A 1,153,433-nucleotide genomic window follows, 5' to 3' on the forward strand; every position below is an offset into this window, starting at 1 on the left:
GGGCACCCTCAGAAAATCTAGCTTTCTATGCTTACCTCTCTTAGAAGCTCAGAGGGGCCACACCTGATGAGGCAGAGGTAGCTGGATTAGTGATCTGTAGCCAGGTGAAGTGCCCTCCACTGCTGGAGTCAGCATGCAGGCATCCAGACAAGAGCCTAATAGCACATAGAGGGGTTGATTTACTAAAGGAAAACATACTGTGCACTGCAAGTGCTCTTGCTCCAGAGCCTAATAAATGAGGTAACGTTTCACTTTAAAAAGAATACTTAATCACATGCAAAAAAATAAAAAACAGCATTTTTGTTTGTACATGATTGGATGATAGAAACCAGCAGAGCTTCCCATCATTTCAGAGCTTCACCTCAGATCTAGAGCAAATGCACTTAATGTGCACAGTACATTTGCCTTTAGTAAATCAACCTCCCAGTCTCTAGAAGACCCAGCTACTGTGGGGAACTCCTCTCCAATTGCTACCAGACTACTATTATTCTGACTTCGATTGTTGTGAAGTGACTATCCCTTGTGAGACCTCTATGCCTGGCCTGTATAAGATATAATCACTGAGGACAATCCTCATCAGATAGTCAGATCCACAAGATGCTTTTATTCTGAACATCAGGTTACAGCAGATGACAGGATACAAACAGATGAATAGGTTGTAGTATTTATGCGGTCAAAAGATGATATTGTCTGTAGCTTACAAAGCAGAGTACATGTGCCCTGCTACATGTGGCTTGTTGCTGCATCCATGACACAAGAAGTACAAACTCAGGAAGAAGGGTGGAGCATTACATACAAAGGAAGTGTGTCATAACATAGAAAAAAGAAAGGGAAAAAGAACATAAGAAACAAGTGCATTACCACAAAAGGTCACTAGATGGCAGCATGTGAATTAAATAAAAAACGTCCATAGAAAATGGTTAAGAAAACAATCTATATCAATTCTATGACCCGTTGGGGCAGCACACTCCCTGTCTGGCATGGTAAATGTTACTATATACATCAGAACGGTAGTTATGCAACTGCAAATAACAAACAGTGTAATTTGCTAGATGTTTTTAAGACCTGAAAGACATAAAAAGAACATACCGTATTTATCGGCGTATAACACGCACTTTTTTCCCCTTAAAATCAGGGGAAAATCGTAGGTGCATGTTATATGCCGATCCCCCGCCAATTTTGTTTGATCGGAGCGATAGCGGCAATCGGAGCAATCGAGGCATAAAATATGGCGCCGAGACTGCAGGGACTCGGCGGAGCCGAGATGCACATAGCCGAGTTTTCTCGGCTCTTCTTGGCGCCGCTCACAGTCACGCCCAGTCCTGCCCTATGATGGACATAACACAGGTCCAATGGTGGGACTGGGCGTGACTGTGAGCGGCGCCGAGAAGAGCCGAGAACACTCGTCTATGTGTATCTCGGCTCCGCCGAGTCCCTGCAGTCTCGGCGCCATATTTTAATCTACACACGGCTGTGTATGTCGGCGGCGATCGCGGCGAGTACACAAAGCTGCACTGACAAGGCTGCACTGGGGCAAAGCTGTACTGACAAGGCTGCACTGGGGCAAAGCTGCACTGACAAGGCTGCACTGGGGCAAAGCTGCACTGGGGCAAAGCTGCACTGACAAGGCTGCAATGGACACTGGGGCAAGCTGCACTGACACTGAAAAGGCTGCAGATGGACACTGATAACGCTGCATTGATGGGCATTTTAATGTAAGTTTTTTTTCCTTAAACTTTACTCCTAAAAGTTTTTTTCCTTAAAATTCCCTCCTAAACTTGGGGTGCGTGTTATACGCCAGCGCGTGTTATACGCCGATAAATACTGTACATATAATGCAATAACAATAACTCTTAATTCAAGGCTTCAAGTTATGTCAACTAAAGTTCAAGACACTTGCTTCTTGAAGTCACAAGTAGGATCCAGCAGCGTAGGCAAACAAGTTCATTCTCCAAAGAGTAAGAGCAGAATAAGTTCCGTGATAGGTCTGATGAAAGTCTTTTCAGTCTCTTGTCTTGAAACCTTCACCTCCACCTTACGTACCTTACCGTCATCACTAGGAACGCTCTTTTACAATAAGTCCAATGGGGCATTCGATTCTTTCAGCTTGCTGGTCCTTAAGCAGGACAAGATCTCCAACTTGTATGTTAGGGTTCAGCCGTTGCCATTTCCTGTGTCCTTGTAGAGTAGAAAGATACTCCATCTTCCAACGATTCCAGAAGCAGTTGGCAAGGTGTTGTACTCATTTCCACTGGTCATAGCACAGATTTCCTGTTTTAAAGTTTCCAGGTAGAACAGGAACAGACCCAAGCTTCTGAGATGAGTAGCTGGGGTAAGGATAGTTGGGGTCTCTGGATCTTTGTCAGGTTCTAGAAGACTGAAGACATCAGCTTTGGTTTCTTCTGGATGATCCAGCAGGAATTCAGGACCTGTTAACTAAGAAGAATTTGCAAAGGCACTTGCAGACACTGGCCTGGTGGCATGATCTGCAGGGTTAATTTCAGATGGAACATAATGCCATTTTTCAGGTTTAGATGATTTCCTGATTCTCTCTATATGGTTGCTGACATAGACATAGAAACGTTTAGTCTGGTTGTATATGTAGCCCAGAACAACCTTGCTGTCTGTGTAGAATCTGACGTCATCTATCTGAATGTCTAGCTCACACAGTATGAAATCTGCTATTTCTACAGCTAGCACAGTCCCACAAAGTTCAAGCCTGGGAATCGTGTGTTCAGACTTAGGTGCTAACTTAGCTTTCCCAAACAGAAACCCTATGTGGGCTTGATTAGAAGAATCTCTTACCTTGAGGTAAGCGACAGCTACTATGGCCTCAGTAGATGCATCTGAGACGATGTGAAGCTCTTTCCTCTGACTTGTGGCAAGGGAGGCAGAAGTGTAGCAGCGTGGTATACGGATTCCATCTAAGGCATGAAGAGATTGTTTCCAGGACTCCTACTTTGAAAGCTGGTCTATCGGTAGTGGAGCATCCCAATCTTTAATAGTCTCTGAGAACTGTCTAAGTAAGGATTTACCTTGTATGGTGATGGGAGCTACGAATCCCAATGGATCGTATAGGCTGTTCACCACTGACAGAACACCACGTTTGGTAAATGGCTTGTCTGCAGAGCTGACTTGAAAACCGAAGGTGTCTTTTAATAAGTCCCACCGTAGGCCCAGACTTCTCTGTACAGGTGGTATGTCCATTACCAGATTCAAGTCTTTAAACCCTGTGGCATGATCGCCAGGTTGAAAGGCTTCCATAACAGCAACACTATTTGAAGCAATCTTCTGTAGTCTGAGGTTAGCCTCAGAAAGCATACCTTGTGTCCTTTGGAGCAGGTCTATGGCTTTTTCATCTGAAGGTAAAGATTTAAATCCATCGTCCACATAGAAGTCTCTCTCAACGAAGTGTCGAGCATCCATGCCATACTCCTTTTCCCCATCAAGGGCAGTCCTTCGTAAACCGTATGTTGCAACAGCGGGTGAGGGACTATTTCCAAAAACATGTACCTTCATGCGGTATTCAATCATCTCATTGTCCATGTTGTTGTCACGGTGCCACAGAAACCTTAGGAGGTTCCTATGGTCTTCACGCACAATGAAGCAATGAAACATTTGTTCAGTGTCAGCATTTATGGCAACTGGCTCTCTTCTAAACGTCATAAGTACACCTATAAGGTTGTTGGTTAGGTTCGGACCAGTGAGAAGAACATCGTTCAGGGATGAGCCTTGATGCTTGGCACTGGAGTCAAATGCTACCTTGATTTGCTTTGGCTTACGTGGATGATATACTGTACTCAGAAGAAAGGCAGGTACCAGCACTCATCGTGTCTTTGAAGTGGTGGAGCTGGTTCGGCGTGATCATTGTCAAAGACCTTTTCATAAAAGCGTTTTTTTTTTTTCAAAAAATAGTCCTTCATTTCAGGCTTGTTCTTTAGTGTTCGTTGAAGTTAGTTGAATCTGGATACGGCATGTTCACGATTCGTTAGGAGTTTAACCCTTGCAGCACGAAGAGGTAATGGTGCAACCCAGCTGTTAGACTCATCCTGGAAAAATTCTTTCTCCATTATTTTGATGAACTCTGTCTTCGACTGACAGGGGTATTTTGTTGTCATCGCTTGTAGTACAAAACACTGTGGTACCTAGGTTGTCATCACAAAGGTAAGGAGTGACATCAGGTACTTGGATGATGTCAAGAGGCTTCTCTTTTACTTCACAATTGCAAGGGCACTGTTTAAAGTGGGATGCATGTCCATTTCCTAACATGTAAGTTTTGAAGAAGTGGATCTCGGATGACGTACGCATTCTATTCAAGCATACATCGCCCATGATTACCCAGCCTAGATCGAGTTTTTGTGCGTAAGAGGCATCATGAGGTCCATTGCACTGCTTGCGTACTTTGTGTACTCTGAGAATGTCTCTTCCTGGCAAGATCAAGATTTCAGCATTCATGTTCATTGCAGGAATTTCATTAACAAGGTGCCTCAAGTAAGGATGGTGATATGCAGCCTCTGGAGTAGGAATTTCTTCCCTTTTGTCTGGTATCTGGTCACACTCAACTAATGTTTGTAGGGGTATGCCCTCTCCCTAATTGATATGAGAGACCATTAACCCATCGGCCCTTCTACCGAAGGTCTCTTCACGACCAGAGCAGGTTCTGAGATTATATGGTGATGCGTGTCCCTCTATCCCAAAGGTCTCAAAGAATTTAAGCTTAACTAGGGATCTGTTGCTCTGTTCATCTATTATGGCATACATCCTAATAGCTTCCTTGGGTTGACCCTTTGGGTATATCTTGACTACCCATATCTTAGCACAGCATTTGTGATCTAAGCCTTCTCCACAGACTTCTGTGCATGAAGAAGAAACGTTAGCTGTGGCTGGAGCATGACCTTGTTGCTCCCCACCATGACTTGAGACAGGGCTGGCGGTAGGAGGTTGCTGTGAATTGTCTAAGGGTGGGCCCGGATGCATAGCTGTAACATGTCTATCGCTACTGCATTCTGTGTACTTTATGACAACTTTACAGTCTTTAGCAAAATGTCCATAACAAGCCCAGCACCTGTAGCATATTCAAGTTTCTGAAGAATCTCCCTGCGCTCTTGTAACATCTTTGTCCTAAGCCCACAACATTTCTTTAAGGGGTGAGGCTTCTTGTGAATAGGGCACTGACGATTAGGGTCTTTATCTCTGTCACCTGAATCGCTCTGGTGAGCGGAAAAGGATACGGGTGGTGAGATGTCTGTCCTTTTAACAGATGTTGCTCTATTAAAGTCTATTAAAGTCTCTACATTTAGCTGCTATGTTATCATACCTTGATGAAGATGATGATGATGAAGCAGGCAAGTTGGGTTCACTGAAGCTGAATCTGGGATTGTTTCTCGTCCAGGCTTGAACACTGATGAACCTGCAAAAATATGGGATTGGAAGAAAAGATACGTTATAGTCTCTTTTGTACCTTGAGCCCTGTTGTGCCCATTTCTCTTGACACTGAAAAAGATTCTTATTCTTTAGCATTTGCTGTCTACATCATTCATTGGATTATTGCCTTTAGTTTTTGCTCCAAATACTTGTTTGACCATTTCTCTTGCAGGCCGTATAGGAAGTTTAGACACCAGTGGATTGACACCATGAGCAGTTTCCAGGAAGCTCAGCCCAGGTAGATGTGGGTCTGTCTTTGCCAACTCCATCTCCATGAGAAAATCACTCAGATCTTGGAGCTTGCGATAGTCTTTGTTACATATTTTGGGAAGTTTTGCAGTCTCTTGAATAGAGCCCTAGCCACTTTATGAGCAAATCGAGTTCCTCCTTGGTAGTAAGTTTGAGATTAGCAATGGCAGCTTTGAAGGTTGATCTCCAGGCCCTGTAGCTCTCTGGACAGTCGTCAAACCTTGAGAGGGTAGTGTTAATGAGCTCACGGTGTACCATATATCTGGCAAAGTCATTGAAGTCTGGTCTTTCACTCTTCGGTGCCAAAGTAACTTGTGGAACCCCTCGGGTGAGAAAGTTCTCTGGTGAAGTAGGGTGAGGTTTACCAGGATGAAATGATGTTGCAGGAGCGTTTAACTGTGGTGTAGTCCCTAAGGCTTGTGATGGCTGTGGCTTGAGCTGCGGCTTGTCACTAGAAGTCACTTTGCTGTCAGCAAGAGGTGATGCGGTTTGCTGCATAGATGCACTTGTGTTGTAGACTTGAAGAGGCTCAGGCATTTGGAGCTGAGAGGTCCCTGTGTTGAGAGTCAGAACAGTGTTGTTAGTAGGGATGAGCCGAACATCCCCCGGTTCGGTTCGCACCAGAACCTGCGAACAGACCGAAAATTTGCACGAATGTTAGAACCCCATTGACGTCTATGGGACTCTAACGTTCTAAATCAAAAGTGCTCATTTTAAAGGCTAATTTTCATGGTATTGTCCTAAAAAGGGTTTGGGGACCCGGGTCCTGCCCCAGGGGACATGTATCAATGCAAAAAAAAGTTGTAAAAACGGCCGTTTTTTCGGGAGCAGTGATTTTAATGATGCTTAAAGTAAAAAAAAAAAAAGTGAAATATTCCTTTAAATATTGTACCTGGGGGGTGTCTATAGTATGCCTGTAAAGTGGCGCGTGTTTCCCGTGCTTAGAACAGTCCCTGCACAAAATGTCTTTTTTAAAGGAAAAAAAGTCATTTAAAACTGCTTGCGGCTTTAATGTAATGTCGGGTCCTGGCAATATGGATGAAAATCAGTGAGACAAATGGCATGGGTACCCCCAGTCCATTACCAGGCCCTTTGGGTCTTGTATGGATATTAAGGGGAACACCGCACCCAAATTAAAAATAGGAAAGGTGTGGGGCCACCAGGCCCTATATACTCTGAACAGCAGTATACAGGCGGTGCAAACAAGACAGGGACTGTAGGTTTGTTGTTAAGTAGAATCTGTTTGTAATTTTGAACAGGTACATTTTTACGTGTTTAGCTCCAGCCAAAAAATCTTTTTTAAGCTTTTTGGAAAACATAGGGAAATTTGTTTTGCTGTCTGTGCTCCTCTTCAGAAGATTTCACCTCACTTTTTGTCCCAATGACAAATGTTTTTTTGAAAATTTGGGTTTTTTTGTGAAACAAGGATTAGTGATAAAGCATCAGTGGAAAGGAGAAATGTTTTTTCCATATTAACTCTTACAGGAGAGAATTTCTCTTCCTATGGGTAGATTTCATCTCACTTCCTGTTGTCTCCTTCCGTTTGCAAGTAGGAGTCGTTTGTAAGTTGGATGTTTGAAAGTAGGGGCCTGCCCTATATACTCAGCAGAAATTTGGGCCTTAGGTGTTGTTGTGGCCACAACACTGTAAGCCCTCACAGGGCCCTCCTGTGAAATATTAGATCAAGAATTGTAATTACATGCCCCTGTTGAACAGGGGCAGAAAAATTGGGCCTTTGGTGGTGGTGGGGGTGCTGGTGCCACAACACTGTAAGTCCTCACTGGCTCTTGGTGGGCGCAGAAACGGGCCCTGCTGTGAAATATTAGATCAAGAATTGTAATTACATGCCCCTGTTGAACAGGGGCTGAAAAATTGGGCCGTAGGCACCGATGCTGGTGCCACAACACTGCAACCCCTCACAGATACTCTAGTTGGAAGGCAGGAACGAGCCCTGCTGCAAAGTATTGCATCAAAAATTGTAATTACACGCCCCTGTTAAACGGGCTGAAAAATTAGGCCTTAGGCACTGGTGCTGGTGCCACAACACTGCAACCCCTCACAGATACTCTTGTTGAAACGCAGGAACGAGCCCTGCTGCAATCCTCCTGGAGCATGTACCCAACACTGTGGTCAAACAGTTCGAGGGACTCCTCAGGAGGACATGGTGGGGCTAGGGAAAGAGTCACTGATGACATTGAGCCGAGGGAAGAGGCCGCTGCTTTGCCAGACAAAGTACCCTGAGCATGGGTGAGAGAAGATGAGGACGGCTTGGTCATCCACTCGACCAAGTCTTCCGCATGTTGCGGCTCAACACGGCCAGCTGCCAAAAAAAAGGCCAAGCGTGTCCCAGGGCCACGTGCTGATGAGGATGCACCGTCTCCACGACCAGAACTGTTGCCTCTAGACACAGAGCCTGCTTGCCCTCTTTTATTGGCTTGTGACTGTCTGCCTCTCCTTGTTGGCCTTCCAGACATACTAATGGCCTGTAGCTGCACTAAGCTGGGATATATATATATATATATATATATATATATATATATATATATATATATATATATATATGTACTGGTACTGCAGCTAGCAAAATCAACTGCCTGCCTGTAGTATGAGAACACCACCAACCTTCTACAGGTAGCTTTAGCTGAACACTGTGCAGAGCTCGCAAAAAATAACTTGTAGCTTATTTAGCTGCCTGCGGTAGTGATAGGATCAGGAAAACACCACCAACCTTCTACAGGTAGCTTTAGCTGAACACTGCGCAGAGCTCACACTACACTAACTTGTAGCTTATTTAGCTGCCTGCGGTAGTAATAGGATCAGGAAAACACCACCAACCTTCTACAGGTAGCTTTAGGTGAACACTGTGCAGAGCTCGCTCTACAGTAACTTGTAGCTTATTTAGCTGCCTGCGGTAGTAATAGGATCAGGAAAACACCACCAGCCTTCTACAGGTAACTTTAGGTGAACACTGTGCAGAGCTCGCACTACACTAACTTGTAGCTTATTTAGCTGCCTGCGGTAGTGATAGGATCAGGAAAACACCACCAACCTTCTACAGGTAGCTTTAGGTGAACACTGTGCAGAGCTCGCACTACACTAACTTGTAGCTTATTTAGCTGCCTGCGGTAGTGATAGGATCAGGAAAACACCACCAACCTTCTACAGGTAGCTTTAGCTGAACACTGTGCAGAGCTCACAAAAAAATAACTTGTAGGTTTAGCTGAACACTGTGAGGAAAAACAAGAAAAATAGCCCTGGGACTTTAGATGAGGTGAGAGAGGTTTAGCCAATGTCCACAGCGAACACTGAGACAAAATCAATTTATTCATTTCAAAATTTTATGTAACGGAGCGGTAACAACAATGATTGTGAGTTACCAGGCATAATAGCCAATGTACACAACACAGATGAACGTAAATATACAAAGATTTATTACAAATGTTATACATCAATGAGCAACAATAAAACTTGAAAGTTGCTGGGTCAGTAAATACACATACAAAATAAGATGATAAAATGTACATACATGTGGACAGGGAAGTATGTGAACATAATGCAGACATCAATAATACCCAGCATGTACCGGCATAAAACAAGCATCAATAAAGCCTTATGCATTTCGCGAGACCCTGCTCGCTTCTTCAGGGGTGAATGCATGAATGTTGTATCTGCAATTTAAGTAATAAGATCAATAAATGTATGTGGTTGGTAAATGGGGGCAGATGGAATGATTGGCAAGAGAGGCCTGATGCAGAGACCTCATACTTACCGAAGTCTAAGATAAATCGCCAAACGCTGGATATCAAGATGGCAGCAGTGTGATGCATCCAGCTCGAGAGCTGAGGAGGCGAAACAAAACAAAGGCCACAATAGGGGAACATCCGGAGGATCAGCACGGTCTGGATAGGGGTATTTCTCACTGCGGTCTCCACTTAGCCCCTTAAAATTGTGTCTGGAAAATGTCTGCAAGGATGCATATATATCAGAGGGCATCATAAATGCAACATTAGCTTATTGTATAGGGTTCTAAGCTTTAATTTATATATACATAAAGATGTAAGTAAGTGAATTAAGCTTATAAGAGTATCTTGGTATGAACAAACTAACTGAGATATGAAATATAGTAAATGCATGAATGCATGGTTATAAAACTGGTATGGGCAGAGAGACTACAGGGCAATGTAGAATGATATAGTATTACATGTGTAAAAAAACAATGTAACAGACCCAATAGATGTCAGGAAAGTAAAAAAGTTGTACCTCAATGGAGTGAAAAACATCCAATGGTTGTCAGTTTGTTCTTAGAGATGTGACCGCTCTATCCAATCGCCAAGTAGTGAATCAGAATCCCAGCCGTGCTGAACATCCAGATATACCCACAAGACCCCGAAGGCTACGCCCCCAGCGTCATGTACAGGCGGTGACGCATAGGCGTCCAAAAGACATCCACCATCAAAGGGGGTGCACAGACGCAACAACCACCCAACCGTCCGGGATGACCCACACAGCCCACACCTGAGTTACCTCAGGGAGACGTCAGTGTATGGGCGTGGAAAACATGGCGCCGATGTGCAGGTGGCCACCCCCGTCAACAGACAGGAGAGGACAGCAAGAGATCAGGAACAGAGCTCCCCTATGCACATCGCAGCCCCCGAGCTGGATGGAAACCACTGCCACAAAAGACAAACAGCGAAAGGGGAACAGCTCAGCCCAGCAAGGCCCCCTGGGAGCAGTATGCAAATATAACTAGCTAAAGGGTGATAATACACTAGATGTAATATGGACAAAGGCTAATGGTAACAACAGACCAGTGTGTGGGCTGAATGGGTGTCTTCCACCCGGGTTCAATCAAAAAAAGGAAGATTAAGGTCTGGTGTGGCCCCTCTGACACCTCCATCCCTAATAGTGCACAAAAAAACAAGAAAAATAGCCCTGGGACTTTAGATGAGGTGAGAGAGGTTTAGCCAATGTCCACAGCGAACACTGAGACAAAATCAATTTATTCATTTCAAAATGTTATGTAACGGAGTGGTAACAACAATGATTGTGAGTTACCAGGCATAATAGCCAATGTACACAACACAGATGAACGTAAATATACAAAGATTTATTACAAATGTTATACATCAATGAGCAACAATAAAACTTGAAAGTTGCTGGGTCAGTAAATACACATACAAAATAAGATGATAAAATGTACATACATGTGGACAGGGAAGTATGTGAACATAATGCAGACATCAATAATACCCAGCATGTACCGGCATAAAACAAGCATCAATAAAGCCCTATGCATTTCGTGAGACCCTGCTCGCTTCTTCAGGGGCGGATGCATGAATGTTGTATCTGCAATGTAAGTAATAAGATCAAGATCTTACGTTGTACGTTTGGGTCTTACACTCTGTTCGGCAATATCTGCAGAATCTGCTCCCTGTATATCTGCTCAGAGTCTTCTCTAGACATTTTTCACGTTTTTGCAAGAAATGGTACTGTCTTTTTAAGAAGATGAACAGCAGCTTAGACAGGTGGGGTAACGCAGTTCAATGTAGAGAAACAGTTTTTAACATTCACATGAGGTGCAGTAAACTCGTGCGACCATGTGCTTCACAAGTTGGCGGATGGCACTGAGTTTAATTGCAGATCAGGTGCACACATATACACAGCAGGCTGTGGGAATTCTATACATCTTTTGACTATTCTGACTCCGATTGTTGTGAAGTGACTATCCCTTGTGAGACCTCTATGCCTGGCCTGAATAAGATATAATCACTGAGGACAATCCTCATCAGATAGTTTGAACTCACCAAATACCGATTCCATCCACAACATGCTTTTATTCTGAACATCAGGTTACAGCAGATGACAGAATACAAACAAATGAATAGGTTGTAGTATTTATGCAGTCAAAAGATGATATTGTCTGTAGCTTACAAAGCAGAGTACATGTGCCCTGCTACATGTGGCTTGTTGCTGCATTCATGACACAAGACGTACAAACTCAGGAAGAAGGGTGGAGCATTACATACAAAGGAAGTGTGTCATAACATTTTATTTTCTTATTCTGTATGTGTATTCACTGACCCAGCAACTTTCAAGTTTTTTGATGTATACATTGATGTATAACATTTGTAATACATCTTTGTATATTTACTTTCATCTGTGTTGTGTACATTGGCTATTATGCCGGGTAACTCACAATCATTGTTGTTGCCGCTCCATTACATAACATTTTGAAACAAATAAATTAATTTTGTCTCAGTGTTCGTTGTGGACATTGGCTAAACCTCTCTCACCTCATCTAAAGTCCCAGGGCTATTTTTCTTTTTTTTTTTGTGCACTATTAGGGATGGAGGTGTCAGAGGGGTCACACCAGACCTTAATCTCCTTTCTCATCAGATAGTTTGAACTCACCAAATTCCATCCCCAAATGCCTTTATTCTGAACATCAGGTTACATCACATGACAGGATACAAACAGATGGATAGGTTGTAGTATGTATGCGGTCAAAAGATGATATTGTCTGTAGCTTACAATGCAGAGTACATGTGTCCTGCTACATGTGGCTTGTTGCTGCATCCATGACACAGGAAGTACAAACTCAGGAAGAAGGGTGGAGCATTACATACAAAGGAAATGTGTCATAACATAAGGGAAAAAGAACATAAGAAACAAGTGCATTACCACAAAAGGTCACTAGATGGCAGCATGTGAACTAAATATAAAATGTCCATAGAAAATGGTTAAGAAAACAATCTATATCAATTCTATACCCGTTGGGGCAGCACAACTATAGTTCCAGTTGGGTGCCCCATGTGTCCTTGGATTCCTACAGTTGTTTGCCTGTGTTACCAGAGCTACCCTGGACTTCACTGACAAGTATGCTGTTTATGAAAGATAATTGCAAGTAGCTATGTGTGTTCTGAATTTTGTTTTTTACTAAAATAGTGGTTCTCAGCTTGACTCTATTGTTACAGAATCTTAAAGAGACTTTACTATGCAGCCACATGCTACCCTGCTTGAGTCACAAAGATATTGCTGTTTTGCATTATTTCTTCTAATTTTGTTTAAGAGACTGCAAGTAAAGTTACTCCCTGTATATCATTCGGCTGATTGCCTATCCTATTATCCTAGTTACTGCTAATTCTAGGTTAGAGTCTTCTTCTTATTAACTTGGATGTGTTTTAATTGCTTGGAATTTATAAATAAAAAAGAAGAGGGACACACAGTAAGTGCCCTGAATTTTGTTTTCTCAGATTGTTGTATTGAAATGCTTACCTATTGGAAGCACCAAGACCCACTGTTGTAATTTTGAAGAAGTCAGATGTGTGGCATCTCTAAGAGAAATCTCTTTAATATGCACTAGTCTGAACTCCCTCCAGAGTTGCTAACAGTGAGTGCCACACATCTATCTCACTTGGAATGGAGGGTCCAATACACCCAGAGCACCCATCTTTGGCTAAGGTGAACAGGAGCTTCTTACATCACTTGCAGTCCACGCTGGTTCTCTCCCCTTCCACTGACATCAGTTCTGGGTCCTGCGTTCCACGCTGATCTCGGCAGCGCGGCTGATCCTCTGGTGTATCCTTCCACTGCGGCTTCCCTCTGCTGGTTGGCTAGAATCTCTGCTGCACACCGGACCTCCTCCAGGACTACCCTATAAGGACCACCCTGATGTTGGTTGCTGGACCACCATCCTACACATTCACTATGATGAGCCCTTTTGAACCTCGTGTCCAGTAAGTGTTTTTAACCTCTTTGGGCTAATAAAGTCTTTACTGCTGCACTTAGAGGAGCCTTTTTTCTGTTTTGTTTGTCTTCAATAGAGATTGCTTTCCTCATAAAGTGCTTCCCAAGTGTTCAAAGACATCACCTTGCCTGAACTGTATTCATTTGACATTGTGGACTATACCTCTGGCCTGTCCTTTTTTTTGAGAGCACCCTACATCCTTGTTCCTTGATTTATTGTTTAGCATTTGGAAAGACATATTAGCATGTGAGGAGCTTCAGGTGGCAACTGTTCACTGTTCAAAGGCTCTCAGGCCTTACATTTATTAAGATAAATGCCTCATCAAGCTGCTTCCTTGCTCTAGCCAAGAATGACAACTGCTGGAGCTGTGGGAAGCACCAAAGCACCAAATTAACCTTGAAATAGACATCCAAATTATTAAAAAAAATCCCCAAAAAGTCCCTTGTTGTAAATCCATCATCAATCACAATGCCCGCTGCCTAGGGAAAACAAACAAAAATAAAAACAACTCTGCGCACATAACTATTTACAATACTCTACATGGTGGGATAGTGGTGACATCATTGCCCAGATATGAACATAGCCATATCTGGGCAATGTTAGTGCCCAAATATAGGTAAGAAGCCATATTAAGGCAATGATGTAACCCCGCTAATCTCCACCCATTTGCTAACAATCTTGGGGATTTCTGACCATGCAAGTGAATGGGCCGCGTGACATCAGTGGCTGTTAAGGACATGGGGGGTGCAAGCACCCATTGACAGGCTAACAAATGTCACGTTCATCAACACCAAATGGGCTCATACCTACTAATGACATCTATTCTCTCCATGACCAAAAAGTAGATTTTCTTGTGTTAGTGTTTTCCCAAAACTCTGCATCATTAAAGTGAGTTTAACCTAACAGAAAAGAAATGCTGACAGGAAGGATTTTTATGACAGTCATAAACCTTTCTACCTGCCTGTCAGCAGGGCAGTGCTGCTCTGTGTCATCATGATGACAGGACTCTATGTGTATATATGTGGAGTGACGTCATTGAGGCCCGGCCAACCAAGCTACTGAAGAATCAGAACCAGGAAGAACAGGAGAAGATGGCAGCACCTGTGATTTAGCACATTATAGCTAAAAGCTCCAGGGGCCCAACTGAGAGAAACATTTAGTGGAGGTTTAATTCCGCTTTAAGTACAACAATGACTCTGTAAAGGCAAATTATGTTAGATCCTTCAATTTTGCACAAGCCTGTATGTATTTTCGTTTTCAATCTCTTTTATTGAATAAACAACGAATGGTTTACAGAAAATATAACAGTATACACACTTCTATTGTGATGCATGAATAACAATCAAGCCTTATACATTGTGATTATCCATGTAACCAAATGTTTCAAGATATTATTGAAGTTTGTGTATGCTTTAAAGGAATTGTTTAGTTCCATAATAGTTTTATTAATAACTTTTGTGTAGTAACATATTAAGAAAGTAAGAAAAAGATAAAATAAAAGTGAGGTGAAGAGGAGAAGAAAAGAAAAGGAAAGTAAAGTAAAGTACTGAGTCAGTTCATATAGTGATACCTCATATTAATGCATCATTATCATTTTGTTATTCCACTGTTCTCTTTGCATACCATTTGTGCCATGGAGCCCACAGTTTAGAAACTGTGTAGAATTTCCCTCTAGCGGAGTAGTATAACGTCTCATAGGTGCCGTGTGTGTGGACACATGTTATTACTTCTGCTATTGTTGGCAGTTCTGTATCTTTCCATTGTCTGAGAATGATAAGTCTGGTAGCTAGAATAATGTGGGATACTATCATTCTGTATTGAGGTGGTATGGATTCTAGTTCTAGTGAAAGCCTGGTGAAAGCGAAAAGCTTGTTTGAATAATATTTCTTATGATGTTTTCTGTTTGAGTCCATATTATTGTGAGTTTTGGACAACTCCATAACATATGTATCAGTGTACCAGATTCCCCACATAACCTCCAGCATGTTGGTGATGTATTCTTGAGGAATTTGGAAATGCGATTTGGGGTTAAGTACCATCTAAGGAGAATTTTTTGTTGCATTTCCAGCAAAATAGTTAGTGGATGAGTAGATTAGTTTAAGTGATTTCCTCCATTGGTCTAAATGGATATTCCACTCCTATATCTCTTTCCCATGCTGTCATAGAGTCTGTCTTTACACATGTGTTCTTCTCTTGAAGCCCTGAGTAAAGGATTGATATTCCTTTGTGTATTATCAGGGTATGTGAGTAGTAGTTAGTTATTTGTTTGGGTAAAATTGTAAGTATTTGATTTTTTTTTTTTAAGAGTTGCGATATTTGTGTGTGTTTAAATTGTTCTGTATTTGAGAGATGGAATTCAGATTGTAGTGCGTGAAATGATTTAATGGAGGTAGTATCTAATATATCTTCCAGACAGTAAATTCCTTTATTTTGCCATGATGTTAAGTTAATGTCTGGAATTAGTTGATTGAGAGCAGAAATGGGAAGTTTCAAGGGTATCGTCGTGCCAGACCAGTGTTGGTGTTTTTGAAGATAAGCCCAGGCTCGTATGGATGCTAGAATCGTGGGAGCTAGTTTACTATTTAGAGATGTGTTAGAGTAGGCTGTCATTAGAAAATATCTTAAAGAGCCTTTTGGTATTTGTGTTTGTTCTATTTCTGTCCATAGTGTCTTAGAACCTGGGATTAGCCATTGTTGGAGTTGAGCCAGTACAGTCGCAAAGTAATAGTCTTGCAGGTGCACGTGGCCCATCCCTACTGCTTTTCTATGTTTTATTAGTTTGCTGAATGTACACCTAGCTTTTTTCCCTTGCCATAGGTACCTGTTCAGTATAGGTTGTAGGGTATTAAAATATGAATTTGGTAGTGGTATTGGGAGGGTTCTAAAAAGGTATAATAATTGTGGCAGTATTTGCATTTTGAAAGCTGCTAGTAGCTTTTAGTTTATTTTCTAGAGATTTCAAGAAGGGAGTGTAGTTAGCAGCTAGAAGGTCTTCTGTTTTAGGGGTTAACGTGATACCTAAGTATTTGATCCCATCTGACTTCCAAATGTAAGGGAATTGTTGTACTAATTTTTGTTTAGTTTTTTTCTGGGATTCCTAAGTTAAGTATATAGGATTTGGACTCATTTACTTTGTAATATGATACGCTGTTGAAGGTTTTTAGCACCTTGTGAACCTCTTCCAATGAGGTGTCTGCTTCCGTAAGCATCAGTATTATGTCGTCTGCAAACAGACGATATGATACTGATGATATGATATGATGATATGTTTGTCTTGATCCTATGTGAATGCCTGTGATAAGTTGGTTTGAGTGTAGATGTGAGGCTAGTGGTTCCATTAAAAGGTTGAATATCAAAGGGGATAAGGGACACCCCTGCCTAGTCCCGTTACTTATTGTGAATGGGGTAGAGAGTGCACCTGAGATGAACACCTGAGCTGAAGGTTGGGAGTAGAGGGCCATTATAGCTAGGTATATGGGGCCCTCGAATCTGAATTTTTGGAGGACCTGTGGCAGAAATTGCCAATGTATTCTGTCAAACGCCTTCTCTGCGTCCAGCGCTAGGAGCGTTTTTTGTTTATTAGCTATGTGTATCACATTCACCAGGCGTCGGGTAGCATCCGACGTCTGTCTCCCCTTGATGAAACCTGATTGGTCCACATCTATTAATGTCGATCAATCTGTTAGCAAGTAGTTTTGCATACATCTTTACATCGTTATTCAATAAAGAGATAGGTCTAAAATTTTGTGGAGATATTGGAGCTTTACCTGGTTTGGGCAAAGCAATAATAGTTGCTTTTAGCATCTCTTGGGGAAAGGAAGAAGAGACAGCAGCAGCACCAAACATACTCACCAAGTACGGGGATAGAATTTCACTAAAGGTTTTATAATATTCTCCAGTAAAGCCGTCAGGTCCTGGAGATTTATTGGGTGGCATGGAGTTTATTATTTGTCTTACTTCTGGTTCAGTAATTGGTGAATTTAGTGAGAAGAGTTGGTCTTTTGTCAGTTTTGGAAGATTAACTGTCTTTAGAAAAGATTCTATAACATCAGGTAATGGTTGGGAAATTGTGGAGTCATCCCTAAGATTATAAAAGTGAACTGTAGTAATGGCTAAAAGCGTCTGCTATTTCTTGAGGGTGTTGATGTTTTGTTTGTGTCTTAGGATAAATTATATGTTGAATGTGGGTTTTGTATCTGTATCCTCGCAGTTGCTGGGCTAGTAATTTACCTGCTCTATTACCACATGTGTAGTATGACAGTTTTAGTTTCCTGGATGCTTTTTCAAAGTGCTCCAGTAGTAGTCTAAGTTCTGTTTGTAATTGGGTGATTTGGTCAGTTAGTGTATTAGAAGTGCAAGTCATGTTTTGTTTCTCTAATAACTCAATTTGGTTAATAATTTTCACGGAGTGCTGCTGTCTCATTCTTTTAACCCTTGTCCCCTGTTGTATTAAAATACCTCTGGCAAAAGCCTTGTGAGCATTCCATAAGGAGAATGGTTTTGAGACCGAGGACTAATTGATTTTGAAAAATTCTTTGAGCTGCCGTTCAATATATGACCTGGTCGGAACCATGTTGGATGAAACGAGAATTAGCTCTCCACACATAAGTATTTTTATGATTGGATAACCCCTCAAGTACCAACTCCACTGGGGCATGATCCGACCATGCAATACCATGAATTTTGGCAGATTTACATTTGAACAACAGTTGCTTATCTACCAAAAAGAGATCTATCCTGTTATAGGTTTTGTGACAGTGAGAAAAAAAAGAGTAGTCTCTCTCATTCGCATTTAAGCACCTCCAAGCGTCAAAAAGTTCATACTTCCGAATTAAAGGTAGTAAGGATGGTGGAGGTCTTTTAGGTTTTGCTGTAGAGTCACAAGATGTATCAGGGGTAAGGTTAAAGTCACCACACAGTAGCAATGAGCCTTTTTGGATGATGCGGATCTTCTTCATTAATTTATGGAAAAATTTGGATTGCCTGACATTGGGTGTGTATAGGTTAACTATTGTAAACGTGTTGTCGTTGATGTCACACACCAAAATGATGAAGCGTCCTTGAGGATCAATGACGCTTTTGTGTAGCTGAAAGGCCACCATGTCCCTGATAGCTATCATCACTCCTCTTGACTTTGTTTCCGCATTTGCGTAATAGGCAAACGGGAATTTTGGGTGTGAACATTTTGGTGGTGCTGTGGATTGAAAATGTGTCTCTTGAGTACATAGGAAATTGCAATTCCTCTGTAATGCCTCCCTCTACAGAGACCTGCGCTTGGCTGGGTGATTAAGTTCCTTAGAGTTAATGGTTAAAAGTTTCATCGCCATATGTTAAGGTGAGAAATAACAGATGGAGTCGTGTGCAGTTAAAGACACTTACATTGGATAAGGTTGTTGCACGTAGATCATGTGAGGATGAATCCTCCAGAGATTGCAGAAGTACTAGTATTGGAGCAAGCCAGGTGTTTGTACTGACTGAAAAAACAACAGAAAAAAAATTGTGCACAAACATAAAGTCAACAAAACTGTGGCTAATCGCCAATTAACATGAAATGAGAGTAAGTGTGACTGGTAGTCACTCATGTTGTAACACGGGGATAGGAAGTCTTTAGACTTTTATGGACCGGACGTTGTTTACACACCCACCGTAGGGTCAGTTATGCGATCGGGCGTTTTTACAATCGACAGTGCGCCATTCCGACTCAGGTCTTGCGAAGGGATTCCCCTGGTGAGGGTGTGCTTGAGGTTCTGGGATTATCCCCCAGGTGCTTAGCAGTGCCATACCTTTTGCAACTGAGTCAATCACGTATTCTTTGTCCTCCCTTGTAACGATCAATTTAGTTGGGAACCTCCATTTATACCCAAGCTTATTGTTCCTGAGGGTTTTTGTTATGGTATTTAAATTTCTGTGTTTCTGCAAGGTGTACTGGGATAAATCAGCGTAAAATTGGAGATTAGCATAGGATACGGGGATCTGTTCCTTTTGCCTTGCTGCAGACATGAGTCTTTCTTTTGTATGGAAGAAATTAAGTCTCAGGATGACATCACGGGGCACATTATCTGATAGAAAGGAAGGTTTTGGTAGCCTGTGAATCCTGTCCACTGTAAAATCCAGTACTGACAGATCAGGAAGTATTTCAGAGAGGAGCTGGGACACATAGTCCCTCAGATCATGTTGCTTGACAGACTCAGGGATCCCCCTTATCTTCACGTTATTCCTCCTTGATCTGTCCTCTATGTCCGCCATTTTGGCTTTTAAACTTTCTATGTCATCCTCTCTATCATCATTGGCATCGACCAAATCATTGATTGTAGTGGCAAACTCCGCCATTTTTTGTTCCACATGAGTCACCTTGTCTGATACCGATCGTATTTCAGTGCTAAACTTGTGCATACATGAAAACATGTCAGCATGGAGTGAGCCCCTTAATGACACTAGTATCTCCTTTAGCATTGTATCTAAAACCGGCTGGCCATTTGTGGGGAAAGCGTCTATGGAATCAGGCAGTTCCCTAGTATCATCCCCTGAATCTGTAGAGTAGCTCACCTCATGATTAGCATACGCTGCATCCGCCTTGAATCTCATCTTTTTAGGGCTTCCTGAGGATGGTGTAGATGGAGGAGATTGTGGTCCCTTAGGTGGGCTGCCTCTTTTTTGTGTTCTGTCCTGTTGTAATTTGCTAGTCTGGGCTGCAGCTGCTGGCGTGGATGAAGAGCCGGCGCCGTTTTTCCGGGGCTCGAGGGGATAGAACTCCGTCAGGCGCTTAGGCCTGTTGTTGTCCTTCTTTCTCCGCGGCATTTCTGATTTCAACTCCCCAGATGTTCAGGAGCTGGATCGCCTTGTTTGGAGTAGGTTAGATGGCCCTGGTGGGTTGACATCCGCCGTTGTGTTCCTGCTGGTACCGGAGCTCCGCTATTACACGTCCATCTTGGTCTCCGGCTAGCTCCGCCCCCTGCTTGTATGTATTTTAACTATAAAATCTTTTCTGTACAATTCCTCTTAGGAAGTGTGTATCCATGGTTTATTACAGTATGGTCCCATATCTGTTCTGAAAGAGGATAGATTCAGTTTGAAGGAGGATACATTTTACCCTTTTAAATATTCTATTTTCTATATTAATTCTATAATATCCCATACATCTGGGATAAGGAGGGGAGAGGGGGCAGCACTATCAATCAACTGACCATCCTCCATTTCTAGATCCTGTTTCATAGAAGCTGTAGTATGGATGCTAGGAATATGTAAGGGTAGGCGGCTGACACTACCTCTATGAGAATTGTAGTAAATGGAGTTAAAGGTGCCTGTGTCTGCATCTGGTCATGGTGAGTAAATGGGCACTAGTTTGTATCTTTGGGCGATTTGCAGATCAAAGCAGTACTATACACTGTAGAAGGCTTTTTTTTTTAGTAGGTGCCCCAGTCTCGGCTGTAAAATAAACAGATGGACTCTGGCAATGGCATCATGTCTTGCATCATGTCTTACATCATGGGAACCACTGGATCGGACCCCTGTCTCTTTTTATAAAGCACAAGATTAGTGGGTCAGACCCAAAAAAGCCTGCCAAGAAGACCAGAGAAGCAAGTTAACTCTAGCCCTCCCAGCTGGGGCAGCATTAAACTCAACTTACAAATGAAACAGTTGGGTGGAAAGGATGGTCATAGTCAGGCTTTCTTGATGAAAACCTATGATCGCCCCTTATTTCTAATAACCCCCACTGCATCGGAAGATTGTGGGGGTGGGGGGCATGGAAGGAGGAGGATTTGCACTAACAGAAGTGGTATTAGCACAAGGAATACATTCTATGTTATTTCCCTTGTGCTTATTATTTTTTTTTTTTTTTTAGGCAGACACCTATTTTTTAAAATTGGAGCTAAAACTGCAGTTATACTGGGCTCTAGGATATAAATGCCTGTTCTAGTTTGCTAGAAAATGTACAGTGCCTTGCAAAAGTATTCACCCCCCTTGGCTTTTTACCTATTTTGTTAAATTACAGGCTTTAGTTCAATGTTTTTTTTTAATCTGAATTATATGTGATGGATCAGAACACATAAGTCTAAGCTGGTGAAGTAAAATTAGAAAAATATATACATAAAACTATTTTTCAGAAATACAAAACTGATAATTGGCATGTGCGTATGTATTCACCCCCTTTGTTATGGAGCCCATAAAAAGCTCTTGTGCAACCAATTACCTTCAGAAGTCACATAATCAGTAAAATGATGTCCCCCTGTGTGCAATCCAAGTCTCACATGATCTGTTATTACATATACACACCTTTTTGAAAGGCCCCAAAGGCTGCAACACCTAAGCAAGAGGCACCAGTAACCAAACACTGCCATGAAGACCAAGGAACTCTCAATAAGTAAGGGACAATGTTGTTGAGAAGTACAAGTCAGGGTTAGGTTATAAAAAAATATCCAAATCTTTGATGATCCCTAGGAGCACCATCAAATCTATCATAACCAAATGGAAAGAATATGGCACAACAGCAAACCTGCCAAGAGATGGCCGCACACCAAAACTCATGGACCGGGCAAGGAGGGCATTAATCAGAAAGGCAGCAAAGAGACCTAAGGTGACCCTGGAGGGGTCTGGAGTATCTGTACATAGGACGACAATAAGCCATTCTCTGCCTAGAGTTGGGCTTTATGGCAGAGTGGCCAGAAGAAAGCCATTACTTTCAGCAAAAAACAAAATGGCATGTTTTGAGTTTGCGAAAAGGCATGTGGGAGACTCCCAAAATGTATGGAGAAAGGTGCTCTGGTCTGATGAGACTAAAATTTAACTTTTTGGCCATCAAAGAAAACGCTATGTCTGGCGCAAACCCAACACATCACATCACCCAAAGAACACCATCCCCATGGTGGTGGCAGCATCATGCTGTGGGGATGTTTTTCAGCAGTCGGTACTGGGAAACTGGTCAGACTAGAGGTAAGGATGGATGTGCTAAATACAGGGATATTCTTGAGCAAAACCTGTACCACTCTGTGTGTGATTTGGGGCTAGGACAGAGGTTCAGCTTCCAGCAGGACAATGACCTCAAACACACTGCTAAAGCAACACTTGAGTGGTTTAAGGGGAAACATGTAAATGTAATGGAATGGCCTAGTCAAAGCCCAGACCTCAATCCAATAGAAAATCAGTGGTCAAACTTAAAGATTGCTGTTCACAAGCGCAAACCATCCAACTTGAAGGAGCCGGAGCAGTTTTGCAAGGAGGAATGGGCAAAAATCCCAGTGGTAAGATGTGGCAAGCTCATAGAGACTTATCCAAAGTGACTTGGAGCTGTGATAGCCGCAAAAGTTGGCTCTTCAAAGTATTGACTTTAGGAGGTGAATAGTTATGCACATTGACTTTTTCTGTTATTTTGTCCTATTTGGCTTCACAATAAATAAAAAAAAACACCTTCAAAGTTGTGGGCATGTTCTGTAAATTAAATGATGCAAATCCTCAAACAATTCTTGTTAATTCCAGGTTGTGACATTCCAGGTTGCAACAAAACATGAAAAATGCCAAGGGAGGGGGGGGTGAATACTTTTGCAAGGCACTGTAAGTCCACATCTGTGAGAATCAGATTTAAATGCATGTTCAAAAAGGTGGAGAAGCCAGGGGTCGTTGAGTCTGGGGGCTCATTTTGGGTTAGAAAATGTTTAATCTATAGGTATCTGAAGGTTTCAGTGGTTGGAGAATTATGTGTTTAACAAAGTGTGGGAAAGGGTGTGATTGGCGTGGATGTGTAAAAGTGGTAAGCGTGTATCAGCCGTGCGTTTGACCAAGCAGAGAAGGAGGTCAGGCAGGGCCAGGCTGGGTAAAAGGAGGGATTCCAGAGGAAAGAGAGGAGGGGGTTATGTTGAGATTGGAGGCCAAAGTGCATTTTAAGTCTATCCCAGATGGATAGGCTATGTTTAGTTATAGGATTGGTTAGCCAGTTCTTCTCAACATGTTTAAAAATACAAGGAATAGTGACGCATACTGTAATATATGAAATGTAGCTTAAGTCCATACAAGAGTCCTTTGAGCTGTATAGCTCTGTGTGAGATAACAGTCTGTATATCCAGGGCAGCTTTGCAGGGGGAGTTGAAGCACACTCCAAAACATGTGGAAAGAAAACAGGAAATAGGCACCGCTTAAGTAAGACTGTATTTGTTTAATAAACAAAGTGTATTAAAAACTCACATTGAAGTATCTTTACAAAGGCACAGTAGAGTCCAGTGAAATCATCCAATCTCCGTCTCGGCTGTCAGTGATGGTCTCGTCCTGTTGAGCTGTGTGAGGCCGGCGTCCTGTCCACCAGGGATCTTTCAGCTCTCAGGCGGGATCCAAAACGAAGTCTGGAATGCAGCTAGCAGGTCTCTGGAGAGGGCAGCGGGATGATGTCATGGACTTGATGCGATGCGTTTCAGAGCATGCGCACTGGGAAGATGGTTACAATGCACTCCTTTGTCAAGCTTTGGAGCAGTATAAAAAGGGGATGAGGGATGTCTGTATAATTGAATAAGACTGGTAAATAGACATACAAATGTCAACACATCAATAACTACACAATGACAAACACCAGTAAGGTATACAGGTGCAAAGCCAATAAACACACGCTCCACTTTAAATGGATTCCATAAAAATCCCAAAATAGGTGGTACACAGCAATAAAAATATATAAACCTTGCTCCAAAAATTAGTGTAAATGTGTAAATAAGAGCTGCTAACCCCCAAACTAGATAAGAATTCTAGTGCAAATGAAAAATATATGTGATGGGTGGCGCCAGGTCTATGTTGACAGTTGGCTATATTGCATATGATAAGTTATACTCAAACAAAATTATTGAATATACATCAGTGTGCCATTCAGAAATACTCAATATATATATAAAAGACTGAATACAAAAAGTGCATATTACAAAAGGGATAACAACCATGCAGTCCCTGCATGTATTGAAAAATAATGTCCTTGTGAAAAAATTAATATAGAAATCCCAATGGAAAAATTTTAAAAAAGTCCACGTGCAATTGAAAAATAATATACAAATCAATATATGTGAATCTTCCGCCGTTGCAAAATATAATATACACATCAATATATGTGAATCTTCCGCTGTGTGGATGAGCAACCTTCACGAGCTGTGTTATACACCCAAAGTGCTCTGTAAGTGGATGTCCGCTACCAGAAGATGTTGACCTTTTTAATTGAAAAGAGGTCAAATAAAGCCTTTAGCAAGAGATGGCTTGCTGCCATGTGGGTAACCTTGTCCTCTCCCCAGTAGAATGCCAGGAAATATGTAGAAGGATACAAGAAGGGCTAAAATAGTGTAATCCCATTTATTGATAAAACAAAGGTTGGTGAAGGTTGTTCATCCACACAGCGGAAGATTCACATATATTAATGTGTATATTATATTTTGCAACAGCGGAAGATTCACATATATTGATTTGTATATTATTTTTCAATTGCACGTGGACTTTTTTTTTCATTTTTCCATTGGGATTTCTATATTAATTTTTTCACAAGGACATTATTTTTCAATACATGCAGGGACTGCATGGTTGTTATCCCTTTGTAATATGCACTTTTTGTATTCAGTCTTTTATATATATATATAAATATAATATAATAAAATAATATATATAATATATATATTATTTCTGTATGGCACACCGATGTGTATTGAATAATTTTGTTTGGGTACACAGCAATATCCAAGAGGATGACACACCCACACTGTGTTTAGCAGCTTCAATATATTATAGTCATAATTGTATGACAGTCTACAAAGATCAGAACAAAAGCACAGGGAAATACATGAAGAAATCAAAAAAAGGCAGGCACAAACGCATCCACAAATAGACTGAGAAAAGGCCAAATATATCTCAACTCTTGCAAAGAAGATCATAGTATATTCAGCAACCACAAGGGGTCAGCAACGTGTCTTTTATTTATTTTATTTATTTATTTCAGGTACTTATATAGCGCTGTCAATTTACGCAGCACTTTACATATACATTGTACATTCACATCAGTCCCTACCCTCAAGGAGCTTACAATCTAAGGTCCCTAACACACATTCATACATACTAGGGACAATTTAGACAGGATCCAATTAACCTACCAGCATGTCTTTGGAGTGTGGGAGGAAACCGGAGTACCCGGAGGAAACCCACGCAGGCACAGGGAGAACATGCAAACTCCAGGCAGGTAGTATCATGGTTGGGATTCAAACCAGCGACCCTTCTTACTGCTAGGCAAAAGTGCTATCCACTACACCACTGTGCAGCCTATACATCCAAGAGACCATGAAGCATGAAAAAGATTCCCTTGGGATTCCTAAAACAGGAACCAGAATCCAGAGTATAAAGGAGACAGAAGAGCGCCTTTAAGTGTATTATTTATTTAGAACATGAGACAATCAGCCAAATGAACACTCATAGAGATATATTATAAAAGGCTCCTCTGTGGGTGAAGGTCAGATGGAAGGGGTCCTCAGCACCTCCGATGTGAGATGGCAGGAGAATATAAAGTAGAAGGAACTATGACTGGGTTGCTGTCCTTCAGCTGCCAACAGACAATAGGCATCACATGGAGTCAGGGCCATCTTTAATATTGATTGGATCCTGGGCAAACATTTTCTTGGGCTCCCCCCCTCCATGCAATTTCCTTCTCCACCTGCCTGCAAACCATGGACTGGGGTGGTGAGAGAACCCATCAATAGACAGACAACTCCTAGGGATCTTAGAACTCCTGGGATCAGTGGCAGTGCTGGGGGGGGGGGGGGGGGGGAGGTGTGATCAATGGCAATGCTGATTTTTTTTTTTTTTACTGACTACCAATATAAAAAGAGTAGTTTCAACACTGGCCACCAATGTAATATGGGTTTACACTGACAACTAATGTAATAGAAGCATTCACAGTAACCACCAATGTAAGGAGGGAGACCTTCACACTGGCCACTAGTGTGAATAAAGGGATTGTACACCAAGCCCCAATGTAATAAGAAGATTCACAATGACCACCAATGTAATAGGAGCATTAACAGTAACCACCAATGTAAGGAGGGATTTACACTGACCACTAATGTAAGAAGGACCTTCACACTGGCCACTAGTGTGAATGAAAGGATTCTACACCAAGCCCCAATGTAATGAGGAGATTTATACTGACCACCAATGTAACTTAGACATTTAGCCTGTGTTCACATTTGTGTGCGTTGGGAACGTATGCAAAAATCACTTTCCTGACACCACAGAAACGTGCTGCCCTTTAGCAGATACACAGCAGTGCCATTAATTGTTAATGACATCCTCACACATCTGCTGACATGTGCTGTGCAACCGTATGATTTTGAAAAAGCGCTAGGGACTTTCTTCCGCATTTCTAGCACATAGAGCAGCCCCTTGAAATAATTAGGCTGTCCTACAGGCAACCTACATCTTTATCCACCCTGTCAGTACACCTTTGCATCCCAAACCCTGCTAACCTCTACACCCCAAACCACCCCCATCCTCTCCACTCCAACCCTCCTCCCCTTTAACTCTACCTGCCTCCTCTGGTCGTCTTTGCACCCACCTTCCTTGCCTTTATTTATCCCCTCCTTGCTCACCTGTACACCCAAACTGTAATTCCTTCTTTGCCTACCTCTGCACACCCCACACTTCCCTTCCCCCACCAATTTGCTTACCTCTGCAGAACAGGCCGATGTTTGGCTGAATGACCACAGTTGCAGGCAACTTTCAAGCATGACCCTTTTTCTCCCCAGTGGGCAGCATTCAGTATGGGTGATGGTAGATATGATCTCAGGAGGGCATGATATACATATAAATGCCACCTCTATTTACATATGAATGCCGCTGGGCTGCGGCTATTTACATATAAATGTCACCGCTATTTACAGATTATTGCCGGTTATTTACACGTAAACACAGGGTCTGTAGGTCAGTCATCTGTACACAACAATAGGGCAGAGCTGGGCAGCATTATTAGCAGCACTTCACACTGAGATATCGGGACACACCACGGAACTAAAACTTCAAGGGACAAGGGAATTTAAACCAGGATAGTTGGCAAGTATGAGATAGCTACTTTGGGCCCCATAACAATGACAGGGCCCAGGGCAGCTGCCACTTTTTCCCTGCCGTAAAGATGGCTCTGCATGGAGTTCCAGCTCACCTTGGGAATAGTATTGTGTAGCACCTGTCCACTGCCAACATCAGCATCATCACATCCTAGGGGATGCACATACCCTTATACTGTATATGCTCCAGTCTGGCACGTCCCACCATGTCCACCACAGTTGGCGGATGACATCACAGGACAGGATCTTGAACTGTTCATGTGCCAGAATGGGACCAAGGCTCTCCCCTGACGGCCAACAAACAGTGAGAGAAGCCACCCAGGGGTTCCCAGTGGCTAGAGATCCACAACCCCAGGTCCACCAGCATCAACCAGGACAGCTAACTGTCCATTACCCCAAAATCACCATAATAATACTCCAAATGATATCATAGATGTCAACACATAGCTACAGTGGGGACGGAAAGTATTCAGACCTCCTTAAATGTTTCACTCTTTGTTATATTGCAGCTATTTGCTAAAATCATTTAAGTTCATTTTTTCCTCATTAATGCACACACAGCACCCCATATTGACAGAAAAACACAGAATTGTTGACATTTTGCAGATTTATTAAAAAAGAAAAACTGAAATATCACATGGTCCTAAGTATTCAGACCCTTTGCTGTGACACTCATATATTTAACTCAGGTGCTGTACATTTCTTCTGATCATCCTTGAGCTGGTTCTACACCTTCATTTGAGTCCAGCTGTGTTTGATTATACTGATTGGACTTGATTAGGAAAGCCACACACCTGTCTATATAAGACCTTACAGCTCACAGTGCATATCAGAGCAAATGAGAATCATGAGGTCAAATGAACTGCCTGAAGAGCTCAGAGACAGAATTGTGGCAAGGCACAGATCTGGCCAAGATTACAAAAAAAATTCTGCTGCACTTAAGGTTCCTAAGCGCACAGTGGCCTCCCTAATACTTAAATGGAAGACGTTTGGGATGACTAGAACCCTTCCTAGAGCTGGCCATCCGGCCAAACTGAGCTATCGGGGGAGAAGAGCCTTGGTGAGAGAGGTAAAGAAGAAGCCAAAGATCACTGTGGCTGAGCTCCAGAGATGCAGTTGGGAGATGGGAGAAAGTTGTAGAAAGTCAACCATCACTGTAGCCCTCCACCAGTCGGCGCTTTATGGCAGAGTGGCCTGACAGAAGCCTCTCCTCAGTGCAAGACACATGAAAGCCCGCATGGATTTTGCTAAAAAACACCTGAAGGACTCCAAGATGGTGAGAAATAAGATTCTTTGGTCTGTTGAGACCAAGATAGAACTTTTTGGCCTTAATTCTAAGTGGTATGTGTGGAGAAAACCTGGCGCTGCTCATCACCTGTCCAATACAGTCCCAACAGTGAAGCATGGTGGTGGCAGCATCATGCTGTGGGGGTGTTTTTCAGCTGCAGGGATAGGACGACTGGTTACAATCGAGGGAAAGATGAATGCGGCCAAGTACAGGTATATCCTGGACGAAAACCTTCTCCAGAGTGCTCAGGACCTCAGACTGGGCCGAAGGTATACCTTTCAACAAGACCCTAAGCACACAGCTAAAATAACGAAGGAGAGGCTTCACAACAACTCCGTGACTGTTCTTGAATGGCCCAGCCAGAGTCCTCACTTAAACCCAATTGAGCATCTCTGGCGAGACCTAAAAATGGCTGTCCACCAACGTTTACCATCTAAGCTGACAGAACAGGAGAGGATCTGCAAGGAGGAATGGCAGAGGATCCCCAAATCCAGGTGTGAAAAACTTGTTCCATCTTTCCCAAAAAGACTCATGGCTGTATTAGATCAAAAGGGTGCTTCTACTAAATACTGAGCAAAGGGTCTGAATATTTAGGACCATGTGATATTTCAGTTTTTCTTTTTTTTAAAAACTGCAAAAATGTCAACAATTCTGTGCTTTTCTGTCAATATGTGTGTACATTAATGAGGAAAAAAAAAAGAACTTAAGTGATTTTAGCAAATGGCTGCAATATAACAAAGAGTGAAAAATTTAAGGGGGTCTGAATACTTTCCGTCCCCACTGTATGTAAAAGGTTACAAACAAGGATTGGCAAAGAAAAATAATTAAAAAAATACTTACACAAGAAAGATTTTTAGAACCTCAAAATCAGTACTGCTGACCAGAAGAGCTCATCAATTGAAAACATATATACAAGGTGCAGGGGGGGAGGAATGGTGGGGGGGAGAAGAGGGAAAGGATGAGTTAAAATATACCCAATAGTCCAATGCCTGGACTATATCTAGGTGTGTGTATGGATTAGGGATGAGCTTCGAGTCGAACTCATGTTCAACTCGAACATTGGCTGTTCGCCGAACAGCGAACAATTTGGGGTGTTCGCGGCAAATTCGAATGCTGCGGAACACCCTTTAAAAGTCTATGGGAGAAATCAAAAGTGCTAATTTTTAAGGCTTATAAGCCAGTTATTGTCATAAAAAGTGTTTGGGGACCCGGGTCCTGCCCCAGGGGACATGTATCAATGCAAAAAAAGTTTTAAAAATGGCCGTTTTTTCAGGAGCAGTGATTTTAATAATGCTTAAAGTCAAACAATAAAAGTGTAATATCCCTTTAAATTTCATAGCTGGGGGGTGTCTATAGTATGCCTGTAAAGGGGCGCATGTTTCCCATGTTTAGAACAGTCTGACAGCAAAATGACATTTCGAAGGAAAAAACCCATTTAAAACTACTCGCGGCTATTGCATTGCCGACAATACACATGGAAGTTCATTGATAAAAACGGCATGGAAATTCCCCACAGGGGAACCCCAAACCAAAATTAAAAAAAAAAAAATGATGTGGGAGTCCCCCTAAATTCCATACCAGGCCCTTCAGGTCTGGTATGGATATTAAGGGGAACCCCGGCCAAAATTTAAAAAAAAAATGACGTGGGGTTCCCCCTAAATTCCATACCAGACCCTTTAGGTCTGGTATGGATTTTAAGGGAAACCCCGCACCAAAAAAAAAAAAAAAACGGCGTGGGGTCCCCCCAAAAATCCATACCAGACCCTTATCCGAGCACGCAACCTGGACTCCCACGTCATTTTTTTTTTTTTAATTTTGGTTCGGGGTTCCCCTGTGGGGAATTCCCATGCCGTTTTTATCAATGAACTTCTATGTGTATTGTCGGCAATGCAATAGCCGCAAGTAGTTTTAAATGGGTTTTTTCCTTCGAAATGTCATTTTGCTGTCAGACTGTTCTAAACACGGGAAACATGCGCCCCTTTACAGGCATACTATAGACACCCCCCAGCTACGAAATTTAAAGGGATATTACACTTTTATTGTTTGACTTTAAGCATTATTAAAATCACTGCTCCTGAAAAAACGGCCACTTTTAAAACTTTTTTTTGCATTGATCCATGTCCCCTGGGGCAGGACCCAGGTCCCCAAACACTTTTTATGACAATAACTTGCATATAAGCCTTTAAAATTAGCACTTTTAAATATTCATGTTCGTGTCCCATAGACTTTAACGGTGTTCGCGTGTTTGAATGAACTTTTTTCCTGTTCGCATGTTCTGGTGCAAACCGAACAGGGGGGTATTCGGCTCATCCCTAGTATGGATATGCTTAATACACATGTTAATGGGGCGAAGAAAGCTTTCTCAGTGAAAACTCAAAGGAAAGGCTTAAATGTATTCATCTTGTATGTAGGAGTGCAATTGGTCTATAGGAGGCACATAATGTAGGGTCTTTGAGTGCTTTATTAAACAGGACGACATGAGCATGATACGCATGATACATATAGGCCCACAAGGCTCTATCAGTTAAACATTGGGAGTATAGTGAGGCCAAAATAGGTGCTAAAAGGTCGCAATGGGTCCTATAAAGTTCAATGGGAAGGCCATCTGGGCCCAGGGTTTCCCAGTAGGGAAGAACCCAATTGCCATAAAGACCTCATTCAGGGTGATTGGCCTTACCAGGGCCTCTCATTCTATGTCTGGTAGCCAGCCAATTACCCGAGGGTCCAGCCAGGCAGCCAAGTCCTGAATCTGGAAATCTGAGGACAGCTTGGAGGTGTATAAGGAGCTATACAATTGGTGGAAGGTGTCTAAAATTCCAGGTAAGGAGAAGACAGAATCACCCAAGGGTATCTTGATTTCAGGTATCAGGGTAATTGGCTGGTCATGTTGGGCTAACATTACCAGGAGACGCCCGTTACGGTCCCTTGCTCAAAAAACCTATGCTTAATATTATTATTATATAAATCTAATCTGGTGACCTCAGTTAAATGAAGGTGAAGCTCATGTTTTGTGGCATGAAGTAGGTCAAAATTGGTCTCAGAAGGGTCAGCAGCATAAGTCTCAGTATGAGCTTTCACCACATCTTGGAGAACACTGGTAGTGTCTGTTTGAGCCTTACGTTAGCAGCATTAAAAGGAGATATATTGTCCCCAGGTAACTTCTGGAGAGGAAGACCCCACATTATTTTCCCAGCATTCTATAAGGAGTGGGGAATGGTATCGGCAAAACCTGGGTGAGAAACCCAGTGAGGCCCCAAGTGCCAAAGAACAGCATTATGGTAGTAGGGAGAATGGATGGTAAGGGCTAGAGGGCAATGGTCCAATAACCCACTGGGTAAGCTGCATCTATGACATCCTACAGCATGGTGAAGCTTGCAAAGGCAGGTCAATTCAAGAAGATTTTGTATGAGGTGGAAAAACAAGAATAGTGCCTCACTGTAGGATGTTTCCACCCTCATACCTCCGTCACTCCTGTCATCTGGGCCCTGGCAACCAGATCTGTGAGGAGTGTTTTGTAGGAATAGGTCTATCAAGGTCACGGGCTAAAATGGCATTAAAATCTCCCATAAATAGTAATTTGGCAGGGTAATACGGGGCAATCCTCTCCAGAATATTGTTTAACAAAACCGTAGAAAAGGGGAGAGGAATATGCACAGCAGCAATAATGCAACATTGGCCCCACAATGTGAACACCACTACCACATATTTGCTGATCAGTACAGACGCCCCCTAGCAAAAGTGGAGTAATGCATGGAAGGTCTTTTGAATCCATGTTTTTTTTTTAGAGCAAGACGTTTGCTGCGCATGAAGTGCGTTTCCTGTAAAAGTACCATATGTGTTGAATGAGATTGAACCACTTCCCCCCTCCCGGAAAGATTTACCCCGTTCCTGACCAAGCCCTTTTTTGTGATACAGCACCGATTTAACTGATAATTGCACGTTCGTTGCAACGTTGTACCCTAACAAAATTGACATCCTTGTTTTCCCACAAATAGAGCTTTCTTTTGGTGGTATTTGATCACCTCTGCGGGTTTCATTTTTTGCGCTATAAAAAAAAAATAAGAGCGAACATTTTGAAAAAAATGCAATATTTTTTACTTTTTGCTATAATAAATACCCCCCAAAAAATATTTAAAAAAAACTTCTTCCTCAGTTTAGGCCAATTCGTATTCTTCTACATATTTTTGGTAAAAACATTGTAATAAGCGTATATTGATTGGTTTGCGCAAAAGTTATCGCATTTACAAAATAGGGGATAGATTTATGGCATTTTTATAATGATTTTTTTTTATTAGTAATGGCGGCGATCTGTGATTTTTATCATGACTGCTACATTGCAGCAAACAGATCGGACACTTTTGACACTGTTTTGAGACCATTGTCATTTATAAAGCGATCAGTGCTATAAAAATGCACTGATTACTGTGTAAATGTCACTGGCAGGGAAGGGGTTAAACACTAGGGGGCGATCAAGGGGTTAAGTGTGTTCCCTGGGTGTATTCTAACTGTAGGGGGGATGGGCTCACTAGAACATGACAGAGATCACTGCTCACGATCACTGGTAGCAGTAGATCTCTATCATGTTGCTAGGCAGAACAGTAAAATGCCTTTCTTACATAGGCATCTCCCCATTCTGCCTCTCCATGTCACGATCGCAGGCCACCGGTGGACATAGAGTCTGCAGGAGCCGCAGGCATGCTCCCATGGCACGCGCCACCAGCGTGCACGCGCCCGCTAGCCGCCGATGATGCAGCGACGTATAGGTACGTGATTTTCGCACCTGTATATCGGCTTGAGCCGGTCGGCAAGTGGTTAAGATAACAAAAAAGCACTGCTCTTTTAAATTTAGGAATAAGTCCACGAACATTCCATGACAGGATGGTGAATGTGCTGTCATCATGCATATCCATCGTGCACGTGAGACGCTATAAGTGTATGGAGGGGACCATAGAGCACCTCAAGAGCAGCAAAAACCCAAGGAGCCAGAACCAAATAACAGTAAAAACAAACATAAAAACCCAACAAAAACAGTAAACATAACCCCAATGGGCACCGAAGGGCCTACCCTGCCCTTGCCTGACACCATCCTTATGGAACTTTAGGGCCTATACCCAAAAAACAGTGAATAGTACTAGGCAATAGTGAAATACTATGTCCAGGTAACTTGAGAGAAATCTTCAGGTATGTACAAACATTTGAAAAAAATGAGAACCTGGAGGAGGGCAGAGTGCTAGCAGGAAGGGCAGAATCATCCTCCTGGCACTTAGGACAAAAAACAGCGGTCTGAGAAAAAGCTGAGTAAAAGTGGTAGCAGTAAACATAGCGTAGTCTGTGGAAGTGACACTGAAGCTTCTATAGTAGGGAAAACTGCCAGGAGGGCTGGTAACAGGAGGGGGAGGGGGCCCTAAACTAAATGCAGGAACAGGTTTAACAAAAGGGGTAAAACAACATGCAGGACTCCTCTACCCCACTCTGGATGCACTAAAACAAAAGAGTTCAGTATTTAGCTAGCATCTTGGATACAGGAATAAGGGCGCCGGTACCAGCAAGAAACAATGGGGACCTCAACGGGTGTCCAGCCATGTGGAAACAGCTTTAGGGGTATCAAAAAGCGGGCTTGCTCCCCATAAATAATTCTGAGCTTGCTGGGATAGAGAATGAGAGATACTTTTTTCCCCAAAGCCTTTTGCACATGTCTGTAAATAACATGCGCTGCTGTTGAACCTCCAAACATGAGCCAAACAAGAGCCCCAACCCCCCCCCCCGTTCGTTTTGCACCAGAACCTGCGAACAGGCAAAAAATTTGTGCGAACATGTGAACACCACTGAAATGTCTATGGGACACTAATGTGAAAAATCAAAAGTGCTAATTTAAAGGCTTATATGCATGTTATTGCAATATACAGTGGGGACGGAAAGTATTCAGACCCCCTTAAATTTTTCACTCTTGTTATATTGCAGCCATTGGCTAAAATCATTTAAGTTCATTTTTTTTCCTCATTAATGTACACGCAGCACCCCATATTGACAGAAAAACACAGAATTGTTGACATTTTTGCAGATTTATTAAAAAAGAAAAACTGAAATATCACATGGTCCTAAGTATTCAGACCCTTTGCTCAGTATTTAGTAGAAGCACCCCTTTGATCTAATACAGCCATGAGTCTTTTTGGGAAAGATAGAACAAGTTTTTCACACCTGGATTTGGGGATCCTCTGCTATTCCTCCTTGCAGATCCTCTCCAGTTCTTTCAGGTTGGATGTAAACGTTGGTGGACAGCCATTTTTAGGTCTCTCCAGAGATGCTCAATTGGGTTTAAGTCAGGACTCTGGCTGGGCCATTCAAGAACAGTCACGGAGTTGTTGTGAAGCCACTCCTTCGGTATTTTAGCTGTGTGCTTAGGGTCATTGTCTTGTTTAAAGGTAAACCTTCGGCCCAGTCCCCACTGTACATAAAGTCAAAAATAACACATAAATAAAAATAATTGAAAAAAACGGCATGGGTTCCCCCCAGTCCATTACCAGGCCCTTTGGGTCTGATATGAATATTCAGGGGAACCCCAAACCAAAATAAAAAAAAAATTTAAAAAAATATTGCGCAAATGTTTATCAAACCAATATATTCACAAAAAATACACTAAAACCATTATTAGCACATAAAAACAAAGCTAATTTTACAAAATTCATGCTAAATCCCTACTAAATATAAAAGCTTAACCTGTATGGAGTTAATAAATAACAAAAAAATGTACATTTTTACATTGTGCCTTTTTGCAAAATGCTGAAAATTGAATGTACGCAAAAATGTAAATATCCAAATTTCTCAAAAAATCGGAAGGTTTTCATTTTTCCCTTACAGCTTTAAGAATTTAAATGTTTATCATACCTATATATTCGCAAAAAATACACTAAAATCATTAGCAGATAAAAACACAGCTAATTTGACAAAATTCCTTCTAAATATAAAAGCCAACCTATTGAGTTAATAAATAACAAACATTTGTAAATTTTAAATTGTACCTTTTTGAGAAATAGTGAAAATCGGAGGTACGCAAAAGTTTTAGAAAATCTAGAGATTTTCCTTTTTCACTTATAGCTTTCAGAATTTGTAAAAGATCCACCAAACCATACATTTTCTGAAAGCACATGGCCAGTAGAATAAAACAAGCTGCTGCTGATTTTTAAGGCAAATGTTTATCAAAACAATATTTTCGCTAAAAATACACTAAAATCATTAATAGTGCACATAAACACAACATAACCTACAAAATTCCTGCTAAATTGCTACTAAAGCATCATTCACATGTGGCATACTAAAGTGTATGCCCATGGAGGGCCATGTTTACCCGCACATGAATGCACAACTGTTCCATGAATCCACGTAAAGGCAGTCCCATTTATGTCAATTGGGATGCAATGGCTGCACAGACAATCTGACATCCGTGTGGGCGTGGGTACATGACCCCGAACGCAGATAATGTGAGCTCAGGGACTTGCATGCGGACCTACATGGATGTAAAATTGGGAGCAATGGCTCTGTTTGTGCTGTTGCTGCATCCCAAATGACATCAATGGGACTGCCTGCACAGAGATGCACGGAACACCTGTGTGTTCCCGTAAAGGTACACTGTGTATGCCCTGTGTGAACAAGGCCTTAGGCTGAGGTGCCCAAACATCCGTTCTGCGGACAGTCCCTGGACTGAGGACACTGTCCCCGGACTGAGGACGCTGTCCCTGGAGCCAGTCTGTCCCCAGTTTTGTCCTCGGATTGCAGGGGCCCCTGCTAGGTGCAGGGCCAATCCTGGGTGGGTGCTGAGGCAGAGGGGGTGCCGAAGCCAGTGGCATACCAACGGCGGCGGTCCCCCCCCGAGTGCCACACACTGTTGGGTGTCAGTCCGGGGTCGCCTGCTATGGCAGCTTTAATTTGATTTGCCGGGAGCACAAAGTCCCACCTTCTGGTTTGGCTGCTTTGATAGACAGCACACTTGTCTAATGCCAGGACCTGTGCTGTCTATCATAGTTAGGAGCTGATCTAGAAGGCGGTACTTTGTGTGACAGTGGGCACCATGCGATTCAAATTAAAGCTATCACAGCAGGCGATGCTGACCTGTGTAATGACCTGGCCAGCTCTCCTCTTCCTCTCCTCCCTCTGATTCCCTGCACAGGTGAGGCAGCATAGATAGGCACTGGTGAGGTTGCATTGATGGGCACTGGTGAGGCTGTATTGCTGGGCACTGGTCACGCTGCATAGATGGGCACTGGTCATGCTGCATAGATGGGCACTGGTGAGGGTGCATTGATGGGCACTGGTGAGGGTGCATTGATGGGCACTGGTGAGGCTGCATTGCTGGGCACTGGTGAGGCTGCATTGCTGGGCACTGGTCAGTCTGCATAGATGGGCACTGGTGAGGCTGCATTGATGGGCCCTGGTGAGGCTGCATTGATGGGAACTGGTGAGGCTGTATTGATGGGAACTGGTGAGGCTGCATTGAAGGGCACAGCTTAGCCCTGCATTCTTTATGTAGCGCACTCCTAAGTCCTGTATTCTTTATGTAATGCACTCCTGAACTCTGTAAGTAGCGCACTTCTAAACTCTGCACTCGTCATATCTCAAAAAATTCTAAGTATCTTTTTTTATCTCATGGACGAAATGTGAGTAATAACATATATATTATACAATCATTCCATAAACACATACCAAATACACTGCATATATAATTTGAGGAAAATATGCTTATAAAGAACCTTACCATTTGCCAATAAAAAAAAAAAAAAAAAAAAGGATGGGGATCCCATTCCCCATCCATCTAGCAGATCAGATTGGATGGTATCCAATGAAACTGGACAGGCGGTCCGTTTCCATCCGACCGCCCATAGAGAATAGCAAGCTGTGTCCGTGTCCGCTCTGCATCAGCAGAGTGGATGCAGATCTGTCATCCGCCTGCTCAGGGGGGATCAGCAGACCTATCCCCGCTGAGCAGGCAAATCTGCTTGACAGAGTCCGCTCCATGTGAAAGGGGTCTTTCCAGGAGCAGCCGGTCCATTAGGGGCTTCTGGGGCTCCGCCCCCCTGCAGGGTGCCGGACAAATACGTTTGCATGAGTTTTTTTTTTTGAGCCACATGATTAAAGCCTGAGGCTCTAATTGGCTTGAAAGGTTGGGCTCGGGGCACAGAGCATTGCATCCCAAACCCACCCACTTGTGACAATAGCAAATGAATAGTCGTTATTGTCCTCCTGGCCAATCAGGATGAGTGGGGTTGGCCAGGAGGAGAAGCTGAGGAGGCCATGGAGGGGTGTCACCGTGGAGGGGTGAGTGCGGGCGGACGTGGGGAGTCTTACTAGGATTGTGTTTTTTATTTTATTTTTATTTACTTTTTACATTTTTATATTTCTTTTACAGGTTTTTTTTTTACTTTTATTATTATTATTATTTTTTTTGGGGGGGGGGTCTTTGGTGATATGTCAGAGGTCTATATTTTCTATTATTTTTTACATTTTTTTTATATTTATTGCAATTCTTTTTTTTTTTTTTTTTATCAGCCCATTGGGGGCTTTGGTGAGATATCAGGGGTTTAAACAGACCCCTGACATCTTCCCTTTGAGACAGAGAAAGGGACTGAGGACACAGGTTCAACAGTCTCTTTCCTGACAGACTCCATGGCAGCCTACGTATGGGATAATCCCGCCTCTCATACCTCATAGGACCCCACTCCCATAAATTTTCGCTTCTAGACAGAGACCGTGTTCCTTTTTTGTCCTCCTCCTAGGACCAAGGTGTATCTCTTACCTTATGAAGTCTTGTTGATCCAGTCCTGGTGGTTCGCACGTGTTTGATGATGGCGGTGTCTTATTGAAGTCCAGCTTCCCCAGCTATTAGCAGGGCGGACATACGGGGTTCATTCTGATGCCTGGAATAGCTGATTATACCGGCCATTGGCTGGGAAGCGGCAACTCGGCCAATCGTCCCAGCTATTAGCGGGAGGCCTCTTTTATTATTACCCCGGTCGTGCGGTGAGCGCTCCTCTTTGCTCCCATTTCCAGGATGGATCCCGTCAGGTGCCGTGGTAATGTATGCTCTCCTGTTTATGAATTTTTTTTGGCAGCCTGTTGTGTGTGTTGTTTCTGTCTAAAATGCTTTTTCCTAGTGGCCATGGCGGCTGGAACGCATCTGTGTTCCAGTCCGCCGCTTCCCCGCTCCGACTGCGCAGCTGCGAAGTCTCGATTGAGATAGAGGCTTGGTTCGCGCCTGCACAGTCCGCGTGTGATGACGGCGACTGCGCATGCGCACAAGCGCCGTGGAGCGGCGTCGGTCACAGCGTAGGGACGCTGTGGCCGCGATGACGTCATCACAGGCGGCAGATTCAAATAGCTGTCACATACAGCTATGGTTTGGGTTGCTCTTTCGCTCAGGCAGCGGCTTCCCTGTGTCCATCTTTCTGGCTTCTGAGGTAAGGAGCTTTGCTGTACCTTCCTGTGTCTAGGTCTCTTTCTCCAAATAGGGGAAAGAGAAAGTGAAAGTATACATAGTTAGTTATTGGTTTTTCTTATTGATTGTGTTTGCAGTCCTTTGTTTCTGTCGCCATGGATGTGTCACCGCCCCCTAGTGGCCAACCCTTACACCGCAGGTAGGATGAAGTATTTTTATTTTCATTCTGCCTGTATTGTTTGGGGTATTATTTAGAAACAAAGTATTCTTTTCTCCCCCTTCAGCCCTTCTAGGTCTGAACCACAGCTATCGGCACATAAAGAAAAAGACCAGTCTAGGTCTCATCATCACCAGTCTACGTCGGGTTCTAGACGTACTAGGTCATCTTCCAGACACCGCAAAGAGGGGTCAAGGTCTAAGGTCTCTCTGTGAGGAAAGCTTGCTGGGGATGTAAAACTCAGGTCCCAGAGGGTAAATCTCTCTGTGAGTTGTGCTATTCGAGAGCCACGAAGGAAAGAGGAGCTGAGGACCAGCAAGTGGAGGCTCTGGTCAGGAAAGTGGTCCAGGAATCTCTTAACAAAGCAGATTTTGACCGGGCAGTAATTCCTCCTCCTGTTATAGCTCCAGTTGCTGAAGAAACTGAGCCTGAATTTCCGGGCCCATCTCATCATAGTCTCTCTTTTAGTGGTTCCTCGGACAGCGAAGCAGAGATAATTGAACCTGGTGCAGGTTTTGTCTTCTCCCTGGTTCCCCAGTTGGTCAGAGCGGTTAAAGACGCATTGAGATGGGAGGAACCAGTAGAAGCACCCTCTAAACAGAGGAAATACTTTAAACACCTTAAGAAGGATCGCCCGAACTTCCCCTTCCTGGGTGAACTGGGTGAAATTATCTCGGATGAATGGGGTAAAGTTGATAGGAAAAACTCTTTAATTTCCAAGATTGCAAAGATGTATCCTTTCAAGAATGATGAAGTAAAACATCTTGAATCAGCCCCCCTTGTCGATGCAGCTCTCATGAGGCTGGTGAGACATGTTACGCTCCCTCTAGAGGATACCGTCTCTTTCAAGGATGGTCTGGAGAGGAAGATTGATACAGACTTAAAACGTATCTATATCACGGCGGGGATGGCTTGTAAACCGGCTTTGGCCCTCGCAGCTTTGTCGAAAGCTATGGAGTCTTGGACGGATGATGTGGGTGCAGCTTTAGGAAGTGTGTCTGAGGACTTATTCAAGAGCTCTCCAGTACATGAGCTGAAGCTGACTTCGGTCTTCCTGGGAGAAGCATCCATCGACATTATTCGTCTTGTGGCACGTGTCATGCTTTCGTCAGTTACAGCAAAACGTGCCCTCTGGGTACGCCCATGGGTTGCAGACCCTGCCTCTAATCAGGCCTGGTGCAGGATTCCTTTCGAAGGCTCCTCACTCTTTGGAAATAAACTGGATTCTGCTATCTCCCGTGCTACTGGGGGCAAGTCAGGCTTCTTACCCCAGGACCGTCGTATCCTTAACCAAAGAAGGACTCAACCCAGACAAGAGCCAGAACGCGCGTCGCTACAGACCTGGTCGGGAGTTTAGGAAAAACTGGAGGAGAGGCCAGCCTTCAGGCCAAAAATCCTCAAAGGCAGCCCCGTCAAGTGGTCAGGAGACTTCCAAGTCCTTTTGATACGACGCCTGTCCAGGTAGTGCAAGTAGGGGCTCGTTTACTCCGGTATCAGCACGTCTGGGCAGCCTCGATTCAAGATTACTGGACCGTCAAAACGGTCTCCTCGGGTCACATTTGGGCTTTCATCAATCCACCCATTCCCCGGTTTGTGCCTACGGTCCTTCCGCACTCAGGAGAAAAAAGACAAATTCTTCTATCTTATACAGATTCGCTGATTGCCCAGGGGGCCGCCATTCAAGTTCCATCAGAAGAAAGATTTCTTGGGATTTATTCCCCCCTTTTTATGGTCCTCAAAAAGAATGGCTCTTGGAGACCAGTAATCGACCTGACACATCTAAACTCCTTCATCAAGAAGGAAAAATTCAAGATGGAAACCCTGCTGACAAACAGTCAAACAGTACAACCAAGAGATTGGCTGGTCTCCATAGACCTGAAAGATGCCTACTTTCATGTGCCGATCGCAAAAGATTTCCAGAGGTATCTCCGATTTGCAGTAGGCCAGAGGCATCTCCAATTCACTTGTCTCCCATTCGGGCTCACAACATCGCCTCGAGTGTTTTCGAAGCTCTTATTGGCTGTGGTAGCTCTAATCCGGGTCAAAGGCATTCGGTTACACCATTATTTAGACAACCTACTCCTACTGTCTCAGGACAGGGAACAGATATTGTCTCATCGGGATCAAGTTATATCTACTCTGACAGAGTTCGGTTGGCTATTGAACAGAGAGAAAAGTCACCTAGTTCCGACACAAGCTCTAGTATTCCTCGGAGCCCTATTCAACACAGTGGAGAGCACCATCTCTCTGCCTTTGGAGAAAATTCCGGTAATTCGAGAGAGAATTCGCCTAGCATTGTCAGCAACTCTCCTCAGAGCCTCTCAGTGTCTCAAAATAATCGGCACTATGGTAGCCACAGCCCCCATGGTGAGGTGGGCGCAATGGAAAATGCGGCCCTTTCAGAAGGGGTTTCTCCAGCAATGGGATCCAGGGTCTCGAGACCATCTGGTGCGGGTAACCACCTCCATGCGGGAGGGCCTCCCCTGGTGGCTGCTACGGAAAAACCTCCTCAATTGTCATTCCATAGCTCCTGTCTCCTGGATTACAGTGACAACGGATGCGAGCAACAGAGGTTGGGGCGCTCTCTGTCTGACGGAGATAGCCCAAGGCAGGTGGGACTTCCCATCCCAAGGGATAGTCTCAAATGTCCTGGAGCTCCGAGCTGCCTTCCGTGCCCTTCAAGCTTTCCTCCATCTGATATCAGGAGCCTCAGTCCTCCTGAGACTGGACAACACGACCGCAGTGTCATACATCAAGAGACAGGGGGCACCCGCAGTCTCTCCTTACTGAGGGAAGTAAGCCCGATCATGTCCTGGGCCCAGAAGAACTTAACAAATCTATCCGCTGTTTATCTCCCAGGAATTCAAAATGTCCAAGCGGACTTCCTTTCAAGAGTCACCCTGGACAACAACGAGTGGTCCCTCCACACCGAAGTTTTCAATTGGCTCCTGTCTCTAGGGATGATGCCAGAAGTAGATCTGTTTGCATCCCCATGCAATTTCAAGCTGGGGAAATATTACACGAGGTGTCGTTGTCCCCAAGCCTTCGGAGTGGATGCCCTGACGGACCAGTGGAAATTCCACAGGGCTTATGCCCTTCCCCCAGTTCCAGTCATTCTTCGTTTCCTTTCGAGGCTCAGGTGGGAGGATGTCGAGGTGCTGGCAGTTGTTCCGTTCTGGCCCAACAGGCCATGGTTTCCTCTCCTGATGCAACTCAGTTACCGAGAACCGGTCCCTCTCCCGTCCAGACCAGATCTCTTGCTGCAGGGAGCATCTCTTCACCCTTGCCCATCCCAGCTCCATCTGATGGCCTGGTGGTTGAGAGGAGAAGGTTGGAAGCACTAGGTTGCCCAAGTACGGCTATTGCTACATTGTTGAATGCCAGAAGAGCGGGCACCAACAGAGTTTGTCAGAGGATTTGGGCGAAGTTTGTGGACTATGTGATTTCTTCCAATGGTTCCTGTAGTAATCCAAGGATTCAGGACATTCTTGGGTTTCTACAATCTGGCCTGGATCTGTCCCTATCGGTGAGTTCCTTGCGGGTCCAGGTATCGGCAATCTCAGCCTTCACAGGCGTATCATGGGCCAGACACCCCCTTACTAGGCAGTTCTTCAAGGGAGCAATAAGGCTTAGGCCTCAGAAAAGACCAAGATTCTCTAAATGGGATCTTCCTCTAGTCTTGAATTTCTTCTCAGAAAAGGAGATACGGCATATGGATCAATCATCAATTAGGGAGCATTCTCTCAAAGTGGTCTTTCCAGTGGCCATAACATCGGCCAAGAGGGTTTCCGAGATTGGTTCTCTAGGATGCAAAGAACCTTTTCTTACCTTCTTCCCAGATCGAGTTGTCTTGATCCCCATGTTAGGATCGAATCCAAAAGTAACAACCATCTTCCATGAAAATCAGGAGATTGTCCTCCCTACTTTCAGATCTACTGAGAACTCTAATGTTCACCCTCTAGATGTTGGGCAGATTCTAAAGCAATACCTAGAAGCCACAGCTTCTTTTCGCCAGTCTGATCATCTGTTTGTTCTTTTTCAAGGCAAGAACAAGGGTTCACGGGCTTCCTCTAGAACCATCGCAGCATGGATCGTTCAAGCTATTCAATGGGCTTACAGGTCTAAGGGTTTGGCTCCTCCGGGGGCGGTAACCGCTCATTCTACCAGGAGCGTTTCTACATCGTGGGCAGCATCCCGACATGTGTCTCCAGATGTAATCTGTAAAGCAGCCTCATGGTCATCAATTAACACTTTTATGACACACTATTGTGTAGAACCGGCTTCTTTGTCTACGGTTAACTTTGGTTTGCACATATTATCTGTTGATGGTGCCAATTAAACCTTTTTTTCTTTATCCAGCAATTACCCACCCGGGTGTGTATGGCTAGTTATTTCCCATACGTAGGCTGCCATGGAGTCTGTCAGGAAAACGGAAAATTTATATCAAATACTTACCGTAATTTTCCTTTCCTGATGGACTCCATGGCAGCAGGAGTTCCCTCCCATTTGCTGGAGTAGGCCAAGTTACGGAACACGGTCTCTGTCTAGAAGCGAAAATTTATGGGAGTGGGGTCCTATGAGGTATGAGAGGCGGGATTAACCCATACGTAGGCTGCCATGGAGTCCATCAGGAAAGGAAAATTACGGTAAGTATTTGATATAAATTTTCCATTTTATCTGCAGCCTCAGCTGCACTGAAGATGAATGAACAGATACAGAGGCTCCTGTTCATTCATAAACTGAAAGTAAACACAGTTTAGGCTGCTGCAGTTATGAATCGATAGAGTCGGTGACATATATATATATATATATATATATATATATATATATATATATATATATATATATATATACAATGGGGACGGGAAGTATTCAGACCCCCTTACATTTTTCACTCTTTGTTATATTGCAGCCATTTGCTAAAATCATTTAAGTTAATTTTTTTCCTCATTAATGTACACACACCACCCCATATTGACAGAAAAACACAGAATTTTTGACACTTTTGCAGATTTATTAAAAAAGAAAAACTGAAATATCACATGGTCCTAAGTATTCAGACCCTTTGCTCAGTATTTAGTAGAAGCACCCTTTTGATCTAATATAGCCATGAGTCTTTTTGGGAAAGATGCAACAAGTTTTTCACACCTGGATTTGGGGATCCTCTGCCATTCCTCCTTGCAGATCCTCTCCAGTTCTGTCAGGTTGGATGGTAAACGTTGGTGGACGGACATTTTTAGGTCTCTCCAGAGATGCTCAATTGGGCCATTCAAGAACAGTCACGGAGTTGTTGTGAAGCCACCCCTTCGTTATTTTAGCTGTGTGCTTAGGATCATTGTCTTGTTGGAAGGTAAACCTTCGGCCCAGTCTGAGGTCATGAGCACTCTGGAGAAGGTTTCTGTCCAGGATATCCTGTACTTGGCCGCATTCATCTTTCCCTCAATTGCAATCAGTCGTCCTGTCCCTGCAGCTGAAAAACACCCCCACAGCATGATGCTGCCACCACCATGCTTCACTTTTGGGACAGTATTGGACAAGTGATGAGCAGTGCCTGGATTTCTCCACACATACCGCTTAGAATTAAGGCCAAAAAGTTCTATCTTGGTCTCATCAGACCAGAGAATCTTATTTCTCACCATCTTGGAGTCCTTCAGGTGTTTTTTAGCAAACTCTATGCGGGCTTTCATGTGTCTTGCACTGAGGAGAGGCTTCCGTCGGGCCACTCTGCCATAAAGCCCCGACTGGTGGAGGGCTGCAGTGATGGTTGACTTTCTACAACTTTCTCCCATCTCCCGACTGCATCTCTGGAGCTCTGCCACAGTGATCTTTGGCTTCTTCTTTACCTCTCTCACCAAGGCTCTTCTCCCCCTAGCTCAGTTTGGCCGGACAGCCAGCTCTAGGAAGGGTTCTGGTCGTCCCAAACGTCTTCCATTTAAGGATTATGGAGGCCACTGTGCTCTTAGGAACCTTAGGTGCAGCAGAAATTTTTTTTGTAACCTTGGCCAGATCTGTGCCTTGCCACAATTCTGTCTATGAGCTCTTCAGGCAGTTCCTTTGACCTCATGATTCTCATTTGCTCTGACATGCACTGTGACCTGTAAGGTCTTATATGGACAGGTGTGTGGCTTTCCTAATCAAGTCCAATAAGTATAATCAAACACAGCTGGACTCAAATGAAGGTGTAGAACCATCTCAAGGATGATCAGAAGAAATGGACAGCACCTGAGGTAAATATATGAGTGTCACAGCAAAGGGTCTGAATACTTAGGACCATGTGATATTTCAGTTTTTCTTTTTTAATAAATCTGCAAAAATGTCAACAATTCTGTGTTTTTCTGTCAATATGGGGTGCTGTGTGTACATTAATGAGGAAAAAAATGAACTTAAATGATTTTAGCAAATGGCTGCGATATAACAAAGAGTGAAAAATTTAAGGGGGTCTGAATACTTTCCGTCCCCACTGTATATATATATATATATATATATATATATATATATATATATATATATATATATATATATATATACACATACACACACACAGTCAGTCTAATATATATACAGTATATATACAACTCTGTGACTGTTCTTGAATGGCCCAGCCAGAGCCCTGACTTAAACCCAAATGAGCATCTCTGCAGAGACCTAAAAATGGCTGTCCACCAACATTTACCATCTAACCTGACAGAACTGGATAGGATCTGCAAGGAGGAATGGCAGAGGATCCCCAAATCCAGGTGTGAAAAACTTGCTGCATCTTTCCCAAAAAGACTCATGGTTGTATTAGATCAAAAGGGTGCTTCTACTAAATATTGAGCAAAGGGTCTGAATACTTAGGACCATGTCATATTTCAGTTTTTCTTTTTTAATAAATCTGCAAAAATGTCAACAATTCTGTGCTTTTCTGTTAATATGGGGTGCTGTGTGTACATTAATGAGGGAAAAAAATGAACTTAAATGATTTTAGACTATATATTCAGTGTATACTCTATATTCAGTCAGTGCAGGCAGTGTATAATATATATATATATATATATATATATACATACAGTCTAGTATATACAGTATCTCTTTATTTTTTTATACTAGTAATGGAGGTGATCAGCGATTGCAGGACTGCAAAATTGCGGCAGACAGATCAGACACCTAATTGACATTTTTTACACTTTTGGGAACCAGTGATATTAATAAAGTGATCAGCACTAAAAAATTGACTGACATTGTACTAATGACACTGGCAGGGAAGGGGTTAAAATCAGGGGCCATTAAGGGGTTAAATGTGTTCCCTGTTCGTGATTACTAACTGTATGGGGGACTGTATGACTGGGGAAACACACAGGTCCGTCTTCCTGCTTAGCAGGAAGTCAAGTCTTTTGGAGTCAAGCAGGTCCATTGTGATATATCAGGAATACAAACAAAGGTTTGTTTTCCATGAAGGAATGGTGTACAGTTCACACGAATATCTGGTTGTGCAAAGGTTTGTGTTTTCAGGGTCACAAATGTCATTTCTTCCTTTGATAAAATCGTATGAAAAAATTATGTATATTGTTATTGTTAACGAACGATCATTTTAGATCATGTCGCTATTGTGTGAAGAATGTTTGTTCATACTAAAATCAGCTGAAAATCTATATGTGTATGGCCAGCATAACTTCTCAGACCTGTTCCTTCTTATCCAGCAGCCCATTGCCATGGCTTCTCTCTCCCATAGCAAGTTCATCTTTCATTTCAGCTTGCAGTTTGCTCTCCCCTCCTCCCTCCACCCTCACTAAACCAGCTTTCCATACAGCCTCTCTACCTTGACCCTTTAATCTTCACAGTCACCGGTCCTCACTCTTCTGCATTACAATCAACTCATCTGTGCCTCAACTCTCATTTATAGCTGTCACATTCTTAATCATATCTCATCTCCTTCGCCAGTTTCCCAGATACACTCCTCTCATTACCACCTGTTGTCTTGGACTGCCCATCCTATTCTCTTTTTTGCCATATTCCATTTCCAGTAATACATTTTGCTACTTCCTCTAAGGTCACATGCTGCTCTTTCAGTGTTCCATATCTCTTATCATCACCGGCTTTTTTCATTATTATTATTATAATACAGGTTTTATATAGCGCCAACAGTTTGCGCAGTACTTAACAAAATAAAGGCAGACATTACAGTTACATTACAGTTTGGTACAAGAGGAATCAGGGCCCTGCTCATTAGAGCTTATGATCTAAAAAGGAAGGGTCAATTAATACAAAAGGTAATAGCTGTGGGGGATGAGCTGATGAAGGAAGTAAAACAATGTTAGTTAGAAGCAGGATAGGCTTCTTTAAAAAGAAGGGTTTTCATGGATCGTCTAAAGATGGATAGATTAGGGGACAGTCAGACAGATTGGGGTAGGGAGTTCCAAAGGATGGGAGAAGCTCTGGAGAAATCCTGGAGGCGAGCATTGGAGGAGGTGACAAGGGAGCTAGAGAGCAGGAGGTCTTGGGAGGACCGAAGAGAGGGGCTTGGTTGGTATTTTGGGACTAGGTTAGTGATGTAGCTGGGGGCAGAGTTATGTATGGCTTTGTAAATTATTGTTAGTACTTTGATTTTCATTCGTTGGGTGAGTGGAAGCCAGTGGAGGGATTGGCAGAGGGGGGTGGGGCACACTGAATGGCTGGTAAGGTTGATGAGTCTTGCAGCGGCATTCATTATGGACTGAAGGGGGGATAGTCTATGTAAAGGTAATCCAATGAGGAGGGAGTTGCAGTAGTCGAGGCGAGAGATAACCAGGGAGTGAATTAGAAGCTTGGTGGTGTCATTAGTTAAAAAGGGGAGTATTCCGGAAATGTCGCAGAGGCTAAGGCGGCATTATTTGGACAGGGATTGTATGTGGGCCTGAAAGGACACTTCAGAGTCTAAGGTTACCCCTAGCACCCTGGCATGTGGGGACGGACTGATAGATGTGCCATTGATCTTGACAGAGAAGTCAGGGGAAGGGGCACGTGGGGGGGAGGAAATATTAAGAGCTCAGTATTAGATGAATTCAGTTTGAGGAAGTGGTTTGACATCCAGGCTGATATGTCTGTTAGTAAATCAGTGATGCGTGAGGAGATTGATGGGGTGAGCTGAGGGGCAGAGAGAGAGATTTGGGTGTCATAAGCATATAAATGGTAGTGGAAGCCATGGGAGGCTATCAGCTGACCCAGGGAGGACGTGTAGATTGAGAATAGTAGAAGTCCAAGGACAGAACCTTGAGGGACCCCAATGGTAAGAGGAGTTGGAGAGGAGGAAGTGGAGTTGTAAGTGACACTGAAGGTGCGATGAGATAGGTAAGATTTGAACCAATGGAGAGTGCAGCCATGGAGACCAAGCAAATTGAGATTTTTGAGGAGGAGGGGGTGGTCAACTGTATCAAAGGCAGCGGAAAGGTCCAAGAGTAAGTGTATGGAATACTGACCGTTGGTTTTAGCTGTTGGTAAGTCGTTTGTGAGTTTTAAGAGGGCAGTTTCTGTGGAGTGCTTTGGGCGAAATCCAGAAGGGGATCAAGAAGGTTATTCTCAATGAGGTGGTCACTCAGTCGGTTGTAAACTAAACATTCAAGGAGTTTGGAAGCAAAAGGGAGTAAAGAGATGGGTCTTAGGTTGTTAAGATTGGTAGGGTCTAGTGATGCCTTTTTTGGTATGGGAGTGACTAGCGCATGTTTTAGAGTGTTGGGGAAGATGCCAGTAGAGAGTGAGAGGTTGAAGATATGAGTTAGAGTGTAGGATAGAGTCAGATGGTGACCATAGTATTTGAGAAGGAACAGGGTCCAGGGGGCAGGTGGTTAGGTGGGCGTTAGAGAAAAGTTTATTGACTTTCTCTATAGTAGCTGGGTTAAAAGAGGGAAGTATTGATTGTGCAGGAGGACAAGGAGTGTAAAGTGAGGGAGATATCTCGAGCGGAGATCTCGAGACAAATTTGCTCAATCTTATTTTTGAAGTGATTAGCAATCTCCTGGGCAGTGAGTAAGTTAGTGGGTGGAGGTAATGGAGGAAGAAGTAGAGTGGTAAAGGTAGAAAAGAGTTGACAGGGACTGCGTGAGAGGGTGTTAATGAGAGTGATAAAGTAGGTCTGTTTGGCAGTGTGGAGGCAGGAATGGTATTTTTGGATGGCAGATTTATATTGGCTGAAATCTTGCTGTGACTTAGTCTTACGCCACAGACACTCAAGAGCGCAGCTACGTTTTTTAAGGCTTCTGGTATTGTCTGTCTGCCAGGGAAGATGCCAGTGTTCCATATCTCTTATCATCACCAGCTTTTTTCATATTCATTTCAGGTACTTTGTCCCATTACTGTCAGGATACCCCCATCCCAAAACAGTAGTTCATTCTAACATACAATAATATGTTGAAATTCCTATATAAGCTGTAACCTCTACCTTAGGTATTTAGGTGCTAGAGTAGTGTTTTTGTATGTACTGCCAATGTAGGTAAATTTAGGCAGGCCTAGCTGTGAGCTAGGCCTGTTTGTTTTTGATCTGGGACTGGGGAGTGGTTTAGTGTAGCAGTAGGTGACTGACATGTGCTTCAGCTCTCTGGCACCTCCTCTGTTTCCAGTGAGAAGGTTCTGGAAAAGAGGTAGGGCAGAGAGTGAGAGTGACATGGAGTATATCTGGGAGCCCTGACCAATCCCCAACTAAGATTGTCAGGGGGCAAGCCTCCTATATATACTCATGGTCAGCCTTCTGGGGAAGGAGTTGTCAGCTGGAAGAACTGAATGATGGGGTGTTAGGCTGTGGTGGCCCTTGAGGGACCCCATTTTTGGGGGTAACCTTGGGCCTGGAGCTCGGGAACTGGGAGGGAGCCTCTTTTTAGACAGTCATTGAGAGGTGTCCTGGAACAGGATGAAGACAGCGGGGAGCACTACCAGGAAAGTCATTCAGGAGGGATCCATGCTGGGGTCGGTGAGTGAGAAGCATAGTGAGAAGCTCTGGGAGAGACTTGCCAGGATTGGATGTGAAGCCAGAGGGAGATACTGGGGTGTTGTTGAAGTCAAGTTGCTGCAGCCAGGAGGGCTGGCAGGATTCGCACAGGACTTTCTGGGATAAGTAGTCCACCAAGTTTCAGTTAGCACAAATGTCCTTTTTCATCGTTATTGGTTGCTACACCAAAGGGGACTGCAGACCCCTGCCAGCGAATGGCTATTATTCAACTGTTGTGTGTTCCTCTAAATTAACTGAGCATACAAAAAAGGGAGGGAAACCAAGAGGATTACCAAAGCAATTCTTCAAAAGGGAACCAGCAAATTTGTTAAAAAATATATAACGTATTTATTATAAAAATTCACTTAACACTAATCAAAAATAGAAAATACCTCCACCAAGTTCACTAAAATTAGACAAAGTTGCCTACCAACTCAGATGGCCACCACACTCAGACATACACCCCTCATTAGTATCATTATGCACTTACTGAATCACTGATAGTTACTGTGTAGGCATAGATAATAATGTTATCAAGGCAATTTGCTTATATTAGATAAATACCAAACACAGAGTAGAGATCCCATCCATGAGTCTATTGAGCCCAAACAGTATGCAATGATGGGAGCAGTTGGCTCCAGTAACGTTGAATAAGATCATAGACAGTGCATGGATTAATGACAAGACGAAAGAGAAAGTCACTGGAGATGCAGCTTGGAAAATAGACAGGAGATGGTTATTTAGAATTCCTTCAGGCAACCTTGTCTAATTTTAGTGAACTTGGTAGAGGTATTTTCTATTTTTGATTAGTGTTAAGCGAATTTTTGTTTTAAATACTTTATATATTTTTTGACACATTTGTTGGTTTCTTTTTGAAAAATTGCTTTGGGAATCTTCTTGGTTTCCCTCCCTTTTTGCATGTGCTAATGGTGACCGGAATCTAGGATTGTGTAGTAGAGAAAGCAAGTGATCTCAAGTAGTGTGCTGGAGGAGTGTGGAGCTTTAGAGACTGCCAATATAGATTCAAACAATTGTTCAATTCATCAAGATTCATTATCTGGGCATCCCAAGACCCTTTTTCCCCATCCAAGTTTAATCACCTAATAAAAACAATAAAAACAAGCAAGAGACTGTTCATTGAGTGGAGAATGTGTGCCTAAAATGGATGTCTGACCAAGCAGGGTGATATGTGGATGCTGAAACATGCAGCGACCCCACGGGGGCACTGCTACAATTATATCTATACAACGCTTCATATTTATTCAGGCTCTTTACGGAGACACAAACACCATCATGGAGCCCACCTATCTCCACTGATACATACCAATAGGTGAGTCAGTTTGGGTCAACATTTTCTCTAGACCTAACATATGGGATCCACACAATACACAAGTTCTGTAAAGGGGTATTCTACATCAGTCTCCTATGTAGAGCTGAAACAACTAATCAACATAATTGATTATAATCGTTTATGAAAATAGTTGTCAACTATTTTCATAATGATTAGTTGGTCAGCCGATTAGTTGGCCTGCATACAGAATGCATTATTTGTTTATATGTCAGTATACACAGTGCAGCAAAAATACAGCTCAGTACACCAGCTATACATGTCAGAACTTGTGACTGTAAATGTGAGGAGCAGTGCCTTGTGGGACATGTAGTCCTGGACAGGAGAAGGACTAAAGGCAGAAGGTTTTTTTTTACCTTGTTATAGGGGCACTTTATATTATACTTTGTGGCCTGCTATAGGAGCACTTAAAGGCAGGAGGAACCAGAAGTGCCAGTGGGGGACCCCAGAACAGGAGGAGGATCAGGGCTGCTCTGTTTAAAACCATTGCACAGAGCAGGTAAGTATGGCAAGTTTGTTGTTTAAAATAAAAGTGTACAATCGCTTTAAGGGCTCTGTGCTCTTTAGTACTGCAGTCAATCCCTAACTTTTAATATAAAAGATTTATATCCCCCCTACACCCCTCATATAGCTTCATGTCTGACTCCCAGTTAAAACAACCTTTATATTTTACTTATGGGTATATTTGTTGTTTATATCTTACTGCTTCACAGTATATATTAACTACCGTATTTATCGGCGTATAACACGCACTTTTTTCCCCTTAAAATCAGGGGAAAATCGCGGGTGCGTGTTATACGCCGATCCCCTGCGATCCTGACCTGTCAGAACTAAAAAATTGCTGACCGCGATTTGAAAATGGCGCCGCCGGCGCCGAAATACACAGTTCCGGTCCTCGGCTCTTCTCGGCGGCTTTCGGTTTCACTCGAGCGCCGCCCGAACCTAGCCGAGTATACTCGGCTAGTTTCGGATAGCTCCGCTCACCGTCCGAGTGGAACCGAAAGTAAACGAGAGCCGCCGAGAAGAGCCGAGGACCGGCTCTGTGTATTTCGGCGCCGGCGGCGCCATTTTCAAATCGCGGTCGGCGATTTTGAAGCTCACAGGCTTCAGCAAGGCTGGACTGGGGCAAGGCTGGACTGGACACTGGGGAAGGCTGCACTGACATGGCTGCACTGACATGGCTGCACTGACATGGCTGCACTGACATGGCTGCACTGACATGGCTGCACTAGCAAGGCTGCACTGACATGGCTGCACTGACATGGCTGCACTGACATGGCTGCACTAGCAAGGCTGCACTGACATGGCTGCACTGGCAAGGCTGCACTGACATGGCTGCACTGGCAAGGCTGCACTGACATGGCTGCACTGACAAGGCTGCACTGGGCAAGGCTGGACTGGGGCAAGGCTGCACTGAGAAGGCTGCAATGATGGGCATTTAAATGTAAGTTTTTTTCCCTTCAACTTCCCTCCTAAAAGTTTTTTTTCCTTAAAATTCCCTCCTAAATTGAGGTGCGTGTTATACGCCGGTGCGTGTTATACGCCGATAAACACGGTACTTATAGTAGGTATTATCTGCTGTTTCTGTACTATAAATGGATAATTTAATTTTTTTAACCATCATGACCAACAGTCCCAATTTTCCCAGGACATTCGTGGTATTCAGACCCATGTCCTAGTCTTACCGTGTCCTGGCAAAAATCAAGGGAAATTGGCTTTGTCCCGATGTATCACCAGAGCCGCCTCTAGAGGTCCGGGGTTGGCACTGGTAATTTGGTCTCCGCCGCCATTTTTGCAAAGACCAGCTCTAGTGGGGGCCGAGGGGAAGAAACAAAAGGCGGAGCCCAGGTGGCAATGAAAGCGGCTTCCAACAGAGATGGAGCTGCCGCCAACCTCCCACCTTGCGGCCTGCTGCTGGTCAGTGACCTGTTGTGGGCCAGGCCACGGGGCGGGGGTTTGCGACAGCTCTCATGGCCACCTGGGCTGTGCCTCTTGTTTCTTCCACGAGAGCTGGTCTTCTGTAAAATGGCGGCAGAGACCAAATCACCAGTGCCGACCTCTAGCAGCGACTCTGGTGATATAGCAGCATGGAGGTCTCATAATGCATCTGGTGGCAAGCTGCATCTGGTGGCAAGTGACGCTCTGCATCTGGTGGCAAGTGACAAGCTGCATCTGGTGGCAAGCTGCATCTGGTGACAAGTGACCAGCTGCATCTGGTGACTCGCTGCATCTGATGAAAAGCTGCATCTGGTGGCAGGCTGCATCTGGTAGCAAGTGACTCCCTGCATCTGGTGACGCACTGCATCTGGTGGCAATTGACGCGTTGCATCTGGTGAGGCGCTGCATCTGGTGGCAAGTGGCGTGGCAGGGGGGGACACTGCATGTGGTGTCATGCGACTGTGGCAAGTGACACACTCAGGGCTCCCACTGATTCTGCATTATGGTGAGTTGAACTATTTCATTATATATTTTATATATATTATATTATTATATTATTATTTAATAATAGAAATAATGTGCTTCAATCATCCTGACACCATATCAACCATGGTGTCGTGATGATTCAAGTGCTAACACCAGCCATTGGTCCAGCAAATCGGCCCCAGGGATTTACCTGCCGACCCCCTGCCGGTCCTTTCTTTCATGAAACCAGTCCCCAGTGCCAAAAAGGTTGGGAACCACTGCTGTAGGTGACCCATCAGATCACAGGACGGCCGCAGCTTCCACCTGTGAAAACAAGGCCGCGGGCCATGTGGAACTGCACATGGGCCATTCAGGCTCGAGTAAGCTCGGCCTAACTCTGTCTCAGGTGGACACATACAAATGACATCATGATGCTACCCTGAATGCAATGGGTGCGCCTCCCAAAAACAGGTGAATAGAGGAGTGCAGGGACCGACAGGGATGGGACACATGACAGGACTGGTGATTATCACCCCATCTTCTCTGTACACCTCCTCATCTCTCTGTGCTGTCAGCTGTGTCCTTAATCTCTGACCATCTCTATCATGTCCACAATCTCTGACCCCCTCCCTGATCGTCTATTGTATCACGTCCACACCTTCTCTAACCATCTTCTGTACCATGTCCACGCACTCTCTGACCATCTCTTTGATAGGATCTGCCTAGGGGGTGGTGTTTGGAGTATCTTTATCTGCTGATTGTTAAACTTTCTGGAATATACATATTGCTATTTTGGTGTAGGATCTGGGCCTGTGGTCCCTCCATCCCTCTTTCCTTCTTCCTTTCCTTCCTTCTTTCTCCTTCCCTCCCTATCTGTTGCTCTTTCTTTCTGTCTTCTTCCCTCCCTATCTCTTCCTTTCTTTCTCTCTCCTTCTCTTTCGCCCTTTCTTTATCCCTCTATCCCTCTCTACCTTCTCCCTCCCTCTTTCATCTCAGATTCTAACCACACAGCATTTAAGCCACGCCCAATATTTAAATATAAGTGGGTGGTGCTGCGCTAATCCTAAATAAAGACTAAAAACCTAAAGTATATGAGTAAATAGATTGTGATCAAACTTTACATCACAAGAATAAAATCAATATAGGTGGTAGATGGCAATGGCCAGAAAATCACATGCTTTATCTGCACTTCACTAAGAAGTTTTTATTCCACTTATTATTAGTGAATTAAGTGTTATGGTGATATATTATATATTTATGGTGGTTATGTACACGTTTTCACATTTATGATACATTTCAATTATTATTTCATTTTTTTTTTCTGGCCATTGCCATCTACCACCTATATTGATTTTATTCTTGTGATGTAAAGTTTGATCACAATCTATTTACTCATATACTTTAGGTTTTTAGTCTTTATTTAGGATTAGCGCAGTACCACCCACTTATGTTTAATTACTTCTGGTCTGGTGTGTACCTGATTCGGTGCAAGCAGCTTTTCCGATTCTAGATATTTTTCATACCTGATAGCGCGGGAATAACTTCACTAATATCTCATCACGCCCAATATGTATTTTAAACCACACCCATTTTGTGACGTTGCGCGCCACATTTTGACATCCCCACTACACCACGCCTACAAATGAATACTCTGCCCCTAATTATAATAAGACTCCGCCTACAGACAAAAAAGTGTCCCTATTCATTTTTTGATAATGTTGGCAACTATGCATGACAAGTGCTGAAAAAAGTATGCTGCTGATACTAAATGTCTTATGCTGGCCATACACGTATTGATTTTCAGAGGAGATTGAAAAATTCTTTGTACATTCGATGAATGAATGAAAGTTGTTTGAAAATAAAATGCCACTTCCTTTTAACATTCAATTTTAAAATGAATGTAATTTCTGAATGAAAACCATATACACTGTCCACAAATTTTTACAATCGAGAAAAGTTCTCTATTCTGCTCCTTCAAATTTTCCCATAACTGTGGTTGAAAAGGAATGTTGATTTGACCCCACTAATGATTAGGAAATCAAACAAACTTTCTTAAAATGAAAATATTTGAAAGAAAAATGTGTGTGTATGGTCAGCATATGTGACAGCATGCGCAGGTAGCTTTTATCAAGCTACCTGCCTATGACAAGGGAGTCTGTCATGCACAATATTATATTACAGTCCTGTCTGACAATCTGCAAAACAGATTTTGAACTCTGAGTCTGATGATATGTAACAGATTCAACCCTATCTGTTATGCCCTGTACACATGACCGGGTTTGCCTTCGGAATAAACTGTAAAGGTTTTTCCGATGGAATTCTGCTCAAGCTGTCTTGCATACACACGGTCACACCAAATTCTGACCGTCAAAAAAGCAGTGACGTACAACACGTACGACGGGACAACACGTACAACGTCTCATACTTGCTTCAGAGCATGCGTCATTTTTGATACGTCGGAACAGCATACAGACAAGCAGTTTTCCCTATAGGAATTTGTTACGTCGGAAAAATATAGAACATGTTCTCTATCTAAGTCAGTCTGAATTTTCGACGTAAAAAGTCCGATGGGGCATATACACGGTCGGAATATACGATGAAAAGCTCCCATCTGACTTTTTCTGTCGGAAATTCCGCTCGAGTGTACGCAGCATTATTCTCAGAGTGGTTTCGATATCTTGTTCCCTAATCATATATCTGGCTATTTATATTTACCACTGCATTCAAGAATAAATTGTCTTTTTTTAAACATCACCTATTAACTAAATTTTACACCACATTTTTTTGAGGTTTTTATCTGAATAATGGATTGACTGAAACAATAGTTAGGCAGCTAATCAATTATGAAAATGATCGTTAGTTGCAGGCCTACTCCTATGCAGCCTATATTTCCTATATTCCTATATAAATATCCTATTTTCCTTGGAACTTTTGCTGTGCATTAATATAATCGATTGATCATTCTTTTACTTTTTTTTTACCTTTTATACAAAGCTGTTTGAGTTTTAAATAATTGATCATGCTTATTATTTTCAAGTATGGATAAGTCCACATTAGATATATACATGCACTTATTCTTCATTTTTCCATTAGCATCACCATTGCCATATTTGCTCTTATGCTGTGTACACACGATCGGAAATTCCGCCAGCAAAAGTCTGATGTGAGCTTTTGGTCTAAAATTCCGACCATATGTATGCTCCATCGGACTTTTGCTGGCGGAATTTCTGCCAGCAAAAGATTGAGAGCAGGTTCTCTATTTTTCTGTCAGAAAAAGTTCCTATCGGAAATTCCTTTCGTCTGTATGCAATTCTGACGCGCAAAAAAACACGCATGCTCGGAAACAATCTGACGCATGCTCGGAAGCATTGAACTTCATTTTCTCGGCTCGTCGTAGTGTTGTACGTCACCGCGTTCTTGACGGTCGAAAGTTCAGAGAACTTTTGTGTGACCGTGTGTATGCAAGCCAAGCTTGAGCGGAATTCTGTCGGAAAAACCATCCAAGTAGTGAGTGTACTGCGTGTATAACAGTGTAAATTTGCTGTCCCCTCAAAATAACTCAACACACAGCTATTAATGTCTAAACCACTGGTAACAAAAGTGAGTACACTCCTAAATGAAAATGTCCAACTTGGGCCCAATTAGCGATTTTCCCTGCCCGGTGTCATGTAACTTGTAAGTATTATAAAGTCTCAGGTGTGAATGGGGAACAGGTGTGTTAACAGCTTGCCGACCAGCTGCCGCAGTTGTACATCGGCAACATGGCTCGGCTGCGCGAATCGCCGTTATCTTACGTCGCTTCCTTATTTGGCCACTAGAGGCGCGCACTCCCTGCTCGTCCACGGAGCCAATGCGAGTGCCCGGCGTTCGCGATCATCGCCAGGCTCCTGCGTTTGCCCGGGGCACACGGAAAACCGGGATCTGTGTGTGTAAACACACAGTTTCAGGTTCTCTGAGGGGAGAACAGACTGATTGTCTGTTCATACAGAGTTAGGACAGCGATCTGTCATCTCCCCTACACAGTCCCCTCCCCCCTTCAGTTAGAACACATACTAGGGAACACAGTTAACCCCTTGATCGCCCCCTAGTGTTAACCCCTTCCCTGCCAGTGACATTTTTACAGTAATCAATGCATTTTTATAGCACTGATCACTGTATTAATGCTAATGGTCCCAAAAATGTGCCAAAATTGTCCGACATGTCCGCCATAATGTCGCAATCCTGATGAAAATTGCAGATCGCCGCCATTACTAGTAAAAAAAAATTTATAATAAAAATGCCATAAATCTATCCCCTATTTTGTAGACGCTATAACTTTTGCGCAAACCAATCAATATACGCTTATTGTGATTTTTTTTTTACCAAAAATATGTAGAAGAATACATATCGGCCTAAACTGAGAGAGAAATAGTTTTTTATATATTTTTGGGGGATATTTATTATAGCAAAAGTAAAAAATATTTTGTTTTTTCAAAATGTTCGCTCTTTTTTTTGTTTTATAGCGCAAAAAATAAAAACCACAGAGGTGATCAAATACCACCAAAAGAAAGCACTATTTGTGGGAAAAAAAGGACGTCAATTTTGTTTGGGTGCAACGTCGCACGACTGCACAATTGTCAGTAAAATGCGACGCAGTGCCGAATCGCAAAAAGTGCTCTGGTCAGGAAAGGGGTAAAATCTTCCAGGCCTGAAGCAGTTAAATTTGGTTTTATCACTCTCACCCTCTCATACTGGTCACTGGAAATTCAACATGGCACCGATTAGAGCCGCTGATGGTTCGTGGGAAGAGGAGCTCAGCTCTCACTCTGCCATCTCCGTTCCCGGCCGGCCAAGCCCCTCCACACTTTTGATTTTTCATGTTAGTGTCCCATAAATTTTAACGGTGTTCCAGTGGTGTTTGGTGTTATCGCTCTCACTCTGTTTAATACTAGTCAATGGAATTGCAACATGGCACCTCATGGCAAATAACTCTCTGAGGATCTGAAAAAAAGGATTGTTGCTCTACATAAAGATGGCCTAGGCTATAAGAAGATTACCAAGATCCTGAAACTGAGCTTCAGCATGGTGGCCAAGACCATACAATGGTTTAACAGGACAGGTTCCACTCAGAACAGGCCTCGCCATGGTCGACCAAAGAAGTTGAGTGCACATGCTCAGTGTCATATACAGAGGTTGTCTTTGTGAAACAGATGTATGAGTGCTGTCAGCATTGCTGCAGAGGTTTAAGGGGTGGGGGGGTCAACCTGTTAGTGCTCAGACCATACGCCACATACTGCATCAAATTGGTCTGCATGGGTGTTGTCACAGAAGGAAGCCTCTTCTAAAGATGATGCACAAAAAAGCCCTCAAACAGTTTGCTGAAGACAAGCAGACTTGGATTACTGGAACCATGTCCTGTGGTCTGATGAGACCAAGATAAACTTATTTGGTTCAGATGGTGTCAAGCGCGTGTGTTGGCAACCAGGTGAGGTGTACTAAGACAAGTGTGTCTTGCCTACAGTCAAGCATGGTGGTGGGAGTGTCATGGTCTGGGGCTGCATGAGTAGCTATAGTTCATTGACAGAACCATGAATGCTAACATGTACTGTGACAAATTGAAGCAGAGCATGATCCCCCTCCCTTCAGAGATTGGGCCACAAAGCAGTATTCCAACATGATAACGACCCAAAACACACCTCCAAGATGACCACTGCCTTTGCTAAAGAAGCTGACGGTAAAGGTAAAGGATTGGCCAAACATGTCTCCAGACCTAAACCCTATTGAGTATCTGTTTGGCATCCTCAAACAGAAGGTGAAGGACTCAAGGTCTCTAACATCCACCAGCCCCGTGATGTCATCATGGAGGAGTGGAAGAGGACCCCAGTGGCAACCTGGGAAGCTCTGGTGAACTCCATGCCCAAGAGGGTTAGGAAACTAATGGTGGGCACACAAAATATAGATACTTTGGGCCCAATTTGGACATTTTCACTTAGGGGTGTACTCACTTTTGTTGCCAGCGGTTTAGACCTTAATAGCTGTGTATTGAGTTATTTTGAGGGGACAGCAAATTTACACTGTTATACAAGTTGTACACTGACTACTTTACATTGTAGCAAAGTGTAATTTCTTCAGTGTTGTCACATGAAAAGATATAATTAAATATTTACAAAAATGTAAGGGGTGTACTCACTTTTGTGAGATACTGTATATGGTTGTGCATGGGGAATATATCTGTATGTGTATACATATGTGTATATGTGTATTCTTATATCCACATTTGTAGTCAGAGTCTTCAAGTGGGAAATGCGATACTCTTAAGAACCAAGTCGTGAAGTGTGCCATGGCCTAGCTGGTCAGTATGCCTGAAAAGAGGGCATACACTGAATGTAAGAATAAGAAAAAGTACTGTGAGTATGTATGAAGGCTGGGGGAAACGGGTGGGTGGGAACCCAGAAACGCAGACAACACCAGCCCTGACAGAGGAGGAGGATTAAATAGTCCTCTCAGACTCCTCCCACAAATACAGGATAGCCTCCGGCCAGCCTTACACTTGTAGTCAGAGTCTTCAAGTGGGAAATGCGATACTCCTAAGAACCAAGGCCTGAGGTGTGTCATGGCCTAGCTGGTCAGTATGCCTGAAAAGAGGGCAAAGAGACACAAATTTAGGTGAAGAAGGGAAGGTAACAATCCATCAAGTGGAGTAGCGTGCGCCCGGATGGCAACAGTATGTATCCGGTAAGTATCCGCTGTGACAGGAGAAACCCACCGACTCCTGACTTGGTGATGAGAAGGGACCCCCTATAGAACCTGCAAAGCTACCCAGAACCCAACTGAACATCCCGTGAAAGATTGGATTGTGCCTGATGCATGAGACAACCCAGACATGAGAATAAACTGCTTGTGAATGAGAGAATATGTGGGGGAAAGGGAGCAAGGGCTGGCCCAAGGAGCCCATGCAAAATTATGGCCGAGAAGATTGAAATACTTCAGACACCAGTGAAGTAGCTCAGTGAAAAGTCCCCAACCCCTGGCCTACCCATACTGGGTATGGAGAAGTGAGAGGTTGAGTGCAAAAGAACAACTGGCAGGAGTGCAAAATGCTGGATACCTGAAGGGTGTGATGGAGTAGGAGGATAAGGCCCATGCGCTATGGCAATAAGCAAAACATGGAGAAACCATGCCAGACACAGAACACTGGTCCCACCTGATTCGATCAGGTCGTGCTCCAGCCTGTGACCTAACAACCGAGTCTGAATCCTGGACCGAGGAAAGAGGACCAGACTTCATCCCGGGGGAGTAAGACCCATGGCGTGATACAGTCATACCCAAAGTGACTGAAGCCCCCCTACCTGGAACAGGCTGGGGATCGGAAAAGATGACTGGACTGACGTCCCTGAGCAGTTCTCCAGGCAACATCCTAGACAAGAGATCAGAGCTGAGAGTGGAATCCAGAATCATGACGACGTTTGCCCAAACCTACCACTTAAGAACCGTCAAGGGGACGTGGCTCAGCACACACCCTGAGAGATTCTATAAATCCCTGAGTGGTAACCAGGGCCTCTATGCAACAGGGCGTCAACTGAAAGAAAATTGACGACTGTTTCTGACCCAAGGGTGAGCCCAGTGGCGAAACAACATCTGCACCAATCAATTAGCCCTAACAACGGGCAGGACTGATGGACGTGAGTTCAAGCATGGTTGATATCGGTATGGATACCAATACAGCCCAACCTGAGAACACAAACTAGAGAAATGACAGACAACCAGACATAAGAACAACAACGCCCCTCTGTGCCTACCTAAGTATGAGAACATGAGCAGAAATGTCAAGACCACTGCGCATGAATGAACCTGATGACCGACCCCCCCCACCCTCGTGTAAGTGGTAAGTGAGCCCGAGTAACCTGCAAAGCAGACAGGTAATTAAACTGAAAACTCAGAGCTAGTGTACCCACAGACCGTGGTGGGTGATCGTACAGGTGTGGTGAATGAACATGCATCATAAGATGTATAGCATACGGGTGGGGAGATTGTGGTCAACAATCATTATCAAACGAAACCTTAGCCCGTATGGATCTGTAGACGTGACAGATCCTGACATGTGAGCCCTAGCTAACTGACCCAGGTACAAACATGAACAAAGATACGATGAGACATGACAACCAACGAAGATGAAAATAGCTACTGGAGTATATGCCGTGACTGAACAACAACTCCCCTCTGAGAAACGCTGAGGCTGAAACACCGAGGCTGAAACGCTATGACAGAAATGCAGAGACTGAACTCTGAGGCAGAACACTATGACAGAAATCCTGAGGCAGAAACGCAAGGACAGCAACGCTATGACAGAAATGCTGAAACTGAACTCTGGCAGAAACGTGATGACAGAAATCCTGGGGCAGAAACGCTATGACAGAAATGCTGAGACTTGAACGCTGAAGCAGAAATGCAATGACAGAAATCCTGGGGCAGAAACACTATGGCAGAAATGCCATGACAGAAATCCTGGGGCAGAAACGCTACGACAGAACGCTGAGACTGAAACGCTGAGGCAGAAATGCAATGACAGAAACCCTGGGGCAGAATCGCTATGACAGAAACGCTGAGACTGAACGCCGAGACAGAAATGCTGGGGCAGAACACTATGACAGAAAAACGCCATGACAGAAAAACGCCTTGACAGAAATCCTGAGGCAGAGATGCCATGACAGAAATCCTGGGGCAGAGATGCCATGACAGAAATCCTGGGGCAGAAACACTATGACAGAAATCCTGGGGCAGAAAAGCTGAGTTAGACTTACCGGTAACTCCTTTTCTGAGAGTCTTCCAGGACAGCCCATGAGACCTTGGGCTCCTCCTATCAGAACAGGAAACACGTCACCCCCACCAGATAAAAGGGCGGTCCTCCAGGCCCATGTCAGTGTCACGGAACGTCCCACACTCCGCTTGAGTGCTTCCGTCATATACCACTTCCTCCAGTCTGTATACAGATAACAGATATTCCAAGCTCTCTGAGCATCAAGACAAGGCGACACTTGCTTCACTGCTACCATGAACTCACTTTATTCAGAACCAGAATACAGTCTTATATACACAGGCGAAGATTACTCTAACAATACAAACGTAACCTAATTAACATGAGCTAATTATCTCATCCTTTATACAGCCTAGGTGGCTGAGACATGACCTTTTGCCCAGACTTGTGGTCACCGAGCTTCACACAGGAATATAAACACAATAGCTGGAGCTAATTACAATTAACAATACAAACATAACCTAATTAACCTAATTAACATGAGCTCCAATAGGAGTCGTCCCGTCTCCTACATTGTATAGAGGACAATGTGATCAGCTCATTCAATTAACACACATTACCATAAACATCAACACAGGGTTAATTAGAACAAACAACAATGAGTTGAATACCTTTAGAACCTAGACTAAACTTATTTACAGTAAACCCATTATAGCTGACATCAGACAGGTGAGTGGAGATGATGACATTAGCATCTCCTCACAGGATGTGTCCCAACAGTATAATTCAGTCTTATCATTCTAATATGGCATATAACGGGTTCCAGAGTCTGTGTGTTTTGGGGGGACATGGAGCTGAATCCAAAGTAACACCAACCCCAGGGTCCCCAGGCATACAGCTCACAGAGAGCACCATTCCCCCAAATGCTAGGGCCCATAATCGGTGGGCAACAGGCTTGCATACAGTCCTCTCCAACAGCCTCTGTTCTGGCTACGTCTGTGACATTTCTCCCCTTTCGGCAGGAGACTAACACAGGAGGAGACCCCAGATGGGTTGACTCCGAAGTTAGTCCATAGTTTCAGTCCTCTAATGCCGGTACCCACACAGTACCCCAAACAAATTGTTCCAAACAGAGTATTACTCACCCAGCCAACCTCTGCCTCTCTCAGAGAACATATCTGCCGCTGGGGAGAGGCCTGGACTGGCCTTTCTCCCTGGAATCCTTTCTGCCGCTGGAGAGAGGACAGGGTGTCTGGGCTCACTCTGTCATGCTGTTGGGGATCTGGGCCCACTGCCCAGCATCCCTGGAGTATACAGGTGGAGACTGAAGTCCCATCCACCTTCACAGGAAATCCATCCTCTGTTAGTTGAGGGCAGAGTCCAGCAGTCCTTGGCCCTGTTGCCAGCCCTTCTGCTGGAAACCCCACACCATATTCTCAAGAACCGTAGGACCCTGCAAAACATATGCATAATACACATAACTTCAGACAATACCGGGTGGGAATCCGGCTGTCCTGGAAGACTCTCAGAAAAGGAGTTACCGGTAAGTCTAACTCAGCTTTTCTCCAAGCGTCTTCCAGGACAGCCCATGAGACGATGAGCCAGAACTTACCAGTCTAGGGAGGGACAACTGCCTGAAGGACCTTACGACCAAACGCCTGCTCCTGAGCTGATAGGAGATCCAGGCGATAATGTTTAATGAAGGTCGAGTAACTGGACCAAGTGGCAGCCCTGCAAATTTGTTCCGGTGAGGCACCAGCCCTCTCAGCCCAAGACGTAGACAAGGCTCTAGTTGAGTGCGCAGTAACAAAAGGTGTAGGGACCTCCCTAATTTTGTAAGCTTCCAAGATGGCTTGCTTTATCCATCTAGCCAATGTGGCTTTAGATGCACTATTCCCCTTGTGAACTCCAGAAAAGAGGACAAACAAGGCATCAGTTTTCCTAAAGGTCTTTGTGACCTCAAGATAGACCAAGAGAATCCTTCTTACATCTAGAAAACTAAATTTTCTTTCTAAGTCGCCCTGTGGCGAACTACAAAAGGTTGGCAATACAATGTTTTGAGATCGGTGGAATGTACTTGCCACCTTGGGCAAAAAACCTGGATCAGTTCGTAACACAACTCGATCCTCAAAAATCATGAGGAAGGGCTCCCTAACTGATAGGGCCTGCAACTCACTTACCCTACGAGCTGAGGTAACAGCTATAAGGAACACAGTTTTTAATGTAAGTAATTTAACTGACATACTTTCCAGAGGTTCAAAAGGAAATTCTACCAGAGTTTGAAGTACTAGGGACAGATCCCACGTTGGACAACTTCTCACTACTACTGGTCTGGCCCTAGAGATAGATTTGAAAAATCTGGCTATAGTGGGATTTTCCAGGAGAGAAAACTGGAGGAACACACTAATAGCTGCCGCCTGTACCTTTAGGGTACTAACAGAAAGACCTTTGTCGACACCCTCTTGGAAAAATTCCAAAATAGACGGAATATCATGAGTTAATCTATCATTTTCAGATAACCATGAGTTAAACCTTTTCCAAACTTTGGAATATATGGCTCTAGTAACTGGCTTCCTGCAATTAACTAGAGTCCTGACTACTTTGTCAGAGAACCCTTGGGCGCTCAGTATCTTTTCTTCAGATACCAGGCCGTCAAGTTTAAGGAAACCACCTGAGGGTGTGATACTGGACCCTGCAATAATAGGTCTTCCCTTTTCGGAAGACTCCATGGAGGCTCTGAAACCAGAGACTGTAGCAGGAAAAACCATGGCCTCTTGGGCCAAAACGGGGCAATTAGAATCAGATCTGTCTCTTCCAGCCGAAACTTCCGGAGGACTTCTGGAATCAGCCTGATTGGCGGAAAGGCATAACATAGGCCTGGAGGCCACGGGTTCGCCAGAGCATCGATCCCCAAGGCTTGGTCTGCCGGGTTCATGGAAAAGAATATCTCCGTCTTGCGGTTGTTTCGGTTTGCGAACAAATCCGCTACTGGATAACCCCATCTCTTGGTGAGGTCTGCAAAGACTTCGGGATGAAGGGACCAGTTGTCTCGGTCTATCCTGTGACGGCTGAGATAATCTGCCAGGCAATTGTTTTTCCCCTTCAGGTGTACAGCAGAAATGGAGGCTAGATTCCCCTCTGCCCATGAAAGGATCTCCTGGGCAATGGACTGAAGCCTCCGGCTTCTCGTGCCTCCCTGCTTGTTGATATACGCGACTGTCGCTATATTGTCTGACAGGATTTGGAGGTTGTGACCCCTGATCTCCATCTGAAAAGACTGGAGGGCTCTCTGGACTGCAAGCAGCTCTCTTTGATTGGATGAGGCCCTTGCCTCCTCTGGGGACCACTCTCCTTGTGCTACTGCATTGCTGAGGTGGGCCCCCCATCCCCAGGAACTCGCATCCGTGGTAATCCTTCGGGAAATGGGAAAGGACCATGGGAGACCTCCTGCTAGGTGCTGACCAGCTCTCCACCACCACAGGCTTCTTTTTATCCTGTCGGGAAGCCAGATCCTTGACTCCAGGGACCTTACGTCCCCGTCCCAGTTTCTTAAAAGAAACCTTTGTAACGGACGCTGACGGAGTCTCGCCCATGGTACTGCGGGAAAACATGAGGTCATAAGACCCACTGCCCTCGACACCTGTCTCAGAGAGACCGACTGGTTGGTCTGCAATGTAGACATAGTCTGGAACACTTTGGTAATCTTCTCCTGAGGAAGAAAAACTTTTTGGTTCACGGAGCAAAAATCGTAACCCAGATAAGTTACTTTCTGGGCCGGAATCAAGGACGATTTTTCTTTGTTTATTAGCCAGCCTAGGGACTGTAAGAAGTCCTGTACAGCCTGGAGATCTTCCAACAGCCTTTGGTATGATTTTGCCACTATCAGGAGGTCGTCTAAGTAAGGGATAACCGTTATTGCCTTTAATCTTAGAGGAGCCAGCACTTCCCCCAACACCTTCGTAAAGATGCGTGGGGCTGAGGAAAGGCCGAAGGGGAGGGCCTGAAATTGAAAATGTCGGGTCCCCATACCCGTCTTCACTGCCAATCTCAAAAACTTTTGGAAGGCTGGATGGATAGGGATGTGAAGATAAGCATCCCTTAAGTCCAACGTGGCCATAAAGCAGTTTGGGTATAGTAGGTTTTTGATTGTAAAAACCGTCTCCATACGGAAATGCTTGTATCTGATGGACTTGTTTAAGGTCCAGAGATTCAGGATAAGTCGAAACTTTCCTGCTGACTTTCTGACCACAAATACATGGGTATAGAATCCCTTGCCCCGCTCCGATCGAGGAACAGGAATCAGGACTTTTTGATCTAATAAGTCTCCGATCTGGAGACCCAGAGCCCTTGCTTTCTCCCGATCTTGTGGAGGAAATGTGACCAACAAACGTTCTGGTGGTTGGTGAACAAACTCCAGCCTGTACCCGTTGGTCACTAGGTCCAGGACGAAGGGGCTCAGAGTGACTGCTGCCCACTGTGGGATGAAGGCCCTCAATCTCCCTCCCACCGGGGAACACAAGTCACTGCAGCTTGGCGGGCTGTTAAGGAGGGTTAAATAGCACTCCCCCTTTGCCTCTGCCTTTGTGCCCAGTCCAATGCTTTTTCGGCCTGCTGTCCTTTTCTCTAGGACTCTGTTGCCTGTTTTGGCCACGAAAAAATTTTCTGGCTGTCTGAACTCTCTTTTTCTCTGGAAACGCCTTTTTCTTATCAGCCGTGCGTTCCAGTGCCTCCTGTAGACCTGGGCCAAATAAATGATCGCCAGTTAAAGGAAAGCCACAAAGGCGCAACTTGGAGGCCGAGTCCCCTGACCAGGTCTTAAGCCAAAGGCTTCTCCGGGCCGAGTTCACTAGAGCCGAAGTCCTGGCTGACATTCTTACCGACTCAGCGGAAGAATCTGCCAAAAAACCCATTGCCTGAAATAGGAGAGGAAAAGACTTTAAAATTTGCTCTCTGGAGGTACCTGCTGACAGATGTGACTGAATCTGAGTCAACCAAACCTCCAGATTTCTGGCCACACAAGTGGAAGCCAAAGCTGGTTTCAGGTTTCCAACTGCTGAGTCCCAGGCTCTGTGGGGAAGGATATCCCCCCTCTTGTCCATCGGATCCTTAAGCGTACCCATATCATCAAACGCCAGGTCCGAGTTTTTTGAAACCTTTGAAAGAGGTGCGTCTAACTTGGGATTCTTATTCCATGGCTGCGCAGTGTCCTCATCAAAAGGAAACCTCCTTTTTAGGTTACTGGAGAAGAATGGTTTTCTCTCAGGATTATCCCATTCCAGTTTAATAGTATCAACCAAAGAACTATGAACTGGAAACACTCTTGGTTTTCTCTTATGTAATCCTTTATACATAAGATCATGTTTGGATAACTGAACCTCTTCCTCTTTTAATTCAAGGGTAGTATAGATAGCCTTTAATAAGTCATCTACATCCTCCACAGATAACTTAAATCTTGAGCCTCGAGTGGATTCTCTATCTCTGGGCTCTGTATCTGACCCTGATTCTTCCAGAGAAGAACGGGTAGATCTGACCTCAGCCTCAGAGTCTTCACTCTCTGCCTGCTGCGGAGTGCTTACTGACGCCTTCAGTGAAGACGGACTCTCTGCTGGAGTCTGGAGCTTGTCAATAAGCGTTCTAAAGGAACTGAAGGTGGACGCAAGCTCATCCCTAACAGAAGTAAGCATCTTCTGGCAAGAGGCAACCGGGTCATCCTTTACTAGGCCTTCTACTTAGGTGCGACAAACTGCTTTGCTCCATGAGGAGCTCAATTTGTTTGCGCAAACCGCACATTTCCTTTTAAGTGGCTGCGCTTGGGCCTTGTCCTGAGTCTTGGTCTGCAAGACAAAATAAATGCCCCACAATGTAATTAAAGCCACACAATCACTCCGTAACACCACGTGCAGGAGGGAGGAAATGTGTCCCCTTACACCCACTACTACAGAGGGGGGAGGGGAGGGAACACTCACAGGGATAGTAAGGTGGTGACAGAACACCCCAGGCTTACCTGTGAGGTGCTGGTGTTGGGAACTGCATCTGCTGCCTGTGCAGGTACTGCAGGAGGATCCATTCTGCCCCTCTTGGTCATCCACAGCCTGGCTGCTTAACACCAAGAAACACCAGCAGCCAGCGTTCTCTGTTCGCGCCGTTTATGAAGCCTGGAACCTCGTCTCCGGTGCCCGATGATGATGTCATATGCCCCGGAAGTAACCCTCTCCAGGCACTTCCTGTGGGCCAGCTTGGAGCGCAATAGCTCCGCCCCCTCGAACGCTGCGGCTTCCTCCATTCCTTGCTCAGATCAGCCAGGCTGTCGGCAGGGAAGGACAACCGAAGCTCAGCTGAGCTAGAGTGCAATGCACTGCGCTAGGGGCACGACCTCACACCGGTCCTGGCCCTCTCCAGGCACTGAGGACAGAGAACAGCAACACAGCCAACCTCCCCAGCGGTGTGCTGCTTCTGGCAGAGGAAGAGGTAAGTGATATGCCCCAGAAAAAGGCAATACAAAACCCCTGCTTATAAGGCCTATGGGAGCAGGTTCCATGAACATGTTACCCCCCGTCCGGAGGAAACACAAATAACTGACATGGGCCTGGAGGACCGCCCTTTTATCTGGTGGGGGTGACGTGTTTCCTGTCCTGGTAGGAGGAGCCCAAGGTCTCATGGGCTGTCCTGGAAGACGCTTGGAGAAAACGCTATGACAGAAACCCTGGGGCAGAAACGCTATGACAGAAATGCTGGGGCAGAAACGCTATGACAGAAAAGCCGAGACTGTACGCCAAGACAGAAATGCTGGGGTAGAACGCTGTGACAGAAATGCTTGGGCAGAACGCTGTGACAGAAATGCTGGGGCAGAACGCTGTGACAGAAATGCTGGGGCAGAACGCTGTGACAGAAATGCTGGGGCAGAACGCTGTGACAGAAATGCTGGGGCAGAACGCTGTGACAGAAATGCTGGGGCAGAACGCTGTGACAGAAATACTGGGGCAGAACGCTGTGACAGAAATGCTGGGGCAGAACGCTGTGACAAAAATGCTGGGGCAGAATGCTATGACAAAAATGCTGGGGCAGAACACTATGACAGAAATGCTGGGGTAGCACGCTGTGACAGAAATGCTGGGGCAGAACGCTATGACAGAAATGCTGGGGCCGAACGCTACGACAGAAATGCAGGGGACGACCGCTATGACAGAAATGCTGGGGCAGAACGCTAGGACAGAAATGCTGGGGCAGAAACGCTATGACAGAAATCCTGGGGCAGAAAATGCTAATGACAGGAACCCTGGGGCAGAAACGCAATGACAGAACTGGGGCAGAAACGCAATGACAGAAATCTTGGGGCAGAAAATACTATGACAGAAACCCTGAGGCAGAAATGCTGGGGCAGAACGCTAAGACAGAAATGCTGGGGCATAAACGCTATGACACAAACCCTGGGACACAAACGCTATGACACAAACCCTGGGGGGTTATGACAGAAATGCTGGGGTAGAACGCTATAACAAAAATGCTGAGGCAGAATGCTGTGACTGGAAAGCTGGGGCAGAATGCTATGACAGAAATTCTGGGGCAGAAACGCTGACAGAAATGTCGAGACTGAACGCCGAGACAGAAATGCCGGGCAGAACGCTATGACAGAAATGCCGGGGCAGAACGCTATGACAGAAATGCCGGGGAAGAACGCTATGACAGAAATGCTGGGGCAGAATGTTATGACAGAAAAGCTGGGGCAGAACGCTATGACAGAAATGCTGAGGCAGAACGTTATCACAGAAATGCTGGGGCAGAACGCTATGACAGAAAATGCTATGACGGAAATGCTATGACAGAACTCCTGGGGCAGAAACGCTATGATAGAAACACTGACCAAAGAAAACAAAATGACAAAGTAAAAGCAGCAATGTATGTGGTTAGAATATACAGTATTTTGTTGTGCTAAGGGATGACAGCTGTACATTGGGGTGAGCAGTAGCTATAAAATGACAGCTTGTATATTGGAGCAAATGGAGCATCAGTATAACAATTATATATGAAATAAAATAAAATACAATCAGATGATAAAAAAGTACAATCAGATGATAAAGAAGTCAGTCAGATAAAAATGAAGGAATAGCGGTGGGTTGTTGAACAGTAGTCCAAGCTTGAATTTAGAGATAAAATGAATAAGGTCCCTGGTGGGGATATAAGGGGTGGGGGAGGGGGGAGAATAAAGGGGGGGGGGGAGGGGAGGAACAGAAGTCTGGGTCTATAGCCTCAGGGGAAGAGATACTGACACAACGCAGGGGGCAGCATGCTTGAAAGCAGAAATCACCTTTGGAGAGAGATAAAAAGAAAAAAAGCAGCGCCGACCTAAGTGTTGTATTAAAATATACACATTTTATTTAAAATGGAAATGCACTCACTCAGAGTATGACAGATACAGGCCTGTATCTGTCATACTCTGAGTGCATTTCCATTTTAAATAAAATGTGTATATTTTAATACTGCACTTAGGTCGGCACTGCTTTTTTTCTTTTTATCTAATATATGTGGTTAACATCCTCCCTGTCTTGCCAGCCTCCCAGGTATGCCAAGCCCTGCTGACAATGAATGTGACCTTATGTGCTTGAGAATGACATGCGACTAAAACCACAACAATACTCCAGCATGGTACATCTCCTACTGCAAGCCTCGTCAGACCCGTCACCTCCCGTCTGGCCATTGCCATGACTGCTGTGTGTAAGTCTGATGTCCTCTGTGACTGTGCTGCAGCGATGCCAACAGTGGGGAGAGAGGAGCAGGTGGGTGGGTGGCTGCCCATCCCCCCGTGTGAGCACCGGGAGAACGGGCGGGTGGCCCCCTCCTGGAGCCAGATGTGTATGAGGAGAGGAGCAGGTGGGCAGGCGGCCAGCCGATCACCCTCCCCAGCGTGAACACCTGGAGAAGCGGGCGGACGGGCGGGCGGCCCCCATATGGAGCAAGATGTGCATGGGGAGAGAGGAGCTGGCGGCGAGTGGCCAATCACCCCCCTCGGCGGGGCACCAGGCGGCGGCTCCCTCGTGGTGCTGGATGTGCATGGGGAAAAAAGTCGGCGGGCGGGCGGCCGATCACCCCCCCGCCATGAACACTGAGAGAAGCGGGCGGGCAGCCCCCTCTTAAGCCAGATCTGTCCAGGGAGAAAGGAGCTGGTGGGCGGACGATAGCCCCCCCTCGGCGTAATCACCAGGAGAAGCGGGTGGCCCCCTCGTGATGTGGGATGTACCCAGGGGTAACATAGTAACAAGGTGGGTGGGCAGGCGGTTCTCCCCAGTGGAGCCCGGTGTGAGCACCGAGAGAGGCACCGCCACCATATTTGTAGCCGACCGTAGCTCAGCACGGACCTGGAAGTGACGTGTGTCGGCCCCACCCCCTTCTAAACCCAGAAACGCCGACAACACCGACCCTGAAAGAGGAGGAGGATTAAATAGTCCTCTCGGACTCCTCCCACAAATACAGGCTAGCCTCCAGCCAGCCTTACACTTAATTGACATTAGTTATTTATGATTATTCCACAGAGGACCCTTAAGGTCATCTCCCCCTATAGATATTCGATCCATTATGAGTTCTTCTGGGGGGGGTACACGTATACATAAGTCCCATCTTGCTAATAAGTACAAACCATCTGCCTAAATGTGTCATCTGTTTTCTTGTTATCAGGTTTTTTAGTCATTATACTTTTATTACTCTTTGTAACAATCATAGTTATTGTAATAATCATCAGTATTATCCATTTTTACAACCATGTTATTATACTGTGCTTTTTATACATTCATCCTTTCTTTATTGCCTGTTGTTATTTAATTTTTCAATGTTTCCTTGGTACTGCTGATCCTTGTAGCCCTCCGATCAGCACCATTATCCACAGGCTATTTATTGGCAAGTATGTCATTTACCACTTTAGGCCTGTAGAAGGAGCCGAATGCTCCGTGCGCGTAGCCTTGCCTTTCCTCCAATTGTCAGCAATCTCCTGTCTCTGCCGGTGACGTCACAGCCGCGAGACGATCCACGCAGCCAGAGTGTGCCTCAAGAGCAGTGGGATATCATCAAGTACACCAATGAAATACACCATGACTGCCACCTGGATTACAGCCCGGCGATCCCTTTGCAGATGAGCCCATATTTATCTTTTATTCTGTATGTGTTCTTAATCCTGCCTATGCATTAAATCTTTGGGATACTGCACTTTGTTGGCGCGTCCTTCTCTCGCTCTTGCTTTCTTTGATTTACACAGAGCCGTCACAACTTTGAGGACAGCAGCCGCAGTTGATGCTTTATCCACCCATCCATACACCATGTATCACAGCACAGTGATCCTTAAGGACTGCCTCCTGTATCATACCATTGTGTCTTTTAAAGAGACATTTGTTTTTAAAGTTGGCTGGACAGGGGGCGTGGCTATGCACAGCATGCAGTAGGATGTGCCTGAGCTATCTCCGCTGTGAATCCTGCCTAATCCTGCTCTAAGCACTGCCATCCTTCACTGCACCAGTCCAGAATTGCCTGTACTCGATACAGCGGTGGATTTGCAACACCCGGCTGGGTATATTTCAAAGCTGCCATGTCCAGGAGAGGAACAGGAGCCAAATCCCTGCCTGACACTCCCGGCCATGATGGCGGCCTTCTACCCCGATCGGCAAAGGAGGCAGCATAATGGCTGTTCGGTAAGAACTTAGCCTTAAAAGACCTGTCACCCTCTCAGCAGCTGGACTCTGGGGATGAACATAGTGAACTGGAGATGGGATCAATGGATGGCGTCCCCAGGCTCTTGGATGAAAACCGGGCCTCATTGCAAGTGAGTAACAGGCCGCAGGCCTCCAAAATGGCGGCAGCGTCTCCACAGAGTGAAGCTGACCCAGAGCCTACATTAAGAGACATTTTCACTGCTGTGACTACATGTAATGCATCTATTGCTGATCTGAGAGGGGAGGTAAAGGAAATGAAAGTAGAGATATCCCTGGTCAGGCATGACATGCAGAAATTGAGGGAGCGTACATCTGCCATGGAGGGCCGCATTGGCACATTAGAGGATGAATGGCAACCCCTGCAAAGAGATGTTGGTCATATACAATCCGTGGCTAGTGCTAATGCGGCCCGCTTAGAGGACATAGAGAACCGTTTACGCAGAAATAACATTTGCGCGGTAGGCATCCCAGAGAGAGCAGAGGGCAAAAACACAATGGCTTTTATTGAAGCATGGCTAACAGACACCTTCGGCCGTGATGCTTTTTCGCCTATGTTTGCTGTGGAGAGGGCGCACAGGGTCCCTGCAAGACCCCCACCACAGGGTTCCCCACCTAGACACTTTTTGTTCCGTCTCCTGAACTACAAAGACAGGGATGCCATCCTGAATAAGGCCAAGGCTGCTGGCACACTCAAAGTTGATAATCCAAAAGTCTCCCCATTCCCTGACTTCTCTACAGAAGTCCAAAGGCAAAGATCTAAGTTCATGGATATTAAAAGGAGGCTGCGTGACCTTAATGTTCAATACTTTATGCTCTATCCTGCAAAGTTAAAGGTCATCGCCAAAGGCAACTCACACCTTTTTGATAACCCCGAGGCTGCAATGCATTGGCTCGACAGAGAGGAGAGGCAGCTCGCGCAACAACTGCCATAACAACATTGGGACATATAGAGATGACTACATCCACTTCAAAGGTGCTTTTGACAGTCAGACATTCAGCGGGGACAGCTCATGCAGTTTGATATTCATGTGCCGCACAGAGTCTTATTGATTTGTTATTTCTGAGCTCTAAGTTTGCTGGCATGCACAGTCAATTAGCCTCACAGCTGTTATTGAGCCCCCACAGGATGGTCCTGCGAGGACAGGTCCACCTATCGGTTTGGGGGTGTTTTTTTGTTACCTTCTGGGCCCTGTTGGCCACAGAATATGATGACTTATCCCTTATGAATATGCACTTCTCTCTCTCCTTCCCCTTGTCATTTATTTTTCTACAGGAAATGCATCTGAGAAATAAGACATTACTGCCCATTCTCCAATCGTCCACTGGGTGGAGCAAGAACACTGTCCTTTCCTGGTTGGTAATGTGGTTGACTCAGGCTCATTTTACATGTACATTTATCTCAGGCTCGCACTACTATCAGTGGTGTGTGTGTGTTATTTAGATGGGAAGGGATCCCTTGGTCCTTTTCTCTCCCATTGGTATATGCACATCTATCTATTTGTTGCACCCAATGGCTGATGTACCTAATAAGGGTATATTACTTTTGTCATGGAATGTCAGGGGCCTGGGGGGATAAGGTCAAGAGAAATGCAATATTTAAATATTTTGGTAGACTGCAGCCCCAGATAATCTGTCTCCAGGAAACGCACTTGCAACCTAACTCTGTCCAACTGCTGCACTCCCACAAATATCGTACACAATTTCATTCCATACATTCCTCCTATATGAGAAGAGTTAGTATATTGATATCAGCTAATATTTCCTTTGAGTGAATTCAACAGCGGGTTGACAGAGAGGGCAAATATGTTTTTTTGCTATGCAAGCTCAATGGGCTCTTGTGTATTATTGCTGCAATGTATATTCCCCCGCCATTTTCGGCAGCTCCTCTTAGAGGTTTAGCACAATTTATGGCTTTGTTCCCGGATGTCCCAGTATTAGCACTGGGTGACTTTAATAATACCCTGGATTCACGTTTAGACAGAATGCCTTTGGCACCCAGACCGGTAAGACCAACAGCGGGAAAGACGGCTTTTGCCTCTTTGCTCTCTGAGATGGGACTCCATGATGTGTGGTGTGAGAGGCATGCTGATGATAGATGTTATTCGTGTCATTCTGCCACACATGATGGACTTTCTCTTATCGATTTAGGGCTGGGGAATGAGGCACTGATGCAGTGAGTGAGGGACTCGGCATATGAGCCGTCTCTTATCTGATCACTCTCCATTCTGGGTACGGCTGGATGCTATGGCTGTGTCGGGCCGCCCATTGTGGAAAGGGAATCCCTTATTGCTGACCCTGTTCCCATCTCCCAATGGGGTCACAGGTGCATTGAGGGACTTCCTGCAATTCAACAGGGGTTCTGCTAGTGCAGCTGTGATATGGGACTCGCTTACGGCTTTTTTGAGGGGCTGCCTTATTAAAGAAATCACAGGTATCAAAAACCATTCCAGGGAATGGGAGGATAGAGTACGAGATGAAATGAGGACTAGAGAACAGGCATTAGTTGCAGACCCATCCCAATCTAATCATGAATCTTGGAATGAGGCACAATCTCTGTATAACTCTATTCTGTTGTCCGCAGCGGAGAAGAGAAGATACTTTCTCCAGCAGGGCTACTTTGAGGAAGGGGAAAATACTAGCCATCTTCTGGCCTTTGTAGCAAGGGAGCAGCGGGATTCTAGTAATATCTTAGCTATACGGACAGAGACAGGGGAGATGCATACTCTCAATTCTGAAATCTTAAATGATTTCCATCAGTTCTATAATGATCTATACACTTCCAAAACTAGCTATGACCCATCAGACTTGGCTCTGTTCTTACAATCTTGCCCCTTTCCCCAGCTTTCTGAGGCTGATAGAGACATGCTAAATTCTCCAATTACTTTAACAGAACTGACGGAGGCCTTGGACGAGGCTCCGCATCACAAATCTCCTGGCTCGGACGGCCTACCGGCGGAGGTGTACTCCCGTTATGGTGAGGTCCTTCTGCCGACCCTTTTGCGGGCCTTGTCTGAGGCAGTTGAGACAGGCTGCCTACTTGACAGCATGCAGGAGGCGATCATTGTAGTTCTTCCCAAGCCAGGCGAAGATAAGCTTAATCCGGACCCTTATCGCCCAATTTCTTTACTGAATGCGGACGTTAAGCTTCTGGCCCAAGTTTTGGCCACAAGACTCTACTAGGCAAGTTGATCCATTGCGACCAGTCTGGTTTTATACCTACTCATTCCACGGCTGATAATATTCGGCGTCTGTATATGAACCTGCAGGTGCTGGTGGATAATCCGGGGGGGGGCATCCTGTCACTGGACGCCGCAAAGGCTTTTGACAGTGTGGAGTGGCCATACCTCCTGGAGATATTGGCGAGATTCAGGTTGGGAGGTCACTTTATTGCATGGGTGAAAGTACTGTATTCTAGTCCCAGAGCTAGACTCTGTATCAACAATAATCTGTCATCCCCATTTGAATTGCACAGAGGCACTCGGCAGGGGTGCCCATTGTCCACATTGCTGTTCACTCTGGTGGTAGAATCTCTGGCCATCTTGATACGCACTGCACCAGATGTGGTTGGGTTTTGCAGAGGTCACCTGGAGGAAAAAATTTCTTTACAGTGGGGCAAAAAAGTATTTAGTCAGCCACCAATTGTGCAAGTTCTCCTACTTAAAAAGATGAGAGAGGCCTGTAATTGTCATCATAGGTATACCTCAACTATGAGAGACAAAATGTGGAAACAAATCCAGACAATCACATGGTCTGATTTTTGAAAGAATTTATTTGCAAATTATGGTGGAAAATAAGTATTTGGTCATTATCAAAAGTTCACCTCAATACTTTGTTATATATCCTTTGTTGACAATGACAGAGGTCAAATGTTTTCTGGGCCAACATACCAGCAACACACTGTTGCTGGTATGTTGGCCCATTCTTCCATGCAGATCCCCTCTAGAGCAGTGATGTTTTAGGTCTGTTGCTGGGCAACACAAACTTTCAACTCCCTCCAAAGGTTTTCTATGGAGTTGAGATCTGGAGACTGGCTAGGCCACTCCAGGACCTTGAAATGCTTCTTACAAAGCTACTACTTCGTTGCCCGGGCAGTGTGTTTGGGATCATTGTCATGCTGAAAGACCGAGCCACGTTTCATCTTCAATGCTCTTGCTTATGGGAGGAGGTTTGCACTCAAAATCTCAGGATACATGGCCACATTCATTCTTTCATGTGCACGGATCAGTCGTCCTGTTCCCTTTGCAAAGAATCAGCCCCAAAGCATGATGTTGCACCCCCATGCTTCACAGTAGGTATGGTGTTCTTTGGTTGCAACTCAACATTCTTTCTCCTCCAAACACGATGAGTTGTTTCTACCAAACAGTTCTACTTTGGTTTCATTTGACCATATGACATTCTCCCAATCCTCTTCTGGATCATCCAAATGCTCTTTAGCAAACCTCAGACGGGCCCGGACATGTACTGGCTTAAGCAGGGGGACACGTCTGGCACTGCAGGATCTGAGTCCCTGGCGGCATAGTGTGTTACTGATGGTAGCCTTTGTTACGTTGGTCCCAGCTCTCTGCAGGTCATTCATTAGGTCCCCCCGTGTGGTTCTTGGATTTTTGCTCACCGTTCTTGTGATCATTTTGACCCACGGGATGAGATCTTGCGTGGAGCCCCAGATCGAGGGAGATTATCAGTGGTCTTGTATGTCTTCCATTTTCTAATTATTGTTCCCACAGTTGATTTCTTCACACCAAGCTGCTTGCCTATTGCAGATTCAGTCTTCCCAGCCTGGTGCAGATCTACAATTTTGTTTCTGGTGTCCTTCGACAGCTCTTTGGTCTTCACCATAGTGAAATTTGGAGTGTGACTGTTTGAGGTTGTGGACAGGTGTCTTTTATACTGATAACAAGTTCAAACAGGTGCCATTAATACAGGTAATGAGTGGAGGACAGAGGAGCCTCTTAAAGAAGAAGATACAGGTCTGTGAGAGCCAGAAATCTTGCTTATTTGTAGGTGACCAAATACTTATTTTCCACCATAATTTGCAAATAAATTCTTTCAAAAATCAGACAATGTGATTGTCTGGATTTGTTTCTACATTTTGTCTTTCATAGTTGAGGTATACCTATGATGATAATTACAGGCCTCTCTCATCTTTTTAAGTGGGAGAACTTGCACAATTGGTGGCTGACTAAATACTTTTTTGCCCCACTGTATATGCGGATGACGCACTCACCTATTTGGGTGACTCCGTTGCCTCTCTGCGTGCAGTGATGGGGATCATAACAGACTTCGGGGGCTTCTCTGGCTTCACCATAAATTGGTCTAAATCAACCTTAATTCCCATTGACCCACTGACGGAGCTTCTGCCGGCGGGAACAAATCAGATTGCCATAGTAACTAGCTTTATATACCTGGGAGTGGTGGTGTCCCCAGATCCGGCCAAATACCTTTGGCTGACCTGGGTCCACTATTGGATAGGCAGAATGTTAAATGTTCCAGTTGGTGTAAACTTCCCCTGTTGGTGGTGGGACGAGTGAATTTATTAAAAATGGTATGGGCTCCGCAGCTTTTATACATTTTTCATAATTCACCTATGTGGATTTCGAACAAATAGTTTAAAAGAATTGATTTACTGATGAGAGATTTAATATGGAAGAAGAAGGTAGCCAGGATTAGCTTAACCACTTTACAGTATGGGAAGGTCAGGGGGGGACTGGCAGTACCCCACCCTAAAAGTATTTTCTGGATTCACAGCTTCAGCAGCTGGCAGGGTGGGGATGGGAAGCGGGTGAAGACCCGGTGATTGATATGGTGACTGTGTCTGACCCTTTACTGAAGGCAGCCTCCCATATGGAGATGGACCTGCCAAACATCCCGTATTCTGCCCCTACTGGTTTTCTCCTGAGGAAGGTGTGGAGGGAGTTTCAGAAGGCCTTGAAGATAAGGGGCCCATTGCCCTTTACCCCTGTGTGGAATAACCCTAAATATTCAGAGCTTCATGATTTGCATTGGTTTACCCCTTGGAAGGAAAAGGGGATCTGGTTCTTTCCACAGCTATATGAAGGGGAGGTGTTAAAAACATATGAAAAATTATGTCAGAAATACCAGTTAGCCTCCAGGGGCTTTTATCAATATCTTCAACTCCGGCATGCCCTGCGGGCACAGCAACAGACCTGCTCCCTGACGGTATCATCATCGCCATTGTTGATGGAAGTCCTCTGGGCGGATGCCCAGAAAGGACTAATATCCAAGATCTATGCGGAATTATTGTCCTCGGTCCAAGACCATGCCTCCTTCAGAAGTCAAAGTAAGTGGGTGGAAGATATAGGGGATATAGATGGAGACCAATGGGACATGGCTCTAGAATCTATTCCTTAGGTATCTGTTTCAGCATCCCATAAACTGTCCCAACTATTTATCCTGCATAGAGCCTATAGAACGCCAGTGCAATTACATAGCTGGGGAATAAGGGATTCCCCCTTATGCCCAAAGTGCAATGTACACCAGGGGGACTTTATACATCTACTCTGGAGATGCCCGAAGCTCCACTGGTATTGGGTGGAGGTGTCCCAGTGCATTGCTAGATTAGCTCAGACACCTGTTCCATTGGACCCCCTGGTGTACTTGCTAGGGGCCATTGATGTCGAAATGTATCCGAAAGGAATGTACTACATGATTACTAGGCTGATGTATTTAGCCAGAGAACTTATTGCACGATACTGTATGGCATCTGCGGTCCCCACAGGGAAACAATGGACCAGTTATGTTAACTCCTTACTTCTTAGAGAACGCCTGGCATATAGCCGCAGGAAGGCAGAGGGTAAATTTAACCTTATCTGGCAACTGTGGCTTGAGGATCCTAGCCTTGCACCACCACAGCTGGTAATGGACAGACTTTTTATGTAGAGATCTACTGTTGATGTTGGGGGGAGAGGGGGGAGAGAGGGATGGGAATCACAGGTTCGATTATGTTTACATTTATGCACTAGACCCAGGAGGATCTGCTGGTTGAAGAAGTGACTAATTCTGATATGTTATAATGGGTCATAAGTGCTGGTTAGTGTTTGGGGTTAGGGGGGGTACAGAAATCTTATATATGCATTGTATCCTGTTACTGCTCAAATAATATGGACTCCTGATATGATATGGTCTATGCCTGTAATGTTCAATTTCATCTACTGATATGATTGTATGTACCATATGAGCAATGAATAAATAAACAAGTTTTGATTAATAAAAAGTTGTCTGGACTGTATCTGAATACAATTTCAATGCGTCAGTTCTTTTCTCCTTAAACTTTTTGTGCTGGCCTGGGGAGAACGCTGGAGACTGCTGGGGGTAGTGGCAGGGGGGGAGGAGATTATGGTTTACTTATTTATTGGCAAGGGAAGGGACACTACAGCTAGCCCTGCAAGTTGGATCAGCCATCAAAGGATTGCAGACTAAAAAGTGGGACTGTCCTGGCAGATCCAGGACAGTTGGCAAGTATGGACATTGTAAGAAGGTTTTTATTATTGATGTATAGGAACCTTTTACTGAAGGGTTGTTAGAGACTTTTCTTTGGGAGCTGCAAGGTTACTGTCACTATAGGGACAAAACTAAAATAAAACTACTCTGTAATGCAAAATGGTATCTAATTGACCTTTCAATGGTCTTTTTGTTAAAACACTTTTGTATTGCAGATCCCTACCTGCTACAAACATTCAACAATTTGCATTCCTCTTGCCAGCTTGTATGCCTCTGGATGTATAACAGGTAGAACCAGAGTGTGCAGTAGGGGAGTCAGTATTTTACACACCAGAAGTGTAGGGTTACCGCAGCTGTTGAGAATTAGCAAGCAGGCAGGGTTTTAACAACTGGTCCATCGGAATAGTTTTAGAGGGTCTATTCATTCAAAAATATTCTTAACTGGGTAGATGCAATCTGGAGTCTGTGGACACTTTACCATGAAGCTTTTTATACTATATTTTTTTAATTGTAAAAATGTAGAGGAAAAATAGAAATGTGATTACCAAATTCTTATTCAGATATAATCACATAAGACATAATTTACAAATGTGTAAGTGTATATGTTTATTTATCGCACATTTGGTTCACCAGTACGGCGGTTTGTAAAAACAGCTTGCCATATGCAATAGTTCTCTGATTTACTGCCATTGAGCTATGAAGAGGACTTTGAGAATGACTTTTCAGGTGCAATTCTCAGGACACAAGTACCAGTCAGCTTCCAGCTTTTTTTTTGTCAAAGCATAATTGCTTAGACAAAGCTTAAAGCATTTGTTACCTCAAAAAAAAAATAATAATATAAAAAAAAAGATCCTGTTCCTTTAAAGCATGAACAGTACAGTGCTGTGTCACTTGGCACCTTTTATCACCTGAAATATCTGGCTGATCCTGCCTGGTTCTGCCCTCCCACCTGTAAACTGACCACGGTTTATCATGGCTGCTGAGTCCTGACACCATGGTCAGTTTACATGCCTCCATTATCCGCAGCTTTGCTCTGTCCTCCTCTCTTCCTCCCCCCTTTTGCTTGTCAGCTCATACCAGTGTCTGCCCCTCCCCCACTGCTGAAAAAACTGTAATTTTCAGGCAATTCCGTGCCTTCCAGAATGCTGTGTGACCCACTGTATGTGCTTTATTTTAAAAATTACTTTCTATACTATATTTCAGAGCGCTGCTCGGCGCTCACATGACTGGCCGCCTCTCTCCTCCTCTCCTCCTCCCAACTGATGTCAGTAGCAGCCCCACCTGCTGTAGCTGTCAGATTGAGAGAGGAGAGAGGTGGCCGGTCACGTAAGCACCAAGTGGCGCTAGGAAATGAGGTAAAGAAAGGCATTTTTTTAATAGGGCATTGAACCTTAGGGCACACAGCATTATGGAAGACAGGGGATTGCCTGAAAATCACTGTGGGGTTACAATCACTTTTAGTTAGAAGCTGTCATGCATAGTTGCACCAGATTTTTCACTCTCCAGGTTTAGTAAATCAAACCCATGGTGTCATAATTTAGCCTGCAGTTTTCCTGCCTCCTTGCTGCAGTGGTTCTTCTAGACCAGTGGTTCTCAACCCCTGTCCTCAGGACCCACTAACAGGCCAGGTTTGCAAGATAAATGAAATACATCACAGGTGATATCATTTGCTGCTCAGTGATTGCAGTATTCTAGTCTGCATCTCCCCAAGGTAATTCTTAAAATCTGGCCTGCTAGTGGGTCCTGAGGACAGGAGTTGAGAACCACTGTTCTAGACCTACGATTCCATTCACATGTGTTGTTTGGCTTCTGTGCTTACCTATGGGGATTGCCTGCTATTCTGTGGGTTCATATTTCCTTTCTCTTCGATCACTTCCTGGCCCACCTTCCAATTAGCTTCACTATATAAGATATGCTCAGTGCAGCCTGTGTTACCTGAGAAACTTCTTAATTATCTGAGCTTCTGTTTGCTTACTATTATATGTATTCAGTGTCTAACTTCCCTTGTACTGACCCCAACTTCGTCTGCCATTTGTACGTGCCTACCAGCCACCCTGACCTTGTATTGTTTGCTGGATTTCTTTCTGTCTCCTGCCATCTGTACTCTGCACATGTGGTCTGTAAATCTTCAGGTGGGCACACCTGGGGGCTGTGACATGGTTTCAACTTGCTGCAAGTCCATCTAGACCATCAGGGGCCCTAGTAAAGAAGCAGGCTGGGGCATAGCCTCAGCGCCCCGAGGAATCCCGTATTGGCAATCTACAAGGGCTCACTATCACTGAAACCTGACATAAAGTATAGCTCCCAACTGTCCCTGATTTTGAGGGACTGTCCCTGATTTGGAATATTGCCCCTCCCTTTTTCCTCCTCATTTGTCTCTCATTTATTATTCTAATCTATATAGTTGTATATAAAATGCACGACTTATCTATCAAAAATTGTTTCCCAGTGCTAAACATTTCATCCAATTTCTGAATTGCTGCGTTTGTAAATTCCAAAAGCCAATATAAAGGAATAGTAGACATAAAAAAGCACTTGTGGGTTTAACCAATCATTTTATTTCTACAACTTTCCTTTAGGGGGGGGTGCGGCATGGGGTGTGTCCTATGTTTACATACTTTTCCTAATAGGTGTCCCTGATTCCCATCTCAGAAAATTGGGAGGTATGCATAAAGCTCTAATGCCGCATACACACGATCGAAATTTCCGGCAGGAAATGTTCGATGTGAGCTTGTTGTCGGAAAGTCCGACCGTGTGTATGCTCCATCGAACATTGGCTGTCGGCATTTCCGCACACAAATGTTTGAGAGCAGGTTCTCAAATTTTCCAACAACAAAGGAAAGTCCGATCATGTGTACGCAAGTCCAACGCACAAAAGTCTACGCATGCTCAGAATCAAGTACGAGATGGAAGCCCTCGGTCTTGTAAAACTAGCGTTTGTAATGGAGATAGCACATTCATCACACAGCAAATTTTTAAATCTTTCAATGCAGCACATTCTCTTCTTCTTTATAATGCTAGAATAATGAAGTTGCTTTGCTGCTGATATTCACACAGAGTTCTGACAAACTGATTTTTTAGTATTTCTCATGATTTCATGAATAATCTTTGTTTTTGTAGGTTATTTTTATCAAGATCTTTATTTTGTATTGTGATCTTCTTTTTAAAAAAAAAAAATTCTCCAGATCTCTAGAATATTTTTTTTATTTCTAGTGATCTCCATAATATTTTTTTCTTGTTTTGTGTGTCACATTACCACAACACCATTTTTATTTTGTATTTTTTTTACCTCAAATAGATTGGTTGGTGTTGGAGTCCCTTGTTAATTTGACATTGTATTTTTGAAATGTACCTGCCTATTTACAAATAAACTGTCCTTTTTGAAGTAAAACACATATGCAAGTATTTGTCCAAACAAAAATTTAAAATTTATTAGGGGTCCTAACAAAATAAAGAGGAAGGTAAAGCTGGAGAAACAGTTGGAGTTGGTAAAGTCTTTGTACCCCAGGGCAGACATCAATTATTTGACGGGCCAAATTGGTAACCTGAGGCGTCCATTTAATAGGGAGCACAACACAGTCCAGGACTCCAAGAGATCGGGAGCAGCAGCAGATGACATATATGTCCCCAGGTTGTGGTCTTACAACAGCCTGCATCTTTTGCCAGACCACACCATACCCAGGCCATCACTCTCAACACTTCCTTCCACGCTTCCTTCCAGGCTGTTGTCGTGGGTTGGGTGGCTGTGTTGTTGAAGGTGTTGTTGGAGGTGGTGAAGGAGTAATATGGTCCAACTCACACGGGTGGGTTTTAGTTGTGAGTTGGCCTCTCATCCCCTTGTTTAGGGCCTGAAGTATTATCTCCTCACAGATGAAACATTGGCCCGCATCCATTTGTTCCAGTTTACTGGCTGTCAGACAGCCATACGACTCGGGGCCACCAGGGGTTGTTGTGAGGACCGCAGTAGCCTGCCGAATCAAAACAGTCGCTAACTCCTCTGGGCTCTTTGCCTTCCTGGTCCTTTTTGTTAGAAGGCGGAGGGGAGGAACCTGGGATTCGGTCAGGCTGCTGGGCACGGCCACCTCCTGGCTGCCACTTTCCACGGCCACCTCCCGGCTGCCACTTTCCACAGCCACCTCCCGGCTGCCACTTTCCACGGCCACCTCCCGGCTGCCACTTTCCACAGCCACCTCCCGGCTGCCACTTTCCATGGCCACCTCCTGGCTGCCACTTTCCACGGCCTCCTCCTAGCTGAGACTTTCCTGTGTATGAAAATGGGACATAATTTTAGTTTTTTGGTCATCAATCACACACAATTTTGAGCTCACGACTGTTGCAAATTGAATGTTATCAAATAGAAAAGACTATCATTATGACCCCAGCATTTTTCATTCTTGTCCCAATCATTTTTGGCTACTATTGTCTATTGATATGTAAACCACTTTGTTAAATCAGAAATTAGTGATCAATAATAACATCTAGTTAACATCATTCGATTTTTGACAAGAAATATGTTGAACAACCTGGCTCAAGCTGGGCTCCTCCACATCTTCTTCCTGGGTGCAAGGCCCAGGTTGGACTTCTGAAGCCTCATCTGATGTGGAAGGAAGTGTGGAAGGAAGTGTAGATAGTGATGGCCTGAGTTCACTCTGGTCTGACAAAAAACACAGTCTGTCATAATACCACAGCCTGGGGGCATAAATGTCACCTGCTGCTGCTCCTGATCTCATGGAATCCTGGACCTTTTTGTGCTCCCTATTATAAGTGCTCCTCAGGCCACCAGTTTTGGCCTTCAAATATTTTCTCCAGTGCTGCCTTCCTCTTTAGCTTGTTGGAGTATTCTCGGTGTTTGACTTGCCATAGACATGGCAGCTCCCTGTACATGTCTATGAAGTTTGGCAGGAAGTCTGGGTCAGTAAAGGTATCCATTTTCTCTGCAAGACACAACACAAGACAAACCCTAATGTCAGGCTAAACTCTCCTAATCTTGTCCCAATATAGGCCTCAATCTCTAAAGCAGTATAGGCCACTAGGGATGGGCCAAACGGACCCTTGTTCAATTCGCACCCGAACTTTCGAATACTGTGAAAGTTCGGACCTGAATAACGAACCCCATTAAAGTCAATGGGACCCGAACATCAAAAATCCAAAGTGCCCATTTTGAAGGCTTATATGCAAGTAATTTGGCATACAATGATTATAGGGGTTTGGGTCCTGCCCTAGGGGACATGTATCAATAAAAAAAAGTTTGTGAAAAACATCATTTTTAACCACTTGCCGACCGTCTCACACAGATATACTGCGGCAGAATGGCACAGGCAGGCAAAGTCACGTATGGGCACGTGAGTTGCCTCCCGCGGGGGGCACATCGCACCCCCCCCGGTGCCCGAGGCGGTCGGTTTCATTCCAGGAGCGATCAGTGCTGAGGGGGAGGCCACTGATTCATGGCCACCCCCTCCCGATCGCTCCCGGCGAATTAGAATCTTCCTCTGCTGCTGTAATGTAAACAACGGCAGAGGAAGTGATGTAATCTCTCCTCGTGACGGTCTTTTTGTTCCGGCGCCGAGGAGAGAAGACATCAAGTAAGTTTGCACCAACACTACGCGTACACTTATCACCCCCGATATCCCCCCTGCACCCTCTGTCACAGTGACACCAATAGCAGTTTGTTTGTTTTTTTACTGATTATTGCATTGGTGTGATTTGTGACTGTTATAAGTGGTAGGGCAATTAGTGGTAGGCCCCTTTACGCCTAGGGTACCCCCCTAACCCCCCTAATAAAGGTTTAACCCCTTGATCACCCCCTCGTCGCCAGTGTCACTAAGCAATCGTTTTTCTGATCGCTGGATTAGTGTCACAGGTGATGCTAGTTAGGCAGGTAAGTATTTAGGTTCGCCGTCAGCGTTTTATAGCGTCAGAGACCCCCATATACTACCTAATAAAAGGTTTTAATCCCCTGATTGCCCCCTAGTTAACCCTTTCACCAGTGATCACCATATAACTGTTATGCGTGACGCTGGTTAGTTAGTTTGTTTTTTATAGTGTCAGGCCACCCATCGTTTATTACCTAATAAAGGTTTAACCCCCTGATCACCCAGCGGGTGATATAAGTTAGGTTTTAGGGTCAGATAGGGTCTGTGTCACCCCAGGCAGTGTCAGGTTAGTGCCAGTACCGCTAACACCCACGCACGCAGCATACACCTCCCTTAGTGGTATAGTATCTGAACAGATCAATATCTGTTGATACTAGAGTCCCCAGCAGTTTAGGGTTCCCAAAAATTCAGTGTTAGCGGGATCAGCCCAGATACCTGCTAGCACCTGTGTTTTGCCCATACGCCCGGCCCAGCACAGCCCAGCCCACCCAAGTGAAGTATTGATCGATCACTGTCACTTACAAAACACTAAACACACATAACTGCAGCATTCGCAGAGTCAGGCCTGAGCTTTGTGATCGCTAGCAGTTTTTTTGGTAGCGTTTTGATACAGTCGCTAACAGTCAGGAGCTTTTTTACCTGTGAGTCTCACTACTGTACCACTAAATTTAAAGCCCAAAATGGCAAATCGAAGGTACAGTAGTGAAGAGGCCTACACGTTTCTGAGCATGACAGATAGTGAAGAGGAAGTCACTCATCTGTCAGATTCAGGCTCAAAATACGATCCTGTAGACGACAGCGGCTCCATGACAGATAGCTCAGACTACGGAGTTGTGGTCCCTGCCAAGGTCAGGTGTACCAGACCCCGATCTTCTTCTGCTGTTGTTGAGATGCAAGAACCACAGGTCCCTCGTATGGAGCAGAACAGTACTAGCGCCGCTATTTCTTCTGGTGAACTGGCAAGCACCAGTGGCCTAGTACACCCTGGTCGTAGTCAAACCAGCACTGCAGTATGACAAGGTGACGTGGCAAGTCCCATAAGTGCAGTTCAAGCTGGTGAGGTGGCAAGCACAAGTAGTGTCCCGCTGCCACCAAGAAGAAGGCAAACACAGGCCCGTCGTGCCCATAGTGCCCTTCGTGCTGCACTCGCCAATCCTAATTGGGAACCCACCACTTCTGCAGCAACCATACTTCCCCTATTCACTGGCCAACCCAGCATTTAGGTGGAAACAGTTGATTTCACGTCACTTGATTTTTTTTTTTGCTGTTTTTCACCGAAGATCTATAGATCTATTGTGGACCAAAGCAATTTGTACGCTGGTCAACACATCGCCACTATTCCCCAGTCCTCCCTTGCCAGAGATTGGAGACCAATTAGAGTTTCCAAATTTAAACTCTTTCTGGGCCTATTCCTCAACATTGGCATAACTAAAAAGAGTGAGTTGCGGTCATATTGGTCCACTGACCCAATTCACCATTCTACTCTGCCTCCATGACCAGGGCACGATACGAGCAGATCTTGCGGTTCATGCATTTCAACAACAATGAACTCTGTCGTCCTCGTGGAGACCATGGAGACGATCGGCTCTACAAAATTCGGCCCCTCGTAAACCACTACAACCAACGTTTTGCAGACTTGTTTACTCCCCATCAAGTTGTCTGAGTTGATGAGTTCCTGATTAAGTTTTCTGGCCGCTTGTCATTCAAACAGTACCTTCCCAGCAAGCGTACCAGATACGGGGTCAAGATGTATAAACTCTGTGACAGGGCCACAGGCCATACATGTAGTTTTATGGATTACGAGGGCAAAGATAGTCACGTCGAGCCGACAAACTGCCCTGACTACATAGGAAGCACTGGCAAGATTGTGTGGGACTTGGTGTCACCCTTATTCAGAAAGGGGTACCACTTGTACGTGGACAATTATTACACAAGCGTGCCACTTTTTAGTCACTTGTTTGATCATCAGATTGGAGCATGTGGCACCGTGCAAACTAATTGCCGGGGCTTTCCCCAGCGGCTTGTAGATTCCCGTCTTAGGCTGGGGGAGAGAGCCTGCTTGAACTTGCTCGCTATGAAGTGGAGGGATAATAAGAATGTTTTCATTCTTACCTTCCTTCATGCAGACACAACGGTCCAAATTACTACAGCGACTGGTATTGTGGAGAAACCCCTCTGTGTCCACGAATATAACCAAAATATGGGAGGGGTGGACCTCCACGGCCAGTTGTTGGCGCCGTACCTAGTTGTCCGTATGGCCAGACGCTGGTACAAGAAAGTGTCTGTTTATTTATTTCAATTGGCTTTGCTGAACGCTCATGTGCTATACAGAGCTTCAGGACGGACTGGATCCTTCCTTAAATTCCAGAAAGAGATCGTCAGAGCCCTTCTGTTTCCAGACGGTGCTCCTCCTCACCTCCCCCAACCAAATGCAGTAAGCCGGCTGCATGAGAGGCATTTTCCTTACGTCCTCCTGAGTACCCCTACCCAACGAACCCCCCAAAGAAGATGTTGTGTCTGCAGCAAGCACGGATATAGACGTGACACCCACTATTATTGTCCCTCCTGTCCTGACAATCCTGGTCTTTGCATTGGTGAATGTTTTGAATGCTACCGTACACCAGTTGAGTATTAGCGTAGGGTACAGCATTGCACAGACTAGGCACACTTTCACAGGGTCTCCCAAAATGCCATCGCATTTTGAGAGACCTGAACCTGGAACCGGTTACAGTTACAAAAGTTACAGTTACAAAAAAAAGTGTAAAAAAAAAAACAAAAAAGGAAAAAAACAAAAACAAAAAAATATACAATAAAAAAAACAAAAATAGTTGTCGTTTTATTGTTCTCTCTCTCTCTATTCTCTCTCTATTGTTCTGCTTTTTTTTACTGTATTCTATTCTGCATTGTTTTATTGTTATTATGTTTCATCATGTTTGCTTTTCAGGTATGCAATTTTTTTATACTTTACTGTTTACTGTGTTTTATTGTTAACCATTTTTTTGTTTTAAGGTACGCTGCGGATTTATTTATCTTGACAGCAACAGCGTTTGGTCCCACGATATATAAAGCCGTGACTCCAGCGCTGTCGGAGGTGATTTCACCACCACAGTTACATACTTCAGCATATATGCCGAAGCATGGGGGCAGCAGGGGCAGAGTTTTTGCGGGTGGATGCCCCCATGCTTCGGCATATATATTTTAGGCACAGGTTGAGTTAAAAAATGTTTTATTCTTTACTATTTTTTTTTTATTTGCTTTGCAGGTCTTATGCCCTGTACACACGATCGGACATTGATTGGACATTCCGACAACAAAATCCATGGATTTTTTCAGATGGATGTTGGCTCAAACTTGTCTTGCATACACACGGTCACACAAAGTTGTTGGAAAATCCGATCGTTCTGAACACGGTGACGTAAAACACGTACAACGGGACTATAAACGGGGCAGTAGCCAATAGCTTTCGTCTCTTAATTTATTCTGAGCATGCGTGGCACTTTGTGCGTCGGATTTGTGTACACACGATCGGAATTTCCGACAACGGATTTTCGTTGTCGGGAAATTTTATAGCCTGCTCTCAAACTTTGTGTGTCGGAAATTCCGATGGAAAATGTGTGATGGAGCCCACACATGGTGGGAATTTCCGACAACAAGGTCCTATCACACATTTTACATCGGAAAATCCAATCGTGCGTACAGGGCATTACTGTTATACTGTAATGTTTCTTTGTTTTATTGTTAACCATCATTTGCTTAGCAGGTACGCCATTCAGTTGCAGCGCGGATTTATTTATCTTGACAGCAACAGCGTTTGCTCCCATGATACATAAAGCCATGACTCCAGTGCTGTAGGAGGTGATTTCACCACCACAGTTAAAAAAAAGAGCATATATGCCGAAGCATGGGGGCAGCAGGGGCGGAGGAGCGATTTGCTCCTAACTTTTGGGGCGGATGCCCCCATTCTTCGGCATATATAAATGGTGCATGTATGCCCATCATTAGAAGTGGGTGGATGAAGGGAGGTAATCTAATGGTGGGCATACCCATCGATCAATCTCTTTTTTTAGTTCAGCCCACAGGCTGCATGAAAAAAAAGATTATAATATATGCCCAACAAGGACCAGCAACGTACTGGTATGTTGCTGGACTTTGAGTGGTTATACCAGAATGATGCCTGCAGGTTTAGGTATCATCTTGGTATCATTCTTTTCAGCCAGCGGTCGGCTTTCATGTAAAAGCAATCTTAGCTGCTAATTAGCCACTAGACGGCTTTTACAAGCAGTGGGATGGTATGACGCCCCCTCCCACTGTCTTCCATGTTTTTCCCTGGCTTTGCATTCTGCATTCTCTGCATTCTCTGGTTTTTCTCCCAACAGGGAACCTGAGAATGCAGCTGGTGATTCGGCCAGCTGACCATAGAGCTAATCAGAGACCAGAATGGCTCCAATCATCTCTATGGCCTAAGAAACCGGAAGCTACAAGCATTTCATGACTTAGATTTTGCCGGATGTAAACAGTGCCATTGGGAAATTGGGAAAGCATTTTATCACACCAATCTTGTTGTGGTCAGATGCTTTGAGGGCAGAGGAGAGATCTAGGATCTAATTGACCCCATTTTTTTCAAAAAAGAGTACCTGTCACTACCTATTGCTATCATAGGGGATATTTACATTCCCTGACATAACAATAAAAATGATAAAAAAAATGAAAGGAACAGTTTAAAAGTAAGATAAAAAGCAAAAAAAAAATAATAAAGAGAGAAAAAAAAAAAAGCACCCCCTGCCCCCCCCTGCTCTCCCGCAAAGGCGAATGCAAGCGTCGGTCTGGCGTCAAATGTCAGATCTAGGTCAGATCAAGGGCAGTAATTTTAGCAGTAGACCTCCTTTGTAAATCTAAAGTGGTAACCTGTATAGGCTTTTAAAAAATGTATGTAGTTTCTCGCCACTGCACGTTTGTGCGCAATTTTCAAGCATGTCGTGATTGGTATCCATATACTGGGCCTAAGATCATCTTTTTTATTTAATAAAACATTTGGGCAATATAGTGTGTTTTAGTGCATTCAAATTTAAAAAAGTGTGTTTTTTCCCCAAAAAATGCATTTGAAAAATCGCTGCGCAAATACTGTGTGAAAAAAACGCCCACCATTTTAATCTGTAGGGCCTTTGCTTTAAAAAAATATATAATGTTTGGGGGTTCAAAACCCCCCTAAATGATCCCATTTTGGAAAGTAGACACCCCAATCTTGGCATTTTATGGCCTTTGAAACTGTGATAGGTAGTGAGGAGTGAAATCAAAAATTTACGTCCTGAAGGCGGTGATTGGTTTTTGGGGCTCCGTACGCAGCTAGGCTCCCAAAAAGTCCCACACATGTGGTATCCCCATACTCAGGAGAAGCAGCAGAATGTATTTTGGGGTATAATTCCACATATGCCCATGGCATGTTTGAGCAATATATAATTTAGTGACATTTTTGAGCAAAAAAAAAAAAAGTTTGTAATTTTCCCGCAAATTGTGGCAAAATATAAAATATTCCACGGACTCAACATGCCTCTCAGCAAATAGCTTGGGGTGTCTACTTTCCAAAATGGGGTCATTTGGGGGGGTTTTGTGCCATCTTGGCATTTTATGGCCTTCAAACCTGTGATAGGTAGTGAGGAGTGAAATCAAAAATTTACACCCTTAGAAATCCTGAAGACGGTGCTTGGTTTTCGGGGGCCCCGTACACGGCTAAGCTCCCAAAAAGTCCCACACATGTGGTATCCCCGTACTCCGGAGAATCAGCAGAATGTATTTTGGGGTGCAATTCCACATATGCCCATGGCCTGTGTGAGCAATATATCATTTAGTGACAACTTTATACAAAAAAAAAAAGTTTGTCATTTTCCCACAACTTGTGGCAAAATATAAAATATTCCATGGACTCAACATGCCTCTCAGCAAATAGCTTGGGGTGTGTACTTTCCAAAATTGGCTTATTTTTTGGAGGGTTGTGCCATCTTAGCATTTTATGGCCTTCAAAACTGTGATAGGTAGTGAGGAGTGAAATCAAAAATTTACGCCCTTAGAAATCCTGAAGGCAGTGCTTGGTTTTCGGGCCCCGTACACGGCTAGGCTCCCAAAAAGTCCCACACATGTGATATCCCGGTACTCAGGAGAAGCAGCAGAATGTATTTTGGGGTGTAATTCCACATATGTGCATGGCATGTTTGAGCAATATATCATTTAGTGATAACTTTGTGCAAAAATAAAAAAATTAAATAAATAAAAAGTTTGTTATTTTCCCGCAACTTGTGGCAAAATATAAAATATTCCATGGACTCAACATGCCTCTCAGCAAATAGCTTGGGGTGTGTACTTTCCAAAATGGGGTCATTTGTGGGGGGTTGTGCCATCTTAGCATTTTATGGCCTTCAAAACTGTGATAGGTAGTGAGGAGTGAAATCAAAAATTTACGCCCTTAGAAATCCTGAAAGCGGTGCTTGGTTTTCGGGGCCCCGTACGTGGCTAGGCTCCCAAAAAGTCCCACACATGTGGTATCCCGGTACTCAGGAGAAGCAGCAGAATGTATTTTGGGATGTAATTCCACATATGTCCATGGCAGGTTTGAGCAATATATCATTTAGTGACAACTTTGTACAAAAAAAAAGTTTGTAATTTTCCCGCAACTTGTGGCAAGATATAAAATATTCCATGGACTCAACATGCCTCTCAGAAAATAGCTTGGGGTGTCTACTTTCCAAAATGGAGTCATTTGGGGGGTTTTGTGCCATCTTGGCATTTTATGGCCTTCAAAACTGTGATAGGTAGTGAGGAGTGAAATCAAAAATTTACGCCCTTAGAAATCCTGAAGGCGGTACTTGGATTTCGGGGGCCCTGTACGCGGCTAGGCTCCCAAAAAGCCCCACACATGTGGTATCCCCGTACTCAGGAGAAGCAGCAAAATGTATTTTGGGGTGCAACTCCACATATAACCATGTCATGTGTGAGCAATATATCATTTAGTGACAACTACTTTTTTTTTGTCATTATTCAATCACTTGGGACAAAAAGATTAAATATTCAGCAATTTCCTTGGGGTGTTTACTTTCCAAAATGGGGTCATTGGGGGGGGGGGGTGTACTGCCCTGCCATTTAAGCACCTCAAGAAATGAGATGGCAGTCATAAACTAAAAGCTGTGTAAATTCCAGAAAATGTACCCTAGTTTGTAGACGCTATAACTTTTGCGCAAACCAATAAATATACGCTTATTGACATTTTTTTTACCAAAGACATGCGGCTGAATACATTTTGGCCTAAATGTATGACTAAAATTGAGTTTATTGGATTTTTTTATAACAAAAAGTAGAAAATATAATTTTTTTCAAAATTTTCTTTTCCATTTATAGCGCAAAAAATAAAAAACGCAGAGGTTATCAAATACTATCAAAAGAAAGCTCTATTTGTGGGGAAAAAAAGGATGCAAATTTCGTTTGGGTACAGCATTGCATGACTGCGCAATTAGCAGTTAAGGCGACACAGTGCCAAATTGTAAAAAGTGCTCTGGTCAGGAAGGGGGTAAAACCTTCCGGGGCTGAAGTGGTTAAATGTGCAGTAATTTTTTTATTTTTTAAAGTGAAAGCATAAAAATGAAAAATTCCTTCCAATATAGTGCCTGGGGGGTCCCCTTAGTCTACCTGTATTGTGGCAGATCTGTACCATGTCTAGAATCTGCTGCAGCAGTAATTGCATTTATAAAGCTAAAAAATGAAATTTTCCCTGCGAGCTGCCTTTATTGTGCTCAGCAACAGCTGGGGAGCCACTGTGTATGATGAGGCCACAATGTAGTGCACTGGGAACAAGATTAGAGATTGTTTGGATACATTCTGGTTTCACTTTGACTTGGATAAAAGTAACGAGTGCGTAAAAATTGGTCTTTGGGTGTCGGTGGCGCCTTCCCACCATAACCCTAGGTACTCTTGATGAAAGCAAGAATTGACCTTGCTGTAAAAAAATTGCAATGATATGCACCTGTCAAACAGGTGCTGAAAAATTTGTCTTTGGGTGTCGGTGATGCCTTCCCACCATAACCCTATAGAGGTACTCTTGATGAAAGCAAGAATTGGCCTTGCTGTAAAAAATTGCAATGATATGCACCTGTCAAACAGGTGCTGAAAAATTGGTATTTGGGTGTTAATTGTGCCCATGAAACCTACACCAACAGCGTTCTTCCAGATGAAATGATTGAACACCCTCAAAGCTAGGCAGCCTCAAAGTCCTGCAGAGATTCCACATCCCAAAAAGACTTAATCAGTGAAATCGGCATCAGGGGCTTCATAGCTGGTAATCCAAGACTGATTAATTTTTATAAAAGTGAAACGGTCCACGCATTCTATGATCAGTAACGAAACCTCCTGCAGCACTGAATGCCCGTTCTGAAAGCACGCAGGATGCAGGGCAGCCCAACAACTCAATAGCATACTGAGCAAGTTCTGGCCAGTGGTCTATTCTCATGACCCAGTAAGTCAGTGGATCGTCAGCTGGAAAGCTCTCCATCTCTGTTTTTAGCCCCCAGTAGGGATGAGGTTCGTGTTCGAGTCAAACCCATGTTCAACTCGAACATCGTGTGTTCGACCGTTTGCCGAATTACAAACGATATGGGCCGTTTGCGCCAAATTCGAGTGGCGCGTCACAGCCCATAATTCACTGCGGCATCGCAGTGCATTGCTGGCTGATGATTGCCCAAGCATGCACTATGACCCGCATGCTTGGCCAATCACAGCGCTGTCTGTACAGAGAGCTGTAATTGGCCAAAAGCAGGGTGGCTTTGGCCAATTATGGCTCAGGGGGTTTAGTACACGCCCCACACTATATAAGGCCGCCTGCACGGCGGCCCTGTGTAGTGTGTTCCGGCATTGAGAGAGAGATAGATAGACAGAGAGACAGTGTCATTTGATTTAAGTTAGATAGAGTAGGCAGGTGAGTCAGTTAGCTGCACTTATAGTGTATTGTGTATATATATATACATCCTAGGTGTTGTGTATATATGTATATATATATATATATATATATATATATATACTGTATTCAGTTTAGCTAGATCCGTTCCTGTTATTATCTTCCTACTACTGACAGGCAGGCAGGCGTTTTTTCAGTATTTACAGCTACCTAAAGAAAATTGCTGGTGTTCTTCTGATCCTATTAGTCCTATTAGCTACAGTTTTTACAGTTAGTGTAGTGCATCCTCTGCACAGTGTGCACCTAAAGCTACCTGAAGAAAATTTGTGATGTTCTTCTGATCCTATTAGTACAGTACCGCAGGCAGCTGCAGTATTTACAAGTTAGTGTAGTGCGTCCTCTGCACAGTGTGCACCTAAAGCTACCAGAAGAAAATTAGTGGTGTTCTTCTGATCCTATTAGTACAGTACCGCAGGCAGCTGTAGTATTTGCAAGTTAGTGTAGTGCGTCCTCTGCACAGTGTGCACCTAAAGCTACCAGAAGAAAATTAGTGGTGTTCTTCTGATCCTATTAGTACAGTACCGCAGGCAGCTGCAGTATTTACAAGTTAGTGTAGTGTGTCCTCTGCACAGTGTGCACCTAAAGCTACCTGAAGAAAATTAGTGGTGTTCTTCTGATCCTATTAGTACAGTACCGCAGGCAGCTGTAGTATTTGCAAGTTAGTGTAGTGCGTCCTCTGCACAGTGTGCACCTAAAGCTACCAGAAGAAAATTAGTGGTGTTCTTCTGATCCTATTAGTACAGTACCACAGGCAGCTGCAGTATTTACAAGTTAGTGTAGTGCGTCCTCTGCACAGTGTGCACCTAAAGCTACCTGAAGAAAATTAGTGGTGTTCTTCTGATCCTATTAGTACACTACTGCAGGCAGCTGCAGTATTTAGAAGTTGGTGTAGTGCGTCCTCTGCACAGTGTGCACCTTAAGCTACCTGAAGAAAATTAGTGGTGTTCTTCTGATCCTATTAGTACAGTACCGCAGGCAGCTGCAGTATTTACAAGTTAGGGTAGTGCGTCCTCTGCACAGTGTGCACCTAAAGCTACCTGAAGAAAATTAGTGGTGTTCTTCTGATCCTATTAGTACAGTACCACAGGCAGCTGCAGTATTTACAAGTTAGTGTAGTGCGTCCTCTGCACAGTGTGCACCTAAATCTACCTGAAGAAAATTAGTGGTGTTCTTCTGATCCTATTAGTACAGTACCGCAGGCAGCTGTAGTATTTACAAGTTAGTGTACTGTGTCCTCTGCACAGTGTGCACCTAAAGCTACCTGAAGAAAGTTAGTGGTGTTCTTCTGATCCTTTTAGTACAGTACCACAGGCAGCTGCAGTATTTACAAGTTAGTGTAGTGCGTCCTCTGCACAGTGTGCACCTAAAGAAAATTAGTGGTGTTCTTCTGAGCCTATTAGTACACTACCGCAGGCAGCTGCAGTATTTACAAGTTAGTGTAGTGCGTCCTCTGCACAGTGTGCACCTAAAGCTACCTGAAGAAAATTAGTGGTGTTCTTCTGATCCTATTAGTACAGTACCGCAGGCAGCTGCAGTATTTACAATTAGTGTAGTGCGTCCTCTGCACTGTGTGCACCTAAAGCTACCTGAAGAAAATTACTGGTGTTCTTCTGATCCTATTAGTACAGTACCGCAGGCAGCTGTAGTATTTACAAGTTAGTGTAGTGCCTCCTCTGCACAGTGTGCACCTAAAGCTACCTGAAGAAAATTAGTGGTGTTCTTCTCATCCTATTAGTACAGTACCGCAGGCAGCTGCAGTATTTACAAGTTAGTGTAGTGCGTCCTCTGCACAGTGTGCACCTAAAGCTACCTGAAGAAAATTAGTGGTGTTCTTCTAATCCTATTAGTACAGTACCGCAGGCAGCTGCAGTATTTACAAGTTAGTGTAGTGCGTCCTCTGCACAGTGTGCACCTAAAGCTACCTGAAGAAAATTAGTGGTGTTTTTCTGAACCTATTAGTACAGTACCGCAGGTAGCTGCAGTATTTAAAAGTTAGTGTAGTGCGTCCTCTGCACAGTGTGCACCTACAGCTACCTAAAGAAAATTAGTGGTGTTCTTCTGATCCTATTAGTACACTACCGCAGGCAGCTGCAGTATTTACAAGTTAGTGTAGTGCGTCCTCTGCACAGTGTGCACCTAAAGCTACCTGAAGACAATTGCTGGTGTTCTCATACTAATAATACTACAGGCAGGCAGTTGATTCTGATAGCTGCAGTATCAGTATATATCTACATCCCAGCTTTGTGCAGCTACATCTCATTGCAGGCCATTAGTATGTCTGGAAGGCCAACAAGGAAAGACAGACAGTCACAAGCCAATAAAAGAGGGCAAGCAGGCTCTGTGTCTAGAGGCAACAGTGCTGGTCGTGGAGATGGTGCATCCTCATCAGCACGTGGCCGTGGGACATGCTTGTCCTTTTTTTTCGGCAGCTGGCCATGTTGAGCCGCAACATGCGGAAGACTTGGTAGAGTGGATGACCAAGCCGTCCTCATCCTCCTCATCCTCTCTCACCCAGGCTCAGGGTACTTTGTCTGGCAAAGCAGCTGCCAACACGGCCTCTTCCCTCGGCTCAATGGCATCAGTCACGCCTTCCCTAGCCCCACCATGTGCTCCTGAGGAGTCCCCCGAACTGTTTGACCACAGTGTTGGGTACATGCTCCAGGAGGATGCCCAGCGTTTTGAAGGCTCCGATGATGGTACCCAGCTAGAGGAAGGCAGTAACGTGAGCCCAGAGAGAGGGGGTTCCCAAGAAGGACAGCAATCTGGCAGTCATGTTCCCCCAGCTGCAGCATACTGCCAGCTTTGCTCCAAGGATGATGAGGTCACTGACTCCACGTGGGTGCCTGATAGGAGAGAGGAGGAGGAGGCACATCACCAATGAGGCAGGATGCCCTCCAGGGGCCAGCTTAAGGGCAGCACACCGACTGCATCACACCGCACAGCTCCGCATGTGCAGGGCGCTGCTGTCTCTGTGCTTTATTCCAAAAGTTCTTTGATGTGGGCCTTTTTTGAGTGCATCAGATCCCACCGCTGCTATTTGCAACATATGTCTCAAGTGTATCTCGCGTGGCCAAAACATCTCCCGCTTGGGCACCACATGCTTGACCAGACATATGTTGACCTGCCATGCAGTTCATTGGCAAGCGTTCCTAAAAGACCCACACTAAAGAACAAAGAGGACCTCTCCTTGCTCCTCATCAGCTGGGATCTCCAACCCCACTATACCTTCAGTCCTCTCTGAGACCTGCACTGAGAGGAATGAAGGTGTAGAATTAGGTGTGTCACAGCCAAGTACTTGTGGGCAATCTATATCGGTACACCGACGTCAGATTGTACCAGGCAAATTTCCCTGCCCCAGCTGTTGCACCGCCGAAAGAAGTTCGCTCCCAGCCATCCACATGCCCAGTGGTTGAATGCTAGCTTGGCTAAATTGCTAGCACTTCAACTGCTGCCTTTTCAGTTGGTAGACTCTGCCCCCTTCCGTGAGTTTGTGGAATGTGCGGTTCCTCAGTGACAGGTTCCCAAACGCCACTTTTTCTCATGGAAGGCGATTCCAGCTCTCTACCAGCATGTGGAAGGCAATGTCTTGGCCTCGCTGGACAGGGCGGTCAGCGGTAAGGTGCATATTACCACTGACTCATGGTCCAGCAGGCATGGACAAAGACATTACCTATCTTTCACTGTGCACTGGGTGACTCTTCTGGCAGCTGGGAAGGATGCAGGACAGGGTGCAGTAGTGTTGGAGGTTGTTCCGCCACCACGCCTCCAAAATACTACTAGTGGTGATTCTGCCACACCTCTCTCCTCCACCCCCTCCTCTTCTTCTTTCTCTATGGCCTCTTCCTGTGCTGATTTGTCTTCGGAACTATCGGTGCTCCGTAGGCGTTCAAGGGACTACGCAAGCACGCAGGCCAAAAGATGCCATGCGGTGCTTGAGCTGGTGTGCTTGGGGGACAGGAGACACACTGGGGAAGAGATTCTGTCAGCTCTGCAGGGGCAGGTTCAGAGGTGGTTGACGCCACGCCAGCTTAAGGCATTTATGGTGGTTTGCGACAATGGCAAGAGATATGTAATTATTCCCGCGCTATCAAGTGTATAACAAACTGGACTAATGGGAAAAGCTGCCTGCAACGAATCCACAAATCAAACCCTGTGGATCAATATTAGTATAAATAAGTGGTGCTGCGCTAATCCTGAGTAAATTAACTAAAATTGGTTTATATAAGTGTGACATGCATTAAAGTGTGCATCAGGGAGTGTAAATTACACTTTGGGGGTTAATGACATCAGCCGTGTAGGACTACACACTCATACGGCAACAAATCTAAATAGTGAAAAAGTAATCATCTGTGGTGACAACAATAGATAAAATATATCTCACCATATACATAGAAATAAATAACGATAATGTGAAAGTGTCAATTATTAATAAAGTGCATATTGCAATACAAGGTGAATCATAATGTGTGACAGACATGCAACACATAAAGTGACAATGTGCAGCAGTGCAGCTACATTTTCAGCGGTAAAATGTCCAAAAAATACAAGGTGCTTCAACATAAAATCCTTCTTATATAATGTGACAGCAATGTCCTGACATGCATCAGTTGCATGCAAAAATTCAAGGTGCTTCAACATACAATCCTTCTTTTATAATGTGACAGCAACGTCCTGACATGCATCAGTTGCAGTGTAGTGCTCAAAATAAATCACATAGTGCACATCTTCGTGTTTAGACACACAGGTGGGTAGTGGCCCCTTACCTTAGGGTAATAGGGCAAACGCATATAACCAAAAACTTTAGGGGTATCCTCCTACAGATGCAAGCGCTAGCTTCACGGTCCTAGTCCCAGGGGATGATTCCCTCAGATGTTTAGGGGGGACTGTAGAAAATGACAAAAACAGGGAGGATCCCAATAGTGTAATAACGTTTAAACAACAGCTTTTATTAAGTGAAATAAAGGGTACTCACATAAACAACAATAAAAGATTGCCTATGTCCAACGAGCGGCGAGCTCGTATACCTCTAACAGCATGTAAAGCCTGTCCCGTCCCTACGCGTGACGTCACACCACACGTGACTTCATCAGGGATCAGGAATGGCAGCAACCTCCTCTCCGCCCTCTGACAGGGACAACTGACCCATGTGCCCTGTTTGGCTCATGTCCTTAACTTGGTGGTGCAGTGGTTCTTGGGCAGGTACCCGGGCATACAGGATGTCCTGAGGCAGGCCAGGAAAGTCTGTGTGCATTTCCGCAGGTCATATAATGCCAGTGCTCGGCTGGCTGACTTCCAAAAGGAATTTAACCTGCCCAAGAACCGCCTAATCTGTGACATGCCCACCAGGTGGAACTCAACGTTGGCCATGCTGCAGCGGCTGCACACGCAGCAGAGGGCCATCAATGAGTACCTGTGTGACTATGGCACCAGGACAGGGTCAGGGGAGCTTGTTTTTTTTCCCCACACCAGTGGGCCATGATCAGGGATGCATGCACTGTCCTGTCACCATTTGAGGAGGCCACGAGGATGGTGAGCAGTGACAGTGCATGCATCAGTGACACTGTCCCCCTTGTCCACCTGTTGGAGCCCACGCTGCGTGGAATAGTGGACAGGGCACTTGAGGCAGAACAGAGGCAGGAAGAGGAGGACTTCCTTAGCTCTCAAGCCCCCTTTTATCCAGACAGTGTTCCTGCTTGCCCGCCGATCTCAAAGGAAGAGGAGGAGGAGGAGGAGGAATGTGTCAGCATGGAGGTGGATCCTGGCACTCAGCTTCAGCAGCAGTCTTTAAGGGATCATTTACAGTCCCAAGAAACCCATGGACTTGTACGTGGCTGGGAGGAGGTGGCTGCAGATCATGTCGTTTTTAGTGACCCAGAGGACTCTGGACCGGATGCCTCAGCAAATCTACGCTGCATGGCCTCCCTGGTCCTGCAAAGGATCCTCATATTCGTGGTATCAAGGACAGGGATCAATACTGGCTGGTAACCCTCTTTGATCTACGTTACAAGGGTAATAAAAATGAATCAGTCTGGGATCACCACCAGCTACCAAGCACCTGATGCTGATGTAACCGAATAATTTCTTTTGAAATGTCAGATCCCTTCAAGACTGCCTATGCTAATGCTGAGTGACTATCCTGTTATGCTGAGTGACTATCCTCTTCCTCCTCAATGATCATGCTGATAGCTTGTAAGAATATTTTTGGTTCTGGGCGCTGCAACCAGTGGCTAAGGCCCAACTTTTCAGCCCCTGTTTAACAGGGGCGTGTAATTACAATTTTTGATGCAATACTTTGCAGCAGGGCTCGTTCCTGCGCTCCAACTAGAGTATCTGTGAGGGGTTGCAGGGTTGTGGCACCAGCACCAGTGCCTAAGGCCCAATTTTTCAGCCCCTGTTTAACAGGGGCGTGCAATTACAATTTTTGATGCAATACTTTGCAGCAGGGCTTGTTCCTGCGCTCCAACTAGAGTATCTGTGAGGGGTTGCAGTGTTGTGGCACCAGCACCAGTGCCTAAGGCCCAATTTTTCAGCCCCTGTTTAACAGGGGCGTGTAATTACAATTTTTGATGCAATACTTTGCAGCAGGGCTCATTCCTGCACTCCAACTAGAGTATCTGTGAGGAGTTGCAGTGCTGTGGCACCATCACCAGTGCCTAAGGCCCAATTTTTCAGCCCCTGTTTACCAGGGGCGTGTAATTATGATTTTTGATGCAATATTTTGCAGCAGGGTTCATTCCTGCACTCCAACTAGAGTATCTGTGAGGGGTTGCAGTGTTGTGGCACCAGTGCCTAAGGCCCAATTTTTCTGCCCCTGTTCAACAGGGACATGTAATTACAATTCTTGATCTAATATTTCACAGCAGGGCCCGTTTCTACGCCCACCAAGAGTAACTGTGAGGACTTATAGTGTTGTGGCACCAGCACCAGCACCACCAAAGGCTCAATTTTTCTGCCCCTATTCAACAGGTACATGTAATTACAATTCTTGATCTCATATTTCACAGCAGGGCCCGTTCCAGCTCCCACCAAGAGTAACTGTGAGGACTTACAGTGTTGTGGCAACACCACCACCACCAAAGGCCCAATTTTTCTGCCCCTGTTCAACAGGTGCATGTAATTACAATTTTTGATCTAATATTTCACAGCAGGGCCCGTTTCTGCGCCCACCAAGAGTAACTGTGAAGACTTACAGTGTTGTGGCACCAGCACCACCACCTCCAAAGGCCCAATTTTTCTGACCCTGTTCAACAGGGGCATGTAATTACAATTCTTGATCTAATATTTCACAGCAGAGCCCGTTCCTGCACCCACCAAGATTAACTGTGAGGGCTTACAGTATTGTGGCAGCACCAACACCTAAGGCCGCAATTTCTGCAGAGTATATAGGGCAGGCCCTTACTTTCAAACATCCAGCTTACAAATGACTCCTACTTGCTAATGGAAGGAGACAACAGGAAGTGAGATGAAATCTACCCCTAGGAAGGGAAATTCTCTCCTGTAAGAGTTAATATGGGAAAAAGTGTCTCCTCTCCACTGATGCTTTATCACCAATCCTTGTTTCACTAAAAACCCAAAATTATCAAAAAATATTTGTCATTGGGACAGAAAGTGAGGTGAAATCTTTTGAAGAGGTGCACAGACAGCAAAACAAATGTCACAGGGGTGATAACCCTTCCCTATGTTTTCCAAAAAGCTTAAAAATAGATTTTTTGGCTGGAGCTACACTTTAAAAATGTACCAGTTCAAAATTACAAACAGATTCTACTTAACAACAAACCTACAGTCCCTGTCTTGTTTGCACTGCCTGTATACTGCTGTTCAGAGTATATAGGGCCTGGGGGCCCCACGTCTTTCCTTTTTTTAATTTCGGTGCGGGGTTCCCCTTAATATCCATGCAAGAACCAAAGGGCCTGGTAATGGACTGGGGGGGTGGTACCCATGCCGATTGTCTCACTGATTTTCATCCATATTGCCGGGACCAGACATTACATTAAAGCCGCAAGCAGTTTTAAATGACTTTTATTCCTGTAAAAATGTCATTTTGTGCAGGGACTGTACTAAGCACGGGAAATACCCACCACTTTACAGGCATACTATAGACACCCCCCAGGTACGATATTTTTATATTTTTACTTTAAGCATCATTAAAATCGCTGCTCCCAAAAAAACGGCCGTTTTTAAAACTTTTTTTGCATTGATACATGTCCCCTGGGACCGGACCTGGGTCCCCAAACCCTTTTTAGGACAATACCATGCAAATTAGCCTTTAAATTTAGCACTTTTGATTTCGAACGTTCGAGTCCCATAAACTTCAATGGGGTTCTAAAGTTCACGCAAATTTTCGGTCTGTTCGCAGGTTCTGGTGCGAACCGAACCAGGGGTGTTCGGCTCATCCCTAGCCCTGAGGTAATCATCCACCATGTGATGCAGATGCTGCCAATGGGATAAGAAAGCTGACAGCCCTGGGTGGCGAGGACTAAAAAAATTCCGAAATGCCTCACTTAGGCGGACGCCTTCTCCAATGCTCCTCTCTTGACCAGCAGAATCCTGAAAACAATGTTTTCCACCACACTGTAACCTACTGGAGTCAGGAAAAATGTTCAATAAAATCCTCTTTAACGTGTCCTCAAGAGATTTTATCTTCTGCACTCTCTGTGGGGACGGAATGAGTTCTGAGTGGGAATGGGCGAACGGTTTGGCCTGAGCATAAGTTCGGGCCGAACTTTGGTTATTCGGGTGTTCTGCAGAACAATATGCGGTGTCCGGGGCAAATTCGAAAGCCGCCAGAACACCGTTAAAGTTTATGGAACATTAACATGAAAAATCAAAAGTGTTCATTTTAAAGGCTTATGTGCAAGTTATTGTCATAAAAAGTGTTTGGGGACCTGGGTCAATGCAAAATAAAGTTTTAAAAACGTCCGTTTTTTCGGGAGCAGTGATTTTAATAATGCTTAAAGTGAAACAATAAAAGTGAAATATTCCTTTAAATTTCGTACCTGGGGAGTGTCTATATTATGCCTGTAAAGTGGCACATTTTTCCCTGTTTAGAACAGTTGCACAAAATGACATTTCTAAAGGAAAAAAAGTCATTTAAAACAACTCGTGGCTATAATGAATTGTCGGTCCCAGCAATACAGATGAAAGTCATTGAAAAAAACGGAATGGGATTCCCCCAGTCCATTACCAGGCCCTTTGGGTCTGGTATGAATATTAAGGGGAACCCCAAACCAAAATTTTAAAAAAATGGCTTGTGGGTCCCCCCAAATTCCATACCAGCCCCCTCAGGTCTGGTATGGATTTTAAGGGGAACCCTGCGCCAAAATAAAAAATGGTGTGGGGATCCCCCCAAAAATCCATACCAGACCCTTATCTGAGCACGCAACCTGGCAGGCCGCAGGAAAAAAGGGGGGGGCGAGAGAGCGCCCCCCCTCCTGAACTATACCAGGCCACATGCTTTAACATGGGGAGGGTGCTTTTGGGTAGCCCTCCAAAGCACCTTGTCCCCATGTTGATGGGGACAAGGGCCTCATCCCCACAACCCTTGCCCGTTGGTTGTGGGGGTCTGCGGGCGGGGGGCTTATCGGAATCTGGAAGCCCCCTTTAACAAGGGGACCCCTAGATCCCGGCCTCCCCCCTGTGTGAAATGGTAATGGGGTACAAATGTACCCTTACCATTTCACAAAAAAAGTGTCAAAATGGTACAAACAAGACACAACTTGGGACAAGTCCTTTATTAAAAAATAAAAATGTTCCACAAAGTCCATTCATCTTCTTCTCTCGCTCCGCCGATGGAACAAAAAAAAAACCCTGCACGCCGCCACCAATCCGCCTCCATAAGAGGCTCCCACCATAATGACCGTCCTCTCAGGTGACAGTTCTTTTATAACCGAGGGCGGGGCCACACAGTGACATACCTGGGTTACCCCACCCCCCTCTGATGCACAGGGACTTCCCCATGGCTTTCCGGGGGCATCAGAGGGGCCGAGGCCACCCGGTTATGTAAATGGGTAACGCCGCCCCCTCTGACACCACGGAAAAGCCATTGGGAAGTCCCCGTGCGTCAGAGAGGGGCGGGGTCACCTGGGTACGTCACTGTGTGGCCCCGCCCTCAGCTATAAAAGAAATGTCACCTGAGAGGACAGTCATTATGGCAGGAGCCTCCCATGGAGGCGGATCGGTGGTGGCGTGCAGGGTTTTTTTTTCTGTCAGCGGAGTGAGGGAAGAAGAGGTATGAACTTCGTGGGACATTTTTATTTTTTTATCTTTTAATAAAGGACTTGTCCCAAGTTGTGTCTTGTTGTTTGTACCATTTTGACACTTTTTTGTGAAATGGTAGGGGTACATACCCCGTTACCATTTTACACAGGAGGGGAGGCCGGGATCTGGGGGTCCCCTTGTTAAAGGGGGCTTCCAGATTCCGATAAGACCCCCCCGCCCACAGACCCCCACAACCACCGGGCAAGGGTTATGGGGATGAGGCCCTTGTCCCCATCAAAATGGGGACAAGGTGCTTTGGGGGGCTACCCCAAAGCACCCTCCCCATGTTGAGGGCATGTGGCCTGGTACGGTTCAGGGGGGGTGCTCTCTTGTCCCCCCTCTTCTCCTGCGGCCTGCCAGGTTGCGTGCTCGGATAAGGGTCATGCTATTTTTATTATTTTGGCGTGGGGTTCCCCTTAAAATCTATACCAGACCTGAAGGGTCTGATATGGATTTTGAGGGGGACCCCCACGCCATTTTTTTTAAATTTTGGCACGGGTTTCCCCTTAATATCCATACCAGACCTGAAGGGCCAGTAATGGAATTTGGGGGGACCCCCACGCCATTTTTTTAAAAAAATTTTGGTTCGGGGTTCCCCTTAATATTCATACCAGACCCAAAGGGCCTGGTAATGGACTGGGGGAAACCAATGCCGTTTTTATCAATGACTTTTATCTGTATTGCTGGGACCGACAATTTATTATGGCTGCGAGTAGTTTTAAATGACTTTTTTTCCTTTAAAAAAGTCATTTTGTGTAGGGACTGTTCTAAACACGGGAAAAATGTGCCACTTTACAGGCATACTATAGACGCCCCCCAGGTACGAAATTTAAAGGAATATTTTACTTTTATTGTTTCACTTTAAGCATTATTAAAATCACTGCTCCCGAAAAACGGCTGTTTTTAAAACTTTTTTTTGCATTGATACATGTCCCCTGGGGCAGGACCCGGGCCCCCAAACACTTTTTATGACAATAACTTGCATATAAGCCTTTAAAATGAGCACTTTTGATTATTCATGTTCGTGTCCCATAGACTTTAATGGTGTTCGTGTGTTCTGCCAAATTTTTTGCCTGTTTGGTATGTTCTGGTGTGAACCGAACCGATGGGTGTTTGGCCCATCCCTAGTTCTGAGACCTTTCCCTTATAACGGTGGTTAAGGAGGGTTGCCAACCAGTAATCATCCTTCTCCTTGCCACGTATTCTTGGGTCCTTTCGCAGGCTTTGAAGCATGAGGTTGCCCATGTGCCCCAAATTTGCAGAGGCTTGAAAAACAGACTCCTTGGGGTCACTCAGGATGACAGCATCTGGAACTTCCTCCTCCCAGCCACGTACTACTCCCAAGTGTCCGGGGGTTGGAAAGGCATTGCTTACAGATTGATGCATGTCTTCCTCTTCTTCAAAGCCTATGAAAGTGCCAGAATCCGCCTCCTCATTCTCCTCCCCTCTCTCGTCCTGTGTGTTCCGTGACATAGGAATGATGGTGTCTGGATAAAGTGGGCCTTGAGAGGAAAGGAAGTCCTCCTCTTCCTCCTGCTGCTCTGCCTCCAGTGCCCTGTCTATAATGCCACGCAGAGTCTGCTCCAGCAGAAAAACAAGAGGGATTGTGTCACTGATGCATGCACTGTCACTGCTCACCATCCTTGTGGCCTCTTCAAATGGTGACAATACAGTGCATGCATCCTTATTGATCAGCCATTGGCGTGTCGTCATGCCGTACTGGCACAGGTACTCGTTGACGGCCCTCTGCTGCATGTATAGCCGCTGCAGCATTCTCAAAGTTGAGTTTCACCTGGTGGGCATGTCACAAATCAGGCAGTTTATGGGCAGGTGGAATTCCAGCTGAATTTCAGCCAACTGAGCACTGGCTGTGTATGACCACCTGAAATGGCTACAGACTCTTCTAGCCTGCTTCAGTACATCTTGCAACCCTGGGTACATACTTAGGAAACACTGCACCACCAAATTGAGGACATGTGCCAGGCATGGCACGTGTCAACTTTCCCTGTCTAAAGGCGGACAGGAGGTTTGAGCCATTATCGGACGCAACCATTCCTGGCTCCAGCTGGTGTGGTGTGAAACCACCTCTGGGCCTGTCCCTGCAGAGCTGCAAGAATTTCTGCTCCGGTGTGGTTCCTGTCCCCTAAACACACCAGCTGAAGCACTGCATTGCACCTTTTAGCCTGACTCTGGGAATAGCTCTTTGAACGCTTAGGGTGTACCTGATGTTCAGGACAATTCTGCAGAGGGGGGCATGGAGGTGGTGGAGGAGAAGGAGGAGGAGGAGGTGGTATAGCTCACAGGTCTGGCATCATCACCACCAGCTGTATGCAGACGTGGGGGCACAACAAGCTGCAGCACCAAGCCCTGTCCTACATCCTTTCGTGTTGCAAGTGCCATTACCCAGTGTGCTGTGAATTAAATATATCGCCCCTGCTCATGCTTGCTGGACCACATATCAGCAGTAAGGTGGATTTTACGGCTGACTGCCTTGCTCAGCGATACCAGAACATTCCCTTCTACGTAATGGTAGAGAGATGGAACGGCCTTACATGAAAAGTAGTAGTGACTGGGAACCTGCCATTGTGGTACAGCACATTGTGCAAATTCAAAGAAGGGGGCAGAATCAACCAGGCTGAAAGGCAGAAGTTGGAGAGCCAACAGCTTCAACAAACTTGCATTCAGATGCTGGGCATGTGGGTGGCAGGGACTGTATTTTTTTTTCCGCTGCAGCAGATGGGGTAGAGAAATTTGCTGGCTACAGTCTACAGCTGGTGGTGGGCTGCTGGTAGATGTGCTGCTAGGACCTGGGACACCCTGTGCTATACCATCATTCCTGTCAGTGGAGACTAATGAAAGGTAATGACTCGGTATCGCAGGGGCAGACTGAAGTGGGTAAGGAGGAGGAGGCGGGATAGATATGTGTCCCTTTTGTGTGGCTTTTAGGTGCTCTTGCCAGTGGGCTAAGTAGTTGGACATTAAATGCCTTCTTAGGCATGTGGTACCCAAATGGTTGGTGTTTTTGTCACGTTTGATGTGCCTGAGAAACAGTTTGCAGATAGCAGCAGTGCAATCTGCTGCAGATGTGCTGGAAAAAGGCCCAGACAGCTGAGCTTTGGGGAGTGGGCTGGGAGATAACAGCTGCAGAATGTGATGGAATAGGGTGGCTGCTCTCTACTCTTTCTTGATGTCAGCCTCCTTGGGGTTGTGCCGCCTCACCTTCAGTTTCCTCCTCTGCTCTGACACCCAAGTCACATCAGTGACCTCATTATCATCATCATCATCTCCATCTCCTTCATCTTCATAATTACCACTGGAGACAATTTGGCAATACCTGCGGCTTGGGGAACATGAATGCCAATTCATCTACCAGTGTTCCTCCCTCTCTCTAGGCTCATGTTCCTGTCATCCTCAACCTTAGAACCAACATCTGAATCAAGTAATGGCTGGGCATCATCAAGGAGCAAGTGGCTGACGCTGTGGTCAAATAACTCAGCTGACTCCTTAATGGCTGATGTTGGGGCTATGGTGAGAATAGATATGGACAAGGAGGCAGGTTTATCCACTCTGGCAACTGCAGGGGACTGTACACTTGTCTCTACTTGCGTGACAGAGGATGAGGAGGATGAGGAAGGTTTAGTAAGCCAGTCCACCACCTCCTCTGCATGCTGTGGCTGGATAGCATGGGCAAACTCACTAAACAGAGGAAATGATGCCCTGCCTGAGGACTGACCACCTCGTCCACCTTTGCCTGTGGACACATTTGTTGCTGGCCCCCTTACAGTGCCTTTCCTTGTTGTCCTCCCAGACATTACTGGAGGGAGGGGGCAGTGCTTATAAGAAAATGTAAAGAAGAAGTTGAAATCTGTACATGATGCACTTTAATCAAAGTAAAGAGGTGTTTGGTGCACTTTAATTTGAGTACTCACACTACACAGACACACTCTGCAAATACACTATAATATACTACAATATAATGCGCCAAGCGTACAGTGACACACAGGACTATATGGCGTTAAACTGGCAGTAACGCACACAGAACTATATGGTGTTAAACTGGCAGTAACGCATGTAAAACTATATGGCATTAAACTGGCAGTAACGCACACAGAAGTAAATGGCGTTAAACTGGCAGTAACGCACGCAAAACTATATGGCGTTAAACTGGCAGTAATGCATACAGAACTATATGGTGTTAAACTGGCAGTAACACATGCAAAACTATATGGCGTTAAACTGGCAGTAACGCACACAGAAGTAAATGGCGTTAAACTGGCAGTAACGCACGCAAAACTATATGGCATTAAACTGGCAGCATCGCACAGAAAAATATATGGTGTTAAACTGGCAGTAACGTACACAGAAGTAAATGGCGTTAAACTGGCAGTAACACACACAGAACTATATGGTGTTATCCACCAGAACCGTTGACTTCCGCTTCCGGGGGGCGGATCAAGCATGGAGGAGTGAGACATCTGAGCAGTGGACGGGCTCACACAGTGCTCCAGCATAGCGGCAGACCGTAGAGATTTTGGAGGGCGGGAAGAAACAGGCAGCTCATGCCGGGATGTGGGCGGAAGATAGGAGCATCGTGTATCCCTACCCATTCATACGCAACCCGATATCGGGTAAGAAGCGACACTGGTAGGAGTGAAAGCGCCAGAGTGGAGGACAGTGCTGATACCATCCCAGTGCCACAGACTATCCGAACACACACAGTACAGCCGGAACAGACTTGGCACATCACGGAAGTACTTACACAGACAGCTATGAGTACATTGGAGAATCGAGCGGATAAGTAATATCTGTCACACTGCCCTCTACGCCTCAAAGGATGTACTCTGCAAACCCACAGGTATGTCGCACAGTTGTGTTAGGAGCAGATGTGAGGGAAATGGAGTGAGAGCAGGGTCTTAGACAACTGATCCAGGCTCTACCAACAAAAGAGGACATTCAGGCATTGTTGGGCAATCTGTTGGGACCTCTGAAAGAAGAGATAGGAGAGGTATACTCAAAGATAGAAGTGATAAATTGTAAATTGCATAGCTGCGAGATATCACAAGAAAAGACAGATGCATGGTTAAATGACCTAGAGAAAAAGTGTAAGACACAACATCAGAGGCTGGTCTTTCTACAATTACAATTTGAAGAAACTGAGAACAGGAGTAGAAGGAACAATTTAAGAATAAAAGGGATACCAGAAAATGTGGCTGTGACAGAGCTAAGGCAAACAGTAATGGACATTTTTATAAATTACTGGATAATCCCCCGGAGACTGAGCTTGATCATGTTCACAGGATACCCACATACCGCAACCCAGCGCAGAGAAATCCCAGAGATGTCCTTTGTCGGGTGCATTTTTATAAAATAAAGGAAGAGATAATGAGAGCAACATGGTGTAAGAACACAGTAGAAATTGATAAATAAGAAGTACAAGTGTTCTCAGACTTATGCAGGCAGACAAAAGAGAGGCGATGGATGCTAAAACCGCTGCTGGATCATTTGAGATCTAGAGAGGCGACATATAGATGGGGTCACCCAATATCCCTGATAATTAAAAAAGGAGAGCACACTTTTAACCTAAATATTCCAGAACAATTACCAGAATTATTTCAGTTTTTGGGGTCGGAAGCTTTTGAGATGCCCAACTGGATAGACTCATCTTTAGCAGGGGAAAAAGGAATTTTTGAAAAAAGAGATCAGCAGAAGAAGGACGCATCCTAGATGAAACATACCATTGAATTGAGAGTCCTGGCAAACAACTGGATTGAACCCCTTGAGCAGATGAAGATGGTTCCCTTTTTTTTTTCTTTGACTTGCAATTTAAGACACTAAAAATTAGATTTATTTTTTTCTTTGCACCAAGTGGTTTAATGAGTTAAGTTGTGGAGTGGGGGGAGTGATTGTACACAAAAACACTATTCACAAAGTTTAGAAGGGAATGAATTATAGGTGTGAAGGGTAAGAAAATAAACAAAAAAACCAAATACTTAAACAGGGTACATTCCAATCTGTACTGCGATGCAGCGCCTAAATACACTACATAACAATACATCGCCAAGCATACCAATAAATTACATTCATCCTGCAGTATGATGCCTAATGTGTTGTGCAGAGTAATAATACCCCGAAACATCACATCATGCATGACGCCGCATTACCCTGAAAGCATTATTTCTAAAACATGTCACAAAAAGTCAGGTCATACAGTCTAATAACATTCAAATGGGCAACGGGTGTGTTTGGGGGGGGTGGAGAAGGTGGGGTAGGGGGGAGAAAAGAGTTCACAGGCCCGAAGCTTTATTGTAACTGCCAAAGGATACACGGGGGAGAGGGGGGGGTGGGGAAATCTTCATACCTCCTCTTCCTCCTTGAAGTCCATCAAGTGATAGTCTCTGAGCAGACTGTGAACCAGTCTGCGACAGTCCTCGATGGACATCCTCTCCCGCTGGTGGATGAGGCGCTTTCTGGCGCACCACAAAGCGTCCTTAAAGCAACACAGCACCCGCCAGGCACCGTCAATGTCCTCCTGTGAATGAGTTCCACAGAAGAGTCCGTTCAACACACCAAAGTGTGTAATAGCAGTCTGTGGCACAAAGTCTTTAAGTTCAGGTTCCAAGGCCCTCAACAGGTCCTGTGCAAAGGGGCACTCCCAGAAAACAGGCAGAGCAGTTTCCTCCTGGATGATGCAAAAGGGACAGTGACTGTATCTGCACAGGTTTCTGGCATGCATGAATGTCCTGAGTGGCAACCCCCCTTGGATAGCCATCCATGCCAGATCTTTGTGCCTGTTGGTGAGTCTCTTTGAAGAAACATTCCTCCAGACCACTTTACAAGTGGCTGAAGGGAGGCCTGGAACAATCTCAACAATGTCCGATGCTCTAATCAACTTGTGGATAGTTTTTGGCTTCTACAAGTCGGGCTTCACTCCATGTAGCCCCAGCTCCTTAATAAACTTGAAGGTGTCCAAATAGTACCAAGGGGTGTCCCAGTTGTAGGAGATGGAGCTGTCCCATTTGTCTCATCCAAGGGTCCTCCAAAGAGGCAGGAGGAAAAAACGGGACATGGAGTTACCACCAGAGTCCACAGTTCTGTCCACCAATGTCCTGCGGATGCAGTTACAAGCAAAGCACACCCTCAGTAGGGTAGCGATGTCAGGCACTCCCTTACCGCCCTTGAGGGGTTCCTTGAACATAACCGCCTGCTTCACTCTGTCCATTTTGGAGCTCCAGATGAAGTGAAACACCGCCCTGGTGATGGCCTTACAGGTGTTAACCTGGGGGGGCCAGGCCTGGGCGAGGTACTGCAACACAGGGAGGATCTCGCTGCGGAGTACCAGTGTTTTGCCTTCGATGGTGAGTTCTCTGAGGCTCCAAAGTCCAAACTTCTGTCGCATCTTTGACAGTCTTTCCTCCCAGGACTTCAGGGCTGCGCCCTCAGCTCCAAACCAGACCCCAACAATTTTGATGAAGTCCGTCTTGATGCTGAAAGGAATGGGTGCAGAAGAAGGCAGGAACCACTTTCCGAAGAGCTTGACTTCTGACTTCCCGCAGTTGACCTTTGCCCCTGAAGCTTGGCCGAAGTCCTCACAGGTCTGGGCAAGTGTGTCGATGGAGCGCCGATCAGCACAGAACACCGTCATGTCATCCATGTAGAGTGAGCACTTGACCTCCCGTCTGTCCGGTCCTGGTGCGGTGATCCCTCTGATCTCTGGGTTCCATCTGATGCTTCGGGCGAAGAGCTCTATACAACAAACAAAAAGCAGAGGTGAGAGAGGGCAGCCTTGTCTGACCCCAGACAAAATTGGAAAGGGGTCAGTTTTCCAGCCATTTACCAGCACCAAACTAGAAATGTCAGTGTACATTACATTCACATACGAACAAAACATTTCCCCAAGACCAAACCTGCGCAGAGCTCTGCACATAAACTCGTGGGAGACACGGTCAAAGGCCTTCTCCTGGTCAAGACTGACCAGGGCCGTGTGCACACGGCGGCCATGAATGTACTGGACCGTGTCCCGGACAAGCGCAAGGCTGTCCGCAATCCTGCGACCAGGAATGCCGCAAGTTTGATCCGGGTGGATGCTCTGTCCAATGACAGACTTCAGCCTGTTGGCCAGGACCTAGGTGAGGATTTTGCAGTCCACATTCAGAAGAGAGATCGGACGCCAATTTTTAAGATCCGATCTCTCCCCCTTCCGCTTATACAAAATCGTGATCATCCCCTCCCTCAGTGACGGAGGCATTTTGCCCTCCACCACCATCTCCTCGTACAGCTCGAGCAGGTCCGGGCCCACGAGATCCCACAGTGCTACATAGAGCTCAACTGGGAGACCATCGCAGCCCGGGGTCCTGCCTCGCCTAAAGGATTTAGCGGCAGAGTGCAGCTCCTCCAACACCAAGGGGGCATTGACGGTTGATGAACCTGCAGGATCAATATGGTTAGAGATACCTGACAGGAACCTGTCGGCCGCCTGTGTGTCCGTTTCTTTCGGGGAGTAGAGGTTGGTGTAGTAGTCGCTGACCACTTGCATCACCGCCTTCTTCCCCTTCTGAAGTGTTCCGGTCTCGTTACGCAGCTTTGACAAGGGTGTGTGTCCTGAGTGAAGTTTCCTGAAAAAGAAAGAATTACACTTCTCACCTTTCTCAAGATTCTCCACCTTGGCACGGAAGACAATGTGCCTGGATTCTTCCTCAAAGTGTCCGTTCAGGCTCTTCTTGGTGTCCTCCAGGTCCTGCCTAACGTCCCAGCCACAGTGCTGAAGGTCCTGCAGGGACTGCAACTGATGCTGCAGTCTCCTGAGTTCCCTCCTCCTGGCACACACACGCTGGCGTCCCCTTGCCTGAAAGAAGCTACGCAGCTTAACCTTCACAAACTCCCACCAATCACTTACCCTTCCGAAGAATCTCTTTTCCTCCGTCCAGGTGGCATAGGTCTCCCGGAGTTCACACATCAATTCCTCGTTTTCCAGCAGGGTGCTATTCAGCTTCCAGGAACCCAGTCCGCGGGCAAAGCCCTCACCCAAGTCACCCCGAAAGTGAATAGCCCTGTGGTCAGAGGAAAAGCAGGGGACCATGGAGAACTCACGATGCTTGACTGTCCTTGAAGTGAGCACGAAGTCAATCCTGGAACGCACAGATCCATCGGGTCGGCACCACGAATAGTTCACAGTCCCTTTCCCTATGGATCCCACGGCGTCCTGCAGGGAGGCCTCTGAGATCATCTCCTTGAGCAGCCTAGAAGTAGCATCAAGTTTTGCATATATGCTGGAGCTGCGCCCATCCTCCTCGATCGGACAGTTAAAATCACCGCCGATCACTACTGTTCTGGTGGTGACGAGTTGGGTCCGCAGGGTCTGGAAAAGTTCCAGTCGCGCATTCTTGTCGGGGGGGCGTACACGTTGATGAGCCTAACTGGCTCTTCCACCCACGAGCCGTCTATGACCAAAAGACGGCCACAGACTAGCTCATGGATAGAGTCAACCGTGAAGCGCCCACCCCTGACCAGAATGGCTACTCCTGCAGACTTGCAATCGCCACCCCCAGACCAGTAGGAGGGACCAAGGGTCCACTGGGAGGACAGATGAGTGTACCTCCTCAAGGGAGGAAGGGCACACTCCTGAAGCATGTAGACATCACTCTGCTGACTTGAAAGAAAGGTCAGGACCGCTTGCCTTCTAGATGTATCCTTGATACTCCTCACATTAATGGAAAAGATTGAGATCTCAGCCATAATGAATAAGGGTATGAGGGTCTAGTTAACAAGGGTCCGAACTTACCTCCCCGGAGGGGGGGTGGCTCTTCCGTTGCGTCTTCTGCCTGTCCTGTGTTCTGGGCCAGGCCCAGCTCCTCAAGGACAGACTCCATCATCTGCTGGCTGATGTGGACATTGGGGGGGAGGTCATGCTCTGGGTCGACCACGATCTCCTCCTCCTCTCCTGCAGACTCTAGGTCCTCCACTACTTGCTCTGGTCCATCGCTGTCACGTTGGACCCCGTTGGCCCGTTTGGTGGAGGTGGCAGGTTCCTCAGCTGTTGGGCTCTCTGGCTTCCATTACCGGCTACCTTTTGGGCCACTGGTGGGTTGGAGGGAGGTGGGAGGGTGGGGAAGTCCTACAGGGAGGACAGGTTCGGGGGGGAGGGGGGGTTCCTCCGGCACAGAGTGGGTGGGTGGGGGTGTGCTGGAGGCAGGGGGTGGGGCAGGGGCACAAGGTGGGGCGGGGGCGGGAGTGGACTTACCTGTGGCCTTTCGAGGTTCCTTTGGTTTCTTTGTTTTTTCTGGCAGCTTCCTCCCGGATGGCTTACCCTGGCTCACGGCTCCAGCGTAGGTCCGGGTCCTCTGGGGGCAGTGTCTGAAGACATGCTCTGCCAATCCGCAAAGGTTGCAGGCTTTGGACCTCAGACAGTCCTTGGTCTCGTGGCCTGTAACCCTACAGAACCTACAAGCAAGCTCTGTACAATCCTTACCTATGTGTCCCGGCTGCCCACACTTGTTACAGTTGTAGGGTATGCCGGGGTAGAAAAGGATTCCTGCGGATGATCCCAGGGAGTAGAAAGGCTGCAGGTGCTGGATGTCCCCCGAAGGGTCTTTCCTCAGTTTGCAGAGCACTTACCTATCCAGAAGATTTGGATCGGGTCCTTCACCATGGTGCAGAACCTCTGGAGGTAGGTGGCTATGTCCTTTCCACTGGTATGGGGGTTCCTCATGGCCACTGTCACCTGCTTTTCGTCCCGTGTTATGGGGCAGTTCGCAGTGAACTTCCGGAAAGGGGATTCAGGGCCACTGGTCTTCACCATCTCCCAGTATCTTCTGCAGAGCTGAAATGACACAAAAGTTATAAAGAATATACCTCTTGTGAAGGCCTGCACAGAAAGTGTCTCCACTTTGCTGAACCCCTGTTCCAGAATCATCTTCTTTCTGAAGATCTCCGGGGTCATGTCAGGGACTCTTCCGTCCACCTCCTTCAGCTGCAGCACGACCGTCTGCTTCATCCAAGGCTCCAATGCTGGGAGCCCGTCTGCAGGCTGGTCTGGCTTGGCTGTTCCTGGTCGGCTGGTGCCGGCCGGGGTAGAGGCAGGGGTTGAGGCAGTGGCATTCCCGGGCTCGGAGGAAGTGGCTGGAACGGGGTTTTTCTTCTCCTTGCTGGTCTTCTTGACGCTCTTCCCCATTGTCAAGGAATTGGATGTCGCTTCAGGTGTTCTTAGGCGGCTTCCTTCTGGTTCCTTGACGTCTTCGCTCTTTTCGTAGCCTTTACAAAGGCTCTAGCATCTATTCCCGGAGGTAGTAATGCGGATTGGGGGAGGAGGGAAGACCGCAATCTCATTCCCTGTGGGGGCTAAGTCTCTAAACCAATAGCAGCAAGTAGGTGAAGCTGAATTTAATCAACGATCCTACCAGGCCGAGCAGAGGGTACCCCACAAGGACCAATTGGCTTGGATAGATGCAAGTGGTTCTCAACGTCCTAGCTGTGAAGCAGAGACACCCCTAAGGGCTAAAGTCAATACTACACTTGATCTTAGCCAAAAGGCCGATCTTCATAGACCTTGCTGTTCTTCAGTGTGTTTGTTCTAAGTTTGTTTGTTTGACCAGCCGACCGTTTTGAAGCCATGGTGCGTGGACGTACCTGTTCTCGAGTTCGTGCTGCGTGGGGACTTGGTGTTGGGGTTAATACTTTGACCCGAGTCCAGTCCATGAACAGGTCGAGGAGAAGTTCATGGACGAAGAATTGGTTGCGCCAGCGTGACCTGCACATGCCTTTGCTCCGTGAGCTCCGTGAGAATAATCCTGAGGATTTCAGGAATTATCTCCGGATGACGGACCCCGTTTTTGAGCGCCTGCTGGCTATGCTGATCCCCTATATCAGCAGGCAGGATACCTGCATGAAGCAAGCCATCAGTGCGGAGCAGAGGCTAGTTGCCACTTTACGTTACTTGGCAACTGGGAGAAGTCTTCAGGACTTGAAGTTCTCGACAGGCATCTCCCCCCAGGCTCTGGGGATCATAATCCCAGAGACTTGTTCTGCCATCATTCAGGTCCTGCAGAAGGACTATATGAAGGTAAGTTTTATCCTTTAACATTGCATGATATGTATTAAATGTTTGCTAATGTATAGTCTAAATGTCCTCCTTACCTAATTACCATGCTTGGAATATGCTGTGAATGTCCCCTTTATCTTCATGCATGCCTGTTTTTGGACATTAATCATTTATTGCCCTACATGCATATTTACATTCAATAACCTCCCCACCATGCAATCCTGGGTCCATTTATATCTCTAGCCTATAGTCCCTTGAACAATGTATATTGTCAGCTCCATTGTACTGTTTGACCCTCCCCCACCCCCTCAAATGTTTGAAAATGTCAGTTGTGTTTTTGACCCGAATTAGAACCCCTCCCCCACCTCTCAAATGTTGTAAACTGTCAGGTGTGTTTCTTAACCTAATTAGAACCCCTCCCCCGCCCCTCAAAGGTTGGAAACTGTCAGGTGTGTTTCTTAACCTAATTAGAACCCCTCCCCCACCCCTCAAATGTTGGTAACTGTCAGGTGTGTTTCTTAACCTAATTAGAACCCCTCCCCTCAAATGTTGGAAACTGTCAGGTGTGTTTCTTAACCTAATTAGAACCCCTCCCCCACCCCTCAAATGTTGGTAACTGTCAGGTGTGTTTCTTAACCTAATTAGAACCCCTCCCCCACCCCTCAAATGTTGAAAACTGTCAGGTGTGTTTCTTAACCTAATTAGAACCCCTCCCCCACCCCTCAAATGTTGGAAACTGTTAGGTGTGTTTCTTAACCTAATTAGAACCCCTCCCCCACCCCTCAAATGTTGGTAACTGTCAGGTGTGTTTCTTAACCTAATTAGAACCCCTCCCCTCAAATGTTGGAAACTGTCAGGTGTGTTTCTTAACCTAATTAGAACCCCTCCCCCACCCCTCAAATGTTGGTAACTGTCAGGTGTGTTTCTTAACCTAATTAGAACCCCTCCCCCACCCCTCAAATGTTGAAAACTGTCAGTTGTGTTTCTTAACCTAATTAGAACCCCTCCCCTCAAATGTTGGAAACTGTCAGTTGTGTTTCTTAACCTAATTAGAACCCCCCCCACCCCTCAAATGTTGGTAACTGTCAGGTGTGTTTCTTAACCTAATTAGAACCCCTCCCCCACCACTTTTTACTTGGCGACTGGGAGAAGTCTTCAGGACTTGAAGTTCTCGACAGGCATCTCCCCCCCAGGCTCTGGGGATCATAATCCCAGAGACTTGTTCTGCCATCATTCAGGTCCTGCAGAAGGACAATATGAAGGTAAGTTTTATCCTTTAACATTACATGATATGTATTAAATGTTTGCTAATGTATTGTCTAAATGTCCTCCTTACCTAATTACCATGCTTGGAATATGCTGTGAATGTCCCTTTTATCTTCATGCATGCCTGTTTATGGACATTAATCATTTATTGCCCTACATGCATATTTACATTCAATAACCTCCCCACCATGCAATCCTGGGTCCATTTATATCTCTACCCTATAGTCCCTTGAACAATGTATATTGTCAGCTCCATTGTACTGTTTGACCCTCCCCCACCCCCTCAAATGTTTGAAAATGTCAGTTGTGTTTTTCACCCGAATTAGAACCCCTCCCCCACCCCTCAAATGTTGTAAACTGTCAGGTGTGTTTCTTAACCTAATTAGAACCCCTCCCCCATCCCTCAAAGGTTGGAAACTGTCAGGTGTGTTTCTTAACTTAATTAGAACCCCTCCCCCACCCCCTCAAATATTTGAAAATGTCAGTTGTGTTTTTGACCCGAATTAGAACCCCTCCCCCACCCCTCAAATGTTGTAAACTGCCAGGTGTGTTTCTTAACCTAATTAGAACCCCTCCCCCACCCCTCAAATGTTGGAAACTGTCAGGTGTGTTTCTTAACCTAATTAGAACCCCTCCCCCACCCCTCAAATGTTGGAAACTGTCAGGTGTGTTTCTTAAACTAATTAGAACCCCTCCCCCACCCCTCAAATGTTGGTAACTGTCAGGTGTGTTTCTTAACCTAATTAGAACCCCTCCCCCACCCCTCTAATGTTGGTAACTGTCAGGTGTGTTTCTTAACCTAATTAGAACCCCTCCCCCACCCCTCAAATGTTGGAAACTGTCAGGTGTGTTTCTTAACCTAATTAGAACCCCTCCCCCACCCCTCAAATGTTGGAAACTGTCAGGTGTTTTTCTTAACCTAATTAGAACCCCTCCCCCCACATTAAAAATTATCAATGGGCCATCAGAGGGGGTGATTAATCTTATAAGTGGGCCTTATGTTTTTTCTAATTTAAATAACAAACACACATATTAATAATGTTTGACTACTGTTGTTCACTAATGTTTTTGTGGAATATGATATCCAAGTTATGTTTTAAATTCCTTATATTATTATTATTATTTTTTCACTCCACAGTTTCCTTCCAGTACACAGGAATGGCAGACTGTGGCCTCCCAGTTCGCTGACCATTGGGACTTTCCCAACTGTGTCGGGGCGATTGACGGGAAGCATGTCCGCATTGTGCCACCACCGCATTCGGGGTCTTATTTCTATAACTACAAGGAGTTCCATAGTGTAGTTTTGATGGCGGTGGTCTCGGCACATCTGGACTTTCTGATGTGGGGAAGAACGGCCGGATGTCTGACGGAGGAGTGTTTGCACAGACTGAGCTGTGCCAGCGTCTCCAGACTGGTGGCCTGGGATTGCCACCTGATGACCAGAATGTGGATGGACTCCCCTCAGTTTTTATCGCTGATGAAGCGTTTGCTCTCGGTGAGCACTTGATGAGGCCGTTCCCCCAAAGAACACTCACCCCTGAGAGGAGGGTATTTAATTACCGGCTGGCCAGAGCAAGAAGAGTTGTGGAGAATGCCTTTGAGATTCTGGCCAGCCGGTTCCATTTGTTCCTTTCAGCCATAAATCTGGCGGACTATAAAATTAATCACGTCATACTTGCTTGCTGCATACTGCATTACTTTTTATGTAGACATTCTGCTACATATCTAACCTCTGTTGGGCCTGAGGCCGGACTTGTACAAGATCCAACACTGACAGGCCTGGAAATTGGCCGTATTGGCTTGGCCCCCCGAACCGCATGTCAAGTGCGTGAGCGATATGTGAATTATTTTAATGGTCGGGGGGCCATTGCTATTCAAGCAGAGCTTTAATTTTACAAAATAATAAAAAAAAATTTTTGGAAAAAATATCTTATTTTTCTTCTTGTTTGCATTTAGTTTGGTCTGTCTCCTAGTGCACTTGTAGTAGTGGCAAGTGCATTTACCTTTAGTTAATAAGGCCCTTTGTCACTGTAACCACACAAGAATTTGCTAAACATATTATTGAGAAATAATCAGCCACACACATTGTAGTAGTAAAAACATTTTACTGTGTGCACATTGAAAGGTGCATTTTTTGAAACATTTTTTTTTTTTTTGAATTTTTTTTTTTTTTCCAAAAAAATTTTATTCTTTATAAAACGTTATTAAAGGCATATTTAAACAAAAATACACCTTGTTTAAAATCTTAAAATTCACAACAGTGTTTTGAAAAACATACCAAAAAATCAAAGAACTTACAAAGTTCAACATTTTAAGAACGGTGCTGGTGATGTCACCCTTGTAAATCGATAATTTTTAAGATGCTCAAAATTGAGCATTACAAAAGGGTCAAGTCAACATGTGCTATCTCCCATCATGGGTGAGCAATGTACGTGTTTTGTGTGTGCAATCCCTTTGTTCCTCTCACCACTAAATCATTTTGAGGATGAAGGGGTTGCAAACACAAAACAAGTACATTGATATCCCATGATGGAAGATAGCACATGATGACACACCCTGTGCATCATAAAAATTTCTTTGTATTGAAAAAACTTGAAACAAAAATTTCAAGAAGAAATAAACTTCACGGCAGGAGGCGGAGCCTAGCGGAGCAGACATGCATTGTTAGAGCTCCACACCGCTGAGGAGAGAAGAGAAGGACAAAGCGGAGCCTGCAGGCTCAAAAGGTATCCATTTGAACCTTTTTGCCCCAGGGAACAAACTGTGAAAGTTTGGGCAGGAAATATGGTACTGGGAGGAAACCGTGGCAAAAATAAAAATCACCTCACAAAGAGCTCACAGGCACTCACTGCAGCTGAAGCAGCTCCAGTCACCTCACAAGATACAGCATCAGGGCGCTCTCACAGACAGAAAATGTCACAGCAAGACTCTCCATTTGAGTCAGATACAGAACAAATCCTCTCACAAACTTCTCCACAAGCCTCCTCAGTATCCCCAGTAATATTATTACAATTTGAAAAGATGCTTCATAAGGCTTTAAAACAAACCTCAGACCAAATAACAAAAAGCCTAACCAAAGAAATAAGAGAGCTGGGAAACCGCACCGCAGCCTTACAAATAAAAATGGATGAAATTGAAATTACAACCCAAGAAAATATAACAGAATTAGAACAATTAAAAGAAGAGAATTTAATACTTCAAACTAAGCTCGAAGATTACGAAAATAGAGCCAGACGTTCAAACTTACGCATAAGGGGAATACCTGAAACTGTGACAGACCTGCAATCTACTATTACTGCTCTATTACAAGAACTAAAGCCAGATATCCCTATTGAACGTTTAGAACTGGACAGAGTACACAGAGCCCTCACAGCCAAAAAGAAAGATGGACCCCCACGTGATATAATCACAAAATTTCATTATTACAGAACGAAAGAACAAATACTATTTTCAAGGACACAATTATCAAATTTTTGCTGACCTATCCCAACTTACTATTACGAAAAGACGATCCATGAAACCCCAACTAATGGAACTGTAACGCCACAACATTATGTATCAATGGGGCTTCCCCTTTTCAGTCAGATTTAACTACCAAGGTGTAATTTACAGAAGCAGATCAGCAGATGAACTACAACAAACCCTTTTAAAATTAAATCTGACAGAACCCACAAGCAGCAACTCTCCCACACGCAGAAGAATGGCATCATCTTCACCTTCAGGCAGCACCCAGAAAATTTCAGAACAAAATGGGAATCATCATTCTCACAAAAGAGGCCGTTATGCCACATCATCCATGGACCAAGAAGATTCAATGGACTGACATCCTAATTCCTGATATCTCTTCATTTATTATACTAAGAGATGGTTCTCTATAAAAAAACACATTTTTAACTGAATGTAACTGCATTCTGATAGTCACACACTGTGTGGGATCATGTTACATTCCAGTTATATTTCTTATTACTTCTGATTCATATAGCCATAGAATATATAAGTGAAATAAGGAAATTCTTGTTCAGTTATATATTATCAGGTAATAACAATAGATTTATTACTTTTTAGGACAAATATGTTCAATAATCCAGAAGTAATGGAAGCTTTTTCTTTCTTTTCTTAAAACAAATATATTATTACCTAACTAGTTCCTAGAATTATGTTTTTGTTTATTCTAATCTGAAGCAATACAACCTCAATTTTATGAGTTAACATATCTAAACAGTTACGTATGAATAAAATATGTAATTGTTTACTCTAAAAGGGTTAAAATCCCAAAATAATTCAAACTATCTTCATCAATACCAAAGTTATTAACAGTACTTTTATAACTGAATTATTTAGCCTAGGGCAAGACTAACCATATACAACCACCCTGGAAAAAATAATTTCAACAAAAACTATATTCTGCACTCCAATTAATGAAACATAATTTTGATGTCTTTTGACATAGCACTTCTCTCCTGTAAGCGGAAGATCCGTGTACCCCCATTAGCCCTCCTCATTCTCCCAACCATATTATGTGGGAGTGTGACGAAGGCACTTATTCCCCTGAGAGAGATATTTATTCTCTTTCACGGGTAAATTGTGATTACTTGCAAAAAATAATTTATACAATGTATCATCTAATCTCATATGTTTTTTGTTTACTCTTTACTCCAGAATTCACTGGTTTCTTTTCTATCTATTCATCTCTTCAGTCCACACAGGTTGATCTGCGCAGTCAGCTCTGCATAACAAAAAGTAAGTCAAAACTATTTGATCTATTGCCATGGCACCACTGAATATACTTTCCCTGAATGTTCAGGGAATAAATGTCCCTCAAAAAAGGACCAAAGCCTTCCGTACTTTCCATAACAAGAAGGCTCACATAGTATGCCTCCAAGAAACACACTTCACCAAAGATTCTACTCCAAAATATATTTCTCCTTTTTATCAACAAATTTACACGGCTTCTGCCTGTACCAAGCAAAGGGGAACTCTAATTGCATTTCACCGATCCACACCATTCACCTTATCATCAGAAATTAAAGACCCAGAAGGTAGATACCTGATACTCATGGGTTATATAATGGATACAGCAATCACGGTGATTTCCTACTACGCTCCTAACAAACAACCTACACCATTCCTCTCACATATATTACAAGTGATTAATACACACAAAATAGGAACAGTGATAATGTGTGGGGATTCGAACCAGGTCCTCCTCCCATTTCTAGATAAATCACCTTTTACACCATCCAAAATAACCTCTAGATTACCTTTTTCTCAACTTCTTTCCAAATACAATCTGGTAGATTCATGGAGAGAAAGTAACCCAATGAAAAAGAAATTCACCTATGTCTCGCACCCTCATCAAACCTTCACCAGAATAGATCATATTTTTCTAACAATAGGAATGATACCAGAAATTATTGCATCAGATATAATTCCGATTCCGTGGTCTGACCATAATGCAGTATACACTACTATAGCCTCAGCCATACCAAAAGCGCATGACCCAACGTGGTACTTACCGGACATAATGCTCAAACACCCACTACATCAGATGGCCATTGAACAAGCTTTAAAGGAATACATATCAATTAATAATACAACAGACATCTCCCCAATAACACTGTGGAAAGCTCATAAGCCTGTCTTGCGTGGTACAATACAAAGACAAATGGCACTATTTAAACGGGAACGCAAAAATCTAGCAAAAAAACTAGAACTCAATTTTAATGCAGCCTACATATCATTTCAAGATAATCCATCTCAGAGTACAAAATCTCATCTGGAAAAATCTAGATTGGAATACGATCTATTTCTCACTGAGTCAGTTGATAAATCCCTCAAACGCTCCAAACACAATTTCTACATGAATACAAACAAACCAGGTACATATTTGGCTCGGGCATTAAATTCAACTAACAAATCTTTCAAACCAATACGTTTGAAATTATCAAAAAATGTTTACACTTGTAATCCAGTTAAAATAGTCCATAAATTTCACTCACATCTCGCAACTTTATACAAGACAAACAATGAATTTAATCCTACAGAGGCTGAATCCTTCTTCTCAAAAATAACCTTACCTGAGTTATCTCAGAATCAAAAAAGCAGTTTGGATGAGCCTATAACTATAGATGAAGTTGCTAACGCCATAAAAGACCTAAAACTTAACAAAAGACCAGGCCCAGGCGGCTACGCGGCTTTATACTATAAAACATTCTCAGAAATACTCTCTCCCATTCTCACTGAAACTTTTAACAAACTTCTAGATGGACATTCTTTTCGGCAAGAAACACTAATGGCAATTGTTTGTATGATCCCAAAACCCCTTTCTGATGATACTTCCTGCGTTCATTATCGGCCTATCTCTCTGTTAAACCTCGATACTAAATTATTAGCAAAAATAATAGCAAAACGCCTCAATAGCATTATAGGAAAATTAATACATAGAGCTCAAGTAGGCTTCATGCCAAATAGACAAGCAGGCGATAATATACGCAGGGCAGTGTTATTGGCACATATTGCTAAAAAACGGAAAATCCCTTTATGTTTTCTATCTCTCGATATTAAGAGGGCATTTGACACAGTATCCTGGCAATATATGCAATATTCATTACAAAAATGGGGTTTTGGACCCCACTTTTTAACATGGATCAAAGCATTATATAATAAACCCAAAGCCTATATAAAATATGCTGGATACAAATCTCAAGCCTTTAATATCGAAAGAGGTACCCGACAGGGTTGCCCATTATCTCCCTTATTATTTGCCCTTATACTCGAACCCATGGCCCAATACATCAGAACAAACCAAACTATAACTGGCATTGAAGTAGGAGGTATTACACACAAATTATGTATATTTGCAGACGATATATTACTTTTTCTATCATCACCACAGGTCTCTGGTCCTAACTTAATACCAGCTCTTGATGGGTTTGCAGCCCTATCCGGCCTTATGATTAATCCTAAGAAATGCCTAGTGCTTAATATTTCACTCACAAACATGGAATTGATCCCGGATAGGGCTGCACTCCCATTCACATGGGCAGAAAAATCAATCCCATATCTTGGAATTCATTTAACAGCATCTCATTCTGACTTATTCTCAACCAATTATCCTCCTGTATTAAGACAGATCACAAATCTAATAAAACAATGGTCGCAACTTCCTTTATCCTGGATAGGGAAGATTAATGCAATCAAAATGACTATTCTACCCAAATTGCTTTATCTATTCAGAGTCCTCCCTATTCCAATTCCTTCCTATTTTTTGAGAATAGTACAAAAAAGAGCAACTTCGTTTATATGGGGCTCTTCTAAACCACGTATACCTATACACACACTACATCTTCCCAAAAATAAAGGAGGCCTGGGATACCCTAATTTTACTAACTACTACAGAGCAGCACATTTGGCCAGTCTGTCCAAATACCATGCAAAACAGGAAATCCCATTATGGGTATTTATAGAGGCTTCAGAAAATGACCCTCTATTAATATCAAATTTATTATGGCTTGATCCTAAAGACCGCTTTAAAATTCATAATCCCATAACTAAACACTTCTTATCTCTCTGGGATAAACTAAAAACCAAATATCAGTTACAATCTCCACACAATCCTCTCCTTTCTTTTATCAGAAATCCGGCCTTTTATCCGGCATGGATCTACCCAAATTCTTTTAAAGCTTGGACAACATCAGGCATTCAGACACTAAATGACTTCATAGCATCTAAATCATTCCTTTCATTCCCATCGCTCAGAGAAAAATATGATCTATCAAACTCTGAGATATTTAGATATCTCCAAATCAAAAATTTCTATACACCATTCCTAAAGGGGGATACACCACTATCCCAATTATCCATTTTTGAATCAATCTGCACAAAAGATCCATTTGCTAAAGGTACAATTTCATCACTTTATAATCAATTATATGGAGTAGCAAATCTTAATAGACCCTCTTACGTTCAGAGGTGGGAGGAGGACCTGGGACGAACTTTAGAAGACACGGACTGGTCTAACATATGGCTCACATCTAAGTCATCTTCACCCAACATCTTAGCACTGGAGACAAATTATAAAGTCCTAACTCGCTGGTACCTTGTACCCGCTAGAGTGGCAAAATATTCACCTAATACCTCAGCTCTTTGTTTTCAAGGATGCCCAGAAATAGGCACATATTTATACATATGGTGGACGTGCCCAGTAATCCAAACCTTCTGGAAGGAAGTCTTCGTGATTGCATCTAAAATATTTAAAAAAATAATACAACCAGATCCATATTTAACTTTACTTAATCTAAAACCGGAATGGTTAACACTCTCTCAATTCAAACTTATGATCCAACTAATAACGGCTGCAAAACAAACAGTGGCCAAGGCATGGAAATCTCCTACATTGGTACTAGCAGAAACAATTCACAGAATGAATAATACAATGTCCCATGCTAAGATGGTAGCCATCGATCAAAATCAAATTCCAAAATTTGAAAAACTTTGGCATCCTTGGATAAAACAACAGTTCCTGTCAAACTTCAATGACTCTGTCCTGTTGCCATGGTAACAGATTAAATGACTTACAGAGACACCCATTCTAAGGCTTCAAAGAGAACTAAAAAGAATAATAAACTGACAAGCGGGACAACCTTGTGGACCATACCTCTACCTTTCAACCCTTTTTCTTCTTTCTCTTTCCTTTTCTCCACCTTACGATTAAAGCTCCTTATCAGAATTTATTTGACCTATATACACTCTACTTGTAAACAATATGTATAGCAGGTATAAATCATTTAAATACCTACAAAAGTAACTAAGGAAATGATATATATCTTTAATTTAGGTTTACGTGAACCAATGTTTAATATTTGAAATTTCATGATATTTACCTATATAAACTGTAAAACAATGAGCTTACTTTATAGATCCTTGTAAACTTACTTTATGTATCTTTATAACATTGTATACTCAATAAACTTCTTTTGACAAGGAAATAAACTTCACAAGGAAATGAAGAACATGATTGATGTTTTTAGGCAAAACGTTATTATATTCTGCCCAAAACATCAATCATGTTCTTCATTTCCTGTTGCATGGAGTCCAGGCGAAGTTGCATGCTGTGAATTTGGTCACGCATTTTATCAATTTGGCCATTCCACAGCATTTCTGGCCAATCAGTCTTTGGGCACTGTCTGTGGTGAATGGCTCTGCCGCTTGGCCTTCCACAACCAGAAGCTCACCTAAAATGTGTGAAAAAAACAAGAGTTAAAAAATATGCACACCTAAATACATTACCTTACGCTGGGGTGTCAGTCACTCACTTGGTGGGGTTGAAAGGTCGCACACTTCCTCCACCTCTCCTTCCTCCAGCTCGTCGGGTGGGTGTGGTCTTGGGCTGGGGCTTGGGCTATCTTCAGCCTCAGGCTGGTGACTTGGGGGGGTCTTGGGATCCTTGGACTGTTGTCTGAGTCTTTTCCCCCCTATGATAATTCAACAAAAGGTATAGTTAAAACACAGTGATATTTTATATTTTTAAAAATAATCTGAAATGTTGGTTAGGAGTTATGGACAATTGCCTTTTTTTGTCCTCAAAAATTTAGAAGACAGGATGAACATTACCTATGAACAACAATTATAAACAATACACATTTTCATGCAAGTTTCACAGATGCAGACACCTCAATGATCTCCTGATCTCCTATATGTATTACCCCTCTAAAATTTCTTTATGGTCACATAGTACACTAGTGCTCGTGAGTCCAGATGTGGAAGCAGCTGCTGTGTCCTGTCCTTACATTACACTGAATCATTTTTGAAGAAGCATTATATTTTCCAACACATCTACACCACATCCACAAATTATTGGAATACGAAAAATTATCGAGACATAAATGTATATGTCCAACCCTGTACCATCGTATTTGGCGAAAAAAAAATTTTCTTTAGTATCATATGTCTTTTACAAAGAACGGTCTTTACGAACGATGCTATATAAACGAAAAAAATATGGATGAGCATGCAAGTTAAGTATCTCAATAGGAAAACACAACAAGAACTTACTTTTTTTTGAGCAGCTTCTTTATTCGCCAATATTGTTCTGGCTCCCGACTTTTGATGTCAGACCACCGCTTCCTCAATTGTTATTTAGACCGTTTTGTGCCAAATTTAGCCTCTAGAGCGGTTACAACTGAGGACATTACTTTGTCTTTCCGCATATTTGGGCGTGTGTACGGTCCTTTTTTGCCATCGTAGTCCTCCCTTCTCAGTATGGACACCATCTCCACAATCTCTTCAAAAGCCATGTTGGTGGCCTTATATCTCCTCCGGGATGTGGATGGTTGTGGCTCCGGGCTTTCCTCCGTGCTACTTCCACTGATTCTCTCCGCCATCTTTCTCTATCTACTCCCACTGCGCAACGAAGAGTGAAGGGGCGGGGACAAATCGTACTAAAGAACGTCAGGGGCGGGTGACGCAGGCGGAGCATGACACATGCGCAGTGTATATAAAGCTATTGGCCTACGTATATCCGTGCGGAAGTAGCGAGCGTCAGAAACTAAGGTAAGATTAAACGTGTGTGTGTGTATATGTGTCCCCTAGATTCTTCACAAAATAATCCTGGGAGTTCTGACTGACATTACAGTTTTGATCTTGTGTCTTGTCTTTCAACAACAATGAATCCCTTTAAAGAGGCAGATTTTTTATCGAGATTTATCGACTTATATCAGGAAAACAAAAACCTGTGGGAGGTCAAACACCCACTATATTTCAATCGAGCTGTAGGGAAGGCAACACTGGGAACTCTTTTAGAATTTGTGAAGACTCGAGTCCCCCAGGCAGACCTCAAGTTTGTGGACAAGAAAATTGGTATCTTGTGAAACATGTATAAGCGGGAACACAATAAAATCCAGGAGTCGCTCAGATCTGGAGCAGCAGCCGACCAAGTTTATGTGGTACTACCACAAAATGCAATTCCTGGATGACAGAAGCCAGGCAATCACTTTCGACCCTTCCCCCCACTCTTCCCTCCAGCCTTCCATCCACCTCCACCCCAGCTGAGGAGTCCCAGGAAGAACTGGGCCTTTTCATCCCTGATGAAGTGGATGCGCCCAGCTTCAGCCAGGTATCCTTTTTTGTGGAATTTGTGATTGTGTAAATGTTATTAATGATGTTAACGTGTCAAATTTGTAAGTGCTTCATAAAAAATGACTTCATAACAAATATTAATATGTAGACATATCACTAGACAGTAGTGGCCAAAAATATACTTCTGCATAGGTGTGCGCAGCCTCTTGCATTAGGGTGTGCACCCCAAAGCTCAAATACATATGCATGTGTATATGTACTGATGGTGTCAGTAGGGCACTGGACAGTGTAATTTTGTTTATTTTATTTTTAAAAGAATTTTCTTTTATAACATTTTTTGGGGGGATGAAATATCAGTGGTCTAAACAGGGGGGAATATGCACCACACAAGGTGATTAGGATGTGCCCAGGCACACCTGGCACGCCCTGTGTGCACGCCTATGTACTTCAGATATTGTTAATCAGCTGTAATAATAGTGGTGTCAAATAGATAGCCTTTACTATTTGTTGAGAATTATATTTGCAAGTCATGCGTAACCCAAAATTACAACTATGTCCCTTTTTTTGACACAGGATGACCTCAGCCAGGAGGAGGCCTTGACCAGTGGGAGAGAGGAGGAGGCCTTGCCCAGTGGGCGAGAGGAGGAGGCTGTGGCTGGGCCGAGTAGAAGCCGCACTGAGTGTCAGGTGCCTCCCCTCCGCATTCTCACCAAAAGGCCCAGGAGAATGACCCAAACTGAGGAGGAATCCATAGCCCTCATACGTGAAGCAAGCCAAATCCTGAGTACACCACCCAATGCAGAGGAGGCGTATGGGACATATATGGCCACCAGATTGCTGGAATTGGAAAAGGGGCAACGCCTCCTCTGTGAGGGTTTGATTTTTCAGGCCTATCAGAAGGGCTTGAGAGGGGAGCTTACTGCTACAACGTATCTGGCAGATGAAGCCACTCCTCCTCCTCCTCCTGCCCCAAGTACACCACCAGAGGCCCAGCCTCCGAGGAAGGCTGCAGAGAAGCGTGGAGGGAAGGCTGCAGAAAAGCGTGCAGGGAAGGCTGCACAAAAGTGATTGCCTGGTTTCTGTCTGGTCTGACTGTGCTCCCTGTGCTCCCTAGTCGCAAGATATCAATTTTCTTATCCTAAAACTTGATGTGTGTCCTGGGGGACGAAAGGCTTCACAGATTCTAAAAGTGTCTCTAGTGTTGCCTTTCTAATTTTTGGGGGGGCGTGGTCTGGAGCCGCATGGAATAAGACGTGCAGAGTGAGAGCTCCGCTCGAGCGATATCCTAGAACTTGATCCTGGGGGTTGTTTTTTCCCCGTCTAAAGCTGCACGAACACTATCAACTGCCTACCGGGCTTGGCAGCAACATGTCCCCACCGAAAAAAACGAGTGCCATCGCTAAACTCGGTAAATACCGTAATGAGGAGCGGGAACCTGGAGACGAAGATGGCACCACTCCGCACCAGGAAGAGGAGGAGCAGGCCTCTGGAGACACAGCTCGGGTACTCGAGGCCATCGCTATGTGCCAATCCACGCTCACCTCCAGGATCGAGGAGGTGAAGGTGGACATCTCCCTGATTAGGCAGGACATCCACAAGCTCCGGGAGCGTGTTTCTGAGACCGAGCGACGTGTTAGCCATGTGGAGGACGGCATCCACTCGCTCCAAGTCACCACAGAGCAGCTCCAATATCAACTCAATGCGGTTCTCTCCAAGCAGGATGACATGGAGAACTGCCTCCGCAGGTGTAACCTGCGCTTCGTGGGGCTCCCTGAAAGATCTGAGGGTGCAGACCCCTCAACATTCCTCAAGAACCTACTCATTAAAATGTTCGGCAGAGAGGCATTCTCCTCAACATTCGTGGTGGAGCGCGCTCACCGTCTATCAGCAAAACCTCCTCCTAATGGCGCCCCACCACGCACCTTCATTGCCAAACTCCTGAATTATAGGGACCGGGACACCATCCTCCGGCTCACTCGTGAGCACGGCAACATACCCCTTGGCAACATAACAGTGGCAGTCTATCCGGACTTCTCAGCCGAAGTGCAAAAGAAAAGAGCAAGATTCACCGAGGCTAAGCGACAGCTGCAGATTCAACACCTACCGTACGCGATGCTCTTCCCCGCCAGGCTTCGGGTGGTGAGTGACGGCAAAGCGCAATTTTTTGAAGACCCGCAAACCGTTATCTCCTGGCTGGAACGACGAGGAGCGGCTGACCCGACTGGCTCATAGATCCCCATCTACCACCCGCTGTCATCACACCCCGCGGGACGCTGAAGTGCCTTAGGGCACAACTCACCTATTCACCGTCATGCAACCGTGAGTTGAAAGTCTTTTGCTTACTCCGTCCCCTCCATGCCCCTCTTCCCTCTCACCCCCTCTGGATACATGTGCATGCTCCCACCCTTCCCCATCCTATGTAACATGCAGCAAACCCCCCGTTATTATGTTTTAACTGTGAGTCTCGAGCGGCTCACCTGCATGCTCACCCCCCTGAACTGGACATATACCTGCACAGTTGTGCGATTTCCAGCTTGTTCGCCCTGAGGACCCCATTGGTCACCCCAGGAATTTGGCATATATGCCACCCCTGAACACCAAGCACCCAAAGCCGTTTCCCTGGCCAGCCCCTGCCTCTACCACCGTAGATGGCAGGTGGGTGTTCATTCTGCCCCGCTGGTCCAGTGTGTTTGCAGAACGTTTATTTTTTGTGATTTTTTATAACTTTTCTTTTTTCATTTTTTACATTACCTTGACGTGCCTCATGGACTACCACATCTCTCCTTCTATTTTTTACAACATGTATTACAGTCTATGTATGTCTTTTTCTCCATGCAAAGGTTTTATTTATGTGCTGTTGTTTAATGTCATGAGTTGCTCCCTTGGGAACCGACTGCTTACCTTCATTTTCCATTTCACCCTATGGCCCCCCTTAAAATCGTAACCTGGAATGTCAGAGGGCTTGGTGACAAGGCCAAGCGGGTGGCAATCCTATCGCACCTAAAACACCACAAAGCAGATATTTCGATCCTCTTGGAAACCCATTTAGTGGGTCAGAAACAAATGTGCCTTAAAAAACCATGGGTGGGCTGGATGTATCAAGCCCCCTATACTTCTAATTCCCGAGGGGTAGCGATCCTCATAGCCAAGTCGACTCAATTCCAGCTTCACTCCCTGCAGTCGGATCCTCAGGGCCGCACACTATTTCTACATGCAACTGTACAAGGCATGGCGATACTTCTCCTAGCCTTCTACATACCCCCCCCCCCATTCCAATTTACTCTGTTGCAGCATGGGATAGCCTTCATGGCTCAACACCCTTCCGTGCCTGCCATATGGGCAGGAGACTTTAATATGGTTATAGATCCGAGCATGGATAGAATGCTGCACTTATCACTACGCCTCCCGGCGTTACCAGATTTGGGAGATTCCTTATGGAATTCTCCCTCACCGACACATGGCGGTATAAATACCCACTGACCTCACGCTATTCCTGCTTCACCCCCTCCCGCCTCACCCTGTCTCGCATTGACCTTATCCTCCTTACCCCCCCTCTCCTGCCACCTCTCCTAGACGTGGGTTTTGACACCAGGGTTCTCTCCGATCATTCTCCATATTGGATCACCCTACGATTCCCCTCCCCCCCATCAGAGCACATTTGGAGGCTTAACCTGTGCTGGCTATCCATATTACCTAACCTAGACATGATCCAATCTGAATGGGAGCATTTTTTCCGTACTAATGAGGGCTCCACTTCGGACGGGAATGTTTGGGGCACATTCAAATTACATGCTCGCATGATACTTTCTGTACACATCAACAGACACAAGGCCACCTCCAAAGCGCTGCTCCGCCAGGCAGAGGATCATCTCGATACACTCGAGCAAACTTTCCAGAGTGACCCAACAGCAGCTAACGCCACCCTCGTGCGCGCGCAATCCAGACTGACCGAACACTTACATTATGAGAAAGCCAAACAAGGCATCTTCTTCACTAAGCAACGTATCTTTGAACACGGTGAGAGAGCCTGCAAGCTCCTCGGATACATGGCACACCTAGAACATAAGCCCCCAGTGGTAGTCTCCCTCCAATCAGCCTCTGGAGCTAGTATCACGGACCCAGACTTGGTGGCTGACAAGTTCAGGGCCTTTTACTCTAACCTGTATTCCTCAAGAGCTAACTACTCCCAAGAGGAGTTATCGGCTTTCCTGCTGAACATTGATTTCCCCATGCTCACCCATCACAAATTGAACAATTAGATGCTCCTATTACTACCGACTGCATAACGGAGGCCCTCTCTCAACTCCCTGCGTCCAAGGCGCCCGGTTCCGACGGACTCCCCCTAGAATTCTACAACCAATTCGGAGAAATCCTAGTCCCTAAATTATGTAAACTGTACTCCCACATCTTTGACACTGGTATACTTCCAGCCTCTATGGGTGAGGCACTAATTGTTTTGATACCCAAGCCCGGTAAGGACCCCCACTTCCCCGAATCATATCGCCCAATCTCCCTTCTTCAGCTGGACGTCAAAATACTCACCAAAATTCTAGCCATACGCCTAAACAAAGTTATTCTAAATCTCATCCACCCTGACCAAACCGGGTTCATGCCTAATAAAAACACGGCCTTTAACCTCCGGAGACTCCACATGAATCTACAATCCCACCATGACAATGCAGGGTCCAGAGTAGTGGTTAGCCTTGATGCCGCTAAGGCATTTGACTCTGTGGAGTGGAGGTATTTATGGGAGTGCCTTCGCAAATTTGGGTTTGGGCCAAAATTTATTAAATGGCTTCAGCTTCTCTACCAAAGCCCCACTGCACGCATCCTTGTAAATGGTAGAACTTCCCCCTCCTTTCCGCTCTCCCGCGGCACGCGACAGGGCTGCCCCATCTCGCCACTACTATACGCTTTAGCTGTAGAACCTTTAGCTATAGCTCTTAGAAGCCACCCCACTATCAAGGGTCTCAGACGCGGACACATGACAGAGCTAATTAGCCTATACGCCGACGATATGCTCCTGTACCTAGCAGACGCTGGATCGTCCCTTCAGACAGCCTTACAGCTTATTACGGATTTCGGAGCATTCTCCGGCCTGCAAATTAACTGGGACAAATCCCAAATTCCCCCCTAGATTTTGCTGTCCCCACCTCTGATCAAGCCTCGCTCCCACTAGTCAGAACAGACAACTTTAAATACCTGGGTATCCAGATTTCTCGCTCCCTACAGGACTATATATATGCCCTTAACATTGAACCCCTATACTCAACTCTCAAAACTAAGACACAAACGTGGTCCCGCCTCCCATTGGGGGTTATGGGACGCATAAACCTAGTTAAGATGATCATACTCCCTAAACTACTCTACATCTTTTGGCAAGCCCCCCTTTATATCCCTCAGCGAATATTTAAATCCATGGAATCGATCCTAAATACCTTCATTTGGGGCTCCTCCCGACACAAGTTGCCGTGGAGGGTTCTCAAGTGCCCGGTCGACCTCGGTGGCGCAGCGGTACGAGATCTTTTCACATACTATGTAGCCTCCCAGCTCTCTCACTTCTTTCATATAAACCACGAAGATAAGGAGAGATACTCCACTCTAATCTGTTCCCAAATCCCTGGCCCATTATCCCATCCCTTTCAGACTCTGTTCTGTGGTTCCCGCGGTCTGCCCCGTACCATAGATAGGCACCACATGCTCTTCCACCACCGGAAAATATGGCAACAGGCTATGCGCCTCAGCAGGGCGCCTGACCCTCACTCACACACACCCCTATGGAATAATCCACAATTGCCAGAGTTGGCATCCATCCCTGACAATGCCCTTTGGATCGATAAGGGAATAATATATCTAACACAAGTAATAGCCAATGGCACGGTCAAACCCTTCCAAGCCCTGAAAGAGACCTTCGCCCTACCTAACCATATGTTTTTCAGATACCTACAGCTCCGCCACGCCCTTAACACCCAATTTAGGGAATCCATCCCAATCCTTGAAATTATGTTACTAGTGGACATAATCTCTGGGACAGACTCTAAAAAACTTATCTCACAGATATACAACTATCTCCTACTACCCACGGTACAAATCACAGCTTCTCTACTCAAAACCCAATGGGAGCCCGACCTGGGCACAATATCTGACGAGGACTGAGAGGAGGCACTTGTCACTTCCAGGACTGTATCTCCTAAACTGTCGGACTGCCTTACCCACCTTTATATTCTACATAGGTCATATCTTACACCCCACCGCATCTCCAAATACAACCCTGGACACAACCCTAACTGCCCCAGATGCAGACACCCTACTAGCTCCTTCTACCAACTGCTCTGGACTTGCCCCCCTATACGGGAATACTGGACCCAAGTGGTCCAATTCCTACATGATCGCATGGGCTCCCCTCTGACTGTATGCCCCAGACAGTGTATACTGGGACTCCTCTCATTGCCTTTCTAATTTTTGGTTAACCAAAATAAATGGATTTTTTTGTTACCTTACATTATTGACTATATGTGTTTAGATTCCAAAACGACATTTTGTTTGGGAGTAGGCAGGTACAGGTCAAAAAGACTATGGAGTTGATTTAATAAAAGCAAATAGACTGTGCACTTTGCAGAGTGCAGTTGCCCTCTGCAAGTGCAATTGCTCCAGAGCTTAGGAAATGAGGTAAGGCTTGACTTTGCAAAGAGTACCCAATCCTGTGCAAGGAAAATTCAAAAAACAGCATTTTTGCTTGCACATGATTGGATGATGGAAGTCAGCAGAGCTTCTGCTCATTTACTAAGCTCTGGAGCAACTGCTCTTGCAGAGGGCAACTGCACTTTGCAAAGTGCACAGTCTTTTTACCTTTAGTAAATCAACCCCTATGTGTGTTTTTGGCAAAAGGCTAAATCATTTCTAAAATCAAGTGCTAAATACTAGTGAAAAGTGCACTTTAGAAATTGCACAGCAAGTGCACTTGTTGGAAGTGCAGTCGCTGGAAATCTGAAGTGAAGAGCTGAAATGAGGGGAAGCTCTGCTGATTTTATCATACAATCATGTGCAAGAAAAAGGTTTTTTTTTTTTTGTGGTTCCTTGCATGTGCCCCTCGGATCCACAGCGAAGGCACTTCAAAATGCTCTTTCTTTCTGTGCAATTCCAAGTACAATTTGCACTTGTAGTGAAAAATGAATTTGCCTTTGGAAAATAAACCCCCCTATGTCTAATTAACAAGGGACACCAACCTCATTAAGGTTCATTAAAACAACACAAAATATTAAGGTTATTGTGGTAACTTGAAACTACAAAAAAAAATTTTTTTTTAAATGTTTGTATAATTTAGCACACATTGTAAAATAGATAGTGTGGAAATCAATCCAAAAAAAATATGAGTCCAAAATCTAATTTAATACTTTATTTATGGAGATCTGGATTTTTAAATATATCATATTAGTCATGGCATGAGGATAAATCATGAAAAAAGTAGTTTGTGAGAACTCTGTGTGAATATAAAGCAGAAAAACAACTTCATTCCTCTCGCATTATAAATAAAAAAAAAGCGCTGTATCACAGATCACAGAAGAGGAATCTGCTAGCTTCAATACGAAGGCTAGTTTTACCAGACCGAGCGCTTCCGTCTTGGAATTGCTTCAGAGCATGCGTCAGTTTGAGTTCGTCGGACTAGCACACAGACGACCGGTTTGTCCGCTAGAAAGAAGAGTCCGTCGGATAGATTTAAAACATGTTTCAAATCTAAGTCCGCCCAACTTTTGAGCAAACAAAGTCCGCTGGAGCCCACACACGATCGAATTGTCCGACGAAATCCAGTACGCTGGACCAAGTCTGACGTAAAGTCCGCTCGTGTGTACGCAGCATTAGGGACATCATTCTCCCAAGAACAGAAGAATAGGATTTTAGTATTTAATCAAAAGGCATCAGTAGCAAGCAGATATCAGGAGGGGGGATATAAAATCCTTACCAGATGGTATAGGACGCCAAATGTGCTACATCGGATTTACCCCCAGGTGTCAGAGGTATGTTGGAGATGTCATGAAGAAGAAGGGACAATTCTACATATCTTCTGGGAATGTATGAGAATAAGAGAGTTCTGGGAAATGGTTGCAGAAACTATTAAAACAATAACAGGATTCTCCTTGGGAAATAATCCGGCAACTTTTTTATTGCTAGATTTCCTGTTATCAGCGGAAACATTTAAAAACTTGCTGCTGAGACACCTTTTAACAGCAGCTAGGGCATGTATCCCTGCTCTGTGGAAAAAAGACAGCTCTCCAACTAGGACACAATGGTTGGCCAGAATTGCAGAAATACAACAAATAGGAAATCTTACTTTGACAATGAAAGATCAAGATGAGAAGTACCGGACAACATGGGCCCCATATTTGGACTATAGGGAGAGAATGGACTGAAGTGGGGAGAGATGGAGGGGAGGGGAGAGAGGGAGAGGTCGAGAGGAGTTCTTCTTTTTTTCTCTCTCTCTTTTTTTTTTTTATTACTCCGAGTTAGGGAGGGACAGACAGATCACAGACAGACAGATCGATAGGCAGGCAGATCGGTACACAGACAGACAGTTCGATAGGCAGGCAGATCGATAGGTACACAGACAGACAGATCGATAGACAGGCAGATAGGTACACAGACAGAGAGATCGATAGGCAGGCAGATCGGTACACAGACAGACAGATTGATAGGCAGGCAGATCTATAAGCAGACAGACAGAGCGATAGGTACACAGACAGACAGATCGATAGGCAGGCAGATAGGTACACAGACAGATCGATAAGCAGACAGATTGATAGGCAGGCAGATAGGTACACAGACAGATCGATAAGCAGACAGATCGATAGGCAGGCAGATAGGTACACAGACAGACAGACCGATAAGCAGACAGATCATAGGCAGGCAGATCGATAGGCAGCCAGACAGACAGACAGATCGATAGGTACACAGACAGACAGATCGATAGGTACACAGACAGACAGATCGATAGGCAGGCAGATAGGTACACAGACAGACAGATCGATAGGCAGGCAGATAGGTACACAGACAGACAGATCGATAGGCAGACAGATCGATAGGTACACAGACAGACAGACAGATCGATAGGTACACAGACAGACAGATCGATAGGCAGGCAGATCGATAGGTACACAGACAGACAGATCGATAGGCAGGCAGATAGGTACATAGATAGATAGATAGATAGATAGATAGATAGATAGATAGATAGATAGATAGATAGATAGATAGATAGATAGATAGATATTGAGAGCGAGAAGAGAGATAGAGACCTGGTGAAGGTGAGGATACTGTATACGATGGCTGTAGCAGGACACAATGCTGTGACCCCTCATGGTACACATATAAATGCTCCTGCAGATTGCTGGGTGAATGGAGGTTAAAAGAAGCAGGGCACCCCCTCCCCCTCCCTCCACCGTCCGATCACAGATCATCATCACAGGATGAGAACATTACAAGGTATTACAAGGAACATTGCAAGGTATGTGGAGGGACAGACACTGACAGTGTCAGATCACATTACCTTGATTCTTGCTTCATGGAGCCGACTTCCCACTGGCATAGAAACCGAAAGTAAAAGTGACACAGCTGCCCGGGTTAAAACACCGCTCAAGTCCTACGGCGGTGCTAATGGTCAGATAGGCAGACAGACAGAAGTCTGACCCAATGAGAGTGGAGAGGCGCTTAGCTTTGCGCCACAAAGTAACACAAAACCCGGCAAATGTAGTGTCTCGCCTGCAATCACGGGATTGCATTGGCATGACTCTTCCATAGTGCAATGTGGCCGGCGCCCGAGCACAGTGCATTTAACCACTTAAGGACCGGACCATTATGCTGCTTAAGGACCAGAGGACTTTTTCCAATTTGGCACTGTGTCGCTTTAACTGCTAATTGCGCGGTCATGCAATGCTGTACCCAAACAAAATTTGCGTCCTTTTCTTCCCACAAATAGAGCTTTCTTATGATGGTATTTGATCACCTCTGCCGTTTTTTATTTTTTGCGCTATAAACGGAAAAAGACCGAAAATTTTGAAAAAAAACTATATTTTCTACTGTTTGTTATAAAAAAATCCAATAAACTCAATTTTAGTCATACATTTAGGTCAAAATGTATTCGGCCACATGTCTTTGGTAAAAAAAATGTCAATAAGCGTATATTTATTGGTTTGCGCAAAAGTTATAGCGTCTACAAACTAGGGTACATTTTCTGGAATTTACACAGCTTTTAGTTTATGACTGCCTATGTCATTTCTTGAGGTGCTAAAATGGCAGGGCAGTACAAACCCCGCCCAAATGACCCCGTTTTGGAAAGTAGACACCCCAAGGAAATTGCTGAGAGGCATGTTGAACCCTTGGAATATTTATTTTTTTTGTCCCAAGTGATTGAATAATGACAAAAAAAAAATATTTACAAAAAGTTGTCACTAAATGATATATTGCTCACACAGGCCATGGGCATATGTGGAATTGCACCCCAAAATACATTTAGCTGCTTCTCTTGAGTACGGGGATACCACATGTGTGGGACTTTTTGGAAGCCTAGCCGCGTACGGGGCCCCGAAAACCAATCACCGTCTTCAGGATTTCTAAGGGCGTAAATTTTTTATTTCACTCCTCACTACCTATCACAGTTTTGAAGCCCATAAAATGCCCAGATGGCACAACCCCCCCCCCCCCAAATGACCCCATTTTGGAAAGTAGACACCCCAAGCTATTTGCTGAGAGGCATGTTGAGTCCATGGAATATTTTATATTTTGACACAAGTTGCGGGAAAGTGACAATTTTTTTTTTTTTTGCACAAAGTTGTCACTAAATGATATATTGCTCACACAGGCCATGGGCATATGTGGAATTGCACCCCAAAATACATTTAGCTGCTTCTCCTGAGTATGGGGATACCACATGTGTGGGACTTTTTGGGAGCCTAGCTGCGTACGGGGCCCCCGAAAACCAATCACCGCCTTCAGGATTTCTAAGGGTGTAAATTTTTGATTTCACTCTTCACTGCCTATCACAGTTTCGGAGGCCATGGAATGCCCAGGTGGCACAAACCCCCCCAAATGACCCCATTTTGGAAAGTAGACACCCCAAGCTATTTGCTGAGAGGCATGGTGAGTATTTTGCAGCTCTCATTTGTTTTTGAAAATGAAGAAAGACAAGAAAAAACATTTTTTTTTTCTTTTTTCAATTTTCAAAACTTTGTGACAAAAAGTGAGGTCTGCAAAATACTCACTATACCTCTCAGCAAATAGCTTGGGGTGTCTACTTTCCAAAATGGGGTCATTTGGGGGGGTTTTGTGCCACCTGGGCATTCCATGGCCTCCGAAACTGTGATAGGCAGTGAAGACTGAAATCAAAAATTTACGCCCTTAGAAAGCCTGAAGGCGGTGCTTGGTTTTCGGGGTCCCGTACGCGGCTAGGCTCCCAAAAAATCTCACACATGTGGTATCCCCGTACTCAGGAGAAGCAACAGAATGTATTTTGGGGTGTAATTTCACATATTCCCATGGCATGTTTGAGCAATATATCATTTAGTGACAACTTTGTGCAAAAAAAAAAAAATTGTCTCTTTCCCGCAACTTGTGCCACAATATAAAATATTCCATGGACTCGACATGACTCTCAGCAAATAGCTTGGAGTGTCTACTTTCCAAAATGGGGACATTTGGGGGGGGTTTGAACTGTCCTGGCATTTTATGCACAACATTTAGAAGCTTATGTCACACATCACCCACTCTTCTAACCACTTGAAGACAAAGCCCTTTCTGACACTTTTTGTTTACATGAAAAAATTATTTTTTTTTGCAAGAAAATTACTTTGAACCCCCAAACATTATATATTTTTTTAAAGCAAATGCCCTACAGATTAAAATGGTGGGTGTTTCATTTTTTTTTTTCACTCAGTATTTGCGCAGCGATTTTTCAAATGCATTTTTTGGGGAAAAAACACACTTTTTTAAAATTTTAATGCACTAAAACACACTATATTGCCCAAATGTTTGATGAAATAAAAAAGATGATCTTAGGCCGAGTACATGGATACAAAACATGACATGCTTTAAAATTGCGCACAAACGTGCAGTGGCGACAAACTAAATACATTTTTAAAAGCCTTTAAAAGCCTTTACAGGTTACCACTTTAGATTTACAGAGGAGGTCTACTGCTAAAATTGCTGCCCTCGATCTGACGTTCGCGGTGACACCTCACATGCATGGTGCAATTGCTGTTTACATTTGACTCCAGACCGACGCTTGCGTTCGCCTTTGCGCGAGAGCAGGGGGGGACAGGGGTGCTTTTTTTTTTTTTTTTCTTTATTATTTTTTCCTTTTTTATCTTATTTTTAAACTGTTCCTTTCATTTTTTTTTTTTTAATCATTTTTATTGTTATCTCAGGGAATGTAAATATCCCCTATGATAGCAATAGGTAGTAACAGGTACTCTTTTTTGAAAAAATTTGGGGTCTATTAGACCCTAGCTCTCTCCTCTGCCCTTAAAGCATCTGACCACACCAAGATCGGTGTGATAAAATGCTTTCCCAATTTCCCAATGGCGCTGTTTACATCCGGCGAAATCTAAGTCATGAAATGCTCGTAGCTTCTGGTTTCTTAGGCCATAGAGATGTTTGGAGCCACTCTGGTCTCTGATCAGCTCTATGGTCAGCTGGCTGAATCACCGGCTGCATTCTCAGGTTCCCTGTTGAGACAGGAGAGCCAGAGAAAAACACGGAAGACGGTGGGGGGGGGCATTCCCTCCCACTGCTTGTAAAAGCAGTCTAGAGGCTAATTAGCCGCTAGGATTGCTTTTACATGAAAGCCGACCGCTGGCTAAAAAGAATGATACCAAGATGATACCTAAACCTGCAGGCATCATTCTGGTATAACCACTCAAAGTCGTGAATGGTGTACCTGAAGACAAAAAAATGGTTAACAATAAAACACAGTAAACGGTAAAGTATAAAAAATTGCATACCTGAAAAGCAAACATGATAAAACATAATAACAATAAAACATTGCAGAATAGAATACAGTAAAAAAGAGCAGAACAATAGAGAGAGAATAGAGAGAGAGAGAATAAAACGACAACTATTTTTTTTTTATTTTATATATATTTATTTTATTTTTTTACACTTTTTTTTGTAACTAACTTTTATAACTGTAACCGGTTCCAGGTTCGGTTCTCTCAAAATGCGATGGCATCTTGGGAGACCCTGTGAAAGTGTGCCTAGTCTGTGCAATGCTGTACCCTATGCTAATACTCAACTAGTGAATGGTAGCGTTCAAAACATTCACCAATGCAAAGACCAGGATTGTCAGGACAGGAGGGACAATAATAGTGGGTGTCATGCCTATATCCGCGCTTGCTGCAGACATGACATCTTTTTTGGGGGGGGTTCGTTGGGTAGGGGTACTCGGGAGGACATAAAGAAAATGCCTCTCATGCAGCCGACTGCATTTGGTTGGGGATGTGAATGGGGAAAGTACGGGCGCTGCAGAAGTGGTGGGTTCCCAATTAGGATTGGCGAATGCAGCAGGAAGGGCACTATGGGCACGACGGGCCTGTGTTTGTCTTCTTCTTGGTGGCAGCGGGACACTACTTGTGCTTGCCACCTCACCAGCTTGAACTACACTTATGGGACTCGCCACGTCACCAAGTGTTACTGCAGTGCTGGTTTGACTACGACCGGGATGTACTAGGCCGCTGGTGCTTGCCAGTTCACCAAAACGCTACCAAAAAAACTGTTAGCGATCGCAGGGATCAGGCCTGACTCTGCGAACACTGCAGTTATGCGTTTAGTGTTTTGTAAGTGACAGTGATCGATCGATACTGCACTTGGGTGGGCTGGGCTGGGCCAGCGGTACTGACGCTAATCTGACGCTGCCTGGGGCGACGCATATCACCGCCGGGCGATCAGGGGGCTAAACCTTTATTCGGTAATAAACGACGGGTGCCCTGACACTATAAAAAATAAGCAAACTAACCAGCGTCACCCGTAACAGTTATACGGTGATCAGTGGTGAAAGGGTTAACTAGGGGGCAATCAAGGGGTTAAAACATTTATAAGATAGTATATGGGGGTCCCTGACGCTATAAAACGCTGACGGCGAACCTAAATATTTACGTCCCTAACTAGCGTCACCAGTGACACTAATACAGCGATCAGAAAAATGATCGCTTAGCGACACTGGCGACAGGGGGTGATCAAGGGGTTAAAACTTTATTGGGGGGGTTAGGGGGGTACCCTAGACCTACAGGGGGCTAACACTAACTGCCCTAACACAGTAACTGTCACAAACTGACACCATGCAGTAATCAGAGAAAAAAAAAACTGCTTGGTGTTAGTGTGACGGGGGGGGGGGGGTGATTAGGGGGTGATAGGGGGGGATCGGGGGGTATGTGTGCCTGGCATGTTCTACTGTGATGTGTGTGTGTTGTGCACTCACATTTCAGTCTTCTCTCCTCGGCGCCGGAACGGAAACTGCCGAGCCGAGGAGAGATGACATCACATCCTCTGCCTCTGTGTACTACACAGAGGCAGGGGAAGCATCTCATTGGCTGGGAGTGATCGCGAGGGGGGGCCACGATCGGATGGCCTCCCCCTCATCTCTGATCACTGCCAGACCAAAGGCGACCACCTCAGGCACCGGGGGGGTCCGATTGGACCCCCCGCCCGCGGGAAGGCAATCACGTACCATGTACGTGATTTTGCCTGCCCGTGCCATTCTGCTGACGTATATCAGCGTGAGGCGGTCGTCAAGTAGTTAAAGAACTTTTTTAATTTTTTTTTTTTTAAAGGGCCCTTTTTTTTTTCTCTTTAATTTTTTTTTTGTCATTAGCTTTGGGGGGGCGGCGCCCAGGCGCTCCCTATGGACGGGCCGCCACTGGGATTGACAGAGAGGAGTGGCAGACACAGAGCGATTGGTAAGGTGGATGAGTCTGGCAGCGGCATTCATGATAGATTGAATAGATGATAGACTATGTAGAGGCAAGCCAATGAGAAGGGAGTTGCAGTAGTCGAGGCGAGAGATGACAAGCGAGTGAATTAAGAGCTTTGTTGTGTCATTGGTTAGAAAGGGGGAATATTTTGGAGATGTTGCGGCAGGATTTGGACAGTGATTGGATGTGGTGCTTTAAGGAGAGTTCAGAGTCTAGGACTACACCTGGAACCTTGGCATGTGGGGATTGGCTTATAGTTGTGCCATCGATTTTGACAGAGAGATCAGGGGAAGGGGCATATGGGGGAGGAAAAATTATAAGTTCGGTTTTGGATAGATTGAGTTTGAGGAAGTGGTGTGACATCCAGACTGATATATCTGATAGTAAATTAGTGATACGTGAGGAGATAGAGGGAATGAGCTGAGGGGTAGAGAAATAGATTTGGGTGTCGTCAGCGTAGAGGTGGTATTGGAAGCCATGGGAGGCTATCAGTTGACCCAGGGAGGCGGTGTAGATTGAAAATAGGAGAGGTCCAAGAGCAGAACCCTGGGGGACCCCAACAGAGAAAGGAAGAGGAGAGGAGGAAGTATAGTTATAAGAAACGCTAAAGGTGTGGTTGGATAAGTAGGAAGAGAACCAGCGAAGTGTACAGTCACGGAGATCAAAGGTGTGTAGTTTTTTGAGGAGGAGGGGATGGTCAACCGTATCAAAGGCAGCAGAGGGGTCCAGGAGTAAGAGTACAGAATAGTGTCGATTGGTTTTGCCGCTAGTAGATCGTTTGTTAGTTTTAGAAGAGCAGTTTCTGTGGAGTGTTGAAGACGAAATCTAGAAGGGGATCAAGAAGGTTATTATCAGAGAGGTGGATGCTCAGTCCGTTGTAGACCAGACGTTCGAGGAGTTTGGATAAGAAGGGGAGCAAGGAGATGGGGCGTAGGTTGTTAAGATTGGATGGGTCCAGTGAGGGCTTTTTAAGTATGGGTCTGACAAGTGCATGTTTTAGAGAGTTGGGGAAGATGCCAGAAGAGAGGGAGATATTGAAGATGTGGGTTAGAGAGTGTAGCATAGGGCCAGAGGGTGAACGTAGCATTTGTGAGGGAACAGATTCCAGAGGGCAGGTGGTAAGGTGGACATTAGCAAGTAGTTTAGCAACTTAGTCTGTACTGGTGGGGTTGAAAGAGGGAAATAATGATTGTGCTTGTGGGCATGAAGTGTAAAGCGTGGAGGGTGTCGGAACAGTAGAGATCTCCGCGCGAATTGTATCAATCTTCTGTTTGAAGTGATTGGCGATCTCCTGGGTAGTGAGTGAGTTGGCGGGTGGAGGCGGTGAAGGACGAAGTAGAGAGTTGAAGGTGGAGAAGAGTTGACGGGGATGGCATGATAAGTTGCTAATGAGAGTGGTAAAATAGGTCTGCTTGGCAGAGAGGAGGCTGGAATTGTATTTTTGGAGGGCAGATGTCAGGAAAAGCCTTCTTGCAAGCATTGTAGCAATAGAAAGATTAAAAGGATGCCTGTGCACAGAAGCTCCATCCGCCTCACGCGCATGTGCAATAGCGCCAATAGGTTTGCGCGCGTGCCCCCTATGACAGCACTTGGTGCCAAAGATGTGCTATAAAAAGGGGACTGTTCCATTGCTGCCTTGCTGTCTGGTCTACAGCGTTCCTGAAGACCCCTGCCGCCTTGTTACCTGAGTTCTGTACCTTGAAACCTGTTACCTGTTTGGACTGTTCTTGACTACCCTGTTTGCTGCCTGCCCTGATCTCAGCTTTGGACTTTGACTACTCTTCTGGATTGCCCTTCTGTACCTGATCTGCCTGCCTGTGTCTTGACCCGGTCTGCCTGTACCCTGCTGTCTGCATCCTGCTGCTGGACTACAAGACACCTCCCTGCTGCCTGCATCCTGCTATCAGTCTACAAGACACCTCCCTGCTGTCTGCATCCTGCTACTGGACTACAAGACACCTCCCTGCTGCCTGCATCTTGCTGCCAGTCTACAAGTCTCCTCCCTGCTGTCTGCATCCAGCTGCTGAGTTACAGAGCACCCTCCTGCTGTCTGCATTCTGCTGCCAGACTACAGGACACCTCCCAGCTGACTACAGGACCCAGCCCTCTGCTCCAGCTTCCCAGTCAGGCACTTGTGCCCTTTTGTGCTCTCGAGCCCCTGTCATCACTACCAGGGGTTCCCGAGTCAGAGGTATACGAGAGGCCGTTCCCTGCATTCCGGGCTCTACCTACCAATTACGTGACAGCAGATTTATATTGGTTGAAATCTCTTTGAGACTTAGTCTTATGCCACAGGCACTCAAGAGCACGACTACATTTTTTCAGACTTCTAGTACCATCTGTTTGCCAAGGTTGAAGGGGTCTGGGCTTGATTCCGTGTCTAGTGAGGGGGACCAGTGAGTCCAGTGAGGCTAGAAGTGAAGCATTTTAGACAGAAGTGGCTAGGTTGGTGCAGGATAGGGGTGAGATTTTGTCATAGAGGTTGTCGATAGCAGAGTAGAGAAGAGAAGGGTTGAGATGACGTAGGTTTCTGCGGGTAACTTTAAGGTGGTTGGAGGGAGAGGAGGTGAAGGAAAGGGAGAGAGTGAAACTAATAAGGTGGTGATCAGAGAGAGGCAATGGATAGTTAGAGAGGTTGCATGGAGTGCAAAGGTGAGAGAAAACAAGGTCAAGGATATTGCCTTCTGAGTGAGTAGGAGCATGTATCCACTGCTTCAGGTCAAAGGAGGATGTTAGGCTGAGAAGTTTTGAAGTGGCAGGAGTGTTATTATTAATAGGGATGTTGACATCCCCAAGAATGATTGTGGGGATTTCAGAAGAAAGAAAGTAGGGCATCCAGGCAGAGAAGTCATCAAGAAAGTTTGATACTGGTCCAGGGGGCCTGTAGATCACAGCTATCCTTAGCGAAATTGGAGTGAAAAGACGAATACAGTGTGCTTCGAAAGAGGAGAGTGACAGAGATGGAGGTGGCTGAAGTACCTGAAAGGTGCTATGTGGGGCTAGAAGGATTCGGACACCTCCTCCCTTACGTCCACTGGATCTGGGAGAGTGAGTCCAGAGAAGACCACCATGGGATAGGGCAGCAGAAGAAGCGGTGTCAGATTCGTGGAGCCAGGTTTCAGTAATGGCGAGTAGGTTAAATGAGTAATGGGGAGTAGGTTAAAATTGTACCTTCGTTTGCATGTTCGGCTCTTACGCTACTCCGTCCTCTACTCACAGATCGTACGTATGACGCACGATGTGTAAACAGCTGCTGAGTGTCCTCTCCATACACTGAATCAAGTTTGCATTCCATTCTAGTTACAAACCCATCTAGACAACAATGTACTAAACTTATTTTAATACAAATAGGCATGAACAAATGTAGTTAACCTGCATCTGGCAAAAGAATTGTATTAGTGGGCGAACAATGTTTACTACAAACAATTACTGTGCCCATGAACCTCAATCTTGCCATTTTCAGCTTGGAACTCTGCCAAAACAGACAATTGTACGACACTTCCAAGCAATGTTCCATATTCCTATTTCTTGCCTCAAATATCTGTGCAAAGTATACCTTTTTTTTTATTCACATAGGGGAGAAAAGAATCGGGACATCTGAGGACACCACGAACCCCACTACTCATGAAGAAGGGGAAATCCCCACACATCATGAAGAAGATGTGGAGGGAGAGGTTCATGAAGTGGGTGAAATGGTGACCACAACAGGTCAGTGTCTGAGACCACAGCTTCAGGTAATAGATGTATGCCTGCATATTTACAATACATGGTGCGTTTTTTTTATTTTTAGGTGATGTGGATGTTGTGGAAGAAGGAACTCATTTCAACAGTGCAAGTGCACAGATCCTCATCGGTGAGATCATGGTGTGCAATCAGGATTTATAGATGGTCAAGCAAAACATCCATGATGTCCAAAAAAAAAAATGACCAACATCATTGATGTTTTAGGCGAATCTAAAAACAAACAAAAAATTGTAAAGTTGCTCGTTGTATTTTACTTTTTTTTTTAAATGTAAGTAATTTAAAAGCCAAATTTGAAGATGCACACAGTGGGGCTCATTTCCAAAACATTTGTGCCATGAGTTTTGGCATACGTCGATGCGCAAAGGACTTTTTCGTATTTATAAAACATTTGCGCCAGTAACACAGCGCAATTCCCCATTTACTATTCTCTTCCCGGTGCAGGAGGAGGAGGTGATCGGTGCACCACTATAGACAAGATGCACGGCATCTTTAACTTAAAATTTAAACAAGCTGGAAGTGCCAATATTATGGGGGTGATGTGGGGTGATGTGAGGAAGTATAATAATAACTGCCCAAGTAACAAATATGCCCAAAATAGAATGAGAAAGTAACTTTATCTGAACAAGCCTGCTACGCCGGCAAGTACATTTAGAACTGCGGGAGGTCAATTTATGCACTGCGCATGCTCAAACGGCATTTGGGCTTGTTCAAATGCTTTGGTTCACTGCGCCGGCAAAATCTTAGTAAATGTCAAGTAACGTAAATGCATTTGCATAGGTTGAACGGGCAAACCTCTAAACTTTTTTTTAACGCTGGTTCACTTCACGGATATAATGAAATGTCGGTCTGGCAATACACATAAAAGTTCATAAAAACAGCATTAAGAAAAAAAACAAAATCAAGAAAAAAAAATACCGTGGGGTTCCCCCGAAATTCCATACCAGGCCTTTCAGGTCTGGTATGGATATTAAGGGGATCCCCACACCAAAAATTTTTTTAAAAAGGCGTGGGGGTCCCCCTCAAAATCCATACTAGGCCCTTCAGGTCTGGTATGGATTTTAAGGGGAACCCCGTGCCATAATTTTAAAAAAAATGGCGTGGGGGTCCCCTAAAAATCTATATCAGACCCTTATCCGAGCACGAAACCTGGAAAGCCACAGGAAAAGAGGGGGGGCCACATGCCCTCAACATTTGGAGGGTGCTTTGGGGTCCCCCCCAAAGCACCTTGTCACCCTGTTGATGAGGACAAGGGCCTCATCCCCACAACCCTTTCCCGGTGGTTGTGGGGGTCTTTGGGCAGGGGGCTTATCGGAATCTGGAAGCCCCCTTTAACAAGGAGACTCCCAGATCCTGGCCCCCCCTGGCTGAAATGGTAAGGGGGTACAAAAGTACCCCTACCATTTCACAAAAAAGTGTCAAAAATGTTAAAAATGACAGGAGACCGTTTTTTGACAATTCCTTTATTTAAACCCTTCTTCTTTCCATTTTCTTTGGGTCTTCTTCCTTCTTCCTTTCTTCTCCCTTCGGTTTCTTCCTCCATCTTCTTCTTCCTCTGGTTCTTCCTCCGATCCTCTGCTTCTTGCTCCGGTGTTCTCGTCCGGCATCTTCCTCCACGGTGTCTTCTTCCCCGATTCGTTCTTGGGCCGCTCCGCATCCATGGGAGGCTCCCGCTGTGTGACGTTTCTCTTCTTCTGACACCTCTTAAATAATGGAGGGTGGGGCCACCAGGTGACCCCGCCCCCCTCTGACGCATGGGGACTTGAAGGGGACTTCCCTGTGGGTTTCCCCGTGATGTCAGAGAGGGCAGGGTCACCCGGTTACATAACGGGTGACCCTGACTCCTCTGATGTCACGGGGAAACCCATAGGGAAGTCCCCGTCAAGTCCCCGTGCGTCAGAGGTGGGCGGGGTCACCGGGTGGCCCCGCCCTCCTTTATATGAAAAGTGTCAGAAGAAGAGAAGCGTCACACAGTGGTAGCCTCCCATGGATGCGGAGCGGCCCAAGAACGAAGCGGGGAAGAAGATGCCGGACGGGAATACCAGAGCAAGAGGCAGAGGATCGGAGGAAGAAGATGTTAAAAAGGTCTCTTGTCATTTTTAGCATTTTTGACACTTTTTTTGTGAAATGGTAGGGGTATTTTTGCATTTTGTACCCCCTTACCATTTCACACAGGGGTGGGTTCAGGAGGGAGGGCCGCTCTCTCATCCCCCCCTTATTTCCTGGCCTGTCAGGTTGCGTGCTCGGATAAAGGTCTGGTATGGATTTTTGGCGGGACCCCCACGTCATTTTTTTTTTACATTTTGGCACGGGGTTCCCCTTAAAATCCATACCAGACCTGAAGGGCCTGGTAAGGATTTTGAGCGGGACCCCCACGCCATTTTTTTTTTATTATTTTGGCGTGGGGTTCCCCTTAATATCCATACCAAACCTGAAGGGCTTGGTATGGAATTTCACAGGAACCCCACGCATTTTTTTTCTTAATTTTGGTATTTTTCTTAATGCTGTTTTTATCAATTAACTTTTATGTGTATTGCCGGACCGACATTTCATGATAGCCGTGAGTAGTTTTAAATAACTTTTATTCCTTAAGGGCCAGTTCACACCATATGCAGTCCAGTGTGTTTTTTTCTGCATCAAAAACGCATGGAAAGTAAGTTATATGGTTTTCAATGGCATAGTTCACACCAGTGCTTGCAGTTCCAGTGCGTTTCCAGTTCCCGAAAAAAAGTAGAACATGCTGCATTTTTTATGCACTGGACTGTACTGGAACGCTGTAAAATGCATCATAAACACACTGGAATGCACCTAAATGCACCAAAAATGCACTGTAACACACTTTATTTAAGGTTAAGAAAAAAAGGGGGGGAGAAAGCACTGGGCTGCATCAAAAACGCACTGGAATGCATCAAAAACGTGCATGCAGAAAAGCACCTGGAATGCATCCGGACTGCGTTTCTATGGTGTGAACTGGCCCTTAGGGCCCTAAGGGCCAGTTCACACCATAGAAACGCAGTCCGGACGCGTTCCAGGTGCTTTTCTGCATGCGCATTTTTGATGCGTTCCAGAGCGTTTTTGGTGCGTTTTTGATGCAGTCCAGTGCTTTTTTCCCCCTCTTTTTTCTTAACCTTAAATAAGGACAAGTGTGTTGCAGTGCGTTTTTTGGTGCATGTAGGTGCGTTTTTGATGCATTTTGGTGCATTTTTGATGCAGTCCAGTGCTTTTCCCCCCTTTTTTTTCTTAACCTTAAATAAGGACAAGTGTGTTGCAGTGCGTTTTTGGTGCATTTAGGTGCGTTCCTGTGCATTCCAGTGCATTTTTGATGCGTTTTACAGCTTTCCAGTACAGTCCAGTGCAGAAAAAATGCAGCATATTCTACTATTTTTTTTCTGGAACTGGAACGCACTGGAACTGCAAGCACTGGTGTGAACTATGCCATTGAAAACCATATAACTGACTTTCCATGCATTTTTGATGCATAAAATATGCACTGGACTGCATTGGTGTGAACTGGCCCTTAAGCAATTTGGCATATTTAAAGGCATTTCTCCTTGTTTCGTTTTTGGGGTTGTCCAATTGGTGACATTGATATATGTCCCTTAGAGTGGGACCTGGGCCCCCATACCCATTTTAAGGCCAATAACTAGAAGATAAGCCAGCCAAGTGGGGACTAGTAAAATTACCAAGTCAGTTCCCTTATAGGGCGTACACACGGTCGGACTTGTTCGGACATTCCGACAACAAAATCCTAGGATTTTTTCCGACGGATGTTGGCTCAAACTTGTCTTGCATACACACGGTCACACAAAGTTGTAGGAAAATCCGATCGTTCTGAATGCGGTGATGTAAAACACGTACGTCGGGACTATAAACGGGGCAGTGGCCAATAGCTTTCATCTCTTTATTTATTCTGAGTAGGGATGAGCCGAACACCCCCCTGTTCGGTTCGCACCAGAACATACGAACAGGAAAAAAGTTCGTTCGAACATGCGAACACCATTAAAGTCTATGGGACACGAACATGAATAATCAAAAGTGCTAATTTTCAAGGCTTATATGCAAGTTATTGTCATAAAAAGTGTTTGGGGACCTGGGTCCTGCCCCAGGGGACATGGATCAATGCAAAAAAAAGTTTTAAAAACGGCCGTTTTTTCAGGAGCAGTGATTTTAATAATGCTTAAAGTCAAACAATAAAAGTGTAATATCCCTTTAAATTTCGTACCTGGGGGGTGTCTATAGTGTGCCTGTAAAGGGGCGCATGTTTCCTGTGTTTAGAACAGTCTGACAGCAAAATGACATTTTGAAGGAAAAAACTCATTTAAAACTACCCGCGGCTATTGCATTGCCGACAATACACATAGAAGTTCATTGATAAAAACGGCATGGGAATTCCCCAAAGGGGAACCCCGAACCAAAATTAAAAAAAAAAAATGACGTGGGGGTCCCCCTAAATTCCATACCAGGCCCTTCAGGTCTGGTATGGATATTAAGGGGAACCCCGAGCAAAATTAAAAAAAAAAAATGACGTGGGGTTCCCCCTAAATTCCATACCAGACCGTTCAGGTCTGGTATGGATTTTAAGGGGAACCCCGCGCCAAAAAAAAAAAAAAAAAAACGGCGTGGGGTCCCCCCAAAAATCCATACCAGACCCTTATCCGAGCACGCAACCTGGCAGGCCGCAGGAAAAGAGGGGGGGACAAGAGTGCGGCCCCCCCTCCCTCCTGAACCGTACCAGGCCACATGCCCTCAACATTGGGAGGGTGCTTTGGGGTAGCCCCCCAAAACACCTTGTCCCCATGTTGATGAGGACAAGGGCCTCATCCCCACAACCCTGGCCGGTGGTTGTGGGGGTCTGCGGGCGGGGGGCTTATCGGAATCTGGAAGCCCCCTTTAACAAGGTGACCCCCAGATCCCGGCCCCCCCCCTGTGTGAAATGGTAAGGGGGTACATAAGTACCCCTACCATTTCACGAAAAAAGTGTCAAAAATGTTAAAAATTACAAGAGACAGTTTTTGACAATTCCTTTATTTAAATGCTTCTTCTTTCTTCTATCTTCCTTCATCTTCTGGTTCTTCTGGCTCTTCTGGTTCTTCTGGTTCTTCCTCCGGCGTTCTCGTCCAGCATCTCCTCCGCGGCGTCTTCTGTCTTCTTCTCCTCGGGCCGCTCCGCACCCATGGCATGGGGGGGAGGCTCCCGCTCTTCTCTTCTTCTCTTCTTCTTTTCTTCTTTTCTTCTCTTCTTCTCTTCTTCTTCATTTTCTTCTCCGGGCCGCTCCGCAATCCATGCTGGCATGGAGGGAGGCTCCCGCTGTGTGAGGGCGCTCCTCGTCTGACAGTTCTTAAATAACGGGGGGGGCGGGGCCACCCGGTGACCCCGCCCCCCTCTGACGCACGGTGACTTGACGGGACTTCCCTGTGACGTCACGGGAAATGCCACAGGGAAGTCCCGTCAAGTCACCGTGCGTCAGAGGGGGGCGGGGTCACCGGGTGGCCCCGCCCCCCCGTTATTTAAGAACTGTCAGACGAGGAGCGCCGTCACACAGCGGGAGCCTCCCTCCATGCCAGCATGGATTGCGGAGCGGCCCGGAGAAGAAAATGAAGAAGAAGAGAAGAAGAGAAGAAAAGAAGAAAAGAAGAAAAGAAGAAGAGAAGAAGAGAAGAGCGGGAGCCTCCCCCCCATGCCATGGGTGCGGAGCGGCCCGAGGAGAAGAAGACAGAAGACGCCGCGGAGGAGATGCTGGACGAGAACGCCGGAGGAAGAACCAGAAGAACCAGAAGAGCCAGAAGAACCAGAAGATGAAGGAAGATAGAAGAAAGAAGAAGCATTTAAATAAAGGAATTGTCAAAAACTGTCTCTTGTCATTTTTAACATTTTTGACACTTTTTTCGTGAAATGGTAGGGGTACTTATGTACCCCCTTACCATTTCACACAGGGGGGGGGCCGGGATCTGGGGGTCACCTTGTTAAAGGGGGCTTCCAGATTCCGATAAGCCCCCCGCCCGCAGACCCCCACAACCACCGGCCAGGGTTGTGGGGATGAGGCCCTTGTCCTCATCAACATGGGGACAAGGTGTTTTGGGGGGCTACCCCAAAGCACCCTCCCAATGTTGAGGGCATGTGGCCTGGTACGGTTCAGGAGGGAGGGGGGGCCGCACTCTTGTCCCCCCCTCTTTTCCTGCGGCCTGCCAGGTTGCGTGCTCGGATAAGGGTCTGGTATGGATTTTTAGGGGGACCCCACGCCGTTTTTTTTTTTTTTTTGGCGCGGGGTTCCCCTTAAAATCCATACCAGACCTGAAGGGTCTGGTATGGAATTTAGGGGGAACCCCACGTCATTTTTTTTTTTAAATTTTGGTCGGGGTTCCCCTTAATATCCATACCAGACCTGAAGGGCCTGGTATGGAATTTAGGGGGACCCCCACGTCATTTTTTTTTTTTAATTTTGGTTCGGGGTTCCCCTTTGGGGAATTCCCATGCCGTTTTTATCAATGAACTTCTATGTGTATTGTCGGCAATGCAATAGCCGCGGGTAGTTTTAAATGAGTTTTTTCCTTCAAAATGTCATTTTGCTGTCAGACTGTTCTAAACACAGGAAACATGCGCCCCTTTACAGGCACACTATAGACACCCCCCAGGTACGAAATTTAAAGGGATATTACACTTTTATTGATTGACTTTAAGTATTATTAAAATCACTGCTTCTGAAAAAACGGCCGTTTTTAAAACTTTTTTTTGCATTGATCCATGTCCCCTGGGGCAGGACCCAGGTCCCCAAACACTTTTTATGACAATAACTTGCATATTAGCCTTTAAAATTAGCACTTTTGATTTCTCCCATAGACTTTTAAAGGGTGTTCCGCGGCATTCGAATTTGCCGCGAACACCCCAAATTGTTCGCTGTTCGGTGAACTTGCGAACAGCCAATGTTCGAGTCGAACATGAGTTCGACTCGAACTCGAAGCTCATCCCTAATTCTGAGCATGCGTGGCACTTTGTCCGTCGGATTGTGTACACACGATCGGAATTTCCGACAACGGATTTTGTTGTCGGAAAATTTTATCTCCTGCTCTCCAACTTTGTGTGTCAGAAAATCTGATGGAAAATGTCCAATGGAGCCCACACACGGTCGGAATTTCCGACAACACGCTCCGATCGGACATTTTCCATCGGAAAATCCGACCGTGTGTACGGGGCATTAGACTGCAATGGTATTTGTTGTATAAATTTTGCACATGTTAGGCTCTTTAGTTGCCCCCCTGGACTGGGGGGTGTTTTGTCTCATCTGTAATTTTGGTGCATGCTGGATGATGTGCTTAATTTTGGACAGGGGTGGCTTATTTTGTGCTAGCTGCATTTGGGTTGTTCTGGCCATGCTCAGGGACTTTGTTTTTTTCCTGTGCCTTTTGGTGTGTGAAATGCATTTGGGTTGGTCTGGGCATGCTCAGGGACTTAGATTTTTTTTGTTTTTTTGGTGCTTTTTGTGTGTGAACAGCACTTGGATGTTTCTGGGCATGCTCAGAGTGTGTTTTTTGGGTTAGAAATTTAAGGACATCCTAAACAGGTGTACCCACTTTGAAGTTCTCTCTATATTGGGTAAACTTGCATTTTGTGTGTTTCATGGACTGTGCATTTGTTTGCAATTGCCTCATTAGCACACAAACCTATGTTATATAAAGCTTGCAGCGAGCATTCTTTACTGTACCCTGAAAAGAGCCAAGATTGTGTGTGTGGGAGGGAAGCAGCAAGAGAGTACATTTGGGTGTCCTTATCGAGTTTCTAACACATGTTTTTTCTCTTTGTATTTTGTTTGTGTAGCGCTGGTGAATTTACAATCTACCGCAGATTAGGTAAATTTAGTAAATTGTGTGTTAGGAAGGTTAAAAGTTCGCCTCTGTTCCAGCTTGGCTGACATTGTGTGTACTTCCGTGCTGACCGGTGGGTGTCGCTGTTACCATTAGTCAGTGTTGGAAGGGCAACGTGTCAAAGTGTATAGATGCTCCTCTGTCTCGGAGACAAGCTCGGTGGAGGTGGTCCTCCGAGTTGCATTCTGGGAAGGGGGTATTTATGTAACAGACACCATGTTCTAAGGTCGTTTTGCAGCCACCTGCTGGCCCTCCTGGCCGACAGGTATGCGTTAAGGAGCTACCTCGTGGTCCTCCGATTGGGAGGCCCATGATGCTACGGCGCAGGGGTGGGTCCAGAGGCTTGTCTGGGGCCTACCACCGCGGTCCTGAGCTGTCGGTCCTGTGTGACGAAGCTGGACAGCCGAGGAAATCCCAGGGGAGGACCCGTCTTGGAGAGATCACGCAGCGTGCTGGTCTATAGAAGGGCCTGGTGACTCGGTTGTAGGACGTATCCAAAAGAAGTAATTATACAGCATAGTGTCGCCGGTTCGGCTTAAAGGTGCGGGTACTGTGACTGACTGTTCACTGCAGAAGATCTGATACATCCTGTGGCAGAGGATCGTGCAGATTTACCCCCCAAGTAAGTCTGTGGCAGAGACTTTAGATTCATGCTGGGTGCTGGCTGCTAGACCGGTGAAAGAGGCCTATCCAGACGAGCAAAGAGTGCATCCCATGAGGGGAACGTATTCCACATAATTATCTGAATTCTACCAGGACATTTGTCGCTAAGATCTTGTAAGAAGATATTTGAGTTTCTCCTGAAGGTTTCCTTTTCCGTCTCTTTCCTGCTACTTCCTAAAGTTTGACTGTTCAATAAAGCATTGAAAACGTACTTCAGTGTTGGTGCCTGTGTCGTCCAGTAGTAAACGCAACAGAACCCCTAGACCCAGTGCCGGTGAAACAGAGGGAAGCAAAGTGAAGGTAACAGACCCGCTTAAAGCGGGGGTCCACCTAAACCACCAAAAAAAAAAAATTAAAAACCAGCAGCTACAAATACTGCAGCTGCTGACTTTTAATAAATGGCCACTTACCTGTCCCAGGGTCCAGCGATGTCGGCAGGCGACACCGAGAACCCGCCACCCTAGGTGATGGAATCAGGAAGTGAAGCATTGCGGCTTCACTTCCCGGTTCCCTACTGCGCATGCGCGAGTTGCGCTGCGCATCGTAACTGGTCCCCGCTATCTCCTGGGAGCTGTGTGTTTCCCAGGAGACAGCGCGGAGGGACAGGAAGAGGCATAGACTCCCATGGGAGTCTATGCAGGAAGTGAGTGCAAATACCTGTCTTAGACAGGTATCTGCACCCCCCTCCCCCCTGAAAGGTGCCAAATGTGACACCGGAGGGGGGGAGGGTTCCGAAAAGCGGAAGTTCCATTTTTGTGTGGAACTCCGCTTTAAACCAGCAGCTCCACCGTGAGTTAGTGCTACATTTGTTATGTTGTTGCAACACAGATGTGTTTTTATGCAATTTATTTGTTACTTTGGTTTGTTGTATTTTTTTGGGTGGTGGTTATTTTACCATAAAATCTTTTTTATGTTGGCAATGTTTGTTGTTTTTACGTTGTTCACTTTGATTTTAACTGTCTGTGCTGCATTATTTTTAAAATTCTTTCTCAAGATGTTGTGCCTAATGTTGTTTTAATCCTTAATAGATGTCCATTTGTGGGTGCACTCCTGTTAATTTACAGTGCAAGAGGGTCAAACCTCAAACATATTCTGTTAGTGCCTCAAATGAACATACATGTGTGTATTTTGCTTTCCTTGTTTCTTTTCCAAGTCCTGTTGTTTTTTTTTTTTTTAACAATAAAATTGTTTCAAATTTTGGATGTTTTATGTGTGTTCTTTTCCTTGTCAAAAGAAGTTTATTGAGTATACAATGTTATAAAGATACATAAAGTAAGTTTACAAGGATCTATAAAGTAAGCTCATTGTTTTACAGTAGAGTTTATATAGGTAAATATCATGAAATTTCAAATATTCAACATTGGGTTCACGTAAACCTAAATTAAAGATATATATCATTTCCTTAGTTACTTTTGTAGGTATTTAAATGATTTATACCTACTATACATATTGTTTACAAGTAGAGTGTATATAGGTCAAATAAATTCTGATAATGAGCTTTAATCATAAGGTGGAGAAAAGGAAAGAGAAAGAAGAAAAAGGGTTGAAAGGTAGAGGTATGGTCCACAAGGTTGTCCCGCTCGTCAGTTTATTGTTCTTTTTAGTTCTCTTTGAAGCCTTAGAATGGGTGTCTCTGTAAGTCATTTAATCTGTTACCATGGCAACAGGACAGAGTCATTGAAGTTTGACAGGAACTGTTGTTTTATCCAAGGATGCCAAAGTTTTTCAAATTTTGGAATTTGATTTTGATCGATGGCTACCATCTTAGCATGGGACATTGTATTATTCATTCTGTGAATTGTTTCTGCTAGTACCAATGTAGGAGATTTCCATGCCTTGGCCACTGTTTGTTTTGCAGCCGTTATTAGTTGGATCATAAGTTTGAATTGAGAGAGTGTTAACCATTCCGGTTTTAGATTAAGTAAAGTTAAATATGGATCTGGTTGTATTATTTTTTTAAATATTTTAGATGCAATCACGAAGACTTCCTTCCAGAAGGTTTGGATTACTGGGCACGTCCACCATATGTGTAAATATGTGCCTATTTCTGGGCATCCTCGAAAACAAAGAGTTGAGGTATTAGGTGAATATTTTGCCACTCTAGCGGGTACAAGGTACCAGCGAGTTAGGACTTTATAATTTGTCTCCAGTGCTAAGATGTTGGGTGAAGATGACTTAGATGTGAGCCATATGTTAGACCAGTCCGTGTCTTCTAAAGTTCGTCCCAGGTCCTCCTCCCACCTCTGAACGTAAGAGGGTCTATTAAGATTTGCTACTCCATATAATTGATTATAAAGTGATGAAATTGTACCTTTAGCAAATGGATCTTTTGTACAGATTGATTCAAAAATGGATAATTGGGATAATGGTGTATACCCCTTTAGGAATGGTGTATAGAAATTTTTGATTTGGAGATATCTAAATATCTCAGAGTTTGGTAGATCATATTTTTCTCTAAGCGATGGGAATGAAAGGAATGATTTAGATGCTATGAAGTCATTTAGTGTCTGAATGCCTGATGTTGTCCAAGCTTTAAAAGAATTTGGGTAGATCCATGCCGGATAAAAGGCCGGATTTCTGATAAAAGAAAGGAGAGGATTGTGTGGAGATTGTAACTGATATTTGGTTTTTAGTTTATCCCAGAGAGATAAGAAGTGTTTAGTTATGGGATTATGAATTTTAAAGCGGTCTTTAGGATCAAGCCATAATAAATTTGATATTAATAGAGGGTCATTTTCTAAAGCCTCTATAAATACCCATAATGGGATTTCCTGTTTTGCATGGTATTTGGACAGACGGGCCAAATGTGCTGCTCTGTAGTAGTTAGTAAAATTAGGGTATCCCAGGCCTCCTTTATTTTTGGGAAGATGTAGTGTGTGTATAGGTATTCGTGGTTTAGAAGAGCCCCATATAAACGAAGTTGCTCTTTTTTGTACTATTCTCAAAAAATAGGAAGGAATTGGAATAGGGAGGACCCTGAATAGATAAAGCAATTTGGGTAGAATAGTCATTTTGATTGCATTAATCTTCCCTATCCAGGATAAAGGAAGTTGCGACCATTGTTTTATTAGATTTATGATCTGTCTTAATACAGGAGGATAATTGGTTGAGAATAAGTCAGAATGAGATGCTGTTAAATGAATTCCAAGATATGGGATTGATTTTTCTGCCCATGTGAATGGGAGGGCAGCCCTAGCCGGGATCAATTCCATGTTTGTGAGTGAAATATTAAGCACTAGGCATTTCTTAGGATTAATCATAAGGCCGGATAGGGCTGCAAATCCATCAAGAGCTGGTATTAAGTTAGGACCAGAGACCTGTGGTGATGATAGAAAAAGTAATATATCGTCTGCAAATATACATAATTTGTGTGTAATACCTCCTACTTCAATGCCAGTTATAGTTTGGTTTGTTCTGATGTATTGGGCCATGGGTTCGAGTATAAGGGCAAATAATAAGGGAGATAATGGGCAACCCTGTCGGGTACCTCTTTCGATATTAAAGGCTTCAGATTTGTATCCAGCATATTTTATATAGGCTTTGGGTTTATTATATAATGCTTTGATCCATGTTAAAAAGTGGGGTCCAAAACCCCATTTTTGTAATGAATATTGCATATATTGCCAGGATACTGTGTCAAATGCCCTCTTAATATCGAGAGATAGAAAACATAAAGGGATTTTCCGTTTTTTAGCAATATGTGCCAATAACACTGCCCTGCGTATATTATCGCCTGCCTGTCTATTTGGCATGAAGCCTACTTGATCTCTATGTATTAATTTTCCTATAATGCTATTGAGGCGTTTTGCTATTATTTTTGCTAATAATTTAATATCGAGGTTTAACAGAGAGATAGGCCGATAATTCACACAGGAAGTATCATCAGAAAGGGGTTTTGGGATCATACAAACAATTGCCATTAGTGTTTCTTGCCGAAAAGAATGTCCATCTAGAAGTTTGTTAAAAGTTTCAGTGAGAATGGGAGAGAGTATTTCTGAGAATGTTTTATAGTATAAAGCCGAGTAGCCATCTGGGCCTGGTCTTTTGTTAAGTTTTAGGTCTTTTATGGCGTTAGCAACTTCATCTATAGTTATAGGCTCATCCAAACTGCTTTTTTGATTCTGAGATAACTCAGGTAAGGTTATTTTTGAGAAGAAGGATTCAGCTTCTGTAGGATTAAATTAATTGTTTGTCTTGTATAAAGTTGCGAGATGTGAGTGAAATTTATGGACTATTTTAACTGGATTACAAGTGTAAACATTTTTTGATAATTTCAAACGTATTGGTTTGAAAGATTTGTTAGTTGAATTTAATGCCCGAGCCAAATATGTACCTGGTTTGTTTGTATTCATGTAGAAATTGTGTTTGGAGCGTTTGAGGGATTTATCAACTGACTCAGTGAGAAATAGATCGTATTCCAATCTAGATTTTTCCAGATGAGATTTTGTACTCTGAGATGGATTATCTTGAAATGATATGTAGGCTGCATTAAAATCGAGTTCTAGTTTTTTTGCTAGATTTTTGCGTTCCCGTTTAAATAGTGCCATTTGTCTTTGTATTGTACCACGCAAGACAGGCTTATGAGCTTCCCACAGTGTTATTGGGGAGATGTCTGTTGTATTATTAATTGATACGTATTCCTTTAAAGCTTGTTCAATGGCCATCTGATGTTGTGGGTGTTTGAGCATTATGTCCGGTAAGTACCACGTTGGGTCATGCGCTTTTGGTATGGCTGAGGCTATAGTAGTGTATACTGCATTATGGTCAGACCACGGAATCGGAATTATATCTGATGCAATAATTTCTGGTATCATTCCTATTGTTAGAAAAATATGATCTATTCTGGTGAAGGTTTGATGAGGGTGCGAGAAATAAGTGAATTTCTTTTTCATTGGGTTACTTTCTCTCCATGAATCTACCAGATTGTATTTGGAAAAAGTTGAGAAAAAGGTAATCTAGAGGTTATTTTGGATGGTGTAAAAGGTGATTTATCTAGAAATGGGAGGAGGACCTGGTTCGAATCCCCACACATTATCACTGTTCCTATTTTGTGTGTATTAATCACTTGTAATATATGTGAGAGGAATGGTGTAGGTTGTTTGTTAGGAGCGTAGTAGGAAATCACCGTGATTGCTGTATCCATTATATAACCCATGAGTATCAGGTATCTACCTTCTGGGTCTTTAATTTCTGATGATAAGGTGAATGGTGTGGATCGGTGAAATGCAATTAGAGTTCCCCTTTGCTTGGTACAGGCAGAAGCCGTGTAAATTTGTTGATAAAAAGGAGAAATATATTTTGGAGTAGAATCTTTGGTGAAGTGTGTTTCTTGGAGGCATACTATGTGAGCCTTCTTGTTATGGAAAGTACGGAAGGCTTTGGTCCTTTTTTGAGGGACATTTATTCCCTGAACATTCAGGGAAAGTATATTCAGTGGTGCCATGGCAATAGATCAAATAGTTTTGACTTACTTTTTGTTATGCAGAGCTGACTGCGCAGATCAACCTGTGTGGACTGAAGAGATGAATAGATAGAAAAGAAACCAGTGAATTCTGGAGTAAAGAGTAAACAAAAAACATATGAGATTAGATGATACATTGTATAAAAATTTTTTTGCAAGTAATCACAATTTACCCGTGAAAGAGAATAAATATCTCTCTCAGGGGAATAAGTGCCTTCGTCACACTCCCACATAATATGGTTGGGAGAATGAGGAGGGCTAATGGGGGTACACGGATCTTCCGCTTACAGGAGAGAAGTGCTATGTCAAAAGACATCAAAATTATGTTTCATTAATTGGAGTGCAGAATATAGTTTTTGTTGAAATTATTTATTCCAGGGTGGTTGTATATGGTTAGTCTTGCCCTAGGCTAAATAATTCAGTTAGAAAGGTACTGTTAATAACTTTGGTATTGATGAAGATAGTTTGAATTATTTTGGGATTTTAACCCTTTTAGAGTAAACAATTACATATTTTATTCATATGTAACTGTTTAGATATGTTAACTCATAAAATTGAGGTTGTATTGCTTCAGATTAGAATAAACAAAAACATAATTCTAGGAACTAGTTAGGTAATAATATATTTGTTTTAAGAAAAGAAAGAAAAAGCTTCCATTACTTCTGGATTATTGAACATATTTGTCCTAAAAAGTAATAAATCTATTGTTATTACCTGATAATATATAACTGAACAAGAATTTCCTTATTTCACTTATATATTCTAAGGCTATATGAATCAGAAGTAATAAGAAATATAACTGGAATGTAACATGATCCCACACAGTGTGTGACTATCAGAATGCAGTTACATTCAGTTATAAATATAGGTTTTTTATAGAGAACCATCTCTTAGTATAATAAATGAAGAGATATCAGGAATTAGGATGTCAGTCCATTGAATCTTCTTGGTCCATGGATGATGTGGCATAACGGCCTCTTTTGTGAGAATGATGATTCCCATTTTGTTCTGAAATTTTCTGGGTGCTGCCTGAAGGTGAAGATGACGCCATTCTTCTGCGTGTGGGAGTGTTGCTGCTTGTGGGTTCTGTCAGATTTAATTTTAAAAGGGTTTGTTGTAGTTCATCTGCTGATCTGCTTCTGTAAATTGTACCTTGGTAGTTAAATCTGACTGAAAAGGGGAAGCCCCATTGATACATAATGTTGTGGCGTTGCAGTTCCATTAGTTGGGGTTTCATGGATCGTCTTTTAGTAATAGTAAGTTGGGATAGGTCAGCAAAAATTTGATAATTGTGTCCTTGAAAATTAAGTTCCTTTTTTTCTCTTGCAGCAATTAGTATTTGTTCTTTCGTTCTGTAATAATGAAATTTTGTGATTATATCACGTGGGGGTCCATCTTTCTTTTTGGCTGTGAGGGCTCTGTGTACTCTGTCCAGTTCTAAACGTTCAATAGGGATATCTGGCTTTAGTTCTTGTAATAGAGCAGTAATAGTAGATTGCAGGTCTGTCACAGTTTCAGGTATTCCCCTTATGCGCAAGTTTGAACGTCTGGCTCTATTTTCGTAATCTTCGAGCTTAGTTTGAAGTATTAAATTCTCTTTTTTTAATTGTTCCAATTCTGTTATATTTTCTTGGGTTGTAATTTCAATTTCATCCATTTTTATTTCTAAGGCTGCGGTGCGGTTTCCCAGCTCTCTTATTTCTTTGGTTAGGCTTTTTGTTATTTGGTCTGAGGTTTGTTTTAAAGCCTTATGAAGCATCTTTTCAAATTGTAATAATATTACTGGGGATACTGAGGAGGCTTGTGGAGAAGTTTGTGAGAGGATTTGTTCTGTATCTGACTCAAATGGAGAGTCTTGCTGTGACATTTTCTGTCTGTGAGAGCGCCCTGATGCTGTATCTTGTGAGGTGACTGGAGCTGCTTCAGCTGCAGTGAGTGCCTGTGAGCTCTTTGTGAGGTGATTTTTATTTCTGCCACGGTTTCCTCCCAGTACCATATTTCCTGCCCAAACTTTCACAGTTTGTTCCCTGGGGCAAAAAGGTTCAAATGGATACCTTTTGAGCCTGCAGGCTCCGCTTTGTCCTTCTCTTCTCTCCTCAGCGGTGTGGAGCTCTAACAATGCATGTGTGCTCCGCTAGGCTCCGCCTCCTGCCCCCTATGTGTGTTCTTTTCATGCAACGGATTTCCCAGCTGCAGCTTAACTAGGCTGATTGGCAACAGGGTTGAGAAGCACTGATTTAGAGCACTGAACTAAAATCAATCTCAAGACAATCCTATTGTAATTGTGGACATTTGAGGGAAATCAAGAATTAATTATTAACCGGTTCCCGACCGGCGCACGCCGATGTACATCGGCAGAATGGCACGGCTGGGCAAATGGGCATGCCTGTACGTCCATTTGAATACCCCACCGTGCCATTGCGTGCGCGCCGGCCGGGATCTCCGTGAGTTGGGTCGCGGGTCCCGCAGACTCGATCACCGCGGGGCTACCCGCGATCGCCTCATGGAGAGGACGAACAGGGAGATGCTGATATAAACAGCATCTCCCCGTTCTGCCTAGGAGCTGTGATCAGAGTAATGACACTGCTAGCCCATCCCCCTACAGTTAGAAATCACTCCCCTAGGATACACTTAACCCCTCCCCGCCCCCTAGCGGTTAACCCCTTCACTGCCAGTGTCATTTACACAGTAATCAGTGCATTTTTAATCGCACTGATCGCTGTATAAATGACAATGGTCCCAAAAATGTGTCAAAAATGTCCACCATAACGTTGCAGTCAAAATAAAAATCGCTGATCGCCGCCATTACTAGTAAAAAAAAAATTATTAATAAAAATGCTATAAAACTATCCCCTATTTAGTAAACGCTATAACTTTTGCGCAAACCAATCAATAAACGCTTATTGCGATTTTTTTTTTACCAAAAATATGTAGAAGAATACGATCGGCCTAAACTGAGGAAAAAAAATGTTTTTTTATATATTTTTGGGGCATATTTATTATAGCAAAATGTAAAAAAGAATGCGTTTTTTTCAAAATTGTCGCTCTTATTTTGTTTATAGCGCAAAAAATAAAAATCGCAGAGGCGATCAAATACCACCAAAAGAAAGCTCTATTTGTGGGAAAAAAAGGATGTCAATTTTGTTTGGGAGCCACGTCGCACGACCGCGCAATTGTCAGTTAAAGCGACGCAGTGCCGAATCGCAAAAAACGCTCTGGTCAGGAAGGGGGTAAAATCTTCAAGGGCTGAAGCGGTTATAGGCCAACTTTTCTGCAATACAAGTGTAGTTGATAAAAATCGGAGGGGTAGTACTGGTGATTTTATCATCCAATCATGTAGAGGCAAAGATGCTGTTTTTTTTCTTTTCCTTGCATGTCCCCCTCAGATCTCCAGCTACTGCACTTCTAAGTGCACTTGTAGTGCAAAGTGGATTTACCTTTTAGTAAATAAACCCCAAGATACATAATAATTTGGGATGTACGTGGCAAAATGCTAGAGTGCAATTTCCCGAATGGGGAAACTATTTAGATTGACCTGTGTGTCCCCAAGGACATACATTGGTGGGGTTTTACCCTCACTTCCTGTTTGGCTATGTGACAGGAAGTAAATAATTTTGAATGAGAAATTGGCAAAATTTGGGAGTTGCCTTCACCCTATCAGGGGTTTAGACATCTGACAAAACTTCTAATCCCTCTGCAGTCTATCCCCGAAAATAAGAAAGGATTTTAATTAGTTTAACTTTGCAAAGACACATTCCTAAGTTCAATTGTGATGCATGTTAATGGCCCATGTAGACCTTTAATAGAAAGTCATCAGTTGCCTTTGACTCTAAACATTATTTCTGGCCAGTCCAAGAAATCTGCATCTGTTTTTCTATTAACCACTTGGTGTCTGTGCTATAGCCAAACGGCGGCCACAGCATGGACCTGAATTTCTGGGGGGCTTTCATAGGACGGGCTCTCTGTGTGCTCCCTGCAGGGTGAGCAGCGCGCACTGAGACTCGGGTGATCACAGATCGAAGTAAGGGCCGATCCCGACCCCTTACCACGCAATTAGCTGTCAGCCAATGACAGCTGATCACAAGATGTAAACTAAAGCTCGGTAATTGTTTATTTTTTCTCCTCACGCTGACAGCATGAGGATAAAAATAAAAGCTGATCACTGGCTTAGGTGCAAGGGATGTTGGTCCCGAAGAGGCAATTCTGCCTCACCTGTGCCGACCAGTACCACCTGCCAGTGCCACCTATCAATGCCCACCAGTGGTCCCAAGCAGTGCTGCTTATCAGTGTAACCAGTCAGTGCCACCTCATCACAGTACATTCATGAAAAAAATGTAATATCAAAATATCCAAAAATATACAAAATTATTTATAAAAATCTGTCTTTATTCTTTTTTTTTTGAACAAAAGAAAAAAAAACACAGAGGTGATCAAATACCACCAAAAGAATGCTCTATTTGTGGGAAAATTAAAAAAAAAAAAAAAAGTGGTTAATTTCCATGCAAAATATGGATAATAAAGATGTGTGCCCGCTGTATATACGGCATGTGCGCATGGGTGTAAGCAAGTTGCACGCATATGAACGGTACTCATTGTAAATCATGGGGTACAACTTTTGATGCAACTTTTCAGTCCCAAGTGGCCTTAGGCTCTCTTTGCACTACTGCAAGTTGTTGTGCGACTTGACACATGTCAAGTCGCAGGATAAGTCAAAACACATGTATTTCAATGTTCCCCTGTTCTAATTGGTGCAACTCCAAAAAAAGTTCTTGCACTACTTTGTTCTAACTTCAGTGCGACTTTTTCTCCGATGTTTTGAACTAGTCGCATGACTTTAATTAAGGCTCGGTTTCCACTATTGCAAGCCCAAAGTCACATGTTTTTTGCCGCGAGTTTCCCGCAACTTTTTGCCGAAACAATGCCTGTGTATTTTTGAGGTCTATGGACCTCAAGTCGCATCAAAGTGGGACCAAAGTAGTATAGAGACTACTTTGAAGTTGCTGTGACTTGAAGTCGCACACATATGAACGGTACTTATTGTAAATCATGGGGTAGAACTTGTGATGCAACTTTTCAGTCCCAAGTGGCATTAAAATACGCAATAGTGGAAAACAAGCCAAAAAGCACATTGTAAATCACGCAACTTTGGGGTTGAAATAGTGGAAACAGAGCATTAGGCTAAAGCGGTAATAGGAAGATGCACTGTAAGAATTACTTCTAATTGTAGAAAATTAAACAGACTCTTGCACTGAATCTAATTTATGGAAGATCTAACTGATTGCCCAGTGTATGGTGACCTTTAAAGATATGAAAACGTGAATTTCTGGTGTTTAAGCCTCATACACACGATAGGACTTTGTACAAACTTTCCCGTGGATTTTTGTACAAAGGGCGTTGGCCTTAGGGCTCCTCGCTCACACTGTGCAGGGATGGACCTGTCAGAGTGCCGCTCTCCTCTATGGGGGATCGGATGATGACGGACCATAGAGTCCGTCGTCACCTGATCCGATCCGCAGATGGATGGAAAAATAGTTTTTTCTACCGTTACACTTTTTCGGATTGGAGTGGATCGGATGTCAACGGATATGTCACCATTGACATCCGACCCTCCATCCGTGTGAAAGGGGCCTCAACATGGGGGATGTGTGCTTTGGGGAAGGAGGGCGCACTGCGGCACCCCCACCCCAAAGCACCTTGTCCCCATGTTGATGAGGACAAGGGCCTCTTCTCGACAACCCTGGCCTTTGGTTGTCGGGGTCTGCGGGCTGGGGGCTTATCAGAATCCGGGAGCCCCCTTTAATAAGGGGGCCCACAGATCCCGGCCCCCCACCCTATGTGAATGAGTATGGGGTACATGGTACCCCTACCCATTCACCTGGGGGGAAAAAAGTGTCAAGAAAAAAACACACTAGACAGGTTTTTAAAGTAATTTATTAGGCAGCTCCAGGGCTCTTCTACCGACTTTGGGGGTCTCTTTTCCGCGCTCTCCGGCCTCTTCTCCGCGCTCTCCGGATCTTCTCCCGGTCTCCGGTTCTTCTCTGCGCTCTCCGGCCTCTTCTCCCAGTGTCCGGTTCTTCTCGACGCTCTCCGGCCTCTTCTCCGGGTGTCCGGTTCTCCTCCTGCTCTCTGGCCTCTTCTCCAGGCCTCCGGTTCTTCTCCCACTCTCCGGTTCTTCTGCCGGGCTCCCCCAGGGCATGCTGGGACTGTGATGTCATAAGGGACGGGGTCACGCAGTGGCATCACACGGTGACCACGCCCCATGCCTATATAAGTAGGCGCACACCTTGCAGACAGCATTACAGCGAGAGAGAGCGTTGTGTCAACATCGGAAGAAGAGAAGAGGGAACAAGATGACGGAGAAGACCAGGCCACCGCTAGCAAAAGAGCTGGAAGAAGATAGCGGGGGAGTTTGGTAGAAGATACCGGAGAGCGGAAAAGAACCGGACAGCAACAGAAGAACCGGACAGCGGGAGAAGAGAACGGAGAAGACTAGGCCACCGCTAGCAAAAGAGCGGCAAAAGAGCAGAAGATAGCGGAGGAGCCTGGCAGAAGAATCAGAGAGCGGGAGAAGAACTGGAGGCCTGGAGAAGAGGCCGGAAAGCAGGAGAAGAACCGGACACCGGGAGAAGAGGCCGGAGAGTGTGGAGAGGAACCGGAGCCTGGGAGAAGATCCAGAGAGCACGGAGAAGAGGCCGGAGAGCACGGAAGAGACCCCCGAAGTCGGTAGAAGACCCGGAGCTGCCTAATAAATTACTTTAAAAACCTGTCTAGTGTGTTTTTTTCTTGACACTTTTTTCCCCCCGGTGAATGGGTAGGGGTACCGTGTACCCCTACTCATTCACATAGGGTGGGGGGCCGGAAACTGGGGGCCCCCTTATTAAGGGGGGCTCCCGGATTCTAATAAGCCCCCCGCCCGCAGACCCCGACAACCAACGGCCAGGGTTGTCGGGAAGATGCCCTTGTCCTCATCAACATGGGGACAAGGTGCTTTGGGGTGGGGGGGCCGCAGCGTGCCCCCCTTCCCCAAAGCACCCATCCCCCATGTTGAGGGCATGCGGCCTGGTACGGTTCAGGAGGGGGGGGCGCTCGTTCGTCCCCACCCCCTTTCCTGACCGGCCGGGCTGCGTGATCGGATAAGGGTCTGGTATGGATTTTGGGGGGTCCCCCATGCCGTTTTTTTCGACGTAGGGGTTCCCCTTAAAATCCATACCAGACCAAAGGGCCTGGTATAACCCTGGAGAGGGAACCCATGCCGGTTTTTCTCGCGCTGCTTTAATAGGAAGATGTGTTTTTCCTATTGCAGCGAGCGCGAGATGTACCACGCCGAGAACCAGCGCAATGGGATTGCGCTGGAAACATTCTCACGTGCAGGTACTGCTGTGCGTGCGCTGGTTCACACACTCAATTAAGGATTTATCCGGTGCACCAATTAAGGTATGAACCAGCGCAGCGCATTCATCTTAGTAAATGACCCCCAGTGTGTCAACATGTGCTATCTTCCATCATGGGATATCAATGTACGCGTTTTGTGGGTGCAACCCCTTCCTCGCAACTAAAGTAGCTGTGAGGAAGGGGTTGCACCCCCGAAGCACATCCATTGATTTCCCATGATGGGAGCTAGCACATGTTGATATTAGGCATGGGATCAGGAGGGAGATCCCAATTTTGACTACCAATTTGTGTGCATCTTCAAAATTTGGCTTTTACAGGGGTGACATCAACCCACCTGATGAAGGAAACATCAACACAGTTTTGACATACTAATGTCTCATATTGCCTTCACTTTATCAAAGTTGAACTTTGTAAGTTCCTGAGTTGTGTATGTTATGGTTTTAAACATGCCTGTTTAGCCAAAAAAAAAGGCTATATCTAATGTCAAACATAAATGTTACAAAACCAATGTTGGTATGTTAAAAAACCCTTTTATAACGCACATGTGAATGTGCTTTGAGTAAAATGTTTTATACTCAACAATGTGTGGCTTCTTCTTTCAATGCTTAATACCAGTTTTTGGAGTAAGTTGGTGTAGTTACAGTGGCAATGGATGTTATTTACTAAAGGCAAATCCACTTTGCACTACAAGTGCACTTTCAGTGCACTTTCAGTGCACTTGTAGTGCAAAGTAGATTTGCCTTTAGTAAATAACCCCCACAGTGCTCTGAAATTTGCCCCAATTAGGCCATTTTAGGGACTACAAGCAATTAATTCACGGAGTTGAAAAGGATGATTATTTTTATCATTAATGCATTACAGTGGAACCTCAGATTATGAGCATAATCCGTTCCTGGACTATGCTTGTAATCCAATGTACTCGCATATGAAAGCGAGTTTTCCCATTGAAGTCAATGGAAATGAAAATAATTTGTTCCGTATTGACTTCAATGAGATGCAATACCGCATGCGGCCAGAGGAGGGGGGGTGCCGGAGAGCCTCGGAAACGGCCAAAAAAGGCCCGAGGGACACTTCAGCGGACTTCGGCAAACCTCCGTTCACGAGCCTTTCCGAGGTTTGCCGAGGTCAGCCAAACTGTCCTCGGGCCTTTCCGTGCATTTCCGAACGACGCCGATCGGTGACTTTCGGCTCTGCTCAGCTCCAGCGCCCCCCACCTCAGGCCAAAAGCGGTACTGCACACCGCTTTTGGCCTGAATCCTGCTCGTTTTGCGAGACAACACTCGCAAACCGAGTTAGGTATTTTAGAAATACTGTGCTCGGTTTGTGAAAAGCTCATTAACCGCGTTACTCGCAAACCGATGTTCCACTGTACATACATTAACAACAAAAACAAGGTGTGTGTGTACCATACCCACAACATAATAGCTGAAGAAGAGATTGTCACCTCATGTATCAGATAAGTTACTTTTGCACTATTGAAGAAAATGGCCAAAAATAAAAGGCCATTGAAGAACCTAGGAGACAGATAAGAAACACAAGCAGTAAATCAAATGAAATATGAGTTCAGTTTCTAATTTTTTTTTTATTTTAAACATGTTTATAGATTCTCTGGCATATCAATGGCCCCCCTACCCGCAAAGTACTCTAGATACTTTTGGCAAGCTTTGCAGGCACTTTGGGGGGCAAGCCAGGACGGCCAGGTTCAAGAGCCGTCAGAGTTCTTTGATCCGGTAATAAGCCGGCCTCAGTCCCAACTGAGGCCACATAGTTTGATGCATTTTTTCACAAAAAGTTATGTAATATGCAGCATGCAAGAATGATGTGATTGACTTTATATTCCGCCATGTTAATAGCTGTGAGAAATAGGCAGAACTGGTTGGCCATTATTCCAAAGGCATTTTCCTCCACTCGTCTGGCTTTGGCCAGCCGGTAATTAAAAACCCTTTGGTCCGGGGTGAGGGTCCTCATCGGGAATGGCCGCAGAAGATGGTCCCCCAGCGCAAAAGCTTCATCCGCGATGAAGACGAACTGGAGTCCCGCCACATTAATTTCAGGAGGTGGCAACTTCAAGCTGCCATTCTGGAGCCGTCTGAAGAACTCCGTCTAGGAGATGACTCCACCATCCGACATCCGCCCATTTTTCCCCACGTTCACAAAAACACGTAAGTCGCCAACACCACCACCAACAACACAATACTGTTATACCTCTTACAATTGTAATAGCATGACCCCGAGTTGGGGGGTGGGACGATGAGGATGTGCTTCCCATCTATTGCCCTACTTCAGTTGGGGAAGTCCCACTGCTGGGCAAACTGGGAGGCCACAGTCTGCCATTCCTGTGGGTTTGAAGGAAACTGTGGAGTCAAACAAGAAAAAAAAATTGTACTTTTGCACATAAACATTGCAAGCCGATTAGACACAAACATTCTTGGCCAACATAAGTATAACATTTCTTGAAATGAGTATTTAAAGACAAAAGTATAAGGTCGACTTATCAGATTCCTTACCCCCTCTGATGGCCTATTGTAAAAATTTTAGGGGGGGGATGTTTTGGACAGGTAACCGTCTCCACTTTATTGAGAGCTGAATGCATAAATAATGTGTGTTACTTTGGCCAGCCCCTCCTTACTTACACTATTAGCAGCCCACTGGACAGGTAAGAAGTGTCATAATACAAAATTATGAATACACACTGTACAAATTGAAGCACATTTTTACATTCTGCAATTACCTATCAAGATAATAGGAGAACAAAACTTGAAACCGTTCCAATTTGAAAGTATTCAGGCAGGTCCTTGCACTACATGCTTTGGTGAATTCATCCATAAATCTGAACACAAAAGAGGTAGATATAGTGTGTATGGGTTTGGCAAGATTAGCAGATTAGCAGATTAGGCTGACTTAGCAGTTGGGGGGGAGGGAGGGTTCTAAATGAGTTTGAGCCCAAAAAAAAAGCCTCTTGCACAACAATAGACAAGGACAACAATAAAACATTTGGACACATTTTAGGGGTTGTTTAGGGTAAGCACTACAATGGAACTGACAAAATACATTGTTAAGTGACTAAGCTAGGTGTGTATGGGCCCAGGATAGCATGCAGTCTGGATGTCACACCACTTCCTCAAGCTCAATATATCCAAAACCGAACTTATCATTTTTCCTCCACCATATGCCCCTTTCCCTGATCTCTCTGTCAAAATCGATGGTACAACTATAGGTGTAGTCCTGGACTCTGAACTCTCCTTTAACCACTTCAATACCAGGCACTTAGACACCTTCCCGCCCAGGCCAATTTTCAGCTTTCAGCGCTGTCGCAATTTGAATGACAATTGCGCGGTCATCCATCACTGTACCCAAACAAATTTTTATCATTTTGTTCCCACAAATAGAGCTTTCTTTTGGTGGTATTTGATCATCTCTGCTGTTTTTATTTTTTGCGCAACAAATAAAAAAAGTTTTTATTTGTTTCTGTTAAAATTTTTTGTAAATAAGTACGTTTTCTCCTTCAATGATGGGCACTGATATGGCTGCACTGACGGGCACTGATACGGCGGCACTGATGGGCACCGATGAGGTGGCACCAATGAGGTGGCACTGATGAGGTGGCACTGACGGGCACGAATGATGGGCACTGATAGGCGGCACTGATGGGCACTGATAGGTGGCACTGATGGGCACTGAAAGGTGGCACTGGTATGCGGCACTGATGGGCACTCATAGGTGGCACCGACAGGCACTCATAGGCAGCACTGATGGGCACTCGTAGGCGGCACTGATGGGCACTCGTAGGTGGCATTGATTGGTACATATGGGTGGCACTGATGGGTACTTATGGGTGGCACTGATTTGTGGCACTGATGGGCACTGATAGGTGGGCACTGATGGGCACAGATGGGTACAGATGGGCACTGACAGGTGGCACAGATGTGCACTGACAGGTGGCACCGATGGGCAATGACAGGTGGTACTGATAAAACATTGGGGGCATTGCTGGGCAGATCTTGGACATAATGGTGCCAATCAGTGCCCATTTGTGGGCACTGATTGGCACAGATTGGGCACATTGGGCACATGTGGATGGCCATGGGGTACATACCTGGCCATCCACATAAACAATCAGCGCAGACCCCCCCTGCCACCGATCGGCGGCTCTCCTCTACTCGCGTCTGTCAGACGTGAGTGAGGAAGAGCCGATAACGGCTCTTCCCATTGACAGCGCGATCAGCCGTGATTGGACACGGCTGATCACGTGGTAAAGAGCCTCCGCCGGAGGCTCTTTACCAAGATCGGTGGAGCGGTGTGTCAGACTGACACACCGCTCCACCGATCGCCGCGATGTGCGCCCCCGGGGGCGCGCGGCGGCATGTTATCCTGCTGGACGTCATATGACGCCCAGTCAGGATAACAGAACCACTTCCCGGACGTCAATCCGCTATAGGGCGGGCGGGAAGTGGTTAACCACTTCCCTACCCACCCATAGTCATATGACGTCCCCAGATGGGATCTCCCATCCTGGGTGGACGTCATATGACGTCCTGGGATTCCCGGGCGTCTAGGGGGCGCGCGCGAGCCGCCGGGAGCACGCGCGCGCCCGCCGCGTTCCTCGGGACCCGGTGCGTGTGCCCGGCGGCCGCGATGTCCGCCGGGCACCCGCGATTGCCCGTTAACCGGGCCGGCATGTGGATCTGTGTGTGTAAACACACAGATCCACAGCCTGTCAGCTCTGAGGAGAGCGATCTGTGTTCCCAGAACGGAGGAACACTGATCGGTCTCCTCCCCTAGTGCGTCCCCTCCCCCTTCAGTTAGTAATCACTCCCTAGGAAACACATTAACCCCTCCCCGCCCCCTAGTGGTTAACCCCTTCACTGCCTGTCACATTTACACAGTAATCAATGCAATTTTATAGCATTGATCGCTGTATAAATGTGATTGGTCCCAAAAATGTGTCAAAAGTGTCCGATGTGTCCGCCATAATGTCGCAGTCACCAAAAAAAATCGCGATCGCCGCTAAAAAAATAAAAAAATTTTTTTTTTTTAAAAATGCCATAAATCTATCCCATATTTTGTAGACGCTATAACTTTTGCGCAAACCAATCAATATACGCTTATTTTTTTTTTTTAAACAAAAATATGTAGAAGAAAACGTATCTGCCAAAACTGAGAAAAAAATGTGTTTTTAAAAAAAAAAATTGGGATATTTATTATAGCAAAAAGTAAAAAATATTGTGTTTTTTTTCAAAATTGTCGCTCTTCTTTTGTTTATAGCGCAAAAAATAAAAACCGCAGAGGCGATCAAATACCACCAAAAAAAAGCTCTATTTGTGGTGAAAAAAGGACGTCAATTTTTTATGGGTACAACGTCGCACGACCGCGCAATTGACGTTTAAAGTGCGACAGCGCTGAAAACTAAAAATTGGCCTGGGAAGGAAGGGGGTGAAATTGCCCTGTATTGAACCGGTTAAGCACCATGTCCACTCACTGTCCAAATCCTGCCGCCTCAACCTCCGCAACATCTCTAAAATATGCCCCTTTCTAACCAATGACACAACAAAGCTCTTATTTCACTCGCTGGTCATCCCTCGCCTCGACTACTGCAACTCCCTTCTCATTGGCATAAGTCTACATAGTCTATCACCTCTTCAATCTATCATGAATGCTGCTGCCAGACGCATCCACCTTACAAATCGCTCGGCCAAATAATTACATTCAAAATACTAACAACTACGTACAAAGCCATCCACAATTTAGCCCCCAGCTACATCACTAGCCTAGTCTCTAAATACCAACCTACTTGTTCTCTTTGTTCCTCTCAAGACCTCCTGCTCTCTAGCTCCCTCATTACCTCCTCCCATGCTCGCCTCCAGGACTTTTCCAAAGCCTCTCCAATCCTACAGAATGCCCTACCCCCATCTGTCTGCTTATCTCCTACTCTATTAGCTTTTAGACGATCCCTGAAAACCCTTTGCTTCAGAGAAGCCTACCCTACCCACACCTAACAACTGTTTTTTTTTTCATTTTCTCCATCAGCTCACCCCCCCACAGTTATTCCCTTTTGTTTCCACTTGACCCTCCCTTCTAGATTGTAAGCTCTAACAAGCAGGGCCCTCTGATCCCTCCTGTATTGATTTGTATTGTAAGTGTACTGTCTGCCCTCATGTTGTAAAGTGCTGCACAAACTGTTGGCACTACATAAATCCTGTATAATAATAATAATAATGCTGGAGAGGTTAGTGAAGGCAAATATGCATGAAGGAAAAAAAGGAGCAATAAAATCTTCCAGCATGCATGAGGACAAAGAGGACATTCACAGCATATTACAATCATGGTAATTAAGGAATGATGAAATAAATACAATACATTAGCAAACATTAAATACATAGAATTTTATGTTAAAGGATAAAATTTACCTTAATATAGTCCTTCTGCAGGACCTGAATGATGGCAGAACAGGTCTCTGGAATAATGATTCCCAGAGCCTGGGGGGAGATTCCAGTCGTAAACTTGATATCCTGGAGACTTCTCCCGTTGCCAAGTACTGCTAGGTGGCGAGGAGCCTCTGCTCGGGAGTGATGGCTTGCCACATGCAGATGTCCTGCTTCGTAATATAAGGGGACAGCAAAGCCAACAGATGGTGAAAAACAGGGTCCGTCATCCGGAGATAATTTCTGAAATCATCAGGATTATTCTCCTGGATCTCCCGCAACAAAGGCGTGTGCGAGAATTGGTCACGCTGTAGCAACCAATTCTTCATCCATGAACTCCTCCTCGCCCTGTTCATGGACTGGACTTGGGTCAAAGCAAGAACTCCAACACCAAGCCCAAGCACAGCGCGAACTCTACGACGAGAACGTACCCGCAACATGGCTTGAAAACGGTTGGCTGGTCAGAACAAACTAACAGAAGGCACTGAAAATCAGAAAGAACCTGAGAAGAACGATCTGAAAATCAGAAACGAGTGGACAAGAACGCACGGAAAAATAGAAGCGAACTATTAAATAGTACGCACTGAAAGACAGTAATGAACTGACAACACGCACTGAAGAACAGATACGAACCCACAAGCACAAACTGACAAACAGAAACAAACTGAAAAGCACGAGGCTGAAAAGCACAAGGCTGAAAAGGCCGAATCGTCTCTCACCAAACTTCTACTAACACGAGATAAACACGAGATTAGCAGAAGGAGCCCAAACTTCCTTTTTATAGTCCCATCGTAGTCCAGTTGTACGTGTTGTACATCACCGCGTTCTTGATGTTTGGAATTTCTGACAACATTTGTGTGACCGGGTGTATGCAAGACAAGTTTGAGCCAACATCCTTTGGAAAAAATCCACGGTTTTGTTGTCGGAAAATTCGATCGTGTGTTCGGGGCATAAGACTAAAGAGTGCCGGCTTCCAGTTTTGGTAGGTATTCAAGGCTCTGCAGCATCTTGGTGATCCTATGGAGGACCATATGGGTCTGTGACACGTGATCCACTTTTTTCTAGTGAGTGCATTTTTATTGTAAATTGCTACACCTTTATGGAGGTGCCCTCTTGTGTTTGTGTTTTATATGTGCATTAGGATTAAGATATAATCTGAGAGGAGCTGCATCCACTTTACCTAGTGTTCCCTACCACTCTCCTGGCCCTCTTATGTGCCCTGTTTAATGACGTTTGGGTTCCAGTCAGCACAATAGCTTATTCTTTTTCTTAGGTAAGCAAGGCCTACCTGTATTTTCTGTGTCCAGGTGTACCTCTGCTGAAGGCTTTCTATATAGGAAGAGGCTTCTTGTAGAATTTTTTTTTTTACTATTTCAAGTTTCTACTTTCTGCCGCTACTGTTGAAAATGACAATAAAAGTAGACAAGGATATCCTAAACTAGTATACTTAACTTCAGATACATTCAGGTTGATCTGGATTTCAAATTGCAAAAATTATTACTGACACATAATCACACACATAGGTTGGACTTGATGGACTTGTGTCTTTTTTCAACCTCACCTACTATGTAACTATATGTAACTATGTATTTTCTGTTTGTATAATAACATTTCTATAAAAAGTCTTTATTTCATGTTTCATTAAGTGTATATCAGTGATACAAATGTCTTGTGCACAAAAGCTCAGTACTTTGGTGACTGACATTTGCATTCCTACAACTGACAGAAGAACAATTTACTTCACAGAAAAGGTACATTGCCTTAGGTCACTTTCAGAAAATAAATAATAAAAAACAAGTTCCACTACTATGGCCAACATGTTTTAGGCAACAATTAACAGATTCTTCTGTTAAGGTGCTATAACATCTTGGAATAAAAAATATAACACTAATGTTAGCCATCTATTTGTAATTTGATGTGTCCACTCTTCCCTGTATTAGTAGATCCAATCAAAAGAAGAACTTTTGAGGTCTAAACATAATGTGCTAAAAATATTTTTTTTTATTTTTTTTACTAATCTTCAGTTTCAACTAATTGTAACTAATTGTTTTGTGTTTTTTTTTTAACAATGCATCCATGCCTAGATAAAAATGTAGTTGCCCATCAACAGAATTCTATTTTTTCCATAGAGAGATTACTGATATGCATTGCTTGATGATCAGGTTACAGTATGTTCTCCTCCCATTGGGTGCATTCTGTGAAATATGCAGAGAAGAATTCTCTAACACTTCACTTCTCCAGGCTAAGCCTTATCAAATACTCAGTGTGTCAGCGCACAATTCACCTATCACTGGATTCTTTAGTGTAAGAGATCTACAACATTTTCAATCTATCAATGAAAATCTCCAAGAACTATGACAAGACACAAAGGGGAAGCCAAGGAGACCACTCCTCTATCTAACAAACCTCATGGAATTAATAGATTGTTTCGCCAACTGGTACCTTATGGATTCTGTAATGAAGCAAAGGAGCAGTTTGGTATGGCCATACCTGTGGTAAGACGTGACTTCAAATAATATATTATTATTGCTTGTGGTATTCAGATTTTCAAGGGTTCCATTTTTTGTAAGTATAATCATCAAAGCTGAACTCCAGGAATTATTGGTATAGCATATTTATATTGGTTTAGCTTGGCACAATGCAAGTATGCATTACTCATACCCGATGGTCCAATGGGGAAGCTGCAAATCATTGTACTAATCGCCACTACTACAATGATAGCTGCAATCTTTGGGGTCCTGCTCAGGTTCCATGCATGTTGAATTGTATTTAAAAATCAGAGAAACAGGAATTTAGGGGCAAATTTTATTGAAGTCTATATGAGGCAAATCATGTTAAATTCTGCCAATTTTTCGGGCGAGATTTACTACTATCAAAAAGGCATTAAAATCTGGGAACTGCCATGGGGGGGGGGGGGATGTACCAAGGAAAAAAAAATGTAATCCTTCCCCAAATTTTTGCCCACACACACACACACGCATGGACTAATGTAAATGCACTCATTGTGCCTGTCTACACAAAAACTTTGATTGCGATAACCATATTACATATTGTCATACACACTAGAGTGATAATAATTCTAGACCCATTTTTTTACACTTAACAATAAACTAATGACCTGTAGGGGCTTTTAAAGCATTGCCTATGGAAAATATAGGTAGTGAAGTTTGTCACTATTTCACGGGCACACAAAATTTAAGGCTTTACATGTTGGATATCTGTTTACTCAGCACAACCTAGCCTTTTATATTTTTACCAAAAAATTGGGTAATATATTGTGTTTATGTGTCCTTTAAGTCATTTTAGTGTATTCTTTACTAAAATTTTGTGTTTCATAAGCTATTGCACTAATATCACGTGACATAAACAATTGGAACATTTTATTCTCTAGTATGTGTGCTTTCAGAAAATATATAATGTTTGGTGTCTTATGTAATCTTAAGACCGAAAAACATGAGTGAAAATAATGCAAAAATGGCACTGGCAGATAAAGGGTTAAAAACATAGTCCACCTTTGAGAAAGTGTTTCAAGTTACACCTGTATTATAGGTGTGACATGAAACGTCTCCCTGAAATTTATTACAAATGTGTGTGGCTCTATCCATGGATCTGTGGACAGGAACTTGTAGATCTCAGCAAGGCATAGCTGCTGTGAGATCATTACCTTTGTAGTCCAGTGCTTGCTTCCTTCAGCCCCATGACTGAAGTTCATAACTCTACACAGACCTGGGGCTTGGGTAAGATATTACAGAAGTGGCTGCAATTAGACACGTGCAGTTCATTTCGTTCCGAATTTCCGAATTACAATAGTACTGAATTTAAACGAATCCAAAATAACGAAAAAAAATTTGGACGAAATTTGAATTTGAATCGTTTTTGAATCATTTCAAATACTTTTCTAATTTGAATCGTTTTCAACTTCGAATTAGAAAAGTTTTCAAATTTCCAAAGAGAATAAAATAGAATAGAAAATAAAGGAATAGAATAGAAAAAAATATAGACTAGAAAAGAATATGACAGAAAATAAAAGAACAGAATATAATAGAGTAAAACAGAACAAAATAAAATAGAAAATAAAAGAACAGAATTGACTAGAATATAATAGAAACAAATAGAATAGAATAACATATAAATAATATAACCATCTTCTGAAATTCGAATTTCAAATAGAATAAATTTGAATTCGAATACATAAGAAAATAATAGAAAAGAACAGAATAGAAGAAAAAAAGAACAGAATAAACTATAATAGAATAGAAAAGAATAGAATAAAAAAATAGAATAGAATAGAAAGAATATAACCAATTCACAAAATTCAATTATAGAATCAATTCAAATTTGAATAGAATAGAAAAGAATAGTTTAGAGTAGAGTAGAAAATAACAGAATAGTAAAGAAAAAAAGAATAGAATAGAATAGAAAGAATATAACCATCTTCCGAAATTCGAATTTTAAATAAAATAAATTTGAATTTGAATAGAAAATAATAGAATATAATAGAATAGAATAGAAAGGAATAGAATAGAAAATAAAATAATAGAATATAATAGAACAAATAACAAAGAGTATAATTAAAAAAAACAATAGAATAGATTAGAATAGAAAGAATATAACCATTTACCAAAATTCAAATAGAATCAATTTGAATAGAATAGAAAAGAATAGATTAGAATAGGAAGATGGTTATATTCATTCTATTCTGTTTTTTTTCTATACTATTGTGTTATTTTCTATTCTATTCTACTCTATTCTTTTCTAGTACAAACAGGGCCATGGATAAAACCATGGAAAAAAACAAGCTTAACTTACCACCAGCCCGCAGACAACCAAATAACCTGTCTAACAGTATGCGTTAAAAGCAGGGGTTTAGACTGCACACATTTGCAAATGCATGCTTAAGCCACAGAGCCTCGTCAAGGCACCCCGTTATCTGTGGTACCTAACAGTAACTTATGAGTATCCCCACAATGGAGGCACATGCATTCTGATGGATAGGTGAGAGCAGGTGGACTGAAGGGGAGCCACCCCTTCTTAAAGGTGCAGGAGCACACTGAACACCCAGCATGTAGCACAATTGCAGCAAAGATGTCAGTGCATTGCCTGACCAAAAAACACGACAGTGATACAAAAAGACGCCACTTGCTCACATCTATGGCTGGCAATAGAAGTAAGTAGTGGCTGGTGGTAAGTTAAGCTTGGTTTTTTCCATGGATTTATCCATGGCCCTGTTTGTACTCTTTGTTAGATGCGAGCAAGTGGCGTCTTTTTGTATCTCTATTCTTTTCTATTCTATTCAAATTCGAATTGATTCTATTTGAATTTTGGAAAATGGTTATATTATTTATATTCTATTCTATTGTTTTTTTTAATCCTATTATGTTCTATTCTATTCAAATTTCAGAAGATGGTTATAATCTTTCTATTTTATTCTATTTTCTTTTTTATTCTATTCTCACTCTATACCTCTTCCCTGGGCCAGTTGATAACCTCCCATGGCTTCCAATACCACCTCTATGCCGATGACACACAGATCTATCTCTCCACTCCTCAACTCACCCCCACTATCTCCTCACGGATCTCAAACTTGCTGAATGACATATCGGTATGGATGTCACACCACTTCCTCAAACTTAATCTTTCTAAAACTGAGCTTGTTATATTTCCTCCTTCACGGTCCCCCTCCTGTGACTTCACCATTAATATCAACAACACAACCATTGGTCCCTTCACACATGCCAGGGTCCTGGGTGTAATCCTTGACTCTGACCTCTCCTTCAGCCCCCATATCCAATCACTGGCTAAATCCTGCCGCCTTAACCTCCGCAACATCTCCAGAATTCGACCCTTCCTGACTAATGACACCACAAAGCAACTTATTAATTCCTTGATTATTTCCCACCTTGACTACTGCAACTCTCTCCTTAATGGCCTACCCTTAAGCAGGCTATCTCCCCTTCAGTCTATTATAAATGCTGCTGCTAGACTAATGCACCTCACTAATCGATCCATGACTGCTGCTCCTCTCTGCCAATCCCTTCACTGGCTTCCCCTACACCACCGTGTAAAATTCAAAATGCTAACCATAACATACAAGGCCATTCACAACATCGCCCCCATCTACATCACCAACCTCATCTGCAGATATCGCCCAAATCGCCCCCTCCGCTCCTCCCAAGACCTCCTGCTCTCTAGCTCCCTTGTCACCTCCTCCCATGCTCGCCTTCAGGACTTCTCCAGAGTCTCTCCCATCCTCTGGAATTCCCTGCCCCAGTATGTCCGATCAGCCCCTACCCTGTCCACCTTTAGGAGGTCCCTGAAAACTCATTTATTCAGGGAAGCCTATCCCACACTAACATAACTGTACCTGAGCCACCCCCATCAAATGATTCTTTGCAGCTATTACCTTTTGTACCACCACCACCTCCCTTTAGAATGTAAGCTCTACGAGCAGGGCCCTCCTGTACCTTTTGTATTGAACTGTACTGTAATTGTGTTGTCCCCCTTATACACTGTAAGGCACTGCGTAAACTGTTGGCGCTATATAAATCTCGAATAATAATAATAATTTTTTTGTATTCTATTTCATTCTATTATGTTCTTTTATTTTATATCCTATTTTGTTCTGTTTTACTATTATATTCTTTAATTTTCTGTTATATTCTTTTCTATGCTATTCTCTTTTTTCTATTCTATTCCTTTATTTTCTATTCTATTTTATTCTCTTTGGAAATTGGAAAACGATTTGACTTCAAAAACTATTTTCATATTCAAAAACCATTCAAATTCGAAAAAAAATTGAATTCGAAAACCATTCAAATTCGAAAAAATTTTGAATTTGAAAACTATTCGTATTTGAAATTGATTCGAAAACATTTCGAATTAATCCAAATTTTGATTCTAAAAATTTGAATAGATTTGAAATTGAATAAACTAAACTAAACTAATTCCGAAAACGAATTAAACGAATGAAATGAACTAAAAGAATTTATGTAAATAACAAAAACTAAACAAAACATTTTTTTTCGTTCTGCACATGTCTAGCTGCAATACTATCTGAGCACCACAAACCACAATTAATGAATGAATGAATGAATTCATGTTTTTTATTCAAAGCAAACTCACCCATCCATTTACAATATGTCTCCAGGCTTTATTTTACTGAGAAATCACTTTGAAAAACACCCCCACAGCAATACTGGTCGTGGCCATCTTGAGTAAGGGCAGATGATTCGTATAGCATTTACTTTCTGGAATCCATCTGCATTTATCTCAGGCAGGAGGGTCTGCTTAGCTGAGAAAGCCCCCCCCCCCATCTGGAAACCAAGAAGTAACTATAGAAATGTAAAAAAATAAAACAAGTAAGTATAATATAGCTTTCTATATACAGTATATGTTGATTAAGAGAGTGGAGTTCTGCTTTAACCCATTCATGGCTAAGCCTATTTTTGACATTTGGTGTTTACAAGTTAAAATCCATATTTTTTGCTAGAAAATTACTTAGAGCCCACAAACATTATATATATTTTTTTAGCAGAGAATCTAGAGAATAAATCGGCGATTGTTGCAATATTTTATGTCACACGGTATTTGTGCAGCGGTGTTTTAAATGCAACTTTTTGGGAAAAGGGACACTTTCATGAATTTAAAAAAAACAAACAGTAAAGTTAGCCCAATTTTTTTATATAATGTGAAAGATGATGTTACGCTGAGTAAATAGATACCAAACATGTCACGCTTTATAATTGCACGCACTTGGCGACAAACTATGGTACCTAGAAATCTTCATAGGGGACGCTTTACATTTTTTTTATGGTTACCAGGTTAGAGTTACAGAGGAGGTCTAGTGCTAGAGTTATTGCTCTCGCTCTGACATTTGCGGTGATACCTCACATGTGTGATTTGAACACCGTTTACATATGCGGGCGCGACTTGAGTATGCGTTTTCTTTGCTGCGCGATCTCGCGGTGACAGGGGTGCTTTAAAAAAAATTTCTTTCTTATTTATTTTATTTATTTTTATATTAATAAATTGTGTTTAAAAAAAAAAATTGATCACTTTTATTGCTTTCACAAGGAATTGTGACAGTAATAGGTGGTGACAGGTACTCTTTATGGAGGGATCGGGGGTCTAAAAGACCCCCGATCCCTCCTTTGCACTTCAAAGTATTCAGATCGCTGTTTTCGGCATTCTGAATACTGTATATTTTTTTAAGACCAGCGCCATTGGCAGCCGAGAAAACGGGAAGTGACGTCGCTTCTGTGTTTACAATTAGGAGATTGGAACAAAGCCATAGCCGCCGTAGGGGGCAGATTGTTGATCGGGCCTCCCGATGGAACGAGAGGCCCGGTAAGAGCGGCGGGAGGGGGGATGTCCCCTCCTGCTCCTCCTGTAGAACAGCTGAGCGGCTTTTAGCCACATCAGTTCGCATCAGTTGTTATCCCTGGAAAGCCAATCGCTGGCTCTAAAAAACAGTACCGGGATGATGCCTGCAGCTGCGGGCATCATCCCGGTATAACCCCCGAAAGCCGAGTACGCACATCTGCATACGCTTGGCGGGAAGGAATTAAATACCAAAACTACTTTACCTGTGTTTAATACATTTTCATCCTGTGCAACTCAACAGCTTATATTACCAGAAGAGGTCCCATACAACTTAAGGGTCCATGCACACTGGGCCTTTCCCTTTGGCAGTCCCCTTTGCAGAAAAAAAATGCTCTTATGGGAAACCAGTGGATTCCACAATAAGGTGCTCAGAACATATCATATGTTTCATATGCTAATCCACCCATCCATATATTATTTATCTAAGCATTTGACCTGGTACCCCATAAACACTTATACCACAAACTGAGGTCTGTTGGCGCTTATGATAGTGTATGTACCGGAATAGAAAACTGGTTACAGGGGCAGGTCTCTAGAGTGGTTATAAATAGTGGCATCTTCTAAATGATTTGGAGTTATAAGTGGGGTTCCCCAGGGCTCTGTCCTGATACCAATTCTGTTTATCGCCTGCTGCATCAGAAGCAAATGTTTGTTGGTTGCTTATTTAGTGTTTATATAATGCATATTCTCTGAATATGGCTGCGTTGGCGTCATAACGACGTGGCTTTATAGCGCATGGTGGCATCATGACGTCATCATGCACACCATGACGTTACGATGCATGCAACGTGATTATGTCACCACTTATGCACGAAACCAACACAGGCGGCTGTAACACTTATAAAATAATTAAGCCAATACAAAAAAGAAAAAAAGGAAAAAGACTCCATAAATCCAACCTCAAATTCCACATATAATAATTAAAAGAAAGAAAATATAATATATATTTTAATCTTTTATATTATATAGAATATATAATAGAAATAGAAAGAAAAGAAAAAAGGATCTAAGGAAAACTTCACTAGCAAAATAATACTAACATAATATTGTGTGAATTAAACCGAGCTGGCACACAGTAAAAGCACTGACTTGAATGAAAACATATATACAGTATAATCTGGCACACAGGAGGATTGTAAATTGGAACGATCAAAAACAGTCCCACCGTATAAACTGTTAACATAAGAAAGGCAAAAAGGACAGTCTGTCATTCAAACCTGGGGATTTGTTGCCCCCAGCCCCAACTCCAAAATCCACTTAGTCTCTTTTTGGAGTATAATTTGATCAAAATTACCTCCTCTTGCACTTGGTCTCACAACCTCAATTGAGCCAAAGGGGACTGGTTGGCCTTCCTGGAATGCAGAACTTGTAACACTAGTTTTCTCATGAATAAATATGTCTTTACCCACATCAAAAATGTTCCCTTTCATGTTTGGGAAGGAGGACATACCCTTGAAGAACTGAGGTTTGGGCTAGTGACAATGATATACTTGATATATTTATAACTTTCATGTCTTCCTGTCCTCCCAATTGTTGTTCACAACATATTGGTCCATGCCATATTTTTGGGGGAATGGAGTCATGCTCCCTGGATTTCAGGGGTAGATTGGTTTCTCCAAGGAGATTATTTGTTGTGGAACTACCCCTCCTGGTTTGTGGGGTACCACTGTCATAAATACCCCTTGGCGCACATTATGGGGATCTGAGCCACCTTGAACTCTTTCTCCTCCACCTTCTGCCCCTTCGTGGGCGCCTAGCCATTTTTTTAACATATTCCCCTCCACCCCCTTTATCTGATGTATACATTGATATACCTTCATCTAAAGTCAAATCCTTACATTTCTGTGCCTTAGAGTAACCACCCCTCCTTCCACCATGTCCACCACGTCTTGGAGGATAGGGGGGGGGGACAGAAGAGTGTCCGCTCTGTAACTCCAACTCAGACTGACTACTTTCTTCTTGTGTGGTATATCCAAATCTCATTTTCCTAGATGGTCTATTATTAAAAGTATTGTTCCATCAGTAAGCTCTGCCAGCCTCACAGGCATATCTATCCCTCTCCATTTTCAAATTTTACCTGTTACCTAATTAATTATTACATTTTTCCACCAATGCACATTTCCCCTTCTCTTTTTGAATGTAGGAGGTTTTTTGCCTTCATGCAGAGTTTTCAGAACCTTTGCTAGTTCCTTATTAATATTGGCTAATTGTTGTTCATAAAACGCAATCAACAAGACAATCATATTCCTGTTGTAAATTATCCTCCCACCTTTTTCACAAATCCATTGTAACCTCATGAATATGTGGGTAGATCTGTATCCATTGACACCTAGGATACACTTGTTCATCCAATTACTTTTTAAAGTACGCTATATTCCACCACGCTCTTGGACTGAGCAGAGAAAGCTGTGTTTTTGGTTTTCTCTGAATTCGGTAGTTCTGGATTGGAACCTACAATGGGGATGGAAAGTATTCAGATCCCCTTAAATTTTTCACTCTTTGTTATATTGCAGCTATTTGCTAAAATCATTTCATTTCAAGTTCATTTTTTCCTCATTAATGTACACACAGCACCCCATATTCACAGAAAAACACAGAATTTCAGTTTTTCTTTTTTAATAAATCTACAAAAATGTCAACAATTCTGTGTTTTTCTGTCAATATGGGGTGCTGTGTGTACATTAATGAGGAAAAAAAATGAACTTAAATGATTTTAGCAAATGGCTGCAATATAACAAAGAGTGAAAAATTTAAGGGGGTCCCCACTGTACAATCCTGTGTCCAGATTTTACCAGGTGTCTGCAGCCTGTCTGAGTACAGAGGTGTGTGCGGGGTCATTATATACAGGAGGTCTTTTTCCAGGAGCCACATTGGCTCCTATCAGGGTGTCAGGAGAACCCCTATCCAGAGGCAAGGACTGGGCCGTGCAGCAGGGCTCTGTGAATTAAAGGCTAAGAGAGCCAAGTGAACCAGTAAAGACAGTTTGACCAGTGGACAACACAGTTCGAGGGACTGTAAGAAGGGAGGGTAAGAATAGCAGCGGTACTGCCAACAAGCGAGCCAGGTGGCTTGGTATTTTTGTTTGACCGTTTATGTGAAAGAACCCCTGCATGGACAACTGATGTCAATGTGAACTTTCCATTTTATTTAATAAAAGCGGGCTGCTATGCCCTAAAATACAGTTTGATCTGGTGCAACTCATTAAAAAAGCACCTACCACATGAGTATAATCTTCCTAATACCACAATATATATATATATATATATATATATATATATATATTTTTTTTTTTTGTATATGCTGTATGTAATTATGTTTTTTTTTAAGCTGTATGTTCATAGGATTTTTAATAAACAAAAATTAACGGATTGAGATATTGTATAACTTGCTCAGCATGGCTGTCACATCTTTAGATACTGACTAAGGATGGGCTCAGGCGTGTTCGCAGCTCCACATGTCCGAGCCCGCCAGAATCTTACATTGCGCAGCTCTAATCACAGGCAGTGAGACATTTCCCGATCTGTGCAGCCACGGGTCGGGAAATGTTTCACTGCCTGTGATTAGCGCTGCGCAATGTAAGTTTCCTGGCGGGCTGGGGCATGTGGAGCTGCGAATACTCCTGAGCCCATCCCTAATTCTGACTTAGCACCTTTGGGACATTGAAAATTGAGAATTTTATCATATTTCTCTCTTCTTTACTTTTGGCTGAGACTTCTGACTGACCTTTAACAACTTACGAACAGGATTGCTTGAAGCCAGTGCTGGCTCACTCTTTCCTCTCCCTATGTTACAAATTATTACTTTATACAGACTGAAATTACTCACTCTTTCTTTTTTGAGAAAAAGGAAAAAGACCTACACTTATGTCTCCTGTCAAAAATCCTTATCTCTCAAATCTTCCATCAATAATAATTGAAGAGCATAGCAATTAGTGGTGAACTAGTTAGAGCAGAGAAACCTGCCTTTCAACTGGACATTACCTCACCTGGAGCTTTAAAGCCTGGAGCATAGTGACAAGTTCAACTTGGTAGCGGCGAACATCTTTCATAAAATATTACTTTTTTTGCTATCAGTAAAACAATAACATTTTATTTGCATGTCATTGATTCGAGCTCTAGCATCTTGGTTAGGAGAAGTCTAATTGGTGACAATAGGATTACTGACCATTCATTTCTCTATTTAGCCCACACAATGCGATTTTAGAGGAAAGGAGGAGAATAGCAGGTGTGTTATTGCTGCAGGTGGGGATGAGGCTGCAATGTGTTTCATCATTTTTTTTTAACACTTATTACCCTCTTCATGATCACTACTACAGCCAATTGAGTTTTTTTGCCAGAAAGAAAAGTTGGCAACAGTGCCTCAATGAATTTAGTTTATGTGTTAGAGGATGGGCTTGCAATTGTTGGCACTATTTAAATGATTTGTGCAAACCTAAACTTGACCAAGCTACACATAAAAGTTTTGCAGAAGTGTGGTGTTCATCATGTTCTGAGTTCACTGAAACTGGACATCCATGTCCAGGTTGCTCTAAACTTTCAGCTGCATTACAAGCAAAATAACCATTGAGGGTTCATTGCTTTGAGTCTTAATTAGCATCAATCCAGTCAAATAACTTTGAATTGCTAAGATTTGCTGTAACAGATGGTCACCAATTCTTGATGATTCTTCATAATTCTATCTAAGCCATGCAAAATCATGCGCTGTCCTGCAATGCAAAAAAAACAAAAAAAACACAACCCTTTCTCAGTCACCCATCATCGCCTTTAATTCATAAGCGGACCGCCATGCATCTAGCAATACGTGCATGTATGGTAACAAAGTACTATACATTTTGGTGCAATGCCTTTTTTTTAAAAGGGTCATGCATTTTTTTAGTGCATTTATTCACATATAGGGCAGTCTGTTAAAAACAATAGATTGCCCTAGGCGTGACACACAAAAACATGCAAAATCCCCATGCACTCTGTCGCACCTGCATAGGTGTAAATGGAGCCTAAGTGCCATAAACAGTCACAGTGCATTTGCTTACTAGTAAGTATATTCTGCAAGTTTTCATTAATTTTTCTTATGTCTTCTCAGTGACTGCTGATGGTGGCATACATTACATTTCTCATGAACAGGTTAGCAGATATTATGCAGAGCGAATTTTAGGGTCTATGCACATCCCACATGCAGGTTACAGTGACAAAAGTAATAATCTTGCAGTTTCGATTGATGGGGTTTTATTAAAAGAGCAGAAAGTAAATGTTCACCTAGTGTCAGGGCCTGGACTTGACCCTGGGACCTTTGCTGGCAATGTTGCTGCTTGCTGAGCCACCTGGAATGCTGGACAGTTTGCTGGACAATTCCTTGAATAATTCTCCCTAAATCTTGCTTGTCTTGAACATTTTTCTCCTCCCATGAACTTCCTGATTTAAGCCATGTCTCTGCACTTCCTGTTTGCCAGATTATTGTGCTTCCTCCAGCCAATATCTCGCTCTTGTCTCTCCTGCTGCCATCCGTATCTTCGCTATGGACCTTTGGCTTGTTTCTCAACCATGCTTCTGCTTAATCCCAACCTGAAACAATTCAATACTGATCTTTCGGCTCGTTTCCGGACTATGCTTCTGCTTGATTCCTACCTACTATATCTGCTACTGGACCCCGGGTTGCTCACCTCCTGGTGGGGTGATCCAGAGGACCGTGACCAGGTACTAACATGCAGCAAAACCCATCTTCACCATCAGGAGCTCTGGTGAATATTGGTTAGTACTTAGACCCCGCACCTCAGGTGAACCCATGTCATCAGCCAGAGTGACCTGCTTGTATACCTGTCCTGCTTGTCGGTGGGTGCTGCTCCCCTGCTATAGCTACTGGCCTCCGAGCCTGACCCCAGAATGTTACAGACTAATCTGGCCCAAAACATGGGGGTCATTGTAGCAGCTGCTGTGGTTCCTCTCAGGGTGAAAATCTTGGAGTTGCAGGGGTTTGGTGTTACCTACCATGAAAAGTTTTCTGAATTACAAATTAAAGTAAAAGGGCTACAAGAGGACATCCTGGATCTGCATAGACAATTGTGGGACTTGAGATACTGCTGCAGTAAATACTAATCCATGTATGCCCCTTCCATACAAGTTTATTGGAGACCGTTGCCATTACAGAGGTTTCCTTAATCAATGTCATCTATACCTTCAGATGCAAGCTGCTGCATTTACTTCTGACAGGAAAAAGGTGCTGTTTATTATCAACCTCTTGACAGAGGAAGACTTAGCATGGGCTTCTAATTATGTGGAGAAAGACAATATCATCCTGGATAATTTCAATTATTTTGTGGCTGCTATGAATCAAGTTTCCGATGATCCTAACCGCTGCGCTACTGCCGTGGCAAAGTTGCACATTTTATGGCAAGGTGAACCGCTCTGTTGCAGAGTACACAACTGAATTCCAACATTGGATTTCAGATACCAACTGGAATCCAGCAGCTCAAAAGAGTCAGTTCTGTCAATCTCTCTCCAAACAAGTAAAAGATGAGCTTCCCAGAGTAGAAAATCATGAAAATCTCAATGCTTTTATTAAATTATGTATTCAAATTGATCAGAGCCTCACTGAAAGGAGAATTGAAAGACTGGGAATTCTAGACATTAATGGTGGCATGCGGTTTTCTACTAGTCAGTTTACTCCAAATGGCCCGTACACATGTTCCAAAAATCAGACAAAAAATACCGCATTTGATGCGTTCTTACGATAATTGGATCGTTAGTACAGAGCTTTTGAGAGCCGGTCACGACAGTTCATCTGATATTATTCGATCGGACAAGCATGAAAATCTTCCTAGTACAATGCCAGATCATACAATTTTCATTTAGTCAGTACAGATGTTGTCCGAAAATACAATACAAATACACTACAAAACATTAGATCACTTCCGATTTTTTTTTTTTTTTTTTGTCGTATGAGGTTTTGTGACTTTAGTAACCTATTCAATTACTACTTGCGACTAGTAAGCGAAAAATGTCGGACTATCTGTCATCCGATTATATGGATCGTGTGTACAGGGCAAAAGGGTTTAAGAGCTCTTTCGGATTCTGACACTCCTAAACCTCTGCAGGTGGATACCGTTAAAAGATCTATTTCTATTCAGGAGAAAGAAATACAACATTCAGAGAATTTATGTCTTTATTGTGGAGAATCTGGACATTATTCAGTTAATTGTCCGAATAAATTTAAAAGACCAATTGTGGCAATTGATGTTACACTATCCAAACAAATAAACTAAATTTCTCAGTCTGTCTCTCCTTTGATTCAGGAAGCAAATAAAGTTCATTCTTTATTATCCCATTTTAAAAGCCCTATAAAGCTTATTGTTGAAAAATGTAAAATCCCTTGCTCTGCTATGCTGGACTCTGGGGCCCGGGGAAACTTTGTGGACAATAAATTCGCCAAAAATTTTAACATTTAAATAAGAAATAAACTTGCCCCTATTGATATGGAAACTGTGGATGGCTCACCTTTGTCTTCAGGACCTGTTACCCATGAGACCGTCCTGCTTGAACTCCTAATTGAGGCTGACCATCGAGAGACTATCAGCTTTCAGCTTTCACCCAAGTTCCCTATCATCTTGGGCATTCCTTGGTTCTCTATCCATAATCTCTCCATCAACTGGGAGACACGGTCTATAAATTTTACATCTGACCAAAGAACATTGCAAAGAATCCTATCAAATAATCCCTCTACCAACCCAGGATTCACAAGCAGTTATGATAACTATCCAGTCATACGACAAGCTGCCTCCACAATATCTTGCGTTCCAGGATGTTTGTGATAAAAAGAATGCAGATCAGCTGCCCCCTCATCACTCATATGATTGTCCCATTAAATTGCTTCCAGGGGCAGAAATACCCTTTGGCCACCTTTATTCTCTATCAGAATCTGAACTGAAGGTGCTCAGGAAGTGGCTTGATGAGAATTTAGAGAAGGGTTTTTATCAGACACTTAATCTCTCCTGCTGGGGCAGTGTTATTCTTTGTGGAGAAAAAAAAATTACATGAAGTATCCCCATACTCAGGAGAAGTAGCAGAATGCATTTTGGGGTGTAATTCCACACATAACCATGCCATGTTTGAACAATATGTCATTTAGTGACAACTTTGTGCAAAAAAAAAAAAAGTGTTTTCCCAAAACTTGTGACAAAATATAAAATATTCCATGGACTCAACATGCCTATCAGCAAATAGCTTGGGGTGTCTACTTTCCAAAAAGGGGTTTTGAACTGTCCTGGCCTTTTTTGCACAGCATTTAGAAGCTTATGTCACACATCACCCACTCTTCTAACCACTCGAAGATAAAGCCCTTTTTGACACTTGTTTTTTACATGAAATAATTTTTTTTTTTTGCAAGAAAAAAAAAAAAACACTCCTTTTTAATTTTAATGCACTAAAACACACTATATTGCCCAAATGTTTGATGAAATAAAAAAGATGATCTTGCCGAGTACATGGATACCAAACACGACATGCTTTAAAATTGCGCACAAACGTGCAGTGGCGACAAACTACATTCATTTTTAAAAGCCTTTACAGGTTACCACTTTAGATTTACAGAGGAGGTCCACTGCTAAAATTACTGCCCTCGATCTGACCTTCACATGCATGATGCAATTGCTGTTTACATATGACACCAGACCGACGCTTGCGCTCGCCTTTGCACGTGAGCACGGGGGGACGGGTGCTTTTTTTTTTTTTTTTATTATTTATTATGCTTTTATATTATGTTTTTAAAATTTTTATTGTTATCTCAGGGAATGTAAATATCCCCTATGATATGCTCCAATAGTGTAAAAACCTTGAGATTTATTAAATAATAAAAACAGTATCAAACTTACATTTAAGAATCAGAAAAAACACCTGTATGTCTGGTGCGCCGGCCGTCACACACTCAGACAAGCCCGTCCTTCTGGAATCACAAACAATGAGGGGGGGGGGGGGGTCCAGTCAATGTGGAACTTTAGGGGTTAATCCTCTTCACTGTGTAAAAAGTCTGTTTTATCCTGTATGCACATATGCTCCCCTTCTTGCATTGTCTATCCTGGGAAGGCCAGCTAACACACAGGCAGTAGCTTTGGTCCACAATAGATCTATAGAGATCTTCGGTGAACAACAGCGAAAAAAGTGACGTAAAATCAACTGTTTCCACCTGAATTTCGGGTTGGCCAGTGAATGGGGGAAGTATGGGTGCTGCAGAAGTAGTGGGTTCCCAATTAGGATTGGTGAATACAGCAGGAAAGGCACTATAGGCTCGACGGGCCTGTGTTTGTCTTCTTGGTGGCAGCGGGACACTACTCTTGCTTGCCACCTCGCCAGCTTGAACTGCACTTATGGGACTCACCACGTCACCAAGTGTTACTGCGGTGCTGGATGTACGACCAGGATGTACTAGGCCGCTGGTGCTTGCCAGTTCATCAGAAGGAATAGCAGCGCTAGTACTGGCTCTCTGCTACATACGAGCGACCTGCGGTTCTTGCACCTCAACGACAGCAGAAGAAGATCAGGGTCTGGTACACCCAGTAGTGTATTTAGGTTTTGTGCTGCCCTAGGCCTGACTAAACTTGTGCACCCCCTAATTTAAATATGACCACCCCTTCCTGTCAAGGCCACACCCCTTGCTGTTTAGGACCCGCCCTGAAGTTTTTGAGTGTGGACACTAGTTCTGAGGGCCTGGGGGGCAATGGATTCCCTTAATTTGCATATATTTCCTCTCACTTCCTGTTTGGCTATGGGGTAGGAAGTGAAGTAAAATCTCTGCAATGGGACAAGGATGGTAAAAAATAAACTTACAGGGGCTATAACCCTCCCTTATTCTATCCAAAATGAAAAGTAAAAAGTGTTGCCTATAGTTCTACTTTAAGCACAAATTTCTGATAATTTTATGGAGAGGACTAAGAAGATATAACCATGCCAATGGTGCAGCAGAAAACACAGCACAGTGAGGAAGGCTTGTGGTCCAGGATGATAGGACAGTCAAAATTAGAAGCGTCGCCCCCCCCCCCCCCCCCAGTTGCGGAATGCTGCCCACCCACATTCCGGAAGCAGCTAGACTAATTTGCCTCTCAGCCCAGTCCCCTCCATAAGACTGGCGCTACACTAATAGTGTAGCGCAAGCTGGCAGGGACTCTTTCCGTGCTGCCCCCCTGCAAAGTGCTGCCCTAGGCCTAGGCCTTGTTGGCTTAGGCCAGGATACAGTGTTGGGTACGCCTGACCTTGGCAGGGACCACAACTCCATCGTCAGAGCTATGTCAGGGTGCCGCTGCTGTCTACAGGTTCATATTCTGAGCCTGAATCTGACAGATGAGTGACTTCCTCTTCACTTTCTGTCATGCTCAGAAACGTGTAGGCCTCTTCACTACTGTACCTTCAATTTGACATTTTGGTCTCTAAATTTACTGGTACAGTAGTGAGACTCACAGGTAAAAAAGCTCCTGACTGTTAGCGACTGATTCAAACGCTACCAAAAAAACTGTTAGCGTTCGCAGGGATCAGGGTAAAATACGTGGGGTGCCCTGACGCTATAAAAAAAATCTAGCTAAACTGCGTCACCTGTGACACTTATACTGTGATCACAGGTGACAGGAGGTAATCAAGGGGTTAAACCTTTATTGGTGGGGTCCATAGACCTATCTGAGCTTAATACTAATTACCCTAACACTGATTAGTGTCACTAATGACACCAGTACAGCGATAAAAAAAAAATCTGAATGCTGTACTGGGTGACACAGTGACAGGTGGTGAAGGAGTTAACTGGGGGTGTGATCGAGGGGTGAATTGTGTGCCCTCATGCCCTGGTGTCAGTGTAGTGTTGTGCAACTCACTCTGTGATGTCTTCTCTCCTCTCGGTCTGGAACCAAAAGACCGACACGAGGAGAGATGACATCACTTCCCCTGTCAGTGTTTACACTTATACGACAGGGGAAGGATCTCATTCGCCAGGACCGATCACCAGGTCCAGGCCAGATTTCATTGGAACATGACGGCGATTCGCCTGCCTGTGCCATTCTGCCACAGTACAACTGCAGTGGATTTTGGGCAAGTGGTTAATGATGTTTTTTGAGATTTGCTGGACCAGTTTGTAATAGCATATTTGGATGATATTCCCAATTTTCTGATAATTTGGAGGAACACCGCAATCATGTCTGTACTGTCTTCGTGAGATTAAGGCAGAACCAACCTTACATCAAACAAGAGAAATGCGAGTTTGAACAAACTCAGACCAGTTCTTGGGATACATAATTTCTTCTGAAGGCATGAGCATGGATTCTAGTAAGATCAAAGCAGTTGTGGATTGGCCTGCCCCTAGGAATTTTAAGGAAATACAAAGATTTGTTGGATTTTCCAACGTTTACAGAAGATTTATAAGGAATTTCTCCAAGGTTATTGCTCCAATTACACAGCTGTCAAAGAAAGGGATGCCTTTTTGTGTTCACCTGAGGCACAGACTGCTTTTAGTAAACTAAAAACTGTCTTCACTTATGCACTAATACTGGTACACATAGATCCTGAATTACCTTTCATCGTAGAAGTTGATGCTTCAGATTCTGTTGTGGGAGCTATCCTTTCTCTGCGAATTGGAGAAAAAATGCAGCTTCATCCTTGTGCTTATTTCTCTCGACTAATGTCTTCAGCTGAGAAAAATTATGACACTGGTAAAGGAGCTGCTGGCAATTAAAAAAGCATTTTCTGAGTGAAAGCTTTAGCTGGAAGGGGCTAAGCACCCTGCAACCTTTCTCATGGATCATAAAAGTTTTGAATGTATTTGTTCTGCCAAAAGGTGTCATTTAGACAAGCATGTTGGACCTTATTCTTCTCCAGGTTCAGTTATGTTATTTCATACCACTCTCAAGGAATTGTAAGGCTGATGTCCTATCACGGTTGTTGTCTGAGCCTCTTCAGGACAGCAACTCTGAATGTACGATCCTGCCTCAAAAGAACTTTCTAGGGGCCATGAGTTCTAAAACATTTTTGAGTTTTCTCAAGTAGGGGTATGAGAATGACCCACTTCTTAATCATCCTCCTAAGGACATTAACCTTGAGTAACAAAATAACTTTTGTACTCAATCACATCACTTCTATGTACCTGAATCAGTTTTAGTAGAAGCCCTCAGGTTGGTTCACTACTCTAAACTTGCTGGTCATTTTAGGGTTTCTAAGACAGAAGAACTCACATCATGTTCCTTTTGGTGTCCTGGGTAAAAGATGTCAAGAGTTATGTGGCCTCGTGTCTGACCTGTGCTTGCAATAAGACATCCCAACCGTCTCCTCTGGGGTTACTCCAACCACTGCCTGTTCCATCAAGACCAAGGGGGTCAATTTCTATGGACTTTGTGGTCTATCTTCCCCTTTCAAAAGGGATGACCACCATCCTGTTAGTTGTTGGCCGTCTCACTAATATGGCTCATTTTACACCAGTTAAGGAGGTACCCTCTGCTGAACAAACTGCATAGGTAATGGTTTGAGAAGTTTTTAAACTACATGGAATTCCTGATAATGAGGTGTCTGACAGGAGTACAGTTTACCTCAAAAGTTTGGAGAGGTTTTTGCTCAGCTTTGGGTGTAACAATGAATCTGTCTTTGGCTTTTCATCCTCAGTCTAACTGTCAGACCGAGAGGACCAATCAAACTTTGGAGCAATACCTTCGATGTTTTATGAGTTATCTACAGGATGATTGGGTGGACCACCTTCCTATGGCAGAGTTTGCTTATAATAACTCTAAACATAGCTCCATTTCCCAAAGCCCCTTTCTCTTAAACACTGAGTATCATCCAGTTTTTATTCCTTATCTCCCTATCTCAACTAAAATTCTGGCTGCTACCAACAGATTAACTACATTACAGGAGATTCAGGAGAAATTGATTGATGCATTGAAGGAGGCTCAGAAATATTAAAAGAAGGCCGCTGACAGACATCATAGATCAATTCCTACCTTTCAAGTGGGTGACAAAGTTTGGCTATCTACCAAAAATGTGAAGGTTCATGTTACAACAAAATTCAATTTGCCCATGGGATTTTTAGGAGTGTTGCTGAGTAAAATAGTACATTGAACATATAAAAAAAAATACAAAATTTTATTTCAGTTTTCATAATAAACATACAATTCCATATAAGTTGTGTCATAATAAAACACAGTTTCACCAATGTACATTCAAAGTGTTAACGTAGTTAATAACGCATTATTCATTTGCAGTAGCTGTAAACTCTATGCATTTCACGGGACAATGCCCACTTCTTCAGGATACAACCACAGTTGGTTTAAGGATATGGAGCTATTAAAGGATGTCTTTCATGGCTCCATGATTTCAATACATTGTTTTTTTTTCTCACATTGAGCACATATATCCACACTTCCAGGCATGCTTTGTGGCATACAATCTCTGCTTTCTCTCTTTCCATCGCTGTTTTTCACCTATTTTTTATTGCCCATCCTATTCCTTTCTAGGGGTTCTGCACTGGGGGTCAGATCTCTATTCCCCACCTCCTGGTCACCTACTTACCCTCAGCTCCCGGGTTGAACCCCCACTGTGATGTTGTTTTCACAGCATTGAGATCCAGATGTCATCACTTTTGACCTCTACCAGGTGGTCTTGTTTTTTACGTCACTAACCTCCATGTGAGTATACCCTGTGTATAGTATTGGATTCCATCTACTGAAATTAAGGCACCTTTCAATAAAATTTCATTGTTTGTTTCCTTTATTTTTATAATGCCTCTATAAAATTCTTCTGTATATTGACATGGTCTTTTCACAGATGTACACATAAACCAACTGCGGCTGTCTCCTGATTAAGTGGGCGTTGTCCCGCGAAATGTATAGAGATTACAGATTCTGCAAATTAATAATGCGTTATTAACCACGTTGACACTTTGAATGTACATTCGTGAAACTGTGTTTTATTAGGACACAATTAATGTGGAATTGTATATGTTTTTTATGTAAACTGAAATAAAATGTTGTATTTTTTTATATATTTGATGTACTATTTTACTCGGCACCACTCCTAAAAGCCCCATGGGCAAATTGCATTTTGTTGTTCTGTAATATTGGGGACTGAGTGCTGCTCAGGCCTAAGCATGGGTGGCCCCTTGCTTTTTCTTCTACTGTATATTACATACACAAATATAGATAAACGCATACCATGGTACTTATCAACCCCTTTAAAATATAACTCATCATGCTGTGTGTGAGACACTGCTATATCATATACAATATAAACATAAAAAATATATCATCATATAACAATAAGGAAGAACACCTGAATCCCAACAGTACCAAAGTTCACTGTAAACATGTATAGGAATGAGCTTAAGCCAAAAAAAATGAGTGATACAGATATAAGACCCATCTCTTTTATGATGCATAATTTGCTTAAACATATACTGGCCTGCTCTCACTCCCAACTGAAACAATCCATGGACAGAACATCCTTCTATTGGTGAAACATAGAATTCTCCTTTAGCTCAGCAGTACAAATGTGGATGAAAATCTCTTCCTCCTGTATGGACAAACATTGGCTTAATACTGTGGCTTAGCAGTAGCACCCATATTAACAAGCATAGGCTTCTAGACTGCAGCCAGGCTCTACCTGTACATACAGGGTTGCAGGTCATCACAAACCACATACTGTAACATGCATGGATTTCAGTCCTAGACCTATTCTTCCTATCCTCCTGGTCACTTCACCTGTAAATCCTTCCTTATCCTTACCAGAATACTCCTTTTCCTCTTCCTCCTCCCTCCCCTCTTTTTTGTTCTGTGGCATAGGAAGAAGGAAGGTGTCTGAATAAAGCGGGCCTTGAGAGGAAAGGAAGTCCTCCTCTTGCTCCCGCTGCTCTTCCTCGAGTGCTTTGTCCATAATGCCACACAGAGTCTGCTCCAGCATGTACACAACAGGGATTGTGTCACTGATGCATGCATTGTCACGGCTCACCATCCTTGTGGCTTTCTCAAATTGTGACAGTACAGTGCATGTATCTTTTATCAGCAGACATTGGTGTGGGGAAAAAAAGCCAAGCCGCCCCGAGCCTGTCGTTGCGCCATACTCACACAAGTACTAGTTGACAGCCCTCCGCTGCATGTGCAGCCACTGTAGCATTGCCAAAGTCGAGATCCACCTAGTGGGCATGTCAGAAATCAGGTGGTTTATGGGCAGGTGGAATTCCCGCTGAATTTCAGCCAACCGAACACTGGCTGTGTATGACCGCCTAAAATGGTTACAGACTCTTCTGTCCTGCTTTAGCAGATCTTAAAACCCTGGGCACCTAGGGGAGGAGGAGGGGTGGAGCTGACATCTCTCTCACATCATCACCACTAGCTGCATGGAAACATGGCGGCATAACAAGCTGCAGCACTGAGCCCTGTCCTACATCCTTCCAAGTTGCAAGTACAGTTACCCAGTGTGCTGTGAACTAAATATATCGTCCCTGACCATGCTTGCTGGACCACGTGCCGCAGTAACGTGGACTTTGCGGCTGACTGCATTGCCCAACCATGCCACAACATTGTCTTCAACATGATGGTACAGAGCTGGAATGGCCTTACGTGCAAAGAAATAGCGACTGGGATCCTGCCATTGTGGTACAGCACATTCTGCAAAATCATGGAAGGGGGCAAAATCCACCAGATGGAAAGCCAGGAATTGTAAAGTCAGCAGCTTTGACAAGCTTGAATTTAGACGCTGGGCATGTGGGTGGCAGTGACTGTATTTTTTTTCCACTGTAGCAGATGAGGCAGAGAAATTTGCCTGCTATAGTCTACAGCTGGTGGTGTGCTACTGGCAGACATGCTGCAAGGACCTGTGACACCCTTCGCTATACCATAATCCATGTCATTGGAAGCTGCTGAGAGGTCATGAGGTATAGCGGGGGTAGACCAGAAAGGTGAGGAGTGAGGAGGAGCTCTTGCCAATGGACTGAGTGTTGGGAGGTTAAATGTCTTGTCAAGCATTCGGTGTATTTGCCATGCTTGATCTGCTTGAGGCAAAGTTTGCAAATTGCAACAGTGCAATCGGCTCCACATGTGCTTAAAAAGGCCCGGACAACTGAGTTGTGGGAAAACAGCTCCACAATCTGGTGGAATAGGGTGGCTGTTCTCTACTCTTCAATAATAGCTGCCTCATTGGAGTTGTGCCTCACCCTCAGTTTCCTCCTGTGCTCTATCCGGCACCCAGACCACGTCAATGAAGTGGTGAGAAAAAGTCCTGGATAGCCACACTCAAAACAATGTTCGCCTTTATTGAATGTAGATCAAGAAAAATACATGCCACAGCAGAAAAATGCAGGAAAGCTAACGCGTTTCACACTGTAGTCAGTGCTTAATCATAGCTATGATCCAGGACTTTTTCTCACCACTTCATTGTACTAGCATTGCCGACACCTGTCGCTTCCAGCGTGGAGGGGATGTTTGTTCCTGATTTGATCCTCCTAGAGCGGTGATATCTTTCTTTTCTTGCTACTTCTGGATTTTACCCAAACCACGTCAGTGACCTCATCATCATCATCATCATCATCATCATCCCCTCCATCCTCATCATCACTGGAGCCAACTTGGCAATTCACTGTGGCTGGGAGAACATAACTGCCAATTTGTTGTTTACAAGTGTTCTTCCCTTTTTGTAGGCTCATGTTCCTATCTTCTCAACCTCAGAACCAAGATCTGGATTAAGTAATGGCTGTTCATCATCAAGGAGCAAGTGTCTGATGCTGTGTTCAAATAACTTAGCTGACTCCTCCATGCCGGATGACGGGGCTATGGCAGGAGTAGCTGTGGACAAGGAGGCAGAATAAGCCACTCTGGCAGCCGCAGTGGACTGCACACTAGTCTCTGCTTGGGTGATGGAGGATGAGGAGAATGAGGATGGTTTAGTAAGCCCATCCACCACCTCCTCTGCATGCTGTGGCTGGATAGCAAGGGCAACATATCTAAACAGAGGAAATGATGCCCTGCCTGAGGACGGACCACATCCACCTTTGCCTGTGGACACAGACGCTGCTGGTCCTCTCACAGTGCCATAGGAACGTCTGCCTCTCCTTGCTGGCCTCCTAGACATAATGGTAGGGAGCTTATTAACAAAGTGTAACAAATATGGAGAAATGTGTACATTGATGCACTTTAATCAATGAAAAGTGGCGTTTGGTGCATTTTAACTTGAGTACTCACTACACAGACACACTCCACTGACACACTACAATATACTGCCGTAAAACTGCACCGACGCACTGCAATATACTGCTGTAAACATGCACTAATGCACTGAAATATACTGTGTTAAACGTGCACTAACACACTGAAATACTGTATACGGCAGTAAACATGCACTAACACACTGAAATATACTGCGTTAAACAGGCACCAATGCACTGAAATATACTGCGCTATACGTGCCCCAATACACTGAAACATACTGTATTAAACGCATAGTAACGCACTGCAATATACTGCCTTAAATGTGCACCAACGCACTCAAATATACTTCATTAAACGTGCATCAACGCATTGTGATATACTGCGGTAAAGGTGCAATAGCCCACTGAAATATACTACATAATAAAGTACAATATACTGTGGTAAACCTGCACCAATGCACTGCAGTATACTGCAGTAAACGTGCAATAACGCACTGAAATATATTGTGTTAAGCGTGCACTGACACAGTGCAATATACTGCGGTAGACTCCGCCAACACACTAAAATATATTGCGTTAGACATGCACCAACACACAGAAATATACTGCGGTAAACATGCACCAATGCACTGGATTATATTGCATCAAATATGCACTAACCCACTACAATATACTGCATTAAACATGCGCTGACACACTGCAATATACTGTGATAGACGTGCACTAATGCACTGCAATATACTGCAGTAAACGCGCCATAATGCACTGAAATATACTGTGTTAAACGTGCACTAATGCACTGCAATATACTGCGTTACACATGCTCCAAAGCACTGAAATTTACTGTGTTAAATGTGTAGTAACACACTGAAATATACTGCCGGAAACCTGCCAAGACACTCACAAAACTGAAACTAAAGTAAAAATGAATGTTCACACTACACTCACACTGCACTATCACTAGTTCACACTAAACTGACACTAAAGTAAAAATGAATGGTTGCACTACACTCACGTTACACTATCAATAGATTCACACTAAACTTATACTTTACACTCACAATAGAATCACAATAGCTCACTATAGCACACTAACTCACTAGTAGCACTGAACAGAGCCCTGTTCTATTGCTCATCACACCAATATCACACTGCAAATGGCTGCTATGGGAGGAATATTTCTATAGTGTGGAGTGGGACTAAGAGCAATGAGCCATGACTGCATAGAGTCATTATGACAGTGTCCAATCATGGCTCTGACAGTGCTATGTGCCCTGATTAGGCAAAGCCTTCATTGTTTCACCCAATCAGGGCTTCCAATGCACTGTGCGGCGGCGCAGTGCATTGTGGTCGTTCGGTGGGCCGAACAAATGGTCGTATGCCCTGGAAATTCAGACGTTCACTGAATAGACAGACAGGCCAATGTTCAGCCTGAACTCATGATCGAGCTGAACCCATTGTTCAACACTAACTCCAGCCTTATATAGGGTCACCCACATTAGACATTGCGCCAGTAGGAGGGAAAACCTCGACCTGTCTACATCACTCCCCCCTTAAAGTTGTCATGCATCGTGCCATGTCCAAGTGACCCATTGCTACCTGTTAAGCAAAAATAGTGCAAATATTTTGGTCACAAAACACAGTTGAACATGTTACATTGCACATTTCAACACAGAATAAATCATTGAGGAACAAGAAACCAGGTACATGATATTATCACAACCTTTGATCATTTCCATCTGCAAAAACACACAAAAGAGTACAAACGTATAACAATGGCGATAAGTACCATAGTCAAAGCATTACAAATAAACATAGAAGCGGGGATCCACCATTGTCGCCAGAGCTCCTGTAACAGGGTGTGGGTGTTGAACTGAGAAGTAGGGCATACAAGCACCACCCGGTCCTTAAAAATATGATGACCAATGTTCAACTCCTGGTAACACACTTTAAGCTTTTGGTAGGCAGGATTCACCTCTCTTATGTCCCAAAATAACATGGTGATGTGTAGAAAGCCCAAATGAACTTGTGATAAAGTTCAGACAACTCTTTAATTACAATGTCAAACATTTCCTCAGGTACGGGAATTCCACGCCGTACCCCATGCAGATATGAGTGACCAGGAATCTTTGGAGCCGGGCCATGTGGGTCAATTTAAGATTACCAGCTTCACTGGGTGGTAAGAAAGAACACAGCGCCTGCACTAGGGAAAGGGGAACTGGAGGACCATTGTCCATTCAGCAGATATATCATCTGGATATCTTGCAACTGGTGTCAAATGAACATAACCAGATGTCTTTGTAGTACATACAGAATGAGAACTGTGAGACCTCCCCAATGTACTGATCTCCGGATAGTCCTTGATCCGTACCACAGGTGATACACCTATAAACTCTGCAGCAGCAGCACCCAACACTCGGCTCACCTCTCCAGTGGCTACATGACTGGACTCCACTGGGTCCTAACCCTCCGAAAACACCTCCAGATACTGGTGACAGAAGTTCCTAAATCAGGGTTCTCTTAGGATTCTTTACAACAACATCTGCTATTTTTAATTAGCACGCAGGTGCATTGTGGCACTTGGCTTGAAGATATTTTTCCTTTCTTGTTCAATAATATCTCCTGAAGGGATCATATCCATATGTTTTGCATTCTGTTAGGTCACTTTACAGTAAAGCAAAGAAGCATACATCTCTGTAGTGTATTAATGTGCTTTACTAAATAATAGTGCCGTATAATACAATAATAATGCACATAAACTACTTACAACTGTAGGAAAACAATACAGTATATACAAAGTAATACAGATATACTCTACAGTCAAAACACATGCACACCCAACCTTAACTTCCTAGCAAATGAGCATGGAGAATGGTATGTACACAACCAGGATATAATAAAAAGTCACTACTTAGCTTGTTACTAGCTTTACAATCTCTGTAGGAAACCAAGGCTCCATGCTTATTTTTGCAGAATTGCAGAAATCAGGCTCTCTCTCTCATTGTGTAGCTTTAGTGTCATCCCCAGGAGAAGTTTCTTCTTTGGCCATCTTGTGGTTATGGAGCCCATCTTTCAGCTTATGCTGCTGGCCTTTTATTTGGAAAGTTTGGGCAGCCATTCCCACATAGCAAAATCCTTTTCTACATCTGTTTCTATGAGCAAAACACTTCCTGATTCAAACTCTAGATTACACTGTTACATACGTGTCATAGGTCAGATTTTGTCAAGAGGTCAAGCTATTGTTCATCCTTTCTTGACATAGCTTTGGTCTCAGTTTTTGATATTACCTCTTAAAAAAAAAATAGGTATTTATGTTAGGTTTCCGTAAGAACACAATTTAATGTAATGTAATTTACATCCAGGGCAGCCATCAGAAATGTTGGGGCCCCTTACACAGCTTTAGGCCTGTGCGCCCCCAGGCCTGACCACCAATATTCCCCAAGGCCCGCCCAATGGCTGTCCAACCAAATCCACCCAGTGGCCATCCCACCAGGTCCTTCAGTGCTCTCACTTTTTTTTAACACTGCAACTTAATGGATCCTCCATCTCATCTCCTCCTCCATCCCACATCCTCCTCCTCCTCCATCCCACATCCTCCTCCTCCTCCAGTCCAATCAGTCCAATCCACCGCACCGATCTTGGTAAAGAGCCTCCGGCGGAGGCTCTTTACCACGTGATCAACCGTGTCCAATCACGGCTGATCACGCTGTCAATAGGAAGAGCCGTTGATCGGCTCTTCCTCACTCGCGTCTGACAGACGCGAGTAGAGGAGAGCCGATCGACGGCTTTCCTGGCAGGGGGGGTCTGCGCTGATTGTTTATCAGCGCAGCCCCCCCCGCAGATCACCACACTGGACCACCAGGGATCGCCACTAGGACCACCAGGGAACGGGCAACATGTGGATGGCCAGGTATGTACCCCATGGCCATCCACATGTGCCCAGTGTGCCAAATCTGTGCCAATCAGTGCCCACAAATGGGCACTGATTGGCACCATTATGTTGCAGTGCCACCCATCAGTGTCCATTCATGCCACCTGTCAGTGCCCATCCATGCCCATCAGTGCCCATCTATCAGTGCCCATCCGTGCCCATCTGTGCCAACTATCAGTGCCACCCATAAGTAACCATCAATGCCACCTATGAGTGCCCATCAATGCCACCTATGAGTGCCCATCAGTGCCGCCTATAAGTGCCCATCTGTGCCACCTATGAGTGCCCATCAGTGCCGCATACCAGTGCCACCTATCAGTGCCCATCAGTGCCACCTATCAGTGCCCATCAGTGCCCATCATTAGTGCCCGTCAGTGCCACCTCATCAGTGCCACCTCATTGGTGCCACCTCATCGGTGCCCATCAGTGCCGCCGTATCAGTGCCCGTCAGTGCCCGTCAGTGCAGCCATATCAGTGCCCGTCATTGAAGAAGAAAACGTACCTATTTACAAAAAGTTTTAACAGAAACAAAGAAAAACTTGTTTTTTTTCAAAATTTTCTGTCTTTTTTTATTTGTTGCGCAAAAAATAAAAACCGCAGAGGTGATCAAATACCACCAAAAGAAAGCTCTATTTGTGGGAACAAAATGATAAAAAATTTGTTTGGGTACAGTGTAGCATGACCGCGCAATCGTCATTCAAATTGCGACAGCGCTGAAAGCTAAAAATTGGTCTGGGCGGGAAGGTGTCTAAGTGCCTGGTATTGAAGTGGTTAAAGAATTTCTTGCGATTTTTTTTGCTCTCCTCCGCTATGTGTCTTTCATGTTCTATCTTAGCCATCCTTATTGCACCCTTACATTTCTTGTTGCTTTCTTTATAAAGTCTGAATGCTGATGATGATCCCTCAACCTTGTATTTTTTGTAAAAACAAAAGGAGAGGAGCGCCTCTAAGTAAAAAGGTTTATTGCAGTTGACAAATTAAAAGTAGCCACTTAATATAGTGTTCTAGGTAGTGAAGGGACGAGATCCGGTTCCAAGGAATGCCCCTAATCCGTGCTGCAATCCGACGGAGAGCTGGGACGGAACACAGCCAGTCCTGCAGAGGAGCGGAGCAGCCAACCCGAGGAAGCGGCCTGTGACGTCAGTAGCTGGGAACAACACTGTTTTTATATGTAAGTGGCTACTTTTAATTTGTCAATTGCAATAAACCTTTTTAGAGGTGGTCCTCTCCTTTTGTTTTTCTTTGATGGATCTGAGCTGACTTCACTCCAGAGAAGAGCGGCCCTTTGTGAATAGCCTGATACTGTGCCCAACAAGAAAATTCCCTTATTCGGTGTCTTCCAACATATTGTTTACTTTTATGGACTTCCTTTGAACTACGGACTGTTCAGCATTTGATAATTTTACAATTAATATTATTTATGGAACACCTGGATTAATTCAGCATTATTATACTATATATATCTTTTTGATAAATTTATCGTATTTTGCTTCATTAGTTCTGAGCGTCAGTGTATATATATTTTTGTATTTTTTGAAGGCCTTCTCCTTTGCTTTTATATGCATTTTTACATTGGAGTTAAGCCATCCAGGACTCCTGAACACTGTGTCATGCTTGACCTCTGACCACTGAGTTATTTACTACTGACCACTGAACTCTGTGTCACTTACTACTGATCTCACTTACTACAGAGTTCAGGAGTCAGGAGTAAATGACGCAGAGTTCAGAGGTTAGTAGAGACACAGAGGTCAGTGGTAAGTACTGCAGCTCTGGGTCATCTCCTACTTATCCCTCTGGTTCATCTCCTCCTCGTTGTTGAACCTGTGGGGTACAGTGGGCCTCACCCCCTCTTGGGGCCTGTGTGCCCCTCACACAATGCACCCATGAAGTATACGCCACTGATTCCTGTACTATATTTGGGAGATTGAGGGTGCATTCACATTACATAGGTGTGAAGCACTACCCCAGCAAGGGCTGTTTTTTTCAGCAATTGTCTTTATCATTATCTTCCCTCTTTTTTTATTTGGGCTTGTTAATCTTTGTATAATTCTTATGTTTCAATCCTATTAGGTCCGTTACGGTCTTTTTGCACTAAAACCTAGACAATATGCTCTGATCATGTGATTGCGATGATCGCGGGACGTGGTGTCATTACGCCCATCATGTGATCCGCCGCATTAACGCGGTACGTCATTGCGTCTCAAACTGCGCATGCGCCAGCGTTCCTATATAATCCTGGATGGCGCATCTGCTCCATGCGGTTGCTTCCGGGATTGTGTTGTGAGACAAACGCCACCATCTTCTCATCAAGGTACAGTCCTCTTTGCATATCTACTACATCACCATCAATCTGCTCCTTTGTTTTTTCCTCTCTTTTATGAGAGGTAGCAAAAAGCTTTATATTTTTTGTTTATATGAGGGCACTGCCGGATGCATGTTACATGTTCTTGCTCTGGCCCTTCCTTTTGGAAAATATCAAGTATATATTTTTTCATTATATGCTCCATATGACTGTTCTCCTCAATAAGTGCAGCTATACATTAGTCTACACCCTCCTTTTTTGTTGAGAGGACCTACTTTACTTTTGGGGACCCTTGTGAATGATCTTTCATGTCTTGAGGATCTATTTTTCCACTTGGGTAATCAGCTTTCCCACCTGGATTATTTGTCTCCACACCTATTTGGTATCATCTTTTATCATCGAAGTTGAAATTTCATGAAACAACATTGGTATGTACATTTTTAGCCGTGATGTTTTCCATGCGCGACATTGTTTTGCCTTTTTCTCTCTGTAAGTCTAGATTTGATCCGTTTTTCTGTTTCAGAGCATTTCCAACCATTGTCTCCTTCATGCCCATGAAGAAGGGATTTACTTTGAACATCCCGAAACGTGTCGGGTTACAGGATAAATGCTGTGTTTTGCTCATATGCTACACATGAATATTGTATACTACTTTGTACATCACTGTCATGTTTGTTTACGACAAAGTTTTTATGTAATAAATCTTTCTACTTTTCTAAATATTTGTATATTTTTTTCAAAAAAAGTTTTCCCTTAAAGTCCCTTTTAGTTTCGGGGGATACTTACCTTTATATATACAGCAAGGGCTGCTGGTAACTGGCTCCTCTATTCCTGCACAGCCAGGCAACATGCATTTCCAACTTGCATCTAGACATACAAAATCAGCCCATGGGCTTGTTTTTGTTGTTTTATTGGGGAAAACAACTTGGATAGTGTATAGAGATTAGGGGATGTCCAACTTGACTTAAAGAATAACTGATGAAGACAACTTCTTTCCTATGTACAGAGAAAAGATCTGTACAGAGAAAAGATCTCTCCTTTCTAGAAACACCCAGTCTTTTGGATCAGTGGCAAAGTCCCTTGTGGACTAAAAGCTCTCAGGCCCTTAGAAAGTAGCACAAAATATTGGAAAGCCGCATGCAGGAGTATCTCCGCTGCTCTTGTAGAACTGCTCCCAGCTCCACCGCCCGCAGAAATTACCAGCCCTCCTCGCTGCTTGTCTACCAGCCCACCCAGCACCTATGAAGATCTCTCAGGACAAGCGATAAAGAGTTAACACGATGCTGTCCTTTAAAAGCTTGCTTGGCAGTCTCTCCCCTTGTGAATTCCTGGGGGTGCTGATGTACTCACTCTGTCCTCCTTGCTCCCGCTGTTCTAAGGCAAGAATCCTCTTCAAACCGTACTGCTAAATGGATCTTCCTAAGCCATCCCGAGCCCAACTCCATGGAGTCTATCTTGGTTTAGGAGATTGTGGAACCTTTGCATACGAGATCATGGTATATATGGCTGCTATGCAGCAAGGCATCTGATGGTCTCCTTGTGGGACCAGAGCAGCTGGTAAGGAGGAGCTCATTTATTCACTTGTGGTGATTCCTTTTGGGAGCACTCTTTCTTCAGTGGCGCATGTTATTATCATTTCTCCATGGCAAAGAAAGAGGCACTATTGAAGTATAGAAAATCTGAGCACATTTTTGCGCCTTATACATAGGAAGGCCAGTATGGTGGCCTGAAATTATGGGAGGAGCCCGGGAGGTATTTAAGCAGACCACCCACTCTGGCCTTTGTCAGTTCCAGTGCGTGGTACTACACGTCACTAGGCTGACTCTCCCAGCTCACTGCATGTTCATGAGTCTGTGTATGTGATCGCAAGTGAGTCGTGGCTTCTACGTTCCTGGTCTTTGTCGGTGGTTCCCGCTCACTGTTGCAGGTAGGATTTGAACCCTTTAGTTACACATGCAATCTTGCGATTTGTTATGCTTCCTATCCTGCATCCCTTTTGTTAAAAAAACTGCCGCCGAGTTGTTGTCGCTCATGTCCCGACATAATTTGGCACAGGCGTAGTACGTTCGTAGGTTCTTCTGCCTTGTTTCTCATCCCATCTGAAAATCATACGATTCATTGGTAGATCCAAGCCTCCAAGCTGCTGTCGGCCATTGTCTGATATCACTTGACATAGGCTTCACTGGTTGTAGGATTCACTGTCCATGGGGTTGCCATCTCATGCATTTGAAGATGAGCATATATTGCTTGTAAGGGTTCTGTGGCTGATTGGGGTGGTAATTAGACCCACCTGGTGCCTTGCCTGCACCGTGATTAGTCTGGGGGGTTGGTTGTGTTCGGTTTCAGAGCTAGGGGTGGCATACACTCTACAACCAATCTGCATCAGATCCATTTAATACTACTTACTACCGATTCGTATCGGATTTCATACATTTATAACCAATTCATATCGGAGTCATCTCTCTTTACAAACCGATTCGTAGCAGACATCATTTCATACGTTCAAACCATAGTCTATCATGTTCCCCATTCGTAAAACTGTTTTTACCTCATGTCGTAAGTTCCTTGCCTCATTCTCACTGCTTCGTAATAATTACACCATATCATTCACATGTATTGGTACTCATTCATTGGAATTTGTACCTCATTCGAGCCCAGTCGTGACTCGTGGCAGCCCTCTGCTCGGGACCATTCGTATCAACTGCCTAGGCGGCAAGAACATTATGAATACATGTAACTCACTCACACTACAAGCCACTTCTGAATCAAGTTGCATCAGCGGTGTATGTCCCAATTCTTTTGACCTATATACCACACCTCCTACGAAACCTCCTGCAAAAACTCACACCTACATCCGAGTCTAGTTGCATCATCGGCACAAATGATTTGGATCCTCGGCACTACAAACCCCACCGTTACTCACACCCCAGCCCGGTCCGAATCCAGTTGCTTTAACTGTACAAACACAGCAGCACAACGATTCGGATCCTCGGCTTTACGTTACTCTTATCAAGCATCAATATGCGTATCTCACTCCATCTATTTGTATGTGTTGTGGTTGGTCATTCCTACATACTCAAATTCAGCTTTTGTTTTAACCTTACTGATAAGGCTGCTTACTCGCAATCGTTGCAGACATCTCTGCAAGTGGCTCAAACTGGCCACTCTCTATCTTCCGTAGCAAATCGGCTCCTCACCTATTCTGTCGCTTCCCCCTTTAGGTCAGTAGAGTTCCAGTTGATCCATCCTGCACCAGGTTTGGACTGTAGCCCCTCAGGTAACAAAAACAAAAACTGTTCATTCACACACTGATGACAGGGCTCGCACCTTCACCAGGGGGCCAGCCATGCCCCAAACAGCTCTTTACAATCCCCCCCTTGTTAAAACAATTTCCTATGTCACCTTACTACAGGTTCCCAGTCGACCCTCAAATAGGACTTCACAAGCAAGGGCATCGAGTTAGGTGCATAGTACAAGGGATCTCACATCTACAGCCGATCAAAGTCTTGTCGCATCATCAGCACAATGATTCGGATCCTCGGCACTATAAACACCAGCAGCCTGATCTGTGTCTAGTCACATCATCGGCACTACAAACCCCCCCATCCACACCTCCTACAAACACCACACCTCCTACTAACACCACTGTTACTCTCACCAACAGCCCGATCCGAGTCTAGTTGCATCATTGGCGCAATGTTTCGAATCCACGGCACTACAAACCTCACCGTTACTCACACCTACAGCCGATCGTAGTCTTGTCGCATCATCGGTACAACGATTCGGATCCCCAGCACTACAAAACACAGACAGACCGATCTGAGTCGCATCATCGGCGCAACAATTTGGATCCTCGGCACTACAAACCCCACCGTTACTCACACCAACAGCCCGATCCGAGTCTAGTCGCATAATTAGCACTATGATTCGAATTCTCAGCGCTACAAACCTCACCATTACTCACGGGCAGCATTAAGCAGCTAAATACATCATGATTAGGCTGCATGTATGTCGGGTGGCTCGGGCTCTACCTATCCTCCCACCTGACTCCCTCCCTGGCCGCCTACCTCGTGCAGGAATGCACCTCAGGATTTCACAACGGCTCCATCATGATGCCCCACACGACCGCAAGAACCTACTCTCAACTGCAACTGACGAGTCAGCCATCGGCATCATGTTACAAACCAAACTGGACCGGGGGTACATGATCGCCCCTTTCCAAGTCACCTTTCACCGTCTGAAGAGTCAGCCCTATTGGACTTGCCGAGGGCATGTATTCTAATAAACTTAGTTAGTGTATGATTTGTCTGTGACTCATTTTTCTCACATCCCAAGTTTGAACTCCCTCAGGAGAATTTTCCCTTAAGCATTGATCAGTCGACCTAGCCATTCAAGCCATCATTGGTATAGGAGTAGACGCTTGGCAGTCCAAAGCGGACATCTCAGACGCTTTCAAATTATTGCCCATCGAGCCATCCCTCTAGCGATGGCATAGGGATCAAGTGGAAAGGCATACAGTTGTACTTATAGGTTTACATACCCTGTTAGAATTTATGATTTCTTGGCCATTTTTCATGGAATATGAATGATAACACAAACACTTTTCTTTCATTCATGGTTAGTGTTTGTCTGAATCCATTTATTATCAAGCAACTGTGTTTGCTCTTTTTATATCATAATGACAACAGAAACTATCCAAATGATCCTATCAAAAGTTTACATACCCCAGTTCTTAATACCATGTATTGCCCCCTTTAACATCAATGACAGCTTGAAGTCTTTTGTGGTATTTGTGGATGAGGCTCTTTATCTTCTCAGATGGTAAAGCTGCCCTTTCCTCTTGGCAAAAAGCCTCCAGTTCCTGTAAATTCTTGGGCTGTCTTGCATGAACGGCACGTTTGAGATCTCCCCAGAGTGGCTCAATGATATTGAGGTCAGGAGACTGAGATGGCCGCTTCAGAACCTTCACTTTATTATATAAATATATAATAAATAAATAATAGCTTGGGGTGTCTACTTTCCAAAATGGGGTCATTGGGGGGGGGTTTGTGCCACCTGGGCATTCCATGGCCTCTGAAACTGTGATAGGCAGTGAAGAGTGAAATCAAAAATTGACACCCTTAGAAAGCCTGAAGGCAGTGCTTGGTTTCAGGGTCCCGTATGGGGCTAGGCTCCCAAAAAGTCTCACACATGTGGTATCCCCATATTCAGGAGAAGCAACAGAATGTATTTTGGGGTGTAATTTCACATATTCCCATGGCATGTTTGAGCAATATATCATTTAGTGACAACTTTGTGCAAAAAAAAAAAATGTCTTTTTCCCGCAACTTGTGTCACAATATAAAATATTCCATGGACTCGACATGCCTCTCAGCAAATAGCTTGGGGTGTCTACTTTCCAAAATGGGGTCATTTGGGGTGTTTTTGAACTGTCCTGACATTTTATGCACAACATTTAGAAGCTTATGTCACGACAAAGCCCTTTCTGACACTTTTTGTTTACATGAAAACATTTTATTTTTTTGCAAGAAAATTACTTTGAACCCCCAAACATTATATATTTTTTTTAAAGCAAATGCCCTACAGATTAAAATGGTGGGTGTTTCATTTTTTTTCACACAGTATTTGCGCAGCGATTTTTCAAACACTTTTTTTGGGAAAAAACACACTTTTCTAAATTTTAATGCACTAAAACACACTATATTGCCCAAATGTTTGATGAAGTAAAAAGATGATCTTAGGCAGAGTACATGGATACCAAACACGACATGCTTTAAAATTGCGCACAAACGTGCAGTGGCGACAAACTAAATACATTTTTAAAAGCCTTTAAAAGCCTTTACAGGTTACCACTTTAGATTTACAGAGGAGGGCTACTGCTAAAATTACTGCCCTCGATCTGACCTAGATCTGACATTTGACGCCAGACCGACGCTTGCCTCACATGCATGGTGAAATTGCTGTTTACATTTGACGCCAGACCGACGCTTGCATTCACCTTTGCGCGAGAGCAGGGGGGGACAGGGGTGCTTTTTTTTTTTTTCTTTATTATTTTTTTGCTTTTTTATCTTATTTTTAAACTGTTCGTTTCATTTTTTTTTTTAAATCATTTTTATTGTTATCTCAGGGAATGTAAATATCCCCTATGATAGCAATAGGCAGTGACAGGTACTCTTTTTTGAAAAAATTGGGGTCTATTAGACCCTAGATCTCTCCTCTGCCATCAAAGCATCTGACCACACCAAGATCGGTGTGATAAAATGCTTTCCCAATTTCCCAATGGCACTGTTTACATCTGGCAAAATCTAAGTCATTAAATGCTTGTAGCTTCCGGTTTCTTAGGCCATAGAGATGTTTGGAGCAATTCTGGTCTCTGATCAGTTCTATGGTCAGCTGGCTGAATCACCGGCTGCATTCTCAGGTTCCTTGTTGGGACAAGAGACCCAGAAAAAAACATGGAAGATGGTGGGGGGGGGCATTCCCTCCCACTGCTTGTAAAAGCAGTCTAGAGGCTAATTAGCCGCTAGGATTGCTTTTACATGAAATCCGACCGCTGGCTGAAAAGAATGATACCAAGATGATACCTAAACCTGCAGGCATCATTCTGGTATAACCATTCAAAGTCCAGCAACACACCAGTACGTTGCTGGTCCTTGTTGGGCATATATTGTAAACTTTTTTTTCATGCATCGATCGGTGGGTATGCCCACCATTAGAATACCTCCCTTCATCCACCCACTTCTAATGATGGGCATACATGCACCGTTTATATATGCCGAAGCATGGGGGCATCCCCAAAAGGTAGGAGCAAATCGCTCCTCCGCCCCTGCTGCTCCCATGCTTTGGCATATATGCTCTTTTTTTTAACTGTGGTGGTGAAATCACCTCCTACAGCGCTGGAGTCATGGCTTTATGTATCGTGGGAGCAAACGCTGTTGCTGTCAAGATAAATAAATCCGCGCTGCAACTGAATGGCGTACCTGCTAAGCAAATGATGGTTAACAATAAAACAAAGTAACATTACAGTATAACAGTAAGACTTACCATACCTGCAAAGTAAATACAAAAAAAAATTGTAAAAAATAAAACATTTAACGCAACCTGTGCCTAAAATATATATATGCCGAAGCATGGGGGCATCCTCCCGCAAAAGGTAGGAGCAAATCGCTCCTCCGCCCCTGCTGCCCCCATGCTTCGGCATATATGCTGAAGTATGTAACTGTGGTGGTGAAATCACCTCCGATAGCGCTGGAGTCACGGCTTTATGTATCGGGGGAGCAAACGCTGTTGCTGTCAAGATAAATAAATCCGCTCTGCAGCTGAATGGCGTACCTGAAAACAAAAAGATGGTTAACAATAAAACACAGTAAACAGTAAAGTATAAAACATTGCATACCTATAAAAGCAAACATGATAAAACATAATAACAATAAAACATTGCAGAATAGAATACAGTAAAAAAGAGCAGAACAATAGAGAGAAAATAGAGAGAGAACAATAAAACGACAACTATTTTTTTTTTTTTTTTTATATATTTTTTTGTGTTTTTTTTTTTTTTTAAACTTTTTTTGTAACTAACTTTTGTAACTGTAACTGTTTCCATGTTCGGGTCTCAAAATGCGAAATGTGAAAGTGTGTCCTAGTCTGTGCAGTGCTGTACCCTACGCTAATACTCAACTAGTGTATGGTAGCGTTCAAAACATTCACCAATGCAAAGACCAGGATTGTCAGGACAGGAGGGACAATAATAGCGGGTGTCACGCCTATATCCACGCTTGCTGCAGACACAACATCTTTTTTGGGGGGCTCGTTGGGTAGGAGTACTCGGGAGGACATAAAGAAAAAGCCTCTCATGCAGCCAGCTTACTGCATTTGGTTGGGGAAGGTGAGGTGGAGCACTGTCTGGAAACACAAGGGCTCTGACGATCTCTTCCTGGAATTTAAGGAAGGATCCAGTCCGTCCTGAAGCTCTGTATAGCACATAAGCGTTCAACAAAGCCAATTGAAATAAATAAACAGACACTTTTTTGTACCAGCGTCTGGCCTTACGGGCAACTAGGTACGGCGCCAACAACTGGTCGTTGAGGTCCACTCCTCCCATATTTTGGTTATATTCGTGGACACAGAAGGGTTTCTCCACAACACCAGTCGTCGTAGTAATTTGGATTGTCGTGTCTGCATGAAGGGAGGTAAGAACGAAAACATTCTTATTATCCCTCCACTTCATAGCGAGCAAATTATTACACTGCAAGCAGGCTCTCTCCCCCAGCCTAAGACGGGAATCTACAAGCCACTGGGGAAAGCACCGGCGATTAGGTCGCACGGTGCCACATGCTCCAATCTGCTGATCAAACAAGTGACTAAAAAGTGGCACGCTCGTGTAATAATTGTCCACATACAAGTGGTACCCCTTTCCGAATAAGGGTGACACCAAGTCCCACACAATCTTGCCTATGTAGTCAGGGCAGTTTATCGGCTCTACGTGACTATCTTTTCCCTCGTAAACCATAAAACTACATGTATAGCCTGTGGCCCTGTCACAGAGCTTATACATCTTGACCCCGTAACTGGCACGCTAGCTGGGAAGGTACTGTTGGAATGACAAGCGGCCAGAAAACTTAATCAGGGACTCATCAACGCAGACAACTTGATGGGGAGTAAACAAGTCTGCAAAACAATGGTTGAAGTGGTTTACGAGGGGCTGAATTTTGTAGAGCTGATCGTATCCAGGGTCTCCACGAGGACGACAGAGTTCATTGTCATTGAAGTGCATGAACCGCAAGATCTGCTCGTATCGTGCCCTGGTCATGGAGGCAGAGAAAAAGGGCATATGGTGAATTGGGTCAGTGGACCAATATGACCGCAACTCACTCTTTTTAGTTATGCCCATGTTGAGGGAAAGGCCCAGAAAGAGCTTAAATTCAGGGACCGTAATTGGTCTCCAATCTCTGCCAAGGGAGGACTGGGGAATAGTAGGCGATGTGTTGACCAGCGTACAAATTGCTTTGGTCCACAATAGATCTATAGAGATCTTCAGTTAAAAACAGCGAATAAAAATCACGTGACGTAAAAATCAACTGTTTCCACCTGAATGCCGGGTTGGCCAGTGAATGGGGGGGAAGTACGGGTGCTGCAGAAGTGGTGGGTTCCCAATTAGGATTGGCGAATGCAGCAGGAAGGGCACTATGGGCCTGTGTTCGTCTTCTTGGTGGCAGCGGGACACTACTTGTGCTTGCCACCTCGCCAGCTTGAACTGCACTTATGGGACTCGCAACGTCATTTGATACTGCAGTGCTGGATGTACTACCAGGGTGTACTAGGCCACTGGTGCTTGCCAGTTCACCAGAAGGAATAGCGACGCTAGTACTGCTCTGCTCCATATGAGGGACCTGCGGTTCTTGCACATCAACGACAGAAGAAGTCCGGGGTCTGGTACGCCTGACCTCGGCAGGGACCACAACTCCGTCGCCAGAGCTATCTGTCATGGAGCCGCTGTTGTCTACAGGATCATATTCTGAGCCTGAATCTGACAGATGAGTGACTTCCTCTTCACTATTATTATTATACAGGATTTATATAGCGCCAACAGTTTACGCAGCGCTTTACAACATTAGGGCAGACAGTACAAGTACAATACAATTCAATACAGGAGGAATCAGAGGGCCCTGCTCGTTACAGCTTAAAATCTAGGAGGGAGGGTCAAGTTATACAAAAGGGTAATAGCTGGGGGGGATGAGCTAATGGAGAAAATAGTGCAGTTGTTAGGTGGAGGCAGGATAGGCTTCTCTGAAGAGGAAAGTTTTTAGGGATCGACTAAAAGTGGATAAATTTGGAGACAGTCTAACAGATTGGGGTAGGGAATTCCAGAGGATGGGTAAGGCTCGGGAGAAGTCCTGGAGGCGGATATGGGAGGAGGTGATGAGGGAGCTAGAGAGCAGGAGGTCTTGGGAGGAACGGAGAGGGCGATTAGGTTGGTATTTTGAGACTAGGCTAGTGATGTAGCTGGGGACAGAGTTGTGGATGGCTTTGTAACTTATTGTTAGTATTTTGAATTTAATTAGTTGGGCGAGTGGCAGCCAATGGAGAGATTGGCAGAGAGGGGTAGCAGACACTGAGCGGTTTGTAAGGTGGATGAGTCTGGCAGCAGCATTCATGATGGACTAAAGGGGGGATAATCTATTTAAAGGTAAGCCAATGAAGAGGGAGTTGCAGTAGTCAAGGCGAGAGATAACCAGGGAGTGAATCAGGAGCTTTGTGGTTTCATTGGTTAGAAAGGGATGTAGTTTAGAGATGTTGCGGAGGTTGAGGCGGCAATCTTTGGAAAGTGATTGGATGTGGGGCCGAAAGGAGAGTTCAGAATCCAGGATAACACCTAGTACCCTGACATGTGGGGACGGGTGGATGGTTGTGCCATTGCTCTTGACAGACAAGTCAGGGGAAGAGGCACGTGGGGGAGGAAATATTATAAGCTCGGTTTTGGACAAGTTGAGTTTGAGGAAGTGGTGTGACATCCATACAGATATGTCGGTTAGTAAGTTAGTGATGCGTGAGGAGCCTGATGGAGTGAGTTGAGGGGTGGAGAGATAGATTTGTGTGTCGTCAGCGTAGAAATTATATTGAAAGTCGTGAGAGACTATCAGCTGACCCAGGGAAGAGGTGTGGATTGAAAATAAAAGAGGTCCAAGAACAGAACCTTGGGGGACCCCGACAGAGAAGGGAAGAGGAGTGGAGGAAGTAGAATTGTAAGTGACACTGAAGGTGCGTTGGGATAGGTAGGATGAGAGCCACTGAAGAGCACAGTCACTGAGACTGAGGGAGTAAAGTTTTTTGAGGAGGAGGGGGTGATCAACCGTGTCAAAGGCAGCTGAAAGATCCAGAAGTAGTGTATCGCTGGTAGATTTTTAATCTACCGCTGATAGGTAAATCTAGTGGGTTACTTGTTAGGTGAAGTTAGATTTGCCTCTGTTCCAGCTTGGCTGAGTTGCGTGTAGTTCCACACTGTGCCGGTGGGTGTCATTGTCACCATGGGCTGGTGTTGGAAAGGCAACGTGTTGAAGTGTATGAGTGCTCCTCTGTTCCGGGGACAACTCAGTGGAGGTGGTCCTCCGAGTTGCATTCTGGGAGAGGGTATTTATGGGACAGATGCCACGTTTAGGGGTTCGTTTTCAGCCACCTGCTGGCCCTCCTGGCCGACAGGTATGCGTTAAGAGTACCACCTCGTGGTCCTCCGCTCCAGAGGCCCACGTCGCTGTGGCATGTGGGTGGGCCCATAAGCCTGTTTGGGGCCTACCACAGCAGCAGAGGAATGGTCCTGAGCTGTCTATCCTGAGTGAAGAAGCTGGACAACCGAGGAGATCCCAGGGGAGGACCTGTCATGGAAGGATCATGCAGAGTGCTGGTCTGGAGAGGGGCCTGGTGACTCAGTTGGAGGATGTATCCTGAAGTAATCTTACTGCATAGTACTGCCGGGTTGGCTTAAAGGTTCAAGTACTGTGTCTGACATTCATCGCAAACCAATACATCCTGTGGCAGAGGATCATACGGGTTTTATTCCAAACAAGTCTGTGGCAGAGATTTTTGTTCGTGCTGCGTACTGGCTGCTAGGTTAGTGAGAGAAACCTATCCAGGCGGGCAAAGATTGAATACCACATGGGGAGTGCATTCAATTACAAGTGTCAAATTCCAAAGAATGTTCTAAAGAATACTAAGGAAAGGTATTTGAGCTTCCCTGCAACTTTCCTTCTGCCTCTTTCCTGCTACTTCTTTTATTTGTTCATTAAAGCATTGGAAAATATATTCAAGTGTTTGGTGTCTACATTGTCCAGAAGGTAAACTCAACGGGACCTTAGACCCGGTGCCGGTGAAACAGAGGTATCGAGAGTGAAGGTAACAGCCCGCTTTAAACCAGCAGCTCCACCAAGAGTTAGTGCTACAGTAGGAGTACAGAATAGTATCCGTTGGTTTTTGCAGTTAGTAGGTCATTTGTGAGTTTTAAAAGAGCAGTTTCTGTGGAGTGTTGAGGGCGAAATCCAGATTGAAGGGGATCAAGAAGGTTGTTTTTAATGAGGTGGTCACTCAGTTGGTTGTAAACCAGGCGTTCAAAGAGTTTAGAGGAAAAGGGGAGCAAGGAGAGGGCGTAGGTTGTTAAGATTGGTAGGGTCCAAGGACGGCTTTTTAAGTATGGGGGTGACCAGTGCATGTTTTAGAGCATTGGGGAAGATGCCAGAGGTGAGGGAGAGATTAAAGATGTGGGTTAGAGAGTGTAGAATGGAGTCAGAGGGTGACTGTAGCATATGAGAGGGAATAGGGTGCAGGGGACAGGTGGTTAGGTGGGCGATAGAAAGGAGTTTAGCAACTTCGTCTGTAGTAGCAGATTTGAATAGGGGGAGTGTCAGTTGTACCTGTTGACATGGGGTCTTAGCTGGGGGAGATACCTGTAGAGTGGAGATTTCATCACGGATTGTATCAATCTTGTTTTTGAAGTGATTAGCGATCTCCTGGGCAGTGAGTGAGTCAGTGGGTGGAGGCGGTGGAAGACAAAGTAGAGAGTTGAAGGTAGAGAAGTGTTTACGGGGACTGGATGAGAAGATGTTAATAAGAGCTGTAAAATAGGTTTGCTTGGCAGTGTGGGGGAAAGAATAGTATTTTTGGAAGGCAGATTTGTATTGGTGGAAGTCTTTGAGAGACTTGTGCCACAGACACTCAAGAGCGTGACTACATTTTTGAGAATTTTAGTGTCATCTGTTTGCTAGGGTTGTAGGGGTCGAGGCCTAATTCTGCGTGTAGTGAGGGGAGCGAGCTTGTCCAGGGTGGAGGACAGGGATTTATTGTAGATTGGCGTGGGTTGGTTGGGGCAGGACAGGGGAGAGATTTTGTCATAGAGGTGGTCAGTAACAGAATAGAGAGGAGTTGAAGTTACGAAAATTTCTACGGGTGATGGTTGGCGATTGGAGGGAAAGGTGGCGGAAGACAGGGGGAGAGAGAAACTAATAAGGTGATGGTCGGAGAGAGGAAAAGGATTATTTGAGAAGTTGCATGGAGTGCATAGGTAGGAGAATACAAGGTCAAGGGTGTTGCCATCAGAGTGAGTAGAAGCCTGTACCCATTGCTTCAGGTCAAATGAAGAGGTTAGACTAAGAAGTTTAGAAGTAGCAGGAGTGTTTGTATAAGCAGGGATATTGAAATCACCAAGAAGGATTGTGGGAATTTCCGAAGAGAGAAAGTAGGGTAGCCAGGCAGAAAACTCATCAAAGAAAGTCGATAATGGTCCAGGGGGCCGGTAGATCACAGCACTTCTTAGGGAAGTAGGAGAGAATAGACGTATACAGTGGGCTTTGAATGATAAGAGGGAAAAAGAGGGAGGAGAGTGAATAACCTGGAAGGTGCTCTGGGGGGATAGGAGGAATCCCACTCCACCTCCTTTGCGTCCATTAGGCCTAGGGGAGTGAGTCCAGTGAAGGCCACCCTGGGATAGGGAAGCAGGAGAAGGGGTGTCATATTCGTGGAGCCAGGTTTCGGTGAGAGCAAGTAGATTAAAGGAATTAGTGACAAAGAGGTCATGAACAGCAGTGAGTTTGTTGCAGACAGAGCGGGCATTCCAGAGGGTGCAGGAGAGAGGGAGGCTGGCGTTGGGAAGAAGAGGAATGGAGACTAAATTGCGTAGATTGCGACTACTGCCAGAGGTTGTAGGGTGATGGTGATAGGTGTGTTGGGCACAGTTAAATAAGGGAGGCCCAGGGTTTGGGGAAAAATCTCCAGGGTTTAGGAGAAGCAGAAGAGTAAGGGAGGTAATATGACAATATGATTTGTATGAGGGGACATGCTTCAGTATCCTGGGGGGTTTATTAGCAAGTGGGCTTAGAGTTAGAAAGAGGTGATGGGAGAGGGGAGAAGTGAGAGTGATATGTACAGATTGTGGGGTGGAGCAGAGGGGTGAAGAAAAGACAGTTTGAGGAGAGAGGCTGCAATTGTGAAAAGGAGGAGAGGTAAAGAGTGCATGTTTCAGAGAGGAAGGTGAGATAATTTGGAATTGAGGTCATCTGTAGTCTGTTGTGGTTTGCTTTGTGCAAATCGCTGAAGTGCAAGAGCAGAAGTGCCACTTATTTAAAGAACCCCACTTCTTTGGAAGAACCTCCTGTATGTGCAGCCCCCTGTATGTGTTCCCCCATAAAGAAGGCCTTGTATTTATATTGGGTTGGGTGTGGATAGAATCTGGCAATTAATCAATTAGTAGGGGTATTAGGAACATAGCTAGCAAAGCAAAACTTTCATACCACAAACAAACTGCAAGGGGACTAAAAGGCCAAAATTGTAAAGATAAGGGAACCCATAATTTAGGTAAGACTTAATAGCTAAATAAACATTGAAATAATGTGAGCATGGCTACAGATGGAGTTGAAACAGTGGTGACAAACAGATTTACCAAATATGCATGTGAACAGTCAGTAAATATTCAGTTTCAGGTATATGGAGGTATAAATGCAGGTTTACCTGTGAAGAGAGAAGAAAATGTTCAGATGGATGGTGCAAGAGCAGAAGTGCCACTTATTTAAAGAACTCCACTTATTTGGAAGAACCCCCTGTATGTGCAGCCCCCTATCAGTCATGCTCAGAAACGTGTAGGCCTCTTCACGAGTGTACCTTCGATTCGCCATTTTGGGCCTAAATTTAGTGGTACACTAGTGAGACTCACAGGTAAAAAAGCTCCTGACTGTTAGCGACTGTATCAAAACGCTACCAAAAAAACTGTTATGCCCCGTACACACGGTCGGATTTTCCAACGGAAAATGTGTGATAGGACCTTGTTGTCGGAAATTCCGACCGTGTGTAGGCTCCATCACACATCTTCCATTGGATTTTCCGACACACAAAGTTTGAGAGCAGGATATAAAATTTTCCGACAACAAAATCCGTTGTCGGAAATTCTGATCGTGTGTACACAAATCCGACGGACAAAGTGCCACGCATGCTTAGAATAAATAAAGAGATGAAAGCTATTGGCCACTGCCCCGTTTATAGTCCCGACGTACGTGTTTTACGTCACCGCGTTTAGAACGATCGGATTTTCCGACAACTTTGTGTGACCGTGTGTATGCAAGACAAGTTTGAGCCAACATCCGTCGGAAAAAATCCTAGGATTTTGTTGTCGGAATGTCCGAACAAAGTCCGACCATGTGTACGGGGCATTAGCGATCGCAGGGATCAGGCCTGACTCTGCGAACGCTGCAGTTATGTGTGTTTAGTGTTTTGTAAGTGACAGTGAACGATCGATACTGCACTTGGGTGAGCTGGGCTGAGCAGGGCTGGGCCGAGGGGCAAAACGCAGGTGCTAGCAGGTATCTGGGCTGATCCCGCTAACACTGCGTTTTTGGGAACCCTAAACTGCTGGGGACGCTAGTATAGATCTGATAGGATCAGATATTGGTCCATTCAGATACTATACCACTAAGGTAGGTGTATGCTGCGTGCGTGGGTGTTAGCGGTACTGGCGCTAACCTGACGCTGCCTGGGGCGACACAGACCTTATCTGACCCTAAAACTTAACTTATATCGATCAGGGGGCTAAACCTTTATTAGGTAATAAATGGCGGGTGCCCTGAAACTATAAAAAACATACTAACTAACCAGCATCACCCGTAACAGTTATACAGTGATCACTGGTGAAAGGGTTAACTAGGGGGCAATCAGGGGGTTAAAACCTTTATTAGGTAGTATATGGGGGTCCCTGACGCTATAAAAAGCTGAAGGCGAACCTATATACTTACCTCCCTAACTAGCGTCACCTGTGACACTAATACAGTGAAAAACGATCACTTAGTGACGATCACTGGCGACGGGGGGTGATTAAGGGGTTAAAACTTTATTAGGTGGGGTTAGGTGGGTATCCTAGACCTAAAGGGGGCTACCACTAACTGCCCTACCACTTATAACTGTCACAAACTGACACCAAAGCAATAATCAGAAAAAAAAAAAAAACTGCTACTGGTGTCACTGTGTCAGGGGGTACAGGAGGGTGATTGGGGGGTGATGGGGGGTGAAAAGTGTGCCTAGAGTGTTCTACTCTTAGTGTAGTGTAGCCGGAACAAAAAGACCGACTCGATGAAAGATGACATCACTTCCTCTGCCGCTGTTTACATTACAGCAGCAGAGGAAGATTGTCATTCGTTGGGAGCGATCGCGAGGGGGTGGTCACGAATGAGTGGCCTCCCCCTTACCTCGGATCTCTCCCCTAACAAAGCCGCCTGCCTCCGGCACCGGGGGGGGGGGGTGCGAGCGCTCCCCGCCCGCGGGAGGCAGATCACATACCAGGTACTGATTTTGCCTGCCCGTGCCATTCTGATGCAGTATATCTGCGTTAGGCAGTCGGCAAGTGGTTAATAGCCATTCCAAACCCTTTGTGTCAACTTGTGTGCATGTTATCAGGCCAAGATCACCAGAGTATGTAAACTTTTAAACAGGGTCATTTGGGTAGTTTCTTATGCCATTATGATTTAAAAAGAGTAAACACAGTTGATTTATAATAAATGGCTTCAGCCAAACACTAACCATGAGTGAAAGAAAAGATTTGTGTTATCATTCATATTCTCTGAAAAATGGCCAAGAAATCATAAATTCTGCCAGGGTATGTAAACTTATGAGCACAACTGTATGTTATTTCGCTACCAAATTGTCATTTGGTACTAGGGGGAAAAAAAAGACACAGTCCGTGGCTGTTCGATACTTTTGCCCAGTCCCTTTCCTAGACCCTGTCGCATCAGGCACCTTGCCAGAAAGTCCTCCACTATCTTGATGACTTCCGCACATCTAAATACCTGGTGAGCCCCCAGTAGACGTTGACAGCTTAAGAGGGGTATTTGGTAATTTAATGTGCCCATAGCATAGAATATATTGGAATGAACGACACAGTCCATCACCTTCGTGGGTGTCACACTCAACGCACAGTCCATGCAGGCCAGCCTGCCTCCTGATAAGCTGCCCCGCATTAGGTCAATCATTCACACCTTTACCCTTACTCAAGGGTGTACCAAGAGACAGCTACAATGCTTGCTGGGCATACGCGAATCGCCATGAGGATTATCCCTCAAGGGTGGTCCTTCATCTCATGCCTCTTAGTTTCCTCTTGCAGGCACAAGATCCCAAACAAATTCCTAATCTAGACACAGCAGCAATAGCAGATTTGTCAATATGGGATGAATTTCTCATGAACTGGAATGACATATCAATGTTCATTCCATCAGCATCCTCTTCATTACCTTGTTAGCCACGGACGCTGCAGCCGCTACAGGCTTCGCCGCAATTTTTGGCCATCATTGCTTGCAGAGCCATGGCAACCAGAAATCCTCCTGATCCTCGGGCTCAGTCAGTCCATCTCACTATTAGAACTCAACCCCATTGTGGCTGTAGCTCAAGTCTGGGGCAGCACCTGAGCAGGGCAAACAGTGACGTTTGCCACAATCAGGCCACAGCTAATATCATAAGTATAGGCAGGTCCAAATCGCTAGCCATCATGTCCTTCCGGCACAGGCTTGTGCAACTATCCCTGCAGCATCAATTCAAAGTGCACTGCATCTATATCCCGGGCAAGTGCAAAAACTCGGCCGACGCACTATCCCGCTTTAACTTCTTCTCGCAGGAACCTAAAACTGACCCAACCACATCTCTTATCCCACCTTGGTCACAGCTGACACTGCATTAAAGCAACACCTACGCGATGCGATCCACCTTGTAAATCAGTCCTTATCCCGCAACACCCTGTTGGCCTATCGTACAGCCCGGAATTCCTACGGCAGGTTCCTAGCCCCAAACCGGGCAGTGTCGGGAGATCTTAAACATGTCCCGGCTTTCATATCATACTACCACACGCAGCTAGCTCTAGCAAATTATACCAGATTAGACACTACTTGGCTGGAATCCAGCATTTCGTCTCCTTACAGGACCCTACCAAACCATCCTTGTTCTCCGCCCACGCAGGCAAAACCATCCTACGTGGTATCCACAGGCAGCAACCCCAAAACTAGTAACAAGCGCCTACCCAACACTAGCGCCATCTTCAGAGACATCCTGTCACATTCCCCCTTCGGGTTACTGCCCAGCCTGGTCCTCCAAGCAGCCATCTACCTGGCCTTTGATGGCTTCTTACGTCCGAGCGAGTTCACCATCACGGGCCACGGCTGTCAGGTACTACGCAGACACCATCTGACATACCATCAGAATCACGTCATCCTGCACCTCGTAGTATCCAAAAACACAGCAGTCTGGTCCCGGGCTAGATATCAAGCTATTCCAGACTCACAACGCCTGGTGCCCAGTGGCATTTCTAGTTCAGTCATTATCTCATCTGCCTGACCTGTCGAGTCTAGCCCATTGCTACCTTTTCTTACCAACCCTCTGAGTGATAGCCAGTTCACCAGACACATTAGGATCCTCTTGCTTAACTTAGGCCTTGACCCCGGCCGATAATCTGGATATTCCTTCCATAATCAGAGCAGTGTCAGCAGCATCACAACACAGGGTACTGGACCATGTCTTTAAGAGAATGGGCAGGTGGAAATTCCGCTTGCTTTGCCTAATACATTCTGAATCAGCAAGCAGAAACGTTACAAGCCTTCAGCAAGCTTGCCCAGGTGTACGTTATCAGCTCAAATAAATAATTACCTCCCTAACCAAGTATTTTGCCCCCTTCTCTTGGCATACCGCCCAGCAGACCAGGGCACATTCCAGGTCTACTTTATGTTTAGTCTTGTGACGTGTTTATGTGGTTCACATCTCTCCCGGACATAGGGCTTTGACCATAAATAGGAAGGCCAGTATGGTGGCCAGCAAATTATGGGAGCATCCTGGGGGGTATTTAAGCAGACCACCCACACTGGTCTTTGTTGGTTCCAGTGCGCAGTATCCACCCACCCATTCCCCTTCCTAGAGCACTTCTCTTAAAACTTTTTCTCTACAAAATCTTGGGTATCTTGGGTATGCCCCCTTCTCCTAGCATACCATCCAGCAGACCAGGGCACACTTCAGGTCTACTTTATGTTGTTAGTCTTGTGACGTGTTTATGTGGTTCACATCTCTCCCGGACATAGGGCTCCGCCCATAAATATATATATTGTAATATAATTTTTTGCACATTTTATATGGACTTTATTTGCACGGATATGTCAATTTAGGATGAGTTTATCATATTTTTAATGCTCTTTTATTGTGCCTCTTATGTGATTTATTAACTTATACCTAGCTCAAGGATAGCACACGTTTTATTGTTTAGTTGGAGCTAAGTATATGACCGACTAGGAAACTGTAGCCTATCACTTCTTTATCAATCCTGCCAGACAACTGGTTTAGTTTATAATGTGAGCCTTGAAAAGTATGCGCATGTAGCACCCTCTAGTGTGAGCTAGATGTAGGATAGGTTTTGTAGTGTAGGTTTGTTAGTGTAGGAAAATTTAGTTTAGCTCAGGACTAAGCCTGAGCTGTGAATCTGGGTTGGGTCTAATGAGTCAGGACTGGATGACTCATCCTGACAGCTCCTCTGGTGCCTCCCCCAGGTCTAGAAAGTTGTAGAAACTTCTAGAGTTAGTGGGTGGAGGTTGGGAGGTGCCAGCAATATTTGAGGGCTGGCAGGGGAGCTAGACTTACCTCATAAATAGGCATGGGCTGTGGCCCTCTGGGGGGTGTGACCTTGGGCCGTGGCTCAGGTGCCGCAACACATGGAGGAAGCCCTTCCTGGAGGCACGGGAGCAAGTGTGTGGACAGCGAGAGTAAGAGCAGCAATACTGGGGACTTACAAGAGGGGAGACTGCCACATGCAGCCAGTTCTCCCTAAAGACAGCAGTGTGCCAGCAGGGCACTTGGGTGGAAGATGGAGATATAGTGCTGCAGAGGCTGTCGGTGGCCCTCTGGATGCCCCCTAGTCTGGGGGAGGGGATAATCTTGGGCTGGGGCTCGAATGCTGAAAGGATCTTGCCACAGCACATGGAAGAAGCCCTTCCTGGAGACACGGGAGTGAGTAAAAGGACAGCGCGAGTAAGAGCAGCACTACTGGGGACTTACAAGGGGGAGACTGTCAAATGTAGCAAGTTCTCCCTGAAGACAGCGGTGTACCAAGTCTTCATCCCTTCCCCGGGAGATCTCCTGCAGAGTCAGCCAGGTGGGCTGGTGAGAGTCAGTTTGGAAGACTGTGGAGGAAAGTTAGCCTGGAGGACTAGTGAAAGGGGCAGCTGCAGCCAGGTGGGTTGGCAGTACCCGAAGAGGTGGTACTGGGACCATAAGCCACAGGAAAGTGCAAGCTGATCACTGTTCTGCTACACAACAAGGGGCTTCTAGTTCCTGCCTGCAAAGGGCCATTGCTAAATCTGACTGTGCCTGTCAGATTCATTTGAAGTCTGCAAACAAGTAAATTGCAGAAGGATTGTCAAGGAGACTGTATATAGACTGTGTATAGGAAGAGGTCCATGAAGTTGTTGCCAAAGTTTTTTTGTTGCTGAAGTCAACTGGGCATCCCATAATTTCCCATCCCCATCCAAGTTATTAACCCTCATTAAACCACAAAAACAAAGTCCTGGACTGTTCTCTGACTCTGGAGTGCCTGTGAAAATTTGGTGTGCCTGGCTGTGCAGAGTTGGGGATCCAAGTTCAACTGCGGCTCCTTAGGGGGTGCGCTACACACAATGGAATTCTTTATTAGTTTTAGAACTTTGATAAAATAATTGGTTATTAGTAAACTAGTAGTACTTAAAAAAATATGTTTCTATTTATACTTACAGAGTTACAGTATCTCACAAATGTGAGTACACCCCTCACATTTTTGTAAATATTTTATTATATTCTTTCATGTGACAACACTGAAAAAATGACACTTGAAGAAATGTAAAGTATTGAGTGTACAGCTTGTATAACAGTGTACATTTGCTATCCCCTCAAAATAACTCATCACACAGCCATTAAAGTCTAAACCGCTGGCAACAAAAGTGAGTACACCCCTAAGTGAAATTGTCCAAATTGGTCCAAAAGTGTCAATATTTTGTGTGGCCATCATTATTTATTTTCCAGCACTGCCTTAACCCTCTTGGAGTCTTCTTCCACTCCTCCATGATGACATCAGAGCTGGTGGATGTTAGAGACCTTGTGCTCCTCCACCTTCCATTTGAGGATGCTCCAACAGATGCTCAATAGGGTTTAGGTCTGGAGACATCCTTGGCCAGTCCATCACCTTTACCGTCAGCTTCTTTAACAAGGCAGTGGTCGTCTTGGAGGTGTGTTTGGGGTCGTTATGTTGGAATACTGTCCTGCGGCCCAGTCTCCAAATAGAGGGGATCATGCTCTGCTTCAGTATGTTACAGTACATGTTTCCATTCATGGTTCCCTCAATGAACTGTAGCTCCCATGTGCCGGCAGCACTCAAGCAGCCTAGGAGCCATGACACTCCCGCCACCATGCTTGACTTTAGGCAAGACACTTGTCTTTGTACTCCTCACCTGGTTGCTGCCACACACGGTTGACACTATCTGAACCAAATAAGCTTATCTTGGTCTCATACCACAGGACATTGTTCCAGTAATCCATGTCCTTGGTCTGCTTGTCTTTAGCAAACTGTTTGTTGGCTTTCTTGTGCATCATCTTTAGAAGAGGCTCCCTTCTGGGATGACAGCTATGTAGACCAATTTGATGCAGTGTGCGGCATATGGTCTGAGCACCGACAGGCTGACCCCCCCCCCCACCCCTTCAACCTCTACAGTAATGCTGGCAGCACTCATATGTCTATTTCCAAAAGACAACCTCTGGATATGAAGCTGAGCACGTGCAATCAACTTCTTTGGTCGACCATGGCCAGGCCTGTTCTGAGTGGAACCTGTCCTGTTAAACCACTGTATGGTCTTGGCCACCATGCTGCAGCTCAGTTTTAGGGTCATGGCAATCTACTTATAGCCTAGGCCATCTTTATGTAGAGCAACAACTCTTTATTTCAAATACTCAAAGTTCTTTGCCATGAGGTGCCATGTTGAACTTCCAGTGACCAGTGAGTGAGATCGATAACACCAAATTTAACACACCTGCTCCCCATTTATACCTGAGCCCTTGTAACACTAACGAGTCACATGACACACAGGAAGGGAAAATGTTTAATTGGGCCCAATCTGGACATTTTCACTTAGGTGTGTACTTACTTTTGTTGCCAGCGGTTTAAACATTAATTGATTAATTTTGCGGGGACAGCAAATTTACACTGTTATACAAGCTGTACACTCACTACTTTACATTGTAGCGAAGTGTCATTTCTTCAGTGTTGTCACATGAAAAGATATAATAAAATATTTACAAAAAATGTGAGGGATGTACTCACTTTTGTGAGATACTGTATATGGGAGTTTGGGTGTCCAAAAAATGAAACACTGAAGCTTACTTCATCCAATGCACAACACATTTAATTGTCCACCATTGCCTCACAATTTGTTGGTCAAAGAAGTGTAACACAGTCTCTTTTCTACAGAGGGATAACCTATGGATAACCTATTGAGGGATAACCTATTGATTAGAGGTCAAAACTGATATCTCTACATTATCATGGCAAATATTAATTTTGACAGTTTTTTCAGTCAGTTTTACAACTCAATTTTGACTAAAGTGAAAGCACAGATTTAATTTGAATCTAGCTTATGCTGATATGACTTCAGCAAAGCAAGTTCTGATTAGTTACGATGGATTCTACACATAAAAAAACAAACTCTAGTAGAGGCAGACTCAAAGTTAAAATCTCTACAACGGGCTATACCAAGTCATAAAGGCTCATGAACCTTGGGTTAGATTTGACAAAATCTGGCTTATTCAGGTGACTTCTGACAATTGTATACATTCTGGAGTTTGATTGGATGTAGAGGAAAAATGGCTACAGATAAACAGGTGCAACTTTTTTTTGTGTATCACCCGAGGTTAGTCACTTCATGGGGTATATATGGGTTATACATGAGGGTTTACCACTTTAATGTAAATTTTTATTTTCTTTCAGTTCTTATCTCAATTGATGGTCTATCTTGTACTGGTGGTGAGTTCCATGTTCTGTGGCCATTTAGGAAAACTAGAATTGGATTCCATTACACTTGCTACGGCTGTAAGTATTCACTTCTTCTTCTTTATCAAAGAAGGTCGTTAAGTCAAAACATTAAAAGCAACTTCATAGTCTAAGTCCTAGTTTGTATAGTGGTATAAGGCAAATCATATTTGTGTATATGTAATATTACGGGTATATCAGTAAAGATCCTAGTTAGTTTGTCTTCTCTTCATGGATATCATGGCAGCATATCTGTCTGTACCTGTAGTAACATATATTCTATATTTTTGAATGCATAGAATGCACTTTTTGGTTAAGTTCTATTGGCAAATAGCATGTCTAATTTTCTTTTTTTTAATGCACAATAAAAAAATTGTGTAGAATAATACTTTGCTACTGTATGTGTTTTACTTCAAATTACAGTTTGGGAGTAGGCAGTTACATTCAAGGCTGCTGATAGAAATCATGGGGCCCCATACAGCCTACCTGATGGGGCCCCCTTTAGCCCCACCCCTGGTCCCACTCCTGGTCCCTTCATCAGCCCCCCTCCTGGCCCCTCCCCTATACTGAGAGGCTAGGGTATATAGAAAGGCTAGAGTATACAGAGAGGCTAGGGTATACAGAGAGACTAGGGTACACAGACAGCACCCCCCCCTACCAATTTAACACAACTAGAGGATGATTGAATGAGATGGAATCAGTATACACCGATTTACTTCTTCTGAGAGATATTAAAGGAACACTCTAACCACGACGACCACTTCAGTGATTTGAAGTGATCAAGGTGGTAGGAGTCAGTATGTAGGATGGCATGAATATACTAAGGTGGTCTAATGATTGGCTTCTAACAGGGAGGGCTACACAGAGATCAAAATTTGGCCGATCCCTGCTAAACTGAATTCTGATGTGTGTGTACCCAGCTTTACCTAATTCCTTACTTTAGCTGGCTTCTTCCAGCGCTGACTGGTTCCCCACAGTGCCCGTGTATGTTTTACTGACTATTCTCAGTTGCTCACACTTCATCCCCCTTATCATACAATACAGGGTTAATGTTCCTGTATGGTATATTATGAGGCTGAGGTTTTGGTGGAGGAAGAGGGCTCTGCAGCTGGATGGAGCATGCTAACAGGTAGTTGAAAGAGTGTATTCTCACACACACACACACACACACACACACACACACACACATATACATACACATACACATTCTTTGCTGTTAATGCTCAAGTTTATGACTATGTTGGCAATATACTGGGACTTTTCAGGTGCTACATAAATATATTCTACATGCACATATATTAAAAATAATGATTTTGTGCATCCGTGTGTAGTACCTGAAAAGTTCCATTATATTCCTGAGATATTTAGGAATTTTGCTTTCACTTTTACCAGACCTGTCCTGCTGAGGTACAGTGCAAGTTTACAGCACACATTTGTATGGAGGCAGAACAATGGTGACTCACAGGAGAAGAATGCAATCTGTCACCTGTTATCTAGAGCAGCCCGGAGTGGGACCCAGGCTTAATGGAGGGCTTACATGACATGGGAGCCAAGAAAACCGGCAAGGATATAGGTTAATAGAATTAGAGGGGATAGACTAGAGGAAAGGGGGGGTGGTAGGTTTAATGTTCCTGGAGGGGGTAGGAGGAGCTAAAGGAAGAGCTTCAATTACGGGCCGCAGCTGCTTCTCATGGCCCTGAATGGCACTACAGGCAGATCACAGAGGAGGAATCACCGGTGGCAGGTACATCTGGGGCACGGCGCGCTCGGAGGTCCCGGCCTTGAACGCTTTTCACCCCCCTCCTCCCCCCAAGCTCAGCACCACTTAGGGAGCCCACGTATGGTGGACCCTCCGGGCGCACCGGCTCCGCCGTCCACTCCGGCAGCCGTTGCGAGCACCGGGAGGAATCCCCGACGCCGACGGAGCTCATCTGGCAGTGGCTGAGGTGCGGCATCTCCGCCGGTCCCGCCAGCTCGTTGCGGGAGACGGGAGCACACGGCCAGCTCGCCTAACGTTGCCCCTTCTAGGGAGTCGGCCCAGCGTGGGAGAGGTCGCCATGCGGGGGCCGGTCAGTCAGTGCAAGCGACCGGTTTCCCCCTGTCCAATATCCAAGATGGTCGGTCCCTTAGGTCTGGGGGCGGAGCTAGTTGGGTACCCTCATCATCTGCCTTGGCGGCAGGCTCCAGCGGGAGAAGCGCTGGAAGTACGGGAGCGAGGCGCAGGGCGGGGGCCAGGACCAGCACGTCCAGACCCGTGCCTGTGGCCTCATCGGTGGCAATCTCGGATGCAGCGGGCCAGCAGGATGCAACTTTTCCCCGGTCAGAGAGGGAGTTGTCTAGCTCCGAGGACAAAATGCCGGTTCGGGCAGCAGCAGTGGGGACCGGACGCGTGGCTGTGGGACCCCTTCCTGTGCAGCCTGGTGAGTCCAATCTTAACACTATCTCCCTTACAGGTTGTTTTAGGTGGTTTATTAGGTTTGGGGGCGGCAGGGGGCAGGGTGCATCCCCTCCCCCGCCGGTATTGGCAAGCGCACCCCCTCCTCAGGCGGCAACCCAAGGGGCTGCAGCGTCAGTAGCGGGGTCCTATTTACAAACGCTCCTGTCGGGTTTGCGCTTGCTGGTTTAACGTTTTGATGGGGTTTCAGTTGCCTCTTCTCCTGTGCAGGGCTGGATGCCTAGCCTGGCAGGGACAGCTCCGCCGGTTGCGGGGGTTTCAGTTCTGGGGACAGGCGAGGGTTTGTCTACTGTGGAGGGAAAAAGGGGTGGGGTGCAGGAAGGGTCAGGGGGTGGTGACAAGCCCACAACGAGTAAGGAATCAGGTAAAGCAGTTGACACAGTACGTTTGGCGGATGCAGCCAAGTGTATAGTGTATGTTTGCGTTGAGGGTCCTTTGGGGGCCATCTCAAGCCGGAGGTGTGGGAAAAAATCTGGAAAGGTGAATACGTGGAGATTTTTTTCTTACTGCCACTTGAGAAATGTAATTTAGACAGGGTTAAGCCGGATGAGTCCAAGAAGGATGAAGAAGAAAAACGTAGGTATCACCTTATTCCCCGATCCTTTGCCAATTGGCTCCAAGCTTTTGCTATTTAACAAGTGTGATTGGAGAGAAACAGCTTGAGCGTTGCTCTGCACTTTTTTGTTACTTGGATGCAATTGGCGAAGCTCAACGGGTGTATGGGGGACAGGCTTGGCTCCGATATGACAAACAATTTTGTCAGAGGAAGGCGGTTCACCCCTCAATATGCTGGGACCATAAGGATATCAGCTTGTGGATGAAGCTGATGTCTGCGGCTCGGCCTGCTCCTACGTTATTTCCAGGCAGGGTCGGAGGTACGGATGCCCCGGGACAGCCGGCCCCAAAAGTTAAAGGGGTGTGTTGGCAATTTAATGAGGGGGCCTGTAGGTATGGAAGCGGTTGTCGTTTCAATCGTGAATGCTTCGGCTGTGGGGGTGGGCATGTTATCCCGATGTTTCAAACGAGGGAAGGGCAAGCCCGGGGATTCTTCAGGAAAAAGGGCAGACTCCGGTGATGGTGGAAATGATGCGTCCCTTTCTAAATAGATATCCAGATTGGGCGGCTGCCCGGTTGTTGGAGTCGGGTTTTTCCGAAGGTTTTCGCATTCCATGTGAGGAGGGGGGGAGCCATGTGAGGAGCCAATGGGAGGAGGAATATTATGTTGATCAGTGCCTGCCAATGGGCTGTTCTATCTCATGCTCACTGTTTGAGACGTTCAGTTCATTTATGGAATGGGTGGTACGCGACATGTCGGGAATTAATTCCATCATTCACTATCTTGACGATTTTTTGTGTGTGGGCCCTCCTTCATCCAAGGTGTGCGGGAATTTTCTGGTTACACTTCAGCATGTTTCAGTGCATTTTGGAATACCATTGGCTCCAGAAAAAACGGTGGGTCCAGTCATGGAACTCAGTTTCCTAGGTATAATGATTGATTCTTGGGCCATGGAATGCCATTTACCGGAGGACAGACTGCGGGTCCTCCAGGCGGAGATCCGATGTATGGTGGGTAAGCGCAAGATTCAGTTGCGCTAGCTGCAATCACTGTTGGGAAAGCTGAATTTTGCTTGCAGGATTTTGCCCATGGGGCATGTGTTTTGTCGCCGCTTGTCGGCGGCGACGGCAGGTGTTGCATCCCCGATACATTACATCACGTTGAGGTGGGAGAACAGGGAGGACCTGTGCATTTGGCATGCCTTCCTGGATTCCTATAATGGCAGAGCATTGTGGATGGGAGGGCCCGGTCAGCAATTTTGACTTGGAATTCTATACCGACGCGGCTGGGTTGCTTTCCTGGGGGGGGGGGCGGTGGTGTGCTGAGCGGTGGCCGGAGGAGTGGCGTAAGGCGGGTTTCCTCAGGAATTTGGTCTTGTTGGAGCTATTTCCAGTTATCATGGCAGTGAAAATTTGGGGGGAGGTTTTTAGGAATCGAAAAATAAGATTGCACTGCGATAACATGGAGGTAGTTCAGGTTATTAATCAAGTGACGGCCTCTTCAATGCCAGTGGTGTTTTTGTTGTGGCACCTGGTGTTGCGTTGTTAGCAGTGTAATGTTTTTCTATACGCTGTGCATATTCCTGGCACATCTAACACTGTTGCTGATGCTTTGTCTCGGTTTCAGTGGGACAGATTCCGGGCGGTGGCACCTGCAGCGGAATCATTGCGGATTTGATCAGGAATTCAGTCTGCGCTGGTACATGGGCAGCGTACGCGAAGGTTTGGCAGGAATGGTGTGGGTTGCTAGGACGGGTGGACAGTGGAGTTGGAGTGGGCAGAGTGACAGCCTTATTGTACTTCATTGGGTTGAATTATGAACAAGGAGTGTCAGCTTCTGCTATGGATCGCAAGATGGCGGGGTTAGCATTCTGGTTTAAAATGACGGGGGAAGGTGATGCCACAAGGGAGTTTATGGTCAGGCAAGCCTTGAAAGGGTATAGGAGAGGGGCAAAAAGTAGAGACATGAGGCGCCTGATCACTTTGTCCATACTGGAGCAGCTGCTGGTGGAGGTGAGTAACGTGTGTACTTTAGAATACAAAGCTGTGTTGTTCAAAGTTGCGTTTGTTCTGGCTTTTTATGGGGCATTCCGGTTAGGTGAGTTGGTTAGTCCTTCTAGACGGGCACAAGGGGGATTTCAGTTTGAGGATGTTTACTGTGGTTCTGCATCGGTAGCTCTTTTCCTTCGCAGGTCCAAACAAGTCATTAAGTGTATAGGGCGGTGGGAATCAGATCGGTTTAAACTTTATATACGCCCTCACTTAGTTTAGATGAACTATGTTAGTCGTGTGCTGTTGTGTATAAGTTGGGGTTTGTTGTTTGTTTCTACATGCTACAAAATTTTTTATTTCAGATGCCGGTGTTGGTCTCGTATGGATTATGGGGCATTCATTTGTCTTTTGGGGGGCTCGAAGGGCGGACGTCTGTCCGAACGGCCGCCAGTTGGGAGTGCCGAGAGAGGTCGCTATGGTGCGGTGGATCGGAGTTCCTGGCATGCTGTGGAGCAGCGTGTTACCAGAAATCCACAAGTATGCCCGTTTGGATCGTGCCCCGGATGTGTTAGTCCTACATGTTGGGGGGGTAAGGATTTGGGGGTTAGATCCATGTGCCACCTTATCAGGGATATCAAATTTGATGTTCTTAGGATCCGTACTGATTTTCCATGTACTATGGTGGTGTGGTCAGATATTGAGGGTCATACGTCCTGGCGGTTTGCCAGATCTATAGAAAAGCTCAACAAAACATGGATTAAAGTTAATAAGGAGGTGGGTCGATTTATAGTACACAGTGGAGGTTTAGTGGTTCGACATCGGGAGCTGGAGATGGAGACTTACCGGTACTTAAGGGGGGATGAGGTCCACCTTAATGTGGTAGGCATTGACTTGTGGTGTCTGGGCCTGCAGGATGGGGTACAGCGGGCTCTGCGTTGTGTGGGGCGCCCACCAGTGTAAGGTTTCACACCTGTGGTCTGTGGTGGTTGGGGATCTTTGGAGGCATTGGAAATTAAGAATAAAGTGATGGAAGTGGGGAACCATTACCGGTATGGTATCCTTGGTTGATGCCAGTTAACTAAGGTTTAACTGCCATTGGGAGATGGGTATCAGCAGGTAGGTTTGAGTAATGTCGTTTGAGTCGGAGCGGCAGCGACTGACGGCTGGGTGTGGACACGCTGTTACGGTGAAATGTGGTCAGTGAATCCAGGGATCCCTGACAATGGTTTAAAATGTTTCTGATGGAATATCGTGTTTTACCTAAGAAGAAGTTACGGTTAAAAAATGTTTAATAAAGTGGCCAATTTACTCCAAAATGGGTGGTCTGGTTATTTTAGATGTTAAGTACGGTATTAGGTATTTAGAAGTTTAAGACAGGTTTGGTATAGGCCATACCATACTCAAGAGAAGCCCAGAGTGGGACGCAGGCTTAATGGAGGGCTTACATGACATGGGAGCCGAGAAAACCGGCAAGGATATGGGTTAATAGAATTAGAGGGGATAGACTTGAGGAAAGGGGGGTGGTAGGTTTAATGTTCCCGGAGGGGGTAGGAGGAGCTAGTCTCTTGCCACCGAATGAGGAAGCAGCTCCCACCCTCCCGCCCCTTTTTTAAATTCTTTGTGTTTTGTGGGTAGTTCTTTTGTATATGCCATATGTTTTTGTGGCGGTTGGGGATCTTTGGAGGCATTGGAAATTAAGAATAAAGTGAGGAAGTGGGGAACCATTATCGGTATGGTATCCTTGGTTGATGCCAGTTAACTAAGGTTTAACTACCATTGGGAGATGGGTATCAGCGGGTAGGTTTGAGTAATGTCCTTTGAGTCGGAGTGTGACTGACGGCCGGGTGTGGACACGCTGATACGGAGAAATGTGGTCGGTGTAAGGAAATTTCTGCTTCTAAGACCACCCAGATAGGTTCAGGTAATGCAGGAAGACCTCCGTAGACCCCCAGGCCTGGAGATATCAATAAAGTGACACAGGAGACAGGTTTGCTTAGCCACTTAAAGACATCTAATTAGAAATGGTCAATGGTACAGTATTTATGTCGTTTGAGAGGATGGGAGGAGTTTTACTAAACTTATACATGTCATTGAAATGAAAATAGGTTCAGTTAATATTTACCTATTAGCTGGTGTTATAAGACAAAATCTTGCATCATTTTCACTATAACAGTATATATGTATTCTTAAACAGATGTTGAGGGAAACATTTATCTTATCAAGAACAAACATGAGCTAGGACAAACTCCACATTCTAGCTATATTTAAATTTATATGTAACCCTGAGTTAGACATGTTCTATAGATTACAGCTTAAAGATGATGTGGGTTTCAGTTGAAACTCATATTTGAGTTTTCTCAATTTTCCTGTAAAACATAAGATGGTGTCTTAGAATTAAAATGGAGTCCCTCATGATATGTGCTATGTTCTTTACAATCCCCTCTTTGAGACATTATTATATGGCTCACTACCTTTCACAGTTATGTAATTTTTCTTCTATCATAATACATACTCAGATAAATTCTATTCGCAGCAGCAGGATCAGGGGTTCGGGATGCCTTAACAATTATGCACATTATAAGCTTATAACAGGCATATAGGAACAAAACAAAAAGAATAATCATAATTATAGTTATGGCAGCACTTTTTATCCATGCCAAATTTCCTATCCCAGAACTTAGGTTTGCAAAAGGATCCCATGTCTTAGCAATGTTTCTAGCTTCATCTTGTAATTTGTTTACTTCTTTCCGGTGTTGTGCAATTATATCATAATAATCTGGTACCTCAATACTTGTGTTATGAAACCAGGTACAACACTCATAATCTTCTGTGTTTTCACATAACCCAGTTAAAGCAGCACTCATGCTTTCTATGGCTAACTCGTGTAGTTCTAATTGTTTTCTAATTGCCCTAGTTTCTATATTTAATTTAGTAATATCATCAGAATTCTTTTCCATTATTTCATCAATGATTCCAGTGTAATTATTCAACCTTTTCATTAAGTCTATTCCCCACCCAGTCCATGAGGAGAACCAAGCCCATGCCATATCTTTTGTAAGATATAACTCCCTTTTATTGCGGTGTTTGAAGGGGTACCTAGGATGCATGCTAGCTTCAAGGAGGTGTCTTCCCTTGCTATCTCCTACTACGCCCATGATGGGGACTAGGGATGCAAGATAACACCATCCTTGGGGTTCAATGGGGATCCAAGGGTGACAGATTTTTCCACAACAAATATAAATACTGTTTCCTAGAGCTAAGGATCGTTTGTTGAATATTGTCATCATTTCGTCAGAAAAACTGGAAAAAGTTAAACTCGACAATAATTGTCCTACTGTGGAAGTGGAACTGGAGTTAAGAAAGTTTATTAGAGTGGTGTTTAGGGCAGGTTCTGAAGTATGAAAGAAAGGGCTTTCAATTGAAGTCATTGAAAAGTTAATATTAGCTTGTTGGCAAACTTCAGCTCCGTTTGTGGAGTTTCCCAACCTAAAACACCAGTCTGGGGAATGACTTCTACCAGTAATTTGGAAAGTAAGGGTATTATTTGAAAGTGTTCTTATGACTTCTGTGAGGATGACAGGAGGTGTGCCATTAAGGAGTGGGGTGAAGTTTAGAGGTACTGCCATTAAGGGGATTCTAGCAGTGCTAGGATGGAGTTTACTACATATCCAACATTTTTCAAATCCAGATTTCTGGGCGTAGCTATATTTAAACTTCAACAATAACATTTTATCTGTAAAACTTTCTGAGTTTTCATTTCTTTTGCGTCTGTCATGTGTATTATTCTGTTGTAGAGTGTTAGAGGCCCCACAAATACCCTTTATGAGTCCCAAATCTTCAGAATGATAAATACAGTTAGTTATCAGCCAAGTTGGCAGGAACACAATCAGGGCAGCCCAGCATAGGAGGCACAAGGCCTTCCCAGAAGTCCGTGGTGAAATAAGCGACGTCATCTTGTTCAGAGTCTTGACCACCTGCTTCACTCAGTGTTCGAGGATTTATATCATTTGCTTCACCTCTCTGTGCTTTATCTTTGCCTTGCTTCTTAGGGTCCTGGTTGACCTTCTTTACGCGACTTGCATGAATCCAGGCCTGTTGTCCTTCTACCAAAATAGCTGTGCGGGTGACTGCGATCACTGTGGTTGGGGGTCCGAAGGGATACTCCTGTTTCTTGGTGCGGTTCAATCTCTGGACCACCACGGTGTCACCCACCTGGAAAGGGTGTGTAGGTTCCTGTGAAGAAGAAGGAGAGGTGCGAGCAACATTCCTTTCAACTTTATCCAAAGTTTCAATACGTTTTTTTACATATTCTTCCTGAATAAGATCTAGGTCCCCTCTTTCTAACATAAGTGGCTGTCTGGCCCATGGGGTGGGGAATGGCCTACCCATTAAGACTTCAAAAGGAGAGTATCCTGTCTTTTTAGAGGGTGTCATTCTTACCTCGGCTAGTACAGCTGGTAGGACCTTCTTCCAATTTGCATACGTACCTCCAGTGGCCTTCCTGATCTTATCTTTAATGGTTCTGTTCATCCTTTCCACTATACCTGAACTCTGGGGGTGGTAAGGAATATGAAACTTCCATTCTATTTTCAGTGTTTTTACCAGGTCTTGACAAACTTTGGCCACAAATGCAGGACCATTGTCAGAGTTGATCTATAGTGGGCAACCCCACCTTGGGATAATTTCTTGTATCAGAATCCTCACTACTGTTTGTGCATCTTCCTTTGTAGTTACAAACAAGTCTGTCCATATTGAGAACATGTCCACTATTATTAGCAAATATTCCTGTCTTTTACCTAGTTTGGGCATGTGTGTAAAATCTATCTGCAGATGAGTGAATGGTGTAGATGGATATATCAGATGTTCGTGTTTTGCTTTGTGAGGGTTGCTAGGGTTATTCCGAATGCATGTGATGCATCTGGAAACATATGCCTTAACGAGAGAGGGAAGACCTGGAATGTAAAAATCCTTATCCAAAAGTTCACATGTGACTTTCCACCCTCTGTGACCTATCCCATGGTATTGTGAAATAAAAATGGGTGCACTGGCTACAGGGATACATGGTCTCCCATCTTGGCAGACAAGGTCAGTTTCTGGGTTTGTCTGCACACCTATTGAGTTCCATTGCTGGATGTCTTGGTCTGTGGCATATGCTTGGAGATCACGCAATGTTTGATCCAAAAGAGGAATTTCTGGTGAGAGTAATGGCATTTGTATGTTTGCAGGCTGTGTGGATGCTGCTTCTCTTGCTGCTTTGTCAGCTAAGGCGTTGCCTTTGGCTATGTCATCCTGTTGCCCTGTATGTGCCCTACAGTGTAGTATAGCTACGGACCTTGGTAATTGTATAGCTTCTAACAGACTTGTGACAAGCGTGGAATGTGAGATGGATTTACCGTCTGCTGCTATATAGCCCCGCCTTTTCCATATGACTCCAAAATCATGCGCAACACCGTACGCGTACTTGGAGTCCGTGTAAATGTTTACATCCTGCCCTTCAAAAAGCTGACAAGCTCGAGTAAGGGCTATAAGTTCTGCAGCTTGTGCTGATTGGAATGGGACAGGGTTTGCTTCCAGTATTTTATCAGGCAGCTGAACAACAGCATACCCTGCATGGTATGTGTTATCATTTGGTCTTGAACAAGACCCATCCACAAAGACATTCTGTGCTCCAGGGAGAGCAGTTGAAGACATGTCTGGTCTCGGGGATGTGTCTTGGTGGATGAGGTCCATGCATTCATGTTGAGGCACTACCTCATCTTCTTCACCTTTCAAGCCTAGCAAGGCATTCAGGATTGGAGCTGGGCCAGAAGTGGGAGAGGCATATTTTAACTCAAGTTTTGGGTTAGAAAGTAAAATTACTTCATGACCGCTCAGCCTCTGGGCTGACATGTGCTGGGTATGGATATTCTTTAGTAGAATGGATACATTGTGAGTGGTGTGTAGTGTGGTGGCATGTCCTAGAGTGAATGATGTAGCCATTTCCACCACCATCGCACAGGATGCCAGAGCTCTGAGACACGCCGGCATGCCCTGTACTGGCATCGGCACAACTTTTGAAAAAAATGCAATAGGGCGGAGTTTCCCCCCATGCTCCTGAGCCAGGACCCCCGCCATCGTTTTACAGTTGTCCCTTGCAAACAAGTGAAACATTTTACCATATTCAGGTAGTCCAAGTCCAGGAGATGTGACCATTGCAGTTTTAAGATACACAAAAGCATTGTACATTTCATCATTCCATTTCACACAATCTGGCATGTCAGTACCTGTGGCTTGCCTCAGGAGATTATCATAGTAGGAACAATCAGGTATCCATTGGCGGCAGTAACCAATCATTCCAAGAAAGGATAGCATGTCCTTCTTAGTAAGTGGGCGGGGCAGACCCACGAGAGCCGCAGCTCTCTTGTGACTGATTTTCCTTTCTCCTTTGGAGAGTACAAAACCAAGGTATTCAACAGTTTCCTGACACCATTGTAGCTTTTTCTTAGAAACCTTGTGACCATTGTCTGCTAACCAATGTAACAGATCTAAAGCATCATTTTTACATGCTTTCTGGCTTGGACTACACAACAACAAATCATCAACATATTGAAGTAGGACGGAACCATGGCGGGGTGTCCAAGACCGCAGGGTTGCCTGGAGGGCCACTGTGTATACTACAGGGGAGTCTACATAGCCCTGAGGTAATCTACACCACGTCATCTGTCGGTTTCTGAAATTGAATGCAAAGATAGGCTGTGTCTCTTCGTCAACAGAAACTGAAAAAAATGCATTACAAAGGTCAATGACCGAAAAATACTCTGCATCGCATGGTATGGAGGTTAAGAGTGATGGCACGTCAGGCACTATGGGAGCGATGGGTATCACTAGGTTGTTTATAGCTCTGAGGTCTTGTACAAACCTGTAAGAGCCGTCCGGCTTCGTTAATGGGGGTGTTGTAGGGTGACAGTGTCTCTTTAAGAATTCCTAGCTGCAGGAACCTTTCCACCATTGGGGCCACTCCTTCCTCTTTTTCTTTTGAAATGGGGTATTGTTTGTGATAAACCGGCTGTGCCCATGATTTTAAAGCTGCCTTGTATGGGGTACAAGAAATAAGACCTACATCCAAGGAGCTTTTTGACCATACCGGATCATCTGGTGGAGGGAGATCACTATCCTCAGTGTAATATATTGGTATTACCTTGGAGTGTACGAAGACCCCTCCTTCAGTAGTCATTTTCAGTGTTATACCCAATTTTCCCATCAAATCTCTACCCAAGAGATTCACAGGACAATTTGGTATAATCCTGAAACAATGATACAAGACTGTTGCACCTCCCCTTTCAACATCACTTACTGGTAAAGGTGGTGTTTTGGTAAGTATCCCATTAATTCCCATAGAAGGTTCAGCAATTTTAGTCTCACCTCTGTAGTAGTCCTCACTGAGTGTACTCCGAGTTGCCCCTGAATCGGTTAAAAACGGAACAGGCCTATTTTTGATATATAGGGTCACAATTGGTTGTTCATTGTAAGAGTGTGAGATCAAAGGAAATGCTGGGATACTACCTTCCGGGCAGCTTCATTTCAGTTGCTGTTGATTCCACTGTATAGGGAATCGGGGACCCTGTTGCTTTGGGGCAACTTGATTCGGTTGGCTAGATTGGGGTCCCTGTGTATGCATTTGATCTTGATCTTGAGTATTTGGGTTATTCCATTCATAAGGACATTGATTTCTCCAGTGACCCTCTTGTCCACAGTTAAAACAACATGTGCGGGACTGCTGGGGTGGTCTGGAAAAACCATGCCCTCTCCCTTTTGTTTTTCCTCTTCCTCTGCCTCTGTTTCCACTGCCCCATTGTCCACCATTATCTTGGGGAGGCTGAGTTCGCACTCCACCCTGATAAAGGCTACTCACTGCTTTCTCTTTTATTACATCAAAACACCCTGCTGCTTCTTTCTGTATTAAAGTTTCCTGAAATTGGTCAATCGTCTGTGTGGTCCATTCAGATATCATCTGTTTCACCACCAAGGCGAACTGGGGTTTTAGATTATTCATAAAAGTTTGAATAAACAAAGCTCCCACATCAGTAGTTGTAGCTAATCCAGCTTCTGTTGTCCAATTTTCATGAAACCTTTTCCAGAATTCAACTACAGTTTCTCCTGACTTTTGTTTGCATGCTATGGCAGTAGGGAGGGAACTTTTATTTTTAAATACTCTCATCATTTCAGTCTCTAATTCTGTCCACATGGTGTTCCTACCTGGTACTGTGTTTAGCCCATATGCTCCCGCGTTTCCAGTGTCAATAGTGTTTATACTTGGAACATTTGCCCAGCTCCAGGAACTGGTGTGTCCTATGATACCATCAATGATAAGACGCATGTCTTCCTGTGTGTAATTTCTACCCTTACAGGCCTTTTTTAAGTAAGTTAAAGTGCCTCCTGCAGAGGCGGTGGGTTTGGGGCAATGTTTTACTATCCTGTCAATGTCCTCAATGTCTATTACCTTTTTTAATAATTCATTTCCAATGGTCATGAAGGGTGCTTGAAGGTTAGTGTTACTATATACAGTTCCACTCTTTGTTTTAGGGGGACTAAGTATTCTATCCCCTTTAAAGTCTTCTTCCTCCTGCTCTTGGCCAGGTGGTGAAACTACCCCTCCTATAGCTCCCTGATCTTCTTCTGGTTCACCTACCTCGACTCGGGCCCTCTGTGGGTGCTGTCTATCTTGTTGTGTAGCGGGAGGCATCTGCTGTTGTGGTTGTGGAGCGGGGGGGACCTGCCGTTGTCTGGTTGCATAATGTCCAGCCAGAAGATCAATATCTTCCTTTCTTAAACTTGGATAGACATGTACATATGTGGGTGGAGGATGACTGACTATTGGCAGGGGTGGGGCTATTGGGTCAGGGACAAATCTCTTTTTATTGGCTTCTTCTCTATGTTTCTGGTCATAATCTTCCTTACTTAAACATTTGGTGGGCTTTTTCTGTTTCTTATTATCCCTCTGAAACCAATATGGGGCGTATTTTAACCAGTTCTCTCCTCCCTTTTCCATATAATCCATATCCCATTGAGGATCCCCGGGGTACCAAGGGAAAGCTCTCTTATCTCCTAAACACAATCCTTTTATCATATCTATGTGAAATTCGTCATTAGCGCCATCCCGGGGAAAAGGGTCTACACTGTGTATGGCTTCAGTCCATCCCGCTAAATTTGAAACCCATGGGACTATGAATTCATAATTAGTACCACAAATTCTGGCTACAAAATCCTTACACGTTTCTCCTGGATTGGGAAGAGGGGGAGGATCTTCTTTACCTTGTTTCTGACCCATATTGACAGTGGGAGCCGACTGTTCTTACCACCCAGTCTTCTGATCCACACACACACGACAGATTATCTTATAACTTCTAATGCGATAGATAAGAAAAAGCAAAAGATTTTGGGGTCACCGGAGTCTATTTCCTCATTAACCACTTCATATCCCTTCCCAAAAGGAATGTCTCTATATATGTGTATGCAGTACTGCTTATCTTTGTGGGTTTCCCAGAAACCCTCCAATATTAACCTCTGGCGTGGTTCTTATCCCCTACTAATTTACGGGTCTAAAAAGCTTTAAATCAGAGCTGAGGCAAGAAATATTTTGTCAATAAAGACAAAATAAAGACTTACCTTCAGATGATTTTTGGCTTTTATCCCAGAGGACGAGCCCCCAGTTCTGTAAGGAAATTTCTGCTTCTAAGACCACCCAGATAGGTTCAGGTAATGCAGGAAGACCTCCGTAGACCCCCAGGCCTGGAGATATCAATAAAGTGACACAGGAGACAGGTTTGCTTAGCCACTTAAAGACATCTAATTAGAAATGGTCAATGGTACAGTATTTATGTCGTTTGAGAGGATGGGAGGAGTTTTACTAAACTTATACATGTCATTGAAATGAAAATAGGTTCAGTTAATATTTACCTATTAGCTGGTGTTATAAGACAAAATCTTGCATCATTTTCACTATGACTGTATATATGTATTCTTAAACAGATGTTGAGGGAAACATTTATCTTATCAAGAACAAACATGAGCTAGGACAAACTCCACATTCTAGCTATATTTAAATTTATATGTAACCCTGAGTTAGACATGTTCTATAGATTACAGCTTAAAGATGATGTGGGTTTCAGTTGAAACTCATATTTGAGTTTTCTCAATTTTCCTGTAAAACATAAGATGGTGTCTTAGAATTAAAATGGAGTCCCTCATGATATGTGCTATGTTCTTTACAGTCGGTGCCTACTTGGATCCCTGACAATGGTTTAAAATGTTTCTGATGGAATATCTTGTTTTACCTAAGAAGAAGTTATGGTTAAAAAATGTTTAATAAAGTGGCCAAGTGTGGCCAATTTACTCCAAAATGGGTGGTCTGGTTATTTTAGAGGTTAAGTACGGTATTAGGTATTTAGAAGTTTAAGATAGTATATTGGTATAGGCCATACCATACTCCTGCCTGCTCTGTCCTTCCTGAGGAGGGGGGAGGGAGGGAGGCTCGGGTGTCCGCTCTTCTCTTATCCATAGACCCGAGGGGTGTCTTATCTGAGCAGTGGCGATGTCCATGCTCCTGGAGTGATGCTCTCCTCCTCCCTCAGTCAGCCCTGTGCAGTCACAGACTTTTTTTTTATTCTAAACTCTGTTCAGATTGCCCGGGGCCCCCCCTGCTCCTCGAGCCCGGTACAACAGGGCCAGTTGTACTGGCTTGTCAGCGGCCCAGGTTACATTTTGAATACAATTTAAAATTAACAAGGGACACCAACATAGTTGTATCTTTGATATAAAAAAACACCAGCAAAGCAGCTTCAAGTGATTGTAAGGGTAATTTTCTTTTTATTTTTTACTTTTTTAAATAACAAACATATCATACTCACCTCCACTGTGCAGCTCGTTTTGCACAGAGTGGCCCTGAACCTGCTCTTCTGGGGTCCCTCGGCGGCTCTCGCGGCTCCTCCCCGCATCGGATAACCCCCTGGGAGAAGCGCTCTCCCGGGAGATTACTTTGCGGGCATGCTCCCGAGTCCAGCATTCGGCGTCCATAGAGGCGGAATGCAGGACTCGGCCCCACCCCCAGCGCCATGTCATTGGATTTGATTGACAGCTTGAGCCAATGCCTGCGCTGCTATCAACCTATTCAATTAAGAGCCAACAGCCCGTGAAGATAGAGACAGCGCATCCCCGCTGACTTAATGAAGGGGTTCAGGTAAGTAAAACTAGGGGTCGGTGACTGCCAGGTCTTTTTTCACCTTAAAGTGACACTAAAAAGGTCAGGGTTTTCTTTTAAATAACAAACATATTAAACTTACCTCCACTGTGCAGCTCGTTTTGCACAGAGTGGCCCCAAACCTCGTCTTCTGGGGTCGCTCTTGCGGCTCCTCCCCACATCAGATAACCCCCCGGGAGAAGCTCTCTCCTGGGGGGTTATCTTGCGGTCGCGCTCCTGAGTCCAGCATTTGGTGTCCATAGACGCCAAATGCAGGACTCGGCCCCACCCCCCTGGTGCCCGCGTCATTGGATTTGATGGACAGCAGTGGGAGCCAATGGCTGCGCTGCTATCAATCTATCCAATCAAGAGCCGAGAACCCCGGGCAGAGAGAGAGCGCATCCCCGTGGGACAAGTTCGAGGGTTCGGCGGCTGGTAATTTCATGCAGGGCACCCTTCTCCACTTAGGCCTTGGTACCCACATGACTGGATGGATTTATTCTCTTTATTCAACTACTTCGGTGTCGACGTGGGTGAATGAGTGATCGGAGTATTTCTCCATCTCTAATGGGACAAGACAGGGTTGCCCCTTCCTTTGCGCTGTTAGAAGCAATCTCAATATATTGAGCCTCTTGAAGCCTTTGGGCCACCACAAAATAGCAGCCTTTGCGGATGACTTAATAATCTTGGTTTCTAACCCGCGAGTCTCCCTGTCAAATATCCTCCAAGCCCTTCACACATACAGCGCATTATCCAACTTTCAAATCAGTCTGGCTAAATTGGTGGCCTTCAACATTCCTCTTCAGATCTGCATTCTCTTTTTGACCATTTCCCCTTTCACTGGGCATACTAATCGATTAAATATCTTGGTATACACTTTACCGCAGATATCAAGGATTTGTATTTTGCACATTTCATGGCCCTGCTTCTTAATTTTAAAACTGACTTGAAACAATGGCACTCCCTGACCCCAACATGGTTCAGGCATTGTAATGCCTTGAAAATGACTATGCTTCCGTCGATTTTGTATATCTTGAATGCCCTACCAATCAAGGTCCCCGTAACCTTTTTCCAATAAGTGTGATCCCTGTTCAGGGAATTTATTTGGTCTCACAAACCACCAAAGTTAAAGTTGCCTCTTCTCACCTATGCCACCTTTCTGCTTGGATAAGGAATCACGTACCTGGTGCTGGAGGCCAATGGAGAGAGAGGGCTTTCCTTGTGGCCAAGTTCCAGACCCCCCTGAGGGGGAAAACGGGAGAGGCCAGGCCCAAAGTAGCACGGGTCGCCTGCTGGACTGTGTGCAGGAGGTTCCAGAATACAGCTGGTGTGCTGGAGTAGAATCAGCAGGCAGGTGGTGCCCGTGTAGGGTTGCAGGACTCTGATAATGCAAAGACTGGAGCATAATCAGGAGGAAGCCTAGGTCAGGAGCCAGGTGGGTATCAGAGCAGACGTGGTCAGATGGATAGATGAGGTCAGGAGCCAGGTGGATATCAGAGCAGACATGGTCAGATGGATAGCCGAAGTCAAATACAGGAAGCAAGCAGAAGACAGGTCAAGGACAAGCCAGGTCGGTAGCAGGATACACAGGAACAGGAATATCGGAGATAATGCACTGGAGGGACCACAGATAAACCAGCAACTGAAATTGCTGGCAGGCTTGTTTATATAGGCCCATGTGAAGTGCCGGTAAGATCCTGGGTCCCAGAGCCCTTCTCCTACTGTTGGTGTCCTGAGAGATGCTAGGGCCTAGAGCCCTGACAATAGGTATTCCTGATGTCTTTCAGTACTATAGAGCAGACCACCTCTCGAGGGTGATTGACTGGCACTGAAATGAGAAATCCAAGTAATGGGTTTATATGGAGGTCAAAGATGCTTCTGTCCCTCTTCGCTCGTCTCCTTGGCTGACATCACAATTCCCTGGAGACATGCGAAATCACCCATTGATTGGTGCCTCACTACGCATTGCCTGATCATTTTTTTTTCCACTGACCTTTCTCCATTGCCTTCGCGCATGACGCCGGTCATCGGTACCCTGGATTTTATCCCGGGCTCCACAAATAGGAACCTTGGGAGATTAGGCCAAAAGGGAAGTCACACATAAACAAAAAAGGAACGAATATGAACCAAATAACTTAGCTCATTCCATGCTGGTAATAACAGATGAAAGCAACCAATTTAGCAACACCTGTATAAATATGAAGCTAATTGCAGACACCCATTGGCTCAAAAACATGCAGATGGGTGTGTCCCTCTGAATTACATAGGCATATCAAAAAAACAGCAGGGGAAGGGAACGGGTGTAAGAGAACTGTCAGGATGTGCCCGGCATGCACACGTGCGCATGCACGCATTCACGGGCATCGGCAGATTTCCTTGCGCAGGAACACACATCTGACCACAATTGACACCTGACAGCCTATTTAAGGGTTGCTCTGATTTCTGACAGGTGCTGCTTGATCTTCAGCTGTGTCCTGAGATTCTGAAACCCTGTTTGTTTGACTTGACTTCCTGTTGCTGAAACCCTGGCCTTCCTGACCCTGTTTCTGGACTCTGATTACTGGTTCATGATCCTGGCTTCCTGTTTGACCTTGCTCCTGTTTATACCTTGGTACCTCACTGCCCGCACGTTACTGAACCCGGCTTACCTGATGGCCTCGCTCCTGTCTCCTGTTTGGCTCCACGCTGTTTCCGAGTACCTGTGCTCCTCGCTCCTGTCTCCTGTTTGGCTCCACGCTGTTTCCGAGTACCTGTGCTGGCCGTCCATCCTCTCCCCTGTGCTGGTTCCAGCTCTTCACTAGAAACCCTGCCTGCACTTCCCAGTCTGCAACACTTCCGGCAAGTTCTGCACGCAGCATTCACAGGCACTCGTGTTCCTCCTGATCCTTGCCACCATCTTTTCCATCTCCAGTGGGGCTTGGATTGGAGATACAAGAGAGGCTGACCTCGTCATTTCAGACTCCTACCAGGTACGTGACAGTATCAAGCAGCCTCAAATGGAGTCTGAAAGGGAGGCCTCTCCACCAGAGGACATTTACAGATCTATTTCTGTGCTATCCAATATTGTGCAGAAGTTACAAGAAAATCTGAGTCGCATGGAAGAGCGATTTCCCCATGATGAAAATGTCGCATTGGCCTGTGCTCCGCTTTTGGTTTCTGATTCATATACCCAAACAGAGCCCGGCTTGTTCCATGAGGTTGCTTCCGCTCCTGAACCCAGGGTGCCTATGCCTGAGCGATTCTCCGGAAATCGCAAGAAGTTTCGCACATTCCGGAATTACTGCGAACTATATTTCTCCCTGTTCCCCCGGACCTTCACGTCTGAAAACATCAAGGTGGGGTTTATCATTACGTTACTATTGGATGAACCACTTTCCTGGGCTCATCATCTCCGGGAACAACATGACCCTGTCCTGACAACTACGGATTCTTTCTTCTCAGCCATGGCTCAGCTTTATGCAGACCCCTTCTACCAGCAGACTGCCGAATTCATGCTTGGCAAATTACAGCAAGGTCCAAGGCCTGCTGAGGAATATGGAACTGACTTCCGTGTATGAAGTGCAGATACCCAATGGAATCATTCCACACTTCGCCACCAGTTTCGACTAGGACTGTCTGACACCTTAAAGGATAAGCTTGCCAGAGTGGGAGTTCCAGCATCCCTGGAAGACCTGATCGATCTAACCATTCAGATCGATCGGCGATTACGTGAAAGGCAATCCGAAAGGTCCAAAAGAACCCTTTCTGTGGCTTCAAGGTCTGACATTCCTGCATCCTCATCCGTTGCATCCCCCAGAAGGAGGGAACTGCATAAGACTCCTCATAGAAGTTTTCGAAGACCACCCCTTTCTCCTGATGAACGCCTTCATCGATTAAAGGACAATCTGTGTCTCTATTGCGGGGAGGCAGGTCACTTTATACAGACTTGCCCGGCAAAGACCCACAGGTCTTTCTCCCATCAGCCTCACATGATGCATCTCTCAGGGAGGTACCAGTCTCATGTCTCTCTTTCCATTGTGCTCCAGTTTTCTGAAAAGACTGTTCCTGTACTTGCAATCATAGACTCTGGGGCCTGTAGTTGTTTTATGGACTCTGCGTTTGCTTCTCTCCACCAGCTGCCTGTATGTGCCAAGAAGCAGGAATTCCATGTTCATCTGGCTGACGGTTCCGGCATTAAATCAGGCCCAGTTACCCAAGAGACTTTACCTATTTCCTGCTGTACTTCTTCCGGCCACCATGAATTCCTCCGTTTGGATATCATAGCTTCTCCCATGTTCCCGGTCATCCTTGGCATTCCATGGTTGAAGACACATAATCTTCACATTAACTGGCTTACCGGAGACATCTCCTTCTCCTCTGACTACTGCCAAATTCACTGCCTACCTGAAAAGACTTTCAATACCACACCCCTCCTGGGTATCCTCCCTGACCATGAAACCTCTAATCTGGTCCCTGCTGCTTACCACGAGTATCTGGATGTATTTAACAAGAAAGGAGCGGACACTCTTCCTCCCCATAGAACATATGATTGTCCTATTGAACTTTTACCAGGGGCCGAGATCCCATTTGGGCGAATTTATCCTCTCTCTGAGCCTGAACTAAAAGCCCTGCGGATTTATATAGATGAAAGCCTTGAAAAACAGTTCATCCAGCCCTCCACTTCACCAGCAGGGGCCAGTATTTTCTTTGTGGAAAAGAAAGACCATACCCTTAGGCCCTGTGTGGACTATCGTGACCTTAACAGGGTCACTGTTAAGAACCGGTACCCTCTGCCTCTGATCCCTGAACTTTTTCAAAGGCTGCGTGGGGCACGAGTGTTCTCCAAATTGGATCTGAGAGGTGCTTATAATCTTGTCAGAATCAGGGAGGGAGATGAATGGAAGACGGCCTTCCGAACACGCTTCGGGCATTTTGAATATCAAGTCATGCCATTCGGACTCTGCAACGCCCCTGCCACATTCCAACATCTGGTTAATGACGTTTTTCGGGACTTCCTTGATTTATTTGTCATCGTGTATCTGGATGACATCCTTATATTCTCTGAAACTCTAGAATCCCATAGGACTCATGTAAAGAAAGTACTGGGTCGGCTGAGGGAACACCGCCTTTATGCAAAGGCTGAGAAATGTGACTTTGAAAAACCAACTATACATTTCCTGGGACTTGTCATCTCTGCTGACGGTATCTCCATGGACCCACAGAAAGTCACTTCCGTCCTGGAATGGCCTGCCCCTGTCGACAGGAAAGCTGTTCAGAGATTTGTGGAATTCGCCAACTTTTACAGAAAATTTATCAAGAACTTTTCTGGCATCATCACTCCCATCACTCAGTTAACAAAGCAGCATGTTCCTTTCCGATGGACCCCTGAAGCTCAAAAAGCTTTTGAACAGTTAAAAACTTTATTCACGTCAGCTCCTATCTTGAAACATCCTGATCCACCCTTAGCCTACGTTTTGGATGTGGATGCCTCTGAGAGTGCACTGGGCGTTATTTTGTCTCAACGCCAAGGTCCCAAATCTTTGCTCCATCCTGTGGCCTTTTTCTCTAAGAAATTAAATCCTTCTGAAAGGAACTATGATGTTGGAGACCGAGAATTGCTGGCTATCAAGGCTGCGCTTGAAGAATGGCGCTACCTCCTGGAAGGAGCAGCTCACCCCATCCTCATCTTCACGGACCATAAAAATCTCGAATACTTGAGGACAGCTAGACGACTAAGACCCCGGCAGGCACTTTTCTTCTCTCGTTTTATGTTCCATATAACTTATCGTCCTGGCTCAAAGAATGGTAAACCGGATGCCTTGTCCCGCATGTTCAGCGACCCAGTGGTATCCTCAGAACCTGATACTATTCTACTAGCCAAAAATTTTTTGCTTCTTCAGGTGGATTTGATGTCTCAGATAAAAGCAGATGTGATAAACCAACCACCTTCCAAAGATCTGGCTCTTCAATTGAGGGATGGTCTGTACTTTCATAAGGAGCAAATCTTTATCCCTGAGCAATTCAGAGTTGCTGTCCTGAGGCGATGTCATGACCACCCATTAGCGGGCCACTTTGGAATTAGCAAAACGGCCGATCTGATCTCTCGTACATTCTGGTGGCCAGACTTGATGCAAGACTGCAAAAGATATGTTAACTGTTGTGTGACATGCCTTCGGAATAAGACGGACAGAGCCAAAACTTGGGGCCTACTTGAGCCACTCCCTGTACCTGAGAAACCATGGAGCATGATCTCCATGGATTTCATTGAGGAACTCCCCCCATCCGAAAACTTCACCACCGTGTTTGTTGTGGTGGATCGCCTGACCAAGATGGCCCATTTTGTACCCTTACAAGGAACTCCTTCGGCCACAGAGACCGCCTCAGCTTTCATCAAGGAGATTGTAAGATTACATGGTGTCCCTGATAGCATCATCTCTGATTGTGGGGTGCAGTTTACATCTAGATTTTGGAGGGCATTATGCCAAGCACTGAACATTGAACTCCGCCTCTCCACAGCCTACCATCCACAAACTAATGGACAGACTGAAAGAACCAATCAAACCCTCGAGCAGTACTTACGGTGTTTTTCCTCTTTTGCACAAGATGACTGGCTATCACTTCTCCCACTGGCAGAATTTTCATACAATAATTCCATCCACTCTGCAACCAAGCAATCACCCTTTTATGCCAATTATGGGTACCACCCCTCTTTCTTACCTGAGCTGGCCATTGAATCATCTGTACCTGCTGTACAAAACAGATTAAACTTCCTCAGTACTAATAACCAATTACTGCAAGATACAATCTCCAAGACTCAAGCAAGCAATAAAAAGTTCTTCAACAAGAAGAAGAGAGGTAATCTGAACCTTAAACCTGGAGACAAGGTCTGGCTTTCCACAACAAACTTGAAACTGAGCTGTCCTTCAAGAAAACTTGCCCCAAAATTTTTGGGACCCTTCCCAGTCAAGAGGAAAATCAATGCAGTAGCATTCGAGTTAGTGTTACCCAAGAATCTAAAGATCCACCCTGTATTCCATGTCTCTTTGTTGAAACCAGCTGTACCAAATCCATTTCCAGATCGGGTTTCTGAAATTCCTCCTCCGCTGCTCATCGAAGGAAATGAGGAATTTGAGGTGGAAGCCGTGTTGGACTGTAGAAGAAGGCATAACCAAACACAGTTCCTCATTAAATGGAAAGGCTATGGGTCGGAAGAAAATTCCTGGGAACCAGCTTCAGATGTGCATGCTCCCAAACTAGTGCAAGCCTTTTTTCAACGCCACCCAGAGAAAAGACACTTGAAGGGCATCTGGAGGCTGCCCTTAAGGGGGGGGGGCAATGTAAGAGAACTGTCAGGATGTGCCCGGCACGCACACGTGCGCATTCACGGGCATCGGCAGATTTCCTTGCGCAGGAACACACATCTGACCACAATTGGCACCTGACAGCCTATTTAAGGGTTGCTCTGATTTCTGACAGGTGCTGCTTGATCTTCAGCTGTGTCCTGAGATTCTGAAACCCTGTTTGTTTGACTTGACTTCCTGTTGCTGAAACCCTGGCCTTCCTGACCCTGTTTCTGGACTCTGATTACTGGTTCATGATCCTGGCTTCCTGCTTGACCTTGCTCCTGTTTATACCTTGGTACCTCGCTGCCCGCATGTTACTGAATCCGGCTTACCTGATGACCTCGCTCCTGTCTCCTGTTTGGCTCCACGCTGTTTCCGAGTACCTGTGCTCCTCGCTCCTGTCTCCTGTTTGGCTCCACGCTGTTTCCGAGTACCTGTACTGGCCGTCCATCCTCTCACCTGTGCTGGTTCCAGCTCTTCACCAGAAACCCTGCCTGCACTTCCCAGTCTGCAACACTTCCGGCAAGTTCTGCACGCAGCATTCACAGGCTGTTCCTCCTGATCCTTGCCACCATCTGTTCCATCTCCAGTGGGGCTTGGATTGGAGATACAAGAGAGGCTGACCTCGTCATTTCAGACTCCTACCAGGTACGTGACAAAGGGATTGGATACCCATTCCACCCAGAAAAGAATTCTTCAATAAGGAACGAGCAATATAGCAAGAATATAATTAGATTTAATGGAAAAAGTTCACATATACACCAACCAAAAATCAAACAATGTGATAAATAATGAACCAAAAACCTTCACCATAAGATAAAATAGACAACGTAGTCTAAAAACAGAACACAGATGGCCACCACTAACACACACATACACACTGCTACTAATTAGGGATGAAGAAACAGATCTTCTCATTGCGTCGGGGCAATTGATGGGAAACACGTCCACATAGTCCCACCCCCCAACTCTGGGTCATACTATTGTAATTACAAGGGGTTCAATAGTATTGTGATGTTGGCGGTGGTGTCGGCTACTTACGAGTTCCTGTATGTGGACGTGGGGAAGAATGGCCGGATGTCAGATGGTGGAGTCATCGCCCACACGGAGTTCTACAGGCGTCTCCAGAATGGCAGCTTGGACTTGCCACCTCCAGAAGACAATGCGGAAGGACTCCCATTCGTCTTCTCAGACCGTCTCATACCATACAGAACAGCTGGATCCTCCTCGGACCATCTCCATGCAGCTAGACATTCGACTGTTGGCGGGGTATCTACAATGACAATCGGGAGTGGCGGTATTGGATAGTAGAGTGCCGCATGTGGGCAGTATGGATCATAATCCACTTCCCGAGTCCGTGAGTAGGGCTTCGCCGGCAGGCAAGCGGAGTCCCCGGGGCTGGTGGGTGGGTCTGTGTGCACGCTAGACACGGCGTGATGGCGGCGTGATGGCGTCATGCTGACGCGTTTCATCCATCACAGGGATTTCTTCAGAGCAAAAGGAAATCTCCTGGATATCTGGCTTCAAGGATGGCTCCCCTCTCAGGCCAGTCTTGCTCGGCTTGCAGACCCCATCTTGATTGCTGGAGCTTGGCTCAACCCAATCACTATTTGCAGCAGTTTCAGAGATCTCACTATTCCCCACACACTTGCACCATTTGAATAGCTCTGCAGGAAAGGGGAACCATCCAGACACACAAGCTCATTGCTTTATGGTTTTCTGGCTGCGCCTAGTAATGACCCGTTCCCATTGTTCGAACATGAAAGGAAATTGAAATTCAGTATCAAGTTCACCCCTGAAAAGCTCCATCTCCTAGTTCACAAGTCTATTGCAATGCAGTACCAAGAGGTGGGATAGAAAATACTTTCAAGACAGTACAGTGTTCCTTCTGTTCTCCATAAAATGGATTGCAATGTTCCAGATACTTGTTGGCGCTGAAACTAAGCGGTGGGCACAATGTCCCATATCTTTTGGCATTGCCCCATATTGTGGCCCTTTCGGGAGGATGTGACGACCACTATCAAACATTTGACATTGGTTGACCTCAGTGGGAAACCGGCCACATGTCTCCTTCACTTGACGAACAGACCCATCCGGAAATGCAAACAATCACTCATGATCCATCTTGTAAATGCAGACAAGGCCTGCATCCCATCACTCTGAATGCCGCCGACTAGGATCCCGTGTTATTCCAAAATCAACAACATCCTCTGTATGGAGGAGTTGGCTGCTACCCTAAACAGCACAGAGAAAACTTTTAGGGGGAAGTGGAGGCCCTGACGATATTTCACTTGCACTGATGGCTACTTACAAGCTATATCCCAACCCAAGTCTGCAACTGGACATGCCACCTGATTAGCACACCTTAGTTGGCGGACCTTGAGGTGTGTGTGGCCCATGGATAGTGACCTTATGGGTTTTCTTTTAATTATTTCTTCTTTCCTCCCTATCCCTTTATTACTTCTCTTCTTCCCCCACCCTCCCACTTATCCGTTAACCTACCTCATCTGTGATTTCAAATTGACCCTGTTTTTAGAACCTACAGTACATGCAGTCGGTACAATTGTATCGAAGATATTTTGTTCGTTATTTGGTTTACTTTACTTTTACTACTACAGTGCCTTGAAAAAGTATTCATACCCGTTGAAAAGTTTCACATTTTGTCATGGTACAACCAAAAAAGTAAATGTATTTTGGGGGATTTTATGTAATAGACCAACACGGTGGCACATAATTGTGAAGTAGAAGGAAAATGATAAATGGTTTTCAATTTTTTTTTTTACAAATATGTGAAAAGTGTGGCCTGCATTTGTATTCAGCCCCCCTGAGTCAATACTTTGTAGAAACACCTTTCACTGCAATTAATGCTGCAAGTCTTTTTGGGTATGTCTATACCAGCTTTGCACATCTGGAGAGTGACATTTTTGCCCATTCTTCTAGCTCAAGCTCTGTCATATTGGATGCAGAGCGTCTGTTTTTCCAGTCCTGCCACAGATTCTCAATTGGACTTTGGTCTAAACTTTGACTGGGCCATTCTAAAATATGAATATGCTTTGCTCTAAACCAGTCCATTGTAGTTCTGGCTGTATGTTTAGGGTCATTATCCTGCTGGAAGGTGTACCTTCAAAGTATGGCATGTCTGCAAAGAATTGGCAAAAATTTCACTCTCTAGATGTGCAAACCTGGTAGAGACATACTCAAAAAGACTTATGCCATGTACACACGGTCTGACATCGATCGGACATTCCGACAACAAAATCCATCGTTTTTTTCCGACGGATGTTGGCTCAAACTTGTCTTGCATACACACAGTCGCACAAAGTTGTCGGAATTTCCGAATGTCAAGAACGCGGTGACGTACACCACGTACGACGAGACTATAAAAAGGCAGTTCAGTACCAAGCGCGCTACCCTTTGGGCTCCTTTTGCTAATCTCGTGTTAGTAAAAGTTTGGTGAGAGACGATTTTTCAGACTCGTGGTTTTCAGATCGTATTTCTGGTGTTCAGTTTGTGCTTGTGGGTTTGTATCTGTTCTTCAGTGTGTGCAGTGAGTTCCCATTGATTTTTAATTGTGTTCTTGTCCGTTCATTGCTGATTTTCAGGTCGCTCTTCACAGGCCTTGCTATTCTTCAGTGTGTTCTGTTACTGCGTTCTGACCAGCCAACCGTTTTCTAGCCATGTTGCGTGTACATACTCATCGTAGTGTTTGTGCTGTGCGGGGGCTTGGTGTTGGGGTTTTTACTTTGACACAAGCCCAGTCCATGAACAGGGCGAGGAGGAGTTCATGGACCAAGAATTGGTTGCTCCAGCGTGACCAATTCTGTTACATGCCTTTGCTCCGTGAGATCCGTGAGAATAATCCTGATGATTTCAGGAACTTTCTCAGGATGATGACCCCGTTTTTCACCGTTTGTTGGCTTTGCTGACCCCTTATACCAGCAGGCAGGATACCTGCATGAGGCAAGCCATCACTCCGGAGCAGAGGCTATGCCGTACTTAGCGACAGGGAGAAGTCTGCAGGACCTCATGTTCTCGACAGGCATCTCCCCCAGGCTCTGGGGATCATTATCCCGGAGACCTGTTCTGCCATCATCCAGGTCCTGCAAAAGGAGTATATTAAGGTAAGATTTTTATCCTTTAACATCTCATTTTATTGTATTTAATGTTTGCCAATGTATTGTATTTCTTTCCTCATTCCCTAATTACCATGATTGTAATATGCTGTGAATGTCCCCTTTGTCCTCATGCATGCTGGAATTTAAAAAAAAATGTTTGTCCTTCATACATATTTGCCTTCACTTACCTCCCCAGCATGCCCTCCTGGGCCTATATCCACCTTGTCTAGTCACTTAACAATGTATTTTGTCAGCCCCATAGTAGTGCTTTACCCTAAATACCTCCTAAAATGTGTAAAAATGTGATTTGTGCTTTAAATTCAGGCAGCGTGCCAGAGGGGTTTTTTTTGGGTCCCAAAACCATTTGGAACTCCCCCCCCCCCCCCAACTGCTAACTCAGCTGATACCAATCCTCTATCTGCTGACTTTGCCAAACCCATACACACTATATACCCACTTCTTTTGTGGTCAGATTTATACGTGAATTCCTCAAAGCATGTAGTGTAAGGGCCTGCCTGAATACTTTCAAATGGTACTGTTTAAAGTTTTTGCATCCTATTATTATCTTGATAGGTAATAGCAGAATGTAAAAATGTGCTAAAATGTGTACAGTGTGTATTTATATATTTGTATTATGACACTTCTTACCTGTCCAGTGGGCTGCCAATAGTGTAAGTATGGAGGGGCTGGCCAAAGTAATACGCATTATTTAGGCATTCATCTCTCAATGAAGTGGAGAGGGTTACCTGTCCAAAACATCTCCCCCCCCCCCTAAAATTTTGAAAATGGCCCATGAGAGGGGGAGGGGGAATCTGATAAGTGGACCTTATACCTTTGTCTTTAAATACTCCCTAAAATAAATGTTATACTCTTGTTGGCCAAGAATGTTTGTGTCTAATTTGCTTTCCATGTTTTTGTGCAAAATTATTACATTTTTTTTCTTGTTTGACTCCACAGTTTCCTTCCAACCCACAGGAATGGCAGACTGTGGCCTCCCACTTTGCCCAGCGGTGGAACTTTCCCAACTGCATCGGGGCAATTGATGGGAAACACGTCCACATAGTCCCACCCCCCAACTCGGGGTCATACTATTATAATTACAAGGGGTTCAATAGTATTGTGATGTTGGCGGTGGTGTCGGCTACTTACGAGTTCCTGTATGTGGACGTGGGGAAGAATGGCCGGATGTCAGATGGTGGAGTCATCACCCACACGGAGTTCTACAGGCGTCTCCAGAATGGCAGCTTGGACTTGCCACCTCCAGAAGACAATGCGGAAGGACTCCCATTCGTCTTCATGAGGGACCATCTTATGCGACCATTCCCTATGAGGACCCTCACCCTGGACCAGAGGGTTTTTAATTACCGGCTGGCCAGAGCCAGAAGAGTGGTGGAGAACACATTTGGAATAATGGCCAGCCGGTTCCGCCTATTTCTTACACCGATACACATGGCGGAATATAAACTCAATCACATCATCCTGGCTTGCTGTGTTCTCCACAATTTGTTAAGGAGAAATTCTGTGAACTATGCTGCCTCAGTTGGGCCTGAGGCCGGAATTCAGAATGAACCAACCCTGACGGTGCTTGAAACTAGGCCATCCTGGCTTGCCCCCCCAGAGTGCCCCTGAGGTCTGTCTAAGATACATGGAATACTTTGCAGGTAGGGGTGCCATCGATATGCCAGACAATGTCGGAGACATTTTTTAAATAACAATATATTTTAAACTGAACAAATATTTGCTTTGATTTCCTGCTTGGCTTTTTTTTAGCTGACCATGACCAAAATTTGGGGAGTCCTAAAAATGGCGTGATTGTGTAAAATTAGAAAGCATTGTTGGGTGTTATTTACTAAAGGAAAATACACTTTGCACTGCAAGTGCACTTGAGACTGTACTGAAACTGCACTTGTAGTGCAAAGTGGATTTGCCTTTAGTAAATAACCCCCATTGTCACTGAAAACAACAACTTTATACTCCAAAAAATGCTTTTGAGCATTGATAGAAGAAGCCACACATTGATGATTATCAATCTTTTTAATCCAAGCACAATCACATGTGCGTTTCTAAAAGGGTTTTTGAACAAACCAACATGTTTGTTGTATAACAATTTTTTAGGTCACATTAATAAGTAGAAATTGCCTTTTAACCGGTTCCCGACCGGCTCCTGTACTTTTACGTCGGGAAAATGGCACGGCTGCACAAAGTAACGTACCTGTACGTTACTTTGAATTTGCCGCCGTGTGCGCGCCTGCCGCGATCTCCGTGAGTTGGGTCGCGGGTCCCGCGGACTCGATCGCCGCGGGCATACCAGCGATCGCCTCACGGAGAGGACGAACGGGGAGATGCCATTGTAAACAGCATCTCCCCGTTCTGCCTAGTGACAAGAGTCACTCAATCTCTGCTCCCTGTCATCGGAGCAGAGATCAGTGACGTCACACACCAGCCCATCCCTCTGACAGTTAGAAATCACTCCCCTAGTACTGACTTAACCCCTCCCCGTCCCCTAGTGGTTAACCCCTTCACTGCCAGTGTCATTTGTACAGGAATCAATGCATTTTTATAGCACTGATTGCTGTATAAATGACAATGGTCCCAAAAATGTGTAAAAAATGTCCGACATGTCCGCCATAACGTCGCAGTCACAATAAAAATCACTGATCGCCGCCATTACTAGTAAAAAAAAAAAATTATTAATAAAAATGCCATAAAACTATCCCCTATTTTGTAAACGCTATAACTTTTGCGCAAACAAATCAATAAATGCTTATTGCGATTTTTTTTCACCAAAAATATGTAGAAGAATATGTATCGGCCTAAACTGAGGAAAAAAAATGTTTTTTTATATATTTTTTGGGGATAATTATTATAGCAAAATGTAAAAAATAATACGTTTTTTTCAAAATTGTCGCTCTTATTTTGTTTATGGCGCAAAAAATAAAAATCACAGAGATGATAAAATACCACCAAAAGAAAGCTCTATTTGTGAGAAAAAAAGGACGTCAATTTTGTTTCGGAGCCACGTCGCATGACCGCGCAATTGTCAGTTAAAGCGACGCAGTGCCGAATCGCAAAAAACGCTCTGGTCAGGAAGGGGGTAAATCCTTCCGGGGCTGAAGTGGTTAGGGTAAAACAGGCATGTTTTAAATAATAAAAAAATACACAACTTTGGAACTTACAAAGTTCAACTTTTATAGAAAGTGAAGGCAATATCAGACATGAGTATTTATAAACTGTGTTTGATATTGCGTTCAGCAGATGGGGTGATGTCACCCCTGGAAAAGCCAAATTTTGAAGATGCACACAAATTGCCTAATGTCAACATGTGCTAGCTGCCATCATGGGGGATGAATGGACGTGTTTTGTGGCTGCAACACCTTCCTGTCAGCTACTTTATTATTGAGGAAGGGGTTGCACCCACAAAACGCGTATATTGATCTCCCGTGATGGCAGATAACACATGTTGACATAGTGTGTATCTTTAAAATTTGGCTTTTCTATAATATGTAAAAAATTAGTCATAAAAACAACAATAAACCTGGAATAAGTTAGGGATTTCTGGGTGTTTTATATTCTCCCTAAAACATCAATGATGTTCTTCATTTTGTTTTGAACATCATTGATGTTTTGCTTAATGTTTTCTAAATCCCTATTACACCCCATTATCTCCCCGATGAGGATCTGTGCACTTTCACTTGTGAAATTACATTCCTCTTCCACAACATCACGATCACCTAAAAGAAAAAAAACACACCATGTATTATAAATATTCAGGCATCCATCTATTACCTGAGCCTGTGGTTGCAGACACTCACCTGTTGTGGTGACAATTTCTACAACGACTCCCTCCTCCTCCTCTGGTTGTGTTTGGGGGATTTCCCCTTCTTCCTGAGGTGGGGGTCCGTGGTCTCCTCTGATGAATGGTGTCCTCTGAGTCTTTTCTCTCCTATGTGGAAAAAAATAGGTATACTTAGCACACAGATATTTGATGGCAGAAATAGGAATATGAAACATTGCTTGGAAGTGGGGTACAATTGTCTCTTTTGGCAGAGTTCCAAGATGAAGAAATATTTTTGTCCTTTGTCAAGCTTGAATACTTACCTGTTTTGTACAAGCTTCACAGATGGAGACACACCTATAGTATACACTGGAGCACCTGTGTGGGCCCCCTAATAAAAAGGGTGTTCTGGTGTCCCACGTTAGTGCTCCTGCGTCCAGATGTGTAAACAGCTGCTGAGTGTCCTCTCCTTACAGGGAATCTAGTTTGCATTTCATTCTAGTTACAAACCCATCTAGACAACAAATTTATTTTAAGAGAAGTAGGGCATAAAAAATGTATTGGACTGCATCTGGACAAAACATGGTGTTTTAGTGGCCAAACGAACAATGTTTCCTACGAACGAAAAATGTGTCCATGAACATAAAAGTTGCCATTTTAAACTGTACAACAGTAAAAAAACAGCACATGGGGCAGCACGAATGTAATAAAAATAAAGAATAGGAACACAGGACAACTACTTACTTTTTTGCAGCACTCTCCTGATCCTTCTATACTGATCGTGCTCCCTTAATTTGAGGTCCGACCACCATTTCCTCAGTTGATCCTTGGATTGTCTTACCCCAAAATTCCTGTGCAGACTCTTCACAACTTTAGCCATGATCTTGGCCTTTCTCACATTTGGGTTGGGGTAAGGTCCATACTTCTCGTCATAGTCGGCCCTCTTCAATATGTCCACCATCTCCACCATCTCAACAAAGGACATATTTGAGGCCTTAAATCTTCTGCTGCGGGATCGTGACATTTTTGGCTCTGGGCTTTCCTCCTCCTTGTTGCTGTAATTATCACGCACCTGTTGTGTCTCCGCCATGTGCTCTTCCCCACTGCGCTGAACGAGAAGGGGCGGGGAATAGACTAGAAAGAACGTCAGGGGCGGGCGGAGTTTCATGCATGCGCAGTGTATATAAAGCATAACACGCGTGCGTCGCACGTACGATCTGTGAGCGGAGGAAGGAGTATCCGATCGTGATAACGAAGGTACCATTTGAACTTGGGCCTATACTGCTTATAGATTGAGACCTATATTGGGACAAGATTAGAAGAGTTTAGCCTGACATTAGTGTTTGTCTTGTGTTGTGTCTTGCAGAGAAAATGTCAATGATCATGACTTTATGCCAATATTCATTGATATGTTCAGGGAGCTGCCCTGTCTGTGAAAAAAATATAACAGGTAATTCTGCGCTGCCCTAAGAAAGAGAAATAAGCAGCTAACATGGCCAGTAGGATATGTGCATATAGAGAAAAACAATACACTCACATGTATCTTTAAAATCAGCGCTGTAAAAGTAAAAATGGCGGCAGTGGGGTTCCCACTGCCGCCATTTTTACTTTTACAGTGCTGATTTTAAAGATATACATGTGAGTGTATTTCCTAATTTTTTTTAATAAATTCAGTACATATTTTTATGGATTTACACTATGTGGCCTTTCCTTCTTCCTTTCCACCCATTGTAACTACCATCTGCTTTTGACATCATCCTGAGGGACACACCAGTCCACGGTTCATCCCAGGACCTCCATCCTTTCAACGTTTCCGGATCTCCCACAGCTGTTCACCACCTAAGCCTGTTTGACCCAACCAAGCGTATGTTTCTTTGGGTCCAATTGATCCGGTAAGCCTCCTCATTGTTGGTGGTGGTGTTCTCTTCACTCCAGATGTCACGTACTTATTAATATGTTTCACATATGAAGTCATGCATCTACTTATGGACTATTAATTTTCATATTTTTTATGAGTTATATATCCATGGAGGACTTTTGTCTAAACTATTTTCAGAGGTTTACTAGTTTATGGACTTTATTGTCTCTATGCTAGACATTTTTATGGTTGTCTATATTAGCGCTACACTTATTTTGTTTTTCTCTAGCTGCCCTGTCTGTGGCAGGTAAACCACCCACATTATAACAATACAACAAAGAGGAAGGCAGTGCTGGATCAATTGCTGGAATTTGTGAAGCCGGTGATCCCCACGTCAGACATCCCCTATTTGAAGGCCCTAATTGGTGGCATGAGGAGTACTTATCTAAGGGAGCGCAAGAAGGTCCAGGATTCCCTGAGATCAGGAGCTGCAGATGACATTTATGTCCCCAGGCTGAGGTACTATGACAGACTGCATTTTCTGGCAGGCCAGACTGAACCCAGACCAGCACTCTCCACTCTTCCTTCCACCTCAGCTGAGGCTTATGACGCCCAACCTGGGTCTTCGAGGAAGCAACATGTGGAGGAGCCCAGCTTGAGCCAGGTACAGCATTCTTCAAAATATTTCTGTTGGTCAAATTAATGATGTTAAATATATGTTAGTTTGGATTCCTAATTTCTGATTTCACAAAGTGTTTTACATATCAATAGACAGTAGTGGTCACAAATGATTATGACAAGAATGAAAAATGCTGGGCTCAGAATGATAGTCTTTTCTATTTATTAACATTCAATTTGCAACAGTCATAAGATGAAAATTGTGTGTGATTGATGAACAAAAAACTAAAACGATGTCCCTTTTTCATACACGGGAAAGTCTCAGCAAGGAGGTGGCCGGGCCCAGTAGCCTGCCCGATACCCAGGTCCCTCCCCTCCGCCTTCAACCAAAAAGTGTCAGGAAGAGGAGTAATATGAAGGAGGCAGCAATTGGCCTATTTTGGAAGGCTACTGCGGCCCTCAGAACCCCCCACAGTGTTCAAGAGGACTTTTCATACATTACAGCCTGCAAAATGCTGGAAATGGAGGAGGGCCAACGCCTCATATGTGAGTATATCATCTTACAAGCCCTAAATAAGGGGCTGAGGGGCCATCTCACAAGCCAAAGCTACATTTGTGAGTTAAAACATGGTCCTCCTCCTCCTCATCCAGGTCCTCCTCCTCCACCAGAGCCACAGCCTGGAAGGAAGCATCTAAGGAAGACCAGAGAGTGATGACCTGGGTTCAGTCTGGTCTGGCGAAAGATGCAGGCTCTCATATGACCACAGGCTGGGGACACATGTCATCTGCTGCTGTTCATGATCTCTTGGACTTCTGGACCAGATTGTACTCTCTTATATATGGACTCCCCAGGCCACCAATTTTGCATTAAAATAGTTGATGTGTGCCCTGGGAGCCAAAGGCTTCGCCAATTTCTGCAGTTACTCCAGCGTTGCCTCCTTCTTTCTTGGGTTATGACCCCTTAATAAAGGTATTTTTTTTTTCTATTATACTCGCCTATGTGTTTTCCTTCAAAAAGAACAGTTTGTTTGTGAGGAGGCAGGTACATTTCAAAAATTAATTGTGTTGTGGTAACTTGACACACAAAACACACCCAAAACTATTCTGAGTTAAAAAAAAAATAATTAAAAAAATAAAACAGGAGATCAGGATTTAAAAAACTAAAAAAAAAAATACAAAATCTAAAAACATAAAAAAATTAATTCTTTTTGGGAGATGTGACTACTCAAAATATTATACTCATGAAATCACGAGAAATAATAAAGAAAGGAGTTTGTGAGAAGTCTGTGTGAATATGAGCAGCAAAACAACTTCATTCTTCTAGCATTATAAAGAAGAAGAGAGTGCGCTGCATTAAACAATTTAAAACATTGTAGCGTGACAAAAGTGCTATATCCATTACGAACGTCTCGGAATTTATTCTGAGCATGCGTGGCACTTTGTGCGTCGGAATGGTCCACACACGGTTGGAATTTACGAGAACAGATTTATTTGTCAGAAAATTTTATAGCCTGCTCTCAAACTTTGTGTGTCGGAAATTCCGATGGAAAAAGTCCGATGGAGCCCACACATGGTTGGAATTTCCAACAAGCTCCGATCGCACATTTTCCCGGCGGAAAATCCAACCGTGTGTACAGGGCATTACAGCTGTAATTACAGTGAAGGACATGCACACCACAATTTTCAGATATTCATGTAGCGCCACCCCCGAAGGAACCGCTTGGTAAATTTGGGTTCTCTGATCTCAACCCCAAGAATGACCTCAGCTCATCTGGCACATCTGGTTAAATTAAATTACTGCAAACACATTTAAAGACACGTGGAAAATACTGTTATTTGGCTGTGGATTATCACAAAAAACAGACACACACCTGGTAGTGATAAACAAATTGAATATATTATCACGGTTTAAAGCATATGGAAGCTTACAACACTGTTAAACCTTTTTGCAAAGAATTAATACATTAGAAAAGACAACCTTCAAAACTTAGCAACTGTAAATTTAGAAAAGGGCAGTAATCTATATGCCCTTAACAAAGGCATTGAGAGGGAAGAGAGAAGACTTGTCCACATCTCAGCTCCTTCTGGGCCACAAACACCTTTGAGAGGCAAACACACAATGAAAAGAAAAGGATTACACAAATACAGTAAGCACAATTCTGTAATGTGCAAATAGAGAGAAAATTTGGTGGGATTTTGTAGGCGCCAGGTAAGTAATTTTAAACAGACATCACAGCATTAAAAAATATAAATGACATTTTATTGAACATAGACACGGTTTAAAAAATTATGCTGGCTGTGCATAATATAACATAGAAAATAAGGGGTCACTCAGCACTTATAATCCCTACATGTTTCGCCCGTTGGGGCTTTCTCAGGGGATATGTGTTGAGGGACCAAGCTGGATATATCTCTAAGTAGAATAAACATACAGTTAGAAACCATCAACAATAGTAACTCAAATTATATAATCAAGAAGAAAAAAAGAGATGTTAGTGACTGTCCATAGCTAGGTAGTGTAACTGCCAACTGATAAATAGTTACCTGTTATAAAGATGCAACCAGGAATAGTAAAACGGACATTGCGCTGTACAGGAAAAGGTTTGGCCTGGATGGGCCCAAATAGGGGCCGTAGGGTCGTGTCTGCCATATAAAGGAATAATGTGAATGGGATGGTGAAAAGGAAAGAATGTGAAAAAGTGAGGGAAGAAAAGGGAGGGGGAAGGGGGGGGGGGGGCAGGGGGAAGAGGAGGGACAGGAAGAAAAAGGGGTGATGGGAAAAGAATGAGAGGGAAGGCATGAAGAAAGGGAAGTAGGGAGGGAGAGTGGAAAAAAACAGAAAAGAGAGGGGGGAGGAAAAAGATTGGGGGAAAAGTGGGAAGAAAAGAGGGGGGGATGAAGAGTAAAGAGGGGGGGCACAGGGAAAGGGGGTGAGGGGTGTGAAGGTGAAAAAATAAAAGGTGAAATGTGAATAAGTGCAGCCAAGGGATATTGGTGGTGAAAAAAGATGAAGTAATGCAGTGATAAAACTGGATTAAATAAACCAGAGAAAGGAGATAGTTACACAGGACCAATTGAGTCCAAAGGGAAGCAAGGGCTGCCAGATAGGAAGTTTATCTGATTGAGGAAAAGAAGGGACAAAAAATGAATGTCTGTATTAATAAATTCTGATTAAAAGAAGTGTGTATGGGGAGGAAGGGTAATTTTAAAATAGGGTTAATTCAGAAAGGAAGAAAGTTTGTAAATACTGTCACTTATATTGGTCATCCATATAGGACAAAGCCAAAACCCTGTATACAGATCATCTAAAACCACCTACCAAACAAAAGGTGGGAGGAAAAGTTCCTCTAAAAGACGGTAACAGGTGCTTGTGTTTAATGAGTGGTTCACATGATCCAGCATAGTTATACAGATAAAGCAAATGAATTTTTAGAGGGAAGGTCAAACACAATAGGCAACAGATTTAATTTATGTTGAAAGGAATGGCAACAGAGGAAAAGTTGTGGGAAATACCTTGTGCAGGAGGGTACACCAAAGTGGCAGCCTGTCCGTCATCTAAATGTGATGTAGTGAGAGAGGTTTAAGTACACTTACATGCAGATCACTAGTCTGCCGACATCCAATGGAGCGGGGGGCACGGGAGAACAGCAAACACACATGAGAATGGAAGTAGAAGACTAAATTACCCATAAGACAGCACAGGCTGTGTGGGGAGAAGGAGGGGGAAGGAGGGGGGTGGGCGCTTGAGCAGCTGACATAGCCCATTTAGTGGGCACGCCTCTATCCTCTATCTCCACTCACAAGCTCATGGGGAAGAAAGGAAGGTAGAACGAAAGTGTAGATAAGAGTGAGAGGAATGGGAAGAAGTAATGTTGAATGGTCGGATGGACAAAATGAATATATGTAAATGGATAGGGTGGAAGATTGTGGGGGGGGGAAGTACAGTGCAGTGCCGATCACATTGCTGGTGGAGAGTAATTGAATAATGATAACATTAATGGTCAAAATAGCGGAGGGCAAATTAAGAAAAAATAAATAAAAAATAAATAAAAATGAATAAGAAATAAAAAAGAAAGAAAGAAATATGGAAATAAAAATAATTATGAAATAAAAAATAAATGTGATATAAAAAATAAATAAAATAAAAAAAAAAAATATAAAACATAAAATTAAATGAAATAAAAGTAAGTATATGTAAAACAAGGAGGGGCAGATAGGCAATGGACAGTCAGTAAACATCAACAGATATATATACATGACACATTTTATTATTCAAAAAATATGTATACAAACAAAAAATTCATAATACATTTGGGTAAGTGTGTTACAGCAAAAAAGTAATTAGTGATATTATGAAAAAAAAATTTACAATACACTAATGATAAATATTGAGCAGTACAAAGAGAGATTATCAGTGAGAGATACATACAAAAAGGGTAAAAATAGCCCAGAAAGGGAAGGGGGGGGAGACGAGGCGGAAAAAAGAATAAGGACGAGGCAGACAAGTGGGGAAAGGAGGAGATGGAATGGATCAAGACAGGAAAAAAAAAAAAAAGGGAACAATAGAGTTACAGAAAAGGCTTGAAACTGGCTGTTTCATTGAGGCCAGGATAGACCATAGCCTTGAGGCCATGTATCCATCTGGCCTCTAGTTGTAGTAGAGCACGGTCAACACTACCTCCTCTGGCATTGAGGGGTAGATGGTCAAGGGCAGAAAAGGAGATCATTTGGGGGTTGAAGTTGTGATACAACCCTACATGTGGACTAACAGCTGTTACCATTTTGCGTTTGGCAATAGGACCTACATGGTCACAGATCCTTTTAAAGAAGGGACGTTTAGTATGTAGTAGCACCCACATTGGCATTGCATGATAAAAACTACGCCGGGGGTTTGGCAAGTAACCCTATGCTTAATGAAGTGGGTTGTGCCATTTGGAAGGAGTGTACCAGAGCTGTTACTGATAAAGCTACATACATCACAGCCACCACAAGAAAAAGTTCCTGTAGCAGCAGGAGTCATGGTTGGTATTGGGTTGTGGTGGCTGTGAACTATCCGATCCTTAATAGATTTGGCTCTTTTAAAAGTAATAACTTGATACGGTTTGACATATTTTGTAATTACGGGATCTGTTGAAAGTAAAGGCCAAAACTTCTTCAGAATTGAACGAACTTGTTGATGTTGCCTACAGTACGGACTGATGATTCTGATACATTCATTAGCTTCCCTATTCCGATTGGAATAAATCAAAGAATTTCTATTTTGCTTTAAAGTTTTGTTGAACGCTCTTTTTAGGCAACTATGACCATATCCTCTGTTCTGCAATCTGAAGTAAAGATTACGGGCTTCCTTGTGGAAGTCTTCATCATTGGAGCAATTCCTTCGTATACGAAGGTATTGGATGTATGGTATACTCCTCTTTAATGGAACAGGGTGAGAACTTGTTGCATGTAGAATAGTATTTGCAGCTGATGGTTTACGGAAAAGAGAAGTGCCCAGAGAGCAATCACTGTTCAAGAAAATGTCGAGATCTAAAAAGTTGACTTTGGTAAGGTCGCAATTCATGGTGAATTTTAGGTTATATTCATTACTACCAATGATAGTCATAAATAGGTCCAATTCGTCCCTAGTACCAGTCCAAAACATCACTATATCATCAATGTATCGAAGCCAGGTGGCGACGTGCCCAAGTAAAGTTGGCACATTGTCCCTGGCAAAATGTTCCTTCTCCCACCCCCCCACCCCAGGTACAGGTTGGCATACGATGGGGCACATCGTGTCCCCATCGCAACCCCCTGCACCTGGAGGTAGTGGGAGAGTCCAAAAACAAACATTCCGTGTGAGGATAAATCTTAAAAGTTCAATGACAAATTTGACAAATTTATTGTAATCATTGGCTAATTTGCCTCTGTCCTTCAATAACACACTTACCCAAATGTATTATGAATTTTTGTTTGTATACATATTTTTTGAGTAATAAAATGTGTCATGTATATCTGTTGATGTTTACTGACTGTCCATTGCCTATCTGCCCCTCCTTGTTTTACATATACTTACTTTTATTTCATTTAATTTTATTTATTATTATTATATATTTATTTTATTAAAAATCAAAATATAGGGAGTGGAGCTGTGTTAGAACAAAGGTTGTGACCATAAAATTAATAAGTGCTCTGGTGCGAGATATAAACGCTTCTTAGAAATGAAGAAATATATTATAATGTGAAACTCCCAAAAATCAATATATCCATATATGTAATTAGTGAAAATTCTTATTTAGTGGTAGAGGGAATTTTCAACTATGTGTGCAAACAGTAACACAAACTTTAAGTTATCACCATTATATAACATGTGTTGACAATGGTATATATAAATCTACTAATTAGTAAATATAAAGTGACAAGTGCCAGGTGGTGCTATGTATAAAAACTATGGTTATCAAACCATTGTGCAATAATGTGCAAAAAACATTTAAAAATTATAGATCATTAATTATGTGTAAAATCCACAACTATGTATCGAAAAAAATCCCATATACTGTTTATTGCAAAGTGTTCGTAAAGGTAATATAATGTGCCATGCACCAAATCCCTGTAGAAATCATGCAGAAGGTTCTTTTTTGGTGGTAAAGAGCCATGCTGTAATTGTTGGCAATCACCCCCCAATGTGGTTACACTCACCGGAGCGCTCCACCCCTGCAGGGGTATGAGCGTATGATGTTGATCCTGTTGGTCTCTCCGATTATATGGGTGCCAGTATCCTTCCACGCGTCCCAATCCAAAGCAGCTACTTGCATACAGGGAGATGGGGACTCACTTTAACTCCAATAGCCATGATCAGTCTACTCCGAAGGCTGCAGCTACAGCACGGCTCTTTACCACCAAAGAAGAACCTTCTGCATAATTTCTACGGGTATTCGGTGCATGGCACATTATATTACTGTTACGAACACTTTGCAATAAACAGTATATGGGATTTTTTTTCGATACATAGTTGTGGATTTTACACATAATTAATGATCTATAATTTTTAAATGTTTTTTGCACATTATTGCACAATGGTTTGATAACCATAGTTTTTATACATAGCACCACCTGGCACTTGTCACTTTATATTTACTAATTAGTAGATTTATATATACCATTGTCAACACATGTTATATAATGGTGATAGCTTTGTGTTACTGTTTGTACACATAGTTGAAAATTCCCTCTACCACTAAATAAGAATTTTCACTAATTACATATATGGATATATTGATTTTTGGGAGTTTCACATTATAATATATTTCTCCATTTCTAAGAAGCGTTTATATCACGCACCAGAGCACTTGTTAATTTTACAGTCACACCCTTTGTTCTAACACAGCCCCACTCCCTATATTTTGATTTTTAGTTTTTTTGGGGTATCACTGAGGTGTTCCCTACTTACATAGGGGGGCTGCAGGTGTAAAAGAGTCTGAAGCGCGGATCTGTTGATATATTTATAATATTTATTTTATGTTTTATCATTTTTTTTAATTTTATTTTATTTATTATATCTACATTTATTTTTTATTTCATAATTATTTCCATATTTCTTTCTCTATTTTTTATTCTTTATTTCATATTCATTTTTATTTATTTTTTCTTAATTTGCCCTCCGCTATTTTGACCATTAATGTTATCATTATTCAATTACTCTCCACCAGCAATGTGATCGGCACTGCACTGTACTCCCCCACCCCCACAATCTTCCACCCTATCCATTTACATATATTCATTTTGTCCATCCGACTATTCATCATTACTTCTTCCCATTCCTCTCACTCTTATCTTACACTTTCGTTCTACCTTCCTTTCTTCCCCACGAGCTTGTGAGCGGAGATAGAGGCGTGCCCACTAAATGGGCTATGTCAGCTGCTCAAGCGCCCGCCCCCCTCCTTCTCCCCACACAGCCCGTGCTGTCTTATGGGTAATTTAGTCTTCTACTCCCATTCTCATGTGTCTGTTTGCTGTTCTCCCGTGCCCCCGCTCCATTGGATGTCGGCAGACACGTGATCTGCATGTAAGTGTACTTAAAGCGGGGTTCCACCCAAATTTTGAACATTATCTCTGTGCATTCTCTTCCTTGCCTAGATGCTGACATGCTGTGTAAAAAAATTTAAATCGCCGTAATTACCTTTTTTTTTCTAATCTTCTTAGCACTTCCTGGTTTTCCTCCCATGGGAGTAGGCGTGTTTCTAGCCTCTCCCAGACCTCCCACAGTCCCCTGGGAGCTAGTCTCAGGCTTCCCAGCATGCATTGTGCAACAGCATCATCACAACATCTGGGTGAATGCTGGGAGCACAGCATTCACTGCATCCAGGAAATACATGCTTGTGGGCTTCAAATGCCCACAATGAAGATGGAAACCGCCTTCAGTGAATTTTATAAGTTATTCTTTACAACGAAATCGGACACAGGCGGACTTATTACACAGAACATGTGAGTAGATAATGATGAGAAGAAAAGTTTTTGAATGAACTCCAAAAAAAACAATAGATAGGTGGACCTCCGCTTTAAACCTCTCTCACTACATCACATTTAGATGACGGACAGGCTGCCACTTTGGTGTACCCTCCTGCCCAAGTATTTCCCACAACTTTTCCTCTGTTGCCATTCCTTTCAACATAAATTAAATCTGCTGCCTATTGTTTTTGACCTTCCCTCTAAAAATTAATTTGCTTTATCTGTATAACTATGCTGGATCATGTGAACCACTCATTAAACACAAGCACCTGTTACCGTCTTTTAGAGGAACTTTTCCTCCCACCTTTTGTTTGGTAGGTGGTTTTAGATGATCTGTATACAGGGTTTTGGCTTTGTCCTATATGGATGACCAATATAAGTGACAGTATTTACAAACTTTCTTCCTTTCTGAATTAACCCTATTTTAAAATTACCCTTCCTCCCCATACACACTTCTTTTAATCAGCACTTAATACAGACATTCATTTTTTGGCCCTTCTTTTCCTCAATCAGATAAACTTCCTATCTGGCAGCCCTTGCTTCCCTTTAGACTCAATTGGTCCTGTGTAACTATCTCCTTTCTCTGGTTTATTTAATCCAGTTTTATCACTGCATTACTTCATCTTTTTTCACCACCAATATCCCTTGGCTGCACTTATTCACATTTCACCTTTTATTTATTTTTTCACCTTCACACCCCTCACCCCCTTTCCCTGTGCCCCCCCCCCTCTTTACTCTTCATCCCCCCCTCTTTTCTTCCCACTTTTCCCCCCAATCTTTTTCCTCCCCCCTCTCTTTTCTGTTTTTTTCCGCTCTCCCTCCCTACTTCCCTTTCTTCATGCCTTCCCTCTCATTCTTTTCCCATCACCCCTTTTTCTTCCTGTCCCTCCTCTTTTTCCTCTTTTTCCTCCTTTCCCTTCCCCTCCCTCCTCCCCCCCCTTCCCCCTCCCTTTTCTTCTCTCACTTTTTCACATTCTTTTCTTTTTCACCATCCCATTCACATTATTCCTTTATATGGCAGACACAACCCTACGGCCCCTATTTGAGCCCATCCAGGCCAAACCTTTTCCTGTACAACGCAATGTCCTTTTTCCTATTCCTGGTTGCATCTTTATAGCAGGTAACTATTTATCAGTTGGCAGTTACACTACCTAGCTATGGACAGTCACTAACATCTCTTTTTTTCTTCTTGATTATATAATTTGAGTTACTATTGTTGATGGTTTCTAACTGTATGTTTATTCTACTTAGAGATATATCCAGCTTGGTCCCTCAACACATATCCCCTGAGGAAGCCCCAACGGGCGAAACATGTAGGGATTATAAGTGCTGAGTGACCCCTTATTTTCTATGTTGTTATATTATGCACAGCCAGCATAATTTTTTAAACCTTGTCTATGTTCAATAAAATGTCATTTATATTTTTTATTGCTGTGATGTCTGTTTAAAATTACTTACCTGGCACCTACAAAATCCCACCAAATTTTCTCTCTGTTTGCACATGTTATTCAGGGATGGTGGCGCCCTCCTTTTGACATTGTCACCTCTCCATACCAACCAGCCACAAATAATGTTGCAGGTCCTGAGGTGAAGAATACTAGTGTCTTCTGCTAGCAAACAGTGGGACCCTTGTTTTAAAAGAGTGGGTTTAAACAAGCTTGCATGGAGCAGTAATCCTCTAGAATGAGATTTAAAAGGGCAAACTACTAGAGATGGCAGCTCCAAACAAGCATCCTGGGACACTAAAAAGGGAAATTGATGTCTGCATGCAGTGTCAGTATGGTGTCAAGAAGGATGTTGGGTTTGCACCCTCTCACCAATCCTGTGTGCGATGACATAACGATAATCCCAGGTGCTGGTTCAGGCTCCTGATGCTCCTAGCGATGTTATAAGGCACTGGATCCCCTTCTGAGGGCCGATCGAGATGACTGGTAGCAAAACTCAAAAGGTGGAGAGGCAGTGGTCGACCTGATACCTGGATGGATATCGCGATCCCTGAAATGGCGTGGATCATCTCCGCTGACCTGGGTGTTGCTTGGATCACCGATCAAGATTCCTGAGCTTAACGGTGGTGTAACGTGTGGGTGACACCGATCCTGGCTCCCCTCTATCTTCTTGCAGTGCTTTCCCGGTCATCTCAGAAAAAACCTCTGTCTCTGTGTGTGTGTTCCACCACACAGTCTGGTCACCTCACCACACTCTCTCTCCTGGCAGTCTCTGGAAAGGCTTGGCTTTCTCTCTCTATAATAGGTCACACACTCTCTGGTGCCAGTGTGTGTCTCTCTCTCTCTCCTTTTGCCTGATGCTGGTACCTCAGCCCGCTCTCTTCAGACAGCTCTCCCTCCTTTTCTAATAGGTCACACACTCTCTCTGGTGTCAGTGTGTCTCTCTCCCCTCAGCTCCAAAAGTCCCTCACAGTGTGTTTCTCTCACTCTCCTTTCCCGGGCTTTTCTCTCCTCCTCCTGTCATTGGTTCCGCCCCTCACCTAATCAGGGACAGGCAAGGAGCCTCATCAGCGCAGCTAGGTCTCTGTCTCTCACACAGCTGATAGGAGAAAGATGGGGGCCGAGCAGGGGAAGGAGACACTGACAAATCCTCTGTTACTGTGACACAGCCACTCCTCAGATCTTCTGTCATCACTCTCTGTACATAGTTGGCAACATTGAAAAAAAAATATGTGGGACACTTTTTTGGCTGTAGGCGAAGCCGTACAATAATTAGGGGGCGGGGCATTCGTTTGTAGGCGTGGCTTAGCAAAAATTTTATAAGTGCAGCGTGCGAAGCTCGTCGCTGCGAAAAATGTGCGTGGCTTGCGTGAAAAGTGGGCGTGGCTTACGTGAAAGTGGGCGTGGCTTATGTGCACGTGGGCATGCCTTAAATGGGCATGGCTCAAGAGGGTGTGGTTAGAGTTTGAGATGAATGAGGGATGGAGAGGGTAAGGGGGAGAAGGAAATGGGGGAGAGGGGAATGACGGGACAGCAGCCCCAGATCCTACACAATAGAAATATGTGTATTCTAGAAAGTTTAACAATCAGCAGATAAAGATACTCCAAACGCCTGGTGTTAACGCTTCAATCATCCCGGTACCATGGTTGTTATGGTGTCAGGATGATTGAAGCGCATTATTTCTATTATTACATTGTAATATAAAATTAAATCATTCAACTCACCATAATGGCGAATCAGTGGGATCCCTGAGTGTGTCACTAGCCACGTCGCCTGCCACCGGCAGAGTCTGTCCTTGCATCAGGTGCCCCCGGCAGAGTCTGTCCTTGCATCAGGTGCCCCCGGCAGAGTCTGTCCTTGCATCAGGTGCCCCCGGCAGAGTCTGTCCTTGCATCAGGTGCCCCTGGCAGAGTCTGTCCTTGCATCAGGTGCCCCCGGCAGAGTCTGTCCTTGCATCAGGTGCCCCCGGCAGAGTCTGTCCTTGCATCAGGTGCCCCGCCAGAGTCTGTCCTTGCATCAGGTGCCCCGCCAGAGTCTGTCCTTGCATCAGGTGCCCCGCCAGAGTCTGTCCTTGCATCAGGTGCCCCCGCCAGAGTCTGTCCTTGCATCAGGTGCCCCTGCCAGAGTCTGTCCTTGCATCAGGTGCCCCCGTCAGAGTCTGTATAGACCCCCTCAGTGCAGACCCCCTCCATCAGTGCAGATCCCCTCCATCAGTGCAGACCCCCCTCAGTGAAGACCCCCCCAGTGCAGACCCCCCCTCAGTGCAGACCCCCCTATTAGTGCAGACCCACCTCAGTGCAGCCCCCCCTTTAGTGCAGAACCCCCCCAGTGCAGCCCCCCTCTATTAGTGCAGACCCCCCTCAGTGCAGCCCCCCTCTATTAGTGCAGCCCCCCTCTATTAGTGCAGACCCCCCTCAGTGCAGACCCCCCCTCAATTAGTGCAGACCCCCCCTCAATTAGTATAAACCCCCCCTCAATTAGTGCAGACCCCCCTCTATTTGTGCAGACCCCCCTCTATTTGTGCAGACCCCCCTCAGTGCAGCCCCCCTCAGTTAGTGCAGCCCCCCTCTATTCATGCAGACCCCCCCTCAGTTAGTGCAGCCCCCCCTCAATGCAGCGGCCGGTGTTCTGCCGAAAAAGTTCCCCTCGGCAATGGAAGACCCCCTGTACTGAGCAGGCGCAGCGCTTGCGCAGTACGGGGCTGGGGTACTCTCAGCAAGACACGGCGACGGCGCCGTGTCTTCTGCTTGCTGCAGTGGAGAGGGGAGGGGTCGTGCAGCTAAAGAAGCCGCTTTATTGGCTGCACGGATCGAGCCCCCTTCCTCTCTCCACTCAGCACTAGGGGAAGATAGAGCAGCGGCGCCGGCCGACATTTTTCTGGAGCCCGCTGCTCCAAAAACAAAAAAACAACATTCCCGATTTTTCTTATGGAAAATCCCAATTCGGGACAGCCTCCAATCGAGACGAGGGTCCCAAAATCGGGATTGTCCCGGGAAAATAGGGACTGTTGGCAACTATGTCTGTAGTGCTGTGTGGAAAACCTGCCACTCTCTCTCTCTTTTCTCTCACCTCAGCACTTCCCTCTTCTCATTTACCTCAGCACTTCCTGAAACTCCCCTTTTTCCCAGTATGCTTTGTGTCTCTGAGTTTTCTGGAAGGACAAGTCAGCATCTCTGTCTCCATTTTGTGGCCAGAAGGAGAAATTGCATTACAACATGCCTGCTACATTTATTTGTGAAAAATTTTGAAAACCATTTATCATTTTCCTTCCACTTTACAATTATGTGCCATTTTGTGTTGGTCTATCACGTAAAATCCCAGTAAAATACATTTACGTTTTTGGTTCTAGTCTTAGCCAAGTTATGGTCTGCTTCAACCTAGGTTGAGCCAGGCTTGCCGAACTGAGCATTATTTCTGGATACTGTATGTGCCTCAAGTTGAGTGTTATGATTTTATCTTTCAATTTTTTTTACCTGTTTTGCTCAGCTTTGCTTTTTGTGTTTGTTTGTTTTTAATTTTCTAAAAATTGTATTTAGTGACTGGTTACAACTGTGTTATTGTGCCTTGTATGCCATGAGTTATTAGGTATAATGCTTGTAATATGCAAAGCCAAAAAAGGATTTTGAAAAAAAAAAATCACAATTTTTCTGCCTATTCCTCATGTGGAGCATTTGCTGTATTTGAGTACACGCATGTGATTCTACAGGTTTTTAATAAATAAGTAGTGAGCAGGAATTTACTCAGACACTGATACAGTGATCATGACTACACATCTGAAAAGGTCGAAGAAAAATGCATTATATTATGCAATAAGAATGCAACATTTTAGTATGTTTTTTTTATAAGAAAAATATTATATTTGTCCAATCACGTTTTACAGCTCCTCTACATTGTACATTGTAGTAAGTCTAAATGGTTCACCAATCTTTCTCTTTTACAGGTTGTAAATATAACTGGCATAACGTTTGGTTATGGAATGAGTGCTGGATGTGGTACTTTGCTGTCACAGGTATTTTGTTACATTCTCTTTTTTTTCCCCTTTTATACCTTTTTTGCATATAAATTCTGTGACCCTTTAGCCGCATATGCACATTGGAATGCCATGGTTACCTGGCCCCATCTGTTCATTTACTTTCTTCATCTGGCTGTCTCCCAATCAGGATTATATTTTTGCATTATGCTGCTCTAGGCACATCTGAAACATGATGCTCTTGTGCACAAGCTTTTTTGGTGTAAATGTAGAAAAGTGTCTGAGACAAGTTCTGCTGTAGTTGCTCGTAGCAAACAATCCACTTCCATCTTTAATTTTTTACCACAGCTTAGAAAATTAACATTTCTGAAAGCTGATTGGCCACTGTAGGCAAATGCTGAAGTTGAGATAAAGTTTGTCTTAGACACCTTTTTTATTACCCTCTACTATCATTTTATTATTTTTTAAAAAAATTACTGTTGAAATGCACAGAATGATCTGCATTTTTTTTTTGTTTACAAAATTTTATTGCAAATATAACAAAGTGATACAAGAAAGGCAGCAAATATAGTACAGTAAAAAAGGGGGCAGTACGTCAGAATGTGAAGTATGCATTGGACATAGTTAAAATGTATAAGCTTGGGAAGCAATAGATCTGTGTCACATAGACAGTAGGTAATCTGACAATCTATACATAATAAACTGAATCAAAAGACACAGTTGGTGAAGGAATTTTACATAAGAGGTATAAAAATTAAAATTTTTTGTTATAATAGCACATGGAATGGTGTAAAATATGTAAAATGTTTTCTACTCAGCTTATGGAAAATTGTCTGCTTTTTTTATATGCAAACTCTGTTATCTGATATACAGACCACCTAACGAGAGAAAGTGTAATGGTTTGATGTAAGATGAAATATCAGCTTTAGGGTTGCCACCTTACAGGAATTACCCAGATAGTCTGGGTATTGACACTTGTGCCTGGGTTTCTGTCCTCTTGAAACCCAGACACAGCATACCTCCAGTCCCAGCCCATCAGGTATCTATCTTGAGGATGGATACAGTGAGATGGATCTACATTGTTGGACATTTTTATTTTAATAAAGGACTTGTCCCAAAGTGTCTCCTGTCTTTTTTACTATTTTTGAAGCTTTTTTTGAGAAATGGTAGGGGTACAATGTACCTGTTACCAATTCACATAGGGGACAAAGTGAAAAGAAAGAATTTTCCTCTAAGTGGGTAGGGCAGATGGCCCTATCCACTTTGGATAGGGCAGATGGCAAATGAAGTATGGAAAAAGTGTAAAAAAGTATATAAATTTATTAAGGGAAAATATTTAAAACAACGAGCACATAAACAATATACAAAACAATATCAAAATGGTATTCTGGAGATGAGTGATCATACAATACAGTGCAATTTGTACAAACAATAACCGCAAAGGTCTGTTGAGTTAGAGGTAAACACAACAGAAATACCCAACGCGTTTTGAAATTTGCCTGGGTTGCTATTTCTTCATCAGGGGTATATGCGATTTGTCGCAGAACGTAAAAATGTCTGCAAATAAATAAATAAACACAGATTCAATACATATTAACCACTTCAGCCCCGGAAGGATTTACCCCCTTCCTGACCAGAGCACTTTTTACAATTTGGCACTGCGTCGCTTTAACTGCTAATTGCGCGGTCATGCAATGCAGTACCCAAACTAAATTTGCATCCTTTTCTTCCCACAAATAGAGCTTTCTTTTGATGGTATTTGATCACCTCTGCCGTTTTTATTTTTTGCGCTATACACGGAGAAAGACCGAAATTTTGAAAAAAAATGATATTTTCTACTTTTTGTTCTAAAAAAAATCCAATAAACTCAATTTTAGTCATACATTTAGGCCAAAATGTATTCAGCCACATGTCTTTGGTAAAAAAAATGTCAATAAGTGTATATTTATTGGTTTGCGCAAAAGTTATAGCGCCTACAAACTAGGGTACATTTTCTGGAATTTACACAGCCTTTAATTTATGACTGCCTATGTTGTTTCTTGAGGTGCTAAAATGGCAGGGAAGTACAAAACCCCCACAAGTGACCCCATTTTGGAAAGTAGACACCCCAAGGAAATTGCTGAGAGGCATGTTTTTTTTGTCCCAAGTGATTGAATAATGACAAAAAAAAAAAAAATTACAAAAAGTTGTCACTAAATGATATATTGCTCACACAGGCCATGGGCATATGTGGAATTGCACCCCAAAATACATTTAGCTGCTTCTCCTGAGTATGGGGATACCACATGTGTGGGACTTTTTGGGAGCCTAGCCACGTACGGGGCCCCGAAAACCAATCACTGCCTTCAGGATTTCTAAGGGCGTAAATTTTTGATTTTACTCCTCACTACCTATCACAGTTTTGAAGGCCATAAAATGCCCAGATGGCGTAACCCCCCCCCCCCCCCCCCCCAATGACCCCATTTTAGAAAGTAGACACCCCAAGCTATTTGCTTTGAGGCATGTTGAGTCCATGGAATATTTTATATTTTGACACAAGTTGCAGGAAAGTGACAATTTTTTTTTTTTTTTTGCACAAAGTTGTCACTAAATGATATATTGCTCACACAGGCCATGGGCATATGTGGAATTGCACCCCAAAATACATTTAGCTGCTTCTCCTGAGTATGGGGATACCACATGTGTGGGACTTTTTGGGAGCCTAGCCACGTACGGGGCCCCGAAAACCAATCACTGCCTTCAGGATTTCTAAGGGCGTAAATTTTTGATTTTACTCCTCACTACCTATCACAGTTTTGAAGGCCATAAAATGCCCAGATGGCGTAACCCCCCCCCCCCCCCCAATGACCCCATTTTAGAAAGTAGACACCCCAAGCTATTTGCTTTGAGGCATGTTGAGTCCATGGAATATTTTATATTTTGACACAAGTTGCAGGAAAGTGACAATTTTTTTTTTTTTTTGCACAAAGTTGTCACTAAATGATATATTGCTCACACAGGCCATGGGCATATGTGGAATTGCACCCCAAAATACATTTAGCTGTTTCTCCTGAGTATGGGGATACCACCTGTGTGGGACTTTTTGGGAACCTAGCCGCGCACGGGGCCCCGAAAACCAATCACCGCCTTCAGGATTTCTAAGGGTGTAAATTTTTGATTTCACTCTTCACTGCCTATCACAGTTTCGGAGGCCATGGAATGCCCAGGTGGCACAAACCCCCCCAAATGACCCCATTTTGGAAAGTAGACACCCCAAGCTATTTGCTGAGAGGCATGGTGAGTATTGTGCAGCTCTCATTTGTTTTTGAAAATGAAGAAACACAAGAAAAAAATTTTTTTTTTCAAAGTTTTGTGACAAAAAGTGAGGTCTGCAAAATACTCACTATACCACTCAGCAAATAGCTTGGGGTGTCTACTTTCCAAAATGGGGTCATTTGGGGGGGGGTTTGCCACCTGGGCATTCCATGGCCTCCGAAACTGTGATAGGCAGTGAAGAGTGAAATCAAAAATTTACGCCCTTAGAAAGCCTGAAGGCGGTGCTTGGTTTTTGGGGTCCCGTACGCGGCTAGGCTCCAAAAAGTCCCACACAAGTGGTATCCCCATACTCAGGAGAAGCAACAGAATGTATTTTGGGGTGTAATTTCACATATTCCCATGGCATGTTTGAGCAATATATCATTTAGTGACAACTTTGTGCAAAAAAAAAAAAAAAATTGTCTCTTTCCCGCAACTTGTGTCACAATATAAATTATTCCATGGACTCGACATGCCTCTCAGCAAATAGCTTGGGGTATCTACTTTCCAAAATGGGGTCATTTGGGGGGGTTTTGAACTGTTCTGGCATTTTATGCACAACATTTAGAAGCTTATGTCACACATCACCCACTCTTCTAACCACTTGAAGACAAAGCCCTTTCTGACACTTTTTGATTACATGAAAAAATAGTTTTTTGCAAGAAAATTACTTTGAACCCCCAAACATTATATATTTTTTTAAAGCAAATGCCCTACAGATTAAAATGGTGGGTGTTTCATTTTTTTTTTTCACACAGTATTTGCGCAGCGATTTTTCAAACGCATTTTTTGGGGAAAAAACACACTTTTTAAAATTTTAATGCACTAAAACACACTATATTGTCCAAATGTTTGATGAAATAAAAAAGATGATCTTAGGCCGTGTACATGGATACCAAACATGACATGCTTTAAAATTGCGCACAAACGTGCAGTAGCGACAAACTAAATACATTTAAAAGCCTTTAAAAGCCTTTACAGGTTACCACTTTAGATTTACAGAGGAGGTCTACTGCTAAAATTACTGCCCTCGATCTGACCTTCGCGGTGATACCTCACATGCATGGTGCAATTGCTGTTTACATTTGACGCCAGACCGATGCTTGCGTTCGCCTTAGCGCGAGAGCAGGGGGGACAGGGGTGCTTTTTTTTTTTTTTTTTTTTATCTTATTTTTAAACTGTTCCTTTCTTTTTTTTTTTTTTTTTTTTTTTTTTTTTTTTTTAAATCATTTTTGTTATCTCAGGGAATGTAAATATCCCCTATGAAAGCAATAGGTAGTGACAGGTACTCTTTTTTGAAAAAATTGGGGTCTATTAGACCCTAGATTTTTCCTCTGCCCTCAAAGCATCTGACCACACCAAGATCGGTGTGATAAAATGCTTTCCCAATTTCCCAATGGCGCCGTTTACATCCGGCGAAATCTAAGTCATAAAATGCTCGTAGCTTCCGGTTTCTTAGGCCATAGAGATGTTTGGAGCCACTCTGGTCTCTGATCAGCTCTATGGTCAGCTGGCTGAATCACCGGCTGCATTCTCAGGTTCCCTGTTGAGACAGGAGAGCCAGAGAAAAACGCGGAAGACGGTGGGGGGGGGGGCATTCCCTCCCACTGCTTGTAAAAGCAGTCTAGAGGCTAATTAGCCGCTAGGATTGCTTTTACATGAAATCCGACCGCTAGCTGAAAAGAATGATACCAAGATGATACCTAAACCTGCAGGCATCATTCTGGTATAACCACTCAAATTCGTGAATGGCGTACCTGAAGACAAAAAAATGGTTAACAATAAAGCACAGTAAACGGTAAAGTATAAAAAATTGCATACCTGAAAAGCAAACATGATAAAACATAATAACAATAAAACACTACAGAATAGAATACAGTAAAAAAAAGAGCAGAACAATAGAGAGAATTTTTTTACACTTTTTTTTGTAACTGTAACTTTTGTAACTGTAACCGGTTCCAGGTTCGGGTCTCTCAAAATGCGATGGCATCTTGGGAAATCCTGTGAAAGTGTGCCTAGTCTGTGCAATGCTGTACCCTACGCTAATACTCAACTAGTGAATGGTAGCGTTCAAAACATTCACCAATGCAAAGACTAGGATTGTCAGGACAGGAGGGACAATAATAGCGGGTGTCACGCCTATATCCGCGCTTGCTGCAGACACAACATCTTTTTTGGGGGGGTTCGTTGGGTAGGGGTACTCGGGAGGACATAAAGAAAATGCCTCTCATGCAGCCGACTGCATTTGGTTGGGGATGTGAATGGGGGAAGTACGGGTGCTGCAGAAGTGGTGGGTTCCCAATTAGGATTGGCGAATGCAGCAGGAAGGGCATTATGGGCACGAGGGGCCTGTGTTTGTCTTTTTGGTGGCAGCGGGACACTACTTGTGCTTGCCACCTCACCAGCTTGAACTGCACTTATGGGACTCGCCACGTCACCAAGTGTTACTGCAGTGCTGGTTTGACTACGACCAGGGTGTACTAGGGCGCTGGTGCTTGCCAGTTCACCAAAACGCTACCAAAAAAACTGTTAGCGATCGCAGGGATCAGGCCTGACTCTGCGAACGCTGCAGTTATGCGTTTAGTGTTTTGTAAGTGACAGTGATCGATCGATACTGCACTTGGGTGGGCTGGGCCGGGCCAGGCGGAGGGGTAAAATGCAGGTGCTAGCAGGTATCTGGGCTGATCCCGCTAACACTGCGTTTTTGGGAACCCTAAACTGCTGGGGACACCAGTATAGATCTGATCAGATATTGATCCGTTCAGATACTATACCACTAAGGGAGGTGTACGGTGCGTGCGTGGGTGTTAGCGGTACTGGCACTAACCTGACGCTGCCTGGGGCAGGTGCTTGCCAGTTCACCAAAACGCTACCAAAAAAACTGTTAGCGATCCCAGGGATCAGGCCTGACTCTGCGAACGCTGCAGTTATGCGTTTAGTGTTTTGTAAGTGACAGTGATCGATCGATACTGCACTTGGGTGGGCTGGGCCGGGTGGAGGGGCAAAACACAGGTGCTAGCAGGTATCTGGGCTGATCCCGCTAACACTGCGTTTTTGGGAACCCTAAACTGCTGGGGACGCCAGTATAGATCTGATCGGATCAGATATTGATCCGTTCAGATACTATACCACTAAGGGAGGTGTACAGTGCGTGCGTGGGTGTTAGCGGTACTGGCGCTAATCTGACGCTGCCTGGGGCTGGTGCTTGCTAGTTCACCAAAACGCTACCAAAAAAACTGTTAGCGATCGCAGGGATCAGGCCTGACTCTGCGAACTCTGCAATTATGCGTTTAGTGTTTTGTAAGTGACAGTGATCGATCGATACTGCACTTGGGTGGGCTGGGCTGGGCGGAGGGGCAAAACGCAGGTGCTAGCAGGTATCTAGGCTGATCCCGCTAACACTGCGTTTTTGGGAACCCTAAACTGCTGGGGACGCTAGTATAGATCTGATCGGATCAGATATTGATCATTACAGATACTATACCACTAAGGGAGGCGTATGCTGCGTGCATGGGTGTTAGCGGTACTGGCGCTAATCTGACACTGCCTGGGGCGACGCATATCACCGCCGGGCGATCAGGGGGCTAAACCTTTATTCGGTAATAAACGGCGGGTGCCCTGACACTATAAAAAATAAACGAACTAACCAGCGTCACCCGTAACGGTTATACGGTGATCAGTGGTGAAAAGGTTAACTAGGGGGCAATCAAGGGGTTAAAACATTTATTAGATAGTATATGGGGGTCCCTGTCGCTATAAAACGCTGATGGCGAACCTAAATATTTACGTCCCTAACTAGCGTCACTAATACAGCGATCAGAAAAATGATCGCTTAGTGACACTGGCGACAGGGGGTGATCAAGGGGTTAAAACTTTATTAGGGGGGGTTAGGGGGTTATCCTAGACCTACAGGGGGCTAACACTAACTGCCCTACCACTTCTAACTGTCACAAACTGACATCAATGCAGTAATCAGAAAAAAAAAAAAAAAACACTGCTTGGTGTCAGTGTGACGGGGGGGTGATTGGGGGGATCGGGGGGGGATCGGGGGTGTAAAGTGTGCCTGGCATGTTCTACTGTGTGTGTGTGTGTGTGTGTATGTGTTGTGCACTCACATGTCTTCTCTCCTCGGCGCCGGAACGGAAACTGCCGAGCCGAGGAGAGATTACATCACATCCTCTGCCTCTGTGTACTACACAGAGGCAGGGGATGTTTCTCATTGGCTGGGAGCGATCGCGAGGGGGGGGCCATGATCGGATGGCCTCCCCCTCATCTCTAAACGCTCCCAGACAAAAGCCGACCGCCGCTGGCACTGGGTGGGGGTCCGATTGGAACCCCCGCCCACGGGAAGGCAATCACATACCAGGTACGTGATTTTGCCTGCCCGTGCCATTCTGTTCACGTATATATGTGTGAGACGGTCGGCAAGTGGTTAATAGATGTACAATGAAAATGCAGCTTAAAAAGTAAACACGCATATCATCACACTTTGATTTCTATATGAATATTTAAAGACTAACCGTACAAACTGTATGGCTCTTGGGATTATCTCATATCCAAAATGTTAAAACTGTGTAAACTGTGTTGCAGCTGTTGGCCCAAAAGGCCCTCGACCTGGCAAGATGGATCAGTACATCACCACAAGGTGGCAGGTTCCATGGCAGCAGGGAGGGGAAAAGGTCAGAGGTCCCACACAAAGGACAACCCGATATGGCCCTCCAAAATAAACCCCTTTCTGTGGATTTATAAGGAGAAAAGGGGAAAAGAGGAATAGAGTTATCCAACTAGTACATGAAACTCATACCGACCACAACAACATCCAACAATATATATGGATAGCTCCTGGGTCCTATCTAACCAGCAATATTAGTATATATGTGTATATAACAATCATGTGTATTGCTGAATGGCAGGGAAAGAAACCAAAAAAGTTCACTGGAAGAAGAGCCCACAATGAAGAGGAGGGGGAGGGGGTTACCTTCTGTCAATGACAGATTGGAATCCTAAGTCCCATATTTATAGAGCACTGAAATAGATCCCCCAACAAAGACAAACCAAGACATGCATCTAAGCATATGAACTTGTGGGAAAAAAGGTTGAGTGGATGGTATCTACCTTGCCAAAAGGGAGCCGAGGAGAGGGGCGGAGAGGAAGAGATGACCTGGAGCGAGGACCTGCCGGTTAGAGCCTGAACAAACAAATATGTATGCCAAGGGACTTGACAGGGCCCGGAATCAGTCAGCCAGTTAATCTACAAGATTAAAATACCAGAAACAAGTGCAATGAAGTTATTTAAATAAGCCTAGTGGCTGGCTGGAGGAGAGCGCCCAGGTAAAATACCTGAGCGCGACCCCCCAGAGTTTAACACACTAAGAAGGCAAAGAGCACCGCGCTTTAAAATTGGATACCTGGCAAGTATGGAGACACGGTGTGACAGGTCCTCACCTCGATCCATCCACACAGCTACAGACATCAGTTGGAGGGTGAAGGGGTTTTAAATGCAAGGATGACTGGCAACAGCCAATCAGTCCGTGCATACAGTCAGAGGGGCCAGGCTTATCGGGGCGTAACCGAGACGGTGGCGCACAGACGGCGCCTCACAACACACCTGGGGGTGTGGATGGTGATGTACTGTGTTGAAGACGGACGCAGTGACGTCACACCCTAGATCTCACTGGTCAGCAGGGGAACCAGTGTGTGTAGGCTGCTTCGCCACGCGCACAGACACAGGTCACGTGACCCGGAGGGAATACGGCCACGTGACACCATATAAACAAAAGGCCACCCGTGCTAGAGGAGCAACCAGCGGCCCCTGTGCGCTGAGTGTGGGATCCAGAAGCCAATGGGCCTACTGTGGTGATGCAGGAGCAACCCACCACGTACAGGGCGGAGAGAGTCAAAAGGCAACCATGGAACATGGGGCCATAGGGAAACACAAAAGTATAGGGAAGGTAATCATACTTTGTACAGTAAGGGAAAGAAAAAGATCATAATGATACAATAAAAAATATATAATTACAATCAAAAATAGGAAGGAAAGAGGGGGGAGGAGAAAAAAGGGGGGGGGGGAATGGAGTACAATCATAATCATTGGGGAGATGAACAGTGTGTATACATCGTAACCACAATCTGTAAATAATATAGTTCATGACAGTATTACAGTGTACAGCACATCACAGATAAACGTACATGATGGTTAATGGAAAAAAAAACAGCCTGGGGTAGTCCTAAAAGAGAACTATATATATTCATGTGGAGTAGTGTTCACTTAGGGGGAGATCAGAGAGGAGGAAACTGAGTACTTGTAAGGGGTTTAAAGAACCCAAATATACATGCGTGTATAATATATAGAGATGGCTGAGTTTAGGTAGGGTCTGGTGGTTCCCATTCAGACCCTCCAGAGGAGAAACCCTCTAGGAAGGGCCTGAAGGAGATTGACCTATTGAGGCCAGGTGGTGAGGTGGCATTTAGGCAGAAAATCCACCTCTGTTCACGCTGGAGCAGAGTCCTATTCCAGTCCCCGCTCCACATCCCAGGGTGGACGCGGTCAAGGATCAGGAAAGACACTCTGGGGAAGACTCCATTGTGAACATTGGTGACATGTCTTCCCAGGGGGAGACTGGGATTACACGTCTGCATGGATGCAAGATGACGGTAGGCTTGTCGCCAAAATTCTTGGGCAGTTTTGCCTACGTAGAAGCACCCACAGTCGCATAAGAGGAGATAGACTACACCGGGCGTATTACAATTTGCAAAATGTCGTGGTGAGTATCTCTCACCATTGGGAAGTAGTGGGTTCTTCGAGGTATTAATAAAACGGCAATAGCCACATCCCCCACATGTAAATGTGCCAAAGCATCTACATGGGTCCCTACATGCGAGTAGGTTTCACCCCCAGGTGCTTATAAACTCCATACATTCAAGAAGGAGGCTGATCTTTTGAGGACAAGACTTTTGAGTCGAGGATACTCCAAGACCTGCCTGAAAAGAGCCTACAAGAGGGCATGCAATAAAACTCAGCAAGACCTACTATATAATCCATCCTCCAAAACCCGAAGGGACAACCCAATATCCATCATTACAGGATTCTCTAACAAACACCAAAAAATCAAAGCAATTGTAAAAAAATATTGGCATGTCCTAACGATGGACCCAACCATAGGTCCCTTTGTGCCCAATACCCCTTCTTTTACCTTTAGACGGGCCAGGTCGCTGCGGGATCACCTGGTGGCAAGTGAGTTTAAGGAAGGGGGCCGTAGGGACTCATGTAGACATTTGGCACATTCACATGTGGAGGATGTGGCTATTGCCGTTTTATTAATACCTCCAAGAACCCACTACTTCCCAATGGTGAGAGATACTCACCACGACATTTTGCAAATTGTAATACGCCCGGTGTAGTCTATCTCCTCTTATGCGACTGTGGCTGCTTCTACATAGGCAAAACCGTCCAAGAATTTTGGCGACAAGCCTACCGTCATCTTGCATCCATGCGGACGTGTAATCCCAGTCTCCCTCTGGGAAGACATGTCACCAATGCTCACGATGGAGTCTTCCCCAGAGTGTCTTTTCTGATCCTTGACCGCGTCCACCCTGGGATGCGGGGCTGGGTCTGGAATAGGACTCTGCTCCAGCGTGAACAGAGGTGGATTTTCCGCCTAAATGCCACCTCACCACCTGGCCTCGATAGGTCGATCTCCTTCAAGCCCTTCCTAGAGGGTTTCTCCTCTGGAGGGTCTGAATGAGAACCACCAGACCCTACCTAAACTCAGCCATCTCTATATATTATACACGCATGTATATTTGGGTTCTTTAAACCCCTTACAAGTATTCAGTTTCCTCCTCTCTGATCTCCCCCTAAGTGAACACTGCTCCACATGAATGTATATAGTTCTTTTAGGACTACCCCAGGCTGTTTTTTTTTTCCATTAACCATCATGTACATTTATTCGTGATGTGCTGTACACTGTAATACTGTCATGAACTATATTATATGCAGATTGTGGTTACGATGTATATACACTGTTTATCTCCCCAATGATTATGATTGTACTCCTTTTTCTCCCCCCCCCCCCCCCTTTTTTCTCCTCCCTCCCTTTCCTTCCTATTTTTGATTGTAATTATATATTTTTTATTGTATCATTATGATCTCTTTCTTTCCCTTACTGTGCAAAGTAGGTCCAGTGGCTTCTGGATCCCACACTCGGCGCACGGGGGGGGCGCTCGTTGCTCCTCTAGCACGGGCGGCCTTTTGTTTACATGGTGTCATGTGGCCGGATTCCCTCCGTGTCATGTGACCTGTGTCTGTGTGCCACAGGAGGACGATGCGTGGCGAAGCAGCCTACACACACTGGTTCCCCTGCTGACCAGTGAGATCTAGGGCGTGACGTCACTGCGTCCGTCTTCGACACAGTACATCACCATCCACGCCCCCAGGTATGTTGTGAGGCGCAGTTTGCACGCCGCCATCTCAGGGGATGCCCCGGTAAGCCCCGCCCCTCTGACTGTATGCACAAACTGATTGGCTGTTGCCAGTCATCCTTGCATTTAAAACCCCTTCACCCTCCAGCTGATGTTTGTAGCTGTGTGGGTGGATCGAGGTGAGGACCTGTCACACCGTGTCTCCATACTTGCCAGGTATCCAATTTTAAAGCGCGGTGCTCTTTGCCTTCTTAGTGTGTTAAACTCTGGGGGGTCGTGCTCAGGTATTTTACCTGGGCGCTCTCCTCCAGCCAGCCACTAGACTTATTTAAATAACTTCATTGCACTTGTTTCTGGTATTTTATTGTAGATTAACTGGCTGACTGATTCTGGGCCCTGTCAAGTCCCTTGGCATACATATTTGTTTGTTCAGGCTCTAACCGGCAGGTCCTCGCTCCAGGTCATCTCTTCCTCTCCGCTAGGGATGAGCCGAACACCCCCCGGCGAACGGACCGAAAATTTGCACGAACGTTAGAACCCCATTGACGTCTATGGGACTCGAACGTTCAAAATCAAAATTGCTCATTTTAAAGGCTAATTTTCATGGTATTGTCCTAAAAAGGGTTTGGGGACCCAGGTCCTGCCCCAGGGGACATGTATCAATGCAAAAAAAAGTTGTAAAAACGGACGTTTTTTCAGGAGCAGTGATTTTAATGATGCTTAAAGTAAAAAAAAAAAAAAAGTGAAATATTCCTTTAAATATCGTACCTGGGGGGTGTCTATAGCATGCCTGTAAAGTGCAAGCCTCCCGTGCTTAGAACAGTCCCTGCACAAAATGTCTTTTTTAAAGGAAAAAAAGTCATTTAAAACTGCTTGCGACTTTAATGTAATGTCCTGGCAATATGGATGAAAATCAGTGACCCAAACGGCATGGGTACCCCCCATTCCATTACCAGGCCCTTTGGGTCTTGTATGGATATTAAGGGGAACCCCGCACCCAAATTAAAAAAGAAAGGTGTGGGGCCACCAGGCCCTATATACTCTGAACAGCAGTATACAGGCGGTGCAAACAAGACAGGGACTGTAGGTTTGTTGTTAAGTAAAATCTGTTTGTAATTTTGAACGGGTACATTTTTAATGTGTTTAGCTCCAGCCAAAAAATCTTTTTTAAGCTTTTTGGAAAACCTAGGGACATTTGTTTTGCTGTCTGTGCTCCTCTTCAGAAGATTTCACCTCCCTTTTTGTCCCAATGACAAATGTTTTTTGAAAATTTGGGTTTTTTTGTGAAACAAGGATTGGTGATAAAGCATCAGTGGAAAGGAGAAATGTTTTTCCCATATTAACTCTTATAGGAGAGAATTTCCTTTCCTAGGGGTAGATTTCATCTCACTTCCTGTTGTCTCCTTCCGTTTGCAAGTAGGAGTCGTTTGTAAGTTGGATGTTTGAAAGTAGGGGCCTGCCCTATATACTCAGCAGAAATTTGGGCCTTAGGTGTTGTTGTGGCCACAACACTGTAAGCCCTCACAGGGCCCTGCTGTGAAATATTAGATCAAGAATTGTAATTACATGCCTCTGTTGAACAGGGGCAGAAACATTGGGCTTTTGGTGGTGGGTGTGCTGGTGCCACAACACTGTAAGTCCTCACTCCCTCTTGGTGGGTGCAGAAACAGGCCCTGCTGTGAAATATTAGATCAAAAATTGTAATTACATGCCCCTGTTTAACAGGGGCTGAAAAATTAGGCCTTAGGCACTGGTGCTGGTGCCACAACACTGCAACCCCTCACAGATACTCTAGTTGGAACGCAGGAACGAGCCCTGCTGCAAAGTATTGCATCAAAAATTGTAATTACACGCCCCTGTTAAACAGGGGCTGAAAAATTGGGCCTTAGGCACTGGTGGCGGCGCCCAGAACCAAAAATGTTCTTACAAGCTATCAGCGTGATCATTGAGGAGGAAGAGGATAATTACTCAGGATAGTCACTCAGCATCAGCATAGGCAGTCTTTGAAGAGATCTGAGATTTCAAAAAAAAATATTTGGTTACATCAGCATCAGGTGCTTGGTAGCTGGTGGTGATCCAAGACTGATTCATCTTTATGAAGGTCAGTCGATCGACCGAGTCGGTGGACAGACGCACCCTGTGATCGGTTACAAAGCCTCCAGCAGCACTGAATGTGCGTTCCGAAAGAACGTTGGATGCAGGACAGGCCAGTAGCTCAATTGCATACTGTGCAAGCTCTGGCCAGTGATCCATCCTCAAGACCCAGTTTTTCGGTGGGAAAGGTGTCCAAGTCAGATCTTGCCCCTAGGTATTCCTGCACCATGTAAAACAGACGCTGGCGATGGTTGCTGGAACCAATCATACCTTGGGGCTGTGGACTAAAAAATTGTCTGAACGCATCGGTCAGACGGCCACCTTCTCCACCGCTCCTTCTTTGACTGACCGAAGCCTCAGCAACACGTTGTCCAGAAACAGGAGTTTGTAACCTCCCAGTCTCTGGGAACGCGTTGCACAGACCTTTCTGCAAGGCCTCCCGAAGATGTTTCATCCTCTGCAACGGCAAGATAAGGTCCACAACCTTACCCTTGTAACATGGATCAAGGAGGGTTGCCAGTCAGTATTGGTCCTTCACCTTGATACCACGAATACGAGGATACTTACGCAGGCTTTGCAGGATCAGGGAGGCCATGCAGTGTAGGTTTGCTGAGGCATTCGGTCCGGAGTCCTCTGGGTCACTAAGGACGACATTGTCCGCAGCCACCTCCTCCCAGCCACGTACAAGTCCATGTGTATCTTGGGACTGATCCCTTAAAGACTGCTGCTGATGCTGAGTGCCAGGCTCCACCTCCATACTGACACAATCCTCCTCCTCTTCCTGTGTGATCGGCGGGCACGCAGGAACACTGTCTGGATAAAGAGGGCCTTGAGAGCTAAGGAAGTCCTCCTCTTCCTGCCTCTGTTCTGCCTCAAGTGCCCTGTCCATTATTCCACGCAGCGTGTGCTCCAACAGGTGGACAAGGGGGACAGTGTCACTGATGCATGCACTGTCACTGCTCACCATCCTCGTGGCCTCCTCAAATGGTGACAGGACAGTGCATGCATCCCTGATCATGGCCCACTGGCGTGGGGAAAAAAAAACAAGCTCCCCTGACCCTGTCCTGGTGCCATAGTCGCACAGGTACTCATTGATGGCCCTCTGCTGCATGTGCAGCCGCTGCAGCATGACCAACGTTGAGTTCCACCTGGTGGGCATGTCACAGATTAGGCAGTTCTTGGGCAGGTTAAACTCCTTTTGGAGGTCCGCCAGCCGAGCACTGGCATTATATGATCGGCGGAAATGCACACAGACTTTCCTGGCCTGCCTCAGGACATCCTGTAAGCCCGGGTACCTGCCCAAGAACCACTGCACCACCAAGTTAAGGACGTGAGCCAAACAGGGCACATGGGTCATTTGTCCCTGTCAGAGGGCAGAGAGGAGGTTGGTGCCATTGTTGCAAACCAACCACCTCTGAACCTGCCCCTGCAGAGCTGACAGAACCTCTGCCCCAGTGTGGCTCCTGTCCCCCAAGCACACCAGCTCAAGCACCGCATGGCATCTTTTGGCCTGCGTACTTGCGTAGCCCCTTGAATGCCTACGGAGCACCGCTGGTTCCGAGGACAAATCACAGGAAGAGGCCATGGAGGAAGAAGAAGAGGAGGGGGTGGAGGAGAGAGGTGTGTCACAATCATTAGTAGTGGCATTTTGGAGGCGTGGTGGCGGAACAACCTCTAACACTACTGCACCTTGTCCTGCATCCTTCCCAGCTGCAAGCAGAGTCACCCATGCCTGCTGGACCATGAGTCAGCGGTAATATTCTCCTTACTGCTGTCCAGCGAGGCATGGACATTGCCTTCCACATGCCGGTAGAGAGCCAGAATCGCCTTCCGTGAGAAAAAGTGGCGTTTGGGTACCTGCCCCTGAGGAACCGCACATTCCACAAACTCACGAAAGGGGGCAGAGTCTACCAACTTAAAAGGCAGCAGTTGAAGTGCTAGCAATTTTGCCAAGCTAGCATTGAACTGTTGGGCATGTGGATGGCTGGGAGCGAACTTTTTTCGGCGGTGCAGCAGCTGGGGCAGGGAAATTTGCCTGGTACAATCTGACGTCGGTGTACCGAAAGCAGATTGCCCACAAGTACTTGGCTGTGACACACCTAATTCTACACCTTCATTCCTGTCAGTGCAGGTCTCAGAGGACTGAAGGTATAGTGGGGTTGGAGATCTCAGCTGATGAGGAGCAAGGAGAGGTCCTCTTTGTTCTTTGGTGTGGGTCTTTTAGATACGCTTGCCAACAAATTGCATGGCAGGTCAACATATGTCTGGTCAAGCATGTGGTGCCCAAGCGGGAGATGTTTTGGCCACGCGAGATATGCTTTCGTGATCGGAGGAGGACGTTTCACTGATGCTGTGTCCCTGGGCTGACTAAGAAGGTCTTTTTTACTACCTGTAGCTGTATGGTGGCCAGCCCGGACTCTCAGCCTCTCCCCTCTCCCCTATATGACAAACTATAGGTCTTACCTCTGGATCCAGTTTACAGGTCTTTTTTACTACCTGTAGCTGTATGGTGGCCAGCCCGGATTCTCAGCCTCACCCCTACATGACAAACTGTAGGTTTCACCTCTGTATCCAGTTCACAGGTCCTGAGACGTTTAGACCCCAGCCTGCGCACAAACGCCGCGCCAAACCCTCAGGCACAGCGTTCTTTAGCATAAATTGGGATTTCCTCTGTTACATCAGTCTTCTACAATACCATCCTGTATGGCCAGCCATTAGGCTACCTTTACATGCACACGGCCTGGGAGACCTTTGTGAAGTTGATTTTATGCCTTGGACACTCTTATAGCATTTGTACTTTGGAAATGGTAACTCTCACTTGGTGAACCCTGATGAAGGATTCTCTGAAACACGTCGGTTCAGTGAGACTTATTATATCCCGACCTTTGGTCTTTTCTCCATTGTTATGCTATTTGTATTCTTAACGATATGTACTCTGCTTTTGAAGTATCCCATTGTACATAGTTTCTGTATTTGATTTGTATATTTTGTTAAATTATCTACTTTGTTCAATTTTTGTAATAAAAACTATTTTTGTACCTATACTATATTATTTATGGTAGTGCCTGGAAAATCCCACCATAGGGGAATTTTTTGGTCTTTTTCGCGAGATACGCTTGAGACATATGTTGCAAATAGCAGCGGTGCGATCTGATGCACTCGTCTCAAAGGCCCACACCAAAGAACTTTTTGAATAACGCGCAGAGACTGCAGCGCCCTGCACATGCGGAGCTTTGGGGTGTGATGCAGTCAGTGTGCTGCCCTTAGCCTGGCCCCTGGAGGGCACCCTGCCTCATTGGTGATATGCCTCCTCCTCCTCTCTCCTATCAGGCACCCACGTTGAGTCAGTGACCTCATCATCCCCTCCCTCCTCATCACTGGAGCAAACCTGGCAGTATGCTTTAGCAGGGGGAGCATGACTGCCAGATTGCTGTCCTTCTTGGGCACTCCCTCTGTCCGTGCTCACATTACTGCCTTCATCTAGCTCAGTATCATCATCAGAGCCTTCCAAACGCTGGGCATCCTCCTGGAGCATGTACCCAACACCGTGGTCAAACAGTTCAAGGAACTCCTCAGGAGGACATGGTGGGGCTAGGGAAGGAGTCACCGATGACATTGAGCCAAGGGAAGAGGCCGCTGCTTTGCCAGACAAAGTACCCTGAGCATGGGAGAGAGAGGATGAGGACGGCTTGGTCATCCACTCGACCAAGTCTTCCGCATGTTGTGGCTCAACACGGCCAGCTTCCGAAAAAAAGGCCAAGCGTGTCCCACGGCCACGTGCTGATGAGGATGCACCGTCTCCACGACCAGCACTGTTTCCTCTAGACACAGAGCCTGCTTGCCCTCTTTTATTGGCTTGTGACTGTCTGCCTCTCCTTGTTGGCCTTCCAGACATACTAATGGCCTGTAGCTGCACTAAGCTGGGATATATATATATATATGTGTGTGTGTATGTGTATGTACTGATACTGCAGCTAGCAAAATAAACTGCCTGCCTGTAGTATAAGAACACCACCAACCTTCTACAGGTAGCTTTAGGTGAACACTGTGCAGAGCTCGCCAAAAAATAACTTGTAGCTTATTTAGCTGCCTGCGGTAGTGATAGGATCAGGAAAACACCACCAACCTTCTACAGGTAGCTTTAGGTGAACACTGTGCAGAGCTCACACTACACTAACTTGTAGCTTATTTAGCTGCCTGCGGTAGTAATAGGATCAGGAAAACACCACCAACCTTCTACAGGTAGCTTTAGGTGAACACTGTGCAGAGCTCGCACTACACTAATTTGTAGCTTATTTAGCTGCCTGCGGTAGTAATAGGATCAGGAAAACACCACCAACCTTCTACAGGTAGCTTTAGGTGAACACTGTGCAGAGCTCGCACTACACTAATTTGTAGCTTATTTAGCTGCCTGTGGTAGTAATAGGATCAGGAAAACACCACCAACCTTCTACAGGTAGCTTTAGGTGAACACTGTGCAGAGCTCGCACTACACTAACTTGTAGCTTATTTAGCTGCCTGCGGTAGTAATAGGATCAGGAAAACACCACCAACCTTCTACAGATAGCTTTAGGTGAACACTGTGCAGAGCTCGCACTACACTAACTTGTAGCTTATTTAGCTGCCTGCGGTAGTGATAGGATCAGGAAAAACACCACCAACCTTCTACAGGTAGCTTTAGGTGAACACTGTGCAGAGCTCGCCAAAAAAGAACTTGTATCTTATTTAGCTGCCTGTGATAGTGATTGGATCAGGAAAACACCACCAACCTTCTACAGGAAGCTTTAGGTGAACACTGTGCAGAGCTCGCACTACACTAACTTGTAGCTTATTTAGCTGCCCGCGGTAGTGATAGGATCAGGAAAACACCACCAACCTTCTACAGGTAGCTTTAGGTGAACACTGTGCAGAGCTCGCACTACACTAACTTGTAGTTTATTTAGCTGCCTGCAGTAGTGATAGGATCAGGAAAACACCACCAACCTTCTACAGGTAGCTTTAGGTGAACACTGTGCAGAGCTCGCCAAAAAATAACTTGTAGCTTATTTAGCTGCCTGCGGTAGTGATAGGATCAGGAAAACACCAAGAACCTTCTACAGGTAGCTTTAGCTGAACACTGTGCAGAGCTCGCAAAAAAATAACTTGTAGGTTTAGCTGAACACTGTGAGGAGGACGCACTACACTAACTTGTAGCTTTAGCTGAACACTGTGCAGAGGTCGCACTACACTAACTTGTAGTTTTAGCTAAACACTGTGAGGAGGACACACTACACTAACTTGTAGCTTTAGCTGAACACTGTGAGGAGGACGCACTACACTAACTTGTAGTTTTAGCTGAGCACTGTGCAGAGGTCACACTAAACTAACTTGTAGCTTTAACTGAACACTGTGAGGAGGACGCACTACACTAACTGTAAATAGTCTAGCTGACTGACTGGTGTACTAATAGGATCAAAAGAACACCAGCAATTTTCTTCAGGTAGCTGTAAATACTGTAACAAGACAAGCCTGCCTGTCAGTAGGAAGATAACAGGAACGGATTTAGCTAAACTGAATACAGTATATATATATATATATATATATATATATACATGCAACACCTGGGATGCATATATATACACAATACACCATAAGTGCAGCTAACTCACTGACTGTCCTGCCTAATCTAGCTAACTCAATGAAATGTCTCTCTCGCTCTCTAAGCACGCCGGAACACACTACACAGGGCCGCCGTGCAGGCGGCCTTATATAGTGTTGGGCATGTTCTAAACCCCCTGAGCCATAATTGGCCAAAGCCACCCCTCTCTCTACCGACGGCGCTGTGATTGGCCAAGCATGCGTCATAGTGCATGCTTGGCCAATCATCAGCCAGTAATGCACAGCGATGCCGCAGTGAATTATGGGCCGTGACGCGCCACACAAATTTGGCACGAATGGCCCATATCGTTCGCAATTTGACAAACGATCGAACAGCCGATGTTCGACTCGAACACGAAGCTCATCCCTACTCTCCGCCACTCTCCTCGGCTCCCTTTTGGCAAGGTAGATACCATCCACTCAACCTTTTTCCCCACAAGTTCATATGTTTAGATGCATGTCTTGGTTTGTCTTTGTTGGGGGATCTATTTCAGTGCTCTATAAATATGGGACTTAGGCTTCCAATCTGTCATTGACAGAAGGTAACCCCTCCCCCTCTTCATTGTGGGCTCTTCTTCCAGTGAACTTTTTTGGTTTCTTTCCCTGCCGTTCAGCAAAACATATGATTGTTATATACACATATATACTAATATTGCTGGTTAGATAGGACCCAGGAGCTATCCATATATAGTTGGGTGTTGTTGTGGTCGGTATGAGTTTCATGTACCAGTTGGATAACTCTGTCCCTCTTTTCCCCTTTTTTACTTATAAATTCACAGAAAGGGGTTTATTTCGGAGGGCCATATCGGGTTGTCCTCTGTGTGGGACCTCTGTCCTTTTCCCCTCCCTGCTGCCATGGGACCTGCCACCTTGTGGTGATGTACTGATCCACCTTACCAGGTCGAGGGCCTTTTGGACCAACAGCTGCAACACAGTTTTAACATTTTGGATATGAGATAATCCCAAGAGCCATACAGTTTGTACGGTTAGTCTTTAAATATTCATATATAAATCAAAGTGTGCTGCGTGTTTACTTTTTAAGCTGCGTTTTCATTGTACATCTATTGATATGTATTGAATCTGTGCTTATTTATTTATTTGCAGATGTTTTCACGTTCTGCGACAAATCACATATCCCCGATGAAGAAATAGCAACCCAGGCAAATTTCCTAACGCGTTGGGTATTTCTGTTGTGTTTACCTCTAACTCAACAGACCTTTGCGGTTATTGTTTGTACAAATTGCACTGTATTGTATGATCACTCATCTCCAGAATACCATTTTGATATTGTTTTGTATATTGTTTATGTGCTCATTGTTTTAAATATTTTTCCTTAATAAATTTATATTTTTTTTTACACTTTTTCCATACTTCATTTGCCATCTGCCCTATCCAAAGTCCCACTTAGAGGAAAATTCTTTCTTTTCAATTTGTTGCCATTTAGGGATGTGGGGCAGGTTAGTGCAATTCCTGTGACAAGTGGCACTTTTTTTAATAATTCACATAGGGGAGGAGGCCGGGATCTGGGGGTCCCCTTGTTAAAGGGGGCTTCCAGATTCCGATAAGCCCCCCCGCCTGCAGACCCCCACAACCAGCGGGCAAGGGTTGTGGGGATGAGGCCCTTGTCCACATCAATATGAGGACAAGGTGCTTTGGGGGCTTCTCCAAAGCACCCTCCCCATGTTAAGGGCATGTGGCCTGGTACAGTTCAGGAGTGGGGGGCGCTCTCTTGTCCCCCACTCTTTTCCTGCGGCCCGTCAAGTTGCGTCCTCAGATAAGGCTCTGGTATTGATTTTGGGGGGACCCTTGTGCAATTTTTTTTTTTTGTTTGCTTCGGGGTTCCCCTTAATATTTATACCAGACCCAAAGGGTATGGTAACAGACTGGGGGGAACCCATGAAGTTTTTTTTTTCAATGAGTTTTATCTATATTGCCGAGATCCGACAATTCATTACAGCCTCGATCAGTTTTAAATTACTTTTTTCTTTAGAAATGTCATTTTGCTGTGGTATTGTTCTAAACACAGGAAAACTGTGCCACTTTACAGGCATACTATAGACACCTCCCAGGCACAATATTTAAAGGAATATTTCATTTGTATTGTTTCACTTTAAGCATTATTAAAATCACTGCTCCCAAAAAATGGCCGTTTTTAAAACTTTTTTTTGCATTGATATATGTCCCCTGGGGCAGGACCCAAACACTTTTTATGGCAATAACTTGCATATAAGCCTTTAAAATGAGCACTTTTGGTTTTTTTGATGTTAGTGTCCCATAGACTTTAACGGGGTTCCGCGGCTTTCGAATTTGCCGCGAACACCGCATAATGTTCGTTGATCGCAGAACAACCAAAGTTCGTACTTGTGTTCGGGCCGAACCGTTCGCCCATCCCTACTGACTATACACTATATAATCTGAGAACATTTTGCCTTAAGGCATGGGTGACAAAACCATCATCTAAGTGGTGCAGGACCCTTTTTGATGGCAAGACATTCTTTGGAGAAAGACTGGATGCCATTATGAGAGTGAAAGGGGAAAAGAGCAGTCTCATCTCAGGAGACAGAGGAAGAAAGCGAAGTTAAGGCCGGTTGAGAAATAGATTCTAGATCCCACTGCCCTAGGAAGGAGTTTAGATGAGGATGGCAAGTATCTTATACCCTTTTAAGCCAGCAAGATCAAAATCTCAGGCATTAGCCCCAGAACCTAAAGTATTTTTGATTCTGCCCGCTCACACCTGCAAAGTAAGAGAAAGGTTAGGGAGGCTTGAGGGGGCTTGGGCAGATCAGTGCTATATATATATATATATATATATATATATATATATATATATATATATATATATATATATATATATATATATATATATATATATTGTTCGAGAGGTTGATGCACTTAAAAATTCTGTTGCTTTATTCCATCAAGTCTTTGTAAAAAGATTACAAAGCAAACAAAGTCATTCAAGACAGAATAGTTAAGATCATTAGTTCAGACAATGATTACGTTTCGGGCTGGTTTGCTCACGCCCTTCCTAAGATCAGTCAGAACACATAGATGAACTGAACGTAAAGTGCGGTTCTCCTCCAAAATTATATATATATATATATATATATATATATATATATATATATATATATATATATATATATATATTCGAGTATAGGCTGACCCGAATATAAGCCAAGGCACCTATATTTACCACAAAAAACTGGGAAAACATATTGACTCGAGTATAAGCCTAGGGTGGGAAAATGCAGCAGCTACTGGATAAACAATGCCCATCTGCAGCCTCACTGTGCCCATTTGCAGTCTAATTGTGCCCATTTGCAGTCTCACTGTGACCATTTGCAGTCTAAATGTGCCCATCTGTAGTCTCGCTGTGCCCATCTGTAGTCTCTCACTGCAGCTGTACCTTTCATTACTAAAACAGCATGTGTCTCCCACTGTGTTATGCAGTCTGTTCAGCCATCCATCGTAACAAAGCCCCGCCTCCTCCTCATCTTGTGAATGCTGATACAGTTTCCCGGCATTGTATCAGCGTTCCTCTATTGCAGACGAGGAGGAGGCAGGGCTTTGTTAACTAACGCTGTTTTAGTAATGGAAGGTACGGCTCACTCGAGTATAAGCCGAGGGGGGGTTTTTCAGCCTAAAAAATGGGCTGAAAAAAAACTTGGCTTATACTCAAGTATATACGGTATGTATAATCTCTCTCTAATAAATATATATATATATCTCTATATATCTCTATCACACACAAACACTCTGCATTCAGTCTAAATATACACTGCATTTGATGGTGTACAGTTTATAATACAGTGCAGGCAGTGTACACAGTATATAATACAGTGTAGTGTGCTGTGAAAAGAAAAAATCCCCATCATGTCCGGAAGGCCACCAAGGAGAGGCAGACGCTCACAGGCTACTAAAAGAGGGCAAGCAGCCCTGTGTCTACAGTCAACAGTGGTGGTCGTGGACATGGTGCATCCTCTGCAGGTGATCCTGGGGCACGCTTGTCCTTTTTTTTTTTTTTTGAGCCACAACATGCAGAAGAGTTGGTAGAGTGGATAACAAAGCCGTCTTCACTCTCCTCATCCTCTGTTACCCAGTAGTTTGCTTTCCAATGCAGCTGCCAATGCGGCCTATTCCACCAGACCCTTGTCCACAGTTGCTCTTTCCATAGCCCCACCATAATGCATGGAGGAGTCCCCAGAATTATTCGACCAGTGTCTGTTGCATGCTGTGGAAGAATGCACAGCAATTTGAAGGCTCTGATGTTGGTTTCCAGGTGAAGGAAGGGAATAACGTGAGCCTAGAGAGAGGGGGTGCCACAGAAGGACAAGAAACTGGCAGTCATGTTCCCCAAGCTGCAGCATACTGCCAAGTTTGCTCCCAGTAGGTAGGGGATGATGAGGTTACTGACTGTACTTGGGTGCCTGAGAGAAAAGAGCAGAAAAATGAGGGAGAGGAGTCACAACTCCAATGAGGCAGAATGTACTCCAGGGATCAGCTTAAGGGCAGCCACCCTATTGCATCACAACCCAGAGCTCCTCAGGTGCAGGGCGTTGCTGACTCCCTGCTAAATTTTAAAATTTCCTTGGTGTTGGCCTTTTTCGACACGTGTGCAGCAGATCACACCGTTGCTGTTTGCAACCTATATCTAAAGCGGATCAAGTGTGGCCAGAACAGCAGCCGCTTGGGCACCACATGCTTGACCAGACATATGATGACCTGCCGTGCAGTCTGTTGGCAGCAGCACCTAAAAGACCCACATCATAGAAAAAGGCAAACATCTCCTTGCTCCCCCTCTGGGATCTCAAACCCTACTATACCTCCAGTCCTCTCAAAAACCTGCACTGAGAGGAATGAAGGTATAGCAATGTGTGTCCCAATCTGCTAGCAGTATATCACCAGTTAATTTCAGCAGGCAAATTTCCCTACCCCAGATGCTGAACCCTAAAAAAAAAATTCGGTCCCAGCCGTCCACATGCTCAGCATCTAAATGCTAGCTTGGCCAAATTGCTAGCACTGCAACTGCTGCCTTTTCAGCTAGTAGACTCTTTTGTGAATTTGTGGAATGTGCTGTACCACAGTGGCAGGTTCCAAAAGGCCATTTCTTTTCACGTAAGGCCATTCTGGCTCTCTACTGCCATGTGGAAGGCAATGTTTTGGCCTCATTGGACAGTCAAGTTACTGGTTCCAAGTTACTCGTCAGCAGTAAGGTTCATATTACTGCTGACTCATGGTCCAGCAGGCATGGGCAGGGATGTTACCTTTCCTTTATGGCGCACTGGGTAACTCTGCTGGCAGCTGGCAACGATGCAGGACAGGGTTCAGTGTTGGAGCTTGTTCCGCCACCATGCCCGCAAAAAGCTATTGGTGATTATGCCACAACATCTGTATGCTCCCCTCCCTCCTCTTCTTCTTCCTCTATGGCCTCTTCTGCAGAATTGTCCTCTAAACCAGCAGTGCTCCCTAAATGCTCAAGGGGCTACGTAAGCAGTCAGGCAAAAAGATGTTATGCGGCTCTTGAGTTGGTCTGCCTAGGGGACAGGAGCCACACTGGGGCATAGATTCTCTCAGCTCTGCAGTGGCAGGCTTAGAGGTGATTGACGCCACACCAGCTTCAGCCAGGAATGGTTGTATGCGACAATGGCACCAACCTTCTCTCCGCCCTCCGACAAGAACACTTGACCCATGTCCCATGTTGCTGTTTAACAGGGGCATGTAATTACAATTTTTGAAATAATATTTAACAGCAGGGCCCATTCCTGCGCCCAACAAGAGTAACTGTGAGGCGTTACCGTGTTCTGGAACTACCAACACCTGGGGCCCAGTTTTTCAGCAGAGTATATAGTGCAGTCCTTATATTATAAATACTGCAGTTCAGAGTATATAGTGCAGTCAGTGTAGTGTATATATATATATAATACAGTGCAGGGTATATAGTACAGTGTACAATTTATAAAATAGTGTATTGATGTGATTAAGGGGATTAAGGGCCCTATGACAGAATTAAGAAAAAATGGCATGGCTTCCCCCATCCATACCAGGCCCTTTGGGATTTTGGGGGACCCCTATGCCATTTAAAGAAAAAATATATCATTGAGTTCCCCTTAGTATCCATACTAGACCCGAAGGGCCTGGTATGGGCGGGGGGGGGGGGACCCACGCTGTTTTTTTAATGATTTTTCATGTATATTGCCGGCATCTGGCAATACATTACAGCCGTGTTTTGCTAACTGATGGGCACTGATAAGGCAGCACTGATGGGCACTGATAAGGTGGCATCGATGAGGTGGCATCAATGAGGTGGCACTGATGGGCACTGACGATGGGCACTGATAGACGGTACTGATGGGCACTGGTAGGTGGCACTGATGAGTGGCACTGATATGCAGCACTGATGGGCATTGATAGGTGGCACTTATGGGCACTCATGTGTAGCACTGATGGGCACTGATAGGTGACACTGGGTACTTATGGGTGGCAATGATGGGCGGCACTGCTGGGCACTGATAGGTGGCACTGCTGGGCAATGATAGGCGGCACTGCTGGGCACTGATATGCGCTACTGATAGATGGCATTGATAGGCATCACTGATTGCACTTGCACTGGCAGGCATTTGGGATGGGCACTGATTGGCAGCCGCCTGGGCACTGATAAGCAGCTGTCTGGGCACTGATTGTCATTTCCCTGGTGGTCTAGGGTGGCATACCTGGTGGTCCAGGGTGGTGCCAATCCCTGGTGGTCCTGGCGGCATCCTGGTGGTCCTGGGCGGGCATCCGAGGGGGGCTGTGCTAATAAACAATCAGCACAGACCCCCCTGTCAGGAGAGCAGCCGATCGGCTCTCCTCTAATCGCGTCTGTCAGGCGAGAGTGAGGAAAAGCCAATCAACGGCTCTTCCTGTTTACATCGTGATCAGCCGTGATTGGACATGGCTGATCACGTGGTAAAGAGCCTCCATCAGAGGCTTTTTATCGAGATCGGTGTAGCGGTGTGTCTAACTCCAGGGGCATGCGAGAGAGACGCCCGCCCAGAACGAGAGCTGCACCGCCTGGCCATCATTTGACAGTTGGCGGGTGCAAGGTGGTTAATGGTGCTCGCATGTTCGCACAAAGTTTTTGTCTGTTTGCAAGTTCTGGTGCGAACCATGTTGGGGGGGTGTTCGGCTCATCCCTACTCATTATGTATTCCAATAATAAGATGGGCAACTAAGACTTTTCCAAAAGTTTTTACACTAGTGGAAGAAATGATCCATGCCACAGTTGATCCAGATATTACCCATTATGCAGTCTAGTCAATGGTGGTGGATGAAGGCGCTGAATCTCTAGTACCACTGCCCATTAGGTCTGATGCCATGGACCATTGTAACATCTGATGAGAGTCATTCCTGTCGAGGCCCTTATTGCAGGATGTGATGAACCAAGGCAGGTAACGTATTTACAGGGGGCATTATGTCCAATTTCTCATAACTCAGAGCTGCTTGGATGGCATTAAAGTGGTTGTTAAAACCACTTGCCGCCCGCCGTATAGCAAAATGACGGTGGCAAATTGGTTTAGTTATCCTGATTGGACATCATATGACGTGATCAGGATAACTGAGCTGGTGCGCGCCCACGGGGGCGCGCAACGCGGCGATCGGAGGTGTTGTGTGTCAATCTGACACACCGCAATTCCGATCGTGGTATGAAGCCTCTGAGAGAGGCTTCATACCACGTGATCAGCTGTGACCAATCACAGTTGATCATCGCGTGAACCAGGATGTGCCGGTAAACAGCTTTCCTCGGTTCACGCTGACAGGGAGAGCTGCCGATTGGCTCTCCCTGTCAGCGTGAACCGAGGAAAGCCGTTTACCGGCACATCCTGGTCTGTGCTGATAATCAGCACATTGATTGTCAGCACAGCCCCCATCAAAAGGTGCCCATCAGCTGCCAATCAATGCCCATCACCTGTCAGCCTGTCCCCCTCTATAAAGCCTGTCAGTGCCCATGAAAGTACAGATCAGTGCCCACAGCAGTGCCCAAAAAAGTGATGCTTGTCAGTGCACCATTAAAGTGCCAATCAGTGCCACTCAGTAAAGCCTGTCACTAGCTCCTCATCAGTGCTGCCTATCCAGTGCCACCTATCAGTGTCCATTAGTTTTCTTTTTCAAAATTGTCACTCTTTTTCGTTTATAGCGCAAAAATTAAAAACTGCAGAGGTGATCAAATACCACCAAAAGAAAGCTCTATTTGTGGGAAGAAAATGATAAACATTTAGTTTGGGTACAGTGTTGCATGACCACGCAATTGTCATTTAAAGTGCAACAGCGCTGAAAGCTAAAAATTGTCCTGGGCAGGAAGGGGGGGAAGTGCCTGGTATTGAAGTGGTTAAGCCACTAACTGATCATAAAATCATCCCCTCTGTAATATAAAAACCTGTATCCTAGTGACTGTGCTTTATTTTTAAAAAAATCCAATTTCTACCTGTTTTAACAGTGTGTTCCAGCGATCACATGACTCTAGGCTCTCAGCATTCCCCATCTGATATCTCCAGTGGGCTGGGCCAAGATTCCCCTGCTGATGTTAGCCAGGGAGGCGGAGAGGAGCAGAGAGCCTGAAGTCATGTGATTGCTGGAAGACACTGTTAAAACAGGTAGAAAATGGCTTTTTTTTAATAAAGCACAGGCACTGGGACTGGGCTTTTTATGTCACAGAAGGGATGATGTAATGATTAGTTAATTTTGAAGCAGTGGGGAGAGGAGCAGAGCAGCGCTAGTGAGAGCTGACATGCAGGGAGGGGGGGAGGAGGACAGAGGGAGACAGGAGAACTGCAGATAGCTGCGTATGATGGAAGCACATACACTGACCAGTGTCTGGACTCAGCAGCCCTGATACATCATGGTCAGCGTACAGAGGGGAGGGTAGAAACTGGCAGGATCAGCCAGGTATTTCAGGTGATACAGGGGGCCAAAATACACAGCACAAGCACTGTGCTGTTATTCATGCTTTAAGGGAACAGGATGCATTTTTTTTGAGTTAATAAATGCTTTAAATCTTTCTCCATTAATAACCCACAAATTGGTCACCCTTAATAAAAGAATAATTGGGCCTCATCAACCTATGTGCAAAATAGCAGGGGACACACAGTTATACACTACTCAAAGAGGTGAGACCAATTCTGGCTTGGTTCCAAGACAATTCAACCTATCTCAAAGCGTTCTACATTCCAACATTGCAGGATTTTCAGGTAGTCTACAAATCAAGGAATTTCATAAGCAAGAAGAGTCAGTCTCTTAATTTGCCAGAGATGGGCCTTTTATAACTAACAATTTGCTTCCTGTCTGTATTTCATTTCAATCAGGAATGGGTGTTTCCTGCCTTTGCTGAAGATCAGGATGCAGAGATCTTTCATGAATTGGACATTTTAAGATCTCTGGAACATTACTTTCCTCTGATTCAACACCCTAGAAAGGGTTGCAGGTTGTTCGTTATTGCGAGTGAAACCAAGGATAGAACAAATGGCCTCTTCACAAGCTACCACATGCTGTATAGTCAAGCTCAGGGGTCCTCAAACTACAGCCCGCCAGAGTGATTTACCCAGCCCGCGAACTGCCCCTTTAACATCGCAGCAATCCCCCTCCCCTCTGCTAACTTTATCACACAACGAGAAACAGGTCCAGACAAAGGGTGGGACCTTTTGAGTTAAGAAGTGGGTGATTGATTTACTGGGCAGCGGGTCCCAGCAATCAATCACCTGCCTTTCAATTACAAAGTCCCGCCCTTTGTCCGGACCTGCCATGCCTCACGTCTTGTGTGATTAAGGTAGCAGAGGGGAGGGGGAGTGCTGTGATGTTATAGAAGGGGTGGCAGTGTAATATTGATGGGGGGAGTCTGTCTGTTTGGGGGGATCTGTTATGGGGAGGTCTGTTATGGGGGCTTTGTGATGGAGAGGAGTTTGTGTTGGGAGTCTTTGTGATGGGGGGGCTTTGCGATGGTGGGGACTAGATATGGGAGCTTTTTTATGAGGGGATTCTGTGATGGAGGATCTGTGATGGAGAGGAGTCTGTGATAAGGATGGGGGGGGATGCTGTGATGGGGGAGGGATCTCTGATGGGGAGGGGTTCTGTGATGAGGGGAGCCTGTGAAATACTAACAAGTTTATATTGATTAAAATTGTTCTTTATTTTAAATATTGTATTGTTCTTGTTTTTACACTACAAATAAGATGTGTGCATAGGAATTTGTTCATATTTCTTTAAACTATAGTCCGGCCCACCAACAGTCTGAGGGACCGTGAACTGGCCCCCTGTTTAAAAAGTTTTAGGACCCCTAGTCAAGCTGATCTACAGATCATACAGAGCTAGTGGCACATCAAATCCTCAAGTTTTGACAAACCATTCTACTAAAGTGTTTCTGCATTCTGGGCAGCTTATATTAACCACTTATGGACCACCCACCTGCATTGTACTGCAGACAGACAGCCTGCACAGGCAAGGCCATGTACTGGTACATCACTGCCTGTTTCCTAGCTTATGACGTGCTTGCATGCCCCACCCCCGCTGACACCCAATAATTTATGGCTGGGACCTGCTGATCGGCTGGGACCAATCATAGACCAGAGCCCTGTGTTAACAATCAATACAGGGCTCTGCACAGAGGGAACAATCTATCTGTTTCTCATCCTTGCATCCCTGAATTATTTGTATCCTGGTTTTATTTAATATCTTTCTTGCAAGCATTATCCCCTTGTGTAATGGGTTATTAACCATTCATATGCTGCCATGAAAGCACCAGGAGATCAGAAAACTGTATTCTTACATTTCTGTAATTTTCCTTTCCTGGTGCCTATCCATGGCAGCATATGGTCCCTCCCTAGTCTTGAAGCTATTTATGAGAATGGTGAAACTAAATGTTTATAGAGTTATAACTGATCCTGTGGGTTAAATGGGGGCTTGCCAGCAAGTGCAACAACCATACATATACTGCCATGGACAGGCATCAGTAAAAGAAAATTATGGAAATTATCTTTGCTTAGAATTTTGCATCAACATCTACAACTTCCATTTCTTAGGTAAAATATTAGTAACTGAGATAATTATATTTGTGTATGAATATTCTCATTCTTTTAGACATATGGCAGCAAGAATGTGAAGCGAGTGGGAACAATCCTGCAAAGAGGAATTCTTATTCTAATGTTGTGCTGCTTCCCCTGTTGGGCATTTTTTATTAATACAGAGCAGGCACTGCTATTGTGCAAACAAAACCCAGATATTGCCAGGTTAGTGGTATCTCCTTCTTCTTTAACAAAAAATATGTGAAAAAAATTATTGCATTGGTAAAATGATGTATGTGCTTGTTTATTGCATTAACATTTTTATCCTGGGGGATTGAGGCAGAATCCACTTTTCTTTTTGATGATGGTGGGTCTTCATATTGCAGAGAGGTGCTGATGTTATGATGTCAGTATCTAGGCCAACATGATGAAACGCTCAAAAGGGGTGTGTCTATAACTACCTGGGCTCCCAGAAAGTGGGTTGAATGAAGCTGCAAGGAGAGGCTTACTGACAAATGTTCATTCATAACATAGAGGTAGTCAAGGGCACCATCACCGAGTTTATTGATTTAATGCTTTATTGTATAATTTGGTTTTACTATTTTGATAGTCAGGGTTGAATTATGTATCCAGATCTTTTCTAATATTTGTGCTAAATGCTTTTATTGATCTTCTTTATGGGGGGGTTAAGGGCACTAATTAACACAGGTGTAGGCTGGTGTAGGCTGCTATACACGTTGTTATGATTAAGCACTTTTCAGTGTGAAACGCATCAACTGTATGTCAAGTTCCTGTGCTGTGTGTCCCATTATGGAGCCATAAAAGGACTTTTATTGAACGGTACCAGCAGTGTGTGGCCATCTCTCATTTTCTCCCTGGTTTTATGCGATGGCAAGCCAGGGTTGGCACCTCTCTGTTATCCCCGTTAGTATCTACACCTGAGCACTATATTGCTCTTTATTGGATTGAGCTATCGCTTACATTCCTGCCCAGTGAGGCAACCACAAAGGCACATTTTTGTTACTGAACCATGCCGGACAACAGAACTCAGGACACCAGCCACATGTTTAGATTGCTAAGAGACAATCCGCTTAGGATTAATGCACACAAAATGCTAAATAGCAATAAAGTTGAAACTACAAGCTCAGTTAAACTGCTTTTCCTGCAAAGTAGAGAAAAATTTGATTAAGGAGATTAAAGCTTACTTGGACTCCAGTTCCTTATCGGAAAATTTGTCTCTTGAACGAATACCAAGAGGGTTACAAATAAAAAAAACTCCCCACATTTGAGTTATATGATGACCTCAAGAAGCAATGGATGGACACTCCTTCAGCTTGCTCATTTGCTTTAATGAACATTATTGTTCTTTTGAAAACCAAAGAGATGGAACAATTGCAAAGAGAAATTTCCATCCTACAAGAGGATATTAGACCTCTACCTATTTAATTTACTTGGACAAACGTCTAAACTAGAAGTTAGATCGACTAGAAAGGGATATTATTGAAGGTAAAATATGAAAAAGATGTTATGTGAAAAACTTGATTATGATACTAATTTCATCTATATTTGGATACAATGGCGATCTTGGGGTAATCCATCTTATCCAGGTGGCAAACATGTCAGCTTCTCTGACACCGAAGCAGAATATATGGATGATACAATGGCGGTTTCTGACTCGGATCACTAGTCCACACAAGCATCTTCTTCCAGACAACAAAATGAAGCCAGTACACCTGTTTCTTCATAAAATGTGAACCAAAGGCTCAAGCTTCACGAGAAAGCCCACAACAAGAACACAGAAAAACATGGAGAAGGAACAGATGGAGATGGAACCGCAGGTGGAGGCTGATACTCGCTTCTGATACAATCCTGCAAAATGTAACAGGTATTTCCAATGTACTGAACCTTTCAAAGAGACTTTTGACAGCTGAAGAGGAATCCCTGTTAGCCAAGGGACTCAATTTGTGCCAACAGAAACTGTTTGCATATCGACAGGTTTATTAGGAATATTACAATCATAAATATATATAATTTTTTTTTTTTTTTTTTTTTTTTTTTTGCAGTAAAAGAGGGTAATTAATGTGAGCACAAATCAAGTCCTGATTCACGTGATCTTCACTCTCCCTCTGCTGAATACCCTTTTAGAGAAGTATGTGCTATAAAAGAGTTAGTGGATTTGGCAAGGGAGGGAGGGATCGCTTTGGTATGGGTTTCAGGTCTGTGAAGTTTATTCCTTCCAGAAATCAATCAGATTTCTATTCTGTAAATTCCAGAAGTTCTGAGTTGGATAGATTCCAAAAATTGGTGGAGAGTGACTTAACTTAACTTAGCAGTCCCGTGGCAGAATAACTTAACAAGGATGGAAAGGAAAGCTGTAAAAGATTTAGAAAGTAATAACTCAATAGTTATCCACAACACAGACAAAGATGGTTTAGTAGTGGTTATGAATGTGGATATGTATGACCGGGAGGCAGTGAGACAACTTTCTGACACCTGTTAGTTATCTTGAAAAACCTTATTAACAAAGGAATCAGTGTGGATATATTTTCCTGCATCTATGGTGGGGAGATCCCTTTTTAGGTCTTTTATTAGAGTATTTTTTTTTTCACTAGATCAATGACTTAATGTTTGTTGTTGACAAGATTTTGGGTGACTTGGAGGCATTCTCACAATACCTCAATGACAACAAAAACTTGCAATTCAACGGCGAGTTAGATAAACTATATATTTTATTTCTAGACCTATGTTTGACTGGTGTAATGGGAAAAGTAAGCACCAGCTTTATAACAGCTTATATACAAGCACAATCAGGACACCCTAAACACACAATAAAAGGTATTCCAGTTGGCCAGTTCTTGCAAATTCGTCACATTTGTAGTAAACAAAGGGACTTTGAAACTTGGCCTTATATTAGTGTTTCATGCAAAGGGGATATCCAAAATGGATTATAGCTAGGGCTCTATTGCCAAATCTAAACAGAGAAAAGTTGTTGACAGGTAATTTGTATGAAAATAATAAAATGAGATTAAATAATAGGAAATGACCTCATTCTACACCATTTAGTTTAGAATTTTAGCTTCATTAAGAATATTGTGAACCTATATTTACCAATCCTATGTGCAGATCAAACATGTACTAAACTTCTAAGGGATGGTATTAATATTGTCTCAAGAAAGGCTCCCACTCTTGGAAATTCATTGTTCCCTAGTTTCTTTAATCCCATGAAAAAACAATCTACTACCTGGTTACACTTCAAGGGCAATTATTTCTGTGGTAGCTCTTCATGCCCCACCTGGACACATGTGAAAGGTGATACTTTTCACTCAACTGTGAATGACAGGGTTTATAATATTACCTCTTTTAATTGTAACACTACATACAGTATGTGTAGCGGTTCCCCCGTGGGGTCGCTGCGTGTCTTAGTTCCACACATCACCCTGCTTGGCCAGTCATTCACTTCAGATACTCTTTGCCAGTGAACAGTGAACAGTCCTTTAGCTTGTTTTTGTTGTTTTTATTTAGGGGATTAAACTTGGATGAGGAAAAGGGTCATGGGATGCCCAGATAATCGTGATGAATTGAACAATCGTTTTGAGTCTATAGTGGCAGTCTCTAAAGCTCCACACTCCTCCAGCACACTACTTGAGATCACTTTGCTTTCTCTACTACACAATCCTAGATTCCGGTCACCATTAGCACATGGTTAGGCCTCACTCTGAATAAGTCCCAACAGTTCAATAATAGCCATTCGCTGGCAGGGGTCTGCAGTCCCCTTTGGTGTAGCAACCAATAGAAATGAAAAAGGACATTTGTGCTAACTGAAACTTGGTGGACTACTGATCCCAGAAAGTCCAATGCAAATCCTGCCAGCTCTCCTGGCTGCAGCAACTTGACTTCAATGACACCACAGTTTCTCCCTTTGGCTTCACATCAAATCCTAGCATGTCCCTCCCAGAACTTCTTACTGTGCTTCTCACGCACCGACCCTGGCATGGATCCCTCCTGAATGACTTACCTGGCAGTGCTCCCCACTGTCCGCCTTCTGCTCCTGTTCCAGGACACTTCTCAATTACAATATAGAGAGAGGCTCCAGACACAAGTTCACACCCCCCCATTAAGGGGGTTCCCTCCAGGGCCACGACAGTCTAACACTCCATCATTCAGTTCTTCCACCCGAAAACTCCTCCCACAACAGGTTGACCATGAGTATATATAGCAGGCCTGTCCCTTGCCAATCCTAGTTGGTCAGGGCTCCCAGATACACTCCATGTCACACCAGCCACTCTTTTCCAGAACCCTCTAAAAACAAAGGAGGCGCCAGAGAGTCGAAGTACATGTCAGTCACCTGCTGCTACACTAAACCACTCCCCAGCCCAAAAATCATAACAAACAGGCCTAGCTCACCGCTAGGCCTGCCTAAATTTACCTGCACTGGCTGTAATAAAACACAACTACTCTAACAACCTACTTACCTATGGTAAAGGATGCTACATATGTTATTCATTTAATAACTTGCAAAACCTGTCAGATCCAGTACATGGAGTGTACAACTAGGCAGCTTTTTATAGAATAGAGAATCACCTTTCGACCAATATCGCCCGACATTTCAACAGTTGCCATGCAGTAGATTTGCTGGCAGTACAGATCCAGGTTATTGGAAAAGTTAGAGATTCAAAAAGAGATGGTTATGTTTTTCAGCTTCTATGCAAGAAAGAAGTTTTTTGAATCTTTTATTTAAAAACTCAGATCCCACAGGGCTTAAACCATGACTGGGATATCACATTTTTATGAATAACTTAGTTCTATTTTGGTTGATTGCAATAAACTTCCCTCTTGCTGGATACTGTAGTGCATTTTTTCATGGAGTCTTACTTTTTAATGGGTGCATTTAACAGTGAGAATCCATTGTTCCCAAGCTTATTGTATGATTTGATTAAAGGACACTTTAGGGTTGAATTATGTGTCCAGATTTTTGCTATTTTTTTTTTTTTTTTAATATTTGTGATATACGTGCTAAATGCTTTTATTGCTCCTCTTTATCGCTCTTCTCTGTCTTTTGATGTTTTACTAAGAGGGGTTTAAGGGTTAAGGGCACTAATTAACACAGGTGTAGGCTGCTATACACGCGGCATATATAAGACGGTGCCCTTGACTACCTCTATGTTATGATTAAGCACCGTTCAGTGTGAAACGCTGCGCAGCAACTGTATGTCAAGTCCCTGTGCTGTGTATCCCATTATGACTTTAATTGAACAGTACCAGTGTGCGGCCATCTCTCAATTTCTCCCTGGTTTTATGTGGTGGCGAGCCGGGGTCGGCACACTTTAGTTATCCCCGTGAGTATCTACACCTGAGTGGTTAATTGCTCTTTATTGGAAGGAAAGGCTTGCAGCACAGTTCCTGTGAGGACAGTGATGGAGACTACGCGAGAATTGCAACAGTAGCTGCATTTTTGTATTTTTAAAGATGGACAAGTTATTTAAAACAAAAAAAAACCTAAACTTGAAATCTGTTTTAAGGGAAATCAAAATGTATTTATTCTGACTCTGCAACAACAAAAAAATTGTTGTTTGTGCAAAATATCAATCATGGTGAAAGCTGATAAGCTTTTGGTATATGATATCTTTCCTTGAGTTTTCTGTTTTTTTCAATGCTCCGTAGAGTTTTACTCCCTCTTCTGTAACATGATCACTCTGCTTGCCACATTCTCTATAGCACAACTGTTGTCCATTTATCCATTATTGATATCAGTAATAAAATTACACTTGCAATGTTTCTGTGGAAGTGCTTGTTAAACAGAGAATCAAATGTGTATTTGAAAGTGAACCTTTCTTCCTTTCTTCCTTCTTCTTTCTTCTTTCTTTCCACTGAATAGGGTGAGGAAGAGTAATTACAAGCACATAGGATAGTAAAATAAATCTAAGATGAATAAAAGTGTCTGTAGCGCCTGTGCCATTTTCCGGGAGCCTGGTGGTGACTCTCATAGGCGGGGAGGGCTGACATACATCCTCAGGGTGCCAGTTACTAGGCATGGTGGGTGATGAACAAGATAGAAATTGGGCACCAGTCACTTGTATGCTTGAACAAAGAGAAGTTTATTTCTCACAGGAAAAATGCGGGAGAGAGGGGATAGGGCACAGAACATCTTTAGTCAAAAATAGTAACAATCAGCAGACAGGCAGACTCCTTAGACAAAAAGGTGAGATTAGGCAGACAGCAGTACAGGAAAAGAACCTTTAAGCTGAGCCAGTACATCTGTACTTTGTAGAATAGGCTGTCTCTTATAGTAACTGAACTTTACTTACAATAGGGTGATACTGGTGCAGGCTGTTAAATACAAGCTGTCCCAAGCTGTCTCTTGTCTTTTTTACCATTTTTGACACTTTTTTTTGTGAAATGGTAGAGGTACAATGTACCCCATTACCAATTCACATGGGGGGGAGGCCGGGATCTGGGGGTCCCCTTGTTAAAGGGGGCTTCCAGATTCCGATAAGCCCCCCGCCTGCATACCCCCACAACCACCAGGTAAGGGTTGTGGGGATGAGGCCCTTGTCCCCATCAACATGGGGACAAGGTGCTTTGGGGTTTCTCATCCCCCCCCTTTTCCTGCAGCCTGCCAGGTTGCATGCTCGGATAAGGGTCTGGTATGGATTTTGGGGGGACCACTACGCCATTTATTTAAAAAATTTGGCGCAGGGTTCCCCTTGATTTCCATTTCAGACCTGATGGACCTGGTATGGATTTTAGGGGGACCCCCACGCAATTTTTTAAAAAAATTTTGGTTCAGGATTCCCCTTAATATTCATACCAGACCCAAAGGGCCTGGTAATGGACTGGGGGGGGGGACCCATGCTCTTTTTTTCAATGGATTTTATCTATATTGCCGAGTTTTTTTTTTTTTTAAATTGCATTGCTACACGTCCCCTGGGGCAGGACCCAGGTCCCCAAACACTTTTTTATGACAATAACTTGCATATAAGCCTTTAAAATGAACACTTTTGATTTTTCATGTTCGTGTCCGATAGACTTTAGTTCGGTATGTTCTGGTGCAAACCGAACGGGGGGGGGGTGTTCGGCTCATCCCTACTTAGGGCAAGCCTCTTGAGGGAAGCAGAAGCAAAAATTCCAGGAACATGTACAACAAAGATAGACGCGCCACTGAAGTAAAAGCACTTACATCCAGGTAAGTGAAGTGAAGCACATCGTGGAGTCCTGTGAGGTGAGTCTCTGCGCTGGCTGGGTTGCAGTGGTGGTTCAATAGCCTTATCTCCTATGGGCAGTGATTGTCAGCTAGATGTATTAGGCTAGAACAGGAAGAGGGGCTGGAACGCACGTGGACCGCAGCGGCGTCTGATGTCACTGGATATCACTACATCATACTGAGTTCTTTTGAGTTCCCTTGAAGCTCTCCCAGCCACCTCATGGATCCCTGGTCCATGAAAAGTCACTTCTGGTACTTCTCTAGAACTCCATACCTCTCAGAATTGTTTCCTGGATATTAAGCAGGCTTTTTCCCAGCAGAATCTTGAACACCCGGATAGGCCTTGGATAAGCCTAGCAGCCAAGAGAACACCTGGATAGGCCTAAGGCTTCAGGCCTAGCAACCAGGAGCTGTTTTACACACACACCTCACCCAGACAGCAGCCTTGGCAGGGAAGACTCCAATCACCCGACTCCTTCTGAATAAAAACCTCCTCCCAGCATTCATAGCAGTAAATCTGATTGGCTGAGAAAGGTATGTTTATTCATAATCTCAGTTCACTGTAGCTCATCATATTAATGTCAAAGGCAACAGTGCCACCTACTGACAAAAAGGGAGAAGCCACAGCTGAACAGGATTAGGAGAGAAGCCATTTGACCTCCTAAACACTACAAATTAGCCAGGCTTGCTACCACCCAGCATAACTAAATTTACCTGTATCCCTGCTTTGGGACAAGGGTGCTACATGTTAATAAAACACATATGCATTCTGTTTCAGGTTAACACAAAAATATGTGATGATCTTTTTACCTGCTCTGCCGGTAAGTTTTATTTTGTTACTGTACTACATCCTGTCTCCTGTATCTGGGACCTATTTCTATATACTGTATTCACATTTTCTAATGTCATTTGTTTTAATTAATATTGCTGGTTGATTTGTTTTCAACCTCTGTTATCAGTGGTAGGGTGGGCTATCAAGAGGAGAATGCACTTTGTTTAGGAGTGGGCATTAAAATGGTTTTACAAGAAGCAGATTGTCAACCTATTGTATAATAAAAAATATATAATACTGTCTATTAGGGGTGTTGAAATTAATCGTTGAATCGATGCATCGGGATTCGACTGTCCACGATGCGGCATCGATTCTGTAGCCTTAAGAAATCGATTATTGAGGATGACGTCATCCTCGCGCCGTGCCGCCGCACCATGCCCTGCCTCCGAGTGGAGCTGAAAGCCGAAGTTTCTGCGCCGTTTTGATCCGCCTCCCACTGACGTCACCCCCCTGTGTCGCGAGGGGAGGAGGCCTTCCATTCATCCCCTTCTCTCTCCCCTCATCGTCCCACCCCCTCACCAGCCAATAGATAGTGATCCCAGGTGGCGTCATAGTGGTGGAATGCGGAAGTGAGGAGCCTCGCTGTGTGCACGTTGGAAACATGGAGCGCCGGCGCCGGAGCTTGTGGTGGCTGGAGCTGTCCCTGCTGCTAAGAGTGGTGGCCGCGGCCGGCTTCTGGAGCACGGAGCTCCGAGGAGGAGAGTGGAGCCATCAGTGCTTTTGGTCCCGGAAGGTTTCAGAGCGGTGATGGAGGAGGATGAGGCAGAGCTGGAGGAGAGCCAGAAGAGCAGTAGAGCCAGGTGAGGGGGCCATGGGGAGGACACTGAGAACTAAAGACTGACATGGTAAGGGAGGTGCCAGACTGTATGCAATAAAACCAAAAATGGTGTGCAGTGCTTTGCAGTGACAAATGTACAAAAGAGTGTTTTTAAGTACGTAGTGAACAAACATAGTCATAATCTGTGATCTGATTGAAAGAAATCTTCTGTATATTCAAAGTAATTCCAGTGCTGAGTGTTCTCTGCTGTGTTCAAATCATTCCTGATTTCTGGTGAATGATTTGAACACAGCAGAGAACACTCAGCACTGGAATTACTTTGAATACACAAAAGATTTCTTTTAATCAGATCACAGATTATATATTTCAGGACTATATTTATTCACTACGTAAGACTCTTTTGTGCATTTATTATCACCACAAAGCACTGCACACCATTTTTTGTTTTATTGCCCTATCTGCATGCTCACTGTGTAGAGGTGGGGGGGGGGCTGCGGCGGTGAAGAGCAGAGGACTGTGTGGATGCTGGTCGAGAAGGATGGGAATTGGTCCGTGGTGACACTGGGCAGGGGAGCGCTATGGTAATAGTATTATATGGTGACAGGTTAGTGGTGAGGGGGGGCGGGGTATTGGTCATCTTGGATAGGACAGTCTGGCACCTCCCTTACCATGTTCAGCAGGTCTGCAGTCTCTGATCATCTCCTGTACCATGTCTGCAGTCTCTGATCATCTCCTGTACCATGTCTGCAGTCTCTGACCATCTCCTGTATCATGTCTGCAGTCTCTGACCATCTCCTGTATCATGTCTGCAGTCTCTGACCATCTCCTGTATCATGTCTGCAGTCTCTGACCATCTCCTGTATCATGTCTGCAGTCTCTGATCATCTCCTGTAGTATGTCTGCAGTCTCTGATCATCTCCTGTATTATGTCTGCAGTCTCTGATCATCACCTGTATTATGTCTGCAGTCTCTGATCATCTCCTGTATCATGTCTGCAGTTTCTGATCATCTCCTGTATCATGTCTGCAGTCTCTGATCATCTCCTGTATCATGTCTGCAGTCTCTGATCAAATCCTGTATCATGTCTGCAGTCTCTGACCATCTTCTGTAGTAATTTGGGGGCAGTCTGGAGCTCCTCTTTAAGTTGTCTGCTGTGTTTACACTTTGCTACATGCAGGGAGTGTTGTCTTTTTTTTAAGAACAGATAAAATTTTAAAAATGGAGTTCTTCTGACTACTTACATTTTTTGGATGAAAACCGCGCGCAGTAATCGTGATGCATCGTGAATCGTGGACCTGATAATCGTAATCGAATCGAATCGTGAGGCCAGTGAAGATGCGCACCCCTACTGTCTATACAGTAAAATGTATCATAAGGACAGAAACACAGGCACTGTACATTGGTAAAATTATGTACAGTATTTACAACTTTTAGGGCTCAGTTACATTTACAGCAGCCCTTGCCATCCCTCTGAAAGCTATCTGTTGTTGACAGGTGGCTGGGAGGTGATATATTGCCTCATCACCATGAGTTTTAATGCTGAAAAGCCTACACCACTGCAAAAAGAGGGGTGAAAAGGGAGACGGGACACTCAGGACACTGGTCACTGGATTCAGGGCATAGGTCACTGGACCCAGCACATATGTCACTGGACTCACACTGGAATGAGGACAAACGTCACTGGGCTGAGAAAAAAAAATGATCTGAATCACTTCCACTGTAGTACTGTATTCTGACAGAGAAGCCTCCCCTCCATCAGAATACAATGATCAGTGTTGCCAGCAGTAGCCATTGGCACTGATCATTCATGAAAAACCTTTGAGAGATAATTGACCTGGGCTGAAGCTATATGTGGTTTAGAAGATTTCTAATACCTGAATTCTGATGTTTAACACATATTTGTCCCTTGTTAAGAAGGTCTATATTGAAGGGGAGCAGATACCTTTGCTGGACTGAATGGACTGAGCACGCATTGATGTTGTTTTTTATGAAAGAGTGACACAAAGATGTCTGAGTACTGAACTGATCTTCCCTGACATTCCTAAATCTCCCCTCACGTCCCACCCCTCATACTGACCTCCTCCTCAGTAAAGACCTCCCCCAGCAAAGACTGATCCCATAGATGCCAACATTGTAAAAAAAATTTTAGGGACACTTTTTTGGCTGTAGGCAGAGTCGCATTATAATTAGGGGGCAGGGCATGCGTTTGTAGGTGTGGCATAGAAAAAAAAATGCGGCCGCGACAAAGAATGGGCGTGATTTGCGTGAAATTGTGGGTGTGGCTTAAATGGGCGTGGCTCAAAGGGGGTGTGGTTAGAGCCTGAGATGAATGAGGGATGGAGAGGGAAAGGGGGGGAGGGATGGAGGGACAGCAGCCCCAGATCCTACACCACAATAGAAATATGTGTATTCCAGAGTTTATGTCAGACTTTCACGTACCTGACTAACGAACCCAATACAGTAGGGGTAGGTCTCCCTTACGTATCTGGTTCCCGGCCCCTGGTAGTATGAACAGAAGGCACAGAAGCACAGAATGGTATGAGAGCCTGGTGGGTGACTTGCGGAGGTAAGGCCCAGGATCCTGATGCAAGTGGATTGATGGTCCTTGGCAAGCTGAAGCACAGGCAGCAGATGCAGAGCAGGAGCGGGGTAGGCAGGACCAGTCACAGACAGCGTTGGCAGCAGGCGGTCAGCACAGTACAAGGGAGCAAACAGGTTCAGAGTCCAGGTCACAAGCAAGGTTGGCAACAGGCGGGCAGCGTAGTACAAAGGAGCAGGCAGGTTCAAAGTCCAGGTCACAAGCAGGGTTGGCAACAGGCGGGCAGCGTAGTACAAGGAGCAGGCAGGTTCAAAGTCAAAGGCAGGGCCGGGGTCAGGTGCAGGCAGATAGCAGAGAGGAATCCAATAGACAAGCCGGGAATCGGGGACATCAAACGTTCAGACAGGTAAACAGGAAGAAAAGGTACTGGGAACTGCAGATCGGACAGCACTGAGCAAAGTGCATCAATGGTTTAAATGGGGCAGTTGGCGCCAAACATCGAGCGCCGACGCGCACGGTCGCGCGCCCGCACGCAACCGCACGTGCCCGCATGACGGCGCGCACCGGCACGAGCCGGCGCACCCCAGGGCGCCCAGCACTGAGTCTGTTCTGGGAACCTCTCTGACAGTGCCCCCTCCTTAAGGGCAGCCTCCGGATGCCCATCTGGGCCAGTCTATCAGTGTGGGCACTCCGAAAATCCCTTAACAGTTCTTCAGCATGCAGGTTGCTTTCCGGTTCCCAGGAATTATCTTCTGGTCCATACCCCCCACTTGATTAAGTATTGGATTTGGTTGTGCCTCTTCCTACAATCCAGGATTGCTTCCACCTCAAATTCTTCCTCGTTGTTAATGATTACAGGTTCAGGTGGGTCGGTATTTCGACCAGGAAAAGAATTGGGAATAACAGGTTTCAGCAAAGACACGTGAAAAGCTGGGTGGACTTTCAATGTATTGGGTAAGTCAAGCTCATAAGTCACATCATTAATTTTACTCTTGACCGAAAAAGGACCCATTAATTTGGGACCCAACTTCCTTCAGGGGCAGGCCATTTTTAAATTAAGTGTAGACAGCCACACCTGGTTACCAGGTTCTAGGATGAGTTCTCCTCGCTTCTTCCTGTCAAACATCCTTTTATTGTATTCCTGGGTTTTAGCCATGGTCTCTCTTAGTAACTTATTGTTGGTAAGGAAGAAGTCTATTGTTTCGGAGACTGCAGGAATCGCACACTCGGGTAAGGAACCAGACGAGAAGGATGGATGAAAGCTATAGTTGGCAAAAAATGGCGTTTGTTTAATGGCAGAGTGCACAGAGTTGTTGTAGGCAAACTCAGCAATAGGCAGTAGAGAGACCCAATCGTCCTGTGAAAAGACAGAAAAGCAGCAGAGATATTGTTCCAGAGTCTGATTAGTTCTCTCCGTCTGCCCATTCATCTGGGGATGGTAGGCAGAGGAGAATGCTAATTCAATTTCAAGTGACCCACAGAGAGCCTTCCAAAACCTGGAAGTGAACTGAACACCTCGATCAGACACTATACTTGATGGAACTCCATGCAGTCTCACTACTTCCTTAATGAAAATTTTTGCTGTTTCCAGTGCTGAAGGTGTTCCTTTCATGGGTAGAAATTGAGCCATCTTAGACAATCTATCCACGATGATGAAGATGGTGGAAAAACCCTCTGCTGGAGGGAGCTCTACGATGAAATCCATCAAAATCATCTTCCAGGGCCTTTCTGGGCAGGTAAAGGTCTTAGTAGGCCCCAGGCTTTTGTTCGGCTATTCTTATTCCGAGCACAGGTGGTGCATGAGTCCACATAACTCCTGCAGTCGTTTGCCAGCTGAGGCCACCAAAATGTACGTTGTACCAGCTCTGTCGTTTTCAGAACACCAAAATGTCTGGCCAACTTATGGTCGTGGCAGAGTTCCAGTACTGCCACCCTCAGATTCTTTGGAACCCTAATTTTGTCCTTGTGCCAGAATAGACCATCTTGCATGCTTACATTGTTTTCAGTGGGTGGGGACCAACCCACGGAGGCTTGTCTTATTTGGGATAAAATGTGCCCTTGAAGTAGCAAGAAATTTCTAGCAGGAAGGATGGTGTCAGGAGGTAAGGATTCTCCGGAATCATGGAACATGCGGGATAAAGCATCCTGCTTAATATTTTTAGAGCCAAGTCTGTACGTAATCTGGAACTGAAATCTGGAGAAAAACAGAGCCCACCTTGCCTGCCATAGTCTCAATCTTTTGGCGGTTCTCAAATACTCCAGGTTTTTGTGGTCGGTATAGACCAGGATGGGATGTGCAGCACCCTCCAGTAGGTAGCGCCACTCTTCTAAGGCAGCCTTGATGGCCAGAAGCTCCCTATCTCCCACGTCGTAATTTTTCTCCGCAGTGGAGAGCTTACGTGAGAAAAAGGCTACTGGATAGAGGAGGGCTTTGGCGCCTTGCAGCTGAGAAAGTACTGCCCCTACTGCGTACTCTGATGCATCCACTTCAAGGACAAATGGTAGGACAGGATCTGGATGTTTCAGGATTGAAGCAGAAGTAAATAGCTCTTTAAGTTTTTCAAAGGCATTTTGTGCCTTAGGGGACCAACTGAATCAGTTCCCTTGCTTGGTTAGTTCAGTGATGGGGGCAATTATTGCAGAAAAGCCCCTTATGAACTTCCGGTAAAAGTTGGCGAAGCCAATGAAGCATTGGACACCTTTCTTATCGGAGGGAGCGGGCCAGTCCAGGATAGCTGCCACTTTTTGGGGATCCATCTTAATGGTGTTAATAGAAATAGTTAGGACGAGGAACTGGATGCACTGGAGTTCAAACTTACATTTTTCCAACTTGGCGTAAAGACCATGCTGCCTGAGCCGGGTTAATACATTTTGGACATGCTTGTGATGCTCAGTGAGTGAAGAGGAAAAGATTAAGATATCATCTAAATACACTATCTCATACAAGTCCAGAAGGTCATGGAAGATATCATTCACAAAGTGTTGAAATGTCGCTGGTGCGTTGCACAGGCCAAAGGGCATGACAAGGTACTCAAAGTGCCCGAACCGGGTATGAAAATCTGTTTTCCATTCATCTCCCTCTCTAATGCGGATTAAATTGTAGGCACCACGGAGATCTAGTTTAGTGAAGATCGTTGCAGAACCCAGTCTTTGGAAAAGTTCAGGCACGAGAGGTAGAGGGTAACGGTTCTTGATGGTTATCTTATTTAGTTCCTGGTAATCAATACAAGGCCGTAGGGAGCGATCTTTTTTCTCGACGAAGAAGATGCTGGCTCCGGCAGGTGAAGTGGATGGGCAGATAAAAGCACTCTTTAAGTTCTCATCAATATAGACCTTAAGGGTATCCAGCTCCTGCTCTGTTAGTGGAAAAATTCTTCCAAAAGGGACTTCAGATCCAGGAAACAGTTCTATCGGGCAATCATAAGGTCTATGAGGAGGAAGGGTCTCTGCCCCCTTTTTGCTAAATACATCAGAAACGTCCCGATATGGAGCGGGAATCGCTTGCTCTGATTCAGTGTCAATGTCCAGGCAGAGGAGTTGAGTGGTTTTGCGGAGGTACTGTGCAGGCAGTGCTGTTGACAATAACTGGAGAGGAACTTGATTTCCCCAGTGACCCAGTCAATGCTGGAATTATGGGCCTGTAACCACGGCATTCCCAGGATAATAGGAAAAAGTGGTGAAGAGATAGCGTCCAATCGAAGAAGTTCCCGATGATGAGTGCCCATGATGGCCAGCAGAGGGATGCGATGATTAGCAGCAAAAGTTAGGTCAATGTAGCAGCTGCATGCTCCAGAGTCAATTATGACTGAGACTGGCAGATCCTGTCCTGGAAGCTGTAGAACAATGGAGAGAGCAAGGTGGTTAGCAGGATTGGGCAAGGCAGGTGCATACTTAGGAGAGGTTAAAAGGGACTTACGTGTCTTGTTAGGGCAAGATCTCATGTAGTGACCTGATTCCCCGCAATACATACACAGATTGTTGGCACGTCGGCGTTGCCGCTCTTCTGGAGTGAGAGACGGCCGGAGAAGACATAGCTGCATCGGTTCGGGGGCATCGAGGACCGAGGTATGTGGCGCACGAGGACATTGGCCAACAGAGCTGGTAGCACTAGGGACCTTGGGGAGGACCCAGGTAGGACGGAATTGGTTGGTGGATCTCTCGGAGCAGCGCTCCCTTAGGCGCCGATCTATTTGAACGGACAAGTTGATGAGGTCATCCAGAGATTGGGGTATTCTAACCCGTACCAACTCATCTTTAAGTGAATCAGATAAGCCCATACGAAATTGGTAGCGCAGGGGCAGTGTCATTCCATTCCGTATCCTAACTCCAACGCCTGAATTCCAGGACATAATCTTCTGCAGGTCTACACCCTTGTTGTAGAGCGTACAAGGTGGATTCAGCGGTGGCTTTTAACTGGGGGTCCTCATATCGCTGAGACATGACGGCGAAGACAGCATCCAGGCTATCTAGAAATGCTGACTTTTGCTCCAGAAGACGGTGGGCCCAGGTCTGCGGTTCACTGGATAGGAGAGAAATTACAAAGCCCACCTTGGTCACTTCCAAAGAAAAGGTGCGTGGTTGTAAACCAAAGTAAAGTTTGCAGGCGTTGCTGAAGGACCGGTATTTACAATGATCTCCAGCAAATCTTTCGGGTGTAGGGACCCTAGGCTCAGGGAGTAGCATTACCACTGAGGGTGCAGATGAGAGTCCGGCAGCAGAAGCAACTTGAGGGTTAGCAGGTGAAGACCTGGACTCGCTCTTGCAGCCTAGTATAGACTTCCTGAAGGCTCTTAACAGCTTGTGTGATACCCGCCAGGTGCCTACACAATTCTCCATGGGAGAAGCTCCCTGCTCAGGCTCGGACATGGCTGTCCGATACTGTCAGACTTTCACGTACCTGACTGATGAACCTGATACAGCAGGGGTAGGTCTCCCTTACGTATCTGGTTGCCCCTGGTAGTATGAACAGAAGGCACGGGAGCACAGAATGGTATGAGGGCCTGGCGGGTGACTTGCGGAGGTAAGGCCCAGGATCCTGGTGCAAGTGGACTGATGGTCCTTGGCAAGCTGAAGCACAGGCAGCAGATGCAGAGCAGGAGCAGGGTAGGCAGGACCAGTCACAGACAGCATTGGCAGCAGGCTGTTAGCACAGTACAAGGGAGCAAGCAGGTTCAAAGTCCAGGTCACAAGCTGGGTTGGCAACAGGCAGGCAGCGTAGTACAAGGAGCAGGCAGGTTCAAAGGCAGGCCGGGGTCAGGTGCAGGCAGATAGCAGAGAGGAATCCAATAGACAAGCCAGGAATCAGTGAGATCAAACGTTCAGACAGGTAAACAGGAAGCACAGGTACTGGGAGCTGCAGATCGGACAGCACTGAGCAAAGTGCATCAATAGTTTAAATAGGGCAGTTGGCGCCAAACATCGTGCATGCGCGCACCCCAGGGCACCCAGCACTGAGTCTGTTCTGGGAACCTCTCGGACAGTTTAACAATCAGCAGATAAAGATACTCCAAACACCTGGTGTTAGCACGTCAATCATAATCCGGACACCATGGTTGTTCTGGTGTCAGGATGATCGAAGCACATTATTTCTATTATTACATTGTAATATAAAATTAAATCATTCAACACACCATAATGCAGAATCGGTGGGAGCCCTGAGCAAGTCACCTGCCACGTCGCCTGCCACCACATGCCCCCAGCAAAGTCCCTCCTTACATCAGGTGCCCCTATCAGTGGAGCTTTCCTCACATCTGTGTCCCCATCAGCAGAGCCCCTCCTTATATCTGTGTCCCCAGCAGTGGAGTCCCTCCTTACATCTGGTGTCCCCATCAGCGGAGCCCCTCCTTACATCTGGTGTCCCCATCAGTGGAGCCCTCCTTACATCTGTGTTCCCATCAGTGGAGCCCTCCTTACATCTGATGTCCCCATCAGCAGAGTCCTCTTTACATCTGGTGTCCCCATTAGCAGAGTCCTCCTTACATCTGTGTCCCCATCGGTCCTCCTTACATCTGTGTCCCCATCGGTCCTCCTTACATCTGGTGTCCCCATCAGTCCTCCTTACATCTGGTGTCCCCATTAGTCGTCCTTACATGTGGTGTCACCATCAGTCCTCGTTACATGTGGTGTCCCCATCAATCCTCCTTACATATGATGTCCCCATCAGTCCTCCTTACATGTCGTGGTGTCCCCATCAGTCCTCCTTACATGTCGTGGTGTCCCCATCAGTCCTCCTTACATGTCGTGGCGTCCCCATCAGTCCTCCTTACATGTCGTGGCGTCCCCATCAGTCCTCCTTACATGTCGTGGCGTCCCCATCAGTCCTCCTTACATGTCGTGGCGTCCTCATCAGTCCTCCTTACATGTCGTGGCGTCCCCATCAGTCCTCCTTACATGTCGTGGTGTCCCCATCAGTCCTCCTTACATGTCGTGGTGTCCCCATCAGTCCTCCTTACATGTCGTGGTCTCCCCATCAGTCCTCCTTACATGTCGTGGTTTCCCCATCAGCCTCCTTACATGTCGTGGTGCCCCCATCAGTCCTCCTTACATGTCGTGGTGTCCCCATCTATCAATCTTCCTAACATCTGGTGTCCCCATCAGTCCTCCTTACATCTGGTGTCCCCATCAGTTCTCCTTACATCTGGTGTCCCCATTAATCCTTCTTACATCTGGTGTCCCCATCCGTCCTCCTTACATGCCCGCGGTGTCCCCATCAGTCCTCCTTACATCTGGTGTCCCCATCAGTGGAGCTTTCTATCAGGTGCCCCCAGTGGAGTCCCTCCTTACATCAGGTGCCCCCATCAGTGAAGCTTTTCTCACATCTGTGTCCCCAGCAGCAGAGTCCTCCTTACATCTGTGTCCCCATCAGCGGAGCCCCTCCTTAAATCTGTGTCCCCATCAGTAGAGCCCCTCCTTACATCTGTGTCCCCCGCAGTGGAGCCCCTCCTTACATCTGGTGTCCCCATCAACGGAGCCCTCCTTACATCTGTGTTCTCATCAGCGGAGCCCTCCTTACATCTGGTGTCCCCATCAGTCCACCTTACATATGGTGTCCCCATCAGTCCTCCTTACATATGGTGTCCCCATCAGTCCTCCTTACATATGGTGTCCCCATCAGTCCTCCTTACATGTGGTGTCCCCATCAGTCCTCCTTACATGTCGTGGTGTCCCCATCAGTCCTCCTTACATCTGGTGACCCCATCAGTCCTCCTTACATGACCATGGTGTCCCCATCAGTGGCGTCCTCCTCACATCAGCGTCTGTCCCCAGCAGCGAAGCCCTGTGTCCCTGGCAGCAGAGCCCTTCTTCATGCCGGCTACGTCTGTCCTATCCCCTTCAGCGGCAGCTAGTGCGTTCCCAGGTTTCTCCGTGTGTTCAGTGGAGTGGGGAGGGGCCTCCCCACTCCACTGAACACAAGGGGATCAGGCCTCACGGCGGCAGCTGCGGCCTTCTTCTTGTAGCCCGCCAGTTGTTTTTGCTAAAACATTCCCGATTTTCCCGGGACAAAAAGCGAAATCCCGGGAATTAAATCGGGTTGAGCTCTGATCGGGGCGAGGGTCCCAAAATCGGGATTGTCCCGGGAAAATTGGGACTGTGGACTGTTGACAAGTATGACTGATCCCCCAGGACAGACCCACCAGCACAGATTTGACCCAGCTATCACAGGCCCCTGAGCACAGACTGACCCCCAGAATAGGCCCCTCACCACAGACTGACCCTTACTACATACCCCTTAGCACAGACCAGCTCCCCAGCACAGACCCTTCGGTACTGACTCCCACCCAGCACAGACCCCTCAGCACAGGCCACTCCCTCCCTCGTCACCCCCTAAGTACAGAGCCCCTCAGTAACAGACCCCACCCCCAGTACAGACCCCTAAGTACAACCACCCATCCCCCCTAGTACAGACAACCCTCCCCCAGTACAGATCCTTCAGTGCAAACAACCCTCTCCCTCAGTACAGACACCCTCCATCTGCCCTCAAGTACAGGCTCCTCAGTACAGACACCCTCTATTCGCCCACTCCCCTCACCCAGGTACAGAACCTTCTGTACAGATCTCCCCCACTGTAAACTTACTCACCAAATGACCATATGCAGGGGGAGTTCAGAGTGAAGGTATGTCCTCCTCTCGGCTTTGACTTATGAATCTCTCAGAGCAGCCACTGTCACTGAAGCACCACGTGTGTGTGGAATTGTTGGAGGTCTGCGGTCAGCTGCCTTTTTTTTTTTGTGTTGCACTTGCAGTTTCAAGGAGCAATGCAAACAAAGAAATGTCAGGACTGGGTGCAGCACCCCCAGGGGATCCTCACCTGGTGTAGACTGCACCCCGTTTGGTACACCACTGACAAGTAGTTCTTTTATTGGTTGAGGCGGAGAGACAGGTGAATTACATCACAGCCTCCACCTTGGCCAATCAAAGAACGCTTTGTATTCATCATTAAAATTACAAGTTGTTCCTGAATGGTCAAGGTGTTGTGTAACAAACTGTGTTCCTTCCGGCAGCAGAAAGGAAGAGTCTGGCACCTGTGCAGGGAGGCAGCACCATTTACTGTGTGCAATAAAAGTTACCATAGTTTATTATAGCATCCCAAGCTGCCAGACCATTCTACAACAGTAAGCATTCACTTTAAACAAGTTAGCTCAAGCAATGACAATAAAGTGACAAAAAAAGCAGGAGATCTCATTTAAAGCAGTATAGCAGTATTAAAGGGGTTGTAAAGGTATTTTTTTTTTTTTTTTAAAATAACAAACATGTTATACTTGCCTTCACTGTGCAGCTCGTTCTGCACAGAGTGGCTCCGAACCTGATCTTCTGGGGTCCCTCGGCGGCTGTTTCAGCTCCTCCCCGCAAGCATTTACCACCTTAATGCGAGCTCCCTCGCATGGTGGTGAGTGCTTGCGGGCGCGCTCTCGTGATACAGCCGGCGGCTATAGCCGCTCGCTGTATCACTCGGCCCCGCCCCCCGGCGCGCCGCATCATCGGATGTGATTGACAGCAGCGCGAGCCAATGGCTGCGCTGCTTTCAATCCATCCACTGCAGCCAATCAGCGACCAGGCTGAGCTGCAATGAAGATGACGAGGACGAGCAGCGAAGATTCGAGGCGTCAGGTAAGTAAAACGGGGGGGCTGGGGGCGGCGGTACTGTCAAAAGTTTTTTCACCTTAATGCATAGAATGCATTAAGGTGAAAAAATTTTTACCTTTACAACCCCTTTAAACTTCGTTTTTTTAACTGTATCTAATTAAATTGACCCCCAGGTTGTTTATTCCATAATGGGCTACTATGCACTGCACAGGAGCATGGGAGTTACTTCATCAGGGCACAGAGCGGGTGCCGTAAATGGGGTCTGAGCTACGCATGCGTGGCTCAGATTACATTACTGCAGAAGGGCCAGAAGAGACATTTATGGCAGAAGAGACTATTAGGGTCCCTTCTGTTATAAAATCCTTGTCTATCAGCCTTTCAGCTGTTTTTAGATTTTTTACTTTAATACCACTTTATCTTTTACTTGTTTCCTAGTAATATTACAAGCAGGATGAAACCGTACTACCTAATTTTCAGAAGAAGGCAAAGGCATTTACCTAAGTATTTATAAGTTATGAGTCCGCGCTCAGGACTAAAAAGGTTGCAGCCTCCCCCTAGTTAGTTCCCAATAGGGACCAATTAGGTATAAATAAAAAAAGAGAATGGGGAAATGGCGCTACCCTATTAAGATCTTGATTAAATACCTATTTCCAATACAGAACTAAATAAACATAAATAATACTAATCCCAGTGTGTTTGACACTTATAAATGTGCGTGACAGTAGAAATGTACATCCACTAATTCCCATACAATAAAATAAGATACAAAATCTGAACTATGACAGTGTACCCCTTAGGGTCAACGTCTTTGATAACGTCCTCTGACGAAACGCGTAAGCCGGAGTCACGCTCACACGTCACACCCGGAAGCTCTGGTTGGAACGCAGACTGGGACGCACGCCGTCCCTGGCTTCCTGGTCTCGTTCTGTGTGTTAGCCTGACTGTACTGGGTCAGCTGCTTATGGTTTATGTATTTTTTGAATAAACCTGAACTTACTTCACTACGGAAAGCCCCCTGTTTCTTTTCAATGGAGGTAAACACATACTGATGATGATGAGGCACGGAAGAGTCCATCTCTGAAACGCCAGCTGGGAATCTCGAATCGGATTGCCGGGGCACATCCACGGCGGATCGGAGGACAAGCCTGATATCCTAGGGAGCATCTACTCCAAGACACCCACTCTATGCCCATTACACCTGCAGGGGTGACTGCTTCTGGTGAGTGGGGTCACACTGGGGGAGCACTAGGAGTCACCATTGTTGATGAGCACAGAAGTCACCGCTGATTTTTATTTCATTTTTGTATTCATTATTTTTTATTTCTATTGGATTGCACAGAGACTTTGGTTTTTCACAGAGACTGTTTGCTTTTCTAGAGACTCTGTCTTTACAAAAGAGTTTATCTTAGTTTTATGCACACTCTGTCCTGTTATACCTCTACAGATTGTGGTATATATATGTCACATGTTTTTAGTTTAATTTATATCATTTCTCACATTCTTTTTTTGATCATATACATATATATGTTTGTTTGGCGGAGAGTTGAGCAGATGTCACTTTGATCATTTCACTGTACACTAGTTCATGGACTGCTTGCTTATAGTCAGTCCATTTCTGTAATACGCATTACTTCAGGTGCTGGTTCCAGAGGGCACTTAGTCCTTTCGAATGAATGTACACATTGAATTTACACTTTAGTATTGCACAGTGGTGCTGCTTGCCCTAAGGGGTACACTGTCATAGTTCAGATTTTGTATCTTATTTTATTGTATGGGAATTAGTGGATGTACATTTCTACTGTCACGCACATTTATAAGTGTCAAACACACTGGGATTAGTATTATTTATGTTTATTTAGTTCTGTATTGGAAATAGGTATTTAATCAAGATCTTAATAGGGTAGCGCCATTTCCCCATTCTCTTTTTTTATTCACCTAAGTATAGCAATCCTAGCTTACATAGAATAACTCAAGCATAAAAGCAGGCTATGCACTGGCAGAGCAGACAGGCGCCCCTGGGAGGTGAGTGGGAGCCATTGATTCCTTATAGCTGCTAAAAAATTGTTCCGTTTCCCTCTGTCATAAAGACAGTCACAAAATATTGGTACAATGCATGAATATGTAAAATGTTTTGCTTTTATCAGTACGATTTGTTCTTTGTTATGGAACATCTCCCACCTATACTATGAAGATGAGGGGGGTTGTTCTGTAGTCTCATCCTAGGGTGACAATATTGCTCCTCCAAAGATTCAATACAGTGAGTGCTTTCAGCATAGGACATGAAGTGTTTTACTGGTAGGATCACCAGGCAAATATTCAGAAAAGAAACCTGAAAAAATAAAACTAAAGCAGTTACTTCATCTGAGGTCTGATGAGCTGCAATATATCAAAATTTTTTTCATGGGTTGAGAATGAGATACACCTAAAAGGGTTATCTTTAATGCAGCGACTCTAGGAATTTGGATGGTGCATATAATTAAGGTGCTTACTTTTTACTAATGGACTTTATAGGGATTAGGCTTTTTGAGAGGATTCTCCCTGTTAATGAACGTAAATATGCAAAGAGAAATAGTAAAAGGACTGTAGGTTGTTAATTGAGATTGTTCCTTACTGGTTGCTTGAGAGTGTAATGCCGCGTACACACGGTCGGACTTTACGGCAGACTTTGCCCGGCGGACTTTTCGACGGACTTTACGACGGACTTTCTGAATGAATGGACTTGCCTACACACAATCCATCAAAGTCCATCGAATTCGTAAATGATGACGTACGACTGGACTAAAACAAGGAAGTTAATAGCCAGTAGCCAATAGCTGCCCTAGCGTGACTTTTTGTCCGTCGAACTAGCATACAGACGAGCGGACTTTTCGACCGGACTCGAGTTCGACGGATAGATTTAAAACCTGTTTCAAATCTAAGTCCGTCCAACTTTTGAGAAAACAAAGTCCGCTGGAGCCCACATACGATCGAATTGTCCGAAATCCCATCCGCCGGGCAAAGTCTGCGGTAAAGTCCGCTCGTGTGTACGCGGCATTACTCCTTTTTTTGGTTCTCTTCTAATATTAATTGTTTCAGTTACACAAAATATCATTTTGCAACTTTTTGACTGTTTTATTGGGTTTTTTCCCGCTTGAGAGATTTTTCCTCACGTGCTGATCACTGGCTCTGGGGCAAGAATTAAGGGAAATGGAGACACAGACAACAATAAAACCCAAACAGGCGCTATAATTTTTTTCCACTCCACTAAAAGGTGTCCTCCTGCCATAAATGGATGTGTTCTTTTCAAATGGGTGTTCTTGTCAAATGCTGCCCTTGCTATTGGAATGCAAATGCTTAAGTTGAATCACATTGTTTGAGAAGAACAGGCTGTGCTTGACCTGCTTTGTCTGCAGTTCACATGCACCTCAATAGGCCATACTGTGCCAAAAAGGAATGCAACACAAAACAGGTCAAACGCACACTCTGAACTGCTAAATTGCGATCAATAGGATTTTCTGATCTGCATTAGCTAAGAAAAAAATGCCTGTCAACATGAGCCCTTGCCCTCACTTCTGGTCTAAAGGATCACCATCACTGAAGTAGGAGGTGAAGGAAAATCTTACACAATAGGGGTACAGGCCATAATAAAATTCTACTTTCTGTTTCACTATGTATGTGCTAAATAACACTTTTTATGCTTCTAATTTTCATTACAGGCCATATTTCTTCAGCAACTGCAATTCAGATATTTGCAAAATCAGGTAAAATTTCTGTAAAGTCGAATCCACAATTTATAGCTAACTTACATAGTTACATAGTAGGTAAGGCTGAAAAAAGACACAAGTTCATCATGTCCAACCTATGTGTGTGATTATACTGTATGTCAGTATTACCTTGAGTAGCAATAACTCTCGGTGAAGCTGCTGGTTTAAGCGGGCTTGTTACCTTCACTCTCGACACCTCTGTTTCACCGGCACCGGGTCTAGGGTTCCGTTGAGTTTACCTCTGGACGATATAAGCACCAAACACTTGCGTAGGTTTTCCAATGCTTTAATAAAATGAACTAGGGAAGTAGCAGGAAAGAGGTAGTAGGAAAGCTGCAGGGAAGCTCAAATACCTTTCTGTTGTATTTCTTCAGAACATTCTTTGTAATTGAACACTTGCAATTGAATAGTCCCCCTTTCGTAGGATTTAATCTTTGCCCGCCTGGATAGACATCTCTCACTTGCCTAGCAGCCAGCACGTAGCAGGAACAAAAGTCTCTGCCACAGACTTATCTGGAATAAAACCCGTACGATCCTCTGCCACAGGATGTATTGGTTTGTGATGAATGTCAGATACAGTACTTGGACCTTTAAGCCAAGCCGGTAGTACTATACTGTAAGATTACTTCGGAATGCGTCACCAGGCCCCTCTCCAGACCAGTACTCTGCATGATCCTTCCATGACGGGTCCTTCCCTGGGATCTTCTCGGTTGTCCAACTTCTTTACTCAGGATAGACAGCTCAGGACCATTCCTCCGCTGCTGTGGTAGGCCCCAGACAGGCTTCTGGGTCCACCCACACGCCGCAGCGATGCGGGCCTCCGAAACGGAGGACCACAAGGTGGTATTCCTAGTGCATACTTGTCGGCCAGGAGGGCCAGCAGGTGGCTGAAAACGAACCCTAAAACATGGTGTCTGTCCCATAAATACCCTCTCCCAGAATGCAACTCGGAGGACAACCTCCACTGAGTTATCTCCGGGACAGAGGAGCACTCATTCGCTTCAACACGTTGTTTTTCCAACACCTGCCGATGGTGACAACGACACCCACCGGCACAATGTGGAACTGCATGCAACGTCAGCCAAGCTGGAACAGAGGCAAATCTAACTTCCTATAATAAGCGACCCACTAAATTTACCTATCAGCGGTAGATAAAAATCTACCAGAGCTACACTTGTATATCCCTGTATGTTGTGGACGTTCAGGTGCTTATCTAATAGTTTTTTGAAACTATCGATGCCCCCCCCCTGCTGAGACCACCGCCTGTGGAAGGGAATTCCACATCCTGGCCGCTCTTACAGTAAAGACCCCCCTATGCAGTTTATGGTTAAACCTCTTTTTTTTTTAAATTTTAATGAGTGGCCACGTGTCTTGTTAAACTCCCTGCAAAAAAGTTTTATCCCTATTGTGGGGTCACCAGTATGGTCTTTGTAAATTTAAATCATATCCCCTCTCAAGCATCTCTTCTCCAATAAGTTCAGTGCTCGCAACCTTTCTTCATAACTAATGTCCTCCAGACCCTTTATTAGCTTTGTTGCCCTTCTTTGTACTCGCTCCATTTCCAGTACATCCTTCCTGAAGACTGGTCTCAGAACTGGACAGCATACTCCAGGTGCAGCCGGACCAAAGTCTTGTAGAGTGGGAGAATTATCACTTTATCTCTGGAGTTAATCCCTTTTTTAATGCATGCCAATATTCTGTTTGCTTTGTTAGCAGCAGCTTGGCATTGCGTGACATTGCTGAGCCTATCATCTACTAGGACTCCCAGGTCCTTTTCCATCTGAGGTTCTCCCCTTAGTGTATAGATTGCATTCATATTTTGCCACTCAAATGCATTATTTTACATTTTTCTACATTAATCCCGAGTCTGGCTCGGGTTGGATTTTTCATACCAAAAGCGGTAACCCCGAGCCAGACTCGGGCTTGCATCGCAGGATCCAGGAAGAGCATACTTGCCTTGTCCCCTGGATCCTGCGATGTCTCCCCGCTGTGATCGGCGAGCCGCTGTGTCTCGCTCGATTCACAGTGCCGAGCTCCGTTCCCTGCGAGCGTTGCGACGCACGGGGACGGAGTTCGGCGGTAAATTCAAAAGTGAAACACACAGTATAGATACAGCATACTGTAATCTTACAGATTACAGTACTGTATCAAATAACTACACATCCCCTTTGTCCCTAGTGGTCTGTCCAGTGTCCTGCATGCAGTTTTATATATATAAAACTGTTCTTTCTGCCAGGAAACTGGAGATTGTCCATAGCAACCAAAACTGTCTCTTTACATCAAAAGTGGTTTTAGAGCAGCTAGAAAAAAGCGATAATAAATTAGAATCACTCGCAGAATTGAGCGATAGTGATTTGTGAGGAGATCCGTCATCAAACACTAAAAGTAACAAAAGCTAAAATTCTGCAACTGAGCAAATTTCAGTGTTTTTGATTTGATTACATTATTGAATAATTTTTATTATTATTATATTATTATTTGTTATAATTATTTATAGTTATTTATTATATTATAATTTTTTATTTCGTTTTTCAAACTTTATCATACCCGGGATGTCTACTAGACTCTTGTTTGGACAGATTCAAGTGAACTATTCCTAAGAATTACAGGCCTACAATATAAAACGCCAAATTTCTGTGCAAAATAATTGTACCGCTTTCAGCACCTAAAATCAGAAATAATCATACCGCCAGGGAGGTTAAACCTCATTTGCCATGTAGTTGCCCACCTCATTTATTTGTTCAGATCTTCTTGCAAGGTTTCCACATCCTGTGGAGAAGTTATTGCCCTGCTTAGCTTAGTATCTTCCGCAAATACAGAGATTGAGCTGTTTACCCCATCCTCCATGTCGTTTATGAATAAATTCATTCCGTGTATTCCCCATTTATCACCACCTTTGTAGCCAGGTTTCAATCTATATCCTCACCCTATGGCCCATGCCAACGAATCTTATTTTGTACAGTAAACGTTTATTGAGAACTGTGTCAAGCGCTTTTGCAAAATCCAGATACACTACATCTACTGGCCTTCCTTTATCTAGATGGCAACTTACTTCCCCATAGAAGGTTAATAGATTGGTTTGGCAAGAACGATTCTTCATGAACCCATGCTGATTACTGCTAACGATACCATTTTCATTACTAAAATCTTGTATATAGTCCCTTATCATTCCCTCCAAGAGCTTGCTTACTATTGATGTTAGGCTAACTGGTCTGTAATTCCCAGAGATTTATTTTGGGTCCTTTTTAAATATTGGCACTACAGTGGCTTTTCTCCAATATGCTGGTACCATTCCAGTCAGTAGACTGTCAGTAAAAATTAGGAACAATGGTCTGACAATTACTTGACTGAGTTCCCTAAGTACCCTCGGGTGCAAGCCATCCATTCCCGGTGATTTATTAATGTTAAGTTTCCCAAGTCTAATTCTAATTCTGTCCGCTGTTAGCCATGAGGGTGCTTTCTGTGACGTGTCATGAGGATAAGCACTGCAGTTTTGGTTACCAAAGCCCCTGATTCCCTCGTGAAAACTGAGGAGAAGAATAAATTCAATGCCTTTGCCATCTTCCCATCCTTTGTAACCAGATGTCCTTCCTCATCATTTATAGGGCCAATATGGTCTGAACTCCCTTTTTTACTGTTTACATACTTTAAGATTTTCTTGGGATTTTTTTTTGCTCTCCTCCGCTATGTGTCATTCTTGTTCTATCTTAGCTGCCCTAATTGCACCCTTACATATCTTATTGCATTCTTTATAAAGTCGGAATGCTGATGATGATCCCTCAACCTTGTATTTTTTCAAGGCCTTCTCCTTTGCTTTTATATGCATTTTTACATTGGAGTTAAGCCCTCCAGGTCTTTTGTTCGCTTTTTTAAATGTATTACCCAATGGGATGCACTGGCTAATGCCCTTATTTAACCACTTCAATACAGGGCACTTATACACCTTCCTGCCCAGGCCAATTTTCAGCTTTCAGTGCTGACGCAGTTTGAATGACAATTGCGCGGTCATTCATCACTGTACCCAAAATCTAAATTTTTATCATTTTGTTCCCACAAATAGTGCTTTCTTTTGGTGGCATTTGATCACCTCTGCGGTTTTTATTTTTTGCTAAACAAATAAAAAAAGACAGAAAATTTTGAAAAAAATAAAAATTTTGCTTTTGTTTCTGTTATAAAATTTTGTAAATAAGTAAGTTTTCTCTTTCACTGATAAGGCGGCACTGACAGGCACTGATAAGGCGGCACCGATGAGGTGGCACCAATAAGCGGGCACTGACGGGCACTGACGATAGGCACTGATATGCGGCACTGATGGGCACTGGTAGGTGGCACTGATATGCAGCACTGATGGGCATTGATAGGCGGCACTGATGGGCACTCATAGGTCGCACTGGGTGGCACTGGTGGACACTGATGGGCTCTGATAGGCAACACTGATGGGCACTGAAAGGCTGCAAAGATGGGTTCTTATGGGTGGCACTGATAGGCGGTACTGCTGGGCACTTATAGGCGGCACTGCTGGGCACTTATAGGCGGCACTGCTGGGCACTTATAGGCGGCACTGCTGGGCACTGATGGGCATTGATACGTGGCACTGATGGGCACTGATACGCGGCACTGGTATGAGGCACTGATAGGCATCCCTGGTGGCACTGGCAGTGGTAGGCATTATGAGTGGGCACTGATTGGCAGCTGCCTGGGCATTGATTGGTATTTCCCGGGGGGGGTCTGGGGGGGCATAACATGGTGGTCCAGTGTGGATGGCCATCCTGGTGGTCCTGGGCGGCATGATGGTGGTCCTGGGCGGGATCCGAGGGGGGGCTGTGCTGATAAACAATCAGCACAGCCCCCCTGTCAGGAGAGCAGCCGATAGTTTCTCCTCTACTCGCGTCTGTCAGACACGAGTGAGGAAAAGCCGATCACCGGCTCTACCTATTTACATCGTGATCAGCCGTGATTGGACATGGCTGATCACGTGGTAAAGAGTCTCCGTCAGAGACTCTTTACCTAGATCGGAGTTGCGGAGTGTCAGACTGACACAGAGCAACAACGATCGCCGCAATGCACGCCCCTGGGGGCGCGCAACAGCTTAATATCCTGATCACAAAATATGTAGTCCGGTCAGGATATTGAAACCACTTTGCCGCCGTCATTCTGCTATATGGCGGGTGGCAAGTGGTTAATATGCTCTTAAAGCTAACCCATCTCTCTTCCCTGTTGTTTGTTCCTAAGATTTTATCCCAACTTATGCCTTCTAGCAAGGTACGTAGTTTAGGGAAGTTGGCTCTTTTGAAATTCAGTGTCTTTGTATTCCCCTTATGTTTCCTATTTGTATCATTTATACCGAAACCATACTGTGATCGCTGTTTCCTAAATTTCCCCATATTTCCACATCCGTGATCAGGTCTGTATTGTTGGTAATCAGTAGATCTAGTAATACTTTATTTCTAGTTGGTGCATCTACCTTCTGACCCATGAAATTGTCCTGCAAGACATTTAGGAACTGGCGAGCCTTTAGACGAATGTGTGGTTCCCTCCGCCCAGTCTATGTCTGAATAATTAAAATCCCCCATTATGATGACACTTCCCTTTCTTGCTGCTAATCCAAATTGTGATAGGAGGTCCACCTCCGCCTCCTCCCTCAGGTTAGGGGGCCTATAGCATACTCCCAGTATTTTCCCCTTAGCTTCATCCCTTTGGAGTGCTACCCATAAGGATTTTACCTCCTCCCTAGCTCCCTTAGTGATGTCATCTCTCACATTCACTTGTACGTTATTCTTGATATATAGACATACCCCTCCCCTTTATCTTTTCAGTTGCAGGCATTTTCTCTCATTTAAGATTTGAAATTTTTTTATGTGTTTATTATAGCATTCTGGAATTTAGTTTAGATGAAAATATGAATCAGATGCTATGAGTTATAAGTGCTTTTCCTTACCGAAAAACCTAGAAGACCTAGAAGTGGTCACATAAGGACAGAATATCCATGGGTCCGGTTGTTTAGCCAGTTCCCAGGAATGGAGCGACATTTCTAAACTCTATACCATTGGCTTTATTTCACTTACAGGTTCCAGCACATTTTCAGCAAATAGGTCTGATCAGGGTCACATTTAACTTTAGAAAGTACAGGCCGGCAACGCGACAGCTTCTCCATAGAAAATATTTATTTGAGCATTACAGAAAAAACATCATCCAAAAATGCTGACGTGTTTCGGCCTTAGCCCTTCATCAAAAGCAATCACATTTAACTTTACATCTTGTGAGGCCATGCTTTCATGGAGGTCCATAAGTGAACCCTGTGCCATATCTGAGGACCACATGATGGTAAATGCACCACCATCTGCTCCTGACCCAAGCCAGCTGATATAACACACCAAAGTAAAGGCTTTGCTAACTGCCTCTTTGAGGCCTAGTGCAGTACACTGTATTTGTGACGCATTAATGAGACTTCTAAGGTGTGGTAGTCAGATGGGGTCCAAAGGGTACAGTCCTAAAGCTGGCCAGCAACCTCTGGTTTGGTTTGGATTGTCCCCTGGAAAGTAAAAGGAGGTGTGAGGGCCCTTATAGTGTAGTAATTTTGTTATGGTAATAAATAGGATGCTTAAAAAGAAGGTATGTGACTAGAAGAATGGTTCCACAGTGGGAAAGAAATAAATATAAAATGACTCACAACTGTTGAGGCTGCGGTCACCCATTTGGGTGGAAAAAAACAACCTTCCAAGTGAGCAGGTGTAGAAAACCTGTCCCCACACAGGGTTGAGGTGGTCACTTTCTCAGTCTTGGGGGGGTTATAGGTGGGAGTCGTCCGTTTTGTATAAATGTAAGGTTTCTTTATTTCACCAAATTAAACCTGTTTCATGGCAAAAGTTGCCACTTCCCCAGTTCAAGCTGATAACAATGGCGTTGATTGCGGCAAGGTGATGGTGGATCTCATGAGGCCTTCACTGGATGAGATCATTTCACCACCATTAACATCATTTACTTCACCTTGAACTGAGGAAGTGGCAACTTTAGCCACAAAACATGCTTTATTTTGTGAAATAAAGAACCGTAACAAAAACAAATGACTTCCACCTATTTTTAAACACCCCAGATAGCAAGCATTTGTGCTGAAAGTTTGAAAATGACTTGCTAAGCTATTGCTAGACTTGCCAGGCTTCACAAGTTTGTTGCACAGTTGCAGCAAGTCCGCATTGCATGACTCCAGATCAACTTTCTTTACAAACAGGCTGCAAGCCTCCTGCAAGTTTTGGCTATGTTATGTTGTGCAATAGTCATCCCACCACAGGGGTCACTGTTGCTGAATTTTTATGCTGTAGACTTGCAGAGCTCTTGCTGTAGACCACTGCAACTTTGCTCCTGCTAGAGACTTGACAAGCGATTTTGCTTCAAATTGTAAACGTGTCAACCAGAACTTGTGCTTCAAGTGCTCTGCAAGTGTACAACTTGCCAGTAAAAATGGGCAACAAGTTAACAGACGTACATTTCAACATTGTCACAAATTTGTGCAAGTTATTCTTGCTAACTGAGACCTTACTACTGAGCACCTTCACCAACTGAACAACCAACAGACCTTTTCCGCACATTAATAAGGCAATTCTTACTGAAAATGATCCAAATTATTGGTACAGTACAAGTCCACATTATATTTATGTAAATAACAATTTTAAACTCCATAAGTCCAATTGCAAACACTGGCATGGCTAATACAAACCCTGCACAAGCAAAGCTAAAAAGGAGGAAGTTACTGCAGTGCTACAAGCTGTGTTTTGTTCCAAATGGCATGGCCGCCCAATCTTTGACTTAACTGCAGTTAGTATTATGGTGTTAAAAATAGCATTTTAAGGCTTCATGTACACTGGCCTACATTTAGCATGTGCGCAGAAAAACACAAAACGTGAAACGCAGCAAAACCGCTGCACATTTTTTCCACATCTTGTGTTTTTCCACGGCTAGCAATCAAAACATTCCTATCCTGAAGCTCACCTCAATGTGGCTGCTCCTAAACTCTGCCAAAAAAAGCTCTTTATGCAGTTGAGTTGAGGAGCTTTGGCCAAAAAATTTCAAAAGCTCCTAAACTCAAGTTTAGGAGCTGCCAGCGTAGGCTAGTGTAGTTTATAAAAGCCTCCTCTGGATATGAAAAAATTATGTTTTTTTAAGTAGAATTAAACAACCATATGTTTTTCCTTTTCTAGGGTATTTTATGGCCTCAGGTTTTCATTGGTGTAGCAGTAAACATCATGAATGCCGTTGTCAACGCTATTTTCATGTACATCTTGAAATTGGAATTTGAGTAAGTATATCACATTTATTTTTATGTTTCACTGTTATTTTTAGAACACCAAAAGGCAATCTTTTTACAAAAAATATTGCCATTCACAAATGAACAGTAGTGTTGGAATAGATGGATGGGATTTTCTTTTTTTTTTTTCCACATCAGCGAACTCTTTTGAGAGACTTAGTTCACCTTTACAGTTCATTTTCGTCCCCTCTCATTGTCACATCATGGTGGCATTTAACTGAAGCACTTAGAAAAAGAAAATTTCACGTGACACTTCATACACAAAAGTATGTAACATTAGTACAAAATCTGCAACCAATTCCCCCCCCCCCCCCCAACCTCTGCGTACCATCCCTAAATGGATATTTGTTCCGTCAGTCCCTGTTCTAGAACATATCTCTCACTTCCTCAGTATAGCTCCATGATCTTTTAAACTTCTCCCAGCATTCCCACTTCTCTTTAATTCCCTCATTGATATCGACTAAACTAACCCTCAGGCGTTCCAGAGTACATGTTTCCTCTACTGAGTCTATCCACTCCCATATAGTTGGACTTTCCTTTTCTTGCCATTTCTTGGGGATAAGTCTTTTTGCTGTGTTTAACAGGTGTGGTATCAATGAATCTTTATATTGCTTCGTGTCTCCCTCCAGGCTGTGGAACAAAACAACCCACGGATCTTCCGCTATCTCTTTTTTAGTGATTTCTTTTATATACTGTAGAATCTTTTTCCAATAATTTGTAATTTTGGGGCAATCCCACCACAGGTGAGCCATTGTCCCTACTACTTTACAACCTCGCCAACACTCTGCAGATTTATCCCTTTGATATTTGCTGATTTTATCTGGAGTTGCATACCATCTAGTAAGACATTTATAATTCATTTCAGCAGTTCTACTATCAACTGATGAACTGTGAATTAGCTTCAATATTTTACGTATAGTGGTCTTATCTCTTTGTGACCCCAGTTCGTGTTCCCATTTTTTTATAAATGGCGGGATCTCCACTTTGTCCACCTTCAACAAGAGTTTATATAATTTAGAGATCGTATTTTTTGTATTCTCTGCTGTAAAAAGCCGTTCCAGTGGAGTCAGCTCGTCCCCTGATCTAATTGGTTGGGGTAAACTCTTGACAAAATGGTCCAACTGGAGGTACCGCCATTCATCCATCAACCATAGATCCTTATTGTGTTTTAACTCTTGGAGTGAAAGAATTTTCCCTTTTTTTATTAAATCTCCTAACTGTATCGTGTCTTTTTTTATCCAGTTCCCACCTATTGTCTTTTCCCCTGGTACAAAAAATTTGTTATTTTTCAGTGTGACTAATGGTGAATTATGCTCCCCGTTAATATGTTTATACATAGTGTCCCAAATTTTTAAAACATTGCGTGTCAGTGCATGTGTGTTTACGTCCAGTGTTCTAGAGTGTGTCGGATTCCAAATAATGTTTCCCAATTGTGCCTTACTTAGTGTTTTTTCTATACTAACCCATCTTTTTTCGTTTCTTTCCTTAACCCATTCCACTACCCTTGACAACACTATAGCTTTATAATATTTTTGGATGTCCGGTACAACCAACCCTCCCCTATGCTTTTCCTGTCTTAAAATTGAGAAGAGTACTCTCGTTTTTTTAAATTTCCAAATTGCATTCATTATTATCGATTTGAGCTTTCTGAGGTATGTCTGAGATAATGCCACTGGCAACATTTGGAACTTATAGGTGATCCTTGGCAAGAGGGCCATCTTTATGGTATTGATACGTCCTATCCATGATATAGGCTTGATCATTAGTCTATTGCATTCAGTTCTAATTTCATCTAGCAGCGGAAGGTAGTTTATTTTATATATCTTCTTCATATTGTTTGCTAACTTTATTCCCAGATACTTAAGTTCTTTCCTCCAGGCAAAGTCATTTGTTCTTCTGGCTTACATATATTTATGTTAAGAATTTCAGACTTAGCTAAATTTATTTTAAAATTGGAAATTTCACCATATTGTTTTAGAGTTTTTTAGTAAGTTAGGCATTGTGATCCTAGGGTCAGCAATATAAAATAGTACGTCATCGGCGAATGCTGCAAGTTTATGCTCTTCATCTCCAATCTTAAATCCACTAATATTGGGATTATTTCGGACCGAAGCCAATAATGGCTCCAGAGATAACACAAATAACAAGGGGGAAAGGGGACACCCCTGTCTTGTCCCATTTTTCATTTCGAAAGGGATAGACTCATTTATTCTTATAGTAGCAGTGGGGTGGTGGTATAACGATTTAATCCATCGGATCATTCTGGGACCAATTCCCATAATTTCTAAGGTCTGTATCATGAGCCCCCAGTCCACCCTATCGAAAGCCTTTTCAGCATCTATTGACAGGAGTAGACCTGGGGGCCCACTTTCTTTTATCCTCTGAAGTAAAAGTAACGTTCTCACCCCAATATCTCTTCCCTCCCTTCTCGGGGTGAATCCAACCTGATCCGGATGTACCAAAAAGTTCATCAGTCCTTTCATCCTACCTGCCAATACCTTAGCATACAATTTTATATCTGCATTCAGGAGCGAAATTGGCCTGTAGCTGGAACATCGTCCCATCTTTCCCTTCCTTCAGGATTACTGTGATCATGGCGATCATGGCTGACAGGGCTTCCCTACTTATTTCATAATCCACCCCCAGGCCATTCATATATTGACATAGCCTTGGGGTTAAGATCTTTTTGTATTTTCTATAGTAATACATAGTAAACCCATCCGGGTCAGGGCTTTTCCCCAGGGCTGAATCCGATAGGGCTTTATTTATTTCCTCCTCTGTTATAGGGGTCTCTAATGTCTCCCTTACATTCTCTGGGACCTTAGGTAATCTAGCTTTTTTAAAAAGTCATTTATTTTACCTCCCTTTTCATCTGATTGACATCCACCATGATCTACTGAATACAGGTCCTGATAGTAATTTTTGAATGTTTCAGCTATGTCTTTAGTCGAGTGTACCATGTCTCCTCCTTTGGTTTGAATTTTTTCAATATAATTTGTAGCTTTTTTTCTTTTGCAGCATTCTGGCAAGATGTTTGCTAGCTTTATTCCCCCACTGGTATCTTTCTTTAGCTATTCTATTGAAAGTTTTTCTGGTTTCTTGTTCAATAAGCCCCTTCAATTCATTTCTTTTGGTTACTAAGTTTTGGAATACCCCTGAGTGTTTGCTCAGATGTTTTTTGTGTACTTGTTCGGCTCTGCGTATTTCTTCCGTTCATTTTTTAATTTTCCCTGTTCTCTCTTTTTTTCTTCTTGATCCTACTTCTATCAAAATCCCCCTTATGTAGGCTTTGTGAGCCTCCCACAAGGTAGCCCCGGATACCTCCCCTGTATCGTTTATTGCAAAGAATTCCTCCCTTCTTCACTATTGCAGAGCTCACCTCATCCCGAATTAGGTCCTCATTTAGACACCAGACAATAGGTTGTCTTTGGTTTCCCGGGACGTTCATCTTCATACCTACTGGGGAGTGGCCTGATAGTGTAGATATCTCTACCCTGGAGTCTATCACCCAGTCGATGATTCTATGTTCGACCAATATATAGTCAATCCTCGAGTAGGACCCATGTACAGGGGAGTAAAGCTTAAAATCTTGTGTTTTAGGATGAAGGATCCTCCAAATGTCCACCATTTGGCACCTGTACAATTTTTGTTTTATCTTCCTTAGTTGTACGTTATTCATCCCCTGTACCCATCAGGATCACGTACCCCCTTTTGAAAACCATCAACTTCCCCAAGGTAACATTCAAGTATTTAATTGGATTCCAATTCGGAGCATAAATGTTTGTTTCTTCAAGGATAAACCTGGTTCCTTTTGCGAACCCTATTGCAACCTCCTTGCTCTCTTAGTGATGGTATCTCCATAGTACCATGTCAGGGAAATCAGAGGAGTGCAATTTCACATTAGACTCATGGGATAGATGGGTCTCCTGTAAAAAGATCACCTCTGCCCCATACCTTTTTAACTCTTTTAAAATCTTATGTCTCTTAGTGGGAGTATTTAATCCCCTAACATTATAAGTCATGAAATATATTGTTATCATTTCTTTTTCACTGTTTTCTTGTGCTGACCACACTTTTCTTGTCCTAGTGGAGGATCCGATGTACTTTTATACGCAATACCAGCGGTGCCCTCCCCCGCCTCCCTCCTTCCTCCCCCCTCCCCCACCACACCACACTACTCCCCCCCTCGTCTTGGCCCCATGTTGGCCCCTAGATCGTTGAGAGCCCAAAAAACCAAAGCCCTCTCCAGATCTCTTTGTCCTGAGGTGAGGCTTTAAGTGTGCCCCCCCACCCCTCCCCACAAGATGGATACTGCGGGTGAGGTGATCCGGCCAGTCACCGGAAGCCCACTCCTAATCGACCCACATCCTCCTTCCATGACCACCCCCCTCCCAAACCCCCCTGGACCACCCAACATCTACATTTTAAATAATACATATGACCTATGATTGTTATCTTCTTCCTGTAAAAATTCCTATTCTTCCTCAAACCAGCCCGGCAGGTCTGGCACCTGTAAATCAAGTTTATTACAAAATTCCCCTAGTTCTTCGGGGAACCGTAATCTGGCAGATCTCCCCCCTCTTAAACCCACCAGACAGGCTGGGAACCCCCAGCTATATCTAATGTTTTGAGTTCTCATCATCTCCAGTAGGGGCTTAAGTAGTCGCCTTCTTGCAAGAGTTTCTGGGGCCAGATCGGAGTACACCTGTAACTCAGCTCCCTCGTAGGACACAGACGGTTTTCCTCTTAATTTCGTCCAGATTTCCATTTTATCTTCATAGAATTTAAATCTTACTAATATGTCCCGTGGCCTTTCTGTTTCTGAATTGTAGAAATTACTGACGTGGTGCACTCTCTCGATTCTTAGGGGTTCTTCTGCTCCTTTGTCTAAAAGGGGGCCAAATATTGTGTTAATAATTTTTCTCAAATCCTCTCCCTTTTTTTCTGGGGCTGAGCGAATTCTGATGTTTTGTCTTCTGTTCCTATTCTCCTGATCCTCTAATCTGTATAGGATTTTCTTCTGGTTTTGTTGTGTTATTTTAATTTGCTGTTTGAGGTTGCAGAGCTCCTGTCTTTGATTCTCTGTTCTTTTTTGTGTCTTCTCTACTCTTTTTCCAGCAGATTTCCCAAGACCCCTCTCAGCATGTTTATGTCTGATTTTATTGAATTTTCTAACCTCAGGAACATCTCCATCATTTCTCGTTTTGTGGGGGGATGAGCCTCGACTGTTTTCCCCTCCACTCTGCTCATTTCTAACTCGCTCTCTGTGGTAAAGTCCTCCCTGGAGTGGTCTGGTGTCTCTCCTGTTTTTTTTTTCAGTACCCTTTTTTTTTCCATTATAGTTGATCCCTGTTTCTCCAGAACCGTGCTCCTGGGACTGGCTCCCTGTGACATAAACTGTTTGATCAAACTGGCTGCAGTTTTATCTTTCGGGGACTTGAGGGGCTCCCCCCCTTGTTGATTTGGTTGTAACTTTACTCATGTTACCTTTCCTTTTTATCCATTTTATCCGTTTCTCCGTTTCCCCAGCCTTAATTCCCTCTACTCCTTCCAAATCAATTTAGTGAAATGGTGGGAGAGAGGAAAAAATAAAAAGGAAAAAAAGGAAAAAAAAAGGGGGGGGAGGGGATCGCTCAGCCATAATAGCTGAGATCAGCTGTCAGGGGCCCCCTACTTTTCTATTCAAATAAAGGATATAAAGACGGTATGATTATACAATTCTGACTACAGAGCCTGCTAATGCCAAGAAGATTTTTAGTACTGCCCAAACAGTACAGTACAACCTGGGGAACTGCTCTTTGATGTGCTTACTAGGAATAATTTAACCAGATATACACCATTCAAGTATAATACACCTGGTCACCATTTCTTATCATGTGCGTGTTCAGCAGGTTCTTTGGGCGAATGCAATACTCCTCTTGGCTTTGTATGATTCCGACACTGCTATTTATTCCTCTGGTAAGAGTGAAAGAACAGACCACCTCATGAGTTCTCTGTATTGTGCAATAGACAAAGTCCTACCTCTCAATGAGCCTTTTTGGGGTATGGCACTTTACACATGGTTACCTCTTCAATTCACCAATTGTTGTTTCATTTATGATGCAGTCCCATTTAGTAACCGGCAGATTATTATCATATACTGTAACAATGATACAAATGCAGTGCTATCCTATACCATCCCTTACGGGGTACCTCTTTTTTCTGCCCTTCCGTGCTCTTTTTCATCGGCTCCTGTTACTCAGCATATCCGGGTTCCCTCCCGGTCTTCACCTTGTCAGCCACATGGAACCTTTTGGTCTGTGAGGGTTCTGCAGGGGCCACAATGAATGGGGCCAAGGGCGCTCACACACAGGGAAATTGGGGGTAAAGGCTCGGTGAGGGAAGGAAGGGGGGGATCCGCCACCTGCTGTTCTCGTACACCGTCCCACTCTGTCACAGTCCAGCTGATCCCATATATCTCTATGAGTGGGCGTCGCAGTGGTAGCGCGTGGGTTCTAGGTCGGCCAGCGTAGGTATCCTCTGCGGGGACGAAGCGTCTCTCATATCGTCTCCACCGCTGGGTACCGCTGCAGCTCTCCTCGGGTCGGCGTCCGCTTCCCGGCCGGCTGACACACTCAGGCCACTCCCTCCATGACGGACGTTGCGTTCTCACGTCCACACGTCTCCCATCGCACGCCCGGATGGGATTTTCTACTGGCTGATTACTTTAATAGTGCCACTTAAACAATATACAGGGAGATACGAGGTGGCAGAAACTAAAGTGAAGGCAGACGTTCCCTTCAACTGATGACCATTCATTGTATCGTGACAATTTTTAAAGAAAGCCTGCTATGGGAAAAATAAGGTGACTGTTACTGTCCCCCCCCCCCCCAACTGAAAATGCTAGTTAAACACTGTGATGGCTTTAAAACATTTTCAGATATATATATTTTTCAGATTTTCAAACACTGGCTTCAAAATGTTGTCACATTTTCAGATCAATAAAATTAGAAAAGCCAATATTTATCCATATACCAGGTAAGTATCTGAAAGCACTGAATCCAGAGTGAACATAACAGCCAGACAACTTTCATTTTCAGAAAGAGATTAACAGTGGCAGCCTTCAGGTTTCCCTACAGCAAGATTGCAATAACTGTATAGGTGTAGATGCAGGATCATGGTGATGCAAGCATGTAATGCATTGTTTCTGAGCATTACTACATGATTTTTATTAAATTAATAACGTGAAGTTTTAACACATCTAATAAGTTTGGGATGTACTGATTATTAAATACAGACTAGTTGTAGATGCACTTGAATATGACGGGATATGGAGTGGAGAGATGAGTAAGGAAATATAGACAGCCATGTTGCTTCAATTCTGAACATGTGCCTTGCTGTATGTTTGCAAAATGTTTTAATATATATACCTAATCAACAGTGTTTTTGTATTTACCTAATCAATGGCTGAATATGTGCATTTGGAAATAATGTATATATCTCCATGATAATAATTTACTTATATATTTATTTTTTTTCAGAGGTTCAGCTTGGGCAAACACAGTTTCTCAGTGGATGATGTCACTTACAATTTTTCTATATATAGTTGGTAAAAAAGTGCATGTGGAAACATGGGGAGGTATGTTAAAAAAGTACATAGTTAGACCTTCTTAACATCAGCTTACTATTCTGTACACCTGTGTTCAGGGTCTTTCCTCAAATGGGAGGCACAGCCACATGCAGGAAGCCTGTTCAAATTAAAGACAGACAGATGGTTGCATGAATCAACATGGTTCTCCAAGTGCATCCCAGAGTGTACATCCATGTGGGATTGATGCATGGATCAGAATTCAATCTGATCCCATACTGGGAAAACAGCCCTTTCATGGGTGTATGGAACAATAAGCGTGCGTGTATGAAGCCTTATTGACATTGCAAAAGTCAGCCATTATATAGATGACCCGCTGTTAGTCTTGAGTGGTACATTGGAACAAATTGTTGCCTTTGAGTTTCTAAATATCAATGAATTCAATTTATAGTTTACGAGTGATATAAATTTGGAGGTAATTGATTTTTTTTAACATCACTCTAAGAGGGGACTTTGTGACAAGTGAAGTGATGACTACCACTTTGAAAATAGAATGCAGTGGGAATACCATCCTGGGAGCTAGCAGTTATAACTTTTCCTATACTTTTAGGGCCATACCAGCAGGGGATTTATTAAAGCATAGTGGCATTGTTCTCATGACGTGACATTTTTTAAGGAAATAAAAGTCTTTACAAATAGGTTGGGGGCCAGAGTTTACCCAGATTGGTATAGTGAGAGCGCAAAAGCCAAGGTATCACATCTTAGAAAAAACCTCCCTTGGTGACAAGGTTTTCAAGGAATAAAATAAAGCACTATCACTAAAACACCTACCTATTTTGAATATGGATAAACAGTTATATCGCTTTTTGAAGGAAGGTTGGTGATTTTCAAGCAGAACAGCCCCTGCTTTGGGTACACTTTTAGTCTTCATTATAGTTTTCCTTTAAAGAAAACCAGTGCTTTGACGTTGCAGAGTAAAACAAAAGGTTCACTGTAATGGTGGATCTGTCAGCAACACATATATATTTTCTACTTATTCCCCTGCTGCTTTTTTCACCCCCAGAGAGTGAAGAAAAACACCAAGTACGTCTAGATATTGGGAAGCATGTGACTCATTATTTAATTTCCTCCCATTGACAGCATGCTCTATGCACACCACAATCCCTATAGTCCATAATCCATAGTCTGTAGTCTATCTTGGCAAGCAAGCAAGAAAGTTTTTCTATGTTCCTACATGCAGTGGGACCATGGAGAAAGAATATAGCAACCCACTAACAGAAAACTGGATCACAGAAGCTAAAGAAGTCCAGCCTGAGCTTTTTAGGCTGCGCTTCTCCAATGGGTCACAGGTGTGCAATTCATTTTGCACTCCTCTGAATAGTTTTCAGTGGAGAGCAATCTGAAGTCCGCTCTCCACTGACGTCACTGGAATCAGTTGAGGCAGTGTGTTATCCCGACTTAGGAAGTCTTGATCCTCCAGCTGTCTGGACTGATGGCAGTCTCAGACTCTCAGCGAGCCCCTGAGAGGCTGAGACGGCTGCTCCCTGCCCCCCCACAGCTCAGCATTCCAGTGAGCGTGGAGGAGCAGAGCAGGAAAGCTCTCTGCTCGGGGAGGTGAGAGAACCGAGCCATCAGTGATGTTCAGTGGCTTGGTTCTCAGTGAAGAGACAGCGGGGGACAGATGCAGCATCTGATGCTGCATCCACCTAGGTAAGTATGATTAGGCAAAAAAATAAAAAAAAACATACTTCTCTTTTAAAACAAAGGAATTTTGAGTTTTGGAGGAGGCTGAGAGCAATAGTGAGCACTTAGTTAATGTAAGAATACATAAATAAAATAGAATATATTTTTTTTAAACCATAGTTTAGCATCACTTTAAGGTTACATGTTTGGCAATGAGAGGGTTAAAGCACCAAGGGAAAAATATACAATGGTGTTATTATATTCCATTTATATTAATGTTTATAGTTATTTAGATATACATGCACATCCTGCTGTTTTGAAAAATCTTCTCTTTTCAGGATGGTCCAAAGACTGTCTCCAGGAGTGGGATATATTATTATACCTTGCTATCCCCAGCATGCTGATGTTTTGCATTGAATGGTGGGCTTTTGAAATTGGAGGTTTTTTAGCAGGTTGGTTTACATATTCTAGGAATACGTTCACTCAGCTCTATCTGCTGTATTTCTTGGGTCCTGACCCTCTTTGTCCTTTTCTACTGGCCCTTGATGCAGTGTTCCTTTTATAGGTTCAGGCAGTCTGTCCACCTACAGAGACTTGGCCAAGAGGTCATCAGTGTGCATCCCAGTTGATTCAGGTTCCTATTTAGGGCAACTTGAATCTCGGAGTGATTTCTTAAAGAAGTTGTGAACCTCAGACATGAAATATGAGCAAAGCATCCCTCTATAGTGTATAGTTGTCTGAATCCAGAGCGCTAAGTGTCGTTTTCCTCTGCTGCCTCACTCCTCTGCTATCTGCAAGAATCACTTCTGACAAGTTTTCCCGACACCAAGAGAAAAGGTCACAGGGGAGAGATCTCCAGCACAAAGTCTGTGATTGACAGCCTCACCTCTGTTCATAAGCAAAAGATTGCTGCTCCAATCTCTCAAATCCGTATCAAGACACCCACCCTAATAGAACTCACAGGTGCTGGCTCTGCACAAGCTTGAGGAAAGCTGGAGGACCGCACACCATAGAAGGCATCTTTATTGATATAAACAAATAAAATCCAAATGCAGTCACCTCATGTACAGGGAGAAACAGGAAAAATAGCTAACATGTTTCACGCCCCATCATGGCGCTTATTCATAGCTGCAGCTATGAACAAGTGCCAAATTTAGCCAAACTGACAGCAACTATTGAGAGCAAAATCTGATCTGCCTGTCTTGCATTTAAACAGGAAGATGTACCGAGAAGTTGCAAGCCCTGTGCTTTCCCTCCTTGTCAGGAACATTTCCCTGCTGCTAGTTCTGTCCTTACCAGGCAGGGTACCTGTCCCAACGCTACCAGCTCGCCTGGCCCACGATGGCTGCTAGAGTCACATGGGTGGCAGCATTCAATGGGTTAGCTTCCCCAGTGACCCAGAAAACCAAGAGCAGTGAGGGTGAACCTTGGCACCAGAGATGTTTTGGAACTACATTTCCCATGATGCTGAACTACACTGCAGAGTGCATGAGCATCATGAGAAATGTAGTTCCAAAACCTCTGGGGGGGCAAGGTTTCCACTGCCATAGAGGAACCATATTCCTCTTGACTTCCTCTTCAACTGCAGTGCCACTGCAGAGCACCACCTGCCATGGAGAAAGTAGACTGTACCTGCCTACAAGGGGAACATAGACAGCTATAAATACCTAACAGCAGTTCTAATCACTTTATCATGATCCAACAAAGATTTTGCCTTTAGTCATATCACATTTGACAAAAGGAAATACTGGATTTTATTTTGACCATGTTTTGACTGTAATAAACCCAAAAAAGACCAGACTGTTCTTAGAAAAATGAAATTTACAGTTTATTGGCAGCAGAATCACAATGTAATGTTCAAGTCATGGTAAACATCTAAAGCCCCTTTCACACAAGGCAGACTCCGCTTCCACGGAGCCCGCCTCGGTCCGCCGGCTCAGCGGGAGATCTCTCCGTTGATCTCTGCTGAGCCGGCGGATGACAGGTCCCTCTCTGCTCACTGAGCAGGGAGGGGCTTGTCAGGCGCCGCTGCCGCCTATGGAGGGATCGGATGAAAATGGACAGCATGTCCGTTTTCATCAGATCTCACCCGATCCGATCCGCCAGCGATGGACCTGGACGTAGGGCCATCCGTCTGCTTTTAGCGGATCGGACCCAGTCGGATGTCAGCGGACATGTCTCCGCTGACAACCGTCGCTCCATAGGCTAACATAGAGTGCCCGTTCAGGTCCGCCGTCAAAACTGACAGGCGGACATGAACGGTCCGACCATGTGAAAGGGGCCTTATACAGCTATTACAAAAAGATTGATACATTTTAACAGGTCTGTCTTACTACACAGAAGTTGTTCATTATGTTTCACAATCTACTTATGATGTTAAATGCACATTGGGTGAGACATAATCTTTGATTGTTTACTATACCTATGCACAAGGCTACAAAATCTTCCCATAACGTTTTCTGCCTGTGTAAAAAAGAAATCATGTGTGTAGCCCTCTGTGCTTCAAATATCTGCATTGCAAATTGTACATATAGATAAGGCAAGTGAGATGGTTTGGCATCACTACCACCAATGTGATTCCAAAGCCACAAGCAAAATAAGAAAAAAAACTCCAAATCAACTATTTGCCCATTACCCTATATTATGCCCATACTGTAGAAGGCTCATTCATTTTCCACTTCAGCCCCGGAAGATTTGGCTGCTCAATGACCAGGCCATTTTTTGCGATTCGGCACTGCGTTGATTTAACTGACAATTGCGCAGTCGTGCAACACTGTACCCAAACAAAATTTATGTCCTTTTTTTTTCCACAAATAGAGCTTTCTTTTTGATCACCTCTGCGGTTTGTATTTTTTGTGCTATAAACAAAAGAAGAGCGACAATTTTGAAAAAAACACAATATATTTTACTTTTTGCTATAATAACACAAAAATGCATTCGAAAAATTGCTGCGCAAATACCATGCGAGATAAAAAAGTTGCAACGACCGCCATTGTATTCTCTAGGGTTTTTACTAAAAAACATATATAATGTTTGGGAGTTCTATGTAATTTTCTAGCAAAACCATGATGATTTTTACATGTAGGAGAGAAATGTCAGAATTGGCCTGGGTGGCAAGTGGTTAAAAGCAAAAGTTAGCCCATGGAAATCCAAAGGGGTTAGAGGGGGGAGACAAGAGCATTGGAGAATGGAGTGTGGAGTTCCCCTTTAAAAGCAAAAGCTAGCCTAAGGAAATTATATGCATTCGAGGGGGAAGGTTAAATGCCCTTCTAGGAGGAGCTAGAGGAGCGAGAGTCATTTTACATAATTTTAACAAGTCACATGTTGGCAACGTAACATGCTAACATGACCTGTGTGCAAATTTACTTAAAAGAAAAATACATAAAGGTAAACCAGCGTAAAAAAAAAAAATAAATTACAAGTTTAGAGGTGCGCCCGTTCAACCCACGCAATTGCATGTACGTTGCTTAACACTTATTAAGATGTTGGCCGCGCAGTGAACAAATGCATTTGAATGAGCGCAAGAGCCGCTTGCGCATGCGCACTGCTTACATTGAGCTCACGCAGTTCTAAACGTACTTGCGGGCACAGCAGGCTTTATCTGAAAAAGTTACTTTCTCATTCTATTTTGGGCATATTTCTTACTTGGGCAGTTGTTACTAAACTTCCTCACATCACCCCATAATATTGGCACCTCCATCTTCTGTTAATATTAAATTGAAGATGCCGTGAGCCATGTCCATAGTGGTGCACAGATTGCATTCTCCCGTGTGCCGAGATTGCTATAGTAAATGGGGAATTCGCCCTCTGTTCCCGGCACACCGTTTCGTAAATATGAAAATGTGTGTCGCGCCTCACCGTGTGCCTCTACTGATGGCGCACGGGTTTCGTAAATCAGCCCCTAAGTGTTTTCCGCTTATTAAGGTTGTAATACCAAAACAATTCAAAAGCCATAAGCAAAATATGAAAAACATTACAGTATAACTAAAGGGAAAACTTTTTTTTTTTTTTAGTTTTGGATAGAGTGGAGAGGGATTAGAACACATGTTGGTTTCTATTGCTGTCTGTGCCCCTGTTAAGGAGATTCACCCTCTATATTTGTCCTGTTTACCATTATCATTGAAAGTGAAAGTAAAAGAAAACCCACAATTTTGGGTTGTCCCTAGAAAAGTAATAGAGAGGAAATCTTCCAAAGGGAACACTAGTTATGGTGATCTGGGGGTCTCCAAGGAATTTCCAATAATTAGCAGGCATTTCCTCCCACTTCCTGTTTGGCCGCAATATGACACAGATGGCGGAAAAAAAATCTGACAGAGGTTATAACCCTCCCTTGCTCTATCCAAAAGAAAAAAATAAAGTTTTGCCTATAGTTCTACTTTAAAGCGGAGGTTCACACAAAAATGGAACCTCAGCTTTTCTGAACCCTCCCCCCCAGTGTCCTGTTTGGCACCTTTCAGGGGGGAGGGGGGTGCAGATACCTGTCTAATACAGGTATCTGCACCCACTTCTGGGAATAGACTTCCGCAGGAGTCACGGACCCTCCCGCACCCCCCCCCCCGGTGTCTCCTGGGAAACACACGGGTCCCAGGAGATAACGGGGACCAGTTAAGATGTGCAGCGCGACTCGCGCATGCGCAGTAGAGAACTGGGAAGTGAAGCCGCAACGATTCACTTCCTGATTCCCTAACCGAGAATGGCGGCGGCAGCAGCCGAAAGCTGAGTGATTCATCAGCTTTGGCTACCGACATCGCTGGACTCCAGGACAGGTAAGTGTCCGTTTATTAAAAGTCAGCAGCTGCAGTTTTTGTAGCTGCTGGCTTTTAATATTTTTTTGTAGGTGGACTCCCTCTTTAAGGGTAAGTTCAAACCAGAATGTGGTGCGGGAAACCTGTGTTCCAGTGGGAACCAGCCCTAACTCCGTTTTACTGTGTTAGAGCATTAATTTTCAGCTTCTGCACTGCACAGAAAAGAGCCACAGAACTTTTTTTGGTGCATACAGAGTGAGCTATGGTAGGGCCTCCATTTTTAGACTGCTGAATTGCACAGAAGATAGGAAGAGATCTCTACCTAAACACATAGCTCCCAACTGTCCCTGATTTGAAGGGACTGTCCCTGATTTGAAGCAATGTGCCTCTGTCCCTCTTTCCTCCTTATTTGTCCCTCATTTTGGTATGATCTATATAGTTGTATATAAAATGCACTATTTAGTGCAAAAAGTGTTTCCCAGTGCTAAACCTTTCATCCAATTTCCAAATTTGCTGCATTTGTAAATTTCAAAAGCCAATAAAAGGAATAGTAGAGGTAAAAATAAAGCCCTTGTGGGTTCAACTAATCTTTCATTTTTTGTTTATTCTCCTTTAAGGGGGCGTGGCAGGGGGCTGATAGCATAGATTACTGGACAGCCGACCACCCTCCCTTGGTAATCCACAGTGACCCCGTCAGAATTCTGGAGACCCCAATGACACACACAACAGGCAGCTTTCATGTGCAAAGTGAGTCTGAACTCTTTATTAAGAATGATATCTTTATATGTGAGTTACACACAGAGGGGAGGGGTAAACTCGCTCCTAAGTTTCTAAGGGTTAACCAGGCTTCTACAGAGAGATTTTTTCATCATTCATTTTAGGCAGCTGAAAGGAATTTACAAAGATAGCTTATCTGCATAGACTAACTACCTAGAATGGCCTAAACACAATGAGTCATACAGTGGGGGTTCTAATTAAAACTTGGCTCAAACAAAAAAAGTCTAAAACTCTAACGAGAAAGAAGTGTAAGATAAGGCACGTGCATTCTTTAAAAACAAACTCATAGAATGGAGGGGAGATTACAAAATGGAGTTACAGTTGATCATATGCTCTATTATAATCCCATCTTAAGTCATAAAAAATTACTTACAGAGTTTCTACTGTAATAAAGACTGAGTAAGCTTTACTTTCAGTACCTGGGTCAAGGATTCTAGTGGTTCTAGTAATTAAACACATACTTTTACCTTAATCTCACCATCTCATCAACAGCATAAGACTCCTTCAGCCAATGGAATCCAGACACCAACTAATTACTCGCCACGGAGAGCAGAATAAGTAAGAATAACAGTTTCTTATGGTGGTCACTTGTCTGCTCAACGTGAGTTTTGTGTCTCTCTGGCCGGGATCCCACTGGACTGTATCCAAGTCGAAAGGCACCATTCTGTTAAATCAGGTTAGGGAGTCTCCAATCAAGACATTCAGATGAGATAGTAGACCCAGATCTTTGTAAAATAATATAATTAGGTGACTCTAGTTTACGACATACCCAACATTTCTCATAACCTGATTTTTTGTGCATATGCATATGTAAACTTCATCAGTAACATTTTATCATGGAATGTGGTTGACCCTTCCCCTATCTCATTTTCTCCCAAAAATTCTCTTTTTGACCTGTTACGTGTGTCATGTATAGGTTGTGCTCCAGATTTGCCTTTTATGGCACCCAAGTCGTCAGGGTGATAAGTACAGTTAGTTATGGTCCATGCGGGTAGGAACACAATCAGGATGATCAAGAATAGGAGGCACAAGGCCTTCCCAGAAGTCTGTGGTGAAATAATCAAGGTCATCTTTTTCAGAGTCTTGACCACTTGCTTCACTCACTATTCAATGATTTTCACTGCTTACTTCACCTTCTTTGTTTTTAATCTTCCTCTTAGGTGTTTGGTTCACCTTCTTCACATGACTGGCATGAATCCAGGCCTGTTGTCCCTCTACCAGAATAGCTGTGCGGGTAACTGCTATCATTGTGGTTGGGGGTCCGAAGGGATACTCCTGCATCCTGGTGCGGTTCAATTGCTGGACCACCATGGCGTCACCCACCTAGAAAGAGTATGTAGGTTCCTGTGAAGAAAAAGGAGAGGTGGGAGCAACATTTCTTTCAATTTTATCCAAAGTTTTCTTACATATTCTTCCTGAATGAGATGAAGGTCCTCTCTTTTCTAGCATAAGTGGCTGTCTGACCCATGGGGTGGGGAATGGCCTACCCATTAGGATGTCAAAAGGAGAGTATCCTGTTTTCTTAGAGGGTGTCATTCTTACCTCAGCTAGAACTGCTGGGAGGACCTTCTTCCAATTGGTATACGTACCTCCAGTGGCCTTCCTAATATTATCCTTAATGGTTCTGTTCATCCTTTCCACTATATCTTTGAGGGTGATAAGGTATGTTAAACTGCCAGTAAATTTTGAGAGTTTTTACTAGATCTTGGCAGACTTTGGCCACAAATGCAGGGCCATTGTCTGAGTTGATCTGAAGCGGGCATCCCCATCTGAGAATGATTTCCTGTGTAAGAATTCTCACTACTGTTTGTGCATCTTTCTTTGTTGTGACAAACATTTCTATGCATCTTGAGAATATGTCCACTATTACAAGTAGGTATTCTTGTCTCTTACCTAACTTAGGCATGTGTGTGAAATCAATTTGTAAATGAGTGAATGGTGTGGATGGATAGATTAGGTGTTTTGCCTTGTGAGGGTTCCTGGGATTATTCCAGATGCATGTGATGCATATGGAAACATATGCCTTCACTAAGGAGGGAGGACCAGGGATGTAAAAATCCTTGTCTAATAATTCACGTGACCTGCCAGCCTCTGTGTCCTACACCATTGTATTGTACAATGAATAAAGGAGCACTTGCTACAGGAATACATGATCTCCCCTCATGGCAGACAAGCTCAGATTCTGAGCTTTTCTGCACACCTACTGCACTCCATTGTTGGATGTCTTTGTCTATAGCATATGTTTGGAGATCATGCAATGTTTGATCTAGGAGTGGGATTTCAGGTGAGAGCAATGGCATTTGGATGTCTGCTGGCTGTGTGGATGCTGCCTCTCTTGCTGCTTTGTCAGCTAAAGCATTTCCCTTGGCTATGTCATCTTTTTGACCTGTATGTGCCTTAAAGGCCAATATAGCAATGAATTTTTGGTAGTTGTATGGCTTCTAACAGGCTTGTGACAAGTGTGGAATGTGAGATGGATTTTCCATCTGCTGCTGTGTAGCCCCTTCTTTTCCATATAACTCCAAAATCATGCGCAACACCAAGTGCGTACTTGGAGTCAGTGTAAATGTTTATATCCTGTCCTTCAAAAAGCTGACAAGCTCTAGTAAGAGCTATAAGTTCTGCAGCTTGTGCTGATTGGAATGGGACAGGGTTTGCTTCCAGTATTTTATCAGGCAATTGGATAACAGCATACCTTGCATGGTATGTGTTATCATTTGGTCTTGAACAAGACCCATCCACAAAGACATTCTGTGCTCCAGGGAGGGCAGTTGAAGACATATCTGGTCTGGGGGATGTGTCTTGGTGGATGAGGTCCATGCATTCATATTGAGGCACTACCTCATCTTCCTCACCTTTCAAGCCTAGCAAGGCATTCAGGATTGGAGCTGGGCCAGAAGGGGGAGAGGCATATTTTATCTCAAGTTTTGGTTTAGAAAGTAAAATTACTTCATAACCACTCAACCTTTGGCCTGACATGTGCTGGGTATGGATATTCTTTAGTAGAATGATGTAGCCATTTCCACCACCATCGCACAGGATGCCAGAGCTCCGAGACACGCCGGCATGCCCTGCACTGGCATAGGCACAACCCTTGAAAAAAAAATGCAATAGGGCAGAGTTTGCCCCCATGCTTCTGTTCTAGGACCCCCGCCATTGTTTTACATTGTCCTGGGCAGGTAATCCAAGTCCAGGAGCTGTGACCATTGCATTTTTAAGATACACAAAAGCATTATTGTACATTTCTTCATTCCATTTCACACAATCTGGCATGTCAGTACCTGTGGCTTGCCTCAGGAGATTATCGTAGTAGGAATAATCAGGTATCCATTGGTGGCAGTAACCAATCATACCAAGAAAGGATAGCATGTCCTTCTTAGTGAGTGGGCGGGGCAGACCCATTGAGAGCCGCAGCTCTCTTGTGACTGATTTTCTTTTCTCCTTTGGAGAGTACAAAACCAAGGTATTCAACCGTCTCCTGACACCATTGTAGCTTTTTCTTAGAAACCTTGTGACCATTATCTGCTAACCAATGTAACAGATATAAAACATTCTCCTTGCATGAAAACTGGCTTGGACTACACAACAACAAATCATAGTAGGACGGAACTATGACGGGGTGTCCAGGACCGCAGGGTTGCCTGGAGGACCACTGAGTAGACTACAAGGGAATCTACATAACCCTGGGGCATTCTACACCAGGTCATCTAGCAGTTTTTATTTAAAAACAAAAAAGCAAGGATTGGCTGTGTCTCCTTATCCACAAGGACGCTAAAAAAAATGCATTCATTAAATCAATCACAGAAAAATACTCTGCATCGCATGGTATGGAGGTAAGGAGTAATGACACATCAGGCACTATAGGCGCAATGTGCACCACCAAGTTATTTACAGCTTGAAGGTCTTGAACAAGCCTATACCTGCCATCTGGCTTTTTAACTGGGTTGATGGGTGTGTTGTAGGGGGATACAACTTCTTTTAGAATGCCTTTCTTTAAGAAGTGTTCTACTATAGGGGCAATGCCTTCCTCTTTTTCTTTTGACAATGGATACTGTTTGTGATAAATGGGTTGTGCCCATTCTTTGAGAGTGGCCTTGTATGGGGTATAGGAGATGAGCCCTACATCTAGAGCGCTCTCTGACCATACTTTGTTAGAATCACTCGGGAGTCCTGTGTCTGTCTCTTGCACTTCAGTATTCAACATTATGGGCCATATAGGGATTTTTTCTTCACACCTCCCTGATTGGTTATCTCTATTCTAATCCCCAACTTACCTAGTAAGTCTTTCCCCGAAAGATTGATAGGGCAGTTTGGTATTATCCTGAAACTGTGGTGCATTGACATGTGCAGGATGAAAAAATTAATTTAGTTTTGTTTCCTTTCGATTAGTTATTTAACCACTTGAGGACCGCCTCACACCGATGTACGTCGGCAAGGCGGCACGGGCAGGCAGAATCACGTACATACACGTGATCTGCCTCCCGCGGGTGGGGGGTCCGATCGGACACCCCCCCGGTGCCTGAGGCGGTCCTCTTTTGTCCCCCGGCGATTGAAGGTGAGGGGGAGGCCATCCGTTCGTGGCCCCCCCTCGCGATCGCCGCCGGCCAATCAGAACATTCCTTTGCTGCTGTATGCTAAACAGCAGCAAAGGAAATTATGTCATCTCTCCTCGGCTCGGTATTTTCCGTTCCGGCGCCGAGGAGAGAAGACATTAATGTGAGTGCACAAACACTACACCTCACAGTAGAACATGCCAGGCACACAAAACACCCCCGATCCCCCCCGATCGCCCCCCGATCACCCCCCCCTCCCCTGTCACACTGACACCAAGCAGTGTTTTGTTTGTTTGTTTGTTTGTTTGTTTTTTCTGATTACTGCATGGTGTCAGTTTGTGACAGTTACTGTGGTAGGACAGTTACTGTTAGCCCCCTTTTAGGTCTAGGATACCCCCCTAACCCCCCCTAATAAAGTTTTAACCCCTTGATCACCCCCTGTCACCAGTGTCGCTAAGCGATCATTTTTCTGATCGCTGTATTAGTGTCGCTGGGGACGCTAGTTAGGGACGTAAATATTCAGGTTTGCCGTCAGCGTTTTATAGCGTCAGGGACCCCCATATACTATCTAATAAATGTTTTAACCCCTTGATTGCCCCCTAGTTAACCCTTTCACCACTGATCACCGTATAACTGTTACGGGTGACACTGGTTAGTTCGTTTATTTTTTATAGTGTCAGGGCACCCGCCGTTTATTACCGAATAAAGGTTTAGCCCCTTGATCGCCCGGCGGTGATATGCGTCGCCCCAGGCAGCGCCAGATTAGCGCCAGTACCGCTAACACCCACGCACGCAGCATACGCCTACCTTAGTGGTATAGTATCTGTACGGATCAATAACTGATCCGATCAGATCTATACTAGCGTCCCCAGCAGTTTAGGGTTCCCAAAAACGCAGTGTTAGCGGGATCAGCCCAGATACCTGCTAGCACCTGCGTTTTGCCCCTCCACCCGGCCCAGGCCAGCCCACCCAAGTGCAGTATCGATCGATCACTGTCACTTACAAAACACTAAACGCATAACTGCAGCATTCGCAGAGTCAGGCCTGATCCCTGCGATCGCTAACAGTTTTTTTGGCAGCGTTTTGGTGAACTGGCAAGCACCAGCGGCCTAGTACACCCCGGTCGTAGTCAAACCAGCACTGCAGTAACACTTGGTGACGTGGCGAGTCCCATAAATGCAGTTCAAGCAGGTGAGGTGGCAAGCACAAGTAGTGTCCCGCTGCCACCAAGAAGACAAACACAGACCCGTCGTGCCCATAATGCCCTTCCTGCTGCATTCGCCAATCCTAATTGGGAACCCACCACTTCTGCAGCGCCCGTACTTCCCCCATTCACATCCCCAACCAAATGCAGTTGGCTGCATGAGAGGCATTTTCTTTATGTCCTCCCGAGTACCCCTACCCAGCGAACCCCCCCAAAAAAGATGTTGTGTCTGCAGCAAGCGCGGATATAGGCGTGACACCCGCTATTATTGTCCCTCTTGTCCTGATAATCCTGGTCTTTGCATTGGTGAATGTTTTGAACGCTACCATGCACTAGTTGAGTATTAGCGTAGGGTACAGCATTGCACAAACTAGGCCACACTTTCACAGGGTCTCCCAAGATGCCATCGCATTTTGAGAGACCCGAACCTGGAACTGGTTACAGTTATAAAAGTTAGTTACAAAAAAAAGTGTAAAAAAAAAAAATATATATATAAGATAAAATAAAATAGTTGTTGTTTTATTGTTCTCTCTCTCTCTATTCTCTCTCTATTGTTCTGCTCTTTTTTATTGTATTCTATTCTGCAATGTTTTATCATGTTTGCTTTTCAGGTATGCAATTTTTTATACTTTACCGTTTACTGTGTTTTATTGTTAACCATTTTTTTGTCTTCAGGTACGCCATTCACGACTTTGAGTGGTTATACCAGAATGATGCCTGCAGGTTTAGGTATCATCTTGGTATCATTCTTTTCAGCCAGCGGTCGGCTTTCATGTAAAAGCAATCCTAGTGGCTAATTAGCCTCTAGACTGCTTTTACAAGCAGTGGGAGGGAATAACCCCCCTCCACCACCGTCTTCCGTGTTTTTCTCTGGCTCTCCTGTCTCAACAGGGAACCTGAGAATGCAGCCGGTGATTCAGCCAGCTGACCATAGAGCTGATCAGAGACCAGAGTGGCTTCAAACATCTCTATGGCCTAAGAAACCGGAAGCTACGAGCATTTCATGACTTAGATTTCGCCGGATGTAAACCACGCCATTGGGAAATTGGGAAAGCATTTTATCACACCGATCTTGGTGTGGTCAGATGCTTTGAGGGCAGAGGAGAGATCTAGGGTCTATTAGACCCCAATTTTTTCAAAAAAAGAGTACCTGTCACTACCTATTGCTATCATGGGGGATATTTACATTCCCTGAGATAACAATAAAAATGATTAAAAGAAAAATGAAAGGAACAGTTTAAAAATAAGATAAAAAAGCAAAAAAATAATAAAGAAAAAAAAAAAAAAAAAAAGCACCCCTGCCCCCCCCCCTGCTCTCACACAAAGGCGAACGCAAGCGACGGTCTGGCATCAAATGTAAAAAGCAATTGCACCATGCATGTGAGGTGTCATCGCGTACGTCAGATCGAGGGCAGTAATTTAAGCAGTAGACCTCCTCTGTAAATCTAAAGTGGTAACCTGTAAAGGCATTTAAAGGCTTTTAAAAAATGTATCTATTTTGTCGCCACTGCACGTTTGTGCGCAATTTTAAAGCATGTCATGTTTGGTATCCATGTACTCGGCCTAAGATCATCTTTTTTATTTCATCAAACATTTGGGCAATATAGTGTGTTTTAGTGCATTAAAATTTTAAAAAGTGTGTTTTTTCCCCAAAAAATGCGTTTGAAAAATCGCTGCGCAAATACTGTGTGAAAAAAAAAAAATGAAACACCCACCATTTTAATCTGTAGGGCATTTGCTTTAAAAAAAATATATAATGTTTGGGGGTTCAAAGTAATTTTCTTGCAAAAAAAAATAATTTTTTCATGTAAACAAAAAGTGTCAGAAAGGGCTTTGTCTTCAAGTGGTTAGAAGAGTGGGTGATATGTGACATAAGCTTCTAAATGTTGTGCATAAAATGCCAGGATAGTTCAAACCCCCCCCCCCAAATGACCCCATTTTGGAAAGTAGACACCCCAAGCTATTTGCTGAGAGTCATGTCGAGTCCATGGATTATTTTATATTGTGACACAAGTTGCAGGAAAGAGACAATTTTTTTTTTTTTTTTTTGCACAAAGTTGTCACTAAATGATATATTGCTCAAACATGCCATGGGAATATGTGAAATTACACCCCAAAATACATTCTGTTGCTTCTCCTGAATATGTGTGAGACTTTTTGGGAGCCTAGCCGTGTACGGGACCCCGAAAACCAAGCACTGCCTTCAGGCTTTCTAAGGGCGTAAATTTTTGATTTCACTCTTCACTGCCTATCACAGTTTCAGAGGCCATGGAATGCCCAGGTGGCACAAACCCCCCCCCCAAATGACCCCATTTTGGAAAGTAGACACCCCAAGCTATTTGCTGAGAGGTATAGTGAGTATTTTGCAGACCTCAATTTTTGTCACAAAGTTTTGAAAATTGAAAAAAAAAAAAAATGTTTTTTTCTTGTCTTTCTTCATTTTCAAAAACAAATGAGAGCTGCAAAATACTCACCATGCCTCTCAGCAAATAGCTTGGGGTGTCTACTTTCCAAAATGGGGTCATTTGGGGGGTTTTGTGCCACCTGGGAATTCCATGGCCTCCGAAACTGTGATATACTGGAAAGGGGTGGGACTTTGAGTGAGGCATGGGACTGTGCCTCCATCCCAAATACGAGAGAAAGAGGGGGGGCCGAGTGGGACTTTAAATGAGGCAGTAGACAGGTTGGGGTGAAAAAAATGTTCAAATTTATTGTGTAAAAAACATCCTGATATATGTCACATGTAAAGGGTTACGTGTGCATGTGCACAGAACATGACCTACATAATTACGTGCATATACAGACAGTCATACCAATAAATAGCTGTTACAAATTGCAATGTATAAGAATTACATATATACTGGGAAGCACAAGACACATGATATAAAATGAGTATCAGGTATAAAAATGTGAGATGCATCAAAAGGTAGATCAGGGTAAAGTCCTATATTAAAACTCAGTAGCTGCATCCATGATGCCCGACGCGTTTCTGTGAATACACTTCTTCAGGGGCGGATGCTACAGGACTTCTGAAATAACAAAGGTATAACACCATCAAAAAAATAAAAAATTAAATGAAAAAAACAGAAAAGACTGAATGTCAATTTCTGGGTACTCACAATATAACCAAGCTGTGGACCATGGTAGGGACTGAGCATGGAGACGTGCCCCCTCCCGGAGCTGAGGTGGCAAGCAACACGGCGCACAACAGGCGCCCACCGGCATCATCCCCATCCTACCTTTTGATGCATCTCACATTTTTATACCTGATACTCATTTTATATCATGTGTCTTGTGCTTCCCAGTATATATGTAATTCTTATACATTGCAATTTGTAACAGCTATTTATTGGTATGACTGTCTGTATATGCACGTAATTATGTAGGTCATGTTCTGTGCACATGCACACGTAACCCTTTACATGTGACATATATCAGGATGTTTTTTACACAATAAATTTGAACATTTTTTTCACCCCAACCTGTCTACTGCCTCATTTAAAGTCCCACTCGGCCCCCCCTCTTTCTCTCGTATTTGGGATGGAGGCACAGTCCCATGCCTCACTCAAAGTCCCACCCCTTTCCAGTATAACCATTATCAGGGATGGAGGCAGTAGACAGTTGCAGGCAGTCATCCCCTGCCAGCTCTGTTTGGGGTTGATATATATATTTTTTTTGTGTGTTGGTGCACCTTTTAGGTCCACACACACTCTTTTGTGCAACCATATGTTGCCCAACTCACTGGGGGCACTGCACACAATCCAACATGGTGGCTGGGTTCTGGGCTTTGGGCTGTTCTTCCTGTTCCGGAGCTGCGATGCACTCTGCGTGCCCTCCCCATCCCCCCCACGTCCGCCCGCGTTTTGGGCTGGTTTGGTGTGGGGGATCGGGCGGGTGCTCACATCGCATCGGCGTCACGCACTGCTCCCGCGCATGACGTCATCAGCCGGCGCCGCTGTGCGGGCGCACAATTTTCCATTCTGTGCCGACGTAGCAAGACGCAGTGGCGTCATCCTGGGCGGGTCCCGCCCTACGCATCGTCGGCCCAGCGTGACATTGGTGGCAATCACCGACGCGGACGGGACGCTTATTAGGCATCGCCTCGAGTGCGGCTTTCTCCTCCTCACATAAGTGCAGACGCCACAGCGCCGGTGAGCTTTTGCCTCTAGCACTTCCAGGTAATACTTTATTACTTTATCACATCTACCTACTCCTTCCTACTCCTTAGTTACATATCCCTGACTATCCCCATGGATTTATCCATTCATTTAGATACCTGATCATGACCCTTATCCATCTGGCTATGGTGTGGAGGAGATGCCTGCATTTTGGGGATGATGCTGGTGGGCGCCTGTTGTGCGCCGTGTTGCTTGCCACCTCAGCTCCGGGAGGGGGCACGTCTCCATGCTCAGTCCCTACCATGGTCCACAGCTTGGTTATATTGTGAGTACCCAGAAATTGACATTCAGTCTTTTCTGTTTTTTTCATTTTATTTTTTATTTTTTTGATGGTGTTATACCTTTGTTATTTCAGAAGTCCTGTAGCATCCGCCCCTGAAGAAGTGTATTCACAGAAATGCGTCGGGCACCATGGATGCAGCTACTGAGTTTTAATATAGGACTTTACCCTGATCTACCTTTTGATGCATCTCACATTTTTATACCTGATACTCATTTTATATCATGTGTCTTGTGCTTCCCAGTATATATGTAATTCTTATACATTGCAATTTGTAACAGCTATTTATTGGTATGACTGTCTGTATATGCACGTAATTATGTAGGTCATGTTCTGTGCACATGCACACGTAACCCTTTACATGTGACATATATCAGGATGTTTTTTACACAATAAATTTGAACATTTTTTTCACCCCAACCTGTCTACTGCCTCATTTAAAGTCCCACTCGGCCCCCCCTCTTTCTCCGAAACTGTGATAGGTAGTGAGGAGTGAAATCAAAAATTTACGCCCTTAGAAATCCTGAAGGCGGTGATTGGTTTTCGGGGCCCTGTACATGGCTAGGCTCCCAAAAAGTCCCACACGTGTGGTATCCCTGTACTCAGGAGAAGCAGCTGAATGTATTTTGGGGTGCAATTCCACATATGCCCATGGCCTGTGTGAGCAATATATCATTTAGTGACAACTTTTTGTAATTTTTTTTTTTTGTCATTATTCAATCACTTGGGACAAAAAAAAAATTAATATTCAATGGGCTCAACATGCCTCTCAGCAATTTCCTTGGGGTGTCTACTTTCCAGAATGGGGTCATTTGGGGGGGTTTGTACTGCCCTGCCATTTTAGCACCTCAAAAAATGACATAGGCAGTCATAAACTAAAAGCTGTGTAAATTCCAGAAAATGTACCCTAGCTTGTAGACGCATGTGGCCGAATACATTTTGGCCTAAATGTATGACTAAAATTGAGTTTATTGGATTTTTTTTTATAACAAAAAGTAGAAAATATCACTTTTTTTTTCAAAATTTTCGGTCTTTTTCTGTTTATAGCGCAAAAAATAAAAATGGCAGAGGTGATCAAATACCATCAAAAGAAAGCTCTATTTGTGGGAAGAAAAGGACGCAACTTTCGTTTGGGTACAGCATTGCATGACCGCGCAATTAGCAGTTAAAATGACGCAGTGCCAAATTGGAAAAAGTCCTCTGGTCCTTAGGCAGCATAATGGTCCGGGGCTGAAGTGGTTAACTAAATTCGTTTAGTTAAATTTGTTGCATTCATTACATTCGTTTTCGGGATTCATTTATTTTCGTATTCAAATTCGAAAAATTTGCCCGTATTCGAAAAAATTCTACCGCATTCGAAAAAAAACTATCAAATTCGAAAAAAATTCTACTGCATTCGAAAAAATTTGACCGAATTTGAAAAAGTAAACTATATATAACCATTTTGCGAAATTCGAAATTCGTATAGAATGAAAGTGAATTCGAATAGAATAGAAAATAATAGAAAAGAATAGCATAGAAAAACAATAGAACAGAATAGAAAAAAAATATAATATATTCTATTCTAATATTTTCTATTCAAATTCATTCTGTGCCAAATTCCAATTTCGAAAGATGGATTTATAATATATATATAAGTAAAAATATATATATATATATATATATATATATATATATATATATATATATATATATATATATATATATATATATATATAATATTTTTTTCTATTCTGTTCTATTGTTTTTTCTATTCTAGTCTTTTCTGTTAGAATTTGATTTCATTCTATTTCTATGTAACCATTTTCCGAAATTCGAATTTCGTATAGAATGAATTCACATTCAAATAGAAAAGATTAGAATAAAATAGAAAAAAATGGAAAAGAATAGCATAGAAAAACAATAGACCAGCATAGAAAAAATATTATATATACATCTTCCAAAATTTGAATTTCGTATAGTATGAATTCAAATAGAAAAGATTAGAATAAAAAATAATAGAAAAACAATGGAACAGAAAAATTATAATAAATATATATATATATATATATATATATATATATATATATATATATATATATATATATATATATATATATATATATACACACACAGTGGGGCAAAAAAGTATTTAGTTAGCCACCAATTGTGCAAGTTCTCCCACTTAAAAAGATGAGAGGGGGGGCGTGGCCGGACGAGATACAGGGAGGACGTGTGGACGCTGTGCTCCGTCCAGGCAATCTCTATCCACTGCCATCCCTGCCTTATTTTCCCTTGAGGGAAGCTTATTCTTCGCTGGGAACAACCTAAATCCCCTCCGCTGCAGATCCAGCAGGATCTTAACTGAAATCCAGCAAAGCCGGGCTCCTTTAGGCCTTCTGCCTGTCCTGCACAGAAAGCTACCGCCGCCATATTGGGGCCTGCAGCCTGTCCAGAGCCTGCCGCTCTTCTGCGTTATGGACTGGGAGATGGGTAGAGGCTTTGCTGGGGACTTCCCATCCGGGACATCCGAGACATCACCGAGGGGACCCGGACACCCATAGTGTGAAGGAGAGTCTAGCGGGACCTTCTCCCTTCATCCCGGATCTCCTCACGGCCTGCTGCCATCCCCAGGCCTGCCATCCTGGACTCTGTGAGTAAAAGGGCTTTCGCCTTGCCGCTGCTGCCCCACAGTACCTGACCCCCAGAGTCCCTGTTCTTAGGCCCTAAAGATCCAGTTCGGGCCTGTGGAGAGAGGTGCCCTTCTGACCGGCCTCAGCCATTAGGAAAGACCGCGGCTTCGGCCTACTCCTGGAAGCTGGCGGCCATCTTGGTACTCCAAGTACCCCTGCAACCTAATCCCTTCAGTCTAATCAATTATCAACCATCTGCAAACACAAAATTCTTCATTTATCTGCAAACTTCACAACTATCCCCTCGGCTCTCCCTGATATCTAATGTGATCACCTCCAGTCTGGCGTGCAGGGAAGCAGACATGTAAGAGGAGAACTTTGATCCCCGTCTCTGTAATAGATGCTCCTACAAAGCTAGCGGTTCCTTATTAATCACAGGAGCGATATAATAACAAGATATCTGATCCTTCCTAACACTGCATGGGGAAGATTAGCTTCCAGAAGGCAATATATAGAGGTTTTATCCCACCGCCAACGTCGCAGACCCCTAATACCGTGGAGAGCTTTTTATATAAACAACGATCCCTGACCTCCAGTGAACAACTGGGATCTTCGGACACTGCTGACTCACATATTCTGCCGGAAGGCATGACCCAAGATGATAACAGATCCCAATTTTCTCAGCACTCTCTCCCACCCGACCACCCCGTAGATGTAGTGACAGTAGCTGTTCTAGATACAAAGTTGAACTCATTACTACATGATCTAACCCGCAGCATCGCTAAAAAGGTGGGCAAAATAGCGCATGAGTTACGGGGTGAAATTGACCAGCTAGGTGAACGCACCAACACATTGGTGAACAAATTCGATGAACTGACCCAATATGTACATGTTCTCGAAGAGGACAACTCCAACCTGAAACATACAGTCTCCCTACTCCAGCTTCAACAGGAAGACCTGGAAAACCGTGAAAGACGCCAGAATCTGAGGATCAGGGGAGTCCCTGAAGCGGTGAGTGATAAGGAATTACGCCCCTACCTTTTAGGCCTATTCGTTACTTTAGCCCCACACATCTCGGACATTGACTGGCGTATGGACAGGGCGCACAGATCTCTGGCCCCAAAACATCCTCCTAATGCCAATCCCAGAGATATTGTTGTCCGCTTCCACTTCTACAAGAGCAAGGAAGCCCTCACACTTGCAACGCGTAACAAGTCACTCTATTGACTATAAACAACACAAGATCCAGATATTCAATGACCTCTCCACAATCACTTTGGCCAAAAGGCGCAGTTTCCGCCCTGTCACTACTCATCTACAAAACCATCAGGTTCCTTACCGCTGGGGATTCCCCTTCCGCTTAATCGTTTCCAAAGATGGTGTTCAACACTCCCTGAAAGACCTTTACGAAAGTGAAGCTTTTATCCGCAGTCTAGGCCTTCCGCCTCTGCCTGAAGAAGATTCTTTACCCCAAGCTCCGAACCCCAAACCACTCACCACACCAGCCAAAATCCGGACCCCAGTACAACGAAGATCCCAGAAGAACTTCTCCACTCCACAACGAGCCAATAATCACAGATATCCAACCTGATGTGACTTATTATTTCTTTATTTTCTTTTTTCCATGGCCGGATAATACTTACCATGGATATCCCAGTGACCTCACTGTGATCGGGTCACTTTGTTGAGAGGTCACACCTCTTACTGATGTCTCTGTTAGATGCCTTTTTGGGGGTCGTTTTCCCCCTTTAACATTTTTTTCTTTTTATTTTTTTTTCTACTAGCTTGTCTTAAGATTTATTTACTTGTTCATAATAATATGCCAAACACCTTTGCTCCTCCTGTCTGTTTGTTTTTCTTTTTACAAAAAACAGAGACGAGGATCTACCCACCTCCCCCCTCCTCTATTAGTTCCTGCAGGCTAACATGCCCCCCCTCATGACCCAAGGCTTTTGCCTGGGCAGCCTGAAATTTTTTCTCAGGCTTTTCAAAAATTATTTTTTCTTTTTTCCTTTTTTATTGTTTTTTCTCTCCCAATTCAATTTATTTCCTGTTTTTTTACCTCCTTTGGAGTTTTCATATGCAGGTCTTTTTTCCTTTTTTTCCCTTTTTGACCTTTATATGTTTTTTCAGTACTATACTTATATTAATATACCAACTGCAAGATATGTTTGTTTTCAAATGTTCTTTTTTAAGGATGCTCATTTATATGCTCTCAGTTTTTATACTATATTAGCACTTTTTTGTATGACCAAATATGGCCCTCAAGGTTTATTCTTGTAATGTAAAAGATTAAATTCCATAGGCAAACGGTGGCAGGCTTTAAAAGAATTTAAATCATCCAAAGCAGAAGTGATTATGGTTCAGGAAACCCATTTTAAATCCGGGGGCTCCTTTAACCACCTGACAACTGGGCACTTAAACCCCCTTCCTAACCAGACCAATTTTCAGCTTTTGGTGCTCTCACATTTTGAATGACAATTACTCAGTCATGCAACACTGTATCTATATGAAATTTTTGTCCTTTTTTTTCACATAAATAGAGCTTTCTTTTGGTGGTATTTAATCACCGCTGGGTTCTTTATTTTTTGCGCCGTAAAAGAAAAAAGCCCGAAAAATCTGTAAAAAAATACATTTTTCTTCATTTCTGTTATAATATTTTGCAAATTAGTAATTTTTCTTCATATATTTTGGCCAAAATTTATACCGCTACATATCTTTGGTAAAAATAACCCAAATCGGTGGATATTATTTGGTCTTTTTGAAAGTTATAGAGTCCAAAAGCTATGGTGCGAATATCTGAAAATTGATCACACCTGAAGTACTGACGGCCTATCTCATTTTTTGAGACCCTAACATGCCAGAAAAGTACAAATACCCCCCAAATGACCCCTTTTTGGAAAGAAGACATTCCAAGGTATTTAGAAAGATGCATGGTGAGTTTTTTGAAGTTGTCATTTTTTCCCACAATTCTTTGCAAAATCAAGGTTTTTTTTTTTACTTTTTTTTTTTTCCACAAAATTGTCATATTAGCAGGGTATTTCTCACAGACCGCATATGCATACCACAAATTACACCCCAAAACACATTCTGCTATTACTCCCGAGTACGGCGATACCACACGTGTGAGACTTTTACACAGCGTGGCCACATACAGAGGCCCAACATGCAGGGGAGCACCTTCAGGCGTTCTGGACCACCCAGGCCAATTCTGACATTTCTCTCCTACATGTAAAAATCATCATTTATTAGCTAGAAAATTACATAGAACCCCAAAACATTATATATGTTTTTTTAGCAAAGACCCTAGAGAATACAATGGCGGTCGTTGCAACTTTTTATCTCGCATGGTATTTGCGCAGCAATTTTTTTATCGCGTTTTTTTGGAAAAAAAACCTTTACAAAAACCAAAACAGTAAAGTTAGCCCAATGTTTTTGCATAATGTGAAAGATGAAGTTACGCCGAGTAAATAGATACCCAACATGTCACCCTTCAAAATTGCATACGCTTGTGGAATGGCGCCAAACTTTGCTACTCAAAAATCCCTATAGGCGACGCTTTAAAATTTTTTACTGGTTACATGTTTTGAGTTACAGAGGAGGTCTAGGGCCAAAATTATTGCTCTCGCTCTACCAATCGCAGCGATACCTCACATAAGTGGTTTGAACACCGTTTTCATATGTGGGCGGGACTTACGTATGCGTTCGCTTCTGCATGCGAGCACACAGGGACAAGGGCACTTTAAAATTTTTATTTTTTTTTTTATTGTTCATTTTACTTTATTTATTTTAGTTTGATGCTTTTTTCCAAAAAAAAAAAATTTTGACCACTTTTATTCCTATTACAAGGAATGTAAACATCCTTGTAATAGGAATATGGCATGACATGACAGGTCCTCTTTACAGTGAGATATGGGGTCAATAAGACCCCACATCTCACCTCTAGGCTGGGAAGCCTGAAATTAAAAAAAAAAAAAAAAAAAACGATCCTGGCTTTGATCGTAGCTGTGAGTCGGTAGAAGCGCAGGAGGGGGGGACATCCCCTCTCGCCTTCCGTAAGAACAATCAAGCAGTGGAACAGCCGCTATGATCATTCTTATGGTGTAGGGAATCGCCGGCTGAAAAAGCTGATATCTGAATGATGCCTGTAGCTGCAGGCATCATTCAGATATCCCCGCACAAAGTCAAGGACGTTGTATGACGGCCGGCGGGCGGGAAGTGGTTAAAACGCATTTTTTTTTTTAACACAAAGTTGTCCATTTATACAATATTTCTAACACATTACATGTACATACCAAAAATGACACCCCAAAATAGATTCTCCTACTCCTCCTGAGTACGGCGATACCACATGTGTGAGACTTCCACAGCCTGGCCACATACAGAGGCCGAGTACAGCCGAGCATGGCTGGGTATGGCGGGGTATTGCGGAGTATGGCGGGGTATTGCAGATTATGGCGGGGTATTGCAGAGTATGGCGGGGTATGGCGGGGTATGGCGGGGTATGGCGGGGTATGGCAGAGTATGGCGGGGTATGGCAGAGTATGGCGGGGTATGGCAGAGTATGGCGGGGTATGGCGGAGTATGGCGGGGTATGGCGGAGTATGGCGGGGTATGGCAGAGTATGGCAGGGTATGGCAGAGTATGGCGGGGTATGGCAGAGTATGGCGGGGTATGGCAGAGTATGGCGGGGTATGGCGGGGTATGGCGGGGTATGGCGGGGTATGGCAGAGTATGGCGGGGTATGGCAGAGTATGGCGGGGTATGGCAGAGTATGGCGGGGTATGGCAGAGTATGGCGGGGTATGGCAGAGTATGGCGGGGTATGGCAGAGTATGGCGGGGTATGGCAGAGTATGGCGGGGTATGGCAGAGTATGGCGGGGTATGGCAGAGTATGGCGGGGTATGGCAGAGTATGGCGGGGTATGGCAGGGTATGGCGGGGTATGGCGGGGTATGGCAGGGCTTTGCAGAGTATTGTGGGGGTATTGCAGAGTATTGTGGGGGTATTGCAGAGTATTGTGGGGGTATTGCAGAGTATTGTGGGGGTATTGCAGAGTAATGTGGGCTTTGCAGAATATTATGGGGGTATTGCAGAGTATTATGGGGGTATTGCAGAGTAATGTGGGCTTTGCAGAGTATTATGGGGGTATTGTAGAGTATTATGGGGGTATTGCAGAGTTATGGGGGCTTTGCAGAGTATTATGGGGGTATTACAGAGTAATGTGGGCTTTGCAGAGTATTGCACAGCAGAAGGGATGGCTGAGCATGGATGGATGGATGGATGGCTGGATGTCTCTGTGCAGCGCTGTGGGCACTACACATCCAGCCCACAGCGCTGCAGCCATCCATCCATTTCTCTCTCCTCCACAGTGTACCGATCGGTACACAGGAGGGGAGGAGAGGAACCGGCGTCATCATTTGACGACGCGATCACATGATAAACGGCCGTGATCAGCGGCCATTTACCGGGATCAGGGGGGGGGGGGGGCGAGAGGGCGCGCGAGAGGGGAATTCCGGGAGGACGTCATATGAGAGTTAAGCAACCGCCCTGCAGCCGTCATTCGGCTATGGGCCGGTTGTTAAGTGGTTAAATCTGCTTCTAGACACTTTCCCGTAGCATATACTGCTTCTGATCCCTCTGGAAAAGCGGGAGTGGCAATTCTTATTAAACGCTCAAGCCCAATTAAGATTCTCTCTTCCTACCTAGACCCTCATGGTAGGTTCATATTCCTGAAATGTAGTCACCTATCTACCTCCTTTTCCTTGGTTAACATATATGCACCAAATGTAGGACAAATCGGTTTCCTTGAAAAAGTTTTTGAGAAACTACAACCCTTCTTCCAGCCTTTTATGATCATGGGAGGCGACTTCAATGTGTGCATGTCCCCGACCAGGGACAGGAAAACTTTATTCCAAACCACCCTGCAAACTGCCTCCAAGAAATTATCAACATCCTTTCGCAAACTAGTTGGATCTCATAACCTCTTTGACTCCTGGAGGATAAAACACCCAATCCAAAAGCATTATACATTTTATTCTCACCCTCACAAGTCTTATTCTAGACTAGATTATTTCCTTATTACAGGTCCTCTACTTCCCTATGTAGTCTCTTCTGAAATAAATCCTATTACCTGGTCAAATCATGCACCTATTGAACTCAATGTCCTATTGACGAAGTCTTTTACTAAATCCTGCCACTGGCGCCTCAATGAATCTTTGCTTAAAAACAGTCTATCTCAAACCCAACTACAGCAGAAACTAACTGAGTTTTTCCAGATTAATGATGGCTCTGTTTCGGAGATTTCCACCCTGTGGGAGGCCCATAAAGCCTTTTTTAGAGGTGAATGCATAGCTATAGGCTCTCGCCTAAAGAAAGACTCTGTACAACTTAAAAATGATCTTATTACTCAACTGCAGATAGCTGAAAGAAATCTACTGGCCTCCCCCACGGTGGAAAAATTGAGAAATGTCATCTCAATCCGGGATCAGATTAAGTCTTTTGATACGAACCAAATTTCCAAATCCATGCTATGGGCTAAGCAAAAATTTTACGATTATGCAAACAAACCACATAGGATGCTGGTAAATAAATTAAAACCAAGGCCCTTTCTATCGATACCCGACCATTTGATACAATCTGATGGCACCCCCACATACTGTCCGAAAGCTATGTCAAAAGTCTTTGGAGACTTTTATAGTCGGCTTTATAATTGTTTAGGTCCTGACTCGCATCCTCAATTCTCACAATCTGAGTTTGATAAATTTATGGATTCCCTTCCGCTACCAAAAATCTCTGTCGATCATAAATCCTCTCTTAACTCTCCGATTACTGGGGAGGAAATAGGAGAGGTGATTAAAAATCTTCCAACTCACAAATCTCCGGGCCCTGACGGTCTCCCTTACATTTACTATAAAACTTTTGCACATACTTTAACCCCCTACCTACAATCCCTGTTCTCCTCTTTCTTCAGGGGATCCATCCCGCATTCACAATTCTTACATGCAAACATAACAGTAATTCCTAAGCCAGGTAAGGATCCTGCATTACCCGACAACTACCGCCCAATCGCTCTATTGAATTCAGATTACAAAATTTTTACTAAGATATTAGCTAATAGATTATCCCCACTATTAACGTTCCTGATCCATAGAGACCAGGTAGGATTCGTTCCCGGGAGACATGCTGGAGATAATACAAGAAGAACCATAGATTTGATAGACCTAATAACTAGAACCAAACGTCCCACCATAGTCTTGAGCTTAGATGCTCAAAAAGCTTTCGATAGATTAAGTTGGCCCTTCATGTTCACAGTTTTAACCCGATTTGGATTCTCAGGCCCCTTTATACAAGCTTACATACCCTATACTCCCTCCCTACGTCTCAAGTCCAGTTGTCCTCTGCCCTTTGTCGCCCCTATTATTTATACTTAGTCTAGAACCTTTAGCAGCAGCTATTAGATCCCATCCTAATATCAGGGGAATTCCATTACGACATCAGGACTACAAACTCTCTCTTTATGCAGACGACATTCTCCTAACCATCACACATCCCGAGATTTCATTACCTTCCTTACACTAAACTCTCTCCACATTTGGGTCCTTATCAGGTTTCCGTATTAATCAGACTAAAACAGAAGCTCTCCCCATCAATATACCCTCAGATATACTCAGCTCCCTACAAAACAGATTTAAATATAGATGGTACCAGACTTCACTAAAATATTTAGGAATTCATCTTACCCCTTCATATCACTCTCTATACCAAGCTAATTTCCCTCCTTTGTTCGCAGAAATTGCTAAACTTCTACAACGTTGGTCTTCCATCCCAATTTCCCTTCTTGGTAGGATTAACGTTCTTAAAATGTCGGTACTGCCCAAATTATTGTATTTTTTCGAAACGCTCCCGGTTCCAGTCCCTTTGTCGCAGTTGAAAAATCTCCAGAGAAAGTGCCTTAACTTTGTTTGGAACAATGCATCCCATAGAATTGCTTAATCGGTAGTCCTTTCCCCTAGAGCTAAAGGTGGGTTGGCCGCCCCCGACTTTATTAAATATTATTATGCCTCTCATCTTAGAGTACTGACTGCATGGACCTCAAGGAAAGCTGAAAATAGATGGGCCGAAATTGAAATGGGGATTACTGCCCCTGTACATCCGTGCTATATACTATGGCCATCCTCAAAGAAATTCATACCCCAACTAAGGTCTCTGTGTCTTTCCCCGATGCTTTTTACGCTATCAATCTGGAAAAGGTGTATGGACAAATTTCATCTTTCCTTATCTTGCTCCCCTCTCCAGAATATCCTTTTCAACCCAGACATCCCAGACGGACTATCTTATTTGCGAACAATTCCATGGACACATGCAGGTATATTTCAGCTGCGACATTTGGTTCACCCAGTAACACATAAGCTTTTACCTTTCTCAGTCCTCAAAGAAAAACATGCTCTACCGAAATCTACAGAATACTTCTACTTACAAATTAAAATTTTTTTCCAATCCAACTTCCCCTCATTATCCTTAGAAAAACCCACTGATTTTGAATTACTGTGTACAAATGGCCCATACGAACCAAAACTCATCTCATCCATATATAAAATACTCCAGGCAATACCCCCTTTAACTGACTCCATACATAGATACATGACAAAATGGTCCAAAATGCTAAATAGATCAATTTCAATAATAGATTGGGGTAAAATCTGGGAGTCAGCTTTTAAAGTTTCCAGATGTGTGGCACAAAAGGAGACCGCTATTAAGATAATATTTTTTTGGTACAAAACTCCTGAATTGCTACATGCCCAAAATTCATCTCTCTCTGATCTGTGCTGGAGGCGTGGACGGTCCGTAGGTACGCACCTTCACATTTTTTGGGACTGTCAAATCTTGAGTGCATATTGGACTGAGATACAAAATTTATTGCAATCACTCCTCGCCACATCTATTCCATTAAACCCCATACATTTTCTTTTAGGCCTGCCTTTCCCGGGTATTCCTAAATCACTACAGAGACTAGGGTCTTTTGTTCTTCTGGCAGCAAAAAGAGCCATCCCTAGGCTTTGGCTTTCTACCAACGCTCCCACTTTACACCACGCTCTTTCCATTATCACAGATATGCGTAAAATGGACCATTTAACTGCAAAAATTGAAGGTAAAATTCCCCAATTTGAAAAAATCTGGAAACCTTGGGATGATTCAAAATTTTCTTTTGAGCCTCCCATTTCTGCTCCTTTTTGACACCAATTTGCTCGTTTTTCTTGAGCATCCTTGTGTTTGAACATAAAGTTGAGATAGAAGCATGGATACTGTGTGGAACTTCTTTTTTGTATGTATGACCCAATTCGGGAAGAAGCTGACATCTATCTGTACAGATATCCTCACCAAGCTTATTTACACTGTTTGTACTTAACTTATGACTGCTTCCATGTTAAATTGTCATAAATCTTTCTTATACCTTTTGTTATGCTGATTTATATTTGTTGAAAAATAAAAAATTAATAAAAAAAAAAAAAGATGAGAGGGGCCTGTAATTGTCATCATAATATACCTCAACTATGAGAGACAAAATGTGGAAACAAATCCAGACAATCACATTGTCTGATTTTTGAAAGAATTTATTTGCAAATTATGGTGGAAAATAAGTATTTGGTCAATATCAAAAGTTCATCTCAATACTTTGTTATATATCCTTTGTTGACAATGACAGAGGTCAAAAATTTCTGTAAGTCTTCACAAGGTTGTCACACACTGTTGCTGGTTTGTTGGCCCATTCCTCCATGCAGATCTCCTCTAGAGCAGTGATGTTTTGGGGCTGTCGCTGGGCAACATGGGCTTTCAACTCCCTCCAAAGGTTTTCTATGGGGTTGAGATCTGGAGACTGGCTAGGCCACACCAGGACCTTGAAATGCTTCTTACAAAGCCACTCCTTCGTTGCCTGGGTGGTGTGTTTGCGATCATTGTCATGCTGGAAGATCCAGCCATGTTTCATCTTCAATGCCCTTGCTGATGGGAGGAGGTTTGCACTCAAAATCTCATGATGCATGACCCCATTCATTCTTTCATGTACATGGATCAGTTGTCCTGTTCCCTTTGCAGAGAAACAGCCCCAAAGCATGATGTTGCCATCCCCATGCTTCACAGTAGGCATGGTGTTCTTTGGTTGCAACTCAGCATTCTCTCTCCTCCAAACACGATGAGTTGTGTTTCTACCAAACAGTTCTACTTTGGTTTTATCTGACCATATGACATTCTTCCAGTCCTCCTCTGGAACATCCAAATGCTCTCTAGCAAACCTCAGATGGGCCCGGACATGTACTGGCTTAAGCAGGGGGACACGTCTGGCACTGCAGGATCTGAGTCCCTGGTGGCGTAGTGCATTACTGATGGTAGCCCTTGTTACGTTGGTCCCAGCTCTCTGCAGGTCATTCACTAGGTCCCCCCATGTGGTTCTGGGATTTTTGCTCACCGTTCTTGTGATCATTTTGACCCCACAGGGTGATATCTTGCTTGGAGCCCCAGATCGAGAGAGATTATCAGTGGTCTTCCATTTTCTAATTATTGCTCCCACAATTGATTTCTTCACACCAAGCTGCTTGCCTATTGCAGATTCAGTCTTCCCAGCCTGGTGCAGGTCTACAATTTTGTTTCTGGTGTCCTTCGACAGCTCTTTGGTCTTCACCATAGTGGAGTTTGGAGTGTAACTGTTTGAGGTTGTGGACAGGAGTCTTTTATACTGATAACAAGTTCAAACAGGTGTCATTAATACAGGTAATGAGTGGAGGACAGAGGAGTCTCTTAAAGAAGAAGATACAGGTCTGTGAGAGCCAGAAATCTTGCTTGTTTGTAGGTGACCAAATACTTATTTTCCACCACAATTTGCAAATAAATTCTTTCAAAAATCAGACAATGTGATTGTCTGGATTTGTCTCCACATTTTGTCTCTCATAGTTGAGGTATACCTATGATGACAATTACAGGCCTCTCTCATCTTTTTAAGTGGGAGAACTTGCACAATTGGTGGCTGACTAAATATAAATACTTTTTTGCCCCAAAATATATATATATATATATATATATATATATATATAACATCTTCCGAATGTAGACTGAAATCAAATTTGAATAGAAAAGACTGGAATATAATAGAAAATAATAGAACAGAATAGCATAGAATAACAATAGAACAGAATAGAATAAAATATAATCTATATATTATATTTTATTCTATTCTGTTCTATTGTTTTTCTAGTCTATTCAAAACAGAATAGAAAAATATTATATATATATATATATATATATATATATATATATATATATATATATATATATCTGTTTTGAATAGAAAAGATTAGAATAGAAAAACAATAGAACAGAATAGAATAAAATATAGTATATATATTATTTTTTTTCTATTCTGTTCCGTTGTTTTTCTATGCTATTCTTTTCTATTCTATTCTAAACTTTTCTACTCAAATTTGAATTCATTCTATACGAAATTCCAATTTCAGAAGATGGCTTCTGAAATTCGAATTTCGTATAGAATGAATTTGAATTTGAATAGAAAAGATTAGAATAGAAAATAATAGAAAAGAATAGACTAGAAAAACAATAGAACAGAATAGAATAAAATAAAAATAAAAAAATAGAATAAAATATAATATATATTATTTTTTATTCTATTCTGTTCTATTGTTTTTCTATGCTATTCTTTTCTTTTCTATTCTATTCTAAACTTTTCTACTCGAATTTGAATTCATTCTTTAAGAAATTCAAATTTTCGGAAGATGGCTTCTGAAATTTGAATTTTATATAGAATGAATTCGAATTTGAATAGAAAAGATTAGAATAGAAAAGCATAGACTAGAAAAACAATAGAACAGAACAGAATAAAATATAATTTACAGTCAGGTCCATAAATATTGGGACGTCGACACAATTCTAATCTTTTTGTCTATAGAATATAATAGACAAAAATAGCATAGAAAAACAATAGCACAGAATAGAAAAAAATATAATATATTCTATTCTAATCTTTTCTATTCAAATTCATTCTGTACCAAATATATATATATATATTATTTTTTTATATTCTGTTCTATTGTTTTTTCTATTCTAGTTTCTAGTCTTTTCTATAATGCCCCGTACACACGGTCGGACATTGATCGGACATTCCGACAACAAAATCCTAGGATTTTTTCTGACGGATGTTGGCTCAAACTTGTCTTGCATACACACGGTCACACAAAGTTGTCGGAAAATCCGATCATTCTGAACGCGGTGACGTAAAACATGTACGTCGGGACTATAAATGGGGCAGTAGCCAATAGCTTTCATCTCTTTATTTATTCTGAGCATGCGTGGCACTTTGTGCTTCGGATTTGTGTACACACCATCGGAAATTCCGACAACGGATTTTGTTGTCGGAAAATTTTATAGCCTGCTCTCAAACTTTGTGTGTCGGAAAATCCGATGGAAAATGTGTGATGGAGCCCACACACGGTCGGAATTTCCGATAACAAGATCCTATCATGCATTTTCCGTCGGAAAATCCGACCGTGTGTACGGGGCATTATGGGGCATTTTCCTTTCAGTAAGTGAAATGCATGCTCAATCGGATTCAGGTCAGGTGATTGACTTGGCCATTGCATAACATTCCACTTCTTTCCCTTAAAAAACTCTTTGGTTGCTTTCGCAGTATGCTTTGGGTCATTGTCCATCTGCACTGTGAAGCGCTGTCCAATGAGTTCTGAAGCATTTTGCTAAATATGAGCAGATAATATTGCCCGAAACACTTCAGAATTCATCCTGCTGCTTTTGTCAGCAGTCACATTATCAATAAATACAAGAGAACCAGTTCCATTGGCAGCCATACATGCCCACGCCATGACACTACCACCACCATGCTTCACTAATGAGGTGGTATGCTTTGGATCATGAGCAGTTCCTTTCCTTCTCCATACTCTTCTCTTCCCATCACTCTGGTACAAGTTGATCTTGGTCTCATCTGTCCATAGGATGTTGTTCCAGAACTGTGAAGGCTTTTTTAGATGTTGTTTGGGAAACTCTAATCTGGCCTTCCTGTTTTTGAGGCTCACTAATGGTTTACATCTTGTGGTGAACCCTCTGTATTCACTCTGGTGAAGTCTTCTTTTGATTGTTGACTTTGACACACATACACCTACCTCCTGCAGAGTGTTCTTGATCTAGCCAACTGTTGTGAAGGGTGTTTTCTTCACCAGGGAAAGATTTCTTCGGTCATCCACCACAGTTGTTTTCCAGGGTCTTCCGGGTCTTTTGCTGTTGCTGAGCTCACCGGTGCATTCTTTCTTTTAAAGGATCTTCCAAACAGTTGATTTGGCCACACCTAATGTTTTTGCTATCTCTCTGATGGGTTTGTTTTGTTTTTCCAGCCTAATGATGGCTTGCTTCACTGATAGTGACAGCTCTTTGGAACTCATATTGAGAGTTGAGAGCAACAGATTCCAAATGCAAATAGCAAACATGAAATGAACTCTGGACCTTTTATCTGCTCCTTGTAAATGGGATAATGAGGAAATAACACACACCTGGCCATTGAACAGCTGAGCAGCCAATTGTCCCATTACTTTTGGTCCCTTAAAAAGTGGTAGGCACATATAGAAACTGTTGTAATTCCTACACCGTTCACCTGATTTGGATGTAAATACCCTCAAATTAAAGCTGAAAGTCTGCAGTTAACGCATATCTTATTTGTTTCATTTCAAATCCATTGTGGTGGTGTATAGAGCCAAAAAGATTAGAATTGTGTCGACGTCCCAATATTTATGGACCTGACTGGATAGATAGATAGATAGATAGATAGATAGATAGATAGATAGATAGATAGATTCTATTACTTTATTACTTTATATTCTATTGTATTGTATTTTTTAGAAAATCGTTTCCTATTTTTTTTTTTTCGATTCGAAACAAAACTAAATGAAACTAGTGGTGCAACAACACTGATCCGCGTTCTACATTTACTACTGGGAGGGGTTAACTTTCCTTGGACATACAGAGTCACCACCGCCACTCACAAAAGGAGCGAGAGACAAGGGGGAACGCTGGGACACCACCCCCTGGGCAGCTTTACTGTTGTGGCTTAGGCTGGGTCAACTGAATGGGGTATTTCACTCCCTGACTTTGCTGAGGGTTTTGTATCTGGGCAGGGGCTTGACTATTTTGTTGTTGATTGAAAGGTTCATATGGGCATTGATTTCTCCAGTGGTCCTCCTGTCCGCAGTTGAAACAACTGGCTCTGGACTGCTGAGGACCCCTAGAAAATCCTCTTCCCCACTGCGCACCATTACCATGGGGAGGCATTTGCTGTGCCCCTCCATGGTAATGGGCACTTACGTTTTTTTTTCTTTGCTATATCAAAACATCCTGCAACATCCCTTTCTGTTAATGTTTTCTGAAAAACACCCAAAGTACTTGTTTGCTATTCAGAAATCATTTGCCTGACCATTAAGCCCATCTGTGGTTTCAGGTTAGAGATGTAAGTCTGAATCATCAGACTAGTCATATCTGCCTGCAAGGATAACCCAGCCTCTTGAATCCAGGTATCCATGAATCTCTTCCAAAAATACAATACTGATTCACTTGACTTTTGTTTGCCCGCTATAGCAGTGGGGAGGGAAGACTTAACATATTTTTAAAAGCACCTGTCATTTCTTTCTCAATTTCTTCCCACATTTTCTTCCTACCATCTTCAGTGTTAAGCCCATAATCTGCTGCTTTGGTGTCACCGTCTTGTGTTACAGCTATAGTCGGGACATGAACCCAGTTCCATGCAGTTGTGTGTCCGATTATTCCATCAATAATCAGGTTCATGTCTTCTTCTGTGTAAGAGCTATATCTTCTTTTGTGAGACTGGGATAGATTTTGTTTGTGTATGGTGGAGGGTTAAATGGAAGGAGTGGGGCAGTTGGGTCTGATCTTTTTATCTGCATTTTCCTTGTGCTTCCTCTCATAATCCTCCCCACCTAAACATTTGTTGGGTTACTTTTGTTTCTTATTATCCCCCTGGAACCAATATGGGTCACATTCTAACCAGTTCTCCCCTCCCTGTTTCATATAAGTCATGTCCCATTGTGGGTACCAGGAAAATGCCTTTTTTTATCTCTTATCTCCTAGACATAATCCTTTTACCATGTCTATGTGAAATTCACCATTATCACCACCCCGGGGGAAAAGATCGGAGCTATGCATAGTGTCAGTCCACCCCGATAGATCTGATACCCAGGGGACTATGAACTCACAATCCGTACCACAAACCCTAGCTACATAATCTTTACATGGTCCCCAGGGTTGGGAGGAGGGGGAGGAACTTCTTTACCATATTTTTAACCCATATTGACAGTGGGGAACGACTGTCTTACCTTACAATTGTCTGATCCACACAACAAATTATCTTATATTTCTAAGCGACAGAAAGAATAAATAGAAAAGTTTTAGGCCGCGGGGGATTTACCTCATAGACTATTCTCCTTCCCAAAAGGAGTAAACAGTACTGTTTGAATATTTGTGTCCTCCCAAAGGACTTTGTAAGGTCTGCCAAAGGCCTTTTTCTATATTTGTGTGCTTCCCAAAAGGACTTTCAGGACTACCAAAGACCTTTTTCTATATTAGTCAATGTAGGCATGGTCCGTCTCCTTTCTATACAATTTAAATGGTTCTAAAGCCTTATCAGAGCCACGGCAAGGAAACAATTAGTCAGAAAAGACAAATTCACTTACCGTGGAATAACTGACTGCTTTAATCGGGACGAGCCCCCATCTGATAGCATAGATTACTGGATAGCCGACCACCCTCCCTTGGTAATCCACAGCAACCCCGTCAGAATTCTGGAGACCCCAATGATACACAACAGGCAGCTTTCATGTGCAAAGTGAGTCTGAACTCTTTATTAAGAATGAAATATTTATATGTGAATTACAACACAGAGAGGAGGGGTAAACTCGCTCCTGAGTTTCTAAGGGTTAACAAGACTTCTACAGAGAGATTTTTTCATCATTAATTTTAAGCAGCTGAAAGGAATTTACAAAGATAGCTTATATGCATAGACTAACTACCTAGAATCGGCCTAAACACAATGAGTCATACAGTGGGGGTTCTAATTAAAACTTGGCTCAAACAAAAAAGTCTAAAACCCGAACGAGAAAGAAGTGTAAGATAAGGCACGTTCATTCTTTAAAAACAAGCTCATAGAATGGAGGGGAGATTACAAAATGGAGTTACAGTTGATCATATGCTCTATTGCAGGGGCGTGTCCTATGCCTACATACTTTTGCTAGTAGGTGTCTCTCATTCCCATCTCAAAAAGTTGGGAGGTATGCCTAAACAGCGTGTTATGGCAGGAAGTTTTCCTTAACACATCATAAACCGTCATGTACTGATGATTTAAGTGTGCCTGGGTTCACTCTTTTTCGGACCGCCCCAAGCAGATATACTGCTGCAAGATGGCTGCTTTGTTCTGGATCACATACCTGTACATTATAAGCGCTTCCGGGTGGGGGGTGCGCACACGCACCCACCGCCCCAGCTGTGCTGGGATTTTTACAGCACAAGACAATCAGTGGGCATGGCCAATGATTGATTACCAGCACCCACCAATCGGCTCCGTCATTCAAGGAAGGGAGCTCTGTGTTGTAAACAACATGGATCTCTGAACACCGCCAGGCGATGTTGTGTTTTATTAGTAGGAAAAAATAGCAAATAAAAGCAGCATATAATACAAAATTTAAACATTCTTATGCACACATTTAACCCCTTGATCACTCCTAGATGTTAACCTCTTTCCAGCCAGTGTCATTATTACAGTGTATAGTATTAGCACGCATCAGTGTCACTATTGATGTCGCTGTCAGTTACTGTACCCCCTAGCCAGCGTAAGCTAGTGCCAGATTGCCTGCTAAACTATTACAGTCCTACTATACGTTGCTGATCACCACCAATACTAATATAAGAAAAAAAATTATTAAAACCCCAGCATCTATACCAAATGCAAACCAAACAATATACACTTATTGGGATTTTTTTTACCAAAGACATGTAGCAGAATACACTTTGGCCTAAATTCATGATGAAATTTGATTTTGTTAATTTTTTTATGGGACATTTTTTACAGCAGAAAAAAACGTCTTTTTTAGTTTATATCACAAAAATAAAAAACCCAGTGGTGATCAATTGACACAAAAAGAAAGCTTGATTTGTGTGATTTTATTTTTAAATAAAAATTTAATTAATGTACAGTGTTGCATGACTGTGCAATTGCCAGTTAAAACCTGTATGGACAGCTAAACAACTATTGAATTTTTTTTTTCTTTTTTTTTAGGGCTTATTAGTGTTGTGGAGCTGGGAGGACATTCCGTTCTCATGGAGTTGTCAACAATTACTTTATTGGTATGATGGTCACTATTTATGCATTCTTATGCCCCGTACACACGGTCGGATTTTCCGACGGAAAATGTGTGATAGGACCTTGTTGTCGGAAATTCCGACCGTGTGTAGGCTCCATCACACATTTTCCATCGGATTTTCCGACACACAAAGTTTGAGAGCAGGATATAAAATTTTCCGACAACAAAATCCGTTGTCGGAATTTCCGATCGTGTGTACACAAATCCGACGGACAAAGTGCCACGCATGCTCAGAATAAATAAAGAGATGAAAGCTATTGGCCACTGCCCCGTTTATAGTCCTGACGTACGTGTTTTAAGCCACCGCGTTTAGAACGATCGGATTTTCCGACAACTTTGTGTGACCGTTATGCAAGACAAGTTTGAACCAACATCCGTCTGAAAAAATCCTAGGATTTTGTTGTCGGAATGTCCGAACAAAGTCCGACCGTGTGTACGGGGCATAACACTTATTAGCCTATGTAAAGCAGTATTAGACCAAAAAAAAAAAAATCATATATTGCAACTTACCAATCCTTAGATGTGGTTGTTCATAGGTGCAGTTAGCTTGCCTGCCGCTAGATGGCTCTGTTCCCAGCATACAGTAGTATGATAAATTGGTGCCCATATAAATACCAGCTGTCCGTGGAACCTAAGTAGTCGGGACAAACACCCAGTCACTGCTAAGATGTATTCCCTTACATAGCTGATCTAAAGGGCCATTTGCAGGGTTGAAGTCCCAAGCAAGGTGGAACAGCATTTGTGAGCAGTGGGTAAAGCTTGGGCCAAATATGCCATCTGGCATAGGTATATATAGGGAAGTGGTCCCAAATCTGTCTGTGGTGCTCCCAAGGACAGGAGGCTAAATGGGAAGAGGAATATGATCAATATGGTGGACGGTACCATCAGAAATAGGTGGATAGTTTTCCTATTCTAGAAAAAGCAGGGTGGGGACTTGTGAAATTCGGTGCCAACAACTGCCCAATCATTGCCTTCCATACATGGTAGCTGCCTTAGTTTTTTCTTTTAGGCTTGTTTCCCTTTATTTTGCTTGGTGATCCTGCCAGTAACATACTTACTTTCTTAGGGCTTCTGCATTTTGGATAAAGTAATAAAGCAGACACCTTTGTACATCAACATCGTCAGTCTGGGGAAAGGTTAGTGTTAGACTAGCAGATTTAGATAGAATTGGCTAACAAATAGAAGCTGAACACGTTATAAGCAATTACAGTAAACTTTTTTTTTCTTTTGGGATAAATGTTTTCCTTAAGTGAATAAAAGCTGACCATTGTAAGCACACCTGTCAGTGGTAAATAATTTATCTCACTCCTATGACTGCTACTTTATCTGGACAGCTTGGTCTGTTAAAGCAGCAGTCCCCAACCTTTTTGGCACCAGGGACTGGTTTTCACGGCAGCCAATTTTCCCAGGGACCGAGCATGGGGGCAGTGTCCACAGTCCCCCTTTACATCACAGTTGCCCCTTTAAGGCAGTCCCACAGTATCCTCGGTTGCCCTTCACATCACAGCCATTTACATTACAGTGCTCCTTTACAGTGCAGTCCCCTTTACATCACAGTAAACCTTTTCAGTAATGTAATGTGGACTGCTTTGTAAAGGGGGCGCTATGATGTAAAGGGGACTTCTCCTAAGGGGCACTGCAATGTAAGGGGGGGGGGGGTCTGTGATGTAATGGGGACTGCACTGTAAAGGGGCACTGTGATAAAAAGGGGATTGAACTGTAAAGGGGCACTGTAATGATTACAGTGCCTCTGAGGCAGCCGGTGTGTCCAGCAAAACTGCTCAGGGCTTCTATCTGATCCATTGCACTCCCAGAGCCCCAAGGAACTTCCATCTTTCTACCAACGAGACTGGATTTGGCAAACACCATGATAAAAAGGCATTTCATAAGATTTTGCAACCTACTGGATTTACCTAAGGTGGCTAAGTATTTTGCCTTTACTGTTTATGTGTGGGTAATCAGCTGATGTCTCCATGACTGTATATTATGCTACAATGACTCATGTTTACAAAGGATTCTTGATAAAAATAAATAACATTTGCCTGTTGTGAAGCACATACAAGATGGCATATGGAGGAGTTATGTTTCCTTTATGATATCAGAAATACTTTCTGTAGAGTTTCCACCTACCGATACCCTTACTGAAAGTTACCGAATTTATAAGAGAATGGCTAAGTATTGCCTCTTTGTTTGCATGTGGGTAACTAGCTGATGTCTCTATGATAATGTAGCACTCTCTAGTGGGTGCTAGAAATAGTGTAGGTTGTGTTAGAGTAGGTAACTTTAGTTTAGCTCAGGGCTAAGCCTGAGCTGTGGAATCTGGGTCAGGGTTTAATGGGCAAGAGAATAGGAGGAGCTGCCTGAAATATTTATGAGGCCTCAGCCAATCCCCAGTAGTGGGCTGGCATGGGGAGAAGACAGCACTGCTGGGGACTAACATGGGGGAAGACTGACACATGTAGCCTTGTCTCCCTGATGACAGCTGTGGGCTTAAGTCTTAATCCTTCCCCAGGAGATCTCCTGAAGAGTCAGCCAGGTGGGCTGGTGAGAGTCAGCCGGGTGGGCTGGTGAAGATTCAGTCTGGAGGACTGGTGTGGAGAAGTTAGCCTGGAGGGCTAATGAAAAAGGGGCAGCTGCAGTGGCAGTGCCTGAAGAGGTGATGCTGGGAACAGTAGCCACAGAAGGAAAAGTGCAAGCTGTTTCACTGACATGTTGCTACACAACAAGGGGCAAACTTGTTGTGTGGTAAACTAAAATAAACCTTACTAGCAATGTCTTGGACAGATTTCTAATTCATATTGTATTTTCTTTAACAGATTCCCATTGGCTTTTGTACAGCTGCCAGTGTCAGAGTTGGAATGGCTTTAGGAGCCGGAGACATCGAGCAAGCCAAAACGTCTGCTAAAGTTGTACTTTACTGTACAGGTATTTGGTTTCTGTGAGCATGACTCTTGGTTTTCCTTTTCCCTGGTTTCTGCAACATGTATACTCTCAATTTTTGTGTTTCCTCTTGTATTTTCATGTGAGCATAGTTGCAATTACAAAAAAGATGTTTTTTATTTATTTTTATTTTTTTGGGTGTAAATTACTTGTAGGTGTCAACTGGCTGTCCACATAGACTTATATTTTGGTTGCACCTACAATAACTATCTTTATTTTATAGCTGCAATGTTTCCCAAAATGTTCTTGATTGTGTACCACCACCATGGTACACAATCAAGTTTCACTAGTAAGGACAACATCCACCATAAACCTGCTCATAAATATAAATGGAAATGAATTTGTTATATATGAAAAAGGTGCTTTTTCATATATTTTTTCATATACTCTCAGAGCTCGGTGAGCAGAGAGCCAGTGACTGCCAGTCACCGGCTCTCTGCTTTGCCCTCCTCATTGCTCACTGTAGCACTGGGCTGTGGGGGGGGGGGGCAGGAGCAGCCAGCTCAGTCTCTCAGCGGCTCACTGAGAGGCTGAGCTGGGAGTCAGTCAAGGCATGTGGGCGGATCTCGACTATATGGTCACGATGGAAGTGGTGCTGGCTGTTATGTCCTTTAATAGATAAGGCACCTCATCCCAAAGGTAAATTACAAAGGGGAGCAATGGTAAGGGGATTATAGCAGTGCCAGTAACAAAATAATACAGACTATATATTTAAAAGTATAACATTTTATTACAATGAATTAAAAAAAAACATTGGTACAATATATAGAAACACATATACAAAAAATATAGTAAGCGAGCAAGTAGGCAATCTACAGGCCGAAAGGATAGTGGCCAGGAAGGTAATAGCAGGTCACTTCTTCCCTACTAGTTTCTCTAAAGCATTGGCTTCATCAGGAGAATAGAATACAAGAGAGTATATACATTGCTCTGAAAAAAGAAAAAAAAAACAAAATAATTAATGAAAAAGAAAACACAAGAAAAAAATCCATACTAAACAGATGCGTATTATTGAATGATTAGGAAACACGATAACATATGTCCAAACCCTTTCCCCCACGTAATCACACCATCACCGCCTCACAAATAGTGGGAAAAATCCCATAAACCCAATATATCAACCAAACGTAACCCAATAGCCCCAAAAAGCATGGTCAGTGCGGTCTAATTCCAAATTGAGCAGCAAGCCAAGTGGCCACACTATGGCTGCAGAGGGCCAAAGGAAGACCTGATAAAAACTGAAAAAAATTAAAATAAATAATATATAAAATAGAAACAGAATGGCTCAGAAAGAGTTCATGTCAATGTCATAGAAGGATCTAAATAGCCTCAATACATACCAAACTCTTCAAAATTATATAGAGAAAAGGGTAGCTGTAATCATCAAGGGTGAGTGGTCCGTCCAGCAAAGGGCATGTGCATAGGTGGACTTAAAAAGAAGGTTACTAAATAGAAGCAAAAATGAAAAAAAAAAAAAAAACAGGGGTGGTGGTATGTAAAATAAATCAGAATAAATTGAATAAACTACATACAAAATAAGAAACCCTATCCACTGCTGAAAGGTAACAGGTCATGCAGCAGGCTTTAAAGTAATAAAGATAGGTGGGAAACCGTAGTGGAGGACAGAGCCAGGTGTAAATGGCCAAAAATGTCCAAACACACAGCATTCACAAACCTAGTCAGAAAAAATGATATCAAATTAACTAAAGTGGGTAAAGAGTGTTTACATCAAGTACCTATCAGCTGTGAGAAGATAGGGGTCAACCAGACAAAGCTTCCACGGAAAACTACCTTCAATATAATTATGCAGCGTATTAGCACCCCAGTGGGTCAGCAACTGACAACCAGCCTGGCTGGTTGTCAGTTGCTGACTTACTGGGGCGCTGATACGCTGCATATTTATATTGAAGGTAATTTTCTGTAGAAGCTTTGTCTGGTTAATATAGATTTTTTTCTTGTGTTTTCTTTTTTCATGAATTATTTTGTTTTTTTTCTTTTTTCAGAGCAATGTATTTACTATTCTATTCCCCTGATGAAGCCAATGCCTTGGCGAAACTAGTAGGGAAGAAGTGACCTGTTATTACTTTCCTAGCCACTATCCTTTGGCCTGTAGATTGCCTACTTGCTCCCTTACTATATTTTTTGTATATGTGTTTCTATATATTTTACCAATGTTTTTTTTAATTCATTGTAATAAAATGTGATACTTTTTAATATATATTCTGTATTATTTTGTTACTGGCACCGCTATAATCCCCTTACCGTTGCCCCCCTTTGTATATGGTCACGATCCTTACTGAGCCTGGACCAGATCTGTGACTTCAGCTAACAGTGGGCTTCAGCCCACTATCTGCTGAAAAAGGGTCACAGGAGTGCAGAACGAACTGCACTCCTGTGATCCACAGGAAATGTACTTCACCTTTAAGGCATAGATGTACAGCACCAAATCAACATGTAAGGAGGCTTTATCCTTAGGTGGGGGAGCAATGTTACCTGCTGGAGTGGCCTACACATGCCTGCAGTTAGGTCCATAATAGTGATGGGCCAAAAAGAATGTGTGGGGGTGGTGCTTAGTGCAAGCTCTGACACTATTTGAAAGTGTGGGAACTTTGCTATTCTGAGAGCTTGACATTCGACCACAACAGGAACGTATGGGAGCCCACAGCAGAATTTGCTTCATACCTGCAGCGGTTTGGACCACCTGACAATGTAAAACCTCCATGCTAATAGAAATGTGACATTCTAGGAGTGCCTTTTTCTAAACAATAATAACTCACTGACTAGTTTCACTTGCTACCTGGAAATGTATGCAAAACTGCTTCATTACCCAAAACTATTTTTAGTTTTGTATAGAATATGGAATAATTAGAATGCCTGTTAGGATTGTATTACTACCTAAGATTCAGTTTTAGAGAATTGTTCTCATTTCCTGGTAACACCATTTCTATTTCCACATATCGTCACATTTTCTGTCCTGGTGTTTCACAAGACAGGAAGTAGGGGAAAATCTAAAACACAGGCACAGACAGAAATATAAATCAATTTTTTAGTAAAGGAGAGGAAGGCTAGAACCTCTGCCAGCTTTTTATTGTTTGTGTTCCTGTTGCAGATTTCCCCTCACTTCCTGTGTGATGAAACTGTTATCACTGTAACAGTGAGGGGAATCTATTGGAACCTTGAATAGTAGTAAAAACCTGCCAAAGGATTTTAATCCTTCCCCACTCCATCAAAAACAAATGTTTTGGCTAGACATACACCTTACTTATCCTCTTTTTCTTTCTGTAATTTTCTGTAATTGTTGTATTTTGCACATTTTTTCTGAATGATACTTATCTCAGCAGTTAACCAAGGGTATAATTTCAGTTTTGGATAGAACGGGCAAGGGTTAGAACCTCTGTCATGATTTTATGCTGTCTGTGATCCCAATAGAGCAATTCACCCCTCTAGTTTTCATGGTAACCATTTTTATGGGACCTGGACAGCAAAATAAAATAAATTAACAAAGGTTCTAACACACACTATCCAAATAAAATGAATGGCTGAAGATGCACATCAGTAGGCAGGCATAGAACATACGTATTTGAAAAAACATTAAGTCTTGCATTTATCGTCATTTGTTTTCAATTATGCAATTTTCTTCGGCTTGGTATACCACTTCTGATTTGGTTCCTGTTATTTGATGTATTAGTGGGCATATACCAAGAAGTTCAAACATTAAATTATTTTTCAGACTAATCTGCCCTTCCTGTTTTTCAGCATTTTGTTGCTTGCTGGTCAGCTGTACTCTACTTGCACTGAAAAATGTCATCGGTTACATCTTTACAAATGATAGGTGAGTAAAATGGAGGTGAACAACTTCTTTAAATCTATTTAAATGATGATTCACTACTTTAATGATACACTATCTCACATTTGTGCAAGAGGTGTTTTTAAAGATTTTTAAACAGAAAAGTAATTCAAACACATTTTTAGCATGAGACAAAAAAAGCTATCTAGATAAAAATATATTGGAAGGCCAGCATATTTTGCCAAACACATTGGTGTAGGCAGGTGGAACTTGTGTTCCCCTTTAATTCTAATAAGACATTCCCTTATTGTGTCAGGTACTGTAGGTTCCGTCTGTTACCTCTTTAAGGTTTGGGAGGATTCTTACCAGGGTCTTTTGGAAAATGTCAGCAGTGTGAGGGGAGGAGAGTTTTTTTTTCCCCTCCATAGGGTTTTTATTTGGGGGGGGGGGGGGGGTGCCAGAGAACGCACCAGTGGAGGCTTTGGTCTATTGATACTATGAGCAGCATACTATAATAGTACAGGGTCTAAAAGTGTGGCTTCTTTTGTAGCCAATGCCCGAAATGTTCTGATCCCTAATTTGGACAATTTACCACACTATGCATGTTTGTAATCTACTTTCTACGAAATTTCAGAAAAGTTAATTTCAGAAATGCCTGGCCTCACTATTGTCACATTAACGTTACGAACTCTATTACTAAAGGTGGCAAGTCCATTTCAATTCTGAGTGGAGTCATGTTATCTGTGAAGTGTTTGGTGCAAACCTGGTCAGTCACAGAGCAGGTGATAACTGGAGCAACAGAATCCTTCCTGATGGTTGGGAGATGACCCTCTCCGGTAACATGCATCAGACGACTCAGGCCCCCCATAAAACTTGGGTCCTGAGTGTTTGGATTGGCTTTAGGAGCTCTGACTTGGACCACGAGTAAAATGTGAGCCCATGTAAGGAGTTGCTCTGGGCATAAAGGGGTTACAGAACTGTGATCAGAAGGATAAGTAAGTGGCCTATGGCCTGCATCCAAGCATGTGGTTAAAGTGTGACCTTGGCAAGAGAACCAGTCATCTGCCTGAAACTTTGTTTGCTAAGAGGGATACTCTGCTGCATGTGCTACATGTCACATGTATGGTATGAAGTGACCTGCCTACATTAGGGGGTCAGGTACAATGTCTTTGTTTTACAAAGAAATTAAAAAAAGAATTTTAAAAGTTTGCATTGCTGGGACAGAAGGGTATAAATGGCCAAAAAAAGGTTTTTACAGGGATACATCAGGCATAGTATCTTGCATATTATCAGAGGGTTCCAGATATCACAAATTTCCTCATGTTACTTGGCTAACATTAGTGAGACCAGGGGCAGGTAAAGTCTTCCAGTGCCCCAACAGGAGAGAGAATTTTATACTCATACAATAAAAGTACGAGAAAGCAAAATATGTATTTTAAATATATTTTAAAAAGGAGTAATTACAGTGGGGCAAACAAGTATTTAGTCAGCCACCAATTGTGCAAGTTCTCCCACTTAAAAAGATGAGAGAGGCCTGTAATTGTCATCATAGGTATACCTCAACTATGAGAGACAAAATGTGGAAACAAATCCAGACAATCACATTGTCTGATTTTTAAAAGAATTTATTTGCAAATTATGGGGGAAAATAAGTATTTGGTCAATATCAAAAGTTCATCTCAATACTTTGTTAAATATCCTTTGTTGGTCATGACAGAGGTCAAACGTTTCCTGTAAGTCTTCACAAGGTTGTCACACACTGTTGCTGGTATGTTGGCCCATTCCTCCATGCAGATCTCCTCTAGAGCAGTGATGTTTTGGGGCTGTCGCTGGGCAACACGGACTTTCAACTCCCTCCAAAGGTTTTCTATGGAGTTGAGATCTGGAGACTGGCTAGGCCACTCCAGGACCTTGAAATGCTTCTTATGAAGCCACTCCTTCCTTGTCCGGGCGGTGTGTTTGGGATCATGCTGAAAGACCCAGCCACGTTTCATCTTCAATGCCCTTGCTGATGGGAGGAGGTTTGCACTCAAAATCTCACGATACATGGCCCCATTCATTCTTTCATGTACACGGATCAGTCGTCCTGTTCTCTTTGCAGAGAAACCGCCCCAAAGCATGATGTTGCCACCCCCATGCTTCACAGTAGGTATGGTGTTCTTTGGTTGCAACTCAGCATTCTCTCTCCTCCAAACAAGACGAGTTGTGTTTCTACCATACAGTTCTACTTTGGTTTCATCTGACCATATGACATTCTCCCAATCCTCTTCTGGATCATCCAAATGCTCTCTAGCAAACCTCAGACGGGCCCGGACATGTACTGGCTTAAGCAGGGGGACACATCTGGCACTGCAGGATCTGAGTCTCTGACGGCGCAGTGTGTTACTGATGGTAGCCTTTGTTACGTTAGTCCCAGCTCTCTGCAGGTCATTCACTAGGTCCCCCCATGTGGTTCTGGGATTTTTGCTCACCGTTCTTGTGATCATTTCGACCTCACAGGGTGAGATCTTACGTGGAGCTCCAGATCGAGGGAGATTATCGGTGGTCTTGTATGTCTTCCATTTTCTAATTATTGCTCCCACAGTTGATTTCTTCACACCAAGCTGCTTCCCTGTTGCAGATTCAGTCTTCCCAGCCTGGTGCAGGTCTACAATTTTGTTTCTGGTGTCCTTCGACAGCTCTTTGGTCTTCAACATAGTGAAGTTTGGAGTGTGAATGTTTGAGGTTGTGGACAGGTGTCTTTTTTACTGATAACAAGTTCAAACAGGTACCATTAATACAGGTAATGAGTGGAGGACAGAGGAACCTCTTAAAGAAGAAGATACAGGTCTGTGAGAGCCAGAAATCTTGCTTGATTATAGTTGACCAAATACTTATTTTCCACCATAATTTGCAAATAAATTCTTTCAAAAATCAGACAATGTTAGGTATACGTATGATGACAATTACAGGCCTCTCTCATCTTTTTTAAGTGGGAGAACTAGCACAATTGGTGGCTGACTAAATACTTTTTTGCCCCGCTGTAGATACTTCAATTTATATAGAAAACAATGACAAAAATGGGCATTATGCTCAGTGCAGGCACAGGTTCCTGTAATTCCTTTTCCCACAATCCCCTAGGTTTCCACAAGCCCCTGAACTCCTGGCCATGCTCAGAGCAAACAAGTTTCTCTTCTCCCTCCCTCGGCAACTTAGAGAGACAGTACCTGATGAGGCAGAGGTGGCTGGGCTTGTAATTTGCCACCAGGTGTGTGGTCCTACTCTGTTATTCCTGGCATGCGAGCATCAAGACAGGAGACCAATAGCATTTAGCTCCCACAGAAGACCCTTCTACTGCAAATGGTACTGTGCCCAGTATCTGCCTCCCTGTGGTACCAGTCCTAGGACTGCTCCAGCTGCTTGCCTGTGGTGCCAGCCCAGAGATTCTTCTTGCTGTTCACCTGCATACCCAGTCCAACCAGGGACTTCGCTGTGAGAGATGCTGTCGCAGAGGCTAAGGGCAAGTAATTGTTTATGTACAATGCTGTTTACTGAAGTAGTTATCAGTCTCTAGTATCTGTGGCTACAGAGCCTTGTATAGACTGTGCAGTAATGCCATCATCTTTGAGTCACAGAGATGTTGTTCTCATGAGCTCCCGTTTGTACAAAATCTTTTCTGTACTTTATGAACTGCATGCACATCCTTTTGCCATTTTAATCCTGCTTACCTTGTTAATCGTACTCTGCACCTGCTTAGTAAGGTTAAAGTTAAAGCTACCCTCTGTCTAATCATTGACCAATTACCTATCATGTTACTCTTCCAGTGGGAGAATAGCCCCCAAATCATTGGTGTCAGTGGGATACCTGCCCCTAGTGGAAGAATAGCTTCCTAAATCATTGATGACAGTGGAACTATGGGAAACGTATTAGCTGAGTATTGAAATCATGCTTTGGAAGCTTGTTGGATACAGCAAACAGCTTAATGTTAATGGAGAAATATATTACATGGCTTTTATCATCATGGAGACAGACAACAAGACAACACAAACAAATGAACACTTAGATACAGAGGGTACTTCCTCTCAGCATCAGCAGGGATTGGTGTTTCTGGTGATGGGCTCTCATCAAAATAAACACTATGGCTTATTGTCAATTTGGGTGTAGGATTCTGTAATCCTTAGTTTGCTCGCTGTAGCCTACTAGAATGCCCTCTATGGCTCCGTTCTCCACCTTGGATCGCTTTTCACTTGTGTAGCTCACCGCTCCCTTGGGAGCTGCTGTTAGTTCATACCTTTCTGTCAGTGGCTCTTCGTTGTCCTCCCCCTGCACGAATAACATCAGCAGACAGTCCAGTAACATTTGAACACAAACTTTATTCTTTTCCTTGCAGCATTTTAGAAAAGAAGTTGCAATATTTACAGTCTATGGCTCCAGGAAGTATGAGTTGCCTCTTAATCTTTGGTTCCTTTATCAGTAGTTCTATCCTCTTCCCTTAATGAACTGACCGGTGCCTCTCTGAAAAACACCTTGGTATGTGGATGTTAGAAGTACCAGGCCTCACCTGCCTATCACGACTCCAATCCTCCCAGGTCAGTTCAGGAAAAGTCCGGGCGCATCCCGATCTACTTCATCCTTTTAGCAACTGCTTCCTGCTCTGCATGTCCAGAACCATCCCAGCCGGTAATGTCTGGCCCATTGCTTCTGGGGTTTCTTTCGGTGACTTAAGGTGATGAACCATCCAGCACTGAGGTCTCTGAACCCCCAGGCCTTCAGGTTCAAGTTCTGCTATCCAGCACTGAGAGCATTACACCCCCAGGCCTTCAAGCCTGATCCTTGCTGATCATCTTTGCAGCCTTTCTGGATTCAATTCCCATCTCCAACCACCCCAGGAAACATGTGACCTTGGTTTTTATAACAGTCCCGCCTCTGCCCAAACAAAACGATGATTGGCTCAGAGCAGTCTCCAAAAACTACTTGCCACTCTGCTTCCCCAGTCCACCCACTTTCCAGAACATTTCAGAGAAAGTGATGGAAATCTTGCAGGGCAGAGTGTAGGTGGCCACACCCTCCTCTATTCTATCAAATCTCCCAACCAAATTAACCAACCAGCTTACACCAACAGGGTAAAACACTGGCAACTTTACCTGACACTAATCCTAATTAAATGATTAGCACACACCTAAGTTGGTGGGCGCTACACTTGGAATACAGGCATATGCTTTACATCCAAACACTTTGATGTGCCCTATGCTAGGCTTTGATCAATTCCACATTTTGAATGCAGTACTTTTAATGCCTTTTAAGGGTAGTCTGTTCTGTATGTAGGTCACATTCATGACTGCTTCTCCCCAGTACTTGTGAGGTAGGTTGGCATCCAACTACATGCATTTGGCCAGTTCAATAAGAGTGATTTTTTTCCTTTCTGCTACACTGTTTTGTTGAGGAGTGTATGATGTGGTTGTCTGGTGTACTATTCTTTGTCTCTTGAGATGTGAGGCCACTTCTTCGCTTATATATTCTAATCCATTGTCAGGGCTTATTGTTCCTGGTTTGCGTTGGAATTTGTTGCTAGACATGGCAACGAACTCTTGAAGTTTCTCTGATGTTTCATTCTTGTGTTTCATCAGATAAGTAGTTGTGTACCTGGAATAATCATCAATGAAGGTCAGTAGATATCTGTTCCCGCCTGACGTAGGAGTTTTCATTGGACCGCATACGTCACTGTGTATAAGCTGCAGGGGGTGGGTAATTTTTCTTTGAGATGCCTGTGGAAGGGGAGCATGTGTGGCTTTCACTTCAATACAGCACTTGCATTTCATGTGCACTTTGCACAGCGCTATTGACAAATCTTCTGATAAGCCTCTCTTTATAATGCCCTGTATAACTTCTGGACTTCTGTGCCATAGGTGAATACATTTGCTGTGCATGTCATTAGAGACTATATTGGCTTGCTGGTCTGTGGTGATGAGCCTGTGTAGGTGATCATCCAGTTTTCCGTTTGCGAGGCATTGCTTATTATTGGGAATTGTGCATTCATCACTCTGAAATTTAACTATCAGACCGTTGATTGCAAGACTTTTCACTGATAGAAGGCTGCCTTCCAATTCTGGAACATACAGCACTTTCTTTACAAGGATACTCTGCTTGCCTTGAGGCGTAATGCAGTTCAGGAAGCTATGGCCTTTACCTTCGGCAGTGATGCTTTTCCCGTTTGCTAGGAAAACTGTCTTTTGCATTGTAATCAATGTTTGTGAAGAAGGTCTCATCGCTAGTCATGTGGCTTGTCGCACCTGAGCACCAGCCGCGTGGCTTGCCACTCTGTGTCACTTTAAAGGTGCCACTCCATGATGTGTCTGCAGTATCCTTTGTGATTGCTTTGACTCTATTTTTGTGGATAGCTTTAGTGAAAACAGGCTCTGCTTTCTTTTTTGTGCTTTGTGACTTTGTACATCTTAAGAGCTTTGTCATCATAGTGGGTATTTTCTTTCCTTCTGTCATATTCATCGATTAATTTGCCTTTGACAAATTAGTGTCAGCTACTGCTCGGGTCAATTTTTTTAAAGCGTTAATGAGAGCAGTATATGTCTCTGGAAGGATGCAGAGGAGCAGGGCAACAATATGGTTATCTTTGATGTTCTCTCCGATGGCACACAGCTGCTCTATGACCTCAAGCATAGCTTTCACGTGGTTACACATATGCTGGCCTTCTTCTAGTTTCATCTTATATAACTTAGTAGAAACAGTTTACTGTCGAGACTTGAATGCTCATGCAGTTTTTGTAATGAAGTCCACATACCTTTGGCCATTTTCTCTGTTCTTATGTGGATAAGCTTGTCATCTTCCACTAGTAAGCTTATAATTGCTTGTCTATCCTTCCTATCCCATTCCTCCATCTCTCCGTCTGTGGGTCTGTCTGTATTTAGCACTTGCCACAAGTCGTCCTTGCTGAGAAACATTTCCAGTTTAAACTGGTAATTGGCATTGTTCAGGTTTGCTATTGCAAACATCACATCTGAATCACTTGCCATCTTTCAGCTGCTTGCATACAGTATTCACAGACTCACTGTACTCACTGTCTTGCAGAATTCTTTTTCCTGTGCCTGGGTGCTGCTGAGTGCCTGGGTGTGCCTGGACCCATAACCTATTAGCTGAGTCTTGAAATCATGCTTTGGAAGCTTCTCGGATACAGCAGTTTGACTTTTATGGAGAAATATATTACATGCCTTTTATCATGGAGACAAACAGAAAGATAACACAAACAAGTGCACACTTAGTTACAGAGGGGGACTTCCTCTTATATAGAATACATAAACTATACACTATAATAATACAGCACCACCTGCTGGCATAGATGGGTATAATGCATATGTGTGTGTATATATGTGTATATATATATATATATATATGTCAGTTTATAAGCAACTTTGCTGTTGTACTTTTCCAACAAAATGGTGGGAGAATAGGCTGCCAAATCATGGTGTCAGCGTGGCTCAACAAGAGTGTTGAATAGCATGTCTCTGTTGTGTGTTGTGGTTCCTTCCCACCAGCCACTACATTAATACAGGGCACAATAGTGATATAGGAAACAACCCCTGAAGTGTTATATAGCGATTGTGCTCGTAGCTCAGGGAAAGAATGAAAATTTCCCTCACAGCCACCAGAAAGGTAAGTATTTCTCTTCTTCTTCTCTTCAGACAGTTTTAGAGCTAAATCTTTCCAAGTGTATATATCATATTCTGTAATCGTTAGCCTGACTGAGGTGCACCTCCGAGTTTCAGGTGCTTATCTTATATCTCACTGAACTGAATTTGGTATAGTTGGTACTTGTCCATAATTTTGAAAAAAAAAAATATTAAATAGCAGCCGCAACTTACTGTTCCAGTAATGACAGTCTCCCACAGTCACAGATCTCAGAAGCTTAAAACACATAGAATCAAGCTTACGCTGCTGTACATTCAGTGCCCAATGTTTTCCCAGAAAAAATGTCCTGTCCCACACTCCAGTTGCATAATGTGCAAAACTGTCACTAGAGCAGTGGTTCTCAACTCCTGTCCTCAGGACCTACTAACAGGCCAGATTTTAAGCATTAACTTGAGGAGATGCAGAGTAGAATACTGCAATCACTGTACAGCAAATTATATCACTTGTGATGTAGCTCAGTTATCCTGTAAACCTGGCCTGTTAATGGGTCCTGAGGACAGGAGTTGAAAACCACTGCACTAGAGGCTGGGGGTGGGAGGATATTGTAGGGAATGCATAGGTCATATAAGCTGCAGGAGTGAAAATGTTGAGGTCATAAACATATAACAGGGACATAGAAGTAGACTGGTTGGCAAAGTGTCCAACTTTAGCTACCACACCAGGCTCACATTGATCCATCAGAGAATACCAGGTTAACCTAAGCTAGGTGCGACAGCAGTAGCTGGTGGAACAGTCATAAAGCCCTGGCCCATCACATGGAAGGCTCTCACCTAAAAGTTGAGAAAGACTGCACTAGACAAGGACACTGGCACTCAGCAGTTTGCCATTGCTCCAAACCCTACAGGGCAGGAACCTTCCTCAACCTGCTCAGTGTCAGCTATGCACTTTCTAAGAGAGAAAGTAAACACAGTGGGAAGCCACTTCCATTGGAGGGAGGTAAGTGGGCACTTTCCCATTGAATTGTATACCTTAGGGTATGTTGGTGTGTCAGGGAGTGCAAGCTGAGAATTTTTATCTGAACATAAACCTTGTCCTTAAAGTGAATATGCACTAATCCTGTAATTTTTTATTTTCATTTTGTTAGCAGGATCTTTTTGCAAGCTGACATGGTAGTAAGGCCTGTGAGGGCTTCCCAATGATGCGGGAATCTGGCATTGGGAGGGTCAAGCTTTGAAACATGTGGTGTGTGTAGTGGCATGAGGAAAGATATTCTTTAGTGTGCATTCTGAGAGAAAGCAGGTGTGGCTTGCCTAGGGTGATCAGTATTCAATAACTTTTGCACACCAGTCTCCCTAACTTGAAGCTGCAAGCACCAAAGTGATAATCACTTCCAAGAAACAATAAATTAATTGTGCTGTGCTTATATCACAATATATAAAAAATAATTAACTGTGTCTATTTTCCACAATAATTGTATGACTTTAAAATGTGTGTGTGTGTGTATAGCCACAAAATAATATGTGTATATTGCCACCAACAACAATACATAAAACAACATCAATTAGTGAAAAATTACCATCTGTGATAATCCCACGATCCAATTGCAAGCCAAGCCAAACTTGTTTCTCTCAAGATGTACAGTAACGCTTACCTTCCCTCATGCCTCTACACATACAATATGTTTGAAGGCTTGATCCTCCCAACGCCAGATTCCTGCATCAATGGGAAGCCCTCACATGCCTTACTGCCTTGTCATCTTGCAAAAAGATCCTGGTAAAAAATGAAAATAAAGAATAACAGGATTAGTTAGGTTCAGAATCAGATAAAAATTCCCAGCTTGCACTCCGTAACACACCAACGTACCTTAAGCTATAAACCCCAAAGGGAAAACACCCACTTACCTCCTTTCAATGAAAGTGGCTTCCCACTGTTTTTACTTTTCTCTGTTAAGAAATCTTCTTGGTGCTTCCTGTGCCTGGGTAGTAACGAACCTTTGACATAAATCAGGGCTTACGCCAATGTAACATAAATGCAAAGTAGGGTAATTTTACCAGTAGATGAGACATAAACTGTAAAAGTAGAATGACTGCAGATATAAATATATGTAAGACCTCCACGTTACACCGGTACATGACTGTAACAGACTTTGGGCTGCAGGAGAACCATTGCCCAGAGAACTCTGTGTTTTAATGTGTTCTTGAGTTATCCAGACTGAGCAGGTCACTAATTGCTTTTAGCTTCTTCTGCATAAGGTATTCCTATGGGGGTCTAAGGTGGTCATTGTTATGATAATAGGATTGGCTCTACTGCCCAAGGTGACTTTTGCCTGAGATAATGGGAGTAGCCCTTATCTGATAGTTTGCTGCATAAATTCAGTGTGTTTCTAAAAATAAAGCAGTCCTATTTCCGATGTACTCCAAGACTGGTGTTGCCTGGTTCTTGGGGGTTACTATAGCCAGATCCATTGGTCTTGTGTTCCAGGACTTGGGAAGCAGCTTCTTGGCGATAATACCCAACAGGGTGTCCGGAGTCCATCACAATGATCATAAATAAAATTAGCTCAAAAACAGATTGTGATTAATCTGAAGAAAAGAGCTGCTAAACACCAATATGTGTAATCAATTCACATAAATCATAGAATAAACCAAAGAGTTTGGTGCGGGGCTCCCTTTAAGCAATATATTGTCAGAAACCATGAATCAGACCGAGACAGAAGTACAGTTAATCACACTTGTTTAATAATAATAAAAAGGTAAACCGAGTAAGCGTAGTCAATACATAACCAGAGTTAGTAACCAGATTGGGTAGTCAGCCAATGCCAATGTCAGAGAGCCAGAGATCAACGTAGTAGTACAGCAAGCAGGATCAGGAGCCAGAAGGGACGTCAGCCAAGCAAGTCTTCAACAGGAACGCAGGAGAAAGTCTCTGAGATGTGACAAAGGCGAAGGCAGAGATGAAGTGAGCTGGATGGCTTTAAGTAGGCAGGACTGACGAGCAGATCATCAACAGCTGAGTCACTGTGGAGAGAAAGGAGCTGGCAATTAGCCAACAGCTGAGCGGCCAGCTCAGAGAAGGAAGGGCTGAGCCCAGCCCTGACATATATGACAAACTTATGAGTTATAAATAATACTGTGTCGTGTATTTTGAAACCATGCACAGCAAGTGATAAATTAATTAGTATAATCTTTCAATATTTAAACAAAGAAAGTCCCATTCACCAAAAAACAGTCCTTCAAATAAAAAAAGTAAAAAAAAATGTTTTAATACAGATTATAAAAGATGGAAACATTGTGACTGAGACTCCACCGTGCCTTCTATAATCCTCATATGTTTGTGAAACACCACGACCGTGCCACAACAGATGTACTTTCACCTAAGGTGAGGGGAGCCTACGTGACATTATCACACCGGAAGTACCCTGGGCGATGTCTTGTTTGCCTAGAAGTCTGTTATTAAATGCTCTTGATCTCCTATCATATTGTGAGTGCATTTTTAACTTGTTGAATAAACATATGGAGTTTTTTCTTTACCTATGGAATGACCAGCATTGGGGGCATGTATAGAGAGGTGGGAGCCACTGTAACTTTTGTTTGATGAATTACTGAAGACTGTCCAAAGGGTGAATTGCCTATATCAAATTATTGACCTTCTAATTATATAAGTAGTGGATCCATCTCAAAAGGTGAGCGTACATCTGTTTTGGAACGATGGTGGTGTTTCACAAATATATGAAGATTATAGAAGGCATGGTGGATAACTCTTAAAGACACAGTCTCTGCGTTATCTTTTATATATAAAAAAAACTTTTTGGGACTTTTTTTCTTTAAAGGACTATTTTTTTTATGAATGGGGCTTTCTTTGTTTAAATATTGGAAGATTATACTAATTAACTTATCACTCGCTGTATATGGTTTCAAAGAACATGATACAGATTTATGTAATGTTTGATTTAGTCATAGGTTTGTCATATATTGCTTAAAGGGAGTGTTGCACCATAATCTTTGGTTTATTCTATGATTGCAGATATATTTTAAATCAGTGGTATTAACGATACAGTAGTCTATTGATTCAGTAATGAATAGTAGACAGATGTTCCCAAATTGGAATTTGAAAGGAACAAGCAGGTCTGTAGACCAGAACTGACACCTACGTTGGGGAGAACAAGTACCTTATTTATCGGCGTATAACACATAATTTTAAGGAAAAAACTTTTAGGAGGGAAGTTTAAGGAAAAAACTTACATTTAAATGCCCATCAATGCAGCCTTGCACAGCGTCCATCTGCATACTTGTCCAGTGTCATTTGCAGCCTTGTAGTGTCATTTGCAGCTTTGCGGTCATTTGCAGCCTTGGTGTCATTTGCAGCCTTGCAGCCTTGGTGTCATTTGCAGCCTTATCAGTGTCCATTTGAAGCCCTGCAGCTTTGTCAGTGCCCATCTGCAGCTTTGTCTGTGTCCATTTGCAGCCTTCCCCAGGCTGCAGTTAAACTGCAGTGACTTGTCAGTGTCACTGCAGTTTGAAAATGGCACCGTCGGCGGCTCTCGGCCACTTTCGGCTCCACTCGTAGTCCCGCCCGGGATGGGCGTGACTGTGAGCGGAGTGAGCGCCGCCCATATACAGATAGCCGAGTGTACTCGGCTAGGTTCGGCTAGCTTCGCTCACAGTCACGCCCAGTCCCTGTGTCCGTCATAGAGCGGGACTGGGCATGACTGTGAGCAGAGCTAGTCGAACCTAGCCGAGTACACTCGGCTATCTGTATATGGGCAGCGCTCGCTCCGCTCACAGTCACGCCCATCCCGGGCGGGACTACAAGTGGAGCCAAGTGTGGTCGAGAGCGGCCGCAAGTCACGGCTATGTATTTCGGCGCCGGCGGTGCCATTTTCAAACTCGGCTATCTGTGTATCGGCGGCCGGTGATCGCTCCGCTCACGGTCAGCGGGGGAACGCAGGGGATTGGCGTATAACACGCACCCACAATTTTCCCCTGATTTTAAGGGGAAAAAAGTGCGTGTTATACGCCAATAAATACGGTATTTGATACACTGCAGATTTTGCAGGTTTTCCTACTTACAAAACATGTAGAGATCTGTAATTTTATCATAGGAACTCTTCAACTGTGAGAGACGGAATAGAAAACAAAAATCCAGAAAATCAAATTGTATGATTTTTAAATAATTAATTTTCATTTTATTGCATGATATAAGTATTTGATCACCTACCAACCAGTAAGAATTGTGGGTCTCACAGACCTGTTATTTTTTCTTTAAGAAGCCCTCCTGTTCTCCACTAATTACCTGTATTAACTGCACCTGTTTGAACTCATTACCTGTATAAAAGACACCTGTCCACACACTCGATCAAACAGACTCCAACCTCTCCACAATGGCCAAGACCAGAGAGCTGTGTAAAGACATCAGGGATAAAATTGTAGACCTGCACAAGGCTGGGATGGGCTACAGGACAATAGGCAAGCAGCTTGGTGAGAAGGCACAATTATTAGAAAATGGAAGAAGTTCAAGATGACGGTCAATCAGTCTGGGGCTCCATGCAAGATCTCACCTCATGGGGCATCAATGATCATGAGGAAGGTGAGGGATCAGCCCAGAACTACATGGCGGGACCTGGTCAATGACCTGAAGAGAGCTGGGACCACAGTCTCAAAGAAAACCAGTAGTAACACACTACCCATCAACATGGGGACAAAGTGCTTTGGGGAGGACCCCTTAACCACTTCAATACACTATATTATATACTGCACTATATACCCTGCACTGTATTATGTATACTACAATGACTGCACTGTATACTCTGAACTGCAGTATATATACTATACGGACTTCACTATATACTCTGAACTGCAGTATATACTATACAGACTGCACTATATACTCTGCAGAAAAATTGGGCCTTAGGTGTTGGTGGTTCCTGAACACTGTAACTGCTCCTCAAAGTTACTCTTGTTGGGTGCAGGAATGGGCCCTGCTGTTAAATATTATTTCAAAAATTGTAATTACATGCCCCAGTCAAACAGGTACAGAAAAGTTGTCTTTTGGTTTTGGTGGTGTCAGAACACTGTAACCCCTCACAGTTACTCTTGTTGGGCGCAGGAATGGGCCCTGCTGTTAAATATTATTTCAAAAATTAAAATTGCATGCCCCTGTTAAACAGGGGCAAAAAAAATTGGGCCTTTGGTTTTGGTGCTGCCCTAAATCGTAAATATTGTTGGAAGCTAGCATCATTAAGATTCAGGAGAAATAGGATACGCAGCATAGGCAGTCTTCAAGCAATCCCAGATCCCTAGCAAATTCAATCAGTTACATCAGCAACAGGGGCTTGATAGCTGCTGATCCAGGACTGATTCATTTTTATAAATGTGAGTCTATCAACGAAGTCTGTGGACAGGCGCACTCTTTGATCCCTTACAAACCCTCCAGCAGCACTAATTGTGCAGTCAGAAAGCACCATGGATGCAGGACAAGCCAGTAGCTCAATTGCATATTGAGTAAGTTCTGGCCAGTGGTCCATCCTCAAGACCCAGTAACCCAGTGGATGCTCTGTTGGAAAGGTCTCCTTGCCATTAGATATTCCTGCGCCATACAATGCAGACGCTGGCGATGGTTGCTTGAACCTATCGAACCTAGGCGCTGAGGACAGAAATATTGTTTAAAAGCATTGGTCAGCTGACCACCTACTCCACCGCTCTTCCTCTGACCAAACGAATGAAGCTTCAATCACTATCTCCAGCACCAGGAGATGGTAACCTCCCAGGGTCGAGAAAGCCATTACACAAACTTTTCTTCAAGGCCTCCTGAAGATGTTTCATCCTCTGCTTCCTCTGCAAAGGCAGGATGAGTTCTGCAACTTTACCCTTGTAACATGGATCAAGAAGGGTTGTCAGCCAGTAATGATTCCTCTCCTTGATACCACGAATCCTAGGGTCCTTTTGCAGGCTTTTCAGAATCAGGGAGGCTATGCAGCATAAGTTTGCAGAGGCATTAGATTCTGGGTCCTCTGAGTCACTAAGGATGACATTATCAATAACTACCTCCTCCCAGCCACGTACAACTCCTTGGGTTTCTGGGGACTGAAAACCATCCCTTGAAGACTGCTGCGTGTTAATCTCTACATCTATGCTGACACAATCCTCCTCTTCCTCCTCTTCTTCCTGTGTGTTTGGCGGTCCCACAGGAATGCTATCTGCATAAAGGGGGCCTTGAAAGGAAAGGAAGTCCTCCTCTTCCTCCCGCTGTTCTGCCTCAAGTGCCCTGTCCATGATTCCACGAAGCATGTGCTCCAGCAGGAAAACTAGAGGGACAGTGTCACTGATGCATGCATTGTTGCTGCTCACCATCCTTGTGGCCTCTTCAAATGGTGACAGGACAGTGCATGCATCCTTGATCAGTAGCCATGGGTGTGGCAAAAAGAAGCCAAGCTCCCCTGACCCTGTCCTGCTGCCATACTCACACAGGTACATGGGTTAAGTGTCCCTGTTGGAGGGTGGAGAGAAGGTTGGTGCCAATGTCGCATACAACCATTCTTCGCTCAAGTTGTTGTGGCGTCAACCACCTCTGAGCCTGCTCCTGCAGAGCTGACTGAATCTCTGCCCTAGTGTGGCTCCTGTCCCCTAGGCAGACCAACTGAAGCACTGAACCCTGTCCTGCATCCTTCCCAGCTGCCAGCAGAGTTACATGGTTCGCAGTGAAGGGAAAGTAACATCCCTGCCCATGCCTGCTGGACCATGAGTCAGCGGTAATATGAACCTTGCTGCTGACCACCCTGTCCAAGGCCAAAGGACGGACGGCTTCATTCTCCACTCCATCAACTCTTCTGCATGTTGTAGCTCAATAACACAGCCAGCAGCAGTAAAAAAGGACAAGCATGGTCTGCCTGCAGAGGATGCACCATGTCCACAACCACCACTGTTCACTGTAGACACAGAGGCTGCTTGCCCTCTTTTAGTGGCCTGTGAGCGCCTGCCTCTCCTTGGCGGCCTTCCGGACATGATTGGGATTTTTTTTTTTTACACCACACTACACTTGTATTGTATACTGTATAAAGCTTGCACTGTATTATATGCATTGTACACCACCTGAAGTGTATTAGAAACTGTACACACTGTATTCTATACTGTGTACACCGCCTGCACTGTATTATATACTGTGCACACCGCCTGAAGTGTATTATATACTGTACACTGCTGAATGCACTGTATATACAGTCTACACTGAATGCAGAATAGATAGATAGATAGATAGATAGATAGAATCTATATATATATATATATATCCATTCTCTAATTATTGCTCCCACAGTTGATTTCTTCACACCAAGCTGCTTGCCTATTGCAGATTCAGTCTTCCCAGCCTGGTGCAGGTCTACAATTTTGTTTCTGGTGTCCTTCGACAGCTCTTTGGTCTTCACCATAGTGGAGTTTGGAGTGTGACTGTTTGAGGTTGTGGACAGGTGTCTTTTATACTGATAACAAGTTCAACCAGGTAATAAGTGGAGGACAGAGGAGCCTCTTAAAGAAGAAGATACAGGTCTGTGAGAGCCAGAAATCTTGCTTGTTTGTAGGTGACCAAATACTTATTTTCCACCATAATTTGCAAATAAATTCTTTCAAAAATTGTCTGGATTTGTTTCCACATTTTGTCTCTCATAGTTGAGGTATACCTATGATGACAATTACAGGCCTCTCTCATCTGTTTAAGTGGGAGAACTTGCACAATTGGTGGCTGACTAAATACTTTTTTGCCCCACTGTATATATATATATATATATATATATATATATATATATATACACACACTGTACACTGCCTGCACTAAATAACCTGCCTAATTTAGCTCAATCTCTCTCTCCTTCCACGCCAACACTACTGTTGGAAGCAGCCTTATATAGTGTGGGGTGTGGACTTAGTTCCCCATGATTGGCCAAAGGCACCCTTTTAGTTTTTTTGTTAGGTATGCTTGAGCGTATATGACTTTCGCCTGCACAATACAGTCAGGCTCCAGACAGAGGAACTCAGTGCACATAAATTCCTTTGGTCCCTGACGCTGGAGATGTCCCATTGAGAAAGTGTTTTACACTGAATGCATCATAGACAAAATAAACAGTAGCCTACTATTTCAATCTACACGCAGGGCCATTAAAACCAATCTCTGACCAACTTGAAAGTTCATTCTGGGCTTAAATGGCAATTCTCATTGTGTAGCGACCTCAGAACTACGTCTCTGGGGGGGCGTGGCCGGCAGCCGAGGTGATGGCAGCGTGAGGAGTGAGCTCCATGTGTATCCAGTGCCATCCAGCGAGTAGGAGCAATACCAGAAGGCATTGTGAGGAGGCTTTGACTGCCCAACCACACAGTCATCACCCGATACCGAGATGTACAAGAGGAAGCCCGAGCGGGGCCCAAAAAAGCTGACTGATTTTTTTGGTATGGCAGACGCACGCAGGCCCCAAAATGGCGCTGAGGCCTATGAGTCGCGGCGATGCCGAGGCGGTGGAGGACCCTCCAGGAACGATCGCCAGTATTAGGCATCATCCCCAGGGCACCGCAGCAGATCCTCCCTGGGACCGTCCCCTGTACAGAGCCCACAGAAGGCATCTCAAAAACGGTTGGCAGAGCATAGATATCCAGGTGAGCTGGGGGGACATGACACATCACAGGACAGCACCAAAGAGTTTATAGAACAGATGCATGATTTCCCCAACCTGGATCAGTCACTAACCGACACCATGATGAAAGATATGCTAGTGACTTTAAGGGGCTCATTACACAGGGACCTAATGGAATGCACAACTCAGTTGAAAGCTGAAGTTACTGCTATAGGGGACAGAGTTTCTCTGGAGGAATTTGCTGCGGCCCACAATGAGCTTGTAGATGCTTATAATGGAGCAGAGGATGAGATATAGGCGATTAAAAGCAAAGTGGCGATTTTAGAAGACCTCTCAAGGAGAAATAATTCGTCCAGCAATTCATTTCTGCATTGCTGTTAGATATACCAGAGGGGGAGGTGATTGTGGATTGAGCACATCGCCTGCCTAAACCCAAGCACTTGTCAGATAAGGTGCCACAAGATGTCATAGCGTGCATTAATTTCTTCCATGTAAAAGAATAATTGATGAGATACACCAGAAAGAATTCACCTCTACCTGACCACTATGCGGACATTTCTATGTACTCTGACATCTCACAACACACTATGCAGGCCCGCAGAAACCTGGCCACACTGACGAAGTTTTTCCAAAACCATAAAATACCCTACACCTGGGGATTTCCAACAAAGATCATCATAACAAGGGAAAACAAAACTTATGCCATTACCAATTTGGAAAATGGATTGAAACTGGCCAGACAATGGAAGCTTATCCCAGATAAAGAAGAAGTCCCCATTGCTTCTCCCTCTCATAAGATTTCCTCTGAGTGGCAAAAAGTTAAACCAGGGTGATAGCAAAGGTACTATTCATGTAAGATGTGCAACACCTCACACCCTTCTTTATTCTAACCAGATTTAGGCACTGGATCTCAGGGAGCAAAGGCACCCCCACTGTGCTGGAGCGAAAGTTTTCGCACATGGTCATAAGTTTCACTCTTTTTATATGTTCTCTTGTTTCTCTTCCTTTATTTTTTAATGTTTTATATGTCCCAGCAAGCTATAATGAACTTCTCCACTGGAATTTGCCCATGACTTCAGGATGGTCAGACCTGTACAGAATCTTCAGTCTCCAGCAACACATCTCTTATCCTTTGCTGCCATCTTCAGGTAAAAGCAGGGAACTGCACGTTCTTATCAAATGTACTGAATCATATTTAGCATTGACTCCACGTATTAACCATGGCCATTAAAGTGATCTCTCTTAATGCGCATGGCCTAAATAGCCCATTTAAAAGAAAGGTCATGTGGAAAGAGGCAAAACAACTCAAAGGAGACATTCTTTGTATACAGGAGACCCATTTCTTCCCGGGCAAACAACCCAAATGCACAGATAAATCATTCCCTCATATTTTTGAAGCTTGTGCCCCTACTAAAAAAGGAGAAATGATGATTGCAATTAACAAATCAGTGGCATTCAAACTCAATGCAGCCAATACTGATTCCAGAGGAAGGTACATCATTTTGGTCTGCAAACTGAACAATCTGATGTACACCTTAGTCAATCTGTATGCGCCAAATACAGGCCAAGCATCTTTCTTAAAGGCTCTTCACCAAAAAATAAATAAGCATAAAAAAGGATCTTTACTCATCTGTGGAGACTTTAATTGTGTAGTGGATAAAGCTACGGACTGCTCTTCTTCACAGAGTGCACACAGGTATGAGATGAAACCATTTCTTACAGAGACCAACTTGTATGATACATGGAGATGTACCAACTCCTCAGAACGGGATTATACATACTTTTCAGCTCTTCATAACTCTTACTCGAGGATTGACTTAACTCTATCTGACCTCACCCTTCTACAAACAGCCCTGGAAGTAAAGATACATGCAATCACTTGGTCAGATCATGCCCCAGTGACAATACAGGAACAACACTCATGTAATCCTACCTATTTATGGAGGAACAATGTATCTATATTCTCTAACCCGCTCTATCAGGGGCAAATATCTATGCTACTTAGAGAATATTTTAAATTTAACGATAATGTGGAAATGAATGTGATGTCATTGTGGTGTGCACATAAGGCTTACAGCATAGGCTTGTTAATTTAAGCTGCAGCAAGGGAAAAGAGGCAGAAGGCTAAAAATCTTACCACTCTCTTGACAAATTTAAATATCCTAGAGCAGTGATGGCGAACTTTGGCACCCCAGATGTTTTGGAACTACATTCCCCATGATGCTCATGCACTCTGCAGTGTAGTTGAGCATCATGGGAAATGTAGTTCCAAAACATCTGGGGTGCCAAGGTTCTTCATCACTGCCCCAGAGTCACAAAATAAACAAAATCCCTCCCCTACCACCCAAACGGCATTTTTAGAATGCAGACATGGGCTCCGATTAGCCTTATTGGCAGACCATACAACGTCTCTAAAACGCTTCAAGGCCACTTACTATGCACATGGTAACAAAGCAGGCAAACTGTTAGCTAACTACATACATAAGAGACAACAAAACTCTAAACAAAATTCCATCAATGATCCACATACAGGATAGACAGTTTATCATCCAAATAACATCGCCAACGCATTCCACAAATTATATACTGATTTATATACTCTAGCAAACGACCCCAAGACCCGACAACCTACTGACTTTACTATAAACTCTTTCTTAAATTCAGTAACCCTGCCTAAACTAGGTGAGGAAGCATTAGATGTTCTTAATTCACTGATCCTAGAAAAAGAAATCTTAGACACAATCAAATCGCTTACAGCTCATAAATCCCCTGGAAGTGACAGTTTTTCTGCAGAATATTATCTTACAAAAAATGTTCAATTATGCTACCTCAACTGCCTCTTTTCCCGAAGAGAGGCTACAAGCCACTATTGTAGCCTTACCCAAGCCGGACTGCCCTCAAAATTTTAGACCAATTTTGTTGCTTAACATCGACTTAAAAATGTATGCAAAAATTATTGCAAATTGACTAGTTACCCCACATCTAGTCAAAGCTGATCAGGTGGGTTTCGTGAAGGGCCCTATGGGTTCCTGACGGCACACGTCGGCTCTATAACCTTGTACATATAGCAGAAACTTGCGGGACCCCCACTGTTGTCCTGACGCTTGACGCCGAAAAGGCGTTTGACAGGGTGTATTGGGGGTTCTTGAGTGCGACTTTGAAGAATTTCGGCCTTAGTGGTCCTATTTATTCAGCAATAATGGCCTTATACACAAAACCTTCGGCTAGAGTATTTACTTCAAATGTCCTATCAGACTCGGTCCGCATCACCAATGGTACCCACCAGGGTTGTCCTCTTTCGCCTTTGATCTTCTCTTTAATAATGGAACCCCTGGCGGAGTCCATCAGGTCCTGCGACACAATTGCTGGTATTGACATAGGAGGATGCTTCCACAAAATTGGGTTGTTCGCAGACGACGTTGTCTTGACACTAACCAGTCCGCCTTCCTCACTAGAAAGGGTACAAATGATCTTAAATGACTTTGAGTTGGCTTCTTACTATAAACTTAATCCTCCATCCTGCCTATAGGGTTGACAGGGATACTAAAAAAAACACCTAAAGGCAACATTTCCTTTTCAGTGGGTTTCTAACAACTTAGCATACTTAGGGGTTACATTGACATCGCCGACAAGTCTCACGTACGAAGCAAACTTTCCCAAACTGATTGGAATAATTAAACAAGACCTACAACATATATCCAAATATGAATTGTCATGGATAGGGAGGATTGCAGCTATGAAAATTATTCTTTTACCTAAGATCATTTACCACTTTAGAACTATACCGATAATTATACCAGACCACTTCTTTAAAGAAGTGGATAAACTATTCAGACAATTCATATGGGGAAAGAAAATGGCCAAAATCTAATTTCCCGTACTATCGAAACATAAGATTAGTGGTGGAGTGAACTTTCCCAATCTTAAAAACTACTATCTAGCGGCCCGTCTTGACCAGGCTAAAGCATGGTTTGACCCACATTCAGATAAACTGTGGGTTCAGATTGAGAGGTGCATGGTGGGCAATCGACATTTGCTGACTATGCTACTGTCTAGGGATGAGCCGAACACCCCCCGGTTCGGTTCGCACCAGAACCTGCGAACGGACCGAAAATTTTCACGAACGTTAGAACCCCATTGATGTCTATGGGACTCGAACGTTCGAAATCAAAAGTGCTCATTTTAAAGGCTAATTTGCATGGTATTGTCCTAAAAAGGGTTTGGGGACCCGGGTCCTGCCCCAGGGGACATGAATCAATGCAAAAAAAAGTTTTAAAAACGGACGTTTTTTCGGGAGCAGTGATTTTAATGAGGCTTAAAGTAAAAAAAAAAAAAAAGTGAAATATTCCTTTAAATATCGTACCTGGGGGGTGTCTATGGTATGCCTGTAAAGTGGCGCAAGTTTACTGTGCTTAGAACAGTCCCTGCACAAAATTACATTTTTTTTTTTTTTTTGAAAAAATTCTGTTTATTATTTTTTAAAGACATATTTATACAACATTTGGACGTGTCTGTAGGACTCTGTCCATATTAGGTCAACATGACCTTAATCCTATCTAACAAAGACCAACTAACTAGAATATACCCCACTCCCAACTCCCCCTTCCCACCCCCCCACCCCGAACCACAGCTCGACGGAAGAACAGGATCTTCAGTTTTCCATCACATAAAAATCAATAAAAAATGCTTGCATGTCTATAAATATACCAATAATAATCTCACAGACATGCCCCTAGCCATATACCTTATATTGCATATTTCCACCAGAAGACGTATCATGTCTAGTTATATCATTTTCATTTAGCACCCTCATCCACTACCCCACCGTGTTGCTGGAATTGAACCACGATTGCCACACCCTATCAAATTTTTTCATACACCCTCTGGCCTCATATGTTGCTTTGTAATAAGGTAGCATGGAGTTCACTTGGCCTTTCCAGGAGGAGATACTCGGTGCCTCTGGTCTTTTCCATGCCAACAAAATAGCTTTTCTACCATAAAAGAGCAGAACATTTAGCATTGTGCGCATGGCCCGTGTGAGATAAAAGTCATTTAAAACTGCTTGCGGATTTAATGTAATGTCGGGTCCTGGCAATATGGATGAAAATCAGTGAGACAAATGGCATGGGTAACCCCCAGTCCATTACCAGGCCCTTTAGGTCTTGTATGGATGTTAAGGGGAGCCCCGCACCCAAATTAAAAAAAGGAAAGGCTATATACTCTGAACAGCATTATACAGGCGGTGCAAACAAGACAGGGACTGTAGGTTTGTTGTTAAGTAGAATCTGTTTGTAATTTTGAACTGGTACATTTTTAACGTGTTTAGCTCCAGCCAAAAAATCTGTTTTAAGCTTTTTGGAAAACATAGGGAAGGGTTATCACCCCTGTGACATTTGTTTTGCTGTCTGTGCTCCTCTTCAGAAGATTTCACCTCACTTTCTGTCCCAATGACAAATGTTTTTAGAAAATTTGGGGTTTTTAGTGAAACAAGGATTGGTGATAAAGCATCAGTGGAAAGGAGAAACGTTTTTTCCATATTAACTCTTACAGGAGAGAATTTCCCTTCCTAGGGGTAGATTTCATCCCACTTCATGTTGTCTCCTTCCGTTTGCAAGTAGGAGTTGTTTGTAAGTTGGATGTTTGAAAGTAGGGGCCTGCCCTATATACTCTGCAGAAATTGGAGCCTCAGGTGTTGGTGTTGCCACAACACTGTAAGCCCTCACAGGGCCCTGCTGTGAAATATTAGATCAAGAATTGTAATTACATGCCCCTGTTGAACAGGGGCAGAAAAATTGGGCCTTTGGTGATGGTGGTGGTGCTGGTGCCACTACACTGTAAGTCCTCAGTTACTCTTGGTGGGCGCTGGAACGGGCTCTGCTGTGAAATATTAGATCAAGAATTGTAATTACATGCACCTGTTGAACAGGGGCAGAAAAATTGGGCCTTAGGCACTGGTGCTGTAGCCACAACACTGCAACCCCTCACAGATACTCTAGTTGGAGCGCAGGAACGAGCCCTGTTGCAAAGTATTGCATCAAAAATTGTAATTACACGCCCCTGTTGAACAGGGGCAGAAAAATTGGGCCTTAGGCATCGGTGCTGGTGCCACAACACTGCAACCCCTCACAGATACTCTAGTTGGAGCGCAGGAACGAGCCCTGCTGCAAAGTATTGTATCAGAAATTGTAATTACACGCCCCTGTTAAACAAGGGCAGATAAATTGGGCCTTAGGCACTGGTGCTGGTGCCGTGCCACAACCCTGCAACCCCTGACAGATACTCTAGTTGGAGGGCAGGAATGAGCCCTGCTGCAAAGTATTGCATCAAAAATTGTAATTACACGCCCGTGTTAAACAGGGGCTGAAAAATTGGGTCTTAGGCACTGGTGCTGGTGCCACAACACTGCAACCCCTCACAGATACTCTAGTTGAGAGCAGCAACGAACCCTCCTTCAAAATATTGCATCAAAAATTGTAATTACATGCCTCTGTTGAACAGGGGCTGAAAAATTGGGCCTTAGCCACTGGTGGCGGCGCCCAGAACCAAATATGTTCTTACAAGCTATCAGCATGATCATTGAGGAGGAAGAGGTTAATCACTCAGCATAACAGGATAGTCACTCAGCATCAGCATAGGCAGTCTTGAAGGGATCTGACATTTCAAAAAAAGTTATTCAGTTACATCAGCATCAGGTGCTTGGTAGCTGGTGGTGATCCAAGACTGATTCATTTTTATGACGGTCAGTCGATCGACCGAGTCGGTGGACAGGCACACCCTGTGATCGGTTACAAAGCCTCCAGCAGCACTGAATGTGCGTTCCGAAAGAACGCTGGATGCAGGACAGGCCAGTAGCTCAATTGCATACTGTGCAAGCTCTGGTCAGTGATCCATCCTCAGGACCCAGTAACCCAGATGATTTTCGGTGGGAAAGGTGTCCAAGTCAGATCTTGTCCCTAGGTATTCCTGCACCATGTAAAACAGATGCTGGCGATGGTTGCTGGAACCGATCATACCTTGGGGCTGCGGACAAAAAAATTGTCTGAACGCATCGGTCAGACGGCCACCTTCTCCACCACTCCTTCTTTGACTGATCGAAGCCTCAGCAACACATTGTCCAGGAACAGGAATTTGTAACCTCCCAGTCTCTGGGAACGCGTTGCACAGACCTTTCTGCAAGGCCTCCCGAAGATGTTTTATCCTCTGCTCCCTCTGCGATGGCAAGATAAGGTCCGCAACCTTACCCTTGTAACGTGGATCAAGGAGGGTTGCCAGCCAGTATTGATCCCTCTCCTTGATACCACGAACACGAGGATCCTTCCGCAGGCTTTGCAGGATCAGGGAGGCCATGCAGTGTAGGTTTGCTGAGGCATTCGTTCCGGAGTCCTCTGGGTCACTAAGGACGACATGATCTGCAGCCACCTCCTCCCAGCCACGTACAAGTCCATGGGTTTCTTGGGACTGTAAATGATCCCTTAAAGACTGCTGCTGATGCTGAGTGCCAGGCTCTACCTCCATGCTGACACAATCCTCCTCCTCCTTGTCCTCTTCCTGTGTGATCGGCGGGCACACAGGAACACTGTCTGGATAAAGGGGGCCTTGAGAGCTAAGGAAGTCCTCCTCTTCCTGCCTCTGTTCTGCCTCAAGTGTCCTGTCCATTATTCCACGCATTGTGTGCTCCAACAGGTGGACAAGGAGGACAGTGTCACTGATGCATGCACTGTCACTGCTCACTATCCTCGTGGCCTACTCAAATGGTGACAGGACAGTGCATGCATCCCTGATCATGGCCCACTGGCATGGGGGAAAAAAAAAACAAGCTCCCCTGACCCTGTCCTGGTGCCATAGTCGCACAGGTACTCATTGATGGCCCTCTGCTGCGTGTGCAGCTGCTGCAGCACGACCAACATTGAGTTCTACCTGGTGGGCATGTCACAGATTAGGCGGTTCTTGGGCAGGTTAAATTCCTTTTGGAGGTCTGCCAGCTGAGCACTGGCATTATATGACCGGCAGAAATGCACACAGACTTTCCTGGCCTGCCTCAGGACATCCTGTAAGCCCGGGTACTTGCCCAAGAACCGCTGCACCACCAAGTTAAGGACATGAGCCAAACAGGGTACATGGGTCAGTTGTCCCTGTCGGAGGGCAGAGAGGAGGTTGGTGCCATTGTCGCAAACCACCATTCCTGCCTTAAGTTGGCGTGGCGTCAACCACCTCTGAACCTGCCCCTGCAGAGCTGACAGAATCTCTGCCCCAGTGTGGCTCCCGTCCCCCAAGCACACCAGCTCAAGCACCGCATGGCATCTTTTGGCCTGTGTACTTGCGTAGCCCCTTGAACGCCTACGGAGCACCGCTGGTTCCAAAGACAAAGCACAGGAAGAGGCCATGGAGGAAGAAGAAGAGGAGGGGGTGGAGGAGAGAGGTGTGTCAGAATCACCATTACTGGCATTTTGGAGGCGTGGTGGCGGAACATCCTCCAAAACTACTGCACCTTGTCCTGCATCCTTCCCAGCTGCCAGCAGAGTCACCCAATGCGCCGTGAAACTTAGGTAATGTCCCTGTCCATGCCTGCTGGACCATAAGTCAGCGGTAATATGCACCTTACCACTGACCGCCCTGTTCAGCGAGGCCAAGACATTGCCTTCCACATGCCGGTAGAGAGCCGGAATCGCCTTCCGTGAGAAAAAGTGGCGTTTGGGAACCTGCCACTGAGGAACCGCACATTCCACAAACTCACGGAAGGGGGCAGAGTCTACCAACTGAAAAGGTAGCAGTTGAAATGCTAGGAATTTTGCCAAGCTAGCATTCAACCGCTAGGCATGTAGATGTCTGGGAGTGAACTTCTTTCTGCGGTGCAGCAGCTGGGGCAGGGAAGTTTGCCTGGTACAATCTGATGTCGGTGTACTGATAGTAGATTGCCCACAAGTACTTGGCTGTGACACACCTAATTCTACACCTTCATTCCTCTCAGTGCAGGTCTCAGAGAGGACTGAATGTATAGTGGGGTTGGAGATCCCAGCTGATGAGCAAGGAAAGGTCCTCTTTGTTCTTTGGTGTGGGTCTTTTAGGTACGCTTGCCAATGAACTGCATGGCAGGTCAACATGTGTCTGGTCAAGCATGTGATGCCCAAGCTGGAGATGTTTTGGCCACACGAGATACGCTTGAGACATATGTTGCAAATAGCAGCGGTGGGATCTGATGCACTTGTCTCAAAAAAGGCCCACACCAAAGAACTTTTGGAATAATGCACAGAGACAGCAGCGCCCTGCACATGCGGAGCTCTGCGGTGTGATGCAGTCAGTGTGCTGCCCTTAGGCTGGCCCCTGGAGGGCATCCTACCTCGTTGGTGATGTGCCTCCTCCTCCTCCTCTCTCCTATCAGGCACCCACGTGGAGTCAGTGACCTCATCATCCCCTCCCTCCTCATCACTGGAGCAAACCTGGCAGTATGCTGCAGCAGGGGGAACATGACTGCCAGATTGCTGTCTTTCTTGGGCACCCCCTCTGTCTGGGCTCACGTTACTGCCTTCCTCTAGCTGAGTACCATCATCGGAGCCTTCAAAACGCTGGGCATCCTCCTGGAGCATGTACCCAACACTGTGGTCGAGGGACACCTCACAAGGACATGGTGGGGCTAGGGAAGGAGTCACTGATGCCATTGAGCTGAGGGAAGAGGTCGCATTGGCAGCTGCTTTGCCAAAGTAACCTGAGTCTGGGTGAGAGAGGATGAGGACGGCTTGGTCATCCACTCGACCAAGTCTTCTGCATGTTGCGGCTCAACGCGGCCAGCTGCCAAAAAAAAGGCCAAGCGTGTCCCACGGCCATGTGCTGATGAGGATGCACCGTGTCCATGACCAGCACTGTTGCCTCTAGACACAGAGCCTGCTTGCCCTCTTTTATTGGCTTGTGACTGCCTCTCCTTGTTGGCCTTCCAGACATACTATTGGCCTGCAGTGAGCTGCACAAAACTGGGATGTATATATATATATATATATACCGATTATACTGCAGCTAGCAGAATCAACTGCCTGCCTGTAGTATTATTAGTATGATAACACCTGCACTTGTCTTCAGGTAGCTATACTGTAGGTGCAACTGTGCAGGGTACACAGTACAGTAACTGGAAATACTTCAAAGAGCCTACACAAGCACCTGGCTGCAGGTAGCTATACTGTAGGTGCAACTGTGCGGGGCACAGTAAAGTAACTGGAAATACTTCAAAGAGCCTACACAAGCACCTGGCTGCAGGTAGCTATACTGTAGGTGCAACTGTGCGGGGTACACGGTACAGTTACTGGAAATACTTCAAAGAGCCTACACAAGCCCCTGGCTGCAGGTAGCTATACTGTAGGTGCAACTGTGCGGGGCACACAGTAAAGTAACTGGAAATACTTCAAAGAGCCTACACAAGCATCTGGCTGCAGGTAGCTATACTGTAGGTGCAACTGTGCGGGGTACACAGTACAGTAACTGGAAATACTTCAAAGAGCCTACACAAGCACCTGGCTGCAGGTAGCTATACTGTAGGTGCAACTGTGCAGGGTACACAGCACAGTAACTGGAAATACTGTAAAAACACCTGCCTGCCTGTCAGTATATATATATATATATATATATATACATATACACTCAGTACCTATACAATTTAGGCCCCTGGTTACCTATGTTTTAATAGCAGCAAAGTTAACCATTACCTCTAAATGGAAGTCCACAACGGCTCCTAATGTTTCTGAAGTCATTTACAGAGTTAAATCACAATATACATTTGAAAAATATTTTGGTATAAGGAACCATAATCTACCCAAATTTAAATCCTGCTGGGATACATGGGCGACATGCTATCCTAGTGATAATTGATGGTAGACTGACCACTTGCATATCTGTCTGGTACATAATACATGTTCTTATTATTTTGGTTTGTTTTCTGTTATAAGTTTGGATACGCCATACGGAAAAAGTGAACATGTCACTTAAAATAGCTTACTGCAGTGTGGGCGGTGCGGTTCTGTACTCCAGGGCACAGTTAGCTCCCTTTAGGGGTGCCGAGAGTGACGTAGCAGCACCATTACCAAGAACGAACCTGTTGCAGTGCGGTCACTTGACTTACTGTATTGATGAATCCCCTATGTTATATATCTACCTAACGGTACTAAGGCCTTTATTAATGGCTATCCAGATGCTCATTATGTTTATGTTCTGTAATCTTTGTTGATTTACTGTTGAAAACTCAATAAAAAACTATTTGAAAAGAACTACGCCACTGGTCATCTGGATGGTTCGATGGGCCTCTTTGGTAGACACCCTGTCCCATAACTGTAACCGGCTCCACTCCCTTTGAACTAAAAATGCATCCTTTGGGCCATCCACCAGGAAACATGTCTGCATGCTTGCTCTTAAGTGCGTTCCTTGTTAAACTACAAAGAGGGCCTTTCCACTGTTCCTCCTGTAAATCTTTCTTTGATAGCCTAGGCAGACCACTTTTAAACTGAGAGAATGATGAGGCACAGTGGTGAGTCCTACAACTCCTACTGCTTCCGAGCCCAGTGCTCTACCCCTTGGCTTAGTGCCTGCATTCCTTCAGGAGAAAGTTGCATCCACACTTGTTTCATTGCTTCAAAGCTGTACGGTCTCATGCAAAGAGCATCTGCATCTCTATTCCTGACCCCTGTACGGTACCCTAAAACTGAACCAGAATCTGGATAGGACAGCCAGCTAATGATGTCCTGTATTGTCTAGTTTGGCTGTGGTGAGTACATAAACAAGGGATTGTTGTCAGTCTTGAAGGTGAACTCCACCCTGTACAGGTAGTCTTTTAGTTTATCTACCACAACCCATTTCAGGGCCAAGAACTGTCCTTCATGCTCTTGATAGACCATTCTGCCCAACCCATCCCTGCTGACGTCTGCATGTAATTCATATGGCTTTGATGGGTGGGCATATGCCAATACTAGTGTATTTGTTAGACACTCCTTTGGCTGCATCAATGCTAGTTCACACTGTCCATTGATCACAGATGGGGTTCTCGATGTTTCCGAGGGACCTTGTCTGATTATGACTGGCTTGAGCACATCAGCATCTCCCTCAGTATTCTTCAGAAGTTCGTTGAGAGGGGAAGCTATCTTAGCAAATTCTTCAACAAATCTCTGATAATAGGAACAAAATCGCATTCCATGAAGTAACGGCTTCTATCTTCTGGGGATCTGTGACAGGTCCTTCTGCAGAAACAACATGTCCCAAGTAGGTAACAGAGGGTTTGTAAAATTGACATTTCTAAGGACAATTTCAGTCCTTCGTTGAGTAGTCTCTGCAATACTTTCTCCAGCCGTTCCTCATGTTCTTCGAGAGTTTGTCCAAATACTATGATCAGAGCCATCTTAAGAGCATTATAGGCCCCCGGGCAATACAGTGCACTGGGGCCCTGTCTACACAATCACACACAAGAATAAAAATGAAAATTATCAATAAGGCTATATTTATTGGTACCTGATTCCTATACTGACCACTACAGTGACCCTTACACTGACCTACATGATTCCTACTCTGACCACTACACTGACATACATGATTCCTACACTGTCCACTACACTGACCCTTACACTGACCTACATGATTCCAACACTTTCCACTACGCTGACCCTTACGCTGACCTACATGATTCCTACACTGACCCTTACACAATAGTACTTACCAGCCTGATTCCTACACTGACCACTACACTAACCTACCTGATTCCTACACTGACCTACCTGACCACTACACTAACCTACCTGATTCCTATACTGACCACTACACTGACCTACATGATTCCTACACTGTTCACTACACTGACCCTTACACTGACTTACATGATTCGTACACTGACCTACATGATTCCTACACTGACCCTTACACTGACGCACACGATTCCTACTCTGACCGCTACACTGACCATTACACTGACCTACACGATTCCTACTCTGACCACTACACTGACCCTTACACAGACCTACATGATTCCTACACTGACCACTACACTGACCTACATGATTCCTAGACTGATCACTACACTTGCCTACCTGTCCACTATATTGACTAACCTGATTCCTATACCGACCAGTACATTGACCTACCTGTCCACTACATTGACCATTACAGTACACTGTCCACTACAATACCCACTACACTACATTGTCCACTACAATGCCCACTACACTACACTGATCACACACACTACACTGACCACACACACTACACTGACCACTACAACACACACTACACTAACCACTGCAACACACACTACACTGACCACTGCAACACACACTACACTGACCACTGCAACACACACTACACTGACCACTACAACACACACTACACTGACCACTACAGCACACACTACACTGACCACTACAACACACACTACACTACACTGACCACTACAACACGCACTACACTGACCACTGCAATATACACTACACTAACCGCTGCAATGCACACTACACTGACCACTGCAATACACACTTCACTACACTAACCACTACAACACACACACACACACTACACTGACCACTGCAACACACACTATACTAACCACTGCAATACACACTACACTGACCACTGCAACACACACTACACTGACCACTACAACACACACTACACTGACCACTACAGCACACACTACACTGACCACTACAACACACACTACACTACACTGACCACTACAACACACACTACACTGACCACTGCAATACACACTACACTACACTAACTACTACAACACACACACTACACTGACCACTGCAACACACACACACACACACACACACACACACACTACACTGACCACTGCAACACACACTACACTGACCACTGTAACACACACTACACTACACTGACCACTACACACACACTACACTACACTGACCACTACAACACACACTACACTACACTGACCACTACAACACACACTACACTGACCACTGAAATACACACTACACTGACCACTACAACACAAACTACAGTGACCACTGCAACACACACTACACTGATCACTACAACATACACTACACTGACCACTGCAATACATACTGCACTGACCGCTGCAACACACACTACACTGACCACTACAACACACACTACACTACACTGATCACTGCAGAACACACTACACTGACCACTACAACACACACTACACTGACCACAACAACACACACTACACTGACCACTACAGCACACACTACACTGACCACTACAACACACACTACACTACAGTGACCACTGCAATATACACTACACTGACCACTGCAATACACACTACACTGACCACTGCAATACACATCACACAACACTAACCACTACGACACACACACTACACTGACCACTACAACACACACTACACTACACTGACCACTACACACACGCTACACTACACTGACCACTACACACACGCTACACTACACTGACCACTACAACACACACTACACTACACTGACCACTATAACACACACTACACTGACCACTGCAATATACACTACACTGACCACTGCAATACACACTACACTGACCACTGCAATACACACTACACTACACTAACCACTACAACACACACACTACACTGACCACTACAACACACACTACACTACACTACACTGACCACTACACACACATGCTACACTACACTACACTGACCACTACAACACACACTACACTACACTGACCACTATAACACACACTACACTGACCACTGCAATATACACTACACTGACCACTGCAATACACACTACACTGACCACTGCAATACACACTACACTAACCACTACAACACACACACGACACTGACCACTACAACACACACTACACTACACTACACTGACCACTACACACACATGCTACACTACACTACACTGACCACTACAGCACACACTACACTACACTGACCACTATAACACACACTACACTGACCACTGCAATATACACTACACTGACCACTGCAATACACACTACACTGACCACTGCAATACACACTACACTGACCACTGCAATACACACTACACTAACCACTACAACACACACACGACACTGACCACTACAACACACACTACACTACACTACACTGACCACTACACACACACGCTACACTACACTACAACACACACTACACTGACCACTTCAATACACACTACACTGACCACTACAACACACACTACACTAACCACTGCAATTCACACTACACTGACCACTGCAATACACACTACACTAACCACTACAACACAGACACTACACTGACCACTGCAACACACACACACACACACACTACACTGACCACTGCAACACACACTACACTGACCACTGCAACACACACTACACTGACCACTGTAACACACACTACACTGACCACTACAACACACACTACACTACACTGACCACTACAACACATACTACACTACACTGACCACTACACACACTCTACACTACACTGACCACTACAACACATACTACACTACACTGACCACTACAATACACACTACACTGACCACTGCAACACAGACTACACTGACCACTACAACACACACTACACTGACCACTGCAATACATACTGCACTGACCACTGCAACATACACTACACTGACCACTACAACACACACTACACTGACCACTACAACACACAATACACTGACCACTGCAACACACACTACACTGACCACTGCACCACACACTACATTGACCACTACAACACACACTACACTGACCACTGCAATACACACATTACATTGACCACTACAACACACTACACTACACTGACCACTGCAGAACACACTACACTGACCACTACAACACACACTACACTGAACAATACAACACACACTACACTGACCACTGCAACACAGACTACACTGACCACTGCAACACAGACTACACTGACCACTACAACACACACTACACTGACCACTACAACACACAATACACTGACCACTACAACACACAATACACTGACCACTACAACACACAATACACTGACCACTGCAACACACACTACACTGACCACTGCAACACACACTACATTGACCACTACAACATACACTACACTGACCACTGCAATACACACATTACATTGACCACTACAACACACTACACTACACTGACCACTGCAGAACACACTACACTGACCACTACAACACACACTACACTGACCACTACAACACACACTACACTGACCACTGCAACACAGACTACAGTGACCACTGCAACACAGACTACACTGACCACTGCAACACAGACTACACTGACCACTACAACACACACTACACTGACCACTACAACATACACTACACGGACCACTACAACACACAATACACTGACCACTGCAACACACACTACACTGACCACAACAACACAAACTACACTGACCACTACACCACCCACTACACTACACTGACCACTACAACACACACTACACTGACCACTGCAATATACACTACACTGACCACTGCAATACACACATTACATTGACAACTACAACACACACAATACACTGACCACTCTAACACACACTACACTGACCACAACAACACACACTACACTGACCACTGCAGAATACACTACAATGACCACTACAACACACACTACACTGACCACTGCAATACACACTACACTGACCACTGCAACACACACACACACACACTACACTGACCACTGCAACACACACTACACTGACCACTGTAACACACACTACACTGACCACTACAACACACACTACACTACACTGACCACTACACACACTCTACACTACACTGACCACTACAACACATACTACACTACACTGACCACTACAATACACACTACACTGACCACTACAATACACACTACACTGACCACTGCAACACAGACTACACTGACCACTACAACACACACTACACTGACCACTACAATACATACTGCACTGACCACTGCAACATACACTACACTGACCACTACAACACACACTACACTGACCACTGCAATACACACTACACTACACTAACTACTACAACACACACACTACACTGACCACTGCAACACACACACACACACACACACACACACACTACACTGACCACTGCAACACACACTACACTGACCACTGTAACACACACTACACTACACTGACCACTACACACACACTACACTACACTGACCACTACAACACACACTACACTACACTGACCACTACAACACACACTACACTGACCACTGAAATACACACTACACTGACCACTACAACACAAACTACAGTGACCACTGCAACACACACTACACTGATCACTACAACATACACTACACTGACCACTGCAATACATACTGCACTGACCGCTGCAACACACACTACACTGACCACTACAACACACACTACACTACACTGATCACTGCAGAACACACTACACTGACCACTACAACACACACTACACTGACCACAACAACACACACTACACTGACCACTACAGCACACACTACACTGACCACTACAACACACACTACACTACAGTGACCACTGCAATATACACTACACTGACCACTGCAATACACACTACACTGACCACTGCAATACACATCACACAACACTAACCACTACGACACACACACTACACTGACCACTACAACACACACTACACTACACTGACCACTACACACACGCTACACTACACTGACCACTACACACACGCTACACTACATTGACCACTACAACACACACTACACTACACTGACCACTATAACACACACTACACTGACCACTGCAATATACACTACACTGACCACTGCAATACACACTACACTGACCACTGCAATACACACTACACTACACTAACCACTACAACACACACACTACACTGACCACTACAACACACACTACACTACACTACACTGACCACTACACACACATGCTACACTACACTACACTGACCACTACAACACACACTACACTACACTGACCACTATAACACACACTACACTGACCACTGCAATATACACTACACTGACCACTGCAATACACACTACACTGACCACTGCAATACACACTACACTAACCACTACAACACACACACGACACTGACCACTACAACACACACTACACTACACTACACTGACCACTACACACACATGCTACACTACACTACACTGACCACTACAGCACACACTACACTACACTGACCACTATAACACACACTACACTGACCACTGCAATATACACTACACTGACCACTGCAATACACACTACACTGACCACTGCAATACACACTACACTGACCACTGCAATACACACTACACTAACCACTACAACACACACACGACACTGACCACTACAACACACACTACACTACACTACACTGACCACTACACACACACGCTACACTACACTACAACACACACTACACTGACCACTTCAATACACACTACACTGACCACTACAACACACACTACACTAACCACTGCAATTCACACTACACTGACCACTGCAATACACACTACACTAACCACTACAACACAGACACTACACTGACCACTGCAACACACACACACACACACACTACACTGACCACTGCAACACACACTACACTGACCACTGCAACACACACTACACTGACCACTGTAACACACACTACACTGACCACTACAACACACACTACACTACACTGACCACTACAACACATACTACACTACACTGACCACTACACACACTCTACACTACACTGACCACTACAACACATACTACACTACACTGACCACTACAATACACACTACACTGACCACTGCAACACAGACTACACTGACCACTACAACACACACTACACTGACCACTGCAATACATACTGCACTGACCACTGCAACATACACTACACTGACCACTACAACACACACTACACTGACCACTACAACACACAATACACTGACCACTGCAACACACACTACACTGACCACTGCACCACACACTACATTGACCACTACAACACACACTACACTGACCACTGCAATACACACATTACATTGACCACTACAACACACTACACTACACTGACCACTGCAGAACACACTACACTGACCACTACAACACACACTACACTGAACAATACAACACACACTACACTGACCACTGCAACACAGACTACACTGACCACTGCAACACAGACTACACTGACCACTACAACACACACTACACTGACCACTACAACACACAATACACTGACCACTACAACACACAATACACTGACCACTACAACACACAATACACTGACCACTGCAACACACACTACACTGACCACTGCAACACACACTACATTGACCACTACAACATACACTACACTGACCACTGCAATACACACATTACATTGACCACTACAACACACTACACTACACTGACCACTGCAGAACACACTACACTGACCACTACAACACACACTACACTGACCACTACAACACACACTACACTGACCACTGCAACACAGACTACAGTGACCACTGCAACACAGACTACACTGACCACTGCAACACAGACTACACTGACCACTACAACACACACTACACTGACCACTACAACATACACTACACGGACCACTACAACACACAATACACTGACCACTGCAACACACACTACACTGACCACAACAACACAAACTACACTGACCACTACACCACCCACTACACTACACTGACCACTACAACACACACTACACTGACCACTGCAATATACACTACACTGACCACTGCAATACACACATTACATTGACAACTACAACACACACAATACACTGACCACTCTAACACACACTACACTGACCACAACAACACACACTACACTGACCACTGCAGAATACACTACAATGACCACTACAACACACACTACACTGACCACTGCAATACACACTACACTGACCACTGCAACACACACACACACACACTACACTGACCACTGCAACACACACTACACTGACCACTGTAACACACACTACACTGACCACTACAACACACACTACACTACACTGACCACTACACACACTCTACACTACACTGACCACTACAACACATACTACACTACACTGACCACTACAATACACACTACACTGACCACTACAATACACACTACACTGACCACTGCAACACAGACTACACTGACCACTACAACACACACTACACTGACCACTACAATACATACTGCACTGACCACTGCAACATACACTACACTGACCACTACAACACACACTACACTGACCACTACAACACACAATACACTGACCACTGCAACACACACTACACTGACCACTGCAACACACACTACATTGACCACTACAACACACACTACACTGACCACTGCAATACACACATTACATTGACCACTACAACACACTACACTACACTGACCACTGCAGAACACACTACACTGACCACTACAACACACAATACACTGACCACTGCAACACACACTACACTGACCACTGCAACACACACTACACTGACCACTGCAATACACACATTACATTGACCACTACAACACACTACACTACACTGACCACTGCAGAACACACTACACTGACCACTACAACACACACTACACTGACCACTACAACACACACTACACTGACCACTGCAACACAGACTACAGTGACCACTGCAACACAGACTACAGTGACCACTGCAACACAGACTACACTGACCACTGCAACACAGACTACACTGACCACTACAACACACACTACACTGACCACTACAACATACAATACACTGACCACTACAACACACACTACACGGACCACTACAACACACAATACACTGACCACTGCAACACACACTACACTGACCACAACAACACAAACTACACTGACCACTACAGCACACTCTACACTGACCACTACACCACCCACTACACTACACTGACCACTACAACACACACTACACTGACCACTGCAATATACACTACACTGACCACTGCAATACACACATTACATTGACAACTACAACACACACAATACACTGACCACTCTAACACACACTACACTGACCACAACAACACACACTACACTGACCACTGCAGAACACACTACAATGACCACTACAACACACACTACACTGACCACAACAACACACACTACACTGACCACTACAGCACACACTACACTGACCACTACAACACACACTACACTACACTGACCACTACAACACACACTACACTGACCACTGCAATACATACTGCACTGACCACTGCAACACACTACACTGACCACTACAACACACACTACACTGACCACTACAACACACAATACACTGACCACTGCAACACACACTACACTGACCACTGCAACACACACTACACTGACCACTACAACACACACTACACTGACCACTGCAATACACACATTACATTGACCACTACAACACACACTACACTGACCACTACAACACACTATACTTACCACTACAACACACACTACACTAACCACTACAACACACACTACACTGACCACTACAGCACACACTACACTGACAACTGGAAGCCTACAGGCATGGAGAGGTAACCAACAACCAGAAACTTCGCTGGTGGATCATGGAAGGGCACCAGCGACCATGCTGGGGAGGATGGAATCCCTGTCTGGAAGTGTAGCTCCCGATGGCTGCAGGCTATGGGCAGAGACGCGGCCGTGTCTAGTAGATGGTGGTACTTGCGGTGCGGGAGGACGTGGGGCCGGCCTAGGCCAAGCTGGGGTCTACCAAATGGAGCCATGTCTCTTGAAAGTGGAGAGCCATGGACCAGGGGAGCTGAGCTGAGCGGAAGGTGTCCGGTGCGCGACAAATACGTCAGCGCTGAGCAGTAAGTGGAAGAGGAAAGCCGCACATGACCCCATTCACTCAATCATAGGGGCAGCCAGAAGCTAAACATGGTGGCTGGAGCGCAGGCTGTAGGGACACAAGAAATAGAAAGTTTGGGGGACAGAGCTGGGATTTCAACGCCACTGGTCGCTGGGCAGGTGGGGCCCCCCAGGCAATTGGGGCCCCTGGGCAACTGCCCAGCGTGCCCAGTCGAAAAGACGGCCCTGACTATGATGTCATCTAGGTACACGAGGACCTCAATCAAGTTCATGTCTCCCATTGTACGATCTATGACGTGCTGGAAGGTAGCCAGAGCTCCTGACAATCCCTGAGGCTTTCTATTGAGCCTGTCGTCTGGCTGCATATGAATTTGGTAGTAGTTGTTCTTCAGATCCAACACACTGAACTACTTAGCTCTGGTTAAGCACTGAAGCAAACTTTCATTTTCTGGGTGTGTATTGGTCAGGGATTGTTCTTCCATTGAGTGTTTGGTAGTCAATGCACAAACAAAGAGATCCAGTCTTCTTCCTTACTACAACTATGGGGAAGGTGTAAGGAATTTGTGATTGCCTGATGACCCCTGTGTGCTTTAGCTCTTCCAGTTGCTCTCGTAGGTCTTCCAAGTCAGCCATCGAGCTCTCTTACGGAAAGGTTTATCTTCGCACAGCCCACATCATAGTCATTCCTTGAGAACATCTCTCACCAGTTCAAAAGTAATTCCATGACCCTCTCTTTCCACTTAGATGATAGCGGTGACTCTTGGGGATAGAATTTCACCACTAGACACCTCCCAGACCACAGCCCTGCACTCGCCAGACTGAATTTTCAAACTTGGCCAGTAAGTGGGGCAAGTCCAAGTCTTTCAATACATGAATGTCCAGGATGATAGGTACTGCTGAACTTACTGGGCTGCAGGTAGACTTGGGCCCCCAGTTCAGTTTGCGCCAGAACTCTCGAATGTTGCAAAAGTTCACAACCAAACCTCATTAAAGTCTATGGGACCCAAATGTGAAAAATCAAAACTCCCTATTTTTGAAGGCTTATATGCAAGTTATTGGCCATAAAAAGGATATGGGGGCCTGGGTACTGCCCTGGGCGCCATGTATCAGTGCAAACCATTTTTTTTAATATTTTTTTTTTTTTAACAGGAGCGATTTTAATGATGCTTAAAGTAAAACAATAAAAATGAAAAATTCCTTTAAATATAGTGCCTGAGGGGCCCCCCTTAGTCTGCCTGTAACGCAGTGCATCTGTACCGTGTATTGAACCTGTTGCAGCAAAACTGACATTTATTAATCAAAAAAAAGTTTTTATTATGTCAAAAAGTAAAAGTTACATTCAGTACAGGTATGCTTGCCATTTAGAATAGATAGATATTCATACTTTTACAGAGAAATGTGTACTGTCTTTATAATGCAACTTCTATAAATGCCATTACAGCTTCAATACTGCTTTTTATATTGACTTCAATAAAACAAAGGAAACAAACAAAAATTTACTGTAGAACATTTCAACCTAAAAGCAATTTTACCTTTTCCCCCAATATATGACTTTTTTAGTTATGTGCCTTTTATCACTAATGTCCTTGGTCTGCTGTGTCTCCCCGCCAAGTGTGCCACTTTGGTTTGCATCTGTAATCTGCGTTCTCCTCTTCTTTGAGCTGTCAGCATTGTAGAAGTCTATTAAGGACTAATTGTGGAGGAGCTACTTCTGGGGCACCTAGCCAACATTGCCATATTTTTTCAAACTTTTGTGGTGATTTCCTATGGTAATAGGTGTTTTTTTCGCTTATAAGAATATTATTAACCTCCTGGATCCACTGCCTGCTTGTCGGAACCCGAGTTGACAACCAATATCTCACAATGAGCTTTCTTGCTAAATAGAGCAGTCTAATAAGTGCTATGTGTATCGGAGGGGAGTACAATTCCTCCTCCAAGCATCCCAGCAAGCATACCAGTGGATCTACTGTTAGCTGAACCTGATAAATTAAGTTGATAATTGCTATAACCTTGTTCCAATACCTTATAAGTTTGGGACATTTCCACAGCATATGTATGAGGTTTCCTTGATGTATTTGACACTTAGGGCTTATGGGCGTGTCTCTACTTCCCCAGTGGTGCAATTGTACCAGGGTTCTATACACCCTATGCAAAATGAACAGGTGCGATAGTCTCTGTGCTGCTGATACTGATACTAGAGGTGCTGAATTTAGTATTTGCTTCCATTGTTCCCCGTCAATGGGACCAATGTCTCTTTCCCACTTCTCCCTACAGGGTAAGAGGTCGGGTGCTTGTATATGTGTCAGCAGTTGAGTATAGAGTCTGGAGATAATACCCCTCTTTTCTGTTTCCTCATAAACAGATTCCAGAAAGGTCGAGTCTACCAAGCGCAGGGACGAGCAGTTGCTCTGGGATCTAACTGCGTGACTTAATTGTATATACTGGTATTGAAAATTTCCCAGTAACGGAAACTCCTCTTTTAGTTTATTGTAGCATTTCAGGCCTAGGTCATCAAAAATTTGATGTAAATATTTCACCCATGCCGCCTCCCACCGCGTGTGGCCACGGAGTCTGGACAGTTCCATTTAAAACCAATTTTGCCAGATTGGTGTGCTAGGGAGAAAAGCATTTATTCCTAGTCTTCATTTGATACTACTCCAGAGATTTTTAATTAGACAGACCATGGGGCACTGGGGGGGGGGGGGGGGGGGGGGCACAGGGAAACCCATCCCCATATGTGATATAGCTTGTTACGTCATTGTGGGATTAATAAGTAAAGGTTTAGATGGATCGGATGCATCAGACTTGTTCCAGTCTGTAAAGTGTTGTAACTGCGCAGCAAAGAAATCTCCAAATTAAAGATCTGAATTGTGAGTCTATATGTTGGAACCAGTAGTTTGGTATCCAGATAGGTGAATAGTAAATATAGTAATTGTGGGGCCCATATCATCTTTGTTAAGTTAGCTCTTCTTGTGACTGACAATGGTAACCCACACCAGGTGGCACATTTAGTTTTAAATTTCTGAAGTTATTATTATACAGGATTTATATAGCGCCAACAGTTTGCGCAGCACTTTACAACATGGGGGCAGACAGTACACTTACAATACAAATCAATACAGGAGGGATGAGAGGGCCCTGCTCGTTAGAGCTTACAATCTAGAAGGGAGGGTCAAGTGGAAAAAAAAAAGTAATAACTGTGGGGGATGAGCTGATGGAAAAAATTAAAATACAGTTGTTAGATGTGGGTAGGATAGGCTTCTCTGAAGAGAAGGGTTTTCAGGGGTTGTCTGAAAGCTAATAAAGTAGGAGATAAGCGGACAGATTGGGGTAGGGCATTCCATAGGATTGGAGAGGCTTTGGAAAAGGCCTGGAGGCCATGGGAGGAGGTGACAAGGGAGCTAGAGAGCAGGAGGTCTTGAGGGGAACGAAGAGAGCGAGTAGGTTGGTATTTAGAGACTAAGCTAGTGATGTAACTGGGGGCAAAATTGTGGATGGCTTTGTACGTAGTTGTTAGAAATTTGAATTTAATTCTTTGGCTGAGCAGAAGCCAGTGGAGAAATTGACAGAGAGGAGTGGCAGACACAGAGCGATTGGTAAGGTGGATGAGTCTGGCAGCGGCATTCATAATGGATTGAAGAGGTGATAGACTATGTAGAGGTAAGCCAATGAGAAGGGAGTTGCAGTAGTCAAGGCGAGAGATGACCAGCGAGTGAATTAAGAGCTTTGTTGTGTCATTGGTTAGAAAGGGGCGTATTTTGGAGATGTTTCGGAGGTTGAGGCGGCAGGATTTGGATAGCGATTGGATGTGTTGCTTGAAGGAGAGTTCAGAGTCCAGGACTACACCTAGAACCTGGGCATGTGGGGATGGGCTTATAGTTGTGCCATCGATTTTGACAGAGAGATCAGGGGAAGAGGTATATGGGGGAGGAAAAATTATAAGTTTGGTTTTGGCTAGATTGAGTTTGAGGAAGTGGTGTGACATCCAGACTGATATATCTGAGAGTAAATTAGTGATACGTGAGGAGACAGAGGGAGCGAGCTGAGGGGTAGAGAAATAGATTTGGGTGTCGTCAGCGTAGAGGTGGTATTGGAAGCCATGGGAGGCTATCAATTGACCCAGGGAGGCGGTGTAGATTGAAAATAGTAGAGGTCCAAGAACAGAACCCTGAGGGACCCCAACAGAGAAAGGAAGAGGAGAGGAGGAAGTAGAGTTATAAGAAACGCTAAAGTTGCGGTTGGATAAGTAGGAAGAGAAACAGCGAAGTGTACAGTCACGGAGACCAAAGGCGTGTAGTTTTTTGAGGAGGGGGGGGTGGTCAACCGTATCAAAGGCAGCAGAGAGGTCCAGGAGTAGGAGTACAGAATAGTGTCTATTGGTTTTGGCCGTTAGTAGATCGTTTGTTAGTTTTAGGAGAGCAGTTTCTGTGGAGTGTTGAGGACGAAATCCAGACTGAAGGGGATCAAGAAGGCCATTATCAGCGAGGTGAATGCTCAGTCGGTTGTAGACCAGACGTTCGAGGAGTTTGGATAAGAAGGGGAGCAAGGAGATGGGGCGTAGGTTGTTAAGATTGGATGGGTCCAGTGAGGGCTTTTTAGGTATGGGTCTGACAACCCATTAAAAATACCCTGATATCATAATCAGTAAAGTGAATAAGTGCAAATAAATAATCAATCAATAAAGTGAATAAATGCAAAAAAATGCATCAAAAAACATATACCCTGATATCACAATCAGTAAAGTGAATAGGTGCAAATAAATAGAGCAATCAATAAAGTGAATAAATGCAAATAGATGCATCAAAAAACATATAAGGGAACACACATCCCTAGATATATGTAGATGGAAAAAAAAAAACAGCAATAAATAGTGTATGTTTGTGTTAATCCAGCTGAGGTCTGAATGTCCAATCAATTGCCTTTGATGAACTTGCTTGTATTTCAATTCTCACAGATCAAAGTTGCATGATGAATTACATTTGCAAGATGATGATTCAAATAAATAGAAAAGAAAAAACATCGTTGCGCAGTGTTTTTAAATGCTACAAGACTGGGCAAAAAATTTAATCCACTCACACATTTGCAGTAGCTGAATCGCTTTTGTTATAATAGTCAGACAGCTTCACCGCTCATACAGCTATCGCTGTGTTTGCCGAACACTATGCGAAGACGTCACTGACTCCTTCTCCCCACACGTATCATCACATGTCACGTGACTTTCTCAAGGGTATTTATCTTCCCTTTGGCCTCTATTGAAGCCCACAATATCCGATGATGCTCTGATCCTGGCTGCCAATGGTTCAAGTGCAAGGGCAAAGTGCAGGGTTAACAATGGGCACCCCTGTCTAGTACCCCGGAAAAGTTTGAAGGCCTCTGATAGTGATTAATTTATTCTAATTCTTGCCGACGGTGCGGCATATAGGAGCTTGATCCAGGATATGTATCCCTCTCTCAGTCTGAATTTAGTCAACACTGCCCATAGGTAGTTCCACTCCACTCTGTCAAACGCTTTGGCAACTTTGAGTGAAAGGACCGCTCTATTACCTGGGATATCAATCGGGAGCTGAACATTCAAAAAAAGTCTCCTGATGTTCAGTGCCGTGGATCGTACCGGGATGAATCCAGATTGATCTACATGGACTAGTCTAGGGATAACCTTTACCAATCTCATCGCCAGTACTCGTGCCAGAAGCTTGACTTTAGCAACAAGATGGGTCTGTATGAATCTGGTTGTTGAGGGTCCTTGCCTGGTTTAGGAAGTACCACCACCACTGCTTCACCCATGGAGTCTGGGAGACGGCCATTTTTGAATGAGTCATTTAATGTTTCTAAAGGGCTTGGCAGTAGTGTTTAACTATATCTTTTATAGACTTCTATCGGTAACCCATCTGTGCCTGGGGCCTTATTGTTCACCACTTGGGACACAGCCAGAGAAAGTTCTTCCATTTTGAGTGGGGCATTTAACATTTCCACTTCTTGATTTGTGGCTCTAGGTATGGGACACTGATCCAAGAATTGAGAGAGTGCCTCCTCTGTTGGGTTTACTTTTGATGTGTAGACATCTTTAAAAAAAATCTGTAAACACTGATGCGATCTGGGTCTGTTCACTGACTGTGTCTCAAAGTGGGGTTGTTATGGATTCTATGTGTGTGGTGCCCTGCTGTGCTCTAGCTATCACTGCCAGGAGGTGACCTGTATTTTCCCCTTCATTAAAATAATTTTGTTTGATAAAGAATCTCTTCTTTTCTGCTGCATTAAGAGTAACAAAAACAGAGAAAAGACCACAAAATTACTCTCCCTCTACTAATAAGGTACTGATTACTTGCTCGCTGTCACTCCTCTAATTCAGAGGCTCTGGCCGTAGCCTGTATAAAGCATATGAATAAAGAACTATCCCAGGGAGGGATCACCAGATTGGATGTCCCGGGGATAGAGATAGCTACTTGTGGCCAGAGAGGGCAGTCAAGAGAGAAGTATGTAAAAATAAGTATCAAATTTTATTGTTAATTTAAACAAAACCACACAGATATATAAAATGTATTTATTACATCCCAGTGGAAGTTAAAGAATATGGGTCCCCTGTGACCGACCATAAAATGGTACACCATGTGTATGGGTCCACAAATGGTGTAAACCCACACAATTCATGCAACAATAACACTGATAAACTAACAGGGACTGACAATACACACACAATGACAAACAAATAACACATGCAGTGCAGGCGCCTTTAGTGATCCACACTTGCATAGAGATCTCAATGGCTAATCGCCAATAATAGTATTAAACCGAATCTAGAAAGAATAGAGGGATAACTATGCAAGTGTGGTCCCCAAGGTTGCTGAAAAACTAGAGCTGACTAGAGTAGAGTCCTGAGCCCTGAATCAAAAGGCTGTTAGGAGTACAGCAGGTTGTAATAAATACAAGATCTAATGGGGCTTGCAGGGGTTATTAGAGTCGTTCCATTGCTTATGCACCCACTAAACAAGTCCTAGGAATATGGAGATGCAGGGTTGGACTCGTGGTTGCTATAATGTATACTAAGCTACATACGTGGGTAAAACCACCACAGTCAGGCTGTGCTAGAGATGATTGCTTATATAAGTTCCGTGTAAGGCCTTCATCAACTCACAGCATACCCTTGCTGTATGAACATCAAAAGCTGTTGTCACGGGATCTTGGACTATCCCAAACTATTCAATGTAAATAAACATAGTTCCAGTATTTGTATGCTGTGAAGTATACAAGCATGTTGCACAGATTACGTTACCGCCTTCCTTCCCGGTGTATGTTCCGGCGCTTCAGGGGTATAGTAGGTTCATCACATCTCCGTCCATCTGCGAGGGGTAAGTGGGTCGCTGCCAGTGGGTCTGACGTTCTGGATGTCTAGCAGCTAACCGCTCGTAAGTGAGCCGCGCCACGGCGGAATCTTGCAACAGTCTGGCAGCTTTGCTGATGATGACTTCAGCTATATGGGTAATGGTATTTAGGCACAGTACTTCTTTGTTTCTCCGCTTCCTTGAAATGTACCGGGGATCACTAGGACGGCGTCCATGCATGCAGCTTACGTCGACGCATTTCGCAACGTCATGTCACGTAGCTTCAACTGGATGTGGAAGGGGCGTACCTTCACCTCTCCCTTATAGTGCCTCGAGGTGTGGTCACCCCTCCTCCTGTTGTTTCATTCATTAAGAAGTATAACTGGGACAAGCTATAGTGAAAGCTCGGATGGCTTTCTTTCGTTCATCTGTAACATATCTATGCTTCCCTTCTGTTTCTCGTAGATACTGGTGGAATATTATTGTTTGGTGTTAGTAGGCTTGTTTGAATTTTTGGCGGCTCATATTTTAACGTTCTAACCCCTTTCTAGCTACAGAAACATTGAACATATAGATATAAACATCAAGATAGACCTCACACCTATACACGATTTATACTTTATTTGAGATGGATTTTCCCACCTTCCTAAAGGGAGAGTAAACATAAGATAGATGTGTAGAGGAGAGAGGGCAGATCTAAAAAGAGGGGGGAGGAAAGGCAGCCAGGAGGTAAGATCGAGTAGATTTGAGGTTCCGCATCAATACAGCAGGGGGCATAAGTGAGGGACAAATGAGGGAAAGAGATGCCCCCCAGTAGTTGTTGTGCAGGATGTTGCTGATGGAGACAAGAAGTTGGAGGTAAAGAGGAGAGATAAAAGAGAAGGAGGATATTGGGATTCTGGGAGAAAAGTGGAGAGAGACATGTATAAAAGGGGCAGGAGGGTAGAATATGTGGATAAATATGTTCTAATCAGGAGATATTTCATTGGTTCAAGAATGGTTGCATATTTAGCTCAGTATTCATACCCAGAGGTACGAGAGACTTCAAAGTGTATATTCACCACTTTTCCTTCTGCAGAAGGATGCGATCGAAGTCTCCCCTCCTCGCTGGTAGCTTCAGGGTATAGATGCCTCTTACCTTCAACCCTTCTGTTTTACCCTGGTGATATTGTACAAAATATTTAGCTACCGGTCTCTCCTCCTTTTTCTCCTTTTTTTCCAACACTCTTTCTCTCTCCTTTTTGATGTCCCTTAAGTGTTCTCCTATCCTAACCTCGAGGGGCCTCTTGGTCTTACCGACATAAATTTTTGGGCAAGGGCAAGTAATCATATAAACCACCTTAGAGGTGGAGCCGTTGATTAGATCCTTAATTTCATATTCTCTTTGCCCAGTGGCATCCCTAAAGATGTTGGTTCTCTCAACAAAGGGACATATTTGGCATTTTGTACATGGGAACATCCCCCTACAACGCGGGTACCCAGACAACCAGGTGGGATCCTGTCGTCTGGTAAACTCCGAGTGTATGAGTATGTCCCCCAGGTTCTTAGATCTCCATGCCACCATTTTGGGCCTGTCTCCCACTATGTTAGCTAAACTTTTGTTGTTCGTTAAAATGCTCCAGTTTTTCTCTAGAACTTTACGTACTGAGTCCCATTGGGTTTTGTTTAAATTAACAATAAAATTTGATACTTATTTTTACATACTTCTCTCTTGACTGCCCTCTCTGGCCACAAGTAGCTATCTCTATCCCTGGGACATACAACCTGGTGATCCCTCCCTGGGATAGTTCTTTTTTCATATGCATTAAGAGTAACCTGTTGGAAAAGGGCCTGGGCCTCTAACCAGCTACGTTCAGTGTCTGCTGACGGGGTCTGTATATATTGGGCTTCTGCCTCACTAGTTTTGTTCAGAATTGTGTTCTCCCATTCTTTGGTTTTAGTTTTAATGGTAGAGATCTGTTTTATAATAAGCTCCCGCATATTGGCCTTTAATGCATCCCAAACAACCATGGGGTCGGCTGTACATTGGTTAGTTTGCATAAAGTGCTTAATCACCTCAGGGATGGGATCCTGGGCCGGAAATAACTCAAACCAAAAGGAATTAACCTTCCAGAGCCTATTCTGTTTTTGCAGGGAGAAATCTATTCCTAGGATAAGAGAGGAGTGGTCCGATATGTTCCTAGGGACATAGACTACAGAATCAGTCCTGCCTTGTGCGACTACATTGCCCATGCACATATCAATACGTGACAAACAGTGATGTGTAGCAGAATGACATGAGTAGCTCCGTACAAAACTGACATTTATAAAGTAAAAAAATTGCATTCAAATTGGAACTAGGTTCCTCTCGACTTCACCTTCCACCTGCATTGCCACTGCGGGTGACTGCCACTTGTAGTGGAGAAAATGGACTGCACCTGCTTACACATTTGTGAATACATTTTAGGATTCCAGCGAAGGTGTTAGGCCACTATTTTAAAGTTTCATTTTTCTAATGCAACTGCTGTTAACTTTGAAAAGCCTACTCTCCATTTTCTGGTAAATTTGCAGTTTCATTGGGTATAAATGTAGAGCTACCCCACTGGAGCCACTGGTTTTGTCCCAAATGCTTTTCCCAGATTGGTGCAGTAGCAGCCAGGCACACTGCAACAGTCCCTCCTCTGGCTGTCATGGTTATGCAGTAATGTTTGTCTGTCAGCTTACCTCTCCATGTGTTCAGATTAAGAGGCCAGCTACTCTCACCTGGCTGCTTAAATAATCTCTCCTCAGAGCATGGCTCCACCCCAGCCCCTATCAGGGAACTCTATATTAACCTGTGCACTGCAAGCCAGCTCTGCTGATCAATATTGTGATTTGGCTGCCGTGTGCTCATTGCTCTGTGTCTTACATCTGATTCTGTTTACCGATCTTGGCTTGTTCTTGGCTATCCCTGCTTGCTTATGACCCTGACCTTTTGGCGTGTTCTCTGTCTATTCCTGTCTGCTAGTCGTCCTGACCTTTGGCTTAAGTTAAATTTGGATAGGGGTGGATGGAAACTGTGGGATACTCCAGTAGCACTATATAATAAAAAGCTTTTTAGCACAGTCCTCCTAGTAGTAGCCAGAGAGTTGAACAGTACTAAGACTCTATGGGAAATGTCCTGATATAGGCAGGCACTGACACCAGTGTTCAAAGATAGCAGCAGTCAGTAGGATCCAGCATACAGATCTGTACTCCTAATGTCCTTGGAGCTGTCTGTCACCCAGCATCCACAGGTCTTTACTCCACAGGTAGATCCTGAGTAAGAGAGACAAAAGATCCTTCTTCAGGCCAGGACTTTAGCACTGTGATTTGAACAGTCCCAATAATTTTCAGGAGAGTAGGCCCTCAGCTCTAGCATAACTGGGACCTTGATGAACATAACTTTAGCTGGGCTGCCTGGAAGGGCATCAGCCCTTCAGGCTGGGACATTCTCCTCTTGGACAAGAAGCTGGCAGCCCTAGGCTTCTGATTATTTATGCTCACCAGCCACCACCTGAGCAACCTCCCACAGGGATTGGCTGAAACAACATAAATATTCAGCTGCTGATTTGCTTCTTCCAGCCCACTATTTTCTATAACTATTGTAACAAAGTGTTAAATTGCTTTACCTTTATTTATTTATTAACAGGTTCATATGTTTACCCTTTCCAATTTGTGGATGTAGTACAATGCCCAAAACAACACACAAGTAGTATAGTAATAAAAACAAGATTTACTATATATTGGTTTATGTGCTGCCTGGTCCCATAAGTGTCAAACAAATACAAGCATAAATACAACCATAAAAAATAAGGTCAATAAACAATAAAGAATGTGGATGATATAAAACATGTGACGTTCATAAATTAGTCCATATCCTTGTGTTTCTTCATGCATTCAAATTGTGATAATGGATTGTGCAGTCTTTAATTGTGCCAGGTGCTGTCTATGTAAAGGAAGTGCAAATTGTGTTCCCCTCAGGAGCACACTGCGCGGAGCACAATTTGCACTTCATTTTAAGAGACAGCACCTGGCACAGTTAAAGACTGCAATATCAATTGTCATAATTTGAATGCATGAAGTAAAACAAGGATATGGGCTAATTTACGAATGTCACGTGTTTTACAGTGCCTTGAAAAAGTATTCACACCCCTTCAAATTTTCCATATTTTGTCACATTACAACCAAAAAAGTAAATGTATTTTATTGGGATTTTATGTGATAGACCAACACAAAGTGGTGCATAATTGTGAATTGGAAAGTAGAACCACCTTTCGCTGCAATTTTAGCTGCAAGTATATTTGGGTATGTCTCTTCCAGCTTTGCACATCCAGAGTGAAATTTTTGCCCATTCTTCTTTGCAAAATAGCTCAAGCTCTGTCAGATCGGATGTCTGTGAATAGCAATTTTCAAGTCTTGCCACAGTTTCTCAATTGGATTTAGATCTGGAATTTGACTGGGCCATTCTAACACATGAATATGCTTTGATCTAAACAACTCCATTGTAGCTCTGGCTGTATGTTTAGGGTCATTGTCCTGCTGGAAGGTGAACCTCTGCCCCAGTCTCAAGTCTTTTGCAGACTCTAACAGGTTTTCTTCTAAGATTGACCTGTATTTCGCTCAATCCATCTTCCTATCAAGTCTGACCAAGTTCCCTGTCTCTGCTGAAGAAAAACATCCCCACAACATAATGCTGCCACCACTATTTTTCACGGTGGGGGTGATATGTTCAGGGTAATGTGCAGTGTTAGTTTTTTGCCACACATAGCGTTTTGCTTTTAGGCCAAAAAGTTAAATTTTGGTCTCATCTGACCAGAGCACCTTCTTCCACATGTTTGCTGTGTCCCCCACATTGATTCTTGCAAACTGCACACAGGACTCCTTATGGTTTTCTTTCAACAATAGCTTTCTTCTTGCCACTCTTCTATAAAGGTCAGATTTGTGGAGTGCACAACTAATAGTTGTCCTGTGGACATATTCTCCCACTTTGAGCTTTTATCTCTGCAGCTCCTCCAGAGTTACCATGGGCCTCTTGGCTGCTTCTCTGATTAATTCTCTCTTTGCCCAGCCTGTCAGTTTAGGTGGACGGCCATGTCTTGGTAGGTTTGCAGTTGTGCCATATTCTATTTTCTGATGATGGATTGAACAGTGCTCCATGAGATGTTCAAAGCTTGGGATATTTTTTTTATAACTTAACCCTGCTTTAAACTTCTCCACAACTTTATTCCTGACCTGTCTGTTGCATTCATGATGCTGTTTGTTCACTAAGGTTCTCTAACAATCCTCTGAGGGCTTCACAGAACAACTGTATTTATGCTGATTTAAAACTACACACAATTTAACTTTATTTATTAATTAGGTAACTTCCGAAGGCAATTAGACCCACTAGATTTTAGTTAGGGGTATCAGAGTAAAGGGGGCTGAATACAAATGCACGCCACACTTTTCAGATATTTATTTTTAAAAATTTGGAAAACCATTTATAATTTTCCTTCCACTTCACAATTATGTGTCACTTTGTGTTGGTCTATCACATAAAATCCCAATAAAATACTTTTAAGTTTTTGGTTGTAACATGACAAAATGTGGAAAATTTCAAGGAGTATGAATACTTTTTCAAGGCACTGTATATCATACACATTGTTTATTGTTTATTTACCTTTTTTTTTACAGTTGCATTTATGTTAGTATTTGTATGACACTGATGCGACCAGGCAGCGGCTAAACCAACATATAGTTAATTCAAAGGTACGGTACCTTACTAGAGCTGCAGCCGGTCATTACTGTTATTGCACATTGGTAGAGGTGTAGATTATCAACATTATTTTCCTAACCGCAGGAATACACAATTAATAAAAAAGATTTACTTAGCTTTGGTTAAAGATTGAGTACAGATGATAAAACAAGATAAATTCAGATTCACATCAATTTCAGGGGAGATCCACAATTTCTTTTAACATCAGAAATTCCAGCAAAATAACAATCTTATAAGTTATAGGCACATTCACCAGTATGTCCTAGATGCAAATCCTAAAACCTTATATCTGTGCAACCACACACCGCCAATGAATGAAACCTGTACTACTTCAACAGGCATGGCCTATCATTTTAAATGACGGCTAGATATCACTACTAACGCCCAAATAGACACTAACCTCAATTGTTAACAAGATGGCATCTATGCAACAGAAAGCGTTTTGTGTTCTCCAATTTCGCAAGACTGAGTCCATAATAATGGTGCAGCATGCATTTTGACAGAGTTTCAAGATTTATCCACCAGTGGCAAAGAACATTTGTCATTGATATAAACAATGTGTAGAATCGGGGTGGTTATGTAAGGGGAAAAGTCCAGGGTGACCACACACTTCAGAGGACAATGTGCAACGAATTCAAGAGGTTTTTCAGCCAAGCCCGCATAAGTCTGTTCGTCATGCTAGCCAAGAACTTATGATCCCTCATGTTTGGCATGTGTTAAGACGACATTTGCTTCTGAAGCCATACCGATTGCAACTGGTGCAAGCTCTTTGAGTAAGTGACAAGAGAAAACGTTTAGATTTCTGTCATATGCTCGTAGATGACATGAAGGATGACAGATTCTTACTGCAGTTGATTTTTAGTAATGAAGCATAATTTCATTTAAGCGGTAGAGTTTTGCGTCAAAATGTTTGCATATGGGGACTTGAGAAACCACACAAACTTGAAATTCACCAAAAATGAATGTGCTTTGTGTGATTTCGCGTAGTGCAGTTTCGTTCACAAAGATTTATGGCCCTTTCTTTTTTGAGGGAAACTCTGTTACGGGACATTCCAATTTTGAAATGCTGAAAGACTGGCTTTTCCCACAAGTTTATAAATACTCTGAAGATTTCATTTTTCAGCAAAACGGAGCTCCGCCACATTGGCTCAACCAAGTTTGCCGGTTTCTAAATTAAACATTGCCTCAATGTTGGATGGGTCACAAGGGACCCCAAGACTTGGCACTACACTTTTGGCCCTCAAGATCTCTAGACATTGCACCCTCTGTCTTTTTCTTGTGGGCATATGTAAAATAACATGTTTATGTTCCACTATTACTCGCTGACTTGGATGAGCTCAAACAGAATCATGAGTACAGCAACTTCTGTGGAAGAAGACACTCTCAGATGCATTGGGGACAAATTCAGCTGTTGTCTTGATGTTATCCACACAGCAGCTGGAGGGCACATAGAGTATTTATAACTTGGTGAGCGAAACTTGAGGACTTACTTAATAGTTTATAATTTGTTATGTAACTGTAACATATTTTCATTATTAAACATAACTACATGTATTTGAAATCGGATCATTCTTTTTGAAACACACTATACAGTATATGTGAAAAGGGGTTCCCATAAACTGGTTTTAACCAATTCTAACAAATTAATGGCTTTAATGAGTTTGAGACACTAAATGTGACCATCTGTAGTAAGGTCAGAAAGATCAATGTATGCAGGAAAGAAGTAATGAATGTGACCATCCGTGGCATCTAGTATACATATATATATTGTGGCAGTGGGAAAGGCGAGGTGATTGATGGATGCTATGTGTCACCTCCCATGCGTTCATTTATAGGAAACTGGTGGAGGTGGAATCTGGTCCGGGGTTTCCGGGCCACCGTGGCAGGGTTGGTTTCCGAACCGGATTTTGTGTTCCACTGGTGACCACCAGCAGGTAGTATAAATAAAGCTGCAAGTGGACATTGCTCTGTAAGAGACAGAAAAAGGTTTGCAAAATGTTTGTGTTTCGTTCGTGACTGGAAGAAGCCCTTCACCTGTGAGATAGGAACCTGCAATGTTTTTTTAGTGCCTGGATGGCAAGGATTTACTTTCTGTTTTGTTTTGTATTCTTTGCAACCTTTTAAATAAAACCTGGCTACAAGTCAGATTTATAAGAAAAGACCTGCCATTTGGACTACCTTTTTCCCAGGGAAGGTGATCCCCACTTAACATAACCACCCCAATATATATATATATATATATATAAACACACACAGTTATTACCTTTAAAGTAGCATTTGATTTTTTTTACTATTAAAATAACATGATATACTTACCTGCTCTGTGCAATGGTTTTGAGGGAGAGTGCCCCAATGGAAAGCAACTTTCCATTGGGGCACCCGTGCAAACTCGCTTTCGAGTTGCCCTGTCTGCATTTATTAACACAGACTGGGCAAATCAGACACCTCCTCCCACTCCCCCATGACAACATTTGATTAACAGCAGCCAGTGGCGGCCGGTGCTCAAAATTTTTTTTGGGGGGGGCGCAAACAAACTGAAATATACTGTAACCCCTCCCATCAATTGCAGCCTCACTGTGCCCATCAAATGCAGCCATTGTGCCCATCAAATGCAGCCTCTGTGCCCATCAATTGCAGCCACTGTGCCCATCAATTGCAGCCACTGTGCTCATCATATGCAGCTACGTGTGCCCAACATATGCAGCCATGTGTGCATGTCATATGCAGCCACTTGCGCCCATCATATGCAGGCACTGTGCCCACCAACCCCTCCCACTCGAGGCTTTGGCAGCACCCAACCCCCCCTGCGCATCTCTGGTGGTAGCACCCCCCCGTACACGTGGCTTTGGCAGCACACCCCCCCCGCGAACGCGGCTCTGGCAGCACCGAACCCCCACCCCCCCCGGCAGCACTAAAACATGATATACTTACCTCCTCTGTGCAATGGTTTTGAGGGAGAGTGCCCCCCATAGAAAGCAACTTTCCATTGGGGCACCCGTGCAAACTCGCTTTCGAGCTGCCCTGTTTGCATCTATTAACACAGACTGGGCAGATCAGACACGTCCTCTCACTCCCCCATTACAGCATTTGATTGACAGCAGCCAGTTCCAGCCGGTGCTCAAAATTTTTTTGGGGGGGCGCAAACAAACTGAAATATACTGAAACCCCCCCATCAATTGCAGCCTCACTGTGCCCATCAAATGCAGCCTCTGTGCCCATCAATTGCAGCCACTGTGCCTATCAATTGCAGCCACTGTGCCCACTAACCCCCCCACTCGTGGCTCTGGCAGTACCCAACCCCCCCTGCGCGTCTCTGGCTGCAGCACCCCCCCCGAGCGCGGCTTTGGCAGCACACCCCCCCCCGCACAGCTCTGGCAGAAGGGACTTACCTCAGCAGCTCCTCCAGCATTATCTGTGTGCGTGTCACCGGCGCAAAAACAAACCTTAGTTCCTCAAACAATATTACATACTAAATGTTGGGGATGCTGCATTCAAAAAAAGACCCTTCACTTAGATGGGTAAGAAATACTAGTTGGTGTATGTGAATGCGCTACTCCCTTAATATCTCAAATACACAAGTGAAAACTACCATCACCTGTAATGCTTATCAGCTACCCATCACAAATATTTCATGTGTATAAGTTTAAAATTTAAGATCAATAAATCATACATATACATATAACAAAAAGTCCTTCAGATATGTTGCAAAATCTTGTAACCATTAAAGTGACTGACGTGCTCCTATAATGGAGACCGCACATTAACATCAGGCGAACCATGCTAATAGCCACTCGTCCGTAACTGCTGGATAAGCTTCGTGCCGGCTCGAGGGCACTTTTAAATGTGAGTGATTTTAACCTTTGGAATCTTTTAAAAAATAAATGGTTCAAACATATTGCGCTATGATCGCCTTTTGTCCCTATGCTTTCCTATGAGGAGCATTAGAATACAAGTTTTTAACCGGTGAGAAGTGGTACCTGGGTGGAGTGGTTATCCCTGAATGAACCAAAGGCGTACCCCTAGTGAAGTATCTGGTGAGTGGCCAATCTGAATGGTGGAGAGTCCCACTCAGTCACATATGAACACTGAAGCAATATAGGAGCACGTCAGTCACTTTAATGGTTACAAGATTTTGCAACATATCTGAAGGACTTTTTGTTATATGTATATGTATGATTTATTGATCTTAAATTTTAAACTTATACACATGAAATATTTGTGATGGGTAGCTGATAAGCATTACAGGTGATGGTAGTTTTCACTTGTGTATTTGAGATATTAAGGGAGTAGCGCATTCACATACACCAACTAGCTCCTCCAGCATGTCTTCTCAGCTCCTCTTACTAAGTGCCAGGCATCCAATAGGGTGGCCTGGTGCTTTGGCCAATCAGGAAACAGGTCTGTCGCCCTGCCTCCTGATTGGCGGGGGAGGAAGGTTAGTGTGAAAATAGCGAAAATTAAATTCACTATCATCACACAATTGGGTGGGATCAGGGCGCACTCTTTGCATCCCGAGCCCACCCTATTTTGAAGCTTATTAGAGCCTCTGGCTCTGATCAGGTGCTTCAAAAAGTACCACCCCCTCCCACCCCTGCCATAGGAATCCATAAGTCCGGCGTCCTGAAAGGGGCCAGGCGCATGGATGGCGAGGGGGGGGGGGCGGTGCCAGTGCGCCCACAGTGCATGGGCCGCCACTGACAGCAGTGGGAGCCAGTGGTTTCCGCTGCTATCAATCTGCCCAATGAGGAGGGAGACAGCGGCGAGAGCCACTGCTCTCATGCACGGTGCTGGATCAGATTGGACTCAGGTATAAGGGGAGGCTTTAGAACCACTTTAAACTAAAATAGTTAATAACATAACTACCAATACCAAGTTCTTTGTAAATCAATAATGAATATATACCTGAAGAAGCAGTCAAACGCACAGCCAGTGTAGCTCAGAGCAGACCAGAGCAACCACACATTCCTACACTGATTACAGAGGAGTTAAAATAACTAAATTTACCTAACCAATCTAGCAACCTATTTTTGGAGGGTGTTACGCAGAATGGAAAGAGCAATAATTTATCTACAAGGGTCCAGTATTAAGTACAGTAAGTGAAATGGCTACTTTATTTACTTGTCCTATTCTACTTTAAACAGGAGAAAATGTTCTTATATTAAATTGTCTTGATAATTATATGTGATTTTATTTATTTATTTTGTTAAATGCAGGGATATTGTTACTTTGGTTTCAAAACTTGTGCTCATATTTGCTCCAGTTCACCTGAGTGATGGCATAAATGTAAGTATTTCATTATTTAGCTCAGTTATATATAAATTAAGGGAATGTTCATAAAAACTAGCAGTGATTGGGTGGAAAAAGTTTTGTTTTTTGTTTAATAACCTGTGCAAAAATCATTTGTTCATTTAGAGGTTGCTATACAAGTTTTACATTACATTCATGAAGCTTCCATAGTGGAAGATAAAAGTATACATAATCAATTCCTGAGTCGGAGGTGGGACTTTTCAAACCCAAAAGCAAATATGTATTATATTACAGATTGCCAATTCTTAGATGTGATGCCTGTTTTCACTTTCTTTTTATAGACTTTCTTCCTTCTATTTTCATCTGGTAATCCAGCCAACAAGTCTGTTGTTTTTCAGGAGCTCAAGCTCTCCAGCAAAATGTATCAGTTTACATGGAAGACACAAACCATTTAAAAATGGTAGGGGTGCTTAAAATGATCAGCTCTTATTTAGTCATGTACAACCCCGTTACCCCAAAAGAAAGACAAGTTTGCTGTAACTGGTTATAAAGTGTTAGCTGGAGTTTGGCATCGATTAGTTAATGTATTTAAATCTGTGAATACATTTAACACTCGCCCCCCCCCCCCCCCTAAACTGATAATGCTGCTGTCTGCTATGCTTCCTGTGCTCCTTCATTTAGAGCAGGGGTCTCAAACTGGCGGCCTTCCAGCTGTTGTGAAACTACAAGTCCCATGAGTCATTGCAAGGCTGACAGTTACAAGCATGACTCCCACAGGCAGAGGCAGGATGAGACTTGTAGTTTCGCAACAGCTGGAGGGCCGCCTGTTTGAGACCCCTGATTTAGAGTATTGTCTCACTAATATATAATACACGAGGTGTCTCACCAGGGGAAAACAGAGGGAAAAAAAGACTGAAAAAAGAAAACTAATGTTGCCACCACATCTAATGACTGGTAAGCTGCTATATATTACACTTTTGGTTGTGGGTTTAATACCACTTTAAGGTGCCAAATATGAGTCTAAGATCATATGATAAAAGCATATAATTGTAGTTTATTACATGTTTAAACAAATATTACGAGAGATCAAAATGCAATTTCTTGCAGCTCCCTCCTACAAAGTGAGGCCAAATGAATAACCCAACTAAAGGCTACTATCCCTCCGAGCCTAAATAACACTTTAGGTTTTAAATTCTTTCTTTAGGAGGACTGGATAATTGATTATCATTGAAAAGGCTGTGATTGCTTATTTGTAGGCCATGGGTAAATTTACATATACTTTGGGGCATCTGCCCCCCACTGTAATAGGTGTAGTAATAGGAGTTAATCCACATCTATGGCCATGATACTTCATTTTTAATGTTTAGTCATCGTGGTATACAATTTATACATTTATTTATATTGTGTATGTGTATATATACAGTATCTCACAAAAGTGAGTACACTCCCACATTTTTGTAAATATTTTATTATATCTTTTCATGTGACAACACTGAAGAAATGACACTTTGCTACAATGTAAAGTAGGGAGTGTACAGCTTGTATAACAGTGGAAATTTGTTGTCTCCTCAAAATTACTCAACACACAGCCTTTAATGTCTAAACTGCTGGCAACAAAAGTGCCTACACCCCTAACTGAAAATGTCCAAATTGGGCCTAATTAGCCATATTATATATAATTATATATATTAAGAATTTTATATATATATATATATATATATATATATATATATATATATATATATATATATATATATATATATATATATATATATATATATATTATTTATACACATACATGTGTATACACACTCACGTAGCTCACCCTATAATCCTCTGAGTCACTGGCCTATGAGCCCTCTGAGACTTAGTCCCTTTTTTCAGATACTGCCTATACCACTCTGACACACCTGCTCTATTGATTGAGCCTTGTAAGACAAACTGTGACCAAGAAAAGATAACACAAATTCCTACACAGAGTCCTTGTTAGGAGAATTCCTGTAGTGAGTGGAGACCAATGGCCGATAACGTCATGTTACTCTTGGTTACTTTTGGTGGGTGCTGGAACGGGCCCTACTGTGAAATATTATATCAAGAATTGTAATTACATGCCCCTGTTAAACAGGGGCAGAAATATCGGGCCTTAGGCGGTGGTGGTCGTGGTGGCACAACACTGTAAAGCCTCACAGATACTCTTGTTGAGCGCAGGAACTGGCCATGCTGTGAAATATTAGCGCAAAAATTGTAATTACATGTCCCTGTTAAACAGGGGAAGAAAAATTGGGCCTTAGGAGGTGGTGGTGGTGGTGGTGGCACAACACTGTAAAACCTCACAGATACTCTTGTTGAGCACAGGAACGGGCCCTGCTGTGAAATAGTAGATCAAAAATTGTAATTACGCACCCCTGTTAAACAGGAGAAGAAAAATTGGGCCTTAGACAGTGGTGGTGGTGCCCTGAACCAAAAATATTCTTAGACGCTATCATCATGAAGATTGAGGAGGAATCAGATAGTCACTCAGCATAATAGGATAGTCACTCAGCATATGCAGTCTTCAAGGGATCCCACATCCATAAAAAAATTAATCAGTTACATCAGCACAGGTGCTTGGTAGCTGGTGATTCAAGACTGATTCATTTTTATGAATGTGAGCCGATCAACAGAGTCTGTGGACAGGCGCACTCTGTGATCGGTTACAAAGCCTCCAGCACCACTGAATGTGTGTTCATAAAGAACACTTGATGTAGGACAGGCCAGTAGCTCAATTGCATATTGAGCAAGCTCTGGCCCGTGGTCCATCCTCAAGACCCACTAACCCAGTGGATGTTCTGTTGGAAAGGTCTCCAAGTCTGATCTTGCCACTAGATATTCCTGCACCATGTAATTCAGATGCTGGCGATGGTTACTGGAACCGATCAGACCTTGGTGCTGAGGACTGAAGAATTGTCTGAAGACATCGGCCAGCTGGCCACCTTCTCCACCCCTCTTTCTGTGACTGAACAAAGCCTCAGCAAAACCTTGTTCAGCACCAGGAAATTGTAACTTCCCAGGCTCTGGAAATGCATTACACAAACCTTTCTGCAAGGCCTCCCGAAGATGTTTCATCCTCTTCTCCCTCTGCGAAGGCTGGATAAGTTCTGCAACCTTACCCTTGTAACATGGATCAAGAAGGGTTGCCAGCCAGTAATGATCCCTCTCCTTGATACCACGAATCCTAGGGTCCTTTTGCAGGCTTTGCAGGATCAGGGAGGCCATGCACCGTAAGTTTGCAGAGGCATTTGATCCTGAGTCCTCTGGGTCACTAAGGATCACATGATCCTCATCCCCAGCCACGTACAACTCCATGGGTTTCTGGGGACTAAAAACAATCCCTTGAAGACTGCTTCTGATGCTGAGTGTTATCCTCCACTTCCATGCTAATACAATCCTCCTCCTCCTCTTCCTGTGTAATCGGCGGGCCCGTAGGAATACTATCTTGATAAAGGGGGCCTTGAGAGTTAAGGAAGTCCTCCTCTTCCTCCCATTGTTCTGCCTCAAGCGCCCTGTCCATTATTCCACGAAGCGTGTTGTCATAAACCGAATGTGACCAGAACTGTGTGACTGCGACAGAGTGAACCAGACATAAATAGGTGTAATAAGTTTATTAAGGAAAATGCATATGTGAATACACCACCAATACAGGGTGAACAACCAAACAATTAGTGATATAAAACCAACCTTGCATATGTAGCAAGAGGGAGTACCAGAATCGTAGTCAAGCCAGGCCGGGGTCATAAACAGGGAATCAGTAGCTGGGAAGGGAGATAAACAGGACAAGAGAGGATGGATGGATCACAGGTGGGACGAGTCAGGTACAAGGCTCAGAGTCCAGAGTCCAGGGTTCAGGTAACGGACAGGAAACAGGATCAACAGGTTCCAGGAATCAGGCTTCAGGTTCAGGCTACAGGATCAGGAATCAGAGTAACAGGCTACAGGTCAGGGCTCAAGGACAATACCAGGGCAACATAAGTCTGCAATTGCTGGGTATTTATACTGCAGCTCTGCTAATTAAGGTCAGGTGATACCTGTCTGCAGAGGGGCATACCTGCTCCATACTGCCAGGATTCCTCCGCTGGTGGACGCCAGTACTGCGGCCCAAAGGTGACAGAATACTTGCAGGAAAGAGCAGCTCCGAACTGCCAGGAGACACCTGCTGGTGGACCTCAATACTGCACGCCAAATGATCGATATTACCAGTCCTTTCCTGACAGTACCCCCCCCTCAAAGGAGCGACCTCTGGATGCTCCAACTAGCCGTTGCTGGGGAAAGTCCATGGTGTCCAGCCAGGCAGCGGGCACCTCAAGCTGGGCAGCAAGCAGTGGAACACTCCAGGCTGGACAGCGGACAGGAACACTCCAGGCTGGGCAGTGGACAGGAACACTCCAGGCTGGGCAGTGGACAGGAACACTCCAGGCTGGGCAGCGGACAGGAACACTCCAGGCTGGGCAGCGGACAGGAACACTCCAAGCTGGGCAGCAGGCATGGGCACTCCAAGCTGGGCAGCAGGCATGGGCACTCCAAGCTGGGCAGCAGGCATGGGCACTCCAAGCTGGAGAGCGGGCTCATCAGGCTGGGCAGTGGGCTCATCAAGCTGGGCAGCGTGCTCATCAAGCTGGGCAGCGGGCTCATCAAGCTGGAGAGCAGGCACTGGCACCTCAGGCTGGAACACTGGCACCTCATGCTGGAACACTGGCACCTCAGGCTAGAACACTGGCACCTCAGGCTAGAACACTGGCACCAAGACTTTGGGCTGGAAGGCAGGCACCGAGACAGGCTGGAAGGCAGGCACCGAGACATCAGGCTGGAAGGCGGACACATCAGACTGGAAGGTAGGCACGTCAGGCTGGAAGGCAGGTACATCAGGCTGGAAGGCAGGCACTGAGACATCAGACTGGAAAGTGGAGACGTCAGGCTTGAAGGCAGGCACCGAGACGTCAGGCTGGAAGGCAGGCACCGAAACGTCAGGCTGGAAGGCAGGCACCGAGACGTCAGGCTGGAAGGCGGACACATCTGACTGGAAGGTAGGCATGTCAGGCTGGAAGGCAGGTACATCAGGCTGAAAGGCAGGCACAGAGACATCAGACTGGAAAGTGGAGACATCAAGCTGGAAGGCAGGCACCGAGACATCAGGCTGGAAGGCAGGCACCGAGACATCAGGCTGGAAGGTAGGCACCTCAGGCTGGAAGGCAGGTACATCAGGCTGGAAGGCAGGCACCAAGACATCAGACTGGAAAGTGGAGACATCAAGCTGGAAGGCAGGCACTGAGACATCAGGCTGGAAGGCAGGCACTGGGATGTCAGACTGGTTTGGATTAGCTGGTGCGGAGGCAGGTTGGGTTACTGGCAGGATCGTCTTGGTTGGAAAAAACTTTCGTTTTTTCTTTGGCTTAGCCACCGAAACTGAAACACAGTATTGATCAGCAGGGCTGACTTGCAGTGCACAGGTTAATATAGAGTTCCCTGATAGGGGCTGGGATGGGGCCATTCTTTGAGGAGAGATAACTTAACTGCTTCACTGACTGCCTCACGCAGATATACTGCGGCAGAAGGGCACATACAGGCAGATTAACATACCTGTACGTTGCCCTTTAAGAGGCAGCTTGCGGGCGCGCGCACCCGCCGGGAACTCCGTCCCCACCGGGAGCTCCGTGCCCATGATCGGGGGTCCCACGGACACGATGTCCGCGGGGATACCTGCGATCATCTCACGGTGAGGAAGAATGGGGAGATGCTAATGTAAACAAGCATCTCCCCATTCTGCCTAAGGACACTCTCACTGATCACCGCTCCCTGTAATCGGGAGTGGTGATCAGTGTAGTGTCACACACAGCCCCCCCCCCACAGTTAGAATCACTCCCTAGGACACACTTAACCCCTACAGCGCCACCTAGTGGTTAACCCCCTCACTGCCAGTCACATTTACACAGCAATCAATGCATTTTTAATTGCACTGATCGCTGTATAAATGTGAATGGTCCCAAAATCACGCCAAAATTGTCCGACGTGTCCACCATAATGTGAAATAGTGATGGTAATTGCACTGTTAAAGAAGGGGGTGTGGGAGGGGCTAAAATAGGATGTGATGGTGGAAACTGCAGTGGTATGTGGTAAAACAACCAAGTGTACATACATGGAATCGAAATAGTGTCACATAATGATACCTGGTCTAGTAGAGTATCTAAAAGGAAAAGTAATTATATAGCAAACATGTGTATCATATAACTACATGATCATTGATATAAAAAGTCCAAGAAAAACTGTCAAAGTATATAAAAAATTGCAAAATGACAGAAAAAAATCGGAAAAAATGTATAGTAAAACAGTCCATATAAGGTGAATGTAAAACAATCCCACCACCAAAGAGCGTACATGTACCAAAAAAATCTTCAGTGATAGGACCTCTGTGTCTGCAAGCAGCTCACCTTGCTGTAAAGTGTACAGCATAGGCTGGTCACAGATCACAGGTAGGCTGATGGATGCAAACGTGAAGGGATATCCCATATGTAGCTTAAATGGTCCCAGTGGTAGATGTTCAAAACGATATAATAAAAAAATACATAGAAAATATATATAGCGTAACTCCGCAATCAACACAGTGGGACAGGGACAGATCATAAAGCAATGCACTCACTTTTTAAAAATGAGCATAGGCACCAATCCACGAACGCCGAGTTCGCATGCCTTTGTTGATAAAACTTCAGTGGGTTCCTGCTCCCCGGTGCTCATCAGATATGGTGAATATAAGTAAAACATGAAGAGAGAATATACATAGCATAATCCCATATATAAAAGCCGGTTTATTGAAGAGGTTTAAAAAAACAGACTCACATGTAAAACCATATACAGAATGGAGCATCCAGGAGCGCCGACCTCGTCTCCTGCCATCAGACTGTGAGTGTACCCAGTGCTCCAATCCCGACGCGTATCGTCACATCACGTTACTTCATCAGGGTTTAACACAGGGTAAGGGTACATGTCTTTAAATAGTATTCAGTTAATGGACACTTGGCGGCCATTTTCCCGAATGAATGGTCCGTCGGATGGTCCGTCGGCTCTATACATATACATTTTTTAATTTTGGCTTCAATTAATAAATATTACTACTATTTTTGATATATTTTTCATTTGTTATATTATATATTTTTTCTCCTCATTTATGCATGCCATTGGGATATTTTCTGTGTGCATACTTATAATTTTTTACTGGTTTTACTCCCGTTTTTAAACACATATTCACCTGGGCCCTAGTGCCCTTTAGCTGCTGACTTTCGCTGTGCCCCTCCGATAGTCTTACATAGGCTATCTCACCTTCCATTAGCATAAGTATCATCTTGCACTGAGTGTCCATGTGTGAGACCCTAGCAAAATGGCCGATGGACCATCCCAACACCAACGCCATTCATTCCAATGACGGGCATCGGGAAAATGGCTGCCAAGCGTCCATTAACTGCAGACTATTTAACCACTTCAGCCCCGGAAGATTTTACCCCCTTCCTGACCAGAGCGTTTTTTGCGATTCGGCACTGCGTCACTTTAACTGACAATTGCACGGTCGTGCGACGTGGCTCCCAAACAAAATTGACATCTTTTTTTTCCCACACATAGAGCTTTCTTTTGGTGGTATTTGATCGCCTCTGCAATTTTTATTTTTTGCGCTATAAACAAAAAAAGAGCGACAATTTTGAAAAAAAATGCATTATTTTTTACATTTTGCTATAATAAATATCCCCCAAAAATATATAAAAAAACATTTTTTTTTCCTCAGTTTAGGCCAATCGTATTCTTCTACATATTTTTGGTAAAAAAAAAAAATCGCAATAGGCGTTTATTGATTGGTTTGCGCAAAAGTTATAGCGTTTACTAAATAGGGGATAGTTTTATGGCATTTTTATTAATAATTTTTTTTCAAAATTGTGGCTATTTTTTTGTTTATAGCACAAAAAATAAAAACCGCAGAGGTGATCAAATACCACCAAAAGAAAGCTCTATTTGTGGGAAAAAAAAAGACATCAATTTTGTTTGGGAGCCACTTTGCACGACTGCGCAATTGTCAGTTAAAGCGACACAGTGCTGAATCGCAAAAAGTGCTCTGGTTTTTGGCCAGCCAAATGGTCCAGGGCTTAAGTGGTTAAGCAGCCAGGTGAGAGTGGCTGGCCTCTTAAGCTGGACACATGAAGAGGTAAGCTGACAGACAAACATTACTGCAGATCCAAGATAACCGATCAGTAAAATTTTCTTCCAACCGAGGCCTGAATCGCATATTTGTGTGTTAACTCAGATCCTTCACATCACAGCCCCCTTTCACTTAAATCACAATCCCATTCTTTCATCAGACCCTCTGTCCCCCCCCAGAATATCACAATACTCCTTTCACATCACAATTTCTCCTTCACAGTGGTGTCCTTAGCCCACCTTCACATAAACACCCCTCCATTCACAACAGTGTCCTTAGCCCACCTTTACATCACCCGCCCCCTTCATTCACAGCAGTGTCCTCAGCCCACCTTCATGTCACCCCCTTCTCCCCACAGCAGTGTCCTCTGCCCCCCTTCACATTACCCCCCCCCCCCCCCCCACAGCAGTGACCTCTGTTCTATCCTTCACGAAATCCCCCCCCCCCAGGAAGTATTGCAAGTGGTAGTGTTCTACATTTAACTTAAAGTGATTATAAAGTCTTGTTTTTTCTAATAAAATAACAAACATGTTATACTTACCTGCTTTGTGCAGTGGTTTTGCACAGGGCAGCCCGGATCCTCTTCTCGGGTTCCTGGCTGGAGCTCCTGGCCCCTCTCTCCTGTTGAGGGCCCCCCACAGCAAGCAGCTTGCTATGGGGCACCTGAGCCGAGATAGGGCTTGGGTAAGTATTAGAGGGCTGAGGGGGGCTGCTGCACACAGAGGGCTTTTTATCTTAATGCATAGAATGCATTAAGATAAAAAAAACCTTCTGCCTTACAACCACTTTAAGTAAAGCTAAACCAGGGGTGGGTTTAGTCAGTATGCCTGTGACATTTGAAATATGTTACCTATATCCCCACAGTGACATTAGCAAAGTGGAGAGTGGTCTGCATAGATTTTTTGCTAGCTTATACAGAGTAATATAGTTTTTATGTAAGATTTTTAGTGCATTGTCCCAGTGGTCAGAAGGGTGGGTAGTAATGAAACTATGTGTAATAGCAGATTGGTACTTGAAAATTGGAAATGGGAAACCTGGCAATCTCTCCCAGTTGAAGAAGGCTGGCTATATCCAGTTATTGCATATAGTTGTAAAACCAGGATATGCCGCCTTTAGTCTCATATTTAGTGGTAAGATACTGCCATAGGAAGGAGTTCATAGTCACATATTTGAAAGGGAATTTGCTGTGGAAGTGGTAAATTTGTATGGCAGGAAATGTACCTTCCATTAGGGTGGTAGGGAGATTATCCACCTTATGATACCCTAACCCTAGGTTTGTCCATATATTTACTTTTAATGTAGGGATAAGGTACTCATATGCTGTCAGAGAACCTTGTTAACAGAATGAATAGGCAACATTCATTTTAATATGGATCGCCAGGCTGCCATGGAGCCCCTCCTAAACCGCCCCTGTCATTGAAATCAATGGGCAGTGGCGATTTGCGGGTGTTTTTAACCCTTTATTCATGGGTTAAACAAGAGGGGTTTTTTTGGGACTTTATATGAGATGTGTGTTGCCACACATCTCCATCCCTAAATGTGGTGAATACCAAGGAAGTTCGGGACTCTGAATGAGGTATATGTGTCGGGACTTAACAATTAAAACCAATTAATAGAAATGTGTTTATTGTCTAAAACACATAACAAAAAAACATGCATCAGTGAATACATTGGGTATAGTACACACATTAACAGCATATTATAAAACATAGGCAAGTAGTTGTCAGTTCATAAACATATTGTACACAAGTAATCCTCCATATAAAAAACCTGAGAGCACAAGGCCATGGCCCATGGGTATAACATATTGCATCACTGTAAGCCTGACGCATTTCATGGCAGTGTAGCCATTCTTCAGGGGCAAATGCATAATACATAAAATCTGCGGAGAGACATAAAGAAATGACATGTAATTTCCGATCATGCAAACCCCGATAGGGGAAACGGACACATTTGGTGAGAAATGTTAGAAAATGTCAATCTCCTATGTTACTTACATATTTGGCAGCATGTGGAGGTATTCAATTGGGCCAACATATGTGTCTGAGCACGGAAGCTGAGGTTGGGTCTGTAGCAGAGCTGGGAGCAGAAAATGTGGTTCCCGTGAACAAGAATGTCTGACCAAGGTTACACTATGGCTGGAATCTGGGGATGGATAAAAATATATATGCTAGTATAAAACCCAATTATTTGGGGGTTAAAACTGGCGGAGTTTTACCGCTACCCCCCCCCCCCCCTCGCACCCCAGTGTGAAAGTAGCCTTAACATCAGCAATTCAACTCCTCCAGTAGATTTATGCTTTACCAGGGTACTATAAGGAATTTTGGCTTTAGCCCCTTTCCATATGAATTTTTTAATAGCCACTTCGAAATTATGAAACAACTTAGTAGGTAGAGGTATGGGTGGGTTCATTCTGATGGCTGTTGCCAAGGGTTCCATAACAATGTAAAAAAGATAGGAGGATAAAGAGAATCCCCGGCGCATGCCATTTGTAATTCGAAATGGGTCTAATAAACCATTAGAGGTATATACACATGCCGAGGGATTGGAGTATAATGCCATTATGTACATAAAGAGCAGCGAGTTTGGACTTTAACGATGCTGAAAACCTCCTCCTGGAATAATTGGTCATCCATCATGTAAAGTAAAAAATCATTTTAAATTGGTAAAAGGAGTGTCTCAACATTTCACAGCATCGTACCACTAAATGGTGGGTCTGTACCTGGAGTTACACGGTGCTGGCAGAGCAGACCTTCCAATCTCCAGTATATGGTTAAGAATAGATAGAATTCTTATCATGCCTGCCACTATTGTATGGAGGTTTTTTTTAGCATGTTATTCCCTATTCTGATCTGATACTGCTTCTAAGTGGTTTCTTTATATGTGGATTGGGATTGGCTGAATTGCTAAACCTTTGTATATTGGATCTCCAGTCGGCCTATCTGAGCGGGCCTCCTTTGGGATGATCTCCTGCCTGCTCTATGCTGAATGATGACTTGTATTACACGCTAGTACACTGGTAGAGTTGTTTCTGTGTCCTCATCTGGGTCCCCCAGAATCAATATTCTAAATCATCACTACTTACCCATCCACCCTTCACTAGAATCCCTGAAGAAGCCGACAAGGCGAAACGCATAGGGTTGTGGCTGTCTCCTTTGGCGATATCTCCCTCCACTGATGTATTTTCGGATATTCTGTTATATCTGATCAGTTATTAGTGGAGACAATTCCTTTTGGAGACTTTGGGGAGGAAATGAGGTTTAGTGGTATGATGCTGTGAAATGTTTTTAGAGTGGTGTCTCATATGTTGAAAACACTCCTTTTACCAATTTATTTAAAATAATGTTTTGCTTTACCTGATGTACGACTAATTATTCCAGGAAGAGGTTTTCAGCACTGTTAAAGTCCCAATTCTCTTCTCTTTATGTATACACCTTTATCCCGGGATGTGGTGCTGATACTCAACTGAATACATTTAAATACATAACATTATAATGCCATTATGGCCGATTGTACAAACCCTAGGAAACCAAATTTACCAAGGATAGCTTGTAGGAACCTCCAGTGTGGTCTATCAAATGCCTTTTCGGCATTTAGGGTTAAGAAGACTGAGGGTTTTCTACGGTCTTCAATCAATTTTTAAGGTCAAACATCCTTCGTGTATCATCAGGAGCCTGGCGTTCTTTCATAAACCCTTCTTGATCCTCTTCAATAAGAGATGGGGTGACATCTGCTGGTCTATAGGCTAGGATCTTAGAATATGTTTTAAGATCAGTATTCAAGAGAGATATGGGCCTACAGTTTTTAGGTTCATTTACTGGCTTGGGTAAAGTATTATCATCTTTTAAATTGTAGAGCGAATGCTAATATTTTTGAAAGGCATTTTCTATATATTTTGGATAATAGACATCTAGTGGATCTTGAAGGGAGGACAGATTAGATCGCTTTTGCTTCTTTGTAAGAAGTCTTGAAAAGCTTACCAGCTTTTTGACTTTGGGAATAAAATTTGGCTTTCAGGTTTTACAAGATCCTCTCTTGTTTGGACATTAATAAAAGACATAGATCCTGTCTACATTTAAGAAGGTCAGCGCAGGGCCGATCCTACCCAGGGTGCGAAGGGTGCTTTGCACCCAGGCGCCTGCAGAGGTGGGGGCACCGAAGAGCCAGTGTTCTCCCCTCCCTCCTTCTCTCCTTGTGAGTGTCCGTCCAGAACTTCAGTGTGAGCGTAGGGCAGCCATCCAGCCTGGCAGTGCTCAGGGGAGGGGCGCTCCTCTTCCTGACACGAGTGTTCTAGTCAGTGGCTGCTGATGTGCGGGAATGAATTCCTCACACTGGGATCCCTCACTGTCTCTACCAACTCCAGTTGGAATGCCTCCCCTCCCATCTCTATCTCGGGCTACAGGAGAGAGAACTAAGTTGAGTCAGTGTGCTGTGTGTAGGAATGGCATCCCCTGCACACCTTTAGATGTGCTCTGGGCTGCCCCTGCTAGGAGAGGTTTTTTGGCATGATAGATTACATAGGATACACAGCCCCTGTCCCTTCCTGCACCTAAGTAGTCCATCTACAGATGTGATGTTTAATGAGATGTACTAAGAGCCCTTTCACACTGACAGTGCGGGGGCATCAGCGGTAATGCGCTGCTACTTTTAGTGGCGCGTTACCGTCGCTTTAGAGGTACATTTAACCCCCACTAAAGGGTTCAAAGGCGCAACTGCGGAGGCGCTTTGCAGGCACTGCCCATTGATTTCAATGAGCAAGGGCGCTTTAGGGGCGGTGTATAAAGAAAAGAAGCTACTTGCAGGAATTTTTTGGACTTCGTGCCAGTGCTGTGCTCCAGTGTGAAAGCATTCGGGCTCTCACACTGGGATTGCAGATAAGGCTTTTTCCAGGTGCTATTTTTAACACTAAAGCACCTGAAAAACGCCTCCAGTGTGAAAGGGGTCTAATGGACCATCTCCTGTACTATGTCTGCAGTAAGGATGAGCTCCGGCGTGTTCGCAAGCTGCACGTGCAGAGCCCACCAGGAACTCGGCACTGCACAGCGCTAATCACAAGCAGTGAGACATTTCCCAATGTGTGGCTGCAGAGATCGGGAAATGTCTCACTGCTTGTGATTAGCGCAGCGCATTGCCGACTTCCTGGCGGGCTCGGCACGTGCAGCATGCGAACACGTCGGAGATCATCCTTAGTCTGCAGTCTCGGATCATCTCCTGTACTATGTCTGCAGTCTCGGATCATCTCCTGTACTATGTCTGCAGTCTCGGATCATCTCCTGTAGTATGTCTGCAGTCTCTGACCATCTCCTGTATTATGTCTGCAGTCTCTGATCATCTCCTGTACTATGTCTGCAGTCTCTGATCATCTCCTGTACTATGTCTGCAGTCTCTGATCATCTCCTGTACTATGTCTACAGTCTCTGACCATCTCCTGTACTATGTATGCGGTCTCTGATCATCTCCTGTACTAAGTCTGAAGTCTCTGATCATCTCCTGTACTATGTCTGCAGTCTCTGATCATCTCCTGTACTATGTCTGCAGTCTCTGACCATCTCCTGTACCATGTCTGCAGTCTCTGATCATCTCCTGCACTATGTCTGCAGTCTCTGACCATCTCCTGTACTATGTCTGCAGTCTCTGACCATCTCCGGTACTATGTCTGCAGTCTCTGATCATCTCCTGTACTATGTCTGCAGTCTCTGACCATCTCCTGTACCATGTCTGCAGTCTCTGACCCTCTCCTGTACTATGTCTACAGTCTCTGATCATCTCCTGTACTATGTATGCGGTCTCTGATCATCTCCTGTACTAAGTCTGAAGTCTCTGATCATCTCCTGTACTATGTCTGCAGTCTCTGATCATCTCCTGTATTATGTCTGCAGTCTCTAATCATCTCCTGTACTATGTCTGCAGTCTCTGACCATCTCCTGTACTATGTCTGCAGTCTCTGACCATCTCCTGTACAATGTCTGCAGTCTCTGATCGTCTCCTGTACTATGTCTGCAGTCTCTGACCATCTCCTGTACTATGTCTGCAGTCTCTGATCATCTCCTGTACTATGTCTGCAGTCTCTGACCATCTCCTGTACCATGTCTGCAGTCTCTGATCATCTCCTGTACTATGTCTGCAGTCTCTGACCATCTCCTGTACCATGTCTGCAGTCTCTGACCATCTCCTGTACTATGTCTGCAGTCTCTGATCATCTCCTGTACTATGTATGCGGTCTCTGCTCATCTAGTGTACTATGTCTGCAGTCTCTGACCATCTCCTGTACTATGTCTGCAGTCTCTGACCATCTCCTGTACTATGTCTGCAGTCTCTGATCATCTCCTGTTCTATGTCTGCAGTCTCTGATCATCTCCTGTACTATGTCTGCAGTCTCTGATCATCTAGTGTACTATATCTGCAGTCTCTGATCATCTAGTGTACTATGTCTGCAGTCTATGACCATCTCCTGTACTATGTCTGCAGTCTCTGATCATCTCCTGTACTATTTCTGCAGTCTCTGATCATCTCCTGTACTATGTCTGCAGTCTCTGATCATCTAGTGTACTATGTCTGCAGTCTGTGATCATCTAGTGTACTATGTCTGCAGTCTCTGATCATCTAGTGTACTATGTCTGCAGTCTCTGACCATCTCCTGTACTATGTCTGCAGTCTCTGATCATCTCCTGTACTATGTCTGCAGTCTCTGATCATCTCCTGTACTATGTCTGCAGTCTCTGATCATCTCCTGTACTATGTCTGCAGTCTCTGATCATCTAGTGTACTATGTCTGCAGTCTCTGATCATCTAGTGTACTGTGTCTGCAGTCTCTGATCATCTAGTGTACTATGTCTGCGGTCTCTGACCATCTCCTGTACTATGTCTGCAGTCTCTGACCGTCTCCTGATCTTTCTTGGATCCCTTGGCCTGCTGGGAGAGCCTATATACTGTATTTGGGTGGAGTCAGGTGATCTCTGTTGTGTGCCACCTGGACGGCTGTCTGGTTGGACGTGTGTCGTACTGCTAGGCCAGAGATGGGGCCTATCCTGGGCACATCTAGCTGCTAGGCTATCTGAGGGCCTATCTAGAAGCAAGAGAGCAGCGCAGGGTTGGGATTGCGGCTTACAGTTCAACCAGAAGTGACGGTTCTGCCGGCCGGAGAACCTGACTTGGTCGGAGGTAGAGGGGAATCTGTCGCCAGTAAGGAACTATTGGTCCTATTACCAGGGACCTGTTATTATTATTATCTTATTAGCAGGATTCCCGTTGCATCAGAGGGGGGTGGGGTCAATCATACACGTCACTGGTAAACCCCAGCGTTTCCCCTTGTCAGAGGGGGATGGGGTCACGTGACGGGTGGCCCCGCCCTCAGCTACATAAGAGCTGTCAAGCTGGCGCTGCATCATTGGCTGGGTGCCTCCGGTGGAGGCAGGATCCTGTGCGTGTTCCTCACTGGAGTCGCTGGAGATCATCCATCGCTGGAGATCGAGAATTGGATTACATCGCTGGAGTAGGAGCATGGATTTATTGGATTACATCGCTAGAATCTCTTTTTTACTTTTTATTTTTTTATTTTTAATAAAGAACTTGTCCCAAGCTGTTCCTGTGGTTTTTTTAACATTTTGACACTTTCTTTTTGTGAAATGGTAGGGGTACAATGTACACCTTACCAATTCACATGGGGGGGCGGGATCTGGGTGTCCCCTTTGTTAAAGGGGGCTTCCAGATTCCGATAAGCCCCCCGCAACCACCGGGCAAGGGTTGTGGTGATGAGGCCCTTGTCCCCATCAACATGGGGACATCCTCCCCATGTTGATGGCATGTGGCCTGGTACGGTTCAGGAGGGGGGGCGCTCTCTTGCCCCCCCTCTTTTCCTGCGGCCTGCCAGGTTGTGTCCTCGGATAAGGGTCTGGTGTGGATTTTTGGGGGAATCCCACGCCATTTTTTTTTTATTTTGGTGCAGAGTTCCCCTTAAAATCCATACCAGGCCCTTCTGGTATGGATTTTTGGGGGGAACCCCACGCCATTTTTTTAAAATTTTTGTGCGGAGTTCCCCTTAATATCCATACCAGACCTGAAGGGCCTGGTAATGGAATTTTGGGGGACCCCCACGCATTTTTTTTTTATTTTTCATTGACTTTTATGTGTATTGTCGGGAACGACAATTCATTAAAAGCCTGCACTAGCGCTAGTAGTTTTAAATTACTTTTTTTTCCTTTTTCCTTTACAAACGGGAAACATGCGCTACTTTACAGGCATACTATAGACACCCCCCAGGTACAAAATTTAAAGGAATGTTTCACTTTTATTGTTTCACTTTAAGCATTATTAAAATCACTGCTCCCGAAATAACGGACTTTTTTAAAACTTTTTTTTGCATTGATACATGTCCCCTGGGGCAGGGCCCGGGTCCCCAAACACTTTCTATGACAATAACTTGCATATTAACTTTTAAAATTAACACTTTAGATTTCTCCCATAGACTTTTAAAGGGTGTTCCGCGGCTTTTCGAATTTGCTGCGAACACTCCAAATTGTTCGCTGTTCGGCGAACGGGCGAGCAGCCAACGTTCGAGTCGAACTCATGTTCGACTCGAACAGATAGCCCATGCCTAATTATTACCATTTCATTGCATATCTGTGTAACAGTGTTTTATGCTAAACTCTGCAATTTGGGGAATACCCACAGTTTACATTTTATCATTTTTGTTGACTTCATCTCTAGTAAAATATTATCTTGTAATCTCCATTATTCCTTTCGGTGTCTTTGGCACTTGTGCTTGCAGTGATTTTATTTAACCAGGTGTGCCAGAGGGCCTGAGGTTGTTCTTGGGGTTGAGGCGCAGAATAGAGAACCCAAAATGACCAAGTGGCTCCTTCAGGGTGGTGCAACACATACATACTGTATACAGCATAATGTAGGTGATGTAAATTATATTTTGTTTGAATAAAGTTGTTTTTGATGTATGTGGTTCTATGCAGCAGTTGCTTACTTTGTGTGGGGACTCTCGATACTCTGTAACAACTTGCAGCGCAGTTTTCAGAGGTCACTGCCTACATTTGGAGGGCACCTACTACAAGATGGTGGCCAATTTTACTGCTGCGTTAGTGCACATGTTCACGCTGCTTGGGACATCATTATGCTGCATTACACAACAAGTGTTCTGGGCACATCAGGAGTGGGGAGGCAGCATGGATAAGTAGCAGACATTATCCCCATAAGGCTAACATGTTCCCAGGGACCAGTTGAACTAATGCAAGGAAATAGGCACCGTATGTTGAGCAATATTGTTTGGCAAAAAGGAGGGAGCTACATACTGTACGTCTTGGTGTTTCCCATCAATGTGATATTTGGTTGACTTTAGGAAAAAATACTGTAGCGGGTGCTGTAGCCAAAGACTTACATTAACAGATAAGCTGACAGGGAAAAGTTCAGAGTGTCTGCAGCTATGGGGAGTTTCACTCTGCACCATTCCCTGTGTTCCTATTGGCAGGAGGAAGAGAGACAATAAAAGGCACAGTTACAGGAGCCAATGAATGAGACTTTAACAAGCAGCAGCAGCTGAGAGGCACTGTACTAAGAGGCAGGAAGCAGCGGCAAAGTACTCTGGAATATGAAGTCTCAGCACAGAGCGGCCTCACTGACTTTTAAAGAGGCAGGACTACAAATCCCAGCATGCTCTGCTGGCAAGAAAGGAGAGACTCCATTTTGATTCCCAAAGGAGTATTCAGTCAGCACAAGGGTAGGAAAGATATCAGACCCGAGGGAGAGATGCTGTCTCTCAGGTGATCCCCCCCACGCGATTTAGGTCTCTGCTGCCATTCGGGACATCCAGCCTGAGAGAGGGGGATCCCAGTTGTACATCCAGGCGCACCTGCACTGACAGTGAAGTGTTCCAGTGTGAGGTAACCAGTCGGGGTGCTAGGAGAGCTTGCCTGTTCCAGGACGTTTGTTTGGGCCTTGAACACAGGATTGGGTGAGGGGGCTTTTTGCCCATTTTGCAGGAAACAGGGACACTGCACCACAGAAGGAGTTAATTGAACACTGTATACAGACATTATTGCTGGTAGTCATCTTGCTGACATTTGTAGTGCCACAGGGATAAAGGAAGAGACTATCCATTTCTGGCACACTGTATACAGACATCATTGTCCTCTCACCTTGCTAAAAAAGATACTACCTGCTTCACTCGATAATCTGGGCCAGTTGTGTTGTTTGGCCCTGCTATCCAGGAGTTTAAGTGCACCAATAAAAGTGGCTAGCTGAAGACACAATGTTCTATATTTTCTTCAAAAGGACTGGAGCTACTAGTGCCATACAGATCCACACACACATATTCAGGGCTCTGCATATGCAGTTTGTGTGTGTGTGACAGTTTATCTAAGAAGTTAGGCCATTACATGTTGATGTAAATAAAGTGTTTAAAGTTGGGCCTGTGGTGTCATGGGACACCTGCTCTCCTTCTGCCTGGACTCATAGAGCCAAGCTGAGTAAAGGTAACCAATCCAATTTAAAGTGTCATATTGTGCTTTATTTACCATTTATGTGTGACTCTGCTCTTGGGGGCATTCTCAGGTTTGGAATCCCCTGAAAGCAGCTTGAATATAGGATTGAGAGCTATATTGCTCTTAAATCTCATGTATTGCTCTCTAGTTGATTACTTGAATAGAAACTGTTACTGTCTGTTATTATTCCACAGAAATATTGCAGTAAAGACAATTTCTGTGTTTTATCATAACGTGTGTGTTTCTCATTGGTCATTGCACTTACACTATTGCCAGGTGTGGCAGAGGGGGCTGAGGCTGCTATTAGGGTTGAGAGGTAGAGTAACGGACTGAACAAACAAAAGCAGCTCCTTCGGGGGTATCGCCACAATATGTTTATTGATGCATTGAAGGCAAATAGCCAGCCACCCTGGTGAATGAGACTCCCAAGGCCAGTTCAAGGATTTTTGTCTATTCAGGCAAAGGTGCGTTTTGCCCCAGGAGTACTGGAGCTAAAATGATTGCTCTCACTCTGGCATGCGTGCTTGTATATAACATGTGTAGGACAAGTTCCCTTTATGGAGACACCCAGGGTCTATTAGACCCCGGATGTCTCCTTTCTGACCCACTGCAGCTGACAGAATACAGTCTGTGTTCTATAAGCTGCTTCCCCCAGCAGTGATCCCGGCGAATGACACCTCCGCTCCAGAAAATTACATCATACACATTATCGCCTGGTCTATGTACAGGAAAGTAGCTGAGCAGATGGATGTCTGACAACACTAGGCCTGCAGGTGGGACAGTGTAGCCACTTCCACATGAAAGACGACAGTCAGCTTTACTAAAGTACACACATACTCCCAGTCTCTATTATTAGCTATAAATGCCAGAACAAATAACCACCAATTGACCTCTTTTTGTAAAGTAGACAGTCCAAGGTATTTAGTGAGAGGCATGGCCAGTTTTTTGAAGTTGTATTTTTTTGTCACAATTTTTTTGTAAAATTAAGAAATTAAAAAAAAAAAGTTTTCACAATTTTTTTTACATACTGTCACCAGTCCAGTACCGTGTCATCATATACTGGTGTGCTGGTGATCAGAGACACTGACTGGTGACAGTATGTGAAAAAAAGAAATAATATATATTTTTTTCAGATATATATATATATATATATATATATATGTCCAAAGCAATACAGTGTTACCATAGTAACACTATATGGTAGACGTTCCGCGCTACCCCCCAACTGTGATAAACCAATGTTTAAATTAGTGAAACTCTATTTTAAAAGTGCATAAAAAACACACAAAATCGCAAATATATGAAACATAAATAATCCTGAGTGCTGCAACTAAAAAACCTTGAACATGAGATTTTGTACAGTATATAGAAAAAAGTTCAGTGTGCTACTCAAATTAAAACCAAATAGTAATGTGATTTTAAAGAAATGAAAAAATTATAGTTCATATGGAAAATGATGACATCATAAACCAGAGGTGTGATTCCTCTTTAAGTCTTCAGTAAATCTTCTATGGATCTTCTAAGACAGTGCAGAAATAGGAAAAGGGGGCTGCTTACCAGATTTGATGGATCCCCACCACAGAGATCATGCGAGCCTGAACAAAAATCCTCTCTGGGTCAGGAACAGCTGGTCTTTGAGTAGAGACAGACTTCCCTCCACGCCTGGTAGTTGAAATTTCAGAGGCGGCAATCAGGAACACTCTCCTCTATTAGCTGCTCCAGCAAGACCACTCGTAGCAGGAAATGGTATATTTTAAAAGAAAAAGACACGCTTCATTGTGCAGTAGTTTAAAATGCTTTAATCCATGAATGGACAACTGACATCAAAGCATTGGCAGGGTAAAACACCGTTGCAGTTAAAAAACACAGCCGATGCCGAAGCCGATCAGCTGAGAGTGTGGTGACGTCAGGTCCTCTGGCTCCACCCAACGATACGTTTCTCCTAAACAGGCATCGACTGGGAGAGGAGGCTATGGCCAGACGTCACCCACCACACCTTTAAATACCTCAGTGCATCGTTGACAACTGAAATGGGTTTGGGATCACATCCAGCACAGCCCACTATGTGCATGGACATGAAACCAACCACCTCACTTGTCAGCCAGAAAATTACTATGTACTAGCTAAAGCACATCACAGATAATGTATCTAATTTCATAAAACATAATATATTACAACCAAAGCGATATATTCAAGGTTCTATTGCTAAAACATAGCGAATATAGCATTTTCCAGTAAAGCATTCACTTTAGAATTCGCTTCACTGGAAAATATATCACCATATATAAATCTGACATTTATCATGAAAAAAGCTGATAAAAATATGTTGGTAAAAATATAAAAATTATTATTTACTTTATTCAAAAAACAGCAAAACAGGAAAATTATTTATAAATTCCTTATCCCGTGTCTATGAGCCAAAGTCGTCCAAAGGAATTTACTATGAAATAGGGACAACAACTGACTATGTATTAAATTAATTGTCCCAAAAATCCAACAATCACCATGCAACCAAAAATTACTAATATAATTCCCTTGTTACAGGAAAGGAAGGAAACAATGGTTCCCTGACACATGATTATGTGCTATAGCCGCTCACAAGAACATGTTATAGGCAGGTACAGCACACAGACATATGCCCTACCAATTCCCTGCAAGAAAGGTGGGATGCCGAAACCTCAATTAAAAATATTGTACTGGAGGATAGTGGCAGTGTTAGCAGCCCCATTCGGATCTATGTGAAATAGTACTTCAAAAATGCCCCAAAACAAGGGGATATCTACTTCCCCTCTTAACTATTATTTATATAGCAGTTTATGTCCCACACAATGTTGAGGCCCCAGGGGCTGTAGCACTGCATGTCAAATATCCATCGAGTTTCTCTACGCGAGATATGGCGTTTTAAATTATTTCCCCTCCAGTGAGGGGTATATTTCCTTTTAGGAGGGACGGATCTCGATTATGAACTTGGCGAAAATGCCAATAAATCCTCTCCTGATGTTGGACAAGTGTTCATCAATTCTAATTCTAAGGGCACGGGTGGTCCTACCGATATACTGGAACCCACATGGACAACTAAGGAGGTATATTACCCCTATAGTTCCACATGTGATGAAGTCCTTAATATGGTAGGTCTTAGAAGTAATAAATGATGTAAAAGTAAAACTTTTCAAAGTTTGTGACGATCTACAGACCGCACAGCCTTTGCAAGGAAAGAAGCCTTTCAAATGGCCAAACATTTGTACCTTCAGGGGAGGGTCAATAACACTAGGTGCCAAAAGGTCCTTTAGATTTTGATTTCTTCTGTACAGAACTTTAGGATGATCAGGGAGCTCTGGGCCCAGAACCTTATCGTACTTTAGAAACTGCCAGTGTTTTTGAATTATTTTATTTACCCACCAAAAATGGGAAGAGAAAGTGGTCAAAAAAGACCATTCCAAATCCTTTTTGGTTTGGTCACTATTTTGAATTTTAGGCACCAGCAAGTTGGATCTATGCCTACACGTGACCTCTTATAAATCTTTATCCAATTGGAGGGGGTCGTATCCTTTTTCTACAAAACGGTTTTTAAGAATTTCTGCCTGGGTTTCAAAATCTGTAAGATGTGAACAATTTCATCTTATACGTAAAAACGGACCTTTAGGTATGGCTTTAAGCCAATTAGGGTGATGACCACTGCCTATTGGTATATATCCATTGTGGTCAGTATTTTTGAAAAATGTCTTGGTCAGCAAAGACCCTCGTTCTTTAAAGATAACCAGGTCTAGAAAGTTAACCGACGTAGTACTGCATTCATATGTGAATTTGATCCCCCAATCGTTGGCATTGAGGAGTGTCATGAATACATCAAGTGATTTAACATCCCCTTTCCATAGAAAGAAGGTGTTGTCTATGTAACAACGCCATAGTAGAAGGCGGGGCTCATTTAAGGAAAAAAGTTGATCATTTTCCCAAAGGGCCATGAACAGCCCAGCCAGGCTGGGGGCAAATTTGGCCCCCATAGCTACCCCGGTGCTCTAGAGGTAAAACTGGCCCCCATAAAAGAAGTAATTATGCTCCATCGCAAACTTAAGCAGTTTTAGAAATTCTAAATTCTAACTTAGAAGATTTCAGCGAGAGGTCTTTTTTAAGAAAAAATTCTGCGGCTTTATAGCACTGTACTACTCTCGGGAGGTGATCAGGATTTTTTTTTTTTTTACACACTATGATTGCTTATAACAGTGATAGCCCTGTACATTGATCTGACATCCACTTTGTTCGGTGAACACATCAGTTGATCGATTGTGCCACAGCGCGGACCGCGGGGCACGCACGAGGCGCAATCCTGGGAGGACGTCATTTGAAGTCATCTGTGAAGGGGTTAAGGGCACTGATATATTAAGTTTGATATGCAATTTCAAGAAATAGTCTTTTTAATGATCTCTTAATATTTGTCAGAATATGTAATAAAGTACAATTGTATGTTTTTATTATATGGTCTTAGTCTCATATTTGGACTAAAAAAGCACAGCACCTCTAAGTGCAATAATTCAGGAGCATGTAATGATAATAAAAGTAAACAGGGTACTGGCAAAAGGAATACAAGTAAACGCATTGTAGTCAAAGAGGATCCTGCAGTGTAATCCAGAGTATGTCTCTCCATGTGTCCGTGTCTCTGGGGTCCAGCTGATGGCTCGCACAGGTGGTTTCCGGCACTCGTAGCCTGTCCTGGGCAATGGAGAACACTGGAGACTTGAGAGTGACGTCCCTTCCGGGTGCAGGGTAAAGCAGGCGGCTTTGCGTTCAGAGCATGCGTGCTCCTTCCCCAGAGATACGGACTCATAGAGAGACATCCTTTGGATTACACTGCAGGATCTTCTTTGATTACAATGGGTTTACTTGTATTCCTTTTGTGAGTACCCTGTTTACTTTTATTATCATTACATGATCTTCAATTACTGCACTTAGAGGTGCTGTGCTTTTTTCTTCATTTTGTGCATCAGAGACTGCTTCTAGCTCCTTTACACTGGCTGCCCTTTGTGCTGGATCATGGACTCCTTTGCTCTTTAAAGATACTTAAAGATTTTTAACAGACTTTTAAAGACATTTCATCCATGGACATTGTTCCTCTTACTGAGAGACACCATTATTATTATTATTTTTAACTGTCTGCCATCCCACCTCCTGTGTTTGAATATACCCCCAGGGCCCCTTCCCCTTACAAGTGAAGAGTCTTTTTGTTTGTTTGTTAGACTCATATCTGGCACCTTAAAAGTCCCACCCCAACTAAAAGACTGATTATGTATATGATTTTTAGGGAAATACCTTTTGGATACTTCTCATACCATAAAGCAATTTTTATCGGAAGATAAATGTATGTAACAATTAACATTCAATATTCTGTTGTAGATTGCCTGTGATGGAGTATTAAGAGGAACAGGAAAGCAAAAAATTGGTGCTGTTGCAACTTTTTGTAGCTATTACCTCATTGGCATTCCGGTTGGATTATCACTGATGTTTCCAGCAAAACTTGGGATTATGGGTATGATCATTTACTGTATATATCGCAGGAATATATATGTGTATACAATGTTTCTGTCTACCTACACTTACCTGTAATTGTTAGATCAGCAATATCAGCTGAATATAGTTTTTCTGATTCTGATGTTATGTGTGCTGCTGCTATAGTCATAGAATGAGGACAGATAAGAAAGTCACTAGGGGCGTTGGCATCTCTAGGTTTTGTGTCAACTAGTGCAGTAAAACATGGTGTCACCCCCCCTTTGCTAGCCTGCCACAGTGCCCCTCCCACTGCCGCATTGGCAGCTAACTTCATAAAGCAACCAAGGGTGTTTTATGAAAGCAGTGGGCCTGTGTGCAAGTTCATAATTTGGATCCTAATACAGAATGCACTACAGCGCACACAGCTCTCTACTGCAAAAACTGGGTGTTTTTGGCTGAGGTTCCATAATTATTCATAGCAGCCCCTCCTTGCCTACACCTACTAGCTCTAGAACATTCTCCAATGTCCCAGAAACAGGGGGAGGCACCAGAGAGCTGCTAGAATGAGTCATCCAGCCCTGAACTCTAGTAAACCCTGACCCAATTAAAGTGTTACTAAACCTAAAAAATGTTTTTTGCCTTAATGTATTGTTTGCATTATAGTAAAAAATGTTTTCAGTTTCTCTGTGCCCCCCCTTCCCTGTGTGAAGGAGAAGAGAGGGGAGAAGAGATCAGCGCTATGCACAGCTGCATCTTTTCTTCCCTTACTTCCTCTTCACACAGCATTCGAGAACCAGCAGAAGCCATTGGCCCTTTCTGCTGTCAATCAAATGCAGTGAAAATGAAGTGGGGGGTGGGCCTAAGTCCCACTGTTCAAGTCTATGGAGCGTGGCTCCATAGACACACAGGTCGGGAGTGTGCAGACCATGCTTCTCTCCATAGCCAGAACTTTGCTTGTCCACAAGATGGCTATGTCTGTTATACTTTATCAAGCTATAGCTGTGTTTACACAGGAGCAGTTTTGGAGATGTAGTCTAGGAGGAGGATTTCAAGTATAACCATCCCTGGGTCGCAACTACAAGGCCCATAGACACTTGGGAGCAGAAGGGGTCAGATATAAGCAAAATCCAGGGAAAAAGCTGAGGCCTTTGAGGGAAGTGCATCAGCCAGAGAGGATTGGAAAAAGCTGGTAAGCTGTGCTGTGCCCAGAGAATGGGCTGCTGTTCTGGATTTGCTGAACTCTAGAACCAGGAAGCCTAACCAGAATGTGACTGCAGCAGCATTAGTGACTCATAACACCTGCATCCATAATCACTGTAAGGGTCACCATCACACCGGCTGTTGCCTTCACTGTAACACTTGAAAAGGGGGCCACCTTGCAGTTCACCTGCCGCTAACTGGAGGATTGCCGAGAAGGGATCTGATGAGAGGGTCTCTGGCCCATTGTTAAGTTGTAACCACCTGTTAGCCAACCTCAGCCCAGATATTAATAAGCTATTCCCACCCACTGGCACTCTATACTATACTATATACTATTCTATAGATTCATTACACCTGTTGTTGCATCCATCACCAAGCCACAACAGGCAAGAGCAATACATAGTTCATCAGGCCATTGTTACTCCAGAGTGCTGACTTTGTTCTTCCTTCCACTAATTGCTATTGCTACATAACCTCTTAGTCCTCTTTCCCCCAGCTGCTGCATCTGGGCTTGCCTCACTGTTTGTTCCAGTTGCCATAAAGGAGTTTCTAAATTTACTGAACCCAATCTTTATAATATACTACTTTTGAAAGCCAACGGATTTGAAGGGCCCCTTCAGCAGAAAGTTTAATTTAACCACTTCCATACCGGGCCTTTTCTGGAACTTTTTGTTTAAAAGTTTAAATTAGTATTTTTTGCTAGAATATTACTCAGAACCCCCAAACAATATATATATATATATATATATATATATATATATATATATATATATATATATTTTTTTTTTTTTTTTTAGCAGAAACTCTAGGGAATAAAATGGTTGTTGTTGCAACTTTTTACCTCACATGGTATTTGCGCAGCAATTTTTTTAATTTAATTTTTATTTTTTAAGTTGATGTAGTTACAGTGGCAATGGGGGTTATTTACTAAAGGCAAATCCACTTTGCACTATAAGTGCACTTTCATTGCAAAGTGGATTTGCCCTTAGTAAATAACCCCCACTGCGCTGTCAAATTTGCCAAAATCATGCCATTTTAGGGACTCCAAGCAATTAATTCATGGAGTTGAAAAGGATGATTATTTTTATCATTAATTCATTACATACATTAACAACAATAACATTGTGTGCGTAGCAGACCCACAGCACAACATAATAGTTAGCTGAAGAAGAGATTGTCAACCACATGTATCAAATAAGTTACGTTTGCACTATTGAATAAAATGGCCAAAATTAAAAGGCCATTTGAGAACCTACAGATAAGAAACACAAACAGTAATTCAAATAAAATATGAGTTTAGTTTTCAAAAATATTTTATTTAACATCTGCAAGATTTGCTTGTAAATCAATTGCCCCCTACCCACAAAGTAATCAACATAGTTTTGCCTGACTTCACGAGTGCTTTGGGGGGGGCAAGCCAGGGCGCCCACTTTCGAGCGCCGTCATTGATGTAGGTTCTGCTGAAAAGTCGGCCTCAGTTGCAACTGAGGCCAGATAGCTGGCTGCATTCTTGTGAAGGTAGTTGTACAGAATGCAGCAGCTCAACACAACGTGATTAAGTTTGTATTTGGCCAGGTTGATGGACGTAAGGAAAAGCCTGAACCGGCTGGCCATTATGCCAAAGGCATTCTCAACCACTCTTCTGGCACGGGCCAGCCGGTAATTAAATTGGTTGGCAATACAAGCTCATCTGACTCCTGGTTGGCAATACAAGCTCATCTGATTCCTGGTTGGTAATACAAGCTCATCTGACTCCTGGTTGGCAATACAAGCTCATCTGACTTCTGGTTGGCAATACAAGCTCATCTGACTCATAGAACATATGTTCTTTTGAGTTCTATCTTTCTGGAGAAGACTCTCTTAAAGCTTTGATGACTCTGGAGTTCCATCACCACCGACTTTAAAGGTCCCTCCTCCATTGCTGGTTGGCAATACAAGCTCATCTGACTCATAGAACGTATGTTCTTTTGAGTCCTATCTTTCTGGTAAGCCTGCATTTCACTTGGGTGGTTGTATCATCACATTGGTATTTTGACCTCCTATTTATCGTATTGGCTACTCATGTGGTAAACGGGACCGCCCCATTCTAATATGAACTATGACTAATCACTATACATGAGTGACACTTGGAGATCACCAGAGACTTTATTATTTCACTTTAAAACAAATTTCTTCACCGCATTTGTTATATGTACAAATTTTTTTTGTTTATATGGTTATTTGGTACAATAGCGCTACACTTTGACATACCAGCTGGTTATTAAAGACCCTCTGCTCTGGTCCTCATGGGTAACGGTCTCATCAGATGTTCCCCCAGAGCAAAGGCCTCATCTGCCACAAACACAAAATTGAGGCCCGCAACATTCTCTTCCCGAGGTGCAACCCCAAGGTGCCATTTTGTAGATGCCGGTAAAACTCCGTCTGGGCAATCACTACTCCATCAGAGTTACGGCCGTTCTTCCCTACGTCCAGGTAGATGAATTCATAATTGGCCATTACCACCGCCATCATCACTATACTACTGAACCCCTTATAATTAAAGTAGTACGATCCCAACTTGGGTGGTGGGACAAAACTGATGTGCTTCCCATCGATAGCACCACCACAATTGGTCCCACAAAGTCCCACTGGTGGAGAAACTGGGAAGCCACAGTCTGCCATTCATGTGGGTTGGAAGGAAACTGTGGAGTGAAATAAGAAAAAAAAATTACTACTTTTGCACATAACATTGCAAGCAGATTAGACACAAACATTCTTGGCCAACATAAGTACAACATTTATTGAAATGAATATTTACAGACAAAAGTATTAGGTCAACTTATCAGATTCCTCACCCCCTCTGGTGGCCCACTGGAAAAATGTTATGGTGGGGGTAGATGTTTTGGACAGGTAACCCTCTCCACTTCATTGAGAGCTGAATGCATAAATAATGCGTGTTACTTTGGCCATCCCCTCCTTACTTACACTATTGGCAGCACACTGGACAGGTAAGAAGTGTCATACACCAAAAATATGAATACACACTGTCCAAATTGAAGCACATGTTTACATTCTGCAATTACCTATCAAGATAATAGGAGAACAAAACTTTAAACAATGCCATTTGAAAGTATTCAGGCAGGCACTTGCACTACATGCTTTGGTGAATTCATCCATGAACACAAAAGAGGTAGGTATAGTGTGTATGGGTTTAGCAAAGTCAGCAGATAGAGTATTGGTATCGGTTGGTTGGGGGGGAGGGTTCAAAATGAGTTTGGGCCCCCCAAAAAAAGCCTCTTGCACTCTGCCTGAATTTAAGGACAAAAATAATATTTGGACACATTTTAGGGGTTGTTTAGGGTAAGCACTACAATGGAGCTGACAAAATACATTGTTAAGTGACTAGGCTAGGTGTGTATAGGCCCAGGATAGCATGTTGGGAAGGTTAGTGAAGGCAAATATGCATGAAGGACAAAAAAGGAGCATTAAAAGCTTACAGCATGCACGAGGACAAAGAGGACATTCACAGCATATTATAATCATGGTAATTATGGAATGATGAAATGAATACAATACATTAGCAAACATTAAATACATAGAATGTGATGTTAAAGGATAAAACTTACCCTAATATAGTCCTTCTGCAGAACTTGAATTATGACAGAACAGGTCTCTGGAATAATGATTCCCAGAGCCTGAGGGGAGATCCCAGTCGTGAACTTGATGTCCTGGAGATTGCTCCCTGTTGCCAAGTACAGCAAGGTGGCGACGAGCCTTTGCTCGGGAGAGATGGCTTAGTGCATGCAGGTGTCCTGCTTTGTAATATAAGGGGACAGCAAAACCAATAGACGGTGAAGGGTCCGTCATCTGGAGATAATTCCTGAAATCATCAGGGATTATTCTCTTGGAGCTCCCGCAGAGGTGTATGACAGAATTGGTCACGATTAAGCAACCAATTCTTGGTCCAAGAACTCCTCCTCCCCCTGTTCATGGACTGGACTTGGGTCAAAGCAATAACACCAAGCCCAACAATAGCATGATCTCTCCGACGAGAACGCAACATGGCTAGTTAACGACCAGCTGCTCAGAACGAACTGACAGAAAGCAGTGAAAATCAGAAAGGACTTGACAAGCACGACCTGAAAATCAGAAACGACCGGACAAGCAAGCGCTGAAAATCAGAAGCGAAATATAAATAGAACGCACTGAAAGACAGAAATGACCTGACAAGCATGCATTGAAGAACAGATGTGAACCGACAAGCACAACCTGAAAAGCAGAAACAAACTGTAAAAGCACGAGGTTGAAAAGCACGAATCGTCACTCACCAAACATCTACTAACATGAGATAAACACAAGATTAGCAGAAGGAGCCCAAAGGGTGGCCCACGACTATTGAACTTCCTTTTTATCGGCTTATCGTAAGCCTTGTACGTCACTACGTTCGTAATTGTTGGCCAACATTTGTGTGACCGTGTGTATGCAAGCCAGGTTGGAGCCAACACCCTTCCAACAAAAATCCACGGTTTTGTTGTCGGAAAGTTTGATTGTGTGTAGGAGGCATTAGGGGTAAATCAAGATGTTTTGTGGCCAATGTGTGACAAGCCTTTGTGTTCTTTTTGGTCAGCAGTGGCTTTAGCCTTGGAACTCTCCCATAGACGCCATTTTTGCCCAGTCTCTTTCTTATTGTTGAATCATGAACACTTACCCTAACTGAGGCAAGCGAGGCCTGCAGTTCTTTAGATTTTGTTCTGGATTCTTTTATGACCTCCTGGATGAGTCGTCGTTATGCTCTTGGAGTAATTTTTGTAGGCCAGCCACTTCTGGGAAGGGTCACCACTGTTCCAAGTTATCTCCATTTGTGGATAATGGCTCTCCCTATTATTGGCTGGAGTTCAAAAGCCTTAACAATGGCTTTGTAACCCTTTCTAGACTGATACATGTCAATTACTCTGTTTCTCATCTTTTCTGGAATTTCTTTAGATCGCAGCGTGATGTGTTGCTTTTTAAGATCTCTTGGTGCGCTTCACTTTGTCAGACAGCTTCTATTTAAGTGATTTCTTGATTCAACAGGTCTGGTAGTAATCAGGCCTGGGTGTGGCAAGTGAATTTAAATGTAATTGAAATTTAACTCTAAAGTGTGGTTAATCACAGTTCATTCATGGGGGGGGGGGATTACTTTTTCACAAAGGGCCACAAAGGTTTGGACAGCTTTTTGCAATTAATTTTTTGATCTTATGTGTGACAGATATGCAAAATAATACAAAACCAGGAAGGGGGCACTTTTTCAGAGCACTGTACAGTGGGGCAAAAAAAATTTAGTCAGCCACCAATTGTGCAAGTTCTCCCATTTAAAAAGATGAGAGAGGCCTGTAATTGTCATCATAGGTATACCTCAACTATGAGAGACAAGATGTGGAAACAAATCCAGACAATCACATTGTCTGATTTTTGAAAGAATTTATTTGCAAATTATGGTGGAAAATAAGTATTTTGTCAATATCAAAAGTCCATCTCAATACTTTGTTATATATATTCTTTGTTGGCAATGACAGAGGTCAAATGTTTTCTGTAAGTCTTCACAAGGTTGTCACACACTGTTGCTGGTATGTTGGCCCATTCCTCCATGCAGATCTCCTCTAGAGCAGTGATGTTTTGGGGCTGTCGCTGGGAAACACGGACTTTCAACTCCCTCCAAAGGTTTTCTATGGGGTTGAGATCTGGAGACTGGCTAGGCCACTCCAGGACTTTGAAATGCTTGTTATGAAGCCACTCCTTCGTTGCCCAGGCGGTGTGTTTGGGATCATTGTCATGCTGGAAAAACCCAGCCACGTTTCATCTTGCATCTGCCTTCGACAGCTCTTTGGTCTTCACCATAGTGGAGTTTGGAGTGTTACTGTTTGAGGTTGTGGACAGGTGTCTTTTATATTGATAACAAGTTCAAACATGTGTCATTAATACAGGAAATGAGTGGAGGACAGAGGAGCCTCTTAAAGAAGATACAGGTCTGTGAGAGCCAGAAATCTAGCTTGTTTGTAGGCGACTAAATACTTATTTTCCACCATAATTTGCAAAACAAATCTTTCAAAAATCAGACAATGTGATTCTCTGGATTTGTTTCAACATTTTGTCTCTCATAGTTGAGGTATACCTATGATGACAATTACAGGCCTCTCTCATCTTTTTAAGTGGGAGAACTTGCACAATTGGTGGCTGACTAAATACTTTTTTGCCCCACTGTATCTATGGCAAAGGTGCAGTTCATTGAGAACTACAAGTTGACAGCGCTGTGTGAATAAATGGCGTTGCCATGTGAGCAGAGCCCTGCACGGCTGTGCTGATTTAAAAAGTGACAGGTAGTACAGGGAACGTCTCCTCATACTGCTGTCACAGGGAGGGGGGATCAGACAGCGGCTGCAGCATTGGGAACATGTTACATGTTCCACCCTAAAATGGGTGGAACATGTAACATGTTCTCAAAGGTAAATGTATCCTTTAATTTTATTTTATTAATAAGGAGAAAAAAAATAGCCATTGATATCTTATCTTATTTAGGACTCACCTTGTTTCTCCCCATATTGCCAGCAGTAAGATAGATAAAAAAAATTAACTTTGTGATGAATTGTAAAGAAATGCCAAGGTTATGTAACGCTAACCTCCATTCCCAGGCAGTGGCCGCTGGTGCTCAATATTTTGTGCAGCAAACAAACCTGCCCCCCTCACTCACTGCGCCATGATCAGTGGGACTTGACTGTTAGTGCATGGGTCATCTAAGACCTAAGTCCTAATAAGATCCATAGGCTAGACATCCATGGTCAGTAGGACATGACCTAACAACATAAAACATAACATAGCTGACAGGAAAGGTTCCACCTGCTAGTGGTGCTGTCAGACATCTGGCTTGCAGTACTGATGTCCACCAGTGGGTGTCTCCTGGCAGTCTGGGCACTGTCAGGGAAGCTTTCACCTGCTGGTGGCATTATCTGATCCTTGGGCCACAGTACTGGCATTCACCAGCGGGTGGTTCCCGGCAGTCTGGAGCCGACATCATCTCATGCAATCAGGCGTCACCTGAGCCTGATTGCAGATGTGTATAAATACCCGGCAACACACACACACAGTTGCCTTGGCATTTTCCTTGCGCCCTGACTTGAACTTGAGAGCTCTGTACCTGATCCTGATTCTGTCTATGTACCTGAACCCTGTGCCCTGTACTTGAACCTGTCCCTCCTGTGTTCCTGTTACCTTTACCCATGCCCTGCAGCCTTATCCATCCATCCTCTCACTGTCCTGTTTGTTCCCTGTCCACATCTGCTGATCTCCCATTGATGACCCTGGCCAGGCTACATTTATGATACCGGTATTCCCCATTAATATATATATATATATATATATATATATATATATATATATATATATATATATATATATGTCTGATTACTGTTATTTGTGGGTCTCTGTCTGTGAATTGGTTTGTTGTGCACTGTTATATTTGGAGGTTGTTGTGTTCATATTTTCACTTAACTCAAATAAATCACAATATTTTCACTTAATATACATTTGGTTTCCTCTGTTGCTGTCCACACAGTTCTGGTCACACCTGATTCATGACAGTAAACCAAGGCCATCCCTGGACAGAAGTGGCTGCACAGATGAACCATCTTGGTTCTGTTTGTTTTTCTAACATGAATTCTGATGAGGTTGTTATGCTCTGCTGGTGTCAGAGAGTGGTGAATATTGCCATCAGTCATTGAAAGAGTGGACCGGTGACCAGCTGCTAGAGAGTATTCGTTTAGTTCACTCCCTGGTTGATCAGGGCTATATGCCGTTTGGGGATGTTCAGCCCTTAATTCAAATGTATGCTGAGCTAGCCCTGTCCTGTGTTCCAAAGGGTTGTGATGATTGTTCTCCCCCTTTTAGTGTTGATCAGGTGGAGTCTCTGGTGTGGCTTTTAGAGGATGACTCGGCATACTTTTTTGAGCACTATTCAGCTTGTCCTCAACAAGTACTAATCGAATGTATTAACTCAGTACAGACCCTTATTAGACAGGCAACATGTGAACCGCTTTTTGTCCAACCAGTGCTCCAAGCATGGTCTGATATATTGCAATCAGCCTCAGCCAGCCCACAACAAACCATTTCTGCTACCAGACACCTGCCTGCCCAAATGCCTTTTCCCCCCATCACCCATGGCAATCTCAGTCTCAGCCCAGTACACTCTGCTTCCCACCAAATACCAATACCCTGTTTTTACTCCCTGCACCTGTCCTGCCTTTAATCCACCTGCCTCTTCTCTGCTGCCTACAACTACCCCACAAAAACTTCCCCTAGCCACTTTTTCCTCTTCCCTGCCATATTCCAGCCCTCCTCTCCAATCTGCTTCACCCCTTACCTACAGTCCCGCAGTTACCTACAGAACTTTAGTAGCTAAGCCAAAGAAGAAATAGAAGTTCAGTCCAACTCATATGATCCTGCCAGTAACCCAACCTGCCTCCACACCAGCCAATCTGCTCCAGCCTGCTTCCGCACAGACCGACCTGCTCCAATCTATGACTTCCAATGGAGCCAAGTTATCCTCTGATGATATGGAACCTAACCCTGACAACTTTCTGCCTGCTTTCCAGCCTGAAGTTCCAGTGCCCATATCCCGGGTTGAAGTTCTGGTGCCCATGTCCCGGCTTGAAGTTCCGGTGCCCGTGTCCCGGCTTGAAGTTCCGGTGCCCGTGTCCCGGCTTGAAGTTCCGGTGCCCGTGTCCCAGCTTGAAGTTCCGGTGCCCGTGTCCCGGCTTAAAGTTCCAATGCCCGTGTCCCGGCTTGAAGTTCTGGTGCCTGTTTTCCGGCTTGCTGGCCCATTGCTCAGCCTGTGGGGCTGGGGCCCATTACCCAGCCTGTGGAGCCAGTGTCCTTCACCTGGCTTGTTAAGCCAGTACCCGTCATCCGACTTGCTGAGTCGGTGCCTGTTACCCAGCTTGCTGATCCGGTGCCTGTTATCCAGCCAACTGGGCCGGTGCCCATTACCCAGCTTGTTGGGCTGGTGCCCGTTCCCAGCCTGCTGATATGGTGCTTGCTGCCCAGCCAGATGACCCGGAGCCTGCTGCCCAGCCAGATGACTTGGAGCCTGCTACCCAGCTACATGACTCGGAGCCTGCCACCTAGCCTGATGTGCCTCTGTCCGCTGCCCAGCCTGATGTGCCTCTGTCCGCTGCCCAACCTGATGTGCCTCTGTCCGCTGCCCAGCCTGATGTGCCTCTGTCCGCTGCCCAGCCTGATGAGCCTCTGTCCGCTGCCCAGCCTGATGTGCCTCTGTCCGCTGCCCAGCTTGATGTGCCTCTGTCCGCTGCCCACCCTGATGTGCCTGCTGTCCAGTTTGATGTGCTTACTGCCCAGCTTGATGTGCTCGTACCCGCTGCCAAGCTTGATGTGTCTATGCCTGCTGCCCAGCTTGATGTGCCCACTACCCAGCCTGATGTGTCTGAGCCCATTGTCCAGCTTGATGTGTCCACTGCCCAGCTTGATGTGCCTGCTGCCTGGCTTGATGTGCCTCTGCTCACTGCTCAGCTTGAGGTGCCTCTGCCTGTTGCCCGGTTTAAAGCCATGGACCTTTTACATGCCCAGCTTGGTGTGACTCTGCCCACTGACCAGCTTGGTGCTTTGGACTTTTTTCTTGCCCAGTTTAATATGTCTCTGCCCACTGCCCCGCTTGATGCCATGGACTTTTCCCAGCAGCGGCTAGTTGGAGCGTTCAGAAGCCGCTCCTTTGAGGGGGTTACTGTCAGGAAAGGTTCCACCTGCTGGTGGCGCTGTCGGACATCTGGCTTGCAGTACTGATGTCCACCAGCGGGTGTCTTCTAGCAGCCTGGAACTGTCAGGGGAGCTTTCACCTGCTGGTGGCATTATCTGAGTCTTGGGCCGCAGTACTGGCATCCACCAGCGGGTGGTTCCCAGCAGTGTGGAGCCGACATCATCTCCTGCGATCAGGCATCACCTGAGCCTGATTGCAGGAGATGTGTATAAATACCCGGCAACACACACACAGTTGCCTTGGTATCTTCCTTGCGCCCTGACCTGAATCTGAGAGCTCTGTACCTGATCCTGTCTCTGTACCTGAACCCTGTGCCCTGTACTTGAACCTGTCCCTCCTGTGACCCTGTTACCTTTACCCTTGCCCTGCAGCTTTATCCATCCATCCTCTCCCTGTCCTGTTTGTTCCCTGTCCCCATCTGCTGATCTCCCGTTGATGACCCTGGCCTGGCTACGTTTATTATTCCGGTATTCCCCATTATTATATATATACCTGTCTTATTATTGTTATTTGTGGGTCTCTCTCTGTGAATTGGTTTGTTGTGCACTGTTTTATATTTGGAGGTGGTTGTGTTTGTATTTTCACTTATCTTAAATAAATCACAATACTTTCACTTAATATACGTTTGGTTTCCTCTATTGCTGTCCACACAGTTCTGGTCACACCTGATATATGACAATAGTATTGAAGGCATTTTTTCAGCATTATGGACCCCAGAAAACTACTGTCCCCTTCATGGATTATGGAGACATGTAGATGCAATCATGACGTTGCTAGCCTAGCCTGGTGGCTTTGGTGGCTGGGTTTGCTGCCCGCTACTACTTACCCGCTCTGCAGCCACTGCATGGCCACTGTGGGGCTGTTGTTCGGTCCCCCGGAGACCGAAGGGGGACACTCGGAGTGACGCAGAGTCCGGAGCCGGTGTCTTGCCGAGAAAGTTCCCTCACCAGATAAGGACCCCCCCTGTACTGCGCAGGCGCAGCGCCTGCGCAGTGCGAACTACTATCAGCCGCCAGAGATAGCCGAAGCTCAAAATCTACAATCAGTTGTACACGGCGCCTGCGCCCTGGGTCCAGGTTCCTTCCCCACCATCCAAGTGGACCTAGAGGGGGAATAAAAAAGAGCCGAGCGAAGCGAGGCTGTGCCTGAAGCGTGGCGAGCGAAGCGAGCTCGCAAGGGGCCCTCTTACAGGCGCCGTGTACAGCTGATTTTCACCTATTCCCCTTCGGCTATTTCCGCTGGATCCGCCGCCTGCGCAGTAGAGGGGGGTCCTTATCCGCCGAGCGGAACTTTCTCGGCAGAACACCGGGAGAGGCTGCTGCAGTCCCGCGGGTGTCATCTGACCTGGTGGTGGGGGAGGAGGTGGTCAGAGAGGATCTGAGCCTTGGAACGGTGAGCGGCGGGTGGAGCCGAGTGGCGTGTGTTCAGGGGGAGGATTTACCCCACTGTCGCGCTCCTCAGTAGATCCAGAATAGATCCAGTATACTCAGTTACAGTGAGGATCTATGGAAGACAGAGGCTGGACTGAGAAGTTTACTGCAAAAAGGAAAAGAGGTCTACAGGAGAGGTAAAGGGGGGTGTGAGGTGCAGTGGAGATAACAGATACAGTTATACTTGTGAGTGACTATCCTGTATGCTGACAGTGACTAAATAAAGCCCACACTCAGGTCCTGTGGAATGGAGAAGGGACCAGTGTAAAGGGGACTGACTTTGTACAAATAGCAGGTTTGCTATCCACTTTCTCCGTCATATCTATTAAGCATCTGATAAGTTTTTCGAAAGAGGAGAGGAGACCCCATAAGCCTGGAATTACTAGTGTGTCTAAGAACACACCCTTTTTTTCACTATTTTTCATTATTCATCACAGCTGAGGAATGGATGGAAAGTAATGGAACATTTGCAACTGCAAATTTAGTATATTTATAGCTTGTCTATCCGCACCCCTCTCCCATAACAAATGCTAACGCATAACAACTCAAGTACAGTATCTTTAAGATTTGAACCCCCCAAGTCTTAATCAAAACTCCCATAACATCAGATAAAGAACCATAAAGATTTATACACATTTTGATTGCATACTTGTCTTCAGGAGAGGAAGGGTATAAGGAAGAAAAAAGAAAGCACCAATAGTAAACCACCTGTACAAGGATTGTCTAAATAGCAAGTGATCGGAACATTTTTATATCTCTATAATTGCTCTATATCTGCTCTTACAAAGCTCTCACAGATCTAAATGCAAAGCTACATAAGGAACTTATTTTAGTTATTTGTGAGGGCAACTTTGATTTAGAGTACCCGCCAAGTGGTTACCCCACTGGAAAAATTTATGGACATATAACATATAACAATTGTGTATCATTACACTGGTTAGTCACGGGGGAAAAAAATGTTTATTTTTTTTTGCTTTGTTTTGTTCTCTAACCACTTATTTATCAAGCAATTGGGCTATATAAATCGCTATTCAAATGCCTTATTAGGATGGACTAATTGTCTTCACTTTTCTATTAATTATAGGAGGGGAAATTTTTTTTTTTTCACTACAGGATTATAACTTGTTTACATATATATTATGTTCCCGTAGCGGGATTGAACACTTGCAACTTAGAAGGGAAAAGAGAAGGGAGGGAGGAAAGGGGAAGGAAAAGGAAAAGATATAAACTTAGTTGTGTGGTGTGTTTTTTTTTTTTCACTCACCTGTATAATTAGTTTGTTTAATAATTTTGTTTAATAATTACATACTTGCGTAGTGCCTGTTTTGCATTGTGGAAATATCTAAAAGTAGCGGTGCTGACTTATCATCCTGAGATACTCCCTGTAGCTTTTTATTGAGATTTCCTCTTTGTTGGGAACTTCAGCAGGGATGGTGCACGTATAGAGCACCTATCCCAGCGATGATTAATCTGGAACCATAGTTATAGAAAATAAAATAAATTTTAAAATACAGAGGGCACTGCAGGTTGCAGCCATGAAAGAAGCAGAGTAATGGTCAGAAAGGGTGCGAAAACTAACCAGATGGAGGGAGGGAGCCGCAATACCATAAAACCTTATCTGGTTCAAGATGGGACAGAACAGGTAGTAGAAAATATAATGAAGCATACATCAGGACCACCAGTAGAACCAACAAAAAACAAGGGGAGTATGTAAGGGGACGCAGAGGGAGGTAAAATGATGACTGATGAGATACAAAAGGGTAAAAGTGATTGCCCCCCACAAGCTAAGAGGAATATAACAGATCAGACACCTCCAGGAGGACAACTACAGCAGATAACAGAATCTGAAGATTTACAAGCCCTCCCAACAAAACAAGACATGACAGATATGCTGTCCCATCTTGAACTCATGAATAAATGTGAAATGAATGCAACAAGAAAAGACATTCAGAATGTCTTACAGAGAGTGGAAGAAACAAACGTATTTGGACAAGCATAAAGAGGCAATAGTGGAATTATGAGAGAGAGCGGAGATGGAATGGTTGGAGATAAGAAATATTCAATATAGATTAGAGGATCAGGAAAACTGTAGTAGATGGAAAAACTTAAGAGTAAGAGGCTTCCCAGAGACAGTTAAAGATGTAGACTTAGAAGATGTGCTGCGGGCACTATTCAATGAAGGTTTGAAAAGAGAGGCATCTATGCCTCTCCGATTTGAAAGAATTCATCGAATACAGAAAATGAACAAAGTGGCAGGAGACCTCCCAAGGGATGTCATAGCAAGAGTTCACCACTACAACATGAAAGAACAGGTGTCTCAAAGTACTAGAAACATACTAGAAATATTTGGGAAATAAGCTACTGATCTTTACAGATTTATCTCCAGAAACACTAACTCGTAGCAGGGCATTGAAACCCCTATTAAGTCATTTACATGAAAAGAATATTGCCCCGTACACACGGTCGGATTTTCTGATGGACAATGTCCGATCGGAGCGTGTTGTTGGAAATTCCGACCGTGTGTGGGCGCCATCGGACATTTTCCATCGGATTTTCCGACACACAAAGTTGGACAGCAGGAGATAAAATTTTCCGACAACAAAATCCGATCGCGTCAATTCCGACCGTGTGTGGCCTGTTCCGACGCACAAAGTGCCACGCATGCTCAGAAGAAATTCCGACACGGGACAGCTCGTTCTGGTAAACTTAGCGTTCGCAATGCATACAGCACTTTTGTCATAAAATAGTAAATGTGCCCGCACTAGTATAGTGCCACATATAAAATATATAATATATATAAAAAATATTTTCACATATAAAACACATATAATGTGATAAATAAAACCATACAGGTAAAATATAATGCAAATAACTATAAATGATAAACCTCCAAGTGCATATAGAAGTGCAATCGTGGTAATAATTAATAAAAGTGCAACGTGCTGAAATATAAATATCAAAACACTTTCCAGTGACAAATGAGTGTATATTCCAATTATTAAATACAAATCACAAAAAACGTGAATAAATAGTGTCCATAAAATAAGTATACATCATGCTTCTTCTGATGGGTGTATAAATCACAACACGTGAAAACTGTGCTCTCCCGTGACACCCCACATGTGCTTTCAGTCGTGTGACACAGTAATTAAACGGTGTCAAAATAAGCATTGGGGCCACTGCTAGGCTCACTCAGGATACAGTGATGCAAAGACACTCCTCTCAGGTGAAACTGCTAAGCTCACTCGGGTTACAATGATGCAAAAACACTCCAGAAAACGCGATTTGATGCAAAGACACTCCTCTCAGGTGAAACTGCTAAGCTCACTCGGGTTACAATGATGCAAAAACACTCCAGAAAACGCGATTTCCCTCTGAGGGAAATCGCGTTTTCTGGAGTGTTTTTGCATCATTGTAACCCGAGTGAGCTTAGCAGTTTCACCTGAGAGGAGTGTCTTTGCATCACTGTATCCTGAGTGAGCCTAGCAGTGGCCCCAATGCTTATTTTGACACCGTTTAATTACTGTGTCACACGACTGAAGGTGAGCGCAAGCACATGTGGGGTGTCACGGGAGAGCACAGTTTTCACGTGTTGTGATTTATACACCCATCAGAAGAAGCATGATGTATACTTATTTTATGGACACTATTTATTCACGTTTTTTGTGATTTGTATTTAATAATTGGAATATACACTCATTTGTCACTGGAAAGTGTTTTGATATTTATATTTCAGCACGTTGCACTTTTATTAATTATTACCACGATTGCACTTCTATATGCACTTGGTGGTTTATCATTTATAGTTATTTGCATTATATTTTACCTGTATGGTTTTATTTATCACATTATATGTGTTTTATATGTGAAAATATTTTTTATATATATTATATATTTTATATGTGGCACTATACTAGCGCGGGCACATTTACTATTTTATATCTATTTACGTGGTTCAGTGCTTGCAGCTTAAATAGTTTACTCCTTAGAGGCATTGGTCCATCTGTGGCTCGCAAGACACCCATATTTTATTAGCACTTTCGTCATGCTGCAATGTTCAAAATGGTTTAATACAGCGCACTCTCTTCTTCTTTATAATGTGACAAGAATTAAGTCGTTTTGCTGCTCATATTCACACACACTTCTCACAAACTTTTATTTGTGTTTTTTTAGTGGGATTCCCTCAATATATTGTTATTAGTTGTCACATCTGACAGTTTTATTTTTTTATTTTTTTTTTTTTTTTTGGGATTTTCAGCTTTTTTTTTTCTTTAATGTTTGGATTTTTTCCAAGGCTGATCTTTGCTCAATGTTATTTTTATTTTTACTCCAGAATATTTTTGTGTGTGTTTTGTGTGTCAAGTTACCCCAACACCATTGATATCTTTTATTATTTAATCTCCAGGAGATTGTTTGGTGTTGGTGTCCCTTGTTCATTTCACATTGTATATTTGAAATGTACCTGAATCCTCACAAACAAACTGTCATTTTTGAAGTAAAACACATAGGAGAGTATAATTCAAAACAAAAATCCTTTATTAAGGGATCAGAACCAAACAAAGAGGAAGGCAACACTGGATCAACATGAGAAATAAGCGAAGCCTGGGACCCCCACGGCAGACATCAATTCTTCAACATCAAAATTGGTGGCCTGAGGAGTCCATGTGTAAGGGAGGGCAGTCTGATCCAGAAGTCCCAGAGATCCGGATAGCAGCAGATGACATCTGTGTCCCCAGGCTGTGGTACCACAAGAGGCTGCATCTTTTGGCCAACCAGACTGAACCCAGGGCAATCACTGTCTGGTCTTCCTTCCACGCTTCCTTCCGGGCTGTGGCTGTGCAGTTGGAGATGTGGCAGGAGGAGGAGTAGGACCTGGAGGAGGAGGAGGAGGAGGACTGGGAGGACCTGGAGGAGGACTGGGAGGACCTGGAGGAGAGGGAGGAGGAGGAGGAGGACCTGCAGGAGGAGGAGGAGGACCATCCCAAAGCAGTGTGTGAGGTGTAATTTGGCCCCTCATACCTTTCTCCAGAGCCTCTGATATGAGGGCCTCACACATGGCTTTTTGGCCCTCCTCCATCCTCTGCATTTTATATGCTATGAAGGCAGCAATGTTCTCCTGCCTGGTGTGTGGTGCTCCTAGGACCTCTGTAGCCCTCCAAAAGAATGCTATAGCCGCCTCCTCTAGGGCACTCATCCTACTGCCACTTTCTGTTTTCAGGTGTAGGGGAGGGACCTTGATATCAGCCAGCCGGCTCGGCCCGGCCACCTCCTGGCTGAGACTTCCCTGTGTATGAAAAAGGGACATGGTTGTAATGTTTTGCATCATCAATCACAATCCTAAATTAGTACTCCCAACTAACATCTAGTTATCATCATTGATTGGACAAGCAGAAATATTTAGAGGAATGCTATACCTGGCTCAATCTGGGCTCCTCCACATGTGGCCTGGAAGGCCCAGGTTGGGCGTCAGAAGCCTCAGCCGGGGGGGAAGGAAGCGTGGAAGGAAGACTGGAGAGGGATGGCCTGGGTTCAGTCTGGCCTGCCAGAAAGTGCAGCCTGTCGTAGTACAACATCCTGGGGACATAGATGTCATCTGCTGCTCCGGATCTCTGTGAATCCAGGACTTTCTTGCGCTCCCTCAGATATGTGCTCCTCAGGCCACCAATGAAAATCTTTAAATAAGTGATGTCTGCCGTGGGGATCACCTGCTTCACAATTTCACACAATTGCTCCAGTGCTGCCTTCCTCTTTGCTTGGTTCTTGAAATGGGGGTGGGTAATCTCCCACAGACAGGGCAGCTCACTTAGCATATCTATGAATACTGACATGAAGTCATTATCTTTCATGAAGATATCCATGTTCACTGCAAGACACAACACAAGACAAAGCCTAATGTCAGACAAAACTCTCCTAATCTTGTTACAATATAGGCCTCAATCTAGAAGCAGTATAGGCACAAGTTTGGCTCTTACCTTCGTTCTTACGATCGGCGTGTCCAATGCTCCTTCCTCCGCTCACAGTTCGTACGTAATACGCACGCGTGTTATGCTTTATACACACTGCGCATGCGTGTAACTCCGCCCGCCCCTGACGTTCTTTCTAGTCTATTCCCCGCCCCTTTTCGTTCGGCGCAGTGGGTGAAGAGCACATGGCGGAGTTACAGCAGGTGCGTGCTAATTCGAACAACGAGGAGGAGGAGGAGGAAAGCCCGGATCCAGGCACGTCCCGATCCAGAAGGAGACGTTTTAAGGCCACAAATATGTCGTTTGGGGAGATGTTGGAGATGGTCGACATCATGAAGAAGTCCGACTATGACGGAAAATATGGGCCTTACCCCAACCCCAACATCAGAAAGGCCAAGATCATGGCGAAAGTGGTCAGGAGTCTTGAGCGGAATTTCGGGGTACGAAGGTCTAAAAATCAGCTCAGGAAGCGGTGGTCGGACCTGAAGTTGAGAGAGCCAGAGCAGTACCGAAAGATCCGTAGAGTGCTGCAAAAAAGTAAGTAGTTGTGCTGTGTTCCTATTCTTTCTGTCTTTATTCAGTTTGTTCTGCTCCATATGCTTTTAGTAATTGTAACGTTTCAAAAGGTCAACTTTAATGTTCATGGGCCCATTATTCGTTCGTATCAAACATTTTTCTTTCGGCCTCTAGAACACCATTGCATTTTCACACATTTTTGGGGGCCTACTTGGATGCCAAATATTTGTTTGTGTAGATGGGTTTGTTACTAGAATGAAATGCAAACTAGATTGTGTGTAAGGAGAGGACACTGAGCAGCTGTTTTCACATCTGGACACTGGAGCACTAGTGTGGGACCCCAGAACACCCTTTTTATTAGGGGGGCCACACAGGTGCTCCAGTGTATACTATAGGGGGGGCTACATCTGTGAAGCTTGTACCAAACAGGTAAAGTATTGCAGCTTGACAAAGGGCAATAAAAAATATACATCTTGGAACTCGGCTAAAATAGATAATTGTACCCCACTTCCAAGCAATGTTTCCTATTTCTAGTTCTGCCATCAAATATCTGTGTGCTAATTATACCATTTTTGTTTTACATAGGGGAGAAAAGACTCGGACACCCCTCATCCCAGGAGACCAGAGACCCCCCCCTCTGGAAGAAGGGGAAATACCAACCCAAGAAGCTGAGCAGGAGGAAGAAGAAGATGTGGTGGAGATTGGCACCACAACAGGTGAGTGTCTGCGACCACAGACTCAGGTAAAAGAGATGGATGGTGGCAGATTTTTGAGACCTTTTTTTTGTTCTTTGTCTCTTTTTAGGTGATCGTGATCCAGAACGCTTTACATCTGAAAGTGCCCAGATACTCATCGGGGAGATCATGGGGTGTAATCTCCAATTGCAAAACATCCAGCAACAAATCACAAAAAAATAAAATAAAAAAAAATAATAACATCATTGATGTTTTGGGGCGAATTTAAACCCCACAAAATCACCTGTTTTATGTTACTAAAATTTTTACAATGTTTAGAAAAGCCAAATTTGGAGGATGCACACAGTGTGCCAACATGTGCTATCTGCCATCACGGGAGATCAATGGACACGTTTTGGGGGTGCAACCCCTTCCTCAATTAAAAGTCGCATTGAGGAAGGGCTTGCTCCCCCAAAACACGTCCCTTGATCCCCCCTGATGGCAGATAGCACATGTTGACATTCTGAACTTGGTGTGCATCTTCCAAATTTGGCTTTTCCAGGGGTGATTTTCCCCCCATCTGAACGCTATATCAAACACAGTTCCTAAATACTCATGTCTGATATAGCCTTCAGGTTTTACCATATGTGAACTTTGTAAGTTCAAGTTTTTTGGCTTTCTTGTTGGTTTTACACAGGCCTGTTTTATCTGAAATGGATATTTCGATTTTTGATAATGCTACTGCAAACATTGTTATACAACAAACATGTTGGTTTGTTTTAAAAACCTTGCGGAAATGCACATGTGATTGTGCAGCTATAAAAAAGTGCCTTACTCAAGAATGTGTGGATTATTGTCTCAACACTACAACACTTTTGGGGTGATGTAATTGCTGTTTTATGCACAAATGGGGGTTATTTCCTAAGGGCAATTACACTTTGCACTACAAGTGCAGGTTCAGTGCAGTTGCAAGTGCACTTGTAGTGAAATGTGTTTTGGCATTTAGGAAGTACCAGCCAACACTATTTTTTATAAGGTTACCCAATCACGAAATTTTCTGCACTCAAAACATTTCTGTCAGGGTCAGCTAAAACAAACACAAGCAGTAAATGTCCACCAAGAATTTCTTTTGTTTGTTTTTTATTTTACAAAGGTGTCACAGATTCTCTGGCATATTGATAGCCCCCCTACCCGCAAAGAACTCCAGGTAGCGTAACCGGACATCACGAGCATTCAGGGAGGGCAAGCCAGGACGGCCACTTTCAAGCGCCGTCAGTGTTGATGGATTTGGGATTCCGGCCTCAGGCCCAACTGAGCCAGCATAGTTGGCTGAATGTTTTCTTAAAAAATTATGAAGAACACAGCAGGCAAGTATTATATGGTTCAGTTTATACTCCGCCATATGGATGGGTGTCAGAAATAATCGGAACCGGCTGGCCAGGATTCCAAATGTGTTCTCCACCACTCTTCGGGCTCTGGCCAGCCGGTAATTAAAAACCCTCTGTTCCGGGGTGAGGGTCCTCATCAGGAATGGCCGCATCAGGTGGTCCCCCAGCGCAAATGCTTTATCAGCAATGAACACAAATGGGAGGCCTTCAACATTGTCCTCTGGAGGTGGCAAGTCCAAGCTGCCATTCTGGAGACGCCTGTAGAACTCCGTCTGGGCGATCACTCCACCATCGGACATCCGGCCATTCTTCCCCACGTCCACATACAAGAAGTCGTAATTAGCCGACACCACCGCCAACATCACTATACTATTAAACCCCTTGTAATTATAATAGTACGACCCCGAGTTGGGTGGTGGGACGATGTGGACGTGTTTCCCATCAATTGCCCCTCCGCAGTTAGGAAAGTCCCACCGCTGGGCAAAGTGGGAGGCCACAGTCTGCCATTCCTGTGGCGTGGAAGGAAACTGTTGAGGAAAAAACAATAAACATTACTATTTTTTCACAGAAACATGGCAAGCAGATTATACACAAACATTATGGGGCAACCTCCAGATAGCATTTAATAAGGGGAATTTAACAAGGCCAAAGTATAAGGTACACCTATCATATTCCCCCTCCCCCCCCTCTCATGGGCCATTTCTAACATTATAGGGGGGGGGAACTCTTGGACAGGTAACCCTCTTCACTTCATTTTGAGAATGCCTAAATACAGGGTATTACTTGGAACAGCCCCTCCTTAGTTACACTATTAGCAGACCACTGGACAGGTAAGAAGTGTCTGAATACAAAGATATAAATACACATTGTACACATTGGAGGACATTTGGACATTCTGCTATTACCTATCAAGATAATAATAGGATACAAAAACTTTAAACAGTTCCATTGGAAAGTATACAGGCAGGCCCTTGCACTACATGCTTTGGGGAATTCATCCATAAATCTGACCAGTAAACAGATGGGTATAGTGTGTATGGGTTTGGCAAAGTCAGCAGATAGATGATTGAGGATAGAGAATTGGGATCAGCTGACTTAGCAGTTGGGGGAGGGAGGGTTACCAAAAATTTGTGGACACCACAAAAAAAGCCTCTGGCACTCTGCCTGAATTTAAAGCTAAAATAACATTAACAAACATTTTAGGGGGTGTTTGGGGTAAAGCACTACTATGGAGCTGATAAAATACATTGTTAAGTGACTACATGAGGTGAATATAGGGCAGGAGACACCATGCTGGAGAGGTTATTGAAGGGCAAATATGTATGAAGGACATAAAATAATAATTACATAAAAATCCAGCATGCATGAGGACAAAGGGGACATTCACAGCATATTCCAATCATGGTAATTAGGGAATGAGGAAAGAAATACAAGATATTAGCAAACATTCAATACAATAAAATATGATATAAAAGGATAAAAATCTTACCTTCATATACTCCTTCTGCAGGACCTGTATGATGGCAGAACAGGTCTCTGGGATAATGATCCCCAGAGCCTGGGGGGAGATGCCTGTCGAGAACTTCAAGTCCTGCAGGCTTCTCCCTGTGGCCAAATACCGCAAGGTAGCGACCAACCTCTGCTCCGGAGTGATGGCTTGCCTCATGCAGGTATCCTGCCTGCTGATATAGGGGGTCAGCGAAGCCAACAGATGGTGAAACACGGGGTCCGTCATCCTGAGAAAGTTCCTGAAATCATCAGGATTATTCTCACGGATCTCACGGAGCAAAGGCATATGAGAGAACTGGTCACGCTGAAGCAACCAATTCTTGGTCCATGAACTCCTCCCCACCCTGTTCATGGACTGGACTTGTGTCAAGGTCAGGACCCCAACACCAAGCCCCCGCACAGCACGAACTCTACGAGGAGTACGCATACGAAACATGGCTAGAAAACGGTCGGCTGCTCAGAACGAAGTAACAGAACGCACTGAAGAACAGCAAGGCCTGTGAAGAGCGACCTGAAAACCAGTAACGAACGAACAAGAATACAGTGACTAAAGTCACGCGGAACTTGCTTGCACGCACTGAAGAGCAGATACAAACCCACAAGCACAAACTGAACGGCAGAAAACGATCTGAAAGCCACGAGTCTGAAAAAGCGCGAATCGTCTCTCACCAAACTTTTACTAACACGAGATTAGCAAAAGGAGCCCAAAGGGTGCCGCGCTTGGTTCTGAACTGGCCTTTTCTAGTCTCGTCGTACGTGGTGTACGTGACCGCGATCGGAAATTCCGACAACTTTCTGCGACCGTGTGTAGGCAAAACAAGTTTGAGCCAACATCCGTCTGAAAAAATCCGAGGATTTTGTTGTCGGAATGTCCGAACAAAGTCCGACCGTGTGTACGGGGCATATGAGTTATAGATGGGGGTTTCCAGCTTGCTTGATCACTAAGAATCAAAGGGTTTCAGCAACTTTCCCAGAAGATATTCAAGAATTTTGTAACAGACTTGGTCTTCCATTTATAAAGTTAGAGAACTGGGAGAAAAAACTGCCAGCTTGGAAGGAAATGAAAGACAAAGAATTGCATAAAGTTTAGAGCTTTTGAAACACATTTAAGAATTGAAAAAGGAAAGTAGAAGATATCAAGCTTATGGAGTAAGTAGAAAGTCTTTGGAGAAACACCTGGGGGAAATGACATGGAGTGGCTATGCCCACCTGCTCCTCCGGAAACACTCCTAATTAAGAGGAGATGAGGTCCGGACATATGGACGTATAAAAGCCCTCAAGGGATGGCAAGCCAGCTGGATGCCCTATTGGGCAGAGGCCAAAGGAGCCATAGCATTGGTTTACAATGCGGGGGCGGGAGGAGGGAGGGGATGTTGGGGAGGGTTTTAGGTTGTTTCAATGTAATATGTTTGTATTAAAGTGTTTGTTTTTGTTGTTTAAACGATACATTTCTGGAGTAATGGGAAGCTTCCCCCTCTTGATTCATGCTTTTTTGGGGGGCGCTCAGCGTAAGATGTATGGAGTTTTTGATCACAATATGGCACCATTGAAAATAGTCACATATAATGTAAGAGGATCAAATGGCCCTAGTAAAAGATATCCGATATCACAAGAGCTGAAAGGATTTTTGGCTAATATAGTATTTCTGCAAGAAACTCATTTAAAATGGTCCTCAAAAACTAGTCTGAAATCTAAAAATTTTCCCACATGGTTGTATAGTTATTCATCTAATAAAAGATCTAGGGGGACAGCAATAGTTTTTGATAAGAATACATGATTTACATTAAAGGCAATAGAGGCGGATCCAAAGGGGCAGTATTTGTTCATCAAGGGGTCCTTATTTAATGTGGACTATACCTTGGTGAATGTGTACTGCCCTAATATACGCCCTACTGTTTTCTTGAAAAAGGTACTGAACGAGTTGGAAAGTTTTAGGGAGGAAAGATTAATAGTGGCAGGAGATTTTAATTTTGTCTTTGATCCAGCCTCTGTCGTTGAGGTCAGAAGGAAAATACCTAAGGGCTTTTAAACATAAACTTTATCAACTACAGCTGGTGGAGACATGGAGAATTTTACACCCGAGGGATAAGGATTTTACATACTACTCCTCGATGCACTCATCATATTCCAGAATTGACTATATCCTATTGGATCATCAACTGCTAGATGGGCTATGGAAGACAGAAATCAAGTCAATAACTCTCTCAGACCACGCATCCGGTTGAGATGATCCTCGAGCTTGAGGACATCCTGGCTGGACAGCAGTCTGGGAGAGTATGAATCTCTCCTGCACAACTTCAAGATAGTTGAGGATTTGGAGAGGGAAATGAATCTGTTTAAAGAAAATGATACAGAAAATATCTCTCCATCCTTGCTCTGGGAAACGCATGAAGCTTTTATGCAGGGGAGGTTGATAGCAGAAAAAGCCAAGAGAAAGAAAATATGGCAAGCCCAGAAACGGTCCCTTCTAGGAGAGATACAGGCTTTGGGACAGCTACATAAAAAAATCACTGGAAGATCAAACTATGGTTATATTGACAGAAAAACAAGATATCTTGAGAGATTTGGTAGAGCAAGAGACTAAATGGATGTTTAATAAAACAAGTAAGAAATATTACGAAATGGGGAATAAGCCTGGAAAATATTTGCTGGGATAATTAAACCCAGAAATAATTTAAATTATATAGCAAAAATGAAGGACAAAAGAGGAGAATTAATATATTCCACTAAAGATGTTATAAAGATTTTTCAAGAATATTACCAAATGTTATATAAAGTTAATAATATACAACACCCTGAAGACATACAACTTAAAAGAAATAAAATAGAACAATATTTGGAAAAGGTAAAGTTCCTGGCACTCTTAAAAGAAGGACTTAATAAACTGGATATGGAGATCTCAAAAAATGAAATAGAACAAATAATAAAAAGCATTAAAGTAGGAAAAAGCCCAGGCCCAGATGGGATTATCTCACTATATTATAAAAAATTTTCAGGAACCCTTGCCCCACATTTTATGTCATATATGAACTCGATAGGAGAAGGTGAGGAGATACGCATAGAAGCACTAAGCGCCCACATAACCCTCATAGCCAAAGAAGGGAAGGACCCAACAGTATGTGCTAGGTATAGGCGGGATAGCTTTGATAAATGAAGATATAAAGATTTATGCAAAGCTACTGGCCGAAAGACTGAAGCCCCTTATGCCAAAATGGATAGAAAAGGACCAGGCGGGTTTTGTCTCTGGAAGGGAGGCGAGAGACATTGTAATAAGAACATTACTTTTGATGCATGAAGCCAAAAGGGGAAAGAAACCATTGTTACTTTTATCAGTGGATGCCGAAAAGGCTTTCGATAGACTCGATTGGGAGTATATGCTTGCGACATTGAGGCACGCAGGCATAGGCCCTCAAATCTACAGATGGATAGAGGCACTGTACTCCGGTTCAACAGCATGGGTACGAGTAAATGGGACCCTTTCGGGTTCCTTTGTATTGTACAACGGTACACGTTGGGGTTGCCCATTATCGCCGTTGCTTTTTGTTCTCTCCCTGGAACCCTTTCTGGCGACCATCAGGGCAAACCAGGAGATTAAGGGGATGGAGTTGAGTGGGCATGAACATAAGATTTCTGCATTTGAAGATGATGTTATGTTGTATGTGTCCAATCCAGGCAAGTCCCTCCCAATTATAATGTCAGAATTCGAGAGGTATGGAGAAATCTCTAATTTAAAGATTGATAAAGAAAAGACAGAGATATTATCCCTATGGTAGAAAGCAAGCTTCTTAAATTTCAACATCCCTTTGCCTGGAAGTATAGAGGTCTAAAGTACCTACCTCGGTACTTTAAAGTATTGGAATACTTGGGTAAGATATTAACACTTTATTTTTTTTTTTTAATTAAACTAGTGTTAGTGGGATTAAGGCATCGGGTGAGGAGGGATTGAGGGAAAGATATTATAAATGATAGAATGTCACGTTAATAACACTGTTGGGTTATTAATTGATTAAAGTATTGGAATACTTGGGTAAGATATTAACATTAACACGGGGTGGGGTGTTTTTTTTTTTGTTTTTGTTTTTTTTTTCTTTTCTCCCCCTTTTTTTTTCTTCCCTTTCTTCTTATTTTCTTGGGGTCACGCTCTCTCCCTCTCAGAGTATAATGCTGGCATAAATGGAAAAAGTTGAAAGGCAGGAAGGTAAAAACCTAGAATATAGGAAATATTGGAAGTTTAGCAGCTCGGCGTCCAGGCAGCGCAGCGATCGGGAAAATACAAACTTGCCAATATCAAGGCAAGGGCTGGTCATCTCTGTCAGGTCGGGTTGTGTGCGAGCTCTAGCCGGTCTGTGCTCCGGGGAGGCACTATGAACGCAGCATGTCGGCTGAACGGGGAGCCCGCATATACAGAGCAGATCCGGATCAGCTTCTCTACACTCAGCACACCTTATTGTAGGAGACGCGCTTCACTCCGCCAGCCTGATCTGCCCCTCCACCTACTGCAGCTTGCTTCTCCTCCCGGCCGAGCAGGAAGTGGTTCCTAAGACTGGTCAATTGGGTCTCAGGACCCACTTCCTGTTGGCCAGGAGGAGAGGCAGGAAAACATTAGTAAATATTATTTGCTAATGTCACACAACTGAGTGGGCTCAGGGAGCAGTGTTCTGTGCCCCAAGCCCACCTTTTCTTGAAGCTAATTAGAGCCTCAGGCTCTAATCACGAGCTTCAAAAAAGAAAAATACACTGTTGAAATCCATGCATCCAGCGCCCTGCATGTAGATTAGGGGCCGGGCGCATGGATAAGTGTCAGGGCTGGGCTCAGCCCTTCCTTCTCTGAGCTGGCCGCTCAGCTGTGGGCTAATTGCTAGCTCCTATCTCTCCTGTTAGCTGTTGCTGATATCTTACTCGTCAGTCTTGCCTACTTAAGCCGTCCAGTCCAAAGGAGCTCTGCCTTCTTCTTAAGCCCCGTACACACGGCCGGACATTGATCGGACATTCTGACAACAAAATTCTAGGATTTTTTCCGACGGATGTTGGCTCAAACTTGTCTTGCATACACACGGTCACACAAAGTTGTCGGAAAATCCGATCATTCTGAACGCGATGACGTAAAACACGTACGTCAGGACTATAAACGGGGCAGTAGCCAATAGCTTTCATCTCTTTATTTATTCTGAGCATGCGTGGCACTTTGTGCGTCGGATTTGTGTACACACGATCGGTAATTCCGACAACGGATTTTGTTGTTGGAATATTTTATAGCAAGCTCTCAAACTTTGTGTGTCGGAAAATCCGATGGAAAATGTGTGATGGAGCCTACACGCAGTCGGAATTTCCAACAACAAGGTCCTATCACACATTTTCCATGGAAAAATCCGACCGTGTGTATGGGGCATAAGTCAACATCACAGAGACGCTCTTCTGCATTCCTGTTAAAAGACTTGCTTGGCTGACATCCCTTCTGGCTCCAGAACTCTGGCTATGTTTTGACTACGTTTGTTCTATTCACTTTTATTATTAAACAAGTGTGGTTTAACTGTACTTCTGTCTCGGTCTGATTTCATGGTTTCTGACAGTAGGCGAAGGCCATGAATTCAGAAGATACAGCCAATCCACTTGTTGGTAATATTTTTTTCCAGATTGGATGAGCAAGATCACCGCATGGATCAGTTTGCCATGGCGTTACACCTGAAATCTCCCACTGTGGCTGCTCCGGTACAACCTGAGTTGCAGGCCATCCCTGCTGCTGCGCCAGTCTCTGTGCAGGCACCCGCCTCAAGTATTACCTCTATAAGAGGTATGTCTGGTTCCGCCCCGCATCCCCAGCGATTTGGGGGTGATCCAGTTCAATGCAGAGGGTTTCTCAACCATGTTGAGATATACTTTGAGATGCTGCCCCAGGCGTTTCCCACGGACAGAAGCAAAGTAGGTTTCATGATATCTTTGCTTTCTGAGGGAGCCTTGGCCTAGGCAAACCCTCTACGGGAGACGCAAAAACCTGTTGTCTTGAGTTACCCTGAGTTTGTGGGCTCTTTTTTTACATTCCCGCATGCTCTGCTCCTGCTGCCAAGTGCCTCATGTCCATCAAACAGAGTACTAGAACTGTTGCCCACTACACCATTGAATACCGTACTCTGGCAGCAGAGGTTGCTTGGAAAAATGAGGCCCTCGTGGCTGATTTTTCTCATGGTCTTTCGGATTCCATCAAGGATGAGATAGCAGCCCAAGATATACCCACTGAGCTGGAGAAGTTGATCACGTTTGCCATCGTCATTGACTCCAGACTCCGAGAAAGACTATCTTTTAAGGAGTGCTTGCAGAAGCCTCCTGCGCGTTTGCCTCCGAGCTTTGCAGTCCCACCTGTGCCTCCCTCACCTCCCATGCCTTCGGGTACCGAGTCGGTCAGTGAAGATGAACCCATGCATTTGGGCTTCATGCATCTCTCTGCGGATGAGAGAACCCTTAGGAGGAGGGAGAGATTGTGCCTTTATTGTGGCCAGGCAGGTCACTTTTTGAAGTCTTGTCCTACCGGTCCAGGGAACGTCTGAACCTTGAGGTCCTGTCACGGACAGACCTTAGGTGGCGTTGTTTCGTCGCCAGTTATCCAGAAGGATAAGCCCCTGGTTTCGGTCACCCTTTCTTCTTCTTCTTCTTTCTTCTTCGTCCGTCGAGATACAGGCTCTAATCGAATCTGGGGCTGCATGCTTGTTCATTGATGCTGCCTTTGTATCGAAGCCCTCAATTCCACTGCAGCTGCGTTACACTCCACTTGCCATTGAGGCTCTTGACGGGAGACCTCTATAGCCTGCCCATGTGACTCATGAGATGGTTCTGTTGTCCATGGCCGTAGGGGCTCTTCACCATGAGATAATCAAATTCCAATTCATTTCCTCACCTAGGTTTCCGCTGGTTATTGGTTATCCTTGGTTACAGAGGCACAACCCCTCTTTTGATTGGCTCCATGCTGAGGTTCTCTCCTGGTCACCACAATGCAGTGAGACATGCTTCCAGAAGGTAGCCAAGGTCCCGTGCACCTCTTCACTCTCCTCCCTGCCAGAGGAGTACCACGATTTTAGCGATGTCTTTGACAAAGGTCAAGCCGGTAGTTTGCCTCCACACCAGCCGTATGATTGCGCAATTGACCTTCAACCTGGTGCCATACCCTTCGTGGCCGGGTTTACCCTTTGTCGGTCTTGGAGGATAAACCCATGAAGGAGTATGCTGCAGATGCACTTTCTCGAGGTTTCATCCGTTAATCCTCGTCTCCTGCTGGTGCCGGTTTCTTCTTTGTGAAGAAGAGTGGTGAACCTTGTATTGATTATAGGGGTCTCAATCGCTTCATGATTAAGAATGCCCATCCGATTCCGTTGATTATGGAGTTATTTGACCGCCTCAAGGGAGCAATGGTTTTCACGAAGCTTGATTTGAAGGGCATACAATCTCGTGAGGATTAAGGAGGGCGATGAGTGGAAAACTGTGTTTAATACCAGAACAGGCCATTATGAGTACCTCGTAATGCCTTTTGGCCTTTGTAACGCCCCGGCAGTTTTCCAGGAATTTATTAACAATGTCCTCTGAGATTTGTTGCAGTTATGTGTGGTGGTTTATCTCGATGATATCCTCATATTTTCCAAGTCCCTGGAGAGCCACCACACAGATGTCTGTTGTGTGCTTCAGAAACTAAGAGAGAACAATCTCTATTGTAAACTGGAGAAGTGTGAGTTCCATCGTAAACAGGTTAAATTCCTGGGTTATGTCATTTCCACTGCTGGTTTTTCGATGGACCCAGAGAAACTTTCTGCAGTTCTACAGTGGCCCCGACCCGTGGGTTTACGTCCTCTGCAGCGTTTCCTGGGCTTTGCCAACTATTATCGGAAGTTTATTCGTAACTTCTCATCTCTGGTCAAGCCCCTGACTGATATGACCAGAAAGGACGGTAACCCACAGAGTTGGTCTCCGGAGTCTGTAAAGGCCTTTGAGAGTCTCAAGGCTGCCTTTGTTTCTGCTCCTGTGTTGGCACATCCTGATCCTACGTTACCATTTATCCTTGAGGTTGATGCTTTTGAGACTGAAGTTGACGCCCTTCTGTCTCAAAGTCCTACCTCTGAGTGAACTTTGCATCCTTGTGGCTACTTTTCCAAGAAATTGTCACCTGCGGAGTGCAATTACGAGATTGGTGACAGAGAGCTGTTGGCGATAATTTTAGCCCTGAAAGAATGGAGACATCACCTCGAAGGTACCACTGTGCCAGTTCTCATTCTTACTGACCATAAGAATCTCACATTCTTGTCTGAGGCTAAACGCCTCTCTCCCAGAAGGGCACGATGGGCTCTTTTCTTGTCAAGTTTCAATTACACTGTCTCATTCATACCCGGTACTAAGAATGTAAGGGCTGGCGCCTTGTCATGACAATTTTCCTCCACTTCCAAGTTGGAGTCGGTTCTGGTTCCTGTGATTCCTCCCGATCGTATTCTGGCTACGGATCGCACCAGTCTCACTTCTATTTTAGGTAACAAAATTCTTGCTGCTCAGGTCCATGCTCCACCTGAGAAACCTTGTGATCACTGCTTTGTCCCAGAGAGTCCCCGTTCTGACATGCTCCAGACTTACCATTCTCCCAAGGCTGCTGGCCACCCTGGGAAGAATCAACTCTTTTGGGCCATTTCCCAGCATTTCTGGTGGCCTAGTCTACGTGCTGATGTGGCTGCCTTCGTAGCTGCCTGTTCCGTGTGTGCTCAGAGTAAGACTCCACGACACCTTCCAGTGGGACTCCTACAACCCATACCAAATGGAGAGAGGCCCTGGACCCACCTGTCTATGGATTTCATTGTGGAGTCACCTAACTCCAAGGGCAACACAGTTATCCTTATGGTAGTTGATCAGTTCTCAAATATGTGTAATTGCATTCCACTTAAGAAGTTGCCCACTTCTAAGGAGCTGGCTTCCATTTTCGTTTGGGAGATCTTTCGCTTACATGGGCTACCCAAGGTGATTGTCTCGGACAGGGGTAGTCAGTTTGTGTCCCGGTTCTGGCGAGCCTTTTATGCACAGTTGGGAATTCAGCTTACTTTCTCCTCTGTGTATCACCCGCAGTCTAATGGGGCCGCAGAATGAGCCAATCAGTCCTTTGAGCAATTCCTACTTTGCTATATTTCTGACCATCATACCAACTGGTCAGACCTATTACCATGGGTAGAGTTTGCTCACAACATTGCCTTGAATTCTGCTTCCCAATTGTCCCCATTTATGGCGAATATTGGTTTCCAACCTACCATGTTGCCTGACTCATTTGTTCCGCAGAATATTCCTGCGTTAGAGGAGCATCTCCGTGGTTTTCGTTCCACTTGGGCACAAGTCCAGGAGGCTTTGCGACATGCTAATAATAGGTACAGAATCCATGTTGACTGCAGATGCCTGCCTGTGCCTTCCTACCAGGTTGGGGACAGGGTCTGGCTGTCATCTCGCAAACCTCCGAGTTCGTGTTCCCTCACTGAAGTTTGCACCTCAGTTTATTGAGCCTTTCTGTATTCTTCGCAGTGGCTCACGCATTAGACCTTCCTTCTAATATGCGTATTTTGAATGTATTTCATATCTCCTTATTAAAACCTTTAGTCTGCAACTGCTTTACTACCTGTACAGGTTGAGAACCATGAGGAGTATGAAGTACAGTCCATTGTTGACTCCCGTAGGTTCCATTCTCGGACGTACATGCCCCTGTCCTCCTCCATGATTTCTATAGATGTTTTCCCCTCAAGCCTGGTGGTCCTCCGAGGGGGAGGGATCATTGAGGAGGGGGTACTGTCAGGGCTGTCCTCAGCCCTTCCTTCTCTGAGCTGGCCGCTCATCTGTCAGCTAATTGCCAGCTCCTATCTCTCTACAGTTACTCAGCTGTTGCTGATATCCTGCTCGTCAGTCCTGCCTACTTAAGCCATCCAGGCCAGAGGAGCTTTGCCTTCTGCCTTAGTCAACATCACAGAGACGCTCTTCTGCATTCCTGTTAAGACTTGCATGGCTGACATCCCTTCTGGCTCCAGTTCCTGCTTGCTGTTTTACTACGCTCATCTCCGGCTCCCTGATGTTTGACTGGTCTGACTATCCATTCCGGTTCCTGAACTCTAGCGTTTTGACTATGTTTGTTCTATTTACTTTTATTATTAAACAAGTGTGATTTAACTGTACTTCTGTCTCGGTCTGATTTAATGGTTTCTGACAATTAGGGGACGACACTTGTGCTGTGTATTTTGGCTCCCTGTATCACCTGAAATACCTGGCTGATCCTGCCAGTTTCTACCCTCCCCTCTGTACACAGGTCTATGATATATCAGGTCTGCTGAGCCCTGACACTGCTGTCAGCCTACGTGTCTCCATCATACGCTGCTATCTGCAGCTCTCCACTGTCTCCCTCTGTCCTCCTCCTCCCTTCTCCCCTCCCCGCCTGTCATCTCTCACTATCGCTGATCTGCTCCTCTCCCTGCTGCTTCAAAACTAACTGCTCTGTATATCATCCCCTCTGTCAGATAAAAAGCTGAGTCCTAGTGCCTGTGCACTATAAAAAAAAAAAAAGATTTCTAACTTTTTTAACAGTGTCTTCCAGCGATCACATGACTCCAGGCTCTCAGCTACTCTCCTTCCCGTCTCCCTGGCTGACGTTAGCAGGGGAATCTCGAGCCCGCCCACTGGAGACACAGGGAGAACTGAGAGCCTGGAATCATCTTATCGCTGGGAGATGCTGTTAAAACAGGTCAAAATCATTTTTTTGTTTTTTTTTAAAGCACAGGCACTAGGATACAGTGTTTTATCTGACATAGGGTATGATATAAAGATAAGATAGTGGCATAACAACCACTTTAAGCACAGTCCTCCAGGTGTTAGGACATGAAGTGGGCAGCACTGGTACACCATCTGCAATGTGCCAGGCCAGGCAAGCCTCAAACTAAGCATGGCAGGGGTTAGGAAAGCACAGTCACTGAGATTCTCTCTCCCAGTGTCACCTGGGCTTGGATGCCTCCTTCCTGGAGGCACGGGAGCAAGGAGAGGACAACAGGAGCAGGTCAGCATGTCCAGGAGTTCTCCTGAGAAGTCAGCTGGGTGGGCTGGTGAGTGATCAGTCTGGGAGGACTGTGGAGAGAGAGAGTGTCAGTCTGGTAGCACTGTGACGAAGTAGCCAGGAGGGCTAGTGAAAGGGGCATCTGCAGCCAGGCTGGCTGGAAGTGCCTGAAAAGGTGGTGCTGGGATCAGTAGCCACAGGGATTCAAGCTGGACACGAACTTAAAGGGGGCCTCCGGTTCCTGCCTGCAAAGGGCTATTGCTTCTAAATCTGACTGAGTGGCTTTGTCAGGTCCACAAAATAGTGTGCCAGCTGGAGTTCTGCAAGCAAGCTAGTGCTGGAGGAAGAGAGAGAGTGTATCTAGACTGTATATAGGAAAGTTGTCCCTGAACTTGTCTGAAGTCGAGTGGGCATCCCATCATTTTCCTACCCCTATCCAAGTTCTAATCCCTCAATAAATAACAAAAAAACAAAGCACTGGACTGTTCTCTGACTTAAGTGTGCCTGTGAAATTTTGGTGTGCTTGGCTGTGCAGGGTTGGGATCCCATTTCACTTGTGGCTCCTTAGAGGGTGCACTCAGTGCTGGCCCTACCATGGGACCCAGTGGGCCCATGGCCCCAGGTGGCATTTTAAGAGGGGTGGCAGCCAGCAGTGACAAATTGTACCTGTACTCATGGGCGTAGCGCGAAGAGGGTGCAGCTGCGGAGTTGCCATAGCTCCAGGGGCGCAGGTGCGACCTCCCTCTCACAATAGATCCCATGTCAATGCGTCTCTGTGTGGGTGGCGGGGATCACCTTGGATACCTGTATGTGACAGGACAGACCACTCCTCTCCCCTTCATACAGTCGAGACAGGGCTGCTGAGTGGAGGAGGCGGGTCATGTACTGCATGGAATTATAGGCAGTACTGCGGTGAACTTCCTTCCTTCCTGATGCACTGACCCGCCTTCTCCCCACTGCCTCCAAACTCCGTGTCCTCCCTGTTTCTGCACCTCTGTGAGTTGGTCCCACCCCCTCCTCCCCTGTCTCCTCACCTCTCTATCCAAGTCAGCCGCCGCTGGTGCCTCTTTAACTCCCTCTTTGCTTACAACCGCCCCTCCCACCACCTGTCTGCAGTCATGGCAGGGCCCGCTGGGGGATAAGCACGCTCTTTAGCTGGAGCCGAAGAAGTGGGACTTGGTAAGAGTGGAGGGGGGCGGGGGCAGAAGCGGGAATGTTAGAACATTCTGCAGTGCGGGACACAGGGCTGGTTGGTCACTGAGGGAGACTTCTCCTGACTCCCCCTGTACTGGGAACATCATATATGTGGGCGAGTGACAGGAGCCAGCATGGGGGAGGGGTGAGTCCTGGACATGCTGGGTCTTGTAGTGTACAGACAGTAGGGGGACCCCAGGGTTCATTCAGAAATGGAGGTTGAGGACAGAATCTCTTCTGTCTCATAAGTGAGACATTGGGGGTCTGTTTAGACTTCAAACCAAAGCCCCCCCAACAGGGCTAATAAAAAAAATGAAAAAAAAATGGTAAAAAAACAAAAACAAACTATTGACACCATCCTCTGCCCTACTGACACTGTCCTCTGCCTTACTGACACCGTCCTCTGCCCTGACTGACATCATTCACTGTTCAGATAGGCTAAGTTTATATTTTTGCAGTGAAATTTGTTTTATTATATTTTTCCTAGATTTTCCTTACTATTTAGTTAGCTTTGCTAGTTAATTTCTTTGAAAAAAGGTGCAGAACCTTGGTGATCTTTGATCTCTTTCATATTGTTCAGGTGGATTTCCACCTCTCAAAGGGTGCCTACCCCCATTTCAGGTTATTCAAAAGAATTGGAGAGGTATGACAAAATGTGGACAATTTCTCCAAAATCTTTTAAATTACTTTCTCAGCATGTAAATAAAAATCTGAAATAACTCTTTAGCCACTTGGAATATCTTAGCAAGTGTTGGGAGTTAATTAATGCACAGTGGAAGCGGCAGGTTGTAGTCGAGGGGCCCCAGGTCAACCTTTGAACCAGGGCCCACAAGCTTCAAGCTACGCCTCTGCCTGTACCTTAGTAGCCACCCGGCCGTACCCTACCTGTCAGGAGGAGGTCAGATCAGTCAGCAGGAGCAGGCCTGATCCTGGTCAGCTGTGCGCTGCACTGGTTGCTAGAATCGCCTGCCACCCGGCGTCTAGCAACCAGTGACATCAGAGGCCGCAGCCGCCCCAGCATTCAGAGCGCTCAGCTTCTGCTCCTAGTCAATTAGCTCCGCCTCCACCCACCTCTTCCATCTTCTTCAGCGTGGCTCAGAGCCTGAGGGAAGGGAGCGCATCTGAAGAGAGCTGCCTGTGCCTGAGTGTGAGCTGAGCAGTTGTCCACAGTCCAACTGCACAGCACCTGACGCTGCCTGAGGTGTTGCAGCCTACCTGTTGCTGTGTCCATGTTCTGGAGGCTCAGCATTGACCCTCACCCTGTCCATTCTGCCACCAGTGAGTTCCCCATAGCAACATTGACTGCAGGAGTCTGAATTCGAGTACTGTAAGTACACTGTCACACATCACAAGTTGTATGAGACATGAGAGTCTGACAATTGTGTGGCCATGCGATGCTGTACCCAAACAAAATTGATGTCCTCATTTTCCCACAAATAGAGCTTTCTTTTAGTGGTATTTGATCACATCTGCATTTTTTATTTTTTGCGCTATAAACAAAAAAAGAGCGACAATTTTGAAAAAAACACAATATTTTTTACTTTTTGCTATAATAAATATCCCCCCCCCCCCCAAAAAAAAAGACTTCATCAGTTTAGGCCAATATGTATTCTGCTACGTATTTTTGGTTAAAAAAAAAAAAAATCGTAATAAGCGTACAGTATATTGATTGGTTTGCGCAAAAGTTATAGCGTGTACAAAATAGGGAATAGATTTATGGCATATAATAATAATGAATGTGGGGGCCTTTTGGTGGGCGTGATTTTCATTCTTGGGCCCAGGCAGCACAATGTCTTGGGCCGGCCCTGGGTGCACTACATATAAATGTCATTTCATGCCTTTTGGTATTTTATTTGGAACTTTAGGCTGGTGTACACACCGCATGTGTCTCCCAGCAGGGGTCCGGTGCCTCCTGGTTCACCGTTTCAGGTCCAATTTCAGCCCGAATTTTTGGCTGAATTCGGACCTGAAACAGACCAAAAGATGCACAGGGCTCCGGTGCAAATTTGCACCGGAGCCACAGCGGAGATATGTGAACCGGCTCCATAGAGAGCCGGTCAAAATCTTCTGCTATTGCGAATTGGATGCGGAAATCCGGCATCCAATTCATAATGGTGTGAACCCAGCCTCAACTATGTTAGAATCAGCAGTTGGTAGCAAGATAATGGTAGCAGGACAATGGGGTTGATTTACTAAAACGTTAGAGTGCAAGCTCTAGTGCAGCTGTGCATGGTAGCTAGTCAGCTTCAGCTTGCTCAAATAAGCTTTGACACAAAAAAAACTGGAAGCAAATTGCTTTCTTTGCAGAGCTGCACCAGATTGCGTGCACCCCAGTTTTAGTATATCAACCCCAAAGTGTTAGAATATTTACTGTCATGTTTCACCCTAATTCTTGGCATCTCTTATTATTAAAAATCAGCGTAGTTAAATATAAGTTTTACTTTGTTGTAAAAAAAAAAGAAGCGTGGCCCATTCCTACCAAACAAGCGCTTATGTAATAGCCTGCCAAATGGCAGGTGACACATATAAAACAAAATTAATAGATAAAAGGCAGCGCTATATACACACCGCCTGTAGTGTTTAAGGTGTGCTAACTTAAAGTGCATACATATAAAACATTTATTTAGTCCATAATAAATTGCAGAGAGATGATGTGTTAATTACACCCAAAATGGTAAGAAATTCCTGTGATATTCCAAATTCAGTAAGAAAAAGCTGCTGTCACCAACACCTCCACACGTGTAGGAAAGCTGGGGGGGGGGGGGGTCCCTGCATATAAAACTCTTACTAACTCAATCTATCCCAGGATATTTCCTCTCCAAGACTCCTTAATACCGGACAGCTGGATCTCACAATTAAGGTTTAGCTCGGGGGGGGGCGTGTCCGGGATGGCAGAGGGAGCAGGTGTGTGAGGCCTGAGCTCCCACAGATCGGGACATAATCCTGCGATTTTGGGGTGCAGACACAGGACAAAAGACCCTCCTGTGCCCCCTCTCACCTCTGGGACACCTCTGGGGTACATATCAGCGGTAACCCCCATCAAAAAGCTCCGGAATAGGCTGCGCCGCCGAGAACCGCGGACTAGGCCGAAGCCGCGGCCTCGCCTGAATTTCCGGCCCGCTCAGAGAACCAGGCCAGCGCGGACGGAAAAAACTCCCCTTCCCGGGGGTATAAACGCCGGGAAAGCGACCATCCTGTCCCCCCATCATCCCTGGGGCACCTCTGGAGTACATATCAGCGGAATCCCCCATTAAAAAAGCTCCGAAATAGGCCGAGCCGCCAAGAATTGCGGACTAGGCCGAAGCCGCGGCCTCGCCTGAATTTCCGGCCCGCTCAGAGAACCAGGCCAGCGCGGACCGAAAAAACTCCCCTTCCCTGGGGTATAAACGCCGGGAAAGTGACCATCCTGTCCCTCCATCATCCCTGAGGCACCTCTGGGGTATGTATAGGAGGAATTCCCAGCAAAAAGCCCGAAAAAAGGCCGCCCCGCTGAGAAACGTGGACAAGGCCGAAGCTGTGGTCTCGCCTAAACTTCCTGCCCACATGGAGAACCAGGCCGGCGGATCGACTGAACCGGAGCGGCTCCCAGACTCGGCGGCGGACTTTAAAGATGTCATGCAGGCCATAACCTCCCTAACGGAAAAAGTGGATCATATACAGACTCATGTGGAATTTATTAAGAAGGACTTTGACACTCTGAGAGGCCGCATGCACGAAGTGGAACAGAGGGTCTCACAAAATGAAGACACGGTACGTGACCATGGGGCTGATTTACACGAGTTAAAAACCAAAGTTAAAGTGCTGGAGGCAAGAGCGGAAGATGCCGAGAACCTCAACCGAAGGAACAACTTGCGAATTTTGGGGCTTCCGGAGGGAGCAGAGGGAACGGATCCCACCGCGTTTGCTGAACGTCTCTTGCAACAATTGCTCCCCTCGGCACGGTTTTCGCCATTCTTCACAGTGGAGAGAGCGCATCGCATACCCTTCACCAAGGGCCCACAAGGTGCGCCACCTCGCACCTTCATCTTTAAATTACTTCATTTTCGTGACCGTGACCTGGTGATGAAGGAGGCGAGGGCACAGGGTGAACTCCGCTTTGAAAATGCCAAACTCCCGATTTTTCCAGATTATTCGCTGGAAACACAGAAACAACGGAAATCCTTCGACGCAGTGAGAGCCAGACTTCGAGCCAAGCATATCAAGTACAGTATGCTGTTCCCGGCAAGATTGAGAGTCGAGGACGGCAAATCGGTGCGGTTCTTCAATTCTCCTGAGGATGCCTCCACGTGGATCGACACGCTACCTCGCAAATAAGTTTTACCACAAAAGAAAATCTGTTTATTTCTAGCTATGTGTGCCATGACCGACCGGTGATCTAGAGACGTGCCTCCTTTACTATTTGGCCTGATCATCATTCCTGCCCAAGTCAGTTCCCTGTGTGATTTGCACTAATGTGCCTTATGGTAGAAGGGAACCCGGGGGACCACCGGTTTCCTAAATGTCTATTGATTCCCTGAGATGTTTTGATTGGAGGATTGGGAGTCATTTGTTTCTTTGCACATCCACCTTTTCCCCCCCTCCCTCATCCTCCCCGATAATGTCAGTCGTGGCCAAGAAAGCATAACTGTTCCTGCAACGTTGAGGTTTAAGTTCGTACCCCTGGCTGCTGCCGGGAGACTGCACCCACTTATTATTATGATCCGATCTCCAGCAGAGGACTGGATGTTTTTCATCACCTGACTGCTGCTTGTGGTTGCTGTTCCGCTCACAGTACCCCGTTACAGGCGTGTTCGCCTTGGTTCTGAGTTGGGATCCTGAGCCTCCCCGAGGTTTGGGTCGGGGCTGGCGGGGTGGGGGATGGGGGGCTTGGTTGGGAATGTTTTGTTATACTTTGTTGATTTGCTGTTTTTTCACAGGCGATGCAATTTTTCTTGTCACAAGATGCGCCAGGTGCCATGTCCTGACCTTGTCAAGGGTCCGGGCCTTGCAACTGCTTATATATGGTGATATATGGATGATAAATGTGTTCTCGAGCGTAGATGGCTGATTGTACCATAATTTCATGGAACACCAGGGGCCTGAATTCCTCTGTTAAAAGATCGCTGGTGTTCCAGTTCCTTAAAGCATACCACCCCCATATCTGCATATTACAAGAGACCCATTTGATGGGAAGCAAACTTCTGAGTTTGAGACGACCCTGGGTGGGACACCAGTACCACTCCACATATACTAATTACTCCAGGGGGGTTAGCATCTTAGTGCACAAATCCACACCATTTAGATTGCTGACGCTGGAGGTTAACCCTGCCGGTCGGTTTGTAATTTTACATGCCATTGTGGACAGACTGGAGTTGGTAGTGGTGGGATTGTACCTACCCCCCCCCCCCCCGGCCTCTATAAGGGTGCTTAACCAAATTATCTCTAAAATAGCTGCCTTTGGTACAGATAATGTGGTAATACTGGGAGACTTTAACTTGGTCCCGGACCCTGCAATGGACAGACTCACACTGGGGACAGGCTCGCATTCAGAGCTGTCCTCTTGGGCGGAGGCGTCTAACTTGACTGACGTGTGGAGGTGGCGTCATCCTTCTCGGCGTGCCTACACTTGTCACTCAGCCTCCCATAAGACCCTGTCACGGATAGATCTTGCCTATGTGGGGGGTTCTGTCCTGCCCATGGTTCGGGACATCAATATACTCCCCCGTGGCATATCCGACCACGCTCCGCTCGCTTTAAAGCTTTCTGTATCTAACGCCCCAGGGGAAAATCTTTGGAGGTTATTCAGATTTTGGTTGACTGACACTAGGGTGTCCGAACCCTATAGATCCGAGGCGATACAATATTGGAGAGACCTAGACCAATCAGAGGCCCTGACCACATCCTGGGATGCATTTAAGGCCTTCACTAGGGGCAGTTTTCAAACACATATCCGAAAGATCCGGAAGGATCTGAGGAGAGAAACACAGACAGCCGAGAGAAGGGTAGCAACATTGGAGGAGGCATATTCCACAACAGAATCCTCTGAGATTTACTTGAATTTCCAGGCAGCATTGAGAGACGTTCTTTTATTACGCACAGCGGCCACAAAGACCACATTTTTACACCAGTCACAAAGAATCTTTGAACATGGAGAAAAAACAGGCAGTATGCTGGCATGGCTGGCGAGGGAAAGCTCCTCCCCGGTGACCATTTCATCTATTGGTGATTCGGACGGGACGATCTTGACTGATCCCGCGGACATCAATAATAAATTTGCTTCATTCTACCGGGACCTCTACGGTTCTCGGATGGGATGTTCGGATGAGGAACTGACCGGTTACCTTGAAGGGGTGGAGCTCCCTTGCCTGACATCCACGTTTAGGGAGGCGTTAGATGGTCCGATACAATTAGCAGAAATTCAGCGAGCAGTAGCCTCCTTGCAAAACGGTAAGACACCAGGCCCAGACGGAATTCCAGCAGAATTCTATAAAACATATGCTGAAGAAATTCTCCCATCGTTTAGATTAATGCTCCAAAAAGCCACGGAAAGGGGCTCATTACCCCCGACTATGGCTGAAGCGGTCATAGTGGTCATTCTTAAGCCTGGCAAACCCCCTGATCAGTGTGCCTCGTATCGGCCAATATCACTCCTTAACGTCGATGCAAAGTTACTGGCCAAAGTACTGGCCAGACAGTTGAACACTGTGATCACGGCACTGGTCCATCCAGATCAGTCTGGATTCATGCCAGGAAGGGGAACCGATATAAACGTCAGGCGCCTCCTTACGCACCTCTCTAGGGCAGGTGGGGACAGCTCGGAGGTAGTGGCCTCTCTCGATGCCGAGAAAGCTTTTGACTCGGTGGAGTGGCGCTACCTCTGGGCTGTCCTGCGCAAATTTGGATTTGGCCCTCGCTTCATTGGCTGGGTGCGGATGCTATATAATAATCCATCAGCACGCATACGAACAAACAACTCATTGTCATCTTCCTTTCCTCTATCTAGGGGTACTAGGCAGGGTTCTCCTGGGCTGTTTGCCCTAGCCATGGAACCCATGGCTTCCCGCATTAGAGCCTCCCCTCTGGTACAGGGCATCCAGGTGGGAGTAGTGGTAGACAAAATATCCCTTTATGCTGATGATACCCTACTTTTTCTCAAAGACATATCCTCCCTTTCACCAGCACTTCAAATAATTGATGAGTTTGGCATCTACTCGGGCATTAGGGTAAATTGGGGAAAATCGATAATCTTCTCATTAAGTGCATCTGGTCAAAACCCACCGACAGGTACCCCCCTAAACTGGACACCTGAATTTAAATATTTAGGAGTACGGATTAGAGCTCCACTGTCCACATAATTTGAATTGAATCTTCAGCCACTTTTAAAAAATCTCTCGCAAAAATGTACAACATGGAAAACTCTCCCCCTTTCTCCAGTGGGGAGAGTAAATTTAATTAAAATGATATATTTGCCCAAATTTTTGTACTTTTTTCGAAATTCACCTCTGATCCCCCCGGCTTCGTTTTTTACCAAATTAAAAGGTATATTATCTTCCTTTATCTGGAATGGTAGGCCCCCCGAGACTGGCCATGGCTACCCTTCAGCTGCCCATTATCCAGGGGGGTTTGTCCCTACCGGATTTCCAGGTATATTTCTGGGCGGCCGTCCTGGTGACGGTTAGGTGGTGGTTCTCTCAACCACGTGATAACCCGGCAGTGACCCTGGAAGCTGCCATCATGGGATCCTACTCCTCTCTCCGTAATGTGGTGTTCAGAGGAGTGAAATCCCACCCTGGTATTACGGATCTGATGAGCACTACTATCATAGTTTGGAACAAGGCTAGAAATAGTTTCAACAACCCAGAGAGGTTTTTCCCGCACATCCCTCTTTAGGGCAACCCTAGACTGCCGCATTTGAAATCTGTCCCAGACCCTCAAGTCTGGGCAAGAAAGGGAATTACTAAACTAAAGCACATTGTGCAGGGTGGCAAATTAAGAACATTTTCAGATCTCAAAAATGCTTACTCACTACCGGGCTGGATGCTGTTTAGATATTATCAACTCCGACACGCCTATAGGAAGCAGTTTCCATCTATTATCCAGTTAGAATCAGACCCTGTGGAGGGATTGCTTACATCTAAAATCATAGATAGACCACTGTCTACTCTATATTTTCATTTGTCCATACCCCCTGCAAAGAAACTTGAAAAAACTTTTGTCAAGTGGAAGGCAGACATTCCTCACTTATCAGAGGATGAATGGGAAACGTGTGTATCCTCTTTTGTGATTAACACAATATCAGCCAGAGAGCGATTTATGCAGGTCAAGTTCCTCCACAGGGCCTATTATACCCCAAAACGTCTGACAATTATGACACCTAACAGTCCGGTGGCCTGCGCCAGATGTGGTCTAGAGTCCGCCTCCTTTATTCATATGGTGTGGTCTTGTCCTCGCCTCGGAGACTATTGGACGGAAATATCTAACATTCTCAACCGGGTTACCTCCTTAGATGTGGGTACTCATCCCAAGGCAATGCTATTGAACATTTTCAGTCCAGACGTTAGAGGTAAATATACCAAACTATTTTTGGGCTGTGCTATGTTTTATGCCCGAAAATAAATATTTCTCCATTGGAAGGACGTGTTAATCCCCTAGAGTATCTTCATGGCGCCTAGCAATGAACTCTGTACTCCCACTATATAAACTTACGTATCTTAATCGTAATTGCCCCAAGAAATTTGATAAGATATGGTCGGGCTGGATAGATGCATGGGGTGCTGAGGTTGTGAATGATGTTCAAGTTGACGCAGAGATGCCAGCTGTTATATGACAGGATTGAATTATCTTTAAATATCATTTAGTGTATGTGTTTAATTAAGCTATAAGCTATTGCGGTACTTATGGCTCCTTCCTTGCCTCCCCCCTCTCGCCCCCCCCTCCCCTCCTCCTCTTCTAAGTATCCTTAAGCCGCCTCCCCCCTTCCCCCCCTCCCTTTCCTTTTCCCTCCCCTCCCTATCCCCTTCCAGCAGACCCTCTTGATTGACTACTTTAATATACTACCTCTACATCACTGTTTTGCTGCAATGCCATATACTGCTCTCATGCTTCTTTATGTTGTCTATATGGAAAATTGATCATCCATCTTGTGACTATGTACATATACTGTTATTATATCTAAATGTGCCTATGCATCGCTTGTAATGTTTAAATCTTGAATAAAAAATGTTTCTATTGTGAAAAAAAAAAGGTTTAGCTCGGGTGTGTTCGCACAGCCCACTCGCAGAGCCCGCCAGGAAGTCTCACTGCACTGCGCTAATCAGGCATTCAGATATTTTCCGATCTCTGCAGCCGAACATCGGGAAAATGTCTCGCTGCCTGTGATTAGTGCAGCGCCGTGCCGACTTCCTGGCGGGCTCTGCACGTGGGCTGTGCGAACACGCCCAAGATCATCCTTACTCACAATCAAGGGATCATGCAAAAACAAAAGGAGGAAACACCATAGCGGAATACTTTTGAAACAATTTATTTAAATTTAACAACAACACTCCCCCTTTAGGATTTGCACTTAATATGATTATATGCCTGCTTTTTTTCTAAATATTGTAAGTGCAAGTCCTAAAGGGGGAGTGTTGTTAAATTTAAATTTAAATAAATTGTTTCAACAGGATTACGCTATGGTGTTTCCTCCTTTTGTTTTTGAATGATCCCTTTATTGTGAGATCCAGCTGTCCGGTATTAAGGAGTCTTGAAGAGGAAATATCCCGGGATAGATTGTCCATATAACATTCTGGTATTTATGTGCATTGATCCAGTGATTTCCGGTAAGAGTTTTATACGCAGGGGGGAATTTGGACCCCCCCCAGCTTTCCTGCACGTGTGGAGGTGTTGGTGACAGCAGCTTTTTCTTTCTGAATTTGGAATATCACTGGACTTTCTTATCATTTTGAGTGTAATTAACACACCATCTCTCTGCAATTTTTTATGGATTAAATAAATGTTTTATATGTAAGTACTTTAAGTTAGCACACTGTGAACACTACAGGCGGCATATGTATAGCACTGCCTTTTATCTATTGATTTTGTTTTATAAGTTTTAATTTTTTGTTGGCAAATATAAGTTAACTTTATTTTGCTGCATTTTTTGAGACCTCCTAAAATAATTGTTTGTGTAAAAGACTATTTCATAAGTAAATATACATTCCTATACACTGCATGGTTAAATTGCAGTTCTGTTTGTTTACCTTACACTTCTTTCCATACAAAGATTTTGTTTCCTCCTTGAATTGTTTTTCTTTTAGAGGTGCATAATGAATCAAATTGCATTTCTATTTTTAAATTGGAGAGCTATACAAAAACTTAAAGGATAAGTAAACATTTAAAAAAAAAAATAATACATTTTTTTGCAGGTAAAAACATCTTTTTTTTTTCTTTTTTTTTTTTTTTTAGGAGTCTGGAAAGCATTGCACAAGTGATCAGCAGATCGTTGATGCCATGCAGGTCTCCTGCAGACTGTCAGTGTAAGTCAGTGATGGCGAACCTTGGCAACCCAGATGTTTTGCAACTACATTTCCCATGATGCTCATGCATTCTGCAATGTAGTTGAGCATCATGGGAAATGTAGTACCAAAACATCTGGGGTGCCAAGGTTCGCCATCACTGGTGTAAGTGGTTTGCCCATATCTCTAAGGATGAGCTCCGGCGTGTTCACACACTCCACGTGCCGAGCCCGCCAGGAAGTCGGCACTGCGCTGCGCTAATCACAGACAGTGAGACATTGCCCCGATGCGCGGCTGCAGAGATCGGGAAATGTCTCCCTGCCTGTGATTAGCACAGCACAGTGCGAACTTCCTGACGGGCTCTGCACGTGGGCTGTACGAATACGCCGGAGATCATCCTTACATATCTCATATGGCCAGGCAGCCTTAAGCCCCGTACACACGATAAGAATATCGTAAAGAACGTTCATCCAAATATAATTGTATGCAAGTCTAGAATCGAATCGTCTCTGCGTACACACATTTAGAATATCGTACGAACGGTCTTCCAAATATAATCGTATGCGCGTCTAGAATCGAATCGCCAGCGTAGTTTATATCCGCCAATTCCCGTATGATCAACTCAAACGTCCCCTGTGCGTAGGCACGTTCTGCAGCGTGCTAGCGGAGGTGATGTCAGAAATTGACCTTGTGCAGGCCACGCCTTTGGGTTCATAGTGGCGGGGAGATCGTAGCATACAGACGTGTGTTCGTTCGTGATAATAGTATTCGTTATATACGATTGTTCTTTTCTGAAAATGGACATCTACATGGAAGAGCAAACACTGCCACTGGTAATGCTTGGAGTTTTGGCCATCCAAAATGGTTTAAAAAAGAAAATGAAGAAAAGGAGCACATGGTGAAAACAATGGCTGCAGAACAGAGAAAACTATTCTCATATGACCTTGCTTCGAGAATTACAAGAGAATAATCCAGACGACTTCAGAAACTACCTCAGAATGAACGATGAATGTTTCCAAGCATTGTTGCAGCTGGTGACACCAGTAATAAAAAAACAAATTACAATTATGCGGCAGCCAATAAGTCCAGAGCAGAGGTTAGTCGCAACACTAAGGTATCTCACAACTGGGAGAAGTCTGCAGGACCTAAAATTTTCCACAGGAATTTCACCTCAATCACTGGGGAGAATAATACCAGAAACCTGCAAGTCCATCATCGATGCGCTCCAGACAAACTATGTAAAGGTAAATTATGTGAAGTTACCTATATTAACTAACTGATACCTTTGTTATTTAACCACTGCAATACAGTGCATTTTTCACCCCCTTCATGCACAGACCATTTTTTATTTTATTTTAAGCGTTGTCACAGTTCGAGTGACAATTGCGCGGTCATGCAACACTGTAACCAAATAAAATTGATGTCCTTTCTTTCCCCCAAATAGAGCTTTGTGTTGGTGGTATTTGATCACCTTTATGTTTCTTATTTGTTGCACTATAGAAAAAAAGTTTTTTGTTAAAATTAATTGGGATATTTATTATAGCAAAACATAAAACATATTCTTTTTTTTTTTTAATTTTGGCTCTTCTTTTCTTTAAAGTTAAAATATTTAGGTTAAAAAAGCACAATAATCATATATAGATTGGTTTGCACAAAAGTTATAGCACCTAAAAAATGCACGATATATTTATAGTTTTTTGTTTAATTTGAATGTATTTACTATTAATGGTGGAGATCTGCGATTTTTTTTTTTTTTTGTTTGGAGTGTGACATTGCAACAGACAAATTGGACACTTTTGACACGTTTCTGACCATGCACATTTCAACACTGATCATTGCAATAAAACGACAATGATGTAAATGTACTGGTGTGATCACAGCAATTGCTTTTTCCCGGCAGACATTGCGGGCGCCTGGCACGCGCACCGTGTCACAAGCAACGCGCGCATGCCCAATAGAAGGCCGTGTTGATATATGTATTAAAAAAAAAATTAATAATTTATTTAAACACTATATTTTTTTTCTTGTTACAGTTTCCAAGCAACCCACCAGAGTGGATGGAAGTTGCTAATAAATTCAAAGAGTTGTGGAATTTCCCCAATTGTGGAGGAGCCATTGATGGTAAACATGTGCGCATTGTTCCACCACCAAATTCTGGATCCTATTACTTCAATTATAAAGGTTTCTACAGCATCATAATGCTAGCTGTAGTAGATGCCAAATACAACTTTATATATCTGGATATTGGGAAAAATGGCCGGAACTCTGATGGCAGTGTAATCCAGCAGACAGAGTTCTATCACCGTCTCCAGAATGGAACCCTTAACCTGCCCACACGTGACGATACTTGTGAAAACATGGACTTTGTGTTTGTTGCGGATGATGCGTTCGCATTAAGTGAAAACGTATTAAAACCATTCCCTATGCGTAACCTGACTCCCGACCAAAGGATCTTCAATTACAGATTATCAAGGGCCCGCAGGGTTGTAGAAAATGCATTTGGAATCTTGGCCAACGGATTTCGCTTGTTTCTAACAAGCATTAATATGTCCATGCCAAAAATCGACATCATTGTGCTGTGTTGCTGTGTCCTACACAATTACTTACGTCAAAATTCCCCAGCATACAGCACCCCATCACCAAGGGATCCAGACACAAGCGGCTTGGAAGGACAAGAAACTATGGAGGTGCTCACACCATTGAGCAGTGGTCATCCCAGACTGCCAACATTGAATGCAAGGCAATGCAGATTGGAATATCTGAACTACTTTTCTGGAATTGGGGCAGTGCCCTGGCAGTCCGATATGTAATATAATATTAAAGAGGCTACATTTTACATATAAATATACCATATTACAAACACACATTATAATTTATCCTTTATATTCTTGGAATAAAAAATGATTAAACATGTGTGAACAATGTAATAGTGATAGCTTCAATTCCTTTCAGTATTTGTAATAAAGATGTATGTTCATGTAGTTGTGAATAACGCACAGTTTTACAACCGTTACGTTAAATAATATAATAAATGTTTTAACATTACAATCAATAAGTGTCTGTGCAGTGTCATTACCCGTTATACCAAGTGAAACATTGCCTGTGGGGGGGAGTCAAAATTACTTCCTCAGCCACCCTTTCATTATCTGAGACCTCATTCTATCTATTGCTAATCTATCTTTTGCTATTGCTATTTCTATAAAAATCGAAAATCAAGTACAAACAATTAAAATAATAAGAAAAACATCTCATATCAACTTTTTTTATTGCACTTCCATCAACAACTGTGTTTGTGCACATAAAGCAACATTAGATCCATGATTCGACAAGGAACAATTTTTTTTTTTTTAAGAGAAACATTATTATTTTTATAGTTTTCTTTTTGCAGGATTTACATATTGTCCTGTAATCATGGACATGCACATTTTTGGTTTTCATAGGCCTCTATAATTAGGGGAAGATCTATAACATGGATATGCAATTAGCGGACCTCCATCTATTGCACAACTTAAGTCCCATGAGGTATAGCAAGACTATGACAGCTACAATCATGACACCCAGAGGCAGAGGCATTATGGGATTTGTAGTTTTGTAACAGCTGGAGGTCCGCTATTTACATATCCCTGATCTAGAACATTTCCATTCTTCATATACTTTGTACATATCTATACCAAAATTAAACAATGTAAACATTTAGTTAAAAGAAAGCTGACAAACAAGAGCAAAGGTATTCCACAAAGAACAACTTGGATTGAGATTGCGAGTAAACAGTTTTAAACGAATCACAATACAAGCTATTACGTAGCAAACATTCCAGATCTGCTTTGCCATTGTCGTCTCGCAAAATTAGTAGGAATGCGCTGTGCAGTACCATGTGGTCAAGAGGAGGGGGGGTTGCCGGTGACACTTGGAGCCGTTAGGATGAACCTGTAAAGACTCTAACAAGCGTTTCCAAACGGTTTGAAAATCTATACCGGTGGTTCCCCACCACCCATGACCAAATGATGTACTGTAAATAACAGAAGTCATTGTGTAACGAATGCTATTAAGAGCCCTTGCACACTGGGGCGGTTTGCAGGCGCTATTGCGCTAATAATAGCGCCTGCAAACCACTCCGAAAGTGCCGCTGCTTTAATTCCAGTGTGAAAGTCCCGAGGGCTTGCACACTGGAGCGATGCGCTGGCAGGACGGTAAAAAAAGTCCTGTCAGCAACATCTTCAGAGCGTTGAAGGAGCGGTGTGTATACCGCTCCTTTACCGCTCCTGCCCATTGAAATCAATGGGACGGCACGGCTATACCGCCGGCAAAGTGCCTCTGCAGAGGCTTTTTGCGGTGGTATTTAACCCTTTCTCGGCCGCTAGCGGGGGGTAAAACCGCCCCGCTAGCGGCCGCATACGACGGTAAAACGCCGCTACTAATAGCGGCGTTTTACCGCCGACGCCGCCCCCCGCCCCAGTGTGCAAGGGCTACTACAAATATGCATAATCAGTTTCATATGTCAGTTCTTTGGATAACAAGCATTCTACTGGTACGGCTTATGCTCATAATGCAAGGATACACAGTCTACATTATTTTTAATAACATTTAAATATAAACAAACAAAACATAAAAAAGTGCCATCACAACTGTATATATTTTCTGTCACAGGCTGATTCAATACGATTCAGCCCTGAGATCTGGCGCAGTTCAATATGCGTCCTCATGCCAACCATGACTATGTGGCAATGGCCCGCATATTGTACAGCAAAAGCGCCCACAGTACTGTGCCGATATTGCGCGTCGGCTCCACAGTGTACAAAAAAACAAACAAACATAAAGACGCTCAACAAACACAAACAACAATACTTTAAACCACTGCGAGGAAAAGGAAACATGTCTATAAAAGATCTATAACAGATTGCAAGCGAGACATCATTGATGAAGTGTAATCCTTAATTGTCTGTAGGTCCGCACAGCACTGCATTAATGCAGATGACATATCTCCAACTTTAGATGAGTTGAATACTTGTCCTGTAAAAGGTGAAAAAATGTGTTTATTATCTTCTGGAGAAAGGTGTAAAACAAGTATTGGTAATGCCGGGTTAAACAACCTAGGGTTGACATCTACCTGAACAACACGAAAGAATTCAAAGATCACTTGGGCTTTTTACAGTCTACCTTGTTGCTAATGTACAGTATGCTTTGTATGTGAGATCTAGGATTTATATCATGTGTGGATAAGAGAAAATATTTTCTTCTCCCCACCTAGGATTGTTTTTAACAATAGCAGGGCTTGATCAAGCAGCTAAAACAGCATAATATAATAAAAGTCTATAAGAATCTATGGCAAGTGCAACATACACGCAGAAAAGCTGCAGATATAGCGCACTGCCCTTTTTCTTTCTTCTAGGATCCCCAAAAGACCTTAATTAAAAATCTCTACAGTCAAATACTTGATTAGAACTCCTGCTTGTGTGTCATCATATATTCAAGACATCAAGTAGAATTGATGTGCATAATATATGCAATGTACATAATAATAATTTTATATAAAATAAATAGTATAAATCATGGATAAGCAATTAGCGCACCTCCAGCTGTTGCAGAACTACAAGTCCCATGAGGCATAGCAAGACTCTGACAGCCACAAGCATGACACCCAGAGACAGAGGAATGATGGGACTTGTAGTTTTGCAACAGCTGGAGTTCCGCTAATTGCATATCCCTAGTATAAATAAACGTGCACAAGAGCCTCAATCAGCAGAAGTGGAGAAGGAGGGATAGTGGCTTGCATATTACACCACCGTCATGTCTTCTGTATTTGCGGAAAGGGTACCTGTCAATGACTATCTGCTCCCCTCTCCTTTGGGACTGGATTACCTGCCAATGCCTATCTCCCAAAGGTGACAAATGTGAAACCAGGGGGGGGGGGGTGGTGGCAGTTCAGCGAATATTCCTCAACTGGGTGCAATAATGTTTGAGGCTCCACACTCTATAGGTTTCACATACATTTATCAAATAAAGAACTTGGTGAATAATAACTTACGTGAACTTGACGAGCTCAAAAGATCTTCATGATTCTTTGTGGACATTGTATCATCACCATCACTAGGTACATCTTGTATGTCCTGATCGTTGTGAACGAATATTATCTCATCTGACAAAATAACAACATAAACTCTATTAATGATAATATTTTTATTTTTACATTTACTTAGCACCTGTAATATAAATGAATTATTGAGTTTTGTCAAAAATTTAAAGAATAACTATGAAATAGCTTCCCTGCTACTATTCATTCTTTACTGTTCTAAATAAAAGAACAATTCTAGCATGAGCTTTTTGTGCTTCTCTTGACAGGAGTTCAATTCATTATGAACTCCAGTGACCAGTAATCAGCAGAGAGCGGTCTGTAGTATGTTCTCCACTGACGTCACTACCATCATTCAGATTAGCGTTTCATTCAGACTTCAAAGTCTTTATTCGTCAGCTGCCTTGATTTATGTCAGTCTCAATGAGACGCTGAAACACTGCCACGGGTGCTCTAATGAGCGCGTAGAAGTGGAGGAGTGAGAAATGAGCCATCAGCGGTGTTCTGTGGCTCAGTTCCCAGTTTATAGACAACAGGGGACAGATGAAGCATCAGCCTGATGCTGCATCCACCAAGGTAATCCCTAAAAAAGAAGTATTTAAAAAAAAAATTAATAAAATTAAAAAAAGAAAAATAAATAAATAATATAAAAATCCTAAAAAAAAAAAAAATAAATAAATAAAAAAAAGATAAAAAGCAATTTAAACGAACATAGGTATTAAAAAACATAGAGATACCTTCTTTGGGTAGATCATGACTTGATGATTCATCTAAGGTCATATGACCACTGTCTTCCTCTTGAAAGTAATCTATTTCTTCAGAAATACATGGCCCCTGGCTTGATTGACAAAATACCACATCTTCCTCCATTGTCAGTCTTTTCTTTTTACTATGATCTGTCCATATTAGAAATGAAAATAGACAAGGTAACTTGAGTTAAATTGTATATTAAAAAAAACATTCCATAGCACTTTTATTTGGAACCGTTATTAACAAATGCATTACCTGGTGCAGTTGTCGGTTGATCATGATCTGGACCTTCTCTATGCACTCTTCTGCTTTCTTTTCTTTAATAACTTTATTTTCCTTCCTGTCAAACATAATGTAATACATTTTTTTTAGATGAATGCAATACAGAAATATACATATTTTCACATAACATACATACCGTATTTATCGGCGTATAACACGCGCCGGCGTATAACACGCACCCCAAGTTTAGGAGGGAATTTTAAGGAAAAAAACTTTTAGGAGGGAAGTTTAAGGAAAAAAAACTTACATTTAAATGCCCATCAATGCAGCCTCATCAGTGTTCATCTGCAGCCTTTCCCCAGTGTCCAGTGCAGCCTTGTCAGTGCAGCTTTGCCCCAGTGCAGCCTTGTCCCCAGTGCAGCTTTGCCCCAGTGCAGCCTTGTCCCCAGTGCAGCTTTGTCCCCAGTGCAGCTTTGCCCCAGTGCAGCCTTGTCCCCAGTGCAGCTTTGCCCCAGTTCAGCTTTGCCCCAGTGCAGCCTTGTCCCCAGTGGTCCGTGCAGCCTTGTCCCCAGTGGTCCGTGCAGCCTTGTCGCCGCCGACATACAAACGTTTAGTTTGTATTTTTAAACATGGCGTCACGGAGTTCGGAGGGACTCGGGGGCGCTCGTTCAGCTGAACGAGCGCCGCCGAGGACACAGTGACTGGGCGGAGCCGAGATACACATATCCGAGGGTTCTCGGCTATTCTCGGCGCCGTTCACAGTCACGCCCAGTCCCTATGATGGACATAACAGAGGTCCAATGGCGGGACTGGGCGTGACTGTGAACGGCGCCGAGAAAAGCCGAGAACCCTCGGCTATGTGTATCTCGGCTCTGCCCAGTCACTGTGTCCTCGGCGGCGCTCGTTCAGCTGAACGAGCGCCCCCGAGTCCCTCCGAACTCCGCGGCACCATGTTTAAAAATACAAGCTATGTGAATGTCGGCGGCGATCGCGGCGATCGTTCCGACAGATCACAAAATAGCGGGGATCGGCGTATAACACGCACCCACGATTTTCCCCTTATTTTAAGGGGAAAAAAGTGCGTGTTATACGCCGATAAATACGGTAATTAACATTTGCAAAATGCCAACGACCTTTGCATAATGATGTTTATTATAAAAAAATGGTTCCTTACTTTTCTGAATGGTAACGTGAATTTGATTGAACTGCTCATGTTCTCGTAGCTTCAAGTCTGACCATCGCTTTCTTATTTGATCCTTTGAACGGTTCACTTCATGTTTCCTTTGTAGGAGTTCAATCACTTTTTGTAGAATAAGATCTTTCCTTGTGTTAGGCCTCTCATAGTTTTTCTTCTTCCCATCGTAGTCATGCTTTTCCAGCATAAACACCATGTCCACCATCTCTGCTCTGGACATGGGACTTGCTTTGTTTACTGCTGGACTCTGCTCTTCTCTGTCCTTCTGCATGGAACCCCCATCATGGCCTTTGTCCGTCTTTTTCGAATATTTTTTTGGACTTTTCTCTACAGCAATGTCCGCCATGCTGCCTCGTGTTCCGTTCGTTGCCTGATGTCGCATTTGGCGCATCACAATGGCGTGTACAATGCTCCGCGAATCAGTAGACAGGGGTGGAGCTAGGAGCACACGGACAGTCTCTTGCTTGCTTGAATGATCTTTCAGACCCTACGATCTTTCTGAACCAGCGATCTTCCAGACCCTGCGATCTTTCTGAACCAGCGATCTTTCTGAACCAGCGATCTTCCAAGCACAGCGACGTTTCAGGCACAAATATCATTTTCGGCCCAGCGATCTTTCAGGCCTTTAGACCTTTTAGAAAGAAGGTAAGTTCCGTTCTGTTCACTTTTAAATTGTGTGTGTTAACTAATTTGTTTCCAGTGTAGTGTAATGACAGATGACTGCATATCATTATATATATATATATATATATATATATATATATATATATATATATATATATATTCTAAACGGATTTCAGTGATAATACATAATACACACACCAAGGACATATGTCTAAATATGTATTGCAGGTATGGGAAAGGAACACATGCTTTTATTCTAAGTTAATTACATTAACAATTGCAGCAATGAAGAACTGTATATTTCATATTTGAATAGATATATCTGAACAAAATGGGAAAAAAATGAGGGTGAAAGTGTAATAACACAGGAAATTTCAGTCCCTCTGAATCATGCACACTTGGTAGATATATATGTCCAAGCATGTTATTTTGAAAATGCTGAACATTTATTTGCTTTTCCTAGGTATGGCGGATAAATTCACCAGACCTGATTTTCTGATACAATTTATTGATCTGTACAGAGAACTTCCTTGCCTTTGGAAAGTTAAATCAAAGGGATAATACGACCGTAACAAAAGGCATGAGGCACTGGAGAAACTGATTGAATTATGCAAAGCTGTTTGCCCAAATCCAACAATTGAATATGTTACGAAGAAAATAGCGAATTTGAGGACTGTATTCAAAAAAGAACTGAATAAAATAAGAGCATCCCAAAAATCTGGTGCAGGTACAGATGAGGTCTATGTACCACGGTTATGGTACTATGAAAGTTTAATGTTTCTTAAAGAAGAGATTGATGCAAGAGCTTCAATTAGTACTCTACAATCAACCTCTGCAACTTCACCAGTACCTGATTGTCTCTCCCTGGACAAGATATTGAAAACTCCGGTGAAGAATTATTGACACAGGTAACTAAAATTATGGTTCATGATGAATTTTATTGTTTAATGTAGGTGTACATATTACTAAATTGATCAGTTTTATATAACAACTAGGAAAACTCAGAGCCAATTACTACTACCAACGTTTCACCGTGTCCAACACCTGAGGCAAGAGGAAGGAAAAGAAAAAGTTCAGATACTACATCTGCATTTCTAGCGCAGGCAGCTGCTGCATTACAAAGGAAACCGGATGACTCTGATGGCTTTGCTATTGTTGTAGCCAACAAACTTAAGATGATGTCTACTGATCAAAAACAATTGGCCGAGATGTTACTCCTAGAGGTTCTTCACAAAGGTGTAAATGGTAGATTAACCCAGAAGACCCATTTGGAGGAAGAACAAGCTTTTCGACCACCAGCACCTTCTGTTCCTCCCATGGTGTCCCAACCTTTGCAGAAGCAAGGCACACATTGGCAATATGCTCCTGGGGAAAGGCCACCTTCACAGTGGTCACATGACTACAACTACACACAGCTGTAAATTAATGTCCATTATTGTTGAGCTATTGTTTTGTTTTTGCTCATTACTTGTAATAATCTATAAAGTTTAATAAAGTTATAAGTTTTGAATTGTTACTGTGGTGTTCATATTTTTTTTTAAATATTGATGATATGTGTATATCGTATAAATTACATAAAGCATTACGTTATAAAATCATATGTTATTATATTATGAAACAGGATTAATATATTATATTATAAGTGCCCATCAGTGCTGCATATACATTAGTTGCCATCTGTGCTACCTATTCTATATACCATCAATCTATTGCCACCAGTCATCCTCTGTCATTTAAATGATTGTGAACATGGCCTCTCTGCCCACAAACAATGCAAACACCCCTTTAGCTTCCTATTGAATATGACAAATAGCGGTATGTTTGTTTACTTTGGTTTGTTTTGTTTCCGGTTCGTTCGTTGGTTTCCGATCATGCGCACTACTATTCCCGATATTATTATTTTCGTACGATAACCATACCATTGATACGATTATCGTTCGTTGTGTTCACAAACAGAAAAAATTTTCAATCTTGTTCCTTCTATAAATTTCGTACGACTGGCCTTAATCGGACGCGACAGACCTGTACTAATGATTAGATTATCGAACGATATATCCGAAAGCGGGATTTTTCGTACGATATTCTTATCGTGTGTACGGGACTTAACTCTGACAAGAAGAACCAGTGAACTACCACAGCACTCAATAGCATTGTGGTAGTTCATTTAGAACTACAAGTCGACAGCTGCAAAGGCTGTCTGTAGTTGTGTCCATTCATTCACTGAACACTGCGAATGAATGACGTGGCCGGACAGAGCCCTGTATGACCATGTTTTCTTTCAATTATGCAGCGGGGGATAGGGGGGGGTACGGGGGTTGGTACATTTGTAGCATGTTCCACCCTGAATATGGGTGTAACATGTAGCATCTTACAAAAGGTGAACTTATCCTTTAAAAAGATGCCGGAGAAAAAAAAAAAGAAAGAACCTCCAGTGCTTGATTACCAATGAATACTGAAATTTTTGCAACTCCAAACTTGAACAATAATTAGAAAAACAATAATTAGAAAATATAAAAAAACCCCATAAAGTTACATTAAATATACAACAGACTGACTAAGGCAGTCTGTTTTTTTGTGCTTAACCAGCAAGTTGAATGAAAAGAAATGACAAGATTTCCTCATCCACACATTTGAGGTGGATGGTGGAATCACTCTCTCCGAGCCTTTGTATTTTAACAACAGGGAGACTTCCCCACCATCAGAACACACTTATCATGAAGACATTTTTAAATCGGTTGAATGTACAGAAGTCAGTTGGCAGATCGACGTCTATACAACCAGTCTGCCCCTACATGGATCAAATTTAGGCCAAGCCCAGTTTCAATCCAAGTATGGCCGGCGTAAGTGGAACAAGGTGATAGTTGCATGCATCATCACCTCTATGTTCATACCTATGCGTTTTTTTTGTAGTTTGCATTTCAAAAATGGTTTCCTGTGATACTTTCATATTTATGCGCTTTGTGTTTTGCAGCCGGTGTGTTTTTTGGAAAGGGTCGGGGACTTTTTTCCGTGTTTTGCTTGTAATAGATTTAATGGAATTGCACCAGAAATGCGAGTGTTGTGTTTGTGATGCAATTCTGGATGTGTTTTGCATTTTACGGTTTTTATTTTTCTGTTTAAACACTGTATATAGCTGGTTGCTAAGGGGGGGGGGGGGTGGAGCTGGCCACCATGTCCTTAACAACCAATGAGTCATAAGCTGCCAGCAGGATTTCCCCCCACCGCCCCAAAGCACCTTGCCCCCATGTTGATGGGGACAAGGGCCTCTTCCTGACAACTCTGGGCTGTGGTTGTCTGGGTCTGCGGGCGAGGGCTTATTGGAATCTGGGCCCCTAGATCCCACCCCCCCCATCGTATCCCTACCCATTCACCTCAAAAAGCAGTGAAATGTTAAAAAAACTTTTTTTTGACAAGTCCTTTATTAAAAAAGAAGCCCTGAGCTGTCTTCTTCATGAGCTGTCTTCTCTCCAAGCTGTCTTCTTCTTGTGCTGTCTTCTTCCTTGCTGCCAGTTACCAGTTAGGCCACTCTTCTTCTAAGGCTGTCTTCCTCCGTTGTGTTGTCACCCACTGTCTGTAATCTCTTATAAAGCCATGGGGCGTGGCCATCCGGTGACATCACCTAGAGAGCCCACCCCTTGTAATGTCACGTGATCACTGGGTCACCATCGCATGATCACTGTGCTCTCAATGGACAACATGCTATCCACTGAGAGATCTGTCCTGTGTGCATGCGCAGGAGTGATGTCACCTCAGCTCGGCCATTCAAACAGCTGGAGCCTGCAGACCCGGAAGGAAGACTGGGAAAAGATGGAAGCCCTGTCAGCGGTGACAGTTCGCCGCTGGAGTGCTTCATTTTAAGGTAAGTCTTTTATAATGTGCTAGTATGCATACTAGAACACTGTGCTCTTACATTGCAGGGGGAAGATTTTTTTTATTTTGTGTTTTGTGGCAACAAAAATTAACAAATGTGCCCTCATAGCAGTGTTATTGTGCTGAATAATAATTGGAGAGAAAGATTCCTAAATAACCCAACACTTATTCTCAAGGAAAATAGTTTTCTGATATAACTGTATCTGAATTGATTTGTTTATGCTAATTGATTTCACAATTTGGTTCTTTTTGCAAAGCAGTTATAATAGCATTTGGTGCTAATAGACATACAGTACATATTTTTCAAATGTATGTTTTGTCTTCAAGGTCTATGGAGTGGATTTCTTTTACCAATGTTGCTGCAAAACTTCATCTATATACCCTATATCTTTCGTATGAACTGGCGCAAAGTCTGTGAAGAGGTAATGAACTTACTCAGATGTCAAACTTAAAGTGAACCTGTGCTTTGCTCATGCAGAGCAAAGCAACTTGACTACCCCCCTCCCCACCTGCACATTCAGCTGGTGAAATCTCCTATTCTGGGCCCCTTCTATTCAGGGTCAATCTTCTATTGATCCTTTTACTGCTACTGCCATAAGAGCTGCGGCGGTGGCAGCAGGAGATCTTCAAATGACAGCTGCAGTCATTTTCTATGACCAACCAGGGCCCTCGGCCCAACCCCCTGTCCCGCCATGCCTCTCGGGCTCCACCGCAAAACCTGCTGGTCTGGGGCCTGCATGGCCTGTGCCACCAGGTGGAGGGGAGAGAGACCAGCAAACATATATTCACTGATCTTCTCTAGCTAGAATGAACCTTGAAGTGATGTGTAAAATGTCATGTCTGGTTTCTGATAACACTTTCCCTGGCCTTTGTGATCTGTATGTTATTAGCCTAAATGGAAGGGAGGTGGGACATTGGGGGTCTAAAAGACCCTGATATCTCATTAAAGAAAACCTGTCTTAAAATATTATATCATGTAGGATTTTTGGCCCCAAGTGAATTAAATAAAGTTTTAGTGAAATAAACACCCCCCCCTCCCCACCCACACATGCACACACACACAAACGTAAACACACCAGTTGGAGGTGCCTATGTACAAAACTATTGCTAGTGATACAAATGTTACATATTGCAGCGCATGCATAAGTGTGTGCGATATTTCTAGGCCAATATTCACAGTTAACTCTAAACCAATGACCTGTAGGTTCAAGAATGGTATTGTTTTTTTCTTGACATAGTGACATGACACAGTATAATTAAAGAAAACCTGTCTTAAAATATTGGATTGCGTATGATTTTTGTCCTCAAGTTATATAAATAAAGTTTTAGTGAAATAACCCCCCCACACACACACACACATGCACAGACACAAATGTAAACACACCAGTTGGAGATGCCTATGTACAAAGTGTTGCTAGTGATACAAATGTTACATATCGCAGTGCATGTATAAGTTAGTGTGATAATTCTAGGCCAATATTCACAGTTAACTCTAAAACAATGACCTGTAGGGGCTTTTAGTTCAAGAATTGTATTGTTTTTTCTTGACATGTTTGAAGGCTGGCCACAGGCTAGCCTGGATTTGTAGGTGGAGTCTGAGGGCTATATATCCCTCCTCCTCCTACATCAGATCCTTCATCGCTTCATTTCCGGGTTCCCACCCACCCGTTCCCCCATATTTTCATCATTTCATTTACATTTCATTCATATTCATTCAGGGTATGCCCTCTTTTAGGCATACTGACCAGCTAGGCCAAGGCACACCTCAGGTCTTGGTAGTTAGGATTATTATCGCATTTCCAAGTGAAGACTCTGACTACAAAGTATAATTAACACATTGAAATGTATCCCTAATAAAAAAATAAAAGTAGGGATATATCAGCTTTGTTAACAAAATCAAACAATTAAACTAATATCATCGTTTAAGTAAGATATTAAAATCTTTAGAATCAGTATATAAAGTAGTTTTCTCGTGGTATAAAAAGTATCATTGTAATTAATCACAAATCAATTGAATAGTGTTTTTAAAATTGATCAAGCTAAAAGAAACATATAATTAATAAAAAAAAGGGAAGAAACGGAAGAAAAATGTGGGCAATATAAGGTCAGTTAAGGGTTATCTTTCACGAATCGCTAGTATACTAACATGAATAATGTAACCAAGGGCGACACGTATTTTCAAAAATAGTTAGGTGTTTATTTAAAATGCAAGTCAATTTATCGTTGATCATAACCCAGTTTAACTTTTGTATAACATAATCAGATGTTGTTCCAGATTGATTCCAACAATGTGCAATTGTTATTCTAGTGGCTAGGATTGTATAAGAAATAAAGCATTTGGTGTGTATAGGTAAACTTGTATCAAGTTTTTGAAAAAGAGCAATTTCAGGGGATTTAATAATATTTATTTTGGTAATTTCATGTATAAAAAAAACAAAAATATTTTGATCCAAGATTTATGTACTTTGGGACATCGCCACCAGATGTGTACCATAGAGATATGTATGTAGGGGCTTTTAAAGCATCGGCTATACAAAAGATAGGGTACCGGAGTTTGTTGTCAATTGGCGGGAATGCCCAGATTTAAAGCTTGACATGTTTGGTCTCTAGTTATTGCAGCCTCATTTTTATACTTTACCTGAAAACATTGGGTATTGATTGCGTTTTCGTGCCCTGAAATTAGTGTATTTTTACTGAAATTTTGTGCTTGATAAACCATTGCGCTAATATCAATATCAAACTACCATTTTTTTTTTCTCCAGGGTCTTTGCTATTAGAAAATATATAATGTTTGGGGGTTTCAGCTATTGTTAAGGCCCAAAATAATTTTTTAAACACATGTGCAAAAATAAAGTCAAAACGTGTAATATACTGCAGCTTATCAGCCCTTAAATATGGTGGCTGCATTATTTTTATTTTTCATCTCTGCTTTCTTGCACAGGTGTTTCGTCAGATTAGGCGGCCCATCAGATTAGGTAATGGAAGTGAAGTTCCGTCAGCTACGCATGCATACACCCGCTAACAGGTTACCTAATCTGACAGAACACTGTAGTGAAAAGAAGGCGCTAAACCTTTAGCCTTTACAAATGAAACATGCAAACAGCATGAGAGATGTTAATGTACTATATTTATTTCTATACGCTCATTTTATTGCTAAAATTACTGTTACATTAAAGACGGAGCTGGGTGTAGTAAGACGTCTGCTGTCTTCTGAGTGTAGGTGTTCCTTCAGATTAGGCAACCTGGTAGCAGTTGGACACATACGCAGGTGAGGGAACGGCGCGTGTACGCATCCGCAGTTGACAAAACGTCACTTCAATTACCAAATCTGACGAGTTGCCGAATCTGACGGAATACAGTCAAGCACAGCCCTCATACAGGTGTATGCATAAAGTGATTGTAAACGATCACCTTGTAAAACAACTCATTCTGTTTTAAACAGAAATGAAAACATTTGTGTATAGATATTAAAAAAATATATAAATACATGTTTTCCCTTTTTTCTAAGTGATTACATTCCCTCTGTTCTCAGCTGCCTAAGAGCTGAGGGAGGAGAAGCTGCAGTACACTGAGCTTCCCAGTGAATGGCTGTGCAGGGGGGTGTTTCAGGACAAGTCTGATCATTGGAGCAAAGCAGGCTGAGTTCCCAGCACAGCAAGAGAACTGACCGGTGTGTTCTCATGCCTAGTGTGGTCAGTTTTTAATAGGAAAGCAGAGGGACTGGCAGGATCACCAGGGATTTCACACAAATGAAGCAATACAAAGAGAACAAGATACGTTTTCATACAAGTACATGGTACAGCAGGCATATATAAGATATGGAATGTTGGGTTTACAAACGCTTTAAGTACGCCTATGTAAACGAGTGCTTCTTTGCTTGCCAATAATGTACTTAGCCTAAAAAATAAAATAATGTAAATCACCATATCCATAAAGTAGAAAACTGCACTATATAACATTTTTGTTTTTAGGTTTAGATATACCGCACCCCTTCCTTACAACATACTGTATGATAGGTTATTATTTGTACATATCTCACCTGATATAAATTTTACTTTGCCAGGCTAGAACAAGAGCTGGAGTGAAACCGATGATAATCCCTGACCCCGCAACTTCACAAACAGATGTTCTGAAATCTACATTTGGCTCGGTAGAAAAAGGTAACTTGGAAGATTGAGCCATGTGTTGCTTTATTATTTAATATATGGTAAAAGATGGTTCTTGTTTTCTAAATGTATTAAAGGGTAAAAAAGGAAACAATATAATGTTTGATTGGACATTATCATTTAGATACCCACTCATCCCCTTAAAAAAAAAAGAGCACTGGATCCTTCATCAGCTCAAGGGGATGGGGGAAAGCAATTTTAACCACTTCAGCCCCGGAAGGTTTCACCCCCTTCATCACCAGGCCATTTTTTCCGATACGGCACTGCGTCGCTTTAACTGACAACTGGGCATTCATGCAACACTGTACCCAAACAAAATTTATGTCCTTTTTTTCCCACAAATAGAGCTTTCTTTTGGTGGTATTTGATCACCTCTGCCGTTTTTATTTTTTGCACTAACAACAAAAAAAGACCGACAAATTTGAAAAAAATAAATAAATTTTTACTATAAAACACATCCAATAAAAAAATTTAAAAAATCTAATTACTTCATCAATTTAGGCCAATGTGTATTCTTCTACATATTTTTGGTAAAAAAAATCCCAATAAGCGTATATTGATTGGTTTGCGCGTCTACAATCACTGGGATATTTTTATGGCATTTTTATTTTCTTAAATTTGTTTTACTAGTAATGGTGGCGATCAGCGATTTTCAGCAGGACTGCGACATTGTGGTGGAAAAATTGAACACTAAGTGACACTTTTTGAGGTCCAGTGACACTAATACAGTGATCAGTGCTAAAAAAAAAAAAAAAAAAAGCACAGTCACTGTATAAATGACACTGGCAGGGAAGGGGTTAATCAAAGGGTTAAGTGTGCTCCTAGGGAGTGATTTCTAACTGTGGAGGGAATGGTTTAACTGGAGGAAGAGAGAGATCTGTGTTCCTTGCTTAATTTTGTTGAGAAATCTCTTTAAAAAACAAACCAAAAAATGCCTTGAGTAAGGGTAGATGATTCAAGTAGCGTTTACATCATGCCCTTAGCCCAGGTGAGCAGGCAGGGGGGTGTGCTTAGCTGATAAATTACTTCCTCCCCTCCTCCAGATGAAAGAAAAAAGACTTGTGGTAGGTATCATTTTGGCTAGGCCAGAAACCAGGAATAAACTGAAGAAATGTAAAAAAAAAAAAAAAAAGTTAAAACAAGAAAATATACCGGTAAGTACTTTTTTAATATATTTACTAATGCTAGTAGCAGAAGGATTCAAAAATATTTATGTTGATTGAGAGAGTTTAGTTTTGCTTTAAATGAATGAAACAGCCCTGCAGTTGCCTTAAGCTGGACATACATGGATTGAATGTCAGCTGGTTCAGCAGGGACCATTGATCGCCTTTGGTAGAACCAGCCTGTCAGGGCATAGGGCTGCTGGAGGCATTCCTCCATCAACACTGACTGTGTTGATGGGGGGAATCAAGTGATTTTATTTCCTTCCACCCAGTGTTGTATTTAGGTTTTGTGCTGCCCTAGGCCTGACTAAAGTTGGGCATCCCCTAATTTAAATATGACCCACCCCTTACTGTCAAGGCCACACCCCTTCCTTTTTAAGACCCGCCCTGTCATCTTCATCTGAGGAAGACAGAGGGACATCGGGGGAGGAGGACAGGGAGGGTTGTTGTGGTGGTCAGTAAGGCCTAGAGAATAGCAGGTAAGGCACGGCTCAGTCTGTAGGAACAGTAATGGATAATGGCCAACAGGCCCTCTTACCAGACCCAGCGAAACCGCAACAGTGATCCTGTGGCTCTCTCACTGATGGTGCGGGTACAGTGTGGCTCCCTCTCTGGTGGTGCGGGTACAACGTGGCTCTCTCTCTGGTGGTGCGGGTACAGTGTGGCTCTCTCTCTGGTGGTGTGGGTTCAGCGTGGCTCTCTGGTGGTACGGGTACAGTGTGGCTCTATCTGGTGGTGCAGGTACAGCGTGGCTCTCTCTCTGGTGGTGCAGGTACAGCGTGGCTCTCTCTCTGGTGGTGCAGGTACAGTGTGGCTCCCTCTCTGGTGGTGGGGGTACAGCGTGGCTCCCTCTCTGGTGGTGGGGGTACAGCGTGGCTCCCTCTCTGGTGGTGGGGGTACAGCGTGGCTCCCTCTCTGGTGGTGGGGGTACAGCATTGCTCCCTCTCTGGTGGTGGGGGTACAGCGTGGCTCTATCTGGTGGTGCAGGTACAGCGTGGCTCCCTCTCTGGTGAAGGGGGTACAGCATGGCTCCCTCTCTGGTGGTGCGGGTACGGCGTGGCTCTATCTGGTGGTGCAGGTACAGCGTGGCTCCCTCTCTGGTGGTGCGGGTACAGCGTGGCTCCCTCTCTGGTGGTGCGCATACAGCGTGGCTCCCTCTCTGGTGGTGCGGGTACAGCATATCTTTATCTGGTGGTGCGGGTACAGCGTGGCTCTATCTGGCCTCCCCCAGCACAGTCCTCTCTTTTTCTTCCCCTGTAGCACTCTGCTGTTTGCTGGGTTCCAGGTCCCCCCCGCGCATGTATGTTGGGGGACTGTAGCCTGCTGTCTGTGGACATACTGGGGCCGTCAATCTTCTGGGACTACGTTTCCCATAAAGCCCATCCCCCGTGTGTTCTGATTGGCTCTCTGCTATGACCAATGGGGAGGGAATCAGAGCAGGCAGAGAGTCGGGCGGCGCTTAGGGGAACACGATTAGAGCCGCTCTCTTCTCCTGTTCAACTTCAGCTGACAGGAGAAAGGAGGGGGGCGAGCGGGGGAAATACACAACCACTGTGTACACAGCTCTCCTCTCCCTGGCACAGTGCCGCTGCCTAAGTTATCATCGCTTTGCCAATGAGGGGGAGTGACTGCACCCACTACAACTACTTCCTGGTGTCACTCGGGTGCAGTCCGCCTCCCCCCCGCACTCCCATAGCAATGTCATTCAGATGTACTCCTCGGATGGCGGCCCAGCATGCGTGAGTTGGGAGGAGGATGCAGATGCTTTGTTTTCGTGGCGGGGTTGCTGCCCCCCCAAAGTGCCGCCCTAGGCCTAGACCTTGTTGGCCTAGGCCTAAATACAGCACTGCTTCCACCCGTGGTGGAAGGAAAGAAAATTAAGTAATCTATGGGCTGCTTTAACCACTTACATACCACAATATAACCAAAAGAGGGCTACAGAGCATCTTTATTGTTCATGGGTGTGCATCCAGCACACTGTGTGATCGCTGTGTGCTTCCAACACAGCTGATTACAGATCGGGGTAAAGGGCCAATCACAGCTGCCCTTTACACTGTGATCAGCTGGATTGGACACAGCTGATCACATGGTAAACAGACTTGCTGGTTATCGGCAGTACTTTCCACACATGCTGTCACAGCATGAGGAAAGCAGAGCCAGTAATTGGCCAGTGTCACAGGGGACATGTATACAGATAATCAGGGCACTGATCATATTTTTTTTTTTTTAATCAAATACTTTTTTTATTATTTTTTCAAAAACATATAAACAAATATAACAAATTAGTCCATATCATATCATAAAATAAAAAGTCAAATGGAAAACAAAGACATAAACCAAACATACTTTGTACCTCTCCGGGTGACTTAGCATATGATGAATAGAACTTACTAAAATTATAAGTACACTCTGCACAACATCCTGAATTCCCCCAGTGTCATTCATCAAGTTATAGCCATTTCCTCCAAGCAGCAACAAGTTGTCTTTCTTTTACACCCTCTATGCTTCTCTCTTCTACTACTACTCCTTACTCCCGTCTATCTCCTCTACCTTCACTCCTCTCTACTAGACAAACCATCATATAATTCATTAGTAGGTTCTTTCCAATGTAACAATATTTTATTAAATCTTTGGGGTGTGCTTCTATGTTTGTAAGTTAATTTTTCTCTTAAGTATATAATTGAGTGTTCTCAACCCATTGTTTATGGGTTGGAGAATCAGAGGATGTCCATTTTTGTAGAATAACTTTACGTGCTAATTATAGGGATCTCATCCACATAATATGCATTTCTAATGGTAATGCTCCATCAGGTATTATACCCAGTAATGCCAGTTTGGGCGTCCTTATTATATCAGTTGAGCATACTAAGTTTTAGGTTATGAATACTTTTTCCCAATAACGATGACGCTTTGGACATTACCAGAGCGTGTGGATAAGGGAACCATTGACTAGAGAGCATCGTGGACATAGTGGTGTTATATATTTTCCCCAGGCATAAAGTTTTTGTGGAGTATAATGAGCCCTATGTATAATAAAAAGCTGAGATAGCCTTTGAGATGGCAAGAAGGATGTCATAGGAAGTGTTTCAAGGGCACGTGTCCTCCTCATCTAAACCCTCTATATCTTCTTGCCACCGAGCAAAGCTATTTTTATGTTTTTTGATATTCTCTATTATTTGTAAATTAGTATAAAGATCTCCTATTAATCCTCTTTTCATACAGGCAGCCGAGGTTGCCTTTGTTAATATTTTAGAGTATTCATACTGTAATTGACGTTTTGAGCTTTGGATCTGTAATGCATGACGTATTTGGAGGTATTGATAAAAGTTTTTATTTGTTAGCTGATACCGGTCTTTCAATATATTAAAAGGAAGTAAAATGTCCCCTTCATATAACTGATACAGCAATATTATGCCCGCCTTTTTCCAGTCTAAATATTCCGATAATTTATTTAATTCATAGAGGCAGTAATTATTCCATATGGGCATCTGTTTCATACATCCCTTATGTTGGATAATATTTCGTACTGCTTCCCATACTCTGTGAGTCAAATGGAAAGTAGGGAACCTTTTTTTTATTATAGAAATGGCGTGCTACTATTACCTGAACTAAAGGGCACTGATCATCAGTGCCTCCTCACCAGTGTCACCTATCAGTGCCACCTCATCAGTGTCCATCAGTTCTGCCTCATCAGTGCCCATCAGTGTAGCCTATCAGTGCCCATAAGTGCAGTCTCACTACCTCACATCAGTGAAGGCGAAAAATTACTAATTTGCTAAATTTTCTAACAAACTAAAAAAACATTTTTTTTTTTTTTATAACAGTTTTCAATCTTTTTTTGTTTAGCAAAAAAAAAAAAAAAAATCCCAGTGGTGATTAAATACCAACAAAATAAAGCTCCATCTTATTTCTGAATACAAGAAAAAAAAGATGAAAATGTCATATGAGTACAGTGTTGCATGACCGTGCAATTGTCATTCAAAGTGTGGTAGCGCTGAAAGCTGAAAATTGGCCTGGCCAAGTAGGGGGTGAAAGTGCCCAGTAAGCAAGTGATTAATATAATGTGTAAACACAACCTTTGACCAATCAGAAACTTTGAAGCTCCAGTCATTCATCACATGACAGTATCAGGTCTTTTCTGTTTGGCTGCAGTTCCAAGGTACATAATTGGCTACATTTGCATATCTCTAATAATAAGCTTTATTAAAAACATGTTAATTAGCAAATCAATTCATCCACACCAACCCCTATAAAACTGACAACATTTTAAAGAAAATCTAAATTGGTGTAAAAATCCCTCAAGGGAAGGAGAAATAAGGAGAGATAAATGAAAAAAACTGCAAGAATGAGAAAGAAAAACTTTAAATAGATCTAAATATTTTTTTGTCACTGTTTGTATTCAAATTATAGTCACAATTCTTTATCACTGGCTACTCTTTTTTTAACTCATTTATTTACATATTGTTCATTCCCATACTTTTATTGTATGAATGTATACATTTTTTACTGTTATGTCATGGAAGGTTTTGGAAGAACTTCCTGGGCTTCAGTTGCACTAAAGTTGATGAAGCACTGGAGCAAAGCATATACTGTATGAGCCTTACATACTGTACATACAGTGCCTTGAGAAAGTATGCATACCCCTTTAAATTTTCCACATTTTGTCATGTTACAACCAAAAACGTAAATATATTTTGTTGGGATTTTATGTGATAGACCAACATAAAGTGGCAAATAATTGTGAAGTGGAAGATAAATGATAAATGGTTTTCAATTTTTTTTTTACAAATAAATATGTGAAAAGTGTGGCGTGCATTTGTATTCAGCCCCCCTGAGTCAACACTTTGTAGAACCACCTTTACAGCTCCAAGTCTTTTTGGTGATGTCTCTACCAGCTTTGCACATCTAGAGATTGACATTTTTGCCCATTCTTCTTTGCAAAATAGCTCAAGCTCTGTCAGATTGGATGGAGAGCATCTGTGAACAGCAATTTTTTGCCACAGATTCTGAATTGGATTTTAGTCTGGACTTTGACGGGCCATTCTAAAACATGAATATGCTTTGATCTAAACCATTTCATTGTAGCTCTGGCTGTATGTTTAGGGTTGTTGTCCTGCTGGAAGATGAACCTCTGCCCCAGTCTCAAGTCATTTGCAGACTCCAACAGGTTTTCTTCTAAGATTGCCCTGTATTTGGCTCCATCCATCTTCCCATCAACTCTGACCAGCTTCCCTGTCTCTGCTGAAGAAAAGCATCCCCACACCATATTACACGGTAGGGATGGTGTGTCCAGGGTGATGTGCAGTGTTAGTTTTCTGCCACACATAGCGATTTGCTTTTAGGCCAAAAAGATCAATTTTGGTCTCATCTGACAAAAGCACCTTCTTCCACATGTTTGCTGTGTCCCCCACATGGCTTCTCGTAAACTGCAAACATGACTTTTTGCCACTGTTCCATAAAGGCCAGATTTGTGGATTGCACGACTAATAGTTGTCAGATTCTCCCATCTGAGCTGAGGATCTCTGCAGTGCCTCCAGAGTTACCATGGGCCTCTTGGCTGCTTCTCTGATTAATGCTCTCCCTGCTTGGCTTGTCAGTTTAGGTGGACGGCCATGTCTTGGTAGGTTTACAGTTGTGCCATACTCTTTCCATTTTCAGATGATGGATTGAACAATGCTCCATGAAATGTTCAAAGCTTGGGATATTTTTTTATAACATGCTTTCAACTTCTCCCAACTTTATCCCTGACCTGTCTGGTGTGTTCCTTGGCCTTCGTGATGCTGTTTGTTCACTAACGTTCTCTAACAAATCTCTGAGGGCTTCACAGAACATCTGTATTCATACTGAGATTAAATTAAACACAGGTGGACTCTATTTACTAATTAGAAATATGAAACGGTAATTATATCCGTATTAGGGTGCCACATGCAATATTAAAGCCAAAGGAAAAACCCCTATGGTGGACTTTTAAGGCACACACAACTGAAGTAGGAGTATACATGAGTATCTTAGTAGAAAATTATTCATTTAACATATTAGATAAAACAGACACGTGAAATATGGAATGTATTATACATCTATAACATGGTCACCATCTATAAGCATAACAAATATGATCCTCTTGCACCCGACGCATTTCGGAGTACAGATATCTCCTTCTTCAGGGGTGTATTTTCAAGAGGAAAATATATCTAGGGCGGCGCAGTGGTGTCGTAGATAGCACTTTCGCCTAGCAGTAAGAAGGGTCGCTGGTTCGAATCCCAACCATGACACTACCTGCCTGGAGTTTGCATGTTCTCCCTGTGCCTGCGTGAGTTTCCTCTGGGTACTCCGGTTTCCTCCCACACTCCAAAGACATGCTGGTAGGTTAATTGGATCCTGTCTAAATTGTCCCTAGTATGTATGAATGTGAGTTAGGGACTTTAGATCGTAAGCTCCTTGAGGGTAGGGACTGATGTGAATGTACAATGTATATATAAAGCGCTGCGTAAATTGATGGCACTATATAAGTACCAGAAATAAATAAATAAAAATAAAATATCTATAATATAATTTGTAGAGAAGTAAGTATGACATAACAATATAAGGTGTACATATAATGTTATCGGTGACAATTGTACAAAAATTAGAAGATACACTTACATATGTTGTGATGATGTAACATTAACATTCCATCATTTTGCAATTAAAAACAAAGAAACCATAAAAAGGATTGTGCTTTCTGACTTTCTGCTCCAATGTCTTAACCATCAAAGGAATCTTAATACGGCATAGTGTATCAATTCCAAATTCTCAGCCTCTTCTGGACCCCACAGACAAAATTGGCTAGAGAGACTCACTGAGGTCAAAAGGTGGAGAAATCCTGCAGATAGAAGTATATAATTGTGGGATATTCCTATATAAGAAAGAGGATTTGAATGGGACTTTTAATGAGGTATAACAGGGCCGTTCAGGTCCCCTCCTCCATCCCGGCACGGTAATATTCAATAGAGAAAGCAAGTAGCGGGACTTTCCATGAAGCACACGGAAGCAATAATAGAATGGAGTAAAAATAGCTTTTAATTAATTTAAGTTGTCATAAAGTTTTTATATCAAATAATTCTATGCATTTTGCTATATATAAACATTTGTATAACTTTACAAATCATAAAAGCCGGAGAATATACATAAATCAACACTCCAAAAAGAAATCGATACATGATATAGAATACATGGAGTGATTATAACATGTTTACATAGATAAATTTGGTAAAATATGCAGATTAAGAACAAGCAAAAATCTCACTGAAAATAAGGTACAAAGAATGGACAAATGAATTGGAACGGCCATCAAGAATTCATAGATGTGTATACTAGGTTGTTGTTGGCTCTACGTGTTTCAAGGCCTTTATGCCTATCATCAGGAGCAAAAACCGTAGTAATAGTCTATAAATAAAGGATATAGTAATGTTTAGAAAAAAACAAAAAAACAAAACTAGCCCTGGACAGGAGAGGTCCCCGCATGGACCCAGCCTGCCCAGACACTTATATGAGGGTCCTCGCAGCGGTGGTGTGGGCGTGCAATTCCCAGACCAAGTCGCAAAAGCCCCACACGGGAGATGAAGGGACACGGTGCGGCAGACAACAGACCAACATGAACAGCGCCCCACAGGGGTCACAATGTGAAAAATTGTGATGGTGGATAAGGAAACCCTTATGTGAAGTTAAACTGTAAAAATGACAAAAAATGATGGTGAGTGATAAAAAGGTGAATGAAAAATTAATTAAAAAATAGTAAAATTCAAAATAGTATTACAATTTAATTTCATTTTAACAGCTAGGGCTGCATAGGGCTGCAACTTAATGGCCATGGGAGTCCAGGTCAGCAAAGTACTAATCATTTTTCCATTCCTCCAGATGAAAACCCCTCGAGGAATGGTTTAAAGCAAATAGACTAATTTAACCCTGGTGGCTGTGTAGCTTTCAGGTTATGGATCCAACGCAGCTCCATTGGAGAAGGACTTTGTTCCAGTCCCCTCCCCTGGAGCTGGGATGTATACGACCAGTATCAAAAATTTGATGTTTATGAATTTCCCACCCACCCACCTATCTTGGCATATCGAACCAAGAGGCAGATCTGGAATGCATACCTGCATATTTTAATATGCCTGTATGTCCTCCTCCAAATCTTAAGTTTTGTTTTTCCGATATAGAAGCAGCCACAATCGCATCACAAAATATATATAACTCCAATAGTTCTGTAGTTTGAAAAATGTTTGGATGAAAAATTTGGCCATTTGGAAGAATGGTATTTTTTTTGTGTATACATATATTTGCAATAGTTGCATGCCCCACACATGTAGGTTCCTTTGTATTTGCAATGCTTTTTACTAGCTTCTCCTTTAAATTCCCTGTTGACAACTCTATCCCTAACAGATGTTCAGCTCTTTTGAAGGTGAAAAGTGGTGTTGCAGAGACAAATTGTCCCAGTGATGGATCGAATGATAGCATATGCCAGTATCTCTCCACAATTGTTTTAATTCTATCTTGATGATTTGTATATTTTGTGATAATTCTTAAGGGGTTGGCATCGCTTAGATTTTGTGAATAGAGTAATTTTTATCTGGATTGTAGAGATGATCATTTATATGATTTTTTTTTAAGGAGGTGTGAGAATAGCTTCTTAATAGAAGTCTATCTTGTAGACTCTATTTTGTAGATATTATTGTCTGAGCAATTACGTCTTATGCTTAGATATTGATTGTATGGTATTGAATCTATTAAAGCCTTTGGATAAAAGATTGAGGCATGCAGTATCGTGTTGCCAGCTGTAGGCTTTCTATATAGTTTACTGCAAAGGGTGCCTCCCTCTCCTCTATATACTTCCACATCTAGAAATGTAATACATTCCTTATCATAGGACATGGTGAATCCAAGATAAAACTCATTTTTGTTCACTCTGTCTAGGCATTGCTGGTGTAAATCTAGTGATCCATCCCAGATGATGAAAACATTGTCGATGTACCGGTACCATCCAAGGATGTGATCCGTGTACATTGACAGTGACTCATCTGCTAGAAACATTTTCTCCCACTCCTCTAGATACAGGTTGGCATATGATGGGGCACAGCAAGTCCCCATCGCAACCCCCTGCACCTGGAGGAAGTGGGAGCCATTGAAAGTAAAGACATTATCTCCGAGAACAAATTCCAACAAAGAGAATTCATTCATTGTAAGTTGGGTCTATGTTGCCTCCCTGATGTAAAATGTGTTTTATAGTTGTCAGACCTTTTTCGTGGGGGATTGAACTATATAGCGCTTCAACATCTGTCGTGACTAGAATTGAATAATCAGGGATGCACAGGTTGTCTAAGATTTGTAAAAAATGAAAAGTATCCTTTACATAGGAAGGTAGGGATGTAACATAGCGTCTCAAATATTCATCTACCAACTTACTAGCGTTTTCACGGATTGCACCTATCCCTGAAATAATAGGTCCTCCGGGCAGATTTACTGCGTCTTTGTGAATTTTGGAGAGTGCATAAAAGGTAGGGACTCGAGGGAAATTATTCCTAATGAAATCCCATGTACTTTTTGTTATCATATTATTAAGATAGGCAGTGTCTACTAATAAGTAGAATTCCTTATTGTATTTCTCCACAATGTCTGCCGTAAAGCGGCGGTACCAGTCTCGATTTTTTGAGGATTTTGTTACACATGTTGATATATTTTTCATTGTCTAGTAAAACAATGTTACTGCCTTTATCTGTGGGTTTAATAGTAATTAGGTTATTGTCAAAGAGTTGTCTCAGCGCTAGGGCTTCTTTATCATTTATGTTTGTAGGATGTTTTGTGCGTATTTTTAATTTTTCTAAATCTTTAATTACTAATTTAAGAAATGCAGCTGCATTCAGATTAGCACCCGGAGCTGGACATTTATTTGGATTTGTTTTAGTAGATTGACTTTGTTCCTCCACTAGTTCCAGTATCTGTGAGAGGTCAATGCAATCGATGAGATTAGCTGGGTCATTTTCCTCCAAGAGGGAAATGAACTGATCAAGTGCTTTATTTTCTTGTGGAGTACGATCCGTACTCACCTCTCATTTTTTATATAGTTTTTTTTAGACTCAATTTGCAGAGAAATAGTTGGAGATCCTTATATATTTTTTTAAATTTATCCAAATCTTGACTGGGACAGAAATGTAGTCCTTTTTGAAGGACTATCATTTCATCTTCAGACAGATTGTATGAAGAGAATTTAATTATATTTAGATCTTTTCTTTCCTGTGATTTCAAATCCTCAATAGGTGTTATATCCTCAATAGGTGTTATAGTGTCACTTGTGTGTCTGTGTTGAGATTGGACTGTGATGGCTTGGCGCCCACTAAAATCCATTCTAAAAAAGAAGTATCATTGAGAGTCAAGTCTAATAAATTAGAAGATGAAGTGTTGGATTGGGAGGTAGATTCTCCCATTTGTGATTTTTGTGCAGAAAGATTACCCTTCACCAAAGTTTGTACATTACCTTGTACCATAGAGTTAGTTGAATTTTGCCCAACTGTTGGTGTTGTAGAAACAAGAATGTCCTGGACTGCCGCACTCCATAGAAAAGGCATCTTTATTAGCTATGAGTAAGCATCAAACAATGTGAAATGCGTTAGCTATTGATCCCTGTTTTGTCCATGTTTGATTTGACTGCTATGTTGGTTTTATTCTATTTTTCATAATAAAGATGCCTTTTCTACGGAGTGCGGCAGTCCAGGACATTCTTGTTTCTACAGACTTGTGCAGAGCCAGCACCTGAGAGTTCACAGTAGGGCGGGAGCACCTGTTGAGGTCGGGAGGCTTAGTGAGCGGCATTCCTTTCTCATTTGTTGGTGTTGTAGACTGAGATGAAATATGGACAATGTTCGAACTTGTTTTTTTGGCTTTTTGGCCTTGTGTGGGATCGCCATAATATTGACGTTTAGTGCTCTGTCCAGTTTTGTGCTTATAGGGTGCCTGAGGAGAAACAGATGATAGATTAGAGCAGTGTTACTCAACTCCAGTCCTCAAGGTGCCCCAACAGGGAATGTTTTAGGATTTCCCTCAGATGAAACGGCTGTAGTAATTACTAAGGCAGTGAAACTGATGCACGTAATACTTTTTCCCAGTTTTTCTTGAACTCAGAGTCCAGACCCTCCCAAGGTTGGGACATCTGGACTCTCATTCCCAGCGGGTTAATGTCTTCCTTTTTATAATCTTGAAATGATCTGACATGCCAAAATAACGACGATTTCTTTTCTAAGGTTTTAGATAATCTAAAAAATAGAGATGAGATTTCCGAATCTACTTGTTCATTATCCCCAAATTCTTTAAGGTATTCCTTAGTGAGGGAGTCCCAGTCACTACCTGTAAAATTTGTCATGCTGTCCAAAAAAAGTCCTCTATATGTTAATATGTCCCTATCTTGATAAAAAAGAACGTATTTTATTTGTCTATATAATTTAATATTACACATATATTACCAAAAAAAGCAGAGAACGGTATCTACTACCAAATATTCTAGAAATATGAAATGGTAATTATATCCATATTAGAGTGCCAAATCCAATAATAAAGCCAAAGCAAAAAAACCCTATGGTGGACTTTTAAGACACACATAACTGAAATAGGAGTATACAGTTTGCATGAGTATCTTGGTAGAAAATTATTTATTTAACATATTAGATAAAACAGACACGTGAAATATGGAATGTATTATACATCTATAACATTGTCACCATCTATAAGCATAACAAATATGATCCTCTTGCACCTGATGCGTTTCGGAGTACAGATATCTCCTTCTTCGGGGGGGTGTATTTTGAAGAGGAAAATATACCTATAATATAATTTTTAGAGAAGTAAGTATGACATAACAGTATAAGGTGTGCATATAATGTTATTGGTGACGATTGTACAAAAATTAGAAGATACACTTGCATATGTTGTGATGGTGTAACATTAACATTCCATCATTTTGCAATTAAAAACAAAGAAACCATAAAAAGGACTGTGCTTTCTGACTTTCTGCTCCAATGTCTTAACCATCAAAGGGAATCTTAATACTGCATAGTGTATCAATTCCAAATAACCGATTCTTAGCCTCTTCTGGACCCCACAGAGGAAATTGGCCAGAGAGACTCACTGAGGTCAAAAAGTAGAGAAGTCCTGCAGATAGAAGTATATAATTGTGGGATATAGTAATTGGAAGAGAGCCAGAGCAGAAAAAGGGGCTCTATTAATGGAGAGCTGGTCTCAGCTGAAAAAAACAATATATATGCAACAATCAATTAGCTGTGCAGCCATTGACATGGTGGCTATTGAGGATACTTTTAACTGTATGGTAAAGGGTCTATAAAGAGCAGACAAGATTGCTTAATTAGTGTTTCACTGAGCTACATAGTTACTATTGGTATATTATGAACAGTGTATATCATACCGTTGACATTCTGATTATGTGGCAAAGTCAATTAGGTTAAGTATATACTGAAGTTTGTAATGTAACACATAAACTGACAGCTTGTGGCACCAGTATTAAAGCGGTTTGGACTTGTCTAAAAATCAGCAGAGTCCCAGTATATGCTATATAACACAGTTGGTTAAATAATTATAAAGTAAGGTCTTACCTTGATCAGATTGTTTGTGAGAGCACATGTCCTGACATCCAGCGGCCAAATGCGATGGACACAGGATGTGCTCTGAGATGTGTCTTAAATATTCCTCATCCTCCAATCAGCTGGTGCTGTTGATTGCGACAGCTGATATCTATGGAGAGAGATTAGAAAAGCAGGCAGGCTTCTCCAAGTTGGCCCCCTGAGCCACTTGCGCGCGGCCCCGGTGACTTTTGAAGACAATCGGTTCCACTAGATTTTAGTTAGGGGTATCAGAGTAAAGGGGGCTGAATACAAATGCATGCCACACTTCTCAGATATTTATTTGTAAAACATTTTGAAAACTATTCATCATTTTCCTTCCATTTCACAATTATGTGCCACTTTGTGTTGGTCTATCACATAAAATCCCAATAAAATACATTTATGTTTTTTTTGGTTGTAACATGGCAAAATGCTGAAATTTCAAGGGGTATGAATACTTTTTCAAGGCACTGTATATGTTTGAATATATTTCTATATAACTTAAGAATATGATAATATATGCATGTCTCTGCTGTGTTACAGGGGGCACAACAATGTCTGATTCCAGCTTTCATGCTATTGCTATGCATGACGTGGCCTCTGGAGAAGATCATACAAAGCAACTGGAGTTAAAAGATGATCTACCAATGGAAGCAACTAATGTTGTGGGTGAAATCCTCTCGACTAAACAGCTGATTGTTCGGAGAGGACTAGCATTATTTCTATCCATTAGTGCACTTATGATTGGTATTGTTATTAGGCTAGTTACTACCAAAAGATAACACAGGAGCTAATGAGCCTTTATGCTATGTATCCAGAAAAATGTCCTCTCTACCCCTAGTTCCAAAAATGTTTGTAATCCTGACCCAAGTGACCAGTTATTAAAGTTTTTAATTGTTTGTTTTACAAAAAAAAGTGAAACAAAAACCAACAAATATAGAACAATGTGACTTACGGTAAATAAAAATGTTGAATTGCAGTCATTAAACGACTAACCACAAACAACAATTCCAGATCTTCTCAAATTTTGAGAGCTCCCTCTGGATACACATTAACCAGTTGCTGCCCGCCCACCGTCATATGATGGAGAGGCGGTGCAGCTCTTGTTCTGGGCCCCCGTCATATGACGGCGGCACAGAACGGCCGCTCTTGCGCGCCCGCGGGGGCGCGCCCGCGGGGGCGCGCACCGCGGCGACACACACCGCGGCGATCGTGGCCGCACCGTGTTGCTAGGACACAGTGCGACACCGATCTGTGTAAAGAGCCGTGTCCGCAGCTCTTTAACCATGTGATCGGCGGTGTCCAATCACAGCTGGTCACATGTAAACACGGAGATGCCGGAAATCGGCTCTCCTCGCCTCACACTGACAGAGTGCGAGGAGAGGAGAGCCGATCAGCGGCATCTCCTCACAGGGGGACAGCTAGGGAAGTAATCAGGGCACTGATCATCAGTGCCCTGATTACAAGATATAAATAAAGTGCCGCAAAAAAATAAACTGGCATTCCCACCAATGCCAGCATACAGTGCCCACCAATGCCAGTGATTAGAGCCCACCAGTGGCAGCAATCAGTGCCCACACTGCCCACAAGTGCCACAAATCAGTGCCCATTAGCCATGCCAGTCAGTGCTGGCAATTAGTGCTGCCTATCAGTGCTGCCCATCACTGCTGTCCATCAATGCCCATCAGTGTCACCCATCAGTGCCACCCATCAATGCCCATCAGTGCCCATCTGTACTGCCTATCCATGCCACCTATCCGTGCCCACCAGTGCCGCCACTCATGCCCACCACTGCCGCCTATTAGTGCCCACCAGTACCGCCTATTAGTGCCCATTAGTGCCACTTAACAGTGCCCATAAGTACCGCCTATCAGTGCTCATCAATGCCACATGTCAGTGCCACCTATCAGTGCCCATAAGTGTGGCATATTAGTGCCTCCTCATCAGTGCCACCTCATCAGTGCCCATAAGTGCCGTCTCATCAGTGCCCATAAGTGCAGCCTCATCAATGCCCACCAGTTCAGCCTATCAGTGCCGCCTCATCAGCGCACATCAGTGAAGGTGAAAAATTACTTAGTTACAAAATTTACTGACAGAAAAAAGTAAAAAAACATTTTTTTTTCAAAATTTTTGGTATTTTTTTTTTTTGTAAAAAATAAAAAACTCAGCAGTGATTACATACCAGCAAAAGAAAGCTCTATTTGTGTGAAGAAAATGATAAAAAATTTGTTTGGGTACAGTGTAGTATGACTGCGCAATTGTCATTCAAAGTGCGACAGCGCTGAAAGCTGAAAAATGGCTTGGGCAGGAAGGGGGTGTTCGTGCCTGGTAGACAAGTGGTTAAACTTTCTACATATAGAATGGAATTCATCTGCCTATCCAGGTGAGCATTGTAGGAGGTTGAAGAGATAACCAATGCTGTGCTATAATTTTTCCAAGCCAAGTTTCGTGTAGTGGAGTGCCCATTTACTCGCCATGCTCAGATGCAGACATGGGTCCCTTTTCCTCCATTTACCATAACTCCCTGGGTTTCTGGGCACCCTCTAATAATCTAGCTTTCTATGCTTACCTCTCTTAGAAGCTCAGAGAGACCACACCTGATGAGGCAGAGGTAGCTGGGCAAGTGATCTGCAGCCAGGTGAAGTGCCCTCCACTGCTAATAGCACACAGAGAGGTTGATTTACTAAAGGAAAACATACTGTGCACTGCAAGTGTACTTGCTCCAGAGCCTAGTAAATGAGGTAATGTTTCACTTTGAAAAGAATACTTAATCACATGAAAAAAAAAAATAAAAAAACAGCATTTTTGTTTGTACATGATTGGATGATAGAAACCAGCAAAGCTTACCTTCATTTCAGAGCTTCGCCTCAGATCTAGAGCAAATGCACTTAATGTGCACCATATATTTGCCTTTAGTAAATCAACCTCCTAGTCTCTAGAACAGTGGTCATCAACCCTGTCCTCAGGGCCCACTAACAGGCCAGGTTTTATGTATTACCCTGGGGAGATGCACACAAGAATACTGCAATCACTGAGCAGCAAATTATATCACCTGTGATGTATTTCAGTTATCTTGCAAACCTGGCCTGTTAGTGGGCCCTGAGGACAGCGTTCATGACCACTGCTCTAGAAGACCCACCTACTGTGTGGGTATCGACTCTCCAATTGCTACCAGACTACTATAGTTCCAGTTGTGTGGCCCATGTGTCCTTGGATTCTTACAGCTGTTTGCCTGTGCTACCCTGGACTTCACTGACAAGTATGCTGTTTATGAGGACAATTGCAAGTAGCTATTTGTGTTCGGATTTTTTTTTTTTTTTTTACTAAAATAGTGGTTCTCAGCTTGAATCTATTGTTATAGAATCTTAAAGAGACTTTACTATGCAGCCACATGTTACCCTGCTTGATTCACAGAGATATTGCTGTTTACATTATTTCTTCTAATTTTGCTTAAGAGACTGCAAGTACAATTACTCCCTGTCTATCATTCGACTGATTGCCTATCCTAGGATCCTAGTTACTGCTAATTCTAGGTTAGAGTTTTCTTATCAACTGGATGTGTTTTAATTGCTTGGAATTTAATAAATTGAATAAATAAAAAAAGAAGAGTGACATGCAGTGAGTGCCCTGAATTTTGTTTTCTCAGAATGTTATATTGGAGTGCTTACCTACCCATGGACGCCAGCCAGTGGCGTCTCCAGCTTTCATATTTAGGGGGGGCACATGGGGGGACAGGGACAAATGTAGGGGGGGCAACTATAAAATGCAATTATATATATATCCTGGGGCCCTTTACTTCTGTTGTGGGGCCCTTTATTCTGATCCCACAACGAGACCCTTTCACATGTTTTGCAGTGAGCCCCCTTCCTACTGTATTGGGCCCCAACAGGGTGACAGAAAACAAGAGGTATGTCACCAGCACACCAGGAAAATATAAGGGTTCAAAGCAGTGGGAGAACTACCAGGGTTGCAAAGGTTGCACTTGCAGCCGTGCCCTGGTGTGCTGCCACTGTGGGGTTCCCCAGCCTCCTCATGCTGTCCTGCCCCTGCTATTGACAGCGCTGGTCTGGCTTCTGTCTCCTTGGCAGCGTAAGTAGTCTATTAGGACCTAGTGCTGGTGACATTATGAGTGCATGCAGGGGAAGGCTGGCACTATTGGTTGTAGATAGCTGAGCCCCCAGCTGGTCACCTAGCAGCAGTATTGCTGTATAACATTCTCTGTTGACATGCTGATCGGTATATGATCCAGGTGATGTTCCCAGTCAGATCTAATAAACACAGTATTTATTAGAATCAACAGTAGAAAGAATCAACAGTAGAAAAAATATATATATATATACAGTGGGAACGGAAATTATTCAGACCCCCTTAAATTATTCACTCTTTGTTATATTGCAGCCATTTGCTAAAATCATTTAAGTTCATTTTTTTCCTCATTAATGTACACACAGCACCCCATATTGACAGAAAAACACAGAATTGTTGACATTTTTGCAGATTTGTTAAAAAAGAAAAACTGAAATATCACATGGTCCTAAGTATTCAGACCCTTTGCTCAGTATTTAGTAGAAGCACCCTTTTGATCTAATACAGCCATGAGTCTTTTTGGGAAAGATGCAACAAGTTTTTCACACCTGAATTTGGGGATCTTCTGCTATTCCTCCTTGCAGATCCTCTCCAGTTCTGTCAGGTTGGATGGTAAACATTGGTGGACAGCCATTTTTAGGTCTCTCCAGAGATGTTCAATTGGGTTTAAGTCAGGGCTCTGGCTGGGCCATTCAAGAACAGTCAAGGAGTTGTTGTGAAGCCACTCCTTCGTTATTTTAGCTGTGTGCTTAGGGTCTTTGTCTTGTTGGAAGGTAAACCTTCGGCCCAGTCTGAGGTCCTGAGCATGCTGGAGAAGGTTTTCGTCCAGGATATCCCTGTACTTGGCCGCATTCATCTTTGCCCCGATTGCAACCAGTCGTCCTGTCCCTGCAGCTGAAATCACCCCCACAGCATGATGCTGCCACCACCATGCTTCACTGCTGGGACTGTATTGGACAGGTGATGAGCAGTGCCTGGTTTTCTCCACACATACCGCTTAGAATTAAGGCCAAAAAGTTCTATCTTGGTCTCATCAGACCAGAGAATCTTATTTCTCACCATCTTGGAGTCCTTCAGGTGTTTTTTTAGCAAACTCCATGGGGGCTTTCATGTGTCTTGCACTGAGGAGAGGCTTCCGTCGGGCCACTCTGCCATAAAGCCCCGACTGGTGGAGGACTGCAGTGATGGTTGACTTTCTACAACTTTCTCCCATCACCCGACTACATCTCTGGAGCTCAGCCACAGTGATCTATGGGTTCTTCTTTACCTCTCTCACCAAGGCTCTTCTCCCCCGATAGCTCAGTTTGGCCGGACGGCCAGCTCAAGGAAGGGTTCTGGTCATCCCAAACATCTTCCATTTAAGGATTATGGAGGCCACTGTGCTCTTAGGAGCCTTAAGTGCAGCAGAAATTTTTTGTAATCTTGGCCATATCTGTACCTTGCCACAATTCTGTCTCTGAGCTCTTCAGGCAGTTCCTTTGACCTCATGATTCTCATTTGCTCTGACATGCACTGTGAGCTGTAAGGTCTTATATAGACAGGTGTGTGGCTTTCCTAATCCAAGTCCAATCAGTATAATCAAACACAGCTGGACTCAAATGAAGGTGTAGAACCATCTCAAGGATGATCAGAAGAAATGGACAGCACCTGAGTTAAATATATGAGTGTCACAGCAAAGGGTCTGAAAACTTAGGACCATGTGATATTTCAGTTTTTCTTTAATAAATCTGCAAAAATGTCAACAATTCTGTGTTTTTCTGTTAATATGGGGTGCTGTGTGTACATGAATGAGGAAAAAAAATGAACTTTAATGATTTTAGAAAATGGCTGCGATATAACAAAGAGTGAAAAATTTAAGGGGGTTTGAATACCTTCCATCCCCACTGTGTGTATGTGTATGTGTATATATATATATATATATATATATATATATATAGCAACCGTATATGTTCAGCAGCCATGTAGGCTCCATGCCTGTAAGGTTTGGGCTTTAATCAATAAAATCACTATCATATTTAACATTAGATTTGACTAGGAGCATCACCTGGATTGCATCACGATCAGCATGTCAGAGAAGGCTCCACTGCTGCTGAGTAACCTGCAGGGAGCTCAACTGTCTACAACCAATAGAGATGGGTTTGGGCATGTTTGAAATCCCACCACATGCCTTATCCCGCCAGGAAGCTGAAACTCCACCCAGCTAGTCACAGGCAGTGAGACATTTGTTGATCTGTGCAGCTGCGAACCGGGAAATGTCTCACTGCCTGTGATTAGCGGTATGCAGTGCCGAATACTTGGCGGGATCAGGCAGGTGGGATTTCAAACACACCCGAGCCTATCTCTAACAACCAATTGTGCTGGCCCTCCTGTGCATGAGCCCATCAGCCCCATAAATTAACCATCACTTGGTCCTAATGTGCTGTTGCCATAGAGACAGGGACCAGCGCTGTCAATAGCTGGGACAGGACAGCATCCCTGGTAGTTCTGCCACAGGTCCATAGTGGGAGGATTCCCCCATCCACCTGGAATGTGTAGAGGAATTGGAACATTTTTTTTTTTTTGCATTCAACCTAATAGGAATAGAATGAAAAAAGTGATCAATGTATGGGCTGCCTAGTGCTAAGTCCAGCCATAGACAGTTTAAATCTTGGCCGGTTCAGCAGGAACTCAAGACAACAGGTTTTTGCATCTCCCATAAAGGGTTAGCTCAGACCAAGGCTCTCTCAGAAAGCAAAGATATCACAAACCCTCTTTTCTTCTGTCAGTGGGAAACGCCCGGGGCAGCATCTCAAAGTATATCTCAACTTGGTTGAGAAACCCTCTGCATTGAACTGAATCACCCCCAAATCACTGGGGAAGCGGGGAGGAACCAGACATACCTCTTATAGAGGTAATACTCAAGGCGGGTGCCTGCACAGAGACTGGCGCAGCAGCAGGGACGGCCTGCAACTCAGGTTGTACCGGAGCAGCCACAGTGGGGGATTCCTGGTGAGCCGTGCGACTCAGGAGCCTTTGTAACGCTATGGCAAACTGATCCATGTGGTGTTCTTGCTCATCCAATCTGGAAAAAATATTACCAACAAGTGGATTGACTGTATCTTCTGAATTCATGGCCTTCGCCTACTGTCAGAAACCATGAACCAGACCGAGGCAGAAGTACAGTAAAATCACACTTGTTTATTAATAAAAATAAAAAGGTAAATAGAGTAAGAGTAGTCAAAGCATAGCCAGAGTCCAGTAACCGGATCAGGTAGTCAGCCAAGCCAGAGTTCAGTAACCAGATCGGGTAATCAGCCAAGCCAGAATTCAGTAACCAGATCGGGTAATCAGCCAGGCCAGAAGTCAGGGATCCAAGTAGAGGAACAGCAAGCAGGATAAGGAGCCAGAAGGGATTTCAGCAAAGCCAGTCTTTAAACAGGAATGCAGGAGATGGTTTCTTGTGATGTGACCAAAGCGAAGGCAGGAATGAAGTGAGCTGGAGATCTTTAAGTAGGCGGGACTGATGAGCAGATCCACAACAGCTAGTTAACTGTGGGGAGAGATGAGAGCTGGCAATTAGCCGACAGCTGAGCGGCCAGCTCAGAGAAGCAAGGGCTGAGCCAGCCCTGAAAACTTATTATTATATAAATCTAATCTGGTGACCTCATTTAAATGAAGGTGAAGCTTGTGTTTTGTGGAATGGAGTAGGTCAAAACTGGTATCAGAAGGGTCAGCAGCATAAGTCTCCGTATGAGCTTTCACCACATCTTGGAGAGCACTGGTAGTGTCTGTTTGATCCTTATGGTTAGCAGCATATATTGCAAAGGAGATATATTGTCCCTAGGTAAATGCCTTTAGGGCATCCCAGGTAACTTCTGGAGAGGAAGACCCCACATTATTTTCCCAGCATTCTGTAAGGAGTGGCGGAATAGTATCGGCAAGATCTGGGTGAGAAACCCAGTGAGGCCCCAGGCGCCAAAGAACAGCATTACGGAAGTAGGGAGAAAGAATAGTAAGGGCTAGAGGGCAATGGTCCAATAACCCACTGGGTATGCTGCATCTATGACATCCGACAGCATGGTGGGGCTTGCAAAGGCCAGGTCAATTAGAGCAGATGATTTGGGGGGGGGGCGTGGTCTCGGCATGGAAGAGTGAGCACACATCTTCCCTGGGCTCCCGGTTAGCGGCCCTTTCACGGCTTATCCACCCAGAATTACCCCATATTTCTGCTTCTCTGAACTGCTCATACACCCAAGGAAGGGACCCTACAGTCCTGTGGTCTCCGCCGCCTGAATTGAGAGGTTTCTGGTGCCGATACAGCCGCCAGCCTCCACGCCGGATCCAGCAAAGATGGCGCCGGCTGCAGCCACGAGATCGGAACCCGGCTCGCCTGAGGGGGGAGAGGAGCGACACGAGCGAGGTTATGACATGCCGCCTTTCTCCCCACCTAGCGACCTCTCTCCTGCCTTCCCCGCTCACTGTCACTGGCATCGCTTGGCAGCCCTGAGGGAGAACACAGCGGCTCTGTGCGATGGGCTCCACTGGGCACTCAGTCCTCCCAGCACTCCATGTTGAGCGTACCTCTGCCCCCCACACAGCGGTCACAAGCCACAATGTTTACCGCTCCACTGGCTCTGCCTCCACATGAACCCTCCACTGTGCTCTGTACAGATCAGGCGTTATGGGCTCTCTTGCAAAAGCTACCTACCAGAGATGATTTGGACTTAGTTGCTACCAGAATGGAAACGGCTCTGCACGGAGAAATAACAGGGATCAAACAAGAAGTCTCAGAAATGAATGCTAGAGTCTCCTCACTGGAAACTAGCACCACATCCCTCCACCAGGATGTTTCTGGCCTGCAAGACACACATGATGAATTTGCAGACCGGTTTGCACAGTTACAACTACTAATAGATGATCTGGAAAATCATTCCGCTGGCGCAATATCAGAATCCACGGTTTACCAGAGGCCACCAGTCAGGCTGACCTTAAGATGACTGTTTCCACCATATTCAATGACTGCCTGGAGCGCCAGCCAGAGACACCCATTGCATTTGACAGAATCCATAGAACCCTTGGTCCCAGGGGTTCCACAGAAGACAGACCCAGAGATGTCCTTTGTTGTCTTCACAGTTACTCCATCAAAGAGGACATTCTTCAGAGAGCCTGGCGCAGAGGGCATATTGACTTTGATGGGGCGCAGATCACCCTTTTGCCAGATGTATCCCGGAGGACCCTCCAGATGCGCCGCTGCATGAAGCCCCTGCTTGAGAAATTTAATGAGCAGGGGATCACCTACAAGTGGGGACACCCTTTTCACTTGATTGCACGCAAAAGAGGCCGCTCGTATACCCTCCGACACCCCACGGAGGTTCCTACTTTTCTCGGATCCCTTGGATTACCACCGCTCTCACTACCCAATTGGCTGGCGTTTGTCCTTCCTTCTGGCAACGCGATTCCTACAGCAAACCCTCCAGCTAGACCTCAACGGTCCCGCACAATCGCTGGACCCAACGCAGAAGACCACAGGCTCCTCAGGACAATGAGCCATAAGCCGTTTAGGCCAGAACTGCTTTGAGGTAATAGGTTGCCCGAGACTTCTGTGTCTGCCTTTACATGTAAGTGTCTCACAGCACTGTAGTGTTTTAGCTGTCTCATTTTCCATTGACTTACGGGTTAAGAGACTCACATTGGAGTTGGCCCTTGACTCTTTAGATCTGGGAGCAACGAGACCCTGAGATCGTTCGATTGTGGGATCTCCCCCTGTTGTTCTCAATCTGGAACAGTATTACTCTACATAGAAGAAATGTCACATAAACTTACCCACTGGCCTCATGGGGTGGTTGGCATTGTGACTGATTAGTTCCTACTGAATCTTCTACCAAAGGTTGGGGTTAGGGCACCGTATAGAGCCTCACTTGAGGTCCACTAATTATTACTAATTTTTTTTTTCCTCCTCCTCCTTACCCACTTCCCCTCCCCTTCCTTCCCGCCCCTCCCCCCCCCCCCATTTTTTTTCCCTTCATACCCCGTGTAGGGGCCCATAAGCAATGGCAGCTTTGACTCATTCTCTTTGGGCTTCGGCTCTCGGGGAATGTGCAGCCTACCTAAATATTTGTAATAGAGTTGTGTTATACTGTTAGTTGAGTAGTATGCAACTTAATTGCCACTCCTGTATTCTAGAAAAGTTCACTATGTTTATTGTTTTGTATACTCTCGTTTGTGAGTTATTTCTCAACAGGAAGCTTACCATAACAGGATGGCTGGCAGACAGAGGGATAAATGTGTAAAATTTGTAAGTGCAAAAGTGTAATAATTTTTCTTTCTTAACCTATATAGGGGCCCAGGGGCAATCCAAGATGGGACTGTAGCAGCTTTGACTCATTCTCATTGGGCTCCCACCCTCGGAACGTAGAGTTTTGTTAAATATTTTTATTAAAGTCGTGTTATGATGTTATTTGAAAGGGTTACACCTACGCTGCCACTCTGGCACTATGGAAAAGTTAATTATTCACCTCCTTGGGTCTTTCCTTTTTTTTTTTTTGAGTACCTTCATTTTTGAGAGAAGTTTACCTCAACAACGCGGCTTCCTTTGAGGCCGCCTTAGGCGGCTAGCCGCTGGGAGGGTTCTGCACCATAAGGGCCCAACCTCTGAAGTGCCATACTTCTTCCCCCACTAGGCAACATTTGCCCAACCAAGCAGTAGTCCTCCGTCTGGAGATTTAGTTTTTTCCCACCCTTCTTACTCCCCCTCTACTCTCTTTATCCTACTTTTTTCCGGCCCCCCTCCTGTGTCCCCTTTCCTCCCTTCTCTCTAGCTCTCTTTCTTACTCCTTCCCCCATCCCCACGTTACCTTCCTTTTTGCGTTCTGGCAGGGCCCGGCGACCCGATCCCATGCCACCAACAATGTCATTAAAATTTGTATCCTGGAACGTAAAAGGCTTGAATGTCCCAGAAAAACAATCCAGTTGTCTCACTGAGCTCTGGAGGCAAAGACCCCAAGCAGTTTTCTTACAGGAGACTCATTTCCGAGCAGACAAGATCCCAAAGCTAAACAATAAACATTTCCCTGTGGTGTACCACAGTGTATCTCCCACCACCAAATCAAAGGGCACGTGTATCCTACTAGCCAAAACTGCACCATGGCAGCTGATTGACCTCCACACAGATAAAGAAGGCAGATACCGCTTTGTTAAGGGTATACTTCAGTCGCAGACTTTTACCTTTGCTGACCTGTACCTGCCGAATGTGGACCAACTCCCAGTACTCGACACATGTCTAAACGCTCTGGCTTCCTTCACTGAGGGAACTCTGGTGTTAGGAGGAGACCTCAATCTCACCATCGATCCCTGCAAAGACTCATCGACGGGCTCTTCTGCCTTGTCCCTAAGAGTTTGAAACCGAATCAAGTTGCTGTTGCATTCCCACCGACAGGTTGACATTTGGCGTATCCTTCACCCGCAAGAGAGAGATTACACATTTTTCTCCACGGTGCATGGCTCGTATTCGAGGATAGATCTTTTTCTGATCTCTCACAACACAATCCCCCTAGTCTCTAGTGCCCAGATTGTTCACATTGCACTCTCAGACCATGCTCCAATCTCCATCACGTTAGCCCCTCACCACATGGCACCCAGATCTAAATGAGTCTCTTATCCAAGACTCTGAAGTCAAAACAGACATCTTACACGAACTGGGTCAGTTCTTTGAGAGCAATAGAGAATCGGTCACTAATCCTCTCTCTATTTGGGCTGCACATAAGTGCTACATTAGAGGAATACTTATCAAGCATGGGAACAGACTTAAAGCTGCCAGGACGAAAACACTGTCGGAGTTGCTCTCAAGGCTACATGACTGCGAAAAACGCCATAAATCCCTCCCTAACAGGGCATTGGAGGCAGAGGTGACTGATCTCCGAGAGCAAATTAGGGAATATTTCCTATTTCAATCTAAGAACAAGCTATTGCGAGCGCGCAGAACCTTTTACGAATACGGAGACAAATGTAGTAGATCACTGGCGAACGCCATACGAACCCAACGCAATGTATCCTACATTCCTGCCCTTTCTACCCCCACGGGCACCAAAATTCATGACTGGCATAATCTTTCCGTACTTTTTATGAAACTCTTTTATAATTTGCATTCTCGCCCACTGGGAGGCCAGCCCCAAGACAGACTGGAAGCAATTGAGACTTACCTCGTGGAGGTGAGCCTGCCTTCTCTTACCAAGGACGAAGTGGAATTACTCTCACAGCCCATATCTACAGATGAATTCACAAGTGCCTTGGCAGGGTCTCCTAGAGGGAAAGCACCCGGTTCTGATGGCTTTACAATCTTTTATTACAAAACATTTCAAGCCTAGCTAGCGACTCATTTTGTCATGGCCTTTAACGCAATACAGGACAACCACGCCATACCTCCGGACCTCCTACAGGCCAGCATTTCTGTTATCCCTAAACCTGAGAAGGATCCACTTCTCTCTTCGAGCTATAGGCCTATTTCTTTACTCAATTGTGATCTTAAACCGTTCACAAAAATCCTGGCTGAGCGACTAGGGCCTGTCCTCCAACGCATTATCCCCCTGGATCAGGTTGGTTTTATCCGCAACAGAGAGGTGAGGGACAACACTACGAGGACGATAGAAGTAGTGGCACGGGCTAAACAACTTAATGTCCCGCTCATCCTATTGTCCACAGATGCCGAAAAGGCATTTGACAGGGTGAGCTGGACTTTCCTCCTGGCCACCCTGCGACGCCTTGGTATGCCGACTTCCATGCTGTCATGGATAGCTGCCATTTATTCGTCCCCTACTGCCTCGGTTAAAGTGAACGGGATAGCTTCCAACCCCTTCAAGATCAGCAACGGAACGAGGCAGGGATGTCCGCTCTCCCCGCTCCTCTTTATACTTACCTTAGAACCCCTACTGCAACATATTAGGCTTAACCATAACATTAGAGGACTGGAAACAAGCACATATCATCATAAAATTGCTGCTTACACAGACGACCTGTTGTTTTACATTTCAGAGCCACACACCTCTGTACCGGTCCTCCTATCGGCAATATGCCGGTATGGTGACCTGTCAGATTTCAAAATTAATCTGCAAAAATCAGAAGCGCTTAACGTCTCCCTTTCTCCTAGCTCACGCGCCCGCCTCTGTAGCAATTTTCCCTTCTGTGGGCTCACCAGGCTATCCAATATTTAGGTACTAAGATCCCTTCGAACCCACATCTCATTTACCAACTCAACTTTCATCCACTCCTGAATATCTTCTCCTCAGATCTAGAGAGATGGAAGAACCTGGAGGTTTCATGGTTTGGTAGATGCAATGTTTTAAAGATGAACATCATGCCGAGGTTACTTTACCTCCTACAAGCGCTACCAGTTAGAATACCACAGACCTTCTTTAGTACTTTACGCACAACCTTCATTAGATATATATGGCATGGCAAGCCTCCGCGTCTCAGAAGATCCTTATTACAGAGGCCAAAACTCAGAGGAGGGGTTGGCCTCCCTGATCCAGCCCTGTATTACACAGCAGTTCACATGAATAGAGTGGTGGACTGGTGCAGACACCTGCCCCATAAACTTTGGGTCCACCTGGAACGAGATTCTGTTCCATTTCCCCTTGAAGGTCTGCTTGGAGTGGAGTTAGTTTCTCCAGATTCTCCCCTCCGCACCCACTAATTGAGCCCACCTTACAGGAACTTAATAGATACTTTAAACTGGCAAACACGCCCAGTTTTCCGTTGCCTCTAAAGCCTATAATAGGTCACCCAAATTTTTTACCGGGTATTTCTGACAAATCCTTTCGGCTTCAACAGGAGCAGAGTCTTATCAGAGCCTCTTCTTTTATGGGCCCCTCAGAGTGGTGTGACCCATCAAGCATATACCCTGGGTTTAGATCCTCCATCTTGGGTAGATGGAAGCTGTTGCAACTCACCCATTTCCTCAAATCCCTCCCGGAAATCTGTGGTTTTCATAGACAGCCAACGTCCTTTGAGGAATTGTGCCTGGGAGATGAGCCTATACGGAAATCCCTTTCCTACTCATATAACACTCTACTTGCTCTTACTTCCCAGCACGACCCCTCATACCTGAGGAAATGGGAGAGGGACCTAAACGTCACGTTCACTGAAGACCAAAAGAGCCGCATACTCTCTTTCGCTCACAAGTCCTCCTTGTGTAGCAAGTATCAAGAAATCGCCTATAAAATCCTGACGTGTTGGTACAGGACCCTCACTGTGCTAGCAACTATATTCCCAGGGCATAGTACACTTTGCTCACGATGTGGCACGCAGAGTGGCACATTGCTGCACATCTTCTGGGAATGCCCAGTCCTGACTCCTTTCTGGAGACAAGTGCTACAGATCATTCACAAGCTCACTGACGTCGCTCTCCAGGATAACCCGGCAGCAGTTCTTCTAAATCTGACTCCTTTATCCAGAAAGAGATATCGCAAATCTCTTTTGATACACCTCCTGAGTGCAGCCAGAGCGTGCATCCCCAGTACATGGAAGCAACAGGCCCCACCGACAGTGTCACAATGGTTTGCAAGGGTTTGTAACATTCAGCAGATGGAACGGCTCACAGCTGCCCTGGGGGAAAGGGAAGAGGAGCACAACACCCGTTGGGTACACTGGTACCTTTTCTGATATTCAGCGGAATATAAGTCTTACATCTGAATATCTTGTCTTAGGATAATTTAAAGCATCGGGTCGTTGGCCCTGCCGTAGCTCTACATCCCCTCCTCCTTTCCCTACACCTGCCCTTTTCTGTTCCTCCCTCTCTTCTCTTTTTGTTATTTCTTCTTCTTTCATCCTTCCCCCACTGACCTCTATTTCCCTTTTTTTTTTTTTTTTTTTTATATAAATGAAAAACTCTCACGGATTGCGGAAATTGTCTGGTATTATTCCCACTATTCCAGTGATTGGAACTATATCCTATGAGTAATACAACGTTGGAACTTAGTCCCTTAAAGGGAGACTCTCCCCATCGGTTTTGTCCATTGGTCATATCTGTTGGTATAGAGGTTTCCCCTGTTGTTTTGGTGAAACTGTGAGATGAAACAGCGGGAGCAACTTTGAACTACAGTTCCCTGCTTTAACATAACCTGATATTTGAAACTAAAATACTGCCTCATTTATGTACAGAAAATATGTTTATTGAGTTTGTATCATTTCTTGGTACTGTGAGAGAAGGGATAACATGCTTGTTATCATTTCTTTTTGTTTAACCTGCAATCCTTCAATAAAGATTTAAAAAAAAAAGAGCAGATGTTTTCTATGAGGTGGAAAAACAAGAATAGGACCTGACTGTGCAATGTTTCCAGCTCCATACCTCCATCACTCCTGCCCAGATAATAGAGGAAGTTCACCGCTCACAGGTAATTACCTCTCCTAAATTCAGCTGTCTCCACAATCAAGCAGGGTGCAGGCTCTGTTTGCAACAGGAGTGGTAGGAAAAATGAATAGCTGAATAGCTGCACTTCAAAAAATTCACCTTTATTATATAAAAATTGCCATCAAAGCATCACAAATGGGTAGAGACTAACTGTACAGCTGCTGACGCGTTTCACACCAGGCACGGTGCTTAGTCATAGCTAGGTGCTACATATACAAACAGACACATATATACAATTTAAACAATTTAACCTAATGGCCAAAACATGTGTACCATTAGTGGTCAAGTTGAAAACACCTGTGAGGATTTGTGATGCTTTGATATCCATTTTTATATAATAAAGGAGAATTTTTTTGGAGTGCGGCTATCCAGCTATTAATTTTTCCTATTCACCACTCCTGCCACCTGGGCCCAGGCAACCAGATCTGTGGCAAAGTGTTTCGGATGAATAATTCTAATAAGGTCAGGGGCTAAAAAAACATTAAAATCTCCCATAAGTAGTAATTTGGCAGGGCAAAGCACATTGTATAACAGAACCGGAGAAAAGGGGGGAGGAATATGCACAGCAGCAATAATGTAACATTGGCCGCCCCACAATGTGAACACCACTACCATATATTTGCTGATCAGTACAGACACCCCCCTAGCAAAAGTGGAGTAATATGCATGGAAGGTCTTTTGAATCCATGTTTTTTGAGAGCTCGAAGTTTGCTACTCATGAGGTGCATTTCCTGTAAAAGCGCCATATGTGGGGAATGAGATTTAGGATAACAAAAAAGCACCACTCTTTTAAATTTAGGCTTAAGTCCACAAGCATTCCAGAACAGAATGGTGAATGTGGTGTCATCACGCGTAGCCATTGTGCACGTGAGAAGCTATAAGCCTATGGAGGGCCTATAGAGCACCTCCAGGAACTGCAAAAACCCAGGGAGCCAGAACCAAAGAGCAGTAAAAACAAACATTAAATTAAAAAAAAAAAATCAGTAAACATAACCCCAATGGGCACCAAAGGGCCTACCCTGCCTTTGCCTGACACCATCCTTATGGAACTTAGTAAGGTGCAGACAGGGCCTATTCCCCAAACAGTACTAGGCAATAGTGAAATACTAGAGAGAAACTTGAGAGAAATCCTCAGGTAAGTACAAACATTTAAAGAAACTGAGAACCTGGAGGAGGGCAGAGTGCTGGCAGGAAGGGCAGAATCCTTCTGGCACATAGGACAAAAAACAGAGGTCCGAGGAAAAGCGGAGTAGAGTGGTAGCAGTAAACATAGCATAGTCTGTGGAAGTGACACTGGAGCTCCTATGGTAGGAAGAACTGCCAAGAGGGCTGATAACAGGAGGGGAAGAGGGCCCTCAACTAAATGCAGGAACAGGTTTAACAAAAGGGGTATTAACAACATGCAGGACTCCTCTACCCCACTCCGAATGCACTAAAACAAAAGAGTTCAGTTTTTAGCTGGCATATTTTATACAGGAATAAGGGTACCAGCAGGAAACAATGTGGACCTCAATGGGTGTCCAGCCATATGGAAACAGCTTCAGGGTTATCAAAAATGTGGGCTTGATCTCCATCAGTAATTCTGATCTTGCTGGGATAGAGAACGCTAAAGCAAATACTTTTTTCTCAGAGCCTTTTGCACACCTCTGTGAATGACTTGCGCCACTGTTGAACCTCCTGTGAATAATCTGGGAAGAAAAGCAGCTTGGCATTTTCATATTGTAGGGAGAAGAGAAGCTGCGCTGTGTGAAGGTTCAATCCAACAATAGCTTGTAGGTCTCAAATAAATGATTAAATGAGTAACAGTTCAAACGGATCCAGACAAACACCCAAGTGAGTCCAAACAACGAATAAGTGCCACCACCTTATGAAAAACTTGCTTACCAGATGGCAAGCAAAACCAAACAGGCAACTAAAGCCCAGCCAAGGCCTTTGCTTGTATGGAAAGATCGTCTGGACAAGTTGGATAAGATTGGTGCCTATATAATCCAAACACCCTGATGCCGTGGAACTCCGATAGACTTCTATATATCTGTCAGTTGAGGGAAACGTTGATGTAAAATTCTGCTATTTTGAAGATGTTCTGACTCCAATTTTATGTTCTCAGCTCCATCAATTTTATGTGATGCTGTGATGCTGCTGGAGCTGAGAACTTAAAACGGATCCAGCACTTATTCCTCTGGATCTGTTTGAACTGTTACTCATTTAATAATTTATTTGATACCTACAAGCTATTGTTGGATTGAACCTTCACACAGTGCAGCTTCTCCTCTCCGTTCTGTTTTTGTGTGTCTCGCAATAAGCTGCTGCTTTTTGGACTCTGTCTTCAATTTTTTCATACATTTTTTTTCTTTTTAATTAATATTGTTTAATAACTATTTAATCAGTTTTTTCCTTTTTACATTTTCATATTGTATCTGGTTTAGCGCGGGCCACCGCTAATATACAATCACGGTCACGGTAGTTGACGGTGGACCCCCAGGTTTAGGTGGTATCAGTGGGAACCTGTGAGTCCATTCCACCACAAAGGTAGGCGGTATGTTGTCTAAGCCGAAAAATGTTGGTCAGGAGTTACTCAGTAAATTCAGCAGGTTTGGTGCCTGTGCTGAGAGGCCCAGATTGTGGATGTAATTCCTCCAGAGATGATTTTCTGTGTCTATGGCCCGCAGTACCTTGACTTGTTGCTGTAGGGCCCATGATTCTCTGGAGTCGGACCGGACCGTATCCTCCACCATTGAACCTCAATCCTCCACCTCAGAGACCGGAGACCTAAACTTGTCTAGGTCATGACGGATGAAACTGATGTCTTTCGCCAAGAAGTAAATTTTGTCAGGCAGAGTCTCCTTGCATGCAGTTATCACCGCCGGGATGTCCACGCCGGGGGGGAGTCCGCAGCTGCAGTCCGTGTGGAGCTTGACTTAGGCGGAGCCATCGGATTGGGGCTAAGTGGCGGCAGAGGTTCTCGGGGAGCAAGGGCACCAGTTAGCAGTCAGGAAGAATAAAAATGAAGGCTGGAAGAGGCATTAAAGAAGGATGCAGGATAGGAGCTCCAGCACCACACGTCCTCTCAGTCCCACATTCCGACCATCAGTTGTTTTTATTGTTATTATTTTATTTTTGATACATTTTTACAATTGTTTTTTTTTTAATAATTTTTTTTACAATTATTTTTTTTATCATTTTTTTCACAATGCTTTGGGGGGAGGGGGGGGGGTCAGTTGGATAGTGTGAGTAGGGCAGTGGATGATATCAGTAGTTTCTTTGTTTTTGTTATTGTTTTTTCTATTTTTTTCTTACAAATTTTATTTTATTTTTACTTTTTTTATTACCTTTTTTTTTTCATTTCTTTTTTTACATGACATTTGGGAGGAGGGGACAGTGGACAGTGTTGGTATGGCAGTGGACAGTGTCAGTAGTTTTTTATTTTTATTTTTTATATTTATTACAATTCTTTTTTTATTTTATCAGCCCTGTTTGGGGGCTGGCTGTGGTGAGATATCAGTGGTTTAAACAGACCCTTCACATCTTCCCTTTGAGACAGAGAAAGGGACTGAGGACACAGGTTCCCTAGTCTCTTTCTCAGCAGCCTCAGCTGCACTGAAGATGAATGAACAGAGACAGAGGCTCCTGTTCATTCATAAACTGAAACAGAAAGTAAACACAGTTTAGGATGCTTCAGTTATGAATGGACAGAGTCAGTGATCACTGACTCTGTGCATTCAAAAAAAGAAAGGGGCAGTAAATGACTTGTTTACCGGCCCTTTTCTCGTCTCTCCTTTCTGACAGATTCCCCACGGCAGCCGGCAGGAGAGGAGGGAAGCCAGCGGTGCTGCTGGAGGAGGAAGAGGAAGCTGGGGGAGGACACTAGGAGGCCAGAGGAGGACACCGGTGGGCCAAAGGAGGAAGCCGGGGGAGGACACCGGTGGGGGGGGCCAGAGGAGGACACAGGAGGACACTGAGAGGCTGGAGGAGGACACCAGGGAATGGAGGAGGACATATGGGGGGCTAGAGGAGGACACAGGGGGACAGTTCAGGGTGATTGGTGTGGCGGTGGGGGCAGTTACAGGCATGATCTCCCTGTATAGCTTTCAATGAAGCTGCTGAAAGCCACCAGAGGGAAAGAAGGAGAAGCAGCTGTCACAGTGTCATATCATCCATGGGTGCAGCGTGTTCACTGAACACGGTCTCCAAGGTGTGGGCCCACTGTGCTCTGTCTGACACTGAAATTGTGAATGATCCGTCCCTGGTTGACGGGGGGAGAGGAGGAGAAGCGGAGGAGCTTCTCCTCCGCTTCCCTTCCATGTCTGCCTCATTGAAAGCTATACAGGGAGATTGGTGCCTGTAACTGCCCCCACCACCGCACCGATCACTCCAACTGTCCCCCTGTGTCCTCCTCTGTCCTCCCTGTGGCTTCCTCCAGCTCCCCTATGTCCTCCTCTGGCTCCCCCTGTGTCCTCCTCCAGCCCCTCGTCTCCCCACAACGCTGAACTGTCAGGATGGAGAGCAGAGGAAGAGCCCAGTAAATATGTCATTTACTGGCCCCTTCCTTTTCTGAATGAGCAGAGTTAGTGATCACTGACTCTGTACATTTATAACCGAAGCATCCTAAACTGTGTTTCTGGTGCTTCAGTTTATGAATAAACAGGAGCCTCTGTCTCTTTTCATTTATCTTCAGTGCAGCTGAGGCTGCAGAGAAAGGGACTAGGTAATCTGTGCCCTCAGTCCCTTTCTACATCTCAAAGGCAAGATGTCAGGGGTCTCTTTAGACCCCTGATATCTCACCAAAGCCCCACCAACAGAGCTAATAAAAAACAACAAAAAAATAATTGCAACAAATATTAAAAAAATAAAATTGTAAAAAATAATATATGAAAAAAAAACTACTGACGCTGTCCACATTGTGGACATTGGGAAAAAATATTTAAAAACAATACATTAAAAAAATAATAAAAAGGAAAATTGTAAAAAATAATAGAAAATAAAATAATAAAAACTAAAAACTACTGACAGCATCCATTGCCCTACAGACACACCATCCAACTGTCCACTCCCCCCCAAAGCATTGTGAAAAAAAATTTAAAAATCGCAAAAAAAAATTTAAAAATATAATTAAAAAAAATAACAAAGAAGAAAATAATTTAAAAAAATTCTGAACTGTGCATTGCTCTACTGACACCATCCAATGCCCTAATGACACCATCCACTGGCCCACAAAAAAAATTTTGAAACAAATTAAAAAAATTCTAAAAAATGAAATTGGAAAAAAATAATTAAAGAAAATTATATTAATAAAAATAAATAACTACTGACATTGTCCACTGCCCTACTGACACCATCCTGCACACACTTCCCACCGCCGTACACTCTGCACTCCACACCTGCACATACTACCCACCTCCAAACACTTCGCACTCCTCTCCTGCACATACTACCCACCACCATAAACTCCATGCTCCTCTTCTGCCCATACTATCCACCTCCATACACTCCTCACCTGCACATACTACACTATTTAAGGTTACCACATTGTGCACTGTAAGTCATCTTAGACTCTATTTAACCACATCCCCATTGCAATTTAAACCATGTTCAATGTTAGCTGCGGCGTGCTACGCTTGCTGCATTTATTTTTTTTATTTTTTTAATGCCTAGAGTCCACTTTTGATCTTGCATATGGGCCCACTGATTTCATTATACTACCCTGGGCTGTCAGCTGCTTAAATGAAAGCTATACATGGGAAATGATGCCTGTAAATACACCTACCGTTGCACCGAACACCTCCTCACTGTCAACCAGGAATGAAACATCCATGGGTGCAGTATGGGTCAGAGTACAGCTATAGCTATAGCATGTTGTTGTGCGTTTTATTTAAGCATCTGCAATAAAGGTAGTTTTAGATGTGCATCCGACAGCCACTTTTACCTTTCCTGTTAATTTCACTGTTAGCAACATTTTCCACAAACCCCATCATGCAATACAGCATCTCAAGGATCCACTCTTTTAAAAAGTTTTTTAAAAAGTGAACCATTGTCATTCCATACCTTTAGGCAGTACACAGTTTTCCTACAAAAATTCCAAGCAAGCAAAATGGTAGGACATTACAAGCGTACTCCCAACACTGAAGGAAGGAGTGTGCCAGCTCATTTCTTGAGCTGTGCATAATCTCTCCCTCTGCAGCCACAGTGGCTGTGCTCAGGGAGGGAGCAATCACACATTACACATGCGCGGTCTTTGAAAGAGCCAGTGTGTGGAGTGCTCTTGCAATGTCCTGCCATTTAGACAAGATTGAAGGGGGAGAGGGGGAGAGGGGTCAGCTACATGGAGTTCTTGGAGTTAGGTAGGTATAAGGCCTACAGTATACATATGAAATTACATGGCCATCCACATAAATTGACAGGCCAGGCATGGACAGCATTAATCAGAGAAGTAGAGGTCCATGATAACTCTGGGGGAGCTGCAGAGATACACAGCTCAGGTGGGAGAATCTGTCCGCAGGACAAATATTAGTCGTGCAGTCCACAAATCTGGCCTTTATGGAAGAGTGGCAAGAAGAAAGCCATTGCTGAAAGAAAGCCATAAGAAGTCCCATTTGCAGTTTGTGAGAAGCCATGTGGAGGACACAGCAAACATTTGGAAGAAGGTGCTCTGGTCAGAAGAGACCAAAATGTAACTTTTTGGCCTAAAAACAAAATGCTATGTGTGGCGGAAAACGAACACTGCACATCATCCCTGAACACACCATCCCCACCGTGAAACATGGTGGTGGCAGCATCATGTTGTGGGGATGCTTTTCTTCAGCAGGGACAGGGAAGCTGGTCAGAGTTGATGGGAAGATGGATGGAGCCTAATACAGGGCAATCTTAGAAGAAACCTGTCTCCAAAAGACTTGAGACTGGGGCAGACTTGCAGCTGTAATTGCACCTTCCAGCAGCACAATGACCCTAAACATACAGCCAGAGCTACAATGGAATGGTTTAGATCAAAGCATATTCATGTGTAAGAATGGCCCAGTCAAAGTCCAGACCTAAATACAATTGAGAATCTGTGGCAAGACTTGAAAATTGCTGTTCACAGATGCTCTCCACCCAATTTGACAGAGCTTGAGCTATTTTGCAAAGAAGAATGGGCAAAAATGTCACTCTCTAGATATGCAAAGGTGATAGAGACATACCCAAAAAGACTTGCAGCTGTAATTGCAGTAAAAGGTGGTTCTACAAAGTATTGACTCCGGGGGGCTGAATACAAATACACACCACACTTTTCACATATTTATTTGTAAAACAATTTGAAAGCCATTTATCATTTTCTTACACTTTGTGTTGGTCTATCATATAAAATCCCAATAAAATACATTTACATTTTTAGTTGTAGCATGACAAAATATGGAAAATTTTAAGGGGTGTGAATACTTTTTCAAGGCACTCTATATCAGTGCGTTACTGCACATTTAACGCAGTATATATCAATGCATTACTGCAAGTTTAATGCAGTATTTAGCAGCGTGTTACTGCGCGTTTAACGGAGTACATATCAGTGCATTACTGCATGTTTAATGCAGTACATATAAATGCGTTAGTGCATGTTTAACGCAGTACATTTGAGTGCGTTACTGCACATTTAACACAGTATATATCAGTGCATTACCACACATTTAACACAGTATATTTGAGTGCGTTACTGCATGTTTAACGCAGTATATATCAGTACATTACTGTACGTTTAACGCAGTATATATTGGTGCCTTACTGCACATTTAACACAGTATATCAGTGCGGTACTGCGCGTTTACTACAGTATATTTGAGTGCATTACTGCACGTTTAACACAGTATACTTGAGTGCATTACTGCACGTTTAACGCAGTATATATCAGTGCGTTACTGCACGTTTAATGCAGTATAAATCAGTGTGTTGCTGCATGTTTAACCCAGTATATTTGAGTGCATTACTGCATGTTTAACCCAGTATATTTGAGTGTGTTACTGCATGTTTAGTGCAGTATATATCAGTGCGTTACTGCACATTTAACGCAGTTATTTCAGTGCTTTACTGCATGTTTAACCCAGTATTTTTAAGTGCGTTACTACACATTTAATGCAGTATATTTGAGTGCGTTACTGCACGTTTAGCGCAGTATATATCAGTGCGTTACTGCACGTTTAACATAGTTATTTCAGTGCGATACTGCACGTTTAATGCAGTATATATCAGTATGTTACTGTACGTGTAATGCAGTATATATTAGTGTGTTACTGCATGTTTAACGCAGTATATATCAGTGCGTTACTGCACGTTTAACACAGTATATTTGAGTGCGTTACTGCATATTTAACGCAGCATATTTCAGTGCATTAGTGCACGTTTACCACAGTATATTGCAGCAGTGCGTCAGTGCAGTTTTATGGCAGTATATTGTAGTGTGTCAGTGGTGTGTTTGTGTAGTGAGGACTCAAGTTAAAGTGCAACAAACACCGCTTTCCATTGATTAAAGTGCATCCATGTACACATTTCCACATCTTCATTACATTTGGTTAATAAGCGCCCCCCCCATCATGCCTGGGAGACCAACAAGTAGAGGCAGATGTTCCCATGGCACTGTAAGGGGACCAACAGCATATGTGTCCACAGGCAAAGGTGGACATGGTCCGTCCTCAGGCAGGGCATAATTTCCTCTGTTTAGTGATGTTGCCCGTGCCATCCAGCCACAGCATGCAGAGGAGGTGGTGGATTTTATATAAAAAAGGACCAGAGGGTCTAGGGAAAGAATTCTTCAGAGAGGAACACACAGGCTTTAGAAGATTGCAAAAATTGAAAAATTTATTAATAAAAACATGTAAATATCCACCCACAATGGCAATTAACCACTATATACCTCCACCAGTGGATAAAGTAATGATGAAATAATAGACACACCACATGAACCCTCCTCATTCACTCAAATTCCCACCCCCCACCCCCCACACAGAGTATAGGTAGTATAAATGACAAACTGACAGTAGCAAATTCTAATGTTTAGGGCAATGTAAAAATGATGGTGGAACAACAAAGTACAAAAATAATTATAATATGCCCTAGAAGCATTGAATAAGTGCACCACTTGTATAGTAGTCTCTATTTGAATAAGTAGATGTCGTTGATCCTGCCATTAACTGCGGATGGAAATTAAAAAAAAAACAAAAAAACAATGTTTGTGCTGGCAAGTTATTCAGAGTGGACCTTTGGGAAGAATTATGGAATGTTCTCAAAGATGCCGTACATCCAGAATAATGTGAAGGTTGAAAAAATGTCAATATGAACGGCATCAGATTAATGAAACTGATAGAAACTGACAGATACCTTCACTCCACTCCAGCAGAGACTGTCCGTGTATAGGAGGGAGTGTAGCTACACTCATCAGGTTGGAAGCACATGCCTTCTGAAATACAATCCCCTGACAATGTCAGGGGAGGGGGAACCTTCCTGATGGATGAGGTAAAAGATGTTGACAAAGTCCAGATCCAGAGACGGCCGGTGTTCTGCCAAGAACTGTCCTCCTATCATATAGTGTCCTCCCCGTACTGCGCAGGCGCAGCGCCTGCGCAGTACGGAGGAGAAGGAGATGCCGAAAATGCCTGAAGTTGATCAGCTGACCATCAGCTGTACACGGCGCTCGGGCACTTGTTAGAGATGGCTTTGCAAGAGGGCCCCTCGCGGCTAGCTTCGATCGCCACGCTTCGGGCACGGCCTCGCTGCGCTCGGCAACTATTTATTCTTACTCTATGTCCACTTGGATAGCAGGGAATGAACCTGGACACAGGGTAAGAATAAAAGCGCAGGCGCCGTGTACAGCTGACGATCAGCTGTTGAACTTCGGAGACTTTCGGCGTCTCGTTTGTCCTCCGTACTGCGCCTGCGCAGTACAGGGTGGACACTTTTGGATAGGGGACTGTATTCGACAAGACACCGGCCGGAATAGGCTATGACACTTCGCTGGGCTTCACACACACTGCTCTAGGAACGCTCCCCCTTACACGCCAGGCACCACAGCCATGCAGAATTGGGAGCGGAGCTTGTATGAAGAGGCTCCAAGCGGTGATAGAGCACTCACTGGCTATGCACAGCTGACTGAATGTGAGGATGGATCAATTAGGGCTAGAAGCTGGATGTGTTCAGAGTCAGGATACAGAGTCCCATAGGTCCACACTAGTCCAGTGAAATCATCTGTTCGCCAGGCAGCCAAAGGGGGGAAAAAGGAAGAGGGGGTATGGAAATGGATTCCAGGTGGGTGCTGTGAATGTAGGGGTGTCCATCTGACGCGTTTGAATTGGCAAACGATTTTCTTCAGAGGTGGTGGATTTCCTTACTAAACCATCATCATCCTCCTCATCTTCCGTCACCCAAGCAGAGACTAGTGCGCAGTCCACTGCAGCTGCCAGATTGGCTTATTCTGCCTCTTTGTCCACAGCTACTCTTGCCATAGCCCCAGCATCAGGCATACAGGAGTAAGCTGAGTTATTTGAACACAACGTTAGCCACTTGCTCCTTGATGATGCACAGCCATTACTTGATTCAGATTTTGGTTCTGAGGTTGAGGAAGGTAGAAACATGAGCCTACAGAAAAGGGAGAAAACTGGTAAACAACAAATCGGTAGGCATGTTCCCCCAGCCGCAGTATATTGTCAAGTTGTCTCCAGTGATAATGAGGATAGAGGGGATAATGATGATGATGATGATGAGGTCCCTGATGCGACTTGGGTGCCGGATAGAGCAGAGGAGGAAAGTGAGGGTGAGGCACAACCCCAAAAAGGCAGCCATCATGGAAGAGTAGAGAGCAGTCACCCTTTTCCACCAGATTATGAAGCTGTTATCTCCCTGCCCACTTCCCACAGCTCTTTGGGCCTTTTTTAGCACACGTGCAGCTGATCGCACTGTTGCACTTTACAAGCTTTGCCTCAAGTACATCAAGTGGCAAAATCATAAGCCATTTGTACCACATGCTTGACAAGGCATTTACCCCCCACCTCCCGTGGCAAGAGCATCTGAAAGCCACACAAAAGTGATGCAATTCTGCTCCTCCTCACTCCTCACCTTCCCGGTCTACTTTGCTATAGTTCATGACCTCTCAGCAGCCTCCACTGACAGGGATGATGGTATAGCGCAGGGTGTCCCAGGTCCTTGCAGCACGTCTGCCAGTAGCACACCACTGGCTGTAGACTAAAGCAGGCAAATTTCCCTGCCTCATCTGTTGCACCAAAAAAAACTGAAAATTAAATAATTACCTTTCTGTAATTTTCCTTTCCTGGTGCCTGCCCATGGCAGCATACCCATGGTTGGTTGCTCCGCCCTCTACCAACCCACAGGACCATTTTAACTCTATAAAAAAAGAGTTCCTCCCCTTAGTCAGTATTCTTGTAACTCATAACGCTAAGGATCATTGAAGGGAGGGTGTATGCTGCCATGGGCAGGCACCAGGAAAGGAAAATTACGGAAAGGTAAGTATTCAATTTTCCGTTTTCCTGGTGCCTCCCATGTCAGCATACCCATGGTAAATAACTCGCTTACAGGGAGGATACTGCAATAAAGCAATTTAATTAAACAAAAAAGCTACAGTACAGATGACTGCAAAGTCCTTTCCCCAAACTCTCGGGAAGTAAGGACTGCTGGGTCCACACTATAGTGGGACATGAACGTGCTGAAGGACGACCAGCTGGCCGCTCGACAAATTGTCTCAGGGGAGACCCACGCCAAAGCTGCCCAGGAGGAGGCTATTCCACGCGTTGAGTGCGCATTTGCCCGCATCTGGAACTGGGAGACCACTAGCCCGATATGCTCTTTGGATTAACCTTACAATCCAGCTTGCCAAGGTCGTCTTAGATGCTGCCATTCCCTTTCTGGCACCCTTGGGGATGACAAATAGCCATTAATCTTTCCTGAACTGCTGCGTCAAATTTAGGTAGTGACTTAGGGATCTGGCTATATCCAACTCATGCAGTTTTGAGGCGGCTGGATCCTCCCCGAATGCTGGAAGAACCCACTCTTGGTTCAGATGGAAGACTGAAGGTACTTTAGGGATGAACTGATGAATAGGTTGCAACACCACCCTTTCCGGGAAGAAGGTAATGTAGGGTTCTTGTGACCCTAATGCTTGGATCTCTGATACCCTGCGACCCAAAGTGATGGCGACTAGAAAGACTGCCTTCAGAGAAATATCCTCCAAGGTGCTTTCTTCTGTGGGAGCAAACAGGGGTTTTGAAAGGATATTAAGCACGATAGTCAAATCCCATTTAGGGTATAGCGTCTTTCTAGGTGGTCTCAATCTTAGAACTGCTTTCAAGAAACGTTTCACCAGAGGATCTAGCGCCCACCGGGTGTCTGTTAGAGCGGAAAGCGCTGAAACCTGGATCTTAAGCGTAATCAAGTCCAATCCACTCTGTAAAAAGAGGAGTATGTTCTGGATTCCGGGGTTTAGAGGATCGAAATGGTTCGTTTCTGCCAATTCCGTAAACTTTCTCCAAACTCTATAGTATGTGGAATTCGTAGATGCTTTTCTGGCCTGTAGTAGTGTTTGAATGACATTATGCGAACATCCTAACTCACCCAACCTTTTCCGCTCAACTTCCAAACCCTCAAGTCTAGGATCTCCGGGTGCGGGTGACAGAACTTGCCTTGAGACAGAAGGTTGTCTATGCGTGGAAGGTGAAGCGGTTTGCACAAGGTCATCTTGATTAGCAACGTGAACCACGGTCTCTTGGGCCAGTATGGAATCACTGCTAAAACTGTGATCGCTTCTGTGGTTAGACGTTGGAGAAACCTCAGTATCAGTGGAGTTGGTGGGTATGCGTATGCCATCTGAAAGTTCCATGGCTGGGTTAGGGCATCCACCCCTGCTGATTTTGGAGATGGGAACCTTGAAAAGAAAAGCGGTGTCTTTGCATTGAGCGGGGAGGCAAATAGGTCTATTTGGGGAGTGCCCCATTGTTGGCATATCCAGGAGAAGACCCTCGGATTCAGAGACCACTCGTTGTTGTGGCTGAAAGATCTTGAAAGCTGATCGGCTAACTGGTTCTCTGGCCCTGGGATATATGAGGCTCGTAGGTTGACTAAATTCCTCTCGGCTCATGTCAGAATGGGTGTCACTTCGTTCAGAAGGGACCTGCTGTGCGTTCCTCCTTGATTCTGAACATAAGCTACTGCCACTTTGTTGTCCATCTAGAGAAGGATGGATTTTCCCCTTGAGGAAGGTGGCCAGAGACAGGATTGCTAACCAAGCCGCCCTTAGATCCAAGGTGTTTGATACTACCTCTGTTGCATTGAATTGCCATCTGCCCTGTACCAACTGGTCTTGGTAATGTGCCCCCCATCCTAACTGACTTGCGTCTGTCGTCAGAACAGTCCATGGGATGGGGCCAAGGGGACAGTGAAGCAGAAGGTTGGATGGTCTTGTCCACCACCAAAGGCTGGATTTCATTGTAGGTGTAATCAATATCCTCTGCTTTAGGCAATCTTTCTTCCACTGTGATAAGAAGCCCACCTGGAAAGTCCGTAGATGCCATCTGGCCCATTTCACCATAGGTATGCATGAAGAGAGGGAACCTAGCAAGCTTAGACAGTCTGATGCTGCCATAGAATGGCTCGCTAGTGCCCTTTTTACTTTCCCTATCAATGAAGGGATTTTTTCTGCCGGGAGTGAAACTGCTCTTCCTGGAGTGTTGAAGAATGCCCCTAGGTAAATTATCTCCTGTGTGGGCGTAAGTTGACTTTTGGCGTAGTTGATTAGCCAACCAAACTTTATCAGTGTGTCTAGGACCAAACTGTACATGTATCACCAAAGTCTGCCTGTGCTGAGAAAGAACTAGAATATCGTCCAAATAGTGTAGTACTCGAATCCCCTTCTCTCGAAGAGGAGCCAAGATCGCTACTTTGGTGAAAGTTTTGGGCGCTGTTAAAATCCCGAAGGGAAGGCATTGGAATTGAAGATGTAAGTCGCCTATTCTGAACCGAAGAAAAGGTTGAAACTGAGGGCGGATAGGTATGTGCAGATACGCATCCTGAAGGTCTATGGATGCTATCCAATCTCCTGGCTGAACCGATAGAATGACCGTGTTTAAGGACTTCATCTTGAAATGTTCCACCCGGATATACCTGTTCAGCCTCTTCAGGTCTAGCACCGGCCTCCAACCCCCCGATTTTTTGGGGACCAAGAAGACTGGGGAATAAAAGCCTATGTGCTTCTCCAAGTCTGGAACTGGTACTACTGCCTGCTGGAGAACAAGCGTTTTGACATATTGAAGAAGGGCCTCCTTCTTCTCTCTGGAGGTTGGAATCTTGGTGGCCTGAAAGGAATAGAGGGGAGGCTGCCTTTTGAATCCCCAGAAATGACCTTGACAGACCGTGGACACTTCCCACTGGTCTACGCAACCTTCCAGCCAAACCCAGGCAAACGCCTTTAGACGGGCTCCTACCGGACCGGTTTGGGTGGAGAGGGCGTCAAAAGGACTTCTAGCCATCAACTGTGGATGTAGAGGCTTTTGGTTTAGCAGACCTCAGAAAGGTAGCTTGTGAACCTTTCCAGCCCCTTCTATACTCCCTTCCCGGACGGTAGGATCTGGAGCCCTTCCCTCTTAACTGGCCCGCTGGGTGGTTTGCAAATCTCTTCCTCCTGCTTCTGTCCTGGGGAATTAGCCCACTTTTCCCCCCTGTGACTCTGGTAATTGCCGTATCCATTTTTTCGCCAAACAGGGCTTTCCCATCGTATGGAATACGACACCATGATTGCTTAGACGTTGGGTTGGCCGACCATGGTTTTAGCCACAACGCTCTTCTGGCCGTTATGGAATACAGCATGGCCCTGGAGGTGCATTTTAAGACGTCAATAGCCGCTTCTGCTATGAAACCTGAGGCCAGCTTTAATTAATCCAGTGTCTTAATGATTTCTTCTGAACCTACCCCTTGTCTGAGGGCCGTTTCCACTCTGACCATACTCTGGTGGCCCTTGAGATCGAAGTCAGAGCTACCGCCGGCTTGCATGCTCCCCCAGCAGCCTGATATGTTTTTTTCAGGTCTGAGTCAATCCTTCGGTCAAGGACATCTTTAAAGGAGACTGCGTCTTCTAGTGGCAAGATCGAGTTTCTAGCCAACCTCATAACTAAGGCGTCCACAGTTGGTACAGCATCAAAAAGTTGTGCATCTGCTTCTGCCAGTGGATATAACTTAAGAAAACGATTATACGCCATAGGTCTTCTGTCTACCTTCTGCCTTTCATCTGTTACCACCTCCTTGATTTCTTCCATCAAGGGAAAAGTTGATACCTTCTTTTTCAGATGTGGGAAATATTTCTTTGTTTTAGAAGGTGGCTCCGGATTTTCCTCCCACTGGATTGCATCCTTGACTGCGGTTATGAAAGGCTCAACTAGAGCGAAGTCAAAAGCTGAAATATTGCTATCCACCCCTTCCGCCTCGTCTTCAGAATCCACCTCTGCGTCCGAATGAGGAGTGGACGCGCTTACTGCTGCTTCAGGCGAGGGTGGGTTAATTTAGTCTTGGGAGAGGGCCAACTCCCTGATTGAATCCTTGATCAAGCTCTTAATTGATTCCAGAGACTGCTGCTTATCTTTCTCTTTATCCCCTGTAGCCTCTAGTAGACACTTCTCGCATACCAATTTTTCCGGCAGCGCTTGTCTTCCACATACCCAACAGGTCTTCTCTTTTGGATACACCAGTCTGTGGGATTCTGCTAGGGGTATGTCGGGGTGACCTCTGGCCACTGCGGGAGGCATGAGCTGAGGATGAGTGAGAGTGTCCTGAGCTCCTATGACCTTTGGATCTCCTATCTGAGGAGTTACGGTGAGATGATCTGCAGGATGATCCCTGGTGCGGGCTGTAGAAACAAAAAATATGTTCTAATTTGCCCGTAGTGCTCTTTTTTATTTTCCTTTAAAACTTACCTGATTGTTGCAGCCCTTACCTAGCGGTATGATGAGGATCTTTTTGTTGCGGTATCACATTACTAGGGGCAGCTGGGCAAGAGAAAAACAAAAAAAAGGATAGATTTCTTTCTGCTTTCCTTTTTAACCATATACATACATATATATATATATATATATATATATATATATATATATATATATATATATATATATATATATATATACACACACACATAGATACATATATCTACACAATACATATACATAACATGAACCAAAATACCTTGGCCAGGCTCCATTGCAAAAAAAATAGGGAAGACACTTAAGGGAGATGTCTTCACCTTGATAGCTGGCCCTGTAATGAATCCCAGGCTCTCCATTTATGCTGAGAGCACTTTGGGAGTACCAAGATGGCCGCCGACAGCTTCAGTTTGCTACTGGGCATGCACCGTACTGTCACATGTGCAAGTAACAGCCTGCTCACATATGGATAGGGGACATACCATCAGGGAAGAGCATAGAGGAGAGGCTAAGCTCCTGTTAATCTTCCAATATGGCCCAAAAAAAGATCCACAGAAAAAAACGGCCACCCATACTTATCTGGCGCCTTTAGCAGCCCAAGCGATACGACTCCATACTGCAGGAGAGCATGAACCTGCAACGGTTACACCATAAAGCGGTGAGGTAAGGCTGATAATGATCCTGCAGGCATGAGGACAAAGTAAAGAATATTGACTAAGGGGAGGAACTCTTTTTTTATAGAGTTAAAATGGTCCTGTGGGTTGGTAGAGGGCAGAGCAACCAACCATGGGTATGCTGACATGGGAGGCACCAGGAAAAATATATATATATAGTCACTGCTACCTACATGCCCAGAGTCTAAATTCAAGCTTGTCAAAGCTACTGGCTATACAACTCCTGCCTTTCTGTCTGGTGGATTCTGCCACCCTCCTTGAATTTACAGATCATGCTGTACCACAATGTCAGGTTCCCAGTAAGCTATTTCTTTTCACGTAAGTCTATTCCGCAAAGTCCACATTACTGCTGACACGTGGCCCAGCAAGCATGGTCAGGGACGATATATTTTGTTCACAGCACACTGGGTAACTCTGCAACCTGGAAGGATGCAGGACAGGGCTCAGTGCTGCTTGTTGTGCCGCAACATCTCTATACAGCTATTGGTGATGATGTGAGATTTGTCAGCTCTACCCCATCCTCCTCCTCCTCCTGCATGCCCTCCTTTGCCGAATTGTCCCAAGAACCACAAGTGCCCCCTAAGCACTAAAGGGGCTATTCAATGAGTCAGGCTGAAAGGTGCCATTCAGTGCTTTAGCTGGTCTGTCTAGAGGGCAGAAGCCACACCGGAGCAGAGATTCTGGCAGTTCTACAGTGACAGGCCCAAAGGTGGTTCACGCCATGCCAGCTGGTGCCAGGAATGGTGGTGTAATGGCACACACCTCCTGTCCGTCCTTAGACAGGGAAAGTTGACACATGTGCCATGCCTGGCACATATCCTCAATTTGGTGTTTGGTGGTGCAGCATTTATAAATATGTACCCAGGGTTGGAAAATCCGCTGAAGCAGGCCAGATGAGTCTGTAGCCATTTCAGGCGGTCATACACAGCCAGTGCTCAGTTGGCTGATATTTAGCAGGAACTCCACCTGCCCGTAAACCCCCTGAACTGTGACATGTCCATGCACCTGTTTGACAGGTGCATATCATTATAATTTTTGACAGCAAGGCCAATTCTTGCTTTCATCAAGAGTACCTGTATAGGGTTACAGTGTGAAGGCACCATAGACACCCAAAGACCTTTTTTTTTTTCGTCCCTTTTACTCAGTGGCGGCTGGTGAAGTTTTAGGATGGGGGGGCGACAGACCCCACCCTTCCTTTTTGACCCCTCCCACTTGGTGAAAATGGGCGTGGATTCAGCTAAATAGTGGGCGTGGCTCTAAGGTGGTGTGGTTAGTGTCTGAGATGAACGTGGGATGGAGGGAGAGGGAGAGAGGGATGGAGGGACAGCAGGTCCAGATCCTACACAACAATAGAAATATGTGTATTCTAGAAAGTTTAACAATCAGCAGATAAAGATACTCCAAACACCTGGTGTTAGCGCTTCAATCATCCCGACACCATGGTTGTTATGGTGTTAGGATGATTGAAGCGCATTATTTCTATTATTACATTGTAATATAAAATGAAATCATTCAACTCACCATAATGCAGAATCAGTGGGAGCCTTGAGCGTGTCACTAGCCACCTCGCCTGCCACCAGATGCCATCAGGTGTCCCCAGCGGAGTCCCTCCTTACATGCAGCCTGTGTCACATAAAATGCAGCCTGTGTCCCACCAAATGCAGCAGCCTGTGTCCCACCAAATGCAACAGCTTGTGTCACCACCAATTGCAGCAGCATATGTCACCACCAAATTGCAGCAGCATGTGTCACCACCAAATTGCAAGAGCATGTGTCACCACCAAATTGCAGCAGCATGTGTCACCAAATTGCAGCAGCATGTGTCACCACCAAATTGCAGCAGCATGTGTCACCACCAAATTGCAGCAGCATGTGTCACCACCAAATTGCAGCAGCATGTGTCACCACCAATTGCAGCAGCATGTGTCACCACCACATTGCAGCAGCATGTGTCACCACCAAATTGCAGCAGCATGTGTCACCACCAAATTGCAGCAGCATGTGTCACCACCAATTACAGCAGCATATGTCACCAAATTGCAGCAGCATGTGTCATCACCAAATTGCAGCAGCATTGAAGCGCATTATTTCTATTATCACATTGTAATATAAAATGAAATCATTCAGCTCACCATAATGCAGAATCAGTGGGAGCCTTGAGCGTGTCACTAGCCACCTCGCCTGCCACCAGATGCCATCAGGTGTCCCCAGCGGAGTCCCTCCTTACATGCAGCCTGTGTCACATAAAATGCAGCCTGTGTCCCACCAAATGCAGCAGCCTGTGTCACCACCAAATGCAGCAGCCTGTGTCCCACCAAATGCAACAGCTTGTGTCACCACCAATTGCAGCAGCATATGTCACCACCAAATTGCAGCAGCATGTGTCACCACCAAATTGCAGCAGCATGTGTCACCACCAAATTGCAGTAGCATGTGTCACCAAATTGCAGCAGCATGTGTCACCACCAAATTGCAGCAGCATGTGTCACCACCAATTGCAGCAGCATGTGTCACCACCAAATTGCAGCAGCATGTGTCACCACTAAATTGCAGCAGCATGTGTCACCACCAATTACAGCAGCATATGTCACCAAATTGCAGCAGCATGTGTCATCACCAAATTGCAGCAGCATGTGTCACCAAATTGCAGAAGCATGTGTCACCACCAAATTGCAGCAGCATGTATCACCACCAAATTGCAGCAGCATGTGTCACCACCAAATTGCAGCAGCATGTATCACCACCAAATTGCAGCAGCATGTGTCACCACCAAATTGCAGCAGCATGTGTCACCACCAAATTGCAGCAGCATGTGTCACCAAATTGCAGCAGCATGTGTCACCACCAATTGCAGCAGCATGTGTCACCACCAAATTGCAGCAGCATGTGTCACCACCAAATTGCAGCAGCATGTGTCACCACCAAATTGCAGCAGCATGTGTCACCATCAAATTGCAGCAGCATGTGTCACCACCAAATTGCAGCAGCATGTGTCACCACCAAATTACAGCAGCATGCGTCACCATCAAATTGCAGCAGCATGTGTCACCACCTAATTGCAGCAGCATGTGTCACCATCAAATTGCAGCAGCATGTGTCACCATCAAATTGCAGCAGAATGTGTCACCACCAATTGCAGCAGAATGTGTCACCACCAATTGCAGCAGCATGTGTCACCACCAAATTGCAGCAGCATGTGTCACCAAATTGCAGCAGCATGTGTCACCACCAAATTGCAGCAGCATGTGTCACCAAATTGCAGCAGCATGTGTCACCACCAAATTGCAGCAGCATGTGTCACCAAATTGCAGCAGCATGTGTCACCACCAAATTGCAGCAGCATGTGTCACCATCAAATTGCAGCAGCATGTGTCACCACCAATTGCAGCAGCATGTGTCACCACCAAATTGCAGCAGCATGTGTCACCACCAAATTGCAGCAGCATGTGTCACCACCAAATTGCAGCAGCATGTGTCACCACCAAATTGCAGCAGCATGTGTCACCATCAAATTGCAGCAGCATGTGTCACCACCAATTGCAGCAGCATGTGTCACCACCAAATTGCAGCAGCATGTGTCACCACCAAATTGCAGCAGCATGTGTCACCACCAAATTGCAGCAGCATGTGTCACCAAATTGCAGCAGCATGTGTCACCACCAAATTGCAGCAGCATGTGTCACCATCAAATTGCAGCAGCATGTGTCACCACTAATTGCAGCAGCATGTGTCACCACCAAATTGCAGCAGCATGTGTCACCACCAATTGCAGCGGCATGTGTCACCAAATTGCAGCAGCATGTGTCACCAAATTGCAGCAGCTTGTAATACCAAATTGCAGCAGCCTGTGTCACCAAATTGCAGCAGCATGTGTCACCAAATTGCAGCAGCATGTGTCACCATCAAACCCCCCTCCCCTGCTTACTTACCTTGCTGTGTGTTGTCCTCTCCAGAGGTTTCTCCTGTGGAGAACTCCGTTCCTCTCATACTTCCTGTTTCTCTCTCCTGGGCGCAATTGGAGAGAGAAACAGGAAGTGATATCATACTCAGATGTCAATCAAACCGCCCGGCCATAGTAATAGATACTAGCGCCGGGCAGAAGCTACTTGGCGCTCAGAAAGCGCCGCAAGGCGGGCTAAACGCCCGCAAAAGAAGTGCCACGTCTGCAATCTCTTGATTGCATAGGCGTGGCGCTTTCCATAAGTGCACTGTGTCTGGTGTCGCACTGTGTCCGGCATCCGAACACAGTGCACTTAAGGACCTTTTTTTGTTTTTTTGTTTTTTAAAGGGCCAGCTTTAAAAAAATTTTTTTTTACATTTTTTTTGGTGACTGCCTGGAAGGGGGGGGGGGGGGCACAGCTTCTACTTCAATCCAAAGTCTGCAAAAGAGACACCAGAAAAAAAATCTCTATTCTTGTTCCGAATGCACTAAATTGTAGCCTGGATCATATAGACTGGCTCCCCAAGCCATTGTTTATAAATAAAATGAATGGAAAATGTCTTTTTTTGGTTTTATAAATGTCATTATTGCTGCAGCAGGCTCTACACAAGGTATAGATGCACCACTTTACAGGCAGACTAACGGGACCCCTCAGGCACTATATTTAAAGGAATTTTTCATTTTTATTGTTATTTCTCATTTTGGTTACTTCACTTTAAGCATCAGTAAATCACTGCTCATTTAAAAATTATATTTTTTACAAACTTTTATTTCATTGATACATGTCCCCCAAGGCAGTACCCGGACCCCCAAAACCATTGTATGCCCAATTACTTGCATATAAGCCTTGAAAATTGGCACTTTTGATTTTTACAGTTCGGGTCCCATAGACTTCAATGGGGTTCATTATTCGGTTCTGAACTTTTGCGATATTCTAAAGTTCTGCCACAAACTGAACAGGGGGTCGTTCAGCCCATCTCTAATTGTCAAATGTATTTTTTAAATCTAAGCAGTGTACGTACCTGAATTTGACCTATTATCTGCCTCTTGCAGTCCCTGATCAGCAGAGCTGGAGTGTAAGAGGAAGAATGAGTACAAGGAGCCAACCAGTTCATGTGATGACAAGAGGCATGCTAATATAAGGAAAAAGCAGACTGCCAAAAAGATGAGCTTATCACTGAATCATTACTCATGGATGCTCAACCTGTGGCCCTCCAGCTGTTGGGGAACAACAAATCCCATAAAGAATTGCAAGGCTGACAGTTACAAGCATGACTCCCAAAGGCAGAGGCATGATAGGACTTGTAATTTCCGCAACAGCTGGAGGGCCAAAGGTTGAGCAGACTTAGGGTCGGTTCACACTGGGGCGACTTGGGATCCGACTTGTACGCCCTCAAGTCGCCCCAAGTCGCCCCAGAAATAGATTCAATGGGAGTGAACGCTAGCGTCTTAATAGACACTACTGAAGTCGCTCCGACTTCAGAGCGTACTCCCTGTACTACTTTGATCCGACTTGGTAGGCGACCTGTACCATAGAAATCAATGGAAGTCGCCTCCAAGTCGGATCTCTCTGTAAAGTCAAGCGACTTTGCAGGGAAAACCCCTCCCTCCCCCCCAACCTCCCAGAGAGTTGATTGCCCTGTGATTGGCCACAGCCGAAGTCGCCTGTCATGGAGGCAACTTCAAGTCGCCTTGTAATTTGCTGAAGTCGCGCTGAAGTCGCGCTGAAGTCGCGCTGAAGCCGTGGTACAAAGTCGCGCTGAAGTCGTGTTGCCCCTGTGTGAATCGAGCCTTAAATGATGCTGGTCATCAGAGTGAGGACATTTAGCAGTAGAAAGAAGTACTGCTACAAAAGAAATTGCTACACTGAAGATGAATGTTGCCGCAAAAGCTGGTTTTATTATTTTATCTTTTAATGGGTTCTTCCTTTTAATCTTGTTATTTTGGCTGGGGTTCTTCTTTAAAAGGAACTCTAAAGTCACTGCTTTACCTATGACATTTAAAAAAATGGGTGTATACTTTATTAAGATATTGGTTAGTAAAAAAATGAGTTTCCTTATTCATGCATCAGTGCTAAAACATACCTACCTAGCAACCCAGTGCTTAAAAACATTAAAAATAGACAACTGTCAGGTTTTGCTCCAGGAAGAATCTGAACCTTTTCAGCATTCAGTAGATCTTTATCATCAAGTACAAATGTTACAGCAACCTGTTATAAAGTATACAGTAACTGCAGTTCTCGCAAGTATTTTTCAGGAACGATTCATACAAACATTTTCTATAACTTGTATAGTGTACATGAAGAAATATAGACTCCATTTTGTACAATGTACATTTTAACACATACCTCAGTTTACTTCATGATCCTCACACAAAACTCAATCATCTTTCTTCAAATTTTAGTCAGGAATTCAGCAAACCAGGGTCAATCCCATCCATAATCCTTCAAACTAGAGTCAGCATTACTCGTCTGGTGTTAGAGTAACCCATGCCAATTTTTACAAAGAGAACCAAGCTGGCAGGGAAATGTCATTTACCGGCAATTTCAGTGGCATTTTTTTCTTTGTAAATGTCACTTTTGCTGTAGTACATAGTATACATCACACAGGTGTGGCAATTCATAGGTAGGTTTAGTGAATCACCCAAGCATGTTACTTAACCAGTTCCTGCCTCGCCTATAGCAAGATTACGCCGACAGGAACCTCTTGTTGATCTGGATGGATGTCATATGTCGTCCCCCCAGATCGTGCCCCGCGTCCACCGGACACAGCCGATGACTGATCCCTGTACCGGTCCACTGCCAGTACCATGTGACCACTGTAAACAATCACAGCAGGTCACATGACAGTTGTAAACAACAGATGGCTTCCTTTCAAGCCATCCATTGTATACAAATGTGTTGCTAGCTGTGAATGGTCAGTGTGATAACATGGTACAGACTGAGCCAATCACAGCCCATCTGTACCATGTGATTAGCTCTGTCCAATCACAGCTAATCACAACAAAACAGACTGAATGAATTGATTTAATTCAATAAAATGAAATTCTTTGCTATATGCAAATGTAATGTGTAAAAAAAGAAAAAATACTGACCACTTCCCCAGAGTAGTACAATGTTACTATGGTAACATATTGCTCTGGGTAAAGTGTGTATAAATATATCCAGTACATACAGTATCTTAAAAAAGTGAGTAACTTCCGGTTCCGGCGCCACATGAGGAGGAGGTAGTAAGCTCCAGCTCCCGCAGCGCTCCTCCATAAACTGCCTTCTAAGCCGGCTACAGCTCTGAGGAGACCCCCCCCCCCGCACTATTGACACAAAGCGGGCTCCTATGGATCGCTTTGTGGAGCGATCGTACGCCCGGGCGGTGACATCCACGATCCCCACCGGAGGAGACACAGCGGCGGACACAGCCAAGATGGCGGCCGCTCCAGGCATGGTGGAGCAGACACGCATGCAGCCTCAACAGCAGCCACAGCTCCCCTCAGCTCCAGACTTAACAGGTATGGACCCTACCTCCCCTGCTGGAATCGCACAAGCAGTAGTTACACTGCTGGGTCCCACTCTTACAGCTACTGTTGATGCAGAAGTCCATAGAGGGTTAGAGCAGCTGCACATTGACTTACAAGCACAGGCACAGAGAATTAATCAGGTGGAGGATAGAATTTCCTCCCTGGAAGATGAACTCACAGCCTCATCTGCAGCAGTGGCACGTCTCACAGCTACAAATAGGGACATTTGGGACAAACTCGACGATCTCGAAAATCGTTCGAGGAGAAATAATTTACGCATCATTGGTCTGCCTGAATCTATATCCACACCGCAGCTAACAAACATATGCGCAAAAATCATCCCAGAACAACTGGGCCTTCGCATACCGTGCACTATTGAACGCGCTCACCGCATAGGCCAATTCTCAGAAGCTCGCGCCAAACCCCGCCACGTCATCGCCAAATACCTCAACTACGCGGACAAGAACGCCATAATGCAAAAGTTTCGCAGTTCACGTTCCTTAATGGTCGATGGCGCTAAACTCCTACTTTTTGCAGATTACTCCATTGAGGTGATGAAACAACGTAAAGCGTTTTCACCAATCTGCTCCACCCTTCATCATAACCAAATCCGGTTCTCCTTAGCCTACCCAGCTGTCCTCCGCATCCAAACACATGAAGGAGAAAACCTCACGTTCCACACACCTGAAGAGGCGGAACATTACCTCGCCACCCGTGGAAATGAAATGGAACATAGCAACACTGAAGAAAACCCACTATCGTCCTCGCCATCGGCAGTAAAAGCACCACCCAGGCACCAACGCAGTCCCACTAAACCCCCATACAAGCGCAGCCGCTTTATCAACCAGGAAGATCGATCTCAAATTCGCTGAAGGACTCCAGGAACTTTAAATAATCAATCGTTCTCGCACGTATGGGTAATATTACCCCCCCCTTTACCTCTAACCTGGCCTCTCCCTATTATACCTGTTAGCCTGTTTATTTGTACAGTTACATACGGTTGCATTTAATCATTAGCTCAAGGTCTGGTTGTAATGCTTCTCAGCCTGATTTATAACCCCCAAGCTTCCACTTTTTGTATGCCCAAAGGGTCAACCTACTACCTTAGGTGATGTCTACGGCTATTAACCACTCACCGGTCGGGCCCTTTGATTGAGGCCCCTTTTATTTACTTTTATTTTTTCTTCACCGAGCCTATTTTATGGCACGGATACAAGCGGACATTTCCCTGACCCTCCCTCCCTGTCTAACCCCCTTCCACCAACCCCTACATACCCCCCCTCCCCCCCTTCCTTCCCCCCCTTCCCACCTCTTCCTTCCTTCCCCCACTCCTCTTAGCCGAAATCATGCTCATATCTGAGGAGCTAGCGGGTCGCTGAGAGGCATTATGGTTAGTGGAAACTCATGTGGAAAAAAGTGAAGTACACTGTTTGTAGTTTGTTTTGTTTTAACCGAAACGTTGTTTTAATACAGCTCTTTTCTCATTTATTAATAGCTATGCAATTCATGTTTGCCTTCTTAGTACCTTTACTTATATGTAACCTACAACATTCGGGTGATTCCAGTATGGTTGACACTGTACTTACCAGGTGGCTCTCGGACAAGCCTCCTACTCATTATCTTTATTATCTCCAGTCATGTCTCTCTCAGCTGACGGGAATCACCTGAAATTTATTTCGTGAAATGTTAAGGGGCTCCGATCCCCAAATAAACGTATGTCCATTCTCAGACACCTACGACGTCTCCGGGCAGATGTGGCTCTATTGCAGGAGACACACCTGTCCGCAGATGACTTAACACGCCTTAAGAAAATGTGGGTGGGATCTGTATACGGATCACCTGCCATGGGCCGTAAAGCTGGTGTAGCTATTCTTATACATAAAAACCTACGACACTCCATCAGAGAAGTCAGGGCTGACTCCCTAGGCCGCAAACTGACTATACATATGACTATAGGAGACAAAGCGGTGGCTATCACCAATATCTATGCCCCCAACTCCCCAGACGTTTCCTTCTTCCAAGACATGGTACAATGGATTCTTACTGCCCCTGAGGTTTTACATTTAGTAGGCGGAGACTTTAATGCTGTCATGTCCACACTAGCAGACCGCACATATCGCCCTACACAAAGGACAGGTGCCGATTCCCCTATGACACCAATCTCTACCCCCTTAGCGCACTCCATTGACTCTATGCATTTTCTTGACATCTGGTGACTGAGGCACCCTACAGACAGAGAGTACACTTTTTTCTCGCCCCCACATAATACCTTCTCTCGCATAGATTACTTTTTCGCCTCCCCAGCCCTAGTTTCTGTAATAGACACCCCAGACATTTATGATGCCAGAATTTCAGATCACAGCCCCATTGCAGTTCATCTGACCCAGACCACGGCCTCAACTCCTTCCCCTACATGGCGTTTCCCTTCATATTTAGCGGACAATGAAGACTTCCGACACGTATTGCACCAAACATGGGAAGAATATATCTCCACAAATGGAGCACATATATCTGACCCAAACCTCTTTTGGGAAGCGGGTAAAGCCTTCCTGCGGGGTAAAATTATCTCCTACACCGTTCAATTTAAAAAGCACACCCGACAACAATATATGAAAGCAAGTGAAGACTTGCGTGTAGCCCATGAAAAACTGACACTGAACCGCACTCTAACTAACATACAGGAATGGAGGCAAGCCAAGGGCGCCTTTGATCTCTGGGCAGAGCATCACGAAGCTGCTAAAACTTCATATTCTACTCTGCACTTTCACAGGTTTGGCAACAAGGCAGGCAGATTGCTTGCTAGATTATGTTCGGGACCAAGACGTCCTACACATATCCCAAACTTGAAAAATGCCTCCGGCTCGCTAGTAGCCTCGCCTGCCGAGGTCAGCAAACTACTTGCAGACTATTATACAGATTTATACCGAGCTGACCCAGCAGATCAAACTGCCACGGAAGCTCTTTTAGCCAAGATTCCTCTGCCCAGACTTCAAATGTCGCAACTGGAGGCACTAAACGCACCTATCACCCTAGAAGACATACAACACACGATCAAATCTATGGCTTCTGCCAAAGCTCCAGGTCCAGATGGATTCACTGCTGAATTCTTCAAACTCACAACTGACTTTATTCCCCACACCCTGAAGCATGTCTATGCAGCCATGTGGGATGGAGGTCCATACCTCCCCACAGGAACACAGGCCCATATCAAATTAATTGCCAAAAAGGGGAAAGATCCTCTACTCCCAGGCTCCTACCGTCCAATTTCATTAATAAATGTGGATGTAAAAATCCTATCTAAAATAGTAGCGTCACGCTTAGCTCTCCTGCTCCCGTCCCTATTACACCCAGCCCAATCTGGCTTTGTCTCAGGACGATCAGCTACACTAAACATCCGTAAAGTCTTAATGGCTCTAGAATATGCTAAAACCCACCCCGACCAAGACGTCGCAATTATGTCCCTAGATGCCGAAAAAGCCTTTGACAACATTGGGTTCTCATGGCTATTCACGGTAATGGAGAAATTCGGCTTTTCAGGACAAATCACAAAATTCCTATCATCAATGTATGCTTCCCCAACGGCGCGCCTTGTCACTCCGGACTTCATGTCAGACACCATCCCTTTAGCAAAGGAAACGCGACAGGGATGCCCGCTATCCCCGTTGCTATTCAACATCGCGATTGAACCCCTGTCTAGAATCCTCAACTCAACCGAGGGAGTTAGTGGCATCACTATGGGTAACCAAACACTTCGCTCTGCGCTATTTGCGGACGATATTTTATTGTTTTCTACTGACCCCGTATCAGACTTTGACAGACTGAAACAACTCTTTGCGGCCTTCCGAATCTGCTCGGGCTTTCGAATAAACTTTGATAAGAGTGAAATCTTAGAATTGCACCCACGCCTCTCTACTAAATGGGCACACATGTCCCCGCTGGCCATTGCATCCCAATATATTACATACTTGGGAATAAACATAGGGCGTGACCCATCCTCATTATATGTACTCAACTACCCTCCCTTGGTTGCCAAAATAATCAGGGAATTGGAGGCTTGGGGTGCCCTTCCCCTCTCGCTCTTTGGGAGATGCCACCTTTTTAAAATGGTCTCGTTTGCACGTCTGCTGTATCCCATGCAGACCATACCTCTATTACTGAGGCACTCAGATGTACAGAAACTTCAGAAGGCACTGACAGCCTTCCTATGGTCGGGCAAAAAACCGCGCATTGCGCTTCAAAAATTATGTCTCCCGAAGAGCGAGGGGGGGGCAGGGCTCCCTAACATTCGTTTCTATAACTTAGCTTGTTTACTCAGACAGGGCCTAGATTGGTTAACGGGAAGTTCCAAATATTCTAATCACGACCTGGAAGATTCTATGGCTTACCCCTACAATCTTACAGGCATCCTCCACTCTAATCCTAACAACCTGCCTTGCCACCTCAAAACTAGCATACTGTCATCGCCTGGAGAGAGGTCAGAAAATTACTTGGACTCCCCTCTAGCATTTCTAAACACCTGGCAATACAAGGCAACCCTATGTTCATACCTTCTACTCTACATAAAGCCTCTACCCAATGGCAATCCAGAGGCCTCATAAAGATAACTTCAATGTACCAAGATAAGCCATGTTCATTCAAGCCGTACCAAACCTTGATGCGAGAATTCTCCCTGCCGACAACTCACAGCTTCTACTATCACCAACTTACGGATTTTCTGAGAACATGCTGTGCTCCTGATTCGGACCCCTTTAAACCATCCTTTATTGACAACATAATACAAAGCAAAGAATACTCTATCTCCACCATCTACTCTCATCTCATTCAACACCAATCGCGGAAATATTGCCTCGCACCCTTCCAAAAGTGGTCTCACCTCCTGGGGAATGAAGACCTACCCGACAAAATCCTTGACAGATATAGGCTCATACGTAAGCTTACAATTTCTGAGACCTGGCGTGAGACCCAATTTAAGATCATCCACAGAGCATACTTCCCTTTCCGTTTTAACAAAGAAGACCCGTCTCAAGCGCTTTGCCCATGGTGCTCGCTGCCAAGACCCACACTGCTACACAGGCTCTGGGAGTGTCCTGTTGTTACCAACTATTGGAGTGATGTGATTGCCTACATCAACAAAATCAGTCATATCAACCTTCACAGAGACTGCCTACTATGCCTATTCAGCATTACGCCTTCAGCCTCCCCCTCGTCCTCACTGGACTCTCCTAACATACCACACTGGGCTCATATTTGTCTTCTTGTAGCCCGCAGGACGATCATGTCCCACTGGATTACGACATCACCGCCTAGTCTACCTGCGGTTATAAAAGCTCTGACATCATTATTTTATTTGGAAAGATTGGATCTCATCACGTCAAGCCTCCGATTTACCCCACGATTTTTCAAACGATGGAGAAGGTTTCTAGAAGCCACATTTCCTCAACGGACTATCCAAGACATAATGCATCCATTTCGTTACACAGAGTGGTACCTGACAAGAGATATTTCTAACTCGCTTGGAAAACTTAAACTACCTCCAGTGTCAGACCCTTCTTCATTTAAACCACCTTAAGCTGTCTAAGCTGTCTACATCCGCCTACAGCTCCTTAACATCCACCAACTTCATATATTCAGCCATGGGACTTTCTTCACCCGAACAAATTGTCTTGACCAAACCATAATGTAGGTTATTTAGTTAGACATGTTTAAAAGTTGCCTCCATTCCCTAAAGGTACAAAAGTTACGATAGACCAGATTTGGCAATTCCTGCCTAATGTTAGTGATAGGCCGGTAAAAGTGACTTGCATTTCCCCTTCCCCCTTCCTTCCCCCTTCCCTCTCCCCCGTCTTCCCTATAATTGTCTTTAGATACAATAGGCAATATGTATCAAGAACAGCTGTATATCTCTGCCTTATACTTGCATTGTAAAATGTTGTCTATGTAAATACTTTGAAAAAATCAATAAATATTTAAAAAAAAAAAAAAAAAAAAAGTGAGTAAACCCCTCACATTTTTGTAAATATTTTATTATATCTTTTCATGTGACAACACTGAAGAAATTACACTTTGCTACAATTTAAAGTAGTGAGTGTACAGCTTGTATAATAGTGTAAATTAGTTGTCCCCTCAAAAAAACTCAACACACAGCCATTAATGTCTAAATTACTGGCAACAAAAGTGAGTACACCCCTAAGCAAAAATGTCCAAATTGGGCTCAATTAGACATTTTCCCTCCCCAGTGTCATGTGACTTGTTAGTGTTACAAGGTCTAAAGTGTGAATGGGGAGAAGGTGTGTTAAATTGGGTGTTATCGCTCTCACTCTCTCATACTGTTCACTGAAAGATCAACATGGCCCCTCATGGCAAATAAATCTCTGAGGATCTGAAAAAGAGAATGGTTGCTCTACATAAAGATGGCCTAGGCTATAAGAAGATTTCCAAGACCCTGAAACTGAGCTGTAGCATGGTGGCCAAGACCATACAGCGGTTTAACAGGACAGGTAGCACTCAGAACAGGTCTCTCCATGGTCAACCAAAGAAGTTGAGTGCATGTGCTCAGCGTCATATCCAGAGGTTGTCTTTGGGAAATAAATGTATAAGTGCTGCCAGCATTGCTGCAGAGGTTGAAAGGGTGAGGGGGTCAGCCTGTCAGTGCTCAGACCATACGCTGCACACTGCACCAAATTGATCTGCATGGCTGTCATCCCAGAAGGAAGCTTCTTCTAAAGATGATGCACAAGTAAGCCTGGAAACAGTTTGCTGAAGACAAGCAGACTAAAGACATGGACTACTGGAACCATGTCCTGTGGTCTAATGAGACCAAGATAAACTTATTTGGTTCAGATGGTGTCAAGAGTGTGTGGCGGCAACCAGGTGAGGAGTACAAAGACATACATTCAAGCATGATGGTGGGAGTGTCATGGTCTGGGGCTGCATGAGTGCTGCTGGCACTGGGGAGCTACAGTTCATTGAGGGAACCATGAATGCCAATATGTACTGTGACATACTGAAGCAGAGCATGATCCCCTCCCTTTGGAGACTGGGCCTCAGGGAAGTATTCTAACATGATAACTACCCCAAACACACCTCCAAGATACCTACTGCGTTGCTAAAGAAGCTGAGGGTAAAGGTGATGGACTGGCCAAGCATGTCTCCCGACCTACACCCTATTGAGCATCTGGGGGCATCCTCAAATGGAAGGTGGTGAAACGCAAGTTCTCTAACATCCATCAGCTCGGTGATGTCATCATGGAGGAGTGGAAGAGGACTCCAGTGGCAACCTGTGAAGCTCTGGTAAAACTTCATGCCCAAGAGGGTTAAAGCAGTGCTGGAAATTAATGGTTGCCACACAAAATATTGACACTTTGTGCCCAAGTTGGAAATTTTCACTTATAGGTGTACTCAATTTCTTTCTCGTACATCACGGGACACAGAGCCTCAGTAATTACTGATGGGTTATATAGGGTATCACTAGGTGATTGGACACTGGCACCTCCGAAACAGGAAGTTCATCCCCCTATATAATCCCTCCCCTTACAGGGATACCTCAGTTTTTTCGCCAGTGTCTTAGGTGTTGGATGTGTAAAGATGTCCTGTGCTGAGCTCCAAAGGGAATATCCTGTATCCTATACTGGGGCAAGCCAGGTGAACCGGATCCATTTCAAAGTGTCCTTTCTAGGCCGAATTGGATGGTACCCAGGCCTCGTGTCTGAAGAAACGAGGTTTTACCTGTAACGCTTCTCTTTTTAGAGAGCTGGACCCCGCATTTCAGAATTTGGTTTTTCTAGCCTTATTCTTGGCCGGGTGCTTTACAGGCCCAGAACTGCGGATACCCCTATCCATAGGGGGCCCCAGTCTCTGAAGGTTTTCCAAACGGAGCCCACCGTGAGAGGTGAAGATTGGGTCTGTATAACAGAACCCTGCTGCTGGATAAGGTAAGGGAGATTCCACAGAATTTTTTAATTCTAGTAGGTTTCTCCTTTAAGTAAATGTATGCTATGCCTATTGTCGCCACCGGGGGCTGCCAAGAGCACATACCTTCACATGCTTGATTATCTGTCTTAGTGTTCACGCTGCACAGCTCCTCCAGCCGAGCTCCAGGTAGGATGGGATGGGGAGCTCTTCCTCAGGGATATTCTCCCCAAGATTAGGGGGGGCCGCAGTGGTCTGTGAGGCGGTAGTATACCGCACTATCACCGCCGCCGCCACCACCGCCACCGCCAACATTACCATGTGGCAGACCCCATCACCTGCCGGCCTCTCTCCTTCCTCCTCCACCCCAGCCTCCCCTCCTTGCTTGTCCCGGAGGGTCGTCTCGCGCGGGAAAGCGCGTTTTTTGAAAAAAACGAGGTGGGGTGGTCAGAGGAGGGGGGGTGGAGCGTCAGCGCGACGTCCGGCGTGCTTAGACGCCCCCATCGCCGGCTGCACAGGCTATAAGAAGCACACTTTTCAGGTGCACACAGCCTATGGAGGGACACAGAGCTGACAGTCACATGTAAGGTGGGACACAGGCATTCTCCTAGGCAGCATTTACTAAGAAACACTTGACTGGGCATTGGTAGCAGTAGCAAGTTGCTGGACTACATCGCTCAGCAGTCAGTGTTTCATTTGTGTGATACCTCCACCTTGTTGCTTTGCACTAGGGGTAGAAGAGGTACAAATACCCCAAAAACCAGAGGCTCTAGGGGATCTCCCTCAGGCTCTGAGGACCCCCCTTCTGCAGCGCCTTCCCCCCCTGAAGGACCTGGGATGGCCAGCCAGGGAGAGCCGTTGGGGTCGGGGGCTGCATCTGCTTCTGGCACTTCAGCCCCTGTATACATTACGCAGTAGGTTTTTTCCTCAACCATTAATGGACTAGAGGAAAGATTAATGGCCTTAATCGCATCTTCACTCAGTGGAAGAAAATGCACTAGGTCTTCCTCTGTTACCCAGGACCCTCAGGCAGAGGAACTCTGGGAAAAAGGAGAAGAATCCCTTTCAGAGGATCGGGATGGGACTGATGATTCCTCCTCTGAGGAATTAAGTGGAGAAGGGCCCTCTTCAGCTTCTCAGGATGAGAAGGTCTTAGTACAGATCCTTGCTGGATTGGTCCGCTCCACATTTAAGTTACCCGTGTCTGAGTCAGTTAAAGAACCCTCTTCTTCTTTGGGGTCACTGAAGCCTCCTCAAACAACACATGCTTTTCCTGTTCATAATCTGCTAGAAAAGCTAATTTATTCTGAGTGGGATCACCCAGATAAACGTTTTTTTCCACCTATGGAAGAAAAATTTATAAAGATGTGGGGGATACCGGCCGTTGATGCCGCCATTTCCTCCGTAAATAAAAGTCTGACTTTCCTGTAGACAATGCTCAGATGCTCAGGGATCCTGTTGATAAAAAAATGGAATCCCTGTTGAAGGATATTTTCTCCTTAGCAGGTTCAGTAGCTCAACCTGCAGTGGCAGCGATGGGAGTCTGTCAATACTTAAGAGACCATGTTAAGCAGGTCCTTAAAGTTCTACCTGAACAGCAGGCCCAGGGGTTGGCTAACCTTCCAGCAGCCTTATGTTTTGCTGTTGACGCCATCAGAGATTCTATCATCCAAACCTCTCGTCTTTCACTTGGGTTGGTGCATATGCGTAGAATCTTATGGTTGAAGAACTGGTCAGCCGAAGCACCATATAAGAAACTTCTGGCTGGATTTCCATTTCGTGGTGCAAGGCTGTTTGGAGAGGATTTGGATAATTATATCCAAAAGATCTCTAGTGTGAAAAGCACTCTCTTACCTGTTAAGAAAAGGAGTAAGCGTCCCTCTTTCAAACGGGCTCTTTCCCCAGTGCCAGGAGCATCAGCCTCCAGGCAGTCGCGACGGCCTCCTCCGTCAGGGTCTAGAAATAAATTTCAGAGTTGACCCCAGTGACAAAAGAAGTCCTGGGGGAAGAAGCCTACTAGACAAGACGCTAAAGCCTCTTTATGAAGGAGCGCCCCCGCTTGCTCGGGTGGGGGGAAAATTGCTACGGTTCTCAAAACTCTGGCAGGAGGATTTCCAGGACAGATGGGTAATCTCCACGGTAACTCTGGGTTACAAACTGGAGTTCCAAGAATTCCCCTCTCCTCATTTCCTCAGATCAAGTGTCCCCAGAGATCCAGAGAAAAAGCAGTCGCTCCTTCTAGCGTTAGAGCGACTATTGTCGCAAAAAGTCATCATGGTGGTTCCCACCAAAGATCAAGGATTGGGATTTTATTCCAACCTTTTTACGGTACAAAAACCAAACGGGGATGTCAGACCCATTCTGGATCTAAAGGATCTGAATCGATTCCTAAGGATTCGATCCTTTCGCATGGAATCAATTCGGTCAGTAGTCTCCATCCTACAGGGAGGAGAATTTCTGGCATCAATAGACATCAGAGATGCGTATCTGCATGTACCCATTTTTCCTGCTCATCAAAAGTACTTGCGCTTCGAAATAGAAGGGCGCCATTTTCAGTTTGTGGCTCTGCCTTTCGGGCTAGCCACTGCACCTCGAGTGTTTACAAAGATCTTGGCTCCTCCTCTGGCCAGATTAAGGGCTCAAGGTATAACTGTCATAGCATACCTAGACGACCTGCTCTTGATAGACCGGTCGGTAGCCTGTTTGAGCGGAAACTTGATGACCACAGTCAACTACCTGGAACACCTAGGTTGGATTCTCAACCTAGAAAAGTCTTTCTTAAAACCAGTAAGAAGACTGGAGTATTTGGGCCTGGACATAGATACAAGCCAAGAGAAGGTATTTTTACCTCAGGCAAATCACTGCCTTAAGAGAGCTGATTCTGGTAGTCAGGACCAAAAAGGGTCCTTCTGTCCGCCTTTGTATGAGGCTGCTGGGAAAGATGGTAGCTTCATTTGAAGCAGTTCCCTATGCTCAGTTTCATTCAAGATTACTGCAACACAGTATCCTGTCGGCCTGGAACAAGAAGGTTCAGGCATTAGATTTTCCGATGCACCTGTCTCGTGCAGTGCGTCAGAGCCTCAGTTGGTGGTTAATACCGAAAGCCTACAGAAAGGGAAATCCTTTCTACCGGTTACCTGGTGGTGGTAACAACGGATGCCAGTCATTCGGGTTGGGGAGCAGTTCTGGAACAGTCTGCAGTCCAAGGGGAATGGTCCAAAACCGAGAGGACCTTACCCAACATTCTGGAGATCCGTGCGGCATATCTAGCCCTAAAGGCCTGGACTCTTAGGCTACAGGGTTGCCCTGTCAGGATCCAGTCCGACAATGCCACAGCAGTGGCTTATATCAATCATCAAGGAGGCACCAGGATTCGGGCAGCTCAGAGAGAAGTGAATCAGATTTTAGTCTGGGCAGAAAAGCATGTGCCATGCATATCGGCAGTTTTCATTCCAGGGATAGAGAACTGGTAGGCGGACTATTTGAGTCGCCAGCGGTTATTCCCAGGGGAATGGTCTCTTCACCCCGATGTCTTTTGGGCCATATGCCAAAGATGGAGGGTCCCAGATGTAGATCTCTTTGCATCCAGATTCAACAAAAAGATTGACAGGTTTGTGGCAAGAACAAAAGATCCTCTTGCATGCGGGACAGATGCGTTGGTGATTCCGTGGCATCGGTTCTCACTGATTTATGCATTCCCTCCTATTCTACTACTGCCTCTACTCCTTCGCAGGATCAGGCAGGAAAAGAAGTCAGTACTTCTGGTGGCCCCAGCTTGGCCCAGGAGGGCTTGGTATGCAGAAATAGTAAGGATGACAGTAGGTTCCCCGTGGACCCTACCGTCACGTCCAGACCTGTTATCTCAAGGTCCAGTGTTCCATCCTGCCTTACAAACGCTAAATTTGACGGTTTGGCTATTGAAACCCACGTTCTGAAGAGTCGTGGGCTTTCAGGTCCTGTGATTTCTACCTTAATCAATGCAAGGAAGCCAGCTTCCAGAGTGATTTATCATAGAGTCTGGAAAGCTTATGTATCCTGGTGTGAATCCAGGGGTTGGCATCCCAGAAAATATGTAATAGGTAGAATTCTTAACTTTCTACAAATGGGATTAGAAATGAAGCAGGCCTTGAGTACCATCGAGGGCCAGGTCTCGGCCTTATCAGTATTATTTCAAAGGCCACTTGCTTCACATTCTTTGGTCCAAATGCAGGGGGTGACGTGTCTTAATCCTCCGGTTAAGGCGCCCCTAAACCACTGGGACATGAATTTGGTTCTGTCAGTTTTACAGAAACAGCCTTTTGAACCAATACGTCAAATTCCCTTGGTCTTGTTGACAAGAAAGTTAATTTTTCTGGTAGCCAATTTTTCTGCTAGAAGAGTATCAGAATTAGCAGCTCTTTCCTGTAAAGAGCCTTATTTAATCATACACAAGGATAGAGTGATATTGCGCCCTCATCCTAGCTTTCTACCAAAAGTGGTTTCAGGTTTTCATCTAAACCAAGATATTGTTCTGCCTTCCTTTTTTCCAGATCCCTGTTCTACGGAAGAAAGGTCACTACATTCTTTGGATGTAGTAAGAGCAGTCAAGGCCTATCTGAAAGCAACTGCTCAAATTCTCAAAACTGATGTTTTGTTCGTGCTGCCAGAAAGTCCCAATAGAGGACAGGCAGCGTCAAAATCTACCATTTCTAAATGGATTCAACAAATGATTGTTCAAGCTTACAGTCTGAAACAGAAGATTCCTCCTTTTCAGATCAAGGCACACTCCACAAGGGCTATTAGTGCTTCTTGGGCGGTGCATCACCAGGCCTCTTTGGCTCAAATCTGCAAGGCCGCAACCTGGTCTTCAGTCCATACATTCACCAAATTTTATCAGGTGGATGTGGGAAGGCATGAGGATATCGCCTTTGGGCGTAGTGTGCTGCAGGCAGCGGTACAAGGTCCTCAGGTCTGATTATACCCTACGTTGTATGGTCCCCTCCCCTCAGATAGCATTGCTCTGGGACGTCCCATCACTAATTACTGAGGCTCTGTGTCCCGTGATGTACAAGAAAGAAAATAGGATTTTTATAACAGCTTACCTGTAAAATCCTTTTCTTTTGATGTACATCACGGGACACAGAGGTCCCGCCCCTCTTCTAATACACTTATATTGCTTTGCTACAAAACTGAGGTATCCCTGTAAGGGGAGGGATTATATAGGGGGTTGAACTTCCTGTTTAGGGTGTGCCAGTGTCCAATCACCTAGTGATACCCTATATAACCCATCAGTAATTACTGAGGCTTTGTGTCCCGTGATGTACATCAAAAGAAAAGGATTTTACAGGTAAGCTGTTATAAAAATCCTATTTTTGTTGCCAGCGGTTTAGACATTAATGGCTGTGTGTGGAGTTATTTTGAGGGGACAGCATATTTCCACTGTTATACAAGCTGTACACTCACTACTTTACATTGTAGCAAAGTGTAATTTCCTCAGTGTTGTCACATGAAAAGATATAATAAAATATTTACAAAAATGTGAGGGGAGTACTCACTTTTGTGAGATACTGTATATACACACACTACATTGCCTGCACTGTATATATATTCTACACTGACTGCACTATATATATATATATATATATATATATATATATATATATATATATATATATATATATATATATATATTAAACTGCCTGCATGCCACTAACTAACCTGCCTAATCTAGCTCAAGTTCTCTCATTCTCCACGCCATCACACTACATACGGCCGCCATGTAATCAGCCTTATATAGTGTGAGGCGTGGACTGAGCCTTTGGCCAATCATAGCTCTCACAGCAGATCGTGCTGTGATTGCACCTGACCTGCATGCTTTGGCCAATCAGCAGCTGTCAATGCACTGCGATTTCGCAGTGCATTATTATGGGGCGCTCTGCGGCACTCAAGTTTGCCGTGAACGCCCCGTATGTTTCGGTTCTTCTACGATTCTTCAGCGAACAAACGTACATCCCTACTTGTCATATTCACTGTGGAACCTAAGGGGTTAATCCTCTGCATTGTGTAAAAATGCTGTTTGATCCTGTCTTCCCCTTCTTCCACTGTCCCCAGTCTATTTCCTGATAGAACAGAGCCTTGGGGTCAAGCTGCACATGCTCAGTTTGGTGTGTATTGCTAGAGAGTTTTGTTTTCTTGGGAGAGTGCATGTGATCAGCACAAGACTAATCAGCACTGTTCAGACAAAGGGTCAGGGGTCATGCAGTCTCATAGGACAGTCAGAGGAGAATGAAAACTCCTCCTACAAGCTTTAACCAGACACTGATTAAAGTCACAAGACTGCTATATACTGCTGAGGAGAAAAGATAATTAGCAGCTTATATTTACTAAAACAATTGCATCACTATGTTCTATGTACTGCGGGAGACCAGATATAGTGGATGAAGGGTCCTGGGTTTAGTAACACTTTAACTCTGGTAGTACCTCATGATGTTCTTGGCCTCCACCAGTTTCCTCTCTTTCTGCTGTAATCAGATTTCCTGTTAGAAGGTGGCCAAGTTCATTCTTCATGGTCCCACTGTATGTAGGAACATATCCACCCGATCTTGCTCGCTCCTGAGATGGACCATGGAGTATGAGATGTGGGATTTGTAGTGTACATAGGACAGTGCACAACCAACATGCACTGATTGTTCCAAACAAATGGAAGTGAGCAGGAAAAGGAGAGGTTCAGGAGCTCACTGCAAAGACATATGATACAATTACTGGGATTTTTTTTACAGGGAGTGAATTAAGGTAATACAATATCTAGTCTTAAGGCTCCTTTCACATCCTGGCATTCATGAGCAAATCACTGCGATTCTGCCTGCGATTGGAAATAACGGCAAATCGTGGGACGACTGTGCGATCCCCGCCATTTCCAATGGCACTCCGATCATGGCGTGATTTTGCCGCGATTGTTCCCGACGAAATTGCGCAAACAGAATTGCAGGACACCTGTCGCTCAAAAGACGTACAACAACTTCTTTTGGGCGACAGGCATCCTGCGATTCTATTTGTGCGATTTTGTCGCAATTCATTGGGGGACAATTGCAGCAAAATCGTGTCGCAATCGGGGTGCCATTGGAAGTGATGGGGATCGCATGGGCGTCCCGCAATTTGCCACTATTTCGAATTGTGGGCAGTTTGACCCACAAATACTCACCTCTCTCATCGAGCAAGTCCATCCTGCTGCTGCTGCACTACCACCTGTCAGCAGTGGTCGAAGTCCAATTCTGTGCGAAGTAACACTGACTGGTTACTCGGACATAGTTTTGGTTGGAGATCCAGCTTGCTACATGCAGCCATTAAATGCTGTGTGTAGTTTGAATAAAAAAGTATTACTTCCTTATTGTGTGACTGTTCAACTTTTTTTACACACAAGGGAAATATTTGCATACGCTGCATTTGTTTGAAGAATAACTGCTACTGATTGGCAAAAAAGTAAGTATTTTTTTAACAATAAAGACACGCCTAGATGAGAAAGGTAGTTCTACATGAATTGCTTTCTCTTTATTTCCATAGAGAGATTACTGATAGGCATGGCATGATGATCAGGTTACGGTATGTACTCCTCCCATTGAGTGTAGTTTGTGCAACATGCAGAGATGAATTTTCTAACAATTCACCTCTCCAGGCAAAACCTTATCAAACGTTCAGTGCTATAGTGTAAAATGGACCAGTCACTGTATTCTCTGGCCTAGGGTTTCTAGAGAATTGTAAATGATTCTAGAGAACTATCAGGGAGAACAATGACGAGACCCAAAGAGGAAGCCAAGGAGACCTCTCCCCTATCAGACAAACCTCATGGAATTAACAGACTGTTCCGTCAACTGGTACCTTATGGATTCTGTATTGAAGCAAAGAAGCAGCTTGGGTTGGTCATCCCTGTGGTAAGACATGACTTCAACTGATGTACTTTCACTAATTGTGTATGCAGGTTTGCAAGAGTGTTATCTTCTGAATATGATCATTAATCACTTGCCTTCCGAGGCAATTTTTTTCTTTTTTTTTGCACACATATTAAAATCTGCATTTTTTTTTGCTAGGAATTACTGTAAATCCTAAAAAAGTATATATTTTCTGAAATCCTGTGCAATAAAACCAAGGTTGAATTTTTTTGTGTTGCACAATATTTGCTCAGTTATTTATCAAATGCATATTGTCAGGAAAAAATACACTGAAATTAATTTTAGTGCAAAAAATACAATATTATACCAATTTTTAGGTAAAATATAACAGACAGGGTTGCGTCGAGTAAATAGATACCAAAAATGTCAAGTCTTAAAATTGTGCACACCAATGAAATCACAAAATACCATGGTACCCAAAGTTCTTCATAGGTGACACAATAAAGGCTTTTGCAGGCCTTTGTAGTTTAGAGTTAATCATGAGCTCTGACCCAAGAATTTTTGCTCTAACCCCCAATGATAGCTCACATTTGTCACACAATTGAGGTTTACATATACATGCTCACCCTATGATAAACTTTTTATGTGGGGTGTGTGCGGGGGTGACGGGGGGTACTTAACATTTTTTCAATTATTTTTATTTATTTTATACATTCTTGATAGCATGGTCATGTGGCAGGTCTTCTTTATATGCTTATATAGACATTGGGGGTCCCCAATGCCTCGAATGACTTTCAGTGCAACTATTCCAGCACAGATCTTGCTGGAATATCTGTTATGCTAGTCAAGGAATGACAGCTGTGACCCCAGAAGTGACATAATACACATTGCTTCTGGGGTCATTAGTTACAAGAGGGATCAAAGAAGGGATGTTTCCTGAGTTCCGCCTGCCTACTGCAGGAAAGCTATTTCTTGTGATGCCAGGCTCCCTGGTAGAACAAGAAAGCCCAGGAACCACTACTGGGGCCTCTAGCACAGCCGTTTGAGAGGACTGTAAAAGGGAATGGGGAAGATCTAGAGCCACCCAATCACTTTTATTAGAAAGTACTTTGCCCGTTCTTAAAGCTGGTATCAAGTTCACAGCTGCAGCAGTAACTGTGAGCTTGATTTAACTAATTGTCTATCATGACGTTTCTAAACATACCTTGGCAGACGGTGGTTAAAGATGAAGTTTAATCTGCTTATATTTTGGTTTCCCTTGTTCTTCTTTCCCCCTCTCATTAACATGTTATTTATCTTGGTAAATAAAAAGCTTTTATTTTCATTGTGTACCTTATTTTGGATCCAGTGATGTCACCACCAGGTCTCTGTGCTTTTCTTTGCAACGCATGGCTGGTTGAAAGGGCTGGCAGGTTGTTGTACATAGCTCCTTGTAAACATCTGATTGAGTCCAGGCTCAGACACCCATCGGTAACTGCAGGTAACCATTTGGTGCATGACTACATGCGAACAGAGACGGCAGCTGTCAGTCTGTCAATACTTTGTACAGACTGAGCGGCCACCACTTTTAGCATGCACCTGTCATTTCATCCACAAAAATCCACTGATTCTCGCCATTGGAATCAGGTGAATGCGACTAAACGGCTGTGTGAAGGACCCCCTAAAAGTATTTAAAGTTAAAGCGGAGGTCTGCCCAAAAAATAAAAAAATAAAAACCAGCAGCTACACATACTGCAGCTGCTGGCTTTTAATAATAGAACCCTTACCTGTCCTGGAGTCCAGCGATGTTGGCACCGCAGCTGATGTTTCCATCAGCTGTCGGGTGCTGCCGCCGCCACTGCGGGTAAGGTAACCCGGCAATGTAGCCTTACGGCTTTATGCCAGGAACCCTACTGCGCATGCGTGAGGCCCCTGCTCCTCTCTCCTACTGGCCCAACAACAGGGGGAGGAGAAGGGAGGAGGAGGGAGCCCCACGGTGACGTCATGGCCCCTGTCCCCCCTCCCCCTAGAAAGGTGCCAATTGTGGCACCGGAGGGGGAGAGGAGACAAATGAGCGGAAGTTCCACTTTTGGGTGGAACTCAGCTTAATGAAATATTAAATTTTTAAAAATGTATTTATTTTTGTAAAGTTAAAATTAGGGATGGGCGGAATGACCCCTTGTTCGGTTCGCACCAGAACTTAGAACATCGGAAACGAACACCATTGAAGTTTATGGGACCCGAACATGAAAAATCAAAAGTGCCCATTTTGAAGGCTTATATGCAAGTAATTGGGCATATATTGTTTATGGGGGTCAGAGTACTGCCCTGGGGACATGTATCAATGAAAAGTTTGTAAAAAATGTCATTTTCAAATGAGTAGTGATTTATTGATGCTTAAAGTGAAAGTATAAAAATAAAAAATTCAGGGGGCGCGTGCGCAGCTCTTAAGACGCATAGGACCAGAGCACCGGCCTCGGTTCCCTCACCTGAAGCTCTCGCTCCACTACAACAGTACTCACAGCCCCTGAAGCCTTTTCACCCGATCCCGGAAACATCCAGGCACCCCGCAGGCATTTTATGGGTAAGATCGGTGATCAGAGACACATCTATCAGAGGCACTCATCACAGGCCGCGCTCAAGCCCCCCCAGATCATGGATCTTTATTTGCGCAGGCCGGCATCCCCAAGCTCAGGTAGTCCGGATGATCCCGCAGAGTTAGCCAACTCACTCCTGCTCATCGATCCCTCTCTCTATGCTGAAAGAATTTCACACAAGGCACCCACACAGCCAGATCCAACAATGGTGACTGTGGAGGTCTTAGATTCAAAGCTGCAGGCCCTGCTCCAGAATCTGACCCAGAATATCGCTAAAGAGGTGGGGAAAACAGCACACAAGCTCAGGGGGGAAGTTGATCAACTGGGGGAATGCACAGACACACTAGAAACCAAATTTGATGCTATGGTGCAGTATGTCCATGTCGTGGAGGAAGAAAACGCTACTCCTAAATATACAGTATCCCAATTGCAAATGCAAAAGGAGGATCTGGAAAAACAGGGAATGTCGCCAGAACCTACGGATCTGGGGGGGTCCCTGAATCCATCGTGGACAAAGAAATCAGTCCCTATCTTCTCGCTCTGTTTGTTACTTTGGCACCCCATATTCCGGATATTGATTGGTGCCTGGATGGAGCCCACAGATCTCTGGCTCCTAAACCTCCTCAGGGTGCCAACCCCAGAGACATCATTGTCCATTTCCACTACTATGAAAGCAACTATCCCATCTATCCTTAAAGAAGACCTTCAGATCCCTGCTCCTACTCCAAGACCGCTCTCCACACCTGGGAAGATCTGGACCCCAGTCCGTCGGAGATAGCGGAAAGCTTCCTCCACTCCCCAACGAGCTGCAACTTCCAGAGACCCCAACTGAGGATCAGATTTGATTGCCCTATTACTTTATCATTACACAGATGTTCCTGTTCCCACCTGTGTGTTATAAGACTCTGATCCAAGAGTCTGGATCCCCTCTTTTTGGAATCGCCACCCTCGTTGACACCTATTAAAATTTCACACAAACTTTTCAGAAGGGGACGAGGCCTGTAAGCGGATCTTATGGCTGTCATGTCCTTCTCCATGGTCTTGGGAATTGACTTTGGACTCCTGAGGTGTATGCTCTCCTCAGGCCTAATACCTAAATGTTTTTTTCTTTTTTTTTTTTTGATTTTGATCTTATTTTTATTTTTTTATTAAGATCATTTTTTGATCTTCTTTGGAATCACTGTTCCAACAGCAGAACCTCTACCCTTTTTCGATATCTGTATTGTAATGGTTTTAGTGTTTTATACATCATGGTTTAAGCCTATTTTCATGTTCATTAACGTACTGCTTGCAATGTCTTCATGGCCCTGTCAAGAGAGTCCTGGAGCAGAGAAAGGGAGAAGATAGGCGCAGAGACGGCATGACATTGCTGGACAGCACAGTCAGGTTGAGAGAAAAAAAGTTTTCCCCTTTAAGAAAAGGGGAGGAGCCGGGAGCAGGGAGGCGTTTGGAGCTTGGTAGGAGAGGGAGAAGGGAAGTGACGTCAGCCTAGAGCGGCGGAGGAGACAATTCACCCTCACTGCTCACCTGTCCCTGCAGTATAATGGCGATGATGGACGGCATCATAGCCCAGCTGAGAGCGTCAGTAGCCGCACAAGGCGCGGACTGGCTGCAGGAACAGTTAGCAGCCATAGAAACGGCCAGGGCTGTGGGAGAAGGCCAGAGCAGCCAGTCGGCCCAGCGAAGGAGAAACTATCCTTGGGATGCAGGCCAGGCAGCCAGCAGTCCCTCATTGACCATAAGTGGGACCGTGAGGAGCGCTGTGTCGATTGTGAGCAAATGCAGAGGTCGAGTGATGAATGCCCAGACAGGAAGTAGGTACAGGAGTCCATCATGAGGGGCAGCGAGCGGGTCTGGCGGGACGGGACGGAGAGAAGGACAGCAACAGCAATGCAGACCCCCAGCAACCAGAGCAGGTCCGTCTGGGGTGCAGCCAGTGGATTGTCGGATAGAGGAGAACAGCAACATATCGGAGGGTGAACTGTCTGGTTGGGAAGGGGGCGAGGACCAGGGACATCCGGCAGCAGTGGATTCCGGAGTGGCGGCTGGTGAGCCCCGTCCTGGGCAGCCTGGTGAGTGTAATTCTTCACTTTCTATTTCTACTTTACTACAAAATCTGTTGGATCAGGGTAGACAGCAGGGGCCCCTGGGGACAGGTGGTGTAGCAGGGGCCGGGGGTGACAGGCCCAACACGGTACAACCCAGGGATGCAGGATTCAAGACAGGTAGTGTGGGTCTACAGGATTTATTGGCGGGTCTGAGGGACTTGGTACAGCGTTTTGAGCCGAGCACAAGGGACAGTCCATCGTCGGTGCAGGCATGGGCACCGACATAGCGGTCGCTGCCAGGGTCGCAGGCCATCCAACCACGACAGCAGCTGGAACGGTTACGACGGTAGTCGAACCTTATGGCTTACCAATCAGCGTTTCGGACAGCCAGGGAAAGACAGGGGAGAAAAAGCAGACTCGGTCAGGTTGGCAGATTCCGCAAAAAGTGAAGTTTACGTCTGTTTTGAGGGCCCCCTGGCTGCCCATCTGAAAACAGAGGTAACGGAGAATATCTGGAAGAGGGAATATGTGGAGATCTTCACATTATTGCCATTAGAGAAATTCAACCTGGACAGATTGAAGCCAGAAGAAAGCAAGAAAGAAGATGAGGAAAAACGGAGATACCGGTTAATTCCTCGTACTTTTTCAAACTGGCTACAGGCGTTCGCCATATTGGCAAGTGTGGTAGGGGAAAAGACCCCCAAACACTGCTCGGCTCTGTTTGTTTATCTTGAGGCCATTAGTGAAGCACAACGGACGTATGGCGGCGTGGCATGGCTATGGTATGACGAACAGTTTCGACAACGGATGGCCGTCTGACCGTTGCTACGCTGGGACCACAAGGGCATCAGCCTGTGGATGAAGCTTATGACAGTGGCGTGGGCTCCTAATCAGTTTTTTCAGGCAGGGGTCAGAGGTACAGTACAACAGCCTCAGAACAACCGACCAAAAAAAAATGTGGCTTCTGTTAGCAGTTCAACGAGGGTGCGTGTAAGTTTGGGGCAAACTGTCGCTTCAAACGCATGTGTTCAGGCTGCGGGGATCCCAAAGTGCTTCAAGAGAGGAAAAGGACATGCTGGAGAGTCTGCGAGCAAGAAGGACAATGCCGGTGCGGGTGGAAAAGATGCTTCCTTTCCTCAGTAGATACCCCGACCGAAACGCGGCTCAGCTGTTAGAATCGGGTTTCACTAGTGGCTTCAAAATACCATGCTCATTGGCGATTGTTCCACCTGTGGCAAAGAATTTACGTTCGGCCCTGCTTCATCCTGCAGTTGTTTCGGAAAAACTCAAGAAGGTAGTTACTTTGGGGCGCACGGCCGGCCCTTTTAGTAAGGTTCCTCTTCCGGACTGGTGATCTCTCCACTGGGAGTAGTTCCCAAAAAAGAGCCAAACAAGTTCAGATTGATTCACCACCTTTCCTTTCCGAAGGGTGGGTCGGTCAATGATTCAATTGCTCACGAGGAGTGTACGGTAACATACACTTCATTTGATGCAGTGGTAGCATGGGAGCGTCATTATGGGCAAGGGTCACTGATGGCTAAAGCTGATATTGAATCGGCTTTCCGGCTCTTGCCGGTTCATCCAGACAGCTTTCGGCTGCTGTGCTGCACATGTAATGGGGCATACTACGTGGATCATTGTCTACCAATGGGATGCTCCATCTCATGTGCTTTCTTCGAAACGTTTAGCTAGTTTCTGGAATGGGCAGTACGGGACATTTCCGGTATCAACTCGGTCATTCACTATCTGGATGACTTCTTGTATGTTGGCCCGGCAGGTTCCAACATTTGCACCATCCTGTTGGGACTTTACAACATATGGCGGAACGTTTCGGGGTCCCGTTAGCTCCGGAAAAAACAGAGGGCCCCACATCAACCATTATTTTCTTGGGAATTGAAGTAGATTCGATTGGGATGGAATGCCGGTTGCCAAGGGACAACCTGGAGAAGCTCAAGGCTGACGTGCGAGGGACCATCGGAATATGCAAGTTACAGTTACGTCAGCTACAATCTTTGTTGGGGAAGCTAAATTTTGCTTGCCGAATAATCCCCATGGGTAGGGTTTTTTGCCGCTGGCTGGTGGCAGCAACCTTGGGAGTCAGGGCGCCCACTCACTTCGTGAGCCTCAACAAGGAACACAGAGATGATTTGTGGGTGTGGCAGGACTTCCTAGAGTCGTTCAATGGGCGCACTCTCTGGATGTCAGGTCCCATCAGGAATTGTGATTTGGAGCTATTCACGGATGCTGCAGGTTCCACGGGCTTTGGAGCCTTTTTCAGGGGAAAATGGAGCGCAGCTCGTTGGCCCCCAGCTTGGGGCAAGGCCGGTTTCTTGAAGAACCTAGTTCTCCTGGAACTGTTTCCAATTATATTAGCAATGGAAATATGGGGGGAATCCTTCCGCAACTTGAAGATCCGTCTTAACCACCTGGGAGTGATTCAGGTGGTTAATCGCCTGTCGGCAGCATCCATGCCGGTGGTCAGGTTGTTGCGACACTTGGTACTACGCTGTTTGCAATTGAATGCGTTCATTTACGCTGTACACTTACCAGGGGTCGAAAACACTTTGGCTGATACTTTGTCTTGTTTTCAGTGGGACAGGTTCCGGGAGTTGGCACCAGAAGCGGAACAACACGGGGTCGCCTGTCCCGACTGGATGTGGAACATTGCTTTGGGAACGCAGCAGAGTGGATTCAGCGCTCCGTGAGTATGGCTACTTGGCATGCCTACTCAAAGGTATGGCAAGAATGGTTTGCTTGCTTGAACAAGCTTGAGATTGCCGCAGAGGGTCCAGAGGTGGCCCAAGCAGTCCTCTATTTTATTAATATGGGATTGGAGGGGGTTATCTCAGGAGCTGCCATTGACCGCAAGTTGGCAGGTTTGGCCTTTCTTTTTAGATTGCATGGGCAATGGGACTATACCAAGGAGTTCTGGGTAAAACAAACAGTGAAGGGGTACAGGAGGGCGCATAAGAAGAGGGATGGGCGGTGCCCAGTCTCGTTTGACATGTTACAGGTTTTGTTTTCTAGTTTGCATAAGATTTGCAGCTCAGTCTATGAATGTGCTCTATTCTGCGCGGCCTTTGCACTGGCTTTCTTTGGGGCATTACGGATAAGTGAGCTGGTCAGTCCTTCAAAAAGGGTTCAAGGGGGGCTTTTGCTAGGAGATATAGAGTATTTGCAGGATTCTGATCAAAAACTGACCAGACCGGCAAGGGCATGCAACTCGAAGTGTTCCGAATTGCGGAGTTACACATTTGCCCTGTAGGGGCAGTGGAATCCTTCCAGGACATGTGACCTGGGGTCGCTGGTTCTTTTCTAATACACAGGGACAGTGCGTCCTTGTCAAGGTTCCAGTTCACATCGGTGTTCTGAAAATGCGTGACAGCAACCGGCTATGACCACAGAGGCTTCCAGGGCTGGTCTTAGTCAGGAAGCAGTCAGGCGTATTGGAAGGTTGGACTTGGACAGATTAAAGCTGTATATTCACCCACATCTTATGCAGAATTAGGTCTCGCATGGATTTTCGGTTCTTTTGTTATATTGTATTGGTTATGGAAATTTTATGTTTTTTTGTATTGTCATCTTTCTTGTTCACAGGTGGAGAGGTGGGCCTAGTTTGGATACTGGGCCACTCCTACGTGCACTGGGGGGCCAGACGAGCTGATGTTTGGCCGAACGGTAGACAGTTGCGTATCCCCAGGCAGGAATCTCAGGTCAGATGGATCGGGGCCCGAGCATGCTGTGGAACAGGGTGCTGGGGGAAGTATACAGGTTCTCCCATTTGGACAGGGCTCCGGACGTGTTACTGCTACATGTGGGGGGGAACGATATGGAAGCCAGACCCATGAGGGACCACATACGTGACGTGAAATGTGATTTTTTACCTTTACGTGTGGCTTTTCCGGGCATGGTGTCGTGTGCTCAGATATGGTGGGCAGGACGTCGTGGCGGTGGGCTTTGTCAGCAAAAAAGGTGGACAGGGCCCGAATCAAAGTAAATAAGGAAGTGAGCAGGTTCGTTATTAGAAACGGGGGCTTGGCCATACATCACAGAGAGCTGGCGGTGGATACATGGAGATATCTGTGGAGTGATGGGGTACACCTTAACGATGTGGGAACTGATCTGTGGGCACTAGACTTACAGGAAGACATACAGTGAGGGCTGAGGGTGTGGAGGTGCACGCAAGGGTAAGGTGTTACCCCTTTCGTGCTGTGGCAGAGTTGGGTCTTTGGAGGAGGAGAAGATAGATGTTACATGTATTGAACATGTTTGTACCCATCTATGGTAATGGGGTTTTCTGTTACTTTCAGGTTAACGAGGGGTTAACCTGGAAGGGGTAAAAAGTAGGTCACTGCGAAGGTTGGGTACCGTCTCCGAGTCAGGGTTCTGCCGACTGGAGGCCTAAAGTTTAAAGAAGTTGTTCGCAGTGACCAGTGGTGTGTTGTTTCCCTCTATGACCCCACAAAGTACATACAAGTTTATTAATGGTTATTTATGAAAAATGTTATTTATTGAATTTTATAGTTTGTTAATAAAAAGGCCATCAAGGCCATTTACTCCAAATCTGGTCACGTCATTTGTGTAGGATTTGGAAGGGTGGAGTTTATGGATAAGTGGTAGGATCAGGTTACTGGGCTTAAGTCCTTCAGATGTCATGACTATTAGTATTATCTCGTGCAATGTAAAAGGATTGAACTCCATTCGTAAACGTTAGTTGGCACTGAAGGAGTTCAAATCCTCTAACACAGATGTGGTCATGGCCCAGGAGACAAGTTTCCGTGCAGAGGGATCATTCGAATTTGCATCTTAGCTTTTTCCCACTACCCTTGTGGCTTCTGATCCTTCTGGCAAAGCCAGAGTAGCAATTATTTTCAGATGCTCCTGTTCTATACAAATCAAATCATCTTTTCTAAACCCTCATAGCCATTATGTCCTCCTGAGCTGTGACCACATGAATACGTCTTTTACTTTAGCTAATGTACATGCACCAAATTCGGGGCAGATTGGGTTCCTTGAGGAGGTTTTTGAGAAAATCCAATCTTTCTCACAACCCTTCATGATCATGGGTGGAGATTTTAACCTGTGCATGTCATTCGGCCTTTTTCGAACGACTCCATCTCTCCAAGTAAAAAAAAATATCTTCCTCCTTTCGAAAACTTATCCGAGCCCACAATATGTTCGATACATGGAGGGTGAAACACCCAACTCACAAACAATTTACGTTTTACTCCCGCCTCACAAAATGTATACGAGACTTGACCACTTTTTTGTTTCTGCACCTTTACTGACACATGTATTTAATTCTGACATAAACCCGATTACTTGGTCGGATCACGTACCTATATTACTTGACCTTCTCCTATCTGCTCCAACCCCCAGAAAATGTCATTGGCGCCTTAATGAATCACTTCTTGGTATCCCTGACATCAAGCTTCAATTGCAACAAAAACTGCCTGAATTTTTTCAACTCAATGAGGGCACAGTATCTGAGAACTCCACTCTATGGGAAGCCCACAAGGCCTTTTTCAGAGGTGAATGTATATCCTCTGAATGTCGTCTAAAGCGTGAATCTATCCTCCAACATTCTTCTCTTTTAACCCAACTGTCTGCAGCAGAGAAACACTTAATCTTCTCCCCCACTGTGGACCGTCTCCGTGCTGTTGTCTCTCTTCGTAATCATATTAAATCACTAGACTTGAGCAAAATCTCAAAATCTTTGTTATGAGCCAGATAAAAGTGTTATAAATATGTTAACAAGCCTCATAGAATGCTGGTCCATAAATTGAAGCAATTCCCTTTATCTCTTTTCCTGACTTTACGCTACAATTAGATGGAAATCCTACATATTGTCCCCAGACCATGTCTAAAGTTTTTGGTGAATTCTACCAGAAACTTTTTGGTTGTCTACATACCGACCCGAATTCTTAGTTTACACAAGAGAAAAGTAATGCCTTTATTGCTTCCCTACAGCTCCCCAAAATATCCCCTTATAATCGTTCTATTCTAAACGCGCCTATAACTATTGAGGAAATTACTGAGGTTATAAGCCATTTACCATCACATAAGTCTCCAGGCCCTGATGGTCTCCCCTATTCCTATTATAAGACGTTCCTCCCGACTCTCACTCCCCATATGGTAAATTTGTTTGCCTCTCTGATGAAAGGGAATATTCCCCACACCCAGTTTTTGCATGCTTTTATTGCGGTCATCCCGAAACCAGACAAAGACCCAACGATTCCTGATAACTACCGCCCCATAGCTTTACTAAACTCGGACTATAAATATTTCATGAAAATCCTGGCGAATAGATTGTCCTTACTGCTCCGTTCGCTAATAAATAAAGACCAGGTTGGTTTTGTCCCCACTAGACATGCTGGGGATAACACCAGACGTACTATTGACCCTATTGATCTCTTAACCAAAACTAAGCAACCTGCCCTAGTGTTAAGCCTGGACGCTCAGAAAGCGCTTGACTGCTTAAATTGGTCATTCATGTTCACTATATATCCTATCCAGATATGGATTCTTGGGTCCATTTAGGACATTAAGGCATTATACTCTAACCCTACTTCCCAAGTACAGCTTGCCTCCCATCTGTCTCGGTTATTTCCCCTGAGTAATGGCACCAGACAGGGTTGCCCTTTGTCACCCTTGCTTTTTATACTTAGTCTAGAACCCTTGGCTACAGCCATTCGATCCACCCTGATATAAGAGAGGTTATGCTGAGACACAGGGAGTACAAGTTGTCCTTAATTGCTGATGACATCTTACTGACAATAACACATCCCCACATCTCCCTTCCGTCTTTCCATGACACCCTACATTCATTTGGTAGCCTTTCAGGATTCAAAGTTAATTGTACTAAAACTGAAGCCCTTCCTATAAATATCCCGACGGACCTTCTCACCTCCCTTCAGGGAAATTTTAAATATCATTGGTGTTCCCACTCACATAAATATCTAGGTGTCCACCTGACTCCTTCATACTCCACGCTCTTTCATGGCAATTTTCCCCCCTTATTTACAGAAATAAATTGATTATTGAAAATATGGTCAAATCTTTCCCTTTCTCTCCTTGGGAGGATCAATGTTTTCAAAATGTCCATACTCCCTAAACTGCTATATCTCTTTGAGACACTACCAGTATTGATTCCCATGCCTCAACTGAAAGCACTTCAGAGAAATTTTCTAAATTCTATATGGAATGATGCTTCTCATAGGATAGGAAGCTGGGCGGTTCAGACTTTACGAACCAGGGGAGGTTTGGGAGCTCCTGACCTATTAAAATATTCATATGCCACGCACCTGAGAGCTATTGCCTCTTGGACATCCAGGTATGCCCCAAACAGATGGTCTGAAATTGAAATGGGGATGACCTCCCCTGCACATCCTTGCTCCATGTTATGGCCATCTTCTGACAAATCCATCTCTCAATTGAGAAGCGTATGCCTGAACCCAACATTATTCACTCTTCTGATTTGGAAGCGTTGCTCATGTAGCTACTCTCTCTCTTCTCCATACTCGCCACTTGTGAACGTTCTATTCAACCCAGAAATCCCAGACAGTTTATCTTTAACCCTATGTTACCTTGGACCCAAGCTGGTATACTTCAGTTACGCCACTTGGTACATCAAGTGACACGTAAACCCCTCCCCTTTTCTGACCTACAATCCAAGCATGAGATCCCAAAATCTCTCTTTTACGAATTTTTACAAATTAAACATTTTTTTGCCACCAAAATTTCTCTTATGACTTTAGACATGCCAACCGAATTTGAATTGTTATACTCTAAGGGCCCTTATTAGCCCCACCTGGTCTATCTATACAATTTTACATACAGCCCCCCCAGACTGAAAACAGTCACGCATATATGAGAAAGTGGTCCAATGTTCTGCAACGGCCTATATCTCTAGATGATTGGGAGAAAATATGGGATTCTACATTCTAAAGTTTCACAGAGAGAGACTGCATACAAAATACTTATGTTTTGGTATAGGACCCCAGACTTTTTACTTGCTCGAAAGCCGACATCCTCTGAGCAGTCTTGGATATGTGGTTTGTCTTTAGGTACTCATTATCATATATTTTGGGAATGCCCTACACTTACAGTCTTCTGGACACAAGTTCATAACTTCTTGGAAAAGGTCCTAGATATACCTATCCCCTTAAACCCCATATATCTTATTTTAGGCCTTCCACTCCCAGATACACCCAAAGCTACTAGGAGATAGATGGCTTTTTTTTTATTGGTGGCCAAACGTGCCATAGCTCAATGTTGGTTGTCTACTTCCCCCCTCCCTTCTTTTATGCAATTGCCCTCGGCCATAGCTGATATACAAGGGATGGAGCCCCCTCTACAGCTGTGATAGATAAATCCCTGCCAAGATTTGATAAAGTTTGGGAGAAGCGGGATGTTTCTGAATATAATACTGAGGTGCTATCTTCAGCTCCATTACACTATGACTCTTATGCACACCACATTGGTCTGTACCAGATGGCTCCTGTTAAATCTCCTCTTGATTTCTCATCCATAGTCAAACTATGTGTACTATAATGTTTTATAATTGTTTTTTCCTTATATTTTGTTTCATCTACTGCATTTATGCACATTGTTGTGCCCTTCTTTTTGGCTATCACTTCTAAAATGTACATTTGATTTTGTAGGCTTTGAAAATCCTAATAAACAAACAATTAAAAAAATAAATAAATGAAAAAATCCTTTTAATATTGTGCCTGGGGGGGTCCCGTTAGTCCACCTGTAAAGTGGCACATCTGTACTGTGTATAGAAGCTGCTGCAGCAATAATTGCATTTATAAAACCCAAAAAATGACATTTTCCCTGCAAGTTTTCTTTATTTTGTAAACGGCTTGGGAGCCAGTCTGCATGATGAGGCCACAATGTAGTGCACGGGGAACAAGATTAGAGATTTTTTGGATAAATTCTGGTCTCTCTACCATAGGCTTTGGATTTCTACTTCTCTAAAGGGTGTGCAAAAATTGTTCTTTGGGTGTCGGTGGCACCTTCACACTGTAACCCTATAGAGGTACTCTTGATGAAAGCAAGAATTGGCCTTGCTGTCAAAAATTGAAATGATATACACCTGTCAAACAGGTGTGGAATAATTGCTTTTTGGGTGTTAATTGTGCCCATGAAACCTACACCAAAAACATTCTTCCAGATAAAATCAACACCCACAACAGTAGGCACCCTAGAAGTCCTGCAGAGATTCCACATCCCAAAAACACTTAGTCGGCGACATTGGCATCAGGGGCTTCATAGCTGCTGGTAATCCAGGACTGATTCATTTTGATAAAAGTCAGAAGGTCCACAGAGTCTGTGGACAGACGTGTTCTATGATCAGTAACAAAACCTCCAGCAGCACTGAATACTCGTACGGAAAGCTCACTGGATTCAGGGCAGCCCAGCAGCTTAATAGCATACTGGGGAAGTTCTGGCCAGTGGTCTATTCTCATGACCCAGTTAGCCAGTGGATCATTGACTGGAAAGCTCTCCATCTCTGTTTTCGCCCCTAGATAATAGTCCACCATGTGATGCAGACCTTGCCGATGGCATGTGGAAGCTGACAGCCCTGGGCAGCAAGGACAAAAAAAATTGAGAAATGCATCACTTAGGCAGCCGCCTTTTCCACCACTCCTCTCTTGACCAACAGAAGCCTCAAAACTACATTTTCCACGACACTGTAACCTACCAGAGTCAGGAAAATTGTTTTATAAACTTCTCTTTAAGGTGTTTCATCTTCTGCACTCTCTGTGGGGACAGGATGAGTTCTGAGACTTTCCCCTTATAACGGTGGTCAAGGAGGGTTGCCAACCAATAGTGATCCTTTTCCTTCACGCCACAAATTCTTCAAAAGTGTGATAGGAAGGAATGAAATTATGTAAATATGTGTAATTTATGCCCCTAGAATGCCTGAAGGTACTACTTCAATGTTGGACCTCTGTATGTGGCCAGGCTGTGTAAAAGTCTCACACATGTGGTATTGCCATACTTAGGAGGAGTAGCAGAATGTATTTTTGGGGTGTAATGTTTGCTATATACATGCTAGGTGTTAGAAATATCATATAAATTGACAACTTTGTGTAAAAAAAAAAAAAAAAAGTTTTCATTTTCTTTCCATGTTTTCAGAAGACTTGTGGAAAAAAAATGAACCGTTCAAAAGACTCATAATGCCTCATAGAATATACGTTTGCTTTCCAAAATGGGGTCATTTTGTGGAAAGTCAATTGTCTTGGTGCTCCAGGGCCTTCAAAAGTGTGATAGGTTGTTAGGAAATTTTATGTGCAATTTATGCACCTAGAACGCCTGACAGTGCTCCCTGCATGTTGGACCACTCTATGTTGCCAGGCTGTAAAAAAGTCTCACACATGTGGTATCACCATACTTGGGAGGAGTAGCAGAATGTATTTTGGGGTGTAATTTGAAGTATGCATATGCTGTGTGTAAGAAATAACCTGTTATGACAATTTTGTGTATAAATAAATAAATAAATAAATAATTTCTTAATTTTCCCAAGAATGGTGGGAAAAAAATTACAACTTCAAAAAACTCACTATGCCTCTTACTAAACACCTTGTACTGTCTACTTTCCAAAAAGGGGTCATTTTGGGGGGTATTTGTACTTTGCTGACATTTCAGGGCCTCAAGAGATAAGATAGGCCGTCAGTGCATCAGGTGTGATCAATTTTCGATGATTGCACCATAGCTTGTAGACTCTATAACTTTCACACAGACCAAATAATATACACTTATTTGGGTTATTTTTACCAAAGATATGTAGCAGTATAAATTTTGGCCCAAATTTATGAACAAAAATTACTTATTTGCAAAATTTTATCATGGAAATTTTTGCTCTTTTTCCACTTATGTCGCAAAAAAATAAAAAACCCAGTGGTGATTAAGTACCACCAAAAGAAATCTCTATTTGTGTGAAAAAAATGATAAAAATTTTGTTTAGGTACACTGTTGCATGACTGAGTAATTGGCATTGAAAGTGTGAGAGCACTGAAAGCTGAAAATTGTTCTGGGCAGGAAGGGTGTATAAGTGTCCTGTATGGAAGTGGTTAATAAAGGACTTGTCAAAAACTGTCTATTGTGGTTTTTACATTTTGACACTTTTTTTGGTGAATGGGAAGGGCTGCAATGTACCCGATACCCATTCACATGGGGGGGCCGGATCTGGAGGCCCCCTTGTTAAAGGGGGCTTCCAGATCCCGATAAGCCCCCCTCCCACAGACCTCGATAACCAATGGCCAGGGTTTTCTGGAAGAGGTCCTTGTTTCCATCAACATGGGGACAAGGTGCATGGGGGGGACCCCAAAGCCCCCATTCAATGTTGAGGGCAAGCGTCATCCTCCTTTCCTGCTTGCTCGAATAAGGGTCTGGTATGGATTTTGGAGGGGACCCCACGGCAATTTTTTTTTACATTTTGGCATGGAGCTCCCCTTAAAATCTATGCCAGACCCAAAGGGCCCGGTATGGCTTTTGAGGGGGGACCTCACACAAATTTTTTTTTTTTTTCATTTTGGCATGGAGTTCCCCTTACAATCTATACCAGACCCAAAGGGCCTGGTACGGGTTTTGAAGGGGGCCCCATGCCGTTTTAAAAAAAAAATTCTGTCATAGGGTTCCCCTTAACCACTTCAATGCACTGTATTATATACTCTTCACTGACTGCACTGTACATATATATATATATATTAGACTGCCTGCATGGAATATATAGTCTACACCAGTGGCGTCGCTAGGGGTGGCTATTGGGGCTGTAGCCCTGAATCTGGGGCTCAAAGCCCTGAGTCTCTTGTCACAGGGTCCCTGCCTAACCAGTGGGTCATGGCTGTGGTGGGAGTGCAGGCTGCATTAGAGGAGGGTGAGAGGAGAGAGGCGAGCGGGCGGACGAGCAGAGATTACATAATCTCTCTCCGCCCCTCCACATCACCGCTCTTCTGCCCTCACAGCCGGGCCTCTTCAATGTGGGAGCGATGTGCGGCGGGGAGCAGATGACATCATCTCTCACTGCCCGCCACACATCAATGGTATTCCACCCTCACAGCGCAGGTGCTCATTTTATCAGAACACGGGCCTCTTCAATGTCGGAGGTGCGGCAGGGAGCAGAGAGATGACATCTCTCAATGCCTGCCCCACATCTCCACTCTTTTGTCCTCACTAAATGGTCCAGTGTTGCCAGCCTGCCACCAATGCAGCGACAATGCATATTTGGTGGCACTGGCTGGCATGGCAAGTGACAATTCACATCAGTTGGCAAGTGACAATCCTCATCAGGCGGCAGGTAACGTGGCAAGTGACAATCTGCAAATGGTGGCAGGTGATGTGGCAAGTGACAATCCGCATCAGGTGGTAGGTGACATGGCAAGTGACAATCTGCAAATGGTGGCAGGTGACGTGACAAGTGACAATCTGCAAATGGTGGCAGGTGACGTGGCAAGTGACAATCTGCAAATGGTGGCAGGTGATGTGGAATGTGACAATCTGCAAATGGTGGCAGGTGATGTGGAATGTGACAATCTGCAAATGGTGGCAGGTGACATGGCAAGTGACAATCTGCAAATGGGGCAGGTGACATGGCAAGTGACAATCTGCAAATGATGGCAGGTGACGTGGCAAGTGATAATCTGCAAATGGTGGAAAGTGACGTGGCAAGTGACAATCCGCATCCAGTGGCAGGTAACATGGCAAGTGACAATCTGCAAATGGTAGCAGGTGGCATGGCAAGTGACAATCCGCATCAGGTGGCAGGTGATGTGGCAAGTGACAATCCGCATCAGGTGGCAGGTGATGTGGCAAGTGATAATCTGCAAATGGTCGCAGGTGACGTGGCAATCTGCAGATGGTGGCAGGTGACGTGGCAAGTGACAATCCACATCTGGTGGCAGGTGAGGGTGGAAAGTAACAAGCTGCATCTGGTGACAGGCAACAGTGGCAGGTGACATGCTGCATCTGGTGACAGGTGACGGTGGCAGGTGAAGCACTGGAAGTAACACGCCCGGGGCTCCCACTGATTCTGCATTATGGTGAGTTGAACCACTTCATTATATATTAGCATGTAACAATAGAAACAATGCGCTTCAATCACCCTGACACCATATCAACCATGGTGCCATGATGATTGAAGTGCCTACACCAGCCATTGCCCACGAAAATTGCTTACCACCAGTGTGCCCCCCGAGCCTGCAAAAAGGTTGGTGACCGCTGCTATGGGCTCTAGCCCCAGATCTTTTGCAGACCTAGCAACGCCCCTGGTCTACACTGAATGCGCTGCACTGTATACAGTATCTCACAAAAGTGAGTACATCCTTCACATTTTTGTAAATATTTTATTATATCTTTTCATGTGACAACACTGAAGAAATGACACTTTGTTACAATTTAAAGTGGTGAGCGTACAGCTTGTATAACAGTGTAAATTAGCTGTCCCCTCAAAATAACTCAACACACAGCCCTTAATGTCTAAACCGCTGGCAAAAAAGTGAGTACACCCCCAAGTGAAAATGTCCAAATTGGGCCCAATTAGCCATTTTCCCTCCCTGGTGTCATGTGACTCCTTAGTGTTACAAGGTCTCAGGTGTGAATGGGGAGCAAGTGTGTTAAATTTGGTGTTATCGTTCTCACTCTCTCATACTGGTCACTGGAAGTTCAACATGGCGCCTCATGGCAAAGAACTCTGAGGAACTGAAAAAAAGAATCATTGCTCTACATAAAGATGGTGTAGGCTATAAGAAGATTGCCAAGACCCTAAATCTGAGCTGCAGCACAGTGGTCAAGACCATACAGCGGTTTAACAGGATAGGTTCCACTCAGAACAGGCCTCGCCATGGTCGACCAAAGAAGTTGAGTGCACGAGCTCAGCGTCATATCCAGAGGTTGTTTTTGGGAAATTGATGTATGAGTGCTGCCGGCATTGCTGCAGAGGTTGAAGGGGTGGGGGTCAGCCTGTCAGTGCTCAGACCATACGCTGCACACTGCATCAAATTTGTCTGCATGGCTGTCGTCCCAGAAGGAAGCCTCTTCTAAAGATGATGCACAAGTAAGCCCGCAAACAGTTTGCTGAAAACAAGCAGACTAAGGACATGGATTACTGGAATCATGTCCTGTGGTCTGATGAGACCAAGATAAACTTACTTGGTTCAGATGGTGTCAAGCGTGTGTCGTGGCAACTATGTGAGGAGTACAAAGACAAGTGTGTCTTGCCTACAGTCAAGCATGGTGGTGGGAGTGTCATGGTCTGGGGATGCATGAGTATTGCTGGCACTGGGGAGCTACATTTCATTGAGGGAACCATGAATGCCGACATGTAGTGTGACATACTGAAGCAGAGCATGATCCACTCTCTTCAGAGATTGGGCCGCAGGGCAGTATTCCAACATGATAATGACCCCAAACACACCTCCAAGACGACCACTGCCTTGCTAAAGAAGCTGAGGGTAAAGGTGATGGACTGGCCAAGCATGTCTCCAGACCTAAACCCTATTGAGCATCTGTGGGGCATCCTCAAATGGAAGGTGGAGGAGCGCAAGGTCTCTAACATCCACCAGCTCCGTGATGTCATCATGGAGGAGTGGAAGAGGACTCCAGTGGCAACCTGTAAAGCTCTGGTGAACTCCATGCCTAAGAGGGTTAACCACTTGCCGACCGCCGCACGACTATATACGTCGACAGAGCGGCACGGGCAGGCAAAAGGACTTACAGGTACGTCCTTGCCTGCCCGCGGGTGGGGGGTCCGATCGGACCCCCCTCCGGTGCCTGCGGCGGTCGGCAAATCTCCCCCGGCGATCGGTGGTGAGGGGGAGGCCATCCATTCGTGGCCCCCCCCTCGCGATCGCTCCCAGCCAATGGGATCATTTCCCTGCCTCTGTATTGTACACAGAGGCAGAGGAAATGATGTCATCTCTCCTTGGCTCGGTATTTTCCGTTCCGGGCCGAGGAGAGAAGACTGCAATGTGAGTGCACCAAACACACACACACAGTAGAACATGCCAGGCACACAAAACACCCCGATCCCCCCCCGATCGCCCCCCGATCCCCCCCCAAATCACCCCCCCCCTGTCACAAACTGACACCAAGCAGGTTTTTTTTTTTTTTTTTCTGATTACTGTATTGGTGTCAGTTTGTGACAGTTACAGTGTTAGGGCAGTGAGTGTTAGGCCCCCTTTAGGTCTAGGATACCCCCCTAACCCCCCTAATAAAGTTTTAACCCCTTGATCATCCCCTGTCACCAGTGTCGCTAAGCGATCATTTTTCTGATCGCTGTATTAGTGTCGCTGGTGACGCTAGTTAGTGAGGTAAATATTTAGGTTCGCCGTCAGCGTTTTATAGCGACAGGGACCCCCATATACTACCTAATAAATGTTTAACCCCTTGATTGCCCCCTAGTTAACCCTTTCACCACTGATCACTGTATAACCGTTACGGGTGACGCTGGTTAGTTTGTTTATTTTTTATAGTGTCAGGGCACCCGCCGTTTATTACCGAATAAAGATTTAGCCCCCTGATCGCCCGGTGGTGATATGCGTCGCCCCAGGCAGCGTCAGATTAGCGCCAGTACTGCTAACACCCACGCACGCAGCATACGCCTCCCTTAGTGGTATAGTATCTGTACAGATCAATATCTGATCCGATCAGATCTATACTAGCGTCCCCAGCAGTTTAGGGTTCCCAAAAACACAGTGTTAGCGGGATCAGCCCAGATACCTGCTAGCACCTGCATTTTGCCCCTCCGCCCGGCTCGGCCCAGCCCACCCAAGTGCAGTATCGATCGATCACTGTCACTTACAAAACACTAAACGCATAACTGCAGCGTTCGCAGAGTCAGGCCTGATCCCTGCGATCGCTAACAGTTTTTTTGGTAGCGTTTTGGTGAAATGGCAAGCACCAGCCCCAGGCAGCGTCAGGTTAGTGCCAGTAGCGCTAACACCCACGCACGCACCGTACACCTCCCTTAGTGGTATAGTATCTGAACGCATCAATATCTGATCCGATCAGATCTATACTAGCGTCCCCAGCAGTTTAGGATTCCCAAAAACGCAGTGTTAGCGGGATCAGCCCAGATACCTGCTAGCACCTGCGTTTTGCCCCTCCGCCCGGCCCAGCCCAGCCCACCCAAGTGCAGTATCGATCGATCACTGTCACTTACAAAACACTAAACGCATAACTGCAGCGTTCGCAGAGTCAGGCCTGATCCCTGCGATCGTTAACAGTTTTTTTGGTAGCGTTTTGGTGAACTGGCAAGTGCCAGCGGCCTAGTACACCCCGGTCGTAGTCAAACCAGCACTGCAGTAACACTTGGTGACGTGGCGAGTCCCATAAGTGCAGTTCAAGCTGGTGAGGTGGCAAGCACAAGTAGTGTCCCGCTGCCACCAAGAAGACAAACACAGGCCCGTCGTGCCCATAATGCCCTTCCTGCTGCATTCGCCAATCCTAATTGGGAACCCACCACTTCTGCAGCGCCCGTACTTCCCCCATTCACATCTCCAACCAAATGCAGTCGGCTGCATGAGAGGCATTTTCTTTATGTCCTCCCGAGTACCCCTACCCAACGAACCCCCCCAAAAAAGATGTTGTGTCTGCAGCAAGCGCGGATATAGGCGTGACACCCGCTATTATTGTCCCTCCTGTCCTGACAATCCTGGTCTTTGCATTGGTGAATGTTTTGAAGGCTACCATTCACTAGCTGAATATTAGCGTAGGGTACAGCATTGCACAGACTAGGACACACTTTCACAGGGTCTCCCAAGATGCCATCGCATTTTGAGAGACCCGAACCTGGAACCGGTTACAGTTATAAAAGTTACAGTTACAAAAAAAGTGTAAAAAAAAAAAAAAAAACACAAACAAAAATATAAAATAAAAAATAATAGTTGTCGTTTTATTGTTCTCTCTCTATTCTCTCTCTCTCTATTCTCTCTATTGTTCTGCTCTTTTTTACTGTATTCTATTCTGCAATGTTTTATTGTTATTATGTTTTATCATGTTTGCTTTTCAGGTATGCAATTTTTTATACTTTACCGTTTACTGTGCTTTATTGTTAACCATTTTTTTGTCTTCAGGTACAGCATTCACGACTTTGAGTGGTTATACCAGAATGATGCTTGCAGGTTTAGGTATCATCTTGGTATCATTCTTTTCAGCCAGCGGTCGGCTTTCATGTAAAAGCAATCCTAGTGGCTAATTAGCCTCTAGACTGCTTTTACAAGCAGTGGGAGAGAATGCCCCCCCCCATCGTCTTCCGTGTTTTTCTCTGGCTCTCCTGTCTCAACAGGGAACCTGAGAATGCAGCCGGTGATTCAGCCAGCTGACCATAGAGCTGATCAGAGACCAGAGTGGCTCCAAACATCTCTATGGCCTAAGAAACCGGAAGCTACGAGCATTTTATGACTTAGATTTCGCCGGATGTAAATAGCGCCATTGGGAAATTGGGGAAGCATTTTATCACACCGATCTTGGTGTGGTCAGATGCTTTGAGGGCAGAGGAGAAATCTAGGGTCTAATAGACCCCAATTTTTTCAAAAAAGAGTACCTGTCACTACCTATTGCTATCATAGGGGATATTTACATTCCCTGAGATAACAGTAAAAATGATTAAAAAAAAAAAAAAAAATGAAAGGAACAGTTTTAAAATAAGATAAAAAAGCAAAAAAATAATAAAGAAAAAAAAAAAAAGCACCCCTGTCCCCCCTGCTCTCGCGCTAAGGCGAACGCAAGCGTCGGTCTGGCGTCAAATGTAAACAGAAATTGCACCATGCATGTGAGGTATCACCGTGACGGTCAGATCGAGGGCAGTAATTTTAGCAGTAGACCTCCTCTGTAAACCTAAAGTGGTAACTTGTAAAGGCTTTTAAAGGCTTTTAAAAATGTATTTATTTTGTTGCCACTGCACGTTTGTGCGCAATTGTAAAGCATGTCATGTTTGGTATCCATGTACTCGGCCTAAGATCATCTTTTTTATTTCATCAAACATTTGGGCAATATAGTGTGTTTTAGTGCATTAAAATGTAAAAAAGTGTGTTTTTTCCCCAAAAAATGCGTTTGAAAAATCGCTGCGCAAATACTGTGTGAAAAAAAAGAATTAAACACCCACCATTTTAATCTGTAGGGCATTTGCTTTAAAAAAATATATAATGTGTGGGGGTTCAAAGTAATTTTCTTGCAAAAAAAAATAATTTTTTCATGCAATCAAAAAGTGTCAGAAAGGGCTTTGTCTTCAAGTGGTTAGAAGAGTGGGTGATGTGTGACATAAGCTTCTAAATGTTGTGCATAAAATGTCAGGACAGTTCAAACCCCCCCCAAATGACCCCATTTTGGAAAGTAGACACCCCAAGCTATTTGCTGAGAGGCATGTCGAGTCCATGGAATATTTTATATTGTGACACAAGTTGCGGGAAAGAGACAAATTTTTTTTTTTTGCACAAAGTTGTCACTAAATTATATATTGCTCAAACATGCCATGGGAATATGTGAAATTACACCCCAAAATACATTCTGTTGCTTCTCCTGAGTACGGGGATACCACATGTGTGAGACTTTTTGGGAGCCTAGCCGCGTATGGGACCCCGAAAACCAAGCACCGCCTTCAGGCTTTCTAAGGGCGTAAATTTTTGATTTCACTCTTCACTGCCTATCACAGTCTCGGAGGCCATGGAATGCCCAGGTGGCACAAACCCCCCCCAAATGACCCCATTTTGGAAAGTAGACACCCAAAGCTATTTGCTGAGCGGTATTTTGCAGACCTCACTTTTTGTCACAAAGTTTTGAAAATTAAAAAAAGAAAAAAAAAATTTTTTTTTTTGTCTTTCTTCATTTTCAAAAACAAATGAGAGCTGCAAAATACTCACCATGCCTCTCAGCAAATAGCTTGGGGTGTCTACTTTCCAAAATGGGGTCATTTGGGGGGGGTTTGTGCCACCAGGGCATTCCATGACCTCCGAAACTGTGATAGGCAGTGAAGAGTGAAATCAAAAATGTACACCCTTAGAAATCCTGAAGGCGGTGATTGGTTTTCGGGGTCCCGTACGCGGCTAGGCTCCTAAAAAGTCCCACACATGTGGTATACCCATACTCAAGAGAAGCAGCAGAATGTATTTTGGGGTGCAATTCCACATATGCCCATGACCTGTGTGAGCAATATATCATTTAGTGACAACTTTGTGCAAAAAAAATAAATAAATAAATAAATAAATTGTCACTTTCCCGCAACTTGTGTCAAAATATAAAATATTCCATGGACTCAACATGCCTCTCAGCAAATAGCTTGGGGTGTCTACTTTCCAAAATGGGGTCATTTGGGGGGGGTTTGTGCCATCTGGGCATTTTATGGCCTTCAAAACTGTGATAGGTAGTGAGGAGTAAAATCAAAAATGTACGCCCTTAGAAATCCTGAAGGCAGTGATTGGTTTTCGGGGCCCCGTATGCGGCTAGGCTCCCAAAAAGTCCCACACATGTGGTATCCCCATACTCAGGAGAAGCAGCTAAATGTATTTTTGGGTGCAATTCCACATATGCCCATGGCCTGTGTGAGCAATATATCATTTAGTGACATCTTTTTGTAATTTTTTTTTTTGTCATTATTCAATCACTTGGGACAAAAAAAATGAATATTCAATGGGCTCAACATGCCTCTCAGCAATTTCCTTGGGGTGTCTACTTTCCAAAATGGGGTCATTTGTGGGGGTTTTGTACTGCCCTGCCATTTTAGCACCTCAAGAAACGACATAGGCAGTCATAAATTAAAGGCTGTGTAAATTCCAGAAAATGTACCCTAGATTGTAGGCGCTATAACTTTTGCGCAAACCAATAAATATACACTTATTGACATTTTTTTTACCAAAGACATGTGGCCAAATACATTTTGGCCTAAATGTATGACTAAAATTGAGTTTATTGGATTTTTTTTAGAACAAAAAGTAGAAAATATCATTTTTTTTCAAAATTTTCGGTCTTTTTCCGTGTATAGCGCAAAAAATAAAAACGGCAGAGGTGATCAAATACCATCAAAAGAAAGCTCTATTTGTGGGAAGAAAAGGACGCAAATTTCGTTTGGTTACAGCATTACGTGACCGCGCAATTAGCAGTTAAAGCGACGCAGTGCCAAATTGTAAAAAGTGCTCTGGTCAGGAAGGGGGTAAATCCTTCCGGGGCTGAAGTGGTTAAGGCAGTGCTGGAAAATAATGGTGGCCACACAAAATATTGACACTTTGGGCCCAATTTGGACATTTTCACTTAGGGTGTACTAACTTTTGTTGCCAGCGGTTTAGACATTAATGGCTTTGTGTTGAGTTATTTTAAGGGGACAGCAAATTTACACTGTTATACAAGCTGTACACATTGTAGCAAAGTGTAATTTCTTCAGTGTTGTCACATGAAAAGATATAATAAAATATTTACAAAAATGTGCGGGGGGGTACTCACTTTTGTGAGATACTGTATATACTACACGGTGTATATATATATATATATATATATATATACATATATATATATATATATATATATATATATATATATATATATATATGTATATATATATATATATATATATATATATATATATATATATATATATATATATATATATATATATATATATATATATACATATATATATATATATATACATATATACATATATATATATATATATATATATATATATATATATATATATATATATATACATATACATATATACATATATATATATATATATACATATATATATATATATATACATATATATATATATATATATATACATATATATATATACATATATATATACATATATACAAAAATATATATATATATATATATATATATATAAGATAGATAGATAGAATGTCTGCAAATGTATCCACTTTTAGGCGATCCCTGAAAACTTTCCTCTTCAGAGAAGCCTATCCTGCCTCCATCTAACAACTGCACTATTTTCTTCATTAGCTCATCCCCCACAGCTATTACCCTTTTGTATAACTTGACCCTCCCTCCTAGATTGTAAGCTCTAATGAGCACGGCCCTCTGATTCCCCCCTGTATTGCATTGTATTGTAATTGTACTGTCTGCCCTAATGTTGTAAAGTGATGCGTAAACTGTCAGCACTATATAAATCCTGTATAATAATAATAATAAATAATACATTGCCTGCACTGTATATATATTCTACACTGACTACACTGTATATATTGTATATGTATACTAAACTGCCTGCACGCCACTAACTAACCTGCCATGGACATCTGCAGAACTTTTTTCAGGTGGGGCATCATTTTAGGGTCACCCATGCGACGCCCCTTTTCGACAATGTCATTATGACATTGTCATGGTCAGAGACTGCAGGCGTAGTAAAGTCCCTAGGATAAGTAATGGATAATGGCCGACAGGCCCTCTTACCAGAGCCAGTGAAACTACAGAAGTGATCCCTCCGGCTGAACGATCGCTCACTCTGGGTTCCCCGGGGGCGATTCTGTTCAGTAGTGTACCATGCTGTACCCTGGCAGTAGCTCAGTCTTTCTCTCTCTGGAGGCGCTGGGTAGCATGGCTATCTCTTGTGGCGCTGGGTAGTGTGGCTTTTTCTCTGGTGGCACTGGGTAGCGTGGCTCTCTTTGGTGGCGCTGGGTAGTGTGGCGCGCTCTCTGGTGGCGCTGGGTAGTGTGGCGCTCTCTCTGGTGACACAGGGCAGCGTGGCGCTCTCTCCGGTGACACTGGGCAGCGTGGCGCTCTCTGGCTTCCGCACAGCACACGCTTCTTTGTTTGTTCTGTAGCACTCACTCCCTCAGCTTTTTTCCAGGCTGCAGTCTCTCAATCTCTCTCTTGATCGAGCTATAGCCTCCTTCCTGTGGAAAATGGGGCCGCCAATCTTCAGGACTACATGTCCCATGATGCTCTCATAGTCTCCTTTGATTGGCCCTCAGTTATGGCAAATGAGGAAGAAACAGAGCGGGTAGGAAGCTGGGCGGGGAACCTGGTGAGAGCTGCCGTCTCTTCTCCCTGACAGGAGAAAGGGGGGCGAGCGGGGGAAACCTCTGACAGCCCGCAGCTCGCCTTTCTCCTGACACAGCGCCGCTGAGTTCTGTGCTGGACTGAGCAGGGAAAAGATCCCGCAGTCACACTACACTGATGGGGGGGCTTGACAGCAGCTTGATGGTGTCACCCCGCTGGCTGCCCACACCCCGATAGCGACGCCACTATGCTGAATGTGCCGATCCAATCCCTGATTCCGGGGGGGGCACTTGACCCCCCTTGCCCCTACTTGTGGACGCCCATGTAACCTGACTAATCTAGCTCAAGTTCTCTCAATCTCTCCACGTTATCACACTACATACGGCTGCCATGTAAGCAGCTTTATATAGTGTGGGGCGTGGACTTAGCCCTCTGAGCCATGATTGGACAAAGGCACCCTGCCTTTGGCCAATCATGGCTCTCCCAGCAGATCATGCTGTGATTGGCCAAAGTATGCAGGTCAGGCGCATGCAATGGCCAATCAGCAGCCGTCAATGCACTGCGATCCCGCAGTGCACTATGGGGCGCTCAGCGGCGCTGGAATTTGCCGAGAACGCCACATTTGTTTGGTTTGTTTGTGGACAAACGAACACCCAATGTTTGAGTCGAAATTAAGTTTGATTTGAACATTGGGACAATCCCTAGTGACGGTACAGTGCATGCATCCTTTATGAGCAGCCATTGGCGTGGGGAAAAAAAGCAGAGCCGGCCTGAGCCTGTGCTCGTACTCGTTGACAGCCCTCTGCTGCATGTGCAGCCACTGCAGCATTGCCAAAGTCGAGTTCCACCTGGTGGGCATGTCACAAATCAGGTGGTTTACGGGCAGGTGGAAATCCGGCTGAATTTCAGCCAACCGAGCACTGGATGTTTATGACCGCCTAAAATGGCTACACACACTTCTGACCTGCTTTAGCAGATCTTCCAACCCTGGGTACCTATTTAGGAAATGCTGCACCACCAAATTGAGGACATGTGCCTGGCATGGCACATGTGTCATCTTTCCCTGTCTAAGAGCAGACAGGGGGTTTGTGCCAATATCACACACCACCATTCCTGGCTGCAGCTGGCATGGCGTGAACCACCTCTGGACCTGTCCCTGCAGAGCTACAAGAATCTCTGCTTCGGTGTAGTTAGGGTTGCCACTTTTTCTGCAAGCCAAACCCAAACACTTTAGTGGTGCACAGCAATATTTTTTTTTATTATACACTATAGTATAACAGACCTGGGACACCTTTGGGGGGGTTCCAAAGAGAATAGTAATGTAGTGCCCCCTCACCCTCCTGTCAGGCCCTGTTCCTAACCACATTCCTCTCTGAATAATGTGTTTGAGTTTCAAGGGGACCGAAACCCGGACACATGATTCAAAACCCGGACTGTCCGGGTGAATCCTGGACAGGTGGCAACCCTAGGTGTAGTTCCTGTCCCCTAGACACACAAGCTGAAGCACTGCATGGCACCTTTTAACCTGACTCATTGAATAGTTTAGGGGGTACTTGAGGTTTATAGGACAATTCAGCAGAGGAGGGCATGGAGGAGGAGGAGGAGGAAAAGGAGGTAGAGCTGACAAATCTAGCATCATCGCAAGCTGTATGGAGACGTGGGGGCACAACAAGCTGCAGCACTGAGCCTGTCCTGCATCCTTCCGAGTTGCAAGCAGAGTTACCCAGTGTGCTGTGAACAAAATATATCGTCCCTGCCCATGCTTGCTAGACCATGTGTCAGCCGTAATGTGGACTTTGCAGCTGACTACCTTGCCCAACGATGCCACAACATTGCCTTCCACGTGATGGTAGAGAGACGGAATGGCCTTACGTGAAAATAAATAGCAACTGGGAACCTGCCATTGTGGTACAGTACATTCTGCAAATTCACGGAAGGGGGCAGAATTAACCAGGCAGAAAGACAGAAGTTGTAGAGTCAGCAGCTTTGACAAGCTTGCATTTCGACACTGGGCATGTGGGTGGCAGGGACTGTATTTTTTTTTCTGCTGCAGCAGATGGGGCAGAGAAATTTGCCGGCTATAGTCTACTGCTGGTGGTGTGCTGCTGGCAGATGTGCTGCAAGTACCTGGGACACTCTGCGCTATACCATCTTCCCTGTCAGTGGAGGCTGCTGAGAGGTCATGAGGTATAGCAGGGACAGATTGAGATGAGTAAGATGGAGGGACAGATTTGTTCCCCTATTGTGTGGCTTTCATGTGCTCTTGCCAATGGACTGAGCGATGGAAGGTTAAATGCCTGTTCAAGCATGTGGTACCTAAATGGTTGGTGCTTTTACCACGCTTGATGTGCTTCAGACAAAGTTTACAAATAGCAACAGTGTGATTGGTTGCACAAGTACTAAAAAAGGACCAGACAGCTGAGCTGTGGGAAGTGGACGAGATAACAGCTCCACAATGTGATGTAATAGGGTGGCTGTTCTCTACTCTCTAATGATGGCTTCCTCGTTGGGGTTGTGCCTCACCCTCATTTTCCTTTTCTGCTCTGTCCGGCAACCAAGTCGAGTCAGTGGCCTCATCATCATCATCTCCTCCATCCTCATTACCACTGGAGACCACTTGTCAATATGCTGCGGCTGGGGGAACGTGACTGCCAATTTGTGTACCAGTGTTCTCCCCTCTCTGTAGGCTCAAGTTTCTGCCTTCCTCAACCTCAGAGTCAGAACCAACATCTGAATCAAGTAATGTCTGTGCATTGTCAAGCAGCAAGTGGCTGATGCTGTGTTCAAAAAACTCAGCTGACTCCTCCATGCCTGATGCTGGGGCTATGACATGCATAGCTGTGGACAAAGAGGCAGGTTTTGCCACTCTGGCAGCTGCAGGGAACTGCTCACTAGTCTCTGCTTGGGTGACAGAGGATGAGGAGGATAAGAAGGATGAGAAGGATGAGGACGGTTTAGTAAGCCATTCCACCACCTCCTCTGCATGCTGTGGCTGGATAACAAGGGCAACATCACTAAACAGTGGAAATGATGCCTTGCCTGAAGACTGACCATGTCCACCTTTGCCTGTGGACACATACGCTGCTAGCCCCCTTACAGTGCCATTGGAACGTCTGCCTCTCCTTGCTGTCCTCCCAGACATGGGGGAGTGGGGGGGTGCTTATTAACAAAATGTAATAAAGATGTGTAAATGTGCACGTGGATGCACTTTAACCACTTGACGACCGCCTCACGCCGATGTACGTCGGCAAGGCGGCACGGACAGGCAAAATCACGTACAGGGTACGTGATTTGCCTTCCGCGGGTGGGGGGTCCGATCGGACCCCCCCCCGCCGCCCGAGGTGGTCCCGTTCTGTCCCCCGGCGATCAGAGACGAGGGGGAGGCCATCCGTTCGTGGCCCCCCCCTCGCGATCGCCGCCGGCCAATGGGAACACTCCTTTGCTGCTGTATGCTAAACAGCAGCAAAGGAAGTGATGTAATCTCCCCTCGGGTCGGTAGTTTCCGTTCCGGCCCGAGGAGAGACGACATGTGAGTAAGTGCACCAACACACACACACACAGTAGAACATGCCAGGCACACAAAACACCCCGATCCCCCCCCCGATCGCCCCCCGATCCCCCCCCAATCACCCCCCCCCTGTCACAAACTGACACCAGCAGTTTTTTTTTTTTTTTTTTTTTTCTGATTACTGCTGTGTCAGTTTGTGACAGTTACTGTGTTAGCACAGTTACTGTTACCCCCCTGTAGGTCTAGGGTACCCCCCTAACCCCCCCTAATAAAGTTTTAACCCCTTGATCACCCCCTGTCACCAGTGTCGCTAAGCGATCATTTTTCTGATCGCTGTATTAGTGTCGCTGGTGACGCTAGTTAGTGAGGTAAATATTTAGGTTCGCCGTCAGCGTTTTATAGCGTCAGGGACCCCCATATACTACCTAATAAATGTTTTAACCCCTTGATTGCCCCCTAGTTAACCCTTTCACCACTGATCACTGTATAACCGTTACGGTTGACGCTGGTTAGTTTGTTTTTTTTTTATAGTGTCAGGGCACCCGCCGTTTATTACCGAATAAAGGTTTAGCCCCCCGATCGCCCGGCGGTGATATGCGTCGCCCCAGGCAGCGTCAGATTAGCGCCAGTACCGCTAACACCCACGCACGCAGCATACGCCTCCCTTAGTGGTATAGTATCTGATCGGATCAATATCTGATCCGATCAGATCTATACTAGCGTCCCCAGCAGTTTAGGGTTCCCAAAAACGCAGTGTTAGCGGGATCAGCCCAGATACCTGCTAGCACCTGCGTTTTGCCCCTCCGCCCAGCCCACCCAAGTGCAGTATCGATCGATCACTGTCACTTACAAGGCACTAAACGCATAACTGCAGCGTTCGCAGAGTCAGGCCTGATCCCTGCGATTGCTAACAGTTTTTTTGGTAGCATTTTGGTGAACTGGCAAGCACCAGCCCCAGGCAGCGTCAGGTTAGCGCCAGTACCGCTAACACCCACGCACGCACCGTACACCTCCCTTAGTGGTATAGTATCTGAACGGATCAATATCTGATCCGATCAGATCTATACTAGCGTCCCCAGCAGTTTAGGGTTCCCAAAAATGCAGTGTTAGTGGGATCAGCCCGGATACCTGCTAGCACCTGCGTTTTGCCCCTCCGCCCGGCCCAGCCCAGCGCACCCAAGTGCAGTATCGATCGATCACTGTCACTTACAGAACACTAAACGCATAACTGCAGCGTTCGCAGAGTCAGGCCTGATCCCTGCGATCGCTAACAGTTTTTTTTGTAGCGTTTTGGTGAACTGGCAAGCACCAGCCCCAGGCAGCGTCAGGTTAGCGCCAGTACCGCTAACACCCACGCACGCACCGTACACCTCCCTTAGTGGTATAGTATCTGAACGGATCAATATCTGATCCGATCAGATCTATACTAGCGTCACCAGCAGTTTAGGGTTCCCAAAAACGCAGTGTTAGCGGGATCAGCCCAGATACCTGCTAGCACCTGCGTTTTGCCCCTCCGCCCGGCCCAGCCCACCCAAGTGCAGTATCGATTGATCACTGTCACTTACAAAACACTAAACGCATAACTGCAGCGTTCGCAGAGTCAGGCCTGATCCCTGCGATCGCTAACAGTTTTTTGGTAGCGTTTTGGGGAACTGGCAAGCGCCAGCGGCCTAGTACACCCCGGTCGTAGTCAAACCAGCACTGCAGTAAGACTTGGTGACGTGGCGAGTCCCATAAGTGCAGTTCAAGCTGGTGAGGTGGCAAGCACAAGTAGTGTCCCGCTGCCACCAAAAAGACAAACACAGGCCCGTCGTGCCCATAATGCCCTTCCTGCTGCATTCGCCAATCCTAATTGGGAACCCACCGCTTCTGCAGCGCCCGTACTTCCCCCATTCACATCCCCAACCAAATGCAGTCGGCTGCATGAGAGGCATTTTCTTTATGTCCTCCCGAGTACCCCTACCCAGCGAACCCCCCAAAAAAGATGTTGTGTCTGCAGCAAGCGCGGATATAGGCGTGACACCCTCTATTATTGTCCCTCCTGTCCTGACAATCCTGGTCTTTGCATTGGTGAATGTTTTGAACGCTACCATTCACTAGTTGAGTATTAGCGTAGAGTACAGCATTGCACAGACTAGGCACACTTTCACAGGGTCTCCCAAGATGCCATCGCATTTTGAGAGACCCGAACCTGGAACCGGTTACTGTTATAAAAGTTAGTTACAAAAAAAGTGTAAAAAAAAAAAAAAATATGAAATAAAAAAAAAAATAGTTGTCGTTTTATTGTTCTCTCTCTCTCTATTCTCTCTCTCTATTGTTCTGCTCTTTTTTACTGTATTCTATTCTGCAATGTTTTATTGTTATTGTTATTGTTATTATGTTTTATCATGTTTGTTTTTCAGGTGTGTAATTATTTATACTTTACTGTTTACTGTGCTTTATTGTTAACCATTGTTAACCATTTTTTTGTCTTCAGGTACGCCATTCACGACTTTGAGTGGTTATACCAGAATGATGCTTGCAGGTTTAGGTATCATCTTGGTATCATTCTTTTCAGCCAGCGGTCGGCTTTCATGTAAAAGCAATCCTAGCGGCTAATTAGCCTCTAGACTGCCTTTACAAGCCGTGGGAGGGAATGCCCCCCCCACCCCCACCGTCTTCCGTGTTTTTCTCTGGCTCTCCTGTCTCAACAGGGAACCTGAGAATGCAGCCGGTGATTCAGCCAGCTGACCATAGAGCTGATCAGAGACCAGAGTGGCTCCAAACATCTCTATGGCCTAAGAAACCGGAAGCTACGAGTATTTCATGACTTAGATTTCGCCGGATGTTAATAGCGCCATTGGGAAATTGGGGAAGCATTTTATCACACCGATCTTGGTGTGGTCAGATGCTTTGAGGGCAGAGGAGAGATCTAGGGTCTAATAGACCACAATTTTTTCAAAAAAGAGTACCTGTCACTACCTATTGCTATCATAGGGGATATTTACATTCCCCGAGATAACAATAAAAATGATTAAAAAAAAAAATATGAAAGGAACAGTTTAAAAGTAAGATTAAAAAAGCAAAAAAATAATAAAGAAAAAAAAAAAAAAAAAAAAAAAGCACCCCTGTCGCCCCCTGCTCTCGCGCTAAGGCGAACGCAAGCGGCGGTCTGGCGTCATATGTAAACAGCAATTGCACCATGCATGTGAAGTATCACCGCGAAGGCCAGATCGAGTGCAGTAATTTTTCCAGTAGACCTCCTCTGTAAATCTAAAGTGGTAACCTGTAAAGGCTTTTGAAGGCTTTTAAACATGTATTTATTTTGTTGCCACTGCACGTTTGTGCGCAATTTTAAAGCATGTCATGTTTGGTATCCATGTACTCGGCCTAAGATCATCTTTTTTATTTCATCAAACATTTGGGCAATATAGTGTGTTTTAGTGCATTAAAATTTAAAAAAGTGTGTTTTTTCCCCAAAAAATGCGTTTGAAAAATCGCTGCGCAATTACTGTGTGAAAAAAAAAAATGAAACACCCACCATTTTAATCTGTAGGGCATTTGCTTTAAAAAAATATATAATGTTTGGGGGTTCAAAGTAATTTTTTTGCAAAAAAAAAAAACTTTTTCATGTAAACAATAAGTGTCAGAAAGGGCTTTGTCTTCAAGTGGTTAGAAGAGTGGGTGATGTGTGACATAAGCTTCTAAATGTTGTGCATAAAATGCCAGGACAGTTCAAAACCCCCCAAATGACCCCATTTTGGAAAGTAGACACCCCAAGCTATTTGCTGAGAGGCATGTCGAGTCCATGGAATATTTTATATTGCGACACAAGTTGCGGGAAAGAGACAAATTTTTTTTTTTTTTTTTTGCACAAAGTTGTCACTAAATGATATATTGCTCAAACATGCCATGGGAATATGTGAAATTACACCCCAAAATACATTCTGCTGCTTCTCCTGAGTACGGGGATACCACATGTGTGAGACTTTTTGGGAGCCTAGCCGCGTACGGGACCCCGAAAACCAAGCACCGCCTTCAGGCTTTCTAAGGGCGTGAATTTTTGATTTCACTCTTCACTGCCTATCACAGTTTCGGAGGCCATGGAATGCCCAGGTGGCACAAAACCCCCCCAAATGACCCCATTTTGGAAAGTAGACACCCCAAGCTATTTGCTGAGAGGTATAGTGAGTATTTTGCAGACCTCACTTTTTGTCACAAAGTTTTGAAAATTGAAAAAAGAAAAAAAAAAATGTTTTTTCTTGTCTTTCTTCATTTTCAAAAACAAATGAGAGCTGCAAAATACTCACCATGCCTCTCAGCAAATAGCTTGGGGTGTCTACTTTCCAAAATGGGGTCATTTGGGGGGGTTTTATGCCACCTGGGCATTCCATGGCCTCCGAAACTGTGATAGGCAGTAAAGAGTGAAATCAAAAATTTTCACCCTTAGAAATCCTGAAGGCAGTGATTGGTTTTCGGAGTCCCGTACGCGGCTAGGCTCCCAAAAAGTCCCACACATGTGGTATCCCCATACTCAGGAGAAGCAGCTAAATGTATTTTGGGGTGCAATTCCACATATGCCCATGGCCTGTGTGAGCAATATATCATTTAGTGACAACTTTATGAAAAAAAAAAAAAAAAAAAAGTGTCACTTTCCCGCAACTTGTGTCAAAATATAAAATATTCCATGGACTCAATATGCCTCTCAGCAAATAGCTTGGGGTGTCTACTTTCCAAAATGGGGTCATTTTGGGGGGTTTTGTGCCACCTGGGCATTCCATGGCCTCCGAAACTGTGATAGGCAGTGAAGAGTGAAATCAAAAATGTACACCCTTAGAAATCCTGAAGGCGGTGATTGGTTTTCGGGGCCCCGTACGCGGCTAGGCTCCCAAAAAGTCCCACACATGTGGTATCCCCATACTCAGGAGAAGCAGCTGAATGTATTTTGGGGTGCAATTCCACATAGGCCCATGGCCTGTGTGAGCAATATATCATTTAGTGACAACTTTTTGTAAATATTTTTTTTTTTTTTTTTTGTCATTTTTCAATCACTTGGGACAAAAAAAATAAATATTCAATGGGTTCAACATGCCTCTCAGCAATTTCCTTGGGGTGTCTACTTTCCAAAATGGGGTCATTTGTGGGGGTTTTGTACTGCCCTGCCATTTTAGCACCTCAAGAAATGACATAGGCAGTCATAAACTAAAAGCTGTGTAAATTCCAGAAAATGTACCCTAGTTTGTAGACGCTATAACTTTTGCGCAAACCAATAAATATACGCTTATTGACATTTTTTTTACCAAAGACATGTGGCCGAATACATTTTGGCCTAAATGTATGACTAAAATTTAGTTTATTGGATTTTTTTTATAACAAAAAGTAGAAAATATCATTTTTTTTCAAAATTTTCGGTCTTTTTCCGTTTATAGCGCAAAAAATAAAAACCGCAGAGGTGATCAAATACCATCAAAAGAAAGCTCTATTTGTGGGAAGAAAAGGACGCAAATTTCGTTTGGGTACAGCATTGCATGACCGCGCAATTAGCAGTTAAAGCGACGCAGTGCCAAATTGGAAAAAGACCTCTGGTCCTTAGGCAGCATAATGGTCCGGGGCTCAAGTGGTTAATCAATGGAAAGTGGTGTTTGATGCACTTTAATTTGAGTATTCACGACACAGACACACTCGACAGATACACTATAATATTGCAATAATGCACAGAACTATATGGCATTAAACTTGCAGTAACGCACAGAACTGTATGGCGTTAAACTTGCAGTAACACAATGAAATATACAGTGTTAAACTTGCAGTAACACACAGAACTATATGGCGTTAAACTTGCAGTAACGCAATGAACTATATGGAGTTAAACTTGCAGTAACACAATGAACTATATGATGTTAAACTTGCAGTAATGCACAGAACTATATGGCGTTAAACTTGCAGGAACACAATGAACTATATGGTGTTAAACTTGCAGTAATGCACAGAACTATATGGTGTTAAACTTGCAGTAACACAATGAAATATACAGCATTAAACTTGCAGTAATGCACAGAACTATACGGCATTAAACTTGCAGTAACACAATGAAATATATGGCGTTAAACTTGCAGTAACGCAATGAAATATATGGCGTTAAACTTGCAGTAATGCAATAAAATATACATCGTTAAACTTGCAGTAATGCACAGAATTATATGGCGTTAAACTTGCAGTAACCAACAGAACTATAGAGCGTTAAACTTGCAGTAACGCAATGAAATATACAGCGGTAAACTTGCAGTAAGGCACAGAACTATATGGCGTTAAACTTGCAGTAATGCAATGAAATATACAGCGCTAAACTTGCAGTAACACACAGAACTATATGGTGTTAAACTTGCAGTAACGCAATAAAATATACAGCGTTAAACTTGCAGTAACACACGGAGCTATATGGTGTTAAACTTGCAGTAATGCAATGAAATATATGGCGTTAAACTTGCAGTAATGCAATAAAATATACATCGTTAAACTTTCAGTAACGCACAGAATTATATGGCATTAAACTTGCAGTAACACACAGAACTATAGAGCATTAAACTTGCAGTAACGAAAGGACATATACAGCGCTAAACTTGCAGTAACGCATAGAACTATATGGTGCTAAACTTGCAGTAACGCAATTAAATATACAGCGTTAAACTTACAGTAATGCACAGAACTATATGGCGGTAAACTTGCAGTAACGCAATGAAATATATGGCGTTGAACTTGCAGTAATGTGCAAAACTATATGGCGTTAAAATTGCAGTAGCGCAGTGAAATATACAGCATTAAACTTGCAGTAACGCACGGAATTATATGGCTTTAAACTTGCAGTAACACACAGAACTATAGAGCATTAAACTTGCAGTAACGAAAGGACATATACAGCGCTAAACTTGCAGTAACGCATAGAACTATATGGTGCTAAACTTGCAGTAACGCAATTAAATATACAGCGTTAAACTTGCAGTAATGCACAGAACTATATGGCGGTAAACTTGCAGTAACGCAATGAAATATATGGCGTTGAACTTGCAGTAATGTGCAAAACTATATGGCGTTAAAATTGCAGTAGCGCAATGAAATATACAGCATTAAACTTGCAGTGATGCACAGAATTATATGGCGTTAAACTTGCAGCAACGCACAGTACTATAGAGCATTAAACTTGCAGTAATGCAATGAATTATACAGTGCTAAACTTGCAGTAACACACAGAACTGTACGGTGTTAAACTTGCAGTAACGCAATGAAATATAAGGCGTTAAACTTGCAGTAACGCAATGAAATATATGGCGTTAAACTTGCAGTAATGCAATAAAATATACATCGTTAAACTTGCAGTAACGCACAGAATTATATGGCATTAAACTTGCAGTAACACACAGAACTATAGAGCGTTAAACTTGCAGTAATGCAATGAAATATACAGCGCTAAACTTGCAGTAACACACAGAACTATATGGCGTTAAACTTGCAGTAACGCAATAAAATATACAGCGTTAAACTTGCAGTAACACACGGAGCTATATGGTGTTAAACTTGCAGTAATGCAATGAAATATATGGCGTTAAACTTGCAGTAATGCAATAAAATATACATCTTTAAACTTGCAGTAATGCACAGAATTATATGGCGTTAAACTTGCAGTAACACACAGAACTATAGAGCATTAAACTTGCAGTAACGAAAGGACATATACAGCGTTAAACTTGCAGTAATGCACAGAACTATATGGCGGTAAACTTGCAGTAACGCAATGAAATATATGGCGTTGAACTTGCAGTAATGTGCAAAACTATATGGCGTTAAAATTGCAGTAGCGCAATGAAATATACAGCATTAAACTTGCAGTAACACACAGAACTATATGGCGTTAATCTTGCAGTAATGCAATGAAATATACAGCGCTAAACTTGCAGTAACACACAGAACTATATGGCGTTAAACTTGCAGTAATGCAATGAAATATACAGTGCTAAACTTGCAGTAACACACAGAACTATATGGCATTAAACTTGCAGTAACGCAATAAAATATACAGTGTTAAACTTGCAGTAACACACGGAGTTATATGGTGTTAAACTTGCAGTAATGCAATGAAATATATGGTGTTAAACTCGCAGTAATGCACAGAACTATATGGCATTAAACTTGCAGTAACGAAAGGACATATACAGCACTAAACTTGCAGTAACGCATAGAACTATATGGTGTTAAACTTGCAGTAACGCAATTAATTATACAGCGTTAAACTTGCAGTAATGCACAGAACTATATGGCGGTAAACTTGCAGTAACGCAATGAAATATATATGGCGTTGAACTTGCAGTAATGTGCAAAACTATATGGCGTTAAACTTGCAGTAACGCAATGAAATATACAGCATTAAACTTGCAGTGATGCACAGAATTATATGGTGTTAAACTTGCAGTAACGCACAGAACTATAGAGTGTTAAACTTGCAGCAATGCAATGAAATGTATGGAGTTAAACTTGCAGTAACGCACAGACTATATGGCGTTAAACTTGCAGTAACGCACAGAACTATATGGCGTTAAACTTTCAGTTATGTACAGATCTATATTGCGTTAAACTTGCAGTAATGCAATGAATTATATGACGTTAAATTTGCTGTAATGCACAGGAACTGTGTTAAATGGTCACTACACTCACACTGTCTAACCTATCCCTACATTGACACTAGTGTAAAGATGAATGGTGGTCACACTACACTTACAATGACTGAACTATCTCTGCATTGACACTAATGTAAAGATGAATGGTCACACTACACTCACAATGACTGAACTATTCCTACATTAATTGCACACTAATGTAAAGATGAATGGTTGTCGCACTACACTCCCAATGACTTAACTATCCCTACATTAACACTAATGTAAAGATGTATGGCCGCACTACACTCTAATAACTCTAATGTCTAATAGCACTGAACAGAGCCATCACACTACAAATGGCCGCTATAGAAAGAATAGACATGTGCGATTAGTTTTGTACGAATCGAAAATTTGTACGAATTTCCGAAAATTCATACATTCGTACGAATCTGAAATACAAATTTTTATGCATACGAATTCTGTACGAAATTCGAAATTTTGTTTACGAATTTCGGATCCAAATTCACAACGAACATTCGTAATTGTTACGAATAGTTAACTAACCTAAAAGTTAAAAATCCAGGAAGTCAGCACAGCACAGGGATGGTGGCAACCCCTCATAATGATAAATTCATCATAACGAAAATTCGTAATTGTTACGAAAAGTTAAGAAACCTAAAAGTTAAAACCCCAGGAAGTCAGCACAGGGGTGGTGGGAACCCTTCATAATGGGCACAGCAGGTGTACACTCAGACCCGTGAACTCAGCACAGGGATGGTGGGAACCCCTCATAATAGACACAGCAGGTGTACAGACCTGGGAACTCAGCACAGGGATGGTGGGAACCCTATGGGAATATCTATGCTTACAAATTTTATACGAAATATGAAATTTCGTTAATGAATTTCGGAATTTCAGATCCAAATTAACAGAAAGGTGACTGGTGTTTTGTTCAGCAATCAGAGATAGTCAGCACAGCACAGGGGTGGTGGGAACCTCTCATAATGGGCACAGCGGGTGTACACTCAGACCCGTGAACTCAGCACAGGGTTGGTGGGAAGCCCTCATAATGGACACAGCAGGTGTACAGACCTGGAAACTCAGCATAGGGATGGTGGGAACCCTATGAGAATTTCTATGCTTACGAATTTTATGCGAAATACGAAATTTTGTTAACGAATTTTGTAATTTCGGATCCAAATTCTGTTACAACAGAAACGTGACTGGTGTTTTGTTCAGCAATCATAGGAAGTCAGCACAGCACAGGGATGGTGGGAACCACTCATAATGATAAATTCATCATAACGAACATTCGTTATTTTTACGAAAAGTTAACGAACCTAAAGGTTAAAAACCCAGGAAGTCAGCACAGCACAGGGATGGTGGGAGCCCCTCTTTATGATAAATTCATCATAAAGAACTTTCGTTATTTTGCGAAAAGTTTACGAAAATTCGCGCGAATCCGAATTGAATTTCGGACACGAATTACGAAATACAAATTAATTTTCGTACGAAACTAAATAAATTTATTGACGGCGCACATGTCTAAGAAAGAATACTTTTATAGTGTGGGGCGGGATTTGGAGCAAGGAGTCATGATTGGATACAGTCATCATGACAGCGTCCAATCATGTCTCTGACAGTGCTCTGTGCCCTGATTGAGCGAAGCTTTCAGTGCTTCAGCCAATCAGAGCTTTCAATGCACTGTGCGGTGGCGCAGTGCATTGTGGTCATTCAGCGGGCCGAACAAACGGTCAGAAGACCTTATAATTTGGTTGTTCGGAGAACTTCTGAACAGCCAATGTTCGGCCCAAACTCATGCGTGGTCCGAACCGTTCGCCTATCCTTATTTAAAATGTAGTCAAAACCTTTTGTTTTAGTTTTGGGTAGAGTGGGCAAGGGTTAGAACCCCTGTCGAGTTCTTGCTGTCTGTCTTTCACTAGGGAGATTCAATGTCTCTATTTGTCTAGCTGACTATTATCACAGAAATAGAAAGTAATGGGAAATCCAAAAATGTACAATTTCCCAGAAAAGGAATATATTGTTTTGCGAACAACTGCCTAAAGCTCGCGAGAAACATTGCAATCTGATTGTACAATCTCTGGTTAAATCTACCAAAGACTATATATTGCAAGGGCCTACCTTATTGGATACAGATTGAATGTTAAGACTATGTAGGTCCTCTATATTACACAGTTTTAGTGAATCTAAAATCTAAAGCTGATTTTATGGTCAGACTATAACATGTATGGTGACCCCAAGATTTGAATTCTCCTCACTTTTTAGAGATTTCCTGTCACTTCTGCTCCATCCTAATGAAAGAAAGTGAGGGGAAATCTACCCAATTTAATGCTAACAGAAAAATGCACTCACAGGTTTAGTATACCTTTACCTACTCTAGTGTGATCGCGGGTCCCGCGGACTCGATGGCTGTGGGGATACCCACAATCGTCTCATGGAGAGGAAGCCCAGCCCCCCTACAGTTAGAATCACTCCCTGGGACACACTTAACCCCTGCAGCGCTCCCTAGTGGTTAACCCCTTCACTGCTAGTCACATTTACACAGTAATCAGCTAATTTTTAATCGCACTGATCGCTGTATAAATGTGAATGGTCCCAAAATAGCTCCAAAAGTGTCCGATGTGTCTGCCATAATGTCGCAGTCACGATAAAAATCGCAGATCACCGCCATTACTAGTAAAAAATTAACAGAAAGGTGACTGGTGTTTTGTTCAGCAATCAGAGATAGTCAGCACAGCACAGGGGTGGTGGGAACCTCTCATAATGGGCACAGCGGGTGTACACTCAGACCCGTGAACTCAGCACAGGGTTGGTGGGAAGCCCTCATAATGGACACAGCAGGTGTACAGACCTGGAAACTCAGCATAGGGATGGTGGGAACCCTATGAGAATTTCTATGCTTACGAATTTTATGCGAAATACGAAATTTTGTTAACGAATTTTGTAATTTCGGATCCAAATTCTGTTACAACAGAAACGTGACTGGTGTTTTGTTCAGCAATCATAGGAAGTCAGCACAGCACAGGGATGGTGGGAACCACTCATAATGATAAATTCATCATAACGAACATTCGTTATTTTTACGAAAAGTTAACGAACCTAAAGGTTAAAAACCCAGGAAGTCAGCACAGCACAGGGATGGTGGGAGCCCCTCTTTATGATAAATTCATCATAAAGAACTTTCGTTATTTTGCGAAAAGTTTACGAAAATTCGCGCGAATCCGAATTGAATTTCGGACACGAATTACGAAATACAAATGAATTTTCGTACGAAACTAAATAAATTTATTGACGGCGCACATGTCTAAGAAAGAATACTTTTATAGTGTGGGGCGGGATTTGGAGCAAGGAGTCATGATTGGATACAGTCATCATGACAGCGTCCAATCATGTCTCTGACAGTGCTCTGTGCCCTGATTGAGCGAAGCTTTCAGTGCTTCAGCCAATCAGAGCTTTCAATGCACTGTGCGGTGGCGCAGTGCATTGTGGTCATTCAGCGGGCCGAACAAACGGTCAGAAGACCTTATAATTTGGTTGTTCGGAGAACTTCTGAACAGCCAATGTTCGGCCCAAACTCATGCGTGGTCCGAACCGTTCGCCTATCCTTATTTAAAATGTAGTCAAAACCTTTTGTTTTAGTTTTGGGTAGAGTGGGCAAGGGTTAGAACCCCTGTCGAGTTCTTGCTGTCTGTCTTTCACTAGGGAGATTCAATGTCTCTATTTGTCTAGCTGACTATTATCACAGAAATAGAAAGTAATGGGAAATCCAAAAATGTACAATTTCCCAGAAAAGGAATATATTGTTTTGCGAACAACTGCCTAAAGCTCGCGAGAAACATTGCAATCTGATTGTACAATCTCTGGTTAAATCTACCAAAGACTATATATTGCAAGGGCCTACCTTATTGGATACAGATTGAATGTTAAGACTATGTAGGTCCTCTATATTACACAGTTTTAGTGAATCTAAAATCTAAAGCTGATTTTATGGTCAGACTATAACATGTATGGTGACCCCAAGATTTGAATTCTCCTCACTTTTTAGAGATTTCCTGTCACTTCTGCTCCATCCTAATGAAAGAAAGTGAGGGGAAATCTACCCAATTTAATGCTAACAGAAAAATGCACTCACAGGTTTAGTATACCTTTACCTACTCTAGTGTGATCGCAGGTCCCGCGGACTCGATGGCTGTGGGGATACCCACAATCGTCTCATGGAGAGGAAGCCCAGCCCCCCTACAGTTAGAATCACTCCCTGGGACACACTTAACCCCTGCAGCGCTCCCTAGTGGTTAACCCCTTCACTGCTAGTCACATTTACACAGTAATCAGCTAATTTTTAATCGCACTGATCGCTGTATAAATGTGAATGGTCCCAAAATAGCTCCAAAAGTGTCCGATGTGTCTGCCATAATGTCGCAGTCACGATAAAAATCGCAGATCACCGCCATTACTAGTAAAAAAAAAAAATATTAATAAAAATGCCATGAAACTATCCCCTATTTTGTAGACGTTATAACTTTTGCGCAAACCAATCAATAAACGCTTATTGCAATTTTTTTTACCAAAAATATGTAGAAGAATACGTTTTAGCCTAAACTGAGGAAAAAAAAAATGTTTTTATATATTAAAATTGGTTAAAATTAAACAAACTTCAATAACGACCTGTTCACATTGACCCTGTGAAGTACACCGAGATGAGTAGTTCACACACTGGCAGTTGGGGATTTGTGATGCAGCATCCCAAACACTCTATGGACCATATAATGTAGGACTTAGCTTTGCTTTCTTTTGATTTGTGCTAATAGAAGAGCAGCCCACCCTTGGATGGTCAGAGCACTGACTGAACAACACATTTCTCTTCTTCAGTGTGTTCATGGACTAAACATCTTTACTGCTAAGACCTGAGGGATTATTCTTCTTTACAGGTAACACAAATAATGCAATACTGCAAGAATTAAAGCCCCTCAGGGCACCACATTTTTCATTGTTTAACAGTTACCACCAGTATCAGTAACAGTTACCAGTAACAGTTACAAGGTATCCAGTTACCTTGTCCATGTAAATTAGCAGCTTAAAAACATCCTTTCCAGTATTACCGGATTCTATAACTTCTGCTGTACATTCAATCCCTCTTCCCAAGCTGATATTAGCACTGTGTGTGATATCAGCATTGGTGTCATGTCTCCACTTGACAAATACAACCTGTGGCTGTACACTGAGCTGCAGCATATGGATAGGATTTAGCCAAATGTTTGGGATGTCTATGTAGTGCTACCCCCATGAGGGCCGCTGGTAGAATCAGTACCCCACTGATTGCCCCGACCCTGCAAGTCCTCCACCACCTCTGACACCCTGGGTTCAGTCATTTTTGTTCTATGACAGCAATGAATTAGATACACTACAATCTTATGAACCAAAAAACTTTGTTTACTGATATGATAAAGATAGTTGAAGATGAACAGTATAAACTTACACTCTATGATAATACTTCAGACAAAATATCACCAAGGGTGGAATAGCAACAACAATGAGAAAATGTCAAATGAACAGATATAAAGGACAATTGAACATAGACAACCGTATACATACTCACTGTCTTCCTCTTTCTGCACCACAGGGTTAGTAGAAAGTTGTCGATGAGAACGGGTCCTGGGAGGGGTTGGTTCTGGTGGAGGTGAAAAGGATGCCTGAAGCACTCTAACAGCATCAGACAATGGAAGCAAATGGTTACGATGCCACATCTTTAGAGGCCCTGGCTTCCCTTCAGGTTTAGTTTGATAAACTGGTAACCCAGGAAGCTGTTTGCAGATGACATAGGGTTGGGGTCTCCAACAGTCAGCCAATTTATGTTTTCCAGGCACACCCAAATTCTTCAACAGTACCCGATCTCCCGGCTATAAATCCTGCACTCTCACCTTCAGATCAAAATTCCTTTTATTTCTTAGCTCTCTGGGGGCAGTATGTTCCACAGCTTTTTCATAGGCTTGCTTTAAATTCTTGCGCAGTTGCTTTACGTATCCCCTACGAGAAGTTAGGGAGGTGTTGTCTACAGATGTTCCAAAGATCAGGTCAATTGGGAGATGGGCCTCTCTCCCAAACATGAGTCTGTAAGGTGAATATCCGGTAGCATCACTCATGGTACTATTGTACACATGTACAACTGCAGCGAGATGATTTCCCCAGTGTGTTTTTTCAGTGGGTAAAGTCCCCTACATGTTCAGCAAAGTTCTGTTAAATCTTTCTGGTTGGGGATCTCCCTGGGGGTGGTATGGTGTGGTCCTTGACTTCTTTATGCCTAACAACTTGCACAGCTGATATATTAGCTTACTTTCGAAATCCTGTCCTTGATCAGAATGAATTCTGACTGGCAGTCCATAATGAACAAAGAATTTCTCCACAAGGACTTTTGCCACAGTGGTAGCCTGTTGATCTTTAGTAGGGTAGGCCTCGGCATACCAGGTGAAATGATCTGTCACCATTAGAGTGTTTTTTCTTCCACAGGAATTGACACAGGAAGTCAATGCACACCAACTCCATGGGCCCCTGGTTTTGTAGATGTCCCAATGGAGTAGCTTGTGCTGGTAAAGTCTTTTGTTAGATGCATGGTAAACAGGAGTAGCAATAGCTCTCTATCTCCCTTCTCACGTTGGGCCAATAAAACCTGTCCCTGATTAGGCGAAAAGTTATTTCTGTGCCTAAATGACCATGTTCATCATGAAGAGCTTCCAACACTGCGGTACGATGTTTTTCAGGAAGGAAAAATTGCCATCTCTCCTCCAAATCTTCAGCGGGGCCCCGCCTGTACAACAAGCTGTCTCTAAGTTGCAACCTATTCCATTCCCTGTGGATAATTTTGGCCCCGACCACAGAGCTCTTTAACAATAAGTTTGGATCTTGCTTGGTCAAAGCTTCAGTGGCCAGGTGGCATTGTGGATCCTGATTCTAGTCCATTTTTAAATCTCTCTTCCATAGCTGAGGGAGGCCTTCGCCTCGCACCTGCATTAGCCCACAGTAAAACTAAGGTACTCCAGAAGGATGAACCCCTAGACTCGCTCCTACTGTCCCTTTCAGCCGTTGGGCCATACCTCGAAATAAGTCCTGCACACCTTCCATTGTCACAAAGGTCCAATCTTTTGGCTCTTCTACTTGCCGGTGAGGCCTGCGAGACAAAGCGTCCGCATCACGATTTTCAGCCCCAGGTCGATACTTCAAGCTGAACTGGAATCCAGCTAATGCAGCCAACCACCTATGCCAGTATTATCCAGCTTGGTAGAGGTCAGAAGATAGGTCAAAGGATTAATATCAATCTTCATTACAAATTTGGCTCCATATAGGTAATCCTTTAGCTTGTCTACTACTGCCCATTTCTAAGCCAGGAACTCCAATTTGTGAATGGAGTAGTTGTTCTCATTTGGGATAAGACTGCGACTCACATATGCTACCGGCCTGAGCCTGCTATCTTGTTCTTGATAGAGGACTCCTCCCAATCCATCTCTGCTAGCATCCACATGGAGCTCATTGGGCTTTGCTGGATCTGCATATGCCAGCACCAGGGCTTCGGTAAGACTCCTCTTGAGACACTAATAAGCCTCCTCACATTGGAGGTCCATTGTTCGTGGATGGATTCTCCTTTTCCTCAAGCTATAGACTTCTTCTCACTTGCCTTATCTTTTACTTCACCTGAAACAACCTGCAACAGTTTGTTGAGGGGCCTGGCAATCCTTGCAAAATTGGCTATGAACCTCCTGTAGTAGGAACAGAACCCCAGAAAAGATCTCAATTCCATTACAGTCCCTGGTCTAGGCCACGTAGTGACACAACATGGCCCAAGTAGGTGACTGAGGTTCGGTTGAACTGACACTTTTCCAGTGATAGTTTAAGTCCCTCCTCATGTAGCATTTCGAAGACTTTTTCTAGCCATGCTTCATGTTCTTCCAGAGTCCTTCCTAACATAATGATGTCATCCAGGTACATTAAGAGCCCAGTCAAATTCACATCCCCCACAGTTCTCTCCATCAGTTGTTGTAATGTCGCTGGGGCCCTGATAGTCCTTGTTGCATCCAATTAAATTCATAAACCCCAAGAGGGCAGATGAATGCAGTCTTCTCTCTATCTTCAGGGTGCATCGGTATCTGATAATACCCACTCTTCAAATCCAGTACACTAAACCACTTTGCTCCAGTGAGGCACTGGAGAGCATCCGCGATACGGGGAGTCATATAATAATCAGGGATGGTCCGTCCGTTCAAGGTTCGATAGTCAATGCACATTCGTAATGTTCTGTTTTTCTTCCACACTACCACAATAGTGGAGGCATAGGGACCTCTAGACTCTTGAATGACCTCTGACTTCCTTAACTCAGCTAATTGCGCACTTAGATCCTTCAGGTCACTGAGAGGTTTTAGCACATCCTACGTTGAAATCATTTTCAGAAAAGATCTTTTCCCATCTGGACAGTTGTAGTTTCATCCTTCTCTGCCAGACACGGAGTAACACCTCAGCACAAGCTTGAATTTCTTTCTGCATCCCCTGATACTCTTCTCCTCTAACAGCCTCTGCGGGTGGCACTGGGTAGCCGCACTCACTTGTCCCACTAGCATGCAAGCTCCTAATGTGACAGGGTGATCTGTGACATTTCGAAGGCTGATTGGCACCTTTTTACCTTTTCGGGACAGTGCCTTGGTGGGGACCAATTCAGGAACCATTGCTATCCCAGCAGCTTCTGCTTGTGCATCGGTCCCCAGCGCAACAGGGCCCCGGGTGATCTCCCAGGAAAGCTTGATGGCGGCCTTGAAAAAAGCAATCTCTCCAGGCTTTAGTACCCTCTCCTTGGTTCCCAACTCCACAGGTGTCCCACTCCTTCAGCAGGGGTGCTTTGTTCCTTAATCACTCGTTGATACGCCTGGTGTAACTGGGGGTAGATTCCGTTGGGAATCAAACCATCTTCCCTGATCATGGTAGCTAACAGCCTTCTCACCAAGTCAGCGTTTGTCCCGATCAGCATGGAACTCTGTTTACCCCCCGAAGGTCTTGGGCACACCACTGCCAGCATGTCGAATGTCTCCATTTTTCCGGTGGCTGCTGGCCCAAAAGCGATCTTGATGGGGATGTATCCATCACATGGAAACTTGTCAGCTCCAATTCCCCAGATTCCAGGTTGCTTAAGGGGATGTGTTTCAGATATCTGTCGTAGAAATCCCTATAGAGTAGGGTGACCTGTGCCCCTGTATCTAACAGTGCCCTGGTATAGACAACTTCTACCTGTACAGACACAATTGGGGATGGCCCCACTAACCTTTCTGGCAAACTTCTTGAAACTTTTCCAGATAAGGCTTTTCTCTTGTCTTTCCTACCTCCATGCTGAGAGGACCTGACTATGGCTTTGGATGGTGGTGAGACATTGACTCCCTCTGACTGAGTCCCTAACCCTGGTGACGGGTTACTTGGCCACAGGGATGCCAAAATCGTGGGCCCTAGACTCTTCCTCCGGGGATTCTTCTCAGCCTGTTTTTTTTTCTTTGATTCTTCAAGCTCTGTTCCTTCTTGGGGCTCTCAGTTGGCTCCTTCACTAAGACCCCCTGAAGTTTCCTGCCTTCTTGGACCTCTAGTCCCTCGCCTAAGCTCACAGTATCCTTTTGGAATCCAGCTGGGGCACTCTCTCAACACTCTATCAGGGCGTAAGTGTAATCTTCTTCAAATTCAGGCCTCATGTCCACAAGGACCCTTGCTCCGGAACAGCCTTTCTCATCAACTGTCACACCTCCCTTTCAGTCCATCCAGTCCCCGGCACTCTCACCGTGGTGACCAGTTCTAATCGACTTCCTGCTCCCGTGCCCAGCTGGTGGCAGTGGCTGAGTCCATTCTCTCTTCAGCCCTGGACTGGTCACATGACTTGTTTGAGCATCCCATGAGGGGTATCCTGGATGAGCCCCCAATTGTAGAGCTACCCCCACGAGGGCCGCTGGTAGAATCAGTACCCAGTACTTGTTGCCTCGACTCTACAAGTCCTCTAGCACCTCTGACACCTGGGTTCAGTCATTTTTGTGACTGAACGTCACAAAAGGACAATGTCTTGGGGCACATCCTTTTGTGTGATGAAACGCGTAGGGAGGAGTGGCGTGCTGACATCACCGCATATTACGCTAGTCCCAGAAGCAACGGGCTGCTATTGAGAGCCGGCCGGCTCAATTTTCTTATTGCTGGTTTTATTTCACTTAACTGTAAGTGTTTACTCATCTTTTTAAGCTTAATAAATTTAAAGGGTTTTATACTATGCAAGCCTTTTGTTGTTTTATGGGGATCCATTAATCCTGTCCTATCGTATGAGTATTATCATCACTGAGGCTGAGGAGTTCAGTGCATGGCACAGAGACCCTAGGCTGGGTTATAAGCCATAGGCGCCCCCTGGTCTCCCGTTATAAGGGACCATATCGATCTGGTAAGCGGCAGCATGTGCTCAGGTGGAGGCACTTTTCTATTTCTTCACTTCTATTTCTTCCCCAGGGGAAATGGATCAATGCAAAAAAAAGTTTTAAAAACTGCCATTTTTTCGGGAGCAGTGATTTTAATAATGCTTAAAGTGAAACAATAAAAGTGTAATATTCCTTTAAATTTCATACCTGGGTGGTGTCTATAGTATGCCTGTAAAGGGGCGCATGTTTCCCGTGTTTAGAATATCCTGTCAGCAAAATGACATTTCAAAGGAGTCATTTAAGCCTTTTTATTTTTTTTTTAACAATAGATTTTTATTGTAAAGTTGCAGTTTATACATAAAATACGGAGCATTGTTTACAACATATGACATAAACAGAGTGAGTGTTGAATGACAGACATATTTCTACAAAGAGATATTTCTAACTGAGCTACCCATATCCACGTAGCTTACGACTTCAACAGGAGGTAGGATCTGTCACCCCGACTGGGTACAAACTGTGAGCAGGAACCTCTAATAGTCTTGAGCAAGGTAGTCCTCTAGTGACCTTAGTGAGGGTCACTAGTGAAAACATACAGTATATGCTTAATTCTTACTTTGTAGATAGCTATCTTATGAACTTCTAACGTTGATACTTTCTTATTAAGTGTTCTTGCATAGCAAGACCACTTACTGTTATCTCACATATATATTATTAAGTGTTCTTGCATAGCAAGACCACTTACTGTTATCTCACATATATATTATTCTTATTATTATAGCCAAATTTACCACCCTAACTCCTCCCACGGTTTTTACACTATATAGACAAGTAATATACCGAAACGTGCGGATTGTTCCCGAATGGTGTGCTATTACTTTGTGGAACGTTTCGCCGAATGGTTCACGAAATATCGTCGTTTTTGCGGCGAAATTGGTCCCATAGGAATGAATGGGGAAACTAGAGTGGGAGATGACAAAAGCTGGAAAATCAGAACATGATTTCTAAACTGCCGCCACTCCCTCATTTTCAAGCCCACCTACACAAATCTTATATCAAAACGTTCAGCTATCCCTGCTGCCACTAAACATGTCCACGGCTAAGCCATAGTCCTGATAGTTTTCACAATATGACCATTTGTTTGCAACTCACGCCGTCCATTGACATTCATTGAAACTACACTCTAGCCCCCTCCAAATTTGAAGGGCAATTTCTAAACTGCGACCGTGCCTTCATTTTTAATATTTCAGAGACATACTATACATCAAAATCTAGGTCTGGGTCTTGTGATTCTCACAATATAAAGATCTTCGCTGTAGGATGTATAGTTTTTAAAATACGGCCATTTGTTTAGAGGTCATTTCAGGAAATTTTAGCCATTAATCAGAGTGTACTGTTAGTGTTTGTTTTGTTGCCATGGTTACCAAAGCTTCTGTTATACACAGGGGGGAAGGTGGCTGGAGCATCTCAGCTGATTACAGAGCCCGGGGGAGGGGACAGACACACCATGTACTGATTTATAATAGAGGAATATGATGGGGCAGTTTTGATGGGGTAATTCTGATGGGGCAGTTTTGATGAAGCAGTATTTGGGAAGCATAAACAGGGCATGAGCGTTGCTAGGAAACAGTGGTTGTAAAAACAAGATGCTGAGACACTCCAAATGCATGTGACTTCATCTGCTAGACTTGATAATGCTTGTAGACTCCTCCCACAGTTTTCACACTACAGAGACAAATAATATACCGAAACGAGCGGATTGTTCCCGATTGGTGTGTTATTACTTTGTGGAATGTTTTGCCGAATGGTCCACGAAATGACGTTTTTGCGGCGAAATTGGTCCCATAGGAATGAATGGCGAAATGTTCAAAACTAGAGTGGGAAGTGACAAAAGCTGACAACCCCATGATCAGCCAAAACATTATGACCACCCCATGATCAGCCAAAACATTATGACCGCCCCATGTAAAAAAAAAAATATTTTTGAAAAAAAAAAAAAATTTTTGAAAAAAGTAAAAAAATAATTTTTGAAAAAAAAAAATCATTTTTGAAAAAAAAAAAAAAATATTTTTGAAAAAAAAATTATTTTTGAAAAAAAAAAATATTTTTGAAAAAAAAATTTCTTTTAAAAAAAAAATTATTTTTGAAAAAAAAATATATTTGAAAAAAAAAATATTTTTGAAAAAAAAAAATTATTTTTGAAAAAAAAATTACTTTAAAAAAAATAATAATTTCGAAAAAAAAATTATTTTTGAAATAAAAAAATTCATTTTTGAAAAAAAAAATTACCTTTGAAAAAAAAAAATTACTTTTGAAAAAAAAAATCATTTTTGAAGAAAAAAAAATCATTTTTGATTAAAAAAAATTCATTTTTGAAAAAAAAAATTACTTTTGAAAAAAATGTTCAGCTCTTTCAGCGAATGATGGAACTTTTTTACTACTATTTATACTTTTTAAAATATTAAGCTTTTTAACACTTTTCACAGTTACTCAAGCCACTCCACCCCACCCAGTTACTCCGCCCACTCCAGTTGTAGAGGCAAGAACACTTTCACAATTTCCCCAGAAATTGTACCTTTTCTAGTTCTTATTATTATAGCCAAATTTACCACCCTAACTCCTCCCACAGTTTTTACACTACATAGACAAGTAATATACCGAAACGTGCGGATTGTTCCCGAATGGTGTGCTATTACTTTGTGGAACGTTTCGCCGAATGGTTCACAAAATATCGTCATTTTTGCGGCAAAATTGGTCCCATAGGAATGAATGGGGAAACTAGAGTGGGAAATGACAACAGCTGAAAAATCAGAACATGATTTCTAAACTGCCGCCACTCCCTCATTTTCAAGCCCACCTACACAAATCTTATATCAAAACGTTCAGCTATCCCTGCTGCCACTAAACATGTCCACGGCTAAGCCATAGTCCTGATAGTTTTCACAATATGACCATTTGTTTGTAACTCACGCCGTCCATTGACATTCATTGAAACTACACTCTAGCCCCCTCCAAATTTGAAGGGCAATTTCTAAACTGCGACCGTGCCTTCATTTTTAATATTTCACAGACATACTATACATCAAAATCTAGGTCTGGGTCTTGTGATTCTCACAATATAAAGATCTTCGCTGTAGGATGTATAGTTTTTAAAATACGGCCATTTGTTTAGAGGTCATTTCAGGAAATTTTAGCCATTAATCAGAGTGTACTGTTAGTGTTTGTTTTGTTGCCATGGTTACCAAAGCTTCTGTTATACACGGGGGGGGAGGTTGGCTGGAGCATCTCAGCTGATTACAGAGCCCGGGGGAGGGGACAGACACACCATGTACTGATTTATAATAGAGGAATATGATGGGGCAGTTTTGATGGGGTAATTCTGATGGGGCAGTTTTGATGAAGTAGTATTTGGGAAGCATAAACAGGGCATGAGCATTGCTAGGAAACAGTGGTTGTAAACACAAGATGCTGAGACACCCCAAATGCATGTGACTTCATCTGCTAGACTTGATAATGCTTGTAGACTCCTCCCACAGTTTTTACACTACAGAGACAAGTAATATACCGAAACGTGCGGATTGTTCCCGATTGGTGTGCTATTACTTTGTGGAACGTTTCGCCGAATGGTCCACGAAATATCGTCGTTTTTGCGGCAAAATTGGTCCCATAGGAATGAATGGCAAAATGTTCAAAAGGAAATGTTGCTAGGAAACAGTGGTTGTAAACACAAGATGCTGAGACACCCCAAATGCATGTGACTTCATCTGCTAGACTTGATAATGCTTGTAGACTCCTCCCACATTTTCCACACTACAGAGACAAGTAATATACCGAAACGTGCGGATTTTTCCCGATTGGTGTGCTATTACTTTGTGGAACGTTTCGCCGAATGGTCCACGAAATATCGTCATTTTTGCGGCAAAATTGGTCCCATAGGAATGAATGGCGAAATGTTCAAAACTAGAGTGGGAGGTGACAAAAGCTGACAACCCCATGATCAGCCAAAACATTATGACCACCCCATGATCAGCCAAAACATTATGACCGCCCCATGTAAAAAAAAAAAATATTTTTGAAAAAAATAAAAATTAATTTTTGAAAAAAAAAATATTTTTGAAAAAAAAATATTTTTGAAAAAAAAATATATTTTTGAAAAAAAAATTACTTTTGAAAAAAAAAAAATCATTTAAAAAAATCATTTTTGAAAAAACAAAAAAACAAAATCATTTTTGAAAAAACAAAAAAACAAAATCATTTTTGAAAAAAAAAAAATCACAAAGCTCTGAGGGGAATTATAGCTCCTCTCACACAGCTCTAAGGACAATTATAGCATTATAGCTCCTCCCACACAGCTTGGAGGGAAGTTATAGCTCCTCCAATACAGCTTTGAGGGGAATTATAGCTCCTCCCACACAGCTCAAAGGGGAATTATAGCATTATAGCTTAGCATTATAGCTCCTCCCACACAACTCTGAGGGGAATTATAGTTTCTCCCACACAGCTGTGAGGGGAATTATAGCTCCTCCTACACAGCTCTGAGGGGAATTACAGCTTAGCATTATAGCTCCTCCCACACAGCTGAGGAGAATTAGAGCTCCTCCCACACAACTCTGAGAGGAATTATAGTTTCTTCCACACCGCTGTGAGGGGAATTATAGCTCCTTTTAAACAGCTCTGAGGGGAATTATAGCTCCTTTTAAACAGCTCTGAGGGGAATTATAGCTTCTCCCACACAACTCTGATGGGAAATGTAGCTTCTCCCACACAGCTCTGAGGGGAAATATAGCTTCTCCCACACAGCTCTAAGGGGAATTATAGCTCCTCCCACACAACACTAAGGGGAATTGTATCTCCTCCCACACAGCTCTGAGGGGAATTATATCATTATTGCTCCTCCCACACAGCTCAGAGGGGAGTTATAGCTCCTCCCACACAGCTCTGAGGCAAATTATAGCTCCTCCTCCAACACAACTCTGAGGGGAATTATAGCTCTTCGAACAAAGCTCTGAGGAGAATTATAGCTCCTTCCACAAATATCATCATGCCATCTAAAGGAAAGAGATCTAAAGCTGCAAAGATACGCTGGACTAAACTGGATCCGGAGCCCCACAGCAGCATAGTGGATATGGAGGTTTGTGACAGTGAATGTGCCCAGGAGGTACATAGTGAACCTGTGGTGTCATTTTCATGTTCAACTCAGTGTCAAGTTCAAGAGCACAGTGACAGTGTGATGGGCACTTCTGAAAACCATGGCATGCAAGAACCATGTGTACCAAGTGAGATTTCTGTGCAGGCATCATTTCATCAGGGTCATCATGGCTATGGAAGGTTAAGGAACAAACAGTGTACATGCATGGCTCTGACATTTTTGGCATACCACAGTGAGCTTGATGATGTGAGAAAGGGTGATCTTGATCAAATACTGAAGAAGGGCAACAGCTTGTATGGCTCAACAATAAAACAGCTAAAACAAAGAAATGTCTATCAGCATCAACACTTGACAATGGAAGAAGTGCCCCTCAGAGTCAACACTGACAAATATGAGTATAACGTTGTTAAATCTCCAGTGTTATCGGGATGTATGAGAGACACGGTAGACGGTGACAACCAAGGTTGGTTTGTTGACCTCTCCACAAGACTTCAGTGCCTCAATGCAGATGTTACACATGCACTTTTTATAGTAGTGCCATATTGCATTGCATTGTTCAGAGACAAGTCTGGGAGATATGGACTGTTTGATTCTCATAGTCGAAATAAGGATGGACTTCCTGCCACTGGAAAAGGAAAAGCTGTTATGATCACTTTTACACATTTGAGTGATATGGGGGCAAGGATTTATAAGTTGTATGAATTGCTCCTTACAGACACCAAAGGCCCTATTGATGGACTGCAGTATGACTTCATGCCAGTCTCATTTCATCGTGCAAGACGTCTGTCAGATGGTTTGCTGTCCCCACTGGTGCAATCTGACAAACCACATAATGCAAAGCATGTGGAGAACAAAGTGACACAGATGACCAAAGATGTAACACACACTGGATTCCCAGCCAGCAAGCATTCTCCACGGTCAGTTGATGCGAAATCCTCACAGGGCATATGGAAGGACAGTAAGGCATTGTCCAAATTAAATGCACAGAGACGACAAAAACTGAAGACAAGACACAGAAATGAAAGAAGGCGTGATTTCAAGGCTACAAAGATGTCTGTCACCAATAAGAAAAGGACATACATCACCAGCCGATACAGAGCAGATGCTGATTTTAAGTTGAAGCAGAAGCAATATATCATTCACAAATATGCAACAGATGCCAATTTCAACTTGAAGCAGAAGCAATACATCACCAGAAAATATGCGACAAATGCAGATTTCAACTTGAAACAGAAGCAGTACACCACCAGAAAATATGCGACAAATGCAGATTACAACTTGAAGAAGAAGCAATACATCACCAGAAAATATGCCACAAATGTCGATTTCAAGTTGAAGCAGAAGCAATACATCACCAGAAAATATCATAATGATCCTGCTTTCAGAAAACGTCACTTGCAACATTGCATGAGTTACATGAAAATGAAGCGTCAAACTCAAGCAGATTTTCGCATAACCCATAAGATGCAATGTGCCTTCAAAATAAGAATGAAATACAGACGATGGACTCGTGTCATGCGGGAATGCAGTCAACCAGTGGACAACAGCCTAATGCAGACAGCTATATCCACTTTCCATGAATGCATTAAAGCTGGGCCAACATTTGTGTGCACGATGTGTCATCGCACCCTTTTCCCTAACCAAGTGAAACATTGCATTCACAGCAATTACAAGAAGAATCTACACATTGTTGCTGCCTGTTTGACAGGGAAATATGTCCATGTGTGCAACAATCACTGTCAAGGACCTGAACAATGCATCGTACCAGATGAAAGGACCAAAGAATGGATTTATCACAACTGTGATTTACATTTAAAAGCAGGACACAAATCATCCATCGCTGTAGCTAACAACATGGAGCTGGCGCCCATTCCCCCAGAGCTCTGCGATTTGAATGTGCTGGAAAGACAACTTTTGGCCAAAATACTGCCATTTGCCAAGATCATCACACTTCCCAAAGGTCGACAGGCAGCTATACATGGCGCTGTAGTGTGTGTGCCATCCGAGGTGGAAACCACGGTCAATACTCTACCAAGATCGCACAGCAAATCCCAGTTACACAGAGTCAAGCTGAAAAGACGTCTGACTTACAAAGGCCACCAGCTGTTTCATTATGTCAACATGGGAAATGTAGTAGCAGGTCTGTCAAAACTCATTGACACACACCCCGACTACAGTGACACTTCAATTAGAGTGGATGAGACAATCACTGATGATGATGATAATGATGATGGGATGGAACTCGACAGTTGTGACGAAACTGAAATGATGGAGATACTTGAACGCATCGAAAATTGTGATCCATCAGAGGTACAGTCTGCATGTTTACCGGCTGCTTCTGAGCAACAGGAAGGCCATGACCAACAACCTCCCAATGCAGAGGATGAGAAGGATACACTAAGACCTGGAATTGGCCTAGACAGTTGTTTGCAGCCATCTGACCTTGGAGAGGAAGCACTGACACACGGTGATGGAATATTCAGCATTGCACCTGCACAAGGAAACACACCTGTCAGCTTCTTTAAAGTTCCTAGGCTTGAGGCAATGGCTTTCCCTGTTCAGTTCCCTACTGGACAGAATACATTGGACCAGGCAAGACAAGTCAAACTGTCCCCGAGCATGTATTTCAATGCAAGGCTTTTTTGTGTTGATACTCGTTTTGCAAGAGACACAAGCTACCTCTTCTTTGCGCAGTTTGTCACAGAAACACACATGGCCAAAAGCAGCATGTCCATCCAGTTAAGGAAAGGAAAACCCAATACCAGGGATGGACGGAAAATATCCAACAAGCTGCTACAGGACAAGTGTGAGGTTGAGAGGTTGGTGCGAAACCGAGATGCCACAAGGTTCATGCAACCACTGAGAGGGAGCCCAGCTTACTGGGATAAAAATCTGAAGAATTTGCTATCCATGGTCAGACAATTGGGTAAGCCAACATTTTTTCTTACCTTCTCTGCTGCAGAATTCAGATGGCCAGAGGTAATAACGGCAATAAAGGCACAACAAGGTCAAAAGGTGGATTTTGCGGGGCTAGACTGGGCTGAAAAGTGTGACATTCTTCGAGGCAACCCAGTGACCACCATGCGCATGTTTGACAAACGGGTTGATGCTCTGATGCGAGAGCTGCTGTTGGGTCCTGCACAGCCAATTGGTGAAGTTATCGATTACTTTTACCGGGTTGAATTTCAGGCGAGAGGGAGCCCTCATATACATTGTCTCTGTTGGGTAGCAGGAGCTCCTATTTTTGGACAAGACAGTGATGACAAGGTGTGTGCCTTTATAGATCATAACATCTCATGCCAGCTGCCTGATGAAGCCAAACAGGCCTTACTTCACAGATTTGTAACAGAACTTCAAATGCACAGCAGATCTCATTCAAAATCATGCAAGAAAGGTAACAGAGTATGCAGATTTGGATTTCCAAAGCCACCTATTAGAAAAACGAGGATAACTTACCCGATGCCAGAAGAACAAGGAGATTGTGCAATGAAACCACAAGCAGCCAAAAACAAACTGAAACCAGTCTGGGATTTGCTTAATAACCCAAAAGTGCAGCTTGAAGACATGTCACAGCTACTGGCACAGTGTGATATGACTTTGAATCAGTACAACTCCTACATTCAGGCATTGACCTCCTCAAGCGTGATTCTAATGAAGCGTGATGTCAAGGACTGCTGGGTGAACAACTATAATCCACATTTGCTGACGGCCTGGAACGCCAACATGGACATCCAGTACATTCTTGATGAGTATGGTTGCATCATGTACATGTTGTCCTACATATCCAAGCCAGAATGGGAGCTGAGTGACTATCTCAAAACAATAGTCAAAGAAATGAGCCCAGAAACAGCGACAGAACGAGAAGAAATGAAAGAGGTTCTTCAGGCTTATTCAAAACACAGAGAGGTCAGCGCCCAGGAGTCTGTGGCCCGTACGTGCAGCCTGAAAATGAAGTCTTGCTCACGTGAGGTTGTTTTTCTGCCAACTGGTGACAACGCACTGAAAATGAGTCTCCCGCTCAGTGCATTGCAGAACAAACCAGCCGATTGTCTTAATGTGTGGATGACGAGTTTTGTCGACAAATACAGAGCCAGACCTGAAACACCAGAGTTTGAGTCCATGTGTCTGGCAGACTTTGCATCCCATTACAGGGTTGTCTATGGCAAGCAGAAGGAAGATGGCAAGCAAAAGGAAGACAGCAAGCGTGTCAGCCTATTGAATGAAATGGGAATGATTCAAAAACGCACGAGAGGGAAGCCTGCAATCATCAGGTACGCACGCTTCTCAGAGAAGAAGGACCCTGAGAACTACTACGGCAGACTGCTTAAACTGTACCTCCCCCACCGTTCAGAGTCATCACTGAAAACTGTAAGGTTCCCAACACACCAGGATTTTTACAAAGGCGCCTGTGTGAGCTTACCAGGAGAAGAAGCAATCCAAGCAATGTCTGCAATTGTTACCAGCAACCAAAAGAAGTTCGAACAACACAACAAAATTGTGGAACAAGTCTTGGATGACTTTGTAAAAAACGGACCTGTTGAAGATGCTTGGAACACCTTTGCCCCAGAAGCTGAGTTGGATAGGTTGGAATGTGTAGAGGAACGCAAAGAAGGGGAGCCACTTCATGAGAATGAACAAGATGATGTTCCGGAGTATACACGTCACAAACAAACAGGTGGAATTGCGCTTACTGTGAAAGCCCCACAAATGTGCCCTGATTTCCTTCGGAAAATGTACAGAAACCAAGCTCAGACACAAGCTCAGACATTCTACTCAGTTTGTGACTGGTGCACTAACCGTGTGCGTGGCCTAAATCCTGACCCATTCTATTACTTTGTCACTGGTGGTGCAGGGACAGGCAAATCACACCTGATAAAGTGCATCTATGCTGAGGCGACAAAGATACTCTGTAAACTTACCAGACTACGTAAGGAAGCAGACATATCCATGCCCAGCGTTTTACTAACTGCATTTACAGGAACAGCAGCTTTCAACATTTCAGGCAACACATTGCATTCTCTGCTGAAGTTGCCAAGAAGCTTGAAGCCACCCTACCAAGGACTTGGAAATCTAATAGATGAAGTGAGGGCACAGCTGTCAAATGCGGAGATCATTGTTATTGACGAGGTGTCAATGATTTCAAAGCCCCTGTTTGCCTACATCAACTGGAGATTACAGCAAATCAAAGGCAGTAAGAAACCTTTTGGTGGTATGTCAGTACTAGCAGTAGGAGACTTTTACCAGGTCCCCCCGCTGGGAAAAAGTAAGCCACTCTGCGTGTTTGAGGAAAATACCAATGACGTCTGGAAAGACAACTTTCAGATGATCACGCTGACAGAGATCATGCGACAGAAGGAAGACATTTCATTTGCTGAGCTTTTGAATAGAATCAGAGTCAAGCAGAAGACTGGCACCTTAAGCAATGATGACAAAGCTCTGCTTGCTCAGGCTTTTACAGATCCCACCCACTGCCCTAATGACGTGCTACACATATTTGCCACCAACAAAGAGGTTCACAAACATAATGCTGCAACTGTGTCTGTTCTCCATTCAAACGTCACCAACATAGATGCCGACGATTACAGAAAAGACCCTAAGACAGGAGTGATGCTGAGGCAACACCAACCTTTCAAAGGACACAAAGACAATCTGATTGACACACTGCAAGCAGCTGAAGGTGCCCGTATCATGATCACAAGAAACATTGATGTAGAAGACGGGCTTGTTAACGGGACATTTGGCAAGATTGCAAGAATAATCATCCAGACTGAGAATGGTGCTACTACGGTAAACAAGCTTGGGCTTGTGCTGGACAATCCAAATGCAGGACAGAGATACCGTAACAAGTCGTCTTGTGATGCTGACAACTTGGTGTACATAGAAAGGGTAGAGGAAAACCTGAGACAGAAAGGAGTTGTTCGCAGGCAGTTCCCCCTGAAGTTGGCTTTTGGATGTACGATTCATAAGTGTCAGGGGATGTCGATACAGTCGGCAGTGGTCTCATTGAAACGGGTCTTCCAACCGGGAATGGCCTATGTTGCTCTGAGTAGAACGACTACACTACAAGGACTGTACATAACCGACTTTGATGAGAAGAAGATCTTTGCTGATCCTGAAATCACAGCTTCCCTGGATTCAATGAAGAATGCATCACTGGAAAGTGTTATGCCCCTCTTAAAGTTTCTACAGACAACAGACAAACAGCAAACATTAACAATTATCCATCACAACACGGAAGGATTACCAGCTCACATTGAAGATATCAAATCTCACCATGAGTTGACACTTGGAGATGTTTTATGTTTCACTGAAACTCATCTCTCAGGCTCTTCTGTTGCTGAAAGTCTCCAGCTGGAGGGCTACAACCTGTTCAAACGCAACAGACACCTCTCGTACACAAACCTTCCTGACATTGCAAGTAAAAGTGGCGGAGGTGTCGCCTTGTATGTCAGAAACCATTTCAAGGCCTATGAAAAGCAGTATCATCACAATGTGACTGACTTGGAGTTCTTGGTTGTCAAACTGGAGTCCCCTGTACAAGCTTTGATCGCTGTCGTTTACAGGCCACCGGATTACAGTATTGGCCAATTCCTTACTAACCTGCTGGGCCTCTTGGAATCTTTGGAAATAATGGATTGCCAACCTATAATACTCTGTGGAGATTTCAATGAAGATTTTCTATGCAGAGAAAAGAAGCCAATATCTGACCTTCTTCACTCAAGAGGAAATACTCAACTGGTCTGGGCAGCCACCACAGAAAAAAAACACACTGTTGGATCACATTTACATCTCCAGGGTGCAGCAGTGTCTCCAGTCAGGAGTACTGCACAGTTATTACAGCTACCATTATCCTGTGTATTGTGTTTTGAGCAGTGGTTGTGAACACGCTTAGAGCCTGCATAAACAGGGCATGAGTGTTGCCAGGAAACAGTGGTTGTGAGACAGTGGTCATCAAACAGATAAAGTGGCAATGAGGGTCAGTTTACGTGGCCATAGTTATGTGGGACCATTTACAATTAGCTAAACATCATTCTCTATATTTCATGTTCGGTGTACTTGTTAGACACTGAACTCACTTACTCCCCCCCATCCATCACAGACATCTGTCCTCATCATATAGTAAGAGGAATACCGCGCTGTAGTGCACCCAAAAAGGGTACCTGTTCGTGAAATATTGTGAATGACCAAATGGGGATAACCAAAATAGTGATGAAAATAACTTAGTGAAAAAAAATTAAAAAAAAACTACATAATAACAAAAGCAGCCACTCTATGTGAGATACACACACTAATACAACAATATAACAAATATAGCAGCGCTGTAAATAGGAGTAAATACTAGTACCAGTGTTGAATAGGACTAATTGGTTAGAACCCAAATTAAATAACTAACACAGTTCTTGAAACCTAAATCAATAAGTGTTCACTGGACAGTCCTAACACAGTGAATAAAGTCCAAATAAATGTTGTGAAAATACATAGGCTCAGACCCCATTTTTTTAAAGCAGGAAATGTAAAATAGAAAAAATTCCTCCACCGCACCACGGTGGTAGCTGAAAATAAAATGCGCGCTTACCAAACGGCAAGCACAAGGGGGCTTGCGACCTTAACCCGGTCAGGGCCTTTCATTGGATGGGCTTCTAGGAAACGACGTGCCACTTCATACAGCCAAAGGGTGATGATACCACTAGTCCACCAAGTCACAGGAAATCACTCTTATCATGGAGATTAATAAAAGACTCCTAGCTGGGGGGTTGTTCTCATTTAGGGGTACCCCGGGAAAAGAGAGGGAAACAACATAGCGTAATCCTGGTTTTGAGGTTTATTAAAAGAATTAAAATAACACTTACAGTGTAGCAGATTCAAATAAGCATAAGAAGCCGGCTGGCTAAAACGATCACCCGTCCTACAGACGGTAGATGCAGCACGTCAGCTCGCCCTATCACACTGTCCTCATCACACTCACCCTCTCCTTCCTGTGCTATAGCCTGCTTGCTGATTAGTAAGACAAAGAAACAGCAAGGAGCAAAACTGCAGAGAAACTGAAAATTTGTAAGGGTTTAAAGTATATGCTTTAATGAATTGCCTTGTATCCAAAAAGTTCAAAAAGTTGACTGTTCAAAATGTTAATGTTAATGTTAATGTATAACGGAAATATACCGCCAGTTCGCTTGTGATGCAATATATTGAAATTATATGTACACTGTGTAAACTGTTTTTGACACACTTGATTTTGGGACGCGAGTCCGTCAGGTGCTATGCTTTGGCTGGGGCGGAATAAATCCTGGTAACCCTTAAGTCTGTGTCCGACAAAGTCATTTACCGATATTTCTACCTTCTACATCATTAGCACTTGTGCACTTTTTAAATTTGATCAATCAATTGGTTAGTGTAATGTTTACTATCTTTACTCACTACAAACACTCCACACAGTTACTCTGCCCATCTGCCCAGTTCAACCTTTCCACAGTTACTCCAACCACACAACAGTTACTCCAGGCACTCCCCCCAGTTACTCCGCTCACTCCAGATGTAGAGGCAAGAACACTTTTCACAATTTCCCCAGAAATTGTACCTTTTCTAGTTACATTAATAACAGAAAACACATACTTTTTAGTATAGTCACAAATTAATAAAATCTGTCTTGGATCTTCTGGTGTGACTACTTATGGTGTTGTTAATTATTTATTGATTTACTTATTAATTTATCTAATTATTTAAATACTTTTACCACTATATGCCTGGTTGCTTATCCTAAATATCATAAAACACAATTCACAAGTGAGAGGGAGTATAATGAGAAGATTTCCAGACATCCCAGTTTTTGTGGAAGGCCGGGGCTCTTCTTTCCTTATACGCTAGCATTTTTTCCGATGTGTAGTGGGCATTCACTCTGGAAATTACTTCCTCAATTTTTGGGGGTGATTGAGAGCGCCATTCTCTTGCTAGTGATATGCGTGCTGCAAATAGTATATTTATAACAACCTTTCTCGTCAGATGGGGAAAGTTGTCTATGCCCAGGCTGAGGAGGGCAAGTTCAGGGTTTGGTGTGATTATGGTATTTGTGATTGTATGAATGATGGAAGCTACTTCCTGCCAGAAGGGTTTTATTACCTTACAGCTCCACAATATGTGTAGAAGGTTACCAGTATTGTTACAGTTCCGCCAGCATAGTGGAGGGATGCTCGGATTCATTTTATGAATATGTAGGGGCGTAAGGTACCACCTATGCAGTATCTTCTGTGCATTATCCCAGTGGTCTATGCACGCTGAGGATTTACCATTACTTTTTACAGCTAGATGCCATTGGTGCAATGGGAATTCTTTTTTTTAGCTCCTGTTCCCACTTTCTCATGTTGGGCAGTTTAGCCTGCGTATATAGGGGGGTAGTTAATTTGTAGAATAAGGATATTCCCTTGTGCCTCCCCGGGCGTTTGTTTAATAGATAGTGCCATAGTATTTGGGGTATTTTTAGTGGTCTAGTTGTGTTAGATTTGATGTGGTGCTTTATTTGAAACAATTGGAATCTTTCCAGTGCTTCTTGTCCCTGTAGGTCAGGTGTGAAGAAATGTTCCCCTTTCCTTTTCAAAGTTTGGGTCGAGATGTTTGGGATCAAGTATTCATACCTTTCTAATGGGATTTGTATTTCCTGCATAGTAGTGTCCGTAAAGGGCTGTCTTAACATGGAGGACCATGCTGTTATAGAGGCTTGTATAGTAGGGTACAGTGGTGTGATTGGTCTATGGTGTATACCGGCAGCTAACGCCAGTCCTGGGAGATTATGGCCGGGGGTGATTTCTTGTTCTATTTCAGACCATCTATTGTCAGTTTGAAATGTGAACCAATATCGAGTTTGTTCTAATATAGCTGCTTGATAGTAAATGTGTGCGTTGGGGAGTCCTACGCCGCCTAAGTGTTTGGGTTTATACAGATGTTTCAGTGCAATTCTTGGTTTTTTGCCTGCCCAAATAAACTTATTTAGAATTTTCGCTAATTGTGAGAAGAATGATTGAGGGATAGGCATGGGTAGTGTTCTGAAATTGTATAGAAGTTTAGGTAGTATTTGTATTTGATATGCAGCTATTCTCCCCATCCATGATAAGTGCAGGGTAGTTGCTGGAATATAGTTTAGCGGAAGAGGAGGTGAGTTGCACACCAAGATACGTAATTGAGGGGGGGTCCCAATTACAGGGAAACATATGTTTGATCGTGCTTTGTTCTTCTGTGGGTATATTGAGTGTTAAAGAGAAACATTTGTTTGTGTTGATTTTGTAAAAGGAGACTTGGCTAAATTTATGCAATAGCTTTTTAAGTTCTAGCATGGAGGCTGCTGGGTTGGATAAAGTTAATATTATATCGTCGACAAAGAGTCCTTTCTTATGGCTTTCATTACCTATGCTAATGCCTTTAATGGTTGCATTGGACCTAATACTTTGTGCCAGAGGTTCTATAATGAGTGAGAAAATTATTGGGGAGAGGGGGCAACCTTGTCGCGTACCATTAGATAATAGGAAAGGATCAGATAGGAGACTAGAAGTATATACTTGGGCTGTGGGGTTAGAGTATAAGGACATAATTGCTGAATGGATCAGTCCCAATATTCCAAATGTGTGTAAGGTTCTTGATAGGTAACCCCAGTGCACCCTATCGAACGCCTTTTCGGCATCTAAGGCTAGAAACAGACTCGATACTTGATTAATTTCTGCGAATCGTAGGAGATCTAGCATCCTTCTAGTTCCATCCGGTGCCTGCCTGCCCTTTACGAATCCCACCTGATCCAGTCCTATAGGGGAAGGGGTAATTTCCAATAACCTGTTGGCCAGTACCTTAGCATATATCTTTAGGTCAGAGTTAAGTAATGATATTGGCCTATAGTTTTGGGGGTGGGAGTTGTCTTTGCCGGGTTTGGGTAAGGTAACTATTATTGCTTGGAGCATTTTCCTTGGGAAGGATCCCGCTGTGGCTGCTTTATTGAAGACATCTACTAGTTTTGGTGCTAGGAGGGAGCTAAATGCTTTATAGTACTCAGCGGAGAAGCCATCCGCTCCTGGGGATTTGTGCATGGGGAGAAATTTAATAACTGTCTCAATTTCTGCACTAGTGATTGGAGAGTTTAGGGCTTGTAGTGTTGTTGAGTCTACTGAGGGCAATTGGATTCCTTGAAGGAATTAATCTATCTCTCTATCCGTAGGTTGGTGGGTGGTTGGGTCTTTGTTGAGGTTGTAAAGGGATTTGTAATAGTCCCCAAAGGCGTTAGCTATGTCCTTAGGGTTGTGGAGTGTGGTATTGGAACTATGATGTTGAATGTGAGTGATATTGGATTTAGCATGTCTTTTTTTGATTTGTGAAGCTAGAAGTTTGCTTGCCCTTTTATTTTGAGAATAAAAGGATAGTTTCAGCCTTTTGAAATATAGGTCATAGTCTGCCCTAAGTTCCTGTCGCAGTTCTTCGCGACAGGAATTAAGGCGTTCCAAGATGCTGGGGGATGTGGAGCTGGGGTCCTTGTGTTGGGCCTCTAGTTCTGCAATGTACTTGTGGAGCTTTGCTAATTGTTGTGACTTCTTTTTCCTTTCCCTAGAGGCAATCTGAATAAGAATTCCCCTAGCGTATGCTTTGTGTGCACACCAGATCGTTGTTGGAGAGCATTCCCCATTGGTATTGATACTAAAGTATTCTTTGAGTTTCTCCTCTATCTCATCTTTAATGTGGGGACATGACAGAAGATAAGTATTGTTGCGCCATAGTGGTTTATGGGATGTTTTGTTGTTAACCTCAACCTCAATGGTCACAGGCGCATGGTCAGACCATGTAATGTTGAGGATATCAGCCTTATTCACTTTCTGCAAGGTGTACATATCTGTTAAAAAGAAATCAATTCTAGAGTAGCTATTGTGCACCGTGGAGTAATATGAGTAGTCCCTCTCGGTGGATCTAAGGCAGCGCCATGGATCAAAGAGCCTTTCTTCATGACACCAGGATCCTAAAGAGGGCCTCTTCCTTAGAGCCACCGAGGAGGAATCAATTTCATCATTCATAACCATATTGAAATCCCCACATATTATGAGATTGCCCTTTTGCAAGGATTTGGCAAGTGTAACAACTTTACGGATAAACTTCATCGGCTTAACATTTGGGGCATAAAGGTTTACCAGTGTGTAGAGGACCCGGTCTATTTCTGCAATCAAAATAATAAAGCGTCCATAGGGGTCATTATGAATCTGCAATAAAGAAAAGGTTAGTGTGTCCTTAATAGCGATCAGTACTCCATTTTTTTTTCGAAATGTCATTGGCGGTGAACACTTTGGAGGATTTATTGTGCGTGCACTTTGGAGGTTTGCTGCTGGCGAAGTGTGTTTCTTGTGCACACAGGATGTCACATTTCAGGTCCAGAGCTGACTTCCACATGGCCCTGCGCTTATAGGGGCTGTTTAAACCTCTCACATTGTGTGATACGATTTTAAGGTTCATTCCATTCAATGAGTGCAAGCTGCTGCCATCTAGTGGTAGGAATCAATAAACAATATGCTCTTGAGCTTTTGTTGGGTACGTGTAATATTTGAGGTAAAGTTTCTGAAGTAAGTTTCAGAATAGCAAAAAGAAAAAAAAAACATGAACAAAAAACCAAGCTGAGTTATGCAGCAATATGGAACAGTCAAACAGTTTGACAAGTTTGCATAGAACAGGTCACAGGAGTCATCCTGTAATTGAAGAAGGAGGATAACTAGGATTAAAATTAGCCGAACAACGGCTGCTTCTTGAACCTACACCTGGGTTCATGAGAGGTTTGGAAGGCATCAGGGGTTAGTGTTCCTGAGAGAAGTACCACACGCGTATAAGAGCCATCAACAGAGGCAAACGTGTATCAGGATGTCTACCTGCCCCTTCTGTTTTGACGGTGATTGTTTTGTCTGTCATGTAGGGGATCAGGGTCTGCAGCTTCTCCTTCCGGCGGTAGAAGACGCCATTCTCTGAGGAGCTCCATACCTTTTTCAAGTGAAGTGATTGCGTGCAATTCGTTATGCATTTCCAGCAGCAGTTTGGCAGGGAATACCCATTTATAAAGAATCTTGTGGTTGCGTAAGATTTTTGTAATAGGGACTAAATTGTGCCTTGCCGTTAGTGTAGCTTGTGATAAATCTGCAAACAATGCGATTCTGGTGAATGGATCAGGGAGCGGTCTGGCAAATCGCATTAGCTGATCCTTTATGTGGTAAAAGTGGATCCTAGCAATGACATCCCTGGGGATTTGGTCAGGCAGGAATGAGGGCTTTGGAAAGTCTATGGGCTCTGTCTATGATTATGTTGTTAGGCCCCAGAGATGGTATGACCGTTGTCATGAGCTTTTGGAGGTACGCAGTGAGTTCTGCTGGTTTGATCGATTCAGAGATCCCTCTGTATTTAATATTGTTCCTGCGTGCTCTGTCTTCGATGTCTGCCATTTTTAGACGCATGGATTTGATCTCATCCTCTACATCAAAGTGAGCATCCACCAGCTCATTATGAGCTAGTGTGAATTCCTCCATTTTTTTTCCACATAATTGACTCTGCTGCTGAACGCTGACAGTTCATTTTTAGTGGTATGCATAAATGCAGACATGTCCTGTTGGAGGGCCCCCCTGAGAGTCAATAACATTTCTTTCATCGTGGTGTCCAGGATGGGCTGCCCGGATGTGGGGAAAGCATCTAACTGCTGGCCATAAGAGGATGATTCCTACATTATGTCTCCCTCTGTCCCTGCTTCATCCTGATTCTCCTCCTCCACCCCAATCCTCCTTTTCTGCTTCACAGGGCTGTCAGAGGGTGAGGATGGCGGTGGATAGTATGTGGGATCAGACTCACCTGAGGATGGTGACGGATGGCTGCAGGAGTGTGCAGGGGATGCTGAGTTTCTATTTTCAGAGCGGGCGCCATCTTGGGAATCTCGGCTGACCGTGAGGGGGTAGAAGTTGGTCAGTTTTTTCGGTCCCTCTCTCATTTTTATTTTATTCATCTTGACCGCTGTGTTCCCCTTAGCCTCCCCTCTCTGTGGATGTAGTTTTGGTCCGTGTAGTTTCACTGTGAGGCCATTGTGGCAGAGCTCTCTCCTCACACTACCATCTGCTCTGGCTGCCGGCTCCGCCCCCTCAAAGGAGTCAGTTAAAACTACTCGCGGCTATTAATGAATTGTCGATCTGACAATACACATAAAAGTTCATTGATAAAAACGGCATGGGATTTCCCCACAGGGGAACCCCGAACCAAAATTTTAAAAAAATTGGCGTGGGGGTCCCCCTAAATTCCATACCAGACCCTTCAGGTCTGGTATGGATTTTAAGGGGAACCCCGCACCAGAATTTAAAAAAAATGGCGTGGTGTCCCCCCCAAAATCCATACCAGACCCTTATCCGAGCACGCAACCTGGCAGGCCGCAGGAAAAGAGGGGGGACAAGAGAGAAAGAGCGCCCCCCCTCCTGAACCGTACCAGGCCACATGCCCTCAACATTGGGAGGGTGCTTTGGGGTCCCCCCAAAGCACCATGTCTCCATGTAACCGGGTGACCCCGCCCCCTCTGACAACACGGGAAAACCCATAGGGAAGTTCCCGTCGAGTCCCCGTGCGTCAGAGAGGGCGGGGTCACCAGGTGGTCTCCATTATTTAAGAAGTGTCAGAAGACGAGAAGCGTCACACAGCAGGAGCCTCCCATCATGGATGCGGAGCACCCCGAGAAGGAAGAAGGGAAGAAGACGGCCCAGAGGAAGATGCCGGACGAGAACACCGGACCAAGAAGCAGAGGATCAGAGGAAGAACCAGAGGACTTTTATGTGTATTGTTGGACCGACAATTCATTAATAGCCGCGAGTGGTTTTAAATGACTTTTTTTCCTTTGAAATGTCATTTTGCTGTCAGACTGTTCTAAACACAGGAAACGTGCCCTTTACAGGGATACTATAGACACCCCCCAGGTACGAAATTTAAAGGAATATTACACTGTTATTGTTTCACATTAAGCATTATTAAAATCACTGCTCCTGAAAAAACGGCCGTTTTTAAATCTTTTTTTTTGCATTGATCTACGTCCCCTGTGGCAGGACCCTGGTCCCCAAACACTTTTTATGACAATAGCATGCATATAAGCCTTTAAAATTAGCACTTTTGATTTCTCCCATAGACTTTTAAAGGGTGTTCCGCGGCTTTCGAATTTGCCGCAAACACCCCAAATTGTTCGCTGTTCGGCGAACTGGCGAACAGCCGATGTTCGATTCGAACATGAGTTCGACTTGAACTCGAAGCTCATCCCTATTCTTCACACTTTCTGGGGAGTTTAGATCATATGTCACCGTGGAGGATTCATTGATACATCCTTATGGACTATCACTTCCGAATTTACTATCCAAAGTCTCAGCAGTCACCATTAGCACATCCAGTTATTATTACTGAAAGTTTTTTTCTTTCATTTTATTTTTCTGCAATTTTTATATGGACTTACTTTTGTTATATATTTAACACCATGTTTGGTTGGAGAATATCATTCACCATTGTCACTTAATCAGGTTGACAATTTGTCATTTTATGCTTTTATTCATCTGTCAATCCTTTATCGTTCAGCTTCACTCTAGCACTATTGGGACGATTTTCTTTTTTATGTTTTTAGTGTAAACTTCTAGCTCATTTGACTCATTAGCATATCTGGTTCACTTCCATTTATTATTTTTTAAGTTCATTCATATATTTTTTTTCATGTTTGTTGTGTTTACACTATTTAGTTCACCTATTAATCACAATTTTTATAAGTTTTTTATTCATAATTTTTTGTGAGTGCATCTTCCCAGTTCCTGAATTGTTAGTGCTTCACAGGTCAATCTATTTGGCGCACCTTCCCTTTTTTTAGTATTCTTGTGTTGGTGTTGTATAACATCTTGAGTTGCAGCTTGGTACAGACAGCTAATAGCGCAGTTTGCATTTTTACAATAAATAGCACCATGCAGGCTATCCCACCCCAGGCCAACAACGTCATGTGGGCATGCCTCCGTGCACTGGACCTGCTGCAAAGCTTCCTGGGCTTCTTCTACATGGGCCGGCACCCTTCCCTTGCTGTATGATTCAGGAGTGTTGCTTACTTTTTTACAATAAATAGCACCATGCAGGCTATCTCACCCCAGGCCAACAGAAGGAGCTGAAGCTCCGAGCGCGTAACCTGTCAGCAGTATTCACTTCCTCCTGTGAACAGCTCTTCTGGATGTGTCCCCGTGACGTCACTTCCGTGCGCTCCATGCTGGTCCCGGTGTTCTGACATATACTGTCCTCCTATCGGATAGTGTCCGCTCCGTACTGCGCAGGCGCAGCGCTTGCGCAGTACGGAGCAGAAGGAGATGCCGAAAATGCCCGAAGTTGATCAGCTGACCATCAGCTGTACACGGCGCTTGGGCACTTGTTAGCAATGGCAGTGTAAGAGGGCCCCTTGCGGGCTCGCTTCGCTCGCCACGCTTCGGGCACGGCCTCGCTGCGCTCGGCAACTATTTATTCTCACTCTATGTCCACTTGGATAGTAGGGAATGAACCTGGACATAGGGTGAGAATAACAGCGCAGGCGCCGTGTACAGCTGATGATCAGCTGTTAAACTTCGGAGACTTTCGGCGTCTCGTTTGTCCTCCGTACTGCGCCTGCGCAGTACAGGGCGGACACTATATGATAGGGGACTGTAATTGACAAGACACCAGCTCTTCTCTTGTGGCCTCAGGACGCGCTGAGGACCTGCTGCTGTAATACCATGCACCAGGAACCACTACCGGACCCGAGGAGACTCCAGGACCATACATACAGATGAGCCTATACCTTATCTACCTCTTATGAGTGTTTCTTGTATATTGTGCCATTAAAATCAGCTTTAATACTGCACTTAGGTGGCACTTTCTTTGTTCTCTCCCCCTTACTTTCCTGATACAGAGCCAGCTCTCTGAGGACTGCAGCCGCCCTAAATACCTCCTCATCACCTACACCTTTGGACTACCACTTTCATATTTATGAACTTATAACCCCCTATCCAATATACTGAGTAATAGTGTTTTTACCACTACCACTCTAATTTTATTATATACTACACTGTATCCTGCGCTGACAGTTATTGTTACTATTCTATACTATTCACAGAGGCAGTGTTTAGTAATTTTTTTTCATGTACTGTATACTGTTCTTCAAAAGAATGCAGAATACAGGGCGGCACTGATTGCAGATGCGATGGATTGGAAGGGACTTGAAGTGGGGCAGCGAACAATCAGGGTGCACTTTACTATTCAGCAACAGGAGGGCAGGCCCAGAGCTCGGAGAAACACGTAATGACGTTGTATGGGCATGCCTCCGTGCACTGGACCTGCTGCAAAGCTTCCTGGGCTTCTTCTACATGTGCCGGCACCCTTCCCTTGCTGTATGATTCAGGAGTGCTGCTGGGGCCCGGTCAGGCCTGAAAAAGATACCGCCGCGGACCAGTCTGACCCCTTGTGAGATCAAGCTGACGGCGCCGGTTGCCTCCCGTCTGGGGATGTGCCATCTTACCACAGCTGGCCCGGTATGTAAAATGGCAGAGAGGGGGGGGGGGCTGGATGGCCAGTATTCAGACCATAGGACACAGAGACATTTTCACCCATATTTTTTTGGGGAAAAAATGCATCTTATGGTCCGAAAAATATGGTATTTACTGGCAGAAAAAAAATGTTTTACTATCCAAAGTTAAAACAACAAGGGCAGAATATTTAATAGATGAAAAACTACCAAAGTTTTGATTTAATAATGAGACCACTGCATAAAAATGAGGTCAATATGGCTTGTTCTCCCTTAAAGGATTAATGCTTAGGTCTGGTCTCCTATCTGACTCCTCCAGATAAGAAATGCCAATCCAACTTGAGTATGCTCACATACTGTATATCATCACATAAAAAAAGAAGCATAGTATTTACTGAATCTTTTATTAAATGAATTCAAGGGTTAAAAGCACTTACAATACAGGAATAACTTGAATGCAAAATAGGAATCCCTTCCTCCTCCACCCAATGTGCCCCGGGGACTATTCAATGGGGGTGGGGGGGGGGGGGGGGCACAGTTTCTTATCTTTGTCTGGGGCACTGGTTGACCTTGTCCTGGCACTACTTGTCAGGGTTCTGCAGCAAGGAGACCAGACACCTCGCTACGCATAGAAACTATGACCAAACAAACAAGTAAATATCCTTAAAAGTGAGATTTATTGACAGTGAACACAGCAATAAGCAAACACAGCAAACAGTGAACATAAACAACTCCAGCAAACAAGAGCCAACCCCACTGACAAAATCACTAAAGAACTAAACTACTGACTAAGTACAACTATATACAAGGTACAGGGAATGCAGGGATACAAGGTAGCGGAGGACAAACTGGGTACTAAGCAGGGAGTTGGAGCAAGGCAGAGGAGGACAGGAGCAAGGCAGAGGGGTGCAGGTTGGAACAGGATCTCTGGCAACAAGGGGGTTGGCTCTTGTTTGATGGGGTTGTTTTTGTTTACTGTTTGCTGTGTTTGCTTATTGCTGTGTTCACTGTCAATAATTATCACTTTTAATGATATTTACTTTGTTTGTTTGGTCACAGTTTCTATGTGTAGCTAGATGTCTGGTCAATCCCAACACTACTTCGGTTTCCTTTTCTTCACTATTTAAAGTGGTTGTTAACCCACTTTCACACATTTACATAATCCGTTCCATCTCTTTATACAGTGCCCCCTGTCTCTGTGTTTTATTAAAAAAATTCCTCCTTTACCGTATCTCACGGCGACTCCTGGCGCTCATGTAACCGAACGGGGCTCCTCTCTGCCCCTCCGACAGAGGCAGCGGGTGGGGTGGAGTTTTCCCCGCTGACGTCAGCGGGACGAGAGGAGGAGAGGAGAGGGGAGACATGGCCGGTCAAGTGACTGCCGGGAGCCGCTGTGAGATAAGGTAAAGGAGGAATTTTTTTAATAAAACACAGAGACGGGGGGGGGGGACTGTATTAGGGGATAAAACAGGGATAAAACAGATATAAATATATTGGATATTCCTGCACCAGGAGGGGGATGAGGCGCCACTGTCACTAGGTGACACGTAGAGAGGGGAGGAGAGAGACAGACACAGAAGAGCAGGCTGCGACGGAGCCACGTAAACTGACCACAGTGTTAGGGCTCAGCGGCCATGATTATCATGGTCAGTTTACATAGGGGAGGGGAGAAACTGTCAGGATTAGCCAGGTTTTTTAGGTGTTACAGGGGTACAAATTACACAGCACAAGCCCTGTGCTGTATAAAATGCTTTAAAGGAGCAGGATCCATATTATGTTTTTTTTTTTGGGTTAACAAACGCTTTAATCTCACATTTTTCCCATACTCATTCTCTATTTTTTTATTTTTTCTCACTTGCTTCTTTTATATGACATTGTTCCTCTTTTCTACTAAACTTCCTTTAGCATCATCTTTGGGCATTTGATAATAGTTGTAGTGGATTGGGATACGAAGTAGGCATCCAGCACAGTGGTTCTCAAACCACAAGGCCAAGGCCTCCCACCAGGCCAGACCATTCTTACTGCTGGACAGTGATCTCCATGCAGTTTCCATTCAAGTCTATGGTGCTACAAATCGCATTGCACTAGACAGGACCATTTCTAAAGTGTGAACAAGGGGTTAAAGGAGAGAGGCTTTTGGTGAGGTGCCATCTCGCTTTCTGGTGTAAGTCTTGAACAGGAAAGGAAGTGAAGACTTCCTAATAGGACAACAAAAAAAAACAGGATTTAGCAATACCCCATTTTTACATACCTTCGAGTACGTCCAGGTCCGGAAAAAAAAAATGGAAAAGGACTTTTCCGTTTCCGTTATTGCAATATTGGACTTGTTCTTTTCCATTATTGCAAACATAAATGTGGATCAGAGGTGGCCTGATGTAAACAGACAGCAGATTCTGGTTTGCCTGTGCCTCACGGTGCACCAGACTTAAACGTAATAAGCATAAAATGTAAAAAAATTTAAATCTGTCCCATTATTCAGAAACAAAGTCGATTGATTCATACATACCCCTGAATTTCCCCTTGGGACTTTATTGCAGCCTTAGTCATACAGTATATCACACCATTAATTGAGTATAAAACAGCTTTACAAAACCACCTTAAAAAAAAAAAAAAAAAAGCATCATAAAATGTTTATATCCTTGGTATAAGAATATATTGCTGTTAGACGTACTACCAACCACCCTTATATATTACCGACAGGTTGATACAAATGATAATTGGAATTTCTCCTTTAATAAGTCCCTCCGTTTAAGCCCCATCCATCCCATTATAGCTCAGTTTCAGCAGGAGATCAGTTCACAGATCCCCTGCTGAATGGAGTGGACTCTACTCATTGCGAAGGGACACTTATGCTTGAGCAAGCAGGTGCATACAGGTTGATAAGATACATGAATTAGCGTGCTTACACTAAGTGCCGACTTGTCCTGCCCAGGACAGGCGACTTTGCCTGTGGTCAATCAGAGCTACTCAGCTCTTGTGACATACAGTACCTGCACGAGAATGTGTTTCCAGCGCGATCCCATCGCGCTGGTTCTCGGCGACAGGGTACTGTACATCTGGCGCTCGCTGCAATAGGAAAAACACATTTTCCTATTGCAGCGAGCGCGAGAGGGAATTCCCCTCCAGGAACATACCAGGCCCTTAGGTCTGGTATGGATTTTAAGGGAAACCCCATGCCGAAAAAACGGCGTGAGGGTCCCCCCAAAATCCATACCAGACCCTTATCTGAGCATGCAGCCAGGCCAGTCAGGAAAGGGGGTGGGGACGAGCGAGCGCCCCCCCCGAACCGTACCAGGCCACATGCCCTCAACATGGGGGGGTGGGTGCTTTAGGGAAGGGGGGCCCTGCGCCCCCCCACCCCAAAGCACCTTGTCCCCATGTTGATGAGGACAAGGGCCTCTTCCCAACAACCCTGGCCATTGGTTGTTGGGGTCTGCGGGCGGGGGGGCTTATCGAAATCCGGGAGCCCCCTTTAATAAGGGGGCCCCGGATCCTGGCCCCCCACCCTATGTGAATGAGTATGGGGTACATCGTAATCCTACCCATTCACCTGGGGGAAAAAAAGTGTCAATAAAAAACCACACAGGTTTTTAAAGTAATTTATTAGGCAGCTCCGGGGGACTTCTTCCGACTTTGGGGGTCTTCTTCCGACTTCGGGGGTCTCTTCTGACTTTTCCGCTCTCTCCAGCCTCTTCTCCCGGTGTCTGGTTCTTCTCCCGCTCTCCGGTTCTTCTGCTGGCTCCTCCACTATCTTCTGCTCTTTTGCCGCTCTCTTGCTAGCGGTGGCTCCGTCGTCTTCTCCCCTCTTCTTTTCTTCCGATGTTGACACAACGCTCTCTCCCACTGTAATGCTGTGTACGCGGTGTTCATAGGCATGGGGCGTGGTCACTGGGTGATGTCACCCAGTGACCCCGCCCCTTATGACGTCACAGTCCTGAGGCATGATGGGACTGTGACGTCATAAGGGGGCGGGTCACCGGGTGACATCACCCGGTGACCACGCCCCATGCCTATATAAGTCTTTGCGCAACTCGCACACAGCAATACAGTGGGAGACAGCATTGTATCAACATCGGAAGAAGAGAAGAGGGAACAAGATGACGGAGAAGACCGGGCCACCGCTAGCAAAAGAACGGCAAAAGAGCAGAAGAAAGTGGAGGAGCCCGGCAGAAGAACCAGAGATCGGGAGAAGAACCGGACACCAGGAGAAGAGGCCGGAGAGCGGTGAGAAGAGGCCGGAGAGAGCGGAGAAGTCGGAAGAGACCCCCGAAGTTGGAAGAAGACCCCCGAAGTCAGAAGAAGACCCCCGGGGCTGCCTAATAAATTACTTTAAAAACCTGTGTAGTGTTTTTTTATTGACATTTTTTCCCCCAGGTGAATGGGTAGGGGTACGATGTACCCCATACTCATTCACATAGGGTGGGGGGCCAGGATCCAGGGGCTCCCGGATTCCGATAAGCCCCCCCGCCCGCAGACCCCGACAACCAACGGCCAGGGTTGTCAGGAAGAGGCCCTTGTCCTCATCAACATGGGGACAAGGTGCTTTGGGGTGGGGGGGCCGCAGGGCGCCCCCCTTCCCCAAAGCACCCACCCCCCATGTTGAGGGCATGCGACCTGATGTGGTTCAGGAGGGGGTCGCAGCTCGCTCGTCCCCACCCCCTTTCTTGACCGGCCTGGCTGCGTGCTCGGATAAGGGTCTGGTATGGATTTTGGGGGGGGCCCCACGCCGTTTTTTCAGCGTAGGGAGTTCCCCTTAAAATCCATACCAGACCTAAGGGCCTGGTATGCTCCCGGAGGGGGAACCCATGCCGGTTTTTTATTTAAAATTTGGCGTGGAGATCCCCCTCATAATCTTCTTTTTCCTGTACAGTCACTTCACTATAGATGAGGATCCGACTTGCAGGTGAACTCCATTGAATTCTATGGGTACAGATCGCCTAGAAGTAGCCTTGAAGTAGTACAGGAACCTTTTCTGAGGTCGGAGCAACTTCAGTAGTGTACATTAAGACGGCTCTCATTGACTATAATGCAATTCCCAATGTCAAGCGACCTGGGGCGACTTGAGGGCTGACAAGTCGGATCCCAAGTCGTTGTAGTGTGAACCGACCCTGAGTATCCTGCCACAGCTCAGCTGCCTGTTTCTACTGCCACCCCCACCCGAAAGAGGTCTAAATGAGTTGAGAACAAAAAAGAGTGAAGATTCCCTACATATATCCAGCCATGTGCAGATGAAATAAGTAAACAAGAATTGGCCTTACACATGGTATGATTATCGAAGTGAATCTTCACTTTTTTTTGTATGACCATTCTCAAATTCTTTAGTAAGTGAACCTAATTTGGTGGTCTTCTGGGTACATCCATTAATTCTACTTGCATTTGCAGAAGTCTCATGTGTTTTGTTTTACTGTAGCATAATTAGTGGTATCTTTTTTTAAGACAATTGCTGCTGCTATTGTATGATATGTTTAATTACTTTACACTGAGCTCTGCTCTCTTCCTGTGTTGCATATTTTCCTTTTTTTTTTTTTTTTTGTAAAAAGATGGAAGGAAGTGAATTAATGATAGAAGCAAAAATTATTTTTGACCCTTTATTAAAATTGAGGAAAATTGTTGTCTGCTTTGCTAAGTTGGAAAATATTTCCTTACATGTAACCTAGTCTATATGGATTCATTCATCTAAATTGTATTGTAATGCAGGCAAAACTCAAGCTAAAGTTCACATTACCAGAGTGCACATTATCTTATCTGAATGAGAATGGGGTGGAAAAAAGTTGCTATTTTTTGCCTACTCTTTTGAGAATTTAATTCATAATAGAATGATTTCTAGAAAACTTCTTTTACCTCCACCTGGTCTGTAAAGCCCCGTACACACGGGTAGAATGCCGGGCGACATTGGCCGGTTCTATAAATCCCGTAGGACATTCGGCCCGTGTGTATGGCAGCTGAGCGTTGACCAGAGTGTTCTCGCGGAGGGGCTGTCCCCCTGTCAGAACACAACAGCTCAGAGGGGGGAGATCACTGTACTAACATAGGATCGTTAGTACAGTGACTGATAGTGTGTACCAGGATTAAGGCTAAACATATGTTGTTCAATTTATACAACGAAGGGGTCCAATTTTAGTATCTATAGCAATAACATTTATAAACATAACAAATATTTAGGCTTTTATCGTTATTAAATACAGATATTTCGATATATGCTAACTTAGTAGCTCAACACCTCTATAATATTTTTCCTACCTTTATTCCACCCAACCAGACAGGCTTCCAATGCCTCTCAGAGAATCCTTAATGAAATTTATTTAGCAAAAGCCAATCAAGTGCCTTCTCTGTTTCTCTCTTGATGCAGACAAGGCATTTGATAGGGTCCACTGGGCTATATGACTTAGGTGCTTAGTAAATTTGGTTTTTGCAGGTCATACTCTTACAGCTATTTTAGTCCTATATTCTTGCCCATATGCTCAAGTTTACACTTTTTATATGTCCTCTCAACCTTTCTGTATAAATAAATGCACCCAGCAGGGGTGTCTGCTATCTCTTACTATTTTCAGTTTGTTAATAGAACCCTTGGTGGGGCCATTTGTTCCCATCCAGAGATTACGGGTTTTGTGCTCCAACAAGGGTCACATAAAACAAACCTTTCTATGGACAATGTTAGTCTGGTACTCTCAAACCCAGCTACTTCCCTGGCTAAGGCACTTTAATGCTACATCTGAGGGGTCAAGGCAATTATTTAATCTGCAGCAATTCTTACCCCTAGCCAATTGCCTTTCACAATTTTTCCCTGCAGCCAATACTTTTGATACAGCACCCATATGATGAGATTGAAGCTTGATGTAAAAGACGCCCTTCCAAGGTGATTCTAAATGATACCTGATTTTATTTTTATATATTTTAGGTTAAATGAGATTAAAGTCATTTCTGGGACACAGCTACAATGCACTTGCTTTGTAGCCACACAGAGTGAACAAAATCTTGGTTACATTTTTATTCATCACAGAAAACCTCAATAATAATAAAGGACAATTCCCAAAATATCAAGAGCACATTTGATATACCCTGGTGTTATATTTAATGCCATTAATCACACCACATTTATACTGTAGCTATTATACAGTATACATCAGCAAATATTTAAACATTGATTATCACATTACAATGGGACATGATAGTGGGTGGGGGATATTAGTCAGCAAATGAACATGTTATCCCTAAAGTTGATGTGTTGAATGAAAATAGGCAAGCATAAGGATTTGAGCAAGTTTGACAAGGACAAAATTGTAATAGCTAGATGAATAGGTCAGAGCAACTCCAAAACTGCAGCTCTTGTGGTTCCCAGTCTGCAGTGGTCAGGGCCTACGAAAAGTGGTTCAAGGAAGGAAAACCGATGAACCGGCAATATTGGTTCTCGGTACAAATTGTGTCAGAAGAAGGTGGTCTGGTCTAATGAATTCAAGGGTGGTTTGAGGAACACAACAATAAGTTCAAGGTGTTGACTTGGCCTCCAAATTCTCCAGATCTCAATCTAATCGAGCATTTGAAGGATGTGCTAGAAAAACAAGTTCGATCCATCTCTCAGCTTACAGGACTTAAAGTGTTTGTTACCCCAGCATTTCACATTCCTGATATGTGCATTTTGTACCACGTACTTGTATGAAAAAGTATCCTATTCTCTTTGGATTGGTTCCTTTGTGTGAAATGCCAGTCCCTCTGCTTTTCTATTAAAGTGATTGGAAAGTCTATTTTTTTTCCTATAAAAATAACAAACATGTTATATTTACCTACACTGTGAAGTGGATTTGCATAGAGCAGCCTGGATCCTCCTCTTCTCAGGTGCCTCTTCTGTGATCCTGGCTCCTCCCTCCTGTTCAATGCCCCCACAGCAAGCGGCTTGCTATGGGGGCACCCGAGCTGAGTCACAGCGTCCTGTGTCTATTCAGACACGGAACCCCGGCCCCACCCCCTCTTTCCCCTGATTGGCTAGCTGACTTTGATTGACAGCAGTGGCAGCCAATGGTGCCACCGCTGTGTCTCAACCAATCAGGAGGGAGAATCTCGGATGGATGAGACACTGGTGGACATCACTGGACAGAGAGGGACCTCAGGTAAGTGTTAAGGGGGGGCTGAGGGGGGCTTCTGCACACAGAAGGCTTTTTATCTTAATGCATAGAATGCATTAAGATAAAAAAACCTTCTGCCTTTACAACTCCTTTAAAAACTGACCACACTAGGCATTAGAGAACACTGTGGTCAGTTCTCTAGCTGTGCTGGGAACTCAGCCTGCTCTCCTCCAAAGAGCAGACTTGTCCTGACAAGCCCCCCCCTGCACAGCCATTCACTGAGTAGCTCAGTGTACTGTTGATTCTCCTCCCCCCAGGTCTTGTGCAGATGAAAAGGAGGGAAAGTGATCACTTATAAATTAGGGGGAAAATGTATTTATAATGTGTTTTTATTGCAAATCTATACAGACATGTTTTGCCTTTTGTTTCAATTTGAAAACTGAATGGGCTGTTTTAAAAGGTGATTGTTTACAATCACTTTAAAGGATCTGCTACTAACTGCTTGGTGCATGATACCTTCAGAGGTTAGCACTTCTAAACATTTTGGGAATGTCGAGTGGCAACTAGATAATGGAGGTTGATTCAAAACTCCTTAGAAAAAAATGTTGTTAAATCTGGTCTGCGTTGGTTAAATTCACCTGATCAGACCATCTTAGTCCCACCGTAAACAATTCAGTTTGTAGTGGTAATGTTTGTAGTGCTAAGTGGGTAAGTGTGAAACAATGGGGTAAACCAGATTCACCTCTAGCCATAGTATATACTAGGTTCTTTCTCTATATAGAGAGACTCATACATATATTATAAGATGATTCTGAAAATTTCCAATCAGTATGGCAGCCATAAAAATAATATTTTCAATTCCACACCTCCCTGGAACTTCAGGTGGTGATCAGCCAGGGAACAACCCCCCACAGGGAGACCCTTCATGAAGGAGCATATATATGAACGGTCCACTGGGGAACTTCTATAATATTGTGAGCTTACCTTGGGCTTAGGTGTGTTTTTTTTTTTCTGAAAATAAGCAATTTGTTAATATTAATTTTACTGTAATTATTTGTGCACAATGTAAAACAAAGCTAATTTAGTGGTGTGTTGTAAGCTTTAACCCCTACTTTATTGTCAACAATGAGGCTTGTCTGTTATTGATTTACAAAGATTTGCCTGTATCATGCCTTTGTTAGGATATACTCCGGGTTTGAAAAAGAAGCCTAGCCACCTGTTAACTTGAACTAGTAAATCAGAAATTCAGGTTTGAGTGTGTTTGTATACTCCCACAATACTTTGACTCCTCTTTGTGAGAGCATTATAGAGCAGAAGAACCTGTCTTTCTAGTGAGTTTTTTACATTAACTTATCTAGAGCATCAACATCTGGGTCAAAGTTACAACCTGGTATAAAATTTATATATGTAGTAATTAGTATATGCAACTGATCTGATCAGATTAATGTTGTTGACTGAGAAATGACAAAGAGCGAGGTTGGAACTTTACATGAAGCATGCGGCTGGGATGAAAATTACAACTGTATTTCTTTAATAATGCTTTATTTGATATTGCACATATAATTATAGTATCTCACAAAAGTGAGTACACCCCTTACATTTTTGTAAATATTTTATTATATATTTTCATGTGACAACACTGAAGAAGCGACCCTTTTCCACAATGTAAATTAGTAAGTGTACAGCTTGTATAACAGTGCAAATTTGCTGTCCCCTCAAAATAACTCAACACGCAGCAATTAATGTCTAAACCACTGGCAAAAGTGAGTACACCCCTAAGTGAAAATGTGCAAATTGGGCCCAAAGTGTCAATGATTTGTGTGGCCACCATTAAATTCCAGCACTGCTTTAACCCTCTTGGGCATGGAGTTCACCAGAGCTTCACAGTAGGGATGAACCCGATGTTCGCCCATTCACCAAATACCAAACATTATGGGGCGTTTGCGGGAAATTTGAGCACCTGCGGGGCGCCCCATAATGAACAGCGAGACCGTCAATGCACAGTGCATTGATGGCTGCTGATTGGCCAAAGCATGCACCTGGCCTGCATGCTTTGGCCAATCACAGTGCGCTCTGCTTTGAGAGTCGTGATTGGCCAAAGGCAGGGTGCTTTTGGCCAATCATGGCTCAGGGGGCTGAGTTCACGCCCCACACTATGTAAGGCTGCTTACACAGTGGCCGTGTTATGAATGAGAGCAGCAAAATTACATTTGTAAAGGATAAAATGTAATTTAAAACTGCTCGCGGTTGTAATTTATTGCCGGATCCCGGCAATATACATAAAAATCATTGAAAGAAATGGCATGGGTTCCCCCTCCCCAGTCCATTACCAGGCCCTTTGGGTCAGGTATGGTTATCAAGAGGAACCCTGCGCCAAAATAAAAAAATAAAATGGTGTGGGGGTACCTCCAAAATCCATACCAGACCCTTATCCAAGCATGCAACCTGGCAGGCCGCAGGAAAAGGGGGGGACAAGAGAGCGCCCCCCCTGAACTGTACCAGGCCACATGCCCTCAACATGGGGAGGGTGTTTTGGGGTCCCCCCCAAAACACCTTGTCCCCATGTTGATGGGGACAAGGGCCTCTTCTCCACAACCATGGTTGTGGGGGTCTCTGTGAGGGGGGGCTTATCGGAATCTGGAAGCCCCCTTTAACCCCCAGATCCCGCCCCTCCCCCCTATGTGAATGGATATCGGGTACCCCGATTCATTCACCAAAAAAAGTGTCAAAATGGTAAAAATGACAGGAGACAGTTTGGGACAAGTCCTTTATTTGAAAAAAAAAGTGTCCCGCGATGTTCATGCATCTTCAATGACAGCCCCGATGGCCCGAGAAAAAAAAGAAAAAACTCCACCTCGATGGGAGGCTTCCGCCGACTTCAGGCTTTTTGCAATGACAGCTGTTATAGCTGAGGGAGGAGCCATCTGGTGATGTAAACGAGTGACCCTCCCCCCTAACATTATGTGGCATCACATGATGTCAAAATGGGCGGGGTCACCCGTTTACATCACAGGGTGGCTCCGTCCTCAGCTATATAACAGCTGTCATTGCAAAAAGCCTGCAGTCACGGGACACCTCCCATGGAGGCAGAGTTCCTCCCAGTTTTTTTTTCTCGGGCCGTCTGCACTGTCATCAAAGATGGATTTACATCACGGGGCACTTTTTTTAATAAAGGACTTGCCCCGAACTGTCTACTGTCATATTTACCATTTTGACACTTTTTTTGGTGAATGTGTAGGGGTACATTGTACCCGATACCCATTCGCATAGGGGGGGGGTGGGATCTCGGGGTCCCCTTGTTAAAGGGGGCTTCCAGATTCCAATAAGCCCCCCACCCACAAACCCCCACAACCACCGGGCAAGGATTGTGGGGAAGAGGCACATCACACATCACAACCACTAAACCTTAATTGAAAAATTTACATGGACTGGTAAAACTGAATAAAATAAATTTGTACTGGAAAAAAACGTATCAAAAAAAGACTTTCCAAAAGACTTTACAAGAAACTTGACCTACAGTATTGCAGGAAAATATGGAAATACTGACACATGGATATATGTAGAAAACACAAATTTGTTGCGCTGGGATCGTATACAAATAAATTCAATATTAAATATAAATTATAAAAGCAGCTGACACAATATGCAAGGATAGCACAATAAGATATGTAGGGGATGGTGTAGTGCTACTAGAAACAATTACAGAGTCAAACATAAACTTTCAGTACACTAGGTGGCTTGTGAACCAACTCCATTAAAAGTCCATATTGACAACAGGGATAAATCTTGAAAATCCACTTGTAAGGACATCGCCACCATCACCCAAACACACTGCCTCTTACTCTCAGGTAGATTATGTAGCAGAATCTCTGACTTCTTCCAGTCTAATGAAAACCTATAAGGCCAAAGATAGCTGACATCCTTCAATATGTAGTGGGTTGTGAGGCATAGTGGGTGCAAAAGTCATTGGGCGCCAGACACTTCTTGGATGTAAAAGAGGATTTATTTCTTTGACAGTCCTTTTTATATTTTGCAAGGGAAAGAGCGTTAGTGCCAGGACACGCTTCAGTAATTGCAATTTCAAATGGCAGACTCCGAGACTTCAACAGGAGGACAGCCATACAGGTGCGACTTTAGCACATTCAGGATTGTTGTCTCCTATGGCAACAGTACTTAAACAGTTCCTAACTTAATGTAACAGTTCTCTCAGCTGCACTACAACTTCTCCTTGTAGTTCTTCAGCCCCTTAAGCTCCTGGTCTCTCACTGGACCCTCTGATTCACTGACTCCGAATCCCACAAGCTCCTCAAGGCCTTTGTGGCGGTATCTCCCTCAAGGTTCACCCACGCTTCCCTGCTGGATCCCTGGCGTGGCGCATCAGATACCTTCAAGCTTCACCCTTGCAGAGTCCTTGGCTTGACACACAAGGCTACTCTGCAAGCGTCACCTCCGCTGGTTGGGTTCCTGACTTCATCACCGCCTGAAGTTTTCCTATTTGCCACCGTTCGGTGAGAATACTGCTCCGGTACTTGCTTCAGTTACTCACTGTGGTCCCTGGTAAAGGTGGTTGGTCTCTTAGTGGAGACAGCTTCCCTTCTACCTCCAACTACGACATGTTCTCTGGCCGGCAGAACCGTCACTTTTGGTTGAACTGCAAGCCGCAGTCCCAACCCTGCGCTGCCCTTACTTCTGGATAAGCGCTCACACAGCCTGGCAGCCTAATGCCCCCGGGATAGGCCCAATCTCTGGCCTAGCAGCCCAACACACATCCACACATATGGCGGTCTGGGTGGCACACAAGAACCCTTGATCACATGAACTCACCCGAATATATGGGCTCTCCCAGCAGGCCAAGGGATTCAACAAAATCCCTGCCCATTGGCTGAGATACCCCATATACCCATAACCTGGCCTTGAGTCATCCTTCTCAATCTAATACCTTCAAGTTCAGCCACCTGGTGGTAGAAGAGGAAAGTACAACCAGGCCAAACTTAGGGAGAAGTCATTGGATCCCTAGTAATTAACTACAGAAGCTACTCCTGACAAGGAATTTGGCGAGGGGCTCCCTGACTAAACCCCAGGGCACTACATTTAAAACAAGCCTGGATATCTCTCAATATCAGCTCCACAGCGGCATAGGGACATAAACTGCAGCTCCCTCAAGTAGATAAATACAAGCCTGGATGTCTCTCTATATCAACTCCTCAGCGACATGGGGATATATATTGTAGCTCCTCTGCAACATTCAGTACCCAGTAGAGAGAAAAGACACCTCATAATGCATACATCCAAATCATCTGGTGACAATCTTGTGTGTGGTTAGCAGGCACGTGCTCACTGGCCAAGCGCACTTGATGTGTCCCAGTGGCTGTGTTCTTCTAAGATAAGTGGCACCAACGGCTAATATTGGTGCCAGAAGAAGCTGCCTTCATTCTGGAGAGCTGTGCGGTAGAAAAGCCCCATGCTAATATAAAATAACAGTACCACAGATGAGCAGAGGGGGAGGTGTTTTGTATGCCTCAAAGAAGAACGATACATTAGCTGTTGGTGCCACTTCTCTTAGAAGAACACAGCGACTGGGACAGGTACTCGGTACTCATATGACTGCCTGTCACCACCCTTCAGAGTACCCGAATACCAGTCACCAGCCCATCAGAGTAATTGAATACCTATCTGTAGCCCATCAGAGTACCCGAGTACCTGTCACTAGCCCATCAGAGAACCCGAGTACCTGTCACCATCCCATCAGAGTACCCGAGTACCTGTCTGCAGCTCATCAAGTTACCTGAGTACCTGTCTCCAGCCCATCAGAGTACCCGAGTACCTATCTGCAGATGATCAGAGTACCCGAGTACCTATCTAGGGTCATTTTGTGGGTAATTCCACTGTCCTGGTGCTCCAGGGCCTTCAAAAGTGTGATAGATATAAATTAAATGAGAGGTGTAATTTATGCTCCTAGAACGCCTGAAGGTACTACTTCAATGTTGGGCCTCTGTATGTGGCCAGGTTGTGTAAAAGTCTCACACATGTGGTATCGCCATACTTGGGAAGAGTAGCAGAATGTATTTTGGGGTGTAATTTTTGCAATATACATGCTATGTGTTAGAAATATCTTATAAATTGACAACTTTGTGTAAAAAAAATGCGTTTTCACTTTTTTTACACATTTTCCAAAAACTTCTGGAAAAAAATGAACTGTTCAAAAAACTCATTATGCCTCATAGATTATATGTTGGGGTGTTTGCTTTCCAAAATGGGGTCATTTTGTGGGCAATTCCATTGTCCTGGTGCTCCAGGGCCTTCAAAAGTGTAATAGGTGGTTGAGAAATGAGATGTGTCATTTATGCTCGTAGAACGCCTGAAGGTGCTACTTCAGTGTTGGGCCTTTGTATGTGGCCAGGCTGTGTAAAAGTCTCACACACATGGTATCGCCATACTCGGGAAGAGTAGCAGAATGCATTTTGGGGTGTAATTTGTTGTATGCATATGCTGTGTGTGAGAAATAACCTGATAATATGACAATTTTGTAAAAAAAAAATCTTAATTTTGCAAAGAATTGTGGGAAAAAATACAACTTAAAAAAAACTCACCATGCTACTTACTTAATACTTTGGAATGTCTACTGTCTAAAAAGGGGTCATTTGGGGACTATTTGTACTTTCCTGACTTGTTAGGCCCCTTTCAAACGGATGGATAGAATTGTGCTTTTAGCTGCATTTTCTACCACAGCTAAATGCACACAATGCTTTCCTATGGCCCCATTCACACACTGCATTTAGCTACGGTTTGGTACGGATAGAAAAAATAGAATTGACTGCGTCCAGGAGCGATTTATCGCAGCTATCTGCACATAACTGCAGGTAATCGCAGTGCACTGTGTCAGCTGCGGATAGCAGCGCCGAGCTGGCTCGCTCATCGGGAAAGGAAAAATATTTTTTCCTTTCCCAATGAGTAACAAGCATGGGCATCCGACTTGGATTCCCGCCAATGCCAGGCACTGTTTGGTATGAATCTTGAGGGGGAACTCCACGCCAAATTTTAAATAAAAAACCAGCATGGGTTCCCCTCCAAGAGCATACCAGACCGAAAAATGGCGTAGGGGTCCCCCTCAAAATCCATACCAGACCCTTAACTGAGCACGCAGCCCGGTCGGTCGGGAAAGGGGGTGGGGACGAGCGAGCGCCCCCCCTCCTGAACCGTACCAGGTCGCATGCCCTCAACATGGGGGGGTTGGTGCTTTGGGGCAAGGGGGGCACCCTGCAGGCCCCCCCACCCCAAAGCACCTTGTCCCCATGTTGATGAGGACAAGGGCCTCTTCCCAACAACCCTGGTCATTGTTTGTCGGGGTCTGCGGGCGGGGGGCTTATCGGAATCTGGGAGCCCCCTTTAATAAAGGGGCCCTCAGATCCCAGCCCCCCACCCTATGTGAATGAGTATGGGGTACATCGTACCCCTACCCATTCACGGGGGAAAAAAGTGTCAATAAAAAAACACAGTAGACAGGTTTTTAAAGTAATTTATTAGGCAGCTCTGGGGGTCTTCTTCCCACTTCGGTGGTCTTCTTCCGACTTCGTGGGTCTCTCAGGCCTCTTCTCCCTCTCTTCTGTGTCATCTCCGCGCTCTCTGGTTCTTCTCTAGTGCCTTTTTCCTTCTGCCGGGCACCTCCGCTATCTTCTGCTCTTTTGCCGCTCTTTTGCTAGCGGAGGAGCCTGGTCTTCTGAGACATCTTCTTCCCTCTTCTCTTCCTGAGATGTTGACACGACGCTCCCTCTCGCTGTAATGCCGTGAGCGAGGTCCGCAACGACTTATAAAGGCATGGGGCAGGGTCACCGGGTGTCATCACAATCCCATCATGCCCCGGGACTGTGACATCATAAGGGGGCGGGGTCATCCGGTGGCCACGCCCAATGCCTTTATAAGTCGTTGCAGACCTCGCTCACGGGATTACAGCAAGAGGGAGCGTCGTGTCAACATCTCAGGAAGAGAAGAGGGAAGAAGACGTCTCAGAAGACCGGGCTCCTTTGCTAGCAAAAGAGCGGCAAAAGAGCAGAAGATAGCGGAGGAGCCCAGCAGAAGGAAGAAGGCACCGGAGAAGAACCAGAGAGTGTGGAGACGACACCGGAGAGAGGGAGAAGAGGACTGAGAGACCCCCCCAAGTTGGAAGAAGACCACCGAAGTCACCCAGAGGGGAATGTTTTTTTCTAAAAAAAAGTGGAGTTACGCTTTAACCACTTGCTTACTGGGCACTTAAACCCCTCTCCTGTCCAGGCCAATTTTCAGCTTTTAGCGCTGTCATACTTGAATGACAATTGCGCGGTCATACAACACTGTACTCAAATGAAATTTTTATCATTTATTTCACACAAATAGAGCTTTCTTTTGGTGGTATTTGATCACCTCTGTGGTTTTTAGTTTTTGTTAAAAAAATTGAAAAAGACTGAATTTAAAAAAAAAAAATTATATTATATTTTGTTATAAAATTTTGCAAACAGGTAATTTTTCTCCTTCATTGATGTACGCTGATGAGGCGGCACTGATGGGCACCGATAGGTGGCAGTGATGGGCACTGACGGGTGGCAGTGATGGGCACTGATGGGTGGCAATAATGGGCACTGATTGCTTACACTGATGGCAGCCTGCTAGGTGGCACTTGTGGGCATTGATAGGTTGCACTTGTGGGCATTGATAGGTGGCAATGCTGGGCACTGGCAGGTGGCAATGGCAGGTGGCACTGGCAGGCACAGATGAGGCATATGTGCCTTCTTACTCTTCGGGACCAATGTTCCTTTAACATAAGCTGTCAGCGGGAGGAGAAAAAAAAATGATTACCGAGCTTTTGTTTACATCATGTGATGAGCTGTCATTGGCTGACAGCTCATCACATGGTAAGGGGCTGGGAATGGCCCCTTACTCGGATCTGTGATCATCCGAGTCTCCGTGACTCGGTGATCACAGCGCGCGCATTGCGCGCCCTGCAGGGTGCACGCGGTGCGCATGCACAGGGGAGGGCGTCCCATGACGGCCTCCCGGAAATTGAGGTCTGCACTGTGCCCGTCATTCGGCTATGGCCTGGACCTCAAGTGGTTAAAGGACTGTGTGCATACAATAATATTGAAATATTTGTATTGTCTGTTGTCACAACATATAGTGCTCTAACTAAACAAAAATTAAAGTACTAGAGATTGGCTCATATTTTGTCCCCTAAATGTGTACATGCATGTATATTGATTGATTTAATTGTCACATCTATTCATAAAAATGTGATATATCCAAGTCGAAATTTAAGCCTATATGTTTTCTGGTATTCAGATGGAATATCCAGAAAACTTCTCATTTACATAGTAATCTGAATTTGGTGATCTTCTCCATGCCTTGAATGGCCAGACTTGAAGTATCTTTATGATGGTATTCATTCTAATGTCTGGCTATATTTGTGGATCGATTTTTCTCGATGTCATATGGTCATGGAGGCAGTCCCTCAGCCTATATGTAGTACGGCCTACATATTGTATAGAATAGGATGTACATGTAATGACATAAACTAAAAAAAGTGTTGCTATTAATAAAAGATTACATTTTGAAAGATTTGCCTGTACTAACCGAGAGTACCTCCCTGCCTCTCTTCATGAATAAACAATAAGAACAACTCTTGACACCACAGGCAAAAGTGTCCTTGAACTGTAACCAATGTGTGATAGACTTCTGGCTAGTATACAGACATGGGGACAGAAATTGGCCTAAAGTGGGCGCTTTCCAGGATACAGCTTTAATACCATTGGACAGGATCTTAGAGTACACAGGATCATTGGACAAAATGGGAAGATACTTTTTAACAGTCCAGCTAATCTTCTTAAACTCTGTGCTGTATGGGGTTGAATAGACAGGAGAACTGGAAAACAAAGACGCCTTGACCCATTTGAACCACCCTTTGAAACTTTTTCAATGAGTAAATTGTTCCTTGGGGTGTTCTTTGCAATGTGAAAAGCTCTATTAATGACTGATGTAGGGTAACCCCTTTCTTTGATCCTCAACGCAATGTCCAATGCCTCATTTCTAAAGTCGGAATCCCTACTGCATATACGTCTTAATCTAAGGAATTGTCCTACAGGTATACTTTTGATAGTATGGCCTGGATGACTGGAATCTGCCCTCAACAAGATATTGCCCGCAGAGGGCTTCCTGTAAAGACTACTTGTCAATAAGACATCCAAAAATTCAATCTGCGTTTGATTGCACTGTCCAGTGAACTGTAAATTCAAATTGTTGTCATTCAGATAGAGCAGCCAACTAACTAATTCAATCTTATGTCCTGACACCACAAAGAGTAAGTTGTCTATATAGCTACAGTAAAAAATTGTATCTTTCATACGGGGGCTATCATGTCCAAAGATGCAAGACCTCTCCCACCATCCCATGTAAAGGTTGGCTCCCTTAGAGGCTCGCATCTTTGGATATAATAGTCCCCATCAAACATAAAGAAGTTGGGGGTGAGTAGATATTCAAGACACATGAGAATGAATTCCCAAAGAGCAAGGGAAAACCGACCTGATCGTGACAAAAAAGAAAGAAACGACTTGTAAGCCGAAGGCGTGAGGAATAGATGAATAAAGGCTGCTGACATCATATTGTGATCCATTTATAACCCTGCTTCCATTCAAATTTTCGTAGTTTATTCAAAAGCTGCTTGGTGTCCCTAAGAAAATTCAACAACTGGTAATTCAACAACTAGTGGCTGTAGTTGTTGATCAATCCTCTGACCCAATCTTTTGTTCAAAGGATCGATACCAGCTACTATAGGTCTGCCTGTTAATGGATTTAGCCCTTTATGCACTTTTGGGAGAAAATGAAACACAGGCATAACAGGAAAATCGGGACTGAATGTGTCTCTCTCTTTTTGTGAAAAAATGCCTATTGTTACTGCTCTGTCCAATAAGTTTCCAGGGTTCTGTTTAAAAGACATAGTGGGGTCACCCCTAAACTTGAAATAAGTAACTGTATCAGACAGTTGACTTATAGCTTCCTCTTTATAGGTGGTAGAATCAAGAATTACTACCGAGCCCCCTTTATTCGCATTAGTGTCTTCACTCTAACTTTTAAAAGTCTCTTTTTCAGTGTCTGTAAGATTATCTTGTGTGTGACTTCTATGATGACTACGTGCCAGGTTAGTCAAATCCCTCTCCAGAAGCTTCTGGAACAAATCCAAATCCTTGCCCCTTGACCACACTGGATAAAAATACGATCTAGATTTAAACCGAGTCACCCGACCCTCTGATGTGTGCTCATCCGAGCAAGGATTGGATTTTCTGGCTAAATCCACAAGATCATTCAATGCACATGCTTCATGAAACATTTGGGGAGAGGGAGGACACTCACCTGCACAAGGTATAACACCCGATCCAAAACTTCTTCGTCATCCGGATCGCTAAAATAATGTTTTCTTAAAGTCAAAGCCCATGCAAATATATTGACATCTAGAAGCGTTCCAAATAAATCAAAATGTTTGGTTAGACAGAAATGAAACCCCTTGACAGCAGTGAATTTTCAGTTGCAGACAAAGGGCGTGTAGACAAATTAATCTCATTAACAGTTAATATAGGACCCAATCCCGTAGTAAGTAGCGATTCCCGGCTTCTTCTTTTGTGTCTCTTCCCTCCTCTCCTTGTTTTCTTGATTTTCTCATTGATGTTTTCTTTTTGTTGAAGCCGTGGGTGCTGCCCTGGTTTAAATCCTGTTTATTACCTGAACAATCGACACCCATCAGCCGACTGGATTCAGGGGAGGAGTCCGAAGCGGTAACAGCCATGGTGTTAGTAGCTGACTCACGCTCATACTCGGAGAAACTAACTCTTTTTTTGGTTGAAAACTTCCGTGATCTACCAGAATAGAATGGAGCTTTTTTCCATGTATATACATTGCCGTTTTCATAATCGATCCGGTCCCTGGTAATTTTTTCTTTTTTGGTAACCATAACACCCTTCTCCAATTTATCAAGCCTTTTACTGAGTTGACTGTCCAAATCAGAGAAACCCATAAGGTTCTGTTGAGTAGACAATTTTTTTTGAATTGCAGACATGTCATTTTGCAAGACCTCAAGCTCTATCTGTTGTGAGGTGACAATAATCTGCATCAGTTTAAAGGAACAAGTCAACAGAGTGTCAGACCATTCCTGTTTAAGCTCATCATTGAACAGGTCAAAAGTAAGGATTTTGTTGATCCTTAGACCATGTGGGATCGGTTGCAAAGTATGGTATTCCGTTAGGGTTTTAGCATCCCAAAATGATCTGACCTCTTTAGCCATGAGTTGCTCAAGTGTCCAAAAAGATCGCCATCACTTAGGCGACTAGCGCCCAGCAATTGGCGCCAAAGAGCTCCCTCGTGTAGAATGCCAGATGGTAAGACACGGCGCCTATGTCATGACGCCAACAGCAGTTGACGTCAGCCGCCTAATCTGTTTTTGGAAAATTAGGAAGGAAGATGATTTATTTTACACAAAGATGTCAATTAATAGAATATTTCTAATACACAGTATACTCAAATTTAGAACCACACCCCAAAATACATTCTGCTACTTCTTCCCAATATGGGGATACCACATACTGTATGTGAGATTTATTTGAAATCTAGCCACATAGAGAGGCCTATAATTCAAAGAGCACCTTCAGGTTTTTAAGGGGCATACATTACACATCTACTTTCCTGACTACCTATAACATTTTTCACCAGGAAGTACTGTATAGCTAGTGCTTACCTACTGTAATTCTGTTGAATGTTCAGTGCTTTGTGACATAGCATGTTTGCATCTTTTATCAGGAACCCCTTAATCTTCTGAATCAAAGATGGCAGTTAAAGCGTATCTATTATCAAAATATAAAACCATATATTTATTTCCACATTGTATTTCAGTTATTTCTAAACTACTCCTATTAATCTGAATGATCTTGAAGTTTGTACACTTACTTTATGAAGACTGACACACATTTACTTCTTTAAATGTTGTGACGCTTATTCACTATGTCCTGTAAGTAGGCACTGCTGCGTCATGCATTTCACAGAGCCTGCCTTCTGAACTACCTTCTGAGTAATTGAGAGGAGGAGTTTCAGGAGGTGGAGTCAGTACAGGAATAACAACGTGCAGGCATCAAAGTACTATGGGATATGTAGTCCTTTAGAAATTAAAAGGAAACAGCAGAAGAGAAGCTGCAAAGCATGCAGGAAATCCCGGAAGTTGTGGAAACAGATGGACAGCAGACAGGCAGCACTCACAACATGAAAGGTGAGTTTTAGTTTATCTTATATTGGATTGTCAAAATAACTATCGTTTGGATTGTTAGTGCAATTCTGATGTTATAAAATTAAAGTATATACTTTAATTATAAATCTTAGTAAATGAACCACTGCTTTGTCAAAAAGTGGGCATGGTTAATTTATGCTAAATAGTGGGCATAGCTTGATTGAGGCAAATTAGAAATAACAAATGTACACCACCCAGGAATTAACCTGAATAAAACTGACCACCTGTGTACGCTACCCCCCTCCCCCTCACTTCTGTATGTCTCTAAAGTTTTATTGAAAAATGAAAACAATATATATCAGTGTACATTATATAAAGTACAAATGAGTACAATTAAGAGTAAAGAACAGTAATACAGCAAACCTTGGTGTATAACAGCAGTATGAACAACATTTTAATTCACTATAATTGTACAGCTGACATGTGCACTGCAGAAAAATTTGTTCATTTTTGTTTCATTCGTTTTCTTTTCAGAAATTCAAAAATTCGGAAATTAGAAAATTCAAATTTCTGAATTTTCCAAATATTCGGAAAAATTTGTAAATTAGAAAATTTGGAAATTCGGATATTTCTGAATTAACGAATTTGTCTAAATTCATTAAAAAATGAATTCGGAACTAAACAAATTGCCATGTCTATTGTACAGTATTCACATATTAATGCAAAATGAGCAAAGTCTTAGGTAGTATAATTCTAACACAAGCATCATGTAAATTTAATTTTGTAAATTTAATTTTCTTTCAGTTCTTATCACGAATGATGGGACTGCTTGTAATAATTGTGAGTTCCATATTCTGTGGCCATTTAGGAAAAATTGAATTGGATTCTGTTACACTTGCTTCATCTGTAAGTATTCACTTTCTTTTTTTACAATTTATCTTTCTTCTGTTAAAGAAGGTCTTTATTTTAATTAAGATTGGAAGCATCTTCATAGTCTACACCCTTTTGTATAGTGATTTTATGCAAACCTCATTTGTGTGTATGGAATGTTAATAAATCTCTAGTTCTTCTACCTTCTCTTCATGATAGCATATCTGCCTGTCTCAGTACTAACACATTAGAAAAAGGGGATATGATTTTGAACTATGCAGAAAACACAGCAATGCTTGACCACTTGACCCCCCTTCGTGATCAGGGCATTTTTAGCAATACGACACTGCGTTACTTTAAATGACAATTGCGTGGTCATGCCACACTATACCCAGGTTAAATTTATGTAATTTTTCCCACAAATAGAGCTTTCTTTTGGTGGTATTTAACCACTTCAGCCCCGGAAAGATTTACCCCCTTCCTGACTAGAGCACTTTTTACAAACAAAATGTGCGTCCTTTTCTTCCCATAAATAGAGCTTTCTTTTGATGGTATTTTGATCACCTCTGTGTTTTTTTTTTTGTGCTATAAACGGAAAAAGACCGAACATTTTGAAAAAAAATTATATTTTCTACTTTTTGTTATAAAAAAAATCCAATAAACTCAATTTTAGTCATACATTTAGGCCAAAATGTATTCTGCCACATGTCTTTGGTAAAAAAAATTTCAATAAGCGTATATTTATTGGTTTGCGCAAAACTTATAGCGTCTACAAACTAGGGTACATTTTCTGGAATTTACACAGCTTTTAGTTTATGACTGCCTATGTCATTTCTTGAGGTGCTAAAATGGCAGGGCAGTAAACCCCCCCCCCCCAAATGACCCCATTTTAGAAAGTAGACATCCCAAGGAAATTGCTGAGAGGCATGTTGAGCCCATTGAATATTAATTTTTTTTATTCAATCAAGTGATTGAATAATGACAAAAAAAAAAAAAAATTACAAAAAGTTGTCACTAAATGATATATTGCTCACACAGGCCATGGGCATATGTGGAATTGCACCCCAAAATACATTCAGCTGCTTCTCCTGAGTACGGGAATACCACATGTGTGGGACTTTTTGGGAGCCTAGCCGCGTACGGGGCCCCGAAAACCAATCACTGCCTTCAGGATTTCTAAGGGCGTAAATTTTTGATTTCACTCCTCACTACCTATCACAGTTTTGAAGGCCATAAAATGCCCAGATGCCACAAAACCCCCCAAATGTCCCCATTTTGGAAAGTAGACACCCCAAGCTATTTGCTGAGAGGCATGTTGAGTCCATGGAATATTTTATATTTTGACACAAGTTGCGGGAAAGTGACAATGTTTTTTTTTTTTTTTTTGCACAAAGTTGTCACTTAGGCTAGGTTCACACTGCTGCAGTGCGAATTTACCGCGATTTTACCGCGAATTTACCGCGATTTTACCGCGATTTTACCGCGAATTTCAGGAGTTGGATATAGCTGCGATTGATAGTCTAGCCAATGGAATCATAATGTAAAAAAAAAAAGGGTCTTAACTTCCTGTGTACTTCCTGGTTTTTGTGGAGAGTAGTGTGGTGGAATTCGCACATATGTGAACCAATCAATGCGATTCAAGAACGATTTACATTGATGTCTATGGAGACTAAATTCGCAACGCAACGCAGTAAACTCGCACAGGACCTTTTTTTCACGCAGGTTATATTCGCAACGCGTCGATGTGAACGGCACTAATGTTAATCTATGTAATTTAAATGACTTGCGAATTTGAGCGATCGCAACGGCTCAAATTCGCAATAGAATTCGCAGCAGTGTGAACCCAGCCTAAATGATATATTGCTCACACAGGCCATGGGCATATGTGGAATTGCACCCCAAAATACATTTAGCTGCTTCTCCTGAGTATGAGGATACCACATGTGTTGGGAGCTTAGCCGCGTACGGGGCCCCGAAAACCAATCACCAATCAGGATTTCTAAGGACCTAAATTTTTTATTTCACTCTTCACTGCCTATCACAGTTTCGGGGGCCATGGAATGCCCAGGTGGCACAACCCCCCCAAATGACCCCATTTTGGAAAGTAGACACCCCAAGCTATTTGCTGAGAGGCATGGTGAGTATTTTGCAGCTCTCATTTGTTTTTGAAAATGAAGAAAGACAAGAAAAAAAAAAATTTTTTTTCTTTTTTCAATTTTCAAAACTTTGTGACAAAAAGTGAGGTCTGCAAAATACTCACTATACCTCTCAGCAAATAGCTTGGGGTGTCTACTTTCCAAAATAGGGTCATTTGGTGGGGGTTTGTGCCACCTGGGCATTCCATGGCCTCCGAAACTGTGATAGGCAGTGAAGAGTGAAATCAAAAATTTACGTCCTTAGAAAGCCTGAAGGCGGTGCTTGGTTTTCGGGGTCCCGTACGCGGCTAGGCTCCCAAAAAGTCTCACACATGTGGTATCCCCGTACTCAAGAGAAGCAACAGAATGTATTTTGGGGTGTAATTTCACATATTCCCATGGCATGTTTGAGCAATATATCATTTAGTGACAACTTTGTGCAAAAAAAAAAAAAAAATGTGTCTTATTCCCGCAACTTGTGTCAGCAAATAGCTTGGGGTGTCTACTTTTACTTTTTTCATTTGGGGGGGGTTTGAACTGTCCTGGCATTTTATGCACAACATTTAGAAGCTTATGTCACACATTACCCACTCTTCTAACCACTTGAAGACAAAGCCCTTTCTGACACTTTTTGTTTACATGAAAAAATAATTTTTTTTTTGCAAGAAAATTACTTTGAACCCCCAAACATTACATATTTTTTTAAAGCAAATGCCCTACAGATTAAAATGGTGGGTGTTTAATTTTTTTTTCACACAGTATTTGCGCAGCGATTTTTCAAACGCATTTTTTTGGGAAAAAACACACTTTTTTTAAATTTTAATGCACTAAAACACACTATATTGCCCAAATGTTTGATGCAATAAAAAAGATGATCTTAGGCCGAGTACATGGATACCAAACATGACATGCTTTAAAATTGCGCACAAACGTGCAGTGGCGACAAACCAAATACATTTTTAAAAGCCTTTAAAAGCCTTTACAGGTTACCACTTTAGATTTACAGAGGAGGTCTACTGCTAAAATTACTGCCCTCGATCTGACCTTCGTGGTGATACCTCACATGCATGGTGCAATTGCTGTTTATATTTGACGCCAGACTGACGCTTGCGTTCGCCTTAGCGCGAGAGCAAGGGGGGACAGGGGTGCTTTTTTTTTTTTTTTTATCTTATTTTTAAACTGTTCCTTTCATTTTTTTTAAATCATTTTTATTGTTATCTCAGGGATTGTAAATATCCCCTATGATAGCAATAGGTAGTGACAGGTACTCTTTTTTGAAAAAATTGGGGTCTATTAGACTCTACATCTCTCCTCTGCCCTCAAAGCATCTGATCACACCAAGTGTGATAAAATGCTTTCCCCATTTCCCAAAGGCACTATTTACATCTGGCGAAATCTAAGTCATGAAATGCTCGTAGCTTCCGGTTTCTTAGGCCATAGAGATGTTTGGAGCCACTCTGGTCTCTGATCAGCTCTATGGTCAGCTGGCTGAATCACCTGCTGTATTCTCAGGTTCCCTGTTGAGACAGGAGAGCCAGAGAAAAACACGGAAGACGGTGGGGGGGGCATTCCCTCCCACTGCTTGTAAAAGCAGTCTAGAGGCTAATTAGCCGCTAGGATTGCTTTTACATGAAAGCGGACCTCTGGCTGAAAAGAATGATACCAAGATGATACCTAAATCTGCAGGCATCATTCTGGTATAACCACTCAAAGTCGTGAATGGCATACCTGAAGACAAAAAAATGGTTAACAATAAAACACAGTAAACGGTAAAGTATAAAAAATTGCATACCTGAAAAGCAAACATGATAAAACATAATAACAATAAAACATTGCAGATTAGAATACAGTAAAAAAGAGCAGAACAATAGAGAGAGAACAGAGAGAGAGAACAATAAAACGACAACTATTTTTTTTTATGTTATATATTTTTTTGTGGTTTTTTTTTTTTTTTTTTTACACTTTTTTTGTAACTGTAACTTTTATAACTGTAACCGGTTCCAGGTTCGGGTCTCTCAAAATGCGATGGCATCTTGGGAGACCCTGTGAAAGTGTGCCTAGTCTGTGCAATGCTGTACCCTACGCCAATACTCAACTAGTGAATGGTAGCATTCAAAACATTCACCAATGCAAAGACCAGGATTGTCAGGAAAGGAGGGAAAATAATAGCGGGTGTCACACCTATATCCGTGCTTGCTGCAGACACGACATCTTTTTTGGGGGAGTTCGTTGGGTAGGGGTACTCGGGAGGACATAAAGAAAATGCCTCTCATGCAGCTGACTGCATTTGGTTGGGGATGTGAATGGGGGAAGTACGGGCGCTGCAGAAGTGGTGGGTTCCCAATTATTAGGATTGGCGAATGCAGCAGGAAGGGCATTATGGGCACGACGGGCCTGTGTTTGTCTTCTTCTTGGTGGCAGTGAGACACTACCTGTGCTTGCCACCTCACCAGCTCAAACTGCACTTATGGGACTTGCCACGTCACCAAGTGTTACTGCAGTGCTGGTTTGACTATGACCGGGATGTACTAGGCCGCTGGTGCTTGCTAGTTCACCAAAACGCTACCAAAAAAACTGTTAGCGATCGCAGGGATCAGGCCTGACTCTGCAAACGCTGCAGTTATGTGTTTAGTGTTTTGTAAGTGACAGTGATCGATCGATACTGCAATTGGGTGGGCTGGGCTGGGCCGGGCGGAGGGGCAAAACGCAGGTGCTAGCAGGTATCTGGGCTGATCCCGCTAACACTGCATTTTTGGGAACCCTAAACTGCTGGGGACGCTAGTATAGATCTGATCGGATCAGATATTGATCCGTTCAGATACTATGCCACTAAGGGAGGTGTACGGTGCGTGCATGGGTGTTAGCGGTACTGGCGCTAACCTGACGCTGCTTGGGGCTGGTGCTTGCCAGTTCACCAAAACGCTACAAAAAAAAACTGTTAGCGATCGCAGGGATCAGGCCTGACTCTGCAAACGCGGCAGTTATACGTTTAGTGTTTTGTAAGTGACAGTGATCGATCGATACTGCACTTGGGTGGGCTGGGCTGGGCTGGGCTGGGCGGAGGGGCAAAACGCAGGTGCTAGCAGGTATCTGGGCTGATCCCGCTAACACTGCGTTTTTGGGAACCCTAAACTGCTGTAGTCGCTAGTATAGATCTGATCGGATCAGATATTGATCCGTTCAGATACTATACCACTAAGGGAGGCGTATGCTGCGTGCGTGGGTGTTAGCGGTACTGGCGCTAACCTGACGCTGCCTGGGGAGACGCATATCACCGCCAGGCGATCAGGGGGCTAAACCTTTATTCGGTAATAAACGGCGGGTGCCCTGACACTATAAAAAATAAACTAACTAACCAGCGTCACCCGTAACAGTTATACGGTGATCACTGGTGAAAGGGTTAACTAGGGGGTAATCAAGGGGTTAAAACCTTTATTAGGTAGTATATGGGGGTCCCTGACGCTATAAAACTCTGACGGCGAACCTATATATTTACCTCCCTAACTAGCGTCACCAGTGACACTAATACAGCGATCAGAAATATGATCGCTTAGTGACACTGGCGACGGGGGGTGATCAAGGGGTTAAAACTTTATTAGGGGGGTTAGGGGGGTACCCTAGACCTAAAGGGGGCTAACACTAACTGCCCTACCACACTAACTGTCACAAACTGACACCAATGCAGTAATCAGAAAAAAAAAACTGCTTGGTGTCAGTGTGACGGGGGGGTGATTAGGGGGTGATCGGGGGGTGATCGGGGGGTGATGGGGGGTGTAATGTGTGCCTGGCGTGTTCTACTGTGTGTGTGTGTTGTGCACTCACTCGAATGTCTTCTATCCTCGGCGCCGGAACGGAAAATACCGAGCCGAGGAGAGATGACATAATTTCCTCTGCTGCTGTTTACTATACAGAAGCAGAGGAATGATTCCATTGGCCGGGAGCAATCGGGAGGGGGTGGCCATGAATGGATGGCCTCCCCCTCACCTCCGATCGCCGGGGGAGAAATGCCGACCGCCTCGGGCACCGGGGGTGGTCCGATTGGACCCCTCGCCCGCGGGAGGCAGATCACATACAGGTACGTGATTCTGCCTGCCCGTGCCATTCTGCCGACGTATATCGTCGTGAGGCGGTCGGCAACTGGTTAATCACCACTGGGTTTTTTATTTTTTGCGCTATAAAAGAAACAAATTTCTTCAAAAATGTAGGTCAATATGTATTCTGCTACATATTTTTGTTAAAAAAAACCCAGTAAGCATATATTGATTGGTTTGCACAAAAGTTATACCATCTACAAACTTTGGTATATCTACTGGAATTTGTATTTTTTTATGCTAGTAATGGCGTTGATCAGTGACTTATAGCGGGACTGCAAAATTGCGGCGGACTGTCTGACATTAACTGACACTTTTGACACTTGTGGGAACCAGTGAGACTAATACAGTGATCAGTGCTAAAAATATACACTGTCACTGTACTAGTGACACTGGCTGGGAAGGGGTTAAACATTCAGGGCGATCAAAGGGCTAAATGTGTGCCTAACCAGTGTTTTTATGTACTATGTGTGCTGTTTTTACTAAATGATGTGATGGATTTTCTTTCCCTGCTTCCTCACTGTCTTGTTTACTCTGTTCTGTGTCTCTCCTCCATGATCAGCTTGTTCCGGCGGACATCCATTGGCTGGCACCCGCTGATCAGCTTCTACACCCCCTACCAGGAAGCACAGAGTCACATATATATATAAATATATATATTAGGGATGAGTCCGATGTTCGAGTCGAACATAAGTCGGGTGTTCGTTTGTTCGCCGACTAGCGAACAATTTGGGATGTTCGCGGCAAATTCAAAAGCCGCGGAACACCCTTTAAAAGTCTATGGGAGAAATCAAAAGTGCTAATTTTAAAGGCTTATATGCATGGTATTGTCATAAAAAGTGTTTGGGGACTTGGATCCTGCCCCAGGGGACATGTATCAATGCAAAAAAAAAAACGTTTTAAAAACAGCCGTCTTTTCGGGAGCAGAGATTTTAATAATGCTTAAGGTGAAACAATAAAAGTGAAATATTCCTTCAAATTTCGTAGATGGGGGTGTCTATAGTATGCCTGTAAAGTGGCGCATTTTTCCCGTGTTTTGAACAGTCCCTGCACAAAATGACATTTCTAAAGGAAAAAAAGTCATTTAAAACTACTCGCGGCTATAATGAATTGTCGGGTCCTGGCAATACAGAAAAAAGTCATTGAAAAAAATTGCATGGGATCCCCCCAGTCCAGTACCAGGCCCTTTGGGGCTGGTATGAATATTAAGGGGAACCCCGAACCAAAATTGAAGTAGGTAAATGACCCCTTCTGTGGAACACGTAATGAAAGGTTCAATGGTGTGTTCAAAGGCTGTACTGGTGGAAACAAAGGTTTTCGCGCGTCTATGCAAGCAACCACTATACGAACAGACCCGACACCTTCTGCACTGATAGAAACCTGTTAAATTTTCAAAAAAAACTTTCTTGATAGTAGGAGTATTAAGAACCTACCTTTGAGTGAGGGGGCACCTCTGTAAATCACCTGGGGCCTGTCTGGTAGTACTGCACTTAGCACAGGATCGCTATTCAAAATGTGCCAGTGTTTATTGATAAGTTTCTTATTACTACCATGTTGGACTGAATAAGTCGTGATAAACAGGACAAGGGAAGTCTTATCATCCCGAGGCAATTTAGCTGTTTCTTTAAGGAGAACTTCTCTGTCCATAGCTTTAACCTCCTCCAGTGTACTTTTCAAAGTATCACTGGCAGCTTGTAGTGAAAACTGGTCAGCATTAGTGCAATTACGTTTAATTCTCATGAACTGACTTTTTGGCACCGACCTGAGCCAGGATGTATGATGACAACTGTCAGTTGGAATATAGGAATTCCTATCAGTGTCCTTAACCACTCGCGGCCCGCCATATAGCAGAATGACGGCGGCAAAGTGGTTTCAATATCCTGACTGGGCGTCATATGAGGTCCGCAGGATATTGAGCCGCTGCGCGCCCCGGGGGCGTGCATCATGGCGATCGTTGTTGCGGTGTGTCAGTCTGACACCCTGCAACACCGATCTAGGTAAAGAGTCTCTGACGGAGAATCTTTACCACATGATCAGTCGTATCCAATCACGGCTGATCACGAATTAAATAGGAAGAGCCAGTGATCGGCTTTTCCTCACTCGCGTCTGACAGACGCGAGTAGAGGAGAGCCAATCGGCTGCTCTCCTGACAGGGGGGGTCTGTGCTGATTGTTTATCAGCACAGCCCCCCCTCAGATCCCACCCAGGACCACCAGGGAAGCCGCCGAGGACCACCAGGGAAGCCGCCCAGGACCACCAGGGAAAACATCCACACTGGACCACCAGGTATGCCCCCTAGACCCCCAGGGAAATACTAATCTGTGCCCAGGCAGCTGCCAATCAGTGCCCACTCACAATGCCTACCACTGCCAGTGCCACCAGGGATGCCTATCAGTGCCGCATATCAGTGCTGCGTATCAGTGCCCATCAGTGCCACGTATCAGTGCCCATCAGTGCCCAGCAGTGCCACCTATCAGTGCCCATCAGCGCCCAGCAGTGCCGCCTATCAGTGCCCATCAGTGCCACCCATAAGAACCCATCTTTGCAGCCTTTCTGTGCCCATCAGTGTCGCCTATCAGTGCCCATCAGTGCCCACCAGTGCCACCCAGTGCCACCCATGAGTGCCCATCAGTGCCGCCTATCAATGCCCATCAGTGCTGCATATCAGTGCCGCCTACCAGTGCCCATCAGTGCCGCATATCAGTGCCCATCATCAGTGCCCATCAGTGCCCGCTCATTGGTGCCACCTCATCTGTGCCACCTTATCAGTGCCTGTCAGTGCCGCCTTATCAGTGCCCATCAGTGAAAGAGAAAACTTACTTATTTACAAAAAATTTTAACAGAAACAAAAACAAAACTTTTATTTTTTTCAAATTTTTTTTTTTTTATTTGTTTGGCAAAAAATAAAAACCGCAGAGGTGATCAAATACCACCAAAAGAAAGCTCTATTTGTGGGAACAAAATTATAAAAATTTAGTTTGGGTACAGTGTTGGATGACCGCGCAATTGTCATTCAAACTGCGACAGCGCTGAAAGCTGAAAATTGGTCTGGGCAGGAAGGTGTATAAGTGCCCTGTATTGAAGTGGTTAAAGTGAGTGGAAGTTACAAAAAAATTGTGAGATTTTTTTTTTTTTCATTAACATTCATTTTTTATTTTTATTTTTCATTCTATTATCATTTTTTACTTGTTCAATATATTTATTGAAATTTTGCATAAGAAAAGACAAAGTATATCAGATATCATAACAAGGGATACATATATGAACAATAGAGACATATCTATATAGTCATTACTAAAACAATTCTCGCAGGCGAGGTGAAAGCAGAGATAATAGATATAATTTAAATTAGTTAATAAATTGTGGACCCAAATATGAATCGATATTTATATATGAGATATATAAAGCATGCCTCCAGATCACCTATCCACCCCTCATGAGCTCAAATTGTGGATAGGTAGGGGGCATGGATATTCAAAATTGAAATTGTTGTTACAAATAAGAATTAGTCCATATAGTATACCTGAGAGAAGAGAGAAAAAAAATTAAATAGAAAACGAGAAAAAGGAGTGATACTCTCATTACAAATTATTGACTATACTTAACTATTGAAGGAGAAAAATTGTGAAAGTCTAATATGCATAAAGGCATTACTCATTGATAATGAGATATGAGTCATTTAAGTAAATTGTTAAAGTATCCCAAAATTATCATTAGTGTAATTAATAATAAAGGAAAAGTTAGTAGAGAAAGAAGAGAATAGAATATAAGAATTATACGGGCATTATAACCTTAGTGCTGAATACTAAAAAAAATGACATAGGTTTGCCCTAGAAATTAAAGGAATCTAAGAAAAACAGATAGTAAGATAAGAAGAGAAAAGAAGAAAAGAAAGAATCCCTTGAAGTGGTGTCCCGACTCCCGACATAGATAAGCAATAATACATCAATATTACAGGAATTTTAATGAGGTAACATCAATGACTGGTTGAAATCAGAAGAAAAAAAGTGCTTAACCCATGGCTGCCAAATCATACGGAATTTATTAATATTATTATCTTCAATAGCTGTCATTTTTGTGAAAATGAGGGCTTTGTTCGTTCTATGTTTGACTTCCGCCACAATCAGTGTATTAGTCTTCCATGCCTTGGCTATGGTTTGTTTGGCTGCAGTATTGATTTGAAAGAGCAATTTGAATTGATTACAGGTTATGTTGTCCGGTTTAAGGTTTAGAAGTGCAATGGCTGGATCTAGTGTTATAGGAATTTCTAAAGCTTTAGATGCCATAGCAAATATGTTTTTCCAGAATTCTTGAGCAATCAGGTATTGCCACCATATATACAAGTGGGTACCTGGTGAGGAATAACCTCGGAAGCAATTATTAGGATAAGAAGGAGTAAATTTTGCTATTCTAGCTGGTACTAAATACCAATGCGCCAAAACTTTGAAATTAGTTTCAAGAGCAAAGCAATTAGGGGATGAGGATTTGGTAGCCAGCCATATATTAGACCAGTCATCGATGGTGAACGTCCGTCATAAATCTGTTGCCCATTTAGCGGTATAAGAGGGAAGTATATCATTAGGAGTATTAATGAGATTTTGATAAATGAGTGAAATAAGCCCTTTAACATGTGGATCACTCATACAGATATGTTCAAATTGAGACATTTGATTAAGTGTAATACCGGTCCTAAGGAGAGGCGTATAAAAATTTTTGATTTGTAGATAACGAAATAATTCATTACAAGGTAGTTCATTGTTATCACATAAAGTAGAGAATGCTTGAAAATTATCAATAGAGACTAGCTTGTATAATCTAACCAAGTTTGTAGAGGACCAAGCAGAAAATGACTTTGGAAATTTCCAAGCAGGATAAAAGGCTGGGTTCCCTAGAAAAGAAAGAAGGGGATTGTGTATAGATTGAAGCATATGAGATTTACCAAACTTATCCCAAATAGCTAACGAATGTTTCGTAATGAGGTTAAGTAGATGAGATCTATCACTAGGTTGCATCCATAACAAATTGGCTACAGATATGGGGTCGCTATCAATAGATTCAATAGCTACCCAAAGGGGTATTTCTTCCCTAGAATGGTATTTAGATAATATTGATATTTGTGCAGCATGGTAATAAGAGGAAAAGTTTGGTAACACCAAGCCCCCCGCATGTTTTGCTAAGGTAAAGAGTAGATTTAGATATACGGGGTTTAATATTACCCCAAATGAACGACATCACTTTACGTTGTGTAATTCTAAAGAAATATGATGGTATAGAGATTGGAAGTACTTTAAATAAGTATAAAAATTTCGGTAATAACGGCATCTTTATAGTATTTATCCATCCCAACCATGGCAATGGGAGAGAGGACCATTGTTTCAGAAGGCCTGTGGCTTGTTTCAATAGAGGTAGATAATTGACTGCAAAAAGGTCGGAAAGTGAGGATGTAAGGTATACTCCTAAATATGGTAATTGAAGAGAGACCCAATTAAATGGTAAAGAAATTTGAGCCTGTTGAAGATCTGATAATGATAAAGATATATTTAGCGCATTTGATTTAACGGAGTTTACAAAGAGCCCTGAAATATGTGCAAATTTATCAAGTACGTTAAGAAGATTGGGGGCGGAAATGTGGGGATGAGATAAAAAAAATAAGAATATCGTCTGCAAAAAGACAAAGTTTGTGTTGGTAACCACCTAATTCAATACCTTTTGATGTCTGGATTAGATCTGATTAATTGTGCTAAAGGTTCTATAAGTAGAGCGAAAAGCAGCGGGGATAGGGGGCAGCCTTGTCTCGTGCCTCTTCTAATATCCAGCATTGCCGATTTGTAGCCAGCATATTTAATAAAAGCCCTCGGTTTGTTATAAAAAGAGGAAACCCAGGTCAGAAAATGTATTCCAAAACCCCATTTTTGAAGCATATACTGCATATAAGGCCAGATGACTGAATCAAATGCTTTTTTGATGTCTAAAGATAAGAGGTAGGTTGGGATGCGTCTGGATTTAGCTGCATGAATGAGTAAAAGGGTTCGTCTTATATTATCTCCTGCCTGTCTCTTGGGCATAAAACCCGTTTGGTCCCTGTGTATAAGTTGACGGATAATATTGTTCAATCTAGATGCCAATATCTTGGCAAGCAATTTAATATCTAAATAGAGTAGGGATATAGGGCGATGATTAGTCCAAGAAGTAGTATCTGAAGGGGGTTTGGGAATAACTATAATAGATTTTAGTGTCTCAGATTGAAATAAGTGTCCTGCCAAAATAGAATTAAAGGCTCTAGTCAAGACTGGAGTCAAGATGTGCTCAAAATTTTTATAATATGATGCCGAAAACCCATCTGGGCCTGGTCTTTTATGAAGTTTCAAACTTTTTATAGCGTTCTGAACTTCAATATTTGTGATAGGACGCTCAAGTCTCTCTCGTTGTTCATTAGCTAGAGTAGGGAGTTTAATATTGGAGAAAAAAGTATCTGCATTGGTTTGATTGAAATCATTAGCATAGGAATACACTTTAGCTAAATTAGATCAAAATACTTCTAATATTTTAATTGGATTACTAGTATACGCGTCACGTGACATTTTCAGTCGTATAGGGGGTCCGTATTTGATCTATTGATTTCAAATTTCTTGCCAAAGAGGTGGTGGGTTTGTTGGCATTAAGGTATTGAATATGTTGGCGTTTACGTATGAGTTTGTCTGATGAGTCAGTTAAAAATAAATCCAGATCAAGACGGGCTTTGTCTAATTTAGCATTGTTAATGGCATTCGGGGATTATTGAAAGGCAGAATGACAAGAGTTAAAGTTATCTTCCAACTTTGCAAACAAAAGTTTACGTTCTCTTTTAAGGTTTGTAGCTTGTTGTATCAGTCTACCACGAATAACCACTTTGTGAGCTTCCCACAACGTGGTGTCAGAAATATCTCCGGTGTCATTGGAATAGAGATAATCATTTAGTGCTATTTCAATTTCACTTCGACGGGAAGGGTGAGCTAATGTGGAGTCATTAATACACCAATTAGTATCGTGGGACCTAGGTATTGTAGATGCAATGAATGTGCGTATCGCACAATGATCTGTCCATGTAAAGGGTAGAATGCTTGAAGATAAAATTTCAGGGGTCATGCTATAAGGGATTAGGATATGGTCTATACGTGAGAATGATTTATGTGGGTAGGAATAATGTGTAAAACGTCTGCTAGTAGGATTAAGCTCTCGCCATGTGTCTACCAAACCATGTTTAGCAAGTAGATGTTAAAGAGTTACTTTAATTGACCTATTGATGGGTGCCGGAGGAGACTTATCTAAGAAGGGGAAAACTGTTGCATTTGAATCTCCACATAAAACTACAGTGCCAAATTTGTGGGTTTCTACAATATGGAAAAGATGGGACAAAAAGGATTCTGGTCTCTTATTCGGTGCATAATATGATACTATTGTGACAGCCATATCCAATATATAACCTGTGAGAAGTAAAAATCTTCCCTCCGGATCGTTCAGTTGTGTTAAAAGGGTAAATGGCATAGAACGATGAAATCCAATAAGAGTCCCTCGTTGTTTAACTGTGGTTGAGGCGGTATAAAATTGTGGATAAGAGGGGTAAACAAATTTAGGAGTAGCTTTATCTGTAAAGTGAGTTTCCTGCAAACAAATTATGTGTGCCTTCTTGGCTGAGAAAGATCTCATTGCTTTTGTGCGTTTATGTGGGATATTAAATCCTTGAACATTCAAGGATAAAATATTTATCGGGGCCATAATAGATCAGAGATGACTATCACAACATATAGAATACAATTAATAACTAGAGCCAAGGACACCACCCCGAGAGAAAGAAAAGGAGAAGAAAGGACAGAATAGATTTGCAATCGAGTAACCCTAATACGATAACATTTTAAGCATAAAGAAAAACAAAATACTAGGGTAAGGGAGCAACTTAGAGGAGCAATCAAAAAAACCCCAAGAGGCTCCAAAACCATCCACAGACTCCCACATAATAGTAGCGAGAATCCGAGGATGGAGAGGGGGGCAACAAGAAGTTCCAAAAGGACGAACTTCGCCAGAGAACCACAGCTCCATAAAAATATTCCACTATAACTTATAATACTAGACGCCATCTTAGGCAAACTAAATTATTTAAATCTCTACCGGCCTTAAGATTGTTTATTTTTATGGTAATCGTGACTGAAAAATAAATAAATAAATAAATAAACAAAAAATATATATGCAAACACATACATACACACATACACACATATATGCACCTATACACATATGCATACATATATAAATTTATATACATACACATACATTTTATTAACAGATAGGATATTAAGTGTTAGTCATATCCTGGTACCAAAGGATAATCAAAAAGTGATTATTAAAATCTGTCAAAAAAAAAAAAAATTATATTTTCTCAAAAGATTATTGATGATATAATCATTAGAAACAAGGATTAGACTGGAAGTCCATAAACCTGAAACATTGGTATTGTGGATAGTGGGTTCACTTACACAGATTGTAATATAATACTGAAGATTCGGATAGAAGACATTCTTTAGCAGATGTATAAAAAAAAAAAAAAAAAAAAATCAGTCCATTGAATCTTCATTATTAGGGGAAGGGTTGTCAAAGCGGCCTCACTTATGTAGATTCTGACGCGAATGGGTGGAAGAGTTATGGACTCCTGTTGCATTTTGCTGAGGTGATCTTGAGGCTGACCTTCTGTGTGGTAAATCTTTAGATGAATCCTGGTCCACTAGGCCCAACTCAGTCAAGGCTGACTGCAAGTCCTCTGAAGAGCGACATACATATTTAGTTTCTAAATGTGTAAATCTGAGCGAAAAAGGAAAACCCCAATGATAAGTAATTTGATGACGCTGAAGTACTTGTAACTGGGGTTTGAGTGCACGTCTTTTTGCCACTGTAATAGGAGAAAGGTCTGCAAAAAGCTTATATACATGACCTTGAAAGGTGAGAGAATCCTTTCCTCTGGCTGCTGCAAGCAATTGTTCTTTAGTGCGATAATAATGCATTTTAGCAATTATGTCCCTAGGAGGACCATTTATTTTACGTTGAGCTAAAGCTCTATGTACTCTATCCATTTCTAATCTCTCTATTGGGATACCAGGTTGTAGTTCCTGAAATAGTGCGGTAAGAGTGGATTGAACATCAAGGACAGTCTCAGGGATACCTCTTATCCGTAAGTTGGCCCGACGGTCCCTATTCTCTTGGTCCTCTAAACGTGACTGTAATACAGCATTTTCTTCTTTAAGGTTCATAAATTCTGATACATATTGCTGTGTTTGGCTTTCCAGATCATCCATCCTTATTTCTAACTCAGCTGTTCTTTGCCCCAATTCTCTAATTTCCCTTGTTATTTATCTGTTATGTGGTCTGACGTCTGTTTCAGGGCTTTTTGTAATATTCGTTCAAATTTTTAAAATAAATCTGTTTGTGATGCTGACTGTGAGCCTCCTATATCTGAATCAGACTCTCCAGAAAAATCCATAGTGCTTGTATTAAGTTTCAATGGCTTGGCAGTATGTGAAGTGCTGGGCTGTGAGGTAACTGCTGCTGCCATCTTGGATATCGGCCGGGCCGGCGTTTCTTTAATGTTGCCTGACTTAAATTTAGATTTGGTACCCTTCAGAACCATTCTAATAGGGCGTACACACGGTCGGACTTTGTTCGGACATTCCGACAACAAAATCCTAGGATTTTTTCTGACGGATGTTGGGTCAAACTTTTTTTGTCTACACACGGTCGCACAAAGTTGTCGGAATTTCCGATCGCCAACCACGTGGTCACGTACACCACGTACGACGAGACTAGAAAAGGCCAGTTCAGAACCAAGCACGGCACCCTTTGGGCTCCTTTTGCTAATCTCGTGTTAGTAAAAGTTTGGTGAGAGACGATTCGCGCTTTTTCAGACTCGTGGCTTTCAGATCGTTTTCTGCCGTTCAGTTTGTGCTTGTGGGTTTGTATCTGCTCTTCAGTGCGTGCAGCAAGTTCCACGTGACTTTAAGTAGTCATTGTATTCTTGTTTGTTCGTTACTGTTTTTCAGGTCGCTCTTCACAGGCCTTGCTGTTCTTCAGTGCGTTCTGTTACTTCGTTCTGAGCAGCCGACCGTTTTCTAGCCATGTTTTGTATGCGTACTCCTCGTAGAGTTCGTGCTGTGCGGGGGCTTGGTGTTGGGGTCCTGACCTTGACACAAGTCCAGTTCATGAACAGGGTGGGGAGGAGTTCATGGACCAAGAATTGGTTGCTTCAGCGTGACCAGTTCTCTCATATGCCTTTGCTCCGTGAGATCCGTGAGAATAATCCTGATGATTTCAGGAACTTTCTCAGGATGACGGACCCCGTATTTCACCGTCTGTTGGCTTCGCTGACCCCCTATATCAGCAGGCAGGATACCTGCATGAGGCAAGCTATCACTCCGGAGCAGAGGTTGGTCGCTACCCTGCGGTATTTGGCGACAGGGAGAAGTCTGCAGGACTTGAAGTTCTCGACAGGCATCTCCCCCCAGGCTCTGGGGATCATTATCCCTGAGACCTGTTCTGCCATCATACAGGTCCTACAGAAGGAGTATATGAAGGTAAGATTTTTATCCTTTTATATCACATTTTATTGTATTGAATGTTTGCTAATGTATTGTATTTCTTTCCTCATTCCCTGATTACCATGATTGTAATATGCTGTGAATGTCCCCTTTGTTCTCAGCATGCTGGATTTTTATGTAATTATTATTTTAGGTCCTTCATACATATTTGCCCTTCACTAACCTCCCCAGCATGGTGTCTCCTGGCCTATATTCACCTCATGTAGTCACTTAACAATGTATTTTATCAGCTCCATAGCAGTGCTTTACCCCAAACACCCCCTAAAATGTTTAGAAATGTTATTTTTGCTTTAAATTCAGGCAGAGTGCCAGAGGCTTTTTTTTTGTGGTGTCCCCAAATAATTTTTAGTAACCCTCCCTCCCCCAACTGCTAAGTCAGCTGATCCCAATTCTCTATCCTCAATCATCTATCTGCTGACTTTGCCAAACCCATACACACTATACCCACCTCTTTAGTGCTCAGATTTATGGATGAATTCCCCAAAGCATGTAGTGCAAGGGCCTGCCTGTATACTTTCAAATGGTACTGTTTAAATTTTTGGGATCCTATTATTATCTTGAGAGGGGGGGGGGGAATATGATAGGTGTACCTTATACTTTGGCGTTGTTAAATTCCCCTTAATAAATGCTATCTGGAGGTTGCCCCATAATGTTTGTGTCTAATCTGCTTGCCATGTTTCAGAGTAAAAATAGTAATGTTTATTGTTTTTTCCTCAACAGTTTCCTTCCACGCCACAGGAATGGCAGACTGTGGCCTTACACTTTGCCGAGCGGTGTGACTTTCCTAACTGCGGAGGGGCAATTGATGGGAAACACGTCCACATCGTCCCACCACCCAACTCGGGGTCATACTATTATAATTACAAGGGGTTCAATAGTATAGTGATGTTGGCGGTGGTGTCGGCTAATTACGACTTCTTGTATGTGGACGTGGGGAAGAATGGCCGGATGTCCGATGGTGGAGTCATCGCCCAGACGGAGTTCTACAGGCGTCTCCAGAATGGCAGCTTGGACTTGCCAGCTCCAGAGGACAATGTGGAAGGACTCCCATTTGTGTTCGTTGCTGATGAAGCGTTTGCGCTGGGGGACCACCTGATGCGGCCATTCCCAATGAGGACCCTCACCCCGGAACAGAGGGTTTTTAATTACCGGCTGGCCAGAGCCCGAAGAGTGGTGGAGAACACATTTGGAATCCTGGCCAGCCGGTTCCACCTATTTATGACACCCATCCATATGGCGGAGTATAAACTGAACCATATTATACTCGCGTGCTGTGTTCTCCATAACTTTTTAAGGAAACATTCGGCCAACTATGCTGGCTCAGTTGGGCCTGAGGCCGGAATCATACATCAAACCACACTGACGGCGCTTGAAAGCGGCCGTCCTGGCTTGCCCTCCCTGAGTGCCCGTGATGTCCGGTTACGCCACCTGGAGTTCTTTGCGGGTAGGGGGGCTATCAAAATGCCAGACAATCTGTGAAGCCTTTTTATAATAAAAAAAAAAAAAAATTCTTTGTGGACATTTACTGCTTGTGTTTGTTTTAGCTGACCCTGACAGAAATGTGTTGAGTCCAGAAAATGTCGTGATTGTGTAACCTTATTATACAAAGCACTGTTGGCTGTTATTTCCTAAATGCAAAAACACATTTCACTACAAGTGCACTTGCAACTGCACTGAAACTGCACTTGTAGTGCAAAGAGGATTTGCCCTTAGGAAATAACCCCCATTTTTGCTGAAAACAGCAATTACATCACCCCAAAAGTGTTGTAGTGTTGAGACAATAATCCACACATTCTTGAGTAAGCAACTTTTTTATACCTGCACAATCACATGTGCATTTACCAAAGGTTTTTAAAACAAACCAACATGTTTGTTGTATAACAATTTTTGGAGTAGCATTATCAAAAATCGAAATGTCCATTTAAGATAAAACAGGCCTATGTAAAACCAACAAGAAAGCCAAAAAACTTGAACTTACAAAGTTCACATTAGGTAAAACCTGAAGGCTATATCAGACATCAGTATTTAGGAATTGGGTTTGATATAGCGTTCAGATGGGGGGAAATCACCCCTGGAAAAGCCAAATTTGGAAGATGCACACCAATTTACGAATGTGAACATGTGCTAGCTGCCATCAGGGGGGATCAAGGGACGTGTTTTGGGGGAGCAAGCCCTTCCTCAACGCTATTTTATAATTGAGGAAGGGGTTGCACCCCCGAAATGCGTCCATTGATCTCCCGTGATGGCCGATAGCACATGTTGGCACACTGTGTGCATCCTCCAAATTTGGCTTTTCAAGACATTGCAAAAAGTTTTAAAAGATTGGACCACAATCCAAAAAGTGATTTTGTGGGGTTTTAAATTCGCCCCAAAACATCAATGATGTTATTATTTTTTTTAATCACATCATTGATTTTTTGCTGTATGTTTTGCAGTTCTACATTACACCCCATGATCTCCCCGATCAGGATCTGGGCACTTTCTGATGTGAAAGGATCTGGATCACGATCACCTAAAAAGAGATAAACAAAACAAAAACAGGTATCAAAAATCTGCCGGCATCCATCTCTTACCTGAGTCTGTGGTCGCAGACACTCACCTGTTGTGATGCCAATCTCCACCACATCTTCTTCTTCCTCCTGCTCAGCTTGGGTTGGTGTTATTTCCCCTTCTTCCATAGGTGGGGGGTCTGTGGTCTCCTCGGATGAGGGGTGTCCTCCGAGTCTTTTCTCCCCTATGTAAAACAAAAATGGTATAATTAGCACACAGATATTTGATGGCAGAACTATAAATAGGAAACATTGCTTGGAAGTGGGGTATAATTGTCAATTTTAGCCGAGTTCCAAGATGTCTTTTTTTTTATTGCCCTTTGTCAAGCTGCAATACTTTACCTGTTTTGTACAAGCTTCACAGATGGAGACCCCCCTATAGTATACACTGGAGCACCTGTGTGGCCCCCCTAATAAAAATGGTGTTCTTGGGTCCCACACTAGTGCTCCAGTGTCCAGATGTGAAAACAGCTGCTCAGTGTCCTCTCCTTACACAGAATCTAGTTTGCATTTCATTCGAGTAACAAACCCATCTACACAAACAAATATTTGGTATCCAAGTAGGCCAAAAAAAAATGTGGGAAAATGCATATGGCCTAAACAATGGTGTTTTAGAGGCCGAAAGAAAAATGTTTGATACGAACGAATAATGGGCCCATGAACATTAAAGTTGCCCTTTTAAACGTTACAATTAATAAAAGCATATGGAGCAGCACGAACGGAATAAAGACAGAAAGAATAGGAACACAGCACAACTACTTACTTTTTTGCAGCACTCTCTGGATCTTTCGGTACTGCTCTGGCTCTCTCAATTTCAGGTCTGACCACCACTTCCTGAGCTGATCTTTCGATTGTCGTACCCCGAAATTCCTGTGCAGACTTTTGATCACTTTCGCCATGATCTTGGCCTTTCTGATATTGGGGTTGGGGTAAGGCCCATACTTTCCGTCATAGTCGGACTTCTTCATGATGTCGACTATCTCCAACATCTCCCCAAAGGACATATTTGTGGCCTTAAAACGTCTCCTTCTGGATCGGGACGTGTCCGGATCCGGGCTTTCCTCCTCCTCCTCCTCGTTCCTGCAATTAACACGCACCTGCTGTGACTCCGCCATGTGCTCTTCCCCCACTGCGCCGAACGAAAAGGGGCGGGGAATAGACTAGAAAGAACGTCAGGGGCGGGCGGAGTTACACGCATGCACAGTGTGTATAAAGCGTAACACGCGTGCGTATTACGTACGATCTGTGAGCGGAGGAAGGAGCATTGGACGTGCCGATCATAAGAACGAAGGTAAGAGACAAACTTGTGCCTATACTGCTTCTACATTGAGGCCTATATTGTAAGAAGATTAGGAGAGTTTTGTCTGACATTAGGCTTTGTCTTGTGTTGTGTCTTGCAGTGAACATGGATATGCTACTGAAAGACAATGACTTCATGTCAGTATTCGTAGATATGTTAAGGGAGCTGCCCTGTCTGTGGGAGATTAAACACCCCCATTTCAAGAACCAAGCAAAGAGGAAGGCAGCACTGGAGCAATTGTGTGAAATTGTGAAGCAGGTGATCCCCACGGCAGACATCACCTATTTAAAGAAATTAATTGGTGGCCTGAGGAGTACATATCTAAGGGAGCGCAAGAAGGTCCTGGATTCACAGAGATCCGGAGCAGGAGATGACATCTATGTCCCCAGGATGTTGTACTACGACAGGCTACATTTTCATTTTCTGGCAGGCCAGACTGAACCCAGGCCATCCCTCTCCAGTCTTCCTTCCACGCTTCCTTCCCCCCCGGCTGAGGCTTCTGACGCCCAACCTGGGCCTTCCAGGCAACAACACATGGAGGAGCCCAGATTGAGCCAGGTATAGCATTACTCTAAATATTTCTGCTTGTACAATCAATGATGTTAACTAGATGTTAGTTGGGAGTACTAATTTAGGATTGTGATTGATGATGCAACAACTAAAACCATGTCCCTTTTTCATACACAGGGAAGTCTCAGCCAGGAGGTGGCCGGGCCGAGCCGGCTGGCTGATCTGCAGGTCCCTCCACCCCCCCTGGAAAGAGAAAGTGGCAGTAGGAGGAGTGCCCTAGAGGAGGCTACCAGAGGACTCTTTTGGAGGGCTACAGAGGTCCTGGGAGCACCACAGACCGTGGAGGAGGACATTGCTGCCGTCATTGCATATAAAATGCAGAGGATGGAGGAGGGACAACAAGCCATGTGGGAGTCGCTCATATTGGAGGCTCTTAACAAAGGTATGAGGGGCCAAATTACAGCTCAGACACACCTTTGCGATGGTCCTCCTCCTCCTGCAGGTCCTCCTCCTCGTCCTCCCTCTCCTCCAGGTCCTCCCAGTCCTCCAGGTCCTACTCCTCCTCCTGCCACATCTCCAACTGCACAGCCACAGCCGGGAAGGAAGCGTGAAAGGAAGACCAGAAAGTGAGGACCCTGGATCCAGTCTGGTCGGCCAAAAAATGCAGCCTCTTGTGGTACCACAGCCTGGGGACACAGATGTCATCTGCTGCTATCCGGATCTCTGCGAATTCTGGACCAGACTGCCCTCCCTTACATATGGACTCCTCAGGCCACCAATTTTGATGTTCAAGAATTGATGTCTGCCCTAGGGGTCCCAGGCTTCACTAATTTCTCATGTTGATCCAGTGTTGCCTTCCTCTTTGTTTGGTTCTGATCCCTTAATAAAGGATTTTTGTTTTGAATTATACTCTCCTATGTGTTTTACTTCAAAAAGGACAGTTTGTTTGTGAGGATTCAGGTACATTGCAAATATACAATGTGAAATGAACAAGGGACACCAACACCAAACAATCTCCTGGAGATTAAATAATAAAAGATATCAAAGGTGTTGGGGTAACTTGACACACAAAACACACACAAAAATATTCTGGAGTAAAAATAAAATTAACATTGAACAAAGATCAGCCTTTGAAAAAATACATACATTAAATTAAAAAAAAGGCTTAAAATCCCCCAAAAAATTAAATAAAAAAAAAAAAATTATGTCAGATGTGACAACTAATAACAATATATTCAGGGAATCCCAATAAAAAAACAAAAATAAAACTTTGTGAGAAGTGTGTGTGAATATGAGCAGCAAAACTACTTAATTCTTGTCACATTATAAAGAAGAAGAGAGTGCGCTGTATTAAACCATTTTTAACATTGCAGCATGACGAAAGCGCTGTATCCATTGCGAACGCTAAGTTTACCAGAACGAGCTGTTCCGTCTTGGAATTTCTTCTGAGCATGCGTGGCACTTTGTGCGTCGGAACAGGCCACACACGGTCGGAATTGACGCAATCGGATTTTGTTGTCGGAAAATTTTATCTCCTGCTCTCCAACTTTGTGTGTCGGAAAATACGATGGAGCCCACACACGGTCGGAATTTCCGACAACACGCTCCGATCGGACATTTTCCATCAAAAAATCCGACCGTGTGTACAGGGCATAACAGTACCTGAGTGCTTTACAAGTAAGTGCCTGGTAGTTTTGAGGAATTTCGGCGTCGCTGGGACCTGTAGTCCTCCAGCGAAAACGGCCTCGGAGCGGAGCTCTAAGCAGGCATAACTATCCTCTCAGGCATCCGCGCATGCCCGCCCCTATTATCATTTTTTAATATTCACCTATTTTTTTGGGGTATCATACCACTATTATTTCAATTTCTTAATTTTACTTGTCTCACATTGGTTTATCACCATTACCTGTACAACCTTTAGCGCAGCTATTTTTCTTTCCATTTTGTATATATGTATGTATCCCATTTATTAGTTGCTGCTATGTTTGTTTTTTAGACCAAGCGCGGTATTAACCCTTTCTTACATTGTACCCGTAGCATTTCACAAAAAAGTGTCAAAATGTTAAAAAACTACAAGGCACAGCTTGGGACAAGTCCTTTATTAAAAAATAAAAAAATAAAAATGTCCCACGAAGTCCATTCATCTTCTCTTGCTTCGCAGACGAACCGAAAAAATAAATAAAAAAGATCCACCTCCATGGGAGGCACCTGCCGTATGACGCTTCAGCGCTGATGACAGTTCTTTTATAACTAAGGGTGGGGCCACACGGTGATGTACCCGGGTGACCCTGCCCCCCTCTGATGCACGGCGACTTCCCAATGGCTTCCCCGTGGCGTCAGAGGGGGGCAGGGCCACCTGGGTACGTAAATGGGTGGCCCCGCCCCCTCTGACACGTTACCATTTCAAACAGGGGGGCCCCTTGTTAAAGGGGGCTTCCAGATTCCAATAAGGCCCACTCCCGCAGACCCCCACCGGGCAAGGGTTGTGGGGATGTGGTCCTTGTCCCTATCAACATGGGGACAAGGTGCTTTGGGGGCTACCAGGAGGGGGGGCGCTCTCTTGTCCCCCTCTTTTCCAGCGGCCTGCCAGGCTGCCTGCTCGGATAAGGGTCTGGTATGGATTTTTGGGGGGAACCCACGCCATTTAAAAAAAAAAAAATTGGTGCAGGGTTCCCCTTAAAATCATTACCAGACCTGAAGGGTCTGGTATGGATTTTGAGGGGGGCCCCTACGCCATTTTTTTTAAATTGGTGCAGGGTTCCTCTTAATATCCATACCAGACCTGAAGGGCCTGGTTTGGAATTTGGGGAGACCCCCACGCAATTTTTTTTTTAAATTTTGGTTCGAGGTTCCCCTTAATATTCATACCAGACCCGAAGGGCCTGGTCAGCCCTAATATATATACATATATATGCAAATATTAGGCTGCGCTACCAGTGAATAAACGTGGTCATAATTGATAAAACCAACTGAGTGACAATCAAGCATAAACAGAAAAAAAAAAATTATAAAGAGTTCAATATCAGCAAAATTTAGATCACATTGATAAAATGATGGTGAAAAAAAGGGATTCAATGATCGAAAACAATTAGAATGAGTCCATATAATCAGAATATAAAGTCCTTATGGATACAAAAACTTTATGGATAGAAGGAGAGAGACACCCTTTCTTCAAGTGATATAGGCATGCAAGAAACACTGTCTCCCTAAGGAGCGTGATGTTGTAGGGAGTTCCTCCACCTCAAGTAAATGGGCCCCTTACCAGATCCAAAGATCTCCTGTCACAGAGATCTTACACGCAAGTGGCTGTATCCCCCAGCCACTGGGTCTCTGTTACGGTATATGTCACGTGCCACCGCTCCAGGAAATTAACCTAGTAAAGATGTTTCCGCTCCCAATCCACAGGTAAGCAAGAAAAGAGAATACTCCATAGCGTAATACAGTAAAAAAACTCTTTAATTAAATAAAAGAATAACACTTACAGTGTGTGTAGTAAAAAATCGCTAAAAATCGTTAAGTGCCGGCCGGCTTCAGCTGTTGCCCGTTCCTTCCGGGTTCAGCGTGGTATGGTGGTGACATCAGCACGCTGCTCCTCCTCCTCCTCCTGAAGGGTCTGGTATGGATTTTGAGGGGGGCCCCTACGCCATTTTTTTTTAAATTGGCGCAGGGTTCCTCTTAATATCCATACCAGACCTGAAGGGCCTGGTTTGGAATTTGGGGAGACCCCCACGCAATTTTTTTTTTAAATTTTGGTTCGAGGTTCCCCTTAATATTCATACCAGACCCAAAGGGCCTGGTCAGCCCTAATATATATACATATATATATATATATATATATATATATATATATATATATATATATATACACAAAACTTCAGGTGGGTTACCTTCTTTTCTTTAAAAATTAATCAGATCACAGCACCGTCAAGGTGGTCTCCCAATTTTCCACCATAAATTAACGAAGAAAAAGACATGGACCGATGCTTGATGCAAATATTTTCTTTTACTTGAAAATTCCAATCATACAGACATTGAAAGTGCAGACGTGCATGCCACTGTACAGTACCGAGCGTGAATCGCTCTTCATCAGACTTCTCTGGCTGTGTGTGGAAACCCGACATCGTTCCCTTCACTTATCCCCACCCAACAGACCATCACACCTGTATCAAATCTTACCATTAAACGGTGCTAACTATCTACATTTAAACAATTAACCCATCACAAACAAATCTGTCTAGTGAACAACATTAAATTACCATATACCAAAAATATTTATAAATACTGGCTTAATGTATCCAACCAAATCTCATCTTCTTATTATTTATTCTCAGGAAGTTAATAACCTCACTCTTCATCATAGTATTTCTATCTATGCCCTATTTATCACATTTCTCAATGCTAATAAACCCGTCTCAGATCTCTTAGCTCGTTCCAACTGTTATTTCTGTCAGCTGATCTCTCAACGGGAATTCACTCCACTGAATCTGAAAAGGATATAAAATGTATACATCACTCATCAAAATATCACAACAAACTACAGTCTCTTTATCAGGACGGTATGAATAAAGACTACGATTTATACCTGTTTCTATAGGATGTGGATACTGGGTAGTGCGATATTTTGATGAGTGATGTATACATGTTATATCCTTTTCAGATTCAGTGGAGTGAATTCCCATTGAGAGATCAGCTGACAGAAATAACAGTTGGAACGAGCTAAGAGATCTGAGACGGGTTTATTAGCATTGAGAAATGTGATAAATAAGGCATAGAAATACTATGATGAAGAGTGAGGTTATTAACTTCCTGAGAATAAATAATAAGAAGATAAGATTTGGTTGGATACATTAAGCCAGTATTTATAAATATTTTTGGTATATGGTAATTTAATGTTGTTCACTAGACAGATTTGTTTTTGATGGGTTAATTGTTTAAATGTAGATAGTTAGCACCGTTTAATGGTAAGATTTGATACAGGTGTGATGGTCTGTTGGGTGGGGATAAGTGAAGGGAACGATGTCGGGTTTCCACACACAGCCAGAGAAGCCTGATGAAGAGCGACTCACGCTCGATACTGTACAGTGGCTGCACTTTCAATGTCTGTATGATTGGAATTTTCAAGTAAAAGAAAATATTTGCATCAAGCATCGGTCCATGTCTTTTTCTTCATATATATATATATATATATATATATATATATATATATATATATATATGTGTGTGATTCTGCACAGAACTGCCTCCCTGTAGCAGTAAATCTGCTCTGGGGTGGTTGGCAAGTGGTTAAAAGAAACAGGGTGCATGTGCCCAGCATTAAAAAGCAAGGTGTGTAGGTACATCTCTTCTATGCCCAGTAACCCAGCTGTCGATATTTTTATAAACTGTTTTGTTCTTTTTTAATTAAATCTCTAATTTATCCCTAATATACTTCCTGTACAGTGTTTGTAGTGTTTATGGTAGTGCAAAGATGTTTGTACTTTACAGTTTTTGAATAAATCAGTGGTTAAATAGGGGTTTAGATTGGTTGCTCACACCCTGAAATAGGGTTCATGACCACACATCTTAGAGAAGGAGAAAAAGAAATGCATTGTATTATTAAGCAATAGTATTACAATATTCCTGTATGTTTTATTGTAAGTTCCTCCATTGTATTTGTCTAATCACCTTTACAGCTTGTTTACATTGTACAATACAAACTGAATAAGTCTATATGGTTCACCAATCTCTTTTCTTTACAGATTATAAATATAATCTGTGTATCAATTGGTTCTGGAATGAGTGCTGGATGTGATACACTGATGTCCCAGGTATTTTCATGGGGTTTTTTTCATGTTTTTTAGCAATATATTTTATGACTCTTTAGCCAGATATGTACATTGTTTACCCACCGGAGTCTGCAGTCCAGTCGGATCTTAATGAGTCTGATCATTCGTTCCTCTGACTGTTTCTCCATTAAGACTGTATTAGGCAGTATGTTGCCCCTGGCACTCCTGAATGAGAATGCCCTTGTCTACAAACTCCATGTGTCATGATTTATTTGGTAAAAATGACAGTTAAGCTAGCCATACATTACTCAGTTTTATTCATTCAGCTAGAAGACCAAACAAAAAAATTTAGCTGATTTCCTGGTTCACACATTCGAGGTGGATGGGGAAACCCTCCCTTCTGTGTCCTTGTATTCTGACAACAGGACTCTCCTAACGTCAGGAGTACACTGATCAGCACTGAAGCCCATTGGCTGCATGCACTGATCAAGCAGAGATTTCCCAACCAGCTTGTGTATGAAAATTTGAATAATAGATTGAATTCTCATGAACATGAATATACATGGATTGAAATTAGGCCAATTCCAGCTGAACCAGGTGAATTCGGATCTATGTATGCCCAGCTTTAAAATGTAGCAAATGGCCTGCCTTTCATTCAAAATCTGTAATCAGTTTTACAGACCACTAAGTGAGAGAAATAGTGATGGTTTAATGTTTTTGCAACATAAATCTTTAATACAATCTCCTTAGTTTGAATTACAGGTAGCTAAACATTTTAGACAATGTGGACATATGGCAGAAAATTGAGGTGTATGGTGTTTGATCATATTCCCCGCTCTAAGAGGAGGGGGAATAGAAAATTGCGATTAAAAAAAAGGAAGGTTAAGTGGATTTCTCAGTTAGATACCATTGCACCCAAGGGGTTAAATAAGGATTTGATTTACATTTATTTTTGTAATGTTATTTACAGTGTTTTTCTTTTTTCTTTTTTTTTATTTTCTTGTGACATTGTGATTATGTGTCTCTTCTGTATCAGGTTAGATTTTGTTATCAGGTTGAATACTGGTATGTGTTAAAAGATTCAGGTGATGTTTCCTGTCCTAATCATTTACTTTATGAGAGTGTTTTTTTCAAATGTGTTTCATACTTGTACTTGAGGAATGACCTTTACAGGTCTAAAACTGTTGAACGGATACAAGCAAGTGTCTTTAAAGGATAAATTCACCTATAGTAATACCTCTCACCCGTATTTAGGGTGTAACATGTAACATGTTACTATGCAGCACCCCCCCATCTCTCCCCCCTCACACTCCCCCCTTCCCATGACAGCAGACGGGGTTCCTCTTCTTGCACCTACGGTCACACTTTAAAATCAGCGCAACTGTGTGGGGCCCCACCTGCAAATCCGCTTCATCCATTCACACAATCTGTGAATGAAGAAGGCAGACAGCTTGTGGTTCTCTCTGAACTAGAAGGGCTCTGTTGAGTGCCCTAGTAGTTTATTCACACATCCTCCAACTTTCTAAAAGAATGCCCGTACAGAGGTACGAGCAGGAAGGAGAAAGTGCAGGAGCCTGACGTTACACCCATGAACCTATCATTTAAATACTATTACAAGGTGCTGCATATTGGATTGTCTTTTCTTTGATTATTTTTTGGATATTGGGTGTTATTCTTTGTCTGCTTTGCACTATTTACATTAGAAAATTTTGAGGTGTGTGCTGTATCAATTTTACAATATTTTTATTATTATATATATAGGCTATTCCACTATTTATCAACCTTTTTTCAGTCAAGGCACCTTTTAAAATTCTGCACAATCTGAAAGCCCTCCCATTCTAAAATGTAAAAAAACAAAACTAATCGTTTTACATAACGCAGCAACATCCACACATGTAGGACTCCCAACATTACAGGTGATGTATTCTTCCAGGGCAAACACAACTTTGCTCATTGGTACCGACTAGTATTCTAATGTTTCTCTACTCCCTCAGTTTCTCTCAGCTAATGTGACCCCAGTGCTAACAGAGAGGGGCAAACAAGGATGCTGTGGAGAGGCTCAATGTCCTCCTTATCAACTGGTGATGTAATTAGTTGTTAAGGTGCTGGCGACTAGAAGGTTTTATTGGTGCACAATGAATACCTGTGGCTTGTATACAACTTTTGGCCAATTTTTTGGGCATTTTCCCAAGGCACCCCTGAAGAAATCTGAAGGCACCCTAGTTGAAAAAGGTTGTGCTATTCTATAGTTATATTTGGGTTGCATTGAAAATATATTACTTGCATCACTGTATTTTAACTATCCCATTTATTATGTTACATGTTTCAAACATACCTTATAGTTGTTGAATTACAATATATGTTTAGTGTCTCTCTATATGTTCATTAAAAGCATAATGTATATAATAGGTTCACTGAGAAATATGACTAAATTAAAGCAGAACTTTGGACAAACCATCTAATACTCAGTACACTACATATCTGAAAATGGGTTCACCTGCTAAAGTAATTATCTTCAGCTATTATTTCAGCCAGGCAGATGCTGCCCTTAGGGCCTGTTCAGACTTGTCTGCTCTGAAACCTTGCATTACGTCCAGTGGTAATTTCGTTGATGAAAACAATTCCGTCCTCATTTTTGCCAGCAGCATACGTCCAGTGACAAAAACGAAACAAAAACAACTCCACATTTTTCGTCAATTGACAAAACAGAATGAAAATGTGGGGGGAGGGATGTTTACCCACGTGAACTTCCGGTTTCCTTTGGAGCTCCACCTCTAGAACCCGTGAGTGTTTCCCCTCCCAGCAAGCAAGGTAGAGACCGTAGTGTGCTTAGTGGTGTGGCGTGTTTAGCAATGTGCAGCATTACAGGCCTCCTCAGAAGACCATCCAGAGCACTGTGCATTACAGGCCTCCCGAGTCTCAACAGTCCCGACCGTCCAGAGGACCAGAGCACTGTGCATTACAGGCCTCCTCAGACCTTCTCATTTTAAAATATACTAGCGATTTTAATCGACTAAAATCTACTGCAGATGTTAGTCAACTAAATACAACTAAAACTAAAACAATTGCAGATGACTAAAATGCATTTTAGTCAAAAGACTATGACTAAAACTAAATTGAAACACGACCCAAAAAAGCACACTGATTACCTCACATGAATTTTGTTGCATATTAACTTGCATTGCATTATGGCAGCCCATTCAAACAAATGAGCTGCAAATGCACCAGAACGGAAAACCAATCTGCCCTGCTCCATGCAGCACACCAGAAGGTGCAGTACTATGTTACCATGTGTTGTGGTACACTAGGTGCATTGCCATAAGGCATCAGGGTACCACTGAAAATGATAGGCACTGCAACGTGCTAATGTGTGTATACTGCTTTGCAGTTAACATGCATTATTGGTGGTATCACCCTAAAAGCAGTTTATGGAGTTGTATTTCAACTGTGTATTTAGCCATTTTGGCTAGAACTTTGCATCAATTTCTATTAGTTAGGTAGCATATTATTAAATGAGATAATTATAGCCATGTATGTAAATGCAAAAATATAAATATAGCGCTTGCAAATGTCTCCTCTGCAGAGCTCAGGAGACCTTTTCTGTGTCTTGGCACAAGCAGGCTCTATCCTATTTATCTGCTCAGTGGCTTGGTGTTTGTGCCATCGCTGTTGTCACATGAATTGACAGGTGTTAGGCATGATACTTGTCCACCATCAATTTGAGTACTGCAGAGACCACCAATCATACCTAGAATTGCATGTGGAACAATTTCTTTCCAGAGAATAGAGAAGACAAGTTGTACAGAACTGCTGCAAGAAAATTCGGACAGTGGGAACGGGGAATTGGACATGGTGTGGCAATTACCTATCAACAGTCAATAGAGAGAATCATTTACTATCTGAAAAAACTGCATTCTTCTCCAAGGGACACATGTTCCATTACTTCTGATTTCTTAAAATGAATCTGTATCTTCAATCCCTGTCACACAGTATGAAATGTGGTGTCACTTCACAACAGGGCCAGGATAATAAAGCAACCTTGAAAATAAGTGATAGTACCTGTTTGGCTGAGAACCTTCACAAAGAAGTTTTGATCTGATGATGACCTGACACCAAATCTGCCATTCCTGGATATTATTACTAAGTCTAAAGTGACCCCTAGACTGAAAAGCTGGGGGTCGTCTGGATCCGGGGAGTGGGGACACATGAGGGGGTGTTGTTGCACACCTGAATATCTCTGAAGCACTTTGCTTTTTCTTCACTTTGGATTGGAACACTTTCACTTTATTTGGACTTTTTTGTTTATTATATACTTTACATTTGTTTTTTTCACTAATTGTGTTTGCGAGCGCTATATTTATATTTTTGCATTTTATCAAGCGAATTAGCACTTTGTGTATATGTCATGGTTATGCAATAGAGTCTGTTTGTCAGCCTACCTGTTTCCATGTGTTCATCTCCAAAGACCAGCTGTCTCTCACCTGACTGCTTTTATTAACTCTCCACTAGCATGGCTCCACCCCAGCTCCTATCAGAAAACTCTATATTAACCTCTGCACTGCAGGTCAGCCCTGCTGATCAACCTTTGTGTGTGTTGGCTTCCTGTTCCTGCCTGCCGTGTGCTCTACATTTATCTCTGTTACCGACCTTGGCGTGTTCTATACTATTCCTGTCTGCTCGTGACCCTGACCTTTTGGCGTGTCCCCATCTATCCTTGTTTGCCTGTGACCCTGAACCTTGGTGTGTACCCTGTTGTCCTTGTCTGCTTGTGGCCCTGATCTTGGCTTATTCCTTTACTATCCTTATCCTTCTGTTGCCTACTGTGGGTGTGAGCTGGGGGACCCTGGGGGACCTGGAGCCAGTTGCAGCCCAGTCCATCCTCACCTCTAGAGGCTCTGGTGAACACCTGCTGGCTCTTAGACTCCGCGCCCCAGGGAATCCTACGCTCTAACCCCGGTGGGATCCGTGTTGGTGTTCCAGCGACCCTGCCTTCCTTATACCCGGACTCCCATCCGCAGCAGTCAGCCGTAGGGTCCACTGCCTTGTGGTGCACTCCTGATCCCAACGGTGTGCATCTGTCACCTAGCCTCAAGGTGACCTGACAGTATAGCACGCACTTATTTATATATTTTTTGTACAATATTAGCGCAAGTATATATTTAGAATATATTTTCACATGTATGTAAATGCGCATTCTTTCAGACATATGGCAGCAAGAATTTGAAGCGAGTGGGAACAATCCTGCAGAGAGGAATTCTTATTCTAATGCTGTGCTGCTTCCCCTGCTGGGCAATGCTTATTAACACAGAGGAGGTATTGCTACTGTGCAAACAGAATCCAGATGTCGCCAGGTTAGTGTTATCCCCTTCTTCTTCTTACCTTTGACAGACAATATGTATGAAACAAATAATACATTTACTCAGTTAAAAAAGAATTCCAGTTTTAAGAAAACTCCCTGTTACCCTGCAGCTGTTGTATAAAAATTCCCTTTATACAAAATTCCTCAGGTCCTGTGGCAGGTCATGTGAGATCCTCTCAGGATCCTCCTCTCACTGTGATGGCAATGGGGGGGTCTTTAACACTACAGAAGAATGCTGATGTTATGATGTCAGAACAGCTCCTTGCACTATTGTACTACGAGCCCAGGCTGACTAAGTAAATCATCCCTAGGTGGTGTGTCCTTGACTGCCTGGGCTCACAGAAAGTTGGTTAAATGAAGCTTGCCATTATTCAATACAGAAGAGGCTGGCAGTGGAGTTTCTGCATGGACAGCACTGAAGACAGCATTAGTATTGAAGCAATAGATGCATTTTTTTTATTTTTAGTGGCTGGACAAGTTATTCAATTTAAAAACAAAAAATACATAAACTGGAGTTATGCTTTAAGGGAAATCAGAATGTATTTCAACTATGATTTTATTATTTACAAACTTTCAATCATGGGCGAAACCTGATAAACCTTTAGTATATGGTTCAGTTTTCTGGCCTTTTCAGTGTTCTAACATATCAGAATTATTCTGCCTGCCACATTCTCTGTAGCACAACCATCCATGCATTAATCAATTGTTGAGATCAGTTTTGAAATTCCACTTGGAATATTTCTGTGGAACTATTTGTCGTACCAATCAGAGGTGTATTTTGAGTACCTATTCTTCCTTACATTTGTTTTGCACGCTGCTACACACTAAGGCCCCTTTCACATGGGTGGGCCGATCTGGTCCACCTGTCAGTTTTTATGGAGTGCCGGATGTCAACGGACATGTGTCTGCTGACACTCGCAATATTTGATCTTATCTGCCTAAAACAGATGGAAGGAGATCCATTCCCCATCCATCTGGCAGATCAGGAGGACAGTGGGATGTAAACGAACAGGCAGTGTGTTTACATCTGACCGCCCATAGAGGAAAGCGGGCTGTGTCCGCTCTGCATTAGCAGAGTGGACATTGACCAGTCATCCACGTGCTCAGCGGGGATCAGCAGAGAGATCCCCCGCTAAGCAGGTGTATCCGCTGGCGGAGTAGACCAGTGTGAAAGTGCCCTAAGTAGGTAAGGAAGAGCAGAAATTACCACATCAGTTGATAAGATAATAGATGTATGAATAAACTATCCATATGTTATTAACACATATATTCTTTTTTAGGTTAACACAAAAATATGTAATGATCTTTTTACCTGGTCTACCTGTAAGTTTTGTTCTGTTCTTGTAATACATAAACATTTTCTAATGAATTTGTTTTAGGTAAAAATTATTAACGATTGGTAGGGTGTCCTGCCAAGAGGAGAAAAGTCAAAGGAGTGCTTTTTATTTATTGGTACAGCTGCAAAGAGGTCTGAAGTAAAGTATATAATTGTTAAGCAAGAGCATCTTTCACAAATTGACCAAGGGCAGGCAGTGTTTAGGCAGACCTGAATGAGAAGCATAGGTCAGGGCAGATGGTGTTCCGGCAAAAGAATAAGTCAACCTATAGATTAGTCAGTTTTTGTTCAACCAGTGACCCCTAATGTGTGGATAGGGGAATCCTCTCCACTGTGTCACTGTATTCTAACAGTAGGGAGACCCCCCCCCCCCCCCAGATAGGCTTCTCTGAAGAGATCAGTTTTCAGTGATCGTCTGAAAGTGGACAAAGTGGGAGATAGTCAGACAGATTGGGGTAGAGCATTCCAGAGGATGAGAGAGGCTCTGGAGAAGTCCTGGAGGCGAGCAGGGGATGAGGTGACAAAGGAGCTAAAGAGCAGGAGGTCTTGGAATACATAGATCTGCATTGCAGGCTATAGCCCGCAGTGCTGATCAAGCAGCGAAAATCTGACAGGGTGGTTGTACAGCAGATCCATGTATGGGCAGCTAAAAGCATGCCACAGACAGAAAAATAACAGGAACAGTGAGCAGGCCAGGGATTTATATGGATGTTCCAAAACCTACAGACATGTAGAAACCTTTTGTTCAAGCATTGATATGGTCTATTGCGCTTAACTTGTACTTGCTGCCTAAAAATATTATGAGCAGGCTAAAGTGCTGCACTACCTAAATGTTGCCAGTAAAGAGCATAGATATACACCAAAGTATATCAATAATAGCCTAAATAGAAAAACCTTCATCATAAAAGCAGGCTAGGCACATTGAGAGCAGACATCCACCCCTCGTAGAAGCTACTGGTTCCTTTCCGCTGCTGTATATTCTCCCTCTGCCACATTTACAGTCATAAATTATAGTGTGTAAATGGCATGGATATGTATTTTTTAAATGATTTTAGTGTTGTACATTACAGCGCACATTGTAATTTGTTTTATGTGGGTGTCCATATTGAAGAGATTTCTCCTCACTTTCTGCAATGCTGACCACTGAGACATAAAAAAAGGGAAACATCCTTAATGATGGCACAGACAACAATTAAAACCTGTCAGGGGCTATAACCCTTTACCACTCGATAATTAGAAAAAGGTGTCCTGTCTTTTTTAAGGGTTGCTCTCAAATGCTGCGTTTACTATTCATTTGCTGCAGAAACACATCTCAGTCGAACACGATGAGTCCAATGAAAATTTTAGGCAACATAAAGCAGGTCAAACTCAGCCTCTGAACCACCAAGTATGTTTCTTCATTAACCACTTCAGCCCCGGAAGATTTGGCTGCTCAATGACCAGAGCACTTTTTGCGATACAGCACTGCGTCGCTTTAACTGACAATTGCGCAGTCATGTGACGCTGTACCCAAACAAAATTGATGTCTTTTTTTTTCCCACAAATAGAGCTTTCTTTTGGTAGTATTTGATCATCTCTGCGTTTTTTTTTTTTTTTTGCTCTATAAACAAAAAAAAGCGACAATTTTGAAAAAAACACAATATTTTGTACTTTTTGCTTTAATAAATATCCCGAATTTTTATTAAAAAAGCAAATTTTTTTTTCAGTTTAGGTCGATATGTATTCTTCTACATATTTTTGGTAATAAAAATTGCAATAAGCGTATATTGATTGGTTTGCACAAAAGTTATAGCGTCTACAAAATAGGGGATAGATTTATGGCATTTTATTTATTTATTTATTTTTACTAGTAATGGCAGCGATCTGCGATTTTTATCAAGACTGCAACATTATGGGGGACACTTCGGACACTTTTGACACATTTTTGGGACAATTGACAAATGTACAGCGATCAGTGCTATAAAATTGCACTGATTACTGTATAAATGTCACTGGCAGGGAAGGGGTTAACACTAGGGGGCGATCAAGGGGTTAACTGTGTTCCCTCACTGTGTGTTCTAACTGTAGGGGGAGGGGACTGACTATAGGAGATGACAGATCGTGGTTCCTAGCTATTAGGAACTCACGATCTGCATCTCCTCTCAGAACAGAACAGGGATTTGTGTGTTTACACACACACAACCTTGATCTGCCTCTCGTGCTCGTGATTGCTCGTGGCCGGCGGTCATCGCGACCACCACTGACAGAAATCGTCACCCCCACAGTGCAGTGGGCCCATGCGTGCACCTGCTATCGTGCTTAAAGGAGCCGACGTACAGCTACGACGGCTCGCGGGATCGTGCCGACCTGCCGCAGTATAACGGTGGCTGGTCTGCAAGTGGTTAAAGTCAATAGGATTTTCATCATCCATTGAGGGACACAGGAATGCTGAGACAGTCAGTAATATACTGCTGCCTACAGAAGGTTTGGACACAGCAGAAACCTCCATATAACCCTTCCTCCAACCATCAGGCAACCGTTTCCTAAAAGGTTGGACACCTTAACCTCAGCTCTACTGGGGAAAACTCTAGGCTTTTTATACTTATTTTTTTCATTTTATTTTATTTTTTTTCTATAGTCAAATACTTTGTACACTGTAGATTTTTTTTCATCACTGACTTCAATCAAGAGTTTGAAAATGCTGCTTAAATTAGTCTGTACACAGCAGCTATTCAGTTCAGTGTATCCATAGCAAAAGGGTTGGAGGCTGTACCTGGCCTGGCTGAATTGGAAGCCTGCAGGGCTAGCCTGGAAATAGCCTCAAAAGGTCCTGGGCCCACTTGTAACTGAGCCAGAGCATTTCTCATTTGAGAAGGAGTTTACTAATGGGTGGTTCATGCCCACCCAGTGTGGATGCTCAAGTGATTCACTATAAGGGTCGAAGGTGTACTTACTTGAGGAACTTCACTGATAGAAAGAAATATATCCTTAGATCTCAGTTTGAGCCTGCTATCCTGTGTTAGTGGTTTCTATTAAATAATGTGAGATTGGATTATACTTCTTAGAGAATCGCATTATGGAGTGAGTGGGGTAGATGTCTGAAGCCCTGGGATTTAGCTATGATGATTTATTATATGTCTGTGTCCCACATAGGACTGATGACTGTGCAAATGTGTAAGATACTCTGGCTGAGTGTGTGGGACGCTGACAAGATATCCAAGGTTCTTATCTTTGAGGGATGTTGTCTTTTTGGACAACTGGATGAATCCCCATGTATCAAGCCTCCCTGGTTTGGATGCTCATGATACCATGTGCAGATCACAGGCTAATTACTTGGATGTGGCATCTATTTCAGCAGCCCTGTCAGCATATTTCTTGTTCTACTTACATGTTGTCTTAACATTAATCAGGTTACCTGCACTCTGGGACTCTCTGTTTATGTCATAGTGGGAGAGTGTCTTAGGGAGTTATCCCATAAAGTGGGGGTCAGCAACCAGTAGATCACAATCTAATAGTTTGCGGCCAGGTGACTGGTAGATCATGGTCTGGGCTTGCTGACCCGCCATCTTAGAGCATCAAACAGAGTGCAATGGAACTACTTGTAAAGTTAGAGCTGTAGTAGGGAGCATGAGCCGCATAAGCTTATGCCTCCTCTGTAGTGCTGGCTCCTGTCCCATGCGGAGTGATATCAACTGCACTCCACCTCTTATCCCTGCTAGTGGTCTCCAGAGTGGTGCCAGCAGTAGGAAAAAAAGAGATCTTCAGGTCAGTGTGAAGCAATACACTGGGCATAATAGTATAGGGCTGCTTTCCCACTGATAAGCTGCGGTTTACCCACACCTTGGGTACAGTGCAGCTTACCTGCAGCTTTCCTGCAGGTTTGCTGCACTTAGCCATAGACTTTGATTATATTCTGTGGGTTTGGTGCACTTTCTGAATGCAGGATATTGGTGTGCTTTTTAGAAAGTGCACCACACCTGCAGGATATAATAAAAGTCTATGACAAAGCCCAGCTAACCCAGGAAGGTCTCAGATGCACTGCACCCACAATGCAGGTAAACCACAGCACATCAGTGTAAAAAGCAGCCTTATAGGGGGCTCAGAGCAGTAGGGGTTTATTTACATTTGTAGTTTGGGGGGGGGTGGAAAAACCCCATTGTTAACATGTGTTTTTACCAACCCTGCCACAACCACATCCCCTTTAGCTGCAGTGGCCAGGGGTGTACATATGTCACAGCCGCAGCAAGAGTTATACACCCTGTCATGGTTACTGAGTGTAGCACCTGCCAGAGCATGACCTATTCAAGTGAATAGGGTCGCTCTGCAAATGCCCTGCAACCTTGTGCAGTACAGTAAACAAATCAAAGCAGGCAGCATTGTATTGCTTTCTCACCACCTAATTTAACATCTTGGACCCCACAGAAGCATGCAGTTGCATGGCATTTTACTTAAATGGGTCACTTTTTTCTAGCAGGTGGTAGCACCCACCAAAAGCAACAAGGGGCTTAATTTCTGCTGCAGCAAATGTACACCTTTGGCTGCTGCCTCAGCATGTAAAGGGGGTAGGGATTTGGGGTGGTAAATCCAAGACTCAGCCGCAGGGTTTGCAGGGTGATGTCTAGTGTTAGTATCTACTGGCCACCAATGACCAAGGCTAAGTAGCCCAGATCTTTCCTGAAGCACAATGTACCCTCAAGCTCCTAAAGGTCTATGGAGTTGTTTCTTTCCCCAGTTAAAGGAAGACACCTTTCTCAATGCTGTCCTCATAGCTGGGATTCAAGTCAGTTTCCATAAAATAGTTGGTGCCTACCTCTTTGGGGGCCCCACTGTGAGTAGGTCCCTTGACCTGGAAACTGTTGGACATCACTTTGGTTCTTCCTACAGAGAGGCTTGGAAACTCCCTGGGATAGGGCAAGTGACCTGGTTTTTTATGTTAGACAAAGCTGAGGATTATTCTCCACAGCATGGTTTGCATGGTGCCTTTAAAGGCACTGCTTTTGGCTTCTGGTCCCCTCCATCCTGTAGTCTCCATTCTAGGTAAGAAGATTTGTGCACTTAGTGTGTTTTATCTCCTGAATAGAAGGAAGAAACTATCTCTGGAGGGCTTGATGTTCCCTTAGCTTGTCAGCAGACAGCCCATGCTGCAACCCTACTGCAGTCAGTCCCCATGAAATATAACACACGTCTGGGGGTCCGTTTTCCCCTTTGTTGGTAGGTCTCAAGCTTAAAGAGAAACTTAACCCCCACCCTCCCTCATCAGGGGGGCAGTTGCACAAACCATGAATGGGCAGCCAACCCCCTTAAGGACATGCACTGTAGTGGGTATCTTAGAAGGCTGCAGGCACTCTATACGTCAAGTGCAAGTTGATGGGGAGGGTAAAATCCTGATATAAGTTGGTTAAATTGGGGTTGTCTCCAACTCCTTAAGTCCTAGGCTACCCACCTTTTGCTAGATTGTTCTCTTATATTTCCTGTGACATTGGATGCATGTCCTAGACCTCCCTGCTCCTTCTAAGAGCCATTCTGGTTGATGGTCTGTTCTTCCCATTCGAGTAATTACTGTATTTCTCTAGCTATTAGTGATTGATAAAACTCACAGCTTCTTCTCGTGTGCCTTTGGTGTCCTTCAAGGTAGTCACCCCCTTTGGTGGCGACTCTTGTCTGATTTGAGCATCAGGCCAATCCTCTGTAACTAGTGTAGTATTAAACTGTGCTTGGTGTTCAAATGGTAAAAATAAAAACTAATACAAAGCAGCCAGCACTACAAGGGACAACTTGTGCAAAATAAATGGGTAGAAACAGTGCAGTGCTAAACATAAATCATATAGATATGAGTAGTAATAATAAATAGTGAATCATTATGTGAGAAAGAATTAATAACGCAATAATAAGATAACTAATTAAACAGTTTGTATATGGAAATAGTGAGTCCATAGAGTTTGTGATGCCAAATAGTGACATTCAATCATCCAAGAAAAAAGGAATCACCACTGTGAAAAACGTCTGCTAGCAAAAATGATATAAGGAGGCTTACCGGAACATAAGTACCCTATTTAGCTTATACCAAATGGGTCAAACAGGCAGTGGTGTCTCAACACTAGGGATGAGCCGAACACCCCCCCTGTTCAGTTCGCACCAGAACTTGCGAACAGGCAAAAAATTCGCTCGAACACGCGAACACCGTTAAAGTCTATGGGACACGAACATGAATAATCAAAAGTGCTAATTTTAAAGGCTTATATGCAAGTTATTGTCATAAAAAGTAACTATAAATGATAAACCACCAAGTGCATATAAAGGTGCAATCGTGGTAGTAACTAATAAAAGTGCAACGTGCTAAAAATATAAATATCAAAACACTTTCCAGTGACAAATGAGTGTATATCCCAATTAATAAATACAAATCACAAAAAACGTGAATAAATAGTGTCCATAAAATGAATAAACATCATGCTTCTTCTGATGGGTGTATAAATCACAACACGTGAAAACTGTGCTCTCCCGTGACACCCCACATGTGCTTGCGCTCACCTTCAGTCCTGTGACACAGTAATTAAACGGTGTCAAAATAAGCATTGGGGCCACTCCTAGGCTCACTCAGGATACAATGATGCAAAGACACTCCTCCCAGGTGAAACTGCTAGGCTCACTCAGGTTACAATGGTGCAAAAACACTCCTCTCAGGTAAAACCAAGATCCAAAATCATAGAAAAAACAAACAGAGGGACTCCATAGTGCAATATAGCCAGGACATTTATTAAAGAATAAGCCCTCCAAGAGGGCACTCACATTGGATGGGTGCTAGAGTGCACCAGACTGTACAGGTAAAATAATAAGCAGCTGATCGTATGGCGTGCGGTATGGCATGTGCAATCCTCCTCCTCTGCTGACAGCTCCGTCCTACCCCTCCCCGACGCGTATTCGGCACAGGGGTTTCGTGCCTTCCTCTGGGGGATAACATTGGACGGATGCACAGTGTGAGATATATATGCTGTCGGCGGCCATTTTGCCGAGGACCGCCGACCACCGTATTAAGAGACGATTCACTAAAGCGGACATTTTGCCTGTGCCCACCAGTCTATAATGTGACTTCAATACTGTGTAATGATTGGAAAGTGAAACCTAATCACATATCATCCAATCGGATTGTGTCGGCGGCCATTTTGCCTAGGCCCGAGGACAGCTCTAGTGATGGGCTACACCTATAATGTGACCTAATCACATATCATCCAATCGGATTGTGTCGGCGGCCATTTTGCCTAGGCCCGAGGACAGCTCTAGTGATGGGCTACACCTATAATGTGACTCCAATACTGTGTAATGATTGGAAAGTGAAACCTAATCACATATCGCCTATCATCCAATCGGATTGTGTCGGCGGCCATTTTGCCTAGGCCCGAGGACAGCTCTAGTGATGGGCTACACCTATAATGTGACCTAATCACATATCATCCAATCGGATTGTGTCGGCGGCCATTTTGCCTAGGCCCGAGGACAGCTCTAGTGATGGGCTACACCTATAATGTGACTCCAATACGGTGTAATGATTGGAAAGTGAAACCTAATCACATATCGCCTATCATCCAATCGGATTGTGTCGGCGGCCATTTTGTCTAGGCCCGAGGACAGCTCTAGTGATGGGCTACACCTTTAGGTAAACAACAATAGTTATCATCAAGTGACAGCAATTACCAGCTACCTGAAAATTTATAAAATTAATAATAATAGAGTGGTCTTCATTAATTGTAGTGTAGTGACATAATGTGTATAGATAAATCAGGATAGAGCTGTACATATAGGAGCCATGCCACACCGCACCTCATCTAACTTTAAACATTATAAATAAAAACAACCCCAATATGTTATCTTTATTAAAACGAATAATAAATTACATCAAATTCTCCCCCTCAGAACCTCCTGAAAATCAATAGATCATAAAAGACATCCACGTATCAGATCCCCATATTGGAGTGTAATTAATTAGAATCGGTTAAAATATAAATATAAATATATAATTAATCCCAATCTTCCTGTCAAATCAGTTGTGTATTATATTATATAAAAATATATATTTTATTAATAAAAACGCCCGAATAAATTAATAAAACATTATCCATAACGGTACTATTAAAATAATGTGTAAAAACCCACGTAAAACTCGATTTGTATAAAAACCATCTGAAAGGTACAATAATCTAAGGCTAACTCTTTTATCATTAGAAATTACTGAGGAAACATGTTAAGTCAAAGTCCCTATTGAGCCCCCCAGGGAAAAGTGAACCCAATTGGTGTATCCACCAAGATTCCCGTTTACTGATATCTCTCGTGAAATTGGAACCTCTCCAATGTCGTTTAGGGGCCTCTATCCCCCAAAATTTCATCCCCACCGTACTCTTATTATGCATTTTCTCAAAATGGATATATAAATGATGTTTGTCTGACCCTTTATGGATGTTGCGTACGTGTTCCTCTAATCTGTCTTTTAGGGCTCTGGTGGTACGCCCCACATAGATAAAATCACATGGGCACTTTAAAGCGTATACGACCCCAATAGTGTCACACGATATGAATTCCCTGATAGTATAGGATTGATGGGTTCTGGGATCATGGAATTCCTTTAATCTTCTATCATTCCCTGGAACTCTCACACAGCTGTAGCATCTACCACATCCATAGAAGCCCTTAAGATCCCAAAACATTCTAGGATTTGGTGGGGGTGGCTCAACTACGTTGTGTACCAATATATCCCTTAGATTGGGTGCCTTTTTAAAAACAATTTTAGGATTCTCCGGGAGCACACTTTTGAGGTGAGTGTCCTGCTTTAGGACATTCCAGTATTTTCGTATAATTTTCTGTACTTCATTATTTTGTAGGGAGTAATCAAGAACGATACTAATATTGTCATTAGCGTTGCTATCCATAATTTCAATCTTATCTCTCAATAGATTGTCCCTCTCCAGACGTTCGACCTCCATTTTTTCTTTTTGTAGGAAATCGTTGTGGTATCCTTTATCTAAGAACATGTTGCTTAGCTTGTTGGACTGCCACTCAAAATCCTCAATTTTTGTACAATTCCTTCTCATTCTCATATATTGGCCCCTGGGAATGTTCCTCAACCAGGGTTTGTAGTGACAGCTGGTAATGGGTATATAAGAGTTACGATCTGTTGCTTTAAAAAATGATCTGGTAATGATACCTTCATTGGTGTTAAAAATTTCCAGATCTAAAAAATGGACGTATTCTTTATTGACATCCCAGGTTAAGGAGATATTGAGATCGTTGCGGTTCATGGAATCCAGTAGTTGCATTAATGCCTCCATGCTTCCCTTCCAAACGATCAGTAGATCGTCAATAAATCTCTTGTACAATAAAATATTATCACCTACTCCATTCAGAACTCCTTCCTCTTCCCATTGGGCCATATACAAGTTCGCTACGCTGGGGGCAAATTTAGCGCCCATAGCGACACCTTTTATCTGTAAGTAAAATTTGTTCCCATACCAGAAAAAATTATGGCGTAAACAGAAATCTAAACATTTGAGGATAAATATAACAAAATTTCACTAAATACAAGAACAGATATAGTGGTGAGACCAGCGGATAAAGGCGGGGGTATAGTTGTACTATCCCTACAGCAATATAAGGGAGAAATGGAACGGATACTGAGCGATACTGATACATACCGACCATTGGATAGGAATCCTACCAAATCCTTCAAAAGTATATTAGAAAATATTGTTCATGATGGTGAGGAAGAAGGACTCCTGAGTAAACAGGAAGCAAAATCTCTTGTCCCTACAGTTAGCAAGATACCAGTGATATACTTCCTACCAAAGATACATAAGGATAGCAAAAACCCCCCGGGAAGGCCAATAGTAAGTGGCATTGAATCTTTGACTTCCCGGTTGGGGGAATATATAGACATCCACCTGCAACCATTAGTGAAAAAAACAAAAGCCTACCTCAGGGATACTAAGCACACATTACAATTATTAAGTGAATGCAACGCAGAAGATAATATTATCATGGCCACAGGGGACGTAGCCTCTTTGTATACTAGTATAGACCATGAGGGAGCCATGAAATCAGTAGAGTGGGCCCTGAGGAAGGAGGAACCCGTGGATGGAGATTTTGTTATATTTATCCTCAAATGTTTAGATTTCTGTTTACGCCATAATTTTTTCTGGTATGGGAACAAATTTTACTTACAGATAAAAGGTGTCGCTATGGGCGCTAAATTTGCCCCCAGCGTAGCGAACTTGTATATGGCCCAATGGGAAGAGGAAGGAGTTCTGAATGGAGTAGGTGATAATATTTTATTGTACAAGAGATTTATTGACGATCTACTGATCGTTTGGAAGGGAAGCATGGAGGCATTAATGCAACTACTGGATTCCATGAACCGCAACGATCTCAATATCTCCTTAACCTGGGATGTCAATAAAGAATACGTCCATTTTTTAGATCTGGAAATTTTTAACACCAATGAAGGTATCATTACCAGATCATTTTTTAAAGCAACAGATCGTAACTCTTATATACCCATTACCAGCTGTCACTACAAACCCTGGTTGAGGAACATTCCCAGGGGCCAATATATGAGAATGAGAAGGAATTGTACAAAAATTGAGGATTTTGAGTGGCAGTCCAACAAGCTAAGCAACATGTTCTTAGATAAAGGATACCACAACGATTTCCTACAAAAAGAAAAAATGGAGGTCGAACGTCTGGAGAGGGACAATCTATTGAGAGATAAGATTGAAATTATGGATAGCAACGCTAATGACAATATTAGTATCGTTCTTGATTACTCCCTACAAAATAATGAAGTACAGAAAATTATACGAAAATACTGGAATGTCCTAAAGCAGGACACTCACCTCAAAAGTGTGCTCCCGGAGAATCCTAAAATTGTTTTTAAAAAGGCACCCAATCTAAGGGATATATTGGTACACAACGTAGTTGAGCCACCCCCACCAAATCCTAGAATGTTTTGGGATCTTAAGGGCTTCTATGGATGTGGTAGATGCTACAGCTGTGTGAGAGTTCCAGGGAATGATAGAAGATTAAAGGAATTCCATGATCCCAGAACCCATCAATCCTATACTATCAGGGAATTCATATCGTGTGACACTATTGGGGTCGTATACGCTTTAATGTGCCCATGTGATTTTATCTATGTGGGGCGTACCACCAGAGCCCTAAAAGACAGATTAGAGGAACACGTACGCAACATCCATAAAGGGTCAGACAAACATCATTTATATATCCATTTTGAGAAAATGCATAATAAGAGTACGGTGGGGATGAAAATTTGGGGGATAGAGGCCCCTAAACGACATTGGAGAGGTTCCAATTTCACGAGAGATATCAGTAAACGGGAATCTTGGTGGATACACCAATTGGGTTCACTTTTCCCTGGGGGGCTCAATAGGGACTTTGACTTAACATGTTTCCTCAGTAATTTCTAATGATAAAAGAGTTAGCCTTAGATTATTGTACCTTTCAGATGGTTTTTATACAAATCGAGTTTTACGTGGGTTTTTACACATTATTTTAATAGTACCGTTATGGATAATGTTTTATTAATTTATTCAGGCGTTTTTATTAATAAAATATATATTTTTATATAATATAATACACAACTGATTTGACAGGAAGATTGGGATTAATTATATATTTATATTTTAACCGATTCTAATTAATTACACTCCAATATGGGGATCTGATACGTGGATGTCTTTTATGATCTATTGATTTTCAGGAGGTTCTGAGGGGGAGAATTTGATGTAATTTATTATTCGTTTTAATAAAGATAACATATTGGGGTTGTTTTTATTTATAATGTTTAAAGTTAGATGAGGTGCGGTGTGGCATGGCTCCTATATGTACAGCTCTATCCTGATTTATCTATACACATTATGTCACTACACTACAATTAATGAAGACCACTCTATTATTATTAATTTTATAAATTTTCAGGTAGCTGGTAATTGCTGTCACTTGATGATAACTATTGTTGTTTACCTAAAGGTGTAGCCCATCACTAGAGCTGTCCTCGGGCCTAGACAAAATGGCCGCCGACACAATCCGATTGGATGATAGGCGATATGTGATTAGGTTTCACTTTCCAATCATTACACAGTATTGGAGTCACATTATAGGTGTAGCCCATCACTAGAGCATGAAATGTGATTAGGTCACATTATAGGTGTAGCCCATCACTAGAGCTGTCCTCGGGCCTAGGCAAAATGGCCGCCGACACAATCCGATTGGATGATAGGCGATATGTGATTAGGTTTCACTTTCCAATCATTACACAGTATTGGAGTCACATTATAGGTGTAGCCCATCACTAGAGCTGTCCTCGGGCCTAGGCAAAATGGCCGCCGACACAATCCGATTGGATGATATGTGATTAGGTCACATTATAGGTGTAGCCCATCACTAGAGCTGTCCTCGGGCCTAGGCAAAATGGCCGCCGACACAATCCGATTGGATGATATGTGATTAGGTTTCACTTTCCAATCATTACACAGTATTGAAGTCACATTATAGACTGGTGGGCACAGGCAAAATGTCCGCTTTAGTGATTCGTCTCTTAATACGGTGGTCGGCGGTCCTCGGCAAAATGGCCGCCGACAGCATATATATCTCACACTGTGCATCCGTCCAATGTTATCCCCCAGAGGAAGGCACGAAACCCCTGTGCCGAATACGCGTCGGGGAGGGGTAGGACGGAGCTGTCAGCAGAGGAGGAGGATTGCACATGCCATACCGCACGCCATACGATCAGCTGCTTATTATTTTACCTGTACAGTCTGGTGCACTCTAGCACCCATCCAATGTGAGTACCCTCTTGGAGGGCTTATTCTTTAATAAATGTCCTGGCTATATTGCACTATGGAGTCCCTCTGTTTGTTTTTTCTATGATTTTGGATCTTGGTTTTACCTGAGAGGAGTGTTTTTGCACCATTGTAACCTGAGTGAGCCTAGCAGTTTCACCTGGGAGGAGTGTCTTTGCATCATTGTATCCTGAGTGAGCCTAGGAGTGGCCCCAATGCTTATTTTGACACCGTTTAATTACTGTGTCACAGGACTGAAGGTGAGCGCAAGCACATGTGGGGTGTCACGGGAGAGCACAGTTTTCACGTGTTGTGATTTATACACCCATCAGAAGAAGCATGATGTTTATTCATTTTATGGACACTATTTATTCACGTTTTTTGTGATTTGTATTTATTAATTGGGATATACACTCATTTGTCACTGGAAAGTGTTTTGATATTTATATTTTTAGCACGTTGCACTTTTATTAGTTACTACCACGATTGCACCTTTATATGCACTTGGTGGTTTATCATTTATAGTTATTTGCATTATATTTTACCTGTATGGTTTTATTTATCACATTACATGTGTTTTATATGTGAAATTATTTTTATATATTTTATATGTGACACTATACTAGCGCGGGCACATTTATTATATATTTTTTATCTATCTACACGCAATGAAACGTGGTTCAGTGCTTGCAGCTTAAATAGTTTACTCCTTAGAGGCATTAATCCATCTGTGGATCGCAAGACACCTATATTTTGATTGTCATAAAAAGTGTTTGGGGACCTGGGTCCTGCCTCAGGGGACATGGATCAATGCAAAAAAAAAGTTTTAAAAACGGATGTTTTTTCGGGAGCAGTGATTTTAATAATGCTTAAGCTAAAACAATAAAAGTGTAATATTCCTTTAAATTTCGTACATGGGGGGTGTCTATAGTATGCCTGTAAAGGGGCGCATGTTTCCCGTGTTTAGAACAGTCTGACAGCAAAATGACATTTCAAAGGAAAAAAAGTCATTTAAAACTACTCGCGGCTGTTAATGAATTGCCGGTCCGACAATACACATAAAAGTTCATTGTTAAAAACGGCATGGGAATTCCCCACAGGGGAACCCCGAACCAAAATTAAAAAAAAAAATGACGTAGGGGGTCCTCCTAAATTCCATACCAGGCCCTTCAGGTCTGGTATGGATATTAAGGGGAACCCCGGCCAAATTTTTTTTTAAAAATGGCGTGGGGTCCCCCTCAAAATCTATACCAGACCCTTCAGGTCTGGTATGGATTTTAAGGGGAACCCCGCGTCAAAATTTAAAAAAAAATTGGCGTGGGGTCCCCCCAAAAATCCATACCAGACCCTTATCTGAGCACGCAACCTGGCAGGCTGCAGGAAAAGAGGGGGGGACGAGAGAGCGCCCTCCCTCCTCCTGAACCATACCAGGTCACATGCCCTCAACATTGGGAGGGTGCTTTGGGGTTGCCCCCCAAAACACCTTGTCCCCATGTTGATGGGGACAAGGGCCTCATCCCCACAACCCTTGCCCGGTGGTTGTGGGGCTCTCCGGGCGGGGGGCTTATCGGAATCTGGAAGCCCCCTTTAACAAGGGGACCCCCAGATCCCGGCCCTCCCCCCTGTGTGAAATGGTAAGGAGGTATAAGAGTACCCCTACCCTTTCACAAAAAAAACTGTCAAAAATGTTAAAAATGACAAGAGACAGTTTTTGACAATTCCTTTATTTAAATGCTTCTTCTTTCTTCTCATCAGTACTTCGTTAGGACATAGATCCAAGGAGAAAGGATAGAAGACTCAACATAGTGTAAAACTATAGATAACATTTATTTTAAAAAAAAGGTAGATCACTCACATTTCAGTAAACGTCAAAAATCAAGGATTGAATGATGCATGGAAAAATCAAGTTGTAGTGGCATAGACAGGACAGTAAACCCACTACTGGGTCTACCGTCCTGTCTATGTTCTGTCGATTTTTACATGCATCATTCAATCCATGCTTTTTTTTTTTTGGTGGCAGAAGTTTTTCTCAGCGGTAATTCCCTTTTTCTTGGGTGATTGATCATCACTATTTGGCATCACGAACTCTATGGACTCACTATTTCCATATATGAACTGTTTATGAGTTCTGTTATTATTGTATTATTAATACTTTCTCACATAATTATTCACTATTTATTACTACTACTCATATCTATATGAATTATGTTTAGCGCTGCACTGTTTATACCCAATCCTCTGTACCTCCTTAACATGTGCAGAATGGAAAAATTTGTTTCGGATAGATTCGTTATGTTACTAATTTTGTTTCGTTATGGAATTCATTTAGTTTGGTTTCGGAATTCGTATAGTTTCATTTCGTTTACGTAAAAATTTTTGTTTTGTTTTCGTAAAAATGTATTTAATTTACTAATGTTCTAATGAATTGCAGAACAATTAGAATTCGGATCAGTCTAAAAACAATCGATCGACCGATCCCGTTCTTAATAGCCATGAGTCATCATCTGTCAGCGGACTTCACCGACTTCACTGACAGATGAATGTGAAGATAAAAAATGCAGACATTTTCCGGCAATAGAAAAATGTTAAAAAAAAAAATGGCGTAGGGCCCCCCCAAAATCCATACCAGACCCTTATCCGAGCATGCAGCCTGGCAGGTCCGGAAAGGGGGGGGGCGCTCGCTTGTTCTGAACCATATCAGGCCACATGCCCTAAACATGGGGGAGGTGGGTGCTTTGGGGAGCGGGGGCAGAGCACCTTGTCCCTATGTTGATGGGGACAAGGGCCTCTTCCCGACAACCTCAGATCCCCCCCCCCATGTGAATGGGTTTTGGGTAGATCGTACCCCTACTCATTTACCAAAAAAGTTTCAAAAAGTAAAAACCACAAGAAACTGTTTTTGACAAGTCCTTTATTTAAAAAATAAAAAATAAAAAAATAATGTCCCTAGATGTATATCCATCGTGAATCACAATGCCCCCCGGACCCCAAAAAATAGAAATAAATAAAAACGCTCCACCTTCAGGGAGGCCTACCGCCGTATGCCCGCTCTGCACTTTGACAGTTCTTATATAGGTAATAGGCCTACACCGAAATGCTTTTCACAGCATCAACAAGATGTAAATTGCCTATGACACTAAACTGGTTTAGCCCTCTGTTGAGGGGGGGATATGGTAAATGATCCTCCCCAAACAGGATAAAACCTGTAGGTAAATAAGTGAACCTTCGCTAAGTGGAAGAGTGGGTTTGATAATAAAGTTGGCAGTGCCTCCACCCTTCTGACAACATGTGACATCATGTGACGTCAGCAGGTGGCGGTGCCCTCTTACCTATATAAGAACTGTCAAAGCACAAAGTGGGCATACGGCGGGTAGCCTCCCAGAAGGCGGAGCGTTTTTATTTTTTTAAATTTTTCGTTTCTGGCGGGCGTCGTGATTGACAATAGATGTACATCGAGTGACACAATTTATTTATTTATTTTTTTTTTTTTAAAGGACTTGCCTAAAACAGTTTCTTATGGTTTTTACTTTTTGACTCTTTTTTTGGTGAATGGGTAGGGGTACAATGTACCCGATACCCATTCACATAGGGGGGGCGGGATCTGGGGGCCCCCTTGTTAAAAGGGACTTCCAGATTTCAATAAGCCCCCTGTCTGCAGACCCCAACAACCACCAGCCAGGGTTGGTTGGCCCTTGTCCCCATCAACATGTGGACAAGGTGATTCGGGCTGCATGCTCGGATGGATTTCAACTAAATTTGTTACTATTTGTTACTATTTCATTCAAGGATTCAGATACATCCGAATCTCTGAATAACCAAAAATTTGTCAAATTTGTATTTGGACCAAAACGAATTGCACATGTCTAGTATCTCCCCTGGATCGTTAGAAGTTCCCCTCTCCTGTTGGGAACTTCACCTCTTCTGGTTCAGATTCTTGCATTGATCTTTCTTATTGTCGCAGACCCAACTGTTTCAGGATTCATGAATTCCTATGTCCCTCGATGGACAATAAGAAAAAATAAGATTTTCTGAACATACTGTAAAATCTTTTTCTTGAAGTCCTTTGAGGGACACAGGCCTCATCCCTCTGTGTTTATTAGCCTTATTTACTGCTTTCTTACAAAACTTGAGGGTTGGTTAAAGCCAAGGCTATTCAGAGGCTGACCTTTAAGGGATTTTTGTTTGCCAGTGTCCAAACATTCTGTATGCAGCAGCATGCAACCTAAATGTTTCAAAATTCTGAAATTTCTGTGTCTCTCAGTAGACATTATTTTATGGCATCTCATTTTCTCTGACCTGCATTTGATGTGCATTTCAAATTAATGTCAAATACAAAAAAAACCATTGCCTGTTGACATGAGTCCTTACCAATTCTTGTCTCAGGGATCACCATCATTGGACAGAAAGTAATGGGAAATCTTACCCAATAGAGTCACAGACAGCAAAAAAAATCCTTCTTTCTGTTTCACTGTGTATGTGGTAAATTGTACTTTATATGCTTCTAATTTTTACTACAGGCAGTATTTCTTCATCAGCTGCAATTCAGATATTTGCAAAATCAGGTAAAATTTCTGTAGTTAACATATTAGTTTCATGCATGCATTTTCTCCCATTTAACAATTTTAAATTTGTATTTCTGCTTATGGAGGTCAGGGATGAATAATTGTGTCAGCAAGATCGATCGTTTAATCAAGGGGTCTCCAAACTTTTCAAACAAAGGGCCACTTTATTGTCCTTCAGACTTTAGAGGGCCGGATTGTGGCCAGTAGGGGCAGAAAATGTCACGGTCCAGCATCGGTGAGAATAATTATGGCCTCAGGGCTGGTGGTCAATAAGAGGAGGAGTATTATCCCTATTAGTAGGAGGAATAGTATCCCATCATTGGTATCGGTGGAAGATATAGTGCCCCATTGTTGGTGTCAGTGGGAGGAAAGGTGCCTCATATCAGTGGCAGGAATTGTGCCCCAAGGGCCAGATAAAGGCTAGCAAAGGGCCACATCTGGCCCTCGGGCCGCATTCTAAAGACCCCTGGTTTAATTGATTGATTGAACAACAGTGCCTCCAATACAAAGATAATATATACTGTATATAAAAAAATAATTAAGCTGACTAATAAAATATTTAAGTGATTCTTTACCAATGCAGAAAATCTTTGATTAACACAATACCATAGGGTGTAAGCATGGACTATAAAAATAAATAAAATGTATTTACAAGTCCTTTAGAAACACTATATAATGCAGTTCATATAGTATATATAATGCAGTTCAGAGTATAGAGTGCAGTCGGTATAGTATATATAATGCAGTTCAGAGTATATAGTGCAATTCATATAGTATATATAATGCAGTTGAGAGTATATTAGTGCAGTCCGTATAGTATGTATAATACATACAATACATATACATATAATACATTGCAGAGTATATAGTGCAGTCAATGTATATATAATACAGTGGAGAATATATAGTGCAGTCCGTATAGTATATATAATGCAGTTCAGAGTATATAGTGCCATCAGTGTAGTATATACAGTATCTCACAAAAGTGAGTATACCCATCACATTTTTGTGAATATTTTATTATATCTTTTTGTGTGACAACACTGAAGAAATGACACTTTGCTACAATGTAAAGTAGTAAGTGTACAGCTTGTATAACAGTGTAAATTTGTTGTCCACTCAAAATAACTCAACACACAGCCATTAATGTCTAAACCACTGGCAACAAAAGTGAGTACACCCCTAAGTGAAAATGTCCAAATTGAAGCCAATTAGCCATGTTCCCTCCCCGATGTCATGTGACTCAGGGAGCTGTGAATGGGGAGCAGGTATGTTAAATTTGTTGTTATTGCTCTCACTCTCTCATACTAGTCACTGGAAGTTCAACATGGCACCTCATGGGAAAGAACTCTCTGAGGATCTGAAAAAAAAGAATTGTTGCTCTACATAAATATGGCCTAGGCTATAAGAAGATTGCCAAGACCCTGAAACTGAGCTGCAGTATGGTGGCCAAGACCATACAGGGGTTTAACAGGACAGGTTCCACTCAGAACAGGCCTCGCCATGGTCGACCAAAGAAGCTGAGTGCATGTGCTCAGCGTCATATCCAGAGGTTGTCTTTGGGAAATAGACGTATGAGTGTTGCCAAAATTGCAGCGGAGGTTCAAGGGGCGGGGGTTCAGCCTGTCAGTGCTCAAACCATATGCTGCACACAATTGATCTGCATGGCTGTCATCCCAGAAGGAAGCCTATTCTAAAGATGATATACAAGAAAGCCTGAAAACAGTTTGCTGAAGACAAGCAGACTAAGGACATGGATTACTGGAACTATGTCCTGTGGTCTGATGAGACCAAGATAAATTTATTTGGTTCATATGGTGTCAAGCGTGTGTGGCAGGAACCAGGTGAGGAGTACAAAGACAAGTGTGTCTTCCCTACAGACAAGCATGGTGTTGGGAGTGTCATGGTCTGGGGCTGCACGAGTGCTGCCGGCACTGGGGAGCTACAGTTCATTGAGGGAACCATGAATGCCAACATGTACTGTGATATACTGAAGCAGAGCATGATCCCCTCCCTTCAGAGACTGGGCCGCAGGGCAGTATTCCAACATGATAACGACCCCAAATACACCTCCAAGATGACCACTGCCTTGTAGACATGTGCATTTGTTTTTGTCCGAATGCATTTTCGTCGGAATTTCGGGTATTTTCTTTATCGTTTTAACAAACGATAACGAACATGCAGAATCCGCAAACTGAAAGATCCGACATAAACAAATGCTTTATTTTCGTTGCGACAACAGTTCGATATAGATAGGAGATTCGATATGACGCTGGCAATATCCATCTGTGTCCATCGAACCTGTGGTCGAATGTGCCTAACCTTAGCTCTATTAGTCCAAGATTATTCTACATAGAGAGAAAAGATTCGACATAGAGAGAAAAGATTCGACATTATAGAGACAATAGCAAAAAAGTCAAATGTGCCTAACCTAACTCTATTAGTCCAAGATTATTCGACATAGAGAGAAAAGATTTGACATGAAGATTCGACGAAGCAGTCGATGCGAGCAGACATTTATGGTCAAATGCTCCGCCCATAGGCTATAGAAGAATTCTAATGTTGGTTGACTAGTAATAATAATTAATAAATATAATTATTACTAGTGTCATACAACATTAGAATTCTACTATCGCTTGTAGGCGAAACATTTGTCCGGAAATGTATGATTGCGGCGTCGTAAAGTTTAGCTGCTCCGTCGAATCTTCTTAGAACATTCGACAGACACCATAAGCCTTCAATGACAGATTCGACCTTAATTATTTCGGATTCTCGGCCGAATGCATTTTTTAACAAAACTAAATAAATAAAAACGAATTTTGGGAGTAACTAAATAAATTTATTTTTCAGACGAAAACGAAATTCCGAAACAAAATATTTCAGTGTGCACATGTCTACTGCCTTGCTAAAGAAGCTGAGGGTAAAGGTGATAGACTGGCCACGCATTTCTCCAGACTTAAACCCTATTGAGCATTTGTGGGGCATCCTCAAATGGAAGGTGGACGAGCGCAAGGTCTCTAACATCCACCAGCTCCGTGATGTCGCCATGGAGGAGTGGAAGAGGACTCCAGTGGCAACCTGTGAAGCTCTGGTGAACTCCATGCCCAAGAGGGTTAAGGCAGTGCTGGAAAATAATGGTGGCCACACAAAATATATAATAGACATTAATGGCTGTGTGTTGAGTTATTTTGAGGGACAGCAAATTTACACTGTTATGCAAGCTGTACACTCACTACTTTACATTATAGCAAAGTGTAATTTCTTCAGTGTTGTCACATGAAAAGATATAATAAAATATTTACAAAAATGTGAGGGGTGTATTCACTTTTGTGAGATACTGTATATATAACACATTGCAGAGTATAATACAGTCAGTGTAGTATATATAATACAGTGCTACAGTGCAGGGTATGTAGTGCAGTGCAGAGTATATAATGCAGTGTATTGAAGTGGTTAAGGGGAACCCTATGACAGAATTAAGAAAAAAATGGTGTGGGGGTCCCCCCCCCAAAATCCATACCAGGCCCTTTGGGTCTTGTATAGATTTTAATTGGAACTCCATGCCAAAATTTAAAAATAAAACAGCGCGGGTTCCCCCCCCAAAATCCATACCAGGCCCTTTGGGTCTGGCATAGATTTTAAGGGGAAATCCACGCCAATTTAAAAAAAAAAATTGGCGTGGGTCCCCCCAAAATCCATACCGGACCCTTATTCGAGCAAGCAACCTGGCAGAACAGGAAAGTGGGGATGAGCAAGCACCCCCCCTCCTGAACCATACCGGGGCACTTGCCCTAAACATGGGGAGGATGCTTTGGGGTGCCACCCAAGGCTTCTTGTGCCCATGGTGATGGGGACAAGAGCCTTTTCCTGACAACCCTGGCCATTGGTTGTTGTGGTCTGCGGGCAGGGGGCTTATCGGAATCTGGAAGCCCCCTTTAGCAAGGGGTCCCCAGATCCCGCTCCCCCATGTGAATGGGTATCGGGTACATTGTACCCCTAACCATTCACCAGAAAAAGTGTCAAAAAGTAAAAACCACAGCAGACAGTTTTTGACAATTCCTTTTTTAAAAAAGAAAAAAAAACTGTCTGGCGATATTCCATTCATCTTTAATGACACCGCCCCCGATGGACCAGATAAAAAGAAAAAAGCTCCACCTCAATGGGAGGCCTCCCAGCGACTGCTGTCTCTTGGCTTTGACAGCTGCTATATAGGCAAGGGCGGGGCCGCCCCATGACGTAACCGAGTGACCTCGCCCACTGCTGACGTTATGCTGACCCCACCCTTGCCTATATAAGCACTGTCAAAGTGAAAAGACAGCAGTTGCCCGGAAGGCCTCCCATGGAGGTGGAGTTTTTTTCGTTTGTTTTTTCTATATTTTGGGTCCGTCGGGCGGCATGATTGACAATGGATGTACATTACGGGACAGTTTTTATTTCTTTTTTTAATAAAGGAATTGTCAAAAACTGTCTGTTGTGGTTTTTACTTTCTGATACTTTTTTTGGTGAATGGGTAGGGGTACAATGTACCCGATACCCATTCATATGGGGGGGCATGATCAGAGGGCCTCCTTGTTAAAGGGGGCTTCCAAATTCCGATAAGCCCCCCGCCCGCAGATCCCGACAACCAATGGCCAGGGTTGTTGGAAAGAGGCTCTTGTCCCCATCAACATGGGGACAAAGTTCCTTGGGTGGCACCCCAAAGCACCCTCCCCATGTTAACGGCAAGTGGCCCGGTATAGTTCAGGAGGGGGGGTGCTCGCTTGTCCCCCCTTTCCTGGCCTGCCAGGCTGCTTGCTCGAGTAAGGATCTGGTATGGATTTTCACGTTCATGTCCCATAGACTTTAATAGCGTTTGGATGTTCGCTAGAACCAAACTGGGGGGTGTTCACCCCATCCCTTTTTCCAGGTGTTGTGTAAATACCAGAAGCCCCATTGTTCAGAGACTAAAGGATCCTTTTCTTTAATTGACTTGTCCACAACTTGTTTGCAGATCAAATTGAGTCATTTTCCATCTCTTGGGAAAGTTAAACTTAGTCTGGTGCTGTCATTTGACCTATTTGAAATCTGGTTTCATAGATCATAATTAAAGAAATGATAAAAAAAAGTGTTTTCCCATAAAAGCTCTGACATTTAGCATGAACATAAATAACAGATCTTGGCTATAGGCTTTTGATTAATTTCCTGCCTTGGTGCTTGGGGTCCTTAACCCCATACCAGTTCATGTTCTTACCTTAAATACACACTTAATCATCATAATTAGTTTGGCTCTCCTACCATCTGTTTACTCTGCTAATTTAATTGTTCCTATTTTGTTTGTATAGTTTTTTGAACCATGGGAAACCATTGCCACAAAACATGCAAACATGCTTTAAAACGGATTTACTCCTACTCTACGCTCCTAAAAAATATCCCCAATTCCAAAAAACCATTTTCTCACTGTGTATCAACTGTACTATATACCACACTCTTAATAATCATACTGCTGCCACATTAAACACCCCCAATACATATAAACTTCAAAATAGTGAATACAAGATACACTCTATGTAGTGCTGTGTTTATAAATAAATCAATAGTAGCCAATAGTTTTGTGTAATCCCACTCCAGAAGTGCTCAATTAGTGCTCAATGTCTCCACCTCTTGGATAGAAACTCACCAGATAACAATGTGTCTCTTATTGAAGATCGGCATGTAGCACTTTAAATTAATGATGATTCCTTCTTATGGGCTCCCGCTTCTGCTGACTGTGCTGTCTGCTCTCTCTACACCGTGTCGCCTAGCAGTGGGTGTCACAGAGCTGTGGATCCTGTATTGGTTGGCAAAAGATGAGCGAAATACAGAGCGGCCAGCTTGGGATGCAGTGATTTTATATGTTACATGCCTATCTCTGTCTAAGAGGTGGAGGAATTAAGCACTAATTGAAAACTTCTGGAGTGGGATTACACAAAAATATTGGCAACTGAATTTTCACTTGTGGATACCAGCTATTGGAATGATCTATTGAATATGGATGAATGATTTTATTTGTATATTTTGGATGAACTTTGTTTTCCATGGAATTCACAAAATACTTCACTGGGTGATATGTTTAGGCTTATATATAGGGATGAGCCGAACACCCCCCCGGTTCAGTTCGCAGCAGAGCATGCGAACAGGCAAAAAATTTGTTCGAACAAACACCATTAAAGTCTATGGGACACGAACATGAATAATCAAAAGTGCTCATTTTAAAGGCTTATATGCAAGTTATTGTCATAAAAAGTGTTTGGGTACCTGGGTCCTGCCCCAGGGGACATGTATCAATGCAAAAAAATGTTTTAAAAATGGCCGTTTTTTCAGGAGTAGTGATTTTAAAAATGCTTAAAGTGAAACAAAAAAAGTGAAATATTCCTTTAAATTTCGTACCTGGGGGTGTCTATAGTATGCCTGTAAAGTGGCTCATGTTTCCCATATTTAGAACAGTCCCTGCACAAAATGACATTTCTAAAGGAAAAAAAGTAATTTAAAAGTACTCGCGGCTATAATGAATTGTCAGTCCTAGCAATACAGATAAAAGAAGTCATTGTCGTGGGGGTCCCCCTCAAAATCCATACCAGATCCTTCAGGCCTTTCAGGTCTGGTATGGATATTAAGGGGAACCCCATGGCAAATTTAAAAAAAAATGGCCATCCATACCAGACCCTTATCCAAGCACGCAACCTGGCAGGCCACAGGAAAAGAGAGGACGAGAGAGCCCCCCCCCCTCCTGAACCATACCAGGCCACATGCCCTCAACATGGGGAGGGTGCTTTGGGGTAGCCCCCCAAAGCACCTTGTCCCCATGTTGATGGGGACAAGGGCCTCTTCCCCACAACCCTTGCCCGGTGGGTGTGGGGGTCTGTGGGCGGGGGGCTTATCGGAATATGGAAGCCCCCTTTAACAAGGGGACCCCCATATTCAGGCCTACCCCCGTGTGAAATGGTAACGAGGTACAAATGTAGCCCTACCATTTCACAAAAAAAGTGTCAAAATGGTAAAAATGACAAGTCCTTTATTAAAAAATTTAAAAAAATAAAAATGTCCCACAAAGTCCATTCTTCTCTCGCTCCGCCGACGGACCGAAAAAGAAGAAAAAAAAAAGCCACACCGACCCGCCTCCATGGGAGGCTCCCGCCGTATGACGCATCTTCGCTTTGACAGTTCTTTTATAACTGAGGGCAGGGCCACACCGTGGTGTTCCCGGGTGACCCCGCCCCCTCTGACGCATGGGGATTTCCCTATGGCTTTCCCGGGGTGCCAGAGGGGGGCGGGGCCACCCGGTTACGTAAACGGGAGCCTTTTGAGTTCTCCCATAGACTTTTAACGGGTGTTCCGCGGCCTTCGAATTTGTCGCGAACACCCCAAATTGTTTGCTATTCGGCGAACAGGCGAACACCTGATGTTCGAGTCGAACTTACATCGGGCTCATCCCTACTGATATATATTCTTCTACATATTTTTGGTAAAAAAAATTACAATAAGCGTATATTGATTGGTTTGTGCAAAAGTTATAGCGTCTACAAAATAGGGGAAAGATTTATGCCATTTTTATTATTTTATTTTTTTTACTAGTAATGGCATGCGATCAGTGATTTTTAGTGGGATTGCGACATTGCAGCGGACAGATCGAACACTTTTGACACTTTTTTGGGACCATTGACATTTATACAGTGATCAGTGCTATAAAAATTCACTGATTACTGTATAAATGTCACGGGCAGGGAAGGGGTTAACACTAGGGGACGATCAAGGGGTTAAACGTGTTCCCTCTTTTGTGTTTCTAACTGTGGGGGGTGTGACTCACTGGGAGAGGAGATAGATCGCTGTTCCTGATTAGTAGAAACAAACGATCTGTCTCTCCTCTCCTGTCAGAGCACATCCCTGTTCTGGCTCTTGCGCAATCGTGAGTGGCCGACGGTCATCGCGTCTGCTGGCCACACGCATCGGGTCCCCCACTGTGCATCGCGCGCACGTGTCCGATATTGTCTTTAAAGGTGGCGACGTACACCTACGGCGATTTGCAGGATCATGCTGACCTGCCGCAGTATAATGACGGCAGCTGATCTGCAAGTGGTTTAAGCTTAGCAGATATAGTTTGGTGACTATTGATTTATTGATTTATTGATTTATTTATACATGCAGTGCTTCATAGAGTGTATCTTGTATTTCACAATGTTGAAGGTTTTATGTTTTAAAATCCACTGGAACGTACCGTAATTATGATTAAATTGTGTTTTTTTTTTTGTGAGGTTGTACTTTGCGGTACTAATAAACTAGTTTTTTTATAAAAATAAAAGTCATTTTTTCATGTACAATGACACAAACATACATTTTCCTTTTCTAGGGTATTATATGGCCTCAGGTTTTTACTGGTATAGCAGTAAACCTCATCAATGTTGTTGTCAATGCTATTTTCATGTACGTCTTTAAGATGGGAGTGGAGTAAGTATGTCACATATATTTAAGTTTCATTCTCACACTGAGAAGACTCTAATACCAATCAATTCAAAATTTCCCACTTCACAAATGAACAGTAGTATTGCAGACAATAAATGGATGGATAGATAAGATAGGTGGATAAGTTAATGGATAAGACAGATAAAGATAGATAGATAGATAGATAGATAGATAGATAGATAGATAGATAGATAGATAGATAGATAGATAGATAGATAGATAGATAGATAGATAGATAGATAGATAGATAGATAGATAGATCAATAATGCTTGTGATCAGTGATCAGAATGGAGGAAGATGCTTACTTTAACTCATGACTATTATGGCTATGGTAAACCTGTCGCAAGTGAAATACGATGGCTTTCGCTTAAGCTATGACTAAGGCAGTTTACAGCCAAAATACATTAACGGTCTTAACCATAAAATTTTAACAATAAAGGGTTTTGAAGTGTACAGTTGAGCTCCAGCATTTATAATATTTGGAAGCCTTTGCTGCTTACCTCTTTCTGAAAATGCTAGTTGCCTACTATACTGACTCACTGGTATCAACACTCTAGTCCTTTTTTGTAGATCAATAGTATTAGAGAAGCCATAGGTTTTATCTGTGTACCAGGAAGGTGACTGAAAGTACTAAACATGGAGAGAATGAATATGACAACAATACATTTAGAGAAGCAAAGGTCAGATGGCAGCCTTGAGGTTTCTCTCATAGCAGGATTATTATAACGATATAGGTGTAGCTGCAGAATAATGGTGACCAAGTTTGAAGTTTTTTTTCTGAGAATTACAACATGATTTTTATGGAACTAATAAAGCAAAGTGTCTTAATACAGATATTCCTTTTGTGATGCGAGGTTACCATACACAAACTAGGTGTAGAGAGTGAAGAGATGAGTAAGGAAATAATACAGACAGCATGCTTCCTCTAATTCTGAATGTATATGTTGCTATGTCTACTATGTCTGCAAGATGCTGTAATACTAAAATTTAAAGCAGATATTGCAGCAGAATGCACAGCACACATATAATTAGACCCTCTCCTGTTTTAAAATCATTTAATGTTAGTAATTCCAAAATGTACTTGTAAGGAAAAAAAAAAAGTTAGATTTATAGTTATCTACCCCTCATCTCTGGTTTTGCTAGGTGTGATGCCACAGCCCTTCCAGGATATTTCCAGTGGAATACAGAGCAGAAGAAATCTCAGGAGATGACACTCCAATCCATTGCAAGAGCGTCTTCTGCTGAGAATTTTGCTGCTCTGTATTCTCCAGGATCTGTCCAGAAGGAATGTGACGTCATCCTCACCTAGGTGCCATAGGTGTAATGCAGGTGTACGGTAACTATAAATATAAATTTTCTTTATAGGTACATGTTAGAATTACTATCATTAGGTGTTTTTTTTAAAGGGGGAAGATGCCTGGACACTATAGGTGGAGGTGGAGCTTGCATTTTCCTTCAGGGTCTACTTTAATCAAATGTGTTTTTGCATTTACATAGTGAACTGCCTAATATTTGCATATACAAATACTGAATGTATCACTTTGGCAATAAATTAATTGTATATTTCATTTTTTTTCAGAGGTTCAGCTTGGGCAAACACATTTTCTCAGTGGATAATGTCACTTTCACTTTTTCTATACATAGTTGGTAAAAAGGTGTATGTGGAGACATGGGGAGGTATGTCACACAGGTGCGCTGAAAAAGTATAAATATTCTTTGAGCAAAGCAGTAGGTTTATGTTACTGCTAACCTGCAAGTATTGACCATCCCTTCCCTGCCCCACTGCTACCCTTCGCAGACTGAAGAAAAGATTAAAAGCCAACACTGAATAGTGGGGTGCTTAGAACAAAAGGATACTGACTGCACGCAAAGTGTTTTTTAACAATTAATATTATGTGCAATTAATGAAAATAATGATATAGAAAATGATTTATAAATTTGAAAACATTAAAACATAATAAAATAAAATTGATCAAAAACCATTGTAGTTTTGCAGATCAAAGCAACAGGTTCACTGTATTAGTGCATCTGCCAACACCACCTCTTCATCCCCCACCACTTCATTCAACCACTGAGAGTGAAGAAAAATACCCAGTATTTCTAGATATTGGGGAACATGTGATTCACGATCTCATGTCCCGAATGACAGCACTGGTTATTGGTCTTCAGGCTCCTAGCACTGTCACATGAGGTGGGCAGAGTCTCCTTAGCAGTCCCATGCCAAGTTTTTTCATGGATCTTGCACTGGCCTTCCTGTCCTCACTCGTGGTAGTCAAACAGAATAGTAGGATAACAAAAGTAAGATAAATATAAATAACTGGCTTGACTGCAGAGGCAATGCACAGGTTTACTTTAAAGGATAAGTTCACCTTTTTGGGCAGAATTTTATTTTCCATATTGAATAGAATCGTTTTCCAATGCCATTTCTGGCCTAGCTATCCCAATGTGCTTTTCTCTCACTTACCTTATTCACAGGAGGTGTAAAATCTTGTCAGTTTGTTTGCATTTTTAAACGGATTTTCAGATTCCATCACTTCCTCAGCTTTCACTTCCTGTTAGGTCATCTACCAGAAGTCTTCACTTCCTTGTTGCGTCACAGAAGAGGGTGTGTTCACCACTCTGGGCCCCACTTCCCTTATTACAATACTATCTTTTACTCACTTCCTATACAATCTGATTGTACGATCTCCTTTAGATCTCCCATCAGCTATGTAGTACAAGGGCCTGTCTGATTTGATACAAATTGAATGGATTGTTCAGGTGTGTCCACCTATACCATAGTCCTAGTAAATTCTAGTAAGTTCTAGTAAATCTTAAGAAAATTGTACAGAGATTGTACAATCAAATTGCATAGTGTATAGTCATCTTTATACAAGTACATAGGAAGGAGTGGATGGAGAAACTCAGTGGTCAGGCCTCATTCACATCTCCATGTAGCGAAAACTTATATTCTCACATGTGTTTTGAGTGTTTTAGAGCGTTTTCATTCGTCACACATAGGGCAGCCCATTCACTTGAATGGGCTGCCCTACATGCAACAATCATCCCAAAGAAGCCCCAGAACTTTTTTTGGAGCGGAGCATGGTGCATTACCACAGTCAGAGCACATTTTTTTTGGCTTGTTTCTTGGCTTGTTTTTCCACACATACGGCAGCCCGTTGACATCAATGGATTGCACTACACGTGGCAAAGTAGCTTATGGGACATTTTGTCATGGAGCATGTTTTTTACTGCATTTCTCACCTAATTTTTCATGTGGTAAAATGTGTGTTTGTTTCTGTGTTTGGTGTGCCGTTAACAATTAATGACACTGAAAGCACAACTAGGTAATTTTAGGTGTATAAATGTGGCCATATACTATACAATTTAATTGTACAATCTCCTTTAGATTTACCAAAACTATATAATAGGAGGACACACTGTCTATCCAATCACTCTCTATCCAATCAGGCAGGCCCTTTCACTACATCAGCGATGTCCCATGGGATGCATGCGGCCCCAAGGAATTTACCATGCAGTCTAAGCCCGTCAGAAGTGACCCTGGGGAAGCCAGGCAAATGCACGCTTGGAGAAATGGTGGGGGGGTGCTGTGAAAACTCAGTTGATGGGTGAAGGTGTGCTAATGAGCTCAGCCGGTAAACTCCATCCTGTGTCTTACTGGTTCCTCTGTCTCTGTATACCAGGGAGTCTGCATAGCTTTCTAAGAAATATAGCAAGGGCTAAAGATAAGGCCTTGTTCTCAAAATCAAAGAAATCTTGCATTTTTCTGCAGCCAAGATACATGAATATTATATTGGTACAAAGGGGAGCTGGATTAAAAAAAAAACGCTGTTATTCTATTTATTTTATATCAACAGTTATGCTTATTTAGATATACATGTTCATCCTGCTTTTTTGTTAAATGTTCTCTTCTCAGGATGGTCCAAAGACTGTCTTCAGGAGTGGGATATATTCTTACGCCTTGCTATCCCCAGCACACTGATGCTTTGCATTGAATGGTGGAGTTTTGAAATTGGAAGCTTTTTAGCAGGTTGGTTTCTACATTGTATGAATACTTTCATTCAGCTCTATTTGCTGTGTTTCCTGGGTACTTATATTCTTTGGCTCTGTTTACTGGCTCTTGATGCAGTGCCCCCTTTATAGGTTCAGGTAGCCTTTCCACTTGCAAGGACTTTTCAAGTCTGCCAAGACTTCATTGCCCTCGGAAGGTGAAACATTGCTAGCATTTATGTAAATACTATGAACAGGGAGGAAAAATCTCCAAAAACAAGGGAAAAACAAATTATTTCTGCCAGCATGGTTGGGGCCCTTTTGGTGGTGTACTAATGGTGATGTTAAGTGGCTTTCAGATAGAAGAACTCTTGCAGGAATAACTTGAGTAATGAAAAGGGCAAGCAACAAGTGCACAGAAGGGTTAAGTTGATCTGAGCTGATTAAGTAATCCAGAACAGGTGATGTGGCACTGCTCAGTGGTATGCTGCATGAGTACGGTAGTGTCTAAGGAACCAGATGGCAAACTGTGTTAGCTAGAGTCTTGCTTTGTTTTGTGGTGCAGAGTGATTGGTGGGTTGACAACCCTCTCACCAATCCTGCACTTCAGCTGTGGGTACCGATGGTGAAGGGGCCTCTCATGGATTGATGGCTTGACTCCAGGGAACCCGCTCTGTATGGCTGTAGATGCAGTTGAAGACTGGTGAACCTGCTCTGTGTGGTTCTTTGGTCTTCATCCCCAAGTGGAAGAGGCACATCTGCCTCATCAGTGCCACCATAATAGTGCCAGCTAATAGTGCCCACAGTGCTACCTAACAGTGCCCACAGTGCCACCTAACAGTGCCCACAGTGCCACCTAACAGTGCCCACAGTGCCACCTAACAGTGCCAACAAGTGCCACCTATCAATGCCCACAAGTGCCACCTATCAATGCCCACCTGTAGTGCCAATCAGTGCCACCTGGCAGTGCTGCCCATCACTGCCACCCATCAGTGCCCATCACTGCCACCTATCAGTGCCCATCACTGCCGCCTCATCAGCGTACATCAATGAAGGAGAAAAATTACCCGTTTTAAATTTTTTATAACAAAATATAAAAAAATAAAAATTTTTTTTTTTTTTAAATTCAGATTTTTACATTTTTTTAACAAAAAGTAAAAACTGCAGAGGTGATCAAATACCACCAAAAGAAATCTCTATTTGTGGTGAAAAAATGATAAAAATTTCATTTGGGTACAGTGTTGTATGACCGCGCAATTGTCATTCAAAGTGCGTCAGCGCTGAAAGCTGAAAATTGGTCTGGATAGGAGGGGGCTTTAAGTGCCCTGTAAGCAAGTGGTTAAAAGAAAAAGGATGTAATAGTAAATGCTTGGAAATTAAAACCAAAAAGTTTTTGTGTGGAAAATCGTTTTGACTGCTATTTCCTGTATTATCAGCCATCAGTGCTCCTTAGATTTTTGTAATCACATGGTTATTGTTGGTCAAGTATTTGAATGTTGTATGAACAGTTGACAACTACTGACACTTTCATCTTGTTTTTAGGGCTTATTAGTGTTGTGGAGCTAGGAACACAAGCCATTATGTTGGAGTTGGTAACATTGGCTGCCATGGTATGATGGTCACTTTACTATTTATGCATGCTAACACTTTTTAAATCTAACTCAGATTAAACTGTTAATTTAAAACTAAACTCCAGGCAAATATAAAATCATTCTGAGCTGTATATATTACAGCTCTGTATTCATGAATACCTAATTTAATGTATTTTATAACACAAGAAATTCAAGTCCCTGCATTTGACTTAAATCAGCCTCATAAATGACCCTGTACTTTAGAGTTTAGGCTGGGAGAAGGAGAAGCAGCAGAAGAAGCCAATCAGTTGTGATAAATTACATACTTGCTTAAGGGGAACGTGTTGATTGTCAGTGCCCAGACAAGACCATCTAGTTCTCAGGGCAGAGATGAAATGTTTGCCCTCTCCCACGATGTGTGAGCATCTTGTGTCAGCAAAAATGCCCTGCCTCCATCCCAAAATAAATAAAAAATAGAGCAATATTCTTTACATTTACTCCCCTAAGCATAAATTCATTTTGCAAGCTAAAGTTCTCCCCAAACAAATCTTTGCGCCTCCAATCCCCCTTCTCTGCTCAAATCCTCTCCTTTCAATACGTCCTACCTTTTCAAGCTTCACCCAATTTCACCCGTCCCCCACAAAATTACTCCTCCTAGCACAAATTCTCCACAAATTTATTCTCTGAGAACAATAGATTTTAGGCACCCAAAAACCACAGAATTAAAATATAACATTTTATTAGACAATGAATAAAACTGATATAGTTGTCCAGCTGTAGCAAAAAGCTGTGTATTACAAGTGAAGAGCTTGAAATGTTTCGATTCCAGTACTCTTTATCAGGGAATATAGATTTAGGTAGAATATTCTGGAACAACAATTATTACATATCAATTTATGAAAACAGCAATAATATAACAACAATACATCATATTATGCATAACTAAAAATTTACAATATCAAAGACCAACTATTGAAGTGGGTGTGGTTGACAGTGTGGATAGTGTGTAATCGAAACCAGTGCCTTAGCAGTGTACCAGAAGTTCAGCTTTGAGTGCAGATAACATACAGTGGGGACGGAAAGTATTCAGACCCCCTTAAAGTTTTCACTCTTTGTTATATTGCAGCCATTTGCTAAAATCATTTAAGTTCATTTTTTTCTTCATTAATGTACACACAGCACCCCATATTAATAGAAAAACACAGAATTGTTGACATTTTTGCAGATTTATTAAAAAAGAAAAACTGAAATATCACATGGTCCTAAGTATTCAGACCCTTTGCTCAGTATTTAGTAGAAGCACCCTTTTGATCTAATACAGCCAGGAGTCTTTTTGGGAAAGATGCAACAAGTTTTTCACACCTGGATTTGGGGATCCTCTGCCATTCCTCCTTGCAGATCCTCTCCAGTTCTGTCAGGTTGGATGGTAAACGTTGGTGGACAGCCATTTTTAGGTTTCTCCAGAGATGCTCAATTGGGTTTAAGTCAGGGCTCTGGCTGGACCATTCAAGAACAGTGACGGAGTTGTTGTGAAGCCACTCCTTCGTTATTTTAGCTGTGTGCTTAGGGTCATTGTCTTGTTGGAAGGTAAACCTTCGGCCCAGTCTGAGGTCCTGAGCACTCTGGAGAAGGTTTTCGTCCAGGATATCCCTGTACTTGGCTGCATTCATCTTTCCCTAGATTGCAACCAGTCGTCCTGTCCCTGCAGCTGAAAAACACCCCCACAGCATGATGCTGCCACCACCATGCTTCACTGTTGGGACTGTATTGGACAGATGATGAGCAGTGCCTGGTTTTCTCCACACATACCGCTTAGAATTAAGGCCAAAAAGTTCTATCTTGGTCTCATCAGACCAGAGAATCTTATTTCTCACCATCTTGTAGTCCTTCAGGTGTTTTTTAGCAAACTCCATGCAGGCTTTCATGTGTCTTGCACTGAGGAGAGTCTTCCGTCGGGCCACTCTGCCATAAAGCCCCGACTGGTGGAAGGCTGCCGTGATGGTTGACTTTCTACAACTTTCTCCCATCTCCTGACTGCACATCTGGAGCTCAGCCACAGTGATCTTTGGGTTCTTCTTTACCTCTCTCACCAAGTCTCTTCTCCCCCGATAGCTTAGTTTGGCCGGACGGCTAGCTCTAGGAAGGGTTCTGGTTGTCCCAAACGTCTTATATTTAAGGATTATGGAGGCCACTATGCTCTTAGGAACTTTAAGTGCAGCAGAAATTTTTTTGTAACCTTGGCCAGATCTGTGCCTTGCCACAATTCTGTCTCTGAGCTCTTCAGGCAGTTCCTTTGACCTCATGATTCTCATTTGCTCTGATATGCACTGTGAGCTGTAAGGTCTTATATACAGGTGTGTGGCTTTCCTAATCAAGTCCAATCAGTATAATGAAACACACCTGGACTCAAATGAAGGTGTAGAACCATCTCAAGGACGATCAGAAGAAATGGACAGCACCTGAGTTAAATATATGAGTGTCACAGCAAAGGGTCTAAATACTTAGGACCATGTGATATATCTCGGTTTTTCTTTTTTTAATAAATCTGCAAAAATGTCAGCAATTCTGTGTTTTTCTGTCAATATGGGGTGCTGTGTGTACATTAATGAGGAAAAAAATGAACTTAAATGATTTTAGCAAATGGCTGCAATATATCAAACAGTGAAAAATTTAAGGGGGTCTAAATACTTTCCGTCCCCACTGTATATATAAACAATATTTAACACATATTTGGATTGGTGTACAGACAGATTCATGGGTATTTATGAAGATTTTTTCCTGTCTTCAATTCACTGGTATACTTCTATAAACTTCTATAAACTTCTTTCCTATGTGTCCAAGCTTGTATTAATAAGGCATCCACTTATGTGGGAAAAGTCAAGTTCAGAAAAAAGCATTGTGTAGCCTTCTTTTGAGAGGTTTATAATAAATGTCCCTCCCCAAACAGGATATTGCACTAAACCTGTAATTAAATAAGAGAGCCAGAACCTTCACTAAGTGGAAGAGTGTATTTTAAAATAAAGTTGGCAGTGCTACCACCAGTGTTGCCAACCCGCTGAAGTGAAATTTACTGGCAGAACACCAAAATTTACAAACCAATTTTTTACTAGCAAAAAATCATGAAATTTACTGACGGATCCACATTCTTTACTGACACTGCAAAAACGTACCTAAAATGACTGTTTTTAGTGCTAAACAGTGCAAATATTAATATTTGAACTATAAACACATAGCTAGTGCTATTAGCAATGTGTTTAAGTTAAGCAAAAGTCAAAAAACATATTTCTCAATTTACAAGAAGGTCAGGATACTATAACCCAGCCAGCACAGAGTTCTCCCTTACATCAGACTCTGCAGGATGGTGACCAGAGGCCACCTTCCGCGGAGTGAATACACTAAGGTAAGAGTGGGGATTACTAATAAAGGGGGGAACCTTTATATCGGTGCCCCTTTACATTATTGTATTTACTCCCCTGCTTACATCAGTGATACCCCTCAGATTGGCCTGGCGGCGCTGTCACTGACCTCCTCTCAGGTGCACTGTGCAGGGCTCAGTCAGACGGCTCCAGCTTGGAGGCTCTGGTTTTATTGTATAGTCTCCTCCCCACAGTCCACACATGTCTGTCTCTTCCCGTAACCCCCATCCCGGCGGCGCTCCCACTCTTGACCCCTTTCTAGGATCCCCTCCGAGACTGCAGACATGATAAAAGACAAGAGATGGTCAGAGGCTGCGGACATGATACAAGAGGTGGACAGAGGCTGCGGGCATACTACAGGAGGTGGACAGGGGCTGCGGGCATACTACACGAGGTGGACAGAGGCTGTGGGCATACTACACGAGGTGGACAGAGGCTGCGGGCATACTACACAAGGTGGACAGAGGCTGCGGGCATACTTCAGGAGGCGGATAGAGGCTGCGGGCATACTACAGGAGGCGGACAGAGGCTGCGGGCATACTACAGGAGGTGGACAGAGGTTGCGGGCAAACTACATGAGGTGGACAGTGGCTGTGGGCATACTACAGGAGGTGGACAGAGGCTGCAGGCATACTACAGGAGGTGGACAGAGTCTGAGGGCATACTACAGGAGGTGGACAGAGGCTGCGGGCATACTACAGGAGGTGGACAGAGGCTGCGGGCATACTACAGGAGGTGGACAGAGGTTGCGGGCAAACTACATGAGGTGGACAGAGGCTGTGGGCATACTACAGGAGGTGGACAGAGGCTGCAGGCATACTTCAGGAGGTGGACAGAGTCTGAGAGCATACTACAGGAGGTGGGCAGAGGCTGCGGGCATACTACAGGAGGTGGACAGAGGCTGCGGGCATACTAAAGGAGGTGGACAGAGGCTGCGGGCTTACTACAGGAGATGGAAAGAAGCTGCAGGCATGATAGTGTCCTCCTCACCACCTCACAGTAGCCTCCTCCTCTGCCCACCATCATATTACTTCTTCCTGTGCTGTGTCCTCCTTCTGTGCCCCTTTCACCTGACCTGTGGGGAGGTGAAAGGGGCACAGGAGGAGGACACAGTACACTGATGATGTGGACTGGAGAAGTAATATGATGGTGGACAGAGCACATCACCAGTCTCTGTCCCCTGCATGGCATGGCTTCAGCCTCCCGGCTCCCAGTAATATCCTCCTCTCTCTCTGTCCCCCCACAGTTTCAGTCACTCTCCTGCTCACTGCACCACAACACAATGTGCCTCTGTGTTCTATGGTAGGGCTCTACACACGGGCACGCTGCTACTTGTAGTTCCTGCAGTGCCATGTCGCAGTCATTCCAGGATAAAGAGGTGATTACACACAGTGGGGGCTCCTCTCACCTGTCACCGAGTCGTCCTCCTCACCGTTACCCCTGGCTGCTCGGCTCCTCCGCCTATGAAGAGTGCACTGCAGGACTTAAGTCACCGGCAGCCGTGGTCTCTCTTGCTCGATCGTTTATTCAAAAATGGCGCCGGGTGGTGCAATTATGCTACTGCGCATGCGCCGCCCTGCCGAGTGCGTACAAGCTTTCCCGAGCCCGGCCAGCTTCGGAACGGTGCATACACAGTTGAATGGTCGGCTCGCGGTCATCTTTTTTACGGGCACCGGTGCCCTAACGGACTTTAACGGGCAGCCCGAAAAAGGGGGTAAATTTACGGATGCCCGTAAATCTACGGCGGTTGGTAACACTGGCCACCATCCAGGACAGGGCCTCTGAACAGAGGGGATTACCTTTCTACCTGAAAATTAACCAGTTATCTAAGCAAAGTAATTGGGAGCCAAGGAACTACTGCAGCCAGCATAAGACATTAACCACTTGAGCTCTGGAAGGTTTAGTCCGTTCATGACCAGGCCATTTTTTGCGATACGGCACTGCGTTATTTTAACTGACTATTGCGCGGTTGTGCAATGCTGTACCCAAATAAAATGTATGTCCTTTTTTTCCCACAAATAGAGCTTTCTTTTGGTGTTATTTGATCACCTCTTCGGTTTTTATTTATTGCACTATAAACAAAAAAAGGCTGACAATTTTGAAAAAAAAACTAAATTTCTTATTTTCTGCTATAAAACATATCCAATAAAAAAATGGAAAAAAATCTAATTTCTTCAGAAATTTAGGCCAATATGTATTCTGCTACAAATTTTTGGTAAAAAAAAAATCCCAATAAGCGTTTTGATTGGTTTGTGCAAAGGTTAAAGCATCTACAAACTATAGGATAGATTCACTGGATTATTTTTACTAGTAAAGGCGGCGATCAGCGACTTATAGTGGGACTGCGACATTGCGACGGACAAATTGGACACTAAGTGACACATTTTTAGGGACCAGTGACACCAATGCAGTGATCAGTGCTAAAAAAAAAGCACTGTCACTGTACTAATGACTCTGGCAGGGAAGGGGTTAACATGAGGGTTTAAATGTGCTCTTAGGAAGTCATAACTATTTGTGGGGGATGTGATGTTACTGTGAGAAGGCAGAGATCCGTGTTCCTGCTTAGCAGAAACACAGGATCTCTACCTCCCCTTCTCACAGAACGGCGATCTGCCTTGTTTACATCGACAGACCGCCGTTCTGTCTCTCTCTGGAACAACCGGCGGATCCCGGCGGACACCGGGTCCACCTGACCTGCTGACTGGCTCCCGCTGTGTCCAATCACAGCGTGAGCCGTCTTGCCGCCGTATATGTACAGTATACGGTCGGCAAGCAGGTAACCATGAGTATGTAGATGCACACCAGTATATAGTATAGTATTATATGTGGCTTGCCCACATGCAAGCCACACCTACACAAAGCCCCACTTACATAAATCATGGGGCACACAGTAAGGTACATCACATGGCACACAGCAGAGCACGGGGCACATCATGGGGCACACAGTAGGGCACATCACAGGGCACACAGGACACATAATGGGGCACCCAGCAGGGCACTGAGCACATCACAGGGCATGGGGCACATCACAGGGCACACAGTAGGGCACATCAAGGGGCACACAGCAGGGTTTTTTATGCTGTACACAGCAGGGCACATTATTGAGCACAGCATGGTGCATCACAGGGGGTACAGGGCACATCAGTGGGTACACAGCGGGGCACATCAGGAGATACACAGCAGAGCTTGCTGCACATCACAGGGCATGTGGCACATAGTAGGGCACACAGCAGAGCACAGGGCACACAGTAGGGCACATCCCAGGGCACATCCTTGGGAACAGGACACATTAGGCAGTGCACGTCAGGGCACATCACAGGGCATTAGGCACACATCCCAGGGCATGGGGCACACAGTAGAGCACATTGCAGGACACACAGTAGAGCACAACAGGCGGTACACAGCAGGGCATATCACAAGTCACATCACAGGGCAAGGGGCACAGAGTAGGGCACATAAGGGGGTACACAGCAGGGCACATCGCAGGCCATGGGACACGCAGTAGGGCAAATAGCAGGGCACAAACCAAAACACAGGGCACACAGTAGAGCACTGGGATCCTCCAGACTTAACACAGTGTCTCTCAGGGTAGCCATCGGGGGGGAGGCGACACAGTGGGGGTGGAGGACATAGGGGGACACTGTTGGGAGAGAAGACACAGGGGAACACTGTGGGGGGTTGGAGGGCACAGGGAGACAATGTGGGGGGGTTGGAGGGCACAGGGAGACACCGTGGGGGGGTGGAGGGCACAGGGGGACACGGTGGGTGGGTGGCACAGGGAGACACCATGGGGGGGATGGAAGGCACAGGGGGACACTGTGGGGGGTGAAGGGCACAGGGGGGCGCCATGGGGGGTGGCTGAAGGGCACAGGGGGACACTGTGGGGGGGTGGAGGGCACAGGGGGACACTGTGGGGAGGTGGGGGGCACAGGGGGACACTGTGGGGGGTGGAGGGCACAGGGGGACACTGTGGGGAGGTGGCACAGGGGGACACTGTGGGTGGGTGGCACAGGGAGACACCATGGGAGGGGGATGGAAGGCACAGAGGGACCCTGTGGGGGGTGGAGGGCACAGGGGGGCACTGTGGGGGGTGGCTGAAAGGCACAGGGGGACACTGTGGGGGGGGGTGGAGGGCACAGGGGGACACTGTGGTTGGGTGGCACAGGGGGGTCACTGTGGGGGGGGGGCACAGGGGGTCACTGTGGGGAGGTGGCACAGGGGGACACTGTGGGTGGGTGTTACAGGGGGTCACTGTGGGGGGGTAAAGGGCACACTGTGGGGAGGTGGAGGGCACAGGGGGACACTGTGGGGGGTGGAGGGCACACTGTGGGGAGGTGACACAAGGCGACACTGTGGGGAGGTGGAGGGCACAGGGGGGCACTGTGTGGGGGTGGAGGGCACAGGGGGACACTGTGGGGAGGTGAAGGGCACAGGGGGGCGCCGTGAGGGGTGGCTGAAGGGCACAGGGGGACACTGTGGGGGGGGGTGGAGGGCACAGGGGGACACTGTGGGGAGGTGGGGGGCACAGGGGGACACTGTGGGGGGGTGGAGGGCACAGGAAGACACCATGGGAGGGGGATGGAAGGCACAGAGGGACACTGTGGGGGGTGGAGGGCACAGGGGGCCACCATGGGGGGTGGCTGAAAGGCACAGGGGGACACTGTGGGGGGGGTGGAGGGCACAGGGGGACAATGTGGTTGGTTGGCACAGGGGGGTCACTGTGGGGGGGGGTGGAGGGCACAGGGGGTCACTGTGGGGAGGTGGCACAGGGGGACACTGTGGGTGGGTGTTACAGGGGGTCACTGTGGGGGGTGAAGGGCACACTGTGGGGAGGTGGAGGGCACAGGGGGACACTGTGGGGGGTGGAGGGCACAATGTGGGGAGGTGGCACAAGGCGACACTGTGGGGAGGTGGAGGGCACAGGGGGGCACTGTGTGGGGGTGGAGGGCACAGGGGGACACTGTGGGGAGGTGGGGGGCACAGGGGGACATTGTGGGGGGGGTGGAGGGCACAGGGGGACACTGTGGGGAGGTGGCACAGGGGGACACTGTGGGTGGGTGTTACAGGGGGTCACTGTGGGGAGGTGGAGGGCACAGGGGGGCACTGTGGGGGGCACAGGGGGACACTGTGGGGAAGTGGGGGGGACACTGTGGGGGGGCACAGGGGGATACTGTGGGGAGGTGGGGGGCACAGGGGGACACTGTGGAGGGGTGGAGGGCACAGGGGGACACTGTGGGGAGGTGGCACAGGAGGACACTGTGGGTGGGTGTTACAGGGGGTCACTGTGGGGAGGTGGAGGGCACAGGGGGGACACTGTAGGGAGGCGGGGGGCACAGGGGGACACTGTGGGGGGGTGGAGGGCACAGGGTAACACTGTGGGGGGGTGGAGGGCACAGGGGGACACTGTGGGTGGGTGTTACAGGGGGACACTGTGGGGAGGTGGGGGGCACAGGGGGGCACTGTGGGGAGGTGGAAGGCACAGGGGGACACTGTGGGGAGGTGGGGGGCACAGGGGGGCACTGTGGGGAGGTAGGGGGCACAGGGGGACACTGTGGGTGGGAAGCTGTGCAGCAACTTTCTAATAGCAGCACATGGTACAAGCTGCTGCACTTTCCTTCCTAGATGCAGAGTAGCACGGGAAGAGGCTGTATACAGACCTCTCGTGATGCGCTCCTCCTCGCCGGCCCCTCCTCTCTTCTGTGCATCCGAGGTGATGACAGATACAAGCACCTGGGGTGGACGGGAGGGAAGAAGGGGCCGGCGGGGAGGAGCGCATCACGAGAGGTCTGTTTACACTGCAGTCTCTTAGCAGTGAGCAGGGACCCGATCTGCCCGTAAATCACAGCTAGCTGACGGGTAGATCAGGTCCCGAAGTGGAAGCTGTCATGGGGCCCCCTACTGGCGAAGGGCTCTCGGTCAGTGTCCGAACTGCCTGATGGTCAGTCCGCCCCTGCAACCAGCATTTCTATTCTGATATATATATTCAGCTTTGCCAGATGGGAGCTTAAAGTGATACTAAACACACACCGTTTAATTTACATTGTATTTTCTATTTCTGTATGTGGATGATGGCACTGTAATTATTTTAATTATTTAAAAAAACATCTCAGTACCTTCTTCATAATCGATATACAGCTGTCACATGACCCAGATCTTTCCCAGCCAGTCTGCAGGGAAACATAAGGAGGGGCTTCAAGTCCTCTGCTGCTGGTAAAAATAACAAAAAAAAACAGCCTATGGAAATGCAAAGTAAAAATAAATCATTAATAGTAATAAACTTTAAATTGTCATACAAATATATATTTGAAATAAAATCTTTATTATTTTGTTGTATTAACATGGTATGGGTGGATTTCTGCCAGTCACAGGCTGTACCACGTTGAAGCCTCCATCAATCTACATGTAATATCCCACCTCCATTGTATTTAGCTAGTTAGTGGGCATGGAAGAGGAGGGAGGGAGGGAATGGGCTATCATTTACCACTGTGTATACGCCCACATGTGCGACTCTATAGTCTATAGTGCAAAAAAATCCATATTAAAACTGTGAAAATTCCACAAATGGATGTTGATTGATGAACAATTAAATGTAATTGTGAAATCCTATATATAAAACTTCCAGACCACCAACGAATTACCTCATTCATGCTCACCTCCAATGGGTATAGGCTCACCTCTGGGAGTGCCATCCCCCAACTAAGCAGGGTCAGAAAACGCTTGTGAGCCACCCCAACACTCAGTGAGATATCCAACACAGCTGGCTCCTAAACTTCTCCTAAGATCTCCACCTCAGTATGTCAGCAGCAGAAAATATGCAGAGAAAAAGAGTCCAATCGTGCGTGAATTGTTTAAAATACTTTTACATGTGTTTATTAAAATGTACAGGGTACTCACAATATGTGGGTGCTTCCAGCACACCACACTAATATGAACATGGGTCTAAAGTGCAACATAGAGCTGCACATCCAAAATTTTGATCAGCTCCTCAAATCGCTATAGAGTGCCTTCACCGTCCTAGCCCCTCTCCTACTCATGTTCGACACAGGGTCACGTGTCTTCCTCAGAGGGGTTGCACTCCCAGAGTTGAGCCTATACCCATTGAGGGGGAACACGAGTGAGGTGATTAGTTTGTGGTCTGGAAGTTTTATATATAGGATTTCACAATTACATTTAGTTGTTCATCAATCAACATCCATTTGTGGAATTTTCCCTGTTTTAATATAGACTTTTTATGCACTTTATTTTATGGACATTCAATTATGCACTTTATATGTTGTTTGATTCAATGGTTTTTTATATTTGTTTATATTTACTGATTCAGCGCTGCACTCTTAAATTTAGATTTTTGTGCACATGCATATGGGGATGTGATCAGTGCTAGCAGCTGGTCTTTTGAATACCTTTCACACACACACTGTGTTTCTAGTATATATAGTTACTTTCAGTTTTTGGTAGCTCGCAAGACTCTATCACATATATATGCACATATCTAATTGATAGTTTTTTATGATGTGGGTTTAGTGACACTTTAAGGATGCTACTCTTGATAAACAAAGTTCTTGAGACATGTCCTCGTGCTAAAATCTCTGAACAAGACTTGCAATTTCAGGGAATTGAAATAGTGTCTAGAAGGCTGTAAGAGTACCCTGTTTAAAACTATGGACTGATAGGTGTAGGGGTTAAATTCTACCATCAGTCTCCCTCTTACTTTTTAACCTTGGCTACAGGGCCCTGGAAGTCCTGATTAAAGCAGAGTTCCACTCACTTTTGAGAGGTGGTCTTAAACGAAAGACCACCTCTCCACCCCTCATTTTTGGATATTGAATTATTTTTTCTTTCAATAATATCTTTTTTGGAAGTACAAGTGTACTTCCTATTCAGCCGGGCCGTAGCCCAGGACGTCACATCCTCTTCTTCAGCGAGCACCACCGTCTTTTGGGACCTGTGTGTGTCCCAGAAGACAAGCTGGCCATTCACAAAGCGCTGCGGGACTTGCGCATGCGCAGTCAGAAACCGGCAGTGAAGCTGTAAGGTTTCCCTTAGTTGGAATAGCGGCGCCTGCACCCGATCCGATGGACGGATCAGCCTCGGGGGGCCGACATCATGTGCTCCCTGGACAGGTAAGTGTCCTTATTAAAAGTCAGCAGCTACAGTGTTTGTAGCTTCTGACTTTTTTAAAAAAAATTTGCGGCTGGAACACCGCTTTATGCCCCTTTCACACTTATACGACTTCAAAGTCGAGCGATTTCGCGGCGGCTATTTTGCCACGATTTTACCGCGATTTTGCAGCGATTTTAACGCAATTTGGGAGCAGTACTACTTTGTACGACTTTGCCACAACTTTGGCATTAACAAATGATAACATACAGTAGTTGGTATAAATCATGAGGGGGAACTCCGAGCCATAAAAAACGGGCGTGGGTTCCCCCCCAGGGGCATACCAGGCCCTTAGGTCTGGTATGGATTGTAAGGGGAACCCCCCCTACGCTGAAAAATCATTGTGGGGGTCCCCCCAAAATCCATACCAGACCCTTATCCAAGCACGCAGCCTGGCCGGTCAGGAAAGGGGGTGGGGACGAGTGAGCGCACCCCCCTCCTGAACCGTACCAGGCCGCATGCCCTCAACATGGGGGGGTGGGTGCTTTGGGGCAGGGGGGCGCCCTGCAGCTCCCCCACTCCAAAGCACCTTGTCCCCATGCTGATGAGGACAAGGGCCTCTTCCCGACAACCCTGGCCATTGGTTGTCGGGGTCTGCGGGCGGAGGGCTTATCAGAATCCAGGAGCCCCCTTTAATAAGGGGGCCCCCAGATCCCGGCCCCCTACCCTATGTGAATGAGTATGGGGTACATGGTACCCCTACCCATTCACCTAGGGAAAAAAGTGTCAATAAAAAAACACTACACAGGTTTTAAAAGTAATTTATTAGGCAGCTGCGGGGGTCTTCTTCCGTCCTCGGGGGTCTTCTTCCGACTTCTCTGCTCTCTCCGGCCTCTTCTCCCGGTGTTCGTCCTCTTCTCCCGGTGTCCGGTTCTTCTGCTGGGCCCCTCCGCTATCTTCTCCCGCTCTTTTGCTAGCGGGGGCCCGGTCTTCTGCGCTGTCTTGTCCCCTGTTCTCTTCTTCCGATGTTGACACAACGCTCTCTCCCGCTGGAATGCTGTGTGCGAGCCGCGCGATCACTTATATAGGCGGTGACCCCGCCCCCTTATGAGGTCACAGTCCCGGTTCATGCTGGGACTGTGCCGTCATAAGAGGGCATGGTCATCGGGTGATGTTGACCACGCCCCCTTATGACAGCACAGTCCCAGCATGCCCCGGGACTGTGACCGTATAAGGGGGCGGGAAAACGGCCTATATAAGTGATCGTGCGGCTCACACACAGCATTCCAGCGGGAGAGAGCGTCGTGTCAACATCGGAAGAAGACAAGAAGGCAGAAGGCAGAAGTCTAGGCCACCGCTAGCAAAAGAGCGGCAGAAGATAGTGGAGGAGCTGGCAGAAGATCAGGACACCGGGAGGAGACACCGGAGAGACCCCCGAAGTCGTAAGAAGACCCCCGAAGTCCGAAGAAGACCCCAGAGCTGCCTAATAAATTACTTTAAAAACCTGTGTACTGTTTTTTCATTGACACTTTTTTTCCCTAGGTGAATGGGTAGGGGTACAATGTACCCCATACTCATTCACAAAGGGTGGGGGGCCAGGATCTGGGGGCCCCCTTATTAAAGGGGCTCCCGGATTCAGATAAGCCCCCCGCCCGCAGACCCCGACAACCAACAGCCAGGGTTGTTGGGAAGAGGCCCTTGTCCTCATCAACATGGGGACAAGGTGCTTTGGGGTGGGGGGGCCGCAGGGCGCCCCCCTGCCCCAAAGCACCCACCCCCCCATGTTGAGGGCATGCGGCCTGGTATGGTCCAGGAGGGGGGGGGGGGCGCTCGCTCGTCCCCACCCCCATTCCTGACCAGCCGGGCTGCATGTTCGGATAAGGGTCTGGTATGGATTTTGGGGGGATCCCCATGCCGATTTTTCGGTGTAGGGGGGTTCCCTTTACAATCCATACCAGACCTAAGGGCCTGGTATGCCCCTGGGGGGGGAACGGGGGAACCCACCCTGTTTTAGGAACCCACCCTGTTTTATCATTTAAAACTTGGCGCGGCGTTCCCCCTCATGATTCATACCAGACAGCTGTCAGCACTGCCTGTCGCTCATCGTGAAAGGAAAAAAAGTTTTCCTTTCCCCATCAGCGAGACATGCACAGTACCCTGTCGCCGAGAAACACAATCTCGTGGTCAGGTACTGTACATGGTGTGAGGCTTGGGCTTACAAAGTCGTACTGAAATCGTGTCTATATTATTCAAGTACGATTTGCATGCTACTTGATGGTTTAACATTGAGGTCTATGGAGTACAACTCGCATGGAAGTTGGACCAAAGTAGTGCAGGGACTACTTTTAAGTCGGCACAACTTAAAGTAGTGCCAATATGAATGGTAGCCATTGAAAATCATGGAGAATGACTTGTCGTACGATTTTGCAGTACAAAATCGTGGGACAAGTCGTATAACCGCTTCCCGCCGAGCGTACGCAGATCTGCGTACTCGGCTTTCCATTGTTTAGAGCCGGCGATCGGCTATCTGAATATAACAACCGATGCGGCTAAAAGCCGCTCGGCTGTTATACCGGAGGAGCGGGAGGGGACACCCCCCCCTCCCGCCGCCTCCCGCCGCTCTTATGATCGAACGGGAGGCCTGGTGTACAATCGGCTGCCTTCGGCGGCTGGGGGCAGGCTGGAACGAAGCCGTGGGCGGCTTCGTTTCAGACTTCTAAATGTAAACGAGGAAGCAACGTCATGACGTCACTTCCCGTTTACTTGGCTGCCAATGGCGCAGATTTTAAAAAAATACACAGTATTCAGAATCACCGTTTTCGGCGATCTGAATACTTTGAAGTGCAAAGGAGGGATCGGGGGTCTTTTAGTCGCGCCCGCATATGTAAATGGTGTTCAAATCACACATGTGAGGTATCGCCGCGATCGTCAGAGTGCTAGCAATAATTCTAGCCCTAGACCTCCTCTTTAACTCTAACCTGGTAACCGTAAAAAAAATTTAAAGCGTCGCCTATGGAAATTATTAGGTACCGTAGTTTGTTGCCATTCCACAAGTGCGTGCAATTATAAAGCGTGACATGTTTGGTATCTATTTACTCAGCGTAACATCATCTTTCACATTATACAAAAAAATTGGGGTAACTTTACTGTTTGGATTTTTTAAAATTCATGAAAGTGTCCCTTTTCCCAAAAAATTGCGTTTAAAACACCGCTGCACAAATACCGTGTGATATAAAATATTGCAACAATCGCGATTTTATTCTCTAGATTCTCTGCTAAAATATATATATATATATATATATATATATATATATATATATATATATATATATATATGTATATATATATATATAGTTTGGGGTTTCTAAGTAATTTTCTAGCAAAAAATACGAATTTTAACTTGTAAACATCAAATTTCCAAAATAGGCTTAGTCATGAAAGGGATAAGTGTGAAAGGGGCCTTAAACTGAATTATTAAAGAAGCACTCTACATCCAAGCATGAAATATTATCCATTGTTATCCTAAATGTATATTCTTCTAATTAACCCTTCAATAGGGAGATATATAAAGGAGGTGGCGCTAAACACAAAGCCCCGACATAGCTATTTATATACAGTATTAGAGCTTCTCTGGGTTCCATTTACCAGGATTTTGTACAAGGTATATGAAGGAAATGCAAGAATATCTAAATAATTTGGTGAATCAATGATTTTCAGACAAAATAAAGATCTATGTAGTTTTGACATTACTTAGAGAAAATTGTTCACACAACAGCTAGTGGTATTCACAGCAACCTGCAATGGAGTATTCAAAAGACATTATGCTATACTGTATATTTTAATTTAATTCAAAATTATGTTTTTTTTTCATACTAGTATTTATTCACTTGGATAAATTGTCCACTGGGATAATGTGAGGATGCAGAGGATGTGATGTGAGGATGCAGTCATTTACCATGCTGGTAAACTAAAATAATCTTCACTAGCAATGTCTTGGCCAGATTTCTAATTCATGTAATATATTCCTCCACAGCTTCCGTATGGCTTTGGCACGGCTGCCAATATCAGGGTCGGAACTGCTTTAGGAGCGGGAGACATCAAACAAGCCAAAATGTCGTGTAAAGTTGTACTCTACTGCGCGGGTAGGATTTTGTACTCTAAAGAAATGCTGCATAGTATAAAAGGGAAAAAAAGATTATGCATAACTTGTAGAAAGCAGTATACAGTATTTGCCTGTACTGAAACATGAGAAACATGTAGCGTACAAGAAAAATAGATTTTTGTTTTTAATGAAACAATGGCAAATATTTGAATTTTGTGAGCACAACTTGGTTCTCCTTTTCTCTACATGTATACGCTCAACTTTTGTGTTTGATCCAGTTGTATTTTCATGTGAGCATAATTTCAAGGTTTCCAAAATCTCTCAGATGTTTACTACTGACATGAATTTTATAATAAAATAACACTGTGATATACTATATATATATATATATACACTGCCTGCGCTGCCTGAATATCGAGTAAACACTGAATATATAGTCTATGCTAAATGCAGAGTATATATATATATATATATATATATATATATATATATATATATAACTGCATAACCTGCCTGCATAATCTAACTCAAGCTATCTCTCTGTCCACGCCAACAACACTACACACGGCCGCTCTGTAAGCAGCCTTATATAGTGTGGGGCATGGACTTAGTCCCCCTGAGCCATGATTGGCCAAAGGCACCCTGCCTTTGGCCAATTATGGCTCTCTCTTTTTTTTTTTTTTTAAACTTCTTTTTATTGAAAATTTCTTTAAGCAGTACAAAACAGGGCCATTGGGGCATACCCCGGCCAACCGGTGCACATATTCATGTGCATAACATAGTACTACTAACAGATTCTCTAAAATCAACATAACTAAACACAACACAATCGCTGCTCAGGTAACACATGGTAGGATGTTGATATGAGATATTTTTCCTTGTGGAGTTGTCTCCCGGTTTCAGTTATTGACTTTGGACTCTATAGGGACATTTGAGAATAGATGTAGAATAAATGTAGTTGTATTGATTTTTAGGCTAGCATCTCAGACTATTTTATTATTATTATTATTATTCAGGATTTATATAGCGCCAACAGTTTACGCAGCGCTTTACAATATAAAAGGGAGACAATACAGTTATAATATAATACAATACAATACAATAGGATTAAGAGGGCCCTGCTCAGAGGAGCTTACAATCTAATAGGGTGGGGCAGGTGGTACAAAAGGTTGTAACTGTGGGGAATGAGCTGGTGGAAGTGGTAGGAGATTAGTTGGAGACATGATAGGCTTTCCTGAAGAGATGAGTTTTCAGGGATTGCCTGAAGGTAGCAAGAGTAGGGGCTAGCCGGATAGATGGAGGAAGCGAGTTCCAGAGGATGGGAGAGGCTCTGGAGAAATCCTGGAGACGAGCATGGGAGGAGGAGATGAGAGAGCTTGAAAGCAGGAGGTCTTGAGAAGAGCGGAGAGGACGATTTGGGTGATATTTGGAGACAAGATTAGTGATGTAGCTTGGGGCAGAGTTGTGAATGGCTTTGTATGTTGTGGTTAGAATTTTGAATTTAATTCGCTGGGTGATTGGGAGCCAGTGTAGGGATTGAAGTAGAGGGTTGGCAGACACTGAGCGGTTGGTAAGGTGGATAAGTCTGGCAGCAGCATTCATGATAGACTGAAGAGGGGATAGCCTATGGAGCGGTAGGCCAATGAGAAGGGAGTTGCAATAGTCAAGGCGAGAGATAACAAGGGAGTGAATGAGGAGCTTGGTGGTTTCATTTGTTAAAAAAGGGCGAATTTTAGAGATGTTACGGAGGTGAATTCTACAAACTTTTGACAATGATTGGATTTGAGGCTGAAATGACAAGTCGGAGTCTAGGATTACACCTAGTACCCTGGCGTGAGGGGAGGGACTGATGGTTGCATTGTTGATTTTGATGGAAAAGTCATGGAGGGGGGCACGGGCGGGGGGGAATATTAATAGCTCAGTTTTAGAGAGATTTAGTTTAAGGAAGTGGTGCGACATCCATGCTGATATGTCAGTTAGTAAGTTAGTAAGACTATCCATCTGGGGTCTAAGTCTCAGCGCTCAGAAAAGCTGGACAGAAGTAGAGGAGATCTATCTGGGTTTATCCCCTGAGGGCATGATCATCTGTTGTGGAATCTGAGTCTATCCACAAATGCCAGACCATGTCGTATTTTTTGGGGCACCCTCGGGACAGATATGTTGCTTTATAGAGTGGTATCATTGCGTTGACTAGTTGCTTCCATGAGGACAGTGTGGGGGGAATGGTTGACTTCCACTTTAGTACTATGGCTTTTCTCGCATAGAAAAGAAGTATACTATTAGGGTGCGTGTTGCTTTGGCAAATGCCAGTTGTTCCACTAGCAATTATGTCTCTCTCAGCAAAGCATGCTGTGATTGGCCAAAGCATGCAGGTCAGGTGCATGCTTTGACCAATCATGATACAGCAATGCACTGCAATCTCGCAGTGCATTATGGGGCGTTCCGCGGTGCTCAAATTTTCTGCGAACGCCCTATATGTTCGGTTCGTTTTAGAACAAACGAACACCCGAAGTTCAAGTTGAACTGTGGGCTCATCCCTAATGGAGACCATCTGTGAACAACAATATTCAAGTCTTGCCACAGATTCTTAATTGGATTTAAGTCTGGACTTTGACTGGGACATTCTAAAGCCTCATACACACAATCAGACTTTGCCCTGGATTTTTGTACAAAGGGCGTTGGCTGTAAACTAATTAAGCATACACACAGCAGGACTTTTTCAGCCAACTTTCACCAAATCACGTGGTTTTTCAGCTCTTTACCGCCACCCTTTGGTCAACTTCTGTATTGTTGTCTGATCTTTTGCATTGGTTCTGAGCATGCGTGTTTGTACTTTGGACTAAAGATCTATGGACTTGTGTACACACGATAGGATTTTGCACCATAGGACATTTGTTGTCGGAAAGTTTGTCTGTTTGCACAGCCAACATTTGTCCGATGAAAACCGAAAAAGTTTGTCCGATGGAGCGTACACACGGTCAGATGTTGCCTTAAGATAGCTAATTTGCATGTTTGCTGTCAAAAAGTCCTATCGTGTGTATGGGCCTTAACATATAAATATGCTTTGATCGAAACCATTCCGTTGTAACTCTAGCTGTATGTTTAAGTACATTGTCCTGCTGGAGGGTGAACCTCCGCCCCAGTCTCAAGTCTTTTACAGGTTTCTTCTAAGATTTCCCTGTATTTGGCTCAATCCATCTTCCCAACAACTCTGACCAGCTTCCCTGGCCCTGCTCAAGAAAAGCATCTCCACAACATGATGCTGCCACCACCACATTTCACGGTGGGGATGGTGTGTTCAGGATCATGTGCAGTGTTAGTTTTGCTTTTAGGTCAAATAGTTCAATTTTGGTCTCATCTGAACAGAGCACCTTCTTCCACAGTTTTGCTGTGTCCCCCACATGGCTTCTCGCAAACTGCAAATGAGACTTCTTATGGCTTTTTTTCAACAGTGGCTTTCTTCTTGCCACTCTTCCATAAAGGCCAGATTTGTGGATTGCACAACTAATAGTTGTCCTGTGGACAGATTCTCCCACCTGAGCTGTGGATCTCTGCTGCTCCTCCAGAGTTACCATGGGCCTCTTGGCTGCTTCTCTGTTTAATGCGCTCCTTGCCCGGCCTGTCAGTTTAGGTGGAAAGCCATGTCTTGGTAGGTTTGCAATTGTGCCATACTCTTTCCATTTTCAGATTATGTATTGAACAGTGCTCCGTGAGATGTTCAAAGCTTGGGATTTTTTTTATAACATAACCCTGCTTTAAACTTCATCACAACATTATCTCTGACCTGTCTGGTGTGTTCCTTGGCCTTCATGATGCTGTATGTTCACTAAGGTTCTCTAACAAACCTCTGAGGGCTTCACAGAACAGCTGTATTTATACTGAGATTAAATTACACACAGGTGGACTCTATTTACTAATTAGGCGACTTCTGAAGGGAATTGGTTTGACTAGATTTTAGTTAGGGGTATCAGAGTAAAGGGGGCTGAATACAAATGCACGCCACATTTTTCAGATATTTATTTGTAAAAAAAATTGAAAACCATTTATCATTTTCCCTCCACTTCACCATTATGTACCACTTTGTGTTACTCCATCACATAAAATCCCAATAAAATACATTTAGGTTTTTGGTTTTAACATGACAAAATGTGGAAAATTTCAAGGGGTATGAATACTTTTTCAAGGCACTGTAGATAATAAGGGGGTGACTAAATAAGCTACCGGATTCCAATAGGGGAACACCACTGGACAGGTCCATTATGTGTAGAAGGGACGGAGTTTGATATGTCTGGTGAAAAAATATATAGCTAGTTGAGTTTATTATTCACAGTCGGGGGAAACCCATAGGTGGGAAGAACAAACGTTCTCCCAGTCTTCACTGGACATGTAAGGACTGCCATTTGGATTTTACCACCAGGGGTGTAATTTTGTATGTAATAAGTGAGAATACAAGGTAGAAACCAAACCCTCATGACCTTGGGATCTAAGTATCCAGATCAGGGGATAAGTAGAGATTTGAGTGTCTTGATTCCCATATTTGGTATTTAACCACTTCAGCCCCGGAAGGATTTACCCCCTTCCTGACCAGAGCACTTTTTACAATTTGGCACTGCGTTGCTTTAACTGCTAATTGCACGGTCATGCAATGCTGTACCCAAACAAAATTTGTGTCCTTTTCTTCCCACAAATAGAGCTTTCTTTTGATGGTATTTGATCACCTCTGCGGTTTTTATTTTTTGCGCTATAAAAGGAAAAAGACAGAAAATTTTGAAAAAAAATGATATTTTCTACTTTTTGTTTTTAAAAAAATCCAATAAACTCAATTTTAGTCATACATTTAGGCCAAAATGTATTCGGCCACATGTCTTTGGTAAAAAAAATGTCAATAAGCATATATTTATTGGTTTGCGCAAAAGTTATAGCGTCTACAAACTAGGGTACATTTTCTGGAATTTACACAGCTTTAAGTTTATGACTGCTTATCTCAAGAAACCCCCCCCAAATGACCCCATTTTGGAAAGTAGACACCCCAAGGAAATTGCTGAGAGGCATGTTGAGCCCATTGAATTTTATTTTTTTTGTCCCAAGTGATTGAATAATGACAAAAAAAAAAAAAATTACAAAAAGTTGTCACTAAATGATATATTGCTCACACATGCCATGGTTATATGTGGAATTGCACCCCAAAATACATTTAGCTGCTTCTCCTGAGTATAAGGATACCACATGTGTGGGACTTTTTGGGAGCCTAGCTGCGTACGGGGCCCCGAAACCAAGCACCGCCTTCAGGTTTTCTAAGGGCGTAAATTTTTGATTTCACTCCTCACTACCTATCACAGTTTTGAAGGCCATAAAATGCCAAAATGGCACAACCCCCCCCCCCCCCAAATGACCCCATTTTGGAAAGTAGACGCCCCAAGCTATTTGCTGAGAGGCATGTTGAGTCCATGGAATATTTTATATTTTGCCACAAGTTGCAGGAAAATGACAAACTTTTTTTTTTTTTGCACAAAGTTGTCACTAAATGATATATTGCTCACACAGGCCATTGGCATATGTGGAATTGCACCCCAAAATACATTCTGCTGATTCTCCTGAGTACGGGGATACCACATGTGTGGCACTTTTTGGGAGCCTATCTGCATACAGGGCCCCGAAAACCAATCACCACCTTCAGGGTGTAAATTTTTGATTCACTCCTCACTACCTGTCACAGTTTCGAAGGCCATAAAATGCCAAGATAGCACACCCCCCACCAAATGATCCCAATTTTGGAAAGTAGACACCCCAAGCTATTTGCTGAGAGGCATGGTGAGTATGTTGCAGCTCTCATTTGTTTTTGAAAATGAAGAAAGACAAGAAAAAAAAAATTTTTTTTTCTTTTTTCAATTTTCAAAACTTTGTGACAAAAAGTGAGGTCTGCAAAATACTCACTATACCTCTCAGCAAATAGCTTGGGGTGTCTACTTTCCAAAATAGGGTCATTTGGGGGGGGGGGTGCCACCTGGGCATTCAATGGCCTCCAAAACTGTGATAGGCAGTGAGGAGTGAAATCGGTGCTTGGTTTTCGGGGTCCCGTACACGGCTAGGCTCCCAAAAAGTCTCACACATGTGGTATCCCTGTACTCAGGAGAAGCAACAGAATGAATTTTGGGGTGTAATTTCACATATTCCCATGGCATGTTTGAGCAATATATCATGTAGTGACAACTTTGTGCAAAAAAAAAAAATAATAATTTGTCTCTTTCCCGCAACTTGTGTTACAATATAAAATATTCCATGGACTCGACATGCTTCTCAGCAAATAGCTTGGGGTGTCTACTTTCCAAAATGGGGTAATTTGGGGGGGTTTTGAACTGTCCTGGCATTTTATGCACAACATTTAGAAGCTTATGTCACACATCACCCACTCTTCTAACCACTTGAAGACAAAGCCCTTTCTGACACTTTTTGTTTTTGTTTTTTTTTGCAAGAAAATTACTTTGAACCCCCAAACATATATTTTTTTAAAGCAAATGCCCTACAGATTAAAATGGTGGGTTTTTCATTTTTTTTTTCACACAGTATTTGCGCAGCGATTTTTCAAACGCATTTTTTGGGGGAAAAAACACACTTTTTAAAATTTTAATGCACTAAAAAACACTATATTGCCCAAATGTTTGATGAAATAAAAAGATGATCTTAGGCCGAGTACATGGATACCAAACATGACATGCTTTAAAATTGCGCACAAATGTGCAGCGGCAACAAACTAAATACATTTTTAAAAGCCTTTAAAAGCCTTTACAGGTTACCACTTTAGATTTACAGAGGAGGTCTACTGCTAAAATTACTGCCCTCGATCTGACCTTCGCGGTGATACCTCACATGCATGGTGCAATTGCTGTTTACATTTGACGCCAGACCGACGCTTGCGTTCGCCTTTGCGCGAGAGCAGGGGGGACAGGGGTGCTTTTTTTTTTTTCTTTATTATTTTTTTTGCTTTTTTATCTTATTTTTAAACTGTTCCTTTCATTTTTTTTTTTTTTTAATCATTTTTATTGTTATCTCAGGGAATGCAAATATCCCCTATGATAGCAATAGGTAGTGACAGGTACTCTTTTTTGAAAAAATTGGGGTCTATTAGACCCTAGATCTCTCCTCTGCCCTCAAAGCATCTGACACACCAAGATCGGTGTGATAAAATGCTTTCCCAATTTCCCAATGGCGCTGTTTACATCCGCGAAATCTAAGTCAGGAAATGCTCGTAGCTTCCGGTTTCTTAGGCCATAGAGATGTTTGGAGCCGTTCTGGTCTCTAATCAGCTCTATGGTCAGCTGGCTGAATCACCGGCTGCATTCTCAGGTTCCCTGTTGGGACAGGAGAGCCAGAGAAAAACATGGAAGACGGTGGGGGGGCATTCCCTCCCACTGCTTGTAAAAGCAGTCTAGAGGCTAATTAGCCACTAGGATTGCTTTTACATGAAAGCCGACCACTGGCTGAAAAGAATAATACCAAGATGATACCTAAACCTGCAGACATCATTCTGGTATAACCACTCAAAATCCAGCAACATACCAGTACGTTGCTGGTCTTGTTGGGCATATATTGTAAATTTTTTTTTCATGCAGCCTGTGGGCTGAACGAAAAAAAGAGATTGATCGGTGGGTATACCCACCATTAGAATACCTCCCTTCATCCGCCCACTTCTAATGATGGGCATACATGCACCTTTTAGTTATGCTGAAGCATGGGGGCATCCTCCCGCAAAAGGTAGGAGCAAATCGCTCCTCCGCCCACTGCTGCCCCCACGCTTCGGCACATATGCTGAAGTATGTAACTGTGGTGGTGAAATCACCTCCGACAGCGCTGGAGTCACGGCTTTATGTATCGTGGGAGCAAACGCTGTTGCTGTCAAGATAAATAAATCCGCGCTGCAACTGAATGGCGTACCTGCTAAGCAAATGATGGTTAACAATAAAACAAAGTAACATTACAGTATAACAGTAAGACTTACCATACCTGCAAAGCAAATACAAAAACAGCATAGTAAAAAATAAAACATTTAACGCAACCTGTGCCTAAAATATATATATGCCGAAGCATGGGGGCATCCTCCCGCAAAAGGTAGGAGCAAAACGCTCCTCCACCCACTGCTGCCCCCACGCTTCAGCATATATGCTGAAGTATGTAACTGTGGTGGTGAAATCACCTCCGCCAGTGCTGGAGTAACAGCTTTATGTATCATGGGAGCAAATGCTGTTGCTGTCAAGATAAATAAATCCGCTCTGCAGCTGAATGGCGTACCTGAAAACAAAAAAAATGGTTAACAATAAAACACAGTAAACCGTAAAGTATAAAAAAATTGCATACCTATAAAGCAAACATGATAAAAACATAATAACAATAACACATTGCAGAATAGAATACAGTAAAAAAAGAGCAGAACAATAGAGAGAATAGAGAGAGAACAATAAAACGACAACTATTTTTGTTTTTTTTATTTTATATTTTTTTAGTGTTTTTATTTTTTATTTTTTTTTGTTTTGTTTTTTTTACATTTTTTTTTGTAACTTTTATAACTGTAACCGTTTCCAGGTTCGGGTCTCTCAAAATGCGATGACATCTTGGGAGACCCTGTGAAAGTGTGTCCTAGTCTGTGCAGTGCTGTACCCTACGCTAAAACTCAACTAGTGTATGGTAGCATTCAAAACATTCACCAATGCAAAGACCAGGATTGTCAGGACAGGAGGGACAATAATACCGCCTATATCCGCGCTTTCTGCAGACACAACATTTTCTATGGGGGGCTTGTTGGGTAGGGGTACTCGGGAGGACATAAGGAAAATGCCTCTCATGCAGCCGGCTTACTGCATTTGGTTGGGGAAGGTGAGGTGAAGCACCGTCTGGAAACAGAAGGGCTCCGACGATCTCTTCCTGGAATTTAAGGAAGGATCCAGTCCGTCCTGAAGCTCTGTATAGCACATGAGCGTTCAGCAAAGCCAATTGAAATAAGTATACAGACACTTTTTTATACCAGGGTCTGGCCTTACGGCAACTAGGTACGGCGCCAACAACTGGTCGTTGAGGTCCACCCCTCCCATATTTTGGTTATATTCGTGGACACAGAAGGATTTCTCCACAACACCAGTCGCCGTAGTAATTTGGACCGTCGTGTCTGCATGAAGGGAGGTAAGAACGAAAACATTCTTATTATCCCTCCACTTCATAGCGAGCAAATTATTACACTGCAAGCAGGCTCTCTCCCCCAGCCTAAGACGGGAATCTACAAGCCGCTGGGGAAAGCCCCGGCGATTAGGTCGCACGGTGCCACATGCTCCAATCTGCTAATCAAAAAGGTGACTAAAAAGTGGCACGCTCGTGTAATAATTGTCCACATATAAGTGGTACCCCTTTCCGAATAAGGGTGACACCAAGTCCCACACAATCTTGCCAGCGCTTCCTATGTAGTCAGGGCAGTTTGTCGGCTCTACGTGACTATCTTTGCCCTCATAAACCATAAAACTACATGTATAGCCTGTGGCCCTGTCACAGAGCTTATACATCTTGACCCTGTATCTGGCACGCTTGCTGGGAAGGTACTGTTTGAATGACAAGCGGCCAGAAAACGTAATCAGGGACTCATCAACGCAGACAACTTGATGGGGAGTAAACAAGTCTGCAAAACGTTAGCTGAAGTGGTTTACGAGGGGCCGAATTTTGTAGAGTCGATCGTATTCAGGGTCTCCACGAGGACGACAGAGTTCATTGTTGTTGAAGTGCATGAACCCGCAAAATCTGTTCGTATCGTGCCCTGGCCATGGAGGCAGAAAACACGGGCATATGGTAAATTGGGTCAGTGGACCAATATGACCGCAACTCACTCTTTTTATTTATGTCCATATTGAGGGAAAGGCCCAGAAAGATCTTAAATTCCGAAACTGTAATTGGTTTCCAATCTCTGGCAAGGGAGGACTGGGGAATAGTGGCGATTTGTTGACCAGCGTACAAATTGCTTTGGTCCACAATAGATCTATAGAGATCTTCAGTGAAAAACAGCAAATAAAATGTTTCCACATGAATGCTGGGTTGGCCAGTGAATGGGGGAAGTACGGGTGCTGCAGAAGTGGTGGATTCCCAATTCGGATTGGCGAAAGCAGCAGGAAGGGCACTATGGGCACGACGGGCCTGTGTTCGTCTTCTTGGTGGCAGCGGGACACCACTTGTGCTTGCCACCTCGCCAGCTTGAACTGCACTTATGGGACTCGCCACGTCACCAAATGTTACTGCAGTGCTGGATGTACGACCAGGGTGTATTAGGCCGCTGGTGCTTGCCAGTTCACCAGAAGGAATAGCGGCGCTCCATACGAGGGACCTGCGGTTCTTGCACATCAAGGACAGAAGAAGAAGTTTGGGGTCTGGTACGCCTGACCTTGGCAGGGACCACAACTCCGTCGTCAGAGCTATCTGTCATAGAGCCGCTGCTGTCTACAGGTTCATATTCTGAGCCTGAATCTGACAGGTGAGTGACTTCCTCTTCACGATCTGTCATGCTCAGAAACGTGTAGGCCTCTTCACTAGTGTACCTTTGATTTGCCATTTTGGGCTCTAAATTTAGTGGTACACTAGTGAGACTCGCAGGCAAAAAAGCTCCCGACTGTTAGCGACTGATTCAAAACGCTACCAAAAAACTGTTAGCGATCGCAGAGATCAGGCCTGACTCTGCGAATGCTGCAGTTATGTGTTTAGTGTTTTGTAAGCGACAGTGATCGATCGATACTGCACTTGGGTGGGCTGGGCAGGGCTGGGCCGACGGGCAAAACGCAGGTGCTAGCAGGTATCTGGGCTGATCCCGCTAACACTGTGTTTTTGGGGACCCTAAACTGCTGGGGACGCTAGTATAGATCTGATCGGATCAGATATTGATCCGTTTAGATACTATACCACTAAGGAAGGTGTATGCTGCGTGCGTGGGTGTTAGCGGTACTGGCACTAACCTGACACTGCCTGGGGCGACGCAGACCTTATCTGACCCTAAAAACTTAACTTATATCACCGCCGGGCAATTAGGGGGTTAAACCTTTATTAGGTTATAAACGGCGGGTGCCCTAAAACTATAATAAACAAACTAACTAACCAGCGTCACCCGTAACACTTATACAGTGATCACTGGTGAAAGGGTTAACTAGGGGGCAATCAGGGGGTTAAAACCTTTATTAGGTAGTATATGGGGGTCCCTGTCGCTATAAAACACTGACGGCGAACCTATATACTTACCTCCCTAACTAGCGTCACCAGTGACACTAATACAGCGATCATAAAAACGATCGCTTAGTGACACTGGCGATGGGGGGTGATCAAGGGGTTAACCTTTATTAGGGGGGTTAGGGGGGCACCCTAGACCTAAAGGGAGGTACCCTAGACCTAAAGGGGGCTAACCCTAACTGCCCTAACACTTATAACTGTCACAAACTGACACCAATGCAAAAAAAAACTGCTATTGGTGTCACTGTGACAGGGGGGTACAGGGGGGGGTGATCGGGGGGTGACTGGGGGGTGAAAAGTGTGCCTGTGTGTTCTACTGTAAGTGTAGTGTTGTGCAAACTCACATTGATGTCTTCTCTCCTCGGCGCCAGAACGAAAAGACCGGCTCGAGGAGAGATGATATCACTTCCTCCGCTTCTGTTTACATTACAGAAGCCGAGGAAGCTTGTCATTCGCCAGGAGCGATCGCGAGGGGGTGGCCACGAATGAGTGGCCTCCCTCTCACCTCTGATCGTCCCTGACCTGAATCCGACCGCTGCATGCACCGAGGGGGGGTCCGGTCGGACCCCCCGCCCGCGGGCAGGCAGGGACTTACAGGTAAGTCCTTATGCCTGCCCATGCCATTGTGCCGACGTACATCGTCGTGCGGCAGTCGGCAACTGGTTAAAGCATTTCTCAAATGCAGATACCTATAATAAAAAACTTGTGGAAGGATATACTTTGCTTGCAGTTGTTTAAATGAACATAAGGTACCATTTTAATAAATGCAAGAGAGGGTTACTATACAGTACCTCTTTGCTGCCCTATAATTGAATACAAAACATATTTAGGTGGATTTTCCCAGAGAGCTGACATAATTCTGATGAGCGGTCAGAGTAATGCCGCGTACACACGAGTGGACTTCTCATCGGACTAAACTTCAAAGGACTTTTCAACGTAGTTCTGACGAAACGGACTTGGCTACACACGATCCCACCAAAGTCCGATCGTTTCAAGCGTGATGACGTACGACCAGACTAGAAAAGGAAGTTCAATAGCTAGTAGCCAATAGCTGCCTTGCGTCGTTTTCGGTCCATCGGACTAGCATACAGACAAACGTTTTTTCTCAATAGGAATCGAGTCCATCGGAAAGATTTGAAACATGTTCTATTTCTAAGGTCCATCAGATTTCTCGACAGAAAAGGTCCAATGAAGCCCACACACGATCAGAATGTCAGACGGATTTGTTCTGTCTGACCTTTTCTGCCGGAAAGTCCGCTCGTGTGTATGCGGCACAAGAGGACAGATTTTTCAACATCTCCAGACTGACATAGCAAGTTTCAAAATAGACAAGTGTAGCCAGGGTAAATGATGCTTAGGTGCCTCTAAGTAAAAGAGTAGTTGGTTCATTATTAATACACTTGCCATAAGTGCATCTGCAGTGTGGGGAACTGTAAATGAATTCCATGTGCTTAGTTGTCTTAGTTTACTGGATAAATAGTATAGCTACATGTCAGATAGTGTCATTTCGGCTTCATCTTTGGGTTTCTGCAAGGTGGTAAGTTTAAGCTCTACTGGTAACCATTTTATTGGGTCAGGAATTTATGGAAAATCCAAACGCTTATATTTATCACAGGAATGGGAGATGAGGGGGTACACTTCACTTTGGAGATATTTTTTTCCTGACTTTCTGATGGTGAAGGAAAATCTTCCTAGTGTGACCTAGTCAGAAAAGAAGAAAAAAAAAAGTAACAAAAACCCTAACCCAAGCTATCCAAAATGATAAATATGACAATAGATACACATTATTTGTCAGGCCTAACACAAATTTGAAAAACATTAGTCTTGCATTTATGTGTCATTTGTTTTAAATTATACAATTTCCCTGGGCTTGGATTACCACAATTCAGTTAGGCCCCTTTCACACATGCGGACCGTATGTCCGTATTTCATCCATCCGTTTTCGGATGAAATACGGACATACATGCATCCCTATGGGATAGCGGGTGTCAGCGGATGTACATCCGCTAACACCCGATGTCGTCCGCCTCCGCTCTCGTCCGATTCTGCGGACGGAAGAAAATCCTATTTTTCTATCTGTCTGCAGAGCGGATCGGAGGAACACGGACAGACTGTCCGTGTTCCTCCGATCCCCCATAGGGGAGAGCGGAGATCTGACAGGGCGGTCCCTGCACAGTGTGCGGGTCCCGCCCTGTCATCTGCCTGCTCAGCTGGGGAAAGCGGAGCGATCCCCGCTGAGCAGCGGATAAACACGGGGCGGATCAACACGGATCCGTCCCGTGTGAAAGGGGCCTTACTCTTACTTTGTGTATTAATGAGCATATGCTAGGCATTTCAAACATTACATTATTTTGCATACTAATTTTCCAAATAACATTTTTACTGATATCATTCGTATCCGCAGTACAATACAGTAAGATAAAAAATGATAAAACAGAGGTTTTGATTACCATAGATATATCTGATGTGCAGTATTTACTTACATACATTTTGATATGTCTAAGTGCCCGTAATATATTAGTGTCCATCTTCTAACAGTTTTATTGGCACACAGGTATCGCTGGTATTTTTAATAAATTGTAACTTATAGTCTGTGACTAAAGAAATCACCAAAATGTGCAGTATTGAAGAAGAGAGAGAATTGCATACTAATTTGTGCATCCTGTTTTTCAGCATTTGGTTCCTTGGTGGTCAGCAGTATTGCACTTGCACTGAAAAATGTCATAGGTTATATGTTTACAACTGATGGGTGAGTAATATGGAGATAAGGTCTTCAAATCCATTTACATGATACTTTATCACTTTGATACAGTTTGTGTCATGGTAATAAGCAGTAATCAGACATTTTCAAACAAGAGATTTTTGTTTTCACGTTAAACAACTTATTGAACAAAAAAGGCTATTAACCACTTCAATACTGGACACTTTCACCCCCTTCCTGCCCAGCCAATTTTCAGCTTTCAGTGCTCTAACAATTTGAATTACAATTATCCAATCATGCAACACTGTACCCAAATGAAATTTTCCATCAATTTTTGAGACAGATAGAGCTTTCTTTTGGTGGTATTTAATCACTGCTGGATTTTTTATTTTTTGATATGTAAGCGAAAAAAATGCTCATAATTTTGAAAAAAAAACATGTTTTTCTTAATTTCTGTTATAAAATTTTGCAAATAAATAAACTTTAAGTATGCCTACACACAGCATAAGCATACTTATAATTACATTCCCAAAATACACTCTCCTATGTCTCCTGAGTATGGAGATACTACCTGTGTGAGACTTTTTCACAGCCTAAATGCATAGAGGGGCCCAAAATCCAAGGAGCACCCTTGGGCTTTCAAGAGGTATAAATTACGCATCTAATTTCCTGACTACTTATCACATTTTTGGAGGCCCTGGAGCATCAAACACCTACACAATGACCCCATTTTGGAAATACAAATATTTCAAGGTATTTTCTGAAAGGCATAATGAGTCTTTTGAAATGTATTTTTTTTTGCCATAAGTTTTTGGAAAATGCAGAAAATATATATATATATATATTTTTAACAAAGTTCTCAATTATTAAGATATTTCTATCACATTTCATAGGCATACTTAGGATTATACCCCTACACACATACTGCTACTCCTCCTGAGTATGGCGATACCACATGTGAGAGACCCAAAATCCAAGGAGTTCCTTTAGGCATTCTATGGGCATAAATTACGCATCTAATTTCCTGACTACCTACCACATTTTGGAGGCCCGGGTGCACTAGGACATTAGAAACACCCACACAATGACCACATATTGGAAAGCAAACAGTCCAAGGTATTTTTTAAGAGGCATGGTGAGTATTTTGAAGATTTTATTGTTTTGCAGCAAGTTTTTGAAAATTGCAGAAAGAAAATGAATTTTTTTTCCCGCAAAGTTGTCATTTTGGTAAGATATTTCTCATATACAGCATGGGCATACTTACAATTACACACCAAACACATTCTGCTACTCCTCTTGAGTATGGTAATACCACATGTGTGAGATTTTTTCACTTTTTGGACTGATTATATACCAGACATTATATCTTGTGTATCACACAAATCAATCTGATTATCAAAACCAATATACTGTAATGGTCACCTCTATATGAGTGGTCAGGGAATATAGCTTGGTGTTGTGTCACCTATAGCAGTCCCCATTCCTACAAGCCAAGCAAGTCCAGCCTACTGGTACATGGCCCCTAAAAATGCCATATTAATTGGCCAGGAATACAGGAGACTGAAGAAGGAAGAACAGAAGAGTTCCTGTGGTTCCAGTGCAGTTGTTAGCAGGGAATGGTGTTTTGCAGGAACATAGTCAGTTGGAGTTGCAGATGGGTCAGTTCAGACTGCAGGCAGAGACATGGTCAGCAAACAGGCAAAGGTTAGGTCCAGGCAACAGGCAGAAACACAGTCAATAAACAGACCAGGGTCATTACAGGCGGCAGGCAGAGGCAACACTGCACTGGTGTGGTGTGATCATAAACTTTGTTTCTGGCTGCACTGGTCCGATGCCACTGGGGACTAGTGTGACAGCAGTCAGAAACACTGATGCTGACTTACACTGGTCTAGTGACACTGGAACTGATTTGGTGACAATCAGGGACTTGCTGGCTTACATTGGTGTGGTGACGTTGCAGCTGGCATGGCAGTGATCAGGCACACTGCAACTGGTGTGACTGTGATCAGGGACACTGTAGTGGTGTGGCAGTGACTAGGGACACTGTAGTGGTGTAGCAGTGATTAAGGGCAATGTGAGTGGGTGGCGGTGATTGGAGGCAGTGACTGGTGTGGCGGCGATTAAGGACACTGACTAGAAGCACTGGTCTGGTGACGCTGTAGTGCTGTAGAGATGATCAGAAATAATAGCTGGTGGCACTGAAATACAGTGATATAAGAGCAGCGATACACAGTGTCACAATTCTACCATAGTGAAACTGCACTTGCTCTGGTGCTCTGGCGCGGGCGGCACACTTTGTAATCGCTGAGTGCTTGCTATGGGGCGCCGCTTGTTATGGGGCACTCGTGCATGTTCGCCCCTGAGCTGGGTCTGTGTGTCCATAAGACACACAGAGCATAGCTCGGCTCTGCCCTCTGCTCCCTTCTCATTGGCTATGATTGACAGCAACAGGAGCTCCCGCTGCTGTGTCTGAGCCAATGAGCAAGGAGAGTCTCTGCTGTTGTGCACATCCTGGATCGAGATCTGGTTCAGGTTAAAATAAGGGGACTGGGGGGGGCTGCATCCTGAAGGTTTTTTTATCTTAATGCAGAAAATGCATTAAAGTAGAATCAAATGCAAAACATTTTGTTTTTTCATTATTTTGAACAGAGCAAGGGAGGGTTATAACTAGGAAATCAGTGCAAATTAAGGGAATCCCTTGGGGCCCCCCAAGTCACCAGAGCTAGTGTCCCCATTTAAAGATTTCCCCTCTTTAAGCAGAAAAGTGATTTATTATTGTCCTGTTTTGAAGAAACAGAAAAAGGACCAGTATATGTGGTTAAGGACTTTTAGGGGTCAGGTACAATTACTTTGATTTTCAGCTTTAGCCTTATCAGCACCTTGAATCAGGAAGGGGGGCTTGTGGTGATGATGGGGAATTTAAAAATCTGTATGCGTGGGACAGAAGGAGATTAATGGCCAAAGAAGGTTTTTACATAGTTTACATGTTTTATATTAGTTTATATTGCCAAAAAAATATATTTTAAGTTCAACCAATGTTTGTGTATGCATGTATGATTTTTATTCTCTAACAATTCCCATAGCCCTGGGATGCATCATCACCGCCAGGCTGGCAAATCCTTGAAACTCAGTGTCTTGCATATAAGCAGAGGTTAACCCCAGAAAGTAGCAGTGAGTAAAGTTATAAATTCCCTTTGTTTACTTGACTCACTGGTTCTCTAGACAAAGACACTGGCACTCAGCAACTTTTCATTCACGTGGTGATACCCTCGGGGGGAGCACATTTGACAGTTCTGTAACCACTTTAGTACAGAACAGCGGTCTCACCCAACCAGCTTGAAGACAGCACTGTACCGTCTCACCCTTGGCCAGTCACACCTGCTTTCTCACAGAATGTACACCTAAGCTTTCCTTTTCTCATGCCTCTACATCCACAGTATGTTCCAAAGCATGACCCTCCTAACTGGCAATGAGTCTTTCACATTGCTGTGGAGCATTTTGGCCCACTCTTCTTTGCAGAATTGTTTTAATTCAGCCACATTGGAGGGTTTTCCAGCATGAATGGCCTGTGTAAGGTCATGATACAGCATCTCAATTGGATTTAAGTCCAGGCTTTGACTACGCCACTCCAAAACCAACATTTTGCTTTGATTGAACCATTTGGAGGTGGAATTGCTGTTGTGTTTCCGATCATTGTCCTGCTGCATAACCCAAGTACACTTGAGGCCACAAACTAATGGCTGGACATTCTCCTTTAGGATTTTCTGGTAGAGCTCAGAATTTATGGTTCCATCAATTATGGTAAGTCATCCAGGTCCTGAAAGCAACCCCAGACCAACACGCTACAACCACCATGTCTGACTGTTGGTATGATGTTCTTGTTATGAAATGCTGTACTCGTTTTATGCAAGATGGAACGAGATGCACACCTTCCAAAAAGAAAAATTCTTGTCTCATCAGTCCACAGAATATTTGCCTAAAAGTCTTGGGGATAATCAAGATGTTTTTTGGTAAATGTGAGATGAGCCTTTGTGTTCGTTTTGGTCAGCAGTGGCTTTGGCCTTGGAACTCTCCCATGGATGTCATTTTTGCCCAGTCTCTTTCTTATTGTTGAATCATGAACACTGATCTTACCTGAGGCAAGTGAGGCCTGCAGTTCTTTAGATGTTGTTCTGGGTTCTTTTATGACCTCCTGGATGAGTCTTGTCATGCTCTTGGAGTAATTTTTGTAGGCCGGCCACTCCTGGAAAGGTTCCCCACTGTTCCAAGTTATCTCCATTATCTCCCTGTGGTTCACTGGAGTTCCAAAGCCTTAGAAATGACTTTGAAACCCTTCCTAGACCGATACATGTTTGTTTCTAATCTGTTCTTGAATTCTTTTAGATTGTGGCATGATGCGTGGCTTTTTGTGATCTGTAAGCCTACTTCACTTTGTCAGACAGCTATTATTTGTGATTTCTTGATTCAACAGGTCTGGCAGTAATCAGGCCTGGGTGTGGCAAGTGAAATGTAACTCAGCTTTCCAAAAAAATGTGGTTAATCAGAGTTCATTCATCATTCAGCATGGGAGGGGGCAATTACTTTTTTACATAGGGCCAGGTTTGAACAGCTTTTTTCCTTAATAAATAAAATAATAATTTTAAAAACTGTATATTGGATTTACTCGGGTTATTTTTGTGTAATATTAAAATTTGTTTGATGATCTGAATCATTTAAGTGGGAGAAATATGCAAAAAAATAAAAAATCAGGAAGGGGCAAATACTTTTTCACAGCACTGTACATGGTTATACATGGTCGCATAAAGATACATGTGTGCATATAGATACATGTTTGCATAAAGATGCATATATATACATGTATGCATAGATGCATGTTGGGTAATGTTGCATAAACACGTTTCATAAACGCATACTTGCTTATTACGTAAATGTGTGTTTCCATGGGCACGTATTGTATAAATGTGTGTTTACAGGGATGTACGCTTTCATGTTTTGACTAAATGCATAGTTGCATAAGCACATGCTTCCATGCTTCCATAGACACATGTTGCTTAAACACATGCTGGCATGTTTTCATTTATACTGTATATGTTTATTTACATTAAGCTGTATACATATGTACTTGTTTTCCTGGGACTACATACATATGTACTTATTTGCCTAGGACTACATAATTATGTGCTTTTTTTTCCTAGGACTACATCCATATGTGCTTATTTGCCTAGGACTACATAAATATGTGCTTATTTGCCTAGGACTACATGCATATGTGCTTATTTGCCTAGGACTACATACATATGTGCTTATTTGCCTGTGACTACACGCATATGTGCTTTTTTGCCTAGGACTACATGCATATGTGCTTATTTGCCTGGGACTACATACATCTGTGCTTGTTTGCCTGAGGGTACATACATATGTGCTTATTTGCCTAGGGGTACATATGTATGTGCTTTTTTACCTTGGGATACATACATATGTGCTTATTGGCCTTGAACTGCATACATAAATGCAGGAATGGCAAGAATACTTGTATACCTGCATGTTTGCATACCTAGGTACTGACATAATGGCATACCTGGGTACCTGCATACTTACATACCTAAGTGGTTGCATAGCGGTAAACCAACAATGTTTTAGGTCTGCATCCTTGGAGGACAGTATATTAGGTTGGCTTATATAGTTGCTGCGTTTTTTTACCTGTTATACCAGTTAAATGGTTCCAGAAAAGAGGGGAAGCAGGTGCGCCGCTCTCGGGTTCAGGGATCTGGCAGTGTCCACATCTCCTGATGGACAGTGGTGTCAGGTGCATCTGAGCCACTGTGATGTTTGGCATTGCAGTGCTTCCTGACACATTCATTTTTCGTCAGACTGCGGCAGCATCACCTTGATCATGTCTGATCTCGGTTGATCAAAGTCTAAGCTGGATCAAGCCTGGTTAGTATATGGATGGGAGACAGCTCGGGAATACCAGATGCTGTAAGCTTTTCCCCACCTGGGTAAGGGAGGCATCTGAGGTGGCTGTGTTTTGGGAGTATCTCAGGCCAGAAGATCTTAGGGCAGTCTCTGAAGTGGTTTGTTCCATCTTTAGCCGGCAGAAACCTGGTAGGTTAAGTGCACCTCTTGGGACTGTCTGGGTCTGCCACAGAGTCCTCAGTTTTTTGCCTTGCATTTGCTCTTGGAGCAGAAGTTATGGGCTCAATATTGTGAGACAATTAAATGGTAGCAGTTCCAAAATCAAATAGGGACATGAGGTCTATCTTAAAATCTCAAGCCGCTGAACATCCTTCTGTTTTCAGATAGGCTAGATCTGTTCAGTGATGACCTCTCTGCAAGAGGTAGATTTTGGGGTCCATAATCATCTGTAAATGCACGTCTTCATGTGGCAGTTTGTTTCCAGGCTCATCAAGGATTTCTGCATTTGCAGTAGAAAGCTGTTTTTTTTGTGAATCTTCCCTTTTTGGCCACAGCTCCGGAGGGTTCACAAAGTGTCTAGCTCCAGTGCTGGGTCATGCAGATATACTGTGGCACATTGGCTCTCCTGAGCGTAATCCCGTATGGGTATGTCCTACTCGTTTTCGGCCACCAAAGGGCGCGTGCACGTGCTGCGCGGCGGAGGACCCAATGCACGTGGCCGGAGGGCACAAGTGCTGCCAGCCACATGCGATTTTGCGCACGAGTGCCAGCACAGGGATTTGTGTGTCAGAGGAGAGGAGCCTTATCGTTTCTTCCTACGGCTCCTCTCCTAGTCACTCACAATCCCACACAGTTAGAACATGCTGAGGGAACACACATTTAACCCCTTGATCGCCCCCTAGTGTTAACTTCTTCCCTGCCAGTGACATTTACACAGTAATCAGCGCATTTTTTATAGCACTGATCGCTGTATAAATGCCAATGGTCCCAAAAAAGTGTCAAAAGTCTCCGATCTGTCCGTCGCAATGTCACAGTACTGCTAAAAATCACAGATCACCGCCATTACTAGTAAAAGAAATAATAAAAATGCCATAAAAATGCCATTACTCTTTCCCATAGTTTGCAGACGCTATAACTTTTGCGCAAACCAATCAATATACGCTTATTGCAATTTTTTTCACTAAAAATATGTAGAAGAATGTATATTGGCCTAAACTGATGAAGAAATTTGTTTTTTAAAAAAACTTTTGGGAATATTTATTATAGCAAAAAGTAAAAAATTTTTTTTTTTTCAAAATTGTCACTCTTTTTTTGTTTATAGCGCATAAAATAAAAACTGCAGAGGTGATAAAATTCCACCAAAAGAAAGCCTATTTGTGGGAAAAAAAAGAACTCAAATTTTGTTTGGGTACAGCGTCGAACAACCACACAATTGTCAGTTAAAGCGACGCAGTGCCAAATTGTAAAAAGTGCTCTGGTCAGGAAGGGGGTAAAATCTTCTGGGGCTGAAGTGGTTAAAGCACGTCCCCTACATACAGTCTTATTCCAGGTCTTGGTAGAGGATCATTCTCTCTGTCTGGAACTTGAAGATCCAGGCATTGGATTGCCGAAAGGCTCTGTTACGGGATGTTGCAGAGCAAAAATTGGTCATTGATATTCTTCCTTTTTTAGGAATTTAGGGAATAATAACCACTGATGCCAGTCTCTCCAAGTTGATTTGAGGCTGGCTACAGTTCAGGGGGCTTGGTCTCCACATGAGTGAATACTGTCCATCAATATCTTGGAATTTTTGGCCAGTACGCCTTGCTTTGGATTATAGGACAAACCAGTTGTAGGTTCAATCCGGAAATGCATCTGCAGGCATATATATCAACCACCAGGGTGACACCAGAGGTCATACGACTCAGGGAGGTGTACCACATTCTGTCTGGGACAGTACAAGTGCTGTCTCTATCCCCAATACATATTCCACGGATAGAATAGTGGCAAGGGGAACTCCAAGGCAGATTCCAAGTCCTACAACAGATTGGGACAGGTGTGTCTGGGACGAGAGTCCCACTGCCAATAGGGGTAGATGTACTGGTAACACCTTAAGGATCGGTTCTCCTTTATTTGACATTTTTTCCCCTATTTCAGCTTCTGCCACATCTTTTGCGAAGAATCCATGAGGTGGTAACACTGATTTTAGTGTTGGCCAAATTAGGCCAAGAGGGCTTGGTACACTGACATAACGAGTCTTGCAGAGGTTGCTCCTTGGACACTCCCACTCTAGCGGGACCTAATGGTCTTGAGTCCTGTATCTCAGCACTGTTGAGCCCCTGAAAGCCAGCTTTGGGGAACTTCAATTACAGGATTTGAGAATATTTTTTTTTGCCTGGGGTGAAGCCAGGAAGTGGCACTCATTTTCTTTTTTCCAATCGGTAGGGGAAAGGAGACTGGCCTTAAGTACAATTAAGGGTCAGAGTTCGTCCCTATCCATTCTTTTCCAGAGTCCATTGTTTCTCACTCCTTGTTTCATACCTCATACAGCATGTAACTGTGACAGTCCCACCTGTTAGGCCATTCTTGTGTCATTGGGACTTGAATTTGATTTGATTGTCCTTGCAGAGGCCACTTTTTGAACCAATCAGGGGATTCTGTTGGTCCTTTTATCTCGGAAGGTGGGTTCTTTGGTTGCTATCACTTCACTGAGTGGAGTGTCAGAGTTGGTGGCTCTTTCATGCAAGGAGCCATTCTTGGTCTCGCATCATAAGGTGATGTTGCGTCCTCATCCACTTTTATTGCCTAAAGTGGTTTCTAATTTTCACTTGAATCAGGACAGTGTCTTGCCTTTTATTTCTCTCCTAATTCACAATCGGCAGGAAAAAGATCGCTATATACTCTAGAGGTTGTTCAGGCGCTCAGGATCTACTTGAGTTGTCGGCACAGGTCAGGAATTCTGGTTTGTGCTGCCAGAAGGCGGCATCCAAGTCGAATATTTAGCAGTGCATCTGCCAGTTTATCAATGATGCCTATGGTTTAAATGGCAAAAACACATTTTTTTCTGGGGAGAGATTCTCTACAAGGTGTGGGGGAGTATCTTGGGCCATCCGTCATTGGGTGTCAGTGGCCCAGGTGTGCAAGACCACCATTTGGTCTTTGGTCTATACATCTATAGGATTTTAGATCACGTAGAAGATACTGCCTTTGGCCTCAGAGTATTACAAATAGCAAAGTAGGTCCTTCTCTGGTAGCAGTTTCTATGATGGTATCTCTCTCCCCTCAAGGATATTGCTTAGGGACGTCCCAGGTAGTTATTATTATAATAACCAGCAATGTGTCCTGTGATGTACGATAAAGAAAATAGGATTTTTTCTACAGCTTACCTGTAAAATCCTCCAGGTCCCTCCCCTCTTTTGGGAATTTATTGCTTTCTACAAAACTGATGTGCATCCTGTGTAGGAGGGGTTATATAGGGGGGGATTCCTGTTTTATGGTTCTGATTGATCTACCAGTGTCCATTCACCTATAGGTGGCGTATAACTCAAGTAGTTATTATTATAATAACCGACTCTGTGTCCTGTGATGTACTTCAAGAAAAGGATTTTACAGGTAAGCTGTAGAAAAAATACTATTATCAAAGATTGACAAATTCTTCACATCTCTAGAAGTGGCTTCCATCTGGCTGGAAACAACACACTGATCCTAAGTCGGTGAATGTCAAGTCTCCCAGCTGTGCACTTCTACATTCTGAGATGCCTTTTCCACATGGAGCCCACAGACTTGTGAGTACTGCGCCAGGTACCGGTTTTCCTCTGGGCCTTGATCCATGTCCACTAGGGAAGTGTATCCACACTGCTACTTTGTTCCAACTGCCTAGTACCTAGCAGCATAGATAAGCAGTGATGTTAAGTTTCTAATTCCGACATGTAATTTCTCTGGTGCTGCTATTGGTGGAATATGCCTACCCCTGTCCTGGAACCAACTGTTCTCCTAGGTTTTCCTGACTTACCTGTGAGTCTCCACAGTGAGAACTCTGATTAATTGCACCCATTTTTGCCCTTTAAGCTATGTCTCTACACCTAAGCTTAGTACTCTCAGGACTGCCTGAGAGACTGGTGCCTTTTAATAACCGAAACAGACAATTCACTACCTCTTTGAATATACATGCTGTGATGAGCATCTTGTTTACAACCCCTCATGGCCTTTTGCCAGTTTTGGTATGGGGACTTACATCCGTCTCGTTTGGGTGGGTTTGAGAGGCTGGGGGTTGGGGTTTATGTTCCTTGGCAGTTTTGTGTTGTATATTATTATATATGTCAGTGTTTACTGCTCTTTTAGCTTGCTCCCTACTGTGTTACAGGACAGATTTTATTTTATTTCTTCTATGACCAGAAGAGTTGTCTCTTTGGATCCTAGCTTAGGTGAGCTCTTTGGAGCAACAACTTCACTGACCTGACCTGATGTCTGCCTTTCATTGTATTTCTTGGAATGGTATTGGAATAAATAAGCATTCTCTAGTCTTCCAGTTTCACTGATCCCCATATTTGTATTCTCCAAGAAACACATCTATTGGGTAGTAGAGTGATGACTCTTAAGATAGCATGTATCAGCCACTATTACAATTCTACATACTTGACCTTTGAAAGGGGGGTTAGTATATTGGTTCACATATCGGTACCCTTTCAACTACTAGATCTTAAGCTAGAACCAGAAAGAAAATTTGTTCTCTTATATTCCTTATATGACAAAGTGGAATGTGTTGATTTGCTTCTGGTGAAAATAAACAGTAGCTACCTCCTCTAGCTACTATAAAGATGCTCCATAAGCGGATAACTATGGCTGCCCAATACCCTACCTCTAATATTCTGTGGGCAATTTTAATGTGACGCCCCATCCTAGTCTAGATAGACTGGGTTTGGATACTGATAGAGAATTGGACCTGTCTAAGTGGGCTGCACTATATCAGCTTGTCGATACCTGGCATTGGAAATCTGTCCAAAAGGGCATACACATGCCACTCAGCTACTTATCATTCATATCATGTCTAGGATAGATCTTATGTGCATGTTCTCTTTCCTTAATAGAGTTCAAGGAGTGTCTATGTTACCAAGAGGTATCTTAGACCACACACCTGTATCTCTACAGATGTATTTGACTGCTGCTCCAGAGGAGGTTGTAGGGGGACTGTCATGCTACCGGAATTCTGATTTGAACATTGATGCCAACATTTTTGCCAAACTCCTGGCGAACCGGCTGAAGGGGGTGATATCTTCACTGATACAATCTAATCAAAGCAGGTTTTTGTCTGAGAAAGGAATGGACACTAATATTCAGTGACTGTTTACTAATATATTACTAACATATTAACGGTTCTAAAGAGCAATGGAGTGGGAGTAGTGGAGTTTCTCGACGCAGAGAAAGCATTTAACGAGTTGAATGGAGTTACCTCTGGAATGAGTTGTCTAGATTTGGCTTTGGTTCCCAGGATATTTCTTGTCTGAGAATGCTTTACTCTGCTTCTAGTGCTAGAGTACACACCAATAATCTCCTGTTACCACCGTTTCCACTCCAAAGGAGCATTACAACCTCTAGCTATTTTGATGCAGGAAGCCACGTCTATCTCAGGTTTACAGGTAGGCTCCTTGAAAGAGAAAATATCCTCATATGTGGATGATACTCTGCTTAACCTGGGAGATGCTGACTCTTCCTTACGTTCCGCGTTAGAGATCATCAATTCCTTTGGGTTCTACTTGGGCAATAAAGTTAATGGGGACAAATCCCCGCTCTTCCCAATTGGCAGAACAGACCAGCTCACTATAGTCAATATTTCACTTTGCTGTGTTTGTAAATTTTAATATCTTGGGGTTTAGGTGCAATGTGGTAGTTGGAAGTTTGTTACATTGCCCCTATGGGTAGATTACATTTAATAAAATGGTCCTTTTTTAAAATACTCCAATCATTATACCTAAATCAGAATAATAAAGTCCCCACGTTTGGGCAGGGGAAACCCCCTGATTGACCAAAGTAGCTCTGCACCACCCCCTCACACTGGGTGGACTGGTGCTTCCTAATTTCATGTTATATTACTGGGCAGCAGTCTAATGCCGCGTACACACGGTCGGACTTTCCGGCATACTTGGTCCGGCGGACCAGAGTGTGCCGGACAATCCGCCCGTGTGTGGGCGGCGGCGGACTTTTCCGGCGGACTTCTTCCCAAAAGCCCGCCGGACCTAGATTTGAAACAAGTTTTAAATCTTTCCGTAGGACTCAGTTTCGGGCGGAAAGTCCGCTCGTGTGTGTGCTGGTCCGACGGAAAGCCCGCTCGTGTGTAGGCTGGTCCGACGGACCAGATACGACGCGAGGGCAGGGTATTGCATCTCGCGCTCTCTGCAATAGGAAAAACAAATCTTCCTATTGCGGTGAGCGCGGTGCATGCCAGGCCCTTAGGTCTGGTATGGATTATAAAGGGAACCCCGCTACGCCGAAAAAAACGGCGTGGGGTCCCCCCTAAAATCCATACCAGACCCCCGATCCGAGCACGCAGCCTGGCCGGTCAGGAAAGGGGGTGGGGACGAGCGAGCGCCCCCCCCCCCTCCTGAACCGTACCAGGCCGCATGCCCTCAACATGGGGGGTGGGTGCTTTGGGGGAGGGGGGCGCCCTGCGGGGCCCCCCCACCCCAAAGCACCTTGTCCCCATGTTGATGAGGACAAGGGCCTCTTCCCGACAACCCTGGCCGTTGGTTGTCGGGGTCTGCGGGCGGGGGGCTTATCGGAATCCGGGAGCCCCTTTTAATAAGGGGGCCCCCAGATCCCGGCCCCCCACCCTATGTGAATGAGTATGGGGTACATGGTACCCCTACCCATTCACCTAGGGAAAAAGTGTAAGTAATAAAACACACTACACAGGTTTTTAAAATATTTTATTAAACAGCTCCGGGGGGGGGATCTTCCTCCGGCTTCGGGGGTCTTCTTCCGGCTTCGGGGGTCCCTCCGCTTCATCTTCTCCCGGTGTCCGGTTGGTTCTTCTCCGCTCTCTTCTCCCGGTGTTCCTGTTCTTCGGCCGGCTCCTCTGCTGTCTTCAGGTAGCTCTCTTGCCAGCAGAGGTCCGGACTTCTGGGCTTCTGGGCTTCTGGGCTTCTGGGCTTCTCTTCCCCAGATGTTGACACGACGCTCTCTCCGGCTGGACTGCTCTCCGAGGGCTGCGTTGTGACTTATATAGGCGGAGACCCCGCCCCCTTTTGATGTCACAGTCCCTGGGCATGCTGGGACTGTGACGTTTTAGGGGGCGTGGTCAACATCACCCAGTGACCACGCCCCCTAAAACGTCACAGTCCCAGCATGCCCAGGGACTGTGACATCAAAAGGGGGCGGGGTCTCCGCCTATATAAGTCACAACGCAGCCCTCGGAGAGCAGTCCAGCAGGAGAGAGCGTCGTGTCAACATCTGGGGAAGAGAAGACAAGAAGCCCAGAAGCCCAGAAGCCCAGAAGTCCGGACCTCTGCTGGCAAGAGAGCTACTTGAAGACAGCAGAGGAGCCGGCCGAAGAACAGGAACACCGGGAGAAGAGAGCGGAGAAGAACCAACCGGACGCCGGGAGAAGATGAAGCGGAGGGACCCCCGAAGCCGGAAGAAGACCCCCGAAGCCGGAGGAAGATCCCCCCCCCGGAGCTGTTTAATAAAATATTTTAAAAACCTGTGTAGTGTGTTTTATTACTTACACTTTTTCCCTAGGTGAATGGGTAGGGGTACCATGTACCCCATACTCATTCACATAGGGTGGGGGGCCGGGATCTGGGGGCCCCCTTATTAAAAGGGGCTCCCGGATTCCGATAAGCCCCCCGCCCGCAGACCCCGACAACCAACGGCCAGGGTTGTCGGGAAGAGGCCCTTGTCCTCATCAACATGGGGACAAGGTGCTTTGGGGTGGGGGGGCCCCGCAGGGCGCCCCCCTCCCCCAAAGCACCCACCCCCCATGTTGAGGGCATGCGGCCTGGTACGGTTCAGGAGGGGGGGGGGCGCTCGCTCGTCCCCACCCCCTTTCCTGACCGGCCAGGCTGCGTGCTCGGATCGGGGGTCTGGTATGGATTTTAGGGGGGACCCCACGCCGTTTTTTCGGCGTAGCGGGGTTCCCTTTATAATCCATACCAGACCTAAGGGCCTGGTATGACCCGCGACGGGGCTCGCAAGGTGTCAATCTCACTGATAAAAGCGGCAAGATTGACATCCTTTGCTAGTCCCGTCGCACCTGAGTCACGTTCAAAATGAACGGACTTGTCCGTGTGTGGGCAAGTCCGTTCATTCTGAAAGTCCGCCGGAACTCCGGCGAAAGTCTGTCGGAAAGACGGGCGGACTTAGCCCGCCGGAAAGTCCGGTCGTGTGTGGGCAAGTCCGTCCGTTTTAAAGTCCGGCGCACCTGGCGGACAAAGTCCGTCGGAAAGTGTGCCGGACCAAGTAGGATAGAAAGTCCGACCGTGTGTACGCGGCATTAGTCACTGTCATGGTTATGCAATAGAGTTTTCTCTGTCAGCTTACCTGTCTCCATGTGTTCATCTCTAAAGACCAGCTGCCTCTCACCTGACTGGTTTTATAACCTCTCCTCTAAGCATGGCCCCACCCCAGGCCCTAACAGGGAACCCTATATTAACCTGTGCACTGCAAGCCAGCAGTGCTGATCAACCATTGTGTGTTAGCCTCCGTGTGTACTTGCTGTGTTTCCTACATCTGATTCCTGTTACCGATTTTGGCCTGTTCTCGACTCTCCCTGTCTGCTTGTTACCCTGACCTTTGGCGTGTTATGTTTATCCTTGTCTGTTAGTCGCCCTGACCTTTGGCTTACCCCTTACTTCCCTGTCGTTCCAGCCTGCTGCCTCCTTCCTCTTCTCCTGCAGTCTACGGTGAGCGTGAGCTGTGAGACCCTGGGGGGCCGCGACCTGGAGCCAGACTGCAGCGCAGTCCATCCTCACCACTAGAGGCTCTGGTGAACACCCGCTGACTCTTAGACTCCGCACCCTGGGGAATCTATGCTCTAGCTCCCACTGGGATCCATGTTAGTTATCCTGTAGACCTGCTTCCTGAACCTTCCAGGGTTCAATCCGCAGCAGTCAGTCCTAGGGTCCACTACCTTAGCGGTGCACTTCCGACACCTACAGAGTGCATCTGTCACCTGGTCCCAGGTGACCTGACAGTCACCGTGCGTTGGAGGACAGTGCAGATGTTAGTGTGGAAGCTGTGCTTTTTGGAATTCTATGCGGAACTGAGTAATCTTCCTTTTAGAGGCCCTAAGTCTAACGCAGCTACAACCACGCCAATAACTACATTAACTGTATGGTTGTCAGGGCTGGGCTCAGCCCTTCCTTCTCTGAGCTGGCCGCTCAGCTGTCGGCTAATTGCCAGCTCCTATCCCTCCACAGTTATGCACCTGTTGATAATATCCTGCTGGTCAGTCCTGCCTACTTAAGCCACCAGCCCAAAGGATCTTTGCCTTCGCCTTGGTCAACATCACAGAGATCTCCTGCATTCCTGTAAAAGACGTGTTTGGCTGACATCCCTGACAAGACTTGTTTGGCTGGCTTTCTGGCTTGGCTGACTACCCGTTCCGGTTATCAAACTTTTGGCTATGTTTTGACTACATTTGTTCTATTTACTTTTATTATTAAACAAGTGTAATTTAACAGCACTTCTGTCTCAGTCTGATTCATGGTTTCTGACAGTAGGCAAAGGCCATGAATTCAGAAGATACAGTCAATGCACTTGTTGGTAATATTTTTTCCAGATTGGATGAGCAGGATCACCGCATGGATCAGTTTGCCATGGTGTTACAAATGCTCCTGAGTTGCATGGCTCACCTGGAATCTCCCACTGTGGCTGCTCCAGTCCCTGTTCAGGCACCCTCCTCGAGTATTACCTCTATAAGAGGTATGTCTGGTTCCCCTCCACTTCTCCAGTGATTTGGGAGCGATCCAGTCCAATGCAAAGGGTTTCTCAACCAGGTTGAGATATATTTTGAGATGCCGCCCCAGGTGTTTCCCACGGACAGAAGAAAAGTAGGTTTTGTGATATCTTTGCTTTTTGAACCTTGGCCTGGGCAAACCCTCTATGGGAGATGCAAAAAACCTGTTGTCTTGAGTTACCTGAGTTTGTGACTTCCTGTAAAATGGTATTTGATGTTCCCGCACCCTCCGCTTCTGCTGCCAAGTGCCTCATGTCCATCAAACAGTACGAGAACTGTTGCCGATTACGCTATTGAATTCCGTACTCTGGCAACAGAGGTTGCTTGGAACAATGAGGCCCTCATGACTGTTTTTTCTCATGGTCTCTCGGACACCTTCAAGGATGAGATAGCAGCCCGAGATATACCCACTGAGCTGGAGAATTTGATCACGTTTGCTACCCTCATTGACTCCAGACTCAGAGAAAGACTCTCTTTTAAGGAGCACTTGCGGAAGCCTCCTATACATTTGTCTTCGAGCTTTGCTGTCCCACCCTTGCCTCCCTCACCTCCCATGCCTCCTGGTACCGAGTCGGTCAGTGAAGGTAAACCCATGCACTTGGGTTTCATGTGTCTTTCTGTGGATGAGAGAACCTTTTGGAGGAGGGAGATATTGTGCCTTTATTGTGGCCAGGCAGGTCACTTTTTTGAAGTCTTGTCCTACCCATCCAGGGAATGCCCGAACCTTGAGGTCCTGTCATGGACAGACCTTAGGTGGCATTGTTTCATCCCCAGTTATCCAGAAGGATAAGCCCCTGGCTTCGGTCAGCCTTTCTTAGGCTGAGTCGTCCATCGAGATACAGGCTTTAATTGACTCATTCTTGTTCATTGATGCTGCCTTTGTATCGAAGCACTCGAATCTGCTGCAGCTGCATGACACACCACTTGCCATTGAGGCTCTTGACGGGAGACCTCTACAGGCGGCCCATGTGACTCATGAGACTCTTACATTGTCCATGGCCGTAGGGGCTCTTCACCATGAGATAATCCAATTCCAAGTTATTTCCTCACCTAAGTTTCCACTGGTTATTGGTGATCCTTGGTTACAGAGGCGCAACCCCTCTTTTGATTGGCTCCGTGCTGAGGTTCTCTCCTGGTCGCCACAATGCAAAAAGACAGGCTTCCAGAAGGTAGCCAAGGTCCTGTGCACCTCTTCACTTTCCTCCCTGCCGGAGGAGTACCGTGATTTTAGCGATGTCTTTGACAAAGGTCAAGCTGGTAGTTTGCCTCCACAACGGTCGTATGATTGCGCTATTGACCTTCAACCTGGTGCCATACCCCCTCATGGCTGGGTTTACCCTTTGTCGGTCTTGGTGGATAAAGCCATGGAGGAGTTTGTTGCAGACGCACTTTTTTGAGGTTTCCACAAACCCTTGTCTCCTGCTGGTGCTGGTTAATTCTTCCGTTGATTACGGAGTTATTTGACCACCTCAAGGGAGCAACGGTTTTCACGAAGCTTGATTTGAGAGGGGCATACAATCTTGTGAGGATTAAGGAGGGCGACGAGTGGAAAACAGGCCATTATTGCCTCATTTCCACTGAGCAGATCGGTTCGGGTCGGTACAGTTTGGAAGGCCTAGAATGGTCCGGCCTATTCAGGTGAGCATTTCCACTGCAAGTCGGGCCACCAGGGGCCATACGTGGGTTTAGAAAAAATGCCTAGCATGGCGTCACACATCCGCCAATCAGTGGAATGTATGGTAGCTCTGCGCTAACCGAACCATACCATTTTCTATGGTCCCACAACTGAAGCAGGACCCAGAATGGTGCGGTTCGGTTGTATGGGCCAATTTCATAATGGAAACACTCAAAATAGCGTACCGTACCGAACCGATCCGCTCAGTGGAAATGAGGCATTAGAGTACCTCGTTATGCCTTTTGGCCTTTGTAACACCCCGGCAGTTTTCCAGGAATTTATTAACAATATCCTCCGAGATTTTTTGCAGTTATGTGTGGTGGTTTATCTCGACGATATCCTCATATTTTCCAAGTCCCTGGAGAGCCACCACACAGATGTCTGTCATGTGCTTTAGAAACTAAGAGAGAACAATCTCTCTTGTAAATTGGATAAGTGTGAATTCCATCTTGAACAGGTTAAATTTCTGGTCTATGTCATTTCCACTGCTGGTTTTTCGATGGACCCAGAGAAACTTTCAGCAGTCCTACAGTGACCCTGACCCGTGGTTTTACGTCCTCTGCAGCATTTTACGGGCTTTGCCAATATTTATTGGAAGTTTATTTGGAACTTCTCTTATCTGATCAAGCCCCTGACTGATATAAGCAGAAAGGACGGTAACCCACAGAGTTGGTCTCCGAAGTCCATTAATGCCTTTGAGAGTCTCAAGGCTGCCTTTGTTTCTGCTCCTGTGTTGGCACATCCTGATTCTAAGTTACCTTTTATCCTTGATGTTGATGTTGTACTTCTGTCTCAACGTCCTACCTCTGAGAGCGCTATGCATCTTGTGGCTACTTTTCCAAAAAATTTCACCTGCGGAGTGCAATTACGAGATTTGTGACAGATAGCTGTTAGCGATCATTTTAGCCTTGAAAGAATGGAGGAATCTCACATTCTTGTCTGAGGTTAAACGCCTCCCTCCCAGAATGTAAGGTTTGAAGCTTTGTCATGACAATTTTCCTCCATTTCCAAGATGGAGTCGGTTCCGCTTTCTGTGATTCCTCCTGATTGTATTGTGGCTATGATACGCACCAGTCTCACTTTTCCTTTGGGTGACAAAATTCTTGCTGCTCAGGTCCATGCTCCTCCTGAGAAACCTTATAACTGCTGCTTTGTCCCAGAGAGTCTCCATACTGCCGTTCTCCAGACTTACTATTCTCCCAAGGCTGCTGGCCACCCTGGGAAGAATCAACTCTTTTGGGCTATTTCCCAACAATTCTGGTGGCCTAGTCTACGTGCTGATGTAACCATCTTCTTAGCTGCCTGTTCCGTCTGTGCTCAGAGTAAGACTCCATGACACCTTCCAGTGGGCCTCCTTCAACCCATACCCAATGGAGAGAGGCCCTGGACTCACCTGTCTATAGATTTCATTGTGGAGTTACCCAACTCCCAGGGCAACACAGTTATCCTTATGGTGGTTGACCGGTTCTCAAAAATGTGTCATTGTATTCCACTTAATAAGTTGCCCGCTTCTAAGGAACTGGCTTCCATTTTTGCTCAGGAGATCTTTCGCTTACATGGGCTACCCAAGGTGATTGTCTCGGACAGGGGTAGTCAGTTTGTGTCCCGGTTCTGGTGAGCCTTTTGTGCAGTTGGGAATTCAGCTTGCTTTCTCCTCTGCATATCACCCGTAGTCTAATGTGGCAGCAGAACAAGCCAATCAGTCCTTGGAGCAATTTCTACGTTGCTATATTTCTGACCATCATAACAACTGGTCAGACCTATTACCGTGGGCAGAGTTTGCTCACAACAGTGCCTTGAATTCTGCTTCCCGACTGTCCCCGTTTATGGCGAACTATGGTTTCCAACCTTCCATGTTGCCTGACTCATTTGTTCTGCAGAGTATTCCTGCGTTAGAGGAGCATCTCTGTGGTCTTCGTTCCACTTGGGCAAGTCCAGGAGGCTTTGTGACATGCTAATGATAGGTACAGACTCCATGCTGACTGCAGACGCCTGCCTGCACCTTCCTACAAGGTTGGGGACAGAGTCTGGCTGTCATATTGCAACCTCCGACTTCGTGTTCCCTCTATGAAGTTCACACCTCGGTTTATTGACCCTTTCCGTATTCTTCACAGGATTAATCCAGTGGCTTATGCGTTAGACCTTCCTTCAAATGTATTTCATGTCTCCTTATTAAAACCTTTGGTCTGCAACCGCTTTACCACCTCAGTGCCACATTCTCACCCTGTACAGGTTGAGAACCATGAGGAGTGTGAAGTACAGTCCATTGTTGACTTCCGTAGGTTCCATGGGTGCATACAGTACCTGGTGCATTGGTAGGGGTACGGTCCAGAGGCGCTCTTGGGTCTCATCCCTGAATGTACATGCCCCTGTCCTCCTCCGTGATTTCCATAGACGTTTTCCCCTCAAGCCAGTTGGTCCTCCAAGGGGGGGGTCATTGAGGAGAGGGTACTTCCAGGACTGGGCTCAGCCCTTCCTTCTCTGAGCTGGCTACTCAGTTGTCATCTAATTGGCAGCTCCTATCTCTCCACAGTTACTCACATGTTGATGATGTCCTGCTCATCAGTCCTGCCTACTTAAGCCCCCAGCCTAGAGGATCTTTGCCTTCGCCTTGGTCAACATCACAGAGACTATCTCCTGCGTTCCTGTTAAAGACTTACTTGGCTGATATCCCTTCAGGCTCCAGATCCTGCTTGCTCTTCCACTACACTGATCCCTGACTTTCTGGCTTGGCTGACTATCCGTTCCGGTTACCGAACTTCGGCTATGTTTTAACTACATTTGTTCTATTTACTTTTATTATTAAACAAGTGTGATTCAACTGTATTTCTGTCTCGGTCTGATTCATGGTTTCTGACACTGGTGACAGGCTTCCTTGAAGTATTACAGTCTTGACATGTTTTCCCCATCACCCCACTGTGGGGGAATCCTAATATTCCCCACCTACGTATGATATCAGACAAACAGGGCAGGCTATGAAATTAAATTGTTGTGTCATATTTTTTCCATAGTCAGCTTCTCACTTTTGACAGGCTGAAGGCCATTTTTCACCTTCCCAATAATATGCACTTGGCACAGGTACAAGATAGATGTGTTTAGATGCAGTGAAGGTATGGTATAATGTGGTATAGGGTTGGTATACAGTAGGTGCAGTCTAGGTTTGGAATAAGTTCTGTATAGAGTATATGATGGGTGTGGTATGGATTGGAAACACTCAGTGTCTTGCTCTCAGTGGCTCAGACTCTGCTAGCAGTATCAGCAATGGGCGAATAGCCCTCTCAACAGTCCCAGGGATCCTGTGGTGACCTCTCGCTATAGAAGGGGGGCCCACTCGGTCTCTCCCCAAAAGCCTCTGGTGATCAGTGGTGGGAAGCAGAGGGTGAGTGGGCACTCCACTCTCCCTGTACCAGTAGTGCAGGTCCTATGATGTGAGTGGTGCTGGGCTGCCCCAGATGTACTTACTCCCAGTCGCAGGCTCGGATCTCTGCTGGTATGGCCCCATACTGGCAGGCGAATATACAGATAGAGGTGCTCTCTCTAACTCCTTTGGTGCTAAGAGAAATAACTTTCCTGGGAAGTTTTCATTAAAAAAAACATCTCTCCACTTCTCCTACTGCATAGTGCCTATTGGGGTTTGTAGGGTAGGAGGTCTATTTGTCCCATTATATGTTGCTGTCTCAAACTACAACTCCCAGGATTCTTAGCCCTCTGCATAGAAATCTATGGGCTTGTTTGACTTTAGCTCTCGCCCTGATGGCCAGAGGAGTATGGTGCAGCATAACATCAGTATCTTAGTAGAGGGAGAGAAGAATAAAAGGCAATAGGGTTGATTTACCAAAACTGGACAGTGCAAGATCTGGTGCAGCTCTGCACAATAGCCAATCAGCTTCTAACTTCAGCTTGTTAATTTAAGCTTTGACAAAAAAACTGGAAGCTGATTGGTTACTCTGGAGAGCTGCACCAGATTTTGCACTCTCCAGCTTGAGTAATTCAACCCCAATGTCTCCTTCTCCGTATTGCTGTAGCCCCAATCACCTGGCTACACCCACTTTTATTTTACTTCTCTTTACCTACATAAAACAAAGAAAAGTATTTTTAAATGACACTGTCATGGTAAATGATTTTAGGATGTCCTTATGTGATTTAATTGTATTTCTTTTTGTCTTTAATTTCAGAGATATTATTGCTTTGCTTTCAAAAATCATGCTCCTATTTCCTCCACTGCACATGTGTGAGGGAATAAATGTAAGTATTTCATTTTTTAGCTCAATTACAATATATAAAAAATAATAGACTATTAAAGCTGAACTCCAGAAATTATCTGTATTGCATACTGCCGCTGGGGAAGCTGACACTCATTGTAGTTGTCGGCCCTACTACAGTGATAACTGTGATCTTCCAAGAGTGGCTCAGGTTCTGCGCACTTACCAGAGGGGGTTTACTCACTTGGCACTGCCACCATTTATAGAAAGTCTTGTATTTTTTCAATGAATACAGGGGATTCACTGATTGGGCAAGGTGGGGATTGTAATGTCACCACCCCTCAACTCCAAAAGAAAAAAAATAATTAGAAAGATGTACTAGGAATGATGACAGTGCTGAGAGAGGAACCCCATGTGATCAGTGTGCAGAGTTAATCATATACTATAAAATACTGTAAACTCCACGCTAAGGGTTAAGTGTAGCTGCCTGCAAAATGACTACTCCCACCTAGGGAGTATCATTCAAACCAAACTCAAATGTGTGCGGTGCTACTAGAAAGTGCTAAATATTAATGATGCCACAGTGCTACAAGTGATACTTTGCAAGCAAACAAAATCAATAATACATAATAATAAAGTGCTTTGTGATCATGTGTAAATCCATAACTAATTCAAAAAGTGCTTGTGCCTAAAATCAAATTACAGAACCAGTTCATATAAATCAGTGAAGCTTTAAAGTGCTCTGTGATATTAGGCACAAGCACTTTACTATTATATTATTAAACACGATTTATATAGCGCCAACAGTGTACGCAGTGCTTTACAATGTAGAGGGGGGACAGCACAATTACAGTACAGTTCAATACAGAAGGGACAGGAGGGCCCTACTCATAGAGCTTACATTCTAAAGGGAGGGGGTACAAAAGGTAATATATGCGGGGAATGATTTGATGGGGGTGGCTCAGGGACAGTTGTTAGGTGGGTGTGGGATAGGCTTCCCTGAATAAGTGAGTTTTCATGGATCTCCTAAAGGTGGATAGGTTAGGGGCTGATCGGATATACCCGGGCAGGGAGTTCCAAAGGATAGGAGAGGCTCTGGAGAAGTCCTGGGAGGAGGTAACAAGGGAGCTAGAGAGCAGGAGGTCCTGGGAGGAGCAGAGGGGGCGATTTGGGGGATATCTACATATGAGGTTGGTGAAGTAGCTGGGGGCGATGGTGTGGATGGCCTTGTAAGTTGTGGTTAGCATTTTGAATTTTATACGGTGGGGTAGGGGAAGCAAGTGAAGGGATTGGCAGAGAGGAACAGCAGTCATGGATCGGTTAGTGAGGGGTATTAGTCTAGCAACAGCATTCATAATAGACTGAAGGGGGGATAGCCTGCGTAAGGGTAGGCCATTACGGAGAGAGTTGCAGTAGTCAAGGCGGGAAATAAAGGAGTGAATAAATTGCTTTGTGGTGTCATTAGTCAGGAAGGGTCAAATTCCGGAGATGTGTCAGAGGTTAAGGTGGCCAGATTTAGCCAGCGATTGGATGTGGGGGCTGAAGGAGAGGTCAGAGTCAAGGGTTACACCCAGCACCCTGGCATGTGTGGAGGGACCAAGGGTTGTGCTGTTGATCTTAATGGTAAAGTCATGAGGGGGGAGGGAAGGAGGAAATACAACAAGCTCAGTTTTAGAAAGATTATATGTCATTCAGTAAGTTTGAGATCCGTGAGGAGATCGAGGGGGTGACTTGAGGAGTGGAGAGATAGATCTGGGTGTCGTCGACATAGAGGTATTGGAAGCCACGGGAGGTTATCAACTGACCCACGGGAGAGGTACGGAGCGAAAATAGGAGGGGCCCAAGGACGGACCCTTGGGGTACTCCGACAGAAACAGGAAGAGGAGCGGAGGAGATGGAGTTGTAAGTGACGCTGAAACTATGCTGAGATAGGTAGGAGGAGAACCAGGATAAAGCAGAATCATGGAGGCCAAAGGAGTGTAGTTTACTGAGGAGTAGGGATGAGCTTCATGTTCGAGTCGAACCCATGTTCGACTCGAACATCGTCTGTTCACCCGTTTGCCGAATTGCGAACGATATGGGCCGTTCGCGCCAAATTTGTGTGGTGCGTCACGACCCATAATTCACTGCGGCATCGCAGTGCATTGCTGGCTGATGATTGGCCAAGCATGCACTATGACCCGCATGCTTGGCCAATCACAGCGCCGTCTGTAGAGAGAGCTGTAATTGGCCAAAGCCACCCTGGCTTTGGCCAATTATGGCTCAGGGGGTTTAGTACATGCCCCGCTGTCAGAGAGGTTACCTGGTTGGGCGTCGGTGCGCGCCGGGGCGCGTTGGTGCGCGCGTTCCTGTGCGTGCTGGGGCGCGTGCTTCTGGGGGCACTGGCGCGTCTAAACTGGCTGGCCGCGTTGTGCATGGTGGTGCTGGTGTGCGCACCGGTGTCCAGGGGCGCGCTCGGGCGCGTGCCGCTGCGCGGGCGTCTGTGCGTATCGGCACGCGCACGAGCGCGGCGTTTGGCGCCAATCAGCCTATTTAGGTCTGCTGTAATCTCTGATCAGTGCTGCCTGATCAACAGCTCTGTGCCTAGTTCCTGTTTCCTGTTTCCTGTTCCCAGTTCCTGTGTTCCTGAGTTCCTGATCTGTTGACGACCCGGCTTGCCTTTGGATTCTTCTGACCTCCGCCTGCATCTGACCCCGGCTTGTTTTGACCTTGCTTCTGCCTGCTCCTCCTGTACCTCTGCTGCCCGCCTGTTGCCAAACCCAGCCTGTACATTGACCTGTCTTTAGCTCCTGCCCAGCATCCGTTGCCTGTGCCTCTAACCATCACCTGCTGTCTGAAGACTGCTAGCTTCCGAAATACGGACTCCTGCACAGGCTCTCATACCACTCCGCACTTGTGTGCTTCCTGTCTGCTCTACCAGGGGCCGCAAGTCGGATACGTAAGGGAGCCTACCCTCTGCCCAAGTGGACTCTCCGGTCTGGTAAGTGAGAGACCTGACAGTATCAGGCAGCCATGACCGAGTCCGGGCAGGGGGCCTCCCCCATGGATGAACTCTGTAGGCACCTAGCGGGCCTCACCCAGGCAGTCAAAAGCCTACAAGAAGGCTATACCAGATTAGAGGGACAAGTCCAGGCCCTCTCAGCATCTCCTCAAGGAGCAGCGTCTGCCGGCCCTTCCGCAACACCCTCTGTAGTAATGCTCCCCCCGGAGCCCAGGGTACCCACACCCGAAAAGTTCTTTGGAGAACGTTGCAAGTACCGGGCATTCCGCAACGCATGTGAGCTGTATTTTGCCTTACAACCCCGCACGTTTTCTCTGGAAGCCACAAAGGTGGGGTTCGTCATATCACTACTGACCGGCGAGCCTCAAACTTGGGCTCACCGTTTACTGGAGCAAAAATCCAGATCTCTGGATTCCTTGGATGACCTCTTCCTAGCAATGTCTCAGCTATACGAGGACCCCCAACTAACGGCTACTGCTGAAGCCGCCTTGCACTCCCTGCAGCAAGGCCGCAGAGCGGCTGAAGACTACGCCGTAGAGTTCAGACGTTGGAGCTCTGATACAGAGTGGAATGACGCGGCCTTGCGTCACCAATATCGGTTGGGGTTATCTGATCCCCTCAAGGATGAACTGGCACGTGTTGGGATACCTCAGACGCTGGATGAGCTCATAAACTTGTCAATCCAGATTGACCGCCGTCTGAGAGAGAGACGTTCAGAGAGGTCTGTTAGCCACCCACGTCCCACTTGGATGTTGCCCAGGGTTCCTAGTGCTCCGAATCAAGTTCCTCCCGCCTCTTCTGCTCCAGCCACAGAAGCTCCAGAACCCATGCAGCTCGGTCTGCTCCGTCCATCCCTGACCCTAGAAGAAAAGACGCGCAGACGTACGCTCAATTTGTGTCTGTACTGCGGAGAACAAGGACATTTTGTGAGGGCCTGCCCCAACAAGAGACGTAAGTGCCTGCCGTCCTCTTCTTTATGTGCACCTGTCTTACCCAGATCTGGTAACCATTTGACACTTTCTGTTATGTTACAGCTTCCTGGAAGGAACATCCCAGTACCGGTCATTATTGACTCAGGAGCATGCAGCGGCTTCATTGACCGAACCTTTGTTGATAACCATAGTATTCCTCTCCAACCCAAGGCCCAGGGACTTGCAGTATTCTTAGCAGACGGTTCCACCCTCAGCTCCGGACCAGTTACCCAGGAGACCGTTCCCTTACTGGCCACTATTGGCCCGGAACATCAGGAACTCTTACGCCTGGATGTCATCTCCTCTCCCCTCTTTCCAATTATCCTAGGAATGCCTTGGCTGCAAGCTCACAATCCCAGCATCGACTGGTCCACAGGAAAGATTCAGTTTCTCTCCAATTACTGCAAACAACACTGTCTACTGGGAACACCCATTACACCATCTCAGTGCCTTTGCTTAGACTCCGATACCAAGCTTTACCAATCCCTTCCCGAGCCCTACCGGGATTTCCTGGATGTGTTCAGCAAGAAGGGGGCAGAGACTCTCCCGGTACACAGGCCCTATGACTGCCCAATAGAACTCTTACCCGGAACTGAAGTTCCTTTCGGAAGGATTTTTCCTTTAACTGAGCAGGAGCTGGGCACCCTGAAAACCTATATCGATGAAAACCTAAAGAAGGGATTCATTCGCCCCTCCACATCTCCTGCAGGTGCGGGCATCTTCTTTGTTGAGAAGAAGGATCACTCCCTACGTCCCTGCATCGACTACCGGGAATTAAATAAAATTACCATAAAAAACAGATATCCGCTACCCTTAGTACCTGAACTGTTTCAAATATTGGGGTCCGCTACAGTTTTCACCAAGTTGGATCTCCGCGGAGCCTACAATTTGATCCGCATAAGAGAGGGGGACGAGTGAAAGACGGCTTTTCGTACTCGATTCAGGCACTTCGAGTACCTCGTCATGCCCTTTGGCCTGTGTAACGCACCAGCCACCTTCCAACACTTCGTTAATGATGTCTTCCATGACTTTCTGGACCTGTACGTCATAGTCTATCTGGACGATATTCTGTTTTTTTCCGCTTCCCTGATTGACCACCGCAGACATGTGCGAAACGTACTTACCCGACTCAGGCAACATGGGCTTTATGCCAAACTCGAAAAATGTGAGTTTGAGCTCCAATCTATTCAGTTTCTAGGCCTGGTGATCTCTCCCGAGGGTATCAAGATGGACCCTCAAAAAGTATCCGCTATTCTGGATTGGCCTGCACCTGTAGATAAGAAAGGAGTACAGCGCTTTATTGGCTTTGCCAATTTCTATAGGAAGTTCATCAAAGGATTTTCTTCGATAATAACCCCCATCACTGAACTCATCAGACAAGGGACCCGGTTTTGCTGGACTCCTAAGGCGCAGCTGGCCTTTGAAGAACTCAAGGCTTTGTTTACCTCAGCCACCATTCTTAAACATCCCAATCCAGCCCTACCTTTCGTATTGGAAGTTGACGCATCCGAAATTGCGGTAGGAGCTGTGCTCTCGCAAAGACAAGGCCCCAAAGCTCTCCTGTACCCTGTGGGGTTTTTCTCACGTAAACTTTCATCTTCAGAAAGGAATTACGACGTGGGAGATCGGGAACTTCTAGCCATCAAGGCAGCTTTAGAAGAATGGCGTTATCTTCTGGAGGGTGCTGCTCACCCCATTTTGGTCTACACAGACCATAAAAATTTAGAATACCTGAGAACGGCTAAGAGACTAAAACCTCGGCAGGCCAGATGGGCACTTTTTTTTTTCGCGATTCCAATTCCACATTACCTACAGACCCGGATCCAAGAATGTCAAGTCTGACGCACTCTCTCGCATGTTCCACGACTCAGAAAAAGCCCTATCTCCAGACACCATCCTCCCTTCTGGGAATTTCCTGCTGCTTCAAGAAGATCTTGTCTCTCAAATTAGACAGGCCTCTATGGGAATGACACCACCTGCTGAAGCTCATGCCAAAGATGGGCTGTTTTGGTATGAAAACAAAATTGTGGTCCCTGAGGAGCTAAAAGTACAGGTGTTAGAACTTTGCCATGATCACAAGTTGGCTGGACACTTTGGCTCACGAAAAACAATTGATCTAGTACAACGTACCTTCTGGTGGCCTCATCTTGTTAAAGATTGCAAGGAGTATGTTGATTCTTGTAATACCTGTGCCAGAAGCAAGAATAGCCGGGCAAGGACGTGGGGTCTGTTAAAACCTTTACCGGTCCCAGAGAGGCCGTGGACCATGATTTCAATGGACTTCATCGTTGAACTCCCCCCATCAGAAGGGTTTTCTTCCATCTTTGTTGTGGTAGATAGGCTGCCTAAGATGGCCCATTTCCTTCCCATGAAGGGTACCCCCTCGGCTATGGAAACAGCTACTATCTTTATCAGAGAAATTATCAGATTACATGGAGTACCAATGAACATAGTTTCTGACCGTGGTGCCCAGTTCACCTCCAGATTCTGGAAAGCCCTCTGCGGCTCCTTGGAAATTGAATTAGCATTCTCCTCGGCCTATCATCCCCAGTCAAATGGGCAAACTGAACGGACGAATCAGACCTTGGAGCAATATCTCCGCTGTTTTTCTGCATTCTCCCAGGACGATTGGGCCTCCCTGCTCCCTATCGCAGAGTTCTCTTACAATAATTCATTGCACTCAGCTACCAATCAAACACCATTTTATGCTAATTATGGCTTCCATCCGTCCTTTTTGCCTGGGTCAATACCCGAGTGCTCCGTCCCTGCAGTGTCTGAAACTTTGGATTTCTTTTCAACAAACAATAAACTACTACAGGACACCATGGCCAAGGCTCAGGAATACTACAAGAGGATGTTCGACAGGAAGAGGCGTGGAGAGCTTGTCTTGGAAACCGGCAACCCAGTTTGGTTATCCACCGCTAACCTGAAGTTGGCCTGTCCGTCCAGAAAACTAGGCCCTAAGTACTTGGGTCCTTTCTTGGTTAAGAGGAAGATTAACAACGTGGCCTATGAACTTGACCTGCCTAACTCCCTGAAGATACATCCAGTCTTCCACGTGTCTCTTTTGAAACCGGTTACTCCCAATTCCTTTGTTGGCCGTAGTATCGGTCCACCCAAGCCTATCCTAGTTGACGGCGAAGAGGAGTTTGAGGTGGAGGCAATTTTAGATTGCAGAAGAAGACGCAACCAAACCCAATACCTCGTAAAGTGGAAAGGCTATGGGCCTGAAGACAACTCATGGGAGCCAGAAAGCAACTTGCATGCCAGAGAGCTCTTGCAGTCATTCAAAGTTTCTCATGCCTCAAAGTTGGCCCAGCTGGGCATCCGGAGTCTACCCTTGAGGAGGGGGCACTGTCAGAGAGGTTACCTGGTTGGGCGTCGGTGCGCGCCGGGGCGCGTTGGTGCGCGCGTTCCTGTGCGTGCTGGGGCGCGTGCTTCTGGGGGCACTGGCGCGTCTAAACTGGCTGGCCGCGTTGTGCTTGGTGGTGCTGGTGTGCGCGCCGGTGTCCGGGGGCGCGCTCGGGCGCGTGCGGGTGCGCGGGCGCCTGTGCGTATCGGCACGCGCACGAGCGCGGCGTTTGGCGCCAATCAGCCTATTTAGGTCTGCTGTAATCTCTGATCAGTGCTGCCTGATCAACAGCTCTGTGCCTAGTTCCTGTTTCCTGTTTCCTGTTCCCAGTTCCTGTGTTCCTGAGTTCCTGATCTGTTGACGACCCGGCATGCCTTTGGATTCTTCTGACCTCCGCCTGCATCTGACCCCGGCTTGTTTTGACCTTGCTTCTGCCTGCTCCTCGTGTACCTCTGCTGCCCGCCTGTTGCCAAACCCAGCCTGTACATTGACCTGTCTTTAGCTCCTGCCCAGCATCCGTTGCCTGTGCCTCTAACCATCACCTGCTGTCTGAAGACTGCTAGCTTCCGAAATACGGACTCCTGCACAGGCTCTCATACCACTCCGCACTTGTGTGCTTCCTGTCTGCTCTACCAGGGGCCGCAAGTCGGATACGTAAGGGAGCCTACCCTCTGCCCAAGTGGACTCTCCGGTCTGGTAAGTGAGAGACCTGACACCCGCACTATATAAGGCCAGAGAGACAGAGACAGAGAGACAGTGTAATTTGATTTAAGTTAGATAGATTAGGCAGGACAGTCAGTCATCTAGCTGCACTTACAGTGTATTGTGTATATATATATATATATATATATATATATATATATATGCATCCCAGGTGTTGTATATATGTATATATATATATATATATATATATATATATATATATATATATATATATATATATATATATATATATATACACTGTATTCAGTTTAGCTAGATCCGTTCCTGTTATTATCTTCCTACTGACAGGCAGGCTTGTGTTGTTACAGTATTTACAGCTACCTGAAGAAAATTGCTGGTGTTCTTCTGATCCTATTAGTACCACAGTCAGGCAGCTAGACTATTTACAGTTAGTGTAGTGTGTCCTCCTCACAGTGTTCAGCTAAAGCTACAAGTTAGTTTAGTGTGACCTCTGCACAGTGTTCAGCTAAAGCTACAAGTTAGTGCAGTGAGACCTCTGCACAGTGTTCAGATAAAGCTAAAAGTTAGTGTAGTGCGTCCTCCTCGCAGTGTTCAGCTAAAGCTACAAGTTAGTGTAGTGCGTCCTCTGAACAGTGTTCAGCTAAAGCTACAGGTTAGTGTAGTGTGACCTCTGCACAGTGTTCAGCTAAAGCTACAAGTTAGTGTAGTGCGTCCTCCTCACAGTGTTCAGCTAAAGCTACAAGTTAGTGTAGTGTGACCTCTGCACAGTGTTCAGCTAAAGCTACCTGTAGAAGGTTGGTGGTGTTTTCCTGATCCTATCACTACCGTAGGCAGCTACATTATTTACACGTTAGTGTAGTGCGACTTCTGCACAGTGTTCAGCTAAAGCTACTTGTAGAAGGTTGGTGGTGTTTTCCTGATCCTATCACTACCGCAGGCAGCTACATTATTTACACGTTAGTCTAGTGCGACCTCTGCACAGTGTTCAGCTAAAGCTACAAGTTAGTGTAGTGCGTCCTCTGAACAGTGTTCAGCTAAAGCTACAAGCTAGTGTAGTGCACAGTGTTCAGCTAAAGCTACCAGTTAGTGTAGTGCGTCCTCCTCACAGTGTTCAGCTAAAGCTACAAGTTAGTGTAGTGCGCCTCCTCACAGTGTTCAGCTAAACCTACAAGTTAGTAAAGTGCGTCCTCTGAACAGTGTTCAGCTAAAGCTACAAGTAGTGTAGTGCGACCTCTGCACAGTGTTTGGCTAAAGCTACCTGTAGAAGGTTGGTGGTGTTTTCCTGATCCTATCACTACTGCAGGCAGCTACATTATTTACACGTTAGTCTAGTGCGACCTCTGCACAGTGTTCAGCTAAAGCTACCTGTAGAAGGTTGGTGGTGTTTTCCTGATCCTATCACTACCGCAGGCAGCTACATTATTTTAATGTTAGTGTAGTGCGTCCTCTTCACAGTGTTCAGCTAAAGCTATCTGTAGAAGGTTGGTGGTGTTTTCCTGATCCTATCACTACCACAGGCAGCTACATTATTTACACGTTAGTCTAGTGCGACCTCTGCACAGTGTTTAGCTAAAGCTACCTGTAGAAGGTTGGTGGTGTCTTCCTGATCCTATTACTACCGTAGGCAGCTACATTATTTTAACGTTGGTGTAGTGCGTCCTCTGCACAGTGTTCAGCTAAAGCTACAAGTTAGTGTAGTGCGACCTCTGCACAGTGTTCATTTAAAGCTACCTGTAGAAGATTGGTGGTGTTCTCATACTACAGGCAGGCAGTTGATTTTGCTAGCTGCAGTATCAGTATATATATATATATATATATATATATATATATATCCGAGCTTAGTGCAGCTACATCTCACTGCAGGCCATTAGTATGTCTGGAAGGCCAACAAGGAGAGGCAGACAGTCACAAGCCAATAAAAGAGGGCAAGCAGGCTCTGTGTCTAGTGGCAACAGTGCTGGTCGTGGACACGGTGCATCCTCATCAGCACATGGCCGTTCGACACACTTGGCCTTTTTTTCGGCAGCTGGCCGTGTTGAGCTGCAACATGCGGAAGACTTGGTCAAGTGGATGACCAAGCCGTCCTCATCCTCCTCATCCTCTCTCACCCATGCTCAGGGTACTTTGTCTGGCAAAGCAGCTGCCAACCCGGCCTCTTCCCTCGGCTCAATGACATCAGTGACTCCTTCCCTAGCCCCACCTCCTGAGGAGTCCCTCGAACTGTTTGACCACAGTGTTTGGTACATGCTCCAGGAGGATGCCCAGCGTTTAGAAGGCTCTGATGATGATACTGAGCTAGATGAAGGCAGTAACGTGAGCACGGACAGAGGGGGTGCCCAAGAAGGACAGCAATCTGGCAGTCATGCTTCCCCTGCTGCAGCATACTGCCAGGTTTGCTCCAGTGATGAGGAGGGAGGGGATGACGAGGTCACTGACTTAACGTGGGTGCCTGATAGGAGAGAGGAGGAGGAAGCACATCACCAACGAGGCAGGATGCCCTCTAGGGGCCAGCCTAAGGGCAGCACACTGACTGCATCACACCGCAAAGCTCCGCATGTGCAGGGCGCTGCTGTCTCTGTGCATTATTCCAAAAGTTCTTTGGTGTGGGCCTTTTTTTGAGACAAGTGCATCAGATCGCATCGCTGCTATTTGCAACATATGTCTCAAGCGTATCTCGCGTGGCCAAAACATCTCCCGCTTGGTCACCACATGCTTGACCAGACATATGTTGACCTGCCATGCAGTTCGTTGGCAAGCGTATCTAAAAGACCCACACCAAGGAATGAAGGTGTAGAATTAGGTGTGTCACAGCCAAGTACTTGTGGGCAATATGCTTTCGGTACACCGACGTCAGATTGTACCAGGCAAATTTCCCTGCCCCAGCTGCTGCACCGAAGAAAGAAGTTCGCTCCCAGCCATCCACATGCCCAGCGGTTGAATGCTAGCTTGGCAAAATTGCTAGCACTTCAACTGCTACCTTTTCAGTTGGTAGACTCTGCCCCCTTCCATGAGTTTGTGGAATGTGCGGTTCCTCAGTGGCAGGTACTCAAACGCCACTTTTTCTCACGGAAGGCGATTCCGGCTCTCTACCGGCATGTGGAAGGCAATGTCCATGCCTCGCTGGACAGGGCGGTCAGCGGTAAGGTGCATATTACCGCTGACTCATGGTCCAGCAGGCATGGACAGGAACGTTACCTAAGTTTCACGGCGCATTGGGTGGCTATGCTGGCAGCTGGGAAGGATGCAGGACAAGGTGCAGTAGTGTTGGAGGCTGTTCTGCCACCATGCCTCCAAAATGCCACTACTAATGATTCTGACACACCTCTCTCCTCCACCCCTTCCTCTTCTTCCTCCATGGCCTCTTCCTGTGCTTTGTCCTCGGAACCAGCGGTGCTCCGTAGGCATTCAAGGGGCTACGCAAGTATGCAGGCCAAAAGATGCCATGCGGTGCTTGAGCTGGTGTGCTTGGGGGACAGGAGCCACACTGGGGTAGAGGTTCTGTCAGCTCTGCAGGGGCAGGTTCAGAGGTGGTTGACGCCACGCCAACTTAAGGCAGGAATGGTGGTTTGCGACAATGGCAACTTTGTCTCTCTTATTAATTCCTTGTCATCCAGTCCCCATCGGCTCTTCTCAACCTTTAACTCTCTGCTTCGTCCACCACCCCCTCTACCCACTAACCCACTCACTGCCCAAGAGATTGCCAATCACTTCAAAGACAAGATCGATGCAATTCGTGAGGACATCTCCACTGTGCGTATGTCTTCCCCACCCAACATACCTTGCCTAGCAGCACATTCAACACTCTCCTCTTTTGAATTGGCTATTACGGAAGAGGTTACAAAAATTTTCTCGGATGCCCACCTAACCAATTGTCCTTTGGATCCTGTTCCCTCACAACTACTACGGTGACCCTCTTCTTCTATCCTATGCTCCCTCACCCACATCTTCAATCTCTCCCTCTCTAGTGGCATCTTCCCCTCCCCTCTAAAACATGCGCAGATCACTCCCATTCTTAAAAAGCCCTCACTGGACCCTACCGACCTGAACAACTTAAGACCTATCTCATTGCTCCCATTCACCTCTAAACTTCTAGAATGCTTAGTCTACAACCGTCTTAGCTACTACCTCAATGAAAATAACCTTCTTGACCCCTTACAGTCTGGCTTTCGCTCGCAGCACTCCACGGAAACTGCCTTACTAAAACTCACTAACGATTTACTAACTGCTAAAACCAACAGCCAGTACTCCATACTCGTACTACATGACCTCTCTGCGGCCTTTGATATTGTTGACCACCCGCTCCTTCTCAATAAGCTACATTCCCTTGGCCTCCGAGATTCTGCTCTATCCTGGTTCCCTGCCTATTTATCCCAGCGCTCCTTCAGTGTCACCTACAACTCTGTCTCCTCCTCTCCATTGCCCCTTTCTGTGGGGGTCTCCCAAGGCTCGGTTCTTGGACCCCTTCTCATCTCTATCTACACCTCCTCCCTCGGTTACTTAATAACTGCCCACGGCTTCCAATACCACTTATACGCTGATGACACCAAAATCTATCTGTCTACTCCTCACCTCACTCCTTCAGTCTCCTCTCGCATTACTAACTGACTAACTGACATATCAGCATGGATGTCGCACCACTTCACTTAAACTAAATCTCTCTAAAACTGAGCTATTAATATTCCCCCCGCCCGTGCACCCCTCCATGACTTTTCCATCAAAATCAACAATGCAACCATCAGTCCCTCCCCTCACGCCAGGGTACTAGGTGTAATCCTAGACTCTGACTTGTCATTTCAGCCTCAAATCCAATCATTGTCAAAAGTTTGTAGAATTCACCTCCGTAACATCTCTAAAATTCACCCCTTTTTAACAAATGAAACCACCAAGCTCCTCATTCACTCCCTTGTTATCTCTCACCTTGACTATTGCAACTCTCTTCTCATTGGCTTACCTCTCCATAGGCTATCCCCTCTTCAGTCTATCATGAATGCTGCTGCCAGACTTATCCACCTTACCAACCGCTCAGTGTCTGCCAACCCTCTACTCCAATCCCTACACTGGCTCCCAATCACCCAGCGAATTAAATTAAAAATACTAACCACAGCATACAAAGCCATTCACAACTCTGCCCCGAGCTACATCACTAATCTTGTCTCCAAATATCATCCAAATCGACCTCTCCTCTCCTCTCAAGACCTCCTGCTTTCAAGCTCTCTCATCTCCTCCTCCCATGCTCATCTCCAGGATTTCTCCAGAGCCTCTCCCATCCTCTGGAACTCACTACCTCCATCTGTCCGGCTATCCCCTACTCTTGCTACCTTCAGGCGATCCCTGAAAACGCATCTCTTCAGGAAAGCCTATCACGTCTCCAACTAATCTTCTACCACTTCCATCAGCTCATTCCCCACAGTTACAACCTTTTGTACCACCTGCCCCACCCTATTAGATTGTAAGCTCTTCTGAGCAGGGCCCTCTTAATCCTCTTGTATTTTATTGTATTATAACTGTATTGTCTCCCTTTTATATTGTAAAGCGCTGCGTAAACTGTTGGCGCTATATAAATCTTGAATAATAATAATAATAATAATAATATTGGCACCAGCCTCCTCTCCGCCCTCTGACAGGGACAAATGACCCATGTGCCCTGTTTGGCTCACATCCTTAACTTGGTGGTGCAGTGATTCTTGGGCAGGTACCCAGCTTACAGGATGTCCTGAGGCAAGCCAGGAAAGTCTGTGTGCATTTCCGCCGGTCATATAATGCCAGTGCTCGGCTGGCAGACCTCCAAAAGGAATTTAACCTGCCCAATCTGTGACATGCCCACCAGGTGGAACTCAACGTTGGCCATGCTGCAGCGGCTGCACACTCAGCAGAGGGCCAGCAATGAGTACCTGTGCGACTATGGCACCAGGACAGGGTCAGGGGAGCTTGTTTTTTTTTCCCCACGCCAGTGGGCCATGATCAGGGATGCATGCACTGTCCTGTCACCATTTGAGGAGGCCACGAAGATGGTGAGCAGTGACAGTACATGCATCAGTGACACTGTCCCCCTTGTCCACCTGTTGGAGCACACGCTGCGTGGAATAATGGACAGGGCACTTGAGGCAGAACAGAGGCAGGAAGAGGAGGACTTCAAGGCCCCCTTTATCCAGACAGTGTTCCTGCGTGCCCGCCGATCACACAGGAAGAGGAGGAGGAGGATTGTGTCAGTATGGAGGTGGAGCCTGGCACCCAGCATCAGCAGCAGTCTTTAAGGGATCATTTACAGTCCCAAGAAACACATGGACTTGTACGTGGCTGGGAGGAGGTGGCTGCGGATCATGTCGTCCTTAGTGACCCAGAGGACTCCAGGCCGAATGCCTCAGCAAACCTACGCTGCATGGCCTCCCTGATCCTGCAAAGCCTGCGGAAGGATCCTCGTATTCGTGGTATCAAGGAGAAGGAACAATACTGGCTGGCAACCCTCCTTGATCCACGTTACAAGGGTAAATTTGCGGACCTTATCTTGCCGTCGCAGAGGGAGCAGAGGTTGAAACATCTTCGGGAGGCCTTGCAGAAAGGTCTGTGCAATGTGTTCCCAGAGACTGGGAGGTTACAAACGTGTTGCTGAGGCTTTGGTCAGTCAAAGAAGGAGCGGTGGAGAAGGTGGCCGTCTGACCGATGCGTTCAGACAATTTTTTGGTCCGCAGCCCCAAGGTATGATCGGTTCCAGCAACCATCGCCAGCGTCTGTTTTACATGGTGCAGGAATACCTAGGGGCAAGATCAGACTTGGACACCTTTCCCACTGAAAATCCTCTGGGTTACTGGGTTTTGAGGATGGATCACTGGCCAGAGCTTGCACAGTATGCAATTGAGCTACTGGCCTGTCCTGCATCCAGCATTCTTTCAGAACGCACATTCAGTGCTGCTGGAGGCTTTGTAACCGATCACAGGGTGCGTCTGTCCACCGACTCGGTCGATCGACTGACGTTCATAAAAATGAATCAGTCTTGGATCACCACCAGCTACCAAGCACCTGATGCTGATGTAACCGAATACATTGAAATGTCAGATTCCTTCAAAGACTGCCTATGCTGATGCTGAGTGACTATCCTGTTATACTGAGTAATTATCCTCTTCCTCCTCAATGATCATATTGATAGCTTGTAAGAACATTTTTGGTTCTGGGTGCCGCCAGTCCCGCCACCAGTGCCTAAGGCCCAACTTTTCAGCCCCTGTTCAACAGGGGCATGTAATTACAATTTTTCATGCAATTCTTTGCAGCAGGGCTAGTTCCTGCGCTCCAACTAGAGTATCTGTGAGGGGTTGCAGTGTTGTGGCACCAGCACCAGTGCCTAAGGCCCAATTTTTCAGCCCCTGTTTAACAGGGGCGTGTAATTACAATTTTTCATGCAATTCTTTGCAGCAGGGCTAGTTCCTGCACTCCAACTAGAGTATCTGTGAGGGGTTGCAGTGTTGTGGCACCAGCACCAGTGCCTAAGGCCCAATTTTTCAGCCCCTGTTTAACAGGGGCGTGTAATTACAATTTTTGATGCAATTCTTTGCAGCAGGGCTAGTTCCTGCGCTCCCACTAGAGCATCTGTGAGGACTTACAGTGTTGTGGCACCAGCACCACCACCAAAAGGCCCAATTTTTCTGCCCCTGTTCAACAGGGGCATGTAATTACAATTCTTGATCTAATATTTCACAGCAGGGCCCGTTTCTGCGCCCACCAAGAGCATCTGTGAGGACTTACAGTGTTGTGGCACCAGCACCACCACCACCACCAAAGGCCCAATTTTTCTGCCCCTGTTCAACAGGGGCATGTAATTACAATTCTTGATCTAATATTTCACAGCAGGGCCCATTTCTGCGCCCACCAAGAGTATCTGTGAGGACTTACAGTGTTGTGGCACCAGCACCACCACCAAAGGCCCAATTTTTCTGCCCCTGTTCAACAGGGGCATGTAATTACAATTCTTGATCTAATATTTCACAGCAGGGCCCTGTGAGGGCTTACAGTGTTGTGGCCACAACAACACCTAAGGCCCAAATTTCTGCTGAGTATATAAGGCAGGCCCCTACTTTCAAACATCCAACTTACAAACGACTCCTACGGAAGGAGACAACAGGAAGCGAGATGAAATTTACCCCAGGAAGGTAAATTCTCTCCTGTAAGAGTTAATATGGGAAAAACTTTTCTCCTTTCCACTGATGCTTTATCACCAATCCTTGTTTTAAAAAAAACCCCAAATTTTCAAAAAACATCTGTCATTGGGACAAAAAGTGAGGTGAAATCTTCTGAAGAGGAGCACAGACAGCAAAACAAATGTCACAGGGGTGATAACCATTCCCTATGTTTTCCAAAAAGCTTAAAATAGATTTTTTGGCTGGAGCTAAACATGTTAAAAATGTACCAGTTCAAAATTACAGATTCTACTTAACAACAAACCTACAGTCCCGGTCTTGTTTGCACCGCCTGTATACTGCTGTTCAGAGTATATAGGGCCTGGGGGCCCCACACCTTTCCTTTTTTAATTTGTGTGCGGGGTTCCCCTTAATATATATACAAGACCCAAAGGGCCTGGTAATGGACTGGGGGGTACCCATGCCGTTTGCCTCACTGATTTTCATCCATAGGACCCGACATTACATTAAAGCCGCAAGCAGTTTTAAATGAGTTTTTTTCCTTTAAAAATGACATTTTGTGCAGGGACTGTTCTAAGCACGGGAAACAAGCACCACTTTACAGGCATACTATAGACACCCCCCTGGTACGATATTTAAAGGAATATTTCACTTTTTTTTTTTTTTTACTTTAAGCATCATTAAAATCACTGCTCCCTAAAAAACGGGCATTTTTAAAAGTTTTTTTTGCATTGATACATGTCCCCTGGGGCAGGACCCGGGTCCCCAAACCCTTTTTTAGGACAATACCATGCAAATTAGCCTTTAAAATGAGCACTTTTGATTTCGAACGTTCGAGTCCAATAGACGTCAATGGTGTTCTAACGTTCGTGCGAATTTTCGGTCCGTTCGCAGGTTCTGGTGCAAACCGAACCGGGGGGGTGTTCGGCTCATACCTACTGAGGAGGAGCAAGTGGTCAACTGTGTCCAAGGCAGCAGAGAGTTCTAAGAGTATAAGTATGGAGTAATGGCCATTGGTTTTAGCAATTAGTAGGTCATTGGTGAGTTATAGTTGGGCAGTTTCAGTGGAATGTTGTGGACGGAAACCCGGCTGTAGGGGGTCGAGAAGGTTATTGTCCGTGCAGTAGCGACTCATTCAGTCATAGACAAGGTGTTCGATGAGCTTAAAGGCAAATGGGAGCAGGGAGAAGGGTCTTAAGTTATTCAAACAGGTGGGGTCTAGTGAGGGTTTTTTAACTATGGGGGTAACCAGTGCATATTTGAGCGGGGAAGGAAAGGTGCCGGAGGAGAGGGAGAGGTAGAAGATGTGGGTTATGGAGTTTAAGTTTTAGAGCGGGAAGTTGGTCGCAGTAATTGTGAGGGGACAGGGTCCAGGGGACAGGTGGTGAGGTGGGCCATGGAGAGGAGTTTATCAACTTCATTGATGGTAACTGGGCAGAAGGAGGAGAGTATTAAACATGTGCACACTGAAATATTTCGTTTCGGAATTTCGTTTTCGTCCGAAAAATAAATTTATTTAGTTACTCCCGAAATTCATTTTTATTTATTTCGTTTTTTGGTTAAAAATTGCATTAGTCCGAAAATCCAAATTAAGGTCGAATCTGTCATTGAAGGCTTATGGTGTCTATCAAATGTTCAAAGAAGATTCGACGAAGCAGCTAAACTGTACGACGCCGTATAGTTTACCTCCTCCATCGAATCTTCTTAGAACTTTCAACAGACACCATAAGCCAAAGTACGTGTGTACTTAGTTCTAGCTATTTTACTGCTCCTCCTCTTTGGTTGCAATCAGCCAATAACAGTCATCATCATCATTATTTTTATTTATCTTTTCTCCCCTACGTCGAATCTTTTCTCCCCTATGTCGAATCTTTTCTCTCTATGTCGAATCTTTTCTCTCTATGTCGAATAATCTTGGACTAATAGAGTTAAGGTTAGGCACATTCGACCACAGGTTTGATGGACACAGATTGTTATTGTCATCATCATGTCGAATCTCCTATCTATTTCGAACTGTTGTAGCAACGAAAACTAAAATAAAGCATTTGTTTATGTCAGATCTTTCGTTTTTCGGATTCTGCACTTTCGTTATCGTTTGTTAAAATCATAACGAAAATACCTGAAATTCGGACGAAAATGCATTCGGACGAAAACAAATGCACATGTCTATAGAGTATTGAGTGTGGTGTTGGACCTGATGTGTTGGGTAGGGGAGAAAGTTAAATGCTGGATATCTCCTCATGAATTGTGTCGATTTTGCTTTTGAAATAGTTGGCAATCTGTTGAGCGGTAAGCAAGTTGGTGGGTGGGGGCACTGGGGGTAGAAGTAAGGAATTAAGGGTAGAAAAGAGTGGGCGAGGTTTGGATGATAGAGTTTTGATGTGGGTGTTGTAGTAGGTTTGTTTAGCAGTGTGGAGGCAGGAGTTGTATTTGAGAAGGGCATATTTGTAGAGGGTAAAGTCTTGCAGGGATTTGGATTTACGCCATGCTCGCTCAAGAGCACGGCTGCATCTCTTGAGACTTCTAAGTGTCTGTTTGCCAGGGTTGTGGCAGATGGGGCCTGGTTCTGCGTGTAGAAAGAGGAGCAAGTACGTCTAGGGAGGAGGACAGTGTGTTGTTGGAAATGGAAATGGCTAGGTCTGGGCAGGACAGGGGTGCGATTTTGTCGTGAAGGCCATCAGTAGCAGAATGAAGAAGGGAAGGGTTGAGGTTGCAAAGGTTTCTGCTGGTAGTGGTTTGTGGGTTGGCAGCATGGGAGGTAGGAGACAAAGAGAGTGTGAAACGGATAAGGTTGTGATCAGAGAGAGGAAAGGGGGTGTTAGAGAGGTTGCAGGGAGTGCAGCGATGGGTGGTTTGTGTCCGTTGTGTTAGGTTAAAAGAGGAGGCTAGTTTGACTAGTTGAGAAGTGGTTGCGTTATTAACATTGATTGGAATGTTAAAGTCCCCTAGGATGGTGGCAGGTACTTCAGAGGAGAGAAAATAGGGTAGCCATGCAGAGAAGTCATCCAGAAAACGCAACACTGGTCCAGGAGGCCTATAGATGACTGCGACCCTCAGACAAGCTGGAGAGAAAAGACGAATGCAGTGCACTTCAAAAGAGCAGGGGGAAAAAGAGGGAGGTGTGGGAAGAACCTGGAAGGTGCATTGTGGGGAGAGGAGAAGTCCGACGCCACTTCCTTTTTGTCCACTGGGTCTGGTGGAGTGAGTCCTGAGGAGGCCACTGTGGGACAGGGCAGCTGGAGAGGTAGTTTCAAATTCCTGGAGCCAGGTTTCAATAATAGCAAATAGATTAAGGGATTTAGAGAGGAAAAGATCATTGACAGAAGCTATGAATTAGAATTAGCATTAGAAGCTATGAATTTATGAATTAGATATGGGTTTACGCATGATCACAAAGCACTTTAATTTTATGTATTATTGATATTGTATGCTTGCAAAATATCACTTGTAGCACTGTGGCATCATTAATATTTAACACTTTCTAGTAGCGCCGCACACTTTAGAGTTGACCACATGGGGTCATTTGCTGTATGGAAAATAATAGGAATTTTGACCTGTAAATTCCATAAATTTGTGTACACTACTGGACACAGGAACTTAATTCTTAGACCATGGGTTACATGCCGGTACCTTCAGGTGGACACTAGAAAAGCTTTCAGGTAATGCCACCTAGTGTATCCATATAATCCCACCCACTCCATGAGGCTACAGCTTAGTAAGCAAGCACTAAGAAGATCACAGAACAGCTATTAGGGTCACTGCTGAGATGGAAAGCATTCAGCTTGCATCTTCGCTGGAAAATGGCAGCCAGATGTGCGCATTTAGTAGTGTGCGGATGTAGCTGCTCTTCGGCAGCACAATGGTGTAGTGGTTAGCACTCTCGTCTCACAGCAATAGGGTCGCTGGTTTGAATCCCAACCACGACACTACCTGCCTGGAGTTTGCATGTTCTCCCTGTGCCTGCATGGGTTTCCTCCGTGTACTCTGGTTTCCTCCCACACTCCAAAGACATGCTGGTAGGTTTATTGGCTTCTGTCCAAAAAAAAATTGGCCCTGGTGTATGGGTGTGAGCTGGGGACCTTGGATTGCAGACCCCTTGGGGGTGGGGACCAGTGTGGGTGTGTGTGGAGAGCTGCGTAGATTGATGGCTATGGGTACCTTAAATATATAAATTAATAAAATAATAATATGGTGGATGGGCATCTTGATGGGACGCAATGTGCGGGGATGGGGACAATTGTGGGTGCTCATTCAGGTTGAACTGGATGGACTGGTGTCTTTATTCAACCTTACTAACTATGTAACTATGTAACTATGCTCTGTCAAAAGAGGGGCTACCCTGGTGTTGGAAATATCCCTCTTAAGGGAATCTACCCAATCTGACACAGTTTGACAGAATAAGATTACACTAAGCAGAGGACCAGATCAGTTTATTGAAACCTGGGATTTAAGGAGGGACTCTAGCTGTCCCTCACTGGATTTCTGAAAAGTGAGCACACTCTCAAACAGTCAAATGCTATTCCTCTTAAGGTGGATTACTAGTATATCCACAGTGGGAACAGACCACCAATTAAAGAGGTTGTTCACTCTGGGAAAAAAAATTAAAATCCTGTAGCTGCTGACTTTTAATAAAAGGACACTCCCTGTCCCTCACCTGTCCAGGGATCCAGCTCCATTCTCATCACTGCTAGATCTTCACTAGCCTTCGGATTACTGGTGCCGAGATCATAACTGTGGGCAGCCAGCTGTGCTGCTTGCGGCTGCACAGACGGCTGCCCGCTGCACATCCACACTGCGCTTTGTGATGTGCCCCTAAAGACTGCGGGGAGGGAGGGGGAGAGGAGAACTTCTGCTCGAATTGCCTAGGTAAGGAGAAGTGGGAGCAGGTACTTGTCAAAACTAGGTACCCGCTCCCCTCCAAAATAATGTCCTGCCAAATGTGGCAGGGGAGGAGGACTTATGGGTGGAGTTCTGTTTTAACAAATCCCCTTTAAAAAGAGAAAACTTTCAACGCATTTCCAGTTAGGGCTTAGGAACTTTAAGGTTTTTTTTTTAGTCTGTCTAGAGAATTGTTTCAGAAAATGCAGTAAAAAAGGTCTTTGCAGCTGTAGAAGTGCTAAAAAAAACAAGGCCTGGAACAGAAGGCTGATCCACCCTGATGCAGGACAATTAATATGCACTGCATTAACAACTTTTGAATCAACCCCCTGTAAATCCAAATCCATGTCTATAGACTGTAGGTGAGACTGCAGTGTCTCAAAAACAGCTCTTCAGAGATAGACTGTTGAATCTGACAGGGGCCACGGGCTTTACTTTATTTTTGGGCTCAGACTCTGCATGAGTTGGTGCCAGAGCATGCTTGGAGTCATAAACAAAAAGTTTTGAGTGGGCATATCGGTCCCTGTGGACATGGGGGAGGACTTGGCCCTGCCTGATGGAGCTATGGAAGACTGTTTTCATGACCCTAGGATAATAGGGCTCCCAGCTTACAGATTACAGTCTACAAGTGCACTAGTGAAGTATGGGCTTAAGTCACCCATGGCAGCAGGCCTGTCCTCTCTGTGGACATGTGTTGCATCCACATAGCAGTAATGCAACTGCACCCAACATAAGGCAAGGCCTCATGAGCTCATAAACCCAGGCAGCTTTTGCTTATGAGGGTTTTAGTTGGAGGTGACTGTAGGTGGGCAGTGAAAAAGACCAGAGACTCGAGATCCACTTCACGAGTAAAAGCAGCAGTGGGATGGTTACTCCTCCAGGCTGAATGGCATGAAAAAGGCCTGTCTTCAGAGACAGGGTCACACCTGGTGTTGTGCCACATCTCTGGACCTGGCAAAAGTTCCACAGCTAAGCAACACCTCACTCTTTGATCTGGAAAGTGCCATAATGCAGATCTTGGTGCCCAAACCCTGCTAACCCTGCATGTCCAGTCTAGCAGGGTCTGGGTATGGTCTCCAAAGTTAGGCTGGGGAAACACTTATCAGGATAGCATATATACTAGGAAGAAATTAAGGCATGCTAGGAAGAGCAGGGTTTATGCGGGTGCTGGCTTACAACTTTTCTGTTTGCCAGTCTCTCAACCTCCTATAAGCAACAGTATAACCAAACTAATTCTGAATTCATGTGTCCCTCAATGGACAAGAAAGAAAAGTTTTTTGGTCTTTTGTTTGATAATCTATGCAAAAAAACATTTATTTATAGGTTTATACACAGTTTTTGCAGTTTATACATTTTCATTTTGGCTCTAAGGTAAATATATAGAATGTTTAACATTCAATATTCTGTTGTAGACAGCCTGCGGTGGAATATTAAGAGGAACAGGAAGGCAAAAAATTGGCGCTATTACAAATATTTTTGGTTATTACCTTATTGGGATTCCAGTTGGATTATCGCTGATGTTTCTAACAAAACTTGGGGTTATAGGTAAGATTACTAACTACATATACTGTATGGAAAGACCTACTCTGAATTGTTAGGTTAGACATATCAAATGGATTTAACTCTGCTGATAAGGATTGGTTGCTTTGGGACCTGCTGGCTGCTGCTACAGCCATGGGACAAGGAAAGGTAGAAATACAACTAGGAGAACACTAAGTACACTAACAATGGCCCATATATACGCAGAGAATACAGTGTCCTCTTTCAATTGTGATAAAAAGTACATAAGCAACATGAAAGCAAATGAGGCTTCCCTCTCCCTTCTCCAGTAAAGGTGTCGTATTATACTGTTTGCCTTATTCCAAGACATCACATTGTGCCATCATCATGCCACTGAAAACACTTTGAATTCAGCTGCAAGAATCTAATGATTCCTGTGGCTGGAATGACAGGTGTTTGCAAAAAGCTTTCGAACAGCCTGCAATTGCCTGTGGTTAGGGACAGATGATCATGGCTGCAAGCAGTAATTCCTTTACTGCTTTAGTTTGTAATCCATGACATTTTTGCTTTCATTAATTGGCATTTTTGTTCACATCATTCTGGAAACATACTGTATTGTTCTGTATTGTCATCTCTTTAAAAAATGCAATAAAGATATTGTGAAAGACAGGAAATGAGGCGATAAGGAGATCTGAACCCTAACTGGATGGCATTTCGAAAAGACTTCCTTGTCTTCAGTGCTGTGTTGGAAATTTATCATGCTAGGGAGAGTCTGGCCTTTGGGGTCAGACATATGGGATGGTGCAAGGATTCAGTCTGTTTGTCCCTTGCTTCCAAAATGTTGAGTTGCAGTGGTCAGAAGTGAAACTAGCTGTATGGCACAGCCTCGAAGGAGCAGCCATTAGACCCAAGACCCTCATGCAGGTAAGAAATGAGTGCATGCATAGTCTAACTGTCCTCAAGCATAACCATCACCAAATGGGTATGGACTTATAAATGCCCATCATGAATGAATGTTTGTTTCTTTCAATTTGGGTTTTAGAGCAGGCAGTTCATGTGCCTGTTATCTTAGGAGGAGCAATATCAACCAGCATCCATTTTCTAGCTTGCCTATTTATCTATTCTTCTACATAAGAGAAGGATGATGGGGATGAGGTCTTACGATACACATGTCATTGATCAATCTGAAGAAGCAGATGGCTATCTCATGCATTTTAGCATTTTAATATCACTTTTCTTTTCTAATCAGATTGAAAAAGCAACTGGTAGCAAGGCAATTTTTTGGTGTATTTGTTCTCCTCTATTGTCTTGATGTATTTTTCTCAGTTCTCTTATGAAAAATAATTGTTTGCATGAAAGGATAGGTGAATAACTGGGTAAATATAATTTACAGTGTTGCTAAATTGCAATTATGTTTATTGCTGTACAATTGGGTACAGTTATTTTCATATAAAGAACCTGCTGTCTTCTACTTGTTTTGTGTTTTGTAAGAACTATGACTACAGAACTATGACTAAAGCACTATGAGAATTATCCCACAAACCAGATCCACCAGTGATCACAAAACCTTGTAACCACTTAGGCCCCATTCACACCTTAGCATTTTGTAGCTTGCAGCTCGAAGCTCTAAAACGCTGGAGGAGATAAAATCAATTATTCTCTATGGAGATGGTTAACATCACTACAAGTCGCCTGAACCAGATCCACCAGTGATCACAAAACCTTGTAACCACTTAGGCCACATTCACACCTTAGCATTTTGTAGCTTGCAGCTCGAAGCTCCAAAACGCTGGAGGAGATAAAATCAATTATTCTCTATGGAGATGGTTAACATCTCCACTACAAGTCGGCTGAAAAGTTCTTGAACTCTTTTTGTAGCTCAAATTGGGCAGATCGGTGCATTTTTGATGCGTTTTTTGTTCCATAGAAATGCATGACAACGCTTGATTTGGGCGCTTTTGAGCATTTTAGCGCCTTCTGTCGCATATTTTTCTGCTGAAATGCAATAACATATACATATCTATCTATCTATCTATCTATCTATCTATCTATCTATCTATCTATCTATCTATACACAGTATCTCACAAAAGAGAGTACTCCCCTCATATTTTTGTAAATATTTTATTATATCTTTTTATGTGACAACACTGAAGAAATTACACTTTGCTACAATGTAAAGAAGTGAGTGTACAGCTTGTATAACAGTGTACATTTGCTGTCCCCGCAAAATAACTCAACACACAGCCATTAATGTCTAAACTGCTGGTAACAAAAGTGAGTACACCCCTAAGTGAAAATATCCAAATTTGGTCTAACTAGCTATATTCCCTCACCGGTGTCATGTGACTCGTTAGTGTTACAAGGTCTCAGGTGTGAATGGGGAGCAGGTGTGTTAAATTTGGTGTTATCACTCTCACTCTCTCATACTGGTCACTGGAAGTTCAACATGGCAGCTCATGGCAAAGAACTCTCCGAGGATCTGAAAAAAAAAAGAATTGGTGCTCTACATAAAGATGGCCTAGGGCTAGGCTATAAGAAGATTGCCAAGACCCTGAGACTGAGCTGCAGCACGGTGGCCAAGACCTTACAGCGGTTTAACAGGACAGGTTTCACTCAGAACAGGCCTTGCCATGGTCGACCAAAGAAGCTGAGTGCACGTGCTCAGAGTCATATCCAGAGGTTGTCTTTGGGAAATAGACATATAAGTGCTGCCAGCATTGCTGCAGAGGTTGAAGGGGTGGGGGGTCAGCCTGCCAGTGCTCAGACCATATGCCGCACACTGCATCAAATTGGTCTGCATGGCTGTCATCCCAGAAGGAAGCCTCTTCTAAAGATGATGCACAAAAAATCAGGCAAACCGTTTGCTGAAGACTAAGGACAAGGATTACTGGAACCATGTCCTGTGGTCTGATGAGACCAAGATAAACTTATCTGGTTCAGATGGTGTCAAGTGTGTGTGGAGGCAACCAGGTGAGGAGTACAAAGACAAGTGTGTCTTGCCTACAGTCAAGCATAGTGGTGGGAGTGTCATGGTCTGGGGCTGCATGAGTGCTGCTGGCACTGGGGAGCTACAGTTCATTGAGGGAACCTTGAATGCCAACATGTCCTGTGACATACTGAAGCAGAGTGTGATCCCCTTCCCTTGGAGACTGGGCTGCAGGGCAGTATTCCAACACGATAACGACCCCAAACACACCTCCAAGACGACTACTACCTTACTAAAGAAGCTGAGGGTAAAGGTCCTGGACTGGCTAAGCGTGTCTCCAGACCTAAACCCTACTGAGCATCCATGGGGCATCCTCAAACAGAAGGTGGAGGAGCGCAAGTTCTCGAACATCCACCAGCTCCCTGATGTCATCATGGAGGAATGGAAGAGGACTCCAGTGGCAACCTGTGATGCTCTGGTGAACTCCATGTCCAAGAGGGTTAAGGCAGTGCTGGAAAATAATGGTGGCCACACAAAATATTGACACTTTGGGCCCAATTTGGACATTTTCACTTAGGGGTGTACTCACTTTTGTTGCCAGTGGATTAGACATAACTGGCTGTGTGTTAAGTTATTTTGAGGGGACAGCAAATTTGCACTGTTATACAAGCTGTACGCCCACTACTTTACATTGTAGCAAAGTGTCATTTCTTCAGTGTTGTCACAGATATAATAAAATATTTACAAAAATGTGAGGGGTGTACTCACTTTTGTGAGATTTTATATATATATATATATATATATATATATATATATATATATATATATCTATCGTAACTGCTAACACAATATTAACCCCACCCCTAATATTAATCCTAACCCCTAACCCTAGTATTGACCCCTAATCCTAATATTAATCCCTAACATTGGCCCCTAACCCTAATCCTAACCCTAATAGTAACCCCTAGCCTCTAACACTTTTAACCCCTAACCCTAATATTAACTCTTAACCCTTATCCTAACCCCTAACTTAACAAAATAAATACATACATTAAGTAAATAAATAAATAAAAAAATGAATTAAACCCTAACCATAACATAGCAACAAAGGATGAAACAGATTATATTTTTCTTTATCGGCTAATAAAAAAACTGGCAACGTTCAAAAACACTTTGAAAATGCTGTACAAAAATGCTCAAAAACGTGTTTACAAATGCCCCAAAAAATCCAGAACAAATGCTCAAAAACGAGAGGTGTGAGTGCAGCCTTATAGTGCCACTCAAGGTGCTCTGCTGGTAAAGAATCCAGTGTCTCACATTAGTGTAAGGGTGCAGGCTGCCTTGTGCTTGATCCAGAAAGCAGTGAAGCATGGCGGGATGAGAGACAGCACACTACTAGCTCAACAGGTGGGGAGGAATTCATTTCTGAACTTCATGAGTCTTGCGGAGAGATTGTGCCATAGTGTTAAAACCGAGAGGAGGAGACCGGAGGAGATTGTGCCATAGTGTTAAAACCCTGCAATGTTTGATCCATATAAATTACTTATTTCTTCAGTGAATAATATATTTCCAAAAAATAAAAAGAGTAGCTTTTAAACCAAGCGACGGGGGGGGGGGTCCAGATTTAGAGCTAGCCAGCGTGGAACATATTTTAGAGGGTAGTATTAGGGGCATTAGTGGTAGGTTGACTAAAGTACCTAAACCCGAGGTAAGTATAGTAACAAGTCCTATAGCCAGTGCGGAACATATTCCAGAGGGTAGTACTGGGGGCATTAGTGGTAGGTTGACTAAAGCACCTAAACCCGAGGTAAGTATAGTAACAAGTCCTATTTGCAACCCCAGAGCACCCAATAAGAAGATTGTATGCTACCCATTTAAACTACGTGACATGTTCACCAATGCCAGGAGTCTGGCGGACAAGATGGGAGAACTAGAGCTCCTGTTGTACGAAGGATTTAGATTTTGTAGGAATTGCAGAGAATTGGTTCGACAGGTCTCATGATTGGCTGGCAACCATTCAAGGATATTCCCTATATCACAGGGATAGAGAGGGTAAAAAAGGGGGAGGGGTATGCCTGTATATCAAAAATGATGTACAAGTGAATGTGAGAGATGACATCACTAAGGGAGCAAGGGAGGAGGTGGAATCCTTATGGGTAGAGCTACAAAGTGAGGAAACTAAGGGGAAAGTAATATTGGGAGTATGCTATAGGCCCCCTTACCAGAGGGAGGAGGCGGACCTCCTATCACAATTTGGATTAGCGGCAAGAATGGGAAGTGTCATTATAATGGGGGATTTTAATTATCCAGACAGACTGGGTAGAAGAAACCATGCATTTATCTAAGGTTCGCCAGTTCCTAAATGTCTTGCAGGACAATTTCATGGGTCAGATGGTAAATGCACCAACTAGAAACAAAGCGTTACTAGACTTACTGATTACCAGCAATCACGGATGCGGAAATACGGGGCAATTTAGGAAACAGCGATCACAGGTCAATTACTTTTAGTTTAAATCACACAAATAGGAAACATAAGGGGAATACAAAGACACTGAATTTCAAAAGAGCCAACTTGCCTAAACTACGATTGTTGCTAGAGGATAATAATTGGGATAAAATCTTAGGAACAAAGAACACAGAGGAAAAATGGGTATGCCTTAAGAGCATATTAAATAAGGGCATTAGCCAGTGCATCCCAATGGGAAATTAATTTAAAAGAGCTAATAAAAGTCCTGGGTGGCTTATCTCCAACGTAAAAATGCATATAAAAGCAAAGGAGAAGGCCTTCAAAAAATAAAAGGCTGGGGGGCGGAGCTAGCCGGAGTCCAAGATGGACATGTGAGAGCGGAGCTCCAGTACCAGCGGGAACATATTGGCAAATAGCACCTCGCCTGGGACTCAAACCGAGCCCAAACCACGGCGTTCCGGTTCTCGTACACCCGGGGAACACACCTACCAAATGATGAGGAGAAAGAAGGAGGGGAACCGGCCAATGCGCCTGACGAAGTACTTCTTCTATGAGGCCAAGCAAGATGGCGCCAGCTCAGCACCCACGCCAACATCCGCGGCCCATCCTCGCAGCAAGCAGCAAAATCCACAAAAAAGGAGCATTCCACCTAAAGGCTCAAGGTCTCCACCAGCCACTCCATCCTCAGGGAGCCTGGAAAAGATGAGATTCAAGGCGGATGCCATGGATGCTATGGATGACAACAATGAGGTGAGCTCTCCCCCTGATTCAGGAGATGACACCAGAGAGTTACCAGACTCCATAGACTCATTCCCCACTAACGGCCAGCCAGTTATAGACACAATGTTGAAAGAGATGTTAGTGTCACTGAGAGAATCGCTCCACTCAGACATGATTTCTTGTATGCATAAATTCAGCACTGACCTTAGGTCCGTATCTGATAAAGTGACCCACATAGAACATAGGATGGGGGAATACGCCACAACGATAAACGATTTAGTAGACGCAAATGAAGCCAAGGAAGATGACATAGAAGGGATCAAAGCCAAGATGGCGGACATTGAGGATAGGTCCAGGAGAAATAATTTGAAGATCAGAGGGGTCCCGGAAACTGTCAAAACAGCAAGATCTGAGGGACTATGCAACCCAGCTATTTATAGCTATCCTACCTGATCTATCAGCATTAGATCTCACTGTGGATAGAATACACAGACTACCTAAACCCGCCTATCTATCAGATAATATACCCGCGTGATGTAATCCTTCAATTACACTTCTACCACACTAAGGAAAGGCTAATGGCAGCCTCAAGGCAAAAAGAAATGATCCCATCACCTTACTCAAACCTGCAATTTTATGCAGACTTATCACAATACATGCTGCAAAAACGTAGAAACATGACAACCATCACTAAAGCACTCAGAAACCATAAACATGGGTACAAATGGGGCTTTCCAACCAAGCTGATTGTCACAAGAGAAGGCAAGGAGTATGTGATGGACTCTGTTGCAAAAGGCATGGCGCTGCTTAACTCCTGGGGGATCATCCCAGACATTCCAGCACCCTCACGGCTAAGGAGCCCTACCACAAGCCCGGACCCAGAATGGTGCACGGTTGATCGCAGGAATGCCCGCACACACAACTGATTTAACCATGGGCGGTTTGCAAAACTAACAACCCACACTACAATTGTTCCATTAAGTTTGTTCAAACTTACTACCCCCAAGTTACTACCTGAATGACTAAGAGTCACATTTCATTACCTTTTGTTAGTTGGCATACAGCCACAAATGTTGTTCCTATAAACTTTTTTTTCTTATAATAACAGTCAAGAGTAACACTTCAATTCCAGGAGGAAATCGACCCACACAAGCTCAAGAACTAACCTCTTCAGGACATCAAAGTGACCCACAGGCAATCAACCCACAGGACTTGCATCTAAACGTAGTAAGTGACACCCATGACATAAGCTATACACATCCCCCTACAAATCGCATCCATGGCAGTGAACTTCTTAACTATTAACTCCAAGGGACTCAATCACCCGGCCAAACGCAGGTCCTTATGGAAAGAAGCAATACAAAGGAACTGAGACATCCTATGCACACAAGAAACCCATTTCCAAATATCGTCACCACCTAAAAATGTTCTCGTCCAAAATTTTCTGTGCAAGTGCGGAAACCAAAACGAAAGGGGTGATAATCGCAGTTAAGGACACCATTGCATTCCATTTACATAAAATCATATTGGACCCACAGGGTCGTTATAAAATTATGGTGTGTGACATTAACTCTGCAACTTTCACTCTGGCAAACTTATATACCCCAAATGCTGGACAATCCAAATTTCTACACAAAGTTATTCAGAAAATTATTCAGATTCGTCAAGAAGCACTAGTGCTATGTGGGGACTTCAATATAGTGCCTGACTCCAAACTGGACTCATCATCCAACCCTAAAATAACTCCACCAACCCTTCAACCACTACTTCGCAAATATTTATTGTATGATGTATGGAGGTGTCTTATCGCTAATGACAGAGATTACTAATGAGACTAATGCTACTGGAGGACTTTGAAAAGGCCTCCAGGAAGCTAAAACTGACATACTACACTAGCGGCAACAGAGCAGGTAAATTACTTGCCAATCAATTAAGAAGTCACAGATATAAAACGCACATGCCATATATTATCCACCCAAAGACACAAACCAAACACCAACACCCACAAGACATAGCAGATGCCTTCAGCCACTGCTATGGATCACTATACAATCTAAAAAATGACTCCATTATACTACAACCAACCCCAGAAGTTATAGACACATTCCTGAAACTCTCCAACTACCTAAACTTACCACAGAACACCTCCACACACTGAACTCCCCTATAACAGACTCAGAAGTCAATTTAATTATACAATTATTGCTACTCAACAAATCCCCAGGCCCAGGTGGCTTCTCGGGGGAATATTACAAAGCTTTTCAAAATATACTAACCCCACATCTAGTGGCGGTCTTTAGTGCTGCTGTTGCCTCCTCGTCATTCCCTCCAGAAATTTTGAAAGCAACTATAATCGCATTGCCTAAACCAGGGAAAGATCCAGATTCCCCACAGAACTTTAGGCCCATCTCCTTATTAAATAATGATGTCAAGATTTATGCAAAACTTCTAGCAAATAGATTGATGGACATACTTCCTGAAATTATTGATATAGATCAATCGGGGTTCACGAAAGGAAGGCAAACTTCAGATGCCACAAAACGGCTGATCAACGTGATTCACATAGCTGACAGACACAAAACGCATTCTCTGCTCCTAGCTTTGGATGCAGAGAAGGCATTTGATAGAATCCATTGGCAATTTCTCTCTCAGGTACTGGGGAAGTTTGGATTTGATGGTTCTATTTACTCGGCTATCATGGCCTTATATACATACCCATCAGCACAAGTATTCATAGCAGGAACACTTTCCACTCCGTTTCAAATCACTAATGGGACAAGGCAGGGGTGTTCCCTTTCCCCCCTGATCTTCAACCTATTAAATGGAACCACTAGCAACCTACTTGAGAACACATCCACATAGATCTGGGGTACAAATAGGCCAGAGAAGTCATACAATAAGCTTATTCGCAGACGACATCATACTAATGCTACAAACATTTAATAGTGTGTCGTATTACAAAGTAAACAAATCTAAGTCCTATATTTTATATCTAGGAATATCGCCACAGACCAAACGAAAACTAGAACGAGAATTCCCATATGTATGGAAAAAGGAGGGAATAAAGTACTTGGGTATCACATTGACTCCTAAGGGCCCTTTCACACTGAGGCGGGGGCGGCGTCGACGGTAAAACGCCGCTATTATTAGCAGTTTTACCCCCCGCTAGCGGCCGAGAAAAGGTTAAATACCACCGCGCGCTTTGCCGGCAGTATAGCCGCGCCGTCCCATTGATTTCAATGGGCAGGAGCAGTATACACTCCGCTCCTTCACCGCTCCGAAGATGCTGCTAGCAGGACTTTTTTTCCCGTCCTGCTAGCGTACCACTCCAGTGTGAAAGCCCTCTGGGCTTTCACACTGGAATTAAGGCAGCGGCACTTTCGGGTCGGTTTGCAGGCGCTATTATTAGCGCAATAGCGCCTGCAAACCGCCCCAGTGTGAAAGGGCTCTAAGACTGGAGACCTTTTGGCAGCCAACTACAACCCCTTTATGAAATCCCTGACTGACAAACTAAAGACACTTGCAAAAACTGAACTATCATGGCTGGGCAGACTTGCAGCTTTTAAGATGAAAATTCTGCCACAGATACTCTACCTTTTCAGAACTTCCAATCCCATTGCCGAACTCTTACTTCAACTCCCTACAACCCATAATAAACAGATATATATGGCAGGGAAAGAAGGCTAGATGTGCCTTCACCAAACTAATTAAGCATGGGAAAACGGGAGGGGTGGGACATGTACATATACAAGACTACTATTTTGCAAACATACTAGCACAAATTAGAAATTGGTTAACCTCTGACATAGGCCTTATTACGCTGTGGACGGAGATTGAACAAAATCAAGTAAAAAAAGGGTCTTTGAGGGATTTTCTAATGACAGCTCATCTGAATTCCTCCTTAGATGCTAAACTATCACCAACTATACTTGCAGCAATAAGGGCATGCGGCCATCTTCGAAATTACCCTGCTTGGACAGGAGCACAACTACCATTTAAACTACATATTTCTGCACTTAGCCATATTATACCAGATATCAATCTCAAGTCATGGCAGATGAAAGGTATTCAACACATTGAGGATTTAGTAGATGGCACGTCAGTCAAAACCTTTAGCACTATATAGAAGGATTATGGACTATCAAATACAGAACAATACAATACAAATACACGCAGGTCACTCAACTCCTTAAAAGAAACCCAAACATAATAACCACACTACCCATAAAGATAATCCAATACTTTACACAAACCCAAACCAAACTAAAAGGGATCTCAACTATGTATCTAGGTCTCCAAGAGAATATAATAGCATGGGAAAACAAACTGGGGCAAACTTACCCAGCAGAAAAATGGGAAACAACATTTAAAATTATATGCAACTCCACCAAGAGTACCAATTTGTGGGAGATGCAGAAAAAAATCTTCCTTAAATGGTATCTTACACCTAGTCGTATATCCAAAATGTACCATAATACCTCTCCTAACTGTTGGAGATTATGCGGGGAATGTGGCACATTAACTCATATTCTTTGGAGTTGCCCTAAAATTAAACCACTATGGATCCAGATAGAAAACATTATACAAAACATTACGCAACAGAACCACCCATTAAATCCAGAAATGGCCATACTCTCACTAAATCTAGACTCTACACCAACCTTGCACAGAACAGTAACATCTCACATACTGTTAGCAACTAGGCTTACAATCCTCAGGCACTGTAAAGACGTAGAGCAACCATCCATATCAGAAGTAATAGCCACAGTCTATATACACGGCACATATGAAGTTTTACATTCATCGACCACTGGGAAATACGAGAAGATATCCAAATTATGGTTACCATGGAAAGAGTGGTACTCAAGGCGATTGAACACTTTATAGTCTAACTACCTTGAGGTAGAAATTCTGACAGGGGGTGTAGTATGACTGTTAGGGTATGTTATATATGTTATATATTATGTTGTCTATTTATTTTCTTTTCCTTTAATTTTATCCTTTTACTTTATATTACCTATTCTAAATTTTTATAACTGCGATATATTATCTACAAAGGTACAAAAGGTTACTAAGTTACCAAAATTAATAGGTACTGTATATGCAACCACTAGAAACATTAGCAGAAGGGAATTGCAGCCATGACTCTAAGTCGGAGGATGCGACCATAATGTGAGATCGCAATGAATGCAGAGCTATGATGCAGAGCTAATGTGTAATTACCACGACATATATGTCTCAGATGTTTAAAAAGTTGTAACCTAAATACAATGTAATGGAAAAATGAGAAGGAATATACAGAACCAAAGTTTTATAATATGCAAATGTTTGTAACAACTTATACTTTGCTCAATATAAAATAAAATAAAATAAAATAAAAGGCTGAGGGATCATCATCAGCATTCCAACTTTACAAAGAATTGAACAAGAAATGTAAGGGTGCAATCAGGGTGGCTAAGATAGAACACAAAAGGCACATAGTGGAGGAGAGTAAGAAAAATCCCAAGAAATTCTTTAGGTAGTAAGAAAGGGAGGTCAGATCATATTGGTCCCATAAAGAATGATGAAGAGATGCAAAGGTTTTAAATTTATTCTTCGGAGGGCTTTAGTAACCAAAACTGAATTTTTTTTCCCTAATGACATGTCACAGGAAGCACCCTCATGGCTAACAGAGGACAGAATTAGAAATAGATTTGAAAAAGGTAACATTGGAGGGGATGATAAGGGACTATATACAAGATTTTAGTAAAGACAACTATATCATTAGCAGTAATCAGCATGGATTTATGAAAACAAGTTTAGAGGGTAGTGATAAATGGAGAGCACTCGGAATGGTCTGGGGTGGAAAGTGGGGTCCCCCAGAGTTCTGTCCTAGGACCAATCCTATTTAATTTATTCATAAACAATCTGGAGGATGGAATAAACCACTCAGTCCCTGTATTTGTGGACGATATTAAGCTAAGCAGGGCAATAACTTATCTGCAGGATGTAGAAACCTTGCAAGAAGATCTAAACAAATTAATAGGGTGGGCAACTACATGGCAAATGACGTTTAATGTAGAAAATGTAAAATAATGCATTTGGGTGGCAAAAATATGAATGCAATCTACTCACTAGGTGGAGAACCTCTGGGGGTATCTAGGATGGAAAAGGACTTGGGGGTCCTAGTAGATGATAGGTTCAGCAATGGCATGCAATGCCAAGCTGCTGCAAACAAAGTAAACAGAATATTGGCATGCATTAAAAATGGGATTAACTCCAGAGATAAAACAATAATTCTCTCACTCTACAGGACTTTGGTCCGGCCGCACCTGGAATATGCTGTACAGTTTTGGGCACCAGTCCTCAGGAAGGATGTGCTGGAATTGGAGAGAATCCAAAGAAGGGCAACCCAACTAATAAAGGGACTGGAGGACTGGAGGACCTTAGTTATGAGGAAAGGTTACGAGCATTGAACTTGTTCTCTCTGGAGAGGAGACGCTTGAGAGGGGATATGACTTCAATGTACAAATACTGTACGGTGGCCCCACAATAGGGATAAAGCCTTTCCGCGAAAGGGAATTTAATAAGACATGCGGCCATTTACTAAAATTAGAAGAAAAGCAGTTGAACCTTAAACTGCATAGAGGGTTCTTTACTGTAAGAGTGGTTAGGATGTATAATTCTCTTCCACAAGCAGTGGTTTCAGCGGGGAGCATCGATAATTAAAAAAAAAAAACTATTAGATAGGCACCTGAATGACCACAACATACAGGGATATACAATGTAATACTGACATAAAATCACACACATAGGTTGGACTTGATGGACTTGTGTCTTTTTTCAACCTCGCCTACTATGTAACTATAAAAAGTAAGCAAGGGATATAAAATATCAAGTATAAATTGATAGAGTTTTGTGTAATATTTGACTCTATGTAGGGAACCCACTAGGCTACTTGGGCTATGATAAGAAACAAAAAGTGTAGCGCTAAAAGAAAATACACCCTTAGTGTATCAATGTGAAAAAATGATAAGTAATATGTGATTGTCCAATATTTTCAATACAAACAAAGGTGCATCCAAAACAATATAAATGTCTTTCGGTGACCTGGTAATGAACACTAGAGACCTCAAAGGTCACCACTGATGAGAATTTGTGTAATATACCGTCAACAGCGTGTAGTTCAGTATAAATATTTAAATAACAAAATAATTTAATATAACCAGTCTCTGGTTCAGCTGGTTGCTATTATGTCCATAGTACATACACATTGGATCTAATTAGGTGGTAACTATATACAAATCCATTCCAAACACCGCACCATAGTGTCCTTAAAAGAAATGTGCAATGCCCACTCCCCGTGAAGATGGAGGCTTACCGGAGGGTTTGAACCCAGATCAGTATATACTGTCGGGGTCAAACCAGCTTGTATTGCACAGCGGCAATGAAGGGGAGACCTTGGCAACCAGGAGATGGAAAAGTCCCAAGGAGCTTCATGGAAGGGTCTTCTCCGAAGTGGCGTTAACTATCCCCACGTATAACTCATAGAAGATAGAAAGGGGGCCACATAGTGTAAATCCGTAAACAAATACTTTTATTGTAAAAAAGAAATACACTTACATTTTAAGAAGATAAAAAAGCGCTTGTGAATAAAATAAAGGCGGCAGTGGAGTCCCCCCGACGCGTTTCGTCTAACAAGACTTCGTCTAGACCCCTAGACGAAGTCTTGTTAGACAAAACGCGTCGGAATGACTCCACTGCCGCCTTTATTTTATTCACAAGCGCTTTTTTATCTTCTTAAAATGTAAGTGTATTTCTAATAGAGCCACCTATGTATTAAAATAAGCAAAAAAAAAAAAAACAAAAGCAAGAGGGCATAGACTTCCTATATAAAAAAAAAAAAAAAAAAAAAAAAACAGAACTAGGCTGCAGATCAAGCTATGAAGCCTGATGCTTTAAATGTGATAGGTAAAATATTCCGTGAAGTAATGCATAACAGTGCTAGAAGAGCATACATACTGTACAAATGGAATGCAAAATTATATATTGTAAGGGTCCAAATGTTGCTGAATAAAATATGTGTCCGCATAATATGTCAACAGTAAAAATCATAAATTCACTTTCTAATTGGTTGTACTGTTGTGAGGCATTAGCTCAACAGGTGGAGAGGAATGTGCCCTGTACACACGGTCGGACATTGATCGGACATTCCGACAACAAAATCCATGGATTTTTTCCGACGCATGTTGGCTCAAACCAGTCTTGCATACACACGGTCGCACAAAGTTGTCAGAAAATCTGATCGTTCTGAACGTGGTGATGTAAAACATGTACGTCGGGACTATAAACGGGGCAGTAGCCAATAGCTTTCGTCTCTTAATTTATTCTGAGCATGCGTGGCACTTTGTGCGCCGGATTTGTGTACACACGATCGGAATTTCCGACAACGGATTTTGTTGTCGGAAAATTTTATAGCAAGCTCTCAAACTTTGTGTTTCGTAAATTCCGATGGAAAATGTGTGATGGAGCCCACACACGGTCGGAATTTCCGACAACAAGGTCCTATCACACAATTTCCGTCGGAAAATCCGACCATGTGTACAGGGCATAAGTCTGGAACTCCTCCTAAGCCACATCCCTCTGCTGCATTTCACTCCGCTCACCAGGCTGATGATGCATAAAAAAAAATTGTCTTTTTCCACTCCTCTACCTGTATGTCTACACCCCCACTGGGTGGGGGTAAATGCATCAGTGGGGCATAGCTTAAGAGAAGTTCCAGGCTGAGGCTGTTCACAGAAAAAATAGACCTCAGAATATTTACTGAAATTTTTGTAACTCCAAACTTGAACAACAAAAATAAATATATATAAAAATAAATTACTATCAAAGAGGAACAGTAACCTATAAAAAATAACCACCAATCCCACCTATGCGTCACAGAACAGAAATTATAAATGAATAGTGAAAAAGAAAAAAATTATATTATATATAAAAATATATATATCAAAAATATATGTAGATGAATAAAGTGATAATTTGATTGCTGCCACTTTAAACAAAATGAAACAAAATTCTAAGTGAATTTACCAGGCAAGATATCAGGTAAATGGTTCGTATTGCACCGCTAATCAAAAAACTGAGTGTGCTAAAATATCACATACTACAGTGCACATGATCAAACGTATATGAAGTGAAATCAATATGAAGGAAAATTGTAAAGTTTATAGCACCCAGTGTAAAAGGTGATAAGATAGAATAGTCCATAGAGAGTTTATATACGACTCAAAATTCAATGTTTCTCCAGAGGTGGAAGCTCATGAACATCAGGGGCAGATCCGGGGGGGGGGGGGGGGCAAGGGCCAATTGCCCCCCTGAGAAATTAGTTGTGGGTGAGCGGCGTGCCAGTCAGTGGGTGAGTGAGTGGGCGGCTCAGCGCGCAGGCGGTTAAGTGAGCGGACGGGCAGGCGGCTCAGTGGGTGAGCGAGCGGACCAGTCAGCAGGCAAGTGGGCGGCTGGCCAATCAGCGGGCTGGCCTGCGGGGGAGCAGAGAGATGACATCTCTCAACGCCTGGCACCCGCCCTGCATCCCTGCAGTTCCGCTCTCGTTGTGCAGGCAACCATGGGCAGCAGAGAGTTTACATCATCTCTCTGCTGCCTGACTTCACTCTCGGACACAGGAAGTGACAATCCTCACCTTAGCAGGAAAGTGACAATTATAGCAGGCAAGTGACAATCTGCAACGTGTGGCAGGTGATGTGGCAAGTGACAATCCACAACGTGTGGCAGTGACATGGCAAGTGAAAATCTGCATCTGGTGACAGGCAACCTGGCAAGTGACAATGCTCAACTTGTGGCAGGTGACGTGGCAAGTGACAATCTGCACCTGGTGACAGGCGATGTGGTAAGTGACAATCCGCAACGTGTGGCAGGTGACGTGGCAAGTGACAATTCGCAACTTGTGGCAGGTGACATGGCAAGTGACAATCTGCAACTTATGTCAGGTGATGTGGCAAGTGACAATCCGCAACTTGTGGCAGGTGACGTGGCAAGTGATGTGAAGAACAGCATTGCTCATCTGAGTGCACTATATTAAAATAATTAATGATGAGTTTATTAACATAAAAATTGATATAAGCATTAACTCACAGGGTAAGGGCTAAAAAGGCTAGTCACTAGGGGAGGCTCGCTGTGTAGTCCAGATCCAGATAGCCAGTGGTACGGGGTGCTGCTGCTGTCTCGCTAGCTGCAGGGGTTTCCAAGGCTCTGAGTCAAGCTGGCAGTCGTCTCCCCGTCGGCTGTGATGTCACTGGATGTGGTACACAGGGTCAGCAGGCGTGCTTTCGGAGCATGCGTGCTCCTTCTTCAGGCTATGATAGCATCATGATGGAATGAGGAAGTATTTATATGGTGACATGGAGGAGGGAGGAACTACATTACCCAGTGCCCTATGCGAGCTGCTACGGTGGTCAGGAGGTAACATTTTTAGTGCAGCGAAAAAGGCATAGGGAGATGTGTGGTGTATATGGATACTAGGAATAAAAAATGGATTTTAGAATGAATATTCTATTTCAAAAGAGTAAGCAAGGTTATATGGAATGGTGGGAAAGAGATATTTAGTATAGAGGGGACTGGAACTACTTGAATGGTGGTTATGGGGCTGGCCCTCTAATGGTGGTTATTGGTAATACATGAGCCAAAAAGGGGATAAGTACAGCACAAATTGATTAGGGCCATGCAGATTCAGAGGATGGCCATAAAGGGAATTCCTGGAAAAGGCTGAGGGGCACAATCCAAACCAGTTTGCAGAGCCATTCTTTCAAGATCTACTCCAGCTGCCACAGGTCTCCCCTACCTATGTGGTGGAAAGGGCCCATCGGGTACCCACAGACGAACGCCCTCCTGGAATTCGGCCGAGACCGTTCCTGGTGCGGTTCTTGAATTTTAGGGACCGAGCCCGGATCCTGATGGAAGCAGGCAAAAGGAATGAGTTGCATTATGTAAATGCCAAAATAATGCTTTTTTCCTTCCTATGAGTGCCTACGTCTCCTGGTGTACAGGGGCTCTGGGGCACAGTTTCCACTGACGGGCACAATGCGAGCCACTGTAAAGGCTTGGGACTGTGTTCTGAAACTACTAGCGCCTGCCCCTACTGCCATGTTGCCAGCTCCGCCGCTCTGGAGGAATCCTTGTTTTACCCATTTGCTTAATATACCTGATTCAATTTTGTGGGTGACCAAAGGGATTAAAACATTAGGTGATGTCACCAGAGGCAGCGGGCTGCTGCAGTTCTCGGATTTGAAACAAAAATTTGAGCTTCCAAATACTTATTTCTTTCGCTACCTCCAATTGCGACACGCTTTTGTGTCCCATTTTGGCTCCACTAAGCTTGAACTCAAATCATCAATTTTGGAGAATATTCTGTTGGATGACTCCTTGAAAAAAACATTGTCTGAACTTTATAAAGAGCTGTTTCCGGTGGTGGCTAAGTGTAAGTGCGCAGTGGGTGGAAGAAGTTTCGGATTTGGGAGGGAAGGAGTGGGACGATGTATGGAGCATTTCCTTAGTGTCTGCTAGAGACTGCTTGATTCAATTTAAATTCCTGCAAAGAATATATTACACCCCAACACGGTTATCTAAAATCTACCCGGGAACATCGGCTGAGTGTTGGCGTTGCTCGCATTCCCCGGCCAATTTTAGTCACGTTTTCTGGCATTGCCAGATAGTTAAGGAGTTCTGGTCTGCTGTTGGGCGCTGCATAACGGAGATTACATCTGTGCCTGTGCCCTTGATGGTGACAATGGGCGCGCTTGGCTTGGTGGAGGGCTTGGCACCTACTAAGGCCCACGTACTTTGCTTAGCTTGCTGTTGTTTTACGCGTGCAAGGCACTGATCCTTTGACAGAGTTTGGAAGATTTGGTTGGACAGTGATCTTTCTTTAGTTTAATCAATATCTGGTTGAAGCTACTGCAAAGAAAGTTGTCTGAGGGGTTCTGCATACGGGGGGATATGACTCTGTAATTCTGTGACACCATTGGGTTTTCTGGAGACTGACTGCTGCCTTGATAACTCTCTCTCTACATTAACTATGTAACTATTTTCCTAAATGTACATAATATAACTGGGTACTGACATTTATAGGTAAAGTTGATCCAGGGAAAATCCGATTGCCTCTCTGGGATCAGGAAGGAATTTTTTCCCCTGCTGTAGCAAATTGGAGCATGCTCTGCTGGGGTTTTTTGCCTTCCTCTGGATCAACTGTGGGTATAGTATTGGGTATATTGGATTGTACGTTTTTTTTTTTTGTTTTTTTTTTTTTTTTTATGGTTGGACTGGATGGACTTGTGTCTTTTTTCAACCTGACTAACTATGTAACTATTTTCCTCTGAAACTGATTGAAGGCACTATTATTATTATTGTTGCAATGTAAACTATGCACTCGTTGTATCAGTGTGTATTTAACATAATGTTGAGGATACCTGCCCCTCATGTTGTAGGGGCCCTGCATCCGGGGAAGTGGATTTATCCAGGGAGTGGTTAACATGGAAAAGGTGGGGGGGGGTTGTTGTGGGAGATTTTTACTTTTATTTTATTTTTTTTCTGTTTTTTCTCATTTTCCCGCCCTGTGTGGAGTGGTTATGTCTCACCTTTTGTTGTTTTTTATTGTGCAAAATATTAATAAAAAGACATTTACAAAAAAAAAAAAAAATGTTTTATACTGGCTAATAAATTTTACAATCTGGTTATTTGTGCAAGGCAATTATCATAGCATTTGGTGCTAATAGCTGTATATTTTCAAATGTATGTTTTGTCTTTAAGGTCTTTGGATTGGAATATTCTGTCCGTTGTTGCTACAAACTTGCATTTATATTCCCTATATCTTTTGTATGAACTGGCACAAAGTCTGTGAAGAGGTAATGCATATACTAAGTTAAATCTATTAACTAAAATCTAAAACTATTATTTACAGTTTTCACCTGAAGCATCAACAGCTGGTTAAATCTCCCATTGTTGGCCAACTATTAAAGTGTATCTAAACCTTAAAAAAAAATAAAGATATTGCAGAATACTTGTCCTTAGATGTGGTGGCTGCATTCATTTTAAATATTTTTTTTTTGGAAAAGCAGTGTTGTCACACACACATAAGGTAGCTGAGAAAGCTGATAAGATTATTTCAAGATTTCAGTTCAGTACACAGGATGTTGCAAGAATGGGTATCTTTATTTACTGATAATCAGAGCTGGGACAAGGGGTGAGGCAGAAGGGACGCGTACCTTGGGTGCAATATTACTATGTAGAATATGGGGCACACTTCTTGAGGCTGCTCTGCTCTCCAGCTGCCTTGCTGACAGCAGTGACATTAGATGCCATAAGGAGCAGGGGCCTCGATAGCTGCTGGTGGCAGAATTCTGCTCTCTCCTTCCTCCAAAAGCAGCCTGTGGGTAAACAAAGAGAGGCAGGTGCCCGCTAATCACACACATCCACCTCAGTAGGAATGCCATTCTTCCTGATACAGCTACTCCACCTCTCCTATGTCTACACAGTCATAACACCCCTAGCCCACTCCATTTCACTGGCACAGCATTTGAACCTGGCTGGAAAATAAGACTGCTCTCACTCCAGATCAGACCAGTAGATAGCCAGCTAAGTAAGCACTCTCTCCCAGTAGCAGGCTGTATGGGGTTAATACAATAGTGAAGCTGTCTAGACTTTGAATTGGACTGGCAGACATGACTAATGGAGCCAGGCTGTCTAGAAATGCCCTTGTTTAGATAAGTACACCCATAAAGACCCACCCACCTCTTAGCTCCCCTTCCCCACACCCACTTTCTGGCTCACTCTCTTTCTTTATCCCACTGACACCAATGCCATATTAGTTCTACTAAGACTCACATCATTAATGCAGCAGCAATTTTTCCCCACCAGCAATGATGCAGCAACATTGTGTCTTTTACTGACATCACCGATGCAAGGATATATTTTCCTTCCAGCAACACCGCTCACACAGGGACATTACTTCCTTATAGTGACACCATTGACACAAGGACATTTTTTCCCTTCAGCTACACCACTGATCCAAGGGCCATCACACCATTTCTTCCTTTTGCCACTGTTAGCCCCATATTTTCTGTAGGACAGAATGTGCACCACCATTAGGGCTGGTTCACACTAGTGCAGAGAGCTGCGTTTTTCTGTAGAAAAAAAATATGCAGGTCTCCACAAGGAAACACAGAATACAGTGTTTTTTGTGTGTTCTGTTCACACTTCCACACTGTGGGCAGATCGGTGAAAAAATATGCAACATGTCTACATTTTTCCACACTGCTTTGCAGCCATCTGTGTGACCGTGCATAGAAATGCCTTGCATTGTAAAAAGGTGAGGCACCATGCAAAACAGGACGTTTTTCTCATCAGGTAGTGTAAACCCACCCTTATACTCTCCAGTTTGCTGTGGTGGGCCACTACCATTGACACTATTTTAGTGCATGCCACACCCGTTGTATACATTAAGGGTTGGCACTGCACATACTACTATTAGACCTGCACACTACTCCACCTGGGGAGCGCAGTTTGGTGTCTTTGCCCTGGGCACTGGATGACCCGACCTTGTCCCGCCACTACTGATAACCCTAATGCAACCACCACATCTATGTACTGGCTAATTGCAATATATAACATCTTTGTTTTGGGGTTTAGATATACTTTAAGCATATCTTTTTTATGGGAACTATTGTATCTGCATCAGCAGAATTTAACATTGATGACACTTATGCCCTGTACACACGATAGGATTTTCCGACAACAAAATCCATGGGATTTTTTCCGACGGATGTTGGCTCAAACTTGTCTTGCATACACACGGTCACACAAAGTTGGTCGGAAACTCAGAACGTCAAGAATGCGGTGACGTACAACACGTACGACGAGCCGAGAAAAATGAAATTCAGTAGCCAGTGCTGCTCTTCTGCTTGATTCCGAGCATGCGTGGCACTTTGTGTGTCAGAATTGTGTACACACGATCGGAATTTCCGACAACGGATTTTGTTGCCAGCTCTCAAACTTTGTGTGTTGGAAATTCCTATGGAAAATGTGTGATGGAGCCCACACACATTTGGAATTTCCAACAGGGTCCTATCACACATTTTCCATCGGAAAATCCTATCTTGTGTACAGGGCATAACTATTGTTAGTAAAAGATTGTAGAAAATAAGGATCCCTGTATATGAAAGGTTCCCATCAAAATAGAGAATCAACATTTTTATGCCCCCCCATTTAAAACATATTGTACAATAGATTATTATGTGTAATAATTGCACCCAATTATACATTTCACTCTGTTAGGCTAGAATAAGAGCTGGATTGAAGCCAGTGAATGTCCCTGACCCCAGAACTTCACAAACAGATGTTTTGAAATCTGATTATGGATTAATGGATAATGGTAAGTTGAACACATAAAAGAATGAACAAAATGTTAGTATAATGTTTGAATGGCCAGGATCATTTAGATATCTATCAGTAATTTTATTCTACTTTACTCTCGTGTTAAAGGAGACAAATGACTACAAATGGATTTTCTCAGTACTCCATGCATTACTGCTGAGGCGCAATGGGCCTAGGTTCCAATTAATGTAACACAATGGGATCAAATCCCCCACCACCCTTGCCCTTTTACCGCATTAAATAAGACACTTACAACCATTAGGTTGGAAAGGCCAAGACCACAGCTTTATTAAATTCCAACACGTAACATGTGAACACATTTAACCAGTGCCAGTCACAGTCGTACTGTGAGCACTCAATTCCAAAAGGGGGAAGTGGGGCCTGTCCTTACCATAAGTGCTGGACAGACAGCCTACTTCCAATTTTTCATCAAGGGCACAGCCTATTACAGCAACTTTAAATGCTGGCAAGGTCAAGAAACCGCCATCCACCCGTCAGTGGATAGCTGACGAGAGCCCCACCACAGCCAGCGCCTGTTCCACACCTTGCTGCAGGCCAAGGTTGAAGATGTCCAACCCAATGTCATTAAGGTGAACGCCATCCGGTCTCAACAGATCATCATTATTACCCTCCAGATCCTTGTGACGGATGACGAACCCCACCGATTTGCCGAACAAACCTGGCGACCTGGGCATTAACTTTGTGACAGAAGCGTTCCAGCTGGGGTCCAGGTATTTCCCTGGCCCATAGCAAGTGAGGCACAATTTTCGACCAGATGAGCACCAAATTGGTATAAACTGCATAGCTTTGAGCAATGTCCCGCTTGATAGCAGAAATTAAATCCACAGAACGTGTATAACCCGCATCATTCCCTCCAGCGTGAAGAATCAAGATGATGGGGCCAGACACGTGGGACCGAAGGTGCAAACACTCTGGAAGGACCTGAGGCTAGCATAAACCATGAAGTCCAAGCCAGCGGATCCTGGCGAGATCATAGATAAAACCCAAATTCTTCCCGTGGCTCTGAACTTCCGCCCAAAGAGCGGCCCAGTAAATGAAGGAATCTCCAACAATCCAGACCAGAGCCGGGTAACGATCTGAAAATTAAAACAACAGGTTTTGGAGGATGTACAAAGAAATACGAGACGATTCCCACCTACCCAAACGCTGGAGTTCCGTATCAGAGAAACCCATAGCCACAGTGGCATTGCCCATTCGAAAGGAGTGGGTCACAAAGCCACGCGAAGGGAGGTCCAGTTTTTCGAGGCAGCAATGAAAAGCCCGCAAAAATTGGAACCTGTTGAGAGAGGAGGAATCAGCGTGGACAAAGAAAATAGGGGACGGGGGGCGTGAGGACAGGAAGGGGGAGGCCAACGAAACAGGGCAGAAGGAGCCCCCGCAAGGGTACAAAACAACCCTTCTCCCCTTACCAAACCTGTCGGTTTTTGATGTGCACAACAAAACTGACACGCATCGCTCAGAGAAGGTAATGTTCTCCGCCAGGACGCCGCCCGCCAAGGACGTGGATTTTGAAACCAGTTCACCAATGCGAAAAGCCCTGAAAAACGCCCAAGAGAGAGCCACTTGGAAAAGAAGAATCTCGAATGGGGAAAAGCAAATGGACGGCAACAGGGAAAGGATACCGGAGAGAATGGTGAGGGAAACCCAGCACCGGGAATGGGGGAATGAGTCACACGTCTCCAACCACCCAAGGACAGGAAACGCTTTTGTGATGTCTTCCCACCCAAGGAGCTGAAACCAGAAGGACAAAGCAGACATAGCCGACGAAACCATGGAACCAAAAGAACCTTTTTTTAGCAAATAAACAAGATAAGAAAATAAAGCCACGCATCTTTCCTGTTAAGACGAGATGGAAAACTCACCTCCTGTCACCTGGACCCATTTGTCCCACATGTGACAGTACGACGCCCACATCCACGGGGACTGCGACGCCCGGAGGAGGTCTAGCAAACATCGGAAACGAGGTTCCACAAGTAGGCTGGACAGGGGAGGCTCTCCAGGGAACCCGACTGAGCCAGGGAGCAGAAACGATCAAGCTGTGAACAAGAGAGAGCATCAGCAATATCGTTAGCAGTTCCAGGAACATGCCTAGCTCTAAAGCATACGTTAAACTGCAGGCATTTTAGAACCAAAAAACGTAGCAACGACACGAGTGGAGGGGATCTGGCAGACTATTAATTGACCACCTGCACCACGCTCCTGTTATCGGACCAGAAAACCACCTGGTGATTGCGCAACCGCTCGCCCCACAGCTTAAAGGCGACAATAATCGGAAAGAGCTCCAGCAGTGTGAAGTTGTGCAAAAGATCCATGTGAGCCCATGAGGCCGGCCAACACTCAGCAGACCACTCCCCCTGGAAAAAGGCACCAAAACCACAGGAGCCAGCTGCATCACTGTATAGCTCCAGCTGTGAGTTCGGTACCTCCTCCAGCAACCAACATGACTGGCCATTGTAGGACTGGAGAAAGGATAGCCACATCCTCGTCATCCCACATTGGCTTGGTGATATGGATATAATGGTGGGGGGCAGACACCCCTTCATGGCCCATGCCAGGTGTCTACAGAAAGCCCTCCCCATGCAGATGACTCAACAGGCAAAGACCAAGTGACCCAGCAAAGACTGAAGCTGTTTTAACTGCAGTTTTTTTAGCCCCTTTTGCCAAGCAGACCAGGGAGAGGAGCCTGGCCAGCTTGTCACTGGGCAGCCGAAAAACCATCGCCACTGTGTCAATTTCAATACCCAAGAAGTCCAGAACCGTCACAGGACCCTCGGTCTTGTCAGCTGACAGCAGGATGGCAAACCACTCTCAGGTGTCCTGAAAAACAGACAGGAGCTGCTGGCACACACTGTCAGCTGGGACAACAAAGAGGAAGTCAAGTAGTGTAACACACAATGCAAACCAGCCGCCTGGACAACTACCCATCCAAGGAAACTACTGAAGAGTTCAAAGAAATAACAAGTAATGGCACAGCCCATGGTAAGTATATATGAATGAAGAGAAATCACCTAAGAGTTAATTCCCAAAGAACTCCTACCACATCCCATATTGTAACAATTTGGAAAAAGGATGCCCTTTAAGGGATTGTGCGGGTAGGGGTATGAGTAAGGGATAGAAGCAAAAGTACTAGAGTATATAGAAAACAAACACATTTACAAAATACAGTTGAAATATTCCTAAAAACATAGAATAAGATATATCTGCATATACAGTTGCTTATTTGTTGGCTCTTATGTAGACTCCAGGAGAGGGGTCATGCAGCTGATATGATCACAAAAATCCCAACGTTTCGGAAAAACAGGGGAATAGGGATAAACCTATTCATTTCCTTCCTCAGGGGTTAAGTGGAAGCAAACTGTTATGCCGTGTACACACGGTCGGACTTTTTGACCAAACTTGTCCGTCGGAACGAATCCGTCGGAACAATTTGACCGTGTGTGGGCTGCAGCGGACCTTTTCTGTTGAAAATGTAACAGACTTTAGAAATAGAACATGTTTCAAATATTTCCGACAGACTCGAGTCTGGTCGAAAAATCTGTTCGTCTGTATGCTAGTCCGACGGACGAAAAATGAGCTGGGCAGCTATTGGCTACCGGCTATAAACTTCCTTATTCTAGTCCGGTCGTACGTCATCATGGTCGAATCTGTCGGACTTTGTTGTGATTGTGTGTAGGCAAGTCCGATTCGACGGAAGTCCGTCGAAAGTCCGTCAAAAAGTCCGACATGATTCAGTCCGTCAAAAGTCCGGTCGTGTGTACACGACATTATGTTTCTAATAAAAAAAAGGGTTTGTATTTCAGTATAATGAAACATACAATTAAGGTGATATATATATATATATATATATATATATATATATATATAATGTATATATATATATATATATATATATATTTACTTAACATAGTGAATTATGTATGAACATAGCAGAATATATCAGGACATGGGATAGAAATGATACTCACAATTACAATATCCGTTGTGGAATAGTGCACAAGCCACATTGAAGAGTGACAGAGCCTCAGGTCTCAAAAAATGTTAGAATAGCGATATCATGCTAGAGACACAGAATTCGGCCGGTTAAATGGCTGGCTATCAGATTAGTGAACATTGAATGAAAGCCCTAGACTGGGATGTTCCCAGGCTATGCTTCAGAGTATGCTATGGTGTGTATTACCATCAAGCAGCAAATCAAAACTCATAAGGAACAGCCATGAAATCAGGGGACTGCCAATCTAACATAGAAAAATAATAATAAAAATTTTTTAAAATGGTATCAATAAATGTACCATATATACTCGAGTGTAAGTCGAATTTTTCAGCAATTTTTTTGTGCTGAAAGTACCCCCCTCGACTTATACTCGAGTCAAGCACTTTTCTGCAGCAAAAAATTTCATTTTCCGAACCGACTTTGGGGCCCCGTATCACAGGGCCACTTACAGTATATATCCGAAGCTGGAGTTCCTAGCACCAAGTAGCCCCGAGATACGGGACCCCAAAGTAGGTTCGGAAAATGTCATTCTCTGCTGCAGAAAAGTGCTTGACATTTTCTGAACCAAATTTGGGGCCCTGTATCTCAGGGCCACTTGGGGCTAGGAACCCCAGATTTGGTGTGCAAACCCAGTGGAACTGGTACCATAACATATCCAAAGCTGGGGTTCCTAGCATCAAGTAGCCCTGAGATACGGGCCCCCAAAATAGGTTCGGAAAATGTCATTCTCTGCTGCAGAAAAGTGCTTGACATGTCATTTCGGGACCTTTGGGTTCAGAGACCCCAAATTTTGGCTGCAGCTAGGGGGCATCTAGGAACCCTTAACTACCGAGTTTGAAGTTCTGGGGACCTATGGCTGCAAATGGGCACAGTGAGGCATGCAAATGGGCACGGTGAGGTTGCAAATGGGCATTGTTGACCCTCTTTTCCATTTACAGTAGCTGTGCATTTTCACCCTCGTCTTATACTCGGGTCAATAAGTTTTTCCCATTTTTTTGTGGTAAATTAGGGCCTCGACTTATACTCGGAACGACTTATACTCGAGTATATACGGTATGTTTATTCTTGGTAATGAGTCATTTATTTAGATTAGTTGCAATCAAAATTAGAAAAATATATGTAGTAATACATCAGTAAATCCCACATTTAGATGAATTTCAGCAAAGGGAATAGACTATAAAAAATCTAAAAAATATAAAAAAGAGGGTATGGGTTAAAGCGCAAGTATAGAGAGATAAGGAGGTGTAAAGAAAAAACCTTCCTTGCAAAAGATATACACAATAAGACTCATATACCACTTTTTAACCACTTAAGTCCCGGATCATTTGGCAGCTCAATGACCGGAGGACTTTTTACAATTTAGCACTGCGCTTCTTTAACTGGTAATTGCGCAGTCATGCAATGTTGTACCCAAAAGAAATTTGCGTCTTTTTTTTCCCACAAATAGAGATTTCTTTTGATGGAATTTGATTGCCTCTGCGATTTTTATTTTTTGCGATATAAACGGAAAAAGACTGAAAATTTTGAAAAAAAATGATATTTTCTACTTTTTGTTATAAGAAAAATCCAATAAACTCAATTTATTCATACATTTAGGCCAAAATTTATTCAGCCACATGTCTTTGGTAAAAAAAAAAATCAATAAGCGTATATTTATTGGTTTGCGCAAAAGTTATAGCATCTACAAACTAGGGTACATTTTCTGGAATTTACGCAGATTAGTTTATGACTGCCTATCTCATTTCTTGAGGTGCTAAAATGGCAGGGCAGTACAACCCCCCCCCCCCCCCCCCAAATGACCTCATTTTGGAAAGTAGACACCTGAAGGAAATTGCTAAGAGGCATGTTGAGCCCATTTGAGCCCACGAATATTTTATTTTTTTGTCCCAAGTGATTGAATAATGACAAAAAAAAAAACATTTTTTACAAAAATTTGCCACTAAATTATATATTGCTCACATATGCCATGGTTATATGTGGAATTGCACCACAAAATACATTTTGCTGCTTCTCCTGAGTACGGGGATACCACATGTGTGGGACGTTTTGGGAGCTTAGCCACGTAAGGGGCCCGAAAACCAAGCAATGCCTTCAGGATTTCTAAGGGCGTAAATTTTTGATTTCACTCCTTGCTACCTATCACAGTTTTGAAGGCCATAAAATGCCAAGATGGCACAAAACCCCCCCAAATGACCCCATTTTGGAAAGTAGACACCCCAAACTATTTGCTGAGTGGCATATTTCGTCCATGGAAGATTTCATATTTTGCCACAAGTTGCGGGAAAATGACAAACTTTTTTTTTTTTTTTTTTTTGCACAAAGTTGTCACTAAATGATATATTGCTCAAACATGCCATGGGTATATGTGGAATTGCACCCCAAAATAAATTTTGCTGCTTCTCCTGAGTACGGGGATACCACATGTGTGGGACTTTTTGGGAGCTTAGCCGCGTACGGGGCCCGAAAACTAAGCACTACCTTCAGGATTTCTAATGCCGCGTACACACGAGCGGACTTTACGGCAGACTTTGCCTGGCGGACAGGATTTCGTCGGACAATTCGATCGTGTGTGGGCTCCAGCAGACTTTGTTTGCTCAAAAATTGGACGGACTTAGATTTGAAACATGTTTTAAATCTATCCGTCGAACTCGAGTCTGATCGAAAAGTCCGCTCGTCTGTATGCTAGTTCGATGGACAAAAAGCCACGCTAGGGCAGCTATTGACTACTGGCTATGAACTTCCTTGTTTTAGTCTGGCCGTACGTCATCACGTACGAATTCGACGGACTTTGGTGGATTGTGTGTAGGCAAGTCTGTTCATTCGGAAAGTCTGTCATAAAGTCCGGCGTAAAGTCCGCCGAGCAAAGTCTGCCGTAAAGTCCGCTCGTGTGTACGCGGCATCAGGGCGTAAATTTTTTATTTCACTCCTCGCTACCTATCACAGTTTTGAAGGCCATAAAATGCCAAGATGGTACAAAACCCCCCCAAATGACCCAATTTTGGAAAGTAGACACCCCAAGCTATTTGCTGAGTGGCATATTTCGTCCATGGAAGATTTCATATTTTGCCACAAGTTGCTGGAAAATGACAAACTTTTTTTTTTTTTTTTTTTGCACAAAGATGTCACTAAATGATATATTGCTCAAACATGCCATGGACATATGTGGAATTACACCCCAAAATACATTTTGCTGCTTCTCCTGAGTACGGGGATACCACATGTGTGGGACTTTTTGGGAGCCTAGCCACGTACGGGGCCCCGAAACCTGAGCACCGACTTCAGGATTTCTAAGGGCGTAAATTTTTTATTTTACTCCTCACTACCTATCAGTTTTGAAGGCCATAAAATGCCAAGATAGCACAACCCCCCCCCCTCCATGACCCCATTTTGGAAATTAGACACCCCAAGCTATTTGCTGAGAGGCATGGTGAGTATTGTGCAGCTCTCGTTTGTTTTTAAAAATGAAGAAAGAAAAGAAAAATGTATTTTTGTTTTCTTTTTTCAATTTTCAAAACTTTGTGATAAAAAGCGAGGTCTGCAAAATACTCACCATACCTCTCAGCAAATAGCTTGGGGTGTCTGCTTTCCAAAATGGGGTTATTTGGGGGGTTTTGAACTGTCCTGGCATTTTATGCACAACATTTAGAAGCTTATGTCACACATCACCCACTCTTCTAACCATTTGAAGACAAAGCCCTTTCTGACATTTTTTGTTTACATGGAAAAATTTTTTTTTTTTTTTTGCAAGAAAATTACTTTGAACCCCAAACATTATATATATTTTTTTTAAGCAAAGGCCCTACATATTAAAATGGTGGGTGTTTCATTTTTTTTTCACAGTATTTGCGCAGCGATTTTTCAAACGCATTTTTTTGGGAAAAAACACACTTTTTAAAATTTTAATGCACTAAAACACACTATATTGCCCAAATGTTTGATGAAATAAAAAAGATGATCTTAGCCCGAGTACATGGATACCAAACACTACATGCTTTAAAATTGCGCACAAACGTGGCAACAAACTACATACATTTTTAAAAGCCTTTAAAAGCCTTCACAAGTTACCACTTTAGATTTACAGAGGAGGTCTACTGCTAAAATTACTGCCCTTGATCTGACCTTCGCGGTGATACCTCACATGCATGGTGCAATTGCTGTTTACATTTGACGCCAGACCGACGCTTGTGTTCGCCTTTGTGCGAGAGCAGGGGGGGACAGGGGTGCTTTTGCTGTCGCTGTTGCTGTCAAGATAAATAAATCCGCGCTGCAGCTGAATGGCGTACCTGCTAAGCAAATGATGGTTAAGAATAAAACAAACATTACAGTATAACATACCATACCTGCAAAGCAAATACAATAAAACATAGTAAAAATAAAACAGAGAGAACAATAGATATAGAACAATAGTGAGTGAACAGTAAAGCGGACAGTAGAGAGTGAACATAAGAGAGAGAACAATAGAGCGAGAGAAGAAAAATGCAACCACAACTATTTTTTAGTGTTTTTTTGTGTTTTTTTTTTTCACTTTTTTCACTTTTATAAAAACTGTAAAAAAAAACTATAAACTGAACGTTGCAGATTAGGGTCTCTCAAAATGTGATGGCCATCACATCTTTCGAGACCCCGAGACCCTGTGTACGTGTGCCTATGACTGTGTGGTGCTGTACCCTACACTAATACTCAACTAGTGTGTGATAGCGTTCAAAACAGTCACCAATGCAAAGACCAGGTTGGTCAGGACAGGAGAGACAATAAAAGCGTGTGTCACGCCTAAATCCGCACTTTCTACAGACACAACATGTTCTTTGGGGTGTTCTTTGGGTAGGGGTACCAGAGCGGACATGCGGAAAATGCCTCTCATGCAGCCGGCTTACTGCATTTGCATTGGGAAGTTGGGCCAGAGCACCGTCTGGAAACAGAAAGGCTCTGATGATCTCTTCCTAGAATTTAAGGAAGGATCCAGTTCGTCCTGAAGCTCTGTATAGCACATGAGCGTTCAGCAAAGCCAATTGAAATAAGTATACAAACACTTTTTATACCAGTGTCTGGCCTTACGGGTAATTAGGTACAGCGCCAACAACTGGTTATTGAGGTCCACCCCTCCCATATTGAGGTTATATTCGTGGACACAGAGGGGTTTCTCCACAACACTAGTCGCCATAAAAATTTGGACTGTTGTGTCTGCGTGAAGGGAGGAAAGAACGAAAACATTGTTATTATCCCTCCACTTCACAGCGAGCAAATTATTACATCTCAAGCAAGTTCTCTCCCGAGCCTAAGACGGATATCTACAAGCCGCTGGGGAAAGCCCCGGCGATTAGATCGCACGGTGCCACATGCACCAATTTGATGATCAAACAAGTGACTAAAAAGTGGCACGTTTGTGTAATAATTGTCCACATACAAGTGGTACCCCTTTCCGAATAAGGGTGACACCAAGTCCCACACTATCTTACCAGCACTTCCAATGTAGTCAGGGCAGTTCGGCGGCTCTACGTGACTATCTCTTCCCTCGTAAACCATAAAACTACATGTATAGCCCATGGCCCTGTCACAGAGCTTATACATCCTGACCCCGTATCTGGCACGCTTGCTGGGAAGATACTGTTTGAATGACAAGCGGCCAGAAAACGTAATCAGGGACTCATCAACGCAGACAACTTGATGGGGAGTAAACAAGGCTGCAAAACATTGGTTGAAGTGGTTTACGAGGGGCCGAATTTTGTAGAGCCGATCAAATTCAGGGTCACCGCGAGGACGACAGAGTTCATTGTTGTTGAAATGCATGAACCGCAAGATCTGCTCGCAGGGCTTTTTTTCTTGGAGAATAGGTGCAGGAACTCCCCCCGTCTGAGTCACCCCTTGTTTCTGCCCCCTACCCACCTCTGACCACCGTCTCTTGATTCCACCTCCTACCCACCTACCAGTACTGCCCCTTTTAGAGAATACAGAACCTAGTATCATTTTGTGGTGCTAAATCATTTGTAAGCAACATGGTAATGATAAAAAGAAAAGCAGTAAAATAGATCCCCTGCAGCCAGCAATAATAGAATCCCAGCAATAGACCCCCCAACAACAATAGACTCCCCAGCAACAATGGACTCCACCCCAACAACAATAGATTTCCTGCAGCAACAGTGAACCACCCACAACAAAATATCACACCCAGTAACAAAATATCCACCCAAGCAACATTAGACACCCCCCCCCCAGCAGCAACAACAGATCGCAAAGCAGCCAGCAACATAAGACCCCCCCAGCAACAATAGATTCCCCATCAGCAACAATAGACCCTCACACAAAATCAGATCCCCACCAGTGACAATAGATCCCCCAGCAGAGAACATCAATAGACCTTCCAGCACACCCCACACCCCATGCTATTATATACATTCAGTGCTGAAGGTGCCAGAACTGCGTTCCCCGTGTTCCCGCTGAAAAAAAGCCCTGTCTGCTCGTATCGTGTCCTGGTCATGGAGGCAGAGAACACGGGCGTATGGTGATTTGGGTCAGTGGACCAATATGACCGCAACTCACTCATTTTTAGTTACGCCCATGAGGAGGGATAGGCCCAGGAAGGTCTTAAATTTGGAGACCGTAATTGGTCTCCAATCTCTGGCAAGGGTCAGCTGGGGATTAGCGGTGATGAATTAACCAGCATACAAATTGTTTTGGTCCACAATAGATCTATAGAGATCTTCGGTGAAAAACAGCAAATAAAAATCAAGTGACGTAAAATCAACTGTTTCCACCTGAATTCCAGGTTGGCCAGTGAATGGGGGAAGTATGGGTGCTTCAGAAGTGGTGGGTTCCCAATTAGGATTGGCGAATGCAGCAGGAACGGCACTATGGGCTCGACGGGCCTGTCTTTGTCTTCTTCTTGGTGGCAGCGGGACACTACTCGTGCTTGCCACCTATCCAGCTTGAACTGCACTTATGGGACTCGCCACGTCACCAAGTGTTACTGCAGTGCTGGACGTATGACAAGGATGTACTAGGCCACTGGTGCTTGCCACCAGAAGGGATAGCGGCGCTAGTACTGGCTCTCTGCTCCATACGAGGGACCTGCGGTTCTTGCACCTCAACGACAGCAGAAGATCGGGGTCTGGTACGCCTGACCTTGGCAGGGACCACAACTCCGTCGTCAGAGCTATCTGTCAGGGTGCCACTGCTGTCTACAGGTTTGTATTCTGAGCCTGAATCTGACAGATGAGTGACTTCCTCTTCACTGTCTGTCATGCTCAGAAATGTGTAGGCCTCTTTACTACTGTACCTTCGATTTGACATTTTGGTCTCTAAATTTACTGGTACAGTAGTGAGACTCACAGGTAAAAAAGCTCCTGACTGTTAGCGACTGATTCAAACGCTACCAAAAAAACTGTTAGCGTTTGCAGGGATCAGGCCTGACTCTGCGAATGCGGCAGTTATGTGTGTTGTGTTTTGTAAGTGACAGTGATCGATTGATACTGCACTTTGGTGGGCGGGCTGGGTGGAGGGGCTAAACGCAGGTGCTAGCAGGTATCTGGGCTGATCCCGCTAATACTGCATTTTTGGGAACCCTAAATTGTTGGGGACGCTAGTATAGATCTGATCAGATATTGATCCGTTCAGACACTATACTACTAAGGGAGGCGTATGGTGCGTGCGTGGGTGTTAGCGCTACTGGAACTGATGCTAAAACCTAACTTTGATCACCCGCCGGGTGATTAGGGGGTTAAACCTTTATTGGGGAAAATATGGCGGGTGCCCTGATGCTATAAAAAAAAATCTAGCTAAACTGCATCACACGTGACACTTATACTGTGATCACAGATGACAGGGGGTAATCAAGGGGTTAAACCTTTATTGGGGGTGTTAGGGGGGTCCCTAAACCTATCTGTGCCTAATACTAATTACCCTAACACTGATTAGTGTCACTAATAACACTAGTACAGCAATAAAAAAAAAATCTGATTGCTGTACTGGGTGACACAGTGACAGGTGGTGAAGGGGTTAATTGGGGGGGGTGGTGATCAGGGGGTGAATTGTGTGCCTACGTGACCTGGGGTAGTGTGGTGTTGCACTTATTTGGATGTCTTCTCTTTCTCTCAGTCTGGAACAAAAAGACCAAACTGAGGGACATGACATCACTTCCCCTGTCAGTGTTTACAGTTACACAGACAGGGGAAGGATCTCATTCGTCAGGACTGATCACCAGGTCCAGGCCAGATTTCATTGGCCTGGGCCTGGGGATTGATCGGTTCCTGATCGAATCCGATTGTCCCGGCCGGCGGGGGGGCACGGGCCAGCCGACCGCACGCCCGCCATACAATGACGGCGATTCGCCTGCCTGTGCCATTCTGCCGCAGTGTAACTGCGGTGGACAGTCGGCAAGCGGTTAAACACTAAAAGCGCTCACCTTGTTTCACAAGCTAAATGTGTGACCGAATCCTGGCTGTGCAGCAGAAAACTGTTGCATAAAGGGAGTATTTAAGCCAGGATGGGTCAATAGTAATTCATTAATTAGTTTATTAGAGTAAGCTGGAACAAGGTGCAAGCACTAGGAGATACGTGATGCTGTCAGCAACATGAGATGTGCTGATCAGCTGTTCCTGGAAGATGTGTGTAGATGGCGTTGACCCGACAAGGGGGCGTTCCCCCGGTCAATACGGCGTCCGGCGCCACCGCGTGATTAGCGCGGTGACGTCAGATGTCGACATGGTTGTCGGCACAACAAAAGGGCAGGCAAGTACTGGCAAGCTGGTCCCGGCCAAACTGCACATGCTCCGCATGGAGAATGTCCAAGTAGCTGCGCAGTATGGTACAGATAAACTAGATGGAACATAGGGGCTGACAAGATGGAAGTTAAAACTGCGAAGGCCAATTCCTGGGGACATCCCAGCGGTCACGCAGTGTATTGCAGCCCTTACAAAGGGAATGCCCTGGGATGTAATGACCACCAAGGGAGCCTCGATGAGCCACAGATGGGGATGGCAAAAACCACACCACAGCATCGCCATATACAGTAGTTCTAAATTCAAAAGAGTATATATAGTAGAGTTCTGATGAAAAAATAAATAAAATGAGAAAATAATTGAGACAGGAGGCTGCCGTCCCTCTTGTACAGTAATATCTCACAAAGAGATGTGGGGTATTTCTACTAGAGCTGAAAAACTAAAAAAAGGGGAGGGGAGAAGAAGAAGAGTTATATTTTACATAAGGCATGACTGGATATATTTGTATAAAACTAATTTTCAAACATGAATATAAGAATGATTTCAAACAACTTATTTCGAATAGGTTATACACAAACATGATCAGGAAAGAAAAAGAAAAGTAAATACCACATACCAATGAAGGATTTAATAGAGAATTCAATGCAATTATATTAAAGGTCTCTCTCAAAGCCCCCCGATGAGAAACCTGGTAGAAAGGGCTTTAAGTTGAAGGCCTCATTGAGACCTGGTGGTACAGTGGCATTCAAGTTAGATATCCACCTCAGCTCGCGTTGTAGGAGGAGCTTGTTCAAGTCTCCTCCTAGCGAACTGGGGTGTATACGATCAAGTACCAAGACCGACATCTTGGGGCATAGCCCACCATGGGTTTGTAGAACATGCCTTCCAAGGGGGAGGTCTGGATCGTTGGTTTGCATAGCTCGGTAAATATAGAAACATTTACAGCTGCATAGCAAGAGGTAAACCACGTATTTAGTCTGACAGTTAGAGAAGTGTTTGGGATTAAAAAACTTTCCATTGGGTAAACATATGTGTTTTCTAGAATCCATGTATTGGCAATACATGCAGGAACCACAGGGGAACGTGCCAAAGGTCCTGCATGGATCTCTACGTTTTGAACCTCAGTATTCACTGCTAACCAGCATATCGTACAGAGAGGTGGCACGTCTGTAAGTGATCGCTGGGGTAGGGGGTACAAACCGTTCCACCACAGGATCCGAGGTTAAAAGGTGCCAGTATTTTTGACAGATCTGTCTCAGTTGAGTATGATCATCAGTGTAGGTAGTGATGATTCTTTGGCATTCATTGGGGGGTTTTGTCTTCTTTGAAAAAAGAAGATCGTGTCTGCTATTTGCATCAGCACGGTTGAATGCCTTTTTTAGGCTTTTATGACTGTAGTCCCTTTCAAGCAAACAGCGTTTGAGATTATTGGCCTCTCTTTTAAAGTCTGAGTGTTCTGAGCAGTTGCATTTAATGTGCAAGTATTGGCCATAGTGTATAGATTCAACAAGGGGTCTTGGATGAAAGCTGGAAGAGTGGAGAATTGTGTTTCCTGCGGTGGACTTTCTGAATAGCTTACATGAAAGCATATTAGAATTATCTTTAAACATTTTTAATTTTTATTATTATTTTTCTATGTTAGATTGGTGGTCCCCTGACTTCATGGCTGTTTTGATTTGCTGCTTGGTGGTGCAGATAATACACACTATAGCATAATCTGAAGCATAGCCTGGGGACGTCCCAGTCTAGGGCTTTCATTCAATGTTCACTAATCTAATAACCAGCTATTTAACCGGCCAAATTCCATGTCTCTGGCACGATATCGCTATTCAAACATTTTTTGAGACCTGAGGCTCCGTCACTCTTCAATGTGGCTTGTGCAGTATTCCACAACGGATATTGTAATTGTGAGTATCATTTCTATCCCATATCCTGATTAGGGATGAGCTGAACACCCCCCAGTTTGGTTCACACCAGAACCTGGGAACGGACCGAAAAATCACACGTACGTTAGAACCCCATTGAAGTCTATGGGACTCGAACGTTCGAAATCAAAAGTGCTAATTTTAAAGGCTAATTTGCATGGTATTGTCCTAAAAAGGGTTTGGGGACCCGGGTCCTGCCCCAGGGGACATGTATCAATGCAAAAAAAAAGTTTTAAAAATTGCAGTTTTTTCGGGAGCAGTGATTTTAAAGATGCTTAAAGTGAAAACAAAAAAGTGAAATATTCCTCTAAATATCGTACCTGGGGGGTGTCTATAGTATGCCTGTAAAGTGGCGCGTGTTTCCCATGCTTAGAACAGTCCCTGCACAAAATGACATTTTTAAAGGAATAAAAGTCATTTAAAACTGCTTACAGCTTTAATGTAATGTCGGGTCCCGACAATATGGATGAAAATCAGTGAGACAAATGGCATGGGTACCCCCCCAGTCCATTACCAGGCCCTTTGGGTCTTGTATGGATATTAAGGGGAACCCCGCACCCAAATTAAAAAAAGGAAAGGCGTGGGGCCCCCAGGCCCTATATACTCTGAACAGCAGTATACAGGTGGTGCAAACAAGACAGGGACTGTAGGTTTGTTGTTAAGTAGAATCTGTTTGTAATTTTGAACTGGTACATTTTTAGTGTAGCTCCAGCCAAAAAATCTATTTTTAAGCTTTTTGGAAAACATAGGGAAGGGTTATCACCCTGTGACATTTGTTTTGCTGTCTGTGCTCCTCTTCAGAAGATTTCACCTCACTTTCTGTCACAATGACAAATGTTTTTAGAAAATTTGTTGTTTTTAGTGAAACAAGGATTGGTGATAAAGCATCAGTGGAAAGGAGAAACGTTTTTCCCATATTAACTCGTACAGGAGAGAATTTCCCTTCCTAGGGGTATATTTCATCTCAGTTCCTGTTGTCTCCATCCGTTTGCAAGTAGGAGTCGTTTGTAAGTTGGATGCTTGAAAGTAGGGGCCTGCCCTATATACTCTGCAGAAATTGTGGCCTTAGGTGTTGGTGTTGCCACAACACTAAGCCCTCACAGGGCCCCGCTGTGAAATATTAGATCAAGATTTGTAATTACATGCCCCCGTTGAACAGAGACAGAAAAATTGGGCCTTAGGCACTGGTGTTGGTGCCACAACACTGTAAGTCCTCACAGTTACACTAGTTGGAGCGCAGGAACGAGCCCTGCTGCAAAGAATTGCATAAAAAATTGTAATTACACGCCCCTGTTAAACAGGGGTTGAAAAATTGGGCTTAGGCACTGGTGCTGCTGCCACAACACTGCAACCCCTCACAGATACTCTAGCTGGAGTGCAGGAACGAGCCCTGCTGCAAAGAATTGAATCAAAAATTGTAATTACACGCCACTGTTAAACAGGGGCTGAAAAATTGGGCCTTAGCCACTTGTGGCGGCGCCCAGAAACAAAAATATTCTTACAAGCTATCAGCATGATCATTGAGGAGGAAGAGGATAATCACTCAGCATAACAGGATAGTCACTCAGCATCAGCATAGGCAGTCTTGAAGGGATCAGAAATTTCAAAAAAAATTATTCCGTTACATCAGCATCAGGTGCTTGGTATCTGGTGGTGATCCAAGACTGATTCATTTTTATGAAGGTCAGTCGATCGACTGAGTCAGTGGACAGGCGCACCCTGTGATCAGTTACAAAGCCTCCAGCAGCAATGAATGTGCGTTCCGAAAGAACGCTGGATGCAGAACAGGCCAGTAGCTCAATTGCATACTGTGCAAGCTCTGGCCAGTGATCCATCCTCAAGACCCAGTAACACAGAGGATTTTCGGTGGGAAAGGTGTCCAAGTCAGATCTTGCCCCTAGGTATTCCTGCACCATGTAAAACAGACGCTGGCGATGGTTGCTGGAACTGATCATACCTTGGGGCTGCGGACTAAAAAATTGTCTGAACGCATCGGTCAGACGGCCACCTTCTCCACCGCTCCTTCTTTGACTGACCGAAGCCTCGGTAACACGTTGTCCAGGAACAGGAGTTTGTAACCTCCCAGTCTCTGGGAATGCGTTGCACAGACCTTTGTGCAAGGCCTCCCGAAGATGTTTCATCCTCTGCTCCCTCTGTGACGGCAAGATAAGGTCTGCAACCTTACTCTTGTAACGTGGCTCAAGGAGGGTTGTCAGCCAGTAACGAACCCTCTCCTTGATACCACGAATACGAGGATCCTTCCGCAGGCTCTGCAGGATCAGGGAGGCCATGCAGCGTAGGTTTGCTGAGGCATTAGGTCCGAAGTCCTCTGGGTCACTAAGGACGACACGATCCGCAGCCACCTCCTCCCAGCCACGTACAAGTCCATGGGTTTATTGGGACTGTAAATGATCCTTTAAAGACTGCTGCTGATGCTGAGTGCCAGGCTCCACCTCCATGCTGATACAGTCCTCCTCCTCGTCCTCTTCCTGTGTGATCGGCGGGCACACAGGAACACTGTCTGGATAAAGGGGGCCTTGGGAGCTAAGGAAGTCCTCCTCTTCCTGCCTCTGTTCTGCCTCAAGTGCCCTGTCCATTATTCCACGCAGTGTGTGCTCCAACAGGTGGACAAGGTGGACAATGTCACTGATGCATGAACTGTCACTGCTCACCATCCTCGTGGCCTCCTCAAATGGTGATAGGACAGTGCATGCATCCCTGATCATGGCTCACTGGCGTGGGGAAAAAAAACAAGCTCCCCTGACCCTGTCCTGGTGCCATAGTCACACAGGTACTCATTGATGGCCCTCTGCTGCGTGTGCAGCCGCTGCAGCATGGCTAACGTTGAGTTCCACCTGGTGGGCATGTCACAGATTAGGCGGTTCTTGGGCAGGTTAAAATTCCTTTTGGAGGTCTGCCAGCCGAGCACTGGCATTATATGACCGGCGGAAATGCACACAGACTTTCCTGGCCTGCCTCAGGACATCCTGTAAGCCCAGGTGCCTGCCCAAGAACCGCTGCACCACCAAGTTAAAGACGTGAGCCAAACAGGGCACATGGGTCAGTTGTCCCTGTCGGAGGGCAGAGAGGAGGATGGTGCCATTGTCGCAAACTACCATTCCTGCCTTAAGTTGGTGTGGCGTCAACCACCCCTGAACCTGCCCCTGCAGAGCTGACATATTCTCTGCCCCAGTGTGGCTCCTGTCCCCCAAGCACACCAGCTCAAGCCCTGCATGGCATATTTTGGCCTGCGTACTTGCATAGCCCCTTGAACGCCTACGGAGCACTGCTGGTTCCGAGGACAAAGCACAGGAAGAGGCCATGGAAGAAGAAGAGGAGGGGGTGGAGGAGAGAGGTGTGTCAGAATTATCAGTAGTGGCATTTTGGAGGCGTGGTGGTGGAATAACCTCCAACACTACTGCACCTTGTCCTGCATCCTTCCCAGCTGCCAGCAGAGTCACCCAATGCGCCGTGAAACTTAGGTAACGTCCCTGTCCATGCCTGCTGGACCATGAGTCAGCGGTAATATGCACCTTACCGCTGACTGCCCTGTCCAGCGAGGCCTAGACATTGCCTTCCACATGCCGGCAGAGAGCCGGAATCGCCTTCCGTGAGAAAAAATGCCGTTTGGGAACCTGCCACTGAGGAACCGCACATTCCACAAACTCACGGAAGGGGGCAGAGTCTACCAACTGAAAAGGTAGCAGTTGAAGTGCTAGCAATTTTGCCAAGCTAGCATTCAACCGCTGGGCATATGGATGGCTGGGAGCGAACTTCTTTCTGCGGTGCAGCAGTTGGGGCAGGGAAATTTTCCTGGTATAATCTGACGTCAGTGTACCGATAGCAGATTGCCTGCAAGTACTTGGCTGTGACACACCTAATTTTATACCTTCATTCCTCTCAGTGCAGGTCTCAGAGAGGACTGAAGGTATAGTGGGGTTGGAGATCCCAGCTGATGAGGAGCAAGGAGAGGTCCTCTTTGTTCTTTGGTGTGGGTCTTTTAGGTACGCTTGCCAACGAACTGCATGGCAGGTCAACATATGTGATACGCTTGAGACATATGTTGCAGCGGTGTGATCTGATGCACTCGTCTCAAAAAAGGCCCACACCAAAGAACTTTTGGAATAACGCGCAGAGACAGCAGCGCCCTGCACATGCGGAGCTCTGCGGTGTCATGCAGTCAGTGTGCTGCCCTTAGGCTGGCCCCTGGAGGGCATCCTGCCTCGTTGATGATGTGCCTCCTCCTCCTCTCTTCTATCAGGCACCCATGTGGACTCAGTGACCCCATCATCCCCTCCCTCCTCATCACTGGAGCAAACCTGGCAGTATGCTGCAGCAGGGGGAACATGACTGCCAGACTGCTGTCCTTCTTGGGCACCCCCTCTGTCTGGGCTCACATTACTGCCTTCCTCTAGCTGAGTACCATCATCAGAGCCTTCAAAACGCTGGGCATCCTCCTGGAGCATATACCCAACACTGTGGTCAAACAGTTCGAGGGACTCCTCAGGAGGACATGGTGGGGCTAGGGAAGGAGTCATTGATGCCATTGAGCCGAGGGAAGAGGCCGGGTTGGCAGCTGCTTTGCCAGACAAAGTACCCTGAGCATGGGTGAGAGAGGATGAGGAGGGCTTGGTCATCCACTCGACCAAGTCTTCCGCATGTTGCGGCTCAACGCGGCCAGCTGCCGAAAAAAAGGCCAAGCGTGTCCCACGGCCACAGGCTGATGAGGATGCACCGTGTCCACGACCAACACTGTTGCCTCTAGACACAGAGCCTGCTTGCCCTCTTTTATTGGCTTGTGACTGTCTGCCTCTACTTGTTAGCCTTCCAGACATACTGTTGGCCTGCAGTGAGATGTAGCTACACAAAACTGGGATGTATATATATATACCGATTATACTGCAGCTAGCAGAATCAACTGCCTGCCTGTAGTATTATTAGAGTGAGAACACCTGCACTTGTCTTCAGGTAGCTATACTGTAGGTGCAACTGTGCAGGGTACACAGTACAGTAACTGGAAATACTGTAAAAAAAACACCAGCCTGCCTGTCAGTATATTAGGAAGAGAAGAACAGGATCTAGCTAAACTGAATACAGTGTGTGTGTGTATATATATATATATATATATATATATATATATATATATATATATATATATATATATATATATATATATATATATATATATATATATACACACACACACACACACACACAAAACACCTGGGATGCATATATATATACACAATACACTGTAAGTGCAGCTAACTGACTCGACCTGCCTACTCTATCTAACTTAAATCAAAGGACACTGTCTCTCTCTCTCTCTCTCTCTCTCTCTCTCTCTCTCTCTCTCTCTCTCTCTCTCTCTCTCAACGCCGGAACACACTACACAGGGCCGACGTGCAGGCGGCTTTATATAGTGTGGGGCGTGTACTAAACCCCCTGAGCCATAATTGGCCAAAGCCTCCTTGGCTTTGGCCAATTACAGCTCTCTGTACACACAGCGCTGTGATTGGCCAAGCATGCGGGTCATAGTGCATGCTTGGCCAATCATCAGCCAGCAATGCACTGCGATGCCGCAGTGAATTATGGGCCGTGACGTGCCACTCGAATTTGGCGCGAACGGCCCATATCGTTCGTAATTCGGCGAACGACTGAACACACAATGCGTTCGACTCGAACACGAAGCTCATCCCTAGTCCTGATATGTTCTGCTATGTTCATACATAATTCACTATTTTAAGTAAATATATATATTTATATATTACCTTTAAGTATGTTTCATTATGCTGAAATACAAACCCTTTTTTTTATTAGACATATAATGTCTACTTATTCCCTGAGGAAGGAAATTAATACGCTTATCCCTATTCCCCTGTTTTTCCGAAACATGTTGGGATTTTTGTGATCATATCATCTGCATGACCCCTCTCCTGGAGTCTGCATATGGTCCAACAAATAAGCAACTGTATATGCATATATATCCTATTCTATGTTTTTAGGAATATTTAAACTGTATTTTGTAACTGCTACTTTGTAATAAAATGTGTTTGTTTTTTATATACTCTAGTACATTTGCTTCTATCCCTTACTCATACCCCTACCCGCACAATCCCTTTAAGGGCATCCTTTTTCCAAACAGCCCATGGGAAGGCGCATGTCAAAAAAGTAGCTTCCCTGAAAGTAGCATCCCAGCAGATGGAAGCATTCCAGGTGGTCCGGGAGGAGGCGGAAGGCGGACTCAATGTCCAGCAAAGCTGAAGGACCAGCCGCCCTGATCAAGTGGAGCACCTTATCAAAAGAGGAGTAGTGGAACCTGGATTCCTCCTTGTCGATGCCGTCATTGACTGAGGAGCCAAAAGGATAGGACAGGTGGTGCATAAGGCGGAATTTTCCCTCAGCCCTTTTGGGGACCACACCGAGGGGGGAACCCTCAGGTTGTGGAAAGGGGGAAGATCAAACAGGCCCGCCATACCCCCCAAATCCAATTCCTTATGGAGTTTCTGGGCCACCACAGACTCGAATTGAACAGCCGTTTTTAAATTAGGTACCATGGTCAGCACATCTGAAGGAGTAAAGGGGACCCAAATACCACGGTCCAAACCGTCCCTCAAGATCAAGGTCTAGCCAGGGCAGTATCTCTGAGACAATCACTGGGGTCCTCCGGTTTAGAAAGGTCAGGCTTGGCCCCCGGCCGGGAAAGAGGTTGTTTTCCCTTTCGGAAGCACCGGCTGGCTGGGTGAGCACCCCCGCAAAGTGAGCACTCATGCTTAAAACGGGACGTGGTGTACCACTTGCAGTGGCTCTCATTGGACAGCCAACATAGACATTTTTTTGGGGGCAGCCGACGCTCCTGAGGGAGTGCCGGCTGGGGACTGAAAGGACAAAGGCCTGTGGGGGCACATGAGCAAAACCACAGGCTACCATCCTGACAATAAAAGCGGAACACCTTCCTTGACGCCATTTTTTGGCGAAACTGGGTGTCGTAGTGGAACCAACACTGACCCCCGTACATGTTGTAGGCACCTCCAGAAAACTCCGGAAAATGCTCACAAAGCACTCGTAAGCGTAAGCAAAAAACCACTGCAGCCAGTTCCCGAACGTCCGAGAAAGCTGCTCAGATTTTTCTCCCTGCGCCGCCACGTCAACCCGACGGGATTTGTCGGTCGTCTTTCAGTCAGGAGGGACTAAAGCGAGGAAATCGATAAATTCGCGACGCCAGATCCTATCCTTGACGTCTTCCGACAGGTGCGTGTCAGTAGGCGCACAAAGCGCCACCCGCGGAAGAGGCCGAACTACATGCCAGCCCCGACACACCCATGCGAGACAGGACCGATACAGCAGCGTCACTGGGAGGGGCGGCGGTCCGGCCACCAACCCTGAGGAGTCCGGGGGCCAATGTCGGCAGCCGAGCAGCATCTGGAGCAACCGGAGACCCCGGATGGAGGACTCGTAGCAGGTGCAGCCCACATCCCGGGTGTGGCATGCGCATCTCCCACCCTGCCGGGCACAGGGAGATGGTGCCGAGCAGCAGGCAGGGGCAAGGCTGCAGCGGCAGGCATCAAATGAAAATCTTCCTCCCTGCTGGGCGCAGGGAGATGGTGTGGGGTGGCAGACCGGGGCAAGGCTGTGGCAGCGGATGTCTGGTAAGAATCTCCCACACAGCCAGGCGCAGGGAGCTGCCAGTGGGCAGAGGTCAGTGATGAGGGGAGGAGAGCAGGCGACCAACGGCCATCAACCACCCAGCCGAGCGCAGGGAGATGTGGGAAGGCCAGGGGTCCGAGGCAGGGGTGAGAGGTACGTGCAGCACTGTCATCCCCCACCCAGCCGGGTGCAGGGGGATGCAGGAAGGCAGGGGTCAGCGGTAGGGGGTGAGTGGCATGAGCAGCTCTGCCATCCCCCACCCAGCCGGGTGCAGGGGGATGCAGGAAGGCAGGGGTCAGCGGCAGGGGGTTAGCAGCATGTGCAGCTCTGCCACCCCCCACGCAGCCAGGTGCAGGGGGATGTGGATGCACAGGGGACATTTCAGAGGCAGTGTGGCCTGTAGCCATATTTGAATCTCCTGCCCAACTGGGCGCAGAGAGAGACGCTGGCAGGGACATGCCAGCTGATCCAGACAGCTTGGAGGAAGAAGGAGGATGGGCGGTCAGTGCAGCAGCTCCGGGCTAGCCTGCCCGGCGTTTGGCACCGCGGGACGATCTCCCTGCAGACCCCCCACCCCCTGATCCGCCGGCAGAGCTGGGGGGAACCAGGGACAGCAATAGCTGGTACACGAGAGCAGTGAGCAGAAGTGGGAAGTGCTGATGAGCGGGCGCTCACGGGGGGGGGGGCAGCCGGAGGATCCTGGGCGGAACGCCGGGGTACTCTGGGGCTCCGGGAGCAGGCCGGGCGAGAGGAGTCCCAGCCCACAGAGTGAACGGATGGGGGGGACCCGCCGGGGAGAACTCTGCCAGCGGAAAGCAGCAGGGAGAGGCGGAGGGGGGGGCGGGACCCGTAGCAACAGGAGCTCCGGAGGAACGTGGGGGGGTGGCAGGAGAGTAGGAAGGACTGGGGCTCAGGTGGGACAGTGGACGGGTGTGTCTCCTGGCCCTAAAAGCCAGGGCTCAGCAGATGGCAGTGGAACAGGGGGGGACATCTTAGGAGTAAGGAGGGAGAACAGCCAGTAAGCCTGGCCTTGGAAAGGCAGCTCGTGGACCCTGGCCAACAGGAGGTCAGTGTCCATGGCAGAGGCGCAGGGTCCACAGCAGCTCTTCCATCCCACTCTTCCGAAAGAACCAGAATTCCCTGGGGCACAAGTTCCCTGAGCTCAGGCCCATCCCATCCCCCATGTTTCAACCAATCATTTCCCTTGTCTGGAACCTGGCCCTGTCCCCATTAGTCAAGGCTCTCTTTCCCTAGGGAGAGGGCTCAAGAGGCCTTCACACAGTTACACACACGTAACACCCACGTATAAAAAATAAATCATTTTTATTACAATATTTAAAAGTTTAAAGAAAAATATGTCCAGATACAGCTGCCAACACACAGTGTAGAGCTTGATCAGCTCCATAAATGTGCATAAATGTGAAATATAAAATAATATAATGCAATAAATATGTGACCTTAAATAAAGTCCAAAAAAATCATAATATATATATATATATATATATATATATATATATATAAACAATTAATAAAGTGAATGTGCAAAATATGTCACACTATAGAAGAATGTCCCAATGTATCAATACAGAAAATCATACATACATACTATAAGTGCCTGAGTATGAGTGTGTTATTTTGTTGTATGTCCTTTTTCTAAGTTTTTGTTTTTTACAAAACTTTAATAACAAAATGGTTTAAAAAATTTAATAATTCTGTGCAAAAATACAAAAACTCTGTGCTGCCTTGTTCATAATACTGCGCATGCTCAAGATTAAGCATGCCATTCCTTTTGTGCATATGCTGTATGACACTACTTACATCTGTTGGGGACAAAAAAAAACTTCAGCAAGAAGCTTCTTTTTAACCCCAGCAAACAAATATAATTTCATACAGTGCATGGGCAAAATAAAGTACACATGTGCATTATGATAATACTGCGAGATTTCACAGTGTAGGTACAAGAATTCTCTATAGGCAATGGGGATGTTGTCTTCCCAGGGGGGCATCTCACTGGGGCTTTTGTCACCACTGCATTTGTTGAAACCAGGAAGTGCAAGGGAAAAAAGTTAAACATAGCAGAAAAACATTTATAAAAAGTGTTGGGTAATTTTACAACAGCATGCAGAGATGCATGTTAACATGAAATTTATGGAAACAGAGGAAAGGTCTGTTTTGTGTTACTGTGTAACAAATGTTGTAATTTAGTATTTTAAAAGGGAATGTACTGTTTGTGAGTAAGGGTGAGCTCCCCCAAGTGCAGAGCCCGCCAGGAAGTCGGCACGGCGTTGCGCTAATCACAGGCAGTGAGACATTTCCCGATCTCTGCAGCCGCACATCGGGACAATGTCTCACTGCCTGTGATTAGTGCAGCGCCCTGCCCACTTCCTGGTGGGCTCTGCACGTGGGGTGTGCGAACACGCCGGAGCTCATCCTTATTTGTGAGTGAGGACAGCATACGTATGAGTCTCACCTACAGATATCTGTGAATATACAATAAAACTATATAATAGTAATAATAATAATAAAATCATCTTTATATCTAACTGTATTATAGGGGGCACGACAATGTCTGATTCTGGCTTTGGTGCTATTGCCATGCATGACGTGTCCTCTGGAGAAGATCATACAAAGCAACTGGAGTTAAAAGAGGATCTACCAATGGAAACAACTAATGTTGTGGGTGAAATCCTCTCCACTAAACAGCTGATTGTCCGGAGGGGACTAGCATTGCTTCTATCCATTAGTGTACTTTTGATTGGTATAACTATTAAATTATTACTACCAAAAGGTAATGCGGGAGCTAATTAACCTTGATGAACGCACTCAAACGAGTATGCTGTGTATCCAGGACAATTTTCTCATTAAAGCCAGTTCCAGAAACCTTAACAAACACCTAACCAAAAAAACTTCAGTACATTTGTATATATCTTTTTTTTAGGGGGGCACACAGAGCCTTCATTTTGCTGACTTTGAATGTATGAAATCAATGCAATCTCTCTTGCAAAAGTAAGACTCATATCCAACAACATGTAAAAGAAACAATTGCGAAACAATGTAGGATGGTGTAATGCAAAAAAATCATGTAGAGTTTTTTTTAGATGAACTGCTATTTTCTAGTTACAAACAATACCCTTACTCTGTGAAGAACAAATTCCAAATAATTTAGTAACATTTGGATATTGTTTTAATGGTCTCCCATTTTTTTCAAAATACAGTTTGTACTGTTTAACTACAAAGCAAACATTATTGTGATCTCATTTTTGTTTCACTCTCACTGTTATTCAGTGCCTTGTTTGTTAGGAAACCATCTGATCACTAAAAAACAATAGTTTTCACATTTACACACCTTACACTCATAATTTATGAGCATAGTAACGCTATGAATATGGCCGTTTATGTCTGGGCTCATGTTGAGAACAAACTCTTCGTTAGCCAATCATTTCTAGACAAGCAGGGAAAATGTGTTTTTTTTTTTTTTTGTGGAGTTATCAGATTATTATTAACAATCGTTTGTACTACACTATTCTTCCATATCGAAACAAACTATAGATTCTATTAATAATTCCAAATTTCAAGTAAAGGTTAACAAAAACCTAATTTCATTTTGCTTATTTTAAAATAGTATTCACAAATATACAATCAGTATTACCTGTCTGGTGAACAAACACTGACCACAAAGTCCAACAACAATTCACAACAATTATGCTATTAAAAGCTGGCCTATTCCTAATGAACCAGCTGAAATTTGGGTAGTGTTTGGCCCTGTCAGCACTCTCTTGCCCAGAAGTTTTCAATCTGAAAATTGCGGGAGCTGAGTGAAAAATTGTCAGCCAAATAGCAGCTGCATGCACTCAGATGCAGCCGCTGTTCTGGTATTCTGACCTGGCAGTGCTTTACAGCTGAGAGCAAAATGTTTTGCATTTATTGTGATTAGCAACCAGATATAAAGAATTGGCACCCAAATGATAAACCACATCCCCAAAGTACGAGAAAATTTTATTTTATTTATTTTGTTTGTTTTTTTTGAAAGTGTAAAGCAGAACAATCACAACAACAATACATCAAGTATCCACTCATTATTAGACAGTATTAGGTGATTGTATGTTAATGTTTACACAATTAGAATTACCTTGAATGACATTTGTTAAAGACGGTCCAATATGAGCTCTCTGTATTGCTTTCATTGTGACCAATAAACTTAATACGGTATAAAGTTTTCCTGTCTCACTCTTCACTGTCGCATCATCCCTCATATATGGCAGCATTTTACCTCATTGTTTATTAATTATTTTATTGAAATATCATAAAATATGATTCACAAAATAATAATTTCAAAAGTATTACACACCACATAATAATAATTAAAAATAGAATACATATTTCATAGTAAATACAATAAATGATAATACTAATAGAATACATGATTATAAATACCCAGTACATACTATCCCCACAAACAGGGCAGGACTTAGGGTGGTGGGGGCCCCTGGGCTTGAGTCACTTTCGAGCCCTACCTTCTATACATTACTTTAAATAGAACAAAATGTTGACTGGTACCGTAGACAGTGTTACATGTTAAAAAAAAACGTAATAATCTATTTATATGACCACTGATTAAAGCTTGAAAAACGTGGCACTGATGACACGTGGCACTGATGACAGATGGCACTAATACGTGGCACTGATGACACGTGACACTGATGACAGATGGCACTAATACGTGGCACTGATTACATGTGAAACTGATAACAGATGGCACGTGACACTGACAGGTAGCACTGATGACAGATGGCACTGATACGTGGCACTGACAGGTGACACTGGGGGCAGGTGGCACTGGAGGCAGGTAGCACTGGGGACAGATGGCGATGGGGACAGATGGCGATGGGGACATTTGGCACTGATAGGTGGCACTGGGGACAGATGGCACTATGTTGTGTAGTGTAACTGTAACTAGTGTGAGTGTTCACTCACCGCTGCAGCACAGAAGCTCTCCCCACTCACACGCTGTCTCTGTGTGAGGAGGGAGAGCCGGCGATGAGAGATGATCTTATATGTTTATATATGAGATCACCTCTCATTGGACACTCCGATCGAGTGCTAAATGGCCGCTGTGATTGGCCATTTAGCACGATCTGTGATTGGCTGTGTCCAAGGGAACTTAACCGATGCGTGCCCGCGGCGGCACTCAGAGGGGAAGTAAACAGGAGGACGTCCAGGGGCGCCCTCCCGGCAATTGGCGTCCGTGCTGTAGTCGTCTTTCGGCTATAGTGCGGGCGCCGTGGGGCCCCCTATTGGGCGGGGCCCATGGGCTTGAGCCCAGTCAAGCCCAATAGTAAGTCCAGCCCTGCCCAAACTGAATGGGGAGAAACATTAATAATAAAATAATTATAGTCTAATGCTAAATGTAAAGGGGTTGTAAAGCTACATTTTTTTTATCAATATCTGATCTATATGCAGCATAGATCAGGAATATAGCTGTTATTTCTGCATAAATTTTCGATTTACCTGTTATATGCATATGCTTTTTCTGAACTTCCTCCTTTAGTGTATTTATGATCTCCTCAGCTTCCGTTTTTTAGAGCGTGCTCCATGCAGCAACGCCACATCTTCAAACAAACTATAAAAGCATTTGACACAGTTCCCCATAAACGTTTATTGTACAAAATAAGGTCCATTGGCATGGACCATAGGGTCAGTACATGGATTGAAAACTGGCTACAAGGGTGAGTTCAGAGGGTGGTGATAAATGGGGAGTACTCGGAATGGTCAGGGGTGGGTAGTGGGATCCCCCAGGGTTCTGTGCTGGGACCAATCCTATTTATTTTGTTCATAAACAACCTGGAGGATGGGGTAAACAGTTCAATCTCTGTATTTGCGGACGATACTAAGCTAAGCAGGGCAATAACTTCTCCGCAGGATGTGGAAACCTTGCAAAAAGATCTGAACAAATTAATGGGGTGGGCAACTACATGGCAAATAAGGTTTAATGTAGATAAATGTAAAATAATGCATTTGGGTGGCAAAAATATGAATGCAATCTATACACTGGGGGGAGAACCTCTGGGGGAATCTAGGATGGAAAAGGATCTGGGGTCCTAGTAGATAGATAACATGCAATGCCATGCTGCTGCTAACAAAGCAAACAGAATATTGGCATGCATTAAAGAGGGGATTAATTCTCCCACTCTACAAGACTCTAGTCCAGCCGCACCTAGAGTATGCTGTCCAGTTCTGGGCACCAGTCCTCAGGAAGGATGTACTGGAAATGGAGCGAGTACAAAGAAGGGCAACAAAGCTAATAAAGGGTCTGGAGGATCTTAGTTATGAGGAAAGTTTGCGAGCACTGAACTTATTCTCACTGGAAGAGAGACGCTTGAGAGGGGATATGATTTCAATTGATAAATACCATACTGGTGACCCCACAATAGGGATAAAACTTTTTTGCGGAAGGGAGTTTAACAAGACACGTGGCCACTCATTAACATTAGAAGAAAAGAGTTTTAACCTTAAAGGGGTTGAAAAGGTAAAAGTTTTTTCACCTTAATGCATTCTATGCATTAAGGTGAAAAAACTTCCGACAATACCGCCGCCCCCAGCCCCCCTGTTTTATGTACCTGACCCCTCGAAAGTCCTGCGCTCGCTCCCGACATCCATTTCGCCTCTCAGCCTGGCCGCTGATTGGCTACAGTGGATGGATTGAAAGCAGCGCAGCCATTGGCTCGCACTGCTGTCAATCACATCCAATGACGCGGCGCGCCGGGGGAGGGGCCGAGTAATACAGTGAGCGGCTATAGCCGCCGGCTGTATCACGGGAGCGCGCCCGCAAGAACTAACCACCATGCGAGGGAGCTCGCATTAAGGTGGTTAGTTCTCTCGGGGAGGAGCTGAAACAGCCGGCGAGGGACCCCAGAAGACCAGGTTCGGGGCCACTCTGTGCAAAACGAGCTGCACAGTGAAGGTAAGTATAACATGTTTGTTATTTAAAAAAAAAAAAATGACCTTTACAACCCCTTTAAACTATGTAGAGGGTTCTTTACTGTAACAGCGGCAAGGATGTGGAATTCCCTTCCACAGGCGGTGGTCTCAGTGGGGGGCATCGATAGTTTAAAAAAACTATTAGATAAGCACCTGAACAACCACAACTATACAATGTAATACTGACATATAATCACACACATAGGTTGGACTTGATGAACTTTTCTTTTTTCAACCTCAGCTACTATGTAACTATGTAACTATGGCAACAATCTTGCAACAGTGTCTAACAAAGGTTGCAATGAATTCTTTTACTTCTTCTACAATCTCCTATGGTCAGGGCTTTTTTTCTCAAACAATAGGTGCTGGATAGGGATGAGCTTCGTGTTCGAGTCAAACCCATGTTCAACTCGAACATCGGCTGTTCGATCGTTCGCTGAATTACGAACGATATGGGCCGTTCGCGCCGAATTCGTGTGGTGCGTCACGGCCCATAATTCACTGCTGCATCGCAGTGCATTGCTGGCTGATGATTGGCCAACCATGCACTATGACCCGCATGCTTGGCCAATCACAGTGCCTTCGGTAGAGAGAGCTGTAACTGGCCAAAGCCAGGGTGGCTTTGGGCAATTATGGCTCAGGGGGTTTAGAACACGCCCCGCACTATATAAGGCTGCCTGCACAGCGGCCCTGTGTAGTGTGTTCTGGCGTGCTAAGAGATAGAGAGAGAAACAGTGTCATTTCATTTGAGTTAGCTAGATTAGCAAGACAGTCAGTGAGGTAGCTGCACTTACAGTGTATTGTGTATATATATACATCCCAGGTGCTGCATATATATATACACTGTATTCAGTTTAGCTAGATCCGTTCCTGTTATCTTCCTACTGACAGGCAGGCTTGTCTTGTTACAGTATTTACAGCTACCTGAAGAAAATTGCTGGTGTTCTTTTGATCCTATTAGTACCACAGTCAGGCAGCTAGACTATTTACAGTTAGTGTAGTGCGTCCTGCTCACAGTGTTCAGCTAAAACTACAAGTTAGTGTAGTGAGACCTCTGCACAGTGTTCAGCTAAAGCTACAAGTTAGTGTAGTGCGTCCTGTTCACAGTGTTCAGCTAAAACTACAAGTTAGTGTAGTGAGACCTCTGCACAGTGTTCAGCTAAAGCTACAAGTTAGTGTAGTGCGTCCTGCTCGCAGTGTTCAGCTAAAACTACAAGTTAGTGTAGTGAGACCTCTGCACGGTGTTCAGCTAAAGCTACAAGTTAGTGTAGTGCGTCCTGCTCACAGTGTTCAGCTAAAACTACAAGTTAGTGTAGTGAGACCTCTGCACAGTGTTCAGCTAAAGCTACAAGTTAGTGTAGTGAGACCTCTGCACAGTGTTCAGCTAAAGCTACAACTTAGTGTAGTGCGTCCTGCTCACAGTGTTCAGCTAAAACTACAAGTTAGTGTAGTGAGACCTCTGCACAGTGTTCAGCTAAAGCTACAAGTTAGTGTAATGCGTCCTGCTCACAGTGTTCAGCTAAAACTACAAGTTAGTGTAGAGAGACCTCTGCACAGTGTTCAGCTAAAGCTACAAGTTAGTGTAGTGCGTCCTGCTCACAGTGTTCAGCTAAAGCTACAAGTTAGTGTAGTGAGTCCTGCTCACAGTGTTCAGCTAAAACTACAAGTTAGTGTAGTGAGACCTCTGCACAGTGTTCAGCTAAAGCTACAAGTTAGTGTAGTGAGACTTCTGCACAGTGTTCAGCTAAAGCTACAAGTTAGTGTAGTGCGTCCTGCTCACAGTGTTCAGCTAAAACTACAAGTTAGTGTAGTAAGACCTCTGCACAGTGTTCAGCTAAAGCTACAAGTTAGTGTAGTGCGCCCTGCTCACAGTGTTCAGCTAAAACTACAAGTTAGTGTAGTGAGACCTCTGCACAGTGTTCAGCTAAAGCTACATGTTAGTGTAGTGCATCCTGCTCAGTGTTCAGCTAAACCTACAAGTTAGTGTAGTGCGTCCTGCTCACAGTGTTCAGCTAAACCTACAAATTTATTTTTTTGCGAGCTCTGCACAGTCTTCAGCTAAAGCTACCTGTAGAAGGTTGGTGGTGTTTTCCTGATCCTATCACTACCGCAGGCAGCTAAATAAGCTACAAGTTAGTTTTTGGCAAGCTCTGCACAGTGTTCACCTAAAGCTACCTGTAGAAGGTTGGTGGTGTTTTCCTGATCCTATCACTACCGCAGGCAGCTAAATAAGCTACAAGTTAGTTTTTTGCGAGCTCTGCACAGCGTTCAGCTAAAGCTACCTGTAGAAGGTTTGTGGTGTTCCCATACTATAGGCAGGCAGTTGATTTTGCTAGCTGCAGTATCAGTTCATATATATATATATATATATATATATATATATATATATATATATATATATATCCCAGCTTAGTGCAGCTACAGGCCATTAGTATGTCTGGAAGGCCAACAAGAAGAGGCAGACAGTCACAAGCCAATAAAAGAGGGCAAGCAGGCTCTGTGTCTAGTGCTGGTCGTGGAGATGTGCATCCTCATCAGCACGCTTGGCCTTTTTTTCAGCAGCTGGCAGTGTTGAGCCGCAACATGCGGAAGACTTGGTCGAGTGGATGACCAAGCCGTCCTCATCCTCCTCATCCTCTCTCACCCATGCTCAGGGTACTTTGGCAAAGCAGCGGCCTCTTCCCTCAGCTCAATGTCATCAGTGACTCCTTCCCTAGCCCCACCATGTCCTCCTGAGGAGTCCCTCGAACTGTTTGACCACAGTGTTGGGTACATGCTCCAGGAGGATGCCCAGCGTTTGGAAGGCTCTGATGATGATACTGAGCTAGATGAAGGCAGTAATGTGAGCACGGACAGAGGGGGTGCCCAAGAAGGACAACAATCTGGCAGTCATGCTCCCCCTGCTGCAGCATACTGCCAGGTTTGCTCCAGTGATGAGGAGGGAGGGGATGATGAGGTCACTGACTCAACGTGGGTGCCTGATAGGAGAGAGGAGGAGGCGGCACATCACCAACGAGGCAGGATGCCCTCCAGGGGCCAGCCTAAGGGCAGCACACTGACTGCATCACACCCCAAAGCTCTGCATGTGCAGGGCGCTGCACTCTCTGCGCGTTATTCCAAAAGTTCTTTGGTGTGGGCCTTTTTTGAGACGAGTGCATCAGATTGCACCACTGGTATTTGCAACATATGTCTCAAGCGTATCTCGCGTGGCCAAAACATCTCCCGATTGGGTACCACATGCTTGACCAGACATATGTTGACCTGCCATGCAGTTCGTTGGCAAGCGTATCTAAAAGACCCACACCAAAGAACAAAGAGGACCTCTCCTTGCTCCTCATCAGCTGAGATCTCCAACCCCACTATACCTTCAGTCCTCTCTGAGACCTGCACTGAGAGGAATGAAGGTGTAGAATTAGGTGTGTCACAGCCAAGTACTTGTGGGCAATCTGCTTTTGGTACACCAACGTCAGATTGTACCAGGCAAATTTCCCTGCCCCAGCTGCTGCACCGCCGAAAGAAGTTTGCTCCCAGCCATCCACATGCCCAGTGGTTGAATGCTAGCTTGGAAAAATTGCTAGCACTTCAACTGCTGCCTTTTCAATTGGTAGACTCTGCCCCCTTCCGTGAGTTTGTGGAATGTGCGGTTCCTCAGTGGCAGGTACCCAAACGCCACTTTTTCTCACGGAAGGCAATTCTGGCTCTCTACCGGGATGTGGAAGGCAATGTCCATGCCTCGCTGGACAGGGCGGTCAGCGGTAAGGTGCATATTACCGCTGACTCATGGACCAGCAGGCATGGACAGGGACGTTACCTAAGTTTCACGGCGCATTGGGTGACTCTGCTGGCAGCTGGGAAGGATGCAGGACAAGGTGAAGTAGTGTTGGAGGTTGTTCCGCCACCACGCCTCCAAAATGCCACTACTAATGATTGTGACACACCTCTCCCCTCCACCCCCTCCTCTTCTTCTTCCTCCATGGCCTCTTCCTGTGCTTTGTCCTCGGAACCAGCGGTGCTCTGTAGGCGTTCAAGGGGCTACGCATGTACGCAGGCCAAAAGATGCTTGAGCTGGTGTGCTTGGGGGACAGGAGCCACACTGGGGCAGAGGTTCTGTCAGCTCTGCAGGGGCAGGTTCAGAGGTGGTTGACGCCACGTCAACTTAAGGCAGGAATGGTGGTTTGCGACAATGGCACCAACCTCCTCTCTGCCCTCCGACAGGGACAAATGACCCATGTGCCCCGTTTGGCTCACGTCCTTAACTTGGTGGTGCAGCGGTTCTTGGGCAGGTGCCCGGGCTTACAGGATGTCCTGAGGCAGGCCAGGAAAGTCTGTGTGCATTTCCGCCGGTCATATAATGCCAGTGCTCGGCTGGCGGACCTCCAAAAGGAGTTTAACCTGCCCAAGAACCGCCTAATCTGTGACATGTCCACCATGTGGAACTCAACGTTGGCCATGCTACACACGCAGCAGAGGGCCATCAATGAGTACCTGTGCAACTATGGCACCAGGACAGGGTCAGGGGAGCTTGTTTTTTTTCCCCACACCAGTGGGCCATGATCAGGGATGCATGCACTGTCCTGTCACCATTTGAGGAGGCTACGAGGATGGTGAGCAGTGACAGTGCATGCATCAGTGACACTGTCCCCCTTGTCCACCTGTTGGAGCACAAGCTGCATGGAATAATGGACAGGGCACCTGAGGCAGAACAGAGGCAGGAAGAGGAGGACTTCCTTAGCTCTCAAGGCTCCCTTTATCCAGACAGTGTTCCTGCGTGCCCGCCGATCACACAGGAAGAGGACGAGGAGGAGGATTGTGTCAGTATGGAGGTGGAGCCTGGCACTCAGCATCAGCAGCAGTCTTTAAGGGATCAGTTCCAAGAAACACATGGACTTGTACATGGCTGGGAGGAGGTGACTGCGGACCATGTCATCCTTAGTGATCCAGAGGACTCCGTACCGAATGCCTCAGCAAATCTACGCTGCATGGCCTCCCTGATCCTGCAAAGCCTGCGTAAGGATCCTCATATTCGTGGTATCAAGGAGAAGGACCAGTACTGGCTGGCAACCCTCCTTGATCTACCTTACAAGGGTAAGGTTGCGGACCTTATCTTGCCGTCGCAGAGGGAGCAGAGGATGAAACATCTTCGGGAGGCCTTGCAGAAAGGTTTGTGCAACGCGTTCCCAGAGACTGGGAGGTTACAAACTCCTGTTTCTGGACAACGTGTTGCTGAGGCTTCAGTCAGTCAAAGAAGGAGCGGTGGAGAAGGTGCCTGTCTGACCGATGCGTTCAGACAATTTTTTAGTCTGCAGCCCCAAGGTATGATCGGTTCCAGCAACCATCGCCAGCGTCAGTTTTACATGGTGCAGGAATACCTAGGGGCAAGATCTGACTTGGACACCTTTCCCACCGAAAATCCTCTGGGTTACTGGGTTTTGAGGATGGATCACTGGCCAGAGCTTGCACAGTATGCAATTGAGCTACTGGCCTGTCCTGCATCCAGCGTTCTTTCGGAACGCACATTCAGTGCTGCTGGAGGCTTTGTAACCGATCACAGGGTGCGTCTGTCCACCAACTCGGTCGATCGACTGACCTTCAGAAAAATGAATCAGTCTTGGATCACCACCAGCTACCAAGCACCTGATGCTGATGTAACCGAATAATTTTTTTTGAAATCTCAGATCCCTTCAAAGACTGCCTATGCTGATGCTGAGTGACTATCCTGAGTAATTATCCTCTTCCTCCTCAATGATCACGCTGATAGCTTGTAAGAACATTTTTGGTTCTGGGCGCCGTCACCAGTGCCTAAGGCCCAATTTTTCAGCCCCTGTTTAACAGGGGCGTGTAATTACAATTTTTGATGCAGAGTTTAATAAGACTCGTGGCCACTCATTACAATTAGAAGAAAAGAGGTTTAACCTTAAACTACGTAGAGGGTTCTTTACTGTAAGAGCGGCAAGGATGTGGAATTCCCTTCCACAGGCGGTGGTCTCAGCGGGGAGCATTGATAGCTTCAAGAAACTATTAGATAATCACCTGAATGACCGCAACATACAGGGATATGTAATGTAATACTGACACATAATCACACACATAGGTTGGACTTGATGGACTTGTGTCTTTTTTCAACCTCACCTACTATGTAACTATGTAACTTTGTAACTTTGCAGCAGGGCTCGTTCCTGCGTTCCAACTAGAGTATCTGTGAGGGGTTGCAGTGTTGTGGCACCAGCACCAGTGCCTAAGGCCCAATTTTTCAGCCCCTGTTCAACAGGGGCATGTAATTACATTCTTGATCTAATATTTCACAGCAGGGCTCGTTTCTGTGCCCACCAAGAGCAAGTGAGGACTTATAGTGTTGTGGCACCAGCACCACCACCACCACCAAAGGCCCAATTTTTCAGCCCCTGTTCAACAGGGGCATGTAATTACAATTCTTGATCTAATATTTCACAGCAGGGCCCATTTCTGCGGCCACCAAGAGCGAGTGAGGACTTACAGTGTTGTGGCACCAGCACCACCACCAAAGGCCCAATTTTTCTGCCCTTGTTCAACAGGGGCATGTAATTACAATTCTTGATCTAATATTTCACAGCAGGGTCCATTTCTGCGCCCACCAAGAGCGAGTGAGGACTTACAGTGTTGTGGCACCAGCACCACCACCACCAAAGGCCCAATTTTTCTGCCCCTGTTCAACAGGGACATGTAATTACAATTCTTGATCTAATATTTCACAGCAGGGCCCTGTGAGGGCTTACAGTGTTGTGGCCACAACACCTAAGGCCCAAATTTCTGCTGAGTATATAGGGCAGGCCCCTACTTTCAAACATCCAACTTACAAACGACTCCTACTTGCAAACGGAAGGAGACAACAGGAAGGGAGATGAAATCTACCCCTAGGAAGGGAAATTCTCTCCTGTAAGAGTTAATATTGGAAAAACATTTCTCCTTTCCACTGATGCTTTATCACCAATCCTTGTTACACAAAAAAAAACAAATTTTCAAAAAACTTTTGTCATTGGGACAAAAAGTGAGGTGAAATCTTCTGAAGAGGAGCACAGACAGCAAAACAAATGTCACAGGGGTGATAACCCTTCCCTATGTTTTCCAAAAAGCTTAAAAAAGATTTTTTTGGCTGGAGCTAAACACGTTAAAAATGTACCAGTTCAAAATTACAAACAGATTCTACTTAACAACAAACCTACAGTCCCTGTCTCGTTTGCACCGCCTGTATACTGCTGTTCAGAGTATATAGGGCCTGGTGGCCCCACACCTTTCCTCTTTTTAATTTGGGTGCGGGGTTCCCCTTAATATCTATACAAGACCCAAAGGGCCTGGTAATGGACTGGGGGGTACCCATGCCGTTTGTCTCACTGATTTTCATCCATATTGCCAGGACCCGACATTACATTAAACCCACAAGCAATTTTAAATGACTTTTTCCTTTAAAAATGACATTTTGTGCAGGGACTGTTCTAAGCACGGGAAACACGCGCCACTTTACAGGCATACTATAGACACCCCCCAGGTACGATATTTAAAGGAATATTTCACTTTTTTTTTTTTTTTTACTTTGAGCATCATTAAAATCACTGCTCCCGAAAAAACGTCCGTTTTTAAAAACATTTTTTGCATTGATACATGTCCCCTGGGGCAGGACCTGGGTCCCCAAACCCTTTTTAGGACAATACCATGCAAATTAGCCTTTAAAATGAGCACCTTTTGATTTCGAACATTCGAGTCCCATAGACGTCAATGGGGTTCTAACGTTCGTGCAAAATTTCGGTCCGTTCGCAGGTTCTGGTGCGAACCGAACCGGGGGGGTGTTCGGCTCATCCCTAGTGCTGGAACTCAACCATGACCCCCCAAAACTACTCCCCTACACACACCCTCCAAATCACATCATATAGTGGGTGTGGTCAATCAAATTTCGCGAACAGTAGGAGGGTCTTAAAGGTCATTAAATACCAGGATTGCATTACACAGAGAGTGCAGAGCTGTCACAGAAACCAGACTTTTGTGTTTACAAGTGATAGTGGTGGGCAGGGAGCAGAGGGTCTGAGCCAGAGGTGGTGGAACTGAGTTCCACCAAGTTCCCCCTGAAAAAAAGCCCTGCCTATGGTAGAACTTCACTCCAGTGAGCTCCCAGTCTTTCACTAGGCTTAATGATCCACTTGCCACTGGATCCCCTGAGCTCTTCCAATCTTTTTACTCAGTATCTTCCCTGCTCGCGTCCGTGCTGGGTCCCTGGCTTGGCACTGCAAGTGTCACCTCCACTGGCTGGGTCCCTGGCTTGGCACTTGCTGAAGTTTTCCCACTTCTTCACCGTCCCCGGCTGGTGAAAATACTGCTCTGGTATTTGCGTCAGCTACTCACAGTGGCCCCTATATGGCAACAGCTTCCCCTTCTACCTTTGACCACGACAGGTTCTCTGGCCGGCAGAACCGTTACTTCTGGTTGGACTACAAGCCCGCAGTCCCAACCCTACATTGCTTCTTGCTTCTGGATAGGCCCTCAGACAGCCTAGCAGCAAGATGTCCCTGGGATAAGCCTTAGGTTTCTGGCCTAGCAGCCCTGGGCAATTCAGCACACATCCACCCAGACAGCCATCCAGGTGGCACAGAACCCCGATCACCTGACTGTACCCAATTATATAGGCTCTCCCAGCAGGCCTAGGGACCAAAGAAAATCCCTGCTCATTGGCTGAGACACCCCATTCATTCCTAATCTGTCCTTGCAAGGCCCTTGTCTTATGTAATGTCACCAGATACCTGGCCATCTAGCGACAGAAGAGAGAAGTGCAGCAATTCCAGAATTAGGGCGAAATCAGTTGACCTCCTGACAATTAGCCAAGGCAACTATCACTTGGCAAGTAAATTTAAGAGTGACCCTGCCTAAACATCAGGGTGCTACATCAAATATTGGGCATGGCTTAATAACTGATCCCACTTTTTTTTACACTACCTTCAGGTATACACTGCCCCCTCTCTGTATTCACTGCCCCCTCCCTGTACTCCCTTTAGGGGTGGGGATATCCTGGGGGGAGAGAAGTTGTTTGAGGTGGAAGGTAAGTCTTGTGACCTGGGGGAGAGATGTGCATAGCACAAAGGCAGTGTAATGAAATAGGGTGGGGAGGGAGATGGGTAAGACAGAAGTTCTGGAAGGGGTATATGGTGAGTAGAATGGAGGTGGTATAAGAAGGAGGGATTTGAGTTCAGTGGTGCTATGATCTGAAAGGTAAGGTAGTTGGCAGAGGGGCACAGTGACCTAGGAGTGAGATGGGTGCGAAGTGCTGTGATTGGAGGAGAGAAGGTGAGGTGGTATGGGAGGGATTTAAGATAGCTTTGAGTTGCTGTGACTAGGAGTGGGGATGGACTGTAATGAAAGGGATATATAGGGAGATGTTGTGACCGGGGGACTTTGCCAATATTGCCATTAGTTCCAGCAGAGGCATATTCTACTCACCAAACTCCTGACACTGAAGGTGCCCTCATGCTTGTGAACGCACCCCAACAGCAATTACATGCGAGAACCCCCAATGGCGGCAATGGCATCTTCCGGCTCTCAGCTAATCATGCCCACGCATGTAACTTCTCATGCTGCGATCACATGCAGGTGTGAATGCACTACAAGAGTACTTGCTCCAGATCTGATGCTGTAGATCCCACTTCTCACAGAGGATGCCAGCAAAGCCACCACAATCTCTTGTAGTAATCAGTGCCACTGATCAGCCTAGACCAGCAACAAAGCCCATCCCTGTCCCACCTGCTATCATATCAACCCACACACTGTGGCTGAAGTATGCAATAGGGGTTCCGTGTATTTACAGCATATCAACAATATATTTCTCAAAAATACACTAAAATCATTATTAATGGACACAAACACAACATCATTTTACAAAATACATGCTACAGCTAAGAGATTAAACTGTATTGAGTTAATAAATAAAGCTTTGTGTGCGAATGAGGTCCTAGGGCTTATTCACATGGGCAAGGTGGCCTGTGATTCAGGCTTTTTTTTATCTGGTTGGAGCTGCTGGGAGTTGTGTGTAGGCAGCCTATGTTACACTATGGGGACATAGCAGCTGTATGAACACAGCCGCAAGTCCTGATTTGACAGATGTGTGAGTGCAGGTATAGGCCCCTAAACACAGACAGTGTGGATTCTGGGCCATTCACCCATGCCTGAACACCTGTCAAATTAGGACCTCCGTTTGTGTTCATATAGCCGCTGCATCTCCATAGAGTAACAGGCTGTTACAGCCTCATTAACAAACCATTCATTTACGTGGCCAGAGCTTGTTTACACATGAGGTTGGCAGTGTGGTAGAACCCTGTGCTTTTGAACCCCCCCCAACTGCTTTAGCTGCAGAGGCAGCAGCTGGAGGTGTACACAGGCCATGGCCATAATGGCCATGTCAAACACAACCCATGGAAGTGAATGGAGCTCCTTTGCATTGCACGCAGTTGGCGGGGTACAAGGAAGGGTAGTTGGTAGGATAGGACTCACCCCCCATCCAGCAGTAGAAATAATTTGCCTCTGGGTTCTGCAGCCAGCACTGGAGATTGGGGTCTAGAGTGCACTGAGCAAGGCATAGCAAAACTTGGGAAGAAGAGCAGGTCATGATTCATCATAAGTTGGAGCAGGAACAGCTTTTCTTCTGTCCTTGCTCTAATTCTTCATGCTGTCCTGGGGAGAGAGCTGGGGACTGCTGAGGTTAAACATTGGGGGGGGGGGATTGGGTCCGTTGGTGTTTCTATTTAGAGTCAAGGATGGGGACACAGATGTCATGGGACAGCTGACTAAAAAGCAGGACTGCTGGAGCTACAGGATCCTCTTTAGGTAATCCTGTAGGGTCAAAACTAAAAATACAAAATGCTATATACTAATCTTTTCCACGGCCTTTGTATTAAAACACTTCTGCATTGTAGATCCTTTGCTTAACTTATCTAACACTTTTGTTTCACTGTAATGAAGCCAAATCAAACTGTTTTAATGCCCCTTAAATCGACAGCCCATATTATTAGGCAGGCCTTTCTTAAAATGCAAGTTCCCATGGATGTCCCTGGCAGTAGAGCCTTGTTAGCTCTTGATACAGGCTTTTGACAGCTTGATAAGGCTTAATAAGGCTTGTGATAGAGTGGGGTGGGATTATTTGTAGGCAGGCCACAAAAAAGGGAAAGTGGGAAGGAAAAACGGACATGGACCTAATGACCCTAAATTATTGGTCAAGGTCTAATGCAGGAGTGCCGACTCACCCAAACTTGGGTGGAGTTCACCAAAATAAGGATCTAAACAGAACTGAAAAAAGGGGAGGGGTTTAGGGACATTAAAAAGGGGTCCGTACCTCAAAGGAGGAATGGGAAGATTCAGCGGGGTACTCCTAAACATGCTTTATTCAAAATACAAAAACAATCAAAAAAGACAATTACAATAGGCAACTGCAACAGTTAAAGACAACATTGTCTTTTAAAATGCACACAACTGGGATCCCATCCACGCCAATCCATTCAAACTTGTGACCGGGGGACTTTAATGTACACCAAACTTGAATGTACACCAAATCCAGAAGGCTCGTAACGCATAAAAGAGATGCTTTTGTATCTGACAAAAATAACAAAATGTGGGCAGCATACAATGTCACTTTCTCCTCTGTCAGGCCCTTCTTAAAACCAATAATTGCTGGGTCTTGCCTCACCCATGCTGCACGAGGCTCTATTGCCAAAGCAAACAACAAGAGAGACAGTGGGCAAGTGTCTAGTTCCTCTATGCAGTGCAAAGTAAAAGGAAAGCGATTGATTAATTCTAAATTCTAGCCCTTGGTTTTGCTTAAAGGAGTTTCACTCACTTGATAAAAATCTAATTTAGTCAGGACTGCCTACAAAAAAAATGAAAAAAAGGGGAGGGGTTTAGGGACATAAAGAAGGTCCCTCAAGGGGTCCATACCTCAAAGGAGGAATGGGAACAGTCAGCAGGGTACTCCTAAATATGCTTTATTCCAAATGCAAAAAATGATCAAAAGACAATTACAATAGGCAACTGCAACAGTTAAAAGACAACGTTGTCTATTAAAATGTACACAACTGGGATCCCATCCACACCAATCCATTCGCCTTATCCAATCCACATCACCTTAGATATATCACAAGTAGGGATGAGCCGAACACCCCCCGGTTCGGTTCGCACCAGAACCTGCGAACGGACCGAAAATTTACACGAACGTTAGAACCCCATTGACGTCTATGGGACTCGAACGTTTGAAATCAAAAGTGCTCATTTTAAAGGCTAATTTGCATGGTATTGTCCTAAAAAGGGTTTGGGGACCAGGGTCCTGCCCCAGGGGACATGTATCAATGCAAAAAAAACGTTTAAAAACGGCGTTTTTTTAGGAGCAGTGATTTTAATGATGCTTAAAGTAAAAAAAAAGTGAAATATTCCTTTAAATATCGTACCTGGGGGGTGTCTATAGTATGCCTGTAAAGTGCATGTTTCCCGTGCTTAGAACAGTCCCTGCACAAAATGACATTTTTAAAGGAAAAAATCATTTAAAACTGCTTGCGGCTTTAATGTAATATCGGGTCCTGGCAATATGGATGAAAATCAGTGAGACAAACGGAATGGGTACCCTCCAGTCCATTACCAGGCCCTTTGGGTCCTGTATGGATATTAAGGGGAACCCCGCACCCAAATTAAAAAAGGAAAGGCGTGGGGCCCCAAGGCACTATATACTCTGAACAGCAGTATACAGATGGTGCAAACAAGACAGGGACTGTAGGTTTGTTGTTAAGTAGAATCTGTTTGTAATTTTGAACTGGTACATTTTTAAAGTGTAGCTCCAGCCAAAAAATCTGTTTTTAAGCTTTTTGGAAAACATAGGGAACGGTTATCACCCCGATGACATTTGTTTTGCTGTCTGTGCTCCTCTTCAGAAATTTCACCTCACTTTTTGTCCCAATGACAAATGTTTTTTGAAAATTTTGATTTTTTAGTGAAACAAGGATTGGTGATAAAGCATCAGTGGAAAAGAGAAAAGTTTTTCCCATATTAACTCTTACAGGAGAGAACTTCCCTTCCTATGGGGTAGATTTCATCTCACTTCCTGTTGTCTCCTTTCGTTTGCAAGTAGGAGTCCTTTGTAAGTTGGATGTTTGAAAGTAGGGGCCTGCCCTATATACTCAGCAGAAATTGTGGCCTTAGGTGTTGTTGTGGCCACAACACTGTAAGACCTCACAGGGCCCTGCTGTGAAATATTAGATCAAGATTTGTAATTACATGCCCCTGTTGAACAGGGACAGAAAAATTGGGCCTTTGGTGATGATAGTGCTGGTGCCACAACACTGTAAGTCCTCACAGTCACTCTTGGTGGGCGCAGGAACGAGCCCTGCTGTGAAATATTAGATCAAGAATTCTAATTACATACCCCTGTTGAACAGGGGCTGAAAAATTGGGCCTTTGGTGGTGGTGGTGGTGGTGCTGCTGGTGGCACAACACTGTTAGTCCTCACAGTTAATCTTGGTGGGCGCAGAAACGGGCCCTGCTGTGAAATATTCAATCAAGAATTGTAATTACATGCCCCTGTTGAACAGGGGCTGAAAAATTGGGCCTTAGGCACTGGTGCTGGTGCCACAACACTGCAACCCCTCACAGATACTCTAGTTAAAGCAGTAACGAGCCCTGCTGCAAAGTATTGCATCAAAAATTGTAATTACACGCCCCTGTTGGTGGGCACAGAAACGGGCCCTGCTGTGAAATATTAGATCAAGAATTGTAATTACATGCCCCTGTTGAACAGGGGCTGAAAAATTGGGCCTTAGGCACTGGTGCTGGTGCCACAACACTGCAACCCCTCACAGATACTCTAGTTGGAACGCAGGAACAAGCCCTGCTGCAAAGTATTGCATCAAAAATTGTAATTACACGCCCCTGTTAAACAGGGGCTGAAAATTTGGGCCTTAGGCCCAGAACCAAAAATGTTCTTACAAGCTATCAGCATGATCATTGAGGAGGAAGAGGATAATTACTCAGGATAGTCACTCAGCATCAGCATAGGCAGTCTTTGAAGGGATCTGAGATTTCAAAAAAAATTATTCGGTTACATCAGCATCAGGTGCTTGGTAACTGGTGGTGATCCAAGACTGATTCATTTTTATGAAGGTCAGTCGATCGACCAAGTCGGTGGACAGATGCACCTTGTGATCGGTTACAAAGCCTCCAGCAGCACTGAATGTGCGTTCTGAAAGAACGCTGGATGCAGGACAGGCCAGTAGCTCAATTGCATACTGTGCAAGCTCTGGCCAGTGATCCATCCTCAAGACCCAGTAACCCAGAGGATTTTCAGTGGGAAGGTATCCAAGTCAGATCTTGCCCCTAGGTATTCCTGCACCATGTAAAACAGATGCTGCCGATGGTTGCTGGAACCGACCATACCTTGGGGCTGCGGACTAAAAAATTGTCTGAATGCATCGGTCAGACGGCCACCTTCTCCACCGACTGACCGACTGACTGACCGATGCCTCAGCAACACGTTGTCCAGAAACAGGAGTTTGTAACCTCCCAGTCTCTGGGAACGCATTGCACAGACCTTTCTGCAAAGCCTCCTGAAGATGTTTCATCCTCTGCTGCCTCTGCGATGGCAAGATAAGGTCCGCAACCTTACCCTTGAAACGTGGATCAAGGAGGGTTGCCAGCCAGTATTGGTCCTTCTCCTTGATACCACGAATACAAGGATCCTTCCGCAGGCTTTGCAGGATCAGGGAGGCCATGCAGCGTAGGTTTGCTGAGGCATTCGGTCCAGGGTCCTCTGGGTCACTAAGGACGACATGGTCCGCAGCCACCTCCTCCCAGCCACGTACAAGTCCATGTGTTTCTTGGGACTGATCCCTTAAAGACTGCTGCTGATGCTGAGTGCCAGGCTCCACCTCCATACTGACACAATCCTCCTCCTCCTCCATGATCGGCGGGCACGCGGGAACACTGTCTGGATAAAGGGGGCCTTGAGAGCTAAGGAAGTCCTCCTCTTCCTGCCTCTGTTCTGCCTCAAGTGCCCTGTCCATTATTCCACGCAGCGTGTGCTCCAACAGGTGTACAAGGGGGACAGTGTCACTGATGCATGCACTGTCACTGCTCACCATCCTCGTGGCCTCCTCAAATGGTGACAGGACAGTGCATGCATCCCTGATCATGGCCCACTGGCGTGGGGAAAAATATCAAGCTCTCCTGACCCTGTCCTGCTGCCATAGTCGCACAGGTACTCATTGATGGCCCTCTGCTGCGTGTGCAGCTGCTGCAGCATGGCCAACGTTGAGTTCCACCTGGTGGGCATGTCACAGATTAGGCGGTTCTTGGGCAGGTTAAATTCCTTTTGGAGGTCTGCCAGCCGAGCACTGGCATTATATGACCGGCGGAATTGCACACGGACTTTCCTGGCCTGCCTCAGGACATCCTGTAAGCCCGGGTACCTGCCCAAGAACCGCTGCACCACCAAGTTAAGGATGTGAGCCAAACAGGGCACATGGGTCAGTTGTCCCTGTCGGAGGACGGAGAGGAGGTTGGTGCCATTGTCGCAAACCACCATTCCTGCCTTAAGTTGGTGTGGCGTCAACCACCTGTGAACCTGCCCCTGCAGAGCTGACAGAACCTCTGCCCCAGTGTGGCTCCTGTCCCCCAAGCACACCAGCTCAAGCACCGCATGGCATCTTTTGGCCTGCGTACTTGCGTAGCCCCTTGAACACCTACGGAGCACCGCTGGTTCCGAGGACAAAACACAGGAAGAGGCCATGGAGGAAGAAGAAGAGGAGGGGGTGAAGGAGAGAGGTGTGTCACAATCATTAGTAGTGGCATAACAACCTCCAACACTACTGCACCTTGTCCTGCATCCTTCCCAGCTTCCAGCAGAGTCACCCAATGTGCGGTGAAACTTAGGTAACGTCCCTGTCCATGCCTGCTGGACCACGAGTCAGCGGTAATATGCACCTTACCGCTGACCGCCCTGTCCAGCAAGGCATGGACATTGCTTTCCACATGACGATAGAGAGCCGGAATCGCCTTCCATAATAAAAAGTGGCGTTTGGGTATCTGCCACTGAGGAACCGCACATTCCACAAACTCACGGAAGGGGGCAGAGTCTACCAACTGAAAAGGTAGCAGTTGAAGTGCTAGCAATTTTGCCAAGCTAGCATTCAACCGCTGGGCATGTGGATGGCTGGGAGCGAACTTCTTTCGGCGGTGCAGCAGCTGGGGCAGGGAAATTTGCCTGGTACAATCTGACGTCGGTGTACCGAAAGCAGATTGCCCACAAGTACTTGGCTGTGACACATTTAATTCTACACCTTCATTTCTCTCAGTGCAGGTCTCGGAGGACTGAAGGTATAGTGGGGTTGGAGATCTCAGCTGATGAGGAGCAAGGAGAGGTCCTCTTTGTTCTTTGGTGTGGGTCTTTTAGATACGCTTGCCAATGAACTGCATGGCAGGTCAACATATGTCTGGTCAAGCATGTGGTACCCAAGTGGGAGATGTTTTGGCCACACGAGATACGCTTGAGACATATGTTGCAAATAGCAGTGGTGCGATCTGATGCACTCGTCTCAAAAAAGGCCCACACCAAAGAACTTTTGGAATAACGCGCAGAGACAGCAGCGCCCTGCACATGCGGAGTTTTGCGGTGTGATGCAGTCAGTGTGCTGCCCTTAGGCTGGCCCCTGGAGGGCATCCTGCCTTGTTGGTGATGTGCCTCCTCCTCCTCTCTCCTATCAGGCACCCACGTTGAGTGACCTCATCATCCCCTCCCTCCTCATCACTGGAGCAAACCTGGCAGTATGCTGCAGCAGGGGGAGCATGACTGCCAGATTGCTGTCCTTCTTGGGCACCCCCTCTGTCCATGCTCACGTTACTGCCTTCATCTAACTTAGTATTATCATCAGAGCCTTCTAAACGCTGGGCATCCTCCTGGAGCATGTACCCAACACTGTGGTCAAACAGTTCGAGGGACTCCTCAGGAGGACGTGGTGGGGCTAGCGAAGTCACTGATGCCATTGAGCCGAGGGAAGAGGCCACGTTGGCAGCTGCTTTGCCAGACAAAGTACCCTGAGCATGGGTGAGAGAGGATGAGGAGGATGAGGACGGCTTGGTCATCCACTCGACCAAGTCTTCCACATGTTGCGGCTCAACACGGCCAGCTGCCGAAAAAAAGGCCAAGCATGTCCCACGGCCACGTGCTGATGAGGATGCACCGTCTCCACGACCAGCACTGTTGCCTCTAGACACAGAGCCTGCTTGCCCTCTTATTGGCTTGTGACTGTCTGCCTCTCCTTGTTGGCCTTCCAGACATACTAATGGCCTGTAGCTGCACTAAGCTGGGATATATATATATATATATATATATATATATATATATATATATATATATATGTACTGATACTGCAGCTAGCAAAACCAACTGCCTGCCTGTAATATGAGAACACCACAAACCTTCTACAGGTAGCTTTAGCTGAACACTGTGCAGAGCTCGCAAAAAACTAACTTGTAGCTTATTTAGCTGCCTGCGGTAGTGATAGGATCAGTAAAACACCACCAACCTTCTACAGGTAGCTTTAGCTGAACACTGTGCAGAGCTCGCAAAAAACTAACTTGTAATTTTAGCTGAACACTGTGAGGAGGACGCACTACACTAACTTGTAGCTTATTAAGCTGCCTGTGGTAGTGATAGGATCAGGAAAACACCACCAACCTTCTACAGGTAGCTTTAGGTGAACACTGTGCAGAGCTCGCAAAAAAATAACTTGTAGCTTATTTAGCTGCCTGCGGTAGTGATAGGATCAGGAAAACACCACCAACCTTCTACAGGTAGCTTTAGCTAAACACTGTGCCGAGGTCGCACTACACTAACTTGTAGTTTTAGCTGAACACTGTGAGGAGGATGCACTACACTAACTTGTAGCTTATTTAGCTGCCTGGTGATAGGATCAGGAAAACACCACCAAACTTCTATAGGTAGCTGTGCAGAGCTTGCACTACACTAACTTGTAGTTTTAGCTGAACACTGAGGAGGACGCACTACACTAACTTGTAGCTTTAGCTGAACACTGTTCAGAGGATGCACTACACTAAATTGTAGCTTTAGCTGAACACTGTGCAGAGGTCGCACTACACTAACTTGTAGTTTTAGCCGAACACTGTGAGGACGCACTACACTAAATTGTAGCTTTAGCTGAACACTGTACAGAGGTTGCACTACATTAACTTGTAGTTTTAGCTGAACACTGCGAGCAGGACGCACTACACTAACTTATAGCTTTAGCTGAACACTGTGAGGAGGACGCACTACACTAACTTGTAGCTTATTTAGCTGCCTGGTGATAGGATCAGGAAAACACCACCAAACTTCTATAGGTAGCTGTGCAGAGCTCGCACTACACTAACTTGTAGTTTTAGCTGAACACTGAGGAGGACGCACTACACTAACTTGTAGCTTTAGCTGAACACTGTTCAGAGGATGCACTACACTAAATTGTAGCTTTAGCTGAACACTGTGCAGAGGTCGCACTACACTAACTTGTAGTTTTAGCCGAACACTGTGAGGAGGACGCACTACACTAAATTGTAGCTTTAGCTGAACACTGTACAGAGGTTGCACTACACTAACTTGTAGTTTTAGCTGAACACTGTGAGGAGGACGCACTACACTAACTTGTAGCTTTAGCTGAACACTGTGCAGAGGTCTCACTACACTAACTTGTAGTTTTAGCTGAACACTGCGAGCAGGACGCACTACACTAACTTGTAGCTTTAGCTAAACACTGTGAGGAGGACGCACTACACTAACTTGTAGTTTTAGCTGAACACTGTGCAGAGGTCACACTAAACTAACTTGTAGCTTTAACTGAACATTGAGGAGGACGCACTACACTGACTGTAAATAATCTAGCTGCCTGACTGTGGTACTAATAGGCTCAAAAGAACACCAGCAATTTTCTTCAGGTAGCTGTAAATACTGTAACAAGACAAGCCTGCCTGTCAGTAGCAAGATAACAGGAACGGATCTAGCTAAACTGAATACAGTGTGTGTATATATGTGTATATATATATATATATATATATATATATATATATATATATATATATATATATATACATATATACACACATACATACATACAACACCTGGGATGCATATATATATACACAATACACTGTAAGTGCAGCTAACTCACTGACTGTCCTGCCTAATCTATCTAACTTAAAGCGAATGACACTGTTTTTCTCTCTATCTATCTCGCCGTAACACACACTACACAGGGCCACCGTGCAGGCGGCCTTATATAGTGTGGGGCGTGTACTAAATCCCCTGAGTCATAATTGGCCAAAGTCTCCTTGGCTTTGGCCAATTACGGCTCTCTGCTCAGACGGCGCTGTGATTGGCCAAGCATGCGGGTCATAGTGCATGCTTGGCCAATCATCAGCCAGCAATGCACTGCGATGCTGCAGTGAATTATGGGCCGTGACGCGCCACACGAATTTGGCGCGAACGACCCATATCGTTCATAATTCAGCGAACGGGCGAACAGACGATGTTCGAGTCGAACGTGGGTTCGACTCGAACACGAAGCTCATCCCTAATCACAAGTATGGTAGAGTGTGAAATGAGTCTTAGGGGGTCCTGGGAAACTACACTAGGCACTTGCCAACAAGATGCTATGTGCCTTAGTTACGGACATCCAAGCCTTTATTTGACCCAGACAATATAACCATAGTTCTATCCCAAGTACTTAGTGAACATGTGCGGGCTGCAATAGAGAATCCACAGACCAGGAGAGCTGACAGTATTCCTAATTGATGCAGTTGGAAGCTGTGGTGGTGCGTCCATAAGGGCGCACGGGCACCACCCCCTCTCTCCTGCCACCCCTCTAGCACCAATAGATAGATTCATGCATTACATGAATCTATGGCCGGCTGCTGCCATCCCCTATTCAGGCGCTCAGCCCTTTTTCGGGCGCAGGGTGCCTGATTAACAGCGGGGGGGGGGGGGTTTGAAGCACCTGATTAGAACCATAGGCTCTAATAGGCATCAAAAAAGGTGACCTGCGAGCGCCATGCTGGGCGCTCACAGGTCACTCAGCTGTGTGTTAGAAAAGCGAATAAATATTCGCTTTCCTAACACTAAACCGCCTCTCCACCAATCAGGTGCTCGGATCTGTTACCCGTCACCTGATTGACTGAAACGACAGGTGCTGTGATTGGACGCCAGGCGTCCAATAATAGCAGTGGATGGGAAGAGAAGACGGGAGAAGACATCAAGGAGATGTCCCACCTAGACAGGTAAGTGCAGATGGCGGGCCAGCGGGGGGCACACTGGCAGCATTTGATATGGCACAGTGGCTGCGTTTGATGGGGCACAGTGGGAGCAAATGATGGCCACAGTGGCGGCAATTGATGGGCAGAGTGGTGGCAAATGATGGGCACAGTGGTGGCAATTGATGGGCACAGTGGGAGCAATTGATGGGTACAGTGGGAGCAATTGATGGGCACAGTGGCTGTGTTTGATGGCACAATGGCGGCAATTGATGGGCACAGTGGCTGCATTTTATGGGGCACAGTGGCTGCGTTTGATGGCACAGTGGCAGCAATTGATGGGCACAGTGGCTGCGTTTGATGGCACAGTGGCTGCATTTGATGGGCACAGTGGCGGCAATTGATGGGCACAGTGGAGGCAATTGATGGGCACAGTGGCGGCAATTGATGGGCACAGTGGCTGCATTTGATGGCACAGTGGTGGCAATTGATAGGCACAGTGGTGGCAATTGATAGGCACAGTGGCTGCGTTTGATGGGCACAGTGGTTGCATTTTATGGGACACAGTGGTTGCATTTGATGGCACAGAGGCTGCATTTGATGGCACAGTGGCGGCAATTGATGGGCACAGCGGCTGGGTTTGATGGGCACAGTGGCGGCAATTGATGGGCACAGTGGCGGCAATTGATGGGCACAGTGGCTGTGTTTGATGGCACAATGGCGGCAATTGATGGGCACAGTGGCTGCATTTTATGGGGCACAGTGGCTGCGTTTGATGGCACAGTGGCAGCAATTGATGGGCACAGTGGCTGCGTTTGATGGCACAGTGGCTGCATTTGATGGGCACAGTGGCGGCAATTGATGGGCACAGTGGAGGCAATTGATGGGCACAGTGGCGGCAATTGATGGGCACAGTGGCTGCATTTGATGGCACAGTGGTGGCAATTGATAGGCACAGTGGTGGCAATTGATAGGCACAGTGGCTGCGTTTGATGGGCACAGTGGTTGCATTTTATGGGGCACAGTGGTTGCATTTGATGGCACAGAGGCTGCATTTGATGGCACAGTGGCGGCAATTGATGGGCACAGCGGCTGGGTTTGATGGGCACAGTGGCGGCAATTGATGGGCACAGTGGTGGCAATTGATGGGCACAGTGGCTGTGAAAAAGCACAGATACGCGAAAGGCAAGGCAACCACCACAGCTAACAGGTCACCCAGGTCCATGAGGTGCTCCAACAACCAGCACCCCTAGAACGCCAGCAACGCTGACTGACATCCACATCGGCCCATCCAGCCCTGGTTTTCCATCTCTACATCGATTTGGGACATTCCGACGCAGCTGGGATTCACATCCATTGGGCTTTAGATGCTGTGAACGTATATCGTCATCCACACTGCAGCAACGCGGCTCTCTCCCTTCCACCTGTCAGTACGCCAGTGGACTTGGTGTCCCAGCCACGTGCAGCTTACAGTTCGGGTCTCCACCTTCCCGCTGTCAATCATCCTCGCTTTCTCCTCCAGCACGTCCAGCCCTTCCCCACACGATGGTGAGCGTGCTCCACATTCGGCCGCAGTGCAGCAGGGGTATTGGCGCCCCCCCATGCTGCAGGAGGTTTTTTGTAAACCCCAATGCCGTCAGCTCCTTGTTGCTCCATGGATCTTCTGAGAAACTGTAAGCTGTTGATTTCTTTTTTTACCTACCTCATATTCCTTCCTGTCTGACAAAAGGATTGTTCTTTTACATGCATTACTGAATAAACTAGGACTAATCATGTTCAACTGTCTGCTGTGAGACTGTGTTTACTCTTCAACCCATTGAGCGCTGGTCCATTTGTTTTGTTGTACACTGTTTATCCATACCCTCCAGAGATGGCTGCCATCTAGCTGCACTGGGTTCAGATCCCATGTCATTAACCATGCCCTTTCCTCCCCATCCACAGATGGCCATGTTTTAGCGCTGGTGTTACTTGTTGTATAACAGTGGCTGCGTTTGATGGTCAGTGGCTGCGTTTGATGGCACAGTGGCGGCAATTGATGGCACAGTGGCTGCGATTGATGGCACAGTGGCTGCAATTGATGGTACAGTGAGGCTGCAATTGATGTTTTTTTTTTCAGAACTTTTCATTTTGTTTGCATCTCCTCACTGCCTGCACACCATGGACTGGGGAGGTGAGGGGACCTATCAATAGACATAAAACTCCTAGGGATCCTAGGACTCCTGGGATCAGTGGCAATGCTGGGGGAGGGGGGTGTGTGATCAGTGGCAATGCTGGGGGGTTGATGGGATCAGTGACAGTGGTGGGGGGGATCGGATTAGCTAGGATGCAGTACACTGTGGCAAATTCTGAATCATGTAGAGCAAAGCTGGAAATCTTTGGCAAGTATATATAGTGGGGGAATTTGCACTGACCACCATGTAACAGGGTATTTTATGTCACCCACCAATTTAAAGAGGGATTTCTACACTGACACCAATGTAATAGGAGCATTTACACCAACCACCAGTGTAAGGGTGAATATACAATGACTTCAATGTAAGGGGGATTTACAGTGACCACCAATGTAAATGGAAATGTACACTGATCACGTAATCATGTAATGAAGAATTTGCACTGACAACCAATGTAAGCGAGGCATTCACACTGGCCACTGGTGTGAATGAAAGGATCATACACCAATCCCCAATGTAATGAGAAGATTTACATTGACCACTAATGTAACTGAGACATTTAGATTGCGTTCACTTTTTTGGTGTCAGGAACACATGCAAAATCACTTTCCTGACACCACAGAAACGTGCTGCCCTTTAGTAGATACACAGCAGTGCCATTAATTGTTATTGACACCCTCACGCATCTGCTGACAAGTGCGTATTCACAGGAGAAAAATTGCAATCGCAAGAAGATGGGACTTTATGGGCACTGTATCAACAATAAAGAAGCAAAAGTATATATTTAAACATGGTATTTTATTGACAAAATCATTACAACATATCTAGAATGGCCTGGACCAGCGTGTGAGTGTACCCACCCTCCCAAAAATAGGTAGGGAGCCCCAAAAGTACTCATTAACAATTATTCAGCATAGTAAAGAGCATCACCAGAACACTGATAGTAAACACAAGGCTGTAGTTGTAGGGGGATGAGTGGGCTCACACTAAAACTAGGCTATGTTCAACATGTTTCACGTTTACTAACGCTTCTTCAGGAACATGAAGGGTTAAAATACAGTTCTAAACCCTGTACAGGAATAAACACAGAGTTTATTGATAACTATTTACAAATATAGTCACACACTTTATATAAAATAAGCAGTTTCTTAATACTTAATAATTACAAACAGGATAGATCATAGAGAGCGACGAACCAGTGGTGGATGTGGCCCCCCCCTCTCACAACTATGGGTAGATATGAGGATACATCTAGGTGGGCAACATATAGAGTGTTATATTAATTATATATAAAAATATATAGAGGCCCAGGTATGACTAGACATACACATAAATATAGTATCCACTCCTAGCTGGTGGACCCCATGAGATAGTATAACACTTATGCCCCGTACACACGGTCGGATTTTCCGATGGAAAATGTCCGATCGGAGCGTGTTGTCGGAAATTCCGACCGTGTGTGGGCTCCATCGGACATTTTCCATCGGATTTTCCAACACACAAAGTTGGAGAGCAGGAGATAAAATTTTCCGACAACAAAATCCGTTGTCGGAAATTCCGATCGTGTGTACACAAATCCGACGGACAAAGTGCCACGCATGCTCAGAATAAATAAAGAGATGAAAGCTATTGGCCACTGCCCCGTTTATAGTCCCGACGTACGTGTTTTACGTCACCGCGTTTACAACGATCGGATTTTCCGACAACTTTGTGTGACCGTGTGTATGCAAGACAAGTTTGAGCCAACATCCGTCGGAAAAAATCCTAGGATTTTGTTGTCGGAATGTCCGAACAAAGTCCGACCGTGTGTACGGGGCATTACAGTGAATATAGGTGGTGCACATATAATGAGAAGCCTGGCTGTATTTGGTAAGTTGTCCCTAGCAAATCCGAAGGCTGTTTGTGTCTTTCCTCCATTGTAATCTCTATCTCACAATTTGTTTGTAACAGGTTTTGGGTCATTGTCTTGCTGGAATACCCATCCACGACCCATTTTCAATGCCTTGGTGGAGGGAAGGAGGTTCTCACCTAAGATTTGATGGTACATGGCCCTGTCCATCGTCCCATTGATGCGGTGAAGTTGTCCTGTCCCCTTAGCAGAAAAACACCCCCAAAGCATAAGGTTTCCACCTCCATGTTTGACGATGGGGATGAGGTTCTTGGGGTCATAGGCAGCATTCCTCCTCGTCCAAACACGACAAGTCAAGTTTTTTTGAGCAGAGGGACCTTGCGGGTGCTGCAGGATTTCAGTCCTTCACGGCGTAGTGCGTTACCAATTGTTTTCTTGGTGACTATGGTCCCAGCTGCCTTGAGATCATTGACAAGATTCTCTTGTGTAGTTTTGGGCTGATTCCTCACCATTCTCATGATCATTGAAACTCCATGAGTTGAGACCTTCCATGGAGCCCCAGACCGAGGGAGAGTGACAGTTATATTGTTTCTTCCATTTGCGAATAATCGCATAATCGCACCAACTGTTGTCACCCTCTCACCAAGCTGCTTGGCAATGGTTTTGTAACCCATTCCAGCCTTGTGTAGGTCTACAATCTTGTCCCTGACATCCTTGGACAGTTCTTTGGTCTTGGCCATGGTGGAGAGATTGAAATCTGATTGATTGATTGCTTCTGTGGACAGGTGTCTTTTATACAGGTACAGTGCCTTGAAAAAGTATTCATACCCCTTGAAATTTTCCACATTTTTTCATGTTACAACCAAAACGTAAATGTATTTTATTGGGATTTTATGTGATAGACCAACACAAAGTGGCACATATTTGTGAGGGGTGAAGGAAAATTATAAAAGGTTATCAAAATATTTTACAAATAAATATCTGAAAAGTGTGGCTTGCATCTGTATTCAGCCCCTTTTACTCTGATACCCCTAACTAAAATCTACTGGAACCAATTGTCTTCAGAAGTCACCTAGTTAGTAAATAGAGTCCACCTGTGTGTCTTTAAATCTCAGTATAAATATAGCTGTTCTGTGAAACCCTCAGAGGTTTGTTAGAAAACCTTAGTGAACAAACTGCATCACGAAAGCCAAGTAACACACCAGACAGGTCAGGGATAAAGTTGTGGAGAAGTTTAAAGCAGGGTTAGGTTATACAAAAAACATCCCAAGCTTTGAACATCTCAGGGAGCACAGTTCAATCCATCATCTGAATGTAGCACCCTCTACTAGAAGGTAGGTGCTAGAATAGGATTTTTCTGGGTTGAGAGATCAGTGTAGGCAAATTTAGACAGGCCTGTGCTGTAAGTTAGGCTTGTGCGTATTGATTTGAGAATGGGAGTGTTTAGTTTAGCGGTGGGTGTGACCACCCATGCTCTGACTTAAGAGTGCCGCCCCTGCTTTCAGGAAGATTGTTCTGGAATAGAGGTTGGACCTGAGGTTTGAGTGGCAGGCAGCTTATGTGAGGAGCTCTGACCAATTACCATGCAGTATTGGCAGGGGGCAGGCCTCCCATATAAGCTGGGGTCACATGTTGCCCGGGAGGTTCTGATGGTGCAGGAGAAAAGGAGAATGGAGTTATAGGTAGCTGCCACAAGGTGTCCCCACATGGGGGGTGCGCCGAGCACGGAGGAGGGATGGAGAAGCTGCTAGGATGTATTCCTGGATAAAGATCTTCATCATGGAGTTGGTGTCAAGCTGCTGTGATCAGGGAACACAGGACTTGTACACAGTAGAAGATCGGTGAAGGAGAAGTAACAGTAGGACTGAAAAGAGCAGAGTTCTGTGACCGGGGAACACAGAGCTTGCCCTTTGGAGAAGGTCAGTGTACAAGAAGCAAAAGGAGAAGTGTTGAGAGTAGTGCAGAATGCTGTGGCCGGGGAACGCAGCGTTTGCAGTTATGGACTGGCTGGGAACAGTAGTCCGCCTATTACCGTGTGCTAGGCCATCGGGGAGAGGTACCGAGTATCTCTGGCCTGGTAAAGCACTCCGGTAATACCTTCCAAAAGACTGTGTAGCTACCAAATTCACTGAGCCACCGGGGAGAGGTAATTGCATGCCTCTGGCTTATTGATTTGCTGAAGCAACATCATTCAAGTACAACCAGCAAACTGGGATTATTCAGAGTGGTCCCTTTTTGTAATACTGGAAGTGAAGCAACAGGAATTTAACAGTTTTGCAGTAGAGGATTTGTACAAGAGGAGTGATAGTCTGCAGGGGTGAGTGCAGAAGGAGAGGAGCAATAGTCTGCATTGGAGATATGCAGGGGAAACAGACTGTGAATGTTAGAAGGGGTGAGTGCAGAAGGAGAGGAGCAATAGTCTGCATTGGAGATATGCAGGGGAAACAGACTGTGAATGTTAGAAGTGCATCATTTTCAGGGCTAAGGCTGTTAATCAATGTTCTACAAATGTGATGACAATTCAATAAGTGCTATGGGCATCTCATATCTACCTTTACCCCAACCAAGTTGTATCCCGCAATAGAATGCAACAAAACTACGCAAATGACTGCTCATTGTCTCAAATGATATATGGGGGTCTGGCAGCAGGGTGATTGGTGGATTGTTTGTCAGGAGTGCTCGTCACCATGGCTACATGAAAATGGAAAGAGTGTGGCACAACTGCAAACCTCCCAAGACATGGCCATCCACCTAAATTGGCAGGCCGGGCAAGGAGAGCATTAATCAGATAATCAGCCAAGAGACTCATGGTAACTCTGGAGGAGCTGCAGAGATCCACAGCTCAGGTGGGAGAATCTGTACACAGGACAGCTATTAGCTGTGAACTCCACAAATCTGGCCTTTATGGAATAGTGGCAAGCAGAAAGTCATTGTTGAAAGAAAGCCATAAGAAGTTTAATTTGCAGATTGCGAGAAGCCATGTGGGGTACACAGCAAACATGTGGAAGAAGGTGCTCTGGTCAGATGAGACCAAAATTGAACTTTTTGGCCTAAAAGCAAAACGCTATGTGTGGCGGAAAACTAACACTGCACATCACCCTGTACACACCATCCCCACCGTGAAACATGGTGGTGGCAGCATCATGTTGTGGGGATGCTTTTCTTTTTCTCAGAGTTGATGGGCCAAATACAGGGCAATCTTATAAGAAAACCTGTTAGAGTCTGCAAAAGACTTGAGACTGGCGCAGAGGTTTACCTTCCAGCAGGACAACAACCCTAAACATACAGCCAGAGCTACAATGGAATGGTTTAGATCTAAGTATATTCATATGCTAGAATGGCCCAGTCAAAGTCCAGACCTAAATCCAATTGACAATCTGTGGCAAGACTTGAAAATTGCTGTTCACAGACACTCTCCATCTAATCTGACAGAGCTTCAGCTATTTTGCAAAGAAAAATGGGCGAAAAATGCCACTCTCTAGATGTGCAAAGCTGGTAGAGACATCCCCAAAAATACTTGCAGCTGTAATTGCAGCAAAAGGTGGTTCTACAAAGTAATGACTCAAGGGGGCTGAATACAAATGCACGCCACACTTTTCACCACATGTTTATCAGCGCCCCGGCTCGCCATCCATCCAGATCTCCAGCACTAGCAGCGACTGCAGCCGCTGTGGAGGGGAGCTGACCAGCAGCTGCATGGAGCAGCCCCCCTCACCCACCATCCATCCACACTTCCCGCACTAGCAGTTGCTGCATCCGGCGGGAGGGAGGGGCAGGAGAATCAGCCAGCCACTACACGGAGTAGCCACCCCTCCCCGCTCTTCATCCATCCATCTATCGGGAGAGCCGGCCAGCCGCTACACAGAGCAGCCCCCCTCCACGCTCTTCATCCATCTGGAGAGCTGGCCATCCGCTACACGGAGCAGTCCCCCTCCCCACTCTTAATCTATCCACATCTCCCGCATTATCAGCTGCTGCATCCAGCGGGAGGGGAAGTGGAAGAGCCGGCCAGCAGCTGCATGGAAGGGGAGCCTGGCAATCAGGGAGGTGGGGGGTGCTAAAGGGATGGTCGGAGAAGCAGAGGGGGATCTATGTGGACAAACCGATGCCCTGCAGCTTCAAAATTCAGTGGGAGGGCAGAGGAGAGAAGCCGACAGCTGCAGGGCATTTGGTTTGCAGGGGTAAGTGCAGCAGGGTGAAGTGGCTGGAAGAGGGAGCCTGGAGGAGGCGTTGCCCCCCTGAAAACTGCTGCCAAAGCCAAATGCCTTATCTGCCTTGTGGCAGATATGTCAGAAACCATGAAATCAGACCGAGACAGTAGTACAGATAAATCACACTTGTTTAATAATAAAAGTAAAAAGAACAAACGTAGCTAAAACATAGCCAAAGTTCAGTAACCGGAATGGATAGTCAGCCAAGCCAGAAGTCAGGGATCAAAGTAGTGGAACAGCAAGTAGGATCTGGAGCCAGAAGGGATGTCAGCAAAGCCAGTCTTTAAACAGGAACACAGGAGATGTTTCTTGTGATGTTGACCAAGGTGAAGGCAGAGACCCCCTGGACTGGATGGCTTAAGTAGGCAGGACTGACGAGCAGGATATGAACAGCTGAGTAACTGTGGAGAGATATGGGAGCTGGCAAGTAGCAAACAGCTGAGCGGCCAGCTCAGAGAAGAAAGGGCTGAGCCCAGCCCTGACATTCCCCCCTCCTGAACGACCCCTTCCCACTCGGAGGACCACCAGGCTTGAGGGGAAAACGTCTATGGAAATCACAGAGGAGGACAGGGGCATGTACGTCTGAGGATGAGACCCAAGAGCGTTCCTCCGGACCGTAGCCCTTCCAATGCACCAGGTACTGTATGCGCCCACAGAACCTATGGGAGTCAACAATTAACTGTACTTCATACTCCTCATGGTTCCCAACCTGTACAAGGTGAGGACATGGCACCGAGGTGGTAAAGCAGTTGCAGACCAATGGTTTTAATAAGGAGACATTAAACCAAGGTGTGAACTTCAGTGAGGGAACACGAAGTTGGAGGTTGCGAGATGACAGCCAGACCCTGTCCCCAACCTGGTAGGAAGGCGTAGGCAGGCATCTGCGGTCAGCATGGAGTCTGTACCTATCATTAGCATGACGCAAAGCCTCCTGGACTTGTGTCCAAGTGAAATGAAGACCACGGAGATGCTCCCCTAATACAGGAATACTCTGCGGAACAAACAAGTTAGGCAACATGGAATGTTGGAAACCATAATTCGCCATAAACAGGGACAATCGGGAAGCAGAATTCAAGGCACTGTTGTGAGCAAACTGCCCATGGTAAAAGGTCTGACCACTTGTTATGATGGTCAGAAATATAGCAACGTAGAAATTGCTCCAAGTACTGATTGGCTTGTTCTGCGGCCCCATTAGACTGCAGGTGATACGCAGAGGAGAAAGCAAGCTGAATTCCCAACTGTGCACAAAAGACACAAAGGCTCGCCAGAACCGGTACACAAACTGACAACCACCATAAGGATAACTGTGTTGCCCTGAGAGTTGGGTAACTCCACAATGAAATCCATAGACAGGTGGGTCCAGGGCCTCTCTCCATTGTGTATGGGTTCTAGGGGCCCACTGGAAGGTGTCGTGGAGTATTACTAAGAGCATAGACGGGACAAGCAGCTACGAAGGCAGTTACATCAGCACGTAGACTAGGCCACCAGAATTATTGGGAGATGGCCCAAATGAGTTGATTCCTCCAGGGTGGCCAGCAGCTTTGGGAGAATGGTAAGTCTGGAGCACGGCAGTATGGAGACTCTCTGGGACAAAGCAGTAGTCACAAGGTTTCTCAGGCGGAGCATGAACCTCAGCAGCAAGAATTTTATCACCCAAAGAAGAAGTGAGACTGGTGCGAACCGTAGCCAGAAGAATACGATCAGGAGGAATCACAGGAACCGGAACCGACTCCAACTTGGAAGTGGAGGAAAATTGTTGTGACAAGGCATTAACCCTTACATTCTTAGTACCGGGTAAGAATGAGACAATGTAATTGAAACTTGACAAGAAAAGAGCCCATCGCGCCCTTCTTGGAGAGAGGTGTTTAGCCTCAGACAAGAATGTGAGATTCTTATGGTCAGTAAGAATGAGAACCGGTACAGTGGTACCTTCGAGGAGATGTCTCCATTCTTTCAGGGCTAAAATGATAGCTCTCTGTCGCCAATCTTGTAATTGCACTCCGCAGGTGACAATATCTTGGAAAAGTAGCCACAAGGATGCATAGCGCTCTCAGAGGTAGGACGTTGAGACAGAGGGATGCCAACACCAGTCTCAGAAGCATCAACCTCAAGGATAAACGGTAACGTAGGATCAGGATGTGCAAACACAGGAGCATAAACAAAGGCAGCCTTGAGACTCTCAAAGGCCTTAATGGACTCCGGAGACCAACTCTGTGGGTTACCGTCCTTTCTGTTCATATCAGTCAGGGGCTTGACCAGAGACGAGAAGTTACGAATAAACTTCCGATAATAGTTGGCAAAGCCCAGGAAACGCTGCAGAGGACGTAAACCCACTGTAGGACTGCCGAAAGTTTCTCTGAGTCTATCGAAAAACCAGCAGTGGAAATGATATAGCCCAGGAATTTAACCTGTTCACGATGGAACTCGCACGTTTCCAGTTTACAATAGAGATTGTTCTCTCTTAGTTTCTGAAGCACACGACAGAAATCTGTGTGGTGGCTCTCCAGGGAATTGGAAAATATGAGGATATCATCGAGATAAACCACCACACATAACTGCAACAAATCTCGGAGGACATCGTTAATAAATTCCTGGAAAACTGCCAAGACGTTACAAAGGCCAAAAGGCATTACGAGGTACTCATAATGGCCTGTTCTGGTATTAAACAGTTTTCCACTCATCGCCCTCCTTAATTCTCACGAGATTGTATGCCCCTCTCAAATCAAGCTTCGTGAAAACCGTTGCTCCCTTGAGGCAGTCAAATAACTCCATAATCAATGGAATCAGATAGGCATTCTTAAACATGAAACGATTGAGACCCCTATAATCAATACAAGGTCTCAGTTCACCACTTTTCTCCTTCACAAAGAAGAAACCAGCACCAGCAGGAGACGAGGATTTGCGGATGAAATCTTGAGAAAGTGCATCTGCAACACACTCCTCCATGGCCTTATCCTCCAAGACCGACAAAAGGGTAAACCCGGCCACGAGGGGGTATAAAAAGGGGGGAGTTTGGGACTTTAAATGAGGCGCACTTGTCGCCTCCATCCCGGAATCAGGTATATACAAACAGGGGAGTTGGGACTTTAAATGAAGCGGTTGGATTGCGGAGGGTTGAAAAATATTAATTTAATAGTCATAGTAAATAGAATAACAAAGATTTCACATATATCAACACACATATATGTTGTTGCATAAAAATGAAGCATATAGTATGGAAAAATACATGCAGTAGTATTAAAATACTAATGGTATGACAATAACTGGAATTAATCACATAGCCAAGATAATAATCATAATCCTGATCATGGTAGGTGCCAGAAATGGCATGCCCGGAACCTGGTAGCTGGGGTATAAAACGCATGGAAATAATAATGGTCATAATAGGTACCCGAGATGGTGTGCCCGGGACCTGGTATGAAAAGGGCACAATGATGTAGGATGTTGAAAAATAATGATGACATCAGAGTACAAATAATTAAGGTTGAAGCATCAAGTGTAGCTCGACGCGTTTCGTGGATGGTTTTCTCCACTCATCAGGAGCTGATGCAGTACAAACCTGTAAAATATATACATATGATAAATCTCCATCTTAGTAGAGAGGAGTAAAATAGATCTAATCCCAAAATGGTTGGTCAGAAAACATACACTTACCAACCCTGGCACTGAGTGCGTCGCACGGCAAATGGCACGGAGTGAGCCAGAGGCAACAAACCCCGGCACGGGAGCTGAGGCAGCATAATATGTCTGGGTAGCAACGGGTGATGGAATGGCAGTGTCCGGATAGTGGGGTGGTGTCCAAGTGACAGAAATAATAATGAAGAACTTGTCAAAATGAAGGGATGTCTGGGAACAAAATGTTAATTTATAGTTAATATATATTTGTAATATGAAATAGAAATCGTAGTATTAAATAATATATAAATAATGTACCCAAAGATATCCTTGTATATGATATTGATGGCTAATAATATATAGAAATAATACAATTAGTAATATTGATTACTGTATAAATAATGTATCCAAAGATACCCTTATATATGATATTGATATGATGTAAATAGTATTTATGGAATTAATAGTAATAGATGCCTTTATATATAATATTAATAGATAGTGTTGTGAAAGACATGGTGAAATAATTAAAATAGTGACTAGTGCAGATCTACATGGTGTGGTTTGTTGAAGAGGGAGTGTTGAAAATAAATGGTGGCTAATGGATAAAAAGCAGGATGTGCAGTGAAACAAAGCAGGGGTATAACAGAGAAAGTGAGCCCATAATCCAAAGACTTACCCGATGCTAAGAGTAAAGCACAAACAGCAGGAGGAGAACAGCTGGTGTGTTGAGACCCCAATCGGAGACAGGCCAAATAAACAGCCCACTCAGATTGGGGGACATTTAAATATATGCCGCCAACGCCACGTGCGTGAGCCTAGCGGGAGGAGGGGGCGGCGTCCGCACCTGAGCTGAAGACTCGCTCAGTGTTTGGTGCCAAACCGGTCCTCCTCCCAGAAGGGAGTCACCCGAGGGGGTATGGCCCCAGGTTAAAGGTCAATTGTGCAATCATATGGCCGGTGTGGAGGCAGACTACCGGCTTGATCTTTGTCAAAGACATCGCTAAAATTGCAGTACTCCTCTGGCAGGGAGGAGAGTGAAGAGGTGCACAGAACCTTGTCTACCTTCTGGAAGCATGTCTCACTGCATTGTTGTGACCAGGAGAGAACCTCAGCATGGAGCCAATCAAAAGAGGGGTTGTGCCTCTGTAACCAAGGATAACCAGCGGAAACTTGGGTGAGGAAATAACTTGGAATTGGATTATCTCATGGTGAAGAGCCCCTACGGCCATGGACAATGGAACCGTCTCATGAGTCATATGGGCAGGCTGTAGAGGTCTCCCGTCAAGAGCCTCAATGGCAAGTGGAGTGTCACACAGCTGCAGCGGAATTGAGTGCTTCGATACAAAGGCAGCATCAATGAACAGGCCTGCAGCCCCAGAGTCGATTAGAGCCTGTATCTCGATGGACGACTCAGCCCAGGAAAGGGTAACCGAAACCAGGGGCTTATCCTTCTGGATAACTGGGGATGAAACAATGCCACTTAAGGTCTGTCCATGACAGGACCTCAAGGTTCGGGCGTCACTGGACGGGTAGGACATGACTTAAAAAAGTGGCCTGCAGGTTTTTGCGTCTCCCATAGAGGGTTTGCCCAGGCCAGGGCTCTCTCAGAAAGCAAAGATATCATGAAACCTACTTTGCTTCTGTCAGTGGGAAACGCCTGGGGCAGCAACTCAAAGTATATCTCAACCTGGTTGAGAAACCCTCTGCATTGGACTGGATCGCCCCCAAATTGCTGGGGAAGCGGAGCAAAAAACCAGACATACCTCTTATAGAGGTAACACTCGAAGCGGGTGCCTGCACAGAGACTGGCGCAGCAGCAGGGTTGCTCTGCAACTCAGGTTGTACCGGGGCAGCCACAGTGGGAAATTCCAGGTGAGCCGTGTGACTCAGGAGCGTTTGTAATGCCATAGCGAACTGATCCATGCAGTGATCCAGTTCATTCAATCTAGAAAAAATATTATCAACAAGTGGATTGACTGCATCTTCTGAATTCATGGCCTTCGCCTACTGTCAGAAACCATGAAATCAGACCAAGACAGAAGTACAGTTAAATCACACTTGTTTGATAATAAAAGTAAAAAGAACAAACATAGTCAAAACATAGCCAAAGTTTAGTAACCGGGATGGATAGTCAGCCAAGCCAGAAGTCAGGGATCAAAGTAGTGGAACAGCAAGCAGGATCTGGAGCCAGAAGGGATGTCAGCAAAACCAGTCTTTAAACAGGAACGCAGGAGATGTTTCTTGTGATGTTGACCAAGGCGAAGGCAGAGACCCTCTGAACTGGACGGCTTAAGTAGGAAGGACTGACGAGCAGGATATGAACAACAGCTGAATAACTGTGGAGAGAGATGGGAGCTGGCAATTAGCCAAAAGCTGAGCAGCCAGCTCAGAGAAGGAAGGGCTGAGCCCAGCCCTGTCAAGATACTCCCCTGCACATATTTATTTGTTAACATTTTGAAAAACTTTTCTTCCATTTCACAATTATGTGCCACTTTGTGTTGGTCTATTACCTAAAATCCCCAAAAATACATTTTAGTTTTTGGTTGCAACATGATAAAAAGTGGAAAATTTCAAGGGGTATGAATACTTTTTCAAGGCACTGTAACAAGCTGAGATTGGGAGCACTCCCTTTAAGAGAGTGCTCCTAATCTCAGCTCGTTACCTGTATAGAAGACTCCTGGGAGCCAGAAATCTTGCTGATTGATAGGGGATCAAATACTTATTTTGATCATTAAATGCAAATCAGTTTATAACTTTTTTGAAATGCGTTTTTCTGGATATTTTTGTTATTATTCTGCCTCCCGTTGTTAAAATAAACCTACCATTAAAATCATAGACTGATCATTTCTATGTCAGTGGGCAAAAGTACAAAAAAAAGTTGGACTGTTATGGACTACAAATCCCAGCCGGCTGGGGAAGTAGAACAGAATGCTGGGAGAAGTAATAAAAAGCCTGTGTGGGGACAGAATCGGCTTTTTGGGACCACTGCCTCATGTCCGACAGTGCTGCTGCCGAATCCTCCATAAGACATTGGTGCCATAAGGGCCCATACTTTCACTCAGGACTCTAGTTACTAAGTGAGTGGATCTAAAGACTTAAAGGTTAAATTGTTTGCATAGAATTAAACACAGTGTTATACGTTTCTGGGTCTGTGATTTTGGGGTATACAAGGGAGTGGTCTGACAAGTTGATCATTCCTCTGCCCTTCTCCTGCCTAGACCCCTAGAGCCCAATTCAAGCAAATTTTGTTGGGTTTGTGTAATTTCTCATATCATACTGCAACTGGTTGCCGCTCTTTGACTATTTCTGCTGTCAGGGTTATTTGTTTGTAGCAAATCCTTAACAGAATACCATTATTTGTTACTAAACTTCTTTGCTGCCAATCCTTCAGTAAATATGATTCATTTGCTTTACTTGATGGTGTGTGTCTCTAAATATCTTCTATCTCCACAAGAATGTCAGAACCCAGAGTGTCAGAAGTGTCGGAGGACTTGCAAGGTAAGGGCAACCAGTGGGGTACAGATTCTTGTAGCGGCCCCCATTGGGGTGGCGCTACATTTGCTTTCACTGTCTGTAACAGGATCTGTGAATGAGAGTGAGTCTGGTGAGTTACAGGATTCTTTCCCATTTACAGATTGTTTTAGAGCAGTGAAAGCAATCAAAGATCTTTTCTCATTTGAGGAGGAGGGAGGAAGGGGTGGGTCTACATCTGGAGATTTCAGTTTTTCACAGCAACTCGGCTCTGAGTTGGGCTATTAAGCCCCTGTGCACTGTGACTTCAGCCATAGGAAGAGGATGGGGCAGCCCTGCAGTGAAGATTACATTATCCATCATTATAGGGAAAGTGATGCCGGTAAAGCTGCAGGGTCACAAAAATAGCTAAGCATCAGCTTTAAAAACAACTGACAACTTGTGGCTCTGAAACTAAAGGGCATGGGTTTTCAGTTTTGGTAGGTAGGTAAGACCTACTTGTGTTTTCTGAGTCCTTGTGTACCTTTGTTGGAGGCTGTCCATAGGGGAAACATGTTGTGAGATGGCATTCCAATGGGTGGTGAATTATGGCACAGACAAATAAGGACTCAAAGAGGTTGTAAACCTCCGGAAAAAAAACAACAAAAAAATCTGCAAAACAAAGGCATAATGAGCTAGTATGCATCAGATACTAGCTCATTATGAAATGCTTACCTTAGAACGATGCCCTGCAGTGCCGCCTGCACTCTGCTCCCACGACCGTCATCTTTCACCACAGTTACTTCCGGGTTTGCGGGCTCCAGCGCTGTAATTGGCCGGAGCTGTGATGACATCACTCCTGCGCATGCGTGCAGGTGCCGCCAGTCACAGCACGGGTACTGAAGAAATGGCACATGCGCCGATGTTGTCGGCAGCAGCGCATATAGTGAATATCTTCTAAACTGTGCAAGTTTAGGAGATATTTACAGTACCTACAGGTAAGCCTTATTATAGGCTTACCTGTAGGTACAAGTGGTGTAACAGATTTTACAACCACTTTAAAGTGGTTGTAAATCCACAAAAAACTGCATAGCATACTAGCTCATTATGAAATACTCGCCTTAGATCGAAGCTCCCGTAATGGTCCCCGTACACCACTTCGGCCAGCGACATCACTCCCGAAGTTACTTCTGTGATTGGCCGGAGCCGCAATGACATCACTCCCGTGCATGCGCGCGGGAGCCGCCGGTAATGGCACACTAGCTGTGCCAGTAATGGCACACTAGCTGCCAATGACGTCGGCACATGCTGATACAGGGAATATCTCCTAAACTGTGTAGGTTTAGGAGATATCCGGGGTAGCTACAGGTAAGCCTTATTATAGGCTTACCTGTAGGAAAAAGATGTCTGTAAGGGTTTACAACAACTTTAAGAGGGTTCTGCTAACAAACAAGCAGAAAGTGTACTGTAGCTCCTACTTCCTGTCTATTCTGTTGTAAAGGACAATAAAAGTAGACAAAAAAAGTTTCTGAACTAGTATACTTACCTGCAGATACATCCAGATTAATTTAGGTTTAAAAATACAAAAACGTATTTCCTATTCTTATAATAGCACCTCTATAAGAAGTCTAGTTTGCATGTTTCATTATGTGTATATCAGTAATGCACAAAGGCTTGATACTTTGATTAATGGCATTTGCCATTTCTACAACTGACAGAATAACATCTCACTTCACAGAAAAGTACATTGCCTTAGGTTACTTTCAGCAAACAGATAATGAAAAAACAAGTCCCACTACTATGACCAACATGTTTTTAGTCAGTAAATAACATTTTTTTTTAAAGTTTTATAACATAGGGGAAAAATATAACTGTTATTAGTCATTTATTTGTTCTTTGAGGTGTAAAGTTTTCGCTGCATTGCAATGTGGGTAGGTGCAGCGTAATGCAGCAGGCAGAAAACACATCCAAGTGCAGTAACAGGAATATATTGTAACTGAAGTCCAGCAATACACAGCAGACCTGGCGGGAAGGCTACTTGGTCGGGAACACTCACAAGTTGTACAGGAATGGAACAGTAGATTGGAGACTAAAGCCTCGTGCACACGATCGGATTGTTGGCCAACAAAGCGTCAGACTTTTGTCCGAAGGGCATTGGCTTGGATTTTGTCTTGCATACTAACAGCACACAATTGTCGGCCAACAAACACGAACGTAGTGACGTACTAGACGTACTACGAGCCAATAGAGAGGAAGTTCAGTTGTCATGTGCCACCCTTTGGGCTCCTTCTGCTAATTTAGTGTTAGTAGAAGTTTGAGTGTTGATTCCCACTTTTTCAGTTTGTGCTTTTCAATTAGTTTCTGACTGGCCATTCGTCAAATCAGCCATGATGCTCAATCGGAGGAGAGAACTTGCTATTATTGGCCTTGGAGTTATTGCTTTGACCCAAATCCAGTCCAGGAACAGGAGGAGGAGGAGTTCTTGGACCAAAAATGGGCTGCTTAATCGTGACCAATTATGTCATATGGTGTGGATAAGTGTGGCGCTAAAAATTTTTTTTATAAATGTACGTTAGTGAGCAAAGTCAGACAGAATGCCTCTGAAAGACGATATGCACAATAAAGTGTATTAATGAAACTTTATCATAAGTGGAAGTGACAGCAATACATATCCTAGAGTAATTGGATAGAACCACACAAGTGAAACATATATAAGCTGTTAGCTGACACTGGCAAGAAAATGTGAATAGGATATAAAGAGATCCTACAGCTACTGCACATCCCAATAATGGGAAGGAGTAGTGAGATAAATAAAAGTGGAGCAAAAAAAACTAAATATTGAATTTCTAAGACATCATTAAACTCTATTGCCCCCAAATGTGTAGTCAAAACAAGTGGTGAAAAAATGAAACTAACAATGATGAAATTGTGGACTAGGAACATGTGGGCTAATGCTAGGACATCAGACATAAACTAATGAGTTGCTGATATAACTAAAAGTCCAGAAATCAATGGGTGTACATCTGGAACCAAAGACTGAAGAGATCAGCAACAACCGAAGATGGAAAATAGGAGTCCCTTAAATCTGGGAATGGCATCCACAAGATGGGGTTTCCAGCTTGTATGTAAAGAGGGATAGGTGAAGGTACCCTTACCAGCAGTGATGGACTCTCAGCCAGCGGCTTGGGAGTCAGACAGGCTTGTAATGGAGCAGGGGAAACGGCTCGTTGTCCCCAATGGCAGAAGTTGATAGGAGAATTAAGACACTCACCAACCGACACTCACTGGTCTCACTGACTCTCGGCTTCGATGGTGCAGGTGAAGGGCTGTTCACCACAGATTAAACTCCATGAAGTAGGTAAAGATCCTCAAGGGAAGAGAGATCAAAAAGGGAGGCTCCCCATAGTGTGAATCAGCTTATGCAAAAGCTTTTATTTAAAATAAAGATACACTCTGGCTCGTAAATAAAAGTCAGGTAGAACGGTTAAAAAGCGCTAAGATCAAATGGTGGCAAGACAGGCATAGCAAACTCAACGCGTTTCGTCCGATAGGACATCAACAGGGGTATATGACTGTCTGCCACTCGTGCCTGTATATATACATAACCTCATAATACACAAATAATAACAGCTGTTCATGCCATGAGTGCCGCCACTTCCGGGTCGCCGGAAAATGGCGTCAGTATTCGTAATCAACCAATCAGGATGGCTCTCAGAATCGTCCATGACCAAGCCTCGATCTAAATGACCCAATCAGGACGGACTGTGGATGGCGTCAGGGTCAAATGACCCCGTTCCTTCAACTAAACTGGCCCATTGAAGAAACGTCGCTCCCTGTGACCAATCACCGACGGAGTTGGAGCTATTGTGCGGCATCCAATCGGGAATCGCGCTGAGGGCGTGTGACGTCGCTCCGGCCAAATAGCCGGAAATAGTGAGGACGTTGGAAGCTGCGAGACGCGGATGCGAGCCGCGCCTCACAGAAGCAGGTCACGTGGGCGTGAAACGTCACTCGGCTGACGGCAGGAAGTGACGAAGACGAAGGCTGTGAGGCGCAAATGCGGGTCACGCCTCACTATAACGGAACCCGTGTGCGTAAGATAGAAAACAAATAAACGGCATTGGAACGCAAATGCGGTCCAGCCAACAATAATAGGTGGAATAGAGGAATTAACCCCATAACAATATGTATTTAGCGGCTGACATGGCACAAACATTGCTGGACAAGGAAAAAATACATTTTATAATACATGATAATGTGTAATCAGTATAATATCACAACACAGTGGGATCCATAATGGATTTACCACATTAATAGATCACAATAAACTTCAAATATAGCAGTAATATCACGAAAGCTATAGGTGAAGGATTGCAATATAAAATAAGGACATGTATTGCTGTCACTTCCACTTATGATAAAGTTTCATTAATACACTTTATTGTGCATATCGTCTTTCAGAGGCATTCTGTCTGACTTTGCTCACTAACGTACATTTATAAAAAAAATTTTTAGCGCCACACTTATCCACACCATACTTTTACCACAATTTGTCTGATTGTTGTGTTGGCAGCTCTTTCTTTGTTTTGGTTGGCGCACTATTACCTTTGATTTAATTATGTCATATGCCTTTGCTTCAGGAGCTTCAGGAAAATAATCCGGGTGATTTTCGGAATTATATCCGGATGACGGACCCCTGCTTTCACCAACTCTTGGCATTGGTGACCCCTATATTAAGAAGCAGGACACATGCATGAGGCTTGCCATTACTCCTGAGCAAAGGCTCATAGCCACCTTGCGTTACTTGGGGAAGGGGAGAAGTCTCCAGGACCTCAAGTTTACCACTGGGATCTCCCCCAGGCTCTGGAACTCAATATTCCAGACACCTGTTCAGCCCTTATTCAAGTACTGCAGAAGGACTATATTCGGGTAAGTTTTTCCCTTTAAGATCACATTCTATTGGATCGGACATTGATCGAACATTCTGACAACAAAATCCATCGTTTTTTTCCGACGGATGTTGGCTCCAACTTGTCTTGCATACACACGGTCGCACAAAGTTGTCGGAAAATCTGATCGTTCTGAACGTGGTGACGTAAAACACGTACGTCGGGACTATAAACGGGGCAGTAGCCAATAGCTTTCGTCTCTTAATATATTCTGAGCATGTGTGGCACTTTGTGCGTCGGATTTGTGTACACATGATTGGAATTTAAAGGATCGGATTTTGTTGTCGGAAAATTTTATAGCCTGCTCTCAAACTTTGTGTGTCGGAAATTCAGATGGAAAAAGTCAGATGGAGCCCACACACGGTTGGAGTTTCCGACAACAGGCTCCGATCGCACATATTCCGTCGGAAAGTCCGACCGTGTGTACAGGGCATGAGTATTAAAGTGGGGTTCCACCCAGGGGGGCCATCAAAAAAAAATAAAAAATAAAAGTCAGCAGCTACAAATACTGCAGCTGCTGACTTTTAATTGGACACTTACCTGTCCCTGGGTCCAGCGATGCGGGGGAGCGAAGCCCCGCTCGTCCCCCCCCTCCGCTCGTTGGCGCCGGCATTTCAACTGTGGGCGCCGGGCTGTGGCTTCACAGCCTGGCACCCACTGCGCATGCGCGAGCGGCGCCGCGCGCCGTGATTGGCCGCTCAATCACCTGGGACCTATAATGGGTCCCAGATGATTGACAGGAGGGAGGGAACAGAGCGGAGCCCTTCCTGTGCCGAGGCGGAAGTGATGTCACCAGCCCAGGCAAAGGAAGAGGCAGACTACGAGGGACCACCTAGCAACAAGCATTTAGAGGTAAGAAAAAAAAAAAAAAATATCCAAATTTTTTTTTTTTTTTTTTTTTTTAATTTTTCAGGTATGTTTGTTTTTTTGGGTGGAACCCCACTTTAATGTTTGCTAATGTATTGTCTTAATTTGTTGATTACATAATTTTCAATATTGTAATATGCTGTGAATGTCCTCTTTGTCCTCATGCATTCTGTATGCTTTTCCTGCTCCTTTGCTGGTGTACTGGCTCTGTTTTTACACTGCCAATCCCAAAAATGCATGCCAAACCCAGGAGCCAGAGTCTTAAATATACTCTGCCTGACTCTGCCTGACCCAGAATGGCCGGAAAAGTCACATGAGGCACCAGTATCCAACCGGATAGCTGCCTCTCTGTGACTGAAGAAACAATAGAGGAACTAGGTTCCTCCCAACTTTCTCCCCCGTCTGCAATGGCGCTGTGGACGAGCACCGTCTGCAGTGGAGAATATAGACTGCACCTGTCTACAGGAATACAGTATATCCAATCAGAAGAAGATTTTTTTGAGGTCTAAAATTAAACCAATATGTGGTCAGTTGTTTTTTAATTTTTTTATTATTTCTTTTTTTTATGAGGGAAATAAGATAAATAAATGCTGACATGGTTTTTCATTGTTAGCACCTGCTGCTGAATGGAAAAAATTAAACATATTCCTCCATATACAAAAGTGAGGTGGATAGAGGATATCCCCTTGCTGGGACATTGTATTTTGATCGTGGGGCTCTCATCTGTCAGAATGCACTGATCAGCAGCTGCAGTCACTGATCGACAATTTTTTTTTAGTTTGTCTGTTCAACAGAAATCGATCAGTTGAACAAGGATGGCCACAGCAGTCCCTGCGGCACTGTCCAAATTCCGATCTTTCTATGGCCAACTTAAGGTCATCCATTGTGAATGTCGAAGTACAGGTTGCCTAAAAATGTGGCTACAGCGACATATGTAGGAAACAACCCTAAGGCTGGGTTCACACTATCTTTGCATGCAACTCACAGCAGAGGTCCGGTGCGTCACCATTCACTGTTTTAGGTCCGATTTTTGGCTGAATTCAGACCTGAAACGGACCAAAAGATGCACAGGGCTCCTTTGCAAATTCGCACTGGAGCAGCAGCGGAGATATGTGAACCGGCTCCATTGAGAGCTGGTTAAAATCTCCTGCTATTGCAAATTGGATGCCGGGAACCTGCATCCAATTCACAATAGTGTGAACCCAGCCCTAAGCTATGACATGAACTGGAATTCCACTCTGCTCAAGTACAGAAAGAATGTGTCACTGAGCCTTGATTTAAAGTGAAGGGCCACCCTAAAAAAAAATTGCATCAAAATGTTCCTAAAAATCTGGAGAAAAAAATGAAAAAAAAAAAAATTTTAATTTACCAGAAATGGCTGTTGCTAGGCAGATCGTCTTAATCTGCCACTTCCTACACCGCGGTGATCTTCAGTCTTCTCCTCCTCACGTTGTCTTCTGGGGAATGGGGCGTGCTGTGTTCTGGGAACTATGTGTGTCCTACAATACAGCTCGACCCATTCACAAAGCGCTGCTCGACTTGCGCATGCGCAGTAGGAAATGGGCAGTGAAGCCGCAAAGCTCCACTGCCTGTTTCCCTTAGTTCGAATGGCGGCGCCGGGACCCGAGAACCGAGGGACGGGTTGGCCTCGTGCGGCCGACATCGCGGGCACTAGGGACAGGTAAGTGTGCTTATTAAAAGTCAGCAGCTACAATGTTTGTAGCTTCTGACTTTTAATTTTTTTTTTCAGCTCATCCACCGCTTTAAGACAAAATATCAGAAGAACATTTTTTTTCTTAGTCTTGCAAACTTTCACATATCAACACTGTCCGTTATGGCATTATTAGGCAGCATGAAACATTTATAATGATTTATTTTCACTTGCTTTTAAAAGTAGACCCTACAAAAACAATTTTGGTTGGTCTGTAGGCAGGTACCTATGGTGTGTCTTTATTGTGTTATGTTATGCCAGTGTTAACTAGGTTGCTACAGTGTGGCTTTAAATATTCTGGCTGATTGCTGTAGAGGACATCTGCAGAGGACCGGCCCAGGGCTGTTGTCCCATGGAAGTTTATCTGTCAGCACATACAGCTGTATTGTGATTCCTTCTCTTCTGCTGCACCCCTCATAAGAGCCCATCTTCCGGGACTGGTTTTTATGCACTTCATCTTTATGCACCTTTCCCCTGTGTGATGGAACAGTGTTATGTTACAGCAGCAGTTTTACCCCAAATTATGTGAATCAACTGTATGTGCATTGTATGTGAAGATCAGCAGACAGCTTGTCTATCCAAACACAGGTAGTTTGCTTTGGGAAGGGAGGTGTGTTCCTTTCCTCCAATCAGCTCTCACACACTGTTACTGCAATCTCTCCACCCCCTCCTCTCTGCTCCTGACAGATGAAGAAAGATTTTACCACTTTTCTGTCCTTTTGAAGGGGCGTGGGGAAGAGAAGACTGCAGATAAACAAGTAAACCTTTGTAGGAGGATTTTTTTAAATATCTATGTATGATCTGAGGCTATTTACTTCACTGGGCATTTGTGATAGTGTACAACCAATTTAAGTAATTTAACCCTCTGGGTTGAGCAACCTTGTGCTGCTGCAGGATATTTGTACATTTGGCATACACATTTTAACCTTCAAGGGTAAGATACATTATTACAAGGCCCAATGCACACTGGATGTTTTTTTTCAGCTGCTTGTAGGGGCATCTGGCATTTCTTTCCTGTCTCTAAAAAAAACCCTGCATGTTGGCCTATGTTTCCATGCACACATAGGTGTTTAGAGGCAGGGGAACAGAAAGAAACCCCACTGGTAGCGCCGCTAAATGCTAGGCATGTTTAGCACTTGAGCATATATTAACTCTAGTGGTCAGAATCAATTATTCTTCTGGCCAGTTAAGTGAATTAATGCCCAATCAATGCCACTAAACACGTTACATGCTTTTACAAGTGATAAGCATTTTTTCTTCCAAAACGTTGCTGCCAGAAGGAAAGGCTTCTTGGAGAGTTGGCAAACATCCTGTGTGCATGAGGCCTAAATAGCGGCCAGGCTGAGTGGAAGGGGGTGACTGTGACAGGTGACGGTGGCCCTGTTTGTTGAAGGACCCTCGCCTCACAGCTTGAAATCCATATTGGAACCTGCTGTGGCACAGAGTTGACTTATAGACAAGGCCTGGAAAGTCACGAGAGCAAGGCCTTGCAGTAAATATAAAGCTGTGGCTTCCTGTGATGTGAGCCTACATGGCAAAGCAAATACAAAATGCTGTGGTGATCAAGTGTTAGGTGCCCAGGGAGCACACAAGAATCTGTCCTACATCCCTATCCTGAAATGCCAAAGGATAACAAGAATCAGAAAGAAGTCTCATAGTGTTTTTGGTACCAGGTATAAGAAGGTTAAATGCTTGGAAACTGGAAGAAATAATTGAATTTCTTGTGGTTTCTAACCTGCCATCTAGGGCTCGAACTCCCTGTCTCAGTAGTGCCACAGGTCTGCCAGTCTCCCTTGTAGTTCAACCACCCAAATGCTACCATTGCCACTTTCACCTGTTGGCTGCAGCTGAATTCAAGTTCTTTTTGAAGTTGGAACTCTGATTGCCTACTGTGGCAAAGTTTTCTACACACAGTCATCATCTTTTTAGTATGCTTTCCTAAGGCACAAGGAAAATCTTTATAATCACTGTATTTGCTTGTAAAATACCTTAGGAAATAATTCATTGCCTAAATAACTAAATTAAAATATTTTTTTTAACAATAAATACATGCTTAGATAAAAAAAAATGTAGTTCCCCATCAATTGCTTTCTCTTTTTTTCCATAGAAATGCATATCTTGATGAACAGGTTACAGTATGTTCTCCACCCATTGAGTATAGTCTATGAAACATGCAGAGCAGAGGTGAAATCTCTCAAATTCTCAGTGCTGTAATGCACAGTGGACCTTTCGCTGCATTCTCTAGTGTAGGAGTTCTAAAACATTTTAAATCTATCAGTGAAAATCGCCAAAAACTATGACAAGTTACAAGGAGAAAGCCAAGGAGACCTCTCCTCTATCAGGCAAACCTCATGGAATTAACCGACTTTTCCGACAACTGGTACCCTATGGATTTTGTAATGAAGCAAAGATACAATTTGGGATGGCCATACCCGTGGTAAGACTTGACTTCAATTAATCGATTTTTCTATTTTTACTGTTTGTGTCGGTCAGATTTTCTTGGGTGCCATCTTCGAAATCATTAAGGCGGCATTAACCCAAAACCAAAAATGTATTATATTGCAGCTTACTAATCATTAGATCTGGTGGGCTGTATTCGTATTTTAGCATTTTTTTCCTCTGTTTTCACCTGGTGATCTGGCCAGTAACACACCTCTGGTATTAGCGTGCCCCCACTCTGGATGAGGGAACACAGGGGGCATCTTTGGACGGCAGCATTGTCAGGCTGGGTGCAGGAGAGTGTTAGATGTACTAGCAGATTTAAATACACTAAGGCTGGGGTCACATATATGTGGTGTGGGACACTGCACGTGATTCGGATAGGAATTGCACAGCATTCCTATTCAAATCACATGTGATTATTTGCAGTGCGGTTTGAGCCCATTCATTTTGTGTGGGCTTAACCACTTCAGCCCCGGAAGGATTTACCCCCTTCCTGACCAGAGCACTTTTTACAATTTGGCACTGCGTCGCTTTAACTGCTAATTGCGTGGTCATGCAATGCTGTACCCAAACGAAATTTGCGTCCTTTTCTTCCCACAAATAGAGCTTTCTTTAGATGTTATTTGATCACCTCTGCGGTTTTTATTTTTTGCGCTATAAACGGAAAAAAACGAAAATTTTGAAAAAAAAATGACATTTTCTACTTTTTGTTATTAAAAAAATAAAATAAACTCAATTTTAGTCATACATTTAGGCCAAAATGTATTCGGCCACATGTCCAAGGAAATTGCTAAGAGGCATGTTGAGCCCATTGAATATTAATTTTTTTTGTCCCAAGTGATTGGGACAAAATACGTGAGTACGGGGATACCACATACGTGGGACTTTTTGGGAGCCTAGCCTTCAGGATTTCTAAGGGCGTAAAGCCTGAAGGCGGTGCTTGGTTTCAGGGTCCCGTGCGCGGCTAGGCTCCCAAAAAGTCTCACACATGTGGTATCCCCGTACTCAGGAGAAGCAACAGAATGTATTTTGGGGTGTAATTTCACATATTCCCATGGCATGTTTGAGCAATATATCATTTATTGACAACTTTGTGCAAAAAAAAAAAAAAAAAATTGTCTTTTTCCCGCAACTTGTGTCACAATATAAAGTATTCCATGGATTCGACATGCCTCTCAGCAAATAGCTTGGGGTGGCTACTTTCCAAAATGGGGTAATTTGGGGGGGGGGTTTGAACTGTCCTGGCATTTTATGCACAACATTTAGAAGCTTATGTCACACATCACCCACTCTTCTAACCACTTAAAGACAAAGCCCTTTCTGACACTTTTTGTTTACATGAAAAAATTATTTTTTTTTGCAAGAAAATTACTTTGATCCCCCAAACATTATATATTTTTTTAAAGCAAATGCCCTACAGATTAAAATGGTGAGTGTTTCATTTTTTTTTTCACACAGTATTTGCGCAGCGATTTTTCAAACGCATTTTGGGGGGAAAAACACACTTTTTTAAATTTTAATGCACTAAAACACACTATATTGCCCAAATGTTTGATGACATAAAAAAGATGATCTTAGGCCAAGTACATGAATACCAAACATGACATGCTTTAAAATTGCGCACAAACGTGCAGTGGCAACAAAATAAATACATTTTTAAAAGCCTTTAAAAGTCTTTACAGGTTACCACTTTAGATTTACAGAGGAGGTCTACTGCTAAAATTACTACCCTTGATCTGACCTTCATGGTGATACCTCACATGCATGGTGCAATTGCTGTTTACATTTGACGCCAGACCGACACTTGTGTTCGCTTTAGCGCGAGAGCAGGGGGGGACAGGGGTGCTTTTTTTTTTTTTTTCTTTATTATTTTTTTGCTTTTTTATCTTATTTTTAAACTGTTCCTTTCATTTTTTTTTTAATTATTTTTATTGTTATCTCATGATAGCAATAGGTAGTGACAGGTACTCTTTTTTGAAAAAATTGGGGTCTATTGGACCCTAGATCTCTCCTCTGCCCTCAAAACATCTGACCACACCAAGATCGGTGTGATAAAATGCTTTCCCAATTTCCCAATGGCGCTGTTTACATCCGGCGAAATCTAAGTCACGAAATGCTCGTAGCTTCTGCTTTCTTAGGCCATAGAGATGTTTGGAGCCACTCTGGTCTCTGATCAGTTCTATGGTCAGCTGGCTGAATCACCGGCTGCATTCTCAGGTTCCCTGTTGAGACAGGAGAGCCAGAGAAAAACACGGAAGACGGTGGGGGGGGGCATTCCCTCCCACTGCTTGTAAAAGCAGTCTAGAGGCTAATTAGCCGCTAGGATTGCTTTTACATGAAAGCCGACCGCTGGCTGAAAAGAATGACACCAAGATGATACCTAAACCTGCAGGCATCATTCTGGTATAACCACTCAAAGTCGTGAATTGCGTACCTGAAGACAAAAAAATGGTTAACAATAAAACACAGTAAACGGTAAAGTTTAAAAAATTGCATACCTGAAAAGCAAACATGATAAAACATAATAACAATAAAACATTGCAGAATAGAATACAGTAAAAAAGAGCAGAACAACAGAGAGAGAGAACAATGAAAACGACAACTATTTTTTTTATTTCATATATTTTTTTGTGTTTTTTTTTTTTTTTACACTTTTTTTTGCAACTGTAACTTTTATAACTGTAACCGGTTCCAGGTTCGGGTCTCTCAAAATGCGATGGCATCTTGGGAGACCCTGTGAAAGTGCGCCTAGTCTGTGCAATGCTGTACCCTACGCTAATACTCAACAAGTGTATGGTAGCGTTCAAAACATTCACCAATGCAAAGACCAGGATTGTCAGGACAGGAGGGACAATAATAGCGGGTGTCACACCTATATCCGTGCTTGCTGCAGACACAACATCTTTTTTGGGGGGATTCGTTGGGTAGGGGTACTCGGGAGGACATAAAAATGCCTCTCATGCAGCCAACTGCATTTGGTTGGGGATGTGAATGGGGGAAGTACGGGTGCTGCAGAAGTGGTGGGTTCCCAATTAGGATTGGCGAATGCAGCAGGAAGGGCACTATGGGCACGATGGGCCTGTGTTTGTCTTCTTCTTGGTGGCAGCGGGACACTACTTGTGTTTGCCACCTCACCAGCTTGAACTGCACTTATGGGACTCGCCACGTCACCAAGTGTTACTGCAGTGCTGGTTTGACTACGACCGGGGTGTACTAGGCCGCTGGTGCTTGCCACTTCACCAAAACGCTACCAAAAAAAAACTGTTAGCGATCGCAGGGATCAGGCCTGACTCTGCGAACGCTGTAGTTATGTGTTTAGTGTTTTGTAAGTGACAGTGATCGATCGATACTACACTTGGGGGGGCTGGGCTGGGCTGGGCCGGGCGGAGGGGCAAAACGCAGGTGCTAGCAGGTATCTGGACTGATCCCGCTAACACTACGTTTTTGGGAACCCTAAACTGCTGGGGACGCTAGTATAGATCGGATCAGATATTGATCCGTTCAGATACTATACCACTAAGGGAGGTGTACGGTGCGTGCGTGGGTGTTAGCGGTACTGGCGCTAACCTGATGCTGCTTGGGGCTGGTGCTTGCCAGTTCACCAAAATGCTACCAAAAAAACTGTTAGTGATCGCAGGGATCAGGCCTGACTCTGCAAACGCTGCAGTTATGCGTTTAGTGTTTTGTAAGTGACAGTGATCGATCAATACTGCACTTGGGTGGGCTGGGCTGGGTGGAGGGGCAAAACGCAGGTGCTAGCAGGTATCTGGGCTGATCCCACTAACACTGCGTTTTTGGGAACCCTAAACTGCTGGGGACGCTAGTATAGATCTGATCGGATCAGATATTGATCCGTTCAGATACTATACCACTAAGGGAGGCGTATGCTGCGTGCATGGGTGTTAGCGGTACTGGCGCTAATCTGACGCTGCCTGGGGCGACGCATATCACTGCCAGGCGATCAGGGGGCTAAACCTTTATTAGGTAATAAACGGCGGGTGCCCTGACACTATAAAAAATAAACGAACTAACCAGCATCACCCATAATGGTTATACGGTGATCAGTGGTGAAAGGGTTAACTAGGGGGCAATCAAGGGGTTAAAACATTTATTAGGTAGTATATGGGGGTCCCTGACGCTATAAAACGCTGATGGCGAACCTAAATATTTACCTCCCTAACTAGCGTCACCAGTGACACTAATGCAGCGATCAGAAAAATGATCGCTTAGTAACACTGGCGACGGGGGGTGATCAAGGGATTAAAACTTTATTAGGGGGGGCTAGGGGGGTATCCTAGACCTAAAGGGGGCTAACAGTGTGACAGACCTAGCCGGGAGAGAGACTTTTGGAGGGGACTGGATGCTAGCCTCTTGCCGATCGATAGTGGGCCCTTGCATTTGGGGGAACGGTGCTCTTTGTGAGCTGTATGCCTGGGGACCCTTGAGGTGGTATTACTGTGGATTCGGGTCCTGGTCCCCCAGGACACACAGACTCTGGGACTCCTACTGTTAAATGCTAATGTCATCAATTCCAGCTACCTGTCTGTTGTCTGCTAAAATGTGTATTGTAAATAAGTCTCTAGTATGGGATCTAAGAGTCATTAGATCCCCACTGTTGTTTGTGTTTAATTAACTCTGCTATTGTGATAATGTTGATTGGATTTTCTGAACTACAAGACAGCCAGTCTGGCCTAAAGGTCATATCTGAGTCATCTAGGCTGTTTAAGGGATTAGTTAATTAGCTTATGTTAATTAGGTTAATTAGGTTACAGCTGTATTGTTAGAGTAATATGAGTCAGAGGTATGCACCTCCACTTTTAGTGTATAAAAGAGCCTGTATATTGCAATAAAAGAGATTCCTGGTTGAACTTACATACAGCCTGCCCGGTGTTTGTTCTGAGCTATCACAACTGGGTTAGAACGGCACAGCTGAAGTTCTAATCCCGGAGCATCGGATGACCGAACAATCAGATGTTGCGATCTGAAATCTGATTCTATAGCTGCAGAGGAGTGTCGGGAGAGTGGAACCGAGCAAGCAAGGGGCTCGTTACAAAAACTAACTGCCCTACCACACTAACTGTCACAAACTGACACCAATGCAGTAATCAGAAAAAAAAACAAAAAAAACTGCTTGGTGTCAGTGTGACCGGGGGGGGGGGGTGATTGGGGGGTGATCGGGGGGGATCGGGGGGGTTTTGTGTGCCTGGCATGTTCTACTGAGTGTGTAGTGTGTTGTGCACTCACAGTGAAGTCTTCTCTCCTCGGCGCCGGAATGGAAAATACCGAGCCGAGGAGAGATGACATAATTTCCTTTGCTGCTGTTTAGCATACAGCAGCAGAGGAAGAACCTGATTGGCTGGGAGCGATCGCGAGGGGGGGGCCACGAATGGATGGTCTCCCCCTCACCTCTCATCGCTCCCAGACACAAGCCGACCGCCTCGGGCACCGGGGGGGGGTCCAATCGGGAGGCAGATCATGTACAGGTACGTGATTCTGCCTGCCCGTGCCATTCTGCCACAGTATATCTGCGTGAGGCGGTCAGCAAGTGGTTAATTCTCACTGCACCACACAAAAAAAAATGTATTTAATAAAAAATAAGTGGTCAAGTATAAGGCAGAAGCTTAAGCCATGTACACACGACCGGACTTTTCGACCGGACTGGTCTGACGGAACAAATCCGTGTGTGGGCTTCATTGGACCTTTTCTATCGAAAATCAGACGGACTTTAGATTTGGAACATGTTTCAAAAATTTCAGACGGACTTGGGTCCAGTCGAAAAATCAGTTTGTCTGTATGCTAGTCCGACGGACAAAAAACTACGCAAGGGCAGCTATTGGCTACTGGCTATGAACTTCCTTATTATAGTCCCTTCGTACGTAATCACGTTCAAACCAACGGACTTTTGAACGGACTTTAATCCGTTCGTGTGTGGGCAAGTCCGGTCGTTTGAAAGTCTGTCGTAACTCCGTTGAAAGTCCTTTGGAAAGGCTGTCGGACCTTTGATGCTGAAAAGTCTGCTCGTGTGTACACGGCATAACTGGTACATACGATAAAGACGGAGGCGCTCACAAAGAGGTCCTGTAGTAATGATTCAATGTTAGTAAAGTGATCTCCCCGCTGAGCTTTTGTGATCTGGCAGGCGGACTCACCCAGCCAGAACACACCACTTAGCGCTTTCAGCCATTGGCTGAGAATCGGATGCCAATCAGTTACTGGTTTTCCAACATGCTCGTTTAACAGAAGCCAGTCATGAGATCTGCTTCTGTCAAACAAGGACCTGTACACACAGGCAGAATGTCAACCGGTATTTATTGTTTTGTATTATTTTACTGTATTCGGCTCGTGTTTACAGGGCTTTACTCATAACTATTCTGTGGTCAATAGAGATCTTATTTATAAGCTGCTCAGTTACTTCAGGGGTGGGCATTAAACACCAAATCTACCTTAGCTGTGTGCAATTAGCTATATAGTATAATGTATACCTAAAGTGCAAAGATCATCGCTTTTCATACCTAATACATGTCACTATGAAAAGGCTTCCATAATACTATTATCATAAGTACTTTTAACATATCATATGTTTTATGTTCTTTTCCACCCATCTATATATTATTTAATACTTTCATTTACAGGAGTAATCTACATAAGCAAGGTTATTTTGGCATTAACTAAATCTTAATTAAATATAGGCGGTAACTATTTAAAGATGGATACTAGAACACAGCATAACTATAGGTATATTACTCTTTCACTTAACACAAAAGTAACTTTCCAAAGACAATTTTTCTGCAATCGTCAAGCATCTTTAAACTGATGTATCCTTATTTTTATTTTACACTAACAAGCTCATTAAATGTGCTCATTATTCCCCCTTATGAGTTTTCCTGAAGTTCAAACACTAAAATTAACCCACATACAGGGAAATGTAAGTGTATTATTATATGATATCTGAAAAAATATCATTTTTAAATGTGCTACGAGTTGTTTTATATGCAGCAGAGGAAGAGAATACAAACAAATCTAAAAATAGCCAATGAGGAGAAAAGAAAAAATATATATTTGTGATATATAAATCCATATATCCATTAGATTAATAAAAATATAAGATTGTATCTAATTAAAGAATCATTTAAAAAAGAGACAAGCTTATATTAAAGGTGCTGATTAGTTCCCCTTAAAGGTTTTCCTAAATTGCAGGCACTAAAAATCATGCTGGAAAATAAGTATAATATTTTCCCTCTCAAAATATTTTTACATGCTACGAGATGCCCCATATACAGCAAAGAAAGGGGCTCCAATCTCATAAGTCTAAAATAAATAAATACATATATATATATATATATATATATATATATATATTAATTATTAATTTAAAAAATGATAATATTAAGCTTTTCTCCTAAAAAAAAACAAACTTATAAATAAAGACAAGCTTATGTTAAATGTGCTTATTAGTTCCCCTTTAAAGATTTTCCAAATATTTAGGCACTAAAAATTACCCACGTGCTGGGAAATATATTATTTCACTTCAGCATGGGAAAGACACATAGTGTCACGTACCTGGTATCAGAGCCCAACTGAAGCAGTTGGAGGCAGTGGTTACAGGTGTGGGTCAGCGACCCCTGGATCTAGGCGGAGACTGGATCAGGAACAGACTGAAGCAGAGTGAGACAAGTCGGGTCAGCACGGGTAACGGGTAGTTAATTCAGCAGGCAAAGAGTAGTCATCAGACAGGCAGTGGTTTGGCAACAGAGGATCAACAGGTTCAGATATAGCAGGGTCAAGGCAGGCCGGATCAGGAGAGGAGAAGGCAGCAGTGGTCAAACGGAGCAGGATCAGGTAATTACAGCAGGTACAGGATCAGACTCAGGTAAAGCTGCAGATCAGACAGCACTGTACTAGAGCAGCTGCTGTCGTTTTAAAGGGTCTCTGGCGCCAAAGCCGAGTTAGTGCGCACACACGCTCGCCTGTCGCATATTCCCATGCACGCGTGCCTGCTGCGTGTCTTTGGGCACGTACACACGCCGCTGCCCGATACAGCGCATTCTTGTAGTAAATGCCCGAGTATCTGTCTTGCCACAGGGTATACCTGACATTGTCCCCCCCCAAGGGGCAGCATCCGGATGCCCAACAGGCTCTTCTTTTCAGGGTGAGCAAGAAAAAAGGCACAAACTAACCTTCTTGCATGGATATTGCATGCAGGTTCCCAGGAGTTATCCTCCAGGCCGTATCCCTTCCATTTAACCAGAAATTGTACCTGATTTCGCCTTCTCCTGCAATCCAAGAAAGCATCCACTTCGTATTCCTCGTTCCCAACAATCAAAACAGGTTCCGGTGGTCTAGGTCCTCTGTCAGGGAAGGGATCAGGTACTGCAGGTTTTAGTAGTGAAACATGAAATATAGGATGTATTTTAAATGAATCAAGTAAAGAAAGTTCATTTAACCTCCTCTTCACCGGGAAGGGACCAGTAAATTTGGGTGCCAACTTTTTTGACGGACATTTTAACTTAAGATTGGTTGTAGAAAGCCATACCTGATCACCTGGCTGTAGGTTCAGTTCTCTTCTCCTTTTCTTATCAAAAGCCTTCTTGTTGTCAGCTTGCGCTTTGGCCATTGCTTCCTGCAAGATCTTATGCCAAAATGGCCTGCCAGCGGATGATCATGCAACATCTTGAAGACCCCTACTCGCACACTCTCAGGGACAAAAATTTGTCTTCCTCTCCAAAGCAGGCCGTCTCTAGGGGTTAGGGTAATTCCAGGGGGGCTGAGAATGTTCATGGAAGCCTGTTTGATTTGTGACAAAAGATCTGTTTGCAAAAGTAGGAAGTTCCCTGTAGGCAGGGATTTGTCCGGTGCTGACAAATCCTTGGGGTCATCGTACATACGAGTGCATGCAGTTTTATGTTTTTTGATCCAGGTCAGTATGTTAGAGGAACGGAAAAATGAGTGAAAAACAGGGCCCATAGAGCTTGTCGTGGCTTCAGTCGTTTGGCTGATCTTAAATGCTTCAAATTTTTATGGTCAGTATATATTAGTATGGGATGGTTAGCATCTTCAAACAAATATCTCCACTCCTCCAGTGCTGCTTTGATGGCCAATAGTTCATGATCTCCTACATTGTAATTTCTCTCTGCTAGAGAAAGTTTCCAAGGGAAGAAGGCCACAGGGTGCATTAAGGCCTTGACCCCTTGACGTTGGGAAACAACTGCCCCCACTGTTTTGGAGGCATCCACTTTGAGAATATAGGGTAAGGACGAGTCAGGATCAGTGGCGGCTGGTGAAGTTTTAGGATGGGGGGGCGCCAGACCCCACCCTTCCTTTTTGACCCCTCCCACTTGGTGAAAATGGGCGTGGTTTCAGCGAAATAGTGGGCGTGGCTCTAAGGTGGTGTGGTTAGCATCTGAGATGGACGAGGGATGGAGGGAGAGGGAGAGAGGGATGGAGGGACAGCAAGCCCAGATCCTACACAACAACAGAAATATGTGTATTCTAGAAAGTTTAACAATCAGCAAATAAAGATACTCCAAACACCTGGTGCTAGCACCTCAATCATCCCGGCACCATGGTTGTTATGGTGTCAGGATGAGTGAAGCGCATTATTTCTATTATTAAATTGTAATATAAAATTAAATCATTTAACTCACCATAATGCAGAATCAGTGGGAGCCATGAGCGTTTCACTAGCCACGTCGCCTACAATCAGATGCCATCAGGCATCCCCAGCAGAGTCCGTCCTTACATCAGGTGCCCCCAGCGGAGTCCCTCCTTACATGCAGCCTGTGTCACATCAAATGCAGCCTCTGTCCCCCCAAATGCAGCCTTTGTTCCCCCAAATACAGCCTCTGTCCCCCCAATGCAGCCTCTGTCCCCCCAAATGCAGCCTCTGCCCCTCCAATGCAGCCTCTGCCCCCCAAATGCAGCCTCTGTTCCCCCAATGCAGCCTCTGTTCCCCCCAATGCAGCCTCTGTCCCCCCCAAATGCAGCCTCTGTCCCCCACAAACGCAGCCTCTGCCCCCTCAAATGCAGCCTCTATCCCCCCAAATACAGCCTCTGTCCCCCACAAATGCAGCCTCTGCCCCCTCAAATGCAGCCTCTGTCCCCCCAAATGCAGCCTCTGTCCCCCCAATGCAGCCTCTGCCCCTCCAAATGCAGCCTCTGTCCCCCCAAATGCAGCCTCTGTCCCCCCCAAATGCAGCCTCTGTCCCACCAAATGCAGCCTCTGTTCCCCCAAATGCAGCCTCTGCCCCCCAATGCAGCCTCTGCCCCCCCAAATGCAGCCTCTGTCCCCCCCCAAATGCAGCTTCTGTTCCCCCCAATGCAGCCTCTGTCCCCCCAAATGCAGCCTCTGTCCCCCCAAAATCAGCATCTGCTCCCCCAATGCAGCCTCTGTGCCCAAAATGCAGCCTCTGTCCCCCCCAAATGCAGCCTCTGTCCCCCCCAAATGCAGCCTTTGTCCCCCCAATGCAGCCTCTGTTCCCCCCAAATGCAGACTCTGTCCCCCCCAAATGCAGCCTCTGCCCCCTCCCAATGCAGCCTCTGTCCCCCCAAATGCAGCCTCTGTCCCTACCCCCCCTATGGACAGGCCGCTACCTAGGTCAGGATGGCTGAGCATAGGAGCCAAGGTGAAAAGTTTCTTTAGCGTTTCCAAGGCATTCTGCGCCTCAGGATTCCAGCAGAATTGCAGGTTTTGTTTAGTTAGTTATTAGTGTTATTGGGGTGATTATGGCAGAGACCCCTTTAAGGAATTTTCTATAAAAGTTCGCAAAACCTACGAAGCGTTGTACCTCCTTCTTGTCTGTGGGTACAGGCCACTCCAGTATGGTGGACACTTTTTGGGGATCCATTTCGACTCCTGCTGTGGAGATTACTAATCCCAAAAACTGGATGCTCTGCCGCTCAAATTCACACTTCTCCGGTTTTGCATACAGTTTGTATTGCCTAGAACAATACTGATGTGCTCTCGGTGTTGATCAAGGGACCCTGAAAAGATTGAGATATCATCCAAGTAGACAATTACAAAGATATCCAGTAGGTCTCGGAACACGTCATTAATAAAATGTTACAAGGTGGCAGGGGCGTTGCAGAGCCCAAATGGCATGACCAGATACTCAAAATGCCCAAAGCTGTTATGAAAGGCTGTCTTCCACTCATCCCCTGTTCGAATACGTATCAGGTTATAAGCACCTCTTAAGTCCAGTTTAGTAAAGACGAGTGCAGATCTCAGTTTCTGGAATAACTCAGTCATTAGGGGCAGGGGATAGCGGTTCTTAACCACTTGCCGACCGCCTAACGTATATATACGTCGGCAGAATGGCACGGGAAGGCAGAATCACGTACCTGTATGTGATCTGCCTCCCGCGGGCGGGGGGTCCCATCGGACCCCCCCCCGGTGCCAGCGGCGGTCGGCATCTGACTGGGAGCGTCGGGAGGCGAGGGGGAGACCATCCGATCGTGGCCCCCTCCTCGCGATCGCTCCCAGCCAATGGGAATCCTCCTCTGCCTGTGTGTAGTTTCACACAGGCAGAGGATGTGATGTCATCTCTCCTCGGTCTGGCAGTTTCCGTCCAGCGCCGAGGAGAGAAGACATGTAAGTGCACACAACACAAACACACACAGTAGAACATGCCAGGCATACTTTACACCCCCGATCCCCCCCCCGATCGCCCCCCGATCCCCCCCCAATCACCTCCCCCCTGTCACAAACTGACACCAAGCAGTATTTTTTTTTTTTTTTTCTGATTACTGCATAGTGTCAGTTTGTGACAGTTACAGTGTTAGGGCAGTGAGTATTACCCCCCTTTAGGTTTAGGATACCCCCCTAACCCCCCCTAATAAAGTTTTAACCCCTTGATCACCCCCTGTCACCAGTGTCACTAAGCGATCATTTTTCTGATCGCTGTATTAGTGTCGCTGGTGACGCTAGTTAGTGAGGTAAATATTTAGGTTCGCCGTCAGCGTTTTATAGCGACAGGGACCCCCATATACTATCTAATAAATGTTTTAACCCCTTGATTGCCCCCTAGTTAACCCTTTCACCACTGATCACCGTATAACTGTTACGGGTGACGCTGGTTAGTTCGTTTATTTTTTATAGTGTCAGGGCACCCGCCGTTTATTACCGAATAAAGGTTTAGCCCCCTGATCGCCCGGCGGTGATATGCGTCGCCCCAGGCAGCGTCAGATTAGCGCCAGTACCGCTAACACCCACGCACGCAGCATACGCCTCCCTTAGTGGTATAGTATCTGTACGGATCAATATCTGATCCAATCAGATCTATACTAGCGTCCCCAGCAGTTTAGGGTTCCCGAAAACGCAGTGTTAGCGGGATCAGCCCAGATACCTGCTAGCATCTGCGTTTTGCCCCTCCGCCCGGCCCACCCAAGTGCAGTATCGATCGATCACTGTCACTTACAAAACACTAAACGCATAACTGCAGCGTTCGCATAGTCAGGCCTGATCCCTGCGATCGCTAACAGTTTTTTTGGTAGCGTTTTGGTGAACTGGCAAGCACCAGCCCCAGGCAGCGTCAGGTTAGCGCCAGTACCGCTAACACCCACGCACGTACCATACACCTCCCTTAGTGGTATAGTATCTGATCGGATCAATATCTGATCCGATCAGATCTATACTAGCGTCCCCAGCAGTTTAGGGTTCCCACAAACGCAGTGTTAGCGGGATCAGCCCAGATACCTGCTAGCACCTGCGTTTTGCCCCTCCGCCCGGCCCAGCCCAGCCCACCCAAGTGCAGTATCGATCGATCACTGACACTTACAAAACACTAAACGCATAACTGCAGCGTTTGCAGAGTCAGGCCTGATTCCTGCGATCGCTAACAGTTTTTTTGGTAGCGTTTTGGTGAACTGGCAAGCACCAGCCCCAGGCAGCGTCAGGTTAGCGCCAGTACCGCTAACACCCACGCACGCACCGTACACCTCCCTTAGTGGTATAGTATCTGAACGGATCAATATCTGATCCGATCAGATCTATACTAGCGTCCCCAGCAGTTTAGGGTTCCCACAAACACAGTGTTAGTGGAATCAGCCCAGATACCTGCTAGCACCTGCGTTTTGCCCCTCCGCCCGGCCCAGCCCAGCCCACCCAAGTGCAGTATCGATCGATCACTGACACTTACAAAACACTAAACGCATAACTGCAGCGTTCGCAGAGTCAGGCCTGATCCCTGCGATCGCTAACAGTTTTTTTGGTAGCGTTTTGGTGAAGTGCCAAGCACCAGCGGCCTAGTACACCCCGGTCGTAGTCAAACCAGCACTGCAGTAACACTTGGTGACGTGGCGAGTCCCATAAGTGCAGTTCAAGCTGGTGAGGTGGCAAGCACAAGTAGTGTCCCGCTGCCACCAAAAAGACAAACACAGGCCCGTCGTGCCCATAATGCCCTTCCTGCTGCATTCGCCAATCCTAATTGGGAACCCACCACTTCTGCAGCACCCGTACTTCCCCCATTCACATCCCCAACCAAATGCAGTCGGCTGCATGAGAGGCATTTTCTTTATGTCCTCCAGAGTACCCCTACCCAACGAACCCCCCCAAAAAAGATGTCGTGTCTGCAGCAAGCGCGGATATAGACGTGACACCCGCTATTATTGTCCCTCCTGTCCTGACAATCCTGGTCTTTGCATTGGTGAATGTTTTGAACGCTACCATTCACTAGTTGAGTATTAGCGTAGGGTACAGCATTGCACAGACTAGGCACACTTTCACAGGGTCTCCCAAGATGCCATCGCATTTTGAGAGACCCGAACCTGGAACCGGTTACAGTTATAAAAGTTACAGTTACAAAAAAAAGTGTAAAAAAAAAAAAAAAAAAAAACACATACAAAAATATAAAATAAAAAAAAAAAGTTGTCGTTTTATTGTTCTCTCTCTCTCTATTCTCTCTCTATTGTTCTGCTCTTTTTTACTGTATTCTATTCTGCAATGTTTTATTGTTATTATGTTTTATCATGTTTACTTTTCAGGTATGCAATTTTTTATACCTTACCGTTTACTGTGCTTTATTGTTAACCATTTTTTTGTCTTCAGGTACGCCATTCACGACTTTGAGTGGTTATACCAGAATGATGCCTGCAGGTTTAGGTATTATCTTGGTATCATTCTTTTCAGCCAGCGGTCGGCTTTCATGTAAAAGCAATCCTAGCGGCTAATTAGCCTCTAGACTGCTTTTACAAGCAGTGGGAGGGAATGCCCCTCCCCCCCAACGTCTTCCGTGTTTTTCTCTGGCTCTCCTGTCTCAACAGGGAACCTGAAAATGCAGCCGGTGATTCAGCCAGCTGACCATAGAGCTGATCAGAGACCAGAGTGGCTCCAAACATCTCTATGGCCTAAGAAACCGGAAGCTACGAGCATTTTATGACTTAGATTTCGCCGGATGTAAACAGCGCCATTGGGAAATTGGGAAAGCATTTTATCACACCGATCTTGGTGTGGTCAGATGCTTTGAGGGCAGAGGAGAAATTTAGGGTCTAATAGACCCCAATTTTTGCAAAAAAGAGTACCTGTCACTACCTATTGCTATGATAGGGGATATTTACATTCCCTGAGATAACAATAAAAATGATTAAAAAAAAAAAAAATGAAAGGAACAGTTTAAAAATAAGATAAAAAAATAATAATAATAAAGAAAAAAAAAAAAAAAAAAAAAAAAGCACCCCTGTCCCCCCTGCTCTCGTGCTAAGGCGAACGCAAGCGTCGGTCTGGCGTCAAATGTAAACAGCAATTGCACCATGCATGTGAGGTATCGCCGCGAAGGTCAGATCGAGGGCAGTAAGTTTAGCAGTAGACCTCCTCTGTAAATCTAAAGTGGTAACCTGTAAAGGCTTTTAAAGGCTTTTAAAAATGTATTTAGTTTGTCGCCACTGCACGTTTGTGCGCAATTTTAAAGCATGTCATGTTTGGTATCCATGTACTCGGCCTAAGATCATCTTTTTTATTTCATCAAACATTTGGGCAATATAGTGTGTTTTAGTGCATTAAAATGTAAAAAAGTGTGTTTTTTCCCCAAAAAATGCGTTTGAAAAATCGCTGCGCAAATACTGTGTGAAAAAAAAAAATGAAACACCCACCATTTTAATCTGTAGGGCATTTGCTTTAAAAAAAATATATAATTTTTGGGGGTTCAAAGTAATTTTCTTGCAAAAAAAAATTATTTTTTTATGTAAACAATAAGTGTCAGAAAGGGCTTTGTCTTCAAGTGGTTAGAAGAGTGGGTGATGTGTGACATAAGCTTCTAGATGTTGTGCATAAAATGCCAGGACAGTTCAAAACCCCCCCAAATGACCCCATTTTGGAAAGTAGACACCCCAAGCTATTTGCTGAGAGGCATGTCGAGTCCATGGAATATTTTATATTGTGACACAAGTTGCGGGAAAGAGACAATTTTTTATTTTTTTTATTTTTTTTTGCGCAAAGTTGTCACTAAATGATATATTGCTCAAACATGCCATGGGAATATGTGAAATTACACCCCAAAATACATTCTGCTGCTTCTCCTGAGTATGGGGATACCACATGTGTGAGACTTTTTGGGAGCCTAGCCGCGTACGGGACCCCGAAAACCAAGCACCGCCTTCAGGCTTTCTAAGGCCGTAAATTTTTGATTTCACTCTTCACTGCCTATCACAGTTTCGGAGGCCATGGAATGCCCAGGTGGCAAAAAAAACCCCCAAATGACCCCATTTTGGAAAGTAGACACCCCAAGCTATTTGATGAGAGGTATAGTGAGTATTTTGCAGACCTCACTTTTTGTCACAAAGTTTTGAAAATTGAAAAAAGAAAAAAAAATTTTTTTTTCTCGTCTTTCTTTATTTTCAAAAACAAATGAGAGCTGCAAAATACTCACCATGCCTCTCAGCAAATAGCTTGGGGTGTCTACTTTCCAAAATGGGGTCATTTGGGGGGGGTTTGTGCCACCTGGGCATTCCATGGCCTCCGAAACTGTGATAGGCAGTGAGGAGTAAAATCAAAAATGTACGCCCTTAGAAATCCTGAAGGCAGTGATTGGTTTTCGGGGTCCCGTACGCGGCTAGGCTCCCAAAAAGTCCCACACATGTGGTATCCCCATACTCAGGAGAAGCAGCTAAATGTATTTTGGGGTGCAATTCCACATATGCCCATGGCCTGTGTGAGCAATATATCATTTAGTGACAACTTTGTGCAAAAAAAAAAAATTTGTCACTTTCCCGCAACTTGTGTCAAAATATAAAACATTCCATGGACTCAACATGCCTCAAAGCAAATAGCTTGGGGTGTCTACTTTCCAAAATGGGGTCATTTGGGGGGGTTTTATGTCATCTGGGCATTTTATGGCCTTCAAAACTGTGATAGGTAGTGAGGAGTAAAATCAAAAATGTACGCCCTTAGAAATCCTGAAGGCAGTGATTGGTTTTCGGGGCCCCGTACGCAGCTAGGCTCCCAAAAAGTCCCACACATGTGGTATCCCCATACTCAGGAGAAGCAGCTAAATGTATTTTGGGGTGCAATTCCACATATGCCCATGGCCTGTGTGAGCAATATATCATTTAGTGACAACTTTTTGTAATTTTTTTTTTTTTTTTGTCATTATTCAATCACTTGGGACAAAAAAAATGAATATTCAATGGGCTCAACATGCCTCTCAGCAAATTCCTTGGGGTGTCTACTTTCCAAAATGGGGTCATTTGTGGGGGTTTTGTACTGCCCTGCCATTTTAGCACCTCAAGAAACGACATAGGCAGTCATAAATTAAAGGCTGTGTAAATTCCAGAAAATGTACCCTAGTTTGTAGACGCTATAACTTTTGTGCAAACCAATAAATATACACTTATTGACATTTTTTTTACCAAAGACATGTGGCCGAATACATTTTGGCCTAAATGTATGACTAAAATTGAGTTTATTGGATTTTTTTTAGAACAAAAAGTAGAAAATATCATTTTTTTTCAAAATTTTCGGTCTTTTTCCGTGTATAGCGCAAAAAATAAAAACGGCAGAGGTGATCAAATACTATCAAAAGAAAGCTCTATTTGTGGGAAGAAAAGGACGCAAATTTCGTTTGGGTACAGCATTGCATGACCGCGCAATTAGCAGTTAAAGCGACGCAGTGCCGAATTGTAAAAAGTGCTCTGGTCAGGAAGGGGGTAAAACCTTCCGGGGCTGAAGTGGTTAACCGTAATTTTATTTAATTCCCGATAATCCACACAAGGACGCAGAGAGTGGTCATTTTTAGTTATGAAGAATATCCCTGCTCCTGCCGGGGAGGTGGATGGGTGGATAAACCACTTTTTGAGGTTTCTCATCGACATATTCTTTCATATGCCTCTTGTTCTCGTTCTGACAATGGAAACACACGTCCAAACGGAATCGCAGCTCTGGGCAAGAGATCAATAGGACAGTCATATGGGCGGTGGGACGGCAAAGTATCTGTTCCTTGTTTGCTGAAAACATCAAGGTACTGGTGGTAGGGTTTAGGTACAGATTAAAGAACATCTTGATCAGAGTCCATACAAAGTCGGGTTGCCAGTGCACTCCGACAGTTCTGGCAAGCCATGCCTTTGACAATATGGTGATAAAAACTTGATCTCCCCGGACAACCAGTTGATCTGAGGGTTATGGGCCTGGAGCCAAGGTAGACCCAGGATGACAGGAAACAAGGGGGAAGTGATAGTGTCAAGGCTCAATAGTTCCTTATGTTGAGATGAAGAAGTAACAGGTAATGGAGGTGTTTCTTGGGTTACTGATCCAGATCTGATACGTGAGCCGTCAGCTAAAAAGACAGACAGTCCATGCATCTTTGGTCGCAAGGGAATATGTTGCTGAGCGACAACGTTTAAGTCAATGAAGCAACTGCATGCTCCAGAGTCCACAATAGCGTTAACTGGAATTGTCTTCCCTGGAAGCTGGACTAACAGAGGAAGAGTAAGGTGGGTTGCCTGGGCAGGTAGCATTGTGAGGTTAGTAGGAGGAAACTTACTCATCTTTGCAGGACACCCATGAACATAATGGGTGGCTTTTCCACAATAAAGGCAAAGATTCTTCTGCCGGCGGCGTGATCGCTCCTCTGGAGATAACGTGTGGCGCACCACTCTGAGTTGCATGGGCCTTGGGGTGGCAGATGCGGGCTTGATAGGACTTGAACTGGCAGGGGGCCGAATTGGAGCTTTTGGTGTCATCCATACGGGGTGGTTCTGCTGGGTGCATTTCTCTGATTGGCGCTCATGGGCCCGCTGGTCAATCTTAATTACCAGATTGATAAGTCCTTCCAAGGTATCAGGTATTTCCACTCAGGTTCAAGTTCATCTTTCAAGTTCTCAGATAAACCCATGCGGAACTGGTGCCACAGAGCTGCGTCGTTCCACTGAGTGTCTGCACTCCAGCATCTGAAGTCCATAATATAGTCCTCAGCCACTCTTCGGCCTTGCTGGAGCACGTGGAGGGCAGCCTCTGCCGTGGAAGTACGTAATGGATTGTCGTAAAGTTGTGACATAGCATCGACAAAAGATGACATGGTATGCATTTGCATGTCCTCTCCTTCCAGCAACCGGTGAGCCCAGGCTTGAGGATGCCCTTGCAGTAGTGAAACTATAAACCCCACTTTGGTGGATTCCAACGTGAAAGTCCGGGGTTGCAAAGCAAAATACAGTTGACATGCGTTGCAGAAGACCTGAAACTTGCTGCGCTCCCCAGAGAACCTCTCAGGAATGGGAACTCTGGGCTCAGGTGGAGGTAGTACCACAGGGAGAGAGGAAATAGTCCATGAAGGTGTAGCAGAGGATACTGGAACTGAGCTGACAGGAAGTGTCTGAATTTGTCCTTCCAACTTAAGGTATCCCTCATGTAGGGACTGCACAGCTTGCATGAGAGCTGCAAGGTGGCGGCCCACCTCCTCCATCTGTGAGGCTCCTTCTGTAGGCTCAGTCATGGCTGTCTGATACTGTCACGTACCTGGTATCAGAGCCCAACCGTAGATGGAGACCTCTCTTACAGCGCTGGCTTAAAGACCACTGGGGTTGTAACAGTGGTACGAGAGCGCAGTGAGGTAGGAGCGCCTGTATGATCCATGGTAGCTGATACAGATGAGTAGAGATGATCCACCTGAAGGACTGGTCTATAGCAGCAGTTGGAGGCGGTGGTTACAGGTGTGGGTCAGTGACCCCTGGATCTAGGCGGAGACTGGATCAGGAACAGACTGAAGCAGAGTTAGACAAGCCAGGTCAGCACGGGTAATGGGTAGTTAATTCAGCAGGCAAAGAGTAGTCAGCAGACAGGCAGTGGTTTGGCAACAGGAGATCAACAGGTTCAGATATAGCAGGGTCAAGGCAGGCCGGGTCAGGAGAGGAGAAGGCAGCAGTGGTCAAACGGAGCAGGATCAGGTAATTACAGCAGGTACAGGATCAGACTCAGGTAAAGCTGCAGATCAGACAGCACTGTACTAGAGCAGCTGCTGTCCTCTTAAAGGGTCACTGGCGCCAAAGCTGAGTAAGCGCACGCACACCTGTCACGTGTTCCCACGCGCGCACCTGCCACGTGTCATTGCGCACATGCCCAGTACGGCGCGTTCTCGTAGGAACATATGTTCGCACACACGTATCTGCCTTGCCACAGGATATCCCTGACACATAGTGTCAGGGATATTGGTGCTGCACACCCTAAATAAATGCAATATGGGAAAGGTTCCCCTGGGAGGGGGGGTTAGCAGCAAAGTTAATGATATTGAGAATTTAATAAATTAAAAGAAAATACTTTATTAAAAGTTGACATGGCATGGACACATAGTAGTTAAAATATAAGCTCTGGTAAGGAGATATGATAACATTACAAATACAGAGAATGCAAACAACAGATTATATACAGCATCACATGTTAGAAAGTCTGTCATACAAAATTCCAAACTCATTTCGACCTACATGGTCACTGTCTTCCTCAGGGGTTAGGTTTGCTGTTTAGAAAATTATATTTTTAAAATTTCAAGTGTAATAAACAGTTTCTTTTAAGGAAACGTACAGTATAGTTAACAATAAAAGTGTGTAAGTGGGGGGATCTCCTAGCCAGAATTCCTTTAAAATCAGATGATCCCATGTGTCCCCCGGACACCCCCACTCCAAAGAGGGATACCAATTCGCCCCATGTGGCTTGCAAGGAGTCACAACTGGGGGACACAGTCTGGGGGCGCATCGTGTGTGGGAGGTCCGCACCTGCAGTGAATTCCCAGAGATATCATCATAACATAAGTTTAAGCAATACTGATTCAATTCAGAATTAACAATTGATGGTCAGAGTCATTTCCAATGCCCACTATATACAGTTGTGCTCATAAGTTTACATACTCTGGCAGAATTTATGATTTCTTGGCCATTTTTCAGAGAATATGAATGATAACACAAAAACTTTTCTTTCACTCATGGTTAGTGTTTGGCTAAAGCCATTTATTATCAATCAACTGTGTTTATTCATTTTAAATCATAATTACAACAGAAACTACCCATATGACCCTGATCAAAAGTTTACATACCCCAGTTCTTAATATCATGTATTGCCCCCTTTAACATCAATGACAGCGTCAAGTCTTTTGTGGTATTTGTGGATGAGGCTCTTTATCTTCTCAGATGGTAAAGCTGCCCATTCCTCTTGGCAAAAAGCCTCCAGTTCCTCCAAAGTCTTGGGCTGTCTTGCATGAAATGCACGTTTGAGATCTCCCCAGAGTGGCTCAATGATATTTAGGTCAGGAGACTGAGATGACCACTCCACAACCTTCACTTTATTCTGCTGTAGCCAATGACAGGTCGACTTGGCCTTGTGTTTTGGATCATTGTCATGTTGGAATGTCCAAGTATGTCCCATGCACAGATTCCTGGCTGATGAATGCAAATGTTCCTCCAGTATTTCTTGATAACATACTGCATTCATCTTGCCATTAATTTTGACCAAATTTTCTGTGCCTTTGTAGCTCACACATCCCCAAAACATCAGCGATCCACCTCCGTTTTTCACAGTAGGAATGGTGTACCTTTCATTATAGGCCTTGTTGACTCTTCTCTAAATGTAGCGTTTATGGTTGTAGCCAAAAAGCTCAATTTTGGTCTCATCACTGCAAATGACTTTTTGCCAGAAGGTTTGAGGCTTGTCTCTGTGATGTTTGGCGTATTGTAAGCGGGATACTTTGTGGCATTTGCATAGTAATGGCTTTCTTTTTGCAACTCAACCATGCAGTCAATCTTTCGTCAAGTGTCTCCTTATTTTGCATCTTGAAACAGACACAACACATGTTTTCAGAGAGTCCTGTATTTCACCTGAAGTTATTTGTGGGTTTTTCTTTGCATCCTGAACAATGTTCCTGGCAGTTGCGGCTGAAATTTTAATTGGTCTGACCGTTGTTTAGTTACAACAGAATCCCTAATTTTCCACTTCTTGATTAGAGTTTGAACACTGCTGATTGGCATTCTCATTTCCTTGGATATCCTTTTATCTCCCTTTCCTGTTTTATACAGTTCAGCTACTTTTTCCCTCAGATCCTTTGACAATTCCTTTGCTTTCCCATTACTCATAATCCAAAAATGTCAGTGCAGCACTGGATGAAAGATGCAAGGGTCTGTCAGGAGTCCAGTATACTCATTGACCTTTTATACACACACACACACACACTAATTACAAGCAAACAGATCACAGGTGAGGATGGTTACCTTTATTAGCCATTCAAACCCCTTTGTGTCAACTAGGGATGAGTTTCGAGTTCAAGTCGAACCCATGTTCGACTCGAACAACGTCTGTTCGATTGTTCGTCAAATTGGGAACATCATGGGCCAAATTCGAGTGGCGTGTCACGGCCCATAATTCACTGCGGCATTGCAGTGCATTGCTGGCTGATGATTGGCAAGCATGCACTATGACCTGTATGCTTGGCCAATCACAGCGCCATCTGTACAGAGAGCCGTAACTGGCCAAAACCTTGGCTTTGGCCAATTATGGCTCAGGGAGTTTAGGGAGTTTAGTACACGCCCTACACTATATAAGGCCGCCTGCATGGCGGCCTTGTGTAGTGTGTTGCGGCGGCAGAGAGAGATAGACAGAGAGACAGTGCCATTTGATTTAAGTTAGAGTAGGCAAGTAAGTCAGTTAGCTGCACTTACAGTGTATTGTGTATATATGCATCCTAGGTGTTGTGTGTGTTTATGTATATGTGTATGTATATATATATATATATATATATATATATATATATATATATATATATATATATAAATATATATATATATATATATATTTATATACACTGTATTCAGTTTAGCTCGATCCGTTCCTGTTATTCTTTTCTATACTGACAGGCTTACAGTATTTACAGTTAGTGTACTGTGTCCTTTGCACACTGTGCTACCTGAAGAAAATTGCTGGTGTTCTTCTGATCCTATTAGCACCACAGGCAGGCAGCTGCAGTATTTACAGTTAGTGTACTGTGTCCCCTGCACAGTGTGCACCTAAAGCTACCTGAAGACAATTGCTGGTGTACTGATCCTATTAATACCACAGGCAGGCAGCTGCAATATTTACAGTTATTGTACTGTGTCCTCTGCACAGTGTGCACCTAAAGCTACCTGAAGAAAATTGCTGGTGTTCTTCTGATCCTATTAATACCACAGGCAGGCAGCTGCAGTATTTACAGTTAGTGTACTGCGTCCTCTGCACAGTGTGCACCTAAAGCTACCTGAAGACAATTGCTGGTGTTCTGATCCTATTAATACCACAGGCAGGCAGTTGATTCTGCTAGCTGCAGTATAATCAGTATATATATACATCCCAGCTTTGTGCAGCTACATCTCACTGCAGGCCATTAGTATGTCTGGAAGGCCAACAAGGAGAGGCAGACGGTCTCAAGCCAATAAAAGAGGGCAAGCAGGCTTTGTGTCTAGAGGCAACAGTGCTGGTCGTGGACACGGTGCATCCTCATCAGCACGTGGCCGTGGGACGCTTGTCATTTTTTTCGGCAGCTGGCCGCGTTGAGCCGCAACATGCCAATGACTTGGTAGAGTGGATGACCAAGCCATCCTCATCCTCCTTATCCTCTCTCACCCAAGCTCAGGGTACTCTTCCCTCGGCTCAGTGGCATCAGTCACTCCTTCCCTAGCCCCACCATGTCCTCCTGAGGAGTCCCCCGAACTGTTTGACCACAGTGTTGGGTACATGCTCTAGGAGGATGCCAAGCGTTTTGAAGGCTCCGATGATGGTCCCCAGCTAGAAGAAGACAGTAACGTGAGCCCAGAGAAAGGGGGTGCCCAAGAAGGACAGCAATATGGCAGTCATGTTCCCCCAGCTGCAGCATACTGCCAGCTTTGCTCCAGTGATGAGGAGGGAGGGGATGATGAGGAAGTCACTGACTCCACGTGGGTGCCTGATAGGAGAGAGGAGGAGGCGGGGAGGAGGGGGAGGAGGAGGAGGCACATCTCCAATGAGGCAGGATGCCTTCCAGGGGCTAGCTTAAGGGCAGCACACCGACTGCATCACACCACAGAGCTCTGCATGTGCAGGGTGCTGCTGTCTCTGCGCGTTATTGCAAAAGTTCTTTGGTGCGAGTCTTTTTTGAGATGAGTGAATCAGATCGCACCACGGCTATTTACAACATATGTTTCAAACGTATCTCGTGTGGCTAAAACATCACGCGCTTGGGCACCACATGCTTGACCAGACATATGTCAACCTGCCATGCAGTTCGTTGGCAAGCGTACCTAAAAGACCCACACCAAAGAACAAAGCGGACCTCTCCTTGCTCCTCATAAGCTAGGATCTCCAACCCCACTATACCTTCAGTCCTCTCTGAAATCTGCACTGAGAGGTGTAGAATTAGGTGTGTCACAGCCAAGTACTTGTGGCCAATCTGCTATCGGTACACCGATGTCAGATTGTACCAGGCAAATTTCCCTGCCCCAGCTGCTGCACCGCCGAAAGAAGTTCACTCCCGGCCATCCACATGCCCAGCGGTTGAATGCTAGCTTGGTTAAATTGCTAGCACTTCAACTGCTGCCTTTTCAGTTGGTAGACTCTGCCCCCTTCCATGAGTGTGTGGAATGTGCGGTTCCTCAGTGGCAGGTTCCCAAACGCCACTTTTTCTTACGGAAGGCGATTCTGGCTCTCATGTGGAAGGCAATGTCTTGGCCTCGCTGGACAGGGCGGTCAGCGTTAAGGTGCATATTACCGCTGACTCATGGTCCAGCAGGCATGGACAGGGACGTTACCTATCTTTCACTGCGCACTGGGTGACTCTTCTGGCAGCTGGGAAGGATGCAGGACAGGGCGCAGTAGTGATGGAGGTTGTTCCGCCACCATGCCTCCAAAATTCTACTAGTGGTGATTCTGCCACACCTCTCTCCTCCACCCCCTCCTCTTCTTCTTCCTCCATGGCCTCTTCCTGTGCTGATTTGTCCTCAGAACCAGCAGTGCACAGTGTAGGGAATTTCTGCTTCTAAGACCACCCAGGTAGGTTCAGGTAATGCAGGAAGACCTCCGTAGACCCCCAGGCCTGGAGATATCAATAAAGTGACACAGGAGACAGGTTTGCTTAGCCACCTAAAGATATCTAATTAGCAATGCTCAATGATACAGTATTTATGCAGTTGAGAGGATGGGAGGAGTTTTACTAAACTTATACATGTCATTGAAATGAAAATAGGTTCAGTTAATATTTACCTATTAGCTGGTGTTATAAGACAAAATCTTGCATCATTTTCACTATAAGAGTATATATGTATTCTTAAACAGATGTTGAGGGAAGCATTTATCTTATCAAGAACAAACATGAGCTAGGACAAACTCCACATTCTAGCTATATTTAAATTTATATGTAACCCTGAGTTAGACATGTTCTATAGATTACAGCTTAAAGATGATGTGGGTTTCAGTTGAAAATCATATTTGAGTTTTCTCAATTTTCCTGTAAAACATAAGATGGTGTCTTAGAATTAAAATGGAGTCCTTCATGATATGTGCTATGTTCTTTACAATCCCCTCTTTGAGACATTATTATATGGCTCACTACATTTTACAGTTATGTAATTTTTCTTCTATCATAATACATACTAAGATAAATTCTATTTGCAGCAGCAGGATCAGGGGTTCGGGATGCCTTAACAATTATGCACATTATAAGCTTATAACAGGCATATAGGAACAAAACAAAAAGAATAATCATAATTATAGTTATGGCAGCACTTTTTATCCATGCCAAAATTCCTATCCCAGAACTTAGGTTTGCAAAAGGATCCCATGTCTTAGCAATGTTTCTAGCTTCATCTTGTAATTTGCTTACTTCTTTCCGGTGTTGTGCAATTATATCATAATAATCTGGTACCTCAATACTTGTGTTATGAAACCAGGTACAACACTCATAATCTTCTGTGTTTTCACATAACCCAGTTAAAGCAGCACTCATGCTTTCTATGGCTAACTCGTGTAGTTCTAATTGTTTTCTAATTGCCCTAGTTTCTATATTTAATTTAGTAATATCATCAGAATTCTTTTCCATTATTTCATCAATGATTCCAGTGTAATTATTCAACCTTTTCATTAAGTCTATTCCCCACCCAGTCCATGAGGGGAACCAAGCCCATGCCATATCTTTTGTAAGAAATAACTCCCTTTTATTGCGGTGTTTGAGGGGGTACCTAGGATGCATGCTAGCTTCAAGGAGGTGTCTTCCCTTGCTAACTCCTACTACGCCCATGATGGGGACTAGGGATGCAAGATAACACCATCCTTGGGGTTCGGTGGGGATCCAAGGGTGACAGATTTTTTCCACAACAAATATAAATACTGTTTCCTAGAGCTAAGGATCGTTTGTTGAATATTGTCATCATTTTGTCAGAAAAACTGGAAAAAGTTAAACTCGACAATAATTGTCCTACTGTGGAAGTGGAACTGGAGTTAAGAAAGTTTATTAGAGTGGTGTTTAGGGCAGGTTCTGAAGTATGAAAGAAAGGGCTTTCAATTGAAGTCATTGAAAAGTTAATATTAGCTTGTTGGCAAACTTCAGCTCCGTTTGTGGAGTTTCCCAACCTAAAACACCAGTCTGGGGAATGACTTCTACCAGTAATTTGGAAAGTAAGGGTATTATTTGAAAGTGTTCTTATGACTTCTGTGAGGATGACAGGAGGTGTGCCATTAAGGAGTGGGGTGAAGTTTAGAGGTACTGCCATTAAGGGGATTCTAGCAGTGCTAGGATGGAGTTTACTACATATCCAACATTTTTCAAATCCAGATTTTTGGGCGTAGCTATATTTAAACTTCAACAATAACATTTTATCTGTAAAACTTTCTGAGTTTTCATTTCTCTTGTGTCTGTCATGTGCATTATTCTGTTGTAGAGTGTTAGAGGCCCCACAAATACCCTTTATGAGTCCCAAATCTTCAGAATGATAAATACAGTTAGTTATCAGCCAAGTTGGCAGGAACACAATCAGGGCAGCCCAGCATAGGAGGCACAAGGCCTTCCCAGAAGTCCGTGGTGAAATAAGCGACGTCATCTTGTTCAGAGTCTTGACCACCTGCTTCACTCAGTGTTCGAGGATTTATATCACCTGCTTCACCTCTCTGTGCTTTATCTTTGCCTTGCTTCTTAGGGTCCTGGTTGACCTTCTTTACGCGACTTGCATGAATCCAGGCCTGTTGTCCTTCTACCAAAATAGTTGTGCGGGTGACTGCGATCACTGTGGTTGGGGGTCCGAAGGGATACTCCTGTTTCTTGGTGCGGTTCAATCTCTGGACCACTACGGTGTCACCCACCTGGAAAGGGTGTGTAGGTTCCTGTGAAGAAGAAGGAGAGGTGCGAGCAACATTCCTTTCAACTTTATCCAAAGTTTCAATAAGTTTTTTTACATATTCTTCCTGAATAAGATCTAGGTCCCCTCTTTCTAACATAAGTGGCTGTCTGGCCCATGGGGTGGGGAATGGCCTACCCATTAAGACTTCAAAAGGAGAGTATCCTGTCTTTTTAGAGGGTGTCATTCTTACCTCGGCTAGTACAGCTGGTAGGACCTTCTTCCAATTTGCATACGTACCTCCAGTGGCCTTCCTGATCTTATCTTTAATGGTTCTGTTCATCCTTTCCACTATACCTGAACTCTGGGGGTGGTAAGGAATATGAACCTTCCATTCTATTTTCAGTGTTTTTACCAGGTCTTGACAAACTTTGGCCACAAATGCAGGACCATTGTCAGAGTTGATCTGTAGTGGGCAACCCCACCTTGGGATAATTTCTTGTATCAGAATCCTCACTACTGTTTGTGCATCTTCTTTTGTAGTTACAAACAATTCTATCCATCTTGAGAACATGTCCACTATTATTAGCAAATATTCCTGTCTTTTACCTAGTTTGGGCATGTGTGTAAAATCTATCTGCAGATGAGTGAATGGTGTAGATGGATATATCAGATGTTCGTGTTTTGCTTTGTGAGGGTTGCTAGGGTTATTCCGAATGCATGTGATGCATCTGGAAACATATGCCTTAACGAGAGAGGGAAGACCTGGAATGTAAAAATCCTTATCCAAAAGTTCACATGTGACTTTCCACCCTCTGTGACCTATCCCATGGTATTGTGAAATAAAAATGGGTGCACTGGCTACAGGGATACATGGTCTCCCCTCTTGGCAGACAAGGTCAGTTTCTGGGTTTGTCTGCACACCTATTGAGTTCCATTGCTGGATGTCTTGGTCTGTGGCATATGCTTGGAGGTCACGCAATGTTTGATCCAAAAGAGGAACTTCTGGTGAGAGTAATGGCATTTGTATGTTTGCAGGCTGTGTGGATGCTGCTTCTCTTGCTGCTTTGTCAGCTAAGGCGTTGCCTTTGGCTATGTCATCCTGTTGCCCTGCATGTGCCCTACAGTGTAGTATAGCTATGGACCTTGGTAATTGTATAGCTTCTAACAGACTTGTGACAAGCGTGGAATGTGAGATGGATTTACCGTCTGCTGATATGTAGCCCCGCCTTTTCCATATGACTCCAAAATCATGCGCAACACCGTAAGCGTACTTGGAGTCTGTATAAATGTTTACATCCTGCCCCTCAAAAAGCTGACAAGCTCGAGTAAGGGCTATAAGTTCTGCAGCTTGTGCTGATTGGAATGGGACAGGGTTTGCTTCCAGTATTTTATCAGGCAGCTGAACAACAGCATACCCTGCATGGTATGTGTTATCATTTGGTCTTGAACAAGACCCATCCACAAAGACATTCTGTGCTCCAGGGAGAGCAGTTGAAGACATGTCTGGTCTCGGGGATGTGTCTTGGTGGATGAGGTCCATGCATTCATGTTGAGGCACTACCTCATCTTCTTCACCTTTCAAACCTAGCAAGGCATTCAGGATTGGAGCTGGGCCAGAAGTGGGAGAGGCATATTTTATCTCAAGTTTTGGGTTAGAAAGTAAAATTACTTCATAACCACTCAGCCTCTGGGCTGACATGTGCTGGGTATGGATATTCTTTAGTAGAATGGATACATTGTGAGTGGTGTGTAGTGTGGTGGCATGTCCTAGAGTGAATGATGTAGCCATTTCCACCACCATCGCACAGGATGCCAGAGCTCTGAGACACGCCGGCATGCTCTGTACTGGCATCGGCACAACTTTTGAAAAAAATGCAATAGGGCGGAGTTTCCCCCCATGCTCCTGAGCCAGGACCCCCGTCATCATTTTACAGTTGTCCCTTGCAAACAAGTGAAACATTTTACCATATTCAGGTAGTCCAAGTCCAGGAGATGTGACCGTTGCAGTTTTAAGATACACAAAAGCATTGTACATTTCATCATTCCATTTCACACAATCTGCCATGTCAGTACCTGTGGCTTGCCTCAGGAGATTATCATAGTAGGAACAATCAGGTATCCATTGGCGGCAGTAACCAATCATTCCAAGAAAGGATAGCATGTCCTTCTTAGTAAGTGAGCGGGGCAGACCCACGAGAGCCGCAGCTCTCTTGTGACTGATTTTCCTTTCTCCTTTGGAGAGTACAAAACCAAGGTATTCAACAGTTTCCTGACACCATTGTAGCTTTTTCTTAGAAACCTTGTGACCATTGTCTGCTAACCAATGTAACAGATCTAAACCATCATTTTTACATGCTTTCTGGCTTGGACTACACAACAACAAATCATCAACATATTGAAGTAGGACGGAACCATGGTGGGGTGTCCAAGACCGCAGGGTTGCCTGGAGGGCCACTGTGTATACTACAGGGGAGTCTACATAACCCTGAGGTAATCTACACCACATCATCTGGCGATTTCTGAAATTGAATGCAAAGATAGGCTGTGTCTCTTCGTCAACAGAAACTGAAAAAAATGCATTACAAAGGTCAATGACTGAAAAATACTCTGCATCGGATGGTATGGAGGTTAAGAGTGATGGCACATCAGGCACTATGGGAGCGATGGGTATCACTAGGTTGTTTATAGCTCTGAGGTCTTGTACAAACCTGTAAGAGCCGTCCGGCTTCATTACTGGGTTAATGGGGGTGTTGTAGGGTGACAGTGTCTCTTTAAGAATTCCTTGCTGCAGGAACCTTTCCACCATTGGGGCCACTCCTTCCTCTTTTTCTTTTGAAATGGGGTATTGTTTGTGATAAACCGGCTGTGCCCATGATTTTAAAGCTGCCTTGTATGGGGTACAAGAAATAAGACCTACATCCAAGGAGCTCTTTGACCATACCGGATCATCTGGTGGAGGGAGATCACTATCCTCAGTGTAATATATTGGTATTACCTTGGAGTGTACGAAGACCCCTCCTTCAGTAGTCATTTTCAGTGTTATACCCAATTTTCCCATCAAATCTCTACCCAAGAGATTCACAGGACAATTTGGTATAATCCTGAAACAATGATGCAAGACTGTTGCACCTCCCCTTTCAACATCACTTACTGGTAAAGGTGGTGTTTTGTATGTTTTGGTAAGTATCCCATTAATTCCCATAGAAGGTTCAGCAATTTTAGTCTCACCTCTGTAGTAGTCCTCACTGAGGGTGCTCCGAGTTGCCCCTGAATCGGTTAAAAACGGAACAGGCCTATTTTTGACATATAGGGTCACAATTGGTTGTTCATTGTAAGAGTGTGAGATCAAAGGAAATGCTGGGATACTACCTTCCGGGCAGCTTCATTTCAGTTGCTGTTGATTCCATTGTATAGGGAATCGGGGACCCTGTTCCTTTGGGGCAACTTGATTTGGTTGGCTAGATTGGGGTCCCTGTGTATGCATTTGATCTTGATCTTGAGTATTTGGGTTATTCCATTCATAAGGACATTGATTTCTCCAGTGACCCTGTTGTCCACAGTTAAAACAACATGTGCGTGACTGCTGGGGTGGTCTGGAAAAACCATGCCCTCTCCCTTTTGTTTTTCCTCTTCTTCTGCCTCTGTTTCCACTGCCCCATTGTCCACCATTATCTTGGGGAGGCTGAGTTCGCACTCCACCCTGATAAAGGCTACTCACTGCTTTCTCCTTTATTACATCAAAACACCCTGCTGCTTCTTTCTGTATTAAAGTTTCCTGAAATTGGTCAATCGTCTGTGTGGTCCATTCAGATATCATCTGTTTCACCACCAAGGCGAACTGGGGTTTTAGATTATTCATATAAGTTTGAATAAACAAAGCTCCCACATCAGTAGTTGTAGCTAATCCAGCTTCTGTTGTCCAATTTTCATGAAACCTTTTCCAGAACTCAACTACAGTTTCTCCTAACTTTTGTTTGCATGCTATGGCAGTAGGGAGGGAACATTTATTTTTAAATACTCTCATCATTTCAGTCTCTAATTCTGTCCACATGGTGTTCCTACCTGGTACTGTGTTTAACCCATATGCTCCCGCGTTTCCAGTGTCAATAGTGTTTATACTTGGAACATTTGCCCAGCTCCAGGAACTGGTGTGTCCTATGATACCATCAATGATAAGACGCATGTCTTCCTGTGTGTAATTTCTACCCTTACAGGCCTTTTTTAAGTAAGTTAAAGTGCCTCCTGCAGAGGCGGTGGGTTTGGGGCAATGTTTTACTATCCTGTCAATGTCCTCAATGTCTATTACCTTTTTTAATAATTCATTTCCAATGGTCACGAAAGGTGCTTGAAGGTTAGTGTTACTATATACAGTTCCACTCTTTGTTTTAGGGGGACTAAGTATTTTATCCCCTTTAACGTCTTCTTCCTCCTGCTCTTGGCCAGGTGGTGAAACTACCCCTCCTATAGCTCCCTGATCTTCTTCTGGTTCACCTACCTCGACTCGGGCCCTCTGTGGGTGCTGTCTATCTTGTTGTGGAGCGGGAGGCATCTGCTGTTGTGGTTGTGGAGCGGGAGAGACCTGCCGTTGTCTGGTTGCATAATATCCAGCCAAAAGATCAATATCTTCCTTTCTTAAACTTGGATAGACATGTACATATGCGGGTGGAGGATGACTGACTATTGGCAGGGGTGGGGCTATTGGGTCAGGGACAAATCTCTTTTTATCGGCTTCTTCTCTATGTTTCTGGTCATAATCTTCCTTACTTAAACATTTGGTGGGCTTTTTCTGTTTCTTATTATCCCTCTGAAACCAATATGGGGCGTATTTTAACCAGTTCTCTCCTCCCTTTTCCATATAATCCATATCCCATTGAGGATCCCCGGGGTACCAAGGGAAAGCTCTCTTATCTCCTAAACACAATCCTTTTATCATGTCTATGTGAAATTCGTCATTAGCTCCATCCCGGGGAAAGGGGTCTATACTGCGTATGGCTTCGGTCCATCCCGCTAAATTTGAAACCCATGGGACTATGAATTCATAATTAGTACCACAAATTCTGGCTACAAAATCCTTACACATTTCTCCTGGATTGGGAAGAGGGGGAGGATCTTCTTTACCTTGTTTCTGACCCATATTGACAGTGGGAGCCACCCAGTCTTCTGATCCACACACATACGACAGATTATCTTATAACTTCTAATGCGACAGATAAGAAAAAGCAAAAGATTTTGGGGTCACCGGAGTCTATTTCCTCATTAACCACTTCATATCCCTTCCCAAAAGGGATGTCTCTATATATGTGTATGCAGTACTGCTTATCTTTGTGGGTTTCCCAAAAACCCTCCAATATTAACCTCTGGCGTGGTTCTTATCCCCTACTAATTTATGGGTCTAAAAAGCTTTAATCAGAGCTGAGGCAAGAAATATTTCGTCAATAAAGACAAAATAAAGACTTACCTTCAGATGATTTTTGGCTTTTTCCCGGACAAAGAGCCCCCAGTTCTGTAGGGAATTTCTGCTTCTAAGACCACCCAGGTAGTTCAGGTAATGCAGGAAGACCTCCGTAGACCCCCAGGCCTGGAGATATCAATAAAGTGACACAGGAGACAGGTTTGCTTAGCCACCTAAAGATATCTAATTAGCAATGCTCAATGATACAGTATTTATGCAGTTGAGAGGATGGGAGGAATTTTACTAAACTTATACATGTCATTGAAATGAAAATAGGTTCAGTTAATATTTACCTATTAGCTGGTGTTATAAGACAAAATCTTGCATCATTTTCACTATAAGAGTATATATGTATTCTTAAACAGATGTTGAGGGAAGCATTTATCTTATCAAGAACAAACATGAGCTAGGACAAACTCCACATTCTAGCTATATTTAAATTTATATGTAACCCTGAGTTAGACATGTTCTATAGATTACAGCTTAAAGATGATGTGGGTTTCAGTTGAAACTCATATTTGAGTTTTCTCAATTTTCCTGTAAAACATAAGATGGTGTCTTAGAATTAAAATGGAGTCCTTCATGATATGTGCTATGTTCTTTACACACAGACAAAAAGATGCCATGCGGTGCTTGAGCTGGTGTGCTTGGGGGACAGGAGCCACACTGGAGCAGAGATTCTCTCAGCTCTGCAGGGGCAGGTTCACAGGTGGTTGACGCCTTGCCAGCTTAAGCCAGGAATGGTGGTTTGCGACAATGGCACCAACCTCCTCTCCACCCTCCGACAGGGACAACTGACCCATGTGCCCTGTTTGGCTCACGTCCTTAACTTGGTGGTGCAGTGGTTCTTTGGCAGGTACCCGGGCTTACAGGATGTCCTGAGGCAGGCCAGGAAAGTCTGTGTGCATTTCCGTAGGTCATATAAAGCCTGTGCTCGGCTGGCTGACCTCCAAAAGGAATTTGACCTGCCCAAGAACCGCCTAATCTGTGACATGCCCACCAGGTGGAACTCAACGTTGGCCATGCTGCAGCGGCTGCACATGCAGCAGAGGGCCATCAATGAGTACCTATGCGACTATGGCACCAGGACAGGGTCAGGGGAGCTTGGTTTTTTCCCCATGCCAGTGGGCCATGATCAGGGATGCATGCACTGTCCTGTCACCATTTGAGGAGGCCATGGGGATGGTGAGCAGTGACAGTGCATGCATCAGTGACACTGTCCCTCTTGTCCACCTGTTGGAGCACACGCTGCGTGGAATAATGGACAGGGCACTTGAGGCAGAACAGAGGGAGGAAGAGGAGGACTTCCTTACCTCTCAAGGCCCCCTTTATCCAGACAGTGTTCCAGTGTGCCCGCCGATCACACAGGAAGAGGACGAGGAGGAGGAGGATTGTGTCAGCATGGAGGTGGAGCCTGGCACTCAGCATCAGCAGCAGTCTTCAAGGGATCATTTACAGTCCGAAGAAACCCATGAACTTGTATGTGGCTGGAAGGAGGTGGCTGCGGATCATGTCGTCCTTAGTGACCCAGAGGACTCTGGACCGAATGCCTCAGCAAACCTATGCTGCATGGCCTCCCTGATCCTGCAAAGCCTGCGGAAGGATCCTTGAATTCGTAGTATCAAGGGGAGGGATCATTACTGGCTGGCAACCCTCCTTGATCCACGTTAAAAGGGTAAGGTTGTGGACCTTACCTTGCCATCACAGAGGGAGCAGAGGATGAAACCTTGCAGGAAGCCTTGCAGAAAGGTTTGTGCAACGCGTTTCCAGAGCCTGGGAGATTACAATTTCCTGGTCCTCCTGGACAATGTGTTGCTGAGGCTTCGGTCAGTCACAGAAGGAGCGGTGGAGAAGGTGGCCATCTGACCGATGCGTTCAGACAATTTTTAGTCCGCAGCCCCAAGGTATGATTGGTTCCAGCAACCATCGCCAGCGTTTGATTCACATGGTGCAGGATTACCTAAGGGCAAGATCAGACTTGGACACCTTTCCCACCAAAAACCCTCTGGGTTACTGGGCCTTGAGGATGGATCACTGGCCAGAGCTTGCACAGTATGCAATTGAGCTACTGGCCTGTCCTGCATCCAGCGTTCTTACGGAACGCACATTCAGTGCTGCTGGAGGCTTTGTAACCGATCACAGGGTGCGCCTGTCCACCAAATCGGTTGATCGGCTGACCTTCATAAAAATGAATCAGTCTTGGATCACCAGCTACCAAGCACCTGATGCTGATGTAACGAATAATTTTTTTTTTTAAATGTCAGATCCCTTCAAGACTGCCTATGCTGATGCTGAGTGACTATCCTGTTATGCTGAGTGACAATCCTCTTCCTCCTCAATTTTAATGCTGATAGCTTGTAAGAACATTTTTGGTTCTGGGTACCACCACCAGTGGCTAGGGCCCAATTTTTCTGCCCCTGTCTAACAGGGGCGTATAGTTATAATTTTTGATGCAATACTTTGCAGCAGGGCTCATTCCTGCACTCCAGTTATAGTATCTGTGAGGGGTTGCAGTGTTGTGGCAGCAGTGGCTAAGGCCCAATTTTTCTACCCCTGTTTAACAGTGGCATGTAATTACAATTTTTGATGCAATACATTGCAGCAGGGCTCATTCCTGCACTCCAACTAGAGTATCTGTGAGGGGTTGCAGTGTTGTGGCACCAGCACCAGTGCCCAAGGCCCAATTTTTCAGCCTCTGTTTAACAGGGGCGTATAATTACAATTTTTGATGCAATATTTTGCAGCCTGGCTCATTCCTGCGCTCCAACTATAGTATCTGTGAGGGGTTGCAGTGTTGTGGCACCAGTGCCTGAGGCCCAATTTTTCTGCCCCTGTTCAACAGGGACATGTAATTACAATTCTTGATTTAATATTTCACAGCAGGGCCCATTCCTGCACCCACCAAGAGTAACTGTGAGGGCATACAGTGTTGTGACACCAGCACCACCACCACCACCACCAAAGGCCCAATTTTTCTACCACTGTTCAACAATGGCATGTAATTACAATTCTTGATCTAATATTTCACAGCAGAGCCCGTTCCTGCGCCCACCAAGAGTAACTGTGAGGGCTTACAGTGTTGTGGCAACACCAACACCTAAGGCCCCAATTTCTGCAGAGTATATAGGGCAGGCCCCTACTTTCAAACATCCAACTTACAAATGACTCCTACTTGCAAACGGAAGGAGACAACAGGAAGTGAGATGAAATCTACCCCTAGGTAGGGAAATTCTCTCCTGTAAGAGTGAATATGGTTAAAAAGTGTCTCCTCTCCACTGATGCTTTATCACCAATCCTTGTTTCACTAAAAACCCCACATTTTCAAAAATTTTTTGTCATTGGGACAGAAAGTGAGGAGAAGTCTTCTGAAGAGGTGCACAGACAGCAAAACAAATGTTACAGGGGTGATAACCCTTCCCTATGTTTTCCAAAAAACTTAAAAATAGATTTTTTGGCTGGAGCTACACTTTAACCACTTCCCGCCCGCCCTATAGCGGATTGACGTCCGGGAAGTGGTTCTGTTATCCTGACTGGACGTCATAGGGGGCGCGCATCGCGGCGATCGGTGGAGCGGTGTGTCAGTCTGACACACCGCTACACTGATCTTGGTAAAAAGCCTCCGGCGGAGGCTCTTTACTACGTGATCAGCCGTGTCCAATCACGGCTGATCACGCTGTCAATAGGAAGAGCCGTTGATCGGCTCTTCCTCACTCGCGTCTGACAGACGCAAGTAGAGGAGAGCCGATCGGCGGCTCTCCTGGCAGGGGGGGTCTGCGCTGATTGTTTATCAGCGCAGCCCCTCCTCAGATCACCCCACTGGACTACCAGGGATGCCACTAGGACCACCAGGGAAGGGGCAACGTGAATGGCCAGGTATGTACCCCATGGCCATCCACATGTGCCCAATCTGTGCCAATCAGTGCCCACAAATGGGCACTGATTGGCACTATTATGTCAATGATATGCCCAGATCTGCCCAGCAATGCTTTATCAGTGCCACCTGTCATTGCCCATCGGTGCCACCTGTCATTGCCCATCGGTGCCACCTGTCAGTGCCCATCTGTGCCCATCAGTGCCCACCTATCAGTGCCCATCAGTGCCACACATCAGTGCCACACATAAGTACCCATCAGTGCCACCCATATATACCAATCAATGCCACCTACGAGTGCCCATCAGTGCCGCCTATGTGTGCCCATCGGTGCCACCTATGAGTGCCCATCAGTGCCGCATACCAGTGCCACCTATCAGTGCCCATCAGTGCCACCTATCAGTGCCCATCAGTGCCGCCTATCAGTGCCCATCATCAGTGCCCATCATCAGTGCCCGTTAGTGCCACCTCATCAGTGCCACCTCATTGGTGCCACCTCATCGGTGCCCATCAGTGCCGCCGTATCAGTGCCCATCAGTGCAGCCATATCAGTGCCCATTATTGAAGGAGAAAGCGTACTTATTTACAAAAAAATTTAACAGAAGCAAAGAAAAACTTGTTTTTTTTCGAAATTTTCGGTCTTTTTTTATTTGTTGCGCAAAAAATAAAAACCGCAGAGGTGATCAAATACCACCAAAAGAAAGCTCTATTTGTGGGAACAAAATGATAAAAAATTTGTTTGGGTACAGCGTAGCATGACCGCGCAATTGTCATTCAAATTGCAACAGCACTGAAAGGTGAAAATTGGACTGGGCGGGAAGGTGTCTAAGTGCCTGGTATTGACGTGGTTAAAAATGTACCAGTTCAAAATTACAAACAGATTCTACTTAACAACAAACCTACAGTCCCTGTCTTGTTTGCACCGCCTGTATACTGCTGTTCAGAGTATATACGGCCTGGGGGCCCCACGCCTTTCCTTTTTTTAATTTGGGTGCGGGGTTCCCCTTAATATCCATACAAGACCCAAAGAGCCTGGTAATAGACTGGGGGGGGGGCTACCGGGGGGGGGGGCTACCCATGTCTCACTGATTTTCATCCATATTGCCGGGACCCGGCATTACATTAAAGCCGCAAGCAGTTTTAAATGACTTTTATTACTTTGCAAATGTCATTTTGTGCAGGGACTGTTCTAAGCACGGGAAACACGCACAACTTTACAGGCATACAATAGATACCCCCCTGGTAGGATATTTAAAGGAATATTTCACTTTTTTTTTCACTTTAAGCATCATTAAAATTACTGCTTCCGAAAAAACGTCAGTTTTTAAAACTTTTTTTGCACTGATACATGTCTCCTGGGGCAGGACCCGGGTCCCCAAACCCTTTTTAGGACAATAGCTTGCATATTAGCCTTTAAAATCTGCAGTTTTGATTTTGAACATTCAAGTTCCATAGACTTTAACGGGGTTCTAAAGTTTGCGCAAACTTTTGGTCTGTTCACAGGTTCTGGTGCAAACTGAAGCAGGGGGTGTTCGGCTTATCCCTAGTGTCAACTTGTGTGCATGTTATCAGGCCAAAATCTGTATGTAAACTTTTGATCAGGGTTATTTGGGTAATTTCTGTTGTCATTATGATTTAAAAAGAGCAAATGATGTTGATTGAAAATAAGTGGCTTCAGCCAAACACTAACGAGTGAAAGAAACGTTTTTGTGTTATGATTCACATTTTCTGAAAAATGGGCAGGAAAATCGTAAATTCTGCCAGGGTATGTAAACTTATATATATATCTATATATATAGATATATATATATCTATATATATAGATATATATATCTATATATATAGATATATATATAGATATATATATCTATATATATAGATATATATGTATATATATATCTATATATATATATATATAATAAAGGTATTATTATAGTATTAATTTATTACTATTGTTGTGTGGTGACATGACTAGTGCAATGTTATGTCGACTGGGATGGAGGAATATAAGTGATTATGTGAGTAGAGGCGTCAGTGATTGTGAAGGTTGGGTGCACGTGTGTAGATTGCGTAGATGTGATGAATGTGATAGAAGAATGGAGTGAAGAGAAAAAAAGGGGGAAGGATAGAAGACAAAAAACAAAGAAAGATTAAGGAAAAAATGATGCCATGTCAACTTTTAATAAAGTATTTTCTTTTAATGTATCAAATTCTCGATATCATTAACTTTGCTGCTAAAAATATTATTTCACCTCTTCTTTTTTTATTTTTTTCATGCTACAAGATGTCTTAGATATAGAAAAAGAAAGGGGCTTCAATCTAATAAATCTGAAAATAACCAGTAAATTACAAAAAAAACGATGACATTTAAATCCTATAAGATTAGGCTTTATCCTAAATATGACTTGTTTTAAGTAGAGGCAAGCTTATATTAAATGTGCTCATTAGTTCCTCCTTGAAGGTTTTTTAGAATTCAGGCAGTGAAAATTCCCCACATGCTTGAAAATGTTAATATATTATTTCACCTCCCACAATATTTTTACGTGTTACAAGAGGTTCTTCACACAGCAAAGGAAAGTGCTCCAATCTAATAAGTCTAAAAATAACCAGCAAATTAAAAAGATATATATATATATTATGGTATATACAATTGATAATATTAAAGTGGTTGTAAAGAATAAAGGTTTTTTTACCTTAACGCATTCTCTGCATTAAGGTTAAAAAACCTTCCAAGATTAGTCCCCCCCAATACTTACTGCCTGATCTCAATCCAGTGCTGTGCCCAAGAGCAGCAGTGCCTCTCTCTCTCTCTCTCTTTCTCTCTCTCTAGCAGCAGGAGCCATTGACTACTGCCAATCAAATTCAGTGAAGAGGATGTGAGGAGGCAGGCTGATACAGTCTATAGACACACAGAGCCTGTGTGTCTAGTGCTTGCTATGGGAGCAGACACTGAAGAGGAGAAGCAGACAGCACCAGCGAAGGACCCCAGAAGTGGAGGCCCATCCATTAAGGGCGCTGCCTCCCCTATCCTTGCCAGCCCCACCTCCTATCCATGCCTCCGGCCCCTTTCAGGATACCGGGCGCATTAATTACAGTGACAGGGGTGTTTTTTTGAAGCATCAATTAGAGCGAGAGGCTCTAATAGGCTTCAAAATAGGGTGGATTCTGGATGCAGAGCATTGCGCTCAAAGCCCACCTAGGTGTGTTAGATGAGTGAATGAATATTCACTATTCTCACACTGAATCGCCTCTCCGCCAATAAGGAAGCGCGGGTCTGAGACACATTTCCCGATTGGCCGGAAGGAGAAGCATTCCAATTGGCCTAAGAGGAAGAGGGAGGAGACTCACAGTGCAAGTTCCTGTGATACAGAGAAGGGGGGCAGGGGAGGGGAAGCCGTTGTCCATTGGGAAAAGCTGCCCGTCATAGATGGGGTAAGTTTTGGGCTCCTAACTTACCGACCAGAACCGGGGCGGCGGGTTATTCAATCGACGATCCCTCCCCCCAAAAAATTTACCACTGCGCCCTGCGCAAATCCACTGCTCAGAGCAGGTAAGTATGTAACATATTTGTTATTTTATTAAAAAAGAGTCTTTATTAATCCTTTAATCGTTATCATAAACAAAAACTTTTTTATATAAAGACAATCCTATAATAAATGCGCTCATTAGTACCCCCTTAAAGGTTTACCTAAGATTCAGGTAATAAAAATTATTGACATAAGAACATATGGAAGCAGTTCTGATTTTGATTTCTGGTCACTCAACCTTTGCACAGATGCTGCAGGAAAATTAACTTGACCTGCTTGCAGTGGCGGCCCATCCATACGGGGCACAGGGTGCCGTTACCAACCAATCCATGCGCCCGGCCCCTAATCTACATGCAGGGCTCCGGATGCATAGATTTCAATGTTTTTTTTTTTTTTGAAGCACATGATTAGAGCTTGAAGCTCTAATTGGCTTAAAAAAAGGGTGGGCTCGGGGCGCACAGCACTGCTCCCTGAGCCCACCCAGTTGTGTGACAATAGCGAATATTCACTATTGTCTTCCTGATTCTCCTTTTGGCCAATCAGGAAGCAGATTCGATTGGCCAGGGAGTCTTAGGATTCCCTGGCCAATTGTATCTCATGACACACTTCCTGTTCGGCCGGGAAGAAAAACAAAGGTTGGGCTCTTCCTTCCCCCTGCCTCTTAAGGTAAGGCCTCTGATCGCCACCTTCCCGCCTGTCTCCTGCGCGAGGGGGCTGCATTCCTGTCCGCCTCCCACGGGGAGTGGGGGGGTATCGCCGCCTTCCCGTCCGTCTACCCTATGTCTTTGGTGGACTGAGGCCTTTGCCCTGGGTGAGCACCTGCTAATCTCCTATTCTGGTCACAACTTGAATGTGGAGAAGAAGGTTTTTTAATTATTGGCTCACCAGAGTGAAGTGAAGTGTGTTTTTGGCCTCCTTTCTAATAAGTGGTTTTCTGCACACTGCAAATAACATGAAGATGCAGAATACAATCACTGCAGTTAAGGCAACATGTGTCCTGTGCAATTTTGACTGCTAGCATGATGGGTTACTTTTCAAAGGCTCTTTAATGCACACTATGGAACGGCCCCATTGAATCGAAAGCCATGGCTGCACAAGTGGTGCAAACATTAAGGACAATTGTGCATCATTCTTTATGTCTCCCACAGGACAGCTCCCATGGCAGCTTGATGCTATTGAATAATTTGAGATAAGGACTTCAAATTCTGCCTAAAAAGTAACTCATATTTTTTGTTCAGCTACAAGCAACAAAATGCTCAGATGTGAACATGGGCTATTGAAAAAAATAGGGATTGGCTTGTTGAGATTTTTTAAGCTTTGAGCTTCAAGCATCAAAACACTTTGGTGTGAATGGGGCCTAAGGCCTGAGCTATCGGGGGAGAAGAGCTTTGGTGAGAGAGGTAAAGAAGAACCCAAAGATCACTGTGGCTGAGCTCCAGGGATGCAGTCGGGAGATTGGAGAAAGTTGTAGAAATTCAACCATCACTGCAGCCCTCCACTGGTCGGGGCTGTATGGCAGAGTGGCCCGATGGAAGCCTTTCCTCAGTGCAATACACATGAAAGCCCACATGGAGTTTGCTAAAAAAATACCCAAAGGACTCCAAGATGGTGAGAAATAAGATTCTCTGGTCTGATGAGACCAAAATACAACTTTTTGGCCTTAATTCTAAGCGGTATGTGTGGAGAAAACCAGGCACTGCTCATCACCTGTTCAATACAGTCCCAACAGTGAAGCATGGTGGTGGCAGCATCGTGCTGTGGGGCTGTTTTTCAGCTTCAGGGACAGGATGACTGATTGCAATTGAGGGAAAGAATAATGCAGCCAAGTACAGGGTTATCCTGGACGAAAACCCTGTCCAGAGTGCTCAGGACCTCAGACTGGGCCGAAGGTTTACCTTCCAACAAGACAATGACCCTAAGCACACAGCTAAAATATCGAAGCAGTGGCTTCACAACAACTCCGTACTGTTCTTGAATGGCCCAGCCAGGGCCCTGACTTAAACCCAATTGAGCATCTCTGGAGACCTAAAAATGTCTGTCCACCAACGTTTACCATCCAACCTGACAGAACTGAAGAGGATCTGCAAGGAGGAATGGCAGAGGATCCCCAAATCCAGGTGTGAAAAACTTGTTGCATCTTTCCCAAAAAGGCTCATGGCTGTATTAGATCAAAAGGGTGCTTCTACTAAATACTGAGCAAAGGGTCTGAATACTTAGGACCATGTGATATTTCAGTCTTTCTTTTTTAATAAATCTGCAAAAATGTCAACAATTCTGTGTTTTTCTGTCAATATGGGGTGCTGTGTGTACACTGTAATGAGGAAAAAAATGAACTTAAATGATTTTAGCAAATGGCTGCAATATAACAAAGAGTGAAAAATTTAAGGGGGTCTAAATACTTTCCGTCCCCATTGTATATATATTATATATATTATATATCACCCTCTACCAGTAGGTAGGTGCTAGTTTGTTTTTTTTCTAGGGAGACTGTCAGCACAGGTAAATTTAGGCAGGCCTATGCTTTGAGCTAGGCCTGTCTGTTTTGATCTGGGGGCTGGGAGTGGTTAGAATAGTGGGTGTGACCACCTGTGCTCTAGTTCTGAGGCGCCTCCCCTGCTTCCAGGGAGAATGTTCTGTAAGAAGGGCAGGGCCTGGAACTGGAGTGGAAGGCAGCTCATGTGGGAGCCCTGACCAATCCCCAACTGGTATTGGCAGGGGGGGGCCTCCTATATAAGCTGAGGTAACATGCCACTGGGGGGAGTTGTCAGCCGGGTGAAGTGGAGAATGGAGTACTAGACAGCAGCAGGATGGCACCCCCATCTGGAGAGAGGGGTGCACCAATCGTAGGAGGAGGCCCAGGGAGAACTGTGAGGGAACATCACTTTTACACGGTCATTAATGGTCTCTTCATCATTACACGGTCATTGATGAGGAACTCCTGGAACAGAAGGGCAGATGAAGCTGTCAGAACGTACGGTCCGTTTAAGTTTTCCATCAAGGACTCGGGGCAGAGAAAGGTTGGTGAGTGTACCACAGTGGAGGGCTGGATGTGCCAGGAAGTCTGTAAGGGATTTTGACTTTTACATGGTCATTTGTGAAGTCCTTATCATTACACGGTCATTGATGAGGAGTCCTGGATCATAGGTGAGACTGTGTAGAGTGTCAAATCGATGTGGCCTGAGGGCACAGGATTTGCAAGCTGGGCTAGCTGGGAAGTAGTCCACCATCCAGAACATGCTTAAACTACTAGGCCTCCGGGGAGAGGTACTGCAGGCCTCTGGCCTAGTAGCAGTGAGCAACCAGAGTCACCAAGGGAAACTATTCAGAGTGGGTTATTTTGCTTACAGAAGAAGATGTGACAGTAAAGTAATGTGCCTCAGTATGCGTTCGTGCAGGAGGAGAGGATTTCTGGAAACTTCACCCCTACACGGTCATGGGTGAAGTCTTTATTCTTTACACGGTAACTAAAGAGGAAGTTCTAGAAGTAATAGTCTGCAGGAGCTACCCAGAGGAGGAGCAATAGTCTGCAGGGTGATGCAGGAAAAGAAACTGTAGCTGTTAAACATGAGCATCATTTCTTCAGGCTCAAACTATGTGCTAAATCTATAAAATCTTGAAATATGATGGCAAAGTGATTTGTTCTATGGGCATCCCATATACCCCTTTCCCCAACCAAGTTGTACCCCCCAATAAACAAAACAAAGCAAATGACTGTGCATTGTCTCTGCACGATACATATGGAAGTCTGGCAGAAGGGTGATATGGTAGATGCTTGTTATTAGTGGCAACCACACCGCTATATATATAATAGGGTTGTCCCGATACCACTTTTTTAAGACCGAGTACAAGTACCGATACTTTTTTTCAAGTACTCACCGATACCGATTACCGATACTTTTTTTTTAATGTCACGTGACAGTGTTTTTTGGGGTTTTTTTTACAATTTTTTAACAATTTTTTTTTGTTTTTTACAATACTTTCTTTTTTTTCTTTTTTTTAGGGAGGGAGGGGTGGATGGTGTCTGTGTGTTTTTTTTTATTTTAAATTTTATTATTTTTTTCAATAATTTTTTTAAATTATTTATTGCAATACTTTTTTTTTTATTAGCCCTGTTGGGGGGCTTTCTGAAATATCGGAGGTCTTAATAGACCCCTTAAATCTCCCCCTTGAGACAGAGAAAGACACCGAGGATAGAGATTCCCCAGTTCCTTTCTCTGCAGTCTCAGCTGCATTGAAAATGAATGGAGAGAAGACAGCGGCTCCTCTCCATTCATAAACTGAGACATCGTAATCACAGGTTACAATGTTTTAGTTATGTGAATGGACAGAGTCAGTGATCAGTGACTCTGTTCATACAGAAAAGGAAGGAGGAGGACATGGAGAGGGACAGCAGAACGGAGGGGGACATGGAGGAAAACTGGAGTGGGACAGCAGCACAACAGAGGGGGACAGCAGCAGAACGGCGGGGGACAGCAGTAGAATGGCAGGGGGAGGAAGAAAGGTGGGGGACAGCAGAACGGAGGGGGACAGCAGCATAACGGAGGGGAACATAGAGGAAGAAAGGAGGGGGACAGCAGAACGGAGGGGGACAGCAGCAGAATGGAGGGGAACACGGAGGAAGAAAGGAGTGGGACAGCAGAAAGGAGGGGGCATGGAGGGGGCATGGAGGGGGACTGGAGGAGGATGCGGGGACAGTCAGCAGTGATTGTGTGTGGGAGAGTTACAAGCACCGATCACCGCTGTATAGATTTCACTAAAGCAGCTGAAAGCGGGGGGGGGAGCTTGTAACTCCCCCACTTACCGATCATCGCTGACTGTCCAGGTATCGGGTGAAGCATCGGGAGCATTTGCCAGAGTACAAGTACTTGGGCAAATGCTTGGTATCGGTGCCGATACCGATACTAGTATCGGTATCAGGACAACCCTAATATATAATCGAAGTTACTTACCGGTAACATTTTTTCCAAGAGTCTTTCAGGACAGCACCTTTGAGAGACCTCGGCTCCTCCCTTCTCAGGAAACACTGTCTCCACCAGAGCTTTAAGCCACTCCTTACCTCCAGCCCGTCAGTTTTTCCACGAGAATCTTCGGTCAGTTTAGGGAGAAACAAGAACACATCATACCAACCATCATACTCCTGATGCTCTCACGTTCTAGTGGCAAATTATTATTTGGGTGGGTACTGGTGCTGTCCTGAAAGACTCTTGGAAAAAACGTTACCAGTAAGTAACTTCGATTTTCCCTCTTTTGGCTTTCAGGACAGCACCTTTGAGAGGATAAGCGAGCACTTACCCTAGGGTGGGACTACTGCTTGCAGGACTTTACTCCCAAAGGCCTGGTCCTGGGCAGACAATAGATCAAGCCTGAAGTGCTTAACGAAGGTCTTAAAACTTGACCACGTTGCTGCTCTGCAGATCTGTTCACGTGTAGCACCAGCCCACTCTGTCTGTGATGTTGCCATGGCCCTAGTGGAATGGGCCCTAATATCTTCCGCGACCTACACCCATTTTGCTATATAAGCCTGACTAATGGCCTTCCTAGTCCCTGAAAAAGAAACAAAAAAGGAATCGATCTCTTAAACTGTTCCGTAATCTCCAGGTACTTTAGTACACATCTCTTAATGTCTAACCTGTGGAAAACATGCTCCTGTTCCCTCACAGGATTTGAACAAAAAGTGGGCAAACAGATTTCCTGGCTCCTTTGAAATTTAGAAGCCACTTTTGGCAAAAAGGCCGGGTCGGTTTTAAAAACAATCTGATCCAGAAAGACTTGAAGGAAAGATGCCCTCCTCGAGAGGGCTTCTAGCTCACTAACCCTAATTGCGGTAGTGATTGCTACCAAAAAAACAGTCTTGAGAGTTAAAAATTTCACTGAACAAGACTCAATAGGCTCAAAAGGATCCCCTGTAAGTGCCTGCAACATCAGGGAGAGATCCCATATAGGAAAAGGATGGGAGCTGACTGGTATCTGCCTATTTAAAGCTTTAAAGAACCTAGATATCCAAGGGTTCACTGCTAGTTGTTGTTCTAGGAACACACTTAGAGCAGAAACCTGTCCTTTAAGAGTACTGAGGACCAGTTCCTTATCTGCCTCACTTTGTAGGAACTCCAGCACTGCTACTGGGCTGTGAACGCTAAAGGAGCTCTCTGCGCACCAAAACTTGAACTTCTTCCAGACCTTTAAATAGATATTGCGCGTCTCTTCTTTCCTACAATTTAGAAGAGTCGCTACCAACCTTTCTGAGAACCCCTTACTTCTCAGCATTTCCTCCTCAGTAGCCAGGCTGCCAGATTCCACCTCTCCACCTGAGGACAGCAGACTGGGCCTTGACAGAGGAGGTCCCCCTGGACCGGCAATATCCAAGGCGGTTCCACCGCCAGATCTTTTAGGACAGAAAACCATGGCCCCCTGGGCCAGTGTGGCGCTATCAAGATCAGGGTCCTTTCCTCTGACTGGAATTACCTCAGGACTGCAGGCAAGAGTACAGGAGGGGGGAAGGCATAGCACTTTGTAAAATACCAGCTCTGAGAAAGAGCATCCACCCCTATTCCCACCGGTTCAGAAAGAAGAAGATGGGAGTTTTTGCATTCTCCCTTTAAGCAAAAAGGTCCACACATGGAACCCTCCACTTTTGGATAATCATCCTGTAGGTGACCTGACTCAGGACCCAGTTGATCTCCCTCAACGTCCTCCGGCTGAGGAAGTCTGCCAGCTGGTTTAACTCCCCTGTTAGGTGTACTGCAGAGAGTGAGAACACAGTGACCTCGGCCCAGTTGAATATTGTTTCCATTAGAGCCCAAAGGGAACTTATCCAGGTGCCCCCCTGTCGGTTGATGTAAGCAACCACTGAGGAATTGTCTGAGCAGACCTGGACGTGATATCCTTGGAGTTCCTGCTGGAAAGCTCCGAGAGGCAGAGAAATGGCTTTTAGCTCCCTCCAGTTCGAGGACTTCCCAGCGTCCTCGACTCTCCATGATCCCTGTGCCAGACTCCCCTCTAGGTGTGCTCCCCATCCCATGCTGCTTGTGTCTGTTAAGATCTTGGATGCTGGCAGTACCCATTCCAGACCCTGGGATAGATTCGCTGCCTTTCTCCACAACCATATGGATCTCTTCACCCATACTGGTATGAGAACCGTTGAGTCCAGGGACCTTTGAGTGCGGGCCCAAACTTCCAGAATGAACAACTGCAAAGGGAGGAAATGTAATCCCGCCCACCTTACAGCTCGGAGAGCAGCCGTCAGTAGCCCCAGAGCTGACATGGCCTTTCTTATTGAGATTTGTTGATTGCTCTGCAGAACTGCCAAGGCCTTGTCTACTTTCAGAATTTTTTCTTTGGGGAAAAAAACCCTCCGCTGGGTTGAGCCCAGAATGTAACCTTGGGTGGTAACTCTCTGGGATGGAACTAGGTTGGATTTCTCCAAATTTAAGAGCCATCCCAGATGCTCCAAAACACTCCTTGATACCTGCAAATCCTGGACCAGCTGCTCCGGTGAATGAGCAAAAAGGAGCAGGTCATCCAGGTATGCGATCACCGAGATTCCTTGAAGTCGCAAGATGGCCAGGTCTCCACCATGACTTCGATGGATATCCGGGGAGAAGAGGATAGCCCAAAGGGGAGAGCCCGAAACTGCAGATGTACTGTTTCCTCCCCGGACCTTACTGCCAGTCTGAAAAACCTCTGACTGTCCTCTGCAATCGGAATGTGCAGATAGGCGTCCCTTAGGTCTATGGACGCCATGTAGCAATCCGGAGGAAACAGTGTCTTCACGGAAAAGATGGAATCCATGCAAAACCTTCTGTAGGAGATTGATCGTTTGAGAGGCTTCAGGTTCAGGATGAGCCCGAACTTCCCCGAGGGCTTCCGAACCACAAAGACGTGGGAATAAAACCCTCTGTCTATCCCCCCAGGTGGGAACCGCAATACTACTTCCTGCTGTTCCAGTTCCTCCAGTGAGGAAAGCAGTGCCCTCACCTTTTCAGCACACTTTGGCAGGTCTGTAAATAGAAGCCTGTGGGGGGGGGGGGGGGGCTTGAGAATTCCAGTCTGTACCCACTCCTTCAAATTCCTAGTATGAACAGATTGGAGGTAACCGCCTCCCACTGTGGTAGGAAAGCAGTATTGAATAAGCCATTCCTCTGCCCTTCTGTAACCTGTTCATATAGGCATTGTATGTGCCCTGCTGTGTATAGGGAATATAGTCCTTACTGTTGAATGTTTTATATTGATATGTGATTGCCATTTAGTTATTGATAGCACTCCTATAAGAAATACCATTCTAAACCGTAATTGATTTTCCAATAATTTCTACTTCACTAAGTAAACAAGTTAATTGGTTTAATCCACTCTGGTGTATCTATTTCATTGTTATCATTACTCAAAAGGAAAAATATATGAACCCATGGTGTCAGAGGTGGCGGAGGACTTGCAGGGTCAGGGCAACCAGAGAGGTACTGATTTAACCAGTGACCCTCACAAGGGCAGCGCTACACTGCTTTTACAAGAAACCAGTGCGCATGAGGCCTTACAGTTGACAAAAGTTCACTTATTCAGGCACACATTTCAAACAAAGGCAAAACACAGATGTGGCCACCTGTGCTTCTGGTCTTCTAAAGATTTGGCTAATCTCCCACACTTTTCTTTAACAAAATTGTAATTCATTATACAGTAACATGTATAATATGCATATGACAAAGCAAAAAGATCGAAGTGTGATTGATAGGAACAATAATAATAATAATGTAAATTTTTATTTTCTTTCAGTTTTTATCTCAAATGACGATACTACTTGTATTGATTGTGGGTTCCATGTTCTGTGGCCATTTAGGAAAAATTGAATTGGATTCCATTACACTTGCTGGAGCTGTAAGTATTCACTTTTTTACCATTAATCTTTTTTACTGTTTTTTACTGTTAAAAAAGGTCTTTAGTTTAATGAAAAAATAACATTACAAGAAACTTCATAGCTTAAGTGTCATGGTTATGCAGTAATGTGTGCCTGTCAGCTTACCTCTCTCCATGTGTTCCTTTAGAGCAGTGGTTCTCAACCTTCCTAGTGCCGTGACCCCTTGATAAAATTTCCCAAGTTGTGGGGACCCCTAACAGTAAAATTATTTTTGCTGGTCGCGTTTGCTGGCACAGTGGCGGCGTTTGCTGGCGCAGTGGCAACAATTGATGGGCACAGTGGCTGCACAGTGGGACGTTTGCTGGCACAGTGGCTGCGTTTGGCACAGTGGTAACAATTAAAGGGCACAGTGGCTGTGTTTGATGGCACAGGTGGCAACGTTTGCTGGCACCATGGCGACAATTTATGGGCACAGTGGCTGCGTTTGGCACAGTGGCAACAATTAAAGGGGTCAGTGGCTGCATTTGATGGCACAGTAGCTGCGTTTGATGGCACAGTGGCAACGTTTGCTGGCACAGTGGCGACAATTGATGGGCACAGTGGCTGCCCTTGGCACAGTGGCAACAATTAAAGGGCACAGTGGCTGCGTTTGATGGCACAGTGGCGGCATTTGCTGGCACAGTGGCGACAATTGTTGGGCACAGTGGCTGTGTTTGATGGCACAGTGGCGACAATTGATGGGCACAGTGGCGACGTTTGCTGGCACAGTGGCGACAATTAATGGGCACAGTGGCTGCGTTTGGCACAGTGGCAACAATTAAAGGGCACAGTTCCTGCGTTTGATGGCACAGTGGAAGCGTTTGCTGGCACAGTGGCGACAATTGATGGGCACAGTGGCTGCATTTGATGGCACAGTGGCGGTGTTTGCTGGCACAGTGGCGACAATTGATGGGCACAATGGCTGCATTTGATGGCACAGTGGCGGCGTTTGCTGGCACAGTGGCGACAATTGATGGGCACAGTGGCTGCATTTGATGGCACAGTTGCAGCGTTTTAATGGGGGTTTTTTTCTGATTGTTTCAGTTTGTTTGCGCCCCCACCACTGATTTATATATAAACGTTGCGGTTGATTCCTCAAAAGTGGTTATTCCGTGCCAGTGCTAGATACACAAAGTGTATAGCTTCCAAACATGTATCTAGCACTGGCACGGAATAACTACTTTTGAGGAACCAACTGGGACGTATATATATATATATACGACGTATATATATAAGAACACCTGTGACTTCTGGTAAGTCAGACACACAGGAAAAGCTGACAAGACAACATTTTTTTTATTATGGAGATATATATATATATATATATATATATCTCCATAATAAAAAAATGTTGTCTTGTCAGCTTTTCCTGTGTGTCTGACTTACCAGAAGTCACAGGTGTTCTTATATATATACGTCGTATATATATATATATACGTCCCAGTTGGTTCCTCAAAAGTAGTTATTCCGTGCCAGTGCTAGATACATGTTTGGAAGCTATACACTTTGTGTATCTAGCACTGGCACAGAATAACCACTTTTGAGGAATCAACCGCAACGTTTATATATAAATCAGTGGTGGGGGCGCAAACAAACTGAAACAATCAGAAAAAAACCCCCATTAAAACGCTGCAACTGTGCCATCAAATGCAGCCACTGTGCCCATCAATAAATATATATATATATATATCTCCATAATAAAAAAAATGTTGTCTTGTCAGCTTTTCCTGTGTGTCTGACTTACCAGAAGTCACAGGTGTTCTTCTTCTTCAGCAAGTTTCGTTGCCTCCCTCTTGGTACACTCGTCCGCAGCAAGCGGATTTCGGTGGGTGTACAAAGATGTCCGCTTGCCGACTTCTAAGTCTAAGCCTTACTGCGGACGAGAGTACCAAGATGGCGGCGACGGAACGTCACTTCCGTGTAGTCCCTCCTCTCCAGGAAGTGACATCTCGCTGGCCGAGACGGACGGACTCAGGCAGTAACTTCGGGTCTGTCTCGGCCAGCATTCGCGACCCCCTGGAGAATGGGCAATCGACCCCCCAGGGGGTCGCGACCCCCAGGTTGAGAACCGCTGCTTTAGAGGCATGTACAATCTTCCCTCAACATAGCTCCACCTCAGACTCTAATTAGGAACACTATATTAACCTGTGCATTGCAAGCCAATTTTGCTGATCAACCATTGTGTGTTTGGCTTCCTGTTTCCTGCTGTGCTCTACGTTTGTCTCTGTTACCGACCTTGGCGTGTTCTCGACTATTCCTGTCTGATCGTGACCCTGACCTTTTGGCGTGTCCCCGACTATCCCTGTTTGCCTGTGACCCTGAACCTTTGGCGTGTACTCTGTTGTCCTTGTCTGCTAGTGGCCCCGACCTTGGCTTATTCCCTTACTGTCCTTGTTGTTCCAGCCTGCTGCTTCTTTCCTCTATCTCCTGTAGTCTACCGTGAGAGTGAGCTGTGAGACCCTGGGGGGCGCGACCTGGAGCCAGACTGCACCGCAGTCTATCCTCACCACTAGAGGCTCTGTTGAACACCTGCTGGCTCTTAGACTCCGCGCCCTGGGGAATCTATGCTCTAGCTCCCACTGGGATCTGTGTTAGTGATCTAGTAGACCTGCTTCCTGAATCTCCCAGGGTTCAACCCGCAGCAGTCAGTCCTAGGGTCCACTACCTTAGCGGTGCACTCCTGACTCCTACGGAGTGCATCTGTCACCTGGTCTCAGTCTCAGGTGACCTGATGTTAAGTTATTTGTATAGTGCTTTTGGTTTCACGTATATTATGGTAGCATATCTGCCTGTACCTGTAGTAACATACAGTATTAGAAAAAGGGGACATGACTTTTTAGCTTTTCAGAAAATACAGCAATACTCAAATCTTTATGGTATTAAAAAGAATCCCGCTATGTGTGCCCGGCATTACAAAGCAAGGTACACAGATACATCCATTGCATTATTATTACAATACAATACAATACAATACAATACAGGAGGGATCAGAGGGCCCTGCTCGTTAGAGGTTACAATCTAGAAGGGAGGGTCAAGAGAAACAAAGGGTAATACCTGTGGGGATGAACTGATGGAGAAAATTAAAATACAGTTAGGTGTGGGCAGGGTAGGCTGCTCTGAAGAGGAGGGTTTTCAGGGATTGTCTAAAAGCTAATAGAGTAGGAGATAATCGGGCAGATTGGGGTAAGGAGTTCCATAGGATTGGAGAGGCTCTGGAAAAGTCCTGGAGGTGAGCAAAGGAGGAGGTGACGAGGGAGCTAGAGAGCAGGTCTTGAGAGGAACGAAGATAGCGATTAGGTTGGTATTTTGAAACTAGCTAGTGGTGTACCTGGGAGCTAAATTGTGAATGACTTTGTAAGTTGTTGTTATTATTTTGAATTTAATTTGTTGGGTGAGCGGAAGCCAGTGGAGGGATTGACAGAGAGGAGTAGCAGGCACAGAGCGATTGGTAAAGTAAATGAGTCTGGCAGCAGCATTTATCATGGATTGAAGGGGGGATAGACTATGTAGAGGTAAGCCAATGAGTAGGGTATTGCAGTAGTCGAGGCGAGAGATGACCAGGGAGTGAATTAAGATCTTTGTTGTGTTATTGGTTAGAAAGGGGCGTATTTTGGAGATGTTGTGGAGATTGAGGTGGCAAGAAAACAGTTTTCCATGCCCAGTAACCCAACATATTTTTAAAAATAGTTTTTTAATTAAATCTCTTTTTTTCTATTCATAGCCACCCAACGGAGATCATTTGCTATATTTATGGGAGTGTACAGATGATTGCACTCTACAGGTTTTGAATAACTAGATGGTGAGCAGGGATTTAAATTGGTAACAGACCCTGATACAGGGATTATGACCACACATCTGAGAAGACAAAGAAGAAAGTGCAAAAATAGACCACGTCCGTAAATATATCAAGACAAAAAAAAATAGGTAGTACTACGTATTACCAGGGGGGCAGGCTTTTTAGGCTGAGAAACACTGGAGAGGAAGTAACAATATAAAAATATAAATTTATTGAAGGTTACAAATACATAAAAGTAAGAATAAAGATTATAACATAAATGCATTTATGAATATTGTGCAGTGAGCCCTTGTATGTCTACGCGTTTCACAGCTAGGCTTCCTCAGGACACGGCCAAGGTTCACAGACGAGACAGGTAAGAGAATATGTTTCTCCATCTGAACTGAGATATAATGTCATTAGACACACATAACTAACACATAAACAAACTGTTCAAGATAAAAATCATGCGCTAAGCAATTGCGAGTGCAGAGACGAACATCAAGCCATTACCTTGTTTGGAATGCACAATCATGTACAGTCACGATACGGTTGGTAATTCACTCAAGTATTAAAGAAACTTTAAATGGAGCACATACAACCAATGTCAGCACAGAGAGTCTGTATAGGCTTTAAAAAAAAAAAAAAAAAGCTAGGACTTACTATATTAGGTATTGCTGAATGTATGAACAGGGGCATGTAAATATTATTCCTTATTTTGGGAACGGCCATCAGAGAGAGGAGGGCCATCAAAGAGTATATGTGGCGCTATTCCATCAATCAGTAGCAACAATAGAAATGTAAGATGTAATGGGCAGAACAAACCCCACCTTCTACAATAAATGTCCGGAGAAAGTACCCAATAGCTTGACAATAAATGTCACCATACACGAGTGGATAAAAAATATGGAGATACAGTTCTGAAGTATGGGACAAATAAAAAATATATATAAACAATTTGAGTGCTTGATGAAATATACCGGTCTCCCCTCATCAAGTGAAAAAAATTTTTTTTCAGTGTGAATCTGTGAATATAGAAAGCTGACTTCTCAAATAGAATACTCGCAACCAAAAATCATACATAAGTGATAAATCAATACCTCACAAATAATCACTGGAGATAAAAATAAATATATCTTACAAGTTTTTGGCTGTAGGTAGAGAGCCTCCTTTTTATTTAAGAGGCCCTTATTAACCCCTTTTTGAATGACTTTTACCAATTCTTTTTTCAGGCTAGATGTTGGATTACTTAATAGTAAACGATAGGTATCTTTATCATTCACTTGTTTATTCAGCTCCTCATAATAGTCATCCTTGGATTGGATGACAATTGCTCCTCCTTTATCGGCCTGTCGAATTACAATATCTTTTCTCGTTTCCAATTTTTTTATACCATTCTTTATACTTCTTGGATCCTGCACGTTTTTCACTTTTAATTCTTGTAGATCTTTTAAAACCATTTTTTTTTAAAACTTCAATGTGTCCATCTTTACCAGTAGGTGGATTAAAAAGAGATTTATTCTTTAAATTGCTAAATACAATTTCATTATTATCTGGTATACTTTTTCTTCTTTCCAATGGATTACTGATCATGTATTTTTTTATGCTCAGGCTTCTGATGAACTTGTTAATGTCCACATAAGTATTGAATTTGTTCAAATTCTTCTTTGGGGCAAATTTTAATCCCTTATCCAGTACTTTAATTTCCTCTGGGGTAAGTTCTACCCCACTGATGTTAATAATGCTCTCCCCTATTGTTCTCTTTTTCTTTTGCTCCTTGATTCCTGCTCGGCATCCTCTTCTCGTTTTTCGTTTTTTCCCTTCTTTTTTTCGACAGATCTTCTTGGGGTGTTTCTTTGATATTCTCCCCTGTCTTGATCCCTCTGTCCTTCCTGTCTCCTGTCTTCTCTCCTCTTTGTTCTCCTGTCCGGGCTGGGATCCGGGGTACGCCTGTATTGTCTCCTTGGGGGATCCTCGTGGTAATAACGTCTCGGAGATGCTCGATGGCGTTGATCTAAATCTCCGAGGCATCATCGAGCATCTCCGAGAAAGAAACACCCCAAGAAGATCTGTCGAAAAAAAGAAGGGAAAAAACGAAAAACGAGAAGAGGATGCCGAGCAGGAATCAAGGAGCAAAAGAAAAACAGAACAATAGGGGAGGGCATTATTAACATCAGTGGGGTAGAACTTACCCCAGAGGAAATTAAAGTACTGGATAAGGGATTAAAATTTGCCCCAAAGAAGAATTTGAACAAATTCAATACGTATGTGGACATTAACAAGTTCATCAGAAGCCTGAGCATAAAAAAATACATGATCAGTAATCCATTGGAAAGAAGAAAAAGTATACCAGATAATAATGAAATTGTATTTAGCAATTTAAAGAATAAATCTCTTTTTAATCCACCTACTGGTAAAGATGGACACATTGAAGTTTTTAAAAAAATGGTTTTAAAAGATCTACAAGAATTTAAAGTGAAAAACGTGCAGGATCCAAGAAGTATAAAGAATGGTATAAAAAAATTGGAAACGAGAAAAGATATTGTAATTCGACAGGCCGATAAAGGAGGAGCAATTGTCATCCAATCCAAGGATGACTATTATGAGGAGCTGAATAAACAAGTGAATGATAAAGATACCTATCGTTTACTATTAAGTAATCCAACATCTAGCCTGAAAAAAGAATTGGTAAAAGTCATTCAAAAAGGGGTTAATAAGGGCCTCTTAAATAAAAAGGAGGCTCTCTACCTACAGCCAAAAACTTGTAAGATATATTTATTTTTATCTCCAGTGATTATTTGTGAGGTATTGATTTATCACTTATGTATGATTTTTGGTTGCGAGTATTCTATTTGAGAAGTCAGCTTTCTATATTCACAGATTCACACTGAAAAAAAATTTTTTTCACTTGATGAGGGGAGACCGGTATATTTCATCAAGCACTCAAATTGTTTATATATATTTTTTATTTGTCCCATACTTCAGAACTGTATCTCCATATTTTTTATCCACTCGTGTATGGTGACATTTATTGTCAAGCTATTGGGTACTTTCTCCGGACATTTATTGTAGAAGGTGGGGTTTGTTCTGCCCATTACATCTTACATTTCTATTGTTGCTACTGATTGATGGAATAGCGCCACATATCTTTATTTAACTAATTTTTGGGGAGCTGAGTGAACCTATCTATGTTGGCGGCTCTCCATCGGGTATTTTACCGTCAGTTTCAAAATTCCCATACTCACATTGTGGTTTTGCGCACTAGTTCTCACTTATTTAGTTCCATCAAAGAGTATGCCACAGTGAATCCTGGATTTGAATTCTAGTACTGCTGATGGCTATATATAACCCAACAGCCAATCGTGTTGTATCTATAAGCATACAATAATAATGGCTTAGATAGAAACAGTAAGGGCACATAAATAGTCTGAAGCAGCAAGGGCCTAATAATGACCTAGAGCTAAGTACTTACCTTTAAAGTTTCAATATCACAGCATGCCCCTGGGAGACAGCAATCCACTGCACACAGGGCTTGCGGCAGCTGAGAGGCATTTATACTCTAGATCTGACACATACCTTGGAGGTGAGCCTGACGTGCAGAGGGAGACCTCTCATACGGCTCTGGTTCCGGGATCACTGGAGTGGGAACAGTGACCCTCGGAGCACAGCAGAGTAGGAGAGCCTGCAGGGTCTTCTTGACTGAAGATTAAGTCAACTTGGCAGAGGCAGGAACAGGCTTGATTGCTGCGGATGCAGGAATACTGAGAAGTAGCAGGCAGGTGCGCACAGATGCAGGACTGTAGGCAGGTGCGCACAGATGCAGGACTTGTAGGCAGATGCACACGGATGCAGGACTTGTAGGCAGATGCACACGGATGCAGGAATTGTAGGCAGATGCACACGGATGCAGGACTTGTAGGCAGATGCACACTGATGCAGGACTGGTAGGCAGATGCACACTGATGCAGGACTGGTAGGCAGATGCACATGGATGCAGGACTGCAGACAGAAGCAGGATCAGACAAGCCAGGTCACAGCAGAGGATAAATCAGACAGAAGCAGCAGGCAGAGAATGGTCAAGCCCAGGCAGAATCGGCAACAGGAGATCAAACAAACAGGAACACAGAGCAGATCAAAGGCAAGCCAAGGGGTCAGGACTGGAGACAGCAGCAAGGTCAGGAGAAGCCGGGTAACACTGGAGCAGGTGCGGGTTCAGGATCGGGTACAGGATGAGCTGCAGATCAGACAGCAAGGATGCATTCTGAAGAGGCCCCTTTTAAGGATCACTGGGCGCCAAAGCTGTGTTAGTGTGCACGCGTCCGCGTTCTGCGCACGCACATGTGCATTGACGCGCGTCTATTCACTTCTGAATGCCTATGGACTGGAACACGTCCCAATGGACCCGTGCACCTGCGGCCAGTTGCAGAACAATGCGCAGTGCGTCCATGACATTGCCCCCCCTTAAAGGCAACCTCCGGGTGCTCAACCAAACTCTTTTCTGGGGGTGACTGTGAAAAAACGCCCGGATCAATCTTGGAGCGTGAACATCCTGCTAAGGTTCCCGCAAGTTCTCTTCTGGGCCGTACCCCTTCCATTTGATGAGGTACTGTAGTTGATTACCCCTTCTGTAATCAAGGATAGCCTCCACCTCAAATTCCTGGTCCCCGTCAATAATTACAGGTTCTGGAGGGCCGGAACCCCTGTCCGGAAAGGGGTCCGGTATCGAGGCCTTAAGTAAAGACACATGGAAAACTGGGTGAACCTTGAGTGAGTCTGGTAAGGTAAGTTCATAGGAAACTTCATATATATATATAAAAAGCGGCGCTGGACAAGATAAACAAGTTAATACGAAAATGTATAAAGTAGTGATACAAAAATCCGCATTACATACAGTAAAAGGGTGCATTAATATTTAACCAAAAAATAGTGAAATAGTTCAAAACCAAGTCCCAATAAATATCCAAAATTAATTGCAAATACGAAAAGTATGTTGAGAAATCCCAGTGTGGTATTCCAACTGAATAGTGCTGCCCGTCACCAGATGTGAGAGAAATGGAGGCTTACCGAACAGCCTGCGACCGCCCTTACTCAGGGGGGTCAATACAGGCTTATTAGATAATACAAACGAACGTAGGCAGATGGTCCTCGACCCTCCTTCCTCCTTCCCAAGAATGTCCCAAGTGACAGCAGGGAACGCTCCAGACAATGAAGTGACAGGGTACTTTAAAGGCTCAGGAACTCCAGCAAATTGAACACGTTATGGAAGAAAAAGGAGGATTCCTGGAACGTTTGGATACATTGCTCTCCCCGAATGTAGATGTTCTACCTGTCACTCTGACTTCTGACCTACTTCTGGGACACTGTCCTACTTCCTAGGACAGAGGTCTCTGAAGGTGATCGGTCAATAGCAGGGTTAGCGGAGGTACACAGGAGTGTCACTCGCTCTTCCAGATGCTTGTAACTGTCCCGGAGAGATTCCACCACTTGAGCAAGAGCGGAGAGGTGCTGGCACACTTCACCTGTGGGAGAGGTCCCTCTTGCAGGCTCAGGCATGGCTGTCTGATACTGACACGTACCTTGGAGGTGAGCCTGACGTGCAGAGGGAGACCTTTCATACGGCTCTAGTTCCGGGATCACTGGAGTGGGAATAGTGACCCTCGGAGCACAGCGGAGTAGGAGAGCTTGCAGGGTCCGCTTGACTGAAGATGAAGTCAAATTGGCAGAGACAGGAACAGGCTTGATTGCTGCGGATGCAGGAACGCTGAGAAGTAGCAGGCAGGTGCGCACAGATGCAGGACTGTAGGCAGGTGCGCACAGATGCAGGACTTGTAGGCAGATGCACACGGATGCAGGACTTGTAGGCAGATGCACACGGATGCAGGACTTGTAGGCAGATGCACACGGATGCAGGACTTGTAGGCAGATGCATACAGATGCAGGACTTGTAGGCAGATGCATACAGATGCAGGACTTGTAGGCAGATGCACACGGATGCAGGACTGGTAGGCAGATGCACACGGATGCAGGACTGCAGACAGAAGCAGGGTCAGACAAGCCAGGTCACAGCAGTGGATCAATCAGACAGAAGCAGCAGGCAGAGAATGGTCAAGTCCAGGCAGAATGGGCAAAAGAAGATCAAACAAACAGGAACACAGAGCAGGTCAAAGGCAAGCCAAGGGGTCAGGACTAGAGACGGCAGCGAGGTCAGGAGAAGCCGGGTAACGCTGGAGCAGATGCGGGTTCAGGATCGGGTACAGGATGAGCTGCAGATCAGACAGCAAGGATGCATTCTGAAGAGGCCCCTTTTAAAGATCACTGTGCGCCAAAGCTGTGTTAGTGTGTGCGCGTCCGTGTTCTGCGCACGCGCATGCGCATTGGCACGCGTCTATTCATTGCTGAGTGCCTATGGAACATGTCCCAATGGACCCGTGGCACCCTGCGGCCAGTTGCAGAACCATGCGCAGCACGTCCATGACAAGATCAGCCACAGCTAATCGTTAGCCAGGGCATCATGTGATCTGCTAGAAGGATTGTGGGAATTGTAGGATATCAGCTCTCATACTCTCTGCGCTTGTGCAGAGAGGTCTATACAGAGAGAAGGACATTACATCTAGGGGGAGAAATCCGAGCGGTGCAGCATCCAGGCGGAGGAAACCTCACACATGTGCCGGCCACATTAGAGTATAACAACTGCATTCTGGGCATTGTAGGAACTGCTGTGTCTATCAGTTTTAGGCTAAATCCGATAGTTGATGGACTACAAATGTCAGTAAAAGTACGCAGTGCCACCACTGTCTGGGAGTTACATGTTTCTGAAAGACTCTGTGTTAACATTGCTGCCCAGGCCCCAATTACAATAGATACAAATTATGCATACAAATGCTAAAGAGAAAATTCTTATTATTCTTATCGATATGCCACCCTGATCGTGCATGTGCAGAGAGACCACATATTAATGCATTCGGCTTAAGATGCTTCGTGACCACCACTCATAAGTGGATAGCCCATGATAAATCATAAAAACAGAGACATAGATGCATCCGACAAAATTACATAAACAGTATGCTGAAAATATATAAACACCGTTAATCTGAAATTATGCATGAATTCTCCAGCAAGTCATATTTACTAACGGTCGGATACCGATTCTATATATATAGTACTGTATATGCACTGTATATGCATATACATCAACTATCTCCATTGAGATAATCTAGTGAGCCTTGCGAATGGTACAGATAAAAATTCAATTTCTATTCCTGTGTTACCCAATCTTAAAGAACAAGGAGGGGAAGGGGAATGGAGGGAAGGGAACAGTGTTTATATATTTTCAGCATACTGTTTACTGTTTATGTAATATTGTCGGATGCATCTATGTCTCTGTTTTTATGATTTATCATGGGCTATCCACTTATGAGTGGTGGTCACGAAACATCTTAAGCCGAATGCATTAATATGTGGTCTCTCTGCACATGCACGATCAGGGTGGCATATCAATAAGAATAATAAGAATTTTCTCTTTAGCATTTGCATGCATAATTTGTATCTATTGTAATTGGGGCCTGGGCAGCAATGTTAACACAGAGTCTTTCAGAAACATGTAACTCCCAGACAGTGGTGGCACTGCGTACTTTTACTGACATTTGTAGTCCATCAACTATCGGATTTAGCCTAAAACCGATAGACACAGCAGTTACTACAATGCCCAGAATGCAGTTGTTATACTCCAATATGGCAGGCGCATGTGTGAGGTTTCCTCCGCCTGGATGCTGCACCACTTGGATTTCTCCCACTAGATGTAATGTCCTTCTCTCTGTACAGACCTCTCTGTACAGACCTCTCTGCACAGGCGCAGAGAGTATGAGAGCTGATATCCTACAGTTCCCACAATCCTTCTAGCAGATCACATGATGCCCTGGCTAACGATCAGCTGTGGCTGATCTAGAGTATAAACACCTCTCAGCTGCCGCAAGCCCTGTGTGCAGTGGATTGCTGTCTCCCAGGGGCATGCTGTGATAGTGTAACTTTAAACGTAAGTACTTAGCTCTAGGTCATTATTAGGCCCTTGCTGCTTAAGACTATTTATGTGCCCTTACTGTTTCTATCTAAGCCAATGTTATTATTGTATGCTTATAGATACAGCGATTGGCTGTTGGGCTATATATAGCCATCAGCAGTACTGGAATTCAAATCCAGGATTCACTGTGGGATACTCCTTGATGGCCCTCCTCTCTCTGATGGTCATTCCCAAAATAAGGAATACTATTTACATGCCCCTGTTCATACATTCAGCGATACCTAATATAGTAAGTCCTATCTTTTTTTTTTTTTTTAAAAGCCTATACAGACTCTCTGTGCTGACATTGGTTGTATGTGCTCCATTTAAAGTTTCTTTAACTTTTGAATGAATTACCCACCGTATCGTGACTGTACATGATTGTGCATTCCAAACAAGGTAATGGCTTGATGTTCGTCTCTGCACTCGCAATTGCTTAGCGCATGATTTTTATCTTGAACAGTTTGTTTATGTGTTAGTTATGTGTGTCTAATGACATTATATCTCATTTCAGATAGAGAAACATATTCTCTTATCTGCCTCGTCTGTGAACCTTGGCCGTGTCCTGAGGAAGCCTAGCGGCGAAACGCGTAGCCATACAAGGGCTCACTGCACAATATTCGTAGATGCATTTATGTTATAATCTTCATTCTTACTTTTATGTATTTGTAACCTTCAATAAATGTATATTTTTATACTGTTACTTCCTCTCCAGTGTTTCTCAGCCTAAAAAGTTCGCCCCCCTGGTAATACGTAGTACTACCTATATTTTTTTTGTCTTCACACATCTGAGAAGGTGGAAGAAAAATGCATTATATTATTATGCAATAAGAATGCAACATTACAGTATGTATTTTGTAAGAACCGTGTTGTATTTGTGCAATCACTTTTTAACAGCTCCTCTACATTGTACAGTGTGTCTCAATTGTTCACTAATCTATCTCTTTTACAGGTTATAAATATAATTGGCATATCATTTGGATATGGAATGAGTGCTGGATGTGATACATTGATGTCACAGGTATTTTGTTAAATGCTTTTTTTTTCCCTTTTATATCGTTTATGCATATAAATTCTGTGACATTTAGTTGGATATACTGTACATATTAGAATACCATGGTTACCTTGTCCTGTCTGTTCATTAATTTCTTCATCTGGCTGTCATTTTCATCAGGGCCATATTTATGCACTCTGCTGCCCAAGGTCCATCTGAATATGGATGAGCTGAACACCTTCCTGTTTGGTTTGCAGCAGAACATGCCAACAGGCAAAAATTTGGCAGAACACGTGAACACCGTAATGCCCCGTACACACGGTCGGATTTTCCGATGGAAAATGTCCGATCGGAGCATGTTGTCGGAAATTCCGACCGTGTGTGGGCTCCATCGGACATTTTCCATCGGATTTTCCGACACACAAAGTTGGAGAGCAGGAGATAAAATTTTCTGACAACAAAATCCGTTGTCGGAAATTCCGATCGTGTGTACACAAATCCGACGGACAAAGTGCCACGCATGCTCAGAATAAATAAAGAGATGAAAGCTATTGGCCACTGCCCCGTTTATAGTCCCGACGTACGTGTTTTACGTCACTGCGTTCAGAACGATCGGATTTTCCGACAACTTTGTGTGACCGTGTGTATGCAAGACAAGTTTGAGCCAACATCCGTCAGAAAAAATCCTAGGATTTTGTTGTCGGAATGTTCGAACAAAGTCCGACCGTGTGTACGGGGCATTAGTCTATGGGACACGAACATGAATAATCAAAATGGCTAATTTTAAAGGCTTATATGCAAGTTATTGTCAAAAAAAGTGTTTGGGGACCCGGGTCCTGCCCCAGGGAACATGTATCAATGCAATTTTTTTTTTTTTTTAATGGCCGTTTTTTCCGGAGTAGTGTTTTTTTTTTTTTTTAATGCGTAAAGTGAAACAATAAAAATGAAATATTCCTTTAAATATCGTGTCTGAGGGGTGTCTATAATATGCCTGTAAAGTGGCACATGTTTCCCGTGTTTACAACAGTACCACAGCAAAATGACAATTCTAAAGGAAAAATTGTCATCTAAAACTGATCGCGGCTGTAATGAATTTTCAAAGTCTCGGCAATATAGTTAAAGGGGGGGCTTCCAGATTCCAATAAGCACCCTCCCCCTGTTGAGGGCACAAGGCCTGGTACGGTTCAGGAGGGGGGGGGCGCTCTCTTGTCCCCCCCCTCTTTTCCTGCAGCCCGCCAGGTTGCGTGCTCAGATAAGGGTCTGGTATGGATTTTGGGGGGGGGGACCCCTACGCCATTTTTTTTTTTTTTTTTAATTTGGTGCAGGGTTTCCTTAATTTCCATATCAGACCTGAAGGGTCTGATATAGATTTTAGGGGGATCCCATGCTCTTTTTTTTTTTTTTTTAATTATCTGTATCTATATTGCCAAGACCCAACAATTTATTGCAGCCACGATCAGTTTTAAATGACAAACTTTTCCTTTAGAAATTTCATTTTGCTGTGGTACTGTTCTAAACACGAGAAAAATGCACCACTTTACAGGCATAGTATAGACACCCCCCCAGGTATGATATTTAAAGAAATATTTCATTTTCATTGTTTCACTTTAAGCATTAAAAAAAAAAAAAAAAAAAATCACTGCTCCTGAAAAAACGGCCATTTAAAAAAAAAAAAAAAAAAAATATTTGCATGGATACATGTCCCCTGGGGGCAGGACCCGGTTCCCCAAACACTTTTTATGACAATAACGTGCATATAAGCCTTTGAAATGAGCACTTTTTATTTGTCATGTTAGTGTCCCATAGACTTTAAAGCCGCATACACACGGGCGGACTTTTCGACCGGATTGGTCCAACCAACTTTCCAACGGACTTTCGACGGACTTCCCTACACACGATCACACCAAAGTCCGACGGATTCGTATGTGATGACGTACACCGGACTAAAATAAGGAAGTTGGTAGCCAATAGCTGCCCTAGCGTCACTTTTTGTCAGTCGGACTACCATACAGACGAGCGGATTTCTGGATCCGGCTGAGTTACGACATAAAGATTTACAGCATGTTCCAAATCTAAAGTCCGTCAGATTTTCGACTGGAAAAGTCAGTTGAAGGTCTGATGAAGCCCACACACAATCGGATTGTCCGCCAGTCTCGGTCCGTCGGAGCAGTCCGATCAAAGTCCGACTGTGTGTACGCTGCATAACGGAGTTCCAGCAGCTTTCGAATTTGCCGCTAACACCGCATATTGTTCGCTGTTAGGCGAACACCCGATGTTCGAGTTGAACTTAGGTTCGACTCGAACATCGGGCTCATCCCTACATCTGAATTAAGACACTCTTGTGCATAAGCTTCACACTTTGGGGGAAATTTTAAAAAAAAAAGCTCTGCTTAAACTGGTGCAGTTGGCCATAGCAAACAGTCAGCTTCTATCTTTCATTTTTTCCCACAGCTTAGAAAATTAACATTTTTAAAAGCCGATTGGCTTCTCTAGGCAATTTGTCTCAGACACTTATTAATTTCTCTCTTTTGTCATGTGCTTTTTTTTTATATGCAAAATCTGTAATTTGATATACAGACTACCAAACATGAGAGAGTGATGGTTTAATGTAAGGTGAAATATAAAGAGCCTTAGGACTTCTCTCAGCTCCTTGTCTAGTCTTATTCTTCATTTATTTGTATTTAATATGCTGCATGCATGATTGTATAGTTATTAATAGGGCTGTTGCTGATTAAAATTAATTGATAAATCGACTCATTTCGATTAATTATAACGCACATACAGATCCAACTACTTTTAGCTGATTTAGCACCGGACATAGCGGGGCATGGCTAGGACATCACACGTCATAAACTCAGCCTTACCGTGCTCATAATCGCAGCCTCACCGTGCCCATAATCGCAGCCTCACCGTGCCCATAATCGCAGCCTCACCGTGCCCATAATCGCAGCTTCACTGTAGTCAGTGCCTGTGCCTGGATTACACAGTCTGTGGGCATCTTGCGCTGTGTGTCTCGGAGCTGAGTGTGAAAACTTTGGCTGCGCTGTGAGAAGTCCCGCCCTCCTCCTAGATCAGCTTGTGTGATAGACAGGACACTGTGTCTATCATACGAGCTGATCTAGGCAGAGGGCAGGACTTTTCTCACAGCGTGGCCAAAGTTTTTACACTCGGCTCAGAGACACACAGCGGGAGATACCCACAGACTGTGTATGACATATAGTGGAGGAGGAGGGAGCAGAGTGCTGCGCTGCAGCCACAGCTTGTCCCAAAGCGGCCCCAGGGCAGGTAGCCTACCGATCAAAAAAATTTTGATCAATCAAAAAATTAACAATTAATTGAGGAGTTAATTGTTAATTTCTGCAGCCCTAGTTATTAACCTATTTATTATGTTACATGTTTAAAACATAGTTAATATATGTGTGTCTCTTTGTTCAAAATTTCCAATAAGAATGTAAGGTACACTATAATAAAAGTTCAGTGAGAAATATAAAGCAGAACTTTAGGCAATCAGCTGAATGCATATCTGCACTTTGTGTTACCTGCCAGTATAATTCTTTTTAGTTATTTGGATGACTTTACACCCCTCCATTACACAGTTTAGTCAGGCAGACCATTATTTCAAGGTGTAGTAATTGCAGCTTCCTGTCTCACATCACAGCCTCCAGTCTGTTCATCGAACACCTAATCAGCATTATAACCAATGAGCTGGCAAGTGACCTTGGAATCTATAACACTGAACTAGGAAATTGTGGTGTCACTCCGAAATCAGTTCACAGATTTGTATTTCAGCTGTCCAATTAGCTTTTCTGGTACCTTCATGGGAACATACAAATGGTGGTTGGTGCCATGCTCCTCCAACCCACAAGATCAAATATAACTGTAAAAAAGTTTAACTAATTACCCTCACTATTTCTTTTTTGGCATCAATACGAAATAATCTTTATTACTCTGGTCCCTTACTTTTACTTGGTATTGGTCAAATAAATACACTCAGGTTCATACCCTCCAGAGTAATGTCATGCTGCCTAATGTGTCTTGGAGCGTGAATCTTTATGTAGCGATACCCCCGAAGGAGCTGCTTAAGTTTGTTCAGCCCATTACTCTACCTTTCAACCCTAATAGCAGCCTCAGTCCCCTCTGGCAAACCTGGCAATAGTGTAAGTGCAATGACCAATAAGAAACACATATGTTATGAAAAAACACAGAAATTGTCTTTACTGCAATATTTCTGTGGAAGAATAACAAACAGTAACAGTGTATAGTCAAGTGATCAACTAAAGATCAATAACTGAGATTTAAGAGCAATATAGCTCTCAATCCTATATTCAAGCTGCTTTCAGGGGATTCCAAACCTGAGAATGTCCGCAAGAGCAGAGGCACATTTTAATGGTAAATAAAGCACAATATCACACTTCAAATTAGATTGGTTACCTTTAATCATATTGGCTCTATGAGTCCAGGCAGGAGAACAGAGGAATGACTCCCTTTTTGTCAGGCCTCTCTCCACTGTCCCCTGACACCACAGGCCTAACTTTACACACCTATTCAAGTCAGCAAGTAATGGCTTAACTTTATCGATAAACTGTCCCACACACCCAATGCATATACAGAGCCCTAAATATATGTGTGTGCGGATCCGTATGGCCTAACAGCTTAAGCCCTTTTTGAAGCAAAGATAAGCTTTGGTGTCTTCAGCTAGCCACTTTTGTTGGTGCAATTTAAATCCTGGGTAAATCCTGGGTAGCAGGGCCAAACAACACAACTTGCCCAGATTATCAAGTGAAACAGGCAGGGTTTTGTTCAAGGTGAGAGGACAATGGTGTCTGTATACATTGTCCCAGAAATGGGTAGCCTTATCCTTTTATTCCTGTGGTACTACAAGTGTCAGCAAGATGACTACCAGCAACAATTTCTGTATAAAGTGTTCGAATAACTCCTTCTGTAGTGCAGTGTCTCTGTTCTCTGCAGATGGGCAAAATGCCCTCTCACCACATCCTGCGATCAAGGCCCAAACAAACGTCCTGGAACAGGCAGGCTTTTATGGCGACCCCACCAGTCCCCTCATGCTGGAACGGTTCACCATTGGTGGAGATGCGCCTCTATTCACCTGGGATCCCCCTCTCAGGCTGGAGGTTCCGACTGGCTGCAGAGGCTGGAATCACGCAGAGAGATTACCTGAGAGACAGTACCTCTCTCTCAGGTCTGGTCTCTTTACCTCATGGCTGACTGACTTTTACCTCAGGACAAAAAACTGAGTCTTTTACTTTCCTGTCAACAAAGCCTGCTGGGATTTGTATTTCTCCCTGTATACCAATCTATGGGGCTGTTTTGTGTGGGAACTGCATGTCCCATAATCCATTACAGCTCTCTCTGCAGTTCAGTACAGTCTCTCCCATTGGCTGTTGTAAGTGTGCCTTTAATTGGTTTTCTTCTTCAGGCTAATAGGGGCACAAGAGAGGCTGCTGAATGCACAGCTCTGTGTGTGTCAGTGCACATTACATTACTCAGTCAGTGAAAACGGGAAGAAGGAGGGGGGGTGGAAAATCCCCCTTTCTCAGGCTGGAAAGCCTGTGTACATTGTCCTGGCCAGCTTGGCAGGATCGCGGGTTATAGAGTGAGACACCTGCTACATTTATCTGACCATTTTTTCTTTCATTGGTTATATTAGGATTTGTCACAAAAAGATAGTACAGAGAGGTAATAAGAGATTGATAATGTGTTTTGCTCTAAAACATGTCAAATTATGAGTACAAACTGAAATAGAACTTTTAATATAATACAGGTCCTGCGTAAATTTGGGCAGCTAAAATGATATTAGAGCCAGCCGAGTGGTGAGGATATTGTACCTTCCCCACAACACCCAACTGGGAGCAAACTATGTTGTAGGGCTGTAGACAATACTATCCACCTTGTTTTGCTAGTCATAGAGTTTTATTGCATTTATCTGGAGTACAAAACAGTGTTCGTTACTAAAAAAGTAATGTTTGACTGAGATGCTTTTTGTCAACAACATTTTTAGATAAATACCATATTGCATGAACCAGTTCAGTAAGCACTAATCAAAGATCTGTAGGACCGTAGGAAAAAAGAATTACCAGGGTCTGAAACCAGCAATCCCCGAGTAAGTAGTAATAACAGTAGACAGTCAACCAAACTAACTTGTAACGTGTATGGTAAGTGAATGCCATAAAAACGTGAGTTCTGAGTCTGTTGGCATAAATGATTCTCAATGCCTTGGGGGCCAAGGTCATATTGCAGTACTATTTTTTAGAAATAGGAAAGTACTAGGGGAAAAAGCTTTGCAGAAAAAAAGAGGTAGAGGAGAGAGTAGAAAGAGGTCGCCAACCACTCAGACAGTCACCCCATATGCTTAAGATATGGTAATTCCTGGAATCAAAGGTATACTCATAAAGTGCGCCCACGGTTCCCAGATTGCCGCAAAATTTTTGACTGAGTCTAGTAAGGTGCTTACCATTCTCTCTTGTGCCATTAGCCAAGAGATTTTCCTCTTGGCTGCCAAGCTTGAAACTCTAGGTTGTTTCCATGCCCTAGCTATGGATAATTTGGCTCCCAGGAAAAAAAAAATAGCATCTGCGTATGCTTGGGTACTTTTGGAATGGGGAAGCTAAGAAGAGCTGAGGCTGGGCACTTGGGAACCACCCTACCAGTGACTTTACGAATTAGGTAAAAAAATCTTGTTCCAGAAACCCCTAATTTTCAGGCATTCCCACCACACATGCACCATCGAACCCAACAAATGGCACCCTCTAAAACACAGGGGTGAGGAGGAAGGGAAGATGTTAGTTAACCTAGCTGGGACCAATACCATCTTGTAAGCACCTTGAGATTCACTTCTGTTAGAGAGGATTTATAGATTCCTTTGAATGACCTGTGGAAGGATCTGTAGCAATCCTCCAGATTCCAGTTTGCTTGTAGATCATTCTCCCATGCCAACATGTATGGGAATTTAGCAGAATCTGTTGCCAGTGATGAGTCAATTATTGAAATAACTCCCCTTTGCTCCATGGCCTGGCCACACCATAGTTCATATGTCAAATTTTGGGGGATCAGGTTCGCTTTTCCATAGTGTATGCAAGAAATGCGAGATTTGGAGGAATCTAAATTTCTCAGAAACTGGCATTTTACGTTTACTAGTGCAATGTCTAAGCGAAATTGGTCCAAGTGAGGAGAAAAAGTGGCCAGAGCAGTACATTCCCTGAATGTCCCTACATTCCCAGCTACCACCTGAAAGCCTTGATGTCAATACCTGGATTAAACTAAGGATTATGAAAAAATATGATCCAGAGGTCATATGTCTGAGTTCAGAGAGGGTAGATTTCTAAGATTGTCCCAGAGAGATATAAAGTGAGATAAAGTGGGGGACAGGATTGGGGGTCGATTCTTCGGGGGGGCACCAAAGTAAATAGTCCAATGTGTACGTAGGAACCGCTTGTCTCTCTAAGTGCACCCAATCAGGTTTCTCTAGATGGGAGTGTACAGTTGACAATTGTGCTAATCGCGCCGCTTGGTAGTACCAAAGTAAGTTTGGGAGTCCCAGTCCTCCCCGGGATCTAAGGCTTAAAAGGACTCATTGCGATAAACGGTGCCGTTCTTGCCCCAAAAATTTAATTGTTTTACCCTGAAAGGACCGAATGTGGTCCCTTCTGATTGGAATTGGGAGAGAATGAAAAAGATATAGCAATCAAGGTAGGATCTTAACAGATTTGACTCTACGCACCAAAGGCAATTCGTGCTGCACCCAAGCTCTAAGGTCAGATTACAGTTTCTGGAAGGTAGGTGGATAATTGGCCAAATATAATTGTTCTGACCTGAAGGTGAGATTTATCCCCAGGTATTGGATGGTCGAATCACTCCATTCAAAGTTAAATTAATTCTTCATCTGTTCCACCAACCTAGGTGGGACAGAAATATTCAATGCCAGCAATTTAGAGAGGTTCACACCTAGGCCCGAGACCCTTGAAAAGTCATCCAGCAGTTTGCAAATGTTAGGTAAAGAAGCGATCGGGAAACAAAAAGAAGCAGATCGTCTGCAAAGAGCACACATTTAAGTATCTGGTGTCCACATTGTACTCCCTTAATACATGGATGCACACGGATAGCTATTGCTAGCGTTTCTATGGTCATAGCGAAAATTAGGGGAGAGAGCAGGCATCCCTGATGGGTGCCTCTAGCAATCCTAATGGGATCAGAGTAAAAGCCCAGTAGATGAACCATCCAACACGCCTTGCGAAGTGTGTTTCTTGTAATAGGACTATATCTATTTTTTGAGAGTGATAGGAATGAAAAACCTTTTGGCGTTTCACTGGGGAATTCAACCCCTGCGTATTGTGGGAAACAACACGCAGAGGGGGGTAAGAACTGTCTCACAGGCAATGGAGCAAGAAGGATGGATAACCATCCAATCCACTGTCACTTACCCTTGCATATTGCAGATTCCAATTCAGAAGGCTAGACCAATTGGGCAACGGATCCCAAGAGATGCCATGCAGGAGAGGTGGCTGTTCTGTCTCAAGGAGCAGATAGCTAAACCTCCTTATCCCAATAACTGTAGATACTATATTTCTTTGATCTCAGTTTTATTAGAACAAGCCAGGTGAAACTACAAAATAACAGAAACCTCAATAAGTATAATATTGCATACAATACAGCATACATTGCATAAACAACGATATACAATACAAGATGAGATAATAAAAACTTACTCTTTAAGTTCTCTAAGGGGTGATGGTGATAGAGAAATACATGTGGTGTTTCCTGAATGTCTTCTCACAGAATGGTGGTTGTTTCACTTCCTGTGAAGATTCTACCCAGAATTCCCTGCTTGCTGACAACTAACTTAATTACACATACATTAAAAGAAATAAACTGCAGCAATACCAAATAGGAACGCTAGATGGAGCCTGCACACCACATATGATTGTCTTAAGTAATTTACACATTTTGCATGTAAATTTAAGACCGGTACAAATAACCAGTATAAAACATCAGCAAGACATCCAGTGGACAGAGCAGTGGCGTCTCAAGGTTGGCTGAAAAAAAAAAGAATGCAAGCCCTGAAAGAGCTCGATAGGGCAAAAGGTTAAAATCTTCTTCCTGCCATAAGAATAACACAACGTATCATCCCCAGCATGGGAGGATAAGGTCCTACCATATGGACATAAAAATGTCATATGTGCAGGGTAGGCGGAGTTACAAGGTGACTGCCCCAGTCACAGCCCCCCTAATCAAAAAACATAAAGACAATTAGTAATTGAAAATATTGCAACTCGCAGGTAAACAAATTATATGCTCTGCACATTGATCTAGGAAAGGGGGGAAAGGAAATGGACTCGGGAAATGAGGAAAAGGGAGCCTAGGAACACTGGGGAGGGAAGGGAATGAAGGGGAATGTAGAGTTGGAGGCTCAGTGAAGTGGGATAAAATTCAACCTTACGTCAAAAGGGCTCAAGGCCCTAAATTGCAGGAAAATAGTGTATCTTGATTAGGGATGAGCCGAACACCCCCCTGTTCGGTTTGCACCAGAGAAGTCACGCGAACACCATTAAAGTCTATGGAACACGAACATGAATAATCAAAAGTGTTAATTTTAAAGTCTTATTTGCAAGTCATTATCATAAAAAGTGTTTGGGGACCTGGGTCCTGCCCCAGGGGACATGGATCAATGCAAAAAAAAGTTTTAAAAACGGCCTTTTTTTTTGGGAGCAGTGATTTTAATAATGCTTAAAGTGAAACAATAAAAGTGTAATATTTCTTTAAATTTTGTACCTGGGGGGTGTCTATAGTATGCCTGTAAAGGGGCGCATGTTTCCCGTGTTTAGAACAGTGACGGCAAAATGACATTTCAAAGGGGAAAAAAAGTCATTTAAAACTACTCGCGGCTATTAATGAATTGCCGGTCCGACAATAAACATAAAAGTTCATTGATAAAAACGGCATGGGAATTCCCCACAGGGGAACCCCGAACCAAAATTTAAAAAAGACGTGTGGGGTCCCTCTAAATTCCATACCAGGCCCTTCATGTCTGGTATGGATATTAAGGGGAACCCCGGCCAAAATTTAAAAAAAAATGGCGTGGGGTCCCCCCAAAAATCCATACCAGACCCTTATCCGAGCACGCAACCTGGTAAGCCGCAGGAAAAGGGGGGGGGACGAGAGAGCACCCCCCCTCCTGAACCGTACCAGGCCACATGCCCTCAACATTGGGAGGGTGCTTTGGGGTAGCCCCTCAAAACACCTTGTCCCCATGTTGATGGGGACAAGGGCCTCATCCCCACAACCCTTGCCCGGTGGTTGTGGGGGTCTGCAGGCAGGGGGCTTATCGGAATCTGGAAGCCCCCTTTAACAAGGAGACCCCCAGATCCCGGCCCTCCCCCCTGTGTGAAATGGTAAGGGGGTACAAAAGTACCCCTACCATTCACAAAAAATTATTCTTTCCTTTTTCCTTTTCCTTCTTTTCCTTCTTCTTCTTTTTCTTCTTTTTCCAGAAGGGGGCAGGGTTACGTAACGGGTGACCCCGCCCCCCTCTGACATCACGGGGAATGCCACAGGGAAGTCCCCGTGCGTCAGATGGAGGCGAGGTCACTGGGTGGCCCCGCCCCCTCCCCATTATTTACGAACCATCAGAAGAGGAGAAGCGTCACACAGCGGGAGCCTCCCATCATATATGCAGGGTGGCCCGAGGAGAAGAAGTGAAGAAGACGCCGTGGAGGAAGATGCCGGAGGTAGAACCAGAAGAAGATGGGGGAAGGAAGATGGAAGAAAGAAGAAGTATTTAAATAAAGGAATTGTCAAAAACTGTCTCTTGTCATTTTTGACAGTTTTTTTGTGAAATGGTAGGGGTACCCCTTACCATTTTACACAGGGGGGAGGGCCGGGATCTGGGGGTCCCTTTGTTAAAGGGGGCTTCCAGATTCCGATAAGCCCCCCATCCGCAGACCCCCACAACCACCGGGCAAGGGTTGTGGGGATGAGGCCCTTGTCCCCATCAACATGGGGACAAGGTGTTTTGGGGGCTACCCCAAAGCACCCTCCCAATGTTGAGGGTATGTGGTCTGGTACGGTTCAGGAGGGGGGGCGCTCTCTTGCCCCCCCTCCTTTTCTGCGGCCTGCCAGGTTGCGTGCTCAGATAAGGGTCTGGTATCGATTTTGAGGGGGACCCCACGCCATATTTTTTTTTTTTTTTTTAACTTTGGTTCAGGGTTCCCCTGTGGGGAATTCCCATGCCATTTTTATCAATGAACTTTTATGCGTATTGTCGGACCGGCAATTCATTAATAGCCGCGAGTAGTTTTAAATGACTTTTTTCCTTTTGAAATGTCATTTTGCTGTCAGACTGTTCTAAACACGGGAAACATGCGCTCCTTTACAGGCATACTATAGACACCCGCCAGGTATAAAATTTAAAGGAATATTACACTTTTATTGTTTCCCTTTAAGCATTATTAAAATCACTGCTCCCGAAAAAACGGCCGTTTTTAAACCTTTTTTTTGCATTGATCCATATCCCCTGGGGCAGGACCCAGGTCCCCAAACACTTTTTATGACAATACCATGCATATAAGCCTTTAAAATTAGCACTTTTGATTTCTCCTAAAGACTTTTAAAGTGTGTTCCGTGGCTTTCGAATTTGCCGCGAACACCCCAAATCGTTTGCTATTCGGCAAACTGGTGAACAGCCGATGTTCAAGTCGAACATGAGTTCGACTCAAACTCGAAGCTCATCCCTAATCTTGATCATTGACTGGTATACCCTGAAGAGGCACCTGAAAATTTAGTAGATCTTCCTGGGTAACTCAGTGAATGATCATCACCAAGCTTGGTATCCCTTTAGGCACAAGTGAAAAAGTTAAACCATCATTTTGTTATCTGTCCAATAGGGATCATAACCATTCAAACATGAAAAGAGAAGCAATCAGAGTTCCAAGTTAGGGGCCAGTCTTTAGGGGGAAACATCCCTTGGTCAAATACCTAGTATATCCAGGAATGAAATGTGATGTGGGGATCTAGGAGGCCTACTGTCCTTGGAATGCTTGGTCTTGTTCCACACGGGGGTTATGGGGCTAGTGGGAGTTGGATGTTTAGTGGCCCCAGATTGGGAATTTGCAGAGGTCGAGGCGGAGTCTTGCTAGATGAATTTCAGAGTCAAGAGTAGACGTTCCCCCTCTGGGAAACTGGAGAAGGAGTAGGTTTTTCCATTAAAGGTGAACTTGAGTGCGAACGGGAAGGCCCACCAGTACTTAATCCCTTTCTGAGACAAGATCACCAGTAGTGGTTTTAGAGATCTTCGCCTTTGAATCGTTGAAGGTGAAAGGTCAGAAAAAATCTCTATTGTAAGTGGGACTTTTTCATAATTTCCTCTTTGACCACATAAAAGTGGGGTTTGACCACCACATCTTAGTAAACCATCTTTCCTGGGGGTGTCCAGGAGCTCTGTGTGCCCGGTCCAGCTCTAGTCTATGGGGAGGAATGTTGGGAATAAGGTCTTTAATGAGCACTTGCACTGCTGTCGGTATGTCTGTACGTGACTCTGGCAGGCTTCTAATTCTGTACCTGCTCGACCTATTCTCACGAACATCAATTCTGGATAGAGCGATGTCAAGCTGTTCTTGTATCATATCCTTGTAGAACATGGATATGATCCATGTTTTGGTTAGCCCTTGAGACTGTAGCATCCAATTTATGCTCTATAACTTCCATCCTGGATCCCAGGTTTTGAAAGTCAACTCGTCTGGTATGGTTCAAGAAGGAGGGGGGACGCTCACTCGTCCCTCCGCCCCTTTCCTGGCCTGCCAGGCTGCATGCTCGGATAAGGATCTGGTATGAATTTTGAGGGGGACCCCACGCCAATTTTTTTATTTTATTTTGACGTGGTTTGCTATGGACTGGGGGGGGGAGAGAGACTGCACGCCATATAATTTTTTTTTTTTTTTAATCTTTATTGCTGGGAGCCGGCAATACATTACAACCACGAGCAAGTTTAAATTAGATTTTTTCCTTTAGAAGTGTCATTATTACTGCAGCATGTTCTATACATTGCACAGATGCGCCACTTTACAGGCAGACTAAGGTGACACCCCCCTCCCGGCACAATATTTAAAGACATTTTTCATTTTTATTGTTTCACTTTAAGTATCATTAAAATCACTGCTCGTTTAAAAACGATAATTTTAAAAACTTTTTTTTGCATTGATACATGTCCCTTAGGGCAGTATCCTGGTCCCCATACACTTTTCATGGCAATAACTTGCATATAAGCCTTTAAAATGAGGACTTTTGATTTTTTTCATGTTCGTTTCCCAAAGACTATAGTAGGGTTTGCATGTTCGCTAGAACTTTTTGCCTGTTCGAAAAGTTCTGGTGCAAACCGAACTGGGGGGTGTTCGGCCCATCCCTACTTATCAGTTTGGTTGCTCTTCTCTCTACTCTTAAGTTTCCCAATATCCTTTTTGTGAACTGGTACCCAAAACTGAACTGCATAAGCCAGATGAGGCCTACTAGTGATTTGAACAGGAGCAAAATGATATCTCTATATCTGGAGTCCATACCTGTCTTTATACAATAAATTATTTTTCTTGCTTTGGAAACTGCAGCTTGGCATCGCATGCTTTTTATTAAGCTTATGATCTACCAAAACACCCAGATTTTTCTCCGCCACTGATTCCCCCAGTTGTTCTCCTCCTAGTATGTATGATGCATGCATATTCTTAGCCCCCAAGTGCATAACTTTACATTTATCAAAATTAAGCCACACAGTTGCCCAATTAAACAGTGCATTGTGAGGTCAGCTTGTAAGTTGGAGACATCCTGTAAACACGTTATTCCATTGCAAAGCTTGGTGTCATCTACAAAGACTGAAATGTTACTTTTAATCCCAGATCCCATATTATTTATAAACCTATTTAAAAAGTAAGGGCCCCAACATTGAACCATGGAGTATACCCAGGGCTTTTTTTCCCTCAGAATAGTTGCAGGAACTCAACCATGCCCACCACACATACCTGCCAAATGGCATCAAATAGCTCTTCCCTCTGCATACAACCCCTCCCTCCACTGCCCTCATCTTCTCCCCCCTTCTTAAAAGCTCCACCATCTGTCATATTTCTTACCTTTGTTGCAATATTAAGCTGTAGCACCTATCCGGCTGTAGTACCTCCCAGCATACTATACTATACTACAGTCACTTGCAAGGGAGATCATGCAGTAGGAGCATCAACAATTGGTCACCAGGGAAAAAATGGAGACCACAGAGGGTGCAGCCTACCACGCACCCTCTCCTGCCCATGACTGCACTGAACCATGGGCACCTGTTCTGTATCTCCCTTGTCCCTGTCTGGCTCTCAGTGGGATCTGCGCAGGGGATCTAAGCTGTGGGAGCTACCGGGACATAAGCTATCACTTGTAAACGCAGAAGCTGGACTTCAGTGTTACCAAGTGATAGTGGTGAGCAGGAAGCAGAAGACCTGAGCCAGAGGTGGTGGAACTGAGTTTCCCCTAGTTCCTGCGGGGGAAAAAAGCCCTGGGTACACCACTGATAGCCTTAGGGTACACCACCATTCAGAGCAAGAATCATTAACCACTACTCTCTGAATACAGTCTTTTAGCCAGTTTTCTATCCATTTACAAAGCCTATAGACTTTACACATTAACCGTGTGTGGGGAACTGTGTCAAACACTTTTGCAAAATCCAAGTCCCCGGCCACACCTCTGTCCAAGGTTTTACTTACCTCCTTATAAAAATAAATGAGATTTGTTTGACAACTTTTGTCTTTCGTGAATCCATGCTGTCTCTTGCTTAAAATATTTTTTCCAGCAAGAACTCATCTATGTGGTCTTTTATTAAATTCTCCAGTATCTTCCGAACCATAGGAGTTAAACTAACAGGTCTATAGTTACTTGGTAAAGATTTTGATCCCTTTTTAAATATATGCACCACTTTGGCCTTATGTGAAGCCAGTGGTACTATTCCAGTCATTTAATCATCTGCTAAGAGGGCTAATTTTGGGTAGAATGTAGAATGTAATGACCGTACAAGTCCTTCGGGGGTACACACACACACAGAGGGGAAATTGCCGTTCTACTTTGTCTGGCATTGTAATTGTTGACTGCTGTGGTACAGTATATATTTTAACTGTGAACCACTTCAGCATAATCTTTCCTTGCTGATTCACCACTGAACTGTAGGGATGAGCCGAACACGACATCATCCCCACTAAACTGCTTAAAGAATGTTCCAACATCTTGGCCCCTATCCTAACACAGCTCATAAATCAATCATTCAAAGAAGGGACTGTGCCAACCTCCCTCAAGCAAGGCATCATCAAACCTCTGCTAAAGAAAGCCAATCTCGACCCTAAGGACCCTAACTGCCGCAGACCAATAACTAGCCTCAACGCCATCTCCAAGATCATGGAAAAAGCAGTAGTACAGCAGCTACAACACCACCTGGACACACACCTCCTCCTGGACCCTCTGCAATCAGGCTTCCGCCCAGGCGATGGCACAGAAACAGCACTTCTCAAAATATGGGACGACGCCCTTGAAGCAGCAGACGACGGAGAACAGAGTCTCCTGGTACTGTTAGACCTCAGCGCAGCATTCGATACAGTGGACCACAATACTTTACTTGTCCGCCTCACTGAAGTAGCAGGAGCTACAGGTTCTGCTCTAAAATGGTTTACATCCTTCTTAGAGAATCGCTCCCAGACAGTGAAACTAGGAATATTCACCTCGGAAACCCGGGCAGTCTCCTGCGGAGTCCCTCAAGGATCACCCTTGTCACCAGTACTATTCAACATATACATCCGCCCACTTCTCAATATCATCAGGAAAACCGATCTTTGCTTCCATTCATACGCTGACGACACCCAACTCTACCTTCGCATCAACGGACAAAAAGACCTTCATCAGCAATTACAGAAATGCCTCACCTTAATAGATGACTGGATGTCCACTAGCTCCCTCAAACTTAACGGATCAAAAACAGAGCTTCTTCTCCTACATGTCAACAAAAATTCCAAAATAAAGACTCCGTGGACACCTCCCACCATCCTTGGACAAACCATCTCCCCAAGCACCAAAGCCAAGAGTCTCTGAGTCATTTTTGACTCAGGAATGACAATGGATGCACAAATAGGATCAGTGGTGAGCGGATCCCACCATCTCCTCCGCCAACTACGTAGACTCATCCCCTTCATCCCAGAAGAGGACAAAGCGGCAGTTGTGGGAACAATCATCAATTCCCGACTCGACTACGCAAATTCGCTCTACGTAGGACTACCCCAATATCAGCTTGCGCGCTTACAACTCATCCAAAACACGGCGGCAAGACTGTTAACAGGAAAAAAACCCTGGGAATCCATCTCCCCCTCCTTAAAGAGCCTACACTGGCTAACCGTGAAGAATCGGATCACATTCAAGACCCTCTGCCTCACCCACAAATGCGTACAAGGAAACGCCCCACCATATCTCCGCGAGAAAATAAAACACTACACACCGAATCGCAGTCTTCGATCAGCTAACCAAAACCTCCTTACCATTCCCAAATACCGCTACAAAGCAAAGGGAGAACGAAGATTCGCAGTCCAAGGACCTCGACTATGGAATGCTCTTCCAACTAACATCCGCATGGAAGAAAACCACCAGGCCTTCAGAAAAAAACTAAAGACCTTCCTTTTCTGAGAAGCTGACATCAGAGAATGCATCCAGCGCCTTGAGGCGATTCAGTTCGCATTTGCAGCGCTTTACAAATCATTCATTCATCCCTTCAGTTTGCACCAGAACATGCAAACAGACAAAAACTTAATACGAACACCGTTAAAGCCTATGGGACATGAACATGAAAAATCAAAAGTGTTCATTTTAAAGGCTTATATGCGGACCTGGTGTATGGGGACCTGGGTACTGCCCCAGGGGACATGTATAAATAAAAATGCAAAAAAAAAGTTTTTAAAACAGATGTTTTTTCAGAAGCAGTGTTTTTAATAATGCTTAAAGTGAAACGATAAAAATGAAATATTCATTTAAATATCATGCATGGGGGTCCACTTAGTCTGCCTGTAAAGTAGTGCATCTTTCCCATGTTTATAACAGTACTGTAGAAAAATGAGATTTCTAAAGTAAACAATGTAATTAAAAATTGCTTGCGGCTGTAATGTATTGCTGGATCCTGGCAATATACATAAAAAAATCATTGAAAAAATTGGCGTGGGTTCCCCCCAGTCCATTACCAGGCCCTTCAGGTCTGGTATGGATATTAAGGGGAACTCCACGGCAAAATTTAAATGAAAATTGTCGTACAAACCAGGCCCTTATCCGAGCATGCAACCTGGAAGGTCACATGAAAAGGGGGGGGGACAAGAGAGCCCCCCCCGAACCATACCAGGCCATATGCCCTCAACATGGGGAGGGTGCTTTGTGGTCCCCCCAAAAAACCACCTTGTCCTCATGTTGAGTGGGACAAGGGCCTCATCCCCACAACCCTTGCCCAGTGGTTGTGGGGGTCTGCGGGTGAGGGGCTTATCGAAATCTGGAAGCCCCCCTTAACAAGCGGGGCCCCCAGAACCTGGCACGCCCCCTATGTGAATGGGCATCGGGTACATTGTACCCCTACCCATTCACCAAAAAAGTAAAAACAGGGTACTTTTTATAATTTGATAAAGGAATTGTCAAAAACGAAGTGTCCCGTGATGTAAATCCATCGTCAATTGCAGCGCCGACCAACGTAAAAACTCCGCCTCCATGGGAGGCGTCCCGCCTCCATGGGAGGCGTCCCGCCGACTGCCATCTTTTCACTTTGACAGCTGTTATATAGCCAAGGGCGGGGCCGCCCGGTGACATAAATGGGTGACCCCGCCCCTTCTGATGTCATGTGACATCAGAGGGGGCGGGGTTGCCCAGTTATGTCACTGGGTGGCCCGCCCTTGGCTATATAACAGCTGTCAAAGTGAAAAGACTGCAGTTGGTGGGACGCTTCCCATGAGTTTTTCTGTTTGTTGGTTTTTGTTTTTTTGGGGTTTTTTTTGTTTTTTTTCTCAGGACTGTCCGCACCGTGATTAAAGATGGACAGACATCGCGGGACCCTTTTTTTTTTTTTTTTAATAAGAAAATTGTCAAAAACTACTTCCTGTCTTTTTTTATTTTTTTGACACTTTTTTGGTAAATGGATAGGGGAACTATGTACCCCATACCCATTCACATAGGGGGGGTCGGGATCTGGAGGCCTGCCCGCAGACCCCCACAACCACCAGGCAAGGGTTGTGGGGATGAGGCCCTTGTCCCCATCAACATGGGGACAAGGTGCTTTGGGGGGGACGCAGCCTTCTTCTAAGAGAAGGGAGAACTGTCAGCAGAGTATCAAAAGCTGAGCTACATACTAAGGGTGCTGACATGACGGACTGACATCACAAAAATGCAATAAAACCATCTCGCAATATATGATATATTTTCGGAAATGACCAAAAAATAGCAGTATTGAAAAATAGAAAAATAAAAAATAAAAATATGTTAAAATAATTTTATTAATTAAAAATTATATAAAAAAAGTGAAAACTGACCAGCCGGCCCTGAGACAGCAGAGCTGCCACAGCACACCCTGGGCCAGGAGGGCCTCCAGGTGGGGAACAACGAACCCCGGCCAATTGGCGTCTGTACCTTAAGTACCCTTACCCAGAATGCACGGCGAGTGAACCACTCCCACCGGGTTATTTCTGAGTAAAAGGGGTAGTACCCTTTGTTATATTGCAGCCATTTGCTAAAATCATTTAAGTTCATTTTTTTTTTTTCCTCATTAATGTACACACAGCACCCCATATTGACAGAAAAACACAGAATTGTTGACATTTTTGCAGATTTATTAAAAAAGAAAAACTGAAATATCACATGGTCCTAAGTATTCAGACCCTTTGCTCCATGCACCATGCTTCACTGTTGGGACTGTATTGGACAGATGATGAGCAGTGCCTGGTTTTCTCCACACATACTGCTTAGAATTAAGGCCAAAAAGTTCTATCTTGGTCTCATCAGACCAAAGAATCTTATTTCTCACCATCTTGGAGTCCTTCAGGTGTTTTTTTAGCAAACTCCATGCAGGCTTTCATGTGTCTTGCACTGAGGAGAGGCTTCCGTCGGGCCACTCTGCCATAAAGCCCTGACTGGTGGAGGGATGCAGTGATGGTTGACTTTCTACAACTTTCTCCCATCTCCCGACTGCATCTCTGGAGCTCAGCCAGAGTGATCTTTGGGTTCTTCTTTACCTCTCTTACCAAGGCTCTTCTCCCCCGATAGCTCAATTTGGCTGGACGGCCAGCTCTAGGAAGGGTTCTGGTCGTCCCAAACATCTTCCATTTAAGGATTATGGAGGCCACTGTGCTCTTAGGAACCTTAAGTGCAGCAGAATTTTTTTTTTTTGTAACCTTGGCCAGATCTGTGCTTTGCCACAATCCTGTCTCTGAGCTCTTCAGGCAGTTCCTTTGACCTCATGATTCTCATTTGCTCTGACATGCACTGTGAGCTGTAAGATCTTATATAGACAGGTGTGTGGCTTTCCTAATCAAGTCCAATCAGTATAATCAAACACAGCTGGACTCAATTGAAGGTGTAGAACCATCTCAAGGATGATCCGAAGAAATGGACAGCACTTGAGTTAAATATGAGTGTCACAGCAAAGGGTCTGAATACTTAGGACCATGTGATATTTCAGTTTTTCTTTTTTAATAAATCTGCAAAAAATGTCAACAATTCTGTGTTTTTCTGTCAATATGGGGTGCTCTGTGTACATTAATGAGGAAAAAAATGAACTTAAATGATTTTAGCAAATGGCTGCAATATAACAAAGAGTGAAAAATTTAAGGGGGTCTGAATACTTTCCATCCCGTGTGTGTGTGTGTGTGTGTGTGTGTGTGTGTGTATATATATATATATATATATATATATATATATATATATATATATATATATATATATATATATATATATATATATATTATAAATAAAAAATAAATATAAATTTCTAATGTATATATGTAGCACCCCCTCGTTGTGCTGCTAGAGTCTTTGTGTTTGTGTAGGTAAACTTTCAGGCTTGGCTGGGTTGGGCAGAGATCCAGGGAAAGCTCCCCAGTCTGGGGGGAGTGACCTTGGACCTGGGCTCGGGTGCAGACAGGACCCTCTTAAAGACACACAGGGATGTCCTGGCCAGGAGCCACGGGAGAAAGGGGAAGACAGTGGGAGAACACTGCCAGGCACATCTCCAGCAGGAAAGGAACAGCCAAAAGGGCTGACAGTGCCTGAAGAGGTGGTACTGGGATCAATAGCCACAGGAATAGGACAGTTAAGCACTAAAGACCTCTTTTTCTGCTACACTAATAAAGCTGCCGCAGTTCCTGCCTGCAAAGGGCATTTGCTCTGGATCTGACTGAGTCTGTGTTGAATCAATTTGTCAGTGCTACCTGGTCCTGAGAGATGTAGTTCTACAAGCAGGATTTTGCTTGAGTTAGAAGAAGAAAAGTGTAAATATACTGGATGCATATAGTTGTGTCCCTGAAGAATTCTGTGCTGATCAAGTGGGCACCCCATAATAACCCAACCCCCATCCAAGTTCAATCCCCCTAATAAAATACAAAAAATGCAAAGCTGCAAGGACTGATTCATGGCTCCAGAGTGTGTGAAAAATTTGTGTGCCTGGCTGTACAGAGTGGGAGATCCCCATATTCACCAGTGGCTCCTACGGGGGGTAGCACTACATATATAAGATTTATATTTTTATACACACACACACACACAGTATTTGTACACGTATCTGCAATTGTATCCTTATATATAATAAAATAAGGAGATCTATCTATCTATCTATCTATCTATCTATCTATCTATCTATCTATCTATCTCCTTTTTATACAGTACAGAGCTGTTTGCAGAGTCATGGGCACAAGAACAGAGCAACCGACACCTCAATCAAAAGTCTCCTTTGGGAGTAAGTGCTACACTCAATTCTACTCTCCTTATTTCTTTCATATATAGATCCTCCTCAAGAAAACGTTCCTCTTTTCAATATCCCCTTTCATAAATGTAGCTAGGGTAGGCTACTATGCCTATAATCTAGATACATTTTCTGTGTTTGTTAATGTGGGGTTGGCTCCCTCTAGTGTTTGCTGAACTCTATGTGTCAGCTTCCTTTTTCCTGTGTGAGGATGTAGAGCAAAGCATTATGGGATGTGTATCAGAATGCTGAAGTCACTGTGCCAGCAGGACTGATCTGAACTACAAAGAATAGAATGCTGAGTGAACAGAATGGACTGCTGGGAAAGGATATAAAAGGGGCTGGCGCGGTCTAGATCAGTCTCTCTGGATGTGGTTTTGACTCTGCCAGCAGGAGGTCTGTGAGACACAGTGAGGCAGATTCATAGCCTACACAGCGGGGAGCCAGACAGCTATACCCAGAGGGATCTCTGCAGACAGCATCGCTTCTTCAGTGCAGTGGACCGGAGGGTGTTCCAGGTCATCCAGAGGTGCCTACAATTTAGATTCTCATGTGCTGCAGTGTGGCGAGGTGAACGCCATTATTCAGAGCCAAGATACAGAGAGAGTTCCGGCTGGAGTCTTCTCATCATCTGCATAGTTGCCAAATCCATCTGAGTTCCAGACCGGTGAGCGGGCATAGCTGTTCCAGACCGGTGAGCGGGCAAGGACCGGTGGTCCTTGTAGTCCCGCAGAAGTTAAATCCTATGCTATAGCGGACACCGCAAGCAGATACCTATGCTCAGTCCACAGTATTGATTCCAGTAGCCATATTAGATGACACCTTTAGGATCATAAAGGAAGGAATTTCTAATACTACCAGGATAAATCAAAGCTTTGCCAAATTTGCTATACTTTGCCATCTTGGATTACTTTATTTACAACATAAAGAGGCTAGCTGAAGATATCTGGATTTCAAGGAATACCCTTTTACCCTTTTATCATCCTTTTTTTTTCTTCACCTGCCTTCATTGAATTGAACTGCTAAAGGGAGCCATCCTATTGAATGTAACATTGTTTATACTGTTTTTCCACACTGTGCAGGATTTACTGGCCTGTGAGTTGAGGAGGCAGAAGGGAGAAATCTGACACATAAGATTCAGTGTCAGGTGTTTACTCTCCTGTTAACCTGTTCACATAGGTTTCTGTGATTGGGTTAATATTTGTGTTCATTTACATTCAAGGGAACTTTGCACCAATATATTGAGTTCATTTGATAAGTGTTAGATAAAATAGCAGTGTGGGCAGGATTGTTTCCATAACTGAACAAGTTGAGATAGATAGAGATATATATAGATATATATATATATATATATATATATATAGATATATATATATATATATATATATATATATCTATATATATATATATATATATATACATGCATCTTGTGTTTTGAAAATACAGTATACATATTTGAACTGTTTCTTTAATACTGTGTGAGTCTCTATTTATTACCACAGCTGGTGAAATGATGGAACCCAGGGTGTCAGAGGTAAGGGAGGATTTGAGGTCGAGGTAATCAGTGGGGTACAGAGTCTATTAGCAGCCCTTACGGGGGGTACCGCTACATATATTTCTGTACACAAATCCTATCACGGTCCTACACTGCTGGAGGAAGTGAGGCCAAATCTGTCTTGGTCCAAAGACAGTGTGACCTCAGAGCAATCTGCATTCCAGTATTTCAGAATGTTTAGGTAGACTACCTATCAAGCAATTCCATAAGCAAGGGATGGCATCTTTACAATCTATCCATGAGCTTGTTTCCAAAATACTTTCTGTATTTCATTTCAATCAAGAATGGGTACTTCCTGCCTTTGGTTACGGTTGGCATTCAAAGATTCTTTGCCCATTGGACATTCTGAAATCTTTAAAACATTACCTTTCTCTGACTCAACATCTTAGAAAGGGTAACAGGTCATTGATTTTTCCGAGTGGAACCAGGAATGGACAAGCAGCTTCCTTATGAGCTATTGCTTGCTGTATAGTTAAGCTCATTTAAAGGGCATGTAGGGCTAGTGGAAGATCAGTTCCTCAAGCTGTGACAGTCCATTCTACTAGAAGTGTTTCTCCATACTGAGTGACATTTGCCAAAGTGTCTCCTGAGATTATGTGAAAGAGGATAAGCTGCTCTTCCTCTTCAACTTTCATTGTTTTCCACAGTGTTGATCCAGCCAGGCTTACTTCTAAAGATTTATGAAAGAGAGCTCTGGAATTCTATGTGCCCAGAGTTCATTAAATATTTTTCTTGCAAGCATTATAGATATAACCATGTAGGTTAGTTAGATTGGGGTGTGGTACTAGTAGCTGTCATGGATAGGCATCAGGAACAGAAAATTATAAAAAAAAATAAAAACAAAACCAGCATTTGACTGGACATTTGCATACACTTTCACAGCTTCCATTAGTTAGGATAACATTTATTGAGATATTTACATCTGTATATTTATATATTCATTCTTTTAGACCTATGGCAGCAATAATATGAAGCGAGTGGGAACAATCCTGCAGAGAGGAATTCTTATTCAATTGCTGTGCTGCTTCCCCTGCTGGACAATACTTATTAATACAGAACAGATATTGCTACTGTTCAAACAGAATCCAGATATCGCCAGGTTAGTATTATTACCTTTTTCCTCTTACCTTTTAACAAAAAAATGTTTTTTTTTCTATTCTCTTACATTTTTTCCTGAGGGTTTGTGGCAGGTCTCATGACATTCTGAGATCCTCCCAGAATCCTCTTCCCTCTGTGGTGGCTGTGAGTGCCTGTCAATAGTGCAGAAACATGCTAATATTTATGATCTCAGGTCTACTGTACTGTTGCCCAGACCAACATGGTGAGGCACCCCATGGGGGTGTGTCTAAGACTACCTGGGCTCACAGGAAGTGAATTGAATGAAGCTGACCAGGAGAGGTTTGCCATGCGCTGCTAAAGTGTTTGGGCTTGGCCTGAAGAAAAGGTGGCAACCCTAGTGAGCACTAAGCCAGTTCTCTGTCTTTCATATGCACTGTACATGGTGTAATATTATACCTAAGAGCTGGTTAACATCCCTTAAATGGTCATGAGCTCATTTGATCTCTATATGTATGCAAAGTCCAGAATTTTCTTTGTCTTCTTACAATCGTATGCGATTTTATCAATCATGGACTTTGTGATTTACTGAGACTGATATTGATGCACTTTATTTTATTATATGTGGATGTTGATTATTGATAACTGACACGCTGTATATTTGTTGATGTATTATTTCACATGATTAATTGGGGGCTCTGCACTTTTTTGGGTTATTTATTTTACTTGCATTTATACATTTTTATAATAGTTTTGAAATTACACTTGCAATATTTTTGTTCAAGTGCCTGCCAAACAGACAATCAGAGGTGTATTTTAAAGTACTTCTTATTCTTCCTCACATTTCATATTTGAATGCTGCTACACGCTGAATAGGTGAGGGAAATCGGCAAGAACCAAATAGGCTGACAAGATAATTTTAAGTTGTGTGAATAAAATATCCATATGATAATAAAACCTATATACATTTCTTTTCAGGTTAACGCAAAAATATGTGATGATCTTTGTACCCGCTCTACCTGTAAGTTATTTTGTTCTTGTACTACATCCTGTTTGCTGTGCCTGGGGTCTGTTTCTTTATATACACATGTATAATGTAATTTGTTTTAGATGTTATTGTTTTAATTGGTGTGTTTTCAACTGTAGCGCACCCCCTTAAGGGCCTCAGATGAACTGGGATCCCCCACTTTGCACAGCCAGGCACACCAAATTTTCACAGGCACACTTCAGTTAGAGAACAGTCCCTCACTTTTGTAGCACTGACCCCCGAAGGAGCTGCTGATATTTGATTGGGCCTGTACTCTGCTTTTACATCCCCAATGACTTGACTCGATCCCCTTGACACAGCTGTGGTGCAGTGTTAGTGTGAAGCTAATAAATGATAATCCCACAATGTACAATATAACAATAGTATACCTTTGTTATTACCTGGGTATCCGATGTTCCAACTGCTCTCAAAGGAAAAACACTCCACACAAATTGTACTCAACCAGGAACGTAATTTTACTGGAATTGGTATAACGATAATAATTACAATAGTTGCACTGTCACACAAACGTAGTGCAACAGTCCAACAAATATTCACAACAGTTTGTACATATAAAGATATATCAACTGGTCTCTGGAAGTGCGTCTCCAAGTGGGACTAATGCCAGAATGGGAAACACCTTAGTTCTGGGCACCTTCACACTTCTAGTGCGCCCTTGTAACCACAAGAGGACAATGTTAGTAAATAAAGCACAAATGCAATCCCCGGGGAGCTCCCCTTGCTTTAAAATGTAGTCCCTCTGATAAACTGGAGAGTTTAAGGCCTTGAAATGAGAGATGAAGTCTTTTCCTTCTTCTGTCTTCTGCTAGCTATTTATGAATTATAAATTGTAATACAACGGTTAAATAAACCAGGGTTAGCTAAAGTGAATGTTGAAGATTATTCTTGTAGTGTAGTAACCTGCAACTGTCTGCGATGCAATTATCTTTATGTAACACAGTGCTAGTAGTATAGAAAAGGGTAGGCTTGAGGCCTATTGGAACTCAGTCTCCAGTTCCTTAAATTCTTCTGTGTGGGACTACATGTCCCAGCATACTGTGATACAGATTCAGGTGTATAAAAGTGCGTTAGGAAAACTTTGGGCAGCAGCCCTCTCACCCAACCAGGTCTGTGTAGTAGAACAGCTCCGCTCCGGTGTACTTGGTCTTGCTTTCCGGTGCCGTTACACTGCTCTGCTGTACAAGATGGTCCGGGACCCTCTAATGGCTCCGACAGGTGTCTCTGGATCCTTCCCAGTTCTGCTGCACTATCTTTCCGGCCCGCTGGTACAAAGCAAAGTCGCTGATTGTGCCGCTCCGCAGTAGGTGTAGGCCGCGCTCTCCGGAACACCTCCGCACAGGTCCTCACAGGCAGGCCATGTGTCCAGAAGAGACTCAAGATGGCCGCGTGGGGCCTTTTTATAGCCTACCCAGGATGCATTTCAGGGCTGAGTGTTCCTGGGTAAATCACTCGGCATTCTGGGTAGGTAGGTTATTGTGAAAAGTAAACAAACAGTCACCTCCTGTAATATTTTCTCACATGAAGAGGTGAGGGGAAAATCTTACACAACAGGGGCACAGACAGCAATAACATCCTACATTGTGTTTCACAATGCATGTGCTAAATTGTACTTTATATGTTTCTATTTTTCATCACAGGCAGTATTTCTTCAGCAACTGCAATTCAGATATTTGCAAGTTCAGGTAACAGTTGAATCTACATACTATAGCTAAAATATTTGTTTCAGTTGCAAGCATTTTCTCCTATTTAACTCATTTTTTTTTTTTCTTTTTTTACATGTGTTTATTTAGCATCAAAGTAAAGATCTTGGCTATAGATTAATTTCTTGTCCCGGTGCATTCTTTACTTCAGACACAGACTTAAGCCTCGTACACACAATCAAAATTTTCCGTCGGGAATTGTGTGATGACAGGCTGTTGAAGGAAAATCCGACCATTTTGTACACTCCATCGGACAATTTTTGACAACTGTTGGATGGCAGGCTTTAAAATTTTCTGCGGACAATGGTCTGTTGTCGGATTTTCCAAGCGTGTGTACACAAGTCCGTCAGAAAAAAGTCCACAGTACAAAAAAGCAGAAGCAAGGACGAGCTAGAAGCGGTCTGTCTTGTAAACTAGCGCTCGTAATGGAGAATTAACATTCGTGACGCAGCAAACTATGAAATCTTGAAATGCAGCGCACATTCTCTTCTTTAATGGGATAATAATGAAGCTGCTTTGTTGGTGATACTGATGGAGTTATTGCAAACACATTTTCAAAGGCTTTTTTTTCTAGTGATATCAAGAATAATATTATTATGCTTGTTATTTTTTGTTTGGTGCAAGTTACCACAACACCATTATCCCGTAGTTTTTAAGATCAAAGATACAACTATGTTGGTGTCCCTTGTTAATTTTACATTGGGAGTAGGCAGTTACATTTAAAAAAATACAAACTATCATTTGAAGTAAAACACATAGCCAAATATTATTCTCCACAATTTTTTTATTGTGCATTAAAAAAAGAAAACAAATAGCATGTATAATTTTATCTGCCAATAGAACTTAACCAAAAAGTGCATTCTATGCATCCAAAAATATGGAAAATATAACAAATCAAATCATTATTATTCAACCAAGAAATAAAATAAAAGCCTCATGCATGTGTCCTGCTTCTTAATATAGGGGGTCAACAATGCCAAGAGTTGGTGAAAGCAGGGGCCCATCATCTGGAGATAATTCCGAAAATCATCCGAATTATTCTCCTGGAGCTCCCGCAGCAAAGGCATGTGACATAATTGGTCATGATTAATAAAGCAACCAGTTTTTGCTCCAAGAAATCCTCCTCCCCCTGTTCCTGAACTGGACTTGGGTCAAAGCAATAACTCCAAGGCCAATAATAACACGGTATCTCCTCCGATTCCGAAACATGGGTGGTTGAAACTAACTGAGAAGTACCAATTGAAAAACACGAAATGAAAATTGTGAATCAACACTCACCAAACTTCTACTGACGTGAAATTAGCAGAAGGAGCCCAAAGAGTGGCACATGACAATTAAGCTTCCTCTTTATCGTCTCGCAGTACGTCTAGTACGACACTACATTCGTGTTTGTTGGCCGACAATTGTGTGCCGTTTGTATGCAAGACAGGTTTGGGCCAACGCCCTTCGGACAAAAGTCAGAGGCTTTGTCTGCGGAAAATCCGATCGTGTGTACGAGGCTATAGTCCTGATAACAGAAAATTGCATACTTACCTATTGTTAGTATTCCTTTCATGACACTTGAGCATGACAACATACATACATACATCAAAAAATCGAATGTGCTGAACATTTCCCTATCACAGTCTAAACTGCAACAAGCCTCCCTGCCATTTACTTGGGTGACACATCATCTCCCATATTTGGGGGTACAACTCACAGCCTCGTTATCAGATTTGTTTTTAATTACTTACCACTACTGAGACCAGTCACCAGTCTCATGAAACACTGGTTCTCTCTTCCCTTATCCTGGCTTGGTCATATCAACCCCACGAAAAATGTCGATATTGCCTAAACTCTTGTACCTATTCAGAGTACTCCCCATACCAGTACCATCATATTTCTTATGGCTTACACAGCGCAGAGTGATATCCTATATATGGGAACCCACTATACCCAAATCAACGCTTTATCTTACTAAATTATGCAAAGGGTTGGGCATACCAAATTTCTCATCTTACTAATATGCAGTGCAACTCGCACAACTTCCCAAGTGCCACGCAGCAGTGGAAACACTGATCTGGGTTGCCATCGGATCAATCGATTGCGACCCTATTTCTGTGGCTAATATGCTGTGGCTCCAATCGAAAGACAGAGTTCACCTCCCAAACCCCATTACTAAACACTCCCTAACTATCTGGGACAAATTTAGGGGCACCCGCAATCTCCAATCCCCCCCACAACCCCCTACTCTCCTTCCTTGGAAATCCTGCCTTTTACCCAGCTTGGGAATCCCCTTCGGCGTTCACGGCCTGGTCTAACGCGAACCTATTCATACTCCATACACTAGTCTCTAAGAATGTTATCCATACGTTCCCTACCTTATGCAAAACTTTTGGACTCCCTAGAACTGAACTCTTTCGCTACCTGCAATTAAAAAAATGTTATATGCCCTTCCTCCAGACAGGATTACCACTAAACCAAAGACACAATTTGAACGCATCTGTAAGAGTGACCCACACATCAGAGGACTGATATCACTCCTATATCAACATCTTAATGCAATCCCAAATGATGCACTACCATCTTACACCACCAAATGGACACAAGACATGGAGCGCACATTCAAGATCGCAGATTGGTCTAGCATATGGCTAGCCACCAAATCCTCTTCCCCAATAGCTCGGCACTTGAAACCAATTATAAAGTTCTGGCACAATGGTATCTAGTACCAGCGAGAATTGCAAAATTTGTCCCATCAAACCCAGGGTCTTGCTTTCAGGGCTACTCTGATCCGGGCACCCATATTCACATATGGTGGCAATGCCCGGTCGCCCAAAATTTCTGGAAAAAAATCATTGCTATGGCTTCCAAAGCCTTGGAAACTGATATTCTCCCTGACCCAGCCACAGCCCTTTTTGAACCTTAAACCAGCTGAACTCACTCATACTCAATTCCGATTACTCATCCACCTTACCAGTGCTGCCAAACAAACCATAGCCAAGGCATGGAAATCCCAAACCTTGGTTGTGGTTGAAGCCAAACACAGGATGGATAGAGCCCTTGTGTTCGCCAAAATGACAGCTATTGAAAATAATAAAATAAAGAAATTTGAAAAAATATGGCAACCAAGGGTCAAGCACTGCTTACTGCCTGACTTTGACATGTCTTTGTTATTGCCTTGTTAATAAATTCATCCTACCACCTGTAGAAACATTTCCTGACCCCGAACCGCACTACCATCGTGGGAGACTTTCTCCCCCACTTTCTCTCCCTCTCTCCCTCTCTCTTTCTTGTTGATCTATTAGGAGCGGGCACTGTGTAGTGACACCTACTATTTACAAACTCTTGAGGACCCACTGCATACCCACACATGGGCCTTTCACCCCTCTACTTTCCTAAATCTACCCTCAACCGTATAGTCCATCTATATGGGAGATTCAATCAACATACATATTGTTAGATTCAATAAGAACTAAAACAAAACTCCATGGTTGTGCTGGATAAACTTTATAATGTGCTTGAAATGCATCATACGTGGACCAGATTGCTGCTCTGCAGAATAATTCTAGACCTCTGAATTCTGCTCATGAGGGCGCAATTTGACTGGTAGAGTGGGCCCTAAAATCAATTGATGGATCCATCTTTTTCTCAATATAATTTATCCAGATTACCTTGACCAGTGACAATACAATACGTATATAGAGAAAGCTGGCGCTCCAGTGCAGTGGCTATAATCAAATGCTCTTTATTAAAGTTTGTGTAGTAGAGTCATGTAAAGATCCAACGTGTTTCAGCCGTGCCATGACTAAGGCCTTATGGCTAAAACGCGTTGGCTTTTTACATGACTGTACTACACGAACTTGAACAAATTGTCCAACCTTCTAAAAGAAACGGTCACCTCTATGTATTTATTCAACATCATGCCCACATCCATTGTGTGCTGAATCAGATGTTTCACTTTGGACATGCTGACTCAGATGGAAAAGTCACAGATCTTTAACCAGTTTCCACCCACCCAGAGTAAATTTACTATGGGCAGTTGGCATGGGCAGGCTGGACCACACACATGTACATCACCAGCTGATAGGCATGCTGCACTGCTCTCGCAACTGCTGTTTCCAATGGACTCAGCTGTCACTTTGAGTGTATCATGTATCATGTGATTGCATAGCGATAGCGGGTTTCATTCATAACTGCTGTGCTTAGTATTTTGATACTGTGATTGGCCCACAGCCATCACATGGTACCTGGGCCAATCACAGCACCCTGTACCATGTGATAGTTGTGGGCTAGAGATGAGCCGAACGCCCCCCTGTTCAGTTTGCACCAGAACATGCGAACAGGAAAAAAGTTAGTTCGAACACCGTTAAAGTCTATGGGACATGAACATGAATAATCAAGTGCTAATTTTAAAGGCTTATATGCAAGTGATTGTCATAAAAAGTGTTTGGGGACCTGGGTCCTGCCCCAGGGGACATGCATCAATGCAAAAAAAGTTTTAAAAACGGACGTTTTTTCGGGAGCAGTGATTTTAATAATGCTTAAAGTGAAACAATAAAAGTGTAATATCCCTTTAAATTTCGTACCTGGGGGATGTCTATAGTATGCCTGTAAAGGGGCGCATGTTTCCCGTGTTTAGAACAATGTGAAAGCAAAATGAAATTTCAAAGGAAAAAAAGTCATTTAAAACTACTCACGGCTATTGCATTGCCGGTCCGACAATACACATAGATGTTTTTTAGTGAAATGGTAGGGGTACTGTTGTACCCCCTTACCATTTCACACAGCGGGGAGTGCCAGGATCTGGGGGTCCCCTTTGTAAAGGGGGCTTCCAGATTCCGGTAAGCCCCCTGCCCGCAGACCCCCACAACCACCGGCTAGGGTTGTGGGGATGAGGCCCTTGTCCTCATCAACATGGGGACAAGGTGTTTTGGGGGGCTACCCCAAACCACCCTCCCAATGTTGAGGGCCTGTGGCCTGGTACGGTTCAGGAGGGGGGCCACTCTCTCATCCCCCCTCTTTTCCTGTGGCCTGCCAGGTTGCGTGCTCGGATAAGGGTCTGGTATGTATTTTTGGGGGGACCCCACGCCGTTTTTTTTTGGTTTTTTTTTGGCGCGGGGTTCCCCTTAAAATCCATTCCAGACCTGAAGGGCCTGGTATGGAATTTAGGGGGACCCCCCCACGTCATTTTTTTTACATTTTGGTTCGGGGTTCCCCTGTGGGGAATTCCCATGCCATTTTTATCAATGAACTTCTATGTGTATTGTCGGACCGGCAATGCATTAATAGCCGCAAGTAGTTTTAAATGACTTTTTTTCCTTTGAAATGTCATTTTGCTGTCAGACTGTTCTAAACAGGAGAAACATGCGCCCCTTTACAGGCATACTATAGACACCCCCAGGTATGAAATTTAAAGGGATATTACACTTTTATTGTTTCACTTTAAGCATTATTAAAATCACCCGAAAAAACGGCCCTTTTTAAAACTTTTTTTGCACTGATACATGTCTCCTGGGGCAGGACCCAGGTCCCCAAACACTTTTTATGACAATACCATGCATATAAGCCTTTAAAATTAGCACTTTTGATTTCTCCCATAGACTTTTAAAGGGTGTTCCGCGGCATTCGAATTTGCCGCGAACACCCCAAATTGTTCGCTGTTCGGCGAACTTGCGAACAGCCGATGTTTGAGTCGAACATGAGTTTGACTCGAACTCGAAACTCATCCCTATTGTGGGCCAATCACATCACACAATAGCAATTACAGATTTTATGAATGTAACCCATTCATGACAGTTCAAAACATTGCTGTTACAGTGATTATCATTGTAACAGCAATAAAGGTATACAAAAATCTTTGATCACCCCACCAGAGTAAAAGAAATGTTTTAAAAAAAATAAATGATAATTTTATATTTTTCTCAATATTTTTTTTAAAATATACTGTTACCAGTTAGTAGAGATGGGCTGAACGACCCCCTGTTCAGTTAACGCCAGAACTCTTGAACATCGCAAAAATTCGGAGCTGAATAATAAATTGAAGTCTATGGAACCCAAGCTGGTGCTCATTTTGAGGGCTTAGATGCAAATTATTGGGCATACAAAGGGTATGGAGGTTCGGGTATTGCACTGGGGGATATATATCAATGAAAAAAAAGTTTGTAAAAAAACAATTTTTAAATGAGCAGTGATTTACTGGTGCTTAAAGTGAAATAATAAAAATGAAAAATTCCTTTGAATATAGTGCTGGGGGTCCCCTTAGTCTGCCTGTAAAGTGGCGCATCTGTACCATGTATGGAATCTGCTGCAGCAAAAACTAAAGGTCAAAAAATTAAAATTTTCCTGCAAGCTTTCTTTATTTTATAAATAACTGCTTGGGGAGCCAGTCTGTATGATGAGGCCACAATTTAGTGCCCTCAAAACAAGATTCAATGTTTTTGGGCTAAATTCTGGTGTCTGTTTGCAGACTTTGGATAGAAGTAACAGGTGCAGAAAAATCTGGCTTTGGGTGTTGGCGGTCCCTTCATACTGTAACCCTATAGAGGTACTCTTGATGAAAGCAAGAATTAGCCTTGCTGTCAAAAATTGAAATGATATGCCCCGGTCAAACAGGTGCAAAAAAATTGGGCTTTGGATTTCAGTGGTGCCTTTACACGGTAACCCTATAGAGTTACTCTTGGTGAAAGCAAGGATTGGCCTTGCTGTCAAAAACTGAAATGATATGCCCTGGTCAAACAGGTGCAAAGAAATTGGGCTTTGGATGTTGGTGGTGCCTTTACACTGTAACCCTATAGAGGTACTCTTGATGAAAGTAAGAATTGGCCTTGCTGTCAAAATAACTAATTATATGCCCTGGTCAAACAGGTGCAGAAAATTTGGACTTTGGATGTTAATTGCGTCCATGAAACCTATACCAAAAATGTTCTTCACAATAAAATCAAAACCCACAAAGCTAGGCAGCCTAGACAGTCTTGCACAGATTCCACATCCCGAAAACACTTAATCATCAACGACGGCATCAGGGGCTCGATAGCTGCTGCTAATCCAGGAAAGATTAATTTTGATAAATGTCAGCCGGTCAACAGTCTGTGGACAGATGTACTCTTTTACCTGTCATGAAACCTCCAGCAGCACTGAATGTCTGTTTGGAAAGCACAGTGGATGCAGGGCAGCCCAGCAGCTCAAATGCTTATTGGGCAAGTTCTGGCCAGTAGTCTATTCTTATGACCCAGGAATCCAGGGAATCGTCAACTGAAAAGCTCTCCATGTCTGTTTTTGCCCTTAGATAATCTCCCACCATATGATGCAGACAATGAAGAAGGGTTGTTGGAAGATAACAGCCCTGGGCGCCGAGGCCTAAAATTTTTTTGAAATGCATTACTGAGGCGGCCCCCTTCTCCACCACTCCTCTCTTAACCAAAAGAAGCCTCAAAACTAGCCTTTCCATGAGACAGTAACATAGCAGAGTCTGGAAAGACATTAAATAAAAACCAGTCATTTCCTAAGTGTTGGATCAAAGTTGCCACCATCCCTTTAATTAACATAAATATTTCAATATACCTCTTTCTGGGACTTTTACACAGCAACCATTGTAAAAAAAAAAAAATTGTATAAAAATATAAATTTTATTGTTCACAATTTTAAAATAGACCTCCATATAATCCCCTAAAACATCAATGACAGTGTTAGCACAAATTATATAATTGGTGGTGATAGCCAATACCATAAACTACTGTACATTCCAAATGGTATAGTAGCAGCTTTGTATGGAAGGGGAAATCCAACACATTTTGCATGCTTTGGGAACATGCATTACCTATCTCTCAATACCTTATTTGCTTTCAGCTCAAGTTTCTGGAGGGATTTTTCCTTGTTTGGATAACTTAGCCCCAGGGGATTATATATATATATATATATATATATATATAAAGATAACTAAAAAGATATGTGGTCCTGTTGGATGATTCTATATGTGCCCTGCTGGGTGGAGGGCTTTTGAGCTCTACATGGAGACTCGCAGATGTTTAAATGTATGTGAGTATAAACTCAGAATTACATATTATGATTAGGGATGAGCTTTGTGTTCGAGTCGAACCCATGTTCGACTCGAACATCATGTGTTCGGTCGTTCGCCAAATTACGCATGATATGGGCCGTTCGCGCCAAATTCGCAAGGCGCGTCATGGCCCATAATTCACTGCGGCATGCACTATGACCTGCAAGAATTGATGCTCTACATAAAGATGGCCTAGGCTATAAGAAGATTGCCAAGACTCTGAAATTGAGCTGCAGTATGGTGGCCAAGACCATACAGCGGTTTAACAGGACAGGCTTCACTCAGAACAGGCCTCGCCATGGTCGACCAAAGAAGCTGAGTGCACGCGCTCAGCGTCATATCCAGAGGTTGTCTTTTGGAAATAAACGTATGAGTGTTGCCAACATTGCAGCGGAGGTTCAAGGGGCGGGGGTTCAGCCTGTCAGTGCTCAAACCATACTGTGCACACAATTGATCTGCATGGCTGTCATCCCAGAAGGAGGCCTATTCTAAAGATGATGCACAAGAAAGCCTGAAAACAGTTTGCTGAAGACAAGCAGACTAAGGTCATGGATTACTGGAACTATGTCCTGTGGTTTGATGAGACCAAGATAAATTTATTTGGTTTATATGGTGTCAAGAGTGTGTGGAGGCAACCAGGTAAGGAGTACAAAGACAAGTGTGTCTTCCCTACAAACAAGCATGGTGGTGGGAGTGTCATGGTCTGGGGCTGCATGAGTGCTGCCGGCACTTGGGAGCTACAGTTCATTGAGGGAACCATGAATGCCAACATGTACTGTGATATACTGAAGCAGAGCATGATCCCCTCCCTTCAGAGACTGGGCCGCAGGGCAGTATTCCAACATAACGACCCCAAACACACCTCCAAGACGACCACTGCCTTGTAGACATGTGCATACGTTTTTGTCCGAATGCATTTTCAGCTGAATTTTGGGTATTTTCGTTATCGTTTTAACAAACGATAACGAACATGCAGAATCCGAAAACTGAAAGATCCGACATAAACAAATGCTTTATTTTCGTTGCGACAATAGTTCGATATAGATAGGAGATTCTACATGATGCTGACAATAGCCATCTGTGTCCATCGAACCTGTGGTCGAATGTGCCTAACCTTAGCTCTATTAGTCCAAGATTGTTCTACATAGAGAGAAAAGATTGGACATAGAGAGAAAAGATTCAACATAGAGAAAAGATTGGACATAGAGAGAAAAGATTTGACATTATAGAGACAATAGCAAAAAAGGTTGAATGTGCCTAACCTAACTCTATTAGTCCAAGATTATTCGACCTAGAGAGAAAAGATTTGACATGAAGATTCGACGAAGCAGTCGATGCGAGCAGACATTTATGGTCAAATGCTCCACCCATAGGCTATAGAAGAATTCTAATGTTGGTTGACTAGTAATAATAATTAATAAATATAATTATTACTAGTGTCATACAACATTAGAATTCTACTATAGCTTGTAGGCGGAACATTCGACTGGAAATGTATGATTGCGGCGTCATAAAGTTTAGCTGCTCCGTCGAATCTTCTTAGAACATTCGACAGACACCATAAGCCTTCAATGACAGGTTCAACCTTAAAAAATGCATTCGGTCGAAAATCCGAAATAATTAACAAAACAAAATAAATAAAAACGAATTTTGGGAGTAACTAAATAAATGTATTTTTCGGACGAAAACGAAATTCCGAAACGAAATATTTCAGTGTGCACTACTGCCTTGTCTACTGCCTTGCTAAAGAAGCTGAGGGTAAAGGTGATAGAATGGCCAAGCATTTCTCCAGACTTAAACCCTATTGAGCATTTGTGGGGCATCCTCAAATGGAAGGTGGACAAGCGCAAGGTCTCTAACATCCACCAGCTCCGTGATGTCGCCATGGAGGAGTGGAAGAGGACTCCAGTGGCAACCTGTGAAGCTCTGGTGAACTCCATGCCCAAGAGGGTTAAGGCAGTGCTGGAAAATAATGGTGGCCACACAAAATATATAATAGACATTAATGGCTGTGTGTTGAGTTATTTTGAGGGACAGCAAATTTACACTGTTATGCAAGCTGTACATTCACTACTTTACATTGTAGCAAAGTGTAATTTCTTCAGTGTTGTCACATGAAAAGATATAATAAAATGTTTACAAAAATGTGAGGGGTGTATTCACTTTTGTGAGATACTGTATATATAACACATTGCAGAGTATATAGTGCAGTCAGTGTAGTATATATAATAACGTGCAGGATATGTAGTGCAGTGCAGAGTATATAATGCAGTGTATTGAAGTGGTTAAGGGGAACCCTATGACAGAATTAAGAAAAAAAATGGCATGGGGTCCCCCCCAAAATCCATACGAGGCCCTTTGGGTCTTGTATAGATTTTAAGTGGAACTCCACACCAAAATTTAAAAATAAAACAGCATGGGTTCCCCCCCAAAATCCATACCAGGCCCTTTGGGTCTGGCATAGATTTTAAGGGGAACTCCACACCACGTGGGGCCCCCCAAATCCATACCGCACCCTTATTCAAGCAAGCAGCCTGGCAGAACAGGAAAGGGGGGATGAGCAAGCACCCCCTCCTGAACCATACCGGGCCACTTGCCTTAAACATGGGGAGGATGCTTTGGGGTGCCACCCAAGGCTTCTTGTGCCCATGGTGATGGGGACAAGAGCCTTTTCCCGACAACCCTGGCCATTGTTTGTTGTGGTCTGCGGGTGGGGGGCTTATCGTAGTCTGGAAGCCCCCTTTAGCAAGGGGTCCCCCAGATCCTGCCCCCCTCATGTGAATGGGTATCGGATACATTGTACCCCTAACCATTCACCAGAAAAAGTGTCAAAAAGTAAAAACCACAGCAGACAGTTTTTGACAATTCCCTTTTTAAAAAAGAAAAAAAAACTGTCTGGCGATATTCCATTCATCTTTAATGACACCGCCTCCGACGGACCAGAAAAACAGAAAAAAAGAAAAAAGCCCCGCCTCAATGGGAGGCCTCCCGGCGATTGCTGTCTCTTGGCTTTGACAGCTGTTATATATAGGCAAGGGCGGGGGCGCCCCATGACGTAACCTGAGTGACCCCGCCCACTGCTGACGTCATGCTGACCCTGCCCTTGCCTATATAAGCACTGTCAAAGTGAAAAGACAGCAGTTGCCTGGAAGGCCTCCCATGGAGGTGGAGATTTGTTTTTTCTATATTTTGGGTCCGTCGGGTGGCATGATTGACAATGGATGTACGTTACGGGACAGTTTTTTTTCCTTTTTAATAAAGGAATTGTCAAAAACTGTCTGGGGTTTTTACTTTTTGATACTTTTTTTGGTGAATGGGTAGGGGTACAATGTACCCGATACCCATTCATATGGGGCGGCGTGATCTGGGGGCCTCTTTGTTAAAGGGGGCTTCCAAATTCCGATAAGCCCCCCGCCCACAGATCCCGACAACCAATGGCCAGGGTTATTGGGAAGAGGCTCTTGTCCCCATCAAAACAGGGACAAAGTGCCTTGGGTGGCACCCCAAAGCACCCTCCCCATGTTAAGGGCAAGTGGCCCAGTATGGTTCAGGAGGGGGGGTGCTCGCTTGTCCCCCCTTTCCTGGCCTGCCAGGCTGCTTGCTCGAGTAAGGGTCCGGTATGAATTTTCACGTTCATGTCCCATAGACTTTAATAGGGTTCGGATGTTCGCTAGAACTTTTTGCCTGTTTGCGGTGTTCTGGTGTGAACCAAACCGGGGGGTGTTCACCCCATCCCTTTTTCCAGGTGTTGAGTAAATACCAGAAGTCCCATTGTTCAGAGACTAAAGGCTCCTTTTCTTTATTTGATTTGTCCACAACTTATTTGCAGATCAAATTGAGTCATTTTCCATCTCTTGAGAAAGTTAAACTTAGTCTGGTGCTGTCATTTGACCTATTTTAAATCTGGTTTCATAGATCATAATTAAAGAAATTATAAAAAAAGTGTTTTCCCATAAAAGCTCTGACATTTAGAATGAACATAAATAACAGATCTTGGCTATAGGCTTTTGATTAATTTCCTGCCTTGGTGCTTGGGGTCCTTAACCCCATACCAGTTCATGTTCTTACCTTAGATACACACTTAATCATCATAATTAGTTTGGCTCTCCTACCATCTGTTCACTCTGCTAATTTAATTGTTCCTATTTTGTTTGTATAGTTTTTTGAACCATGGGAAACCATTGCCACAAAACATGCAAACCTGTTTAAAACAGATTTACTCCTACTCTACGCTCCTAAAAAATACCCCCAATTCCAAAAAAAAAAAAACATTTTCTCACTGTGTATCAACTGTACTATATACCACACTCTTAATAATCATACTGCTGCCACATTAAACACCCCCCAATACATATAAACTTCAAAATAGTGAATACAAGATATACTCTATGTAGTGCTGTGTTTATAAATAAATCAATAGTAGCCAATAGTTTTGTGTAATCCCACTCCAGAAGTGCTCAATTAGTGCTCAATTTCTCCACCTCTTGGATAGAAACTCACCAGATAACAATGTGTCTCTTATTGTTTCTAAAGAAAAAATTTGTGCTAGGTGTACAAACAGTAACTTAGTGAATATCACCCGTGAAGGAAAATCCTGCAGCTATGCACTATACCTTGATAAGGGCACTACTAAATAGATATAACAAAAAGCACAGCGCTGGATATAAATGCAAAAATACAACAAAAATTGATATTACTATTAAAGCACCAACAACTTTCATATGTGATAAAAGAAAAAAATAGAAATGAACAATAACATGAATGCTTCACTATAGTGATATATATGCGTGAACAATAACATGAATGCTTCACTATAGTGATAAATATGCGTGACTATTCCCAGTTTTTTATCCACACATTTAGAAAAAAGTCCAAAGATGCAAAAATTATGTCAAAACAAATGTCCAAAAAAGCAATTAAATGTGACTTTGAATAATAAATCTGTGACTGTCACCGTGTTGAAATCCCGTCACCTGGTATAGATTGAAGGCTTACCAGATAGCCTTTGATCAGAGGCATAGAGCTAACAGCTTGGGGTTTGCCCTCCACAGCGGCTGGAACTTTAGCTGGGATGATGGATGTAGATCCACAAACGATCGCCACAGGCTTCCAGACAGCGGTACAATCAGGGAAGAGAGCTCTCACCGATATGGAAGTGTTTAAAAGAAAAGAGAAAACTCCAATGGTGTAGAACGTTTTATCTCTTGTTTATTAAAAGTCGCCTCACTGGCATCCATAAAAACACTTTTCCTTGCAAGGAACCAATACAGCTTTAAAACGAAACTCCGCGTCATTTCGTCAGAAATGACATCATCAGGTGCCCCTGATGATGTCATTTCTGACGAAACGGCCGTAGGATAGACACGCTCATACCGACGGCGCATGCGCGGAGTTTCGTTTTAAAGCTGTATTGGTTCCTTGCAAGGAAAAGTGTTTTTATGGATGCCAGTGAGGCGACTTTTAATAAACAAGAGATAAAACGTTCTACACCATTGGAGTTTTCTCTTTTCTTTTAAACACTTCCATATCGGTGAGAGCTCTCTTCCCTGATTGTACCGCTGTCTGGAAGCCTGTGGCGATTGTTTGTGGATCTACATCCATCATCCCAGCTAAAGTTCCAGCCGCTGTGGAGGGCAAACCCCAAGCTGCTAGCTCTATGCCTCTGATCAGAGGCTATCTGGTAAGCCTTCAATCTATACCAGGTGACGGGATTTCAACACGGTGACAGTCACGGATTTATTATTCAAAGTCACATTTAATTGCTTTTTTGGACATTTGTTTTGACATAATTTTTGCATCTTTGGACTTTTTTCTAAATGTGTGGATAAAAAACTGGGAATAGTCACGCATATTTATCACTATAGTGAAGCATTCATGTTATTGTTCACGCATATATATCACTATAGTGAAGCATTCATGTTATTGTTCATTTCTATTTTTTTCTTTTATCACATATGAAAGTTGTTGGTGCTTTAATAGTAATATCAATTTTTGTTGTATTTTTGCATTTATATCCAGCGCTGTGCTTTTTGTTATATCTAATGTGTCTCTTATTGAAGATCGGCATGTAGCGCTTTAAATTAATGATGATTCCTTCTTATGGGCTTCCGCTTCTGCTGACTATGCTGTCTGCTCTCTCTACACCGTGTCGCCTAGCAGTGGGTGTCACAGAGCTGTGGATCCTGTATTGGTTGGCAAGAGATGAGCGAAATACAGAGCGGCCAGCTTGGGATGCAGTGATTTTATATGCCTATGTTACATGCCTATCTCTCTCTAAGAGGTGGAGGAATCAAGCACTAATTGAACACTTCTGGAGTGGGATTACACAAAAATATTGGCAACTGAATATACGCTTGTGGATGCTGTTAGCGAAATTTGGTTGTACGCAGAACACACAGCCAAATCTCCTGTTTCTAATCATAATAACAATTTCGTCTAATGATATAATACCATCTCACCTTTTGATCATATGTCTCTCCTCTGGTGTAGCTCATCCTCTGGTGTGTGCGTCATGCTTACAAATAGAATCACAACACATCCTTCTTACATTCCCATCTCAGCAAGACTGCCCTTTACAGCTCTGTCTGCCTCCTTTATTCAAAAGACCACAAAAGCAATCACAAACAGGAAGCCCTGGCCCCAACAGCCAATCATTTCCTTCACAGGGTGTGACCTCAGCCTCACAGGATGTAAGTGACCATATAAGGATTTAACAACAGAATACAAAACAACCAATGAACAATGACTAAAGGACATGATACAATATACTAAATGATGATGACTAAAGTTCCTTGTGCATGGGAGATTATCCGCAGGTATACGTCATGGCACCCCAAACATGTTGATCAGGCACACCAGGGGTGACAAGAGCAAAACACCTCTAAACCGATAATGTCTTTGCAGAGCGAACGCATCCCCACCAGACGATCGTTCTGTGCATTGCACAGGGGCCCTTTTGCTGGCGGACATGTCCTCTCTCCGCAAACACCTCCCTCCAAACACCAGGAAGTTTTCCATTACCTAACAGGTCTCAGCCAGCGTCGGACTGCTCCAGTCAGTTCTTTAGAACGGGCTGTGGTTGATCAGACACTGGGAGATTTATGACAACACATTAATATAACATTTTCCACAACAGTCCCTCCTCTTGTCATATGATCCCATGTGTCCCTCGATGAATCCTGATCTTCTTCTTAGTCCATAAAAAGTAAAACACGGCTTGACATGTAGACTCTGTTGGAGATGACGTGGTGAGCTGTAGTAGTCGCCGGTCGGTCTGGGATCCTCTGTGTCTTGTACGTGGGTCGGGCTTCGGGGCATCTCATCAGGGAAGATGTGGTCATCTGCTCAGGCTCTGGTCACGCGTCCAATCAGGCAACAGGAGCACCTCATCATGGCATATAGAAGGAATAGAAACAAAAACAACATAAGTATATATACCCCTACTTCCTTCACTATGATCCACTGCAAGATAAAAATTAAATCTCCAACGATTCCCAAACCCTTAAAAAGGATTCCAACCTTCACTATCTATAGCTCTGGCTTTGCCTTGCAGGGATCTAAACCTTATCCATATGGGCCTGAACTTTGTCACTACTATCCCCGATCCAGATATAACAATCTTTACTTATGAATTCCCAGAAACCCCCTTGGACTGTGGGAACTTCCTTGTAGCTTCAACAGTTACATGAAACATCCCATCCTCTATGGATGAGAAATTGTTCAAGCGTTTCATGAGCTCAAGCCCCCACCGTGTACAAGCAATTCCCTTCCAGCTGTCCATGCCATTCTTACCTTCTCTCGCGCCATCAGACCCTCACGATCGGCCGCGACATAAGATGCTGGGACGAGTTTCACCAGCACATATGAACCTCTTGCCTTACGGGAAATTACCTTATAAGCTGTAGATCCACATTAATACCAAACTACAGTTGTAGCACACTTGTGGGCTACCTAGTTATCCCGATACCAAAGCTGGCAAGAACCAGAGCTATTGTTAAAAATATAATTAATTTTACCCTCTAGAAATGTTTTGTCACATAGCATGTACCGCTGGGGCACTAATACCCGACCATGTGTCCTGTTCTCTTTCTTAGCCAGTTGGGATGCTTTTCATCGTTACCCTTGCCAAAATTTATTAAACAAAAAAATATAAATGAACAAAGATACTCCTCTACTCTTTGTGGTTGATCCGCTTCTTGCAGTGGCTGGCGTGGTCTCATCCCTCAAGCTTCTTTACAATGACCCAATTACCTGGTTGGAAAGAATGTAAACTGGTTATTGTGTCAGGGTCCAGGATGGACTCGTGAACCCTGTAGTGGACCTTTTGAAGTTCATGTTACAGTGATTGCACCCACCCCATCAGCTGAGAATGTAGGTGACAGCTAATGAGGAAAGTACAACTCTGTTTTTGGTTGACCTTCAAACAAACCTCATATGACAATAACCCAGACATCAGGACTGTGGTCACTGCATAACCTGTGCGTGGCTTACCATCCGGGGTGTAATACCTGGAACCAGTGACAAAAAGGTTCTTAGCATCTGGGATGGGAGCCTACTTCACCAGACTGCTGCTTGCTGATTCAAATTCTATCAAAGAAAGACAGTCTTGGCACAAACTTGGTTAGAATCAGAGCGGTTAGTATTGTTGGTTTGAAAATGTGTCATTCTCACCACTCTCATCCCCCCTTTTCTTCCTCCTCATTACAAACTGGAGGAAGACATGCAGGGTTTAGAATGGTGCAGAATAAAACAGTGAAATAGCCTATGATACTTTTACCTTCTTATACACCTGTACACACACTTCCAGAAACTCTTTGGACCTGAAAAGATACTTATAAACAAAAGTTATTACTCTATCCTTCAAAGAATGGTAAACAATACAACATTCATGTACATTGGTAAATTGTCACTGACATTCCACAAAACCGACAATAACTAAACCCTCTGTAAATCTTACTTTCACGTTTTTTTTTTTTTCTTCTTCTAAAATACAACAGCCGCGACACGCAAGAGGGCTGTCGCGGGAGGTTCAAACATCTTGTTACCACATACAAACAATGAGACAAACATTTAGATACAAATGTGGGGGAGATATTTCATAGTTCCCAAAAACGAAAAATGAAAAATAAAAACGACCAGATGGAATGCTGCCTTCATTCTTTTAGCGATAGAAAAGAATACAATTTGAAAGGCACGAGAGCATTTCAAAATCTTTGCATGGACCAGCCACACAAAGTTCAAAAACAGGCCTGCGTATTTTTAATCACACAAATGTGTACTACACATCCATCAACTCACTCAACATTACAGATTTCTGAAGCCACAGTCGCGCAACATCAACTCCAGAGGGATACCCAAAATAGTATCCTTGGACCACCTATGTCAATCTTTCTGGGGTTTAATGGCCTTTTCCTCAGAACTCAGATTTCATGTATTATGTAGCTGTTTGACTGGGGTGCATGGACGACCTATTGCCCATGACGATTCAAATCGCTTTTTTTGGCGAACTCTGCGCCCAGAGAACCCTGCGCTTTATTTTCGGAGCGATTATGGTTTGCGCCTTTATCACCATAATCGACCCCCGCATTCTGATTATTATACACGGCCTGAGCGGGGCTGTTAGCGTACTACTCCTCACGTTTATGCTAATACAATCGCGAACTGGAATTCCGACTATTATACACGGCCCGACCAGTCTCACAATATACAGCCCTCTAAACGTGTTTGTCCGACAACTACAAAAACACCATGAAATCCTCTGCTATTCAAAACAAAAACAAACTTATGGCTTCTATCTGTACCCAGATATTACAATAATAACTTGGATGCCTCCTGTTTGCTCTCTACCCAAAACTGTATTACAGTATAAACCTTAATATAATTTAATAATAATAATAATTTTGTCCTTCCAAACACAAGTCAAAAGACCCCAAGCCCCTCCCACCAACTTCCTGTTGCACACCTGAGTAGGAAGAGGGAGGGGGAGGGGAAGCCTCAAATAGCTTCATATTTTTTTCTATCAAGACATTAGAAATCTTTACTAGAAACATAAACTTCTTTAAAACAACTGGAATAAAAACCTAAATGATTCTACTGGAAATGGAATTCAGTACAAAACCAGAGATATTTCGCTGGAGACTAAAATCAGCATAAACAAAAAGGCAGTTGCAGCAATCGAAAATCGGTCCACGGCAAAATGGTGAATGAAACCAGGACTACAGAAAAATGGCCGACATTAACAAATGACAAGAGACAAAGTTACATAAAACATCTTAAACAATACACGCTTGTCGCAAATACAACACAATATTTGACTCAGAGTTAGAACTCCCCTCATGTTATTACCTAGAAACCAGAGACCCCCACAGGGTGTAAACAGCTCCTATTGTGATGTCCTAACAATGCATGGGCACTTGGATATGCGACAGGCATTTTAACTTAAAACCAATATTCAATACAGAAAACGCAATAGTTTCCTTGAAAAGTATGTAAACAGTACAAAAATAGAATTCACAAAATGGTGCCTAGAAGCCAGATTGTAGCTTAAAGCACATGGCTTTGCACACACAAAGGAATACACAATGGAGCTTCCCCTATAGGAAGTCTCACAGGTCTTCAAAATGGCCGCCGATGCACATGGTGACCACAACAAAAGCCAGACCACAACAAAATGGCACATTTTCCCGCCAAAACTGACCAAGATGGATAAACATTTCAAAGTTCACACACAAAGGAAAAGAAAATGGCCAACCGTAGTCACATGGTAGACAACAACAAGAGAACAAAAGGAAGTAGCAGACAAAAACCATTTTCCTGCCAAAACCAAAAATGTCTCCTCAAAAACTTACACATTTGAGATACTAAATGAACGCTTAGACAAACATTTAAAAGTGTTAAAGTTACAAAAAGCACAACTTCGGAACACATGCTATCCAACGAAACAACCAAGGCACATAACCCACAATTACACGGCTGTAACATACCCTCAAACTCAGTTCACATCAGCTTTCACAGGAACAAGACACAGAGATACAGACAGTGAATGCCTGTATGTCTGTTCAGTACATTATAGTTCCCTTCCCCCAGGGCGTAGCCCCTTTCAATACAAAAACAATGCCTGCCCCTTCACTAAACTCATCTTTACAAACAGGTTCAGCTACTTACAAAACTACTCAGCCACATACACATTGTAGGCTGCAAATAATATCAATTCATACATTTCTATTTCAAACATCTGCATTATAAACTTGTTACACAGCATCAGGCACACACACACAGGCACAGTCTCCTTACACAAAGATTCGAAATACAAATCACACACACACACACACACAGGCACACACCAGACATACGATCAAACTTCCAGCATTATTTCAAAAGACGAAAAATGTGTTCTTTTTGCGAAGCAGACCCTCCCCAGCACATCTTAATGATCCGATTCTGAAGGAGGTTCTGTTCACTCCTACGTTCTGGCTCGCCATGCTGTTAGCGAAATTTGGTTGTACGCAGAACACACAGCCAAATCTCCTGTTTCTAATCATAATAACAATTTCGTCTAATGATATAATACCATCTCACCTTTTGATCATATGTCTCTCCTCTGGTGTAGCTCATCCTCTGGTGTGTGCGTCATGCTTACAAATAGAATCACAACACATCCTTCTTACATTCCCATCTCAGCAAGACTGCCCTTTACAGCTCTGTCTGCCTCCTTTATTCAAAAGACCACAAAAGCAATCACAAACAGGAAGCCCTGGCCCCAACAGCCAATCATTTCCTTCACAGGGTGTGACCTCAGCCTCACAGGATGTAAGTGACCATATAAGGATTTAACAACAGAATACAAAACAACCAATGAACAATGACTAAAGGACATGATACAATATACTAAATGACGATGACTAAAGTTCCTTGTGCATGGGAGATTATCCGCAGGTATACGTCATGGCACCCCAAACATGTTGATCAGGCACACCAGGGGTGACAAGAGCAAAACACCTCTAAACCGATAATGTCTTTGCAGAGTGAACGCATCCCCACCAGACGTTCGTTCTGTGCATTGCACAGGGGCCCTTTTGCTGGCGGACATGTCCTCTCTCCGCAAACACCTCCCTCCAAACACTAGGAAGTTTTCCATTACCTAACAGGTCTCAGCCAGCGTCGGACTGCTCCAGTCAGTTCTTTAGAACGGGCTGTGGTTGATCAGACACTGGGAGATTTATGACAACACATTAATATAACATTTTCCACAACAATACCAGCTATTGGAATGATCTGGTGAAGGTGGAAGAATGATTTTATTTGTATATTTTGGATGAACTTTGTTTTCCATGGAATTCACAAAATACTTCACTGGGTGATATGTGTTTGTGAGTCACTAACAGACCGGAAGATTTGCCCCCTTGATGACCAGGCCATTTTTTGCGATACGGGACTGCGTCTCTTTAACTGACAAGTGCGACGCTGTACCCAAACAAAATTGACATCCTTTTTTTCCCCACAAATAGAGCTTTCTTTTGGTGGTATTTGATCACCTCTGCGTTTTTTTATTTTTTGCGCTATAAACAAAATAAGAGCGTCAATTTTGAAAAAAAAATATTTTTTACTTTTTGCTATAATAAAAATCCCCCCAAAAAATGTAAAAAAACAAATTTCTTCATCAGTTTAGGCTGATATATAGGGATGAGCTGAACACCCTGTGTTTTTTTTGCCGTATCGCAAAAAAAGTTCAGTTTGCAGCAGATCATGCGAACAGGCAAAAAATTTGTTCAAACAAACACCATTAAAGTCTATGGGACACAAACATGAATACTCAAAAGAGCTCATTTTAAAGGCTTATATGCAAGTGATTGTCATAAAAAGTGTTTGGGGACCTGGGTCCTGCCCCAGGGGACATGTATCAATGCAAAAAAATGTTTTAAAAATGGCCGTTTTGTAAGGAGTAGTGATTTTAATAATGCTTAAAGTGAAACAATAAAAGTGAAATATTCCTTTAAATTTCGTACCTGGGGGTGTCTATAGTATGCCTGTAAAGTGGCTCATGTTTCCCGTATTTAGAACAGTCCCTGCACAAAATGACATTTCTAAAGGAAAAAAAGTCATTTAAAAGTACTCGTGCTATAATGAATTGTCGGTCCTAGCAATACAGATAAAAGAAGTCATTGAAAAAAATGGCATGGGATCCCCCCAGTCCATTACCAGTCCTTTTGGGTCTGGTATGAATATTAAGGGGAACCCCGAACCAAAATTTAAAAAAAAAAATGACGTAAGGGTCCCCCTCAAAATCCATACCAGATCCTTCAGGCCTTTCAGGTCTGGTATGGATATTAAGGGAAACCCAATGGCAATTTTTTTTTTTTAAAATGGCCATCCATACCAGACCCTTATCCGAGCATGCAACCTGGCAGGCCACAGGAAAAGAGGGGGGATGAGAGTGCCCCCCCTCCTGAACCGTACCAGGCCACAGGCCCTCAACATGGGGAGGGTGCTTTGAGGTAGCCCCCCAAATGGGGGGCAGGGGGCTTATTGGAATATGGAAGCCCCCTTTAACAAGGGGACCCCAGATTCAGGGCCTCCCCCCGTGTGAAATGGTAGCCCTACCATTTCACAAAAAAAGTGTCAAAATGGTAAAAATGACAAGAAACGGCTTGGGACGAGTCCTTTATTAAAAAAATAAAAAAAGTTAAAATGTCCCACAAAGTCCATTCTTCTTCTTCTCTCGCTCCACTGATGGACCGAAAAAGAAAAAAAGAAGCCGCACCGACCCGCCTCCATGGGAGGTTCCCGCCGTATGACGCATCTTCGCTTTGACAGTTCTTTTATAACTGAGGGCGGGGCCAAACCGTGGTGTTCCCCGGTGACCCCACCCCCTCTGATGCATGGGGATTTCCCTATGGCTTTCCCGGGGTGCCAGAGGGGGCGAGGCCACACGGTTACGTAAACGGGAGCCTTTTGAGTTCTCCCATAGACTTTTAATGGGTGTTCTGCGGCCTTTGAATTTGCTGCGAACACCCCAAATTGTTTGCTATTTGGCGAACAGGCGAACACCCGATGTTTGAGTCGAACTTACATCGATCTCATCCCTACTGATATATTCTTCTACATATTTTTGGTAAAAAAAATTACAATAAGCGTATATTGATTGGTTTGCGCAAAAGTTATAGCGTCTACAAAATAGGGGAAAGATTTATGCCATTTTTATTGGGTTTTTTTTTTTTTTTTGTTTTACTAGTAAGGGCTGCGATCAGTGATTTTTAGCGGGACTGCGACATTGCGGCGGACAGATTGGATCATTTTGACACTTTTTTTGGGACCATTGACATTTATACAGTGATCAGTGCTATAAAAATGCACTGATTACTGTATAAATGTCACTGGCAGGGAAGGGGTTAACACTAGGGGGCGCTCAAGGGGTTAAACATGTTCCCTCTTTTGTGTTTCTAACTGTGGGGGGTGTGACTCACTGGGGGAGGAGATAGATCGCTGTTCCTGATTAGTAGAAACAGACGATCTGTCTCTCCTCTCCTGTCAGAACACATCCCTGTTCTGGCTCTCGTGCCCGCAATCGAGAGTGGCCGACGGTCATCGCGTCTGCCGGCCACACGCATTGGGTCCCCCGCTGTGCAGTGCGTGCACATGCCCGATATTGTCCTTAAAGGTGGCGACGTACACCTACGGCGATTTGCGGGATCATGCCGACCTGCCGTAGTATAATGACGGCAGCTGTTCAGCAAGTGGTTTAAGCTTAGCAGATATAGTTTGGTGACTATTGATTTATTGATTTATTTATACATGCAGTGCTTCATAGAGTGTATCTTGTATTTCAAAATGTTGAAGGTTTTATGTTTTAAAATCCACTGGAACTTATCGTAAATATGATTAAATTGTGTTTTTTGTGAGGTTGTACTTTGCGGTACTAATAAACTAGTTTTTTTTATAAAAATAAAATAAAAGTCATTTTTTCATGTACAATGACACAAACATACATTTTCCTTTTCTAGGGTATTATATGGCCTCAGGTTTTTACTGGTATAGCAGTAAACCTCATCAATGTTGTTGTCAATGCTATTTTCATGTACGTCTTTAAGATGGGAGTGGAGTAAGTATGTCACATATATTTAAATTTCATTCTTGCACTGAGAAGACTCTAATACCAACCAAGTCAAAATTTCCCACTTCACAAATGAACAGTAGTATTGCAGACAATAGATGGATAGATAGATAAGATAGGTGGATAAGTTAATGGATAAGATAGATAGATAGATAGATAGATAGATAGATAGATAGATAGATAGATAGATAGATAGATAGATAGATAGATAGATAGATAGATAGATAGATAGATAGATAGATAGATAGATAGATAGATAATGCTTGTGATCAGACTGGAGGAAGATGCTTACTTTAACTCATGACTATTATGGCTATGGTAAACCTGTCGCGAGTGAAATACGATGGCTTTCGCTTAAGCTATGACTAAGGCAGTTTACAGCCAAAATACATTAACGGTCTTAACCATAGAATTTTAACAATAAAGGGTTTTAAAGTGTACAGTTGAGCTCCAGCATTTATAGTATTTGGAGGCCTTTGCTGCTTACCTCTTTCTGAAAATACTAGTTGCCTACTATACTGACTCACTGATATCAATACTCTAGTCCTTTTTTGTAGATCAATAGTATTAGAGAAGCCATAGGTTTTATCTGTGTACCAGGAAGGTGACTGAAAGTACTAAACATGGAGAGAATGAATATGACAACAATACATTTAGAGAAGCAAAGGTCAGATGGCAGCCTTGAGGTTTCTCTCATAGCAGGATTATTATAACGATATAGGTGTAGCTGCAGAATAATGGTGACCAAGTTTGAAGTTTTTTTTTCTGAGAATTACAACATGATTTTTATGGAACTAATAAAGCAAAGTTTCTTAATACAGATATTCCTTTTGTGATGCGAGGTTACCATATACAAACTAGGTGTAGAGAGTGAAGAGATGAGTAAGGAAATAATACAGACAGCATGCTTGCTCTAATTCTGAATGTATGTGTTGTGCTCATTTATGTATGTCTATTATGTATGTCTGCAAGATGCTGTAATACTAAAATTTAAAGCAGATATTGCAGCAGAATGCACAGCGCACCTATAATTAGACCCTCTCCTGTTTTAAAATCATTGAATGTTAGTAATTCCAAAATGTACTTGTAAGGAAAAAAAAAAGTTAGATTTATAGATATCTAACCCTCATCTCTGGTTTTGCTAGGTGTGATGCCACGGCCCTTCCAGGATATTTCCAAGGGAATACAGAGCACAAGAAATCTCAGGAGATAACACTCCAATCCATTGCAAGAGCGTCTTCTGCTGAGAATTTTGCTGCTCTGTATTCTCTAGGATCTGTCCAGAAGGAATGTGACATCATCCTCACCTAGGTGCCATAGGTGTAATACAGGTGTACGGTAACTATAAATATATATATATATATTTCTTTTATAGGTACATGTTAGAATTACTATCAGTAGGTGTTTTTTTAAAGGGGGAAGATGCCTGGACACTATAGGTGGAGGTGGAGCTTGCATTTTCCTTCAGGGTCTACTTTAATCAAATGTGTTTTTGCATTTACATAGTGAACTGCCTAATATTTGCATATACAAATACTGAATGTATCACTTTGGCAATAAATTAATTGTATATTTCATTTTTTTTCAGAGGTTCAGCTTGGGCAAACACATTTTCTCAGTGGATAATGTCACTTTCACTTTTTCTATACATAGTTGGTAAAAAGGTGTATGTGGAGACATGGGGAGGTATGTTACACAGGTGCGCTGAAAAAGTATAAATATTCCTTGAGCAAAGCAGTAGGTTTATGTTACTGTTAACCTGCAAGTATTGACCATCCCTTCCCTGCCCCACTGCTACCCTTCGCAGACTGAAGAGAAGATTAAAAGCCAGCACTGAATAGTGGGGTGCTTAGAACAAAAGGGTACTGACTGCACGCAAAGTGTATTTTAACAATTAATATTATGTGCAATTAATGAAAATAATGATATAGAAAATTATTTATAAATTTGAAAACATAATAAAATAAAATTGATCAAAAACCATTGTAGTTTTGCAGATCAAAGCAACAGGTTCACTGTAATAGTGCATCTGCCAACACCACCTCTTCATCCTCCACCACTTCATTCAACCACTGAGAGTGAAGAAAAATACCCAGTATTTCTAGATATTGGGGAACATGTGATTCACGATCTCATGTCCCGAATGACAGCACTGGTTATTGGTTGTTCAGGCTCCTAGCACTGTCACATGAGGTGGGCAGAGTCTCCTTAGCCTTCCCATGCCAAGTTTTTTCATGGATCTTGCACTGGCCTTCCTGTCCTCACTCGTGGTAGTCAAACGGAATAATAAGGTAACAAAAGTAAGGTAAATATAAATAACTGGCTTGACTGCAGAGGCAATGCACAGGTTTACTTTAAAGGATAAGTTCACCTTTTTGGGCAGAATTTTATTTTCCATATTGAATAGAATCGTTTTCCAATGCCATTTCTGGCCTAGCTATCCCAATGTGCTTTTCTCTCACTTACCTTATCCACAGGAGGTGTAAAATCTTGTCAGTTTATTTGCATTTTTAAATGGATTTTCAGATTCCATCACTTCCTCAGCTTTCACTTCCTGTTAGGTCATCTCCCAAAAGTCTTCACTTCCTTGTTGCGTCACAGAAGAGGGTGTGTTCCCCACTCTGGGCCCCACTTCCCTTATTACAATACTATCTTTCACCCATTTCCTATACAATCTGATTGTACGATCTCCTTTAGATTTTCCATCAGCTATATACTACAAGGGCCTGTCTGATTTGATACAAATTGAATGGATTGTTCAGGTGTGTCCACCTATACCATAGTCCTAGTCGAATCTAGTAAGTTCTAGTAGATCTTAAGAAAATTGTACAGAGATTGTACAATCAAATTGCATAGTGTATGGTCATCTTTATACAAGTACATAGGAAGGAGTGAATGGAGAAACTCAGTGGTCAAGCCTCACTCACATCTCCATGTAGCGAAAACTTACATTCCCAAATGCATTTTGGGTGTTTTGGAGCGTTTTCTTTCGTCACACATAGGACAGCCCATTCACTTGAATGGGCTGCCCTACATGCAACAATCATCCCAAAGAAGCCCCAGAACTTTTTTTGGAGCGGAGCATGGTGCATTACCACAGTTGGAGCAAATGTTTTTTGGCTCGTTTCTTGGCTTGTTTTTCCACACATACGGCAGCCATTGACGTCAATGGATTGCACTACACGTGGCAAAGTAGCTTATGGGACATTTTGGCATGGAGCATGTTTTTTACTGCATTTCTCACCTATTTTTTTCATGTGGTAAAATGTGTGTTTGTTTCTGTGTTTGGTGTGCCGTTAACAATTAATGACACTGAAAGCACAACTAGGTAATTTTAGGTGTATAAATGTGGCCATATACTATACAATTTAATTGTACAATCTCCTTTAGATTTACCAAAACTATATAATAGGAGGACACACTATCTATCCAATCACTCTCTATCCAATCAGGCAGGCCCTTTCACTACATCAGCGGTGTCCCATGGGATGCATGCGGCCCCAAGGAATTTACCATGCAGTCTAAGCCCGTCGGAAGTGACCCTGGGGAAGCCAGGCAAATGCACGCTTGGAGAAATAGTGGGGGGTGCTGTGAAAACTCAGTTGATGGGTGAAGGTGTGCTAATGAGCTCAGCCGGTAAACTCCTTCCTGTGTCTTATGCCACGTACAAACGGGCAGACTTTTCGACCAGACTGATCTGACGGACTTTCCGACAGACTTTCAATGGACTTCCGACGGACTTTTAAATGAACGGACTTGCCTACACACGATCACACCAAGGTCCGACGGATTCGTATGTGATGACGTATGACCGGACTAAAATAAGGAAGATAGTCGGTAGCCAATAGCTGCTCTAGCGTGGGTTTTCGTCCGTCGGACTAGCATACAGATGAACTGATTTTTCGACCGGACTTGAGTCCGTCGGAAAGATTTGAAGCATGTTTCAAATCTACAGTCCGTCAGATTTTCGACTGGAAAAGTCCGCTGAAGGTCCAATGAAGCCCACACATGATCGGATTGTCCGCCGGACTCGGTCCGTTAGATCAGTCCAGTCAAAAAGTCAGCTCGTGTGTGTGCGGCATTACTGGTTCCTCTGCCTCTGTCTGTATACCAGGGAGTCTGCGTAGTTTTGTAAGAAATATAGCAAGGGCTAAGGATAAGGCCTTGTTCTCAAAATCAAAGAAAACTTGCATTTTTCTGCAGCCAAGATACAATAATATTATATTGGTACAAAGGGGAGCTGAATTTTAAAAAAATGCTGTTATTCTATTTATTTTATATCAACAGTTATGCTTATTTAGATATACATGTTCATCCTGCTGGTTTGGAAAATGTTCTCTTCTCAGGTTGGTCCAAAGACTGTCTTCAAGAGTGGGATATATTCTTACGCCTTGCTATTCCCAGCACACTGATGCTTTGCATTGAATGGTGGAGTTTTGAAATTGGAAGCTTTTTAGCAGGTTGGTTTCTACACTGTATGAATACTTTCATTCAGCTCTATTTGCTGTGTTTCCTGGGTCCTTATATTCTTTGGCTCTGTTTACTGGCTCTTGACGCAGCGTCCCCTTTATAGGTTTAGGTAGCCTTTCCACTTGCAAGGACTTTTCAAGTCTGCCAAGACTTCATTGCCCTCAGAAGGTGAAACATTGCTAACGTTTATGTAAATACTATGAACAGGGAGTAAAAATCTCCAAAAACAAGGGAAAAACAAATTAGCATGGTTGGGGCCCTTTTGGTGGTGTACTAATGCTCATGTTAAGTGGCTTTCAGATAGAAGAACTCTTGCAGGAATAACTTGAGAAATGAAAAGAGCAAGCAACAAATACACAGAAGAGTTAAGTTGATCTGAGCTGATTAAGTAATCCAGAACAGGTGATGTGGCACTGCTCAGTGGTATGCTGCATGAGTACAGTAGTGTCTAAGGAACCAGATGGCAAACTGTGTTAGCTAGAGTCTTGCTTTGTTTTGTGGTGCAGAGTGATTGGTGGGTTGACAACCCTCTCACCAATCCTGCACTTCATCTGTGGGTACCGATGGTGAAGGGGCCTCTCATGGATTGATGGCTTGACTCCAGGGAACCCGCTCTGTATGGCTGTAGATGCAGATGAAGACTGGTGAACCTGCTCTGTGTGGTTCTTTGGTCTTCATCTGCTGATGATGCTGCTGCTCCAGCCGTACTGGAAAACAAGTGCCTGTGGACTCAGCACTCTAGCCTGGACTTTCTCTTCCTTCCCCGGTTTTGCTCCAAGTTCCCCACTCTAAGTGGCTCTCAGTTTGAGAGGAGCAGGCTGACATAGGTCCTTACTCCTCAGGATCCTGGGTACAAAGCCACAAACTTTCCTGGGCAGAACAGTAAAAGATCCACTCTACTCCTCCTGGTGTCTCCCAGTTTATTAGGATCTGCAGTTCTGCTGGTATCTTCCAGAGTGCAGCAGCCTCTCCAAGGGACTAGAGAATCGGCAGTATTTCTCCTTTGTACAAACAGTACTGCTGATTCTCTGCATTTGTTTCATATACGGACACTTATAGAATGTATGTTTTGTTATTTGGGAGCACCGTTAATTATTAATGAATTTTGTATTGCAAGTTTTTTATGTATTTATCACTATCATTTATTGCAAAAAGGTGACTATGGTATAGCCAAATAGATTAGGGCTATTTAAAGGGACAGCACACCACATATTATTTTATGCTTTGTGTGGGGGGTGGTCTGCAGCAGTTGCACGCACACTTAGAACATGATTTTTTGAGTTATATAGCAGCACATGAGTTTATTATTTCCATTATACCTAGTAAACCTTCAATTTCAACAAAAGGAGCCGTGCTGCAAAAAAGTGCCAAGTGATATACAATATACAGTATCTCACAAAAGTGAGTACACGCCTCACAATTTTGTAAATATTTTATTATATATTTTCGAGTGACAACTCTGAAGAAATTACACTTTGCTACTAAGTAAAGTAGTGAGTGTACAGCTTGTATAACTGTGTAAATTTGCTGACCCCTCAACATAACTCAACACACAGCTATTAATGTCTAAACTGCTGGCCACAAAAGTGAATACACCACTAAGTGAAAATGTCCAAATTGGGCCCAAAGTGACAATATTTTGTGTGGCCACCATTATTTTCCAGCACTACCCTAACCCTCTTGGGCATGGAGCTTACCAGAGCTTCAAAGGTTGTCACTGGAACCCTCTTCTACTCCTCCATGACGACATCATGGAGCTGGTAGATATTAGAGACCTTGCACTCCTCCAACTTCCGGATGCAACACAGATGCTCAATAGGGTTTAGGTCTGGAGACATGCTTGGCCAATCCATCACCTTTACCCTCAGCTTCTTTAGCAAGGCAGTGGTTGTCCTGGAGGTGTGTTTGTGGTCATTATCATGTTGGAATACTGCTCTGCATCCCAATCTCTGAAGAGAAGGGATCATGCTCTGATTCAGTATGTCACAGTACATGTTGGCATTCATGGTTCCCTCAATGAACTGTAGCTCCCCAGTGCCGGCACTCCCACCACCATGCTTGACTGTAGGCAAGACACACTTGTCTTTGTACTCCTCACCTGGTTTTCACCACACACGCTTGACACCATCTGAACCAGATACGTTTATTTTGATCTCATTAGACCACAGGACATGGTTCCAGTAATCCATGTCCTTATTCTGCTTGTCTACAGCAAACTGTTTGCTGGCTTTCTTGTGCATCATCTTTTGAAGAGGCTTCTTTCTGGGATGACAGCCTTGCAGACCATTTTAATGTAGTATGTGATGTATGGTCTGTGTATGGTCTGTGCACTGACAGGCTGACCCCCACCCCTTCAACTTCTGCAGCAATGCTGGCAGCACTCATACGTCTATTTCCCAAAGACAACCTCTGGATATGAGGTTATATGAGGATATGAACCTCTGCACATGCACTAAAATTCTTTGGTCGACCATGGCAAGGCCTCTTCTGAGTGGAACCTGTCCTGTTAAACCACTGTATTGTCTTGGTCTTTGCTGCAGCTCAGTTTAAGAGTCCTGGCAATCTTTATATAATCTTTTATAGACTAGGCCATCTTTATGTAGAGCAGTTCTTTTTTTCCAGATCCTCAGAGTTCTTTGCCATGAGGTGCCATGTTGAACTTCCGGTGACCAGTATGAGGGAGTGAGAGCAATAACACCAAATTTAACACACCTGCTCCCAATTCACACCTGAGACCTTGTAACACTAACAAGTCACATGATAACAGGGAGGGAAAATGGCTAACTGGGCCCAATTTGGACATTTTCACTTAGGGGTGTACACACTTTTGTTGCCAGCGGTTTAGACAATAATGGCTGTGTGTTGAGTTATTTTGAGGGGACAGCAAATTTACACTGCTATACAAGCTGTACACTTACCACTTTACATTGTAGCAAAGTGTCATTTCTTCAGTGTTGTCACATAAAAAGATATAATAAAATATTTACAAAAATATGAGGGGTGTACTCACTTTTGTGAGATAGTGTGTGTGTGTATGTATGTGTATATATATATATATATATATATATATATACATATACACACACACACACACACACACGAAAAAAGATGTCAGTGACAAAAAATACAAAACAGTCTACGTGCAAAAGAAAAAGTCCTCTTTTCATGTGTTCATATATTCTTATACACATGATAAGCATCCATCGCCTATAAAGGAAATGTTCAATCATGAAGCCACCACCTCTTATGGAAAGAGTACACGCTTACCGACTATATATGATGCCCTAATTAAAGAGAAGTCAACAGAGCTTGCAATCGAACATCTTTACCATCTATCACCATAGAGCGATCCCTCAGGCTCTCCCCGCTAGCAGATGATTATAATTATAAGTTGGTTCCCAATTGAGCATCACCCCATAAGGTTCTTCTTACAAGAACATGAAAATAAATGCTCCAATAGTGTAAAACCTTTCTGGCATGTTTATTAAAGATTAAAAACACACTTACATCAATCATCTGATCATAGCACTATATTACATTCCTCTCTCAGCTACATGTAACAGCCGGCAGCAGGCTACATAGAATTGTAAAGTTACTGTTTGCTCGTTTTTAAAATAAAAAGGATGTAATAGTAAATGCTAAGCAATTAAAACCAAAAAGATTTTGTGTTAAAAATCATTTTGACTGCTATTTCCTGTTTTATCAGTCATCAGTGCTCCTTAGATTTTTTTTTTTAATCACATGGTTATTGTTGGTCAAGTAATTGAATGTTGTATGAACAGTTGACAACTACTGACACTTTCATCTTATTTTTTAGGGCTTATTAGTGTTGTGGAGCTAGGAGCACAAGCCATTATGTTGGAATTGCTAACATTGGCTGTCATGGTATGATGGTCACTTTACTATTTATGCATGCTTACACTTTTTTAAATCTAACTCGGATGAAACTGTTAATTTAAAACTAAACTCCAGGCAAATATAAAATCATTCTGAGCTGTATATATTACAGCTCTGTATTCATGAATACATAATTTAATGTATTTTATAATGCAAGAAATTCAAGATATTCTGCATTTGACTTAAATCAGCCTCATAAAATACCCTGTACTTTAGAGTTTAGGCTGGGAGAAGGAGAAGCAGCACAAGGAGCCAATCAGTTGTGATAAATTGCATATTTGCTTAAGGGGAACATGTTGATTGTCAGTGCCCAGACAAGACCGTCTAGTTCTCAAGGCAGAGATGAAATCTTTGCCCTCTCCCACGATGTGTGAACATCTTGTGTCAGCAAAAATGCCCTGCCTCCATCCCAAAATAAATAAAAAATAGAGCAATATTCTTTACATTTACTCCCCTAAGCATAAATTCATTTTGCAAGCTAAAGTTCTCCCCAAACAAATCTTTGCGCCTCCAATCCCCCTTCTCTGCTCAAATCCTCTCCCTTCAATACGTCCTACCTTTTCAAGCTTCACCCAATTTCACCCGTCCCCCACAAAATTACTCCTCCTAGCACAAATTCTCTCCACAAATTTCTCCTCTGAGAACAATAGATTTTAGGCACCCAAAAACCACATAATTAAAATATAACATTTTATTAGACAATAAATAAAACTGATATAGTTGCCCAGCTGTAGCAAAAAGCTGTGTATTACAAGTGAAGAGCTTGATGAGTTTCAATTCCAGTACTCTTTATCAGGGAATCTAGATTTAGGTAGAATATTCTGGAACAACAATTATTACATATCAATTTATGAAAACAGCAATAATATAACTATGCATAACTATAAATTTACAATATCAAAGACCAATCATTGGAGTGGGTGTGGTCGACAGTGTGGATAGTGTGTAATCAAAACCAGTGCCTTAGCAGTGTACCAGAAGTTCAGCTTTGAGTGCAGATAACATATATATGGCTTTTTTTCAGGGGGAACTTGGTGGAACTCGGTTCCACCACCTCTGGCTCAGACCCTTTGGTGCCTGCTCACCACAATCGCTTGTAAACACAGAAGTCTGGTTTCCTACTGTTTTTGTGAAATTTGACTGAACACACCCACTATTTGATGTGATTTGCAGGGTGTGTGTAAGGGAAGGGGTTTTGTGGGGCCGTGGTTAAGTTCCAGCACCTATTGTTTGAGAAAAAAAGCCCTGTGTATATATGTGTATATATATATATATATATATATATATATATATATATATATATATATATATATATATATATATATATATATATATATAAAAACACATATTTGGATTGGTGAACAGACAAGTTCATGGGTATTTATGAAGATTTTTCCTGTCTTCAATTCTCTGGTATACAACTTCTTTTCTATATGTCCAAGCTTGTTTTAATAAGGCATCCACTTATGTGGGAAAAGTCAAGTTCAGAAAAAAGTAGTGTGTAGCCTTCTTTTGAGGGGCTTATAATAAATGACCCTCCCCAAACAGGATATTGCACTAAACCTGTAATTAAATAAGAGAGACAGAACCTTCACTAAGTGGAAGAATGTATTTGAAAATAAAGTTGGCAGTGCCACCACCAGTGTTGCCAACCCGCCGAAGTGAAATTTACTGGCAGAACGCCAAAATTTACAAACGGCGCCAGGTTTTTTACTGGCAAAAAACCATGACATTTACTGACGGATCCACATTCTTTACTGACACTGCAAAAACATACCTAAAATGACTGTTTTTAGTGCTAAACAGTGCAAATATCTATATTTGAACTATAAACACATAGCTAGTGCTATTAGCAATGTGTTTAAGTTAAACAAAAGTCAAAAAACATATTTCTCAATTTACATGAAGGTCAGGATACCTTTAACCCAGCCAGCACAGATTTCTCCCTTACATCAGAGTCTGCAGGATGGTGACCAGAGGCCACCTTCCACAGAGTGAATACACTAAGGTAAGAGGGGGAATTATTAATAAAGGGGGGGGCCTTTATATTGATGCCCTCTTACATTATTGTATTTATTCCCCTCCTTACATCAGTGACCTCCCTCAGATTGGCCTGGTGGCGCTGTCACTGACCTGCTCTCAGGTGCACCGTGCAGTGCTCAGTCAGACAGCTCCAGCTTGGTGGCTCTGGTTTTATTCTATTGTCTCCTCTCCACAGTCCACACGTGTCTGTCTCTTCCCCTAAACCCCACCCCAGCGGAGCTCCCACACTTGACTCCTTTCTAGGATCCCCTCAGAGACTGCAGACATGATAAAACACAAGAAATGGTCAGAGGCTACGGACATGATACAGGAGGTGGACAGAGGCTGTGAACATGATACAAGAGGTGGACAGAGGCTGCAGACATGAAACAGGAGGTGGACAGAGGCTGCGGACATACTACAGGAGGTGAACAGAGGCTGCGGGCATACTACAGGAGGTGGACAGAGGCTGCAGGCTTACTACAGAAGGTTGACAGAGGCTGCGGGCATGCTACAGGAGGTGGACAGAGGCTGAGGGCATACTGCAGGAGGTGGACAGAGGCTGCAGGCATACTTCAGGAGGTGGACAGAGGCTGCGGGCATACTACAGGAGGTGGACAGAGGCTGCGGGCATAACACAGGAGGTGGACAGAGGCTGCGGGCATAACGCAGGAGGTGGACAGAGGCTGCGGGCATAACACAGGAGGTGGACAGAGGCTGTGGGCATACTACAGGAGGTGGACAGAGGCTGCGGGCAAACTACAGGACCTGTGGGGAGGTGAAAGGGGCACTGGAGGAGGACAAATTTTTGGTAAAAAAAAAATCCCAATAAGCGTATATTGATTGGTTTGTGCAAAGGTTAAAGCATCTACAAACTATAGGAGAGATTCACTGGATTTTTTTTTTTTTTTACTAGTAAAGGCGGTGATCAGCAACTTATAGTGGGACTGCGTCATTGCGACGGACAAATTGGACACTAAGTGACACATTTTTGGGGACCAGTGATACCAATGCAATGATCAGTGCTAAAAATATGCACTGTCACTATACTAATGACACTGGCTGGGAAGGGGTTAACATGAAGGTTTAAATGTGTTCCTAGGAAGTGATTACTAATTGCGGAGATGTGATGTTACTGTGAGAAGGCAGAGATCCGTGTTCCTGCTTAGCAGAAACACAGGATCTCTACCTCCCCTTCTCACAGAACGGCGATCTTCCTTGTTTACATCGACAGGCTGCCGTTCTGCCTCTCTCGGGAATGACCGGCGGGTCCCGGCGAACACTGGGTCCGCCTGACCCGCTGATTGGCTCTCGCTGTGTCCAATCACAGCGGGAGCCGTCTTGCCGCCGTATATGTACAGTATATGGTTGGCAAACAGGTAACCATGAGTATGTAGATGCACACCAGTATATAGTATAATATATATATATATATATATATATATATATATATATATATATATATATATATAGTATTTATATCATAAAAGATTAATAACAGAACATACATCCAATGTACAAACAGATAATATCAACAAAGGGTCCTACAGGAGTCCTGTTGGAATTGTGCACATACACTTGGATATACAGTACAGTCAATAGTCCTTAAAGTGGTTGTATACCCTCACATAAAAAAAAAACCCTGCAAGGCAAAGGCATAATAAGCTAGTATGCACTGCATCTTGCCCTATGCGTTTCTTCTGGGTTTCACGGCTCCGGCGCTGTGAGTGGCCAGAGCCACGATGACGTCACTCCCGCGCATGCGTGCGGGAGTCTTTTTCCCAGCAAGGTCCAGCAGTGCCTGCCGGACTTTCAGCCGGGCATTCAGAGCGCATGCACCGCTGACGTCAGTGGATGCATGCAAAGGGAATATCTCCAAAACCGTACAGGTTTAGGAAATATATTAATTTTACCATCAGAAAATTGCCCAAAGCATCACAATGCCTCCGCCAGCTTGACTTCTTCCCATACTGCATCCTGGTGCCTTCTCTTCCCCAAGGAAACAAGATACACACTCCTAGCCATCCATATGATATGGTATTACAGTAAAAGAAAATGTGATTCAGCAGACCAGGCCACCTTCTTCTGTTGCTCTGTGGTCCAGTTCTGATGCTCACATGCCCATTGTAGGAGCCTTTGGCTATGGCCACGAATAAACATGGACACCTAGAGCAGTTCGCGGCTACGCCATCCCAAACACAACCAAATAGATGCCCATTTTTTTCTGTTTTCAACACATTTACTTTATGGACAACATTTATACTTGCTACCTATTATTTGTATCTCACTGACTTTGAGATGCCATTGTAACAAGATAATTAATTTTATTCACGTTACTTGTTATCTTAATGTTATGGATGATCAGTGTACCAAATTTCTTACTCATTATTACAGTACAAAGGAGATGAAGACGCAATACCGACCATTTATGATCAGATAAATGGATAGACTTAACATTGATCTTAATAGAAATGCTGTTTTGAATTCGTGCAGAAGTTTGCTGACAGCTTGTTTAAAGTAACAACCAGCATTTCCATTCTGATATATATTCGGCTTTGTCAGATGGGAGCTTAAAGTGATACTAAACACACACCGTTTAATTTACATTGTATTTTCTATTTCTGTATGTGGATGATGGCACTGTAATTATTTTAATTAAAAAAAAAACATCTCAGTACCTTTTTCATAATCGATATACAGCTGTCACTTGACCCAGATCTTTCCCAGCCAGTCTGCAGGGAAACATAAGGAGGGGCTTCTAGTCCTCTGCTGCTGGTCAAAATAACAAAACAAAAAAAGCCTATAGAAATGCAAAGTAAAAAAATTCATTAATAGTAGTAAACTTTAAATTGTCATACAAATATATATATTTGAAATCAAATCTTTATTATTTTGTTGTAATAACATGGTGTGGGTGGATTTCTGCTTTCTCACAGGCTGTACCACTTTGAAGCCTCCATCAATCTACATGTAATATCCCACCTCCATTGTATTTAGCTAGTTAGTGGGCATGGAAGAGGAGGGAGGGTGGGAATGGGCTGTCATTTACCACTGTGTATACGCCCACATGTGCGACTCTATAGTCTATAGTGCAAAAAAATCCATATTAAAACTGTGAAAATTCCACAAATGGATGTTGATTGATGAACAACTAAATGTAATTGTGAAATCCTATATATAAAACTTCCAGACCACCAACGAATCACCTCACTCATGCTCCCTCCCAATGAGTATAGGCTCACCTCTGGGAGTGTGACAACTAAGCAGGGTCAGAAAACTCCTATGAGCCACCCCAAGACTCAGTGAGATATCCAACACAGCTGGCTCCTAAACTTCTCCTAAGATCTCCTCCTCAGTATTTCAGCAGCAGAAAATATGCAGAGAAAAACAGTCCAATCGTGCGTGAATTGTTTAAAACACTTTAACATGCGTTTATTAAAATGTACAGGGTACTCACAATATGCGGGTGCTTCCATCACACCACACTAATACGAACATAGGTCTAAAGCACAACACAGAGCCGCACATCCAAAATCTCGATCAGCTCCTCAAATCGCTATAGAGCCTGAGTGCCTCCCTTACGCATGTTCGACACAAGGTCACGTATCTTCCTCAGAGGGATTGCACTTCCAGAGTTGAGCCTTTACCCATTGGGGAGAGCACGAGTGAGGTGATGGTGGTCTGGAAGCTTTATATATAGGATTTCACAATTACATTTAGTTGTTTATCAATCAACATCCATTTGTATGGACTTTTTTTGCACTTTACTGTATAGACATTTAATTATGCACTTTATATGTTGTTTGATTCAATGGTTTTTTATATTTGTTTATATTTCATGATTCAGCGCTGCACACTTAAATTCAGATTTTTGTGCACATGCATATGGGGATGTGATCAGTGCTAGCAGCTGGTCTTTTGAATACCTTTCACACACACACTGTGTTTCTAGTATATATAGTTACTTTCGGTTTTTGGTAGCTCGCAAGACTCACATATATCATGCACTCATGCACATATCTAATTGATAGTTTTTTATGATGTGGGTTTAGTGACACTTTAAGGATGCTACTCTTGATAAACAATGTTCTTGAGACAAGGCTTCAAGCTAAAATCTCTGAACAAGACTTGCAATTTCAGGAAATTGAAATAGTGTCTAGAAGTCTGTAAGAGTACCCTATTTAAAACTATGGACTGATAGGTGTAGGGGTTAAATTATACTCCCTCTCCCTCTCCCTCTTACCTTTTAACCTTGGCTACAGGGCCCTGGAAGTCCTGCTTAAAGCAGAGTTCCACCCACTTTGGGAGGTGGTCTTAAACAAAAGACAACCTCTCCAAACCTCGTTTTTGGATATTGAATTTTTTTTCCCAATAATACCTTTTTTGGAAGTACAAGTGTACTTCCGATTCAGCCAGGCCACAGCCCAGGACGTCACATCCTCTTCTTCAGCGAGCACCCCCATTGTCTTCTGAGACCTGTGTGTCCCCCAGAAGACAAGCTGGCCATTCACAGAGCGCCGCAGGACTTGTGCATGTGCAGTCAGAAGCCTGCAGTGAAGCTGTAAGGTTTCCCTTAGCTGGAATGGCAGCGCCTGCACCCAATCCGATGGACAGATCGGCCTTGGGGGGGAGGGGGGGCGACATCGTGGGCTCCCTGGACAGATAAGTGTCCTTTTTAAAAGTCAGCATAGCAGCTACAGTGTTTGTAGCTGCTGACTTTTAATTTTTTTTTTTTGCGGCTGGAACACCGCTTTAATCAGACACCAGAAACACTGGAATGAAAATCAGAAACTTGTTTATTGGGCGTGGTCCATCATATTAAGTATAAAAGCAGATGGGTTGGACCATTTCTACCCACCAATCAGATACAAATATAATGCATATTATGATATGTGCATTAGATGACAGATTTTCTTTATTATAAGGAAAAGACCTCCTTATTAATTTAACAAATCATACAGATACACATATTTAGTCTTCTTTACGTATTAGTATCTAGGCAAATTATACTGTTACTTAGACGAGGTTATAAAAAAACTCCAGCGGTTTCCTATTTCTTACAGCCGAGACATTTGTCCGATACATATGTTCACTTATAAGTTCCTCATATTAAGTTTCACAATTAATAAAAATGCTTATTGTAAAAAGTTCTATAACACTCTTTTAAACGGAATAATTAAAGAAGCACTCCACCTACAAGCATAAAATATTATCCATAATTATCCTAAATATTATCCTAATATTCTTCTTATTAACCCTTCAACCCTGGGTTCCATTTACCAGGATTTTGTACATGGTATATGAAGGAAATGCAAGTATATCTAAATAATTTGGTGAATCAATGATTTTCAGATAAAATAAGGATCTATGTAGTTTTGACATTACTTAGAGAAAATTGTTCACACAACAGCTAGTGGTATTCATAGCAACCTGCAATGGAGGATTTAAAAGATATTATGCTATACTGTATATTTTATTTTAATTCAAAATTATGTTTTTTTTTTCATACTAGTATTTATTCACTTGGATACATTTTCCACTTGGATAATATCTGTGATGTGAGGATGCAGTCATTTACCATGCTGGTAAACTTAAATGATCTTCACTAGCAATGTCTTGGCCAGATTTCTAATTCATCTAATATATTCCTCTACAGCTTCCGTATGGCTTTGGCACGGCTGCCAATATCAGGGTCGGAACTGCTTTAGGAGCGGGAGACATTGAACAAGCCAAAATGTCGTGTAAAGTTGTACTTTACTGCGCGGGTAGGATTTTGTACTCTAAAGAAATGCTACATAGTATAAAAGGAAAAAAAAAAGATTATCCATACCTCGTAGAAAGCAGTATACAGGCGATCCCCTAGTTACAAATGACTCCTACTTACAAACTGAGGGAGACAACAGGAAGGGAGAGGAAATCTACCTCTAGGATAGGAGATTCAAACCTGTAATGCCCCGTACACACGGTCGGACTTTGTTCGGACATTCCGACAACAAAATCCTAGGATTTTTTCCGACGGATGTTGGCTCAAACTTGTCTTGCATACACACGGTCACACAAAGTTGTCGGAAAATCCGATCGTTCTAAAGGCGGTGACGTAAAACACGTACGTCGGGACTATAAACGGGGCAGTGGCCAATAGCTTTCATCTCTTTATTTACTCTGAGCATGCGTGGCACTTTGTCCGTCGGATTTGTGTACACGGATTTTGTTGTCGGAAAATTTTATATCCTGCTCTCAAACTTTGCGTGTCGGAAAATCCGATGGAAAATGTGTGATGGAGCCTACACACGGTCGGAATTTCCGACAACAAGGTCCTATCACACATTTTCCGTCGGATAATCCGACCGTGTGTACGGGGCATAAGAGTTATTATGGGAAAAAGCTTGTTTCCACAATAACCCAAAATTGTCTAAATCCAATTGTCATTTGTCATTGGGACAGAAAGTGAGGTGAAATCTTCTGAGCAGAGGCATAGATAGCAAATCAAACATTACAGTTACAGTTAACCCTTCCCTATGCTATCCAAAAAGCTTAAATTGTTTCTTTGGCTGGAGCTACACCTAAAAAATGTACCTGTTCCGACTTACAAACAGATTCAACTTAAGAACAAACCTACAGACCTTATCTTGTTTGTAACCCGGGGACTGCCTGTATTTGCCTGTACTGAAACATGAGAAACATGTAGCGTACAAGAAAAATAGATTTTTGTTTTTAATGAAACAAAAGCAAATATTTGAATTTTGTGAGCACAACTTGGTTCTCCTTTTCTCTACATGTATACGCTCAACTTTTGTGTTTGATCTAGTTGTATTTTCATGTGAGCATAATTTCAAGGTTTCAAAGTTGCTCAGATGTTTACTACTGACATGAACTTTATAATAAAATAGCACTGTGATATACACTATATATATATTATGTATATGTATATGTATGTATGTGTGTGTGTGTGTGTGTGTGAACTGAATATTAATTAAGTGTCCCAAGAGTTGGTGCACCACTAACAAAGCATGAATCCTAAATAAATGTTCATATAAAAGTGCATTGCTTGTAGCACAATCCATCTTTAACCACTTCAGCCCCAGAAGAATTTATCCCCTTCCTGACCAGGCCATCTTTTGCGATGTTTTAACTGACAATTGCGCAGTCGTGCGATGTTGTACCCAAACAAAATGTATGTCCTTTTTTCCCCCACAAATAGAGCTTTCTTTTGGAGGTATTTGGTCACCTCTGCGGTTTTTATCTTTTGCGCTATAAACGAAAGAGCGACAATTTTGAAAAAAAACACAATATTTTTTCTATCCCAAATTTAAAAAAAAAAACAAAAACAAATTTCTTCATCAGTTTAGGCCAATATGTATTCTTCTACATATTTTTGTTAAAAAAAAATCACAATAAGTGTATATTGATTGGTTTGCACAAAAGTTATAGTGTCTACAAAATAGGGGATAGATTTTTGGCATTTTTATTTATTTATTTTATTAGTAATGGCGACAATCAGCGGTTTTTATTGGGACTGCGACGATGCGGCGGACAGATCAGACACTTTTGACACTTTTTTGGGGCCATTGACATTTATACAGCGATCAAAGCTAAAAGTAGCCACTGATTACTGTATAAATGTCACTGGCAGGGAAGGGGTTAACACTAGGGGGCGATCAAGGGTTTAAGTGTGTTCCCTAGGTGTGTTTCTAACTGTGAGGGGATGTGACTGACTAGAGGAGGAGCCAGATCATTGTCCCTACTTAGTAGGAACAGACAATCTGTTTCTCCTCCCCTATCAGAACAGGGATTTCTGTGTTTACACACACAAATCCTCATTCTGGCTCTCATGCCCGCGATCGCAGGTGGCTGGCGGTGATCGTGCCCTCCGGCCACGAGTATCGGGTCCCCCGCTGTGCAGATGGGGTGTGCGCTCGCCTGCTATAATATGTAGTACCACCCTGCTAGATAGGTGCTGGGATCAAGTGAATTTGGTTCTGGCTTGCTGAAAGCATTGGAGCTGCTGTTTTGTTTTGGTTGTGCTCACTGTGATCAGTGGAGTTGTGTTGATTGCTCTGTTCTGCTCAGTGTTTCAGCTGCTGCAGGTTTGATTGCTTCCTCTGCTTCGGGAGAACTGTGGATATCTCTAGAACATAGCTGTGGAGCAAGGCAATTGAGCGGCATAAATATTTATACAGCCCTGACCAAACCTAGGAAGGGTGGCCCTAAGGGATGCTGGGAGTCTGTATGAATACTCAGAGACACAGAGCTTCTGGGTCTTGTCCTAGTGAGGAGAAGTCTAGGCTAAAGGGCTTGCTGCTGTCTGTGCAGCTCTGCCATGTGCTTACTGTTCGTGAGGCTAACTGAGGGGTCTGGATGCTAAAGTTACAGATAGCTGACTGAGGGGCTGTCATCTGAAGATCTAGTTTGGTATTACAGGAAAAAGGTGCCGCATAGATGTTGGAAGGAGGCAATCAACTTTCCATGAAAATTTGCGAGTACAGACAGTGAGAGAGATCTTAGAGATTGTTTGGCTGCTGCCACCCCTCTGATGCTAGAGAGTCAGCTGTGTGTTTATCTAAAGAGGACATCGGCTGGTGTCCTGAAGAGCTTAGTCTATATAATTCTATGTAAAGTGACTCTGCTCTGATTGTTCGAAAGAAGAGGTTTTGTGCTTTTTCCTGCTTCTACTGCAAAGCCAAGTCCACAGTTTGCTTTTGCAAGGACTTTTGCTTTAGTTCTACAGAAGGAAGTTTACTGTCCTCATCTTGTACATAGTTCTTTTGGGAGTATCCCACTCAATTCCCCAACCCTATGCCAACCCCCCCCAAAAAAACCAAAAAGAACACTCCTAGACTTGTTATTAAGCCAAAGAGTGACTATGATTGTGTGTGCCTGGCTGCGAGGCAATCACTGGTAAATGGAATCCGGACAATTTTTTTAGTGGCTCCTTTGAGGGGTAGCGTTGCATTATGATTTCTCCTATTGTTTTGCTATTATACATCTGTAGGGTTTGTTCTGCCCTAATAAACCCTAGATAACTGTTATTGCCGGTTTTTTTAATTTTTTTTTATTTTGGCGCGTGGTTCCCCTGAAGGGTCTGGTATAGATTTTGAGGGAAACCCCACGCCATTTTTAAAAAAAAATTTGGCCAGGGTTCCCCTTAATATTCATACCAGACCTGAAGGGCCTGGTATGGAATTTAGGGGGACACCCCACATCTTTTTTTTTTTTTTTTTTTTTTTTTATTTTTTTATTTTGGTTCGGGGTTCCCCTGTGGGGAATTCCCATGCCGTTTTTATCAATGAACTTCTGTCGGACCGGCAATGCATTAATAGCCGCAAGTAGTTTTAAATGACTTTTTTTTTCCTTTGAAATGTAATTTTGCTGTCAGACTGTTCTAAACACGGGAAACATGCGCCCCTTTACAGGCATACTATAGACACCCCCCAGGTATGAAATTTAAAGGGATATTACACTTTTATTGTTTCACTTTAAGCCAGGGGTCTTCAAACTGCGGCCCTCCAGGTGTTCAGGAACTACAATTCCCATCATGCCTAGTCATGTCTGTGAATGTCAGAGTTTTACAATGCCTCATGGGATGTGTAGTTCTGCAACAGCTGGAGGGCCGTAGTTTGAGGATCCCTGCTTTAAGCATTATTAAAATCACTGCTCCCGAAAAAAATGGCCGTTTTTAAAACTTTTTTTTGCATTGATCCATGTCCCCTGGGGCAGGACCCAGGTCCTCAAACCCTTTTTTATGACAATACCATGAATATAAGCCTTTAAAATTAGCACTTTTGCTTTCTCCCATAGACATTTAAAGGGTGTTCCGTGGCATTCGAATTTGCCGCGAACACCCCAAATTGTTCGCTGTTCGGCGAACTTGCGAACAGCCGATGTTCGAGTCGAACATCGAAGCTCATCCCTAGTCTTGACAGCATGACAATAAATGGTCACAGAGAGTCAAAGAAACAGTACATAAAACCAAGCCTCTGTCTCTTATCTCTCCTCAGTTAGACCTCTTTCACACTGGGGCGGGGCGGCGTTAATGGTAAAGCGTCGCTAATTTTAGCAGCGCTTCACTGCTGTTATAGGGGACTAATCGTCCGCTAGCAGGGAGCTTTTAACCCCCCTGCTAGCAGCCAAAGAAAGGGTTAATAGTGCCCCTGTTGCAGGCACTTCGGCAGCGCTGCCCATTCATTTCAATGAACAGAAAATAAAATACTGTGCTATATCTAAAAAAAACAGTAAAAAGGCAGCTGCTGCTAGAAGTGAGATACACCAAATAGTACAGAAAAGGAAAACAATAGCAGTGCTAAAATTAAATGAAAATCCCAAATATTGATAATATATGATTAACATCAATATTAGACATTAATAGATAAATCACTCCAAAAAATTAATTAGGTGAAAAACCTTAATTCTGAAAATATATACTGATATAACATCAATATCTGCCAAGTATTTGAATAAAGTGTTCAATAAAAATATTATTATGATTCAAAAATTATATATCAATAAATAGTCAAAAAAAGTTCAGAAAGTGTTGATAAGGTGTTAAAGTTCATAAATATATGGGAATGATTAAATTGATTCCATGACAGACCACCACCATATCCAAAAAGTGACCACCATAAGAAATGCAAGCTTAGCAAACAAGAAAAGCTTGTGACCTCAAACCCGGTCAGGGCCTCTATCCCAAAAGCAGGCAAGTGGCTCTGAATCCCATGCTGGTACTAAAGACAGAGCAAGTGTCCCAGGGGAATTCAACGTTTAACGGATGACAGATAATCACCAAGCTCTCCTGAGCCAAGGACCTCCAACAGGCAGTCATAAAAAACCCAGAAAGGAAAGGCTCGCCATAGCATTATACCATCAAAAGGATTTAATAAAGGATAAAAAAATATATTGCACTTACAGTGAATTAAAAACAAACAGCAATAGAAGCCGGCCGGTTGTGCAGGACAACCGTCCAATAGAGACGCTAGTACGCGGTGACGTCAGCGCGTCAACTCCTCCCAACATATGTTTCGTCAACAAAATTACATTGTCTGGGGAACGGGCGACACACACTGACCTGTCGCGTAGTTATAGAGCCGGAACTAACCAAACCTTGATGTGAATCGCGGACCGGAAATCCAGGCATAATCAGTGGAAGACAGGCAAACAAGCCAAATCTACCATATAATTTACTGACAAAAATCATCAAGAAGGATAAAACTTATTATGAGTTATGTATTTAGAGTGGCATCTTTCACATAAAGGAGGATAGGAACAACAAAAGCATAAAACATTGCATCGAGATACCCCGAAGGGAAAATATCTAGATGGATTAAAAATTGTATAAATTGTAATATGAAAAAAGGAAGACACATATGAAAGAGACAAGAAAGGCTGCGCACCCCGGAATTGGATTAAAGAAAAATTATTTTCCCCGTGGGGCTTTAAAACAGCAATGCACATAATAATAAAAGGAAGTTCTTAATGGATGTATAAAAAGTTTTATCCAATATCATGGTTTGAAGTACAGTATAGAGAATCATCTGGTACAGTAACACACATCTTATTCCCCAGTGCAGTAACAAACACATATTAATACACATAGTTAGGTTACATAATGTTACATAAATAGCAAGCCCCGACGCGTTTCGACCTGTATATGGTCTCTTCAGGGGGACAGTTGGATCTAAAAAAGAATTACATAAGTCAAATTCAAATAGATAAATATATATATTATTGTGCATCACTTGGATTAAACCAAGATAATGAGTCTTTACCGCTCAATGGTGGAATGGGTGTTCTCTAGTCCAGGATATGTACTGAGGGCCAATGGAAACACCGGAGGGCTCGGGGGGCCACCCTCAATCTCCCAGGAGAGCCAGCCTCAAGGGGCTTACAAGGAGCCACACTTTGCGCGCCCCCCGGTCAATTTTTAACAACCCCATGCATGAGGGTGAAACTATCTTAGACCCCCACACTGCATGATACTCAATTGCCTTATATGGCAATTGCTGACAAACTCTATTTATACTCTATTTATTCTCATACTGACATTCGATGCAGGAACGTGGGGACCTGGAACCAACACACAGCCCATGTAAAAAATGTAAAAATAAAAAAAAAAAACACACTAGACCATCAACATTTGCTGTGTGCTATGTTGGTGATCCCATGAAGTCAGTCATTCATGTCCTACTGACACCATCCCTAGTATTTTGTTTTTGTTTTGAGGGCCGTTTTTTGGACTGGCGGGTGTTGGTGGTGCCCCCTCTCCCTTCTTGGGGTGAGTCGGACCCCTCGCGGCTTCCCGGCAGGAAAGGGGGGGGCATGCGAATTCTTTTGCATGCCCCCTTTTTTGCTCATCGCTGCAGTTAAGGTGAGCTCTATCCTGCCAGCGGCGTCCCGTGTTCATCTCCGGACGTTTGGCGGAGTGCGCATGCCTGTAAGGGCTCGGCGTGCGCGCGACGTCATGACGTCACGCGCATTGCGGCGGAGATGACGACAGTGGTCGGGGCCGTGTGGCCTTCCGGGACGCCGAGGGAGCCACACGGGGGCCGCTCCATCAGCGGTTCCAGCGCCAATCCTTCCGGTTTTTGGGGGGCGGTGTGTGTGGGTGGGGGGTTTGCACCTGCACATGATTATCCCATTAGCCTGAATTTGGATATACTGGGAGACTGGAGGCCTGACAATCAGATCATGATCTCCTACAGGCCAGGATGAATGCTACTGCTGCCAGGTTCTTTCCACACTAGAGCCCCTATTTTTGCATGATCGCCACCAAGCTTATCACATTGAACCTATCAACAAGTCCAATACTACCTCCAGCCTACACGATTTATACAACTGATAAGGTAAACTTCTTGTTATTTCACCTTTATTCCACACAGTACTTTCCACCATTCTACACACACATTTTCACATTTTGATTGGCTTTCACCTATTTTTAGACTTTTTTTACTTTTTAGTTTACTTTTCATTTTTGTTTTCACACAGTAGGCACCAAGCAAGCACTATGTCATGTCACCACATCATGCACCACCTCATTCACACTATCCTCCATCACACAATGCACTCCTCTCCATTTAGGTAATCGCTGTTTTTTACACACACATCTTTCCCCCTCTTTTTCACCCATTTTACCCTTCTTATTTACCCATCCATTATAATAGACCTACCATACTACTGCATTGTTGGATCACACGATCATTAAATCTTGTCGATTACACTTATGGGACGGAATGAACATCTCAATATATTTACATAGTAAAAATCCTATCCAACGTCAGTCTCCACATAGACAAATTGGAAACACTCAGTACATTACCAAGTTAATTATTAAACTTCCCCTAACTAATACATGGCTATTCTTGGGTTTCTGTTGCAGGTGTGGGCTCCTCCCCCTCATTCCCCCCCCCCCCTCCCGGGGGGTGCGCAAAGTGTGGCTCCTTGTAAGCCCCTTGAGGCTGGCTCTCCTGGGAGATTGAGGGTGGCCCCCCGAGCCCTCCGGTGTTTCCATTGGCCCTCAGTACATATCCTGGACTAGAGAACACCCATTCCACCATTGAGCGGTAAAGACTCATTATCTTGGTTTAATCCAAGTGATGCACAATAATATATATATTTATCTATTTGAATTTGACTTATGTAATTCTTTTTTAGATCCAACTGTCCCCCTGAAGAGACCATATACAGGTCGAAACGCGTCGGGGCTTGCTATTTATGTAACATTATGTAACCTAACTATGTGTATTAATATGTGTTTGTTACTGCACTGGGGAATAAGATGTGTGTTACTGTACCAGATGATTCTCTATACTGTACTTCAAACCATGATATTGGATAAAACTTTTTATACATCCATTAAGAACTTCCTTTTATTATTATGTGCATTGCTGTTTTAAAGCCCCACGGGGAAAATAATTTTTCTTTAATCCAATTCCGGGGTGCGCAGCCTTTCTTGTCTCTTTCATATGTGTCTTCCTTTTTTCATATTTCAATTTTGGGTGGTTAAACACCCCTCCCCCACCTTGACACATTAGAGACAAGACATGGGCTGTGTGTTTCCTTTTCTTCACGTATCCTGCACATTGTTAATCAATTGTTCCCACTCGGTCAATTTTTAACAACCCCATGCATGAGGGGGAATCTAACTTAGACCCCCACACTGCATGATACTCAATTGCCTTATATGGCAATTGCTGACAAACTCTATTTATACTCTATTTATTCTCATACTGACATTCGATGCAGGAACGTGGGGACCTGGAACCAACACACAGCCCATGTAAAAAATGTAAAAATAAACAAAAAACACACTAGACCATCAACATTTGCTGTGTGCTATGTTGGTGATCCCATGAAGTCAGTCATTCATGTCCTACTGACACCATCCCTAGTATTTTGTTTTTGTTTTGAGGGCCGTTTTTTGAACTGGCGGGTGTTGGTGGTGCCCCCTTTCCCTTCTCGGGGTGAGTCGGACCCCTCGCGGCTTCCCGGCAGGAAAGGGGGGGCATGCGAATTCTTTTGCATGCCCCCTTTTTTGCTCATCGCTGCAGTTAAGGTGAGCTCTATCCTGCCGGCGGCGTCCCCTGTTCATCTCCGGACGTTTGGCGGAGTGCGCATGCCTGTAAGGGCCCGGCATGCGCGCGACGTCATGACGTCACGCGCATTGCGGCGGAGATGACGACAGTGGTCGGGGCCGTGTGGCCTTCCGGGACGCCGAGGGAGCCACACGGGGGCCGCTCCATCAGCGGTTCCAGCGCCAATCCTTCTGGTTTTTGGGGGGGCGGTGTGTGTGGGTGGGGGGGTTGTGGGTTTGCACCTGCACATGATTATCCCATTAGCCTGAATTTGGATATACTGGGAGACTGGAGGCCTGACAATCAGATCATGATCTCCTACAGGCCAGGATGAATGCTACTGCTGCCAGGTTCTTTCCACACTAGAGCCCCTATTTTTGCATGATCGCCACCAAGCTTATCACATTGAACCTATCAACAAGTCCAATACTACCTCCAGCCTACACGATTTATACAACTGATAAGGTAAACTTCTTGTTATTTCACCTTTATTCCACACAGCACTTTCCACCATTCTACACACACATTTTCACATTTTGATTGGCTTTCACCTATTTTTAGACTTTTTTTACTTTTTAGTTTACTTTTCATTTTTGTTTTCACACAGTAGGCACCAAGCAAGCACTATGTCATGTCACCACATCATGTACCACCTCATTCACACTATCCTCCATCACACAATGCACTCCTCTCCATTTAGGTAATCGCTGTTTTTTACACACACATCTTTCCCCCTCTTTTTCACCCATTTTACCCTTCTTATTTACCCATCCATTATAATAGACCTACCATACTACTGCATTGTTGGATCACACGATCATTAAATCTTGTCGATTACACTTATGGGACGGAATGAACATCTCAATATATTTACATAGTAAAAATCCTATCCAACGTCAGTCTCCACATAGACAAATTGGAAACACTCAGTACATTACCAAGTTAATTATTAAACTTCCCCTAACTAATACATGGCTATTCTTGGGTTTCTGTTGCAGGTGGGCTCCTCCCCCTCATTTCCCCCCCCCCTCCCGGGGGGCGCGCAAAGTGTGGCTCCTTGTAAGCCCCTTGAGGCTGGCTCTCCTGGGAGATTGAGGGTGGCCCCCCGAGCCCTCCGGTGTTTCCATTGGCCCTCAGTACATATCCTGGACTAGAGAACACCCATTCCACCACTGAGCGGTAAAGACTCATTATCTTGGTTTAATCCAAGTGATGCACAATAATATATATATTTATCTATTTGAATTTGACTTATGTAATTCTTTTTTAGATCCAACTGTCCCCCTGAAGAGACCATATACAGGTCGAAACGCGTCGGGGCTTGCTATTTATGTAACATTATGTAACCTAACTATGTGTATTAATATGTGTTTGTTACTGCACTGGGAATAAGATGTGTGTTACTGTACCAGATGATTCTCTATACTGTACTTCAAACCATGATATTGGATAAAACTTTTTATACATCCATTAAGAACTTCCTTTTATTATTATGTGCATTGCTGTTTTAAAGCCCCATGGGGAAAATAATTTTTCTTTAATTGTATAAATTGTAAACAGAAGACCTCAGAATAGGGTCAAGGGGTACTAAATTCAATCATTTTACTTTGTAGTATCCTTTAACCACATACCGACCGGGCCATAGCCGAAAGACGGCCACAGCGCGGTCGGCTTATCCTGGGAGGACGTCCATGGACGTCCTCCCAGAATACTGCTCTCGCGCGCCCCCTGGGGCACGCACCCGAGAACTTCCGTGACCGCCGGGTCCAGAGGACTCGGCGCATCACGGATCACGGTGAACGGCCGCTAATCGCGGCCGTTTACCATGTGATCGCTCCGTCAAATGACGGAGCGATCACATGTAAACAAACCGGCGTCATGTCATGACGCCGGTTCCTCCCTCCCCTCTGTGTACCGATCGGTACAGAAGGGGAGGAGCGGGGGAGGGATCGGATGGTCGCAGCGTTGTGGGCTGCATCTGTAGTGCCCACAACGCTGCTCTGTGACAAATACAGTCACATCCAGCCATCCATCCCTCCATGCTCAGCCTTCCCTCCATACTATAATACCCCGCAATACCCCGCACTACTCTGCAACACCCCACAATACCCCGCAATACCTCACAATACCCCGCACTACTCTGCAACACCCCACAATACCCTGCAATACCCCACAATACCCCGCACTACTCTGCAACACCCCACAATACCCCACAATACCCCGCACTACTCTGCAACACTCCACAATACCCCACAATACCCCGCAATACCCCACAATAAACAGCAATACCCCACAATACTCCGCAACACCCCACAATACCCCGCAATACCCCACAATACTCCGCAACACCCCACAATACCCCGCAATACCCCACAATACTCCACAACACCCCACAATACCCCACACTACTCTGCAACACCCCACAATACTCTGCAATACCCCACAATACTCTGCAATACCCCACAATACTCCGCAACACCCCACAATACTCCGCAACACCCCACAATACTCTGCAACACCCCACAATACTCTTCAATACCCTGCAATACCCCGCAATACTCTGCACTACTCCACAACACCCCGCAATACTCTGCAATACTCTGCACTACTCCACAACACCCCACAATACTCTGCAATACTCTGTACTACTCCGCAACACCCCGCAATACTCTGCAACACCCCGCAATACTCTGCAACACCCCGCAATAATCTGCAACACCCTGCAATACCCAGCCATACTCGGCGATACCCTGCCATGTGCAGCCATACCCTGCCATGCGCAGCCATGCTCGGCCATATTCAGCTGTACTCGGCCTCTGTATGTGGCCAGGCTGTGGAAGTCTCACACATGGGGTATCGCCGTACTCAGGGGGAGTAGGTGAATCTATTTCGGGGTGTCATTTTTGGTATGTACATGTTATGTGTTCGAAATATTGTATAACTGGACAACTTTGTGTTAAAAAAAATGTGTTTTAACCACTTCCTGCCCGCCGGCCATCATACGACGTCCTTGACTTTGTGTGGGGATATCTGAATGATGGGTGCAGCTACAGGCATCATTCAGATATCATCTTTTTCAGCCGGCGATTCCCTACACCATAGGAATGATCATAGCGGCTATTCCACTGCTTGATCGTTCTTATGGGAGGCGAGAGGGGACCTCCCCCCCTCCCGCCGCCCTCCGGTGCTTCTACCGCCTCACCACTACGATCGAAGCCAGGATCGTTTTTTTTTTTGTTTTTTTTTTATTTCAGGCTTCCCAGCCTAGAGGTGAGATGTGGGGTCTTATTGACCCCATATCTCACTGTAAAGAGGACCTGTCATGCCATATTCCTATTACAAGGGATGTTTACATTCCTTGTAATAGGAATAAAAGTGATCAAAATTTTTTTTTTTGGGAAAAAAGTGTCAAACTAAAATAAATAAAGTAAAATGAATAATAAAAAAAATAAAAAAAATTTTAAAGTGCCCCTGTCCGTGTGCTCGCATGCAGAAGGGAATGCACACGTAAGTCCCGCCCACATATGAAAACAGTGTTCAAACCACACATGTGAGGTATCGGTGCGAACGTTAGAGCGAGAGAAATCATTTTGGCCCTAGACCTCCTCTGTAACTCAAAACATGTAACCAGTAAAAAATGTTAAAGCGTCGCCTATGGGGATTTTTAAGTAGCGAAGTTTGGCGCTATTCCACGAGCGTTTGCAATTTTGAAGAATGACATGTTAGGTATCTATTTACTCGGCGTAACTTCATCTTTCACATTATGCAAAAACATTGGGCCAACTTTACTGTTTTTGTTTTTTTTTAAAGCACAAAACTGTTTTTTCCCCCAAAAAAAGCGTTCAAAAAATTGCTGCGCAAATACCTTGCAAGATAAAAAGTTGCAACAACCACCATTGTATTCTCTAGGGTCTTTGCAAAAAAAAACATATATAATGTTTTGGGGTTCTATGTAATTTTCTAGCAAATAAATGATGATTTTTACATTTAGGAGAGAAATGTCAGAATTGGCCTGGGTGCTCCAGAACGCCTGGAGGTGCTCCGTGCATGTTGGGCCTCTGTATGTGGCCACGCTGTGTAAAAGTCTCACACATGTGGTATTGCCATACTCGGGAGTAATAGCAGAATGTGTTTTGGGGTTAAATTTGTGGTATGCATATGCGGTGTGTGAGAAATAACCTGCTAATATGACATTTTTGTGGAAAAAAAAAAAAGAAAAAAAAAATCTTGATTTTGCAAAGAATCGTGGGAAAAATTGACAACTTCAAAAAACTCACCCTGCCTCTTACTAAATACCTTGGAATGTCTTCTTTCCAAAAAGGGGTCATTTGGGGGGTATTTGTACTTTTCTGGCATGTTAGGGTCTCAAGAATATAGATAGTCCGTCAGTAATTTAGGTATGATCAATTTTCAGATATTGGCACCATAGCTTTTGGACTCTATAACTTTCACAAAGACCAAATAATTTACACCGATTTGTACTTATTTTTACCAAAGATATGTAGCAGTATAAATTGTGGCCAAAATTTACGAAGAAAAATTACTAAATTTGCTAAATTTTATAACGGAAACAAAGAAAATTTCATTTTTTTACCGAATTTTCAGTCTTTTTTCTTTTATAGCGCAAAAAATAAAGAACCCAGCGGTGATTAAATACCACCAAAAGAAAGCTCTATTTGTGTGAAAAAAAGGACAAAAATTTCATATGGGTACAGTGTTGCATGAGTAATTGTCATTCAAAATGTGAGAGCACCGAAAGCTGAAAATTGGTCTGGTTAGGAAGGGGGTTTAAGTGCCCAGTTGTCAAGTGGTTAAGGTTGTTCCGCTGATATTCCAAGTTGTTAACCCACATCGAGTTCACAATAATAGAATCAATGTAAACCAAAATTAATTAGATACATTTATATACAACTCAGGAGTTATCTATGAAAGCATTAGTATCAGTATCAATGTTCAAACCATAAGGAGCCTAATATTTTTATTTATGGATCCAAAGCCATTTCTAGCCTAGAAATACTTTTGACTAGGGCACTCCCCCTCCAATGTGGACATTTTTTCTGGGCAGGTATATTGATATTTTTTCTTGCAACCGTTTGTGGTTAAGATGCCTTCACATATTCAGGATTCTAGACATGTTATTAAAATTTTGTCTGAATACACCCCTAACTCAAACATGTGGATGGTCACAGCTGATGTGGCCTCACTTTACACGATAATACCCCATGACTTGGGACTTTTCGCTGTTGAATACTATCTCAGACGAGATTCTGGGTTGCTCGATGAGCACATTTGTTTTATTTTGGAGCTCTTAGAATATGCAGCTTCTTATAATTATTTTTGGTTTCACAAACAGTTTTATCGTCAAGATTGTGGTGTTGCCATGGGGGCTAAATATGCCCCTAGTTTGGCTAACCTATTTATGGCCCTGTGGGAGGAGGACGTCATCTATGCCTGTCAGAAACCCCAGATCAAGTTGTGGGCTAGGTATATTGACAACATCCTCCTCCTATGGGAAGGCTCCCGTGAAGATCTTGATTGTTTTATGGAGCTCCTCAACGGTAAAACTAGGGGTATTCATCTTAGTTTTGAGGCAAGACAGTCTAGTGTAAATTTTCAAGACCTTAATACTGTTCAACAGGATCAATTTGTGACCTCAACCTGCTTTAAGGGTACGGATCGTAATTCCTATATACCAGTGTATAGTTGCCATCATGAGCATTGGCTCCGATCCGTCCCCAAAAGTAAATTTTTGCGTATTAAACTCAACTGTACTGATGCTGACCAATTTGAAGTACAGGCTGATATCCTTATGAAGAGATTTATTGATAAAGGTTATCCAGTACAGTCCTTACTTATTACCTTGGAGGAGGTTAAATCTCGTGACAGAAAATATTTACTTGTAGCAAGGGCTCCTCGTGTTAATGATGCCTCTGTGGTTCCCTTTATCACTACATAAAAAAGGGCTTAATCAATAAACCTTGGAATCTACTTGGTAATGACCCGGTGTTGGGCCCTTTTCTACCTGGAAGGCCACAGGTGGTCTATAGGGGTGCCCCATCACTTAGGGACAGATTGGCTATAAGTATTCTTGACCCTCCAGCCAACAGGATAGGTTTTTTTGAAAACCTTACTGGTTTCTACCAATGTAGGCGATGCCGGGTATGCTCTACCAACGGGTGTACGCATAGACGTACTAATAGGTTTATTTCTTTTAGTACTCAACAGGAGTTTGAGATTAAGCCTTTTACTACTTGTTCGACAGAGGGGGGCGTTTTGCCTGCTCCAATGCCCATGTGGGCTGCAATATGTGGGCAGGACTAAACGACCCCTCTCCGTCAGACTGAACGAGCATATTACTAACATTAAGAATGGTTTTCCGAAACATTCTGTTTCCAAACATTATCTTTTGAAACATAACAAAGACCCCTCCAAAACTATATTTCTTGGGATTGACAGATACCGTCCACATTGGAGGGGGAGTGTCCTAGTCAGAAGTATTTCTAGGCTAGAAATTGCTTGGATCCATAAAATAAAATATTATAACTCATAATAAGTTTTATCCTTCTTGCTGATTTTTGTCAATAAATTATATGATAGATTTGGCTTTTTTGCCCGTCTTCCACTGATTATGCCTGAATTTCTGGTCCACGATTCACATCGAGGCTTGGTTAGTTCCGGCTCTATAAATACGCGACACGTCAGTGCGTCGCCCGTTTCCCAGACTATGTCATTTTGTTGACGAAACATATGTCGGGAGGAGTTGACGCGCTGACGTCACCTCGTACTAGTGTCTCTATTGGACGAGCGTCCTTCACAGCCGGCCGGCTTCTGTTTGTTTTTGTTTGTTTTTAATTCACTGTAAGTGCAATATATTTTTATCCTTTATGAAATCCTTTTGATGGTATAACGCTATGGCGAGCCTTTCCTTTCTGGGTTTTTTATGACTGCCTGTTGGAAGTCCTTGGCTCAGGAGAGCTTGGTGATTATCTACATCATCCGTTGAACGTTGAATTCCCCTGGGACACTTGCTCTGTCTTTAGTACCAGCATGGGATTCAGAGCCACTTGCCTGCTTTTGGGATAGAGGCCCTGACCGGGTTTGAGGTCACAAGCTTTTCTTGCTTGCTGTTTGGTAAGCTTGCATTTCTTATGGTGGTCACTTTTTGGATACGGTAGTGGTCTGTCACAGAATCAGTTTAATCATTCCCATATATTAATGAACTTCAACACTTTATCAACACTTTCTGAGCATTTTTTGACTATTTATTGATATATAATTTTTGAATCATAATAATATTTTTCTTGTACAAAAGGTTTTATTGAACATAAAGACCATCAATAATACAGAAAAAGGAAAACATTGATGGACACAGTATGTATACATGTTTACATAGACTTTAAATAGCATATAGTAATAATAATAGTAATAATAATTCGGGATACAAAGATTTGCAGAAGTTCCTGAGTGAGCATGGGCGGTTTTATGAGGTTAGCGAATTTTGTGATGTGATTACACGCTGGATCTCATTTGCGTGCCGATGCCGTTACAGAATTTTATATAGCGTATGTGTCGAGGGAAAATATGCTACGTAACCTTACAGTAATAAACAAAGAATCATAATAATATTTTTATTGAACACTTCAAATACTTGGCAGATATTGACATTCATTTCAATGGGCAGGCATTTTGGGAGCGATGTATACACTGCTCCCGCACAGCCCCAAAGATGCTGCTTCCAGGACTTTTTTTCCCCATCCTGAAAGCGCACCGACCCAGTGTAAAAACACTGGGGTGGCTTGAGAGGTGCTTGAGAGGCGCTTTACAGGCGCTATTTTTAGCGCTAAAACGCGCACCAGTGTGAAAGGGGTCTAATGGGTTATGACTACTATCTAACACATTTTACCAAACCCTTAGGGCTGATCCCCCAGTTACCTAGGCAGTTCTCATGCAACTAACGAATGCCATCTCAATTAACAGTTAGTGCTGATTTACTCCAGGAAAAAAAAAAAACACACACACAATAGGTGCTTAAGTGCTAGAACTGACACTTATTGAAAACCATTGTCATGTCATAATGATATTAAAAGGGACAGCTGGAACTCAGTGCAGCTGCTAACTCCTGGAATGAAGTGGACAACAGAATAGACAACAATTGCAGCGCTTGATGAGACCAGCAGTAAAAAATAGTTGTAAGTAAAGTAAACAGTCAAGTTCATTTATTGGATGCACATAAAAATTAAAATTAAAAAACAACAGCTGGCAATAAAAAAAATAAAATTATTCAAACCAGATCATTGTCAGTATTGAAGTACTCTGAATAGTAATAAAAGCGATCCCGTCATAACGCCAAATAGTAAGGGGTTAATGTCAGCAAGTGTACTTAGTATAAAAATTCTCCATAGCAGACCCTATGGCTGGAATGTGCACAAATGGGATTGGAGAGGAACCTCTCTGCAGTGCAACGGGTGGTTAAATGTAGGTAATCTGACTCACTGTGACTGGGAGGTGTCCTGTGGAACGTGTCATGGGATCCCCACAGTCAGGCTGGCTGATCAGGTGAGCTGAGACTTGGTTTCCAGGGTGGCACTGGGAAATGATCTACGGTGAATCCGAGAGCCAGAAACCACTGTCAGAGCCGGAAAATGGAAGAGGACAAATGCTGGGTGGATCACAAGCTCGATTGTGTTGCCGCGGCGACCATGACTAACATGTTTTACGCGCCTGCGCTTGGTCAAAGTCCTTTGACAAGACTTTGACAAAGCGCAGAGCAAAATATTACAGCGCACACATGCAAAAAAGACATTTACCTCCAGCAAGGCTAGTTTAAAACACCTAGACAATTTCAAAAAATATTATAAAAAAAAATATTATCAAAAAATATGCGGATTTTGTCACACCATATTGCTATATGGTGCTAAGCCCACTTACTGCAATAATATTTTTTGAAATTGTCTAGGTGTTTTAAACTAGCCTTGCTGGAGGTAAATGTCTTTTTTGCATGTGTGCGCTGTAATATTTTGCTCTGTTGTATGGTCTTATGGCTGCACCAGCTTTAATGCATCTTTTAGGGTGTGCCCCCCAAATATCTTTTTTGACAAAGCGCAGGCGCGTGAAACATGTTAGTCACGGTCGCCATGGCAACAGAATTGAGCTTGCGATCTGCCCAGTATTTGTCCTCTTCCAACTTCCGGCTCTGACAGTGGTTTCTGGCTCTCGGATTCACCGTAGATCAGATTTCCCAGCGCCGTCCTGGAAGCCAAGTCTCAGCTCGCCTGATAAGCCAGCCTGACTGTGGTCATCCCATCAGTGCCATCTTTAAGGCAGGGCAAAAGGGGCAGCTGCCCTGGGCCCTGTCATTATTGTGGGGCCCAAAGCAGCTGCCCCATACTTGCCAACTATCCCAGTTTAAATTCCCTCGTCCCTTGAGGTTTTAGTCCAGTCCTGTGTCCTGATATCTCAGTGGGAAGTTCTGTTACTAATGCTTCCCAGCTCTGCCCTATCGTTGTGTATGGATGACTCACCTGCAAACCCTGTGTTTACATGTAAATACCAGCATTGATATGTAAATAGCGGCTGCAATTATATGTAAATAGTAGCAGATCGGCAGCATTCATATGTAAATAGAGGCAGTATCCATATGTATATCATGCCCCCCTGAGGTCATATTCACCATCACCTATACGGAATGCTGCCCACTGGGGAGATAAAGGGGCATGCTGGAAATTGATCAGCCCCCCCCCCAGCACTGCCACTGATCCCAGGAGTCCTAGGATCCCTAGGCATTTTCTGTCTATTAATGGGTCCCCTCACCTCCTCAGTCCATGGTGTGCAGGCAGTGAGGATATGATGTGCTGTGAACTCTAGCAACCAATCAGTGAGCAGTATTGATGTACAGTAATCTCTAGCAACCAATCAACAAGCATAAATCATGTGCTGTAACCTCTAGCAACTGATCAGTGAGTGGTAATGATACACTGTAACCTCTGACAACCAATCGCAATCGCTGCTTGATCTGATTCAGTAAACGGATTTTGAGTCTAGCTGCTATTTATTGTATGCCTCAAAGCAGGTGGAGAGCAAAACTGCATGGAGCGGGGGGGCCCCAAGAAAGTCTTTGCCCAGGGTCCAATCAATATTAAAGACGGCCCTGGATCCCATGACGCGTTCCACAGGACACCTCCCGGTCACAGTGAGTCAGGTAACCTACATCTAGTCATCCATTGCACTGCAGAGAGCGGTTCCTCCCCAATCCCATTTGTGCACATTCCATCCACAGGGTCTGCTATGGAGGATTGTTATACTAAGTACACTTGCTGACATTAACCCCTTACTATTTGGAGTTATGGCGGTATCGCTTTTTTTACTATTCAGAGTACTTCAATACTGACAATGAGCTGGTTTGAATCAGTTTAATTGTAAATGTCTTTTTTGCATGTGTGCGCTGTAATATTTTGCTCTGCGCTTTGTCAAAGTCTTGTCAAAGGACTTTGACAAAGCGCAGGCGCGTAAAACATGTTAGTCATGGTCGCCGCGGCAACACAATCGAGCTTGTGATCCACCCAGCATTTGTCCTCTTCCATTTTCCGGCTCTGACAGTGGTTTCTGGCTCTCGGATTCACCGTAGATCATTTCCCAGTGCCACCCTGGAAACCAAGTCTCAGCTCACCTGATCAGCCAGCCTGACTGTGGGGATCCCATGACACGTTCCACAGGACACCTCCCAGTCACAGTGAGTCAGATTACCTACATTTAACCACCCGTTGCACTGCAGAGAGGTTCCTCTCCAATCCCATTTGTGCACATTCCAGCCATAGGGTCTGCTATGGAGAATTTTTATACTAAGTACACTTGCTGACATTAACCCCTTACTATTTGGAGTTATGGCGGTATCGCTTTTTTTTACTATTCAGAGTACTTCAATACTGACAATGAGCTGGTTTGAATCAGTTTAATTTTATTTTTTTATTGCCAGCTGTTGTTTTTTAATTTTAAATTTTATGTGCATCCAATAAATGAACTTGACTGTTCACTTTACTTACAACTATTTTTTCCTGACAGGCTCCATGGCAGCATACGTGTGGGTTGACCTCGCCTCCATAACTACCCAATAGGACCCCTCCCTATAAATTTCACCTGTGAGCTCCCAGCCATGTTCCTTTTTTGTCCTCCTTCGTAGGACCATATATTTTGGTTCTCCTACCTGAAGACGATGTCCTGTGATCGTATTGGCCGAACGATGTGATGTTACGTCCCTCCGATAAGCCTTGACTGTTAGCAGGGTATGGAGTGTATCACAGAGTAAGCGCTGAAGAGCTGGAATCATTCAAATGACAAGCGCACACAGGCCTGTTTGCCTAGCAGTATGCAGGTGGCCATTATCTGCCTGAAAGCCCGGTGTGTGTGTACGGACATTCCTGGCTGAATCGATCATAGGTGGTGGTAAGCGATCGCCTTCATGGCAGCAGTGTTTATGTTTGTGGTATGTTTTTTTTTCTTGCATTGCCTATCTTTTCATATATTATGTCTATGCAGCGGCCTGTGCGTTCCAGCCGCCGCTCCCTCTACTTCCGGGTTCCATCTGCGTCCTGCGCATGTGCGGTCCTGGAACGAAAGCGAGGTTCGTGCATGCGCACGAGGATCACGGGTCTGGCGAGGCTCTGATGTCACGCGGCTCCAATTTTAAAAGCATGGGAGGCTTGCAGATCTCTGGAATGATCGTGGGCATAAAGGTGACTTCCCTGAGCACGTGCAGAGCCTACCCCAGGTAAGTGCAATTCAGATGGGTCTGAATTTTTTGCATTTTCCTTTTTCTGCTGTGTCTGATGCATTCTCTGTTCACCTGCAGTGATTCCAAGTATCAGTCATGGACTCTTCACTGCCTCCTGGTGGCCAGTCCTCTTGCAGCAGGTAGGATTGGGAAAGTGTTTTTTCTTTACTTGCCTGCTGGGGGGAAGAGACTGGAGTGTAGGCATTATTCCTGACTTTGTGCCTTTTTCTCTCTCTGTTTCTGTCTTTCCCCTTTCTCAGTCCTTCTAGGTCTGACCAAAGACAAGGTTGTTCCCACAGAAGGAGCGGGTCTTCTAAATCACACCACCGGCATTCCTCCTCTGGCTCTAGACACCATGGTTCATCCTCTAAGTCTAAAGACCACAATAGAGGCTCTCCTCACCCCCCCTCATCTTATAGTAGGGGACCGGAGAAATCATGTTGGGGATGCAGGGCCCCAGTTCCTGCCAGCAAGTCTCTCTGTGACCGCTGTTTCTCTAAAGCAGCTAATGAGAGAGAAGGTGCAGACCAACACCTGGAAACACTAATCAAGTGAGTTGTGAAAGAGTCGCTACAGGAGAAAGACGCTGCAAAGCCTCGTGATTCTCCTCCAGATCCACTGATGCCCCTGTCAGAAGAGGGCCCAGTCCATGAGACGTAGTAGTCTTCTCAACCTAGTCACCAGTCAGCTCCCCCTTCAGATAGCGGGTTGGAAGATCCTGGGATGGGCTTTGAATATGCCCTGGTTTCTTCTCTGGTGAAAGCTGTTAAAGACGCTTTGAATTGAGAAGACCCAGTAATTTCTCCTCCTAAACAGAGGAAGTTTTTCAAACAGCTCAGCAAGGAGCGTCATTATTTTCCTTTTCTCACTGAAGTAGGAGCCATAATATCTGAAGAATGGGGCAAGATGGATAGAAAAAGTTCTATGCAGTCTAAAATCTCAAAACTATACCCTTTCAAGGAAGAAGAGGTTAAACACCTTGAGTCAGCTCCCTTGGTGGATGCTGCATTAATGAGACTTGTGAGGTATATGACTCTCCCTCTCGAAGATACAGTCTCATTTAAAGATCCTCTGGAGATTTATTTGACTGCAGGCACAGTGTACAAACCTGCCCTGGCCTTAGCAGCAGTCTCTAAAGCGTTATGGTCAGAGGCATGGTCAGACAATGTGAATGGCTCTCTTAGAGGTATCTCTGAAGAAGCAGCCAAGAGCTCCCCTATTCAGGAAATAAGGCTAGCCTCCGCCTTTCTGGGGGAGGTCTCTATTGATGTTATTCGCCTAGTGGCTCAGGTGATGTTGTCAGCGGTCACCGCCCATCGGGCATTGTGGCTCCGACCCTGGTTGGCGGATCCAGCTTCTAAGCAAGCTTGGTGCCGTATTCCCTTTGAGGGCTCATCTCTCTTCGGCAACAAGCTTGATAGCGCCATTACCCGGGCTACGGGTGGTAAATCGTGATTCCTCCCTCAAGATAGGCGTTTACAGAACCCGCAACACACCTTTTCAAGGACGCAGAACACCGACCGTCCAAGGGAAGCACACAGCTACAGGCCTGGTCGGGAATTTTCAAGATCTTGGAAATCCAGGCAGTCCTCTTTTAAAAAGCCCACAAAAGGGGCTTCTTTGGGTAATCAGGACTCCACTAAGTCCTTTTGAAGTTGGGCCCGCTCAAACATGCCAGGTGGGGGCTCACCTTCTCCACTTCCGGCATGTTTGGGCGGCCTCAATTTGGGATTTCTGGACCATCAAGACGGTCTCCTCAGGCCACACCTGGGTTTTCAACAGCACTCTCAGACTAAGATTTATGCCAACAAATCTTCCAAGTTCAGAGGAGAAGAAACAAGTTCTTTTAGCTTACGTAAGCTTCTTATTGGCTCAAGGCGCAGCCATTCCTGTTCCAGATGGCGAACGAGGCGAAGGCATGTATTCCCATCTATTCTTGGTGCAGAAAAAGAATGGCTCATGGAGGCCAGTGATAGACCTGACTCATCTCAACCGGTTTATCCGAAAGGAAAAATTCAAGATGGAATCACTATTAACGATTCAACAGTCGGTTCATCTAGGGGACTGGTTGGTGTCAATAGACTTGAAAGATGCCTACTTTCACGTTCCAGTAGCGACAGACTTCCAATAGTTCCTTCGCTTTGCAGTGGACGATCAACACTTACAGTTTACCTGCCTTCCTGGAACTCGCAGCTGGTCTCTCCTACGAGAGGTGGAGCCAATCATGAACTGGGCTCAGAAGAATCTGTCCAACATTTCAGCAGTCTACATTCCAGGGGTCCAGAATGTACAAGCGGACTTTCTATCTCGTGTTCAAATGGACAACAGCGAGTGGTCCCTACACAAAGAGGTGTTCAAATGGCTGCTGACACTGGGAGTGTCTCTAGAAGTGGATCTCTTTGCATCCCCATGCAATTACAAGCTGACCAAGTATTATTCAAGTGTCAGGTCACCTGAGACCAGGTGACAGATGCACTCTGTAGGAATTGGAAGTGCACCGCTAAGGTAGTGGACCCTAGGACTGACTGCTGCGGATTGAACCCTGGAAGGTTCAGGAAGCAGGTCTACAGGATAACTAACATGGATCCCAGTGGGAGCTAGAGCATAGATCCCCCAGGGTGCGGAGTCTAAGAGCCAGCGAGTGTTCACCAGAGCCTCTAGTGGTGAGGATGGACTGCGCTGCAGTCTGGCTCCAGGTCGTGGCCCCCAGGGTCTCATAGCTCACGCTCACCGTAGACTACAGGAGAAGAGGAAGGAGGACAGGGAAGTAAGGGGTAAGCCAAAGGTCAGGGCGACTGGCAGACAAGGAGAAACATAACACGCCAAAGGTCAGGGTAACAAGCAGATGGGGAAAGTCGAGAACAGGCCAAAGTCGGTAACAGGAATCAGATGTAGGAAACACAGCAAGTACACATGGAGGCTAACACACAATGGTTGATTAGCACTGCAGACTTGCAGTGCACAGGTTATATAGGGTTCCCTGATAGGACCTGGGGTGGGGCCATGCTAGAGGAGAGGTTATAAAACCAGTCAGGTGAGGATCAGCTGGTGTATAGAGATGAACACATGGAGACAGGTAAGCTGACAACCTCTATTGCATAACCATGACAGTACCCCCCATCTTATGAGGCCTCCCCCTCCCCCGCCTGTGCCCAGGCTTAAAGGGAAACTCCAGATGGAACCTCCTCAATAGACGAGGAGCAAAGATCTCAGATGCAGTGATCCAAACCCTTTCCAATGTACGAGGTACTGAAGAATGCCTTTACAGAGCCAGTAATCCAAAACTTGACTAACCTCGTACTTTAGATTATCCTCAGAGATCGGAACTGAGGTAGGGAGAGGACGAAAGGACTTATTGAGGACTAAAGGCTTTTTAGGAATGGGTAAGGGCACGAGAAGACCATCAGAAGTCTGAGCAGGGTCCCCCAGACCCTCAAAGATGAGCTGGACATCCAACACAGGACCATCAGACTGGTTAGAGGTCAGTGGATCCCTGAGGTCAGGTTGGTTAGAAGGTGTAGTGGTAGCAGTAGGGTGAGGCCAGGTTACAGAAGGTCCTGAACAAGAAGCAGGAAGCTCACTGGGCATAGGCTGGACTGGTGCAGAGGCTGACTGAACAGCATCGCCAGGTGCAGGGACCACCAGAATTGCATCGCAGGGTGTAGCAACTGTGGAACTGGTGAAACTGGTGAATGAGTCAGCCTTGGTGTGTGTCCAAGGGGGTCCAGGGCCAGGCAAAGGGAAATGGCCATGCAAACTGGAGTGACTGATTGGCTCAGGTTCACAGGTGGGCTCCTCATCCAGAGTGCCACATGACCCAGAGAGTGCCTCAGCCCGACTATTGCAGGAGACATTCCAGAAATCGCTATATGCAGTGGGAAGAGCAGAAGATACTGGGATGGTGGCAACAGGAAGTTTCTCTTTTGGGTCAAGATCTGTCCAGCAGTCCAGTCAACATGTGGAGAATGGAGCCGTAACCAAGGAAAACCTAATATGATAGGAGATAAAGCCTTAGGTAAGACAAGGAAGGATATCCACTCCTGGTGGAGTGTCTCTACCGACGTCTTAACAGGGAGGGTCTGGAAGCAGATAGGGCCCCCTGGGAGAACAGTGCCATCAATCGCCAAGACCACCAATGGCGTTGTAAGGGGCAAAAGGGTAAATCTCATGGAAGACGCAGTTCCCCAGTCCATGAAATTGCCAGTGGCTCCGGAATCCAGATATGACGAGACCAAACGAGGGGAAGCGCCAACATGAAGGAACACCGAAAGGAGAAGATGAGAAGGTGAAGGTGATATTTCAGGGTCCAATACTCCACCTTCCAGATGTATTAGCCCTGAGCGTTTTTCCAGACGAAGAGAACAAGTATCACGAAAATTACCTTTGACGCCACAGTAGAGGCACAGGCCCAGAGTTCTGCGCCTAGTGCGTTCTTCGGGAGATAACTTGGTCCGGCCCAGCTGCATAGGTTCCTCAGCAGGCAGGAGGTGCTCCTCGGAATGAAGAGAAGAGACATGGAGCTCAGGCTTCCTAAAGAACGGGGAGTGCTGGCGTCTTTTTTCCAGGGCCCTCTCCTGAAAGCGAATATCGATCTGGTTACACAAGGTGATGACACCATCCAGATCAGCAGGGAGAGATCTTCCTGCTAATTCATCCTTCACTCTATCAGAGAGGCCATGTAAAAAGGTTGCAACTAGGGCCAAATTATTCCAACTTAGCTCAGCAGTCAAAGTACAAAAATCAAGACCGTACTGTCCCACAGAAGCAGACTCTTGACGGAGACGTAAAAGGGCGCTGGCCGCTGAGGAGACACGACCCGGTTCCTCGAAGATATTCCGAAAAAGTTTCAAGAAATCAGACAGGCTAGAAACCACTGGATCATTTAGATCCCACAGAGGCGCAGCCCAGGCTAATGCCTTGCCGGACAGGGGGGATATAATATAGGCTACCTTTGCCCGATCGGACAGGAAGTTTTGGGGCTGAAGCTCAAAATGAATCGTGCATTGGCTAAGGAACCCCCTGCAGGCCTTGGAGTCCCCAGAGAAATGGGCCAGAGCTGGCAGATGTAATGAATGTGTGGCTGCGACTGGTGCGATAGGTGCAGCAGCAGATAGCGGTTGAGGTTGCTGAACCGGGGATCCTAATGAGGCCTGAACCTGTTCAAAACGGGATGCCAAATTCTGAAGGAATCGCATCACCTGGGTCTGATGCGATTCCTGGGTCTCAAGTCTGCAAACTAAGCCCTGCAACGGATCATCTGCGGGTAGCAGCACATCAGCCGGGTCCATGGCTGATCAAACTGTCAGGTCACCTGAGACCAGGTGACAGATGCACTCTGTAGGAGTCGGAAGTGCACCACTAAGGTAGTGGACCCTAGGACTGACTGCTGCAGATTGAACCCTAGAAGGTTCAGGAAGCAGGTCTACAGGATAACTAACATGGATCCCAGTGGGAGCTAGAGCATAGATTCCCCAGGGCGCGGAGTCTAAGAGCCAGCGGGTGTTCACCAGAGCCTCTAGTGGTGAGGATGGACTGCGCTGCAGTCTGGCTCCAGGTCGCGGCCCCCAGGGTCTCGCAGCTCACACTCACTGTAGACTACAGGAGATGAGGAAGGAGGCAGCAGGCTGGAACGACAGGGAAGTAAGGGGTAAGCCAAAGGTCAGGGCGACTAGCAGACAAGGAGAAACATAACACGCCAAAGGTCAGGGTAACAAGCAGACAGAGTCGAGAACAGGCCAAAGTCGGTAACAGGAATCAGATGTTGGAAACACAGCAACTACACACGGAGGCTAACACACAATGGTTGATCAGCATTGCAGACTTGCAGTGCACAGGTTATATAGGGTTCCCTGATAGGACCTGGGGTGGGGCCATGCTAGAGGAGAGGTTATAAAACCAGTCAGGTGAAGGTCAGCTGGTCTCTAGAGATGATGAAAAAAGGAGGGGTGTGGAGGCGCCAACTGTGGTAGCTTGTTTATGCAAAAATAAAAGTTAGTGTAACAATTACACTTACTGGTTCGCAGGGTGGAGGTGTTTCTTTGAGATGGAAAGTGTCCTGGGATGTGCTGTTATCTTGTTTCCGGCTCGGATTTCAATCCTTCAGGGGTCTGGGTGTGGAGTCCGTATACAGGCTGAACCACTGCATCCAGTGCATGGAAAGCTCCACGCTGACCACTCTGGAGCGCGGAAGAGGAAATTACGTCACTGATGCACGGCAAACGTCCAGGCTGGTGTTGGGGATGATGCAGGGATAGTACAGGCTACGCGCTCGGGGCTCACAGCTCCTTCTACTGGCTTTTTTGCTCCCTGGAGGAGAGCAGCTTGAATATATAGTGGAGGCAATTAGGTTAATTAGGTTAAAGTGTATGGGCTGGACGTCTGTGGCTGTGGAACCACAACAGCCAGCAGACCCACAAAGCACAAAAAAGGTGAAAGTAAAGTATGAAGAATTAAAAATATGATGAATTGGGGGTAAGTTTAATAAATATAAGGATAATAATAGTAAGTGGAATTAGAGTTAAAACATTTATTTAGAAGATGAAAAAAATGTGGAAATAAAAATAAATATAAACTAAAAAATAAAAAATAAAATGAAAAAGGGGGTGAAGTTGTTATATAGAACGGTGGAGTTGCTATCTGGGTCCATGAGGGGACAGCGGTCCCTCAGGTGACTGGATGATAGGACAGCAAAGGACCATGGGGGTATTTTTATGTTGTAAGAAACTTCTACATGGTTTGTATAGTGATGGGCAAGGTGTGTGCATGTGTATATGTATGTAATGTATGTATGTGTATATATGTATATATGTATATATATATATATATATATATATATATATATATATATATATATGTGTGTGTGTGTGTGTGTGTGTGTATATATATATATATATATATATATATATATATATATATATATATATTAAGAAAGTGAAGAATGAATGTATGATTGGAGAGGGGAAGGGGGGGGGGGAGTAAACTACAACAAAGAATGTGTTTGTAATTCTTCATTGAGTCCCCCTGGCGAGAGAGTACCCAATGAATATATCCAGTAGGCCTCCTGCTGACACAGGCGTTTGAAACGTTCCACAGCAGGAAGACCTCTGGGCATGGCCTCGATGACCCAGACTCTGAGGCCCATGGTAGATTTTTGGTGTTCCTTCAAAAAATGAAGAGGGACACTGTGTTTGTCCCAGCCCTTTTCTATGAAACGCCTGTGTTCGCCAAAACGTTGGCGTAGGGGGCGTATGGTCCTGCCCACATAAAGGAGACCACATGGGCAGGTCAGGCAGTACACCACATATTCACTGGAGCAATTATAAAAGTCTTTTATGGTGTATGTTTTGTCTTTAACAGTGAAGTTTTTTTGTCCATGGTCAACAAATTTGCACGTTAGGCATAATTTTTTCCGGCATTGGTACATTCCCACTAATGGAATTAGGGGGATGTGTGAGGCTGGAGTGGGTGGGACTTTACGGATTTTACTGGGTGCTATCCTACTTTTAATATTTTTTGCTCTACGATATGAAACGTTGGGTAGTTGGGCAAGGGAAGAACCTAGAAAGGGGTCTCCAAGCAAGATGCACCAATGTTTGGCTAAGATGTTCTCCATCTTCTTGTGACAATCATGAAACTGGGTAGTGAAACGTGTTGGTTGTGGATTATCTGAAGTTTTGGGTTTGGGTGGAGGTTTCTTTGCCTGTTGGAGGAAGGCCTTTTGTACCAGATGTGGTGGGTATCCTTTGTCCTGAAATTTATTGGAAAGAAGTTTACCCTGTATGTGGTAATCTTCATCCTTGGTGCAATTCCGCTGAATTCTATGGAATTGGCTCTTCGGTATGTTGTTGATCCATGTTGGATGGTGACAGTGTTGTTGATCCATGTCGGATGGTGACAGCTCTGGTAGTGAATATAGGAATTCCCAGCGGTGGGTTTGACAAAGTTTGTAGCATGTATTTCAGATTCACTATGAAAAAGTTCTAAGTCCAAGAAGATTAGTTTTTCAGGGTCTATGACATGGGTGAAGGATAGCCCTAGGGAGTTGCAGTTGCAATGTTTGACAAAGGACTCCATACTCTCTGATGTGCCCTCCCAGATCAGAATAATATCATCGATGTAGCGCCCATAATATATGATATGGGCGGCAAAAGGGCTGTTATGTGAGACGTATTGTAGTTCCCAGTAGCCCATAGTCAGGTTGGCGTAGCTTGGGGCAAAATTGGCACCCATGGCAGTGCCTTGAGTTTGTAGATAGAAGGTGTGGTCAAACTCAAAGTAGTTGTGTTCTAGACAGAATTGTGTAGCCTCCAGGATGTACTGTGCCTGTCTGGGATTGATGAGGGGGTCCTCAGAGAGAAAATATTCTACTGCTCTGAGGCCTACTGCGTGGGGGATGGAAGTGTATAGAGATGTAACGTCCAAGGAAACCCACTGGTAGGTGGGTTCCCAGGTGTAGAAGGAAAGCATCTCCAATAGGTGGGTACTATCTCTAATGTAAGATGGGAGGTGTTGCGCAAGGGGTTGAAGGAAATGGTCTATGTACATAGAAAACCCGCTGGTGATGCTCTCCATAGCAGCTACTATGGGACGGCCTGGTGGGTTGGACTGGTCTTTATGGATTTTTGGTAAATGGTAAAAATAGGGAGTTTTACGAAAACCTTTGATGAGAAATGACAGTTCAGCTTTGGAAATAATACCATCTTCTAGGGCTCTGTGGGCTAATTTTGTGGCTTTCTGGGTGAATTCTGGTAAGGGATCATGAGTGAGTTTGGAATAAGTGTTGGTGTCCGATAATAGTCTGAGTGATTCCGCCATGTAGTCTAAACTGTTCTGTATTACAATGCCGCCTCCCTTGTCTGCTGCCTTTATGATGATATTATGGTTGTTGGTTAACTCATCCAGGGCCTTCTGTTCTGCTTTAGAGAAGTTAGCTCTTTTCTTGGGAGCCGATTTACACATTTGGACAAGGTCGGTATACATGACTTGATAGAATGTCTGTAGATAGGGGCCTTTTTTATGTACTGGGTTGAAGATGGACTTGTGTTTGAATTTTGTATGTTGAATCGGAGGGGATGTTTGGTAGTGTTGAGTGTACAATTCCATATCTGCAAAGGGATATTCTGTATGGAGTTCATCTAGGTCCAAGATGATGGAGGAATCTGTGTCTGTATCTATTGGGAGGACATCATGGTTAATGGTTTCAATGGGTTCTTGCAAGGGTGGGGGTTTCAGAGAGGATTGGATATTGTAGAATCTTTTCACTGTCAAATCTCGTATAAATTTATTAAGGTCTTTGAATAACATGAATGGGTTTGGGCGGATGGTAGGTGCAAAGGCGAGACCTTTGCTCAAGAGTGAGGTCTCTTCCATAGATAATATATGGGTGGATAAGTTGAAAATCTTTATACTTTCCGTATTTTTCCTTTTAAGTTTTCCTCTGCCCCCCCTTCCTCCTCTCTTGCGTACTTTCTTTTGAAGGTGCCGAGTGGGGGGGCTGACCCTAAAAAAAATTATCATCCTTGGTTGTTTCTGTGTTGTTGGTCACTGTGGGGCTATAGGATGAAGTAGGAAAAAGGGGGGTGACTGGGTTGGACTGTGTATTTGTTATAACCCTGGTGTTGAAAGAAGGAGTACTTGGGCAAAGTGTAGTGGAGTTTGGTTCAACCACTGGGTTTGAAGGTGTATCTGGTGATGGATCTGGATCCGCATGAGTATTGTTGACTGGTGTGAGCATTGTTTTTGACTGGGGGTTATGAGTTTTTTTGTTTTTGTTGGTTTTTGCCACTCGCTGTGGTTTGGGAATAAGTTGGAGAAGAGGTTGGGGAACAGGGATAGGTGAGGGGTTATGGTGGGAGTGCTGGGTGGTTGTTGAGGGAGGGAGCTGTTAAGAGTGACCTAGGTGCAGGTCTCCAGGGTGGTGGAGCAACCAGTTTTTTCTTCCAGCGGAAAACCCTGTTGTTGGTATAATCACCAATGTCCCTCCTGAATTTTCCTAATTTGTTTTGGATAAGATCATTTTTCTTGTCTGATGGTGTTCCTTTTTAGTGTCCTGAGCCAGGTGTATGGAAGTTGTGCAATGTGTTGTGTGATGCCGCTGCAGGTTTCCCTAATTTCAGCTACCAAGGTTTCATATTTCCTTTTTCTTTGTGCAATAATAATTTTTATCCATTTTTCTGTACAGAATTCAGATACAAAAGCCCATTCTTTGGATAGGTCTGGGTCTAAGAAGGAACATTGTTTTAACACTCTCAAGCCTCTGGGTGTGATTTTATATGATAAATATTGTTCTAGGAAAAAAACATCCCACCAATGTTGATTGGCGGAGGAGATTAGGTCTTCTAATTTTAAGAATTTTTTGCATTGGGATTTACCATGGTGACCTGAATAGGGGGAGGTGGGGCTGAAGAAATTGGTTGGGAACAAAGAGTAAAATTCATCTAAAATGTTAAATTTGGCTTTTTCAATTTCTATGATGAGCTACATAAGTGTGTATCGGTACAAAAAAAAAAAAAAAAAAAAAATTCCACAAGTTTTTAGATTAATTAAAAATATATAAAAATGTATATATTTGCTTAGTATTATGGCTTATAAAATAGGAAGACATCCAAAAAGCGGTGCAGCTCGGAGAAGGGCACGACTGTTCAGTAATGAGAAGAGAAACAAAAGGGGGGGTTTCCGGCGCTCCGCAACATGTGATGTCTAAGGTAAATAGCACAATGATAGCTATAATAGCACATTAAAATAATGTGCCTTATTTTAATGTGCTATTATAGCTACCATTGTACTATTTACCTTAGACATCTCATGTTGCGGAGCGCCGGAAACCCCCCCCCCCTTTTGGGTCTCTAGAGACCCTCACGGATCCATGGAGGTTCAACAAGGCATATGCCTTCCCTCAGGTACCTGTGATACTCCAGTTTCTCCGCAGGCTCAGAACAGAGGAGGTGGAAGTCATAGCAATAATACCGTTTTGGCCCAATAGGCCATGGTTTCCCTTAACACTCCTCAGTTATCAGGATTCAATTCCTCTGCCTCTCAGGCTGGATCTTCTGTCCCAAGGCACAATCCTGCATCCATGCCCTGCTCATCTACATCTCAGGGTCTGGTTTTTGAGAGGGGAAGGTTTGAAGCCTTAGGATGTCCAGAAGAAGCCATTCCGACTCTTCCTAATGCCAGATGGAAGAGCACTAATAGAGTTTATGAGTGTATTTGGTCCAAGTTCACAGAACACATGTCCTCTAGACCTAATCCTTGTGGTTCTTCAGAAGTCCAGGATATCCTTAGCTTTCTGCAAACAGGGTTGCATTTGCCTCTAGCAGTGAGTTCACTTCGTGTTCAAATATCAGCCATCTCTGCATTTACAGGAATTTCATGGGCTAACCACGCCCTGGTTCGTCAGTTCTTTAAGGGTGCTACCAGGCTAAGACCTCAAAGAAAACCGAGGTTTCCTAAATGGGATCTTCCCCTTGTTCTAGATTTTCTTTCCACGCAGATCCTGAAAAACCTCTATCGGTCAAAGACCGTCTTCCTGGTGGCAGTAACCTCAGCCAAAAGAGTGTCTGTCATGCACCAGATAAGACCAGAACTGTGTGGACTGCAACAGAGGAAACCCAGACGTGTATAAGTGAAAATATAAATGATTTATTAAAGATAAATGAATAAATATAACACAACCACCTCCAATATCACTCAGTGCACCACAATCGATACAAAACAGAACCCCACAAATAATAATAATAACAGAACAAGTATATACAAGTAAGGGAAATACCGAGATCGTAAACAGAGCCAGACCAGGGTCGTCAACAGGAGGTCAGCAGCTGGGGGAGGGAAACAAACAGGACAAAGAGAGGATGGATGGATCACAGGAGGGACGGGTAAGATACAAGGCTCAGGGTCCAGGGTTCAGGTAACAGACAGGGAACAGGATCCACAGGTTCTAAGAATCAGGTTTCAGGAATCAGGTAATCAGGATGCAGGCTGTGGGTCAGGGCTCAAGGAAAATACCAGGGCAAGATGAGTGTGCACTTGCCAGGTATTTATACTGCAGCTGCTAATTAAGGTCAGGTGACACCTGTCTGCAGAGGGGAATACCTGCTTCATACTGCCAGGATTCCTCTGCTGGTGGACGCCAGTACTCTGGCCCAAAGGTGACAGAATACCAGCAGGAAAAAGCTCTTCTGACAGCTCCAAACTGCCAGGAGACACCTGCTAGTGGACCACTTCAAGCTGGGTAGCGGGCAGTGGCACATCAGGCTGGGTAGCAGACAGGAATACATCAGGTTGGGCAATGGATAGGAACACATCAGGCTGGGCAGCAGGCAGGAACACACCAGGCTGGGCAGCGGGCAGGAACACACCAGGCTGGGAGGCAGGCAGGAACACACCAGGCTGGGAGGCAGGCAGGAACACACCAGGCTGGGAAGCGGACAGGAACACACCAAGCTGGGCAGCGGGCAGGAACACACCAGGCTGGGCAGCGGGCAGGAAAACACCAGGCTGGGCAGCGGACAGGAACACACGAGGCTGGGCAGCGGACAGGAACACAGGAGGCTGGGCAGCGGACAGGAACTCACCAGGCTGGGCAGCGGACAGGAACTCACCAGGCTGGGCAGTGGACAGGAACACTTCAAGCTGGGCAGCAGACACGGGCACTTCAAGCTGGGCAGCAGGCACGGGCACTTCAAGCTGGGCAGCAGGCACAGGCACTTCAAGCTGGGCAGTAGGCACATCAAGCTGGGCAGCAGGCACATTAGGCTGGGCAGCAGGCACGGGCACTTCAAGCTGGGCAGCAGGCACGGGCACTTCAAGTGGGGCAGCAGGCACATCAGGCTGGGCAGCAGGCACTTCAAGCTGGGCAGCAGGCACATCAAGCTGGGCAGCGGGCATGGGCACAGGCTGGGCAGCAAGCTCTGGGTCATCAGGCTGGGCAGCAAGCTTTGAGTCATCAGGCTGGGCAGCAAGCTTTGGGTCATCAGGCTGAGCAGCAGACAGTAGCACATCAGGCTGGAAGGCGGGCACATCAGGCTGGAGAGCGGGCACATCAGGCTGGAAAGTAGGCACTAGCACCACCGGCTGAAACACTGGCACCTCCGCCTGGACCACTGGCACCATCGCCTGGACCACTGGCACCTCAGGCTGGAACACTGGCCCCTCCGGCTGGAACACTGGCCCCTCCGGCTGGAACACTGGCCCTTCAGGCTGGAACACCTCTGGCTGGAACACTGGCACCTCCAGCTGGAACACTGGCCCCTCAGGCTGGAACACCTCCGGATGGAACACTGGCTCCTCAGGCTGGAACACCTCCGGCTGGAACACTGGCCCCTCAGGCTGGAACACCTCTGGCTGGAACACTGGCCCCTCAGGCTGGAACACTGTCCCCTCAGGCTGGAACACCTCCGGCTGGAACACTGGCCCCTCAGGTTCGAACACCTCCGGCTGGAACACTGGCACCTCCAGCTGGAACACTGGCACCTCCGGCTGGAACACTGGCACCTCCGGCTGGAACACTGGCACCTCAGGCTGGAACACTGACCCCTCAGGCTGGAACACCTCCATCTGGAACACTGGCCCCTCAGGCTGGAACACTGGCACCTCAGGCTGGAACACTGACCCCTCAGGCTGGAACACCTCCATCTGGAACACTGGCACCTCAGGCTGGAACACTGGCCCCTCAGGCTGGAACACTGGCCCCTCAGGCTGGAACACCTCCATCTGGAACACTGGCACCTTCAGCTGGAACACTGGCCCCTCAGGCTGGAACACTGGCCCCTCAGGCTGGAACACTGACCCCTAAGGCTGGAACACCTCCAGCTGGAACACTGGCCCCTCAGGCTGGAACACTGGCCCCTCTGTCTGGAACACTGGCCCCTCTGTCTGGAACACTGGCCCCTCTGTCTGGAACACTGGCCCCTCTGTCTGGAACACTGGCCCCTCTGTCTGGAACACTGGCCCCTCCATCTGGAACACTGGCCCCTCCGTCTGGAACACTGGCCCCTCCGTCTGGAACACTGGCCCCTCCGTCTGGAACACTGGCCCCTCTGTCTGGAACACTGGCCCCTCCGGCTGGAACATTGGCACCTCAGGCTGGAAGGTGGGTACCAGGACATCAGGCTGGAAAGCGGACATCAGGACATCAGATTTGATAACAGGCACTGGGACGTCAGACTGGATAGCAAGCACTGGGACGTCAGACTGGATAGCAAGCACTGGGACGTCAGACTGGATAGCAAGCACTGGGACGTCAGACTGGATAGCAAGCACTGGGACGCCAGACTGGGTTGCAAGCACTGGGACGTCAGACTGGGTTGCAAGCACTGGGACGTCAGACTGGGTTGCAAGCACTGGGACGTCAGACTGGGTTGCAAGCACTGGGTTGTCAGACTGGATTGGATTAGCTGGTCCAGAGCAGGTTGGGTTACTGGCAGGATCGTCTTGGTTGGAAAGAACTTTCATTTTTTTTCTTGGGTTTAGTCACTGAGGCTCTGTAAGTGGGGGGTGCAGCAGACTGGAAAGGAGCTTTGGGATATGGTGGAGAAGAGATAACAGTAGCTGGGGGAAGTTTTTGTGGATTAGCAGGCAGCTGAGAAGAGGCAGGTGGGTTGAATGCAGGATAGGTACAGGGAGCAGAGACCAGATATGAGTATCTGGTTGGGAGCAATGTATACTGAGTTGCAACTGAGTTTGGCGTGAATGATGGGGAGACAGACTTGTGGACAGGTAGGTGTCTGATGGCAGAGGTGGTTTGTTGTGGATTGGTTGGGGTTGGTTGTAACATATCAGACCATGCTGAGAGTATGGGTTGGACAAAGGAGGGATCACATGCTGCCTGTCTAACAAGGGTCTGTACTGAGTGAATACACTCCAAAAGCTTCTGCTGAGAACAGATGGAATAGTGCTCAAAAAAACATGCGGAATCATCCACTAACAACCACACCAGAGACTCCACCTGATCAGCACTGAAAGGGGGAGAAAAATCATCACTGGTCTTAGGAACACAGGACAGGGCTAGCTCAACACATATTTGGATCAAAGGCTGCACATCCTCAAACAATATACAGCCCTGGTCAACCAGGGAGTGAGCCAAACGGATGAGCTCAAGTAGCTGGTCATTGGTCCACTCTTTTAGTGACTGGCGGAGATACTCGCCACTTTCTGACGCTAGCAGAGCATAATATGGGATCACATTGGGATTCATTCCAGCAAAGCCAGCAGAACCAAGATGGTTCCTCTGTGCAGCCACTTCTGGTCAGGGATGGCCCTGGTATTCTGTCATGTACCAGATAAGACCAGAACTGTGTGGACTGCAACAGAGGAAACCCAGAAGTGTATAAGTGAAAATATAAATGATTTATTAAAGATAAATGAACAAATATAACACAACCACCTCCAATATCACTCAGTGCACCACAACTGATACAAAACAGAACCCCACAAATAATAATAATAACAGAACAAGTATATATAAGTAAAGGAAATACCGAGATCTTAAACAGAGCCAGACCAGGGTCGTCAACAGGAGGTCAGCAGCTGGGGAAGGGAAACAAACAGGACAAAGAGAGGATGGATGGATCACAGGAGGATACAAGGCTCAGGGTCCAGGGTTCAGGTAACAGACAGGGAACAGGATCCACAGGTTCTAGGAATCAGGTTTTAGGAATCAGGTAATCAGGATGCAGGCTGCGGGTCAGGGCTCAAGGAAAATACCAGGGCAAGATGAGTGTGCACTTGCCGGGTATTTATACTGCAGCTGCTAATTAAGGTCAAGTGACACCTGTCTGCAGAGGGGAATACCTGCTCCATACTGCCAGGATTCCTCCGCTGGTGGACGCCAGTACTCTGGCCCAAAGGTGACAGAATACCAGCAGGAAAAAGCTCTTCTGACAGCTCCAAACTGCCAGGAGACACCTTCTAGTGGACCACTTCAAGCTGGGCAGCGGCACATCAGGCTGGGTAGCAGACAGGAGTACATTAGGTTGGGCAATGGATAGGAACACATCAGGCTGGGCAGCAGGCAGGAACACAGTACTGCACGCCAAATGATCGATATTAGCAGCGGAAGGGGACCTTTCCTGACAGTGTCTGAAAACAGAAACTTAGGTTCTAAAGAGCCTTTCCTGACCTTTTTCCAGATAGAACAGTGTTAATTCCCATGCTGGGCTCAAACCCTAAAGTAACATCTATTTTTCATGAAAATCGAGAAATTGTGTTGCCTACCTTTGGCATGACAGAGGGTCAAGATGTCCATCCCCTTGATGTGGGACATACTTTGAGTCAATATTTGGAGGTTACGGATTCTTTTAGACAAACAGACTTTCTTTTCATTCCTCTACATGGGCCTCAATTAGATCAATTTCTGCCTGGATAGTACAGACCATTCAAAGGGCTTATAAAGCGAAGGGCTTGGCTCCTCCAGAGGCAGTGACTACACACTCAACTCGGAGTATCTCAACATCTTGGGCAGTTTCTCGTCATGTCGCACTAGAAGTTATATGTAGAGCGGCTTCTTGGTCATCTATTAATACTTTTGTTTCCCAATATTGTGTGGAAACAGCCGCCTTGTCATCCGTTAATTTTGGAATTGAAAGTGCTGTCAGTTGACAGTGTTAAATAAATGTATTTTCTTTGCTCAGCATTGTGCCCACCCGGGTGTGTTTGGCGAGTTATTTCCCACACGTATACTGCCATGGAGCCTGTCAGGAAAACGGAAAATTTATATCAAATACTTACCGTAATTTTCCATTATTGATAGGCTCCATGGCAGCAGGAGTCCCTCCCAATGCTTGGAGTAGGCTAGTTATGAAACACGGCTGGGAGCTCACAGCTGAAATTTATAGGGAGGGGTCCTATTGGGTAGTTATGGAGGCGGGGTCAACCCACACGTATGCTGCCATGGAGCCTATCAGGAAAGGAAAATTACGGTAAGTAGTTGATATAAATTTTCCGTTTTACTGCTGGTCTCATTGAGCACTGCATTGAATTGTTGTCTATTCTGATTTAGTTCAGACATGCCAATTTTTTTTGATGTTGGAGAATTTCTATTATCATGTATAATCTTTTTATAAAGGATTATTTGATAAACTGCTGGTATCCACTGGGTTATAGTAGGAGCATCCTTTTAAGGGCTATCATTTTGTGTGCTGTAGACAATGTTTCATTTAGGAAGATTCTAGTGTACCATGGCAATATTTCCTCATCCAGAATGTCAAGAAGGCATAATTTATTGGTGCAAGGTATAGGGATACAGTGCCTTGAGAAAAAGTATTTATACCCCCTTGACATTTTCTACATTTTGTCATGTTACAACCAAAAATGTAAATGTATTTTATTGGGATTTTGTTTGCAATAGATTTTTATTCAAACATTTAAGAAAAGTAATAAACTTCTTAGGATACAAATAGTATCATACAGATATAGAAAGATCCATGCACCCTCAAGAGGAATCAGGTGTCAGATCATTGTAAATATAATACAAGAAACAATTGTAAAAATAAATCCAACTAAATTAAGCTGCTGCTTGTCCAGGGCATATATAAAGTAGTCATAATTTCTCTGTAGCGTAAACAATTTAGAAACATTACTCCGAAAAACATCCCTGCAACAGTTAATTCAACTGTAACGCAATAACATAACTAGAGGCAGGAGCCCTTATCACCGAGATTGATCTAGTCTAGTGCTTCAGGGCATGTTACTTACCTCCTACATTGACCTTGAAAAATGAGAGGCTCTTGGACTCTCCATTTGCATCCATAAGGTAAATGTCATTAAGCATAAATAGAGAAGAGAAGAGAAAAAAAGAAGGAAAAAAGGGAAGAAGAGGGGTGAAAGGAGGAAAAAAAAAGAGCAAAGAAAAGGGCAGAAGTCAATACCCTTGGCCTGGGCCTTCGACCACCTAATTCCTGGGAGCTATGGGGCTTGAAGGTATTTAATCCAGGGGGTCATACCTTTTTGAATCTGGCTTGTTTGTCCCTGAGGATGCTGGTTAGTTTTTCATTGACCATGATCCAGGAAAGTTTATGTTTTACTAATGCAACATTGACCACTGGAGATTTCCATGTTTGCGCTCTAGTAATTTTAGCTGCTAAGAAAAAAAAAAATGAGAGTTCCGAGATGTCTAGGGATCTCATACAGCAAGTCCGCAAACATCGCTGTTTTAGGATTTTTAGGTATGTTTTATCCCATCACTGAATAGGCCAGGGTGAATATTCTGATCCAAAAGCGCTGGACCTTTGGAAAGGACCACCAAACTCGGGGACTATCTTGCCCGCACCCTCTGAAGCAAAGGGGTGAAGTGCCGGGGTACAATCTCACCAGCCTCGCCGGGACCAGGCACCATCTGGACAGCACCTTGTAATTTGCTTCCACCAGTATTGTATAGTAAGTATTGAGTATTTTATTGGGATTTTATGTGATAGACCAACACAAAGTGGCACATAATTGTGAAGTGGAATGAAAATGATAAATAGTTTTCAACATTTTTTACAAAGAAAATATCTGAAAGGTGTGGGGTGCATTTGTATTCAGCCCCCCTGAGTCAATACTTTGTAGAACCACCTCTCCCTGCAATTACATCTGCAAGTCTTTTTGGGTTTGTCTCTACCAGCTTTCTAGAGAGTGACATTTTTGCCCATTCTTCTTTGCAAAATAGCTCAAGCTCTGTCAGATTAGATGGAGACTAGGGATGAGCTGAACACTCCTGATTCGGTTCACAGCAGAACATGCGAACAGGCAAAAAATTTGTTCGAACACGCGAACACCATTAAAGTCTATGGGACACGAATGTGAAAAATCAAAAGTGCTCATTTTAAAGGCTTATATGCATGTTATTGCCATAAAAAGTGTTTGGGGACCAAGGTCCTGCCCCAGGGGACATGTATCAATGCAAACAAAAAGTTTTAAAAAACGTATGTTTTTTCGGGAGCAGTGATTTTAATAATGCTTAAAGTGAAACAATAAAAATGAAATATTCCTTTAAATATCGTGCCTGGGGGGGGGGGGGGCCTTAGTATGTCTGTAAAGTAGCACATCTTTCCCATGTTTATAACAGTGCCACAGCAAAATTACATTTCTAAAGGCAAATTTCATATAAAACTGCTCTCGGCTGTAATGTACTGTCCGATCCCAGCAATTTAGATAAAAATACCAAAAATACATATAAATAAAAAAATGGCGTGGATGTCCCCCCTAAAATCCATACCAGGCCCTTCAGGTCTGGTATGGATATTAAGGGGAACCCCGCACCCAAATTTTAAAAAAAATGGCGTGGGGGTCCCCCAGGCACTATATACTCTGAACAGCAGTATATATACTATACGGCCTGCCCTGTATCTAGGATGGAAAAGGACCTGGGGGTCCTAGTAGATGATAGGCTCAGCAATGGCATGCAATGCCAAGCTGCTGCTAACAAAGCAAACCGAATATTGGCATGCATTAAAAAGGGGATTCGTTCCAGAGATAAAATGATAATTCTCCTGCTCTACAAGACTCTGGTCCGGACGCACCTAGAGTATGCTCTCTAGTTCTGGGCACTAGTCCTCAGGAAGGATGTACTGGAAATGGAGCAAGTACAAAGAAGGGTAACAAAGCTAATAAAGGGTCTGGAGGATATTAGTTATGAGGAAAGGTTGCGGGCACTGAACTTATTCTTTCTGGAGAAGAGAGGCTTGAGAGGGGATATGATTTCAATTTACAAATACCGTACTGGTGACCCCACAATAGGGATAAAACTTTTTCGCTGAAGGGAGTTTAACAGGACTTGTGGCCACTCATTTAAATTAGAAGAAAAGAGTTTTAACCTTAAACTGCATAGAGGGTGCTTTACTGTAAGAGAGGCAAGGATGTGGAATTCCCTTCCACAGGCGGTGGTCTCAGTGGGGAGCATCGATAATTTCAAGAAACTATTAGATAAGCACCTGAATGACCACAACATACAGGGATATACAAGGTAATACTGACATATAATCACACACATAGGTTGGACTTGATGGACTTGTGTCTTTTTTCGACCTCACCTACTATGTAACTATGTATACTCTGCAGAAAATTGGTTCTTAGGTGTTGGTGGTATCAGAACACTGTAAGCCCTCACAGTTACTCTTTTTGGGCACAGGAACGGGCCCTGCTGTGAAATATTATATCAAGACAGTCATCAAGACAGTTTTCTGCCCCGTTAAACAAATTGAACCGTGGGCTCATCCCTAATGGAGACCATCTGTGAACAGCAATATTCAAGTCTTGCCACAGATTCTTAATTGGATTTAGGCCTGGACTTTGACTGGGACATTTTAACATATAAATATATTTTGATCTAAACCATTCCGTTGTAACTCTAGCTGTATGTTTAAGTTCATTGTCCTGCTGGAGGGTGAACCTCCGCCCCAGTCTCAAGTCTTTTGCAGACTTTTACAGGTTTTCTTCTAAGATTTCCCTGTATTTGGCTCAATCCATCTTCTCAACAACTCTGACCCTGCTGAAGAAAAGCATCCCCACAACATGATGCTGCCACCAACATGTTTCACGGTGGGGATGGTGTGTTCAGGATCATGTGCAGTGTTAGTTTTGCTTTTAGGTCAAATAGTTCAATTTTGGTCTCATCTGAACAGAGCACCTTCTTCCACATGTTTGCTGTGTCCCCCACATGGCTTCTCGCAAACTGCAAATGAGACTTCTTATGGCTTTCTTTCAACAATGGCTTTCGTCTTGCCACTCTTCCATAAAGGCCAGATTTGTGGATTGCACAACTAATAGTTGTCCTGTGGACAGATTCTCCCACCTGAGCTGTGGATCTCTGCAGTTCCTCCAAAGTTACCTTTGGGCCTCTTGGCTGCTTCTCTGTTTAATGCTCTCCTTGCCTGGCTTGTCAGTTTAGGTGGAAAGCCATGTCTTGGTAGGTTTGCAGTTGTGCAATACTCTTTCCATTTTCAGATTATGTATTGAACAGTGCTCCGTGAGATGTTCAAAGCTTGGGATATTTTTTTATAACATAACCCTGCTTTAAACTTCACCACAACATTATCTCTGACCTGTCTGGTGTGTTCCTTGGCCTTCATGATGCTGTTTGTTCACTAAGGTCCTCTAACAAACCTCTCAGGGCTTCACAGAACAGCTGTATTTATACTGAGATTAAATTACACACAGGTGGACTCTATTTACTAATTAGGCGACTTCGGAAGGGAGTTGGTTTGACTAGATTTTAGTTAGGGGTATCAGAGTAAAGGGGGCTGAATACAAATGCACGCCACACTTTTCAGATATTTATTTGTAAAAAAAATTGAAAGCCATTTATCATTTTCCTTCCACTTCACAATTATGTGCCACTTTGTGTTGCTCTATCACATAAAATCCCAATAAATTACATTTACGTTTTTGGTTTTAACATGACAAAATGTGGAAAATTTCAAGGGGTATGAATACTTTTTCAAGGCACTGTAGATAATAAGGGGGTGACTAAATAAGCTACCGGATTCCAATAGGGGAACACCACTGGACAGGTCCATTATGTGTAGAAGGGACGGAGTTTGATATGTCTGGTGAAAAAATATATAGCTAGTTGAGTTTATTATTCACAGTCGGGGGAAACCCATAGGTGGGAAGAACAAGTGTTCTCCCAGTCTTCACTGAACATGGAAGGACTGCCATTTGGATCTTACCACCAGGGGTGTAATTTTGTATGTAATAAGTGAGACTACAAGGTAGAAACCAAACCCTCATGACCTTGGGATCTAAGTATCCAGATCAGGGGATAGGCAGAGATTTGAGTGTCTTGATTCCCATATTGGGTATTTAAAGCATTTCTCAAATGCAGATACCTATAATACAAAACTTGTGGAAGGATATACTTTGCTTGCAGTTGTTCAAATGAACATAAAGTACCATTGTAATAAATGCAAGAGAGGGTTACTATACAGTACCTCTTTGCTGCCCTATAATTGAATACAGAACATATTTTAGGTGGATTTTCCCAGAGAGCTGACCTAATTCTGATGAGAGGTCAGTAATGCCGCGTACACACGAGCGGACTTCTCCTCGGACTGAACTCCGAAGGACTTTTGAACGGAGTTCCGACGGAGTCCTGACGAAACGGACTTGCCTACACACGATCCCGCCAAAGTCTGATTGTTTCGAACGTGATGACGTACGACCGAACTAGAAAAGGAAGTTCAATAGCTAGTAGCCAATATCTGCCCTTGTGTCGTTTTCGGTCTGTCGGACTAGCATACAGACGAACGTTTTCTTCGATAGGAATCGAGTCCGTTGGAAAGAATTGAAACGTGTTCTATTTCTAAGGTCCGTCAGATTTTTCGACAGAAAAGGTCCGATGAAGCCCACACACGATCAGAATGTCCGACGGATTCGTTCCTTCTGACCTTTTCTGCCGGAAAGTCCGCTTGTGTGTACACGGCACAAGAGGACAGATTTTTTTAACATCTACAGACTGACATAGCAAGTTTCAAAATAGACAAGTGTAGCCTGGGTAAATGATGCTTAGGTGCCTCTAAGTAAAAGAGTAGTTGGTTCATTTTTAATACACTTGCCATAAGTGCATCTGCAGTGTGGGGAACTGTAAATGAATTCCATGTGCTTAGTTGTCTTAGTTTACTGGATAAATAGTATAGCTACATTTCAGATAGTTTCGGCTTCATCTTTGGGTTTCTGCAAGGTGGTAAGTTTAAGCTTTACTGGTAACCATTTTATTGGGTCAGGAATTTATGGAAAATCCAAACGCTCACATTTATTACAGGAATGGGAGATGAGGAGGTTCACTTCACTTTGGAGATATTTTCTCTGACTTTCTGATGGTGAAGGAAAATCTTCCTAGAGTGACCTAGTCAGAAATAAAGAAAAAAAAAGTAACAAAAACCCTAACACAACCTATCCAAAATTATAAATATGACAATAGATACACATTATTTGTCAGGCCTAGCACACATTTGAAAACATTATGCCCCGTACACACGGTCGGATTTTCCGATGGAAAATGTCTGATCGGAGCGTGTTGTCGGACATTCCGACCGTGTGTGGGCTCCATCGGACATTTTCCATCGGATTTTCCGACACACAAAGTTTGAGAGCAGGCTATAAAATTTTCTGACAACAAAATCCCAACACATTAGTTCCGACCGTGTGTGGCCAGTTCCGACGCACAAAGTGCCACGCATGCTCAGAAGAAATTCCGAGACGGAATAGCTCGGTCTGGTAAAATTAGCGTTCGCAATGGATACAGCACTTTCGTCACGGTGCAATGTCAAAAATGGTTTAATACGGCGCACTCTCTTCTTCTTTATAATGTGAGAAGAATTAAGTAGTTTTGCTGCTCATATTCACACAGACTTCTCACAAACTTCTTACTTTATTATTTATCGGGACTCCCTCAATATATTTGGATTTGTCACATCTGATAAAATTATTTTTGTTTTTTTTGTTTTTTTAAGGCTGTTTTTGTTTTGTTTTTAGGTTTGTATTTTTTTCAAGTCTGATCTTTGTTCTATTTTATTTTTAGTTTTACTCCATAATATTCTTGTATGTGTTTTGTGTGTCAAGTTACCACAACACCATTGATATCTTATATTATTTAATCTCAAGGAGATTGTTTGGTGTTGGTGTCCCTTGTTAATTTCACATTGTACTTTAGAAATGTACCTGAATCCTCACAAACAAACTGTCCTTTTTGAAGGAAAAAACACATAGGAGAGTATAATTGAAACAAAAAATTCTTTATTAAGGGCTCAGAACCAAACAAAGAGGGAGGCAACACTGGAGAAACAGCTGAAATTAGCGAAGCCTTGGACCCCCAGGGCAGACATCAATTCTTTAACATCAAAATTGGTGGCCTGAGGAGTCCTTATCTAAGTGAGTGCAGTCTGGTCCAGAAGTCCCAGAGATCCGGAAAGCAGCAGATGACATCTGTGTCCCCAGGCTGTGGTACTACAAGAGCCTGCATCTTTTGCCAGACCAGACTGGACCCAGGGTCATCACTTTCTGGTCTTCTTTCCATGCTTCCTTCCTGGCTGTGGCTCAGGTGTTGGAGATGTGGCAGGAGGAGGAGTAGGACCTGGAGGAGGAGGAGGACTAGTAGGACCTGGAGGAGGAGGAGGAGGAGGACTAGTAGGACCTGGAGGAGGACCATGTGTGAGGTCACAAATGTGGGTAGCAGATGTTATTTGGCCCCTCAACCCCTTATTAAGAGCTTCCAACATTAAGGACTCACACAGGAGTTGTTGGCCCTCCTCCATCTGCCTCATTTTGCAGGCAGTTATGTAAGCAAAGTCCTCCTCCACAGTGTGGGGGCTTCTCAGGGCCTCTGTAGCCTTCCAAAAGAGGCCTATGGCAGCTTCCACCAGGGTACTCCTCTTCCTGCCACTCTGTCTTTGCGGATGAAGGGGAGGGACCTGCATATCAGGCAGCCTGCTTGGCCCGGCCACCTCCTGGCTGAGACTTCCCTGTGTATGAAAAAGGGACATGGTTTTAGTTTTTGCATCATCAATCACAATCAAAAATTAGTACTCCATACTAACATCTAGTTAACATCATTGATTGGACAAGCAGAAATATTTAGAGGAATGCTATACCTGGCTCAAGCTGGGCTCCTCCACATGTTGCTGGCTGGAAGTCCCAGGTTGGGCGTCAGAAGCCTCCGCTGGGGTGGAAGGAAGTGTGGAAGGAAGACTGGAGAGTGATGACCTGGGTTCAGTCTGACCTGCCAGAAAATGCAGCCTGTCATAGTAACACAATCTGGGGACATAGATGTCATCTGCTGCTCCGGATCTCTGGGAATCCTTGACCTTCTTGTGCTCCCTTAGATAAGTGCTCCTCCGGCCACCAATTAGGATCTTCAAATAGGTCATGTCTGCCGTGGGGATCACCGTCTTCACAAATTCCAGCAATTGATCCAGTGCTGCCTTCCTCTTTGTTTGGTTCTTATAATGTGGGTGGTTTATCTGCTACAGACAAGGCAGCTCCCTGAACATATCAATGAAGATTGCCATAAAGTAGTTATCTTTCAAGATATCCATTTTCACTGCAAAACACAACACAAGACAAACCCTAATGTCAGGCCAAACTCTCCTAATCTTGTTACAATATAGGCCTCAATCTAGAAGCAGTATAGGCCCAAGTTTGGCTCTTACCTTCGTTATCATGATCGGCGCCTCCGATACTCAATCCTCCGCTCACAGATCGTACGTACTATGCACGCATGTTACGCTTTATACACACTGCGCATGCGTGTAACTCAGCCCACCCCTGACGTTCTTTCTAGTCTATTCCCCGCCCCTTTTCGTTCCGCGCAGTGGGGGAAGAGCACATGGCGGAGACACAGCAGGTGCGTGCTAATTACAGCAATGAGGAGGAGGGGGAGGAAAGCCGGATCCGGAAACGTCTGGATCAAGAAGGAGAAGATTTAAGGCCTCAAATATGTCCTTTGGGGAGATGTTGGAGATGGTCGACATCCTGAAGAAGGCCGACTATGATGGAAAGTATGGACCTCACCCCAACCCCAATGTTAGAAAGGCCAAGATAATGGCGAAAGTGGTCAGGAGTCTGCACCGGAATTTCGGGGTACGACGATCGAAAGATCAGCCTAGGAAGCGGTGGTCGGACCTGAAATTAAGAGAACACGAGCAGTACAGAAAGATCCGGAGAGTGCTGCAAAAAAGTAAGTAGTTGTCCAGTGTTCCTATTCTTTTTGTGTTTATTACGTTCGTGCTGCTCCATGTGCTTTTCTGAACTGTTGTACAGTTTAAAATGGCAACTTTCATGTTCATGGGCACATTATTCGTTCGTATCAAACATTTTTCTTTCGGACTATAAAACACCATTGTTTGCATTTGACCACATTTTTTAGGGGCTACTTGTATGAAACTAATTTGGTTGTGTAGATGTGTTTGTTACTAGAATGAAATGCAAACTAGATTCTGTGTAAGGAGAGGACACTCAGCAGCAGTTTTCACATCTGGACACTGAAGCACTAGTGTGGGACACAAGAGCACCCTTTTTATTAGGGGGCCCACACAGGTGCTCCAGTGTATACTATAGGGGGGTCTCCATCTGTGAAGCTTGTACAAGACAGGTAAAGTATTGAAGCTTGACAAAGGACAATACAAATTATACATCTTGGAACTCTGCCAAAATAGACAATTGTACCCCACTTCCAAGCAATGTTTCATATTTATAGAAGGGCATTGAGGCCATTATGTAGGCCTCAGGGACTTTTAACGGTGCTTAAATCAATAATATACCGGACGTATCATAAAATCGTATTTTATTAGACACTCTCATTAAAAGAAAACAGACATTAATAAAGGACAATATACAAAACAGAAAAAAGGGGAAGATGACCCTTTGATACAGAAGTTAATACCACTTTCTCAACATGTTTCGCTTGCATAAGCTTCTTCAGGAGATATATTTGTGATATTAGAGTCAACTATGAAAGAATAAAGAAAATATATCTGTAAACGATACATATACATGTCTGCTTATATCTCATACAATCATGATATTTAAATATGAACAATGTACAAGAAAAGAAAAATAATAAATATATATAATAGATAAATCTATATATGTGTAAGCATCATATATTAAAGCATCACAAAAAAAAAAAAAAAAAAAAAAAACACACATTTCAACATTTCATATATATGATCATCATTAGGCTCGAAAGAGCTTACCTGTAGAGAAAAATATATGAATTAAAAAGGGGACTTGTGTAATGGCAAATACTTCCTCCTCAGCTCCCACCTCACTATAACGGCATGCAGAGAGGAATAAAATCCCTAAAGCATAACACTTGTTTGAAAAAAGAAAAAATTGAGAGCAGTAAGTCTGGATGAGTAAAATAATTTTCAGTAGCATAGTATATGAGTGTAAAAAAATCAATCGAAAAATACCTCTAATAGAATCAATCCAAGATAACAAAAGGCTACATCCAAAAGATGCTAGATTGCAAAATTGCTGAAAAAATGTAAAAAAGGGGGTTCTTGTGTTGCAGTGGAGTAGCAGTCAGGGAGGGGGGCAGTATACGTCCATACACAGCTGATGGATAAGCTGGACCTGGAGGTATTGCTGCAAACTCTCACAGAGAACCTAAAAGATGTGGACATAATAAGGAGAATATCTCTAAGTTACATCTATACTGAGATTGCACAAATGTTGTAAAAAGCAGATAAGCATGAATGCAGGGACTTACTGGATAATCGAGATTTCTATTAAACAGAATAGCCAGTCAGGAGGATCCCTCTGCCCCGTGTGTCAAGCAGGAAATGACAGAAATTGGCGGGGAAACAAAAGCCCCGCTTTTAAACCTCTCCAGCGTGACGACGTCTGGCTCATCGTCACGCTGCGGACCGAAAAAGACACCTGCGCATGCGCACGTATCCGACTTCCATAAGGAGGACAGCGTAAGTGACGTCGGGCGCTAACCGGCGGGCCCGCGGCCATCTTGGAAAGTCCTATGCCATGAGTTTGATAATAAGGAGGCTCACAGGGCTCAAAAAGGAGAAAATTGAATTGTACTTGGTATATGTAATGGCGCAATTAAAGTCAATGATCACTAAATATGACGTGGCTGTCACACAGCCATATCTGGGGATTTTTTGGGGATTTTCATTGCCCCCATACTTTATATTAAAGGAGCCCAGAGATACTAACAAGAATGTCGTGTGTATGAGTAAATCGGAAACAAAAAAGCAGCAGCACTCGGTGTCAAAAAATGGGCAGCGAAGCGATCAAAACATTGATTAAGAAATGATTGGCTAGGTGCCCTGGGTGTCCGTACATGCCAAAAAATATAGAGGAAAGGAGACCAAGGACGAAGCATAAGCTCATACCACATTACATTCAATAACAGAAATTATACTAATGAAACAGGTTAATCCATCAGTTGATACATAAAAACTAGTAAGTGAAAGAAAAAAAAAAAAAAATTAATAATTAAAAATAAATTATAATTATAAAAAAGGTTTGTAACTCAAGGTATCATTTAGGCCTGGATGTTTCAAAGCATTAAGGGTAACAATCCATTTAGTTTCACGTTGTAACAAGATTTTATCGTAATTACCCCCTCTTTCATTTGGGGGGACATGTTCCAAAACGTAAAAGTGCATCATCCTATCATTAAATTGGTGATGGAGGCCCATATGTCGACTTATAGGGGTCTCCATCTTTTTTTTACAAACTAAAGAGACATGGTCTCTAATACGATGGAAAAAGGGGCGTTTGGTTTTACCCACATAATATGCGTTGCATTCGCATATCATTATATAAACCACCCCTATGGATTGGCATGTAGCTAGGAACTTAGGGTTGTATAACTGACCATTGGGGAGAGTAATATTGCGGGATGCATAGATATATCTGCAAAAATCACATTTGTGGCAGGGTCTAGTGCCTTTATTTTTAATAGACGTTGTGGGTGGTGGAGCATAATGACTATGGACTAAGTGGTCTTTAATTGATCGGGATCGACGGAAAGTAATCTCAGGATAGTGTTTGAGATGTTTGGACACCCTGGGGTCTCCCATCAGCAAATACCAGTGCTTTTGCAACAGCTCCCGCATTTGCCGGTGTTGTCCAGAGAAGGTGGTAATCATTCTAAGGCCAGGGGCCGGTTTTGATTTTGCAGGCCTATAAATTAGTTGATGACGTTGGTTTCTTTTCGCTCTAAGATAGGCTCTTTTTAGACATTTATTGCTGTAGCCCCGTGCCCTGAGACGTTCCCTCAATGCCCTGGCCTCGGATTCAAAATGGATATTCTCACTGCAATTTCTCCTTAATCTTAAATACTGTCCATAGGGAACATTATTTATGAGTGGTTGGGGATGGGAACTGGCAGCATGCAGGAGTGAATTTCCCACTGATGCTTTGCGAAAAAGGGTAGTACCAATGGTTCTATCTGGGTTAATAAAGAGAGTAACATCCAAAAAAGTTAAGGTCGTTTGGCTTGCTTCCATAGTGAAGGTTAAATTATAGGTGATTAGTCTTCAGGCCCTCAAAAAAGGACGAAAGTTCTTCTCTACTTCCAGTCCAAATTAGGAAAACATCATCAATATATCGTTTCCATATTGATATGTTTTTCGTCAAATTTTCCAAATCTTCCCTGTAAAAGAGATTCTGCTCCCACTCCCCCAGGTACAGGTTCGCATAAGTGGGGGCACATCTGGTCCCCATAGCGACCCCCTGCACCTGGAGGTAGTGGGAGCGAGCAAACAAAAAAATGTTGTTCATGAGGATGAACCTCAGGAGGTCCAAAATGAAGCCCCTGTAGGTGTCCGGGACATCCCCGTCTCTAGAGATAAAGCCCTCTACAACTGCCACCCCCAAATCATGGGGGATGGAGTTGTAGAGGGCCTCCACATCCAAAGCCACAAGCCACGCTCCCTCTGGAATAGTCAAACCATCCAAAACTCTGAGAAGTTCACTGGTGTCTTGTAAATAGGATGTCAAACCCTCCACATGTGGTCTAAGAAATTCATCTATTAGTTGACTGGCATTTTCCGTAAGGGACCCGTTTCCGGACACGATCGGTCTGCCAGGGGGGTTGTTTAAATCCTTATGAACCTTGGGGAGGGCATACAGTGTGGGAATCCGAGGGCAGGGCACATTAAGGAACTCCCATGTTGATTTTGTGATTAGGGCCCTATTGTATGCGGTCCCAATCAACTTTCTATAGCATATGGTCATGTTAATAACATGCGTCTCTGAGACTTTCCTATACCAGTCTCGATTTTGTAAAAGACGCAAGATCATGGATTCATATTGTTCGGTTGTCATCACTACTAAATTGCCTCCTTTATCTGATGGTTTAACCACCAGACGGGAGTCCAACTGCAGTGACTTTAAAGCCAGTTTTTGTTGGCTTGTAAGGTTTGATTGTTTTATGCCCTTCCATTTGGTCCTGCCAATGTCCTCAGTGACCTGATGGACAAAAGCCCACACGTTGGGGTTACCTTGTGGTGTGGGAAAAGTTTTAGATTTTGGTTTGTATTCCTTAGGGGTAAAAGGCACAACTGGATAGGAAGCACCGGACCCATGGTCAGGGAAACCATCCTGACCAAGAGTCTGGGCCTCCAAAAGGTCAGTCTCATCTATATGACCCTCGTCCCAAAGCTCCATGAGCTCTTCTATTGCTTTGATTTCATTCAGTGTGATGTTTTCCACTGTGGGTTGAGGTGGTATTGTATTGGATTGTACGGATTTGTCAAAAATGATGCGAAGCATGAGCTTGCGAGCAAATAAATTAAGATCTTTGATAAGTTCAAAGTGATCAACTCTCTGTGTTGGACAGAAGGTCAATCCTAATTCCAGGACAGAGAGTTGATCAGCACTAAGGGGAATAGAAGATAAATTTATTATCTCGAAGTTTTGGCCTGTTTTTGGAGACCCTCCGTGATGGTTATCTTTTTCGATTCGTGTACCGGTTGTGTGAAGATCGGAGCCGGACAAAAATCCGGCTGATTTGAGTCGTGAGTGTGATTAGTTGAAATCACTGAGGTTGGGGATAGTGAAGTACTCACTTGGGTATTGGGAAGAGTGTCCCGATGTGCCAGTGCGTGTGAAGTATTGGATTTGGCCGTAGTCGCTCTCGTGTGAATTGGTGTGCGATTTGTGTTAGGGTGTCGCTTACTTGACCCCGTAGGTGCGTGAGTGTTGCCGTTGGTGCGTGTTCTGGAAGGTCCAGAGTCCTTGGAAATTACTGGTGCCTGTGAGGAGAGGGAGGAAACAGAAGACGTATCAGAATCGTTAGTTTCGGAGGGAACATCTCTAAAGGTTCGCCTATTACCATTTTTTCTCTTATTTTTTCTAGTTTGAGTCCAAACATACGCCTGATTGCTATCATATGACACCTTATCTCTCAAAAATTTATTTTCCTTAGTCTTTAAGATTTCGGCTACATAAGTCTCCATGTGCGTTTTGAGGGTTCCCTCACGATTAGAGAAAAGCTCATTAGAAACAATCAGGCTATTTTCGGCATATAGTTTCTCTATTTCCTTGTCTAAGGAGGCCAATTCTTCATCATAGTAACCGCATAATAGTTCCATCATTCTCATAGAGCATGATTGGAGATTGGTCTCCCAATTAGATCTAAAAGTTGATTCTAATTTGCTCACAGTGGGAAAGATCTGGATTCTCAAACCCCAAGGGGCAATTTGATCGTCCAAATATTTCGAGAAATACCATTTGTTCCAATACACTCTTGCCTTCTTCTCCAGCATACGCTGGAGACGAAGAAAAAAGCGGTCCATAGATAAGCCACCTCCAGTGGCATTCTGGGATCTATGGATCTGGTCCATAAATCCCTCAAAGGCGTTACCACAGTGGTGGGCCATTATGAAAACCAAGAGAAAACAAATAAACAAAACAAAAAGAAAAAATATTGTAAATAGAAAATCTAAATCATTAAGAAAACATCAATCAATATGGTAAATAATACAATTTTGAAATTCCTCAGATTCCTAAGGGTGAAAAGGTGGGTAACACCTCAAAGTTCAGTTTAATAGAAAATTACGGAATGAGAGGAAAATTCAGAAGCACCACATCCCAAATAATTACTTTAAATATTAGAGAAGGGCATTGAGGCCATTATGTAGGCCTCAGGGACTTTTAACGGTGCTTAAATCAATAATATACCGGACGTATCATAAAATCGTATTTTATTAGACACTCTCATTAAAAGAAAACAGACATTAATAAAGGACAATATACAAAACAGAAAAAAGGGGAAGATGACCCTTTGATACAGAAGTTAATACCACTTTCTCAACATGTTTCGCTTGCATAAGCTTCTTCAGGAGATATATTTGTGATATTAGAGTCAACTATGAAAGAATAAAGAAAATATATCTGTAAACGATACATATACATGTCTGCTTATATCTCATACAATCATGATATTTAAATATGAACAATGTACAAGAAAAGAAAAATAATAAATATATATAATAGATAAATCTATATATGTGTAAGCATCATATATTAAAGCATCACAAAAAAAAAAAAAAAAAAACACACATTTCAACATTTCATATATATGTTCATCATTAGGCTCGAAAGAGCTTACCTGTAGAGAAAAATATATGAATTAAAAAGGGGACTTGTGTAATGGCAAATACTTCCTCCTCAGCTCCCACCTCACTATAACGGCATGCAGAGAGGAATAAAGTCCCTAAAGCATAACACTTGTTTGAAAAAAGAAAAAATTGAGAGCAGTAAGTCTGGATGAGTAAAATAATTTTCAGTAGCATAGTATATGAGTGTAAAAAAATCAATCGAAAAATACCTCTAATAGAATCAATCCAAGATAACAAAAGGCTACATCCAAAAGATGCTAGATTGCAAAATTGCTGAAAAAATGTAAAAAAGGGGGTTCTTGTGTTGCAGTGGAGTAGCAGTCAGGGAGGGGGGCAGTATACATCCATACACAGCTGATGGATAAGCTGGACCTGGAGGTATTGCTGCAAACTCTCACAGAGAACCTAAAAGATGTGGACATAATAAGGAGAATATCTCTAAGTTACATCTATACTGAGATTGCACAAATGTTGTAAAAAGCAGATAAGCATGAATGCAGGGACTTACTGGATAATCGAGATTTCTATTAAACAGAATAGCCAGTCAGGAGGATCCCTCTGCCCCGTGTGTCAAGCAGGAAATGACAGAAGTTGGCGGGGAAACAAAAGCCCCGCTTTTAAACCTCTCCAGCGTGACGACGTCTGGCTCATCGTCACGCTGCGGACCGAAAAAGACACCTGCGCATGCGCACGTATCCGACTTCCATAAGGAGGACAGCGTAAGTGACGTCGGGTGCTAACCGGCGGGCCCGCGGCCATCTTGGAAAGTCCTATGCCATGAGTTTGATAATAAGGAGGCTCACAGGGCTCAAAAAGGAGAAAATTGAATTGTACTTGGTATATGTAATGGCGCAATTAAAGTCAATGATCACTAAATATGACGTGGCTGTCACACAGCCATATCTGGGGATTTTTTGGGGATTTTCATTGCCCCCATACTTTATATTAAAGGAGCCCAGAGATACTAACAAGAATGTCGTGTGTATGAGTAAATCGGAAACAAAAAAGCAGCAGCACTCGGTGTCAAAAAATGGGCAGCGAAGCGATCAAAACATTGATTAAGAAATGATTGGCTAGGTGCCCTGGGTGTCCGTACATGCCAAAAAATATAGAGGAAAGGAGACCAAGGACGAAGCATAAGCTCATACCACATTACATTCAATAACAGAAATTATACTAATCAAACAGGTTAATCCATCAGTTGATACATAAAAACTAGTAAGTGAAAGAAAAAAAAAAAAAATTAATAATTAAAAATAAATTATAATTATAAAAAAGGTTTGTAACTCAAGGTATCATTTAGGCCTGGATGTTTCAAAGCATTAAGGGTAACAATCCATTTAGTTTCACGTTGTAACAAGATTTTATCGTAATTACCCCCTCTTTCATTTGGGGGGACATGTTCCAAAACGTAAAAGTGCATCATCCTATCATTAAATTGGTGATGGAGGCCCATATGTCGACTTATAGGGGTCTCCATCTTTTTTTTACAAACTAAAGAGACATGGTCTCTAATACGATGGAAAAAGGGGCGTTTGGTTTTACCCACATAATATGCGTTGCATTCGCATATCATTATATAAACCACCCCTATGGATTGGCATGTAGCTAGGAACTTAGGGTTGTATAACTGACCATTGGGGAGAGTAATATTGCGGGATGCATAGATATATCTTTGGGACGAGGGTCATATAGATGAGACTGACCTTTTGGAGGCCCAGACTCTTGGTCAGGATGGTTTCCCTGACCATGGGTCCGGTGCTTCCTATCCAGTTGTGCCTTTTACCCCTAAGGAATACAAACCAAAATCTAAAACTTTTCCCACACCACAAGGTAACCCCAACGTGTGGGCTTTTGTCCATCAGGTCACTGAGGACATTGGCAGGACAAAATGGAAGGGCATAAAACAATCAAACCTTACAAGCCAACAAAAACTGGCTTTAAAGTCACTGCAGTTGGACTCCCGTCTGGTGGTTAAACCATCAGATAAAGGAGGCAATTTAGTAGTGATGACAACCGAACAATATGAATCCATGATCTTGCGTCTTTTACAAAATCGAGACTGGTATAGGAAAGTCTCAGAGACGCATGTTATTAACATGACCATATGCTATAGAAAGTTGATTGGGACCGCATACAATAGGGCCCTAATCACAAAATCAACATGGGAGTTCCTTAATGTGCCCTGCCCTCGGATTCCCACACTGTATGCCCTCCCCAAGGTTCATAAGGATTTAAACAACCCCCCTGGCAGACCGATCGTGTCCGGAAACGGGTCCCTTACGGAAAATGCCAGTCAACTAATAGATGAATTTCTTAGACCACATGTGGAGGGTTTGACATCCTATTTACAAGACACCAGTGAACTTCTCAGAGTTTTGGATGGTTTGACTATTCCAGAGGGAGCGTGGCTTGTGGCTTTGGATGTGGAGGCCCTCTACAACTCCATCCCCCATGATTTGGGGGTGGCAGTTGTAGAGGGCTTTATCTCTAGAGACGGGGATGTCCCGGACACCTACAGGGGCTTCATTTTGGACCTCCTGAGGTTCATCCTCATGAACAACATTTTTTTGTTTGCTCGCTCCCACTACCTCCAGGTGCAGGGGGTCGCTATGGGGACCAGATGTGCCCCCACTTATGCGAACCTGTACCTGGGGGAGTGGGAGCAGAATCTCTTTTACAGGGAAGATTTGGAAAATTTGACGAAAAACATATCAATATGGAAACGATATATTGATGATGTTTTCCTAATTTGGACTGGAAGTAGAGAAGAACTTTCGTCCTTTTTTGAGGGCCTGAAGACTAATCCCTATAATTTAACCTTCACTATGGAAGCAAGCCAAACGACCTTAACTTTTTTGGATGTTACTCTCTTTATTAACCCAGATAGAACCATTGGTACTACCCTTTTTCGCAAAGTATCAGCGGGAAATTCACTCCTGCATGCTGCCAGTTCCCATCCCCAACCACTCATAAATAATGTTCCCTATGGACAGTATTTAAGATTAAGGAGAAATTGCAGTGAGAATATCCATTTTGAATCCGAGGCCAGGGCATTGAGGGAACGTCTCAGGGCACGGGGCTACAGCAATAAATGTCTAAAAAGAGCCTATCTTAGAGCGAAAAGAAACCAACGTCATCAACTAATTTATAGGCCTGCAAAATCAAAACCGGCCCCTGGCCTTAGAATGATTACCACCTTCTCTGGACAACACCGGCAAATGCGGGAGCTGTTGCAAAAGCACTGGTATTTGCTGATGGGAGACCCCAGGGTGTCCAAACATCTCAAACACTATCCTGAGATTACTTTCCGTCGATCCCGATCAATTAAAGACCACTTAGTCCATAGTCATTATGCTCCACCACCCACAACGTCTATTAAAAATAAAGGCACTAGACCCTGCCACAAATGTGATTTTTGCAGATATATCTATGCATCCCGCAATATTACTCTCCCCAATGGTCAGTTATACAACCCTAAGTTCCTAGCTACATGCCAATCCATAGGGGTGGTTTATATAATGATATGCGAATGCAACGCATATTATGTTGGTAAAACCAAACGCCCCTTTTTCCATCGTATTAGAGACCATGTCTCTTTAGTTTGTAAAAAAAAGATGGAGACCCCTATAAGTCGACATATGGGCCTCCATCACCAATTTAATGATAGGATGATGCACTTTTACGTTTTGGAACATGTCCCCCCAAATGAAAGAGGGGGTAATTACGATAAAATCTTGTTACAACGTGAAACTAAATGGATTGTTACCCTTAATGCTTTGAAACATCCAGGCCTAAATGATACCTTGAGTTACAAACCTTTTTTATAATTATAATTTATTTTTAATTATTAATTTTTTTTTTTTTTCTTTCACTTACTAGTTTTTATGTATCAACTGATGGATTAACCTGTTTGATTAGTATAATTTCTGTTATTGAATGTAATGTGGTATGAGCTTATGCTTCGTCCTTGGTCTCCTTTCCTCTATATTTTTTGGCATGTACGGACACCCAGGGCACCTAGCCAATCATTTCTTAATCAATGTTTTGATCGCTTCGCTGCCCATTTTTTGACACCGAGTGCTGCTGCTTTTTTGTTTCCGATTTACTCATACACACGACATTCTTGTTAGTATCTCTGGGCTCCTTTAATATAAAGTATGGGGGCAATGAAAATCCCCAAAAAATCCCCAGATATGGCTGTGTGACAGCCACGTCATATTTAGTGATCATTGACTTTAATTGCGCCATTACATATACCAAGTACAATTCAATTTTCTCCTTTTTGAGCCCTGTGAGCCTCCTTATTATCAAACTCATGGCATAGGACTTTCCAAGATGGCCGCGGGCCCGCCGGTTAGCACCCGACGTCACTTACGCTGTCCTCCTTATGGAAGTCGGATACGTGCGCATGCGCAGGTGTCTTTTTCGGTCCGCAGCGTGACGATGAGCCAGACGTCATCACGCTGGAGAGGTTTAAAAGCGGGGCTTTTGTTTCCCCGCCAACTTCTGTCATTTCCTGCTTGACACACGGGGCAGAGGGATCCTCCTGACTGGCTATTCTGTTTAATAGAAATCTCGATTATCCAGTAAGTCCCTGCATTCATGCTTATCTGCTTTTTACAACATTTGTGCAATCTCAGTATAGATGTAACTTAGAGATATTCTCCTTATTATGTCCACATCTTTTAGGTTCTCTGTGAGAGTTTGCAGCAATACCTCCAGGTCCAGCTTATCCATCAGCTGTGTATGGACGTATACTGCCCCCCTCCCTGACTGCTACTCCACTGCAACACAAGAACCCCCTTTTTTACATTTTTTCAGCAATTTTGCAATCTAGCATCTTTTGGATGTAGCCTTTTGTTATCTTGGATTGATTCTATTAGAGGTATTTTTCGATTGATTTTTTTACACTCATATACTATGCTACTGAAAATTATTTTACTCATCCAGACTTACTGCTCTCAATTTTTTCTTTTTTCAAACAAGTGTTATGCTTTAGGGATTTTATTCCTCTCTGCATGCCGTTATAGTGAGGTGGGAGCTGAGGAGGAAGTATTTGCCATTACACAAGTCCCCTTTTTAATTCATATATTTTTCTCTACAGGTAAGCTCTTTCGAGCCTAATGATGATCATATATATGAAATGTTGAAATGTGTGTTTTTTTTTTTTTTTTTTTTTTTTTTTTGTGATGCTTTAATATATGATGCTTACACATATATAGATTTATCTATTATATATATTTATTATTTTTCTTTTCTTGTACATTGTTCATATTTAAATATCATGATTGTATGAGATATAAGCAGACATGTATATGTATCGTTTACAGATATATTTTCTTTATTCTTTCATAGTTGACTCTAATATCACAAATATATCTCCTGAAGAAGCTTATGCAAGCGAAACATGTTGAGAAAGTGGTATTAACTTCTGTATCAAAGGGTCATCTTCCCCTTTTTTCTGTTTTGTATATTGTCCTTTATTAATGTCTGTTTTCTTTTAATGAGAGTGTCTAATAAAATACGATTTTATGATACGTCCGGTATATTATTGATTTAAGCACCGTTAAAAGTCCCTGAGGCCTACATAATGGCCTCAATGCCCTTCTCTAATATTTAAAGTAATTATTTGGGATGTGGTGCTTCTGAATTTTCCTCTCATTCCGTAATTTTCTGTTTCATATTTATAGTTCTGCCATCAAATATCTGTGTGCTAAGTATACCTTTTTTGTTTCACATAGGGGAGAAAAGACTCGGAGGACACCCCTCATCCGAGGAGACCAGAGACCCCCCACCTCTGGAAGAAGGGTAAATCCCCTCAACACAAGAAGAGCAGGAGGAAGAAGACGTGGTGGAACTAGTCACCACAACAGGTGAGTGTCTGCGACCACAGGCTCAGGTAAGAGATGGATGCCGGTATATTTATAATACATGTTTTTTTTTTTGGTTTCTCTCTTTTTAGGTGATCGTGATGTTGTGGATCAGGATCCTTTCACCTCAAAAAGTGCCCAGATCCTGATTGGGGAGATCATGGGGTGTAATTTTGCCTTGGAAAATATCACCAAAAACATCAATGATGTTATTAATAAAAATAAGAACATCATTGATGTTTTGGGGAGAGTTTAAAACCCCTCCAAAGCCCTTTCTTTTATGGTGTACTACAATTTTAATTTTTTTGCGCAAATTGTAGAAAAGCCAAATTTTGAGGATACACACAGTGTGCCAACATGTGCTATCTGCCATCACGGGAGATCAATGGATGCGTTTTGGGGGTGCAACCCCTTCCTCAATAATAAAGTAGCTGTGAGGAAGGGGTTGCACCCCCAAAACACGTCCCTTGATCACCCGTGATGGCAGCTAGCACATGTTGACATTCGTAAATTGGTGTGCATCTTCAAAATTTGGCTTTTCCGGGGGTGACTTCACCCCATGTGAACGCAATATCAAACACAGTTCCTAAATACTCATGTCTGATATTACCTTCAAGTTCTACCAAATGTGAACTTTGTAAGTTCAAGATTTGTGTCTTTCTTGTTGGTTTGAAACATGCCTGTTTTATCTTAAATGGACATTTTGTACTTTTTCTAATGCCACCCCAAAAATTGTTATACAACAAACATGTTGGTTTGTTTTAAAAACCTTTTCTAAATGCACATGTGATTGTGCTGGTATTAAAAAGATTGTTAATCAAGAATGTGTGGATAATTGTCTCAATGCTGCAACACTTTTGTGGTGCTCCAATTGCTGCTTTATGTGACAGTGGGGGTTATTTAATAAGGGCCAATCCACTTTGCACTACAAGTGCAGTTTCAGTGCAGTTTCAAGTGCACTTGTAGTGCAAAGTGTCTTTGCCTTTAGTAAATAACACCCAACAGTACTTTGTAAGGTTACACAATCACGCCATTTTCAGGACTCCCCACATTTCTGTCAGGGTCAGCTAAAACAAACACAAGCAGTAAATGTCAACAAAGATTTGCTTAATTTTTTTTATTTGATAAAGGTTTCACACATTGTCTGGCATATTGATGCCCCCCCTACCCGCAAAGAACTCAAGGTATCTTAGCCGTACATCACGGGCACTGAGGGAGGGCAAGCCAGGACGGCCACTTTCAAGCGCCGTCAGGGTTGTTTCATTTAGAATTCTGGCCTCAGGCCCAACTGAGCCAGCATAGTTGGCAGAATGTTGATGTAAAAAATTATGTAGAACACAGCACGCCAGGATAATAATATGATTCAGTTTATACTCCGCCATATGTATGGGTGTAAGAAATAGGCGGAACCGGCTGGCCATGATTCCAAATGTGTTCTCCACCACTCTTTTGGCTCTGGCCAGCCAGTAATTAAAAACCCTCTGGTCCGGGGTGAGGGTCCTCATCGGGAATGGCCGCATAAGATGGTCCCCCAGCGCAAATGCTTCATCCGCAACGAAGACGAATGGGAGTCCTTCCACATTGTCTTCTGGAGGTGGCAAGTCTAAGCTGCCATTCTGGAGACGCCTGTAAAACTCCACCATCGGACATCCGGCCATTCTTCCCCACGTCCACATACAGGAACTCGTAATTAGCTGACACCACCGCCAACATCACAATACTATTGAACCCCTTATAATTATAATAGTACGACCCCGAGTTGGGTGGTGGGACAATGTGGACATGTTTCCCATCAATTGCCCCTCCGCAGTTAGGAAAGTCCCACCGCTGGGCAAAGTGGGAGGCCACAGTCTGCCATTCCTGTGGCATGGAAGGAAACTGTTGAAGAAAACAAAAAAAATTTGTCTTTTTGCACATAAACATGGAAAGCAGATTAGACACAAAACTTCTTGGCCAACATGAACATAACATTTATTAATGGGAATTTTTTAAGACCAAAATATAAGGTACACCTATCAGATTCCCCCTCCCCCACCCTCATGGGCCATTTCTAACATTATAGGGGGGGGGGGAACTCTTGGACAGGTAACCCTCTCCACTTCATTGAGAGATGAATGCCTAAATAATGGGTATTACTTGGAACAGCCCCTCCTTAGTTACACTATTGGCAGCCCACTGGACAGGTAAGAAGTGTCATAATACAAATATATAAATACACTCTGTACACATTTGAGCACATTTGGACATTCTGCTATTACCTAGCAAGATAATAATAGTATACAAAAACTTTAAACAGTACCATTTGAAAGTATTCAGGCAGGCCCTTGCACTACATGCTTTGGGAAATTCATCCATAAATCTGACCACAAAAGAGATGGGTATAGTGTGTATGGGTTTGGCAAAGTCAGCAGATAGATGATTGAGGATAGATAGAGAATTGTTATCAGCTGACTTAGCAGTTGGGGGGAGGAAGGGTTCCAAATGATTTGGGGACCCCCCCAAAAAAAAGCCTCTGGCACTCTGCCTGAATTTAAAGCACAAATCGCATTTCAAAACATTTTAGGGGGTATTTAGGGTAAAGCACTACTATGGAGATGATAAAATACATTGTTAAGTGACTACATGAGGTGAATATAGGGGCAGGAGACCATGCCGGGGAGGTAAGTGAAAGCAAATATGTATGAAGCACAAAAAAAAAAGTACATAAAAATCGAGCATGCATGAGGACAAAGGGGACATTCACAGCATATTACAATCATGGTAATTAGGGAATGAGGAAACAAATACAACATATTATCAAACATTATATACAATAAAATGTGATATTAAAGGATAAAAATCTTACCTTAATATACTCCTTCTGCAGGACCTGGATAATGGCAGAACAGGTCTCCGGGATAAGGATCCCCAGAGCCTGGGGGGAGATGCCTGTCGAGAACTTCAAGTCCTGCAGGCTTCTCCCCGTCGCCAAGTACCGCAGGGTGGCGACGAGCCTCTGCTCTGGAGTGATGGCTTGCCTCATGCAGGTATCCTGCCTGCTAATATAAGGGGTCAGCAAAGCCAACAAACGGTGAAATACGGGGTCCGTCATCCAGAGAAAGTTCCTGAAATCATCAGGATTATTCTCACGGATCTCACGGCATATGACAGAACTGGTCACGCTGAAGTAACCAATTCTTGGTCCATGAACTCCTCCCCACCCTGTTCATGGACTGGACTTGTGTCAAGGTCAGGACCCCAACACCAAGCCCCCGCACAGCTCAAACTCTACGAGGAGTATGTATATGCAACATGGCTAGAAAACGGTCGGCTGCTCAGAACAAAGTAACAGAACGCACTGAAGAACAGCAAGGCCTGTGAAGAGCACCTGAAAAACAGTAACGAACGAACAAGAACACAATGACTAATCAAAGTCACGCGTAGCTTGCTGCACGCACTGAAGAGAAGATACAAACCAACAAGCACAAACTGAACAGCAGAAAACGATCTGAAAACCACGAGTCTGAAAAAGCGTGAATCGTCTCTCACCAAACTTTTACTGACACGAGATTAGCAAAAGGAGCCCAAAGGGTGCCGCGCTTGGTTCTGAACTGGCCTTTTCTAGTCTCGTCGTACATGGTTGACGTCACCACGTTCTTGGCGATCGGAAATTCCGACGACTTTGTGCGACCGTGTGTACGCAAAACAAGTTTGAGCCAACATCCGTCGGAAAAAATCCTAGGATTTTGTTGTTGGAATGTCTGATCAATGTCCGACCATGTGTACAGGGCATTAGTCTTGCATTTAGGTGTCATTTGTTTTAAATTATACAATTTCCCTGGGCTTGGATCACCACAATTCAGTTACTTTTACTTAGTGTATTAATGAGCATATGCTAGGCATTTCAAACATTACATTATTTTGTATACTAATTTGTGCATCCTGTTTTTCAGCATTTGGTTCCTTGGTGGTCAGCAGTATTGCATTTGCACTGAAAAATGTCATAGGTTATATGTTTACAACTGATGGGTGAGTAATATGGAGATAAATCCATTTACTAGAGTCTTTATCACTTTGATACAGTTTGTGTCATGGTAATAAGCAGTAATCAGACATTTTCAAACAAGAGATTTTTGTTTTCACTTTAAACAACTTTTATTGAACAAAAAAGGCTATTAACCACTTCAATACTGGACACTTTCACCCCCTTCCTGCCCAGCCAATTTTCAGCTTTCAGTGCTCTAACTATTTGAATTACAATTATCCAATCATGCAACACTGTACCCAAATGAAATTTTCCATCAATTTTTGAGACAGATAAAGCTTTCTTTTGGTGGTATTTAATCACTGCTGGATTTTTTATTTTTTTATATGTAAGCGAAAAAATGCTCATAATTTTGAAAAAAAAATGTTTTTCTTAATTTCTGTTATAAAATTTTGCAAATAAATAAACTTTAATTATGCCTACACACAGCATAGGCATACTTATAATTACACCCCAAAATACATTCTCCTATGTCTCCTGAGTATGGAGATACTACCTGTGTGAGACTTTTTTACAGCCTAAATGCATAGAGGGGCCCAAAATCCCAAAATCCAAGGAGCACCCTTGGGCTTTCAAGAGGTATAAATTACGCATCTAATTTCCTGACTACTTATCACATTGTTGGAGGCTCTGGAGCATCAAGACGGTAGAAACACCTACACAATTACCCCATTTTGGAAAGCAAATAGTTCAAGGTATTTTCTGAAAGGCATAATGAGTCTTTTGAAATGTAATTTTTTTTGCCATAAGTTTTTGGAAAATGCAGAATATATATATATATATATATTTTTTTTTTAACATTATTAAGATATTTCTATCACATTTCATAGGCATACTTAGGATTACATCCCTACACACATACTGGTACTCCTCCCGAGTATGGCGATACCACATGTGTGAGACTTTTTCACAGCCTAGCCACATTGAGAGTCCCAAAATCCAAGGAGTACCTTTAGGCATTCTATGGGCATAAATTACGCATCTAATTTCCTGACTACCTATCACATTTTGGAGGCCCGGAAGCACTAGAAACACCCACACAATGACCACATTTTGGAAAGCAAACAGTCCAAGTTTTTTTTTTAACAGGCATGGTGAGTATTTTGAAGACTTCATTGTTTTGCAGCAAGTTTTTGAAAATTGCAGAAAGAAAATGAATTTTTTTTTTTTTTTTTACGCAAAGTTGTCATTTTGGTAAGATATTTCTCATATACAGCATGGGCATACTTAGAATTACACACCAAACACATTCTTCTACTCCTCTTGAGTATAGCAATACCACATGTGTGAGATTTTTTCACTTTTTGGACTGATTATATACCAGACATTACAGTGGGACAAAAAAGTATTTAGTCAGCCACCAATTGTGCAAGTTCTCCTACTTAAAAAGATGAGAGAGGCCTGTAATTGTCATCATAGTTCTACCTCAACCAAGAGAGACAAAATGTGGAAACAAATCTAATTTTTGAAAGAATTTATTTGCAAATTATGGTAGAAAATAAGTATTTTTCCAATATCAAAAGTTCATCTCAATACTTTGTTATATATCCTTTGTTGGCAATGACAGAGGTCAAACGTTTTCTGTAAGGCTTCACAAGGTTGTCACACACTGTTGCTGGTATGTTGGCCCATTCCTCCATGCAGATCTTCTCTAGAGCAGTGATGTTTTGGGGCTGTCGCTGGGCAACACGGACTTTCAACTCCCTCCAAAGGTTTTCTATGGGGTTGAGATCTGGAGACCGGCTAGGCCACTCCAGGACCTTGAAATGCTTCTTACGAAGCCACGCCTTCGTTGCCTGGGTGGTGTGTTTGGGATCATTGTCATGCTGAAAGACCCAGCCACGTTTCATCTTCAATGCCCTTGCTAATGGGAGGAGGTTTGCACTCAAAATCTCACGATCCATGGCCCCATTCATTCTTTCATGTACACGGATCAGTCATCCTGTTCCCTTTGCAGAGAAACAGCCCCAAAGCATGATGTTGCCACCCCCATGCTTCACAGTAGGTATGGTGTTCTTTGGTTGCAACTCAGCATTCTCTTCTCCAAACACGACGAGTTGTGTTTCTACCAAACAGTTCTACTTTGGTTTCATCTGACCATATGACATTCTCTCAATCCTCTTCTGGATCATCCAAATGCTCTCTAGCAAACCTCAGACAGGCCCGGACATGTACTGGCTTAAGGTGGGGGACACGTCTGGCACTGCAGGATCTGAGTCCCTGGCGGCGTAGTGTGTTACTGATGGTAGCTTTTGTGACGTTGGTCCCAGCTCTCTGCAGGTCATTCACTAGGTCCCCCTGTGTGGTTCTGGGATTTTTGGGATTTCTGATCATTTTGACCCCACGGGGTGAGATCTTGCGTGGAGCCCCAGATCGAGGGAGATTATCAGTGGTCTTGTATGTCTTCCATTTTCTAATTATTGTTCCCACAGTTGATTTCTTCACACCAAGCTGCTTGCCTATTGCAGATTCAATCTTCCCAGCCTGGTGCAGGTCTACAATTTTGTTTCTGGTGTCCTTCGACAGCTCTTTGGTCTTCACCATAGTGGAGTTTGGAGTGTGAATGTTTGAGGTTGTGGACAGGTGTCTTTTATACTGATAACAAGTTCACACAGGTGCCATTAATACAGGTGATGAATGGAGGACAGTGGAGCCTCTTAAAGAAAAAGATACAGGTCTGTGAGAGCCAGAAATCTTGCTTGTTTGTAGGTGAACAAATACTTATTTTCTACCATAATTTGCAAATAAATTCTTTTAAAAATCAGTGTGATTGTCTGGATTTGTTTCCACATTTTGTCTCTCATAGTTGAGGTATACCTATGACATAGGTGTGCGCAGCCTATTGCATTAGGGTGTGCACCCCAAAGCGCAAACACATATGCCTTTCTCTGCAGCCTCAGCTGCACGGGGCAGTAAAGGAATAGGAAGTGCTCTGTGCTGAGTGGCTTCCTATTCATTCACAAATGAAAGCATAGTAAATACAGTTTACTATGCTTCAGTTGTGAATGGACACAGTGAGCAAGTGTGTTCACTGTGTTCAGTTCATTTAGAAAAGGATGGGGCCGGTAAATTACATATTTACTAGCCCCTTCCCTAGCTCTCCATTCTGGAACATTCCCCTCAGAAGCCGGGGGGAGAGGAGAGGAGTAGGGGGAATCGGCAATGCACATAGTGATTAGGGTGTGCCCAGGCACACCTGGCACACCCCCTGCGCACGCCTATGACCTATGATGACAACTACAGGCCTCTCTCATCTTTTTAAGTGGGAGAACTTGCACAATTGGTGGCTGACTAAATACTTTTTTGCCCCACTGTATATCTTGTGTATAACACAAATCAACCTGATTATCAAAACCAATGTACTGTAATGGTTACCTCTATATGAGTGGTCAGGGAATATAGCTTGGTGTTGTGTCACCTATAGCAGTCCCCATTCCTACAAGCCAAGCAAGTCCAGCCTACTGGTACATGGCCCCTAAAAAATGCCATATTAATTGGCCAGGAATACAGGAGACTGAAGAAGGAAGAACAAAAGAGTTCCTGTGGTTTCAGTAGTGCAGTTGTTAGCAGGGAATGGTGTTTTGCAGGAACATAGTCAGTTGGACTTGCAGATGGGTCAGTTCAGACTTCAGGCAGAGACATGGTCAGCAAACAGGCAAAGGTTCGGTCCAGGCAACAGGCAGAAACATAATCAATAAACAGGCCAGGGTCATTACAGGCAGCAGGCAGAGGCAAGGCTGCACTGGTGTGGTGTGCTCATAAACTTTGTTTCTGGTCGCACTGGTCTGATGACACTGGGGACTAGGGTGACAGCAATCAGGAACACCGATGCTGACTTACACTGGTCTAGTGACACTGGGACTGGTTTGGTGACAATCAGGGACTTGCTGGTTTACATTGGTGTGGGGACGTTGCAGCTGGCGTGGCAGTGATCAGGCACACTGCAAATGGTGTGACTGTGATCAGGGACACTGTAGTGGTGTAGCAGTGACTAGGGACACTGTAGTGGTGTAGCAGTGATTAGGGACAATGTGAGTGGGTGGCGGTGATTGGAGGCAGTGACTGGTGTGGCGGCGATTAGGGACACTGACTGGAAGCACTGGTTTGGTGACATAGTAGTGCTGTAGAGGTCATCAGAAATAATAGCTGGTGGCACTGACATACAGTGAGATAAGAGCAACGATACAATGCCATCATAGTGAAACTGCACTTGCTCTGGTGCTCTGGCATGGGCGGCACACTTTGTAATTGCTGAGTGCTTGCTATGGGGCGCCGCTTGTTATGGGGCACTCATGCATGTTCGCTCCTGAGCTGGCTCTGTGTGTCCATAAGACACACAGAGCATAGCTCGGCTCCGCCCTCTGCTCCCTTCTCACTGGCTATGATTGACAGCAACAGGAGCTCCCGCTGCTGTGTCTGAGCCAATGAGCAGGGAGAGTCTCTGCTGTTGTGCACATCCTGGATCGAGATCTGGTTCAGGTAAGTATAAGGGGGCTGGCAGAAAATGCATTAAAGTAGAACCAAATGCAAAACATTTTGTTTTTTCATTATTTTGAAGGGAGGGTTATAACTAGGAAATCAGTGCAAATTAAGGGAATCCCTTATGGCCCCCCAGGTCACCAGAGCTAGTGTCCACATTTGAAGATTTCCTCTCTATTACATGACAACCCAAAATTGGAGATTTTCTTTACTTTCACATTTGATGATAATGGTAAATTGGACAAATAGAGAGGGTGCATCTCCTTAAGGGAGACACAGACAGCAATAAAAACCAACAAGGGTTCTAATTCCTCTCCACTCTATCCAAAACTTAAAAAAAAAGTTTTGCCTTTAGTTATACTTTAAGGTCAAAAACCTGCAGCCTTTAGAACTACTTTAAGCAGAAAAGTGATTTATTATTGTCCTGTTTTGAAGAAACAGAAAAAGGATCAGTATACGTAGTTAAAGGGGTTGTAAAGGTGTTTTTTTTTTTTTTTAAAAATAACAAACATGTCATACTTACCTTCACTGTGCAGCTCGTTCTGCACAGAGTGGCCCCGAACCTGGTCTTCTGGGGTCCCTCGGCGGCTGTCTCAGCTCCTCCCCGCAAGCATTTACCACCTTCATGCGAGCTCTCTCGCACGGTGGTGAGTGCTTGCGGGCGCGCTCCCGTGATACAGCCGGCGGCTATAGCCGCTCGCTGTATCACTCGGCCCCGCCCCCCGGCGCGCCGCGTCATCGGATGTGATTGACAGCAGCGCGAGCCAATGGCTGCGCTGCTTTCAATCCATCCACTGCAGCCAATCAGCGGCCAGGGTGAGCGGAGGAACAGATGTCGGGAACGCGAAGCTGACTTTCGAGGCGTCAGGTAAGTAAAACGGGGGGGCTGGGGGCGGCGGTTCTGTCAGAAGTTTTTTCACCTTAATGCATAGAATGCATTAAGGTGAAAAAACTTTTACCTTTACAACCCCTTTAAGGACTTTTAGGGGTCAGGTACAATTGCTTTGATTTTCAGCTTTAGCCTTATCAGCACCTTGAATCAGGAAGGGGGGCTTGTGGTGATGATGGGGAATTTAAAAATCTGTATGCGTGGGACAGAAGGAGATTAATGGCCAAAGACATTAGTTTACATGTTTATATTAGTTTATATGGCCAAAAAAAGCACAGATTTTTTAAGTTCAACCAATGTTTGTGTATGCATGTATGATTTTTATTCTCTAACAAATCCCATAGCCCTGGGATGCATCATCACCGCCAGGCTGGCAAATCCTTGAAACTCAGTGTCTTGCATATGTAGCGCTGGTAGATTTGCGATCTACCATCTGATAGGTAAATTTAGTAAATTGTTTGTTAGGAAACTTAGATTTGCCTCTGTTCCAGCTTGGCTGACGTTGCATGTGTTTCCATACTGGGCCGATGGGTGTCGTTGTTACTATTGGCTAGTGTTGGAAAGGCAACGTGTCAAAGCGTATGGGTGCTCCTCTGTCCCGGGGACAACTCGGTGGAGGACAGACCCCATGTTTTAGGGTCCATTTTACAGCCACCTGTTGGCCCTCCTGGCCGACAGGTATGCGTTAGAGTGCTACCTTGTGGTCCTCCGTTCCGGAGGCCCGCGTTGCTGCGGCGCATGGGTGGGTCCAGAAGCATGTCTGGGGCCTACCACAGCAGCCGAGGAATGGTCCTGAGCTGTCTATCCAGAGTGAAGAAGCTGGACAAGCGAGGAGATCCCAGGGGGGACCCTTCATGGAAGGATCATGCAGAGTGCTGGTCTGGAGAGGGGGCTGGTGACCCGGTTGGAGGACGTATCCTAAAGTAACTTTACAGCATAGTGTTGCCGGGTTTGGCTTAAAGGTTCAAGCACTGTGACTGACATTCACCGCAAAACCAATACATCCTGTGGCAGAGGATCGTACGGGTTCATCCCAAGCAAGTCTGTGGCAGAGACTTTTGTTTGTGCTACGTACTGGCTGCTAGGCAAGTGAGCGAGGCCTATCCAGGCGAGAAAGGAGTGTGTCCCACAAGGGGAGCACATTCTACTATAATATTCAACCCTAAAGGACATTTGTCAAGAATCCTACAGAGAGGTATTTGAGCTTCCTTACAGTTTCCCTTCTGCCTCTTTCCTGCTACTTCCTTTGTTAATTGTTCAATAAAGCATTGAAAACGTACTCAAGTGTTGGTGCGTGTATTGTCCAGAGGTAAACTCAACGGAACCCTAGACCCGGTGCCGGTGAAACAGAGGGAAGCAGAGTGAAGGTAACAAGCTCCACCGAGAGTTATTGCTACATGTGGGGGCTCGTCCGGGATTTGTTGACCGTCAATTCTCGCAACCCAGAGAAGTGTTTCACGGGGAGTTTATGGTGAGAGCTGGACTTTGTCAAAATTTTGCAGGAAGAGAAGGGGTTAAAGCTGCAGGACTTTATTTCTGAGTGTGTAGGCGACGGGCGCCAGTGAAAGCCCGGGAGCTACGTGATCAGAGGAACAAGTGGGAGGAGCCTACCCTACTTGATACCGCGTGGTACGCGTGTATGTGTTTGTCGCCAGAAAAGAGAGAGGCCTTGTGATCGTGCTGAGAAGATCAGAGTGTGGCCATGTCTTTTCCGGCGATTCAGCCAATTGTGGGACCGAGAATGTTCCCTGCAAGCACCGTGCTGAATACTGTGCTGACTGGAGCTCTGCTTATGGATACTGGAGTTCGTTTAAAGCCGCAGGGGAGGTTTGTCCTGTATACCTCAGGAGATATTGAGGGACTGGGCATGATCTGCCATCGATGTGAAGGACTGGCCGTGCATCTTCCTCCGTTTGGCCAATATCCGTAATGTGGAGAGTATTTGTTTGTGGTGGAGCAACCTGCCACGTTGCCCCGTGCTTATCGGATGGATTGGGCAACAGGTATCGCCACAGTAGAAGCTGCTACTACTACAGAGAGAGAACGGCAGGCCACCACTTTGCCTGTTGTTAATGAGAGTGTTCCAGAAAGAGACACTGCTGTTGCATCAAGGGACATTACTGTGATTTCTGCGTCCACTACACCTACTCCTGCTGTGCCTGTTCAGAGGAAGGTGGGATATGTGAAGGCTTCCCGCGGCCGTGGTCGAGGCCTACCTCAGAGGTTACCTGAACCGGAGCTATCAAAGTCCACGTCAGGAACGGGTAAGCCTCTGAAGGGGAATGTATCTAGGACTGTAAATAAGTATCTGCCAGCGGAAGAGTTGGGAGATTCGGAAATAGAATCCATGTCGGATCTTTCCGGTGATGATGACTTATTTGAGACTATGTCACAAGAGCTGTTGTGGTCACAAGGCGAGGATGTCGCTTCTGCTATGACTTTCCCTGAATGGACAGCCCTGAGTTCTGGGAAGACATCACCCTGTGTGGAGCCGCACAGTACTGTTACTGGGACTTTATCGAAAGTTGCTAGTTCACTACAGACACCGGTTGGGTCTATGGTGAGCAAATCATTGGATTCATGTGTGCCTCCTGGTATAGGGAGAGACAGATCTTTGCCCAAACTTGCACGTTTGCAGAGAATGTTAAACAAGCGTGTGGCTGCAGAGTATGGTTTGGAATTCCCCTATGTGCCCCAGGACATAATGCAAGTGATTGAACTTAACTGGGAACTTTGGTACAGTGAAGCTGTTTGGGACTATTTGTCTGTGCCTAAGCCTTTCCGAAAGACTGGATGTTCTGTTAAAATGGATGAACGTTTTAGTGGATGTTTTATGCACTGGAACTTCGGTCGGCACATCTATGCTGACAAAGTGGTTATCTGCAGGCTCGGAAAAGAGGACGTTGTCTATTTCATTACCACAGTGGATAAAACGGGAAAGACACTGACCTTACCAGATCCCCGGTTTTATTGGTGATTATGGGCAAAAGAACTTTGAAGTTAGACAGTTAGTTAGTGTCAGTATAAAGAGATCTTCGTGGTCGATCTGCATATTCTGTTCAGTGTTTCAAATCCCAGGACTTCTTTTTGTTAGCTGGGTTTCCTTCATTTAAAGAAATTAATATACAGGGATGGACTCCTTAAGATTATTTTGATATAGGTAAAAAGGAAGAGAGGCTCATTTTTTTTAAGAAAAAAAAGAAAGAAAATGAGGCTTTGCTCCTGATATTGTACAGTATGTGTGTGTGTTAATTATGTTTTCCTTTTCAGGAACTATTGGATCTCCTATCAGGCTGGGAGGCTTTTCAGCTAGATAGATAGTGAGGTTATGTACAGTCATAGGATTGTTTTGTTTACGGACGTGAACATAATGTTTTGTAGATGTAAGTCTTATAATGTCTTTCCACTGTCTTTCTTTCTTCTTTGTCTATCCAAGTTATTAAAAGCTCAAATACCTACTCCCAGGCTTGGGAGTTACTGTCACTGTTTTTTGGACAGACGTTGGGGACAACGTCTACTGTAGTGGGGAGAGTATGTAGCGCTGGTAGATTTGCGATCTACCATCTGATAGGTAAATTTAGTAAATTGTTCATTAGGAAAGTTAGATTTGCCTCTGTTCCAGCTTGGCTGACGTTGCATGTGTTTCCATACTGGGCCGATGGGTGTTGTTACTATTGGCTAGTGTTGGAAAGGCAACGTGTCAAAGCGTATGGGTGCTCCTCTGTCCCGGGGACAACTCGGTGCAGGTGGTCCTCCGAGTTGCATTCTGGGAGAGGGTATTTATGGGACAGACGCCATGTTTTAGGGTCCGTTTTACAGCCACCTGCTGGCCCTCCTGGCCGACAGGTATGCGTTAGAGTGTTACCTCGTGGTCCTCCGTTCCGGAGGCCCGCATCGCTGCGGTGCATGGGTGGGCCCAGAAGCATGTCTGGGGCTTACCACAGCAACTGAGGAATCCTCAGCTGTCTATCCAGAGTGAAGAAGCTGGACAACCGAGGAAATCCCAGGGGGGACCCGTCATGGAAGGATCATGCAGAGTGCTGGTCTGGAGAGGGGCCTGGTGACTCGGTTGGAGGACGTATCCTAAAGTAACTTTACAGCATAGTGTTGCCGGGTTTGGCTTAAAGGTTCAAGCACTATGACTGACATTCACCGCAAAACCAATACATCCTGTGGCAGAGGATCGTACGGGTTCATCCCAAGCAAGTCTGTGGCAGAGACTTTTGTTCATGCTACGTACTGGCTGCTAGGCAAGTGAGAGAGGCCTATCCAGGCGAGCAAGGAGTGTGTCCCACAAGGGGAGCACATTCTACAATAATATTCAACCCTAAAGGACATTTGTCAAGAATCCTACAGAGAGGTATTTGAGCTTCCCTACAGTTTCCCTTCTGCCTCTTTCCTGCTACTTCCTTCATTAATTGTTCAATAAAGCATTGAAAACATACTCAAGTGTTGGTGCGTGTATTGTTCAGAGGTAAACTCAACGGAACCCTAGACCCGGTGAAACAAAGGGAAGCAGAGTGAAGGTAACAAGCCCGCTTTAAACCAGCAGCTCCACTGAGAGTTATTGCTACACATATAAGCAGAGGTTACCCCAGAAAGTAGCAGTGAGTAAAGTCCAGATGTTATTAATTCCCTTTGTTTACTTGGCTCACTGGTTCTCTAGACAAAGACACTGGCACTCAGCAACTTTTCATTCACGTGGTGATACCCTCGGGGAGGAACACATTTGACAGTACTGTAACCACTTCAGTACAGAACAGCGGTCTCACCCAACCAGCTTGATGACAGCACTGTACTGTCTCACCCAGGCCCGGACTGGCCATAGGGCAAACCGGGCACTTGCCCGATGGGCTGGGGTCGCAGGGCCGCAAGTCCTTGCTGGGCTGCTCTTTGAGTCCGCGCCACTCACCCGGCCTCTCTGCAGCCGCCCGGCTGCTAGTTAAGCTCAGCCATCGGAGCTGGGGAGAAAGAAACATGCAGGAGGGGAGCTATCTGCAACTGCACGTATAGTGAAGCTGTCTGTGCCGGGGGGGCATGACCACGAAGGGGGAGGAGCTAGATGAGACACCTCCACAGCCGCACATATAGTTCAGCTGTATGTGCCGGGGGGTGATCACGAAGGGGGAGGAGCTAGAGGAGACCTGCTGCAGACACCTTGGAGCCAGATCATAGAGAATGTGAGTGCAGCCCCCCTGTAACCTGGATAGGAGGAGCAGTGGGGGCAGCTGCATATAGAAGAATCATCCTTCTGCAGTCTTTGAATGCCTGCTTCTCCTCTCTCTCTTGCAGGCATTCAAAGACTGCAGGAGGAAGATGGAGAGAATGATTCTTTTATATGCAGCCGCCCCCACTGCTCCTCCTATCCTGCTTATATCTGCTGCCCCTCCTGTGCTCTCTGCCCCACCCATCATCTTTGCCCCCTCCTGCTCTCCAACTTCCCCTATAGCTCTTGTCTCTCAGCCTCGCCGTGCTCTCCACCATACTTTTTGCCCCCCTGTCCTCTCCAACTCCCCTCATGCTCTCCGGTGCCCCCATGTGCTCTCCACATCCCCCCATGCTCTCTGCTGCCCCTCTGTGCTCTCCACCTCCCCTATGCTCTCCGCTGCCCCCTTGTGCTCTCCACCTCCCCCCATGCTCTCCACTGCCCCATGTGCTCTCCACCCCCATGCTCTCCACTGCCCCTTGTGCTCTCCACCTCCCCCCATGCTCTCCGCTGCCCCCCTGTGCTCTCCACCTCCCCCATGCTCTCCACTGCCCCATGTGCTCTCCACACCCCCCATGCTCTCCGCTGCCCCCCTGTGCTCTCTACATCCCCCCATGCTCTCCGCTGCCCCCCTGTGCTCTCCACCTCCCCCCATGCTCTCAGCTGCCCCATATGCTCTCCACATCCCCCCCATGCTTTCCGCTGCCCCCCTGTGCTCTCTACATCCCCCTATGCTCTTCAGTGCCCCCCATGCTCTCCACATCCCCCCATGCTCTCCGCTGCCCCTCTGTGCTCTCCACTTCTCCCCATGCTCTCCCTCTCCCTCCTGTGCTCTCCCTTTCCCCCCTGGCTCTCAGCCACCCTGTGCTCTCCACCTTCCCCTATGCTCTCCGCTGCCCCCCTGTGTTCTCTGCTGCCCCCCGTGCTCTCCACCTCCCCCTGGCTCTCACCCTTCCCCGTGCTCTCCACCTTCCCCCATGCTCTCTGCTGCCTCCCTGTGCTCTCCACATCCCCCCAATGCTCGCCACCTCCCCCATGCTCTCCGCTGGCCCCTGTGCTCTCCACGTCCCCCATCCCATGCTCTCCACCTCCCCCTGTTCTACCCCAGTGCTCTCCAGCCCCCCCAGTGATCTCCAACCTCCCCCAGTGTTGTCCACTTCCCCCCAGTGCTTTCCAGCCCCCCGCCCCCCCCCCACTGTTGGCCGCCTCCCCCCCAGTGCTCTTCAACCCCCAGTGCTCTCCAGCCCCCCCAGTGTTGTCCGCCTCCCCCAGTGTTGTCCGCCTCCCCCTGTGCTCTCTGCCCAGCCCGTGTGCTCTCCTGCCCTCTGTGTGCTCTTCGCTGCCTCCCCCTTGTACCCTCCACCCTCCCTGTGCTCTCCTGCCCTCCCCGTGTTTTTGCTTCCCCCTGTGCTCTCCAACCCCCCCAGAGAGTGGGGAAGGGACCAGTTAACATGTTATGGGCTGCTCAGTCCAAAATGCCCGGGCCTATTTTTTGTCCCAGTCCGGGCCTGGTCTCACCCTTGGCCAGTCACACCTGCTTTCTCACAGAATGTACACCCAAGCTTTCCTTTTCTCATGCCTCAACATCCACAATATGTTCCAAAGCTTGACCCTCCTAACAGCAGTTTCCTGCATTACTGGGAAGCCCCCCCCGCCAGGCCTTACTGCTGTGCCAGCTTGCATAAACATCCTGTCACTTCTTTACAAGGCCAGAACATATTTACTTAAATGACAAGTTCAAGTTTAGATAAAGAATCCCCAGCTTCTACTCCCTAACACTTCAACATACCCTAAGCTAAGGGTGGGCAATTCATTTTCCCAAAGGGCCGCATGAGAAACTGAGACTGTTTTGGAGGGTTCAGTCTGCTCAGTACTTATTCTGGACTCGGGAAGGTCTGTAAGTATGTAAACATATAACATATACGGGTGGCTGAGACACAGTTTTTCCACCCATACATGGTTGTATAAGGATGCATGTTTATACATGTTTGCATAAATATACATGGTTATACATGTTTGCATAAAGATACATGGTTGCATAAAGATACATGTTTATACATGTTCGCATAAATATACAATGCTGTGAAAAAGAATTTGCCCCTTTCTGATTTTTTTTTTTTTTTGCTTATTTGTCACACTTAAATCACTCAGATCATCAAATGAATGTTATTATTACACAAAGATAAAGTAAATACAAAATGCAGTTTTTAAATAATGGTTTCATTTATTAAGGCAAAAAAGCTGTCCAAATCTGCCTGGCTTTATGTGAAAAAGTAAATGCCCCCTAAACCTAATAACTGGTTGTGCCACCTTGGCGCCAACAACTGCAATCAAGCGTTTGCGATAACTGGCAATGAGCCTTTCACATTGCTGTGGAGTAGGGATGAGCCGAACACCCCCCGGTTCGGTTCGCACCAGACCCTGCGAACGGACCGAAAGTTTGCGTGAACTTTAGAACCCCATTAAAGTCTATGGTACTCGAACGTTCGAAATCAAAACTGCTAATTTTAAAAGCTAATATGCAAGTTATTGTCCTAAAAAGGGTTTGAGGACCCAGGTCCTGCCCCAGGGGACATGTATCAATGAAAAAAAAGTTTTAAAAATGGAAGTTTTTTCGGGAGCAGTGATTTTAATGATGCTTAAAGTGAAAAAAAAAAGTGAAATATTCCTTTAAATATCATACCTGGGGGGTGTCTATAGTATGCCTGTAAAGTGGCGCGTTTCCCATGCTTAGAACAGCCCCTGCACAAAATGACATTTTCAAAGGAATAAATGTCATTTATAACTGCTTGCGGCTTTAATGTAATGTCAATGTCAGGTCCCGGCAATATGGATGAAAATCAGTGAGATAAACGGTATGGGTAACCCCCCCCCCCCCCCCCCCGTCCATTACCAGGCCCTTTGGATCTTGTATGGATATTAAGGGGAACCCCGCAACCAAATAAAAAAAAGAAATGCGTGGGGCCCCCAGGCCCTATATACTCCGAACAGCAGTATACAGGTGGTGCAAACAAGACCGGGACTGTAGGTTTGTTGTTAAGTAGAATCTGTTTGTAACTGGTACATTTTTAAAGTGTAGCTCCAGCCAAAAAATCTATTTTTAAGCTTTAGGGAAGCATAGGGAAGGGTTATCACCCCTGTAACATTTGTTTTGCTGTCTGTGCACCTCTTCAGAAGATTTCTCCTCACTGTCCCAATGACAAATGTTTTTTTGAAAATTTGGGGTTTTTAGTGAAACAAGGATTGGTGATAAAGCATCAGTGAAGAGGAGACACGTTTTTCCCATATTAAGTCTTATGCCACGTACACACGATCGGACTTTACGGCATACTTGCATGTGGGCTCCAGCGGACTTTGTTTTCTCAAAAGTTTGATGGACTTAGATTTGAAACATGTTTCAAATCTATCCGACGGACTCGAGTTCGGTCGGAAAGTCCGCTCGTCTGTATGCTAGTCCGACGGACAAAAAACGACGCTAGGGCAGCTATTGGCTACTGGCTGTGGATTACCTTATTTTAGTTCGGTCATACGTCATCACGTACGAATAGGTCGGACTTTGGCTGATCGTGTGTAGGCAAGTCCGTTCATTCGTAAAGTCCGTCGTAAAGTCCGTCAAAGTCCGCCGGGCAAAGTATGCTTTAAAGTCCGGTTGTGTGTACGCGGCATTACAGGAGAGAATTTCCCTTCCATGGGGTAGATTTCATCTCACTTCCTGTTGTCTCCTTCCGTTTGCAAGTAGGAGTCGTTTGTAAGTTGGATGTTTGAAAGTAGGGGCCTGCCCTATATACTCTGCAGAAATTGGGGCCTTAGGTGTTGGTGTTGCCACAACACTGTAAGCCCTCACAGTTACTCTTGGTGGTCGCAGGAACGGGCCGTGCTGTGAAATATTAGATCAAGAATTGTAATTACATGCCATTGTTGAACAGTGGTAGAAAAATTGGGCCTTTGGTGGTGGTGGTGCTGGTGCCACAACACTGTAAGTCCTCACAGTTACTCTTGGTGGGCGCTGGAACAGGCCCTGCTGTGAAATATTATATCAAGAGTTGTAATTACATGCACCTGTTGAACAGGGGCAGAAAAATTGGGCCTTTGGTGGTGGTGGTGATGGTGGTGTTGCCACAACACTGTAAGCCCTCACAGTTACTCTTGGTGGGCGCAGGAATGGACCCTGCTGTGAAATATTAGATCAAGAATTGTAATTACATGTCCCTGTTGAACAGGGGCAGAAAAATTGGGCCTTAGGCACTGGTGCCACAACACTGCAACCTCTCACAGATGCTGTAGTTGGAGCGCAGGAATGAGCCCTGCTGCAAAGTATTGCATCAAAAATTGTAATTACATGCCCCTGTTAAACAGGGCAGAAAAATTGCCACAACACCGCAACCCCTCACAGATGCTATAGTTGGAGCACAGGAATGAGCTCTGCTGCAAAGTATTGCATCAAAAATTGTAATTATACGCCCCTGTTTAACAGGGGCTGAAAAATTGGGCCTTGGGCACTGGTGCTGGTGCCACAACACTGCAACCCCTCACAGATACTATAGTTGGAGTGCAGGAATGAGCCCTGCTGCCTTGGGCACTGGTGGCGGTGCCCAGAACCAAAAATGTTCTTACAAGCTATCAGCATGAAAATTGAGGAGGAAGAGGATTGTGACTCAGCATAACAGGATAGTCACTCAGCATCAGCATAGGCAGTCTTGAAGGGATCTCACATTTTAAAAAAAAGTCAATCGGTTACATCAGCATCAGGTGCTTGGTAGCTGGTGATCCAAGACTGATTCATTTTATGAAGGTCAGCCGATCAACCGATTTGGTGGACAGGCGCACCCTGTGATTGGTTACAAAGCCTCCAGCAGCACTGAATGTGTGTTCCGAAAGAACACTGGATGCAGGACAGGCCAGTAGCTCAATTGCATACTGTGCAAGCTCTGGCCAGTGATCCATCCTCAAGACCCAGTAACCCAGAGGATTTTCAGTCAAGTCTGATCTTGCCCCTGGTAATCCATGTGAATCAGACGCTGGCGATGGTTGCTGGAACCGATCAGACCTTGGGGCTGCGCACTAAAAAATTGTCTGAACGCATTGGTCAGACGGCCACCTTCTCCACCGCTCCTTCTGTGACTGACCGAAGCCTCAGCAACACGTTGTCCAGGAGGATCAGGAAATTGTTACCTCCCAGGCTCTGAAAACGCATTGCACAAACCTTTCTGCAAGGCCTCCCGAAGATGTTTCATCCTCTGCTCCCTCTGCGACGGCAAGATAAGGTCCGCAACCTTACCCTTGTAACGTGGATCAAGGAGGGTTGCCAGCCAGTAATCATCCCTCCCCTTGATACCACGAATACGAGGATCCTTCCGCAGGCTTTGTAGGATCAGGGAGGCCATGCAGCGTAGGTATGCTGAGGCATTTGGTCCAGAGTCCTCTGGGTCACTAAGGACGACATGATCCGCAGCCACCTCCTCCCAGCCACGTACAAGTCCATGGGTTTCTTCGGACTGTAAATGATCCCACCAAGTTAAGGACGTGAGCCAAACAGGGCACATGGGTCAGTTGTCCCTGTTGGAGGGCGGAGAGGAGATTGGTGCCATTGTCGCAAACCACCATACCTGCCTTAAGCTGGCGTGGCATCAACCACCTCTGAACCTGCCCCTGCAGAGCTGACAAAATCTCTGCCCCAGTGTGGCTTCTGTCCCCCAAGCACATCAGCTCAAGCACCGCATGGCATCTTTTTGCCTGCGTGCTTGCGTAGCCCCTTGAACGCCTACGGAGCACCGCTGGTTCCGAGGACAAATCAGCACAGGAAGAGGCCATGGTGTGGCAGAATCACCACTAGTAGAATTTTGGAGGCGTGGTGGTGGAACAACCTCCAACACTACCGCACCCTGTCCTGCATCCTTCCCAGCTGCCAGAAGAGTCACCTAGTGCGTGGTGAAAGATAGGTAACGTCACTGTCCGTGCCTGCTGGACCAGGAGTCAGCGGTAATATGCACCTTACCACTGACCGCCCTGTCCAGCAAGGCAAAGACATTGCCTTCCACATGCTAGTAGAGAGTCGGAATCGCCTCCCGTGAGAAAAAGTGGCATTTGGGAACCTGCCACTGAGGAACCGCACATTCCACAAACTCACAGGAGGGGCAGAGTCTACCAACTGAAAAGGCAGCAGTTGAACTGCTAGCAATTTAGCCAAGCTAGCATTCAACTGCTGGGCATGTGGGTGGCTGGGAGCAAACTCCTTTCAGCGGTGCAGCAGCTGGGGCTGGGAAATTTGCCTGGTACAATCTGACATCGGTGTACCGATAGCAGATTACCCGCAAGTACTTGGCTGTGACACACCTAATTCTACACCTTCATTCCTCTCAGTGCAGGTTTCAGAGAGGACTGAAAGTATAGTGGGGTTGGAGATCCCAGCTGATGAGGAGCAAGGAGAGGTCCGCTTTGTTCTTTGGTGTGGGTCTTTAAGGTATGCTTGCCAACGAACTGCCTGGCAGGTCGACATATGTCTGGTCAAGCATGTGGTGCCCAAGCGGGTGATGTTTTGGCCATGCGAGATACGCTTGAGACATATGTTGCAAATAGCAGTGGTGGGATATGTTGCACTTGTCTGAAAAAAGGCCCACACCAAAGAACTTTTGGAATAATGCGCAAAGACAGCAGTGCCCTGCACATGCAGTGTGATGCAGTCAGTGTGCTGCCCTTAAGCTGGCTCCTGGAGTGCATCCTGCCTCGTTGGAGATGTGCCTCCTCCTCCTCCTCTCTCCTATCAAGCACCCACGTGGAGTCAGTGACCTCATCATCCCCTCCCTCCTCATCACTGGAGCAAAGTTGGCAGTATGCTGCAGCTGGGGGAACATGACTGCCAGATTGCTGTCCTTCTTGGGCACCCCCTCTTCTCTGGGCTCACGTTACTGCCTTCCTCTGGGCATCCTCCTAAAGCATGTACCCAACACTGTGGTCAAACAGTTCGGGGGACTCCTCAGGAGGACATGGTGGGGCTAGGGAAGGAGTGACTGATGCCATTGAGCCAAGGGAAGAGGCCGCGTTGGCAGCTGCTTTGCCAGACAAAGTACCCTGAGCCTGGGTGAGATTAGATGAGGAGGATGAGGACGGCTTGGTCATCCACTCTACCAAGTCTTTTGCATGTTGCGGCTCAACACGGCCAGCTGCCGAAAAAAAGGACAAGCGTGTCCCATGGCCACGTGCTGATGAGGATGCACCGTCTCCATGACCAACACTGTTGCCTCTAGACACAGAGCCTGCTTGCCCTCTTTTATTGGCTTGTGAATGTCTGCCTCTCCTTGTTGGCCTTCTAGACATACTAATGGCCTGCAGTGAGATAAAGCTGCACAAAGCTGGGATGTATATATATACTGATACTGCAGCTAGCAGAATCAACTGCCTGCCTGTAGTATTATTAGTATGAAAACACCAGCAATTGTCTTCAGGTAGCTTTAGGTGCACACTGTGCAGAGGACACAGTACACTAACTGTAATGCTCTGTAATGCTCTGTACGGACATGGATCGGACATTCTGACAACAAATCCATGGATTTTTTCCGACGAATGTTGGCTCAAACTTGTCTAACATACACACGGTCACACAAAGTTGTCGGAAAATCTGATCGTTCTAAACGCGGTGACATGCATGGCACTTTGTTTGTCGGAATTGTGTACACATGATCGGAATTTCCGACAACGGATTTTGTTGTCGGAAAATTTTATAGCACGCTCTCAAATTTTGTGTGTCGGAAATTCCGATGGAAAATGTGTGATGGAGCCCACACATGGTCGGAATTTCCGACAACAAGGTCCTATCACACATTTTATGTCGGAAAATCCGACCATGTGTACAGGGCATAAATACTGTAGCTGCCTGCTTGTGGTATTAATAGGATCAGAACAACAGCAATTGTCTTCAGGTAGCTTAGGTGCACACTGGGCAAAGGACGCAGTACACTAACTGTAAATACTGCAGCTGCCTGCCTGTGGTACTAATAGGATCAGAAGAACACCACCAATTTTCTTCAGGTAGCTTTAGGTGCACACTGTGCAGAGGACACGGTATACTAACTGTAAATACTGTAACTGCCTGCCTGTGGTACTAATAGGATCAGAAGAACAACACCAATTTTCTTCAGGTAGCTTTAGGTGCACACTGTGCAGAGGACACAGTACACTAACTGTAAATACTGTAGCTGCCTGCCTGTGGTATTAATAGGATCAGAACAATAGCAATTGTCTTCAGGTAGCTTTAGGTACACACTGTACAGAGGACATAGTACACTAACTGTAAATACTGCAGCAGCCTGCCTGTGGTACAAATAGGATCAGAAGAACACCACCAATTTTCTTCAGGTAGCTTTAGGTGCACACTGTGCAGAGGACACAGTACACTAACTGTAAATACTGTAGCTGCCTGCCTGTGGTACTAATAGGATCAGAAGAACACCACCAATTTTCTTCAGGAAGCTTTAGGTGCACACTGTGCAGAGGACACAGTACACTAACTGTAAATACTGTAGCTGCCTGCCTGTGGTATTAATAGGATCAGAACAACAGCAATTGTCTTCAGGTAGCTTTAGGTGCACACTGTACAGAGGACGCAGTACACTAACTGTAAACACTGCAGCTGCCTGCCTGTGGTATTAATAGGATCAGAACAACAGAAATTGTCTTCAGGTAGCTTTAGGTGCATACTGTGCAGAGGACGCACTACACTAACTGTAAATACTGCAGCTGCCTGTGGTACTAATAGGATCAGAAGAACACCACCAATTTCCTTCAGGTAGCTTTAGGTGCACACTGTGCAGAAGACACAGTACACTAACTGTAAATACTGTAGCTGCCTGCCTGTGGTATTAATAGGATCAGAACAACAGCAATTGTCTTAAGGTAGCTTTAGGTGCACACTGTGCAGAGGACGCACTACACTAACTGTAAATACTGCAGCTGCCTGCGGAACTAATAGGATCAGAACACCACCAATTTTCTTCAGGTAGCTTTAGGTGCACACTGTGCAGAGGACGCACTACACTAACTTGTAAATACTGCAGCTGTCTGCGGTGCTAATAGGTTCAGAAGAACACCACCAGTTTTCTTCAGGTAGCTTTAGATGCACACTGTGCAGAGGACGCAGTACACTAACTGTAAATACTGTAGCTAATAGGACTAATAGGATCAGAAGAACACCAGCCATTTTCTTCAGGTAGCTGTAAATACTGTAAAAACACCTGCCTGCCTGTCAGTAGGAAGGGAATAACAGGAACGGATCTAGCCAAACTGAATACAGTGTGTGTGTGTATATATATATATATATATATATATATATATATATATATATATATATATATATACACATAACACCTAAGATGCATATATATACACGATACACTATGAGTGCAGCTAACTGACTCGCCTGCCTACTCTAACTTAAATCAAATGACACTGTCTCTCTGTCTATCTCTCCGCCGCCGCAGCACACTACACAAGGCCGCCATGCAGGCGGCTTTATATAGTGTGGGGCGTGTACTAAACCCCCTGAGCCATAATTGGCCAAAGCCACACTTGCTTTGGCCAATTACGGCTCTCTGTACAGACGGCTCGCAAACACGTTTCATAAACGCATACTTGCTTATTACGTAAATGCGTGTTTCCATAGGCATATATTGTATAAATGTGTGTTTACAGGGACGTACGTTTTCATGTTTTGACTAAATGCATAGTTGCATAAGCACATGCTTACGTGCTTCCATAGACGCATGTTGCTTAAACACACGCTGGCATGTTTTCATTTGTACTGTATATGTTTATTTACATTAAACTGTATACATATGTACTTATTTTCCTGGGACTACATACATATGTACTTATTTGCCTAGGACTACATAATTATGTGCTTTTTTGCCTAGGACTACATACATATGTGCTTATTTGCCTAGGACTACCTAAATATGTGCTTATTTGCCTAGGACTACATACATATGTGCTTATTTGCCTAGGACTACATACATATTTGCTTATTTGCCTGGGACTACATGCATATGTGCTTATTTGCCTAGGACTACATGCATATGTGCTTATTTGCTTGGGACTATATGCATATGTGCTTATTTACCTGGGACTACATACACGTGTGCTTGTTTACCTGAGGGTACATACGTATGTGCTTATTTGCCTAGGGGTACATATGTACAGGGGGTCCCCGGGTTACAAACAAGATAGGGACTTTAGGTTTGTTCTTAAGTTGAATCTGTTTGTAAGTCGGAACAGGTACTTTTTTAAGTGTAGCTCCAGCCAAAAAATCTATTTTTAAGTTTTGTAGATAGCATAGGGAAGGGTTATCACCCCTGTAACATTTGTTTTGCTGTCTGTGCCCCTGTTCAGAAGATTTCACCTCACTTTCTGTCCCAATGACAATTGGATTTTGAAAATTTGGGGTTATTAGGGAAATAAGGATAGGTGATAAAGCATCAGTGGAGACACCTTTTTCCCATATTAACTCTTACAGGAGTGAATTTCCCTTCCTAGGGGTAGATTTCCTCTCACTTCCTGTTGTCTCCTTCCGTTTGTAAGTAGGAGTCGTTTGTAAGTCGGATGTTTGTAAGTAGGGGACCCCCTGTATGTGCTTTTTTACCTTGGGATACACACATATGTGCTTATTGGCCTTGAACTGCATACATAAATGCAGGAATGGCAAGAATACTTATATACCTGCATGTTTGCATATCTAGGTACTGACATAATGGCATACCTGGGTACCTGCATACTTACATACCTAAGTGGTTGCATAGCGGTAAACCAACAATGTTTTAGGTCTGCATCCTTGGAGGACAGTATATTAGGTTGCCTTATATAGTTTCTGCCTTTTTTTACCTGTTATACCAGTTAAATGGTTCCATAAAAGAGAGGCAGCCGAGGGAGGCAGGTGCACCTCTCTCAGGTTCAGGGATCTGGCGGTGTCCACAACTCCCGATGGACAGTGGTGTCAGGTGCATCTGAGCCACTGTGGTGTTTGGCATTGCAGTGTTTCCTGACACATTCATTTTTCGTCAGACTGCGGCAGCATCACCTTGATCATGTCTGACCTCGGTTGATCGAAGCCTAAGCTGGATCAAGCCTGGTTAGTATATGGATGGGAGACAGCTTGGGAATACCAGATGCTGTAAGCTATTCCCCACCTGGGTGAGGGAGGCATCTGAGGCGGCTGTGTTTTGGGAGTATCTCAGGCCAGAAGATCTTAGGGCAGTCTCTGAGGTGGTTTGTTCCATCTTTAGCCGGCAGAAACCTGGTAGGTTAAGTGCACCACTTGGGACTGCCTGGGTCTGCCACAGAGTCCTCAATCTTTTGCCTTGCATTTGCTCTTGGAGCAGAAGTTATGGGCTCAATATTGTGAGACAATTAAATGGTAGCAGTTCCAAAATCATATAGGAACATGAGGTCTTAAGATCTCAAACCGCTGAACATCCTTCTGTTTTCAGATAGGCTAGATCTGTTCAGTGATGACCTCTCTGTGAGAGGTAGATTTTAGGGTCCATAATCATCTGTAAATGCACGTCTTCATGTGGCAGTTTGTTTTCAGGCTCATCAAGATTTCTGTATTTGCAGTCTAAAGCTGTTTTTTTTGTGAATCTTCACTTTTTGGCCACAGCTCCGGAGGGTTCACAAAGTGTCTAGCCCCAGTGCTGGGCTTGCTGAAGACACCTCAATACTCATTACCTCAATAATCTTTGCTCAGGAAGCAGTCGATTCCAGGGGTTCCTTCGATATATTTCTACAGGAGGAAGCTGCGTTTAGGTTAACCACTTGCTGACCGTGTCACGCAGATATAATGTGGCACAATGGCTCTCCTGGGAAAAATCCTGTACGGGTACGTCCTACTCTTTTTCGGCCACTAAAGGGCGTGTGCATGTGCTGCGCGGCGGGGGACCCGATGCATGTGGCCAGCGGGCATGAGTGCCGCCGGCCACGTGCAATTGCGTGCACGAGCGCCAACACAGGGATTTGTGTGTGTAAACACACAAATCCCTGTGCTGTCAGAGGAGAGGAGCCATATTGTTTCTTCCTACGGCTCCTCTCCCAGTCACTCACAATCCCACACAGTTAGAACATGCTGAGGGAACACACATTTAACTCCTTGATCGCCCCCTAATGTTAAATTCTTCCATGCCAGTGACATTTACACATTAATCAGCACATTTTTATAGCACTGATCACTGTATAAATGCCAATGGTCCCAAAAAAGTGTCAAAAGTCTCCGATCTGCCCGTCGCAATGTCACAGTACCGCTAAAAATCGCAGATCACCGCCATTACTAGTAAAAAAATATTAATAATAAAAATGCCATAAAAATGCCATTAATATTTCCCATAGTTTGCAGACGCTATAACTTTTGCACAAACCAATCAATATACGCTTATTGCAATTTTTTTACCTAAAATATGTAGAAGAATATATATTGGCCTAAACTGATGAAGAAATGTGTTTTTTAAAAAAAACTTTTGGGAATATTTATTATAGCAAAAAGTAAAAAATATTTGTTTTTTCAAAATTGTCACTCTTTTTTTGTTTATAGCGCAAAAAATAAAAACCGCAGAGGTGATAAAATTCCACCAAAAGAAAGCTCTATTTGTGTGAAAAAAAGAACTCAAATTTTGTTCGGGTACAGTGTCGAACGACCACACAATTGTCACTTAAAGCGATGCAGTACCAAATTGTAAAAAGTGCTTTGGTCAGGAAGGGGGTAAAATCTTCCAGGGCTGAAGTGGTTAAAGCATGTCCCCTACATACAGTCTTACTCCAGGTCTTGGTAGAGGATCATTCTCTCTGTCTGGAACTTGAAGATCCAGGTTTTGGATTGCCAGAAGGCTCTGTTTCCGGGATGTTGCAGAGCAAAAATTGTCATTGATATTCTTCCTTTTCAGGAATTTAGGGAATAATAACCACTGATGCCAGTCTCTCCAAGTTGATTTGAGGCTGGCTACAGTTCAGAGGGCTTGGTCTCCACATGAGTGAATACTGTCCATCAATATTTTGGAATTTTTGGGCAGTACACCTTGTTCTGGATTATAGGACAAACCAGTTGTAGGTTCAATCCGGAAATGCCTCTGCAGGCATACAATACCTGCATACCTGTATATATCAACCACCAGGGCGGCACCAGAGGTCATACGACTCAGGGAGGTGTACCACATTCTGTCTGGGACAGTACAAGTGCTGTCTCTATTGCCAATACATATTCCAGGGATAGAATAGTGGCAAGGGGAACTCTGCAGATTCCAAGTTCTACAACAGATTGGGACAGGTGTGTCTGGGATGAGAGTCCCACTGCCAATAAGGGTAGATGTACTGGTAACACCTTAAGGATCGGTTCTCCTTTGTTTGACATTTTTTCCCCTATTTCAGCTTTTGCCACATCTTTTGCGAAGAATCCATGAGGTGGTAACACTGATTTTAGTGTTGGCCAAATTAGCCCAAGAGGGCTTGGTACACTGACATAACGAGTCTTGCAGAGATTGCTCCTTGGACACTCCCACTCCAGCGGGACCTAATGGTCTTGAGTCCTGTTTCTCAGAACTGTTGAGCCCTTGGAAGCCAGCTTTGGGAAACTTCAATTACAGGATTTGAGAATATTTTTTTGCCTGGGGTGAAGTCAGAAAGTGGCACTCGCAGAAATACGTGAGTGGGAGATTTTCTTTTTCTTTTTTCCAATTGGTAGGGGAAAGGAGACTGGCCTTAAGTACAATTAAGGGTCAGAGTTCATCCCTATCCATTCTTTTCCAGAGGCCATTGTTTCTCACTCCTTGTTTCATACCTCATACAGCATGTAACTGCGACAGTGCCACCTGTTAGGCCATTCTTGTGTCCCTGGGACTTGAATTTGATTTGATTGTCCTTGCAGAGTCCACTTTTTGAACCAATCGGGGGATTCTGTTGGTCCTTTTATCTCGGAAGGTGGCTTCTATGGTTGCTATCACTTCACTGAGTGGAGTGTCAGAGTTGGTGGCTCTTTCATGCAAGGAGCCGTTCTTTGTCTCGCATCATAAGGTGATGTTGCGTCCTCATCCACTTTTATTGCCTAAAGTGGTTTCAAGTTTTCACTTGAATCAGGACAGTGTCTTGCCTTTTATCTCTCTCCTAATCCACATTCGGCAGGAAAAAGATCGCTACATACTCTAGAGGTTGTTCAGGCGCTCAGGATCTACTTGAGTTGTCAGCACAGGTCAGGAATTCTGGTTTGTGCTGCCAGAAGAGCCCAGAAAGGGCAGGTGGCATCCAAGTCGAATATTTAGTAGTGCATCTGCCAGTTTATCAATGATGCCTATGGTTTAAATGGCAAAAACACAATTTTTTCTGGGGAGAGATTCTCTACCAGGTGTGGGGGAGTATCTTGGGCCATCTGTCATCACACTATTTGGTCTTTGGTTTATACATCTACAGGATTTTTACCAGGTGGATGTCAATCACGTAGAAGATTCTGCCTTTGGCCTCAGCGTATCACAAATAGCAGAGTAGGTCCTTCTCTGGTAGCAGTTTCTATGATGGTGTCTCTCTCCCCTCAAGGATATTGCTTTGGGACATCCCAGGTAGTCATTATTATAATAACCAGCAATGTGTCCTGTGATGTATGATAAAGAAAATAGGATTTTTTCTACAGCTTACCTGTAAAATCCTCCAGGTCCCTCCCCTCTTTTGGGAATTTATTGCTTTCTACAAAACTGATGTGCATCCTGTGTAGGAGGGGTTATATAGGGGAGGACTTCCTGTTTTATGGTTCTGATTGATCTACCAGTGTCCGTTCACCTATAAGTGGCGTATAACTCAAGTAGTTATTATAATAACTGGCTCTGTGTCCTGTGATGTACTCCAAGAAAAGGATTTTACAGGTAAACTGTAGAAAAAATCCTATTGTCAAAGATTGCCAAATTCTTCACATCTCTAAAAGTGGCTTCCATCTGGCTGGAAACAACACACTGATCCTAAGTTGGTGAATGTCATGCCTCCCAGCGGTGCACTTCTACATTCTGAGATGCCTTTTCCACATGGAGCCCACAGACTTGTGAGTACTGCGCCAGGTACCGGTTTTCCTCTGGGCCTTGATCCATGTCCACTAAGGAAGTGTATCCACACTGCTACTTTGTTCCAACTGCCTAGTACCTAGCAGCATAGATAAGCAGTGATGTTAAGTTTCTAATTCCGACATGTAATATTTCTGGTGCTGCTATTGGTGGAATATGCCTAATCCTCTCCTGGAACCAACTGTTCTCCTAGGTTTTCCTGACTTACCTGTTAGTCTCCATAGTGAGAACTCTGATTACTTCCACCCATTTATGCCCTTTAAGCTATGTCTCTACACCTAAGCTTAGTACACTCAGGACTGCCTTAGAGACTGGTGCCTTTTAATAACCGAAGCAGACAGTTCACTACCTCTTTGAATATGCATGCTGTGATGAGCATCTTGCTTACAACCCCTCATGGCCTTTTTGCCAGTTTTGGTATGGGGGCTTACATCCGCCTCGTTTGGGTGGGTTTGAGAGGCTGGGGGTTGGGGTTTATGTTCCTTGGCAGTTTTTTGTTGTATATTATTATATATGTCAGCGTTTACTGCTCTTTTAGCTTACTCCCTACTGTGTTACAGGACAGATTTTATTTTATTTCTTCTATGACCAACAGAGTTGTCTCTTTGGATCCTAGCTTAGGTGAGCTCTTTGGAGCAACAACTTCACTGACCTGACCTGATGTCTGCCTTTCATTGTATTTCTTGGAATGTTATTGGAATAAATAAGCATTCTCCAGTCTTCCAGTTTCACTCATCCCCATATTTGTATCCTCCAAGAAACACATCTATTGGGTAGTAGGGTGATGACCCTTAAGATAGCATGTATCAGCCACTATTACAATTCTACATACTCGACCTTTGAAAGGGGGGTTAGTATATTGGTTCACATATCTGTACCCTTTCAACTACTTGATCTTAAGCTAGAACCAGAAAGCAATTTTGTTCTCTTATATTCCTTATATGACAAAGTGGAATGTGTTGATTTGCTTCTGGTGAAAATAAACAGTAGCTACCTCCTCTAGCTACTATAAAGATGCTCCATAAGCTGATAACTATGGCTGCCCAATACCCTACCTCTAATATTCTTTTTGTGGGCAATTTTAATATGACGCCTCATCCTAGTCTAGATAGACTGGGTTTGGATACTGATAGAGAATTGGACTTGTCTAAGTGGGCTGCACTATATCAGCTTGTCCATACCTGGCATTGGATATCTGTCCAAAAGGGCATACACATGCCACTCAGCTACTTATCATTCTATGTCTAGGATAGATCTTATGTGCATGTTCTCTTTCCTTAATAGAGTTCAAGGAGTGTCTATTTTACCAAGAGGTATCTTAGACCACACAACTGTATCTCTACAGATGTATTTGACTGCTGCTCCAGAGGAGGTTGTATGGGGGCTGTCATGCTACTGGAATTCTGATTTGAACATTGATGCCAACATTTTTGCCAAACTCCTGGCGAACCGGCTGAAGGGGGTGATATCCTCAATGATACAACCTAATCAAAGCAGGTTTTTGCCTGAGAAAGGAATGGACACTAATATTCAGTGACTTTACTAATATATTACTAACATATTAACGATTCTGAAGAGCAATGGAGTGGGAGTGGTGGAGTTTCTCAACGCAGAGAAAGCATTCAACGAGTTGAATGGAGTTACCTCTGGAATGTGTTGTCTAGATTTGGCTTTGGTTCCCAGGATATTCCTTGTCTGAGAATGCTTCACTCTGCTTCTAGTGCTAGAGTACATACCAATAATCTCCTGTTCCCACCATTTCCACTCCAAAGGAGCATTAGAACCTCTAGCTATTTTGATGCAGGAAGCCACATCTATCTCAGGTTTACAAGTAGGCTCCTTGAAAGAGAAAATATCCTCATATGTGGATGATACTCTGTTTAACCTAGGGGATGCTGACTCTTCCTTACGTTCCACATTAGAGATCATCAATTCCTTTGGGTTCTACTTGGGCAATAAAGTTAATGGGGACAAATCCCTGCTCTTCCCAATTGGTAGAACAGACCAGCTCACTATAGCCAATATTTCACTTTGCTGT

At 44.1% G+C, this 1,153,433-nt stretch overlaps 3 protein-coding genes and 2 long non-coding RNA genes across 5 annotated transcripts in view; 4 read left to right on the forward strand and 1 right to left on the reverse strand.

Moving 5' to 3' along the window:
- Positions 1 to 179,319: 179,319 nt before the first annotated feature.
- Positions 179,320 to 552,710, forward strand: LOC141128073 (multidrug and toxin extrusion protein 2-like). Its single transcript, XM_073615140.1, has 17 exons — positions 179,320 to 179,472; positions 231,740 to 231,841; positions 279,560 to 279,628; positions 310,145 to 310,293; positions 318,048 to 318,090; positions 334,198 to 334,242; positions 342,441 to 342,538; positions 350,068 to 350,165; positions 352,136 to 352,249; positions 387,499 to 387,566; positions 390,400 to 390,508; positions 394,280 to 394,355; positions 451,640 to 451,709; positions 475,761 to 475,893; positions 534,080 to 534,174; positions 537,816 to 537,912; positions 552,263 to 552,710. Exons 1-17 carry the CDS (start codon positions 179,332 to 179,334, stop codon positions 552,499 to 552,501), a joined length of 1,746 nt encoding a protein of 581 aa, XP_073471241.1. The 5' UTR covers positions 179,320 to 179,331; the 3' UTR covers positions 552,502 to 552,710.
- On the reverse strand, positions 546,162 to 606,520 carry LOC141128074 (uncharacterized). Its single transcript, XR_012241637.1, has 3 exons — positions 606,330 to 606,520; positions 605,609 to 605,865; positions 546,162 to 550,923 (listed from the first exon to the last, which is right to left on the reverse strand). It is a non-coding gene; the product is annotated as an uncharacterized lncRNA (long non-coding RNA).
- Positions 606,521 to 606,686: 166 nt separating this feature from the next.
- LOC141128077 (multidrug and toxin extrusion protein 2-like) lies at positions 606,687 to 887,958 on the forward strand. Its single transcript, XM_073615142.1, has 17 exons — positions 606,687 to 607,056; positions 700,959 to 701,060; positions 727,967 to 728,035; positions 733,196 to 733,344; positions 734,633 to 734,675; positions 752,030 to 752,074; positions 760,437 to 760,534; positions 762,130 to 762,227; positions 764,467 to 764,580; positions 766,083 to 766,150; positions 781,658 to 781,766; positions 795,644 to 795,719; positions 817,369 to 817,438; positions 839,823 to 839,955; positions 858,823 to 858,917; positions 861,346 to 861,442; positions 886,297 to 887,958. The coding sequence occupies exons 1-17, from the start codon at positions 606,916 to 606,918 to the stop codon at positions 886,548 to 886,550; spliced, it is 1,761 nt and encodes a 586-aa protein (XP_073471243.1). The 5' UTR covers positions 606,687 to 606,915; the 3' UTR covers positions 886,551 to 887,958.
- A 163,087-nt stretch (positions 887,959 to 1,051,045) lies between these two features.
- On the forward strand, positions 1,051,046 to 1,063,581 carry LOC141128075 (uncharacterized). Its single transcript, XR_012241638.1, has 3 exons — positions 1,051,046 to 1,051,527; positions 1,055,355 to 1,055,422; positions 1,063,113 to 1,063,581. It is a non-coding gene; the product is annotated as an uncharacterized lncRNA (long non-coding RNA).
- Positions 1,063,582 to 1,115,927: 52,346 nt separating this feature from the next.
- Positions 1,115,928 to 1,153,433, forward strand: part of LOC141127048 (multidrug and toxin extrusion protein 2-like) — an 85,755-nt gene continuing 48,249 nt past the window's right edge. Inside the window, exons 1-2 of the mRNA XM_073613176.1 lie at positions 1,115,928 to 1,115,991; positions 1,125,659 to 1,125,734. Coding sequence (XP_073469277.1) covers positions 1,115,928 to 1,115,991; positions 1,125,659 to 1,125,734 — 140 coding nt within the window. The remainder of the gene's footprint in view (positions 1,115,992 to 1,125,658; positions 1,125,735 to 1,153,433) is intronic.

This window comes from Aquarana catesbeiana, linkage group LG02, assembly GCF_042186555.1.
Source record: "Aquarana catesbeiana isolate 2022-GZ linkage group LG02, ASM4218655v1, whole genome shotgun sequence".
Classification (NCBI taxonomy): domain Eukaryota; kingdom Metazoa; phylum Chordata; class Amphibia; order Anura; family Ranidae; genus Aquarana; species Aquarana catesbeiana.

What these genes read in the sequence shown, in the direction of transcription:
- LOC141128077 (XM_073615142.1), top strand. Translation starts at nt 606,916, where the DNA reads ATGACGAGACCCAAAGAGGAAGCCAAGGAGACCTCTCCCCTATCAGAC. An exon ending in CTGTTACACTTGCTTCATCT is followed by an intron (nt 701,061 to 727,966) that starts GTAAGTATTCAC and finishes TTTTCTTTACAG; the next exon opens with ATTATAAATATAATCTGTGT. An exon ending in GTATGTGGAGACATGGGGAG is followed by an intron (nt 762,228 to 764,466) that starts GTATGTCACACA and finishes TTCTCTTCTCAG; the next exon opens with GATGGTCCAAAGACTGTCTT.
- LOC141128073 (XM_073615140.1), top strand. Translation starts at nt 179,332, where the DNA reads ATGACAAGACACAAAGGGGAAGCCAAGGAGACCACTCCTCTATCTAAC. An exon ending in CAAAACCCAGATATTGCCAG is followed by an intron (nt 310,294 to 318,047) that starts GTTAGTGGTATC and finishes ATTCTGTTTCAG; the next exon opens with GTTAACACAAAAATATGTGA. An exon ending in GGCGCAAAGTCTGTGAAGAG is followed by an intron (nt 534,175 to 537,815) that starts GTAATGAACTTA and finishes TTACTTTGCCAG; the next exon opens with GCTAGAACAAGAGCTGGAGT.